The 1,121,189-nt window shown below is 48.2% G+C and overlaps 25 protein-coding genes and 3 long non-coding RNA genes across 86 annotated transcripts; 15 read left to right on the top strand and 13 right to left on the bottom strand.

The window, feature by feature from the left end:
* Positions 1-1,260: 1,260 nt before the first annotated feature.
* On the bottom strand, positions 1,261-2,166 carry LOC138068723 (gap junction alpha-3 protein-like). The gene has a single exon (XM_068956899.1). The coding sequence runs from the start codon at positions 2,034-2,036 to the stop codon at positions 1,302-1,304; it is 735 nt and encodes a 244-aa protein (XP_068813000.1). The 5' UTR covers positions 2,037-2,166; the 3' UTR covers positions 1,261-1,301.
* A 74-nt stretch (positions 2,167-2,240) lies between these two features.
* GJB1 (gap junction protein beta 1) lies at positions 2,241-5,451 on the bottom strand. Of its 3 annotated transcripts, none has more exons than XM_068956898.1 (3): positions 5,393-5,451; positions 3,893-4,007; positions 2,247-3,360 (listed from the first exon to the last, which is right to left on the bottom strand). In XM_068956898.1, exon 3 carries the CDS (start codon positions 3,346-3,348, stop codon positions 2,509-2,511), a length of 840 nt encoding a protein of 279 aa, XP_068812999.1. In that variant the 5' UTR covers positions 3,349-3,360; positions 3,893-4,007; positions 5,393-5,451; the 3' UTR covers positions 2,247-2,508. The 3 variants fall into 3 exon arrangements, with proteins under 3 accessions (XP_068812998.1, XP_068812999.1, XP_068812997.1); XM_068956896.1 differs by lacking the exon at positions 5,393-5,451 and adding an exon at positions 5,111-5,203; XM_068956897.1 differs by lacking the exons at positions 3,893-4,007; positions 5,393-5,451 and adding an exon at positions 5,111-5,274 and having other exon boundaries at positions 2,241-3,360.
* Positions 5,452-9,123: 3,672 nt separating this feature from the next.
* NLGN3 (neuroligin 3) lies at positions 9,124-56,307 on the bottom strand. 7 transcript variants are annotated; one of them, XM_068956957.1, is made up of 8 exons: positions 56,236-56,307; positions 34,043-34,795; positions 32,834-32,893; positions 23,524-23,583; positions 21,006-21,155; positions 18,872-19,057; positions 11,431-12,220; positions 9,124-11,030 (listed from the first exon to the last, which is right to left on the bottom strand). In XM_068956957.1, exons 2-8 carry the CDS (start codon positions 34,518-34,520, stop codon positions 10,193-10,195), a joined length of 2,562 nt encoding a protein of 853 aa, XP_068813058.1. In that variant the 5' UTR covers positions 34,521-34,795; positions 56,236-56,307; the 3' UTR covers positions 9,124-10,192. The 7 variants fall into 7 exon arrangements, with proteins under 7 accessions (XP_068813058.1, XP_068813061.1, XP_068813063.1 ...); XM_068956960.1 differs by lacking the exon at positions 56,236-56,307 and adding an exon at positions 54,370-54,733; XM_068956962.1 differs by lacking the exon at positions 56,236-56,307 and adding an exon at positions 36,672-36,832.
* A 4,698-nt stretch (positions 56,308-61,005) lies between these two features.
* Positions 61,006-99,377, bottom strand: MED12 (mediator complex subunit 12). 7 transcript variants are annotated; one of them, XM_068956846.1, is made up of 44 exons: positions 99,164-99,371; positions 97,487-97,591; positions 96,600-96,791; positions 94,677-94,836; positions 93,148-93,323; positions 92,762-92,872; positions 91,932-92,186; positions 89,496-89,642; positions 89,108-89,207; positions 88,510-88,646; positions 87,513-87,644; positions 86,916-87,042; positions 86,016-86,245; positions 85,484-85,564; positions 84,445-84,618; positions 83,965-84,109; positions 83,319-83,437; positions 83,024-83,167; positions 82,057-82,220; positions 81,668-81,799; positions 79,093-79,320; positions 78,750-78,894; positions 78,353-78,473; positions 77,562-77,663; positions 76,733-76,846; positions 76,269-76,432; positions 74,283-74,462; positions 74,025-74,096; positions 73,566-73,726; positions 73,314-73,475; positions 73,117-73,228; positions 72,780-72,869; positions 72,219-72,328; positions 71,457-71,592; positions 71,015-71,176; positions 70,081-70,458; positions 69,590-69,740; positions 69,193-69,398; positions 68,670-68,750; positions 68,202-68,419; positions 67,420-67,582; positions 64,313-64,498; positions 64,068-64,149; positions 61,006-61,521 (listed from the first exon to the last, which is right to left on the bottom strand). In XM_068956846.1, the coding sequence occupies exons 1-44, from the start codon at positions 99,260-99,262 to the stop codon at positions 61,478-61,480; spliced, it is 6,498 nt and encodes a 2,165-aa protein (XP_068812947.1). In that variant the 5' UTR covers positions 99,263-99,371; the 3' UTR covers positions 61,006-61,477. The 7 variants fall into 7 exon arrangements, with proteins under 7 accessions (XP_068812947.1, XP_068812951.1, XP_068812948.1 ...); XM_068956847.1 differs by having other exon boundaries at positions 61,083-61,521; positions 64,313-64,495; positions 99,164-99,377; XM_068956848.1 differs by having other exon boundaries at positions 61,083-61,521; positions 64,394-64,498.
* Positions 99,378-100,174: 797 nt separating this feature from the next.
* IL2RG (interleukin 2 receptor subunit gamma) lies at positions 100,175-105,124 on the top strand. 2 transcript variants are annotated; one of them, XM_068957154.1, is made up of 8 exons: positions 100,175-100,333; positions 102,753-102,843; positions 103,035-103,219; positions 103,325-103,467; positions 103,634-103,796; positions 104,265-104,373; positions 104,458-104,542; positions 104,661-105,124. In XM_068957154.1, the coding sequence occupies exons 1-8, from the start codon at positions 100,240-100,242 to the stop codon at positions 104,859-104,861; spliced, it is 1,071 nt and encodes a 356-aa protein (XP_068813255.1). In that variant the 5' UTR covers positions 100,175-100,239; the 3' UTR covers positions 104,862-105,124. The 2 variants fall into 2 exon arrangements, with proteins under 2 accessions (XP_068813255.1, XP_068813257.1); XM_068957156.1 differs by lacking the exon at positions 100,175-100,333 and adding an exon at positions 100,910-102,329.
* A 741-nt stretch (positions 105,125-105,865) lies between these two features.
* On the top strand, positions 105,866-113,692 carry LOC104150593 (sestrin-3-like). Of its 3 annotated transcripts, XM_068957151.1 has the most exons (11): positions 105,866-105,922; positions 106,017-106,141; positions 107,603-107,650; positions 109,407-109,610; positions 109,780-109,962; positions 110,115-110,351; positions 110,435-110,546; positions 110,858-110,976; positions 111,438-111,628; positions 112,003-112,147; positions 112,270-113,692. In XM_068957151.1, exons 2-11 carry the CDS (start codon positions 106,106-106,108, stop codon positions 112,357-112,359), a joined length of 1,365 nt encoding a protein of 454 aa, XP_068813252.1. In that variant the 5' UTR covers positions 105,866-105,922; positions 106,017-106,105; the 3' UTR covers positions 112,360-113,692. The 3 variants fall into 3 exon arrangements, with proteins under 3 accessions (XP_068813252.1, XP_068813253.1, XP_068813254.1); XM_068957152.1 differs by lacking the exons at positions 105,866-105,922; positions 106,017-106,141; positions 107,603-107,650 and adding an exon at positions 108,372-108,595; XM_068957153.1 differs by lacking the exons at positions 105,866-105,922; positions 106,017-106,141; positions 107,603-107,650 and adding an exon at positions 108,660-109,113.
* Positions 113,693-117,732: 4,040 nt separating this feature from the next.
* FOXO4 (forkhead box O4) lies at positions 117,733-140,701 on the bottom strand. Its single transcript, XM_068956965.1, has 3 exons — positions 140,294-140,701; positions 128,139-129,380; positions 117,733-123,112 (listed from the first exon to the last, which is right to left on the bottom strand). The coding sequence occupies exons 1-2, from the start codon at positions 140,699-140,701 to the stop codon at positions 128,157-128,159; spliced, it is 1,632 nt and encodes a 543-aa protein (XP_068813066.1). The 3' UTR covers positions 117,733-123,112; positions 128,139-128,156.
* A 1,194-nt stretch (positions 140,702-141,895) lies between these two features.
* SNX12 (sorting nexin 12) lies at positions 141,896-146,568 on the top strand. Its single transcript, XM_068956997.1, has 4 exons — positions 141,896-142,126; positions 143,692-143,787; positions 144,001-144,125; positions 144,732-146,568. The coding sequence occupies exons 1-4, from the start codon at positions 141,962-141,964 to the stop codon at positions 144,832-144,834; spliced, it is 489 nt and encodes a 162-aa protein (XP_068813098.1). The 5' UTR covers positions 141,896-141,961; the 3' UTR covers positions 144,835-146,568.
* A 5,146-nt stretch (positions 146,569-151,714) lies between these two features.
* On the top strand, positions 151,715-158,161 carry SLC7A3 (solute carrier family 7 member 3). 2 transcript variants are annotated; one of them, XM_068957158.1, is made up of 12 exons: positions 151,715-151,922; positions 153,604-154,012; positions 154,306-154,464; positions 154,542-154,722; positions 154,805-154,917; positions 155,214-155,436; positions 155,512-155,651; positions 155,743-155,845; positions 155,945-156,162; positions 156,506-156,672; positions 156,945-157,053; positions 157,356-158,161. In XM_068957158.1, exons 2-12 carry the CDS (start codon positions 153,643-153,645, stop codon positions 157,487-157,489), a joined length of 1,917 nt encoding a protein of 638 aa, XP_068813259.1. In that variant the 5' UTR covers positions 151,715-151,922; positions 153,604-153,642; the 3' UTR covers positions 157,490-158,161. The 2 variants fall into 2 exon arrangements, with proteins under 2 accessions (XP_068813259.1, XP_068813258.1); XM_068957157.1 differs by having other exon boundaries at positions 151,743-151,922; positions 152,786-154,012.
* A 2,244-nt stretch (positions 158,162-160,405) lies between these two features.
* On the top strand, positions 160,406-164,315 carry LOC104150633 (serine protease 23-like). The gene is made up of 3 exons (XM_068957584.1): positions 160,406-160,477; positions 160,592-160,708; positions 161,016-164,315. Exons 1-3 carry the CDS (start codon positions 160,464-160,466, stop codon positions 162,091-162,093), a joined length of 1,209 nt encoding a protein of 402 aa, XP_068813685.1. The 5' UTR covers positions 160,406-160,463; the 3' UTR covers positions 162,094-164,315.
* A 133-nt stretch (positions 164,316-164,448) lies between these two features.
* On the bottom strand, positions 164,449-167,680 carry LOC104150632 (nuclear cap-binding protein subunit 2). Its single transcript, XM_068957585.1, has 4 exons — positions 167,379-167,680; positions 166,874-167,055; positions 165,897-166,035; positions 164,449-165,207 (listed from the first exon to the last, which is right to left on the bottom strand). The coding sequence occupies exons 1-4, from the start codon at positions 167,463-167,465 to the stop codon at positions 165,109-165,111; spliced, it is 507 nt and encodes a 168-aa protein (XP_068813686.1). The 5' UTR covers positions 167,466-167,680; the 3' UTR covers positions 164,449-165,108.
* Positions 167,630-211,177, top strand: TEX11 (testis expressed 11). Of its 2 annotated transcripts, XM_068957579.1 has the most exons (30): positions 167,630-167,742; positions 167,820-167,932; positions 170,065-170,149; positions 171,371-171,450; positions 171,911-171,991; positions 172,074-172,193; positions 173,583-173,663; positions 174,489-174,548; positions 174,975-175,060; positions 176,940-176,997; positions 177,861-177,956; positions 180,314-180,395; positions 182,218-182,296; positions 183,140-183,291; positions 183,966-184,051; positions 185,531-185,668; positions 186,316-186,418; positions 189,077-189,201; positions 189,935-190,020; positions 190,605-190,655; positions 191,355-191,395; positions 192,602-192,688; positions 194,375-194,445; positions 194,990-195,106; positions 195,991-196,063; positions 197,615-197,785; positions 198,761-198,869; positions 199,916-200,036; positions 201,776-201,940; positions 209,863-211,177. In XM_068957579.1, exons 1-30 carry the CDS (start codon positions 167,712-167,714, stop codon positions 209,959-209,961), a joined length of 2,847 nt encoding a protein of 948 aa, XP_068813680.1. In that variant the 5' UTR covers positions 167,630-167,711; the 3' UTR covers positions 209,962-211,177. The 2 variants fall into 2 exon arrangements, with proteins under 2 accessions (XP_068813680.1, XP_068813681.1); XM_068957580.1 differs by lacking the exons at positions 174,489-174,548; positions 209,863-211,177 and adding an exon at positions 202,981-203,306 and having other exon boundaries at positions 167,678-167,932; positions 197,636-197,785.
* DLG3 (discs large MAGUK scaffold protein 3) lies at positions 209,589-270,710 on the bottom strand. Of its 6 annotated transcripts, XR_011143561.1 has the most exons (23): positions 270,307-270,710; positions 257,225-257,278; positions 249,293-249,343; positions 247,343-247,467; positions 247,073-247,242; positions 246,221-246,357; positions 245,874-246,018; positions 245,482-245,641; positions 239,270-239,426; positions 239,054-239,156; positions 229,879-229,993; positions 223,327-223,503; positions 222,155-222,230; positions 218,647-218,692; positions 217,856-217,897; positions 217,126-217,176; positions 216,197-216,298; positions 215,836-216,008; positions 215,132-215,241; positions 214,046-214,137; positions 210,815-212,261; positions 210,223-210,320; positions 209,589-210,133 (listed from the first exon to the last, which is right to left on the bottom strand). XR_011143561.1 is itself a non-coding variant. In XM_068957581.1 (21 exons), exons 1-21 carry the CDS (start codon positions 270,646-270,648, stop codon positions 212,155-212,157), a joined length of 2,535 nt encoding a protein of 844 aa, XP_068813682.1. In that variant the 5' UTR covers positions 270,649-270,710; the 3' UTR covers positions 209,589-212,154. The 6 variants fall into 6 exon arrangements, 3 of the variants coding, with proteins under 3 accessions (XP_068813682.1, XP_068813683.1, XP_068813684.1); XR_011143559.1 differs by having other exon boundaries at positions 210,223-212,261; XR_011143560.1 differs by having other exon boundaries at positions 209,589-210,320.
* Positions 270,711-273,978: 3,268 nt separating this feature from the next.
* LOC138068815 (disks large homolog 1-like) lies at positions 273,979-292,743 on the bottom strand. The gene is made up of 4 exons (XM_068957587.1): positions 292,638-292,743; positions 290,142-290,273; positions 283,181-283,320; positions 273,979-275,040 (listed from the first exon to the last, which is right to left on the bottom strand). Exons 1-4 carry the CDS (start codon positions 292,651-292,653, stop codon positions 275,029-275,031), a joined length of 300 nt encoding a protein of 99 aa, XP_068813688.1. The 5' UTR covers positions 292,654-292,743; the 3' UTR covers positions 273,979-275,028.
* A 309-nt stretch (positions 292,744-293,052) lies between these two features.
* GDPD2 (glycerophosphodiester phosphodiesterase domain containing 2) lies at positions 293,053-313,563 on the bottom strand. Of its 6 annotated transcripts, none has more exons than XM_068957103.1 (16): positions 313,219-313,563; positions 301,897-302,046; positions 300,835-300,938; positions 300,668-300,761; positions 300,347-300,406; positions 299,797-299,895; positions 299,321-299,414; positions 298,712-298,857; positions 298,116-298,198; positions 297,451-297,601; positions 296,659-296,874; positions 295,641-295,792; positions 295,120-295,267; positions 294,777-294,859; positions 294,304-294,332; positions 293,053-293,982 (listed from the first exon to the last, which is right to left on the bottom strand). In XM_068957103.1, exons 2-16 carry the CDS (start codon positions 302,008-302,010, stop codon positions 293,930-293,932), a joined length of 1,626 nt encoding a protein of 541 aa, XP_068813204.1. In that variant the 5' UTR covers positions 302,011-302,046; positions 313,219-313,563; the 3' UTR covers positions 293,053-293,929. The 6 variants fall into 6 exon arrangements, with proteins under 6 accessions (XP_068813204.1, XP_068813206.1, XP_068813203.1 ...); XM_068957105.1 differs by lacking the exon at positions 313,219-313,563 and adding an exon at positions 310,633-310,689; XM_068957102.1 differs by lacking the exon at positions 313,219-313,563 and adding an exon at positions 304,930-305,125.
* On the top strand, positions 307,803-665,889 carry HTR2C (5-hydroxytryptamine receptor 2C). 9 transcript variants are annotated; one of them, XM_068957108.1, is made up of 8 exons: positions 307,803-307,875; positions 340,303-341,176; positions 403,850-403,947; positions 419,508-419,845; positions 579,234-579,653; positions 620,243-620,885; positions 651,489-651,689; positions 662,177-665,889. In XM_068957108.1, exons 6-8 carry the CDS (start codon positions 620,501-620,503, stop codon positions 663,007-663,009), a joined length of 1,419 nt encoding a protein of 472 aa, XP_068813209.1. In that variant the 5' UTR covers positions 307,803-307,875; positions 340,303-341,176; positions 403,850-403,947; positions 419,508-419,845; positions 579,234-579,653; positions 620,243-620,500; the 3' UTR covers positions 663,010-665,889. The 9 variants fall into 9 exon arrangements, with proteins under 9 accessions (XP_068813209.1, XP_009683218.1, XP_009683219.1 ...); XM_009684923.2 differs by lacking the exons at positions 307,803-307,875; positions 340,303-341,176 and adding an exon at positions 401,934-402,062; XM_009684924.2 differs by lacking the exons at positions 307,803-307,875; positions 340,303-341,176; positions 403,850-403,947; positions 419,508-419,845 and adding exons at positions 431,929-432,537; positions 502,851-503,013.
* A 9,231-nt stretch (positions 665,890-675,120) lies between these two features.
* On the bottom strand, positions 675,121-689,879 carry IL13RA2 (interleukin 13 receptor subunit alpha 2). Its single transcript, XM_009684921.2, has 9 exons — positions 689,783-689,879; positions 686,489-686,640; positions 684,440-684,593; positions 683,810-683,930; positions 681,910-682,094; positions 680,597-680,754; positions 679,655-679,799; positions 678,985-679,087; positions 675,121-678,058 (listed from the first exon to the last, which is right to left on the bottom strand). The coding sequence occupies exons 1-9, from the start codon at positions 689,859-689,861 to the stop codon at positions 678,016-678,018; spliced, it is 1,140 nt and encodes a 379-aa protein (XP_009683216.2). The 5' UTR covers positions 689,862-689,879; the 3' UTR covers positions 675,121-678,015.
* Positions 680,763-708,246, top strand: LOC104150586 (uncharacterized). 5 transcript variants are annotated; one of them, XR_011143388.1, is made up of 6 exons: positions 680,763-681,252; positions 694,626-697,716; positions 699,166-699,488; positions 702,021-702,119; positions 702,561-702,893; positions 703,663-708,246. It is a non-coding gene; the product is annotated as an uncharacterized lncRNA (long non-coding RNA). The 5 variants fall into 5 exon arrangements; XR_011143389.1 differs by lacking the exon at positions 694,626-697,716 and having other exon boundaries at positions 699,166-699,438; XR_011143386.1 differs by lacking the exon at positions 694,626-697,716.
* Positions 706,971-759,035, bottom strand: LRCH2 (leucine rich repeats and calponin homology domain containing 2). 4 transcript variants are annotated; one of them, XR_011143385.1, is made up of 22 exons: positions 758,708-759,035; positions 742,026-742,170; positions 739,081-739,207; positions 736,070-736,175; positions 735,842-735,978; positions 735,491-735,624; positions 733,940-734,027; positions 732,801-732,912; positions 732,385-732,482; positions 732,235-732,302; positions 731,875-731,979; positions 726,219-726,287; positions 723,577-723,625; positions 722,375-722,491; positions 720,291-720,335; positions 719,785-719,835; positions 718,805-718,862; positions 717,442-717,554; positions 716,104-716,241; positions 715,717-715,794; positions 713,377-714,521; positions 706,971-711,690 (listed from the first exon to the last, which is right to left on the bottom strand). XR_011143385.1 is itself a non-coding variant. In XM_068956628.1 (21 exons), the coding sequence occupies exons 1-21, from the start codon at positions 758,982-758,984 to the stop codon at positions 714,402-714,404; spliced, it is 2,235 nt and encodes a 744-aa protein (XP_068812729.1). In that variant the 5' UTR covers positions 758,985-759,035; the 3' UTR covers positions 706,971-714,401. The 4 variants fall into 4 exon arrangements, 3 of the variants coding, with proteins under 3 accessions (XP_068812729.1, XP_009683214.1, XP_068812730.1); XM_068956628.1 differs by having other exon boundaries at positions 706,971-714,521; XM_009684919.2 differs by lacking the exon at positions 758,708-759,035 and adding an exon at positions 741,555-741,628 and having other exon boundaries at positions 706,971-714,521; positions 742,026-742,145.
* A 9,307-nt stretch (positions 759,036-768,342) lies between these two features.
* LUZP4 (leucine zipper protein 4) lies at positions 768,343-780,553 on the top strand. 2 transcript variants are annotated; one of them, XM_068956626.1, is made up of 9 exons: positions 768,343-768,452; positions 771,595-771,738; positions 775,067-775,209; positions 777,214-777,341; positions 778,387-778,471; positions 778,764-778,807; positions 778,893-778,967; positions 779,488-779,599; positions 780,361-780,553. In XM_068956626.1, the coding sequence occupies exons 1-9, from the start codon at positions 768,359-768,361 to the stop codon at positions 780,454-780,456; spliced, it is 921 nt and encodes a 306-aa protein (XP_068812727.1). In that variant the 5' UTR covers positions 768,343-768,358; the 3' UTR covers positions 780,457-780,553. The 2 variants fall into 2 exon arrangements, with proteins under 2 accessions (XP_068812727.1, XP_068812728.1); XM_068956627.1 differs by having other exon boundaries at positions 779,679-780,553.
* Positions 780,554-823,445: 42,892 nt separating this feature from the next.
* PLS3 (plastin 3) lies at positions 823,446-876,157 on the top strand. Of its 11 annotated transcripts, none has more exons than XM_068957475.1 (18): positions 823,463-823,561; positions 830,563-830,712; positions 854,491-854,577; positions 861,694-861,857; positions 864,418-864,547; positions 864,900-865,032; positions 866,204-866,285; positions 866,927-867,092; positions 868,620-868,762; positions 869,638-869,664; positions 869,793-869,888; positions 870,380-870,575; positions 871,207-871,285; positions 871,895-872,009; positions 872,154-872,287; positions 873,195-873,318; positions 873,897-874,021; positions 874,893-876,157. In XM_068957475.1, exons 3-18 carry the CDS (start codon positions 854,511-854,513, stop codon positions 875,023-875,025), a joined length of 1,914 nt encoding a protein of 637 aa, XP_068813576.1. In that variant the 5' UTR covers positions 823,463-823,561; positions 830,563-830,712; positions 854,491-854,510; the 3' UTR covers positions 875,026-876,157. The 11 variants fall into 11 exon arrangements, with proteins under 11 accessions (XP_068813581.1, XP_068813582.1, XP_068813585.1 ...); XM_068957477.1 differs by having other exon boundaries at positions 823,465-823,561; positions 830,566-830,712; XM_068957480.1 differs by lacking the exon at positions 869,638-869,664 and having other exon boundaries at positions 823,446-823,561.
* Positions 876,158-881,933: 5,776 nt separating this feature from the next.
* Positions 881,934-883,225, bottom strand: LOC104150628 (nyctalopin-like). The gene has a single exon (XM_068957550.1). The coding sequence runs from the start codon at positions 883,191-883,193 to the stop codon at positions 881,934-881,936; it is 1,260 nt and encodes a 419-aa protein (XP_068813651.1). The 5' UTR covers positions 883,194-883,225.
* Positions 883,226-891,704: 8,479 nt separating this feature from the next.
* AGTR2 (angiotensin II receptor type 2) lies at positions 891,705-895,876 on the top strand. Of its 3 annotated transcripts, none has more exons than XM_068957382.1 (2): positions 891,705-892,039; positions 893,660-895,876. In XM_068957382.1, exon 2 carries the CDS (start codon positions 893,687-893,689, stop codon positions 894,845-894,847), a length of 1,161 nt encoding a protein of 386 aa, XP_068813483.1. In that variant the 5' UTR covers positions 891,705-892,039; positions 893,660-893,686; the 3' UTR covers positions 894,848-895,876. The 3 variants fall into 3 exon arrangements, with proteins under 3 accessions (XP_068813483.1, XP_068813481.1, XP_068813482.1); XM_068957380.1 differs by having other exon boundaries at positions 891,705-892,048; positions 893,655-895,876; XM_068957381.1 differs by having other exon boundaries at positions 891,705-892,048; positions 893,608-895,876.
* Positions 895,877-937,229: 41,353 nt separating this feature from the next.
* On the top strand, positions 937,230-954,741 carry SLC6A14 (solute carrier family 6 member 14). Of its 2 annotated transcripts, none has more exons than XM_068956566.1 (14): positions 937,230-937,379; positions 938,165-938,333; positions 940,326-940,457; positions 942,508-942,669; positions 944,049-944,184; positions 944,923-945,055; positions 946,739-946,879; positions 947,990-948,218; positions 948,303-948,428; positions 948,527-948,645; positions 949,866-949,965; positions 950,216-950,325; positions 951,292-951,459; positions 951,980-954,741. In XM_068956566.1, exons 1-14 carry the CDS (start codon positions 937,332-937,334, stop codon positions 952,127-952,129), a joined length of 1,923 nt encoding a protein of 640 aa, XP_068812667.1. In that variant the 5' UTR covers positions 937,230-937,331; the 3' UTR covers positions 952,130-954,741. The 2 variants fall into 2 exon arrangements, with proteins under 2 accessions (XP_068812667.1, XP_068812668.1); XM_068956567.1 differs by having other exon boundaries at positions 937,297-937,379; positions 938,165-938,433; positions 951,980-953,779.
* Positions 954,742-970,795: 16,054 nt separating this feature from the next.
* LOC104150626 (protein FAM162B) lies at positions 970,796-976,307 on the top strand. Its single transcript, XM_068957191.1, has 4 exons — positions 970,796-971,337; positions 972,826-972,931; positions 974,320-974,428; positions 975,361-976,307. Exons 1-4 carry the CDS (start codon positions 971,175-971,177, stop codon positions 975,466-975,468), a joined length of 486 nt encoding a protein of 161 aa, XP_068813292.1. The 5' UTR covers positions 970,796-971,174; the 3' UTR covers positions 975,469-976,307.
* A 47,138-nt stretch (positions 976,308-1,023,445) lies between these two features.
* On the top strand, positions 1,023,446-1,036,857 carry LOC138068711 (uncharacterized). Its single transcript, XR_011143417.1, has 4 exons — positions 1,023,446-1,023,678; positions 1,026,697-1,026,821; positions 1,036,376-1,036,582; positions 1,036,805-1,036,857. It is a non-coding gene; the product is annotated as an uncharacterized lncRNA (long non-coding RNA).
* A 5,221-nt stretch (positions 1,036,858-1,042,078) lies between these two features.
* Positions 1,042,079-1,049,007, top strand: LOC138068712 (uncharacterized). Its single transcript, XR_011143418.1, has 3 exons — positions 1,042,079-1,043,594; positions 1,044,422-1,044,552; positions 1,048,892-1,049,007. It is a non-coding gene; the product is annotated as an uncharacterized lncRNA (long non-coding RNA).
* Positions 1,046,856-1,105,567, bottom strand: LOC138068710 (uncharacterized). Its single transcript, XM_068956775.1, has 9 exons — positions 1,105,529-1,105,567; positions 1,104,325-1,104,354; positions 1,104,158-1,104,236; positions 1,078,063-1,078,340; positions 1,076,122-1,076,209; positions 1,052,123-1,052,222; positions 1,049,093-1,049,476; positions 1,048,204-1,048,250; positions 1,046,856-1,046,924 (listed from the first exon to the last, which is right to left on the bottom strand). The coding sequence occupies exons 4-9, from the start codon at positions 1,078,069-1,078,071 to the stop codon at positions 1,046,914-1,046,916; spliced, it is 639 nt and encodes a 212-aa protein (XP_068812876.1). The 5' UTR covers positions 1,078,072-1,078,340; positions 1,104,158-1,104,236; positions 1,104,325-1,104,354; positions 1,105,529-1,105,567; the 3' UTR covers positions 1,046,856-1,046,913.
* Positions 1,105,568-1,121,189: the final 15,622 nt, after the last annotated feature.

Raw genomic sequence — 1,121,189 nt, 5'->3', positions numbered from 1 at the left:
TCCTGTTCCTGTGCACCCCGACCATGTGCACCCTGTCCCCATGCACCCCGACCATGTGTGTCCGTCCCCCGTGCACCCCGTCCCTCTGCACCCTGACCATGTGTGTCCGTTCCCCATGCACCCTGTCCCTGTGCACCCTGACCGCCTGTGTCCGTCCCCATGCACTGCATCCCTGTGCACCCATCCCCATGCACCCTGTCCCTGTGCACCCTGACCGTGTGTGTCTGTCCCCATGCACCCTGTCCCTGTGCACCCTGACCACGTGTGTCCGTCCCCATGCAATCCATCCCTATGCACCCATCCCCATGCACCCTGTCCCTGTGCACCCTGACCACGTGTGTCCGTCCCCATGCAATCCATCCCTATGCACCCTGTCCCTGTGCACCCTGACCACGTGTGTCCGTCCCCATGCAATCCATCCCTATGCACCCATCCCCATGCACCCTGTCCCTGTGCACCCTGACCTTGTGTGTCCTTCCCCATGCACCTTGTCCCTGTGCACCCATCCCCATGCACCCTGTCCCTGTGCACCCTGACCGTGTGTGTCTGTCCCTGTACACCCTGTCCCTGTGCACCCTGACCGTGTGTGTCTCTCCCCATGCAATCCATCCCTATGCACCCATCCCCATGCACCCTGTCCCTGTGCACCCTGACCTTGTGTGTCCTTCCCCATGCACCCTGTCCCTGTGCACCCTGACCGTGTGTGTCTCTCCCCATGCAATCCATCCCTGTGCACCCATCCCCATGCACCCTGACCGTGTGTGTCCGTCCTCATGCACTGTGTCCCTGTGCACCCATCCCCATGCACCTTGTCCCTCTGCACCCTGACTGTGTGTCCGTCCCCATGCAATCCATCCCTACGCACCCTGATTGTGTGTCCGTCCCCATGCAATCCATCCCTGTGCACCCATCCCCATGCACCCTGTCCCTGTGCACCCATCCCCACGTGCGCTTGCCTGCGCAGCCCAGACGGTGCTGCTCGCCCTGCCCGCCCGGCCCTCGTGCACGCTGGCACCGCTGCCTCCCCCTGCCCCGTGGCAGCCTGCCGCTTCCCAGTGCCCGTCCCCCCCCCCCAGGCACCGGTGGCCCCGTTTCCCCCCCCCCCCTCAGCCAGTGGCCACCCCAGCTGCCCAGGGTGGCAGCCAGGGTATTACAAGGCGTTTGAGGGGAGCCTTCGGGACGCTGCTGACCTGAGTAAGGTGGGCGCCGGGGGCCCCGCAGCCGGGGGAGGCGATGCCGCGGGCCGAGCCGGAGGCCAGCGAGGTGCCGCGGGCGTTTATTAGCTGCCAGGCCGGTCGCGCTCACACGGCCAGGTCCCCCGCTGGCGGCTCCCTGCCGGGGCTGCGCCCCCCGGGCGGGACGCGGGGCCGGGGGCCCGGCCGGCACTTGGTGGTGGCCAGGTGGTAGATCTCGACGAGGTTGAGCAGCAGGGACGCGCAAGCCACCGCCAGCATGAAGAGGATGAAGATGGTCTTCTCGGTGGGCCGGGAGACGTAGCAGTTGACCGCGTTGGGGCAGGGCCAGCGGCGGCACGTGTAGAGCGGCCTCAGCTCGAAGCCGTACAGGGCGCACTGGCCCGCCACGAAGCCCACCTCCAGCAGCGCCTTGGACACCACGCTGCAGACGTAGGTCCTCAGCAGGGCGCCCCGCAAGCGGGTCCGGCCGGGGGGCGGCCGCCGCGGGGCCCCGCCGCCGGCCCGCGCCGCCGCGCGCCGCTGGGCCTTCTCCTGCCGGCGCAGCAGGTGCAGGACGCGGCCCAGGTAGAGCAGGCTGGGGGTGGAGACGAAGATGATCTGCAGCACCCAGAAGCGGAGGTGGGAGATGGGGAAGGCGCTGTCGTAGCAGGCGCTCTGGCAGCCGGGCTGCTGCGTGTCGCAGGCGAAGCCGGCCAGCTCGTCGCCCCAGGCGCGCTCGGCGGCCGCCCCCAGCACCAGGATGCGGAAGACGAAGAGGACGGACAGCCAGACCTGCCCCACCGCCGTCGAGTGCTCCTGGGCGCCCTCCAGCAGCCGCCCCAGCAGGCTCCAGTCCCCCATGGCGCCGCGACGCCCCGAAGACGGCCGCGCCGCCAAGCCCCAGCCCTCCCCGGCCGGAGCGGCGGGCGCGCGGACGGCTCCGGCCGGCCGGCGAGGGGTTAGCGGGCAGCGAGCCGGCTGCGGGCCCCATTGGCTCACGTCCTGAGCGGCAGATGACACGGCCACTGGGAAAACCTTTTTTTTTTTTTTCCCTCCTCTATTTTTGGCCTGGGAGCTTTTTCCCCCCCCCCCGCCCCTCTAAATATACACGGGGGCTGCAGGGGACGGCGCTGGGGGCAGCGCGAGCCCTTGGCCGCCGCTCAATGCCACCCGCGCGCCGGCTGCCGGGGCTCGGCGCCGCCGCTGCCCCCCGCCGGGCCGGCCTCCGCGACCCCCCGCCGGGCCCGACGGCGAGGAGAAAGGAGGGAGGCAGCGTCGGGGATGGGAGCTTTAATGGCAGGGGCGGGCGGGCGGGCGGGCGGCCGCGGCGGCTCTAGCAGGCCGAGCAGCGGTCGCCCTTCTCCTGCAGCCCGGGGTTGCGGCGCAGCATGTCCTTGAGGGAGCCGTCCTGCTCCGTCAGCAGCTGGTTGATCTCGTTCTGCTTGTACTCGGAGGAGAGCTTGTGGCCGTAGAAGGAGCCCTTCCCCGACGGCGGGTTGGAGTCCGGCCGGCCGCGGCGAGCGCACGCCCGCACCACCAGGTAGACCACCTCTGCCATGTTGAGGATGATGCAGATGCCGGAGGTGACCAGCATGAAGACGGTGAAGATGGTCTTCTCGGTGGGCCGCGACACGAAGCAGTCGACCGTGTTGGGGCAAGGGTAGGCCTCGCACTTGACCAGCCGCACCATCTGGTAGCCCGGGTAGATCATGTAGAAGAGGTACATGAAGACGGCCTCGAAGAGCAGCCTGAACACCACGCTGCAGACGTACGTCCACCACAGCGAGCCCGCGATGCGCATCTTGTGCTTCTTCACCTCCTCCAGGTGCTTGGCGTCGCCGTGCCCCGTCAGCATCAGCAGCTTCTTCTCCTGGTGCTGCTGGTAGGCCACGTGCATGGCCACGAGCAGGGCCGGCGTGGTGACCAGGATGAGCTGCAGGGCCCACAGCCGGATGTGCGAGATGGGGAAGAAGTGGTCGTAGCAGACGCTGTTGCAGCCGGGCTGCTGCGTGTTGCAGGTGAAGGCCGACTTCTCATCCCCCCAGACGCTCTCGGCCGCCACCACCAGCACCATTATCCGGAAGATGAAGATGACGGAGAGCCAGATGCGGCCAATGGCGGTGGAGTGGCGGTTCACCCCGCTCAGGACCGTATAGAGGCCGGCCCAGTTCATCGTTCCTCACGTCTGCGGGAGCGAGAGGCAGCGTTAGCGATCCCGGGGATGGAGAGCCACCGTGCCCCGGTCCCGGCGGGAGCAGCGCCGAAGCGACCGGATGGAGGGCAGGACGGACGGCAGGACGGACGGCGTGGCTCCGGGCTCGGCGCCAGGCCACGAGCTGCTCGGCCTTTCCGCCTGCCACCGCGCGCGCCGGGGACGGGGGAGCTGACCACGAGCTGTCTCCAGCCCATGGCACGGCCACAGGCAGCAGGGACCCCAAGAGGCGCCTGGACCCTGCGGGGGGGAAGAGGGCGAAGCCCCCAGGCACCCGCCGGGGCCCCGACCCGCACCCGGCGCCGCGCTCCAGGGCGGCAGCCGGCGGGGAGCCCCGCGGGCCGCACCGGCACCTCGCTGCGCTCGTCCCCCTCGTCCCCGCGGCAGCCGCCTCCCCGCGCCCAGCGCCCACCCGCGTGGCCCTCCGGAGCCGGCTGCCGGCCCCGAGCCGCCCCCAGGCCGGGCGCGAGGCGACCCCGCTGCCAGGAGCCCCCCCGGCGCGTACCTGCCGGCGAGGCCGGGTGCCGGGAGCTGCCCGCAAAGGCCCCTCTAGGGTCTCATGTCGCCGGCAGCAGAGCTCTGCTCCGCCTGCCCTTGTCTCTGTCCGCCACTGCCCTGCACTGGAAGTCATATGCTGCTTTATAAACTATTTGCATACAAAGGGGCCTTTATGGGCCCCTGAACAACACGCTTTAGCATTCAGATCCAACGCCCTGACTTCCGCCCACCCCGGCCGAACAAAGTGCCTGTGTGCTGCCTTCCCGCGGCCCCGGCCCGGCGCCCGCTCCCACCTTGCCCCGCGCACGGCTCGCCCCGCCGGCCACCGCCACCCGGGCGCTCGCTGCCCTGCCCGGCGGGACCCGACCCGTCCCCGCGGGCTGGGGGAGCCGGGCGGCCCTGGCGGCATCGCCGGCGTTTGCGGGGTGCCGGGAGCGCAGAGCGCCCTCGGTGCAGGGCTGCCCCCGTCCGCACGGGGCCCTGCGCGAGGCTGAGCTGCTGCGGCCGGCGCTGGCACCCCGCCGCGGGTGCTGGGGTGGGCAGGGGGTCCTGGGCCTCGCCGTGCCCTCGAGGGCCTGCTGCAAGGGAGCTCGGCGCCCGGGGCTGAGCTCACTGCATCCCATCGGGGCGCCCGGGCCGGCGGACGCCGCGCGGCGGCAGCGAGACGTTGAGGAAGCGCAGCGCCTGGGTAAAGGGCACCGCGGCCCTGCCCGGGGTCCCGCGCCGCTGCCCAGCCCCTCCCCGCCGCGGGGACGCCCCGGTGCCACCTCCCTCGGGTTGTGCACCCCTAGCGCGCCTAGTGCCAGCCGTCCGCCAGGGACCCGCGGTGTGACGGGGGTCCCCATCGTCACCAGCCCCCCCCCCCAGGAGCCAGGAGGCCGGGCAGCAGCAGCACCCCGCCGCCCAGCCCAAAGGGCAGCCTGGCCCCACGCAGCGGGGGTCGAGCACAGCTTGGAGGCCAGGGCAGGGGGGTGGGGGGCAGAAAGGCAACGGGGCAGGACGGGGTGGGGGGGGCCGCAACGTGGCGTCCCCATGCTGGAAAATGCCGCCGTCCCCCGTAAGCGAGAGCACGAGGCTCAGGACCCCCGCGGAGGGTGGGCACCCACCTGGGAGCGAAGGGGGTGCAGCGTCCTGCACCTCACCCCCCCCCATGCCCCAGCCGGAGGAGGGGGGGGGTATCGCACCCCCCCCACCCCCAGCCCGGTGGGGGCCACCCAGCACTCACCTGCCTCGCGGGGCCGCAGCACCTGGGCCTCCAGCCCGGCAGCCTGGACTTTATACCGGGCCGCGCCGCCCGCCCGCCCCCTCCCAGGCGCCCGGCTGCCCGCGGGGCCGCTTCCCCGTCGAGCAAACAGCGCAGGTGTGTCCGGGGCCGGCAGCGCCCTGCCCGCCGCGCCCGGGGGTCCCGCCGCGCCCCCCCCCCCCCCCCCCGGGCTGCGGACCCGTCGGTGGGTCCCGCCGCGGCTGCTCGGCCGCTCAACCGGCCCCGTCAACCATTAACCCGCACCAAGGTCTGCGGCGCAGCGGGACGCGGCGACCCTTCGCCTGCTGCCGCCCCCCCCCCCCGCCCCTTCCTCGACCCCCCCCCCCACCACCACCCCGGCCCTGCGGCGGGGCGGCAGCGGGGGGCCGCCGCCGCCGGGGGGGGGGGCGCGGGCGCCGCAATCTCAGCCCACGATAAGGCCGGCGGCTGAGTCAGCGCAGCCCCGTCCGGCACCACCCTGCCCCGCCGCCCCCCCCCCCGGGCCTCGGGGCGCTGCGGGGGCACTGGAGGGGCCAGGCGGGGCGTGGGGGGGTGCAGTGGGGCGCTATGGGGCAGCCTGGGAGGGGTCTCGGGAGGGGGGGGCGGACCAGGCTGGTTGGGGGCCGATGAGGGACTCTGGGGGGCTTTGAGGGACTGGGATAGCTGCAGGGCTTTGGGGGCTCTGAGGGGCCGGGCTGGGAGGGCTCTAGGGAGGGCACTGGGGGGCTGGGGGGGGCCAGGCTAGTTGGGGGGCTCTGGAGGGCACTGGGGGGCTCTGGGGGACCAGACTTGTTGGGGGGCTCCGGGGAGTCTTCGGGGGCACAAGGCTGGGGGGGGCTCTGGGGGACTCCGGGGGACCAGGCTAGTTGGGGGGGCTCTGGAGGGCACTGGGGAGCTCCGGGGAACCAGGCTAGTTGGGGGGGCTTCGGGGGGGGGGGTCAGGCACTGGGAGACCAGGCTAGCTGGGGGGCTCTGGAGGGCACTGAGGGACTCCGGGGGACCAGACTTCTTGGGGGGCTCCGGGGGGGCCAGGCTGGGGGGAGGTTACTGGGCGGCTCCGGGGGGCCAGGCTAATTGGGGGGCTCCGGGGGACCAGGCTGGGGGGGGTTACTGGGAGGCTCCGGGGGGCCAGGCTAATTGGGGGGCTCCGGGGGACCAGGCTGGGGGGGGGGTTACTGGGAGGCTCCGGGGGGCCAGGCTAATTGGGGGGCTCCGGGGGACCAGGCTGGGGGGGGGTCACTGGGAGGCTCCGGGGGGCCAGGCTAGTTGGGGGGCTCTGAGCGGGGTCAGGCTGGGGGGGACTCCGGGGGGGGCCAGGCTGGGGGGGGTCTCTGGGAGGCTCCGGGGGGCCAGGCTAGTTGGGGGGCTCCGGGGGCCGGGGCGCAGCGGAGCGCGGCGGCGGCGGCGGCAGGTGGCGCTGCGGGGCAGCGCGGCGGGGCCGGGCCGGGCCGGGCCGGGGAGCGGCGGCGGCGGCGGCGGCCGGGAGCCCCGCGGGGACCCGCCGCCCGCGGCCGCCGTGCCGGAGCGCAGCCGGGGCAGGCGTGCGAAGAGGGACCTCGACTTTTGAGACTTTCAGCTTAAAAAAGAAAAGTAAAAACCAAAAGAAACCTAAAAAAACCCTTAAAAAAAAAAAACCCAAACCCTAAAAAACTAAAAATAAAAAATAAAAAATGAAATAAAAACCTAAAAAAAAAGCCAAGAGAGGCGGGGAGGAGCGTGGCCGCTCTCCTGTCGCCTCTGAGCCCTTGAGGCAGGCGTCGGTCCCCTTTCCTCGCCAAGACCAGCTGGCGGGAGGGCTGCTGGCTGCGGTCTGGCCCGAGGGCCGGGCGAGAGGGGCTGGGGCCGAGGCGGCCCGGGCAGCAGCGTCGGGGGCCCCGGGCGGCCAGCTCGGCCCGACCTTTGTGCCCTGATATTTGCGGTGGGCGCAACGGTTGTGCAAAGATCCGCGGCCCGGGACAAAGTGCACCTCAACGGCAAGGGAGCGGACGCACGTGCACAACACCGGTCCAGCACCGACTGTCAGGTCAGTCGGAACTGGGCACTGAACAGCCGCACCCGGCGGACGCCGTATTACTGTGTTAATGACGTTAGACACGCCGGGTAACGTGGGATGTGAAGTTGGGGTGAGGTGTTTGGAGAGCCCTAGTTGTGCTGAAGCCAGACGGGCCGGGGCGAGTCACCACCGGACGGCGCGACGGGGGTGACGCCGCGGTGCCTGGCGGGGCCGGGGTGACGCCGAAGTCGGCAGAGACCTCGCAGCGCTGCAAAATCAGGGCAGCGGCGAAAGGCTTGAGGAACTCGAGCTGTAGCCGTCACAGGAACATCATAGCTGCCCGGAGGAAGGGGCGCAGCGCAGCGGGCTTGGAGACCCCCCCCCCAGCCCACTTTCCCCGGCTGCGGACGCCGTCCCGGCCCCGGGCAGAGCCAGAGCCCTGTGCTCCTGCTGGCTCCAGGCCCGGAGCCGCTGGGGGGCCGCACACGGCACCGGGTGGGGGGGGGGGTCACTGTTTTACCCTCCGTCCCAGGTGGTGCAGGAGGCCTTTGCGGTTCAGTTCCCTTAGGTGGCTCTTTGCCGGCGGCTCTAAGCACGTCCCCCAAGCTGAGGACGTCCCCCATCATCACACAGATGTTAACTGCACATGCCCTCGGCACCTGCTTTCCCAGGGCTTTTCCGGGGCTCCAGAGAGACCCCGGTGACGGGCAAGGAGGCCCTGAGCAGCCTCGAGAGCTTCGCCGTGACGCCGGCGAGCCCAGCAGCGCGGCCCCGGGAGCCGGGAGAGGGGGCGCGGGAGCGGCGGGGTCTGCGGCCGCTGCAGAGCCCCCCCCCCCCGTTCCCATGGCAACCGCTCCCCGAGATGCAGCGATGGATGGATTTCGGCGGTGGCGGTTCAGCTCCTCGCCGGTCACCGAGAGAGCGGCATCGCCGCGGCCCCGCGCGGACGCCCGGCCCCGGGGAGCGGCCAGCGCCGTCGTCCCCCCACCTCGGCCCGAGCTGCATGCGGTCCGGCCCCGGGGTGACAGGGGTCCCAGGCCGGTGCCCCCAGCCCCCCCCCCCGGCTGCCCAGCCCGGGGCCGGGCTGCAGCTGCTCTGCAGGGCAGAGCTCCCCGCGCAGCACCCGCCAGCACCCGCCCTGCCCACGGGCCGCGGCCCCCTCCTCCGGCTGCAGGCCATCCCCCCCTCCAAATCCTCATTTCCATGGCAACCCCAGTCGAAATTACATTAAAAAGCCATGAAAGCAGCAGCTTTTCTGGCCGGCGAGCCGGGCCCGAAGGGGTGGCAGGCTGGGCAGGAGGGGGTCCGTGGGGCGGCGAGGCTCCGCAGCGGGGGGGGGGGGTCTGGGTGCTGGGGGCCGGGGCGGCAGGGACCCTCGCCCCGGGGGCACGGTCCTGCCAACGCAGCGGGGCACAGCACCCCGGCGCCCCCCCCCCCCCCGGACCTGCTGCCCCGGCCCTCGCCCGCGCCAAGAAGGGGGGGGGGGGGGGGGCGACACACCGCTATTAAAAATATCACTTCTGTTTTATTTGGAATTTGTTACTCCGCGCGGGTGACAGGGTATAAATACATTCTCCGATCAGCGCGCCGCGGCCCCGCGGTCTCCCGCTCGTCGCCCAACCGGGGTCCGGGGTGCCCGCCGCCGGGCCGGCGGGGTCCGGATGCCGGCGGGGTCCTGGGGCACGTGGTGGGCACGGCCGGGCAGTGCCCACGGCACCGGGGGCCACGGCACGGATGTGCAGGCAGGTGCGGGAACGCGCAGGATCCGGCCCCCCCCCCCCAGCCCTGCCCCGCTCGGTCCCGGCGTGCCAGGGCCCGCGGCGCGGCCGGGCATGGGTCCCGCTGCTCCGGCCGGCGAGGGCGCGCGCGGGCACGGTCTCCCCGGCGGCTCCTCGCTCGCGCCGGCGCTTGGCTGCGGCGGGGCACCGGGACGAGCAGGACGAGCCCCGCGGGACGCCGGCCGCGCCGACGGGGTGACGGGTGCGTGGCGGGGGGGGGGCGGGATGGGGTTGGGGGACGGGGGCGCCCGGCGGGACGAGGCGCCGAGCGGGGCCGTCGGGCTGAGCTACGCGGGCACGGGCGACGGAGGAGGGCGAATATCAAAAATACAAAAGAGCGGGGCCGGGCGGCGCGGGAGGCCGCGGCGGCGGGCGCGGGGGCACCGCGCACACACGCTGGCGTTCTAACTGGCTTTTTATTTTATATCAAGAACACTTGGTTTTAAAATCTTTACAAAGGACAAAACGCGGCGACTCCGTTAGTGTGTAAAGAACTAAAGATCTGCTTAAAAAACGTCTCTGCAAAGAGAAACGACTGACACAAAAGAGATTCTCTGCAGCGCAAAGAGGGCCAGAGGCGCCAAGTCCCCGGCTCAGGGCCTGCTGGCGGCGCTGGTGCCCCGGCAGCGCCAGGCCGGAGGCCCCGGGACCAGCCCCAAACCCTGCACCCAGCCCGAGGCTGGGCCCGGGGACCCTGCCCAGCCCCTTCTGCCTAGCACCGTGGCCCGCGGGCGCCGCTCGACACGGCGAAGGAGCCTTTCGCACGGCCCGCCGGATGCCCAACCTCCCGCCGGCCCCAGCGCCAGCTCGGAGGGATGCCCGGGACCGCTCCTCGTCAGCCCGGCGCGCTCCGCTCGGGTGCAGGCAGAGAGCCGGGGACGCCGTCCCCCTCCGCCGCGGGGAGGCACGGCCCCGGCGCAAGGAGCCCCCCGCAGCCGCTGCCCGCCCGTGCCGGGGCCGGGGCCGGGGCGGGCGCCGGGGCTACGCCGTGCCCTCCTGCTGCCCGGCGGGGCTCTGCCACCGGCATCCGCCCTGCCGCCCGGGGCGAGCCGCAGAGTCAAAGCACTTGTCGAAAGTTAGAAACGAATGAAAGAAAGAGCCGGGAGGGAGCGACGCAGGCGCCCTGCCCGGCGGCGCCGAGGCCCCGCGGGTCCGGGCTCGGTGCCGCATCGCTCCGTGCGCGCTGCCCGGTGCGTCCGGGGGCTCCCGCGGCCCCGCCAGTCCCTCTGCCAGTGTTTGCTGCGTGCGTGTGTGTGCGTGCGTGCGTGTGTGCGTGCGCGGGCCGCCGGGCAGCTATACCCTGGTGGTGGAGTGTGAGTGCGGGAGCCCCGTACTGTTGAAGCCGGCGGCGAAGGTGTTGTAGGGGTGCAGGGTCTGCAGCCCCACGAGGGAGTTGGGGATCATGGTGATGGTGTTGGGCGTCATGAGCGGGATGTCATCCGGGGAGCGGCGCAGGGTCAGCGTGTAGTCGGGCAGGGCGGCGAGGCGCAGGGCGTCGTGGGGCGGCACCGCCTCGCACTCGTGGTGCGCCTGGCTCACCTGCAAGGAGGGCATCTCCTCGTCGGGCGTGTGGGCGATGTCGTTGGTGGCGCTGCGCTGAGGGCTGGGCTGCCGGTGCGTGTCCTGCCGGCGCTTGTCCTTGCGGTAGTAGAGCGCGGCGAAGGCCAGCACGTTGAGGAAGAGCAAGGAGGCGCCCACGGCGATGGTGACGCTGAGCTCGGTGGAGTAGTCGCGCGGGTTCTCCAGCAGCGTGCCCGCCTCCTGCTCCGGGCTCCACTTCTCCTTGCCGTTCTCGCTGTTGTAAGCGGGTGAGATGGCGGGGCGCTTGGTGGTCCAGATCTTGCCGTTGGGTCGGCGCGTGATGTGGGAGTTCTGCGTGGTGTCGGGCGGCGGCACTTTGGTGGTGGTGGAGGTGTAGTGGAACATGTCGTGCAGGTTGTACAGGTGGGGCACCAGGTGCTTCCAGAAAGCCACCTTGGTGGCCCGGTAGTGGTCGCGCACTCGCGGCTTCAGCCCAATGTGCAGGTACAGCTGGTCACGGGGGTTGTACTTGGACCAGGCCACCTCCTCAAAGCGGTTGGCCTTGGTGTGGATGAACTTGGTGTCCTGGGGGACGGGCTTGTTGGGGTCCCTGCGAAACACAGGCAGAACAGAGCTATAGCACCAGGGAAAGCCGAGAGACAAGCAGCACCCCAGTCTGTATGAGACACGGGGGGGGGCCACCCAGCAGCCTGGCATAACGGCTGCTTGTGAGCAGCAGCGAGGCGCGAGACGGGAGCACGGGGAACCCTGTCCCGGGCTGGCCACGCTCTCAGCTCAGCAGCTTCTCACTACGTGGCTGAAGCCCTGGCTCCAGCGAGGGTGCAGCACACGGACCTCTGAGCAGGGAGATAGGGTTTCCCACACCGGGCCTGACACCCCTCTTACCCCCTTGGCACAGCACGTTCCCAAGGGGGATCCATGAGTGCAGCTCACCAGGTGCAGCACTAATACCCCACCCCGACCACAGGCATGGTCACAGCCCTGCTCACCCTGTCTTGGCAAAATTGGTCCAGTAGGTCATCACCACGGCACTGAGCATGACGTCGTTCTTGGAGAAGTTGCAGGGAAAGAGGTCTGTGGGGCCGATCATGGGGATCCCGAACACATAAGGCACCTCATCCCCGTGGGCCGCGTCGGACCACGCGGGCTTCATCAGGCTCTGGCAGTGGTGGTAGAAGGCGTAGAAGTAGGTGGGGGAGCCGTAGCGAGCGTGCAGGTCAGCCGTCACCACCGATGGCTCTACCCACTGGTGGTCGGTGAAAAGGGCCACCAGGGTCTTGCGACGTGTTTCGGGGTTGTCTCTGTCCGCCCAGTCTGTGTACATGAACTTGATGGTCTCCCGCAAGGTGTCCTTGCCCTCAGGGTAGCCATACAGGTTGTCTACAAAGTTGGACACCGAGTAGTCAAAGTCGCTGCCTGAGACACCGTCCTCAGGATCTACCACGCCCTCCACAAACTTCAGGCCCTCGCCCTGGTTGACGCCCAGCATAATATCGTAATTGAGGAACTCGCCCTGCTCCATCAGGATCTCTGGGTCATCTGGGATCACATCGCCATCAATGACGGGCCCAAAGGCCACGTGGTAGCGGGCTGGCTGGATGTCTTGCTCCACTAGCTCCTTGGCACTCTTCTGCCGCAGGCAGTCCACCATGTCCACCGTGTCCAGCACGTTGCAGCCCACCTTGTCAGCCAGCATGCTGGTGTACTTCACAGGCTGGTAGTTCACTGCCCAGCTGGACAGCGCAGAGCCGCTCTGGATGATGGCTCTCTGGAAGAGACCTGCAGAGACAGGCAAAGAGCGGAGGAAGCTCCCAGCTGGGTGAGCCCAAAGCCACCCCAACGTCCCACCACTGCAAGCTGGTTCCCTGGAGGAAGCACCGCTGCCTGCAGACTGCTGCTGAGACCCAGCAGGCAGGAGTCCAGGCCCTGCTGTGCCTTGCCACGCTCTAATGTTTCCCGGTCCCCAAGCCTCAGGACATGCGGAAAAGGTCTATCAGCAAGGGTGGACCTCTGCAGATGCTCCTGCTGGGGCTGCAGCCAGCTCGGGGCCCACGATGCTGGTGGCAGGGCGAAGGCTGGGCATGCAGGGCATGCTCCCGCCAGCGCCGCAAGCAGCGAGCGTGAGGAGGGTCCTTGCTCCCCTGCGCACCCCGTGGCAGGCGTCCGATGGGGATGGCACGGCCTCCTCTGTCCCGCCGCAGGGAGGGCAGGGGCTGGCGCGAGCGAGCGAGGGACCCTGCTGCCTTGCAGCCCGGGCTTGCTCAGCGCCACAGTCTGCTCTCGCCATGGCAAGGATGCGCTGCCACGCCGCAGGCCTCCGGCGGCAGCCCGCGGTGGGGACGGCCGCCGCGGCTCCCCGGAGAGCGGCCAGGCTCCAGCCTGGCAGCAGCGGGAGGGTTAAAGCCTCCTCCGGGGCCACTTAACCCTGCGTGTCCCACCCCGCCGCTTTGTCAGGGTCCCCCTCGCCCCCCTCCCCGCCGCTTCCTGCCCAGCTGGGGCTGCTCGGTGCCAATGCGGGCCCTGCAGGAGCGCGCTGCCAGATGCACAAAGAGGGCCTTTCTGCCACCGGGAACACAGAGGGAGTGGACTTTCGCCCTGGAAAGCGGGGCCACAAAGGCCCTGGCCCAGGCGGAGGAATGCGTGGCTGGGCTCCAGCCCCCGTCAATGGCGCTTGTGCTGGGAATACAAAGGGCTCCGAGGAAACGGAGCCTCCGGGGCGGTGAAAGGCGGGCCGGGCTCCGAGCGCACCCCGGGGTCTCTGCTCTCTGGCCTGCCCTGTCCTGCACCCCGAGCGCCTGCTGCTCTGGCTGCGCCCGAGGACTCGCTGCCCGCGAGAGCCTGTTTCAGGCGCCACTCGGGGACCTGCTGGCCAGGCTGCGGGGCTCTGCCTGACGCGCGGGCGGCGCAGCATCGCTGCCCCCGGGGCCACCCGCACGTGGTGACGGGCAGCCGCCCTGCGAAACGCAGCCCACCCAGGTGAGCCGCGCGGGCTCCCTGGGTGCCCAGGCTGCACAGCTACGCAGGGCAGCACGCGCGTTCCTGCGGCAAAAGCGCTCGGAGGCGCCTGGCCTCGAGCCACGATGCCCATAGCTGCGTCTGCACGCACAGGCCTCGCTCTGCCAAGTACCTGACGTACAGTCCCATGCACTGGGACAAAGAAGTCACAAGCTCCGTTTGTCACCTCCTGGTGCCCTAGAAAGCAGTGTCCGGCCGTGGGCTTGCTTGCTCAGCGCCAGCTTCCATGTGCCAAAGAGCCGGGACGCAGGGTTTCCCTGAGCCACGCTGGGATGGTGCTCCCAGACGGTTCAGTCCCACGACCGCAAGTCCCTTTACAGACCCTCGCGATAGCACCAGTTATTGCTGCCCCCCGACAGCAACGTGCCACCAGGCTGGGCTCTGCCTCTGCCCGCCCCTGCGCGGGGGGGAGCACGGGGAAGAGACAGAGACAGAGAGAGAGAGATCTCCTGGCTGGAGAGCCGGGAGCATCCCTGCTCGAGCCCTTCTCTAGCCCCTCCCCGGTGCCCCTGCACAGCCACATCCTGCTGCAGGAGCGCGGCCGGATGCATCCCGCGGCCCACGGCGAGCTGGCTGCCGCGGCGCGCCGAGCTGCGGTGCCATGGTTACGCCGGGGTGACCGCGCTGCAGGCTGCAGCCAGCTCCTGATTTCCCCTTCGCCTCGCACGTAGCTGAGGCTGGAAAGCAGCTCGCGATGGTGGGGGGGGGGGGATCTGGTGCAAGCCCCGCTCAAAGCACAGCACCAACGGCCCCGTCCAGCCGAGAGCGAGCATCTCCGGGGATGGAGATGCCCCCGCAGGCCCCCGCTCCTGCGTTCAAGCACCCGCAGGGTGCAACGTTTTTCTAGCAACCGACCCAAATTTCCCCGTGGCAGCTTGCAGCATCTCCCTGCGCTCCTTCCTCCCACAGCGCCCAGCCGAGGCCCCGCTCCGGGCACACGGACCCTTCCCCTGCTGGCACGGCGGGGCCAGCTGCCACCCCGGCTGGGTTTGCTCCCCGCTTTGCCCTACGCCCAAGGGGGTTTCCATGCTGGGCTGAAGGCGCTCAGCACATGGAGTCCTCTCCCGGCCCGGATCTGCGCTCCAAAGGTAAGGAGGAAGGGCACGGGCCCTTCCCTTCTCCTCCGGGCTGTCACTAGCTGCCCGAAGCGAGGAGGGGAAGCAGCCAGCGACCGCCGGCAGGCGGCGAAGGGCAGCCGCCCCCACGGAGCAAAAGCATCGGAGAGATTCATCCAGCAGCAAACGCCGCTGCCCTGACGCTGCCTGCCGGGAACAGGAGCGGCGCGGTGTCCTTGGCGAGGAACCCACGCTGACTGCAAACGATGAGGCTGGCAGGGGAGCCGCGGGGCTCCCCGGCAGCCAGACATCGCCCGTGCCGCACCAGCCTCCAGCGTCTGCCTCTCGCAGCGCCTGGCAGCGCCGCCACAAATTAGCGGTTTCATTAATAGCTCTGGATCGCTACGAGTTTTATTTTTGAGCCGCTAAGAACATACCTGCCTGGTCTACAGGCTGCGCCTCGCCGTCGCTTCCCTGCCGCGCTCCGGAGCCGGCTGCCTCCCCGGCCCCTGCGGAGAGCGGTGCTCCGGAGCACGGTCTGGCTTAGGTTGTTTTACGTCCGGTTGTTCCGGTGCCAACGCTGTAGCACAGAGCGCTTCACCCGTCTGACTGTACTTGCAGCCAGCACCCCTGTCACACCAGCCAGGCACCCGGGGCGCTCAGGACCTTTGCGACACAGGATGGGGCCCCCCGAGAGCAGCCTCCGGATGCCCAGATGGGGCAGCGGAGGACACGGCATGCAGGCGCAGGGCTGGGTGGCAGAAAGCCTGGCGTCACCGACCCGGGGCCACATCAGCGTGAGCTGGCCCTCCCGCCGCAGCTGCAGCCAGGGTGCAGACCCCAGGTGCCGGCGGGTCAGAGGCAGCGCCCGTGCCCTGCTGCTGCGGCACAGCGCCAGGGTCCCCTTCCAGCAGCAGCGGGCAGCCTGGCACAAGCCTCCACAGCACATTAACCATAGGGGCCGCTGCCATCATGCTCCAGGTAAACAGCAGTGTTCCTCCGCCGCGTGCGGCTGCGCTGCTGCAGCCAGCGGGGCCCATTGGGCATGAGCAGGCTCCAGGAGGCACGGGGGGCGGAGGGGAGCCGGCTGGGACCATCTGGGCAGGCAGAGCATACAGTCGGGCTTCCAAAGAGGCATCACCATCTGCCTAGGAAAAACAGTCTGCAGCCCTGGATCTGTCCTGCCAGAACCATCAGAGAGACCCCCAAACTGAGACCACCTCCCTGAGGCACCCGCCTGCCTTCAAGACACCCCTGTGATGGACAGAAGCACCCTAAGAGGCACCGGGGGCGCATCACACACACTTTCCCCTCCTCAGCCTCTCACACTCGCTACGGGCACGAAAAAGCCTTTCCTCTTCATAGGAGCTTTCAGTCTGCGCAAGACTCCCCAGGCTTGCACCCGCGCTGCCAAGTGTCTCCTGGGCAGGAGGGCAGGCAGCGCACCGGGCACCCGCGCTGCCCCACGCGCGCCCCCGGCCGGCACGTCCGCTCCCAAGGCCCTGCCGTCGCGCAGAGCGTCCCCTTCCCCGCGCGCAGGTGGAGCTTCCCTTCCGCTGCTCGGAACCGAGGTTTGCAGCTGCCAAAGATCTACCCTGGGGATCCCGAAGATTTACCCTCCGGGGAGCAGAGCAATCCTACCCTGGCAATGCCAGAGCTGACGAAGGCGATGGGGCAGCCCTGTTCCCGCCGTGCTCCTGGCCCTGCCGCCGGCCTTGTAAAGCCAACAGAGGCTCTGCTGCAGGACTGTGCAGTAATGCATACATGCAACTCAAGCTTTCCACATTCTTGAGCTTATGACAGTCAAACGCCTGCTAACGCTTGCACAAGTCACCCAAAGAGGATGGGGCCACATCCCCAGGAGCCTCCAGCTAGGAAGACGCAAAGCAGGAAGCAGGAACGTGAAGGGCTCTAAAGGGCAGAGATGCTGGCTTCAAGCACGCAGCACTGGGCAGCAGGAACACGGACTGAACACAAGTGTCCTGATATCTTTGGCTTTACCTTCCTTTTTTCCAGACTTTGCACCTCTACATCTGGGCCTTATTAACATCACCTTCACCCTGCTTTACTCACTCACCTGTTTGGGGCAGGGCACTGATGATGGTGACAGCAGAAGAAGCAGGCTTATGGGCAGCCGGGCAGGTCCCGTGCCCCTCTGACCCAGGAGGCCTGGGACTGCTTACAGGGGAGCACCTTTGGGAAGCTGCTCCCCACTTCAGAGACATCCTCACCAGAGCCTGCTTGGGGCATCCCAGTAGAGAGGAGGCACTGGAGTGCCTCTGCTTAGTCTGATGAATGGGTCCTAGCAGAGGTGACACTGTCACATGAGCAACACAACCAGGAGCCCTGCAAAGACCAGCGTGCTGCAGCCACCCCGGTGTGCCTTGCCCTGCGTACCCCCTGCCCTGCCTTGGACCAGAGCTGCCTCTCTGCCCAGTGGGCCAAGCCCAGCATGTTTTGGCCTTTCCAGCCTCTCGGCCTGGCCAAGGAGAGGCTGGCAGCCAGTTGCGCCAGAGGTGCACCCCAGTGACCTGCAAGGATGAGTGCACAGGCACAAACAGCGCGTTAGGTGCACTCTGTCCCTGGGGGAAGGCTGTCACCTGGAAACGGAGACCAGCACAGCCAGTGCTGCTGCACGGAGCAGGGCATGAAGTGCAACGTTTCCTACCCCTCAGCAGAAGCAGCGTGGCAGTGCAGAGCTCCAGCCGAGCTGCTCAGAATGGGCCACGCGTGCCCTAGCCACGCAGCATCTCGGCATTTTAGGGGCTTGACCGCAGGGGAGTGGTGCATGGCAAGGCGTCGGCAAAGGCAGCTGGACAAATCTGGGAGAAGGCAAAGTTAAGGCAGCTGTTTTGGGATTGCTTTTGAATTTACTGCGAGCTATGAGTCTGCTAGCATCATTATGCCTGGTTTGGGATTAGTGGAGCGGCGTGGTTTGCTCTCCGCTATTACCACGTGCTCAGAAGCTCTACTGCTTCTGAGCTTCTGTTAGAGCAGCTAACACCAGCCTCGTGGTGGACGTGGCGTGCAGAAGCCGTATTCTCCGAAACAAACACCGCAAATCAGACCATGCTCCTGGGGCTGATGCAGGTACCTTTGCAGCAGCCTGGGCTGAGATCACTGCTGCTTTAAATACCAGGGCAATCAGTCCATCTGCCCAGCTCTCAGGATTGGAGGAAAGGCCAACCGGCTTCGGCAGGCGGCCCGGCCTGCCTGCGTCAGCCTCCTCCGATACACCCTCCGCCATGTGATCGGCCGTGCTCCCTTTCTGAAGCTCTCCTTTATTCCTGCATTGTTCCGAAGCCGTCTAGCAGGGCTGGAGCGCTTCCCAACGCTTTCGAGCGTCATTTTGCTGGCGCTCGCCTGCGTTTCTGAGGCACAGATTCACCTTTGTGCCCACCGCTCCTACGAGCCCTTTGCCCTTCCTCTCCCTGCACTGCACGGCGTTAGACGAGACGATTGCAGGCAAACTCATCACACCCCCGGTGACCAAGTCTGTAGTGTTTCTTGGCAACCTGCTCCCCTGTGGACCATGCTCAGCGCACAGTTCAGGCTTTGCCCCTGCTATTTCCTTTAGGAAATTTATCCAGAACTGAGAGGGTTAACAATCTTTTTTTTCCAATTTTCAATGTAAATTTATTCACAGGTGGTTTATATGCATTTGCTCTTATGCCAACACAATCTCTTAGCATAAATAATGCCTTTCTCTATCTAGAGTAAACACTCTGCTGTATTTACAGGTATCAGTCATATCTCCCTCCCTGCACTTTGCTAGCCTAGACAATTCCAGCTCTCCCAGTCCTCCCTCCTAAGACGGGGTCCTCATTCCCTCCCCGCGTGCACGTCCACCTTTGCCTCTCTTTCCATCTCAATCCCCTTCGCCTTGCACGCGAGCAACGCGGTCCAGGTGAGCTGGGCCGTGCCCCGCGCCCCGTCCAGGCGCGCACCCGCGGGGCACCGCAGCAGGTGCCCCCTCCTCGAGGTCCACCCGCTCCCTGCCCCGGGGCTGCACCCCGACACGACGCGGCTCCCAAAGGCCGGCGCCCGGGGCGCTGGGAGACGCGGAGGTGCGGCCCTCGCCTCCGTGCGTAAGCAGGCTCCGTGCTCCCTGCCGCTGCCCCGCGGCGGCCAGGCTTGCAAAAAGCCCCTGCCTGCACCCACTGACAAGTCTTCGCTGCCCAAACTTGGCTGCGCGGGAGCGCAAGCCACGCCGCGGTCAGGAACGCGGCAAAACACCACGCTGGCCCTGTCCTGCCGGGCAGCCCCGGCTTGGCTGGTGAGGCTGGCGGTACCCTGACACGCCGCCCGTCCCGGCGGAGCATCGCAGGGCGCTCGCTCGCCTCGGCAGGGCAGCACCTACCTTCCGAGTGGTGGGAGAGGGTGAGCAGGCTGACGCAGGAGGCACCGATGCCGGAGCCGAAGACGGTGATCCGCAAGGGGTCTCCCCCAAAGAAGGCGATGTTCTCGCTGACCCAGCGCAGCGCCTGTATCTGGTCGAGCAGCCCGTAGTTGCCCTTGGCAGCCTGGTCCCCCGTGCTCAGGAACCCTGCGGGTCGAGCGGAGGCCCGTTAGGGATGCAGGAAGCAGCAGGTCGCTCGATCTCCCGCCCTCCTCCCTAAGCCTGGGTGAGCAGCTATGGGACAGTGTCCTACCACACCATGAGACCCCCCCCCCCCCAACTAAAAGAGTCCTGTGAGCTCTGTGGCTTAGCAGGGATACCTAATTCCTCACTCTGGGGCCCCCTTCACTGCACACCTGGGGACGAAAGCCTGGGGCTCCAGCTGCAAGCCCCCAGGAGCCCCTCCAACTGACAGCAAGTGGTGACAGCGTGATGGGCTGTTTGCACAAAGCACTGTCCTACCAGGACCACCACCTGTGCTAACAACAGGTCAGGATGCTCCAAGGGAAGCAGAGCAAGCGCCAGTGATTGCGGGCAGGCAGCATGTGCGCAGGCAGTGGGTTTTGCCCAACAGCGTGGCCTGGAGGAGGCTCTATAAATGCAAGGGGGTGGGCAGGGCAGAGAGGAGCTGACTGCAGCTTAAGAGCAAATGCTTTGAGTGTGGAAGTTTTTATGGAGAAATGCCTTTGAGCAGCCAAGGTAACACCCAAGATAAGTTATCAGTGTTTCATTTGCATTGACTCAAAGCAGGAAGCCAAAGCCGTGTTATAGAGGGAAAATACAGAGTGGCAATGCTGGCAGGTGGGGAGTGGTGTGACCTGCTGCTCTGGCACCAGAGGTGCAATGCAGCGCCTAAGTGGCAATGATGATAGCACCATTTAAGTCTTATTTTGTGTTGTAATATATGACCCTGAACTTGCACCTATCAGTCTTAAAGGCCTAACCTCAAGGCTTCTTAAATAAAACTTTGTTTGTTTTGACTGTAAAGCCTATTTCATATCAGCAACCCATGTCAATCCGGACAAAACTGCAGACCTCAGGCTGTCTTCCCCAACACAATACGGGGTACGCAGGCTTCCAGAGGGATGTGCTGCCCCAAATACAGGACAGGAAGCCCAGCTGTCTACGGAGAGCTCTGTGCAGGTCTAGATCTCTAGAAAGAGAGCCTGCACTGCCAGCGTCTCGGTTCGGAAGGAGATCTTCCCGAGGCAAAGCTAAACGCACCCCTTTTCGCTGGCTGCTAAGGGGGGCAGCAGCAAAGCGCACCCAAGGCTCCAGGCAAACCCTGCGTGCTCGCAGCCCACCGGGGATTTTTGGCTGCAGCAGGCAGGAAGACGCGTGATGTGGAGGGCTGAGCACCTCTCCCGTGTGCGCTGCGGCTGGAGCCAGCTGGGCATCTCACGGGGTAACACAGGTATGAGCAAAACTGTCCTTATGCCCCCCGTTCCCTTCCCTGAAAGATGCATCTGGACACATGCATGTCCCGTAACGGGCAAAGGGTGCTCCCAGAGCCTGTCCTGACGCCAGGCAAGGCCTGGCTAGATGCACGCGTGCTGTCTAGCCTTCTTTGACAGCATCTAGGGAGCAGCAGGGACCGCCGCTAGGCCAGCTCGCAGCCACGGCTGCTATCGCTCGAGAGACAGGGTCTCCTGGGCACAGCGGGGAAGCGACGAGGCCCCCGGGGAGAGCCCACTGCCCGGCCTGGGAGGCGGCACGCGCCCGGGAAGGGACAGCGGATGGGTCCCCCCGGGGCAGCGAGGCAGTACCCGCTGGCAGCTCGCCGCTCCGAGCCCTCTCAGGAGGAGCTGCTGGGTAAATACATTTATTTTTTTATTTAACCACAGACCAATATTTGCTTTCAGCGGAGCCAGGTTGTGTAAACGAGCCAGCGCGGCCCATGCCAGGAGCCGGGCCGCGCGACGAGGGCCTGCTGCGGGCGCTGCCACGCGGCAGCCCCTGCTCTGCCGCCGGCGCCCGGGCAGGGGGCAGCGCCCGGCCCGCTCCCCCCCTTTGCCGGCAGGGTCCGGCCCGGCCTGAGCAGAGCCGGCCCCGGGGGCTCCTCGCGCCGGCCCGGCCGCGACCGCCCGGCCCGTACCCAGCACTCCGACGCGGTAGTTGAGGGTGATGACGATGACGTTCCCGTAGCTGGCCAGCACGCTGCCGTCTATCATGTTCCCCGTGCCCTCCATGTACGAGCCGCCGTGGATATACACCATCACGGGCTTGGCCCCGCTGTCCCGGATGTCTGAAAGGAGAGGAGGTTAAACACAGGACCCCCGCCGACGGCCGCGGCACCCTGCCCGAGAGGCAGACCAAAGACGAGGGCAATGCCAGCTGCCAGGACCGGGGAGGGGACGGCCAGCGCCCTGCTTCAGCGGCCAGACCCGGTGCCCTCCCGGCGCCACCAAAGCAGCCCAGCCAGCTCCCCGTCCGGGTGGCAGCGGCGGCCGCCGGCCCCGTCCCAGCACCGCTGCCCCGTCGGAGGGAGCTGCGCCGGGTCTCGGCGGCTGCTCGTCCCTGGAGCCGGCCCCAGCGGCACCTCCGCCGCCGAAGGGGGCTGGCGAGCTCCGGCGTCCTGGAAGCTGGCATTGCGGAGGGGCAGGGCCGGGAGGGGTGTGCAGGACCTGGAAGGCGGAGGGACGCTGATGGATGCTCGGCCCTCTCGTCCCCGTCCTCCCCCCCTCCCCCAACGTCCCCCCCCGCCCCGAACCCCTTGCGCTTCCTTGGGAAGGCAGAAAGCTGCCGGCCGCCTGGCTGCAAACCCATGGCACCCCCGTGCCCACACACAGACATGGCGATGAGAGGCAGACAGTGCGGGAGGGGACGCGGGGTCACGGGGAATGGAGTGACGATGGCGGAAGGGGACCCCGCGGGCCGGGGCGGGCAGGCGGGCCGCGGCGAAGGACCGCTGCAGCCTGGGGTGAGGGAGAAGCACGGCGCTTCCTCTCCTGACCAGGTCCGGGGCGGTGGCGGCGGCGGCGGCGGGGGGGAACGTCCTGCCCCTTTCGGCCAGGCTGGGATCCCCCGACGGAGGCCAGCGTGGGGAGAGGCCGCAGCAGCACGGCGGCCCTGCCCCGGCGGGGAGGCACCAAGCAGGCGCTCGCTGGGCATCCGCCGCTCCTTCCCCGAGCGGCCGCCGCGCTTTCCCTCCGCGAGACCGAGGGAACGAAGGGATCTAGGCCGGGACGTTTATCGACGTACGCTCGGGGTGCGGCCGGCCGCGCTCGCAGACCCCGAGAGCTAAGGGCGCTCCCGGCCCCGCCGGTTAAAGACGCAGCCCCAGCCGGCGCAGCAGGTCCCCGGCACCACAGCTCTTCCCCGGGGCCAGCTGCCCCAGCGCGCGGGCACCGGGGCCTGCGCCTGCCTCCCGCCCTCGCTTGCAGCGCGTCTTGCCGCGGCGGGGACTGGCCGTGCCCAAACCGCTCAGGACGCATCCCGGTTTATGCCCTGGTAAAGGGATCCTGGGGCGCGGGGAACTGGGAGAAAAGACCGGGTTTTGACGCTGCCGATGGAAAAGGTGTCGCCTGTTCCCCGGGACCGAACCGCCAGCTGTCAGGACGGGCCTGAGCTGCCCCAGGGCTCCCGCAAACCGCGACGCTTTGCTGTCCCCAACGCGTCGCGGCGGCGGCCTGGCAGACCCTTCACCTCCCGCCCCTGCGACAAAGCAGACGGAGGCCGGGCCCCGCGGACCGACAACCCTCCTTCGCCGAGCGCCAGCCTGCGGCGCAGCGCCCCGGGGCCTGCCAGAGGCCTGCGGTGGCACCCGCTCGACTCGCGCTCGCCCCACCTTGCCGCGGACGGGCGCTCTGGCCGCGAGCGAGACCTCACTGGCGTTCGGCAAACAGGGTAAAGCAACACGAGGCGCGTTCGAAGCAACCGGTTACGCCGCAGGGGCGACGGCTGCCGCCCGCGCCGACGCCGGTCCGCCGTTCGGCCCGGCTCGCGAGCTCTCCGGCCGGCTGCCAACCCTCCCTCCGCTCGGGCCGGGCTCCCCGCCGCGTCCGGCTCCGCTGCCCGAGCTCCGCGGCCCTCCCGGCCCGGCCGAGACCCGGCACGCCGCGGCGGCCAGCCCGGCTCGGGCTCTCCGGGGCGCCGGCACCCGCCGCAAGGAGCGGTCCCCGTCCTGGGCCCTGCGCGCGCGAGGCGGGGACGGCCGGCCGAGGGTGGAAGGGAAGGTCGCCGGCTCCAAACCCGGCGCGTCGCCCAGTCCGGGAGAGATGAGGCTGGAGGTGGAACGTGACGGGGGCTCGGGGTGAAATGGGCTCAGGCGTCCAAGGGCTCTCCTGCTCCCAAGCCGCCATGCTTCCTCCCAGCCCTCGCTCGAGCCGAGCGGGGCGGCCAGCAAACTTCGCCTAAAGCGAGTGTCCCCCACCTCCCTCCACCAACCTCCCACCCGCCCTGCCCAAGCTTCCCCCCGCCGCCGCCCCGGGTCGGGAAGGGCCTGCGCGGCCCTGCACAGCCGGCCCCCCTGCCCCCCGCCCCGCGCGGCTGCCCGGCGCAGGGCGCACGCACACACGCACACGCACGCAGGGCTCCCTGGCAATGGCAGCGGATGGCGGGCAAACGGAGTTGCTTTGCGTGTCATGCAGTGGCAGCCTCGAGCACACAAATACCTTCGTCTTCATCCCCGTCATTATCCGCTAAGTCCTCGCCCTGTTTCTTAGCGCTGGCTCCTAGGGACCAAACACGAGGAGACAGAACACAAAAAAAAAAAAAAAAAAAAAAAGAAAGAAAGAAGAAAGAAAAAGAAAACAAAACAAAAAAAGAGAATTCAAAAATAGCATGACAGCAGAGACGGTGGGGCCAGGCCGGCGCCCCACAGCGCTGCTGGCTACTCACACTGCACCTCTCCCGGGGCCGCGGCCGGCGCTGCCGCCGGGCAGCTCGGCGCGCCGCTGCGCCCGCTCCCCTTCCCAGCGGCTCCCGGGGCCGCGCGGGCCGGCCGGCGGCGGCGCGGCCGAGGAGAGCGCATCCGAAGCCTCCCGCAGCACGTGCCGGCCCTCCTGCGTCGGGGCCCGGCTCTGCCCGCCGCTCCGCGCGCCCCCCTGCCTCCCCGGCCGCCGAGCCCGCGCCGGGGGGGGGGGGGGGGGGCGCCGCCCCCTCCTGCTCTCCTGGCCCGCCTGCCCCGCGGCGGGTCGCGCCGGCGTTGTCCCCGCCGGGGGACGACGTCCTCCTCCGTCGGCCTCGAGTCCCGCCTGCTGCTCCCCACCCCAACCCCTTCCGCCGCCAGCTCCGCGGCCCCTCGCTGCGCCCGGCGCGGGCGCGTGGCAAAGGCCGCCGGGCGAGCCCGCCGCTGCGGCCAGCGCCGCCGGGAAGCCGGGGCCAGCTGCGGAGACCTCTCGCCATGGGGGGGGGGGTCTTCCCTGCCCCGTTTGTCTCCCCTCCTGCACCGACTCTCTCCTTAAAAGAGCAATTATATAGTTCACCTAGGAGCGGAAAGACAACGACCAGCTTGCCCTGACCGAGCGAGCGCTCTGAGAAAGCCCCTTCCTGTAACGCCCCGACCGCCTTCCAGGCTCTCCCACGGCGCTTCGCGAAGCTGCAGTCCCCCAGCACGGGCAAAGCCGGGCAGCCCCCAGCCCCGGGGCGGCACCCACGCAAGGGGGCTGTGCCACGGGCTGCGTGCGCCAGGCGAGGCCGTTTGCGAGCCGCATGCACCCGCTGCCCGTGCGTGCAGTCCCAGCCCCACGGCACGGGCAGCGGGCACGCCGGCAGCAAGGGGGCCTGCGGGGTAGGGGGCAGCCAACGCGTCGCAGACCTGCCCTAAGCGGCTGTGCTGTCCTCAGCCCCTCAGACTGAGGTGCGGGCCAAAGCCCAAGGTGGGCTCACCCCTATGGCGCGCACCGAGCGACCCGGGCCTCCAGGGAGCGCAGCCGGCCTGGCAGCGCCACGTTTCTGTGGCGCCAAAGTACGATCGCCCAGGGGATACGGCAGAGCCAGCGAGTCGGCTGCTTTCTAGCGCCTGCACCAAAGAAAGCTCCCCGGGCACGAATAGCCTCTGGGGTGACAGCACGGCTTCCCCGTGGGCAGAGAGGCTCCTCCGCGGAGGTGGGGGATGTCCACGGAGACACGGCCGCGGCCTTCTCCAGAGAGGCTCTGCTCTGCAAAACTGGCTGGGAAGCCAAACTCGGAGAGCTGCTCTCACTGCCGCGCTGGAGGGACACGCGGAGCAGCGTCCCGCAGGCCACGGGGGCAGCGCCTGCCCCACGGGCACAGAGACGGGAGCAGGAGTGGGCAAACGGTCCAAAATGACCGTAGGGCAGCTCCATCAGGGCAAGCGCAAAAGCCCGTGGCAGGCAGGAGCAAGCCGCTGTGCTGGTAGACCATGGGCAGGCCTGGCTGGCAGCAGCACCGCCGAGCAGCCCGCGCCACGCGCCAGCTGGCTCGGGGCAGCAACCCCGTCCTGCTGGGAAGCACCAAAGGAGGATATAAGACGGGAGCACGATGAGGCACGCACAGCCCTCCCAGCTCAAGCACGGTCTCCAGCGAGTTACCCAGGAGCGGTACAGGCTGGCCCAACACATTAAGCAAGGTGGCCTCTGGAGAAAATCCAGAGGACCAACAACCACAAGTCTAGAGAATCTGGCAGGCAAGAAAAGTTTGAAGGAGATGGGGCTCATTCCAATCCTGAAAGCAGAAGACTGACGGGATTCACAATAACAGTCTTGCGATGCGTAAAAGGCCACTGCGAAGCAGTGAAGTGGAAGAGAACCTCCTTCTCCACGGTGCAGAAGACAAGCAGCTACAGAGCCGCACAAGGCAGATTTAAGCTAGACAGAATGAAAACCTTTCTGGCAGAAAGGGCAGAAAAGCACTGGAAGAGATGGCCTGGGGAGTTGTTTAAGAACAGGCTGGACAAACCGGTCAGAAAAGAGGTTAGGTCGAGCTGCTCCTGTCCTGGGGCAGGGATAAACTGGACGTCTCAAGAGCCATCCTGATATTCTGCCATTCTCCGAGGTCGCTTCCTGACCTACCCCGCTCTGTGCCCCAGCCTTGCCTCCTCACCTTCCTCCTCATGGCCTAGGCCCCCCCTAAATACCCGACGCCGGTCCCCATTACCTCATTCTCCCTTTCTCCACCTAAATCATTTCATGCTCTCACCCTGACACCTCAGTCCTGCAGCATCCCCTCCTTCCCTGCCGCATCCCTGCAGAGCCCTCCCTTCGCCGGCTTGGGCCGGGCTCAGCCGCTCCGAGCGCGGCTCCTCAGCCCACCCGCGTCTCCACGTCAGCGCGAGAGCCTCCACGCTCAAAGGCACCCGCCCAGCCTTTCCGCAGGCAGGCGCCACAGCCGAGGCTGTAAGCCCGACCTCCCGCGTCTTCGTCAGGAACACCTGCAACCCCTGAAAGCACTTAAATGACTTAAGTACCCACGCACTATTTGCTAACCGGTGCTATGCTCCGACTTCCTCAGTACTGCTCGGGGAGAGGGATTTTCTCTAATGAACGCTGCGGGCCGCAGTCCTTCATCCGTGCCCTGCCTCAGCGCCGAGCAGAGGACCACAGGCAGCCAGAGTTGCCTTTCCACATCAGAGAGCCCTTGTGCTGTCAAACCCCTGGGACCAGCCGGGCTGCAGCCCTTGAGCCCAGCCCCTTTCAGAGGACAAATGCATCCACGCACAGACTGGAAACTCGTAACAGCTAACGAACCGGCGTTGGGGAGCTATAAGGCTATAAAGAGATGGCTGTGGACCACAACCCTCCGATCCCAGCAACAGGTCAGTGGTCCAAGTGATGCTGAGCAGGGAAGAAAGCGGCCGGAGAGGCTGGAGACAGCCACCCCAGGAGCTCAGGGCGCGCTGCAGAGACCGGAGACGGCAGCCTGCAATTCTGTTGCAGGGACAAGCGTGGAACAACCTGAGCTCCGCACACCGCAGCAGCGGGGAGAATTTCAGAGATGGTAGAAAGCAGCAACAGGAAGCTAAGCAGGGGTGCACTAATCTGGGCCAAGGGGATGGGAGAAGAAACGGCAATTCTGCATGGCAGATGCAAAGCACCAGCCTCTCTCACGCCCAGGAAGGTCCGGGGCAGCACCCTGCCCCACGCTCCCCACTGAAGCGAGGTCAGCTCCTCCAGTCACAGCAGCAGTGATCAAACACTGCTTGTACTGAAAGATGAGGAGAAGAGCCACTAGACAGCAAAGGGTGCAGAGGGACGTGGGCCGCTGACCCAGGCTGGACCACAAGCAGGAACTGATGCAAAGATGACTGAGGGCAATGGGACTTGGGCAGGGTCTTCGGGCACAGCTTCAAGCAACCATCTGCAGGTGAACAGGAAGAACTGGAGCAAGACTCATGAAATAACCCACAAGAGGTGTCTGACCATGTAAGGGCTTCTCAGGGTTTGGGTTGCCAGAAGGCAGCATAGCACACAGGTGGCTCACAGCAGCTCTTCCCTGTTCCTGCATATTCCCCTCCGGAGGCATCCAAAGTCACAACTCCTGGGTAAGACAGGGGAGAGTCCCGGGTTATGGTGTCCAGGTCCTGCTAGCAAAGGCTGCTTCACACGCTGATGAAGCTCCACTCTGAAACCAGTCCAGGCTTTTTGCCTCGCAGTGCTTGGTGAGAGGCTGCCCTAGAAACCTCCTAACTCCTAGCTCATGCTTATCAGTGGATAGTTCATGTTCATTCACCCCTAAGCCAGAGTCATCCCTCACCTTCGACAAGTCTCCAGGCAAGAGAGCAGCACTGAAGGATGCTTACCTGCCGGCGGTTACAGAGAGCAGCCAGACAGGGCTGCCTGGCTGAACAAGCCAAGCTCTCGCAGCTTCATGAGCAGGTTTCTCAGCTCCTCCAGTCCCCTCATCGTCCTCTGCCTTTGTTCAGCCTGAATTCGCTCTCACATACTGGTTGGCTTGCACTGTATTTCAGATGAGGTTTCACCCCTGCTTTGTGCAGCAGTGTAAGTGTTTCTTGAGTTTTGATGTAAATACCTCCCACAAAACTCCCTGCAGCTGCAGCTGCCTCCTCTGCAGCCACACGGCACCAGCAGCTAATAACGCTGCTGTAATTACAACAACGCCAGTGCTCACCTCCACAACAACTGCCCATTGCTGGCCCCCAGCTCACAAGAGAAATTACAGATGAGACCCTCTAACATAGTCCTTGTGCTTTGTTCTGCTATCTCCCTGCACCTATTGTTCCAGTCTCCAAGGCCATCTGTGTCAGAGATCTTCCTCCACACTGGTGAAGGTGGATACACAGAGCCCGACAGCACTGACCCTCATGGCCAGTCTGGGGAGCACAAGCTGGTCTGGTCTAAGTTTGTTGATTCGCAGCCAGAAAAAACAAAGGACTTATGTATGGCTTTGATTCTCCTCACCTGTCAAGAACTTATTCCGCTAACCTGGCATGAGTGCCTATTAACTGTTTAATTTAAAGCTGACTGTGAAGTGACATAGTTCAGGCTGACATGAAGGATGCACACACTCTTGTCTCACATCTCTGAGAAGTAGGTTTAAGCTCCAGTTCAGTAAAAAACAAAATCACTTTCCTCTTGAAACAGGAGCATCCACACCGGATTTACGCTATCTTAAGTAAACCACTCCAACAGTGCTGACGCCAGTGCAAACAGAGATAAAGAAGGGCGAGGATCCTATTCCCTAGGAACCCTTTGGGCTTAGCACCATGTGGATGAAAGAGTGGACTCCGAGCTGCGATTTTTTGAGCTCCAAATCTGCTCTGTGAGGCAGAGCCTTGCCTGGAGGTCTTGCCTTGCCCGTGTCCTTGCCCGGAGGTCCCGCCTGACCCGTGCTGTGGGCTCGCGGCTGACTCAGACGGGGACAGCCTGCCCCAATACCCCAGGGGCACAGCCGAGGCCACGGCAGGCGGACTTTCCTCTTCACTATCGCATGCGGCATTGCCGGCCCAGTCAAGCCAAGGCTTCGGAGGAACTGGGCTGCAGCCCAGGGCAGGGCTGCACCTGTGGAGACCCAGTAGAGTATTTCCAGATCTGCTGCAATCTCAAGGGCTATTACTCAGCCAGAGAAACCACAGCAAGCCATAGGCATGGGAGGACAAGCAGGAGGGCAGGAAGATGCTGCAGTTCCCTTGCTTTTTGCTAGCTAAGAGAGGAACAGACATAGTGGTCCATCAGGAGCTCTTAAAAGACCACCTCCAGCAGCCCCAGCATCCTCTCCTCAATGTAGCATGGGCACAACAGGTCTAGACGGGCTGTAAACTTTTCTTGAAGGATCGCTCCCATGCAGGCAGCCCTAGGACTCCAGCCGCAATGCCTCAGAGAGGAGGACCCCCCCAATGGCACTGTCACTGTATTAATGGCTACATGCAGCTAGAACTGCACCCATGCCAGCGGCCACACTGCTCAGCTGCTTCAGCTCTTGCCTCTGGGGAGGATCAGAAGCAGCACCAGGACTGACCACAGCTGTGGAGCCTGCCACTGAACAACTCTGCATCCAGAGGCAGCTCCCACGGGACCTGTGCGCGTGGCTAGTCCAGCCATCAGCCTCGGCTGCGGGGCTGCTCTGCATCCGGGTGCTGCCTTGCCCAGCCCCTGTCCCCGGGCGAGGCACAGGAGCTGCCCCCCTCCCTGAGTGGGCTCCTTGAAAGTGCCAGGTCCCCTCATGCCCTGCTGACCCTGCCAGCATGGACACCTACCCTCACCTTTGCAAATTGTTCCCCAGAGCAGAAGCAGAGTCCAGGGGCTCCCACCTCCCGATGGAGCTCTGCAGAGAAGCAGAGACTAAAGAAGTATGAGGAAGAGACACAGAGTAGGAGCCGCTGTGAATCCAAGGCTACGAGGTGCACTGCCCGGAGAGCTGAGGTCAGAGTTTATTGCAAGCACCTGGCCAGCAGTGAAAGATCCTGGGACACGGAGGCTGTATGAAGGGTGGTAAGAAGACTTCCAGCAAGGAAGAACTATAGAAGTCTTGCAGTCACCGGCATGCAACTGGTACTCAGAGAAGTGACCTTCTTGGGGTTCATTCGCACAGAAGCTGCAATGCTTCTCCTGCAGAGCAGACAACGCTGCACCTCCTGAGCACAGAAGCTGTTTCGCGCGCTAGCCATCCTTGCACAGAAGAGCAAGAAGCAAGGCTGCTGCGCTTGTCTCAGCAGCACTGTGTGCTCTGCATAGCCATAACCATGCTGCAGGATGCCAGGCAGACTGCGCCAGAAAGCATCACCAGTAAAAACTGGGGAGGTCCGATATGTGCAGAGTATCCACACTCTTCCCCTCCAAGAAATAACACCCAACAAGGCCTGCCTCAGATCGAGGCAGCAGCACTGGTGGCCGAGGGAGGGGGGAAAGCCTCCTAGGATCTGTCAGAGCAAAGCACATGCTGGAAGTGTTTGCAACGCAAAGCAAAGGGCAAAGCCGAATTTTGCACACAGATACTAGAGTGTGTACAAGCACATGCTTTCCGGCTGAGCAGCTTTATTTTCACTAAAACTTGAGCATCAGCTGAGTCTAATCACTGTCAGATCCCCCTGCACAGTGCGTGGTTAATTATTCCCAAAGCACAATTGCCTTGACTTATTCCAAGACAAGGGAGCTGTCTGCATCCATGCAGGAAACTAGGCATCCGCCTGATAAATTCTCAGGCCTTTGGCTGCTATGAAATAAGCTGAGTCTATGGGGGACTAACCATGAAAACTACAGTAAGGTGGGAGCTGAGGCATTTCAAACCATCAAAAACACCGCACTGTTGCCTCATCTATGAGAGCTTCTATATGTTCATGTACGAAATGGTCTTAGAAATAATAATCAAGCATATTCCAAAACAAGGCAACAGACAAACGCTGAACAGACACACACTGTGGGTATGTTATCTGCACCCTAAGAATTACTAACCCCAGACATTCAGAGCTGGTTTGAGGGGCAGGGAAGCTTCAGCATCTCTTCACAAGTTACTCAGCTAACTCAAGTCAACAGGCACAGAAGAGCGGCGTGGGCTGAAGGGCAGAGCCAGCGGCTGGGTGCTCTCACCCTCTGCACGTCACCCCTGGGCGCTCAAAGCGCTCGCGCTTCGGATCCGGCCGCTGGGCTCCCCGAGTCAGCGGTGCCCAGCGCGGGGCAGAGGGCAGGTCCCTCCGCCGGCTCCATGGCGGAGCGCCGGGGCCCGCGGACGAGCCCCTCGCGGGGGGCAACCACGGACGGACAGCAAAGCAGCTGTTCCCGCAGGCAGAGCGAGCTGGGGGGGGGGGGGGCAGGGGGCAACACCAGGCGACAAACGCGCCTAAGGCCTTTCCTCACGTCCACCGTCAGCCCCCTTCGGCAGCCCTTAACCCCGGTCCCTCACGGCCGTGCCCGGCCGGGCAGCGAGCGGCTCGGGCTCGGCTGCCGCGCGGGGTCGGCGGAGCCCGGCGCCCAGGGGAGGGCCGGCAGAGGAAGCGCTTTGAAGTGGCTCCATCTCGCTGGCACAGCCTGCTCCGGAGGCAGCGTGCAGAGACTCCCTGATGCGCCAGCCCTTTCAGGGGCAGCCTTGGCACTCGGAGAGATGCCGTGTGAATAGCCAGGACAGCGACAGGAAAAGCAAAGCAAAGAAACTAAACAACAGAACGCAGGGAAATCGCTGGAAGGAAAGAACTCCCCAAACGTCCAAGCCCAGCTGCGACAGGCCCCACAAACCTGCGGGGCGCGCAGGGCAGCAACATCGACCGCGGCAGCCTAGCAGCAGCCCCGCGCAGGGCTGCGCAGCCCCGGCGGGCTGCGACGGCCAGCAGCCGGGCCCCCGCGGGCACCCGGCGAGAACGGCAGGCTCCCAGGCCCGCGTGGGACACCCGCTTCCTGCACTGAGCCTTTCACAAGAGCTTGCCTGCCCGACCGCGTGGGTCTCGGGTGGCAGCGGCGATCGCTTGGAGAAGCGAAAAGCAGCCAGGCCTGGCCTCTCCTGCGCAGGGGGACAGGCGAAGGGCCAAGGCAGACACGAGAGGTCCGATTCCCACATCGCCGCTGCCAGGCCTGCGCCGCTGATGCTGGATCTGGAGCACAGCGTTATTCTGGGGGAGCCGAGCAGGAGGCAGAGCTGCAGTGCAGCAGCATGAGCCCCGCGTGGCCCTGGAGACGGAGATAAGACAAAGTAGAGTCGTGTTTGAGCTGCCGATACTCTGCTGCCTCCAAGGAGGCTGCAGCTCAGGAAGGATGTTATTCGTGGGGGTGGAGAGCGGACCCTGACCAGGCGAGCGCCGCTGGGAGAGGCAGATGTGTGCAAGCACGGGGGCAGCAGTCCTGGCGCGCGCAGCCAAGGGAAGAACACCGGCAGCGTCGGCACAGCCAGGCAAGACTCGCGTCGTTAACAGGACTGGATGCTAAGTCACCAGGGATGCAGCAATGGGGAAGAGATCCCAAGGCAGTGGCCCAAGGGAGATGTCAGCCCAGGACGGGCTGCGGACCTCACACCCACACACACACACACGCATCCCTGGGTGGGTTGGTAGGCCCTTGCGGGGGTGCGAGGGAGGCTCCGTCCTGCTCTGGACAGGAGCGGTGAGATGCCCAGCCCCACCAGCCCTAAGGGAAGGGGTGCATTTAAGTGTGACACACCACCAAAGGCTTTCTCTCATGACTAGGAGCTGGCAGCCTGCTGGTGACATTAGGATGAAGGCAGGAGCGCAGGCTCTCACGCCTGGAAGCAGCTGTTCTGAAAGGCCCGGAGCAACACAAGCATCCTGCTCCGATCTGAGCCCAGACCTTCAGTGAGAACCAGCACCCTCGCAGCGCTGGCGCCCGCTCCCTCGGGCGGGGAGCAGACGTGGCCGCAGCGTCCGAAGGGTTCCTCTGAGCAGAAAGCGGGCAGGCAGCGGGGCAGGCTGCTCGGAGGGCCCGCGGTCTTAGTCGCGGCACGAGAGAGGCGCTGGAGAAGCACGCCGCAGGCCTGGAGAGAACGGACAGGCACCCTCTCACTCTCTCTCACTCTCTCTCTCTTTCCTCTCTGTGCCTCTCTGCCGGTCGGCTTGCTACATACCTCCTTTCCTACATATTTTCTTGTTGGGCTTTCGGGTGCATTCCTTGGAAATCCGTTTTACTGTAAAATGAATAAAAGACTACAAAATAACAGGAGGCTCCACCGGCTGGAGTGGGCATGCAATCACAACCACGCTGCCGCGTCCCCCCACCACCACCCCCGGGACCGCGGGACGTGGGGAGGGAGCACTGCTGTGGGAGGAAAACTCTGGGCCAGCTGTGCTGGGATGGAAGGAAGGTGCGGCGCGTCCTGGGGCCAAGAGCCCCAAGGACAGAGGAGCAGAGCTAGCAGGCCTCCGAAAAAGCAGCTGCCCGCAAGGCTGCTCTGCGCGCAGCAGACCCTGCTCCAGCTCTCTTCCATCGCTGGCTCTTGCAGCCCGCTTAACCCCCAGGGCTCCCGGTGCGGTGAGGCTGCTGCAGGCCCGCGGCAGGCGCTGCCTCCTCTGCCCCTTTACTTACAGTTCAGGTGGAGTCCCCTGCAAAGGAAAAGGTTAGACAGGAGGCACCCAGCACTGCCCAGCCTCACCACAACGGGACTGTGCCCACGGGTCCCCAGCACCCCACGCTCATCGCTGCCGCCGCCCGCCCGCCGCAGACAAACGGGCGAGCTGCAAAGTGATGCACGGGCCGGTGTCCCCAACCTCCCGCGTGCGCCAGGGCCCGCAAAAGGAGGCGGCCCAGCTCCGCGGCCCGTTCCTTGCAAGAGCAGCCGGCCACGCCAGCCCGAGGGGAGAGGCAGAGAGTGTTCCTCCCAGCCGCAGCCGCAGCCCGCACCCACAACTAGCGCATGGACCTGAGGGGGGGAAGGGGCAGGAAGGACAAACCCGAACCAACTCAAGACAGAACCTGGCACTCGGCGCCTGGGGAGCACAAACCAGCTCGTCGCTCTGTGGATCTGCGGTCAGAGAGTCTGATTCAGATTTAGCAACACAAGAGAGGAACCCGTGACAATGCCATGGAGGTGGAGGGGTGGGAGCCGAGAGGTGTGGAGGGGCAGGAGCACGCGACACACAGATGGCAGCTGAGGGCAGAGGGCGAGCTGAGTGGCCAGAGAAAGCTTTCCACAAACAGACAGCATGCTGCAGGGCTCACAACCACATGCTTCAAACACAACACCCAGGTGAGACCATCCACTGCTGGGGAGGAGCAGAGCGGCCTCCCCTGCCCTCCCAGAGTGCACGTTCCTGCGGGCACCCCAGTGGGGACTCACCATCCTCCGTGGGGATGTAGATGTTGAGGTACAGACAGTCCTCGTTGGGGTCCTGGATGTACGTGGCCACTATATCCAAATTGGAGGTAAACCAGATGGGCAGCATGATCTCAGGAACGGCGTTGTGAATGTTCTGGGGGCAGACTGGCGAGAAGTGGGTAGCGTTCCTGATGCCTGACCAGGACGGTGGTGGCTCAGGGGGCATAAACCTCTTCTCCCCAATGGGGGGTGCAGCGTAAGGCACCCCCAGGTACTGGTCCACAGGCCCCAGAATCTCACTGGGCAGCGGCACACGCACCCCCCGTAACTTCCCATAGTGAGTGTTGACAGTCGGAGAGTAGACCTGGCCCTCCATGCGCACAACAGCCGAGGCAAAGCTCAGGACCCAGAGGGCAAGACGCAGGTCCCAGCCGCCCACCAGCTCAGGCACTTGCAGAACAGGGGGCAAGAGAGGCCTTCTCCAGAGTATCAGCCACATCGTCCGGGAGGAGCAGCACCAACATCCAGGCCTGAAGCTCCTGGGGCGAGGGCTCAGGGCATCCCCATTACAGCAAGCCTCTGATCTGTCCACCAGGAAGAGCCAGATCCGTGGAGTAAGACAGCCAGGAATCGGCAACACACAGCCCAGTTGCGCCTTCAGCGGGGTGACCTAGAAGCGCTGATCCACAGAGAAGTGCAGCTGCTCTTCAGAGCCTGCGAGCTGCCCACTGCTGTCCACCTTCGCAGGGCGCAGTGCTGCTGGGATTGCGGACACTGTGGAGAGATGGAGGTAATCAGCAGCAGACTCACTCTGGAAAGAGTCAAAGGACCTGCAGCACACACAGAACCAGCGTCCCTGAGCAAGACTGGTCGGACATGCTGCCAGACCCTCCTGCCCCCCCATCACCCTTTGCCTCCGCCTGTTCCACTACGCAGGTGGGTGGCTCTGGGAACAACAGCAGCTCCACAGACTGAAGGAACAGCTCAGAGGACAGGCGGAGCAAGCAGGGCATTAACGTCAGGGCGGTGGTCCCACACGGCAGGTCCTACCTTGCACGCAGGCAGCTGGGCAAGGCCAAGGGAGCAGAAGACGCGCGCCTGCTAGTGGGGCAAGAGCCTCTGCTCAGCCGCAGACGGGAGCGTGCCAGGGAGCGGAGGAAGAGGACACCTCATCCCGCAAACGCCGGGGGAAGCACAGCTCGCTGGCCAGAACGCTCCTGGAGCAAAAGCCCGGCAGGCTGCAAGGACCCCTGCGCCAGACGCTGGACCCCGGCTGCGCTCGTCATGCCTGCGTGACCTTGAGAAGGACCTCGCGTTCGCCTACCCAAGGTGAGAGCCCAGACGGCGATGCCTGGAGAACACCCCGAGACGCTACGCGAGACAACGCAGGCTAAGCGTTGTCGGCACACGTCGAACACGTGCAGGCGCGCCCGGCGCCGGGCAGAGCCCACCCTCGGGGCTCAGACGCCCGCCCGCCCGCCCGCGCCGCGGCTCCGCCAGGCAGGCTGCAGGGGCTGCCAGAGCCGTGCGGCCGCTGCGCGCGGCGACGCAGCCCCCCTCGCCCTGCGCTGCGGGAAGACGCGGGCAGCGACGTACAGCGCGCCGAGACGCTGCATCAGCGGGACAGCGCCGCTTCCCCGCGCGCGGTCGGGCCCCGCGGGGCAGCCCGTCGGCCCCCCTCCGCTGCCCTGCTCCGAGGGCCCGCGCGCGCCCGCCTTCCCTCGGCTCCGCGCCCAGCATCGCTCCCCTGTCCCGGTGCCGCCCGTCACCCGCCGCCTCCCGCTGCCCTGCAGACGATCCAGCCGCTCTCGCCACCTGGCGCATCGGCACAACCAGACCCACGCGGCCAGCCCCAGACAGCCGTCTCGCCGGCCCACGCGCCGTCCGGCCGCCTTCCCGCCTCGACGCGCCGCTGGCCAAAGCGAGGAGGAGAACCGCGGCGCGACGCGGGTGCTCGGGCGGCAGGAGAGGAGCGGCCCCCCCCCCCCCAGGAATACCCCCCCCCCGGGAGCCCCGCTCCCCGCCGGACCCCCGGGCCAGCCCGCACGAAGCTGAGCTCCGCTCCCACTGCCCGCGCCGGGGTTTCGGCGGCGGCGGGGGGGGGGGGCAGCGGGTGCTGCAGGCCCCCCCGCCGGCCCGGCGCGCAGCCCCCGCCTGCAGGGCCGGGCTGGGGGGAAGGCGCAGCGAGGCAGGGCAGGCAGCGGCTGCGGATGGGGACCTGCGGCTGCGCGGCAGCGAGCGGAGCTCCTGCGCCGGGGAGCCCTCGCCGGAGGCTGCGTGGATTTTCAACGCTCTGCCCTTCCCCTCCCCGCGCCGCCTGCCGCATTCAGGTCTTATGTAACGGGCCCCCTTCCCTCCCCCTCGCCGGCGCGGCCGCCTCCCCGGGGGACGTGGGCACGGGCAGGCGGCGGAGGCGGCCGCGCTCGCCCTGGCCGCGGCCGAGAAGGCAAAGGCGAGAGCGGCGGCGGCCAGAAGGCAGCTCCTCACCCCGGCGGGCACCTTTACAGCCCCGTCCCCGCTCAGCGGGCACCGCTTCACGGCAGCTCAGAGGCTGCTAGTGCTGCGCCAGCCGCGCGTCCTCGCCCTGGGAAGGGGTGACGGCCACGGCAGGGCACCTCCGTCCTGCCTCCGAGCATCCTTACGTGCCCACCTGGTAAATCTCGCCAACGCTCGGAGGGGAGCGGAGTTGCCTTGGAATTATTGGAGCACAAAACAGGGGCTGTGTGCGGAGGGCAGGAAGTGGCTCTATTCAAGGCTCGGCTGGGCAGGGACTCCACCGAATGGAGAACACCTCATCCAACGAGGAAAATCCGCAGAGGAAAAAAAAAAAAAAGGAAAAAATACATGGAGGGCGTCTCAAATCTGCACTGCACATGTGCAGGCAATTCGCTGCCGGTCATTAAGGAAATGGGCCCGTGCTGCGCCTGCCCTCCTGATATGCCCGGGGAACACAGCAGGCTCAGAAATCAGTGTATGACAGGCATAATAAGAGACACTCAGCCCAGAAAATCATGTTACTGCATCCAGCCCACCCAGGCAGCCCGGTCTTGCAAGGCGGGGATTGCAGACATATTTCCAGAGCCTGCAGAGAGACGGCAGGTAATTGAGGATGAAGAGACTCCTAGAAAGGATGGGGAGAAGCGAAACGCTTGCACTCACTGCCCCATCCAAGGCCGGGACGCAGCACGAGGACCCCCACTTGGGAACGACCCGCAGGGGTGAGCTATCGCCACCAAGACCGATCAGCGCTTCCATCCTCCAGGCACGGAGACACAACACACAGGCGCTCCTGCCTCTACCCGACGTCCACAACCTCTGCACGCCCTCCATCTCCCCTCTGCCTTCTCCTGCCTCGCCACGGGAAAGAGGAGAGCAGCACGCACCAAACGGGGCTGCAGAGAGAAGCAGCAACGCCACCACACGCAATGGGAGAACGACACCGGTACGTCTCTCCCCAAAAGGTGCCAAAACCTGGAAAACAAATGCGAGAGCAAATGAAGCGTATCAAGGGACAGAAACACAGCCAAGGCACCCCAATACCCCAAGCGCTGCTATCACAAAGCTGCACAACACCCCTGCCCGCTGCCTCCTCCGGCCAGTGCCCTGGCTACACCGCTGTCCTTCCCCTCCAGAGGCAAACAAACATTCATCTAATCCTCCCTGTAGCAATTCTCCTCCTTCAGCAAAAGCCTGAACTTTGCCTACAGCAACATGCCGGGGTGCAACAAACAGATGGGGACACCTCGATGTGTGTCACAGTCTCTGTACTCTCCAGTGGGATCTCAAGCGTGCTTCAGACCTGGTCGCCCTGCGCGGCGTTGCTGGTGGGCAACCTTGCGCGCTCTTTGCTCTCCCAACTGCCCGATTCAGATCTGCTGCACAGCCTCCCTTTGGAAACCACAGGTTAGGATAAAGTCAAATTACTAACGACTCTCACATCTGATTTGTATGGCTGGAAGCTATGGACAGGTTTGATAGTGCCTCCCAGCAGAGCCATTCGAACGGACCAGTCGTGGTTCTTCCTCCACGGAAACGTGCGCACCACAGTCCTGCCGCCTGTGGCTTACCAGTTGATTTCCTGATCCAAGGTCTTTCGCAGGGCTGCGGCCGCACCTTGCCTTGGGCACTACGGCTCCAAGAACTCCTCCGGCCGAGGGATTTTGCAGCGCTACACGCCGAGACGGCAGCTTAGCGAGCCCGCAGCCCGCCAGCTGGGCTGCGCACACAAGGCGCTGCAAAATTAGGGCTGAATTCACCACCCACTTCGCCGCCTCGGAGCAGCTGCAAAGCCAGCGTAACCACCGTGTCCCAGCACAAGAATGAGTCTTCCTTGTAAAATAGAGCCCAAATAGGATTCTTGCTACAGAATTATACTATCACGATATTCCCTCGGGGTTTTGTTTAATCCTCACCCGTAGACTTTTCACAGTTTTTTAAAAACAGGGAAATTCAAAGACAAAAACCATACGTTAAGGTAGAATTCAAGTTCCAAGTACGCATCTGTAACCCAAGGGAAAATATGTTACAAGACACGCGATTGCCTCAAATTACAAGCTTTACAATGCAGAGGACGTAGAGGGGTGAGCGACATTTGTGACAGCCAAATATGTCCAGATATGGAGATGCACAGTCAAGGTACCCAATAACCCTAATGTTACCTCAGAGAGCCACACTATGTTAACAGCAAAATTCAAATCACAGTATTTTCACATTTGTAATACCAGATTTGATTCCGTTGTTTTTCAAATACTTTTTTCCTCCATCTGCTGATGTCCCTGCAGCACAGAATAAAGGCACCCAAACAACCTCAGCGACACGCTTCCAAGCCTTCCTGTGTTTGGATTGTTTTTCAATTACAAAAACGAAAATGATGCAAACCCTAAATCTGGAATTCCCTGGGTTTCAAATGCCTCATTTGGGATGTTTACAATATCCCCGTAACACATCTTACCCTCATATTGCTGTTCTGTGCTCTGTGCTTTCTGCTGTAACTTCATGTTAACATAACATTTAGTGGGGGAATTTAGCCTTAATTTAATATTGACAGACTGCCACGAAAAGCAGAACTCGGTCCTCTTCACGGAGGGTTCGCCAGTCAGCGGCACTCCCGGGGGCTGTTGCACGTGCCCTGCATCGCTGTCTGCTGCCTCCAACGCGCGCCTCAAAGGGTTTTAATGCAAGGTTCCCCTGCTCTTTCCAAGTGTTTGAAAAAAAAAGAAACGGAAGATCTGAGAGAGGACATTTAATCCAGGGAAGTGATTCCCTCACATCCCACGGGTGGTAGGAGCAAAACTTCCCCAGGTTAAGCCGCCTACGGTTCCCTGGTTTTTGCCTGCAGAAGCGAAGCCAAGCTCGTCCCCCAGTGAAGATGGCTGCTGCTTCCCTGCAGCCTTTGCGAATGGCAAGGAGGCTGCCAGGAGGAAATAAAGCCTGCCAACTGGAAGTGAAACCAGGCTAGTCTGAGCAGATATGGCCAAAGTGGGGACTCTGAGATGAGTGCGCTGTGAGGAGCCAGAAGAATAAAGGCACTGCAGGCATCCCGGGTCATTCTGCCAGACCGCTGAAAACTGGTGGTGCAAGCAGAGGAAGTGAGGCTGTTAACTGTTAATGATTTTATTCATGCATCTTAGAAAACAAATGCTCTATCGGTATTTCCACGGCTGTACTGTCTGCCAGACTGCTCCCTCCCAAACAACAAGACGCTCTCCATGGAAACCTGAGCAGGCGGGATCCTGTGGAAGTCTAAATTGCAGATGCACAGTAAGACGTCTCAACACCAGCCAGAAGAATCGGATCCACACCTTTTCTGGCAGAGGACTGATGAGCTATGAGTGAGTAGTGCCAAGCCAGACTGAGGCAGCCAGCCCTCATAGGAGAAGAAGTACTGGTCTCGAAACAGCCGCTAACCCAACAGAAACAGAATCTGGGCCAACCTCTTCATCCCAGCCCAGTGCACTGGTGTCTAGCCTCCCACTCCCGCCAGCCATGACCAACCTTGAGCTTGGCAGGTTGATGCGGTGGTCCTAGGCCTGGTGTGGGCCAGGCTAGATGTCAAATCACCCTCTGGGCACTGATGGACAATCTCATCCTGACGGCAGGGGGAAGAGACGTCCCATTGTGCCCCGCAGCCGCTTTGCAGTGCGTGACTCTGCTGACCATCAGACCCTGTTGTGTCACCATGAGCGGTAGCGGGGGCCTGGCCCCCGCATCCCGACACAGATAAGCACCCAGCAAGCAGTATGAGAAATCTCTGCCTCTGCCTTTCCCCAAGGCAAACTCTCTCCAAACCTTTTCCCTCGGCTGTGCTTCCAGATTGCAGGCTGCTGCTCAGCAGCTCTCACGAGCAGCGCTTGCCGCCCTGCCAGATGCTAGGCGCTGCTCTCCTCCTGCCGGGCAGTGACCCAAGCTCTTACAAACAGCCCTCCTACCTGGTCTGCAGAGCTGCAGAAACCCCGGGGCGAGCCTGTGGGCCCACAGAAACACTGGGGAGCACGGAAGCTGCAGCTCAAACAGGGTGCTGTGCTTGTGTCCAGGTGCCCTGGTGGCTCCTTGAAGAGCATCCCACTGCCAGCAGGTCTCGGCTGCCACCCTCCGATGCTCTTGGCCTGGGCTGGGGCTTGAGGCTAATACTAGAGCAAAGGTGGTGGTGAAGAGCTATGAACAGTGCCCAGTGAGTTCTTCCGACCCCAGGTTTCCCAGACCATGCAGGAGGCAGACCTTTCCCAGCATGAAACAGCATTGTGGAAGCAATTCCCAGGAACTCAGATCCATCAGCTCTTGCACAGTAATAGATGGTTACCAGGGGCTCACAGTTACACAGACAGGGTACAAGGAGGGTTTCAGAAAGGTCTGCCTTGCTGCTGCTACCACTCAACATTTTCATAAATGACCTAAATGACAGAACAGAATATGTTTTAAAATCTGCACTTGACACTCAGCACTTTGGAGGCGAGGATCCAAACTTGACATGCTCCTGACAGACTGAAGAAAGGGCTGAAAGATGTTGGCCAGGGTTGTAAGTCATTAGCAGGAAAAAATCAACTGCACAAACACCGATTAGAGAAGAATAAGGCAACGGCACTTCTGCCAAAAGGGTCATAAGAATGACAGAGCAGTACAAAATGAACATGAGTCAGCATGCCATTGTCACAAGAAAAGGCAAATATACTAGAACGTACAGGAGGACAGCTTATAAAGACACCCAAAGTAATTACTCTGTTCTCCTCACAGATTATAAAGACACATGAAGTAGTTATTCTGCTCTCCTCCACACGACCGCTTCATCCTCCAAAAGATTTGGACCAACTGAGAGGTCCCAGAGGAGACCAGCAAGAACAACAAAAAGCTTGGGAAGCAAAGCCTTGGACAAAATCCTGGAAGACTGGGACTAGTCAAGATGAGACAAGACAGAGGACAAGTCTTATAACATGTCAAGGCTACTGCAAAGAAGATCAGAGCGGTCTGATGTTGACACTTGTGCTAGGTAGGACACATGATCATATTAACAAAGGAGATTCAGGTAAACATCACAAAAAACTTAAAGCTACGCCAGCAAAACTCAGGAGCAAATTATCCAGGAAAGATCGATCTCTTTCACTGAGACCTTTCCGTACAGCCTGAATGCATACCTGCAATGGGTGCTGCAGGGCAGATGGATGGACTGAGAGACCCCTAGGAGTCCCCTCCAGCCCAGTTTCCTACATTTCTCATCACCCCTGGCTGGCAGCTCTGTCCCTACCCGCAGTGGTTCAGCCTTTGTCACTACTTGGCCAGACTGCAGCCATGCAACAGCTTTGCCACGAAGCCTTCAGCATTTAGGACGCTCCGACAAAGCAGAGCACTTAAGAGACTTCCAAGCACCATGGAGCCCATCACATCTTTTCTCCACTGTCTGCAGAGGTCTCCAACAGAGCCCGTTCACCCCAGCCTCCTCCTCCTCCTCCTCCCAACGGCACAGCTGCAATATCTTCAATATCCAGGCACTACCTTCACTCTGACAGCGCTGCAGGGGCCCAGCAAGGAGCGGAGAGCACAGGGGATGGACCATCCGCAGGCCAACTCCAGGGGAAGGAAACAAACTCCTTGAGCAGGAAAAACAGTCACAGACCTCACTGTCTTCTGTTTCACGTGCAAGACGCACCCCTGTGACTTGTCTTTCACAACTGCAACCCATAGCATCACTAACACTTAAACAAAGCCAACCTCCGGAAGTCTACGAGACTCTCTGCTGCACATCCATAGTCCCCGAGGAGAGGACAAGAGACCATATGAGAGGTATTAGTTAAGTTCCTCAATGCTGCAAGAACGTATGTGGGGCAGAAGTTCTTTGACATCTCCCAGACACATGCCAACATACCCCTGAGAGCTCACATTCAGATTAGAAAAGGTTACCCCAAATCCTCGGGGTAACAGACAATTTCAGTGCCATTTCTACTGGGGTGCTGATGACCTCTGCTGCAATATGACCTGTCCCCATTTCCTCCAAGCCCTTTTACAAATCTTTCATGAATGAACAGAATCTGCCTGTCTTGAAAAGGATGCCAGGCATGGAAACAAAGAGCTTTGTCTTTCTGTGCAAGAAAGACAAAGACCTTTCCCCTGCCCACACTTCAGTCCTTTGAGACATTTTTGGTGTTGCATGCCAGCACAACGGTTTGATGCTCCCTGCTCCTGCCTGCTCTAGAAGGCACACAACCCAACAGGGCACTATCTGGCTCATTTCCAACTCCCATTTAGCATTAAAAGCTCCAAAAATGCATGAATTTTCTCAGCATCACTGTGCTGAGACTAGCGGTGCTGATGAAGAACTGAGTGAGTGAGTACTGCAGCAGAGATGCCACTGGGGTCAGCAGCCAAGACTGCCGATGCAAGCAGAGGCCTGCTCCATATAGTTCCCATGCATGACTGTGCTTAAAGGCCCAGGCTGTTTCAGAGTGGGCCACATGCTCACCTTGAGCTGGTCTAGATTTAGAGTGACCTTCCTACTCACTGCTTCCAAGGAGCATGGCAGAAAGCTGAGGCTGGGCCACGTGGCGCAGCAAGCAGCTGCTATGTGAGCAGGAGGCTCGGCCGGGACAGATCCCTGGCTGTGAACAGGGCGGCAGCAGCCTCTTGGTGGGCTGCCGGGATTCCAGGCAGCTGACAGACAGCTGCTGGGAAGTAGGCCATTTAGTGCCACGTTCTGGATAGAAATAATCTGGATTATCTCACGTCGTGGCTTCCCTGACCTCAGAATGAAGAAACAGTGGCAGCATCGACCTCCCTCACCTTGCTGCTTGCATAGATTCAATTCACAAATATTTCCCTGCAGAGGCTAATGAGAATCACTGTCTAAACAGCAAATGCAGTGCCCTGGTCTTGGCACAGATACACGCACACTTGCTCCCCAGCCAGAACAACTGGCAGCAAAGGAAGAAAGCATGCCAGACCAAAGAACCCCTGAGGAGACTGTAGGAGCCCCCTGTGACAGGGTAGCCACAAACGCTGCCTCCTCAGACCTTGGCAATAGCTGGGATGTGGCATTGCTGCTTCGCTTCTTGAGCGTGCTTCGTCCAGACTGGCCAGACAGCTCACCATGGCATGATGCTTTGTGTTGCTTCTTGAAGACCCTAGGAGGTGCAGGCTGCTCAGCGCCCTGCAACCCCATCAGCACATCCGTCCTTCCCTGCTTTTACCACCCACTCGGCACAGGGGTTTAGCCTGTTCCTGCCTCCACCCCTCTCTGCAGCACTCCCCACTGACCTGGGGTGCGCGCTGGCCCCTAGAAGCGCTGAGCGCACCTCAGGGCCTTGATAGAGTCCACCCAGAAGAGACGAACTGAGAGCCCAGCTTGCTGGGGAACAGCAGTCCTCTCGAGGCAGCCCCTGGAGGGAGCCGACCAGGTGCCTCCAGCAGCCGATAAGATTTCTCCCAGCCAAGCGGGAAGGAGGGCCGGAAAGCCGGCGCCCGGGCGGAGCGGGGAAAGGCGTCTCCTCCTTGGCCCCGGCCGAGGAGCCCAAGGCGGGCGGGGCGGCGGGGCCGGGCCGGCGGGGCCGGGGCGGAGCTGTCCCTTCAGCACCGCGCCGGCTCCGGCTCCGGCTCCGGCACCGGCGGAGCCTCCCTCGGCGGCGAGGAGACCCGGCGCTGGCCACGGCTGCCTTCTGCCCGAGCGCACAGCGGCGGGACGTTGCACATCGGACACGTCCGACACCAGATACGTCTGGCTGGGACCTAGCGAGGCTCCGGAAGGATCAAGTCGGACTCTCGTGTTTGAGGAGAAGGGATGATGCCTTCTCTGAGCAGACCCAAGTCGCAGGCCTGCAGCTAAGACTGTTTAAAAGACCTAAAGTACTTCTAAGAGAAGTACTTGATCTCTCAATCTCTAGTGGACCATTTATCTGACAACTGTATGTGGGCTCTTGAAGGAAACACAGGGAGTGTATTTTCTCCTTCATAACCCGCAATACAAGGATATCCACTAAGCAAACTCTACATCTGGAGCACAGAAAACAGCGCTTGGTAAAGGGCAGAATTGTTCCAGCGCTTGTTTTCTGAAGGCAGGTAACTGACAGTGCAAAATGCATCTACAGAACCCCAGAATTTCCAGACAGAGTCAGGAAGAAACCAGCAGACAATCTACCTCCAGCAAGCTCTTGGCACAGAGTTCACGCCAAGACAACTCACCCGCTCTCCAACACATCACAAACAAGCATCAGGCACCTAGTTTAAAGCAATATCAGCTCACTCACAAATCTGAGGTCAACACTGCACAGCTAGTGACAGGAGTGAAAATCTCACCCAGGAAAGATAGGACTGTCTGCACAAGCAGCATTCCCTTCGTTTCCTTCTCTAGCTCAGCTGAGCTGCAGGTTGACATTAACACCGCCGCTCATTACCATCCCCCTCACATCTGCCAGGGTAAGGGGTTGTATGACCTCTCCCAAACCACTGCCTCTGAAACAATGCTGGCTAGTAAGGGCCCCAGTTTTTAAGTTAACACGGACCATTACAACTGGACCATGTTATGAAGCAATTACACAGTCACCAGGCAGTTTTCAGAGCAACAGGCTTTTGAAACTCTAAGTCTGAACATGTTCACATTTCTTAAGTTGGCAAAAGCAGCTTTTGAATTTCATAAAGAAAGGAGACCTCAGTGTCACAAAGACGCCAGCTCCATGCAATGACACCCCTATTTCCGAAATGCTCGCAATTAAGCAGCAAGCATGAAAACCAGCTGCTGATGGAGCGTCCATCACCACAGCTCTCTTGTACCCTAGCCATTCAATGTGTTTGCTGGGCACTCTGCCACACGGAGGACAGAAACCCCTCCAACCGACAGGGTGATGGGCTGTTTGCACAAAGCACTGTCCTACCAGGACCACCACCTGTGCTAATAATGCGTCAAGATGTCTCACGCATGCGCTGAGGAAAGCTGAAAAAGTACCAGTGATTGCAGGCAGGCAGAGTGCACGCACAGCCAGTGCTTTTCATGGAATAGCGTGGCCTGGAGGAGGCTCTAAAAATGTAAGGAGGTGGGCTGGGCAGAGAGGAACCGACTGCAGCTTAAAATACAAAGACTTCCTGCAAATGTGACTAGAGAGGGTGGACAACAAAATCCAGGAATGCAATGAACAGTAACAGCTACTCCCAAAATAAGCTGTCAATGTTTCATTCTTACTGACTCAAAGCAGGAAGCCAAAACGACATAATCACAGGTTGGAATCCAGAATGTGCTAGTGTGAACCTCTGGTTTCGGCACCAGAGCTGATGTAAGGATTGTTTCCTTTACCAACACCTCTCCTAACCACCTATTTTTGCCTGACGTGACTGCCCACCACTAATCCTCAGCTTAGTGAAGTTTTGTGGGAGAGTATTGTAAACCAGACCATGGAAATGAGCCAGATTAAAGGTAAACAAGAACAGGGCAAAGAACAAAGATTAGAAAAACGTTTGGCGAGAAGCAGGAGCTTCTTAAACCAGCTTTTCCATGGAAGTCAAAGCACTTCCCTGTGCAGAGATAAGGTTGCAAGTTATCCGGCAACGTAAGAGCATCACCTCCCTGCATCACCATTTACCACCCTGTCTTGTACCGTGGGACACCAAGTCAGCCAGCCTGATGGCACTGCAAGTGACCCACCACTTCATAACGCTGCGCCTGGCACGTGGCCCCAGGCTGGCAGCCACCACAGAGCATCAGAGCACTACTCTGACTGGGTCCCAGTTCTGCTGCTACTTGCCTGGATGACCGTGCTCCCCTCCCCACAGCACCAGGCTCATCATCGGCAACAGGACCGCACTGCTGCCCTCTCTCCAAAGCACAATGAAATGGGAAGTCCAGAGAGTTATGGACCAAGGCTGGGGGCAGGAGAAAGGAAACCATAACCACTAGTAGCAGCCCACGTGAAGAACAGAATACAGGCCAGAGCAGCCAGCCTTTATTAACTTTATAATGCCCATTCCTACTCTTCCCCGCAGCAAGCAAAGCTCACTTAAAACACCAGGAAGGTAAGATCAGAACGTGGAGGTGGGAAAATGCCATCCTCTGCTGGGAAGCACCACATTTCTGTTCAAAATCCCTGTCCTTCCAAGCTACCAAGCTTGCAAACTGCTGCCTGGCAGACAGCATCAGGCCCTTCTCACTTCCAGATGCGGCCCACCTTGCCCCTTGCCTCTGCACAAGCTGGGAGCACCGGAGGGACAAGGAGACTAGCCCTGGGGCAGCATCTCTCTGACAGGGCTCCTGCTGGAGGAAGAGGCTGCACGCCCAGACAGAACATGACACAGCTTCAAGCAGCCGCGTCCTGCAGCAGCCACTGCTTCTCCAAGGTGACGTCAGCCTCGCCGAGAGCTGGCAGGCAGGACACGCTGTGCATACAGGCCATGCTGCTCTCAGACACTGCCTGGCTCCAGCAGATGCCGTGGCCTGTGTTCCTCACTAGCTACAGCTTATCTACAAATTGAATTTCACACTTGTGCGCTCCTGAATAAGGCACAGAAGCTGGAGGCTTCAGCACATAAGGCTGGAGAAGCGTCCCTCCCCCGACACCTCTGTCCTTCCCCTCGCCCCACCTCTGCCACGAAGGACCGGCCCAGAGGATAACGGCTGCTTGGCCGTGGTCTCTGCAGGAGGAGCTCCCGGGCAGAGATGTGGTCCCACGCAGATGGCACCAGCTCACAGTGGAGCTGCCACTGCGCTCACAACGCCCTCCACGCTTCCATGCCCAGGGCACGGAGGGGGAGCACCAGAGACAGCGGAGCCCTGGGGCCAACCACAGCCCTTGGCACAACAGCCATCCCACTGGCACAGCAAGGCATCTGAAAATCCATATCTGCAGCTGAATAAAATAAAAGCCTATCCTAGAGTTATTGCTTTTCCCAGAAACCATAAAGGCTTTCCCAGGAACTCTAAAAATGCTCAGATTTGCTCCATGCTCCAATGAGCAACCTACAGAATTCATATAGTTTCTACAGAGAGCTGGTATCGTGCCAAGAGATCACAGTCGTCACAGATGGTATAGCTGACATTCTGGACAGATGTGGTGCATCAGTGACCTTAGAAGGACCTCAAGACAGTTGGACGGTCCAGCCCAAGCGTACAGCGGCCTCTACTCAATTAAGTATCAATACAGGAAGACGAGCAGCTCCACAAGCAGTGAGACCTGCCCTCAGCAAGAGGTACCAGCTGCACATGTTCCCAAAACAAAACCAAAGCCAGCACAGCTGAGCAGAAGGCCACAGAAAAGACCAGGTCTAGAGGGTCAGCCTGCAGCCAGGGCAACTCTGCAACGATGCAAATCCTGACTCTTGCTCATGCAATTAAGGCATGCTAAGGACTTGAGACCCGGGCAAGCCAGAAGCTAGGAAGGAAGCCTGTTTAAATATAGTCCAAAATGTATTTTATATTTTCTCTTGTAGCTTTTTCCTTCCATGTTTTCTATCTACAAACACAAAAAGCAGAAAGTCTAAAAACTCCGGAAAAAATCCTTTAATGTGTGTTACTGTAAAGGCTGCCTAGTGTTAAGAAACAAGCTGAACCAGAGCAACTCAGGCCGTCTGTGGATGCCCCATCTCTCCAGATGCAGTAGGCTAATACAAAGCAGGACATACAGGCAGGCTGCAGGGACAAGCAATGCTGCAGAGACAAGCGATGCCAGTAAAGGCATCCCACAGTGCCAATAACGCTCCCATGCTCCCTGCTGGGTCTCAGAGATACCTGAGCACACGTCTGCCTTGGCAGATGCCCACTTTGAAGCAGTACTCCCTGCGGGCACAGAAGGAGATCTTCGTTACAAAGAGCAGGTAACTACTTGGCTCCCCTTAAGGTTGTGAGCATCAAAGCACAGCAGCTTTCTGCCCAAGTCTGCGGGCTCAGATCCTCAATAACAGAGCCCAACAGCAACAGAGACCAAAGTGGCACACAGATACAAAGAGTCCCATCCACATCTATGCTACTAACACAACCAGTAGGCATGGACAACCTCCTGCTCCAATGGCAGGTCTAAGCAACGATGCTTCAAACTGTGCTCAGCCCTTCCTGTCCACGTGATTAGGGAGGAAGACTCTCTAGAGTCTAAGTCAGGAGCACAGCTATTGCCAGGCCAGGCTGGCTACCCAGATATGGTTCAAGCAGGCTACAGAGGACTGCACAAGGCAGCTGGCCACAGCAGCGGGGACATCGCTCTGTGACCCAGGAGCCAATCCTGCCCCTCTGCTCTCACCCTGCAGGGGTCAGGACCAACTGCCAAAGAGGAAGGTGTTAGCGCTCTCTAATCCAGGGACAGTCATACTGCTGCTGCCATGCAGGTCAAACGCTGGGGACACATCCTGCCCACGGTGGTGGGCTGTGCTGGTGTACTGTACTGGTGCAGGGCAGCTGAGTGTCCAAACTCTCAGCCTTGAGGGAATGACCCAGACGGGTCACTCTAACAATTACACATGGGCCACTCTAGAACCCAGCAGCACACCCACTCTGCCCTGGAACCAGTGTTATCTGCTTGTGAGTCACCTTTGGCAACTCAGCCCTGTGCCCTGCCCTTCCTGAGACACAAGGTTTGCCCTATTGTGCCTCTTAGAGGAGGAAAGATGTACTTTTGAAGTTCATAGGACTAGCGATGTTGGGCCCCTTTGTGCTGGCTGAATACTTCCCCCAGTCAGCCCTTGCTGGCTGGCTCCTCCTAGAAGTGATTCGCACAGGTCAGTCATCCCCTTCTTGAGTTTCAACCTCAGCCTGCTGTCCCTGTCCCCGCCCAAACCCCACTGAAGACTCAGAGACCCCAAGCTCATCCTTGCACCTTCCTCTCCTCCCCGAGACTAACACAGGCTCTGCTTCTCCCAGAAGCAAGCCTCTCCCAAGCTGAACCTCACATCTCCCTGCTGTCCTTGAGGGTGTTGCTAAACGGACCGAGAAGCCTGGAGGACAGCATTCTTGCACCCCACATACCTTGAGGTCAGGTTGAACTGGACCCTCACTGATGGCAGAACATGAGCCTTTTCTCACCTGAACGTAAAACCAGGAACAAACCCGAGACTGATATTTCCCGGCAGTGCATGTGAAAGAACAGACAGAGCCAGGGGACTGGAGGAAGGGGGACAGATGAAGCTGAGACCCTGAATGATCCCACAGTGCCCACTATCTCCAGGAACTCCCAGGAAATCAGGGCACTGCCAGGACAAGAATCTAGCTCTGCTGCCAGAGCACCTTGCACAGGGAACCAGAGGAAGCAGAACTGCAAGGTAAACACCAACAAGCTGACACTGGAGGGAAAGGACATTTCTAGGCATGGTCAAAACAACTGAATTAGCAGCTGTTCAGGGGACAGGCTTCGAACGAAGCCTGACTTGGAGTCAAAGTCCCTAGCAAAGGGTTCTGTGATCTGGGCAAGGTGAGAAGGCGGCAACTGCGGGCTAGAGGCCAAAGCAGAGGACGGGTGCTGAGCATAGGCTTCTACCCTTCCCAGGGGCTGCACCACCAGGGAGAGCAGCCTGTGTTCTTGGGCAAGCAAGTGGGGCTGCAAAAGAGCTGAGGGGCTGAGCAGGCATCTGCCACCCTGCGTCAAGAGAAGCAACACAGGGCCAGATCAGGATAAATCCTCTTCCAAAGCCAAGTGCTCCTTGCTGCCTCCACCCTCTCCGATAGGCACAGCTTTATGGGAACAACGCCTCTGGCTCAGATCTAGAGTGCACCTAGCCCAGGATACTTTATTGGCAGCGGCCTGAAGTGGTGCCCAGAAAGACTCTAAAAGCATGGCAAGCGTGTAGTGACGCTCCCCGAGTACTCTCCCTGCCTCCAGTTATTTGCAGCTCAGTGGCTGTCCAAGTCAGAGGTGTATCTCTCCGCATTTACTGGTCCTCAGGGAACCTCTTGTCCTTCTTGAACTTGTCCCTTTTCTCCCGGAACCAATGTAAAGTTTCAACATTCACAATGCCTTGTGCTAAAGACTTCCACGGTTTAACAGCATGTCTGTGAGAGGCAATACCCCTCCTTTTGTTTTGCACCTGCATCCTGTTAGCTTCACTTGATGTGACCTTGTACTGCATCAGAAGAAACAGTGAACAGTGAACCTCTATCCATTCTCTGCTGGCCTCCTGTGATTTTTGTAACCTATCACATTCATCTTCTGTTGTTTCTTTTCCAGCCTGAAGAACCTTGCCTTATCTAGCCATTTTTCTGCACAGAGGCCGTTCCGGATCTCTAACCACTCTTGCTGCAACTTCCAAGCATTTGACTCCACAACGATCTCAACATCCAAGCGTTGTCACTAGCTCCTTCCAGGCAGGCATCTTTAATGATAGAGACGTAGAGCAACCCCAGCCCCCCTCTCTTGTATCCCTATCCCACGGGTTCTCATGTTGCTCAGCAGCTGTGTCTGGACGTCATTTGGAGGTACGGGAAAGGGTGAGGACAGACACACAGAATCACCTCCATAACCAGTGCTCCTTTAGGAAGCTCTGGGTCTCATCACCAGAAGACGGACACAGCCACCTCCACAGAGAATGACATACAGACACTTTGGCTATGCTTCTCCCACCGCAGCAGCCCTCTGCAGAGGGTTACATTAGGCAAAGTCTCTGCAGCACCCTGCACAGAAATGAGCATAATGCCAAAGGACATTTTCTCAGGTCCCCTTCCCATGCCCATCTTCCAAGCCTCCCTGACTAGCCCCTCCCAAGCATCCTCACCTCCAGGGAGCCCTGGCAACCAAGGCCCAGACCCAAATAAGGGCCACACACAATATGAGCCCTGTAGCACGCTCTCTCTGCAACCTTTCCCAAACTTTGCCACCTGCTCTGCCAGCATGGCCAGAGCATCTGTCCACAGGCAAAGCTTTGGCTCTGTTTGCCAGGCACCTTGCAGGATATGCTCACATTGGGATGCAGTTTGAAAATAACAGATGTTACTACACTGTTCTGCATTTTGCAGTGTCAGGAACAAGGCTTCTCTTCCAGCAATCCACAGCGCTCCTCGCCAAAGCAGTCCCAGCCCAAACAGCACGCCCTGGCACAAAGTCCCCTAGCACAAAGTCTTGCTCACAGACAAGTCTCCTCACACCACGCGCTTGCTCCCCTGCAGGATGGGCATCACAGCAAAAGGAGTCTATTGCAAGGGCAGAGTTTCCCCAGATGACTGCAAGAATGAGCAGGAGCGCAGGTTTCATCATGCGCTGCAATAGCACATCTCTACTGAATCCAGGTAAGCGTTCAAACAAATGGCACATACCCTTTTAACCAGGGAAAACTGCGCAAGGGCCACGCACGTCAGCCAGGACCCGGCAGCTGCAGCCAGAAGCCCCTGCCTCTTTCCACAGCTCTTGCTTCATCCCAGGTCCACCTCAGCCAGGTTTTCTCTAGCGTCTAAATGATTTGGGTCCAAATTGCCAGCTCTGGCAATTGCAGGACCTTTTATTCATTCCCCTCGCACACACTGCAGAATCCTGCTGAGGAGAGCAGCAAAGAGTAACGCTGGTCAGAGCCTGCTCCCTGCCCCCAGTTTTAGGGGGCATCAAGTTAAGATACCACCAGAGCGTTTAGTCCGCTATGCGGCACCAAACAGTTCTGCCACAATCCTCAAACACAGCTCTCCTGCATCCTCGTACCAGGACGCAGCCTGCCTACTTCTGCTGGTATGTCCTTGCCAGCCAGCTTTCACCAGAGCCCCTCTGTGTCACGTCAAAGAACTGGGCACACCCCTTGCTTTGGCCGAGAATGAAGGCACAAATGCCAGACCCTGAATAAGAAGTGCCTTCCAAAATGCTCTGTCAGCAGCAGCAGCAGATAACCACGGAACATCAAGAAAGGAATCTCTGTCCAGAATCCAACAGGGAGCAAGTAACTGCCCCATCCCAAAGTCCTACGGACAGAGCCAAGTGGTCCCCGTCCCATGCTCTCAGATCCCTATGTCCGCACTTGTTTCAGTGCGCAGGATGGCAGATCCTCTCACACTCTGCTGCAAAATTTCACAAGTTCACCTGCGGCTCCTTGAGAGCCCAGACAGCAGCGAGCCATGCTCCATGCTCCCTGTCCACACGGATTCCCACTCTTCTTTCACACTTCCACCCTCCTCCTATTCCTGGATTCCTCACCACCATTGCTGCCTCAGGACACAGTAGGGACACACTGCACAAGTCTGCCTGAGGCCACTGTTGCTCTTGGACAGCTTGAAGGGTTTCCCTTCTTGCCCACCTGCTGCAGAGAAGAAGCTCCTGGCAGAAAGAATAAGGACAGACTGCAGCAAACTGCTTGGCTGCAGAACTGCTGTCATTGAGGAGGTTTAGGAACTGGCTGAGCAGATGTCAGTTAGGAATGGCTTAGATGGAGCTGATGGACTTGATGATCTCAAGGTCCCTTTCAAACATGTGTCCTAAAATTCTTCCTCCCTTGGGACAATGACAAGGCCAATCTGCTCAAGACAGGGTGTCAGTCCCAGGACAGGGACCTGTCAGAGGATTTCAGCAGTCACTATCTCCTTGCTCTCTCTCAGACCCTCTTTCATGAACAGACTCAGTGTGATACTGGTGTCAAAAGGAACCTGGACTGGATCCCTGTCTGTATTGGCTCCGAGCACACGGAGGGGACCCTGGAGAGAGCCAAGAGAGATGCAGTCGCCACAGCTGGAGCCTCAGCAAAGCGCCCTGCCAATTCTCACACTGCCTTCTGGAGCTTTGGCAGGCTTCGCCCCGCTGGGCAAGGCGCTGCCAGCCCGCACAGCAACTCAGCCTCACGAGCCTCAGGCATTGCTCACCCTCACTGCCCTGCTCTGGAGTACCCTCACGCTGGCCCTTTGAGAGCAGAGGGTTTACACGAGGTCCTGGAAGAGAAACAAACCCAGATCTAAGGCCCAGAGCAACACCCTCGGGATGGGCTCAACCCTCCTCTCCAAAACCACTGCCCTAGATGCACATCGCACAACTGATATGTGCGTTTGGAGGCTGGGCAGGGCTAAGACGGGCACTGCAGCTCCATTTTCTAAGTGCACTGTCATGCAAGGCCTAAGTGCCCAGGTTTGAAGGCTGTCCTGCATCTCAACGGGCATTCGCTCACACTCATGCCCTGATGCTCTAGAGGTTCAGAGCTGCATGTTTGCAGGTGTCCAACCAAACTCAACATCCCGACTGTACATGTAACCATGGTAACTGCACATGCAAGTGGCAAACCGTAGATCTGGGCTAACTGCAAATGCAAATTAAGCAAACACATGCACAATGCTAAAAGTGTGACCTCTAAATGTCAGCGTTTAACCATTTCGCAGACACCAGCTCTGCTGGTTGCTGCATGCAGGAGGAGCAGGAGGAGGGCCAGCCTGACAGGGACGAGGGCTGCGAGACCTCAGAGCGGCCAGCCCCTGCCTCGAGAGGGCTGGCAGTGCTGCTCTGGTCCAGAACAGGGAGAGAAGACGACACGTGTTCCCCAGGGCCAAGAGTAACCTCTGCTTCGGCAGCCCTGCAGCTCCCTGCTGGGGACCTATCTGCTCCTGCTGGCAAAAGCCGCTGTCCTCACAGAGCCTCCTACATCCCAGCTACCAGAGGAAGGAAAAGCGCAACATGCTGACATAACGCAGGGGCCAGCACTGAGAGCTCCTGGAAAGCTGGGTCCGATCTGCACTCATGCAGCAACAGGCCTGCGCATGGCAGCTGGGGTGCCTTGGGGCCTTTCTGCCCTAGCCCTGGGCCAAGCCCTCGGGCATCATCTGCCGAGACTCCCTCAAAGGATGGAGGAACAAGTGCCACCACAGGGACTTCAGAGCAGAGCCACCTCCCTCAGGGAGGTGTGCAGCCAGGGGAAGGGCTGCGAGCGGAGATGCCAGGCGACGTTACAGTCTGGGACAGCGCAAGCCAGAAAGAGACTGGACAGTCAAGGGCCTCGCTATTTCTCACCACTTCTCCACCTTTTCGGGAAGATCCTCGCCTTGCAGGGCTCAGCCGCTGTCTTCTTTTGCTGCTGACAGCTCCTTCCAGCTCCAGATGCTGGCTGACCTCAGCACAGCCTTCAGTAAGACGAACCACGGCTGAGCATGCCAATCGTGCTTCACAGCTTCAAACCCGACAGAGTCACGCTCAGGCAACCGAGAGCGCACCTACTCCAGTCCCAGCGCGTGCGTTGGCAGAGCCGCTGACAGCTCCTGGAGCCATGTGCTCGACTGCCCGGCTCACAGCCCCACATGCGGGCAAGCAAGCCCCTGTCACCGCCCCAGCTCCACGTTCGGCCGAGAGACCGGCAATGCCCTTTCGCCCATGATTAACGTTATTGCCACAATATGCCAAATACAGCAAGCCGCAGGGTCCTGCTGTCTGCCCTTGACCTGGGGACATTCGCGTCAGCAGCCTTACGCCGGGCTGTTCAGCGCACCGTGCACGTCCCACGCTGCAAACAGCTGTCCCCCCCCCCCATCCTCGAAAGAGCTGCGTCCCTCCACCGCTCTTCTCTTGCACCCAACCCCAGGCGCGCGTCCTGCATTCGGGCAGGGCTCTCCCATGGCTGCAAGGGCAACAGTTGCCGCCTTGCTGGAAACGAGAAGAAGACATCACCTTGCAGGCAGCCCCACCACCCCAGGCAGCGCCTGGGGACTGCCAGCAACTGCTGGGGGCCAGCACAACCTCATCCTCCCGTAGCCCAACAAAGCTCCTTCTCAAGAAGCTTCTCAAGAAGCCAAGGCAGCTTGTCTGGCTCTCCATCCCTCCAGGGAAGACCCTGCCTCCCCTGGTCTCCCAGCTGGGACCGGTGGCAGTTCATTGCCCTCGGTGGCCCCGTCCCGTCGGCAGTCACCTTCCCCTGCCTGCACGCGAGCCGGCGGATCCTCTTCGGGCCGGTGCACCCGGCCGGACAAACTCGGCTCCGTCCGCCCACCTCCCCTCTCCCGGGGCCACGCCGGCGCCGCCCAACCGCCCCGTCAGGCGCGGAGGTGCCCGGGGCTCCCCGGCAGCCCCCAACTGCCCGCGCAACAGCCTTCGCCTGCGCCCCGCAGGTGACAGCCGGCTCCCCCGGGGCCTGGCGTGCCCTACGGCCGCCCCGGCGGGGCCCAACCAGGCCCAACCCAACCGGGCCTGGGGGGCGGCTTAGGCCGAGCCGAGCCGAGCCGGGCCGGGCTCAACAGAACCGAGCCGAGCCGAGCCGGGCCCAGCGGAACCAGGCCGAGCCGGGCCGGGCCGGGCTCAGCGGAACCGGGCTCAACGGAACCGAGCCGAGCCGGGCCGGGCTCAGCGGAACCGGGCCGAGCCGGGCTCAGCGGAACCGGGCCGGGCCGGGCCGGGCTCAGCGGAACCGGGCCGGGCCGAGCCGGGCTCAGCGGAACCGGGCCGGGCTCAGCGGAACCGGGCCGAGCCGGGCTCAGCGGAACCGGGCCGGGCCGGGCTCAGCGGAACCGGGCCGGGCCGAGCCGGGCTCAGCGGAACCGGGCCGGGCTCAGCGGAACCGGGCCGGGCCGGGCCGGGCCGGGCGGGGGCCGCGCAGCTGAGCCGGGCGCACAATCCCCCTTTCAGCGCGTCGCCATGGCAACCCGCGGCTCACAGAGCCCGCTCATCCGGCCCCGTTAACCCCCGCCGGGCCGCGGCCGTTACCCGCCGCCGCCCGGCCCGGCCCGGCCCAGCCCAGCCCGACCCGGCCCAGCCCGGCCCGCCCAGGTCCCCCCACCCCCGCCGCCGCCGCCGCCGCCGCCCCCTCCCCGCCGGCCGCGGAACCCCGTCGCCCGCCGCCGCCGCCGCTGCCGCCAGGGCCGGGCCGAGCCGGGCCGCGGGCGCACTCACCCTGGGCGGCGGCGGCGGGGCGGCTGGGCCATGCCGGGGGCGGCGGCGGCGGCGGCGAGGGCGGCGGCGGCTGCTGGGCGCCCCGCGCTCCGCTCGCTCCGGCCCGACCCCGCAGCGGGCGCGCGCGGCGCGTGCACGGCGGGGGCGGGCGGGGAGGGGCCGCGCCGACACCCCTTCGCTGCCGCCGGGCCCGCGCCGCCGCCGCCGCCGCCGGAGCCCCCACCGAGCCCCGGCACCGCCCCGGCCGGGACCGCCGAGCCCCGGGACCGCCGAGCGCCGGCACCGCCCTGACCGCCACCGCCCCGGCCGGGACCCCCGAGCCCCGGCACCGCCGAGCCCCGGCACCGCCCTGACCGCCACCGCCCCGGCCGGGACCCCCGAGCCCCGGCACCGCCGAGCCCCGGCACCGCCCCGACCGCCACCGCCCCGGCCGGGACCGCCGAGCCCCGGCACCGCCCTGCCCTGGTACCACCCCACCTGGTACCACCGTACCTGGTGCCACACAACCGCAGCATCGCACTGACCAGTACCACACAACCACTATACTGCACAGTCCGAGTACCACAGGTCCGCGGCACCACGTAGCCCTGGTACAACCCTCGCACCGCACACGGCTGGTACCACACAGCTGGTACCGCACAGCCCCAGCGCCGCACCTGCCGGCACCACCCAGGCTCGCCCCGCGTCCCCTCGGTACCGCACGGCCCCGGCAGCTCACGGGCCTGGTACCCCGGTACCGCCCGCCGGGTACCACGCCACCCGGTACCCCACCGAGCGAGTCCTGCAATGCACTGACAGCACAAGGCCCTGGCACCGCACCGTCGGTGCATCACACGGCTCCGGGACTGCACCGGCCGGGGCACTACACCGAGAGCACCGCACCCACCAGCTACCGCGCAGTCCCCTACTGCACCGACTGTACCCTGCGCCGGCTGTGCCCTGCATGGACCATACCCCGCACTGACCATACCCTGCATGGACTACACCCTACCCTGCCTGGGGTACCCTCCACTGACTGTAGCCTGCACCATCTGTACTGGCACTGACTCCACCCTGCGTGGACCATATCCTGTTTTGCCTGGGGGTACCTTGCACCGACTGACACCCTGCACTGACCACACCCTGCACCGACTGTATCCTGCACTGCCTGGTACCTGGCACCAGCTGCACCCTGCGCTACCCAAGGGTACCCTGCACTGACCATGCCTGGCACCGACTGTACCCTACACCGCCCAGTACCCCGCACAGGCCATACCCTCCAAGGCCAGGATGTACCCTGCGCTGCCCAGATACCTGCCCTGCCTGGGGGTAGCCTGCACCACCCTCACCGGGGACACCCTCAGCTGCCCAGGCACCTGGCACAGCCCCGGCATGCTGCCCCGTCCACGGAGACACCCCGCACTGCTGGGTGTCCCGCACTGCCTGTACCCTGCACCACCCTGGTTGTCCTTTGCTGGTGTGTGATGCTCTGCACTACCCTGGGCACCCCTGCACCACCCCAGCACCCTGCACCACCCCCGGCTCCCCTGCACCACCCCCGGCTCCCCTGCACCACCACCGGCTCCCCTGCACCACCCCCGGCTCCCCTGCACCACCGCCGGCTCCCCTGCACCACCCCAGCACCCTGCACCACCCCCGGCTCCCCTGCACCACCCCCGGCTCCCCTGCACCACCGCCGGCTCCCCTGCACCACCCCAGCACCCTGCACCACCCCGGCTCCCCTGCACCACCCCAGCACCCTGCACCACCCCCGGCTCCCCTGCACCACCCCTGGCTCCCCTGCACCACCCCAGCACCCTGCACCACCCCCAGCACCCTGCACCACCCCGGCTCCCCTGCACCACCCCAGCACTCTACACCACCCCTGGCTCCTCTGCACCACCCCAGCACCCTGCACCACCCCCGGCTCCCCTGCACCACCCCAGCACCCTGCACCACCCCAGCACCCTGCACCACCCCAGCACCCTGCACCACCCCGGCTCCCCTGCACCACCCCAGCACCCTGCACCACCCCCAGCACCCTGCACCACCCCGGCTCCCCTGCACCACCCCAGCACTCTACAACACCCCTGGCTCCCCTGCACCACCCCAGCACCCTGCACCACCCCCGGCTCCCCTGCACCACCCCAGCACCCTGTCCGAATGCACCCAGTACCCCCCGGCTGCTCTGCGCAGCCCCTCTCCACCCCCGGACCCACGTGCCAACGCCGGGCCGGGCTGAGCCGCGCACGGGGGCGTCAAGCTTGGCGGACGCGGCCCTGCCGCCCCCGCAGCCGCCAGCACCGCGCGCCAAGACCCGGCGCCCCGGCAGGTCCCACGTCGCCCTTTTCTCCCGACGCGCCCCGGCAGGGCGGCGGTGTCCTCCCCGGCGGCAGCCGCCTCTCCTGCGGCCGCCCGTGGTGCTGCTTCGGCAGAGCAACCGCCGCTGCGCCTTCGAGACCCGTTGGCGCTCTCGCCTGTCCCCGGCACGTGCAGCGAGTCGGTGAACGTGCGGCCGGGGTCGGGGGGGGGGGGGACCCCGGCGCGGTGCTTCCCTGCCGCCCAGCCTGCCCCCGCTCCCTCTCCAAGGCCGCGGCTGTTTGCGGGCCGTTGGCGGCTTGCGCGGTTTTATGCCTGGCCCCGTTGCGCGTAGGGACGGAGCGTCCGGCGTGGGACGGAGGCGTCAGCCCCGCGAGCGCCCCACGGCACCGCGCGCCCCACGCGGCAGCCCGCGCGCCGCGACCGGCCGACGCAGGCGGCAACGGGCAGCGCGTGAGAAAATCCCCCGGCGCCCTGCGGCGTGTATGCCACGGCTCCGGAGAAGGAGCAGAAGGGCTGGGAGCTGTCAGTCCTGCTTAAAACTGCCGCTGCTCGCGGCTAACGGGAGGCGCCGGGGGGGCCGCCGAGCTCCCCGAAGGGCGCCTCGCACGGGGCCCCTGCCTCGCTCCGGTCCCTGCACCCCACCAGCAACGCCCGGGCAGCCGGGGCCCTGGCACCGCTCAGGCCGTCCCCGGGGACCCAGCGCGGACCGGCGGGCTCTTCCACCGGATCCCTGGCAGGGCCCCAGCGGGTGACGCAGCTCCGCGCACTCCCGCCCCGGCGCGGCACCTGCTGCGCCCTGCCCAGAGCCGCCATCGCCTCCCGCCGCCGGCTGATGCAGCCAGCCGCCCTCCTCCCGCCTCCGGCGCGGCGGCGATGCAGAAGGCAGCATCCAAGATGCCGCCCGGCGCAGGCTCAGCTGCCTCCCCCTCCCGGGGGCTGGCAGAGGAGGGGGCTGCGGGCAGCCGCCGCGCCGGGGGAACCCGCGCTGCCCAGAGCCGCGGCTCCGCTGGCCCCGGGCACCCTCGACGCAGCGCAGCCGGGCAGACACCTCCCTCCCAGGGACGGGGACACGGCCCCCCAGGGCAGGGGGCCAGGCCGCATGGGCCCGTGCCGGGGCTCAGAGGGGACGGGGACCCAGACAGGCTGCTCCTAAGAGCCAACTGGAGCCTGCTCCCCGGCCTGATGCTGATTGAAGGGGACAAGCAGCGACGCAGGCAGGAAGCAGCCCTGCACGCGACCGTCTGTTCTCATTAACGAAGGAGTCTGTCTCCATCAGCCCTGACCAGTCACACAGGCCTGGCCAGCGCCACCTTCCAGCTCACGTGCAGCTCGACAACAGCCCTGCGCGGTGCAGGGGAGCTGCGGAGGAGCCGGGCACGTGCAGCACGGCCAGGCAAGGCAGAAGGAGCAGCTGCCAAATCCTAGCAGCATCCAGGGTGCCAGGCGGAGGGGAAACACAGGAGCAGCGGTGCAGACAGCAGCCAGAGGCGTTAGGGCCCCCGGGGCTGGGGGCTTGTTCTGCTCCCAGAGGGATGGAGCAGCAGCTGGGGTCAGTCACTGCTTTGGCCCAGTTATCACACTGCCCTGGGGCCCCTATTTTTGCTATATGGTAATAAGCTGTTTTGGTTTATTTACCCTCAGACTGAGGTCAACTGTGGCTCTCCCAGGAGCCCCTGCAAGCCTCACGCTATCGCCAAGGGGACAGAAGGAAGACAATGCTCCAGAAAAGCTACTCGAGGGAACCCAGGTGGAACAGGCTACACGCAAGTCGCTGAAGGGGAACTAAAGAAAGGTGCCAGTCACAAAAGCTTCCAGGTTCAACGGACAGCGGGAGCAGAGAGTGCTGCGCTTTGCTTAGGTGGAGCGCCGGTGGTGCCTGCTACACAGACACAGAGGCTGCATGCAGTGCCAGCAGGCTTCATGAGCCAGGTCAAGAGTTTAGAAACCAGACATTATCCATCCACAAAAAGCACTGTGGCAGTCAGGAAGGAGCTAACACAGAGCCTTGGGGCTCATCAGCAAAACCATGCTGTGCTGAGTGCATTTTGTCTGCAGCTCCTCCTAGACTGCAGAGGTACAAGTTGGGCACTGCAGTTACTGCTGCCTTGGGGAAGCTAGACTTGTTGATCTCCCAAATCACCCTATAATATGCCTCTCCCTTTGCTTCTAACCCTCTGCCCTTGTGGCATGTGCCACAGACCACTAATAAAGCTCTCAATCAATGTACAAACCCCACTAAGCTGGTACAAACCCCAGGCAGCATGTGAACACCGGCTTATGAAACAGAGGAGGAAGGAGGAAAGGCTTTCTTTCCCAAACCCAACTGCTTGGCCTGAGCAATACCCGTTCCAAAAAAAAAAAAAAAAAGAAAAAGAAAAAGAAAAAAAACTCCCACGAGAAAAACAAACAAAACCCCCAAACCCCAAACCCAGATCTCAGTTCTAGTGAGAAAGAAATGGAGATCATGTACAGAGGTACTGCTGGGCTGTACTAGGAAGCTGGGAGGAGCTCAGAGGAAAGGCAGGCTCTGAATACACACTCCTTTTGCAAAGTAAGCTCTCTGTATTCATCCGAGAATGTCTGCAGTACAGGATTCATCTGGTATAAATAAAGTACAAAATTTTACAATGTCTTAATCATTATTTTAACAAAAATACTAAAAACTGAGTAAAAACTGAACCAAAAGTGGGAAGGGAGACTATCAGCCACAAGGGATCTCCATAAACGTTTGTAGAAATTGGATAGTAAAAACACTTTCTCTGTACAATAAAACCATCTTCTTGGCATCTCCCTGTGAGATGGGCAGCGGCAGCACGCAGCACTTGGGGCACTAGCCCAGAAACAGAGGTTGGGAGCAGCCCCAGCTTATAGGTCAGGCTGGGGAGGCTGTATCCAGTCCACAGTGATGTCTCCCTCCTGGATCAGGCGTAAGTGCCATGGATCAGTAGCGTCCAAACGGGTTGTTGTTCTGCTGTGTCTGTGTATCTGTTGAGAGGAACACAGTTTAGACAGTCACAAAGGTTTTCTCCACCACGGAGATTCCTCCCCCCACGTCATCAGCACAGATTCCTGAGGGAGGTGGTACAGCATATGAGAAGACAACTACATCACCCACGGCACTCCCTGCTATGCTCATTTGCCTGAGGTTTTAGGCAGCAGCATGGATAAGATCCTATGTACTTTGGCAAAGAGACAGATATCCTAATCCCAAAGGCTCTCCAGGAGACCTGCTCCATCCCTTACGGTGGAACTGGTGCACCATAATGAAGATGTGAAAGATGGCAGCTAGTTGGAGGATGAGGCTAGGTGCAAGTTATTTCTGTATAATTTCTGTATAATTATTTCTAATAAAGAAAAGCCCCGTGTGTCTGCACAACACCTGCAGCCACACAAGCTGCTCATATAGCTAATGTCAAACACTTACCCTGAAGAACACCCAGAAACCAGAATTAGTAAAGGTTTCAGAGCTCCAGCGGTCATGCCAGTGCACCAAGAACTAGTCTGGCTCCCTGTCAGTATCTAGGTACAAATTAAGACTTATCTGGCTTGAGTGCTATTTGCCCGCAAGCTCAACATCCTTCCTGTATCTACATGCAATGTTCCACGTGATAGCTCCTTTCTACCAGGACTCTGTAGCTCAGCCCAACTGGAGGTCTACAGTTCATTGATTTCTTAAGCTTTGGACAGATCTGAGTTGATATTTTAGCGATGGGCAATCTCTACCCTTCTGCTGATGAATCCTCAGCAGCAACCTATCTCCATAAAGCAAGGGAGCAGCAGGGGTTTCCGCTGGATGTGGGACATCACTTAGAGCACTAGAGTCTGCATGAAGAACATGCCCAGAGGACCTCCAGATGGCACAAAAAAAGGGCTGGAAATATTGTAGAGCTACATTCAAGAACAAGCTGCAAAAACATACGTGGATTTTTTCCTGAAAGCCAATCAGCATGCTTGGCACTGCAGATTAAATAAAAGCAAATCAGTGCAGGCTGGCTAGTCCTCTCTCCTCCGCCCTGCAGGACAACCGTATATTCAGCCTATCCTGGGCCTAAGGTATTCTTGTCCCGCTCCTACAGGATGTTCTCGGTTTACGCCCCGCTTTCCACTCCACCCCAGACACCACGAATAAGAACTCCAGATGGTTCCTGGGGGAACTGATGCAAACCCAGCGAGGTAGCACGGAAGCTGCAGGCTGCCACATGGCTGCACTGGGCCCACGCACCCGTTCCCTACAAAACTCTGCATGTAGCAGAATAATTTTGTATCTTCTCTGTACAGCAAATGGAGCAGATTCTTACATGAGGTCTTCCTATACTTGCATGTCCTGGCTAGGATCCTTGCGCAGGCTTGTGGCCTGTTAACCAGACTAGTTGGAAACATTTAAGCAGCATTAAAATTCCTGGGTTTTGTCACAAGTGCTAAGAATTTGCTGTCACGGAATGAGCGTAAGCACTATTGTTTGGCCATTATTTGCTGTAGACATTTATCACGTGCGAGTGCTATACATATGACAAAGAAACACCTCCGCCCCCCGATTGTCTCCAGCATTTCCCAGGCACAAGCCCGCTCTGAGAAACATTCAGTTTAAAGAAACCAAACAAACAAGTAGATAGAACTGAACAAGAAGACAGAGCAATTCTGCCAGCTGTTATTTTTACTTGACACTGAATTACAAGCCTTCAGATCCTTGTCCGCCATAAAATGACGGCCCAGCAAAGAAAGGGTCAGTTCCCAACTACCAAGTTCCTAGCCCCCACCCCACACATTGTTAGGGCTGGCACAGTCTCACACTCGATGCACTGCAAAAAGCTATGCAGGCTATCTGTAGGCATTTTCATAGCATCTCTGCCATTTTCATGGCAGAAAAGCCACAAAGGTGACAGTAAAAACAGCAGGTGGTTCAGAGAGAACAGCACAGAGACTAGGTTCTGCTTCTAGCTCCCCCAGCCAGCAGTTCAATACAGATCATAATAGCTGTACAGTGCTAGCCCAAACATCATCTGTCCCGTTACCCCGTCTGTGGCAGCAGCCCTGGACACGTACAGAACACTGCAAATACGGCAGTCGTGCCACAACGCTTCCCAGAGTACCGTCCCCACCTCCAAGAAGCGCTGCCCTGACCACTTCCTGAACACAGCATGTCCGTGTAACCCTACCAGGTGAGCACTCCAGGATTAGGCTTCCCTGAGCCCTTCAGGGATTGTAAGCAGCAGAGGAAATGCCTCTGAAAGCAGTAAAGCTGCAGACTGGATACTTTTGGAAAAGCTGCACAACAGCCACTACAAAGGCTCCCCGCAGCCCTTTGTGTGCAGCAGGTCTGGGAGGCTGCTCACGTGCTGGCAGCACCGCTAGCCCTGCTGCGGTGTACCTCTGGGACAGGAGCTCTCAGTCCTGATGCCATCTCCCTGCTGGCATCACTTATGGCCTCAGTCTGGCTTGGCCTTGCTTCCCTACCTCTCTGCACTGGGGTACCGCAACGGAGAACGGCGGGGGAGGAGACTAGGGACAGGATCAAGAATGCTCAGGCTTACTGGAAAGCTGCTGTTGAAGCTGTCGGACCAGAGCAGCCGTCTGCTGCTGCTGTTGCGTCTGCTGAAGGCCCTGGCGCTGGAACTGCAAAGAGAGAAACGCAGTTATAGCCACACCACCTGGCTGGCGGTCTCAGCACTCACGCAGCCCTGGGAAGCGCAGGAGAGGGAGGAGGGGGGATGCAGGTGGAGCCCCGTTGGATTCGTGCTGGGCTGTCACGTCCCTCTGCCTCAGAGGGAACACTCACAATGGGCTGCTGGGGGGGAAGAGCCTGCATCCCCAGCCCTGGGGGCTGGCCCTGCGCCTGTGGCTGAGGCACTGTGGAGACCTGGGGTTGCTGCTGTGGCTGCGGTTGCGGTTGTTGCTGCTGCTGCTGTTGTTGTTGCTGTTGTTGCTGTTGCTGCTGCTGTTGCTGCTGCTGCTGTTGCTGCTGCTGTGAAGACAGAGGAGAGACCGTCAGGGACGCATGTGGACAAGGCACACAGCAACGCAGCACACAAAGGGCAGATGGGAGAAGGCTGTTCCTTCACACTGACTTGCCCTCTTACGCTGTTCTCCTTTACAGGCACCTAAGTTACCTGAATTTTACAAGGACCCTGCCTCAGCCTGAGAAATGGAATGAAATATAAGGCCAGTAACAGTTCTTCTATAAGATGAGGTCTCAATAGATGGTAGAAAAAGAGCTACAGGTCCCTGATCAGCCAGGGAAGGCTAGGAGCAAACAATACAAGAATAGCAAACAGGACTAGGAGCTACCTCAACAGGCTAGCTGGCCCATCTCTTGCCTCCAGGTAAGATCAGCAGTAGCTTTGTCACTGAGTATTTGTCTGACTTGTTCTCAAAAGTCTCCCAAAGATACCAACACAGCTTCCATAACCTCCCTAAGCAATTATTCCAGGTCACAGTTACTCCTACTGCTATGATTTAAGGTCATTTCTTGTCCTACAGCCAAGGAACATGAACAGATTTAAAAAAAACAAGAACAAAAAAACCCCACTAAAGACAGATGCGGTGACTTGTATTTCCTCCTGTCTCCTCTCCTCTAACCTGAAACCCAGCTATTTCAGCCTTTCCTCAGTCACATTCCCCAACTCTTCAACCTATCTTGCTGCTCTTTTCTGCCCCTTGTGCCAGCTGGCGCTGCACTTCAGTAAGGATGTGGATCAAACTCGACGCAGAGCTCTAACCTAGATGTTGCAGAACTGTTTATGGTGAAAAGACTATTCAGTATGCTGAACTTAAAGACAGAATATACCCGCAAATCCCAAGCATGTTCATTTCTCCAAGTCAAACTGACTTCTAATTTCCAGACATTTTTCCTTCCTGTAAAGGTTGTTTTTGAACTCACTAGATCAAGAGAAGAATTTCTAGCAGAAATAGAAAACTACTAATGTTATCATACAAAGCATGGTGATAGTAGGTACAGCTCTGATCACCAGCTCAAAAGGGTAAGGTTCAAACCTTGAACAGACTTAGAAAACAGACAAAGTTGATCAGGAGAAGGGACAATTTCTTATAAGAGGAGGTTAGAAAAACCTGACCTTCGGAGGATACAAGTGCTTCCTAGGAATACGTTCACTTCAGGGAGAAAGAGGAGCCAGTAAACAACAGGATACAGGCAACAGTAACAACCAGATAAAAGAACTGCTCACAAATACATGGATCAAGAAGGATTCTACCCAAAGGGTGCGATTTTTCTAGAACAGCCTAACTTCTACTTTAAACCAGTTTAGCCACTTAGGTTTCTGAAACGGATGCTATAACCTGGGTACACTAGAAAGCAGAAGACTGACTAAATAAGCCAGGAGACCCCTTCTGACCTTGGGTTCTACCTTCTTAATATTGACTATCAGTCAGGAAAGGCTGAAATAGCTGGGCTTCAGGTTAGAGAAAAGGAGAGAAGGGGAGATCCAAGTCTCTGTATTTGTCTTAAAAACAAACAAACAAAAAAACATACCACTGTTCACGCCCATTGGCTGTAGGACAAGAAACGGCCTTAAATCATTATGGGTTGGTAGTCAGCTCATTAGCAACCCATGCAAGACTAACCAAAAGGCCATTCTTCCTTTCCAGGAGCCACTACATCATGACAGTCAACTCAAGCACCAAGAGTGTTTCGCATCTGGGCCCCCCGATAGCACAGCAAGTCACTGTAATAGGGGAAACTTTGCGATCTCCCCCCCCCCCCACCTCTCTCTTTTTTGAGCAACCAAGCAATGTCAGCTAAAACCAGAAGGTACATGAAGTTATTGAGCTAGGACAAGTGCAAGCAACTTGCCTGAGGAATGTTCTTTTTCCTAAATATGAGTGATGGAGAATGCTAAAAGAGACCCAGTGAAGAGTCAGGAGGTGCTACTCATCAAGAGGACTAAGAACTGCTGACCATGCTACAGGCAGTCTCTTGTCCAAGTGCAAGGCAGCAATTCGCAAATTCTGCTGACTGTGGCTCTCTGCAGGAACCACTGCCTCGCACAGGTACCTCGCAGAACACCCAGCATTGTAACACGGGGTGTGCCGGCTCCGTGCCGTTTAAAATCTGCCCATGTTTTACAGATGTGCTAAGCCTTGTGATAAGGGATACAATTCGCCAAGTAACCCACAAAATCCCTGTCTAGTGTTTCTCTTTCCATTCAATCCACTTCTTTAATTATAAAAAAAGAATTCATATCTGTATTACTATATCATATGAGTATTTAATATTCATAAGACCAGTATGCAAATCCACGGGGTACTCATCTCTGTTGACACGTGTCTGTGAACTCCTCTGTACCTAGAGAGTTCAGTCTGACCACTCATGTTGGATCAGCTTGCCATCATCCACTGTAAGATGTGGAGTACATGTACCGATTCATACCAGATCTCATGCCACTGGGAATTGTAACCAATACTTATTTTGGTCTTGTAAAAATGTAGACATGCTCTTACAAATGATCTTGTAAGGAACAACTCTATCTGCCCTGGGGTTTGGGCAGGGGGATTTTCACATTGTTTCTAGCTACTGTAACACTGACTTCTGAGACAGCTAGCTTTCTGCACAATCTTATGGGCTCAGCTGAAGCTGGGGGAAGTGGGAGGCAAGCCACAGGGCACTAAACAGACCTTCACTGTTCCTAACTTTTCTTCAGTTCATGCTGGGTGACCGGCAAAAGGCAGCACAGCAGGTCTCCCCATCAGAAGTAGGTAGCTCTAAGGAAGGGACAACTGCCTAGCAAATTATTACAGACAGCCCCCAACAGAGCTGACATCCCTCCTGGCACAAAGAGGCAGAGCAGAGCATTGCTGACGCAGAGGTAAGCAGTGCTCAGCAAGCCTCCTCTGGCTCCAGTGGCCTTCTCCATGTCACCAGCCACTCACCCTCAGCATCTGCTGCTGCTGTTGCTGCTGCTGCCTCAGGTACTGCTGCTGCTGCTGATCAGGCAGTATCTGGCTGGGTCGAATTCCTGAGGGGACTCCTTGTGCACCCAAATGGTTCATCCCGCTCATCATAGGGGCCTGCTGTATCGACTGGTGAGGAAATCTGCAAGAGACAAGGACGTTAATAACCACGGAGAAAAAGATTTGTGGGCTGCTATCTTCTTTAATCCAAACCCAGCTTCTGCCATCAACACCACAGCCCCGATAGCCCCTTGTAGCCCATGCTACCTCTCTGCAGAAAAGGCAGGGACACCAGGACCCTTCAGGGCTTCATCCAACCTGGTTTAAGAAGCTCTGAATAGTGATACTCAAGCCCACTCTTCTGCAAAGTCCCCCTGCTGGATGTATGCCTTCTCAGGAGCAGCGGGAGTCCCAAATCTAGCTCCTAGCAAGTGATCAGCTGGCCAGATCCAAATTAAAAACAGACTTTCCCCGGTCATTTGCCTCATACTTCCCAATTTCATCTTTTCTGGCTGGTAACACTGTCTCCTGCCTGCAGCTGTCATCTCTCCGAATTTCCTCCTGTCTCTCTGTTTCTTCCCAGGACTGAAAGCTGGAAAAAGATGTTCCCTTGAGGATGCAAAGGACTCCGATGCTGAACCATACAGCATGGAGAACAACAGGCTTTTCACAGATTGTTATTAGGATTGTCTAAACTGAGAGCGGGGAAGGCCCTGATGAAATATAAACAGTTTCTTCGCAGCCGGTAGGGTGGGAGGTACCTCTGTGTGTTGCCCAAGGTGTGCCCGTAGCCTGGGGCCTGCTGGTGCACATAGCCACTTGGTCTCTGCTGCATTTGTCTAACAGGATCCACCAGGGCTGGGTTAGAGCTGGGATGGGAATTCTGATAGGGCTGGCCAGAATAGGTAGGCGGTACCATCGCGCCTGACTGGGATGGGTGCTGCTGAAGGCCTATGTGGGAGACGTAAGGTGTGTAACCCTGAAATGAAACAAACGAAGAAACAAAACCTTTGTCAGTCATGGGATACAGAAGAGAAACGGAAGCAAAGAACAGCGACCAGCTCTGTTACAGTGCCGTCGCGAGGCTCCTCACCTCTAGGATTGTTTGTGCTGGCTAGTAAGCGAGGAGTGAAAAGAGCTGAGCGATTTCATGACTTATGAGCAGGAATGAAGACACTGTCCTGTGCAGCAATCAGATCCCAGTCTTACCTGGGGTCACTACCACTTACCTGGGAGGGCTGCAGTGCTCCATAGGACGGGGTTGGCGCCATCTGGCGTACCGGCTGCTGCCCCATTATGCCCTGGCCCTGCTGGAAAGCAACAAGAAAAACACTTTTTTCAGCATGCATCGCCAGACGAGACAAGCGGGTTCACTGCAAACACATCAGGCGGCTGCAGAGCATGCAGCGTGCAAACGCTAACAGTACCTGCTTCCCCTGAACTGGGTGAAACAGGCCACTAACATCCCCACCATCCCTCAGCCAGGATGTGCCCCTCTCACTGCCCAAAAGCCACAGATGTCCTAGGGTACCTCAGTGACAGTCTCCACCAAGTCTGTTAGTGACATGCACCCACAAAGGAAACAGCACACAGAGCTGCCCCAGAGGGACAGACCTGAGAGAGACAACAGCTCTCCAGGGCAGAAACCGAGACAGGATTGGAGAGTTCTGGCCAGAAGGGACAGCCCTAGCGCATGGCTAGACCCTGCTGCCCACAGGATCTGGCAAGAGCAGCAGCACATCTTTGACTTACCAACTTTGCCTGAAGCTGCTGCCTCAGGATCTGCCCCTGGGACACCGGGGGCTGCTGTCTGTACACTGCTGGCTTGTAGGAGGGGTCAAGGCCCATCATGCTCCCCATCCCTGAAGGCAGCACTCCACCATAGGGAGGACGACTCTGAACGAGTTTCCCCAGTGGCATGCGTACAGGTCTGTAGGATGTATCCAGGCGAGGGCCACCTGCAAGAGGAAGAGATCGACTAGTTGCATGCTATTGCTGAGCCTCGCAGCTCTAGCACGGCAGTTCATCACCATATCTGGACGCACAACGGGTAGAAGAAGCAAGCGTGTGTAGGACCATCTTGCAGAAAGAGTTCTCACAGGAGATTCTCAAAGAGGAGCAACAGGCCCACTTTCTACTCCCCACCTACCTGCTGGAAGAGGCTGATTCTGGGCATAGAGACCCACTGATGATTGCCCATATGCCAGTCTAGATATAGTGTTTCCTGCCTGGTGATGCAAGAGATCTGTAGGCATGCCAACTCCATATGAAACTCCTCGGCTAGGACCCAACACAAAATCCTGCAAGGACAAAGAAAGGCGTAAGAAAGATCAGCGCGCACTGGGAATTCACAGCTGGATCAAGCGTATGAAAGGGTTGCAAAGTCCACAGGAAGCAGCCCAGGGTGCTATCCAAGCCGGGCAGTCTCTTTCCCTCCCATCAGGGTTTAAGGAAACATTTGCCCTACCCCACGGTAGAGGGAGAAAGACAGAGCTCCAGCACTCCCAGCTGACAGGAAAAATTCCGTCTTCATCACTACACTGCTCTCCGCTTGCAGGCTCCTCCAGAAGACCCAAGGGAGTTCCCTGTGACCAGCAAGCCTGGACAAGGCAGGCCCATAGCTGTTGGGCAGTTGATTACCTCACTTTTGCTGGCAGACTGGTTGCGTTTCTTGGCTTTGCTCTGTTTCTTCTTGCGTTCTTCAGTAGAGGTGGCAGGATTGGAGCTCGTTTTGTCAGCCTTGGCTGGTTCCACAGCCTTCTTCTCAGGCTCTAAAGCCACAGGCGTAGGAGGCTCTTCCTCTTCAGGGGGCAGTGGCAGTGGCTCTAGGTAGTAACTACGCGGCTTGGGTTTTAAGTGCGTGTGGTACAGAAGAAGCCTCTGCTGCTCCTCAAATCTGGACACCTTGCGATCCACCCGGACTGTCCCAAACCATCCCCAGGAGAGGGGGGCTGAGTGCTTCAAGCCCTCAAACAGATCCCAAGGGGAAATCTTCTGCTTTGTAGAGACTTGCAAACCCTTTAAACAAGAAGAAATAAGAACTCATAAGCCCCTGTTGTTTTTCCAGCTACGGTACAGAAAACTCTAGGCTTCCACCAGGCTCCACTCTGTGCGTCCCAAACAGCAGCTTGAGCACTTGCTGCTGGTCTTTGCTCTTCCACACAGCAAAGCAGTCATTTCTAAAGGCCTTCATCAACAACTGCTCCTCTCCCCAGCAACGAGACATTTTCTCTGCCTGTCTCCTGCCACAGACTGGCCTTGCCCAGTAAGCCATGCAACAGGGATGAGTTTCTCTTCATGCTCAATATAGGCGTAAGAAACTATTTAAATTTTGGTTTTGTACTCAGGCCATAGCAGCACATATCACTGAGCATTAACATGCATTAACGCCTAATTTTGCTCTTTTTGTACATGGTTAGGTGCCAACTCGGCTGTGTGTAGCCAGCCAGATCAAGCTCAGCACGCGACAAGGTGTGCGGCACACAGAGGCCTCCCAAACAGTGAGGACTCAAGGTTTCAGGTGGCAAGCAACATCTGCATACAGCAGTGATACAGAAAATGGAGCTTCACTTACTTCCTTCTTGAAGATCGAATCAAAACCGGCTATTTTATTGCCTTTGGTGTCAATGAGAGATCCCTGAGGTTCACACGTGATGACATCTCGGGTCTGCTTCGGAAGGGGAAGTAGCTGTCGCACCTTCTCCAGGCTGTCAGACTGCCGGTCCCCCAGCTCCTTCTGCACAAATGGAGCGGAGGAGACTTCGAGAATGGCTCGTAGGAAAGCGTCCAGAGCCCACCTGTGCCTTTATTGGCGTCAACTTCCACCCCTGCATTATCACTACCTATCACCTTTGCACCCTTCACCCCAAGGCCCACCAAGCCGTTGGGGCAACCATCATCGCCTCTCTAAACAGCAATAGGACAAGTACCATATTTGAGAGCCAGATCAATCTGCATAGTTGGGCAACTGTAACACAGCATTCCCTGCTCCGCACGCAGGACCCAGTGTCCCTCACCCTGAGTTTCTTGACCAGATTCATGTAGGCCCGTTTGTTCTCCTCCATGCTGCCCTGAGAAATGCTGGACATATCAGCAGCCAGGGTGCCATTAATGAGAACACTCAGCATGTCCAGCACCGTGGTGAAGAGCTCGCTGTTGGTCAGAGGAGAAAGGCAAAAGTCACAGGAGAAGCAAACACGGAGCCTCTGCCATCACAGTAACGCAAAACATTATTAGACTGCTGGCCATGCTGCCCACACCCAGAAGGACCAAGCCCATGAGCACAGGATGTTTCATGGCATGCTGTGCTGCTTTCAGCTACTTCTTCCTCCACATGGAAGGTGCACTCTTCAGTCTAACCTCCCACATTGAACCCTCCTTTCCTTATACAACCCAGGGTGCTCACGTTTCAGTCAAGCGCAAAAAAAATCACAAATTAAGACTGGCTTCCTGTCCACCCTTTCAGCTTTCCCAAAAACCTGTCCCTGCAGGTCCCAACTCAAGAGAGTTGAGCTCAAGCTCTTCCCATCTTGTCCGTTTGCATCTGGAAACCCAGGTTTGCTCCAGATATATCAGAGTGCACTTACACAACAAGAGCTAGGTTATAGCTCCTATTACTCCAAAGTCTCTTTCAACCACCACAATATTTCTGACAAGAGTGTCTAGCGAGACAACTAGCTCACACAAAAAAGGGGCTGCCTCCCAACAGCTAGCTCACACAAAAAAGGGGCTGCCTCCCTTGGGAAGCGTACTGATCACAAGCCAGCCAGAAAAGTTACTTGTTTGACTGCATGTCCACGGTGCCACTGCTGATGATGTCTAGGAGAAGAACAGCCCATTCAGTTGTCTGCTGTGTACTCCGCTGAACTGTGTCAAACATTCCTCCCACCTGGCAGGAAAGAATAGCTTAGAGTCACAGGTACAGCAAGAAAAAAACGCTAAGATTAGAAAGTGAGACAGGAGCCTAAATCAAAGCAACTCCTCTGCTACAGCAGCTCCTACAGAGGGCTGAAGGAAACTGCTGTCAGCAGAACAACCCTTAGACGCAAGCAGTAGTGCTGTGGACTCCAAAAGCATTGAAATGGGAAGGCAACGCTGTGACCAGTCTGCACAGCAGATCTCTGAAACAGGGACCAAGGCTGTGGAGCCCATCCTGACCCAATAGGGCAAGTAAAGTTCTGTTTTTGTTTTTTAAATTCCTCACAGGGCTCAAGACGTACGAAGCAGCAGGGATGTCTCTCCTCAGGACATACATAGCCCTCTTAGCGTGCGTTTGCTCAGAAAAAGGGCAGAGGACTCTTCACCCCACATACTTAACTTCTCTTTTTGTAAACGCTCACCAAATTCAGTCGGAGTTTCAGGGCCTCATGCATCAGCTGCTTGGCTTTGCAGTCATCTTGGTACTGATCTTCCCGCCAATTCGTAACAATCTAAGAGATTTAGGAGAGAAGACAAACCTCACAAACTGGGCCCTGAAGTTTAGAGGGGGCAGCTTGTGCTGTCCACTGTCTGGCGACTCAGAGGGGTCAGCTGAAGCTCCCGGCACTGACCAGGGCAAGACCTTCGCCTTATTGAGCCCACCCTAAGACAGAAAACATTCATGGAGGACATGCCCAAAAGCCAGCCTGCTGAGGAGCGAGCCCTTGAGGAAAGGGAGGTGAGAAGCACGACACCTACCTGCTGGACTTGACTGTACAGAGAGGTGAGGAGGCCTTCCCGCTGCTCATCCTGTCCTTTCAAGCATGTTAGCACCAGTGATAGAAACGGCTGCTGGCTCAGGAGGGACATGCTGAAGACAGAACAGTGAGAGAGCTGTGCTGCCAGGCTGGAGGATCAGCATAGCCAGCATTGCCTGCCCTTTCCCCAGGAGTCACCTTTTCTGTTTCTGGCGGTCCCGTTCTTTGCGGGATGATGACCCCAGATGCTGTCCTTTCTCCAGCTCCTCTCCAGCAGCTTTCAGAACATGGCCCTGCACTGATGTCGGAAGCTTGGCAATCAGAGGGGCCACCAGCCACACTCCTGACCTCTCCAGGGAGCTGGTGACAACACAGCAGGAGAAAGCAATCGGTAACCCAACTCACAATTCAGACTTGTCTATAAAGCAGCCTCACCTTGGGCTCACCTACCTGAGGATGGGTTTGGCTTTGTTGCTGGCAGGGGTAGCACTCGCTGAGCTGCTGAGACTGTTGACTCCGTTGCCAGCAGAGCTAGCAGAGCTGGTCTCTGCTGACTGCTGAAACACCTCAATGGTGGCCTTGGCTATGTTTTCTAATAATGAGTTCATTTCCTGGAGGTAGGGCAAGGGAAGACAGGAGAGCTAAGTCTTTCTCTGAGAGAGCTTGCATATCTAAGTGTGAGGCAGTGCAAACCCAGTCAGCAAATTCCCCCAGGGCTGCTGCTCTCGCAGTCTCAGGCTCCCCATATACTTCTCATTCTTGGCTATCACCAGTCTCACCCATACATCCTCTTTGCTTGCTTTCTCCATATTCTCACTTCTGCTAAGCCACCTCCCCACCACCTCACAAGCAGCCACTTCAGCACTGGCAATATTCATCCCCGTATGGTTCCACTGAGCAGCAACTCACGTTATTCGCCGTCTGCTTAATCATGAGCTGCAGCTCCAGTGAGGACTGCCTCATGGTCCACTGGTCCAGATTCTGCAACACATGCACACTTCAGATGAGTCCTTTCCTCAGTTCAAACCACGTCCTCAACCCACATCCTCAGCTCCCTTGGTAACTAGCGTCGGATCCCTCAGAGAGGTCTGTGTTTTGGACAACCGCATTCTAACGCTACGTTAAGCAATTACGAGGACACTCTTGGACTCTGTCAGGAGTCTGCACCTGTAGGATGCGTTTAATCCTCTGCCGCTGAGGATTTTCTCCCTCCTCGTTGTCCAGCAGTCGGTGCGGATAGCAGATCAGCTGCATCAACCTCTGAGCCTGTGTGCTGCTCAGGACAGGATCCTGCAAGTCATTGCTGTCTTCACAGAGGGACTTCAGACATCGCTCACCTACCCACTCCTGCAAAAGAAGCACAGGAAGGCAGTCGTCAGCATAGACTCATGTCTGATCCCAAACCAGCGCTTCTGCCTTCAGTCTCAGGGAGATTAAAGGAACGTATCAAACTCATAGGAACCTTACTAGCACAGGGTAAGGCCTGGCAGTCGTTTCTCTTCATGAACTGTAATGTCCTGATTCAGCACGCCTCAGGTTCCACTACACCATTCTCTTTCAAAACTTCTCTTGCTTGTGTATGTAATAGCCGTATCCTTGGGAAGGCTCTTTTTGCCCCTTGCCCAGCTTTCCACAGGAATTCAGTAAGACTTTGTCTCTGACCCACTTTACATTTAGATAACCTCAAAAGTATGAGGTCAACTACCTTCTTTGCCCTTGAAAGATTATCAGCCAGTCTCTCCATTTCTTTCTGAGCCTATAGTCATCTCCTCAGGCTCTGTATCACTGAAATAGAAACCTTCATCTGTCTCTTCTCAGGAGAGTACTACAAACACTTTTGCAAGCACTGTGGACAACTCCACTGCACCAATCATCAGATTGAGGTTAACAGCTTTGACTTAGGTCTCCCTCTTGGTTCTCACCCACAACTCTGACTTGTCACAGATCTATGAAATCAATCTTTTCACAGGACCAATCATGGTTATGTTTACAAATTTTGATAGACTAAAGGGCAAACCAATAATTAAGTCATAATCATTTGCATCTAAGACACCCTTAACTCAATTCTGTAATCCACTCCCTCGTCCCCCTCTCAGGAGGGAGTCTAACAGAAAATGAACACCTGAATGCAAGAGTCCTGACAATTTGGTGGCACTCGCTGGCATCTACTGGAATACTCATTCCTACACATCCAGTGCTGCCAACAGTTGGTACAAGTTGCGATATCTGATACGCCGCTATTTCCTCCTGCACACATACACCCACATCCTGCCTGCTGCGTGTCCTTCCTACACACATTGACAGAAGTACATCTTCCCTTGCTGGTCCCAACGCTACAGTCAGGTTTCAGCACCAAGTAGGTTGAATTTATACTCACAAATAATCAGCCGACCAAAGAACTGGAGCTGCCAACACTGCTGTATAATGAGCCAATTAATAAACAACATCATAAAGCACGAGGCTGACACAGCACTGAGTGGATTGCAGGTTTCAAATTGTGACACTGCATCTTCCCTGCTGACAGAATAAATTTGTAACCAAGGCCGAGGACACCTTTCACCACTCACTCAATTGCATACAGTAATGGCAACAGCCACTCCAGTTTGCAACTAAGTACATTATTAGCCAGGTTTCAGTTCCTCAAATGTCAATTTTCCACAAAGGAACAGAGTTACCAGTGCTGTCAGATTAGGCTGAGCAAAAGATTCTTGTCGTTGTTCCTTTAATTAACTAAACAGGGCACTGCAAAGCCTAGGGATACATTAACAGCCTAGCTGCAAGCAACACTTAAGCTACACTCTGAGAGGCACCATTTATCACTTCAACGAGCTGTCTTCCTCATGCTTATCTTCTCTGCCTCCAGCACATCTCAGCAAGCCACTCCCAGCCCTCCCCTCCTTGGGCACGAGCCCTGTGCTGCTGCCAGGGCAAAGGGGATGTGCAGTCCCTGCATACCTTAACATCCAGTTCTCGACAGCTGTTTGACCTTTTCTGCTAGTGATGAGCAATCCTTAGCACCATCACACAGCAGGGCTACAGCTGGTTCTTTACCGATATTTCAACTAAATACCTGCCGAGCCCAGTCTGAAGAAAATCGTATGGGATATACCTGCAAAAGGGACAAGGACAAGCCCAGAGATGGGACAGACTTACCTGTTGACAGATACTCCTTAGTACGTACTTGGCATAAATATCCAAGCTAGCTGTTTCTACAGTTACTACCCGACCACCAGCCTTCCTGGTACCCAGCTCATCGTCCATGAGATCATCGACGCCTCCAGGGTGGGAAAAGCCAGAGCCTTTCAGTTCTGCATCTCCTACAAGGAAGGAGCAAGCGTCACTTAATCATCAATGCCAAATCCAAAGCCTGACCCACAACACATCTCGAGCTTTTGTAAATTCTCCCTGTGATCAGCAATCTCTCTGCAGGTGAGAGAGGGAAGCACATTTATACCTCAGCCAGAGGGCTCCAGACAGACCAGCCACACAGCCACCAAAACAGATCTTCTCTGCCCTTCCATAGAGCCAACACATGTCTGTCTATATGCAAAACGGTCCATCTCCCATCCTCCTAAAAACAGTCTTTCGTACAGGTCCAGGCTAACATAAGTACATACCCAAAACAAAGACAGCCTTCAGCACTGCAAAGACTGCTCCATCCACAATGCGATTCTGGGAAGCAGCCAGTAAGTGACGGTCACAGGAGGAACGGATTCCTACCGTGGGTTTGTCTGCAAAGAGGACAACAGGGAAGGGCAATACCTAGCAAGTGAAAGACCCAGGCTCCAGAGCTACCCGAATTATACGCCAGCCAGTTTAGTAGAATCAAGCTCAGAGAATCCTGAGGCTAGTCCTTTTCCCATCTGTAACAGGCGGTCAATTTAATTAAGTATAGCACAGCATAGTGCCAATCATGCTGTGACAACTGAACCATGAAATCCAAATGGGGAACAGTGCCTGTGTCATGAACTCCAAGCTCCAACAGTACCCTGACCTAGTATACAGGCTGGGTTTGGAGATCTGAGCAATCAGGATACTGATGAGGAGCCAAGAACAGAGCTTCCTGGACTGGTTCCATCATCAGACAAAAAGGGAGTGCTGTGAAACAGCAGCTTCTGGCACCAAGCAAAGAGGCTGTACAAAGCTATAGACAAAAAAAAAAATGCGATTGTTACTCCGATGGCTTAGCAATAGCAAGGCCACCTCTACTCACAAGTTCCTGGCCTCCCGAACCTCCTCTCCAAGAGGCCTGACTACCATGGAGTGAAATAAATGGAAAGATATTGTTCTTTGTCCTCCGCAGAAAGTAGCGTATCAGACTAGGTCTGCTCTACTCACAGAAGGCAGGGCATGATCTCTAATCACAGGGTCCAGCACCTCTTTTCCTAGGGTGCAGGAACCTCAGTGCTCTCACAATAAAGAAAGGCTCTACTTTCATTCACTTACTGCCATCTTGCTGGCATGGGTTCAGCTGTGGAGTCTTAAACAGATGGAGTAAAATCCGGCAGGTCAGACGTGCTCCTGGTTCTGAGTCCTGTTCACTGCAGGCTATGTAAAGAAGACAGTCAACTGAGTTTTCTCCAGTACTGGGACAGCTGACTCTCAATCCTAAAGCAACTCACACTGCATTGCCCTGCAGCAGCCAGTGAAAAAGCTGCAGCAGGCTTATCGTATTTACAAATATGGAGCACGTGTAGCAGCTAACGTGCCAGTGAGCAAATAAATCAGTATTATCCCCAATGACGGGCATTGCTCACTCCATCTTCCCAACTTCACCCTGTCAAAGTCTGGATGCTGCAATCCCCAGAGCAAAACTAGGAAGGCAGGTGGCAGAATAATGGCAGAGCGACCAAGGCACCGTAAGATCAATTGGTCAGCTGGCTGCTGCGGCCAAAATGCTAACCCGAACCATGTCAGCAGTAGGAAACGCGCTGCTGGAGTTCAGAGCTGAGTACACTGGTGAGACAGTGTGATTGGTCACACCCCTCCGTCCTTATTTCAGTTTGTGCACAAACTCCAGAGAGCATGACGTCAAAAATCTAAGCGTAACCAGTTTCTGATGGAAACCAAAAGGCCAGAAGCGCTCTAAAGCGAAAGGTTCAATTCTGAAGTACAATACTGTAAAAGAAATATCGGAAGCATGTTTCACAACTACGCGGTTCACAAAGTATTCATGCAGCTCAGGCCTTTGGGGCAGCACTGGGAATAAGACTAGTTCTCTGCAAGGACGCACTTACCAGCATTGAGGAGCGAGGGGATAGCAGCACAGCGAATCAGGTCCTCCAGCAGCAAGCATTGCCGGGCAATGAGAATAGCAACAAAGGTAGCCAAGGAATCATGGAAAGATAAGTCACTGACCTGGAAGAGAGGAGATCCAGTGATCACAACAGCCTTTGCCTCATTCCCGCTGTCGGCAACTCCTCAACTTGACTAGGAGCCAGGGGGGGCCATAATCCCAGGTCAACATCCACAATCAGCCCAGGCAGCCACAATACTCAAAGGCAGACCCAATACTCAAAGCCTTTCCTCTGCCCTTAGAAGACAAATCTATCACTTGTTCATCTCTGCCTACTCCCAAGGGATCCCTCCACTCCTGATTCAACTCCTTCTCCCCTGTTGAGTGTTTGCACTTGCATCAACGTTGCAGAGGAGATCATTGAAGCCACAGGTCCCGTTATTAGAGGAGCAGCACAAAGCTTTGAGCACACCCAGCCACTCGGCGCTCAGAGACTTGCAGTAGCCAGTCAGCTCAGCACACAGGATAGCAATGTCATTCACCCTGTATTAATACACAAAAAAAAAAAGCAGGGGGTCAACTTTGCTAGTCATGCACACAGGTGGGTCAACAATTCTCTAAGAGATTAAGCGACATAGCTTTGACCCTTCTTTCAAGAAGGCCAAGCAGGGGCTACTGGCTTTCTTAGCTTCCCTAAGGATTTTACTCTCTCAGTAAAACTATGAGGGTTTTGCCTCTCACCTGTCTGGATCATGGTGTCCTACACACACATGCATAAGTGCATTGCAGACGAAGCTGTAGCGGTTGGCTGGGTTTTCATTGAGGCTCTTGCCCAGGTTGGTGTATGTAAAGTTATGTGCAGATGGATTCTCAATAGTATCAATCATGAACTCAGGCTCCCACAGCATGTTGGAGTCAGATGGCTCAACATTGCAGTAGATCGTGTTCTTCACCTTGGAGCAGAAGTCACTGAACAGGACAGGAAAGAGGGATTAGGACCACAATAGATATGCTTCCATTGAGTCTGTAAGCAAAGCAATCCTGTGCAAGATAAGCTCAGCCCCGGGCAAGAACGCATGAAGACTTAAGATCAGTTTGTATTACAAAGCCTCTCCCAGAAGAATGAGGCTGGTTCTTTGGTGTGGAAGCACTGGAAGTTGCCAGGGGGCTCAGTTAACATAGCACAAAAAAAAGCCATTCTGGGTCAGAGTCAAGAAACGCCTAGCTCAACCTTTGGTGTCAAAATAGTAGATGCCCAAAAAAAAGAGTATTAGAGCAAAGCAGGCATGTGACAATACTGCCTCAGCATCCTTCCCACCCTAGCAACTTGTGGCTCAGACACTTTCAGAACAAGAGGTAATGCTCTCCTCAATGGATTTTCCTCCCACAAATTCATCCACCTACTTATTGTATCCAGCAGACTGAGTTCACAATATGAAATGAGTTCCATAGCTTAACCATGAGCACTACAAAGAAGGATTTCCTTTTGTTCTGAGCCTAACTTTATTTTCTATTCATACCTCTTTGTGTTTGCATTGTAAGACATACTGAACGCTCAGTCCCTTTTCCATAGGGGGCCAGGATTTACAAACCTCTATAAAACTCCCTCAGTTCTCTTCTTCATGGAGAGGAGATCCACTCTACTTAGCTATGCCTCATAAATAAGCCACCCCAGACCTCTGTTTATCCATCCGTCCAACCACCCTCCTCTAGACCCTTCCTGCTCCACTATAAGTTTTTTGAGACAAGGAGCCTCAAACCACAAGATACAGCTGCACCCCGAATTATATGGCAGCACAATGAGGCCCTCTGTTCTGCTCTCCGTTCTTTTCCAAATAATACCTAATATTTATTTTGCTTTTTGACTGCTGCTGAACACTGTGAAGACATTTTCATTGATGTTATCTATTACAGCTACAAGATCCTTTATCTGAGTAGAAGCATATATCCATCGCTATGTAAAGCTGGGTGGGGAACAAGGGCAATCCTTTGTGTATCATTTTATATTTATCAGCACTGAATTTCATCTGCCACTTTACTACCCAGTCCCTGGGCCCTGCTACAGCTATTTGTAGTCACCTTCAATTATTATACTCTGAACAACAATTGTATGAAAGATTCTGATGTTACTACTCAGACAACCTTTGATATGTTGAACAGCACAAGCACCAGCAGAGTCCTGTGGGACTCCTTGGGGGGGGGGGGGTGGAGGGGAGTCACCTTTGAAATGAAGCTTCTTCCTACTCCTTGTCTCCAGCCTCCCTTGTTTGCCTGTGAGGGACTATTCCCTTTTATCTGTGGTTGTTTACTTTAAAGCCTTGCTGAATAGCTTCTGGGAATTCAGTTAAACTAATATCAGGTTTAGCATTTCCACGTGTGTGATGGCTCCTCCAATAAAACTCTACCACACCTGTGACCACATCACTTCCTCTTGTTCTCAGTTTCACCCAGGGAGAGTCTTCAAAGCACTCGGCAGCCAGGAGCTTAGCCAGCTGACAAGGTGCAAGCAACTGTCACAGTCCCTTAGGGACACTGATACGTCAGTGTTAGACATCCCTACTGCACACCAGCACTGGAAACACTAATAGGGAGCAGGGGCTGGGAGAGAAGACAGTAAAACACCACACTGGGAAATGGGCTTTAAGGAGAATCACCTTTTCACACGATCAGGTAAGCAAAAAGCTAGGGAGACTTAAAGACTCCACTACGGGCTGCTGAGGAAGGAGCTCTGCAGGCAGCTGGTGGGGCACAGCTCCCTGGAGAAAGCAGAGGGCAGAAGGCCACGGAGTAAAGCGAGGCCACAGGACAGAGCAAAGGGCAGGCCAACATCAGCAGAGCAGAACCTGAAGAGCCAGCAGGGGCCAAACTAGGCCAAGGAGGGCAGAGTGGCGTGAGAGCAAACCCAGAACCAAGCAGAGAAGATTTAGAAGTAGCCCAAGGATTTTTAGAGCTGAACAAGAGCAGAGAACAGCCTTTACAACAAGCTGCTCAGTCAGCCAAGGCCCTTGATTGAAATACAGCAGAGTTTGGCAGGACCAGACCTCTCTACTTCTATCCTCTAGGAGTGGGACAAAAACAAACCTGTGGAGGTGCAGAGGACTGCTGAAGGCAATTTACCAAAAACTACGTGAAGACCTAACAGCCCAGATGGTTCAACGCTAGGTCATTACTACCTACAAAACAGGAGCTACTCCCAAGATTTCAGTTCCCCATTGAGAGGATCTCAGGGACTATCTCAAACAAGATCACAAGCAAAGCTTAAGCCAAGGTGCCTCACTGGTCAGCACCCACTGCATCCAGCCTGCCTCAGACTCACCTAAAGAGCTCCCCAAATTTACTTTTGAGGTGACTGCAGGAGGTATACAGGTCGTAGAGATAGGCCAGGATACAGCGCTCTGCTGAGGAGCCATCTGAACGGTTCATGCCATGTTTCACCACCCCACACAGACTGTATAGAGACAAAAAATGCTGCAGCAGCATGAAAAGAAAATCTGAAGGAATATAACCTCATTATATAAATATCACCCACACTTCCTGAGCGTACAGCAACAGTGCCCACGGGGTAACATACCCTTTTCCCCTCAGATTCTGTGAAGTGAGCCCTCAGGCACAAAGTTGCTGCCTTTCAGAAAATATTCCTGCCCCTTACAAGTCCCAAATGGATACCAGGCTTCCTTCCACACGATGAGGGGAAGACTCCCTTACCCTTCGAAGACCTGAGCCATCTGGTCCTGGTTCAAGATAAGGCAGGAGTGGTAGTGCCGCAGCACAGCCACGATGCACAGGCACAGGCTGGTGGTGTAGCTGCCAACAAGGTCGGAGGATTTCAACAGCAGTTCTGCCTCCACCACGCTCAGTTCATTCAGCAACTGCACCCAATGACAGAAAAACCCTTCAACAGCCACAGGGGTAAGGTAAGGTCAGAAATGGAGCAGGGACACCACACCCTCAGCCTATAGGACCTGTCAGGACAGGGACTGGCAGGTGCTTTTTGCCTAGAGATGTACCCCCGGAACAAGCAACGCTCAATACTCAGGCACAACGTCTCATACAGGCAGCACAAGGGGCCTGCCAGCACTTGGCTATCAGAGGCAGATTATGATTTGGGCACAGATGGTAGCAGGCAGTTTGTTTGGTACTTCTGTCCTTCCGCACAAATCTCACTGGGCTCCCTTTGTAAGGCTAACATCCTCATTCCCATCAACACCCATAGCAAGGCTCCAATAGACACCTAGCACAACCAGCCAGAAATGGCAACCGAGTTTTAGCAGGATCTAGAATGCAGCCTGCACTGCCATCTGCCAAGGATCCTTCCAAGACAGCGAGGGGCAGGAGTCACCAGAGACAGACAACTCCCTTCTCACTCAAAGCAAGGTCTTGCTGCAGCCAAGGACAAAGATGTAAAGGAATGTTGTCCTTTAAAGGCGACCTTGAGCCTCTGGAAAAATAATCCTCAGAACAGGACACGTAGGAACACCTGCCACAAACGACCTATTCCTAACAGCTGCAGCTCAGGAGCATGGCAGTGACCACCTAATCTAACTACTTTCATGACACAGGCCAGAGGGCCACCAGTGATCCCAGAAGCCAGCCCTATTACGGAAGCACAGTACTCCTGCCTTTCAGGCTGCTGAACCCATCCCCAGGAAACGCTTGGGCACTCCATGCTTACCTGGATAGCAAAGTCAATGAGACCGCTGATATTGAGTGAATACTCCATCAAGTCAAAGATGAACTGCACGTGCTGTACCAGAGGCAGGTGGTAGGACATTCCCAAGGCAAAGCTGGTGATTTGTTCCAAGACATTGCGAGATACCTACAAGTGCAAAAAGGCACATGGTAATAACTCCCCTTGCAGAAGTCCCTGATCAGGCCCACCTCCCTTTCCCTTCCGGAAGCGGTCCTCAGTACTGCAAAGGGGCAGGGGCATAGTCCCAAGGAGGAGGGCATTCCTGAGAGCCTCATACCTGAGATGTGACTTGGTGCTGGTCAAAGTGAGAAAGGTGCTGGAACTTAGCAAAGATATCTTCAGCTGTTGGGAATGCTTCTGGCTTGCTCTTTTTCCTCTTCTGGCCTTCCTCTCCACCTGCCAAAGTCAGCAAGACCAAAAGACAGTATTAGACTACCTTTCTCATCATGACATGACTAGAAATTACCCATCAGCACCTGCCAGTCCCTCAGCAAGATCATCTCCTGACAAGCATCACAGCCAGAGAGCCTGAGTCCGGTCCTTAAGCTAATAAGCACCATCCTGAACTCACAGCAATCAACTGCCCAGGAAGGAATTCCACAAGTTTCAAATTCAAAAAACTTGTGCTTTGAACACCACAAGTGTTAGCCAGGGTCTCACTCTGAACCTGGCACATCTTAGTCCCCTTCTGAAGGGGACAAGTTCAACTAACCAGACAGTGTTATAGCAGGAAGCCAAATTTTCTTACTTGCTGCTCAGTATGGTTGGGAACAGAGCGTCATTTCAGACTGTCAGTGACTATTAGAGCTTACCAGGCATTGTAGATTACATAAAATCCTTTCACGGTAAGACTCGAGACAAAGGAGTCAGCCAACTGGAAAGGTGCTCTTTCCTCAGATAGGAGAGGCTCAAGCTCTACTAACCTGTCTCTGCAGTGCTCTTTCTGTTTAACACTTTTAGAATATCTTTGGTTATTTTCTTGATCGTATGCCGAGCATCGTCCCGTTGTTTTCCAACCCCAAACAGAACTACCAGCCGTTGGTTACATTCGTGACTGCATGATTCCTCCTGAAGAACCAGAAGGGACAACTGCATTAGTAACTATCAGGCTGGATGCCTTAATTTCATTTCACATCTGCATCTTTCAAAAGCAAAAAGAAAGCTTCATCGCAGAGGTTACTCTGGGAATGATCAAAGAGACATCTTGAGCAGATCACTTTCCTGCAGCAGGGCAGGAAAGCACCACTGTGCTCCTTACCCACCGGTACTGGAACAGGAAGGGCACCAGGTTCAACATTGTTCAGTGAGGCTCACGCTTACAGCGGTAGAGGAGAGAACTGTTCCAACCTCGTGACGGGAGCACGAGGCGGCAGCAGCATGGGGGTTATAAGCAGGTCTCCTACCTGAGGAATAGGAAAGTGCGTTGCATACTGGATGTGCCGAGGCTGGTCGTACAGGGATGCTAGCATTCCTTCTGCACACTTTTCCTTCAGCAAAGGCTTTGCTTCCTTTTCAGGATCTGGTTTCTCAGGGGATGGGCTGGCTTTAGACTCACAATGCATTGGAGGAGAAAACATCTAGGGAGACGCAAGAACAAGACAAGGCATTTATAGAACATGGTCACGCAGCACTGAAGACACCTGAAGAAGCTACATCTGCTCAGGCTCACAAAGGAGCAGGAAGAGGGAAGGTCGGAGAAACATCCAGCTCTTAAGGCACTGGGCAAGGCAACGTACTAAGACATTTCCATTTCTGCTTCTGGTCCACCTTCTATAATGAGTTAAAAACAACGGGAAATAAATAACCTCAGGATTTGGGGAACCTCCACAAAATGAGCCCGGATCCTGTGAAATCAGCATAGCTCTGAACATCACAACAGCCTAACGGGAACCTTGAAAGCATAGAAGTGGTTGGAGGAAATTAAGCGTTCAGGGATTTTCCAACCACCACATGTCATTTCTATTACTAGAACGTGCTTGAAAGCATTTTGCAACCATGAACTACGCCCACGAGTATTCTCAAGTACTAAAGGCTACACAGTACGATGGTAGGAGATGTGCGCCTTTTCCCACGTCATCAAGAATCTCACTGCCAGCAGTATTTGGCCATCGTCTCTCTCCCGGCTTTATCATGGTCATCCATTCCCTCCCCACTCCCAAGCAGCTGTACCACCCATGTACTGGGCTGGTAGTGGCCACAAGGCACGAGATCTCAGGAATGACTAAGACATACTCTACTCTGATGGACCCTAACCTGCATAAACAGGTTACATGGACCTTTTAGTTGAGTCAGCTCCCTTACAATGTAGCCACTTCCAGCACACTGGCTCTGGATCAGAGAGCAAGGACTCGCACAAAAGTGAGGCGTGTGCAGTCCTTGGTCCCAGTACAACATAGTGACCTACTTATTGAATACTGGGTAGGAGAAAGAGCAGGGACATACCGAAAAATCGGTCTTCTCCATGTCATCAAAGAGCACGCTGGAGTTGTGGTCGATGTCCATGGATTCAGAAAGACCTGTGTCCTGGGGACAAAGAGAGCGGCTTTATGTCTCAACAGCACAAGAGAACAAGACAGAACTCCTTTACTGTAGTGCTTTGTTTCTACGCTGGACAGCGACGGCGCGTTCCTTTATGCCAACATCCATTGCACCTGGCAGGGGAAACCCCATCAGAGCCAAACACTCTGCAAAGCCCTGACATCAGGGACAGGCCTCACAGCACCTCGTGCGATGTTGCTCACCTCTGAGCAGCGCAGGACTTTCCCATCAACCCCTTTACACTCTCCAGGCCATTTCCCGCTACTTAGATACTTAAATGCTAGGGAAATAGCCTAGGTGAAGAAAGAGCATGAGTCACTGGTACATCCTCTGGCAGGTAACAGCCAGAAGGCTGCAAAGCTGGTAAGGATAGGGAAGCACAGCACAGCACAGCACAGGGAGGTGCAGAGGGACGCTGCGGTGCTTATACTCTCACCTCTAGCTTGATGCCACTGTTTCCCTCTGTCTCCTTCCTGTCATGCTCCTCAGCAGGGTCATCAAAGGGTGAGGGTGGGCGAGGCCCATGAGAGTCCATGGCAAGATCACCCCGGGAGATGAGTGTGCACATGTAGATGTTGTGAGAGAAGACATCGTGTCGGATTAATTCACAGAAGAGCAGCACCAGGTTAAAGAACTCCACCTTCTCATTTTCCTTCCCAGGGTCAGCTGGAAGGACAGCAGAGACAGTCAGTGTTATCAGAGTTCTTCTGTAACACTGAGCCTCACCAGACACCTTACCTAGGACCAGAGAAGGTGTTTCTAGAGATCTCAACATGGTAAAAAAAAAGGCTAATATGCAGTCCTGAGACTACAGCAGGGGCAGAGACCAGAAAGTCCAGCTTGAACAGGCAGTAAGTAAATAAGTAAACAGCTCACTAGATAGTCTCAGGGACCAGAGGAACAAGACTTTAGACTGGAAAGGCCATTCCTGCGTGTACAGACACAGTCCCTCAGCACTATTCATAACCGTATCCTCTCCCCCTCAGTTCATTTGTTTGCAGCACGTCTACTGAAAGGCTATTCCAGAGCTTTATCACTGGCTGGTTAGAAACTACCTTCTGGTTTTCAGCCTGAATTAATTCCTAAGTTATACTCGTTCATTCTTTGTCAACACTCTCCATTAACAGGGAGGCTTCTGCTTTCCCTTCCTGTCATCTGGCCCTTCAGGCTGCTTTCTCTCCCTCTCCAAGGTTTGCTCTGGATTGCAAGGAAGCCAGAGAGAGAATTTGGGTACAAACAAGACCTACACTACAAAAGAACAGCATGCAAGACCAACATTTTGCAGGAGAGGGAAAGCCAGAGGGAAACTGGGAGGCCGCGTGTTCTTGCTACATACTTAGCATAGGAGCTTGAGTGTCAAGGAACTGCATAAGGACATCCTGAAAGACAGGAGCACTGGCTGCTGAGAGGGAGCCTGAGGAGATGGAGCCCTTCTCATCCACGACTTCAGAGTCCCCACATCTCTGTGGAAATAGACAAAAAGTACAGGCTGCTGCCCCCGAGGAGCAACTCACTACCCACAAACACTCACCCCCCCAACCCTGCCCCCAGAAAAGAGATCCTCTCAAGACTATTTCCCTATCTTGCACTTATGGGAAAGCCACCATTATACAGAGATTTCTGTGAACTATTTCACAGGGTCCATGAACACTAGTACTTCTGCACTGCAATCACCTGGTTCCAGAAGTATCCAAGAGATATACACATATGGATAGACACAAAACAGCATCATGCCACAGGCTCATTTATGACCTCTTCTGGGTTAGATGAAGCAAATGCCGTGGTTAACAGCACCTGTGCTAAGAAGCATTGCACAGATCAGCCTTTGCCTGTCGGTGTAGCAACAAACTGGCAGTCAAGTAACCTCTGCTCTCCTTTACTGCTATTAGGTTTCCACTAGGAATAAGGACTTCCATCAGAAATAAGGACTTACCTCAGCCTCTATCTCTGCTTGACGCTTTTCCAGCAGTTTGGCCACGACCATAGCCCTGTGGCGTCCAGAACGCTTATAGCTGACAGCCCATTCACACAGCAAGGCCACCACTGCATCATCATCTGGGGAGATCTGTTGAGATAAGCACAATGGTGAGACTCAGAGCCAAACACAAGAGGTGAACAGCCCCAAGGCCTCAGGCTGGATACAACAGTGAGCCTACTGAAGTTTGCTACACGCCCCTCTTCCTAATACAGGGAGGGGATGCCAAGGTAGAACCCTCCTGTTTTGAGTCTGCTTTCCAAAGACTCCCCTTTGGAACATGAGGTGAACCACAGCCCTTAACAAATCTCCAAGCTAGCATTTCTTCAGGAAGTTCATCTCTCTTTCAGCAGCACATCTATGGGCTGCTAATCTTAGCACAAGCTGGAACACAGTTTCTTGACAGCATTATACCAAGTATGCAAACTGCCAGCCTTGCAGCTCATTTCCAGGAACCAATGCAGCATCTGTTGCACAGAGGTCTTGCATACCATAAATGTGTTACCTCCTAGGCTAAGAGGAACTTGAACTGCAAGCTCCCAGACTCCCAGGAAGCAGCTGCCAGCCCAGAACCTGGCAAGGCCAGCATTTACTGTTCTCAGACACCCAACACGTCTTTACCGTCAGTCTGCTATCTGGACTTATGCTTTCCCTAAGGAGACTCCTAAGCCAGCTGTGTGGATTGCCTCAAGCCTTCACACATTTGTTAGCATACGCTTAGACTGGCGCACAGACCTCCGTTCTCACTTCAGTGAGAACGTCTCCCTAATGCATCTCTTAAGTTAGTCCTCCTAACTTCAGGCTGCATAAAGCCTTTTTCACTGGGGAGCACATCTTTTGGCCATGGGCCACTAGTAAGGCAGCCCTCTGCAGTTACAGGACAGTAACTGTGGAACATAAACAAGAACGTAGCCACCATCCAAGACCAGGACCCAGTAGCAATGTCCCAAGGCACCTCATGACTGTCTTTGGTTGGACCCAGCCCAAATATCCTGTTATACAAGGAATCCAAAGAGTTGCTGAAGTCAGATCTTTCAAAGCTGTGACTGTCCAGAACTTCTAAAGTGTGCAAGACACGGCCAATAGTGAAACCTAAAACAGAACAAAGAAGAGAAAGGTATACTTGGCAACTGGCACAACAGACTCTGGAACTAGGAGGAAAAAAAAAGCCGTTTCTGCGAGTTCATTGCTCAGGAGACAGCCTAGGGAAAGCTGTACCGGTCAGGCAAGGGCCCATCTAGCTTGGTATCCTGACTCGCACAGTGGCCAATAGCAGACGTTAGGGGAAAGTATCGGATTGTGGCAAGTACACAGGAGTATAGTTCTCTGGCACACATTTCCAGCTTCCAATAATAGATACTCCTACTATGCCCCAGGGGAGTTGAACCACGCAAGATTTTGCACTGGGGGGAAAAAAAGAGCCATTTGGTTCTCTTCACTGCTGATAATAAACTGACACCAGCAAATAGGAAAAACACAGAGAATGGCCAGATGGGAAGTTTTTCAAGGTAACAGAGAACAGAGGAGAGAAATTTTAGCCTACAGCAAGTTACCTGCTGTGGTTTCCTGACACTTGTCAAATGACCAGCGAACTTCCACAGCCTGGCCACGTTCCTTTATCTGCTGCTCAATTTCACGGAGCTTTGCCCGAACCTAAAAGCAAGAGACTTGCATAAACATACAAGAGGATGCCATAGAAGTGCAGGCCAAGAAACAGAAAGCAAAGAGCATGACAATAGCCCTACTGAACGTTAGATTTTACCCATCTTCCAAGGACATCACTGTCTTGTTTACAGCAGAATGGGAGCAGTTAACTCCTCAGGAGTGAGAGCGCACCTCTGGTTATGCTCATCACACAGCACGAAAAGAAAAATCCTGAACGAACAAAGACATAGCTAATATCCCGGGCCACTCCAGCTCCCTTTTCTGAAGGCTGCTCACCTGCTGTGTAAAGGCTGAATTTCCCCCTGGCATGGGCAAGTTGGATGGGGCTATCGGCAGGTGGTCCAACGGAGAGCCAGTCTTTATCCTGCTGTCAGTCAATGAGTAATGCCACACCAGGGCACTCGGGCAACACAGAATTATACTCTGCAGCAGATAGAAAAATCAGTATCGTTGAACAAATCCCGGTCAAAACACTCAAAGTTAGGTTACTTCTTACAGAAATAACCACTCTTCTATCCTCCTGCCCAGAGATCTATCAACCTGTACAAATATTTACTTTCCAGGGAGGTTGTTTGTCTCAAGCTCTGAAAGAGTCTTCAGGCTAAAGACTACACAAGGATACAAAGAAATAAACTAGTATTTTTGCTGCATTGACTTGCTTGGCCTAGATATGCTCAAGAAGCGAAGGCCAGAGTTCCAGGTTATCCAAAAGCAGCAGCACATCCCTGCAGAGTTCTCTGCTGCTTCTCAAGAGAATTTAATTTCTGTGACTCGCAATGTCAGTGCACTATCCAATCCTCCTGGCCCAGAAGCAGCATTTACATTAGTGATTTATAGCACTCACCAAGAGTAGAGTGTAAGAGAAATATGAGTCAACAGCCCCAAACTCATTACATGTTATCATCATCATTATAATCACTATAATTACTAAATAATACTATTATATATGTGCTTTCATTATTTTATGATCCTGTACAGACACCTACACAAACACAGACAAATAACTTTGCTGAACGATTCCTAAGAAGCACCCCTACAAGCTTCTGGCTCACTAGGAGACAGACTTGAAGACAAGACAACCAAGGTTGCTATAAGCACTCCAAATCAAAGAGCCCATGACATCTCTAAGACGCTTGAGTAAAAGTTTATTACACACAGTTAGAAATGCATTTCTACTTCCAGCATGACTTTACCCAGCTCCAACTTCCAACCATTAGATCTTACTCTGTCTTAGTCTTATCTACTATCTGCAGGTCAGAAGATCTGCAGATCTAGCAGAAGTGTTGTTCTGATACATACTAAAGAGATCAGACCATCATTAACCAAACTTTTTAATCAGGTTGCATTCAGACCCCGAGTCAGTCAAATCTTTGAGGTGTATTCACCTGCATCTTTTCCCTGAAGAAAGCTCCCCAGACAAAGAACTTTTATATTCAAAAAGCCATGTTTCATCACACAGAAACTAAAAAACCCAACAAAAACTAAAAAACCCACAAAGACACAAAATCACCAGCCTTTTCAAACTGAAAGTGGCTGAGGGAGACTTAAAAGAAACATAAAGGGGTTATTTACAACCCCCCCACACCCCCTGCTCTCTAGACTCTTGCAGATAGATCCTTACTTCCAGCCAAGTGTTCCCTGGGAAGGTTCTTTCTACCCTGTTTGAGAGCTGGCTGGCTGTTCCTCAATCCTGTCAGTGCTCCTTGGTCCCAGTTTCAGTCCCTCTGTTGAGCTGCAGGCTCCCAGCTCTGCGCTCTCTTCTCTCCATCTCCTGCTCCATCCTGCACTCTCTGAAAGCTTCTCTGTTTTAACAAGCTCCTTTGCTCCCCAGGAAGAGGCAATCTCCACTCCCCGCACAGGGATCCATCTGACCCAGTCACTCTCCTCTTGAAGGAGGAAGAGGCACAACCACGAACACACACATTAAAACAGAACTCATCTCTCTCCCTTTGACCAAAACACACTGGATGGACCGAGTCCCACAGTGACACAAGTGTTTGCCTTTAAACATCTCTTTTCAATAGGGCACCTGTAACCTTGCCCTTCTACTGCAAGGTATGACTTATCAGTTGAAAAAACTGCACCTTAAGAGTTTGGAGTCATTCCCTTTCATAGTCTGCCACCACTCCAGAGGAGAACGGTCTGCCTAAACAGTAGAAAAAAGGTCTTCCATACAAAGAGCGTTACTTTTCAAAAACAAACCAACAAAACAAAACCAACGAACCAAAAAATCCTCACAGAATTACAAAGCACTCTTTTTCACTTCTGGCATAATTCCTTTCCCTAGATGACAACCTTTTATTGGCATATAAAACAGTATATGAAACGTCCCTTTCTCATTTCCTCTCCTGCAAAGCTTCCCTAGGCATCTAAAGCCTCTGTTAACAGAGCAAAAGGCTTGCCAGCCTCCCTCATATGGGATCATTAACCATGGCCCTTTTATAACTCATTGATAGTCTCTTCCCAGGACAACATACAGTACGCCGAACCCAATTTTCTCATGCAAGTCAGTCTAAGGGCACTACTGCAGCACTGAAGTTTGGTACCAAAGCCCTGTAGCAACTCACGAAGGACTTACCCTTTGACAGGCACAGTTTGAGATTTATCCTTTCAGGAAGTTCGTGACTCAGCATGCAATGATTTTTCTGTGACGGCATACAATAGAAACTATCTCTGCTGACCCTGCTGTCACCAATAACAATTCAAGCCTACCTGGAGGATGCAGCTGAGTCCATATACAACTGGCCGGTGCTGAGGGCACAGAAGTAAGTCACTGAAGGGGCTGGGGGGAGGGTTCCCTGCAGCTGGCTGAGGGGTGGGAGTTGAAGGAAGAGCATTCCCTGGCTGCGTGGACAGGATGTGGGGTGGGTGCCCGCCAGCACCATCCAGCTGCATAGCAAGCCTGCGGGTGCAGAAGTAGGCCAGACGTCTAGACAAGTACGCAGACTGCACAAACTCTCCAGAGTACTGTAGAGAAAAAGAGGAAAAACATAAAAAACATGCTGGTTATGAGAAACATGGGAGAAACATCTAACCATCCCAAAGGCATATGTTGCGTGGCACTGCCTCACAGAGGCACAGAGAGCTCCTTGGCAAAACCGTCATTCATTGGCTACCAGAGAAACTCTCCAAATGCTCTGCTATGGCAATGATGTCCTGTACCTCAATCTACCCACACCCAGCCTTCCCTGGGCTTGGAAGGCCTAGCTAGAATATGTTGTGACAGAAGGAAAGAAAAGCCGTTTCCCTGCAGTAGTGGGCAACGAATCCCAAGAATCTGACTATCACAGTTATGACATGGGCAGGGATTACCAGGTCTAGAGCAGGGAAACATGGTAAGGAAAGAAAGAAAGAAAAAAAAAAACCACACAAGTCAGGACAAAAGATTTCCTTGCATCAGCTGCCAAATGACACTCAAATAGAAGGTCACTCCCTAGTGTTCTCAGAGCAAAATAGCTCATCATCCCGCAGGCAACAGGGAGGGGACTGACAACAGAGGAAGCTAGTGCTGTCCTGAAGTCAGATGGGTAAATTGTTCTTACCCGCAGCAGCAGGGGTAGGAGCATTTTCAGAAATTCATCTTCTCCTGATCGTATCTTCTCAAAGCACTCAAGGACCCAAGTCAGGAATTCATGCCGGTCCAGCATGCCATCCTGCACATAGACAATGGCACAGCAAATGGACAAAAGCAAAAGCAACACCCAGCGAGGTCGGGCAGAGCAACAGCAGCTGCTTGCTTTCTGAAAGCGGAAATACTCTAGAAGTTTACACAATTCTGTGCCCTCTTCCACTGCGCTCAAAACTACATCCAGCCCTGGAAGCCTACTCATAGAAACAGCGTATTCTGCAAAAATGAATCCCTTTGCACACCCTTTCCCTAGTCCCCCTGTGCCACACACCCACCCAGAAACTGCCTCCAGTCCCTCACCTGGAACATGAACATGGCGAGTTTCTCATTGTAATCCCACTGCTTCAAAGCTTGTTCCACCTCTTGGGGCATTGGCCCAGACGGCGAACCACAGCCTTGACCTGGGAGCTGCCTATAGAACTCGGCAATTTTTTGCAGCTGTTCTGACAGGTACTTGGTGATGATCTGCGTCCATTCTGGAGAAAAGAAAACAGGGTAGCAATGAGTATAGCAGCAAAGAGAAGGAAGGCAAAAACAGGCAGGTGCCTGGTAGAAATCCAGACATTTCCTATTGTTTGAGGAGGACAGAAACATAAAGAAAGGAAAGTAAGTGTCAGAATATTAGCTTCACTATGAACTGGAGGCAGCACGGAGGAAAAAGCGTGCACTGCAATAGGGAACATAGGGAAAAGCTTCTGTGCCGGGCGGGGGGAAAGCCGCTTTGTCTTCATACAAGAAAAGTTAGGACGAAAGATTCCTTCACAGCTGTTGCTGAGAATCAGCAAGTGGAGAGGAAAGGATTTCCAGCAGGGAGCAGTGTTAGGCCAGTCTGATTTAGCATCCTCGGTAATCTGACAGACATCAGAAACACTGGAAACACTTCAAGTCTGAATTTGTTCCTTAACCCGTTTCAGACACCAGGGTAAAGCCATGATCAGCTAATCTTCTAAATAACTATTTTTACCAAACTATAACGGTGTCACAGACAAACTTGATGCACAAAATAACACTATTACTCTCCTCTGGGACAATAAAGATGACAAAACCCAGGATAAAACATGCAACATCCTGAAACAAACAGTACTCAAAGGGTCAGCAGTAGGACAAACTTCCACAGACAGAGGAGATTAAATGGAATAAATATATCCAATAAACTGATCAACCTCTCAGAATAGAATTAAGAAGCCTGTGTAATTTTTATACCAAAGATAAACAAGTAGAAAAAAAAATCCACGGACCTTAGCTGCTAATACTGCTTTTTAAAGGAGCGTGTGTGTGGTCAGATACTGCAGTGAAAGCCATACAAACCAGAAAACAGACAGAAGAGGTCCTAGACTGCAATAATCTGGAGCAGGCCAGAACACAAAGGACATTCGATAGAGGATCCAGTGAGGCCTAAAAAGACCAGAAATCTGAACAGGCAATAATATATTGGAATTCTCTGGGAAACGTACTTGCTCACTCAAGAAGAAACTAACCTAGCTTAGTGATACTTCATAAAAACTGGAAATCTGTAAGTGTTAAGAGAAAACCAGCTTACGGGCTGCAGGGGCACAGCAGAACTTAACGGGGAGTTATCAGAAGGGAGGGGGAGAAAGAAGAGGCAGGCTATAAGGAAGTATTTATGGCTACCGAGACTTACTTTTCAAGAGAGTGCCCTTACAGGTCGGCCCTGTTGCTTTAGACAGTTACGCACATCGTAACTCTAGCATTTATCCAGCAGGAAACAAGCGTACATTGATTTTCAAGCAACCTCTTACCATTCAAGAGCAGCCTGAGACGGGAACACCAAGGACAAACAAAACTAGTGCTCCACAGAAGGTGCTTACCAATGAAGGGATCGATGACATGCCGCTTTTTCACCTTGGTTTCTGTGATGGCAGCATAATAGGCACAAGTCATTTTGATGAGCCAGGCTGCTCTCATCACCGGAACAGTGTATTTTGCCAAATAACCGAAGACCTCTTCCTTCTTGCTAAAGATGGGCACCTGTAACAACAGGGAGGGGGAAACAACAACCAAGGACTTAGAAAGGAACTATTCCAAAACAGCCACACATACTATAGGCTCTGCAAACTGTGCAGGGAAGAAAAATAAGAAAAAAAAAAAAGTACTGTGTTGCTATGTGTTGCAAGAAACCTACTGCAAGAATTCACCTCTGGCCAGAAAGCAACAATACTAGAGCTACATGTCAATATAATCAGAAGCATTAAGAAATAAATGGAAAGAAGACAGAAAACATAATTACATCACTGTAAATCCATACTCTGAATCCTGCAAACAGCTCTGGTTATCCAGAGAGGATGCGGACAACGAAGAAAGGTACAGACTACGGACTGAATCAGAAGCACAGAGTACCTTCTGTATGAGCGCAACCGAAGAGATAGGACGCTTAAGTTTCGTAATCGCTCTGTTTCGTTTACAACGTCTTATAAAATCATGAGCGGCCAACAGAAGAGGGGCAGAAAAAGGAAATTTAGTATTTATAGTAGGAAAGAATTCATTAATCCAAGTTTCAAATTTCAACATACGATACAGTGAAATTATCAGACAGTAGATTTATAAAACAGAGAATAACACATCACATTGAGGAAGTAAAGTTATAGAGCTTGTTTCCACAGGATACTATGGAGAACAAAAGGAGGGATGGATTCACAAAGGGATTAGATAAATTCACAGAAAACAAGTGTGTTCGGTAGGTATCAAAAAGTCCCTAAACTAACGACTGTTGATTCACTCACTTGCTATGTTTCTAACATTCCTTCCCAATTATTCTCTGATGTCTCAAAGACACAAAGACAGATAGCTTGGCTATCTGAACCTGTGGCCTCTGACTGCAGCAGTGCTCACATCTAAGCTGATGAAGGCTGATGGAGCATACTGCAGGAAGCTGGGGAAGGCCCTGAAAGGCTCGGGTTTTCACAAAGACTTCAAGAGAGACAAATAGCCAACGTACAAGGATGCAAGGACTAGATGGTTACAAAAAGAGATCCTGGGGAAGCCTGACTATTTTCCCAAAATTGACTCAAAATTCCAAGGGTCAGGCAAACTCCAGCTGCTAAACTACGTGCTCTGCTACTAATCCACAACAGGGAACTATGTTTCTGTGCTCTGGCATCTAGGGCTAGATGTTGCCATGGTAGCATTTTTGAATTCTTCCGGGTGTGGAAGAAGAAAGAAAGGTCCTACTCTATCAGAGTGGGCCTATGAACAGGGAACTTGGGAAACTAGTATGTGTTGTGTAGAAACATTTTATAGTTTGGTCTCAGCCAGGCTAATGCACAAACAACTTCTCAGTTTAAAAACTGAAACACATGCCACCGCAATAGAAGTCTGGGAAGTCATTTGGCTGCTTGTTTCCCGTAATTCTCACTACGACTTTTGAGAACTTGGAAACCCCCTCACAATAGGGATGGCCCTAATCAAAACAACAGGCCAACCGAGGGCAACAGCAGCAGCTCCTCTGAAAAGCATCAGAACCCCAAAATAAGTCAGTCATATTATATAAGCCAAAAGACAAAGCTGAGCCTGACCTCTGAACCAGTTCTTTGGGTGGGGAGACTGCAACTACTGCAATACAAGTCCTGAATCTGCTCTTCAAGCTGAAAGCTTCAAGCGACGCGCACAGAAGAAACTTCTCCAAATAGTACAGCCAAACGAACCAAATGCCAATAGTGAAACCAAATGAACATTTCAGAAATAAGCACAGATAACACGCTTTGCCCTGCCAGGCAGCCTACCCTGTAACGTACCTTTTTGGCGAGATGAGTGAGGGGCTTAGTTCCAGCCAGATCTGTGAACCAGTTGTTTATGGCACTCTGAGAACGTGCTGTTACCAGCCAAAAGTTATCCTTCTGATTCACCTGGGGTTTCCGCCTTCCCGTGTCAGGCAGTGTATTACAGCGCAGCTTTTCTGCAATAATACTACTAAAGTTTGAACTGATCTGAAGGAAGAAGGAAAAAAGATAAATTACATTTTATAGCTCAAAGACCTGTTCTACACGCTTAAAATCCTATCTGTCCTTTCTATCTGTCCTTCCTACCAGAAGTCTCATTAGCGTGAGCTTTTGAGACATATAACAATGAGAATTATTGGCAGGTTTTGTATTTGTAAAGAGGAGCACTTCAGGAAGACTCTATACAGGAGGACTAAACATTTTCAATAAACGAGCAGAGACTCAAGTTCAGATGGACACAACTCTTTATACAAACTTAAGTCAAACCAGATAGAAGGCCTCTGGCATGGATGTCAGCCAAGAGAAACAGAAATACTGTGCTTACTGATTTCTTTCCATCCCAGTTCATTACTGCTCCTCTCGTGAGGGAGACCAGGAAGTTACCATCTTGATTTCAGAGATGGGAAAGATGAAGTTAAGGTCTGTTATGTAACTCCCACATTTAAACTGCCAGATGTTTCAAGAAATCCTCTCTTCAACCAGGGCAATAACGTAACCCAATCAATTTGGGAGAAGATTCCTGCTACTGATGCTCTAGTCTTCCGTTGTCATAAAACATCCATTCTAAAGGGAAGAGCTCCTAGCTATGAACACGTAGAAGGTACGAGATCCAGAACCGTGGAGGACCGACCCGACGGTCCCTGCGGCCGCTGGGCACCCGCGCTGCTCCAGAGGGCTCTCACCTTGGCAGGATTGAAATTGACGTTTTTGGCGCTGCCGTGTTCATCCCCGGAGACAGCCGGCTGGTTATTGAAACCTTGCTTGACATTTAGAGCAGTCAGCTCATCCTGCAGGAGAAAGATGATCAGCACCACCCAGCGAGGCACCTCTACGCGAGCTCGGCAGCTCCTATCCCTGCCACGACTGCCTGCCCAGCGCAGAGACAGCAGGAGGCCTGGATAAGCTCCACTCACCGGCCACAAGGCCTTCGCTACCAGGCTGTGCCCAGAACAAGGCTTGGGGAGGGGAAGCTGCGCTGACAGGCATGAGGGCCCCAAACCTGCCCCAGGGGGGCTCAACCAGGGTTGGGTCACTGGGTCCCAAATTCAACCAGAGGGGCACAGAGGTCCCCTCCCCCCCAGGGAGCCCCTTCAGCAGGCCCCAAACCCAGCCAGAGGGGCACAGGCGTCCCCATACACACACCCCCAGGGGAGCCCCTTCAGCAGGCCCCAAACCCAGCCAGAGGGGCACAGGCATCCCCATACACACACCCCCAGGGGAGCCCCTTCAGCAGGCCCCAAGCCCAGCCAGAGGGGCACAGGTGTCCCCATACACACACACCCCCAGGGGAGCCCCTTCAGCAGGCCCCAAACCCAGCCAGAGGGGCACAGGCGTCCCCAAACACACACCCCCAGGGGAGCCCCTTCAGCAGGCCCCAAACCCAGCCAGAAGGGCACAGGCATCCCCATACACACACCCCCAGGGGAGCCCCTTCAGCAGGCCCCAAACCCAGCCAGAGGGGCACAGGCGCCCCCATACACACACCCCCAGGGGAGCCCCTTCAGCAGGCCCCAAACCCAGCCAGAAGGGCACAGGCGTCCCCATACACACACCCCCAGGGGAGCCCCTTCAGCAGGCCCCAAACCCAGCCAGAGGGGCACAGGCGCCCCCATACACACACCCCCCCAGGGGAGCCCCTTCAGCAGGCCCCAAACCCAGCCAGAGGGGCACAGGCGTCCCCATACACACACCCCCAGGGAGCCCCTTCAGCAGGCCCCAAACCCAGCCAGAGGGGCACAGGCATCCCCATACACACACACACCCAGGGGAGCCCCTTCAGCAGGCCCCAAACCCAGCCAGAAGGGCACAGGCGTCCCCATACACACACACCCCCAGGGAGCCCCTTCAGCAGGCCCCAAACCCAGCCAGAGGGGCACAGGCATCCCCATACACACACACACCCAGGGGAGCCCCTTCAGCAGGCCCCAAACCCAGCCAGAGGGGCACAGGCGTCCCCAAACACACACACCCCCAGGGGAGCCCCTTCAGCAGGCCCCAAACCCAGCCAGAGGGGCACAGGCGTCCCCATACACACACCCCCAGGGGAGCCCCTTCAGCAGGTCCCAAACCCAGCCAGAGGGGCACAGGCGTCCCCATACACACACCCCCAGGGGAGCCCCTTCAGCAGGCCCCAAACCCAGCCAGAGGGGCACAGGCGTCCCCTCTCCCCCGGGACGCTCAGCCGGAGCCTCCCCCAGGCTGGGGACACAGGTCTCCCCTCCGCCGGGGCCCCCCCACCCGCCAGGGCGGCCCCGCCGCAGGGTCCCTACACCAGGCCCCGGCTGCACGGCGGCCAGCGCCGCGCCCCCGGCGTCCCCCACCCCCGCGGCCGGGCCGGGCCGAGCCGAACCGGGCCGCACCTCCTTCTGCTTGGGGTCCTGCGGGTAAACGTCGGGCGGGCCGAGGCGCGGGCGCTTGAGCGGGCGGTGCTCGTAGCTGAGGACGCCGAAAGCCGCCATCCCGGCCGGCGGTCAGAAGCGGCCGGGCCACAACAAGGACCGCCGGGGCCGCCCGCGCCTGCGCCCTGCGCCGCCGGGGCCGCCCGAGCGGCGCGCCGCTGTCACGGAGGAGGCCGAGGGGAGCCGGAAATTCCCGAGCCGGAGCCGAAAGGAGACGAAGATACCCGAGCACCGCCGAGAATTCCCGAGCCCTCCTGGGCGCAGGCGGAAAGTGTCGAAGATAGCCGGAGCGGCCCGAGGGGCGCATGGCGGCGATTGGCCCCCCCCGGCGGAGCCAGTGCGCGTGCGCCGCGCCGGGAAAGTGGGGGGGGGGCGGGGAGGTGGAAGGAGGTCACGTGACCCTGCCCCCCTTCGCCATGGCTGCCCCCATAAGTGCCCCACATTGCTGTCCCTGTAACTCCCTCCCCCCTGCGGCCACCCCGCATAGCTGCCCCGCATAGCTGCCCCCCATAACTACCCCAATAATCCCCCCATGAGCACCGCCATGACCATCCCCCTATGACTGCTGCCCCCCATGACCACCCCACACAACTACCCTCCCCATGACGGCCCCCCCCCCCCCATCCCACTGCCTGCCCCAGTGGCTCCCAGTACCACCCATCCCTCGAGGAGGCCCAGCCCGGGGTGCCAACGGTGGGCTTTGGGCAGGGGGCCCCCATGCCTGCCCGTGGGGCAGCCCCAGTGGGACGAGCCGTGGGGCAGCCCGCAGGGCCGCGTGGGGTCCCAGTGGGCCGGACGGCGGTGGGGGGCTGCGGTGGCGCAGGCCATGAGCCCCCCCCACCCCCGGGGGGGGGGGGGGCGAGGCGCGAGCCCCTCGGGCCGGGCGGCGGGGGCGACCCGCGAGGTGGGCCCGGCGGGGCAGCCGTGGGGCTGGCGCCGGGGCGGCGCCGTGGGGCAGGAAGCGGCGGCGGGTGCGGAAGCCGGCGGCATTGTGCAGCGGACCACGCGCTGGGGCAGGTCGCGCCGCGCACCCCGCCATGCCGCGGCCCACCGCCTTCCTCGCGCCCGTCCTCCCCCTCCTCCTCCTCGGCGGGCCGGGCCGCTGCCTCGCCACCACCCATCGCCCCCCAGGTAAGGGGGCACGGCTGCCCTGGGGGGGGGGGGGGGCCGGGTGGGCCACACCGCTTCTCTTCCGGGGGGTCGGCCACGGAGGCCCTGAGCGACGGCGGGGCGAGGGCAGGACGTAGGCCGCGGCGGCCGAGCGGGCTCCCCACGCCGCGCTGCCCCGGCCCCACGGCTCCCAGCCCCACGGCGGGGGATGCTCCGGCCCGGCCCCGGCCTCGGTCGGTAGCAGGATGCCGGGCGCAGATCGGTATCTGCGACGCCTGGGACGGGCAGCGCCGCCATCAGCAGACGCGTGTCTGCGCTCATCTCCGTCCTCGTCCTCTTTTATCGTCCCAGCCGCGCCACGCGGGCTGGCGCGTCCGGCCGGGGCGGCGGGTAGCGGGACGCCTCCCCCGGCCCGGCCTCGGGGCGCGTTCGCTCCGTGCTGCCGCGCGCGGACGTGCCCCCAAGCCGGGACGGCGGACGGGCTCGGGCCCGGACCCCAAAACCATGCTTCCTGCCTGCCCCTTGCGGGGTCGGACCTGCCGCCGGCCCTCCGGGAACGAACGCCATCGTTTTAAGATCGAAAAGCTTGATTCCAGATTGAAATAACCGAGTTTAACCTCGTTTTGCATTTCTGGCTTTAGTTATTTTCCAATGGAAAGTTAACTTCTTCTTGGCTGGCAGCCAGTAAAATACTTGATTTCAAAACAAATTCAGCCCTTCTGTTATTTGTGGCCCGCTTCGGCTGCTAGGAAGATGCACTCTGTTTCCAAATCCTTATCAAAACGATTGTGATTCAATGTACATTTCTCTGGTTTCTTCGTCTTTGTTATGTTAGAAAATGGTAAACATGCATTTCCTCTGGAAAATCTTGTTTATGGAAAGTAGACTTCAACATCACTGATGCAAACATCACTTCAGCACGGTTTCCTGTTAGCAAAACACAGGTAATCGAAATGTGCAGGAGAAGCGCACGGTTTCTTAATGCAGGCTTTGTACTTTAGGCTGCACTGGCTTTTACAGCAAGGAAGCGTGGTATTTAGAAGGAGCGAAGTAAGCAGATTGTCTGAGACCTCGGAAAGGTGACGGGAACGAGGAGACCTCTGACTCCCACGTCGGAGCTGAATCACTCGCTGCGGGAGGAGGACCAGCTTTCCTCCCTTTCATGCCCCCCTCCTTTTTTTTTTTTTTTTTTTCCCTAAACTCTGAATGGAATCGGGATCCAATTGCATGATTTTTGGTGGAAAAATTATTTTCTGTGAGCCTGCAGCAAAGGTCACCGCCGCCAACAGCTGGTTCAGCAGCCTGCTTTCAAGGGCTTCGCTAGCAGCTTCCATCGGAGCTGCGGTCTGAGGCCGGATGCGGCCCCCGGCAGTGCAAGCCGTGCCGGGGCCGCCGGACCGTGCCGCGTGGGCAGGATCCGAGCCGGCACGCCGCGGCCGGCGCCGCAGGAAGGAGGGGGCAGAGCTGGCGCGCGGGCCCTCCTGGAGGGGCTTGGTGGGCGCCCCAGGGCTCAGCAGTCTGCTTCCTGCAGAAATGAAACCGCCAGGGCTCAGCAACCCCCCGCCCTGCCGGTTACCGCCGAAAACAGCCGCAAGAAAGGACGGCGCTGGAAAAAAGCAAGCACAGCATCTGTCTTTCAAAAGGAGGAAGTGCGGTGCAAGGATAGGCCAGCATCACCTCCGTTCCCCGACCGTACAGGGACACGCAGAGCACTTGCAAGTAACCGATGAGTTTAGCCAACAGGGAGACACCGGGCTCCAATGCTGGCGGCCCCCTGAGTCCCCTGTAGGACAGGGAAAGTAAAGAAAAGGGGTTGGTGTCCTGCAGCTTGGCAGCAGCGAGAGGTTTCCGTGCTGTCCTGCAAGACAGCCCGTCAGGGGCTGGCGCCAGACCAGCAGGGACGGCTGGTGCGGGGCTCCAACAGCGGCCTCGGGGCGAATAACGGACGTGAGCTGAGGAACTGGGATGAAACCAGGTGCAACAGTTAAGCAAGAAGAACCGGTTGCGCGGATATAAGGTGAAGATCTGCTTCCGTCGCAGCTCTTTGGAGGAAGTTTTGGGGCTCACGTTGGTGGCCGGTGGCGCGTGAGTCATCGACACCGAGCGCTGCGCCAGCAAACGCCGGTCGGTGCTGCCTGAACAAGGGTAGTTCGGACACGGCCTTGCAGGAAAGCCGCCCCACAGCGCGTGACGTGAAAGCTCAACCCTGCAGAGCTGCGGTTATTTTGCTTACGCAGAGAAAGGCCAATGGGAGTGTGAAAAGTCTCCAGATGCAATTGGGGAGGAGGCGTGATGCTAAGGGGGTGGAAAGGAGCTGCCCCTCCGTGTCACTCTTGGGCAGAGCCCGCAGTGATGGCCACAGGCTGCAGCGGAAGAGGTCCAGGGTAGACATGGGGGAAGCACGCCCACGCGGGTGCCTCGAGCTCTGTGTCCCTTGCAGGGGTGGAGTGCATCCTCTTCAACGAGGAGTACATGACCTGCACGTGGGGGACCAGAGAGACGCTCACAACCAACTACTCCCTCTACTACTGGTAGGTGTCCCCTCCCCATGGGGCTCCCCCGCCCGAGGGGCTCGCGGGCACCGTCTGGGCTGGGGCTCGGCACCGCGCGGCAGCGGCCGCCGGCACCCCAGGGCCCGGCCCATGCTGGCGGGAGGCTCTGTGTGCAGGGCACGCGGGGAGCGCCGGGGGCCGAGGACCCCCCATAACCCGCCGTGACGCAGGTACGGGAACCAGTTGCCCGCGGTGGAGTGCAAGCACTACCTGCAGGACCAGGGCGTCAGCGTCGGCTGCCGCTTCAACCAGAGCGAGATCATCCAGTTCAAGCCTTTCCACGTCCGCGTCAACGCCAGCCTCGATGGCAAGACCCTCGAGATCCCCAGCGAGCGCATGGAGCTGCAGGACCTCGGTATGATGGGGCTGGCTGTGGGGCTAGGGGTCCCCGGGGCCCAGCTGGGCAGGGCTGCCCGCTTGCGGGGACGGTGCTCACCCGGGCACCGCCTGTGCCTTGCAGTGAAACCGGAGGCACCCGTCAACCTGACCATCCACAACCTGAGCAGCAACCAGCTGCAGCTGACCTGGAGCTCCCCGTACCCCAAGACCAAGTGCCTGGAGCACGCCGTCAAGTACAAGAGCAACAAGGACACCACCTGGACGGTGAGAGCCCCCAAAGCCGGGCAGCTTGGCGGGTGCCCCTGTGCGTTTGCCCGGCCTCCACGGCGCCGGCGGTCGCGTGCTTGCGCCCGGGGACGAGCTGCACACCAGCCGCCGCCGCGGCAGTGCTGGACGCCGGCCCTCATCGCCTGGCCCTCATCTTCTGCAGGAGCACAAGGTGCAAGGAGACATCTTCTCCTTCCCCAGCGTGGATTACGAGAAGTACTACACCTTCTACGTGCGGAGCAAGATCAACAGCTACTGCGGCAGCACCCAGCTCTGGAGCGAGTGGAGCGTGCCCGTGGTCTGGGGCAGCAACACCACCAGCAAGGGTAGGTGCAGGCCCATGCAAGAAAACAAGAAAACTCGCCCGAGGCAGGAGGTGTCAGGGCAAGACCAGGGGAAGCCCCAGCAGGGCGCCGGGCGCCCGGTGCCCGGGCAGCAGCATCGCCGGCGCTCACAAAGATAAGCACCCACAGCCAGTGGGACGAGATGCCTTTTACCATCAGCAAACTGGCTGAAACATGGTAGGGGATGCAGCTCTGCCCGGTAGGGCTGCTCCGGCGCGGCCAGCCCAGCACGGGGTCGCCAGCAAGTCGTGGTGACAACGTGGCTTCAGGGAAGGGGCTCCTTGCGCAGCCCTCCGCTCCCAGCTGGGCTCCGCCGTGGGCCATCGCAGCCTCCCGGCCCCACCGGCCGAGGGCCAGGGCCCGCGCGCGGCGGGGGTGCCACCGGGCCAGCGCGGCCTCCGCCAGGGCGGTGTGCCAGCGAGGGGTCCGTGCCACCCTAGCTCTTTGCAGGCACCGCAGAGGAGCAGCTGCGCTGGTTCTGGGTCCACACGGTCCTCGTCCCCATCGCCTCCTGTCTGCTTTTCCTGGTCCTCGTCATCTTACTGGTCCGTATGGAAAGGTGAGTGCCGGGCCGGGGCCGGGGGCCGGAGCGGGGCAGCGCTGCTGGGCGGCCCTTCCCCTGCAACCCGTCCCTCCCGCGCAGGGTGTGGGTCATCCTCATGCCCAGGATCCCCAATCCCAGCAAGAACTTTGATGAGCTCTTCATCAAGCACAAAGGCAACTTCCAGGTAAGGCGGCCGCCGGGCGGTTTTGGGGCGCTGCGCGGCTGCAGGCGGAGGCTGGCGGTTCGCACCCCGGCCCCGCTGGCCCTGCCGGCCCCTCTCAGCCCGCTCTCGTTTCCTGGAGGAATGGACCGGTGTCCCCAAAGACGTCGTGGAGAGCTTCAAGCCCAACTACAGCGAAAGCCTCTGCTACGTGAGCGAGCTGCCCCCCAAGGAGCGCTGCGAGCCCCTCTGGGAGGGCAGCAACCAGCCGCCAGCCGTGCCCGGGGCCCCCGCCGGCACCCGGGAGCGCAGCCCCTGCGAGAACAGCTACGTGGGAGCGTGACCCCCGGCGCTCGCCCCGCCGCCCTCTGCCCCCCGCCTCCAGCCAGCCTCCACCAAGCAGCCCCCCGCTCTCCCTGCTCCCGCGCGGGACCCCTCGGCGCGGCCGGCAGTGGCGGTGACGGGGGGGGGACGGGAGGCGCCGTGGCGGTGCAGCGGGCCGCCCGGGGGGGCACCGGCGGGGCAGGTGCCAGGGGCTGCCCAGCGTTTCCAGCTCTGTAACGAGCAGCTCGGCCTCGCGGCTGCAATAAAGCTCTGCTGCGCTTGGCCTCGGCCCGTCTCGCGTCCGAGGGCCCCGGGGCGGGGGGGGGGACACAGCTCCGGGGGTGGGGGGGTTGTCCTGGCAGAGCCCCTCGCCCACGGCGGCCCCGCTCTGACCTCACAACCGCCGTGGGGCCGCCGGGCCCCGCAGCCCACGGCGCCGGTGGCATGTTCATCTGCGTCAGGCACGGCGGTGAGCGCCCCGCCGGGGGGGTCCCAGCGCCCCCGGGGGCGCTCGGGATGGTGGCAGCGGGGGGGGGGGGTCCCAAGCACGGTCGCGGCCACCCTGTCCTCGCAGATAACCAGCGCTTCCTGGCCAACACCGACTGCCCGGTGCTGCTGCTGCTGGCCTACGTGCGGAGCAAGGCGGGGGTCCCGGCGGGAGGTGAGCGCCGGGCGGGGGGGCCGTTGGGCAGCGGGGCGGGGGGCCGGGGCCCGTCCGGCGCCCCGCACGCCCACCCCTGCCTTTTGCAGCCGTCATCGACCTGTGCGACCAGCTGGGCACCCCCAAGCTGCTCTTCCAGGCCAAGCTGCCGAGCGAACGGGCCAGCAAGTCCCTCCCGGCCCCCGGCCCCTACTACGTGTGCCGCGTGGAGTTCGGTGCGCCCGGTGGGTGCAGGCAGAGCCGTCCCCCCTGTCCCCCCCCCCCCACCGCCCGCCGGGGCTGCGGCGAAGGCGCCGGGTCTCTGCGGGACGGCGGTGACCCAGGGCGGGTTTTGGGGGTCCGTGCCGCAGGGACGCAGCAGGAGCACACCTACCAAGCCTTCGTGCCCCTCCTCAAGGAGCCCAACGCGGCACTGGCAGGTGGGCGAGGGGCCGGGGCCGGGCGGCAGCGCGGGGGGCGGGTGGCGGGGAGCAGCCCGTCCGAACGTGCCCGCCGCCCCGGCTCCGGCCGCAGAGGCCCTGCGGCTGCACTGCGAGCGCCAGCACCGCCTCCGCCTCCGGACCCCGAGGGTGCCCGAGGGCAGGAGGACGGCGAACGTGGAGATGGCGCCCGCTGCCACCGCGCAAGCCCCCGGGGCGGTAAGGGGTCGGGGTGGTGCTGGGGGGAACGGCTATAGGAAGCGGTCCCGGCTCCCGGGGCAGCCAGCACGGCCCCGGTCGCCTTCCCCGAGGCCACGTGTGATGGGCACGGACGTGCCGTCAGCCCTGTGCCAGGGCCCTTCCCACCCCTGCAGCCCCCGCACCCGGCAGGCGCTCGCCTGGCGGCAGGGGTCCCCGCGCCCCCTTGTCCCCGACCCCGCCACCTCCCTGCCCTGCTTCCCTGTGTCCCGCTTGCCCGGCCCCTCCTGCCCTCATGTCCCCAACCCTGCGCTCCCTGTCCCCGTGCCCCACATCCCCATGCCCTGTCACCCCTGTGCCCCGTCACCCCTGCGCCCCAGGTCCCCTGCCCCGCATCCCCATGCCCTGCCACCCCTGTGATCGCTGTCCCCGTGCCCCATGACCCACCCCATGCCCTGCCACCACCATGCCCCGTCACCCCTGTGCCCCATTCCTCACTCTCCATGTCCCCATGCCCTGCCACCCCTGTGCTCGCTGTCCCCATGCCCCACATCCCCATGCCCTGTCACCCCCGTGCCCCATGTCCCCATGCCCTGCCACCACCATGCCCCGTCACCCCTGTGCCCCATTCCTCACTCTCCATGTCCCCATGCCCTGCCACCCTGCTGTCCCATCACCTTGTGCCCCATGCCCTGCCACCCCTGTGCTCACTGTCCCCGTGCCTGCCATCCCCATGCCCTGCCACCCCCGTGCCCCATGTCCCCCTGTCCCCGGGTGCCGCGGCCGGGCAGGACCCCCGTGAGCCGCTGCCCCTCGGAGCAGGGGAAGGCGGCAGGGCGAGCAGCGGCGGCAGCCGCCGAGGACGACGGGGCCCAGCGCAAGGCGGCTTCGTCCGCCAGGGCGAAGCAGGAGCCCGGCCGGAGGGACAGGAACCGCTGAGGCTGAATAAAAACCGAGGCCGGGGGGGGGCGGCCCCCGCCGCGCACCAGGGCCCACGGCTGCACGGCTCTCGCGTGGGGGCAACCGCCGGGGCGGGACGGTGGGGGGGGGGGCAGCAGCGCCGCGGCGCCCCCCAGCGGCGGGGGCGGGGCCGGGGCAGGCGCTCTAGCCCCGCCCCCTGCCGCGGTGGGCGGGGCGGCCGGCACTTGACCGACGGGTAACTTTCCAGCCTTGCCCACGTGGTGCGGCCGGCGGCCGCCCCCGCTCCCCCCCCTCCCCTCCCTAAACCTTGGCTCCGCCGCCGCCCCGCCCCTCGCTGCGGGTTGGTCGGTGGGGCGCCGGCTCTTGGCCCCGCCCCCCACGGCGGCGGTGATTGGCGCAGGAGCGGCGGTGGGCACGCCCCTCTCCCGGTGCTCGGGCTGCCGCGGTGCCCGGCTCGGCGGTGCCGGCGGCCGGGACGGGACGGGACGGGACGGGGCGGGCGGCACCGGGGCACGGCACGGCACGGCACGGCGCGGCCTCACCATGATCCTGTGTCCCCAGAGCATGGAGCACCCCCGAGGAAGCCGGTGCCAGCGGCTGCAGGGGCAGGTAGGAGCCGCCCCGCCGCCACCGGGGCCCCCACCGGGGCACCGGGCCCGGCCGTGCCCCGGCTCTGCCCGCCCGCCCGCCCGCCGGTACCGGCCTGGCTCTTCCTGCGGCACCGCCGAGCCGGGCTCTTCCCGCCGCGCTGCGCGGGGTCGGCGCGGCCGCGCTGCCCCGCCGCGGTGCCGGTGCCCGGTGCCCGGTGCGGCGGCTCCGTCCCCTTTGTGCGGGATGCGGGAGGCGCCGTGCCTCCATCACTGCCAATCAAACTTGTTTTTCTCTCTCCGCCTGCACTGCCCTCGTCGCGCACCGGGGGCGCTGCCGCTGCCGCCGCCCGCACAATGGGGCTCCGGTTACCGGTTACCGGCACCGCGGACGGGGGGGGTGGGGGGAGCCGGCCGCCGCCGCCGCCTCCCCGGCAGCATCACCTGCTGCGGGCGAGGATGCCCCGGGCCCGTCGCTTCGGTCGCCTCCGCCGGGGCCGCGGCCCCACGCGTGTTTCCCGCAGCGCTCGCCGTGGCGGGTGCCTCCTGCTTCGCGCCGTGCCCTGCGCGCAGCCCAGCCGGCGCTTCTGCTCCCTTCGCCGCTCACCGTGGCCTCGGGCTCTCCCCGGGCAGAGCCGAGGAGGAGGCTCCGGGCGGCCCGTCGGCGAGCGCCTCGACGCCTGGGCGAGCGCGCCGGCGCCGTCCTCGGAAGCGGCAGCGCGGCACAAAACGGTCGGCGCCGCTCGGCTCCGAGGGTGCGACGGCACCGGCTGCCTGCGCCCTTCGGCCTCGCTCGCCCGGGCTTCTCTGGGTCGCCCCGGGGCCGTTTGCCCGGCTGCTGCGGAAGAGGAGGCTCCGTAGGGCTCCGCGGTGGGCGAGACGGCCGCTGGCGATGGGTAAGGCGAGGGGGACGCGGCGGCCGCCAAACCCTCCGGGTCTCCAGCGCCTCGGTCCGCGGGCCGTGAGGGTGCGTCCTGGTGTCCTGGCCGGCCTCTCCTGCAGCAGGGGCTGGTGGGCGCCGCTGTCACCCCCCTACCCCGGTCCTTGAGCGGCTACCGCGTCCCCTTGCCGAGGAGCAGCTCGGGAGCGGGCTGGAGATGCCAGGCGGCGCGTGCCCAGCGTGAGGCTCGAGCGCTGGGAGGGGAGAGGCGCTCGCTGTTTTCGAGGGGCTCCCGCGTCCCACCTAGAGATGCTCAGCACGAGCTGGGGACGTGACTGTCCGTGTGGCAAAGGCCAGCTCGGTGCCGGGGCCGGCCGTGCCCGCGCCGTGGATGCCGGGTGCAGCACCTTCCCAGGCCAGGGTGTTGTGCACCTCCCCGTGGTCCGTTCCCAGCACCCTCTGGAGAAGGACCGGGGTGACCCAGCTTTGGGCTCTGCTCGCCGGGGAGGTTGGCTGGTGCTGCCGCAGCCGTAGGAGGCGGGTTCGAGCACGGCGCCGCGGCAGGACCCCCCTCACCTTAGGGCGCTCTTCTGCGCTTTCACGGGGTGCGTGCCGGCCTGGGGAAGCTCTTGCGGGTTAAGAGGGCTGAACGGGAGGCGGTGCAGGATTCGGTCTTCCAGGTCGACTCTTGCGTTTGAACCCATGGGGCTGGTGCGCGGTCTCCTTGGTCAGAGCGGGGGGAGACCCGTGAGCCCCTCCGTGTGCCGCTGGCCAGGTTGCGGTGGCCGGGATGTCGCTCGCTCCTGGTCTCGTCCAAGCAGGAGCGAGGGCCGAGGGCCGACCCGGGCCCCATGCGGAGCTGGGGTCGGGCTGCTGAGACACGGCCTCTTCCCCGCAGGTAGTGAAGATGTCCAGCAGCGAGCCCGAGCGCCCCCAGTTCCTGTTCGTGAAGGCGCTGGCGAGCCGGGGCCGGCTGGAGGCGGTGACCCAGCAGATGGGCTACCACCCGCAGTACCTCGACAGCTTCCTCAAGACCCAGCACTACCTGCTGCACATGGACGGCCCGCTGCCCTTCGACTGCCGCCACTACATCGCCATCATGGTGAGCGCACGGCGCTGCCCCGGGAGCCCCCGAGCCCTACGCTCTTCGTGCTGCAGGCTTTTCTGCAGAGCCCGAAATCGTTGTCGCGCTCTCGCCCCATGCCGGCGGCCGGGCGGCTCTTCCCCGGCGAGCCGAGCGCTGGGTGCTCACGCCCGGCGTGCTCTTGCAGGCGGCCGCCCGGCACCGCTGCAGGTACCTGGTGAACCTGCACGTGCTGCAGTTCCTGCGCGTGGGAGGCGATCCCCAGTGGCTGCGCGGCCTCGACTTCATCCCGCTCAAGCTCCGCAACCTCAGCGAGATCAACAAGATCCTGGCCCACCGGCCCTGGCTCGTCACCAAGGAGCACATCGAGGTAGCGGGGCCGGGAGGTTGGGCAGCGGGTGCGCGCTGGCGGCGGGGACCTCAGCCACCTCCGCCGGCCGGGGACAGTCCCCAGCGGGGCTGGCGGTGGAGGGGAGGCGGGTGCTCCTCTCGCTGCATCGCCGGCCTCTCTCCGTCCCGCAGAAGCTGCTGAAAATCAGCGAGTGGAGCTGGTCGCTGGCGGAGCTGGTGCACGCGGTGGTGCTGCTGGCGCACTGCCACGCGCTCGCCAGCTTCGTGTTCGGCTGCGGCTGCGAGCAGGAAGAGGGGCCGGGCGGCCGGGGCACGCTGAAGCCCCTCTCGCCCGGGAACCAGTGCTTCTGCGAGGCGGCCAGCGGGAACGGCTGCAACCAGGAGCTGCTGCGCATCAGTCGCAAGCGGGTGAGCCCCGGCGGTCGATCCGCGGGCAGGAGGGGGCCGGCGCCGCTGCCCTAACCACCGCTATAACATATATTTCCGAGCAGTCTCTGGATTCCTGCATGGAGCTGGATTCCCTCCGGGAACGTATCCAGCGGATCCACCTCGAGACTGAGGGCAGAGAGGAGACGAGGCCGCTGCAACAGGATCGAGAGGAAGGTGAGAGGAAAAGAGCGGAGGTGGGTGGGCAGGACAGCAGCTCCCTGCCAGGGTTGGGGGGGGGGCCAAAAACACCAGCCTGTCCGCCGGACGTGGCCATCGCAGCTCCCACCTGCAAGGCCCCAACCTGCTCAGAGGAGACCCTGTGGGCGCAGCTGGGACATCTTCAGAGAGGCGCCGCTGGGAGCGGGAAAGGAAGGAGCCGTGCTCCGGGGACGGGCCCGGTGGCCGCCCCGGCCGTGGGGCACAGGGCAGCGCAGGAGCTGAGCTGCGTTTAGCGCTGCTCCGACTCGTCCTCTCCTCCCTCCCAGATCTCGATGGGGAAGTCACCGGTGCCACCAACCTTGCGTGCTACATGCAGGACCCCGACTTCGGATACCAGGACTTTGCCCGGCGCGACGAGGATCAGACGCAGGTATTCAGAGTCCAGGTGAGGTTCCTGCTCTCCTGGGGACATAAACCCGCAGGCCTGCGGCAGCCTGGGCTGTCGCCTCGCCTCTTCCCCTGGTGGGGGGCGGCCGATCGCGCGGGGGGCCAGCGCAGCCGGAGGGCAGCTGCTTTTGCAGTCCGTGCCGGAGAGGGCTGTCCCTGCGCCCCTGCGCTGGAGAGGCGCTGCTCAGAAAGGGGACCGTCTGACGAGCGTCGGGGAGGGGGAGGCGAGCATCAACCTGACGTCGAGGACTTGTGTTTTCATCACATCAGCCCTCTGGGCCAGGCATGGGTCAGTGCAGCGCCAGGGGTCAAAATTATCCAAAAGCCACCTGATCAGGGACGCTGTGACTTGTGGCAGAGCTGCCCGCAGACACCCGAGGTCTCCAGCAGCAGCTCTTCCTAGGAACGTGCCCCGGGCTCCTTTATGCAGTGGTGAAAGCCTCTTGCTGTGCTCAACAGGATTACTCCTGGGAAGACCACGGCTTCTCACTGGTGAACCGGCTCTACTCCGACATCGGGCATCTCCTGGATGAGAAGTTTCGCATGGTGGATGGTCTGCAAAGCAGCGCCATGGCCAAGCGGCAGGGCTGCGAACCCTCGGTCTTCAAGCGGGGCATCTGGAACTACATCCACTGCATGTTCGGCATCAGGTAGCTAAACCTCCCCGTCTCCCGGCCTCGCGGGGAAAACCACGCTGAGCTAGGCGCAGGAGCGCGGCCTGCTTCGGCTGCGTCCCCAGGCGCTCTGGGATGTCCTGCAGACTGGCTTGGAAAAGAGATGGGGCCAGGAGATGGAGAAAATCCTCAGCTTCTCCGGCTGGGAGAGGGCACTTTGCTGCCGCGATGACAGTGGTGTGCACCGCAGCCGTCCCGTGCCACCCTGGGGGGCCGTGCCAAGGCTTTCTGGGGCAGGACTTGGTGCCTGGTGGCCGCTGTCCCCCACGGTGGCAGCGTGCACCGGAGCAGACCCCGAGCGAGGGAGTCGGTAGGGGCTGGGTTGTGACCGTCGCTCGTGCTCCCCGCAGGTACGACGACTACGACTACGCGGAAGTGAATCATCTCCTGGAGCGAATGCTCAAAGTTTACATTAAAACTGTCACCTGCTACCCAGAGAAGACAAACCCGGAGATGTTTGACAGGTTCTGGAAGCAGTTCAAGCACAGTGAAAAGGTAGGGCGACCACCCCCGGGCCGGGCCGGGCACGGTGCTGAGCCGGGCTGCCGCTAGCCCGGCCGGCCGGCCGCTCGCTTGCGCCGCAGCGGCTGCCCGAACCTCCCTTGCTTCTCCCGCAGGTCCACGTGAATCTCCTCATCCTGGAGGCCAGGATGCAGGCGGAGCTGCTGTACGCCCTGCAGGCCATCACCCAGTACATGGTCTCGTAGGCGGCGGGGAGCTGTGCTGCGGCAGGGCCGGGCAGCATCCTCCCCCCCCGGACTCGCGCGCGGCCCGCCGTGCTGGGGCGGACGGCGAGGGATTGCTCCGTTTAGTTTACTTGACTGTCTTGTTCCCTTTTATTTTATTTTATTTTTTTCCTTTTTTCCCCCCCACCTCTCCTTGTGGGCCGCACCGAGCGGCCCTGTTAACGTGCAATTACCAAACTGTGAGGCAAGTCCGTGTGATGCTGGAGACTTGAACGCGGCCGAGGAGGACCGCCAAAGACGCGGGGCGGGCGGGCGGGCCGAGGGAGGCGCCAGCGGACCGGGCTCTCCTTTCCCGCAGGGCTGCTGCCGGCGGCCAGGGCAGCTCCTGCGGGGCCGAAGGCGAGAGCCGGCTCCCTGCCCGGCGCTGCAGCCGCCCGCCTGGGAGCAGCCCTTCGGCGCCCGGCTCCGAGGGGCCGACGCGGGCAGCCCGGAGGCGCGGGGCTGCGCGGGCAGGGAGGGAGGTGCACCCGGCCCTTCGCCGCGCCGCTCCTGCGAGGGGGACGCGCTCGCTGCGGTAAGTGTCCTGCCGTTTATGTGCCAAACCCTGGCGGGCTGGGCACGCGTGCTGCCCCCACGCCAACGCCAAACTGTGAAGCTCTTGCAGGCGGGGGTGGCGGGAGCAGGACCCTGGCAGCGGCCGGGCACTGGGCGCTGCTGCAGGGGCCGTCTTGCCTTCCTGTGCGGGCTCGGGCGCTGCAGCACCCAAAGCCCCTCCGGTGTCGGTAGAAACGCGGGCGGTTTCCCGAGCCAACGCGGTGCATGCACAGGGCTTGTATCTTCCTGCTGCAGCGCTGGCAGCACGGGCCGGGGGGGGGGGGGTCCTGCGCCCAGTCACTCACTGCTTAAAATAGTGATGTGGGAACCTAGGGGTCAGCACGGATGAGCTGAGGGAAACCTGCCGCCTCGGCCGCGGCTCCCAGGGCTGTCCCCGGTCATGCAGACGCAGCCCAGCCAGTACCCTGCCCTCCGCCAAGCAAGCAGGCGCGCGTGCCCTTATCCCCCGGCTGCTCCATCCCTGCGCGGCAGCCCTGGCTGGGGGCACCCACGGATGCCTGAGCCAGGAGCCGGCCCACCCCCGGGGGGGGGGAGCCCCCACGCAGGAGAACAGCTGAAGAGGAGGAAGGGCTGGGGCTACCCATAGCTCCTGGGAGGCTGAAGCGAGGACAGCCGGAAAAGCCTGGTGCACGCTGCTTCAGTCAACCTGTTTACTGCGTAAATGTACGGGGAAAGAAAACCTTGTGTATGGAAGCTACAGAAAAAGCCTATTTTTGCTATAAATATATTATGTTTGACATGGATGCGTGTTTTCTTTCTCCCAGCTGTTGGGAAGGGGATGCAGGCTCCCCCAGCTGCTCTGCTCCTCTCCCCGCGCAGGGGGAGCACAGCGCTCAGGCAGCTCCAGCACCAGCCAAGCCGGCTGCTCCCAGCCGCGGTGGCAGCTCTCGTACGTCCAGCTCTGGTCTGATGCCAGCAGTTGGCATCTGGTCACAGGGCCCCGATGTCCCTGAGCTTGGCCCTTCCTGTTGAGCCCAGCTACAGCTTTTTCCCATGCTCAGCTGAGCAGCACCGCACATGGATAGGAAAAGCAGGGAGGTTTTCAAGGGACTGCAGGACTCCAGGGAGGAGGAGGAGGATGCTGGAGGATGCTGGCTCCTCTCCTGCTAGGTACCCGAGAAAGGAGTGCTTTCTGCACACAGGATGCAGCCCAGCCGGCCCAGGGCCCTGGAGGGAGGCCGAGACACACTGCAAGCAGCGCCGCAGCAGGGACCGGCACTGCTGTAACATCACCTAGCCCCAGGGCCGAGCTTGCCCGCAGGCTGCCGTGTCCTGCGCTCCATCGTGGCCTCGCGCCCTCGTTACCCCCAGCAGCCGGGCTGCAGGCCAGCAGTTTTGCCCGCCTTTCCGTTACCCCTTGCAGATCTGCGTCGTGCAGGGCTGGGACGGGCAGCAGCAGCCAGCTCGCCGTGCAGCTCCCCGCTCCTGCGCAGAGCGGCATCTCCAAAGCCGGCGAGCCTTGGGCTGGCTCCCCCGGCAGGCTGCACGCCCCAGCATCCTCGCCCTGCGGAGGGAGCAGCAGCTAGAAGCGAGCAACAGGACGCCGTTGCCTGGGGGAGAAGGGGTTGAATGCTGAAGATGCTGAAGCAGATTCTCCCTTTGACCCCCAGCTCTTTCGGGCTGTGCGTGGAGGGGTGGCCTGGCAGGAGCTCACAAAACAAACATCAGTGGCAGCAGGAAGACTAAGGGCTTCACGGGCTGCCAACTCCAACCAGGCCTCAGCACAAAGGACCCAAAACTAGCCGAGGTGCGGTCAAGGCCAGCAGACCACCAGCCCGAGCTTCCTGACAAGAGTAACATCCTTGCATGATCTTAGAGCTAGAGAGCAGCAGATGAAGCAATCGTCCGCTCCCACCTGAGCAGCATCCGCAAAGCCACAACAGCAGCCCAGGAAGGTTTGTTAGCAGTAACTCTAGTACAGGGGGTTATATCACTGGAAGCCTGGGAAGTCATTTGCCCAATTCCTCAGAGCAAAGCTGCACACTCACCTGATAACGAGACTTCGCTTGTGAAACGTAGGAGCTGGTCCCTTCAGACCATCGGGAGGCCCCTGCCCAGGCAGCCCATGGAGCTACTCGCACGCACAGGGGACGCGGCATCGGGACGTGCTGGGGAGAGCTCAGCAGCAGCGCAGCCGCCATACCGCTCGAGGAAGGCGGATGGCCGCGTGCTGTGCCACGAGTCCAGCAACCTGGACACCCAGGCCCCTGCCCTCCACACCCGTCATCTGTCCGGCCTCGGGAATACCTCCCTGCTGCTTTCGTGGCTGGGAGGAGGAGAGCTGCCAGAGTCTACTGCAGAGCCAAACGAGCGTGCACTAATCTCCCAGGATTTCCAGCACCCTCTCCTGTGCAGGTAGTGTCAGGGTGGCCTGGCTCCCAGTCATCTGCAGGGAGGAGATCAGCCCATGCCCAGAGCCGTCGCGGCGTTCCCTGCAACAGCCCGTGGCAGAGGGCCGCGCTGGCAGGCGGAGCGAGGACAGCTTTCGTAAGAGCTGAGCTGTTCCCGAGTCATACGGTGGGAGGAATGGCATGTTCCCGGCTGCCAGAGCAGCGAGCTGAGCTGCACCGTTTACTGCGCGCAGAGCCTACAGCGACCCATGAAGAGCCAGGCCTACAGCTGCCGGTTATACTGCAGCAGCAGAGGGGGAAAAGAAGAACATGGGAGCTCGGGGCAGGCTCTCCTGCCAGGACACCTCTCAAGCAGCTCCTGGAGCAGGCAGTGTCCACCCCACCGTCTCCCTGTTCACAGGCCTGCACTGCACCCCTGCTCACCAGCTACTCCGTTATGCCGCCTTTGCGGCGGAGGGCAACAGACAACCCTGCGCTGTGATTTCACACATGCTCCCATTACTGGTGGCACAGGAGAAACGTTAATCAACGCTGAATATCTTGGGGAAAGCACCTCTCTGGCCAAGAGCTAAGCAGAAAAGGTGGTGAGCAGTTTTTGCACTGGCTTCAGATACTGCTGCTCTGCAGGCAGCTGTTCCCCAGGCCAAAATGATTATGGTGACAACTCAGGAGAGCTAAGAGGTCTCCCAGGCTGAAAGAAAGGCTGACCTACTGCCATGACAGTGCACTAAACTGATCTGGTTGTTAGGACAGGACACAGTGAGACACTAAGTGACCAGTGCAGATGGTGTCACACAAGTCAAAAGCAGCCCGGGCCCAGGCTGCGGGTCCCTGCCTGGAGTCTCTCCTGTGCTCCGCTCACTTTGACAAGGCTCAAGTCTCACAGGCCAAAACTCAAATTAACATCAAAAGCATAACAGCTACTGTGGGGAAAGAATGTTCCCCTGTTAAACTATGCCAAGTTTTGAATGCATCCGCTTTGATCCCTTCAACAACTGCAACATTCACTCAATCTATTTTCTTTCTCTAGCAAGAGCTACCGTTCGGCACACCGGGAAGTCCTAAGTAGCCTCACAAGAACAGACGTGGGATAGTCAGGTCCCCTGAGGTTCTCCTCCTAATCCTTGATATTTGGAGATTGGCTTAAATCTTGAAGCAGGGGGCTTAAGATCCCTTCCAGAGTTATCTGCATCAAGTGTTTTAACAGTATTATTTTTCAGTAGTATTCTTTATCAGATACTATTGAACACTAAATATCCAGGCTTTTGAATGCAAGTTCCTGGCTGCAAACTGTGGCAATTTAATAAATGAGAATTTCTCATATTTTTTAAAATATCCCCATTTTTGATTCCGCTGACTGGATTAGATGCAAGGAGAACATGCTCTACACCTGCTCTGCTTCGCACTGTTTTTAACTATGTTCTCCTTACCTGTCTCCATTCAAAGTAACATGACCAAAGCTCTGAATCATTCTTGTGTTCTGCAGCAGACCTCTCTTGAGACGACCTGTGGCGCACAGTATGTGGAGCACTTGGGCAGAAAGGGTCAGCATAGCGCTGCAGCGCGAGCCCAGCTGAGAGAAGGCAGACTTGCTAGAATGACATGCCACTTTGAGTCAAGGGCTCCATCACATTCCCTGCAAGCTGCTTCACTGGCGCAAACTCTATTTTCATTCCTGCTTGCCTTATGTCAAAAAAGGCCTTCCTGACATAACTCTCTGAAAGCCTTCTTTCTAGAGAAGCCTCTTACCTACTTATACATCTTGGAAGAGGTCTGCAGTTCCTAGGAACAACCACCTACTGGCTTCTGTTGGGACATTCACGTCCCCTTTGATGGGCAGCTCCAAGCCTTTATCTCCTAATATCAGAAAACACTCCCTAGCTTTTTCAGATGGAGGATTTGGAGTAAGCACGCAAAGATAAAGCCCGCTACCATACCCAGCCATCCTAATTAAGTGTCAGCATTTGCTCGTGGATGAGGTGGCTGAAAGACCGAAGCAACTAGGAGCTCCATATACCTAGTGTTAACCAGTAGAACTGCTGACACTCAAAGATGTTTGGATGTAGCTATGTACAACGAATAGTCTAGACGTGAGTGCAGGAGATGAAGATCAAGGAACAAACAGTTTAGGATGACTCTGGACTAATCCTTCAACAGCAACAACTTCCCAGTGTCAGTTTTACAGCTTAGCAACCCCATGGGCCCCTACACCCTGCCTGCAAGTTGTAACAAGGGGCTCTACACTTCAGAGTACCCAGGAACCTCTTGTAGGCTGTCATACTGTGCCCCTTTCACCTCTGGCCAGCAAAAGGGCATTTCAGTGAGGGGCTCCCCTACCAGCTGAGGAAGGCAAAAGAAAGCAGCAGAGGGCAAAGAAAAAGCCGGACCTCACCAGTGGAACAGAACAAATTGCATGAGACACAGAGCAGAGGATTACAGGTTTTTATTTGTCAAACATTCCCCCCTAGTCTAGCACATTCTACAGTCTTGCTAGCACAGATGGTAACAAAGAGCCTGTAATGGTTCAGAAGTTACACTGCTACTGAGAGCAAACAAAAGCAGAGATTTATTATGTTTAAAAAAAAAAAACTTTCTTGTGAGAAATGGATGAAAGAGTGCAGTGTGGATAGGGGTGGAAACTACATCAGCTAGTGGTGCCTGCCCTGTATGCAGCAGACGTCTGTGCTAGCAACGCATAAAACCTCCCTGTGACCACACCAAGTGAAGACTCCACTGTCCTCGAAACGTTTTTCCCCACAGAACCATCTCCACTGCCTTATGAAGAAGGCTCCTTCCACAAGAAGGGACCCATCTAAGCATCCAAACCCTTCAAGACACCTTGGGAGCACCACAGGTTAGCACCACAACACCAGCTGCGAACATCCCCTTCCACTACACACCATAGAACTGCCTTAGCCAGAGAACCATACATGCAAAACTATCAGCTCTTTCATCTTCCACTTCTGATGCCTCTTCTCCCTATTTTACACCATGATACTAGATGTGATTTTGCTTCCATTGGAGATCGTCTTCCATTGCCCACAGATGTACCCTGCTTCAGGGAGAGATGTAAAGGCTATTTAAGAGAGGGGATCCCTTTCTCAAAGGGTCAGCAACTGCAGTGATGGGTTACCACCATGCTACCAAGCTTTCACATGGATAGATCTTTCAGGCTACAGGAGTCACCTCTTGCTTTTTCCTCCACTTTCCCCCACCATTACTTCAATGGGAACCAGTTTTTCATGAGACACACAGCTGAGGCAAACCCTAAGCCATCTCTGTTCACGCTCATGTCCTATAGCTTTTTTCTGGATAATGGGTCCAAACTTGCATGCTACTTTGGTGACAGTCCAGGACACCACTCCCAAGGCACTCCTACCCGTGGCACCAGACACACGTTTCCTGGAGCAACGCTAGCCCTGGAGTATTTGAGTGTGGCTATAAATAAGCAACTAAGTAAGAAAATGAACAAATCATGATCTATATAAAAGCTTTCTAGGCATTTCCTTTGGAAAAGCTGATTAGTGCTACTTGCTTCTAGTATGAGCCTCATTTATGAATACACTCGGGCTCTGGAACGCTCCCACTGCTTTCATTCCTCTCACTTACCAGAGTGATTTGACTGCTGTTTTTAAAGCAGCACAGGGTAGGGGGATGTCATGTTTTTAGACATACCAGCTAGAAAAATTAAGGGCTCCAAGAAACTTTCAATATTCCAAGCTCCCACAGGAAGTCGGGAATATAGTAAAATATACTGAAGTTACAAGGAAGGCTCAAGCAATCAGCTAAACCCAGGTGTAAACAAGAGCAACACGCCTGTCCCCCGCTAGGCTCCATGGGTAGCTGTTACCAGAGTCCTTCACGGCGCAGAGCTGCTCAGAGGCTCTGCGCAGTGAAAGACAGCGTTTCATCCCCTGGAGATGAAGAAACTGGTCACCCGAGCTCAACGAGGACAAGCAAAACACACACAGCACAATATAAGGCTTCATGCCAACAGCCCTGAAAGCCCCCAGCCGTTCCCCTCAGGCACTTATCCAGGAGTATCACTCCCAATTTCACTGGCCCCTTCCCCTCCCCACCACACTCACAGCTGCTCTCTAAATCCCAGCCCAACCTCTCATTAAGAGTAAAGGTAGCTCGTAAGTGCAGGATCCGCTCTAACTCAGAGCGGAGATCCATGCAGACATTATCCTGAATCCAGCAGCAGCCAGTAGCAAACCCTTAGGGAAAGAAAATAAGGAACTGGACAAGCATTGAATAACCCCTCCTAGGTACATCCTTTCAGCAAGCAGCAGTTTAGGAACTTTAAAGTCTCTCGTGTCCTCTGAGGAAGTACTCCAGGCTAGAAAAGCTCAAGGTTTATGAGTTTTTGAGAAGGGGCTGGAGAACTTCAGAGTTCTTTGCTTCCCTGCCCTCTGTGACCATGATTCAAGCCATCTTGTTACACATACAAACGAGGAGCTGAGTTGCCTGTATCTGCAACATTACATTCATTGTTTATTGTGCATTCTGAGAGCACCATTCGTCTCCCAACCACCACCCTCAGCATTAGTGCAAGCAGGCTTCTTCAGCCACTGCCGGATCCTGTTGAGGCAAGACGACAGAAAGCACCTGCACAGATTGCAGCAAGAGACATATGCTTGGTCTACACACTTGTAGAGCACAACTCCTGCCAGAGGTGCTCTTGTCACCTCTGATGTCCCCAGGACAGCCGATTCCCCAGAAGTCTGGCACTGGGAGTAGGGAGCAGCACAGGTACACACTATTTCTTAATAAAAGGACAGGGTCTCTTATCAAGCCACACTGTAGGGCACCCGCTGTGACGAACCTTGCTGTACCTGGGCTGCAGCTCCTCGAGCTGGAAGAGGTGAAAAATATGCACGGGGGAGGAGTCACTAATCTCCCCAGGGGACTCCCCACGAGCACTCAGGGCCAGGCCCCTGGGGCTTTCACATCTGGGGACACAGCTCAGGAGGCCCTGAAGCAGACACCTCTTTCGCACAGACCAGTCAGAAATGGCTCACCACGGATATGCAGGTCTGAAGCACTGGTAACCAATATTGTCCTTTCCATTGCTTTGGGCTCTGTTTTCGTGATAAAAGAGGCACAGAGCATCACGTGTAGCATGATCACACATATTGGTATCCTGTCCTTTGATGCCTGGCTGTGAAACACCACCGGCAATTGGGCTTGCACTTGTGATTCTCAGTGCTGTGCCTAAGAAGCACAAGCAGCCAGTCAACTTGCTCTGGTGATCATGGGACTCATTTCTCCTTAGGGTGCAAGCTGACAAGTGGCACGTTATATGCCACAACCACAAATCCTGCCAGATCTATTAGGCACAGCCCAGAACAGCTGATTCTTATGTACAATATATGCCATAGGTGGGACTGGGTTTGGGTGCTTGTGGAAAGCGTATCTATCAATTTTTCTAACAAGCTAACTGCAGTGAGAATGTGCATTTATGGCTCACATCCACAAGACCTGGGATCCCAGCATAGGACCTGCCTTTCTTTTTCATTACGATGAGGTGTGGCCAGACATGCAGATTGTGGGTGAATTTTGAGACCGTGAGGCCTACAATGGAGAAGCCTTCAAGCCAAAGTAATCAAACTAATAATCTGTTCTAATGGCAGAACATGCTAAAGATAAGACTGTTGGGAGTTCTGGCTTCAGGCAACCAGATGAACCACTTCCGTCCCAATTTCCACCAAAATGAAAGTGAAGAGAAACCCATGAAAACACTCGGAGCGGACAAGGTAGTACCACTCACTGCACTGCATGATACGAACCTGCTGAAGGAAAGCCACAGTCCAGAGACTTTCTGCCAGACCAAGTTTACTGGAACACCGTAAGAGCACCACAGAGATCCGACCATTGCAAACACCAAAAAAAAAAAAATGACAGGAACGTGCCAGCTAATGCTCCCAACCAGCTCTTGACTCCTAGCTTCTATTACGCAAGAACAAAGAGATGGAGCAGAATGCCAGGCACATCCTAAAGGGTGCACCTACAAGCCTCAAGTTCACGAGCAGTAACAGAAACTTCAGCAAGAAAGCAAAAAGCTGCAGAAACCAAAAAGCCAACTACCAAATACAACTGACAGCACCCTCCCTAAGGGCTACCCAGAGGGCCAGCAGATCTAGGCACGATCCAGTCCCGCCACCTTCTCAGCAGACGAGGGAATCTATGTCTGCTGTATCAGCTGTAGTCCAGCTACTTAAAGGATTAGCTGAGAATGAGAGCGCTGTTAATGATTAGCATTCCCTAACCTCGTGCTCTTGGCTCAGTGGGAGTGCCCAGCGAGGAAAGGGACTGAGGAGCTATGGCAGAATGCCATGCCACACAGGCACTTTCCACCTATTTTGGGGAGAGCAGCTATTCCCCAGTTACACTGCGGTGCCCTTCCCACTTTTCCAATGACACCTTCAGCTCCTTGGCCCAAAATGCCCTAGGTCTGTCCCCTCCCATACTGTAGTGTTATCTGGTATCAAGGGGACAGATGCAGCAAATGTGTTTTTAATCCAATAATCTCATTTTCAATTAAAATATATAATATATATTTAAAAAGGTTTAGAAAAGCTTCTATGTAATTTGCAGCTACTTTTACATATAGATTACAATAATGTACAACCCTTCCCCAAGGTGGTTTTAAACTGCAGGGACCTGCCAATTATTTCCCCTCAATCTTACACATTACCAAACATCAAATGTATTTGTTCCTAATACAGCTCTGAAAAAGTCGTCTGTCACTTGTACCTTTCTCAGAGGGAGAGATGCCTAATATGCCTAATGGGGACACACTTAACATTGGCTTCATATTCACTGTAGAAAGTTCCCAGATTAGTAAAAAAATATGTCATCTATAGAAAATGCCCTTCTGAAAAGCAACCAGGGCTCTGTTAAGGCCACACCCAGGCTTTCCACTTCTCCGCTGCAGCAAGACAGCTCAGAAACAAACCTATGATGTTTTGATGTCCCAGAAACAGCTATTAGCACCTGTGCCTCTTTTACAGCAGCCTGGTGTATCTAGAAAGTGCTGACAACAGCACAGGGACTTCTCTGAACATGCTTCTGATTCAATGGGGCTCAGTTGGCACAGTGAAAAACCAAACATCCTCCTGTTCTGCTCGAATGAACAAAAGGAAGCCTTCTATACCATGACCACTACCCTCCTCCGCAGAATGACAAAGGGTGCTACAGAGAAGGGCACACCAAAACCACCGAAACCAACCCCCTGAAATAGCACACCCGCTTTCCACAATGTTTCCACCAATAAGCTTCTTCCAACTCCTCTGCAAGTCTGTGGGATACCAAGTGCACATCTGGTGGCTTTATGAAAACGTCCAACTACTTCATCCCAGAGGGCAAGCCAAGTGAGAACAGAGCAGGCCCCCTGCCAGTCCGAGGCACTGGGAGACTTTCTGCCATAGCAGAGATAGGATAGCCATTGAGATATTCCTCCAGCAAACTCAACTCTTCACATGGGAAAATGCTATTGCCTGGCACAGAAACCTCCGGCCGAGGTTTTTACCAGGCCTCCTCTTTGGACTTGTACAGCCCAGGGCCTCCCCAGAACGTCCAAGGCAGGGTCAGGTTTGTAGAGAGAGACGTGGCACAAAACAGGATTATTATTTTCAAAGTCTTTCCTGTTGCAGCCAGGTGCAGGTTGCCCCCTTCTTCCCAGGTAGGCAGCCCCTTCTGCCCAAGGTGTGGTGTGCAGGGAAACTGTATCCAACATGCTCCATTCTTTTCTCTGCTGGGGTGGGAAGCGAAGTCAGAACCCGATGTTCAAAACCTGAAGGACACTAGGAAGAAGAAACAGAGTGAATGGTTAGTTCTCAGCTTCAGCGGGAATCCTGGGACACCCAGACGAGGAATTAATTACTACCAATCAGCCCTGTGCTCCTCAAAGGATGTCCACTTCCAGTAGGGAATAAACACAGATCACCACAGACCTTGTTCAATGGAAGTCAAGTGGAGGATGCAACTGCTCAGCTCCAAACTTCAGAGAACGATTTAAAACAGGAAGACAAAACAAAAGCAGAAAGGTCAAAAGTAAGTACTCCTCCTATAAGCTGATGGCACTAGGAAAGCTCTGCAAGATAAGCAGGTTTAAAGGAGGACTTGGCTAACACTAGTAGCACTGCAGGAAAGCAGCAGGGAAGAGGAAAGTTGCTCTTCCCCTTGAGCAGCCACAAACGCAAACTGGTAGGAAAAAGACTACGGGCTTTTTAAAGACCACACACACTAAAAGAATGGTTTACATGCTCAACCACTTAAAGAAATCCTGTATCTACCTACACATAAAGTAAATATTTCCAGAAATTCTCCTCCCCCAAGTCTTAGAAGAAATCCCTTCTCAGGCTTTCTGCCTCACCCTGGTTACAGTCAGCTGATAGCAGCAAAGCAGCAGCCGCAACTTCTTCAAATGAGCCTTGGAATAAGTCTAAGCAGATTTAAGACACTGACATGAAACCTCCACTGGGTGCCTGTGATCTGCTTTGGAAGGCAGAGTAGTGAAATAAACGTAGGGCACCAACTTGGTTGCATCCAGCATTAGGACAAGTGAACGTGAAATAAACTTGTGGAAGGGAACGATGCTACACAGTGGGGAGTCAGCCCTTAGCAAGAAAACGCAACAACCTAAAACAGAAGCCAAAGCAGCAGGCTACTTTGGGAAACTGCAAATGGCAGGGGCACGTTACTTATTTGTTTGTTTTCTGGTAGATCAAAACACAGTGTTGGGACCAAAGCAAATTAGAGCACAGCAAGAAGGCACAGGGTCCAGACCAGGTTAGACAAGGGATAAAGGGCTCTGCAGGCAACGAAGCCTTATTGAGTCTAACTGAACAACTCAAGAGCATTAACTGAACTCCACCAGAAGAACAAACAGATGGACTTCATGCTGATCAAAGAGGTACAAACTGTATCACGGTACGAAAGAGGCAATTCTGTTCCCAGGTATTCCTCTTACTGGCTTGCAGTGCAGCCTGCAGAAATACATAACGTGCAGATGAGACGATCAAGCCAGAGGCCCCTGAGCTGCTCAGAGGAAGCCAGATGGCCACGCCACACTTCCCCCCGACTAGAAAAGGGCACACTTACGGTACACGCAGAAGGAAAGACTGATTGTCCACGTTCGCGCATCATGCGCCCCACAGCCAAATTCCAGCTGTGGCTCTGCTGGCTTTCTCTATGACCTTGTTCACTAGGGCTCCCGTAAGTCACACTCTACTGCTTGAACACCCAGCGCTTTAACCAGGGACTGACAGCTTACAACTAGAGTGAGACACTGCTACCAGAGCAACAGCAGCAGCAGCTGTAGAATTATTTTTTCCTAGGTAAGGAAAGCATTCATACGCTGACTTTCTTCCTCTGAGATTAATAGCTAGGTTTGTGGGCGTTGCATCACCGCCGGGCAGACGCAAGGTTTCAATGTTTGGGCTCTGATCTCCAAGTAAAGAGACAAGGGGCTCAGACTGACTGCTGGTGAAGTTGCAGACAAGCTCTTCACCGTTTAGTTGCAAAACGGGGATCAAGTCACATCATCTTTGCGCATCATGGGTAGCGCCAACTAATCAGCTTTCTCAAGCGCTGCACAGAGACGGAGTACTTATTTTGAAAGATCGTCTCCAGCCTACTAAGGGAAACACTTCCCCAGCTCCAAATTCATTCCAGCTATTCAAATCAGAGCATGATCACTGGCATTTATTAACAGTTTTAGTGCTACACCCAAAACCAGCTCAGAAGGCTACAGACTAAGCCAGTAGAGGACCACTCGGAAAGATGGCTTTAGGTTAATGATCCTTTACAGGTGCTTTCATCAATGCGAGTTTAGCGTGAATAAAAACATCCACAGGAAGGATATGAAAGGAAAAAGCCTGGCCTCCTGGAGCAGTACTTAAAGGCAGCCATGCTCTTCCTGAATGGTGATTTCCAAACATGGGCCTTAATAACTGCTCGCAGTTACAGTTTCAGAGAAAGGGGAGATGACACAATCTTGACCTCTTCACAGATGCTTTTGTCCGTAGCTCATTTTTCATAACTTCTAAACTTGAGAGAACGTTCTGCCTTCTCTCCCCAGTTTTCCTGAAACTCTTCAGAAAAGTCTTCTCTTTCTCCCTACTTACAACCTGTTCCCCCTTTCTCAGAATCCCAGTCCACCTCTCAGTCTTAGCAGCATGCTACACGAGACCTGCTCTCCTTTGGGAGGAGCACTCCCTCCCACCCCACCTCATGGATTCCAGCACGCAGGCAAAATTCAAAAGCTTCATAAAGCACAAAAAAAGCAAAGAATCTAGGGACAGGAAAACAAGACCTAAATCCACACTGAACAGGGGCACTGTCACTTCTCTGAGTGCAATCCTGCTCAAAACTGTTCAAAGAACTGTGTAGGTGTTAAACTTTCTGCTGAAATACGATCATGTTTCAGAACTTGTTCCAGATCTCACCCCTTTATTAGTAAGCATGTCTCTAGCATATTTCCTGTAAAGTATCACTTCAGTCTCACGCATGGAACGCGGCAAATCCAGGGGTTTTAGCATCAAGTAACTTCTCTGATTAACTAATTCACACACCAAGTATCAAGATGGGACATTAAAGTACCCATGCTGCTAAGAACCTCATCATCTCTCAAACATCTGAATTACAGTCACATTTTTACCAGCTAGATCCCCTCTGATAAGCATGCCCTCAGCTTTTCCATTTTACAGCCTTAAAAATATACATATATATACATACACACAGACACAATTCTGGAATTCTATAGCCAGAGGTTTTGTCTGTCCAGTCCAGGGAATTAATGCACCCAGAACCGCAGGACATTCTACATCATCCATACGTTTTGAAAACAAGTCTGAAAAATACTTTACCTCTGCAGCGTGAATGCATTCCCTAAGCATGATGGCCTGAGCCAGCGTGGTGTGCAAAAATCACAAGCTCAGAACAATATCCAGCGGGAACGGTGCTGAAAAAGTCACAGCCTCTGCCGCTAACTTCAACAATCCTTACGCAGATGAAGAACACTGCCACTGTCTTGTCAACAGAATGTGTCTTTGAAATCAAAACTGAATTTCCATATCCTACCTGAGGTTAAGATAGTCAATTTAAGACAGCCATTCAGTAATCCAGCAAGAGCACAGGTAAGAAATGCACAAGAACGTAAGACGACCCATAACAAAACAGGGGAAAGAATCTGATTGATCCTCCCTTTTTCTACAAAGGCAACATCTTTTTAGTACAGAGAGAAGAATTTTACTAACAAATGAAATTCTATGCATTGTCTTCAGATTTGGATGGAATAAGATGGAGACAAATTGTGTTTTAAAAAAAATCAATGTATGACAGCGCATCAACGCGCTCACAGGGTTTAAGCGTCACAAGCTCAAAGGACAGCATTTCACTTTGTCTAGACCCTGGACACCTGCCTAGCATGGCTGCACTGGGGCAGAGCAGAAATACATTTAAATATATTTAACCTAATATTCTGTATCCAGCATGTCCGATAGCAATAGATTACACAAGAAAATTCCAGTTGGAAGGGACCTCCAGAGGCCACCTAATCCAAGCTCCTGCTCCAAACAGGACTATCTTCAAGCTGCTCAGGTGCCTTGCGAAGAGTATTAAGGTTAAGTACATGAAAATGTATCAGTATTCCCCCAGCCTCCATCATTTTGAAGGTCAAGAGCCTCCTGCACCTGAAGCGGTATCTGCAGTTTGCCCTCACTTCTGCTTGGCTGGCCGGTATCATTGGTTGAATTTGAAACATTAACAAATAACACAAACGTCTCCTAAACAGGAAATACTCTTGGTAAGGCTTCCACTTTCCAATCAATACCCAATCTGTGCTGTAGTCCATAGAAGAAATTGTTCATTTTCTGTTAACTGAGCTTCAAGTGTAAAACACGCCAACAATTCCATTTCTCTAATTCTTTGACTGTCTCAGTGCTTAAGGAGCTACAAATTGCTGTTTATTTACCTGTTTATTAGCGTGTCAAACCCTCAAAGACAAGACATTTTTAACTCTGGCTCTCATATACATCATTTCCTATGCCAGTTCGAGAAAGCTTCGTGCAAATATGAAAGCTTAGTGAAGAGAGAGCTTCGCTGTTAGTGAAAGCATATGCACGCGACAGTACTAACACGTCCTTCCTCCTTCCATCTCCATTCGCACCTTGTACTCCCATTTCCTCTTCCTTTGCCATCCTAATGGCTGTATAAGCAATTCAGTAGTTAACACTGACAAACAGGCTTACCAGACTTTACAGGTACTGTCCTGGATATTAAGGGAAGGGCAGAAGGTCCAATAACAGGTCGCTCGATCCTGTCCTGCTGCATGCAGCGCAAAGTAGGCAGTCACGGAACAGGCATAATTTGCAACCACATACACTACAAAATTTTACAGGCATAACTGTAGCCTGGATAGAAACACAGCATGCCTTGCTCAGTTTGACTCTTCTGCAAATATAAGATTTTCTTTATTTATGGAATCAGCAGGCGCTCTCATGTCAAATCCAGAGCTATAGGCATCACAGGACAGATACTGTTGTCCTACAGAGCAGGCATCTTTAGTAATGAAAGATGAAAGGAGTTTCATTCAGATCGGTGCTCTATTCCATTAAGGAATTCACTACCCAGTAAGTCAAATCCACCCGCCTTTGCATAGCTTTTTCTCCTTCTAAGACGTTACAGCGCTCTCAGAAGTGTTTTACTCAAGAAGTACCTGCACTTCCAAAGAGGTACCTTTATTCCACTAACATGGCTGGACCCAGGAAACTTCCCAGACAGGGCTGTTCTTTCCTACAGAGTAGTATTTTCCATAAGCACACCTACCTTTTTGTGCTCCTGAAGTTAACTTGGTACCCAGGTATGGTTGGAGGCCTGTGAGGTGCTGGGATAGCTGGGAGTAGATAGAATGGGTTCAAAATTAAAGTCCAGTCCTTCTCCATCCATGAGGTCACTGTTGATTATGTAATCCATATCACATTCAAGGTTCTCCATGTACATGTCAATGTCCAGGTCAGTGGGCAGCCTGTCCTGGTTCAATCCCAAGGGAGCAGGGCTAGCAGAAGAAAGAAGTGGTGGAGTGCCCAGTTGGACTGACTGAGCAGCTGTTGCAGAAACTGGAGCCTTCAAACTGGCCACGCTGGCAGTGTTTTGAGGAGATGCTACTATGGGAAGTGTTGACGGCAAAACACTGGCACCAACTGGCTCTGCCTGCTGCTCTGTAGGCTTTCCTCGTGGATTACCAGGACTCATCTTACTCTGGGCAGCTTGTCCACCTAGAAGCAGAAGAGTTCGGCTGCTCATCCTGCTACCAGTCTGCGGGAGAACGGGGTCCACCTGAGTCATCATAACATCCCTTGGAGGCGGAGAGCTGGGTGTCAGAAGAGCTTCCAAGGTCTGAGGGCCAGAGAAATGGCTGACAGAACTCTGCAGCGAGATATCAACAGGATTAAACAGGGAATTGCCAAAAGTAGTGGTCTGACCAGCTGTGTTTGGGCTCCGCAAGGAAAAGCTGGAATCTCTCTGGATTGGACCACTCGAGGCAGATTGCTGGGTGGATAGCACAGTTGAGCTGGGAGACATTAGACTTAACCCATCAATGAGCTCAAGCTCCTCAGTCACAGTTGGTGGAACATTGCTGGATGCACTGGAGTACACTAGAGAAGGGAGAAGCTCTTCATCATGGAGGTCATCCTGCTCAGTCAGGATAGGAGAAAGCCTGGCACTAATGGTGCTTGCATTGGAACTGGTTCGAGGCCGGAAAGTGTTCCACACATCAGAGTCCTCATTACTTCTTGAGGATGGGCTCCCAGGCCACTTAGGGAACTGGGAGCCAGGACTGTCAGCAGTGGCTTCTGAAGTGGCCTGTAGAGAAGCCTTCTTTTTGGATGCTTTACCTCTGACTTTTGCGAGTTTGCTGCTGTTGTCCATGGAGGCAGCTCTTCTTCTTGGTGCTTTTCCACTTTTACCCCCTTCAGGATTGAGCATCCACCAAGAACTCTTTCCTGTGGCTTCATTATGAACTTTAATGAACTTGCTGTGCAGGGACAAGTTATGTCTAATAGAGTTCTGGAAGGGGGAAAAAAAAAAAGCAAACCCAAAATATGAGGATCTGACTGTTGACACCACACTTCCCACCTAGGTGGGAATGCATTAAGATAGTACCCAGAGAAGAAAGTTATAACAAAGAAAACCTGCTAGTTTTGCTTGGACACGTTCGACAGCAAATAGCAAGGGGTGCAACGTCTCACTGCAGCACCAAGGGCAAGACTATCAATACAACTATAGCAGCTTCCCATTACCAGGACAGTGACATTAAAGAACTTCTCAAAATCATATTCTATTGCTACGAAATCTATAACAACATATACAAGGGAGAGTAGGCAAATTCCCAAATAAGGCTTGCAAACTCACCATGAGCCTAAATCAACGTGAGTCAACGCTGCTGTGAGAAAGGGGCACTCTTGTCTTCCCTCCTACTCCTACCCTTCTGCCCACCCCAGCAGTCATATGGAATAAATCTGGCTGAAATTCTGAATTTTGGTACAGCTCAGAGGATCACTGACTTTGCACGGCTTTCGGCCGGATCAGAGCATTAGGCATAGCAGTGAACCGGATTAAATAGACCGGGTGAAGAGACGTGTCAAACGACTTCAGATTCAGTATTTCCCATTACCATCTTTACTCCCAAAACAGATATACAAGAGTGAAACTTTGTGGAGCAGGAGTCATGGTAAGCCTGGAGGCTGCCAGCCTCACTCTGCAAGGAGGCAGTATGCTTTCCTCCATGCGTGTTTCTAGGGGGGTAAGATGTTCAAGCAGATACTGTACTCCCACACTGTACACGCCAGTCTTAGCCTCTCCCATCTTTTCATTTGGCAAGCCACACATTCCTTGCCCCTCCTCCCCACCCCCCCTTTTGTTTAGTTTTTCTACAAACTGCTAGCTAACATCTCTGTATACCATTATCAAACTGAATTTTTGTCCTGCAACCTTGCTGGTAAAACCCCCAGTATTTTAGAATCAGCAAGCAATAATCTCATTGTTGGAGCAGATCGCCCTCGAGAACCTAAGGTCCCCTCGAGAACCGCAGGGGGCATTGTTTAATATCTGCACCCGATTTGTCCAGATGGTCAAACTGCACATAGTTAAAGGTGCTGCACTGGTGGCATAGTGATCTAAGAGTACCTGTTATTCACATAAGCAAAACAGCCTACAGCAGCCTTCAGCTTTCATGTGCTTTTATCATCCTTTTCCACCTCCTCTCAGAGTTCTTTCCTGCCTAGTGCTTTCCTTCTCCCCACCCTTTTCCTCTTTGACAAGTCCTTACTAGGCTAATTTTGTCCACCCCACCAAAAGTACTGTCCTAAAACAAAGGAGATGTAGATAAACAGAGGGAAAGTGGAGAGTTGTCATGGAAAAGGAAGGACATGTGAGAGCAGTCCTGCGTTAGCTCTCATTTTAATCTTTGGCTGCCCAGGATTCAGAGAAGACTGTTTGGCTGCTTGTGATCAGTATCAAAGGATAATAGGCTCTTATTCAGAGTGCGCCCCAAGGGTTTCTGAGGAGCTTGGACTTGCTGGAACATGCGTCAGTCAATGTCCTTATGCAGTTACGCGACCTGAGTTTTTCATAGCAATAACTATACAACAGGCCTGTCTGGCCTTTTTTTTTTTTTTCCTCTCCTTAAATAAAAATTTATTTTCCTTCAAATTTCAGGAAAAATAATTCAGACTGGTACCCTGTCTCCTGAAAAGGCTGCTGCTTTGATTTCCAAAGAATTCTCTCTCCTCCACGTGGGTGTTCCTGACATCAAATACATATTGTTGCAGTAGTAAAAAAAAAAAAAAACACACAAAAAACAAAAGAAAACCCACACACATGCGCACACTGAACACCACACTAGGTTGTCATATTCTTCATTTATTCTTCTGAAAGGAATCTGTGAACTCTTGTCACCAAGTCCCATCAGGAATGACTCAGTAGCTTGTACATGCATGTTTGGAGCTGTATAACTGCTGGGTTCTTAGCACTATTTACTGAAACTAAACTTTAAACCAACAGGTCCAGGATTTCACAGAATTTCACAAATAACTATTTTCCATTTTCTGCTAGATATCATTTACGGCTAAAGTCACGTTTTAATTCCCATGCAACAAAAGCACACTACAGAAGCGCAGGCCTTTCAGTAGCACCGAAACCTGAAGAAAATGGACCATCACTTCTGGCACCACAGATGGAAATTTTAATATCTAGTTTTCAATAGTCTTTTGGCTGAAAAAGAAGCTTGAAATAAGACTTCTTGAAATAAAGCTAGCATTCACATCAACATAGACACGGGAAGCCTGGAACCTTTTATGCCAGAATCTCAAAGTGCTTTTACATGTTACTATTAAACTGACATAATGGCTAATAGCTGTAGAAACGGCTAATTGCTGTGCCACTCCTTCCTTCCTCATCTCCTAGCCCTCTGCCTCCCACGAACACAAGTGTTTGTCTGACTATACACTGGTTCAGAGAGCTAACCCAACCCAAAAAGTAGCCCTATCCCCCCTTGAAAATTACTTTTCCTGCCCATTTTGGCTCCTTGAACTTGCTCCCTGGGCAGTCAACCACCAACGGGTAAGTAAGGAAGAGAGCAATGTATGGTTGGAGGCAAGAGAAAAAAGCAGGACACTATTACGGCTAATTGCTGTCAAAATTGCAACTCCTAAGTTATCAGACATGTTCACACCTCTCATACAAGCTTTGTGAAGCAGCTCACCACTACAGCTACACCCAGAGTCGTAATGCATCCGCATGCCTGAGCCCTGCGGTGTACTCACAGAATGGTTGAGGCTGGAAGAGACCTCTGGAGGTCATCTAGTCCAACCCCTCTCATGCTAAATATATGTAAAAGTACTAAAAGTACAACAAGACTCAAGTCCAGATGTTCCCCAAATAGAAGTGAACTGACTCACCTACCAACCTTGGTGCTCTGCGAGAGTATAAGCAACTCTGTAGTGAACGACTCTTGACAACGGGAGGAGACCCCCTGGAGGCGTATCAGGAAAGTTAGGACTCCAGCAGACAAGAGGAGCTGCTATTTCAGGCAGGTGCTAATCTCTATGACAGGTAGCAGGAGGAAGACTCCTTTACTCTTCCCTTTCTCACGTTAGTGCACTGCACGCTCTCCAGCACCAGAGTGCAGCTACTAGAATGATTTAGCGTGCCTACAATACAGAGGGCACTCTCAAATCTCACTAATGAAAAATTAATTATGCTAAAATAATGGTAGAACCCCAAGTCAAACCTGACAGGAGAGGAAATGACAGAATTCAATTGCCTAGGCAACCCTGACGCGCTTCCTTTTCCACTGTTAGGCAACTCGAGCCAAAAATATAGGTGAAGTTAGCTTTTCAGATGTCCAGCTTCACACCAGTTGGGATTTTCCTACACTGCTGAGCACCTGCAATCCACAGAAGCTTTTAGCTATGCAACACCTGTGAGCATAAGGAAGTGCTATTTGAAGGAACAAGCATAATCAGAAAACCTTCATTCCAAATCCTCAGGAACCCCTTCAATAAGTGGCGGGAGGGGAACAGCACTACTAACTCTTTAAACATCTTAGAGATTCTGGGGGCTAAATCATTTTTCTGAGCATATGCTATGCTGCGTGTTAAGTACTGTGATGGAAAAATGCCAGTCTGGGTCTCTGATCTGCCACAGATCAAAGACGATTCCTGTAAACCATATTCAGACAAAACCATTACGAAATTCATGACAGATATTACGTAAAATTAAAGTTTGGCTAGAAACATTTACTGTACGCTGAACAATCAACCATTCCCTCGGCCCCAACCTCCTCATGTACAAGACAGGATATACGGAAAAGCCAGAGTGGTACAACTAACAGCATATACAAATGATTTCCTAATTCCCAAGTAGTTACCACAGCTCTAAAACTTCTTCTTTGATAAAAATCTCCCAGTCCTATTTACTGAAAAGGAGCGCTCCTTCCTTCTGCAATAGGCTGTCCCCCCGCTCGGTGTCAGGGAGTAGGTGCTGGACCCTGTGCAACGCAACAGCGCATAGGTCTGAAGACGAGGAATCGGCCACAGGAACTGGCAGCACAACTAAGCGATTAGCTCGCCCGGCCAATCCTTCCAGGCAAGTGCCACAGATACTGAAATACCATGTAGCAAGCTCAAGTGCTTCATATGCAAGATAGCATACCAGCGACTGCCTCTCCAAGGGACCACATGGCTATGTGGGTAAGCTTCAGGTTACTGACCATAAAATTCAAGTTTTTCTCTCAGCAGATCACAGCGTTGGAGCCAAGTACTTTGTTCAGATATAAAGGTCTTTCACATCAGCCAAGAGTAACAAGCTCTACCTTACTCTCCTGCAACATACCTTTCTGGAAGTACTCATCTGATCCGAGCAAGAGAGGAGAAGGCTCTTCTGTGCCTGGCCTGGAGCAGCATGCATATGCCGCAACTGCGTGAACCGTGCTAGCAGAGTGCTCCAGGCCAAGCCAAGTACAAGTTGTACCGAGAAAGACTCAAAAAACAGCTATCCCTGAAAACTGCAGGCTTGCCCACGTCCGCCTGCGTTTTCATGGACTGACAATCACCACTCCTCCAGCACCAGGACTATCCTTCCTGGAAAATTTCAAGTTCCTACTGCAAATGATGGAAGCACCAGAATTCTTGGCAAAATACCTCTCTCGAGACTTAATGACAGAAAACACTAGAAAATTCCAAAGTACAGTCACTGCTGCTCCCTCTAATACATTCTCGCTGCCTTGGAGGCATACAAAGAACATGGTTACAACCCGGCATAGGGCCACGTTCCAACGCTAGGCCTGTAATTGTGCTAAATTATAATTTGCCATGGTATTCTTCGGAGGCTGCAAGAGGAGGATGCTCCGCCTTGCACATTTGTCAGCGCCTGTCTCAGCATTCACTCCGGCACTTGGCTCCAAAGGCTTTAGGAAAAAGTCTTCATTGCAGAGATTTTGCAAAGTTGCACTCCACTGAGTAAACAACTGCTCCGGAGCCAGAGCACCGAAACATTTCTCCCCTTCCAGAACGCCCACGTGAGCAGACACCAAGCTCAGGAGACAGAAAGCTGTACCTTTGAATCCAAGAAGAGTTCAGAAGAAAAGAAAAATCTTAGTTCTCCCAATAGAAAGACTGAGGCAATTTACCAGTTTACTAAAACATGCAAGCATATACAACAAAAGCAACGTTGGATTAGGCAGAGTAGAAAAAACCTGCTGGAACAAGTAATAGCAGCATCCAAGGAATAACCTTCACTGAGAACTCCCTGAAAAATTGAACTGTTCAGCAAAGCACCTTCCCAAAACAAACTGTCAGGGTAGCAGCGAAATCCTCGGGTAACTCGTCTTGCATTGCACAAGGCAGGTAGGCTTTTGCCAAAAGGGAGAGCCCTCTCCCTCCCCTTTTGAGGGGAACACCTACCTCCAATGAGCCTTCAAAATAAATAAATAAAAATGTTGCTCTCTCCCATGCTTATTCAGTGCAATATTCCTGGGTAGAGTAGGGAGGTTAATGTCCCTTTATATAAAGGGGGCTAAGGACATGTGGCTATCATGAGATGTTGCAACTCCACAGTCTTAGCATAAGAAAGTTTAAAGTAGAATAGTACCAATTCTGGCAGATGAACTTCTCAGTAAGCACTATGGCTTTCTCAGCACACCCCACAGAAAGCATCCTTTTCCTTCCCTAAGCAGCACTGTCCACGACCCCTGTACAGCAGGCAGGGAATCAGACCCTGAGCTAAGCCTCCTCTACATACAAACGTGCATTAGAGTGAAGGTCAGGCAGAACTAATCTTTGCTTAGTGTTAAGATGCTGAGTTTAAGTTCTACATCTCCCTTTGCTTCATGCCTTTTTGGCCTAAAGTCAGCTACGTCTCAGGGAGCAAAGAGAGGGAAAGAGTTTCCTTTTCAAGGTGGCGGCTGGAGATTATGATTACCAGAAGTCAAAAGCAAACCTGTGTAAAGCCTTCCCACCACAAGATGTTCCTTTCCATAGAGGGTTTCTTTGTGAAATACAAGAAGGAGCTCCTGCTACTGGTTTGGGCCTTCACCTGCCCACGCCAAGAAGCTATGATACTGACAAGTCTGAGCCAAAAGATCTCCAGAGATCCTGCAGAATCCAGGTGGAGATGAGCAAAGAGCTAATGTGACTGTTCGAGGAACTGACCATTGCTTTTTGTAGATCTGCCTACAAAACAAGCAGAAGCTGACTGGACAGTAGCCAACAAGCAAATGAACGATAAGCTCATCTTTACCAAAGCAAGTATTTGCTTAATTTTAGATCCTTTGAGCTGGAACTCGTTTGCAATAAGGCATAAGGATGACCTAGCTGAACCTACCAGCCCCAGCACAGCAAGAATGGTCCAGAACATGGATCAGGCTTGCTTTTGTCTTCTGGCTTATTCTTCTTCCACAGAGGAACCTCATACGGCCAAAGGAGGAGCAGCTAGTTCAACACGATGAAGCTCTGTGTACACTCTACCGACACCCTCAATTCCAGGAGGTGCCTGGTGACCTTCAGAGCCAGCGCCACAGCGGCGGAAACCTGGGAAGTCACTCTATAATCTTCAACAGAATTGCAGGCTGCACGCGAGGAATCACCACAGAGCCCTCGCCCAGGCCTCCTGATCCATCTGGTCAACAGCTAACATCAGCTACAGGCAACATGCATGTGTCTCAAGAATGAGAAGAGGGCTGAATGGAACATTTGTAGGCAAAATGCTGCCCCTGTATAACAAGGGGTAAGAGCTTCTGTTTCAGTAACAGCTTCTGTTTCAGACAAGTAGAGCACCTGGTGATTCCTAATTAGCAGTACACAACCATTTGAGCTGTTGCACAGTGAATACACATACATTTGAGTCAAAGTGAATGCAAAGTATCAGAACGTGGAGATGTCAGCTAAACCTCCTATAACTAATGGTGCACTTGAAAATCGGTTGCTTTTCCTACATGTGCAACAGAGAAAAGAGGCCTGACTTTCACTAAGGTGAAACATCTCTGGTAGGTAAAAAGGATGATTTTAGAGTTCATTATATTCCCACAAAGACAGAGAAAACACTTTTGGGAGAATATATGGACTGTTCCACTGAGAAAGACTAGTCCCGAACACCGCTCGTGACTTTATCAAGCTTGCTCATGCTCTTGGAAGCAAGGCTTTCTGCAACCAGGACACACAAACCGCTTCAGAAAGGTTTATGCGCTTCTCCTGAACAGAGCATAGCTTTACTCCAAAACCGTAACACCTTCCTCGCCCAAACAATCACAAAGTCAGGAAGAATTATCCTCTTATCCACAGAGCAGCTTGCAGAGTACTGAGGAGAGGATCACAAAGAAGTCCAGGGACACCCCCCCGCTGGGACACTTCTGCCTTTCCGCCCAGTTAATTCCTAACTTCTGCGGGAATACAGCAGAGAAAAGGTAGACTGCACATCCAGCAAAACTGTCACTTCACAAAGTATTTAAAACAGTTCAAGAACAGCAAACACCACCTTCCTCGAAAACACAGATTTTTCCGGAATTCACACAGGTTACACCCTCGCAGTCTGTAACAGTTGTATTTCCCTCAATTGTATAGTGGAGTGAAACAGCTGTAAAGCAATTCTGAAGTAACAATGAGTTTATGGATTTTATATTAACTAAAGCAGATAAAAATAAGTGTTTTCAAGATGCGCTTCTTTCAGCTTCCCATTTAAAACTCTCTACTAGAACTACACCGCACGTGAATAGATCGTACTACCGGCACGGTTCTGCCAAAGCAATACAGAAACACCAGAACTGCAAGAGCTGTAGCAGTATCTCAACTGGAATCAAAATGCTACATCAGCATTTGGCAACAGCTCCATACTAGTTTCCCTTGTCCAACCCATTCAGTTCAAAACTGAGATATCGATACAGCCAAGACAACCCAAGCAGTTTTTCTTTTCTGTCTACAAATTAAGACGGTGCAAGCAGAGCGTCACAGTTCTAAAATATAAAGAACAGTTACAAAAATGCAGCTCCATTTTTCAACTGAAAATACATCTTTCATCTGTTCAGTTCGTCTTGAATAAAAATGGGCACCTATTAAATTTATTCAGTCCACAAAATGAACCAATTTGACTTACTCAGCACCTTTTAAACTGTAAATTTCTAACTCATCTTAATCTAATGCACCTTAATACAAATAGAGTAAAATTCTTTGTCACAAAAATAATTCTCACTGCAAGCAAAAAAAAGAAAAAACCTGCAAATCTTCATAACCATGTGTTAACATAAAGCAGGGCTAGAAGTCAGAGCTGTGCAGTCACCACCACCCCCCCCGCCTCACATGCTCCATCACACAAGCCAGGGCACGCATCCTGCCAAGCTATGCCAACGGGATTTGAGGGAGAGCGCACACAGCTCCCTTTGCTTTTCCTGGATACGTAACTGCTTAATTTGCAGTATACCGTCCATATACAAAATCAGACTTGGACAATATTTGCTAACAATTAAAACAAGTTTTTAGGGGAATTTCCCCCAGCATTTAAACAGCTTCAATTGTATTTCCACCATAGTTTTCTGCTTGCTGGTTGAAGTCCACAGTTTTAAGCTGCTCTAACCATAAGGTGGGCTGATCACAAGCACAGCTGCTGTCACTCTGCCTTCTCTCATCTTCCCTCACAAGAAGTTTCTGTTCTCCCCGCTTTGCTAAAGCTAGCCTGAGTTAGCCCATTCACAGGCTGCAAGACTACAAGTGAACTTCATCAGCAAAAAGTCAAACTACATCAAACAACTCCAGCAACAGTGCCAGAGCAGGGCCCTCAACTCTCACACACTTACGCACAAAGTGTTCTCATCTCTGCCTCTCCACAAGCTAAATCCAACCACGCTTTTTCCAAAATTGACAACACATGATGAAATCTTAAGAGTAAAGCCAAAGGTCCTGTTTCACACTAAGGACTACAGCAAAAGAACAGTCACACTGGATCAAGCCAGAAGTCCATCTATACCAGCATCTAGCCTGATAGGATACCTCACTACGCTCCTTCAACTTCCCCAAGATATCCTGGGCCATATCTAAGATGCCACACCGAACTTTGGTCTCAAGCTCTGTTATCTATCCCCAGACCTAGGTCCTGAAACACATCTCACAATAAAGCATCTCAGTGCCTGCTTAACTCCATGTGCCAGCTTCCTCAGCCTTAAGGACCGAGACGCAGTAGGATTCATTTACAATACAACCGCTTCACGTTCATAACTACTAGAAGGTCAGGAAAAGAGTTTGTACCGCAGAGAACCCAAAGGGAGCGTTCCAGCTGCAAACTCATTACTGCCAAACAGACAGAGACATTCCCAAAGAGAAAATGCACCAATGTAATGTCCTGTTTGCCAAAATAATACGATTCCACGCAGCAGCAGGCGGCCCAGGACAGCCTGCCTAGCCCAAGCAAGCAAAAACTGTCTATCAGTGAGACCTCAGTTCTACTGAGGAGAAAGCAAACGTATCTAAGCACGCTGTCTCAAGTCAGCACTTGTTAATAGGGATTCAACCTGCATGACGGAAGAAAAGAAAAAATGAATAGTCAATTTTAGTCAAACTCCTTGCACTCCCCAGGAACCTTCAGTGAGCTGGACAAATGGGAAAGGTGACATGTTTTGCATTAACCTATGCCAGCTTAAGCTGGGACAGCTGCGCCCCTCTCACCACGTTCCTACCCTCTCTTGAGCAAACACCAGCATTCATGCAACCGCACGGTGTGCCACTTCAGAGAGCTGAGCCAGCTGAAAGCTAACCTACCAGAAAAAACCATCAGTTTTCTGCAAATTCAACTCTCTGAGCTGACTTGCTGCTTGATCACACAGGCACCAGCTCACAGGCAAAGGAATGCCCGGCTGGAGTCGTGGAAGCCCCAAACCATATGGGCTCAAGCTGCCACAGAACCGCGCCACGGCAGCGCTGCTAACCACAAACAGAGAGATACTCTGCAAACAAGGGGAGCGTAGCGTAAGTGTAATTCCAGTGTGCAGCAACAGATCACACGCTTTAGATTCCAGTCACTCTGGCAGCCTCTGTGATATACGAGGACAGCACAAGGGACTATTTCACAAGCCAGTTCTCACATCTCCCTTTCTTTTTGCTCGAGTCCGTCTGACTAAACGGAACGGGAACACCAAGCTGCCACCTGCAGAGGACGGAAATGGAAGTTAGCTCTTATACTAGAACTTAGCACGTGCCTATTGCCAGAGCAACAGGAGAAGATAATATAGAGATTTTTGAAGAGCATGTTCCTCGGTCTACTTTCCCTTTTCCTAACTCCAGCAGAGGTCCTCAGTCACTACGCAGCAGAATCGGCATTGCTCTGGGACACAGCACCCTTTCTGAAGGGAGGTTCTTGAAAGCCAAGAATGTCTGCTATGAAACAGTTATTTATACTGAGCTTTCGCACAGGGGCTAAAGAACTGCGGCCTTGTATTTAAAGGCCCTTTAACCGATGCTTCATCTTACACAGCCGCTTAGCTAGAGTCTCTCCACTGACCCCTGACTCCCTCCCTGGAAAACTTTCAGGACGCAAAGCGAACAAGGAGCAGCCTTTCATGGCAAGGCAGTGACCGAGCGAAGCCCTGGGCTGGCGCCCAGCGAAGCCCGTGCCTCCGCTCAGGCTGTGCGAAGCCCGGAGCGGGCCCCGGAGGAGCCCAGGGGACAGGCCCGCAACACCGCGGCTGCCAGCGGGCCCCGACCGAGCCAGCTAACGCACTCGAGGCCTGCGGCGGGACACGGAGCAACAGGTGAACAGCAGGCTGTGCGCAGAGGGCACCGGCAGGGCCGAGGTGACAGGCAGCGGCCTACCGGGCCCTCCCTCACCACGGGGCCAGCTCTGCCCGGTGCAGCTCCCCCCCCCACCCCCAACCTCTCCCCAGCCCTCACACCCCGGGGCGGCCCGGGCACCCCCCACCCGCCGGGGCCCGCGGCGCGCACCTTCCAGCCGGCGGAGCTGTTGCTGTCGCCCTTGTCCTTGAAGTAGGGCACGGAGCGGACCATCCACTCGTAGATCTGCGCCAGCGTGAGCCGCTTCTCCGGGGCGCTCTCGATGGCCTGGCTGATGAGCTCGGCGTAGGACTGGTTGCCCCAGGCGTTACGCCGGGAGCCGCCCTTCCGCGCCGCCGCGCCGCCCGCCCGCGCCCCCTCGGCCCGCCCGGGCCCCGCCGCCGCGCCGCCCGCGCCCTCCTCCGCGCCGCCCGCCGCAGAGCCGCCCGCCTCCGCCGGCGCCGCCGGCAGCTCAGGCCGCGGCAGCGGCCAGGTGCAGGAGCGCGGCCGGCTCTGCGGCTCGAAGTCGGGGTCGATGTCCAGCCCCGCGGCGGCGGCAGCGCCGCCCGCCTCCGCCATGGGCGCCCGCCTCAGCGCCGCCGCCGGGCCTGGGCCGCGCCGCCGCCGCCGCCGCGCATGGACCCGGCCCGGCCCGCTGCCCCTTTGTGAGACCCGGGCCCCGCCGCTGCTGCCGCGCCGCTCTGTTTACCAGGGAGCAGCGCCGCGCTCTGCGCCTGCGCGCGCGGGGCGCCCCGGGAGTCGTAGTCCCGGCTCGGCTGCCCGCGTGCGCCCCGGCCCCGCCGCTGTACTACAACTCCCGGCGCCGCCCGCGCCCGACGGGGCGGGGCGCCGCCCCGAAAGGCGAGCGTGGCAGGCAGCGCGCCGAGAGAACTACACCTCCCAGCGGGCACCGCGCCGGCCGCGCTTACATAACGGTGGCCCCGCCCCTGCCGAGCCGCCTGTCGGGCCCCCTCCCTCCGCGCTGTTCCCGGCACCGCCCCGGCGGCCAGTGCCCGGCCGAGGACCGGCCCCGGGGCCGCAGCCACCGCCCAGCCCCGTTGCCGCTGCAATGGCTGGGCTCTAGGCTTGTGGCTCCTTCAGCCTTGTTGCCCGCTCGGGCCCTGCGGCCAGCCCTGCCGGGAGCCTGTCTGCTCCTTTCCCCTTCCCTGCCCGGGCGGTGAACCAGGGTTGGCAACCAGGTTCCGGGGCTGCGGCCTCGCCGCGCTACACAGCGCCCGGGGTTGGCCCAGCCCAGGACGCTGTATAGCAGAGCCCTCGCCCTTCCTCCGGGCCGCGCCGCGGCTCCGAGCCCCGCTCCCAGCGCGGCTGCCTCAGCCTCGGGCTCTGCGCGGTCCCAGTGCGGGGAAGCGGCCGGGGCGGCGCAGGCGGCGCGGGGCCGCGGCGTGAGCGAGTCCTGGCCTCAGGTTCCGGGGTGGCGCCGCCGCTCGCCCCGCGCTCTGCATAAACGCCGTGGTTTTGCAGGCGGCGGGCGGGCGGCGGCGCAGCGTGCGCGGGCGGGGCGGCGGCGGGGACCCCGGACCCTGGATAGGCGGAGCGGTTTTGCAGGCGGCGGGCGGCGCGAAGCCGCGGCGTGCGCGGGCGGGGCGGCGGCGGGGACCCCGGACCCTGGATAGACGGCGCGGTTTTGCAGGCGGCGGGCGGCGCGAAGCCGCGGCGTGCGCGGGCGGGGCGGCGGCGGGGACCCCGGACCCTGGATAGGCGGCGCGGTTTTGCAGGCGGCGGGCGGCGCGAAGCCGCGGCGTGCGCGGGCGGGGCGGCAGCGGGGCTGCGGCAGCGGCCGGGCGGGGCGGCGGCGGCGGCGGCGGCGGCAGCACCACCATGTCGGAGGCGGCGGTGGCTGACACCCGGCGCCTGAACGCCAAGCCGCAGGACCTGACGGACGCGTACGGGCCGCCTAGCAACTTCCTGGAGATCGACATCTTCAACCCGCAGACCGTGGGCATGGGCCGCGCCAGATACACCAGCTACGAGCTCCGCATGCGGGTGCGGCCCGCGGCGCGGCCTCTGCGGGCCGGCGGCGCAGGCCCCGGTGGGGGACGACCGGGGAGGGGGCCCGCGGCGAGCTCGGGGGGAGCCGTGGGGGCAGGGGATGGGCCTGGGCGGGCGGGGGGGGGGACGTACTCGTGAGGGGCGAGGCCGGGCCCTGCGAAGCCCGGGCTGGGGCTGGCTGCGGGCCTGGCCGCTCCCCAGTGGGCGAGGGCTCAAGGTCGGGGCGCTCGCCGCTGCAGGAGGGCCTTCTCCGTCCAGGCAGGCCTGGGCACCAAGGAGGGTGCCCCCCGGCAGGCCCCCAGGCCTGGCGCTCAGCCGCGGGAAGCGGCTGCCCGCAGCTGCCTCCTCCAAGAGGGAAGGCAAGCCAGTTGTCAGTGCCTCGGGAGCCCATCACGCTGCGGTGGAGCTGCCGTCTGCGAATAAGCTCGGTCGCTTCACAAAGAGCCTGCGGTCCTGAAGAGCGCGTAGCAGGCTGAGCGCTTCTTGCAGGGTTCTGGGCCTTAATTGGGCTGAGGTGGTGACTTCGAGGCTCGCTATAGGATAGCGCAAGTAAAACTGAGCTTCTCCTGAAACAAGGTGCTGCTAGTGTACGTTACGGTGCTGGCGTTGGCTTCTGTTCCACGGCATGATTTAACTGCTGCGTCTCCGCTGCCTTTCGGAGGAGGATTGGGTGTTTGCTCTTTTTCTGTCCTGATGCTTGGTTTCGTTCAACCTGCCAAACAGTGTCTGGCAGATGGCAGTGAGAACCGCTTAGTGTCACTGAGACTAGCTCTTGCAGAGATGTTTCAAAAGCGGCTGGTTTTGTTTTGCGGACCTGATGAGAATACAGTTATGTGTGTGGCAGCACCACCTGTGTACATCTGGTGCTGACTTGTCAGAAGGTTCTGCTGCCTTAGTTCCTTGATTGTTTCAGGATGTATTTATTATTGGCAGCGTGAGGGTGAAGTTGCTGTAGCTTTCAGGCTTCCGACTCCGATGTGGGGGGAAGAAGGGAGGGGAACTGCTGCAAAGTTCCTGTCGTGGCACAGGCCAGATATGGAAAAGGTGCTTTTCCATTTGGGTAGTCAGTCTGTTCTGTAGAGAAGATTGTAGCACGAGATCTGGCCTTGGGCAGTTGCTGGGACAAGATTTCCTCCCTTAATTCTTCCATGGAAACGGCAGTGCCAGATGGGAGGTTCTTTAGCTCTGGAAGCTACTACGAAGCTTTCTTGAACACCAGTTCAAAATGGAGTGAACTCGGAGGGGGTGAGGGGGGGGGCGGGAAGCCTTCTCTGTACTGTAAGCCCTGGTTCCAGTGTGTGCCCCTGGGAGGGGGTGTTTTCCTGAAATAGTAACTTGAGGGGGAGGGAACGGCTGGCTTCAAGTAGCCTGGCAAGTGCTTGCTTGATTTTTGAAGGGCTTCAGTGCTTATGTCCTGAATAATGGAGCTGGGTGTTCTCGTGATGCGTTCTTCTCAGGGGGCTTGGCTTTCTAAATGCAGCTTTAGGTTTCGATTACATCTTGAAATGCTATCTGGCTTCTGAACCAACCTGCAAATTAACTACTTCTCTTCGTTACAGACAAACCTCCCCATCTTCAAATTGAAGGAGTCGTGTGTGAGGAGAAGATACAGTGACTTTGAATGGCTGAAGAATGAGCTGGAGCGAGACAGTAAGGTGAGGCCTAGCTCGGACCTTTGCTGCAATGGGGTCACACGGTAACAATTGTAGCAATGATCATGTCTTACCCAGAGGAGAGGCTGTGGTGGGCTGCTGCTGCTGAGGCTTGATCTCTGGCCAAGTAATGGTGCTAGAGCTGAGCATCAAACAGCGAAGGAAGCCCTCTTGCAGGAGGCAGTTCTGCTAATGGCGATGATTCTGCGCTTTCAGATTGTAGTGCCACCGCTGCCTGGAAAAGCTTTGAAACGACAGCTTCCATTCCGAGGAGACGAAGGCATCTTTGAGGAGTCCTTCATTGAGGAGCGGAGACAGGGACTAGAACAGTTTATTAACAAGTAAGCTTGGTGTCCTGGGCTTGCTGTGTGCTTGCCCTCCTGGCTGCTGCCAGCAGAAAAGGGTTGTGGGTTGACTAGGAAGGAATCCTGATCCACTGTGTGCGAGTGCCACGCTAAAGGATGGTGCCTGCAGCTGGGTAGTGAAGTCACATCTCTGAAGCAAGTCCTGCCTTGACTGTGGACTGTATTCAGTGCTCTGTTCTGAGACTGAAGTGAATGTTAGCAGATAAGTTGTGCTGCAGAGACTCACTGACTGCATAGTGTTGTTTCAGGATGCTCGTGACCCTGCTGCAGAGCGTGCTAGTGGAGGGATTACTCTGTGCTCAAGCATCTCTTGCTGGCCCTGATACATGCCGATCCAGTGACCTTGGCCTCGCCCCAGAGTGGCTGTTTCAAGGCTTCAATTTGATCGGGAAAAGCCCAAGTCCCTGGGTTTGCTCCCCTTGGGCAGGTCAGGCCTCCCAAGGCTGTGGAGTGATCATGACATTTTTGTGCTTGAGGCTGGTCCCCGTTAGTGAAGTTTACCTTATTCACTCACTACGCAAAGTGGATTTGTGGGGACCCCTGTGGTGGCTGTGCTAACCTCCACTTGTGCTTTTCTTCCAGAATTGCTGGACACCCACTGGCACAGAATGAGCGCTGCTTACATATGTTCCTGCAAGAGGAGACTATTGATAGGAATTACGTCCCAGGAAAAGTGCGCCAGTAGGAGCACCTGGCACCGTCTTCCTCCATTCCACCCTCCCTCCTGCAAAAATGACATTTATTTTTACACTAAATCTGTCTTCTCTGAACCAGCTTTTCCTCTCTTGAAGCTCCCAATTTGTTCAGTATTTTCCTCTTTTGTAACTGGCAGCAGTCTGTTCTACTGGGCTGTGGTCTTGGCCTAAAGGTATGAAGATTTATGCAAGTGAATGTGTTGTCCTGCACCTAGCAGCAGGTGTGAATAGGTGTGGAGCAGGAACCTGCCTATGGCATTACGGTGTGTGAGCTGCCTCTCTCCCTGTACAGAAAGGTGTGAGATGACCTTCACTCCCCTGTCCATGCAGCCCCAAGCATCTCTGCAGGAGACTCTGAAGAATAGCAATTGTCATGTTGGTCAGTGATTGCAACAAGTATTAGAGTTTTAGTAAGGCTTATGCAAAACAGCGAATAGGTGCCTGGGTGTGTTGGTCCCTCACCCACCCCATTCACCCTGCATGAAACCCCCGTTCTTCACTGTCTGGAAGTGCTGAGATCCAAGACTTACTCTAGCCCTGCTCTCAGCCTCCTGCATTACAGGCCTGTTTGGTGTATCAGTGTTGATCCCCCTCCTTTCTAATGTGCTGCTGGCAGCTTGGGGGGGTTCCACAACGTGCGCTCTCCTGATGCTCTGCCCGAGCAGTTTGGTGTATGGATGCTGGGATGGCCTGGGTATAGCAGCGTGTGCTGTGTTGCCTGGCCCGGGATTTAAAAATGCCACAGCTCGCTCTGCTGCAGGCAGGTGTGGTGGCATTTCCAGCAGCACCCTGTTCAGCTGAGCTATGGTGACCGTATCCTGCGCCCCAGCTGCAGAGGGGGAGGAGACTGGTCTGGCTGAGGGAGGGCAGAAGAAGGCTGGTGGGGCACTGGGCTAGTGTGCAGCAGGGATGACAGCAGCTGGCTGAGGAGCCCAGCACTCAGACCTAGGGTGTGACCACCTCTCCAGAAAGGGACAGCAGAAAGTGCTAGGTCAGTGCTGGATTAGATGCTTGCTTGTGAAGCAGGATAAGGACTGATCATCCTTTCTTTTCCCCTGTCCTGTGATGAGCTGGGCTGTTACTTATGTCAAAGGGAAGATGCAAGACTAGTGAGGGAACTGTTCAGAGCTTGAGAGGGACCACCAGGCTGTGACCTGCTGCACCACAACTGCCCTTTGGAGGCGCCTCCAGCTTTCGCAACTGCAAAAAGTGAGTTTCAGCCTCTGCTCTGGGGTTCATCAGGTCAATGCTAGCTGCTGACTGGTTTGTAAGCGCTTGATCATTTTGTGGCAGCAGAGTTGAGCCTGTCCTGGAGCGTAGGTGTACAGGGACTGACCTCCTGTTCCTGCCAAGCGTGTCCCCTAAGGCCTTGGCAACGTCTCGTGGGTTTTCTGGCAAGGAACTGGCACTCGTGGGTGAGAAGTGGGCCTGAGAGAGAAGGATGATCTGCTGAAACCGGGAGGGAACTGCTGTGAGGGCTGGCTCGGCCTGGGGATGGCCGCCGGGGTGGCGCGGGAGGCCAGGCTGCCGGAGGCGGCTGTGGCGCTTGCGGGGCGGGGGCTCGTCCTCCCCGACCCGCGCCGCCGCTCGGCCGGGCGAGCTCCGGCCGCGCCGCGGGCCCCTCGTCCTGTGTATCCCGCTGCGGGGCTGTAATCCACCAAGCTGTCTACACCCTGTCCAGTGTAACGTCCCAGTTCCGTTCGCATTAAACCACTGTGAAGCCAGTCTCTGCCTCGTCCTGCGGGCACCGGGGGGCACCGGCAGGGGGCGGGCAGCGGGAAGGGGGGCGGCTCGGCCCGGCGGCGGCGGCAGGGGGCGCCGCGGTGCGCGGCGGCGGCGGGGGGGCTGCGGCTCGGCCCGGCGGCGGCAGGGGGCGCCGCGGTGCGCGGCGGCGGGGGGGGGCCGCGGCTCGACCTGGCGGCGGCGGCAGGGGGCGCCGCGGTGCGCGGCGGCGGGGGGGGGCCGCGGCTCGACCTGGCGGCGGCGGCAGGGGGCGCCGCGGTGCGCGGCGGCGGGGGGGGGCTGCGGCTCGGCCCGGCGGCGGCGGGGGGGGGCTGCGGCTCGGCCCGGCGGCGGCGGCAGGGGGCGCCGCGGTGCGCGGCGGCGGCGGGGGGGAGCTGCGGCTCGGCCCGGCGGCGGCAGGGGGCGCCGCGGTGCGCGGCGGCGGGGGGGGGCTGCGGCTCGGCCCGGCGGCGGCGGGGGGGGGCTGCGGCTCGGCCCGGCGGCGGCAGGGGGCGCCGCGGTGCGCGGCGGCGGCGGGGGGGAGCTGCGGCTCGGCCCGGCGGCGGCAGGGGGCGCCGCGGTGCGCGGCGGCGCGGGCCCTGCCCCGGGGCGGGCGGCGGCGGGATGCGGCGGGCGGCGGCCGGTCCCGGCTCGCCGGGCTGCCCGGACCTGCTGCGGCATGTGGGCGGCCCGCGCTCGCCGCTCTCGCCGCTCTTCCTCAGCTTCTTCGAGGAGGAGTGCCGCGCCATCGCCAGCCGCCTGCGCCTCGGGGCTGCCGCCGCCGCCGCGCCGCAGCCTTCCCCGGGACCGGGACCTGGACCGGGCGGCGGCAGCCCGGTGGGCTCAGGCGGGGACAGCGCGCTGTGGCCGGACACGGCCGGGCCCGTCACCTCCACGCCGCTGCCGGGGGGCCGCGCAGCCCGTGCTGGTGCCGCCCCGGACCCGCCTCCGGCTCCCCGCGGCCCGCGGCCGGCCCGCCCGCCGAGCCCGGTCCGTAGGGGCTCCCGGTGCGGCGGCGGCCCGGCTGCCGCCCGCCTCCCCCGCGGGCCCCCCGCCAGGGCACCGGCACCCCGGGGCCCGGAGCTCCCCAAGGCCGGCGCCCCGGGGACGAGGCTGCCCGTGCCCCCAGGTGAGCTGCCTTCCCGGCCTCGAGCGGGGCGCCCCGGGCGCGGGCACCGCTTGCCGCTGGGCTGCGGCACCCTCTCTCCCCGCCAGGCGCCCGCCTGAAGCTGCCGCAGGCTGCCAAGCCCAGGCTCCAGCCGCCCGGCGGGACCTCGCAGCCGGCCCGGCCTGCAGCCGCTCCCGCCGCCCCTCCGGACAACGGGACGGAAAGTAATTCTGCACGTTGCGCTGGCCCGGTGCAAAGCGGGGGAGCCGGGCGGTGGCGGCGTTGGCGGGGGGGGGGGGACAGGACGGATGCTGCGGCTAGACGTGCCGAGGGGGCAGGCCCGCGACGCGGCGTGGGAAAGGGACGGAGCGGAGGCAGCGGGGAGTCCCCGCGGGCCGGCGGCCTGGCCGAGCCCTGGGCCGCCCTCGCGGGCCGGCGGGCGGCAGCCCCCCGCCGAGCTGCAGCCTCTGCCTCTCTCGCGTTCTTCCGCCGCAGCTGCTGCGGTCAAGGCCGGGGGTCCCAGGCAGCCCGCTCGGAGGCTTTCTACAGCGATTCCCGCGGCGGCTTCTCGCTCCCGGCTGCGACCGCTGGGAAAAGTGGCTTCCCCCAAGCGCTTCTGCCTCAGTAAGGGTGAGTCGGGGAGGAAGCCCCAGGAGAGCGGCTGCGCCGAAGGAGGCGACGCGGGTCTCCTGGGTTGCAGGCTCCGAGGATGATCTTGAGGAAAGGACAGGAGGGGGCAGCGCGTGCTCAGGCTCGGAGGAAGAGCAGTGAAACGGCGAGCAGCAAGGCTGCGCGAAACCCCTTCCCCTAGAGAGGCACCCAGCCCGGCGCCTGCCTGGGTGCCGTGCTCCAGCTCCTCGGCAGAGCAGCCAACGGCCCCAGCTTTAGCGCGCGCGTTGCTGCCAGGGCGCTTCGCGAGCAGGGGCTGACGCTCTTGGCTTTCGTTTCCCGCACCCTGCTTCAGGATCCAGCGCTCGGCCAGCGGCCTGCACCGGGAGCCGAGGGCCGAGGGCGCGCGGTGAGAGCGCCCAACAGCCGGCCGCGACGCGGACTGTCCTGGGAGCAGGTGAGCAGCGGGGAGGCTCGGTGCAGGAGCACCTCAACGGGCCGGGCCAACGGCGGCTCCTGGCCTCCGAGGGCCTTGAATAGCTCTGGGGCAGGTTGAAGAGGGGTCAGCGGGGCCGGAAAGGGCAGTTACGTTTCTAACGGGGACGTTTCTCTTTTCCCAGGTAAGGCTGACCAGACGTGGGTGTGTGCGGAGTCCCCTTCTCCCCATGAGCTGCTCCCCGGCCCTATTTCACGGTGCGGGGACGCAGCTCCTGCTGAGCAGGTAAGAGGCAGCGGCGTCCGGGCGCCGCGGCACGTGGCCCACCCTGCGCTTTGCGCCAGGCGCGCTCGGCACGGGAGGTGACCAGACGAGTTGAGAGCCTGGGGCTGCCGATTTCGGTGCTGGCGTTTGAGCCGGTTCAAGTACCTGGTGCTTACGGAGGGCTTTGGGCGTTTGCTGCACGGCTCTACAGCCTCTCCCGCGCATAGGGAGCTCTGCAGGCTTCTGTCCGGTTAGGTTTTTTGTAAGGGACCCTGTTGACAGATGCACACCTCCTGCGCCTTGTGCTGCTGCCGCTTTTATACGTCCTGCCATATCCGAAAAGGTCCCGAGCGCGCGGTCAGCAGAGCCTGCAGCAAGGTGAGGCCGTGCGAGGTCTCCTACCTGCAAAATACATACGTGCCTTTGCCAGCAGTCTTAGGGCCAGGCCGTTCTGGGGACTGGGAAGCGGTCGCTGACGGGCGTACGGTGGCTCCCCTGGCCAGGCAACGCCGCTGCGATTAGCACCTCCTGGCAGCGGCCGCAGGGATCCCGCGCTCGTGCTGGCGGCCGGGCTGCGCCGCAAGGGCGCTGGGCTCCCCAGGCGGGGGGCTTGTCCCTGCAAGAAAAGCTGCTCGTCGGCGGCCCTGCCTGCGGGCACGGCGCTGGGGCTGCTCCGCGGCGAGGGGAGGCGGGGGGGGGGCCGGGCTGCCGCCCCGCGCTACCGCCCTGCTCCCGCCAGCCTGCAGGTGATGAGCTGCGCCAGGAGCTGGAGCGCGCCAAGAGCGAGTTGGAGCGCGTGAAGAGCGCGCTGGGTACGTGGGGCTGGGGGGACGCGCGCCCCCCTCCCTCCCCCCAAGCACACCGCCCGCGGGCCGGGCGGTTGCAGCGAGCGCTCGGCCGCCCCGGCGGGGTCCGAGGACGAGGTGCTCGGCCTGGCTGACTTGCCTCCTGGCCCCAGCGGACAGCGCTGCCCAGTGCGAAGCCTATCGGCAGACCGTCCGCTCCCTGCGGGCTCAGCTGCGGGCGGCGGGTATGGCCCCTGGCTGGGGCGAGCCCCCAGCCCCGCGCTGCCGCAGGGGAGGGGGTAGCGGCTTAAGGCTGGGGAGCAGCGGCGCCTCGATGCTGCGCTTGCTCCCCAGGGGTCTGGCTGGAAGATGCAGCGGGGGACGAGGTCAGCGTCTCGGGGAGGGACTGACGGCCGCCACGTGGGGACAGACTCCCTGCGGCGACTCGTCCAGGCGCCCGAGTGAGCTGCAGCGGGCCAGCGACGTTTGCGGAGCCCCTGAACGAATGAAACGTTTAAACCCCTTATGTTTAAAATAAAGGTCTCTGTTTTTTTCCCCAGTGTGGCTTGCCGTCTGCGGGGACTGGGCCAGCGCGCCGCGCTGCCCGCCGCTGCCCAAGGGCAGGGCTGCGTCCGGCCGCGGCACCGGGGAGGTGGCGCAGGAGCGGGGCACGGCCCGCGCCTGGCCTGGGAGGCCTTTGCGGGGAAGCGGCGCTCGCGTCCCCGTTCCTCCCGGCTCCTGCCTGCCAGCGCCGGATGCGCCGGCCGCGGGGCCCCGCTGCCTCGGCGGCAGGTTGGCGCAGGCGGCTCGTCCCGCTGCCTCGCGTCTGGGCGAGGCGCCGGCGCATCCTGCTGCGCCGTGCAGCGCCCCGGGGCTGGGCCGGGAAGAGCAGCGTGTTCCCGTGCAGCGGCCCGCGCTGCTGGATCGAGGCCCTGAATTGGGGGGGGGGGGGGGCATCAGCCCGGGAGGTGGGGACGGCCCTGGCCTGCCACTGCCGGAAAGCTGCAGGCAATTCGGGGGGGAGAAGCAGGAAACGGCTTGGTGCAAAGGGCGAGGTGCCAGGAGGGGATTTCTCTATCTTCATCTCGAGCTCGCTTCCTTCCTGGCAGAGGGTGCGAGGCCGGGCGGGGAAGGGGCTTTGCACCGCGTTCATGGGCGCCGGGCTGGAGGGCGAGAGCAGCGTCCGCGTCGTGGCCTGGCAGCGCCTCGCGCGGGATGCCGCCGAGCCCCTTCCGTCGCCGTGAGCTCGCAGGCCGCCGGTGCGGCCGCGCAGCGCTGCTCCCGCGCGCGCGGGAAGCCTCTTGCCGCCAAAGCGCTGGCGCGGAGGCTTGGCCGTGCCGGCAGGCAGCAGCCGGCTCTGGCTCGCCGCCCGCCCGAGAGGCGCCGGCGGGAGGAGTGGGGAGGCCGGATTGCATCAGGAGCAGGTTTTCAGGAGGCCGGTCTGAGCCCGCGTGCTGGAGAGGAGGGTGCCAACTCGCGGCTCGCTCCTGCAAGGGGAAGGTGTCTGAGCGCCGGGCGCGTTCCCGCCGCTGGCGTTTTCCCGCCGCGCAGAGAGCTGCCTGAGTTTCGCTTTGGCCTCGGATGCTCCAGGGCCGCAGCGGGAGCGCTCCGCGGGGCGCCAAGGCGGGCCGGGGCCGACGCGGCGGCAGGGACCCTCATGAAGAGATACAATCTATGACTTAAAAAAAATATATATATATGTATAAATGTATATATGATTTAAAAAAGAGTGGTGGGTCCTGCTAGCAGGACTGGCCCGTGCCGCCGGGAACCGAGCATCCCACTACCGACCCCCGGAGCCGGCCGGGGTCGGGGCTGGCCCTGCTCGCCGCTGCGGCTGCGCCGGGGGCGTCGGCTCCCCCCGCGGGGGGCGGAGGGCGCCGCGGAGCCGCCGCTGCCGGGGGGGTCCCGAGGAGGGGCGGGACGGGGCGGGGGCGAGCGGCAGCGCTGGTTTTCGGGGCGGTGCCATCCGGCATCCGGCGGGTGGAGCCCTCCCGACCTCCTGCTCGCTCGGCGGCGGCGCTCCCGGGGCCAGCGGAGCGTGAGCGGAGCCACGCGCGGAGCGAGCCACGCGCGGAGCGGACCGAGCGCAGCGCAGCGGAGCCGAGGGGAGCCGAGCGGAGCGCAGCGCAGCGCAGCGGAGCGGAGCCGCCGGTGAGTGGCGGCGGGCGCCGCTGCCGGGTGGCGCAACCGGTGCCGCGCTTGCATCAGCCGCATGTGGCTGCGCGGGGCTGCGCGGGCCGCTCCGGTCCCGGGGGGCTGCGCGCCCCGCTCCGCTCCCGGGGAGATGTGCGCCCCACTTCGGCACCAGGGGCTGCGCGGCCCGCTGCGCTCTCGGGGGGCTGCGCAGCCCGCTGCAGTCTGGGGGGCTGCGTGCCCCGCTCCGGTCCCGGGGGGCTGTGCACCCCACTCTGGCACCAGGGGCTGTGTGGCCCACTCTGGTGCTGGGGGGCTGCGCACCCCACTCCGCTCGGCAGCAGGGCCGGGGGCAGCAGCCGACGGTGGCTGCCCCGCTCCCGGGCGCCGCTTGGTCCTGCTGCGGGACCTCGCTCGGACAGCGCCTGCCAGGCCCGGTCCGGTGGTGTTTTGGGTGCTGGGAGGGGCTGGCGCGGAGCGCACCCCGTTTCACAGCCCGCTCTTGCAGGGGACGCACCTTGCTTCGGATGCCAGAGAGCCTCGGAGCAGAGGGGCGGCGGGCGCTGTCCTGGTGCGGGGAGGGTGCCGGGTAGGGACACTTGTTGTTTTCTTGAAGCCTAGCAAAAAAATCAGACCTGAGCTGGGAGGGTTCGTCACCCTTCTGCTCTGGGCTGGGGCCAAAGCAGAACAGGCCGGATCACAGGGAAGTTCTCCTAGAAACGCGGTGGTTTGCTGGCTATGGGGAAGCAGCTGATCTGGTGGCTACCAAAGCAACCCTGGTATCCCAGGTCCTCCTGGCACGTTTTTGTGCTGAAACGTTCAACGCAATAGGCTGTCGGCGCTGCTGCGGGCGCCCGGCTGAAACATGTCACCTTTCCCAGATGCCAGGCAGAAGAGGGAAATAGGCAGTGGGAAGAGCAGGCCGATGCCAGGAGGGAGCGGTGCCCGGCTGATGCCGAGCTGCTCCACGCCATCGCTAGCCGGGATTGCGAACGGCGCTCCCGGGAGCCCGCCGGCCGCAGCCGTGGGAACGTCGGCGACGCGAGCCGCGCTGCTGCCGCTGCGTGTCTGGCCGCGCGTCCCCACGACGGGCGCAGCGCTGATGCTGGGAGCGAAGGAGGACTTGCCATGCCCCAGTGACTGAGCCCGCTGCCGAATCCTCGCCGGCAGCTGCAGGAAAGCTTTGTTCGCCCGCCATCGCCTCTGCCCGCACCCACGCGCCGGGCCGCGGCGATGCGCCAGCAGTCAAGTTTGGGCTCAGGGACTGCCAGGCTGCCAAAGGAGCGGGGAGTTGTTCAGAGACAGCGGGCAAGCGCTGGGACGTGCCCGAGGGTGTGGACCACACGAGGGTGTGGACCACACAGCGTTTGTGCAGGCAGCCTGTTTCCCACGATGGCGTTGCTGTGTTGGTCCCCTGCTCACTCTGCTGGTGCCAGGGACTGATGCAGCGGCTGTGGCGAGACCTGGGCGGGATGGGGGGGGGACCATGTAGCCCCCCAGGTGGGACGCAACGAGCCGAGCAGCTCTGGGCGGGGGTGGCCCCAGGTCGGTGCCAACGAGGCAGCTGTGAGCAGCTCCTGCTCCTCCAGGCTGGCAGTGGTGTCACCGCTCACATCCTGGTCTCCAGGTCCTGCTGCATGCAGCCCACGGTCCGTGCAGGACACAGAGTTTCACACTCCTACGGTCGCTTCTCTTCTAGGGGTTTTGAGCAGCTGGGCACCACCTGCAAGAGGACAAGATGTTCAGGGGAAAAATGACCAGTGTTGGGAAGAAGCTGATCCGCCGGCGGGTGGTGGATCTGAGCTCTGAGGAGACACGTTTTGCCCGCTGCCTCTCCACGCTGGACCTCATTGCTCTGGGGGTGGGCAGCACGCTGGGGGCCGGTGTCTACGTGCTGGCAGGGGAGGTGGCCAAGGAGATGGCTGGCCCCTCCATCGTCCTCTGCTTCCTGGTGGCTGCTCTCTCCTCGATGCTGGCCGGGCTCTGCTACGCTGAGTTTGGGGCCCGTGTCCCCAAGACGGGCTCTGCCTACCTCTACAGCTATGTCACCGTGGGCGAGATCTGGGCTTTCACCACCGGCTGGAACCTCATCCTCTCCTACGTGATAGGTACGGGCCCTGCTGGAGCTGGAGGGGGCTGGTGGGGTGGCCCAGGAGCAGACAGGTACAGCTGGGCAGGGTGGCAGTGGCACATGCCCCGTGGCGTCCTGGCGAGTGGCACAGTGGTGGCAAGGGACATGCACGGAGCCTCGCCGGGGGACAGCGCTTGGTGCTGCGAGGGCTCAGCGTGGGGTGGGTGCCTTTGGGACCGGCCGGCAGGCTGGTGATGGGGCGGGGGGCGAACGCACGGGACGGCATCTCGCCAGGGCTCCGGGCTGACGTGCAACTTTGCCGTCCGCCAGGCACGGCCAGCGTGGCCCGCGCGTGGAGCGCAGCCTTCGACAACATCATCGGCAACCACATCTCCACCTTCTTCATGAACAAGACCACGGTGCACCTGCCGGGCGTGCTGGCCGAGCGCCCCGACTTCTTCGCCCTGATCCTCATCGGGCTGCTCACAGGTGAGCACGTGGGAACGGGGGAGGCCGCGGGGAGGCCGCGCGGCCCGCGCTGCCCCGCTCACGCCCTCCGCCCCCAGCCCTGCTGGCTTTCGGCGTCAGCGAGTCCGCCCTGGTGAACAAAATCTTCACGGCGGTCAACCTGCTGGTGCTGGGCTTCGTCATCATCGCCGGCTTCGTGAAGGGGGACATCAAGAACTGGCAGCTCACGGAGGAGGACTACCTCAACCGCTCGCAGCTGGGCGCGCCAGAGGGGACCGGGTGAGGAGAGCCGGCGGGCCGGGCCGGTCCCACCTCCCGGAGGGGCCCCGCAGCGGCGCTGACCGCTCTCTCTCCCTTCCAGAAAAGAGGCCTTCGGCTCGGGCGGGTTTGTCCCCTTTGGGCTGGAAGGGATCCTGACGGGCGCTGCCACGTGCTTTTACGCCTTCGTGGGGTTCGACTGCATCGCCACCACGGGTGAGGCTTGGGGAGCGGGTGGCGGCGCAGGGGGGGTCCAGGGTGGAGGGGCCACCCGGCTGCAGCGCCCAGGCCGCGGCGGCGCTGGCGACCCGCTGCGACCTGCCGGTTGTTTCCCAACCTCCGGCGATGTTTCTCTAAAGAGGGGGGCCAGGGGGCCGCCGCAGCTCTGCGCTGAGGCGGAGTAGCTGAGCTGGAGCGGCATCCGCGGGGCCGTCGAGGGTCCCGCGGGGCCGGGCGCCTGCAGGTCCCCCCGCCCCGGGCCGCGACCCGCAGCGCCGCTTGTCTGCCTGCAGGGGAGGAGGCCAGGAACCCGCAGCGCTCCATCCCCCTCGGCATCATCGTGTCCCTCCTCATCTGCTTCGTGGCCTATTTCGGCGTCTCGGCGGCGCTGACCCTCATGGTGCCCTACTTCCGCCTCAACAAGGAGAGCCCGCTGCCCGAGGCCTTCAAGGCGGTGGGCTGGGAGCCGGCGCGCTACGCCGTCGCCGTCGGCTCGCTCTGCGCCCTCTCCACCAGGTAGGGCTGGTCCCGGGCCGCGGCGCCGGCCGGGCCGGGCCGGGCGCGCGCTGAGCCCTCTCCTCCCCGCCGCAGCTTGCTGGGCTCCATGTTCCCCATGCCCCGCGTCATCTACGCCATGGCGGAGGACGGGCTGCTCTTCAAGTTCCTCGCCAGCATCAACAGCCGCACGAAGACGCCCCTGTCGGCCACCATCACCTCGGGGTTCCTTGCCGGTAAGGCTCCCCACCCCGGCCGCCGGGCTGCCGGCCCCGCGAGCCGTCCGGTGGGGACCGCGCTCACGCCGCGCGCGCGTGCTCGTTGCAGCGGTGCTGGCCTTCCTGCTCGACCTGAAGGACCTGGTGCACCTCATGTCCATCGGCACGCTGCTGGCCTACTCGCTGGTGGCGGTGTGCGTGCTCATTCTCCGGTGAGTGCTCCCCTGCGACGGTGCCCGGGGCCAACGCGCGGCCACCCGGGGCTGCCTGGCTCCCTGCGAGCTGAGCGCCTCCGGCCTGGGTCTGCGCAGGTACCAGACCGGGCAGCTCAACTCGCCGAAGGCCGTGGAGATGCTGGAGCTGAACGGGAACGAGGAGGAGATGGTGGTCATGAACCCGTCCGTCGCCGCCGCCGCCGCGGGACACAAGCGGCAGGAGAAGCTGTCCCTGGCGACGCTGTTCAACCCGCCGTCGGACAGCCCCACGGCGCTCTCGGGGCGCATCGTCTACGCCTGCGTCTCGGCCGCCGGTGAGTCCGCGGCGGCGGTGCCTCTCGGCTGCCGCGGGCTCGGCGCCGGCTCGTTCCCGGCGGCGTTTCGGCGTGTCTCTGCGGAGCCGAGGAGGGCCGGTGGGCCCGCTGGGGCGCGGGCCGAGCGCCAGGAGCAAGGGCCGCCTCAGTCCCCGGCCAGGGCCTCCCGCAGCTTGCCGGGCGGGTGAATTCCCCGTGGCAAAGCCGTTTCCTGAGGTTTCGGGGGTGGCCGTCGGCGAGAGCGCGTTCTGGACCTGACCGAGCGGCGCGGCGGGGTCCTGGGCCGGCGGGGAAGCGTGGCAGCGGCCGTAGCGCTGCGCCGTGACCTCCTCCTCTCTTGCAGCCCTGCTGATCACCGGCATCTGCGTGGTCCTGATGCTCAAGGCGGACGCGCTGAAGGCCACCAGCGCGGGCTGGCTCGCGGCCCTCGCCCTGCTCCTCGTCGCTCTGCTCCTTCCCACCGTCGTCATTTGGAGGCAGCCGCAGAGCAACGCCCGCTTGAACTTCAAAGTGAGTGCAGCCGCCAGGCGCTTGGTGGCCTCGCTGCCTGCGGCCCCCCGGCCGGGCGCAGCCTCTGAGCTCTTGCTGGGTCTGCGGAGGCTTTCGTCTGGGAACGTCCAGCACGCTGGAGACGCTGCTCTCCGAGGTGCAACGCCGGGGTGGTGGTGCCCGGGTGCTCTCCGTGCTCGCTGGGCTGCGGCCTGGCTGGGATCCCTCAGCGGCCAGGAGCACCCTGAGGTGCCTTCGGGCACAGCTGATGTGGCGCCTCTTGTCCCTTGCAGGTACCTTTCCTCCCGCTCCTGCCGCTCTTCAGCATCTTCGTTAACATCCTGCTCATGGTGCAGCTGAGCGCTGGCACCTGGGTGCGGTTTGCCATCTGGATGGCCGTGGGTAGGTGTCCCGGGGCGGAGAGCGCGCGGTGCGGGGCAGGGGGGACGCGGTGGTGGGGGGGGGGTCCGCGTTACGCGCCCGGGCTCGCGAGCGGCGGGTTCGGCTCTGCCGGGCGGCCGAGAGGAGCCTGCAGGCGGAGGCGGCGCGCGCGCGCGCGGGGCCGCGGCACGGCTCCGTCGGGCTCCGCGGGCCACGGGAGATGCTGCGCCTCCGGCTTGCGTCCATCAGCAGCGCCCCGGCGCGGAGGCGCCGTCTTTAGACGGGCTGCCGCGGCCCGTCGCATTGCAGAAACCGTCTTGCAGGTTTCATGATCTACTTCGGCTATGGGATCCAGAACAGCGTGGAAGGGAAAAGCGCCAGGGACCCCAGCGCCGCGGCAGGAAAACCTCCGCACCGTCCTGGATTGGACCCCAGCCCCGGCGCTGCTGCCATCTGAGCTGCTCGCGCTGGGCACCTGGACCCTGTGGACCTCTGCCAGTATTTCTGCTCCGGGACGCGACCGCGAACGGCGCGGGGAGCGAGTGCCGGAGTCAGGAGTCCTGATTGCGGAGCCTGCTCGGGCGCTGCCCTCTCCCCCGGCCGAGCAGAGGCTGCGGAGACGAGTCCCCGGGACGGGTGGTCCCCGCTGAGGACGAGCGCCCGGGGCGGCACGGGGCTGGTCTCTGCCATCCCCCGCCGCGGGGCAGCGACCCCCGGCCCGGCCCCACCGCCGCACAGCCCTGCTGTCCGCAACGCTGCTGCTTCGCCTGCCCGCCGGCGGCCCCGCGCGCTAGCCCAGCTCTTATTTATTCTGCCCGTCCGCGCGTCTGTCGTCGCCTCCGTGTGTTTTTGCAGCGCCGTGCCCGCGTCCGGGGTCTTCCCGCGAGGCTCCGACCGACTCGCCCTGGTCCCGCCGGCAGCCCGGCGCTCTGCGGCGGCGCGGGGCTCGGCGCAGCCAAAGCCGCTGCCTGGTTTTGCCCCCCGCGGCGCTAGGTGTGAGCGTCTAGCTGCGACGCCCGCGAAAAACGGCGGCGGCGTAGACGTATCGGTGTCCAAACTCGTACGCCCGTGTATAATTGGTGTTTTCATGTCGACTTTTATACTCATTAAACTAAATGTGTTTTTTAAACGCTTGGCTCCGCTGCTCCTGCTGCAGCTTGTTTCGATGCCGGCGCTCTGGCAGCCCGCGGCACGGGGCGGGAGCGGGAGCCCGCCGCGGCGAGAGGCGCAGCCGGGCCAGGGCGCTCCAGGCGCTGCTGCTGCCCCGGCGGCGCCGCTACCGGGGCGCCCCGGCCGCGTCCGCGGGTCCCGCGCTGCGGGGCGGCGTGCCACCGGGTCCCCAGGCAACCGCGGCAGCAAGGACCTTGGCGATAGCTCCTGGGGCGCCTGCGGAGGCCTGCAGAGGAAGCGTGGCCAGGAGCTGCGCCACGTCCATGCAAGGAGAAGCTGATTTCCCAGGTTCTGCTCTGGTCTAAATCAGCCCTGACATATTATTTTGCAAAATAAACTAATTTAGGGCAGATGGATCTTGCCTGGATTTGGCATCTCTCCTTGTTTGCTGGCAGAGGAGTAGGGTCACGGTACGGTCAGCAGCGCGGTCCCCCCGTCATGCCATCAGCTCTGCTCGGTGCTGCTGCCAGCCCGGCCCCAGCAGGGCGACGGGGGGCTGCGGGGCGGCCCCCGCCACCCAGGGCTGCGTGCCATGTGTGCGTGCTGCATGCCTGCACACGTGTGTGCACAGTGGCACGCGTGTGCCCACGTCCTTGTGTGCGTGCCACATGCCTGCACACGTGTGTGCCCACGTCCTTGTGTGTGCGTGCCGCATGCCTGCACACGTGTGTGCCTGGCTGCACACATGTGCCCACGTCCTTGTGCACAGCCGTGTGCATGGCCATGCCCAGCCCCGGGGGACGCCCCCGAGCACCGGCTGCAGGGTGGGCAGCACGCCGGGCATGAGACCCCCCCCCAGGCAGGGAAGGAGCCACCTGGCTCACGCTGCCCTGACGGTGCGAGCCGAGCCGGGCCGACCCCGGTGAGCGCAGCGCAGCGGTACCGCTTCCGGCACGGTGCAGGTCGGTGCCTCCCCGTCGCGGCACTGCTGGGGGGGGGGGGCTGGCGGTGGGATGCCCCACAGGGAGCACCGTGCCCCACGCCCCGGACCCCTTGCAGCCCGCTGCTGGGGCTGGCTGCGGGCACGCGGCAGCGGCGGCTCCCGGCGAGCTCCGCCGGCAGCAGCGCCGGGTGCCCCCCGGGAGGGCGAAGCCGGCCCCGCGCGGGCGGCCCACCCGCTGCCGCCGATGGCACCCGTGCCTTCCGCGCCCGCCCCGGGGCAGCGGCTCTGCCTCTCATGGGCCCCCTATTAACTTTTGTGTACAAGTCAGTGCATCAGAGGAGGCGATGATGAATAACGAGGCGCCGGAGCCTGAGCACGTCAGTCCGTCCGTCTGCGGGCGCGTGGGCGAAGCCTCCGCCGCTCCCGCTGCTTTAACCGCTGCCGCGCCAGACTGCGCGTGGCCCGGCCAGCTGCCTCTGCCGGGGACGGGGGCTCCGTCACGCGGGGAGGGTGCCGGTCCCTGGGTGAAGCCACCTCGGCTCTCAGGCGTGAGGGTCTCTGGCGGGCGGCTTCCCCCTCCCGCGCGACCCTGGAAGGGATGGTTTTTTTTCCTGACTCGGGGGGGAAAAAAAAACGCAGCTAGAAGCAGCCCCACGGAGCCTGGATCTGTCGCCGCGCCGCTCTCACCCCGGCCCTGCCCGTGATCCTCTGCCCCGTCAGCCCCCGGGGCACTTCGGCTCCGAGCGGCAGCCTGCCCGCGCTGCTCGCCCCGGCACGTTCCCTCCCGCCCGCCGGAGCTCTCGGCCTCGTCGCCTTTGGGCCGCTGCGTTTCAAAGGGAGCTGCAGGGTTGCTGGGCTCCAGCTCCGTTTGGGCCGAGCCGGGCGGTGGCAGCCCCGCTGGGACGTCGAGGCGGTGGGGGGGGGGGTGGGAGCTGGGACTCGGGGCGAAGGCCTGGCCGGGGGGGCCGCAGCGCCGGCGGGTCGGGCACGCGGGTTGTGCGGAGCGCTCCGTGGCTCCGGGCCTCCCTCTTCGCCTGGCTCCACCTCCCCGGCTCCGCGTTCCCCTGCGGCTTTCATAGCGAACGCCCTGCCACGTGTCCTGCGCAGACCCTGGCCGCCCTCGGGGACCGCGGGGCTCTCCCCGCGTGCCAAGGACGACCCCGCCGAGGGCCCCGGCTCGGTAGGCGTGCTCGGGGTAGCTGAGCTGCCTGCGTTGCACAACCTGCCCCTTGCAAAAAACAAAAGGGGGTGGCCTGACCCACGGCGAAGCAGCGGCGGATTGAGTCTTAAACTGGGTTTTGGAGAGCGGGGGACTGAACTGGAGCCCTCGGTCCAAGTTAAAACGGGCTGTCTTCTCCTCGCTGCTCTGTGCCATCAAATGCTTTCCTACAGGTCTGGACTCGGAGTTAATACACCCTCTTCTTCCCTGTAGGAACAACCAGACAGAGCTGTCACCTCATTCCGTGGTCGGCAGGTACCATCAAATCCTTCTCCTCCTCCCAACAGGTGCCTGGGCGGCGGAGCGGCGTCGAGGCGGCGGATGGGTGGGAGGCGTCCCGCGGCGGGGCGGCGAGCAGGCGCCCGGCTCTGGCATCCCAGGAATCCACCTCGGGGCAGACGGAGGTACTGGCGCGACAGAGGAAACTCATCGGCTCGTGATATTCCAGCGGCAGCGCTCGGTTGTGCTGCAGGGCCTCGCCGGCCAAAAGATCAAAGCCCGCGCCGCGTTAGATTGCTATCTCTCCATAGTCGCTCAGCTCCAGGCAGGTCCTGACCCTCCTGTTTTCTGCGGCAGCGGCTGAAGCATGAACTCCTTGGTAGCTGGCGTAAGGCCAGATGCATCCAATAATCCTCCCAGCCTCAAGCTGCAGCAGGTGGCCAGCTCGCTAATCCGGCAAGTTTAATCGTCTCCTTTGCTTTGCTTTTGCAGGTCTGGCAGGATGACTTGTTGCCAGGTGGTTGCTGCGCTCTTGCTTGCCTTTCTTCACAGCGCTGCAGCTGGTGACCCGATTCCTGCTCTCGTTCCCCAGTCCACGCGGCAGCTAGCCAAACCGCGGTTCTCGGCACAGCCCGTCCTGGAGCTGACGACACGCTGTGACGAAGCTTGTGCCCAGCGGGAGGCTGCCTTGACGCCCCAGGATTTCCAGGAGTATCTCTCTTACGAGACGGTGTACGCCAACGGCACCCGCACCCTCACCACAGTGGAACTGAGCCCGCGGGAGAGCGGCCTGGAGAGGAGGTGGCGGAGGCGGCGTGTGCGGCACAAGCGGCAGATTTATGGCATAGATGGGCGGTTCTCCATCAGCGGGAACCACTTCCTGATGGACTACCCCTTCTCGGCTACCGTCAAGATCTCCACAGGGTGCACAGGGGTGCTCGTGTCTGAGCGGCACGTCCTTACTGCTGCCCATTGCATTCACGATGGCAAAGACTACGTGAGGGGGGCCAAGAAGATCAAGGTGGGTTTCCTAACGCTGGTGCAGAGCGCTGGCAACAGGACGGAGAGGCTGGCGATGCGCTGGGCACGTGTGCAGCGCACACGGGTGCCTAAGGGCTGGATTAGGGGCTCCAACTCGGTCAGCATGGACTACGACTATGCCCTTTTGGAGCTGCGCAGGCCACACCAGCGCCCGCACATGAAGCTGACGGTGGCTCCAGCAGTGGAGGAGATGGCTGGGAAGAGGATTCATTTCTCGGGGTTTGACAGTGACCGGCCAGGCGAGCTGGTATACCGCTTCTGCGGGGTGGAAGATGAGACGGCCCACCTCATCTATCAGCACTGTGATGCCAGGCCTGGTGCATCTGGCTCTGGGGTATACGGCAAAGTGTGGGACCCCGTTCAACACAAATGGGAGAGGAAGGTGATTGGGGTCTTCTCAGGGCACCAGTGGCTGGAAGTAGGTGGGGAGCAGCATGACTATAATGTTGCTGTTCGCCTGAGCGCTTTGAAGTTTGCTCAGATTTGTTACTGGATCAAAGGAGACTATAAAAGCTGTCAGAATGAATGAGAACTAGAGCCTTCCTCTTCCCCTCCCCAGTGCAGAAAAGCTTTGAGAGGGCAGTATTCCCAAACAAGTGAGGCTGAGGGGTGTGGGGGGGAGCAGGGCCCTGCTGTTGAGTGAGGAGGAGGGAGAGGATGCCTGCACCATTTCTCGGCAAACTTCTACACTGCTAAACTGTGTTCTGTCCTCTAGCACGGAGGAACAAGCTCTGCAGATCAGAAGGGATCCAGAGGAGAAAGACTCACTACAAAGTCCTGATCCCCTGGAAAGCCCCAAGTGTTTAAGCCCCTTTGGTTGGTGCTAGCGTGAGTTGAGCATCAGCTTTTTTTGCAAAAAGAGCTTGGTTGTCAGCTAGGAAGAACGGCCTCTGCTTGCAGCACATTGCTGCTAATGACTTGAGGAGGCAGCCACATGCTTGCTGCTAAGCCGTACTGAATTCTTCTTAGGTCTCATCGGGTCTCTAGGTTTGTTGGCTGCGCTGCCCGGCTTGGCACTGCCTCCGCTCTGTGAGGACAAAGGGTTTTCTCTTCTAACAGGACCTTTGTGTGCTGATGAAAGGTGCCTGAAAGGCAGCCCTGGAGCCCGAGTCCTGCAGGCCCAGAGCGTGCCACAGCAAGGAGCCTGGCCAGGGTGGGAGGGGTTGCTCCAAGATGCTGTCAGTTGCTGCTGCCTGATCACACTCGGGGCAAGGACACCCCTTCTGACCGATAGAGGGTGGTGTGATGTGGGTACCCCTATGCTGTAGCACGGGCCCAGACCGTGCTTGTAAACTTGTAAGCTTGTAAACTTTCTCATTGATTTTTTGGCTCTTTGGGATTGTATCCTAGAGGAAAGGGACTTTGGCATTTACTGCAGCTGTAGTATTTCAGATGAATCGTTTTAGGTGAATACATGCATCTGAATAAAAGGTAACACAAATCTCTCTTTGCAAAGGCCATGTATGAAAGGGGAATGGTGCATAGCTTGCCAGCCTTGGTTTGGGACTTGCTGAAGGAGATATTCTTTCACTAGACTGAAATGAGTGGGACAGGGAGACCTCTGTGTAAAGCTGAAATCTTAGTATTTTACAGCAACAGACTGATGCCTTCTCCAGTAATAAACTAGTCCAAGCACCCGTTCAGATCAAACAGACTTCCACATGTTCCGTCATGTACATAGGACTGAGACCCCCAACAGGAGGAGCAAGTTGAAGGCTTGCCTTATATATCCCTACTCAAGGGACTTTTGCCAATCCAGCAGCGTAATGGCAGATCTCTCTCCCCGTCTTCCTCACATTTTCTCTTTTCCTTGCTACGTTTGCCTAAGAAATATTCTCTCCGTAATTCATATCCTTCACAAAGCACCTCTCACTGATGCTGCTTTGCCAGGCTGGACAGGGGACTGCATATATTTTTCCCTCTTAAGTCAACTTCCTGCTCCTTCTCGCTGCATCTCAGGGGCATCTCGCTGTATCACAGGTTTGTCAACTTGTGTTGTTTCTTAGATTTGCTGAAGGCTTAACATGCAGGTCCTTCAAAACCTGTGACAGTTGTACAGATGCAGCAACCTGACTTGCATAAACAAGCAGGTAGGAGACATTTCAAAAAATTAAATGCAATCCCCCCACCTCAGCTGTCAATGTCAAGACTCCAGGCTAACTCGAGCATTCAAGTAAGTTAAATTGTATGCCTAGTCTGTACATGAGTAGGCAACAGAACAGACAGCATTATCTTGAATAAGATAACGTGAGAGAAATTGTGACTACAGGTTATTGGCCTGGGAGCAGCTGTTATTATTTGCATAATACAAAACCAATTTACAGTCAGAGTTTAACTTGTGCAATGGAATTGGCTGAACCGAGAAGTGCTCGGGGGCGGATCGGAAAGGGTTTTTGGTTCCTCCATAGTCCCTTGTTCAGACCCTAGGCAGAAGTTAAGAGTGTCAGCTCTGGTCTTTATACCTCTCACATAAGGGGAAGAAAGCTTGCTGAAAACACAGGGAAAGGAGTTCCTGGTTCCTTCACCTCTGAAGTGCACACTGGGCCTTTGTATTGCTTTTCAGATTCTGGAACTAACTGCGGTAACAGGAGAGAGAAAGATTTCCTAGAATCTCCTGGTGTGAAACATAAGAACTTGCCTTATTGAGAGCAGCTGTACACTTTTTATAAGCAACTTCCTTCTGATTTCAGCCAGCAGCTATTGCAAAGCACAACAGGAAAGCTAGGAGGAAAAGCTAGTACCAAGAGAGAGGCCAAGAGAAAGACAGCAAGACTCATTTGTGCTCCCTTTTAGTCTTTCTGTTCATGACTTTAAAATGCTAATGGGGCACGCTCCCCAGCTCCTGTCATACCGCTAATGGTTTTGATGCACAAACTGCAGCAGGTACAGGACTCACTGTTTATTTAAAAAATTAAAAGAAATTTAACAAAATCACGCCGAACAGTGAGGATCTGAAAAGCCAGGCAGCACTGGGGTCATCACAAAAAGAAAGGCTCTGCAGGCCTGACCAAGCCAAGGGTTAGATGTGCAGACAAGCACCTCCAAGTGGACAGTAAGACCTTGTTTCACTTCTCTCATCTAAACAGCAATACTGTTTTTTAAGCAGACTGAGATTGTAAATTAGAGATCTGAAACTCTGGTGCATCTCTACAAGGTGCCCAGATACCTGGAGGGCTTTGATGTGGGTAAACTTCCCAGAAGTTCCATTTGAGAGCGACCATGGCTGCAGCCAGCCTGGAGGAAGCCAACCGCTCAGCTGCAACGTGAAGAGTATGTCCTGGCACAAGGTCAGCGTGACACGCTGCACTTCTTCTTACCCAGAATCCTGCAGAGCTGTCCGTTTTTTCCCTTGTTGTCCTGTATCAGCACAGAACATCCTCTCTAGCCCAGAAGGAAGGGGGGATGAACACATGTATATCCACAGTCTAAGGAGAGTCCCCTTTTGCTGGAACTTGGATTTCACTCCCTACCCCAATCCAAAATGCAAGTACAGGGCTAGCTCTGGAAGGACAGAGCCCTCTATGAGCTAGAGCCCATGAGGCGTTTAATAGATTGCAGGCTGATGGTTTGCCTTCTGCATCTGAATGATCTTGCCAAAGCCGCCTCTTCCCACATCGTAGTCTGTCCGGTACTCATCTCGCACCTGGGGCACAGCAGTAACACGCGTTAGTACCCTGTACTGCCTATCTCCCAGTAGACTTCAGAATCATCATCCCTTCCTTGCTGCACTGGTGGGGAACTGAAATTTGGGTTACAAGTTCTTTGACTTGTTCAAAATCTCTTTAAAGAATCCACCAAAAAATTACTGGTGGTAGTGAAAACAACAAACAAGGATACAACAGATTGCTAAAGGTCTTTTTAAACAAAAAACAAAGAAGATCCAAAAATATTCTAATTCAACTTTGCAGTTAGCTTTCTGAATCAACAGAAACATTTACCCCTCCTCCCCGCCACCCTCCAGGAAATCTGCAAAGGAATCTCACCTTCTCACTGGGGCATGCTGCTGGATTATGAGATTGGCCTAGCAACTACACTGCCCCCCCCCCCCCCCAAATTTCAAATTCTGCATCATTTTAGGAGTACTAGCTCAGGAATAAGGCAAATTCTGTTTGCAGAGCCAGAAAGATTGGAGTCCCAGCCAGAAACTGCCTTAAGCTCTACTTAGAGCTGTAAACGCCAGGGTAGCTCAGTTATCAAAACCACCAGGGAGTGTCTAAAATTCACTATTGGGTCTTCATTATCTGCACTTTATCTTGAATAAGACAAAACTGGCAAAGCAGCACCCAACTTTAAGGAAAACAGGTTCAGGGTCTGAACTAGTGTTCTCTTTACCTGTCCTCCAGTCTTTCCTCTCCCATACTGTCGCCCTTCCTTAAATCCTGCATCCCAGTCAGTTCGAATGATGCGGTCATCTAGTCTGGTGCCATTGATAAATCGCATTGCGTGTTCAGCATCTGCTCTTGTGTAGTATCTGAAACATACTGTAAGGAAAACTAAACGTGCTATTTTGTTGGCTGCAGGGGGGGGGAAGAGAGAACTATTGTATTTGAGAAACAGAGGAATCCTGCCTTCCAGCCTAAAACACTGCTCTTTTTTATGGCATCAAAAGCTACCTTCATATAAATGCAAGCTGAAAACAGCCCCAATTCCTTCCTAAGATGCTACACTTTAATGTGAGTACCTGTACAGACAAGAAGTAGTTTTGGATCACTTATTTCAGAAGTAGATGAAACAAATGTGTTAAAGCTTTGCTACAGGCAAGAACGCTGTAATATGCCTTTTTATAGCATATGAAACTTGACTGAATTTGAATAAGATGAGCAGGCCTCCCAGGAGAGCTTTGCAAAGGCAGCTCACAGTACAACTTGTACAAGCGTGTACCCTGTGCTCGGGAGTAGTGCCATGGATTATTCTACTAGTTCATTCAGGTGTGAAGTTAGGGTGAGAAAATGAACATGTGCTCTTAATTTTCACCACACAACAGGTCTGACTGGTGATTTCTTTTTGGGCCCTAAAATCTGCTAAATGAATGAATGAAAGGTGCTCTCTGCTGCCTCCCAAAAATACAGAAGTGACAGTACTTTTCACTTACGGTCCTGCAGTAAGACCTGCCTCTGAACGAGGGCAGAGGGGAAAAAAAAGCAGAGAGGACACAAGAAATGTGCTTGACAGCCAGAAGGATGGAAGGATCGACAGGGAGAACCTGAGTTTTGCTCCCTCTTTCAAGTTTTGCGCGCTTGCTTCCCAGAGAGGGACTAGGGGTGGCACCCACAAGCCAGCTGGCAGTAGCAGGGAAGCAGGGAGGATACTCTACGAAGCAGAAGCCGCAGGGAGTTTTCTTGATCTTGTCCAGCCCCATGACAATCCTCTTGACGTCCCCGCACTTGGAGAAAAGCTCCTGGATCTGCTCCTCGGTGGTGTAGAAGGACAGGTTGCCCACGTACAGCGTGGAGGAAATTTTGAGGGATTTCTCCTGCAGCTGCCTGCTACCCTGAGGGCAGAGACGAGCACACAGCGGGGTGAGCTATACCACCACAGTCCCGGGGCTCCGGGGGGCACCTCCGCCGGGCCCGGGGACACGGTGCCCGCCCGCCCGCCCGCCCGCCCGCACACCGGCCTGCCCCGGTACCCGGTGCCTCCCTCCACGGCCCCGTCGCCCCTCAGGCCCCAACCCCATCCCGGTGCCTCCCCCGGCCTCAGGCCCCGCTGCCTCCGTCGACGCTCCCCGCTGCCGCCTCAGGCCCCGCCGCCCCTCCCCCCTCTTCAGCGCCTCAGGCCCCGCCGCCGCCGCGCGCGCGCGCTCCGGTGCCGCACCCGGAAGTGCTGGTCGCGGTACTGGCTGATCTCGCAGTAGGAGTCGCTGTTGAGCCCGCTCAGCGTGGTGTGGAGCAGCCCCGACATCTCGCCCGCGCCCGGCCGGGCCCTGCTGCCGGGATCCTTCCAGAACCGGCGCGGAGCCCACCGGACAGCAAGCGGGCGGGCCGCCCACCGCGCTCCGCCTCATTGGCGCCGGCGCTTGCCACTCGGGGTCGGGAGGCGGGGCGGCCGCGCCGGGCAGCCAATCGGTGGGGCGCTGAGCTCCTGGCGGCGGCGGCGGCGGCGGCGCGGTAGTGGTGGTGGGAATGCGCATGCGCGGCGGCGGCGGCGATGGCGATGGCGGCGGCGTGCGGTGTGGCAGGTACCGCCCGCCGCGGGAGGGACCCGGCTCCGCTGCCGGCCGCTGCCCTACACCCGCCTCTCGGCCTTGTCTTGCAGGGCTGGTCCGCGAGCTGCTGAGCGAGGAGGCGCCGTCGCGCATCGCCGCCGCCACCGAGGAGCTCTTCCAGGCGGCGGGCAGCGTCGCGGCCGAGGAGGGCGGCGCGGCCGAGGTAGCGCCGCGCCGTCGCCCTGAGGGAGCGGCCGGGCCGCGCTGAGGCGACGCCGCGCGCCTCGTCCCGCCCGTGGGCGGCGGGGCGGGAAGTTCCCCCCCCCCCCCGAAGTCAGTTGCGCCACCGCCGAGGAGGCCGGGGCCAAGGGTTCAGTCCCGCGTGGGGAGGCGTGTTCGTGATGTCCACGCCGGTGTTTCGGTCTTCCAGTTCATGCCTCGTTATAAACTTGAGTGCAAACCCGCCTTAGGCATCCGTGGGTGCTTAAGGACGTCGCGCTGGCTCAAAACAGAGGTCTGTCCCACCCTGCTTGTGGCTTCCAGTACTGTTAGCAGCTGCCTGGGGAAGGGAGAAAACAAGCATGTAGCTTTACTTGCCTGGTAAACCCAATACATAAGCTCTGAGGTTATTCTATTTTCGTGTATTTGAACAGTGATCCAATTCGCTTGCATAATGCTTTTGGTTTTAGATTTTTTTTCCTCCTCTAGTCAGGCCTTGTGCTGGACTGCTTATGAATAAAGTAGTAAAATTCTACTTGAAGAGAAAGTTCTGCTTTGACAGAAACTGTGTGCAAAAGAATTCTGATGAGAAGTGTATGAATCTGGAACAAAAACAAGAATAGCTGAGATTTTGTCCAACTTGTTCCTCCAAAATTATATGCTGAGGGGAAATTTCATAGTGACTATCCCATAAGGCAGACAATAGTTCTGAAAGTCCTAAATCTGTGACGAGGAGCAAGGTGGGCTGGCAAGCGTCACAACCGGGAATATTTTCCGTGCTCTCTGTAAAGAAATACGTTTGCATAAAACCAGTAGCCTTCAGTTCTTCCTGTTGGGCTAAATGATTTTTAAAGAAAGGAGAAATCGTTATCTTGTAGTTTGTTCTCTTCAGTAAAAGGAGCCATAAAATTTTGCTATTTGATTCTTGTATGAAGCCCAAAGTTCTTAGTTAAGCAAGAGCATATTTTCAGAAAGACATTTGATTCGGATTTTATGATCCGAAGTGGTTGAAAATACTGGCTTAGGGTTGTTCAAGCAGCTTACTGCCTTCGTGTACGACTCTGTCATCTTTTTAACATCAATGCCTAGCCAGTAGCCTTTGTTCTTTGCTAGTATCAGAATTTTCCCTGTATAGGTATTTACAATAACTAAAGTACTTAATTTCCTTTTTAGGAGGCAAAAGAAGTACTATAAATGTTTGCAAACCTGATACAATTCTTAGAGCTCCTTTCTGAACCCTTCTAATTTTTCAATATCTGTTTAAAGTGTACATACTGTATTCTGAAAGCTGCCAGTGAATCAGCTGTGTCTTGGACAGTGATGTGCTATTGCACAATTTTTGCATGTATTTTTGTGAGAAAACGTCATTCCAGATGGATAGGCTAAGGTAGGTCATATTTTGATAAGTTTGGAAAAGGATTTGACAGAAACATATATTAGGACCCTGGAACAACATGACAGATGAATGGAATTTGTTTAGGAACATATTTTAATGAAACCAAACAAAGGACTGGGAATGTGTCTGAAGTCCACCACTTCACTTACAGAATTCGTTGTGCGCAATTTCAAATTAGAGCTGAAGTCACTGATGGATGACGTGACATGCGTGTGGGTACTGCTATCTGCCTTATGATTAATTAGTTCTTTTTAGTTTCAGGTCATGTCTGCCTTTGGTTTACAGTCATTTTCTTTCTTACCTTGCTTCATCTTAGAAATACTCTCAAATGTTTAGAAGCTGTGAAATAGTCTTTTCTAAGACTAAAGTCTAAAGACTAAGTGTATCTTATGAAAGACGCTTATGAAAAGAATACGTGAGTCCTGCCAAATGCTTGTAAGTTTTCTGAAATGGCTGATCCATTGAAAAGAAGCTACTTTTAGCTCAAGAAAGCCCATGTGACCTATTCAGCATGCCTGTTTTCAGGTTACTGTCCCAGATCTCTCTGTGGAGACAGTCAGATCAGGTAATAGTTTCACAGTAATCTCACATGTGTGAGCCTACTGTAAAAGGAAGTTACACAGACGTGCGCACAGGTCATTAACATGACATACATGAAAGATGATTCTTTTTCCAGTAGTACATTTCAGCGTGATCCAAATTGAGGCAAAGATTAAATCTAATGGAATTCTCCCTCTCAGGTCGAAGAGAGTGCAATAAACCTGTGGAATTGGGCTGTGACCAAACACACGGGTTCTGTCATCAATGATGAGCAAAGAGCTAAATGTATGTATGTGTTCTGTATCTCCCTAAACGTTTTTGTGTGCTGTAACGTGGAAGGGAAAAACTCTGCTGACAGATACATATATAACGCTGTGGATTTGTTTGGATCTTTGTAGATAAGATGTAGACAGAGAAAATTGTACAGATGGGCTATAGAAACGGTTCAGGAAGGATCATCCTGGTGTAATAATGATCTTGTGGCACAGAATCAGTGTAGGAATTCTTATCACTCCCCGTTCCTGTGCCAGAGCATCCGTAAAAGCGTGATGTGACCAAAGGAAGCTGTAATTTGCCTTCTAATGCTGTTTTTAATCTGAAATTTTATGGAAATGATATTGGTGTAAATTTTAGACTGTAAGTCACTAAATTGATGTCAAGTAAGAAAGGTACTTTAAATAAACGCTCTCATCAATGACTACATGCAGAAAAGCTTTAAATTATTCTTTTTGCTAGCTTGCTTTAGCCCAGCACACAGCTAATGGCTTTGCCTCGAACCAGGAGCAAGCTTGGGGGAAAGTGGAAGGGAGCTTTTGATCTTTTTCCTCATCCTATTCTTTATGTAGATCTGTAGGACTGTAATATCTGGCCTACATTTTTGTCTTGGGGGATTATAGTCAAAATTGTGTATAATCTGCAGGGGAAAAAAATGGTGTCAGGTAAAGGGAAAAGGGTAAGTTTACACAAAATAAGTAATAATTGTTGTAGAGTGTAATGTTCTCAGATCTTATATCACAGCTGAAGGGCCAGGGAGAGGCTATTTTACGTGCGTTAAATGGTGTATTTTCTATTGCTGCTGTGTAATGAAGGCCTGAAAATATTTTTGCTTTTTACCTTGAAAATGTAAAGATTATTCATCTTGATTTCCCTATTTTGCTGAAGGCTATTTTGAGGCTCTCAGGACGTGTTACTGTGAGCACCTGCAGTGTAATTAAGTCTTTGAGGACTGTATCTTCAACTTAAGCTCTTTCTCAAGTGTTTATTAGGTATTTTGTAGAGAATCTTTTTTTTTTTTTTTTTTTTTTTGTTCAAGCAGCTTGGCTAAAATTCACTGACTGCTTTGACTCCTGAAGCTTTCAAATTTTTTATCTATTGCGATTTAAAATGGCACTCATTTCTAAGCAGCAAACACATAAGCCCCTCCCTTTCAGATAAGATAGGGCTTGACTTCCTTAAGAAAGAAAGAAAGAAAACGAAAAGAGCACTGTATGCACTGTTCTCTTGCAGTGAGATATGTTGCATGTAGGCTGGTGTGCCTATGTGAAGGCAGCGATCCTCCAGAGGGAACTATTCGAAGGCAAATTTTGGTAAGAGTAGCTAATGACAGGTGTGCAAGGGAGGTACGGTGGATTAGCAAGGGAAACTTTCAAAGCCTATCACAATTGTTTAGGAAAATGAGTGAAATATGCCTATAGTTCACAGGGATATCCATGCTGAAGGTGGGCCCACACTATCACAGGGATTCCTTGCTGAGCCACGGCAGTTAGCAGCACATCTTTGTAATACGGAGCAATAAAATATTACAAGAGCAGCATATTCATTTGTTTCAGTATCATATAGTATAATCTATCCTGTAGGGCATTGTAAGTCTTATGCTGCAACTGAATGCATAGGCATTCATTCAAATGTGAGGGGCACATGTCACACTGGAGAGCTGAAACACCCCTCTTCTGCATTAGACACGTGTATCAACAAGATGAGGTCTAGCACTGCCCTGTTTTGAAAGCTACTAAATTTTCACAAAGCATACGCCATTTTCTCCCTCAGATGTCTATGAAAACTGGGAAAGGATGGATAGATATAGGAAAAGCTGAACTTGCAGATGAATTTCTAGAGATTGCCATGAGCGTAAGTTCTTTTCTAGTTTTAGTTTCTTATAAACACACCTATTTATAAGTTCCATGAGTGATGCTTAGTCTTTGTTTTCCAGAGCATAGAAAAACTGTATGCGAAGTTGCTTAAGAGGAGTGATGGTGAGGCCAATGCTCATGTGCACAAAGCTGATGTGGAGAAGGACCTCTTCAAAGTACTCTCTTATCAGGCTGAATCTGTGTGTGTTCTCAGCTTTCTTTATAAGTCGCCAGAGTGTAGAGAGGGGAACTCTGACCCAATTATTAGACGTATGAATGCTTGGCATTGAAGACTTGCTGAAGGATATATTTCCTTAGCTTAGATGTAAGATCTCAGATCTGATGTTTGCATTCTGTGTTGCGATAATTTAATAATTTTTAATTTGTCTAATTTATCATAGTCACTTCTGCTGCGTTGTTTATGTCTTCTAATCTAGTTCAGATTTGTTGCTCTATGATTTGGCTAGCATGGGTGTTTATAAAACAAACAGCAGCCTTTCTGAATCATAGATGTGTCAGTTCCAAAGGTAGCCTGTGCTTGACTGAAGAAGGAAGGATGGATAAGACTGGTTTAGAACCCGGGTCCCCATAGCTGCAATACGGTAACATATACGCAGCAAGAGTGGTCACTGCAGAACGCTTATCATACTGTGCTAGTATTGACAAATAGACTGGCTGATAAGTACATAAATGCGCCATTCCTCATGACTAGATAACTGAGGTTAGTATCTTAACAAGTGAGTACTATAGGCCACGCATGCAAAGTCTTCCATAACTAAAAACAACTTTCTTGACGCTGCAAACTCATGAACGGTGACACCAAATTGTTGCATGCCATGAGATGGACATCTTCCTAAACATGAATACCCTCTCCTCCATGAGCTCATACACGCTGGTCTTCACATATAAAAGCTTTAAATAGTGGGAGAATTGGTTTAAAAAAAAAAAAAAAAGTCATAAGATCTTGAAACAGTGAGTTCCGTAACTGAGCCTAGCTCAATAAGAGAAAAGTTTGAAAGCCTGATAAAGGAATTACAGAGGATCAATAATACAAATTAAAATAATTCATTTAGAAAATTCTGTGTTTTTGCCAGGTATGATCATGATTTCTGGTGCCTGACTAGTAATTTATGAGTAGAAATAGCTCTGATCTCAGTATACAGAAAAGGAATATTATCCGGAAATTCGTAAGGGCTTCCCAAAACAAACTGTAGCAGTGACCACAATTTTTAACTTAGCGTGTAGTTGATCGTGGAGACCACAGAGGATCCTAAATTATTGGAGAGGTGTTATAAGGTTTGTTTAACTGTTGTATCAGGTTAACGTTTTAATGAAGTATGTCTTGCCTTTTCGTACGCTCTACCTAAGGACTGCAGTGTTTTTCTGGATATCTTTATCACCTGGCAGTACATAGACATATACAAAATTATTGTAGGACTGTGAGAACAGATTTCTAATCCTAAACCTGGCTTTACTAAGTGTAGAAAAAAGCATACGGCCTAAGACCTTTTTGTAGAGAATCAGTCTATTAATGAATTTTTAAGACAGATCGTTCACTTACAGTTTATTGGCATGTTCTGCTTTCTTAGGCAGTTGCTCAAGGAGATTTTCAAAAAGCAGTGATGTGTGTGCAGCGCTGCAAAGATATGTTGGTGAGGTTGTCGAAAGAGGTTAGTGAAAGCATCCTTTCTGTATCATTCCAAAGTTTGAAAATCTGCTTTCCTCTTTATATGTTAAAAAGCCACATGTATTACGGACAGTTTTGAAAAATACTTTTGAGAATTCTCTGTATCTCTCTTCTATGTTTTTTTGCTAGTTTGCTATTTTCTTGCTAAAAATATAGCATGAGAACAGTATTTTTTTTCTTCAAAATCCAGTTTTTCCTGTTGCTCCTAGTTTATCACTCAAAATAGAAGAAATCTCAGCGTTTTATTTGGCCTGTTATTTTCACTGGGCATGAATGAGCTATGCCTACGGTGTTATGTTAGACACTTTACACGCAGCCCTCTCAATGCAGTAAGCTCTCTTCTAGGAAGAAGACATTCACAACTGAACTTACGACAAATAAGGATTTCGCATCTGAAAATGATAATTTTATTGTTCATGCATAGTGAATCTGTCCTTTTTTCTCTGGGTTGCTATGAGATCAGAAATAAATTTATTTGGGGCAAAATATTGTGCTGCCTGTCTCATTTTTGCCTGGGTTTGAAATTCTAACCTTAGTCCCTTGCGAGAAGCAGCTTTATGGATGTAAATGGGTGTAAAATATTAGCAGTTAATTAGCATTTGAAATAACTTTTCAGTCTCCTCTTTGGACAGATTATGACAGTTGCAAATCATTTCAATGGAAAGGCAAGTTGTTACGAACAGACGCTGTAGCGGGACTGACTGATAAAGCAGAAGGCAGCAGTGCTCTGAATACCTAAGCGTTCAAAACCCCTTTTCTCCTGAAGTTTGTAGTGTGAACAATCCTTTTTTTTTTTATTTTAATGCAGTGGAATCATGCTGGGAAAAAGCCTGCTGTGGAAGAAGTGGAGTCCTCTTCATTTAACTGTGTAAAAATAAAACTAGTTTTACAGCATTTATGCGAGAGTCAGAGCTTTAGGCGGTTTTTGTTTTAAAAATTAATTTTTAGTCTCCCAGTTTTTTCTCTCATTTTAAAAATTTTCATTGTTTGCTTTTTACAATTCTAGTGCTCTCAGTCTGATTTTTTTGAGGAATTAGTCTACATCATGTATTTGAAGTCGTCCACCGCTGTGTGTATCCTGGAGAGACTGGTTAATGTTGCTTCACTTTCCCACGGAACAGTATGATTCCGTTTTGGTTATGTTCACTTCCCCCTTATAGAAGGTCGGATGTGATAGATAGTGGTGGATATGTCTTTAAAGTTAAAAGCGTTTTAAAGACCTGAGACTGGAGTGCCGTAGATCTAAAGACGTTTCTACAAGATCATTATAGAAGCAAGACTCTCTTTATTGCAGACCTGTTACTTATCAATCCTCTGTTATAACTTTGGAGTGGAAACCTATGAATGGAAGAAGTATGAACAGAGCTCCTTTTGGCTCAGGTAATGTGAAAAGATAAACAACGTAAAATCTGGCTTTTGAGATGTGAAAATGTGTGAAGGATGGGGGGCAAGGGAATATTGAAGTTTATTTAAAAACATAAATATGAGAATACAAGATTTTAACTGACCTAAGTTGGATAAGCAAGTACTTTCCTTGGTGACATTTCTGTCGTCTACAGACGCATTCTTTTGGATCCGCCTTACTCTGTTGCTTGACATTTAGGTCTGTTCTTCATACAGGTTTTCATGTCATTAGAATGAAAGCTTTCTTTTCATGCGGAAATCATATCCATGGTTCCTCCTTACCGCTCCTCCTTTTTACCTTATCACTTCTTCTTCCAAAGAGATTTCTTCTATGAAGGGGCTGTTCCCACCTCTTTTGCCATACATAATAGAACAGCGAAGGGGTTTTAAAGTTTTAGAAAAGAGTAGAGGAATTCTTCTGGCCAGTTTTAAATAGATTTATTGTAAACAGTATTTGAATTTCTCGAAAAGGAGGTGCTTCACTGAGAGCGAGTCCTTGACTGACTAGAGACAGCTTTGTTGTGTAGGAGTTCTCTCTGCTCCAGTGCTGTTATCCATGCTTCTGGGTTGCGGCAGTTGTTCTAGCAGCTGCGCAACCCGACGAATGTCTTTATTGTCTTCCCAGAGTTATAAGTGACCTTGACGGATATATATATTTTTTTTTAACTTTTTGATGTTGACTGACTGATTAAAGACAATTCAGAAAATTACAGCAAAATTAATTAGTGTGCTGAAGGGATTTGCTTATGAGAAAAGGTGAAATGAGTAAAATCTGTTTTGGCAAAGTGACAGTGTACTAATTATTTACAGATACGTGTGGACATATCAATTAAACCTCAAGGTGAAAGAGAAATAATCATGGACCAGTTGGGTAGGATCCAAAGGACTGACATGGTATTATTAAGAAATACTAAATTTAGGCTATCAGGAAGAATATCCTCATGCCAAGGCCATAACTCAGCTCAGAAAGTTTGTTTTCATTTCTTCTTGTTCTTTTTGTTTTAAATGCATGGATTAGCTGAGAAATCAAATGACTTCACGTCTAATTCAGAGTATTCATGGTCACGCATGCTATCAAAGAGGATTTGTAGAAATGCTTAGAATTAATTGTAATTGGTGCTTTGGAGATTATTCTTTTTATTTTGTTCTTACGGAGAATTAAATACTGAGGCCTGACATACTCATGACAAAATTTGAGGAGGAAATTAACCTTTGCAAAGTGCAAATCTTTTTTCTGGAGAAAGAGATTTAGCTCCATCTAGTGGGTTAAGGTTTCCCTGTAGTCAGAATGTATTAGATTAGGAAATAAATGCCCAGTCATTGTGTTTTTCTTTTTAATAGTTCTTTATCTGCAAAATTTGAAATCCAAGCTGATTTTGTTGAATTGTCAATGTGTTTTCTCTTAGGTGCTCTTCTGTACTGTCATTTAACTTTTAGAAAAAGAATGGGGAATCATGGCTCCTGGGTTCTGTGTATGGCTCTGCTACTGACTTGCTGTGATATAGGGAGCAGGTCATATATAACTTTGGTGTATGAGTATGTTATATGGCGGTGAGAAAACCTAGTTAGTTAAAACTGATACAACCCACTGAAGTGGTTGAATAGAAAATGTTACAGCAGGTGATGCAACAGGTTGAAGAAAGTGATTGAGTATAGTTTTTGATATGAGGATTTAGAAAGAAAGCACAGTCTTGTGTTCCCTAATAAAAGTGAGCACAGAGATTAGTTTGTGTGATTTACGTGGTGTCTAACGGCCTGTGAAATGGGAAAGGACAGGAATGTTGCACATCTCAGAAGACTGACTGAATTTATTCTGTCATCCCGATTAATTGTAACTTCCCTTTATCGTTGGTAGCCAGAGTTATGAAATTGGGAAGATGGATGTGAAATATTCTACTGGGAAAGAAATGCAGGTAAGAAGTATAGAAATTGTTGCTTACTAGTAGGAGGTTTTCGTTGACATGACTTCACTGCATCATCTGCCTCTGCTGTGCCAAACCTGACAAGTGATTCTCTGACCCTTTCTTTAGCACTGTCTACTCTGAAGTCTGGCAGAGTTGCAAGTCCTCTTGCTATGAGTGTCAGTCTTAGAGTTGAATTACTGATGGGTGCCCTTAACCGCTTTCGAATCTAGTACTTCTTCACAGAGATTATACTATAGAAAATAAGGCTGAAACAGACCCTAAGAGGTCATTTATTCTTCCCTTCCCCTTCTTCTTTCAAGGCATCGTCTGTTATAGCTGTGCCATTTCTGACAGATGTTTGTCCATCTTGTTCGTAGGCCCGTTAGTGCTAGTACTCCCCACAGTGGATATGGAGAAGATTTTATTCTCTTCCCCTTCATATAAACCAGTTACATGTTAGAAGACCATTTTCATCCATGTTTGCATTCTTCTCCCTCAATGAAGGAGCTAGCTCCAGTTCCTTCAATTTCTTCTTTCATTTTGTTTCCCCAGATTTTTTATTACTCTTCCGCTCTCCTCTAACACTAGTTGATTCATGTCCTGTTTGACTTAACAGTGCCAAGACTGGACCAAGGACTCCTGCTCAGGCTTCAGAGTAGAGCAGTCACTTTATATGTCTGACGCCAGGCGTAAATAAGGCTTTTGCAGGCCTTGAAAATGCCGTAAATAAATAAGTTGTTGGAGGCATTTCTTGACTCAGAGATATTTTGTTCTTCATGTCCTTAATTTTAAGTCTTTTTTGTAATCTTAATGAATGTCTTTTTCCTCCTGTTCAGATGGGTTTTAAACTTTTAGTTTGTTTTTCTTTCCAGGCTAAAGTGCTGCGATTATTAGCGACTGCCTATTTGGAGTGGGATTGCAATCTATATCTTGACAAGGCACTGAAAGCTATAAACTTGGCAAATGAGGTAGTAGTGTGTTACAGTATTTAAGGAGTGCGATAATTGAAAGTCAGACATTTCCTAACGTAATCATATGGAACACATTGATCACTGATGTGTTATCCTTGAAATCGGATAAGGTAGGGGCCGAGATGTGTTTGCCTTGCTTTGCTTTGGTTTTCAAACTCATAAGTATGTTTTGGTGTCGGCGGCTTTATAGAGAGGTATTGCTGAGCGTGCAGACGTAGAGCTGTCTTGCTTCTCTGCACTTCTATTTGATAGTGGGGTCCTTTGATAATGATGAATAAAATTTCTCTGGCACATATTCATGAAAATTGTACAAACAGAATAAACTTCAGTCGGGTTTGGTTCATCTGAGGTTTGAAGCGCTTGGCTTTTTATGTGCCAAACCTCTTTTGCTTCTGGGCTACAATGAATCCGTCTGTACTACATTTTGAGTCCCCATCTCATCATCTGTATAGATGTTTGAGCAAATGCCATATAGGTTGAATTTTGGAAACTGTATAGCCACGCCACGTCAGACTTATTTAAAATAGATAATTTAGCTATAGCACTTCACTAACATGACTCTGTTTCTTATGGGACCTGAGAAACGTGCTATATAAACGTACCAACTAGCCTGAAGATATATACGCACCCATACACATACACACACATATATATATATATAACCAATCACTACAGCAAAGTCTTCAATAAAATAAAATGTTCAGTAAAATATTACACCTGTACAAATTCCATTTCCCTCATGAAGACGTGGATAGGTTTTATGCTTCTTTCTCTTTAGGTTGGTTAGAGTAACTTAAATTTCAAAAGCATTTGTCTTTTGTTGACCATTTTTAAATTTCCATTGGCTGTTATGAAACAAAACAAATGATAAGTTTAAAATACTATTTTAAATGGAAGTTCAAATTTACTTTTATACATGCCATTAAAACTTTCAGGCAGGTGCTGATGAGATCAGGATAAATGGCGGTGTATTTTAACTGTTCATATAATATGCTGCTACAGTATCTAAGCCCTTTGCAATTTTTATTGTATTTATATTCACAAAAGTCTTTGAGTTGGAGAATGTTATCTTCATTTTTGGTAACGTATGTTTTGATAATATATGAAGGTATGGAAAACTAGAAGAAAATTTTTATTCTGGGGTCTGAAATGTGCAGTGTTGCAGTGAGAGCTGAGGTATATGGTCTTTGTGGTTTTAATTTGCTAGAAGGGTGCCATAACACTTGCTGCTTTATGAATAAAATCACCTAGATACAGCAATCAGTCATGATCATAAACTGTCCTAGACATTATTGTATTGCACCTTCTTTGCAGAATTTTCATGTTTCATGAATATAGATCTGTCCTAAGCACGAATAATAATATAAAATTTTATAATTCATATTTATTTTTATAAAAATAAAATTTTTCCTTATGGTCATATGTATTTTTTAATTTATATTCCATATTCTTACCTGACCTATCGATGATCTTAGAACTAGAATTAATAACTTGGTGGAGGAAATGTGATCGAGTGAATTTGACGCAAAACTGGCAGCTAAGGAAACTTGAGTTCAATTCCAAATTTGTGCTAATGACAATTTCGAAAATGAGAGGAATAATAAGAAAGATTTAAGAATGAAAAGGGCTATAACAGTGGCTGCTGTTTGTGTCGTTGGTTAGTTTAACTGAGGCATATTTTCTGTGAAATAGATCAAGGCAAAGCAATCTTATTATCAGTGGTCAAACCAGTCACTTTTTCTGTCCTGGGCTTGTTTGGATTCAACGTTAAACAATTTGGATTTGTGTTGAAGTTTAACAAAAAAAAATTAAGAACAGCAGTTCAATTCTAGTATGGGAAAAAAGAATGATTTGAACTGTTTTAAAAATCTGATTTCTCTCCTTACTTATTTCTCTAGAGTTTTATTTTGGTCTCGTTGTTGATCTCACCTAGGCACTAAATTTCATATTGTTACAAGCTACTTTGAATTCTACTCGTATGAATTCTAGAGTAATCCAGGCAGTTTGCCCATAGAAAATTAGAAGCTGTTTCTGTCATTCAGTATTATTCGGCTTCTATTTAAAAGTATGGGAAGTGGACCACAGCAAAATGAGAATCATGTGTCTCTTGCTTACATTGTCCTCAGAGTCTTTTGGCTTCATAAAAATAAGTAATAAGTATGTACATTTTATCTAAGAAGAAAACGTTACTAGTTTCTTATCTATTAAGCTTCAGTCATTAAAATGGAACTGAAACATGCAAGGGAGTGCATATAATTTCCTGATTTTTGTAATGTTATGAATATGCTGGACTCTCGCAAGATCTGGATTCTACAAACAGCTGTCTAAGTAATGTATTGTTTTTCACTGTGCAGGAGAGTTTGCATCCAGCAGGGTGTTTTTTGAAAGTTAAAATTCTTCTTAAAAGTGGAGCGTCAGATGAAGACGTCAACGCAGGTATCACACAGTTCTATATAGGTTTCGTAGTAAGGTCATACTGTTCCCTATCCAAGGAGACAGCCTGAGTTATGGATTAAAAAAAAAAAGAAAAAAAAAGTCCTTTCTTCTGTATTTTAGAGGAATCTTCATTAGCTAAATGTCACACTCCTGGTTTTGGAGTGTGGGCCATAGTAGTCAATGTTAAGTCAAGAGTTATGCAGGGGCTGATGTAAATTTGAATTAAACACACATTTATTTTGTTGCTGTTCATGAGGATTGAAATGTGCTTTCTGGAAATAGGGAGCGAGGAAGACCCTGAACCCTGTTAGAATGAAGACAGTGAAAATACAGCACATGAAAAATATGGCTGACTTTAGACATAGGCCTAGGATTACGTAAAGAGTTTGGAGGTGGATTGTCTCTTATCCACTCAGCATATAGAAGGGCTTGTGAAAAACTGCTGTTCTGTGTGTGTGATGGTGCAGATTCTGGGCAAGAGAGGTCAAGTGTTGATTAACGTTTTAGGATTATCCTGTGTTTTATTTGGTTTGTATTCCTTATTTCTTATACTTGTCATTTGAAGTGAACTGATTTTTCTGCTGGCATGACAGAAGAAGAAAGTTTTTGGGAGGGATTTTAGAATAGAAAGAGTAGCGTCTCAGACAAATTTTGTTTCCATATACGGCGAAATCTTAAGGAGAGGGGCTTTCTGGTCTTTTTGGTTGGAAAGCGTAAGGTATATGATGATTGCTCTGAGACATTAATGTATGATGAGGTAAGGAACTTCTTATACAGAGCTGGATGATTTGAATGCTGCCAGACTGGCAGGAATGGAAACTCCACTTCAGATGGCTGCTGCGGAATCTCAGCCAGCTTTTCAAGTGGACAGTTATTCAAAACTTATCATTGTGATAGTTGGCTTCTTTTTTGCAGTCTGAATTGTTCTGTCATAGTGTTGCCCATCAAAACACTCTCTGATTATATTTTGTAAAAATAAGAGACCAGTCCGTTTTTCAAGTTAACAAGTAGTTGTACAAGCACCAAACAGTTTTTTTTGGACCAGTTACAGTTACCTAAGCTGGATGTCTGTCTTCTCTTAGATGGCTGGCAGAAAAGAGACTGTGGTGTCCGTGCACCTCAACTTCTCTTTCTTTTGCATGAAGGTTCCTGCTAAGTTTTGGGCATTTGACTAAAACCTTCCATTACACATTTAGAACTTCTTAGAAGTGCACAGATGCCATAGAAATTCTCCCTTTGACAACTGTTACAGTCGTGTCTCTGTGTGTTCCTTCCCTCATCTCTTCCAAGCTACAAATGGTTGCGTCTTGCCATTAAACCATGCAGCAATTTAACAATTTTCAAACTTTAGCTGAGTGATCCAAAGCTGATATCTTCCAGGCAATTTAACAAGCATTTTGCAGTTTATCTGAGACTACTGATGCTAAAGACACTGGGTTTAAATAATTCCAATTGCAGTGTGATGCAAACCACACAGCCTAAGCACTCTTCTCAGTCATTTGAATGGTTCCTAGATAAGGATGAGATCTATTGTTAGAGAGAAGCTTGAGGCAAAAGTTTGTGCTATTAATGCCTATTCTATTCCTGTTTTAAAGAGACAGAGGACTGTGATTCCAGGGCTATGAGCTGTCAGCTTTCTATAGGACTAAATTCATTGTGAAGGGAAGAAAGGAAAGTCCAAACGCAATGAACGTGTTTTACTCTTCTTTGGTGTTAGAATTATTATATTCTTTTTCCTTCCAAAGAAGCTGTAAGGCCGAAAAGTAAGCAGTTAAGCTCTTAAGGAGACTGAATAATTCTGACTGCTTTGTGTTCTGTCTAGCTGTTGCAGAATTCCTGCACCACGAGGTGTCTTTAGACTTTTGCTTGAGTACTGCCAAACTGCTGCTGGGAAATGGAAGGTATGAAAGCATTGCTAAGTGGAGTGAACACAGTATTTGAGCTTTCCATCATGTGCGTGTGTACGTTTTAAATAAAAGCAAGATAATACTCAAGTGACCTAAGTGAAAGAAACAGTATTACCGAGGGTCTCCAAACTAAGGTGACTACTACCACCCAATTTGACATAAAAAAAAAAAAAAGGAGCAGAACTACTAAATACTACAAATCATGAGGAACAATCTGTAACGTGCAAAGAATTTAATAGTCTTGTCAGGGAGCAGCAAGCGCAAGGCTGCTCCATGAGGGAATCTGAGCCAGGAGCCTAGTGTGATTGCAACACCTCACCAAAAGGGACACAGTCCCACAGCATCTGAACACAGCAGGCAGAGCAGGGTTCCAGTAACAGGGTTCATCCACAGTCCTAGACATGGCAGAGTGATGAACCAGGTCATCACTCTGATTCTTTCATTCTGAGGATTAGTAATTTGGAGTCCTAGAATCATTCTGGTGAAAAACACTAGCGGGAAGAACAAGCTACTACAAAGTAAGGCATGAAATTTCACCCAGTTGGGTACTCCATCGTGATTGCCAACGTATACCCTTTTACCTTGCTGTAAATTCTTTTTCTTTCATGTTGAGGAGTAAGCTCTCTTGTGAATACTGTGGAACCAGCATGTGCTCACAAGAAGTTACTACTCAATAGATGACCTGCTGTAAACTCATACCTTGAATTTGTTTTAACAGGATTGTGTGCCAGTAGCACTAATGAGAAACATGCTGTATGGTGTGAATTCATTAGTCTTTAGAATTGAAAATTGGCAGCTCTTTCTGTGCAGCCTCTTAAAAATGTATCTATTGAACAGGGAATCAGTTGGTTTTGATTTTCTAAAATCTGTTGCTGAACGATTTGAATCTTCACCTGACCTTGGAAAAATCACCCTGCTCCACATTGAGTTCCTGTTGCAGAAGAAGAGGGAGCTGCTTGCCAAGCAGAAGATTGAAGAAATTATTATAGGTCTGTACCCATCTTTTGCTGAAAGCTGCATTTAGTTGGCTTAAGTCTTTAATTACGTTTTTCTTTCTTTCTGTAGTCTCATTCTTTTTATTTGCGTCTCTTTTTCCTTCTGTTTCTGTTGCGTGGTGACTCTGATCTTCTGTAATGAGCGGCAATCATGATAAAGCTCAGGGCTGAATTCTCTCGCTAGCCCAGTTCCTCCTCCTTAGTGTAGCCTGTGTGTGAGACCGATGTGTGTGTGGGATTAAAATATTTACTGGAAGTTCTGTGTAATGTTAATACTTTGTCCATCCAGGCCAGTGTGTTTTAATTTGTCAGTATTAAAACAGACTGCATATCCTTGTTTGAGCAGCTGAATTACAGGTCCTTTTTTAATGTCTTTTGCACTGTAGTATTTTCTAACTGCAGAACTGCTGTAAATCAGACTGTTTTACTTAGCATCTGACTGTAGGTTGAAGAGGCTTCCTGTCACCGTTCAAGTAGGAAAATATTTGTCCTTTTGCTCGCTACTTTTCCTTTTCAGAAGCAGGATATGAAACACTAGATCCTAACTGAAGCTATTGCTGTGTCAGTATTTCTTGGCCATGGACCAGTCTTTCTCAGACAGTTCTAAGGTGCTTCCCGCTGTGCTGCTTAAAATTCTTGTAAAGTGCTGATTTGCAGTATCTTTTCAGGTCATTATACTGGGAAACAGCTGTTGCCTGAAACCTTGAACCAGCTGCACATCGTTTTATGGGACAGAGCTGCCAAAAATTATGAGGTTTGAGACCAAGTGGTGTTGTTTTTGTCTGTATTAGTGAAAATGAAGAACTACTTTTCCTGAGTGTTTTGATATGTCTGTTTTTGGTTAGAGGGTAAGTTACGACTAGGATTCCTGTTCCAGTTGGAACTAAGTTCTCTTTCCATTAACAGCAGCAAGCTTCATGTGATTTCGTCTCAGGTTTGTACGTGGATGTGCTGTTACGGCCAGAATGGATCAGCCAAGGGGCCCGCGTAGTCCGTCGTTCTGGTTCTGTCCTGGGAAGGATGCGCAAAAATTAAAATATACCTTACATTGAACTGTTTATTTTAGTCTTTAGAGGCACGCTTCCTACCCTCTGTTGGCTAGCTGTTGCTTTATGGAGCGTGAAGGGTTATCTTGTATATATTACTTTTTTGTTTAGCCTGTATAAAGTAGCTTTGGATGCTTACGTTATGTTTCAGTTCACATATCTTTCATACAGTGGGTTCTCTTCCTATTACCCAAAACCAGACACCTTTTTATTCTTGAAGTATTTGGAGAAAATGAGCTCATGCATCAGTCTTGTACTTCTCTCATTTGCTCCATTCTCGAATAAACACGTTATGCCATTTTATTACCTCTCTTCTGCGTAGTCAAGGCGGAGTGCATTATAGTCAGAACTTTGCTAATGACACAGCTTCTTTCCTGCTCCTTTTCAACTGAATTCTTCCTCTTTCTTTATTACTGTGATCCATGTGAGTTCACTTTTCAGCTGTGAGTCCCACACCAAAGGCTTCCTCTAATATGTTCTGCTTTGTGATGTATGGGAGGACCATGGCAGTAAGTCAGAAAAGAAGATCTACAAAAGATTCACACTTTCTCTTTCATGCCTTGCGCTGAATCTCGCAGACTCCCATATGATGATACCCTGCTATCATCCACATAGTGTCTTGGCAGTGAATTTGTCACTTAGAGTGGCATACAACTGATAATGTCTCCATTTGTGCATCAAGGGACCAGGGGATATTGTTTGAGCCACCTTCGTATTTTGTGTCTGTAATGCAGACTCGTATCAGTGATACTGATTTTTGGTGCTGATCTGGGCACCAAATGATGCCACGTTCTTGAAGGCTGGTAGACTCCAGCTTCTGGTGCCCTTTTTTTATGGTGCAAGGGCTCATAGGAACCCGTGGAGAGAATCTTTTTTTAAATAATATTTCTGTTTTGTATTTAGTCATAAGAGTATCCTTTTGGGTCACACGAAAGATGCAGGTAGCCCGGTGTCCTCTTTTTGATACTGGCTGTAAAAATAAGGGAAGAGTAGGAACAGGGAAAGCATCAGTTCTCCAAATGAATATACCTGCATTGTAGCATCAGTGATTGCTGTTTTGGGGCACAGGTTACACCAGAATATACTTGACTGTCTAAATATGTAATTTCCTATGATTGTTTTGTTTAATTTAAGAGAACATGGGCAGTTTGGTCTCCCAAATAAAAGTGTTTTTTTTTTTTCCTTAGGCAAAAAGCTATTCTGAAGCTCTTCAGTGGTACAACTACTCCGTCAGCTTCTACACACCTGGGCAGATAGATCAGAACTTGGCGAAACTGCAGAGGAACATGGCTTCTTGTTATCTTCATCTGAAACAGCTTGACAAAGTATATATATATATATATATTTTTTTTTTTGCATTGCTGTTGTTTTTATGGCTATGTCATTGGGATGTGGTTTACCATGAGATCTCTTGTATAATCTATTATTCTAGTGGGGGGAACCATCCACAAGTCTTATTACCATGCCTGTATATCAGATTTCTTCTCAGGTTAGGAGCCCTCTTCTTTGCTAAGAAAGATGAGCCCTAGCAGGAAAAGAGTTTGACCACTAGGATTTCCCACAGCAGCTTATTAGCCCTTACCTCTGCTGTGAAGAAGCGCGTCTGCTTTCCCTATCTAGGCCCTCTGGTTTGAGGGTGTTCTATTTCACACTTAAAAATAATAGAAGGGGAGTTGAATTTCTCAACACCTTCAGGGCTTCTCTTGTGTTCTGATTCTGTAGCTCCGCTTTTGAGGAATCAGCTGTGTCACCGTCAGCCTTTGGTGCCATCTCCTGCTCTGGTCACTTTTATTTTCATTCCAGGGAGGATGTTGCCAAACCAAGCTTCTTGAGGAATTATATAAGTATCAATAACGTAGTCATTAAAATTTTGTATATCTGTATAGCTCTCTTCTCCTGCAGCATTTATTACTGATTTCTAGATGGCAAAATGTTCATTGGACTAAATTGTTTTAATCTTTTCTGATAATAGGCTAAAGAGGCAGTGAAAGAAGCAGAGAGGTGTGATCCAAACAGCATTTTTACTCAATTCAGTGTCTATAAGATTGCAGTGCTGGAGAATAATACTGACAAAGGTAGAAGCAATGATAAGCATAATCTGTCTCAATATGATTAATTTGTTATTTCTTTTGGCTTTTAGAAATAGTAGCTCTTATTTTAGCCTGCTTCTCATGTTATCTTCCAATTTCATGCTTGCTTTCTTTTCTGAGTTTTTTTAAAGTTAGCGTCTATTTTCATCCCCTTGACTTCTATCTTCTGACTCTGTCCCAGGCCTTTTTCAAATTAGGTCTCTTTCTCCCTTATTCTGTGAAATTACTCTTAGTGTTCCGACCGTTTCTTTTTGATAAAACGTGTAGTCTGAGCTATATTTCTGTTTACCTTATATCTTTCTTACTTCTGACTCTGTTGGTTATCTTTTTCTCCTTAGAATCTTATCGATCCTGAGCTCCCGTTATCTTCTTATTTCGGTGCTCGTTCTTCCAAAATTTTGTAAATGCCCCCCTCTTTTACTTGTCAAATGAGATTTAATATCGGGCTCTCCCTGTGTTCCCTTTTTTCGCCCGTCTTGTATTCTAAATAGTGTAATCAACTCTCGATACTGTTATCTTTGTTCCGTAAAGCACAAATCTTCCTCTATATCTTTGCTTCTGTTTCCAGTTTAACATCTTGCTTTGGGGCATCTCCTTCTCCATCATTTTCTATCAGCTTAAATTTAAGACCGCTAAACTGAGCTCAGTTTCCCCCTAACATCCCAACTTCTCTTCTTTCCTCTGCAGCAGTTAGAATCGGGCCAGTGTATTTTTTCAACTGATACAGGCACTATTAGCCTTGCATATGTGTTTGTGTTCTCATTAAAACGAAACAAAACCAGCCATCTTCTCTACAAGTTGTATATAACGTCTGCATGGATCTTGGATTCATGGGGAAGTGGAAAAGGGGCAAACATAGCGCGTCTTTAAGAAGAGAGAAAAGTAGGACGTTTGGAATTAAAGACCAGCCAGCTTTACTTGCTTTCTTAGGAAAATTCTGGAATAATCAACATTTGTAAGCACTCATAAGATAGCAAGGGGATGAATAAGAGGCATGGATTTATCAGGGCCCAGCCCTGTCAAACCACGCTAATTTCGATGGCGTGGGCCAGACCATGCGGTTAGAAAATAGTCCCGAAGAAAGAAATCTCGTACTTACTGTAACTAATTATCTGAAAACGTCAGCTCGCTTCTCAAAAGCAGCTAGGAGCATAAGAGTGAGAGCAGATGAACTAGGTCAAACCAAAAGACCGTCTAGCCCAGTATCCTTGTTTTGGCAGTAGCTGTGAGTGGATCTAGGGAAGACTGTAAAAATAGGGCAAGCATATGATATCCTCCTGAGCACTTTCCCAGGCTTCAATTATCTGTGATCCTAAATAGCAAGGAGAATATTAGAATTAATAGGAAATAAATGGAAAGCAGAAGAGGAACGTTTCTAGGCCATTATGTAATTCACAGTTCAGCTGCATGCATTTTTGCATGTCCTGTTTCTGCAAAGATTAGTCTTGAACGCGGAGCGTAACTGCAAAGCAGATTTGCACTGTTCATCTTGGCAGAGACATAATGGGGAGAAGATAGAGGAAGGGTCTGTAAGATCATGACTGTTGTGGAGAAGGTGACTAGAGAGTGTTTAGCTACTGTTTTTCATAACACAGAGAAACATAGTATTCAAAGGACAATTATGAAAACTGTCAGACTCTAGGTTTAAAACAGTCAAAGGAGGATTCTTTTTGCATACAGCATATAAATTGTGGAGTTCATTGCCCCAGCTGGATATTTTCTGGATGGAGCCTCTGGCTAGGAAGTCTCTAATCTTCTAGTTGGAAGAAGCTAGAGTAGCATTCCAGGGTGAGAATGATTTTATACTTTATTGTTTCTGATATTCTTTTGAAAGCATATGTTGTTGAAACAGAGTACTGAGCTAGGATGGGCCTTAACTGAACCGTTATTGCTGCTCTTAATTTTTCTGGTCAAGCAGAGCCTGAAGTTACCAGAAAATACATGAATTTGTGAGACAGGTTACCAGAAAATAAATGAATTACTGAGGCAAATTACAGAATGACAAGTCTCTGTAGACGCTTTCTAATGAGTTCTGCCTTTTCATATTTTAATGAGACTCTTTGCTCAAATAACGAAAATTGGAGAAAATAGTCTGTACTTATTTAGAATACAGAGTAACATGCTGGGCTTATAAATAGAACATTTTCCAATGAATTCTGTGCCGGTTAATTATTGTCTATACATCTTTTTAATGACAGTGTAATTTGTTCACATAATCTAGAGCAGGAACCACAGCACAGTGTGAACGCAAAAGCAGCAGCCCCCTAGCATGAGCCAAGATGCGGCAGCTTGGAATTATGTCCAGACCATGTATTAGAGAAAGTCCTCGGTCTTCTGTGACAAGCAGATATTTAGCAGAACAAAGTTAAGGATGTGAGATAAAGTTTCATTTGTTTGACATCCTCGTTTCCGTAGATGAGTGGCTTGGAAAGCCTTTTTGGCACCTCTCTAGTAAAGAAATTCTTAATTGTGGAGAAGTGCTGGCATGGTCCGGATTTTTTAATATGAAAAAAGAAGACAAAACAAAGAAAGGATTGTAGCCTTTCATAAGACATTTCTAAAGCCTTGTTAAGACAGTATAACTTTCCCTCTTCAATTACTTCTATGAAAATTTTCACTAATTTTTCCCTATGTCTGTTTCAGCTGTGGAAGCAGTTATTGCAATGGGGAAGCTAGCAGAAAAGCCATCTCAACGTGAAGACAAGGTCTTAGTGGATGGAAATACAGGCACTAACCTCCTGAGTTTAGCTGCCCAAATTGCTTTAGAGGTAACATTGTCTTTGTTTTGCTTTATTAATATAAGTAGGACAGCTGTCCTACTTTTAGTATTTCTAGGTATTTCATGTATTTCTAAGTATTTCAAGCTTCAGGGACCAAAGTCTTACTATACATAGCCGAACTGATGTGTAAAACAAAGTAGAAAGTGGTTTCACATGAAAAGAAATTTTGTCTTTTTAAGATTTGTTCAGGAAAATAAAGGTTTCTAAGTTGTAAATATGGGTAGCTGGAAATGGTATGGCATATTTCCATAAGGTTCTCCCCAGCAAAATGTTACATTTCTTTTCAGCTTCTGAGGTTTGATTTTTTGAGGTGCTAAGGGAACCTGTCTACAGAATGTACAATAACGAAAGACTGCAAAGTCAGTTGTCCCGCCTGTTTGCCTGCGGGTGGTGACTGAGTGATGCTTGAACTGGCTAATTACATTGGCATAAGTAGAAGAGGCTTTTGTTTGCCTTTTAGGGCTTTTTCACAGCATTGTAAAGCACGAAACCCTCTCCAAGCTGCAGTGGTCCCGTTCTTCCCATAGGCTCTTTGTTTGTGGAATCATATGACTTCTCAGTATTTTTTTTTTCTTTTTATTGGCTCTGAGACCATTTTCTGTGCAGAGTCCTTTGGTCTTTCCTGCTGATAGACTGTGCAGACCTTCACAAAGTGCTTTATTTCTTTGGTGAAGGTGGAAACTGAGGTAGCATGGTTTAATTTGTTTTAATTTGTTTTCAGAATGAACAACAAGTTGTGGCTATCAAAGCTCTGGAGTACTTATCTGAGCGTTCACAAGATTGCCAGCAAGTATTTGCAGCTTTAAAGTAAGATACTTAAAAGGAAAGAGAACTTTTTCTGACTTTTTTTAAAAAGAATTTATGGTGTTGAAGTAGGTGAAGAACAGAGTAGATGAAAGATTAGTTAATAGTCTTTTTGGTGCTGCTTGTGTGCCTCAGTCCTGAACTCTAGCATCTGCATGTTTTAGTTTTCTCCCAAGAAGGTAGTATGTGTAGCTCTGAATTTTATGATTATATTGTGATGTGAACGGATGACCAACGATGACCCTAATGAGACTGCGACAGTGTATCTGGTAGAAATACCAGTTCATTTGTATCCTCTGATCAAGCAGTATCTATTAGGAAAACAAATATTATGAAACAAATATATTCCTTCTGATATTTCCTTAAAGTTTTTCTCAAAGTACATTTATTTACTTACTATTTACTTGAGAGACAGAATGAGATGGACTGAATAAGGCAAAAGGGTGGGAAATAGAATAATCTTATTCTCAGTGTGACACTTCTGAATCCTGTGAGCTATATAGACTGATAGCATAAGAAGGAAAAGTGGGCTTTTTCCTGGAAAATTCTTTTCTAGTCTCATCATTGTTTATTTCTCTCATATTTAGGTGTTTGGTTCGTCTGACGTTGTCAAAAGTCATGGCAGAAAGCGAAGAGAGGTGAGTCCATTTGCAAAAGTATTTTCTTAATGACGGATAGGTTGCACGCATAGTATGATATATATACAGGGCTTACTTTCTTACAGAGTAATCATGAGATTAGCTTTTGTGCTAGTTAAAGATCCACCCAGATCACTTTCTGGCTTGACCTAATGGCATCGCATCGGACCATCTCTTCCCCTTGCATAAGCTTTTCTTTACATCCTTGCTCTTTTTCTTCCTCTTTCATTAATGCCTGAGACTGTCAGGTATTTTTGATGGGGAACGTGAGTGAAAGAACTTGAATGTTAACAGTAGGATGAGATATCTTTCAGAGGTTCTGAGTGAGATCTTCCTTGCTGAAGACTAGCCACTTAATAGGATGCTGGCCTGGGAGGAGAACTGTACTGTTGGATTTTGACTGACAAGAAAACAGGGTAATGTCAGTGAACTTCGAAGTTTAATCTGCAGCTCCGACGACTGGGAAAATCTCCTTCTGCACTTCTACCGTGATTTCACTACTGTAGATCAGTAAAACTTATCGCAAGTCTTCACTACTCCTTCTACAACTTCAAATGCTGGAAGTTTCTAATGACTAAAAGTTTGTGAATGATTGTATCCATAGTTACACAGCTGCTTTGTTCCATCATAAATAATGTATTTTGTCATAAGAAAATAAGTGAAACATTTTCTAAAACTTTTACTTTCCCTCTATTTCAGAGATAAAGATATCGACTCAATGCTGACTTACTTGACCTTGGGTATGGTTTTTTTTTGTTTACATTTTCTGTAGTTTTTTCATTTGTGAACGTTTTGTGATGTGATTAGGTCCGTTCCAACTAAGTGTTTAGGGTCCTTATTTCAGTCTAGGTTCTCAACTTTTCACTGAAGTCAGCAGAAGTTAAGAGCCAAGTTAGGCTTGGAGAGCAGGCAGTGTTGTGAAGCTGGACCTCAGTGCTACAGGTTTTTGCTGCAGACTTGTGTTGGAGAAACATTTCTAGTAGAGCCTGTACTTAGCAGCTTCCATCAGACAAAAGGCTCTTCTAGACAGTTTCCCTTTAGGAGAGAAAAGTCAGTCCTTTCATAAGGCGACATATGCAAACAACAGGTATTTACGTACAAGCCGCAGTCTGGGTGGCCTCAAGTGACAGTCGCATGCTCTGACTGCATTGCAAGGACAACGTTAGTATCTTTAGAAGCAGAGCTACTACAAAAGGAAGAAGTTTGGTTTTGTACTCTGAATTAGCAGAGTGAATTTATATTGGCATTAGTTAAATGCCAAGTACTGTGGTCTTTGCTGCTCTAGCTGGTTAAAAGGGAGGATTTCTTAAATTAAATGAATGTCATTTTTTTTTGTCCTGGACTTCTTAGAAAATTGCAAGGAAAAATTGCAAATTGCTGAAAGACAGGAGAGGCTTGTCAGAATTGGTTGCCACTTTTAGTTATACTGTCCTTTGAAAAAGAATCTTGCTTGCACTGGAAAAGCTGCAGGAGTTTTCCAGAGGACTTTCCTCCATCTGAGGAAGTATTCATTCTCACTAAATCTTTTCCCTTCTGTCCTCCTTTATTGGACAACAAAGTTAATGACATTTTAGGACTTTTTGCTACTCTAGCCGTTCTGGCTGTGACTGGGAGAAAACAATGGAGAACCGAACTAAACGAAATAAAGGTTCTTTGAAGAAAGGCCTTAAAACAGTTATTGTATTTTTTAAAATGACTTTTGTGCTAATAAAGTAAAACTTGTCTACATTAGGCTTCAGTGTCAATAAACTTTTTTTTGAAGGAGCAATACTTGTTGTCAGCCTTACATCTCTTACAATAAATGCTATTTGTAAGAAGAACTCTTCATCAGGAATTATATGGGAGTTTTGGGAAACTATGTTTTGTAGTGTAGTTGTTAGACTTGGAAATGCTTTTATTCTGCTCAGAAAAGGCTATTTATGTATTGAACAACACATCTTCTGCAGCTCACAAGAGACTTGCTGAGCCTCTCACAGAAGAGAATCTGACGGGGGACAGAAGGATTCTTGAAGCTCACTGGTTTAGAAAAGTTGGTAGGTTTCATTCTCAAAATCTAAACTAAATCACCTCCACCTCCACTCAGCCAGATGTTAATAAGGAAGAAAAAAAGCATGTTAAAGGTAAAGTAGGTTTATAAAACTTGACACCTTTGGCAGCCCCTGCCTTAACTCATCCTAAAATTCTCCTGCTGTATTTTCTGTCTTCTGAAACTATCGTGTGTGCCTGATGCCTTAAGTCAGTTACCAAGACAAATAGTCTCACAAGGTCCATACGACTGATGGGTTAGCTAGTACCTTATTCACTTCACCACAGGAATTGTTATGTGTGCCCATGATAGAACTTTGAACAGTTCCTCGTTTTCTCTTACTCTCTTAGCTCTTTTCTCTTAGCTCTTTGCAAACAAGACTCTCTGATACAGGATCAACAATTAAGATCAGGCAAATAGAAGGGATATTGGTTTTCTTCAGTCTCTGAAGAAGTTACTGCTAAGAGTAATACTCAGTGCCCCATACTGAGTATGCATGTTCTCATGTGGACGAAATGAAAACTATAAATTCACATGAATGTGCCAGTAAGATTGGTGCATGGTACGATCGTGGTGCAGGATGAGCTTAACTCTGCCACCCACATAGACCGTCTGATCACTCCATTAAATCAGCAGTCCTGGAGTTTACCTTGGTCTGTGCATATGAAATCTAAACCAAAAACGTTACCACAGATAATGTTTTTCAGCAGGATATGTAGCTCCTGTGGAGTTTTCAGACACGTGATGCATAATGTGTCTCTGGATCCTCATTTAGCGGTCTTTGTTACACCATTTTGGTAAGGGCATCAGTGCATTTGTTGTCTACGAATAAGAATACAAGCATAGGGTAATGGATTTAAATCATTTTTCAGATTTGTGTTTTACCTAGAACACAGAGGAGAGAAAATAGTTGAAATCAATAACATAAGACACCTGTCACGATAAGCTTATGCATACGTCCTCACAATGTGGCAACGCTCCAAAAAAGAGTAGCAAACGAGGGAGAGAAGCAGCAGAGGTCAACAATAGTAAACACGAGTGTGAATGGAACTGATCTGTGGTGACTGGACTCATTCCAAAGCAACGTTCTGGCTCACAGAATAAGCAATTTAGAAAGACCACAAAAACGTGTCCCTGGGAAGAAATTACTACGCAAGTTAGAATCTGCAAAGTCACTGTAGAATCTAAACATTTAGTTAAGGTCAGATTCTCATCCATAAAAATCATATAATTGTCTTTAGATGGCTACATCTGATTCATACACTAATAAGCACTATATTTCTATTTCTCCTCCCTATGACCCTGCGGGGGTAAAATGGAGAATGTTTCAATTTTGTTTGCTTTGCTTTGGATTGGGAATATTATTCAACGTTTTTATCCAGATTCTGATCTTTTTTAACAGCATAATAAAGTGTTACTTTCCATGCTTGCTCTTGTGGGGAGGGTATGTGGTAGAATGGATACTTGATTTTGATGAAAGTATTAAAACAGAGGATTTGAAAGCATGAATAATCTGTGTTTAATCTAACGAATCACTGATAATGGTATTTCTTGCTGTTGTTAAATGAGCTGGTGATGATGCTTCATTTAAGAAATTGAATCGTAGAACGTGAACCGCCTGTTACTAGATTGTTATGGGCATAGCCCATAACGTATTGAAGATTCTAGGCTCCTGTTTTAATGTTTTTGTCAGCTTGGAACTTGGCTGTACAATTCCAGAATTGTCCTGAAAAGATGAGAGATTTCTTTGTACTGTCTTTCAAGGTATGTGCTCTCACTAATAGTATCTTTGATCGAGGAATACTGTCATCCATGTAGTTTTGTTAGAAGTTGCGTCCACGTGTCAGATATCTCGAGACGTGCTTGCATGGTCTGAAACATGGAACGCTTGTCGGAAGGAAATTGGCTCGTAATACAAAATTTAGGCATTATTGTCGTACTTTGTTGCTTAAAGACGCCCTTTAAACGGGAACTTTCAAAAATAAACTGGTTCTGAAGTTTGGGAACTGTATCATTAGTATGAACACGTTACGCAGAGACGTACTTGCGTCCTAATCTCCATACAGAACCTACCTGCCCTGTGCTCTTTGTATGTGTTTGTAGAGAATGGACTCCAGCACTCCATACCCTTTATATTTAAGCAGTCGTTTTGTTTAATTATACAAGCAGTGTTGTGCAATATGAACACGTACTCTTTATGACTGATTATTAAAAATGTCATGTATGAGACTCAGCCACCATCCATTTAGGAGCAATATTGTTTTGTATAGATAGAGTTCTCATTACGTGTTTCTATTTTTGGTTTCAGTTGTCCCAGTTTTGTCCTTCTGACAAAGCTGTTCTGATTGCTCAGAAGACATGCCTGTTAATGGCAGCTGCAATTGATCTGGAAATGGGGAGACAGCAAGTAACAGCTTCTGAACAGGTAAGGCTTTGTTCTTTTAACTGATTCTCTACATAAGCATGAAATGCACATTCAGTGTAGCATTTTCTTCTTTTGATTTTAAAATCTTGATTGTTTTACTCAGAACAAACTATTGAAAAGATGAGAACCCTTCATAATTAATGAGAATCAATGCACCTAATGCTTTTTAGACAACTGAAAATGATGGGTTTCTGTAAACAGGTTCTGAACAGATCTGTATCAGCAAGGGGTCAGGGCAGTAACCCTTTCTTAAAGGAGTTTTAGCCTACCTCTTACTATGTAAGGAGTCTGTTGCTAACCACAGATTGAACAGGCAGATAGTTATTGCATCTGTAGGATGTATGCAGTTGCTGAAAATAGTTGTTGATACAGTTAGGATAAAGTTCACAATTTTTTTTTAATGCATACACACTTTTTTTTCTGGTGTATGTACTGTGGTAAGGAGGTTATGGAAAGTGTACCGCGGTTATGGAGGAAGAACAAAAGTCTGCTGTGCAGTGATCATTGCAGAACCTTACATGGCTTTTGTAGAGAACAACACACAGCAATTTGTTCTGTGAGAATTAGTTGTCTGTCAGTCTCAGTGATGCTATTTTATGTTTGAGAGCTAAAATAAGTGATGTCTCTTAGGCACCTAAACGATGCTTTTCTGGAACAGCAGAACTTGCAGCGTGAAGAGGGTTTGTCTGAGATGTGGAGGTCTTTGAAAAAGAGAGAGAAAACACAAAGCAGTAACTGGTGTTAACGATGTACTAATTAGGCTGGTTCTTCATTTATTATATGGCTAAGTATAGAGATCTCTCTACTGCTGTCATTTGAAATGTATGTTTCATTCGCTTTTAAAACTGTGACCTAAAAATAGCTTCTTCAATTTTCTGAAATAGATGGAACTTTTGACTCAGGCCCTTCAACATCTCCAGGCATGCAAGGAGATCTGGAAAGTTCTGAAATTAACAGGTAAGCTAGAAAACGTGTCTATTCAGAGCATTTAACTCTCTGGCTTAGTCACTGTAATCATGGAAAATACAAGGCATATGGAATTGCTGTCCCTGTTGAAGAGCGTTGAAGCAGATGTGTGGCAATATGATTTAAGAACTGGCAAAGCCACTTGTACTTTTTTTTTTGGCATGTTATTGTAGGTTTCTTATTGTCTAGATAGAGTGAGGTGTGGAACAATTTTTTAAGAATGAAGTTTGGTTGACTTTTTTTAATGTCATGTGTTAAATTCCAAGCTTTTTGCTCTAGAGTAGATTGGAACCAGGTTTCCGGTTGGATCACCCAGGTTAAAGATGTTGTAAATGTTTTCCTCAACACTGCTCTTGCCCTGAAGTAAGACAAGATACGGTTTTAATAATTTTACTAACCTCTTTGTGGATAAGGCATTTCAAAATACAGGAAGTCCTAGTAATGTGTTTTGAAGTGCAAAAACCCATCCTCTGTTTCTTCACTATTGCATGCCAATTTAGATCGGACTTACCCCTGGAGACTGGAGTGCGTTCAGCTACCAGCTAAGAGGCTGAGTGACTCTTAGGGCGAGAGAGTACTTGCTTCCCCTTTCAGTAGTGTATTGGTAGAAAAACTCATTAGGCATTTTTGTCTGGCCTGTGGTTTGATTTCTTTTCAGCAATAGGTTTGGGACCCTATGGAGTTTCCATTCTAAGTTGCATAAGTGTTTAAGTTTATTGAAGACTTTTACTTCATGTTCTTTTTTTCCACTTTAACATTATTGTTTCAGAACTTTAGGTTTTTTACATAGCCTGGATTTGAGATTCTCTTTGTCCTTCTGCACTGAAGGACAAGATCACTCAGAAAGACTTCTTCCCTTTTTGTTTCTATCCTGAAAATCCTAAGGGGTTGATTATCTCAGTATAGGGACTTTGTTGCTAGATGGGAATCTCTACTGCAGAGATTTGTGGAAAGGCAGCCAGTTCCTTCCTTCATTCCTTCACTACACCTTGGCTAGCGTGTGGACAAGCCTGTTGCCCTGGAAGAAGCTGAGAATGTTTTTTAGCACTGAACAGAGGTCTTTAGGACAGTTCAGTAAAGGTTTGGTAGTTATATCGAGTTTACATCCTCCTAGAGATTCTGCTGTTCTCCCACGCTTTTTCAGTGTGTTTAAGTATTTCCTGAAGGCTTTTCTACTAGAAAGGGGCCAAGTCTTATAGCAGAATTTGAAGCTAATGGTAAGTTCTTTGACAGATTGACGCTTTGAGCCTGTGGCCTTCTGTTTTCTCTTTTACTTGTTCTTGGAAATGGCTTTTTTAAGTACCTGTACTTTGTCTAGGAGGGTTGCATGAATTTAGCCAATTACAAACAATCCAGATTTGGGAGTAGAGAGGTTGATTAGGTTGTGCTTTGGACATTTGAGGTTGCTGCCCAAGACAGTTTGAGTTCCACTTGCTGTACTATGAAATCTGAGTGCCTTAACAGTTGTCCTGATTGTTGGAAGCAAAATTTGTGCCTTCCTGCATACCATGTAGCTTTAAGTAAGTGAGTAATTATATACAGGCAATTCTGTCTCTCCTGTAGGAGATTTTGCTAAAGACCCAACAGACACATTATTGCTTCTTTATGAATTTGAAGCAAGAGCCAAACTGAACGATCCAACACTCAACAACTTTATGGAGTCAGTATGGGAACAGTCACAAATAGAGATCAAGACACTGGAAATCATTGCATGTAAGGACTGCATTTGTACTTTCATGGTTCTTCAAGCCGTGCAAAATAGCTTGTGTTACTCTTTCCTGTTCATCCAGGATTACTGTGTATTGTGCAGCATGCATAAAATCAGTCTAATCATATATATCTTGTTCTGAAGCAAAGATGCTTAGGATCTCAGCAATATTCAGAGAGCTGTACTTTGAAATATCATCTTTATTACATGGATGATGAACTTAGGACATCCTTCCATTTCTAGAACCTGAGACATCTGTGTAAGTTATGAGTCCAGAAAGGATTGTTCACATAAAATGTTACGAACACCAAACTAGCAGAGGCCAGAGAATGATCCTAGTTGATTCATGTACCCACACAGAGTTTCTGGGTGTGGCCTCTGGATAGATATGCTGTTTCAATTTAATGTAGACATTTGTAAATAGCACTTCTCTATACTGTGTCATGCTTTCGTTACAAAGTTCTAGTCACGCTTTCTCGAGAATACAGTCTAGAATCCAAGGGAGATGTGTAAAATTTAGAGCTGCCACGCGAATCCTTGGGAGGGATTCTGTAGGACTGGAAAAACGCTTATATCCCTTGTCTTGAGGGAATACACACCTGTGCTTGGAAGAACTATACTCAAATCCCACTCCTGCCTAATTTTTCAACCCAGATTTTCATGTTTCAGGAGACCGAAAAAAAAAAAAGAGGTAATATTCATTACTGCTGACCTTATTATTCTTGGGTTACTGCAACAGAAGAAGACAGCAGAGGGAGTACTTGTTAATTATGAAATCTATTGCGTGTCTGTCTTGTCCTCATTGATGATGCTTGCAATAAGAAAGCAGTAAAGAAGCACTAGCTTGTGACTAGCCCGGGCATTGAACAAATCTCTTTTTAGTTGTTTGTCACACGGGACCGGGCAACTTTTTGCAGTTGTTTTAGTGATCAATGGAAGTCTGGCTCCAGTCATTTCTTCTTTATTCTTTTGTTTTTAAGCGTTAGCGATGGAATCTCCAGCTCGGTATCCTGTACTGTGCAAGAAGGCTCTCGAGAGTGCACTGAACCTTCACAGGAAGCAGGCTGCTGTTGATGCTGTGAGATTTAGGTTAGCATTATCACATAGCTTTGCAATGAGCCTATGATTGGGAATGTTGACAGGTAACAAAGCCTGCAGTCTGAAAAAAATGGCTTTTAGTTTATGTGCAACATTCCACTTTTGCTGGCCAACCAATATACCGCTACGGTATGACTGACTAGTAGGTGTTTAAGAGTGTAGTAACTGAAATCTCTTCACTAAGCGTATTTTCCCAAGCAGTTGTATTTCCGATAAATAAATCTATAGAAGAAGAAAATTGGATCCAGAAAGGGCCTCTCGCTGTTTTTTTTGATGAAGGTGTTCATTCCAGGCGTTACTCTGCAGTAGTGAACTAGGTGTTTAAAAGAAAATGAGGTGAAGAGAAATTTAAGGCTGAAAAGAAAGCTATGAGTTGCAAGTTAGCGTTATGATGCCATAGTACATAACGTGATTTATTTTGCTGGTTAACAAACTCTGTAACTGCTATTGCTCATGGAATCTGAAAAACAGCCTGGCATGTCCTTCTCTCTCGGTTGTATCCCATAATGGATTTTTTTTTTCTCCTTTCTGAGTTCCATGCAGTAATTGCTGAGCAGAGGTTACCAGTAATACTGCCTTTCTTCCTCTACACTGAGAAAGAGAAAACTGTTTTCAGAATCCATTGTATTTGCTACCGATTTTCTGAGGACAGCCGAACAGGCAGGATGCTAACTACTTACTTGTCCCTTGGTGAAATTAGAATAGGTATCTTTCTTTTTACTTGCTGTCGTGTATAGCACCCCTACAATATACTGTAAGTCAATCCTTTTGGGTTATTATAAAGCTCAGCAATGAAAATAGTGAATCAATTGTTGCTTTTGGCTTTCTTTTTGCATCGTTTGTATGAATGAGATCTGATACTAGGAAAATGTATGTTTCTGCAAAAAGAATGTGAGCATAGAAATCATCGAGATGGACAGACCAGGATGGAATCATGGTGGCACAAGCTGGTGTGCTAATGATACTAAAATGTAGCTGTTTGCTCTGTGCATATGCTATTACATCCGTTTCCTCTTTTGCTCTGTTTTGATTCCCAGCAAATGCTTACACAGTTTGGTTAATCTCTCTCTGCCATCTGGAATAACAGACCTGGATGCCTGTGTCCTGCAAGAGGTGTGGGGCTACTTTGAAGATGCTCTGAGCATAGTCTGCAGCACAGTAAGTTGAACAGAAGAAAAAAAACAATTGGGAAATGATCCTCAGTACATTTAAAAACGTTCTCCTGAGAATTACAATTATTAGCAGACTGACATTATATGCTGTTATATGTGCTGCAGCTAAGACAAGTTCTTTACTAAACGGTGCAGTGGAATTACCTCAAAATAAATGGCTCTTGGATATTTCCAAGAACTGTGTATTTCTCTAGATTTTGTAACGTTTTTTTGGAGACATTGAAGGCCAAATTTTCAGTGCCTGTTTTAGAAACATCTTGAGCTGGAACATCTATCTTTCCTCTTCTTGCTTTCTACATTGCTACACTGAATATGGTTTTGTAAATGCAGATTACTTTTCCAGATCAGTTTAAAGCAGGATAAAATTTAGGTAACATTGTTTTTTGCTCAGCTCTGTTTGGTTAAGTTTATTTAGGGGGACTTATTACATTCTTATATTCTCCAAATCACCTAGAATTAGATTCCTGTGCTGTGAGTATTTGTTGCAGTGCGTTTGTTCTTGAACTTGTTTCTGTGAGGACAGGTATATGGAGAATGAAATCTTTCTTTTGGTAAGTTCTTGCATTTCTGCTGCTCCTTTCAGGCCTGAAGAATACGCTATACAGGGAAAGTAGTTGTACTGAGGAAGTCGGACGTTTCTACATAGAATTTCAAAGATAACAATAATTTAAGGAATATTCCTGTTATTCAGGGTTAATGAAACCACTGTTAGATTTCATAGCTTCATCGCAGCGCACGACTATTTCTTCAGTCATGTTTGAATATCTCTTCCTTTATGTAAATGACATAAAGATATGCTGTTCCTGGTTTCCCAAAAAAGAACGTGTCCATGTTTGCGTCTGGCTTTCACTGAAATTCTCCTAGTGTTCTTGTTGAGGGATATGAATGAAATGTTAATGTGGACTGATATTCATAAAAGCCTAATTTCATCAGCGCTAGAAACCCTTTTTTGCAGTCTTGCTCATGGCAGTAGATGATAATTGGCACCACACTAAGAAAAGGAAATCAGAGCAGCACATCAGAACATTATCGGTTAGAAAGCTGGTACACCACTTCTGATTTGTCCCTCCTATTCAGGAACGGATGCTGCACTCTGGGCCCTCTTACTTGGAATGAACTTGCTTAGAGTATCTATCAAATAGGAAAAACAAGCCCTTCCAAGCACCCCTTAAGGCTTCACGTGACAAATTCCTTGCTTGTCCTTCGCTTCCCCAGCTGAATCAGTTCCCCACCAGTTTGTTGGTTACTCCAGCTTCCATTCTAGAGTTATCAGTAAGGGCAGCTTTCACTCTGGCAAACCTTTGCTGCAGCGACAGAGAAATTCTGAAAACACTGAGAACTGCTTCTGATCTGCAGTGAGCAAGCAGGTATTGGGATATTCAGTAATGTCTGGATAAACTGCAAAGTACTGCAGCAGCAAGTCCAGCCTGTCTGTACATAGACTGTAGGAAAGCATGCTGCCAGTGTAGTATCATTCTCAGCCCCAGAAAATTGTATTTCCTGTCCTACCAGTAGGTAAGTGCAACGTTATTTATCCGTGTTGGACACAAACTGCTTGGTAGTGGTGGATATGAACCGGCTCAGAAGGAATTCTGTCTTCTGCTTAGCAGAAAAAAAATCCGTGTTTTCCTGCTGTAATATTAAACTCTAATACACTCTTGATTAGTCAGGTTTAAAGTGAAAACTCTATTTTCTGATTAGCTGTAGCTTTGTTTGCTACTCTAGGATGCTTACCCAGAGATGGAGATCCTTTGGTTGATGACAAGAGCCTGGAATACAGGAATATTGCAGTATAGCATTGGTAAATACAAGGAAGCTGAGCAGTGGTGTGGACTAGGAATGCGCTTCCTCAGTCACTTAGGATCTTTGAAGAAAAGCTACGAAGGCCATGTAAGTGTAAGCAGATGGATATGAGGAGGTGAGAATGGATTTGTTAGGAATAGTTGGTAGTGGAGGGGAGGAAGTGTGTGTGGTGTTTTTTTTTTTTTTTTTTGAGGATATGGATCTGGGTGAAGAAACCACTACATATGATCCTTAGAGAATTTCAGGGGAAGCATGGTGCCTACATAATTTGGGGGAGCTTTATGGTGAAAGATTTTTTGAAAGTGAAGACAGAATAGATTTGATACACAGCAGAAAGAGTAATGTGGTGTCCTTTTACTGGAAGGCTTACGCAAATAACTGACTGGAAATAAACTTCTAACTATTTGTGGCTGGGAGGGTATCCTTGTGCCTAGCCGTCATTCACTAAAGGCATGATGCTGTGCCGGTTTAGTTAAATTACCTTTTATGTGGATACTTTTAAGCTTGATTTCTAGTCTAATTTAATCTACTATTAATTGGGTTTAAACTGATGTGATTAAAATTATTAAAGCACATCTTTCCAGGTGTTGCTTAGCCAATTCCCGTGAGGGAGGAATTTGGGGTACAGTACCTCTGTAGAAAGCAACAAGATGTGTTCTTACTCCGTCATAAGTAAGCTTCTGTCTCTACAGTTTTTATATCGGTCTCAACAAAGTACAGCCTGGATGATGTATGCAGTCATCATTCATTCTCGTAAGCACAAGCCAGTCAGTCAAGACTTGCAACTGATTGCAACTCCTATACCATTTTAAGTACATCAATTAAGACAGTAAGAATAGCTTTATACGTTGATGTAAGCATTGGCTATAAGCTATGCTTTATAGCAGCACAAATAAATCCATCTTTGATAGGTTGCACTGGTTTTACTATTTTTTTCCCTAAGCCACTGTGTTCAAATCTGTGCAAAAATCTTTACATCAACCTGAATTTTTAGGTTTAGAAGCAGGTTGTAGTTTCCGACCTATTCCCTCACTTCTCTTCCCTGTCACTTCCTGTTATCTAGTTGAGTGATACGGCTTTACCCATCCTTGTTCACTCAGACAACTGTTGGTGCTTATATTCTCCAGATGATCGGTCTTTATAGTGAGGTGCTGGATAAATTGGACAGAGCAAAAGGGCTTCTTCCACGTCAAGAATAGTGACAGCTGCAACTGCAAAAAAGGAGGACCCCGGTCCCTCTTGGAAACAGTCTGCTGAATGAAAGAGGCTGTTAGTTCTGCGGGGGCATGGCGTCACAGGAGCGTTGGAAGAGAAACCAGGATCTCCCTCTTGCTGTCAGTTTAAAAGTTTTGTACTTTTCAGGAAATATTTATGGAAGAAATGTAATTGTTTTCCTCTAGGGAACCGTTTTCGTTCTGTAATAGTTGGAAATAAATACATAGCTTTCTCATGAGATGGGCCTGCTGTTGTATAAATGGTTAGTTTAAATGTCTGATTTTAGTAGTAGAGGCAGTGCGAGCAATAAAAGTATTCCAGGACCATGCATCTCCTCTGGATGCCATGGCTGCCTTGCTACATAAATATTTATCAAATGATTGTTTAGTTTTCGGTCCATTTCAATATGTGCAAGAATTCACAGCTGTTTGCCAGGCTCACGATTCAATTAGAATCAAAAAAGAGCAGGTGCTCTCCAGCTCACAGAAAAAAGCTAAAGCTTTGACTAGGCACTGCTGCTTCTAGACCGCTAAATGTAACACACCAGCCGTAATTCAGCATGAAATCCCCCCAAATCCGTGTGCACACACAGGCTGGTAAATGGATGGATCCAGATACAGCTGGATTAGCCAGAAAGGTATCTCCAAACTGAAACGCAGCGTGGATAATGGAATGGGGTTAAGAAACTTAATGAGTTCTATGCAACTGTTGCTGTTGCACAGGCAGGCTCAGAAGTTGGAGAAAGCATGGCCTTAGTGTTGTCTTCTGTATTGTAGGACAGATGTGCTCCACGACACATCTTGGTGTCCTAACTCCTAGGCACAAATTTTGGTTGCATTCTACCTGCCTGTGAGTAGAAGGTCTCGAGTGCGAGTATCTTCTGATGCCCCCCCAGCCTTTCTTTGGAAGGAAATAAAGGTGGAGTGGGAGGAACCAACGGTGCACTCCCGTAAGTCCTTTGAATGCCTGGAGACCAGTATTGTGGCTTCCAGCAGAGGCTAGATATAGATGGTATGGGAGTTTGGAGAGAAAAAATAAAGGCAAAACAAAACAAATCAAGAAAAAAGCAGATATGATGCTTGAGTTAAAAATCACTTCACAAATAATTCTGTTTCTCTTTAATTAAGCAATTTTTATTTTTTAAGATCATGACATTTGAGCCCAGCTCAAAGTTTTGCAGAGCCCGGTTTAATTTGTTTAGAATGGTTAATGATCATAACTAACACTATAAAGAAGGCAGGGCTGATGGGCAGCGCTGTCTTTCAGATATAAGATCACCTGGTGTGAGATCAAATCTTACTTAATTTTGATTTTTTTTTTAAATGTCAAAATACATGTTATTAGCACCAGTTTATTAAAGTCTATTTAGATAGGGAGCTGGGCAGCTTATGGCAGGATGATGGCCAGAGAAAAGACGAAATTGCATTAGTTTTACTTCCTTCTGAAAGACTGATGTACTCTGGAAGAATAGCTTCTCCTTGTGGTGTGCTTAGTGGAGTGAACTGGGCCCTTCCCAGCAAGAAACAATTAAAAAATTCAGCTGCACTGTATTATTCTGTCAAAGCTACAGGGCTGTCTCCTTTGACAGTTAAGTAAACCACATATTAGCGAGTTCTACTTTTGTGTGCACCAGGCACCGCTCTATGAGTCGCGTTGCTGAAACTGGAAACCAGCCCTTGTCATACCTACACGTCCTCGTGTCTGTTATGCAGCTGGATACTAGCTCATTTCCTGAAGGCAGATACATGCAGATGCATAAGTCACTGTGGCATTTACAGCAATGCAAGTAGGAACATACTGTGTGAGGCATTTTTTAGTGCTGCACAAGTCAGCACCAGCTTCTGAATAATAGTGCAAGAATGAGACTCCCTCCAGGAGTGAATTTCATTGAAGATGGCAACCAGGGAAGTTATCAGGAAGTTTATAGGATGTGGTGCCTTGTGCTCGTGAGATACTGGGCACTGTGGCCGAGGCTAGTGCTGCCTGAGCTGTGCCTGTGCTAGACATTTTTTTGTGCAGTGTCTTGTCGCTGTAGAGGCTCTGCTAGATAGAACTAGACACTGATAGGAATAGGGATGTATCTTTGTGGAAATAGTCATGTAGAATGCAAAAATAATTATCCTCAAATGGAGATTATTTATCTGTTCTTATTCCTGAGGTCTGCCACAGGGCCTTTATTTGTCGGACTGAGGTGAGATAAGCAGTGGAAGCCACTTCCACTGGCCTTGAGTGGCATCGCCTTTATGGTGCCCAGACAAATCAGCAGGGCTAGCTGATGGCAGATGACTCTTGTGAGACAGAAATAGGAGGATGGGTCTATTTAGGGTAAGTTTTCCATATAGTGCTCAGTTCACTGGGTCTGATGTAGCTCTCAGTGAGCAGCTGGCTTGCAGGTCTCGAATGAAAAATGCGCTCTCTGTTTATCTAAGAAACACCTTTGAACCCATAAAAAGTCCGGCATCAACTGTCACATAAACTTTTGGAGTCACGGTTTTGGAGACGATATGCTCTGTCACAGTGATACAATAACCATAAATGATGCCATAGAGTCAAAGATATCCACTGCTGCCTGTAGTACCTCCTTGGTGCCTGCCAGGCCACCTTTGATTATGGTTCTCAGTTCTGACTTGCCTAACAGTTAAACAGTTAAAGGTATCAGACTGTACCAGATGGGATCGTATTTGCCCAGTAAGTATGGCAGGTAATTACGTACAGCTGTAGGAAGGCTGCATTATTTGTGTTTTTGCCTATAGCCAGAATTGTTTGAATTCTTTTTTTTTTTTTTTCCCTTGGAGATGCTCACTTTGGTTTCTTTTATAATACAGACTTGACTAATGAGTCCAGAGCAGATCAGTTATGGACTGTGCTGATGGTACTTCTTACCTCTTCTCTGCTCATTTTTCACATTGCCTATTATGTTCCAGGCTTAGTATTTACCATAGGTTTTAAGTAGGGCAAGAATTTCTCTCCTTATAGTTGAATCAGACATTAGTTAGCTGTCAGGTACTTGGAGGAGCCCTTTGATATTGGTTTTGTTGCACTCACTAGTTTTAGACCTACGACAAGCTCTTGAAATCTGTTTGCAAAATCATTTTGCATTGACTTCAAAGCTACTGCCTCCCTGGGAGGTGAGGTGAGCGAAAACTGCAGAACGCTCCCTGGTATGTTTGTAGCGCTGGCCACCTAGCACTCCCAAATAATTCCTGGGCCAAAGCTGGCATTTCCAGTGACTCTTCCCAATAGGGTAGCTTGCACTCAAGCGCTCTGCTTTGCAGGCCGAGTTGCTGATGTAGGCTGGTCCATGCCAGTTGGGCTCAGTGTTTATTTTACTGGGCTAAATGTTGCTTTGTAGTCCAGTAACGCAGCTAGGATGTCTGTACAATATAAGCCGTCTTAAGCCAGTAACGGCAGAGCTCTGCTAGGGAAACTAATGGACCTCACCATACAGTTAGCTGTTGAACTCTTTACCTGAGACAAAATAGATATTCCCACGTAGTAAGAAGAACAAGCTTGTTTATATGCCAGGGGTGGGGTGGGGTGAGCAGGGGAACCCTGCCCAGCTCTTTCAGTTCAAAACCTGGAAAAAAAAAATCCGTCCTGTTTACTCCCCTTCAAGTCTTCTCTCGTCACTGAGCAGCCTGGTTTCAGCTTGCAGGATCCCGGTACTCATCCTGAGCTGTTAACAGATTGCTCCAGAGGGTGGCATTGCAGCAGCATTTTCTGATCTGTACATTACTGTGGAAACTTCAGGGTGTGCTGAACGTTTGCTCTGTAACTGCAGTGTTCCTCCTGGCTTCTGAGAGCACAAATGTGTCGTCTAGGGTGGTGGTTTACATATTCTGCCCCCCCCGGCCTGTATTTCATGCCTTTTCTTTTTCCTAATCTGCCAGTTTTTTTTAACTGTCTTGGAAGCAGCAACAGTCTAGAGGAGCAAAGGAAACGCAGTGTGATTCGGAGAATGAGGCTGGGTAGAGGGTGTTTTACCCCAGAGCCTTAGGAGTGTGGCTGCAGGGAATGTGGTTGGGGGGTGAGGGGGGGGGTCTCCTTACTGAGAAGGGTCTGGCAGGGGGACAGGACAGAGACAGGAGAGCCACGCTGAGCCCTAGAGCCCCTTTTGCCACTGCTCATCCAGAAGCACCTGCAGTAGGAGCACGGACCCTCCAGCAACTTGAGATCTCCATCCCACTTGGGATGCCCTTAGGGCTCTCTCCCACCATTAACGCAGTGGCTACATGGAGCATTTTGGAGAGGAAGGAAGAAAGAGGGGCTGATCTGGCCAGTAGCACTAAGGTCAAGGCCAGAAGAGTCGAAGTGATCACAGTAATCAGAAATCAAGGTAATTGGAAGCAGTCTGAAGCTCATTAGAGGATTGGGCAGAAGCTTTGGTCAAGTAGTGCCCTGGAACTAAGAATAGGGAGGAAATGCCACCGGCAGCCCTGCAGCGAGGCAGACGTGGCCCCAACGAGATTTTGCTAGTGACAGTCGCCTCTTGTACGCTTGCACCATTAGCAGCTGCTACACGAGCTGACCCAACCAATTTAATGCTTTTTAATGAGGGGTAAAACAACTAAAACAACATGGGCCCTCCTTTTGGAGGCAAGAGAAATAAACACTGAAGGACAGGGTACATAAGGTTCCTTCAGTGAAAGACACTGTTTTCACATGATGAGAACATATTTTTCACCACAGAGCCTTTAGTGCCCGGCAGCCTGCTGTGGAGGTTTGAGGCACGCGGAGACGAGCAGTCCTTGAAGGTTACGGGGCCTCCGCTGCCTCTGCATCAGGGGCAAGAAAGGCCACGTGTAAGACAGCCGGGCAGGTGCTGCATCTCAGGCACTGAAGGGGAGAAACTTTTGGAGAAAGCTGTTATTAAATTGCTTTAAAACCCTTGTCCAGCAGCCTCGCAGATACCGTGCTTCCCTTCGGTTAACAAGAACGAGATAGTTAATTAACCAGAACAGCAGAGACAGAAGCAGAGACCTGTTTCTCTATAGCACAAGCCGCTTATGGTCTAATTTCCTACGAGTGGTTTAGGGCAGATTAGTTTCTTGCCTGTTGCAATCACATCTGTAGCAGAGCATCTTGGAGAGGGGAAAACAACACCAACAACCCCACATTTCACACCCAGGACGCTGCCCTGCTCTTTCATGCTCCAGAAGGACTTTGCAAAGGTCCTGGTAGGCAGAGCCGTCCGTCCTTAGCCAGAAGTACAGCTCATGAAAAGGCTTCAAAGGAGCAAGTTCTTCATTCCTTTCCTATCATCCTCAAGCTGTCGGCATGTGGCTGACAGACCCCGCCAGCAGTCACCCAAATCTTAGTTGCTCTGGTAGGAAACTGTTTGATTTTTGGGAGCAGTATTTGCTCAGATTTGCTTAGCAACCACCACCACAAGGTAGCTACCGTTAGGGCGTTCAGGGCGTTCTGCCCATGTGTGCGTTCACCACCCACCTTCTACCCTTTCTTCTTCTTTGCTCTTGGTTGATGAGGTGAGAGATGCTGAGGCCATAAGCCAAGCTCTGTCCTGTAAAGGCAGATACCAGCGACAGGGGGGGGCGGTGGGTGCCCCAGGAGCAGTGCCTGGGTGCTCGTAGCCCATAGCTGCCTGAAGAGGGAACGTGCATACAGAAAACAGCTCCGAAAACTTGTCTTCCCAGTATCTTTCAGCAAAAGTTTGTCATAGGAAGTTACCCACTGGCTGTATTTTCCAGTGAGCTCCATAAGCTGTGGCCTGTCTCCAGACTGTGCACAAGCTCAGCAGGACCTTGAACTCTCGCTTTACTCCTCATGCGACTTGGAAAGGTTTAAGAGACAAACCACCCCTCTCACCTTTCAGTCACCTCAGCTAAATGACAAAGCAGGTTCAGACAGGAATGTGCCATACACCAGTAAAACCAGTTGCCTTCCAGTGAACACGTCTACTGACTGTACTTAAAGGCAGTAGAAAAAGGAAGCTGTACAGTATGGTGTTGCTAGAGCCTGGTTCAGCTGCAGCCCCTGGCTATTTCCTGAGAACAAACTTTCTCTTTACAACTTCTTTCTCTCTGATGCATAAATAGCATGGTAAACTGTTAAAAAAAAGATACTCCATATTAGCGGGGCCTATATGCACTTTGCTGCCTTTATACCCAATGGTGGGCAATTATGCAGCAACACGTAACTCCTATCATTTGATACAGTCGCAGAACAAACTCCCCACGAGCCAAGCTGCAGCCCAAAATGCACTTGCTGGGTCAAGCCGTCAGCCCAAAGCCAGCGCCCGACCAGAGCGCTTTACAGTGGCCTCGTTATGGCTGCAAATAAAGCCACTTCCTTTTAGTTTTTTTTATTTTTGCTTTCTTTTAGGCCAGTTCTTAGTGACTGCCTTAGCCCAGAAAACAAGTTTTTTTTGTTTGCTTCAGCCTGGTTCTTTTCACACTTACGTTTACTGGGGAGCGACCTTACGATAGGTGCTAAGAGCGGTGCCAAAACCCAGGGGCTGGCGCGCAACGACGGCCTCCGCAAGAAGGTCTCAAAGCCGGAGTTCTTTGCAACTCTCTGTTTATTAAAAATATATGTCTCCTTGGAAGAAACACTGGCAACCAACTAGTGTTGTCATGATCGATTCGATACTGTCAGCTATGCCATGGAGTACAGCAGTTTTTTTTTGTTTTTTTTTTTTTCCTCCATGTGACTTGATGAGAGGGAGACAGGCTGTTAGGAGGGGGGAAAAAAAGAAAAGGGCAAGGCAGCCCCGGGACAGGCGCCGCGTGACCAGCGGCTTACGCACTTCTGCCTCACCTACGCCACTTCTCCAGGGACTGACGTTTACAGCAGCTGGAGCCGGACCAGCGGAGCAGGTTTCCAGATGCGGACCAGGACGCCGGTGCCAGCGTTCGCTCCTGTCGGACACTTGACAGCAGCGTGATTCCCGTCACCGCCGCTCTTCCTAGTCTGCAGCCCTGTCGGCTGGCCCAGAGGCTGCTCCTTCCCCCTCGGGGTTCGCCTTGCGATGCAGGACAGTTCAGGACAGCTTCACGGCAGGTCTCGCTCACGCCTGAGCGCCGGCCACGGCCCCGGAGCGGCGACCTGCGGGAAGGCCAGCAGCGCCCCGGCCCCATCTGGCAGCGTTCCTTCGCCCCTAGTTAACAGCAGGGGGGGGACAGGCCAAGACTTACCTGCGTCTGCGCACAGGGCGACCGGCGCACTGGCTGAGCAACGCCGTGTACAGGGTTTCTGTAAGGAGGGCGAGCGCGTCTACCGCGACTAAGAGTGCCTGAAAACACAGCTCATCAGTGCACGAGTTCCCCCCTGCGCGACGCTGCCCACCGAGCTCTGTCCCTGCGGCAGGGCCCCCTTGGCAGGTGGCAGCCAGCGCGGCCCCGGGACAGCCAGCTCGCCCTTGCCGCACTAACGGGCGCCGCGACATGCGCGGCACGACCCATGCACGCCTCTCCGCGTCATCCTGTCCCCGCAGCGCCGCAAGCAAAAGCGCCCAGGACGGTTGGCTCAGGCCAACGTGGGCGAAGGCGTGAAGCCCGATTTCAGCAACAGGATTTACGCGGAGCTGTCCAAAGACACAGGAGCGAGGACGCGCCTTCACCCGCCACGGCCCAACCTGCAGAGCAGCGAGCGAGGCCGCGGCCGTGCTGCAAGGACGCCTGCTGCCCGGCGGCCCCTGCCGCTTCCAGGGGAAGCGGAGCCGGGAAATCTGGCGCAGAGCGAGGGAGGGAGGGAGCGTTTCAGCTGCTGCCCGGTTCTGTTACTGACTTGGAAAAGGGTGAGCGTCCAGCCGAGGCGCAGCCGGGTCCTTTCCTTTCGGTGGCTCATGCAGACGGGGATGCCAGCAGGCCGCCGCAGGCAGGACCGGAGCGTTTCACCCGTGACCGCAGGGCCAGCCCAGCGTCCCCAGGTTTTCCACAGCGACAAGGACAGCCGGTACGTTTGTTCCAGGCGGCTGGTAGAGTTATTTCCTAACTAAACACCGCGGACCTAGATTCTATTTACAATAGAGCCAGCTTAAAAAATAAGTTAAAAAAACTGGATTTTATACCCGTTCAGTTCGTTATTAACAAGAGAGAGGGGGAAAAAAAAAAAAAAGGAGTAATGGAAAAAAAAAAAGAGAAAACAAAAGCCAACACAGCAACACAATATGGTTTTGGTTTAACATCAGCTTAAAAAAAAAAAAAAAGAACCAAAAGGAAACCTCTCATGCAGACACAGAGGGTGGTGTGTAAAACAATGTGCAATTTAATATGTAGTATCATCCATTCTCTCGCTCTGCAGCCTCCTGCTCGGTCTATGTCTCCCCGTCTCACTCAGCTCAGCGGCTGCTGCTCGTTCCTGGGTCCCTGGGGACCACCGGCCCCTGCTGTCCACGCAGCAGCCCGGTCTCTGCCGCGTAGCCCCGGGCGGTGGCTGGCAGGAAGCCGAGCGGCTCGGAGACGCTCCCAAAGCCTGCGGTACCGTTTCGATCTCGTCCTGCCCAAGTGGACTCCCTGTGCCCCGCCATGGGGACAAAGAAACTGAAAGAGCCTTGCAATAATACAGTACCATATAAGAGGTCCCTCAGGTTTCCTAGTCCACATATATATATATATAATATATATATAATATCTCTCTATTATATATAAATTACATATACAGATAAATAAAATGCTTTCTGCTGCCTTTCTGTTGCGCTGTTCAGAGCTGCTAGACAGTCACGCTTGGAAAAATGCCCCTGGAGCTCTGCTGCTGGCTCGTGTTCTCAGAGTCCGCTGTGTCACTTGTTTCTTACATTAGTCCTTAGCTGCTGCCTCCCATCTTGATTCTTGGTTTAGTTAATAATAATAATAATAATAATAATAATAAAAAACGACTCTTGAATGGGTTCTCATCTGTCTCTAATGGAGCAATGGGAAGGTCCATGCAGGAATGGTGGGAACAGTCACGTGATGAATGAGCTCAGTTCATCCCAACAAAAGAAACAGGACTAGAAAACTCAATTTTGCGACGATCTAAAAAAGGGGCAGGAATAGTTTTCACATCCCCCCCCTTGGGGCAGAGGGCTTGGGTGGGGTGGGACTTCAGAGATCTTCTGCTCATAGGGAAGCAGATGAGGGACATCTTCAGAGTTTCTCAGGGGACGGGACCCAGATGTAGTGCCCGGACTGGTCCTCAATGATCTGTTTGATTTTGCTGTAGATCTCTTCGAGAGAGTCTCCTTGTACGATGGCTGAAAGAGGAGAGAACAAGTAACACCTTCAGCCTCCTGTCCGCAGCAAAGGGGCTGGGATAGCGCACCCAGTTACGAGAGAACGAAACAACCCACGTCAAAGGAGCTACAACAGGCACGCGGTGACACAGAGGGTTAAACCAGCGTGTCCAAGAGGATTAGAGCGAGCTCATGCTGATCCCACACTGGCAGAGCTGCTCACGTGTACGAGGTGCCAGCCGGGCTGCTAATCAGCTTTGCAAGCCGTGTCACACCACGGCGCTGAGGCTGCGGGCAGGTGGACACTGCGCGGCGGTGCAGCACGGGGTGCGAACTCCGGCGTGTCGGCCCAGCGATTGCCCCTGCGCACTCGCCCTCCCTGCCACGCGGCTGCGATGAACGGCAGGGCCTTCCTCCGCACGCGCGCGCCAGACGCGTACCTAGAGGTGCCGCATTTGTCCATCTGGTCTGGCCCGTTGCTGAGGACTCCTCGCATTTGCTACTTCATCCACCGTGGGGTGGGAACCGCAGCACTGTCATGTACCCTGGGTCAGGCCAGCTCACTGCTGTCACTGCCAAGATTAATGCTTTCCCAAAGACCAGCAACAACCTCGCTGCTTATTCGGGATGCGACACTAAGAACGTCACTGTGCCTCCTACATCAGCAGAGCAAGACACACATGGGACTTTCTGGTAACTCAGCCCCTCGCTGCAGCCAAGCCAGGACTGTCCTCCAGTACCTCCATTCCCCAATTATAAGTTCCTGGCACAGCATTCCCTGCAACGTCCATCTCTGCACATCCCTGACTACTTCCAACAGTGCATTTTACCCACGAGCTTTTCCTTCCCAGGTCAGCTCCAAACTTGCTCACCAGGTGAGACTGCACGATGGTATGCCATGGCTTTGGCAAAAACCACAAGGCACATTTCCTTTGCGGTTCTTGAAAAAGCACCCTACAGCTCTGGAAACGGCTCCCTGTGACAGAAGTTCTGGGGAAGGCTTCTACCCTGTTTGTACAGATACATTTTCTCAGCGAAGATCCACTTTTGGTAAATGTTTTGCCTGGAATTTGTCATAGTAGCTGTTAGGTGGGTAATGCAGTTTTTGGCAGGATTATCGCTCCTCACTTCAGAGGAAACAGTTATCACATATTGGAGCGAAGATCAGGTTCTCTGCCCCTTTGCCTGCCCATGATTTTCCAGGATTAATCACAGGTTACAAACATTAGTTCCTTAATACACAAGGATGCCTGTGTCATGAGCTGCTCGTTTGTGCAGGCACGGATTGCTAGGCAGCCTGGGACTGACTCTTCAGCAAAGACTGCTTAGGAAGTCAGCCAACTTTCCAGTCTTTTTTGAGAGATGTTTCGTAATAACCCAGGACAGTCTTCATCATTTAGGTGACTTCTCATCTTGCTTCTTTAAAATGACTCTTTTCTCTTTTTTGAATATGCTCCCTTTCCCCCGTGCAGGGAGTCTTATTTCCTGCAGCCGTGTAGCACCACGCATATTTGCTGTGCTTCCCCTGCCTTTTTTTTTTTTAATTAAAGTTGGTGATAGGCTTTCACCAACTGAGAAAATCCTGCCTAACAACTTGTCTCCTTCTCTAGAGCGGGTTTACTCTTATCCTCTGATCTCCGAACAGTCCCTTTGCAGAGCCACGTTGGCAGAGTGCCATTTCTTTTCGCTTTGGTGAAGCTGGACATTTTCCCATGACCCAACAGTACGACAGTGCTGGGAAAGAGGTCACAGCTGCCAGCTTAAAAACAAAAGAAAACAGACACAAGCCTACTTGGGACACTCACCTGTAAAATACTCTCCAAACTCTTGCTCGAGTTTCATGGCTTTGTCGAAGACCTTGTTGGCCTGTTCGTATGTCTGTCTCCGGTTCATCTCCCTGCCATGCACAAAAAGTACAAGTTTACCTTTTCTTCTTAGCAGCGAAAAAAAGCAAAAATAGCCCCCCCACAGACCAAGGGTGCCTGGGAACCCTCTGCACAGTGGCAGCTGTGCAAGACCTAGCTCAGAAAGGCAGGACCCATGCTCACATGCTCTTTTGCTGCCTCGGCTGTTCACGTAAAGTTCCTTCTATTGTCACCGTCCTTTCATTTCACCATAACACAGACATGGACTGAAATCCAGACAATCCTCCGAATTTTCAGGACCGCTGAAGAAATCTCTCTGCTTTTCCAGAGCGTATTGCCACCCTCCTTGCCTAGGTACCCTCAGGTTTATACAATACCAAAAATAAGCAATTCCACTTCTGGCTTGACAAGGGGTTTTCCCAGTCCCTTTAGTGCCAGCAGAATCTAGTCTGATCTTCAGAGTCCATCTCTAGCCACAAAATTTCCTCACAGATAATATTCTCTGTTGCTGCTCCAGAGAGTTGCAAGCTCAGCGCTCATGTCCTTTCCGCCCTGTGCTTCCTGGGGTCGCGAGCGGCAGGACAAGCAGAAGGTCTCCCTCAGGCACGCAGGAGATGTCTCTCTTCTGCGGTCCCTTAGGGCTGTCCCTGGCTCTGCCACCACCCAGCTGTGATCCAGCACTATGGACCATGGGCAGCTCTCCTGGCCACATTCAAGCACCCAGGTGAGGCGGTTACATCGGCCACGTTTGTAAACGTTTTTACATTGCCTATCCTCTCGGGTGCAAATGAAGGGCTTTAAGCCAGAGCAGTCCACGGAGACAGGATGCACCATGGCATTAGACCTGCCGTGGGATGTGGAGGGTCACCACAGACGGCAACAGTCCCAGCTGCTCTTAACAGGGAAACTTTCAGCACGAGCAGCAGCCTCTGCTGCTTTCTAAGAACCAGAGGCAGCAGAAACACGAAGCCCCGACTTTCCTGGGCTAGTTGCCCCAAAGAGGCCAAGGACACACATTGCACTTACATGAGCGCTTCAATGGATTTTGGTTTGATGAAAATGGCAATGGGATAAAGTTGTGCTTGTTGCAACCTCTTGATAGCATTGCCAGATACATCCAGGATGCAGTGCTTCCCCTGGAAAGGAGATGATGAGGGTCAGACCTACCCACACAGCCTGCTCTGTGCAAAAAGCAGCTTCCTCCTACAGACATGCTTACAAAAGAGAGGAGACAGGGAGATGAAACACCAGCCCTGAGACACGAGCCAACTCCCAATGGCCTTAACATTCCTGCCTGCTCAGGGCAGGGCAGCAGCAGCAACACTAAGGGACTGACTCTCTGAACGTTTGAAGCATTATTTAGAAGCCGCCGGTACAGTCCGGTACACCTGCACAGACAGTATTTCTGCTCCCCCAACCACCGCTGGGCACCTTTGCCCCGTGAACTCCCAAACACGAGGCTGGTGCTGCCGGTGCCAGGCTTCTGGGTGGAGTTTGGAAAAAGGAGACAAGACACCGAGGTGGAGTGACACGATGGAGAAAAGCAGCCATGTGGCTTGGCAGGGCTCTGCAGGGAGGAGAGGCTCATTCCTCACTTGCTTAACATGGTTACAGCCCTTCACTAACAGCAAGGGGAGAGGAAGAGCAACGCGAACGTGTCCAGGTTTGGGCCAGACGCTGCCTGGCACAGCGACAGTCGCGGGCACGCAGCCGTGCTGCTTGACACTCACCCTCTCTGCCACTGCCCGCACTGACTGAATGCTGGTCCCGTAAAGATTGTCATTGAACTGCCCGGCCTCTATGAACTTATTGTCCTGAATATCCTTCTCCATCTGTTCCCGGGATACGACGAAGTGGTAGTCTTGTCCGTCCACCTCGTTCTCACGCCGAGGCCTGGTAGTGTCTGAAGGAGAGCAGGCTTCGTGAGCGAACCGCCAGTTTCCAGGCAAGGTCGTCAGCCTGCGTGCCCGTGGCCCTCCTTCCCCACGCCGCTGGCCGCCAGGCTCAAACCCCATGGGTGGGAGAACCACCCTCCCTTTCCCCCTGCAGCGCTCCCGGTGGCGAGGGCACCGGACACCCGCTGGGACTTACGCGGCACGCAGGAACCAAACTTATGTGGAAACTCAGAGATGAGGTCATCGTTAATCCGGTCCTTCGTTGGCCCCAGGATGATCACTGGTCTCGCATAGTGAACTGCAAACAAAAGCCACAACCTGAGACCAAATTTGCACTCAGGGAAGCTGACCCTGCCGTTGCTTCTGGCCACAAGCCAGCCCCTGCCGTGACGGTCCCACAGCTCCTGCTGGAGCACCCAGGGGTGCATCCGCCACGCGGGCACGAGGAGCTGCCCTGCTCCGGCGGCTGGGCCAGCCCAGGGAGGTCCCAGCGTCACGGCTGGCCAGGAGCCCGCCAAGCCCAGGTCTGCACCTGGGGCTCAGCCACACAGGGCCGCGGCAGCCCAGCGCCGCACAGCGCCAGTCCCTTCTCCTCCTCTCCACTTTCAAACTCAGGGTAACAGGATCATGCAAATTGCTACAGCCTCTGCCAAGGCCAGACTGCTGAGGCCAGGCCCGTTGAGCCTGGAAAAGGGACGATGGGAAATGAGCGTTTAACAAGGGTTCAACACAAATCAGTGTTAGGAGAGAGCAAAGACATGCTCCAACGTGCTTGGCGTCAGCTGTCGAAACGACCACACAAGAGGTCCGAAAACAAGCTGGGGGACTTTCCCCCACCTAACACACAGGTGAGCTGTGGGACTCGCTGCTACGGGGCCGCGCGAAGGCCAGAAGCATCAATCACGAGCGCTTGTACCTGGGCCTGGTGGAGACAGGCTGCCTGGACGCAGCTCTGAGCCCGCAGGCAGGGAGAGCGCGCCCCATGTCTCGCCGTGACGGCAGACGGGGACAGGGGATCGCCCCGGGCCACCCGCGCTCAGCGGCTGCAGGCTGCGACCGGGGACGCTGGACGCAACGCCGCAGCACGCCAGAGAGGACGAAGGGCAGCTCAGCGCCCAGACTTACTTTCTTGCCGCGTCACCGGTTCATACGACAGAATAGCGTCCTCTTGTCCTTCTGAAACAGAGCCACGGAGAGGCAGGTGAGTGTTTGCACCGGTCCTGGCAGCTTGCAACCCGAGACGGGCTCTCCATGCTTGCAAAGAGCCTGCTCGTGCCCCAGCCGGCCTCCCCGCCGCCCAGGCTGTCCCCGTCCCGGCGCAACCCCGCCGGCAGCTCCCGGGGAGCGCGGCCGGCACGCAGCCACCAGCCTTTATCCACAGTTATGCATTGGGACGGTGCCGCTCGGCGCCTGCCTGCTACGCTCGAGAGCCGAGGCACTTTGGGGGTTTGTCCTGCACCTTTGGCCCACGCTCCCCCTTCTCCCCGCCGTGCACAGATCCAGCCCGGAGCAGCGCTGGAGAGAGGCCTTTCCGCCCTCCCGGCTGTGCTCCTGCACTAAGTCCTTCTCTTGATCTGCCTGACAGCACCAACAGCATCAAGGCAGGTTTGCAGAGCTCTAGAGGACCCACGGGGGGACAGAGCGCCCGTTTCCGGCTGGCGCCGCTTTGCCACCGGCGGAGCGGGAAGCCGGCGGCGAAGGGAGCGTTCCCGCTGCAGCCGGAGCCGCGCGCCCTCCGCCGGCCTGGGGCTCCGGCAGCTGCCCGCTGCACCTGACCGGGGAGCAGCAGCCGCCGAACCCGAACGCCAGCGGGACGGAAGCGGGGAGCGAGGCAGCGGCCGAGGCGCACACTTACTGGAGCTGCTCTCGCTGTCGCTGGTGTTGGACGTCACCCCCTCTGCAAGGCAACGAGAGAGAGAGAGCGCCGGTCAGAGCCAGCACCGCCGCCGCCGCAGGCCCGGGCCGCCAGCGCGCCCCAGCAGCAGCAGCCACCCGCCCGAGGCAGCGAGGGCCGGGGCGAGCTGGCCTTCGCAGGGGACGGTGCCGGGACGCACAGAGACGAGACAGCGACAGGACGGGGACAGAGCTCGGGGCTTTGCTCGCGCGGGCTGACGCCAGCGCTGGGAGCTCCCGGCCGCTGCCCGGCCCGGGCCCCCCGCCGCTGCCTGCCTCCGGGACCCGGCCCCCCCCGGGCGGCAGGGCCGAGGGGCTCCAGGCAGGCGGTGGCAGCTCCGGGTGCGCGGCCTGGCTGCCCCGCAGGAAGCTGGAAGCACTCTGGAGCGCTTTCACCTGCCCCCGAGGAAGGAGGCCGCCGGGAAGCTGGCTCTCGGTCATCGCCGCCGCCGCCGCCACCTGCCCGCGCCGGCGGCGCCGACCGGCCCAAAACAGGGCGGCCCACTCGAAACGGGGCCCGGCTCCGAGCAAGAGCAGGTAGGGCTTGCTCGGGATGCGGCAGGCAGCCGCGGGCGCGCTTAGGGGACGGCAGGGATTCACCGCGTCCCCCCACCCCGCTCCGGGCCCGCCGGGGCCCCTCGTCCCCTGCAGCCAGGGCAGCGCCAGCAGCCAGCCCGAGGCCGGCCTCCCCCCAGACCTCACCAGGCATGCCAGCCACGAAAAGCGAACGGTGCGCACGTAGGTTCGACTTACTCAGGTTCTTTGCTCCATAATAATCGTCACTTAACCCAGGGAAGTCCTGATTTCACAGAGAGCAAGAAGTAGGAGAGGGGGAGAAAAGAGAGCGCAGGAGAGGGGGAGTCAGAGAGAGGGGAGGAAGAAGACAGAGCCAGGTGAGCATTAGTGACGAGAGTGCGCAACGGCCCAGAGCTGCAACCGCAAGTGAGGGTAAGAGCTTTTTTTTTGTTGTTTTTTCCCCAGCGGCGACGTAGCCAGCTGACCGCCACGTCCCGCCGCGCGCTGCTGAGCCCCCCTCGCAGGCAGCCCGCTGCGCCCCGGGGGGCCGGCGAGCCGCTCCGGGGAGGGGGGGAGCGGCGGCGGCCTGGGAAAAAAGAGTCGCTCGGCCAGCGCTTCCGCGCCGCCGGCAAGCAGGGCCGGGGCATCGCTCCACGCCGCCTCGCTTGGCTTTGGTGCGGGCTGCAGCAGCTCTGGTCTCCCCTCGGTTAGCCCTGCCCTTCTGCAGGGGGCAAGAGCGCTGCTATTCCTCTAACAGCAGGGCAGGAAAAGGCTCCCCCCCCCCAACCCCAGCTTCGTGCTTCAGCTGCCCCAACCCAGCGCTCGCACGGGCCACGAAAACACGGGGGAAGGACCACCGGCTGCCTGCAACGCACCGGGAACAGAGCCAGCGCGCCAGAGCAGGGCCAGGGAGCCGCCTGCGGGTTGCTCTGACGTGGACGAGCAAAGCAGGACGTAGCCTGCCCCGTCCCCGCGGGGCTGGCCAAGGAAGCGCCTCGACAAGCCTTCGGCTCTGGGCACGGAGCTGACCGGGGCCGTGAAGGCCGTTGCGCGAGAGCCACTACCTGTCCCCGCACCCTTTCCCTCCTAGGCTTTTCTGTCCTCCGCTGCAAAGCCACCTCCTTCTCCAGAGCGCGCAGGACAGGCCCCATCCTCGGCGCTTCCCACAGCGCGGGGAGCGCTGTCAGCCGCCAGCTGCGGCCGCACGGCTGCTGCGCGCGTGGCCACACGCTCTGCAGGCATTACGGCGCGTCCCTGCACGCGCAGTTCGGCCATCAGCGCAGGCCGGAGGCTCACACTGGCTGCTAAGCTCGCCGAAACCTGGCTGTGAGCGCCTCAGCCACCCGGCGAGGGACCTGGGCAGCTCTGCAGCAGCCCGGCTCCAGCAATGGCCCTGCACCCGGCCCGGGAGAGCTGGCCTGGCACCCGGCGGAGGGAGAGCGTTGCTGCGAGGACCGCGGCTCTCGCCACGGACGCTTGCTGAAGGAGCGGATGCAACGGAGCATCTGGAAAAAGGAGGGCTGGCTTAGGTGAGCAGCTGTGCCCGGCCGGGGCTGGCTGTTCTCTCCTTGCGGTGGGATACCGGGGGGAAAGGAGCCCTTCCCCAAAGCACGCCGTCTCCACGATGACCTCTCTACAGCTCCTTCTCGACTGATTTCTACCTACTGGCTTTCCCCAGTGTAACGTGCCTGCTCTGGCCGATGTAAGGATTTGGGGTGACAAGCCGCACGTCCCAGAGAATGAAAGGGCAATTCTCAAGCCTAGAGCTGTCCCCAGGGCCCTGCTCACCCTCCCCTTCTCCCATCCTCGTTTAGCACCCAGGATGTGCCCGGGCACCCCCTTGGCCGGCTTGCCGGCAGGAGGGGAGGGAGAAGGCAGCTTCCTGCGCAGACACCAGGGAGCTGCGGTGAATCTGCCTTTGCTGGGAGCCCGAGGGAGCTGCCGGATGAGAGAGCTGGGTATTCCCCGGAGTCTGGAGCCAACTACCAAAGCCGTGCCTCTGTCACTGCACGTCAGCAGCTCCTCCGCATGGCAGGGCACAGCTCCCTCGTGCCCACAGCGAAGGGCCGAGCCGCTCGGGAAGACGTAGCTCGAGTCGCTTCCTTCCCTGGGAGGTAGCGGGCACAGCCAGGACATCCTCAGCCCTTACAAATACAGGAGACAACCTTTGAGCAACTCAGCCCGCCCCTTGCTCTGGGAGGCGAGCAGCCCTTGGCAGGCATAGGGGGAACGGAGGGAGCAGAGCCCACAGCACATGGGAGAGAGCAGGAGGAGGCAGAGCGGAGGTTTAGGCAGGTGTAAACTTGTGAAAGGATGAAGACATCAAACATGAGAGACAGAAAGAGAGGGAGAACCTGTGCACACGCCAGAGGCTGGACAAAGAGGGCCAGAGGCAGCTGGACATGCAGCAGCTGGGAGAGCCTGCCTGCCGTCAGGTCTCTCGGCTGGGAGTTTGGTGGGTGCAAAGGGACGAGAACAAGTGATGAGGTCCCTCTCATCTTGGCGGCATCTGCCCCAAGCACTACAGGAGTCACTGCCTTTATTTTTAGCCCCATTTTCTCCCTAGCTGAAGCCGGGACTGAAGAGTACAGAACCCGATCCAAGCACTGCACAGCGGCTGAGGGGAAGGCAAGGGGAGCTGCCAATACTTCTCCCACCAGCATTCAGCAAGGGAGGGAAGATCCCTTCTCCCCACATCTCCTGAGGGAGGGAAGCTGCTCCTAGGGTCAAATCCATGACTGATTATGCCTAGGAAACCACTGGCTGGGAGTAAAGCCTGGGGAGCTCCGAGGAGCCTGCTGGTACTGCACACCACACACCTGGCCTCTGCCTGCCTGGGGAAAAGCCTCGCAGAAGTCGTCCAATTTGGCCCAAAGCAGGCAGGTGCCGGGCTCGCTGGCAAAGAAAACGTGTCGAGCCTCTCCTGCCCGAGGCAGGAGGTGGGGGTCTGGGTGGGGATTGCACGCTTGCCCTCCCTGGCCAGCTGCTACTTACGTTCCTGTCCGCTGCTCTCCTGGGCCAGGTTCTCTTTGCTCTTGTAAAATGGAAACTTTCGAGAGAGGCGGAAACTCTTTTTACGTTTCGTTTTGATCGACTGTGAAGAACATGGAGATGGAAGGGAGGACAGAAAAAACAATGGCGTTTAACGCATGCAGGAAAAATTAAAATGAAGAGACAATGAGGAGCTGTGTCAGGGCAGTTACCCTTAAATGAAATCATGAAGATTACATGAAAACTATAATGCAGGAGAAAAATTAAGTGTAGAGAAAAATGTGCTTTCAGGGATGTTGGGAAGCTGACTAGCCCATCAGCAGTTTTGCAGGAGCAAGGCCATTTCTCCCTTCCTCATCTCTTTGCTCAAGCACTCCGTAGGAGGGAGGCTACACTCGGCTGCATGAATTGCCTGCAGTCAGCTCCAAGCCACCAGTGTTGTGCATGGGCCGTGGTGGCACGTGCTCTGCTCCCTGTGCCACTGCAAGGACGTTCTGCTACAGACCCGGGTGTCCTTCACCAGCGCTTTCACATCTCCTGCTCAAACCCCTGCAGAGTCAAGGTGGATTCGTGCTGGGCCAGGCCAGGTGGGTGGATGCCTGAGGAAAGTCCAGTTGCTCTGCTCTTTGCTCTGTTTTGGTAACGCTCCAGCTGCCACCTGAGCGGGGAATGCTGCACTGTCTGCTCGGATCCATCCTGCCCCCGCTAGCTACAGGCTCAGGACGACCTGCTGCGTCCCACCTCCAGCACTTACCCTGTTGGACTCTATCATGCCAGTCCTGGCGTGGAACTTCACTGTTTTCAACCGCGCTCTCTCCTTCTTTTCCACCCTGATTGGAAGTTAAAAGGGAGAAAGATCTGCTAGTCCTGTGTACGTGATCCTCCCCCTGCCAGGCCCGATGTGGTGCTCAGCTGCCCAGGCAGTTCGGAGCATCTTTGGATGGTGGTCCCCTCCGTGAAGGAGGGCTCCTTTCCTGAGATGGCCTGAGGTGGCAGCCTGTCCCGGGCCTGACCAAGACCAGGACCCCAGAAGACTGAAAACCACACTCCAAGTCTGCAGGAGTAGGAGAGGGAACAAACCAGCCTTCCTAGGAGGGGGAGGGATGGAGGACAGATGAAGATGGGGCACACATGCGAGCGAGGAACTCCTCCTCAGCTCTGGGAGGAGTCCCAGAGGGGATGAAGGCCAGCTCACCTTCTGGGCAGCAAGGATGAGCGTATACTTTGGAGAAGCAGCGTGGAGGGAGCAGGGCTCTGCTCAAACCCTGCTCCCGTTTCACTCAGCTCGGCTCTGCCAAAGGGCTTGTTAGCACCGACTTCTACAGCAGGAGGTGACTGCTGTGCTCACAGAAGCTGTGCAAACAGCCAGCAAGCTGCAGGCAGCAGCAGGGGACAGACTCCTGCCTCTGTCTTACCCACCAGGATCAGTCTGGACCTGGGGCCCACAGAGGCTGCAGACCTGCAGGCCCGATGGTAGTTAGCCAGCTCCTCTGCTCTCTGGGCTCTACAACTGCCCATTTAATGGGACTTGGCTCACAGAGCTGGACAAACTGTCAGTGGCTGCAAAGAACAGCCTGATACTTGTGTTGCTGCTGTGATTTTCTTTGCTCTTGCTTAGAGCCCAGCATTGGCTAACGCCAGTTCTCCATCTCCACGGGCACCACGTGCTGGATGCTACATGGCTGAGGGCTCCTGTCCTGACCTGCAGTCAGTCCAGCTCTGGAAAACACCACTTCAAGGAGACCTGCGTGCAGCCCCAGCTTGCCACCCTGGCGCCCTTCACGCTGCTCCACCACAGCAGGGCAGATGGGCTCCTAGTGCTGAGACCATGGGGAGAGTCCCGCCACGTGGCACCGCTTTGAGAAGCTCCGGGCGTAGGGTCTCGAGGGCTGCCACGTGTGACAGCTCCTGCCGACGGGCACTCACCTTTTCTTGCTGGGGATGACTCCAATCTGCTCGCTCTCGCCATGGGGCGTCACAAGCCTGGCTTGCCACCACTCATCATCAGAGGCGTTGATGACATGGAGAATGTCCCCGTAGGAGAAGCTGAGCCCCTGGCTGGGCAAGCAACTGTCCCGGGTCCTGTCATAGTCAAACAGGGCTCTGCAAAGGAGCAGAGAGAGGAGTGAAGCCTTCCTCGACTGAGCTGAGCAGCCGGCAAGGCAGGTGAGGGCAACACACAAGCAGCAGCACTGCAAATCTCCTAGGGCACTGCAGCCCTAGGATCTTCAAGTATTTTAAGTTATCCTTTTGGAAAACCTCCTGCTGTGGTTAGCTGTGCTGTACAGCTAATAGCATACCCTTTCTTGCACAGACTGAAGTGCTAGATACAAACCCGAAAGCGTGGATACAGAAACAACAGTTCTGGACCACCAAACTAGCTCTTGACCTTAGTCGCAAGATACACACGAACCACATGTACGTGGAAAAACGCTGTGGTTAGAAAGCAGGTTGACACTCAAGAGTTCCCGCAGTCTCGAGAACACACAACAGCATGTGCACAATATCCCAGGGTGCACTTTCAAAAAGCCATCCCAGCTCCACGTCCACCCACCTTCCCTCCGTAGGAGCCCAGCAAGGACCCCTCCTGTGCTCTTACCGGGTCCAGCACGAGCAATCTCTGTCCCCCAGCTCCTCTGCGTGCTGCCCACCAGCTCATTCCCCCACAGACACCTTCTGCCCTCCCGGTCACGGCTGCAGGGGCCGGGCTGTGGCCCAGTCTGGGTGCATGCTGCAAAAGCATTTCCCTCCTCGCTGGCCATCAAGACGACCAAAATACAACTGTCTTTTCTTCCCTGCTCTGCACGCGAGCTGGGCCTCATCCCTTCCTGGTGCAGCAGTCAGTCCTGGAGAAGCGAAGGTGCGGAGCGGGCAGCTCACCCCTCGTGCGCAGGCTCCGAACCCCTGCCTATGGAGCCGGGAGCAGAGGAACGGCGCAGAGCGACCGAATGTCCTGCCAGCCCTCCTCGGGGACTAGGAGGGCTTTTTAAGAGAGAGATAGGATATCGTCTTGCCCTGCTGCTGGTGGGCAGCCACACAGGAATAGCCTGCCAGGCATTTTTAGAATTGGCTTTTATTTACGTGTGTGGGGATTTTATTCCAGAGACTGTGAATTATGAATCCACCTGAATGTTTATCTGCCTGCCTCAATTGTTCCTTTCCAGACTTGTAAACGCTTCCCCTAAGTACAGTTTATTTAGTTTACAACACAGGAGCTTCATCTGCAATATTAAACTATCCAGCTACAGAAAGATTAACCTCTGGGTCGTTTTTTTTTTTTTAAACTAAAGAAGGGGAACAGTAATATTCTTCCTGTGCAAGTGACCAAAGGCTTTAGCACACACCAGCTCTGCAGCCCTCATCCACAAGCTGCTCTCAGTGCCTTTCCACATAACTAATTTTAGCCACGTCAGATCTCAGAACCAAGCACACTTGTCTTCCTCAGACCTGAGCACTGACAAACCTTCCTTGAAGCAGGGTAAGAAAGCGCTGGCTTGTGTGCAAGCAACCCAGGGCAGCACCAGCTGCACCTTCCAGCCACGGCAGGAAGCTGCTTCTCTTGCTACCGGGAGACTTTTCAAAATCCTCCCTTCTCCTTTGTCTTCCTCCTCCGCACCAGGCTGAAATGAGTCTCCAGCATGACCTTTGCAAGGGACAATAGCAACCTCCAGCTCAGCGTTTCAGGTCCATCCAGAGATCAAACGTTTACAACCTTATTCCCCTTCTTCTCTGCCGCATTGCTGAGACTCCCCACGGAGAACAGGAGAAACCAAGCATGCGTGCAGAGGAAGGGATAACCCAGACGAGACATAGGGGGGCTGCCTTTGAAGACGGGGGAAAACACAATAAGCAACACCCCCAGCCCTCCTCATCACCCCCTTCCAGTACGAGGAGCCCCCAAGGAGCCTGAAACAACACAAGTGGCACTGATTTTTAGGCTGGGTCCCTTTTAACTATGGCTTCTGTAAAGAGTAAAGGCAACAGGCATGCAGTGCACCCGCCTCCTGCGGAGCTAGCTGCCTAGATAACTCAAAAATTGTTTCCCTGCTACATTTAACAAGAAAGGTCCCCTCGCCCTGCACTGCTGACAGAGGTGGCTTGAGGGGAGAGAGTGCAGGTTGCCCCATGGCGGGTCATGCAGCTCTGAACGAGCTAGGGCTCCTCTTTCTGGGGGACCGGAGGAAAACAGCAACTCCTGCCAGGCCAGGAAAGCCACCTCTGCTTCCAGCCCTTGCTTCTGCCCGCTGTACTGACTGGCTAAATTGTACGCACGTCGTGGAGCAGACGCAGCTGCAGGAAAAGCACCAGGTTGGTTCGGCTTAGACTAGGCAGCCAAGATCTACCTGCAGGTCCTTAGGCGTGGTGATGGTGTCAGTGCGCAAGCTGGAGGAGCTGGGAATTATCCAGGCCAGAAAAAACCTTCTACAAAAAACTGTCCGTTCTGAGCGTACCTCAACTCGGCATCCATAACGTGCCTTCCGCTTCCCAAGCGTAAGGCACAAGTGGACAATAGCACCCGCCTGCACGAGAGACAGTGAGTCTACATGCCAGATCTGGTTTGCAACGCTGAAAAGAAAGACACAGCTGCCTTTGGGCAGAGCGGCCCTGGAGCCGGCTCCAGCAAGAGACTGGTGCCACCTCCATCCAGGGCAGGGACTGTGAGGCAGACCACCAAAAAGCAGCAACGAGCTGCCATCTCCAGCCACCCTCCTTCAACCCTCCTTCCCTGCCAAGGGAGCACAGGGCAAGAAAACCTTCCAGGCCCTTAGGACTGGGCAAGTAAGTTGGTCAAAATAGCTTGAACAGGGAGGAGGAGAACAGGAGACCCCTTCAGCTCCGGCTAGGGGAGGTCTCCTTGCGAAGCAACCTGAACATCGCCAGCGCTCACCGCCTTGATGCAGTCCTGTGCCTCCGGGTTCACCAGCCCCCACGTCTGTCTCCCATTTCCAGCTTGCTCAAGGCCACGGCTCATCCGCTATTGCTGAACCAGCTATTGCTCCTGCGGGAGCCTCTGCAGAACAGAAACCTGGCACAACCCCTCTTCCTCCGCGCTCGGCACGCAGGAGCCAACTGCAGAACGCGGCAGGGCCCTTGGGCGAGAGGCGAGTAACCCTCGGAGCCGTGCCAAAAGATAAGGCTGCGGCGTGCGTGGCCGGCACACCCCTGCGAGAGCAGGGCCAGCAGGAACAAAGAGCGAGCGAGAGCCCCGGGGAACTGGTCAGGCAGGTTCCAAAAAAAGAAACAACACACAGGGCGCGCAGCCGTCCCCGGCGAGCGCCGGGCACGACCTCGAGCCCCACACCCCTGCGCCGGGTCCCGGGGCGACGCGGGGGCAGCGGAGCCGACGGCTGCGAGCACGGCCCCGCTCCTCTGCGCACCCGGAAAGGGATCCTTAAACGTGCGTTTGCTTCACCTGCACGCCGCTCCAGGATCAGGGCACAAAACGCTCCGGCACCGGCCACGGCAGGATTTGGGCAGAGGCAGGCGGTATCTTTTCCAAAGGGCCCACTGACTGTTTCCTCAAGGCGGTATGTGCTCGGGGCAGGTCACCCCTAACGGTCCCAGGGAAAGAGCGCAGCCGAGACGCCTCGCGGGCTGCCCCGAGCCCCCGGCTGCGGGCGCAGGGCCACAGCCGGGGCGCGCGAGACGGGCGGCAGCGCGCCCGCCCTCCGCTCTGCCCCCAGGCCGCCTCGTGGCCTGCCCTCGCTGCCGTGAACGGGCACGGGAGCGGATGGTTTGGCTGGAAGGCGCTGCCGCGGGGACGCGGCCTGCCCGCCGGCGGCCCCGCTCGCGCCAGGCTGCGAGAGCCTGGCAGGGCTGACTCAAGCGGTTTGGTAGCCAGCGCCGTAACGGATGCCCCGGCCGCAGCGCAGCCGGTTTCAGGCAAACCGCGCTCGAAACTACCCCGCCCAGCAGGGCTGGGGCAGCCCTGGCGGGCCCGTCCGTCCGTCCGTCCGCCCGCCGCCAGCCGGCTCGCCGGAGCCGAGAGCCGCGTCCGCCCCGGGCGCAGCAGCCGCTGGGGAAGGGCCGGCCTCCGACGAGCTGGGGGAAGACGAGCCGGGGCAGAAGCCTCTGCTGGGCTCAGCCCCTCGCCGAGACGCTGCCCGGCTCCCGCCTGAGGCACGCGCCGGGTCCCAGCGGCCGCGGGAGCCGCTCAGCGGGACGCAGGCCTGCTGCAGCCCGGCGCGAGGGGCCCCTTCTCCCGGGAGGCGGCGGGCGGCTCTCGAAGACGCCCGACACCGAAAGCAGCCCGAGAGCGCAGGAGCTCTCTGCCGTGCGCGTCAGGGCGCGCCTGCAAAGCGGCTATCCAGGCGGGGAGCAGGGCGCTTACGGGCTCACTTCAGCCTGGACCCAGCTGAAACCACGCTACGTTCAGGAGGACGTCAACGCGACAGCGCTGGAGCGAGGGCAAGAGCTGCAAGAACGTGTTTGCTCGACCCGGCGCACGGCTTGCCAGAGGCGGTTACAGAGAGGGGCCTGCACGTCCCCCAGGGCCCTGAAAGATCCCAAGTCCAGCGAGACCCCCGGAGACCCTCGCGTGAGACGGGGAATGGCAGGAACCCATCGCTGCAACTCTTTCCTTGTTCCAGGCAGCAGCCATCCCGGGAGGACCGGGCTCACGGCCAGGCGCTGGGTCCAGCGACGGCGCCAGCCCCTCTCCGCAGACCGGCTTCTCCCGCCGCGCAGCGGGGCGGCAGGCCGAGGCTGAAGAAACCTCAGCTCTCGTCATCCTCGGCACGGGGAAGGAGAGGCTCTCGGTGCACAGCGGCCCTTGCTCCCGCCGACCCCCTCCCGCAGCGAGCCTGCTTGCTCCCTCCCGCAGCAGGCCGCGCACGGTGAGGATTTATGGGATTACTGTTAATTAACAAGTTAAAATTAGTTGCCAGCCATCACCCCACTGATTCTCATCCAGAGCGAAGGTGCCGCAGCAAGCCAGGAGAGCGGTGCCAGAACGCGGGATCCCGCGTAGCGAGCGGAGGCACGGGGCTGCGACGGCGCACGAGCCACAGCAGTTCCCGGGCTAGCGCTGTACTGCTGCTTAACCCCTGTCTGCTCCGAGCCTGGCCCTGAGCCAAAAGCACATCTAGGGATCAAAGCAATAATCCTCCTAAGAGCTCATCTCCCCTCCAGCCACATCCTGCCACAGGAACAGCAGGGGAGGAGACGGGCAGAAGCCAGTTAGTGGAGAGCGGTTAGCAGAGAGCGCCCTGCGTGCTGCCCCGAGCCGCCGGTGCAGACCCCCAGCCGGAAGAAGCCCCTGCCCAGCCACGCTCCGGGGCCTCCCTCCCTGCCGAACAGGACGCACAGGGCAGAAACAGCACTGCACGGGGCTGCGACAGCAAGGGGAGATCCTAGGACAGCTACTGAGCTCAGCTCAGGGAGAGCAACCCACTGGCCCGCCCTGTCCCACTGCGGGTTGCAGTAATGGGTGCGTGGCCCTGCCCAGTGGGCACCAGCACTGCTGGCATCAGGACTCCAGCTAATTGCTCGTGCCTGGCATCCTCCCTGAGATCTGCTCGTTTCCTGCGTCTCTGATAGTTCACCCTGGGAAGCAGCTGCACGGCTGCACCAGGCCCAGCTCGGCGCAGAGGAACCAGCACTTTCCCAAGCACAGCAGCTTTCCGAAAAGGCAATCGAATGCAAAGCACTTGGCCCTGAACAAGCAGTACAAAAATCACTGCTCCCCCCCAACACCCTCTTGACCTTGTGCCCTACTTATAACGCTTTCTTCTCTTGCCCCACAGTGGCAGAGAAACGTGCCCTCTCAAAGGGGAAAAACACCCCATCCACCCCAAGGTAGAAGGATGCGATCAAGGCTGGTGTAGGAGCCCAAACCCAGGGACGAGCTGCTCATCTCTAAGGCTGCACTGACGCGTCCTCCTTCCTCCTTCCCCGCTGCCAGGCACACCCACAGGAACCACAGGCATCTCCTGGGAAGCGCACTGGTGTCAGCACCTGCCTGCTGCAGCCAAGGCCGACACAGCCCTGGCGCGCGCACAGAGACGGGCTTCCTTGCCAGTTCCTGTGCAGAGCTGTACCACGTCAGGAGGCTGGTAGACCAAGACATGCAGCCAGGAGTTCCTCCCTTGGGAGGAAGGGCCACATCCTCCTCCTCGTCGGTGCAAAACCAAGAATGAGATCACCAGAGGCACTAACTGGCCGCAAAGCCAGGAGGTGTGGGCAAGCGTTGAGCTCTGCTACCTCTCGCGCATGCAGAAAGGAGACCCTTCCCCACCCCATGTACGCATCCCATGCAACAGGCAGAGCAAACCAACACGCAGCCCAGACGCAGCAGTGAGGGCCTGCAGACCCATCTCGCAGACAGAACTGTCCCACCCTGCTTTTTGCACCCACGGGATGCGGTGGGGCGATACCCTGTCCCACCCGCCACGCATCTACCCCAGGCTGCCTCAAGTGAGCACCTGGGGGAGACAGGCAGCAAGTTCCTGCCGCAGCGATGCAGGAGGTGAACCTTACCGGACGTAGAGAGATCTCTTCTCGCTTGTCCGGAGCGAGCCAGAGCCGGAGCTCATGCTGCTGTTCATCATCTGCTCTCTCAAGTCGTGGATCTTTGACTCGAAGCGGCTGTACTCTGCGGGGAGACACAACGTCAGTTCAGGCAGGAGCTGCCCGTAAGCCACCACCATCCCACAGAGCAGGCCTGAACCAGCCCGCTGCAATTAGGTCCAGCGAGCACCAAGAGAGGCAACGACAGCCCGTCCGCGAGGAACCTCATCCACGTCCCCGTGCCCCTCCGCGCACAACAAGCAAGGCTGAAACTAAAGGAGCCGCGGTGCCCTACGCGACGTGGGGCAGAGCATCCAGAGCAGGAGGCCCCCGGGCGCTGCCGAACGCACCGCAGAGGAATTCACCTTTCATTCACCTACATCCCGGGCACCGCAAGCGTCGCGCGGCAGAAACCTGCAGAAGCAGCCGTGAGACCCTCCCGGCGGCAGCGACAGCCGCCCGCGGGGCTGCCCGAAGGGAGGCTGCCACCACCACCGGCGGCCGCTCCTCCCGCCTGCCGGGGCCCTGCCGGCGCGACCTTCAGCTGGGTGTAAAGGTCGGGCCGGAAAGCAGAGGGTGGAGGCACCGCTCCCGCTTATCCAGAGCGGATTGGGAAAGGTTTGCTCCTGTGCAGCGGGAGGCTGGAGCGGCAGCCGTCGCGGGCACCCGGCCCTCGCTGACGCCAGCCGTCGAGCGGCGCTTTTCAGGCCAGCGCTGCTCGCCGCCAGGGACGAGGCCGGGCAGCACTGCTCCGGCGACAAACGAGCAAACAGAGCCGCGTTTTGTTGGGCAGAGAGAGAGAGAGAGACGCAGCTGCAGCCGCGCACACTCGGGCAGGCTCGGCTCCGGCCGAGCAGGCGCTCCGCGGTCTGCCGAGGCTCCCAGCGGTCCCCGAACAGCCCCGCTCGGGCGCTGCCTTCCCCGACCTTGCCGTAGCGGGAGCGGAGGGTGCTCCGCCGCAGGATCGCGGCGCGGGAGCGCTCCGGAAAAAAACGGCAGCGCGCCGCGCTTGGAAGGCGGCCCCCCACCGTACGGCGAGAGTGACCGTTTTTATCAGCGCCGATGCACGCCGGGCTGGGGTTGGGGTTATGCAAACCGTAGCTCGCCGTTTCCTGAGCATCCGGCACTCAGCTGCGTGGCCAGACCAGTCTCAGGATCGCCTTTTCCGAACTTCAGAGCCGGAGTGGCATTTTTACTTACATATATATATACACACTTTCATATATACATATATGAATGTATATATTGCAAAAGAATAAAAATAAAATAAGAGATGCAAAAAGCCCCCAAGCCACCCCCGATAATCCCACAGCTGCACGGAGGAGCGGAGCAGCGCTTCGCCGCCTTGGCCTCCCCGGCTCGCTCTGCTGCTTCGCGCGAAACCCCGGCATCTGCAGCGCGGGACAGCGCGACGGGCCACCTGCGAGCGGCCAGCCGGCGTGGAGAAGGGCTCCGAAAGCGGCTTTCCTCCTCCGCCACCGCCTCTCGAGTGGCGGCTAAATCCGCCACCCGCCTGCAGGAAGCTCGGCCGTGCCGAACCCAGCCCGGCCTGCGTCCCCCTCCCGTGAAAGCCGCCCGCGACTCAAGAGGGCAGGAGAAATCCCCTTCCCTGCGCCAGAAGGCAGGGCTGGCTCGGCCGCAGAGGGGCTGCGAGGGAACGCAGAGCTCGTCACGCACGGGCACGGTTTATTTTATTAGGAAACAGAAAAATCACCCCAAAGGAGCATACGTACTCGCTGCACCCGGACGGGGACTTTAAGCGGTGCATCTCCCGCCAGGAGACCGAGAGACCTATACGCTGTGCTGCACCTCCGCACGCGGCGCGGGGCGGACTGCTGCATCCGTGCCCGCGCGGGCAAGGCACGCTGCCGGCCGGGCCAGCGTCTCCCGACTTCCTTAAGCTTTGCAGGAAGCATGTAGCAGAGCTGGGCTCACGGCTTCCCGGCCTGCTGCCGGGAACACAGGACGCAGGAAGCCCAGCATCTGCATTTAGTACAAAGCCAGTGTTTTACTGGTCTAGCTCATTCGACTCAAAGTTCCCAGGAGGCCCAAGAGCCTCACGCATGAGAGGGACACCCGTCAGAAGCGGGTACAGCTGCTCCACAGACCCCAGAGAGCGAGGTCCGTCTCCCCTAGGGAGCTGCGCAGCCAGGCGCTATCCGTGCGCCCCCGGCCGAAGGGGCATGCGTCTTCTCCAGGGCCTCGGCGGGCTGGAGCGCAGCTGGGCTGCCGGCCTGCACTGTGGCCGCGGTGCTGCCAGAGCCGGGACCGTCCTAGCGGGCACAACCCCGTCGGCTGCTCGCTCCCGCCAGGGCGCCGGGCTGCAGGGATGACCCAGCTCGCCGCTCCAGGCACCCGGCACGCGAGTCGCAGCCTCCCCGGTGAAGCTGGCATCTCTGTCCTCACCCACGGTTTGGGGCTCTGCTGCGCCTTAGGCAAGTGGCTTGGACCCTCCGCGGGCACAGAGGAAGCGGCAGCCCCCTGGGCTCCAGGGACACAGCCGCTCGCGGACCGGGACGTCACCCACAGCTCGGATCCCCTGGCCTGTCGGATCTGGGAGGTTCCCCAACCAAAGCGTACCGAAGCGTGCCCGAGGTCGCAGCCCTGCCTGCGTGCCCGGCGCCGAGACGAGCCCCCGCTCCCCTCCGGGGACACCCTTCTCCACCTGTGACCGCGCAACCCCCTCGCACGGCTCTGGAGGAAGCAACACCTGGGAACAGGCAGGCAGCGGAGGGCAAAAGCAGGATTAGCTGCTGCCGGCACCAGGGCAGAGCAACCCTTGGGTGCTCCAACATGCCACCACCCTGCCCAAGGAGCCCAGCTGCTGCCTGCCCAGGAAGGGGCTTTCTCTGCTGCCCGAATTTTGTTGGGACAGCCTCACAGCTTGGAGGGGTCGGGAAAAGTCACCTGGAACAAAAACTTCAGCAGTGCAATCGAAGCGCAAGCCATGATGTTGGGAATGGAAGGACAGCAGCTTCCTCTGGCTTTATCCCCCAGGGAGCCGGTCAGCAGCATCCAGCCTGCTCCGCGCCAGGCCGTCTCGTCCTACATAAAGGCTTTCCCAAAGAGCCGCTGCCCGGCTGCACGCTCGGACCGTGGGATCCCCGCTGCAGACCAGGAGGGAGAGGGCACAGGCGCCCTCGGCGCAGCGTAGGGAGGCTCTTGCCGCCCGGGCTCCCAGCGCGGCGCAGCCAGGCAAGCGCTGCGCGGACCGAGCCCGGACGCCTCCTCCGGCTCGCGGCGCCAGGAGCCCTCCTCCCACGGCCCGGCCTCGCCGGAGGCTGCCGACACGGCGCAAAACAACCAGGTTGCAAAGAGCATGCTGGAAGCGGCGCAGGGGCAGAAGGAAACCCGAGCAGCAGAGCATGGGGACAGAGGCGCCAGGCGAGGAGAGAGCCGGGGGGAGGAAGAGCCGGCAGCGGAGCTAAGCCGGAGCCTCCCTCCCTGCGCCGGGGAGCCGAGGGTCCCCGGCAGGGCTGCGGGAGCGAGCACGGGGTGCGCTCAGCTGCCACCGGGCCCCTCGTCCCCGGGGGGCTGGAAGAGCCGCCGCGGCAGCTCGCAGCAGACAACCGCTAGCGAGCAACGCTTCTGTCCTTGTTCGCTGGCTCGTGTCCGCCCTCCCTCCGCACCCAGGAAGGGACCCCCTGGGGCACAGCAGCAGCTTCTGCCCGGGAAGCCTGCCCGCTGCTCCTCTCTCCCTGCCAAAACCAAGTGCCAGCTATGTTCGAGACACGTTTATCAAGACGAAAAATATGGAAACAGGTACATTTGCCTCTTATTTCAAAGGCGGCTGCTGCGTGAAACGCCTTGCTGCGGGAGCGGCAACGGGAAACGCCGCGCGGGGAGCAGCAGGCGGGTTTATCACCCGCCGCTGTGCGACGCGCGACCAGGCTGACGCCCTCCTGCCACCGCTCCTCTCCCAGGGCCGGCGCTCCCGCGCGCGGAGCCGAGCCTGCAAAGCACAAAGCGCCTCCTCGAGGGTCCGGGAGATCCCCCCGCCCCGCTCCTGCCTCAGAGCCCACGTCCTGAAGGGATTTGGGCTGCCCAGGGTTCAACGCTCTGGGATTAGATAGCCAGAGGGCCGCGGCCCGCTCCTCTCTCTGCCTCCTCGGCCTCCTGGCCCTGGAACAACGCGGCCCGTTTGGCTTCAATTCCTCTCGGGCCAGCCGCGCTCCCCGCGGCCCCGGCGCTCGCTGCCCCGCAGAGCCGTTGCTTCCGCGGGGACCGAGCCCAGCCAACGGGGCCGGTACGCAGCAAGGCAGGCGGATGGCGATCGAGCGCCCGACGCGGCTCCGCCGGGCTCGGGGATTGCCTACCTCCGCTCCGGGCTGAGAAGGGCCCCGTCTCGACGCGCGCCGCTGCGGTTCAGCTGCGGGAATCGCGGTAAGCGGCGCAGCCCAGCGTGGAGAGGGTCTTCGGCCCCCACCGAAGGGCACAGTCGCGCTCCACGAGCCGCCGCTCCAACCCCCAGCGCACGATACGGGGCTCCGAGCTGGCTCCCCTCCCTCACACACATCTGGTTACTAACTCAGCTTTCTCCACGGAGGCCCAAGGGCTATCCATCGAGCACGCCTGTGACCAAACAGCTGCTATTTATTCCTCCTAGGCCCATTTGCAGGCGTTAATGCCAGCAAGAATGAAGTCTACAATTGCTTTCTGGACACCCGGAAACAGCATAAGGGAATAAAGGGCTGTCGGAGAGGGGAGGTGCATCGGGAGCTGGAAAGCAATCCCGGAGCACGCACAAAGCTTCACGCACATGCCCTGTTTTCTCAGGCACACAAATCTGCCTGCTCAGGGCCAGGCAGGCTCCACAAAGTAATCAGCAGGTCCCAGGGACCATCCAGATGCAGGCTCATTGCAAGCAGACAGTTTCATTCTTTTCCCACTTCCAGCCCAATGCCTGTCACATGCAAAAACCTCCCGGCAATTCCATCTCTCCTCTCAAACAAAGCATTTTATTGCCCCGACTCCACGTGACTTTGAACAGCAGGGTTAAAGTACAAATACCTCCCAACCACAAGTAGTACCAACTCAGGGCACACGGTGCTGTGTGCTTAGATGAGTGGAGATGAAGCACAAAGCCGAAGAAAGCTTTGCAACTTCTAAAAATTGTTGCACAGCCTCAGCACGTTCCTTTTAGAAGCCAGTGCACAAAAAAGCCACCGCTCAAATTTTTGCGTTTTAGAGTAGAGAATATCAAGGCTTTGCTCCACAGGGATTTGTTGGGGGGGAATTACCCTAACCCAAGCATTTGTGATAAGAGCAGGCAAAGTTCATAGGAAGAAGTATTTAAAGGAAAGGGACCGTACAAACACGCAGCTCAGAGGCAGCATCACACAGAAGTGGCTTCCTTGCAAGAAAGCTTGTAGTAACTGCTGGAGGATCGGCACCAGGCATGGGAACTCGGAGAAGAGGAAGAACTGTGACTTCGTTCGGCTCTTCCCTGGTTTTGTCTTTGTTTCTTCCCATTCCTCATGGGGAGGAGCTCACGCACCTCACAGGACCCCCGGGAAGGGTACCTAATCTGCTGAGACTTACGCAAGCAGCTAGTGTCATGACTCTGTCAAAGCTTCAGAGTTTAGACTCTTAAACAGAGGGCAACTAGCAAGCACATGCGTATTCATCCCGTATCCTGCACACAAGCCACCCTCACGCTCGCATGTGGGAGACGGGTGAATTGCAGTCCTCCATGTCTGCCAACATGGATTAACCTCTTGGAGCCCCATCTGACGGGTACCTGTTAACATGCTTCACTTAGCAACAGTTAGTATCCCGTTTTCAGGATTCAGGCCAGATTTGCTGCAGCCAGATCCATATTTTATTTGCCATTCCCTCTACAGGGGTCTGCAGATTCCTTCTGCGCAAGCAGGTCTCGCTCGCAGGAAGACAGCGCAGGCAGCATTTCCACTGGCGTCACTACAACTAGGGTCTCCTTCTCCGGGCATCCCCAGATCCAGCGTTTCAGCTCTTTCAATAGCAATCACCCACACTTTGCGCTGCAGATCCCAGCAAGGCTCCGCATGCCCAGCACTGCTCACCTTGCCCGCCTGCATGAGTTTAGAAACAGTCAACAGCTCGGTAGTCATCTTCAAGCCTCAGCAACTTCAAGCTCTGCTCACTTCGTTAATGCCCAGCAAGGTATTTGTCCCACAAGAGCAAAGCTGCCTCCCTGAAGGGCCACAGCCCATGTGTCGCGTGTTAACGCACACACGTGCTACGAGCCGTGACAGCAGGACATGCTGCGTGACACACGGTACGAGAAAGCCATGAGCTACAAGCTACCGACATTTGAGCCAAAGTCAAAAGGGGTTTAAAAACAATCTGCCCTCTCCAACATCTGAGAGCCTCTCGGACCACTCTTTGCTCGCTTCTTTGCCAAATCTCAAGTGGCAAACAGAGCCAGAAATACAGGAACATTAAGTGCTTCCTGGAAAAAAAGCAAAAACCACACCCACAGCACACCCCTGAGTGGCACTAACGGCTCTTCTCCCAAAAGGGCCTCTGCTTCCCTTCCTGCATGGGATGGAGGAGGAGAAACAGCAAAGACAAGCAACTGCAGGGTGCTTCCCGCAAAACACCCCGCTCGGGAGCGGCGGAAGGAACAGAAAAGGTCCAAGCAAGAGCAGAAAGACATGCGGTGGCCACACGCTGTGCTTCGCAAAGACGACTAGAGTCGTTACAGGCACCGACAACGGAAAAACACTTTGAAGAAAGGAGATGTTGGAGCTGCTGTCCTCTCTCGGGATGCTAGGCGAAAGGGTCATTAAAAGAGAAAGGTACGGAAATAAGCAAAGGGAGGCGAATTCTAGAGTCACAGCACTTAGCACAAACACTTTACTGTTCAGAGTTGTATCACCGTTACCAACTAAGCGGCCACAGCAGACCTCCGCGTGGCCAGCGGAGATCCTGACCCTCGGACATCCTGGCTCCTCTGCCTGCCGGCGGGCTGCACGAGGCCCACAGATGTGACACTGCAGCAGCTTTCATCCCTTCCACCGGGTCCATACTTAGGCCTCGTGACTCTAAGGAGGTTTTCATTAGATAACTAAGGCCTCCCTTCGCCCAGCGGCAGGCAAAGCCCCCAGCCCTCAGAGGCCAGGGAGCAGGACACATAGCGTTAGGCGCCTTGGCGAAAAGCTATGCTGTAGCCTGACACAGGCAGCGCCAATTGGCGGCCAACACCTTTAGGAAGTGAATGAAAGACAAATGCTAATTAAACGTTGTTGTTATGCTAATGTGTTTGACAAAGATACTGCACAGGGCCTTGCCTCAAAGCACACGCCTAGAGGTCCTGGGTCTTGAACTAGCAACTTTCCAAGGGAAAACTGCTGTGCACATCACAAAGTACCACCTCTGCTCCACACCAGTGACCCTCCTTCCCGAGGGTCCCACTGAGGAGAAGGGAAACCAGGACAGCAGGGGCGACATCTGCCCAAGCTCCTGGCCGGGACCATCTCCGCCTGTGCTCTTCCGTGCCAAACGCATTGCCCCTGCTTTCCTGCATAGAAACAGGACCAGGAGGCGGTAGGAAGCTGAATCCCCAAACTCCATCTCTAGCGAGGAGCGGAAGCACGATGGACCTGGATGCTTGAGCTCCCAAGCAGCACGTGGGCTCCAGACTGCAGCCCCTGCCCGATGGTGGTGGGGACAGTCCCAGTGCCAGCGGGACCAGCGCTCCCCGCACCGCTCTGTGGCGGACCCAAGACCTGCTGTAGCATCACAGGGGCCGTGGGCCCACTCTCCCTGCTGCAGCCCAGGTGCACCCGCAGCCCCCCAGGCCTGCGCAGGGGCCCAGCAAGCAGCACGGCAGCCGAGACAGGACCAGCCTCTCCCCCAGACCCAGAGACCCCTGTGGGGACGAGGGGCGGCCGCCGCACCCACCAGCACCGCCGGGCGGGAATCGGGACCCCTCCCCCCCCGGGGGCCCTCGGGGAAGGCCCACAGCAAGGTCCCCCGCGACCTCATGGCCGAGGACCCCACAGCGAGGCCTGCTGGAGACCTCACAGTCGGGGCCCCAGCACCCCACAGCAAGGCCTCCTCAAACTCCAAAGCCAGGGCCCACGGCACCTTCGTGAAGCCTGTGGGGCCCTGTGACCAGGGGCCCTCAGGCCCCCCCGGCCAAGTGCCCCCAGGACCCCCACAGCCCGGGCCCTCAGGCCCCCCCGGCCAAGTGGCCCCAGGACCCCCACAGCCCGGGCCCTCAGGCCCCCCCGGCCAAGTGCCCCCAGGACCCCCACAGCCCGGGCCCTCAGGCCCCCCCGGCCAAGTGCCCCCAGGACCCCCACAGCCCGGGCCCTCAGGCCCCCCCGGCCAAGTGGCCCCAGGACCCCCACAGCCCGGGCCCTCAGGCCCCCCCGGCCAAGTGCCCCCAGGACCCCCACAGCCCGGGCCCTCAGGCCCCCCCGGCCAAGTGCCCCCAGGACCCCCACAGCCCGGGCCCTCAGGCCCCCCCGGCCAAGTGCCCCCAGGACTCCCATGGCCCGGGCCCCCAGGACCTCCACGGCCCAGCACCCCCGGCCCCCCCGGCCCGGGCCCCCCGGACCCCCCCGGCCTGGGGCCCCCAGGACCCCCGCGGCCAGTGCCTCCTCGGACCCCCGCGGCCAGGCCTCTCCCCCGGTCAGGGCCCCCGGCCAGGCCGCCCCCCCCGCGGCCCAGCTCCCGGCCCGGCCCGACGGACCGGCGCTCCGCGGCCCGGCAGCGGCGGGGCCGGCGCGCTAGGGGCAGGCGAGGCGAGGCCCGGCCCGGCCCGGGGGTCACCCGCAAACGCCCCAGCCCCAAGGCGACAGGGCCGGCGGCGGCGCTCACCTGCAGGCCGCTCGGAGGCGGCGCGGCGCCGGCAACAGCCCCGCAACCAACCGGCCCCGCACACAAAGCCGCGCAGGCACGGCCGGCGGGAGGCCGCCGCCCCGCCCCCGCCGCCCGCCGCCGCCCAATCGGCGCCGGCGCCTCCCGCTCCGGCCCCTCCCCTCATCTGCATACGGAGCCCCACCCCTCGATTTGCAGGCGGAGCCCCTCCCGCCCCCTACTCGATTTGCATGCGTAGCCCCGCCCCTACTCGATTTGCATGCGGAGAACCCGCCCCCCTACTCGATTTGCATGCGGAGCCCCGCCCCTCGCCGCCGCCGCCGCCGCCATGGCCTACCTTCGGGCCGGTACTGCGCCACGATGGTCACCGTCTGGCCCGCCCGCTTCAGCGCCGCCGCCGCCTGCTCGTGCGTGGCGTTGCGCAGGTTCACGCCGTTCACCTGCCGGCACACGGCGGCTCGTCGCTGGCACCGCGCCCCGGGAGCCGCGCCGGGGGCGGCCGCCGCCGTCGTCGCCGCCGCCGCCGCCCCCGGGGCCTCGCGCCCTCACTCACCGAGAGGATGCGGTCGCCGCGCCGCAGCTCGCCGCTCAGGTCGGCCGGGCCGCCGGCCAGGATGAAGGACACGAAGATGCCCTCTCCGTCCTCGCCGCCCACGATGTTGAAGCCCAGCCCGGTGGAGCCCTTGTGCAGCATGATCTTCCGCGGTTCCCTGCGGAAGGGGGCGGAGGGCGGGCGCTGAGGCGGCGGCCACCGCTCGGTCCGGCCTGCGGCGACCAGGAGGCCGACGCGCCGCCCGGGGCCGTGCCGGAGACGGGGAGACCGCGGGAGAGCCGGGCCCCAGCTCGGACCGATGGGGAAAGAGTAGGTAAAAGCATGCACCCTAAACGTGAGATTTTAAGCAAGTTTCGGATAGCCCCCGGCAGGATCGGGACGTTGGGGACGGTGCGGCCGTGCCAATGAATTACGTCCCCGTCCCACCGGCGCAGCGCACCAACGCCTCGGCCGCAGACCCGGCAGGAAAGCGGGCGGGCTCCTCTGCCGTCCCCTCCGGCCCTGTCACGGACCGCATCGGAAATAAATCACGTGGCTGGACACAGCGCAGGCCCTGCCTGGCTTAATAGCAACGCACGACAAGTTCTGAATTTTTTGATGATGACTTAATTCTCTTCCAGCTCAAACAATAGGCAGGCAAAGGCAGAAAGACTGCCCGGCATCACAAAAATCCAGGGTCGATTCTCAGCTACACCAAGTCTAATAGGAACTACACCAGCTCCCCAGCTCAAGCACCGTATTCCAATAAGCAGGAATAACAAGGATGCCGGTCAGGTAGCATGCCCTGGCAAAAACGCACGGGCCAGCGACGACCCTCAGAAGACGCGACGTCACGCGCTGTCAGTGCGTCAGCTGCAGTGACCGGCTGAGAGAGGGCTGAGCACCGCCAGTCCAGCAGGTACCGCAAGGAATGACTATTTGCCAGGGCACTCAGCAACCTCATCAATCTAAAGTTAGCCAGGGAGAAGATGGAGCTATTGGGGACGTGCTAGGAATGAAGCCAGAGCCTCAGGCTCAGCACTGGTCGAGGGCACCCTTGGCGGATCCTAAAATATCAGCAGCACTGCACAAAGAGGAGCCTGGGCGAGCGGGGGGTGACTGGTCCCCGCTCACGGCCTCGGCTGTGTGTGACAGCACGCGAAGGAGCTGGGCAGCCCTCCTGGTGCCCATGGGAAGGCACCCAGGGGAATAAAGTTGTTTTCCTCAACAGACAACAAGGAAGCCTGTAGCTGGGTAACTATTGCCTGTGCTTCCAGGCAGCTATTGCAAGAAAACAAAATTTTGAGCCCCACAGGACAGACTTGAGCATCACTGCCTTCACCTGGGTGGACTGGGGGAGACTTTAATGCTTTCGCTGATGCGGACAGCAGAATTTACATCCGGGGACACATGCCAGGACCTTGGGAAAAGTCTCCTGCCTGCTCTCTCCTGCCTGCTCTCCCCTTGAGGGAGTCCTGATGGGCTGAATGTCATTTAGACAGTTACAGACAGTGACCTTATAAGGAGCAAGAGTAGCAGGAGATGGACTGAATGAAGTGCAAGATGCCTTGCAGGAAGGTCTTCCTTGCTGGGCTTGTGCCCTTTTTGCCCAGGCCCAGGGGCAGCGTGGCCGAGGGGAGCTGGAAGAAGCGCTGGGAGGGTAAATTGCCAGGCCTAATCTGCCAGCTGGGCTCAATGATACTGAAGGAAGGGCTGCAGCCTGCCCATCTCCCCCTGCACGCTCACAGCAGGGCTGAATCCTTCGCGGGCAGGCAGCTCTGGGGGCCTGGCCCAGCCAGGCTCGTTGCCTACAACGTGGGGACAGCCCTGCTGAGGACACCGTCCCTGTATACGTCCCAGCCTCGCTCCCAGCCCCCAGGCTGGGCAGCTCTCGCAGCGCAAGAGGCAGCCTGTCCGGCAGTGGCCGTGGCTCTGAACCCAGCTTGTGGCGCTGGGAGCTGGGGAGTCCCTCTGTCCTGCCATCCCTGAAGTGGCACAGTCGGACACACACCCTTGGGGCTGCTCTGGGAAAGGCTGTGTCAGGGGAATAAGCTTCACCGCTGCCTTCTTCCCACCCATGCTCCAACAACCTCTCCCCAAATTCTTCTACTCCCCTGCGTGGGTGCCTCCTCACCCCAGTCCCGTGCTGGCAGGACCCAGCAGCAGCGATGGGGAACCAGCGTACCTGTCTGCCCACGAGCACAGGGCACCTCTGCCCTTGAGCTACCCAGAAATGCAGGGAGCTTAGGAAGGGATCTAAAAATCTGGAGAGCCAGAGCTTTCCAGACAGCCCCAGCACTGCCCCAGCACAGCCCCTCTCAGCCTGCCTCTGCCGGGGATCCTCCCGGCTCTCCGAGCTGCTCCTCTCCCTGTCCTGCAGCTGCCTCGGATCAGGCAGAGCAGCATCCCAGCACCATACCTCTGGCCACATTTGCTCCTGCAGCCTCGCTGCTGTCTGCAGGGGGACGCGACCAGCTGTCCCCTGTAGGACATGGACGACGAGACGTTAACGGTGAACATCGCTGCGCGGCACGCTCTGCCCGCGGCGCCCCTGCCTGTGTCCCGCTCGCGGCCGCGAGGCACACAAAGGGCAGGAATGTTCTGAATGCTCCCAGCTCTGCGCCGCGGCCTTGCCGCGCTGTTTATCTCTGCCTGCTCGCTCCTGGGGCTGCTGCAGGACACGCGGCTTCCCAAACTCATGCTTGAGTTTTTTTATGGAAGCACTGAGAGGACACAGACTTCAGCACTCACTTCACTCTGCTAGACCTTACGGACTTAACTCCTTCCTGCCTTTGCAGGCACAGCCAGTGCAGTCCCAACCAGAGGGAGTGCAAAAGCCAGGGAAAAATCCACAGTGCCCACTTGCAATATTCTCAGACGCTGCCAGAGCCCAGCTCTCCATGCCTCCAGCTCCACAGACACACTACGCGTTGCTGTAGCACCTTTCCTTAAAAGCAGAGCTGCAGCAGAGTCATAACTTTGACCTAAGCCAGCTACGCATTCCTGATGTGTTTAGGGGCTGAATCTGCCTTAATATACCCTAGAAAATACAGATAGAGAGAAACGTGCTGCTCAGCTTAGTCTTTCACTGGCCAAAAGGCTTGGGGGCAGGGTGTGCTGGACAAGCAGAAGGGACCTGGAGTGAGGGCTGAAGTCCAGCCCACGTCTCCTGGGCTTAGCAGGGCAGCTGAGGTCTTTGGTGGTCTTTCTAGCAGCGAGTGGCACGTTTCCTAATGCTAGACCCCAAAAGCACCTACACTGGGGTCATTTGGTCCAAATGAGGTTCAATCCCGAGTCCTAGAGAGACCTGCTGGCACTTAAGTGAGCTGCTAAGTCGCCATGCCCTAGGCCTACAGCTACCACCGAATTACCTATACAGGGCTGGAAACTGAGGCACAGAGCCACGTCTCAGCGGGTTTGTTGGAGGCTGCGGGCAGATACTGCCTTGTGCTAACAGTCTTGTCTTGTTCCCTGTTCACCAGCTTTGGAGGGAAAAGCTGTTTTTGCCATTACCTGGGAATGGCATCTCCCAGTCCAAGCGCTCTCTTGTTAGTAGGACACACCTGGTCTGCAGAACCGTGATCTACCCTGAACCCAGCACCGTGAGCCTGTCAGCAGTGAAAAGCTCTTGGCCTCGCAGAGCCAAATGCTGGTACTCAGTTGACAAGAGCAGTGCTGGGGGAGGCTGCGGGGCCATGCGGGTGAGGGAGAATATCTGGGGCAGGTGTGAGGGTGCAGGGAAGACTGCAGCCGTTGGTCCCTCTGCAGTAAATCCAAGCCTGGGGCTAGAGCTCCTACAGGGGAAGAAGTAGGTCAGATTTCTGGGTCTGCCAACCTTGCTCTTAACCAGGCACAGATGATGAACTTGCTACACCCCTTGGTTTTTGCTGCCTCCCAAGCAAAGCACAGGAACTGCTGCTCCACCTTAGCCCAGCAGCCCAGGCAGTCTAGGAACCAGTTGCTGGCATGGAGGAGGACCAAGTGGCTTGGTGGAAGGTAGAGAGACACCACAAGAACCAAGAGGGAGAGGAGCCCCAACTAGGGAAGTCTCATTGCAGGTCTCAGTCGTGATACAGAGTCCACTCATCAGTTTTCATCCTGGGAGGCAGGATGTGATCCCTGCTCAGACCCAAGCTGGATGTTGCGGCATTAACACCTCAACCTTAGCATGAAGCGAAAGCAGTGCGGTCCTTCACAGCTGTGGTGTGGCCCACGGGAAAACAGACACTCTGGTCCAGGCCTGGGTACTGCAGGCCAGCAGGACCACGGGAGCCATGTCCGCGTCCACAGTGGGGAACAGACTTGATACTGGATCTGGGCCATGGCTGCTGACAGGAGTCTCCTGGGATTCAGCTGCTTTATGGGGGAGGCACTGCCTTTGCCCACAACAGTAAAATGCATTTGGAGCACACTGGTCCCAGTGTGTGGTCTGGCTGATGCACAAGCCGGCAGACCCCTGACGGTGAAGCTGTCCCAGGGATGGGTGATGCCTGCAAGGGCTCAGCACTGCTCTCCCCTTGCTCCTGGGATGTGTGAGGGAGGCGCTGAGCCCGCAGCACCGCTGAAAAACTGCAAATCCCGCTGGGAGACCGTGGGCTGTGCCTGGGGACAGCAGGCGGCCCCAGGCCACACAGGGTCTGAGCGGTGCCGGCCTGTCTGCAGCAGGCGCTCTGCAAGGCAGCACCATCCTCTAGCGGCCACCGGCACGTGCTGCATGGGGGCCACCGCCGAGCCACCGCTGCCGGATGACATCCTGGCCAGCCCGGACTTAGAGACTGCTCTTGCTGCTGCCTGGCCCACAACTAACGTCAGCACGTGTATGAAGGGGCAACGCAGGGGCTCGGTGGGATTGGGGTCTCTGGCAGAGGGACAGATGGGGCGTTTTCAGAGCAGTGGGAATCGATGAAAAAAGCATAAATCCTGTAGTATGGCATGCTCCCCCCAGTGCCCTGACAACACGACAATTGCTGCACACGGAGAGGAATGAACGCGGGGAACAGGCTGCAGAGCCTGCATCTTGGACACTGCCACCCCGGTGGGAGAGAGAGGACCCAGATGGAGGCAAGCGCTGCAAAGGTCACGGTGCGCAGCAGGGCCCTGGCCTCAGCTGAGCGCCGAAAAGCTAGAAATCAATACGGTGAATATGATCGCTGATGTTCTCCGAGGAGGACAGTTTGCCTGCCGCTGTCACTGCAACGCCACCCACGCGTGCAAACAAAGCCCACCCCAGGGAGCTGGAGGCTCCGCGCAAGCAGGAGCCGTCACACAACAAGTAACGCCGGCTCTCGCACCCTGGTGCCTCCCGGCCGGCTGCTGCGGCTGCTTCTGGGGATCAGCCCTGTGCAGCAAGGCAGCACTGATGCCTGAGGACAGGTCCGCTTCTCCTCCTCTGACTTCTGAGAGAACTGGACAAGCCCAGCCAAAAATGGGACTCTGACATCTTTCACTGCAAACGCAACTCTAAAACCAGCCTGCAACCTCAGCCGTAACTGCAGAGCCAATCCTAATCCTACCTTGAATATCAGTCCTAAGAACACAGCCTGAGCCCTAAATCCAGCCCTGGCCTTGAGGATACCAAACCCAAGAACGGGCTCAACGCCCGCCCCACAGCTGCTACAGGGTGAAAGCATGGGAAAAGCTGTAAAGGAAAGGCAAGGTCTCGCTCTCGTATCCTCAGTAGGAGACATCACAAAGTTCTACAAGCACTTAAACTCACTGAGAGTACTGTCTCCTTTTTGCTTCTCTTAAAGAAAAGCAATGTCTGCCTTTTGTTTCCTACGTTTAAAACTGAGCTTGGCGCAGGAGCCCGCGGTGCTGCTTGCGCTGGATTTCACCGTAAGAGCAGAGAGCAACTTGCGTTCATGGTATCGTAAATGAATGAAACAAGGGAAAGGACAAAGCTCAAGCTCTGGCAGGCCTACCAGAGGCTCAGGAACGCTCAAGGAGGAGCAGGAAAGGGAATGGAGAGAATGGGGCGCCGCAGAGAGCTGGGGGGCAGCAGACCATGGGGGCAGTTGCTGCCTGATTGATCTCAGGAGGAACAAGCCTGCTAGAGGGGACCTTGGGCTTCGCAGGGCTGCAAATGAGCAGGACAGGCACTGAGCACTCACAGGGACGCCTTTGGCCACGGCTGAGGTGGCTCTACACCCAGAACCGACGGGGTGAGGTCAATAAACCAGAGACAGATGGTGAGGAAGGAGCTGGGTGTAGGGATGCCCGTGGCCGGTACTCACCTGGTGAAGTCCTCGTCCCCGAGCATGTGTCGAGGGATGGGCGAGTACCTGGATGGAGTCACCTGGGGAGGGACGGGGTAGGCGGGCTTGCTCTCCACGCTGCCCAGGTAGCCCAGGCTGGAGTTATGGCTTATGTGGTTGTCAGCCAAGGCTGAGAAGGCTGCGGGAAGGAGAAGGGCATCAGGACCAGAAATCATGGCATAGAGGCTTCAGTGTAGCAGAGAGCAGCCCAGCAACGCTCGCCGCCCAGCTTGCGCTCGTCCGTCAGCCCCCAGCGCGCTCTCTCCTCCCCTCTGCCAGGCTCCCATGCCACCGTCCACCTCCACGGCTCGGTCCCCACCACCGCCGTCCCCTCCTGGCCCAGGCACTGCCCCGGCCGGCGGCATACGTACTGCTGGCATAGTCGGGGGGCGCGTACATGTCGTTGAGGTGGATGTTGCCAGGCTTGGCCACTTTCAAGTACACCATGTCGGAGGTGTTCTTCAGGGCGGCCACCGCTTCCTCGTGCCGCACGTCCTGCAGGTTCGTGTTGTTCACCTGCGGGAGAGGAGGGGCAGGGTGAGCGCCGCGGCAGCGCCCGGGAGGCCGCTCGGCCGCAGGCAGGGTCCCTCGGTACCCGCCGCCCCGCGCGCAGCCCCGGCGAGGGGCATCGGCCCCTGCGCGGCAGCCTGGGGGCGGCTGCTGGGAAAGGGGCCGGGGCTCGGCGGAGCCCTTGCGGGAGGCAGGATGCGGCGCTTACCGCCAGCAGCCGGTCGCCGATCTGCAGGCGCCCGTCCTTCTGGGCAGCGCCGCCCTCGATGATCTTGGTGATGTAGATGCTGTTGTCCCCGGGGATGTGCTGGTTCCCAATGCCCCCTGCGATGCTGAAGCCCAGGCCTGCGAGCAAGGGGAGGGCAGCAGAGGGGCGAGAAATGGCTGGCCAGAGCGCTGGGCTGGTGCCCGGGGACGGCACGGCCATCCTGGGCCGCGGGGCTGTCCTGCACCCTATGGCATGCCATGCCGCAGGGCCATCCCGCACCCTCACCCCGCAGCATCCCGCACCATGGGGAAGTCGTGCCCCCTGCGCCCCATGGCATCCCGCACCCTGTGCCCCCTGGTATCCTGCACCCTGCGCCCCAAGGCATCCCGTGCCATGGGGCTGTCCTGCACCCTGTACCCCCCGGTATCCCACTCCCTGCACCCCCCGGTATCCTGCACCCTGCACCCCCCAGCATCTCACTCCCTGTACCCCCTGGCATCCCACTCCCTGCACCCCCCGGCATCCCGCACCCTGCGCCCCCCGGCATCTCACTCCCTGTACCCCCTGGCATCCCACTCCCTGCACCCCCCGGCATCCCGCACCCTGCGCCCCCCGGCATCCCACTCCCTGCGCCCCCCAGCATCCTGCACCCTGCGCCCCCCGGCATCCCGCACCCTGCACCCCCGGCATCCTGCGCCCCACGGCGTCCCGCAGCCTGCACCCCCCAGCATGCCATGCCCCCTCTCACCCTGCAGCATCCCAAATCACGATGCCGCCTCGTGCCCCACGGCATCCCCCCCCCCCGAGGGGCCGCCCCACGCCCCAGCGCTGCGAGCCGGCTGCGGCATTCACCTTTGGGCCCCTTCATCAGGTTGACCTCCATGACGGTCTCCGGCGGGGGCTGCCGCCGGCGCACCACCAGCCGCACCACGGGGCCCGCTTCCTTCAGGGCCTCCACGGCCTTGCTGTGCACCACCTCGGAGACGTCCACGTCGTTCACCCGCAGCACGCAGTCGTTCACCCTGCGGGCACGGCGCGGCCCCTGAGCACCCCGCCGCCAGCCTCCGGCCGCGGCGAGGACCCGTGCAGCCCCCGCGGCCCTCGCCCCGGCCGCCCGCTCACCCTAGACGGCCGTCCATAGCTGCCGCTCCCCCGGGGATGATTTTGGTGATGAAGATCCCCGGGTCATCCGGCACGTGGGGGTTGTCGATCCCTCCCGCGATGCTGAAGCCGAGGCCGGAGTTACCCTGCGGGAAGCGGAAAGCGCGGTGCGGCAGCCGCGCAGCAGCTCCGGCGCGCCGCCGGCAGACGGAGGCAGGCGGCGGGCGAGGGGGTGGTCCTTGGCGCGGGAAACCTCCCCTGGCTGGCGGCTCCCCAGGAGGAGACACGGACGCCGCAGCCCGCGCAGAGGAGCGGGGCTGGTGCCAGGCGTGAGCGCCCGATCCGGCGGCACGGCCAGCGCCGCTGCCGCCTCCCCGGGCAGAGCCGGCAGCTCCGGCAATGCCAGTGCTGGACTCTGTCCAGCCCGTCGCTGCGGGCAGCAGGTCAACCCTGCACCGCTGTAAGGGAGAAAAACGCACCAAAACCTCCCAGCAGGAGCCGGCGGCTGCAGAAACATACTGGGGGACTCGAGGCGCCGAGCGGCGTATTCAGCTCCTCCTCCTCCTCCTCCTCGTGGGCACACGTTGCGCTTACCCCCCCACCGCCTCCCCGGGCGGACGGCACGCGGCCCCCGGGCGGACGGCACGCGGCCCCCGCGTCCCCAAGTGGCCCCCGGCACGCCGCTTCCAGCTCCGCGCTCGATGCCAGCGGGCAACTGCTGCTTTTCCCGCTCTGCCTCGAAGACGGGCCGGCTCGCCTCCTTGCTCGCCCCCGCGGCCCGGCGCGCGCCTGGTCGCGGCCGCTCGGCCAGCCAAGGCGCTTGCAATCTGCCAAAGAGCCTGAAGACGCTTGTTTTTATTCCGAGCGGCGAGAGGACATCGAGCGCGAGGAGGGCTTCAGCTTTTGCCCCGGGGATGCTGCGGACGCGGCGGGCAGCTGCAGCTCCGACCGCACCGGTTCATCTCTCCGAATACACCCAAGGGTGCCGCGTTGCTCCGCGGATGGCGTTTCCTCGGTTATCGCCCTCCCGCCGCATTTGCCCTCCTCTTTCCAGCGAGGACGACGGCTGAGAGCGGTCATCGGCAGCAATCCCGGGCACCGCGGGCTCGCCTCTGGGAGCCAAACGCTGCGCCCCAGGGTCCCCACCCTGACGACGGGGCCGGGCGCTGCTCCTGCGAGAGACGGGGCTCTCCGCTCCCCAGCGGCGGCCTTTGTCGCCCGATTTCCCCGGCGCTTTGCGGCCGCGGGAGGGGGACCGCCTGCCGGGGACGCCGCCGGCTCCCGCCTCGCTCCTGCCGCGGGCCCACGAGGGACGGCGCCCTCGAGCATCCCTCGGGGCAAGGATTTTTTCCCCCCCCGCCCACAAAGGCGGCTCAGCCCACAAAGGCGGCGGTGGCGGCGGAGGCTGCGGCCCCCGGGTAACCTGCCGGCCGCCCACCTCGGTGATGCAGAGCGGCGGAGAGTGGGGGCGATGACTAAAGGCAGCGAGGAGCAGAATACGGCGCGAGGCACCGCGAGGCAGCCCGGGCTGGAGCAGGACCCGTCGGCCCCGTTTCCCTGCTGTCGGCACCGAGGGCTGAGCCCCACAGCCCTCGTCCTCGGCCCTGCAGGGCCCTCTTGCAGCGGGGCCGGCGGTGACGTTGAGCCAGCTCAGAGCGCTGCACGCACCTCCCCGGGCTCTGCAAAGCCTGGCCCGCGAGCATCCTCCGGCTCTTCCCGGCCCCGCGCCATCCTTCCTTTCCTCCAGGCACGGATGCAGCTGCCGTCTGCTACGCGCTGCTCCCCGGGAGGCCTGGGAAAGCCCCGTCCCATCCGCGCGGCGCGCCCGGGGACGAGCGAGCCGGGGTCCCGCAGGGAGGGAAGGGGCCGGGGGGGGTCCGTCCCCCCTCCCCACGCGCGGGGGCTGCGCCGGTGGGCGGGCGGGAGCTCGCCGTGGGACGGCGCCGGGAGCTGCGCCGCCCGAGCACTTACCCTTTCCAGCACGATCTCCTCGTATTTGAACACGCCATCGCTGCCGTTCACCTGCGGAGAGGGAGACAGCGCGTTACGGCCCCGAGCCAAAGCCCCCCCGGCTGTAACGCGCTTTCGCTCGAACCCTTTATTGTCTCAGCTCGTTTCGTGAGGCGACGAGGAGCACGCCTGGACGCACAACAAGAAACGACGCCTTCGTTACACGACGTGTAATTAACCTCTGGGATTCACTGCTGCAGGGAGGAAAGAAAGTAGCTTGGTCAATTCTTAAAAAAGCGCCGGTCCCTACGTAATACACACCTTTAGTAGCTGGCATCTTCTAAACCTCTTGGTAACAAGGTTTTGTTGAGATGAAAGCGCAACGAAGAATAATTGATTCTACTAAATCAGTGGGTCGCAAAGGAAACAAGGTGTTAGGAGCCTAAGGAGCGGGGCAGGATAACAGGGGAAAACATGCTGATGCCTTTATATAAAAGAAAAGGCGTAGACTGTCTCGATGCTGCACGTCCTACTGATCTCCGCGTTGGAAAAAACCCCCAAGCCCTAGCGTGAGAGTGGGGCTCTGAGAAAGGGCCTGCGCGGCGGCTTGAACACCTCTCCCCGGCAGCGCCTGGAGGAACAGGGACCGCTGTGTCAGAAAGGAAACTAAAAGAGCAGGGACGTGATTACCGGCTCTAGAATAAGGGATGCTAAATGTACAGGTCCAAAACTGCTGTTTCCCCACAGGCAAAAACGCATGGAAAACTACGGCGGCGGTTCCAAAACGGCTACAAACACTTTTTTCACGCACCCCAGGACCTGAACTGCTAAACTTCAGCAAGATCTGCAAGGCAACGGGGCATTTGTTTGGCTAACGAGAGCGGCCGCAGTTGTTCTGCTCAACCACAACAGCAATTTGGCAGGCGAATAAAATCACACCTCACAATTTAGGTCCCTCTTTGCGCGACAAGGGGCCTGAAGGCAGCCCGGCCCCCGGGACAAGCGGGCGCCGGGTCTCCCTCCACCGCGAGCCGCCCTCCGGCTTCGCTCGCGGCTCGGAGCAAATTTCCGGGGTTTGCAGCGCGGCTTTTCCATCGCTGGCTAACCGATGGCTGGTGACTTGCCCAAAGCAGCTTGCTGTAAGCGCGCCGTATCCCAAAGCCGCGACGCCTCGGCTCTGCTCGGACACAGGTCCCCTTGTGCGGCGCCCGCGCCGGCCGGGGCGTGCATGAATGGCTCCTCTGAGGGCGAGGAGCCGCATCCTGCACCGGCGCTCTCGCAGCCCCGCCAGCGCCGCGCCGTTCCTGTCACCGAACAGGCTCCCGCCGAGATTGATAGAAAGGAAGCACAAAAGGGCCTGCGAGCGTGGCCAAGGCCAGCCCCGAGGACTGTCTTGTGCCGTCTGCCCAAGCGCCGGCGAGCCTGCCGAAACCCGGAGGGCCGAATCGCCGCCCTGAGGGGCCGGCAAACGTTGTTGACGCTGAGGACAGCGTTTACCCTAAAGACGTCGTCCGAAACGACGGAACGAGACTCGCCGAAGCAGCTGCGGGGCCCTTTTTATGGGTGGGAATAATCGGGTGCCCGGCTGGAAGAGCAGAAGGGGATCCGACCCCGGGATACGCCACCCCGAGGTGGGCGCGCTCCTTGCGCTGGAAGGCCTTCCTCGGCCAAGGAAATCCTGCACTTGGCCGTGGGTACCGCGTTTTGAGAAGGACGAGTCCAGAGAGACAAGATCAGAGCTCTAGAGAGCATCAGCTAAGACGGGAGGCTGAAGAGACCTGGGTGGTTTATGTCCAAAAAGACAAGATGGAAGGAAAACACAAACACAAACGCTAACTAGGGAAGGGAGGGCAATAACCTGTCAGAGAGGCTGCAGAATAAGTTAGGCTGGGAGGGACCTCTGGAGACCTCTGGCCAAGCCCTCTCAAAGTAGGGCCACCTTCAAAGTTGTTCAGGTCTTTTATGGCCGCTATGGCCAAGACAAGGAGTCAGGGGCTTGGACTGCAGCAGGGTAGATTCACATTAGGAAAGCTTTGAGGAAAAAAGGCTGTGCAGCACCGAATCGGACAGCCTGCAGGGACTGCGGCATCCTCCTTACCAGAGGCGCGAGGAAACGCAAGGAAGACAGGCAGGAGGGGAGCAGGGCTGGACTCAGTGACTTTACAGACTTCTTCCCAGCTCTGCTCTCCTCCGTCAGTGATTCCCACCTTCCTCGGGCCTCTCTCCAGCTATTTGCCTTGTTTGCCACGTTTTCAATGCTGGCGTTTCATGGGAGTGCCTTGGTGGGAAGCCCTAGCAGCCCGCCCCGCGGTGCCTGACACAGCTTCAAGCTCTCCCAGCCCGCGTACGGGAGAGGGACAACTTGCACCTCTCCTCCGTCTCCCCCTCTATGCGTGAATATATGGGGGCACAGACATCACATGGCTGGATTGCTGCTGGGAACGGTGGGATTAACCCCAGTTCAAGGCGAACTTCAGCACGGGGAACGGCATCCTCTCCGGCCACACTAAGTCCTTGCAGCGTCAGCGGGACGCAGGCCGGACGCTGCCCGCGGCAGCACGCAGCGGCCCCGGGCAGCTGTTGCCCAGCTGTTGCCTGCTGCCGCAGCACGACCAGGGCCGCGCTCTGCCTGCGCGTCGGGGTACCGCTGCCCTCGTTGCAGGCTCCGGGCTCGTCTCGTCGTTGCAGCCGGGAGCCTCGCGCTCACTTCACGGCTTTGCTTCTCCGCAGCTTTCCAGCAACTCGGATTTCTGGCACCCTCTGTTACTACACACGTCGTCCTCTGTGCTTTGGCATTAAACGCTATTGCCACACAGACAGCCGTATGCACACCCACGGGCCCAGGGGAACAGCACATACATACCTACAGGATGGGGATGTGCTGAAAACTTTGACAATCTGTGAGCCGCGGAGAGAGCCAGCAGCGCGCGAGCCCCAGCGACAGAGCGGCAGCCCCCGGCGCGGGGCGGGCGCAGAGGCAGCCTCGGCCCGCGACCCCGCCGAGGACCCCGCGGAGACCTCCGACAGGAGCCAGGCGGGCAAGCGCGGGGACGTCCCCGCTATCAGCGCCGCGGAGCCCTTCGCGTGGCTCCCTGCAAGCGCGTCGCGGCCGCCCTTCGCCGGCCCGTCGCGTGCGGGCAGCAGCCCGGCGCGCCGAGGTCAGCCAGCACCCAACGAGGAGCTTGAGCTTTGATTACGTCCCCCAAATTCATGCAACAGACGACAGCTAATTGCATAAAGACGCCAAATGGAGAACTTAATATATACCACGTAACCAAGGTAACGAGCCAACACAGCAAACGCTGAACGCTGTATACCAGTCGCTCCCTGATGGCAAAGGCGATCCGCGCGGCACCCACCAGGACAGCCGCGGCCTTGGTTGCCATCCCTGCTAATGAGCCGGTCCCAGGTCCGCTGGGCAGCCGTGAGCATCCCTCCTCCTTTTATCTCCCCCGAGTAACATTTGCATGCTTCACCAAGGTGTTGGAGGCTAATTAGCTGTTCCCAATCCTCATCAACAGCTGGTCTGAAGGGGAAAAGAGTAACGGTGGTTTTTTTCCAAGCCCTACCCACGCAGCAAGCCCACCTGAGGCCGCAGGAAGAGGCGCTCCTCTCCGGCCTACTCTTCTCCTTCGTGTTTGGAGCAGCAGGGAAATAGTTAGCAACGATGACATTTAAATCATCAACAGAAGGCTGCAGAGTTAACACTCATGCGATAAACAGAAGAGCGCACACCTTCCAGAGCTACTGCAAGCTGTCTGCCGGCTCAGCCGGCCAACACCGCGCCGTCGCACGTGGAACGCGCTCTGCAATTTGCTAGAGAGTTCATTATTTAAAAAAAAGAAAAAAAAAAGAGGAGTAAAATTTAGAAGCCTGAGATGGGATCCTTAAAAACCAACCCAAAGAGCTCAGTGGGCTGCAGAGAGGTGGGACGCGGGGAGAACAACCCACTCGCTCCTGCCCTCAGCATGCTTTGCCTCCAGTTTTTGGCCTTGTGCACGGAGTAAATAAATGCCGTATTTAAGGCCTCCTTTTGCAGAGCAGCTTGCCAAAGGGCAACGGTTACGAGCCTGCTAAGCTGAGGCAGGAGGAAGGGGGCTGAATCACAGCCTGACAGCCTTCTCCATCAGCCTGCGCCCAGCCCACGCGCCGAGCTGCCGGCCGCTCGCTGGAGGGCCGCTGCGACGGCGCCGGCACCGCGAATCGCTAGCCGGGCTACAGCGTTACGGCAGCTGCGCTAACCTACAGCGCGACGGGCAAGAGAGAGCTTGTGCGAAGCCTGAAGGTGGCCATTTAGGTTTAATTTTCCCGGCTTTCCAGGCTTTGAAGCAGGTTCTGCCCTGCCAGCCCCGGCTCTGCCCCACGGCCTCTGCCGGGAGCCGGCGAGCGGGGTAGCAGGGTCGGCGCTGCGCAAGGAGGTTGTCTCTGCGCTCGGCCAGGCACAGACCCTGCTCGCAGCTCCTTCGGCAGGGATTAGGCTTTCTGGGGAAGCATTTCACCTGCTCGGACCTTGTTTTCAGAGGAGCTTTGAAGCTGGGAGCAAGGAGACAGCAGGGCACCGGCTGGGAGCTCCAGGGAACCAGGCTTCGAAGCCCTGGACATTTCGAGAAGATCACAGGGCTTTGGAGTGACCTTCCCCGCTCACTCTTGGGCTGCTTGGCAGCAGCCTCCGTGTACCCTTGGCAGCAATAAACCATCTCAGCTCCAGAAAGGCAGCTCCGAAACACAGAGACCACCATCTGCAATGGGAACCATGCTTCCTCGGCTCCCTCTACCCTTTATGGACAGGTTGTGTGAAATAAATAACATCCTTGAGCTGGCACAGGTGATCCCCCCACCAAGCCCGTCCGCAGCTCGGGAGGACGCTTCTGCTCGGAGACAGAGCTCTAACAGGGGATGTGCATCACACCTGGGTTAGCAAAAAGTCACGTGGGGACACGGGGAGGACACTGAAGCCCTGGCAGGGGCTGCCTGGACAGCGTGCATCCCAAAAGGCACTCTGTGAGGGGATCACGGACAGACTAGGAAGGGAGCAGCAGAGCCCTGTGTAAGGGCATTGGGGAGCCAGGGACAGACAGAAGGTGTACTCTCACTTACAGGTGGGTTCATGCAAACCTGGCTCTAACACAAGGATTATTCTTCAAGGGATCCTTTTAATGCAGCAGGAGTTTCATGAGGTGCATGCAGTTTTGTCTGGTCATTACGTGCTGGGCACGGGGCTCGGTCGCGGGTGAGCAGAACGGAGCGCCGGCCCCCGGCGGCGAGCGGGGCCCAGCCCCGCAGCACTTACCTTGCGGCGCTGCTAGCGCCACATGCTCTTGGGGACGGAGGTGGGTGGACAGAGAGACTGAAATGTGAAGCAGACTTCTTGATAAACAGCCGGGGCCAAATTCAGCCCAGCAGCTAGTCCAACAAAATCAATGGAGCTAGAACAGGAAGGAACTAGACTTCATCCATCTGTTTATCATTAAGTAAAACACTGAATAGTTAAGTAATTAAGGACTGGAAGAAGTGACATTAACCCTTCCAAATACATACTGTACCAACAGGCTTCAGCTTTTATTTTTGTAAAAAGAGTGCTTCCAGGCTTGCCGTTGTAGTGTTCTCTTCTGGGTAAAGCCCCTATTGTCATTCCTTTGCTGACCTGCAGAACCGTGCTGAATTTGAGTTTGTGAACACTATTTTTCCCGGGGCCCGAGGGAGCCTGGTTCCCTGGAGGAGAGGGCAGGGCTGAGCAGGGCTCTCCCCAGCTCAGAGCGGGGGGTACAGCCTTGTCAGACACATGTTCTCCGCAAGCCGCTTGGCACCGCGTTTGCAGCGGGGGAGGCTCGTATCTGTGCTGTCATGACATGACAAAGAAGGAAAGGAGGGTTTCCAAGCCGGAGTTCTGATAGGAGATAAACTGAGGCTGGGGAGGTTGCTTTGCCCTGGGAGCACGCTCCACCGCGGACCCCCATGAGGAGCGCCCTCCGGCACGCCACTGGCACAGGGTGCGTTTCCCAGTTCAGTCCAGAGGACAAGAGCCAGCGCAGCAGCCTCAGCCGGCCCCTTTCTTTAACGTTATCCCTAAAAAAGGGGGTTTGGATGAGGGACTGAGGCAGAGCGTGGCAGGGCGCCTTTCCCCACCCATCTCCTGTCCCATCCCTGGCTCCCACAGGGCACCGCCGCTCTCCCCTTCGCTCCGCGCCAGCCCTGCCCCACACACGCCGGCCAGCACCCGCCGGGCACTCAGGGTTTTACTGCACGGCAAGGAGGGGCTGCCGGCCAAGGTGCAAGGAAAGGCGTGATGCGGCTACGGGGTTAACGAGACGGAGGGGAGGGAGACAGGAGCCAGCAAGCGCAGGAGTGCAGAAGAGCGAGGGCAGAGATCGGGGCCAGACTGCGGCGCAGGACCGCAGCCTGGTGGGGAGGATGCAGCTGCCGTCCCCGCAGGTGGGCTCGCTGCTGCCAGTTTCCGCAGGGCTCGAGGGCCTGGTTGGGGTGGCAGAGTCTGTCGTTGGCCCTGACGCTTGTCTCCCTCTGCCCTTGGGATCGCAGCCATGGAAGAGGCACAGCCTGCGCTCCCCTCCGCGCACCGCCGAGCCGGGGGAAGGAGGACGCGGCGTGGAGAGGAAGACCTGAGCAGGGAGAGGGGGCCAACGACAGCTCCCCAGTGACCTCCACCCGGGAAGGGAGGGTACAAAAAAAGACAGCAATCAGACTTTCAATCCGTAAATACCTCCCTGCCCTGCCCACAGTAAAATCCTCACTCGCCCTGCTCCAGCCGCGTGGTGTGTTCCTCCCCTCTAGGGGACACTGCCCTTTCGCAAGTTCCCTGTAAAACGGTGCCCGCTACAATGCTGGTGAGCACAGAAAACAGGCTGCAAGGCAACACTTTCCTGCGGCCCTGGGAGCTGCCCAGCATCCTGGGAGAAGTGCCCACCCCCAAAAACACCGTGCCAAGCCATAGGTTTGGAGAGGGAAGCCTTTGGGAAGGATCGTTCTCTTCTGCCGTGTTTGCCTCAGGCTGCTGGACCCATGACCACCGCGCTGAGAGAGGAACCATCTAAGCTCCTGCTGAATGCCAGGTGGTTTCGCTTCAGCATTCAAGGCACAATTAAGCAGTACGGCCAGGCTTGCAGAGGTCCCAGCTGGGTTTCCCTTCCTTTAGCTAGCCGTGACCCATTAGCCCAGCATGGATCCAATGTGCACTGAGCTTATTGCAGCTTACCAGGCTGAAATCTGCCATTCTTTGCAGGGAAGGTGCAACCAATAGAATTGACCTACAGTCCTCCACTTTGAGTCCCAAAGACTAATCAACATCACTACTGAGTCCTGGTGCCCCTTCATCAATGTGGAAGGTGGATATGATTTGCTGCATCATAAGAAGAAGAGGGGTGTAAAGCACACAACATTGGCAAGCTGTCAGTTAAGATCCCTTCCGGGGGGAAAAAAAAAACGGAGCACGCCACAAGCATGGAGCCAGCGCTGCAGAAATCCTTGCAGCCGTTCAGCAGCTTCCTGCCCTGCTCCCTCCTCCTCCCCTCAAGAACTGATTTGCAAATGTTCTGGTAAGGGATGCAGCAGCTCACAAACCCTCTCTGCAACAAACCTAGGAGGATTATCTTTACGCTAAGCCAAAAGCGCAAAACACACTCTGGCTGTTAACACTCAGAGCACTACTGAGATGGCCTCATTACCCACAGCACCAGGGTCTCATGCTTTGTACCCTTCCTGCTCTGGTGCCCTGACAGGGCTTGCCCCCTGGCCCAGGCTCTACCCAGCACGACGTGGCCACAGAACGGCCCCAGTGAGGTTTGCAGGCAGGGGGTGCTGCAGGGATGCAGAGCAGGTACCAGGCTCCCTTGCCACCCTGCCAGGGCCTCCCTGGGCTGGAGGAGCCATTCTTGCATCACCGAGTAGGGGAAACACACTGTTAGTTCAAAAGAAGCGAAACAAAACCAGAAGACTTACAGAGAGCCCTTGTTCCAGCGAGTCTGTGTTCACGATAATGGGAGCAGGGTTGGCCTGTGAGGAGACAAAAGTGGGATGTCACAGAGCTGAGCTACGAATCCAGCCCTTCACAGCGCAGCCTTGCCCCTCGCCTTGCACCGGGACCCAGCAGGTCAGGCAGAGGAAAGCAATTCAAGAAGTGCTCCACAGTTGTCCCTCCATCAGGGATATATACTGCCACAGCACGGCTCCTCAGCCTAGTGTGGCCCCAAACACACCCTGTGGCCTCAGCTGCTGGGAGACTGGGAAGACTGGAAGCTCCCCCAGCCTCAGGCCAGAATCATGCCAGCACCATAACTTCCTTTAAATCCACATTACTGAGGGCTTAGCAAATAGGAGGGCTAGGGAAGGAAGTCCTGAGGGAGGGATATATTGTCAGCAGACCAACCCTGAGGGCAAGTGCCAGCAGTCTGCCAATTTAAGCATCTGCTGCTGCCCCTCCTAAGCATGAGACCATCATGCTCTGGGAGACCAGCGTTCGCTCTGCCTTCCTCATCACCCTTGGGGCAAGGCCTCTGCTTGGCACCCTTGCGTTGTCTTCTGCACCTCCTGCCGTGCAGCCATCACCTCTCTCTCGCAGGGCTCCTCACACGTCTCTCTCCAAGCCTTTCTCTCAATCCCCCCACGCAGGCTTCCCTCTGCCCATTAGCTTGGTGCACACTTTACCGCCTCCCTTCAATTTGGCTCCCTTTGGGAGCTGCTCCCCCTTAGACCAGCAGCTTCTCCAGTCTGCCTGCAGCTCCGCTCTGCTTCCAGCTCCGTGTCCAACCAAGTCAATACTAATGCTACGTGATGAGAGTGGAGGCAGAGCTGGCTCCGACGCCGCTGAGACCATCGGAGCAAGACGGTGGCGAAGAGACAGCCTCCGGCTTCGGGGCGACTGATTGCGCTCGGGGAGAAACCACGCGAGGCTGCAACGCAGGCAAACAGGGGCTGGCGCAAGGAGACGCACAGGGAAAAACGCACGGCAGGCACGAGGCCCTAAAGAGAGGGGGAGGCTCTCTGGGGGAAGAAGAGCCATAAGGGCTTTTAGCCATAAAGCTCAGAGGAGGAGACCCCGCCGCAGGCCGGGCCGAGCCGAGCCGAGCCGAGCCGAGCCGGGCCGGGCCGCGCCGGAGCTGTCCAGCGCCGCAACCTCCTGAAGGCGCCGCCGCGGCCCCGCGCCGCCCCGCGGGCGCCCCTTCCCCGTCCCAAGCCCGGAGCGGCCGGCGGAGGGAGGGAAGGAGGGAGGGAGGCAGGCCGGGGAACTCGTTTCTTTATCGCTTTGCTTCTGCACAGGAGCGTGAAGGAGCAGGTGCAAAAGATGAGACGCTCAAGCCTCATACAAGGCAGGTTATTTCTCGCTGGCGCACGAGGGCATGTGGCGAGGCGAAAGCTGGGAGGTCAGGGGGTTTGCGGGATTCATGACGTTATGCCAAGGCTCACACAGAGAACGGTAGCCCGAGCTGGAATAGGAAATGCTAAGAGGCATGAGCTGCAAGGGGAGGTGAACCCTCTGCCTTGAGGCAGCAAAAACATCAGATCCAAGGGAGCAAAGAGGAGCAAAGAAGTCAAGGCGCGGTCAAGTGTAGCAATTAATGGGAACCACTGTCCGTCCAGCAACGTGAGTGGTTGGACTGCATGGCTGGATGGCCTCTGTGAGTCTACTATGCTTTTCTCAGGGGCAGACTGCCACCTCACTGCCCTCCTCTGGGTTTATATGCCTTCTCTTAACCTCCCAGCAGAGACTAACCTCCTCATATAATGCAGAACAGCAGCCTCCACCTCCTCCTGTTTTAGCTGAGTGTATTCCCAGACTTTTCACTCTCCTAGTATCATAACTGGGAGAGCTAGCAGTCAACAGGGCTGTGGTTTTGATCTTACCCTGAAAGGTTCTCCTCTCATAAGGATGGAGATAGAGGTAGTTAATTTGATTTATTCGGATGCTTTCTGATCTTTCCTGCAGCTGTAACTATTGGTTACAAAGCCATAGTTTTTATGGCAATTAATTCGGTAGCTCAGGCAAATATGACCACTTCCAAGAACTCCTGCCAAACTCCTCCCATGCACGTAAGAGAATCACAGTTTTTAGGTCCAGTGTCTTGGGATCTCCATGGCCCAGAAGCAGTGTTAAACTGGGAATATCCCCTCTCTGGCAGTACACAGCCCTTGTATTTAATCCAGATAATTTGTGAGATAGCATATATTAAACCTGGCACTGGCTTTTATTAGTCCCCCATGCAATTCTAGGAAGGGATTCCACATTTCAAGGCAAAAAAGAAGCACTTCTACTGCCAGCAATTAACAAATGGTGGATGTTTGAACCGTGGTGTGCCAGAGGCCAGCTTTGATTAGATGAGTTTCCAGGAAGATGCAGAAGAGGCAGTCTAAGTGAATGCAGTCTGTCGTGTGCCCCATGATTTATGACATGAATTCAACCCCACAAATGATGCTTTGGATCCCTCCCAGGGAGAAGTGCTACATACGATTATGTTATAGAGGCTCTTGCAGATCCAGCCTGCGTCCTCCAGTGAGCCCCATTGCAGTCTCCTTCTTGAATTACTAATAGCCCACAAATCACACATTGCATTGCCTCACTCGCACAGCGGTGAGCCCTAAGGACATATTTCATCTAGCCTGCTCACTGTGCACTGAGCATCCTTTGCAGTCATTCCACACTAGTGATTTTTACATCTCAAAATACTGCTAGGAGCACAATTTCCCACTCAGGCTCCAGATGGGACCCGGGAGACGCTGAACACGAGTGGCTGCTTAAAACAAAGTCACACATGGTCAGAAGGAATTCAGACCAGGAAATCCCTGTTCGCTTCCTGTGGCCAGCTATTCCAGTTACTATACGAAAGGTGTTTGGATGTTATCTCTGACTTCCGCTTGCAAAGATCCCAATGTTTGCACCTTGCCTGTACTTCCACTGAGCCAGACAAGACCAAACTAGGACTCAGAGATGGACTGAGGGCCTGAAAATGAAAAGTCACTGCCTTCCTCCATCAGGCACCACATGTACTGAGCCGTCTGCTAGCCAGAGGAGGAGAGAGAACATTATTATTTTTTGTTGGGCAGGAATGTGCTGGTGAATTAACCATGCCCTCAACTCTATAGGGAACGGTAATTCCTGCCCTAAGGAGCATGGGGTTGTTGCATGCAAGGAGGAGAGGGAACAGAGCGGTGCATTCACGTCACATTCAGGGGGGGCTTCCATCTCAAATGCTTCATCACGCTGTTATTCTTTACCAAGTCCTGTCTGTGCTGGGAGCTGTACAAATGGAAGGAGAAGAGGTCCCTGCCCTGCAGCACTCACCCACATGGCAGAAAGCCCACTCAAGCCCAGCGGAGCTGGAGGTGCCCAGGACACCCTAAATCAGGCAGAGGTGCAAGGGGCTGCACAAATCCTTGGGCTCACTGTCTGAAGGCTGGAGGGAAGGCATGACTCAAGGAGGGCTTTGGGCAAGGGGAGAGTCCCTCCACATACACAAAGAGACTGATATAGGCTCGAGGGAAGAGGGTGCAAAGCCAGAGCAGCAGAGGACAGCTGTTGGGAAGACCTGGGCAGCAAGGGAAGCTGAAGAGAGCAGGGGGCTAAAGGCGGTGAGGTTCGAAGGGCAGGACTCAAGGGGCTGGCTCCCTGCAGAGCTCCAGAAAGAGCACAGAGCCAGTTCAAAGGTAGCTGACACCGAGGCTAAAGCCAGGAGGAGGCTGCAGGTCTGTGTGCAGGGCAGGAAAGACATCTCCTCTCCTCACCAGCCCACAGCAACGCCGGGCTGCAGTGATTCTGCGGCTTCTGTGCAGCCTGTGCAAGGAGCAGCCAGCTCAGACACACCTAAGGGGCAGGATGTGCCCTTTCAGAAACGCCTTCAGATGCAGCTAGCTATCACCTTTGAGCAGTCATCTGAGAGAGACAGCTACCATTTGGGCTGTGTTTTGAATGGGTGACTGGTCTCATCAGCTCAGGGTCACTAACGTAAGTCACCTGCAGGCAGCCACGCTCCACCTATTTGCAGCGTATCATCCTCTCGCTTCCATTTCTATTGCTATCGTCTGATAGGACAAAGGTAGGATTGTAAAACGTGAAGATTTGTCAGAATTTCCAATCAAAAGAAAAGCTGCAATTAAGGGAAAATGGAGGAGGTGTCTTAGCTTGTTTCAGAGGGAGCGAGCCCTGTCCTGCAGCATTTCCAGGAGGACTGCTGCCGTGACGGACACACCGAGAGCCAAGCGGGGAAATTCTGAACTGAAAGTTCAAGATATTCTCCCCGCAGCCAAAATCCCAAAGCTTTGTAACAGATCCACATCCTCCACAGATCCAGCACAGGGGCCAATCCACAGAGGTTAGGGGTCTCATGTACCTCCACCAGACAAAATAAATGTGCTGCAAACATCTGAGGCCTACAGCAACCGGCTTGTGCCCACATACAAAACAGCTACTGTCTTCACCAGCAACAGGGCTGAAGCAGGAGCCTCCAGGGCTGACAAATCCCAACCTTTAGGCACGGAGCAGGTCTCTGCAGGAGGCCTGCATGCCCTGCATGTTATGCGCAAGGAGATGTGCAGCACAGAACGACTATTTGTCACTCTGGGCTAGTGGATAAGAACCAAAATACTGACCTGTGCTTTCTTTTTGCAGGTCTCCCAGATTGGATCAGAGTGAGAGTCCAATCTGTCTTTTAATATCCTTTGCTTTATATCATCTCAGGTGTAACTAGCAACACTCAAAAGGAAATGGCTCTGGAGATAAGTGCAATTCAGTCTTTGCATGCTTTTAAAAGCTCTCAGGGGCAGGGGCCAAGCAGGGAGATGCTCAGCAGAAGGCATCTGAACTGGGTGGACATGCTGGGCTGCTTGCAGCCCTGGCTCCACCTGCTTAGTTGTTCTAAAAGGGTGTAAAATCATAGAGAAAACTCTGCATTTACAGCTTTTAAAACAGCTGCTCAGTGGCAGGACCCTGCAACGCCGGGTGCTAGGTGCGAGCGCGCAGGTACTGCGCGGCGGCTCCAGCCCGGGGCCGCCGAGGAGCGGAGCGTGGCTCCCGCGGCAGCGCGGTGCAGCAGGGTCGGTGCTCGCGCGGGGAGCCCACTGCTGGGAAGCGCCACGTCCTGCCGCTGAGGGGAGCCGGTTGGCACCGAGCTAACGAATTAACATCCCACGAGTGAGCCCAGGTCCTCGCGCAGCAACACGCCCAGCTGCCTTGCGCTCTCCACGGCTCACCCCGACGCGCTGATCTGTTCTGCACCAGACTTTCCTGCCCTTCTCACGGATACTGTTTTTGCCGACGCTCGGGCTGCCTGCTGCACCAGCAGAGAGCCCGAAATGTAGCTGCCAAAAACATTCACTCCCAAAACACCTGAGATGACACAGTTCCTTCACGGTGACCCGAGCGAGACCAGGTGCCACTTCTCAGTTTGAGGCAGGGCAGAAATCCCTCCGGCTCTTTCCCACGTCCCTCCAACCCTTGAGGGATGTGGATGCAGCGCGCCGGGCTGCGGAGGATGAGCTGTGCCAGGTCCTGCTCCGTGGACCAGCCTGGCTGGCTGAGGGCCCTGCTCCAGCAGCCGGCCTTGAGGAGCCACCTTGCTTAGACCCAGCAGCTGCTTCTCCCAGGCGCTGGAGTGCCTTCGGCCGGGGGCGACGCACAGCCCTGGGGCGAGAGCCCGCGACGCGGCCCCGGAGGATGCCGCGAGGGGAATCTCTCCGTGCTGTGACGTGCGGTCCCAGGGCGCTGCCTGCGGTGGCACCTCCGCATCTCCAAACAGCGAAGGGGCGCCAACTCGTCTCCGTGCTGCAGCGCTCCCAGACCCAGCCGCAGGACCGGGGAGCGTCGCTCTCAGAGATGCTCCCCACGCGCCCTGCGGACCACGCAGGGCTCGGAGCCTCCCCCGGGGGCTGCACGCCCACAGGCCTCCCCCGAGCCTTCATCTGGCGGCGGCCTAGGAACGCCGCTTGGCCGGCCTCGTATTAAGAAACGATGCATGACACATCTCTTCCTGGAACGCAGCCTGGCTCCCCAGCTGGCCCTGTGGCAACGCACGGGCTTTTCCAGCATCTCGGTATTCAATCCGCCCTTTGGCCTTCCTGCCTCTTCACTTCTCGGGGGAGAAGTAATACACTGCTGCCCGTGCGTGGTGCCACGTCCCCCCGGCAGCGTCCCCGCAGCGCGCAGGGCGCCCCATCCGTCCGCGTTCCCGCGCCGGCCACGCGCGCAGGGGCGGCAGCAGCAGGCCTCCTCCCCACGCTTCGCTCGGGAGATTGTAACGCCTGGTAATTAAAGGTCTGTGGTCACAAGGATCGTTGGCAAAGCTACTGAAGTGCCTAAAGTTTAATGTGAACACAAGCAGCTACTGAGGGTTTGGTCTTTGTTTTGGTGCCTTTTTTTTTTTTTTTTTCTTAAGAGTAAGCTTAAATAGGGACTGGAAAAAGCCTTCACTCAGCAGGGAAGGAAGAAAGCTTCCCCAGACAGAAGCCCTGTGGACTCCGAGTTTCCATTTCGAAGCCATTAAGGCCAATGTGTTCATACTTAAAAGTTAGACATCCTGTTCCAGGCTCAGGCCGCTAAAATAAGTGACCCAATTTGCAGAGGTGCTGGGCTCCAATAGCTTCCTTTTGACTCGACGTTGCCAAATAAAATTGACTCAATTCCTTTTTTTCCACGAGGAGTTATTATCATCTGAAAGACTCGCATGCTTTTTTCCCCCCCTCAGACAAATACATACATACAGAGAAAGAAAGAGTGAATAGGGACAGTATTAAAATAAAGATTTCTCTGGTCTTTGGGATTCAAATACCCTGTTTTCTTCTCTTCTCCGATTTCCAGTGCACATCTAGCTACAAAATGTTAAGAAACATTTTTTCTGTGGTGTAAAAGCAAACCAAGATCCATCAGCAGGGCCTCAAACTAAATTAGAGTTACTATGAGGGTGACAAGGACAGCGAGGCCTGGTCCAGGGTGCTCCCAAGAGCCCCGTTCCAGCAGAAACCACTACAACCCCCAAACCGCCCTTCAGCCGGCCACTTCCAAGTGCACTTCTGCAGACTAAATGCCAAACTACATCTCAAGCTCAGGTATTTTGAGCTTGTTAAATGCTGCCTTAAGGGTTTCTCTCCACAAGTTACTGATCCACGTTCATCCTATATTGCCCACTTTACACCAAGTGCCCTCGAGGGATCCCTGTGTCTTCACGCTTGTGCGTGTGTGTAAATGCCAACCACCGGCGCTCGCACAAAGCGTTTCACCTCTACCCCTCACACCACCTTACAGGCAGAGCGAGGGTTAAGCATCTTTCCCAAACTACAGCCGAGATGCTGGCCACGAGGAGCGATGGGATGATCAGTACCACTGGGAAGCGCGTGCTGCATCCCAGCCCAGGCCACTCGACACCCCGCGGCCCCCGAACCGCCCTACGCACCCGCCGGGACTCGACCCCGAAGCAGCTCAATGCCGGCTCCGCTTTCGCCCCGGAACCGCTCATCAGCCTCCTGCACAGGGCCGAGCACTCGGGGTGCCCGGCACTGAGCAACGGCTGCAGCTCATTAAGGCCTGATTAGTCTTAATCACTTCCTCTGTCTAAACGAGCATCTGCAGTGAAGGGAGGAGGGCAGCTCCTCTGCTACGACCACGTCGTCGTGCCAAGCGCTGAGGGCTGGAGCTGAGCGACGGACCCGCGGGGTCCCTCCTCCCTCGAGCCCGCCCCGAGAACAGCCCCTGGCAGAGCCTGGCCAAAACCCAGGTGTTTGTCACCGATGGGCCTGGCAGGTCCTGACTATGTGACCGGCCCTCGAAAAAGAGGGGGACCGACTGGGTCGAAAGCCCAGTGCGTGGGAGCATGGGGAGCATCCCGGGCAGGGGAAGGCACCGAGGCCGAAGATCTTCCTGTCACCACCAAGCTCTTCATCAGGAGCGCCCTGCTCAGCTTTTGCCAGATCCCTGCTGAAACCTGCCCGTGCCTGATCCTGGCTGCTCGCCTCCTCCTCCTCGTGGGCAAGACGGCAGGGCCGCGTCCTCCCATTTCCTCCTCAGGTAGCGCTGAGGGTCTCCCCTACCCACGTGGCTCAGCCACTGCCTTTCCAGCAGCCATTCTCAGCGGTTACGGCTCTGCCCCAACTGGCTTGCAAACCGGCTCTGTTCCCGGGGTCCCTGCATCACCTCTACGGCCCCCGAGAGCAGCAGTGGGGAGCAGCACCGCGCGCTGCAGCTTGACCATCTGGGCTCACCTGCAGGCAGCAGCCGATAACTCGGCCCGAGAGCAGCTCAGCTGAGTCCTTCAGCTCCCCTCTCTAATGCCACCTTCATCCCTTATGATGCCACTTATTAATATTATCGCTTTGGAAGGGTCAGCAAACAAACACGCAAACAAACCAAAGAATTTACATGGGAGCTGTGGGCATGGGAGCATGAGGGCGCACGGGGGCAGCAGGGACCGCTGGTATGAGTTGTCCCAGGAGGCATACAGGGAGGAAGGCCACCCTCGGAATGACTTTAGAAAGCACTAGCAGGACCTCAGTGCCAGCTGGGCGGCAGGAAAGGAAAGACGAGAGCGATGGCCTCGCAGGTCTGCAGGGCACAGAGACGCGGCTGTCCATGAGAAAGCTGGGGTGGGGAAGAAGGAGAAAAGCTCAGCTTCTGGTGATACTGATCAAAGGTGATGGCAGGATCACCAGAAGGAGATGCCCAAGAAGCAAGCTGAGAGGTGAAATCAGATGGAAGGAGATATATTGGGAAGAGACACACAGATTTACGCCTTGTGAGCGAGGCGGTGAAAAACAGGTCTGTAGGAAGAGAATAAAACTCTCGCGACAAGGGAGCAGAGTGAGAAGAGGAGTGATGGAGAGGGAAGACCCTCCCGGGACTCCGGCTGACGGGAGGACACACTGGAAAAGACACCAGAGATGGAGGGGAGCCAGCGGGAAAGCCAGCAATTCCCGTGCCGGGGCAGGGAAGGCAGACGCGGCTAGGAACAGAAATGCACCGTGTTCAGCGAAGGCGGCAGAAGCGACGGGCAAGTTTTGCTACAGTTGCACCCACATTTAGGTTGCCAAAAATATCTTTCACAAATGGGATGTCTTTAATTAAAGAAAAGTCTTTCTGTGCTCCTGGCAGAGCCCCCCCCACCACGCAGGGCTCTGCACAGACCCGGGGCAGCCTGCGGGGGCTCTCTCGCGGGGTGGCTCGTGGCTGTGGCGGCCACCAGCCTCCCCTCGCCTCTGTCTTGCTCCCTCCCTGCGTCGGGCAGGTCGGGCAATGCTTTCATGATTTGCACCTCCACGTCACAGGTGCGGAGCAGAGGAGGAAAACTGAACCCCCTTCCTGTTTTGGCTTCCCTCCTTCCCTCCAAACACCAAGACCGCCTTCCTCCTTTCTCCTCCTCCACCTTCGAGTGCAAAGATTTAGCTAATTTCTTCTATGAATAGCACACGAGTAGCCATAGCAACATCACCCTGCCAACCTCACCACCTCCACTGCCTCCGTGTCCCCGGCACCCCGTTCGCTCTCACCCACCCTCGCACCTCCCCTGGGAACATCTGGGGCTGCAGCCCCTTTCCCGCAAAGCAACCTCCGTTCAGCTCCCAGCCGGCCCCCTTGGCGCTCACCTCCTTCCTTCCCGCCATGCCCCGGCTCAGAAACGCAGTGCGGACGGGGGTCCCCACGTCCTCCCAAAGGCTCCCGGGCCGATGGCCAGCCCCAAGGCTCTTCCCATCTTGGTCTCCCATGCCCCAAGCGTCAGGAGCCCCAAATCCTGACCTTGCTGCACCCAGTGGGAGGCTCTGGCAAACGCAGGCGCTTCCGCCAAGGCATGCCGCCCCATGCCCACCTACTCCAGGTCATTCCCCCAGGCACGGGAGGAACTAAACCAAGCAACATTTGTGCATGGAAAACACCACTGCCCTGCCGTTGGTGAAAGGGTTGCGAGCCAAGATGGGCAGCAAGGACACCTTTCCCCATGCTCCACCCAGGAGGTCTGGGCAGGGGCTGGGGGGGCAGCATGCTCCAGGGCACTTGCAGCCCCAAAACTGTCAGCGGTCAGCTCCGAGGCTGCTCTAACCCAGCCCACGTCCTGCTGCGAGCGCCCGTCCCCGCAGGGAGGAAGGGGCCGCGGGACAGCCGGACGCTGCAGTCCGTGCTCGGCGAGGGCGTTTCAGGCCAAGCAGGGCTGGCAAACCCGAGGCAGCAGCGAGAGGCCGAGGGCATTTCCTAACCGCGTGCCGGGGACCGGCCAAGCCCCGGCCCAGTCGACGCTTGGCCGTGCCCGTCCTCAGCCCGGTGCCTGGGGATGCGATACACCGCGGGGCCCCGCGGGAGGGCAAAGCGCCGGCTGCTGCCGATGCCCCCGGCCCCTCCGCCGCAGCAGGAGGAATAGCCCCGGAGCGGGGGCTCCCACCCCGCCGGTCGGAGCGGCCCTGGATGGAGCAGCCGGGCGTCTCGGCGCTCCTCTCCCGGGAAGCCGTGGGCGTCACTGTGCAGGCGAGAGGAGGGGTTTCCAGCACTTCGCTCCTCTCGCCGCTGCGGCTCAGGGATGCTTCCCTGTAAGGCACTGCCATTCCTCCCTCAAAGCAGGGAGTCCTCTGCTCACCCCAGCCTGGCACGGGAGGACTCGCGTCTCCGCCAGCACAGCGAGGGGCACCTGGGAGAGCGCAGGGCACGGAGCCGGACAGAGCCGGTGAAGGAAACAACGGAGAGCAGCAAGGAAAGCAAGTGCATGGAAAATGAACTAATAAATAGGGGACAGATGAGAGAGCAAGGGAGGAGAAACAGAAGATCTAGAAAGGGAGAAAGAGCAAGGGAGAAGAAAAGCAAAGCAAAGAGAAACAAGAAACCCCAAGCTCAGAAATTTCCTGTCTCCCTATGGCCAGGATCAGGGGTTCTCAATTACTGGCATTGCCTGAGCAAGCTAATTTGTGTCCTACAGAAGGGGAGCGGGATGAGGAGAGAAAAGATGGGTCGCAGGAGATGGGAGGAGGCACGCATTAATGCTGGGACTGGGCCGTGCTGGGCAGCACGCGTGGGCATGCCTTGCATGCGGTGTGTGAGCACGTGTGATGTCGGGGAACATACACCGCCATATGCAGCCGCGAGCACGTTTCACATGGCAGAGCGTCTGCACACACGGACGCCCCGGCACATGCACTGGGCATATTCTCCTCTGCTTGCATGCAAAGTGGAGCAGAAAAAGGCTCTGACGGGAGATGGAGGAGCTCCCAGAGAGGTGAACAGCTCCGCTCTTTGTACAGGGAAACCTCTTGGCCCGCTCTTCCTCCTCCTCGCTTTGCCTGCGCATTCGTTTCCACCTCTATTGTTGGAAGTGCTTCCAGGGACATGTATATCATTTAAAGGGGCAGTCCTGCATAATGGCAGACTCGCTGTTATCCTAACGCTGTCGAGGACCGAGGCGCTTCCTCTTCATTTCCTGCACAAAATATCAGCTTTGCACCTGCAGCATCCAGCCAATTCTACCCTGAGCATGACATCTCCCAGGCTGCCAGTGCCAAACCAATCTGCCTCCATGCAAGCTGTGCACAGCTGTTTTCATTTCACCACCTTTTGTCCCTCTGCCCACAACCGGACGGTGAAGAACATGGATTCCTAAAGGCTCCGACACCTTGCACCTTCGGAGCAGAAGGGGAGCTTTGCCGACGTATTCGCTGCAAAGCTTTACCCATTGCACATATTTGCTACACAGCAGGGAGCAATCCTGTCTTCTCCGATACGGGCAGTGCACATACCACACACACGTCATACTATACATGCAGAGCCCACCACGCTCACGTAGCCTCACACACAGGCATCGGCCTCGCTGCAGCTGGGGATGCCGGGCGAAGGTTTTGATTTTTTTCAACCTCCAGAAAGGCTACGACCGAGCAGAGATTCACAACTAGACTTTCCAACCAACGCAACCCCTAGGGCTCCGAGGCAGCACCACAAAGAGACAATGGTTTCTCTTCCACCATTGCAAAGCATGAAAGGCTCCGCTGCCCAGCCTGCCACGGCAGTAATGCAGCTGGCATTTCTCCCCTTCCATCCTGCTTGCAATCATCTTACCAGGAGCCCTGGGCTGGTCCTTTCATGCAAGCAGGAGGGGAAATGAGGGAACAGACCTGCTTCGATTTCTCTGCTCCCATCCAGCTCCCAGGGCTCAATGCACTGGATGGAGCAAAGGAAAGAGATAGCAAAGGAAAGATGAAAAACGCTTGCAGTCAGCAGGCAAGAGAGAGACGAGACCGATTTTGATGCAAAGGGCGGCAGATAAACAGACAGGAACCAGGAACAGGCTGATAGGAAGGTGGCTGGGGTTTTGGGTGCTTTCTGTAAACATCATCTGAGCATTTCAGCTTCGATTCAGATTAATTCAACCAGAGCTACAGATTTAGACAGTAATGAAGAAAAACACAGGGAAGGGAAGAAGAGGGTTATGTTTTGTGAGGGGAAAGGAGGGGAGAGTTCCAGTTGATGCCTGTGTATCTGCCTGCATACGGCATCTTGAAATAATAATTAGAAGGATCAATAAGAAAACATGTGAGGTTTGAAGATAATGAATGAAAGAGTCAGAAGCAGCAAATTGAAATGCCTTTCCCTAAAGCTTGGTAAATTGTTTTTCAGGCAGGGTCTAGCCTCCATTTTAATGCTTTGCAAACAGCTCCAACCATTTTCTAAGCTGGCTTGTGGGTTCAAAACAAGAATGGCCCCTCCATTTAGAGGGGGGAGAGAGCCCCAGCCTGCGGATGGGTCCTGAAGGAAGACACGGACGAAACGGACGCGCGTGGGAAGGGATGGAGGCAGCGCAACGGGGCAGAAAGCACACCGCCCGCCAGCGAGCGGGGAAGGGGTTACGTAACCACCGAGGGGAGCAGGGACCCGGCGGGCAAAGCAGCCGCCCAAGGCGGAGCGGGCGGCGCTCAGCGGGCAGCGGCTCGGCGCCCGGCGAGGGCAGCGCGACGGCCGCCTCGACGGGGCTCCCGCCGCCCCGCGCCCATCCCGGCCGCGCCGCGGCGGCTCGCTCCCGGGGAGCGGGGGCCCGGTGGCGGCGCAATCCCCCCCCCCCCCCGGCGCTGGCCCGTACCTGCTCGTACCAGTCGCGGCTCGAACACGTGCACTCGGGCCACCAGCCCGGGCCGCTGCCGTTCACCTTGGGCGCGCTCTTCCCCGGCGGCGGCGGCGGCGGCGGCTTGAGCGCAGCAGCGGCGGCGGCGGCGTCGCGGGCGGGGGGCCCCAGCTTGGCCTTGCCGCGGGCGGCGGGCGCGGCCCCCCCCGGCGCCGGCAGCGTCTGCGAGCCGTAGCCGCCGTAGCCGTATTGCTCGTGCTGCCACTCGCCGTACGAGGGGGGCTCCATGCGCCGCAGGGCCGCCATCCGCGTCACCTCGTAGCACTCGGGGCACTTGCAGCAGTGGTGGTGCTTGTGCATCGCTGCCCTCACACCATCGAGCCGGCAGCGAGGCGGGAGGCGGGCGCGGAGGGAGGGGAGGGATGCGCGGGGTGGGGGGGGGGGGGAAGGCGGGCGCGGCCCCCGCCCCGCGCACGCGGCGCGCCCGGCCGCGCGGTTACCTCCGCGGGGCCGCGCTCCGCATGGCCGCGCGGTCCCGGCGCCGCTGCCTGCGCGGGGCCGCCGCCGCTCCGCTCCGCTCCGCGGCACCTGCGGCGGAGCCGAGCATCCTCCTCCCTCCTTCCCCCTCCACCCCGACCTCCCCGCCGCGGCCAATCCGCTCCCGCGGAGCCTCCGCGCACCGCCCCGCTGCGCGCCGCCCGCCGGGCCGCCGTGGCTCGCCGCCACCCTTAACGGCGACCCCAAAGGCTGCGAGCCCCGGGACGGCTCGGCCCCGGCCCCGGCCCCGGCCGCGCCTCAGCGCAGCCCTTGCGGGAGCCCAGCAAGGAGAGAAATCCTGGGCCGCCCCGACGCTTCTGGGCTTCGCCTGCAGCCGCCCCCTTATGCCCGTGCCCGGGTTGGGGTGCGCGGGCTCCCCAGCGCCCCAGGCACGCTCTTGGGCTGTCCCTGTGACTCTGGAGCCAGCGCAGCGGCGGGCAGTCCCGCCAGCTCTGCGACGCGCGCTAGCAGGAGCTCGGTTCCCATCAGCTGTGATCCGCAGCAGGATATGAAATGAGTTTCCCAGGGCTCAAAGCCAGTGCAGCAGCAGCAGCAGCTCTGTTGCCATCCCAACAGCAGCTCTGGCTCCGCTTTGCTAGGGCTGTGCACGTGGCTCATGCAGCACCCTGGCATCACTGCCATTGCCCTGCGAGCCAGGGTCTAGGAAGCTCAAGGACCTCACCTGGGCCATCCACCAACTGCCGTCAGGGGATGGCAAAAGCAGGGCGCGCGCTGGGGGCGCTGCAGAAACCTCTGCGGGGGGGAGCAGGGCGCGGGTGCTGCTCCCACTGCAGCGCTTGCAACAGAAGTGCCAGAATGGAAGAAGTTCAGAAGAAAGTCACCCAAACAAATCAAAGGGTGGAAAGAAAGGCCGGTGCAAGAAAATATATTTGACAAGTCAGGAGAACCTGAACTTGGACTTCTAGTTCTTGAAGGTTGTAATGAACGCTGGGGCAGGTGAAGAATTACTTAGGGAAAAGGTACATAACTACGTAGAACAACAGTGGGATGAAGGTAGAGTATTTAAAGTTAGGCTAGATACAGGCCTAGCTGCTGCTGAGAAGAATGATCTTGCTTGAGGCATGGGCTAGGTTGGCCCAGTCTCATTCTGCGTCACGGAAGAGGCACTGGGCAAGGCCGAGGGTTGTCGACGCAATCTATGACGGTGATTTGAGAGAAGCACGAGAAAGCCCGCTGGTCGCTATGCTTCCCTTTGGCAGACAGGTATCCAATAAAGATGAATCATTATTAGCACTTTTTGCCTCTTTTGGATGACAGTAAATCAGTAGTAGGTGCTGGCATTACAACCAGCGCAGCTGAGGTGTTGTGGAGCCATTGCAGTGGCTCCACTTTTACCTGGTTCAACAGTCCCATCCTTCTCTCCTCCGAACCCCCCTATCCTGCCCCTCTGCTGCCTGTACTGTGGGCACCCGCTCCGCAGGCCGTGGTGGCCAACCATCCTGATTTAGGCTGCTTGCTGGCCTCCGAACAGCTGGCACAACACGGCCCTGCTCAGAGGCCAGGCTTTGGGAGGAGGAAGCGGGTGACAGAAAAACAAATGCCCTTGCATGCCTCTTGTTTCCTTAGCTCTTGAAACTGCAATACAAAAGTACTTTTGTACTTTACTGCTGTGGACAAATGGGCTCTGGCAGTGTTCATTCCCAAGTGGTCGAGGGCAGCAGTTGCTCCCGGGTGTAGGGGAGGGGGCAGAAGACCCCTGTCCTTGAGACCCGCATTGTCCCAGGAGCCCCAAGCACTGAGGTCCCCATCACGCTGTCCTGAGTCCTTCGTCTCCTGCATTGGCTGGTGTTCATTGCCTTGGGGCTGCGTGGGTGACCTCCAACACAGAATGGACATTTCAACCATTTGCTGCTCCATGCCTGATGCCATGGGGCTGTGCTGCAGCTCAGATACGTTCACACAGAAAATAGTCTGGCTCCCAAGCTCAGGACGCTCATCAAGTTCACAGATAGGCAAGTTCAGAGAACCCTGTCCCTCCATGCCAGTGTTGAGAGCACTGCATGCTGTCTGAGCCCTGGCAGACCAGTTTTCTGCTGGTGAGTCTCTCTCAGCAACGCTGCTAGCCCTGCTGCTCCAAGGAGTTCTCGGTGGTGCACGCTCAGGCCGGGAGGCCTGCACTGGGTGACAGGCACCCTGCACCCCGAACACGCTGCAGCACCGACCCAAAGAGCCAGGAGACACAGCAAGATGAAGCCAACGGCTGCAAGTAGGAAAAGGCTTTTACACTGCAGAACTTGCTGCTATAGGACACTGCAAACACCAAGAACTTACTAAGTCAAAAAGGGATTGGACATATACATGGATAACAAGCCCCTTCAAAGTTATTTTAATCAAAGAAAAAGTGTGTGTGTGTGTGTGTGTGTGTGTGTGTGTGTGTGGAGGGAAAGCTTGCAGCATTGGAACTAATGGAGAAATTTATACTTCAGGCTTTAAGCAATTAGGATCATGTCTACATCTTCTACCACTCCTTGAGCCACCTCCCAAAGCACTTGGTGCTGACCCTGCAGAAAGGATGCGGGGCTGGGTCTGATGATCCCTGTGCTTCGGGGGGATGCTGGGGGACGTTATCTGTGGAGAGTGGGCATCTTGCTGCCGTGAGGGCAGAAGCGGGAATGAGGGGACGGACTGGGACGCTAACGAAGCTGCCTGAGGCTGTCGCCGCACCAAAGCAGAGCCATGAGCTGGAAGCCTTGCAGAAACAGGCAGGAGGCCAGTGCCTCCTGCACAAGAGTCAAGAGACACAAAGCCCATCTTGGCTACCCTCCACCTCCCACCCTGTGACACCTGCGAGACCTGAGTGACTTCATCATCAAAAATAGAGGTGCCCAGAATCTATAACATACTGATAATTAACTACTGCTCTGACCTAGCAGCAAGACTGCTTCCAATAGCAGTTCCCACCCTAGAAAATGGCACTTTTCAACCACAGGGACTGTGTGGTGCAGAACCTCACTGGCCACAGTGGGTCCAGGGCCTTCTCCACTGCTATGAATGACCACCAAAGCCAGCTCTGGGCCACAGTCAACAGAAGACCCATGCCTGGAAGAGACTGATTTGGTCTTGGTGGGGAAGGGCACATGCCACCTTTGTAACCCTAGCTATGCAAAACAAAGGATGAGACCTGTTGGGGAAAGATGCTTTAATAGGGAGCTGAATGAACAGTCAAGAGAAGCATTTTGATCTCTTTTCTCCGCGGCAGACTGGAATGTGTCCTCCAGCAGGAAGGCGCTCTGGGAGTCCTGCAGACAGCCTTCGAGCGCAGCATCATTGCCTTCGCCCCCCCCTTCCCTTGCCAGCACACCATCTTGGGAGGGCTCCATGATCTAAATCTTCTGTTTCTTCTCCCAACTCTCTTATTGTCAGTGTCTAACCACCACCTGCAAACAGAGGGCTCCTGTCCTCGTGCCTCACGTGCTGCAGCTCTCATGGATTTCATCCGAGCTTCCTTCGTATCAGCTTGCAGTTCCCTTCCTGAAAGCCTGCATCTTCCATTTTTGCTCCACTGCGCTGTCCCTGCTGCAAGAGTCGTTTAATTCCTACTTGTTTACGGCAAGCTGCACATGTCATCTGCTGGCCCAATTAAGAAAAAACCATCCCCGGTTGCTGCTGCCTGTTTGCGATGCTCCCTAACACTGTGAGTGGCTTGAGACACGTTATCACGTAGAGAAGACTGGCTGTGCTCGACCGGAGGCCAGTGCCAGCTGGCTACATGCATCTGCATCTTGCATCGCTGGAGGTGTCTCCCGCGGACATCGGCATCTCCAGCTGTGGGGAGCAATGCTGCCAGAGCCCGAGGGGTGCAAGCGGCTCCGCTGCTACATCCCAGTCTGGGTCTAGAGGGGCAGACACAGGGTCTGGCCACCTCCAGGCAGATGTGGGCTTATTGCCCCAGTTAGCTGGTCATCGAGCACCACTCAAGGTCCTCATTTCCAGACAGATGCCTTCACCGAGGGGAGCTTTTTAAGGCAACCAAGCATTCGCTGATCCCATCCTCTTCCTACCAGCAGCCTGCCCGTCTTATTTAAATTCAGCTTTGGCAGCTGCTCTTTTTACAGGTGCTAATTTCAGCAATGCATCAAGAAATCCCAGGAGACGGTGCTATTTACACGGCCCGAGGGCGGTGCAGAGCTAGGTTTTATCTGGCCTTGCGGCATCTCAGCCCCTGTTGTCGCTTCCTCGCTCTCACACGGAGTCCTGCGGGAAGAGGAAGGCAAGCGTGAGGGAGAGGCTCAGAGGTGCAGCCTTCGTCCTTAGCAGCCTTTCAAGGTCACTCAGAAGGACGGGATTTGAGCCATTTCAGGGAGTCTCTGTGGCATCTGCAGCTTTTCTAGGAATGGGGCAGAAGTGTTTGAGGATGAACAGCTTCAAACACTGCTTGAGACTGACCGGTCTGAAGGCAGCCTGCTCCTCGGAGGCAGAGGACGGTGACACAAGCGCCGTCACACTGGTCCTTTCTGCACTTGCCTTTAGCCCAGGCGGGAGCTGGAGTCTTGCAGGAGGAACCTGGTCGCTGTCAGAGCCTCTGCGACCGGGCGGCCTTTACGAAATAGCGCCCCGAAGCCATGCGTTAGCTCTGAGCCTGAGCGGAGATGGTGAAGGTGTCATCTTTGTAATATCTGGGGGCAAAGCTGTGGACAGTTTTGCATGGGGGGGGGGGAATATCACCCTCAACCGCAACCGTCTGCAGAAAGCTACCCAGCATCCAAACGGCAGGGGAGACAGCGGGGTCTGCAGGCACCGAAGCGGGAGCGGGGAGCACCGAGGAGAGGAACGCGCGGCCGGGGGCAGGCCGCGGGGAGGCAAGCAGCAAAGCGGGGAACGCACCGAGCCCTGTTCAGTCCCGTCACCTGGTTCCCTGCGACTCGTACAGGCTTCTGCCGGCCCTGGAGGTTTGCACCATCGTGGGTGAGTGGGAAGGGGCAGGATAAGAAACGGCCCACGCTGAGGCCGCTTCCCCACCCCCCGGGGAGCAATTCACGCTGGGAAAAGTGCAGTTGGGATAATAATAACTGGGCACACCGAGGGACCGATAGCACTCTCGGGGCGGTTGCCAAACAAATTATCCTCCTCCAGGGCAAAAAAAACCACTTTCACTCTATTAATGATCCCTGATACGCCGCCCAGCACCACTGCGCAGTGCCTTTGGCCTCCCTAGCGGGAGCAACCGCATGAGGATCTTCAGCAAACACCACCAGCTCGCTTCTACGATGGAAATTACAGCAAACGAAACGTCTCGCGCAGCTGCGGTCACAGGGCAGAGGAGTAACGCGGCCCGGCTCCACGATGGCGCCCTGCCCGCCTTGCCCTTCTCCCGGGGATGCAGCACGCACCCGAGGCAGCACAGGCGAGAGGGTTGGGTTTTTTGCTGGGGGGAGGAGGTCTGCAGCACATGCCCACTGGGGCAATGCTAGGTCACGCCTTTCTGAGCAAAATTGCAGCTTTAAGCACCAAAGGCACAGCTGGCAGCTCGTAAAACACAGAGGAAAGGTCCTTAGCGCAGATTAAACATTAACATGACTCAGTTGCTGCATGGCAGCACGGCCACGTCTCACGGTTTGTGGGTGCCCAACCCTTGTGCACGCCTCATTGCCTTTAGAAGAAAGCACGTTTCTAGCCTGATGGATCAGAGCAAAAGTTTGGAAATGCGACCAGGGTGCCACTTCACGACTCCGAGGCAGAGTCAAAGAAGAGAGATGTTTCCAAATCCCTTCTTTTTAAGAGAATCTGTTGATATCTTTTTTTGGTCCCGTTGCTTGGTCTCCAGACGGTTGTGCTCAGAACGACTGCACCAGACGCCCTGTTTCCCCGCATCTTTCGCTAGTCCCGAGCCGGCCCCAGGTGCAACCATGCACAAACCGCTTGCACTGCTCGAGGCAGCGCCGTGCCGGAGCCCTCCCTGCCGGCCTCGTGTGAGCCGCTGCGTCCTGGGGGCCACGGAGCCCCCCCGCCGGGAGCTGCTCCTGTGGGAACCAGTCGGCGCACGGCGCCAGAAGCGCTGCACGGACCCAGCACCGCTCTGCTCAGACCCGGAGCCCGAGGCCTGAGCTGCCCTGGGCAACACAGGCTCAGCCTACGGGGCGTTTCCAGACATCCGGGGCCACGGGGAGCCGGGCTCCCCTGGCTCATTCGCACTCTGCGTGGGGGGAGCAGAGGGGGAGCTCTCTGGACCCCGAAATGACTCGGGGCGGGGGGCCGCGCTACCCTTCGATGCTACACGCAGGTCTCTCCCGTGGGACTCGCAGCGCACAAGGCTGCCGGTGGGGCAGGGACGCTCCCCGTTGGGGGCCGACAGCGGAGCACACGCAGCCTCGGAGGAGGGCTTCCCCTGCTGGGGTCTCATCCACCTCCGAGTGCCGCAGGATAACGCGTCGGCTCTGGATGCGTCCGGCTCCCATTCATCCGCGGCTGCCGGACCAGCGGGGGTCAAGGTGGCCAAGCCCCTCTGAGTGACAGTGCGCGATGGGCCACATCCCAGGGTGCGATGCACAGGAGAGATGTCCCTGGGGACACAGCGGGGCCCAGAGTCGCCCCCGAAGCGAGGGAGGCCCGCGCCCGCCCGGCCCCAGCGGTCCTTCCCACCACTGCGCCGGCTCCTTTAAGGGAGAAAGTGATGCTCGGAAATTTGTGAATGGCGGCCCCCGCCCCCGGCTCGCCTGCGCGGCGCGCAGCCAATCGCGGCGTCCCGAGCCTGCCGCAGCCGGCTCGCTCGCCGCCCTTAAAGGCGCCGCGTCGCCGTCAGCCCTTGCTCTCCCCCCTGCGCGCCGGGAGCATCGCTGCAGCCCTGAGGGGATCTTCAAACCTGCGCCCACCCGCGGGGCAGCGCCGAGGCGCACCTCAGCCAGGTCCAGTGCGGCCTGGCTGGGTTTTCAGGCTTGATGCCAGCGGGTCCTGGCAGAGACCGGGAGCCAGCTCCTTCCGGACGAGCCGCGTTCCTGAGCCTGCTTCGCGCCAGCGCGCTGAGAAGAAGCAGGCAGAGCTCGCCAGTTCCCAGCAACGCGCGGGCCTCAGTCCCCGGCTCGCATGAGCCCTCCCTGAGGGGTTCACCCGCCACCTGCAGCGCTGACACGTGCAGCCCCCGGCCCCTGTTGCGGGACCCAGCAGGGAGATGTGCCGTTTCGCCCCACCTGGGCTCCAGGGCTGCGTTTGGACCACGATGGTCCGGCCCCAGGGAGCGGGCGCCCGCGGCGACCGGAGCTCCGGGCCGGGTGTAGTTCCACTCCAAAGGGAACCGCGCTGTCACGAGGCACAGCGGTTTCACAGCCGCTCCTGGTCTGGCGTAGGCGCCCTCTCGGAGGAGCAGAGTGCCGAAGCTCACGCAACTCCCCTTGCAAAAATCATTTTGCAAAAATCCCCTCGCAAAAATCAATTGCAGCTTGGAAAACTCACCACCACACACACGGCAAATAGCCGGGCGCAACGTGCAAAGAGCAAGAGGAACTGTCTGCAGTAGGACGGCAACGCGGCCCCCCCCCCCCCCCCCGAAGCAGCCACCAGAGTTTGCCCTCGGCTTCGGCAGCGAAACGAGCCCCCGGAGCAGCCCTCGCGCTGCAGCCCGGTGCCCCCTTGCTCGGTCTGGCGCAACCCCTCGCCCAGGCCCGCCGTAAACCAGACAATGAACTGCGCTGGGCTGAAAATAACCCTCGGAAAGGGAGAACGGTCCGGCAGGATGCTAGCGTGTCCCCTGACGGAGCCAGGCCCTGCTCCGGCGGCACGCGCCGGCTGGGGAAGCGCTGCCAGCAAGGTGCCGTGCCACCCAGGTCCGGCTTCGGCTGCAGGCACCGGCGCTCCTCCATGCACCAGCCCAACGCGCCACCTTGGCCACCGGCCGCACGAGTCTGTCCCTTTAGTCTCACTGTTTGGTATATAGGAACAATGGCGCGCAGCTCTTGCAAGGTGCTCTGGACGGCTCCAGATGCCCTCCAAACAGCAACCCGGAGCGATGTTTTAAACCATGCCCACATGATCCGGCAACAAAACCAAGTCTGCGCTCAGAAGTCACTCGGACAGGCTTGCAAATGCCGTCGTGCGTGAGAGTCTGGCAATCCCCCAAATCGGGACGGTACCAGCAGGAATTGGCGATGGGACATAACGGAGAGGCACGGGAGCATTCCCACGGATGGAGGCGACTGGGGAAATTCGGCCTTGGCTGTGCTGGTGGGGGCAGGCGACGAGAGGCAGCGCCGGGGCCCCTCGCCTGGACCCGGGCACGGCCGGCGGCGCGGGACCCCTGCCCGCCACTCCCCTCGTGCAAGCGGCTGCTGCCCCGGCGCGAACCCTCGCTCTTCTGCGGCCCTGGGCCGGCCTCGCGCGCTCCAGCTGCCCCGGGCCTGCTGGAGCTGAGCAAGAGGAGCAGCGAGTGCTTTAAAAAGAGGTCACGCTCGCGTTCACAAGAGGGGCAACTCCCAAACCCGCATCCGTCCCCCCCGCCGCCGTTGCGTTCCCCTTCGAGCAGATTCCCCTAACCCGCCTCCAAGTGCCAAGGGCGATGCACCTCTCGGCATGGCTCAATAGCGATCCTTCACATCCGAAAGACTAAAAACCTTCACAAGCCGTTATCGCGGCTGCTCTATTTATACCAGCGCCGGTCCTGCCTCTGCCATGGGAATCCTGGTCTCCGTCCAGCCCAGCGCCATTAAGATGCAGCGACATCCCCCCAGCTCCCGCCTGCCAGATAGAAAGCAGCTGCCCTGCCAGGCTCCGCATTCAGCCTTGGTTTGTTCCTTTAAAAAAAAAAAAAAAACGGAGAGGAAAGTCCGTTTGCTTTGCAGAAACACACCCGCGAGATTCGTCGTCTGCCTCCGGTGACGTTGGGGTGGCTGCGAAGGGGAGCGGGGCGCAGCCGGGCGGCCGTCGGGGCAGCACCTCCCGTGCCCGGGGCAGGATGCTCTGCTCCGACGCAGGTCAGGCACTCGCCGCGCTCGCTCCGGAGGGGAACGCTGCTCCACAGGGCAAAACCCCCTCTGATGCAACCCAAGCAGCTCTCAGCTCTGCACAAAAGCCAATGCCGCAAGGTGCATGGTGCGCCGGCGGGCTGGGGGGACCGGGCGAAAGAGAGCTCGGGGACAGGGAGAACGAAGCGCAGCGGGGCAAGGACGCGGCGTGGCGCAGCCAAGACGCCGTCGGAGCCCCGGACGGGGGGCCGGGGCCGGGGACAGCCATCAGAGGGCCGGCTGAGAGGTACCGGCCAGTCGGTGCTGTCGGAGAGGGGCTGCTCTTCGTTCGGGCCTCGTCCCCCGCGCACGCCAGCGAACGGTCCGCTGCACGGGACGGCGCGCTTGCACCAGCGCACAGCGAAGCTACCCTAAAGCGAACGGTAACGACAGCTCTCTCGTCTCGGTACGACCCGCAGTGGCGCCGTTCGGCCGAGCGAGGACGGAGCCGCGGCATCAGCCCGGCAGCTCGGCCCGGCGCGGGAGGGATGCACAGAGCGGGCGCCGGCCGGAGGCAGGGACTGCGCTGGCCGGACGCAAGAAGGCCACCGCGCAGGCACAGCTCGGGGAACGGGCCAAACGGAGGGGTCGGCCGAAAGAAACCCGCGGCCGGGCAGCACGCGCCGCACGGCGCCTCGGCGGGGCACTTCGGCTGCTGGCGGGGCCGCTGGGCACTGGACGCCCACGTTGGGGGGGCTTTCAGCCCGCTGAGCCCCCTGGCAGGCAGCACGCCTGGACACGGCGTTTGCAGCTCCCACTTCCGCAGCGGCAGCCACGGCTGCGCGGCCGGGCGGTCGGCTGGCCCGCGCGGCCTCGCCGGCAGTTTCCGGCTCCCGGCAGCGAGTTGTTTTTCTCGCCGTTTGGTTCGCACGCGTCTGCCTGGCGCAAGCAGGTTACAGTGGCCTGAGCTCTGCCGTCGCCGCCGGGGCGAGCTGCAAGCAGGGCAGAGGACGGAGCCGGGACAGCCGGAAACTGATGCAACCTGATGGATGCGATAAGAGAGCTGCACTTAACTTCAGCCGCCACAAGCCACTTAAGTCTTCCTTCCTCTTAGCAGCGGCCGGGTGTCACCGCAGAGCCCCGTCCCGTGCACGCGGGTCCCCACGGGCTGGCGCCGCTCCGGTGGGCGACCCCCACCGCGAGCAGGGAGCTGCTGTCCCCCCCGGCGCCAGCACCCAGCACCCAGGCCCGTCTCCCGACCCGCGCGGGTACCGGTGATGAAAGGAGGAGGCTGAAAATGAAAAAGCTTCGGGAAAGACTGACAGGGATTATTTGAGGGCTGGAGAAACCTGCTGCACACTGAGAAAGCGAAGAAGCCAATCTGTTTAGTTTATCTAAGGGAGAGTTAAGAGGGAAGCCAGACGCATCTATAAATACCTACATGTTGGGAACATTTCTGATTGCTGCGGCCCTTTATCCTAGCAAACAAAGGCAGCGAAACCTCCTGGGGCTGGGAGCTAAAGCAAGAGAAATCCAGGCTAGCAGCAGAGCGCAGGTTTTTAGCGGTGGGGATAACTAACCATCAGGACACCCAGTCACGGGACACAGCAGATTCCCCATCACACTCAAGTCTTAAAGTCAAGACGAGCTATCCGCTGCTAACGGACCTGTTGCAACGCACCCAGATGTTCGGGGCCAGATGCAAGAGCCGATGCTCTCCAGGGCCTGGGACATCTAGGAGGAAAAATCCTTAAACTCTGCCAGCCTGACTGGTCATGACGAAAGAGGCTCTCACCCCCTTACGGGTTTTGGCAGCCCTCCCCGTGGCCACCCTCCCCTGCTCAGAGCACGGCAAACTCACTACCAGACACCAGCAATTTGCTCTTATTTTTTAATTTAAAAAATTGGCTTTTTTTTTTCCTAAAGCAACCTTCTTTTCAAAATCTTCTGACCTGTAATAATGTGTTTTGTCAAAACCAGCGTGTTGACTGCTCGCTGTCTCTCGCAGGAGGCACGTCCAGCGCTCCTGCAAGGGAAGCGTCCCGGCTCTGTCTTCTCCCCGCTCCCTCCCGCGGCCGAGCCCGGCCGCACCTCTCACCTCTTCCCTAAAACCCCAGGCTGCCCTTCCTGAACGCGTCAAGCCTTGGAGCATGTACGGAAAGACAGAGGGAAAAGGAGAAATTAAACAGTAGGGAGGAAAAAAAAAGAAAATGGGGCATTACCCATTTTATTGCAGTGCAGAACAAGGAGGAGAACGTTTAAAAAAGGAGAGGAAAGCAGCAGTGAAGTTCTCATCTTTCGGGAGAAGAACGAGCGAGCAAACGCTGCTTCAAGCTACGCCAAGGCGGACGGGAGTTTTTTCCAGGCCGTCGGAAATCGGCGCCGAGCCCCGGCCGCCCGCGCTCGCACCGGCCCTCGCTCGCCCCGCCGCTGCCGCCGAGCCCGCGGCCCGGCCCGCCAGCCGGCCGCCTTCCGCGGCCAGCGCCCGGGCGAGCTGAGCAAGGCACCTGCCGTTTCAGAGCTCGGCCCAGAAGCCGGGGGGCCGCCGCGAGGCGGCAGCGCGCCGGGGCGGCCGGGCGCCGTTTGCAGCTCCTGGCCTCACTCCGCGCCGCCGCCGCTGCGCGCTCCGGGCTCCGCCGCCCGCCGCCCGCCGACCCCAGGCCACGGCTAACGTTCACGACAAAAAAAAAAAAAAAAAAAATAAATTTGGTTTCGGTGTCATCCAGCCCAGGCAACCGCTGGGGCATCCTCGCCCGAGCGTCGCCGGGGGACGGCCGCGCACGCCGAGCCTCACCTGGGGCAGGGGGCCGCCGGCGGCCACCAGCAGGCTGCGGACGCTGGCCGGCGCCTCCGTCCTCCGCGCCGTCACCCTCACCAGCCGCGGCCTCCGCTCGGCGGCCTGCAACGAGACGGGCGGGCGGCTGGCTAGCGGGGGCCGGCGGCTCCCGCCCTGCGCCCGGGCCGCCGCCGCGCGTTTGGGCATCGCTTCCGAAACGCTTTCGCCGAGCGCGGTATCTGCGCGGGGGGCGCCGCTCAGCCCGCGGGGCGCCAGCGCGGTGTCCAGCTGCGCCGCGTTATTTAGCCGGAAGGAGGAGCCCCGCGGCTTTTTAGGTTTTTCTGCGCAAAACGCTTCCCGCGCCCCCCAAATCGGGGTGCGTGCCCCCGGCAGCGCCTCGCCAAGGCGGCGGAGGGCCGAGGGAAGGAGCGAAGCGGCGCCTGGAAAGACACGGGGCCGTTTAACTTGCATTCGCGCCGTCGGCGTGAGTGAGACGCCGGGGCTGCGCTGCTGCTCCCCCGTCCGGTACCCAGCTTTTAAAAAGCTGTTGGAAATTAAAGAGAAGGCAATCAAGAGGCGCTGAAGTTACTCGAGGACTGGGAGGAGGGGAAAAAATCCTGAAAAGGGAAATCTAAAGCACTCAACCTACTTAAGGTAGCAAAAGGGAGGTGACGAGCCGGGGACTTACCTCGGGGGCAGCGGGGGGCTCGGCCGGGCGGCCGGGCTCGCCTGCCCCGCGCTGCTGCCCGGCGGTGCCGGGAGCCGGGGCCGGGCTGGCGGGCCGCGCCGGTGCGCAGCGCAGCGTGAAATCGTAGAACTCGTGGATATCTGCAAAACAGCGCCAGAGAGGTGCCCAGGACCGGGCAGAGCCGGCGGGATGCCCGCCTTGTCCCGTCCTGCCCCCTCCTGTCCCGTCCCGTCCCATCCCGTCCTGCCCCATCCTGCTCCGTCCCGTCCTGCCCCATCCCGCCCCGTCCCGTCCCACCGCCCTCCCGGCTGTGCCACCTCCGGGAATCTCCCGCGGGTGGCAGCAGCCCCGCGGGGCTGTCCCGCCACTCGCGGGCGTCCCCCTCCGCAGGGGACCTCGGGGACTGCCCAGCCCTCTCTCCTCGCCGTGCAGGGCTTCCCGCATGCCAGCTGCGCTGCTGGCAGCTGCTGCCGTGTTTATCTCCCGCTCCGCTCCGTCCCTCCTAAATTCCCTCTTCCCGCCTGTGGTGATGCTCCCGGAGCGCCCTGAGCAGACACCCGGGTAACTTCTCTCCTGGATCCCAGGGATCTGAGGCTGAGGCTATTTAATTTATAGCGGCTATATAATTTAGAGGGTTTCCAGGGAGGGGCACAAGAGCCAGTGTGTGCCAGGCCTCGCGGGTCCATAGGAGCGAAGAGCTGGGAGAGGGAAGGATGGTGACGGGCACGAAAAGCCAGCGGCGAGTGTGAAGGCGCTGGGAGGGGAGCTGCAAGGCCCCAGCGCCTTTCCCAGGAGCTGATGCCGAGGACGGCCTCGCCTCGCCTCGCCTCGCCTTGCCGGGGTGGCCGGCGTGAATTCGAAGGGCAGGGGCCGGCCTCTGGCTGCTGCAAGGCAAGGGGCTCTGCAAACCAGGGGCGCGGGAGGGGGAAACGCCAGCAGTGTTTTGCCCTGCCCGGTCACGCGGGTAGGATTGCAAGAAGCAAACACGCAGCCCGGGCAGCGGGAGAGCCAATTTCCCCATCTGTGGGTGCAGAAGCGTGTTATTAAGAAATGTGCAACCACAGGTTTTCCCGAGGCTGCTCCCGGCTGTCGTTGCAGCCCAGCGCGGTCCAGAGCCAGGCCAGACCGGGACCGCGAGGCTCAGCATCCCCCTAGGAGCACTGAGAGCTAATCTGCCCATTGCAGAAGGGTTTAATATCAGAAAGGGGAACGACATAAAAAGCGAGGAGCCTTTTATGAAGAAGCCGAGAGGGGTAACAAAGAGGGTAAACCGCTTGCAGGAGGCTCAGAGACTATTTAAAGATGCCACGTTGGAACATCAGAGTGAACGTGCGGTGCCTACCCAAAGGATTTTACAAGCACAGAAAGGAGGAAAGCAGAGCTGGACAGCAGGGCAAAGGAGGCTATTAAAAGCAAGAAGACGTTCTTCTAAACAGCTGAAGTTGTGTCCAAATGAGAAAAACAGAAAGAACGGTCAATGCTGCTGGGTTAAATGCAGAGCTCCGAGAAGGTCGGCCAAAAAAGTTTGGGAAAAGCGTCGCGAAAGGCACAAAAAAAGTAATAAATCCCTGCAAGCACCTGGGAAACAGGAAGCTGGTCAGCGAGTTTGTAGGGCCAAAAAGTGACGGCACCATAAATAAGCACTCAGAGAGGGTAAAGCCCTCTGAGAAACTAACAGAGAAAACAGCAGAGAAACTAAACTCATTTTCTGTATCTGCACCCGCTGCGGAGGAGCCCAGAGAGCCCCTTGAAGGGGGGTGAGGGGGTTACGGACAGACGGACGGCACCAAACCCTGGCGGCCCAGGGCGCTCGCCCAAGCGCTCTGGGGCCGAAACACTGACCTGCCTGCTCCAGGGTGCAATTTCTCATCTTAAACTCCCCCCCCCAGCAGGGAACTGCAAGGTATTAAATGCCCATTTTTAAAAGATTTCCAATGGAAACCTGGCGAGGTGCTGGGAAAGGGCCCTCACTGCGGCTGCAGGGAACCAGGCTGCCTTGGCAGCCGGTCCGGCTGGCTCAGTACGCCGGGATGGGCGCTGAACCGGCTGTGCCGCGGGGCAGGAGGTCTTGGAGTTACGGTCGGTAATTCTAGGAAAGTGAAAATAGTGATCAAAAACCAAGCAGAGGATGCAAACATAAAGTGGAGAGGAGTCCGCAGGCTCGAGGGGACCGAAGGAGATGAGGGGGCAGCGGGCTGGAAACCAGCCTCTCCTCCTCGCCGGGGACACAGCCAGTCTGGGGACCCGCCTGGCTCCTGGTCTTGGAGTTGCCAAGAATTTGCAGGGGTTCAAAAACCGATTAGGCAAAATTAACTCAAGAAAAATCTAAATTCACCTCCCAGGAAATACCGGAGCTACAGAAGACTTGAGGCTGGAAGAACCTTTGGGGGAAAAAGCCTGGGTGGGCTCCCTGCTCTGGCCATGGTCCGGGGGATGCTCCGGCCTGGGGACCGACGAGCGGCAACAACCCGGGGGCTGCGTTCCCCGGGCTGCACCCAGCCGTGCACGGGCTCGAAAACGTAAAACTCAAACGTGGCCGGTGCCAAACCAACCGCTCCTCCGTGCGCGCTGGGGGAGCAAGCAGCGGGCTGGGCTGTCGGTGCCGCCGCAGCGAGCTCAGAAGAGCCACCCAGTGCCCAGAGCTGGGTAAGACCCCTGCGAAGCCCCGGCGCGACAAGTGGGGACTGCGCCCCTGCGCTCGAGTCCCTGTCCTCTCCCCGCTGTCGGAGCTGCCGCTTCCCTGCTGAAATCGGTCCCGCGTGGCCGGGCCCGCAGCCGGCCGAAAATGGAGCCGACAGCACGGTGACCCGTCGTCACGCAGCCGGACAAACGGGACTTTGTTTCAGTGCAAAAACATCTCTCCCTCCGGTTACAAAAATAGCCGTTGTGTAACAGGCTACCAACCCGCGCGGCTCCGCTTGCAGCGCACCAAACTCCGGGAAAACAGGATTGCAGGAGCGCGCCTTCCCCCTGCCCGCCCCGTCCGCGGCGCGGGCCGCCATCCGGCCCCGGCAGCCCCGCTCGGCCTCGGGCGGAGGGCTCGGGCTGCGAAAGCCATCGCTACCTCCGTAAGAGGAACGTTGCGGCAGTGAAAGCTGGTGCCGCACGTCCCGCCGCCCAGCCCGGTTTCCGTGTCATGACAGCGTAAATCCGCTCTGGCTCTGCTAAGGGAGAGTGGTCCCAGATTTACGCAGCTCAACCGAGATCAGAATTAGCCGAACAATTTCCTCCTGGGGTCAATACACCAAACGAAGGGCATTAAAGCTCTCTCTAGCGCTGGGAGCAGAGGGATAACGCAGCATCCCGGTGCCAACCAGCGCGGGCGCGCTGGCAGAAAATGACCTTTCTGGCCCGGCGGCGTAGGTGCGGATTTGCTCCAAGAGGAAACGCCGCTGGCGCGCCGGCCTCCCCGTCGCGCAGGGGTGGCCCCGGCGCCGCGGCGAGCAGCCGGCCAGAGGCGGCCAGTGCAGGGGCTCGCCCCGGGAAAGGAGCCAGCCCCGGAGGGCTTTCGGCGGGAGCGCTGCCTTTTTGGCCGCCGCCAGCCTGGGCGGGTGAGCGCGCCCAAACCGAGCTTGTCCGCCCGGCTTCGCGGGGCACAACCGCCCCGTTCGGCTTGCTCCGGGAGGGAAAGGTCAGGAGAGCCGCTCCTGCGTGTGAGCCCGGCTCTCGCCGGCGCCCGGCCCCCGAGCAGAGCCCGGCCCCGGTCACCGGGCAGCGCGGGACGTCGCGGAGCATCCGGGCTCCGGGTGCGGGAACGGTTCGCGGGGAGGGAGCCTGCAGCGCCCAGCGGAGGGAGTCGCAGCCGGCTTCGCTCGGCGATGCTGTCTAAAGGCACGACAAGCAGCACGAAAAGCAGGCCGGGGTGTCTTGGTGGGACCCAGCGCCCTTCTCCTGGGCTGTTCGCCTACAAATCACAAGCTCGGCTCAGTGACCTCAGACAAAATTAAGCGAGAGGCTGGGAGGAGAGAGCCAGCAAATCCTGTTCTCCGATTTCTTTTGTGCCGGAGCCGCGGTCGGCACGTTCCCGAGCAGAGCAGCTCCCCGCGCTGCCTCCAGCCCGGGGCCCCCCAGGGGCACGGGCAGGCCGGCGGCAAGGGACAGCGCTTTAGCTGCGCATCCCGGCAGATGCAGGGCTTCTGGGGCCCGCAAAAGAGCTGAATTGTGCAAAAACGCACACAAAGCCGTATATCTCATGTTTTTCGCATGGAACGTGGGAAACTTGTCATGTTTGGCATTTCTGCTAACTATTGCACCAATGCATTTTGGGGTGCAAACTCAGCATGGCCGTTGCATGCCTCAGGACAGCGTTACCCATAAGAGCGCAAGGTCTGCGTACAAGCATGCACCAGCCTCAGGCATTGAGGGTCTGCAAAGGCAGGAACCACGTCCCCAAAAGCCTGCGGGAGGACGGTGCTCCGCTGGCTGAGACCTCTCCGGAGCCGGACGCGTGTGCAGCCACACGGGGCAGCGAAACGGGAGCAGTGATGGGAGACGGCCTACCTGCGGCTCAGCCCTCGCAACACCTCCCTCGGAAAAAATCCCCTCGCAAAAATTGGGTCTGATCCAACTTCAGCCAGAAGGGGAAAAGGGCAAGTGGAAAGCAAATAAAGGCTGGAAATGCTCCACCCTCCCGGAGCGAGCCAGGGCCGCCGCCGCTGCTGCCGCTGCCACCACGCTCCGATGGGTCCGGACCGCGGGAGCCGAGACCCACCGGTGCGCGGCAGCGCCCGACGTCCTGCGCTGGCATGGAGGAATTTGCGCACACACACACACACTTCTCAGCGAGGGGGGGGGGCGGGGGAGGAAGTAATTAATGCAAATTCCTCGTTAGATAAACACCGCAGGGGGAACTAATATCCTGTTAGACCAGTTAAAAAAGGTCACCAGTAATCAAGCAGCACTCCCTTGCGCCAGCAGCACTGGCAGGACGCGAAGACAGGCGGCTGAAAGCGGAGCGCTGGCGAGGTCTCGCGCCAGCTCGCGCGCACGCACACGCGCTCTTCCCGGATATGTTCTCTCCGCAACACTTGTGCGCAAAAATAAACAGCGTTGTGCTTCATGCCGCCTTCAGATGCTCCCAGGGAGGAGCTGCAAAAGCAGCCGCCGGTGCTGGGCTAACGCCCCGTGTGCCGCAGGGGTCACAGCAATTCCTGGGGAGCCCGGCTCTAAACCGGCAGCAGCACCCCCGTGCAGTTTAATGCAGACTGTGGACAGTTTTGAGAGCAGTTGTATAAACCAAGGGGCAGGAAAGGAGATGCAGGCCGGCCCCACGTGCGTTCCCGGAGCTGCTCCTTGTTGGTGTCTCTGCTGCCGACAGCGCGAGCCCAAGCCCACCATGCGACGACAAGCTTGGGCTGAAAGCCTCTGCAGGTGAGGCACAAACATCAAGAACAGGGAAAGGTGAGAATAAAACAGCTCAGGACCCGACCCGGCGGGGGCACATGTCAGAGGAACCAAGCTCTGGCACCGCGACTCTCGGCCCATCACCGGCTTTTGCTTTTTGCTGGGGAAACCGAGCCACAGGGGCGATGCTCGCAGCCTGGTGCCCGGGTCCGTGCTGAGACACCGCGGCCTGCCAGCACGCGTGGCATGGAAATCGCAGCCGGTGCTCCCGCAGCAGTCCCGCTCTCTGCCCCCGACCCCCTGCTCTGGGCCGGCTCGCACGGCAGCTCCTGCCGACCCCTGCGCGGCTGGACACCGACGCCGGCCTCGCCTGGCGCGTGCCCCTGAGCCCTCTGCCCGGGCCAGAGGGACGCTCCTCCTCGAACAGGTACGGGCAGGGGAGAAGAAGCAGCGGGGAAAGGTGCTAACACGGCCAAGGGGGAGAGAGAGGTGGAAGATGCTAATTCGGACTTTTGCAGGCAGAGGAAAGGGTGCAGGGGTGTGAAGAAAAGGTGTGAGCTGCCACGACAGGAGAGCGCTGGGCTCCGGAGGAGCACCGGGCCAAGAGTGGGACAAAACGTGCTGAGGACGATGCAGAGCCCACCCTGGACCTTGGGCCACCCAGGGCCGTGGGTCCTCCCGGGGCCTGCCAGTGAAGGTGGCTGGTGGCACTGGCCTGAGCATGTGGGAAGGAAAGGAAAACGTGGTTTCCCCCACAAGACCTGGAAATGGCAACCTCAAGGACCGCATGTGTTTCCCCGGGGGCCTCCAGGAAGCAGCACTTAAGGAGCGGAGCAGCGAGGGAGCTCCTGCCTCTGGTGGCACATTGGATCTTCTGTAAATCGTTCACTAGGACTATTTTCAAAACTCGTGCCCTAAGAGAACTGCACAACCAGAATCTGGCCTGTTCCAGCAGGGAACGGAGCCAAGCGACTTCAGAGTCCAAAACATCAGATTTTTTTTTTTTTTTTAAAATCCTTTACAAAGAAAGTGCATTTTCAAATGACATCATATAGTGAGGTATCCACGCATCTCGTGCAGAGCTGTGGAGTCCAGTGAGACTCAAGCTGTGTTTGTCTAATTCTGCACAGACAGTGCTACACTGTGCTCGAAGCGGCATTTGCTGGTCCCCAGCCCAAAGACAAGCCCGGCTGTCAAGCCCATTGCTTGTGTGAAATGCAGTTGCTTGCACAGCACTCGCGGGTCAAAGCATGAGCAAGGCTGGGCTGCTCTGAACGGAGCTGCGCGAGTGTGAATTCTCCCAAGCAAAGGTAGAGCATCTAGTTTTCCTTTGGGCTGGCAGCAAGCGAGGAAAGCAGCAGGTTGAAGTGAGTGCAGAAAGGACAGGGACCTTTTGGGGACTGCCATCTGCATGGCAGCATGGCTGAAGCACGGTGCCGTGCAGCTCAGCAGTGGCTGTGGATAGGGGCCCGGGTGTTTGCATGGGATGCCCCCAGCCCAGGCAGGGCATGGACCTCGGGGCAGGATCGGGGCAGCCTCAGTCACCACCCTGGCATTTCCAGCAGTCAGCAAAGCCCACTGACCACAAGGCTTCAGGGACCGAAAGGAAGGGGCTTACCCAGCAGAGCCTGGAAGAGCTCGCTTTGGAAGATGTGTGAGACCTTTCCGATGGAGGCTTTCAACTCCTGCTCCTCTGGAGACCTCAAGGTGCTTTGGTATCTGGTCAGAATTTCCACTGCCCATTCGGTGTCTGCAGAGATGACACAGGAGTGACATGGTGTTAATGCCAAAAGCTAGACACACGCCACAAGGGAAGGCTTAAGGGCACTGCCTTGGGGCAGTGCAAAGGGGTGGCCTAGGTAAGACTGCAAGCTGCCTTCCACCTCTGGATTTTTAAGTTAGCCAGTGACAAAAGCAGCCTCCTTGCATGCACTTGGAAGAGCTTAGCACTCTTCTTCCTTTCTGGTGAACTTCCGGGCACACCAGTGTAATTGGTGAGCCCAGCTAACCTTGGTGTGAGCTACAGACCAACCATGGTGGAAAGCTAGATGTGAGCTTTAAAGAAGGTGATTCTGCTCACTGGCTCTCTTTGACCCTCAGGGGCTAAACCCACACTGACTTCCCTCTAAACCTTCGCAGTGCTGGGCAATCTGAGCCATCTCCCAGGCAGAGAAACCTTTTAGGAACTGGACCCATACCTGCGGCACAGGGCTATTAGCACTACCGTGAAGAACTCCGCACAGTCTGCCACGTGGGGCCAGATGTCTGCAGCCAAGATGAGAGCAGCTACAGCCTGCTGCAGTCGTCTAGTGCAAGATATTGCAAACAGCTCAGCTACATGAGTGGCAAAAAACACATTTCTACAGGTTGAAGCGTGAGAATTGCTCCATGCAGTGAGCTGGCCTTGGGTCAGCAGGAGATGGGAGCTGCTTGGTGAGTTCCTCAGGCTACGGAAAATGTGGGTGGGGGACACAATGCCTTAGGGAGAGATGCCGGCCAGGCAGGGGAGCCTGGAGCTGGGATAAAGCAGTGCTTTGGTTAAAGACTGGGCTCACCCATGGAGCTGTAGCTGTGTGACCACGTGTGGTCTGAAATAGGGCTGTGATGTCCGCGCCAGGAGAGCTCCACGCTTCTCTGGGCAAATGTCCGGAGCTGCCAGCCGAGCTCCACAGATGGCAAAAGCCAGTTCCAGCCCCAGATATGACCCATTTCTCAAAGAGGAGGAAAACTTCCATGGACTCTGAACAGCACCAGAAGTGACCCATCTCTCCGCCGGGAGGAGAGCTCCCATGGACCTTGGGCCCATCCCAGCCCTATCAGTGAATATTTCCCTTTGTTACTGAGGCGGCCAGCAGACAAAGGGCGTCTGTGCGAGGAGGCGGGGGAGGCGTCCCGGGAGCGTCGGGGACTCATCTTTTAACCCAGGAACTCATGCAAAAAGGATGGCCTTACTCGTCCCAGGGCTCGCGGCGGGGAATTCAGGTCACCGAACAAGGGGGCCTGTGTCTGCTGGGGCCGGGGCGCGTGCCACCTGCTGTCCCAGCCCTCGGCCCCCGGGCAGCACTCACCCTGCCGGCTCCCTGCTCCTCCTCGGCCGAAAGGGGAAGGGGTCCCGCCGGCATCACCGGCCCACGCTTGACTCATCGCGGGAGCAGAACAGGGAAAGGCGCGTGGGGAAGTGTGACCAGCCCCTCGTGCACAGAGATGCTCTGAGCCAGGCTCTGCTCAGAACTGGGCTCCACGCTGGCTCGGGAAAAGCAGGGACTTCCCAGAGCACCAGCTCCATTGGGCTTTACAGGCATCCCAGCCTCGTATTAGCGCCGAGGGTTTCCTTTTCTACAAGGACAGACAGCGGCTTCAGACACTGCCCAGCATCCTGCAAGCTGGGTTGAGTCATCTTCGCCTGGTCATTCCTGACCTTATCAGCAGAGGCTAAAGAAGCGGGTGGGGAACTGGAGCCACCATGCCAGCGCGCACGGAGATTGCCAACGTCCCACCCCAGTCCAGGCCGTACAGAAAGGGTGGTGCTCACTGTGCGCTGACCCCTGCGCTGCCGGGCACCGGCGCCGGGTGACACACCAGGCTGGGGCAGGGGAGCTGGCTGTGCACCGCCGAACCCGGGGAGCCGCCACACCTGCAGTGCGGGGGGAGATGGGAACTCCCTTCTTGCAACACCCACCACCACGTCCCTCAGGAAGGAGCGTGGGACAGCCGGCGCCCGTCTCACCATGCCCCAAGGAGCGCAGGGAGGGCTGTGTCCCAGTTACAGGAGAACCCCACAGCACCCGTAAGCTCGCGACCACCCTCCCCACGACACCCAAGGGTGCTGCAAACGCAGCGTCCCACGGCCACGCTCCGGAGCGGGCTGGCATGAGGATGGGGCAGGGCGCAAAGCTGGTGCTTTCCCCGGTCCTCGGGGCGGGCAGCGGGGTCTCCCTCCCGGGGGGGGTCCCAGCCCCGCGGACCGCGGCAGGGGAAGGAGGCAGGGATGGAGGGAGGGAGCTGCCCCGGCGGGAGCGCAGGGCGGCGGGGCCGGTGCCGCTGGGGCAGACACTTGTTGAGCGCGGCGGGGCCGGGGTGCCCGGCGCTGCAGGCAGGGCAGGGCGCTCCTTACCTTCCCTGCGGATCATCGCTCCGCCGTGGCCGGCGGCTGCTCCGCTCGCTGCCAACCCGCGAGCGGCCGAGCCCGCCGCCTGCTCCGCCCAGCGGGGACCGGCCGAGGAGCCGCCTCCCGCCGCCGCCCGCCTCCCGCCGCCGCCCCCCCGCCGGGGCGCACCGACCCCGGCCCCGCACCCCGCCCGGCCCGCGGCGGCTCCCCGCTGCGCAGGGCTCCCGGCCCCCGCCGCTTCCCCGCGCCGGCACTAGATGGCACGGACACGCCGCGCATCCCCGCCGCTGGAGCGGTTCCGGTACCGACAGCGCTGGGCCAGGCCCCCGCCTGCCCCTCCGGTCCGGCTCGGCGGCTGCGTGCGCCGCAGGGAAGGGGGTGCCCGGGAGCTGGAAGCGGAGGAGGGAACTGTTATCCCAAACTCAGCCCTTTGGGGGGTCTGTCTACGTCTCGGTTGATTTATTGACATAAATAGCAAGGAACGAGTAAAACGGACTGCCCTCTCCGAGTGCGAGGCCCTGCCGCAAAGTGCCAGAGCGCAACACTGCTCCCTTCCCTTGTGCCCCAGCAGCGGCAGGAGCGTGACCGTGGCCCAGCCAGGGATGTGCCCCAAGACATGCTTTCTGCCCCAGGACAGACTCTCTCCAAACACAGCCCCAGCTCCCTCTTCCACCAGCTGGGTTGGGTGCTGGCACCCTGACCTACAAGCATGAAGCCAGCAGTAAGAGCAGGACTCCTGTGCCCAGCACTACGTTTGGAGGGGCTCTGCTCCCTCTCCATCCCTATTTGTCTTCTAAAAAGCCCCTTCCCTTGCAGCTCCCTTCCTATTCCCCATGCCACAGAGCAGTCCAAGCCCCTGGGCAGCAGCACATTAAATGTTTCCTGGTGAAGAGGTCATCACCTCCCCAGGAACTGGCTGCACAGCTGCTGGTGACAGGCAGAGACTGCCATACCCCTGCACAACACAGGGACTAAAATCCCCACTAGCCTTCAAAGCAGCACCCCAGGGCTGAGGTTCTGGCCCCAGCACTGCTGAACAAATGCTCAAACCCCCGGGCACAAGCCAGCACCAGGAAATCCCTGCATGGGCACTGTCCCAACTCTGCTAGAGGGAACAAGGAGCCCAGCTCCAGGCCACTTCTGCACTGCGCTAGGAACCAGGAGGGCTATGAGGAACTGGAAGCTCAGAAGGAGTCTGCAAAGGAAAGGAGCCTTGAAGCTGGCCAGAAGAGCACTCCCCACTCGAGCTGGGCATGTCTCCAGCTGCCCATCCCCACGGCTGATGCAGGCCCGAGGGGTCACTCTTGCATCAGGCTGTTAATCTTCGTGAGCAGCACGTCTGTCTCAGACTCTGGGGAGAGCAGAGAGAGAGAATACAGTCATTGCAGGCAGCCGCTCTCCCGCTGCGGCAGGCGGAGCAGCCTGAAAAGCAGGTCTGAGGAGGCCGGGGGAGCGTGGGATTCCCCAGCGCTGTCCCACAGGGATGTTTGCTAAGGGCTCGACAGGAGCTCCCTGGGCTGGGATTCCCTTCCCTCTCCCAGCCATCCCAAACAGCTCTGTCCTGTTCCGCAGGAGAAAGCTGCCTGCCAGTGGGGCGGGGAGAGCACTGCAGGCACAGCCTAGCAGAGCTGGCTCTGCAGGCAGGGGGCAGCTCACGTCCATGTGTTGTTACCTGCTGGCTGTCTTCTCTTGGAGCATTTCCTAGGAGATGGAATAGGATCAATGTTAGCAGGTCAGTCCGCTCCCCGCCAGCCCTGGGCCCCTACAGGACACCTAGCCCCCCCGAGAAGCTGCTCTCAGTACCTAGTGGCACTGGTGAGGGAGCAATGGGTCACAGCCCAGCATCCTCCAACCCCAACGCATCGAGTCGTGGGGTGCAGAGCAAGCTAGTGAGTGCAGCCTAAGGCATCCAGCAGCTTGAGGAGGGCTCAGACCAGATTTTTAGCTGCAGCCTTGTGATAAAAGCTCCCTTCATATACTCCTACCTCACTTAACAGTTGGACAGGAGAGGACTCGTAGGATCTGAGTCCAGAGATGGGCAGCAGCAGCTGGTACCACTAGGTCTGGGTGCACACCAAACACCAGGGCACACTGCAGCCTCCCCTAACAGATCTGCCCCAGGAGAGGTGAAGACATCAAACTTACTTCACCAGGAGGAAGGCCCAGAGGATCATAAGGAAGGAGACACAGTCTGCAACAATCCAGATCATGAGGTATGTGCTGCTGGGCTGCAGGGCAACAAGACAGGCGATGAACACTAGCCAGGGTCTAGTGTGCCGGTGGCACAACCCAGCCTGCTCTGCCAGCTGCCCTGTGCAGGGCCACACATTCCCATGCCAACGCCTCCCCGCTCAGTGCTGAGCAAAACCCACCCTCCGGAGAGCTACCAAGGGCCACTGCAGAAGGAGACCCACAACTGCCTGGGTACAGGACTGTGACAAGCCAGAGTAACATTGCAAGGCCTGTGAAGGATTGAGGTTTCACTTACGAGCAGCCAGATGGGGTGCTTCATCTCCTTCAGCACCTGGCAAGCGTTGGTCGTGACAGAGCTCACCCCAGCACACCACAGCACAGAAAAGAGCCAGGGCTGGTTTACCACGTACAAGTTGACGGAAACGTTGTCCCGACGGTACTGCCTGCAGAGGGACAGTTGCGGTCAGAGCAGCAGACAGCAGGGTGCCAGCACACTTAGCTTGCAGCAGCAGAGGCCTGTATGTCTGGGATGCGATCCAGCTCTTGCAGCTACGTGGAGCAGCTGCTGGAGAGCCAGACCCAGGGCAGATTTGCTGGCAACGCTAAGGACTGCGGCCAGCTCCATCCCTTGCACCAGCCCTGCCCGACGAGGCATGCTTGTCCACTAGGCTGTAGCCTATCCCTTGCTCTTCCCCACACTCTATCAGTGCTCATGCCTTGGCTGCTCACCTCTGCTGGACACTAGGACAGAGCGGGGACAGTGCCCAGGCCTCACTGTCCACTGCTCCCAGGCTCCTAGACACAGTGCTCTCTCACCTGATCTCCTCAGAGCTCATGTCTTGGTAGGGCAGATTAACATGCAGCAGTGGCTCCTTCTCATTCCGGAGTCTCTTCCGGCCATAAACTTGCTGAACGCCTGGGACTTGCTGCTTGACCTGTTCCCTGAACCCATCTGGCAGCCAGAGGATCTACGCAAGAGCCAGAGAACAGACTATCCATCAGAGGTTTGTTCTGGCCCAGATGTTTCCTTGCAGGTCCAGGTACATGCCTGCTCAGATAGCTGCTTGCTACCCCCTCTCCATGTGTCTGCTCAGCTCTTCCATGAGGATCTCAGACAGGACAGTCTAAGGACTTGTCCCAGCCAGGACATAAACACAACAGACCTCTCTTAGGGGCAAAAGCAGTTCCAGCCTAAGAAAGTTGCAGTAGGACAGTTACGTCCTTTCAGGATCCTTACGCGGATCTATCAGAGCATCTATCTGCCTCCAGTTCTGCAGCTAGAACACACCTTGGATCAGCAGTAGGGCACACACCTTTGCAATATCCCCTCCTGCCTGCGATTCCCAAAGATCCAAGAGGGAAAGTACTTTGGGTGCTAACTCATTCCCTCAGGGCACCACGTGTCTCATGCTGCAGAGGTTGGATGAAGTGCAAAGGAAATGCAGGAAGCTGTAGCAAGAGTCAAGTGTGGCACAATGCGGGAGGTGGAAACCTCAGCATTGTTTTCCTGCTCTCAGTAGCACTGTTCTCACCCTCCCTATTCTGAGTCACTGTTTACACATCAGGGTGTTAAGCCTAGGGAACCAGAGTATTTGGAGGAGTCTGAAGCTTTAGGCATTAACCCTGAACTACAGGCAACTTCTGGCTACAGACCCCCATGATCCAGGAGATGCTGCAAAGCCGCAGAGTCCAAGACTGGCTAATAGCTGTTCCAGGATCTCTTGTGTGACAGAGTGCCCCACAGGGAGCATGTATGAGAGGGGTATTTAGGGTAACAGGGATGCTCAGAAGGTGGCAGCAGGGCCCAGCAGTGGCAGGCCAGTGGCCAGCTTACCTGCTGTAACGGGATGCCTGACTGCAAGATTGTGTCCAGTGTGGCATTGACAAAGCTCTGGTAATCGGTGTGATTCTCAGGCCGGAGGTCAAACATGATGGAGATATTGCTCTGCTTGGCTGCTTCCAGCACCTGTTCCAGGGATGGGATCTTCTGCTTACTCGCCTGGTTGCGGTCACCAACAGAAAGACTCTGCACAGTGGGAAAGGGCCTCCGCTGCAAGAGTGAGGGAGAGTCAGCCATCACAGGCAGAGTTTGCAAGCTCCCAGTTTCCAAACTGGAGCCTGACCCCGGCTCTCCAGTCTCCCACACTGGACTCTCCACACATTTTCCAGTGCAGAGAGGCACGGAGATCCTTCCCCTGCACATCTACAGGGCACATCTCCCCTTCTCCCCACTAACAGCGCTGTTCAAGCAGCCCCAGCACCTGTGGGCATTCAGAGCAGCTCAGCAGTTCATTAGTCACCTTTTGTGAACAGAGTTGCCACAGCCTCCTTCCAAGCCCAGGCAGGCTGTGCTCAGAGCAAACTCTGGCTGAATGCATGAGACATCTCCCCTCAAACCTGCCTCCTCCGTGACTCAGCCGAGGAGTCAGAACAAACCCCAGCTGCAGCAGCCAGCTTTGGGGTGTAACCATACCCAAGGGATTCGTGCAGGCGTGGAAGCGTTTCTGCACCTTGCCCAGGTGTCTGCCAAGACCAGCGCTGCAGAGGGAACATTCCCCAGGGCAGGGCTTCCACTTCACCCACAAACGCATCCATCCCTGACCAGCCACCTCAGGGGCTCCCTGACCTCCAGGAACCAGCTGCCAGCATCCAGCTGCTGCAGGTCTGTCCAGTTGAAGGCAGTGCTGTTGAGCGAGGCCCTCTCGGGGAACACAGCCTGCACGTTGGTGGTCCTGGTGAGTTTCTCGTCATGCATGAGGAACGGGACCCCATCAGCACTGCCAAAGAAGCAGAGACCCAGCATCTCTGTTGCAGGTTGCTTGTTTCCTAACCCTGCCATAGCCACTCTAGGCCCTAGTATCTTGAGGAGGGTGCTCCCCCCATGCCTACTTCTGGACCTTTGCACAAAGGCTTGAGTGTCTAGAAAGCACAGAGCACTTAGAGACTAAGCCATAAAGCAAGCGGTTATTTGCTCACTGCAATACTTGCGGGATTGCAAGAGATGAGTTACTGCCCAGAGTCTGCTCTGGCAGTAGCGTCCTTCCCTTTCCAGTGCCTCCCTCCTAATGCACTGGAGGGTAACATGGATGGAGAGGGGAGAAACCCAACACCTCTCCCAGGTCACTACGGCACCGGATTCTAGTCAGACCCATACAGGAAAGGTGGGAATGGAAGAGCCCTGCGAGCAGGGCTGTCTCCAAATGCAGGCTCTCTTTCCAACTTGTCCCCATGAGTAAGTGATGTCCCCGGATACATGCACCCTTTCCCTCCGAGTCCCTGCTGCCCCTTTACCTCACCATGACGTCTGTCTCAAAGACTTGCACATCACAGCCCACCGCCTTGTGCAGCGACATGAGGGTGTTCTCGGGCGCCAGCTGGAAAGGTAGTGGTGTCAGTGCAGAGGGCACAGGCTGGAAGGGGCAGGAGGCAGGCACTAATCCCACCTAGCTGCAGACAGCACCCAACATCTTGGCTGGGCCCTAGGGCACCCACAATGAGACTAGGGTGACCCTGGTACGGTGCGGGATTGAGGAAGGCTGGCAGGGCTGGGTGCAGACAGCCACAGCACGTCTAGCCCCTGCTTCCCAGCCCTCTCTGTGCAACCAGGCTTCCTGCAGGAACCACGTGCTCTTGAGTTCGGCAGAGCTCAGCCCTGAGGGCTGCTGTGCCCAACCTCCTAATCCTCACGTCCTCCAGCCCACTGCTGGCCAGGCTGGTGTGGGGACCCCTCTCTGCTGGGCTGGCCAGGGGTTTGGCCAAGCGTGCACCAGGAAGGATCTGGTGCCAGTGCCCCACAGCCAGGGACAGCCTGGCCTGTGCTGGCTGAGCAGCTGGCCTTCCTCCACCCCGACCGCTCTGCCAGGATGCTGCAGGTGCCGGTCACTCACCATGGGGGCCCCTCGGTGGCCCACCAGGGCTGGCTTGGGGGGCAGCTGGTTCTCCTCCATGAGGCAGGGGGAGGTAATCGCCAGGGGAGCCAGATACAGAGCAATCATCACTGCACAGTAGACGAGCAGCAGAAACACCTTGAGACCTGCGGGCAGACATGGAGAAGCAAGAGGGGGTGAGGCACAGGGGAAGCATTCTGCAGATCATTAGGAATAAGCCAGGGCTGCTTCCCCTGGCATTAACCTGTGGGCAGCCCTATATCAGGCATTGCATCCCCTGCCTCAAGAGCACTGCAGATCCTTTCTTGGCCCACTGCATGTCCTTGCACCCCACCCCAGGGCTTCAGCAGGACTCAGTGTGCCATCTGCACACCTCTTTCAGCTGCAAAGCAGTCAGGGCTGAAACCTAGCAGCAAGAGCTAGGTATGAGGAACGACAAGTAAGAGCAGGTGCAATGTCATTACTGCCGGGCTGTGAGCCCTGAGACCTGTTCCCACTGCACCCAGCCTCTCTGCACACCACCGCCCCGGTACTGCCAGCGCCTCTAGGCTGGGTGGCAGGAACCTGGGTACCCAGTGTGGGGGTGGGGGTGGAGACCTTGTGGGGTACCTGTGCTGCAGCTGCGGTAGATGAAGCTGGCCAGCGGCCAGGCAAGGAGCGTCATTCCCCCCACGATGCCAATGTGCAGGAAGGGACCCGTTGCCTGGGGAGGCAAAGGCAGCATCAGCCAGCGCCAGCCCGACCCCATCCCCACTATCCACATCCTCCGTGACCAGGGAGGCATCACTGCGGCAAGCATCAGTGGAAGAGCCACAGTGTCAGGGAGGGAAGGACGGGATCCCAGGAGGGGCTGAACAGGCTCCCCGCTCCAGTCCAGCCACTGCTTCTCACCCCAACTGCAGCAGCCCCAGGCAGGACTGCAAGGGCCAGAGGGGCACCTTGCCTGGCCAGGCAGCAGAAGCCAGACAGTCCGAGCTGGGGTAAGGAGTTAGCCATGACAGGGTCCCAGTCACCACCCCGCGTCTTGTCCCCACAGGCCAGGTGATAGGTACAGCGGGAGAGTCTCTGGTATCGAGGTGACTCACCTGCAGGGAGATGCGTGCACTTCTCCACTCTTCCGCCCACTTTATTCCCAGCCCTGTGAAGGCTGCAGCCACCACGAGGGTGGTTAAGATCAGCAGGCTCTGTGGGGCAGGGCACAAGGCAGTTAGGGGTACGTAAGGGCAACCTGCAGGCCAGCTGGGCACTGACTGCAGCCAGCTCTCCTTACAGGGCAGGCAGACTCCTGGCCCCCTGAGCCCCCCCTCCTGAGCTCCCTGCAGTCCCAAGACCCAATTTCCCCCACTGTGTTTTGCAGTCAAACTCTACCACACGCATTGAGCAAGAAGATGCCCATCACAGAGCCACGTGGCCAGGGGACCAGCAGCTGCAGCGCAGCTCAGCAGGGACACATTGAACCCATGCACAGTCCCAGCAGGCTGGCCTCAGCTTCCCAACGCACGAGGAGCAGGATCCCTGGAGGCTGCCAAGGAACAGGGTGCAGCAGGAGAGACGGAAGCACTGGAGCTACAAGCGCATGCCCGCTGCACTCACAGCCAGGGCAGGCAGCACCTCCCTGCACCCCCAGCCTCTCACCTTGTGCACCCAGTGCAGCTTCAAGGGCTGTCCGCAGAGCTGCAAGCACAAAGCAAGGACCTGCAGGAAGAACAAGGAGAGGTCAGAGCTGGGCTGCACCCCACACCTCAGCCCTCCGAGGGCACAGGACCCAGTCCTCCCATGGGAGCTGTAGCCCTCTTGTCACAGGCGGGATCCAAGGCCACGCTCAGGCCTGGCTGGCGCAGCTCCAGCAGGTTGGACGCTGCTGGCTCTGCTGTCTCTGCACAGGGCACGGAGGCCAGCTCGTGCTCAGTGCTGCTCCACACCCCTGCCAGCCCAGGCGGGATCAGCAGGGCTCACCAGCAGCACAGCCGAGTAGGTGATCAGCACTGCTGTTGCTATGAGCAGGACCAGGGACCAGTCGAGCCACAGCTTCTTGTGTTTGTAGATGAACCTGCAAGCAAAGGGGATGATCAGAGGGGTAAGGGAGACATGGGGAGCAGGGCTGGATACGGGGTGCTACTCACTCATTGAAGTTGTGGAAATCATTGAGGATGACCATGGCGAAGTACAGCCACACCAGTGTGAAGAGGAAGACGCAGAAGAGGAAGAGGAACCAGCTGCAGTCGCACTGAAAGCCAGAGAGGTGTCAGCTATGCACACACCTGCTGGGCACCCAGCTGTGACCCGGGTGACCGAGACCCCCGGCGAACACCCAGCCTGCAGCAAGACCCACGCTGCAGCAGACGCCGGCCTTGCAGGTCCAAGCAGCTGAGCTGCCCTGTACAGCAGGAACTGCTGAGCTCTGCCGATGCTCCAGGAGAGCTCTCTTGGTTGGACCCACCACGCAGGAAGACGGACCAACATCTCCTGCAAAAAGGTGCCAGTGGCAGGCTGGGGAGCAGCCCGAGCAGCAGCTGCGCAGGACAGACCCTGTGGCTGGAACTGCCTCCTTGCCCATGCCGTACCCCGGGAGCAGGCTGTGGGCAGGAAGCCAGTTGCTGTTTCCAGTTATCTGGGTGTTCTGTGGGCTAAGGGTGGACCAGTCTGACTGGAGGGTCTGGGCAGAGAGGTGTGCAGTGACTCAGAGCTGGTATGATGGAGGTGAGCCTGCAGACAGCTCCTGCCTGCCTAGCCTGAGCCAGGCCTGGCTTCGGGGTCTTCCAGCCCCCAGCCCTGCATGCGTGGGGTGGCAAAGGGTGTTGCAGGTGCTGAGCAGGGCACCCGGCAGCCAGCACCAGCTCTCGCATTCCAGGCAAGACGGGACAAGCAGCGGCACAGCCGCTCCCATGGGAGTCGGAGACCTCAGAGAATCCCAGGGCCTCACCCCTCCGAGGTTACAAACTACCGGGGACACCCCTGCCAGCACCTGCTTTGGCAGAGGCCGCATCCAGGCCAGGAACCGTGCCTCCCACGTGCCTCGCCAGGGACGCTGCGCCCTGGGACCTGCCTGCGGGGAGCTGCAGCGCTGCGCTCCAGGCACGCGTAAGCCCTGCTGCGGACGCGTGGGCAGGGGACGGCCGGGACGCACCCTCGCGCTGGAGCCCTTCCCCATCCTGGCTGGTGCTCAGCACCCTCTCTGGCATCACCTTGGTGGTTCTCAGGCCCTTCCTCTTCTCTTTCTTGGCGCTGATCCATCGGCAGCTGTAGAGGCAGAGCAGGCAGGTGGTGCAGGGACGGCAGCAGCTGGGCAGTTCTGCCATGGCGCAGCGCTGTCCCCGGCCGGGGTGATAAGCGCCCTGCAGGGGAGGCACAAAGTACATCAGTATAGAAGCCCCCAAATGCACGCTAAGCCCCCCAGCCCTATGGGGACGGGGCGCTGCAGGGTGCTGGGGCCCTCAGCTAGGCACCGCGGCAAGCGGTGGCCCCGGAGCCCCGAGCCACAGCGGGGCTGTCGGCCCCAGGCGCGGTGCAGAGCCCGGCAACGGGGAGCCCGTGCTGCAGCCGGACCTGTTCGGCGGGCTGCCCCGGGACCCTTTGCGCAGCGAGCCAGAGCAAGCCCGGAGCTGGCAGGGAGCAGGGCCTGCTCCCGTGCCGGGGCGCTCGGTACGCTGCCACGCTCGCCGCGCGCCCCTGCAAGAGCCGCGCGGCCCCCAGCGCAGCCTGCGGCTCCAACCACGCAGCCGGGGTGCATTCCCAACCCTGCAAACTCCCCGGCCTCCTTCCTGAGCCCGGGTCCCTGGTGACGCGGGGCCGTCCTGGCAGCCCGCCAGCGAGCTTTCCCGGCCAGGGGTCCCCGAGGGGGCCTGCAGGAGCTGTGGCCGAGGGGCTCAGCACGGGTTGCTGGTCCCTGCAGCAGCTCTAGCCCGGGGAAATGCCTGCTTCGACCCTGTCCAGAGGCTGGGACCGGCTCCGGTCGGCGGACAGGTCGGGACGGTTGCTACCGCGACAGCCGGCGCTGCGGGAGCCCAGGCTGGGCCCCCACGCGCTGCGCTGCAGAGGAGAGCAGAGCGAGGAGGCTTTGCTCAGGTGCTGAGGCTCCTGTGCTCAGCTGGAGGGAGCAAGGAACCCCAGACAGCATCTCCCTCTATCCTCCCCCAGAAACCCCACATCCATCCCCACCTGCCCCACTGCAGAACGGCTCCCCTCATCACCCCAACCTCTCCACAGCCCCAGGCACCCCACAGCCCTCTCCTCCAACCCCAAGCAACAGCGTCACTGCTCCTGCACCTTGACCCAGGCTCACGTTTCTCTGCAACCATCCCACTCCAGAGCTGGATGTGAGACCCAGAAGACCACATCCTCCCAGCGCTGGCCACCAGAGCCACATCCTGCCTAAGGTAGTGGCACAAGCATGTCTAGCAGGTTCCCATCCCATCCCAACGTGGTGATGCAAGCACCTGTCCCCCTGCGTGATACCAGACATGCTGGTGGCTGGTGGGTCGGAAAGGCTCTGCTGTGCCCTGGCTACAGGCAAGCTCAGCCAAGCCTCCCCCTGTGACCAGCACCACTGCAGCACTCCAGAATGAGACCTCGCTCCCAAATACCACCAGCATGTTGGCCTCTGGAGCGTGGGTGCAGGTGGCCAAGGTGGCTTTTCCAGGAGCTACAGAAAGGGATCTTCCCAAGCAACCACAGGCAAGCCTCAGCCCAGTGAGCACCCAGGCAAAGGGGAACGACAGCCCCGGCCTCGGCCGCTGGCTTGGCAGTTCTCCAGCGTGCCCTGGCCAAGGCTGAGGGCTCCAGGATGCCACTGGCAGGCACAGCCAGGGGATGCTGGGCACGGTGCCCACATCCGCTGCCCTCGCCACCGTCCAGGGAGCAGGCGAGAGCTGTGCTCTGCTCACCAACCGCACCGACGAGCTGGCCTTAACGCAAGGGCAGGAAGCCGCAGGACCAGGCAGATTCCCTTACGGCTGCCCAGTCCTGGGGGCTCCAGGTGCAGGTTCGCACCCGCGCTGTCGTCGGGAGAAGACGCACCACTTCCCCCGGGCAGCAGCGGGCTCGGCCGGCATCCCCTGGGACTTGCCCCCCGTCCCCATCTAGCTGCTGGTGCAGGGCAAGCGCCGGTGCCAGCAGCCGCTCAGAGAAATCCTGCCACTAGGCCGGCTGGCTCCCACGCAGGGTACAAAGTACGGTGGGAGGGACTGCGGGCACCAACCAGGCTTCAGCATCGCTTTCACTGCTCCGCAGCTGAGCCCGGCCTGCGCCGCGAGCCCCGTGCTGGCAGGCGGCCAGGCTCCAGCGGCTGCTGTTGCCACGTACCGGAGCCTGCCAGAGGCGCAGCAGGGGCCCGTCACACATGTCCCCCCCACCCTGGGTGCTCTCCAGAGGGTGCTGTGCCACCTCAGGGGGTGCAAAGGGAAAACACCACCTTGCTCCCCTGGCTCAGAGCTCGAATGCAGCAGCGATACCAGCAGCTGCCATGCAAACCCCCTGCGGCGGGCACAGGTCCCAAGCAGAGCTGGGCTGCGTAGGCTGCAGACCCTGCTCAGCTTCCTCTATGGCTTGGAGGGGAAAAAACACACAGCAAGGTGCTGGGGGGGGGGGGTGTCTGTCGGGAGCTCTCCTGAAGGAGCTCCTACTGAACAACCCCCACAGCACACCCCAAGCCCCGGCACGGGGAGCTTGCAGGGGTCCCATACCTGCTGCTGCAGCAGCGTGCGTGCTCACAGCCTGGCAGGGACCTCGGTGCCCCAGCAGCGCTGGCGCAGGATGACCAAGTGGCCACGGGCCCACGCTGGTCGCAGGGCTAGGTGAAACCCGCTCACCTGCTGAACGGGGCTGAGCCGGGATGTCCGCAGATCAGGGCAGCGGGAGCTGGCACCCAGCACTGCCCCTTCACCCCGCGGAGGGGAGGGCAGAGCTCCCAGGTCAGCGCGGGCGCAGGGTGACCCCGCAGAGATAAGACCAGCACGTCCCAGCATAGATGTCCCTCTCCCAGCCTCCTGCCCCCGCGCAGCCAGCCCTGGGCTCGCTGTCCCCTCTCTCCTGGGGCAGGGTGGGAGCAGCACAGCCGGCCCCTCTCCCCCCCAGCTGCATGCAGAGCAAGGCGGGGGGATAATTCAGCCCCTTTTGCCGCTCTCCTGCGGCGCTCTCAGCCCTTCCCATGGCAGTGCAGGGCAGCGTTCCCCAGGCCCGGGCTGCCACAGCAAGGGCGGCCAGCCAAACGGAGGAAATACCTGCTCGCTGCAGACGTCTGGGTCCCGCAGCTGGGACGCCGGCACGCCAGGTGAGCGCCGGGGCCGAGCTCTCAGCCGGGCGTCCTTGAGCGGCAGAGCCCCGCTCGGCTCCTCCGCCGCCTGCTCACACCCTGCTGGGTGTGTTTGTGGCCCGGCAGGGCTGCTGATGCCGCCTGCAGGTCTGCACAGGCCGGCAGAGGCGGGCTGCCCGCAGCGGGCAGGGCTGGGGGGTCAGGGTGCGCCCCGGGACGCCCGCCGCCCCGGGTCCACCCCGGCGCTCGGGGCGGGGGGGGGGGGGGGGACGGGCGGGTAGGCGGACGCAGCCTCCTCTTTGCAGCAGCTCCGAAAGCAGGGAAGGGGCCCAGGGGGGTCGTCACGAGCCAGGGCACAGAGGAGCCTGCAGGCAGCCCACGCTCCAAATTAAGGCTCCGGGAGCGGGAAAGGCGGATGGAGGCAGGATTCTCGCACCGCCAGGCCCTAAAGCAAGAGGCTGCGTGGAGCCCTTCTGCCAAAGAGCTTTTTCTTCCTCGCGGGCAGAGCCCAGGACACGTCCCAGGCCACCGCAGCCGCTCAGGCTGTCGCTCACCCACCAGGGCACGTTTGAAGGGAAAAGCAAAGAGGCACCGCGGTAAAAGCAAGACGTTGTCTGGGAGACTGCTTTAGACAAGGGAAACGCGTCGGAGCGTCCAAACTTTGCTGAGATGAAAGGAGGCTCCGAGCCAGTGGTCTGATGCCCTCCGCAGATGGCCAGGGCAACTCCCTCCTCCTCCCCAGCTCGCTGGCGGTGCGGCGCAGCCTGCGGCGAGCCAGGACGCAGGGGGCACTCGGACCTTTCCGTTCTCACCACCTGGGGCCGGAGCATCACCGCAAGGGAAAAACCACCGTGAGGACCGGTGTCAGGGGGCAGAGGCAGCCCCAAACGTAGTCAGCTCTGAGCAGCTAGCGGCAGGACGCGCCTCACGGTCCACGTATCCGGCTGGTTTTCGCGAGGGCTCCCAGCCCTGGCTGCCGCAGCGAGCCGGTGGGCAAACGTCGCCTGAAGCGGGCCACGCGGCCCGTTCGCCGGGCTGAACTCCTTCCCGGCCCGCGAGGGAGAGAGGAGCCCGTTTTACAGGCGGGAGACTGAAGATATTTAAATACCGGGGACGGGGCGGCAGTCTCTGAACAGATGAAGGAGGGAGGTGAGGGGGAAGGGGTGAAGGCTCATTTAAGCCAAAAAGCAAGCCTGGGCAGCTCGGGGGGAACATAAATAAATAAAACTGAGCATGAGCAAAACGACTTGAGGTTTTGGTTCGGAAGAGGGCTGGGATTTGAGGGCGGGGGGGGGGGGGGGAGGTTTAGGAAGGAGCCTAGGGGAAAGGTGCCCACTCGGCCACCGACGCAGCCGGCCTGCAGTACAACGCGGCTGCGGCGCCGGACCTTCCCCGGGCGAGGCGCCAGGGCCCCGCTGCGCCCCGGGGCTCCCCCCGCCGGGGCAATGGCCGCCTCTGCCCACGGGAGGGCCCCGGGCAGGTCCCGCCAGCGCCACGGCCCCGCCCTCCGCACAAAAGGCCGCTCTCGCCGGCGTCCAACTCTATGGTCGCTCAGCCCGTCACTCCCGGGCAGCGCTCCCGTTCTGAAGCGGCCGAGGGGCGGGATGGCTCGGTACGGCCTAGCCCAACCCGGCCCGGCCCAGCCGCGGTCCCACCCTGCGGGGCTCGGCGGGGAAAGGGCTGCGGGAGCGGACCTGCCGCCGCTCCCTTTCCCTACACTCGAGGCAGTTTCCTCATGGGCGCCGGGCGTCAGCCATCTTTGCTATGGGCGCGCGGCTTCAGCGCTGTGCGAAAACGGGGGAGGCGGCGGCCATTTTTTATTGGGGCAACCCTCCTCCTTCCCCCCTCACTTAAGTGGAGACGGCCGCCATCTTGAGTGAGGGAGTAGCCGCCTGTGAGGGGCGAGAGCCCATTTTGAGTCCTGGCGCGGGCCGCCGCCAGCAGCGGGCGCGCTCGGCCCGCGCTGCCGCCGGTTCCGGGGCCGGGGGGGGGGGGGGGGTGGTCCCGTGCGCAGCTCGCCCCGGGACGGCGGTCGCCGGGCCCCGACGCTCTGCCCGAGACCGCGGCCCTCGCCAGGCACTGCCTCACACTCTTCGGATGGTGTAAAAAGCCAACGGTTCGGTTGGCTTTGTCCCCATTTGGTTTATCCAACGTTTGGTTTTTATCCCTGTTTTAGGCCTTTGCGTAGCTGAGGGGCAAAGCGGCTCTGGGAGGGTAGGAGCTGCCTTGGGCAGTCCCGCCGCGACTGCCCACGGCGACCTCCGTGTCAGGCCGGGGCGGAGGGGGATGATGCAGGCCAGATTCTGGCCCTTGCTTCTGGGGGAAATCCCTGGCAGCTGCCCCTCAGTGATACTTCACCGTGGCTGAGCCTGTCGGGGTGTCGCAGCCCCTCCGCCAGCTGCGGGGCTCGTCCCATCTCCCCGAGCCCGTTCGGAGTCCAGCAGACCACACTAACAAGCAAAACGCACGGTTAAGCTAGCTTAGCTCTACGACCGGCTCGCCGCAAGATCCAGAGTGCCACAATTAGCTGGGAGGAAGGGGAAGGCAGAAAATTAGTAATGTCCCTGTTAGCGCTAGATGAGGCGGCTCATGCACAACGTGAGGTGCAGCGCTGCCACGAGCGGGGTTTGTGCCCTGCTTTTGCTTGTGAACAGAGTCACATCTATTTATACCCGAGTGTTCTTCTAATTCTAGTAATGTTTTAAACACATGCACAGGGGAATGGTGTAAGTGAGCAGGATCTTTTATGTTGGTGTGTTACAATTCAGCTGAAGTTTATACTTATCTTTCTAGGTTTGCTAACATGGAGACCAAAGCAGGTTTTTTGCATATTGAAGTGACTTTATGGATTTATGTTACGCACCGTTCTAACTTGTCAACTGGACCAGGTCATAAACCAATGTTCACAAAAACCGTAAGCCACTATTTCCATTATACACTTCCGTTTTTCACTATACTGCTTCTAATCTACAAGAAATACAGCTTTTAAGTTTGAACATTTTAGGCATTATCTCTTCGTTTAACCTCCCAAGGGACTGGAGAGCTGAGATGAAAAGGGAAAGGAACACAGGTGTCTAACCATTATCTCACACCCCCTCAACTTGAAGTGGACCACAAAAGTCCAATGCCTCACTCTTGTGCTGCTGACAGCACTTTAAACTGAGAGCCAGTGGCAAAGTGTGCTTCCACCCCATCCAGTAACAGACTTGCATAAGGTAATAGGCCAAGGGGAAGACATCTCCAACATGAATCTAAAAACCCCTGCCTGCTGATAATCTGTATAGGCATCAGTAATACAGAACTTGGCTACTTTTTGTGCATAGACACATTTAAAAAAAAATAAGTAAAATGCCTACTTAGGGGATATATGCATCATGGTGCTAGTCTCAGTGATAAGACTACTTTTCCTAAAGGCCACAAGCCTATTATGAACTAAAAAGTTTGTGGTGAACAAACTCAGACACCTGTGTTTTGTTGCAGAAGCTATGTAATAAATGGCTTCTGGAATGCAGATTGTGATGATGTTATGGTTAAGGATGAGAAAAACCTCTCTGGAGAACTGTATTTGTTCCAGCTCCTGGCACTGAGTTTGTGTGACATCAGGCAAGTCACTTAACCCAAACTTTTCACAGGTGGTCCCTATAGTTGCACTTTCAAAGCACTTGAGAGCAGTATGGGGCTGATTTTCAGAAGGGCTAATCATTCATTGTTGTAATTGAGATGAATGATATGAGCTTTGAGGATCAAATGCTAAATAGCGTTAGGAGCGCATGCTGTGTAGTAACAGGAAATCTCAGTTTGGGCACTATGTTAGTGCATTTATCCCCACTGTTTTTGTGGGAATCTTGCTTCAAGGGCTTATGGAGATATATTTATTAATGTCTGTAGAACAGACTGTTAAAAGAGTACAGTAGAAAAGCAGAAGGGAATCCATTCAGTAAGCATGCAGTATGCATGCATTGAACAAAGTGTCTTTTAGGGAACAGTATCATGATGTATCTAAAAGCTATACTAATTAAGACACATAAGACATCTCTGTGGCTGCCTGCAAAAAGGGATTCCAATGGGCAAGTCTTGCATAGTTTACAAAACAGTAGTTATAAGATTCTGATATTTCTGTTACGGACATCTATTCAATAAGATTTATTTGCTGTAGTTCACTAATGCATTACAGGGCTGAAATAATTGTTTTCCTTCAGATGAAGCTTTTTCGTTTTTTGAACTTAAACTAGTTCAGAATTTGAAGATGTTTATCATTTGCCATTTCTTAATTGCCTTATAGTTGCACACTTAACTGAAGCCAAAATACTAAGTATTATATTTAAAATATGATAGAAGGTATACTCTTTTGTAATTAGTGATCTAAAAATATATAGTTTAAGGTTATGTACAAAGGACTCCGATTGGTTTAATTATAGTGGAACTGTTGTTCTAGTCTCTTTCCTTCATATACATAATTAACCTTATTAGAGGTTTACACTGTAGGCATAACTTTCTGAATAAGGCAATACTGATACTCTACACAGCTTCAGTTGCTCTACTTTAAAGCATATATTCAGAGCAGTATGGTGGTCTGTGCTACCTCTTGGCTGGTGTTGGTGTCTTCCAAGGAGAATATAGTACTTTCCTTCTCCATAAGCATGGAGATCTATCTGCCACTTATCTTAGTTTTGCTACATTAACTTTTGTATTTAGCCTTTTTTAGTTGATTTCTAACTTTTAAAACTTATTATTTTGGCACAGGAGAAAATTCCTTGCAGTGAAGTGCTTATTCATGGCACATCTCTTATTTCTGCTCAGAGTTACAGTTACTGTAGAATCACACTTCTTCCTTTCTAGGGTATAAAACTGACTGTAAGGTCACTATTTTAAGACACACTATAGAACACAAAATCTATTTGTTGTTAAAGCTACCTTTCTTTTCTCATTACTGTTTCAGAAGCCTTACATGAATTAGTTACAGCTCACTGATTTTACTGTTAAACCACAAACTTCATTATAACATCACTGAGGAGCTAACAGCATTCTAGATAGAATAAAATTCAGGATCAGTGTTCATGTCAAAAGCCTGGCTTAAAAGGCACTTGACAAAATAAAACTTAAGTGTCAAGCTGTAGCAAGCGCTCTTTAGGATACATTCCCAGCATCTGAGCACCTAACTTACAGTGCTAAAAGTTCTGTATTTAGTAAATATCAGCACAGATAATGCTTCAAGTCAGTTCTTATTCTAGGAATACTACTTCTGGTCCCCTGCTATCACTGATGGGATACAATCCTCTCTACTTCATAATTCTAAGAAAAGACTACAAAGACTTATACTTCTAATTTGCTATCATTTCCTTATTCTCAGATAGGTTTCTTGAGGACGGGTGATACTTCTGAGAGCCATGATGTACTGTTGTCAGTAACACTCCCAGCAAACTTGTGGAGGTACTGCATTTTTTCTCCTAGCACTTTAAAAGTTTTCATTATTAGAAAGCTTTATGAAACTATTGAAGTACTTCTTTTCCTCTTCAGAGAGGCTATTCAATTGTATTAAACAATTCTATAAGAGCAACTTTCTTACCAATACAGCTTTTTTTACATCCTATGTTTAATAGCTAGCATAATCTGCTAGCTTAATTATTAGAAACCAAGACCACCCCCCCACCCCAAACTGTAACACACTTACCAGACAGAAGCAGCTTCTTGTTTCAAAATCCCTACTGTATATAAGCAGCAGCTGCTTGCCATTGCCAAATTTATACAACCAGCCTCCAGATTGCTCTGCTGAGGGTAGGTTTATATAAAAGGCCCTTGCTAGGGAGGGGTGACTAATGTGGTAGGGTAGGTGGTGTTTGTGTTTCCTTAGGTGGCTAGGGGTATAGCTGTCCTGTAGAGAGACTACTGGGCAGGTATGTCAGCAGTTAGAATTTAATAGTTTTTTTGAAGATTTTTTTTTTTTTGAAAGGTATGTGATAGTTTTGTTAGGTTTCCTTTCTTCCCTGTAAGAATTTTTTCCTGGCCCTGTTCCCTTATGGCTTACTCCATTTCTTATACTTATTTAAGGCTTTATCAATAGTAAATATCTTTAGTTCAATAAAAGTTCCACTTGATTCTTTAGTATGACTGAAAAAGATTTCAGTAGTAGTGAGATGCTTTAGTTCTGTCTGTGTTTCCCTGCTTAGCCATTACAGATACCTACTGTGAGTTCCTATAATGCTCTGTTTTGATAACTTCTATGCATAATTGCTTCTGAGCCTTTAGCTAGAGCAAAGGGTTGTGGGGGATTTCTAGCTAGTGGTCTGTATTTGTTTTTTTTCCCTTTGCATTGTCTTAGGTCTACTTTGCAATCAGTATCTCTGGGGCTTGTTGTCTAGCCTTGTGTGGTTTTTCTTATTCTGTGTTTAAGACCAAGCTATTTGTACTTTGTTGGGGGGGGGGGGGGAAATATCTCTTAGACTGCAGAAGGTATTTATGCAGTAGTAAGGTGAATGTTTTTTAGACTTCGGATACTTGTGAGGGAAGACTTTTAGTTTGTCCCTGAAGACAGGAAGGTGCAAATATGGCCTTTTTTGTAAGCTTCACCTACTGAGGTCTTCTTCTCTAGCACCCCAGCTGCAAGAGATGCTGCTTCCTGGTTGTTTAGATGGAGTGGCTGACAACGTGGTGAGGCTTGGCTCTGTGGATGAGCTAATCTAGTAAAGAGGTGCTGCTGGAAGGTGTAGTTTGGGGCTCTTCCTCTTTCCTGGCTTCTGCTGTGCTGGCTTTAATGCTTATCTGATGCTACAGTCATCTGTTTCGGAGTTAAACCAGCAGAAAACTGCTCATATTCTTGTTATTAGCTACCTGAAAACAGAAAACTTGAGCTCACTATGGTGCTAGAAAAAGTTAGAGCATGTGATGAGCAGACAAAGGAGAAAGGTACAACCATTTTGGTGACTATTAGCTGTTAAAGAGAAGCTCAACTCTAAGGTGGAACGTCAAAATGTGGAAGAAGTGTAGGCTGCCAAAATCCATTCCACGATAGAGCTTTGGCCTTACCTGAGGGACCTGCTGCAAATGACTGGCTCTAGCAAATTAGGGCTACATCCTGAAGCTTGCACAGGTAAATACTAGCCAAAATCAGAGCTTCTTTGCAGTCTGCTTGAAGTGCCTGAGTGGGTTTGAACCCTTAAAATAGGTAATGCTCACTTCAGTGAGCAACGAGAACATACTGTGGAAATGTATTAACATATTAAATGGCTTGCACTATAGTATCTGAAAGCTGTGTACATATGGGCTATCTCTTGGAGGTGCATTCTTAGCTGCTTGGGAAAAGATTTTCAAGTAGGCGTGGATATGATCCTTTCTTCTAAACTTATCAACTCTCAGCTTATCTGCAAGCTTGTTCTAGCTGAGCCTCTATAGCTTTAATTGTTAATAGGAAATAATGCTAAAATAAAAAGTTTGTGCTTCTATGTTGCTCTACTTTTGAGGTACTAAAGGAACATAACAAATTTAGATGTTTCTCAGACTAGAAAATAGTAACTCTGGAGGCAATGGTGCTCACAACATCATGTGCATATATCTGAGATTAATGCAATGGATTCAGACAGGTAAGGTATATAGATAAGAATATAAGGCTTAACTCCTACCTAGATTGAGTTTTATTATCAAAGGCTGTTTTGCTGAACTACTTCAAAAGATTGGAGGTTTATAAGCAATTTATTTTCATCTTCCTTCAAGGGGTTCTTTCACCTTTCTGAAATTTCACTAGCCTCTAGGTTATTGGCTTGCTGTCTGTTAGGTATTCATTTGTCTAACTGTTTTTTGCTGGTATTAATTGATGGCTTACCATGGATCCACGTGGATCTGATGAGCTTCTCAGTGATTTCCAAACAGCTAAAGCCATTGTTCTACTCTTGCATCCCCTGAATGGTGGTTGCCACACTCTAATCCTTTTTCCGCCAGCTTTCTTATTTCAGTCAAATGCAAAGCTCATGCAGTTGAAAAGTGCTGCTTGCTTTCCCCCACAACATACGTATGATAAGATCTTAATTCATTTTTATACATTTGTTACAAGTTATTCTTAAGTTTTGCTCTTAAACCAAGTGTTTGTGATTTGGTGGCCAGAACATGACAACATAATATGCATGAAGTAAAAACAGACTTCTAATTCTTCTGTCTGCTATGTTGCAGCAGGCATGCACTGATATTTGTTAAGAACTTCTAAGCATCCCTTAGTGCTCACTAGATAAATGTTTTTAGAGATCTGAAATCTATTTGTGGGACTTACCTTTATAAGAAGGTGTCTGAGCGCTCAGAAGGAATTCTCTTCTTGTCTGGCTGAACTGAGCTAGTCCATGGTTTACTGGAAGTAGATGTGTACAGCAGGTTTAGTATTTACCATGTTCTTGAAGTCGGTCTGCTGCCTTCTTGACAACTTCAGGGTGGTGCTGATATGTGAGGATTTGCTGCCTGCAGTCCTTATCTCCAGCACAGAAGGAAGAAAGGCAGCACACCAGGAAAAGATCTTAGGAGTGTATTCTAAGAGTACCCTTCAATGGATGAAATGGATACTGGAATGAAAAAATACCACTCTTCCTGATAAGTTCATGGCTTGGGTATTTATATTGTCATTATGCTTGGAGCTACCCTCACAGAACTGTGCCTTGTTGCATTAGCTATCGTACAACTATAGGGTAAAGGTGATCCTTGCCTCAGGTACTTGTACTTGCTTATCTTGTCAGATACAGTTACAGGCAGATGGTTACAAGGAACTGAGAGTGCCAAGACAAATGCCCTTCACGCTGAGATATGCATGTCTAACTGTTTAATCACTGTCAGGCTTTGTTTATAGGTTCTGAGGAATTACAGAAGCCTAGTGAATGAGTACTGCATGTATTTGAGACACTCCTCATGTGTGAAGGCTAGCATGGGAGAAAACAAAACATGCTTGTCTGAAAAACAAAGAAGTGATGAGGGCAGAGGAGAGGGTAGGAGAATGCATTTGGGAGTAATATGAACGGAATAAGTTCAAAGAAGGATGCAGCAGTGACTGAAACCTCATCTGAGAGTTCTAGTTGTGCACCAGGATGTTAGGAATAAAGCTGCAAAAGGTAACTGGGCTGTTGCCAGGGCCTTGTATCCGGAATGAGTTGTCTCTAGCACTGGCATTCTGCTCCTGAATGCCAGTGGTAATGGATGATCTGAAAACAAACAAACAAAAACCTGGAAAGCTTGCAGGGAACTCCTGGGTACTTTAGAGTTCTCCTTGAGACTTTTGGGAAGCTACAATTAGATGCAGCCATGATCTAGCCTTTGGGTAGAGGAGGTGGCTGTGTGATCCCCACCACAATATGGTCCAAACTGTCCCTACCATGCTCTGTGATGCTACAGGGATGTTTGCTAGGTTCTCCTTATTGTCTTTGTTCACTTTTGTTATCGTGAACTGCTATGTTTCAACAGGAACTAGACAGCAGAATAAACTCTTCTGGGAGAATGTTACACAGGTTTGGCTAAGAATCCCTTTTACAGCGCTAACTTCAAGCTCTGATTTCAAAATACTCCTGTTCTGCTCTGCTGTAGGGCAAATACTGGTGCTAACTTGTACCTTTTTGACAATCATTTCTTCTTCATTCTGTAACCTACTTCAGGTGTCTAAATACTACAAGTAGGCTGATTAGAAATGCTTTAATCTAATGAAGATGCTACTTGAAGAGTTGCTGCTACTGGAAGTGTATTTTCTTGATTTAAAGAAAACTAGTGTGAGGTCAAGAGCAGGACTGCTAAATGCTGTTAAAGAACGTTTTTTTTCTAACTGCAAGCATATTATTGCATCAGTCCTACTCTAAATATTGAAAAACACTGACTTTTCAAAACCAGTAACAGGTGAGAAGGGGAGACAAACCAATGCTGACTTCTGATAGACACATCACCAAAATGAAGAGCTTTATTTGAGAGGAACAGTTTTACTGTAAAAGCACAAGTCTAAGTATAGTATGGTGAGGAATGAGGGACAGAATAGGGTTTTCAGGAGTGCTGCCTGGCACAGAAATAGTCAATTCACTAGAACAAAAGGGTTAGAATAGTGAGTGGAAGTGGCCAGCATGTCATTATTCAGACTGCAAGAGTGATTCCTTTGAGGAAACATTACTGCTGTGTCTTAGCTGGTGGTGGGGAAAGCCGATTTGTGTATCAAATTATGCGGCCTCAGTGTATCATTATGGAGGATGTAAGTCGTAACTGATTTAACTAGCATAAGTGGCCATGCTGTCCAGAAAGAGAGCTTACAGAAGAACACCACATTTAAGAGGTAAATGATGTAGATGATAGTGTGTATGACAGTGTGACATAAGAACTACAGGGTTCTTAGGGAAAGCATTTGGGTTTATTGCTTAGATTGTGGCTAGCCATGCACCTCAATGCATTTAGCAGATTGAGCAAGCAATGTCAGCAGATCAGCAAGTAAGTAACTGGAGGCCTGTCTAGTAGTCCCCACATGCAGTGAGGATATGAGTAGCCTTATAAGTGAGAAGAGTAATGAATGCAATTGCAATGCCAACTTGTAAGTAGAAAAGGCAGTAACAAAAGCAATAAAGGCTATGATAAAGAAGTAGAAATTAAGAGCTTTGGACTTGGCTGAGCTGCTGTAAGAAGGGATCCCTGATGTCCACAATCGAATGGGTAATCCATTCTTGGGTGACAGCTGGCTCTTGATCAACGGGATAGTGATTTGAGCAACTGATCTTGGTTGTCCTTATCCCATGCTTGTTTAAGTCAGTTCTTTGCTTTGACAGAAAGGTCATCTGTCTCTATTCCTGCTGAAAGCATGGTACCTAAACTCCCAAATTAAGCATAGCAAGATTGTTGTTTACTCAGAAAATGACTTGAAGATTTTCTCAAGTTATTAGTTCAGCTTTGTGGTGCTTCAAATTGAAGCATTTCATATGCTCCAGAACAATGAGCAAGTTCTGCTTTAATGCCCATCTGTGCAGCTCCCCTCCCCTAATTTTGCTCTCACTGAAATTGCCAAAGGTATAAGTGCCTCAAGAACAGACAAAAGTTTTGTTGCTAAAATTGGAAATAAGTAACTGTAAATGTTCTAACAGCTGCAAGGCTGTACTAAGCTTTACTGCGCAAAAATTACTGTCCTAGTTGAACTTTTCCTGCTTTTTTTCTAATAAATTGAAAAGGTAATTTAAAGAAGGTGCCGTTAATGCCGGTTCTCAATTCCCCCAAAATATAAATGTTTTGAGAAAGAAGCAACTGTTTGAAACATAACTTCTTGTCTGCAGCAAATGTTTCATTTACCTGGGAGAGCGTGTTTGCCTTGAAGGGCTACCCAGCAAAATGAGCTAAGCAGCAGTGTGATGTTCTTTTTGCATGTCACGTTCTTTATTTTAACATTATTTAGCACTTTTGGTTGAATCAAGCAGAACCTGCTGTCCCATCCCATCTGGCATTATCCATTCATGTTCAGCATGGCCTTCTATGCTGAAGGCAATTCACTGGTTATATGCAGGTTTCATTTTACCTCTCTTGTTGCATTTTGAGGGAGCATGCTGAATATGAAATTAATGAGTTAGACTGAATAGTTCCCAGCTGAGAGGCTCTGTAGAGTGTTCAAAAGCTGTTGATGCTATAATCTTTTGGGCTAGTATTAACTAATGCAGGAGAGATGGTAATTAAAAGTGGATATGCGCAGACTTTAAATAAACCCTGAATGTTTGCTCACCCTCAGGAGGAGATTCCTTCAGGGTAGGAGCAAAATCTAGTGGTACAAAATAGAGAACTGCAAGCCAGGAGCCTAAGGCTCTGCTCCTTGCTCAGCTTTGCTTTCTGGTAGAGGACTTCCAGTTTAGTTTCTTAGTGGTCTCTATGGGAGGTTGATTTTTGTGCAGCTTAAGTAGTCAAACCTTCAGACATGGCCAAGTTACTTGTGAGTAGTCTTGACTGGTTGGTGGCAGAAGCTAAAAAATGTTCTATTTCATTCCATGGGCTCCATCAAACTAAAGATATGGCTTTCTTCTCAGCAGAAGTTTGGTATAGCCTTGTTATTGTGCCAGGCGATGCAAAGGGCTTTGCTAGACTGTAGCATGTTAGTATGGTGCAAATGTACCAGCCAAGTCTCAACAAACAGCACAGTGGAAAACGAAGGGGCTCTGTACTTGGAGAGATTCGTTTGAAGAATACTGCCCTCAGCCCTGTGCTTAAAGTACAGCTTGAGAAACTAGAGCTTTGACAGAAGGGCTATGTTGTGATGGATGTGTCTGGGAAGTAGGTGGTCTAAGGAGAGCAAACCTTTGCTGTATGGACACAATGACTCTGAAAGTGAATGTGGCTGGACTTGAGCTTCTCTTAGCAGAAGACTGTATGCCTTCCAGAAAGACTGCGTATCCTCCTGTGTTTTAGCAGTCCTCTTCCATATACTTTGCAGCTTCCTCAGCCAGTCTCTAAGTTCCTGGAGTGTGTAAATCTAGCTCTATACTTTCAAAATCCAAGCTGCAAAATGTTTTGTATTAAAATATTCTGCCGCTACAGTGGCGTTTTGCTAAATCTGCATTTCTGTATACCTTTGCGTGGAGGGAGGGATGTTGACAGGCTTCTGTCGTAAAGTTGTTCCTACTACATTTTAAATGCACTATATTTGTGAAGTAATTTATAATACTGCCTGAAATTTATTAATGCAGTTTTATATGTACAAAAAGTCAAAATGTGTCAGAATTCATGAAACTGATTAAGGTATTAGAACCAAACTATGTGGTATATTTTGTCGATGTGTTTACCTTTCTATGGCATGCAGGGAACCTGAAGCTTTATTCAGTAGAATATCCTCATGCTGCCTGATAATAAACATACCAAAGTCTGTCTTACAGCAAAAAATTCCAACATACTTTTCTTATGTAGGAAAGTCAGTGTCGTCTTAAAGCATGTTTCCTCTGGAGAACAAACTACTTATTGCCTTAATTTGAAAGTCTCTATATTTAGAGCAGGAAGGAGTCCAATATTTGAGTCCTCCCAGAATCTAATATCCACAAGGTGAAATCCCACTTCTTGTTTTAGTGTTGCAAGTTAGCTTGGTACTCAGGGGGCCTTACAGCGTGAAAGCTTTGTGTCTAGAAATGATGGATGGTTGTGCATTGGATAAACTGTGTTCCTTTTGAGCTAAATAAAATGCAGTGCTTGTTGTTCCAAACTTGTAATGCCCATATACTAAGTAGGATTCTGCCCCTTATAGCTCCTCTTTTGTGATAACCATTATTTAAAGATAGTGGGAGAACAAATGGTGCAAGCAATTAAGACATGCAGAGACGCAGCAAATTTTTAGGTTAACTTCATCTTTAGTGGACTTTCCTAAGTTACAATAGAGTAATAACAGATTGGCCAATTCTGAAGGACTTTTACAAGTCTGAATCCAGTAGTACAGAGAGCACATCTGGCACTGATAAATGTAGCAATATTAGCATAAGGAAGTAAGTTTATGTCCCGTGGCTGGGGAATGTAGTCATCCATTAACTCAAATAACCACAGCAGTAATATCAATGTAAGCATCCAGGCTCTCCATACCAAGTGATTTATTCTTCACTTCTCTTCCTTTCCTCCAGTTCCTAATTTGAAGATCAAACTCTTTGATGTTGACAAAACTGGTAAAGAAAAGACTAACATGAAATTAGGACTTTGGTGTTAAGGATAAGATATTGGACCCTCTGTAATGTAAAAAAGTATTTTATGCATCTTAACACCATGTAAAGACTTCCAAAGTAAAGTAGTGGACAGAGGAAAATGAAATCATATATGTGCAAATTAGATCATGTAAATTAAATAATTCTATTCTTTTATCAAATATAAGAAAACCCAAGCTAGAGTGCATTTGACCTTTTGTAAGTTTTGTCTTAGTGTTTCAAATTAGTGTTTCTCGAGTTGAGTTTTCTGCAGTAATCCATCAAACAAGAACAGTCACTGGGGAAAAGTTGCTTGGAGAACTTAATCCTAGCTATTAGCAGTGAGTGTCTGACTTAAGCCATGATGAATATGTGCAGGAGTAAGATGCTATTCCAAATAGCTGCATTCCAGCCAGCAGAGCTCTCTGCATAATTTGGAAGTGCTTGTTCCATCAAATGCTGGTTGGTAGAGAGGTGCCTCTTGTGACAAAGCTTTCAAGCTCACAAAACGCAGGCAGAGGCATTAGCTAAGGAGTGGACTACTTTCTTTATTAGCATAAAATTTTATTCATAAACTGAGTCTTGAACGCTGAGTGAGTAGTTATAGCTGCCTGAAGTAACTGGTTAACAAAGTTGTAGAAGAGATTGATAAAACCTTTCAGTTCTCAGTGGAAAAAATATGCAATAAGAGTTGTACAAGATCTGTTAGTGTTTCCTTCTAGCAAGATTAGTGATTCTGCTAGAATACTTGTATTTCAGGCAATCCTACTGAGGTGGGCGGCATCTCTGGTCCTTTCCACCATTACAGCATTCTTGCTAGCAGGAAGTAGGTGAGTAAGTGTCACTTGCAGGCCTAGCCAGGAGAAATCAGTTTTCCCCAAAGGCAAATTTGGATTTATTCCTTCCTATGTAGTATAGAATATTCCTGAGAATTAAGGATCAGCATTTTATGTCACCTGAGATTGTGTGGATTAATTCAAACGATTAATGAAGATTTTTGATTGGAGGAAAGGGAGGAACTTCAGAACTTGGTGAAATTCTTTTAATGCATTTCACTACTCTGTTTGCATGTCAAATGTGAATGTTTGGAAAACATCCTCAATTTTGTTATCTGATGCAATCTGGTAAACCCTCCTATTAAACTAACCCACCCTGAACCTGTACATTACTACTGTGCATGTTTAGGCTACATGGCTGTATCTCACCAGGAAATAGTTCTTGCTGTGGCTAGAAAATACAACTTGTGGATGTTAGGAGGCATGCATATACCCTATGGAATTACCTATCTTTGCGTTTGCGTTTCCAGCCAGGAGTAAAGATAACCCACAGTGTGAATCTACTGAGCAGATCAGTTATAAGACTTCATGAATATACAAATTACAATATTTCACAATTGCTGTAGTCTGAATTACCCTGATATGACATTGAAGGGAGGTGGATGCAACAGTCAAAGAGGCTATTTCTGCCTTGACTCCTGTAAGGGTAGGAGACACCATGTGTGATAAGAAAGTAAAGAAATTAGATACCTCCTGATCCCCAAACAGTGCAATTGGAGATTGCAGATTATATTTGGCCTTCAAGTCATGGACACTTGCTGAACCATGCAGGTCCTGTAGGTTTGCATGTTCAAAGAGTTAAAGATCAGTTATTTGGAAACTATAGTTTATGGGCAATGCTATTTTGTATATACACTTACCTTTTACAGTATGCTTTACCTTAAAAAAAACATTTTGAAAGTTCACTTGAGACTTATCAAAATTTGAAATAAAGGATTAGAATTCCAACTAGGGCAAATTAACATGGCTGAAAATTTAGCTTTGTACATCACCAGCAAGGTATCTCTGCTTGATGCTTAGAGGAGAAGATATGTTGGAACAGCCTTGAATACAGCTTCCCCCAAAGGCAGGTTTGGATTTATTCCTTCTTATGTAGTATAGAATATTCCTGAGAATTAAGGATCTGAAAGTAATTTTAAAAAATATTTATCCTTCCCTACAACTGTAACTTTTAGAGTTATTTTCTCCTAGAGCTTTGAACAGAAGAAGTGCTAGTTGCAACTATACAAGAGTTTGCGGAATCCAGCAGGAAGTTGTGTTTTGGGGTCAGGAGTGTTGTCTGCAAAGGAATCCTTCTCAAACCAAGATTGTTTGTTAAGGCACATTTTTAGCTGTTTGTTTTTTATGTAAATAATAATGTATGTTTAACTATTTTAATTTGTGTGCGTTTTGTAGGTCTCATGTTATGTTAGTTTCTGAACCACGCTCCCAGGATGTTTGGTCACTTTGTCAAGAGTCCCAGTTAAACTTAATATGACCTTTAGTTCTGTGGAATGTTTTAATGACTTGTTTATGAAAGGTTTTTTCCTTTGTGTGAGGCATAGATAATTAATTGTGTTGCACTTCCTGTTTCGTTTTTTAAGAGACTCCAGATGCATAATACTAATAAGAATACTGAAATATAAGATATACCCGTTCCTTTGAGATAAGCAGATGGGAATTGGGTAGTTAATCCTGTGGTACTGTGTTTTGTGAAGAAACAGGCTATAAACAGGGGTACTTCAAAATCCATGCTTCGCTTGCCACCGTTAATCTGTTGTAGCATCACTGCCAACTAAGGATTGATAATGTTGATTTATATTGCTCATTGGCTGTAATCTTCATACATCTAATCAGTCAGCTGAGGTCATTATAGCCCTTTATTCACATTAGAAACCATTTATAATTGAAAAAGTTTTAATGGCAGGAAGAGCGAGGCTTATGGAGTTTATTTTGACCATATATGTATGTTGGAAGGAAAATGGAAAAAAGCAAAACCTTGGATATTCTTATCATAGGGTTTTGCTGTAAATACAGTAGGTGACTTAAGTGGAGGTCGTAGGTGACAGCCTCATGCAAATACTATGTCAGGTGACTTTCAGCTTTCCAGAAAGAGTAGTTGCATTCAACAGAGGGATAGAACATTTGAAATGGCTTCCTAAATGGCTTGGGGACTAGAAACCCCAGTAGTTCTTTCTGGTCCTTTAATTTGCTGCCTCACTGTCTTCTGCTAATGATACACCAGAGTTATCCTTTCCTGTTCCCTTTGGACAAGAGCTCAGCTACCCATTCTGTAGACCTTGAAGGGAATCCTATGAGGAGAGTGCATGGGGTTGTTGCATTTTTGTACATGAGCATAGGCCATTCCTGATACAGTTGCAAGTCAAAGGAGTGTTTTTTGCCAACCTGTGCTGACAGTAAATGGGCTAACGTTCCCTTGTTACCGCTTCAAATGATGGTATGGATCTTGCTTGTGCCCCAGGTCCCTTAAGGGTTAGGCAGTTGGTTTTCACCTCGGTGTATAAAGGTACATGTGTGTGAATTTGAAGGCCTAGCACCTAAAAAGGTAATGACATCCATGTACTAAGCTTCAGTCTGTGAATGTATTGGAAGAGATTCACCTGAGATTAATTAGAACATGAAATAATGTTTAGCTGGGGAATGTATGGTGATTGGAATGAAGACAGTATCTGATAATAAAAACTAAAAGACCATGAGGTAACTTAAACAGATACTCAATGGTTCTTTGGTACACAATGTAGTATATGCAGATGAGATTGCCAGATGGTACAGACAAATTTGCGTAGATCCTAGCAAATTAAATGACACTTCTGACAGTGAAAGTCAACAAAAAGCAGAAATACTTATTATGCATTGTTTTACAGTAATAGAATAGTCACAAACAAATAACAGATTCCAGGCTAATCTCTTGCTGCTAGAGAAGGCAGTGCCAACACTTCAAGGCCTGACAAAACTTGTATCTGAGGGTATTTAATTTTTCAATTCATCATTAGAGAATAACTCAAACTCTCATTTGCAGGAAGTTGTAACTTCTGTCTCTTTGGAAAAAAAGCCCTCTAAACAGAGGCATGGATAGAAATTTGAGACATGAGAAAGGCTATACGTAACTGGAAAGAAGTACAAGTCATTTTGAAAAGCTGCCAGGACCTTAAATTACATAGATTAAAGAGTTGAGAGGCTGAGATCCTTATTCCCTAGGCATCTGCACAGCATCAAAAGGCAGATTATAGGAATTCTTCCTCCTCTGAGAAAACATTTGCTCTTAATGATGAAGCGAGAATTTTTTTATTCTAAAGTTCTATACTTTAATGAGCAGCATATATTATCACTTATGTTAGCACTTGATTGCAGGAAATTAACAAGATGAAACCATTTAAAATTATACATAGCAAGGAAGATTCTTGTACAGTTCAGTTATAATAATCTGTGAAGGAGCAAAGTATTTTATATTGAAAGAAATCAATATCAAATCATGCTTTTTCGCATAGATGGTGTATGTGATAAGCAATTGAAATCACAAGCCTAGCTTTTGAAATTGTTAAGAAATAATTGTGAGTAACTGCAAAGTAACTGTATTTGATAGTCTCCTCAAACATGTTAAGCCCTCCCCCATCACTAAACATGTGGAGATGTTGTGCTGTCAGAGTTGGCAGGGCAGATGTGGTGTAAGGTAGCGCTGCACAGAGAGGCTTGTGCCTGCCAGCCAGCGTAACTTGAAAAGCTGGGCAAGACTGAAACCCTTCTCCAGAAGGCAGGACCCTGAGCTCCTGGGGAAAAGTTTAAGAATGAGACAATACAGTGGCTGGCGCTCCAGGGCCATGGGGGCAGGAGTAGGAGCTGTGAGCCAGGCTGGGAGCACAGGAGAAGACTTGCAGGCTCAGGCAGACTGTTCTTCAGTCAGACTGTTCTCCAGCTGGCCTTGATAGTCCCATGTACTCTGAACAGTTCATGCTTCTTAAGCAACACTAACTCATGCAACCTCTTCTATCTCATGGTGTGTTATCCCATTGGGGAGCAACTCATATTTTTGAAAAATTTTCAGGGCAATAAACACTAAGACCCTCACGTGACAGTATCCAAAAACCTGGAAGTAGGTTTTGTGGTAGGGAGGTGCTGCACTGGAGACCTGATTAGGCAATTTTTTAAAATCCTGATCTGGTATCTTGCTAGTAATTAGTATGTGGTCTTTACTAAGAGCTAATAGATACTTTCTTTCCACAGGAAGGAACATAAATATGCCTGAAGGCTTTAGGTGAGATAAGCCAGGATGTATAGGAGCATGTGATGACACAGGCATATGCAGGCAGTCTAGAGGGTCCCAGACTGCAGAGATGTGCTTGGGAAGTACAAGCTACTGTTTGTAGTAGGTCAGTGTGAGCAAATGGCTTTTGCGAAGGATACCACTAGCAGGTGCAGCCGAGTGTCCTGCTGCAGTGGACAGATGGTGGTGATTCACTACACAGATGAAAGTAACCATCAGGGAATGCAGGCATTATCTGAGATGTGTGTGCCAGTAATTACTGTCTTAGGAGCAAATGACCAAGCAACTGATCTTTGAATCTTGTTTAGGTACCTAAAGGTCAAGTCTCTTTAATGGGATTAAAAAAAAGCACCAAAGAACAGTGAATATCTTACTCATTGAAACCAGAGAGATTGGGTGCTTTTTAATATCTTAGTCTAGTAACCAGCTTGTGAATTTTAGCAAGCTGCTATGGTCCTTTCCTGTGATTGTTGTAGCTCTTTGGAACAAAATGGTGCTACCTGACCCTGTTCTCCTTGTCAGGGTCTGTCATTCCTTTACTTCTGCCAAAGTGACATGAGCACAGAAACCGAGTGAGCCAGAATTGTGGCACCAGCTGGGTATTGTACTAGTGCCAGTCCAGCCAGCTGGGTCATATACAGCAATCTGAAAGTGCTAGAGCAGCTCGACAGCATGCATCCGGCTCTTCCGCGTGTGCTGTAATAGCCAAACCGTGGATAGCTTTTGGTTGGGCTTTTGCATCCGTTTTTCCACATGTATGAAGAGGTCTCTTGGGACCTGTTTTTCCCTGAATATCTCCATCCATGCTACCCAGGAGCTAGCCTGTCCTGTGGTAACTTGCTCCAAGTCAACACAAGATTGAAGCGGTTTCTCCCACGGTTTCTGGGAGATGTGGAGGTACAGGGCCAGAAATGGAAGCTGAAGGATATGCTGGCTGGGGGGCAGTTGAGTTCTCTGGTTTTGTTCTCTCTCCTCCTCAGCTGTCCTTCTTCCACTTTCCTGGTTCCTGTAGGTAGTATGGGCCTAGAAGCACATGCCTAGAAGTGGTGTCCTGTAGCTGTGGTTCCTTCCCTGTGGGTGAGCAGAAGTTCTAAAGGTCACCCATATCACCCACTAGAGTGAAGATAGCTGTGTGCTACATAGTTGTATTACAAAGGTGCTCTTCTAGGAAAAAGCTTGTATATTTTATGCAACATTGCTTTCTATAGGTGTGACAGTGTTCAGAGTAAGATTGCTTTTATCTCCTCAAGATCTGTGTATCAATGGTCCTGGGGTACACGTGGCAGGTGAACAGTGTCTGCATATGTTTTCCTGCCACTAGAGATGCAGCAAGAGCATATGGTCCACCCATCAACAGGTGAATGACGTAAGTGGATTATTAATGACATAAGGTACTTGGAAACTAGCTGAGTCTTGAAACCAGTGGAATACTTGCTGTATTACACTGAGGCTGGAACATGGTGGTGAGATGCACTGTGTATCAATGATAGTATAAAGGCTAAAAGTATCTGCAATGTACTGAAGCTCATAAAGAGACTGCAAAGGAAGGGTAATTAACAGTAAAAGGAGTGGGGCGTACTTGTTCTTCTCCTTGGATTTGCTGTCAGTGTTGTGATGAAGCACCGTGACTGGCAGTCATTGTTTTGCCAGAGACATGAGGCCATCTGAGATCCATGCAACTGTATTTTTCCCTTCTTTTGGCTTTTAATTGATTTACCTGTTAACCTTTAGGTGTTATACCTGCTATTAAGCACCATTGCTAAACTGCTGTTCAGTTTACCTTGTTTTCTGCAAAACGTTTTGAGTTATGTTGAAACTGCTCAGCAAAAGCCTTGTGTTTGAGCTTCTCAGCAGTGCAAGCTGCTGACTGGCTTGCAGTAGAGAGCCAGATTCAGGGCAGTATTGATGCAATTTTTTCTTGTCTGCAAGGCAGGGAAGATGCAGCCACAAGTTTTAACTTCTGTTCTATTAAGGCATTGGAAAATATTTTAAGTAGACAAACTTCAAACAATTCTGGTGAGAATGTCCCAGGAGTTTTGGAAATCAACTCTCTTGAATAAATTGTTGAGTAAACTGTACTGTTGAACTACTGAACACAAATGCATATCTGTATATTAGTTTGATATTTTTACTAGGATTAGCAAGAGATTTGGGAGCATTTACTCATTTGTCATTTGTTGTACTTTATTGTGTGTTTGTGCTGCAGCATACTGCACTAATTCAAAAATCCCAAAGCAAATAAAAAATAATGTACTGCTTTTGCTAGAAGTCATTTGTGTTAGATAGTGGACTGCTCCCACCTGGGATGGTGAATGGGTCTGAGTCACAAAATGATAATGAAAATTTGCTGAATGGCGCTGAATTTAAAGAACTAGCTACAAGGTGGTTGGAACACCATAATTTATAAGCCAGACTTTTTTCTCTTGAAACATGACAAGTGGAGAGGCTCCTGCTCTTTGAACAACCAATGATTAACTTTACAGAACTGCTTTTACCTTTCTCAGCTCTAGCCACTTTATCTCTGACTGGGTGGTCCCCTATGGTACTGAGCTGTTTGACAGCTTTGGGTATCAGGCCAACTGTTTTCATTTCAGACTGCATCTTTCCAAGGCAAGAGTTGCAAGTAAAATTAACAATTGCTTGTCAGGGTATTTTGGAAGGTTGTACTTTTTTAGCCCTGGATCAACGTGAGTGATCAAAGCTCTGCATCAAGGAGTCTCGGGCATACGTAGCCTGAAGGAGGGTGTTAGTATATGCCATTAGATTGGATAGGAGGGATTTCAAGTATGTGTTTTATTTGTATTTTTACGTTGCTCTGCCAGTTTGATGTTATAAGGGAGCATCTTCCAGAGATTCAAAATACTTCTCAGGATAAGAATTCCTGGTCTGTTAGTCTTTTTTCAGATAAATATCTGTTAATGGTAACTTCTTCCACTCCATTATCGTTTGCAAAAATTGAAGCTTCTGAAGTGAATGTCTTGAGCTGAGGGGCTGGTGACAGTGGAAAGGGCTGAGTGTATAATGTAGCCAGCTCTCCTGCCCTGTGTGGATGGATGCCTGAGGGAATGGCTGCATGAGTGAGCTGCTATTGAGGTATGGTAGAGAAATGGCACTGCTGCGAGAGTGCAGTGGAGACAGATGTTCTTACATGTCTTTGCTTTGTTCTTCCAGTTCTTTGCTAGTCCTTCTAGTAACTGCATTAGATTATCTTGGTACCCGTGTACCTTTTGTGTGTGAAAGATGAAGTGCCATGTCAGCAGGTATGTTTAAGCAGTCTGCTATTAGGAACCGTATGGGGAAAGTGAGAAAGTTAGGTCAGTATAGGTGCATCTTTTACAATCTATAGGGTGATACCAATTTTCTGCTGATTACTATCTATGTTCAAAGCAGCATGCAATTTCTAACCCATGTTAATTGGGCTCTGAAAAAAATGACTAAGGCCAGAGAGGAAAGCAGTTAGCTAATCTATTACTTCAGCGAGAAGTTAACAGAAAACTTAGTGTGGGCATTGTTCCAGGTAGATTCAGTGGAGATGTACAAATGTACTTTTTCTGTAGGTGGAGTGAATGTATGTTGCAACAGAAGAAATATCTCACAAAAGATAACATATCTGTATGGTATAATCAGCACTTCTGCCAATTATAGCTTGGAATGCTAGTGTCTTTGGCAGCCCAATTCTCTATATGAAACTTCTTGTACTACACATCACCTGAACGACTAATTCTTTTGCAATTAAATTTTCCTCCCTAAGGAGTCCTGTCTTCTGTACAAAGCTTAGATCACACAAGCAGGAGAGAGAAAAATGCAGGGTGCAACTAGGAAGTTCAAATAAAAGTACAAATGACCCAGGTCATTTAGGAAATGCTCAGCAGTGGGCAAGATGCTAGTAGATGTGTCAGCTCAGCCTGTGTATGTGTTGAGGTTGCAGCTTGAAGGCTCTGTTAAAGTGCCAGTAATCAGCATGGATCCCCATTTGTGAGAATGGTATGATAGAGCAGAGTTGGCACTGCACTGACAGCAAGTCTCTCAACCTCTCTGCAGTTTCTTCATTATTGTATTGCTTCTGTTTCCCTCTGGGCCCAGTTACTTAGTGCCTCTCCTCCCCCTTTTTAATCTCCCCTTGTTCTTCAGGCTTGTTCTAAACCTCTGGCTGTCTCTTCCTTTATTCCTCTCTGACTTTCTGTGCCACTTTGAGGTCAGTTGTTGAGGAAAAGTCAAACTTGCAGTTCTTCTTGAGAGCACTGGTTTTTGGGGGCTACTGTTTCTGGGAAATAAAAGCATAAGAGACAGCCCAAACAAGCATGTGAATATTTCTCCTGGGCAAGGGCATGGTCAGAATGTGTACAGATTGTCTTGTATCAGCTGAGCACAGTACCTTAGTGAGAACTGGGGCTGGATTCCAGGGTTTTGAACTAAAAGCAAGTGACTCGTGAGCAGTTGTTGCTGATGATCCCAGATCTAGGTTGGCTTGTGTTGACAAGCAAACACAACTTGGAAGGGTATACCAAGAGGCACTGTATGTGTGTTTATGGAGGATTAATGGGGTTAATCTGGGAGCAGACTGGGTTGTCAAGGTTTTAGCTGTCTGGCATTAAGGGCCCAAGTCTTCCAACTACCTCAGTTCTCCCCTTAGGATATCCTTAGGGTATCTCTTCCTGAGTATCAGGCAGCTCTTGGTTTTCTGTTCGAGTCTGACAAAAAGCCTTTTTCCCAGAGTGGGAAATTAGACGTAGATTTTAAACTTCATTCTACTGCTATGACCATTGTTTTCCATTAGACCTAAGGGTCTATTTTAAAATGAATATGTGTTATCTCTCAAACCTGCAATGATGCGTGGGTTAAGTGGAATGACTTTTATTGGTGCTCTGCTGCTCTAAACAACAAGAGGTGAAACGAAGAAGAATGGGACTGTGGGATCTGGGCCTGGAGGTTATCTCTACAGACTACTGTTGCTAGAAGTCAGAGCACAAGAATGTTAGTAGATAAGGAGGTTGTGTGGCAGCCCAGTGTATTTACAGAAAAGAACTACGGTAATAGCTCTGAGGTGTTATGGCTGCAAATATTAACAACATTCCAGGTGACAGTCTGTTGCAGAGCTGTTTCTGTGGGCTGCCAGTAGCCCATGGTAGGGTTTTTATTTTTCTGTGCCACTGGGAGGAATGCGTAGATGTACACAGTGTTATGAAGAGAGCAGGAGCCTGGCATGCAGTTGCTCTGCACTCCCTATGGAAAGGACGCTCACTTCACTCTCTGATCTTGAAACGTGCTGTGAACTTGAAGCTCTGCTTTGATTTGGTTATCTTCTATTTAGTAAAGCTTCATGACTAGCAGATTTCAAAACTGTATTTAAAAACTTGCATCTTTAAAAAGATATAATTAGCCTGTTAACCAGCTGACTATAAATTCTAAGTCAAACCACCCAAATCCCCTATCACTAACAAGAATCTGAACTCATCACTGAATACAAAATGCAAATCCTATTGATTTTGACAAAGTATATCTTTTACAGAATATAGAGAGGAGGTCTATATGGATATCCAAATTCCATACAGAGAAGAACAATGTGATTTTTATAATCCCTCTACTTAGCATAGTTCCAGGCAGTGGAACTTGTTGGCTGAAGTGCGCAGGGGATGTTTTCCTTTCAATTATACTTACTTGCATTACAGGGTGGTGTTTAATTCCTTAGGTAGCCTGAGTGTGACAGTTCCATCAAAGTGTCCATTCCATCAAAGTTGCTGTTTTCCTGTCATTTTGAAATGTAAGACAACTTTTTTCACTTTTCACAGTGAATTCTCAGTAGTGTATTTTTCTACAGTACACAATAGTAGAGTTTTTGTTGGGCAGCAATGTAGGCAAATGCATTAAGAGAATCTTGACCTTGCTGATGTCAGTGAAGAAACTCACTTACACCATAAATGCACCTTGGACTCTACCTGGTTACTTTTATAGCACTCTAAAAAACTTGTATTCGCTCTTCAGACTGTATGATGACATTAGCTTTTTGTGAGAGAAATACTCAGTAGTTGAATAGTTTTGTTGCAATGCAGAAGTCATGAGGTATATCTTTGTATGGATTCCCACCTGACTTCTGTTATATATGAATTTAGCATTTTGCAACTCACTGAAACAGCAAATATGGCAGAGCAAAGTTGCTGTTGGCAAACTCGCTAGTTAAACATTCAACCAAACGTAGGTTATAGCCAAGGACAGAGTTAGTGTCGCTTTTCATTTATAATTAAAACATAGTTGTGAACATGCTTACTCAGTGCTTAACAGTTATGAGCAGTGATCATGTTGGCTGTGACCCCACAGCAAGTGCTTTGTGAGCAGATCCTTTGCTTACTTGAAACTTCTTATAAAATTAGGAACCTAATGATTAAAGCCCTTATACTTTGGAGCACATGGGCATGTGCTTAGCGCTGGCCATGCGCATAATTCCATTTTTATTCAGTGTGATACGTGCCTGAGGGAGACTCTTCAAAGTCGGAGAGCACAGGCTGCTTAACTGCCTGCTATGCCTTTGGGACTTGCCCAAGTGATTTGCTGAACAGGATAGTGAGTTTTGGGAGCGTTTATCACTATCATTCTATGACTACGAAAATAAGCAGATGCAGTCCATCTGGTTTTTATTACACTGTGCTCAAAGATGATGAGCTCAAACTATAACAGGTGCAGAGAAGGATGACCAAGGGAATGAGCTGCCTGATTCATAGGAGATTGGAAAAGCTAGGCTTCTAAAACATATCAAAAAGAGTTGAGGAATATGGTTGCTCTTGGGTACATCAGGGAATAAAGTACCAGAGAGAAAAGCAGTCACATTAGAGGGCAGCATTTCCACCAGCCCAAATAGGTACAAATAAACAAGGCACGATTACTTTTAGGCTGATTATTAGGGGAGGAAAAAGATCTACGGATTAGCCCAAGGAAGTCTGCAAAAGACTTCTAATAAAGGCAGTATGGACACAAATCTAACTGCTTTTGGGATGTTTAAACAATTCATGAAAAGGAGGGAATGACGTGGGCCCTGCAATAACAGGGTCTGATTCCCAGGATGTGGGAAGTCTTGTGGCTCTTTACTGTGACAGGCAGCACACAAACACCAGGGTCTGTTGGGGATCCGTAGGCTAAAGTGCTCTCCTGATCTTCAGTTCAGAGCTGAGCTCCCCAGCTCTGGGGGGGCTGGGAGAAGAGCAAAGATTTAAGTGCCTTGCAAATGCTTCAGTTACTATTAAAAGAAGTGGTAAGAGATTGTCAGCAACATCTGGCCATGGCAATTGTGGGAGATTAATATCTTTTATTCCTAGTATTTTTTTGAAACACCAACACAAAACACTACTACTTTGAGCTGTGCTGTTCCTCCCTCATTAAACACAGCTGGAACCAGCTGAAGGGTCATTTTGGAGCCAGTAAGGCTTGCTGTGTGATGGCCCTTTCAGGAGTTTTGACAGAAGAGATTCAGGTCATGATACACTCCCCAGGCTCACAGGTGCTCTTTGAGCGTCCGACACTACGCAGGCTATAAAGATAAAAGGGGAATGTGGTGACTTGGCCAAGTATGCTGTGGCCTGGAGACAGCCATGCTGATAGGGTGCTGCCATCACTTGCTGAGAGGCTATGATGTTGAAGATGGCCTATGAGCAAGAGATTGCCCCCCACATTTCCGGTTGGATGTTGAAATATTAAAATGATCACGAGAAAGGCACTTGGCCCTAGTGGATGCAGCAAAGGAAGGTCAGGAAGTGGAAGGAAGAAGCACTTGCAGGCTTTCATGTATGCTGGGCAGAAGCTGATTTAACTTGCACAGGGACAAAGGGTATGGGCCAAGTGCCAGCAGCTCTGGATCAGATGTAGCTAATACTGCTTTCTCTGAGAAGTGTGCTATGGAGGGGGTGAAAGCTCCAGTAGTCTCTGACCACATAGCTGTGCTTTCAGTGACAAACTTTTCTGGCCGAAAATGGGAAAGCCGAAATGTTGAGAGATTTAGCTTTCTCGGACAGAGTGAGGGAGCCACACTTTCTTAAAGGTAGTGTTGGGTGCTGCTTCGCCACCTTGTGTTGTGGCTGTGTATAGCAGAGCTGGACAGTAACTGAAACATCACTGTTGTTCCTTGAAGTGATCCATAAACATAGGCCCATCATGAGAAAAGATGGCCTAGAGAATTGTCCCCATGATCCTGCACCCTCCCCAGAAACAGCTGGCAAGGCGAAATACTGATCTCTGTCCTTCTAGGCTCCTGTGGACAGAGGCTCAACCTGCTCGTCTGTCTTGGGGTGCTCTGAAAAATAGCAGTTCACACAGTTTTGACTATTTGCAGTTTTGTGGGTTTTGTTAATGATATTTTGGCTGTTGACTCATTGTCCTTCCTGATGCCTAACTTGCTGTCCTGTGATGCTTGCTTTTGCAAATGTGTGCGTTTACAGAATAGTACACTTATTACCATTTTAAAGTGCAAGTCCACCACTCACCTCCTACATGATTTCATGCACAGCTAGACAAATGACCACTGATGGGAGCACCTGTCATTGTGGCTTTCCAGGTCAGCTCCACAGCCATTACCTTTTGGCCAGCTCTGATGTTGTCCAATTAACTCGTTCTTCAGAATAGAAAGATTCTCACTGCCAGCCCAGAACTCTGAATTTCCTTATGAGATCAGAAGTCAAGCAGAGTCAGAGGTGACTGAAAACATTAAGCAGGAGATAATTTAAAAGTGAAAGGAAAGTATTGATCTGCAAGCTAGCAAACCTTATACGGGATCCTTTTTGCTAACAGCAAAAACGGTTTGGCCTGGGCCTGTGATCTTAAATGGAGAGGCAGCCTCATCCTAAAAATGACTTGTTCTGAGTTCAGTCTGAAGCCCATAGCTGGACTAACACCTGCAACGCTGAGGGGACAGCAGGACTATCGGAGGAGAGCGGTAGTGTGCAGCATGGGACTGTGATTATTCAGCAGAAACTGGCCGGGAGGTGCCAGTGCTTAATGTACTTCCCACTTACTCTGCGTCAAAAAGACAAATACAAAGGCTTTTGGTGGCGGAAGTTATGGACAGAAAATGATTTTTACAGCAAAAGAGTTTTAATCAATGTGGAAAGCTAAAAAAGCATTTCTGTGGTCCAAGCAGTGACTCTGTAAGAGCAGACACCCAGAACATGGCTAGGCTCAATGTGCTGCCAGGTGTCTTAGGGGAGAACTCCTTTCAGCTACTTTTGGCCCTTCTGATTTTAGAAGCTGAGTTGTTTGCTTGTCATTGAAGGATTTTGCCATGTCTTAAATCTGCTGAAAAGCTTATTCTTTTAATTCAATGACTTAATTCTTTACGCTTAGTGATGACATTAAGTTGTACATGGTGTTTGAGGGCGTATGTGACATGGAGTTTCTGGGTTCTATATACCTCAGTTTCATCTTAGCCATTAATTGCATTAAGACTACCTCTGAATACTTTAAGATCGCAGAGCCTACCTTTACTGGTGAGGCATTTTTGCCATCCACAAACATGAATATTCTCCTCTGATTACAATTATCAGAATATTGAATAGTGAGCTTTTTCTCCCAGTCTTCAAGACTAGAATCTGCTTTTTTTCCTTCAAGAGATATGCATATACATATATATACATGTATATACATATGCACACCCTACTCATTTCACAGCCAGACCGATATCATGTAATCTATACAAATGCAGAGAGAATGTGTGTGCATATGTGTGTGTATATATACATATATAAAAATATACAAATAACACTTGCTAACTTGTAATTTAGAGTTTATCCATGCAAACCACTTTCTTAATATGTAAGGGCTGTGCTTATCCTGTGCAACACTAGGAGCTGAGGTGCTTACTCTCCCTAAAGGATTGTTGCTTTTCTCACAGCAGGTTTCCCAAATGCTTCCAAGGGGCCCCAAACTCACATGCTCTGGGAGGCTGCCCAAGAATGAGGTCTTTTCTATTATGGTGAATAGAAAGACATATTTACTGTTTGTGGCTTTTGATAGTCGCCCTATGGTGCTGTCAACAGAGATAGTAGAACGACATGTCATAGGTGGGTGGTTTTGCTTCCGTAATTATTCGGGCTTATGTGCTCCCTTCTTGTGTCAAGTACACCATTTGCATTAAGAACACTTAAATGCTTTGCCAGGGTTTTTGTACAGTGCCAAGGACTGAGACACAAGCTTTTATTTTTTAAATTCAATTCTTACTTTTGAATGTGGCTAATGTTTTTCTAATAAAAGTGTGTTCATATTGAATTTTGTGCTAAAGAAAGGACTATTGGAAAGATACAGCGTATTTTTGCATTCTAACAACTCTAGCTTTGTCACTGAGAATAGCAGAAAATAATTAGTAATCAGCGGTGGGTGTTGAGTATTATAATTCTTCAGCTCTTGTGAAAAATAACTTTATACATATTTGGTAGAAACAATTAGTTAAAAAAATTACTCAACGCCACTGCAGGATTTGTGAAGATAACAGTAAGTAGGAATTGATAGATTCTTTTGGTTTACTACCACTCATGTAAATGAAAATCTGGAAAACCTGTCAACTGAAGAATTGTGATTATTAGCCTGAAACTTGTGACAAATTAATAGAGGAGCTGACTGCTCAAGTGTAAGTGAAGAGAACATTTTCATGGGGTTTGTGTGAGGTAGGCTGTTTTACAAGCTTTAAGCCCTTGTGCAAATGACAGCATTAGTTTGGTTGAATAGAAATACAAATACTTTGAACTACCGAGTGTTTACCTCTGTCTGAGGTATGGTGCTCTGTTGGGGGCAGCTCCTAATAACGATAACCCGTGTGGACAGGAGAAGGTTCTTTTTTCATTTCTTGTTGCATGTTTTGTGATTTGTAAACCAGCTTCAGGAGTGGTATAATGTGGTGCTTTTTTTGATGATCAATGTACTGGAGAGTTATTGCTTAAATAAGGATACTGTACTACAGAGCTCCTAAAAACAGTCCTCTCAACTTTAGGCGTGCATGCAGTGTGGACTTCTCTTCAGCCCTTTAGCTTCATTGAAACTGTTTCAACATAGCTGATGGTAGTTGAAAGCATTTTGTGTGTCAAAGGAAAGGGGATCAACAAATGAAATGAAAAATATGTCTTTTATAAACAAAACCATGAAAAAACTTGCCTTCTAGCTTGTCTAGATTGTACCATTTGGGACCATATGTCATTTGACCTTTGGCTAAATAAATTCAATTGTAAGGAAAACAAGTTCAGAAAATGGAAGAGATTGCAACATAGTTTTGGTTAGACAAATCAACAAACTTTCTGATTTTTCTGAACTGTTCTTGCAATTGTTGCATTAGTTTGTGCTCTCTGCAATTCTTTCTCTATGGCTACATCATCCTGCTTCAAATACATAGGTAATTTGAGATTATAGATGCATATTGGTGTACTCTGTTAAGTCAGTTTGAATAAATGTGAGCAAAATTGGTGAACAGCACCCCATGGTTAGAACTCACGTAGTTAATACGCAGATCATTGAAGATATTCCTGTTACAGGATTTTATGGTACAAACATAGTCCTAGAAACTAGGGAAAAGCTCATCTTCTATGTTACCGTCGCTTAAAACCTCTAGTCTGCGATGTGGCTTGTGAGATCTCGTTGTAAACCGTGCAAAATGCCTAGTATGCCCCTGGCAATTTTGCCTACTGATAATGGAGAATGCAGCATCTCGCATCCTGTGCCTGGACATGTGTTCTCTTCTTGATTCTGCATGGGTATTCATTCGATTGTGCTCCCAACACTACCTTAGCTAAGTACGTAACTTACTGCTGAAAGCAATGAACGTGAAATGTAATCGAGATGTGGCTCATCTCCTGAGTTTTAATAGTAGTAGAAAAAAGACAAACTTTCCTTGGTTTTGCTGTTGTAATTTTTTTTTAAATTTTAGTCAAACCTGATGCATGGTTTTTGTCTGCAGCTGTTTTTAGCCATGTTTCATTCCACTTTGCTATCAAAGCAATGCTTGTCATAAGAAAACCTGATGCTGTGTTAATACGATTTAAGTATCCCAAAGGCAACTGCATAATTTTGAGCTTCTAACTAGGAAGATAAGTCCTAATCAGTTCTAAATAGCAGGAGGAAAGAATCTTCCTTCAAAGAGAAATTTTGTGGTTATCAGTAACAGTGAAGGTACCCTGATGAAATTCAGCAGACATCCACAGAGACTTCATCACCTCTGGATGTGATCTTTCCTCTTAATTTGTACAAAGTTGTTAAGGGATTTCTGTCTCTCCCTCAGAGCATCATTGAGCGCAGAGGAATAGCACAGATTCTGGGGGGTCTGAATCCCTCTCTGGTACAGTGTGTATGAATGTCATTACCTGTCATCAGCATAGCATCAGCATGCACTGAACTGCTGTAGCTGAATAATTACGTTCAAGGAACAAACTGTCACCAGTCATAAATACCTGGTGCTTTTGTGGAATAGATAATACATGTTCTTATGCAGGGACAGTTCAAAGTTGACTGATGCATACGGGTTGCTTCTTAACTGCTGGGAAGCAACTGAAACGTCAGCAAAACTGTTGTTTGTAATACTGCTTTGAGTCAGCATTTGTGAGGCCAGTTTATGAGAAGGTGAAGCTCATTAGTCATCTGCCTTCCTGAAAACTTTGTGCCTTTGGAAAAGTAAACGAAGTACTTTGCAAGAGAGGCTGAACTGCTGGGCTTAAAGGTTTATGATGAGCAGCACAAAATCTGCAGGCCGGTCGCTGGTGGTGTACCCAGTGTCTATGCTGGGAACCAGTACTGTTTAACATCTTCATTGATGACCAGGATGATGGGGCATTCACCCTCAGCAAGTTTGCAGATGATACAAAATTGGGAGGAGTGGCTGATACCCCAAATGGTTGCTCTGCCGTTCAGAGGGGCCTCGACAGGCTGGAAAAGTGGGTCAGTGGGAATCTAATGAATTTCAACAAAGGGAAGTACGAAGTCCTGCCCCTGGGGAGGAATAATCCCATGCACCAGGACAGGCTGGGGGCTGACTGGCTGGAGAGTAGCTTTGCAGAAAAGGCTATGGGGGTCCTGCTGGGCAACAAGTTGACCGTGAGCCAGCGATGTGCCTTTGCAGCGAAGGTGGCCAACGGCATCCTGGGTTACATCAGGAAGAGCATTGCCAGCAGGTCCTTCCCCTCTCCTCAGCACTGGTGAGGCCACATCTGGAGTACTGTGTCCAGGTGTGGGCTTTGCAGTACAAGAAAAACTTGTGTATACTGGAGCGAGCCCACTGAAGGGCCACGAGGATGCCTAAGGGATTGGAGAATCTGTCATATGACGAGACGCTAGAAGAGCAGGGGTTGCTCAACGTCAAGAAGAGAAGGCTTGGGGGGATCTTATCAACGTGTACGAATACCTGATTGGGGGGGGTGCAGGGAGTGAAGTAAAGATGATGAAGCCAGGTGCTTCTCAGTGTGCCCAGTGAAAGGACAAGAGGCAATGGGCACAAACAGAAATACAGGAAATTCCATTTAAATGTATGTGTTTAACTGTAAGGGTAATTGAACACTGGAGCAGGTTGCTCAGAGAAGCTGTCCTTGGAGATATTGAAAACCCTACTGGACACGGTCCTGGGCAACCTGCTGTAGGTGACCCAGCTTGGACCAGGGAGGCGGGGGTTTGGATGAGATGATTTCCAGAGATCCTTTCCAACCTCAAATATTCTATGCTTCTGGATGCAGCCATGTGACTTAAACCCTCCTGTGAAAGGTAGCAATCAAGTAGATGCAGTAACAGTTCTAATCATCCTGTGTTACAGTGAGTAATCATCTCCACTTAGATTTGTAGCCTTTTATGTTCCTGAATGACATTAGGCTATTATCCTATTGCTAATCATTTCCACTTGCTAGGAAGCTATGAAACTTATTTAGTTGGTTACTGATTAATGAGCATTGCAATTAGAACCCTTTTAGCAGAAAGGAGGCATAGCTTCACTGTATACAATACACAATTGCAATGAGCATGAGAAATGAGAATTTCTGAGAGGTTAGGCATAGAGGGAACTGTAGCTGAAACCTAACCCTTTTGAATTGCTGCATTAATGAATCCTGGAATCACATTTATTCTTTTCAGAATAAAGTAATAAGATATTCCACTGCTGGTGAATACAAAACTAGACTTTCTCCCTTTTTATTAGTAATCACACATTTTTCAGTGCCAGTGAGGAGTTTTTTCCAAGGGCTTTAGGGATGGTGAGGAAGGAACTAGCACGTATTCCTGGTCCTCTTGTACTTGTAGTTGCCTCAGGAGGAGAGTGAGCTCTGGATGTGCTGAATCTGCAGCACTTCCCACTAGGTGGCTGCAGTCCATTGTGAAGTCCAAAGAGTAGCAAGCATCTAAAAGGCTATTTCTTACTAAATTAGGCTCAAATGTTATAGGAACATTAGATAAGATCTCTTGGGTTACTGAGTTCAGTCTTTGGAATCACAGAATCTTCTCTGGTAGCTAGCAACCACACATCTTTGTAGAACGGGCCTGTTGCTGCTGTGAAGGTGTTTGATCCTCCACCACCCTCAGTGCAGACGCCTAGGAAACTTTTATAACTTTTAGGCTAAGCGTGGTTAATTTGTGTTGTTGCAGTCTTCTCTTCTGCTGTTCATTAGTAGAACGCTACTTAAACACTGCTTTTCCTTTCTTTGTGCTTATCTCCTGGTAAAGTTAGAGGGGAATTGCAACCCCTGGAAATAGGAGTCTTGCTGAGATGAACAAATTGATGTACGCTGTTCCAGAAGAGGTCTCATGGGGGACCTGTACAAAGGTTGCCTTTAATCCCTCTTCTGTTCTCTTAATTTCATCTCCCCACTGAAATTTAGCACATTAGTGAGGATGTACTAATGAGCCTGTAGTTGCCCATATTGCGCTCCCCCCCTCCACCTGCCAGTCATCACCATAACTGTAAGTGGACCCACTGGATAGATCCATTAGCAAGGGGTTTTAACAGTTTGTGCTTTCCTCTTCAGTCTCCTCTGGAACTGCAGTGCAGAGATGATCTGGATGCAGTGCTGAGCCCAGTGGGCTTTGGCACTCTTCTTACACAATGGATGCGGTTGTTCTCCCTTTGGTGTTAGTCTCCTTTATCATGTGGCCTTTTCACCCATATATGTATATTGTCCTCTCCTGAGAATAGGATAGGACACAGCCTAAGGTAAGCACGTGCGCTTGTGTGTGCGTGCATATCAAGCTATGACGGTGATCCCACTGCAGTCCTGGGTTCCTATTGGTGATAATGGTTCTGGTGCCTCTTGCAGTTCTGGGATTTAGCTGGCAGGCTCGCTCTTCAGTTAAGAGAGAAAATAAACCTTTTCTCTTAAAGACTGTGTACGTTCCCACTGCATGTTTTCAGTTTCCTTAATTGCAAAGCTACAGTAGTTTTTTATTTTTTGTTTATAAGAATGATTTTCAAATTGTGCATTAGAAGTGCAAAGTGATTATTAATCTTGGTATTACTACTCTATTTTTCCTGTATTTTTGCATTAACATTATACACTTTGGCTCAAGAGCTGCATTATTTGGAAGATTTAATCTTCTGTCTGTTTTCACCACTGGATTTGTAGAAGAACTGATAGTTGCATCTAGTGGATTTACTTAACAGTGTGAAGTAACTTAAAATTGTGTTCAGTGTTCATTTGTTGAATGACTTCTGATATTTGCACTTTGACTCATTTAAAATAAAGCCTTGAAATCTTATTCCTAAAGGCCAGGTTTGAATACAGTCATTCAGAATTAGTATTTAAATGTGTAAGGCAGACTTTGTAATATATTGTCCTCTAAATTATCTAGGAATGACATAAAGTAAACCATCTGGTCATTGTATGACTACTCAGGCATTCGTGGTCATCTCTGAGTTGTTCACTTGCTCTGGAGATTGCCTTCTCAGTAGAGTTTTTAAATAATGCTAATGAAACTTTTAGCTGTTAGCTACAAATCATTACAGAATTGAGGCTTGGCTCTGAACTTTTGAGTTTTTTCCCCCATTAAAAAGGTAATTTTTATGTATTTCAAATGAATTCAATTGCCACCATCCAAATTACTTAGGCTTTTAAAAAGTATTTTAAAATATATTTTGGCTGGCTGAAAAGAATGTTTTACTACATATAGTAAACAGTCAGGAAGTACAGCATATGTACATTTTACACTTACAGATATACATGCTCACTTTTTTGGAGGCATTTTTTAAAATTTTAACCCAACTTGATACATCTTTTCTATTGTTCTTAGCAAAGGCTCAAATAATTGAAAAGTCGATGAACCTTCATTAGTGAAAAAATATGCTACATGCCTCAAAGAGGAGAGAGTTGCTATCCAAGTTAGAAAGTTCCAGTCAATGGTGACAGAGAAAAATTATTTTAAGTGTTTCAATATTGAAGTTTATCTAATTAATAACTTCCAAAAATGTTTTGAATTTGTGTTCAAGATCTTTCCCCCAAAAGAGGCATTTATTTAACTGTTTTTGCCTAGTGACATATCTTCTAAATATAACTGGATTCCTTAGGCAGAATTGGGTGTGTAGCTGAATGGTGCATCATCTACTGTGCTTTCTCACCCTGGAGAGAAAGTAGGAAATAGCTTGGTGAAGAGGCATATGTCTTGTCATCTCCATGCTCCTTTCTTTTTCGCAGGTGCTGGATCCTGGGTGCATTCCGCTATGGTTCATCTGAGTCATCTGAACAGTCACGCAGATGTCAAAGCAACCACAAGCACCTTCACTGGGAGAGGATTTGGGGATGAATTAACACAAGATAGTTTTTGTCGTCTCTCATCCCTCCTCTTTGTGGTGGATAATTAGCTGCAGTAGGGCTAGCTAGTGCCAGATGTGAAGGTGTTTCTTTTAACTACAGATGTAACGTGGTGCCACCTGATGACACTATGCAGCAGGACCGTCCGTCTTTTAGAGGAGATGTTGTTGGAAGGTCTTACAGCTGTTGAAGTTCTAGTGTCGGTAGTTGTTACCAAGATGGGAAGAGAAAGTATGACTGGGAAGGGCCTCCTCATTGCTCAGTCTTTCTCCCATCACAGGAAACCGTTGTCTTCTAATCCCTGCTGAAGGGATAAGAAGTTTATTAAAAAATGGATAGATTTCTTGCCTCCCTCAGAACTGTAGACAAGATTTTAAGACCCGGATTCCAAAGTTCCGACATCTGCCCTGCAGTCCCCTGGGTATTTTTGGTCACTCCTGCAATTGGAATAAAGATCACTTATCACATGCTGTAAGACTTGGCTATTGGCTCAAGGCTGCACATGATCTTTGCCTCCAAATTAGGCTTCACCGTATTTCTTCCATCAGCCACTGAAGCATGGGGAGATAAGATGAAGAAAGTAGCAGAGGGTTGCCCGTCTCTGAGAACCAAAACGGGACAGGAAAAGTGGAAGAAGGTGCCTCCAGCAAGCAGGGAATGGAGCATCTGACCCAACTGAGGTGTGCTGGGACCTGAGGCTCTCCATATGCATTTCTACAGCTGGGTGGCAGCATTTCTGCAGTGATTCATGTGCATGGTAAGTTAAACTTAAAGATTTTTTTTGGGGAACAGATGTTATGTGCTTATTTCTCTCAGTTGTGATCATTCCTTTTAAAGTAATGCCTGACTCACCGAATTTCTTGGGTACGTGTCTGTGCTGTAGTGACGAGCCCTAAAAACGCTACTGCAAATATCAGTAGATTCAAGATTTCACAAAACAAGCGTGAGTTCACAAAACTGTAATGCAGCAACTTGTCTACTGTCCATCCTGTCTCCTGTCACTTCATATCTTTCCTTATATTTGTGGTCTTGCTATGCAGGACTCCCCAGCTGTAGACTCTAACACCAGTTTGTTCAGTTTATACAAGTTCTGGAAGATGAAGTAAAACAAATTGGCAAACTGACTGCCTCAAAGACCTGAAGTGCTGTAGGTTCCTCTACTGTGTTTCTGTACTTTTTGTGATATTGTTCACCTTCCACATTAGCAAATTAAATCATGCTTCAAGGCTGAATTTTTCAAGCTTAAAATTTAAGACATTGGATCTTGTTGTTATTTTAATCAGATTGAAAAGTTCCTCAGTCATATTTATTTCATTGTGAAATTATCATCATAGAGTAATCAAATGTCCTCTTTCTGAGTGTTTTTGTCCTTCACTATGAAACTTGCTTCGCTGGATGATTTTTAATCTTTCCTCTGAACTTGTTTCTGTGTTTATCCTTTGAGTAACTCGAATTTTGGAATGGATGCAGTTTTCCAGGAATACCTTCACCAGTACTGTATCTGTAATCACGTTCATTACCCAGCTTCTGGTTTTCCATTTTATGAATGGCACTTTGGTGCTCCCAGAGATTAGGCTGAGCCAGTTACTGTGGTTATGCTCTTTGTTCCTTGAAGCACTACCTGATGCTTGGCTGTGTTAAAACAGATTTGCCTGGATTGTGACTATTTTAGTAGGGAATTCAGACAATTCTATATCAGTAGCCTGTCTTCATTTACTACCCCACCAATATTTGTGTTAATTGAAAACGTTGATACAAAATCTTCGCTGATACTGTCTGCATCAACATGTAACAATATTGAACAGCATTTGGTCAAGCACTAATCTCTGGGACAACCAGTAGTGAAATCCTTGTTAACTGAAGGTTTTCCATTAGCAGCTCGATTAGAAACCTGTTAGAGTCGATTGTTCTAAAAGAATACATCAGCTGAATTAACTACTTGATGCCGTAATTAAAAAACTTGAATTTTAGGGAATTAAGTCTAATCCCTTGAAATTCTAATATAATACACCAAAACAGCTGCTTTGAACACCAGATCAGTAATCTTGCAAGCTGTGGCGGGTTTGTTTGAGAAGACTTTTCTTTCAATAAAACCATGTTAATTGTCACTGATAGCATTTTACCTTCTAACTCTTTTTTGGTAACAGACTCACGGTAGTTGTTCTGTGGGGCAAGTATCATGTTATCTAGACTGTAACTCCCTGGGTATCTGTCTGCTATTTTTATATCCTGAAACTACATGGGCAGTCCTCCAAGACTTGTGGAATTCCCCAATTTTTAGGATTTGTTAAAAAGTTGTTTGGAAGGCTTCTCTGTTCATCTGATGGTATTGTTCAGATTCATAGATGAAAATTTTTTGGGTATGCTGATTTGAATATGCATAGTTTAAGTGGGTTCTTCATTCTGTTGCAGACAAAATTCATATTCCATGTATGATCATTATGCAGGATACACATGTCTTTCTGCTTTGTTTAAAAAAGCAGATCAAATATCTGCTGCACTTTTCCTTATTTTGTATCCCTATTCATGATTTTATCAACCGCACATAGCGATGACCTGTCTCTGACTTAAGATTCCTTTTGCTCTTGCAGTATTTTAAAATGTTTTATTTCCCTTAACACCAATTTTGTTTTCTTTAACTGCATTGGCTATTGATATCTAACTGTTTTGCTTTAACTTCCTTTATTGGTTACGTATGTTTGAACTTGCAACTTATATTTATCACCATTAGCTTTCCCTTTCCCCTACACTTACTGTGCTTCCATGTTTTTTTCTGTTTTAACATCCCCTGTCAACAGAAAGATTCAGTTACCAGTTTAACTCTTTTTACATTGGTGTGTTTTACATTGGCTTTTTGACTCATCTTCTAATTTTGCAACATCCTTTTAAGACAAATGACTCTTAATAGACTGCAGAAATGTACTGAATATGCATAGCAAAACTGCTGTTATCCTCATTAAAAACTGTCACACAGATATGATGTATCTTCATTTTTTGCTCACCCAGTAGGCTAGCATTATGCTTTCAGTTAAAATGGCTTAGTTGAAATAATTAGGATTTGTTGCAATCGGTGAGGATAAACTTGATAAAGGAGGAGCCTAAATCATTTCGTAGGGTTTTGTATGGCTTATGTTTTTGGTTAGCAAATCCTGCTAGAGAGCTTGGAGCTGTTATTGCTGGAAAGCCAGTTAGTGGCCTCATCAAGCCGCAGGTAAGCGTTGGGGCCGTGAGTACAATATGTAATATGCCAGTAAAACACTGTTCCTGTTTTCCAGCTTCTCTGTAATATGCTGATCATTGGGGCTCAATACAGCAGATTTCAAATAAGTAACAGACCATATGCCTTTTAGACTGACTCTTTCCTTGTATCTGCAGGCTGTGGCTGTGACACCTCCAGTCTTGGTGGGCTTAGATTCATGTTCTTTTCCTTTCTTCACCCTGGCTGCTCAGGAACACCCTCAGCTCCAGGCCCGTGCTCTCCAGCAAACTCCACACCAGAGCAGCTTTTGCCCCATGAAGTGGTTACCCCGTTTGGCCCTTCTAGGTTCTCACCCTTACCTGCAGGACAGTGCTTGCACTCACTGTTTGCAGGGTCTATGTCCTCCATAAATGAGTGCTGTGGTTCAGTGAGCACTGTGGGCCTCTGCCACAGCTGTCCAGGGACTTCCTGGAGGGGTTGCGTGATTGAAATAGCAGCTTGGCAGGCTGGTGGGAGAATGCCTGGCCTTTGACTTGGAAAGGTCTGTGTGAGCTGTGGCGTTCATTCCCAGGGACTCCTGAGTACGTTCCTGGTCAGCAAGGTAAGGAACAGCAGCAGCTTGGCAAAGAAAGTGTCTCTTGGGAGCATGGGGCATAGTGGCTATTTTTGAATTTGCGGACCAGTGGGCATGGACATGTTGAGTGAAACAACAGCTGCTGAGGTCCTGACATCCATGTTACACCCATCTCAAGTTTTTTGTTTTTATACTTTGGACTAGCTCCAGTTAAAATCTGAAAGGGCAACAGCTCTCTTGCTCTGAATCTCCAGCAGGCATCAATGCATGGTAAGCGGTGAAGTTTGGGAGGTTCAATTCAGAAGTTCATTCCTGAGCCCAACCGAAGGGCGAAGGTAGGCAGAGTAAAGTTGCTTGTCTTGACTACTGCACACATAATTACTAGGACTAATTTCTCAGGCTATAATAGATGTTTCTAGTACTCCTTCAAGGGAATTACAGTTCAACACTGAGACTACTCTGAAAGCTTTTCTGCTAGGGCCAAGGTAAACTGGAGGTTGCATTTGTTACTGTGTGAGTTAAAGCCAACTTGCAGGAATATACGTATTTGGGCATGAGGTGAAAATTCCTTCAGTTTATAATAATAATATATGTTATTATAATTCCTCTTCAACAATTAATCTACTAAGAAAATGTTCCATAGATGTGCTAATATATATTGCTAAATGATTCTCAGTCCTACCTCTGTAGAGCATCACATCTAACTTTTTCCTTTTATAGCATACCTTAGTGCACAGACAGTCATGTTAAGTAATGCATTATTCACAGGTACCAGCACTGTATAACAGTATATAACTGAGGCTGCAATGGATCCTTCTCCCAAGTGTTATTTCTTATTTCCTTTTCTGTAGTAATTGAGTCCTTGCCTTCAAAAACTTTGGCTGCATCTTGCAATTCCCATGCTAATTGTGCAAGAAATTGGTAAATCAACACAGGCCTTTATTTGAGCCTGGTTCAGCCCCATGCTTCATCTTTGAAACTGCCATCCTGCTATAAACATACCATGTGATCTGGGTTATGATGAGAAATATACTGTGGTTGTCAGACAGACCCCTTGGGGAAAAGAGTATCTTGCTCTAATGTTGATGCAGGGCTTTACCATTCTAATCACGTACATGCTCAGGGTGCACTAAACTCAATGTATGTGCTTTTTGTTTTTTTAAATAGCGCTTGAAAAACCTCCAATAACATTTCCACATGGACCTGCCTATATTTACATAAAAATAGTCCGCAAATGAGGCCAAGTTTCTCTCCCCTGACTCCGCACAAGGCTTGGTCTGTGAATGCCTGAAATCCGATGGATGGTTGAGAAGAATACTGATTTGTATTTGATTTATTTTTAATAGGCTGTGGATTAGAGCTGTGCTTCTTTGTGTTGTTATGATAACAACACACTCACTTATGCTCACTCACTTATGCTCATAAGCAGAGCAGCTTTTGTCCAGGCTCTTTTTGAACTTGAGTGCAAGAATTCCTGGGCATTAACATGCTAAAGAAGGGAGTATTTTATTTAGTAAGTGCAGCCTCTCTTTAAGATAGCGCTTGGCATGGCACTAAGTGTCTCTTTTTCTGCCCCCCCCCCCCCCCCCCCCCAGTAGAGTGCCAAATTTTTGGAAATGATGTGCTTTTGACTTTTTTCAAAAAGAATTTACCTGTTTTCCTGGCTTTCAGTTTCAGCTGGATATGACATGTGCTTCACTTTCTCCTAAAGTTATTGTGCAGTATTGTTGAGGTGTTCAATACCCATTTTGCCCTAGAAGTGGCTGGATTTCAGTATTAGGATCTTTGTAATAGTCAGGATATGTTTGCTTCTCAGATCTTGCTCTTTTAATGGCACTTACAAACCCAAATTATTGTGTTAAATAGAAACATAGGCAATTTATTATAGAATTAGCTTTTCTGATTATTTAAAAAAAAAATCTCTATTCAGATGGGAGATCAGATCTCCTAGCCTCTTCCCTCTTTAATTTCTCTAAAATCTAGAATGGCCCTGGCTGGTTAGGGAACAGGTTAACAAGGAAAAATTTATGGAATGTGGGTGCTGATAAAAGTTAACACACTTGGCTAACTTTAAAGAAACAGTTTAGTTTCTGTAGGAATGTCAGCTGTGTGAAAATGTTACACCAGGAATTCATTGGTCTTTTTTTGAATGAGAGTTACTAAAAATGAAATGAGCCAAACTTCTGGTTTTATGCAATTCGTTTCAGAGGTTGGATAGTGTCATGAGCAGCTTTAAACTTATATGAGATTTTATAGAGAGAATAGGATACATTCTTTGCCATAGAAGGATAAATCAGATATTTCTGCCAGCATCCTAACTTATTCTCAGATATTGTGATATATCTTCAATATTTAAAAAAAAAAATCAATGTGTTGCTAACATCAGAAAAACTTAAATTTTTTTTTAGTTCTTATAAAAATAAGTGGTGTGGCCTGGCCAACATAATTATGTTGCAAATTTATAAGGCAAAAAGAAAATATGTTAGAATTGCAAAGGAAACAATTGAAATCTTTTGAGGTCAGTGACAACAAAAATAGGACGAGGGGAAATTAAGTCTACTAAGTTATGGCCTGGGTTTCAATAATAAACCCTCCTAAGATCAGTTGATACCTGAAATTTTATTCAGAGAGGTATATGGTGCAAAGCTTTGGTTATATCGGATAGGATGTTCTGCAAAGTGTACTCATACCAAATCCAAAATGGGAATGAAAACAGAAGCAGTAAACAATGGGGTCTCCTACTGTAAGGCTTTAGCAAACTTTTCGCTTTATTCAGCAGGTATTTCTGCTTGTTCATATTAATGAAATAGAATATTTCATTGAAGAATTGGAGGCTGAACCTATTAACATTTTGAATATTTGCAAATGTTGTGAATTAACTGTATCTCATAATCCTACCCCAGAATGAAAACTTCAATCCCTTATCCAATATAAATAACAGGGCAGATTTTTCTTTTCTGATACTATCCAATAGCTTGACTGTTTGCTTTGAAATCAGATTTTTCATTATCATATTGGTTCTTACTACTACCTCTTACCCAAGAGAAGCTTCAAGGAAAGCCTTTTGAATCACTGATGCTGTCCTTCCTTGCATAGTTGTTCAGTCATGTATTTTTGAAAGCTTTTTATTATAGATGAATGTTTTTCTTCAGCTGAGATATCTCTGTCCTACTTTTAATAAGGCAGCTTTCACTGGTGTCACGTGCTCTCTGTCCACTGTCTGCCCTCAGATATCTCGCAATGAGGATTTCTCCCTTAGAGCTGGCGCTGGACCATAGCAGTTCTCAAACTGACCCTCCTAGCTTAATAACAGGCACCTTTTAACTCCTGGGCTTTGCAGACTTCTCAAGTTTGGCATCCAAGATATACTTGCAGCACCGTTTGGGTTGGATGCATTCTGAAGAAGTAAAACTATGAGAATTCCTTTGCTGATATTAAATATCAGCACATAAATTTTATTCTGTGGTTGCAAAACTAGAATATAGTTACAGAAGAGTGGCATCAAATAAAACCCCCAGTTCTGCAGAGACAATGCCTGGTGTATTAAGCTGTTACATCGCATCGTGTTTCTCTGCAGCTTCTCTTGACTGTGGAAGCTCAGGCCTCTGCCCTGCGGCTCCAGCTTTCAAAACGGACTCTGTTCTGATCCCCCTCTCTGACCACGCTTGTCAGGATGCTGTTCACACCTTATTAGGATGCTGTTGGAGTGCTAATGAGTCCTCAGAGCTCTGTGTAGGGACTTCAGCTTCCCTTTTGTTCATACTAATGAAGTTAGGGAAATTTTTATTGTGCCTTAATTAAGGGGAATTAGTAAGAATGCAAATGAAACATTGTTTAAATTTTTCTGGGGCTGAGTTATCTTTTGATATGCAAACATATTGTGCTGGTTTCCGGTACCACAATTGCCTTCTTTGGGAAGGCAATTGAATTACAACTCTGTCTGACTCCTCCCTTCCCAGATGATATGAATTCCACTGTTAAGTTTTTTCATGGTTTCATAATTATATACAAATTCCATATTGTAGCAATTATCTGAATGACGTTTCTGTTACTCTAACAATGTCAAAATCTTATTTTCTATAGAGCTCTCTGTTATGTGTTAATAAAACATGATCAGCATCAGCATGGATGCTTATTGAGCACAGGGTACGTTTATGTAACTAAGAAGTTATGCAGCTAATTGCTGAACAATATTACATGGTCTTTGTTTATAGTAATGTTTATTCTCGGACACGTTTGGGAGTAAGGTAAATAAAAGGTCTGTTGTGTGCTAAAATGTACTGAAATACTAATGACTTTGTTAGCAAGGTAGAAAGGTGAGAGAGACTTCAGTATGGAAGAAGGTTTATCAGGTTTATACCCGTAAGGGACGTCTGCCCTGGAACACAAGTGTGCTTTTTGCTTAGATATTTGGACAGTGATTTCTGCAGCTGGAAGGGGGCATATGCCAGACCACAGCAGGAAGTTCGGAGTACTTTTGTCTGCTTGGCCCACGGGTTTGTATGTAGCCCATGCTTTTATTTACGGATTTTTTGCATCTTGAGCAGAACTTTTATTCTGACCTCAGCAAACAGTACTTGAAGGCATTGTGTATAATTATAGGTCTCATCTGCCTTGCTTTTAACTGCGGTCTTGCCAAATCAGTGTGGCAGGATTTCCTCCTAGTTGCTGTTAACTTTTCATTCATTAAAAAACTGGTGTGCCATTTTTGGCCCAGTAGCTATCTTGCTGCTATCAGGTGAATATGTGCCTCCCTTGTTTTCTGCCACCTCTGGCATTTCTTGTGCCTTGAACCGTTGGCATGCTGTTCTGGTGAAAGCACAGCTGAGAGGGACGCAGCTTCTCACACCTCCTTTAGGGTGCTCTCACCTCTTATGAGTCTCCCATCCAGCACTCGTTTAAGGCAAAGGCAGTTTAACTTAAACTTGTGTGGTTTGCACTGGGGCCAGAGAGATAATCTGCTGACTAAGGCCCGTGCCAGCCTTGCAGGGAAGTGCCTGGCAGTGAAGAGGTTGAGTCTGTGCAGGTTCGCAAGGCTGCATGTCTGGGAATTGGAGCCCTGAGCAACTCCTCCTGCAGCTGCAGCAGTGGGGTCTGTCCCTGGGCTTGGGCGCTAGCAGGCTTTCTGCAGACACCTGCTTGGGTAAAAATGCAGAACTTGATCACGCTGCTTGCAATAAGGTTAAGGACATGTCTCTAACAGCAGCGTATGGATGTGCCTTTACAACTTGCTATAGCAAACCGGTAACAAGCAAACCAGTAATCCCTGTTTAGAAAACCTTTTTTATTTGCTGCAGAACCATCTGCTAATGTCAAACCTGAATATTTTCTTCCAGGTATTTGCCTTCCCTTTCCTCCTCCACAGTTACCATAGTTCCATGATTTATAGAGGTTATTTGCATTCTGCAGGCCTTCATCTTGACTGGTTTGGCTCAGTTATACCTCTCAACTCTTCCTCCTAGGAGAGTCAGAGTAAAATATTCTCTCCACCTATATTTAGTGAATAACAGTTTTATAAATGTCATATTTTTCATATATTTGGTTATTTTTCATGAGCAAGCAGCTGTTGGGGGCTCCTAAAGGATCCGTTTAACGTTTGTCTAAACAGACAAGACAGGGTTTGTATATGAAGAATATTCACTTGTTTGGTGTCTTTATAGCTGACTTGCCTTTGCATGTTGCTTCTCAGTGGAAACACATATGGAGGGCTGTTCCTGATGCTATTTTAGTTCTTGGTTTGTCTTTTAGGATATGGTGAGTGTTCTATTATAGGGTACAGAGCTAGATAATGTGTTCAGTGTTGTGGATATAATAAAGAAGGATCTTGTAAAGCTTTTGCTATCTAATTATAGTCTGTCTTAGCCCACAATGCGTCCATACATCTCTTCCTTATTCTGAGAGGCACCCTAAACAGTAGAAAGTGCCAAGACAAATTGAAAGCACCCTATCTTAAGTAAACAACCACATGGCAGAGTCCATATGTTCTAAAATAGGTTCATCTTTGTTTATAACAATACATTACTTCTGCATCTAGAAGGGGAAGTCAAACTGCTTCTCTTGGGTTGAAAGAATCCCACTGCATCTTTAATGACTATCAGTGTATGAATCATTTCCTGCAATGTTTTTTCAATGTAGTCTTTTGAAGTCAAGGAAGGAAGATTTGCTCTACAATAATAGTATCATAAACTTTAAATACATACTACTTTCAGTCATGCTGATGTCTCTTAAGTTAATGGGCTGCTCCAAAATGAACTTTGCGTTTTGCATGAGAAACTGAGATCCAAGTCTTGCGTGCTTCATGGATGAGATCTGCTGTGGAGTACGCTCTGTGCCAGGAGCAAGTCCCCATACATCCCTGCCCGCTGCCTGTCAGTGCTGCTGTGTTACATCACTGCTCTTCCCAGACACGATTTCAGGTGTTTAAAGGGGGCAAAACTGATGACCAAGGGACCTGAGGCAGAGGATGATTCTCCTTGTGCCTCGGGGAGTTTACCATAAGGCGCACAATGTGATGTTACCTGACAGTACTGAGGAATATACTGCTGTGTAGAGTTTAGTTGCAACTGAGACACGGCTGTTCCCTAGGAGGCAGAGGATGAATCTGTGCCTGACTCTACTGATTTGCTTCTGAAGTCGTTCTCTGTGTTTGAGAACCCAAATGCCTGTGGTAGTGGTATCCTGATATTAGCAGAATAGGCAAAGTTGATATTATCTGGGTGGGACTGGTTGTGCTTTTGGTTTGGACTCTAGAAGAAGACCGAAAGTGAAGAGTGCTGAGAATTTTACTCTTCCTCCTTGGAAGTAAGTACAGAGAGGATTGATTTGAGCACATCTGGGCTGCTGGCAGCTGGATTAGCAGGCCGTGGTGGAATACTTGAGGCAATGACGGGAAGTATGAATGTGGCTAACTATTTTGACCGCTTTGAGGTTTAGGAGGGTTGTTATATTTGGATTTAACTTACTTATTTTCTTTTCTGTAGGAAAGCTATTTTATGGCTGTAGGTGAAATAGCTTAATCCATTAAAGAGCAGCACAAGTTTGGTCAGAAGAGCCCATGCCAATGAATGAGTTGAGCATTCTGAGATTTGTAGCGATCCACTCAATATGCTGAGAAAAAGCAAAACACGTACCTATACATGTGCCTATAAGTCTTAGCAAAATATACTGAAAAATCTTTTGCAACTATAATTTTTTGACCAATTCTATTACTTTGATTTCAATGAAAAGCTGATACCTTTCATAAGTAGTTTTTTTTTGGTGCCCTGGTGTCCCTTGTCTTGTCTTGCATTATATTCAACTTTTGGGAAGCAACAGTCTCAAAGGCTTCAGTTTCTCAAAACGTATGTGGTGTTTCACTTGAAGGGTATATATATATCTGCTTGACTGTCTTGGTGAGAAGTGTTCTCACTCTGAACTGTGACTCTGTAATGTTTCTGACCAAGGTCAGAGAGCAATAACTATTGGGCCAAGCTTTTCCTTGAGGTAGCTTTTAGGTTCGGCGGCAAGTCTGATGTTCCGAGCAGGAGCAGCTGCTGGGCAGAAACCTAAGTAGCAGTGCAGAGTGCTTTATGCTGGGGAAATGGGATTCAGAGAAGTTAAAATTCTCTACCTGGAAATGAGAAAGAAGTATTGCAGTTTAACTGTCTTTTGATAACACTCATAAAGCCAAACTGAAGTGATATGGTGCTTGTCCTGAGCTGCTTGAGTATTTGCTTCAAATCTGTTTTTGCTGAGAGATGTTTTCATTGTGGCTAAGAAAGTATTACCTTCTAGGACTCTTGCTCTTTTCTGTGCAAAGCAGTAGCCCCAGCATGTTTGTTACACTAGAAAGCTGTTAAAGCCTTTAATATCCTTATGGTCAGTTTTATTTCAGAGTGGAGAATTTGGATGTGGAAATAGTTACAAGCAGTGAAAGATAAATAAAGCTTGCAGGTCCTAGATGATGACTTTTTGATGAATTATGGGTTTTTTTTTTTTTCCAGTCTCTTGGGTAGACATTTAAAGCTTTTCCATAAAGAGTAAGAGTTAAGAGTGATGTTTCCCTCTGCTGCATACTCTGACCCATATATTAATCCAAGGCAAGGGAGGAATAGCCCACAGGTGGGTTTTTCTGAGAGTAACTTCTGCCTTCCCAAGTCTTTGGAAAGGAATTGGGAGCCCTGGGGCCAGCAGGAGGCAAATGATGCTGCCGAGCATGGAGCTTGGCAAATGATGTCTGCTTCCCTTGAATAGGTTATGCTGTTGAGGAAGAATATTCTTACAGGGAGATGTCTTGGTCACTGCCATTTGCCTCAATTCCCTCTTCAGCTTTTACAAAAGGTTCCTTCACGAGTGTCTAAATTTCTAAGACGATGAATCAGAGTGCTACAGGTTTGAACATCTAAAATGAATTGTTTCTGCAAACACATCCCTTTTAAAATGCAGTTGAGACGTGATGTACAAACTGATAGGCAGTCACTGAAGCAACAGTGCAGATGTACCACATGCACTTAGTCACTTAGGCCTGACTGATGTAAAACACAAAGGAGTTGCCTGCAGTGAGGTGGAGCTGTTATTCAAAAAGCAGTTCATACTGCAACCAAATACTACTTAAAATGTCCTGTTGCACAGCCGTAACGTGAAACAAAGCAAGGAGTGCTCATCGGAAAGCTAACCTTTCGATGTTGGCTTGTTTTGAGCGTGCATTTTGGTTTCTGCTTGAATACATCTGAAAATGAGAGCCTGTTTACAGCTGTTGAACATGCAATTCCTTTCATTTTACATTTGCTTCACATAGTACAGTGCTGTAAGCGCAGTGACTGATTCAGTGAAGCTATACCTGTGAAAAGCTTTTTAGCATATTTAAATTAAGCTACCTAAGAGACAGGGATTATGTGATAGACTGCTATATGGTGATATAAATTACAAGAAGGGGGAAAGTACATGCAGTGAACTCAGAAAATAAACCGAGATGGTTTATTTGAATATTTATGTGATCAGAGCAAGATGATTCTTTCCTATGTTGCTGAAAGCAGCCAGCAGTACTTTTGACTTGATTAATTATGATGACTTTCCAGGTGTCCAACATGCAGTGATGATCAAAGATGAAATCTAGCTATTTTTTCACCTTTCTTGTCAGTCATTTAGTGGGAACATTTGGACTCTCCAAAACTGAGTTTACTAGCTTGAGCAGTAGGTCCTTTTGTAGTGAGTGAAGTATGTAGAGATGTGTCTGGCTCCACCACTGTTCTGGCAGGGGATAGTTACTCTGAGCACTCTTCTTCCTGGTTTCTTGTGCTGCACCAATGAGCAACTAGTTCTTAAGTAAGTAAAATCCCCAGAGGACTGGAGTCTTACTTTTTGTCCCTCTTATCTATAAAATGTGCCAGGCAATCAGTTTAATCCAAGATTTTTCTTGTCTTCATCCACTCATTCCTTAATTGATCTAGCCTGCCAACTGGATCTTCAGCTGCACTGGCAGCTTGAGCAACATGCACGATTATCCACCAAGAACTAGGTAGAAACTGCCAAATCACTGCCTAGAGAGCACTGATTAGCCACCTGCTTAACGTGGCTTTCCTCACTATTGAAATTAGTGTGGTGATGGTGGTAACATGAAAAACTTCTGTAGAACTGCTGAGCCACTGAACTGAAAAATACTTGCCCTCTGAATAGCACCTGTATGGTTGTCTTTTTGCCTCATCATGTTTGTCAGTTTATCTTCGATTGAAAGACGTCAGCAAAATTGCAAGTGGAGAGAGAAGTGCTTAGGCCCAGCCCTTGCTGTCTGTGTAAGGCTGAGTTCTAAGGCAGGGTAGGTGCTTCTGGGTTTGAAGGAGTAATCCCTCTCGCCTGGCAAGAATTCATGTAGTTACTGAAGGAAAAGCAGATGGATACTCAAACATAGCGCTGTAGTGTGCAACCCAGCCTCATTTTCCTCTAGTTGATCTGCATCCCAAGACAATCCTTGAGGATGATGATCCAGAAGTGTTGGGTACACAGTATATTTACAAAATCATAAAATTGTTTCTGTTTCTTTACTCAGTGCAGGCATAACAATCTCCTCTCTATTACAAGAAAGTTCAGTGAAATACTCAGTTGTAGGATTCAATATACTGAATGATGCCGTTATTTCAGACTGCTATAGTGATTTGAAAAACAAATCAGTGATACCACTTGCACAAGGATGTCGTGGAACACACAGGAGATGAAGGTTTACTGGACCTGAAGGCTCTAAAGGACCCAGGGAGTATCGCACCTGATGGCACCATGTCAGGCACATATTGGGTAAAGTGCAGCATGGAAGTGTTTGTTCATCCCTTCTCTAATGGAAGCCCACTGATGGGATACACTGGTATTTGGTCTGTTTTTGCTTTTCTTTTGTTTGTTGTGTTGGCTTTTAATATTCACTTCTGAAGCTCTTCCATGAACCTTTTTGTAGGCTTGACAGAGCATTAAGTGGCTTCAGGAGTTGATATGCTATTTCTCTGAGCCTTAGTGAGTGTGATGATTGTTTCTAATGCATTCCATCTGTGTTCAGGATCCAAGCCTGTTATCTCCGAAATCAAAGCAAAAAATTGCATTTACTTTCAGGAAAACAGAATAGAGACCTACTCTGCTTTTTAGGGAAATGCAGTGTATAAGCTAAATGCATATGAAGCATCTTCACATAGTCAAATAAGACTTAAATATAGATCTTACCACAAATAGTACAGCTTTGATGATGAGATCAGAAACAGGTAATCTCTTATAGCTTCCTCTGAAAATGATTGTTCCTCACTTGAAAGACATCAGCTGAAGTGCAACCAGAACAAAAGAATTGTTATTCCTGTCTGAAATAGAATTATTTTCAGGCTTTTATGATCATCACAGAAATCTACTTTATAAAGTGGTACAGCTGTCTAGATGATATGCTTAGATCTGCTTTTAAAAAAAAGGTGATAATTTCCTTTTTTATCAATTTTTTTCTGACAAAAAGTATGTTTATTTTCTTTTTAGTTTTTGACTAATGCAGACATTCATGGTCTAATTCTGACCTTGCTTAACCTGATTTTACGCAAACTTCAGCAGAGCTGCTCTCAGTTTACACCTGAGAACAGAAACTTTGCTTCTCTGGGTAAGGATGAGTGTTTTGAGATCTGTGATTAAGCCTGTTGAGAAATCTAAATACTGAACCAGCCATAAAAGCCAGCTTTCATGAAATAAAAGAAAATTCACTTGATTTTCAGAAAATTAATATATCTCAACCTGACAGCCTGATAGAGGCTTCTGCATTCACTGAGCTTGTCTGAATTGTATCAGAAGGTGAGAAGTCTTTTTGACTGAGCACTGTGGCATATGTCTCTCCACAGATGGAAGTGCTGCTTATAAACCAGTTTCCACAATTGGATGAACCAATTCACAACTGCATTTTATTTCCTGATGAAAACTTATTTGCAGCATATTAAGTGAGTATCTTGTTGCTGGGTATTTGGCTTAAGATACACAGTAAACTCTAATTGAGCTCCTTGGGGGAAATCGGATATTCTGCATATGGATGATAAATATTTTCAGAGCGTGTTTATGCCAGTACTGAAACTGTACTGGTTTACACAATCCTGGGAACAGGAGGAGACTGCTGGCTAACACGTGCAATCATGTTCTCTGTTGTGACATTTCACTGAAGAGCAGTAGCTTCTGTTATCTGCCGTACAGAAAGTAGTTTAAATGCAGAAGAAGGTAGGACAGCCATGTCCACAAAACCTCCTTTTAACTTGATGCAGTTTCAGGAGCATTGCCACCTGTTCACACTGTCTTTTGCTTTAAAAGAAAATATTCTGTTACTCTCCGTAAGAGCCTGAAATATTTTTGAAAACCTGCCCATCTTCCCTGTGCAGCACAAGGATTCATTGCTCCCTGAATCTCTTCTTGATATGGCTAAAAGGCAGTTCTCATCAAGGTCTTGGTGAGATGTCTTCTGACTCTCAATTTGCTCTTTTGCGTCCCAGTGTCACAGGCAGACCTACACCTCTCTCGCCTTTTTCCTCTTTCTAAAAGCGTACTTAGCTCTTGTGCCTCTTTCTTGAAGGACGAAATTTCACAATTTATGTACTTGTGGTGTGAGCCAAGAGCTTTGATACCCTGTTTTGCAGACAGGAATTCAACCACATCTCAACTCCCCTGCCTATCTTTCCAAATGATTTTGACTAGTGGAGAATATCTGATCCTCTTAAAAGTTATAAAATCAAGGCATTGTGGATTTTTCATTACTACTGAAGAATTATGAGCAACAATATAATCTTCTTGTATCGGAAACCTTGCCTAATGATCACTTGCAAGTCCAGATTCTTAGACACTCATGCTACATTCCTCTGTTATATCTTCTCTCAAATCACTGCCAATGTTTACTTGACAAGACACAATCCTTTAAAACCTGGCAACAACTCTTCTGTGTTCTCAAACTTTAATTCAGCTCAGAAAGGTGAGCTAATGTTTTTTTGGAAATTGTGGTTCTGGCATTGATCCTTAAAAATTCACTAGTGCTTGCTAAGGCATGACTTATCTAATCTTTTCTTCCATGTTTTTTTTCCCTGTGGTCCTCTGATATAAACTGATATTATAACAAACATCCCATTATTGAGGTTAACAGAGTATGCAAGAACTATTACAGAATGTACCAAAACTTTTCTTTTTCCTCAGTCATGATATATTGCAGTTTTATGTAGAATGAAATTCTTTGTCTGGCACCTTAATTATTGAGTTACTATTTTTCTTAAATGCAGCTGAGTTTGTGAGTGAGGTTCTCTAGTTTAATTCCAAGACACGTGTCAGCATAATGCTATGGAATCTGGGCGATGCAACATCATTTTTATGATCATGCCTTGAAGAAATGAAGGCAGCATGTTAAATTTGGAGCTGTATGTCTTTCCATTGACTATGTGGCAGGTGCATAGAAATCTGACTCTTTAGGAACATTGCCAGATATATTTTAATGTAATCATTCTGGTTTTATTTCTGAGATAGTAAGCTGAACTCTGAATTTTTCAAAACTGATTTAACAGAGATGTACAGTAGGTCCCCCTGCCCTGGGAAGTCATGAGTGAAGTCATGAATCATGCTATAAAAACAAAGATGGAGTTCACATCCTGTATTAAATATAATAAAAGGAAATATATTGTAGTTGTAAACTGTTGGTACATGGGTTTGTTATAGGATAGAAAATAAAAACTGAAGTGGGGCTATTGAGCTTGGTTCGCTAGCAAGGGTCTGCTGGGTGTGAACTGCAGGACGGGTGCCCAAGACCAAAGGACAGTAAGGTTATTTCTTAGAATGAAATGCTACTTCCTCATAACACTCCTGTATGTGTTGCTCTTTATGCCTTTTGAAATGTTACAAAGCACAGTTCCAACTCCTTACCAGTATTGCACCATGCTCTAGGCTGGCTGTTAGAGGCTTTAAGGGCACAGGAGTGCCGACGCTGCAAGAAGGTGGGCTGCCCTATTTAGCCTTATTACAAGAGGCTCCTCGCTGTCCTGGAATGTGGTCCGCAGCAGGGTCCATCAGGCTGGAGAGGTCTGTGCATGCGCGATGCTGCCTAGACCTCAGCGAGCCTGTGTTGCTCAGGCTTGGGTGGATACTTTCATCTGGTTCACCTTCTGCTGGATTTGTACCTTTTTCAGTTGTAAATTTCATTTTCTCCTGTACCAGTGTAACTCTTCTGTTGAAGATGGCAGCATTTAACTGAGCTGGAAAAGCAAATGAAAATGCACCTTTTTACTGTGTTACCAGCTCATATTACCCTGATGTCACTTGAAATGTTTGTGTCTCTGAAATTTTGGTGGATATCTTTGGATTTCCAATTTAACAACTTTGTATTAGCTTATTAATCCTAAGTTTTGACAGTACTGTGAATATATTTTACAGTTTTCATCTGTGCCGAGTTCTGCATGGTCCTGTGTAATGTGCACAGAAATCAATAAAAAGACTTCCATTAGTGCTTTCTGTTGGATTTGGGCACCTACATTTGAGCCTAAATAGATCTTAATGCCTCATGATTGTTAGTTTAGGATTTCGTAATAAAAGAGTTGTCACGTGAGATGAAAACGAGGTCTCCCTGTCTCTGCGCACTCTCAAGCGCTACTCAGGGCCAGCGTTTCAAAGGAAGAACGTGAGAAACCTCAGGGGAAAGAGGCAAGCGAAGCTTGCCCCAGTAGATTTTGCTTCCTCCTTACATCGGTTAGAAACTGAATGAAGACACAAAGCAGGAGAACTTACATTCCTCAAAGTTTTAAAAGTTCTCGTCACTAAAAATAGTTTTATCTCTTTTAGCTGGGGATATTTTTCCTCCAACCTTCCCCTGCTGCTAATTGAATCCTCTTCATCTGTCTGTAACAGAATGTGAGTTTTTCTTAGTCTCCTACATAAACAGATTAAATTCTATTTATTTTATACAATGTCCTGAATTGTGCTGCATCATTTGCATTTAGATCTATCTTGTTTTTTTAATGTGTACTTTCCTTAATTACTCTTTAAGCTGTGTATTTTTTCATAAGTGTATTTTTCATATCTCTTAGCTTGTATTTACACAGCTTTGCAAATCACAGCATGTTTCACGCAATCTGTCTCTGCTTCTGCTCAAGCATAGTTACCGATTTGATAAGAGGCCAGCACTTTTAAAGTAGGTGATAAAGTCAGGCTCTTAAATCTATATTTAAACACCTGAATATAGGTTGGGTAGTTTCTAAGATATTTGTGCTCCTGTTCATTTAATGGCAGCTCTGAATGAACGGAGGTGGAAGGACTTCTGGTCTTGCTGTCAGCAAGAGAGCTTAATTTAAAGGCCAGGGTTAAAATGCCTGCCCTCGGTTCATGCATGGCTGTGCTTGAGCAGAGGACGTTGTGCTCTCTTACAAGCAGGGTGTGAGAGAAGACTTGTAACTCAGTCTGCGTGCCGGAGCCGCAGTGCTTGTTCATGAACATCAATTGATGAATTAGTGTCCTGCACTGAAAAAAGAAGTTTAATTATATGCTACTGTGTATCTCAAATAGCTCCTCTTTGAGAGTGATCTGAATTCCCCCACGTGTTTAATGGCTCAATTTATTGATAAACCTAATGAATCCTGACTAATGTATAATTCACTGTAGATGTCTTTATGCAGTAGATGACACTGATGGGAACCCAGTGATGACCCTGAGAAGAAGCATCCAATGCATAAAACAACTAACCACGAGCCACTACTGTGGCTGCTGCAGTGCGTTTCCATAGGAGTCTCCCTTGGTTTCCACTCCTGCGGGGCACCCCTGCTCCGTACACAGGTGACCTCAGAGCAGATGCTTTAACAGTGGGAACGTGCTGCTCCTGCCTTGCCCTCCCTTCTTTCTGGCTGTAGGTTCCCCTCGCCGTTGCACAACCAGCTGTGCTGCAGTCCAACCAGCAGTAACCGGAGATGAACTGGTTTTGCCTGTATGGCAGGCTGTTGCATGTTGGATATACCCGCGGTAGCTCTGCTGTGCCTCATAAGCCTCTCTCTGATGTAAATTAAATAATGCATGTGGAATATGTTTCCTTAGCCACATAAGAATGACCACACCAGATTGGCCCAGTGGGTGGCCTAGCCCAATATCCTCTTCTTTGGTGGAGTCCCAGAAAGGATGCTTGGGGGAGAGTGCAGGACCAGGGCCATCGTGCGGCGAGACTCCCCTGGGATACCCGCCCGGTCCCAGGGACTTGTGGCAGCATAAATGAGGTGGCTAAAGGATGGGTGCCCTCTTGTCTTTAATTTGTTGCTGGTTGTTGCTCACAACTTCTGTCTACAGAGGGCAGAGGAGCCTCGTTTAGTGGGGGATCTCAGCATGAGGATTGATTGCGTATACATCCCTAGTAGCACTGTTGGTATTTCTCATGGATTCTCAGAGGAAGATCCTGCCTGATGAAACAAGGTGTGGTTGCTTGCTTGTTTTAAAACGAATTGATTTCTGCTTCAGAGAAACCTTGGGTTATATATCTTTCAGCTTGTTCAGAACAAATACATCGCTTCTCTTTAATCTTCCTGTCATGGGCCACACAATTCAAAATGTCCCTTTTTTCCCTAAAGGAGGAAAAAGTTGATCGGAATTGCCTGAAAGCACCGTTAAAAGACGGAACAACGCTCCAATCGTGTTTCGTATCTTTACGTATTTGGATGTTGAACTTGCCAGCCACCAGACTTTCTTCTTAATTGGAACTATGTATATTTTTGTTTAATTAAAATAATATCTTGGAGCGACATCGCTTCAAAAAAAGCCATGTTGCAGAGTTGTCTATACTCCTGCCTTGGATTGATCCTTTTCTTACCAATTCTGTGGAAATACGTTCCTTTAAGAAAAGACAGATGTTTTACAGTCTCCTGTCTCCAATAGTGTGCCCCAGGGGGGGCAAGACGACGGGCTGCTCGAGCACCCAGTGGGGAGCCTGAGTGGTTTCTAACTCCTAACAGCTTCTCCCCAAGATTTGCGTGATATATTCGTTTTTGTTTGGTTTTCTGTTAGGGAAATGTTTCGAGTCAGTCCTGATAATTTCTGTCACAAAGGTTTCTTCAGTATGAGCCTCTCTCTTGGAGGACAAGAAGGTGATCAGGAGTAGTCAGCATGGATTCACCAAAGGGAAATCATGCTTGACCAATCTGATAGCCTTCTATGACGGAATGACTGGCTGGGTAGATGAGGGCAGAGCAGTGGATGTTGTCTACCTGGACTTCAGCAAGGCTTTTGACACTGTCTCCCATCACATCCTCCTAGGTAAGCTCAGGAAGTGTGGGCTAGATGAGTGGACGGTGAGGTGGATTGAGAACTGGCTGGATGGCCGAGCTCAGAGGGTTGTGGTGAATGGCGCAGAGTCAAGTTGGAGGCCTGTGGCTAGTGGTGTCCCTCAGGGGTCAGTCCTGGGCCCAGTCTTGTTCAATATATTCATCAATGACCTGGAGGAAGGGACAGAGTGCACCCTCAGCAAGTTTGCTGATGATACTAAACTGGGGGGAGAGGCTAACACACCAGAAGACTGTGCTGCCATTCAGAGGGACCTGGACAGGCTGGAGAGGTGGGCGGAGAGGAACCTCCTGAAGTTCAACAAAGGCAAGTGCAAGGTCCTGCACCTAGGCAGGAACAATCCCATGCACCAGTACAGGCTGGGGACTGACCTGTTGGAAAGTAGCTCTGCCGAGAAGGACCTGGGAGTGCTGGTGGACAACAAGTTAAACATGAGCCAGCAGTGTGCCCTGGTGGCCAAGAAGGCCAATGGGATCCTGGGGTGCATTAGGCAGAGTGTTGCCAGCAGGTGGAGGGAGGTGATCCTGCCCCTCTCCTCAGCCCTGGGGAGGCCTCACCTGGAGTACTGTGTCCAGTTCTGGGCTCCCCAGTACAAGAGAGACATGGCACTCCTGGAGAGAGTCCAGCGGAGGGCTACCAAGATGATGAGAGGGCTGGAGCATCTCTCCTATGAAGAAAGACTGCAAGAGCTGGGCCTGTTCAGCCTGGAGAAGAGAAGATTGAGAGGGGATCTCATCAACGTGTACAAGTATCTGAAGGGGGAGTGTCAAGAGGATGAGGCCAGCCTCTTCTCCGTGGTGCCCAGCAACAGGACAAGAGGCAATGGGCAGAAACTGAACCACAGGAAGTTCCATCTGAACCTGAGAAAGAACTTCTTCACTGTGAGGGTGACAGAGCACTGGGACAGGTTGCCCAGAGAGGTAGTGGAGTCTCCTTCGCTGGAGATATTCAAAACCCGTCTGGATGTGATCCTGGGCGATATGCTCTAGGTGACCCTGCCTGAACAGGGAGGTTGGACTAGATGATCTCCAGAGGTCCCTTCCAACCTAAACGATTCTGTGATTCTGTGATTCTCTCCTGGAGCTCACTTGTGGTTTTAGGCCATACAGCACGAATACCTGTATTTTCTCAGATTTTGTTACCTAAATGCTGTCCGATAACTGTCAGCCACAGTCTCCAATTCTGCTTTTCTTTTGCTGGTTTCCAGTCCATCAGCATTGCAGGGAAGTCTGAAGGTGCTTGTGGGTTGTTCTGGGCTTGGGGATTTTCTTTCATCCTTCTCAATTTACCCTTTATGCTGCCCATTATTAAGCTGTAGCTCAATCCTGTTTCCCCCTGCTAAGGGGCTGGCTGCTGCTTTGAAACCACGGGTGGGTCGCTCAGCCCCTGCAGCCCGAGGCGTATCGCCTGGCTTCGCCGGCCAGGTGTGAATTTCTTCCGCTGTTTGCACTGGGCTGTTGAGGGATGAGTTTTCCACCCCAAGTTTCGGGAACAGCCATCCCACGCCGCGTGCCGGGCTGTGCCCAGATTTCCCGCAGGGGGAAGTTGCTTGCTGCAGGGTGACACGTCTCGCTGCTGGGATGCGATCACGGCGGGTTCGGGTGTTAATCTCCTCTTAGTGTTGCTGTGGCATGCTGTCCTCGGTGGAAGGCAGGGGCTGGCCAGCCTCCGGGCCATTCAGCCTCTGCAGCCTGTTGTTAGTGAACCTGCATCCGAGCCAGCAGGTCATCTGCAGCACCTGTCAGGGTAAAACTGGGGCTCCTGGAAAGGCACTGTGCTTACCTGGTGACGTTCGAATCGTTAAGCGGACGAGGTACAGTTTTTCTTCCTGACATCGTTCACTTTCTCCCCTTGCAGAAGGAGACTGCAAGGAACAGGCTTTTTTTGGTATCAGAGCTAGTTGTTCAGCAGCTGTCCGTGGCATTTTAATTTGGAGCTCAACCCCATTGAATCCTAGCTATAAAAGCCTGTTTAGGAAACACTTATCCTTTATTTGTTTTGAGTACATCAAAATTATGATTTTCGCTATTGCGTGTGAATCCATGGAAATTGTTAGAGTTAAGAGGGTGAATGAGGGTCACAAGACTGGGCCTGTTGCCTTGTCACAAACAGTTTTTTTGTTGTTATTTTTGACCTCCCTGGAGTTTTCCACAGGAATGTGAAGTATGGCTTTTGCTTCCAAACCCTATTTGTTATCTGTCCAAGTTTTTCTTTATTTCACTTTATTTCCCTATCTTATAAAAATTTATGTGCAAGTAATTTATTCAATTATCAAATTTAACTCTCCTAGGGAATTAATGAGCACAGTCCTCAGCAGAGCTGTGAATCTGTTTATTTTTGCAAGATAATGGGAGTAGCAGTCAGTATCTCTCCATGCTTGAACCGTTTTGATTAGCAGCCTTCAGATGTGGATTATCCGCACTTGACAATAATGGTTTCTGTTTTTGCCAAGTTCATGGCCAGGTTCGTTGGACACTATTTCTCCAGTCCAATGCAAATGGAAATTTTCAAAAGCAAAATAATATGACAGAGATCAAATCCCGGAGGGGGAAAAAATGTAGCTTTAGCAAGGAGGAAATATCTGTTGCAATAAAAATTCCAGGTAAAACAGCATGTTGTAGATAAAATTGTGTCAATATTTAGTATGCGCTATATTTTATACTATTTCCCTTGCCTCATGGCAATGAGAGCATACTTGACTAGACGACACATGTTGTTTATCACATTTATTTACCGTTTCTGGCAGCCGGAGATATCAGTGATGTTAAACTGGCATGGGTAAATCAACAAGAAATATGTCACCTTCCAAGCAAATTTACACTGTATCTAGCATGAAATAGAATTCTCTGAAGTTTGGAGTTGTTAATTCACTTTACTTGTGCCAATGCAATTCCTGGTAAACTTATAATTGAAAGATTATGGGCTACTCTAGAATTATGGGTTTATTTGACTTTATGGCTTGTTGTGCAGATACCTTAGGACTGTACTTCTGGTTCTGCAGTCATTCTGGAGACTGCATGTTATATAGCTTTTGAGCGGAAAATGTTTGCACAGAGTTCCAAACAGCTGAAAATATTACTGTATATTACTTTATTATCATTAAATTCACTCCCCCTGTTAATTACAGTCAAGAAAAAAGATTTCAAAAAATAGAACAGCTCATATCAATAAAAATATAGTCACCAAGGAAAGAGCCAAAAAGCTAAAATGGTTAGAAGAAATATTGATGAAGAACTTAGGTTTTTGTTTTCCAAATTCTTATTGCAACTTCTCTATATTTGACTATTTAAGAAAGAAGAGTTCAGTGGCTATGACTGAATTTTCTGTTAAAATTATGATCTATGAATATAGCAGCCTCACAACACTGTATACTGTAAAGGTGACACCAGCTTGATGTACTCCAGTTGGACATTGCCCATGATAAATTTACTAAGATGTGTTTTGGTAGCTTTCTCAGAAGCTGTGATTAAAATACTTGAGGTTTTTTTTTTTTTAATTAGTACATACAAGTAGTTCATCCATCCAAGGTTGCCTCTTGGAAAAAATGGGTTGCCTGTGAAGGCCTGAATCGTTACAGGCTACAGTCTCCTAACTGGTTAAACAGAGGATCTAGACTAGACTTGCTGGCAGAGCTCGGCAGCTTGGTTTGTATATTTGTGTATTAGTTTGTGTCTCCCTGACAATTATCTCCTGTCCAGTCCTTGCAGGGGCAATGCAGTGCCCTCACGCAAATACCTAGCATGGGCCTGGGCTTGAAACAGTAGTCTCTTTCAGCAAAAACAATTATAAAATAGGAATAGATTCACTTTTTTCCCTCAGGTCGATTAGTGAGTGCGTGAGGAGTGGAGACATCAGAAGAGTCTGACGAGGGGTGAGCCGGACTAGATCCGAGGATGAGCATCCGACTAGGGACGGTAACCCTGTGGGGCTCCGGGGGATGATCACCCAAAATGCCTGCGCAGAGCTCCACTCGTGTTTGCTGTCTGCAACACGCTCTGGTGTCAGCCTCTAATCTGCAGCCTGCACGCTGTGAGCTCTGCAGCCCTGTGAAAGGGGCCATTTTTGTTTTGGTGCCACGTCTCTGAAACCTGCATTCGATTAGCTTCTCACCTGCTGGCTGGCCGCCTCCGAGAGCTGGGAGTGCTGTTGGCCGCATGAAGCGTGCGCTGCGGGGAGTGTGTCACAGAATCACAGAATCGTTTAGGTTGGAAGGGACCTCTGGAGATCATCTAGTCCAACCTCCCTGCTCAAGCAGGGTCACCTAGAGCATATTGCCCAGGATCACGTCCAGACGGCTTTTGAATATCTCCAGCGAAGGAGACTCCACCACCTCTCTGGGCAACCTGTTCCAATGCTCTGTCACCCTCACAGTGAAGAAGTTTTTTCTCAGATTCAGATGGAACTTCCTGTGGTTCAGTTTCTGCCCGTTGCCTCTTGTCCTGTTGCTGGGCACCACGGAGAAGACACTGGCCTCATCCTCTTGACACTCCCCCTTCAGATACTTGTACACGTTGATGAGATCGCTTCTCAGTCTTCTCTTCTCCAGGCTGAACAGGCCCAGCTCTTGCAGCCTTTCTTCAGAGGAGAGGTGCTCCAGCCCTCTAATCCTCTTGGTAGCCCTCCGCTGGACTCTCTCCAGGAGTGCCATGTCTCTCTTGTACTGGGGAGCCCAGAACTGGACACAGTACTCCAGGTGAGGCCTCCCCAGGGCTGAATAGAGGGGCAGGATCACCTCCCTCCACCTGCTGGCAACACTCTGCCTAATGCACCCCAGGATCCCATTGGCCTTCTTGGCCACCAGGGCACACTGCTGGCTCATGTTTAACTTGTTGTCCACCAGCACTCCCAGGTCCTTCTCGGCAGAGCTACTTTCCAACAGGTCAGTCCCCAGCCTGTACTGGTGCATGGGATTGTTCCTGCCTAGGTGCAGGACCTTGCACTTGCCTTTGTTGAACTTCAGGAGGTTCCTCTCCGCCCACCTCTCCAGCCTGTCCAGGTCCCTCTGAATGGCAGCACAGTCTTCTGGTGTGTTAGCCTCTCCCCCCAGTTTAGTATCATCAGCAAACTTGCTGAGGGTGCACTCTGTCCCTTCCTCCAGGTCATTGATGAATATATTGAACAAGACTGGACCCAGGACTGACCCCTGGGGGACACCACTAGCCACAGGCCTCCAACTTGACTCTGCGCCATTCACCACAACCCTCTGAGCTCGGCCATCCAGCCAGTTCTCAATCCACCTCACCGTCCACTCATCTAGCCCACACTTCCTGAGCTTACCTAGGAGGATGTGATGGGAGACAGTGTCAAAAGCCTTGCTGAAGTCCAGGTAGACAACATCCACTGCTCTGCCCTCATCTACCCAGCCAGTCATTCCGTCATAGAAGGCTATCAGATTGGTCAAGCATGATTTCCCTTTGGTGAATCCATGCTGACTACTCCTGATCACCTTCTTGTCCTCCAGATGCTTAGTGATGACCTTCAAGAGGAGCTGTTCCATCACCTTTCCAGGGATGGAGGTGAGGCTGACAGGCCTGTAGTTTCCTGGCTCCTCCTTCTTGCCCTTTTTGAAGACTGGCGTGACATTGGCTTTCTTCCAGTCCTCAGGCACCTCTCCTGATCTCCAGGACCTTTCCAAGATGATGGAGAGTGGCCTAGCGATAACATCTGCCAGCTCCCTCAGCACTCGTGGATGCATCCCATCGGGGCCCATGGATTTGTGGATGTCAAGTTTGGACAAAAGATCTCTAACCTGATCCTCCTCCACCAAGGGAGAGTCTTCCTTTCTCCAGCCTTCCTCTCTTTTCTCCAAGGTCTGGAATTCCTCAGGACTGGCCTTAGCAGTGAAGACGGAAGCAAAGAAGGCATTCAATAACTCTGCCTTCTCTGTATCCTTTGTCACCAGGGCACCCGCCCCATTCAGCAGCGGGCCCACGTTTTCCCTAGTCTTCCTTTTGCTATTGATGTATTTGAAGAACCCCTTCTTGTTGTCCTTGACATCCCTTGCCAGATTTAATTCCAACTGGGCCTTAGCCTTCCTTGTCGCATCCCTGCACACTCTGACAACATCCCTGTATTCCTCCCAAGTGGCCTGTCCCCTTTTCCACATTCTGTACACTTCCTTCTTCTGCTGGAGTTTTGCCAGCAGTTCCTTGCTCATCCATGCAGGTCTCCTGCCCGCTTTGCTGGACTTCTTCCTCAGAGGGATGTGTCCGTGTGGCCGGGAGCGAGGCTGGGCGAGATGGGCAGCAGGACCCCTCCAAGGGTCTGTCGGGGCTTAGCCACGATGCACGTTGGCGAGGGGAAGCAAGAGGAGCTCCCGCCTTGGAGCTGTTGCCCGTAATGCTACAGAACATGAATATGATCTTTTAAATGTTTTGATTTCATTGAATTGTCATTTTCTTATGGAAACTAGAGTATTTCTGACTCACTCTAGTCACTACTGCAAACTCGGTTTGCTAACATTGTGCCAAACAAGTAGGAAATGTGATATCTGCTGCAAATGACTTATCCTCAAATTTAATATAGTGTACAGAGACATTAGTTCATCTTTTAACATGCTCTGCAGAGCTAAAAAATACTCCATGCCTGAATACAGCTCTAGAGCAAGTTCTACTGACAAAAACACATTGCTATTCTCTTATTTAATCTATACTTCCTCTGTGACAGAAAGATGCATTTCCAAGCTGTGAATCCTCCTGAGATAAAGATAGCAAAAATCATATTTTTATTGGAATAAGGTCTCAAAAAAGGTCAATAAATCAATTAGGAATAGTAATTGGATTTTTTGTTCTAATACACTTGATCAATGAAGTGGAAAAATTCACTAAGTTTCTGTTTGGAATAAATCAGCCTCTCAAAAGTCTGACCTTTGTGATGAAATGATATTTTAGTGCATCAGAACTTTCTGAGTAGGTGCAGTCCAAGTGTTCTCAATCAATTTCAGCAGTTTTCTAATTTAATAGACCATCACTGGGTCAACAGCACATTTATAATCATTGTCTGAAGATGTTTCTTCCCCCTGTCATCAAAGGAAGAAGTTAACTACTTAATATATACATGATTTAACCTTCTAGTTTTTGATGGAGTAACCCTGGACGTTTTACTCGGGCAAAGTTTGGGGGCTTTATTGTGACCCATGAATAAGGAACTCTGGACTATTGTTGACAAAGTGTTTGGAGACTTGTGCCAGATAATGCAATCTGTGCTTTGAGGTTTTTATTTTTGTGATTTGTTCTAGCAGTCTCTTAGTTTTTAATAAATTGGGTATGACTTTCTAGAGTATGACTGGCACAGTAACTCCATCTGCAATGTGTCTTGAATTACCTTTGCCCAGGGTGCCTACTGTATCCTGACCAACTCCGTAAAAGTTCTTTGCCAAGCACCCAATGATGCAGTTTTGCCAACTTTTCTTTTTTTGTTCTCCTGATCATAGGTTTGTGGCATAGTAATCATAGCCTGTCATTGAAACTCTAGTATCTTTGAATAGCAGCAGGAAAATTTCTAGCACTGCCTGGTTCAGATCCCTGGTGGCTTCTTAATGCCAATATTGTATGGTTTTATAGTTGTATTACATTTGTCTTTGGAAAGAAAAACTCAATACTTATCTTTAATGAATGCTTGCATTACATTTTCAAATCTCCCTTTTAAAAAGCAGAATGTGTTTAACAGTCCTTCTTAGTGTATTGCAAAAATTATGGTTTATCTTAGATGTCTGGAACGCTTAGTTGTCTTAGCTGTTTTTGCTGGTACCGTCTAACAAAGCATACTGCCATGTTCCCTATGGATATAACTTATACCACAAAGCTGCATGAACACGATGTTATGCCCCAGCGGAAATACTGCAGCTCTCACCACACGCACTAGCTTGGGTTTGTGCAAGGTAACTGCAGTAAAACATCTTCCAGCTGGGAGCAGGCTCCCATCCTGCTGGCTCGGAGCATGGATGTGCCCACAATCAACTTCAATCTATGTTTGCTATCTACAAATCTGATGATTGGTATTTTTGTGGTAACAAAAGAGGAGTAAACAGTAAAACAGGAAAAGATGTGCAACATACAGGGAGGTGTTCTCAGAGGCAGAGAAGAGCCATATTTTGGAACATTTCGGGGCCTGGAAAGAGATCATGGCCATTCACTGCCAGAAAAGCAGGCACTATTTGAAAGCTAAATCAGTTCTTCCCTTCCTTACCTGAGCCAGGCGAATGCCACACTTGGACCAAGGTGCCTCAGTGATCAGATGGACAAATAAAACCAAATGAAGAATAAAAAGAATTCATGAAGCTGGAATATGTGGAAATTTGTATAGTTATTGAAATCCTAGAAGGAGAAGGAACAATGTGACATAAGTGGGGTGCGATCAATCCTTGCAGACAGAAGCCAGCCAAGACAGAGAGGAGTCACTTGCTGCTAGGCTGAGAGACTGCTACCTCAGTAATTGTGTTCCTAAAAATCTTCCATCCGATGTGAGGTGCCAGATTGTTTTAAACTTTTTCTTGGGGAATTAAGAGTTCTAGTTAATTGTATCTTCTGTGCTCTGTTTCTAAGCACTGTAGGGTCAAACTACATAATTTTGACAGGAAGAGAGGAAAAAAAGCAGTAAGAGTAATATTTGGCACCCATATTCACAGTATTTAATAGCAGGAGATAGATACTGTATACATGTGTGAGAGCTGATGTCAAGGATGCATGAATTTAAACTTGAAGGCTTCAAGCACGTGCATTTGGCTCAGTTTCTTCTTCTGTAATAGAAGTAGTTGGCAGAAGATGACAAAGAGAGCTGGCAAGTCTCTCCTCTCTCAAATTAGCAAGAAATGAGTGAGAGCAGCTTCCTGCACCCATCTCAAGTTTGCACTCGGAATTTAAATAGTACTGAAGTGTTGCTGGGAAAGCACTTAAAGGAAAATGCTATCTGTAGTTGTGAAAACCGGCCTTCAGGAACAGCTTTCCATTGTAGAAGGTGCTAAGGGTCACTGTTGGGTGGATACTTGCTGGGGCTGGGATTACACTAATGGTCATCAGGGAAATTTACCCTAAATAAAGGTGCAGCTGGATAAGTGAGACTGCTGGTGCTTGGAAGTTTCCTGAAAGCTGCTCTTGCTGCTGAATTTATGATGGTTCCAAGGGCTGCAGGTTTGGCACGATGTGTGTCAGCCTCTGCGGAGCTGGAGATACGCAGCTCAGGTTTGAAATTGTGTGGAGAGTGAGCAGACACTGCAGAAGACATTTTGGGGCCTTTTTTTTTTTTTTTGGCTGTGTTGCTGCTGAGTTTCTCATGGATGGAGGTGTGTTTAGTGAAATGAGTTGGGTTGGTTGAGCTGTGTATTTTGCTTGTCTGCAGGCAGTTCTAGGTTGCAGTAAGGAACAAATGCTCAACAGCTTGGTCCATAAAAAAGTTAAATGTGCCTGATATGGTGATATTAATTGAAAAGACCTGGAATTAACAGAATATATGTGATAGGTAGTTGTACTTCAGACTTAGCTGTTTCGAATGAGTTATCCAAGTCATTTGACGGAGCTAGAAGGGGTAAGACAGCTTCTGCTACCTATATTTATGGTGCCTCTTTCTGCAAGATGAAGTGTAATGATAAGTAATGTAAAGTTGAATATTCTACTTGCTGGAAGGCTGTGTTTTGGGAAGGGCTGTTATGTAGAGGGTTTACTGCACCACATGTGGTGTTGAATAAGTCAGTGAAGCATTTGTTACTCTGCAGCTCCATAAAGAAACATAATTTTTACAATGGACTCAGATTTTATAGTTGTAACCCTGGCTTCTTTCTTTTAAGGCGTGAGCAGGAAGTGATGAATTATGGAATACCTTTTTCCTGTGCTGTCATACACATAGTGCTTTGTCCTGTCCACCTCTTCCTCCAAGTGTGATGTGCCTGTAGTCTCAATTTCCTGGGTGCGAGCAGACATCCAGCACAGAGGAAGTGACTCTGTGTTTGTGGAGCATAGATGCTCCTTGTCCTCCTGTGGTTGCAGATCCATGGTCTGGATGATCAGCCCAATGGCTTAAATCTCCCTGGGTTGGGAGATTTAAAAAAGAAAAAGAGAATTGCCAGGGTCTCTCACTAGGAACTGAAGCAATTGAGGAGTTTGCTAGTTTAAGCTCTTTTTAGAGGAAGAAATGTGTTTCTGGACTTCACCTCAGACTCCTTTTAGAAAACACCTTTCCTGCAGAGGTAGCTTGTGAGACGACAAACCCTGCCTTATTCGCTAGGCTGGCTTTGTCAGCCTGTAAAGCTGCAATATGCATTTCTATGGGCAATTTGCATTTTTCTTGTTAAAAATAGTGGGTTAAAGACTGCAACTTTGCCCTTGGAAGTGGTGGATGCCTCCTGCTGTTTGCCATAATCAGAGCAGCCTGCTCTGGGATGCACTGCTGCTTTTAATGCAGCCTTTGCCCTGCTTGCTCATTGCTTGAGAAGTTGGTATCTGACTCTGTGAATGAAATGTTTCTATAAATGGCGGCTTAGGATCAGCAAGAGCATGGACTGGTCTACTGGTGTATTGCTTTACCTCCAGAACTGGGCTCTGCAAGCTATTTGAAAGCTAAACATTGCACTTGCCCATTATGCTTTTATTTTCAAGCAACTGAATATGTGAAACTAGGTATGGCATATGCTGATTCTTTGGCTTGTTTTAAAGCGATTAAGTGTCCATTAAAAAGGTCATTGCCTTTCAGTCATGAGCTTTATGACTTGTCCTATGGCTCTTTTGCGTTTGCTAACTTCTGGCCTTTAAAAAAAAAAAAAAACCTGAATGAAAACTTTAAGAGAAAAATAGGGATATTCTGAAAATGATGATTCTGCTTTTTTTTTTAAAAGTGGGCAAGTATCCTAGATGTTTAACATTGGCTGACTGTTACGTAAGAGCTCAGTGTAAATCTGCCTGTAGGGTACCTACCTCATGGGACCCTTCTCTTACTTAAGTAAATCCTAGAGCTGTGTTGTTACATAGTAACGCATAGAAAAAAGACAATGCGAGCTATGAGTCCTCTAATTGAATTTTAGAGGCTAACTTTATTCCTAACTTCCTAGACTACTTTACGAACCCTGTGCCATGGCATAAGAAAGATGGAGATGGAAGATTTTTGGAGTTTCCAGAAAAAGCGGAGAATTTGTTGTTACCTACTTCAGCTCTGCTCAGTTCTATGCTAAAAAAGTATGATGGGGTTTCATGACTGAAGACAGCAGTCTTAACAGTAAGAAAGCAGAAAGCTTGGAAACAGCACCTTTATGTAAAAAAAAACAACAACAAAAAAAACAAAACAAAAAAAACAACCCTTCAACTGTAAGGCAGGAACTGTTCACTGTCCTCTAAACATATTCCCACTTGCTATAGATCATAAACTCCAGTGGGTTTAGCTCTTGCCAAGTCTTTAACCTTGCCAGGTTGTTACAACAACTGCAGCTTGTTAGTACATTGTAATTGCAGCTCTTAAACAAACAAACAAACAAACAAAAACTTAATAGCTGTTTTTGCTACAACAAACAAGCAGTAGAATAAATTTGTATTTGAATGAACTCAGAATTTCAGATACCTAGTAAACTGGGGTTAAATCCACTGAAATTCTTTTGAATTCTGCTATTGACTTCAACAGAAGACTATTCCATCCACAGTGACAGCAGGGACATAACTCAGCTGTCCATATTATACTTTCTGCTTTGGGTGTCATTGATTCCAGAATGCTTTTAGGATTTTAGGGACTTACCTTACAGCCCCAGAGGCACCCTAAACGGACTGGGGCAAGCTCAGAGCTATGGGACCTGCAGGGTGGCTGGGCTCTGCTGTTTGGCATCAGAACCAGAAAACGGAACCTGTTTCTCTTTTCCTTAGCAGTGCAGATGTTGCCTGTACAGACTGCTAATGCTGAAGAATGTAATCTTGGAGCTGTAATGAATAATTGCATAAAAATGGCAGCAGCAGCCAAAAAAGCAAATTGAATGTTAAGAATTATGAGGAAAGGAGCAGAAAGTAAAATGGAGAGCATCATTATGGCATTGGTGTACGTGCAGCTTGAATACTGTGTGTAGTGCTGGCCCCATCATTGCAAACAGGGTATAATAAAACATCCTTCATTAGAAGGTTTCCTCTAAAGAGGGAATTAGGCAAACATCTGTCAGGAATATTATAGGCTTGGGAAATGATAATAGAAGAGACATCTTTATATTTATATAAACACACACACACACACACAGATCTATGGTATGTCACCACTGTGTGAATTTCTATTAGTCCATTTAATATATTTTTTCTTCCTTATTTAGAGCATGCGTGTATGCCCCAGAATATTGCCATTCTGTGTCTTCTAGACTGCCTTTCCACTAAAATTTGCTCTGGTTTTGTTCTACAGCCTCAAAATCTCCTTTCCTCTTTTGCGTTTGTAACCTGTTTCAGTTCTGCTCTGCTGTCTCAGCAAATCTTGTCCAGGACATTACCTAAGAGGAGTTGGCAGGATACACCGTTGTTAAATTCAATGGCCCATTATGTAATTAGTTAAGACTTCTTTTAACTCTGATTTATTGTATTTTACCTGATGTTGAATGTTTTATGTGGAGTAAGCGCCGCACTAGAAGAAACATGGCTTATCAGACGTTGCATTTGCTACTTCATATCAAATTTTGAACTTACTGTAATATGGAGCTAATGCATAGAGAAGTGCTTTTGTTACGAGCTCCTCGCTTTAGACTGCCTTCCTGTGTGTAAAACTGATCTGGGCATATTTTCATACCAAATGTGTTATCAATAGTTCTATCAGCTGTATTATCGTTAGATGATGTGGAGTATAAAATAAATACAACCCCGAATGTGAGTTTAAGAGCTTCTCTTGCTATAAAACAGGGAAATGAGGATATGCAAATATATGCAAGATATGCAAATATGGAGGAATTGAATACTGGAAGAGCTGTGATAGCTATAGGGGAGGCTACAGCATAGTGTACAGCTGTCACTGCTTGAGAGCCCGTCTTGGCTGCTGAGAGCTTGTTGGCAGGCACCTTATGGTCTGTGGAACTGATCCTGTGCAATAGCCTGAACCTGTGCAAAAACTCTGCTGGCAGTAATTGTTCTGAAGAGAAACCTGAAACTCCTTCACCAATCTGGCAGCTACTTTTTGAGCTACAGACTGGACTTCAAAGAACTAGCCATCAGGACAAAGTCAACTGGAGAATTATTGGCCCTAAAAGTGTCTCATTCTGGAGTTTGCAAAGAATATTAAGCTCTGTTCTGCTTCATGTACGCTGCAGTAAAGAAAAGATCACCATGGCTTCCGTGAAAGTAAAGGCATGATATGGATGAAATGGGGAAATCTATCACCAGCCACTGCAGTATGCAGCTTCCCACCTCTGCAGAGAGTGCAGAGCTCTCTGCTTTCATGCTGGTTGCAGGGATGCTTGCATCCCACCTCTCTAGGTGCTGTTTTTATTTCTGCCTTTGAATCTTTGCCCTCTTATTTTTGCCTTTGATGCAGTCCTTTTGGACCTAGATTGTCACATATTTCAGGTAGATCTAACTGCAAAGATTCCCTGGTAATAGGGCATTGAGGAAAGCCCATTTTCAGTGTTGTAGCCATGTATCTTTCAGCAAAGACTGTGACGCATTGAGCTGCAATCTGTAGCTCTTTGGCAGCAATAATAAGAAAGGAAGAAGTAGCAATAAGTGGATGAAGTGGTAATAATCTTGGTTACCTCCAAAATGAGAAAGGACCTAATTTTTTTTCTAGTCTTGCTGTCATTGTGGCTGGCAGTAAATGGTTACTTCTAATAATGATGCCTCCTACTGAAATGTATCCGTTACAGGAAACCTGGACCTGAAAGTAGAGTTATTGTCTAGAGCGCTGGAGCAAGCTGACTGTAGGCTGTGATTGCACTCTTGGTTCTTCCTTCTGCAGTCAGAATTACTGATTTGTGTGATGTCCTGAGTTATTGCAAAGGCATTAAAACCTCTTTCCTCTGTTCGAAAACCTTCCTCCTTTAGCGTGATGTAGATACTTGCAATGCCTAGGAAAAGTTTAGAAGTGGTTACTGGGTGGAATTTATCTCCTCTAACAGCCATTTAGAAGGAAAGTGCATTTTCTCTGAATCTCTTCAGAGAAATATTTTGGATGACTAATCTTATCAATTTTATACATCTATTGGAGGACGGGATAAATCAACCTCTGGAGATTTGGTGTTCCCTTTCAGCAATGTATTTTTGGGAGAGATTATATTGATGTATGATGGAGATGTACAACATTTTCAGGGATTTTTCCATTGTGTAAGCTGATGATAAACAATAAACAAACTGCTCCCATTTTGAAGGACCTCTCTGTGTAACACACAGGATGCAAATAAGAATGTGGTCAAGTTTTGCCCTGACTCATAGGTAATATCTTATGCATCCATAAGCACGTGAAAAAGTGAGTATTGTTAAAAGAGAATCGCTGGTGAGCGATGAAGGAGGCTCTCTCCCTATATCAATCATTCTGATGCTCCTGCTGTTTATATAACATTTAATATAGCCCGTTAGATTGTATTAGCATTACTTATTTTAACGTTATATGTTGTCTGAAGTTTGCATAGAAGGCCCCATAAAAGGGGACTGAAAGCGTTTTATGAGTTGAGTCAGGCAGAAACTTCAAATACTGTCTGCCAACCGCTGTGGGTAGTGGAAGGCCTTGTTATGGGTGTGCAGTGCAGAGCCTAGATGGCTACAACAGATACTAGTTTTGACACGGCTCTGGTACATTCATATTGGAGCTTACTGAAGATGACCTTCAATTACTGTAACTACTTGTGAAATTCTTCCTTTTGGCTGTGGGCTCTTTTTGGGTGAAGAGGAAAAGCATGCTTTTATTAAAGAGTTATTTTATATTCTTTTTCTGCTCTGTAGTTATTGACAAACTAGATTCCTCCACAGGAGGAAGTGAAAGTGTTTGATAGGGAATGAAATTCTGGCAATAAATTCCCTAAATATTTTGTTTGGATGGTGAAGCTTTGTCCCAGCAAGATGCTGCTTTCCAACTTCTGTTGTAGATTGTGTCTTTGACATCTAAAGCATGTAGTCTTCTCTGGTTCAAATATGTGAAATATCTCTTCTAAGTGATGCTGATGGGCAACCTGAAGGGCAAAGAGAGCCAGTTTTTCCTCTAGGAGTGTTTGCAGTTTAAAACTTTGCTTGTACGCAAAAAAGGTTCAGTTTGTAGACTCCTTGGCCTTTTGTGAAGTTCAAAATCAGGTTGCAGTTTGGGGTCTGAGTTCTGTATTCTTGGTTGTGATGCTGCACACATTTCCTTTTGACAGAGGCAAACATTTCTGCTGGGTTCCCGCTGAATGCGCTGGCTACCACAAATTTGCTGTCGTTTCTGTGCATGGGAACGCAGTGTGATCTGCTTTTGGGACAGTGGAGAGCCCAGCCTCTGTGGGAGAGCTCGTGGCTGAAGCTGCTGCTTGGCTTCACCAGTTGAGTCCTTTTAATTTTTTCCAAGCTAGACAGGGCAATTACTGTATTTTATGAAAGGAAGCTGGAGATGACTCTTGAATTCATTGAGACTTACCGGGGAAGAACGGAAAGGATTGCGGAAATGAGCTATAGCACGACACAAAATCCCTAGAAGAGCCTTGTGTTGACAAAAGAGGTCTGCCAGACAAATATTTGTCTTGACCAATGCAAACAAACCTCTCCTGTCTGAGAGGGATTGTTTGTTGGTTCCTTCAGTGGACAGTGAAGGAAAGCTGGGATGTGAAGTGTTGCAAGAGTTTTTAAATATATGATGGTAGTGCCTGATAATGTTTTATCCTGGGGACAGGTTGAGGAATCCTTCCTACCTGCTCATAAGGACCTGATGGTATAAGAATGTTTCCTTTGTAAGGACAGAGCGTGCCTGAGCTGCAAGAGGAACAACCTTACTGATAAAGATTTAAGGAGTGTAATTTTGATGTAGCAAGTGAAAGTGGGAAGAAATCTCCAAGTTTTCTCCTGTTACTCTTGCAAGAGCAACTCCAAAGGGCAGCTCCTGCACGAAGGGGCAGCGCGGTCGGTAAAGCTGCCGTTCGGCTCCTGTAAGCACACAGCACTGCTGGTAACTCTTCTGGGAATACTTTTCCTGCACTTTTTTTTTTTTTTTGGTAAGAGTTGCTAAAAGTTATCGTGCCAAAGCTGTAGCCGTGGGGCACTTTCTAACTAGGAGATTTTTTTCCCTGTGGCCTCTCACTTACCTTTTCTTTCAGAGCTATGAATCCTCAGCCCTTTCAGAGGGATCATTGTTCAAAATTGCTGTCAGCCCGAAACTATAGTAGTGAATTCTTCAGAAGATAAAACCTTTGCTTATTAAATAATAGCCCTCAGCTTTCAGGTTAGTTTAATTTAATTAAACACTGTGTTCTCAGCCTAATTCTGCTAAAAGCCATTTCCTAGCTGCTATTTAACTGCAAATTGAATGGCTGTTCTTCCTTCTGGTTTTCACAAGGAAGAAAATTCCACCCTCATCTCCTCAAAACGCTTGAGGAAAGTTCCTGACCTGTGTCACCTGGTTTTGAATTTCGGAGCTCAGCCTTTGCAGTAAGGGGCAATCCCTTTCTGAGTGTCCCCTATGAGGTGTGTACTTCCATGATGAGTTTTGAATATTAAGTCAAAGTATGTTGTGGTTTCTTTCGGCAACCCCAATTTCCACTTGTGTTGCAAGACAAGATTGTACTCAACTTGATCAACTGATTGAGGCCTGTGGTCGTAGTTTAATGTCCGTTGAGATGAAAGATTCTTTCTAGCTATGTTGCTCAAATAAACACGTTATGGCATTTTCTACTGCTATTTACCGCTCTTCGGTTGCTAGTTGGGATGGAGCAGGTAGAGATCGGAAAATATTTCCAGCTCTCGAGTGATGTTTCTTACCTGTGGACGCAGACTGGAAAAGCGTATGACTAGAATGACATTCTGTTGATTTAATTCTCTAAAGCAGAAAAGAGGCAGTTGCACTGAGCAGCGTACCATGATTGTGTTAGAGAGGGGTTTGCTAATCTTTCCAAATGGGAAATAAGAAATTATCTGGAGAAACCGTGGAATTTTTTGATCAAAAAGGTAGCACTGGTGTTCCTCACCAGGACCCTTGCAAATGCATTTCAGCTATCTGTATTTGCTAGAAAAGGGAGCTTCGCTCAGCTGGTGACCTCTTTGGGACCATTTTCAGTTTTGTAGGTATTTGGAAAATCCTTTGAACTCTCAACTCCTTTTGAAATAAGTGGAAATCCTGATGCTCAGCAGGCTAGAAAAATGTAGATCTGGAATTTCCCAATCATATACTTTTTTAGATTTTTATTTTTTATGTATATACTTTTTAGTATTTGCGGAAATGTTTTTTGTTAGTTTTTGATGAACTTACCCTGAAACACTGGCAGATGTCCTTCAGCTTTGTCTAGTAGCCTGTTGGCCCCTGCTGATGGCCCCAGTAGTGCAGGCCCCGACCCAGCCAAACCTGGGCTTATCAGAACAGAAATGGAGGACGCTGTTGTTTCTGCAGGCAGCAAATGGCTCCGTTTTGTTTGGAAAAGCATCTAATGCATCCAAAATTTCCTAAAACGGTAATATTCTTATTTTTTCCTTCTGCAGGAAATAAGTCATCTTTAAGGCTTCATTTTGATTCAAAAATCTTTCAAAACATTGAAATTGTCCTTGGAACAGAAGTTACCAGCTTTGTCTAAAATCCAGTGATGTTTGTCTGTATGCTTTATCTCTCTGTAGTTGATATAGCTTTCAGCTACATATATATATATTTTAAATCTTACTGTTATAAGAATATTGCCTTTAAAAAAAAAGATAGCTTTTCAGTACTCTTTTTAGTCAATACTTTGCTTATGCTGGCTTCAATGCTTGCAGCACCATCAGCCTTGTAAAAATAAAGCATCATTTTCATACTGTTGGGCTTTGCAGAGGTAGGCTAGTTATACAGTTTGTTGTGGAGAACCGATGGAATAAAACTAGGAGAGCAACAGTTCCCTTTACTTATATTAATCTTGGGAAAGGTTATTGCAGGGGGAGGAGGGCACAAGAGGGCCTCTGTCCTGAAAATCTTCTCAGATTTCCTTTTTAAGCAGGAAAGCTCTAATGCAAGCCGAGAAGATGCAGCTTCTTCAATTAATGCACGTTTCATTCCTTGGTAACTGTTTCCAGGCTGCTTTGTTAACTACAAAAACCAAATCAAAGCTCATTGTAGCGTTTGAAATTACTAGGCAGCTTTTTTCCTTCTGTTTTAAAGCTCATGCAAGTGGGTTGAATCAGTCCTACTAATGCTCTTTCTGTAGTAACTCCAGTGGCCAGAAGGGAGTTCTCAAGCAGGATCAGACCTATCACAGGCACCAGGGTCCAAAGGGCAGTGAACTATGCCCATTAATGAACTCGAGCACCAGCATCTCGCATCTCTCTCCTGTCCTGTGCCAGCAGCTGTAGCATATCTACAGGAAGGGGGACAGCACCTGCATGCATTCCCCTGTGGTTCCCAATGTCACGCCTGAAATGAGTTCCCAGGAGCTTCCTTGCCTAGCCTGCTTCAGCTCCAGTTCTGGTTTGTGGCAGAAATCTGCAGCTTGTATGGATGTTTGCAGAGGATTCCTCTGCCGGATGCTGTCAAGCACTGGCAAGTGAAAATTACCCTAGAGATGGAGGAAATGGTCCCATTTCTCTGGAATGGTTTATTTTCTTGAGTTTATGTTACTGAGTGCAGGAGAAGGACAACCCCTACCGGTGTTTCTACTTCAATTGAATTGAAGAGGTCTCTCATAAATCCAAAGTCACCAGGACCAACAGAATTGAGTACATCTTTTTTCTTTTTTTTCTGTTTCCCAAGTGTGTAGAGGGTTTTAAAATAGTGCCAAAACTTATCTTTCTGTTACACATAGACATGCACAGTGTGAGGTCTTTGATATTCTGAAGGGTGCGGCAAGAGTGTGTTGAACAAAGGCAAACTGTGGATGAGTGAATTTACATCAAAATTGTCATGTCTCTGTTTTCAAAGCAAACCTTTATTTATTCATTTTTTTAAAAAAGCTGCCTAGATTTTTAAAAGGTCCTTTACTACCTTCTGTAGCATCTAGTGATCCATGTTTGCAGTCAGCTCATAATATAGGGAGCTATAAAACAGACTGAAGGGCCTTTTCAAAAGGGAGGTGGCAATATGATGCTTCTGTGCCTATTCAGGTGAAACTTGAAATTATTCTTATGTAATAGCACAGATGTTATATGTAATAACTTTATAATAGTGGAGTTCTCTGATGGTACCAGGGCCCCAAGATACGGTTCTCTTGCTCTGAAGATCACTGATGACTTTAATTATTGGCCAAGGATTGCTAATAGACAGAACATCCCTGGGTGAATCACTGCACTGTAATTCTCATGCCTTGGAAAATCTCGTCTGCGTCTCCTTTCTTGGAGGAATTCAATTTAAGAAACATGTAAAATGGTGCTGTAAATAAAAACTTCAAGCAGCAGCATCTGACTGAAGGCAAACAAGGCAGCCCGGCTCAGCCCCAGCCTGCCCAGGGACCCTCGGGAGCTGGGTTACGCGTGGTTATTGCAAGCAGAGGGCGAGCTGCCGGTTCCTGGGCTGGTCCTGAACCTTGAAGGGACACGGGAGCAGGGCTTGAGCGGGGCAATGCCCGCTGTGGGGGCAGCTGATGGCCCTCTGCGAAAACCTCCTGTTGCTAACCTGAAATGCGGTTCCCAGGCACCCGTGATTCAAAATGCACATAGGTAAAACCCTGCTGCATAGGACTGTATCCAGTCTGCAGCCCAAATATCACGCTGTGGTGTCAGAGTGCTATTGGGAAGTGAAAAATTTAATGTGATGTTCTTGTATCCCTTATCGAATCAAACATGGAGTTTTGTATTTACTGACTATCTAACTTCCCCAGGCAGAAACACTTAGCAGAGAAATTGGGTTTAAGTATTTTGTTTGTAATTCTGTTTCTCTTCTGTGTCATCATGAAGTTTAACTGAGGATCTTCTGTCCCATCAGGAATGGTTTAGCCACTTCACCCCCTGCCTTGGGGCAGTGGGGATGGCTGACGGGCCCTCAGTCCGGTGGCTGATTTCCACCTGTGAAAAACTGGTCTTTGAAGTTGTAGCTAATAAACTCTTCTGGGATGTCAGCGGTGATTTCAGGACACAGGGAGATAGGAATTTTTAAACAGCCTGAAGTTTGGCTGAAATCTCCCCAGTGCTCCAAACTCAGTTATAAACGGGTATTGACTCTTCATCATAGTGTGTCATTTTTTTTCCTTTGGTATGAAAGCGATATAAAACTGAGGAGATGAAACAGGGAGGAATAAGGATAATGTGAAATGTATTAATACCAAGTATAGAAGCAGCTTTCCTTCTTCAGGCTTATTTTTGTTAAGAAACAAATGTGAAGCACATGTGAAATGAGTCATTCAGTTTACCTATGCTAAATTAGTTGGTTAAACTTAGGAAAATGTATTTTAGGCTTACTAATGCAATTGTAGCTATAAAGGCTGTTGCTAATGAATTCTCTATGCCATTGTTGGCAGCTAATTTGGAAAACATTTCCATATGCGACTTCCATATGCATCTCTGCTGGGGAGGGGAGATGAAAGCATGATTGTGTAGGACCTAGTTGTTTTGTCACGTTTTTTGAATGGATTGAAGTATATGCTCAACTTTGAATAAAAATAACCCAGCTCTGCTGACTAATCCTAATGTGCTTGCATTGTGCTGCCAAAGTGTTACTCATTGTGATTATAGTGAGGTGCCTCACTGACTCCCGCTTCCTTGGTAAAAGTAGACACTTCTGCACGGAAATGAAACATAATTATTTTACATAATTCTTTTCTAACCCAAAATCAGTGTTAAAGAGGTTCAGCAGATAAACGCATGCCGTTTGTTGTCCAGTTCTGCAGAAGGACAAGATTTACTCTTTGTGTTTTGGTGCTGAAGAACTTCACAGAGAAGAAAAGATCAAAGAGGGCAACAGTGCTGCTATAGTTTTCTCCCTTCCCTGCTCTGGAAGAAAGGGCGTCCAAAATGCTTTCCTTCTGGCTTTGGAGTCGCAGGGGGAAGACAAGCTGAGCTGATAATTGATCTTTCTAGAGCACAGAAGGCCAGATGATGACTCATGGGCTAAATCCTGTTTGCTGACCCAAGGGGATGTACAAATGACTGGTCGCTGTGCCACTTACCAGCGTCTCAGGACAGAGATGGCAGTGTTGCTGCTAGGACTCCTACCAGCGAAATAAGTAGGGTCCCAGGGCAGCATTTTGGAGATGGCTGGCAGCACCCTTGTGTGGAAATAGGCTGTGCTGGGCTCACTACAATTTTTAGTGCGGATCTTAACTGCTGGAAGGAACTTTCCAAATGCTCACCTTTTACTCTTTCGTCTTGCGTGCGGTCAAGATCAAATTCAAACAAAAAACTAATCAAACTGTTGGCATTCAAAAGTGATTACTCATTTAAAAAAAAAAAATCTCTGATGTATGGAAACGGAAGAAGCAAAGCCTCTTTAACATGTAAGGACATGATGATAACTACAACTATCAGCTGAGCAGGAAGGTCAAAAATAAAACAAGCTACAAGAACTGTTGCAGCACCCAGTGCCAAAAGAGCCTGATGCTGATGGGCAGCCTGCTACAGCAGATCCGCATATAAATCAGTTTGAGGAATAAGTTGTCTAGATGTGTCTGGGTTTATGAGCTTAAAGTAACAGTACTAAAATAAGCTCCATTATGGTTTTACTAAGTGACTCATGGAACACGTGGCAGTTGCAAACGCAGGTGATTTTATACCGCCTTTCTCCTTGATTAGAATAAGGTCACTTTGATGCTGTGTGATACCAGTTTGGATTAATTACAAAATCTCCATACAGTCCTTCAGCCTTGAGGCACACAGTGCAGTAAGACTTTTGAGGCAGAATGATTGATACCAAAGAATAATAAAGTTAGCAGCTCTTTCACTTATGTCAATGAAATCACATCATTCCTTGTTCTTCTGCAGGGCTGCAGCATGCAGATGACCTGGAGTTTGGGGGAGTAATTTTAGCAGTGATGAATGCCTCAAGTAATCCTTCTAAGTGAGGGTGTCGTTAACTGCACCTTGCTGTGGTTGTCTGAGCAGCTCCTCTGTTCTTCAGGCCATGGCAAGGTTCTTTGCTCTCCATCTCCCTACCACAACACTGTTCCAGGAGTAAAACTTGTGTTTCTGTTTAATTTTTTTGGCTAATAAGGGCAAAGAAGTAGGCCCACACCTTTGTTTGTAACAAGAAAGTAAAATTAGCGTTTTTGAGAGATTAGCGTTTTTGAGAGATTAAATATTTAAAGAATTGCAAAAATAAAACAATGTACTGTCATAAAGGAGTTCTTTGGAATGCTTTTGTCAAACATTGCATAATCACAAACTTTCATTTTATTATTTCATTTCCAGAATAACTAATTCCAAAATAATTACTTTTTGAAGTCTAGACAGCTGTTTGTTAAATGAAAAATACTTAATATCTATGCACCGAAAGCCTGATGTAAGCCATCCAAGCTATTCCAATTGCTAGAAAGGAAAATGATTACTAACTGGATTTTTTTTTTCAACCTACAGAAAATTCTATTTTTAAACATATTCAACATAATTGCTCATTATTGTAAGTATGTTAAAAAGTACAACACCCTTACCATATCGTCTTTCATTGAATGTCATGCTGTGAATTACAAGTCTGTTAATGTAGATGTAGAACTTGCACATTCCAAATGCAAAGATCTATTTTTTGTTCCAAGTCTTTTATGAGACCATCTGTGATTGCCAGTTTGCAAGAAGTGGATAGGAGCAATACGCACTTCCATGCGGGTTGTACATAAACTCTGTACTCTTTCTACCTACTGTAACATGAAGTTTGTCAGCTTAGGAACGCCAACCACTTTGTCTTAAGATATGATAATTTATGCAGTATTTATGTACTGAAGCTTTTCCATAACTGCTTTCTGACTAAGAAACCATTAGGAGTCCAAATTATAAAAATCATAATTAACTAGGTATGTGGTATAGCTGTCTAGCAGTGATCTCTTTATGCAAGAGATGTTGTCTGCCTTATAAATGAGGATTTAATCATTGGTTCTATACTAGATTAGTGCAGGAGAGAACCTATCACTACAGGTTAGTTGGGCATAATTGGGGCTTTTTGATAATGGAACTGTGTCATCGCAACCTGTAGCGCTCCACTGCTGTGTTGATTAAGCCAACAGAAAGCAAGGTGTGAAGCAGGGGAGTCCCAGGGTGACAAAAGTCTCTGTGATTCAGTCACTTCTCAGGGACTGGCAGGGCTTAGCTGGCTAGCCTGGGCTGCTGCCTTGCCCAGTCTACTTGCCCTGCAAATTCTCGTCAAGCAAGTGTTAAGCTCAAACTGTTCAGAAACATGAACCAACGGAGAGAGGGTTTTGTCTTTGTGGAGGACAGAGATTTTAATTCCTTAGGAGCAAGGCTGGCACTACTCAGTGTAGGATGGCCAGTTTGTCCAGGGTGGGACTTGAGCTGGAGAAAGCTCTGAGGGGCTCTGATTTGGGCACAGCTTTCTCTCTCTCTCGGTCCATTCAGAGGTATGAATGTGTTGCTTTCACCACTGGATATTTGCTTTTTGTCTTTAAAAAACAAAATTGCAGTAACACTGCAAACTGTCTTGGGTTTATGAAAGTGAGGGTATGTGGAGTGTTTTGAAGCAAAGGTTGGCTTAGACTGTATTGCTGTTATCTGTCATCTGGCATATCTGTGTCTAGGAGGAGACCACTGCACCTAGCAGGACCTAAAACTACCTAAAATTATGTTGTTTTGTTGGTCTGAGGTTTCTCTCTCTTTGCAGGGCAGAATTGTCTGCATCAAACAAGGATGTGCAACAGCGTTCACATCGTAAGACCTGAGCTGAGTTGTTGAGGCATGTTGGTCTGGGACTTAAACTGCTGCGTTACCTGGTAGGAAACCGGAAAAGCTACCGGTCCCACGATTGCTTAAATTGGTGAACATTGGAGCTGCCTCTTGAATGGGTAAATAAGTGTTTGAATTTGATTTGCACATATAGCCAGGAGATGGTTCTTCTGATGGGGGCAGGCATTGGACACACAGACCCTGCTGGTCTGTGAGGCAGTTAAGGAAAGCCTGCAAAGCCCAGCTTTGCATGAGGTTGCCGAGAAAGGATAGTAAAAAATCACGTCAAGGAACTTTATGGGACGATCATTGTTTTGGGCACGAGCTGAGTACCAGGGAGCAGGGGAAGCGAGTCCTTCCTCTGCTGTAGACTTCTCCTGGGGCTTTGTGGCAGTCTGTCTCCCTGTGCTTCAGCTCCTCACCTGCCTGGCGAGCCTGGGCCCTGCTGCATGAGTAGAGCTGCGCGGGTGCTTTAATGTGCCTGTGCGGGTGCTTTGATGTGCCAGCTCCATCAAACAAGCAGCCACGCTCCTTGGTATGAACGAGTCTTCATCAGACCCCTGCTCGAGTCACTGACTGTTTCGGCCACGTCTCTGTATGTACTTTCAGCTAAAAGTGTCATTGCAACTCTTTGCAAAACTGAAAATATAATTCTACTTAAACAAAAAAAATCTCTCTTTAAAAAATATATGAAGAAATGAAGCTTCTCTGAAATATTTCATGGCTGAAAAATATCTCAATCGTAAGCTTAGATTTTCTGGGTGTTTCACTGAAATCATGTGCATTTCTGTTTTTAATCCTAACTTTTTTTTTCCCTCTCTCATCTGTTCACTCTGTTTTTTTCTGGCAGCTTGAGTTTGAAGCAAAAATCTTTCTGGGGGAGCTTTCTGCTGCCCAGCCTTTCAGAGAGGGTGCAATGCCCAAACGGCAGCCCCTCATTCTGCCTTATCAAAGCTGTCCTTAGCATGATACTTCTCATGACGGAGCACAGAAAACACTGAATAAAATTCAGTGAAATAGATAAAAATCTCAAGATTTATGTCTTCAGTGCTACTACATGTAAACATTAGAAATACGAGTGCACTTCTGCAAAAAGATAAAAACGGATGGTTTTATCAGATGGTTTACAGAACAGTTGCAGACCTGCCAGTTGGCAAAAGAACTGTGTGGGGTTTTGGGAGGCCTTTTTTGTTTGGCTAGTTTTTTTCCCACCGTCTAAATGCAGGAGGTCTTCTATTGCCTATCGTGATTCTTTTTACTGAGGAAAAACTGAAAATCTGTGTCAACGATACCATAGTCTAAACCATTATGAACTGCGTTTTTCTGAGCATTTCTTGATCAGTATGGGTTGCCACAGATAATACTAGCATCTTGCCACTTTTCCTCTGTGCTGTATGAGACTGCTGTCAATTTTAAAGCCTGTCTAGTGCTTGTCAGGGGTTAGCAAAGAAAATTAAATCAACACAAACTAACTGAGGTGAAGATGAGCTTAGGAAGCATTTTACTTGAATGTTTTGCCAAACTTCAGTTAAACCTTTCTGAGGATCACAAAACCTGACCTGCCACCCCTACCTCTTCCACACCGCGTAGTGTCTGCCCATCCAAAGGGAGCTCTCCTCTGCTGTAGGAGTGTAGGATTTGCTCTGCCTTCGTCCCATAAAATCTAAAATTATTCCACACGTGGAAGGTTTTCTGTTCTTTTTGACTCCCCCCTGTTGTTCTCCCTCCCAAATAAAATCAGCTCCTGAGCTCTGTGTTACAGCTTGGCAGTGGGCTTGTCTTCAAAAATGATTATAACTATGCATCTGTGTTAATCTCATTTCCAAAGGCAGTTGAAGCTTATTCAGGCACACTGTCAATTTGTCCCTCCACGTTCACCCAGTAGCTGTTTAACCCATTGTCAGCTTTCAGTAAAGTCTGACAGAGAGCTTAGTGATATCGGATTTATGGAATTCCCCCAGATTTTATGAAAACAGACAGCTGATTAAAGGAGAGGAATTCCCTTAGTGCCCTGAAGGGAAAGGCTTCATCACTTGCTTAGCTCTCGAGTTCTTCAGAGAATTTACATGAAAGAGATACAGATATCCTCCCTCCCCCCCCCCCCCAAAAAAAAAAAAAACCCACAACTCGTAGCAGCACTAGCAGCACTGGTTCACATTGAAAAAACCAAGCACAAGGCACAAATCTACTGGCTTTGTTAGTCCTACAGCTCATAGTCTCTTATTCCCATAAAATATTTCAATGAAGACAAGCAAAATTAGTTAGGAAGTTGATGCAAGATCTGTATTTCCACATCATTTGTTTCTTTTATGCTCTATTTTTTGTCTTAATGTAGTAAGAAGTGAGGCAATTGATGCTTAAACTGCCTTGTTCAGCCTTGCATGGACTCCCTTGGTGCGGTTGTGTGTGAAAGTGGACAGAGAACGGGTGTCCTGGGCTTGGAACTGTTCTTGAGCTGTCTTCACTGGTCTGAACTCAGTTTGGAGCCTGCTGTTAGCAGGAGGTTGGGCTAGGTGATCTCATCAAGTCCCTTCCAAACTGAGTTATTCTGTCTGTTATAGCTATATGTGGGTGTAGTCTTAAGCATGCATATGGATTATAATTCTTACTTTGTCATTACATGTTTTGTTTTTCTCAAAATAAAAAAAATCAGCATGTGTTTTTATTCTCCCCAAAAATCCCAAAACAAATCCTCTCGCACACCAGCGTTTTCCAGCATCTGCTCCATCCCGGAATGCTTCCATGAAGCTTATGCAGCACAGCTACTGCGGGTTAACGGGCTTTAAAGATTCAGTTAAGGTACAAGATACTGGTTCTGATAGAGTCACAAGGACACTTTATGTCAGGGTGACAGCAAGCTAGCAGGAAAGTGAGGAATGCTTTTCACCTTGTTTTATAGTGTGCAGCTTCAGTGCTGATGCTTGAACCACTCCTCAGTATATCGCTGTGACTGTTCTTGTACCAGTCAAGGTACTTTCATCCCGGCCATCATTCAGATAGGGAGATGGCCAAGGTAAATTAGTTCCTGTAATTAAGTGCTGGAGCTGGTTGCCTGACCTGCGCTTGCAGAGCAGTAGCTAATGCATGAGGAGAGTAAAAGTATGTAACAGTCTAAGAAAGAAGTGTCTTGATAAAACTGCAAATTGTTAGCAGGAGAGGGAGAGGAGCGCGGTTCAGAGAGGTTTATTGAGTTGTAGGTCTAGAGGTGTCGCGCTGCGGAGTCGGCTGCTGTGTTGTTTTGACAAATGAACTACTTGGAAAAGTGTAAGCTTTGAAGATGTTTGTGGAGCTGGGATAACAATTTTGCCTATCCTATTTATGTTTGTTTGATAGTAGCTATAAAATTACATCAGGAGCCATAACTTTACTTCAGCTTCAGAATCTATAATTGCAGTAACACCAAGATGATGCTCTGTATCGCCATAGAAACAAAATGAAGTTTCTCACAGAATTAATTCAGTGGTGAAATCTCTTTCAGAGAGACTAGATGCTTTTTATATTGATGAGGAAAATGTTATAGTATTTCAGAGAAGGCAAACTGGGTGTAAGCAGTGGGAGAACACAGACCCCCAAAGGAAGATTTGCAAATATTGCCTCCCTTATTTAATAATAATTTTCGAGTACTCCTTACATATGAACTGTATTTTTTTTCATGATAAATTTTACAGTGTGGGATACATTTTAATCTTTCTTTCCAGTGCTTTCAGGAGCAGTTCTGCATGCTTGATTGCAAAAGTGTAGTTAAGTTCATTTTAGAACGATGTGGAATTAGGGGCATAAAACCAAACTGCCAAAACCCTACAAGTTTCGAAACACATTTCATTATTTTGAAGGCCTCTTTCATCAGATCCCATGAGTGGGCTTCTGTGCCTTGCTTTGCTAATGAAAAAGCCTTTACTTGGTATTCTCCTGCAATAATATTTCCAAATTTGACTCCTGGTCCCTCAGAATCATAAAAATAATGAAAAATGAACATTAAAGATCTGAAAAGTTGTAATCAATGTTGCCAGGCTATCCTTTTTTTCTTTTTTTTTTTTTTTAAATAAACAGACGTCTAGCCAAACAAAGCACTAAACAGTCCTAGTTCTTTTGTCTGCTGTATGTAAACCCAGTGAAGAATGAGAAACAGTTTCTTACAGAAGACAATAATTTAAACAAATGTCATCCTGGGGAAGAAAAAATACTTTTGCCATTCTCTTGCTCCCTTTTCTGAAGACACATAAATGCATTAAGAAGCATCTCAAAATCAGAGTGAATAGATTAGGGGCCTCTGAGAGCATATTTGTTTTTAACAGAACTGTTGCTTTTAGATATTTGTGTTTTCAATGTACAGTACTTAATCTGTATGTTGTAAGTGTTACACCTTTGGTTCTGCAGGCCTCAAACCAGTATCTGCGACAATGCAATTTGCTTATTGATGAGATCTACCCAAACGTTATCGCCCTGAATGTTGTTCAGCGTTTGTTCCAATTCAGGAAAGTTGGGTAGATACCTCTGCACTCCTCACGGCCTCGATCTCAAATAGATAATGTTTTGAAAGAGGAGGAAAGGAACAGTGGCACGGTTTTGAAGGTGTTTTTCTGTTTTCGATAAGAAGGCAATAAGGTTGGGAAGTGAATTCAGAAGAGGAACAGCAGCATTATCTGTAAGCACACATATTTTTCAGGGCAGACTAACAGTGACAAAGGCCTTCTGGAAAAATGTAATTGCCTTGCTTTTCTTCTTAGCTCCTCATACTCTTCTTGGGAGAACTAGTTCACTTCTGCCTCTCGTAGCCCACTGAAATAGGTCTTGCCAAAGTCTCCAAAGAGCTCGTGTTAATCACACTTTGGAAACAGCCTTCTGCTCTTTTCCTTTACCTGCCTGCTTCCTTTGACATAGTCAGGCACAGTTATCGCCTCCCAATCTTGTCTTGGCTAACCAGTGCTATTTCCCAGTGTTTTCTACTTTTTCTTGTTCTCCGATTGTCTCCACGCGTGCTGGATTTTGGGCTTTCCTGAATATGAACATTGTTTTGCTCTGTCTATATGTTGTGCGTGATTACAGGGTTCCTGTGTATTATTATAATACAAATAAATAGAACATTAATACTTATATTGGAAGGAGCTAAAGAGAAGTTATGAATAGGGCTGCTTATTATCTTTCAGTTCAGTGATTTCAATTCTTTTCTCAACCTGCAGAACTACCTCTGCCGTTAAAGCAGCCGCTATATTCAAGAGGTGTTTGAATGGAAAATATTTTGGCATATCGTAGGAAAATTGACACAAGTACTATGAAAGGTTTGATGGTGCTATTCTGCAATGCATTCATGCCTCTAAGGACCATCATTTTCTCTGATAAATGTTAGAACAACGAATCTGTCACAAGAGAGCATGTGAAGTGCTAGCGAAAATAATATTCATACTAGGGTTGATGTCTTCAGAAAGCGTTAGCGTGTCTTGTTTGCCATAGTTTAGTGTTTGTGATACGAGTATGCAGAGAACATGTCTAAGATTAAAGGAGGCTGTTCAAAATGAAGTTCTGAAGTTTTATTTAGATGTTATTATTGGGAAAGTTGTCTCCAGAGGACTCTACTCCACTTCCAACCCTTGCTTCTCCAAGGAAGATTCCTTTGTGAAATATTCCTGTTAAGAAACCTGAAATAATTAGTCACTTTAAAATATTTGGTCAGTAACCAAAGGGTATCTGAAAGATCAGCCTGGAAGGGTGACAAGAAAGTAGAAGTTGGAGGAGTTCCTGGAGAAAAGCTGACGTAGTTCCTGGTGAATGAGAATTCTCTGGTTTGCGAGGATTTGCCTTTGTCTCGCCTTTTCTTTTCTTTCTTTCTTAACTCCTGTGGACTACTGCTCTTTCCCCTTCACTTTGCATGTTCTACATTTGCTTGCATTGGAAAGGAATGAGCAAGTATACAAATAGCTGGATATGCTGGATAGGGCTTAGCTTTGATTGCATGTCTCGTATTTTAGGGAACTCATTTTAATAACCATGTTGCACCTCCATAACACTCAATCTAAAAAAAAATGCACATATCCTTTAGTTACTGCGAAGGCCATTTTTTCTCACCTGATGACTGATGGCATGTTTCGTAGCAGGCCATCTATCAGCGTGCTGCTGGCGTACTGCTTGAGAGAGGCTCGGAGATGCAGCCGTGCTCCTGTGATCTGCCCTCAAGTGAGCCCACGTCCATCCATGCTTAGAGCATTTGGGACAGGCCAGGAAAAATAACGCAAGAGGGCTTGCAGGCCCCTAGCTAGAAACGCCTCCTTTCTTGCAGGAGCAAATGTCAGCAAGAAGTGGAGGGCAGCCTGTGAGGACACGTTACTCCCTGCAACTAGTGCTAGCAGCCCCAGCGGGGCCTTGTGAGGACAGCTGGTATCTGCAGTCAGTGACCACGAGAGCTCATCCCACAGACTGCATCCTAAGCTCACAAGAGCAGCATCTAGGGGAGGAGAAGCGGATGAAAATGAAAGCGTGGCTGGGCATTGAGAGGAAGGAGGATAAGTAAACCCAAGGGAAGGTTGCCATCTCCAAAATCAGGCTCCCATTTCAAGCAGTTCTCGGAAACGCTCATGTGTAGGTTGTGAGTTTAATACTGTGGTATGTGGGAGCAAAGGAGGTCGTGCCTTTTTAATGCTGTAGAGGGCTGACTTCTGGTATTGCACTTCTCTTCAAGCAGGCAGCATGCCAGAGGATAGCATATGGGTATTAAAAGACCAAATCAGACTGAGACTCACCTAATACAGCATCTTTTTTTCAGGAAAACTGGTACCAAACACTCTAGATAAGAAGTAAGGGAAAGCTGACTTGCCTTGAAGCTTGGAAGTTACATTTTTTCAAAATTTGTCAGCATTTACTGTTGTAATTCTTGCTGTTTTGGTGATCCTTGCAGTGTCCCATCTCTATCTGGCTCTGTTGAGGTTTTTAATCTCAGTGACATCTTGGGCTAATGAGGTTCACGGTTTAATTGCAGTGTGCAAAGAAGTATTTGTGTTTATCGACTTAGAATTTTAATTTGAGTGAATGTCACATTTCTCTCGTGTTCTGAGACCTGAAGAACAGAAGATGCTGATCCAAAAATATTTTAAATTGGCTACAGTAATCTGAGAGCCAGAAGAGCAAGCCCCTACAGGTACACAAACGAGTCATCTTCTGAAGCGTTATTTAGGAAAATTTACCTTTATTTGTTGTTCAGCAGATAAAGCTTTAGCCTGCATCTAATTTTTCTAATTATTTTGACTAATGCCGGCATAACTGTGGCTGTAGGCTTGGATAATGAAAGCATCTTCCAGCATCCAACACCTGCCTGTCCCTTGCTTCAAAAGCATGAATTGGCCCCAGCTCCTCAGACACCACTAGAATGGCAGCCCTTCTGTGAAACCAGAGAGCAGAAAGTTGAGTTTGTCACTGTTTTGTTATTTTATTTTTCTTTGACTTACCTGATGCTTGAAGGAACTAGGACAAATTGCCAGCCCCTAGTCAAACACCACGAAGCAAAAAGCAAGTGCAGACTGTGCTCTGTCGTTGCATCATCCCTTGATTTGGACTGCACACTTTGAAGAGAAGAAAGCTTTACAATCAGTAAGGTTACTGATTTTAGTAGAAAGTAGGTTACTTTAAGTAAGGAATCAGATTAGCCACAGGTCCCCTGATTTTTGTTTCTAGCTTTCTCCTTTTCATCTATGTAATGATAGTGAAAAATCACAAAAATAAACAGAAAATGATGAACTTATTACTCTTTTGTTCCAATTACCCTGCCGTAAGCATATGGAAAATATGTGGTAATTCATTGATTTTTTTTTTTTTTGATATCAGAAGCTATTAGGTTTGATTCTTCTGTAGTTTTTACTGTGCGTTTCTGTGAGTGTATTTTTTTTCCTTCTCTGACATGTGTTAGTGCAGAAGGATGGGTTAGACTTGATCCTAGTTATTTTCTCAGTTTGAAGCGAACACACACTCGCAGAGTGACAGCAAAACTGTTGTGATGGTGAGATTTCTCCTGCCAGGGCAGCTATTTTAAAATACAAACCCTAATGGATGTGCAGGCTTCAAGCAGGTTGGGAATGGGAATTTCCCATGAAGGTAGCGTTGTCCCTGTTTTGCTTCTAACCTGAGTGTGTGAAAAACTTCCTGGTGGGATTTTCTGTGAGATCTGTAAGCTGAGCGTTATCAGCTCTGAAATTCCCACCTCTAGCAAGGTTTGACTGGCAATATCTTCACTTCTATTTAGCAATTTTGTTACTTCAAACAACTTATTTTGTGATTAAGATTTATACAAGTGAACACTATACAGGAGCCAGAAACCAGCCACTGCCTGGGGACAAGATTTCATATTATTTTAGAAACACAGTCGCCGGGGGCCACAGTCTGTAGTCATTGTGGACATCCTAGAGCCAATACTCCTGCCAAAACACCCCCAGCCTCCTGTAGGGTTAGGCACTATGTAGAACAATTAGGAAAATGAATTTTCATTATGGATGAGAATTGATTGGTCTAAATGTTAATCTCCACAACAAGAGATGGACTTTGTATTATGTTTTAATAGGAAAAAAAGACATACAACCAGTACTGTTGTTGTTTTTAATGTGCATTTTTGTCCATAGAACTTTTTATTTAAAAAGCTACCATTGAAAACCAATTAAAAAACCCCCAAATCAGAATAGATCGATAACATCAAAATAACTTAGATCCAAATTTAATTTAAAAACATTGTGTATAATTTCTCAGGAAATTCTTAAAAAAAATATTATCAGCAGATATTCTTTTCCACAGAACTTCACTTCTACCGTAGGAAAAACAAACTGTAATTCTTGACTTGGAGAAGCCGGTCGGCTGTGACTGGTGGTGGCATTTAAGGCTCCGAACGGTGCTTCCTCGCTGGTGCTCCGCGCCACCCTTCTGTGCCCATCTCCTAGGCTCCTCTGGCACCTGTCTTTAGGACTTCTGTATTGCCACCTACCGCATCTTACGCAACTCCTTCCCTGACTAAGTTTTTGGTAGCTAATTGTAGACTGGGTTCAAAAACCCCTGCTCAGACCGTATATCTCACCAGGGTTTATTGTCATGGCTTCAGGTAGGGCTGCACCTGGAGGAAGATGTTACTCAGATATTCATATGTTCGTCTGACGTTCTGCTTTTTCCTTCTTGCCTGATTCTCGAGGGAAGAGCCAGTGGGCGAGAACCAGCATGTTTTGGCTTGAATGCTATGGCCAATTATGTTACCTCTGCCCGGAAGTGTATTTGTGATAACCCTCCACTCACATAGATGGCAGCAAATACCTGTTGGTCTTGAATGACCTGATGTGCAGCCTTCCTCTGCTGCAGCAATTTGTGTGTCATTTCACTCACCTTAAGCTCAAAAAGACAACATTAATGATATAAAAGTAATTTTTAGAGACTAGTGCCCTCAGTGTCAAGCCTTATATCATCATTGCACTGGTACAGCAAAAAATGGAAACCTGCCAAAGCGAATTCATCTTATGTAGTTTGTTGTTTATGTATTTTTTAAAAATCAAGTTCTTAATAATTTAATGCAGTCGTCTTCTGCCTGTGTAGAACCCATGTGTGCTGTTTATATACTGTGATATAACAGCTTTTTGGGGCTGTTGGCTTTTTAATTTTGTAGTTCAGCCTCAGGTGAGCAAGGAACACAAACTTCTCCAGGCTTTAAACCAAGACTAACATTAGAAAATGTTTGCAGCGACTCAGAAGAACGTCAGTGTTGTTTCGCAGTGCTGTTGTGCAGCCCCAGTGTGCAGTCGGTGTTGCAGGCATATACCCTGTGCACCGGCCCTTTGAGGGCTGTGTATGCTGACAAACAGATAGATGGATAACACTCTTGGGATGTCTGGTGCTCTACAGAGAAGGTGAACAATATTTTCTGGTTCAGGCACTGTGCTGAACTTTTTCAGCTCAGCTGCAGGCTCTGGTGTGACTTTGGGCAAGTGATTTGCGCTGTTCCTTGGTATCCTGTCAGGAATGACAGGGTGATAATTTTTCCTCTATTTATTTCTCATTGACTTAGTTGGTAAGCTCAGTGGAGAATCAGTAGCTTCTTGCTTTGCATGAATATTACAGCAGGGGTTTGGTCTCACTTGCGTCCCTAGCCTCTGTTATTAAATAGTAGAAGATGCAGCCTCTACCACTAGTGCTTTGCTTTATTTTTTGTAAACTTTTCCAAATTGTATCAAAGGGAAGCAGGAGAATATCAACTGGTAATAGCTATTACATATCAGGGGCTATGATGGATTCTCTGTTACTCTCAATTTTTAGAAGGATTTTTCTGAAATACCGTCTCAGTCTTGAGGGAACCTTTTCAGGACAGCCTGATGTCCTTCATCTTTTGCAGCAGCTGAGGCCAAGAGAAGGCGATGGTGCCTTTCGGATCCATGCTCTGCGAGTCGGCATGGGTGGAAGCATCAGGGACTGGATGGGGGCAGCTTGTGTAGCAGTGGCTACCCTCTTCTGTTGCCATAAAAATGGGCTGACTTCAAAGCCACAGCGAATTCTGCTGTGATAATCCTCGGAGCTGCCCTGAGCATCGGAGCTTTGGGAGATCTGGAGGTGACTTGTCGCCGTCCCTGTGCCACGCTCTCCCCAGAGCAGCAGTGCTCTGCACAGCATGTGTTGCACCCAAAGTGCTATGTTAAAGGAGCGTTATTAAGGTTCCTCAATCAAGCATTTAAAATTTAGGAAATGCTTCCCCCTTGTGCATGTGCATTATGATACAGCCTGTGTTGTGCGATCGCATACTGCGTTTCCCAGAGGAGGAGAGTCTCCTTCCTCGCTCAGGAGGCAACTTGATCTGGGATTGGACCAGGTTTTTGGAGGAGCCAGTTGCCTGCTGCTCCCATATTGCTGCTGTTGGAGGGCTTTGAGGGCATACAAGAATGAGGTGAGGAGTTGCAGGAGGAGAAGGGAGGATTTTAAACATGTCTGTCTTGTCTCTGAGCTGCAATGTTTTAGTTGCCCTGAGATTTCATGGAGTTTTTTTCAGGTGTTGGGAGCTGATTTTGAGCCTGAAAAATATTGGTAAACAGCAATCTCTTTAATTGCCATGAACTTTCATAGATAACGTGGTATGAAGACTGACCTAAATCTGCTAAATTCACCAGAGCCCTCCTGGATCAAAAGTGAATACCTCTGTATTCAGGGGCAGCTGAATACACACAGACGTTCTGGATGTTTAAAGAAATGCTTTTTCTGACAACGTGTTTTTTTCCCCGCAGAAAGTGTGTTTCAGTAACTCTTGTGACAGTCCTTCAAAAAAACACTTACGTCTAACAAGAGCTGAGACTTTCGCAACACCACTTTGAGAAATAAAGGCTATCTGGCAAAACCCAGCCGCTCCTCACCAGCCGTTCCTAACTGTGGCCTGTGTCCCAAACGCTCTGTTTTCATCCATTGCCCTTTTTTAGTTTTATTTTTATACTTGAATGATAACTCTGTGAACAGTTTTTCTCTTACGGAAGATGGGGAGGAAAGCTTGTTGATAAAGGCTCATCTTTTCTGTGCGCCTCATTGCATGGGGCTGTGATTACAGTAATAGTCACATACTTGTAAATTTAGGGGAGCTTCCGAGAGCTTGGAAATGCTTCAGAATGGGCGCTGGGTGTCTTCAGCTTGCTCCGGCTGTCATGGTGATACGGATTCGCAGTAACATGAGTGGTGAACGTGTGCCTGACTGTCTCTAGCAGTCTTGGAGGCTTTGAGTTCTGGATCCTGCTTACCTAATCCCCACTGCTAGGTGATGTTTGACCTAATTGCATGCATTTTTAATGTGCATGAGCAGGTGTCGTACTGAATTGCAATGTCTGATGTAAACCAGAAAAATATTGTCTAGTGTTTCTTCTATACAGTGATTGTAAAAGCTGTTCCTCGCAATAGTGGGTCTTGTCGGGGTTGTGTCTTGATTTATATTCCTTGACCTGCCCTGGCTGCACACCATTACTGACCGGTATAGCTCTGATGCTGAAATCTCTCCAGCAGTTCAAAAATCCTGTTGTAGATAAGAGACTAGCTGCACTCATGCCCAAAAGAGGTATTACCATGTAGAAGTAGGTATTATTATTCTAAATAGCATCAAATAAGTGCATGAAACCTTAATGAAAAGCCACTGTTTAGATGAAAATCCCTCCGCTTGCAGTAGGATGCCAAAATAATACAACACATCATTAGTTTTATGCAGTCCCTCCTGTTTCCTTTGCCTGATAGGATTGCTGAAGCTCGTGGCTCTGCCCTTTTTTCACCATTTCTACTAGTGAATTTTATATGTGCAAGAAAAAGAAAATACATGTTGTGTATTTGTGTAGAGAATGGGAGCAATATTTCTTTTTTTGCTGTCCAGCTAGAGAAATGCATTTTGTCATAACTATTTTCAAGAAGTGGTATGTTGAAGAGCGAGTCTTTTAGTTCCTATACTTTTATGTCACCTATTTGCACTTCCAAGTGCTTAAACATAAGTCAGAGAACTTTGATTCTCAGTGCTGAAATTTCTGCACATCTGTTGCATACGCAGTCTTAAACCGAGGCACGTTACTGGAAAATGTACGCTGAAATGCAGTTGTACTTTTTGCAGCAGTGCTTTAATTTACAGAGTATATACGTGAAGCACTAAAAATATTCCATTTAAAATATAACCTTGAAACACTTTTCTTGTATCTCAAAGTGTCACCACAATCAAAATGAATACAATTTAAATTCCGGAGTACTTAATGTCATTACATAAATAGAAACTTCTAAACATCATTGAGTTTATATTGATTCCATTTTTCTGAGGATTGCATTCGCTGCGTTAAAACTTTACAAAAGAAATCAATCATTTTTCCACTTACAAAGAGTATTTTTTTAATTAGTTTTATGTTTTCAATGTGACATTAAGAAGAAGCATAGTTTCTAAGCTGTTGTGTTTTCTCCTCATTGATCTTTTTACAAAGATCGTTTGGAAGGGCAAGAGTTAAACGTAGCTACTGGAATCCCAAAAATATAGGGCAGACTTAAGGACTGCTCAAGAGGATGTATTTATCCCTTTTGTGCTCCAAACTCATACTTTCCTAGGGTGAATAAAACCCAAGAGCCCATGTTAATGCGCCTGTAGCAGTACACATCCATGCTTTGCAATCGTTTCTAGCGGTATATCTCATAAAGTTAAAACTCATGTTTAAATTATGTCTGATCTGTTAAGGAAGAAAATTGCATTTCACGTAGTGGTTAACTTCTGCAGTGCGTGGTGACAGTGTGGAATTTTCTTGGCAAACTCATCACAACTATTTTGCAAGACTTCTTGTCTCTTCCCCTCCTTTTCCCTCCACTTCTTGCTTATGCAGGGCATTCAGTCAATTCAGATCTAAGGTATTATGTAGCTTAAGAAAAAAAGCATTGATGACGAACTACATCTTTTAGGTGCCAAATAAAATGTTATTGTCAGATCCCTTCACTAAACAGAAGGAGCATCAGCAGCAAAAATAAGGTTTTGGACTACCTTATCTCTGTGTTGAGAGGTATTTATTCAAGAGTTAAACTTGTGCTGCAGTGAACAGAGCTGATGTCCGTGTCCCCATATATTCCAAAGGGGACTTCTTTCTTGGGACATTCACATTCACAGGGAGGTCAAGCGAGAGTTGCCGCCAGTGATTCAGTCTCCATCAACCATTCTCCTGCCTTAGGTGTTGGGCTACTTATACCATTGGGAAGAGCCATAACTGCCACCTAATTCATTCTAGCTGGAGTTTAGTCTGGCTGGGGTAAGAAGCCTGATGACTTTGTCCTGACCTTTAGTAGTCTCAAATACGTATGCATATTTAGTAAAATTAAAAAGATGCCAATATAGGTGCTTGGCTGCTTAATATAAAATTCATATTTCGGTAGAACCCCAGAAGTGCTGAAATACTAAAAGGGCTCTGCTCTATTTTTCAGACAAATGGCATTGTCCTTTTTTTTTCTCTAGGCTTAAAGCTCATTAATAATAACCATCAGCACTGAGATTTCAAAACTCGCCTTGCCTGAGCATGAGAAACTCCATGGTTCTTTGAAGGTCGGTAAAAATGATGCAAATTTATCAGAAAAGTCTTTTTCTAAGCATTGCAAAATTGCATTGCTGTTCCCTTTGGATAAAATCTTTCAAATATATAATATAAAACATGATCTTAATGGTCCATATGTAATTAGGTACTATCGAAATATAATAGAAATGAGTGAGTATCATTCTTGCTGAGAATCAGTCGCTCTTGCAATTCACAGCTACCTTGAAAGACTTTACAACTTCTTTTTAATCATGGGCTACTAGCACCTTTAGCTTGGATGCTGCAAAGTATACCTTTTGCTTTCTATTTCTTGAATAGCTTGCTTAAAACGTTATGATAAATTTTACATGCTTAAAAATAGAAACAAATTTTCTCTAGTTCCAGTTTTTCTTTTTGGGTAGCTTTATTTACAATCCCATTCTCTTCTGTGATTTTAAAACGTTGCATGTTCTCTGTCACCCATTTTGCCATTTCCAATGTTCTGGTTCGAATATATATGATTTCCAGTGCTAAAATGATATGTTTGAGTTGATTGACATTCAACAGTAAGGAACTAAGTGATAAGTTGCCTGCTCCTAAGCTTTAATAATATCCATTAGATGCCAGAATGCTATTTGATAGGATGAAGCATTGTTCTTCTTTCCTGTATAACAACAGGACCTCATATGGCAATTTCTTTGTCATTTTATGAAATAACATGGATATGTTTTGTGAGATCTGATTCCCTGAAGACACACAAAGATCTATTTTACTGGGCAGCCAGACAGCTGGCTTTTATTTTTGTTCACGATCTCTGCTGTATATTCTAAGATAGAATAACATAGGTTTCTGATAGGTTTTTTTGCACAATGAGGAAAGCGTTTTACCAGTTGGATGCTTTCAGATATAAACAAAACCATCTGTTCTATTAAAAGCATAGCAGAATTTAGTTCTTCCTTGTGAATAAAAGCTTGTTGCTGCCATAGAAAAAGGTATTTTACAGAGGGATAAAATAATTCAATTGCAAGAAAATTCTCTGAATTTTTTGTTTGTCTTTTGATGTTTGCAGATACTGCTCTAATTTTACTTTCATCATGCACTACAGGACAATGAAGTGTTGCATCTCCCTACCAAAGAAAACATGCCAAAGATATGCTGTTTACCAAAGTCTTCTGAAGTTTGTGAGACTGAAATCACAAGGGATTCAGTAGCTGTGTTTTCAACTGTTTGAGAATTTTTGCAATTAACTTCTCAACGTATGGGTGGAGGACAGGAGGGAAGTAATCCTGTTGTCTTAGCTGCCAGCATGTACATCTTAACAAACTTTTTTGCCTTTCTGTGGAGTCCCTTCTGAGCAGCTTGCCTCTTTGGCTGGCAGCTGCGACAGTCGGGCTCCCCTGCAGGTGCGCTTGTTAAAGACACCGAAATCCCAAGGTGGCAGCTGCCGAAATGAGCGGCTGTTTCTGCTAACTCGTCCTTTCGCAGCTAGCCTTCCTCCCAGCCGCTGTGGGGCAGGAGTCAAGCGTTGGCGGTACATCCTGAAAAATACTGCATGCTGGTGAGCTCCGAAAGAGCAGAGGGTACGACCCTAGCTGTCTGCGTTGCATCGGCGGTGTTTGCAGGACGCCTGGTTTCCATTTAAACACCCTCGCAGTGGCTCGTGTGGCCCGTCGCCTTGCCCGTGGCAGCGGCCGTTAGCTGGGCCACCAGCCTGGAGGTTCTCAGAGCTCTGTGAATGGGTGAGCTTTGGCCACAGCTATTTGACTGAAATTTTGGGCAAGCTCCCTGTGTGAAAGACCGCATAGGAAGAGCCTTCTAGATGTGTGGTTGCTGTACATGAAGAGTATGTGTAAGGAAAATTTCACTTTACAATTCAAGTTATAACATCAAGCTTTAGAAATGCCCAGATCTTTTTGGCTTTCATTTGCACAGACATTTTAATATACTGCTTAATTCAAACCAAAGATTTCTTTTGCTCAGTTTATATATATTCTATTTCATTTTTAATCTTTTGTGGTAGAACGTTCTCCCAAAGTTGCTATAGAAGGGTATATCTCATCACAGAGAAGCTATTTCCAAGGTAAGAACTTGATTTATTTGGACTAAGATTATCTTGCAGTTCAGCATTTCCTTCGCTACTAACAGCAACAAGCAGTAAGATATCCTGTTAGCTCTGTAGCTTGGTGTTTGATGTGATTTTTTTCTCATGGTAAGGAAACAACAGCCTAGCTAAAATCTCTCCTGCTCCCTGTTTTAGTGGGCACTGGCATGACGTTTGCTGGAGACTGATTGAGACAGATCCATTGGAACCGAATGCGCGGTGTAGCTGTGAACATAGCCACTGCTTGCTTGTCACAAGTGAAGTTAGTAAAACTATTCAAATGACAAAAATATATTCAGTTAGATATGCTTCTCTGTTCTGGAAATTAGACTTCTTTTTTTCCACGGCTGTGTTGAGCCCTTGTGAGCTGGAGCCGTTATATTGCCTCCTTGAGAAGATCTTGCAGTCTTAGATAAGAGGCAATCAATGCACGTGAAAATAAATAAGTGTGTGGGGGGGAAAAAGAGGTGGGAAGAGAGAAGGCTGCCAGTTGTATGCATATAGTCAGGGGCACATCTTCATGCTTCCGGATGACAGAAGAGTTTTGCTTTAGCTGTAGCAGACTCAGCTGTGGCTGCCTGCCCCGGTGCCTGGTCTTCGCCCTGTGCGGCGGCGGCTGGACCGAGGTGCTCCCGGGTGCTCGCTGCCGGCTGCTCTGCCCCAAACACGCTGCCAAAAGGTGCAGCTGTATTTCTGCTCAATGTGCTGATTATATTGGTACAAAAAAAAAGAAATTTGTGCTAGGGCTCTGGACTGTGGGTATAAACATTTAGCTTGCCAGCGGCTTGTAAATTATGTAAAACTGGGATAATTGTACTAACATACTGCTCTAAAAAATGTACAGTCAGGCAAACTGTATCTATTGTTTTAATGCCATTTTTTTCTCACCTTCCTATTTCACGCTTGTATGTCTCCTTAAGTAGGGTGTCTGCACACTGTGTATTGAATGTCACTCAACATGCATTTAAAAGCAGATATCTGTTTCTGGCCATTTTAAGAAAAAAAACTCTCGCAGGACCTCTGGCACGGTACAGCGTGATGCGCTCTGCGTTGCTGCGCGTTGCTCAGGGCGTGCAGGGAGCTGCCGCGGCTGCAGCTGCTCACCTGAGAACGGAGAAGAAACTCTTATGCGGTGAGCAGAGATCTCTTATGCCGAACACGCATGGTAGCCTGGAGGTGGCTGGGGCGGAGGGGCGGGTATTCCTTCAGCCAGCCGCGGCCACTGCCCAGGTCCGCTGGGAGCCCCAGGCGGCCGGCGCAAGGCAGAGCATCCTCAGCCTGCACCGCACATCTTGGGTGGCCGTTGAGCGGGGAAGGAATAGCGCTGCCCCTCGCTGCTGCCCAGGCAGGATATCTTAGAGAGCGTCTGCCTCCCAAAACGTGTTAAGTTGCTCATGTGGTGAGCAGCAGTAATTTGTTTGAATCATTATATTAAGCCTTGATGCCACTAGTGGTTAAATAAGAAACCGTGTGCGTGTTATGGGGCATCGCAGCTTCCTGGCTGCTGCCGCCTGGCCTGGCCTGGCCGGGCCTTGCTGGCGGCAGGACTAGCCCGGGCGCGTTGCACACGTGGGGTAAGCAGTAGCAGAGATTCACTGTTTTGGAAATAGCACACGCTTTGGAGGATTCAGGGCAGCCATGTGTATCTTTAGTATCACATTGTGAATAATAATGTATTAATACTTGTCTAATAGTTGTCATCTGCCTAGGCTCTATAAACATTGCTGTTTGGCTTCCTTATGTGCAGTGATTTCATTTACTGCCACATATTCTAATATCGAAGGACTTATTTCATCTTAACGCGTGAGGATACTGCCACGTCAGCTCCCCAAGCCCTGACCTTGGGAGAAGCGCTGCCCGCTAACACTGACCAGTGTCTCGCTGAGTAGTGTCTGTGCGGCAGAAGGTGTAAAGGCTCTTCCAGCCGAGGGGGCTTGATGGGGCTTTGCTCTTTCGTTGTGTTTTCAGTGGCAGACACTAGAGCTCTTGGACTACCTGACCGCGAACGCCCTGAAATGACCTGGCCTGTTGTGGTGCGTCTTGGGGTCCTTCTCCGAGAGCTGACTTTTACTGAGTGTGGGAGCGGGCAGCCCTCTGGCCTCATATTATGCGGGGACTGCTGCTCTCGGAGGTTTCCCGATAATAAGCTTGTGCTGCTGAGCCAGGTTTTATTTCTTTGAGTGCTCCAGCATCTTCTGCAGTTGCAAAGAGACAGTTATCAATAACACACATTAATGATATTGTTAGCTGGGGGAAGTCTAGCCACCATGTTCATTAAACAGCTCTGAGGTTTTCTAGGGCTCGCTAAAATATCTTCCTGATTAACAGTGCAAGTTAGAGTTTAAGGGAGCTTCCCTAGAGAACACAATTGCTTTTCCTGTAGTACATGAAAGTCATTAAATTCATGAGGCCTGAGCCACAGTTTCACAGAACTCCTCAGCTCTCGCGTGTGCGAGTTCAGAGTGTTGTCTCCGATGATCAGCCAAAAATCAGTTTGTTTTTTAAGAACTCAGAGAGCATGAATATCGCAAAATATCACATCCTAAATTCAACTTATCTGTGAAACTTTGGCAGTTTAATCTTTTGTCCAATTCCTTTTGTGAATTTAAATGCATTTACTGTGCTGTGCCTACATTCTGCATTCTGTGCTTTTAGCACAGAAGTGACCGTTTTCGATGTGGCTGAGGCTCATTATACGCTCTCCTCTCTTTGCTTACCCATGCTAGTTGCGCTTGTCTATCAATGAAGAATCTGAACGAGGACGTTGAGAAGGTTATAGTGCTGCATACTATTTCTGCCTTTTTTCCTTGTAAAACTCCTTTACTTTTATCAACGTCAGTTATTTTGCCAGCTGAAGCTTTAAATTTCTGACAGTAGTGCAGCTGGATTATTTGCTTTTTGCCTACCTGTCATTTACAGGCCTTTGGGACATATTTGGGAATGCAATGAACAACAGACCTGGAGAACCAGCATCACAGAAACTGAGGTTAACAAGATCTTGGAGCTTCACGACCAAGGTAATAAATTTAAGAAAGTATTTGCTGCTCTCCTACTAAAAAAGATAAAGCAAGCACCTTGATTAAACAGATACTTTGCGCTGTACTGTTATAGCATGATTACCAATCCAGAAGGGCTGTTAATGAGAGCTGTGTGCTATAATCATTCCTGCAGCATGTTTATATGTCTAAACTCTGCCAGTTCTAAAGAATGATACTTCCTAGAGAAGTCAGTGAATACCATGTTCCTTTTTCCAGGATATTTGAGATGACTAGGATCAATTAATGAAATCAAACCAAAAAAGCTGATAAATCTGAGATGGAATCTAGACTATTTGCTATGAGATTTATGACCTGCAAATTTTGTAAATGTTTAGGGACAGGTATTGCATCTTTCATCTGAGTAGCGCCTCTGCTTTTAATGAAATTACTTCCATTTAAGTATGTGCGTAAGTATTTGCAGGATCTGAAGGTCTTGGGGAGTGCACGTACAGCATAATATTTGCATTACCATCTAGCATCTTGCATCCATATAAAATTTCTGCTGTAAAAACTGCCAAGCAAGACCTGTGATGTTTGCCTTGGGTGGGTTCCAGTTTCTGTTCTACCCTGAGTGCAGGTTTCCGGTTTCATACTAGAAAAGGAGGGGATGGCATAGCAAATTAGCGCTTGAAATGCAGTGATTTGTAGGTTACTTTACCACTGGGCAGTCCTAATACAACTTATAAACTGTTTGTACTGAGGGATCCAAGTGAGCACCTCCCTTGTGAGGTGCATCTAGTAAGTAGTACACCCACAAAGGTAAGAGTTCATCCTAGCTGACCTTTTCCATAAAACAAGTCTTACTCCTTGAAGGTTGCCACAGAGCACTTGGTTTTAATAAGAATCTAAGCCACAACGAACAGTAAATAAACATCATCTGCTTTCTCTGGTATTTTCTCATAGCGCAAAATGAGAAATGTTCATCACTTACTTATTTTTGGATGTGGAAAGAGATGTGATAATGTGTCTTGGAGAGGCTATGAAAAAATAGTTTATAGTCAAATTAACCTTTTATGAGATTTTTTCCATAGTTTTATATGCACACCTGCTGAGCTCTTCTAACTTAGAAACCAGAGCAAATGTTACGACAGGATCGAAGTCCTTGCACTTCCACGAAGGTTAACAAGCTACCAGTTCCACTTGGGACAGCAGTGAAGATCATTTTGAGTGGCATGGGAGCTTCTTGCTCTGCATACAAATAACCCTGCACTGCTTGGTGCAAAGTCCATGGGCAGCCCAGGCTGGCTTGGCTTCATAACGTGCCATAACAACTTATTGGTGTCATCGCTGTTTTCTTTGGAGCCCGTGTCCTCTGAGCCAAAGTTTGACCTCCTCTCCGATCCTGGCTTCTGGATATGGGGGGGGTCTCAAGTCAGGGACTGCTTTCACTCCAGATTTACGGAGTAGTGGATAGCCATCTCTGGCTCTGGGATGCTGTAAATTCAGATCAGCCACAGCCCAGGGGCATGCCCAGGCATCTCATGCCTGAGCTTAAGTCTAATTCATGGCTCTTTGATAACAGCAGAGAAAGACTTGGGTGGGGCAAACCTAGAGCAGATAACTGGGTGAACTGCCAAAGAATCGAAAGAGTCGTTACTCCTTGCCCATGGAGGAAGTGGAAGGGTGTGACTGAGGTTCCCCGCATCCTGGTTTCAATGGAGGGACATCCTAGTTATCCTTCAGAGAGGAATTTCCAAACTTCTCAGGATTTGTAGGTTATTTGAATATCTACATAAATATCCCGCACAGCTGTAGTTCTCCTCTGCCTGCATGTGAAACTAACTCATCATAAAGCCGGGACCGGCTGCTACTGCTATCGCTTGGGTGCCGGCGAAGGCACCCAAGCAAGCTAAATTTGGGAACCTCTTTGGTGGAGGTGTCTCCTCTAGTCTGTGTGATAGCAAGCCTTTGTCTTTGGAGACACTGGAAGCAAATCCTGACCTTATCTTCAAATAGTGCTGCTGCTGGGTGATTGAGATTGATAATACAAGCCTGACATCTTTCCATGGTTAATTAGCTTAAAATGAAAATAGCTCTTGTATTCACTGCTGACTATCAGAGACAATAATTACAAGACAATTTGGTATGAACAGTCCATATCCTGTCCGTTTGGCCTAGTGCTGCTGCCCAACTAAACGTTTCAGAAAAGTCTATGCACTTTTCAAGATGTAAAAATAGATTAATGAGAGAGTTCTCTCCAAAAGGTAAAAGGAGGACAGATTCCTCCGAGCAGCGCTTGTCAGATAAGTGCATGTGCTGAGCAGATGGTGGTGCACACAGAGAGGTGGGATGCTGCTCTTCTAGTTTATTTGAAGGCTTTCTTTCCAGAAGTGATATTGCAGTGCCAGGGCAATTCCTGGGCAAATCACGCATGTGTAATAGATAAAGCCCTTTTCCTCTTAATCGGGTAGACTGTTACACTAGGGCTGCCAAATTTCATTTGGTACAATGTGATACATAAAAATGAAAGAGAGAAAGAAAACGAGAGAAACCTAACTAAAAAAGTTAGGTTTTATTAGGAGGATTTAATCCCACTTCTAAATGGGAATGTAACCAAGGGAAGAACGAATGGGAATGCACTACCTAGGGGAGAAACAAACTTTATTAAGTGGGCAAAACAACAGATGTCAGATCCTTTACCTATACGGGGAAAGGATATAAAGTACAAAATGTAAAATGGAAGGATCCAGTTTTCTGTCCAGCCATGCCTGCTTCCTCTTACCTTATTACTGAGCCAAAGATATGAAAGCCTGCAAATGAAGTGAGCTTCAAATGATGCAATGGTATGCTTGTGAAGCAAAACATACCATGGGAAGTTGCAATTAGATTCTGCATAGCAGTGTATTTTGACCAGTTGTTGTCTAATAAATGTCCCAATGTTAATGCATAATTAATGTGGATAGCTAATGAGAATATATTTTCCATTCCCTGAATGGGAATTTTCATATCATTCCTTTGAGTGATGGATCTATTTGTCAGGCTGCTAAAGGGCTCTCTGAAATGAGGCGTTATAGAGGAGTGCATTTCGGTGCCCAGGCTTTCTACCAGTGGAAGAAACTTCTGCTAGAAATGCCATTTTCACTGAAACGGGCCTCTTACATTATGTAAACAGTGCCATAGAAGGTCAGCAGTTTTCGTTGTCTATAGAAAAAGCTGTCCCAAACTGTCAACGCTTTTTAGTATTGCCCAGCCTGTCAAAGGTGCAGGGTGATGAGCTGTGATCAGTCGGGAGAGAGACATATTGACTGTTTATCTGTGCAAGAGAAAGCCCATTGCCAGGGAGAACTGAGAACTTTACTTCATAGGTGGGTCTGTGTAGCTGCTACCATATTGTTCTTTCTGGGCTTGTCGTAGCATCAGGGGTGGGTGCAGCAAGGAGATACTTGTAGTTTCATGCATGGTGCTGGTGGGGAGTTTGGAGCGCCGTAGGTCTTCAGTGAGCGTTTCAGCCCAGAGCAATCTGCAGAAGTCCTGAGTTTGCTGCAGATCTTTCTCAAGAGGTGGAAAAAGTCATAATCGCTGAGTGAGTCTGTAGCCTGTTCTTGGTTTGCAGAGCAGGCGTGGGTGCTGCCTAGCTGAACCTCTAGCCTTCCTTGTGCAATTCTTTATTCGGTCACGGTCTTGCAACAGCAATTTCTCCTACAGCAAGTGGCAGGTTTTCTAATAGTTACCTTTTAGCATGGCATTACATAATAGTTGCCTTTTAGCATGGCATTACATTTTCCCACTTTTTCTGACAAAACCCAGAAGAAATGGATGCCTTTTCTTATTGTTGAGCCACCTTCAGCCCTCTTTCAATATTCACAGCAGAAATTCTCCTCAAACTGCATTGTATACTCAGAACTGCGCTTCCATTTAATCTAAGCTTGGGGAGTCTCCTGCTAAGAAGGACCTGTGAAATCTTTACATAAAATAAAATGAGTTAGCTGGGAAACATTGGCTTTGAGAAAGGAAGAAGGGGAAACATTTGCTCACAATTCTGTACTCTGAGAGATTGTGGGGTTTGGGTCTTCCACATAATGGGAGATCTGGGAAACAGCCAATGAATTGTAACTATCAGAGGTGTTTTTACCAGTATTTGTTTGTCTCTCTGATTTCACATAAGCCATCATCGTGAAAACCAGAAGGGCTTACAGAAAAAAATGAAATTACTCTCTTTTAAAAAAAAAAAAAAAAAAAAAAAGGGCACCAGGAAGCAGACTGCTTGCAGACTTCTTTTTCCCCCCTCCACATCTGCATTTGCTTTTCTTGGGGAGAAGATACTGATGAGAACATCTCAAATGGGGAGACTTACATTTTTAAGTATTTCTGAATTAAGCTTCCTTGTATGCATGTGTGTTGCTTTTTTTGTGGGAAGGAAATGGGCATAATCTCTATTGTTTATTCATAAGCTGCCACGCACTGATCATCAGCCTATTTGATATTCTGGATGGCTAAAAAACAAAGTTGTCATTTTGATTAGAGCCATTTTGAAAGGAATCCATGAGACATACATAGTATTGTTTTGCTGTCTGAATATTCCCAGTTGCAGACCAGGCGGGAGTATAGAAACTCTTCCAAATTCACCACCTCTGAAGGTGGATCGTCTTATGTTTCCAAAAAGGCAGAAGGCTTTCAGCATAGAATTTGGAGAAACATATCACTCTGAGTGATGCAATCAGGGTCTCCCATTCAGTGCTTTTATAAGGAGCTTTCCTGTCTTGGATCCAGGGAAAAGGCTCTTTTCCTGGCTAAATACTTACACCCTCAGAACAGCAGTGGGATATACATCCTTCAAGTAGTTCTGTTTATTTCAGTGACCCCATGGTTGGATTTGACCCATGTTTCAGGTTTAAAACAAATATTGTGAATTCATCTCAAACTGTCAACCAGGAGATGATGAATGAGCCTTTCAACTCTTTGTTAATAACTTTGGAGAAAAAAAGAAATCTTGACCTTTTATATAACATAGCCTTAAGAAAGTTCTCCATGGATTAGTATCAAGTGTTGTCAAACAGCAAATTTATCCGAGCTATTTTTCAGAAGAGGTCAAGAAGACTTGCATTCAGCTGTTGCGTATTAAAACATACTTCTTTGTACCATAGTGTCATTGATTAAGGGTAAAGGATTATATAATTCTTCCTTTTTCAGAATTGCATGTGCATTTTAAGAACAAATCTGGTTCGATGTCAAGCTCCTGCATTAGGAGGTAGGCATGGCTCAGAGCTGGAGCAAAATCCGGTAAAGTATGCTCTGAAAATGTCCTCTAATGTCCTTTTTCTGACTGCCAAACACAACTGTAGAGAGAAGAGAATCCTTTAAAAATATTTTATATCTCAGACTATGAAGCACCTTCTGAATATAATAAAAACTTCATTAAGAGCTGAACTGAACTCATAGGAGATTGCATCTCTGCTGATCAAGTTAAGATTTTTGAAGTATGACAGCAGTTCATTGTATAAAGTAGCAATTTTTGTTTTTATTTTCTGCAGTGAGGCATTTGGTATTATCCCTGAAGGCGACAAGTGAAAAGCATCGACCAGTGGAGTAGTTCTGCAGCTCCACAGTTTCCTGATACTCCTTTTTTTTGCAATGGGAATGGTCCCAGAATTCCTCTAACCTTTGAGTCTTGGTCGTTCATACTGAGATTTCAATTTCTACAGCTAAAGAAATTCTGTTTGTTTATTCCCCTTAGGTAGTGCTGCGTGCACACAGCAAATGAATCCAGCTAGGCATGATTTTACTAGTGATGGTGCTATCTTGGAGAGTAGCCTCAGTAGGCATAAATTGCCTTGATCAGAGTAAAAGTTTAACATAAATTGCTGCTCTGATTATTGAATCCAAACTAATTGTACAGCAAACGTTCTGGCCAGTAAAACCCCCTCTTTAACCACAACTGGACTTGTGTTTTGTTTTTGAACACCAATCTTTGGTGCTTTCCCGAGACCTGGATAATATCTGAGCTTCTGATTCTCCAGAATTTCCTGCTTGCTTTCGTAATGTGGAAATGAAAGATGACAGCAGAGAATGGGGTTTTAACAATGTTTACAGAGTCAAGGATGACAAGTCAACATCTTTACAGAGTCAAAGATGACACTGTAAAACTTATTGTGATATACAAATCGCACTATCCTCAGTAGAATGTATTTGTCACTCTTGACTATTATGCATCCACTCAGCTAATACACTTTATAATCTGCTGCTTAGATTTCCATGGTGATTTGCGTTCTGACTATCTATATGCACTGAGGTCAAATCTTTTTCTTAGCTTTATTTTTTGAGTGGAAGTATTGATGTAGCCTGACTGTAAGTAAGTAAACTGCTAAGTTTATCTCTGGAGGGCCAGATCAGAACTGAAGGACAGCTGTATGACAATACACGTTCTCCTTTGTAATCAGTATTGGAAGTGGCAGGTTTTCAAATGTATTTTTTATTTATTTACTTATTAGCATTTTAGAAGCCATTAAAATGGAATGGAAAAGCTTATTTCTAAGCTAGAGCCTGAAGAGTAAGAATTTGGGGATGGTGTGAGATAAGGCACTGAGGAGGGGGGAGGGAAACTTGTGATGCATACGACTCATAGTTTATGGTCACATGGAGAGAGTTAATTCACTGTGTGCCCGCTTTGGGCCATGCCAACAGCCGATGTCCATGTTAGAGTGAAACCCCTTAGTGAAGCAGAGGGAGCACAGTACACAGAGAGAATTGCCTTTGGGCTAAGCTGGACCCTTTATTTGTGCAAATCTGGTCTTGGAAGGTCTTAAGAAGTATCGGTATGTTTGGACTGGGGAACTTCTTTCATGACTTCCCATGTTGACAGTCTACTGAATGAATGCTACTGTCAGAAAAGACATGACTGTGTTTATCACAGGCAAATATGGAATGAGTCCATATGGTAACTGCTCAGCATGTTAATCTGCCCTGGAGACAGCTGATGGGTCTAACACCTGGCACCTGACAAGAGGCTCTGCATCCGAGCAGGCTGATGCTGACTTGCATGGAGTCAAAGGTACCGAAATTGGAACTGCAAAAGCTTCACCCATAGTTACTTACAGGCTCATGCTTGCAAGGAGGACTGAAAATGTGGTGTGACTTCCTGTGCATGTTAAGGTGGTATCCCTTTGTGGGAATAATTCACTTTTTGGGAACCTGAGGGTCTTTGGGAAATGATGAGATTTGGAACTAATTTAGAGTAAAAATACTAAGCTTCTGCAACTGCTTGGTTTTTCTAAAACTAATCAGCAAGTAATCACTGACAAAAAGCATCATCAGATGTACTGGAAGCCCTCTAGGTTACAGAAAGCTGAAAAACCTTCCCTCCGTTTCTTGCCTGCATGCAGGTGTAGGATTAAGTGATTCTGAGGCAGGTTTGCCACGTGTCTGGTTAAGAGTGTTGCAGTTCCCTAGTTATCGGCTGCTTTGACCTTCTTGCTGCCTGTCTTCAAAGGTTCACGCTCGCACCTCTGGGTGCCACTTCTCTTTAGGTAGAGTCTTTCTAGTGACTCTTTCCATCCTGTGCTTTACGTAGAGGTTTCTGGCATTCACTGCAGTCACCTCAGTGGGGATGGCTGTGCCACCCTGCTCTAAGAGCAATGACGCACTCAGGCAAGGACAAGCCTATCCTGATACAGCACAATGCTCTTTATTCCTGACAAACCTATTTAGGATGAAGATATCTCGGAAACAATAGGCAGTTCATAGGTATGTTTAGGTGCCAGACTGCCATCCATCTCTCCGCTGAGACTTGGCAAATGTAATACCTTTGTCATAGGTCTGCTTTGAACTTCAGCTTTTCATTTCTTGAATCAAATGTGAGAGAATCACCTTCTGATTCCTGTTATTATCTCAGCTCTCTTGAATCATTTCAACCTCCAAACTTCCCCCTGCTAAGTGAGGGAAGGGTATAAATTCCAGGAGACTTGCTCCCTGCTTTCAGTCAGTATATGGGATTAATGTTACTTCTCAGGGACATTAATTACCAGCGAGTTAGGAACACAGACAGCTGTGAACTGACCGTGATAGATAAGGTATTTCTGAAGTGAATACGGTAATTCTTGATTCTTCCATAACAGCAAATGTATTAGCCATGCTGGAAGTCCCTTGTTGGTTTTAGGCAGTAGCTATATTAATGAATGACAGCCATAAATACACTCATTGAAAATTCAGCTGGGTTTTTTTTTTTTTTTCCATTTAATAATTCTGCAAAGTCTAGCTGCCACTGCATCTCAAATATGTTTGTATTGGAGCCAAGTTTAACACAGATTTGTAGTTTCCAGATTGCTGTGTCCTACAGCTGTAAGGAGCATTATATACTGCCCTCTTCACAGTACTCAGACTTATGCTTGCATCCCTCGCCAAAGAGAATACCTCAGCAAGCTCTCATGGCAGTTGCTGTTCTGTATTCCCTTAGCGCTCCTCACAGGGACTAAGTCGGTATGTATCCCCTTGGCAAGAGAGGGACTTAAGTAATCAAATGGTAGAAAATGTGGCAGTGCTTCCTTGGCAGAGTCCTTGCCACTGGAGGGCACGTCCAAGCCAGAAGGGTTAGCTGCAAATGCCAGCGCTTCAGAACAGATCTACATAAAACACCTACTAAGTGACATTTTAAGTTATGCATTGAAAGTTTTATTGGCTTTTTTTTCTTCTAATAATTATTACGGTAGTTCTGGAGGAAGATGACCAAGACATCCTGTCACTGAGTCCTGGCAGGTATCCTGGTCTCCAGCTGCTGCTTGAAAAGGCTATAGGTCTCCTGAAAGTCCTGTTTCCTGCAAGCCCCGTGCAGATATCTTGGATAACAGTCGGAAGTCTCAAACAGTACTGGACTCCTGTGTGTCGACACTTGAATTTTGCCCATAGTTTGATCTAGGCAAGTGGAAAGCATTTCTGGAGCTGGTGGGCCTTCTGCCCTTCCCAGCATTGGAAGCTGAGAGCAGTTCGTGGCACAGGTTAGTTGATGTCAACAGAATCACTTGCAAAAGGACTCAGATAAAGATCCTTACTTGCTAATACACTTCTGGGGTTAAATCCTCTGACTAGATTAGACTGCCAGACTCTGAAATGTGCTCCCAAGCTACACGTGTTATGCCTCTATCAAAACAAATTTCCCTTCTGCTCATTTCTAGTTCTTATTTCATGGCACTGGCTCTCTTGCGATTTATTTCTGGTGCCTTTTTGGCAACACATTGCCCATTTTTGGATGTTTATAGCAGATGTTCGGCTACTGAGCCCCGCTTTCTCATATTTTGGAAGCTCTGTGTAGTCTTGCCCCTTCTTGAATTTCTTGAAAGCTGAGAAGTAGGGGGTATTGTGGGCTTCACTTCATGACCCTTGATAACACCTTCCTTTTGGGAAGGAAATCCCACTGGCATTAGGTGAGTCCCTGGTCTGGGAGGCCAAACTCTTTGAATACTATTTTCAGTTCCTCTTCCCTGAAGAGGCAGGGATTGCTCTGGAGCTGCCAACCATGTTGCATGACTAAGCCTACCTGCAGCATTATCAGAGATACTGTTTTGTCTTTAGAGTCAATCAGAAAATATTGGTAGGAGCTATCAATTTTTAGAAAAGCCAGAGAGAAACCTATCTTAGAGTAGTAAACCAAGGTGTCAAGTGCCAGACTGTTCTGAACAAGCGTGTGTGTCTTAAAAACAAAATAACTAGTCATTAAACAGGAATGATTTTCCAATATTAGCTAAGGCTTTCTTGTCCAAGAACCTTGAAGACCTCTTAGCTGCAAGGGAGAGATATCGGGGCGCCTCTGATACCATCTGCCTGGCAGCAAGCAGACAACCCTGACCGGGATCTCCATCTCCATCAGTGGTCCCTAGATGTGTTTACCTTCCATGCCATTGCTGGTGTCATCTCAGGCATTGACTCCCATGAAACCAGGAGAAAGACCTGTTAAAATTGAAGGAAAAAGAGAGAGGGTTAATTCATTCATTAGGTGTTGTCAGATCTTTTTCAGTAATAAAGTTCAGAAAGACCCCTAGGAAGCTTTAAAAAGATTATTTCACATTTCAGCCACTGTCTCAAGAGTGAGGAGGTTAAGGTTAGTATTTGAACAGTTTTTGCAGCTACTGTATTTGTGATGTGGGAAATCTGTCCATCTCATACATCTGCCCAGAATCCTGTTTATAGCAGTGACAACAATTTTCAAGCTGAAAACTTCTTGAATTCATGTATATCAGAAAGATTAGGTTTTAGCTCTGACTGCTCCCTGACATCATTCTGTCTCAGCTGAAAGTTAATATTCTCTAAATCAGATGCTGCTTCTCCTACTGCCTTCAAAATGTGAAGGATTATCAAACTGGATGTCCAGAGATTCTCTGCTGTACTAATGATGTTGCTGTGTAAAGCCTAACAGAACTTGTTTCTGATGATAAAAGTTACATGCCCTTATTACTTAACCCTTTAAACTAAACAGGTTCTGCTAGAACCTGTTTTGTTATACCAGGCAACAGGATGATCTGAGCTTAAATGAAATCAAAGTCAGCTAATGCATCAGCGTAAATATGCTTACTATGCATGATGCACCCAGTGCTCAGAAATATCAGCCCCGAGGAAGAATGAGGTGAAGTCATTATGCCAGGTTCATTCTGGATGCGATGTCATATTAGGTTGTTTTGGTTCCTAATGTAGCAGTGAATTTGGCCCTAACCAAAATCCCTGTACATCACAAGAAGCAGAAAAGACTGATGCTGCATCTTGAAAGGTACACTTTTCTGAAAACTGTAGCTCGCTCTCCTGCCTTTTCATCTGAAGGAAACAGATGGTTTCTCGCTCGCCCAGCTTTGGTGAAAGCACAATGGGTAAAAATAAAAGCAGCGGGCTGGATTGCATCGCTGGGTAATCTGCATGCCATCCCACTGACTCTGACGAGAATACGGGGAATGAAAATCAGTGTGAAGCATAACCCAGAGAGTTTACAATAGTATTTACCTGGCATTTACTATTAGAAGAGTGAGGGAATACGTACGTGCTCAAAAAAAGAAGTGAATTCATCCCCCTTTGAAAGTGCTCCTACTCTCCAGCATAACGCTGACCACTGCGAGCAATTCTGAGCAAGTTGTTCTTCTCTACGCGTTCTTCTTCCTCCTCCCCACAAGTAGTTGGGAAGCTCCCTCATGAGATTTTAACAGCAGGCTTAATTAACAACTTGTTTTTTCGGCTGAACGCCTAGATTCCAGTATCCGTGGACATCCACTTTGTGGCAATGCTAGGAAAAAGGTCTGCTCAGTCAAAGAGTCAGCCAGCATGGAAGCTCCATGTCCTTCGGTTTTCAAAAGTAATATGAGGTGAGTAATATGAAGTCTGTCAGCAGGTGGTGACCAGTAGTTCAGTGCCAAGCAGTTCTGTAGTGACCTACTTAATTTTTGCACAATTTGGAAAAAAGTGTGTGGAAGAGTTGTTTTCCTAAATGCATTTTATGAGGAAATACATTTTTCTTCCACTTTGACTTTTTTGCTTGCCTTTTAATATAAGGGGAAGTAAACTTGTTAATAATAACATCCTAATAATTAAAGTACACTGCTGCTCAGTACATTTTTGCTTTCCTATTCTTCCCCAAAGCTAATCTGATGAATTTGTTCTATCAAAGTGGGGTACATCATTCATGTCATCTTATGTCACATCAGGCGTAATGGGATGTGACAACTCAAGGTAACACATCAATTAGGGAAAGGCAGGAGTAGAGATTTGTTGATGAAAGACAGGATGTTTATCCAGCTTCAGGCATGGTGGTTTGGTAGTGTGGGGTGACAAGGAGGTTATTTTAAAACTTTAGACCCCAATTCAGTGATCATGTACTATAATTTACATTGATTTTCGGTCCTTCTGTTTGTAAATTATACTAATTTACATATCCCAAAGCTCAACCACTTGCTGATATATGACTCAAAACCTTTCAGTTATCCCATCTGTGCTGAGCTGCGCTTGACTGTACGCAGGCCAAGGGAGTGGGGTTGAGAGTGAATGAAGGGAGAGGATGAGAGGTATTTTCTGCAGTTCAGCGCTGGTGTGAAACGAGAGCTCACATGAGTCTGCACACATTTGTTAATCCAAAAGGGATCCCGTTGTTCTGAGCTGCTGGTGGCATTTTGTGGCACAGTGGCTTGCTTTCATTCTTTTATTAGCTGGTATTAGCAAATGAAATGTGAAATCAATGGGTTATTGCTTCCAGCAGGTCAAAGGTTTTTGTATGTTTTTTCTAAGTCATTAATGTAAGTGGCCTTGGATTAAAAGTCAGTGAAGCATGAGCTTCAGCAGGGAAACATAAGTTTGTGGGGATTAGAGATCAAGATGAAAAGCAAGAATCTGCAGGAACAGAGGGGTTTTCAGGTGTGTTCTGCCCAAGAACCGGAGGAACAGGAATGGAGCAGGGAGCGGGGAGCAAGTATTAAAGGATGTGGAAGCATGAGGGAACCTCGCCTGCATCTGCAAACACTGGTTGAGTGCTCCCTGGAAGCAGCATCCAGCCTCCTCGTCCTCTGGTTTTCTTGAGAACTGATGCTGCTTTCAGAGACGTTTTGGAGCCCTTTAGAGCATAAAGACAAAGACTGTCACTCCATCCACCATTCCCATAGGGTCCACTGATGCTTGGAGCGTTGGTTTGCTGATGAGACAGCTGTCGCTACTGGACACAGTGTGTTGTCACTCTGACACAGATCATCAAGATATTAAATGAATGCGTGAATGGAGCAAGACTCCTTGCTTTCATGTCCTTGTGAAATACATCTGAAAGGGCTCTCCACAGGTCATCCATCCGCCCCTGTACTCCAAGTAGTCAACTGTATCTAGATTCAACAGAAGTTTCTCTAGCCTTTTCCAAAGGACCTCTAAGGAGGAGTTTGCACAGGATCCTTATTGTCCTTAATTATAATTAGTCAGAACGATCATCTTAATATCTGACCTGGTCCTCTGTTCTTACAAATACAGAGAGTAATCTATTGGAAGGGACTATATGTATGCTGGGGAATAAAGTCAGAAACCAAAATTGTCATGGCAATTGGAAATATGGTCTGAATCAAGAGGATGTGGTTTAGCAGGGCACCAGACCTTAGGCTGGGGCAATAACGATCAGCTGCACAAAAGCAGGCCTGTGAGGTTGATGAGACAGCTGTCCCAGAGACTGGGGCTGGAGGAGCAGAGAGGGTGATGGCTGAGCTTGAGCTCCTGGTGTTTTGCTACTGTGAAACAGGTAAGTGCTGTGCTGGGCGGAAAACTGGAAAAGTAGCCTAGAAGATAGCAGTTCAGTCCAGTTAACAGTCCAGTTTTGGGTACTGTGCTTCCAGATGGTTGATAGCAAGCTGGAAAGGGTCTGGAAGTGAGCGACGTGAGCTGGCTGATGACTAGAAAATATGACCGTTAGGGAAGGCTGAACAAACTGGACTTGTTTAGCCTAAAGAACTGAAAAGGGAGGGGAGGTGTGACCGTACTGCCGCTCTGAAGCGGAGGAGATGCTCTCATTTCTGTGCTCCTTCTAGAGAGGTCTTCTGTTGTGACAAGGAAGATTTAAGTTTTGTGTTAGGAAAAACTTCCTAAGGGAGCAGTAGTAAAGCACCAGAATTTATTGCTAGGGACACTGTAGAGCTTTCATCAACAAAGGTTGAATTAGACAAACACCTCTGAAGAAACACCGATATATCAGGGCAGGGAGCAGCCCTCGGCCCTCTGAGCCATTCCCTCCTGCCTGAATATCACGTGGCACTTTTTAACAAGCAGGACAGTTGTAGTCCTCTCGGTCTTCTCTCTTCCCAGTGAAGCAACCCCTATTTTTCCAGTCTTTCCTGATACGTTCTGGTTCTTACGTTTGTGATTATTTCTGTTGCTTTCTTCCAAGCTCTTTCCCCTTGATCCCTCATTCTTGAGGTCTGGGTGGTCTCGTTGAGGCTTTTCTTGAACAGTATGAAAGGATTGCTTTCTACTGCTCACCTATGAACATCGTCTATGTACGTCTCAGCATGCTTTGTTGGTGCTCTTTTTTTCTTTTAAGCAACAGTATAATACCAATTTGTGATCATCACATGGTCTATACCTTCACAGTGTAAAGTGGAGTTTAAGAAATAGTAAACAAACAAAAAAATCTATTTTGGTGTTTAGTGTTTTTCTAATGCAACAGACAATTCCTTGCGGGAGTAATTCTAGATATCAAAGGGATGATGTTGTATATGTCATATTTCCTCCTGTGTATGTTTTTAGAGATGTTTCTGAAGCAGAATGTCTCCGGTCAGAATATTTGAAACAAAGCAAACACCTTCATTGTGAAACAAAGTAATCACCTTCACTGAGAAGTAAATAGTGGGATAGCTATATCACGATATGTTGTCAACAGTTCATATCACGCTTAGGGCTGTAATAGCTTTCATGGAATATCTTCTTGTTTGGCAGTAGTCAAGTAAATAAGAAATGAAATAAAACTGCAGTCTATGAAATATTCCAGTCCTGATGTAGAAGGTTTTATTAGATTCAGAGTGCATTTACAGATCGGTAGAAAACCTCAGGCATTTGCCAATTAAATGAACTTGTGAGGGGTACCACTGCCTTGCTCCCCTCCTCGCGGGATAGAGGCAAAGGCAGGTGAATTGCCAGCTCTTTGGGAGAGCTAAGTTTATGTTACTGGTCAGACCTTGGAGCATGAGGAGAGAATATCATAGAGTTCTTCGGGTCTCTCACTATAAAGCATATTCCTTGCCTTCCCAATGTTTTTAGTTACTTCTAAATTTCTTTTTTTCATGTTCCACTGTTCTTTTAAAAACGTGAACTTCCTGATACACGTGCAGCCTTCCAGTAGTTGCTTTGTTAACATAATAGAGGGGCTAAAACCAAACATGCTCCTGGGCTTCCTTTTCAAATTGTCTTTCTCATGGAAGAAAGTTAGAAAGTTTGTGCGGCTTGTGCAGTGTAAGCCTGTTGGTGCTTTGCACGCCTTCTTCTCGGGGCCCAGATACAGTCTCCAACTGTCTGTCTTTGGGAGAGTGAGTGTACAGTGCCAAACAGATCTGCCCGGTGGGTGGTGCTAATGATTTCAGTGCAGTTGCATATTTGCTCATGGTTTGGATTTGAAAGAGAAAAAGTAAGTGAGATGGGAAAAAGAAAACTTTTGATGCTGGCAACAGAAGTATTTCTGGAAGCTCTCCTCTAGCTGGAGTGTCCTTGAGATTCTGCCACAGCTCTAACAAGGTGCGTCTCTCTTAAATATTAAAAAAGAACATGTTTCAAAATGCTTTAAACTATTTTGATTGTTAATGCAAAAGAAAAGCACTTTTTTTTTTCAAATGTAGCTGTAATTTTCTACTGATTTCATATGGTATTGAGTAATAAAATTATTAAATACTGACTGATTCCCTGCTCTCCCACTGCTCTCAGTGTATCTATGAAGGGTTTCCCAGAGGAAGTTCTGACAGACTTTAAGCCCTCAGCCATGACAGTGTGGAGGAAAAAGCATTGTCTGGCTTGCTCAGCTCTTAGCTCTTGTGTTTTCACGATGGTTTTACTGAATTTATCGGTATGTCCTAGTTCCTGGTTCTCTTCATAACTGTTGTGCCCTTTTCTGATGTTAACAGGGCTTGGTACCTCATGGTCGCATGGTCCAACTGAAAAGCACTGGGACATCTTGCTCTCTGGACACCACCACTGCACAAAGCCCCTGCCAGGTTCCCAGGACCATCCGTACAGCTGCGGGGCTGGCTCTTCCTCCACCGTAATTCTGGGTTGCACCTGACCTGTAGGAGAAACCTTTCAGCTAAAAACTTGGATGTGGCCCTAGGCGTCAAGAAGCAAGCATGCTGCTCCAGAACTACGATACGGATAAAGCATGGACACGAGGGAGAGCCACGTGGCTGTCCAGTAGAGCTTCCAACAGTCGTGTCAAGTGATAATCACTGCAGCCTGACACAATGAGGTAGCTGTGGCTTGGAACAGGGGAGGGAACATGGAGTCTTGCCTTTTAGGGTTTGTTGCTTCCCTTTTGCTGTACAAGGTGTCGCAGAGAGCTCTGAAGCTGGATTCGCTGTTGCTGAACTCCTTATGAAGTCAATGGAGTTGCTATTCCACCTCTCCGCTTGCTTAAAGTGTGTGTTGTAGATCTCCCTTCACCCATTCATTCATTTCTTCCCTTTTAATGAGTAGGTTAAATTTCTTGTGTGGTACAGCAAGCATTTGAGATGTGAAGGTTCCTTTTCCTCATCTCCCTCTTATTGAAGGTGGCTTTGCTCCCAGTAACTCCTGTCATGACATAATTGGACCTTATTCTCACATAAATACCAGAGTTAGAGTTACTGTTGTTGGGTTTTTCCATTATTTTGGGTGGCTGATATTTTTCACATTCCTATTCTCTTCTTAACGCAAAGCTGACTACATTTACTAGGTTTGTTTGCCTTCCTCAGAAGGACTTGAATATTAGTCCTCAACTTGTCTGTGTATCTCTACTTTTCTTACTCTCCCCTTTCATTGATTTATGACACATGTGGAGGCCAAGAGGCAGTACAGGACATGAATCATATAAAAAGAATGCAGACATTTCATTTGCGTAAGTTAATTGTTTTATTTTTACCTGTCCCTTGTGTTTCTGCAATCCTATGGGTGGTGTCTTAGAAAAATACAGATAGTAGACTGGACCACTGCCAAGTGCTGCAAGTATCACATGCTTTGCAAAAGGTTGCAACATCTTAGTGGGAATGATTATCTTCACAGTAGAGATGGTAATAATTTTAAGTGCTGTTTTCTTGGAGTTTGTATTAAGTTTAGCAACAGCCCTGGTTTCTTCAGGTTCTTAGATTCTGCTGATCCATATGGATCTATCTTTCTTATAGGGATTAATTTTGAAAAAATCTGTCTCTTGAGATGTTCTACAAATTATGCAGTCAAACTGCCTGTGTTTGGGAAAATCACAAGGTCAGAGCAGCTAGAGTACTACTAGTATGTCCTCACCCTGGGAAAAACAACTTGTCTGGGCATGGTGTCTACCCTACCAGACTGAGACTTGTTTCCAAAAACAGTCCCTGACTGATGGAAATCTGTAATTCCAACATTGCTGGTATCCTACAGCTTTATTTTCAGGGTCTTAAATCTTGTTTGGCTGGACAGTTAAAACAAAACAAAACAAAACCCAGCAACACCCGACATCCTGCCTGACTTTAATTGATAAAAGCCAAAGGTGAGCAAAATGTACTTTTCTTTCTTTGTTAGTTATGGCAAAATGCAGGGGCTTTTGCTGTGGTTAACCTGTGGAGTCAAATGCATTGCAGAGTGATTTGCTAGCTTATTATTTGCTAGTAAGATGCGCTGTGGTCTTTACAATAGCAAGCCTTAGCTGAAGGAATGAACCTAGGGAAGAAAAGAGATCTAAAAAGTTGTGTCTGAGTGTGTTAGATGCATTGTTGTGTGAGTTTCAGAAAACCTACCAGTTTAAAGTAAGAACAATATGCTTTTCATGGGCAGCTGATCTTCATTCCATTCATGCATTTATTAAAGCGTTTTGCTTTGTGCTTCATTTGACAGTAGATTTCAGTACATTAGATTAACTGATTCACTGGGTGCAGTGCAAAGCACTGCAGTTCAAAGCAAGCACTCTATACGATCAAAAAAGTCTATTCTACCATTTCCTTTAGAAAGTGCTCTGATAAGATCATGATGCATAAGAGACTGTATGTAAAACTATGCAGCCAACTGTATGTGAGTACAGTTGGAGCTGGGGGACTTGCAAAAGCTGTTGGTAGGGCCAGCCTGAGGTGGCCATTCCTAAAAGCTCTTTTCTGTTGCTTTCTGAATTTTGCATGTTAAAAGTTTTTTCTATTTAGTCTCTCCCTGCGGGCTGGAATTATTTTACAGGACGGTTTCAGTGAAAGGACTAAAGCAGTTTAGAACATGAGAGGCAGCAGACAGGTTTTTCAGAGAACCGTTTGCTTTGTTTTTATGCGTCTGTGGCGTGAAACAAGCTGAGTCTTGAAACTCGGTCAGAAGACAACAATTAGCTAGGGCGTTTGTTTGATACAGTTTTGAAGAAAAAAAGTGCTTTTCTGAAATCTGGGGTTTCCTTTTTAATAAGGATCTAGAACATGTAATGAACACCACCATCCTGGCTTGCAGCAGCCTCTGAGTGGGCTTTTAAAATCAGCTCACGTATAAAATAATATAATGACTGGCATACTGTACAGTAAATGAAGGGTATATTAACATGAATGCAGCAGCAAACAAGGGAATGCGATGCACAGTGTGGGTGCCCTAACACAAATTTGTCTTCAGCCTCATTTTGTCAAGCGCAAACTGAGTCAAGGAAAAGTAGCTCTTTAGAAAGAAGTAAGGTGCTCGCTACTAACATACAGGTAGAGCAGACCTGCTGGCCACATGTTTTGTTTGGTGCTAGAGTCACAGCCCAGGTTTGTAAAATCTGATCATACCCGTGTGCTGCTTCTGGGGAAGAGCAGGCGTGCGTTATAGGGACAGTGGCAGTAAGCTCGGGTAGCAATTGGAGTCACGGGCAGTTTGCATGCAGCTTCCCAGCCAGGCTGTTCAGAAAGGCAGCGTTCTTTCTTTCTCCTTATTGTCTACACAGCCTGAATCCTGATTTTTTTCAGATGGCTTATTTCAGCCCCTAGCCTGGCTCATGTTAAGTAATCTCCATGTCTCTCTGCTAAACCCAGCTCCCTTTGAAACTTTGCAGGGTCTAATATTTTCTACTTGGCCTCTGCTGCGCATGAAAATCCTTTTAGTGCAATGAGGTCCATCACTCTGGGTCCTGCAGCTTCAGACTGGTGTTTCCTTGTCTTCGGTTCAGGTGCTGTTTGCTACAGATTCCCTTGTGTCCAGCCTTGCAACACACGTTTTTCTGTCTTCATAAAATTGCCCGCTGGCACATGGGAAGCAATTATCCCTTTCTCTCCCCTAAGTGCCTATAAGCCCCATGGTTCCCTGCCTCCCACGGCTGAGTGCTTTTAAAAGGAGAGTGCTGTACCCATCAACAGGTGTCAGCAGCATCTGCTGTCAACATGGCATCACCCTCGCAGCCGAGCAGCCTCCTGCCAAAGAGCTGGCGCTTGCACCCTTATGCATATTCCCCATCTGCATGCAGATTCACTTAGCACCTCTTGCCCTAGTGGAACTGGCACGTGTCTCCATGTGGGCCCAAAGCCACACAAGCATATGCGCTCAGGCTGCTCCAAGTGTGTACAGCGCAGCGGCAGCGCATTTGCAAAACACGAACAGTATTCCCACACAGGAAGGGGAGTGCAACTTTCAGGCCTGGGACTGTCATCTTAAATCTGTGTCGGTTGAGTATACTGTGATCCTGTGGCTTTTTTTGTGTTGTTTAGTGCTGGGACAAAGGTCCGAGTATGCTCTTTTCCTTATCTCTGCAGAAGGCTTAATCTTCAAAATTGTTTTTCATATTTGGTTAGTTTTTTCAAATTTGAACACAAAAAATCAGTAATTCAGATTGCTAGTAAGGTATGTAAAGAAGAGCATGTTTTCTGTGGGCAACGCGCTGTACTGTGGATTTGAGCCACTGATGTCTGATGCCCTTCCTTGCATTTCCTCCGTGTCTGTTGCTATGCCTTGCCTCTCTTGGCTAATGCAATTGCAAAAGGCTACAGAGTCATCTGCTTTAGCCTTTGTTTCCCCCAAATCCAAGCAACTTCTCCCCACTGTTTTCCCCTTGCCTGTGGGTTTCTGAACATGTCGCTATGTGTCCCCAGATCCACAATTTAGCCTTAAAAAGAGCTTGAACCTGGTAGTGAGCAGGGTTGCCGTGTGAGTTTGGCTACTCAGGTTGTCCTCTGGATGCCCCTGCCCTGTCCCTCTTTTGTTATAGGGGCTATTCCAGGCACATCTGAGACATCGCAACTGCAGTCATGTCTGTCACAGAAGAAGTGAAACGATGCTTCTGACGGGAGAGCCCGTGGGCTTTCCTTCTGCCCGGGGCTACTGCAGTGTAGCGTGCTGCTAGATGTTGGAGGCAACAGGATCCTGTGCTGCATACAGGAACGAGGCAGCATCTCCCTTGTCCCCGGAGCAGTGTGTTGGCATCCCCATTTACACCTGATCCTTATTCCTTTCCCCCAGAGAAAGAGTTGCACCAGAAAAGGGGATTTCTCTTAAGGCCTTCCTCCTACAGGTACTACTTGAACCATAAAGCCCCAGGCCCACAAAAGGGGACTGCAAGTTAAGGACGCCATCTTCATAGGGTGCCCTTAGCTTTTCCCGACCTTTACTAATTTATTCTTTCCCGGCTTCTCTCTGAGTATGTCCCAGACGTCATCGTCTGGCCCATAAGATCAGCCATTTGAATGATAGTGACGTTTTCTCTGAAAATGTTCGCCTTGTGACAGAGACATTGGAAAATATTCCCTGAATGATTTATCTTTTGCTTACTCACATTTGGATGCTCAGCAAGAATCCAGTTCCATCTGAGCGACTGAGCACAGCACACAGCACGTCTGTGGCACCGGGCCAGCCCTCAGCAACGCTTCCTTACTCGCCCAACTGTTACTTTAAAGGCAATTACCAGTAGCGTTACCCTCGTTAGCCCTGCTCGAAGGGAAGTTGTCCAGTTGGACGCCACAGTAACCCCTCCTGGATTTCTGTAGGTGAGTGAGTGGCACACCTCATTCTCATGTCTTCTCCAAACTCCTCCTTATTTTGTCTGTTGTCAAAAATAGTGCTTGTCGATTGGATCGCCACTTTTATCTAAGTTTAGAAAAAGAAATCAGCAATTGCAAGAAATTATGCAGCCTGTAGTAATGGTATTATGGCTGCCTTTCCTTCGGAATTAGAATGCCAGGAATCTGATTTCGGTGGCTGTGCTGCTTAGCTGCTGAGAAGAAACTTTTATGGGATAATATTGATCTAGTTGGGACCCGCAGAGCTTGCCAAGGTATGGGTCATTAGGCAGTGTTTGCAAGGAGTGGGCATAGTCTGAGCACTTCTGCTGTCCAGGCACTTTTGGATCAGTCAGCTGGATTTCTGCACTGACCTTTAAAATTGTGCTTGTATTAAATATCCATCTGGGTTCTGGTAGCATGATAAATCTGGAGGGCTCTAATGGACTTTTAAAATACACGTGATACCTAACAAAGTGTTGTCTTCCCCCTCGGTTATTTGTAAAATCTTTGCATGCTTAGTAAATGTACCCTTAGGAGAGATTAGTTGAAGGCCATGTTTTTTCCCGTGGGAGTTTGTGAAAGGAATTAAATGGAAGCATTAGTCTGAATTGCAAAAAATAACCAGTTGATCAAACTGAACAAAAATGACCGTACTTAATCCTGAATGATTCACCGGTGCTAGTATAAAGCATTCAATGTGCTAGGTGGAGCTAGCATGACATTTTTAAAGCGACTGTAGAGAAACCCAGTCCCTATGTAAAGGACAATGTGTGTATATATTTTAGGTCACTCACTGCTAAAATGAATGACAGGTTTCACCCCACCTTGCCAAAAGCTTCTTAGTCATTTTCTGTCTAGCCCCTGTTCAGATAAAGCTTTTTAGTGCTCTTACATTAACAGGTTCAGGCCGAGCAATTGCAATGCACCAGTGAGCGTCCTGCAAGGGCACGGGGAGGCGAGGGCTGCTCTCCCGGCCAGCTGGGACACGCTGGCTCGTCGCCGCAGCCCGCAGCTGGGGCAGCAGCTGCAGCATCCCTGCGGCCTCGTGCCTGGCGCCCGTGTGGGTGAACAGCAGCGAGGGTGACACGACGGGACACATAGGTGTGCTTGCTGGCAGTTGTGCTCGTCTTTGCAAAGTGCTCCCCTTCTTGCTGTGTCCGTTCCTCCTTCCCTTTTTGGATGAGGGAGGGATGCAGAGGAGGGTTGCAGCTTCTGGGAGTGACAGTCAGGGTACAGCAGAGGGACTGCCAGGCAAAGCAAAGCTGGGCGATTGCACCGTGAGTGCACGGCAGAGAGAGATGGCGTGTAAGGGGTGGAAGAGTAAGCTGGGGAGAGAATCTGATGGTTGGAGTGTGGGCTTGACAGGTCTGTTTCTGAGTTGCTGAGCGTAGCCCCTCAGAGGGAAATCAGATTTATTTGATCAAATTTTTGCAAATGTATGGCACTAGAATTCTTTTAGAATTGCTTCCAAAACCATAAATGCGTAAACTGTGCATAAATAAAAAAAATGAAGCTTGGATAGAACGTTTTATGAGATTTTTGGTGGAAGGAAGAATTTTATTAGAAATAATCCCAGAAGGTTAAGAAGTGTTTGGGGAACTCCTTGTTACAGGCATGGGGCCCAGGCGCAGACTGAAGGCAGGAGGAGTGGAGCTTGCTGCCTGGACGAGCTGTGGGCTCTGGCATGTGTGCCTGCGACAGCACTGGGTCCTTTCTTTGGAAACTGTGCCCATTGCACAGTTTTCCAGTGTAGTATTTTAAACTGTGTGTGTTGCAGTGTTTACAGTACCGCCTTTCTGGGGTAACACCCTCATTGGTTTTGTAGTTTTGTGGAAAATCTAAATTCCTTCCTGTTGAAAGGTATCTGGCGAATACCCTGGTTGCCCACACGCATCCTGCTCTCCTGGTATCAGACTGCTGCTGACGTATGGATGAACGCATGAGCTGCTTTGGAGAAGCCAGGTGGTAGGAAAAAGCCTCTGAAGACTGCCGGGAAACCAGGAGCGGAAGGGACACGAGGTGGGGAAGGATGCCAGAAGGCCTGCTCTGACTTTGGTGAGTCTCGCAGTGCTGCTAAACGCTGGCGTGCTTGCACGACTTTGGGGTCCTGAACTCGTGCAGCTTTGATTCCTGCGCTGATGGTGCATGAGCTCATGAGGGAGACCAACTGCAGTGTTTCTACGAGAGCTGTGTTCACAGCATCTCTGCAGCATTTATACCTCCCAGAGACAGAATCTGGTCTTTTCCATGTTCTTCTCGTCTCCAGCTTTTTGATAAAATTCGGGACCGCCAAGAAGACACCTGCTGTTCCTTTGCCACTTTAACATTCCCCAGCAGTCTTATATCAGGGTATTACATATACAGAGAATGGTTCCCTAACAGTGCTTTGTCCACAGACCTCGTTCATCAGGTTTGCCGAGACAGACCTCTGTGGCTTTTGGAGCCAAGGACATTGCTGCTGGCCGCAAGCGGGGTCTATTTGGTACCTTTATTTTCAATGCACCTCCCAAGTGGGGTGGAATTGTTAGCCCTATTTTAAAGGATGGGGTGTGAGGTGAAACAATTAGTCCAGAGCAATTCATTGTGCCAGCACTAGAGCTGGAGGCCAAATGCGTGCTTCCCGGCTCCCCACTGGCAGTAGGTAACACTTCCCTGCTTGCTCAGTGGGAGAGAGGCAGACCCTGGAGCAGGAAAGTCAAGAGATCTAAAAGTAGCGTGATCTTCCCACTGCTTCTCAGCCGTTCACAGCACATATGGTCAGAAAGGAAGTTTAAATAATGTAGTCTCACTCCTTTATAACGCAGCTCAATTCAACCTACTTATCCCAACAGTAAAGCTATGATCTGTGCTTAGCCACTCAAAATACTTCTAGCTGCAGTTGGCCTGCACCAAGAGATGGAGGATCTGCTGCTTGTCATTGGACTTTGTGCCAGTGTTCAATCGTTCTTGCTGTGCCTAATTTTTATGAGAATTTGTCTTTCAGTTCTCAGCTGTTGGGCCTTGCCACGCGTTACTGCATTACCAGAGCCCTTTTCTCATTTCTTATTTTTTTTTATTAGCAATTGTTTCCTTTGTTTTGTCGCTGAACCATTATGAACTCCTTGTCTTCTCCTGCTTGTGGAATGATGGCTTTTCTTCTTTAAGAACTCCATTTTGGGGTAAACTGATTTGTACTTGTAGACCCCATAGCCTATTGCGTTTATAGGATTCGGCCCAAAAGCCTGTGACAGTACAGTGGATTATTTTCCTGGTGACTTTTTTAATGTGGTTCTATTTTAATGTTGTATTTTTCAAACACATTTAAAAATTTCAGAGCAATCAAGAGTGATGTTAGCAAGCGCAAAGGGAGTCCCCATGAAGGTTAAACTGGCAAGCTTGTTTAAAAACAGCTGCGAGGAATTTCTAATCCCCAGGTTGTCCAAACATGCCCTTTTGACTCTGAGCCAACGTGTTCATTTAATTCTGCAGACCCTTCTCAGAGTGCAAATACTTCCATTTCTAAGTCCCAGATACAAGGAGAGCTGTGAATTTCTAATTTCCAAATACAAAAGAATATTTTCAAACACAACAGAAATGCCGATAAAACCCCCTGAGATTTTAAAGACACATGAACAGTTATACCAGCTTGTAAAAAAAGACATTCACAAGAATGTCTTCCAAATATGGTGTTAGAAAGGACATTTATAGTCTCCGATGTCCCTAGTTTTCCCTCGGGTACATTCCCATTCAGATGCACATGCGTTGCCTTGGGTGGACACTGCGAGCTGGTCCTCTCATGTTTCCCAATGAAGTGCTATAGCCTGGCGATGCAGCTTGGATGCTAATGCCTTTTTTGAAGCTCTGAAGTTTTCTCAACGTAAATAAGTGTCAGGGTTGCCAGCCCACCGTGCTCATATGTGTGCAAGCGTTGAGAACATTATATTCTCTAATTGCTATTTTTGTTGGCATTGCTGAGAGTTTGGGCTCCAGAAAGCTGCCCGTTAAAGCTCTGTGCCATTGTTCTCTGCCTGTGACCCTGCTGTTGTACCTGAAGCCGAGCTCTCTGCTTGTTCTCTCCGGGATCTCCTTGCTTTCAAGCCAGTGGTTTCCAACCTGGAGAAGGGTGACAGCAAGGGCTCACTGGCTGGTTATTGGTAGGGATCCACAAGAAGAGCTGAGGAGTGATCTGCGGCACAAGAAGTTTGGGAACTGCTCTATTAGGCAACCTGGAGGGGAGGAAGTGGCCAGGCTCCCTGGAGTGAAGGCCAAGGCTTTGAATATCCCAAAGTCTCCTTGATTTACTCATAGCTGTCAGCTTGTAGGGAGTGCGGAATTTGGCCTGGCTCTTTACAGTTTCCGTAAACATCTATAAAGTGTCTTTTTAAGAGAAGCTTAGCTGCCCTAAGCAGTCTCGTCCGTGCATGAAGTGCACAAGCACAGAATTTCAGCCACCCCTCGTCACCCAACCTGAAACAATTGTACTTCAATACAGAAGCCGTTTCCATCCATCTCTCGGGATTTTGCTATGCTTCATCTGAAGGACGTGCTGACAATAGCGGTATGATTTGATTATTTATAAGTGCAAACCTGTTCCACAACTATGATGGTCACGCATAGCTTGGGAACAGCAGGTCCCCTAAAAAATGGGCAAAATGTTTCTTGAAAGATGGATTAACCTTCATATGTACCCCCGTAGTGTGCGTAATTCACGGCTGCTAATTATAAAGGCAGGCCAAATGTTCGGTGTCACAAGTAGGGTAGGTTAAGTTTGGGCAATCTGTAACGTCAAGGACGTTAGGGCTAGTATTCCAGGAGCGAAAGGGGGCTGAAAAATTGTTTAGGCGCGCTGCCTGGCGGGCCGCTCTTGAACGCGCCTGCGGTTGCAGGCATGGCTTGCTGATTTTGCACGCTAGGAACGTCCCTCCAAACGGCCACTTCTGCCCTCGGCGTGGTTTGAGTTCCAAAAAGCTTTACAGTTCGCGTTATGGGCCCTCGGGTATCACTTAGCAATATCGTTAAGAGCGTGTTTCTAGAAGTTGTGAATAGCGCTGTTTAAGGTTCCCTTTTTAAAATCACTGTAACGGTGGCTGGGCTCCTTTAGGCCTGCATTTATTTCTTATGTCTTTAAAGCCATTGAGAAGGGTTGTTGTGCACTTTTTCCCTTCTGTGAAGAGCTGCGTGCTCTAATTGGAATATATATTTTTGGTGGAAAATAGAGTTTAGTGCAATTACAGTGTAAATTCCAGGTCTCGCCTTTGTTTGTCGACATCTTTAATGATTCAGCTTTCTACAGTATGACACTTCACGGCATGATATCTCCCTTATACTCAAATGAAAAAAAGAAAAGAAGTTTTTATTGCCCTGAACCAAAGGGATAATGTACTCTCTGCAGCTAACTACGGCCCATTTCTACCCTCACGCCGAGGCATAATTCTCAGTGGCAGGTCTCACAGCTGACAGTAAGATGCGACTGTAGCAGTCTGGGTTTTTTACACCAAATCGCTCTGTTCCACTTGATGGAATAGCTCAAATTAGCATATGAGCTTATGAATTTAATAGGCAGTCCTTTCCACTGAACTTGATTTTGATTGATCAATCATGTCTTGCACTTTTAAAAAAATAATAACGCCTCTTCATAGTAGAGTATTTCTATTCAACGGGCCACAGGGGACTGCTCCGTTTCAGGACAGATACTTGTACGGGTGTGATGGAAGTCACCGCGTGGGGTTTGCATACTAATCAGATTCGTTTGTGAAGCGTTATACTTGAGAAATCCTCAGCCATGCTCTGTAAAACAAATTTGATCTTTGATACCCACGGGAGGATCTTGAGCAGTATAAAGCCTTAAGCGTCTCTGCTGGCGTGCTCATTGCTGCTTATGCATGTTGGGTAGCTCTGGTGACAAAACGGCTTCCTCCTTTTTAAGTCACTCGGCACTTAATAAAGACAAATTGGAGCTAATTCCCTGTGGTATCCTTGTACAAGCCACTCTTTGGCCTAGAAGCAGAGATTTTTGTGTTGAGCTCTTCTCATCAAGCAGTCGCATTTTAATAGCCCCCCTGTACCGACATTGCAGGAGAGCGGGTAGTTGTGCTGGGACGCACGTTTGCATCGCAGGTAACCTTTTACTGAGCCCGTGTCAACGACATGAGCTCTGCAGCTTTTCTTGCCAGCTGTTTTTCCGAAAAGCATGGAGTTGGACTGTTTTTTAAGTTACAGCTTCTTCCCCAGAGCGATTCGTGTTGGCATCGCGTGCTAAGGCCAAAACGCCCGGGCTGGTGATGGCTCCCCTCCTGTAAAGGAGGAAGGTACCAGTTAAGTTAATTTGGGTGCCTCTGATGGGCCTAGAGAGTCAAAGGTGTCAATCAGACTCCGTGTGACAAAAGCAGTGTAACAAGGTCTAGGGCTTCGAACAACTTCATCCCGCTCAGAAAAGCGTATTGTACATGGCAACACCTGCCACTGGGGGAAGAAAAAGCAGAAATTTTTAGTAGGGTAAATTCCCCATTTCACAGACTTCTGGAAGATGTTTAAGTTCTCAGATATTCTTGGTGTGGAGGTGCTTGAGAGAGGCAGGAGTTACGGTTGTCCTTGTTCCATCTGAGCTATGATATACTGTGGACAAAACAGAGTAAAACAAGGCGTATAAAAGAGGGCAGCAAGAGAACGTGCAGCTTTTGTGCAGCACGCGGGCTGCAGCCTGGCTGCAGGAGGGAGGCAGCTGCCGCACCCGGCCTTGCAGCGGTCTGAGACCTGCCGAACTCATCACAGCATTGGCCTGCATAACGCCTTAGATTTAACTGCCTCCCAATCCCTGGGTCGGAGAGGTGTTACGGAGAGGATGGTTTATACAGAGCAAAGCCCCTTTCTCCTGCAGTCGCTGCCTGCTGAGTGCCGGAGAGGGTCGGCCCCGGGGCGAGCATGGGGGTCACCAGCCCCGGAGCGCCCCAGACCGCGGGGACCTGGTGCTGGCAGAGACGACGGAGGCCCCGTTCCCGGAGCCTCGTGCGGGGTGTCGCGCCGGCTGCCCCTTCCTGGCCTTGCTCCGGGCGCCGTGTCCTTGCCCCGGCCCGGACGGGGTCCGGCCCCGGCTCCTCCGCCGGCGGCAGCTGGGGAGCTGCCGGGCTGCAGCCGCGGGCGATGGTGGCTCCCGCAGCAGCGTGTGAGCAATGTGCCTTTAAGACTCGCAGGAGAGCGATAGTATCCCCCTCCCTCCCGTTAATTGTAGCGTGTTTTTTCAGCCATGCTTTCCAGTCACATTCGCAGGCTGCGAGCGGCAGCAGCGCCGAAGCTCGGCGCCGTCCGTGCCGGCCGCCCGGTGCGTGCTCGCCAGCCGCGTGGCACCCGCAGGTGACGGGCGGCCCGTGGGGCCGCGGAGGCTGGCGCCAGAGGCAGGAGTCCAGCCGGGTTGGAGGCTCGGTGCCGCCACCTGCGCCCGTCACCTCCTCGCCGCCGCGGCCTCCAGCCGTAGGGCCCGGCGAGCTGGGCCCCCACGTGAGCTATGTGCCGTCCCGGCGCCCGGGACCTGCCGCAGGTGATGCGCCGGGAGCCGCGCGGTGCCCGGCCGGGGATGCTGCAGGCAGCGCCTGCCTTCCCGCGTGAAAAGTGACTGCAACTAACTCGAGGCGTGGACGACTTCTCGGAGGATGCCCGGTGCTTCTCCGCTCGCTCGCCGCCGGCCTCGCCGCAGCGTGTCTGGAGCTGCTCGCTCCCCCCTGCCCGCCGGAGGCAGAGGCACAGGCCCGCGGAGGGTTAAGAGCATCTGTCTTTCTGCCGCGCGCTCGAGCAGGGAATAATCTGCAGAGATACATGTGCAGCAATCCGACTGCTGCCGCTTCTCGCAGGCGGCTGCTGCTGCAGGTCGGGGCGGTGAGAAGCGGCGCTGCTCGCAGAAGATGCTTTCCTGGCACGTCCGAAGTGCCCGGCACGGCAGCCGAGTCCCAGCCGTCCGAGCAGGGCTAAACGTCTGCATCCGAGAGGGATTATGTTGACCTGCCAGCTCTGTTGGCTCCCCAAGGTAGGTGCTGCTCCCCATGCAGCGTGCCAGGATCTTTGTCGGGAGATGCAGTCCTCCTCTCACTCTGGGCTATGCCATTAAAAAAAAAATAGTTTGGTGGGAAAGGAGTTTAATTTGCAACCTAAAGCCAGACAGAGAAACGTTTGTGCGTGGGTGGGTTTTGTGTGTGCAGCAGGGCAGGAGAGGGCGAGGGATACCCAAGTAATACCTCTCATCGCTGGCAATAAAGTTGTTTGCATGTAACGGGAACAAACTTGTTTTGGGCTCAGTGAGATGCACTGGGGAGCACTTGCTTCTTCCTGGAGTGACCTTTTAAAGGGGTTTGGATGCAACGTGCTGGGTTGCGCTTCGGTCCGGGAGCGGGGACACAGTGTGCTCTACAGGTCCCTCCGTTCTGCTCCTGCGACGTGGGGAGGACACAGGGCAGCAATAGGGAGACGCAAAGCGCTGCGGGCAGGGAGGTGGTGTTTTTCAAAGGCGTGAAATTACACTGAAAGGAGGAAAAGAGACGTTGCTCCCTGAGGAAGAGGGAATTTTAAGATCCTACGTGTTGATCTTGATATTTGGAAGCAGAGAGAGAAATCTGTGTTAGCAGCTGTCTGTGTACGGGTCTGGTTTTTGTGTTTTGCGTTCCCAGCTCTGCGGAGGGGAGTTTTGCTCATCTCTGCTACCTGCTTTCCCACCTGGAGCCGCTAGTTAAGGTTTCTTTGCACTGATACCCGGGAGAGAGAAAACTGCCACTTCCATCAAATGTCCTTAGGCTTGTTCAGGAAGGTGCCTTTTTGAGAAGTCTCTAACAAAATCACTAACAGCTGATGCTGTTCCTTCTTTTTCACCAGCCGGGCGTGCATTTTTGGGTTGTCATGAGACCTCACTCGCCACTTGGAGCTCCACTCCGTAAAGGTGAAGTTGAAAAGGGAAGTTTTCAGACAGTTCCCCCAGAAAAGCAGTCTTGGGCACTGATACCTATTTGCTGCCAGTTCTCACGGTTGACCTACGCGCACGTATGTTTGCATGTCGGCTTCTGAGCCCACGAGCCAGACCCTGCCAATGAAAATTAGCCGTGCGTTATTAGGTGCTGCCCAGATTACGTGCTCGGAGCACGCGAAGGGGATGGTGCACGTTTCTGCCATTGCAAATCTATGGAGATAGTGCAGCCAACGGTGCCATGGCTGGGTAACAGTTTCAGAAGTATTCATGTGGCACCGTAGCAGAACAAATACGTTATTCATAACAGCACTCTTCAGGAAAAAAGAGCAGATCTGTTGTCTTCCCTGCGAATTTTTTTGTCGTTGTTCTTTAGTCACAGCTTCACGATGGGAATGTGTTGCTCCTTGAACAATGTGGTGCGAGCGTTCATTACCACCTCCTGAACTTCCCCGGTGCTTCAGTCAGCACTGCTGCATCCCAGAAGGAAGGCTAGAGAAGAATCCCCTTTTTAATGATAAGAGCAAATTGGGCCCACAGGCAGGAAGAAAAGTACCTCTTCGTTGGAAGAGTGGCCCATTTGTGGAGCTTCCCTTGCGAGCCTGTGCGGAAGACCTTGCTCTGCAAGCTCTCCGTGCTGGAGGTGAAGGAGCAGGAGGAGGTCTGGTGGGTTTGCTGCTGCATAGGAGCCAACGAGCCCTTACTGAGAGCCCACCGTGGTGGTGTCTGCAGAGGGAGTGCTGCGCTCTGCCCTGCCAAAGAGGACCCCTTGCTTCTCGAGCACCAGTCGGGTTGCGCAGCAGCGTGCCCTAGCAACATATACTTCTCCCGTAAAGAGGAGAAAAATCTCGTGGGCTCACTCAGAGAGGTGCAAATATAGTTGTACGAACACACGGTAGAATCTTATCAGGGTAGTACTGGTGTAAGGCGAGCTGAATGACTTTTCTTGGAGAGATCACTTGTAAAACGTGATGAGCATTAAATAAGCAAATTACTGATGGAATGGAACGCAGGGAACACTAGAAAAATTATATGGTAGTCATCCCATTTACTGCTAATTGCATACAGCCAGAATGGTGATTAGAACTGGCTGAATTCAAGCAAAATGTTTCTCACAAACTGGCTTTCAAAATTCGAAATGAATTTGGTGCTAGTCTGCTGGCAGCTGTTTTGGTTATCTTTGCAATCCTACTCCAGCAAGTGCATTTTTTCAAAAAGTCCATTTGCTAAAAAAGCAAAATGTTGAAGTGTATTCACATGGAATGCAGTCTGAATGGGTGAGTGGGAATATGTGCTTTAGAGCTGCGCTCCTATCTGTTCAGGAAACAGAAACAGCATATGTGAACTGTCAGTTATTTTTAAACAACCTCTTTGATCAGTAATAAAGTTTTGTATTAAACTCAAATTATGTGGAAGCCAAGAGCTCTTTGCTAAAATTAATAATGGTAACTTTTAAAATAATCAATCATGATTTAGAAAAGTAGAGGTAGTGAACATTGCTTGACCCTGCAACTGTACCAACATCTTCCTCAGTCCAAAAGTCACAAAACTGCACGTGTTGGAGACAAAGGGTTGGGCATCCTTCATCGTGGTCTGTGGGTGGGAGCTGCTGATGTCCCTCCAGAGACCTGGTCGCTCGGTTGCAAGATGGGTCTGAGCTTGATGTTCACCTGGGTCCAGCGGTGACCTGGCCATGGCAATACTGGTATCCCTGCGAGTTTTACCTTTTTCCCCATATAATGGTCTGGCTTTATCCAGCAGTTCCCGTGCTGGCGCTTCAACGGCCTGCCGGTAGTGTGCTATGCAGGAGTCACGGGTGGCGCACTGAATGGACAAATGCAAAGGGAATAACCTGAATCTTCAGGAACTATTTGCTAGGGAGTGATTTCCCTGGATTCTGTGGCAAAATAAATGAAAGGCAATAATCAGGTGCCTGCAGTCTTTCAGTGACCATTGCATTTTTATGCTTTGCATGCTGCTTGTAAACCATCTACAGGTGGTGAAAGCCTGTGGTCCAGAAACTATTGCATCAGAGAGAAAAATACGCCTTTTTGGTTGTGACTGGAGTATCTTTAAGAGACTGCTACTGCAATTGAAATCTATCTGGCTTTGTACCACTTATAAAATGCATTCACAGTAGGTGGTGGCATTAGCCTCCTCTTAGTGAATGCAGATATTTATATTATGCAAAAGGTTTTCTCACTTTGCTGCATTCAGATGATGACTGGAGATACCATTCTTGTTAGACAAAAAATTGAGTCTGACTTTAGAGGTGAATTCAAAGAGCAATTTCTATTTTATATATATAGCAGCAAATAGGAACACAGCTACTTAAAGATTACTTTAATGATGAATCATTAGATGGCTCTCACCAGTCAGAAAAGCAATAAAAGTCAAAATGGAGTGCCAGGATTTAATCGCTTAGAAAATGCATGGAAAGGGACTACTGTTGTAGAGAGGGCTCACACCACCACATCAAAGGAAAAATATTTTGAGGTGTAAGAATATTAAGTTACTTTTCACCTCAAAGATGTGAAACAGCTGCTATCTGTTATTTATTGTTCTAGAAGCTTATTTTCTTTGGTTGTTAGTCATTCTTAGTATTAAAAAAATAATTGTTAAATTCTAACTGATCCTCCTCTGTTTCAGTGCAGATGCTGTCGTATTACTTTTCTTTTGGATGCTGTCGTTTTTATTACTAATCCTAATTAAATGCTGTAATTTTTGAAAATCAGATTAATTTGAACCATCAGCCCAATGCAAATCCTGCAGTAATTGCAGATCATAAAATGTTCAAGGGACGGTAATTTTACTACAGAGTTGTAATGGCATGTGTCCAAGTATCTTGCTACCTTTGTGTTCTGATGACATGGACTGTAATATGTACGCTTCTGCGTTGTGCAGCGTGAATAGAAATGATATGTTCCTCAGCTGTTGAATTGCACATTTTATCCTTAAGTCAACAAACATTAGACCAATGACATCATCTCTCCCACCACTGAAATACTTTCTCCTTGCTATAAATATTGTATCAATTGTACAGTTTCTGCACAATAGGTAAATGAGCAGATAGAGCTGGGAGGTTGTTGCACCCTAAGTTTACTTGTGATCTGTGTAGTAGTGGACACAGTGCAACCAGTCCCAGTGTCATCCAAAATGTTTCCACCTGAGGGCTATGATCTGTGCTTTCAGGTTGCACAGAAGCTGCTGCAGCTCCTTGTTTGATCTCAGGCTAGGAAGCAAATGTTTCTATCACTACTTACATCTCCTGGGGAACAGGATAGATACTGTGTGGCTCTGACAGCTGTGTTCCTTTAAGACCAGGTTTTGATCTTGTTTTGCCATAGATATTGGGTAGCTTAAGAATTAATTTTGGTTCCAGCTCAAGCAGTGGCAAAGTTGATGTCTCACCCTCTGCCCCAGCTGCTGGTTTCTTAGGCAGTGACATTAGGGAAGACCTCACTGGTCGTTACAGATGCAATTATCTGGCACTGAAAGACAGACAGGGATTAGACTGACGCTGCAGACATGTACACCTGAGCTAGTTGTTTAGGTTTTCATCACGGCTGAGGAAAAAGGCGCTCAGAGGAAGCAATTCACCCTTCTTATTTTAGAAGTCTGCAGTGAGATAAGATGAATCGCAGCCTAGGAATGTCCAGTCCTCTCTATCCACGTGGAGGGGGTCTGTGTAACTAGCTCAGGTGGAGGTGGCTGCAGTGCTGGGTGAGATGAGTCCCACCAAGCAAGGGCGGCTGGTTTAAGCCCTCATTCAGCAAAATGCTCAGCTCCAGCTGGGCTGCTCTGGACTCCTTTGTGGGTTTTGGTGGAAATGAGAGGCACTGCGGAGGATCTAACCCTTCAGGTTTAACTCAACCTTTCTGAACTTGAAGTGTTTTATCAATCTGGATTATAAAATGTAGCTGTGAAGTGTGTGCTGTTTGCCCCTTTGCTTGCCAATAGCAGAAACTCCTTGTGTTTCTGCAGCCAGGACCTGCTGTTGCTACTGGCTTGTAAATATAATCTCTTTGGTAGGTACTGCACGTATTTTTGTATACATTCCAGGCTTTATGGTGAAACTGAACTGGGAAAATCTGTGTCAGTTTGGAGACTGAAGCGGATGAGGAACGTCTGTGTCAGGGTACGTTTCCTGGCCTGCCCCTGCCCCTTCCTCAGCCACGTCCACCTCCTTGATCGTATGGAGGGAGTTATTATTGTAGAGGGAAAACCTGTAGTATGACATTGTCACATGTTATATATTTGGAATTTACCCAGCCGGGTTATTATTTCAGCCAAAAGGTGGAATTCAGGAGTGCTTTTTCCCATGCCAAGATTTGCAGCATTTGACCACGACTGCCTAGCTATCTTCCTTTTCAGTGTGTATAACATGCAGGAAGCTGTAGGCAGACATATATGATTTTATAATAGCTATTACTTGCAGGAAAAAAAATAGCAGAAGCATATTAATTTTCCAGTTTAATGTGTATAGGAGTTTGCAAAGAGTTATTGCGGACGTTGTTGTCTGAAGGACTGTAGTTTTAGTGGTTCTAACGGGGGCTATTGTAGGTCTTCCGAAACACTGAAACTCTACAGTTATGATTTAATTTTAATATGGGTCCTATTTGGAAAAGCCTATATTTTTAGGTTTTGTGGTCCCCAGTGTTATGTGCTTGGCTTATGACAGTAAAATCAGTTGAATGCTGGAATGCATGCGAATATATCTGTATCAAAGAAGGTTCCTGCCTTAGTAATTTACCCTTTTAAAAATTTTAATTGTCCCCTGTATTTTCTGAAGTTGCGTGCAAATGCAAAAGGTAACGTTAATTTGAACAGTGTGTCATGGCTATGCAAATACTGTCTAGCATTTCTAAGTTTTGATGATTGTTATTATCATGTAGTTTGACCACCTGATAGCACAGGCTGGAAAATTTCCTCCAGGAATTCCTCCCTTTCAGAACCAGCCTTGATTTGAAGAGTGCAGATAACTGGGACTCAGAAGTGTCCAAAGGCTAGTTCGTTTTGGTGCTTAAAAAAGGGGAAAGGGGAAAGACGGAGAAATTAAATCCATTCTGAGTTTATTTCCTTGCTCCATGTGTGGAATCTTCTTCTGCCATTGTCTACTGAATTAAGAAGCCCGCTACTAATAGAAATCTTTTCGCATGTGGTCAAATCATTGTTCAGGCTTCTTTTTGCTAAAGTGATCATATCCTTGAAACTCTTATCATTACATCTCTTTTCAGGCCCTTAAATCACATGTGTTTTTCTGCTAATTATTCAATATCCTCTGGAAACGCGGCCATCAGAGCTGGGTATTCTGGGAGCGCAGAACACAGTATTCCGCTAATATTCTCATTAACACTGTACGCGGAAAGAACACCAACTTTGTAACCTTGGATGAAATCGCCTCTGTTCAGATGGCCAAGGGCGTCCTTAGCTCTCATAGCTACAGCATAGCCCTTGGACTTCATGTTCTAGTTGCCTGCCATGACTCCTATATGTATTCTGATTTCTAGCATACAATTCACCCCTCTCTAAGTGGGGTAAGTCATTCACCACTGCATTCTTTCATCCCAGACAAGTAAACTTGTATTTTTCTGCGTTAAAATGCTTGATTTTTGGCAGGGCCTGGCTTATGAGAAGGACTGAATTGTTCAGCTGTAGTCATCTGAGCTTGCCAACGTTTATCACGTAAGCCAGAGCTGAGTTGCGTTGGGCTAAGAACCTTGTCTCTGTGGGCCCAGTTAAAAGCATTTCCATTCACTGATGGTTCCTCATTAAAATTACATCTTGTTGATTATCAGTGACTTTTTTAAAAGTGTTCTGTAGTGGTTTCACATAATGGTATTCTTACAGTCACAATGTGGTGTGTCACTGAGCCATATGCCAAAGACAAGTCCACAATGTTGACAGAGCTGCCTCTTTTCAACCTGCTTTATAATTGTATTACAGATCATTTCAGGATCATCCAAGAGGGCTGACTGGGGTTCCCATCATATGCAGATACAGGATTCCCTGAAGTTGCAACCATCTCTACTGCCTTCCATTTGCTGATGGACTTTGGATGATATTTTCCAGGAGGGACTTACAGGTTTCTTTTCCTGTGGAGGTATTCAGAAAGCCACTCGTGACAAAGATAAATTACGAATTTGGAGTGTGATCACTCTTCTGTTTCCCCATGCTTTTTATCCATTTGGGAGCTTCTGGTGGCATTCGTTACTTTCTTTTTATTCCTTATCACTTGAGTCCTCTAGCAACTATTCGGTGCTTTTGATCTGGGGCTGATGCCGAGGCTATAATTACCTGGATAACCGTCTTGGCCACTTAAAAATGCTGGTATAATATATACCTTTGTGGTCCATCCTAAACACTCCCACTTCACTCCTCACCTTTCATTCTGCCTGGCATCCAGGTCTTTCCTTGACTCAAGCGATCATCTTCTTCCACTGCTCCTTTCTGGAGCTACTTCCTTTCCAGCAGGAACATGGAGTAAAATCTTTCCTTCTCCAACTGTTGTCTGTGGTCTGTGCGTTGCTTTCTTCATTGCTCAGCCTGCTATTTCATATTCAGTTAGCAGCCTCTGTCCTTATCTCTGGGACTCTGTATGACTCCACCCTGATTACTTTTTCCTCTCTCTTTTTTGCCATCTTCGTTTTTTCACAGTTTTTTCTTGAGCAGTCCATTTGTTTCCTTGACATAACAGTTACTGACAGCCTGGTATCCTGTCTCCAACACTGGCAAATAGCAGATGCTTAGAGAAGAATATAAGAAACAGGGTGAGAATAAAATAACCCTAATACATGCTGCCAGCAGTGATCAGTATCATGTATGTCTGACTGAGTCGTGAATGTGTTAAAGCACAGCCCAGTGGGGGATATAATGCCTGAAACCATGCGGATGAGGAAAGGATAATTTTACAAGATGGCAAGTTTTCTTGCATAACGGTTTCTCTTCACAAGCGCTGCCCTCTCCTTGCGTCACTTTGCTTTGCGCAGCACGGAAAGCCAGGATGGCGCTGTGCTCGTTTCTGAGCAAGACCTGGGGTTCATCTGCTGGACTCAGCCCGATCTGAAGTGGGAGCTTGTGTTTCTCTTCCCTCGGAGGTTTCTCCAGAAGGTGATTCCAGCAACACAGAATGAAGGGAGAAGTCCTTGCATTTGGTTACGAGCCTTTATACAATCACAGTCTGTTTGGTTCCCCCAGCTTTCAAGCTCCGGCTGGTTGTAATGCAAACTGACGTAGCTGGAAGTGTGACGTCCCTAAGGGCCTTGTGAAAATCAGAGAGACCCAAAAGAGTATCCCCCGCCTAAAGAGAAGTTAAAGGTGTTTGTCCTGTTTGCCCTGTGGCAGGTCAGCCCGTGGACACCTTCCAGGCGGTCAGTACGCACCCAGCAGCTGGGCGACTGGCAGCACATGCCAGCCCCAAGCTATGCCGATGCTCTTTCCCGGCCAGTGATTTGGAGATGTAGGAAGAAGTTGTGGTATAGGAGAACGCGTGGAAGACACAGATGAGGGAATGCAGATGTGGGGGGACTGGTAGTATGGGACAAGGGTAGTTGTGGAGAGGAGAAGGTGGCTTATTGCAGTGGGAGGGCACCGGGATGGGAAACCTTGAGAGGAGGGTCATTAATTCTGCAGCTCATAGAGCAACCTGATTTCTTTTACTGACTGACCCTAACTATCAGTATCTTGTAGGGTTAGAGCCCATCTTCTGCATTCTTGGTGCACTTTGGTTGTCGGAGCTGGCTCGTCCTCTAGGATTTTCCTGGTTGCCAGTGAGCGAGCGCTCATGGCAGAGCTCTTCTGGAGCTTGCCCGAGGCTGGCACGAGAGCGCTCCGTGTGCGCTCCTCTGTGACACGTTCCCGTGACTGGGGAAATACTTTGACTCACTGGAAGCCTGAAAATAGGAAATAGCCAGTGAGCAAGCACTGCTGTAAGCCCTGGGACAGATGGGCTGTGCGTGCTCGTGGTATTGGGGAAAAGGATGTGTTGGTGGTGCCATCAGAAACCCGTCAGCTGCTGGCTGAATTACATGGGAGTAGGAAAAGGCACTGTAATGATAGGGATAATATTTCTTTTTTTAATGAGGTTTGCTAGGCCAAATGGGAAAGTGTTTTGTTCTTGTAGCGAGCCCACTTTACTAGGCCTAGTGCAGTATGATAGTCTCCGTAGTCTTATTAGTTGGCTATTGTAACATGGTAATGTTAATATTTTTATGTATTACTGCATAATAAACAGCAAAAGGATAAATAGAAGTAATAAAATCCAAAGGGTATTGTCTCATGCCCTTTTCTAGTTAAAAGGAGGCAGCATTTTTAGTCAGCCAAGCAGGAGAGGAATACGGGGAAAATATAAGCGCTCACTTATACGGAGATGGATTTCAAGCCTACTGTTGTGTGTCAGTGCCTTCTGTTCAACTGAAGGATTTCATGTTAGCCTACTGGGATACATTTTTAAAGGTATTTTAACACCAAAAAAGGCAGAGAGATACGTAAAACCGATCAAGAACCTTCTCAATGGAAATCAAGTTCCTAATCCGGCTGTGTTCTTTTGAAAATTTAGTAACATCTGTCTTCATCTCTGCCTGCCCACGTGCTTCAGAAGATCTTGCCCACCGTGCTCAACCTGGTTGGCAGCTTGATGGTGTAAAAGCCAAGCAAGTCCTTATCATGCCCAGATTAACGCGGGGTTGGCATTAGCCTGCAGTCGCTCGGTCAGTGTGACAGCTGCTTCCGCGCAGAGGGGAGCAGGGCTGTACGTGCCGGCGTGCGTAAGGACGCAGGTGTTAGCAGGACGAGGGCTTTGCTGTTGTGTACAGTCAGGGCGTATTGCAGCAGTCGGGGAGGCAGAACAGGCAAGGCTGTAGGCGGTTGCATTTCTTCGGGTTTTTTTTTTTTTTCCTTCGTCGTCATGGTTCTTTTGGGGTTCATTTTATATTTCCAGGTTATTTGTTTTCGGAAAAATTCTCTAATATTCCTTTAAATCTGAGACAAGGTCTGACCTGGGTGAAGCAAGTAGAGCCGATGTATTTGAACTTTTCGAAAAGTTAGTTTGAAAGTTGCATTTCACAAATGTCTCTGTCGGCAAGTGGAATACGTCATCCGGGGCACTGAGCAGCTCAAGCAGAGGAGCCGTGTTGCAGATATTAGGCTCTGATCGTCACTTCATTTGTGTGCTTTCTCTGTTACCACCACTACTCCAGTAGCCAACACGCTCACCGCTGTTTGATATATCCTCCACTGGCGGTCGGATTTACTGATACAATGAATTTTTTTGGTGTCGTATTTCCTTCAGGTGATATGTTTTATTTTTTGGTTGTTACTTTGTTAATTACTATCTGAAAAATTTTTGGAGAAGTCCTTGGAGTTTCCTCAGAATAATATACAAAAGGGCAGTGGGAAGACGGAAGCACTTTTATTAACGTGAGCGGCCTTCAGTACCTAGCTCTTTGCTTGTTCAAGCTTACCAGTAAGGCTGAGGAGCCCTTCTATTAATATGGGGGCATCGTTAAGTCGCTATAGCTATAGCCCAGCGGCTCCAACACATGCCGTGTGGTTGTGGAATGGGACTGGACAATTATTTTTGTGTCTGTGGTTTTTTTTTTCTTTTTTTTTTCCCCTCCCCAAAGCATAACAGTGCCCATAATGGGCTATTCCAAATGGTCCCGGTAGTGGCTTTCAGGGGATGTTTAGGAGAATAAAGTGAGGCACCCGGTGGACCTTTCCTGGCTGCAGCTTTCCACCTGCGTGCAAAGTTGTGTGTGCCAGACCTCAGGAGTATGCGCATATGGAAATGAGCTTGTTATGTGCCTTTCGGCCCTGAATTTGTAATTCCTTTGATGCCAAAGGGAACTGTACCTAGAGACTCAGGGTAGAAATATGCCTACCGATATATGTTTTAGGTCTGTATAAATCATCTGTAAGTATAACACACTCTATTCATTTAGCTAGTGACAGGGTTATTTAGGGGTGATACAAAGCAGTTGCAAAGTAATAAGGACTGCCTGAGAAGAAAATATGTGCTAAAGCTCTTAGGTGTAGTGCTAATTTAAATAAAATATGTGCCCTATTGGGGCTGTAGAATATTTCTGTTAGAAGCCTTAACGATGTTGAAAGGTGTTTAGAAGTTGGTTTTCTTCAAAATGAAGATGCCATGATTATTTAAGAACATTTAGACTCATTTTTAGGTTAGGTTGATTCATTCTGTTCTTAAAAGAAAGTGCTATGGGTGCCTTAGCAGTAGATACACCTGTGCTTATCTAACGTATGTAGATGCAGTCCAGTGAAGTGTGCCCCCCACCACAGCTGGAAAGCCCAGGGAGCTGACGTTACTCGTCGTGCTGCTTAGTCAGACCAGGTTTCAAGCTAGACTGTTGAGTACGGACATCAGCATTAAGTGGATATTACTTTAATGAGTTGTTAACGCCGATATGGTGGAGGAAAAGAACGTAACTTTCTCTAAGAGCTGAGTAAAAAAGTATGTTGCAAATAGAAATCTCCTAACTTCATATGCGACCAAGTCGTAAATATGCCAAAATGTAATCGAAAACCTTTCTACCAGGGTTAGGGTGGGGGGTTATTGCCTCAGCTGTTAATGACTTTAAAGGTTATTTACTGTCCATGCGGACATTGTCATGTAAAATCCCTTGCTAGAACGATAACCTTGTGCTACTTGCAAAGAAGCTTTGATTAGGTTGGAGTTATTGCTGCCATCTCTCAGTGCAGATGTTTTCTAGTCACGGTGCAAATATTAGAAAAAACAAGTCGTACGGGTTTTAAGTGCCCCTTTATACACCCCAAAAGATAAGTGCGTATTTTTAAAATGTTTTAAATGTCGGAGTATGGATTAGAGCCTAGGATAGTAATGAAAAATGATTATGTTATTTATTGACAGTATCAGCCCATGCGAATACTGGCTGAGGTCCCCTTTTCAGCCTGAGAAGTAGTATTTTTCTGAGACGAAATGAAATGTTTTAGTCTGTGGTGAGCCCTGAAAGTAAGAGATGCCATTAAGCGGAGATTTAAACTTCGTCCCTGGCTGCTGCTGGCTGCAGATTTTATGAGAGTTCTCTTTTTACTTCTTCAACTGGCGTGCTGTAGTTTACGTTGATTTGATCTGTCAAAGTGTGCTGGAGAAGCTTGTGTCGTCCTGGGCTTCCAGTTAATTTTCTAAAGTGTCGCAGGGTTTAAGGTATGATTTCACCTCGCCCCCTTGGCCTTCCAGCTGCGGCATGGCAAATACTGTCTTCCCGCAGCTGCCCCAGCGAGGCTTCCCGTGCACCGGGAAAGAGCGGAGGTGGGGACGCACTCGTGGTGCTCGTCCTGGAGGAGAGAGACGCAGGGGAGCAAGTTTCCTTCCTTCCTCCTGAAGCAGTAACGCCTGTGGGCTCGGCTCAGGGGTGAGGGGTTTCTCCCGTTGCTGTTTGGGCTGGTTGGGAGCACGCAACTTTTCTCGCTCTCCCCACCTCTTGGGAAGTGTAATTGCAAAGTTTACCTGTTTCTTATGTATGTCTTAGGGGAAGGGAGATTGTTTTATTGTCCTGCCATGCAAACTCTTCAGTACGCGTGCGGTGAGACGTGCGAGGCAGTGCCTCCGGCTGTCCCAGGCGATGAGAGGGCACGGAGGCCTGGATGAGCATGCTGAGGTGGCAGGCGCTCTTGTCGGTCTCATTTAATTAGAATGACTTTAAAAAAAAAAAAAAAAAAAAAAAAGACGATCCAAACTTTGGGGTGTAGTTTCTACGCTAGCATGCTGAGCATCTCCGCTCCCCCTGTGGATACAAGGAGTATAACTTCCTGAATTGTTAAATTTTGAAACACAGCTCCTTAATATTTGCAGGTGTTTTCCTCTTTTTGCTGTCGCTGTTCTTACAGTATGTCGGGAGGGTTCACGCTTCACTGATGAACGCAAAGCTCAGCTCGTTGACGTGCGGCTGTTGGGCAGTAGCACCTACAGCAGTGTCATATGACTGCAGTAATCTCGCAGGGTGCTTATTGCTTCCAGTATTGGCGTTGTTTGGTGGAAAAAGATACTGTTTTGTGCCATGCAGCTGAGCTAAGTGTGCTGTGGCAAGTCTCCGGGGGATTTCCTTGAGGCCTGCCCGCCTGTCCCCGGCAGCGCGTTCGCACCATGCGCGTGCGTGGGTTTTGCTGATCAGCAGAGCCAGCGGGGTGAATTACCAGCATCTCTCGACCGTTAGCATCGGCTTATGTAAAACGGCAGGATACAAAAGGGTGATGTGAGAACTAAGCTGGCTTCTATGTCAAAAACGTGCTTCATGTTCATGGATTTTGCTTCCCTGAGCCTCTGCTGAAGGAGCGAGGTAGGAGAAGGGACGTGACCAGCCACAACAGGAAGGCAAACAAACGCTTAAAGTTTTTGAGTGCTGCTTTCCAGCACAGCTCTGCGTCGCTGCCCAAAGCATCTCTTATTAAGGTTTTACAAGCTTAGCTAATCATAGAGTTTTAATGCTCTTGTTTGTCATCCAGTTATTAGCTGTGGCTGAAAGAAGAACTAAATCTAATACCCAAGTGGAAGACTATCAGTGTGTCTATAATGAGCAAATAAACAAAAAAAGCTCCAACCTTTTCTTATGGTCTGAATAATGTCTCTCTGCAGCTGCCTCCACATTTTCACGTATAGGCTGTGTCCGGGGCTGTAGATTCTGGGCCCAGAACGTAATTTTGAGCAGGAGATGACTATCTGCCACGGCCCTGGCAGAACCCTCTATAGATTTTGAAAGTGGATTTACAATGGTGTCTTACATTGAGGCTGAAGACTGCATTTCCCAGAAATGAGCCAGAAGCTCCCTGGAAACACTCTGTGAATAGCAATTATAGATCTGTATTCACCTCTGATTTTTGTTTTGAGATTTCTGGAAGAGAACTGTGCACGCCGGGATAGATCGAATTTTCTCTTTCACTATGTGTTACTTGAGGTTTTCTTTTTTTGCTTCTGGCTGATTGAGGAAAGAAGAGAAAGTACTTACATCAAACACTAAAATTCCTAATAGTTTGAAAAGCATCCTAAGGGGCTGGTCCTTTGTTGTAACAGCCGCAGTCTCTTTGAAGATGGGTAGCAGAGAGGTCAAGCTTGAAAATTTTGAAATAATTTTCTAAAATAGTTCAGTTTAGTCAGGATGACAGACTTTTGATTGGAGAGGAAGCAGAAGAAAAGGGTGAGGCCTCCTCTTTTTATTTTTTTTTAAGGTGCTAGGAAGGGGGCAGCCCTTTTTAGACAAGAGGCCGCGTATCCCCTTTTTATTTTGCATGAAGGTAGGTGCTGACTCCTGAAAGCATGAAAATCCATGGACAAATTACTGCCTGATGTTGTTCTGCACATCTTTTATAATGGCTATTGCTGTAGTGCTGTATGGAAACCCATTGCAATGGGTTGCAATGCAGCGGAGGGGTATGCGCGACTCTGAAATGTGTTAGGTTTCCAATGAGTTCTGTGGCTAAATTATCTATTTGTTACCAGTTCTCTGGTTGTCAGAAAAGCTTTTGAGTATGCTCAGTGTTTACAAATTCTGTAGTCTGCTTCCTGCATTTTGGGGCAGTTGCCATTCATAGCCGACTTTTGCAAAGGGTTGGGTTTTTGGATGATATGGTTCTTCATTTCTGTGCAATCTCTGAAGTTTGTCCTGGAATATAACACCTACAGATTAAACATTTTCCCAAGTTAGTGACTTTTATGAGGACGGTGGCTGGAGGCAAGGGAGGAAGGATATTAAAAAGGGAAGGTGTATGAAGAAAAACTACATAATATTTATGTTGCAGCTGCACCCTGTTAAATTCCTTTGAACATCATATGAGACAGCATCTCTCCAAATACCGATGAGCGTTTCACTGTAACTGAGGCGGTTGAGTTGGACTGTGAGTCTCAAGCTAGTGAAGGGTTCCTAAATCAAGATGTTGCATCTTTCCGAACAAATCTGTTGCTGGTGGAGTTTACATTGTATGATTATTAGCAGCACTGAATAAAGGTGTGAAGTTCTGGAAGCTGGGTGCAGTGTCTTACCCCAAAAGCCTCCCTGGTAGCGCGAAAACTGTCTACAGTCTGAAGGGGTTACGTCCTCCAGAACAAAAATCTCCTAAGTGTTTTGTAAAGAGGAGAAAGGAAGGAGAAAGACTGACCCTTAGTGCAGGAACTTCTCAAGTCTGTCGCTGAAGACCTGCCGTGGCTGAAAAGAGAAAAATCTCCTCTGCCTCCAACTTGATGAAAAAGTCCCTTGCGCCTGCTCTATCCTGCTCTGCCCTACATTCAAACTAAAGATGAGGGTTTGCTTTCTGTCTTCTGATTGCACACAGTGAAACCCAAAAATCCAGGCAGGCAGAGAAGCTGGATACCATGTTTTGATTGTGCAATATTCTTTTTTTTCAGGGAGGCTTTATTTTATGATTTAATTATTGCGTGACAAGGGTTTGTCTGTGCTTATAATAAGAAGGCAATTTAATTGAATTCTCAATGTTATAAGCAGGATCTAAACAAGGATTACTAGAAGGTGTTTCTCACAATGTTGCCAATTCTTTTATAACACTTATTTATAGGCGTTTCATGGCTGTGACACAGATGTATGTGCAGAAATAGTACATGTTTATAGTCTAAGTCTATAGTTTAAGTCAAATAAGCAGGCCTTGACTTTAGCAGGATATTTTCTTGCATAAGGGCTCTGATTTTAAATAGTGTGGATAATGGTGTCTTTGCTATCTGAGGAGCGTATGGGTATGACTCATTGTGTCATAAATACTGCTGCTATTACAGTGAGCATCCAAGTGAAATTACACAAAATTATATATTTGCCAGGGTTCTTTTCTCTAACGGCCAAACTTCAAAATAGAAAGCTTTATTATGCGTTTTGATGCATTTTGAACTGCTGAATGTTCTTACTGGCCCACTAGACAGTTTAATAGGGCTTCTGAACATCATCAATAATTCATGCATCTCTTGAACAAGTATGCAGTACTTTTTGTTCAACTATAATCTGACCATACAATATTGTGAGCTACTACAGGATGTTTGGGGGCATCTGCCCTCCAGCCTGCTGGAGCTAGCCCTTGGCCCTGTAGAGCTGTGAAGTTTTTGGATTCGTACCCTGAGTGAGCGGTGTTCCCACCAGGGGAACTGTCCTCTTCCCCTCTGTGAGCCCGCTGTGCCTATGTAGAAACAGCAACTTGTCCTGAACGAGAGAAGATTGGTACCCGAGGATACAGTGAGCTCCCAAATTACTTGAGCATGACTCACCTGCAGTAGGAACGCAGCAGCAGATCGCTACTGGGTGACCTTCAGCATTGGCTGGAACAAAGATGGGAAACTGATGGTCCAGACTAAAAAAGCCTGGAGTAACCAAAGCCTGGGGTAAGTCGGGGTAGAGCTATCATTAACAGAAGTGAAAGAGTGTTAAACCTGAACACACAGTTCCAATTCAAGACAGAACTGAAAATCCAGTGATGTCTGTAGGATATGATAACTGATGTTTGTGAAGGAATCTAATGGGATTTGCTTCTTTTTTTTCCTCCTTTGAAGTGCCTTTGACTTTATTGTTTTTATTCTTGTTTTACAGCACTGTGACATCCCTTGTTGTGCTAAATACTACATACTGATAGAAGGTTTAAAATCAAAGTGGATGAGAAGGGCAAAGGGTGAGTACAAGGAAGATATTCACCCAGTCCTCTTGACTTGCCTTAGGCAATTCTGCTGGCAACATTTACGTTCTTTGATCTCATTTTATCATTGGAGAACTAAGGCATGCAAAGATTAAATGATATGTCTAGGATGAACATCTTGGCGGAGCTGAGAAATAACAGGGAGTTTCCTGGATAGCAGTCCAGTCTTTTTCTGCAAGAATCTTCATCCTCTGGATTTGTCATATTCTAGCTATGTCCATACTTCTCTACGAATAGAGTAGGAAATTACAAAAAGCTCAGAAGTTAAGAATGTCATCTCTTGCACAGGTATTTCCGAAAAATATTAACAATGTGTTATTGTTGAATAAGAATCTGTTGAACAAAGAGCAGTAACTGGCCAGGTAAAGGAAAGAAAATAGTGCATATAACCATTCATGTGAGTGTTTCTGCAGTTGGAATCAATCCAAAGTCAAGACCTTCTTCTCTGTCCCTATTTGAAGTGTGGCTCTTCATCAGGTTTCTAGGAAAGACCCTGTGCTGACTTCCTGAGAGCTGTGTTTGCTGTCAGGATACTGGCAGATTGTACCCAGTCTTTATTCAGGATGCAGGAGTGTGTCAAGAGCCCCATGGCTGTGCTGCTTTCAGGGGTCAAGCCGCAATCCTCGGGCAACTCTGCTCTGTGATAGTTTGCAAATAGCTTTATTGCTGCTAACTTAAGGACTGGTAATGCGACGCTGTGTTACGCTGTGCCAGCTTGATCCCTGTGCTCATTGAGCTGGGGAGCAGCAGGAGTCTGTTCAGCTCTGTCCCATGCTGATGTCGGCCGGGTTTGGGGGAGACATGATTTCAAAGTAGTTGGTGCTGTGCTGGTCATGGCTTAGGCACGGCATCTCCAGCAAGAATGAGCTGGAACTGCCCTTCTTCCTTCTGGCCTGCAGTGAGGTTACGTCTGAACAATGTGCAGCCCCTTACATCTCATTTGGTAAGGTGGGGTTTGAGAATAAAGAAGATCTTCTTTTACTTGCTTTTGGCTGTGATGATAGCACTGGGATCTCAGCATTTCTGTCTAAAATGCTCCACTGCAGTTATCCTTTTCCTCTGGCTAGGTTGGGACTGGGATGGGAATTCTGAATCTGTGGTGAAAGAGCAAATGGTAAAGTGGCCTGCTGTGGTTACCAGCCGTCACACACTTGTGCCTCAGCATGGTAGGTAGCAAGGAGAGGCTGGTTGTTCCATCTGAAGGGTTACCGGGCTCGTCTGGGACACGCAGCCCGAGCAAACCGTGTTGTCATTAGCCGGTCAGCAGGGCATCTGAGATCATCACTAGTGTACTACAGCCCAATGTTCATCATGCAAAAGCTGGAAATCCTTGCATTTGAATTTAAAGATCAAAGCTCCTTTCCCACTCCGCTTCCAAAATGTTGCAGCCTGACATAAAAGGCCTGTGAGTCCTCACTGGCTGTGGCTGAGCCTTGAGAGCTGCTCCCTCCATTGCCTGTTGGGTATCTGGAGCTGCTGCTTTGCAGTGGTACAGGTTGTGATGCTGTTACCCAAACTGCTCCTCAGCAGTGAGGTTGCTCTGAAATGTGACAGGACGTTTCAATTTTGTAAGCATTTATTTTGTCCCTATTTTCTAACCTCATCGTGGTGACAAGCGCTGGAGTCCCTCCAGACTGTCAGTGGGCTACAGCCTGGGACCCTCTCTTCAAATCTGTTTTCCCTTTTATTTCTTAGTGTCATGTTTTGTTTCCATGGAAACCCCTCAACCTAACTTAAATTATAGGGCTGTCAGGTGCATAAACAATGCTATCATTAAAGAGCATTTGCAGGTTGAAATGGCTGCGTGCCGTGTGCCCTGTTCCCACCAGGCAGGGCGCATGGCGGCAGGATGGACAGTGTGTCCATGGGCTACGTGGCCACCAAAGCATATTGGGAACGTGCGAGGTTTTGGAATTGCTGCTGAAGCCAGATGCTGCACCCCTGGAGAGAAGTTTCCTTGGGCTGCTGTTCCTTAAGGCTGGGTATTTTCATGCCCATGATAATTGTGTCCATAAAAAAGGAGGATTATTTTCCCATGGACAGAAAAGATGTGTTAGGGTCACGTGTAAAAGCCTGTCTGCAAAGTTCATTTTGAAACAAACAAATTATAACAGTAGTAACGAACTCCATAGAAAATACGTTGCCTTAGGGAAAAATGGCTTAAGCAGCAAGTATGTCTTGGAATGAGGGATGGAAGAGCATGGAAGTGTGCCTACGAGATAGCCAGGCAGTTTTTGTGCTCATATTGCTGTGATGAACAGGAACGGTCTATTGGCATCAGTATTTGTCATCCTACTTGCACCGTGGCATACCATAAACTGCCTAGGGCAGTATTTTCCTCCTTTCAGTCCCGCCCCTATTGTTGCAATTGAAGAGAATATCAGTAGCAGAAAAAAGCCTGTTTTAATGATGCAGAGACAAAAGTATTGTGCCTGAAAGAACAGCGTTTCCCCTTCTGTCTTTATGAAACTTTATAGATATATTGATGCCCACTTTTTGTAAATGCCATATCAGCAGGACAAAAACTTTGTACACAAGAGAATTTGCATCCCTTTTTGGAGGAGCCATTGAGCTGTGAGATAAAATGTGGCTCTGCATCTCTCTAAAAATAAGATATTTGCATCTGTATAAGTGTTTTAATTTTGGTAGCCAGGAATAGCCTCGGCATCTTCATTATAATTATTAAGAATTACTAACTTGCACAATTACTACTTTGAGAGATGTGAATGTACATGGTATTTCAGAGAGAGGACGTGGAGAAGTGAAGAATTTATTGCTATTTAAAAAGCTGGAGGAGTTTACTTGTTTGCTGGCAAATAGTACAGGAATTCAAGAATCGCCTGGCTGGAGAAGGCTTGAGGTCTGTCTTGTTTAGTGTCTCTGCTGTCACAGAGGCCAAGGTCAGATGTTTTAGCGAAAGCGAGGAGCTTTGCCTTAGGAGATGTGTTCTTCAGCCAGCGGCAGTCAGTACGTGGAAGAGGAAGGATGGCAGAGATGCAGAAAGGGTATTACTTTTCTTCTCACTTTTTTGTGGCTGTCACTTTCCATTTGAAAAATTCTAAAAGGAAATCATCGGTTTGGAAAGTGGCCCGTGCCAGGTTATTTCACATAAATCAGCAGCTGCTCTGGTTTATGAACGGGAGATTCTGGCACTCAAGCTCCTTTCTATGCGCAGTGAAGGACAGTCTGCCTTCAGCGGTGGCAGTAGCACAGCCGTAGCCTGAGCACTGCCTTGGTGCCCTGAACTCAAGGGGAAGAGTCTCATTATCTGTTGGGTCTTGGATCATGTTCAGAGGGTCCCCAGGGACCCTCTTCAGCCTGGCTTCAGCCTGGCCGTTGCATGCGGTGGCAGCCGCCGCAGCTTGGAATGGTGTAGTCAGTTCATGGGCTTGCTGACCGTCTCTTTGTATCATGCAAGACTAGTAACCACTTTATGAAACTGTTGCGCAAAGCCCAGAGCTGTTTTCACTTACCTCTAGGATAGTGGTCTTCCAGCCAAGTAAAACTATTTTCCACACCTTTTTGGTAAAACTAGAGCTGTGTGTTGCCCTTTTATAATGTGATCAGTTCAGTTCAGCTCTGCATCCTGCAGATACTTCTGCGTCCTTTCCATAGCATTGATCAGGTTTTCGCGTTGCCTTTTGGTTATTCATTAACTTACTGTATTGATTAAAATAGATGAGTTAAGATATTTGCATGAACATTGCCAGCCTCCTAAGCCTAAAATAGGGCTTTGCTAACAGGTGCAGATATTCAGTGTCAACAAATGGGTGTTAGGTCGCTCTTGATTACTTCTTTCATTGGTTAGGTCAAACACTTTTACTGGGTCTCGGTATAGAGGACTGCTGCAGAGTGTTACTGGAGTAAGCTTTTAACACCTCCATCTTCTGGTCCTTGGAAAGAGCCATTTTTCACAGCATATTTTCTTTTGAAGTCTGATTCAAAGCCCATTGTCATCAGCTGTAGTCTCCCATGCATTTTAATGCAGCCGAATCAATGGTCATCATTTAGGAACAAAGAAGTAGGCTCACATCTGTGGGGTGGGAGGATTCACTCTCTGGCTGGGACGTTGAAAGGGACTCGGGAGTCCGGGAGTCGTGCTGAAAACCACCACGTGCAAAGCTTCGGCATTGTGCGAGTGAACGCCGACTTGCGGGGGGAAGCGGGCTGTGGGAGATGGCTGCTGAAACATTCAGTCCCACTCTGATCTTAACACTTTTTGGAAAGGCATTATAGCAATTTAAAGAGGATTAAGAAAAGTTCTGCAAAAATGACTTGATGTCTGGAAAGCCTGCATTTTTAATGAGGCTCAGTCTAGTTTAAAAAAAAAAAAAAGGTTAAGGGAATACTTAACAGAACTGCCTAAGTATACACGGCAGGAGATTTATGGTTGCAGGAGGCTTTTAAAACTAGTAGGCAAAAGTGGAACTGCATAAATCAGGGGATAGAAGCTAAAATTAGGCTGATAGAGATTGGCAAGAAGCATAATCCTAAAAAATCTTACCTAAGAACCTGGTGGATTTTTATCACTAGAAGTCATTAAGAATATACCAGTTTTGGAGGTCAGCTCATCACTGACTTCTAGGGTAGCTGCAGGAGTCTTTGATTAAGCATCTCTGGGCTATACTCTATGTAAGATCGCATTAGATGTTAAGACTCTCCACTCTTGGCCTTAAAGCCTAAGCAGTTGGCAGCAAATGACTTTAGTGAGCTTTGGGGCAAATTATTTCAAAACCACACCATTAGATGCGATAATCCGTAAGACTGTACCAGACTCCATTGCTTAGGATTGCTCTGTAACACAAGGATTTTTTAAGGGAATTTTTTTCTTTTTTTGTCAATGTCCGTTACTTTGAATTGTTATTTCTTAGAATCTTTTTGCTGGATCAGCTTTTAAATATAATGTTTTAACTATATGTAAAGTTATCTTGCTGATGCTCGTGAATGTTTTCTCCCAAGAGAAATCTCTAGTTAAATAATCTGAGGAAGTAATGAAACTGCCTTTGCAAAAACCCTTTTGAAATGCACATATTAAGTGAAGAAGGGACGGATGGGTGAAGAAGTTTGGTAGTTTTTCTCTCACAACTTCTGTCAGCTGTAATATCTTAAATGCTGCTTGTAACTTTAATGGGCATTAAATTATCAGAAAGAGTTTTTTTCAGATTTTTTTTTTCTTTTAAACAACTGTCATCAGATTTACAGGTCAATAAGGATTTTGCAAATAGAATTTTATAGTAAGATCATAGTTTTGAGGTTACAGCTACGTTGTTGTTGTTGTTGTTGTTATTATTTTACAGCATTTATTATGGTATGACAGACTGCATCTATAAATGTTACGTACATCAATGTCCTTTAAGTAGCAGGCTCCATTTTTCAGGTCTGCCAGTGCCGTGCCCAGCTGGAAGCACTGTCCGTGTAAGGGTCTGGGTGCAATTGCTCATAGGCAAATTGCCACCTGTGCTGTGTGACGTAAGTTTTATGTTTTTCCTGTGTCTTCATTTATTCTTTCCAAATGATCTGCTTTGGAAAGCAGAAAGCGATTTGGATTTGGGAGCAGAGTTCCCAGGGCAGCTTTACCTTGGGGAGAGGTAAGTTGCATTCTTGCCTCGGAGATTTTTGCATTCACAAAAGTTAAGCCTCGCTGGAAGCAAAGGGCATGGGTCAGTGTGGCACTGTCACAGAATCCAAACGGATGACATTTTAATGCGCAATGCAACTGTACCTTGAAAAATAATAGTCATAGTACTTTGCTCTGTCCACTTCAAAGCATTTCATTTGCATTAACGAAACTTTGGGATGTGCTTGTGTAGTTGATGCTATTAGTGTTACAGATCAATGCTCTTAAAGATAAGAAACATTTGTTAAATTGAAGTATAGAGTATGGGTAATACAGGAGTGTAAATAATACAGTTTTAATTAAACTGTGGCCTAATCTACTCCCCCTCGCCCCCTGAGAAAAAACAATAAGCAGAGAATGAGGCAGAATGAAGAAACGAGGCTTGTCAGATAACAAAAATACAACGTGCAATCAGCTACACTGTTCTTTGCAAAGAAACTGTCCCAGAGGTACTTCCCAAGAATGAAGTGGGTGCAAGCCCAAAAGGTGAGTGGGGATAAAGGAGTCTGTGCGTTTAAAAGCAAATGGCAAATGGCAAGCAGGATTAAATCTATGGGTTCCCCCCCTCCCCCCCCCCCCCCAAGTTGTACCCAGTGTAATATGAAGCTGAAATACAGCCACTGGGTAATCTGAAATGGGTCTGCAGCCTGAATAACAGAGCGGTGCCAGAGAGCATCCGTGCTGCCCTGGTGGCTGTTGAACTGGTGAGCAGGATCTGCTCCAGTTTTCCTGGTGGTGTTTAGCTGTTTCTTTTTCCAGCTTCCATCCCTATACTTTCCATTATGTTTGAAGAAAACCTGCCTTTCCTTGACAAACGTTTGTTCCTCCTGTTTTCCTTGACTTAATTCTTCAATAAGAGACATCACTTGGGTATTTTTCTCAAGTCTTCATTCCAGATGCACTTTGGGGGTTATGTAGTTTGGGAATTGTTTTGAGGCCGAAGAGCTGTATTTCTGATATTTACCTGCGTTTACTGTGCTAAAACCTGGGCAGCTCTTTTCCTGGGATTTCAGTAGGAAATAGTAGCTTTTGCAAAGATTAACAGCTGTTTATCTAATTGTGTTTAAACTCTGATTTTTCTAAGATGTTCATAATTTAGAATTTTAAGAGTCTAAGACGTAGAATTTTGTTTTTTTCCAAAATACTGCTTTTTATTTATTTATTTTTTTGCTGCTCTACAGTGCTGTGTTAGACTTCTGGGAAGAAAGGCTTGTGTGCCTTGAATTGATAATATGCCGCTCCTAGCCAATTTCAGTTCCACTTCAAGCACAGATCCTTTTAAATTTGGGGTCCTGATCTGGCACTGTATGGAGCTTTGCACCTAAGATTAACAGTTGCACAGGCAGCACGCAAACGTTTATTTAGTTTAGTGCCAGCACAATTATTTTGTCCTTTTGCTGGATTTTTTTTTTTGTGTTACATTTCATAACTAAAGCACCTGTCTGTGAACTCCTTGCTGCAGAAAAGAGTGAGATCATTTTCCCTGGTCCGGGTACTGCAACGTCTTTCCGTTGTACGCTCCGCTCTTACTCAGTCTGCAGCTTTCATTTGTCCTTTATGTTTTGTTTTTAGCAGAGTACATTAGGCATTTCTTAGCCTGCGGACTTCGTACAGCTGTCTATTGTTCTTCAAATGCTATTTTGTCAAAAGGCCTGTAACTACCACTGTCAAAAAATAAGAACATCTTCCCACCCTCCGTCACTAGTGTGGTTTGCTTCGTTCTTGAAAGCATGTACTTCAGAAATTGGAGTGGTTGCTCCAGGCTGAAATGTGGTGTACCAAGCATATTTCTATGTCGGGGGTGCATTTTGCAGTTGAAAAAGGAAAGGCTTTTTGATTAGGAAGGCGCGTAGGTGCAAAAGAGATATAGAATACCTCAATTTCTTTGTTTTGAAAGCCTTTATCTTAGGAAGAAAAGTTTTGCAGGTAAATATTCTGGTGTGTGTGACATTTTAGTATCATCACACTCTGCATGATACTGTTGGGCTTGTAGGTTTGTCCTTTTTTTTTGGAAGTATACGAGAGTCAATGTTCAAATGACCATTTCCTTTAAATATAAATAAATGAAATGCCGCTGAAGAAGGCACTGCCAGGCAGCACAGCCCAGGCCTTAATCTGAAATCTTATCAGTGTGAAGAAAAAAGTGATTTCCCAGGTCATTACTACTGTATGCTACTACTGTGTCTTCTCACTGAACTGTTCTTTAACTGAGACTCTCAAATAATTCCTAACATCGATGTGAAGAGTTGTATGCTGTTGCAGAGCAGCAATAATAATTGCTGATCAACAGGGTAATATGTACCAGTGCAATGTTATTTGAAAACCAAACGAAAAAAACAAATAACCTCATCTCTTCGAGACAGGCTGAATTTCTGGCTGCTCGCTGCTTGCACGGCGATGGCGGAGGGAGCGCGGGATGGCCGCTGGAGCCGGGCTCTGCCTCGGCCACCGCCTGCCGCCGTGGCGCAGCCGAGACGCTCGCTCGCGCCCGCTTGCCAAGGGCGCAGAATAACGGAAATAATTTCTGAGGTTTGCAGTCTATTTATAAATTTATTAAAAAAAAAAGTGCTTTTTTTAAAGACAAAAATTGCATGAAATGTCTCCTGTCAAAACCTCACTCATCAGTGTCAGATTCTCATGACATGGACAAAATAGCTATTTCTGCGCGGAAAATGTGACAAACCGGAGTTTTGAATTCACTGCTGGCTCTTGTGTCCGCTGCTTTCCTTGGAATTAGCTTCTTTCTCCTCTTCCCTCAAAATAATCTTGATGCTGAACTTTTACTAAATCTGTAGCTTACCCTTTATTTATGAAACATATATTCCAGGAGGCGGGAGGTGACTGAGTAGAGCAAATTCTGCAGCCAGGTCCCAAAGCAGTAAATGTTTTGCCTCTTCTCTGGGTTTGCCCAGGGGGCAGTGAAAAGAGCTTCAGCCCTGGCAGAAGGGAGATATACAATTGTTGCCAATACACTTTGAGTGAGGAGAAAGGCAGCGAGTCTGTGGTGACAGGGTTGCCCGATATGTGATATGCTCAAGCTTAAAAGTGTATCCCAAGCTCTCATGAAAATGTCTGTTTGCCTTGCCCAAGGGTAAGGGAGAATAAGTGTGAAGGGCAGTGGAAACCGAGGGCATATGAATGGTCTGTGGATATGGTCCAACTCTGCATTGGTATTGATAAAAAAGTGAAAATGTGGCTTGTAATCCTGGCAAACAGTAAATTACAGGCAGCTATTTGTTTCTGAGCTTAACTGCTTTTGCATTTAAATCTGTATCCTGAGGGAGCATTTCTGCAGCAGATCAAAAGTGTTCAGAAGTTAATGGCCCTCCGTCTGTAAGATCCGCTTGCCTTTAACCGCGTACCAGCGGCTGCCGCTGCGGGATGCAGCATCCGCGACATCCGTTGCCGAAGTGGCCGCGTGGCGAGGCCGGCCCGGCTCGTTTCAGATGGGAGCATCTCGGGACCTGCACAGCTTTCTGCTCCGATTGCTTCCCCGCTCCCTGGGAACCGGCTGCTCCTGGCTGCCGTAATTTTAAACGCTGTGGCTGCGGACACCTTGAGAGGGCACGGGGAGAGGCAAATGGCGAGGCTGGTAGCTGGGGCAGCTCGCGTTGCCCTTCGGCGTGGGAGCGGAGTAGGGTGGAGCGGGGAGGTGGCAGAGGAGCATTGGAAAGGAGGCTGCTGCCAGGGCGTTAGCTGCTCCCCGAAGCAGGCCCGGGGAAGTTAAGTCCTGGGGAATGGGCCGGAACAGCCTCTCGGGTTCTCCTGGGCTTCACTGGGAGATGGTGATATTTCAGTATAACACTGCGAGAGGTTCACGTAAAGATTTGCCCCTTACACAGCCTTGCTGTTACATGGATATCCGCGTTCAGTGGCTGTCGGTGGGAAGCAAACCAAGCGAGCAGATGTGGCTGCATTATACAGGAATTGGCGTGTAATCGTATTTCTCACTCATGGAAAAAGTAGGTGACATATCTGCAGAGATATATTTGAAGTCATCCTTAAATATTTTAGAAAAAATCATGACTTGTTGCTTTCAAAGCAATCAATTCCTCAGTCCGTTGTACCTGCACGTGGCAATACAGAAACCGAGACATTTGCAACATGAAAGATTACATACAGGTTTTGCAGCTCTGAAGATTTGTTGTAAATAGCCCAGAAAAACAACAGGCATCTTAGTATGTGCATTAAGATGCAATCCTTCTTTCTGCATGTTATCCTCTCCGTGTTGATTAATTTTTCTCATACGAGAAAATCCAATCTGCTGCCAAACACCGAATCCCAGTAGTGATAAGTCTGCTACAGATATGTATATCTAGCATCAGCCCTGGAGTGACCTATAGATTTTTCATGCTGTAACAAAAGCACAAAAGTAACTAAAAAAAGGAAAAGCCAAATCCTGTAATCTTTCCTCTTTCTTGACATGAAATGCCTCTGTGCGGCGCGTGTGGCAGCTGCTCCATCAGGCACGAAAGCCCCATGCAGGGGCCATCCCCGGTTGGTTTGAAATGTTTGGGAAGTGCGGATTTGTGTGTCTGGCTTGGATATCGCCCTGGCACAATATAAACTAACTACTTGTTTGAGGCGCCTTTGTTTTCCCGATCCAGCCGCTCAGCATGGCTTGAAGTCTCCCTCCCGGTCATGGTCCCTGGCACCACTGCGGGCGTTTCTCTTTGACCGACTCAACGACTGGTCAGGAAGACAGAGGTCCTGGATGGAGTATTTACAGTCAGCTCTGGCAAGATAAGTAGCTAACAGGTGCCTTTCGCGTCGTATGTGCTGCCTCCTGCCTTCATGCTTGCTTTTTCTCGCAAAACGGCAAGGCTAACGTCACCTTTTTGCTGACGTGGAAATCCTGGCTTAAATTACTCGCCCACGGTCGGGCAGATTATATGCAGGACTGTGCGGGAACTGAGCCGCCTTGCTTCCCGCGACGCCTGCAGCGGCAGCCAGCAACGGGGGCCGCGGGCCGTATGGCTCACGTGCTGCGCTGGTGCAGGCTTCGCACCGCCTTTGCCCTGCGGTTCCCGAGACCGGAGCATGGCGGGCTCGCCACTGCTGCTAGAGGCTGCTGGGTTACTGGACCGTAAGGATGTGCGAGCAAGGAGACTAGCCTTGTTCCTAAACCCTCCTGTTCTGCAGTGTGCTTTTAAGGATCTGAAAAGGGCATAACCACGTTAGGAACAATTTACCTGTTCAAACAGATAACGTGTGGGATGTCTCTAAAAGAGAGAAGTGAATGATAGCCCGGTTGCCACTCAGAAGTTCTACACATTTTCCAGCTTTTGAAATGTCCTTTTTTTTTCCTCCTAAATTAATTTAGTACAAGCAGGGCTCCAAAATAACTTCCCTGAATTCTGTGGACTTGAGCCTATAAAAGCTCATCTTTTATAACTGCTACAGGAATAAAAAAAGCACAGCTAAACACCCATAATAGAAATCATCTTCATGACAGAGTGGGTAAAACTTGCTAGGACTTCTCCCACTGATGACTATATTTAAATGGGTGGGTCAGTGTTAGATATGCATTTAAATGATGGTTGTCTAGATAGATAGGGTGTTAGTGTTGGGTACTGGGGAGCTGAGCTCTAAGTCTGAATTCTCATCCTTTCTAGTGTTCTGTTATCCGTTTAAAAATAATATTTTATTTGATCTTGAAAATTAAGGAAAAAGCAACATTTTAAGGAGAGAAATAATTCATTACAGTTCAATGCGGCTTATCTGCTGCAATTCCCATTTGAGCTCTAAAGATTGCAGTGCAAAGGTGCAGATATAATTTCTGAAGTTTATATGCTAGCTGCATATACTACATAGGCTGGGATTTACTTTAGATGTCTGAAAACATGCCCATGCTTCTGGCACCAGGCTCCTTCCTTTATTTGCTCATATTTACAAAAGGTAAACATTTATAGATCCTCCTGCACGATATCTCCATATTGGAAAATGCTATTGTAATGTCTGTATGAAAATATCTATTTGGAGTTTTTTGTGATGACAAGCTTAAAAATTAAATTACACAGCTATGTCCATATCTTTAGGAAAGGAGCCTTGATAAATTATTCAAGTCTTTTCAGAATTAGTGTTTAATAAATACTGATGTATTCTTGTGTGAAGTTGGTTTTCCTGTCTAAGGTTAAGCTATAAAAGGATATAAACCTTGAACCAGATTGTAACAGATGCATTCATAATACCCGCTCTAAATGCTAGCTCAGATATTTTGGAGCTATTGTCTGAAGTACTGTTCATCCTCAGTGAAAGTTGCTGTGGATTTGAGCAGCAGCATTGCAACAGCTTGCATAACTGTGATACTAGTAATAACTGGATAAAGTGATCATTTAATATATCATCCTCTAAGGCTAAAAGGGTCCACTGGCTCTTATCATGTTCCATCTCCAAGGGAGGAATCCCTTTATTGGAAAGTGTCAGAATTCAGAGAATTTGACAGTTCTTTGGGGAGCAGGTTTTAGCGGCTGGTTATCAGATTCGTGTGAAAGCAAATTCCACCAGGCTGGAGGTTTGTGTATAAAAACCTTGGTCTTACCAAGGTTTGGGTGCTGAACTAGACTCAGACCATGCAACAGCAATGAAACGGATTGGGAACCAAAAAATGGAAACGAGGAAAAAAAGGCAAATGGAAGTAGTGGGCAGGGAGAACTCTAGCATATGGTGAACACCAGATATCTGTCAAATCTGCTTTTCAAGTGCAGGAGTAGTCAACAAAACAGCAGAACCCGAAACACAAGCTTTGGGAAGGCCATGCGTGAGAAAGGTGGGAGAGGAAGCCTGACTGCAAGGTTACCTGCAAACACGAAGGGGTCAGAGCATGAGACACATGAGAGGGAGCCCTGCCGCTGGCTTTGTCCCACGGCAGCTCTGACAGCTGGCTTTGTCCCACAACCAGCAGATTTTTGACTGAACAACTGGGAGCAACAGACTCCAAACATGGTAAACCCCAGACTGAGGAATGAGACTTCTGATTCCAGTTCATTTATGGAACGCTGAAGATTTCAGTCTCAGCGTATCGTGTTGAATGTTTTGCCTTGTTCAGTGTTCCTAAATGTCTGTGGAACAACTTGTCAAGGAGCTGGCTGCATGCCGTTCTCAGCGTGCTCTTCTGCCATGACTTATCTTGGCCTCTGCCTTGTACTTCTGCTCAATAGTTAAAATTCTGCCTGAAAAATAAGAGGAAATACAGTGCAGTATGCTGGATATGTGTGAGAGAGTATCGGCAACAGTTAAGGGACCTGAATTTCATTAATACCCATTCTCCTACCATCCTTTTTCCTTTATTCAGATGCTACATAAATAGACTGCCAGCCTTTGGAAAATGCTTGTTTCCCATGCCTTCCTGATAAAGGGAAGTACCAGCATTGCTTTGAATTGCAGCGGGAGTCCTCGGTCCCTCTCCTATGATGGGGGGCATCCTGTCTCATCCCGCTGGAAATACCTGTGTTTCAATGATTGTGCCGTCCCTTTGGCTCTTCTCTTTCGTCTGAATGGTCTTGCAGGCATTCCTCACGTATGATCCAAGTGATGAAGATAAGGTTTTTGCTCCCTCTATGGCGACATCCCAACCAGTCAGAAATTACATTAACGATCTCTATATATTTTGCTTCATTATCCTTCACATCACTGTCGTCTTATTAAATTCCTTCCAGGGGAATCTTTTCTTCTTGATGTTAAAACAAATTAGCAAATTAATAAAGGTTAGGTCAAAAAACAGCTTGGGGTGGCTAATATCTGTTTTTAAATTGTGTTTCGTAGCTTCCCTACAGCGTTCTTTCTCTTCTAACACTGGGTAAAGAATCAGATAATGCAGAGAGAAAAATACAGTGAATATAAACAACTGTATCCAGCACCGCTCTGAATATATCTTGATCGTAGGAATGTCAGTTTTCTGAGTGAAAAATAAAATAATAAGCCACGTGCCTGTGTGAGGCATTAAGGTCTTGAAATGTTTTATATTTTGCTCTGTCTAAAATATTTTGCTTTCTCTTGTACGTTAAGGAGAGAACTCTAGCCATTTCTGTGCTATGTTTTGCAAAAGGAACTCAAGAAATGACGTTAATAACCGTTTGTCAAGCAGACTGATCTTTAGTTGCTTATCTCTTTCTTTCTGGGCTGATACGAAAGTGTTGGCTTTACTTGCAAGACATCTACAGTAGATTTCAGGGCAATTCTAACCAATTTAAGTGTTGATGAGGGCTATGACTATAAATGGCATATGACATTTTCTGAGAAGCTGGGAAAAACTTTAAGGGGATGAAATAAATATTGAGCCTTTTTTTTTGAGTTGCTTCTGAGATTGACATTTGCATGACCTATAATTTCCTGGCTTTTTATTTCATTATTGTGTGCCTCATTTACTGGACAAATAATTTTTTTTTCAAATCGTTTAACAATAATTACTACATTCTTAATTAAAGAGAATTTTTCTTGGTTTTGCCGCCTGCATTCAACTGGAAAATAGAACAGCTAAAGTGTACTAATCAGATTTGCTTTTAAAGGAGTTGCAAATGTCTTCTATGTTGGCTGAGTATTTTTTTTATAAAATCACCGAGGACTTCTTCAGAGGGATGTAATGAGTGTTCACATTCAAGCCATCCTCTTTGCTCTGTCACCTGCTTGTGAGGGGAAAATGCCAGCACAGAAGCGTTTATATATCCATTTATTTTCTTTGAAAGATATCTGTAGTGGTTTTGGAACACCACGTTTGGAATACCAATTATTCTGAGAAGCTTCTGTTCTTCCCATTTATGCATTTAGATGCAATACTTTGAGATTACAACTCTTTAGATAAAATTGATATCTGTTGTTCCTTCAGTTGCTGCTAAGTTTTCTGGTGTTTCTGATATGTACGGTTGGTGGCTATGAAGAATGAAGCTTCAGAGATTGGGGGAGAGAGCTCAAAGCCTCTGTCAATGGATGTGAGAGGTCTCCACTCCCTGAGGAGCGGTATGGGATGCAGTAATACTGTATCTGACAACGTGGCTTTCCCTGCTACGTCTTCATTGTTTGCTGGAATCGATGTTATGCCTAGATGCAATAGCAGCGTGTAACTTCAGCTGAGCATGGTGTAGCAACCCAACCTGCCTGTAGCATCCACGTTCAATGTGGTGTAGCACAGGATGGTGTAGCATCAACCTGATCCTGAGGTTCCCAATGTAACGAAGGGGCCGCTGCTGGAGTCATCATTCATTTGCCCTCTACGCGTGAACAATTGATAGGAATTCATGCTCCTCGTTCGCATGGGGGTGCAAGTAATCCAGCTCTGCTTCGTTGTCCGCAACCAGGAGAATTCCCGGTTTGGCTTTATTCTAAGGAAGATCTGTGAAAATGGTCCAGGTGCCCCTACAGATGCATTGTTACAGTGTCATCACAGAATCATTGTCTATTTATGAAACTTCCAGAAAAAAGTATTAAAGCAGTATAGACATTTCCAATACAACGTTAAACTTCTGCCTACCTGCAAAATATATGTAATTTTAATTTACTGCACCACTCGTTTTGGTTTTGTAGGGAAAGTACTGAATTAAGATAACGTGTTGTAAAGCAGATTTATTCCTATGCAGTATGAGTTTCCTTTCTTTCTCACTGAGCCTATTATGTATTTAGCAATTTACCAATTTTTTATAAAAATGAACACATTGTGTAATATGGATAATTTTAGTGCCATTGTATTAAGTTTTAACAATACTTTAAAATGAGCATTTTTATGACATACGTAATGTCAGTGTCCCATAAAAACTATTGGGAGACTAGAACAAATTAATGGTGCTTACCAGTAATGGATCTTGTCAAAATTCATTTTAAGAATAGCCATGATCGGAGTAATTCATTGCAATGAGTTTCTTGTGTCGAGTGCTCTCAGCACAATTTAGATTAGATAATAATGAAGACTGTTCATCAGAACCCAAGTCTTGTGGTCATGCCTGGACTTCAACTTTATTTACCAAAATAAAAGTGAAATTGAGTGCGCAGAACCATAGTAGATAAACCTCATAAAGACTAATAAGCACAATGTTTTTATAATCAAATACACATATTAACAAGAATATTAAAAAGGAAACAAATAAAAAGTACCCGAAGGAAGCAGAAGGAGGAGATGTACACTTTACTGATTATGGAGCTCAGCTGAGTTTTTTATATTGATTCCAGAACTCACTTTCTTTGCCAGAAGCATGAATTATGAATGCAGTCTGTTGAAACACAAAGTGTATCTCCTTTTAATATGATTGCTGCAGACACTCTGCTTGGCTATGAGAACAAGTTAGTGCAGGTAAATTAGGGTGTGGATTTGCAATGGTGACTGCTGCCTGTGATAACTGCTTGCGTTTCCTACTGCACAGGACCAGTTTGTTAAATGAGTAGCTGACATGCTGTAAATCTACAGCGTAGCTTACTTTGCACGAATTTGCACCAACAGCCGCAAAAAAATGCAGCCTGTGTTGACCCACATATGCCAAAGTAAAGTCAGTATCTTCCTCTCATTGCTTATGCCTTAAAAAGTATTGTATGCTGTTGGCCAGTTTGCTTCCCATTTTGATTCTTGGGATTTGTAAATGAGGGTTTTGGATAGCTTCTCAGTGTTCTACTTTTTTTTTTTTTTTGTCATCACCTATTTTAAAAAAGCTCAGACTCAAGCTTGCACTTCCCAAGCCATACAGTCCCCATGTTCTTTTTACCAAGGATACTTCACTTTTTAGGACAGGAAAGTGAATAATATTCAGCATACCGTGCAACCAGCTGGGCTCAGTAGCTGTCATTTGGTCATTCTGGCTGGCTCCAAGGGCTGCTCATGTTTTCTCTCTCCAGGTTTGGCACTGAAAGCTCATGAAGGGACCTGCTACAAAGGAAACTCAAGAGCCTACCTTTGCTTTTTGTGCTCCCTTTTGGGATGATAGCGCATTTAAATCTCGTACTTCACACGGCAGCTGGTGAACTGCAAGTGAACTTGCAGCATTTTGCATGCGACATGTCTTTTTTTGTAAGAAATGAGGATATGCTTTTACTGTAGGCCCTAAAAGAGGAAAGCTGCTTGAATTAACAAACACGGAGAAGTTTTGTGAGGCACAGCCGAGTTGGCCTCAGTGGACTTTCTCTGTGCAATATCTCTAGTGCTTGTACAGGCGACCTGGAGAACATGGAGAAGGTGTGTCATACGCTTTTCCTAATAAATAGTTCTCTGCATCTTAATTTTTATATCCTTAAGCAATGACGTCTTTTTTTTATTTCTTTTTCTGCAGAAACGTATTGTACTGTTGCCATTCAGTGTGTAGTGAATAGGCCCAGAGAACTGCCGCTCGTGGGTAACTGGGAGGCTTCCCAGCAAGGTAGTTGCTACGCGCAGAGGAGGATCTGGTGAAAAGCTGGAAGCAAGCACTGAATAAGCTGTGCCCCTGCTGATAAATTTGTTGCTGCCAATGAGTATGACTTGTATTTTGCTGCAGATGTAAAGTTCCAGTTTCAAATAACATGAAATTAAACCCTCAGTGCGTTTGGGACAGTAAAAACAAACTGTATAACTTCTCAGAAATCCTGATATTTGTCTACGTGCCAGGCTTTAAGAAGCTTTACACTGAATGTATTAAGTCCTCAGGACTTCTGGAGAACTAATCTAGCAGAACCATCCATTTTATAAAAGTGGTGTTTAAGTTTTAAATCTCTATTTTGGGGGGTTGTTTACTTGGCCTTAAAAATCCAAATGGATCTGAAACTTGTCGTGCAAAATTCAAGTCTTCAAGCAACTCTCTGCATTTAAGTCTGACAAAAAAGGAGACGGGAAGAAATTGCTATTTTTTTCTGGGAGATGTTTACTATGAAGAGAACAGCTTGTTGCTATAGAATCAAAAATAAGGTTTTCAGATCTGATTTTTGAATGGTTTAGCTTTTAAAACTGTGTAATGAATTATACTTGAAAAGGGAACGCGCTGTAGGAGCAATTAATCTAAGCTACCATTTTTTAGAATGAATAAGCGCTATATTAACAAGTGCGTTAGGTAAATCTCTTCTTGTCTGTCACAGTAATTGATGCCCGTTACCACTCCCTGCATGACACCAGCGTTTCAGGGCACGGAGCGACGGGCAGCAGGGTAGTGCGCTAGCCGTCCCGTGGAGACCTGGCATCATCCCGGCTTTCGGCTGAGTGAAAATCGAGGCATTGAGGAAGGGATGGAGGGCGCCGAGGCTCGCGGATCCGACGGCGGGAGCTGGTGCGGGTCCCTCTGTGCTGGCGTGTGCTGCGGGCTCGGCTGGGCAGCAAAGGCACGCCGTTTCTTCGGGAAGACGTCTAAAACGGAGACGCAGACAGCGTGGCGTTATTACAGCTTTTGTCACACACTATTCGCAGAGCATTTATTTAAACCCTGGTATTAATATGCTAATACTAGTACTTTTGCTAAATTCTAGTTTGCCTAATTATATTCGGCTTAACTGCCTTTCCATTGATACAGGTTTATTCTGTGTTTCTTATCCTAATGTGTTGTACAGCATGAGACCTTGTAGCAGACACTGCCTGTCTTGGGCAATGTTATCTGGCTGGCGTGTGAGTTGGATTGAAGTCCTTCTGCTGTAAGGAGGTACTGGATAGAAATGAAGGGTTTTGCTATGAGGAAAAACACCACAATTTGCAACGAAGGAACGTTTTACCCCCTCTGACGTTCTGAAAGTCCATTTCAACAGGTGGCCTCATGCTCAGTGATTTCTACTCTTAGCTTTGATGCTGTTTGCCTACATAATCTTTAATACTTAAAGAAAATAAAAATCCAGGTCTTTTGGGGCTGAGAAGAAAAGATGTAGAAGAATGAGCGGAGTATACTGGTAAATGAGTTGTTGGCATGCCTGCTGACCCTAAAAACATCATCACTTACATCTTCAAAATAGAAATAGCAGTAAAAAAAGAGCTGAGTACTTGAGGGAATACTAAAAAAGGAGCTGTCTTGGTGATCAGTGGATGCTGCCAGCTCTGGCAGAGCTCTTCACAAGCTTAATAGTTTAACGAAAACATTTTAAAGGAACTCCTTTATATCTCGTTCTTAATAAATTAGGAAATTATTCATGAAGCAACCATGACTGTCTGTAACAGTGGCAAATATCTGATTGTGCACGGTGGAGTTAATACCTACTACCTAGGGCAATATATGCTAGAAATCCTAAAAACCTGAGCCGTTGTAGTTAAGCTATTCTAGCTGAATTCTGCTCTGAGTTTAGGAGCTGTGGGCACTGATCCCGGCTCGGACCGGATGCTGGCCTTGGTCTTCAGCAAGTCGGGTATACAGCATATCTCTGGGGAAGGTGGCTGGGAAGGCGTAGGAGAGGTTGTTGAAGCGTGCGCTGTACCATCATGCATCCACCTCATGGGTGGCCTGTTAAAGCTATTTGTCGCATGTGGAGGGTTGTGTGTCTGCCCAGAACTCAGTCCCTAGCCCCATCTCCTCCCCTACAGCCTGGCTCCTTGCTCCCAGTAGCTCCTTTCCTCCTGCTTTTCCTGTACTTTGCTTCCAGTGGTCCCCATCTTGTGCAGGTTACCTGAAAACTTTATTTTTCTAGTCCTATCCTTTTCAAAATGGTGCAAGTTATTTGAGGTATGGGTCAGACGTGTGGAACAGTGTCATTATTCAGTGCCCTCCTGGGATGTGTGGAGGGCTTCTAGCTAGTTTTGTTGTGAGATGGTAGCACTTAGAACGTTTGTGTGGTCCTGCAGAGATAAAGTGATGAATTTGTTCCCCGTTCTCAACCTCAGCTCCTCATGGCAGTGTGGCCCGGCTGCAGTTGTTGGCTTTCTGCGAGAGGCGCAGCAGGCGCTGAGGGCACCTGTGGAGGCCAGTGGGTGACGGTCCTGCTTAGGTCCCTGCCAAGTCTAGCGCTGGTGAGAGGGTATCTGTGCCCCAGAGAAGGGGAAAAGCAAGGCTCAGCACCAGGCTGGGAAAATCTCACAGAATAGGGACCCATACTGTCTATGCTACAGCATGTTTGCATAAGTAAGTATTAGAGGAGAACTGAAATAAAATAGCATTCGCTGGGTAGATTTTGACTTCACAGGTTCTGCATCTGTTGACATTAAGTGTTTCCAAGTATAAGTGGTGCTTTCCCATTAGTGTAATTTTCTCATACTGGTAGAGCTGCAAACAAGTCAAATAAACCAGTACAACTAAGCACTGGCAAGACCTGAACTTGTGGCTCCAGTGTAATGTCCTCATTTAGATTAAAATCGTCAGGCTGACTGACTGAAATTCAGAAGGAGCTTAACATCGCCACGTAGGATGCTGGGGAGACAGCGATCCCTCTAAGGGCAGGAGCTGCAGAGGACTCTCAGCTGCCGCCTGGGCTGGGAAGCCCAGACACTCGTGAGTGGATGTCAGACTTAGAGATGCTTCATGCTGAGGGTTTCTGGTTTTATTTATTTATTTGTTTTAACAGCGGACAGGAGCTTGACTTGAGAAGGAGCAATCTGGATTTTGACAGCTGTGGGAAGACTTTGGTGGATGATGCACTTGGAGGGGGAGAAGGGCACTCCAGCGAGGGGATGTTTTGGACCCTTGTGGGAACCAGCAGCCACTGACTTCCCCGTGGGCCAGGTACCTCAGATTAGCTGGTCCTCAGTGTCTTTGCAGAGCCACCCAGAGCACAGTTTGTCTAAAGGAGTAGGTGTGCAGCGTGGGTCAAAACGATGGGGCACCCTACCATGTAGTGCCCCACACCAGAGGTGGGCAGTGAGGGCTCGTCTCGAAGTGAAATCCGTCCATGCAGACAGAAACCAGACTAAATGCCCTGCTAACTCCATAACTGGGAGAGGCGCTAAAGAAATCGCCAAGACGGGAAGTACTAGGATGACCCATTACTTCCATTTCTGATGCAAGGAAACCTAAGGCGAAGGGCCAACTGAGCATCGCTGCCTTACGGGAAGCATAGCGAGACTATGCGGTGTGGACGCTTTGGGATGGCCTCTTAAACGGGACGATGACTAGTAAACGTGGGCTATACAAGTTTCTATTTAATTTATTGAATTTCTTAAGGGATGATTCCTCCAGGCATGATTATACGTTACTGCGGCAAATTATCCAAATGTACAAGAGTTATTGAGGAATTAAATGTGTCTGAGTTATGGAGTGCCAAACATCCTGGGAACAGACAATTCTGATAATGTCCTCTGATTGTGTTAGAGCTGTTTTACGGGTAATACATCTGAATAAATCTGAAAATGTCAAACCTAAACATTAGCGAGAGATTTATCTTAATGCTCCACACTACCGAATAGTGCCCTGCACAAAAATTGCACTTGGCAGTGCAAAGGGCTGGGAATGAGGAGGAGAGCTCATTTGAGGGGACAGCATTGCTGTGCGTTTCTCGTATCCCTCTTTAAAAGTGCTCCAAACCACGTCTGTGTGTGCTTGACTGTTTTGACCCTGCTGTTAGAGACAGAGATTTCTGGGGAATGTTCTAAAAATGTTCCCGTTGTTAGTCTGAATGACTGGCAAAATGAGTAACGTGGTCGGTTGTAATTCATCTCAGCACTGCCTTTATATTCCAGCGCTTGCAACTACACCTCTCACGGTCTGGTTACCTTATCTCTGGTTACTGCAGCACCAGGATGCCATGGAAAATGGAGCTAAAACTTCTGTCTTCATGCTAATATGCTGAAAAGTGAATGCAACAGGTGATTGCTCTTCGTGTTTTATTGGAATAGAAGTAACCACTCCAAATGCAGGCACAACTGAAGCAAAAACCATCCAATAAATGAAAAAGAGTGATCAGTATAGATTTTTTTTTTTTTAATTTTTGCTTTAGGTTAATATTAATAGACTTCTACCTGAAGAAAAAGTTAATGAGAGGGATTTAAAACAAATCCTTGGACTAACACTGGGATGACTTTGCAAGGAGGGGAGCTGCTAGCCTAGTGCTGGGGAGGTCTGAGGAGCTCCCTGCTCCGTGGGAGGGCTCCACTGAAAAGATTAGCTTTCTGAAAGGACTGTTGCACGTGAATAAATCATGTCACCAGCGCTCGGGAGCAAACACGTCAGGTAATAATGCTGAAATTTTAAAAGTGTCCCTGCTATTCTGGGAACAGGTAGACAAGACAAAAGATGGATGAGCTGCTCCGAAGAGTGGGGAGCGTTGAATCCAGGAATGTGGGAGCTCAGTCCTTCAGGAGGTGTGCTGGATGCCCAGGACAGACCGTGGCCTGAAGGACCAGCTGCCAGAAGCAGAGGAGATACGGGCAGTGGCTTGTGAACGCACACCTGAAGGAGGGTGGTTCAGGAGACTGGGGCAAATGAGGCACGCTGATGCCCGTAGCCTGGCTGTGCTGGGAAGGTGAGCAGATTAAGGTCTCTCTAAAGGGCAGGGGCACGTCTGACAGAGCTGGTTCCTAGGTATAAGCGGGCTTTGGCAGCAGAGAGACTTTCTGCCATGCTGTTAAATTAATCAGGCTGTAGCAATTGTATAAATACCTCCCTATAAGTCTGTGCCCAAGTTGCACAACAGCTTCACTGGTTTCACTCACAATTAAGAGTTTGTGGAAATACCAGAAACGACAGAAAGGTTTGGCAAATACGTTTCTCAATAGTCCTCGGTCCCCTGCGGCATGAGACAAGCTATGTAGCTGCTACGTCATCTCTTCCATTGCAACGGAGACGTTGTTAGAAAGAGCAGTTGTGTTACGTCCCAGGCTGTTACGTGTATGGCACTAGAAATCTTGCCATATTATACTGTACTGCAATATCCAGGGTTTTTAATGAAAGTATTTGCTTTATGGACCACTGTTTCTTTCCTAATTGTTATTAAATAGCGTAAGCTAGCAAAAAAGCGCAAATACTTCCAGTGCAAAATAGTGCAGATAGATAGTAGCAAGGCAATGGGGGAACTACTTTTGCTTTAAAGGAATAGGAGGTCAAATCACCAAATTCAACTGGCTTGATGTGTTTTATCTAACAGTTTGCTTTTACTCTGTAATCTGGGTAATGTGGGCAAATGCTAAAATGTGCTGCGCTCAGTAGACAGTGCAAATAAGAAACAAATGCAGCATTTCTTAAATTATTTAGGGAATGGTCAGCAGTGGATGGCTTTATAAAACTATTTAGCGCTTGAGTAATTTAGCAGCTTCTGATAAAGTAACTTGATTCGGTGGTTAGGAGACGCTAAAAAGAGGCCAGTAACTCAAATGCAGGTTTCATTTGAGGCTGCAGAGCTTTACAAGTTCTCATGACAGAAAAAGGCGCCAACTGCACAACGTTGGGGTTTGAACCCCTGCTGTCAGAGCTGTTTAAATATTTTATTTCTTGCATTTGGAACTTGTTACCAGGTACATTTTTTGTCTAAATACTTGTATCAACAACAGGATCTTCTTTGAACCGTATCTCTTGTAGAAGTAAATGCAGGAAGCATTACAAATAGATCTGTGAGGGCAGACGGTGTTTGCATTGCATGCAGTCAGGATGACAGCTGTCATAGTAATCCTTTTACAGTGCTAATGGAGAGGTACTTAACCAAATTAGCTAAAAGCAACCTCTTGCACCAGCTTCAGGTCTCACCTTTTACCCAAGGAGACATGGATAGCGAATATCAGAGATGTAAATAACTGATGGCCCTGTAGAGTAGGGACGAGCGATCATAAAGGCCCGGGCTGAGGTGTCCTGCAGAGTGGGTAAAGCTCGTAGGAGGGGAAGGAACATCTGATGAGTGAGCTGTAAACAATTTTGGGGATGGAGAAAGTCATTTTGTCCTGTGTTTGCACAGTGCTTAGGATTGAAGTCCTGGTACACGTTGGTGGCTCTGAGGTTCTGTGATAGAGCAGATACTTATTGTTATGACTAATAAGAGGTTGTTGGGAATTCATGATAATAGCTAACTATGGCAACGTAACCGTGTTTCCCGTAACACTTTGTGACTGTTCTAGTATGAGTATTTAGCTATGTATTTTTGAGTCTCTATTGTGAAAGAAGTCCTTGAGTAAGTAGTACTTGAGCATAATTGAAAAAAAAAACAAACCACCAAACCCTTCACTCTAGTGAATATCTGCACATTTAATGATTTAACTGTGCAGCTAAATAATTGCCCTGTGCTTAAACAAAGAGTATTAAATGTGTCAGGAAACTTTGCCAATGTGAATCACAATACGGAGAGCTGTGACCCGTCACCTGCACAGCAGCTGTAGCAAACACTATCAGATTCATGCTTTCTTCGGCACGGAGAGAGTGTCTTTGCCTCTACTGAATTAATTTATTGTTGGCTTTTGAAGCAGTGGTTCTGTATTCCAGACAAACACAACGCAGGGGTTTTGGGGGGAGAAAACCAAGCTGGGCTTTAATTAGAAGCCTCTCTCTGACCCAGTGCCCCCCAGGATGGTCAGAGGACCCACTTTCACTAGTTTACAGAATGGCAGAATATGCTCAATCTTTCTTTCCTTCCTTCTTTTCCCTGTTCTAAGCCTTTTTTTCCTACTTGTTCATTTTTGTTTATCTATTTGTTTAAGTGCAGGTACTGTTTACTAGAAAATGCATAAACAGCCCAAGAAACTTAGAACTCAAAACTGTCCCTTTTCAGGTGAGTGCCCACGCTAACATATAGGTGTGAGTGCTTCACCTTTGGGCTTCCTATTGCCCCCAAATCACTAAAACTGAGAAAAGCAAGCAATAGCGTGGGGGTTTGAACCTGTAAAGGGTTGGGCTTGGTTTAACCTCCTTTGGCCACAGTCTCTGTGTTTTGATCCCGCTGCCGAGGAAGTCCAGCTTATGGTGGCCAAAGCTTTCAAGGAGATATTTAAATGTTCCAAATAATGACAGAATTCCTACTTTATGTCTTGTTTTCCTGATGGGAAAACATGAAATTTCTCAGAGAAGTTTCACCACTTTTTGATTTAGAAACTTTTCTCAGTAAGTTTCCTACATGAGAATAAACAAAAAACCGTGAGAGTACTTCAACTGCTGACAGTATGCAAACATATTTGCATGCTCTCTTTTTTTTTTTTACCTTGTTTTTAAGGCTACTCTTAAATTAAATGTCTCTTTTCCAACAGAAATGAAAGAAAAACTAAAAAAAAAAATTGTAAGAAAAGGTAGAAATGCATTTGCTTTTCTTTTTTACCAAGGCAAGAGTTCATTCCTCTGAAGGGAATGAATAGGCGATGGCGAGGACAGCTGTTAATCATTCATTGTTGAGACCTTCACCGGTCTGGGAGGGATGTACAGCCTGCAGGGCTCGGCTCCTGGCCGATCTCCTCCCTGCTCCACAGCAGCCTGCACCTTTGGGAGTGCGAAGAGGGAGAGGAAGTTCTCGAGGTAGAAGAGCAGCAAAAAGATGCATCTAGTTCAGCATATCTGTGTCAAACCTGTGTCACCAGCCTCTCTGAGAAGGGAGTGCATCTAGCAGATTTCTTGGCTGAAAAATGGTAAAAATAGGCCAAAGCATCTTTTTTTTTTAAAGTAATTATGAGTCGGCAGGAACCTGCAGTATCTGCCAGTTTGCAAATAGCACAGTGAGTTCAGCGTTCCCCCAGGCTTTCTTTCTGGCAGTTCTCTAAAGCTGGATGATTTGTATCTGAGTCTGCTCTCTCTGAGTGTCTGAAATGGCAAAAATGCATCCGACTGATGGATGACATTGGGATGGCCTTCTTGCGCTTATAACCATATGACGGGATTTCATCTCTCTAGCCTGGTGATTTGCCTGGTCTCCCTCTTGCTGGGAACTTGGTTGTTTTGACCATAGCGCAGTGTTTCAGTGTCCACAGGAAGCACCAGAATTTCACATTCTTCCCTTGAAAAAGCTGGCTTAAAAGCCTCCAAAGAAAGCACAAGTTTAATGGTAGGTTTTTAGCAAGGACAGAAAAAAGCAAAACTTCTCAGAGCCCAAATCAGAGCCTCTGGCCCATTGCTCCTTGCTGTTCCCCCCCCCCCCCCCACCTCCCCAGATGTCTGAATCGCCTGCTGCTCAGGAGTGAATCTGCTGGATATCTCCGTTTATATGTTCTAGCTTATCGCTGTGCCAAATGTCTTTATGCTCCTCTGCCTCGCTGCTGTGGTCTCCAAACTGCAGCCTGCCGCACAGCTGGAAATGTTTCCACATCCTTCTGCAGTCACCAGGCTGCTGAGGTCTGGAACATTTTGGAAGGCGCTGCGCCGTATCAGGATGTCCAGATGGAGCACCCCAGGCGCCGTGCAGTGTTGTTTCTAAAAGTGCAATGGGAAAATCTCTGCCTGGCCAGCCCCTGCTGCTAAGCCAGCAAGCAACTGGGCTTTCGTTAGCCAGATGGGTCCAGGTAGGACTCTGAACACCTCTGGAGCCCATAATTACGTTACAGAGCCTGGCCACCCTTGCTGGAACCCCCCCACCAGCAACATTAATCAGGCTGTTTGGAGAGGTTCATGGTGATAGTTGTTCATCTAGTATAGTGCTCATTGCTAGTAATTCACAGCCTGTCTCTTTAACAGCAGTAAGCTATGACTGTGTTTCTGGTAATCTTTCTGAGAAACTTGCAGAAAATATTTCCTGGTTGAGGGAAGAGGAACCATCCAGACTCACGGGACCTGCAGCTTATTTTGGGCAAACAGATTTAAATTCCTAAGAGGCTCATTCATCCTATATTAACAGAACTTTTCTCATGAAGTTAGACGAACTCATGTTTTCATGGCCCTAAAGTAGCAAAACATGGGCATGTTCTGAAAGGGCAGCGCCCTGAACGTATATGAAATTGATTTTTAAAAAAAATTTGAGAAATCCTTTCTGTGCTAAGTGTGAGCACTGCAGCATTGAAATGAAGCCCAGTGGGTGATATCCACTTTTAAGCTTTTAGCTTTTAAAAGCTTTAGCTTTTAAGTATAAATCTTCTCTATTTCATATGTTTTCAAAAAATTGGAGTCATGTTTCTGTATATACAGTGGCAGGCAGATTCTCGTCTCAGGTTAATGTCGTTCCTTTGACTAGTATGGAGTTACAGAAAATGTGCGTGTGCCTTAAGTGGCATGGAGCTGCCTTGTTTAATTGAAAGCCCTGCTGCTGTGAGCGGTGTCAGCCACCCCTTACTTCTGTAATACAGGATAAAGCAAAGTTGCAAAGGCCTGAAAAATATCAAGTCTAGTTTTGTAGCTGCACTGCTGGATGGCATAGCTGGTGAGTAAAAATATTAATGAGTGGAATAGCTGTAGATCTATGAACGGATTAGCAGTCTGTACAAGGCACCGGTGATATTGTATGGAGGAGGACGTGCAGACAGAGAGAGATGACTAAATATAATGCTGAAGGATACATAGCATGAACTAAATGCTTAGCGCTCCTAACAATTTGAGTTTGCATCCATACCATATGGGAGAAATAACTCATTAAAAAGTGCATGACAGATACTTGATAAAAGAAATAAAAAAGGAGCGCGCAATACCACATATAAAGACTGCTTATAAATGTGTGTAAAAGGGAGAATGGCTTCTTTGGACAACAGAGCGCTGTGTTTTTGCCATTTGATTAATGGCAGACCAGCTTGGTCCTGCCCTAGTGTGGAAACGTGAGTGGCACATCTACGACAAAGGCAGCGACATAGTGTGATTCTGGAATCTACATTTTATGAAATTTAAAGGAACAGCCATGGACTCAGATAAAACGAAATGCCACCAACCAGATTGTTTCCCATGACCTCTCGTGCTGGGGTTGGGCGCTCATTAAACGCATCACCCGCTGCTGAGCATCCTCCTCCTGAAGACCTGGGCGGGAGAGGGAGGCAGCAGTAATTTGCTGGGGCAGAAAATCCTGGGAGTGCTGGCTGGCAGGAGGAGTCAGGAGGACAGCACTGATGAAAAGCCTGCATTTTTGCTAGTGTATGTCATCACAATTAGTCAATTAGTACTTTTTTTTTTCTTTTAAAGGCCTGACCTAATGCACACTTAATTTAAGCACTTACTGTTGACTGGAGTATGCTCTGTAAAACGTGCATCTGAATTATGTTGGTATTCAGGTCTAGTTTCTTTTATCCTACGTAGATCCCTTCAGTACTTCCTCACTGGATATGATTGGTCTGTGTTTCTCTTGAGATGACGTTGGAGATCCAAAGCTGTGCTGTGTCTTACCTGTCGCCCAATGAGTTCTTGCCTGCAGTAGCCCAGAAGGCAAATTAGATGCTTTATCAGAGTAGCTAATTTGCTCTTCTTAATATCATTGTGCAGATGGCTTCAGGAGAAGGGGGGTTACTTCCATGTAATTCCTGCCTCTTGATTAATTCTTGATGAGCTCAAGCAGAAGCCGTTCCCCCTTAATGTTGGGGGCAAAAAAGAGCCACATGTTTAAGCTCCGCAGCCTATGCATAACTCAGGGTGAATGCATACGCTGTAGGCAGCAACGGGATGAAATCTTCCTTCCCCACGATGGGAGAATATTAGGGCGCTTGGAGGAAGGGTTTCAAATACCATGAGAAAGTGCTGTATGATGAGACCCTGCCCGAACGCCGTGGCAGCAGGGGAACTGATCCTGGCCCCATATGGTTGTCTCGAGCACCCCAAACTGGTTGAAGGCCAAGCATGCCTGTTTATTGGTGTGTATTTAAAGGGGAACTTCCTGGGGACAGAGACTATTGCTTTATCATTTGTAGAGTATATAGTACGGGAAGGCTCCCTCCACTGACAGTGGCTTGTAGAAGCTGCTGTAATTTAACCTTTTAATAACATTTGGCCTTTCATCAATGTCATGAGTTGAAAAGGAGAGGGGGAGAAAACTTGTCTAGTTCAGTATAAAACTTTTGGGTCATCTTGTAGCAAATGTAAGATCAGGTAAGTCTAAAACTGACTGTTAGTTTTGAAGAAGCAATATATAAAAGGATCCAAAATCTATTCAGAGTGAAGAAAAATTGCCGTGAAGAAGTTGCAGTATGGTCAAGTCAAATAAACCTGCAGTTATGGTTTGAAAGACGGTGTAAGGTATCTGCTAAAGAAAGGAATGAGGAGGTATTTGAATGCCAGAAGCAACCTTGAGTTACATTTGTGAAGTCTCTGCAAAATGATAAGAGAAATGTAAAGAGATGAGCTTAGAACAACGTCAACTGCATCTATCATAAAAGGTTGAAAGAGTGGAAACATTCAGAAGAAGACAAGAAAAAAATCAACAGCGCTAACCACTCTGATATTTCGTGATTGACAAGAACAGGACGTAAAATCCTATAAACATGTTTTATTCTGGATTGTGCTTCATGTGGTGTACTGTTGCCAACAAGAAGCAACTTGATAAAGTATTACGGTTCAACATACTTACCATCTAGCAAAATATTTTGCAGTGTATGAATAATAGCTTAGCAATATGCTTGTGAATGAGCAAATGAATCTCGAGGTGATGTGGGGGTAGTTTTCCAATGCGATTAATTGAAACGCTTCTGGAAAACTTAGTGAATTCAAAGAGGCATCTTTGTATGTTGTGATTTCTGAAGAAAGCTAGCTTGGTGGTCCTCTCACGCCGACATGAATGGCCAGCTGTTAAATCATTTGTCTAGCATCAAAATTGGAGATGAGAGAAGACCTCTTGGTCTTTCTGCCACTGCATAAATGCCATGTCTATTTGCCAGTGTTTTTTTCTGTTCTAATTAGGGACATTATTTCATTGTTTCCACTGGGCATCTTTCCTAGGGATGGGGAGAGGTAAATCTCTGTGGCTTGCCTGACATTCAGCCCTGCATTCTTCTTTGATTGATTTTATCCCCTTTTTTTCCAGTTGTTATGTATTCTCATCCCTTTCTGCAGCCCCCTCAAAGCATTTAGCTTCTGCTGCATGATTGCTCGGTCCACACATACATGCTCTGCTTTCTTTGCATAGTAATCTCCATAGTCCTGTAATTGCTGTGGCTGCTTAAACTAAACAGCTAATAGTATTCATCTGCAAACTGCTCTCATGGCTTGGTCCACTGAAACAGAGCATTAAGAGCAGGTGGTGAGCTGTGATTGCTCTTTCTGATTGGAGAAGAGTTATGCATGTCTTTATTTTTATTATCTCTTTCCTGTGTCTTCCCACCTGCTGTTGGGGCTGGGCTCTAATTCTGTAGCGAGGCCTGCCTTTTGTTCGCTCTCTGTACAAACAGCCAGAGATAACGCTGCCGAGGGGCCCCCCCTTCTCGGCAGCTGTGCTAATCACATGAGTGACATTGAGGTGCTAGGGCAAAATGCTGGCTGATTGAGACCAGAGAGAAGACATAATTGAGTGAATTGATGATGGAGGGAGGGATTAAAATTGCACTCCTAACTTCCAGCCATGTAAAATATTTTGATGGCAGTGTTTGAACAAGAAGAATGAGAAAGTTCCTAAACTGCTGAGAGGCTTAAAGAGTCCCCAAGTGCTGGAGAAGAGCCAGCGCTCCCTGTGTAATGGGGCTGGCCCCTCCTGAGCACCCAGAACAGGGCAGAGGTTTAATTTTCAGTAGGAGACAAACACCTGGAAACATTAAGGACTCTAATGACCCAGGGGTAAGGGTCTGTATTCAGCCACAGTCTGAAGGGCTGGTGGGGAGAATGACTGCATCTGCTTGGGCTCCTGCTAAGAAAAGGAGTGTTTTTTCTCCTAAGCAGAATCAAAGGGTGAAATTTGAAGGACTGGAAAGCAGTTACATCCTCTGCAAGAGGAGGTGAGATTGCTAGCTTGGGAATCACGGCCTGATAATGGGAATCTGAGCTGAGGACGCTTGGTGGTAGCTGAGCTCGAGCAGCTCAGACTTGATGCCTTGCAGTGCGGCTGTGCCCACAAGGTGATGTGTTTCTGCCTTTTTGATGCAGTCTTAAATCGTACCTATCAGGAGATGAGAACTGTTCTGAAAGTTTCTTTTTCCATGTTTGCAAGTAACTGGACACTTGGACTAAGTAACAGACAAGTGCTAAAAAGGTCTAATATCTGGATCTTTCTTCTATACCAATAACCTGGCCCAGGCGCTTTGGGCAGAACAGCCAGAAATTGCATGTTTGTTAAAATTCAGAGGTGAGATATGGGAACTGTTTAAATGGCATCTCTTAATAATTACTTTCAGTAGAAATAGAATTGTCTCTTAAATGTTTAAACAGGAGGATTTTTTTGTAAATAAATGTTAAAAGCTGTATTTTTGAATGAATGTTTGAAAACAATGAATAGACAAATGAGTCTTGAAAAGTTTGCATGTGAAAATTCCACAGGCTGCACTTGTTTGCCCAGATGGGATGTGTGCAGATTCTGAGAGAACAGATACACGTATGCTGCAGTATTAATTTTCAGGAGAAATGGAGTAGAAAAATACGTATGAACTCTCAAATGCTTGCTTATGGGATCTGTTTGCTTGCATGTCAGATACTTTGCCCACGTGAAGAAATACAAATTGTGCTTGTCAGAGTTGCTCAAGCAGAATCTATGAACCACAAGAGAAAAGAGAATATACGTATTAACGAAAATGGCTTTTATCTCACCTACAGGCACTCTGTGTGGCGGTTATTCCTACCAACATACAGAGTAATTCATTAACTCTATCATCCAACTTGGAGTTTATTGTTCTGAAGCCTCGTGTGTTTAGCAGGTTTCCCAGGCTATCCGATGTTGGATACTGCTGTGGGCTGCTACATTAACTCCCCTGGGGTCTGATACACCGTGCAACTGTGTGCTGTTGCTTGGTGAGTCTGTTTTAATCTGCAGGAGCCCCAAAGCCCCATTGCAGTAGAACAGATTGCAAAATTTCCCGTCTGTCATTTCTGAGCAGTTCTTGGTTAACATGTTTAAGATTTTTTTGTGAGTAAAGCAAACGGACCCTAGTTAAACTGCTGTTGCTTTATTAGCTCCCCAAGCAAAGGTCCTTAGAGCATGACAGCGTTGCAGAAAGAAAGGCTATTAGCATCCCAGAGTCGGAAGCATTTAACGGCAGGCGCGGAAGATTGTAGGGGGCCTCGTCTCCAGGAGTGGCAGGAGCAGCTTCTCCTCCACTTCCTGCTCACAGGGTTATTGTCAGCATCCGTGCATCTACCTGTGTCTTCAGGGTTGCTAGCATTGACATTAAAACAAAAAATTAAAGGCTGAAACCTCTTTAACTTTCCACATGGTTTCATGCAAGACCTGGGGTTACAATATTAGCTGGGTTTAGCTCTGCCAGGTTCAGGAGCACCTGGAGCACTCCATACAGCCTGCACCCTGTGTCCAAGGATGCTCCCAGCAGCTGCTTGGCTCTCTTCTCCTCAGATTTTTTCTTTGTGAGTGATCCTGCTCTGCCTCAGTTCACAGTGAACTTTCTGACCTCGAGGACCAATTGCTGGACTGCTTTTCAGTTTTCCTCTCTTGTCCTGCTCGGATGTATCTGACTGCTTCGCAACTCCTTTCCTACGTTTTGTTACCAAACAGGAGAAACTGCTGCCTCTAGACCTGGCCTGTGAAGTTTAATGACCCCGTTTCAGTGGCTGATGGGGTTGGCATTTCACTCTGTCTGCGTCCTGCTTTCTCCTGTTACAAGCGTCAGGAAAGAAAAGGTCCCCGAGGAAGGAAAGGGACGGCGAGCGGATTGGCACAACAGCCTGCGTCGCCTGCAGGCTGCTGCCTGGGAGCGTCTGAGGAGCCCTTTATGCTGAGAAGAGGTGTTAGGGCTGTGGTGGTCTGAGCTGACAGCTCGTGGACTATAATTTGGGCAGTCTTTTTTTTTGGCAGTAAGGTCAGGAGTATGGGTGGCTTGCCTTCATTTTCCCTGCAGTCCTCTTCTGAAGCGCGTTTTTGTCTTCAAAAAGAAACGCTCTCGTGCTTTAGCAGCACCGACAGAACGTATAATCAGATGTGTCCCGCCACCAAACGGATACTGTTTGAGAGCTATCGCAGGACGTTGTTTTGCGCAAATATGAAAATTGAGTAGTGAACATTTGGACAGACATGTTTTAAAAGTACACCACAGCCTCCCATTGCTGCTTTCAGCTGAGTATTTAAAGTGCTCAGTGAGGCCTGGGGAGACGAAAAGCTCTCCATTCGTACCTGCATGCAGCCACCTCTGAGCTTTTTGTGTGAACTCGGGTGGCTGATGCAAGTGCTTCGGTCCTTCAAAAGCTGAGCCAGAGTCCACTGCTCTCTGTTGCAGTCTCAGCTAAAATAATCTTTTTTTTTCCTTCTAACAAAGACAAATGCGTTTTGAGTTAACATATGCACTGTAAAAACTACCCTCCTTTTGATAAGCAAACAAGCAGGAAATTGAAAATGAAGGTAATAAAATGTAGTAACTCTTACACACCTTGCAAAGCTGATTACTTTTACTGGTTTCAGTCTTAAACCACAGTAAAAGAAGAGGTGCAGCGAGGCCACAGTGTGAATCAGGAGGGAAGGCCGGGGTGCATCTGAGCTGCAGAAGCTTTAAAGCTCTGGTTCCAGGGCTGCTTATGGCAAAACAGTGCCTGTGTGGATCCTGTATGCCTGTGGGTCACAGACGAGACTGGTTTCCGCTGCAAGAGCTGTTTGTGTACAGCAGCAGTGGTGCTTTGGCAGTGGTATGCGAGGGCTAGGAAGGAGGTTGTGCAGAGCAACGTCAGCTGGAAGCGCAAAGAGGAGCCCAGGAAGCCCATGAGCAATGGGAGAAAGAGGACCTGGACCCTGTACACCTGGGCAGGCTGACAGGCAGACTGGATGTAGTTCGGGGCTGTGAGAGGGAGAACAGCTTTTTTGGGTACCAGAGAAAATGATCAACCAAAAAAAACCCTGAGCGTGTGCAGCTCTCATCCCTGGTATTGGTTTGGGAAGGCAGCGCTCGCCCTGGCTGTGCAAGGAAGCACATGAGGACGTGGCTTCTCTCTCAGCATCTGGGACCAGTAGGAAAGGGATTTTCTGAGTCAGAAGGTTATATGTAATCTCGGTTTGGGGCACAGGGCTGTTGTGGGCTCTCTGGGATAGAAGCGTGCAGCTTTTGGAGCGCAAGAGCTGCTGCGCTAGATCAGACCTGCCCGGACTGCTGCTGCCTGCACGTGGTGTCGGGGACCTTCTGCTTCAAAGGAAGCAGCGAGACGCTGGTTGTGGGTAAGAATGAAACGGGTAGCTTGTAAGCAAGCTGTCCCCTGCAAGGAAAACATGGGCATGCAATCATTTCCTAGTCTTGTTCCACTGAAACCTTATAACCTGGTGCAAATGTCCCATCGTCTTTTGAAACCTGCTTCAATCTTGGCCTCTGGCTTCCAGCCCAAAGTTCCAGTGAATTAGCTGAGATTGTATTTTTGGTTTTAAATTACTGGCCCTTAGTCTCACTGATGGTTCTCTCATTTCTTAGCACAAGAACAAGGAGCATAGACATTTTTGGCCTAATGTCTGTAGGGTCTTCACTGCTTTATAGCATATTTTGTTTTTAATTGCTATCTTTTCAGAGCATCCTTAATCTCTTTGGTTCCTATTCATGTAGCAGTTTGTCCTGGCTTGTGTCATTATTGTTGCTTTTCTCTGACCTTCACCCTCCTCATCCCTCATTGTGAATATTTCTCTGTATAGAGTCATCTTAGGATCACTAAGCAGAGTTTCATAAGGTGTATGGTTGGATATTTATAGTGTGATATACTAATGAATGTGTGTTACTGATGTCCATAGAAACCATAGTCCTGAGCTAGGACCTTAGCTACTATATGACATGGAGTGGAAATGAGCTGTGCCTGGGAGAGCTAAGAAGTAGGAGCTGAGCTGGTTACAGGCAGGGGCTGCAGCAAGCAAGGGGATGTGATCACTCATGATAGCAGCTTTAGCTCAAGCTTTAGTTCAACTTTAGCTGTCTGGTTTTGTAATGGTCATGTAATGGGACGTGGGTGGTGAATGAGCAGGTATGTGATAAGAAAAGTTCTGACTTGAGAGGTGTTGCGAACGAGTAAGGGCAGGCGCGTTCCTTGCTCTGCTCTGCTATCTCCTCCCATAGAACAGAAAAAACGAAAACAATCTACATATGGTTGATTATGTAATGTTTTTTCCTCTATCGGACAAATGCAACCCCTTTCATAGTATTCATCAACTGTAGTAATATTCAGGTTCTAATTTATGAAGTTAAATGTCTTTGTATGTAGATGAAAGTTTGGGATCTACCTAATAACTTTACTTTCATTCTTTATTGCATTGAGTCAAGCTCAAGAAAAGTTTCTTATGCTGGTTTGTTTTGTCTGGATTTTGTTTTGCTTTTTCTGAGTCATTCGTTGCATCTGTCTGTATGAAGAAATGTTCTTTGGCTTAGAAGTCTGCATATCTCAGCCCTCTGGGCTAAGCTGGGCATTTTTGCTATATTGTAAGCAGGAAGTGGAATGAGAGTTTCTGTTCCAAGGTAAGTGTGAGTATGTGTGTCACTAATTCATTAACAGTTAGCATCGTCTCAGTTCTTATTACAGCGATCTAAAGGCCATGCTGGCTTAACTTCTGGGTTGGTTTTATATGTGGATAGCTGATTTTTGGAGTGTCCTCCAAGAGAAATCTGCAGATGTGACTAGTGTGAGATTTCAGTAAAATGCCTAGGAAAAAAAAATGAAACATGAAAAATTAAATGCAAAAACCTGTGTAAGGTAGGAATGAGCTGAGAATGAAACGAGGCTGAGGAGCAGAAGGGGACCCTGGCACCATCACTGACCAAGGGATGCCTGGCAGATCCTGGGGTTGGTGTGAGCGCAGTAAATCCTCTGATGCCTGGAAGTTTTTTGGTCTAGAATTGACATGAGTAGGGAATAGCAGAGTTCAAATACTTGTGGTAACGCATCAGTCTCCAAGTAGACTTTCAAGAAAAGAGCAGTGATGGTGGGTCTCCCATCAGCTTTTTGTTAGCTGACTTGGTAACACTGGAATAAACAGGGAATTTAATCAAGCTGGGCTTGTTTTGGACTTTGCCCTTGAATCAAATTTTTAGCTACTTAAATACAAATCAGAGGTACTTTGCTGAAGCTGGTGAGGCACTTTATTTGTCAAACGAGTGTGAAATTTCTGAAGTGTTCAGTTCCAAAAGAATAAGATCTTTTATTGCAAAATGTCCACTCCTTCTGAACAGTCAGCTAGTCAGCTGTGCCTGAGGAGGTAGTGAGCTGGCTGGGCTCGAGCATCCGTCAGCTATGCAGATGTGGCCGGTGTGTGCTTTCCATGAAATGCGAACGCAGCAAATGGTGAGTATAATTAAAAAAAACCAAAACAAGCAGTTGACGTTAAATCATCAGCTTAGTAAAATCCATTTTACAAACATTTTGAGATCTCCCTCTGGAAATTGGGTGTTAGCATTTGGCGATAACGTCTAAATGTGGGAAAATCATGAAACACTGCTGTGAACGCTGTGAAAGAAAAAAATAAGCAGTATCTGTAATGTCAGCTACAAACTGTAGGTTAGCACTGATGTGGAAATAAGAGGTCTCAGTAGCCTCAGGTTTTCACTCCTCTCCATGCTCCATCCTGTGTACTCACACAAGAGGTAAACTGAATGGAGAAGCTGCTCAAAACTAACTTTGTTTTTTCTCTGGTGACCTGGTTGGTGTTAGCATACTCCTAAATCTCAGAATGTACCTTATACAAACGGTGCCTAATGCTCTGAATTTTAAGGAATGTATGCTATGGAATGTATATCTTCCTATACAGGGGTACGTAGTTTTTCTTAGGTGTTTGGCAGATGCCTGGGACTTGCAAACAGTGATTGTTCCCAAGGCCTTATGCTCTGCTTCTAGCTCCAGGGGCTTTTCCGAAACTTTCTCTAAATATTGGATGCCTTTTACTTTGTTAGTGAAATGCAGCTTGCTTTGGAAAGAAAATTAAGCCGTGAAATAGTATTTTATAATAATCCCCAGTACTTAGCATTCTACAAGCTGTCAGTATTAAGGATTTGTCTGTGTTTAGAGGTGCAGTTTTATTGGCAGCTGAGGCCAGAGAGGAAGAGAGTTTGAGGACTGGATGAAATCAGCAGGCGGCTCTAGTAGGCTAATAAAGCTTCACAGTGCCCATTGCTGCACGCTCGGTCAATGGAGGAGCAGGTAAGGAATGAGACTTGCCCTGTTTCAAGGAGGCTGTAAAGATGTGTTGATGTGAATTGACTGCAGGAGGAGGGGAAGTGCAGGTTACAGGTTTGAGTTCACAAACTGTACCAATCACCCGTTTGGTATCAGTCATGATATTAACACTTCTTCTGTGCTTGCGTAGTTTTAACATGTGGAATAACACTTTCTCTGGACTACCGACTCATCCGAGATTTTTGCAGTCCAACAGTTTGGATTAGGGATGAAGAATAGCAGACATACCTCTTTCGGTTTGTATTTGCTTCCCTGCAACTGCTTTTTGAATCCAGTCAGTCTTGCATCTCAATGTTTAACCTGGCACAAGCAGCCCTCCTATTTGGGCTTGCACATGCAGGATTACAGGGGTTGGAGAGATGTATGTAGGAGTTGCACAGTCTGTGCAGCATCTGGGCTTCTCCTTCTGCGTCCACCGCTTCCTGCAGGCGGGGATTTAAAGCTCGTTGTACCAGCAGGAGGGCCTTCAGCCTCAGCAGGCTTTGGGCTGGGACACTGCAGCCAGGAGCGGAGCGCCAATATCAGTTGTGCTGCCTTCCTAGGCTTATTCTAATTTAGAAACATAAATCCGCTGAACAACCTGCTCTCCAGGAATTTAACCATTTAAATGGCAACTCCTCTGCCTCGCTGAGGAGATCCTTTTCCCCATCTTCTGTTGAGCCTTTCTGGCTATTTAAGGTCCATCATTGGTTACTGAAGTGTGTCTCTCGTTTCTATCAGTTATGTCGTATCGTCTTGTTTTGGTGCTTCTTTGACAGTTATCATAGCTAGCTGATGCCTCTGCCGTTATTAATTTGCGTGTGTATCTTTCAACCTTTCACTGCTTGCTGAAATGCTACTAATTTCACACAGCCCGTACTGCACTCCCCTCGCTGCATCTGTAACGTTGCTCTTTCTGCCTTTTATAAAATACACGCCAGTGGCCTTTTGCCAGAAGTGTGGTGCTAACGCCTGGTGAAACCAGAGAAAATAGTTAAACTTAAATGAAATAGTAATGCTTGTAATAGTATTTTATGTTTCTGAATGTAAAATACACTTATGAGCAAACATTAGCACAAGTATGTATCTGGTTATAGATCAGTTAGACAAACCTTGCCTACTTGTAACTGATGGCTATAGCAGTTACTCCTGTTTTTCGCGTGATGGGTAGAGAGTAATTGTCTGTTTGTGCAATGAAATAGTGGAGCCAACAGAAGGTGCTGGGCCGCAGGGCGAAACGCAAGCAGTAGTAAGCCATGCAGCATGAAAAGCCCCCTGAGGAGCTATCAACAGGAGCAGATGTGGGGATGGGCAGCAGTGGAGGGAGGGATGTGTAGAAGGGCAAAAGCTCTTCTGGGTAAGAGTCTTTAAGATGTCTAAAACATTTCTCATAGCAGAGATGTCATGTGCAGGGATGGCACCTGCACCGATCCTGGTCTGTCTTGTGGTGCCTCTCTGAGGTGTGGGCTTAGGAAAGGATATCGTGTAACGAAAAACTGTGCTGCCGCCAGAATGCAGTGTAAGTAGAAACCAGCGTGGAGGGTTAAGAAGGGTTAACGTGTGTGTGTTAGCGTGTGTGTGTGTGTGTTACACCTTGGGGAACAGTTGTCAGTTTTGAGATAACTTGTACTAAAGTATCTGTCAGAGGGAAAGCTGAAGCAAAACCAGGGAACAGTCTGACTTACCTGAAAACAGCCCTAAACGAAAAGCAAAGCAAGGATGCTATTGATAACAAGCCCTTTTGTGCCCAGGAGGGGAGAATCAATTAACAGCAGAACATCTATATGAAGACCACAGACAGACCTGATAGCCATGCCTCCTGTGGCTTGGAAAGGCTTCACGGAGGACAGCTGAGGCCTCCAAGAACTGTTTACAGAGATTTGGAGGTATGTAACAGGCTTGTCACAGTGGATTTCGGGGAAAAAATAAGGGGAGATAAAAATAGGACAAAGAATATCTGGTGAAGATTAATTAATTTTCATTGCCACAAATCCTGCTTTATCAAAGACATCTCTGAAGTCTTGTTAATTATAAAGATACATGTTATGAGACATGCCAATGCTGCATCAGGGATGCAATCTCTGCATTGACAGCTTTGACAGGTGAAGAGCGGCTGCCTACACTGATCTTCTGTCTGAACAGTTTGTGTTGAAATGGGTGAAGAAGCATCAAGTGAGCTAGGTTAATAAAAGGAAATGATCGAAGCTGAGCGGGCTCATGTTGACTGGAACAGTTTAAGGATTGTGCCTATGAGCAGCTCAAAAGGAAGCATGGAGAGGAAGATAGCCTCTGGTGGGACGTGTGGTGACAAGCTGTTGGAGGCAGTGCTGGGGCACAGCTTCAGGTGGAAGAGGACATGCCTGTACCCACAGAGAAAGTGGATTATCGGGTGCCGTTTCTCTATCTACCCTGGCAATAGGCAATCCTGCTTGTTGTGTTCCTGCTGCTGCTGCTGCTAAGATTCCTGTTTATTGTCATGATGATAGTGGATCCCGGAAGTGCTTCTGCAGCTTGTCAGGACAGGGGTTGGTGTCTCTTCTGTGGAGTTGTTCAGGTACAAGCTCTCTGTATGCCAAGTACCTTCTGACATGCATTCCCTTGCTTTTGTAAACGCTCCTTGAGAGCGGTCCCTTTAACATTACCTGATATGCTGTGGCCAGGATATACGTTTCAAATCAGTCTATATGGTTGCAGGAAAATTCGAGCTGCTATTACGTATATAGACTGTAGAACCTGTAGCGGAATATAGCTCCATAGGGACTCAGAGTAAATACTTGTTGAAGTCCATAGTTATGCCACTGCTCTGTTCTGAGGCTCTCTTCTCCTCAGGTTGAACAGTTATGCCATAAATTGCAAATCAGCATGGTTGCAGTCTCTTTGGATTCTCTTCTCCAGGCTATTGGACAGAAAGCAAGAAGACGCTAAGCATTAGTATTTATAGCTGTTAACTTGCTGCGCTCTTCTGGCAAGTTCAGCAGTGCTGTGAGATGAAGCTTTTTACATGGTGTTGGAATATCTGATATGCAGCACCTTAGCTTTTAGTTTTTCTAATGACCTGTTGTTTGCCTTTCTGCATTTACTACCTAAATTACTTTTTTGGTAGTGTAATTCTTGCTGTCTTCTCCTGTGGCCTTCTGACTGCTGTCCTCGCCTCTGAAAAATGTAAAGCTGAAATATGAATTCCTCATTTCTGCTATCTTAGAGTATGATAGGGTCTTTTTATGCTGAGATTCAGCCCTGAAAGTGGTAGTGGAAAGACGGTGCCTTTTTATTAGGTCTATATTGACCTTTTGAATTAATTCTACTAACAGGAACGAGTCAGCCTGTCAAAGATGGTGTGCCTTTCTTGTATAGGCTTCTGGAAGAGGGTAAGAGCCTGCTAATGCTGTCAGGTGATACAATTATTCTTTCTGTTCAGGAGAACTTGTGTCGTCTTACTTCTGAGTTGAATGAGAAGTTGACTGCTGAACGTGCACAGTTGAGGGTGAATGGGGTAGATACAATTCTAGTTAAACCTGCTGAATGTTGGAGCAGGAAATGAGGTCGGACCTATTTCAGTAGTGACAGTTTTTGTGTAGCTGACCTTGGAATGGAAGATTTGGTTTTCTTCTTGGATTTTGATTGGACTTTGCATGGCTGGCTGTAAGAGAATCGTTTTTGAACCAGATGGTCTTTGGCTGGTAAACTTTGTATTGCAGGTTTCTAGGACTGGCTTAAGTTTATGGAGTAAACATCTCAACAGTGTTTGAGAGGTAATACGTGGCACATCCCGCTCTCGAAAGCATCTCCAGGGTGAAATGTAACGCTAATCCATTTACTGCTGTTTTTCTCTCCTTGTTTAGGAATACCAAGACTTATTCTTTGGCTTATAATTCTGGCTTTGGCACCAGCCAGAAAGAGAAAGCAATTGAGCAGCTTGTAGGGAGCTACAGTAAGAAATCAGGGAATTCAATTGTCTGCATTTTGGATCTGTAGTAAGAACTAGTTTTTCTCCTTAAACAGAGAAGGGAAACAACAATTCAGCATTTCCAGCAAAGCATAAGAAGTCACTTTGCAGCCATGTTAAATTAGTCTATGATTTAGGGAGCCAGTGTGAGGGGCAGTTTATCAGTCTAGACCAGCTGAGGGAGTGCCATGAATGAAGTCATCTTGATCAGCACTGGGGTCTGCTGATAGGAAGATGTGAGCAGAGCCAAATAGCGCCTGCTTCTAGTCTCAGCTTTGATGTTGGCTGCAGTAAGATACAGTGGCCGAATACAGTAGTCTCCTTTGTATCAAAGCACTCAAAGGATGCAGGTCAACTTCAGATGGTGACCTCCTGAGCTGCTGGCAAAAGATGTTGTTCTTCTCTGCTAGAAAAGGCAGCAAGGTAGATTGCTGGGATAGAGCTCTCTACTTCAGCTCAAAAAGCAGAAACTGGCTGTTATGCATGTAAGAGAGAATCTTTCCAATTCATTAACAGAGAAAGGACCTCTTGGGCAGACTGTTGGATCACTCTAGCTGATATTCACTCTCTCAGCATTATAGATCGGGTACTCTGCCCTTTCATAACTCTTATACCAAATCTATACTCTTCCTTTCCTGCCTGAAACAATGGCTCCTAATCATTCTCACCCTTAAGGAGGTCCTAGAGGAATCCTTGCCACTGTTTCAGATACTTTTCTTGCTGTAGTTCACTTCTTAGTCTCTTCCTTGTACGCAGGACCTTAGTGCACTTCGGAGGATACTAGTGATGGCCCTTTTGCTTTTCCAATTTGAGACTCAAAGGTCTGTAGTTTTTGGAAAACTGTCAGTGACTTAACTGTGTGCTTGAATGATCTTTTGAAAGTGTCAGTTGTCCTCAGTCAGTAACTATGTACATGCTTTTTGTAATATACTTGTGAAACAACTTTGAGTAGCGTAGCTTCAACGATCTCGGGTTTCTGTATGATGATCCTAAGAGAGTTTGGTCAGTGGGTCTATAGTTTAAGCGTGCTTTTCAGCATCCTAGTGCTGTCCGCCTCAGTGTTTCCTCCTCCGCTTTTGCTCCTGGATAGCTTTATCCACATTCACAGCTCCTTTCAATGTTTCCATGCTATCCGACACCACAGAGCGTCCCCTGGAAGTGCACTGAATGCAGCACTCCCCCTTCCTTCCCGTGACCTCCTTTGTTACTGCCTGCTCTAATAATGCAGCCTCCAGCCTCGGACCTCCGGGGACAGTCTCTGAACCCATCTACTTCTTTGGACGTCACATAAAGCCATGACTTTCCATACAGCTGTTCATCTTTGGGCAGGATTGGCAGTCTTTGCAGCCTATTGACTCCCTAGCTATTGCCCCATTTTTCATCTCTTCTGCCTCTGCCTCGTGGATGCCCTTTTCTGCCTGTCTTCGTCTCTTGGACTAAGGCCCTTCATCTCTTAGGACTCCTCAAGGAAGTCAGCGGTGTTGGGCTCCTCAAACCCAAAGTCTTCCGTTTTTGCAGAGCGTTCAATCCTCATTCACTCCCACCTTCTGCATTTTCTTCCTGTTCCATGGTGGTGTTGGATGCATTGCTGTCACCCTAAGTGTAGGAAGAGGCACTGGTGGGTGTTACTTTCAGATTTGGTTAAACCTGTTCATTTTGTTCAGCGTTCACTGGAAGCTTTGCAGTCTCAGCCAGCTTTCCTGCCAGCGGATACAAACTCAGCACACTGCTGTATAGCACAGTGTGGTTGTGGGTTATGACTGTTGAGAACAGCTGTCAGAGCTGTTCTTAGAGTACTTTGTTCTTCTAAAATCACCCAGTCTTGCATCCTTTTCTAAAGAGATTTATTTAAAAAAATAAAGGGGGGTGGGATGTGGGGACAAGACATTTTGTAACAAAGACTTTGAGGCGTTGAACACACACTTTAAAAAAAAAAACAAAACTCTTTTCCTGTTCAGTTTTTGACCTCAGGGCAGTTTTCTGAAGAAAGTTGACTGTTTGCACAACAAACTTAGGGTGATGATAGTTTCTTACCAAAGAGGGAAAAAATCTAATATTTGTTGTCTGTGAGTGTTGCTCTGTGTGTGACTTGCAATAGGTTTTGGTGCAGTTTGGCTAGTTTTATGCTGATTCACTTTAGATGTGAGAGGGCTGAAGACTGTTCATGCCAACCTGGGTGGTGTGCAGGATGTGAGTCACTGCCTGATGGTCATTTCCTGGTCTGGCTAGGAAGAATATTTTCTATTAACTGAGCCTCTGCATCTTTGAAAATTACTCTTTTGCATATTCATGGAAGTTTACCTAAATTTATTGCAGCTTTGCACTGAATGTGGATTGCATCCTAGGAAGTGCCATATGGCCAGTGTTTTTATATTTAAACAGTTGCTGCATCAGAAATATAAAGCCCAAGAACCTGCTCTGAAACCTTTGGAAGAATAAATCTTTTAATTGCTACTGTGGAAACATAAAGCTGAGTGCAGCCTCCTCAGGCTTCTTTCTTGAAGTCTCTGTTCAGGAGCATACTGACATGTGGCCCAGTCCTGCTGTCTTTTCTGGCTCTTTAACCCATTTCTGATGAACCTCCTTGAACATTGCTGTGGGTGCAAGGGGCAGAGTGGGGCAGCTTGATTTTTGTGGTTGTGTGTTATTTAATGATGGGCCAATTCTGGGAATGACCCACTTGGTGACTTCAGGACTACTTTTTGCTGGCTGCTTCTTCCTTTGTGCCTTGGGAATGGTGTCTCAATTCGTTTGCTCTGCCTGCTCTGCATAGTCCCTCTGTACTGCAAGGGAAAGGTGAGTTTTAACATGTACAAGCTGTGGGCAAGGGGCTGCTTGGCTCTCGAGCCTCTTGCCCAGAGATGGCTGCTTTGAGGTAAGCTGCACGTGGAGCTTTTCGGCAGCACAGCTGTATTAGCTATCCAAGAACATCCTGCCTGGGGGAGGGAGTGAAGTCTCCCACTGATAGACATGCAACAATATTTTCCATCAGCAAGACTATAAACTTTGTCAACGCTTGGCTGCAAAGTCACAATGATAGATACTGCTGTATATTCAAATGTGCTTGAATTTAATTTGGGACCTTGCTGGGGAAATAAACATTATCATCCCTAAAGAGACACTAGGCTGTGAAACTAGTTTGTTACTGTTCCCTGAATGGATTTAAGGGAGCTAATTTCTTGTTGAACATCTGGCCTGTTAGGTGACTGGCAGCGGTTATCTATGATGCACTATATTTTAGTGAATCCTGTCTTCGTAGAAAGCAGAGCTGGGGCAAAAATGCAGAATCAGGCCCTAAAATAGCATTCTTATTCTCCAGTAAAGAAATGAACTTCTTATGATTACAGATTGGCATGAAATAGTGCTTTTTTGATTATTAATGAGAAAAGAAAATCATATACCTTAGTGTTGAGAGGATTAATTAGTTACTGGCTGCAAGCCACTAGTGTAAATGCCAAATATTGTTCTTCTGGAGAGTATATCAGCTAGAACGGGCCAAGAATTGGAGTGTATGTTTGTCCCTTCTCCCATGGACTGCTTCATTAGAGTAATTACTATTTGAAGTTTCCTATAGAGATATGTATGGGGAAGGGGGGAGGGCTTTGGCTAAAAATTAGCTTTATGGAAATCTTTCTCCAGCTGGCTCTGTTCTCAGTTCCTCCTTCCACTCAGTGTTGCCTCTTCCCTTTCATGACAGATACTGGTAAATTGTTCAGTGAAAGCCCTAATATTCTCTCTCTGCTGTTGCAGAACGTGAGAAAAACGATGTTTCTCTCTTTCCCTGCTTATCTCTGTTCTTGCAAGCTAAATAGCTGGTTTCCTTGCAGGAATGAAGGACAGAGCTGCTGGTGCCCTGGGTTGAAAGCCTGCGAGGGACAGTGCAGAAGGGTGTGGGATGCTGCCCCATGGGCAGTGGCCATTCCGGGGCTGGGACCCTGGTTCTGCACCACAGGAAAACCTGAGTGTTACCATGAGCCAGGATTCCTGCTCTGATGGGGGACCGTGTTAAATAAAACTCCTGAATCTCCCTAGGAAGTTGATCTTGTGCAGTGCTACAGAGGACACGGCTTCTCTCCCCTCACCACCCAAACCATCCAAATAGAGGAGCCCCTGAGGTCTTGTGCGTCCTTACCAAAAGGGTTGCATTTCCCTCCTGACTCCAAATCCCATCTATTATTGCATCTGCAACAAAATATCCAGTGTGAATCCTAAGCAAAACCTCTCATTAAGAGGTTCCTGTCCCAGCGCTCTGTCCTCTTCCATGATTTCCCTGTGCCTTTTGTCAGTCAACATCATCTCTTGTCATTTGTCTTTCTCTTCCTCCTCTACCTCAGGAGTTCCAGACTGGACTCTCTCTACTACCTTATGTGTCCTCTATTCCAGGTGGGTTAGCAGGTGAAGCCCTGTAGATGCAGAGAAACTGCTCAGGGCTGGCCAAGTGTGAGCTGCTGTGATTGATGGTCTTGGTATCTCACCTTCCTCTGTTTTCTCTGGAGAACAAGATCCTGTGGCAGAGGGTTTCACCCCTTTGCTGATGACACCGTGCATCATCCCTGCTCTGCCTGTTTGGCTTGGGAAGTTGCTGCACAGCAGCGAGCAGGTTTCAGCTTTCTCTAGTCCTGGCTTGGGATGACTTGTAGTCACCTCTAGCAGGACACTGCCAGCAGTCAGCCTTCTTGGAAGCTCTGTCTAGCCCCAGGGAGCAGTTTCCTTCCAGGAGTTTCCGTAACTGGCTCCCTTCCTCTCTCCTCCCTGTTCAGGAGCTGGAGGTGCCTCCCGAGCACCCTGCCACCAGCAAGGACAGAGTCGTTCATCCACTTCAAATCGTGCCTTGAAAGGTGGAGCAAACCTACTACATCCCTTAAAGGATGTAAGCAAAACGTATATAAGAGTAACTTTTAGCATCTTAAAAACTTGCTATCAAGCCATCGTTGGCAAGGCTGGATGAGACAGTTGTAGCTCTCCGGAGCTGACAGCTGAAGCTGTTGGAGCCGAGCTGTCACCCTGGTACGAGCACTGGGAGGCACGCCGACCCCTGCCATGGTGGTGGGCGAGCGGCTGCTGCAGCTGAATCCACAGTGGCTTCCAGGGGCGCTCTTGGTGTGCGCCAGGGCAGCGCATCTTCCATGTCCGACTTAAAACCATGGTGAGAGCCAACTTCCTCATTTTGACTTTTTTCTCTCTATATTTTCCTAAACAACTTTCTGCCTCTGAGATCCCAGAGCTCAGTTCAACTTTCCCACTCTTTTGTGATGAATGGGAGCTGTTTTTGGAAATGCTTCTTCCCCCCTCCCCTTTCCAGCATGCTCCAGGATGGCTGGAAACTCCTTCTGACAGCTGTACAAGCATGAAGGGATGAGGACTTTGTTCCCAAGCCCACAGCCTGTGGTGGTGCGAGGGAATCTATCCCCAGCAGTTGTCTCCCGTTTGCTGGTGATTGCAGGAGGATGGCCTGCTTGACCAGGAGGCTGTGGCTCCCCAGCCTTGGGCTTTATTCCTGCGGGGACACTTCTCCATCACGGCTCTCGTGGTGCCTCTGACAGATGGTGGCAGCAGCACTCTGTTCTCCTGTCTGATGACTTATTTTAAGTTTCATCATTTCTGACATTCCAAAGCAGAAATACTTGGTAACAGGCTGCGTCGTGAAAGGTCTGTGCCGCTTCTGCCAGTGTCACTGGCACAAGCTTGAAGTGCGGTCTCCTGAGGAGGCTGCTGAGACCCTACAATTCCTCTTGTGTTTGAAGATGCCTGCAGCGCCTCTTCCTGCTTTCTTTTTGATGCAGATAACCGTGCCATTCTTCAACGTGTGTCAATTCAGTGTTTTAGTCTTACAAACAGCAGTGATAGGCCACAGTAGGTTTTCCACCTGATCCAAGCTGGAGCAGGACCATGCTCTGGGTGAGTAATGTGGGGCTGCCTGCTGGCAGTGCTAGGGAAGCAAACCCTTCTGTAACAAGGGCTCTGCTCTTAAAAGCAGAGGTTGGAAAATGTAACTTTGCTTTGGTCAGTTAGATGACTATTCCTAGTGTTGCAAGAACTGTAGCTCAGTTTTAGAACTTGGTACTAAGGAACCTTGACCCTGAGAAAGGTGCAAGGAACAAAAGGCTTCATCTCCCACTTGTCTGTCTTCTTAACCATAAACACCTAGGCTCTCTCTGCACAAAGATTACTAAAAGCTTACTCTCTCACTTAAAAAATTACCTTCCTTTCCTGCTTTTCTCGGACTACATCTTTTCCCCTGTAGGGATCTGCAGCCTAAAATTACAAAGGCAGCTTGTAACTGGATCCTGGTTTTCTCATGTGTTAACAAATGCATAGTCTGCAGCAGGTTGGTTTTCATCAGGTTACAAATTGTGTTCAGGTGCCAACGCTTGGGTAGACACAAACACCTGGAGCAGTTTGGGCAGGTAACTTGCATTGGCTGTGACGTTGGGCTTGCCTGCATTAGCTGCAGCTGCGCTCCTGGGAGTAGAGGGGCAGAGGCTGCGCTGGAGAGCTCATGAGAACAGCTAAGTTCAAAAGGCTTTGGGCCTAAGGAATTGTTGTCAGCAGGTGCATGTAGGAAGAAAAGACTTGCAGTAGCGTACCCAGCATCTAGGATGATGGATCAGGAAGCAGGTAGCTCATGGGTTGGAGGATTTTTTTATCCTTAGAGAAAAAAAACCGTTGCACGTTCAGATGAATAGCAGTAGCAAAGTCAACTTCAGTAAAACATCTGTACCAGATTTACAGGATACACAGCTGCAAATAGTTCTGGTTTTTTTTGTATGTGCGTGTTTGTCTGGAATATCTTTTAGGTTTTAATGCCTATGGTTGGGGGAGGGAGAGTTTCTGGATATCAAACGTAAATCAGTAATGAGAACTGAGATCTTTCTTGCAGCTCTAGCAGCGCTCAGACACCCTATAAATAATTCTGGAATAGCTCCATGGTGCATGAGTCCACACCTGTGCTCGGATCCAGTGCAAATAGAGTATTCTGTTGTGAAACTGTCTTTGTTTGGTAGTTGCTTGTTGAGTCTGTATGCCATAGCAACTTTTAGCTAAATATATGTAGCAAAGTGAATTCAGAAAGTTTGCTGCTTATTGTGCTGGAATAGTGCTAAGATTAGAGTTGTCTTTTATTGGAGAGGCTTGACAGGGATGTTCAGTTAATGTCTGTACGTAATTTAAAATTTCAGGCACGTCTTAGATGGGGGATTTACATAACTATTAATGTGATGTTACAACAGTGGAGCCGCAAAGTACCCAAAAGTGAGCTGGTGGATTTGCAGCAAACCCCTAAGCAAAAAGCATTGGTGTTGCAAAGTCCTGATTCTGCTGGTGCCTCAGATGGCGGCTCCGGCAGGAATTGGCTGGCACAGGTCTGCTAGGGAACGGGGAGGTGGACAGGTCTGTGGGGATGATGGGTCTTACCTGCTGCAGCCTCCTCCCAAAAGGAGGAATCTACACTTGCAGGTCCTGCTGGGTCCTGCTGCTTTAATCATAGAGCTGCTTTGTACCCAAGGCAACTTGTCCTTGCTGCTCTACAGCAGCAGGGGGGTTACCCACCGAGTGAATAAGAGCAAAAAAAAAAAAAATTACTCTTTTAAATATTAAATGGGCTGTTCTGTTTCAAGAAACTGTTGCAAATAACTTTCCTTTGCAATACCTCTTGCTTCTGCCAAGCTGCAGGGGCTGCATTTCTCCTTCGTCATTCCTTTTGGTTACCTGTCTGGGTTGCATCCAGGCCTAGCGCAGGTGGCAGAGCTACTGGTACTCCGGTGCTTGTAATTCTACTGGCAGATGATGATTTCCACCGTTGACGGCATACTGTGCGCTTCCCATTCCTGCCCAGCAGCGGGAATGAATCTGATGCTCTGTACAGTCCTTCAAAGCGAGTGGTTGAATTAGCATGGGCTTGGAGCACTGCAAAAGTTCTTGCCGTGCTTCTGAACAGGTAAGACATTGTTATGGCAACATTTATCTGGAAAAATTTCATCTACTTGCTGTTGGCCTGTTGGATTTCCAAAGAGCATCTGACCTGTGGCTGATGGCTCCCAGACTTGAGGTCTCGTGTATGGAATCAGAAGGTGTAAAAGGAAATCAAAAGGTGATCGTGAGCTTACATATACTGGATCAATATTAAAAGGAAAAAAAATCTTTTTTTCCCTTGTAAAGAATTTTAAATTGCTCTTATGTGGCTTTTCTTCTTGTTGATTTTTTTTTTTTTAATTCTTTCATTTTTTTTAAACATACTTCATTTTAAAAGTAAATTTGAAAGGCTCTCCCTTGCACGTCTGCCTCCCGTGTGTTGCTCGCTCCCCTGCCCAGATGCGTTAGAGCAGCACTTCTGGGGTGGACTGAAGCGTTGCCATCGCTTCCTTCCCCTCCCGTGGGCCTGGGACTGCTGCCTTCCCCTAGCTGCAGTCATCCCTTCTCCGTCCTCTGGGGATGGCACAGGCGCCAGCCTGGCAAACCTCGCAGGACTAGTTATTTTGGATGCCGCTTTGTGGGTCTGATCCCCGGGAACTGTTCTTAGCGTCCTCTTTGGTCCAGATTCAGGAATTTCTGAATGGATTTTCCATTCAGCTGCCTGCACAGCCTGTTTCCATGGGTCTTGTCATCAGTGGCTTTTCTGTAGCTGAAATGTCTGATTTTTTTCACTGAGAAGTAAGAAGTGATGCATTCACCTTGCCATGCAAGTCTTGAATGTTTGAGATGTGGAATAGCTCTTTTTCCTGAACCCTAACGCAACACAAGTACTTCAGGCGTGTACAAATAAAGCAAAATGTGGTGAGCTTAGTATAGCCATCATCCGCTCTGATTTTTAAGTGATTGTGAAATGTGATGGTCTTCACTGCCAACTATCTAAACTGCCAACATAAATAAAACTTTCAAATGTAGCTTGATTTCTTTTGGGTGGGGTGTGTGTTTTTTAATTTTTAAAATTTTTTTTAGCAAGGGCAAAATGATGCTATGCTGATTGGTGGCCAATGTAAGTACTTTCTGGAAGAAACTGCGTTACTTTGCATCTCATAAGCTTGGAATAGGACACAAACTTAATATGTTCTGCAGTAGGAGACAAGAGGGAGTGGGGAGGCAATGATTATGACCTGGAATAATACAACACGAAAGCAAAGAGAGGGAGCTTCCCGTGAAACATGATGACAGAAACTGAGAGTTCCTGTTCAGTCTTATCTGTGGGGCTGTGAAGTGGAGGGGCAGATCTATGGTCCAGGACGTTTTCAAGGCTAATTTGGAAGCCAAGGAGACGTGCAGCCCTGGCTTCTCTGAGCAGGTTCTCAGCCTGTCCTGTCCTGCTAACGGCGCTCAAGTTGCTTGGCCGTTCGCGAGCCGGTGGGTGACGTGCCGCTTCACTGGAGCACCTCGTTGGGGATCGCTCAGTGAAGTAGCAGGTCCCTGGGTGGACGCTTTAATAGGAAAATATTTTCCCCTCTGTCCAGATGTTGAGTTTTTATAAACAATGCTTCTATTAGGATCTTTCTGGGGCTAATACCAAATGGTGAAGATCTGTTGCTTGTCAGCATTGCAGCAAATGAGAAGAGGCCACCACTGCCAGTGTGCTTCGTTACTCTCACAAATCGCTTTTTTCACTACCAATGTTGCTGTAAATGCTGAAGTGATAAGCGAACCACATGTGTTTATATGTTAAAAACTTTTTAAACCTCTTTTCCAGTGCTTTAATCAAACTGAATATATATGGGGAAGAACTGGAATAGATGACCATACGATCTGATTTTTCAGGTTAAATTTCCAGGATGTGGAGGTAAAGAGTTTCAGCACATCTTTGTGAGTGGTGGGGATATTGTACTACAGAAGTATTCCTACTTGTGAATCCCAGTTATAGCTTGCGTTTGGACACGCTGATATACAGGTACAGGTTAGATTAGAACAGATCTAGTATTTTTTTTGTCTTTAATGCAATGATTTGTATACTTTGAAGTAACTCATAGTGACTCCTACAGTAACTGAAGATTTCTGAATTTGTAAATGGAACAAAATCACAAGTTCTGACAGAAAAAGTTAACAATGTTTGATCACTAAATTTCAATATATGTCAGGTACTTTTTGTACTGCATAAACCCTTAGAATAACAGAACTGGAGAGTTACTTTGAACCAGGAACACCTCATTCCTGAAACTTTGCAACTGCCTTTAGTGGGCTTTCCCCCCTTGTGTTGGGGTTGGCTACACCAAGTACACCTCTACAAATGCAGTTGGAGGAATTGATATTTTTCTCTTGGAAAACATTGTTAGAAACTTTTCAAGAACGTCTTTTCAACACCGGGGTCTCTATGCTCAATTCCACTTGCCTCACCAGGTTTATGAAAAGGATAGGGCATGTCTACAGAGCCTGCAGTCGCTCAGCATCCCTCGCACTGAACCTTTGCGTCCAAGGATGGCCCATTAGGCTGGTATTGATCCTTCCTCGAAGGGATGGGATGCTCAAAGGTTTTGCTGTCAGCCTGGGACCTGTGAAATCCAGAGTCAACCTTCTCTTCTGCAAAAGCTTGCATGCGTGACCATGAACAAGCAGCTGCGTCCCCTGATATCTCATTCTCCATCTGGAAAATAGAGATGATGGAGGTTCTCCACGGCTCAGCTGAGACGAATTGCAGAGCAACATGAGCTGTTGCAGAAGGCAGAGGACAGTGCAGTCCATCAGTTTACACCTTGGTAATCAGCTGTATCTTTTGGTTCAGACCCTTCTGTTTCTAAAGCTCATTGTTTAGAAAACAAATTTTAAAAAATGATGTTTGCGGGAAGGAAGCAGAAAGACCCAGGGAGCAGCGAGGCGGGAGCAGGGGGTGCAGGTAGCCCTAGGGCTGGTGTGCTGGACCGGTCTGTTTAGAGGAGCGGGTTGGAGATGCACTGGTTGTTGTTCCCTAAGCTCTTAGGCATTCAGTGGGTAAGTGAAATCTCTCAAAGCAGTAATGTGTTCAGCTCCAAATCTGAAATGCTCAAAGCTTTGCTTTATGACTGCAAAAATGGCTTGAGCCAATGAAAAGTACCAGTGAAATTCCATCCTGAATGGTTTGTGTTTTGGTTTCTTCTTGTGCAGATGAGAGGTTATTTTATACCAATGGCTTTTCCCTTACGAAAAGGTGCAGCTATATTGTTGGAGGTAAATCAGGACTCAGTGAGATCAAATTAGGTTCGCAATACATATTCCATCAAATCCATGGAGGAAGTCCGTTTCTCTAAGATACTGGAAGTAGTTGTAGTTGCATTTCTTTTTTCTTTTTCCTTTTTTTGAATTTATAAAAAAGCTTGAGAAGTTTAAGATCATTCTTGTTCTACAAGTAGCTGAAAAAGCAAGCTTTAGAGGATGGTGTTAAAATAGTATCCTGTACCTCTCTCTGAGCGTATCAGACTCTTTTCTGCTATTCAAATGGGAAGCAGAACAAAAAACGTTGTGGGCAATATTGTATAATAGAACAATCAGCTTGAATAGATGGATTTTAGAACCCTTACTTCATAAATGTTGAAAAGGCTCTTCACAGATTCAAACTTCATTTTTTTTTAATTATTGCTTTCCTTATTATGCATCAACTTTTATTTTAAGTTCCGTAATACCACTGTGAAAGAAATAAAATGTCAGATGTGAAAGATGTTGTTATCAGTGTGCAGTGGCGCTTTTATGTAGTGCTTATAATGAAGCCTCTCCACATCACTTTGCTTCATTATTTTTATTTCTTTACCTAAAATGAAAAGCAATAAGTGTACATCTTACTCAACAAATATTTTTATAAATTCTGTGATGGATTTCTGAATGATGGGCTGCATGGGTTCTTCTGAACCTATCCATGATGCACAATGACCTGTAGAGAGCCATGTCTGTATTTACTTTTTTTTTTTGATTCTCATGAAGACACCTGTAAAGGAACTGGTCATGATGTGGTGAAAAGTTATCTGCTGCGATGTGTAGTTTTCGAGTGTTGCAATATTTCAGCTTTCCACGTTCACCTCTTGTAACAGTCCTTGGGTCTGTGTGGCTACATAACTCCACAGGCGTTTTAGGATGCGGTGGTCCTGGGTGATAACTTCTGGTGTTCGTTTTGATAATGTTGGACAATGCAACATATGGGTGTTTAAAAAACAAACAACAAAAAAACCCCCCTCAAGACCAGAAAGAAACAAACAAAAAATGCTGCTGTTGACTGTCTTCAAAATAGCAGGTAATAACCCATCACTGAATCTTGTGTGCAAGTCTGTCAAGAAGTAGTATAAAAATCGAGCTGAATAGTAAAAGAAGATTCTGATGTGGAAAGCTGCATTTCCAAGGCGCTTTGGGGAATGAATAGTCCCTTTTGGTGACGTACAGTAAATGAACATGTTTCCTTTGTCTGCCTACACTTTTAATGTGATTATTTAGACTCTTGTGTTAATTGAATTTTCTTAATAGTAATAAATAATACCTAGCCATATGTTGACTTTCCTGTTTTACAATAGGCATTAACTCAACATGTTAGAGCTTTCATACCCCTATGTCATAGAATGTGAATACAGAAGAGCAAAAGCAATACAATTATTAACAGTTTAGCTCCTCATGCAGCCATCTGTATTGTAGAAAGGTCTCTTTTTAAAAAAAAAAAAAAAAAAAAAAAAAAAAGGAGGATATTTCTGCAGTTCCAAAATACTTTCGGGTGTTGGATTTTGGATTATTGCTGAGGACCAAATTGAATATGTACATGCATATTTATGTATGTAATATAAAAATGAAGTCGAGTCTCATGCTTTTAACTAATCAGAATTGCTCCCTCTGTGACCATACAGCCAGTGTTGCCATTCTACATCTCCATATTGGATGGATCAGAAAGGCTGCAGAGTCATCTAGCTTTCAGATTAGGACATATCACACTTTCCTTTGGCAGGCCAAAAAGGATAACAAGGTTTGCTGGTTACAGTTCCTTTCTGAGACAGAGCTGTGTTTGCCATCAGAGCAGCCATGAGCAGTGGTGTGCACTGATTTGCCCCGTGTTTTTTTTATAATTTATTATACTACTTTAAAAAAAAAAAAAACAACAAACTCTTCTGGACCTCTCTCTGGCCTGTTCTGAGTGGAAAGGGCAGCCTGTCAGCAGGATGCTCAGAGCATCAAGCTCTGTGCTATAACATCAGATCCATGGGAAGCGAGGAGATGAGGGTACCGCCTTGGGGCAGCTTGTTTCATGGGTAGGCATGCTGCTATCTTACAGCTGCTAAATGCTGCTTGATTGGCACGGTAAAGGGTTGTATTTTTGGTACTGCAGGTATATACAAGGCTGCAGCTTAACATAATCACGTGCCGCTCATTTCCAAGCGAACAATCCTCACCTTGGCATTTTGGTACCTGCAGCGCAGCCTCATAGGACTGAAGGTGACTTTCCCGTGCTCTCCCTGCCTGCATCGTCCCTGGGATTTGTCGAAGTGAAGGTAGGTAGGCTCCAGGGGTGGTATGAACCTGCGATAAGACCTAAAAATTGCCTGCGTGCATGCTGCGAGCCAGAGAGGGTATCGCTGCTGCTGAGTGCAGCTTTAAGGGCGCAGGGTGCCCCGTGCGCCCAGGGACGCGGGGGGCAGGTTCAGCCTGGCTGCCAGCCTAAATGCTGCTTGCCCAGCTCCAGCTCTGTCTCACTATGTGTCTGTCTCGTGTTTGGTCTTTGGTTTACTAAGCTGATTTATCAGTCACCTCTCTGTAAAGTACAGGATTAACTTTATGCAGTATTTTGAGCGTTAGACGCTCTTAATATTCAGGTTACTTTGTAAGGTAAATAAAGTGTGCTCCGATGCCAGAGATGCATGAATAGCCCCTAGTGCTTTCACCTAACAGCTTTTACCTGTCATTTTTTTTCCCACTGCAGTTTCTAAACCCTTTTTATTTTATACTATTTTTAACATGGTAACTTTCAGGTTCACCTCCATGCAGTTCTGACTTTCATCTGTGGTCATTAAGCCATGGCTTGGACAGGTTTTCTATTTGCGATAGAAGTATATTTTTTTGCAATCTCAAGCTGACTAAAAGTATTTCATGTTTCCAGTGGTACGGATATGTAAAAGGCTTCAAATTGCTTGATAATTCCCCTTTGAATAAAATTAGAAAGAAAAAATTGCAAAATTAAAAGATCACTTAAATCACAGCCCTTTGTTGTACCTTGTTAGTTAACATTCCTAACAGCGATGTGCAAACTGCATAATTTGTTTTGCTAAAATGTACCCAGCGTGGAGCCAGCTGTGTAATCGTTGACATTATTTATATTCAAAAGTGATGTTACGATAGCTGGAAGAGCCTCGACTCCCAGCTCACCATTTCCAGCGTGGCTCTGAATTATTGATTTACATTCATTCTCTATTAACCTATTCTGAGTTCCTCTGCCACTCTCGGCCCCTCTTGTCACATTGACGTACTTCTAATTTGGCAAACTGAATAGTGATACAGTGTTGAGATGTTGGGATGGATTCAGCTCTGGTGAGTGTTTGAAAGCCTCTTCTGCCCCAGGTAGCCTCTTTCATTTGCAACTTGTGTTGGGAGCTCTCGTGCATAACAAGGCCAGCAGCAACGTCTTGACAATGCTGGAAATGTCCCTTCCTTTCTGTCCTTCCTCATCCCTTGAACGTATGCTTGGATATCCAGGCACTGTATTTTAGGAGACAAGATGCTTGGAAGGAGGAAGGACCTTCTGCTCCTCCCTCGGGTGCTCATGTGCAGTGTGGGGTGGTTCCCTCGTCCCTTTAGTGGGGACATCCTGTCTTCTGTGAAGTGTTTTGACTTTGGGTGCAGTATGTTATGTCATAGCAGTTGGTATGTCCTTCAGGCTTACGCTGCTCAAATGTTCTTGTTCTGTTCTAAAGCATGTTTCAGATGTTGTGTGACCACTAGGGAAAGCAAATAACTTTATGGGAATGAAGTTATTCCTAAACGCACGCTTTTCATTTAACTTGTGTGGTAAAATAAATTTAGGGGAATGGGAGGGTGTTTGAATTGGAAGCTGTGACCTAAAAGTAATTTTTTGAAGAAAATTATAAGATAATAGTTAATTAGAAGATGGTTACAGGAGTAGCATGAGGGAGATTAATTGCATGTTGTAGGATTCGCTGGTTTTGAAGAGATTTGGTTAGATCTATATAAACTACAATATATGTTTTAATCTCTTCACTGATCTGATAACACTGTTGCTCTGAGACTGTTCCAAGTTGTCCATTCATTAAAGATGGTTTTGCCAAAACAATTTGTGACTTACAGCATCTTGAAATGACACGTGCAATCGCTGCTTTAGGGGCCGCACTCGCCTGGCGAATGGGAGCTGAGGCCACGCTGTCCGTGGGCGCCGGGCCGTAGCAGCGCTGTGCCATCTCGCGTGCGCGCTGCGCCACTCTGGGCTCTTGGCCGCTGGTGGCGCCACTGGGGGTAAATGCTGCAATTTGGAGGGGTCCTGGTGGCATTAATGAAGGTGACCACCTCTCGGTGTGTGCGCAGAGGTGTCCGACAGGCCACTGTAAATGGTGTTTTGGGACAGTTGTGCGGTGGCATGCCGCAGTGCCACTCGACACAAAAAGCCTTATGGCCCCTTCCAGCTCTGAGTCTGGCTGGGGGCCCCTTTACCCTGCGGATGTCAGAAGACTGTAAATGGGATCCTACGGTGCAACTGTACCAGAACACAAAGTACTGTTCAAAATGAAATACGCTTAGCCTCTTCCTTCCTGAGACGTGTAAGTGGTCCTTCACCCTGAACTGCAGGAGTGCAGTAGCATGTCCAAATAGTCTTGTGGGTAGTCAAATCTTCGGGGAAAAAGGCTCTTTCCAAATACTGTCTTACCAGTAGCACCATAAAACCTATCTTGGAGTCGAGTACCGTAGATCAGGGGCAACATCTCAACTTGTTTTATTGAAGTGTAATTAATTACCATTTGAGCGATGCCACTGAGTGTGTGTATTCGCCTAGTGCGCTGCAAAACGGTAACAGAGCTGTCTATCTAACGGGTGATGTTACGTGTTGTGGCTGCCAGCCATTAATATGGAAACACTGACACGTTCATCCCGAATAATTTGCATGGTATATTTCCTGAGCTAATATAGGAGAAAGTAGGTCAACTTCCAAGTTTTCTGAAACGGGAATTAAATACCTTTTTAGCAGGCAAGTCTGTGATGGTTTTCCAGCAACGGCTGAAAGTTGCAAACCTTGCATATTTAAAATGGCTTGCCACTGAGTGATGACATGGAGATATCGCTAATTAACTGTGGTAGTACATCAGCCTAGGATTTCCTTGGCTTTCCCATTATCTCACTATGTTTTTTTTTTTCTTTTCCTCCCCTTTTTCTGACAATTTAATGGAATTAAAAAGCGTAAAAGATGTGGCTTACCATCTGTGGTGTCATCTGAAGAAAGGATGGGTTAAAAGGAGGTTTTTTACAAAATGTACTTTATGGAAGCTCATGCAAAGCATTTTTAAAAAATTTTTTTTTTATTTTCCAGTAAGTATTATTCAGTTCAGCATTGCGCATTCCAGACGCTTTATTATTGCTAGATCGTATCTAACAGAAGATCCCATTTAACATTGAAGTGCCAGATCTTACTCTGGCTGGCATTGTGGAAGCGGTAAATGTGTGAAGTAGCTAGTGAGTTAATGATTGTCTCTAGGGTGATTTGGGGGGGTTAATCAGTGTCTATCCTAATCATCAAAATGACTGAATTAAACTGTCCAGTGAAAACACATGATCTAATTCTCCTCTTCTGCAGGAATAGATTTTAAAAGATTGTGCCCTTGCCTAATGCTTTTGCTATCTTCCTGGACCGAATTTCTGAGCCATCAGCTCTCACCCAGCAGGTAGCTTGCAGTAGATGCTCAGATACTGAATTTTTTAATGCTGCATGCGTTTTTTAGTAGCCTGTTATCAGAACAAGCACGTGCTGAGGAGCGTTTTTTTGAAAGAGTGGCTAATGTGCATACGAAGCTTTACTGTATTTTTTTTGGCTGTAAGGAGGGTGTTTGGCTTTGTCTGCGGAGCTCTTCTGGAAGAGCAGAGGCCGCTCTTCACGTTTTCGTCCCTTTTTCCTGCTTCTGGTCCGTTAAATGCTTGTCTACTGGCTGAAAAGGGAGAATATGGCAAAATCTGAATCTTTTGTTTTGACTCGTGACCACCCGTGATCCATGAGCCGTGCTGAATCCATCAAATAGGACGGAGGGTGGCAACTCCCGACGAATGCCGTCACAAGGCAGACGTGGCTGGACGTGCTCTGGGCTGACTCGTGTGGGCATCTGTGAAGCTGTCCGAAACCTTGCTCTGGGCCATTCGCGCTCTCTCTGTACTCATTCACAGAGAGAGTTGATGATTTTTATTTTAGAAGAACAAATACAGTTGATCAAGGAAAGTGCAATCAGGGCTTGAAGAGCCTTCTGCGATTGGCAGGAGTGGCCAACTGCAAGTTTGTGAGATTTTGTAAGAGAAACAGAAATTTTGGGGACAGGATAGACCTGAGCAGAGGATGCTGAACGCTTGTCTGTTTTTAGCAGTGAAGTCAAACTGATGCGTTGTAGTATTATGAAATTATTTATGCAAAAGCTCCTTCAATTTTAGTTCTAATAAAAGCCCAGAAGGAAGACAAAAACCATTAGGGACCTGATGTCTGGAGTTTCTATCAAGGTTTTATAGCACAGAGGTTTAGGGGGGGGAAAAAAAATCTGAAATCCTGTTTACCCATAACAGTCTGTTCAAATTTCAGGGCAGAAATGAGAACTGTTTGAGGATTCCTGATGCTCAGGTTTTAAAATCTGCGCGTAGAGAGAAAATGAGATCCCAAAATTACCAGAAGATAATTGTCATATTGAGTAGAAAGAAAACTATGGAAAATGCTTTCACAATAGTAAAAGTTGAGCTACTTTGAGTAGGCCCATGTTCAGCTGTTAGCAGATATGATCTGTTGTGCAGAGTACCTCTGACGGGAATTATATTTTCCTTAGCATCTTGCAATCTGAACAATCAGCGGTAGGTAGCTTTACAAGTGGAGGTTTCTCAGTGACCCTGAGCACACATGAGTGGGTTGCATGGACTTACTGAGCGAGATTGCGTGTGAAATGTTGAGCCCTGGAAAGAGCATGAATGTGCAAAGAAAGAACGTGTTTGCCGACAGGCAGTGGGGCGTGAGAGAGGACTCGTTATCTGCTCTGTTAATGCTGCTAAATATGCTGCCTCTGTACTTTCCTGAGACTGCTAATGAGTTAAAACGTGAGAACAGACAGATGTGAGACTTGAGATGCTTTGAGGGGAAAAATGAGAAAAAACAGTGCAGAACTGGTGCATCAGAAATGTCTGGTCTTCCGCCGTCGCGTTGCTCGAACGTGCAGACTCCCTAGCGTTGTAGTAAATATAGCTAGAGGACTATAATCTTATCACCGTGCGCTTTCACGAGGGAAATCCTCGTTCCCTTCTCAGCGCTCTCCTAGAAGATGGTGCACCCAGTAAACGTGCAGGCAGGTGATGGAGACCTGCCTACGTACGTTGGAGAGAGAAGAGAGGGCAGCTGCCGGCCCTGTCCCCGTGCCTGGATTATGGAGCACTCTGCCGGGGGGCAAGGGCGAATTTAAACCTCTCTTTTGGGGAGATGGCTGGCTTGCATTCGGTCCTGAGCAGATGCTGTGGTGCAGCCCTCCACATAAGCCTTGCACCCTTTCAAAGAGAAAGCGCTCCCCTAAGGTTTGGTGACACCATACGTCTGTCGGGCTGGGTGACAGGCTGGGCTTGACCTACTCTCCAGCGCCCAGCTGGGGGATTGCTGCTGCCAGAACGCTTTGAAGTGGAGAGAGCGTTGCTGCTCATTAATTAGTAAAATTGGAGTGGGCTCAAGTGGTGCTTGGAAATTTTAACTGTTAGACTTTGGATTTATGCCCTGGAAGAAAGGTGGGTTTTATGTTGGTTTTCTAGTTTTCATTAACTGAAATAATTTGCCTTCTCTTAAAATAATTCTTCAGTTCAAGAACTGTGAGCAGCTTTAAGCAGGCGGACCAATCTGAAGCTCAGCACTGTAAAACACAAGTCTTTTAGGGCTCCCTTAACGGCGCAGTGGGACTGTGGGATTTAACAAAGCAACGTGGCAAGCTGGGAGAGGTGCGTGCTCCGAAATCCCACAGCAGGCTGAGAAGCCTCTGTCGCTGTCATCACAGCGCTAGTCCAAAAGGTCAAAATGACTGACTTCGGATGGTTTTTCTAAATGTGGCTGTTGGGTCTGTGCTGCAGCAGCTGTCTTGCAGTGCCTGGCACTGGCTTTTGGGGCTGGGAGGCTCTTGCCGGCAGTATCCTTCCTCGCCTGCCCCTGGCCACACTGTCATCTGCTTCCTGCACCTCCTCCTCCTCCTTCGCTATGAGCAGGAGACTTCAGACTTCTCCTGGCTTGCTGGACCCCTTTGCACATGCCCTCTCATCTACCTGGTTTTTAAGGGTGCTGCAGCCTCGATTTCCAGCTTGGAGTGGGAGCCTGTGATGCCCTGAGGAGCTGCCTCTGATCCAGGGGCCCCTCGGCAGTTCCCAGGAGAAGAATCGCTCCCACTGCTTAGAGCCTGAACACAGAAACCTGGCAACGTGGAGCATCTCCAGCTTTGGGCTTGTGACCCTCCCGTTTCCAGAGGCCAATTGCTGGGTGTACACTAGGTATATATGGGCACATGTTGATAGGCACCAGCCGGGCGGCCTTGCAGCGTGCTGGAAGCCTTTCAGGTTTTTTTCTTATTTGTTCTATTGAAAAAAATGGTCAGTATCACTGTAATAGTGATAAAGCTGTTTGGAGAAGGAAACTGTGCAAGTGGCTAATGCTGCTGTTACCACTCTAATGATGTGTGATGGATGAACAGCTTTGCGAGCAACCAAATGGTTAATCCGCCCTATAGATGGATATGTTTTTGGATATGATAATAAGACTTGTTCTTTTATAAAATTAGCAACTGAATGAGCATAGGCATTATATAAGTGAAACAGCTAATGCTGTATATGGCAATATGATGGATTAATACATACTGAAGTCCTTGCTTTGTTCTTATTTCTGTCCTTCTGGTAGTTTATGAAAGCATATGAAAATTCTTCAAATGACTTCTTAAATCAGCTCCTAACCTGTCTAGTTATCATCATTTTCGGTTCCATGAGCCTGAGGTGTTAAAGGATTCATAATTCAGTGTTTCAAAAATTTAGTGGCTTCACTTTTTGAAATTTCAAAGATTCTGAATATATTTCTGGCTTTCAGTGGCTGTATTTGTTCCTTCAAATGTAATGGATACTGAATAGGACCTATTATCATATTGATATAGAAAACATATTTGGGTAAGTACATGTGCCTGCATTTGGTATGAATGTCAATCTTTTTCTGCCAGGAGAGCTGATAAAAGCAAATGCCATCCTCTTGCCTTTTATGAAGATGCAGTTCAGAATTGTAGAGGTCATGAGCCAGACGCTCCTGGGTGAGAGAGAGCTGCTTCCCTGGGTGGCAGAGCTCAGAGCTCGGTTTCTAGCAGCTCTGTGCTTCCAGCAAACCCTTCTACCTTCCTCGAATCATCTGCTGTATTCTGCTGACTTGCAGAGATTGCAGCCTCTGTTTATGTAAGCATGTGATCCTTCCTCTGAAAGATACACCAAAAGGATATGGTAATGATATGGATAGTAATGGGTTATATTCCATCAGTTCTTTACAGATTTTTCAGTTAAAAATTACGAGGTTTAGATGCTTAACCCAATGCTCAACTACTTCATCTGATAGTACGATGGGTCAATAGGAGAGTTAGGGATTATGGCGGATGGATGTCTCCTGACCTAAAGGAGCTGAGCTGGTGGTCCTCTCACTGCATGGGCTAGGTAGCCACTCGTAAGGAGTATCGGGAGCTACCTTGGGGCTGCCAGCAGCTAGCTCAGGGGCTGCTGAAAGGAGGCTCAGTTCTCGCAGTTTTAGGGTTTCTTCCTCCTGCCCCTTGTGGCAAGAGGACGCCTTTCAACCAAGACCAGACGTGGTTCACTGAGCTAGTGAAAGGTGTCAGCAAAGGTAGCTGTTTGGCTGAGAACAGCGTATCTGAGGTCGGTTGAAACTCCAGTGCATGTTATTTTTGCAGTGGCCAGGTAGTTCCTTTAGGTCACTAACGGGAAGCTCCTGCACTTTCCACTCTGGTATGAATGGAAGGATTTTAATCTGGCTTGCTTTATCATTCTGGGAATTACTGCTTGGATAGAAGAACTGTGTTTTGCGATCTGACCGGATTCATAGAAACTGTTATACTATATCTTATGCTGCCATAGCAACATATGAGTGCTATGAGTTGGAAATCTCCTGGTTATTAGAATAACTGAATTAAAACAACTGTTGAACTAGATTGTATTTGCATAATAAAGCCAGGCTTACCCTCTGCTTCTGCAGTTCTGGCCTTGTTTCAGGTAAAGAGGTGTCCTTGACTCTTGAGAAACAGAGACTCGGTTGAGATAAGCCGTTTATATGAGAGTGAGGAGTATTAGAAGTGTCATGTTTTGTTACCGTATGGGGATGCACAATTGTGAAAATATTTTTAGACTTCTGAGCATGCTTGAAGGTGTCTTGAAAAGGTAACAAATGCTAAGAAAATTAAATTCTTGAGCTCAAGTTCCTTGTTGGGGGGGATGTTAGAGGGGATGCATATATGTTTTTAATTTGTGTAATGAGAGACAGTTTAAAAAATGCTATGAAAAGGGGGATTTCTGGAAGGTTCAAAGCAGGGGGGAAATAACAAGAACCTAATATTAACCATTGAAACACTTAATGAATTTTTGGTTTTGCTAGCCTGCTCTTAATGTTTCAGAAAAAGAGGACTGGAGCTGGCAACAGATGATGGTTTTGGGAATACTGAGGCTGAGAATACTGTACTGCTTCCCATATGATATACCTCCCATTTAGGACAGAAAAGGTAGAGACATCCTGGGGCATGTTAATGGGATGACACTTCTGGAAAATATTTCTTTTGAGGGTCCTTTTCTTTTGGGGAAAAAACCCTTCCACTGCCCTAATGCCAGAAAAGAGCAGTTTTGTTACCCCTGCAGGCATGCAGAAAATCTAATCTTTCTCGTGTTGTCCATGAGAAAGTGAGAGCTAGAAAGAGGAAATGTGTTGTGATATTGCTGTATTTTAATCCTATTCTTGTTGATTTTTTTTTTTATTTTAAACTGTTTTAATGTATCTATTGCATTTTAATATTTTTGTTAGAGATTCCTACTGTGTCCCCAGGGCATCTTCTCTGCTGTGATTCGGAAATCAGAATAGCTAGTTAGAGTAACTATAAAAACATCTGTAGGCTTTCACAAGGAAAGTTTTGTAGTAACTCTGGAGCACTAAGTTATGAAAATATCCTTTCAGTGCTGTTTTACAAAGTTGTGAAACACGTTGCAGTTGAAACGATGGGGAGAGTGTTGACAGTGCTCCTAGCGATCCCCAGCAGCCCCTTTCTAAGGACCCTTGTAGTAGAGCTTTTTTTTTTTTTTTTTTTAAAAAGGCAAGTGCAGCCATTTTTAAAACTTCTTAATGTGCTGATAAATCTGTTAGGCTTCCAGTAACACTGCAGAACCATTAGGCTGATATATTGATAATTGCAATTAAACTTCTGTTAGATTTCCTGTTCGCTTTCTTCTTAAAAGGCCTCTTGATGCGCTCCATTTGTTTGAACCTACAGGATTTCGAATGGTTACTTCCCTGTGTACAATTGACTCTCCAGGAGTGTTTTTTTTCTCCATAGACTCTTATTTCAGTAGAGGCCCCTTCCTAAAACTCCAACACTGCGTTGGCACCAAGACAGTGAGCTGGGACCTTGCTTGACTGTGGCTCTCTGTTGTCCTCATTGTACATGCTGTGTGTATTTGTGTCGCTTACACAGCGCGTGCAATGTGGACATCGTGGAGCTCACTGGACGCCTGAGAAGGACTTCTTTTGAGGACCGCTGGGGGTTTTGCGCACGCTCCCTGGGAGAACTTCTTGTGCGTGAGACTTGGTCCGCGGGTGGTGGCGTAGGCGCAGTTCAGCTGCGAGCAGAAGGCTGCGGCCAGGGTTTTCGCCAGAGCTCCCCGATGAAACGCATAAGCAGGGCTTAAATAGTACAGGGACCTAACTTCGGCCCCACTAGAGAGGTGATTCATTCCAGGTAAGTATTTTCTAATATTGGGTTTTTTGGTCACGTTCTGTACTTTGTTCTATTGCTTGTAGTTTGGGGGGAAAAACTGGCCTTTTTCATACAACTTGCAAGCGTTACTATATTCTTGTATTCAACATTTCTGACTTTTTCAAAATCAAATGAGCAAAACAAAATTGAATCTTTTCTTAATCTTTCATTTTTATTCTGGTATTTGAAGAAGTGATTTAATGGAAAGCACTTCAGCTGTCGTTTTCTGTTTTGGGCAGCTCTAGTCGCCCCTGCATGAGGCACCGTGAGGCTGCGGCCCGTGTTTTCTCTGCCGCGAATTGGCACTTCTAAACAACGTTTTTTTCCTCATACGATGTAGATGAACTGAATGCCTGTCTTGAACAGCAGCTATGCTCACAAGTGCAGAAGTACATGCAGTGAGATATTTAAAAGCAAAATTATCACAGGTGCAAATAGCGCACCTGGAGTGGCGTGTGCGGGTTGCAAAAAGTTCTCAAGTGGGTGTGCTCTGTAACGAGCCAGAAATTGCTTTCTGGACCCTTATTACAAAACAGGGGCTGCGTTAGAAAAATGGGATTATTTCACCTCGTTGAAATTAAATTTAGAAAAGGGTGGGAAATGTGGCTTACAGTGACAGAAATACTAACAAACTTGGCTATCTCAAGGGAACTACACTGTAGCACTAATAACACAACTGCTACTGAAAGCATTATTTAGCATCATTATTATTATTTTTTCAGGGGCTTTGCCTTTCCGAGGATTACTTATTTGTGTTCTCGTTTGTTTTACGCTGGGGAGAAGGCTGAATAAAATGGCCAAAACTGCGGGCTGCCAAACGCAGCCAAACGGGCTTCGCTCCCTCTTTTGCTCAGGCTTCGCTGAAGTCCACCTCTTCTAGGACCTCTTATGACCTCTTCTACAGCCTCTTCTGAGTGTCTGCACTGAAACAGAGTTAAAGACCTGATACGAGGTGATGAACCCCCCCCTCCCGACTTTCTTTTTTTAATCTTTTAAACATTAGGATGATGCAGAGAGCATCGTGAGAGCAGTGCTTGACTTCTTGGGTGTTTTTCCGTGGGGACTCAGGACATAGCTGACTCCAAGCTGGGTCCTACCAGCTGTTGATGGTGGTTGGCAAGGGGCTGGATAACCTCAGCTCTGGCCTCGTGCCTTTGGTCCCGCTGTATCGCCGGGCTCCCCGGGGGATTGTCGCTCTCTCCTGCAGGGGCAGTTGAGTTTACACTGGATTATATATATGTATTTTTTCCCTTTCCCTAAACCGCTATTTGCAGTAATCCAATTGCAAAGGAAAAGGATTATAGGCCCAGAGTAAAATTCAGTCATAATTAAAAATGCAAAAGCGGCTTATGGTTTTTAGGCCAAAGTTATTAAAGGAAGCAATATTAATGCCCCAGCCTTGGCAGGGAGGCTGCTCTCGTGAAGAGAGAGCCTGGTAATGGGCTGGGTTACAGGTCATGTTGTAGTAGATAACGTCTGCTTGCGTTGCGTCTCACATCTGTTACTTACCATCGGAAACTACACACCAGTCGTCATCTCACAAGCCTGTATTTATCATATTTCTGGAATAATGTTTCGTAGTAGCTAATCTAGCTATTTTGGAAAAAACAAGAAGACTTTGAGGGGACTTTTAAGGCACAAAGGCCTGTGGAAATTCCCCTAAGAGGACTGGGGCATATTCCAGCCTTCAACCATCTGCACCTCAAGACGGATTTCCACCGCAAGCGTTTGCTTAGGAAATATCCTCTCGGTGTTTGTAGCTTCCATTGACCCTCCGTAGGTATAAAGAAAAATGGCAAATTGGAGCAGCTCTCAGCCGTTTGCTTACTGATGCTGCGTGTCCTACTTCACGGCACACAACTGTCTGGTTATTCACTTTGCAAGCCTGCTCTGTAAGTGTTGCTGAGTGCTGAGCACTTTTTAATTACCTCGTTAGAATTAAATCAATGAAGGGGCCAGAGCTACTTTTTTTTTTCCTTTATCCAGAGATTGAAACTTTCTTTGACCTTTGCTTTCTGCAAATGTGAAGTATTTCATTTCATCTCTCTGTCATTTTGAATTAAATGAAAGTTTCCTCTAGAGGAAAAGATGGTGAAAGACTCTTATTCCCTGAGGAAGAGTTTAGATGGAAAATTACAGACCAGACTGACTCTCGAATTGCATTCTTCCAAATCTTTTTCACCTACGTTCTGCTTTACTTCCAAAACATCCTTCACCTGCTAGTGTAGTGTTTGGTCTTCTGATGACAATTTGGGTTGACAGCAGAAGTGAATGCAGTCTTTGAGAGCAGCAATGCTAAATTATCAAAGGTATAAGAAGAAATACCCTACTAAATGTCAGTGTATCAGCTGATGAGCTACAGAGTGCTGAGATACTGGCTCCGGTGTCTGATTCGACTCTTGGGCGAGCTCTTGCTCAGCACTGGGTTTCGGTGGCCGCGTTTAGCCTGGGCGGGCGATTTGTGTTCTGGGGTGTCCGGTGGCAGAGCTCCAGCTGCTAGACCAACTTGTTTTGAGAGGTTTGTTTACATAAAATAAATTTAGTCTCTAGGTTGCGCTGAGGAATTCTGCTGCTTTAGCCCGGACAAGCGAGAAGGATGCTGCGCCAGAAACTCGGAGGCTGCACGCTAGGCAGCATTACAGCACTATGTGTTTTTACTGCTGTATGCGGCTGAAGAATTCCAGATTTAGTATTATCAGCATGTTGTGGAAAATACCAACTTACAAGAGAAATGAAAAGAGATAGCAGAGCTTTCCTTTTATACAGCGAGAACTTAAGCGTTTACCTCTTGGCCCAAAGAGCCACGACTGAGCAGGATTGTGCATCTCCGTCCCTCGAGTGCCCCCTGGAAACTCCGGTGAGCTCCCTTTTGGCAGGCGCCTGCTCTGCCGAGCACCGCAGACTTTCATAATCTGCTCCCCTTGAAAATCACCCCCGCTATCGAGGAGCGAGTGCTGCTCCTCTGTGCCTTGGCTTGCAGGCAGTTCCCGTTTGTGGGAAAGGCTCGCTTGAAGCAGCAGCGTTTGGATTTCTGAGCCTGCTCCAACTGCGCTATTTCCATCAGCCAGCCTTCTGCAGAGGCAGGAGTATTTAAACCTGTCGTTACGGGCCGTGCGGGGTGTTTTGTGGGTATGCACGTGCCTGCCTGCCTGCCTGCTGAAAGTATTTCCTGCTATATCCTTTGCATCGCCGTCTCCCCGTGCGGATCTGGGGGATGTGTCGTGGTCTGGGGGATGAGGAGCGCTAGGCAGAGGACGGGGGCGTCAGCGGCTCTCGAGGACGTGACTGCAGCACCCTGGGGCAGGGGGACTGCAACCCCAGGCGGTGCAGGGTGCAGTGGCGTGAGAAATGCCGCCTGCATGAGTTGGGTGCTGGGCTGAGAGCAGGGACGGTCCGGGGACCGCTGGCACCCGTGGGCAGGCAGCCTTTGGGACTCATTTCTGAGGCTGCAACACGACATTTGCTGTCAAGCAAGTGCCAAAGTGCCAGTTGGTTGCAGCACCGCTGAGTCAGAGGGCTGCGGGCTGATGCATTCAGTTTCTGGGAAAGCTGAGCTTTGTGTCTAAAGTAAGTTTGATAGATTGTGCAGGCCTTGCTGGCCCCTCTCCTGCCCCTGTGCGCTGGGCACGGCCAGACCTGGGAGACTGTCCCGCAGGTGTGTGGCTGGCAGACCTGTGTATTTCCTTCCTCCTCTCCCAATAACCCTTTTCTGATACTCTCTCCTTATTTCATTTTGGATTTTTTCTTAACAGCCTCTTTCCTTTCCTCTGTCCGCCTCTTTCTTCATCGTTTCCCTCTTGCTGCAGATGACGGAGCTTTGTGTAAGAACCGTTGTGGTAGAGCTACTGGATATTTTTGTTGGGAGCTTTTTCCCTACTCAACAGCTATGAAAGGTTTAGGACCTTTTACTGACTATGATGGTGTTTGGAAAAAAGTTGCTTTTGCCATTTCTTTTTTTCATGCTTCCTTGCACACCTTTAAAATATTGATAATGCTGTAACTTTTGGACTGATTTATTTTGGTGCATTATTTTGATAATGTGTATTTGAAGTGGCATGGGCATATTCAAAAAGCTGTGCAGGGATGAATTCACAGCTACTGAAGGGCATGCGATAGTGATAAAAACAGTGACACTGAGAGTTGCATGTTGAGAAAGGCCCTAACACAAATAATTTAAATATTTTTCTCATGTTTGAATATATTTGTGGTGTCTGATTGAGTTGGTTAGCAAAATAAAGACAGATGGCAATGAATTCATTCCAGCACGTTTTCGTTGTGGTACAGCTAGTCTGACTTCTCACAGCACTTGCTCAGATGATCTTCCTGATAAAACTTCTCTTGCTTGCGCCCTGTTCAGGGAATTCAGAAGTAGTGTGGTTATACAGAGAATTGATTTTTAGATGCATAATACAAATGAAAATAACTGGAGAGAGGAACTGCCTGTAATCAACCTGTATGTTCAGAGTTGCAGTGAGTAAGAATTTAACTCCTTCTCCTTTAAAGATCAATACCAAAATTTACTAGGAGCAGAACAGGGTTTATAGGAGTTGAATTTTAGCAAGGGGCCTTTCAAAGCCGATGCAATGATTCACAGCATCCTTGTTAGGAAGAGGGGGAAGGTCGGCATCACTAAAACGGCGTGTGGCCGGGCCAGGGCTGTCTTCGCGGCGCTGACTCCCACTGCCTGGCTGCCCCGGACAGTTAACGTGTTCAGCATGGGTGTGCGTGGACCCTGCCAGGGTGGTGCTATGATCACTTCTGTGGACACAAATTGTCCATAAATTTATTTTGATAAAAAGGATATTATTCTAAATGGCTCATGGATGACTGCAGGAGAAGAAAGGGGGTGGAGGGGAGGCCTTAGAACGACCATAATGGCTTGTAATTGTATTTATCTGGGAAGGCACTTCAGGAACACGTGACTCATGAGGCTCATATACTGTCTAATAATTCTATCTATTACTTTAAAGGAATACATGATACTTGAAGAGTTATGCCAACCAATCAGTGTCTCATCTCATTCCTCTGCCATATTTCAAAGGTGCTCGTTATCTAGATATTTTCTGCAGGGAGGAAGAAAAGGTATAAAGAAAACACTCGTGGTGTAGGATTCTCTGCAACATACATCTTCTGGTTTTTGGCATGCCTGCACAGAAATTGCAGGACTGCTCAATTTGTTTAGTTCTTCTATGTAAAGTATTGCTGCTATTGTTTTTGTAGATTTGAGGCAATATATGCCTTGAATATAACAGATTAAACTTGTTTTCCCTTGCTGTGGAGCATCCTAACAGTGATTATAGTCTGTGTATGCTTTATGCCTCCTGGGCCACTCTCCATCCTCCCTTGATGTCTGTGATGGGCGCATGAGCAGGCAGAGCGTCTTGCTAGCCCCTTTCTGCTTTTTTCTACCTCCTCGAAGGTGGCGTGTTGTCTGCTGTAGGGACAAACTCCTGGAAATCTGCCTGTGTGTCTCCAGGAGACTGTGGTGTCTACAGGGCACGAGCCCTAGGTGATGGTAGTTGCTGATGGGAGAGTTTTACCGCTCTCCTGGTGGCCCTTGTACCGCCTTTGGCAGGGCTGCTGGTGCTGTCTGGGGTCCTGTGTTACCAGGGCTGTGGTGGCTTTTACAGCTCCCGCAGTCAACGGTTTGTGCCAAAGCAGTGCTTAAAATAGTCTTACGTGATGGTGGCAGTGGGATTGTGGTCAGAAAGTTCTCACTGAGGTGGCTGCAAAAATGTGGTACTTTCCTCTGCAATAAAGCACTAATTATTAATCCTAACGACCTCTCCTTTCAGCAGGGCTAATTAGCTGAGAGCAGTGGCAGGTTAAAGTAAACTGTATAGCTGTGTGCTCTCTGCATCGTACTGGCGCGCTTGCAGCAAACGTGGAGTAAGACAGCGTAGAAGTGCCCACGTGCCCTGTAAATGAGCGGCTTGACCACGCGTGAAGAGCGGCCGTCGTCAGAGTCAGGGTAACACTTCTGGTCCCAGCCTCTCTGCTGAGCCCAGGCCAATGTGGTGTGTGTGTGTGTTGTCTTTTTTTCCCCTTCCTGCTGCTTACCGCTCTGTTCCTATGGTTTCTCACTCTGCATCACGCTATGTGTGCACGCATGCAGTTTCATTTTCAAAAAGAAAGATACCTTCTTGATAATTTGGCATTCAGGATAATAAAATTTTTGAACTCTGAATTAACACCATATCTATTAGTGGAAATGTTTTTTCCCCGAGACGTAGCAGACAAAAAGAAAAAGAAAAAGAAAAACAAAAAAACCCCAGTGGCAGCAGCAACACACAAACGGTGAGGTTAAGGTGCTGCATGCTAAAAACGTAGCGCTGTTTTGTGCTGGCAGTGGTGAGAGGACGAGAGGTACTTGGATGGAAGGAAGGAGCTGGCAGCTAGAGAGAAGGGGAAAAAAAGTGAGTGTTCATGTGTACGCATCAATTTGCGGAGAGGGTAAGAGGGAATATATTGAAGTCTGGAGACAAAAGATGGATTGCAAAGACCCAAGAGGAGAAGCATGTGCAGACTCTAGGTGGTATTATGGGAGAGAGGAGCAAAGTAGTACAGTCTTCTCTCCAGTGATGAGCCGAGGAAAGCCTCTTCAGATCCCGCGGGGAAGGGACTGTCACCAGCACCGTTGCCCCTCCTGTCCTGGATGCCTGTTCCTCAAGCGAAGCCCGTGGGGAGGCAAGTAGGTAAAGATCTCTGCTCCACTTGGCACATCCAGGGGAGCATCAGCCCTTGGAGAGGTGGTCGGTTTGTCCCCTCTAAAAATATTTTGGAAGACGTGCTGTGTTCTGGGCAATAAAGGGGTCTTCTCCAAGGGTGTGTTGCTGACCTGAGTGGGATGGATGAGGGCCCTCTTGCGGGGTTGGTTTATTCGCTGACTCTGTGTAAGGTTTGTCCTGCTGCAGTTTGTTTGGCTGTGGGCCTGCAAAGCAGCTCTTGCTGTGCACAGCTCATCCTTCCTCGCCACCTATAGTTTTTTGCATTTACAGCATGCAATATATTCTCGTTCAGTCCTATCTCTTCTATATTTCTTAGAGTGAAATAAAATCGTTTCCTTTTCTTTCTTTCTCCCGCTCCTTCTCTTTTCCATGTTCATCCCTTGCTTTCTATTCCAGATAACATCTCTGGCGAACTTTTGAGAAAAGGCTTTCACAGGGGTTCGTGTCCTGCATTTTGGGTTGAATTTGTTCAGCTCTTGGCACAGCCTTACTACTTACGGGAAGAATTTGTCCTGCCCGGTCTTAGATTGACAGTACTAAGGAATGTTGTCAGGGTATCTTCCTTATAACAGAGGTAGGAGTATGCCTGTGGCAATGAAGAGGTATATTAAACTTGTTCGTGTCTTGAACAAAGTAGCAGAGTAATATTTTTGCCGTGTGAAGACAACCAGAACAGCGGTATTCAGTGCAGTAGCACAAAACCAGGAGATTAAGGAGCTGTCATTTTACTCGGGAGCCGTGATGTCCTTGTTACCCTGTAGTTATCCCATTGAAGTTTGGTTAGTTGTGCCAAAGCGTGCCATGATCACGCTTCTGGTGCCACAGGCAGTCCTAATTCCTGCGGGAATGTTGTGTGTTGTGCTAGCTGTCACTCTTGTAAATGGAGTGGAGACTTGCAGGTTGTTTAGGCACCACCTCTGACGCTTCATAGCTCATTAATCCTCTCTCCATCACTGATGTTCTTCCTGTCCTTGCATTGTTTTAACCCAATTAGTTGTAAAATCACAGATGATGATATTTCTACCTTCTGCTTTTTGGGTTAATGTGCTGAGTTCTCTGCTAATATCATCCTGTTTCTCATGGCTCTATTGTAATATTGTGAGTTAATTCAAGAAGTGTACTTATTATCAGTTCACGTCTAGGGAAAAAGTGGTGGTTGATGCGACTTGCTCAAGGCCAGAGAAGTTTGGTGGTGGGTTGGGGTGGCTGCACCAGCCTCCCTGAGACTGTGTTTGCGGGTCTGCACTCGAGTGGAGAGTTGGACTGGCTGTGTGACGAGTTCTCACCCACAGAGCGGAAATATCTTGATAATCCCTACTCTTATGTTCAGAGATCAGTCACATAAATAATCTTAGCTATGCTGCAGTTTCCCTCCCGAAGGTTGTGGTTGGGGTAAGTAGATGGTGTTTAAGGGCTTACTCTGAATGTGTGCAAGACTTCAGGAAAGTACAGCCTTGCTATGCGATAGGGTTTCTCAGTGGAAACGCTTTCAAGTTAAATAGAGAAGAAAGACAAGAAGCTTGTCTGAGGGCCAGCTGCGTGATTCATACCATTAGGGTTAAGTTAGGTGCTCCTTTTCATCCAGTATTTATGCCCGAGTGTGAGCCTCTGCTTCTCCCTTGGAGCCAAGAATTACTTTTTCCTGTACTACTTTTTCTTCACCTGCTCGCCGCAGGGTTGCGAGGCTTGCTGCGAAGGCGTGTGGAAGAGAAACCCAGGAATTGCCACGTCACCGTCAAGTAGCTGAGAATTTGTGCCTGAGGAGATTTCGGCTTTGGCTTCATTTCTCCCGCCCCCAATCTTTCTATTTTTGATTGTTCAAGGATGTCTACATGAGAAACGGCAATGATGGAGGGCAAACGATGTGTCTCTACGAAGCTGTGTTTGCAGAGGAGCTTCTTGTATAGGGGCAGAGACTGTGCAGGGATGTGATAGAGTGCCTTAGTTTTTTGTCATTTTTGGTGCAGTGAAGGCTTCTTGGTACCCTGAGGATATGGGGTGGTTATTCATTTTTATGAGTCGGTTATTGGGGCTGATTGAAGCTTTAAAAAAACTTGCCGTCTCAGGGATGTTTTCAATGAAACTTCAGATTTTAACGGATGGATGCGTCTCAGACACGTTACTCTTCCTCATATTGATACTACTCTGAACTGGATCAGACAAAAGAGAGTATTTTTGTGGAAAAGCTTACAAAAATACTGCTCTGTGTCTGGACCAGATCTACGTAACAGTTGCTAGGAGCCAAAAATGAGTGTGGCACTTGAGAATCTGCCTTGAGGTGTTGGGAACTAATTTTTATTTAGACAGAAACAAGATCATATGGGTGCACAGATAGTTTTGTTTTCTTTTCCCCCTAGTTCTCCTTGCCAGCTTGGGCTGAAATTAGAACAGTGAAAGTCACCAAATTGCTACAAGAAATCTGCCTTTTAATAGTTCTGACTTAACAACATAGAATTAAAGTTTGTGTGTGTCAGATGGCATTCAAGTTACTGAGGAGATATCTATATATATTTTTTTCCTTTAGCAAAGCTAAGCTTATTTTCGGGGCGGCTTGTTGCTTCCATTTGTGCAAGTGTTATTTTTGCTGCCTGTTACTTGCCCGGGTGTTGGACTCCACCGTGAGATGTTCTTTCCTGCTTTCCACCTGAAGGTAACTGGTTATCACGCGCTTGACCCTTAAAGCCTGATCCATAACCGCTCTGAATGCGAAGCCCCATGGTACAGAATGAGCAAACAGTTTATTCCTTACCCCTGGGTGCGGGAATAACCACTCTCACTTTCCTCATGTGTGCCAGAACATGTCACTTTTATTATGAATGATTTAATTACCCATGGTAATTGTTTTTTTTTTCTGAGCTGTAAGAGGGCTCATTATACTTCATATTCCTTTTGGAAAGGAGACGTTGCTTGCCTGGGAAATCATAGTCTTTGTGGGTATTTGTACTGAGATTCAGTGCATGGGGGAAGTCCCGATTTCCCCAATTTAGCATGTTTTTGCCTGCCTGCCATGATGTCCTGTGTTTTCATAGGGAGAATCGGCTGTCCTGTGCAACTGTGTCTAGGAGAATTGATCTCGAGAGGCAGAGCCCTCATTCAGAGGCAAAACTGCACAAAGATTAGGACAGTTTTGGAGATTGCTTGGAGGCGGGTAAGAGCTTGACCTTTAGGCGTAGTGTCTACATTAGAAAGTCAGTCATCTTAACTAACTGGCCAGCAGGGGACAAAGTCAGTGAAGATGCCCTTCCGGAGGGCAATGCAGGCAGGAACCTAATCTGAGTTTCTAAATTGCTTTCATACAACCCTCCCCTTCACTACCAAGGCTATCTGCTTGTGCCTGTCCCCTTCTCTCTTTTGGCTGCAAACATTTTGCACCCTGAAGGGAGAGAAGCGAGGAAGATGTGGTTGGATGAAGATGGGAAAGAAAGAGAGGACCTTCCTTCTCTTCTGGCCCATTTCTTCAAGAATAGGAGGGAATGCAATTTAAACCTTGCTGCCACCAGCAAAAAAGATTTATGGGAGGTCATTTTTCTAACCATATATGCTTGTTCCAGGCTCTTGGGATGGCATTCTGCCTGATGGTAAGTCAGCTGGAGCATGTCACAAGGGCAAGAGTACCAAGCAGCAATATGTTTAGCAAGCTGGTTGCATCACACTGGAGGTGCCATCTCCATGGTAATCCATCCATGGAGCAGGCAGGGAGGCATTTGCCTCTCTCTGTGCTTCATTGTGCCTCTGACTTGCCTGTGATGTTGCTGGAGTGCCGCTAAGATGCGGATAGGAATATGACTATCACACGGCCATGCCCTTGCCAAGAAAAAAATTCAGATGTTGCAGGCACATGGGGAAATTGTGAATACAAGTTGAGATTGGGAAATCATTTGGTTGCCCAGAAAACTAGGACATCAATGAAAAAAGATGGTGACTGCGACCAGCTGGAGTTTCACAGCAGTGCGGCATGGCTCCATCCGTCGCGCAGGATGGATGTGTGGCGCAGCTTCCCTGTTCCTCAAAAGTTTCAGCACGTTCATGCTTGTCTGATACAGCCCATTGGAATGCATGTGCAAATCTTAGTGGGTGGTGCAAAGCTAGTTAAAAGGTGTTAGTTTTAAAGGTTCAAAGTGTCATTTTTAGTTAATGCAGATTCTTGCAATGCCACCTCACTTAATTTCAGTGGAAAACTAAATAATTGCAGTTTAATAATTCTATAATTGCAGCTGTTACAAAGAGTAATAGTTTTCAAAGTATGTTCTTTTGATGTGGGGCATAACTCCTGTCGTTCTGGTTTCATATGCAGTTGGGGCAGAGCAGGGAATCTATTGGTCTTTCTGGTGCCCCGTCCGACTTCCTCAGTGGCTGCGAAAGCCCCGAAGGATCCTGATGCGGGGTGAACAGTTGGTGTGTGCATGTTCAAACAGCAGCACCAAACTGGTACGCACCACCTCATCCCATTTTGCAGAGCTGTTTAGGAAGCTTACTGTTTTTTAAGGGGTTAGAAATTGAGCTTGTCACAGACTTTGACATTATTTAAGAGATTAGATTCTTTTTTTTTTTTTTAGTCTATTAATGTAATTAGTGTATTTATTTAAGTGGTAAATAGAAGGCTAAAAATGAAGTATCATCAAAAAATTAAGCTTTTAAGTGTGCTAGAGACAATCAGTAGGATGCCTTGCAGCTGGGATCCCAGCGAGCAAACTCTGACCCAGGAGGACAATGGGCTGGGACTGTTCATCCAGATTCACAACCAGTGGCAGGAGTGAGTTCTGGGCCTGCGTGGTTTTTTTTTTTTTTTTTTTTTGGATAGTCTCAAGTTATAACTTTTTGGCTGTGGATCCAGCGTACCTGGCAGGGTTGCAAGTACGGTACGGTAAGCTCACATCCAAAGGCACATCAGTATTTGTTCTTTCTTTCGCACTAAAGAACCCCAGGGAATGCAACCTTCCATTACAGTAAGTAAGAAAAAGCACTGTTAATCGATTCAGACACTATAAGATTTTCAGTACCTGTTTCACTGAAGGCAAGAAAATTGTAAGCTGAGGCTTGTTTTTAAAAAGTAAAATATAATCCCCAAACCCTGTATAGATGTCAGAAGGACTTCTGTTTTTAACAAAGGTGGAAACTTCAAATTTGAAGTTTTGAGATGGATGCTGAGAAGCCTGGTGCACAAGTCAGGTGTTTGGGTACATGTGAGTAAGACCAGAAGCCTAGCCAGGGCACTGTGGTTAATTTAGTGATTCAGCACTATTTTAGCATTGTTGTTTTGTGTGTACAAGCTGGGTAGGTGGTTTTGCCCAAGGAGGATGTGGATAAACTCAAGTTCTTGTGCATTTTGCTTTGTTCCATCACTGAGCCCACCAGGAGCACGGGGAAGTGCCCCGCGTAAAGTCAGAGAACGTGCTGCAGCTGTAGCAAGAGCCTTTCATGTCTTTGGTCTACAGTGCTGGCTGTGTTGGACTGTCTGGTTGCGTTTCCTAGTGTGATGCCCCGATAGAAGTAAAATAACTTCATTCTGTGAATTTCAGACGTGCTCCAATATTGTGAGTTTGAATTAAAATCCTTTATAAGGCTTCCAGTTCCACAGAGAGTTACGCTGGTGGGAACTGCATAAGCTCACAGCTTTTGTAACTCTAATCTTGTTAGTTAAAAGGTGGCATGCTGATAGATTCATTTCACAGTTGAATTTTTTTAATTGTCTCTGCAGATGGATTTAGCTTCCCAATTTTGGCCATCAGGTAGCGTAACCTACAACACAGTATGCAGAAAGAAACTTCAATTTGAATGTGCTTCAGGTCTGAAGCTATAGTTATCTGCACAAGAAAATTCTGACTTGACCTACGGAAAAAAGAACAAATCAATAAATCCAGCGAGGGTTTGCAATGTAGCACTGATATCAAATATGATTTATTAAGTCTGTAATAGCAAAAATATATTACATACTCCTGCCTCTGGGGGAATGTAATGGCTGAATGGTTAAACACAACTTGGTTTAAATGTTTTATATTGTGGCTCGAACTATAGTTAAAGGATGTTACTGAACTTGATGTTGAATGGAAATATCAAGCTGCAACTTTTGTGTGTTTGAGTGTGTGTGTCTATGTATACACACATACTGTGTGTGTGTGTATGTATACATACATATGCAAATACACATAAGTTTATATATTTAAATGTGAGTTATTTTATCCCATATATATATATACACGTATGTGTCTATCTATACATATATACATATGCGTGTGTGTGTTTCTGTATGTATAAGTGCATGGTCCAGGGCTCCCTCTTTGCATATCACTAGATGATCCCTAAAAGGAAGACCTGGTCTTCTGAATAATCCCTTTCTGTGAAGTTCCCTGGCCTTCATTCAAACCCCCACGTCTGCAGGAGGGCCGTTTGCAGTGGCTTAAAGACCTACGATTTGCTTAATTACTTCTCACCTCTGAGGACTGAGCCGTGGTGCAACACTGGACCCTTCCAGCTCTCATTTGTATTTCCCCTTAAACAGGGACAAATTTGTGTGCCTTTTTCCCCACCAGAGTTGTATCCTGACTCCTTGGCCAGGTTGGTCATCCCGGGAAAATTTCTTCTTGACCCCGAAATGGCAGTATTGGAGAGCCCCGTAACGCGACCCGCTTCTAACAGGCTGCCCATTAGTAGCTGGATGGGGATAGTTATCTGCTTTTGCAGGTCTGGAGGCAAAGATGGCAAAAGGTGTCTGTAAGAAGGCCCCTCCTTATGAAACCTTCATCTGAGGAAGGAACAACCTTCAGGCAGAAATGTTGCCTCATTCCTCCCATCTGCCTTTTAAAAGCAATAGCTAGAGAGGATTTTGTGCTCTTGATTTCTCAACGTCTGGGTATCTGCAGAAGAGAGACAAAGAGTGGATAAGCTGAGGAACAGGGAAATGCTAGAGAAACACAACAAAAGGGTGCTCTCCCTTGTGTTTTCCCTTCTTGCATGACTGTCCTGTCTATCAGTGTGAAACATTAATGAATAGGAGAGAACCGAAAAGCACAGCAGCGCAGAAGATGCAGTTCTGAGATGGCCCTGGCTGTCAGCACACAGGATAGTGCACAGGAGCTGGTCCATGGGAGCTGATTACAGATGCTTGTCCCAGCTCAGGTTTGCTTTGCATGCCACTCTTTGAGATTGTGCAACGTTTCAGAAAAATAGAATGAAATGCTCAGAGTTGTTGAGAAATACCTGTTGCTGTGCTCAGGAAATATAATACGTGGAGTTTTCGCCAGGAATGATCTGTCTCCAGATATCTTGTATCTCACCCTGTCGGACATGATAAAAATGAGTATGGGTTTGGATGGACACTTGCATAGGAATTTACTGACATGTTTTTGTGTGTTTGAACCCAGTTTTCAAATGGCTCAGTAATGATATTTCCATGTCATATGTTAATTTAAAGCCTGCAGACTGTCCAGAGTGTGCTATGCATTCTGTTTAATGTCCGTGTATTGTATCCAACCTTTCAGGTTAAAGGCAGGGTCTGTGAGGTTGGAGTACATGAGCCATTGAGAGATTGGAAGAGTCTTCAGGAGGCCATCTTCCAGCTGCTTTGCTGGCTGGCCCTAAAATGCAGAATATGCAATCCTATAACTTTACCATACAAGCTTATCAGGTTTTGGACACCAAGATTAAAACTTTTGCAGCTTTCTAAGGTCCACCTTCAGTCTCACCAGTGCTGGGAGGATGTTTGACCGCGAAGCAGAGAAAGGCTCTGCATGGATGTTCCTGTGCACCTTTGCCCCATACCCTGTGCACAGCGCTGAGTTTCAGAAAGAGTAAATCTGAACCCCCAACCAAAGGATTCAACTTCTTAGCTACAACTAAGTGAAGAAAGTGTATCATTGGTTTTCCCTTCAGGATGGTAAGCAAGGCAGTCTAATTCTAGATGCTGAAAAAATATTGCGATCAGGCATGATAGAGGGAAAGGAAGAGGATATTAATTGGACATCGCGTTTCTCAAGCTCGCTTCCCAGCACAAGGCTTCACACTACTGTGCAGTTTGGAGGTTCAGTTCTTCCCCTTAAAATTGAAGGGTTGCAGGCAAAATTATTGCAACGAAGCCTGGTTAGCAAAGACAAACTCATCCAGGCACTATGTCCCTGCACGCTGCTCTTTTATGAGATTTTGAAAGATTTCTAGGAGGAACTGTTGCGGCGTAGCTGTATTCAGTTGATAAACTGACTGATCTCTGCTATCGTGAGATCTGCAATCCGTCAGACCCAAGATAGTCATCTGTTTAAACATTTTTTTTTGTTTTTGTTTCTAACAACAGGGGACTAGCAGCAACTGCTTTGCATAGTAACTTGGAACATCTGTTAAATCATTTTTGGAGGTGTGTAGTAAATATAAACTGTTTTATTTTGCCTCCCTCCCTGGATGATTGCCCCATAAGCATTCCTGCAGGCTGCCCTAACTACTGAGTAGGATAAAAGCGGCAGGAAAGAGCTCCGTGAGGGGTGGGATGCATCACGCCATGAAAGCTGGAGCAGGCTGCGATCTGTGGAAACGCCTTGCACCTACATTTTATTGCAGAAGCATCTAATCCTGCATTTTATGATTTTAAAGATAGGAATCAAATGGGTGAGGCTGAATACGTGCACGTGAGAGGAAGCTGTTGAACATAGCAATGGGAGCAGGGCCATGTTTGCAGACTGTTGTTGTTGTTGGGTTTTTTTTTAAATTTTTTGTTTTTGCCAAATTCTGGGGCACTGCTGAGTTTTAAGGATATCTTCAAAGAACAGCAGTGTGACTTTCCAGAGGTAAATGCTGCTTTTAGATTAGTTTGGAAGAAAAGCCAAGTAGAAAATCTGCAGTGAAATAACAACTTGTTTTCTTTGCCGTTCTCTTGTCTGCTCCCTTTGTCATGTATCTTCTTTTTCCCGCTCTTCAATTCTCGTTTACGCAATGTGCTGCGGGGATAGTTCCTGAGCAGTCAATGATTTGAGTAGAGAGAAGCCTGATTTTCAGGGTAGTTATCACTTTACACCCTACTGGTACTTGACAGCCTGGACTCTCCAAACTAATGAAAAGCATGGCAGTTGCATTTTCGTATCTATTTTAACTGAAATGCTTCTTTGTGTCTGTAACGTACTGCCAGTATAATATATGCTTAGGCCATGGGCTAAGAACTGTGTCTTCTTGATCTTATGTACTGCTGAGAGTAGTGCCATGGGTCAATAAATAACATTTTTCTCCCATTAGTTAAACGAGCTTTTGAGGAACTGTGATTCTGCTGCCACTGGTGGGAAAACAACGGGTTACATAAATAGCGCTGAGGAAAGGGTAATGATTTTAAGATGCTCAGTAATAAGAAATAAAGAAAACATCCGCATTATGTACTGATGCCCATTTGGGATTGTCTGAATAAAAGAAGAACTTTCTAAATGTAGAATTAGATTCAAAAACACTCTGAAAAATCTGGGGAAGCCTGACTTTTTGATGATCGTCCTTGTAGATGTTGAAAGGTGAACTGTGTACTCTGTCTTCCTGATACCTGGTTAGCTATTGCCTTGCGATGTTTTCCAAACAGTGTAGGTTGTCACCAAAACTGTGGTTTTTGTCTCTGTTCCTATTTTGAGGAGAAAACATAAAATTCTTTCAGGTTTAGTTTTCATAAGTCTAATGGATTCTGGACTAGTTTTGGGTGTCTGAACTTGCAGCATGATAATTTTTTTTGATACGGTTTCATAATATGTTAAGCGGTGTTCAGACCAAACAAATGATGATAGAACACTACAATGTGCGTCTTTTAAGTACTCTTGAGCTGCTGTGAATTGTCCTAGATTATTTTATGATTTTTTTTGTATGTGTCCTTCTGCCTGGAGGAGTTGTTATCTTGCCATCTTAAGCCTTGCGTTCTGTGAGTTTTCTTGGGAGGTTTTTTTGGCCTTGGTTTTAATTCATATTTTGTTTATAATTCCAAGATATTTTGAATCTTGGACTACTTCAAGGTATTTCTGCAAATAGTTGTTTTCTCCTATGTTGTAGAGTGTCATTTCAAAAGCGCACAGCTAATAACTACTGTGTATTCAATGCTGCGCCTTAGTGCGTGGCGCATGTTTTCCACTGCGGAAAGTTCCAGCTGGTTAATGGCAAATCCTAGGGATTTCTGGGTTATTTCTATGGACGTTTAAAGATCAGTAATAGGCACAGAATTACTGTACATTATTTCTACTGCTGACTCTATTTTTTTAAGTTGTAGCTCTTGTAGTACTTCAGTTTCCACAAAATTTCATTTTTCTCTCTATAATTTTTCATGATGAATTTTTGCTTCAATTACGTATTTCAGTATGGTGACTTAGAGTTTATATATACATTAATTTTTCAGGAATTGCAATTCTTCTGGGATGAATTGTGGCTCAAACTACTTTTGGGGTTTTCTCTCATAGTTCTGAAGGTACAAACTGCGAAAAGAAAGCATAAATAAGACTGAGGATTTTGCAGCAAACATGAGGAGCTAACACATTTATGGTTCTCTGTTCTGGGCACGTGGCGGTCTCTGGGCATGTCCAACAGCAGGAAGAAAGAAGCCCAGTCTTGACTTTACGTGGCCTAACGAGACCATCACAGGTGACGTGCGCCTCAGCAGCCTTGTGTGGATGGCTGTTCCCATCGCAGGTTAAGCTTCTGCTTCTCCCTTTCTCCCCTTACTTCTGAGGTTGTGAGGTCCCTACTTCCCACTTAGGAACTCGGTGGGGTCCGATCAAAGCATTGACATCTCAGTACATTTTTTTTGTAGAGGTAGATCCAGGAATGGTTTTAATGTCAGCCTTATTGGTGGTGTTCTTGCAGGTGATTTTGGGGCACTGCCTACATTTCTGTTTTCTCCTATTCCTCTTCTGGATCAGGGCAATTAACTGTAAAATCAAATGTCTGATTTCCGTGGAAGGATCTGATCATCTGCTGGGGAGTCTCTGAGCATCGCTGTGGCTAGTGCGAGCTGTCTCTCTGCTGGCCTCAATACCCGTGAAATGCTTTGGCACCTTCAGCCTCATGAAAAGGGATGTTTTGTTTACTTGTAGGATGATATGAAGGGAAATCCAGTAACTTGTGATCTCTCTCTTTTCTGATGCCGATATCTCCCTTGATGATCTAAAAGAGTGAACAAACAGTGCTGTATCAAAAGTGGCAGTGTATACAAAATTGGATGGCGCTCTCAGTGCCAAGGAGAAAATTCAGAGGTGTCTAGAGAACTTTCAAAGGCAGCCAAAAAACTGCTTTGATGTCCTTTCTGTGAAAGGACAAGCTAATGAAGTTAGGGCTTGTAAGCCAAGACAAATAAATGAGAAGTGAGAGAGAGGAAGGCTAGTAAAGCTCTGGGAGACGTAGGGGTAATAAAGTCCTAACAAACAGACATGACTGCGTAACGTGATGAGGCAGCAGAAACGACAACTCCATTCATATGTCAGTACTGTGCCCTGGAAGAAAGTAGCAGCCAACCTCTGCTCTTGGTGGTAGTGTGAGTGAACCTGGAAGAACGGCTTCAGCTTGGGGAGCAACATTAGAAAAGCATGGGGAAGAGATGGGAGTCAGAGGAAAGGAGCCCTGATGACTCCAAGATGTAGGTATTTAGGCTGTAATTTGGAAGAGGTATTGACTGGGTGGCCTCATAGGTCCCTTCAGTCCCTCAGCCAGGAGATCACGCTAAAGTCAAGGAAGGCACAAGTGTCAATACTGTGGCAATGCAACATAATTTGCTGTTACCATAGATACCTGCGACTGTACATAAGCCTTAAACTGCTGTGGCTTAGCTGTGTGTGAAAAGCTGCTGTGGCTTGATTTCCTCTTTATACAAACAGCTTGGAATATTTTGAAATAATTACGAGAACTTGTTAATTCGTGCAGTTTACCGCTATAACCACCTCATGAGATTAAGGGTTGTGGTGGGAAGCAGAATCCCAAGAGAGACAGGGCATCGGTGAACGAAAACTAAAAATCGGGTTTTCCAGGCACACGCAAGGAAAAAATTGCTAAGGTACACAGCCCTGTGGTGTTGAAATTGCCCATATTTTACCTCCTAGTGACAGACGAGTCTCTTCTTTCTCTGAGCCATCATCCTGTTGATATGGACCTTTTTCTGTAAATTGCTTTGAAATTAGCTAATGAAGGATGGTAGACAAGAGATGATGATTCCTGTCGCGAAATGTGTGTGTTAGCCTTCAGTAGGCGGGAGGTGTGAAGAGAAGGTTTGCAGCAGGGCCATGAGTATGTTCAGGATGTGTAGCCTGATCTTTTGTTACTGGAACTGGTAGACTAGGATTTGTTTTGATTGCAGTGATTTCTATGGTAGTTAGAAAAACACTGCTATTGGGTTAAGAAAAGGAAGCAAAAATTGTGTTTTAATATGATGAATGGAAGGTGGGGGAAAAGGTGGGAGGCAGGAATAGGTAAAATAAACAACAACTTCATAGCTTAGGAACACATTTGCCCAGAGTGGTAGACCTGCAAGTGCAGGGACCCCGGATGATTCTCCACTACCTGGCATAGTGTCTTGCTTTTGAAAGGGCCACGTGATCCAGTTCAGGTGATGACTTTAAGGTGATGGCTGTAAAGATCAAAAAAGCAGCATAGACCTGTGTGAATTTCATGAGCAACAGTCACAAAATGTTTGCGGTGATGTCCCTGCAAATCCAGCCCATGGTCTTCGTGGCTGCATCCCTCCCTGGAGGGACACCTGCAGAGCAGCTGCCTTCAGAATTTGGCCCCAGCCGTTCCTCCCCTCCCCTTTTTGTGGAAAGCAAAACAGAGTTGGAAACAGTGCTGGGTAGTCTTAGGACAGCACGTAGTCCGTAAGTCATGCTGGAGACAACAGCACTCTGTCTGTGTAATGTAGTAGTAATGACTGGTATCTGTGGTTTGTAGGTCTCTCTGCATGTGAAGATTTCAGTATCGTGCACACTGATGTTAACGTTCATGAAAACTCCTAACTTACTGCTACATTCCAAATGTATATGTCAATTAAAGAACAGAAAAACCACACAACCCTTCCATATGCAATCATTGTTCTTCCCTTTCATAAAAAGCAATCTGTTCAATAGTGCTTCCCTTCAGGCCAGAGAAGCCATCAGTCTTCAGGACACAAAAACGTGTTTTGTTATCGTTCAATTCAGTACTTTGAGCTCTGTAAATTTGTTGTCTCAGCGTGTAACACTGAGCTTGCTTTGTATTTTAATAACATAAACTATAATTTTGTTTAGTGATTGGAAGTCAAACTTCAGAACTGCTTTTAGGTGTGTTTTTTTTTTTTCTTGAATAATCTAAATTATTAATTTTCCAGTTTGGGCTTGTGGCTGGAACTCTAATACTTCTGGGTAGATAACATTTATTTTACTTGGTGGCAGGTTATTCTGTTATGTATATGTTTGCCATGGAACAGTATTTCTGTAAAGTGTTTTGGGATAAGATGACATAGTGTTACATTTCCTCCTACAGATGGCTTCAGGAAGAGGGAGAGATGTCATGAGAAAGGGCTTCAGGATTGCAGGCATGTTGTACCCCTTTGCAGACTTTGCTGGACTTCTGCATAAGCCGCAGCAGTGCGCTGCAGGACAGCCAGCAGGTCACAATGTGAAATGGGAGCCTGACCTATTCTGCAAGGAAGAGGTTTAGTACAGAGATCTTTGTCAAGACGTGAGCTTGGATTATTCCAAACCTTACATTACCCTACACTTCAAGAAGGGTTGCTGGTAACGTCCTGGCCTTAAGTTGATGACAAAACCTACCTGGTTTCAGAGGTCATACCTTTGCTAGGCATGCATATTCCACCATTCAGAACCATTTCAGGGTGGGGGCAGGAAGATTTCAGAAGCAAGAGAGGCCTGTAGACCTATCTACAGTTGGTCACTAAAACTTGAATTGAATGCCTTTTTGCTGAGTTTGTGGGAAGGATTCACTGAGAGACTTCTTTTCCTTAAGATGGCCCATGAAGCAGTTCAGGAGGCTGCTTTGTCTTGTGCAAACCACGGAGCAAGCGTGTCTCATGTAGAAGATCGAGTGAGGGGGTTCAGCAGTGTTTCCCATATTGCTGGCTGGCTCTGTGCTTGCCAACCAGGGCTAAAGCCTGGGGTGACGGAGATGTGTGCCTGTGCCTGTGTGTGGGTTGTGCTGGGGGGAGAGCCCTGCAACGGTGCAAACCATCATTTGGGCCACCCCTGCTCAACTGCTGCATAAGATTAAGCTGTCCCTTTGGTCAGTGTATTGGGAATGGGAGGAGTCGCCCATAAAAGTAGCATGAACACTTCAGCTCCTGTCCCCTAAAGGGCTGCTCCCGCTGTTGGTTCTTGCACAGTTTTTGTTCTGCTGTCAGTCCTGTGAAGCACACGGGGCTGTTTTATGAGCTGACAAGCATGCTCAGAGCCTCAGTATGGACTGGCTGAGCAAAGGGAAGGAAGGCACTGAATTTCTCCTGACCTCCATTTTGGTCACCTCATTCCTGGAGAACCTATCTAGAAGGTGTAAATTGATACTGTAAATTCACAGTCTTCACATGAAGACAAATGTTTTCAACAAGCTAGATTTATTAGAGTACAAGACTGCTTCTCAGAGCATCACTCCTATAATCTTGCTCTTTTCAGGTTACAAACAGTGCATATAAGCTGGTATTTTTACAGTATTTTCTATTTTCTTCTGAGTGTCTTTTTTATTATTATTATCCTGGACTCCCCTTCAGAAGTTCCAGCCATGTGCTGGACTTCTCTCATTGGTGATAACCTTATGTATGATAAAGTCAAGGTTTCCTCTTTCTGTTAGGGAAAGGCAAGCCTGCTTTGCTTTATTATCTAAGTGGCTTTTTGAGGTTTTGCTCAGCAGTGAATAAATCCTGGTGTCTCCAGCTCAGAACATATGGAGGAGCAAGGAGTCTGTGGCTTGGTGGCTCCAAGCCTGGGAATCTAGTGGAATAAGAAATCTAATTTATGTGTCTTTAAGATAAATACATACTGAAATATAATTTTAGGCATTAAAAAAAGTTTTTGTTAATATTTCTAATGTCTTGTAAAAGCAAATCTTAAGAGGAGAAAGAATGGGCACTTGCTATATTATGTTAATTTTTAAAAGCAAAATAAATTCAATACCTACACTAAATTAAGGACCACCAAAGAACAAAATAAAATCCATTAGCAATTAAATTATGAAGCACATTTTGTTGAAAACCATCACCATTTTGACAAACTGAGGGGAAACTCATTTAAAGGAAATGCCAACTTCATGGCTGAATTTTGATTAGCTTCTAGCCTGTGTGAAATGTTGAAAGTCACTTTCTCCTCCTCCTCCTGATTTGGTATTAGACCTTCTGTAGCAGAGACCTTGGGAGATGTGTGACTCTGTTCTTGATGACATTTTTGGATGACAGTTCTGTAATTAATTTTCCTAGGGTTACGTCAGTTCTTCAGCCATTTCATTCTTGCATCTCACTTAATACTGTTTGTTCCCACTTTTCTGTTTCTCAGCTCTGTAGGGAAATAGTTGACGTATCAAGGAAGCAGCAGGAATTAAGGTAAAATAGGTAAATTGAAACGCAAGTCAATGAAACAACAATCAGTCGGCTGCATTGTTGGGAGTTACGGATGAGAACTGCAGTCTGTCAGCCACCACAAACCATGAGCCACGCTGCATTGCATTGCTTTCTCTTGCATGTTGCTGAGGTCCAAGTAAGATAACTCCCCTGAAGGAATAATCAACCATTGGCTAAAACAGAATGAATGCTGATAGTCTGAAGCAGCCTTGATTTAGGGAGGCTATGTGGTGGCCTGTTCCTCACTGTTGCCCAAAGATGAAGCCCAGAGTGATCAGCCAGTTGTGTTGAATGCGTAACTTAGTTTACTGTGGTGTCTGCATGGTGACTCATAGCTGCTATGAAGGAAAGAGCATTTCCATTTACTTGTCTCCTAATGCTATAAATTACATGTTGAAGTTGAAGGAAAAATGTGTCCAGAGAGATACAGAACTGGTGTTAGATCGCTCTTCTTGCTGGACTTTGCATACTTTATTGGGTCATGACTTCAAAGAAAAATGAACTTCTAGTCCCTCTTGCAACTTTGTGAAGTGTAGAAAAGGACGAGAGTTGAGATTTAAGAACTATCTAGCCCTCAGAGCAGCTACCTTTCATTTACCTGGTTCTCCTGCAGGCTTCGCAACTGTCTGCTAAGCTTAAGAGTTTATAATTTATTTCAACTGGAAAAGTAATTAAAAAGTGGTGCATCAAGAAACATACCTTGTGTTGTTCTAAGATATGGAGTTGGCAGATTCAGGGCCTTTTTCTTTAATTTATGTTCATCACACGCCTCTCATCGGTTTCTTCATCGTTTTTTCTCTCTTGCCCCACATCTGCTGGAATTTCACTGCCATGGAATATGCTTTTCCTTAGGGCGGTAAAACCTGTCACATGTTTGAAATACAGACTTAAGGGGAAGAAGATGACTTGAAAAAGAAGTGCCACCTAATGATGGGTAGCCCGTTAAGTGGAGTATATTGCTTATCTTATTTTTCTGGCTGCTTTCTCCCTTTGCCTTATCCTTTGCTTCCGTTTAGTCTCTTGACGTATTTACGGGTATGATTTTGCTGTGGATGTAAGGGTGGTGGGGTCTGAGTATATTTTTAAACTGCCACATATAATCTTAGAAATGTTCGAGTGCATTACTCAATTCCAGAATGACTCTGTGTGAAAGCCAGGTGGTTGCGCATAATTTTCTTGTTTAAAAATATTATCTTTCCATAAATACATATAGCAGCTGCATAGGATCTCACTTGCTGAACTCCCCGAGATAAGAAGCAATCTTCCTGGGCGTGCAAACCCCTGCTATCAATTTGTGTAGCATGTCAAAAAAATTTTTTTTCCTGATGTTTGCTGCTCTTGTAGCTACATAATAACTTTAACTGGTTTTGAAATGATGCAGGAAAAAACAACTGCATCTTTCTCCATCCTAGGACTGTTCTCTCTTTCCTAGTGCTTTCCCTTGCTTTGGATATTGTGGCAGCTGTTTTAGTGGAAATTTCATGCGCAAAAGAGCAATTGGGGCCTTATATTCTCGGACTAGAAGATCTTACCAGGGCACAGTTGTTTCTTCTGGATCACAACACATTTGTTTGGTATAAATACTATTAAGACACATCCTCCTGGGAAGCAAATAAATTAGTTTGTCTTGCTCAGCTTCTGAAGTTGTATTCAAGAAGTTTACATTTTGGAATACCTTTCCTTTTTGCCTATACTTACATTACTCAGCTGAATAAAGTTGCATACGTCCCTCTTTGGGGATAGCTATGGCAAACAGGTGTCTGGGGTTAGTGTGGAGGTTGAAGAGGGAGAGAACGTTTAATATATAGAGCCCTGACATGTAAACAAAAGGTACTTGTTTTGTGATACTGGAGATGCTCTTCCAAATCAGCACCTTAAAATTTAGTGAGGGGAGAAAGTGCAGCAACATAAGGGGACTGAGTGCACACTAGGGGAGCGTCTACAGAGATCTCTATTAGAGTATGCAAGGTTTAGAGCATTGTGAAAGAATTCATGTGCATTTAAAACTGGCCGTAAATGCAGCAGGCATAGCCAGCAGGGAATTATGCCTCTGGCAGTCTTATTGACTACCCAGCATGGGGCCCTGTAAGCAGGGACTTGACTGAGTACAGTGATAAAACCATCAGTGTGTTAGGTCTGTCGACAGCAGTGCAGATATAGTGCAGATATGAAACCTGCTTCACGTCACCACTAGAAAAACCTGGGGTAGTGGCCCCAAGAATTTTGTTGCTATCCTAAGAGATGCTGTGTTAGGCTTCATGCTTTAGAAATCTGCAGACAAATGGAAGCCTCCAAAGAGTGGAGGGAAGAGAGATACAAAATATGCAACTGGTGAGGACAGGCTGAAGGAATGCGCTTTATTTAGACTAGAGAGGGCTCCTATGACTTTGTAATATATAAAATATTTTTATGAAGAGAATTTTGATGAATTATCATCTGCTTTGCTGCAGGAAGAAAGAAGCCAATAGTGAATTTTGACTTAGGAAATGTTTTCCAGGTTCAGAGGCTGCATTAGGGCCAGCTGTTTGGGGAAGCTGTGAAAATGTGAAGTCTGCTTCACTAGTTAATTGACTACAGGTTAAGAACCAGCTGGATGATTTCTCGTAAATGTAAGATTAGATATGCTTTTCATCAAGCCTCAGAACAGGGGGAAAGAGAAGAAAGCTGCTTGAAGTCACTGTCAGCTCTTTCGACTCTACTCGTCTCCATCTGTGTGTTACGATGAGGGATAGCTATCTAAAGAGTTGCTGTAGGTTTAGATAACACAACATAAGGTATCGTTTTCTTGCCTGTCTGTGTGAGGGCACCCAAAGATACTAGAACCATACCAAAAAAGTGAGCCAGTGTTAAAGCTAGCGGGGAAAAAAGGACCAAATTAATAAGATAGCTGTAGTCTTGTCAAAGATATCCTACAAAAGTAAAACGTGGGGTTTGCTTGTTGGATCAATGAATGTCCAAAATCAAAGAAAATCAGAGTTTCAGGAATATGAAGATCATATGTAAACATAATAACCAGTATTATCCCGGTGTCTGGGGACCATTGCACTGGTTCCCATTTGTAATTTAAATAGGCTGATCAAGTTGGGCGGGGAAGCAAGATCCCAGCTGAACATTTGCTGGCCCACAGGTGGATCCCAGGTGGCTTAAGGCTTAATGCGTTTCCTATTTGCTGAAGGAGCTAGATCCTAGAAAGAGTTAAACAATTTGCTTCCTTCAGTTGCCTGGAAATTTTGCACTCTCAGAAGAAGAGATTGTTTCATCTAGCCAAGACATTATTCTTGCTAAGCTGGGAAAGCATCTACGTTGTAGGTGCACTTTTGTCATATGTTTGAACTGCACCCCAGTAGCGAAATGCTTTCTGAACTGATTAAGAGGTCAGAAAAATGAAAGCTAAGATCTGAAGTGGTTTACCACGGTAAAACCTTCAAACAGAAAAAGCAATTAAAAACTGCTTGGTACTTTAAAGGGAATTATATACAAATTAAGTATTTCCTATACACTGTAAGAAAGACTTTACTTTGGGACTTCTTCTTAAAACAGACTTTCACACCACAAATGTAGGATTAGTTGTATATGCAATATCAGATAAACAGCTGCACTAAAAGATAACCAATTATTTGTACATTATCTAAGATTAATGCTGGAAATAAACCACTACTGGAAGAGTAAATAGCTCTGGTAAGCTGCATACATAAAGGAACTTATGGAAATGGTAATTCACAAGCTTAACTGAAACACTTAAACATCCAGTGTTGACGCGTTTCCCCCACTTTCATTTAAAAAAACAAACAAACAAACTTTCCTTTTCTGCTTTTCATGCTTTTACTCTTCCTGATGGCTTATTTGGAGTAGGAGCAAGGCTAAAATCAGAGATGGTGACGGTGCATTTCTTCCCTTCTCTTTTAATAATGTCCAGGTTAATTCTTCTTTGGCGTTTAGCTGTATATGTGTTGCCCCAGAATGTGGGTAACTTCAGCAGAGCTGCAACAAGCATGAATCTGGTCTACCATATGTTGTTCCTGGGAGATCTTTTTAAAGCCAGAGAGTAAATTAAATAATAGGCAAGCTCTATTTTAAGGAAAGGACATTTTAAGTTTTTATTTCATCTGGAATACCCCTTTCAAGCTCACTTTCTCCTGCTAGGCTTGTTTTATATTTGATTAGTTCTAGGAGATGGATTTTGACATTTAAAGTATGTGTAATAGAAAGAGAATAATGACATAGTTGGGATTACAGAAAAATATTTGCCCTTGAAAATGGTATTGCATTGCTAAATACAGGTTGCATCATATCTGGGTATAATAAAATAAAAATGGAAATGTGAATGATTGTGTTGGGAATGAATAGTCTTGGAGTGCGACAGAGGAAGACAGAAGAGGGGACCTTGGCAATCTTAGCAAAGTGCGGCAAGTCAATGCTGAAAATGGATTTGTAGTATAGGCATATCGTATTTCTGAACTTGATGATCTATATTTTGTTTAAACAAGCCCAACTTTCAAAAGAAGATACTAAATACCTGAATTAAATATAACCAATGCACCTGTCCGTTCAGTCCTTGCACAAACCCTTGGTGAAGCTTTAGGTGTTGGGCCATGGTGCCACAGCACGTCAGCTCCTTGGGTGTTCAGGGTTTGTAGGAAGAAGAAACGAGGGGTTATTTGCAGGATGACCCATGAGCAGCTGTGCGGGCACATCAGGGGTGAACTGAGAGCCGGAAGAAGAGGCCTGTGCGTGGGAGAAAGAGGAGAGAGGACTTGGACTTTATTTGCCATGAAAGCCAGCATGCTACTTGCAGTGGGTGCACTTTGAGGAACTCTGAGATGTACAGTGGGGCACTTTCTCCTCGACTCCTCTCTCTTCCACCTTAGAGGTGAGTAGATATATTTATTCTCAGTTTTCTAGTCAGGGATAAACTACTGAGATTGGAAAATTTCACAAGGAGCCCTCTAGGGCCATTAGCACTGGTTGTAGCTGTTTTGGTTTTTAGGTGGTTGGGCTTTTTGGTTTTGAAGTCAAGTCATCGGTGTCTCTGGGGAGTCTCTCAGAGGTATTAATTGCTTTCCAAATTGGGCCGAAGTGTCAGCTGCCAGTGCCAGCGCTTATGGATGCTGGTCAGCGTTTCGATGACTAACAAAACAGGACTAGAAAGGTTGGTTTTGCCTCTCTGTTAATGAGCTATGCACTGGGGTCCTTGTAGTTCCCGTGACCATTGCAAGTGGATTTGGTTGCTGTCTTTTGGCCCGAGCTTCCCATCTAGTAATGCTAGTTGCATTACTAGATGGGAAGCAGAATTAAGGCTGTAAGCGGGTGAAGACAGATACAAAGATAGGAAGCAGCATATTTGCTGATGACCTGCATACTTCTGCTGTGTTCACTGTCTTGTAAGAAAACTGTAGTCTCGTCATTCAAACGTGACATTTTATTTCTTTTCACATTCTTGCTGTTCTTCAGATGTCTTTAGCTCTTAGTGACAGGAACAAAATCAAGGTATGTTCTAGTAGCGTTTAAAGATTAGAAAACCAAGCGCTTAAAGCAAAGAGTTGCAAGCAATGAGGACCATTTCAGCTCTCAACTTCTGGCGCTTCCAGGTAGCCCACTGCAGCTCAGTCCCTCGTTTAGATAGGAGTGGAGCTCTGGATACTGTTGCCTAAAGTTAACTCCAGATATTGTTTTGGATGGAAGGAAAATGCAGGAGCCCTTTGCTAATAATTTTTGGTCAACCTGGAGGAAGCTGGCTGCTTTGTATCTAATGTATCCGCTTGATTTACTTGCTGTTGTCATGCTGGGATCTACGTGCTGATGGAATTTGCCCTGCCCCTCTATTCTGCTAGATCGTTGCTCCTAGCAAAGGCACATCCCCAGGGGTCATAATACAGCAGTAGAGCAGTTTATATTGTGCCTCTGGCCTGCTTAGGGCTGCAGTGAATGCAGTGCATGTAAAGAAACAGTGGCCCTTTTGCCACGCTTTAGACTTCTGCTCTTATTTTTTGAGATGTCTCTTTCTTGTTGCTGAGAGCTTTGTCCTCGCAGACTGAAGAAACAGCTGGCTGTTTGGTTATGCAGCTCAGCTACTGACCAGTTTGTGTGTGAAAAAACAGCATTTTCTCTATCTCTATCCTCCAGAACATTTGGGAAGCTCCATCTTCCCTTTTATTTGTGGTGGGATTAGGGATTACTCAAGATAAAAGATGATGTAGCCCCGTTGGGTCCTTTCCCTTCTTGGATGTAGCAAGTGGCTACATTTGGATCTGTGCTCCCTCCCTGTGCTCTTTCTGAATGTGGGAACTGTTTTTCCTCAAATTTCGGTGAAGACTAGACTTCCTTGACGCAGACCTTTTGCGCCCCTTCCAGGGAGGGGCTGCAGCAGCTCAGCCGCTGTGAATGCGAGGTCTTGATGTGTTCCTGGTGCTACCGCAGCTGCCTTTCCCCAGTGCCCCACCTGTGGGGGGCATTCCCGGTTCATGACGTCTCTGTTCAGGGACGCGCATCCTTCTGACTCAAAGGGTGGTTCTCCGCTCTAGGGAGCATACGTGAACAGGCGGCTGCATGCCTTGACGCTGGCTCATGGGCTCGCCTGCTCCGTGGGGCTCGCTGAGGTTTCCACAGGCGTCCGCCCCGACTTCCGTTTCTTTCCCGTAATGCTTGGCCTGTGTCATGGAGCTCCTGAGCGCTCTTCATTGGCTCTTCTTCGGCGTTCTTTAAATTCCTGTTCCCCCGTTTGGTGCTGAAAACTTTAAGTGAGAAGGGCTTTGCAGGCAAGCTGACTTTACCGATGAAGTGACTACTCGCTGTTCTGCTCCAGCAGAGCAGTAGTCTTGTTGACGAGGCAGAGTCCCTCGTTTCAAACAAAAATAATTGTTTGTTCCCCGAGTAATCCTCCAGGGTGCTGTTGAGAATTTTATTAAGCCTCTTCTGAGATCTATCTGTCTCTTTTTATACGTATGTATATATGTATATGTTAAAAAATGCAAAATATGAGTTATACGTCTCTACCCAGAAGGAAAGGCAGAGGCGGCAGGGAGCACTGCTGTGCAGGGGTGGGTACAGAGATGGCTGAGAGCCGAGGTTGCGAAGCAGGAGCTCACAAAGGCTCAAAAGTGGAGTCGGAGTCAGGATGCTTTGCTGGGAAGAGCCGAGGGACTCGCCTTTAGGGAGCGGGATGCTGGCTGGAGGGGCTTTGAGGCTGTCAGGAAAGAAAAAGAGCAGGGTGGAACGGGGAAGGATGGGAATTAAATTGCATAGGAACGGAGTGACTAGATGCCGAGGCCTGAGAATAAGCTAGATGCTCTAAGTAAGCATGTGTGCTGGGGGAAGGATCTCTGAATAGGAACACGGGAAAGCAAGAGTTAAAGGGCACGTTTAGCATCAGGAATGCCAGCAGGCAGAAGCGACGGGCTACCTGTTTGGTGATGTCAATTTGATTTGGGGTATGTCATTTAGCCCTTCAGAAATGGTGCTTTTAACTGCAAAGTGATAGCAATAGCTATATTGGCTCAATATGGGCAAATAATGTTATGCAGCAGTACATGATGGATTGTTAGACTAGTGAAAGATGAATACGTAGTGTAAAGCGATTCCAAGACTGGGTTGAATGTGTTAAATCTGGATAAGCAAATCGCCACCCTTGCTGGGGCTTTTTGGCTCCAGTTCTGTAAGTGTCCCAACTCCCCTGAATTGCTTATCCTTATGTAAGGACTTGCCCGGGATTGTTAATCAGCACATCCAGCCATTAATCTGTTTTACAGGATCCGCATCACAGTTGATGATGTCCAAAAATACATTTTTACAAGTGATAATGAGTCACAGTTGGGACTTTACTGTTACTGGTGGATACTTCTGCATAGGTTCAAGCAATTTCTTGCAAGAAATCAGAGATACTGCGGAAGATGCTGATGTTAGTGATACTGTTTGTTGCTGGTGTGGGCAAAGTGATAAAACTGCCAAACTGCAGGGAAAATGTGGACAAATTATCCACTTGTTTCTCCCCAGCATAAATTTCTGTTCTGTTTGGTAAATTTATGAAAATGTCAGTAATATAGAAAAGAAATTCAAAGTCTATCTTTTTTTTTTTTAATAAGAAGTTACTTTGCGTTCTCTGTGTTCTCATTTATGTTTGAAAATTCAGGGGAAATTCATAGCATGCAAAATGACTGTAATGTACTTGCTAGATCTGTGCTTTCTCAATGGGTCATGAAGGAGCTATTCTGCAGAAAATTCATTCCCAAGCTATGACTTTTTGGGAGGCCCTTCAAAAACAAATTCTATTTCAAAAAAAAAAAAAGTTGTTCACATTTTCGCAATTCTCCCACCCCTCCCCTCTACTCACTCAAGCCTTGATTAAAAGAGTTAAAAGTTTCTTTCAAACCTGCTTCGTGCTCCGCGTGGCACCGTTGCTCGGGGCCTTGCAGTCAGGCCTGGAGAGAGCCCTTGCCCTGGCCAGCTCTAGGTTTGCAAGTGTTGCTCTCTTGATCGCTTGGGTGGTGGCTTGTCCTGGTCCCTCTTAATACAAAATTCTTTGATATAGAAGTGAATCACTAATAAAATCTTCCACCATACCAGAGAAGCTGTGGGAGAGAGATTGAAACTAAGAGGAAGGACTTTGAAGTAAGCACTTAATTACAGTTCGGGGGTTTTGAATGCGTTGCTTTAAGTGGGAAAGAGAAAGCTCTTTCCGTCTTGGTTTTTCCATAACGAAGGAATAAAATGTCTCCAGCGTGCAGTGAACCCGCTCACGCAGCGACGTTGGAGGCATCGCTGGAGCCTTGCCTGAGTAAGAGCAGCAAGATGAGAGCCCCGCGGAGCAGCGCTGATGTGCAATTGGGGGCGATAATGGAAGAGGGGAACGTAGCAGCGTTTGAAGAACGCATCACAGAGCAGAGTCGGGAAGTGTTTTTACACACTGAGATAAATTATTGGTATACAGTCATCCCATCAGGCAAGAGGAAAAAAATAAATTTTACTTAGGAGAAATAGCAGTGCAGCCTTGGTAAGAGTGGTGCAATGCAGAGAGCGAAGTGGTCCTGACGGGCTCTCCCCAAACCAGGACGTAACTGCGCGCTTATAAAGGCAGCCAGAAAGATGCTTTTGATTTTCCGTGTCTGCTTTGCAGTCGTTTGCACAGTAAAGAGGAAAAGGTTCTGAAATTCACATTGGCCACGAGCAATTTAAACACACGTTTTCAAAAAAAAGACTTGATCCTTGTTGCCCTAGTTTTGGAACAACTTGTAAATAGGCACTTTGGATTGCGCCACAAATGTTACCGTAACCGTTTGCTATGATATGATTTCATCTCTGCCTCTGCTGAGCGTCACTGGGCTCGTGGGCCAGGCAGGGCTGGAAAGTGAGCTAAATGTTGGTAGTACTATATTGCAGGCCTTCCCCTCCCTGCTTTCGCTTGTTTTGCTGTATCGTTTCCCCGCTTTGGCAGCCGCTGTTCTTCCGGCTCCGCTCAGCTTTTTACTGGCAGCACCCTGTGGTTCTTCGGTCAGTGCGATGGAGAAGGATTTTTCCAAGACATGAGGCAACCTTTTTTTTCCTTCCTTTTAAAACAGGTCTTGCTCTATTTTATTTTATTTTATTATACTAACCAGTGGAAATCTCTGAGCCATTATAAAAATAGTGGCACTGAAGTGGCCTCTGATTCACCCCTGGTTCTCGGATTATGCTTTCTGAGATACTATCTCATTATCTGAAACTCAGCTATGTCATTAGTTACATTTCATTTTTGTAATTATGAGCTATGTATTTGTCGTATCTATGAGAGCAGGAAACATTAATGTTATAAATCTGTGGCTTATGCAACCTCAGCAGGAACTGCTAATGAACAAACCTTCCTTTCTGTCTCTTTTTAAATTTCTTTGCAAAAGCTCGTCATGGAAATGGAGGCTGTGAGCCTGAAAACTGAAAGGGTAAAGCACCCCCCTTGGGCCTTCTTCCTGCCTGGTTAGTGCATGTATTTGCATTTATAATAGTCCATGGTAGTAAACACAGTGAACTTGGTTTTCGCTTTCTTAATGTGTCCTTCTTAATCTTGGGTCCACAAACAAAAATGTAAATGCAAATTTGCAGAGAAAGGATTAATGCAAGTTAAAGGCCATAATCCTAGCAAGCATCTGTGGCCAGAGGAAAGCCTGGCCCTGGGGAGGAAAGCAAATCTTAGAGTCAGTCTCTACGCCTGTTCTCACAGTTTCTCAACAATTGCAGTTGGTGGGTGGCTAGCCAGGTGGTCCACGAGACTTAACATTTGTGGCTGAACGTTGGTGGCAATGTGTTTGGATGCTGCTTTTCCAGGTCAGTCTCTTGAGTTCGGATCAAAGGTCGGCAGCTGGTACTTGTCAGCTGTGTGCTGCTTTCTCCTCTCTGCTGTTCTTTGGTGGAAAAATGTGGGTTATATGGTAAAATCACTGTAGCGGTCTCCATGAAACCGTAGTCCAGCTCCGCTGGGCTGGTGGGGTCCTGTGGCATGGCCAACTGTCTGCCTTACCCCACGGAGGGTTGCTCCAGGCTTCTAGGGCCATCCTAAAACAGGTTTTCCCAGGCTTCCCCCTTATCCTCTGGGCTTAGTAGATTGCTTTTAATTCCATTTGCCTCTTGATCTTGATTTCTCTGCACCATTATTTTTAATGGAGTTCCCACCACTGCCTAGGTCTCCATGCCCCTCAGCTGCCCTCTGGGCTTTGGCTCGGGAGTGCACTTTCTTCTGAGCGAGCAGTAGGTTACGATTTTTAAGATCACTTTCTTCTTCTTGTCTCCGAATTGCACCTACTGAGCATTTTTTCCATTTATTTGCAAAATTACCTTATTCCTGTGATTACTAAGGAGCTCAGTCATTCATGGCTGAAATTGGGAACGGACTTTATCAGCAATAATGTAAAATTGTAAAAACCTATGTTTCAAACAGGTAAGTGGTAGGAGCAGAGAAGCTCTTAGAAGAGGTACACTTTCAGTTCAGAATGCAGTTATAAAGGGTTATGTGGCACTTCTTGCGCAATTGTGTAAAAACTTCAAGCAAGCATCAAGAATACTTTTAAGTTACAGATAAATATCTCCAAGTAGCACAGCAATTAAAATTCACACTCCTTTTCTTCAAATTAATTTCAGCCATAAAGAGTAACATTTAGATCACTACTTCTTATGCAAATACAGCGTGCACTTTAGAGAGTTTTAGTGGATTTTTTTTCCTGTAAGTGATGGCATAGTTTATTTTTTGCTTTGCAAGAATGTTGACTGCAATTTACTGGATTTGTTGCTTTTATGACTTGTAGATGCACAGTGTGTGTGCCAGCATACATCATTCCATTTTTATGCAATAGAGGAAGAAAAAAGATTTAGTACTTTGATGTCATGCACACCAGGAAGACTTGCAATGAACTGTAGGAAAACTTTTGTCCCCACCTTCTGGAAGCAAAGAGCTTCAATACAGCAGCAATCACGTCTGGCGTACCTGGTGTTCCTGCAGATCAGGTTGTCTTCCTTTTTTTCCTCTTTAGCATTTCCATAAATATACACATATATATTTGCGTCTGTTCACATGCACCATATGAACTTCAGTCAGAAATCCCGTCTACATCTGCAGTCAAGGACAGTGAAGCAGATGCGTGCTGCATCGGGGCAAAAATAAAGATGTGTATTTGAAAACTTTGCTCTATTGTCAGCCCGCAGAACTATATAGGGTTGGGGAAAATGCGTGTCTGCGTATATAGCACCTACTAAAGTCTATCTTTCTGCTGCTAGTTGTTGTCTACTAGTTTTCTAAAGCTTCATGAAAATACCTGGTAACCTTTCAGGTGTTTCCATTTTGAGTTCTGCCATAAATAGTTGATTACTTCCTTTCTGATAGATTGTTTCTTCTAGCTGACTGAATTATCACTTTAATGACAACAGAACGGGCTGGGCTGAAGTGATTAGCTTCATTTTTGAGGTAACCTTTTGTCCCGTTTCACAGCTTACCTTCCTGGCATGTTCTGAAACGGGTTTAGGGTACGGAGGTAAGGCCAGTGTGACTCCAGGGATGTTCAAATGAAACCACCAAATGCTTCAGCATTTCTATTTGTCTGAAGCAGCTGGCTTTTCTATATTTATTGAATTTATTGAATTTAATGTATTTTTTTCTAAAAACAAAACAAAGCCTTTTCAAATTAAAAAAAAAAATAGTTCCAGATGCAGCCTTGCTTTGGGGACAGCAGCTGTCTGCTCCGGAAACAGCAGTGGGAGGGTTTAATTGCAGCACATGCTGTGCAAATTGGGTCTAGACTTTATAGAAGATAACAAGATTTCTACAGCAATGGGGGGGGAAAAACAAATGAGAGGATATTCATATTGCTCCATAGGGCCTGAGAAAAGTAGATACTATGTCACCTTATTTGAACAGTTTCAGTGATGAAAGGGAAAACTACAGGAAACTATATATTTTGTAGTCTGCAGACCCATGATGGGTGATGGATCCTTTCTGAAAGGTCTGGAAAAGGTGACTAAGCTGAAGAAGCCTCTGTTCAGTGGGTTAAAATTTATTCAGCCGTTTGTGCTGCTTTTTAGAAAGTGCAAATGGGGGACCGAATTAAAAGCTTTTGTTTTATGCTGAGTGAGTTTAACGTGTGGATATTACTTCCTTGTAGTCATCTTTATACGTGAAGCAGGCAGCTGCCTTGCCTAGTCCGCTGCAAATGCTTATTAGCATTATTTGGCAACAAAATATATCGGTCCTGAAGTTGCTTATATCTTCTTTATGCCGTAGAAGTAAAAGCAGAGTCGGACAGAAAAGTAGGTCAGGTTTGGCATCGTGTCCCCTGCTGAGGCTGCCCGGGGGCGAGCAGCGGTCGGAGGTCCGGTGCCGCCTGGCGGCTCTCCCGTCTCTGCTCCTCCAGCCTCCTCCAAGAACAGGTTTACTGCGAGGCAGAAAAAGAGCAGAGCTCGATTTCCAGCTTGTTTGACGACTGATTTTCCCCCCACCCCCACCCCCACTTCATAGTCTGTGCCAATGCTGGCATCAACCCGTGCGCTAAAAACCTGTTTTACTCATGCCAGTGTAAATCAGAAGTTGTCTTTTTCCAAGCTGGTGGAGAAGGTGACCTTCAGGATGTAGCGAGGGCACGGCTTCGGAGCCGATTTGCACGATTTGGGACGTCCCGTTCAGGCTCTTCCCCGGAAGAAGCAGGCAGTGCCCCCTGCGGCAGGCAGCGCGGAGCGGAGGGACGAAGGCCTGGGAGGAAGACTCTGCCGGGGCTTGATACGCAGGTCTTCTCCCAGGCGAGACGTGCCAGAGGCTGGCAGTGGCCCTGGGAAATGGAGCACATAAAATGAATTTATTTGAAGTTTAATTTGCCATGTTCGTTCACTTTCATATCATCCATCTCTTGTCTCTTTAGAAATGAATCTGCTAAAATAACTCTGTTTTGATGACAGCTTTTTTTTCCCCGTACACATCTATAAGGACCAAGGTCTCCTTTATGAAAATCCTTTTGTATATTTTAATTCAAATGAAATTCATTTTTAAATGGTTCTCTTTTAGCTAAAATGTAAATTCAGATGCTAAAGTGAACCAATCTGTCTGCTGCATATGCTTTCTCGTCTAACTGTCTTGACATGCCTTGTTAACATTTACATAAACTCTACAGGCTAATAATAATGACGATGATGGAATTAGCTCATTACTATCTTATTTTTGTTACATAATTTTAATCTCTGTAGGAAGGAGAGCCCCTCTCTTTTCAATTACTCATTGACTCTGCTTTACTATTAATAGTTATTTGTATGTGTTTGTTTCTCCGTATAGCACAGAAAAGCACGCTGGCTTCTTTGCAGGCTCTCTGGAAAGCTGTCTATTGAATGATGTAATAACTTAGATGACAAGCACAAGAATGATATTTTAGCATGTTAAACTGACCTTTCTTTGAAGTGTGTCCGCTGCTGAATCTAGCTGATGGTAATTCTCAAAGTAATTGTGGACCACATGATAATGCATCTCAACTGCTGTGTATAAATTTTATTTTATTTATTTATTTTGTCATGTCGTGCACTTGTGGAGAAGAGTTAGCGTCTGGCTACTGAGCTGTCAATAGAGCAAGGTAGTGGGTTAAGGTGTTTGTGCTGGAGGTACAGGAACAGTCATCTTACAACCTGTGAAGTTCTGAGTTTTTTTTTCCTATCCCACCGGTCTCTTTGCTCTAAGATGTGTAAGCGTGGTGATTAACGTATTGCTGTATTTTTTTTCTGTATTGACGTATGCTTTTTTTTTTGTCCGCTTCTTATCAGTAACGCATAGAGGCAAATATGAGGCAGTCTAATCTTTTCATATTATTCTTTGAGTATGAACTGCTTAAAATCTCTAAGATGGTATTTATAAAAATTAAGAAAAAGAAAAGTATTGATTGTTATTAACTAATAAGCAAAAAAGAAAAATCATCAACTTTAAATGGTTATTTGAAATATATTCATACTTAAGAACATAGTTTTATCATATAGAATGACTTATTGAACTAATTTAACTTCCTATTTAGGATATTATTGAAATATATCTCCCATGGATTTTCACATGAGGAATAACAGCATATAATTTTGCAGAGGAAAAAAAAAACTCTCTAGAAGCTGATTTGACTTTAATTTCTCCTGCGAATTGATCCTGATTTTTAATAATGTGAGGGGCCAAGCAGTATGACTGGCTGAAGCTCGAAGCGTCTGTGTTACGGTTTTGGATGACAGGAAAAAGGAGAAATTACTTTTAAACCGAGATACTATTTTTTTGCTTGGGGAGCAAAACTCATTTGTGCTAAAATACAGAATTATAGGAATATATTATTGATAGTAATACATATTCTTTCACGGAGGGGCTTAAAACAGTAAAAATACAGATCAACTCTGGCCATTTTGAATGGTGCAAAAGAGATTTTTGCGCTGTAAATTCTTGCGTGTCGTACTGGCTGTTTTTAGTTTGTGCTTTCAAAGCTAAGACACAGTTTGTAGCCCCTTCCTCTTCGGGGACGGGACCCCTGAAAGAAAAATCAGAAGGAAGGTGCTTGGATGCCGAGCAAATGGGCTCGTTGAGAAAATAGTTGTAAAAATAGGCACTGCGATATGTGCCCAAGGCGCTCAGACTGTCGACTGCACAACTAAACCCAGTCCCCCCCTTTTCTGCCTACTTTCCTCCTCCAGCTTTTAATAACTGTAATTCACTGAAATAAATGACACGAGCTGAAAGGAAGTAGGAACTGGCTTAATTTGTGTCACTTGTCAAATAATCATTTATCCTGCTGTGAGTTGCATTAAAAAAGGGCACCTTTTGGAGCTTTGTAAGATCCTTTAATGGACAAAGGGGAAGCGTTGGTCAGCTGTGTGCGTGTTTAGGTATGTGTATATACATATAAACAAAAATCTACATGAAGGACAGTACTTCATGACTTATTATTAAAGATCATTCAAGCGCTCTTAAAAATGCGTTAAATAGCAAATGGGATGGAAGTTACAAACAGAATAGTTAACTGTGATGAATTAGTGTTGAAATGTGAGGTTGATTAGTCATTTTATATCGGCTGTAATTATGGAACACTACTGCAAATAAATCACGTACACTGGGATATACCAAAAGGTAATGTTATTGATTACAGCTGACATTTAGATAATATGCTCTTACTGAAGTCATACAAAAGGTAATTTTAAATCTTGCGTCGCTGTCAGGGTTATGATTCTCTGGTCAAAACATTAAATTAGTTTTATCCTACAACCTCAATGCATTTTAATTGTGCAACGTTAGAAAGACAGCCCTAGGTAGAAGGGGCCGAGTCCGAACGTGTTTCGGTGCGTGGTGGTGTGGGCAGCCTCCGAGCCACGTCCCCAGCTGCCCCAGGGCTTTCAAACGCCGATAGCTATCTGGTGCATGTTGCACTGGGTGCCCAAATGTCTTTGGAAATCTAGTCTTCAGCGCCTTCCGTCTTGTGCAAGTCAAGCAACCATAGGTCCCTGCTTCAGTTTGGGGATATGAGAACATGGATTGTGTGTATACAACTGACTTGGAGCCAAAGGATGGCTGAAACTTTGCAAAGCAGATGCCGTGTTCCCAGCCCGCTCTGGCTCCCCGTCGCAGTTTGTAAACAGAAAGTGGTTCTCGTGCGCCAGGAATTACCAGTGTGAATGTGGGTTGATCGTGAAAAGTTCATAGTGCTGGGAAGGGGGCAGGGAAATTGTTTTCCTGTTACAGAAGGTGGTTCGCTAGTGTAGGTAGCAGCATCCCACTGATGTGCCTCTTTGTCATCTGGTCCTGGGATGCCCAGGAGAAGCCTTTTACAGGCTGTTTGAAAAGAACGGTTTTATATTGCCTTGGCAGCTAGCAACGAATAGTTGAGGTGGTGGAGCAATGCCTGCCTGAATTTACATCTCTGCTTTGCTTGGTGAGGTATTTCACAGAAAGGCCAGCCGAGCAGTCTTGGTGAGAACAAGGGAGCTGGCAGATCTGAGCTTGGAGCAGCTTGCGAGATGCCTCCACCAAAGTAACAGCGTCAAGGCACCTTTTCAGGGACGTATGACACGTCTGCTTGGTGAAAAGACTGGAGTTTTGGGTAGGTGCGTTGCTGAGCTGCCCGCTCTCCTGTGCTGTGCGGCCCGCCGAAGCGCGGAGCTCGTGCTCGGATGCGTTAGTGCTGCGTTCTCGACCAATTAGAGAAGGCTGCTATTTACTAATTAGAAGTGCTAGAGTGAAAGCACTTTTGGAGGGATATTGCGGTGTAGGTTAATTGTGCTCAATGGGCCTGCGTGGGATTACATAAATCCCAAATTATTTAAAATTGTGGCTATGATTTAAAGCCCTGATGAAAAGTTGTGATATAATGAGCTTGACTGTTACCTTGGGGGAGGAAGGGAGACTTTCTGCCGTTTGTTTGGCATCAGTGAGTTTAATGCTAATCCTTTGTTGTTTTTTGTAGCTGTGATGTGTTTGCCTGCTCTTTATTTGCAAAATCACAGTCAGTGGGCCAGCACTTAAAATCTTTGAGATCCAGACAAACCGCTATTGACTTCATGAAATGTTAGCCTTGGAAAAAAAGGACGGCATGAAAACAAACACAGGAGTGAAGGGGTTGTTGTTTCCAGACTTGACTTTCTGACAGCTGGTCCAGAGGCCAGCGTAGCACCTAAAGATATCGGAGAAATCACTTCCCTTCCCAGCCTGAATCTGCCAGCAGCAGAGACGGCAGTTGGCATAACTCATATGGTTCTCCCCTTTCTTCCTTCTCCCTGTCGTAAACATTGTGGTCGTATTTGGAATTTTTCTTTTTAACTCTTCTAAATGCTGTCTCAGTCGGAAGCACAGGACTGAGTCATTCCTACATCTGGGTATTGACGTCATTGTGATGCACTTTTGATTTCTAGCGTGAATGTTCCAGGCTCTCCAGTAGGGAATTTCGAATGAATACATGATGCCATTTATTACTGAAGAGAAGTAAATGAACTAGAAAAATGACATTCATGGGCTTTCCAACTTATTCTCCATTGCATTGAACGTGTTGGACATCAGGGCCTGTCAACATAGTCATCTGAAAATGTCTCCTTCAATGTTTCACTCTTAAGAGCCTGAATTATTCATCAGATATTTTACTATGTTAACATATTCTTATGATCACATTGAATTTAACTCCAATGCATGAAAAAGCGAGTTCACTGTTGCTGTTTGCATGAAAGTAGATTTAATATATTAATGCTTTATCAGCCATCCTTATAAATCCATCGTAGCAAGTTGAAGCAAAGGAAGCACAAAGTTAGAGGAAAGTCAGATCACATAAAATTGAAATGTTTATATCACCTGAGATGACTGTGAAACTGTAGTGAAGAAGATTCTGGTTCTTGGATGAGCAGCATGAAATAAGATGCCTGTGTTTTAGAAAGCTGAAATGTTTCATTTTGCAGTAGGATGCCCTCTGTCTTCAGGTCCACATGTGTAATTGTGGCACATGAGAAAGCAGTGACGTTTCTCTAGGCTGATGTTCTGGGACTTCTTTATGAATAGCACTGTGACAAGGGATGTAGCAAAAAAAAAATGGATTTTTTTGGATGAAATTACCTTCTGCTGTGCCAGTGGGCAAAACTGCATCTAAGACTTTTTGTTGAAGCTATCACAGTTATAGTACTATTTTCAAGCTTGAAAATAAATTTTACAGGTAAACATTTACATATGTGCATAACATGATGCTTTCGTGGGTCTAGTTCGGTACGCTTAGTACAAGCTTAATCCAAAGCAGAGGTTAGCATGCCAGACCAAAGCTCCGAGAGAAGAGCCGCACTCCCAGAATCTATGGGATTGCTCTGGTGCGCGAGTTAGCTTGGAGAGGGAAGATTATTGTGTCTACGTACGCTTGCAAGGCTTGTATTTTCATATAGCCATAAAGCATCATGAAGAGCAAATTGAAGGTCATGCCTCCGAATTTTTTCATCAGCTAGGAAGTGAGATCCGGTTCATGTTCGGAAACTTGAAGTCCCACTGAGAAACTGGCCAACAGTGAACAGGAGCAGTATTTCTGACTGTTCACATGCTACTGTGGTTGTGGGAGAGGAACAATGTTATGGAAAATAGCTCAATATTCAGACATGAGGTGAGCATGGCCTAGGAAATGTGTTGAGTACCAAGCGTGCTGTGCACAACCGAGCGTTGCTGCATTTGCACGGAAGCTGTTCTCCTGAAATTAGTGGTACTGTTTAAGCACGGGTCAAGCATGAATTTGCCTTAGGTAATAAATTGGAAGATGCGCATGAAGTAGGCCAAAAAACAGGAGTGTGGCTTGGGGGATTGTTCCCCTCTCCACATGTTTTCTTTCTTTCTGACTGGGTTTTGGGTTACACCATGAATCTGAGGGTAACAAAATCATGAAGAGAGTGTATGTTTAAAAGTTTGAATGTTTTGTGTTTGCAAATCCAGTCCTACTAGGAAAACTGTTTTGCAAAGAAATGACTGGGTAATACTGAACTTGACACCCTTTTGCGCTACTCTTGCCTAGTTTGCAAGCATAACAAAAATTAATTTTGGTAACATAACTGCTAATTATTGCTCAAACCTCTGTGCCCTTAATTTCCTCTCTTTTAGTTTTGAATACATTCTTAAGAGAAACTAATTTTGTTTTAAGTTATTACTTTAACACTTTTTCGTTGAAGATCTGAAGAGCCTTGTGCAGACCATGAGCATGTGTGGTGGAGAAGAGGTGGAGGAAAAAGGTACAGTAGTTTTTATAAGCCCATTCCCATTGGGAAAGAAGCCCAGTAGTAGGCAGTACTGAAGCCTTTACGTCAAGCAGAAGCCCCTTATGGCATGAATTCTGACGAATACAAGCATTCTCCAAAAACCCAACCCACCAAAAAAACCAAAAACCCAACCCAAACCAACACTGCGCTCAGCACGCTACCACTACTAGAAAACTGCATCACCTCCCTGATGCGTGATGTCTTGGGAAGCTTCCATGAAACACATTCTTTTTGCTTCAATGGATGATTTTTTGCTTTTTTTTTTTTTTTTTTATTTTAATGTTTGGAAATCGTCATGCATTTTCAGTCCTCCCCTGTTCACACCTGACTGAGTTTGCTTGCTGTTTTTCACAGCCTGAACCACTCTGTTTCTCTCATCTTTAAAACAGTGATTTTAAAGTGTGGTTTAAAGGCTACTGTTCAGATTTGATCTTGTGTATGAAAAGTTACTTCTCTTCTAGCATTTCACATCATGCATTCTTGGAAAAGGACCAGAATTAGCAATATATGTTCTTTAATCCTCGCCAGCAGAAACAAAGTTAAGAAGTGAAGGCATCAACATAGGTCTCGCTCACAAGGGCCAGAGCACTGCTTCAGTATGAGAATTGCTCTGGGGAGAACTTATATATGAAGACACTTGTAAAAAGCAAACCAAATGCAAAATTAATGAATGGGCAAAGAGCCCCTTGTCTCTAGCTTTTTTTTAGGTATTTTGTCTTCTGCACTTTGCTTGTACAAGAAAGAGCGGGTCCTGCAATGTTTCTTTTCATGTATTGATTTTTATTTTCAAGTTTAATATACAACTAGTGGATACCATTTTCTAGGAATATAGCATTACCTAAAAAAAAATGATTGAGAACTTCAATTTGATTCATAATCACTATTTAAAGTAGCCATGTAACTTGTTCTAGCTGAGATTGTACTGAAATAGTTTGATAATTTCCATTATAATTCCTGTAGGCAGACCTCTGATCTTATATAACCAAATGACTGTTATTTTGGAAAAAAGTATTCTAAATGCTTTCTTCTTCGTGAATCACGGGGTGGGGAAAAGGGGAATACTTCCCTTGCGAATCAGAAGATGGTATTTTTTTCTCAAGTATTCTAAGACTTGCCTTTTTTGATGCTTAAAATAGAACTTTGGAAATTTTTCACCTCAACAAAATGTTGGGTTTCTAAAGACTGAAAGATTTGATCCTGTATATTCTGACAGTTTTTCTTGTAGTTTTTTTTTTTTTTGTTAAAGCTGTTATTTTCAGCCCATTCTATAAATGTGCGCCAGGCCTCTTCTGCAAACCCACAGCTCAGGTTTAGTGGTTTTGAGCAGAGTACATGTCTGTAGGCTCTGTATTGTTATGGTCCTTCACAAATCATCCTGATGCCTCAAAAGCCGAATTCCATCCCCAAAATGCCAAGCTGTTGTTTTTTTTTATATAGAGACTTTTAAAGCAGATTCAGAGTAGCTGTAAATCAAAACCACAATCTCTGAGTTTTCCCCTGAGAGAAGGCTTTGGAAAGCACCTGCCTGCAACTCTGGCCTTTCCGGCTAGAGAAGTTGCAGCAAATACTCACTGAGACTGGAAAATTATCATGAACATCTTGGCTCCACATTGTAGCAGCGAGCGAGTGAGGCACATGGTGGTGGTTCTGCCCTCGCGTGCATCTGCAGTAGCCTATGGACGTCTCTTGGCCGCCCCCCTTTTTTTTTTTTTTTTATGACTGTCTGCAGGGCTCTGAATGCCTGGAGAAGGGTGAGTAGAGCAGAAGCAGCAAGAGCTGCTGCAGATCTACTCTGCAAAGCAGATCCCTGCAGCCTGTAGGCAGTGAATAGGTACAGATCAGATCTTGAAGGGTGTATGGATTTTCTGCTGGGTTTCGAAGGACCACTAAAACTCCTTATTCTGCTTTTATATATATATATATGTACACATATATATATATATATATATTTGGTTTTCCTTAGCTTAGCACTTCTCATACAGCTAATAACTGGAGCCAGCAAACTGCTGAAATTTGCAGCATGATATTGGCAGATACTGGCAGATTTCCTTGATAAAGGGTAAAAAAGCTGGACCTCTACTCTGCACCTCTCTTTCCCTTGGCAGCAAGAGGTTAACCTCTTATCTGTAAATTTTGAGTGAGAAATTATTGGGAAAATTGCCTAGAGCACCAGAGCCTTACTGGGCAAAGTTAGGTGCAACACAAGTCATCTAGTTTGTATATCAGGAAGAAAATGCCTCAAGACTGTAGCCAAGGACAACTGCAATCCTGGCTCTGACTAATGGCAAAGTTTTCGTTATGTGATTTTTTTTTTTTTCCTTTTTTCCACTGAAAGACCTCATTGCTGATTTCTGTGAAATGTTTCACAGATTTCCATTGCGTGTATGTGACTCGTTGTGGGGGAGGGGGAAGGAACATTTTTAAAAGCCTTAGTTTTTTGTGAACGTACTCCCATTTTTCTGAAAAAACTGTTTTTCAAAAAGAAATTTTCAGCTACTTTGTTGAGGAGGGGGCAATCCTTGCACACTGCTTTGCAATAAGCTGGGAGAGAAGACAAGCTTGGTGAGAAGGTTTAATGTAGTTCAACTGTTGGATTCTCACAGCCGTGTTATGCCCAGGACCATGTACCATTGACCACAAAGGTTACAAGAATGGTTTTTGCACTGTACCCTTATGTCTCCAACTTAAACTAAACGCGTGTAGGTAGCGTTGGAATTTCCTAAGTGCTTTTTCCCTTTTTAGACCATTTCTTCTTGGTACTATGGGTGCATTTAGTCCTTCATTATCTTTTGAAACTCTCAGAGCAATATGTGACAACATATCTGTGGTAGTCAGTTCAGTAAGCTACGTGTACGTTCTGGCAGACTCCTCCAGTGCTGGTATCTTTACAGTCTGGAGGGAAATTCAAAAGCTGGGAAGGATATTCATAACAATCAGCAGAGTTCTGAAAATTACTGTGTTTTGTGTTTTTTGGTTTTTTCTTTTTTCCCAACAATAAGAAGGCATCTTTGGTAGGTTGCTAGGAAATCTATTCTGTAGTTCAGCAACAGTTTAAAAAAAGAAAGCAAACTGGAAAGGATGAGGTAGGGAGCTTGCAAGGTTATTTGATTGTACTATAAGCGTTATTATCTCCCTTTTCTTATTTCAGATGTCTGAAGTCATACTTTGTGTACTATTAGCTGAGCAAGCAAAGTGATCAATAATGGAAATAATGTGGCTGTAGCAGGAAACATAAGGCGTACAATGCAGAAGGAGTTTTCAGTGATTTCAATGGATTTTGGATCATTCCTGCCCGTTTAATAGCATAGTGGAAAGGGAAGGAGAATATAAGGCTTCAGATACGTGATTAGTTTTACAGTTTACCATGCATCACCTGAACTGCGATAACTGTATGTGAGCCCTTAGCCTCTTGTAAATGCTGCCTTTTTAAAACGTAACTTTAACTCTCTTTCATCTTTACTGTAGGCCAAAATTGTGCACTTGCACAGCTTCCATTACTCAGCCTTGGTGGGTTAAGTTGTGGTGGCCTCAACGCAGGTGGGGTGAGGTTCCTGGGAGGAGAGTCCCTGTAGCGAAGGAGGAGCGCTCTCGCGTGACATCTCCACTTGCCAGGCTCACCGTATCATTGCTGGGTTTCATGTAACGGTCACAGAAAAATATGAGCGATGAATCAAATAAGATGATTGTACACTTAATGTTTTGTAAACAATACATAAAATTTATCAGTTGTCGTTGGAAGGCTGTACCACAAACGAGCAATTTGAAGCTGAGAATTTGCGAATTAGCATACAAGATGTCAATACGTGTTCGTGAAAGAAGGCAGGTGGGCAGTTTGTCTGCGGTCCTGGGTTGTGTACCGCAGTACCGGGTTGTGTACTGGGTACCAGTCCCAGGGGAAAAGGAAGCTCTCCTGGGCAGGAATGCGATGTTCCGAGTTTGAGATGGAAGCGCTGGGACAAAGGCACCAGTCGTGTCACTTTGTGCTGTACCTGCCGTGTCAGGAATCACTCTTTTGTCAGCTTGATGAGATCTGAAAGGCACTCAGCAAGCAAAACTGCACGGAGGAGTCTCGCAATGAATGAGATATCTCTTAAGTTCGCAAGTAGAGGAAAACAGAAAACAGCTTGCAGTATGATCCTTTGTTGTAGATCTCATTATGTTAAGTACAATCAGTGTTGTTTGTTGAAGAAACAAAAATAAAGTTTAAAATAAACTTACTCTTGAGATGAACGGAAATCAATTCTGGAGAGGGGTAGGGTGTGCTCATATTTGCTTGCGTCTATGTGAAAAGGACTTTTGTGACATTTTCTTTCATTTCCACTGGAAACTCAGAGGAACCTTGAGTGGGCAGGATATAAAAACACCTGCACTGGTTCATACAAGGTATTCATCTAGCCTTGCATCCAGTCTGTGACCGTGGCCAAGAGTGGAGGCCTAGAGAATACTGTAACAATGGGGCAAGAATGTAGTCCTCCTGGCAGGAGAGTCTCCCAGTTTCCAGCACTTAGATGTTGCCTCTTGCTCTGAACCACTATCTTTAACATGATATTTTCATTAAAGTGCTGTTTTAGGAGACCTGCGATTACGTGCCAGTATGAGGTAACATTTTAAAAAAAAAGGGGGAGGAGGAAAAATCAACTGGACACCTAGTGCAATGGGAGAAATATCTGGGCATGGCTGGAAGAGGTTATACTCTGGGCACCCACAGCAGTGGGCTTAGTGGGAGGACACCAACAAGGCTAGCAAAATTATAGCCCACTGCAAAAGGGTTGTGTTTCCCCTTCCCAAACCTAACATGAACTTTTATTTTTCTTTTCCTTTTTTTTTTTTTTTTCCCCCCTGGATAGAAGTTTAACTCTTCATTCAAGACTTCACATCTTCAACTGTGAAGTCATTGTCAAAAAAACTGGACCAGTGTGAGAGAGCATATGGTGTGAGATAAAGTGTTCAGGCACTGAAAACAAGGCAATACAACACAAGCTAGAATAAGAAAAAATCCTGGGCCACCTTTTGCTTTCTTTTTCTGGTTATCTGATCACATGACTTTGTTAACATTTTTCTTTGATTTGTGTCAAGTGGTTTTTATAAGCACACGTACTCTTGACAAGCATTTGGGGATCTTTCCTAACAGAAAAGCACTTTAATTATTGCTATCATAAAGACGCACAATGATATGATTTGCAGGGCACTTAAGGGACTTTGAAAATCCCTTTGAAAATCAAAAGTTCTTTTGAAACCCCTGCTGGAATTTGTCCTAAGAGTTACAACTTTGTATAGCTGTGTATCCTGCCAGGTGTTCAGAATATCTGACGTTTTTGCTGCATGGTATTGTTTGCAGATCTGACCACATGAAGGTGATCTCTCTCCTGTAATACCCTGCAAGAGTTCATGGTGGTGTAGGCCTGATAATCAAGAGTGCCAAGTAAACTGGCACCCAACTTGAAGAGGGACGGTGAGCCTTGATCAGCTGGACTCTTGCAAGGCTTTTTTCCATTTGGTTGTTCAGTTTCACTTGTTAGGCTTGAAAATCTGGCTGTAGCCTTTTAGCTTGGAAGAAGTACTGGAAATACTTTTTGTTTTGAGGTCTGTTGCATCCTCATTACACGAAGATCTTGGGGTGATCTGTTCATTCTCTACTGCCCTCGTTTTTGGTGCGTTGTGTTGTATGTTGCCTCGGTGTGGAAAACACTGTGACCCCTTCAGAGCTTGTCCCCAACCACATGGGACTGGGTGAAGGCACAAGGCTGAGAGCTGTGATCTGGCTTATTGTTCTGCCTCAGACACAGGCACCCTGTGTGATGGTGAGCAAGATGTTTAATTTTTTCTGTGCTGTGGTTTGCTTCTCTGTAACTGCGAGATAAATCTTCACTGCTTGCAGAGGGTTTTGAGAACACAGATGTACAAACATTCGCTAATTTGGACCCTTCTGCAGGGAAAGCCCTTGGAAGGACTATACAGAAGTTGTAGGAGCTCGCAGCTAGCCTGATTCTGCATTGGGTCCAGAAGGTGTTTGGGCACAGACCTTGGCCCAAATGGGGAGGAAGGGCTGTACAGCCACAACGGGGTTATGAGCTGTGGAAGGCTGATTTGCTTCACTGGGTAGCGCTGATGAGCGGATAAAACACTTTTGCCCTTCCCTCAGATAAATCTGCAGCTGATGCCTTCCTTCTTGAGCACTGAATATTGTTATGGTGGGATGGGCAGTTGGCTGAAAAATCACTGCGCTTGTGTCTCAGATTTGCTATTATGCGATGGTGTTCAATAGTGCAGCAGCACTGACAGTTAAAAATAGTTGGATGTACTGAAGCCTGAAACTGTAAAAGGGACTCTTCTTTCAGCTGGCAGTTACGAAGCGCTAGCAGATGGCCTCCTGGGAGCTCAGCACCATTCATGTGCAGGTTCTTTATCTTAAAGCTGTTGCTGTAGTAGATGTGGCAAAAAATTGCGACACGCCCTGTGTTACACTAGTAGAAATTCAGAAGCTGACTGTGTATGTAGAAGAAATGGTTCTATAAAGCAGGGTGAATTCAGTGAATAACACAGTGAGGAAGAATACATGATGACTGATTTCTAAATACTGGGCCTGATAAAATACTCGTTTTAATTCACTAATAACGGAGACTTCCTGGCTGAAAGGCACCTGCATGGAGCACATCCCTTCCTTTCAAGGATTGCAAACAAGTAGTTAGCAGAAATAGAGTGCTATCATCTCTCAATACATAGAAGGAAGCCCTCAGGATTGATACGCCTACAAGGATGTTACTTTGGTCCCATAGAAACTAATGGCAAAACTTTTACTGACCTCAAAGAGAGGAGCTCTGAGTGTGAATGACCATTTTCTCCCCCTCTATTTCTCTTGTATCTCAAAGTTTTTAGCCTAGGAAATGTTGAGTTATGTATTTGACAGTGCTGGTGAAAGAACCTATGGTAGGAGGGGAAAAAATAGTAGTACGGAGGTTGGAATGGAACTAGATCTGTGATCTGGGGTGACATTCAAGTGCCAACCTGTAAAATTAATAGTAGAGACAAAAACTAATACAGAGCACTAAAAAGCAAGTTACTCTGGGTTACATATAGTACCATGCAAAGTATCTTCAGAAATGATTTAATTTTCCACTGTGCATGCACAGGGCCCTGAAAACAGCACAAACACTTCAGCAGATGTGCATGAAAAAACAAACATTTCCCCTTCTGTGAGAGTTTTTTTGGTTGTGTTTTAAAATAAATCATGTTTCCATGCATTTTGACTTCCTTGGGCCCTGGGAAATGAGAAACTGCTTCATATGCAGGATGCCACTTCAGCTGTGGGTGTATGGGGCCCTCACATAGATTTTGCAGCTATTTGCTTTATCACTTACTTCATCTTTGTGTGACCTGTCTCCATCAGTGGAACTTGACATGTTCTGCGAAGTTCCTGCAGGCTCCAGTTTGCCAAGAGGATCTATTTCTTGTCCTCATTAAACTGTAAATATGTGGGTGCTAGCACTGCGCTTTGCAGCAGTAGCTGATAATGCTATAAATGGGCTTTGGGACTCTGATCCCAAAGCGCTCTGTGACTCTGGCACATTTGATGATGGCTGTAGTTTGAACCAACTGCCCTAAAAAAGGAGGCCAGATGGGACTGTCTGAGGGATCAGTGAGCCTCAGTCGTGCAACCTGTAGGAGCAGCCATGAGGGGGTTGGAGCTGTTTTGGAGGCTTTGGGCTAGCTGAGGATTTCCCTACATGGGCAGATAGTGAGCTCAACCATTTTTAGGGTGGCTTTGTGGCGTTGTAAACCTTTGAAGAGTCCTCTGGTAAGGTGCCTGATCCATCCTGCTCGGTCTAGAAGAAGAGGCTGGGGAAAGGGTGAAACAGCCAGAGGAGCATAGCAGAAAGACCAAAGACAGGGATTAGAGAACTTTCTCCCAAAGAGACCAGGGCAAGTGGGCCTTTTGACAGCAAGGAGACAGGTTCTGCCAGCCCCAAGCCAAAGGTGGCAGTTGATTGCTACCAGGTACCACCAGGTACCTCCTGGCAGTGCTGTAGCAGTAGGGAGGAATGGGATGATTTGGAGTGTTTGACTGTACAGAAGTGCTGAGAACTTACAAAGCATGCTGACTCTGGTGTGTCCCCATGCGTAACCGCCTTCTAGCAAATATGCCCACTCATGCTCCAGCTTGCGGTCAGTTATAGAGCAATATTTGGAAGCCATATAAATGTCATAGAGAATATTTAAAACGTAAGTGCACCACTTTACATCTCATAACAGCAAAGCTAGCTCTGCAATAACGGGTAGCAGTTAGGGATAAATGCGTTGTAAGCACAGAACAACGCGGTAGCCCCTCTCGTGTGCTTTATGATCGGATCTGGCCCAGTTCAGCTCAGTAACGCTTTGCTCTGAGGTGCAGAAAGCTAACACGTGGGTTTCTTCAGTGCTGTACCTCCTCTGTATATTGCCGATTTGTGTCGGGGGGACCTAGGGCCAGTATAGCTCCAACGCCCTCAAATCAGTGCTGGGTTAGACATCTTCCTTTTCTGTGGTTGGTACAATCTGGCAAAGGCTTCCTCTGGGAAGCAGTCACAGCAATTACCTTCCCTTGGAGATCTGCCCCCCAAAATCAATATTCACAGTTATCTGTTGATATCCTGCCTATCTTAAATAAATAAGCAGGGGAATAGACAATTTCTGTCTTTTTTCAGCAAGTTTTAGTAACCTGTTGCTTCTGTTTGCCTGCAGTATTGCATACTTTGCAAACGATTTACTTATTGCTGTTTTGTACTTATTACTAAAAATTTTCTTCTGGGGATTTCTTACTAATGCTCTTGCAAAACTTCCCAGTTATGAAAGCAAGTGATAACTTTCTTAAACTGTATCATTTTCTTCTGAGCAGAAATTACTCAGGCTTTCACTTGGTGGATTTTATTTTATTAAGGTTTAGAAAAAATGCTGTATATATTTTATTCTCATTATTCTTCTCGTCCGTATCACTAAGCAGAATATTAGCGAGCCAGTTAAGGGCATAGGGTTAACACAGTGAACCTTGTATTGTTTGGGGAGAAAAACAATGATTGACATTTATCAGTGGTTAATAAATTCCATGGCTAGAGTCAATCTGCAGCCGCTGAAAAGACTGTGTTATAATGCTATTTCCTGAGTAAACGGCATTATAGAATTTCCTTAATTATACATCGTTCTGGTTTTGAAAATATCCAATTTATTCTGGAAGCTGGGTTGTAATGAGCTTGCAGGCAGCTTATCATGTAATTTCTAACTGGCAACGACACTGGTCTGTGATTGTATTTTTGCCTCCAATAGTGCTTCCGTTTGCTTTATGATTTACCAAGCATTAAGATTAAAAAAAAAAAAAAAAGTAAAAAAACCCTTGATGGTAATTGTGAGTGCTGCCAGGGCTCCGCTGGAGGGGAGCTGCATTTTGGGATCTATCCATGTCTCCTTTCCCCTTTGCTATCTGCCTGCCTTGGAAACGGGCCGGAGCCTCTCAGTGAAACCAGACTGGGGCAGGTGGCGGTGGCGAAGCATCGGTGCAGCTGCCACGTGTGATGGGTGATGAGTTCCCACCCATGGAGTCACGATCATCTTCCTCATGCACAAATATTCCTTTTTCTGCATTAAATGGAGGGTAACCTCCATCTCTGCGCTGAGGCTCTCTGGCTGCAGAGCTGGGTTGGGGCGATGCAAACTCTTCTCCTAGGACGCTGAGATGCTCCTTCCTGGGGCCGGCAAATCCAGCACGACAAGGAAACGGAGCAGTGGGGCCGCGACTCCCTCGCACCTGTGGGCATGCAGCCCGCTGCTCCTTCGTGGAAAGCAGCACACGGTCCCCATCCCAGGTCCTGATGGTGGCAGTTTTCCCGAGGGCCACGCACGGGCCGTTACAGGCAGACCTAAGTACAATAAGCATCTCTAGAAATTAGCGCTTTTGTATGCATCTCCAGTAGCGTTCCCAAATGGAGTGCGCTAAATGAAATGCATTTGTTGTTTGAGCTCTTAGTCTTAAGTGCAGGGTTTTCAAATAATCGTGCATCAGAAAACATCACATTTTAGACAGCCTTATGCCCAATCAAATTAGCAACTGAAACATTGCCTTTCCAACGCTCTCACAATGAGGACATTTAAAATTCAGGTTGTGGTGGGGGCTAACGCAGCAGTAAATACCCTGAGATAGGATTGCGACTTTTGGGAGTCCAAGGGATTAATCCTGGCACTCACAGCAGCTGTTGTTCTTTCCATGCAGGATTCGAACGTTGCTGCTCCAAAGGAATTGGTGTGCAGAGCACAAACTCAGTGTGTGCTGCACAAGATAAAAACGGAGATTAATTATAATTCATGCTGGGTGCAAAACAACATTGTTTTGAAAACTTAAGGGAACTATTGTGTACTGTACAAATAGCTTATCCACGTTTGTTCATGAGTTCGCAGAGGAGGTATAAGGATGACTAGGCAGCTCTTACAGACTCGGCTGTTGCAGCATTGGGTCGAGCTGCTAACTCTGCTCCTCCTGCTGAAAAATTCTTTACCATAAGCAATAAACAGATTTTTCTTGTTGCAGTTCTCTGTACGCGTGCTGGTGCCGTTGGCTGCATGGCAAGAGGTGCACTTCGTGTCACGAGCGCACGTTGTGTCACACTGCTTTCTGGTGTTGGTACAGCCTCGAGCGAGCAACGCGGGGAGACGTTGCCCCAGGAGGGTGCTTCATTGCTTTTTCAGCCTTAGGTCACAGATGAAGGAAAGTGATTTATTCACTGTGGATATTTAGAGACATTCATTTGCATGAAATTACTCATAGTAAGAGGAGTCTCCCCTCTTACTTACTCCCTTGCCTTGCGAGGGGTCTGATTGGCTTGTGAAGAGAGGAGACCCTGGGCAGCGTCATGAGGAACTGCCAGTGGCTTTGGAGGGGAACGTGTTTGGGGGGCAACCTGGTCTCCAAGGGACACCCACAAACACAAAGGCGCTGGAGCTGGCCGGGGATTGTGCCAGGGCTAGAGCAACTTTTTGCATGGTTACAGTGATGTATGCAGCATTATCGCCTTTAATTCCCTGTGTCATGTAGTTTTGAAATAACAGCAAAGAGATCTTTCAGGTCTAGAGGAAGGAGGAGGAAATTAGGAAGGAAAGAACAGGCCTTTATAGAAATCTGTACCTCTGCGTAATAAAATATCTACTTTTATGAAGTGAATTCAGCCTCATTTTTCAGTCCTCTTAGCACAGATCATGTGAAGGCAATTCTATTCTAACCATTTCTTCAGGCGCTGCACTTATTTCATTAGCCTTATTTCTTATCACTTTGGCTCTTTGACAGCTTTTCAAGTCTCAGGGTCTGCCTCTTTGAAATGCTTTGATGTTCTTATCTCTCTGACAAACTGGATGTTTAAGGTCCTGATCTTAATTTAACATTTGTAGATACCCACGGAGAATTTTGTTAATGAAGTCTTTAAAATACTAAATGAAATTCTAGTTTTCTTCATGAATAAAATTTTATCTTCACTATTATTTTTGCTTTGGAATGATGTTCTTTAACATCTAAGAAATTTTTACTCCTTCGAAGCAGTAAGAGGCTTTTAGGGCTGTAATTAAATGAAGATTTTATGTTTCTCTTGGGATTTTTAGGGGGGTTGTTTTGTTAAAAGAATAGGAGTATGACATAATTGAAAAAGTCTTCTCAGTGAACAAAGCATTTGATACTGCAGGGGCATGATGGCAAGTGGTTGCCCAACCTCAGATTAGGAGGGCTTCTGTAAAATTTATTTATAGTACAACGTTCTCTCGGTTGAAGCCATGCTTCTGCTATCTCAAATTTGGTACGAGTTAATTGGATAGAACTGAGTGTTGCTCGTAAAGTAAATTAATTTTTGGAGGTATTGGTTATCATAGCAGATCTGAGTTCTTGATTCTGGAATATGGGACTGATGGGAATAATTCATTGAAAGGTTGTAGTCTGATTTGGCATTTCAGGTACTTAATGCAAGGTGCAATAGCTCTGAAAGCCTCCTTGAGGCAAAAGAAAGAGGCGTATATAAGAGGAAAAGGTTGACGTTGAGAAGAAGAAAATATTTCTGAAAGGCTTGTGGAACTAAGAAGCCGCATTTATTTTTATTAAGAATTTTTAGGGCCATTCTGAGAAGCATGAGCTGCTTCAGGGACCCATTGCAGCCTGCAGGAGAGACCCCGCTGAGAAGCCCAGGCAAGAGATGAGCACCTCCATGCTGTCCTGTACACTGACATGTACAAGGTCTCAGGATAGTCTGAAACTGTTTTTTGGGGGGATTTTTTATTTTTTTTTTCTTCTTGAATTACACAAAATATTTCTCTGCAATAGTACAGTTTGTGGTTTAAAAAAAAAAAAAAAAACCCGAACCTGGAAACAGCTTTCGTGGCAGCATGAACAGCATAAGCATCCTGCCAGTTTTAAGGCATTTGTCATAACCTTGGTCACAGCAGACTAGTCAAAATGTGATCTCTTTTCAAAAAGCCAAAACAAGCCTCTTTTCAGAGGGAAACTTGAAGAAAATAAAATACTGCTGGAATTGCTTTTAATCCACCAACATTTGGCTGTGTGTTTTTTTAAAATTCCTAAGTGCTTTCCCTCTCAAAGGAAAATAATTAAATAAATTATTTGCATGATTTAAAATAATGCACAGCATTTCCATTAGGTTAATGTGTTGATTCTTCTTCATTTTGAGAAGTGGTTTTTTTTTTTTTTTTGGCCTCTGGTTGAAATTAAGACACAGCATGCGTAGCCCAGCCATCAAAAGGGAGACTTTTACATCTTAATGCAGGCTCATTCTTTTACACAGAGACTGACTGATCTTTAACAGTGAGAAAGCCTGCATCAAGGGGTGGGACAAGTTTCATTGCAGTCGAATTAGAAAATTCATTTCAACAGTAGGCATCCTATCCCTTCTTTCCCCAAAGCAAAAATTATAAAGCCTTCATCACATACAAGTAAATACATATTTTAAATATGTTTTTGGAAATGAATAAACTTCCCTTTTAATTCCTCTGTTGGTACAATTGATATCTATTAGGGACTCTGACGGGGCATTGGGTAGAACCAGCTTTGGCAGAATGCGGTGTGCTGTTGGGTATGTGATTCTGAATTGTGAACAGTGGGAATTTTGTCAAGTGATCTGAAATAAAAGTTATTTCCAGAACAGTTATGAAATGTTTATTAAGGAGTTCCTATCTCTGCTGAGCAGTGCAGTCTTGGCACGTGTTCAAAAATCATGAGTCAGCATCTTTACATTGAAGGTTTTTTTAATGGTTCTTTTAATTACTTCTGAAAGTCATATCCGTTTTAGGTTCGAATTATTTTCAGCTCTTGGTTCTCAACCGTGGGGGTTAACCCTCTGCTCCCGATATTGTGAAAACTGAACTTTCTACTTGGTTGTTTGGTTTCAGAATGAGAGGGCTGGGGCTGCAAGACTCACGAGCACATAGAAGTTTCCAACATTAGGAACTTCAGACCTAAAATTCAAGCCTGAGACAGCTGTGGCACCCTGTGATGACAGACACATCCCTAAGGGGTTGTCTGTCTGTCCTCTTTGGTGCCGTTGCTCTGCAGTGGCTGTGCTGCGCGTGCAGCTCTGCTGGCAGCGACCATCTCCGCTGACCTCCTCCCTCCTTCATTTGGGGAGATGTTCCAGTTCTGGGCACCCAGGGATCAAGGCGGTGTTCTGCCTTTCCTTGAGTGGAGGTTTTAATACGATAGGGTGAATGCAGAGCTGTAACTACCTCAGTAAAAGTGGTTTATGCCTGTGGGAACGATGACTCCCAAAGCATGGGGTTGGGGAGAACCAGGCCATGGATAACTGAAGCCAAAGGGCCAGTCTGGAGGAGTACCTAAAAATTGTCCATGTTTTCGCAACTCTCTATATTATATTGTCTTTTATTTCACCTGCCATTTTCTCTGCTTGTAAATCAACTTCCTTAGGCTGAACCTTCCAAAACGTAGAGCTTATGCCATGCTGGGCATCCTCGGGAGCCAGTAAGCACAGTTTCATCTAGTTCAGGCTAATTTCTTAGTGGGCAAAGAGATCTCTTCCCCACTGGCAACCTGTTAGTTGCTTTTATCTTTTAGGTAGGTTAGAAAATTTACCTAGCATCTTGGGGGTGGAAGGGGAAGAAGCATGGCTAACCGGTTGCAGGAAGGGAGAGTCATTTCTGTGTTTCTTTTTGAGTCCATGCCCAGCACAGCATAGACCCATCTGCCATCTTCAGAAACTGCCCTGAAGATGTAGGTGCTCTGGGAAGAGTTACATCGCATCGCTCTCCTTCTCACTGGAAAATCAGAAAGTGAATGGGTGGAAGTGCAGTTTGGTGTCAGAGGCTTATATTTGGATTATCTCAGCTTCTGGAACGGGAGAGGTTTGTACTTTGGCACATCCAGAGCATCCACGCGCTCACTGTGCCGCTTTGTGCTGGGTGTTTTCAGAGGCGTTTCAGAGGTTAGAGTATTTCTATACGGTGTGTAATGCTTTGTACTGAGTGCACACTTAACATATCTTTACATTGAGAATTTACATATCTGATAAAAATGAACATAAACTGCCCTAAACCCCTCTCTGGCCCTTAAGCAATCGTACAGTTTGTCTCTGCTGGCAGCTACCAGGCTTGGAATTTGTTGCCGTGTCCCTTCATTCCTGCTTGCTTGGTCTGAGCCGGTCGGGTCCTTCATCCCCAGAAACTGCTCTTCCCTTGACTCCGTTTCCTCTGAAATAGGGTTTTTCTGCATGATGTTGTACAGCGTAATGAAATTGTAAGAGACCCTTGTTTAGCCATGCTTTGCTCTGAAGGCCAGAGCGGGGACCAGTGTGGTGGGTAGTCAGTGTGTTGTGCTGTGGCTGTTCAGAACCTGCGCGTGAGTGGCCCGTGCTGCAGAGCGGGTGCAGTGTACCTGACATATTTGTTCATTAGAAAATGGATGAAAAAGGTAAACAACTTCTGTGGTGCTATTTCGTTGTGTTTTTCGCATTTACATGCAATTCACGTGAAATGCTTTCAGGAATTGTAAGACATAGAAAGCAATGTTTTATGTGAGCAAATCATATGCAAGGTAACGCTATAAAAGAGATGCACATAATGGTCTTACGTGGCTTGTAAGCCAGGGCAGTAATGAATCTAGGAAGAGTTTTTAATTTCCGGATTGGTGATGTTTGAAATTTGGTTGGACGCTGCAGTGGCTTGACTCTGTGGCAGGGGGGCATAAGGAACCCCTTGGCCTCTTGGCTGCCCTGCAAGAGCCAGTTGCATTTCCGTGATTTCTAAGTGTTATTCGTTGGCAATGACTTTGCAGGACCAATATTTCCCAGAGGAAGCTGAAGTTCTAAGGTGACGTTATTTTACTTATAAATTGCTTTGGAGCCCCTTATTAAAATGAAAAACCCCTTAAGATGTTTATATCATAACTGTAATTATAAAAATAATATTCTCATCTGGAAAAAAAAAACGGAAGAGCCACACACACAAAAAACCTTTTACGTTGAAAACCAAAGTAGCTCAACGTGACTCGAATATATTACTGCTTTGTGCTCTTACAGAATTTTTTTCTGAGACGATCTTGAAACGCTGTAATCACTAAATGAGTTAAGTTGCATTTTTGCTCTCTTGGGTAGGGTAGGAGCATTCCCATTTGGCAGGTAAAGAACGGAGGCGCAGAGAGTAAGTTATTTCTCCAGCCTGTTGGGAAGTTTTGACGTATAGTAGAACTGTGATAAGAGCCAGATTATATATATTTTTTTCTTCACTCTTGGTCTTAAAGCTAATGCTGCAAAAACCTAATAGTTTTTCTAGAAACCCAGGGACTCTTTTTGAACATTAAGGAGCTTTGTGAAGGCAGTGGCTGTTACCTGCGGCGCTAGTGTGTGTGTGCTCACGCGTTTGTGAGCACTCTGCCGGTTATTCCGGTGAGTGCTACCCAAAGGGGTGGAAATAAGCACACACGTTATAGTAGAAGCGGCTCAGTAATTTAGAGGTGTTTTAGCTAGTGACAAAATTAGACTTGGGACTATGAGCTCTTGGGGTAGGTACGCTCGATCAGTCCTAAACAGCTGGTTTTCTTTCCGCACCGCTTCACCCTCAGCAATCTTGAGTTGGACCAAAACGCGGTTCCCGCTGGTAGAAATGCCACCTCCTTCGGTTTGCGTGTGTTCGGAAGAGGTGCCCTATACCACGCCTGCAACTTGGGCAAGAGACTCGCAACTTGCGGAGAAGAGCAAGCTAACAGGAAACGTGGTTCTCCCCGCGATAACAGCGTGGAGGTTCAGAGCTCTCTCTGCCGCCGGGGCTGCTGCCACCCAGGCGTCTCAGGGCTGCGGTGGGAGCTCTCGGCGACTTGGCCGAGCACTGCACCGATGCCGCAGAGCAGAGCGCGGGCAACGACTTTTGGGAAGATAATGGAAAAAAAGAAGTATGGCTAATGGTCCTGTGCTCCCCTTGTTCCCTTCTGGCAGTCGTTCCTGCTAACGCAAAGCAAGCATAAAGCCTGGGGCCAAGACATAACCGTACTGATTTACCACTGCTTTAATAGATCCTTAAGCCAAATGAGGGATCTTTGGGCTTCCCTGAATTAATTCCTCTTTGAGCTAAAGCTGGAAGCTTCAGGCAGGCTCTGGTGGATTATAGCTGCGTGCGCCACGGCCGCAGCACCCTGGTGCGAGGTGCACAGCACCCGCACCCCTGGGCACGGGTACCCGGACACCTCGGGGTGCCCACGTGTGGCTCTGCGACACAGCCACTGCCCTGGGACGCCGGCAGAGCAGGCATTGCAAAATCACTGGGGCAGGTAGCGTGAGGGGAGCTCTCACGCTTCGGCAAACGGCCCAGTAGGCTGCAGTGAAAAGCTGAGATTGAAGGAAATAATCTCCTTCAGAATGAAAATAACACCTCGTGATTTCTACCTTAAAATTTAAGCCTACCATAATCTCTGAAATTTACATTAAAACTAACATTCAAGCAGTAGATGTTTCCTACTGACGCGTAAAGAAAGCTACAACTCGGGGAAGTCTCTGTGAAATTATATTTATTTGCAAACAGTTTTAGATAGCTCTGCCTTCCTCAGGGGGGCAAATATTGTTAATTCTCTCTTAGGCAGAGGTGTAGGTGAGCTAAGGTCTCTTCTAGTCCTCTGATATTATTAAGATCAGCAACAGTTGGCTCAGTTGGCTAATTACGGAGGTTACTTCATGTGATGACTGATTTAAATGCAAATCATGTTTTGTAGCCAGTGCACCTATTATAAAATCTTTTTTTCCCTGCGTTCTTAATCAAATTCCAACTCCTAGCCAAAAGCAGTCTGACACAAATCTTAGGTAAAATTAATCACCTAATAAATAAGAACTCTGACAATTAGGAAAAGGTATAGTTGCTGACCACCGTGTCCTTTTGGATGGTGTAAAAAAATCTTTAAATTCCTCTAATGACATCACAGAGTTTTAACTGTTACCAACCAATCGGAATCCGTGTCTCTCTCTTGGCAGAGGGGGAAGACTAAGAAGTAAAATTATTCAACAGGCGCAACATCGGTTACCTGAACAAAAATGCCTTTGGTTACAGTCAGTGCTTCCCAAATCAAGCTTCTATTTAGATTATAATTCTACTTTGCATATTGCTCTCGGCAATGATTTCTCCTCTTCTGGCGTTTATTTAGTGAATGTTTCTGTGGGATGAAGGGAGAACTGGTGCTGCTCTTTGTCCTTCCCACGCGGAGCGGTAGCTCCTGTGGCTCTGTGTCCACCTGGACCACGGGTCGGGACTGGGGCTGTGGCACGGGCTCTGTCCAGCTGAATAGCTGCTGCGGTGGGAGGAAGCAACCAGCCTCGGGAATGCACATTTCCAGCACATAGCAAAAGGCAAGTGTCTTTTAGCTTAGAGGAGATAGGAATTTTTCTGACTGACAAAGCAGTTGTAGCACGTGAAACAGAGTGCACCTTTCTCTCCATACCATCTAATGCAATATGGCAGCATACGTAGTGTTTGCTGTTGACCAGCCTCATCCGTCGTGTGCAACGGCACCCGTGCCCCATCACGTGCGAAGCAGCGCTGGCGCCCATCCCTGTCTCTGCAGCCTCCTCTGCTGACAAGCTGAGGATGCTTCAAGCACGAGCTCGACAGCATCACTCTCAGGCCTTGAGCATTATAATAATAAGCAAGTGCCTGGTTTGGAAAGCTCTCTGGGGTAGCAATTCCTGTGCTTGCTTTAGGACCAGCTGCTGAAGAGCACGCACGCCGTGTAAACCGCTGTGTCTGAAAGCTAGTTGTTTAGGAGCTGGATCTTTCTAAGTTTGTGTCTGTATTGTGGAGAACAATGAGATGTTTCAAGAGAAGAATGGCGTCTGCTGCTGTTTAAGAAATCCACTCCCTCTTTTATGCAAGGCATATAGTAACAGAAGCTATCATTAACCTTCTCATTTGAGAAGGAACCGCTTGACTGCTCTAAGATTATTGAGAGTGATATATTGGATAACAAATGGGAATGCTAACTGAAGGCAATGTCGGGGGAGAAGTGTCCCAGGGACAGAGCTAAAGGTGATGCCCACATCTATCTTATTCTCTCTGCAAAAGACTGTGGTAGAAATGGAAATGCCAGAGGGCACAGCTGAAAGGTGTGCAGAAATGCCGTGGATTTACTGTGTTCGCTGTGCTCAACATCGGGTGCGGAGAACGTGCTAGTCTGCGCCCAGTTTGACTTGGGCATGACGCTGAGTTCCGGGGGATGAAGGTTGAAGTGTGCTGGAGAACGTTATTGCCTGCTCTTGTCAGCTGAGAAGAAGCTTAATTTTTTGCTCTTTGTTCTGCTCTATCCCATTCTGTTTCCTGAGAGTATTCTGGAAAATCTGCATCTCCCAAATCGCCCATGCTGACTTTTTAATGAGGAGGCAGCTATGCGCTCAGACACGGGACTAGGGTTGGCACCAGCTGAGTCAGCATGACGGAGTGAAGCCGATGGAAGGCGCGTTGAAAGCGTTGTCTTATTCTCTGCTGCTTGGAGCTGCCTGGCGTCCACTGGAAGAAATGTCATTCGGTGTTAAAATTGTGCTCTTTCTCATGATAGCCATGTTAGACCAAAACAAGAATTAATCTTCTGCTCCCTAGTGAATGTGCGTGTGGGGTTGTTCTGTTTTTGGTTGTTTTGGTTTGGTTTTACATAGAATGAAACTATTTAGATCACCAAGTGGGGTGATGTTGATGACACACCGATTTTAAAATGGGCCTCTAGAGATACGCAGGTGGTGTCTATATCCCACTATCTCGTTACGTGCCATGGCCTTTAAGGAAAAACTGAAAGCCATTTTCTGTAAAATAATAATTTACCTTCCCTGGATTTAATTATATCCAGCAAATCAAAACTGACTTCAAATATTCTTTCATGTAGCCCTTTTTTTTTTTTGGTCCTATTCTATTTTGTCTACAATGCAGTCAAAAAGCGAGTGCGGTCCGCACAGGTATACTCAAGCTGCAGTGGAGGGGTAGGCAGGTCTTCCAGGCCCAGCTGAGCCCTGTGCTGCTTCGGTTGTGCTCTTCTGTACCTGAACTTCTTGGGTGTGTTAATGTCAAGGCTTGTTGCCAGCTTTTCTGCCTCCACCTGACATTTAGATCACCCCCAGGGAGATGCGGGGCCATCGGGTGCAAAGCTTTCACCTCTCGCTTTCCCTCCAGGCCCCCACAGGTGCCTGCAGCAAAGCTTCAGACAGCAAAGGCAAAAGCTGGGGTTTTTTTTTCTTTTTTCTTTTCTTTTCCTTTTCTTTCCCCCCAGTGCCAGAGAAGCTACACTAAGCTGTGAACAGCGTGGTGGTTTCTGCGTGTTTTGGTGCATCCCTGCAGCAGGTTTTGCCGATGCGTCTGCCAGTGTGAAGTGACCTGTGGCTGTCGCTCTTCTGCGGCTGATCGCTGAGCTTGCAGTTCGAAAATTCAGGTTTTCACTCCAAGCTTTAATTTTGCCCTGGTAAAGGCGAACACAGATGACAGGTTCAGAGATGCTGCAGCACAAACAGTGCCTGTCGAGGAGTCGCAGGCTGGCGCGGCGGCTCCAGCGCCGGACGGGAGCGGGGGCGGCGTGCAGAGGTGGCGGGGAAGGAGCCGTGCCTGGGGTCCTGCTTCGAAGACAACCAGCCTTCAATCTGCAATAAATAAATAGAAAAGTAACCAGAATTTTTTTTGTGGAAAGCTTTGTCTTTGACTATGAAAGAAGTCATACTTTCCAAGGTTAGACTAAATAGAAAGGGCATTTTTAATTGTTTGTAGAATAAGAGAATAAACAACTTGCTGTTGAATTGTAGATTTGCAACCTTTGCGGTTTATCTAGTTACTTCTTTCAAAGATTTCTAACTGTTATATATTCCCCATTTTCTATGCAACAGTTAATTATGTTAAGTGTAATTAAGTGCTGGCCCTGGTGCACTGGCCCATTGCTTCTCCCATGTCTGCACCTAGGCTGCGTCTGGTGTGAGGGCGAACTGATCTTTCCAGTTGTATTTTGGCCCATGCATTGGAGCATTTTCTGCTCTTTTTTTTTCTTTTTTTGGTGGTAGGCTGAAAGTTGCTTGCCGACGGGAGGCGAGTGGGGCTGAAGGCCCCTGTTTGATCTGCCAAGTTCAGGCCAGGCTTGTCAAGAAAGAGTAGAGACGATTCAGGAGAAGAGCCAGATACAGATGACTTCTGAGTTTCCAAGTTGTGCAGGAAATGCCGTGAGCTTTCAGCAGCCCTGATCGGAGCAGTGATAAGTTTGCAGGTGGAGGTCACACCTAGGAGCTTGCAGGCTGAAGCCCCCGGAGGCCTGGACCTGCCCTCCTGCATACGGAGGTGGTGTTCATGTCCCGTCCTGTTCTGGAAGTAAGATGCCTAAGAGTTAAATCCCTGAAAGTGAGAGCATCTACTGCTTTGTTAAAGGCAAACCTGCTGCTTAGGATGCTCCTGTGATGATAATTCTAAGGAGAATCTTTCCCAAAGTTGTGTTTTGAGCTTTTTAGGCACATAGTCTATGCTGCAGTCACCTGCGGTGTCAGCGGCTCGCGTGGAGGCACCGAGCGCGCCCCAAAGCAGCTGTTTGCAGGTGCCGGGGCAGCACCGTGCTCAGAGTGGGCAAGCTGTTGACTGGATTTAAACCAGCTCAGGTTCATCCGTCGTGAGACGTCGCTGCATCTGGCAAAACCGTAGTTCCTCGAGGAAGAGAGGAGGCGCTCAGCGACCCAGCGCTCACCAACTGACACCTGCAAGACTCCTTTGTGAGACCTGGAAGAAGTCCTAAGGGCTGAAAGTCATAGGCTCAGTTTTAACTGTGGAAGAAATATATGGAAAAATTGAGTTTAAAGTAGAAATAAGGGGAAAAAAAAGTTCTCTGTCTTAGTCACAGCAGTTTCAAATTGAGTTAATTTTTCAAATTCTTTTCTTTGTTGTTTTTGGCGTTTTTAAAGATGATTCTGAGCAGCTGGGTAGGCGGCTCAAGTACAGTGCAAAACTCTGCCTCCAATACACAGAAAAATATATCAATAATAATACAGAACCTTAAATGCCCTGACGTTATCCTGCCACTGCACACTGGCTTTGAACATTTACACATTTCGGGAGAAGAGCAACTTCTTAATTAAAAATCACTAAGCAGATGCAGATTATATTTAATTTAAATATTTATAGAATTAGCTTAAGCTTTCAAAATAGATTAGATGTTGAATGGGGAAAATGCTATCAGTGGAGGGATAATTTTACTTCTGAGCCCAATTAAGAAACTAGTCAGGAATACAATTTAAAAGTTGTTGCATTTGAGGAAATATTTTCTAAAGTTCTATGTACAAAGGGGTTAAAAAACAAGCGGCCTTAAGTGAAAGGGATAGTTTGGGAATATTCTGATAGTATTTTGAAAACTTGCACTGTCTCTTGACTTTCCAGGAATTACAGTTCTTCCCATTGTCCTGATTGCAACTAGGAAAAATATAGTGAACCAAAGAGAGATGGGAAAATACCAACATGCCAACTCATTTGATTTTTATAATGCTTAACATGTTAAATTTGAAGCAAATGATTCTTCCAGTTGATTTTAATTAGACTTAAATGCATGTAAAATTAAGAATGTATGTAAATGTTCTCAGAGCAGAACTATAATCCCACATCCACAAATAAGTCTGTCCTGATGCTGTTTTAAAGAATCAGAGAAAAATTTGGATTGGAAGAGATGTGGACCAACCTGCTTGCTCAGGTCCTTGTCCAGATAAGCTTTGAATATGTGCAGGGATGGGCATTGCTCCAGCCTACTGGGCACTTCCACTCTCATGGCTCAGCCAAGAGAAGTAGATGCCCAAGGCTTTATCGGGAGCAAGTTCAAACTTTTGGCTTGTTGCTCCTGTTTTCCCCAAAGGTGGTTTTGTTCCCTGCTGCACCTTTTCATTCTGGGAGACCCTTTCTTTATTGTGTCCATCTGTCATACAGTTAAAGGTGATGAGATCCTACAGGCTTTGGGACTATTTCATGTAACTGTAGATTTCATTTTTCAAAAAAATTAATGACCAGATATCCTGAGATCTGTAAAATTGTTCTGGATTTGGTTTGAGTTTTCTAGAAATCTGTTTTGTAGTAGTTCACATTTTTCAGTGTGGCTACAAGCACTCGCAAGATCGAACCTGTGCATTTCATACAGATGTTTCAACAGCATCTCGTAACTTGCCTTACTAGCTCCCACTGCATTTTGCTTGTATTATAAAGCCTGTAAGATCTTTTCTGCTTTTGCTTGATGTTGCTACTGAACATTATGTAAATTGTTTTAAATCATATTTCCTGTTTGTGCATTGCTATTTAGACTTGAATATAGCATGTGTTTAATTTTTTCTTGGCCTCATTACATTTCATTCCTTGCTTCACTGCATCATCTGTCTTGTTAGTCCATAAATCTGATCTATTCTATTCACTGTAAATTCTGTTTCCCCTAACTGCATGTCACCACTGAGACTAGTCATGCTGGAAATTCCATTTCTGGAAGGTCATTTCATAGGAGATGTAAGAGGAAGCACTGTGCAATACTGATCCTTAAGGCTGGTGCTTGTTAAGGCTGGTCTTAACCTCAAAGCAGCTGTTGCAATCTGTTTTCTGTTCATAGGCTGATTTTGGTAGATATCATGTGTTGAGATGGCCACCCATGTGAGTGCCTTCAGTCTCAAACTGGGAGCACAGCAAAGTCTTCAGTGATATTTGTGACCTGTATGCATGACAGGTTATGCTGTATTTTTAGGTTGCCCTGATAAAGGCAAATAGCCAGTTCAAAGTTGCTTTCATTGGAAAAAGGCCTTTCCACAGAAAGAGATTTTTTGGTACTTCTTAGGAACAGACAGTGATACAGAGCCAAAAACATGCAGCGGCTGCTCTACAGTGGGATCCCTTATGCAAGAGCATGTTGTCCGAGTCTTGTGTGCCTCATGCTTGGCTTTCTTGTTCTTTCCATTAGTGCTAGTGGCTTGGTACTTGATATGTCTGTATCAAAGTAGGTATGTGGTATCACTAATATCACTTAATTTCAGTAACTTGCCCAAGTTTTCCATTTTTACAGATGTTAGTGACACTACTACACTTTTGTTTCGGTGCTGATACCTGCTCTGGGGCTGGCCTGGTGGCACAGGTGCTGTGTGCTGCAACTTGCGCTAATCTGCTGACGGCATTCATGTTATTACTTCCCCTCCTGCACCTCCTTCCCCCTCATTTATTGCTTCTGCTTTATGTTAGATATCCAGTGTAAACTCATGGGTAGAGATTGTCACGTTTCATGGACGCCCGTGCAGCCTCCAGCAGAACGATCCATGGTGGATGCTTCCTCAAGGCTCTGGGGTCTGCATGAGCACGTGTAGGATGTTGAGTTTTGTCTGTGCGTTTTCTCAGGCTGCGCTGCAGTGATGTTTGTAGGAAGAACTATTCAGGACCCCAAGCCCTTCTGTAGCCTGGGCTCCCTTGCTGGATTGACTCCTCTTTCTAGCCATGATGGACTTCATCATGCATGGATGCGCTCATAGGAGAGACTTGGGAAACTGCAGTTCATGCAGCTCATGCTCGCAAATCAAAACTACTCACTGTCTTGGAAAAAATACTTTGAGATTAGTGAATGAGGAGAATGTGATGAAAGCTATATACTACTTTTTTTTATTGAATCCTTGCATCCTATTTTTCACTTTCTGATGTTTCAGACTGGTATCTGATCATGCTGTAAATACAACCAGATAGACTAAACAGAAATGGAAACATGCCGAGCTTCAATTGGATTACCGAAGGGCATTTTCCAAAGACATTTGATCCCATTACAGTAAAATTCAACTCTGCTGTTCATAGAGATTTTAATTAATTAATGCATTTGTTTAATTTCTTTGGGTTTAGTAGGTTTTTTTAATGACCTTTTACATTTGTTTCCATTCATGGGTGACTCAGATTCCTGGCCTGGGGGTGCTGCAACCTCATGTGTCAAATTGTACCAGCTTTGCTAGTCCACTGGTGCTTGCAGAACTCCTGCTCCCTGCTGCACAGAAATATGCTATTATTCCCGTCTGCTGATTTGCCACGTTTGCTATTTTAATTACTGAAGATAATGTTTACAGGCCTGATCTCTAAAAAGCTTTGGTGACAGGGTTAAAGTTTATTGCCTAGGGCTTACTGGTTAGTTGTGATTGCAGAGGAGCAGTTCTAATGGGCGCGAGCTTGTGCTGGTTTAACCGGGAGAAGAAATTTAGCTGTAAAACAGACTGAAGAAGCGAGTGGAGTGCAGAGTGGTGTGAGCTCTCTTGGGTGTTTCAATGCCTAAAGCTGTTCAAATCTGGAGCTGTTAATTGCTGGCAGTTTTTGATTGGAGTTGTGGGGTTAAAATTACCCATAATTATGTCTGATCACAAAATACTAAAGCCACGACAAAATCTGAGTAAACCGCAACTGACCAAGTTATCCACCCTAATAGGATTTTACCCAATGGACAAATTTCATGGGATTTTTGAAAGTTACCGTGCAGAAGGCACAGATTGGTTTAAATTTAGAGAATGAACAATGTTCTTCATTCCTCTCTCTCTTTTCTTCCGAAGGTCTCCCTGGCAGTATTTTAGTTCCCTGCTGGTGAGCAGCTCAGCTCTGTGCCGTGCGCAAGTGTGGAGCGCGTCGAAGCGAGCCCGCTGCAGGGATGCTAGCAAGACCCTGACTCACAGCCGGGATGGACTTCCTCTGCTTGTGACTGTACCCCGGCCCTGGATCCTCTTTGGAGCAGCTACCAGTAGGGCCAAATTTCACAGTTTTATGGCGTGCTGCCTTGGACCTTTTCAGAGCTAGCAAAGGCTGATGGAAAACAGCATCTAGCTCCAGTGTGAGTGTGAGATACTCGCCCTGCTCCCCGAATGTGTCCCTGCACCTCCATCCCTGGAAGCAGTGCCCTGTGACAAGCACCAGATGTGCAGCCCGCTGCGAAGAGCCTCCTTTCCTGAGCCCATGTGCCCTCTTCCAAGAAAAAAGTAAGTGTTGGTCAGTAAGCGACGGGCAAAGGTATCACTGTGTGTTTGGCTGAAAAATGTGGCTCCTTCCAGCATGGCTTCTGTGGGCCAGGAGGGGAGGTGGGAGGAGAGGGCAGCCCCAAAGGCCATGTGGTTGTGTTGACCTTTTTGAGAAAGGGCTTCAGCCTCCTGCTCTTAGTTTGCTTGTATGGGAGCAAGGCGGCTCTCCCAGATGAGGTGATCCTAAGACTCTGTTTAGGTAAGTTTATTTGGTTTAAATGCTTTATCAGCAGTGCTGCTTTTGGCTCTTTGTAACTTCTGACTAGCCCCAGACCTGCTATGTCTGTTGTTTTACACTGATAGGTGCTTTACCTGAAGCGTTCTCATCAGCCCAGATAATGCTGGGTTCATACACAGAATAGTTTACTCTTCATCCATCTCATTTGTGTCCAAGGTGAACCTGAGAGAATTAACACTCTCAGCCAAGTGGCTTCAGGCTGTTCACCTGGAACGCAGAGGCACTTGCAAACCTTTGTAAAGAGAATAATTTTGTAATCAGTGCAAGAGACCTGCCTCTAAACCAACCCATTTGGAAAAGCATCTTATCACAATCATGCTGAAAATGTCCCATTATTGACAGCATTTCTAATGCTACCTACAGGCCTGAGCTGTTCTTGCATCCTCTCCTGTCGTGCTGTGTTAGAAATGCTCTGTATTACGAGATTGACACTGGACGTGGTGCTGGACTTTAAGGAGACGTTTCCCCTTTGTCGTCAGAGTGTTTCCCTGCGAAATGATACAGCTAAAACCAGTTGGGAGCACTGTCAACGTGCAGAGTGTCTCTCCCGACCTGAGGCAGATGAGAAATGTGCTTCTGTTTCTCTGCATCCATGCTTCAGTCTCTGGTTTGCTAGCAATTACGCCTGTGTTCTGTTGTACAGATATATATGATGACAGAGTCTCTTAAAGTCAACGGTAACTTTTTTCTAATTTCAAACTTCAGGCACTTGCCATATAGTTTTTTCCTACTCTTTTTGCAAATGAGAAATTACGTATTTATGTGCTTGAACACTCATTTAACAGGCTACATTCACTTATATGATGGTGTCCATAGTTTCTGTTCCTTTCCAATAGGAGGGTTCCACAGTGGCAGATACTACACAGAGACACTATTTGCCTTGAAAAGTTCACCGGCCAACAGAAAATTTGGGGCAAAAATACTACAAAAATGCGAAGTGAAGGATACACTGGCCCATAGTTGCAATGTTAATGTGAAAGCTTCAGTTGTGATGTTTTTAGCTTTGGTTTTGTTTTGGTCATCAGTTTTTTAACATATTTTGAGAGCATAAATAGTGATGTGCCTTGAAGAGCCCCGCTGTTTCCTGTACGCATATAGGGCTTTTAGGTGCCTTTCACTGGAGGGATGACATTGCTGGCAATTTGTTATTTTCAGCATTGTATTTTGAGCAGTATTACTGAGGAGGGAGCAGAAATAAAATCATTTTAGGTTGATGAGCCTTAAAGGTTCATCTGGAAGATTTTTACTAGCTTCATAAAAGCTCCTGTAGGCTTAATCTAAAAAATTATGGCAAAAATTGCTTTTCTCCTTTTCATATGCTTCTCTTTAAGCCTCTTGATTTTTCATGTACTACCCCTATGCATTGAACTCCAGAAAAGTGAAGTTTTACAAACTGAAACCCATTAGGTCCTAATTTGGGAGGATGTTTCGAGCAGTGCCAGTAGCAGGGAGATACAGGACAGCACCCTGGGGGTCTTGCTGGCAATGGGAGACCTGTGAAGGCTGGAGTCCTGCTGGGAGTGCAGAGTTCCTCTGATTCAGGTAGAGATGGGATGTATTTCACCCAGCACGTGCGTGGATACTGGTTTTGCTGGCTTTGACAGCAGAGTAACTGGTGAACGTTTCAAAAGGCAGACTCCTATCATGTTCTTTGAGAGGTTCCTCCTATTTGAACTAGTCAACTGAAAGAGAAACTTAAAGATGTTTATTCCAGGAATGGCATTAGTGAGGACACGGAAGCTGTTATGCAAGTTCCGCTCATGGAAAACATTTGTTTTTCCTCTCCTGGCAGGGATGGGAGTTATTTGTGAGAATTTGTCTAAGAATTCATGAGAAAGTAACTTTCTGGGGCAGAAACAAAAAAAACTTTGACAGCATTGACCCATTATTGCTTGCAGATTTTGGTAGTGAAGGTTTGCGGTTTTGGAAAGGGTATTTCCAGGAGAAATCCAGCAATTTGGTTGTGGTTACAGAGTTGCTGTCTAGTAGTAAAAATGTCTTTGAGAATAAAGGTTGTGAAGAACCATGTAGGTTCTTTTTGAAGGAATATTTAGCACTTTGGGTGATTGCAGTAGAAATGTTTCATGCTTCTCTTAAGAGCGAAAAAGCCCTCCTAAACTACTGGCATGGTCTCCTTGTGTTGAGTGGGGAAACGTGGACATCTCTGGTTGTGCCTATCTTGCATACTAGGTTTCTCCCACACACTGATTGCCCCTGAAGATGTCATGGTGTCTTGTCATAAAAAATAGTGCCTTACCCTCGTTTTAAAACACCCTGTATTTAAGATGTAATGTGAGCAGCTTTGGTTTCCACCACTTCCTTCCCCCTGGCTCTGGACAAGCACCCAAGGAACCTCTTTTTTCCTTGCATCCCCTCCACCTTACTGTCCTGAATGTCACTTGCCTGCCCCAGTGAAGGTTGCTGAATGGTAGGGTCAGGTTGTCCTTGCTGGCATGTGGGTCCATCGCAGCAGATCGAGGAAGCTTCCCCTCTTCCAGGATTTGTTGGGTAGGGGGGATCCATTCGTGTGATTTATCAGCGGCCTTGCTAATTGTCTGCTGGGTGTAGGATGTCCTCACATCAGTGTTCAGAGACCAAGAGCAAAGGAGGCCACCTCCAGCTGGATTTCACTTAGAGCTATTTGTCTCTGAAAGTGCCAGCAGATTTAAATAACTGCTGCTGTTGTCAACAAGTTCCTCCTGCATGTTCTGTAATGATTAAGGTCCTTGGAGGTTTTGGATCACTTATGTTTCTCAGTGTAGCTACAGATTGCGAACATAAGGGTTGCATCAAGTGTATTAAATAATGAATCCAAAGGCAGAGGTTCCTTTCCTTCTGTGTGCTTCGAGTAGCAAAATTCCTGCTGACTCCACATTTCTTGCTACTGAAAAAGATAACTTGATCAGGTAGCTAAATGTGAACTTCAGGCTTGCCAGCTTTTTCACTTGACGTACAATTGCTCTTAGAAACAGCTGCTGCTTTGCTGCTACTAGTGCCAGAAAGCGTTTTGTTTGATGACTTAATCAACATGTTATTCTACCAAGAACTGTTTATAGATTCATATACAGATGTGGGTTGATAATTTTTGAAAAAAAAAGTTAATTTCCTTGAATTCAAAACATGCCTGTCAAAAAGAAACTCATGTCCTCTTCCTGATTTGGTCTGAAGCCTGCAGCAGAGTCTAAGCAGGTTTTGTATCTGGTCAGAATTGTGCAGGGCTGTGTTATTATTAGACTTGCAGCAAAATTTCCTTAAACCTTAAAAAGGTTGAGATCAGCTTTTTGTGACTGTTAAAACTCTATGCACAACTCTTTGCAGTTTACTGTGCATTGTATGGCTACCTTCTACACAGATTGAATTGTGCAGCAGCAGTTTGAGGCTCACCTTTCAAAAGCCAAGAGTGATGGTTAAAGCAAAGTGCCGCAACGTGACATGGCTAATAGGGACCTGGTTAATAGGGACAAACCATAGTTTCTTCTGCTCACTTCTAGGTAGTTACTGCTCCTTAGTTCTATCCTGGAAAAGAGAGAGAGAGAAAAAAAAAAAGAAACAACTACAAAAAATATATATATTTTTAAATATTTTTAAAAGGCTTGGACTTTTCTAAAGCAAGTGTAGTTGAAGGAATCTCAATATGGAAGTTGGCTGGGGCAACTTCTGGCAACATCACAAGTTTGGAAATGTGAAGAACAGGCTTTCCAACGTCCCGTGAAAAATGCATCTAGTGCTCCTGTGTCAGTGGAATCATGCTGTAAACTTCTGACCGGTTTGAGACTCACTAATTAAACCTGAAGGGAAATAATGGACACTTTTTGGGGGGGGATTTCCTTTTTCATTCAAGAGGATGGATGAATGCAGTGAAAAACCCAGCAAAACATAATAAGCATATTTATTGCTTATTTGTCCACACAACCCATTTCTGTGGCTTGTGGCGTTGATCTGAAGTTCCTTCTCTGTTCCCATCCTGTTCTCAGGCTGTGCATAATGTCGGTCCACCATTAGTTGCTGCATCATAGGAAGTTTGCTGCATTCTGCCAAGCAATGGTGGTAGGAAATTAGTGTTTTTAGGGAACCTAAGCAAGCTGGAAACGCTAATCCATTTTCTTTTCCTCCCTTTAACACCCACAGGTTTGCCAGTTTCTTTATTATCACTAGGTATCAACCATGTTATTAGAGGGGAGCAGAACAAAGTAGATACAGGTCCTGCCTTCAACCCTCAAAATATTTAGGTTTAGTCTTTAGGTTAGGGCAGCGCTCAGCTTTGCCAAAGGTCAGATGCTAAGGATGATGAGCATATTGCCAGAGAAATCACAGTGCTCCTGACTTGTCCCAAGAACCCAGCTCAATAAATGACACTAGAAACATGCTCTCAGACCTCGTTAGTCTCCCTTGATCTGTTACTGTGCTCAGCAGTATGGATCTGCAGTTTCTCTTTTGTCTTTTTTAAGAGTTTATGAAGAAAATAGTTGCAGGATAGCTGTTGCTTGACTGCTTTGAAAAATGGATGAGCTAAATGCTTTAAAGTGCTTTTTTGGCCCAAACAGTAGTGTGTGCAAGTGGGCTACTGAGGTTTAGCAGTTTCAGGTTTGGGTTGCGCCCTTGCTTTGTTTTGACTCTTTGCCTGTAGATGAGCCCTATCGAGTAGACTGTTGAGAAGACTGGGATTGCTAGTGTGCTGAGCGTTTACCATGCTTTATTTCTTGGAGAAGAGGGAGTCTTTCTGCTCCATCGCAAAGACTGTTGCTTTTTATGCTGAGTATAAAAACACTTGTTCTTTTTTCGCGGAAATAGTTTTCATTGAAACTCTTTACTGTTGCTTTGAAACTAAAAAGCTCCTGTTACCTATAGGTATTTCGATAACTGTTGCAAGAAATCAATATCTGGTGACTTGCAAAAAAGACAAGTTTCATCTGAATCCAGTTTCTGTAGTTCTTGAGTCTAGCTGATATTAGAGACTTTAATACATCCAGTATATTCAGTTGTATTTTGGGCAGTTATACGAATGTAGAAAGGTACAGTTAAACATTACTAGCCTTCAGTTTGGGACAGTGAGTGCATTAAATTACGTATTAAATTTTCTTTTGAAAGGCATTTTAAATGAAAATCATAAAATTAGATTTTCTTTGAACTCCCTTATCTTCAGTTCTCAAGACATCATTTAGCCATTTGCAAAAACTCAGATGTAACAAAGGGAAGGTCTCTCAGTTTTTCTCTTGCTGTAATTCCATTGTGCTTAGAGTAAGTGGGACCAAAATCAGAATTGTTACATTTGTCCTGAAGATCCAAGTGTGTTCTGCATGTCTCAGAAGAGTTAATTATTCCTCTCAAACTGAATCATGACCTGTGTGTACACTTTAAGTACTAATTTAGCTAGTGGACTGCCCTAAAGTTTCAGCATTAGTTCAGGAAATAATCAGTAGTCCTGGCTTTCATGAACTTTCATTAGTTTACAGAATTACACATTTCTCTTGCAGAAGAAAGCTCAGTAATTCAGTAAACTAATGAAAGTTTGTCAAATTGTCATTCAGGTCGCGTCTCCTCTTTCTTTCTTCTCTAGTATCTTCCTGATTCTAGAAGGGCCCTGCTACATCCTAATTGGATTTTTGGGGTTTTTTTTGGTGGTGGTGGTAGTCTTTTTTTCTTAATTGTCCAGCTCTCTTTCCAAATTGGTACTAATGTGGACCTCCTTTCTCTGCCAGATACGTTTGCATATTTTTGTAGCTGTTTTAAGACACGCTGCAAAAAACCCGAACCAAACCAAACCAAACCAAACCAAAACAAACCCCCAAACTTGTTGTATAAGCAGGATTTAAAATGCTGCTATTTCCTTTATAACTCCCTGTAATGAGCAGGGGGAGGCAAAGCTCTGGCATGGCTGTCCTGTTGCGGCTTCTGGGAGGCCACCTACCTATTTCCTTAAGCTTAGCAACTCTAACATGTTCTGTATGGACAGAGATGTAATTATTGTTATTAATGTCTACTTCCTTCTGCTTGTTTTAACAGCTCCTGGATAGGTGAATCAGTAATTGTAACTTCACGAGATGATTACAGTCTGCAGTCCTATATTATAGGTTGTATGAGGGTATTTTTAAGCTAAAGCTAGGGTGTGCATACAGTGTCTTGAGAGATGTTGCTGAGAGTAGCCACATTTTCAGCTTACTGAGCCTACTGTTCAGGAGGCTTTTCCTGGTTTATTCTTAGCGTCTCTTGACGCCCACAAGCATTTCGGACTGCAGGGAGATCGGTTATCCCTGTTGTGTAATGACTGTCAGCAAGCAAGGTGCTCTTCCTTTTTTGGGCCAATAATAGCAGACAACCAGTTGACCCTCACCCTCTTTTATTTTGAGCGATGACGTTGACTCATGGTGCTTGGTAACCTTGTGGGGGATTCTTTCATAAAAGCAGTGATGTAGCAGGAGTAGAGGTAGATGGCAGGAGAGAAAAATAGCTTCAGCTGCTCTGAGCTATTTGTGTCCATTTGGCAATCTGCTCTCATCCTCAAATAAACACCATATTGGCCTGGTGTTCCAGCACATGCATTACAACGCATAGCGGGTATATGAAATAATTACTACATTCAAGGAGATGTGTGACCCCGCAATGAGGCTGTTCAGGTGCTTGGGAAGATGACTGCTTTAACAGAATCACAGAATCGTTTAGGTTGGATGGGACCTCTGGAGATCATCTAGTCCAACCTCCCTCAAGTAGGGTCCTCTAGAGCAGATTGCCCAGGGTCACATCCAGATGGGTTTTGAATATCTCCAGCGAAGGAGACTCCACTACCTCTCTGGGCAACCTGTTCCAATGCTCCGTCACCCTCAGAGTGAAGAAGTTTTTTCTCAGGTTCAGATGGAACTTTCTGTGGTTCAGTTTCTGCCTGTTGCCTCTTGTCCTGTTGCTGGGCACCACGGAGAAGAGGCTGGCCTCATCCTCTTGACACTCCCCCTTCAGATACTTGTACATGTTTCTGAGATCGCCTCCCTTTTTGTAAGGGGGTCGAACCAGGTAGAGAACAGACTGCATGGCTTCCCATGGCACTGGCCACAACAAATTTCCAGCAGAGCCTGAGCTTCATCTTGTGGTCTCCAAGCATCATTTGTCACATTCAGGCTGAGGATTTGGGCTTACTCCTCTTATCAGGAGATGAAACTTCTTGACCTGGGTGTGGCAGGGTATAGCTGTACATGTTAAAACATGGATACAATGCATTGAAATACTCCTACTGAAGTTATTTTTATGATTGATGATTTTGGTTGGTTCTGGTTTCAAGAAGTGTGTGTAGTTTCTTTAAAACAGAACAAAACAAAACTGAAAAAAAACCCTCCTGTTATCTACTACATGCACTGATTTCTTTTGGTGAAATTTTTAGCACAATGATTTGATTGTAATAGTAAAAAGCTGCTATGGTGGCATTTAAATATCCAGAGTGTGCTTATGTTCAGCAGTGGTGAGCTCTGCCCTTAGGTAGCAGCAGACATGCCTTTTCCGTTGACTTCATTAGACAGGGTAGGCAAGAAACACATCTGGCTATTTGCATATTAAAGAAGCATAGTATTTGACTTAGGCATCTTTTGTGAGCTCTTCATATAAAAGTGTCTATATTGGGTCAGATCAAAGGTCCACCTAGCCTCGTACCCTGCCTCCAGCAGCAGCCAGTAAGAACTGCCTCGGCCGGAGCATGGGTCAAAGGCAAGCATGCAGTGCTCGCCCCTGTCATCTCCCATGCTCCTGTAATTTCTGCTTACAGACTTCCTGAGCCAGGTCTGGGATTACCCTGTTTAATAGCCCTGAATGGATTTTTCTGTCATTATTTTGTTTAATTGCTTGTTTAAACTCATCTAAAATTTAGGTATTCATGGCATTCTGTGGCAGTGAGTCCAATCTTTTTTAACAAGGTATTTTTTTGAAGAAGTACCTTCTTTTGCTTGCTTTGGAGGATTTTTCCAGTTTAGTACTATGTCACTGGGGCTGGCTACTCTCCTAGCTTTAGCATGGGAGAATATAAAACCTTTGGGATGGACAGTTATGTATTGAACTTCCTAAGGAGAGAAATTTATTCTAGCTTTGGGTAGTCAGTTGTGTACTGCTGTCCTGAGCTTAATGGTTCGCATACCATATAAATTGTGGCTGTTTTAACTATGGATGATGTCACTTTTACCTATGCAGATCCCTTTTGAATGTGCCTATTGCCTCTAATTTAGCAATATTCTACACGACTTGGCAGAAAAATTTATTCTGCTGCATAGAAAATGTGCTGTTTAATGAGTTTATAATGTATTGCGTTTTTGTTTAGGCCTTAATTCTTTCTTACTTTGATGTCACTTTAATTTAAGTAGAACAAGCAAGTTGGGTCCTGGAATACCAAATAATTATTCTAGAATAGATGTTTTGGTTGATTATATGATGTAGCCAAGCCCCACGTTGTACTACAAGATTTGTGTCAATTGACAAAGCTTTGAGCTGCCTGTACAGCAGAGTTCATATTCGTACCCGTTCTTGCTCTGTGCGTCTGGAGCCCTGCAGGCAATCGTAGCTCAGGGCGGAAGGGCTCGTGCTGTTCCCCGGGGCTGACGGGACGTGCGTGAGGACCACGTTGTAGCACGTGTGTTGTGCCTGTACACAGGCGAGGGAGAGATGAAGAACAGTAGTAACAGATTATAAGTAGCAGCATCAAACAGTACTTTCTCATGCTAGAGGAAAACCTAAACCTGATCTAATCAGACCTTTTGCATTACATAAGCTATGGAATTTATTCCCTTGTGATTCCAACCCAGGAACTTTTTGATTTTAGGCGGTGGCCAGGTCCCTTTTCTCTCCATGCTGTTACTGTCAGTGTAAAAAGCCAAGTTTTATTGCTTACCGTGGCGTTGCAAAGATTTTGTTTTTGTCTATCATGCTGTGAACACCCAAGCCAAGTTGCTGACGGTCTTCATGTGTTTCACAGCGAATAAATTTCCTGAGGTATGATGCGTTCCACCTTATCCTTTAGCTGATATATCAGTTCTGCCTCAGGCAGTGATGCTTAGCATCATGTCTCCTGGTTGTTGCTTTTAATTTGAATTCTGTTATGAGCACTGAAGAAATTCTATCAGACATTACAATTGCTTTAAGTTCACAGTGGAAATGGTCCTCGAGCCTTTAAACATGGTGCAAAGATGCATATAGTTCTTGAAGTTCTGAGGAGGAAAGAAATTTCAGCTAAATACAGTATTTATTAACAAAAATGGATGAAATGTCCTATGGTAATTTTTTCCCTAACAGCCCTTTCAAGGCTTGAGAGCAAGGAAGCATGAATTTAACACCATTAAAAATTGCCATACTGGCTGAGATTAGAGGTTCATCCTGTCCCTGCTGGTGGCTCAGGAACTTCATCAGCTGAATGTTGTCTCTCTGTCTTGGGAGCTGGTTGCATGTAGGAAATACGTAGCTCCTTCTCAGCAAATGTGCTGGCTGAGCCGCTGGGATGTTAGTGACTGCAGATGCCATTTAGTTTAGGGGATGTTTAAACATGGAATGGTTTTTTCTCGTTGGCTCTGAGTTCATATCCAGTTAAAAGCTTCATATTAGCAAGAAAGTTCTTTTCTTCTCTTGGTAAAATTGGTGCTAACAGTCTCAGCTTTGAGTCTCAGCTTCTCAAAATATGGAGTAATTGGGCTTAGTGGGTGATCCTAGCAGCACCAAAGACCTCCTGAAGAAGAGAGAATGCTTCGCTAACTGCTTTCTCATACATGTATTTTAAATATACTCAACAAATAAATCATGTTTTCCCACATGTATCTGATGTAACAGCACTGAAGCATAAGAGTTCTGTGAAATGCATTCCCAACTGTTATAGTTTTATCACCTCCCTCTGCTTTTTCCTTTTCTTTTACTACTATTAGCCTGGCAAGCAGTATGGTTACCAAAGAGTTCAAGTTTGTATAAAAAGGGTATGCTTTGCTCTCATGGCTGCAGCAAAAAGCTTGAAAACTTCAAGAGTGTGTAATTCATGCTTTCTGCAGCCAGAAACTGGGGATGAACCCAGCTGGGATATGCTGTTTGCTGTACTACTTCTCTCGGATTTTATTTCCAAGATAGTATGCTTTGATTTATCTACTTGTAAATTGAATGTAACTGTGTTTGCCAGTGTTATGCAGACAATGTATGACTGAAAGTCTGTTTGAGAGACCTCGGGTAATTGAGTTGCTGTGTAAGCACTTGTAATGAAGGAGTCTAGCTAAATTAGCTGTCACTATTTCTGTAGAATTTTTCCACAGCATGCAAAGATAGGCCAAGGTGTTAGTGTCGTAAGGATGCTTCGAAATAGCGTCAGGTGGACTAGTTCACCTAGAGAAAGAGCATGTCTAAGTTACAGTCTCTCATCTGTCTGTATCTGGCTGTTTTCTAAGGCTGCAAAACAGAAAAATCCAGGCTCTGTTGTTCTTGACTTTGCTTTTTCTTCCCCTTCCATTTTGGCAGCTTGCGTAGCTCCTGCCGGGGGTCAGGTATGTAAGTGGAGGATTGGTAATATTAGCCACGGGATGCTTTCAAGCCTGGCTTAAAGCAGGACCTGTTGAGGATCTTGTGGGAATGCTTCTTTGATTGGCTTCTCGACCTGGCTGTGCAGTTCACCAGCGGTGTCTCCTGTTGATGCCACAGGCTGGTAGAAAACCATCAGAGTTTCATTAAGACGTGGCGCGATGAGGCGATTAGTCGCGTTGATTTACAGCAGTGACTAACTGATCTGTGAACTTCTGGGCACAATCTGAATTGCGGCGAAGGTTGTTCGCTATGTGACAGTTCTCTGGTTTTGTGCGTGATTGAAGCCGGGTGACCTTTTATCTCGGAATTGTGCAGTAGGTGAAGCAACTGTACTATTTTGGCTGCCCTCTGACAGCTCCTCACAAGGATGTTAGGACTTGAGACAAGCATGAATCAATTGGTTTCACAGAAAAACTCTGCCTGGCGCTCTGCCACTCTGCCTGGAAATGGGACAGAAATAATGTCATTGCTCTGCTCTCTTCCACTTTGCTGAAATGCCCCCAAACCCTGAGGCTAGGAAAATGGTCCACAGCAACCAAGAAAAGAGCAGTGTGTTCCTGTTCTTAACGATGACAGGATTTAGGCTGACTGGAAGGCCCAGAGTACTCGGCTTTCCGCAGAGAACTGAAGCAGAGCAGTATGGATTGAACAGCCAAGTGCTAATCAGCAAAGAGCGAGCGGTGTGATCTTGCCTCCGGCAGAAATTATGATACCCAGCCTGGGGAAGCAAGGCGGAGGACTCCAGAGCTAACAGCACGAGCTGCTGCCTCTCGAGCTGAGGAGCTTCGCTCCCTAATTGCAGGCTGCACCAGCTCGTTCGCTGCAGAGCTGCTTCGGATTTAGGCAGGCTGTAAGTGCGAAGAGCTGTTGTTTCAAAGAAGTGGAATCAGAAGATGATATTGTGGCTGTCTAGTCTGCCCCCTCCCATGTAAGAAAGGCCAGAAAATGTAACCAGAGGATAAATGCAGCAAGAGGAATTGTTTGAGGAGATGCTCAGTTGCGCTGCTAAGGCTGGCAGCACCCCTGTGAAGAGTGAGTGACGCCTGTTACCTTTTGTCACAGGGGGATGTTATTTTCTTTCAGTAATGCAACCACTTTTTGAAAAACAGATTCTGAAGGCTCTCAGGTTCTTATCAGGGAGGTGCCTGCAATGAGCAATGGAGCTGGCTGCTTCCCCGAGCCAGTGTGACCATGCGGTGCAGCGTCAGCACCGTTCGGGTGAGCCAGGTTGGGCTGAGGAGCAACGCAGTCACAGCAGCGTGGTGCCGTGTCCCAACTAATGAGCTCTGACTCCATCGCTGTTCCTTGGGATCTGTAACATTTCGAGTTTTGGAGCTAGTCTGCAGTCCTTGAAGGTCTCTGCACCTTTTGGCACCTTAACATTTGTTTCAGTTGTGGACATGGTCAAGATGTTCATAATTCATATAATTCTGAAGATATAAAATTAGGCTGATTCCAGTGCTGTCTCTGAAATGTTAAAATGATTTAGTGTAATTTTCCGGGATCTGTTATATTCAGTAGCACAATTTGCTTTTGCTACACTTGCTTGATCAATTTTGAATTAAAAGGGCATGTCTAGAATTAGGCATTTTCTTGCCAATTTGAGATCACTTATTAATAATATATTCATGCATCGATCAGAGATTAGAATTTAGTCTATGAGTTAGTCTTAGCTAGGTTAACGTTTTTAATGAAGAGAAGAATCTGTTTTCCATAACTAAGCCTATAATTCTAAGCAAAACTGATTTAGCCGATCTCATAAAAGACTAGTGAAATTGGAACTTGAATAAATTCTAATTCATTAGCATATGGTATTAGAATATGATTGTGAAGCAACATGAATGAGAAGAGGATGCTGGAAACACATCTGTTAGTAAGATAACAATTAGAGATGATGAAAGTAACTTAGTCAAAATTTAAGATTGCCTTAACTGAGTACTCGGTTTTTTTCAGTGAAACATACAATAGTGCTAAAGATTTCTCTTTTGTTATAAATTTGAAGTGAAACTCAGGATCATCAAACTCCTGCGAGGACCATAAACAAATTGAATAAACTTAGACGCATCATTAACTTGTATCTAGTGAGAAATGGTAAATTTGCCTAGTTGCTTTTTCTCTGGAGTTTCATCTGGGTTTTATGGGATTGCTGGGTAGAACTGGGGGAAGAGACAAATGAACTTAAACAAAACACAAGCCAAAGAAAAACCTTATCCCACTGCAGAAAAGCAACCTCAAAACTGAGCATTAATCTGTCTTAGTTCGATATATCTAGTACCTCACATACTATAATTATGTAGCTGTTTGATATGAGCTGTTATTAGGTTGTGTTAACACTTCTTCCATGTGTAGGGTTTTCTTCGTCTTGTCCATGGACAGCTGGTGGTCTGTGAAGAACTGGCTGTTTATATGGCTTCTGTTCATCATTTCTGATCCTAAAAATACGTTAAATACTGTCTTCATCTTACTCCTCCATGTAGCAGAAATTGCCCTGAGACTAACTACGCATTTGTGAAGTGTAGGAACGATAGGATCCATGAGACAAGGTGTCTGGCAGGGCATGGTCTGTGCTATGGAAATGTCTGCGAATTTCATGTAAAGCAGCAGCAGGATTCCGGTTGCTCTGAAGATTATCAATATCTGTATCCACAAGAGGCTGCTCAGCCCTGGGGCAATGTTACTCCCTGCAAACCAGAAACTGTTCCAGTTTGGAGATGCATGTAGCTGGTGTGTCAGTGCCTCTTTCCCACATGTTGCTGTGCCTTAGCAGAGAAACAAGCTGCCCTCACCTGTCTGGGAACTTCTTTCTTGCTACTGGTGGTTGGGATGGGTACAACTGGAAGGACTATGCACATTTGCATGTCCTCTTCTGCTTAAATGTTCAACTCTTTCAAGGAAAGAGCCTGTGTTGTGGTAGCAAGGTGCATGTTCCAGCACAGTGCACATAACAGGCTGCAAGTCAGTTGGCTCTTGCGCTGTTGCTTGGCGGGATTTGGTGCCGTGGGCTCATGCAGAGAGACATCCAAGCAGAGGATTTGAGTCCACAATCCACATAAGAACGCTGATTAAAGCAGAAGTTACTGTATACTTGCATCAAATGTGTAAGCGGTCCTTTGAGCAAGGGCTAAACATGGATCCTGCCTGCCTTCTCTCTAGTCCAAACTTTATGTCCGTCTATGCTGAGTAGAATAGCTTCAGGAGGTGCGGTTGCTGAAACAACCCTAAGCCTGGTGTTGTGACAAGAAATATGAAACTGTAAAGAGCTTGCATGCTTAATTTGAGGAGGCCGAGACAGCCAGAGATAAGAAGGGCTGGCTGTAAAAATGTGACCCACCTAACTGTGGGAATGGGTGTGATGATCTTACATGTAAGGGGGTTATTCTGTTCTCCGACATGCTTTTTGGTGACCAAAGAGAGCTTGTCTGGTGACTGGTACTGCATCTGAAAGAGCTTTAGGTGCCAAGCAGAACTTGGGCATGTCGAGATGATTGCACGGGTTTACAGCAGTCTCTCAACCTGAGCCAGAGGTAACAGATTGCTGAGACCTCAATAGGGCATCCTGAAGGTCCTCCACAGAAAGGGTCTGAGATGCACTTGAATCAAGATCTGTGAGAAGTAGTTCTGAGCCCTTGCTCATGGTGTTTGCCTAAGTTACAGAGGGTTGATTTTTTTGGCCTCTGCTTTGTATCTAGTATGCAATGAGTAGTTTCCGCTTTATTCGTAGGCAGCCAGTGCACTGTCATTGCGATGATTCATTACCTCACTATCATTCTATATGCAATTTATCAATCTGAAAACAGCTTTTATGAAATGTCTGGTATGTTTACAATAACAGAAAAATGCTAGATAATGGAACGAGTTCTGTGAATAATTAGGGGTTAGGGTCGAGGCCATAGATAATACAGTGTTGAAATGGCCAGTTCTATAAATCTGTTGGTAATGCTCAGGAGTACTGGAAAGCAAATTAACATGAAATAAAGGCCCAGCTATTCAGCTGGCCCCACCATAGCCCCTAAATCTGTGTGAACAAATGTTTTTGAGCAGAATTAGCCCATTTGGCTATACAATCTGTGCATTGTGTACTTGCTTGCATTTGCAATAAATGTGAATGAAAAACTTCATATTACACTGTTATGTATGCAAATCCGAGCCCCAGCTCTGCAAAGCGTTTGCTGATGGGTAGCTTACATTGGTGCAGAGGCCAAGCTTCTTCAGACCAGTTCTTGAAAATACAACCCAAAAGGTCAACTACGTAACAGTGCTCAAGGCCCGCAGTTTGGGTTTCAAAAAGCAAAATCCCAGATGGACACTCAACTTCCCCCTCCCAGATACCTAGTTACTATTTTCAGCATCCTGATGCAGAACTGGAAGTGCTGGGAAAGACCTGGACTGAGCATACTTTCTTCTTTGAGGACTTTTTCTTTTATTGGTCCTTTTAAGAGTAACTGGCAAATGTAGTTATTAATGCCAGACAACACTTTTCAAGTATTCCTCTCTCTTTGCAGGTATGTAATATCTATCTGCAAGGATGGGAAGAACTGTTGCAAATAGCAGTTTCTCTCCATCCATGTTCCCAAACTGACTTCTTTCTTGTTTGTTCATCTTTCTGCAGTGTCAAGCCGACACATTCCTTGTGTGCCATAGAAAAACGCAGTCTGTTGGTATTGGCTGCCTATTGCTAAGCAGGGGAATTCTGCTTAAAAGGAGAGCCAGAGAAAAAACTTAGTAGGTACTTTTTAGCCCTGAAGGGTCAAGATTTTAGACTCTTTAGCCTTTCTTGCTGTTCTTGTAAGGCAGCTGGCTTTTATCATCTTTCCAACAGACTCTAGAAAAAACATTCACAAACTTTCAGAAATAGGTGTTGTGGTTTATAGTTGGCAGACTAGCCACCCAAAATAGGGTTCGTTCCCAATGCTCCTTTGATTTGAGAGGAACATTTCGTACCTCTCCAAGCTGGTCTTCCATGTTCGATTTTTATAGGTGTGCAAAAATGCATAGGATTCTTGGGATTTTTTGTTTCTTTAGTCTTCCTCAGCTGGAAATCTGAGAAGTGGGTTTTTGTTTTTCTGACCTGGCTGCTTCCATCCTATATGAAAATTAGGATAGAGATGAAAAAGGTACACTTTCAAATTTCAGAAGAGCGTGAGCTTGGATTTATGCCTAGTATAAGGGTAAAGGAGTTCAGCACTTTCCAACTAGGATTATCATTCTCTAGTATACAGTGTGACAGTGGACTCGTTTCACATAAAAAGAATGTAATTAAAATTTATTTTGCAGATACCAAAAATACCAAAGTGAAGTGACCCTACTAGCTCATGATTTTCTGCTAGTGATTCACACAAGTCACTACCCTGACTGAGGATTCTGGAGAATGACCTTCCTGTAAGACAGAAAATCTCAATTATTTCTTTAGGCACAAGCTAAACTAGCTGCTGTTTTGAGCAGCTTGGAAGGAATAAACTGTGCTGAACTGAGCTTAGATACAGGCCTGCAAATCCTAGGCAAGTCTCTGGCCTTAGATGCCTACAAACTTGCTATATTCTTATGCTCTAGGGACTCTTAAGTGAAGAAACATTTCACTATGTACAAAAACTGAGTCATTAATGCCAAAATGTCCGCAAGTATACATGGATCATTGCATATTTAGGCTTTACTATGTGCTATTTTCCAGGGAAAGCATTGATTCCAGGTAGAGCGACAGACAATACTCCTTGGCCAATAGTGTCTGCAGTCCCAGCAGTACTGCAAGATCAGACTCATAGATAAGCAAGCCAGAAATCAGTGCTATTTAAATAAACTGTTGAAAAGTTCTGAGGACTCTTACTTAGTTGAACCATAACTAGCAGCAATACATTAAAAAAATTATCAGGTAATTATTAGAGAACAAAAACATTGTTAGGCTGACTGGGCTATCCACCAAGGGGCTGTCAATCATGGTTGTTATGAAAAGCGCAGCATTTAGAGACTGTCAATCATACCTATTTGTAAGAGCCAAAGGACTTTAGGAATTGTTTTGCCTGAATTTACCAAATGCAAAAATAGCAAAAGCACCTGAGAGTTTCATGCAGGCTGGTATCACAGTTCATGTGGAAGTTCTTGCATGAGTTTATACCTTTATTCATCTGAAAATGTCTTACAACACTGGAAGCTTGGAAAGGCTTATTTTTCGGCTAGCTGCTTTTATATCACTGCTTTTAAAAGCTGCTTAAGCTTACCGAATCTGATAACAAAAAGTAACTTTTGTTAGATTTTTTTGCTATGAAGCAAAAATGCTAGAGTTAGCATGCAAATCCCAGAGTGCTGATGCTAGAGTAGTTCAGCTTTTTTAGAGAGTTTTGTGCATTTCTGCATATCCAAAACACCAGCAACTACCAGCTGGAGAATTTGAAAGGACTCAGCAAATCCTATGGATGCTGTAACACAGAGGTACTCACCCATGGATGCTATCAGAAATCGTCGCCATGAGACAGAAGAAAACACAGAGCTTTGTGTCTCTCTGTTTTTAAGAGAAACCTTGAACATACCAGCTTGCCTGTTAGTGCTTTAAACCAAAAGGGAACTGTTTGCCTTTTTTTAATATAACATTGAAGAGCTTTTGAGACAAAATGGTTTTCTGATGATGTTTTTCAGTAGCCTAATCTCCTCAAAAAAACCAGTTTGCATTCAAAAAAGGAAGTTTCCAGTACTCTGTAACCACTGTACCACTTCATAGGCTTCTTGGATTTATTTTGAGGAGGAAGGAAGGGAAGGATTCCTTTCTCTGTTTTCTGAATGTCATACTGACCTCCCATTTTAGTATATCAGTCAGACTTGGAATAACAATCTATGACCTGCCTCCTTCCTCTGGCTTGATTCACTGGAACAGCTGAGGTTGTCCCAGTCTCACAGAGGTCAGTGAAAGTTTGAGTTCAGGATTTACTTCATAATTGTTGATAATGTCAATACTGAGATCGACGCTGAGTGATGATCAGTGATTAGCCGATGTCAATACTCAGTACTGAGGTCATTTATTTGCATCTTTTATTTGACCACACTTTCTAAGCATCCTCAATCCTGGCTGTAACCACAGGAGGATTTATATATTCTGTTGCTGGAGATTTGGAGACCTGTAAATCATGCATTTTGCAGCTGAGGCCAAGCGGCAGCGTGCGTCTGTGCAAATATTTGCAACACTGTTTGAAAATGTATTTGTTTCTGAATAAATTATGGGTTTCTATTTCTTTGAAAGGCTTCCATTCAGGAATCAGTATCATTCAGTTTTATCCCGGAAGATTTCAGGGCTTTTGCTGCTCCCTACCCTGCAGGAGCTCTAGCATGAGGAACCCTGGCAGTAAGTACTACCAAGGCAGATGAGCTATTATATGATTTTTTCCTCATCTGTGGGAGCTCTGCTTTACCAGATATGATGCCGGAAGCATGTTTCCAGGGCATAGATGCTTGGGTCTGTTCTCAGGAAAAGTGCCAGAGCTGCAGTTCGGTGCATGGCAAGAGGCAGAGACCGCGATGTCTCCTGAGATGGGTCCCGAGGCATTGCTTGCTCCCAGGGCCAGCCTTGTGCATGGGAAGGACTTCTTTACTGTGGCCCCACTGGGCACTTCATTAAATACAGTGGGATGGAGGGAGGGGAGGGAGGGACCAGTCTCTGCTCCAAACAATTCCTGGCCTGACTATCCTAAATAAATATTGGAAGGAAAGGGAAAGCAGTCTCGAAGAGAAGTAACCTGTCTAAAGTCATCATGCAGGGAGTCAGTAGCAGACCAGAGACAGAAGCTACATCTCTCACCATCCAGATGAGTTTGTTGGACTGACCTGGATGGTGACCACCTCCCATGGCAGCATGGCCATGTACCGTGGCCATAAGCGTCATCTCAACAAAGGCATAGCTGCGCTCACACAATTGGTGGTTAATTCAGTGAATTTTAAACCAAATGTTAATAATTAAACTCAAGTGGTTAATGAGTTTCTAGAGAAAAGATCAAATTATACTCTTCAAACATGGAATTAGAATTTTGGCTAATTAGAAGAAATATATTCTTCCTGTGTGGGGCAGTTACTGAAGTGACAGTTTGGAGACTGTTGTGACAGCATTTGCAGAGATGGGTGCCAGCCAAAGAACAGAGCTTTTTTGGTATCTCTGGTTGTGTAGTAGTTTCTTTCACAGGCTTAATTATGTTGCATTCTTTGCACAGTTCATTAGGAATAGAAAAACAATGAACTTGTATTCCATGTGGCTGAAGTTCATGCATTTTTATCTTAACATGACAGAAAAAGTTGTTGGGTTCAGACAGTAACATGATGTCTCTTTCTTGTAATTCTAGTGTAATAGTAGAACTAGTGCTAGGTGGAAAACAGCTTTTTTAGCCTGCAACTGCTATTCAAGAGTCCAATTTTTTTCTGCCTGAGATTCCAGAAAATGTAAAAATGTCAGATAAAAATAAGTGAACTAAAAATCACAACAAGAAACAGGTTTGGATCACTTAAACCATTTTGATATCTTGAAATCTTTCATTTCTGTGTAATACTGATATAAAATTCTTTGTGCTGCTAGTATGTTAAATGTCAAAATGAAAAAGTAATTTCAAATTTCAGGAGAATTTTTTTTCAAAGTGTAAAAATGAACTTTTCTCTGTATTTGTCCCCAGTACTTGTCTGTTGAGAAATCCATCAAAACTGATTCCCCCCAAAGGCTTCTGTTTTACCTTAACACATTTCTTTTTTTTTTTTTTTTGAAAGAAGAAAAAGTTTTGTGGAACTCTTCCCAACCAACGCTAGTATTAAATATTCCCTTCGTTACATCTTACCATTTGCAAGCGCTACAAGTAAACACTACTGCTACACAGCCAGAATTTATCAGAGGTGTTGAGATAAAGCAGATTCATTTTTTTCAAGCATACGTAAGACAGTCTTTATGGCACAACAGCATATGAGGAAATAAACAATCTTCACTAGTCGTTACGCTGGCATAGCAGAACCGAGCCCTTTCACACTTGTAGAAGCTAGCAATTACTTTGTTTGTACCTCTGTTTTTGTCCCTTTGTACTAAGGAGAAAACCTAGTGAGATTCAACAAATTCCTTTAACCAAGACTAACTCGCATTTCAATATAGTGACGTGCTGACCTGCCCTAATGTAGTGGGAAATTAGCTCCATACCCAAAAGCGTCCAGGCCTCAGTGTGTAGACTCTTGAGCAGTGAGGCCTGGCATCTTCAGATGGAGAGAAGGATATTTTTAAAGTCAGAAAGGATAAAGGGCTACGGTCACTGTTTGTTGACTTGCTCTTGGCTGGCCTTAGTTTCTGTGTTTTGAAGAACCCCAAATGCTGCAGGTAAGAAGCTGATTAACAAAACCACAGCTTAGTATATTCACAGAAATTCCTTTGACCTGCAATTTCCCAACTGTTTCTGTATTTCTGGTGAAATAGTTATGGGTTGGGCATATAATTATGGCTATCCTTTAAAATGTAGGTCTCTTCTATTCAGCAGCATGAGGAATGGGTTGGACAGGACCGGGAGGATCTATGAAGCTTCTTTGCAGAACAAACTGCCTGGAGCAGTGACAGTCTCCCCACAACGTACAGCCCGTGCCATGGCCTGGAGGGAAGTTACGTGCAAGAGTAGTTGTTTTATTAACTCTTGTTTTATGAAAGCTTGTGCACCTGCAAGACAGAGGCAGAGAACCAGAGAAACTGGGGAGATGGCAGGAAGGCAAGTGGCAGGTAGTTGAGTCCCAGGGGAAAAAATGTGTTTTAACACAACAGTTCATTGATCAGAGGAATGGCCTCTTGTTGGAATCATCCCACATTTAGTAAAAGAGCTTGGATGCATTCTTTGGAGTAAATTTTTTGCTTTGCACTAATGGCTGTCACCAGTGTCTTCTAAAAGTAACCATGTGCAGCAATCCAAAGTGTGCCTGTCTGAGTGTGGAGGGTTGCAGTGTATCACTGACACTGAGCAAGAAACGTCCCCTTGGAAAGCAATAGTGAGAAGGGGTCTTCAGGAGTTCTAGCTGCTGATGTATATCATAGGGATTTTACGGGACAGCTTGGAAAACTTTCCTGCAGTCTTCCATGGACTTGTTCAGGTTAGTAGAATCCCGTTCCTCTGTGCAGGGCAAAGGGAAACTTCTTTCTAATGCAGAAGCTGGAGAACTGGCCAAAGACGGAGAAAATCCCCAAACCTTGTAGAGAAACACAACTTGTGGCTTGTCAGCTGACGATGCTCCTTCAGCCCTTGAGGCAATTTGCAGTAGCGCCCTTTCAGCCAAGGGCCCTCTTCTAGCATGCAGGAACGTATAGTGGAGATATCCTCTTCCTGTAAGTATTTTCTGTCTAATTCTGTGGACCGTGAAGATAAATCACAGCACCTATGCCATGTTTCTTTTGGAAGGAACGTTGTGCTTCCCCAGGATATAGCTGTCACTGGGAAAGGATGGGTAGAAAATTCTGTTTTCATTCATTTCATGATTGCAGTCCCTCCTTTTCTCCGATCAGCTGCACGGAGGGTCGCTGCTGGTGTGCGGAGTTGTACATTGAGGAACACGGGTGCATGTCAGCTCACATCCCACCCTGGGGATGGTCCCCCCTTGCAGAAAGGCTCAGCCCCAGAGTGTGGGGGTCCTAGGCCAGGTGGGGGGAGTGCTGAGGAGGACCAAGGAAGCCCCTCGTGTGCTACATACATTGTAGATATGCACACACATAGATACATACACACACATAGGGATAAATATGTATGTATCTATAAAAGTGTATATACATATAGATGTATATTAGTTATTACTTTTCAGCCTTAGCTGGATGATGGTAAATTGGGAAAAAATCTTGGTTTTCAATGGCAAACCATTCTGGTAGGGCCCAGGAGGGTCTGGCTTTGGCTGTCTTAAGCTCCCAAGCAGCACAGAGCTTTGCATTATGGGGAAGTTCTCACAAGCTTCACAGAGTCCCCTAAGGTAAGAGATGCTCCTGGCACAGAGGAATTCCCTGATGGTTTGTTGCTATCAGTGTATTAACTCTGCAAGTGAGCCTTATTTATGCATGGGGCAAGAGAGGAAGATGCTTAAGTGCGCAGCCACTACTACTCAAAAATTAGGCTGTAGCTCATAAAAATCAACACGCCAGGCACATCTGAGTATGCATGGCTTTGTTTTGTTAACTCTACATGAAGTACATCAGAGCAACCATGCTTCATGCTGCCTGTATTGATCAAGAGATCTTCTAAATAACATTTCTCCAAGCAAGAAAATAGGTAGAAATATGTTTTTAAAAGATCATCCATTTCCTTGTCTTGTCCAGAAGAATTGTTTAAGATTGTAGCTTCACCTGTAGTGAACATGTAGTACACATGTCTGGTATTTCATCGAGAGCCTCTGTCTTCCATCTTCACAGCAATATAGAAAAAGAATATGCAATCAGCTGCTCATTTTGGGGGAAAATGTGATCAGGCACAGTAGCCTGCTGGGTTAACAGTGCAGTCCCTGTCTGCTTATTTTGTTGGCCTCTCAGTCTTAATGCACTAAGCTTTTCTAAAACAATAGCAAGTTAGGATTTATGGATTATTTTGTGTTTATAACTTACTCTTGCCTTTCACTTAAATTTCTGTTGTGATGCTGGCAACAGGAATTAATGCACTGAAACGGGGCAGTGTCTCACGGGTAAGGAAATGTGCTCAGCTAACCACTGAAATGGCATCTGCAGGCGAAAGGATTGGGAACATCAAAAACACTTCTGTTCTAGGAGGTTTGTAGTACAAACTATGCGGGTACTGAGTGAGTTTGTACAGACTGTGGCTCTTTGGCTCACGTGAAGTTTCTGTGACGCTCAGCAGATTAAAAAGTGATTTTTCCCATGCAATAGCGGTTTTCTTGTGCCCGAATGTCCCCTGCTGCAGCAGACAGCTCAGAGCTGGCTGACGGAAGACCTTCACCATAATGCGCCTCGCTGCTCAAGGGGGGTACAATGTTAAAAACTTCCCTGTTACCTATCTGAGCAAACTCCTGTGATGTTAGAGGAGAAACTTACCCTGATCTGACTCATCCCAGACACTGACCTTCCCCGCTGCAAGTGCAGCCTTCCAGGACTGAGCAGCGCCTGGGATGCACCAAAGCCAGTAGCGGTGTTGTGGAGTCCTGCAAACAATGTTCTGCTGAAAGGCTGATAGGACACATAAGGCTTGATTACTGAAATGTTAACTGTTCCGGATATAGGGCTTTTTAAGAAACTCTTGTTGACGGTTTTGAGTGCTGAGTTACTGGCCTTGAGTGCCTTTTAAAATCCTGAGTCAAGTGCCTAAAATCAGAAAATTCAGAAGGTACTGTGCCCTGTTTGTATTTGTTTGCTTACTGATTTTTAAGCCTTTAGGAGATGTATTTTTCATCTTTAGCCTGCAGCTGTGAGGCTTGGTAACACACTGACTCAAAAGGCTGGGATTTAAAAACCCGAGATGCAAAATACTAGAAGATTTGAGAGGAAAAAATTTGACAGTTGGCAACACTAGGTTAGCCTCATATTTCCCCTACTAATATGAAAGCAGGAACCTGAGTAACTCACACTGCTGTTACCTCTCATAACTGGACTTTGCTTTTGTGATTAGAAGAAAATGAAGTAAAAAAAATTAATTTGACATTAAATAGTAGCAAGTGGGAGCAAAAAGTACTGTATTCTAAGAAGTCTGTCAGAATTCTTCACAATGTTGTATAAAAATAAGTACTGTAGCACTGCAGTTCCAGCTTTGTACTGTATTTTAGTCTGTCTTGTAAAAAAAGTTATTCCGTTTTTTTCCCCATGAGGTGTCAAGATTCAGACCTGTTAGGGACCATTTGATCTCTCTGTTTCTCTCCTGGGAGAAAGCCACATGTAGAGTGGAGTATTCTGCTTTGATGCAAGCTCTTGTTTTTCTTGTTATTGTGTTTTAAATATGCATAGTGTTGTAATGAGCAAATTACTAAAATATCTCTAGTCCTCAAGAGCTAAGCCCCAGTCTTCCAGCCTCTTCTACCCTCCCTTCCCAGGCATGCTCCTAGCCATGGTCACTGAAGCCTCGCAGCTCTTCTGGAGCTCAGGGAGAATTGACCCCTTCTGTACGCTGTCAAAAGAGGTGGTTTTATCTCATTTGCCACATATGTCACAGCGTTTCCTTTGTTCTCAGTGGGCTGCACTGGCACGTTGAGCGGGATCAAGGGGAGAAGCGTGGCACCCTTAGTTTTGCATGAATCAGCTGCTCTGATTGAGCACTAGGGCTCTCAGTGCTTCAGGGTTTCTGCTCTGCAGTACGTTGTTGATATTTTTGGCTGAATAAAGCCCTTTTGCATCTGAATGACTACAATGGTGCTTTTATGTAGAAAGTACAAAGTATTACGCCTTTCAGTCCTCTAAATGAATTTAATGCTAGAGAAGCATCAAGTATCAAAAATTCACTCTTATAATGCTCTTATGCCTTATGAATTCTCAATGAAGTTGCACTCTCTAGTTTTCTGGTTGTTGAGTTTTTTCTCCTTTCCTCTCCTTAGTTCTGTGCGTGAACAATGTCTGTCCTCCCACGCAGCTTTGCTGAGGAAGTGCCAGCAGGGCCACATTCAAATTTCCTTACTTTCAGAGCTCTTCCCTTCTGTCTCTGAGGCTGAACGGCCTCCTGGTTTTGTGGATCTAGTGCTGAGGACCCAGCACGTGGTCAAGTCAGTGTGCTTTAAGTTAGTGTATGCCATCGTGATCGTGCTTACATGATCCCTTGACCCTTGCCAAATGTGAAGTAATACAATTCAGCCTGTAATGAAAGAGTTTTAAGGAAACGTGCCTTACTTTGCACTTGCCATTGGCTCAAACTGGTCTCTCCTCAGGCTCGACGTTGCTTTTTGATTCGCATGGAGACAAACAGTTGCAAGAGTATTTTTTTGGGTTGCATCAACAATGTGGTTCGGCCACTTGCTCCAGTGTTTCAGAAGTGTTTGGTTTCTAACATTCTGGTTGTTCAACAGCTCTCACAGCTGGACATAAATACTGATACTGCAGCTAGGTTCAAAATCTTCAGTTTTACTCGGGAGCTGTAAACTGATATTTCTATCCATTAGGTTTAATGGCTGCTGGTTGCGTCTTCTATCCCTGAGGTTTCTACCAAGCATGGTGCTCCCTATCTTGGTGAATGATCTGCTTTCCCCCAGCCCTTCTGTCTGGTGCAGGGTTGCTGCTTGGTATCCCCAGGTGTCTGTTTTGGTAGATTTGATCTGGCACAGCACTTAGACTGTTTTTTTTTTTTTCCCCCCAGCTCTTCTTATATCCTTCTTTCTTTGGAGCTCTTGAAAAGTGTTGCTCAGTAGCCCAATGTTGCCAGCAGAGTTTTTGCTATCTACCATCTTTATTTGAGTTCCTGTTTTCCAACAGAGAGCGCAGTCCTGTTTCATATCAGAGTGTATGCTGAGCTCCTTGGCTGTCCGGTTGCTCAGCCTTACAGAACAAAGCACTCAGGTAAGATTTAATTCTTAACGGCACTAAGGGAGGTCTGTTAATTTTGGAGCGTAACATAAAACTCAGTTCTGCCTAGGGAAAACTCATACTTGGAGGCAAGGCTGGGGTCACAGTCCACACACACGAATTTCTCCTCATTAAGGTTCAGGTGTTCATATATGCCTGTGTGGTGGGCTTTTCTGTCTTGCCTTCCTCGTCTTTACGTAAGGGTTGCATGTCCACAGGAGGGAATGAATTTTTACTTTGGGGAGTTACTGAGATAGTTCATTAAGGGCCTTCAAGTTAACGTCACATGTTCAAATCCGTGAACGCTAAGGAGGTCACGCGCTCTCCTCTGGACAAACACCCCCGTTTACGCTCCTTGGTGCACGTGCGGATTTCATCATTGCAGCCTGGTTTCTGCCGGCATGGCGCTGCAGCTCGCAGCGGTGGCGGTTGGGTGTGATGCGCTTGGCTTGACCCGCGTGGGTGAAGCTGCTCTCAGCCTCGCTGAGTAGTTGGTGTTTCTAATTGCTGTTTGGGCTGTTTTAGTGTAATAAAGCTGGGAACTGAGAAATGTGTTTGCTACTTCTTTGGCCTTTATATGCAAATCTTCTTTGAGGGTCAGATGTGTATGAGAGAAAAATGATGCCAGTTTAATTAACAAATTAGACGATGAACTTTTTAGCTCATCTGCATATGGGACTCTATTATTGCCTGTTAATTATTGGAGCTAACTTAATTGTTTCATTTTTAAAACGCTGCCAATTTATCAAAGCATATGCTTGTGTGGTTACACTGTCTGGTGAAAAGTCGCTTAAAATGTTAGTTACGTGGCCTGAAGCTGCATGTGCAGAAATACCCCTGTGATTATGCATTTATGTTAGTTGTTGGCAGTTTTGGAAAAAAAAAAAGTATGATGCAATTCTTCTGTCACAGAGCTCGCAAGGTGGTTGCGTTGTCATTGTACAAATAAACTGAACACCCATTTCTGTAAGCGTTTCAAGTGCAGGCCTGCTAGTCCATGGGAGAAGACTTGCCTTGAACTGGGAAGGAAACGTCGGCAAATAATTAGGTATGAGACAAGTCAGGACTTTTGGCGGCTTCTTCTTGCCTTTCCTTTTTGCTAATAGGTCAATAGGCCGGCGTAATTAATTAAGCTAGCCTGCACAGAAGTTATATCTATTTGGCACAGTGCAAGCTTATACTGGGAAACCCAAACTCCCTTTGGTGAGCAGCATTGCCTTCGTGACATGGCATACGCTGTGCAAAGACCCAGCTCAGTCCCAACACAGCCGGGCTGTGATAGCGTAGCAGTCTTCCCCATATTATTCAGTAGAGTAATTAACGGACCCAGAGCCCAATGAGATGCCTGTCCCATTGGTTTTCCAGCCTTAGTTCATGTCTCTCTTGCGTCCGTTGTTCCTGATGGAGTATTTCCCTCCTGCGAAGTGCGTGCTGTTACCAGAGGAACCCGGTTCTGCTAGAGCTGTTCCTTTTTCAGCAGTGGTTTACCCAGGGGAAAAAAATGTTTTTCCCCACTTGACAATTGATGGTTTGTTACTTCCGTAACTTTGAGCTGTTCACATAGATATTACCTTGCTGACAAAATGAAAGCAATTCAGTAATCATTTTCAAGAGAAAATTGACTCCACTGAAGTTCACTTGCCATTGTTCCAGCCATTAAGATGCAGACGCTACCTGATTCATACATAAATTGTTTTGATAGTTTCATTATTTTTCTTTAGTCAAGTTTATTAAGAGTGCATTTGACCACCTCGCTCTGCTCCTCGGGCTAGCACGACCTATGCAAGGAGAAGTCGGTCTCCTTGCATCAATCTTTTACACAGTGATGGCCCTGTCTTTGATTTTCAGTATTATTCACGCTGTCCAAAATACAGCAGTCATTCACAACCTGGCTGGAAAACACTGCGGATGCCCCTGCCAATTTGTGTCTAAATTTTAAGTAAATATAGGAAGAAAAAAAAATCCTTTAATAAAGGAGATGGCTGCTTTGATTGCTATTTGAATAGTGTCACTTCTAAATACTAGTTTTTCTTCACAGATTGTCATTGAGGCCAGAGGTTGTCTTTATGGTACAGTTACAGCCTTCACATTTCTCAGTATCTGTGATCCCTTTTTCACTTTTTTTTCTGCTAACCATTCCTAACCCTTTTGTTAAATGCAGGCAAGCATTCGTTTGCTCCTTGCAGCACCAGACATTTTAGGACTGCTTTCATTGCTGCATTTTCAGCATATTTCACTGAGAACACCGGAAGGCAGCTTTGCTTGATTCCTGCCATTTTGCATTCGCACCATATTTGCACTAGAGTCCAAATTGTACAAAATCTTTATCTTGCGTGTATATTCATAAAGAGAACCAGGTTAACACAAATTATGTTAATTTCTTGATGCCTTCTTTGCCCTTAAGGTCATGCTCTGAGGTTGTAATTTTGAGAACTTAAGCATTTTCCATCTATTTCGTCTCCTTCCCTTCCATTTGCCTGACTCATTTACTGATGTCATAAGTGACAGGTTGTGTCACTGCAATTTGCTCCCATGGAAATGACTCCTGCACACTTGCGCATGGCATTCAACGCCTCACCGTTAACTTCTTACATAATACAGGAGCTGTCAGCGCGCTACCCCAGTGTGCCCATGTGTCTGTTCTCGCAAAGCTAATGAGCCTCCTTCTTCTCGCTTGAGGCATATTACACACCCTGACTCATTCATAGGTGACGTCTATTAAAATTGTCAAACGCTTAAAAGAAATTAAATGATTTCTCTAAATGCAGAGCCTGCTTCTAATCTCATTGAAGATGTTATAATACCATTGACCTATCTTCTAAGTACAAATCAAGAGCAGCCATACTGAAGTCTATCTGGCAAGAGAGGAGATTTTTTGGACCTTCTTGTTTAATTGAAGATATTTGTGTTGTATTGTTGTGCCAGAGCTCAAAATCTCTCCCCGGTTTCGTGGGTGAGGAGCAGTATCAGTGGCAGCTCAGGGCTGTCTACCGTGGGCCAGCATGCTGGGAGCTCGTCTGCGTGAACACTAACGAGAGGGTAGCGGCAGGCGGCACCACGGGTGACTCCTCCAGCAGCATAACCTGAGTTATTCACCCTGCAGCACTGCAGGCAGAGAGAGGAGGAGGACAGGAGCTAACACAGCGAGGGCAAGAGTAGGTGTGGGAGTGAGGAAGAGAGGGTGAAAGCAAATCGGTACACAGAGAACCAAGTAATCAATTAGATGCTAAAAGCTATTTAGATGATCGATGTAGCTGGAGAAGAAAATGTACTTCAGCGCAAGCACAGAACTTGGAGAAAGGCAGAGGATACTTGCAGTTCAGAAGTTGTCACAAGAGGCTTTACCTAGATATCACAAACCCAGTCATGCAAGTCAAGTCTGCTTTTCTCAAAGCAAGAGTCATGACTATGATCCCACCTTGGAGGAGCTGACAGCAAGAAATGCAATGGGGACATGGGGGTGGCGGTGGAGGCGACCAGTCCTACTTTGCTGGAGACACCATATATTTTTCTTTCGTGTACGCTCAGCTTTGCTAGGTTAAGCAAGCCGAGCCTTTTAGTCTTTTCGTGTAAGACAGCTCCTTTCTTCCTCTATGGTACCGTGCATCTCCATGCATGGGCACGCTCTCTTGGCCCATCCTCTGAGCTGGCTGAGTGCGTGCTGGTGCTGATCTGCATGGTTGTGTCTGGGATGCGCAGTAACCTCCAGTGTTTCTACAACTTCTTATTGCACTAATGCATCTCGGGTGCAACATGTGCAATACATCCATGGTCAGCTGCCTGGAGCAAGGCTTTGGACAGGAGGCTTTGGTCTATGAGTGCCTGCTGCGAAAAGCCCCTCTCTGACCTTGTTCCCCTTTGAATCAACTTTCTTGAAAATGCAGGACCAGGGAATAAAAAAACACATATGAAGGCTTAACAGTGTCTTGTGCCAGTAGCATTAGTTCCTCCTTCTCTTTACAAGAAATCTTTTACTTGATATGTATCTTAGATTGTATCTGTCTTTTTCATAGACTTATTACGGTGACTTATGGTTCAGGCACCTAAGTAATTCTCTTTATTGTTTCCTACTGATAAACTCCTAGTTTATAGCCAAATTCTGTTAGTTATTTATAGCTTGTAATCACATCATTAGTTATGCTATTAGTTCAGTCCTCAAAGCCATCTACCTTCTCCTGTGTGATATTCCAGTCTTTCCCAATGTGGGTGATGCATCCTGGGTTTGAATCATCAGTAACTTTAATTCCCAAAGTAAATGTTGTGTGCTGGGGTTAAGATAATCAGAATTATATGGCACTCGAGATCAAACCTTTCCAGTCTCAACGAGCAACTTATTTCCAGCCCAGGGTTTGATTTTTCATCCTAACTTACTTCATCTTTGCAGGAGCCAATTCCATGACAGCTTCGCAATTGCTCTGTTTTTCTCCATTCTTTGGGGTTTACCTAATAATTTCCCTGGTGACACCATATCAGATGGTTTAATGAAGTCCATGTAAATTAGATCTGCTGCTTTTTTTTTTTTTTTGGCCTGGAAAATGGAGTATGAAAGAAGAAACAAAATCCCAAGACACTAGGTCAGGCTCACAGTGGACATCTGGGAAACTCATGTTGCATTTTATAGCACTTTTCAAGTATCTCCCTGTCTTTCATTGTCTTCCTTTTCAATTTGTTCTGAAAATTTTCCCTAGTATTGAGGTCAAATGAAGAGGTTTATAACTGCGTGGTTCTGCTTCTGTCTTTGGATGCTGGCATCACATAGACCAGTTGTTTTAGCTGTTTCTGTCTGATGTTGTTGTTCTCATCTTTCTTTTTTATACCTCTCATTAAGAGTTTTCTTTTCTACCTACTCTTGTCTTTACGATTTCCCTTAGCGTTGATCTACCAAAACATCCAGCTGTGATATATTTAGATCAGAGAAGTGTTGGCTTTCTGGATTTTTAGGGTCAGTCATCCCCTTTCAGGTCCATATGGATCAGTTTCCCAGGACAAAATTGATTCACTAAAAAAGAGAAAAATATTGCATTTTTGCAGTGTTCTTTGTTGTTTTTGTTGTTTTTAATTTGTTGTTGTTTTAATAACTTACCTTTTATCATTCCTCTAACTTTCCTGGGATCCAATATATTCCTCACTTATTAAATATCCATGTAAACCAAAGAACAGCAGACGAACTCCAGCTACTGGACGCTTGGGGGCTGAAGTCTTCAGGGTTCTGAGAGTTGCATAAGGACAGATCAGAGCCAGCCCTTCCTTTTTGCTTTTTTTAACAGTAGCCTGAAGACATGTAGTAGACATCCATGGTGGCATAGCAAGCTCCTGGTACTAGACAATGGTAGAAGGATGCATGGATGTTTATGGGGCACAATTTTTGCAATCTTAAAAAAAAAATAGTGGCTTCAGGTGAGCAGTTTATCTCTAAATGTCTGAGCTTTCTGGTTAATCTGCTTAATCATCAGAGAGCAAGGCATGTGTCATGACATAGCCATACAGATGGTGTGTGCCAGCCACAGGGTACAATAGCGGACTTCAAAAGTGGTGGACACCATCATGAGAAAATGGGGAGGGTCATTCAGACGTGTTCTACAGTTGTGCCAAACTAACTGAGCCAATATAAATCCTTAAAGCAGACCCATATGGAGTCTGTAAAACTGGAAAACCTAATTTAGGAACTGGAAAAATACAGCTTCCAGGATGTGGTAGCCTTCCTTGCTCGGGAAAGCAGCAGACCGTCTCTATAAACTTTAAAGAAAAGGTGCAGTGGTGGGACCAGAGCTGGCTCTTCTTTTCCATGAGGTTCTCTATGTGTGAGAAATTATCGGTGTTTGAAATTAGCTTGTTACCTGGCCAAGGTGTGAGGCATGATCACATACAAAGCAGAGCTTGCATCTTCCATGAGGTGGGTCTCAGATGGAGCTTGCTATAGCACTCGTTTCGTGAGGCCCACATATGGCTGAGAGCTGCTTTTGAATCGCTCTTTTGTGTTATCCATAGAGGAGAAACCTTTGGCTATTTTTGCTATGAGTTCTGCATAAGCTTTCTTACATCAACTGTTGTTACATATGAAATGTAAATAAGTAACTTGCTAATGTTTCAATAGTCTTGCTTCTTCTGAGGCATTGATCTCTTCTCTGAGATTGTATAGATCTGTGAAAACACATATTTAATTACATTGTTAAAGTAAAAGCCGTGAGCAGTTTTCCATTACACCAGAGACACTGTGTTTTATGCTTTGCCTTTCCTTTTGTTTTGCTTTTGCCTGGCTTATTTGAGTCTGTGATTTCTTAAAGAAGCTGAAGCAGCGCTGACCACTAGAGGGGTACTCGGTGGTATACGTTAGTACTGCACCAGCGTATTGGGTAGAAAGCCTCTATTAAACATTTTATAGTTTAAAGTAAATACCTCTCCCCATTTTAAATTAGGGGGTTCTGCAGGTTTGTGTGCTTACCATGAAAATTAATTTTAAGGGTGAAGCAATTTCAGCTGTCTGAAGCCCTGTGGTGAACAGCAGTGTCCAGGTGACCTACCTGGGCTGTGTGTTGGCACGACGGTTCGAGCTGTCTGAGCCCTGTGGCCGCGTGCAGAATTGAATGGGAGACTCTTGGCTTGCGTGTGGTGGAGTGAGTGCCTTAGGTCATTGCATAATAAATCCCAGTTTCTTCATTAGAAAAACAGTGATATTTCATAATTGGCGTGATTTCAGAAGGTACAAAGAATTGGAGTGAAAGAAAGCTACAAATACAACATCAAACAGATTGCTTGCTTGATTAAGAAATTGGCCTTATTAAGTAATAGATGATTCACCGCCATTCTTCTAAAAATGGCCACATGTGTTTTATGTAATGGTGAATTTATGTACATAATATGACTCACGATCTGACCTTGTGAGTATTCAAGTCCTTTCCTTCCAGATTGACTGTTGCTCTCTATTACTATTGCAAAGTATGCACGACAGCTTCAGACTGTCCGATTCATTTTTATTGAATGAGAGATTTCCTCAAAACATCATTTGAAAATAAATCATACTTGACTTTCTTTTATTTGTATGCATGTACATATTTAGGTACGTCTTCACACAGGAATGTGCATACCGGTATAAATGCCATATGTATGGTAGTCCATAATTGTGCAGATATTTAACCACGAACAGGATGCACAGTGCTGCAAAAACTGCTGGAGTGTGTATGTGATGTGTGTGTATGGGTGTTTTAATGCATTTAGGCCTAGTTTTAAACCTAAGCTAAATATTAGCTATTCATATTGCCTGCAGAAGGCCAGACGAAGGTTTGTTTTGTTTTGTTTAATGTTTTGGGGACAAACATTGCAAGTTCTTATTTCCAGATGCTAATGCTGTATTTAAAGAACTGCTATGCAAAACTTTTTAAGAGAGGAGAGAAAAATTGGTTTTGTTATGGAAGTACAGTAGTCAATACAGTTTAACAGTATTTAGTACACCAACCCTGAAAAGCTGAGGGTAAAAAAAACTACCGCAGAAGATTTTCTAGCAATGTTATATTTGAAGTTGAAATAAAAAGGGACTGAGAGAGAGAGAGAGTCATTCCAGTGATGGGAGAAGTGGGGTCTTCGCAGCCATAAGAGCTACTTGGGGCTACTGCAGACTCTTCTGCCTTGGCATGCCATGGAGCGAATGCAATTTGGGCCCTTTTACCCATGATGCCTATGGCAAATGTTGACTTTTGAATGCTAATATTGTATGCTTTCAGTCATTTATCAATGAGGAGGGAGCAAAATGCAAATTTGAATTCAAGGTTAAATGCAATTGCGGAGGCATGTGACGATCCTGCGCAATAAAGCTAGCAAAATACACCAGCCAAGCAGATGAGGGATGCTCATCTCGTCTTTACAAAGGTGAATTTCAGCCCCTGGGGACATAATAATTAAAAAAAAGTCTATAATTAATAAACCCAACAAAATTGAACCAATGTGGAGTTGGGGATTATATCTGCACATAGAAAATGTGAACAACTACAGTGTCATCATCTCAAGCAGTTAGGACAGTGTGTGATGAGACTCTGTTTTATCCTGTTGTATTTCTGTGTGTTATCTCAGCTGAGATAGCTGATTTATCATCACAGGGAGTGGCTGAGTATCTGCAACTTCCTGGGAGGTTCCTAGGTGCTCTTCTACCATGGCAAAATAAAAATAAGGACACTAATCTTACTGCCAAAAGGTAGATTAAGATGTCTTTTGTGTGCTTGTATTTTCTTGAAGTGTCTTGAAAGGAATTTAATGCCTCCCTGACTCAGTATGAGGGAAGATACAGAGAGATAAATTAATACTGTTTGGTTTTGGACAGAAAGGTAGTAATTCATTATTATGACCCTAAGAAATATAATTACCTAAGCTAATGTCTAAGAATACCTGTTTTCCTCTTGCTGTGAAAAAAAATGAAGTATTCGTATTTAGTTTACATGTTATTAAATAGTTATTTTCTGAGCTGGAATTAAAAAACAGCGGTGAAAGGTTGTCTTTGAGGAGATATCCCTAAGGTTTTATTAAGTGGTTTTTGCACTAATTGGTCTCCAATTTCTACTGTGAAACTTTCAATAATCCCAATGCAAAAGTTAGGAGGGAATATCAGATACTTCCTAGGAAAGAAAGCGTCTCAACAAGGAACTAGTCATGTGGTCCTCAGCTGAAGAATGGCTCTGGGAAGTTTGTAAATATCTACCTAAGATTAGGTACAACTACTTCTCTGGACTGCATCTACAGTTAATTTTGAAGTGGCTATCTGCAGAATAATAATAATTACGTTTTGATTTTCTTTTGCATTGGAATGATTATGAAAATGTGCATCAGTATTTGTAGTCCAGAGTCTTCCTTTCAAAAGACAGGAAGATTCTGTAATGCTACAAAGAGATTAAAATGAAGAGTGGTAATGGGAGAAATCCCCTGTTCAAAATATATTTGAACAGTAGGTTCACTGTAGGGTATGCATCCAGGGCCAGGAGCTCAAAAGCACCCCCAGCTCTTGCAATGTGGAGACTGCTAATGTCTGTGTCTGCACTCGCAAGTAGTATGGCTCAGGGAATGAAGTTAGCAGAGCAAAGGATGCTGAAGAGGTGGTGTGCATGCCATGCACGTTTTGGGGATGCCTGTCTGGAGGAACTGTGCCCATAGATGGACCATGTGGGGAGGCCTCTTCTGATCTACTGGCACCTGGCAGGAGCTCGCTCGGACACCTCTTGTGAACCAAAGCAATTGACTGCTTTGTTTCAAAAGTATATTCTTGATCCAAAGTAAAATTATAGAATAACCAAGGCTGGAAGGGATCTCTTGGAGGTGTCTAGTCCAACCCGCTGCTCAAAGCAAGACAAGCATCAGAGTTAGATCAGGTGTGTGAGGGTAAACCTTGGCTGTGTTTTGAATACCTCTAAGAATGGAGGTCCAGCAACCTCTCTAGGACCCAGTTTCAATGTCTGACAACTCTCACTGTGATTTTCCCCTCCTTTTATCTAATTTTTCCCTTATATATATAATTTCCTGGTATCTGTCACTGTGGCAGTTCTCTCTTAGCCTTTTGCTGTGCAGCTCTTAGAGGAGTCTCACTCCATGGTCTCTGTAAGCACCAACCATGATTACGTTCCCCTTTGCCTCCTTTTCGCTGAACCAAACCCGGTACACTTGACCTTTCCTAGTGTTTCCTCAGCTTCAGCCTCCACCATCTTGGTGGTCCCTGTTGGACTAGCTGCGCTCTTGCACATTATTTAAAAAACATAATCAAAAAGATTATTAATTGCATAATGCCCTAAGTAGCCACTTGTAAGTAACGCATCTGTTAGGTCCTCTGTACTGAAAAGGCTTAAGTGGCTTTCACCAAGTAATAGATCTGCATGTTAGTACTGCTACAAAAAGGAGAAAGATTAGCTGCAAGTGCCTAACATACACAGAACTCTGTAAATATAAAACCGTGATTTTATTCAATCGCTACAACTAAACGGAGGCCCTGCAAAAGTGTCCTGAAAGAGATATTTTAAAGCAACCTTCTGTCCCAAAGAAAAATTAGAATGAACGTGGCGCTGCTTTAAAAAATAAATAAATAGAGACACGAATAGGAGGAAATAAAAAATTTTGGGTGAAGAATGAAGCCTTAAATCTATCTTCTTGAGCCTAAACTGTGTATCCTATTGTATCATTTTAAATTATTTGCCATTTTGTAAAGGGCTTCATGGAACTATAACAATCTGTCAGCAGAATATCTGGCTCAGATAGTTTTGAACTATCTGCGACAGTTTTCCTGTCAAAAATTGCAGTACGTGCAGCTCACTTTACTTGTCCTCAGTTTTATTTTTAACCTGGTGGTGGTCTACCATCAAAAGCTGAGGCTGAAGAAACACTTTTGGTTTAAAAATATGCTTGCTCCTTAACAATGTGTAGACTTTCATCTGCTTACCAATGAAACAGGAAGGAGGCTCAGAGAATTAAGAGCTGCTGATAGTTTAGGAAAAAATCTTTATTGCTCCCATATGGCCATGTGCCTTCGCCAAACTCTGGGACAGTACTTGTTTTCCTTGCAGGAGGCATTGCTGAAAGTCATTGCTTCTGAGCGTTAAGTACTTCTGATTTTTACAGCAAGACTTGCCATGAATTAACATATTATTCTCTCCTCTGAGTGTGTGCAAGATTGCTGCTGCTTTTTCTGGGCTAAATTGATAATCCTTGATTCTCTTGAATCTTCTCCATGAACTTACTAAGCATTGAAAGATGAAACAGTTAAAGAGAAATGCATCTTATTCGAAGGAAAAAAACACGAGGTTTGTTCTAAGAAAGTTTAAGGGGTTTTCATTGTTTTGGTTTTGTTTTTCCTTTTAGCAACAGAGTAATAGCAGTAGATGCTTCTGAAGGCATGGGAACCCTGTTGATGCCCTGCTGGTGCAGACTTCTGACAAGTCCTAGCTTTTCTTTCCTTTTGACTCAACCTTCTGTAAACGTCAGCACGCCAAACTCTCGCTTTCAATAATTCATGTGTTTTCAACAGAATGGAAATAAAAATGTTTTTCTAGCTTCCGTTTATTCTAAACCAGGCTTTAGAGCTGAAAGAAAAATCCCTGCCCAAAGAATTCATTATTCACCTCTATCAAGAGCAAGAGTGGTACAGACTAGAATTTGGCTTTGTGGACTGTTTAAATAATCATTTTAAGGACCATCAGGAGTAGATTGAACTGGAAATGATGACTGATCGCAAAATCCAGTGTATGTACTTGGAAGTTAGCTACTGGAAAAATCTGTGATAGGCACAGGTTTTAATTTAAAATTTTGGAGATATTTCTTAAATATATACATAATTCATGACGAAAATGTGAATTATTTTTCTGGGACAGTGACGTGCTTAGAAGACTGTAACTGAAGGAATTAGTCATAAACTTTTACCTCATGGAGACTGAGGGATACAGTGAAAAAAAGTTAATGGCTTCAACCTGGAATCCATGTAAAAATTTAATAAAATAAAAGCAGAGCAACAATAAGGTTAATTCTGAAGGTGGAACCCAATCTTCAGCGTTGCTATAATCAGATTCCCACGTATGATTATTCAAAGTGAATAGAGGTGAAACGTTTCCTGTGTTGATTTAAGGCTGCTGAGATAGATGCCATTACAGTGTTGGATGCAACCTGTCCTGCTTTTGAAAGCCCTCGTTACCCTGATGGAGGAATCCCTCTGAGGTTATTGCAGAACCTGCTGCTATTCTGGGATGAATAGTGACAACCCTGCAGCCAAGGAAAGCTAAAATTAAAGAAGGTAGAAAGAAGGGGTCAGTGAGATTCGAAAAGGATTCTAGCATGGGAGGATCAGGATTTTCCATGGAAACGTGGAGCTGGCAACATTGACTGAAACCAGGAAGCACCTTAACTGGCCAGGAGTCACCTATTTTCAAGAGTCACTTATGTTTTTCCTCCTTTATGCTAAGCTAAAGGTGCGGGCTGTCACTTTTTCTGCTGGATATGATGGTGGGTGAGCCTAAGGGGCGTCATACCAAGGGGTGACGCTGTTCTGGTCACAGGGAGCCTTTCCACCATTCAGAGGCTCGTTCTTCCCTTCTCTGTCTCCAGGGCGCAGGAGACCTGGTTGCACAGCAGGGATGAGGGCCAGTGTCCTTGTGGGTCTCCGTTCCCGCCCCATCGGGGGCACGGTGGTGGATGGAGCAGGGTAAAGGCAGAGGGATGTCGAGCCAGCCAGTGACATCCAGGGACCCCTTTTTTCTATCCATTTTTTCTATATGTACGCACAGTTATTTCAGGTATTAACTTTCAGATATTGTAAGTGCGCCTAGAAAAATGCTTTTTGATGCATCTTCGTGATTTCCTTCATTTTTGCCAGTTCTGTATTGGCACAAAAATAGTAGTGATTCTCTTTGTGAGTCACTTCTGATAATAGACAGGTGAATGGGCCAAGTTTTAAAAGAAATCATAATTCTTTCCCTTAATAGCGAAGATGGAATTTGGGAACTGAGGTTCATTTTTACCATTATAGTCCTAATACCAAGAATAGTTCAATTTCTGAATATTATAGCCTAATTTTTTTGTTGCTATAATTGCATGTACAGTTTTAACTCCTGACAGGAATGGCAAAAACGGAATATGGAGAAAACCATTAGATTTTCTAAAATATACTTTTATTCCTGAGAAGTTAATGTATACAGTTTTGCAAAATTTACTTTATGTAGAAAGGATTTCACTGAAGGTCTGTTTCTGTGTTTGTTTGCAAAACTGCTCGTTTACAGCAAGGAAATGGGTTTTGAAGTCTGCCTTTCTTTCTTAGATCTTGCTGATAAAAAGATTCTTCTGCTAAGACTAACTTAATTCAAAGCAAATTGTATGGTGACAGTTATAATTTTGGCACCCAGTGCTTTGCAGTGCATTAGTAGCCAAATAACCTGTACTTTATTTTTAAAACTGAAACTGAGGAATAAACAAGAAATAGTTTTGCCAAATGATATTTGACTCCATGCTACCCACATATCAAACTCCTGCTCTGATGTAGCATCACCCATGGAAGAAAATGTTACTGCAATTATGGCTGCAAAACCCATGATAGAGAACAACCTTGCAGGCCGTTTCAAACTTTGGTCCTAAACAGTTATAACATTTGTCATTTTTAAGTCAGAAAATTTATCTTGCATTTAGGTTGTGCAATCTAGAGTTCAGGCATCTCTTTGCCTGTGTTCCTTTGGCACCCCTGCGTAGTGCATGCCAGCAGCGTTGAGCTTGGTTACGCCGCCTTCCCCAAAATGTCCAAGTGGTCAGAGCATTTGCCCGGGAAGAACCAAGACCGAGGCTCCGGGTCCCACTTTCCTGACCACGTCCTCGCTGTGGGATGTGAACTTTCTGCTCATCCTGTCAGGGCATTATTGCTTCATGCTCAGGAGCCCAGGAGTCATGGGGTCAAAGGGAGAAAGTTGCCAAAGATCCTGAAATTCCCATGGACTTTCATGGGGGCGTGCTGCACACTGAAGCACAAGTGCCACAAAGCTAGCTAGGGCCTCTTCCACTGAGGAAGGGTGGTTTGAAAAAAGGTATTTTCATTTGCAACTTTGAAGCAGAAGTTGCATTTGGCAAAAATATTGTGGAAGTATTTTTAAACTTTCTAGTGAGACTTTTTGGGGAGTGGGGGCAGTCAAGCTGGAAAAGTAAAAGGTCCAGTGACTGTTTCCCAATTCATCTGCAGCTGCAAAATTATTTTCTGTGCACATAGTGTAAAAACTTCTTCCTAAATATGAGGTTTAGGGACCCTTTGGGAGTAATTAACTGTAATGCAGAAGCAAATCTGGGTTCATTGTACACACTGCTCATTTCAGGAATGTTTTTCTGCACAAGGCCCATTAGCAAGTTTCCAAAACCTCCATGAATGTTAGACATTTTACTGCAGGACTCTGATCGCTTCTTATTTTACATAAAATCTAATGTAATTCCATAAATTGCATTTAGCTTTTGATCCCTGGATAGCAAATTGCTGAATCACATGTCTACTTAACAATATATCTAAGGGCTAAAATCTTACCTTTAAAAAAAAAAATTTTTTTTTGACGGTGATACAACAATTCTATTCCTGCAGCCTATATGAAACTTGAGAGGGATATGCTCAAAACAAATTGCATACTATTTTATTCAACTCACTGATCTTGTTCCATACACCATATATTTTCTATGTTGTTATCTTAAGTGCTTTATTTTTGTACTTTTATTCCTACCCTGCACACTGCAAAGTTTTCTGTTTTATTAGGATGCTGATTCTGATCTGGTGGAAATGAATAGCTTCTGTTTTTATCCGTTGTACAGCAGTGGCAGTCAAAAAAAAAAAAAAAAAAAAAAGAGTTCCGGAGGATGTGATTTAGCCAAGACTGGGAATAAGTCCCCTCTGCTTCAGTGGGTGTATGCATGTGCCTGATGTTAAGAATGTGTTTAATTTGCTGAATAAGGTCAAGGCATGAGGTTGGTGGACTCCTTGAGAGGCAGCTGCATGATGTGGTCTGGCCTGTGTCACGTGGGCAGTCAGAGCACAGATACCCCTGTGCTCTCACTGTCAACTAATTTGAGAAGAAGCATAAATCATGTGAGATGCTTGGAGGAAATCTAGGCTACAGCCCAAGTCTGGGAGCAAGCGGCTGATACTGGCTTGCTGCTTGCTACTCCTGGAGTGTGGGATTGAGGTGGCATGGGAAGGACTGAAGAAGAGCATAAGCAACTATTCAGCTCTTAGGAATGTTTGTCTTTTCTCTTCTGCACGTGCCTGTGGCGTTTTTGGAGATGCTGACAGCAGAGTATTGTATGATACACCTTGCACATACTGAGTTTTATATTCCATGCATTTCCCAATGTAAAAACCAGCTATGGTCTCCTTCATTAAGACAGAGTTCAACATTAACATCTGAGTATTTTTTAGGGCACCTGTGCTTTATCTGAGACTATGCAAGACGTAGGCCAACATTTCCATTTAAGGTGGTAGTTTCCGCTGGGCTCTGGCTGTGCTAGCTGGATTGGCTGGAATTTTGTGCAATTACTGTTTTACACAGAGCCAGAGTGTCTGTGAAGTGGCTATCAATTGAAACATATTTAGCTCTTCAGACTTGCTTTTGCAGGTTTCACAAAACATTTAATTAGTGATAATCAGCTTTTAACCAGCCAGAGCACACTGATGTGATTCTCTCCCTCTCCCCCCCATAACTGTAAGCATAGTCTGTGCCCATAAGATAAGTTACTCGCAGTCTGGAGAATGCCCTAACCGGCAGGAAGGGAGAGACTAAGAAGGACATTTGCATGAGGGTAAAGAACATTTGGGGTAGACTGTGATTTCAGTGAAGAACACAGTTTTTCTTTCCTTTTCAGAATGTTGGACCTGGAAACCAGCTGGAGAGTGCAAAGTTTCCTTCCCCTCGAGGCTGCTGCTCAGTGGTCGTCTTCCACCATACGAGAGGAACCTAGAAGAGCTCTGCTCTGACTTCTGGAAGGTTTGTTCCACGATGGAAGATCAAAAGATTTTCTGGCTCTGGCTTTGTGAAATTCGGCATCTGCCTTGGACCTGCCATTTGGAAAAGGGATCGTCTCTGAGGCGCAGTTAAGAGACAGGAGAACCGGTCTCAGACGATGAGCACTTTAAGTAGCACTGGAATATTAGTCAGCTTAACGACGGTGTCTGTTACACTGGATTTTAGTTTGCATGGTGGTCTCATGGCTTGGTCCTTAAGCAGCAATTTGACTCTGAATCAGAGTTTGCCTACGTCTGATCCTCTTAATGCCTCTGAGAAGGAGGATGTCTCTCGGATGTCCGTAAGGGAGAAGAACTGGCCAGCCCTCCTGATCCTGGTCGTCATCCTGCTGACCATTGGGGGCAACATACTGGTAATTATGGCTGTGTCCTTGGAGAAGAAGTTGCAGAACGCCACAAACTTCTTCCTGATGTCTTTGGCGGTGGCAGACATGCTGGTGGGTATCCTGGTCATGCCCGTGTCCCTCATTGCAGTCCTGTACGGTAAGTGGCTTCCCTCCTTACTCAGCTGTGTGCTTTTGCGAGCAGGGCGCCCCCAGGCTGCAGGACCCCTCGTCACCTGCTATCTTGCGTGGTGGTGGCTGAAGGAGCGTCAGTGCAAGCTTTGCATGGGGCTCTGCTGGGTGTGGGCAACGCTCTGCTAGGAGCAGAGCTCCTTTCCGTGCTGCCATGAATGACCTGCAAATGTAGCCAGCATTGGGCTTCAGTAACGAGACTGCCCTGAGAAACCCCAGCTGTGAGTTAGCTTGGTTGAACAGCCCCAAAATTAGCTAGGACAGAAGAGCTTAGGGAAAAGCTGAGCAGTGTATTTGCAACAGGCCCACTTCTAAGGTTGGAATCAGCCCTTGAACTTCCATCCATATCAATGGGATTCAAGCAGTGGGTTAGTCAAGAGAGGAGGTTTGTGCTGGTTGGCTTGGTGCTCAAATAGAAGTCTTAGCTCGTGGCAGTTATTACCTGGGCTCACCCTTGAAGTCCTTTCACCTTTCTGTGCCTCCGTTTCCCTGTCTCTAAACTGAGAGTGATGCCCTTTGAGACTAACGTGAAGGGGGTGAGCATTTCTCACTGTGACCCTCTCCTGCTGACTCTCACCGATTTGCGCGCTATGTTCAGTATGTTGCTGTTGTAGTGAGGAATTTATACTGCACCGTGGTAAAGACCCTGGGTAGAACTGCTGTTAGCGCTCCAGAGGAGTAAAATATCAAACGCATCCTCCTTTCTTGTCTGTCTGAGACTCTGATTTCTCAGCGTGGTGCTAGGACCCAGCATCCATGATATTACAAAGGGGTACTGCACTCGCCCCTGGATCTTTGTACGTGTGCACGTGTCGATATAACGTGCGTGCATTTAATATGTAGCATTTAATCATTTCTGAAGTCTGTTTTCTGATTCTCTTTGAAAAGTATTTTAATATTGATATTTCTTGGGAACAAATAATGCTGTTTACTTACAGATTTGATTAGAAATTGGTTTACTGTCCTATAAAGTAAAAAGCAGGGATATTTATGTGACTTCTTCACTTGCCTAAATGATTAAGTCAGACAGAGATTCATTTCTTAAATTCACTGATCAAGCATACATAATTCCAAAGCTTATATAAGCTGTCTAAAGTGAGATAAATCAATATATGATTTAGATACAGACATAGCCATTGAGATATTATGCATAAAGTCTTTTATTTTCGGTTGTCAGAATAGTTCCATCTCTAAATATTCTGTATATTATAATACATGTATTTTATTTTTAGCATTTTACTCTGATTTTCTGGAGCTTGCAAGGGAGCATATAAATAGTGAATGATTTGATTGACCTGCACTTCCATAAATTCTGGGTTAAAAAGGTGAATTTATGTAAGTGATCTTCCTTCATACATACTTTCAGAGTCTTTTGAAACTGAGGGAAATGGATTTTCTGTTGTACCTAGAAAATGATTACTTAAGGTCATTTAAAGGTGTAAAGCATGCTGCATATTTAAAAGGCAAGTAAATATCATTCATCTGAAGAGGAATTGCAATTACGTCTTCCTCTACTAGAGCACCAGTGTTAGTGACGCAAATACTTCTCTGCAGGCAAACTACTTTTAAATAGATTTTTGGCAAAACTTTTGATTTTGGAACATGCATGGAAAAATTGTGGAAATACTGTGAGAAACGGGGATAGCTGCTAGTTCAGGGAGCGGTTATCTCGGCCGAGGGCCGAAACTGTGGGTGGCAGTCTCGGTGGTGGCCGTGCTCGCTGCCGCTGGCTCTGCAGCCCTCGCCGGCAGGAGTGGCCGTGTGGCACTCGGGCTTTGCCTGGGAACCAGAATAAACCCCCTCTGGAGAAAAGTGGAGCCTGGCAAGGGAGCCTCGGGGGAACTGGTGGACCGATATGTGTAGGACCCCCGTGCAGTCACTGTTTCTCTCTTCTTCTATACTATTTAAGCTGCTAATTGTGTAATGAAGCAGTCAGGTGGAGTCACCTCTCCAGCAGCGAGGTGAGGAGGCTGTCAGAAGGAGCAAAGAAAGTCTGTCTCCTCTCCCACGTCATTACTTGCTAGTTCCTCCTGGGTATCTTCACTTGCTTTGACATCCAGAAGCGAAAGGGCATAGTCCGAGAGAGGACCGAAGGAAATAGAATGAGGTTGTGTCAAGGGTGCAGCTCATCTTTAGTCTTCCAAAACATGCAGTTGGGCCCCTTTTCTGAGCAAAACCGTTTAATGCGTAGGACTAATGGGGCACTTCAGCCATGCCAGCATTTGATTGGTTGTGATCTGGAGGTAAAAGACACATGCATGCAAGAGCATTGAGAAGAAGCAGGATAAAGCTGCTGTTTCTTACCGTGTACAACTTGTAGCAAACACAGTCTTGGCTTCCTCAGGATCCCATGTGCTGCTGGGGCTGGCATCATCCAGCTTTTCAAAGTCTTACACAAATTTCTAGCTTTGGCAGGGGGAGGAGGCAGGAATCTTGTATATTATACTGAGCTTGATGGATTGGTTATTGCAGTGCACGATAGCAGCTGGGAAGTTCTTGACAGAACTGCAACATTAACAAATGCTCTTATTACGACCCCAAAACTCCAGAGCTACATCACTTAGTCTGTGTCTACTTTGTATAGTGCCGTTAAGTAGTAGCTTTCCACCATTACACACGCACAAGCTGTGAGGACAAAATCTGGTCTCCTGCATAACACAGGGTTTCTTGAGTTAGTTTCCTTTGAGCCATGCCTTTGAGCTATACTTTTTTGGAAACTGGCTCTTCTAATAGCGCTTTAGATACTATAGTGGCCAGTAGGAATTGGACTTTTTCATGTTTTCCAAGTGACAGAGATCAGGAAATCCAAGCACGTGCAATGCTTTAGTAGGTCTTGTATTCTACTTGACATGGGAGCACGCTAACCAGTCTTAGTGATTAAGGAAAAGTTTGATGAGTATTTACGCTTCAGCAGAATACTGCTGACAGTAACTGAGGTTCCTGGCCATGGACGGAGTCGGGGAGGGAGCTGCTGCTTGGAGATGTGATTGTGAATTTTCAGTCATTTCTATTCTATATTGTAAACTGTGAATTCTGGATATTCTATATAATGACAATGGGCAGTTTCAAAACCTGTCACGTCCTGCACAGTTGAAATGTATGCAACAGATCTCTGCTGGATTTGTAGAAACCATTTCTGATGTATGTAATCAGAAAGGAACCTATAAAATACATATGTAAAATAGTAAATAGACGAGTGATTAAGTTACTTCTCAATTTCCACATCAACGCTCTCAGACCGAATGATAAATTCTAATTTGTGGAGTAGATTCATTTCCTTAATTTTCATCTAATGATGTAGATGAAGTACATTTCACTGCAAGCATAACCAGAAAATTCAATAGACATCCTCCACAAAGATGACTTTTTTTTTTCCTTTTAAATTAAAAGAAGGAAAAATCAAGTTGTCAGTTAGTACCAGAACCTTATTATAAAGGAAGTGATGGCAGGATGCATCATGCTGGATTTTTCACCAATTAGTCAGTGCTCTGACATATTTATAAATGAGTCTTTCTTAAATGACTTGGACTAACAGATGAGTTGCATTTGACAGCTTAGAATGTTTTCCATGGCATGCAATGCCTAAAAATTTAAACAAATTACTTTGCTAATTAATAAACATGTATCTGGGAGAGTAAACGAGAAATGAACACTCTGTTTAATCTCGATGGAGAATCTTCTGGTGTAACCAAAGATCCTGGTGCGAGCTGTGAGGGCATCAGCTACTCTACACGTAATGGAGCTTCGGACAACCTGCGGGGAGTCTCCCATTCCCTTGGGGCATGGTAGGGAAAAGTAGCCGTGGTGGTTTGTATCCTACCGAGCGGTTGCAGGCAAGAAAAAGACAGTCTGGGCCTTTTCTTGCATTCTTTTGCTAATCGTGGTGGACAATCTCCTCAGCTGTTCCTAGCGGAAATTATGGACAGTATTAAACTGTCTTGACTCGAACCAATCCAGACAAATCGGTTCGCGCCTGCCAGCAGCGAGTTGCCGAGCGTGGCCAACAAGTGGTCAGCGCGCTCGTCTGTGACTCTAGGTGTCCAGATTTCCCCGGTCCCTGGGAGTCTGGAAAACCAGCTCAATGCCGGCGGCCCGACCCGGCTTCCGGGCCGGCTGGTATTAGCTGCAGCGTCCATTAGCACCAACTGCTGGAGCAGCTTCCCATCCAGATTATTGTTATTATTGCTAATTACCGTCATTATTAAGTGGTGACAGAGATGCGCCTAGCGCTCGCAGCAGGCTCGTCTGTTTATTCCCTCCGCGGAGAGAAGAGGGGAGGGGGGGAAAAAAAACCCAAAACACCCCGAAACAGCTGTCAGTCGAGCAGCCCCGCGCTGCCGCCTCGCTTCGCCCGACCCCGTTTCGCTTTCGTTTTGGATTAATTAAATGATCCGACATATCCAACCGGGGAGATCACCCACTATTTTCATGGAACGATATGGGCTTAAAATCTGCCCGTGCTGTCGAAAGCTGGGAAGACCCGACCTCGGGGCCGGGACACTGCGCCCTCGCCGGGTCACGTCGGGATGCTGCTCTGCCTCCGTCCTCCTCCGGGCACGCTGCTGCCGGCGCGTCCCGGTGGAGCGCCTGGCGCCGCCAGGCACGGGCCCGCCGCGTCTCGCCGATCTACAGGATTTATAAACCTCTCAGATATATGAATCTCTCATGTGTATACGCCCCGGGGGAAAAGAGGCTTTTCCTCTCCCGGCTTGTTTAAATGATGACGTTCCTAGCTGTAGATGTTCCCTGCTCAGTGCCGCCGGTGGTGGGGTCAGCTGAATTTGGGGGAACCGCGGTCTTTTAGACGTTCTGGGATTGCAGAGACGTGCCAGCCCGGCTGGCGTGGGGAGCGGTGCCTGGAGCCGGCCGGTGCCGGCCGCTCGGTAGAGCATCGCGGCAGCGGGGAGCAGAAACACCGTGTTGAGAAAAGACAAGAAAACAGCAGCAAGAGCGAGAACGAGCGAAATATCACGGAGGCTTCATCCCTGGAGAGCGCCTGCAGCATCTCCTGCTGCGGTGGGAGCTTCAGGCGTTCTCGTAGCATGAATATTTATCGGGTCTAGCTCCAGCGCTTTGTGAGGGCTGCACAGATACTTACTAATTGCTTCTCTCAACGCTGTAGTGAGATATTAAATATTTATATGCTTGATATTAAGTATTAACATGATTATTGTCGGGAGAAAGGTAAAATCTCACCTTGTTAGTACAATGCCCTTACAGTCTGTTCAAACGATGCCAGCGACGCAGTGCATTCACTCAAAATTAACAGCTACGGAGCAGGAGCAGCTTCGGTACATGTTGACTGCCTTTCATCAGCCAGGAGGTGCCGAGCTGGGATGGTGGGAAGGAGCAGAGGGAAAAGATGCCTTTTATGACTTATAACCAGGATTCTTGGAAAGCAACAGAAGGCAAAGAGGAAGCGAAGCCAGGGAGGAGGAGAGGAGCAGAGGTGAAAAGAAGTTAAACACCTGCAGCAAAAACTGGGGGCAAGAGTAAAAGTCATGCCAGTCCAAGCATGGTGTCAGCTGGGCCTCTGAGAGATTTAGAAATATATATATAATATATAATCTAAACATAGTATCTACCCCTGCCCTGGGAAAATTGTATTTCAGAAGCAGTTTGGGTGCGTGTATAAGGAAGTGATTTTTAGAGCTCCTGCTGGATCTCAGTCCGCTGATGACCTCCAGAGACAAACCCTGTTCTCGAAGCACCCGCCGGCACCCCAGCCGGGAGGTCCTCGGCGAGCAGGATTTGGCCAGTGGTGGGGAGAGGGGTTGCTGAGAGCAGAGCGCCAGGAGCTGCTGCCACCAGGAGGAGGCGGCTCTGGAGGAGGTGCCGATGATATGCTTCTCCCTTTAGAAGTGGCACCAAAAAAAAAAGGAGCGTGGGAATTATTTAAAATCATTGAATAAAACAAGCTACATAGTTACAGAGAGCTGAAGCCTTCTACTAGCTGCATTAAAAAAAAAAAAAAGAATGGAAATAGCATGACTATCATAAACTGAGGTCTTAATAAATGGGAGACCCAGGAGAATGAGTCTGGATTAGAGGAACTGCCAGACCAAAGGTCCATCTGTCTAATATCTTGCCTCTGACAGCGGCCAGAGCAAAGTGATGAATTTCCCTGTGCCAGGCTGTTACAGAAAAGCTTTCTCAAGGGGGATGTTTCCTTTTGCATTATATTGGCTGGTGTTTGACTCGTGCCCTGCATTATATGAGTTATATCCCTTGTTATCTGTCTGTCTCAAGGCTTCGTTTAGCACTTCTTGATATGATATCCAGAAATGGACAGTCATTTTTAAAATCCGTCTAAGTCATGGCCTTAGCTACATCTTAACTGTACCAAGTTCCAGATGGCAGTTGCAGTATTTTTTAAAATTATTTTTCATTTATATTAATTTTAAATATTTGGCCTGTTTTCACTGAGTGACCATTTATCCTTGAAGTAAAGAGGGAGTGAATGGAAACACTCGGGCTCCTTGCACTGTCTACTATGTTATACACTAAAAATGATTCCCTCTTCCTCATCTCCCTTTTAAGCAGCCTCATCCTAATTTTTTCAGCGTCTGTTTTGTAGAACTTGTCTCGGCTATCTGATCATTACAGGAAGGTTCATGTCCTCTTCCTGACATGAGCTGATCAGAACTGAATCAGGCCATTTGGTCATTGTAATTTTTGTAATATTTTCCGTATATGGATGTTCCCCTTCCATATGCATACTAATGTTTTGAGCTGGAGGGATGAGAGGGCGCATGCCTTGTAAACCTGCTGAACAAAGAAAAGTTTTTTGCTGTCCATAATGACACCTTGTACCTGGGATGTGTGCAATGAAAGATTGATCCAAAAACATGGGTGGGTTCAAGTTACCTTTTGCCATCAGTAAGGTCTGTTGGCTGCTGTGCTGTGTGCTCATCCGTTTATTCTCTCTTGAACTCCCTAAAGCTGTCTTGTAACCTCAGCTATCCTAAATACTTCCGTGAAATCCGAAAATGCGCTACCTGATTGCTCACCCCTTTTCCAGATAATTAAAAATACTTATTAAACTTTCTTTCAGACACTGAATATCCTGCTCTTGAATTTCCTCTGCATTAAAAATTGCCTGTTTACCTAGTGTGACAAATGGGGTTAAGCTAGGGCATATCTGTGCTGTTGTCAGGAAAGAGGGCTCAGTACGGGGTGCCCTGAATCAGTGTAAAAGCTTCTCTTTTGCTACCCCAAGTTCAAATCATGATTAGAGTTTAAAAAAAAAAAAGTGTGAAATAGCCTCCTGGGTACTCAGTGTATCCTGTTGAATACTGGACCTTGGCTGTAAAATATTTTGAGGCAGCCAAATACTACCTTGCTGGATTTCCAAGAGCCCCTGAAAATATTGCACCCCGTGATGACACCACACTCGACCATGTTTGTGAATCTCGTTAGCACCCTACATACCCTTAACTTTTGTTGATGGAAAAGTGACAGTTTCTGGTTAAGCAGGCGTTGAGGCTGAAGAGCTGAAATCAGCACAGAAGCTCAGGAGCGGAGAGGGTGCCAGCCCCCAGCAGGAGAAGGGGTGATGCTAGGTGCCCCTTCCCAGCCCTGATTAAATTCAGTCACTTATATTAGCATCAAACTTCTCCCAAAACATTTTCAGTAGGAGCCTTTAGCTGTTATTTGCTGTACTGAAAGCTGATTTTGCTCCATCTCTATCAGTTTTTTCTTAATTTCATTTCTGATCTCATCTGAGATTGTTTATACCATATTTTTGCTCTTTTTTAAAATTTCTGGTTATACTTTTAGTACAGGATTTAGCACAATAAAGGCTGGAATCATGGGTATTGCAGAAAGTGTCATCATTTGAGTAGTGAAAAGCGCTTTGAAATAAAGACCATAGTGCACCACAGTACTTCATCCTCCTGCTACTTTTATTAATGCAGAATTGTTTTTATAAATTGTCACAGGAATTTAACTTATTCCAGTCTTTTGTTATTCTTTCTTATTATTTTGACATGTCTCTTATTGATGTCTTGTCTGAAAATCTCCTTGAGGGTTTTGTATTCCTTTGTTATGAGAGATGAGAAATCAAATTCGATATTTGCAGAGTGGCACCTATGGGCTGTTTCCATTCAATTGGACATTTTTCATCTAACTGAAATTCCACGTGGTCATCTTAGAAGCAGCCCCATCCCCAGGACATTCACATCAAGCAGGTTGTGTAGGACTCTAGTGCAATGCTCCCCAGTGAGATAACTACTGTATATAACATTTCCATGGATGCTTTCTCCTTCTTTCCGTCTGTCTCTCTGTCTGTCTGTCATTTCTGATGTCACTGAAAAAAAAACTGCCAGATACTTTTCTGGAAGATATGTTGTAGCCTAATAGTGGACATGAAAAATAAAAAACTTCCACCTTGGTGACAGTGGGTTCGTGTATATTGTTGTTGTGTTCCTCTCCCGCAATCCATTCAGCAGTCCAAAGAGAAATGGGAATATTGGATGGACCATCAATAAAGAGGCAGCACAACTGATCTCAAACCATGGCTGCAGGTAAGTGAGAAAATATGTTTAAGTAGGCGTGGATACTGCTTGATAGAGGGACAAGGGGCTTAAACTTGTTTTTATTTTGGATGGAATAATATATTGCCAGTAATCGCTATACTGATTGTCCGTGCTGTCTGGGTACATACCCCTTCGCTGGACGGAAGTGGTTTCTTCATGTGCTACTTTCTAAATATAGTTGAAGTTTTAGTCCTAATCGAGCTGAATAAGAGACGGATCACAAATGAGCAGCTTGTAAAACTGGAGAATAGGGGTCTCGACGGAGCTCCACTCTGAACTGCTGCCGTGCTTTGGCAAAGAAGAGGTTGTAACAGTGAAGTTGAGATTTTGATCTAGGAAGGGAAGAAAATGCAAATTTTCCTAGTCAAACTTCTATCTTGGCTTGCTTTCCTCCAAGTTTCTCCTTTTGAGACAACGCATGGGCTTGGGGTTCACTGTTTGCGCACAAGGGAACACTGCAGTATAATTACAGAGAAGCAAGGCAGGGAAGGCTCTGCTGCCGGCAGAGCGACTGTTCTTCATTAAGAGAATTTTTTTTTTAATGAAGTTGAAGCATTGCTTTGAGTTAGACTGGGCTTCTGAAGAGTATCTCAACCCAAAGTTGGGCAGAGCAAGGAGCACTACAGAGCGAACTTAACTCCTCTGGGAAGCAGTTTTGCGTCACTCCTAAACAACATCCTCCAGGATCTTTCTTTCTTTTAGCAGATAAAATTATAGCCAAGTGTCCAGTGTTTGACCTGCCATCACTTCTTTGGGTGGATGGTAATGTTCTTCATCAGTAACTGAGCTGTTTTTTCTGTGTTCGCTGCAGCTTCAGGGACAGATTTAGAAAGCCTGTCACTTTTAATATAATAGGAACCAGCCCCATAAAAATTCAGATTTGACTAAAACCTTGGCTTGTATTGTAAATGCCTCCTAAATAATTTTGTGGGACCTACAGTAAATCTTCTGCATGAAAGCTCTCTTCTCTCCCTCAGGATAAATCCATCCTTGCCTTAGCAGGCGTTACAGTCAGCAGCCTGGTAAATTTGCAGTCGGAAGCAGCATTATGGTGGCAAGAAGGATACGAGAGCCAGGAATACGTTTCAGAGTAGTAGAGGAGTGAAGGTGGTGTGGCTTGCTAGCAGTGCACCCCAAATATCGGTGTGAGTTGTGTCCTCAGAGATCCTGCAAGGTGGAAGCACGGCCAATGTCCCCCCGTGCATTGAGGTAGCGATTTCCTTCATACCCGTAGTACTAAATCTGCCGTGCGGTGGATCGCGGTGTTTCACTGCTGGGACAATCTGGGTCTTGTCTCCGAGTTGTGTGAGCAGAGCAGGGGCAGCCCAAACCCCGCCGAGTGCAGCGTGGAGGGCCCAAAGTCATTGCGAGCATCGCGGGGCAGTGATGCATAGGCACAAACGACCAGAATTATTGCACAACCTCGGTGATATATTGATATCCACCTCACCTGACTTGCCATCTGTTACCCGAGGTAAGACAAGCGAAGTGGGTTTTAACAACTGGCCGTAATAAATGCACGTGTCCCTTCAGAGCTTTCAGCAAGGCTTCATTAACTTCAATTTAAGGTGCCAAGGTTACATTCGACACTGCACTTTGCCGTGCTTTCCCTTTGAAAATGAATGTTGTTATCCTTCACTAGGTGCTCTAGAAGTGAATGTTTTACTTGATTAAGCTACTTCTCTCCTACTGCAGTTTTGCCATAGCTCATCAGAGCCCCGGTCGGAGCTGGGACTCCGTCGCACTACGCACCCTTTACGCCTCGTGTTGTGCAAAAGCTGTTTGTGGTGAGCAGGCAGCGAGGGCCTCGCTGAGGCCACCTCTCTGGGCTGTCATGCCCAAGCATCTCGGGAGCCTGCTGACTTCTGCGCCTGGGAGTATCGTCTGCTCTGGAGACGTATAGCTTCCTGAGCGATAACACTGCTCAGAACGCTTTTGTCGAAATACATTTTTTTGATAAAAGATGGTAGGTAGCCAAAACTGAAAAACTGTGCAGAGGCATATTCATTTGTACAGCACTTCTCTTGGGAAGCTGGAAGAGGTTCTGGGTTCCTGTCATTGCTGGTGAAGCGTTCTCGCTGTATGTGGGAGTTTGAGTCCCTATTCTGCCTGCTTCACAATGCTGTGTTGTGCAAAAATTAAGAATTCAGATAGTAACCTAATCACTAGAGTTCACCAAACCATGCTTCAAGCTATAAAGTGGAACTCTTGTCTTGAAAATGATATATATATATTTATTTTTTTTTAACAGAACTCCATTCTTGCAAAAATGTTTGGAAGTTCTCGTGTTTATTCCAATGCTGAATGAAAAGGAATTTCCAACCCTGTAAAATTGCCGAGAAACTCAAATGTCATCCTTCAGCGTGCGCAAATAGCAAAAGCCACTTGAGTGCTGTAAAACTGTTAGAGCCAGTCTCTGGCTTGCAGACGTGTGCAACAGACTGGCCAAATCTCTGGAGCCTGCGAGAAGCAGAGTGTGGTTTTTGCAGGCAGCAAGCTCCAGCCCTCCAACGAGGCGATGAGTGAGTCTATCTTGGACAGCGATGAAGGGCAGCCCCCTTGGAGCTCCCAGAACAAGCTGACTCCTGCATCCTGCAGTGGGTCTCTGCTTTCTTATCCATCACTCGGCTGTTACTCAGGTTTCACCTGCGTGCAGTGAGTTTCTCCTCCGTGAGCAGAGGAGCTGTTGCCTGAGGTCTTGTTTCCCATGCTGCTGAGCTCTGGACCACAGCGATGTCTGGTAGCAACCAGGATTTGCCCCAGGGTCAAATAATGCCTGCTGTAGGAAAGGGTTTGAACGGCACCTTCCTTCCCTGAGGCGAGTGGGACGGCCTGTTACTTCAGTGACGCTCCTCTGAGCTCAGCCACGGTCCACATCGTGGAGCTTGAGTTTATGGGACTCTGAAGGCCAATTTCTGCTGTCAGATACAGATGCAGAACTGTTACTAGTTAATTTTTACCACCTGCTTCTTTCTTGTTATTTCTTCACTCGGCGCTGACTGTCTGTCATTCAGCACCGGCTTCAGCCTGTTCTGTCGTGTAGGCAGTGGTATTTTTTATTATCCTTCCCATGTTTGCTTCCATTGACAAGAGGAATCTTGTCCATGTGCCAGTTTTAGGAGAAAACACTGGAGAATAATAAATGTTTCACATTTGTAAACATGCCTTTTTTGCTCCTCCTAACCTCTTGCTGTTAGGCAACCAGCTACTGTGCCTGCTGGGGGTTAATGGAGCCTTTAGTCTGATGCGCTAGGAATCATGTTGTTGCACACGGAGTTCAGACCGTTGGGCCGACACGGCCAGCCAGGCTGCACGAACGCAGCACAAAAAACTTCTAGCAGCTTCTGTTTCGGGTGACTTTGATCGTGAGGCTGGCTCATGCTAGGAGGCTGCATGGCTGCTTTGTCCAGGCTGCTGGAGTATTTATTGATTGTGTGTCCTTTGGATAACCTCGGGTTAGATTTAATTAAACAGCAAGGCTTCCCGCACCCTTTCGGAAAGGTCGAGCAGATCGCCGAGTCCTTGTGCAAGCATTCGGGAACGGTGTGCAAATGAGCCACCAGGCCAGGAGCACCCTGGGGTTGTGCCAGTCCAGAGCGTTTCTGCTGAGCTGAGCGAGCTGCCGAGGGGACTGGCTGGGAGACCTCAGGCTGAGTGTCCCTGGCCCCAGCTTGGGGCTCCCCCAGCCCCGGGATGGCTCAGCCGCATGGGCAGCCTGGCAGTTTTGGGTGCTAGGTGCGAACGAGCCATATGTGTGCTGGGAGATTGTCTCGGTACATCACGGCGCTGCCTGGCTAAGGGATAATCCTGGCTTTCCTCTGGGAACGGTGATCGTGGCCCTGATGTTGCAGCTTGTGAGAGATGCTGCATGCTCGTCGTTTGCCCTGGGAGTTTGATGGGCTTTTCTTTTTTTGTGGATGGCACTCTTTGCAGAAGGGCCTGAACAAAATCGGTTGAGCTAATCTGGAAAACGCTGCGTGGAAGCATGAATCCATATTTCTGAGATTAAAGGTGACCTGTCAAGTAGAAAAGAGAGGAGTCTTTTTTTAGGTAGGGAAAAGAAAAAAGTGTGATCCTAGATTTCATTTTCTAAATGTGTTACTTTGCTGCCTCCTTTGTTTTGGCAAAAGGCTGCAGCTAGGTAACGCAGTGCGATTTCCTCCGTGCTCACAGGTGGAGTGGGGGAACAGCTTCCTCCAGAATGCCCCAGGTGAGATCCTGACCAGGCCGAAGTCAGCAGCAGCATTGGGAGCAACTGCAGCGAGGCTAGGATTTTTGCAGAGTACTCCTCTGCCTTCTCCAGCCCTCTTTACGCCCCTCCTGCCTGGCCCTGACTGTAGCTCTTGGCACAACTATGATGGCAACCTTCGTCTGGAAGGTCCCAGATGTTTTGCAGCTCTCCTCTGAGTGTAAGGAAGCCTCTTCCCCTGCCACTGCAGCACAACTCCCTTTGTGGCATAGCCGTTCATTATGATCCAGACAGCAAAATGAGATCACCAAGTCCCAAGAAAGCTTCCCGATCCCGTAGGAATAGGAGAATGAAAAGGACTTTATAACTCACTGTGTCCTACTGTTTCCTGCCATAGGTGTTAGTAAGACAGCAAGCTATTGCTGTCATATCCTGCATCTTCCAGAGCCAGTTTCCTTTCAAGTCTGCCTGCTTTTGGTCTGCCAGAGCCGGGATCAGAATGTGTTCGGTTTTTATATGTCAGTGCGTAGCAATAAAGAGGCATGACAAATCTCTGAGTGCCTTATTACAAAATTAAAATTCATATCTCAGTCAACATCAACTTTCTTGCAAGCAGCAGTTTTAAATAGAACATCCTAACACCGTAATGTGGCAGCCCTGCTTTTTTTTGAGCGCCTCAGTGCTTTGGAAGGATGAGTAAATGAGCCTTGCAGCGTTCCTTGGAAACTCAGTAAGCTGGGCTGCTGCCCCTTTGCGGTTTTTACTGGGGCAATCTGATATCAGTATTTCCTGTGATTGTTATGCCAGGGCACGAAAAGAAAATGCAAGGTCAATTAAGCCCATCATCTGTAAGCCATTTAAGGGCGGTAGTTGTAAATCAAATCAGAAGCTGACTGGTAATGAGAGCAGGTTGCAGAGCAGGTGTCTGTTAGGATGACCTAGGTGGGCACTTGCTAAGTGGAGGCAAGTTTAATGCATCACTTCCAGCTCCTAATCTGTGGTGTCATCCCAAAACACCTAGAGGTCCTGTGTAAGAACTAACCATATAAAAATGGGGTTCCACCATAGAAGGGTTCACCAGGACCACATGAGGATATTCCCTTGGCAGCCTTTACAAACGCTGCAGAAAAGACCAGGGGAGTCCAGCTTCGTCCTTCTCCCCAGTTCCTGACAGCTGGAGAGAAAAGAAAAATATTCTAGATTATTTCAGTGGAGTAACTTCTACTTACACTAACTGAACTTGTGACCTTATGGTTTTATAATTTACCTGCAGGATTGGTGCTGCACCTAATCAGGGAGCTGTTTTTCAAATTTTAGACACTGAACTGAGCAGGCATGTCTTGCCTGCCCAATATGATTGAGACTTGCCCATCCAAAAGAAATCTTCTATGCTCAAGTATGACTCGTTAGAATGGGTTTGAATGGTACACATTTAAGTGCTGTTATTTAATGCAAATAATGATTAGCTCCCATCATACTCTTAATTTCATCCTTTTGCCAAAAAGATTTGAAAGATGCAGAGGGTTTTAAAAGATGAACCTCAGCCTTGTTAAATCAGGTGCTGTGCATTTACACATCTGTGCAACAGTTGCACTTGCAAGCTGTGTTGTGGACTTTTCACGCGAATTTAAGGGGTTAAAGTCTAAGGTTAGTAAATCCCCACAAACCTGGAGTGTGCGTAGTTACTTTTCTGTTTTACATGAGTACTGATTGCGGTTTAAATACAGCAGCAATTTTAATGCTGTCAGTGCAGTATTCTCATGCCTAATTTGCTTCTAGATCAGTGAAACTAAATGTGCTTTAAAATGCATGAATCTTTGTTTACTTTTTATGACAGTAGCCTGTTAGCTCCACTAGTAGCTCTGTAAGTGCATTGCCTCCTTGTAATTAACTTTTATGAGCTTAGCTGAAAAGAAATATAAACTTACACGTACTGTAGCAAGCCAGAAATTATTGCAAGACAATAAGAAGAACAAAATTGTTATATATAAACTGAAAGACCTACGATGATGAACTGCTCCAGAGATAAATTTGCTGCTTTATAAGGGTGCCAGGCACATTGCTGAGATAGCAAGTAAAGGGAAGACAGCTAACGTCTTTGCCAGAGTCATGTTTAGCCTCCTTGTCCGAGAGGAAGAACAGCATTGCCTCCAGGCCCTGGGGCCATGTGGTGCAGGGGCACCCAGAGTCTTCCTTAGGTATGGTTACTCCCCTATGGTTACTCCCCTATGCAGCTCTGGCCTCCCTCATTTCCAGTATCTGTTGGTCATCTGGGGAGAGACCCGGTTAAAGCATGCAGCACCTCTCCAACCACACTGTGACGCCCAGCTCTGGAGGAGCATCTGCTCAGTGAGGGAGGAATCTGCTTGTGGACTGACTTTTGCTTCCATTTGTTTTTATAAACCATGTGATTAAAATGAAAAAAAAAAAAAAAGAATCAATTTCATGGAATACTGGAGAGAAAAGCGTAACAACTTGTCATAAACTTTACTGAAACATTAAGCTAACTTAGGGATGTGGGAAATACCATATTCTCCATTTGGAAGCATCAAACCTGTGACCTGGAGTTTAAAACACGGAGGTGACCGTACCAGCTTAGCCTGAACTTTGACAGGAGTGCGTTTCAGTGGCTTCATCCTTCTTGCCTGTCCCAAACACCCTGTGTCAGTTATTACTTTTACTTCTATTTTCTGATACCCATAAAAGCTCTTGCTTCTCCTCCTGGAGGCTGTCTGAAGCCAATTTTAGCAACACTCCACTAAATATCCAGGATGTATTATCTCATGCTGAGCACTTGCTAACTCTTCTCACTCACCCCAGCAGAATGAAACTGGGGTAAGGAACTGGTTAGTAGCATTTGTTTCTCAGCACTTGCCAACAAGAAGTTATAATTTCCAGGAACAGTTCTACATGCAGTCTGTTGTGAAGATTAGCATATGGCTCGTTTTCCTGTGCTGGCTACAGCTGTAGAGATTGGAGAAGTTAAGGGGAAATGGAGAAGGACTCCAAGGATGGTCAGCTGTTGTTCTGTACTCTGTCTTGATTTAACGTTGTGCAGTTGAAAAACTCTTTCATCCTTGTTCTGTATAAAAATTATGCCCTGTATTTTGAGGGGAGTTCTACTGTTGCATGCAGATGCCTCGTGACAGGAATTTACTCCTTAGTGTATTGGGGAGCATCTTGTTATATTCGTTGCTTTTACGACATTGCGTTATGGGTAGAATTTTGTGAAAATAGGCACAGTTTATTTCCATCATAAGGTATTCCTGAGGTTCTTTATGGAATTGATACAATAATATCATCATTGCTTGCCTAACGGCCACCCCTGCGTGACGGTGACGTGCTGAGACCCTGAGGAACAGATGACCGCAGCTTTAGGAGAGCAGCATGTAAGGGGCCAACCCAGCTTTTGAGCTCAAAAGTGAGGAAAAATCACTGCTGTTATGCAAGTCAGTACATACATAAACAGCTGCTTTACAAATGATGGAAACGAATAAAGAGAGAAGGTGAAATCTATGCAAGTACTTAGAAATATTATAAGACAAATATACACCAGTGCTATATATTACTTTGAATTATGAATGTTTCCAGGATTGCGTTGACTAACTCAGAATTAATTCAAATTTTTCTTCTACTTCCTTTCACATCTGTTGAATTGATATAATTAAATCCCACTTAGTGAATTATCATTTCAGTGTGTCTCTACAATTCCCTTGAAAATCCCATATCCCTTGAAATTCTGGTCCTGCAGTTGTCTAGTACAATCACTGAAACATGCCCAAGTATCCTTGTAAGGTAGTCCACTTCCCCGAGACCTAATGATAACGGTAGTATTAAGTTCCAGCTTTGTATTTTCTCAGCACACGGCTGGGAAGGAGGCTTTGATGTGATTCATTGTGCTTGCATGGTAATTAAATGGAAATTACATTGATGGAAGAGGGGCCGCATGCCAATTTCTCTGCCTTGCACTAATTTGCACGCCGCCTCATCAATGTAACACAATCCTGTTCTGAATGGACAACTCACTAGAGAAACCGAATGGATCATCAGTAGCTTTCTGCCAAAATTGTCATTAAAGATGCTAATGAGACGAGGGGAATTTGTGGATGAGCATGTCTCAGAGCCGAGGCTGTGATTACCAATATGTGCTATATCAACATTTTGCTGTCATGCATTAGCTTTCAAATATATATTCCACTTTTTCAGCCTCCTCTGTGTTTTCCAGTTTTAAGAAGGCATGTTGCTGGAAACCTTTACTATTCCTACAGGATTTTTGGTAAGTGCAAGAACTACATTGGGGTTATTGAAGAATCTCTCCTGCGAGACTCCAGCTCAGTTCCTAGATGAAAGAGGTTCAAGACTACAGCATTCAACCAGCAATCCACAAACATGAAATACCTAGTTTCTGCATCAGCTCTTAGGCACAAGATTTTACGGGTGAGGCAGAATGGTCGTTACGATTCTGTTGATTCTCTGCTACTTTTCAAGCAGCTTGATTTCCATCCCTCTTGACATGCTGGCAGCAAACTCTTTTTCTCCAGCTGTGCAGGAGATATCAGGACAGACCAGTTTTTATCCCTGACCAATCCATTTCTACCTTTTGATGTGTAATTTTTTTGGTGATGTGTTTATTTTAGGTTGGGGTGCTGTGTTTGATTTTATAAAGGTCTATTTTCATCCAAAATCAGGGGAATGGCAGCAGCTGTAGAAAAAGGTCATGGTTTTGTAGCGATATGGAAATTGTATGACAGACTTCTGGTGTACCTATTTGGCATCCACTGGGACGCAGAAGACTGTAAACGTGTGTCTGACACCTATGAATATTGGTAGCTATTTTTAAGTGGAGGCAGAGCTTTGTAATAGCAACATCCTTGTGTTGGTTCTAAATAATAGCTTCTCACTCTGCTGTTTAAATCTTGAATTTGTCAGGTTAAATTTTGAATTTACCAGCTGCTTCCCTTTCATTAGCTCGTCTGAAATGACCACAGAGATCGATTGCATTTTTACATAGCAGAAGCCAAAAGTCACGAGTTTACTTTATCATTAAAATCTAACTAGCTATCTCCATCCAAGACACACAACTGCAGAACAAGGTTTTTGATGTGCCATAACATGACAAGTTGGTGTTGACAAGCATGAACACGGTAAAAACAACTTCCAAAACCAAGCCCTTTAAATGCATCTTTTACATCCTCATTTATCAGCTTTACATAATGATTTTTCCAAGCATTTTCTAGACCATATTGGGATAAGTATCCATGGTGCCTTGGGAGTAACTAGTTCTACTAGGGTACCCATATTACTCATTTACATTTGTTAAATCTATAGCAACACCTCTTTTATTACATTTTGCTATGTTATTATGTTAACACATTATTTTATTATCATAGTTATCACTGGTTTTGATTTGTAATCAAGTGCAAGATTACATTGTAATAATAGTATAACTATGGTAATAAAATAATGTTGCAATTGATTACAAAGCAAAAACAAGTCTATCAAAAAACTCGATGATATAGCTTAACTAAATATCATTTCTTTAGATTCCTTTTCCACCTCATGAGACCACTGTAATTTTCTGGGTAATAGTATTGTTTCTAATATATCAGCACGCCCACGCTTCATTTATCCATATTGAATTAAACTTCTACTTCATGTTAATGGAACTTACCACAGGCCTACAATTTCTGCAAAACTCAAAAGTAAAGCATTACAGCTGTACCCGAACGGTGGTCAAATACTGAGTTTCACTTCACCTGTGATACTAGCCATCTGGAAGATATTCTGTCTGTTGAAGCATTGTTATGTGAAACAGGATCACCTCTTCTGGTGTTGGTACCTGTAATACAGGACTTCTCATGATTCAAAGCTGCGCACCTGCATCATTTCTCGGAGAAGGGCATCAGCTCCACCAGAATTGATGTTGCTGCTTGTTTGTTTCTTTTTGGCTGAGAAATGTCACCTGAATTGCTAGGTATTAGAGTGTGAGGATGAAGGTACACGTGCTGGCATAGTCTGAGGTGTTTCTAAATCTTTGGAGCCGTAAAGAAGCCTGTGTTGACTAGACTCTTATGTGTCCTCATGCAGCAGTTTGACAACAATCCAGCATCTTATTGGATGTAAATGCTGCAGTATGAAAGCACCATCATCTAAGCTTAAGTCTTATTCCAACTTTGTCTTTTAGTAGTGAGCAGTTTTAATTCATAGCAAGTTATGTACAAAATGCTCAGAATAATGCAAATCCTTAACATTGTATTGTATGATTTTACAGCTTCGACTGTCACACCAAACACAAATGGGCTTGCTTGGACTAAATGGCTGAATTAAAATCAGGCTGCACTAAATGAGTTGGGGGTGGATCGGCCCCGACAGTCGGGCTACGTGCATGGGACTGCAGAGCCCTTGTTTTTCACAGGAGGGACAGTGCAACTTTGGCTGCATGTAGACATGCCAGGCCTCTGCTTTCCCAGGGTCACCCTGGATGGCTGCATGGTGGTAACAAGGTGGTCTGCCATTTTAAAGGCAAGGGAGCTTGGGGTGAGCCAACTTTCTTTATGTGTCGGACCAGAGGGGAAGATGGTTCCTGTAAAGGCCACATGAATCAAGCCTTATGGCAGGGCCAGGGCTTCAGTTTCTTGGCCATAGCACTGGTGTGCTCCTGGGCTGAAAGGAGAATTAGCCTGCAGACTCCTGAAGATGAGAAAGGATGAAATACTGCCACATGCCGAGCCAAATTCTGCAGGCCTTCTTTCTGCACTTGGAAAAGTCAAATCTGTCTTTCCGACACGAAGGCTTAATGCAGAGAAGTCTGCAGAATGTAATTCTGTCCATAGCTCTCCCGCAGAGAGGTTAAATTAAACCATGAGCCTTTAAAGTCTGTGCTTCCTCATGGTGATAGAAGTGGAGCAGATCACACCAGGGGGTCTCCTGTATCCCGCACGCCTTCTGCAGCAGGTGTCTCGGCTGTCGAGGAAAGCTTCCTGCACGACCGACGGGGAAATGGGCTTCCTGGCAGGCACGGTGCCGTTTGGCTTCTCTGCCGAGAAAGCTTGCAGACTGGGTCCTGCTGTGGAAAATGCTTTTCCAGGTCTGTTAAAGGAGCCTCCAGGGTTCTTATGGCCTAGCAAAACGTGGGAAACCTCATGTTGCTGGTGGTGTCTCAGCGTTGTGGTGGCACAGCTGAGATTCTGATTGCCCTGTTTCTGTGGGCTACTTCAGCCAGCCTCACAATGAAGGTGCTTTAACTCAATCTTGCGGCCATCGAGCAGGAGCATCCTGCACAAGTGGCTAAAGACCAGCAGTGTCCAAGCTGAACTGCTCCTCTGCTCAGTCGCTGCAAATGTTCAGGGACTAGAGTAAGTGTAGAGTGGGAAAACAGTCTTTGGGGTAGCACAGCTCCAAGATTTCCTGGCTTGTGTGTGATTTTAAGCACTGAACAGAGGCTTTGTCTGCACTGGGATAAAAGGATATGAATTCAGGCCAGAAATCCTGCATTGTCTTTTTGCAGAACATGTGCTGCAGAAGCCTGCTGGTAGCCCGTTTTCAGCAGCTGGCGTCTACTGTGCGCAGTAATCCCGAGTCCAGCTTGTGCAGTGGGGCGCGGAAGGGTTTCCTGTTTGGTTCAAGGGCAAGAGACTCATCAGGAGATGAGAGGCCAGAGCCAAGGAAAAACATTTGTTCCTGCATTTCATTGAATTAATTAGATATATGAATTTTGCTTATGTATTGGATGACTTCTGCTTCACTGCTGTTTCAGTGAAGGACGGTGATGCATTGTTACGTTGCCTTTTATTGGGGCAGGTTGCAGGTATACAGATTATTCTGCTGAGTTGACGTGTGGTGGCCATTAAACTGCTAGAAAACAACAGTGCTTGGTGGCATGTTCACAAACGCTTTCCTTGGGATTATTGAAGATATAATACCGTGTTCAGTAAAAAATGCTTTCATTGAAAAAGCCAACAAAGGTGCCGATCTCCTGGTATCATCTATTCAGTCTCCCATTTTCCCACTGGAAAGTTTCCAATGTGATGAACTCCAAAGCAACGCTTCTCCTTCAACAAAAGACATATGTGTTCTTGTTCAGAAGCATCCTGGGCGTGGTGGCAGAAATGTTTTATCAACGGGAGATTTGCAAGTGAAGTATGCAGTGGCAGGAGGACAGTAGACAGCACTGAAGGATAGGAGCAGAATTTCTGAGCTTCTTAGAAGCCCCCAAATAATTGTGCTTTGCAGTGGCTGCTTTGGAGCACTCCCACACTGCTGTTTCTACCATGAAGATTTAGAGATGCTTTAGAGATGTTTATTTCCTTTGCCTAAAGTGATTTCTTGCCTTTATCAGTCTTACTGAGCACACTTCAGTAAAGACCGCTTGTACTGGCTTTTGACCTCATCAGGCAAGCAAAATGTGACTCACACTGACACGAAGTTAAGTCTCACAATTAACCCAATGTCCCTAACAGCTTGCCTGCTGTCGAGGAGGGTGCGCTGTGCAATAAGGAGGAAAGCTAGCTCACTGGGCTACTTTGATATCCCTAAATGCATCTAAGCCCTTACGTGTGGGTTTAACTTTCCGCTGGCTCTAGTGCTGTCAGCATAGCCCTGCGCTGAGCAAGGACCAAAGCAGTGGTTCACCATATGCTCCATTTCCTGAGATTCAGTGCTTTTCTTCTGCGTTAAAAAAGTCAATATGAAGGAAAGGAAAATTTAAAATAATACTGACACGCTAGCAGGGTATGCCAAACTAGTAAAACTCCCCCAAACATCCTCATCTGTAAGCTCAAAGTTAAACAAATGCTTATGCGATTTGCAGAAGTAGGGGCCTGAATAAGTTGCTTTAGAGTAATATGTCTGTTCTTATATAATTGACCTGCTTTCTGGAATATTTGGTAAAAACATTGGCTAGTTAAAGATGACAGCTCTCTGAATATGGAACAGTTTACATCAGATAAAGCAAATCCATATGATGTCTCATTCTGAAATGGGGCATTTTCTCATGATTCAGAAGACCAGTTTGTTTTGCTGGGTTGGCAGAAGGGAGAGCCAAGCTGAGGCTGAGGGTTAATCCCAGGTGGGCTCCCAGAACGCTGTCTAGGCGGCGCTGAAGTCTCAGTCACTGCTCAATTATGCGGAAATCAACCCAAAAACTTAAAAAAAAAAAAACCCCTTCATGCGGTTTTGTGTCCTCTCACTGGTCCCAGGAGCAATCCCAGCTTGCAGGGTAGAACCGTAATCTGAACTTTATTTGGGGATTAGAAACTCTGGTTTCAGGCAGATGGTTTCTTTGCTCCAACTACGGTAATAGCCGAGCGGCCAGCTATAGTCTATGCATAATACCAGATCATTTTCAGATCTAAATTTTCGTTTCCTCAAATGATGTGTATGTTTTGGCAGTTATGTCTTGTGATGATGGATCACTTTCAATTTCATCAAAAATAGGCAAAAACCACCTGTTATTTTCACACGTTTGTGCACTTTGTTATGTAACAGTTTTTAGGAAAATATTTATATTATTGCATTTAAATGATATTACTCTCTGTTTGTTTGTCGACTTCTTTTCCAGTGTAGTGTTGGTTGAATTATTGCTTTATTAATTGTTTAAATAATAGGTGAAGCTGACCCATAACCTGGGTGGAGGAAGTTAAAGCGGAGGCTGCTGTCCTGCCGTTGTCCTGCCGTATAGGACGTTGGTGACAAGAGAATTTTTACTGATATGAATATTTTCTCAGGCTGCGGTTTCATTTAGACAAAGTGTCAGGAATACCTTTTATCTCAGATTTGTATGAAGAGATCAGTTCCCGGTTTGCGAAACGCTTTATACAAGGTTGGTGATACGATTTGATTAATCATACCCTTGCTCTTATTGCCCTACATACAAATTCCAGATCCAGCTGCAGATACTGCAACTACAAACAAAGAACATTATTGAACCTACAGATTTTTCCTTTGATTTTTTCAAACATAATTCTTGTTTCTGCCAGTAGATAAAAAGATTAATGTAGCATATGGATTCGAGGAACGACAGACCATACTAGAAATTATTTGATATTTCCCTAAGAGAAGAGATGCTGCCTTTGGGAGGGTAAAGGTGTTCCATGTGTTTTCTTCTTAACAAACATCCCATTTTATTAGCAGGGACGTTTTAAGTATAGTATGTGATAAAGCTGGCTTCTTACCTTTTGGAAAATATTTAAATGATATGCAAGCAAGCTTTCTCTAGATCACATAATTACATCCATTCGGGGTTTAAATTTGCTCCTTTCTTACAAGTCCTGTCAGGACTGCAAGTCAGTGCCTTCCTGGCTGGAGAGCAAAATCCAACACAGTTATTTAAAATTCTCAAAACAGACTAATGGGGTGCAATTGTTTAATTTGTGATAAAATACGGTCGCATCAATTAGTCGCTGTAACTGGTGAGACAAAGACCGAGAGAGCTGCCGGAGCGGTTCTCGCAGGAGGCTGCGCTCTGGCAAAGGACTTTCCTCATTCCAGCGTTTCCAGCCAGCGTCGAGGGTAGCTCCGTTTGCAGCCGCTGGTTTTTCTGCCTCCTGCCAGCCCTGAGAGGTTTCTCTGAGCCAGATGCCTCGGTACTGTGCCCTTCCACCACCGTCCTGCAGCTGCAGAGGCTGAAGTCAAGGGCAGGATGCAGCGGTCTCCCCACCGGCACGGTGCACAGGCACAGCACCACCCTCCTCCTCCTCCTCCTCGGCCTTGCACCCTCAGCAGTGACGTTGCCCGGGTGCTCATCCTCTGCTGAACATCTGTGGGGACCCTTGAGTCTGTTTAGAGTGGTAGTGTTCAAAAGTACAGTCCCTGTCCTAAAGAGCGTCTCCACTCTGTGTGTGTAGGGCTGCCTCCTTGTGCTCCGCTCTCTTGGCAGTCCTGTTATTTAAGGGATCCACGTAGCTTTATCTTTATGTCCTTTTTTTTTCCCTCTAGAAAAATGCAAACTAGAAAATGCTATTTAAACATTACCTCAAGTTCTCTTGTAAGCATCTGGGAGTTCAATATTTAAGAAAACCATTAAATTTCACTGTACTGATGAAGAAATCACAAGTATTGGCAGTGCTGCCCTCAAGACTAGCCATTGCTGTAGCCAGGCAGCTCGGTGGCACCGGCGGGAGCTGCTCTGCAGAAGTGACGGGGGGTCAGTAATCGCAGGGTTTAAACGGGACGTTTTGTACCTCTCAAGCACGATGGAGATTTTTGCCACGCTTGGTTGGGTGACTCTCAAGATCACGGACGGATGTCTCTGTATCATCTGCTGGTCCCAGTACATTAGAAGGAAATAAATGAGCAAAAAAGAGATGCATTGCTTTACGCTTATCGATCTGGTGTTTGAGGCTAAGAAATACTTTGCTTCTGAGATAAGAAAGAGAAAAGAGAATCATTTAAATTCTTATGTTCCCTTGGGAATAATGCAATGCAGTAGTGTTAAAACTGTATGTAATTGCTTTCTATTTTTGTAAAGCCTGTGGCAGCTACGAAACTTTCAAGTGAATACTGGAAAGTCTGGTTAGTCTAAAACGCTTCAGTTGCAAGATACTGTTGGTGGAGCGGGGATAAAGCTACTTTTAGCAGGGGCAAAGGCAGGCTTTTCCTCACAGCCCACAGTGTCTTAACTTCCTGGAACGTGTGTGAAAGAATCTTCAAAAGTTGCAAAATCTTTCAGAAAGCGACAGCTTTCGGATAAGTCTTCTGGGTTGCCATTGCACGCCGCCTGCATGCCGCTCTGTTACCCCGAGAGGACCCGAGTGACTGCCATTACTCAATATGGTCGTGTTCTTCGCGTGCTGATGAGCATGAAGCCGTTGAACGAAAACTGTATCCTCATTTCTTGTGGGATTAGGTGAGGCGTCTCCTGGGTTTTTGTGATCAGCCCTGCTGAGAGTCACAGCGCTGCGTAGGCCATTAGAGCGGTTTATGGCCTGAATCCGATCTTTGGCATCTAGAGGGTGATGAAGGCGTGTTCAAAGCACGTGCCTTGTTGACTGCTGTGAAACTGTGCTTTATATTGGGATTAAGATTTGCTTGGACCTAACGACTTCCTTCCGTTTCTAGTTCAGCTACTTCAAGGCCTCCTAGCAGTTAATGTGAAACGTAAATGTGGTAAATATCAGAACCCAAAGTGGTATTTTTTTAAAAAAAAAAAAGGAGGATGAATATTAGGTGTATTTTAGGTTCTTGGCCAAGCCAACAATAAACGAGGCTATTCTAGAAGAACGTATCTGGTTCTTCTTGTTTTCCAGCTGTTAATTCTGTATTTTATATGTATATATGTGTTTGTATATATCTACATACAGCATGTATATATAGAGAGATAGATATTGTGTGTGTATACATGTGTGTGTGTGTGTATATATATATATATATATATTTATATAAATATCTCTATATAAAATCTGCCCTCATAAGCCTAAAAAACAAAATACAGCCTCATGCTACTTCTGTGATTTTGAAAGGTGGTTTTTACCCTTTTTTCCTGCCCTTTTTTTCCTTCCCAACTGATATAAAGCTCTGGCTAAACATGATAAACGTGTTCTGAAGCCTTTTCCAAATTCCTGTTTATGGCTGGAAAAGAAACGAATGCTGGGGCTTACTGTGTGTTTGCCATAAAAAATTTCTGAAGCTACAGGGCTGAAGCTGACATAACTCTTTGCTTTATGGTGGTGTAAGCAGGCATTTTGTCACTGCGTGTTATACCAGATTTGTCCCAAGTGTTACACCGACTATTCCCAGGAGGTATCCTGGGGCAGATTGCATTATAAAAGTAGTAAATATACGTGAGCAATAGTCTTTTTGGAAATGTAGAGACAGTAGGCCAGGCTAAGTCCTCTTGTAGCGTGGAGTGTGTATGTGGGCACACACAGCTCCTATCTCCTCCAGCTTAGCACAAAAGGTAGGGTAAAGCTCATGAGATTTGGTTGGTGACTTTGCGGGGAGAAGGAAGGGGTTTGGTATCAGCTTTGGTCTGTTTTGCAGTCCCACAGTTTCTTTCAGCTGCAGCTTCTAACACAATTGTGTTTTTTTGGTTTTTTTTTTTTCCAGTTCAGCCATTCTCCTACAATCTGGAGTAATTCTGTGTTACCATTCCACGTATTTAATTTTGCTCTCATTTACTGTGAGATTCCTCTCCTGCCGCAGTGGCTGGTAATTCTGTCTCTCAGGCAATGAACAGCACAATGGCCATAATCCCACTGTTATACAGCACTTTTTACCTGTATGCCATAAAACCTCTAACAAAAGTGATTAAATTTCATCGTTGCCATCTTGTCAATGGAAAGCACAAAAATTTAAGGGAACAGTCATCTGACAGCAAATTAGCTACAGAGAAAGATGATCTGGAGCTTTGTCAAAACGCTTTTGAGTTTCTGTATTTTGCTGCCATCGGTTTGTGCCTGCCTCAGCTCTTTGGCGGCACACAGGAACTGCGGCTTTCTATCTCACCAGAGTGAAGCACAGGAGATAAAAAACCCATCTATGGACCATGAACCCTGGTTAAATATGGGTATTTGACCTACATTTCCCACGAAGAACCATAGCAACTCAGGCAGATGCTATTCAACATCAGAGGCTAAAGTGCAATGTGTAGGCGTTCGGCAGAACTTTCCTTCCAGGGTTTCATACGTTGTGTTTTTATCCTCCTTAGAGCCAGATGCTAACACTGGAGGATCAGCATTTTGGATGGGACAGGCTTTTCAGATTCAGAAATGAGAACCAGGCTTAGGGTGGCAGCCGGTGGCATTTTGCTGGACGAGGTTGTGCCTGGGGATGGCCTCCAGCCAGGTGAAAGCTGGCAGAGCCTACACCAGGGAGAGCTGCGCAAAACCCAGTAGAAGATTTTCCTGCTCTTTAATCCACATGGTGCGATTCAGTTATCCACCACAGACTCGCTCCGGACAAAACTCCTTCCTTTCTGAGTTAGAATGTGCAAACGAAGGAGGGTCATGCTCGCGTTGCCTGTAAGTCAGCTGGGGACAGGAAGGGGACGAACTTAGTGTCCACCTTAGGTAGCGTGTCCGTAGGCGCGAGGGGGATCCAGGCACCGCGCTCCAGATTGGTGCCTCCTTGTGGCACTCTGCCCGTTTTCTTTTTAACTAGTTCTCGTGACAGCAGCGCCTGGGGATGGAGATAGATTGTTTTCTCTTCTGTGAGAAGCAACACAGACCAAAGATCTCCAGGAGTGGCCGAAGGGACATGGCTAGGGAAGGGTATTGCATCAGGGCAAGCGTGTAGCAGTACCGTGCTGGCATGCTGTCCTTTTCTTTAGTAGTTTTTGGCTCTGATCTAGAAGTACTATCGTTATGTACCGTAACCTTTTTAGCAATTTTCTCTATGAATTTGTCCGATGTAAACTTCTAGCATCCACAAAATGTCCCAAGGCAAAAAAACTGTGTAGCTCGATTAAACACTGGTTAAGGAAATATCTCCTTATGTTTGAGCAGCTAGATTCATTTAACTCACTTCAGCACTGTCCTGTAAGATTTACCAGTCAGTACACTAAAGATATGACTGATTTCAAGGGCAGAGATTATTAAAAGATACAAAATTCAGGATTTCCTACAAAGAACTCAGGTGTCACCCAGACGTTTAGCACTGTTTAGCTCTTTTCGGGGTGGAAGTGGGACTAGGATGCATGCTTGCAGCTGCAAATGTGTGCTCCAAACTTGGAAGTGCTGAGGTCCAAGAGGCTATTTCACTCAGTCACCTGCACTTCTAAAAACATGATAATTGCTATTGTTTGTGCATGTAGTGAGAGAAAATAGAAGAAATTAGAGAAACGTGACCTTCTGCAGATAGAATACTTCTGAGAAAAAGAGTGTTTTAAATGTATACCGTTGTTAGCAGAGGTTTTTTAAATCTTTGTTTACCTCTTGGCGCAGTCACGAGGCACACTTCCTATGCTTGTGCATTTTTATGAAACAGAATTAGAATCAACTTTTTTTTTCTTTTTGCACAGATTACTGGCTTCGCAGGCTGTGTAGGTGTTTTTCAAATGCATACACCATTCTTACTTAAAAGCAATTGCCTTTCGAGATAAGGTATATATATTATGTCTTTTATATCAAGCTATAGCCATGTGTTGCATGCTGCCATTCTGCAAATTTCAATAGTGACTTTTCTTTTTCATAGATCATTTAGGAAACTACTGGAGAAAGTAAAATGTCTCCTCATATAACTGCCTTTTCAGCTAGAAGCATAACACAGTGCCTTGGGACAGTAAAGACTAAAAGGATTAACCATCAGGAGGGCTTTCATATCGCCATATCACCTTTCAAATCGTAGCAGTTTACCTGGGCAATAATTCAGGGCAATGCTGCTTTGATCTGTTTGCAACTATTCTTTGTGTGTGTAAGAAAGTACTCAGCTCTGGGGCTGGCTGTGGTTCCTGCTCCGCCGAGGCTGGTAGCAGATGGTATCTGCTAGCCTCACACCACAAACATGAACATTTACTGTTGCCTTTGCTCTTGCTAATTCTTTGGTTATTATGCTGTTGCCTAGTCGGCATCAATAGCAGAAGTTGTTCCAAGGGGATTAGTTCTGGGAAGTGTTTGGATAGTTTAAAGGAAAAACTAACAGTGCCTGTCCATCATTCAACGGTGCTGGGAAGGCAGTTGCTGTAGAAACCTCTTCCAGGTCCAGCGAATGTCGAGAAGCAGATCATACCCGCTGTGACTCCGGATATTAGGTTGGAGATGCTCCCACACGCAGGGAGCCTGGCCTTTCTGGAGACGGCCTGGCCGGCTGCCAAACTGGGAGAGGGCCAGCCACGGTGGCGGTGGCATAACCCTGCCTGTCCAGCGTACCTTCGCTGACCCACTGCCCTCGCCGCAGCACGCTCCCCACCGCTGGCTCCTGTCCGCACGCTCCAAGCGTGCGTTGGAAAGCTGCCTCTACAAGGGGAAAGGTAGCAAGGGGTTAAGTGTGAGTGGCTGTGATTTAGCTTGGGCTGGCAGCAGATGCTGAGGGCTTTACTGTGAGTGCCTAGGACGCTTGAAGGAGAGGAGAGCTGCTCTTTCCTGGAGCGTTGGCCGAGGCACTGCTGGGGAGTGAGTCCTGGGAACCTCGTGGCACTGATAGCAGTGAGCACAAACAGGGCTCGTTCGAGACCTCGCAAATCAGGACTGTGCTTGGCTGAAGCTTTGAACTCGGTTTCAGGTTGGGGCAGTGTTGTCCTAAGCCATCACGAAGTGCAAACCGGAGCAGGAGGGCGAGTATTTGATCCCAGCTCCATCGCGGGGCTGAGTCATGCTTTAATCAAGTTGGATTGATCTGTGCAGCAGCGATGCCTTTTAAATTAAAGACGTGCCAGCCACAAAGCACTTTACTTCATTTCCTTTGGAAAGGATCTCTTAAATGCTTGCTGCTTTGGATTTCAGTCCAATTCACCCCCTCTGATAGGGGCGATGTGCACTTGCTGAAGTCACGGGTGTAGGTCCCCCGAGCTGAGGTCTGGCTGTGCGGGTTTCGTCGAGTTACTGCTTCTCTGGGAGCTTCCCGATGGAAAAATGAGCTAATGGGTCTGTCTTGTTCCTGTTGCAAATTGTTCCTGGGCTTCACTGGGACAATTTGAAATAATTTACTCTATTTCAGTTCATCTTGTGCTTTTGCATGTAAGGTAACATGAGTCTTCATTTGACTGGATCATTTGTTTCAAAATATGTTTTCTGAGACTAATGTTTCTCCCTTTCCATTAGAGATTGGTAAGATGGAGTTCTGTCATTCTTAATATAACGTTGATTCTGCAGAGTGATGTTTCTGATCCTCAGCGTAAACTCACAGATTGTTTTAGACATTCACATTCTGAATAAAGATACATGAATACCTCATGATTCAAGTATTACAAAATCTCTCATGTTCTCAGCTGCTATAGATACTGCTGATTTGTTTTGATAAGTGCGTGAGAAGCCCGGAGCTTGGCAGGACATGTTACTGATCTCATATAATCCATGCTGGGCATTAATGCATGGGAGCCTCATTCAAAAATCAATTTTCTCTGAGCTTTAATTTAAATGCAGGTGCCCCTCGAGCATCTCTCTGGGTCACTTTTATTCTCACGCTGTACTTCAGCACTGAGTAGAGTGGTTGGTAAGTGCAGACACCCAAATTAGCTGTGTGCCAGCTGCCGTCAAATGAACCTATCTGGTCTCTTGAGGTTGATGGCATACTTGTTTGTGTAAATAGTAATACTCAGCTCTGCAGCGCTTCAGAAGGATTTCCAAACTTGAGCCAATCAATCCCAGCTACTCTGTAAGGAGGCAAGCATTGCTGTTATTAAGGCACGCCAACCGGGGAGGATGTTTAAGGTGAAACTGAGAAATGCAAGTGCAGTTTAGCTAGGTGTTGGGCTGTCTGTTGAAAACCTGTCTGCCGCCTCTCTCCTTAGAAGACCAAAGCTAAGCAGCACATATCCTAAGTTCCCAGTGAGAGAGCTTTAGAGTGGATTTGAGTAAAGTTAATGCTATGCACTATCCAGTCCTTCAAAAGAATGTGATTATACAATTATAATTGAATGTAATACTTGACTCGGTGAATATTTGGGGGAAAGGTGAAAAGAGAGGAATGGAGCTTGAATGGTCACCCCGAGGCACTGCCAAATTAGTGCTCTTTTGCATTTAGCTGCTGGTAAAGCCAGTCACAGAAAACAGATGTGTGGGAACTGCATGGAGCACCTTGGCCAGGGGCCGCCACCCCGCGAGCGTGTCCCTTGGCCCCTCCTCAGGCACGTGCCCCTCGCCAGTACCGTAGAGTTAAAATACCCCACAGTTTTCTCAGAAATGATGGCCTCGCTTCCCAAATTATTTCCTTTTCTTTTATTCCTTTCATTTCTTTTCTCTCTATGTTTCAGATTATGCTTGGCCTTTGCCTAAACAGTTGTGCCCTATATGGATTTCCCTAGATGTGCTCTTTTCAACTGCATCTATAATGCATCTCTGTGCCATCTCTCTTGATCGGTATGTAGCAATACGCAATCCCATTGAGCACAGCCGCTTCAATTCCCGCACCAAGGCTATTATGAAAATTGCTGCAGTTTGGACCATATCCATAGGTAAGCAATGCGGCTCACGATGTAACTGTGTCTTAATGAATAATAGTGTTACTCCCATTTTCATTTAGGATTTTTAAGAGGATACTCTAATTAATTTACCTGGCCTGCATGACTGAATATAATAAATGAATGCTGGGAAGTAGAAACCTTTCACTGGGATTGGTCGGTGACCAAAATAGGGAGTGATTTTTCAGAACACCATTGCTTCCGATGCTGAAGCATTGCTGCTAGATGCATATCAATATGCCAATAAAGATGGTTACACAGACAAATGGAGCTATAAAACTGCTGTGTAAACAAAGCAGCAAACAGCGTTAGCAAAGAATCAGAAAGTAAAACTCGGGCAATACAAACGATACGTCTACACTGCAGTCACTGCAGTTAAACTTGCTCGCTCAAATTCTGGCAGCAGTTTAGGTAAAGCAGCACAGCGTTTGAGGCAGGCTAATAGCCAGGTATTTACTGCCTCTTGTGCAGACTTTATAGCCTCTACTGTACCCTGCTACCACTGGATTGCTGCTAGTGCCGAGATAGCTATTTTGAAGTTGTAGTAAATGAGGAGTAGACATAAAACTAGCTACCTTCCTATTACTTTGATAAAAATGATAAATTACAAAGCAGTAAAATAAGGAAGAAAGGGAAAAATGATAGCAAGATGACTGTGTAATATCAGGAATTATGTGACTAACATTTTTGGGAGGAAGTATTTCAACATGCTCTGTAAGAGGCATTTGGGACAGGGTCAGAAGAACAGTGTGACCTGTTCCCTCTGCTATATTGCTTTTTTTGCTTGAATAAGAAGCAGTCTTACAAAGATTTAACATTTACCTTTTCTCTCATAAAAGCAGTTGTGACTTTCAGCACTGTATTGGAAGGAAAACAATATTTTGGTTGTTTGAACTTCTCTTGCTCTTTGCCTGCGTTACAGATGGAATATGATACCTTATGTCTGGGTGCTACAGGGACCGCTTTAAAGACGCTTGCTAAGTTACAGGAAAAAGGACAAAAAATAACAGACATATACCTCTTCTCCTTCTGAGTGTAATAATCCATTAGAAACACATCTTGGTGTGCCACAGGCACACAGAGGCTTGACCCTGTAGGAGGAAGCTGTGCGCCATCACTTGCTGGGATGCAGCAGTGCCCGGGCTGCGGGGAGCACCCCAGCACCTCCTCCTTCCCTAGTCGTTACGGGCGGCAGGTCATGCTTTTTGGTGCAGGTATAGCCGGCCCAGAGAAGTCTTTCCTTGCATCCCTTTATTTGAAGGTAAAGGCAGAGTTGATACCCCCAAAAGGTTTGTTCGCGGTGTGGAGAAGCCCTGCCTCCAAAGCTCTGTTGGATCTCCACTGTCTCCAGTGCATTTGATAGGGCTTATCCATTTATTTGGGCTTTTTCCAGATGGCTGCATTAAGTGGGGAAGAAAAAGCACTCTTGGTATATCTCTAACTTACTTTAGCATAACTATTTTTGCATCACAAATGCAGAAATGTAACAGACAGAGGAATAAACTGAACATGAAACAAAAGAGAAGAACCGACCCAAAGTGTGTTGTTATCTTACAGCTCTTACCCATCTGTCACTTGGAAAATCCTACTGAAAAGCTACACAATTTTCAGGAGGATGGAACAGGTTAAGCAAATTCACCCTCCCTTCAGTACGAACTGTCGCAAAAGAGTCTGTGCATTTCTGCTCATGTTTCAGTATCAAATTCAAGGCAGCACTTGAGCAGATGCTGGTCTGGTGTGTTTCTTAAATCATGCTTCAGTTGGGCTGAAGTAACTTTTAAATGTGTCCTAAGTAGAGTCCTGAATTTTGATCCTGAATCAGAATTTAAAAAAGGATGTAAAAAGCATGTCATTTGTCTTAATGTAGTAGCTTTTGGGCTCTGCTTTCCTGAAATGTTAATGCTGACGGCAAAATATATAGGTTCTTTGATCATTGAACACTGAATTTGGCAGGTTGCACAAGCCTAAACTCCTGATAAGGTTCTTAAGCAGGGGAACATATCAGTGCCCTTCTGTCTATTGACAATTGTTTCACGGATGGATCTTTTCCAGCGTCCTCTTTGTTATAAAGTGCATTGCAGTCACTTGTCCTGCGTTTCAGCAAACGCAACCGGAGCACGACTTCTTGTGTCCAGTTACAGAAGAAACAGTGCTGCAAGGTGCTGGGTAGGGCACCTTGTACAAATGGGTTTGGTGTCAGATAGCACTATGCCAAGGTTGGAAATAGAAATAGAAGCCGCTGAAATATCCACACAGTCGAAAATGAAAATAAATTGTAGCTGTGAGCTTGTCTTAATTTTGTTTCAGACTTTGCACCATTGCAAGGGCAAAGGTTTTCTGTAGCAACATGTGGACTGAACCCATCTCACTAGACTCTCTGTGTCCTGCTCTAAAAAAGGTGGCTGGGGGCCACCCTGGCACGCTGCTTTTTCTCGTAGTTTAAAGAAAGAGAGGCGATCCCCCTTGCAGCTCTAAGCAGACGTGATAAGGAGGTTGTCCAACTGAACGCGTTGTGTTCCTCACTGCATGATATAGGAGAAAGTGTTTACTGAATAATGTTATTACAAAAGAAATATCACTTTAGAAAGTAAATGAAGGAACTTGAGGGGAGTTATCTGGTGGAAGGTGTAGGTGGAAGGGCCTACACACTTTACTTCTGATGTAAGAACAAGTAAAACATTTTAGTCCTGAAGCTCCTTTTGGCTTAACTGTGTGCCTGTTAGCTCAGCAGGGGTTTCTCTTTGCACCCTTTCCAAGGGGAGACAGAAACTGTAAGATCTGGCCGTTACTGGAGGTTGCCAAAATTACAGACTTCCTGGCTCACAGTTTTACTTTGTTAGGAACAGTGTAAACTCAGTTTACTTGGTAAGTGACTGAGATGAAACTATCCTTTCAATTCAATGCCAGACTCCGTTCTCATATTTATTTGTCCCGAATCAGCTGTTGTTTTAGGAAACATAGCCTGAGCTTAATTTTTGTACAACAGTGTTTACTATGAAGACAGCAGGACTATATGTGAGAGTCAGCATCGTTCACAGCAACAAACGGTCACAGGATTTCTGCCCCTGGACATTGCAGCCTACCTGCATGACAAATCCGTAGCTTCAAAAGAGATCAGCTCCAAATTCTGCTGTTGACACCTATGCCATAGCAGACCTCGCATGGTTGCTTTTCCTCCTGGAGACAATATGCAGCTTCTCAGCTGAATGTGAAATTTTTCATTCTCATGCTGCACTAAGCTGGCACTATAGTTGCATCGAAACTGAAAATCCCAGATTTATTCTGTTCTGCTTCCCTGTGCACACTGTTTTTATTTCATCCCTCTTAGTTTCACAGGTAAGATGATTATGAAACCTTCCTTGCGGTCTAATAAACTCCCTGGTCTCTTAATGCTCTCAAAACCGTCAAAGCAACTGAGGGCCCTTGCACCACTTGACCCCAATGCAACTGGCATCTCCTGAATGTCTTCTGGCTAGCAGACAGGAGCTGCAAGCTCTCTTTGGCCTTGATTTTGTCTCCATGAGCTATGGGATACTGCGTGCCTTGTTTATGTAATATTAATCTTGAATGTTTTTTCTTACCGTTTCAAGAATATATGTTGCCAAAGAAGTGGGGTTTTTTTGTTTGAAAACAGCATAAATAACAAAAAAGGAAACCTGCAGCTGAATTATGGTAACGCCATGGTAGGTGCAATGTTAGAACTATGCTTTTCTCTTCTCATTCCTTCTCTGACTTGCTAATGATATTATAATTTTGGTTTTGAGTAGATATCCTGGGTTTGTGTATGTAATAAACCATTCAACTTTAAAAAGGGATTTTACATTCCCATTTAACGTTCTCACCATTTCATTGTTTGTTTGTTTGTTTGTTTGAGGAAATTTATATACGTAAGTATGAAAGATATGTGTTGTAAGGATCAGTAAATGCTCATCTCAGATGAAGTGATTGTATTTCTCATAGCTTTTTGCTTCTGCCCTTAGTGTTCCTCTCTCACACATGCAGAGCAGCCCCAAGTGTGCAAGCTGTCCTCAGGAGGTCCCTAGTGGGCCTCCAGGTTGAGCCTTCATCTATCTCCCTGGCTGGGAGATGATATGAGTAGTCCTGGCTGGAGATGATATTCAGTTTGAGGAATGTGCTTAGAGCAGCACCATCAGCATTAAAAGGAATTGTCTGCAGTGATTCGCACAGCCGTGCTCAGTCCGTGTTTTAGAGCACGTTCTTCAAGCTCGATTTGTTTCGACTTGTGTTGCTACCTGCAAGTATGTCCATCTGGGCTGAGTGACTCTCTCAGCAAGGCATTTGGTTGCTTCCAGGGAGAGCTTGCTCATGAGACACTTGCTCCTGAGCACCCTCCACTCTCTACAGAGCAGTGATTACTCCTGAGAAAATGTTCTCCAGGGTAGGAGCACACACATGTGAATTTATTTACGAGCATCAAGCCCCGGTTAGCAAACGAAACTGTGGACACAGGTTTCATGGAAAAAATGACAAAAACACTGCTAATGGGGAAGGCAACAGATGGAGGGTCTAAACCTGTTACCAAGATTTTGCTCAAACCTTTCCAGGCAGGTGGACTGGTTGTGTTTGTGGCTCATCACTTGGCGATGAGGAGGTAGTTAGCAGATAAGCCAACTGTCACTAGCAAAGCAAAGGTTAGGTCTTTGTGTCCTGAAAAACTCTGACCGTTAGCACTCCCTTGAGAGGAGGATAGTGATACTGTTGCTGAGACAAGTGATTGCATGTCAGTAAGCCCTAAGAGAGGGCAACGTTATTTTCTCTCCAGATGTGGGAGAAAATGACATTAATGCATTTTTTGCCTTTATGTGTTTGACATTAAATGTTTGACAGTGTATGTTGGACTGAAATTCTTCCCTTGTGGGTATGAGGGTTGTAATCCACAGCTTTGTGAGCTGAGGGAACATCGTTAAAATCATTAGCATTTGATCATCTTACAGCAGCTGAAAAGGCAGCTGCCAAGGGACTGCAGACTTCAGGCAGTCTGTCCATGCAGATGTGCAGGAATCCTCAGGTTTGGGAAGGTTTTGGTGGTTTGTTGGTGCAGGTTGTCAGACCCTGTCTCTCAAGCCAGTGTCTGTTTGCACCACCTGAGGATCTGATACAGATACAGCACCAGGTCCCAGGGAAGAGAATTTCTCCCCAAAGGGAGCAATGCTTACTTCTGCAGGTTTGAAAACGAGACCAAAAAATGCAGTCCTCTCTTGGCTGCTTGTTGAATTTTCTCACAAATGGTTTCTTTAACAAGACACCTTCCCTGTGCCTTCCTGGATCCCTAGGAAGGCCTCCTGAAGACAGAGAGAGATATTCTCTTCCTCAGAAAATAATAGCCATCAAAATTGAAGTGAGTAGCAAATTCAGAATTAGGTGTGCCCGACGGGAGAAATAGAGTTGGTGATTTCTGTAGACTGAAATGATGCAGTGGTGGCAATGCTGGAGGGACTTGTCTCGAGGGAGCACAGAGGTGGCTTTAGCACTGCAAGCCATGCTGCTACTTGCTGATTGCAGTAGCAGATCAGGTTTTTGTGCTTGTAACACCGTTTGCAGGCCTATCTTCTGGTCCTGGGTCAGCCAGAGACCCTCACTTTAAGGCCTAGAGCATGACATTAAGGTTTTCTCTGCCTTGGTTTCCCATTTGTTTGAACTGACTGTGAAGCTATTTTCTCTAAAGACTTTCTTTTGCCCATGTGTAATTGTACTGTGATTCCCAAGAGGGGCATTGATCTCTCCAGCACATCAGCAACAGTTATATCAGGGTGATAAAGAGCAGGGAGCTGCCTTGGGATTTTGGTCACAGGTGCCCATGTTAGTTTGATTTTACCATCAAATGCCAGTGAAATGTTTTGCCTGGGACAGCAGCAGATGAAGACAGTCTGAACCGTTTTGCACAGAGGATGTACTGAGCATCCCACTGCAGCTGTCACCAGCGTCGGGGGAGACACCGGTCTCCGCTTCGAGGACTCCTTACTGCTGCTGACCATCGGTTTCAGTGTTCTTGCGTGGCTGTAGGGGGAAGCGCAGCGCAGGGAGCAAGTACCCTGAGCAGGGGTGAACCACACTGTCCCTTCCTTCGGATGTGCATCCCTGGGAGCAGGTGGCTGAGCAAAGCCAGAGAAGTGAGTTAGCAAAATAGAAGGACAAGTGGGAGAATCATTTATTTCTTCTGGCGTTTACTGGCATTTGCTAGTTTTTCTTCTGGACTTGGGTTGTTCAGCGCTCTCCCAAGGTTTAAGTAAAGGTCAGCGGCTTGCTCAGGCACACTTAGTAATTACATTCCTCTGGCCTTTCCCCACTGTTTGCAGTTCTGCTTGTCGTAGGCATAAGGTTGCTCCAAGTTCAGACCCCTTCTTTGGGTCCGGTGCTTATACCAGAAGACATGGCCCTTGGTATTCCTGGCCCATGTACCAGTAGCAAAACCCTCTTGTGTTCAACTCTGAGAATCCCACATGTGGAAAGACAAAGTAAACCCAGATGCAGGCTCCTGTTTTCTTTAATGAGATTGCTGTCCCCCAAGGAAATGAAATCTCATAAGAATGTTTTGGAGAAAGAATGCAAATTATTTCCTTTTTTTTAGTGGAAGTAACCATCAAAGACTCAGTCTTTCCAGTAATCTCTGTTAGCCTCATGGGCTTTCACAGACGAAAACAAGATATTAACCACAAAAACATTATTGTTTTTCGTTTAAGCCTAAATTTTGTAACTGTCAGTTGTACATTTGGACTTTTTACCCAGCTTTTTCTCTGGAGCAAGGTAGTAAATGTTTTACTAAGACATATTTGTAGTCATTTGGGTTTTGTTTTGTTAATTGGGAATCTGTGAAGAGCATCTGTTGCTCTGTGTCTACAGCATCATGTCAGCCCCACTTGCTGAACTGATCTACTTGAGAATAGCTTTAAAGATGACAAGAAGCAGAGTCAGGAGTTTATAATCCAGAGTGTGGCTCTGTCTTCCTTTCCACCTGCTCTGTCCAAGAGAAGCTAAGGGGACACAGAAGGGGAATATCACATGGATCTTCTGGTTTCCATTGCTCAGGTGCCACGGGCATGGTTACTGGTAAGGGCAGCATGTACTGATCTGAGTAACCCCACTAAAATCAGGATCTGACTACAAGATGTATCTGCGATCGGGGCTGTGGTGGCTGCAGTTTCGCAGTAACCCCCCTACGAAGGAAGCCCATCTGGAGTGTCTGAGAGTCTGGCTGTTCCTGGTCCACACAGGGGTTTGGTCTGGAAAACCTTCTACCTGGGGCCAGAAGAGTTAGTGTTCATTGCCAAAGTCATCTAACTGACTTAGTTCACTTGAGGGCTGGTTGTGGGGTGGGTCTGCGATAAATCTCATGTTACAGAACGAATTAACGTTATCAAGCTGTGGTTACAGCACAGATCTGCTGTAATGGAGCTAGTTGCAAAGGAAAAGGGTAAGGCGGAAGAAAGCATGTTAGGTGAGGCTAATCCTCAGCCCGTTCAGCATTTCAGTAGGCCAGCTGGCTGCTGAATGCAGGGGTGTTGGCAGACTCTTTCCAGGGCATCTTTTCTCCTCTTGTTGTTAAGGTGGGATTTCCTTGTAGGTAGGAGCATGGCAAAGGCCTGGGGCCTCAGTTTGAAATCCAGCTTTGGTACGAGAGGGGTGAGGGACACTTCTACCTCAGAGCAGCTAGCTCCTCGTTCCCTCTGGTCGATGCTGGGGTATCTCCTGGTCATGCAGAGTTTTGGATTGCCTTCAGGATTCCTGATGTGTATACTCTTCGTATCCCAGAATTAGGTTCCTCTTCCCAAATGTACTTCATGTGGGTGACTGTGCAGATATCCTGAAGCCTCATTTAATTTCCCTTGGCTAAAGTCAGTAACAGTTAATTCTATGGTGACTACTTGGTGAATGAACTTTTCTTTCTTTTTCTGTGTTTTATTTTAAAGGATATGTTTCTTTACAAGACTCTAAAGCATAAAACTACCCACACAAAGATTGCCGCAGTGTAACGCCCTAGGTCTAATTCAGATTTCTTCTTTGTGGAAAGGTGGTTTGATCCCCCTGCCACCAATTCCTGAGTGGCTGTGATTTCAGGCAGCCGAGGCATTGGAGAGATGTCTTAAGCAATAAAAAGTCAGTTGACTTGATTGGATGAAGATTATTGCAGTCACAGGGGCCTGACATGGGCAAGTCACCAAAGGTTAACGTAGCAGAGAGGAGACAGTTATCTTGCCAAGGGTTTGCTGATGAACATAACTTCATGTTATGTTCATCATAGGATAGGATAGGATAGGAGGAAAAGAAGACAGGACCCTGGAACTATCACTTGGGCCAGTGTAATGCATGTTATAATTGCAGGAGGCATTGGTAATCACTACTTTTCAGAAGAAATTCCTTTGCTAACTTACTGGCAAATGATAATTTTATGGTAATTACAGATTGCAGATGTATTCTTCAGAATCCTGGAAAACACTTAACTGGAACAGGAAGAATGCCACAGTTAATCTCTTTAGCATGTTACTGTCTATTCAGGAACTCGGATTCCCACAGAATCAGTTCTAGGACCTGTGCTGTTCACAGCGATCCAAAACACAATCCAGACGCAACCCTGGCCTCAGCATCAGCTGTTACTGCTCAGAAGATGGAGCTGGGGAACAGCATGGACGGCTGCACAGGCACATCTGCTGAATGCTCACGGACAGCCAAGGGGTTGGGAGGGGGCAGAGGGAAGGAAAGAGAGAACGAAAGGTGTTCTGCTGCTCTCCAAATGCCCCTGCTCCTGAATGTATGTGCAGTTCCTGTCCTTTCTTTAAAGGGATGGAGAGGAATTAGAAAAGAAACAGAGAAAGATAATGAAAGGCGTAAAATGACTTTAGCGTGAGGAGAGAGTAAACAGAGTACTAGTCTTCAGCTCCAGAAGAGATGTCAGATGGTAGAGATGATAAAGGTCGATAAAATCACTGAGGAGATGGAGAAGGTGACTAGAGAACGATTTTTCCCTGTTTCTCACAGCAGAAGAACTAGGGGGGATCAAAGGAAATTTATCAGGCAGCAAATTTAAAATAAGCAAGAAATACTTTGTTCACATGACAAATATAAGTTGTGGAACTTACAGGACATTGGTGTTGGAGGGTGTTAACTGCATGGGTGTGAATAAGAGCTACTGAAAATGCTTTCCTTCATTCATTCACTCTTGTGAGGGACAGGCGGGCCACGAGCCATGGGTGAGGGCTGCTATGTGCGGTCCTAGACAGCCATGCTTCGGGCTGGACATGCTATGAGCTCGGCCCATGTGCCAAATGACAAACAGCATAGGCACAGAGCTGTCTGCAGCGACCCTCTGGTTAGGGTCCCTAACCCCCTCCGGAAAGGCCTGATGTCCTGAAATCCTGCACAAGCAAACTGTGCTGGGTGATGCTGAAGAAGGAAAAGGGATCCAAAATGCTCTTAATCCCACTGCTTTTCTGTTAAGTCTGTGACCATAAAAAGTAGCTACAGGATGCCACCAGGACGCAAGAAAAATTGCCCTGGCGAGCACGATGATTCCTGAGGAGTGGCCGAAGGCTGTGTTCTAGTTACTATTATAATCGAGTCATGTAAAGTTTCCTTCCTTTCAGCCAGAAGATGGGGTTCTGATTTCAGACTGCCGTGTCAAGCTGACTACCATTTTTGTTACACCTTTTCTGCTCTTGTGGTGTCTGTTGCTCCAGTTCTTTCCCTTGTATTCAAGAAGCTGAGGAGAGTAATGAGGCAGGTCCTGTGTGCTGTAGCCGTTTCATTTGACCGTGCAGTTGCCTTCTCTAAGAATTTAAGCCAGACAGTTGAAGTATGTGCTAATTCTAAGTTTCATACTGCTTGTGAAGGAAATACTGGGACAGGTACAGTTTCCAGAGACCAGCTGCCTGCTCTCCCAGAGATAGATAAGGACCCAGAGTCCAGAACTGGGACCTTTTCTGCTGCGAGTCCGTGATACAGTGCGGAAAGTAGTCATTTTTCCTGCCAGGATTATTTCATGTTATTAACAAGCTTGCTACTGAATTTTAGTAGCTGTAACTCTTTTGCTTTTTGATATTTTCTTCTTCAAAGTTTGCTGTTATCTGTCTTCTGCCTCCAATTTCAAAAGCTCCCTTAACGGACGGCACAGAGGATCCAGCTTCAACACAGCACATTTTTGGTGTAATGACTGCCTTTTCTACAACCACAAATCACAAGTGATGCTAGGAAAAGAGCTTGGTAACTCAGTTGTGCTGGATTCACTGTGTTGGCTGTGGAGCGCAGCAGAGCTGCAGAAATTCCCAGCGGAGGCTGTTTGTGCTGTGGAGCTGTGTTCTCTGGGGTGCCGTTTCCAGAGGTTTTCCCTTCCACCTGGGACTCATAACTTCTCTTTTGAAGAGCTTTCAGCAGTGGACTGAATGCATGCAGGACCTGCACCATCTGTCCTGCATCTTTGGAGTCCTACCCACAGTGGTAACCCACTCTTTTTGCTCTTGCTCTTCCAGGGATCTCTATGCCCATTCCAGTCATTGGTTTGCAGGATGACTCCAGGGTGTTCGTAAACGGGAGCTGCGTTCTCAACGACGAGAACTTTGTCCTCATTGGGTCCTTTGTGGCATTCTTCATCCCCCTCATCATCATGGTGATCACGTATTGCCTCACCGTGCAGGTGCTGCAGAGACAGGCGACGGTGTTCATGTGCGGTGAGGTACCCAAGCAGCGGAGGAGCAGTGTAAACTGCCTAAAGAAAGAAAACAACACAGAGAACATTTCAATGCTTCACAATCATGAGGGGGCATCACATTTGAACTCTCCAGTAAATAAGGAAGCAGTGCTTTTTCGGAAAGGAACTATGCAGTCCATCAACAACGAGCGAAGAGCCTCCAAGGTCCTGGGCATTGTCTTCTTTCTGTTCCTCATCATGTGGTGCCCGTTTTTCATCACTAACATCATGTCTGTCCTTTGCAAGGAAGCCTGCGATAAAGTCCTCTTGAGTGAACTCCTGGACGTGTTTGTTTGGGTCGGGTATGTTTGCTCTGGGATAAATCCCCTCGTATACACACTCTTCAATAAGACCTATCGCAGGGCTTTTTCCAATTATATCCGCTGCCAATACAAGACCAGTAAAAAATCAGCACTGCGGCAGAATCAGTGCCTGAATGTTGCTTCAACAGCATTGTATGGGAAAGATCTGACTTTAACTAGTTACCGGAATGGCAATGAATTCAACAGCATGGAACTAGATGAAGTTGAGGAGGGTCTAGAAATGCAGCCAGGGACTTCAGAGCTCTCCATAAACAGCTGTAATGTTGTAAGCGAAAGAGTGAGCTGTGTGTAAAGGTGGCTCACACAGCCTTTTGCTACGGTATATCTGTAGCCAAAATATATTGTGTAAAAAATGTAAGTGTTGGTCAAAGAACAATGTAAATATTGCATTCTGAACAAAGCTTTTTTTTTTTTAACGAAAAAAGAGTTGTCCTTCCAGTCCAGTACTTAAAATCAGATATATTAATATATTGCAGTGAAGTTTAAGGTTCTATATTTACTGTTAATACTAGATCAGAAATATTAGTTACTTTGCATATGTCATGGACAAACTGTTTGAATTCTTCTTCCAGTGCATGAACAAAAATGCTGAATATTTATCTCAGGTGGCATTTGCTGGAGTCCAGAATGGCGTGGTAATAGTTATATATCAAATACATGCTATTAGACTTGGTCAGTATACCTTTCTTTTTCCAGTTGACAGTAAATATATACTTTAAATCCTCACCCACATTTGTGCCATGTAAAGACTGTACAGAATCCTGGCGGAGAGGCATCACAAAAGCGTAGCAGTTTTGCAGTCACTTGCCCAGACGTGTCCTATTACGGGTAATGGCTCGCTGGCATACTGGGGCAAGCTCGTGCCTCGAGGGACCTCTCTTAAGTTTTGTCTCCCTCTGCAACCCTGCTGGAGTCTTCTATTTCCTTTCCATTCGCCAGGAGGTTCCTGCTCCATCAGAAAGGAAGGGAAGGTAGTGCTGGTACAGGTTTGCCGTCCTGGCTGGATCCCTTGTTCACTTGGAGAAGCCTAAGAAACAGCGCAAACCCCCAGATATCCGATTGAACTGTTTATAAGAGAGCGCCTCAGAGTGTAAAAAGCCCACCCTCCATCCAAACGACAGCCATGGGCGCTGGGACGGGGGAAGCTGTGAGTGGGTGCCCCGCTTTGCGGCCACCGACAGCTCGGCGCAGACGGCTCGCAGCCATTGCTGTTGGTGTGCCAAATCATTTGAATCAAGTTTTTGTTTTACCCAGGGAAGAGCGTTTGGGCTTTGCAAGAGCTCTTGTCTTCTCGCTCCTCACATCTCTTTATTCCTTGACTTATTTTGCATTTGGTTTCCAACCCCCCTACACCACTCCCTGTCTTGGGTTTTGCAGTATTCAAATTCCAGTGATAAACCACTGTTTTAGGAGCAGAGTAGAAGCAAGGGTGCATGTGGTGCTGCCAGGGCAGGTGATGGGGTGCTGGCTACATCTGTCTCCCTGGTGGGGTGCTCAGTGGTAGAGGTGCAAATGAGGGGCCCTGCTCATTTGTCCTGTCTCTAGAGGAGGGGGGCAGAGCTGGGTAGAGGACAGGGCTGTAGTCGCTTGCTGGTGGCATGGTTCAAAAAAAAGCTATGGCCAGGGACAGGAAGGAAGCACATGAGGAACTGTGGCCTGGAGCTAGTCTATGCGGAAGAATAATCTGGATTAACTTTTAAATTTGATTTAGTCCATTTTGCTCCCCAAAGAAAATTATATTATATCAAATTAAAGCCACTTAAATCTTAATGAAAGCATCCACATAGGGGTTTAATGTAGTTTAACTAATCTGCTTTTAATTCACACCATGAGTAATTTAAATTAATTTTCCTCTGTGTTCCTGTGTAGACGAACCCTCAAAGACACCATGTCTTCCTGGCCCCGTGCCTCCGGGGTGATGCCTCCCATGCAATTTCCCTTGTGTAGACTATTGCCTAATGCCAGATCTAAGCCTTCATGTTTTTACATCTTCATTAACTAATCCTCAAATGTAGCCATGCCCATCTAACACGGATGCATTTGGCATCACTGACAGCAAATCCTCAGAATAGAAAAGCTTGACGTTAGGCCTGGATAAGTTGCGTTTTACTAACATGATCTGCTTGTACTCTAAGCTTGCTGTGTTCATCAAACCAAAATTAACTCCTAAGGGCGATAGATAGAAAATTCTGCTAGTGCTTTAGCGTACTGTTACACCATTGTCTTGCTGCACACAGCAAACCCACTACCAAAATGCAACATAGGGATTGCTTCTACTGCTGAATTCCTTCCAGCCTGATATGGTCCTCTTTTCTGTTTCCCTCCCACCTGCGCAAATCCACAGCCCTCCCATAAAGGCAGCACATGGCCCTGGAGGCAGATGAGGTGTCTCGAGGAAGAGTGTGGCTTGCTGCGTGCAGAAGGCAGCAAGCTGGTACCTGCCTCGGTGACTGCCCTTTGCTCTGCGTCACATCGGACTATCTATCTCAAGCAGCACATAAAAATCAAAAAGGTGGCATTGCTTTTGAACTTTTTTTTTTTTTGCCTTGGGTGACTTCATAGCACATCTTTTGCAAACATGTATATGTGTGTGTGTGTGTATATATATGTGTGCGTATGTACATATATATACATATATATATTTTTAAAAGCCAACCACAGACTTTGAAAGCGTTTAGCAATAAGCTGAATTACTGTAGCTTCTAGCACATGTGTGAATAGATCATGTGTGAATAGCTCATTTGCCACAGCGTCCTACAAGTTAGCAAAGTCCACACAAAGGCGTTGTCCTTGCGTAGGAGCCTTCATGTCTTACTCTTGCCAGTTCTGTTGTATGGGCAAAAAGGGAACCTACTATATTTGGATGTAAATAATGAGAACTGAACAGAGAATTTACAAATTTTTTATAAATGTTTTTAAAAATATATTCAGCACCAGAATTGTAAATATGTTGAGTGTTGCTACTCAGCTGGACCCATTCGGATGTACGTTACCTGTTTCGATGAAGAGCCAAGGGGACTGCCTTACAGCGCCTGCGTTCTTTCCCTGCCAGCAGATGATGACATTTTTGTGAATGGTTAAGTACTGTCACTTACCCAACTTCCTCTGGGTCATTCACATCAGGGTTTTGTGATGCTGCTATTAATTTATTAAAGAAAGTTTGTTGGTTTAATCACTCTTACTTAATTTTTTCATGGTCTATCAGAAAATAAAGAAACAAATGTGCCCTCTCTTTCCTTCATCTATTCCCAATTAAAATATGTCCTGACCAAAGAGCAAAGAAAACAGCAAAAAAATCGGTGTAAGCAGCTTTCATGTCTCTTCCTGTTCTTGAAGTGTAGCCCATAGTTGCTTAAATCCCTGAAATCGGTGCCAGCAGATATCCCTACGCTTCCCACCCCAAAGCTTGGTAAAGACAAAGAGAGTGATAAACTCTTCCTCCTTTTCTCCAAGAATATCCAACAAAAATGACATTTAAAAAAAAATTCCTCAATGTAAGAAACTTATTTAGTTCTGTGCACCTTAACCAAAGTCAATTTGTCCTCACAGCAGCTTTGCTTCTCCTCAGCTGGAGCAATAGTCCCAGTGGGGCCCCAGAAAGGCCTACGCCAGGCTGTCTTGTGGGAGATCCCTTGGGAAGTTTTGTTTCTGTTCTCAAAGCTCAGCTCAGGTACGTTTTTAACTTACAAATAGTGCGTGTGGTGTTTTCTTTTGAGTTTGGATTAAGCGAGTGAAGGTAACTCCTTGGAAAGGGTGAAGGAGGCTGAAGCATGTTTATTGCTTTGTTTCCCAGCCCAGACGGGAGAAGTGCAGGTGGGCTTTCCTGTGATATGGACCACATGCTGAGATGCTCTGACCTGGCTGGCACACCACTCCGCTGACTTGCGCTGAGGAGGCTATTTGTGGGGTTCATGTCATGCTGTTGTCAGGCCAGCGAGAGGGAGAAGATGGTGTTTCAGCTCACAAGCCTCCCATTTTGCAATGCCACCCATAAGCAGAGAGACCACGCAGTTCAACTGTGCAACCCTGTGAAAGAGAGCGTGGGACAGCAGCCCCGGCACCTCTGTGAGCTGTAAGAGCTTGCGGAGCTTGTGGGGCTGCAGTCTTCCCCATCGGAGGCCAGGAGCAAGGCTAGATCCGTCTGCTTGGGCAATGCTGAGGAAGGAGCTTTGGGGCCATGACAGGCTGACAAGGCTTCCCACCTCAGTACGGCTTTGGCTCCTCACTTTTATGACTTGTGAGTTAGCAGTAGTTTTTATTTAAGTGATAATTTAAAGATGCTAATGTTAGATGATGTGTGAGTAGTTGGTGTGAACAATGTGGTTATCTTGGTCTCTTTTTCCCTATAAAGACCCTCACCTTGGCCATCACTGCCTTCCTTGTGGGCAGCTCTACGTAGAGGTTTGTCGCTGGCTTGGTGTGTGGCTGGAGCTCTTCAGCTCCAAGTCCCCGTAGCATGTACCCTTGCAGCAGGCTAAATGCGGTCGTCTGATGCACTGGAGCCACAACGGCCCTGGGCATGGAAACACAAATTCTGAAGGAAAAGCTTATGTTTTAAGGAGAAAAGCAAACTGCAGGTAGCTCCTCTTCAGAAACCTTATTTAGCTTTGCTTTGAGCTAATGAGGGCTATTTGATAGTCTTGTAGACCAGTGATGCTACTCTGGCATTCCCAAAGCCATGGCCATCACGTGATAAAGATGCAGCCGTCTCACGGATGGGTTTCCTCCCTCGGTCACAGTGTCGTTTGGATAGCTGCTTACCAAGCTGACAACTGCACTTGACTTGTCTCCATTTTATACCAGGGTGGAAAAGGCATCAGAAGTATTTTGCTGGCAAAGAGCTTACAGAGATCGCCGAAGAGCAGAGGTGGACAGATGTGCACACACCCCCTGCGTACACATGCTCCCGCATACACACCCACCCACCCACCTGCAAACCCACAGGAGGCAAGAAGAGATACCATGCTTCAGTCTGCTCTTGAAAAAGTGGGAATAGCTGAACAGCTAGGGGTGAAAACTGTAATGGGAAGACCAAATCTGACTGTAGATGGCACTGCGAAAGGTAGGCTGTTATAATAATCTAATGCCGAGGGTGCACATAACACAGAATGCTTTTCTTTTTCTGACTGTGAAGTTGTTATTGACTGCTTCTCCCTCATTTTTCTTAAAATCTCAGGCCTTCTGCTTGTTTGTTTGCTTTTACCCACACTGAAACTCATGCTCTGAAGCTCCAGAAGTCAACAAATATCAACGTGAGGTGTCATTCCCTCTCAGCTGTGCAAGGGACAACGTGAAGATGGAGGATCTTCAGGTGGGTAAGTTTAGATACATATAAGAGATGGTCAGTCAATGCAGCAAGGTGGGCTTGCCAGTTAAACAACCATGTCAGACCTCTTATGATCAGCCAAATGCATGAGCTATGCAATGAAAACTTTTCCTTAAAAACTGTCCTAAATTATGGGCTCTGCTGATGGCAGGAGAGTGTGTCCGTATGGGGGGAGGGAGCCCACCAGCGTGGGATCCCCCACGCTGCACATGGCTCAGTGCAGCCCTGTTGCCCGCTCTGTCTGGGACAGGGCTAATTTTCTAACCCAACACAGCATGTGTCCTGACACAGCGCCCCAGCAGGACCTACCGCCCTTTGCCAAGCAATGAAGTTGCAGACGAACTTGCAAAAGGCCCAGGTCCCTGGGCCAGAGCAACAAAGATTTTGGGGCCCTAGCCAAGTCAGTAAATGTCTAGTGGTGACAAAAGCCCAACAGGTTTTATTGTTCCAGGATGGTGAAAGCAAGAGAATTGTACAGACTGCTCACAGCAGCTAATAGATGAAAAACTACTATGAAAAAATTGAGAAAAGGGATCATGAAGAAGAAAGTAATGCTTCTTAGGTGTTACATCTCTCATGAATACTGCCTTATCTTCTGCTTCCCCTAAAATGTTAGGATCTCTTAGAATCTGAATACATTTTCCCCAACAGTTTCCTGGGACGGCAGCTGCTGTTTTGCCACTCCAGTAATACTGTGTTTATGAGCTGTGAGCATGGAGATTATTAGGTGGACTGAGGAACAAATCACGCATGCAGCATCACAGAGGATGTGGTAAACCCACTGTTCTGAACTTTCCTATGCTTGAATCATAATTAGGTCAATAATAAGTGGGATAAATTAATGTTTAATTAAAATACAGCCTAATTATTCAATGTATATTTCTTATGGAATCTAATTGTGGCATTTTGAATTATTTAAGCTGTTGACACACTGAAAACAATCTGTCAGCTGGTGAGTGTTAGACCCCTGCCTGGTTGCATTTGTTAAAATTTAGAGCAGAACTTTCCATTTGCATGCCATATTGATGTTCGTGCCTCTTCTTGCAGAAGAACTGAGCTGCTGAACAGGCTGATGCTGGTGACAGATGCTAATCAAAGCTACTGAAGATTTTAGACAGGCTCCTTGTCACTGAAGGTTGGGCCGCTGTTCTGCGACTTTTTGGGGAGGAAAGTTTCCTTATAACTCCTGCAGAGCCTGCACTTTCCAAAAATTGTGGTATTGCTCAACAAAACAGGTGAGTGTGAACGCCAAGCTGAGATTCCCAACTGTGTCATGGGTCCATCTCCCCTAGCCGCTGATATGTCTCAAATGTGAATGTGTCTCAAAACATCTTCTGAGAGGATCCACAGGTCACCATGCTGCAGCTGTAATCCACGGCACTGCTTAGCCCACTCAGCTCAATACTGCCGTAACGATGCTCCTGCATATTGCTAATGAGAAAATTGCTTGCATCCCCCACCAGGATGCCACGCGATGACATTTAGCAAAGCTGTGAGTGTTGTGCAATGAAGCAGGTGATACAGTAACCCATGGTGAACAAACAAGGGGTATTTGTCTGGGACTTCTCCTTAGCCACATCTTTATTCCTTGGGGGTAGATGAACATGTTTGCCTGTTATGTTGACCCCTCTGCTTTAAAAAGTAGACTGGAAGACTGGACTGTGTGTTGGGCTTGAGCAGAGGCCCCTGTGAGAGGCACAGCCCCTGCCCAGCTTTGGAGAGCCCTTCTAAAAAGAAGGGAGTAGAGAGCTTGATTTGTTCCTCCTAGAAACCAAAGGCGGGGAAGAAAGCTCTCCATAAAGATATCAGGGAGTGGCTACAGAGACTAAGGAAGGAGAGAGGTTATTTAGGCTAGAGGAAAACATTGGCACAAAAAAGCCAGGCCAGAAATAAAGTAGGAATTAGAAGCAGATTTGTAACTGACTGTTGCAGGTCTGGAACAGCACTTTCTGCTGAGGCAGCAACAACAGCAACAAGCAAGCCTACTGGATGCTCTTGTATTCAGGAAGGCATTTATGCTATAGGGGTGCCACAGGAGGGCCCCGATGTCCTGCATCTCCAGGTTGGCAAAGCTTCAGGCTATGAGACAGCCATCTGCACAACACCACCCCTGAGCTCCTCGGTGACTGGTCCCAGAGCGCGGGAGGAGCAAACGACTGGCAGCAAGAACGGTATTTTTGTGCTACAGTCCTTCCCAGGCCTAGAGAAGCCATGAAAAAGGCTGCAGCCTGGGAGGAATTTGCAGGCGAGGCAGTGCCAAGTCAACGCCTCTCCTGCCAGGAGGGCAAGCGGAGTGCGAGGAGTCGAGGGATCACGGAGGCTGTGTGTTCTCAGCCCTGAGCCAAGCACAAAGTGCGTGAACCAATATTTCATTTGCATTCTCAGACTTAAGCGGGCTGGCTAGCCCGGGCCAGGCTGCACTCAGTCCCGTAAGTAAGTTTTATTTACCCACAACAGGACATCCATGGACATTGAGTATTACTGGTCTCAGCCTTGGTCTGCTCTGGAGAGCTGCAGTGTTGAGGTAATGTCCCGTTGGGCTGTCAATAGCTGGTGTAGTTCAGAAAATGCTGCTGAGTGGCTTCAAGTGCAAGTTTTACGCTTGCATCGTCGGACTTTTTTAAAGCTTTTCTTCTGTGACTGTTTCCAGTTGTGCAACCAGGAACTCCATGCTTTTGCTTTAGTAAAATAAATTGTGTTGCTGGCCTTTTCGGCTCTCTGTTGTTAAAAATGGACTTAGCTGAACCTGGCAGGCAGCAAGATTATTGTTTTCTCAGAGTTAGTTTTCTAAATAAATTGGCAGTATGGGCAGAAACTTCTGGGTAGCTATCAGCCAAGACTAGTTTGAGAGTCCCAACACTTTGGACATGTTTCCAGTTCAGCAGGTAAGAGCTGGAACATCATCAGATAAAAAGCAAGAGGTACCCTCTTATGGGCTTTATGCAGCGTCTCTGTGGGAACAGGCTTAAATGGCAGAGACAAGGCATGAAAGCATCCTTCACCAGGGCTCACGGTGTCCTGGCCAGTCTGTTGTTCCTGTGTAACAAGGAAAAAACAGATGCTTTAAAGCATGAATCACCAGAATCCCCAGAAGTACAAATGCACTCTCTGAGCAGGTTGATAGCTGTTTCTGACTCTGTGATAGCCCAACGTCTGTGTTAACTTAATGGGAACGTAGGTGCTATATTTATGTACATCTTTATCCCCCAAGCAAAAGACCTTGAGGTTCTTTGGATCAAACTGGAAGCAACTATAAGGCAAAAGATGCATCTCACAGACACCGCTCGGTGGCACAGCCGCTGTCTCCAGGCTCCCTGGCCAGCCTGGCTCTTCCGACTGCACTTGGACCTTGCACCTTGCATGGGTGCAAGGGATGTTTTGGGTGCCCAGATGCAGGATGAGGACCTGTATCCGTTGTCTTTGTTTCTCCTCCTGTGTAAATTGGATATAGCCATTTCATAGAGAAAGCTATGTACACTGAGTTAATAAGCTATTTGCACGCCTGTGCTGTTGCTGATGTAGTGCTCGTGTGTCATCGCCACGTGGGGAGAGAGGCTTGGGGAAGCGACGACAGCGTGGCTAAGGGCAGACAGGCGGCTGCGACGCTGGCGAAGAAGCATGTTTTGCACAAGCAGCATGCAGACTTGCAGCAAACGCTGCCTTGAAACTCCCTCAGCGGTGGCCGCGCAGGCGGACCGCCGGCAAACTGAAGGAGGAACGAAGCTGGGAAAGGTTGGGCGCTTGCAATGACTACGCTTTCGCACCCAGCGTCTTCAGTTTTTCTGGCATATGTTTGACTGCAGCCTTTCTTTCTAAACGTGGGCAGATAAATAGCTCCTTGGTGCTCCGAGTCTGACCCTGGGCTATTCCTGGGTGGCGAAGGACAGACGAGTTTGCAGATTTTAGACTTGAAATGCAGATCCTTCCCAAGAACATCATGTTTCGATTTGATTAATGTTTTCACTACCACTGTGTGAATTCCAGTGCTTTTAGGGCATAAAGATATCTAGATAAGGGAATTCTATTACAGGAAACTGTTCCATGCTTTGTGAAAAAACCTTGTATTTATTACTTGGGATATTTTCTTTTTCTAAATGAAAATGCATCCCGCGGGGCCTTGGTGAAGTGGAACACCCGAGCACACCGAAGGCATCACATGCCTCTACCACCCACATTCAAAGCTTCCTGGGCAAGAATATGTTCCTAGGAAGCAAGTATTTTGCAGACGACCACTTCTGAGCCAGAGCTTAGCTCATGGCTCCAACCCCTTCCTGCAACCCAGCTGCAGGAACTGGAGTGAGAAGTTTGGCATCTTCCAGCACAGACAGGATGCTACCACCCAGTTCAGCGTTTCGGGGAAGTGGAGGTGCTGGATGGCTGCTGGTGGGGACAGATGCGTGAAGGCAGTGACCACAGCCTGGTCACACGCTGCCTGGCTCTGCCACTGCCCTGAAGGATGGGCCACCCTCAGCTCTCCGTGGAGCAAGCCCCGTTTAAACACCAAAATGTTGTCCAGGCTACGTTTAGGATTTATTAATTCTTATTATTATTTTTGAAAAGTTTCTGGCATAACCCCTGCTCAAACGGCATTTCATTTCCCGGGCGGGGGAGTCCCGTGGCATGTCTGAGAGGGGTCCGTCGCGGGAGGAGCCCAGCCTGAGGAAGGCAAGGAGCCGAACAGCTGATTTCGATGCAAACCTGGTGGTGGCTGTCGTTCCTCAGCAGGTCATTGTATTTCTCTGCACCCGGGGAAGAGGATTTGGACACATGCACTTTGAAGAGCCGTTTCAGCTGTTCTGACACCTCAACCACAACATGTTGCCTCAAAATCGTTTTGTTAAGCAGAGTCGTCGCCGTGCTCTTTTGCCTCGCAGCTATGAGACCCGTGGACCCTCCTGAGGAAACCGCAGCTCTGCAGAGGCACACGGAGCCGCGCGGGGCGGCGAGTGGCAAACCTGCCGCGGCCCATGAAACTTTTTAGATTTTCTGATGCTATCGTTAGTTATTACACTCCAGAAGCCTCGACAGCTGAGGCTGAAGCCAGAAGGACTGTGTCGCTTCACACCATCTCAGGGTCTAGGTACCATCCCGAGAAGGACCCGTTGGTGCCCGTGCTGCTCTGGCGTGGCAGCATGAGGGAGCAGCAGTCGCTGGTGAGCTGGGCCAGAGAGCTGGCCAGGCTGGGCTCTGCGGTGACATCAGATCAGTGCCGGGCTCTGCAGGGACACCAGGATTGGTGATGGGCTCTGCAGTGACATTGGATCGGTGCTGGGCTCTGCAGTGGTGCCAGGTCAATGCTGGGCTCTGTGGTGACACCAGGATTGGTGCCAGGCTCTGCAGTGGCACCAGATGGGCACTGGGCTCGGTGGTGACGTCAGATTGATGCTGGGCTCTGTGGTGACAGCAGGATCAGTGCTGGGCTCTGCAGGGTCACCAGGATTGGTGCTGGGCTCTGCAGTGGTGCCAGATCGGTGCCGGGCTCTGTGGTGGCACCAGATGAGTGCCAGGCTCTGCAGTGGTGCCAGATCGGTACTGGGCTCTGCGGAGGCACCAAATCAGTGCCAAGCTCTGCAGTGGCACTGGGTCAGTGCCAGGCTCTGCGGTGGCACTGGGTCAGTGCTGGGCTCTGCGGTGGCACCAGATGAGTGCCGGGCTCTGCGGTGGCACTGGGTCAGTGCCGGGCTCTGTGGTGGCACCAGATGAGTGCTGGGCTCTGCGGTGGCACTGGGTCAGTGCCGGGCTCTGCGGAGGCACCAGATGAGTGCTGGGCTCTGCGGTGGCACTGGGTCAGTGCCGGGCTCTGCGGAGGCACCAGATGAGTGCTGGGCTCTGCGGTGGCACTGGGTCAGTGCCGGGCTCTGCGGAGGCACCAGATGAGTGCTGGGCTCTGCGGTGGCACTGGGTCAGTGCCGGGCTCTGCGGAGGCACCAGATGAGTGCCGGGCTCTGCGGTGGCACTGGGTCAGTGCCGGGCTCTGCGGAGGCACCAGATGAGTGCTGGGCTCTGCGGTGGCACTGGGTCAGTGCCGGGCTCTGCGGAGGCACCAGATGAGTGCCGGGCTCTGCGGTGGCACTGGGTCAGTGCCGGGCTCTGCGGAGGCACCAGATGAGTGTCAGGCTCTGTGGTGGCACTGGGTCAGTGCCAGGCTCTGTGGTGGCACCAGATGAGTGCTGGGCTCTGCGGTGGCACTGGGTCAGTGCCGGGCTCTGCGGAGGCACCAGATGAGTGCTGGGCTCTGCGGTGGCACTGGGTCAGTGCCAGGCTCTGTGGTGGCACCAGATGAGTGCTGGGCTCTGCGGTGGCACTGGGTCAGTGCCGGGCTCTGCGGAGGCACCAGATGAGTGTCAGGCTCTGCGGTGGCACTGGGTCAGTGCCAGGCTCTGTGGTGGCACCAGATGAGTGCTGGGCTCTGCGGTGGCACTGGGTCAGTGCCGGGCTCTGCGGAGGCACCAGATGAGTGCCGGGCTCTGCGGTGATGCTGGATGGGCGCGTGCTGCCAGGATCTGCGGTGACACCAGATCGGTGCACTGGGCTCTGCCGCGGCGCCGGACGGGCGCGTGCTGCAGGACCCGGTTAGCGCGGCTGCGCTGATCCACGAGGCCGAGAGTGGCCAGCGGCGACGTTACCCAACAGCCAAGCGGGCGCCGAACGATGGGACAAAGGCGCGACGCTTCCCCGCTTGGCAGGACGGAGCGCGCCAAGCTCATCTGCGGTGCAGTCTCAGAGCCGTTGTCTCCTCTCTCTGGCTTTCCGGCCATAACTAGGGAACGCTGTCGGGAGCTGCTCTGCCTCTGCCTGGTGCTGGAGCACAGATGCTGACACCCAGCGGCCGCGGGGCTGCCCGCACCCGCACCCCGGCTCGGGGGCCATGCAACCTTCACGGCTCCTCGTGCGCCGAAGGAGCAAAGAGCTGCAAAGAGGGCAGCGAGGCCGTGAGCTCGAGGGTGTGCAGAGGCGTTCTTGGTGCGAGTCGGGCAAAGACATGCCCCGCCAGAGCTGGCGGGGGTGAGTACAGTAAAAACACGGTGGAAGCAGGACAGAAGCTGGGAGCAATAAGAGCAGAGTATGCCAAAGGACTGCTTTTGAAAGAGCTTTACTGAAAATATTAATTATGGACTACAGGAAATGGAGTCAACTGCTATGCTGCAAAGACTGCGTAATTAGGAATACGGAATTAGTATAATTCTGCGGATTTGGCGGGGGGAGCGTAATGCTGAAATTCTAGCAAGGTTTAGGATGTTAGGAAGTAGAGAGGGCCACGTATGAGGACCGGATGTTGCTCGTGCTGCAGATGCAATGCTGCGAGGAGCAGGTGGAGGTGTCTCGGCTGTGCAGGGAGGACCCTGAGCGCGGGGACGAGCCTGGTGCTGGGAAGCCGCTCCAGGGCAAAGCCCGCCTTTCCTCACCTAGACACGCACATAGAGCCGCAGCATACCGATATAAGGAGATGTCCTTAATTTATCACTCCGTTACTAGGCAGGTTTCTAGGCATACTTCAGCCTGATTTTTATGTTTTGTGGTTACTGAAACAGCTCTGATCTTTTCTGGGGCGAGTTGTAGCTCTGGAGGTACAACATCTGTTCCTCTGCCACCTGTCCATTCTTCTTCCCTTCTTATCTCTTTTTGGACAGAATTAGGCTAGAAGCCTTAACCTGGCTTATAAAGCAGTGCCTAAAGAGAGCTCCAGCATGGTCTTAGCATCACTTCTCCCCTCTGGCACATTTCCTGGCATTTCCGTAGACTTACTTAGAGCAGGGTTTTTGCTCTGTGCTTGAGCTGCACTTGGCCTAGCAAGAGTTTAGGGCTGTAAGTGGGCTCTTTGCTCTGCTATTTGTTTACCTGGGGTCTTCTCACTGCCTGGTCGCTTGGGTTTGTGCGCTTGGCCCGTGCAGGTACAACAGTTTGCAGTCAGAGGACTCGCACCCGTGGGCAACGTGTTCCGAGGCTGCCACCTCTGCTGGCGTCCCCTCTGCATGGAGCACTCTGGAGGGGTCGCACCGCGTGAAGCCTTGGCTCCCCCCACCAAAGAGGCATGGAGATCTTGTCCTTGCGGGGCAGGTGGATGGGCAAGCAGTGCCGGTGCCTGCCAGGCTGTTGAGCACCCCAGATGCCTGTGCAATCTGTGTCGGGGGCTCCCTTGCAGTCAAGTGGGTGAAATTACATCTGATTTACCCGCTGCACCAGGGTGGTCTCTATTACTCTGCATTTCAAATGGGAGAGTTTCACAATGTGGCCATGTATTTTTAGTAGCCATTTAAATGGTTTGACAGGCTGGCAGAGTATCAAAGGCATACTGGGCATTATTTTCAGGAGCAGGGAAGCTCAACAGGCCTCATTCCAATGGTTTCCTTTAGCACTTTTGGATTTTAACCACTATTATTAATGCAATAACTACTGCCCATGATGGCAGTCCTGAAGACCCATAGCCCAAGTGCTCCCCAGTTTTGCATGCGCGCAAGTCCCGTGGATCCTAAAAGCACTGGAAAGACCCCAGCGTTAACCCAGCCGAGCAGCTCAGCTCTGAATTCATCCGTGCTCCGGGTCAGCTTTGTTTCAGCTTCCTTCGCTCGCTCATGGTTCCTTCCGCCCTCTGCGAGATCAGGCAGCGCCGTGCCCAGTCCAGCTCCTTTCTCTCGTAGCCAACGTGCTGCATTCATTGAGTTAAAACACAGCATTTGCAGCGCCCGTTGCATGCTTGCCAGTATTTTTAAAGTAAAGCCATCTAACGCTGACTAGGAGCCCCAGGAAGCAGCAGAGGGTATGGTCAGAGGTTGTATCTCCTCCAAATAACAGCAATCGGGTAATTTCATTTCTCCTCCAGTCCGATTTTTCTGGTGCTTTTTTTCTTTGATTGCTCCCCGAAGAGCATTAGGTTGTTGCCCTCTGAGCAGCTAATAGTGACTGAGTAATTTTGCAGTTGGATGCATAAGACATCGCTTGCTGTGTTGTTTTCTGACTGTATTAACAGGGTTCTTTCTTTGCATATCTGATTGCTGCAAACTTTATTTTCTTTCCAAGCTTCCCCCGTGCACTAGAAATTTCCATCTGGGAATAACTACTCCCACAAGAAAATATGTTCTCTGGCTTGGTCAGAGGAAGTGAAAGCACAGTAAACACATGGGTTTGGGTTAGTTCATTTTTTTTTAACGGACAAACCCAGAACTGTGCTTGGTGGATAGTGTCTCATTTGGGGGGTCACCCAGCTGTAGTGCTGATTTTTTTTTTTCAATCAGTAGAGGGAGTGATTCCTTAAAAGCCAGTCAGCTATTCCATTAGCTGAGTACATGGTATTGAGAGACATCTGGGATACTGCACTGAATTCTGGTACCTGTGCTCAGTTCCTAGAGAAGCTCCCATTCTTGCCTTTGCCAGAGTAACCCTTTGCTTTTCCTTTTAGCTGTCTGTCATTTGCCATAGCTGTGACTATGTCTTTTTACAGCAAAATTTTCTCTTGAGGCCTCCCTACTTCAGCTTTGCAAAAGATAAGGCGTATCAGGTGATGAAATAAATACAGTTAGCTCAAGGGCAGCATTTAAATACTATCAGCAGATAGAGTATTTGGGGACTAGGGAGGAAGAAATGGTGAGAAAGGAGTGGGATAAAGTGGCAATCTGCAGGCATTAGTAGGTAGCGTTGTGTGTGAGGTCTTGCCCTTCAATGTGCCTCCTGCTGACACTCTAAAAAAAAAAAACCCACACAGCAGAGTGGTGTCTTTATTCATTGCTGTTCCCACTGCCTCCTTTTTCTCCCTTGTCCCTTTATCAGAAACAGTTTGCTCCAGAATCAGTTTAGAAACTCTTCCGAGGTCTTCCTGGGCCTGCTGAGGACTTGAAATCCAACAACCAACCTTGTAAATGGCAGCAAGTAGCAGAGGCCCAAAGGGACTTTAGATAGCTCAGAGCTCCTTGTCTCTCCTTGGGATGATCTTCTAAGAGCAATCCATCAAACACAGGCAGTACAGTCATCGCGGAGTTAGCATCCCATGGACAAGGGCAACGGCTTTCCTGCTGGGGATCTGAAGTGGACACAGGCTGTTATTCCCAGCACCAAGAGAGAGCTGGTAAACCCCCCGTGGCATCCCTGTGAAACCCCGCGGCATCTCTGTGACAATACAGGAGCATTTGCTTTCCATGGGTCTCTTGCTAGCATCTGCTCTTTGTTCAAATTTCGTGAACAAAAATATTTGAAAGGTAGATACAAAACATAAAAAATTGTGTGTGTCTAAAAGCCCGTGCATTCGTCTATCCAAAATGCGTTAGTTCATCTCTTATAAGAGCATGAAAGTATTTCTATAGCCAGTTCTCCCTCATCAATGATGCCTTAAATGCATGTAACAAAGGCTACCCACATGCTCGCCCTATACAGTTGTAAGGAAAGGATAATAGTATCTGTACCAGGAGAGCAGTTCTCTCTAAGTGATCCTTCTGACCCGAGGAAAATGTCATCAGTGACAATAACTCGGATACAGGCAAATTCATCTACTGCATCAGCTTTCCCCCTGTGCAATGTGACATGGAAATGAATGCAAACGGTGATATAAGTGTGAAGAGAATGAGCCTCAGCCCGTAAAAATGGCATTTCTTTACCATAGCCAGAACAAACATTCTGCTGGCTGAGTGGTTTGGGGCAAGCTAATAGCATTGCTTATGCTGCTCTACACGTGGAGAGCATGCACAGAAAGCGCTGCACTTGACAGAAAGAGTCTAGGTTTGTCTCATCAAGAGATGGGGCTCTGCTATGAGTTTATAGCTCGTTGTGAGGCATTTTATATCAGAAACCACCATGCTTATTGCTGGATATAAGCTGCTATTTAATGTTCAGTCTTCGGGTATCTATTAACGTATTTGGCTCTTATTATTTGATATATCACTTCATGCATAACTGGAGTCTGAGACACCTGTATGAAAGCACGTTGTGTGTGCAGGCTGCTTTCGTGCTTACCTTTTCTTGCACTGGCCAATCAACATAAATATGATGAGGCTACAGGAAAAACTCAGAATGACTGGAATGAGGATAAATAGCTGCTTGTCCTCTTTTCTGGACACTGTGGAGAGAAATGACGGTGAATAAGGCAATGGCAGCTTGCAGAACGAGTCGCATTACCTCTTTTAAAGCAAACTCAATGTGTTCGGGTGACCTGCTACCCTTCGGCAGAGCATTTATCTGCAGCCACCACTATGCAACTGTCTTCTTGTGGTAGGGCTAAGGCACACTGGGACAGCCTCTATAGAGCCCAGGCTTTGTGACTTGCCGGTGTTACATACTGTTTCTTTGGGAGTTAAGGCAGGGCCTATCTTCTCAGCTTGCCCCTATCGCTCTTAAAATTAGCCCTCATTTGTAGCAGAGGCAGCTGAATCCTCCTGGAAGCTCTGGGTGGGTGGAGAAGGTGCCCTGAGGGCACTTTTTTTTTGCTCGTGAGGAAAGGTTAATATTTTGGGTCTCGTCTGCTAAGTGCTGTGGAGATGCAAAGCCATAAGAATGACTATGCTGGATCAGGGTCCCGTCTCCAGCACCGGATACCAGCAGATGCCCATTGCAGCCATCAGCACTTTGTCCCAAACTGGCTCTGTAAGGATGTAGAAGAAATGCCGGTTGCGTTTTGGTTCCATACCAGAGAAACACTCTTGCGTCCATTCGCTCCAAAAGCCCTGGTCAGCACAGAAGATATTTGTTCTGCCCCTGACACGGACACATGAAACACGGCTTTGATTTGCTCTGAGAATGGTAAAGACGGTCTCCATTTGCGTTGACACAGACTAAGAAACAAAACAGCACAGAGAACAAAAATCGAGGAATTGCATCCCACAGCTAGTAGCTCTCCGGCATGGTCTGATGTTTCCAAACATGCTACCCAGACTCTATGAGCCGTTGGATTATGTTTCGGCAGTTTTAAAGGATTGCACAATAGCTTTGGACCAACCAATGCCAGAAAGATGATTGTAGAGATTAACCTACTGAAAATATATACATTCTGAGGTCTCTGTCATGTATGTCGCCATTTATGCATGTTAATTTACGGAATCCTTCTTGGAATTGGCTAAGTAGATTCATATCTAGAATATGACAATTAAAGAAAGAAAATATCTGTCAGATGTCCCTATGACTAATTAATTTTTGCTATTTTTGCTATCAAGTTTTGCTATCAAAACTGCAGCTGAATAATGCAAAAGGAATAAGCAGTATGCAGAAATGATGCATTGTGTCATGAGCCGCTTCTTTGGCAAAATGAGAATTATAGTTTCCTTGGACCAGCTTGTGCTCCTGTATTCAGGAAAGCAAACCAAAACAACCTTTACATGCGGTAAGTGAAGTTTCTGACATAACAGGCTGGGGAAAATGCTCGTTCAGAGACTTGCACCGGGGGCTGTTGTTAAAGCAAGCACTGGGGCTGGGGGGTCACGGTGTTAAGCAGGAACACGTGCGGGAGGGCGGCGGGTCGGGGTTTTCCACCGCGTGCCTCCGCTTCCCGGCCACGAGGCAGGACCCTGGTTAGCCCCATCTCCTCCCCGAGCGACGGCGCGCTGCGCTGCCAGCAGCGGTGTGTTTTCCCTACCGCCCAGGCAGCCTTGGCGTCTCCTCGGTCTTCTGCCAGCTGCACCTCGTACTCCAGGCACTGGGACGGCGTCTCGCCCCGCGGCGGGCTCCACACCACCCGCAGCTCCTCGGGGCCGGACACGGACACCGACAGCCCCTCCGGGGGTGACGGCTTTGCTAGGGGAAAAGAGAAGGTCAAGCGGTGTAATGAAACGGAGCCTCGCGGGAGCGGATTTGGTTAATCACTGGCAACCTCTGATCTTCCCCGAAAAACGGTATTTTGACGCCCCCCCTCCCGTTGCTATCAGTCGCGATGCTGTAGGAGCGTCGGCTGCTCCAAGGCCGGAAGCTGGATCATTTGTTTTAACTTGGCGCACGGATTGCGCCAGCTCCGCGCGCTGAAGCGCGGCGCGGGGACTTTGACCGCCGGCGTTGGAGCATTGCGCCGCGGGGCGTCCCCGTCCCCTGCCGCGAGCGCCGGCCCGACACGCTGCATCGCAGCGGGGGCTCTGGCTGATGCCGCGTGCCCAAAGCACACAAGCAGCACATGGCAGCGCTAATCAAATCCAGAAATCCTGCTGCTTGGGTCAGTGGCTGCACTGGAGGACTAGCTATTTGTTCTGCGACCTTGATATTTGGTAAAGGCACCCGGAGAGTAAGTGCCCACAACAACGGGTGAGTACGAGCGTCAGGTGATATGTCATGCTGCACTCTGCTTGCTCTCCTCGTCTCTGACGACTCGGAAACCCACCTTTGCTTTTCAGCCGTGCAGCACTGGCAGACCCCATCACACCTTGCACCCAATTCTCTGTCGCCGGGGACTTGCTTTAAACAAGCCCTCCCCGGGGCTGGCGGGGCTGCAGCAGCGGTTTCGCTCCAGCAGCAGTGACTGCAGCCACCTCTGCCATGGTGCCACCAGGGCTAGGGCTCCGGTACAGTCTACTGGGGCGAGCGTGGGACAAGGGAGCTCACGGACCCACGTTCAGCCCTTCCACCCGCTCAGCCAGGGATGACCCCTAGGCTGCTCTCTGCCTCAACGCGGCCGTTGCTGCAGACCAGAAGCGGTCGGCTGCCTGAGCACGGATGGCACTTGCACGTCCCGGGCCAGGCACCGAGCAGTGTCGCTCAACTGCAAACGCTGCTCGAGACTAAAGTCCTGCATGGCACATGCCACAGCCCCTTCTCCAGTGACAAATTCATCCGGACACTGTACAGCTGCCCATGTGTGATGCCGACGTTAGTTTGCGTCCCCTCGGTGCAGCAGGGTTAGCCTTTGCCGCCCGGCGGCCGCCTGGTTCCCCGGAGCCCGGCTGAGCTCTCTGCGGTTCTTACCTAGGTTTTGGAGGCGAACGGTGACGTACAAAGGTCTCAGCAGTGTAGCCGCCGCGGAACCGTTGACGCAAATGGTCAGGTCCTTATATTCTGCCTGGCTCAGATTTTGCAACATGCAGCCAATGTTTATACCATGGTCCTGAATATAGTCATCACACTGCTCTGCATGGTCCAGGCCCTCGTACCTAGAGGTGTGCCAGGAAAATGGGAGAAAAAAGAAGAAGAAGGGGGGAAAAAAAAAGCGAGGGCAGTAAGTATTTGCAATATAGGTTTTTTTTTTTTTTGAGAATGGTTAGATGGGAGTAAAACTGGACCTAAGCCACGACTATCTCCTATGTCCTACCACCTTTTGATTTTGGAAGTGACCCCCCCCCCCCCCAAAGCACGTTGCGTTAGACATCTCATTGCCCGGAGGCCTGTTGTGGGAAAGATGTGGGGAGAGAGAGAAATCAGCACGCACGCCTGGCTTGTGAGCTGGTCTTCCAGGCTGGGCCAGGCCCGCTGCTGGCGTGCGAGAGGCCTGGGGCGATGCTGCAGCGCTAGTGGAGCCGGGGCCAGGACCCAGCCCCGGGCGCATGGAGCCACCCGCGCTGCTTGCGGCATCAGCAGCCACCGGCTCCGGCGTTAAGGGAAACCCCTTAACAAAGCCGAAACGGTTTATGGCGGGTGACTCGGGCGCTCGCAGGAACGAGCTGCCTTGCCGGTAGGTCCTGCTCCGATAATGCCAAAGCAGCGGGCGGGAGCGAGATGGGGGGTTTGCTGGTTACCAGCTGCTGCGCGGCAGCACGCCTCTCCCAAAGCCGTTAATTCGGGGGGGGGGGGGGGGGTTCTCCATTAATGGCAGGGGCTGATAATGCATCACGAGGAGGCAGGCTTTGGCATGCTCGTGGCAGCCTGTACACACTGCAGGGACCGCACCGGTGACCGGCAGCGTCGGCTCGGGAAGCGCCTTGCCCGGTTAACGCGCCGGGTGCCGGCAAGCTGCCGCTGGGGAGCTGCACAAATTAACTCGCAGAGGTGGAAAAGACACCGCAGCTGCGTTCCCCCCCCCCGGTGTACAGTGGGACCCAGCGCCGAGCGCCTGTTTTCATTACGGGCAGTTAAACGAGGGTGTATTTTTTCAGGACCGAACCATGATTTTCCATGGTTTTCTTCAAAGCGACCTTTGCGGTTATTAAAATGCTTTTAAAGCAGTGTTGCTGCTTTGAACAGTATTTCCAAGAACTGTATGGGAACAATTTTTAACTAGCAGCTAGGTTTCCGTCTGCAAGTTGCCCGCAGGCATGAAACCCAAGTCATCCCTACTACAGTATCGTTAGCAAATGAAACGTTTCCTTTGGCCAAAAAAACATAAAAAAAAAAAAAACAACCTCGCTTTGTTTGTCTTGAAGAAAGAATCACCAAGTTCAGTTAAGCAGCAGCATAACAGAAGCAGCGGGGAAACAGCCTTTGGTGCTGCGCTTCGGCAGCACGCGCCTGTGAGCTGCGCTGAGGCTGCGCAGGTGTATTTGAAGGGTTAAAACCGTGAGCGTGCAAGAAGCCCCGCTCGTCGTATGGGGTTCACTGAGCTTGGTAACCGCCTGCCGAGTCCTGCGCTTAGGCAAGGGGCAGCCAGAATGCTCTGGGCATATCCAACAAAGTCAAAAGCGCAAAGCAGGGCGGCATTTGGCGCTGCGGGAAGGTGTGATGCGGGGTCTGGGCTCTCCCGGCGGGAAGGCGCACGCTGCCTGGGGTGCTGCCTCGGTGAGCAAGGGGACTGTCCGCTCGGTCCCTGTGGATCACGTAACAGCATTGCCAGCCGTCAAAACGTTATTTGCCCCGGTGCTTTGCTACCCTGAGTGATTCAAGAGAGGCTCACTTGGTTGCCGCCTGGATGTTTTCCCGTTTCGCTAATACGCACCAATAATATAGCCCGTAATGCACCCCACGAGGAGCGAGGAGCCCTGGCTGCCAAGTACACTTGAGGTATTCCCAGTCGTGGTAGATGCAGTGAAAATCCTTAACCTCTGATTCCAGTTTGCCTGTCAAATGGGAAATAACCACTATTTAGTGAGGTACTACTCAGGCTGAGCAAAAAACTTCATTTGACGTCTTTGAACAATTGCACGTGGCAGTCAAAAGAGAAAAAAAAGAAGAAAAAAGGCCAGTTACAATAATGAGAGAGTAAGAAGCTAGATAAGAAGACTGTTATTCAGCAGTGGTGCTCTAGCTGGGCAACCCAGCAGTGTCTGGAGAGGGGCAGGGACACGAAGCAATGAGAAAGCAGCAGGAGACCCAGCTGCTGCTTCTGCTTCTCCCTCTTGTCAAAGCCTCTTAACTCCTGGCTGCAGGGAAGTCATTTCAGGACCCAGGGAAATGAGCCCCGAGGGTGCCGTAACCACCGCCACGGCGAACAGGAGCAGAGGTATCGTACGCTGCAAGCAGCCATGCAATGTCTTCTCCAGCCACCGAGCCCCAGCCCAGCAGCAGCCCATGCAACGGGCTCTGGCAACGCACGGAGCTGCCCGAGGCACCGAAGGCCGCTCCTAACCTTGCAGCGGGACCTCAAAGGTGGCGTGAATCCATTCACTTTGAACCTCCACGTCATTGGTACACCGGCCTTTGAGCAGCGTCTGTACCTTCGCTTCAGCAGGCCTGCTGAGGTCAAAGCCAACTCTGAATTTTAGTTTCCTAGTAAAAATAACCTGGTTGAAAGACAGACTTCATAAGCACCTCTTTTGCCTCTTAGTGGGCTGCACAATTTGCTATCAGTGCTCCTGCTCCAGCTCATCTCTGTGCTTTAAGGTAGAGTTTCTTTGCATTTCTATCCTGCTGCTCCTGCCCTGGGCTTTTCCAGCGCTCCTGTTCCTCGCTCGGCCGCTCGTCACGTGGCAGGTGAGCGTCCTGCAAGGCACTGAGACGGGGCTGGTAATTCATGTCATACCATCTGCAACCATCTGGGGCAGAGTGCGGAAACAGCGAGTTGTGGGTTGCCCTGTCGGCCAGTGGAAATTTTCTCCCAAACCTGTGCTACTGACCTCACTGGCATGGAGTCCCACCACCCGCCGGGACACGAGCAACCACAGGAAGGAGCAGGCTGTGGCTCAAGGGACATCCCTGCCAGCCGGGAGTGCCCAGGAGGAGGCTGTGGAGCATGCTAACATAAATAAAAACGTGATGCTCGTTAGCGCGGCGAGGTAATCGGAAGCAGAAGGAAGGATGTGGTGTCGTGCCAAACACCTGGGCTCGTAGGGATGGTTCACATGGGAAAGAGCAAGCGCACCCTGCCCGGCCCGACCCCTGTCCCAGGGAGCAGCAGGAGCCAGGCAGCGCCGCGCGCCTCGCACCAGCACGTATGGCCCTTTGGGGGATAACTTTTCGAGCCCTCTTTTTGAGATAATCCTTTTTTCCTTAGATTTGGAAGCCCCCCCCCCAACCTCTTTACAAAAGAGAAAACGAAGTCCATGAGCGTTACAGCAAACAAAGAGACGGCAGCAACGTATTGTAAAACGAAAACGGCTGCTGCAACCGGAGCTGCAGCGGTGTAGCCCGCAATGGTGCGGTTTGTCGCCCGTCCCAGCAGTTTGGAGCCCAACTGAGCCACGTGTTTCTGACAGGCAGCCTTGGCTCTTGCTTCCCCATGTGTTTTTTGTTTGGTTTGTTTGCTTTTTAAACCATCTCTTCTTTGTTACCTCATCTGAGGTCAAAGTTCTGGCAGACTAGGAGAGGGGATTTTGGTTCTATCTTCCAGGTCTGCCTGGCATGAGACACTTTTATTATTTGTGCTCCAGGGAATTCTGCCTTTTTTTAAAAAAAATTTTGCATTTTTTTGCTTGATGCTTTTGAAATGTTGTTTCAAATCAGCGTAGAAGAACGGGCACAGCCGCACGCTGCTGGCAGGGTGACTGGCGCCGAGCAAGCAGGCTTTGCAGGGTTTCTCCTCTCCCGGCTCCGTCTCCCTCCCAACCCCACAGCAGCTTCCAGCTTCAAAGTGCTCCCAGAAATATTGCAACAACTCTGCCTGCACGGCGCGTATCTGCTATTGCCCTGCTACTCAGCAATGGGATAAGATTGGCCATTTTATCACAGTGATGAGCTAAACGTAGCTAAAAGGCAAAAGTAAATGGGGATTAAAAACACTCTCTTGGATAAAGGGACTGTTAGAACATCAGGCTAATTAATGAAAAACAGTCTTATATTTATGTAACATTTTGCAGCCCAGAGGATCTGTTGGCATTGTATGAGTTCCCGTTCAAGCCCTATAAAGACTTTCTAAAAAGTATAGCGCTTTTACGATGAGGAATGCTACTGGATACTGTTGGATTACATCTGGCAGCAAGGAGCACACCCTCTGGCAGCAGTAGCCCCTTATTCCAGCTCTGGCTGCTGCTGCTGTTAAAGTGCAAATCACATTCCCATCTGGCAAAAGTTTCAAACCACTGGCCCTATAGACTAGAGCTTGTTTTTTTCACAGCAAGGTGGAGCAGCTATTTTACTGAGGCCATACGGCTCGTTTAGTTGCAAGCTTAAATCAATGCAAGAACTAAAGACAGAAGAACAGCAACATGACGAAGAGGGTTTAACTGCACTTTTGTCTTACCTTCCAGTCTCTGTCATCTGCGTTACGGTATTCAAGCTTATATTTTACTGTGCATTCGTTGAAGGTTTGCACGTTGAGTGGAGGCTTCCACTCTATGTCGAGGGAACCTAAAAGTCCAGGATCAGTAATCTGAAGATCTTGTGGGGGAGCAACTAAAGCAGAAACAAAGCAGGGAGTAAAATCAGATGTTGATGTAAAGAAAACAAACCAAAGCAAAAAAGTCATGAAATTTCATTATATGACAACTGCAGGCGCTGGGGTGGAGAGAAGCATAGCACATTCAGTCCAGCGCTGAACATTTAATAGCCTCTTCTCAGCAGATAGGCACAAGCTCGTCTCCCGCCTGCCTGTGCAAGCCCAGTTTTTGCTGGTGCTCAGAGAAAACACTCTGATGCAGTTAAAGAGGCACAGAGAATGCCATAACAGTTTTGATGCTCCCTTTCAAGTTGTGTTATGCAAAACTACTGTCCTGCGATGACCCTTCAGCTACTGAGTTTCCTCACTTTTATCTCCTCATATTTACCAACAACCATTATGACAAGTATCACGGCAAACTTTGCGTTCAGCACTTGCAGCAAGCCTGGATGACAGATCACATCATGCTGCTGGGGAATATATATTCCCTAACCGTAACAGACACCCATCTTGTTTCGAATATTCTTTTCAAGCACATTAGAGATTAATGAGAAAGACTAAAAAAAAAAAAAAAAAAAAAAAAAGCAGAAGCAGAGAAGCAAAAAGTTAGAATAAAATCATTCTTATTTTGGGTAACTTCTATCAACTATAAAAAAATGTGCCTTTCTAGACAATGTCTTTTATTAAAATATTGTGGATAAATAAACTGGAATATTTTCATACTAAGAAGATATACTCCCTAAAAACTCTGCTCTTTATTCAGAATTCCATTCACATGACACAAAGCTATTGCAGCTATTCAGTTTTATTAGCTCAAACTAAGCCAATTTTTATAATATTTAAGGTCATTGTTCTCCACATACACTATCTAAAGGCAAAGTTATCCCTCTAGGTTTCTACATATTCTTTACATGATACACTTTTCTCGTGGTGGTCGGGGGCCCTTCTCTTGGCAGTGTCCATCCAGCATTGTCACCCTTTCCCAGTGTGTCCTGGCCTGCAGGACACAGCCTTTCCTGACCCCCCTTTTTGTGTCTTAGTCAAGATTTACACCATTTTCCTCCCTTTCCTTTTTCTTTTATAAAGCTCTTATGAAAGACACTGAGAATACCTTTCAGTGGAAGACAACTATATAAATCAAACTTTAATGGGCTTCTTGGAGACTTTGCAGAAAACCACTGGAAGATTTATTTTTCCAAACTAAACCCTCCCAGATGAGACACATTCTAGGCAGCCGTCTAAAGAACCTGAGTTTCCAAGCATAGAAAGCTCCATGGATTGTTTTTTTGTTGTGTTAGATGGCAAAGTTGGGTATCATGGGAGTGTATTTAGGGCGGTGCTGGGGCTAGGAACAGTAGACTATAGTAGTTTGGAGGAAAAATGAGCTTTTCAGTATTTTCTGTATTATAAGCAGAACACTTTCCCTCCTACCAGATGTTAATCCTGTGACTGCAGCCTGGGTTTGGAGGGTGGTGATGGGCTTGGTGCAGCTCCAGGGATGAAGGTGATGGCCCTGCATGTGCAGTAGCTGGTGTTCAAGGACATCTTACACAGTCCCATGTTCTCACAGGAGGAAGGGGCAGGCTTCCCTATGCTGCGAGAGGTGCTGATCCATCATCATGGGCAGATGAGACGGAAGTGGGGGCAAGGGTAAAGCATGCTTAGTTCTGGGTCTTGGAGAGCCTCGAAGGTGAAGCAAGGACATCTCACCCACCTCCTGGCTCTTTTGCAAACATGTAAAGACTCCAGAAAATGGGGGAGCAGCATGAGTGGGACGTAGCTGGAGGAGCAACAGCTGCTAGAAAGCAAATGAGCTACTGTCCAGAACGGCTATTTCCATGAGCACCAACAAGGGAGGGGAAGGAAGGCCAAGGGGTGTTCCTTGCGCACCAGCGAGCCCCGTGCGGAGATCCCGCTGGCACGGGCGCGCAGGAGGACGGCCAAGGCACCGATGCATGAACTATGAGAACGGATACTGGTGCAGATTTGCTGGCACGGCAGTCAGCTAGACTGTCCAGGAGCTCGGAAACGTCCTCCTGGGCGGATAAACGTCGAGCCTCAGAGCCATACAAAGAAGCCAAAATGTACTACACTGCATTCATGAGTCTGAGTCTGGTATGAGGCTTTCAAGACTCAAGTAGATTGGTTCAGACTACATTTTTTGCTCTCACCCACAATGGTGACATTCTGAGTCCATCCTGAACTTGAACAATCAGCAATATTTTTCGAAACAATTGCAACTACAAACAATAATTCTTGCAAAATAAATTTTGACTGAAGTTCAGAGGTATCGGAAAAGCTTCCTTTTGGGATATCACTTGCATTCTGGAATTTGATTTTCTTTTAAATGTCAAGCATTGCCTCTTGCACATTTTCTCCTTTTTAAGCTATTTATTTCATGACATGGCAGTATCACTCTGATTGTTTGCACCGGCCCCAGTACTAGAAATACTCCACTGTATTATCCAGTCTTGAAGGAAAGCTGATCCTGAATATGTCCTGAAAAAAAAAAAAAAAAACCTTCCTCTCTACCTTATTTGCATTGCAGTGAGCCACATCAGGGTGTGCTCCACAGGCGGCCCTATCTCCGAAGGGTACCTGTCAGGTTGTGCTCATCTATCTAGGTGCACATGGTTACTGCATAGGCCAGTCTACAGGCTTTATTTAGCAGTTTTCATTAGGATGCTTTCAGCTTTGGCTACAGCATCCATGAGGGTCCCGGCAGAGATCTCTGTTCACCGAGTTCAGCCTCAGGTGAACAGGATGGACCTGCGGTGCCATTCCCAGGGACGACAGCTCACCAAGCAATGATTGTTGCAAGAAGAAAGTATTATTCTCAGCTCATGAATAAGCCTAGCACAGTCTGCACAGCTGGGACCAGACCCAGGAACGTTTATGTACCTAAGTGGTATTTAGAGACGACGACTCTGTAGCAAACAATACATTCGCTGCACAGAAGAGGCAGCTCCTGCTCTCTTTGACGCTGTTGCAAAATTTCCACTCAGCACACACTATATTTACACAGTTGATGATAACATGTTTATAAGTCAGCCACATGCTGCAGCACAAACCGTTTCAGTTTAAGGGCTACCTTCATCAAGAGCCAGAGCTAATCTGAAGCATGCAGTAGGCAACAAGACTCAACGAACGCGGTTTTACCTGACGTATGGTAGGAAGAAGATGCCGAGCAGCCCCACACCAGGATAACGGTGAAAACGTAGATCCGCTGGTGAGCCATTTGGAGGTAGGATTTCAAAGATTCACTATGGAAAGTGTTAGAAAAGCATTCATTCGACACGCGCACAAGGAGGCTACAAAAACAAACCAGAATTGAAAGGCTTTAGTACACAAATGGGGCCCTGGAGTTCCCTACGCAGGATGAGCAAAACAAGAACCTCATTTGATTTTGTTTTTTGTTTGCCAAAACTGATTAATCATTTCCCAGAGAACGGGGATTTTTTTGGAGCTTTTGGAGATAGCAACACATGAATGACTTTGGCTTTATTTGCGCTTGTTTCTGGCTAGCTAAGCACTTTCTCCAAAGGAAAGTCAGGCTGTACTTAAGTCACGGAGTAGCCTGCACTGAATCTTCTCCAGAAAGAGTGATGTGGCTGGATGACCCTCCGTCTGTCAGTGGAGCCCGTGATAGGAAGTGCCTGTGACCAATGACATTCTCACCCCAAAATACCGAAAGAGAACGCCTCGTCCTTTCCTTATCCACTAAGTACAAATATTTTATTCAGCCCTTATCAGCAGTTTTGGCTTTGGGTAACATCCCATTTGGGGCTTTGGCAACTGCAAAGAAAAAGATATAGAGGCGAGGGCGAGAGACTGTTTTTATTTCATCCTCCAGCAAAAAATGAAATATTAGGAATTGTATGTGGGATGCCTTGTTAGTTTTCATAATAATCTTTGAAGGGGAACATTTTCTCTTTGTGAGCATGTCAGCTGGAGGGAAGATGGGGCAGAGAGGAGCAGAGCTTCCAGGCACCCCAGGACTGCTCTTTCGTTCGGATTTCCTGCTGAAGGTGGCTAGGGATCGCTGCCACCAGCAATGTCAGGAACACCAGCCTCGGCTGCTTCCCGATGCCAGAAAACACTTGCGTCACGGGTGAAAAGAATATATGTAACTATAGATATAAATAAACAAAAAAGTAAATAATTAAATATATATGTATATCTCAGTCGCTCTATCTTAAAGCTTGAGGCCAATGCTTGAGTGCTGCTTGTGCAAGAATATGGCAACATCTACCTGAGACTGTGCAATACATCTCTGAGCTTATTGCAGATTGCAAACTCAGTATTAAATGGTCCACTACACACTCTTGGTCATTAAAATCAGACTCCTAGGCTGTACCTTAGCATGAACGCACTTGCTCCTTGCTCCTGCAGGAGTGCAACCTGCTCCTGGACAGTATCTGGACAAGGTTGCGGTGACAACACGCAACCTCAGCCACTGTATGACAGTACGAGACAGAGGGTCTGCTGAATGGCAGAGCCTCTTGGCAGAGGGACCAGGAGAAATCTGAGGACTGGGCCAACAAAAACCCCGTAAAGTTCCCCCAGGAGAAGTGGAGCTGAGGAGCTGGAGGAGATGGGTTGCGTCGGGGAGAAGGAGCGAGTCTGACGTTATCCAGCAATCTCACCAGCAGCAAATAGCAATTCAAAATACACAATAATCTGAACAGTTCTTTTTCAGTCTAAACAAACAGCAAGTTTCCCCGAGTGGTCTACGTAAGTATAAACAATATCAGGATTTTCCCGTTTCCTTGTGAAATGGAAAAGCGTGGAGAATTTCCGTTGGGAACCAATGACTGCGATTAGCTTGTAACCCATCGAAGACAGCACAAAACGTAACTCCTGGCTTGGCGTAGGCATACGTGCCTGACTCAGAAAGCCCGGGCAATTCAGCACAAGGCGGGAACAGAAACGAGCCCCGTGAGCAGGGCTGGGAGAGGCAGCAGGGATTACTCGCCTCCGATGAATGCGACCACCCAAGGACTAAACGGGAATTTTAGCCGAGGAAGTTTTTTCTAGTTCCAGCCACAGTTAATTTTAACAAATATAGGCGGTTTCAAAAGGCAAGTAAGACTAAACGAAGCGTTACGTGGAAATATTTAAAAGCCAGCAAAGTGCTCTTACCTAGATGACTGTCAAGTGTGTTAGAGCGTGCCTGTCTCGGGAGCGCTGCTCTCCTCGGCCGTCTCTGAGCTGCTCTGCTCAAAACTTTGCTTTTCTTAGAGCCGTGGAGGGTTTTAAAAGGAGGCCAAGTGGTTCAGCCCGCTCGCCCCAGGGATCGGGTGCCACCTTGCAACGTTACGGCACTCGTCAGGCAATCAACGGCTTTTTAAAACTAGCGACTTTTAGGCACCAGAAAGTACGCTGCTGGGATTTATGACGCGTTGGCATTAATTACTGCTGTAACTCTGCTCAGTGGGTCATAGGTATGTTTTAAATAGTTCAGTGATTCATTAAAATGAAAACCACATGGCATAACGAGGGCAGGCTGCGGGCCGGAGGCTGCAGGGCCCCTCGCTCGAGCCGGGGTGCGGACGGGCTCCCGCCGGCCGGCCTGGCCGCCTGCAAGTCCCAAACCTCTTGCAAGTGGGGCTGTCCCAGTTTGACCCATCACATCGCCTCTCCCTGAGCTTTCCGGCTCTGCTTATCTAGGAGCAAAGCCAGCCACTCCTTGCAGAGCTCTGCTCCGAGTCCTGCTCCAGAGATGGATAAAATTACCCTCTCTCTCTCCTGCCTGGTAGCCCTGCTTGGTGCGTCAGCGCAGCTGGTGACCGTGACCGTTACATGTCCTCTCATGTCCCCGTTTACGTCATCCCTTCCTCCCATCATCGCTCTGCAATCCCTCCCTCCCTCCCTCGCCCGTGGGCGCGCGGGCGTAGGGCCAGCCTGGAGCACCCTCTGCCAGAGGGCGCGCGGGAACCGCGCCTGGCTTCGGCCCAGGCTAGAGCTCTGCGACCAAACCTACCTTGCTGCCCTGTATGCACCAAAAAAAAAAAAAAAAAAGAGTTATTCATGTTGCTATGCTAAAGGAGCAGCCTAAAATGCCGGGAGGTTTTGTCTCCCTGCCGCCCTGCGTGAGGCAAGGGGCGCTGATTGCAGCAGCTCCCCGCCGGGTGCAGCAAGGAAGGATGCGCCGGCCCCGACAGGTAAGGGGCTGGGGGCTGAGCAGGCCCCTCGCATCGGCCCGTTGCCCCTTCCGTCGCGCCGGCAAGAGGCAGCGCTCCGGCCTTCGTTTCCGGGGCGCGAAGCCGGTCCTCCGCTGCCGCGGCTCTTCGGCGCCGGCCCTGCGCTTGCCTGCTCTCCAAGCCTGGTGCTTCCAGCTCCCCGCGAGCTTTCGGCAGCGGGGGGGGTTACGGGTGCGTTCGCCTTCGTTGCAATTGTGCCGCGCTGCCCGGGCGCTTCTTGCTTTCCCCCGAGCACCGAAAAGTGCTGGTAAACGCACGGCCGTGCTTTCGGCGCTCCGCAAGATGAGGATATAATTGTGGTGTGTTTTCCTTGTGTAACTCACTTAAGCAGAAAAGGTCACGCTGGATAGATCATCCGAAACAGCTGAGAAACATTAGCCAGTAGGAACTGGCCAGGAACTGGGGCAGTTCCTGAGAAAATTAGGATGAAAAAAAAAGAAAAGGGTTGATGTTGGCAGCACGAGGCCTCCACTGCGGCCGAGCACAGGCAGGGAGGTGCCCGACGCTCTGGCAAGCGCCGGCGCGTCCAGTCCCCACGCGCGCTCGGCTTAGCTCCCTTGGCAAATTTAAGACCTTCGTTTGATCCGGCACGATGGTTTCGAAATCGCCAGTGGGACGAAAAGAGATCGATGGCTTACAAAAGCCTCTTGATTGCCTCGCGTTTCAGGGAGGCAGGTCTCTTCTGCAGAGCGTGCCTGAAGCACGCTGGTGCTGGAGAGCCTCGGCAGCTCAACGCCGCGCTGCGGCCGCCAGCACGGCGTTAGGGCACAACGGGGACGCGCCGGCAAAGAGGCGCACGAAGACGTGGTGACAGGCGGGCTGTCGCAAGAAAAATCCCGTCTTTGCATTGTTAAATTAAACGCGTCTGGCTTCCCCGGGACTTTAGGAAGCGATGGAGGGAATCCAGGCTCTGTAGCAATGCCCGGCATCGATATTTATTCTTGCCGAGGCGCGCACGCGTCTGGCTTCTCGCAGCTGGTTCTGCGTCGGGTGCTCCGCTTCCTGTCCCCTCGCTCATCGTTTGCTCGCAATTGCTGATGAAATATTATCTGCGCTGAGATTTTCTTTCTTCTTCTTCTTCTTTTTTTCTCTTTTGCTGGCTCGGGAGCAGGCTGCGACGACGGCTTCTGCCAGCGCCTTTGCTCACGCCGTACCCCGCGCCCCCGCGGTGCTCCTCGGCCGATTTCCTGGGGCCGGCTTACCGCATCCTCCCTGGGGGCTGCACTGGCTTCGCGCAGATGTTTTCAGAGCAGAAGGGGCTTTTGGCTTTTCTTCCTTGACTTCTTCTCTCCGGTGATATGATTTCATCCAGCTACCCATCCGAGGGCCCGGATGCTCTGCTTTGGGCTGGGTTTTTTTCCCACTGGTGTTTGCCCCCCCACCCCAGCCCCAAAATCGATTTACTCTTTCTGAGTTGCTGCACCCCGTTGCATAGGGCAGCCGCAATTACTCCCAGTCGTCTGTTTGGGTTGCTCCCGAACTGAACAAACAAACAATAATAATAATATTAATAAGAAAGGGTTGCAGAGAGTTGTTAGGCAAGCACAAACACGTCAGGCGTGTTTGTGCCCTCGGCCCCGGGCTTCGGCGGCGAGGAGCCGGGGAAGCCCCGCCAGCCGGCACGCGCCCCGCCAGCCCTTTCCAGGGACACTGGGCGCGCTGGTGGTCCAGGCTGCAATGCAGGATAACGCGCTCTGCTCAGCAGGGATTTCCACTTGAAGCTTGTCCTTTTAACCTTCTCCACGAGTAAGGTTCTCTGAGCGTGTTTGCTTTTCTCTCCTTTTTCTCTTTTGGCACAGAGGACACCAGCTCCCGTGCAGACCTCCAGGATGCAGGGATCTCTGCTGCACAGCTCGGCACCGGCAGAACACGTTTCCTTTCCCTTTTCCTTTCAACTCCATCCAGCTCTTTGCATTGCAGAGTACAGCACTTTTGGCAGAGGTCCTTTTGGCATGCTCACCGAGCGGAGGGAATCACAAGGGAGTTTTTCTGCGCTGCATAACGCCTAACCCGGCGTGCCGGCAGCGCTGGCTCGCGCCGCCGCTGTCCGCAGGCGCATCCCGGCGGGCAGCTGCGGATGGCCGAGCAGCGCGGGAGAGAGGGCAAGATCCAGCTCGCTATCGCAGACAGACCCTCGACCCTTGGAGCTACACCCCCAGCGATGCATAAAAACGCCATTCGCCTCCAGCAGAGACGGCTTCCCTGGCACGCGGGTACGTGCCGGGGGACCGCAGCAGCCGGCCGGCTCTCCCGCGCCGCGGGCAAACGGCAGCGCAAACCACATCTCACGGAAAAATCCTGCTTGGCAAGCCAACGCCGATTTAGCCCAAGCCTACACTCTGTTAATACATCAAAAGCTAAATAAATCTACCTATAACAGGAAGAGTGTGAGGAGACACTTAAGGTGGGAATAAGCACAGGGAGGCGTTTGGAGCCGGCAGAACGTGGCTTGCAGGGGATGGGACACAGATCTCGGTTCGAGCAACACAAGTGTAAATACAAAACGTAATCATGCCCATCCGCAAACCTGCGATTCACTTATCACCTTCAGCTCGCTCAGCAGACGCAGCCGAAGTTATTTCAAGAGTACAAGCATGTTTACCGTTAGAAAAGCAAGAAATGCTAGAAAACTCATTCAAATTCATACAGCAATGCTGGGATCCGGCGACCGGTATTCTGTATCACACCTGAACAGCTGGGTTGAGTTTTAAAAACACACAACAAAATAAAACTGTAAAACGAAGCAGATGATGAACTCTCCCATTCTCCCCCGCTTGGCCAAACAGAGCAGAGAGTGAGCTGCTGAGATTGAACGCTGATAAGAGACTTACGGCTTACCATAATGCTTCAGGATTTTCCCTCAAGCCAGGTAATGCACGAGACGAAAATGTTTACTGACTGCAATAAAAGAAAACCGGAACAGCAAAGTGAAGGAAAAAGTCCTGCATACGCTCCTGCTTCTAGAGAACAAGGTTCACGCAGCTGCATCTGCACAGCCAGCCGGAAAGTGTTTTGTCCATAGGATGCACATGAAGAAATAGGGAAGGGAAGACACACGCCTGGCTCAACGTCCCCTACCGCCGAGCGAGGCGAGCGCAGCTCGCACACGTGGGACATAGTAAACAGCCCCGCGCCAGCGTTCGGGGAATTTTTCCACCACCAGAGGTGTTCTGCTCAGCAGACGCTGGTGTATGCAAAGTGTTTTGTGGGAACGCGCTGCTTCCAGCTAACTCGTGACAGATCCCTGCATGGCGGCCGGCCAGCTCGCAGGCGGGCTGCTCGCAACGCCGCGCTGCTGGCGCCGGGCCGGCCGCCGGCAGGCTGCTCGCCGCGGCGTCCGGAGCCGAGGCTCTGCCGCGAGCGGATGGGAAACCCTTGGAAACCCCAGCTGGCCTCGGGGGTTACGGATGTCCCGGCCCCCGTGACCCGCAGCCCGGCGACCGCTGCGGCTCTGCGTGTCCGGAGCGGAGGCTCAGCGCACAGGCAGGCAGGTCTGCACGGGCAGCTGAGCTGCCTCGTTTGCAGGGGGAATAGAAAAGGGCATGACAATAAAACACTTCAATTTTCCTGCAGTGGGAAATTTCGGACTTCGTTTCCTCTGGGACCTTTCAAATGTCATGAGGCTCCTTCTCACCAAAAAGTAGCTTCGCCTCATCATTATTTCCCATGAAATAGTTTTTGACGCAAGTCCCGATCACACAACTGCTGCCTTCAGACAGAAACACAGCCGGGGCGGCGGGACGGGGGCGGGGAGAAGCCCCAGGCCGTTACAGGCAGAAATGACACTGATGGGACGTTGTTAATTCAGCATCAGGGCAGTGAGGCTTCGTGTGCTGACAGCCGATGCCGCCAGGCCGATTCCACGCTGCAGCCCTGCGGCAGCAAGTGCTGGCGGGGGCTGCTCGGCGGTGAGCTGGCTGGTCCGTCTTCGTGCGCACTGGGAACTGTGGGGTTTTGCTCAGGGAAATCAGAAAGAGGTTTAATTTCCCTGATGTAATTTGACCTGTGGGTGCTCTACACGAAGTTTGCTCCAGGGAGAAGAATAGACTAGGCTTTTCCCATGGTGTTTAACTCCCTGTACGTGCCTGGGAGCAAGCACCGTGTTAGATAACAGTCTTTCAGCCAGAGAAATGCCTGTGTTTCCATTCAACGACGGCAGAGCACGTAGGGCTCATAACACCCAAAAGGCCTCCTCTTCCAAGGACTACTGCAGCTGGCAGTTAAGTGTGCCCAATGTCCACATTTACTTGAATATGAGCCCTATCCATGTAATGGTTGGATGCAAATTTGGGCTCACTAGCATGGAAGTATCAAGTATCAGCACCTGAACTCCCTGGTCTTCACCAGGGGATGCTGCAAGCCAGGACTTTGGAAAGCCCCACACCTCCAGCTCTCGGCAGGGCAACCGGAGCACAGCACCTCGCAGTTGGGAGGTGGTGGCATCCCGCGAGACTGCAGAGGGACCTCAAAGTTTACCTTCAATAAAGCAGATTATCACATTTCCCCTCATAAAGGTTATAGCCACATCCAAAGTGAAGAGCAACAGGAGAAAGTGTGGTTCTTATGCAACCAAATAACGGTTCTTCCGCTCCCCCTGCGTTTCTCATGCCCGTCAACTCCCAACACTCAGACCAGCTCCCTCTTCCCAGTTCTTTCCAGTTTTGGGCTGTCCCAGTCAGGTTTGGACTTCGGCCCAACACGGTGGTTTCAGAGAGGATTTCCTGAAGGCTCTAGCCAAGGCCGGAGCTGTCGAGTCCTGCTGCCCTTGCACAGGGTCTGTGCTGCCAGCCTGGCCCTGCCTGCGCAGAGCCGACCGAGGGGGCTGGCGAACGTCCCTTTCCCGAAACGTCTCCCCACGGAGTCTCAGCCTCTTTGTGGTTCCCCGGTGCCGTAAGTGCTCCAAGTCCTTTGGCCGCTGCAGACGGTCGTTCACGTCGGGCATTGCGCCTCGCTTGGCTTGCTTAACAGTAGATCAGTGACTGGTAGGAGACAACTGGCATTCACCTCGGTCTCCCGCAGGCAGGGCTTGACAGTTGTAAAGATGACTTGGGCATGTTGCACGTAAAAATGTTAGCTAACAATTTATCCCTGATTTTCTTCAGCCTAATGCTTGAGAAACGCAGAACTCCTGAGGGTATAGGTGTTTGTGGGTGCGTAGGCTTAGGCTCAAAGATCTTTGCACTATTTCCTGCTTGTTCAAGTTTCAGACTTTCACTGATGCTCTGCTCTACAGTTAGGGCTTGCCCTACTCTATTCAGGGCTGACAATGTAAGTTTGAGTAATCCTAAAATGATGCACAATACGAAAAATATTTCAACAGGCTCTAAGATATATATGTATAAAATGAATTGTGAATCAACATGTTAATTAAATGCCCCTAACAGGATGGATTTCGGCTGGCTTAGGGAGATTTCTCTGAACAGGGGAAAGAAAACCATTGTTTTCGATGACCGAATCTCAGCAGCTTGCCTGATCTTGTAAAAGACATTCCTTAAACCTATAGATGCAGCAGCCTGCATGCTTTTAAAAGGGATTCTCACACTCCTAAATTCCTCCTGCACTGACTAAGCAGCATCTTTCAAATATTCTTTTAGTCCAAGTATGAACATTGCTCTCAAAGAGCTACCGTCTTCTGAAACCTTTCCCAGTCTTGCACCATCACCTCTGTAGAAAGCCCCTGTGTACACGCCGAAGGAACATGAGCGCAGACAATGCATGCTCGGACATTTCCTTAATGAAGTCATAGTTCCCACTAACTCCCTCAAGATATGAAGTGCCTCAAGCCATGTGCTGGCACAGCCTGACTCGTCATGTGATACACTTCATTGTAAGTCCAGCTGAATTTAAACAAGTTTTGAAGACAATCCAAGTATTTTCAGGAACAGGATGTCTGACCTCTAGTCACACTTGCCCCATAGCAATACAGAAATTCTCCTCACTGACCGCCTCCTGCTGCAGGACTGTGCCCTCTGCAAGCCCCGAGTTCAGAAGGAAGCAGCACTACAGTGATAAAAAACACAGTTAACAGGAAAATTGGCTCTCCTACAGCTTGCTTCCAGGAACACTATCAGAGATTGCAAGGCAGGTCTAGAGCAAAGGCTACAAAAAAAAGATAACAAATATATTTTTCTTCTGGGCTACAAGAGCCTACCAACACCACTGAAGGCATTTCACCGTGGAAATTCCCACAGGTAATAATGAGGATATAATACAGAAGTAGGAAAAGGCTTTGGGAACATTTACCATTGAAACGTTCATGCCTGCAACAAAACACTGATTTTAATTTACACAAAAATGTTTCTAAAATACTGACAAATGCGTTCTTTGTTCTTTTTGAAGGTGTCAGAAATAGAAACACAAGCTAGAGAGAAGTCAGCAAGCAATACAAAAGTCTCCAAAGTGCCCAGGGCATCACATCCCGACTCCAGTGAAAGAAGAGAGCTCCACACCCACCGCCCACCGGGAAAACCCTCCCACTGAAAACCGCAGACCTGCGAAACGTAATGCTCGAACGCACGAAGATCACCTCTGCACGGCCTCGGTAGCAGTGAGGATCAGTTCCTCCTCAGCTAGGCGCTTGGACCCGAGTGCCACCGGGAGCTGGGATCGCAGGTAGCCACAGGCAGAGGTTATCGTCAGCTCCGCTGGGCTGAGAGCTGCTGGTGAGCGCTTGTGACACCGAACCCACCTCTGCCCCACCGCCTTGGGTCTGGGGCACTCAGGGGAACCAGAGGGAGCTGGGGACACTGGAGTTGTGACAGTGCTGCGGGAGAGGAGAAAGAGGGATGGAGGGAGATGAGAGAGAGCCGCCCATAGCAGAAGGGGTGTCACTGCAGAGGAAGAAAATGAGCCAGACTGTGAAACAGGAACGGCCTTGGCTCATCTTTCAGCCCTCTGTCCCTCACTGACACCCTATTTCGGAGTCCGAGAACTTCAAACATAAAGCAAGTTTTCCCCTACTTTTAGTGTCCTCCCAATGTCTGGCACAGAAAATATTCATCATCGCCGTATCAGACGTCAGAACTCCCTCCCCACTAGGAAGGACCGCTCAGCAGAATGGCGTTCAGCCACTATCTTCATCCTAGGGCAAAAACAGAAAGTAAATAAACAGCCCTCTCCCCTTTTAACATGTTTTAACAGTTCAATTTATTTTGGTTCAAAATTTCTCTCCTAGTCCTGTTTTAGAACATTTCTGGTCTCCAGTAAGACTTCTTGCGAGGACTTGTCACTGGGCCACATAGCATGAACTGTATGGTCAAAACCGTGAGGCTAACTAAACCATGCAGTGGGGCTCGGCAAAGATGTCTTTGGGCTCATTTATTCCATCAAATGCAAAGCAGAACACTTGACAAATCAACCAGCAATACAGAGGCCTTTTTCATTTTGGTACAGCTGGAAACATTAGAGAGCACTCGCTTGTCAAGAGCCATCACCGGCTCTGTTCTGCCAGCTGACAGGAGCGTATGCATGCGACCTGTCCAAGTCAGTGAAAATTCACTGGATTTGGTACAGATCGCCCTCCGCAGCTGTCTAAAGTCAGTTGGCCAGCCCAGTCTTCTTGAAGAAGCATCCTCGGGAACCCTCCAGCCAGCAGAGCAGGCCAGCAAAGCTTGCACCGCCACCGTGAACAGACACTTGCTAGCCAGCTCATAGCATAATTCAGGTGGGAAGGGATCTCACGAGGACATCTAGACCAGCCTGCTGCTCCAAGAAGGGTCAGACGTGCTAACAGGGAACAGTTTTTAAATGGAAGCAAGAAAGGTTTTAGTCCTAAATCACGTGGACTTTGTTGAGGCAAACGTTACAGAGAAGGCGGGTGCCAGGCTCATCTAATTGGAGGAGGGTGTGTGGGCTGCTGAAATTGTAGTGACACACACACTAGGCAGCACTAATGGAAGGTGATGGAGAACTGAAACCCCTTTAGGCTACCTTTACCCCTATCAAGATGCATATTTTTAAATGCATGTTTGTTCCCCTTTGTTTGTTTTTCTTAATGCAAGTTTCCAACAAGCAATAATTTTAGCAGCTTCACGTAAGGGCATTTTTGGATAAACAAGCAGAAAAATGACAAATGGCAGAATGTTCTGTACTCTTGGAGATCAGAGCACAGGAAGAGACTTGCATAACAATAACTGAGCAGGTTCACGCTTTGCAAGCAGCACCCGAGCTCAGAAGTGATTATAGGAGACTTCAAGTTGGGATGGGCCTCTGGGGCCTCATCTGATTCTCCTCCTGCGCAAAGTAGGGTCAGCTGCAAGATCAGATCAAGTTGCCCAGGGCTGTATCCTAGCTGATCTTCAAAATCTCCAAAGATGGAGATTGCATAACCTCTCTGGGCAGCCTGTTCCACTTCTTGACTGCCCTTGTGGTGAAAGCACTTCCCCTAGGAGGAGAGGCTGAGGGAGCAGAGCTGGTTCAGCCTGGAGAGGAGAACGTTTGGGAGGGACCTAATAGCAGCTTGCCCGTGCCTACGAGGAGGTTATCAAGATGACAGAGGTATCCTGTGCTCTTGTTCATACAGCCCAGGGTGCTGGTGGCTCTTGGCTGCCAGCACATGTGCGTGGCTGACGTCCGGCTGCTGCTCCCCAAGGACCACCCAGCGCCTTTTCAGCAACGCTGCTCTACAAGCAGCAGGCCCCAGTCTGTCTCATGGCCAAGCTTCATCCTTCCCTGGTGTTCACACACAGACTATGAATTGAATTTGAACTCACCGGAAAGGTTATTGAAGACTAACTTTTTTTTTTTGATTATCATGTTTCTATGGATTGCTTTGCAGTTGTTTCATGTGCAGCTAAGCTTTTGTGCACTGATGGGCCTGCATTCCTTATAAATGTTACCAAACAGATGTGGCCCATGAGAAAATTAAAAATATCTGTGTATTTTTAGCACTTTTCATGTTTAGCATAACAAGTCAATTTGACAGCAGTTTGTCGCTGCTTTTAAAAAAGACAATAAGTTTAGGTTAAAAAATTTCCAGTTCAGAAAAACTAAATTTAACATTCTGCGCATAAGGTTTTCCTGGTTTGTGTAAATGTCCAAGTGAGAAAAAACAGATAGGGAAAGGTTTCTTTCTCCATCTGTACGTGGGGGAGCAGCCAGAGGCTGTTGTGTTTCATAGATACTTTCAAAACACGCTGTGGCAGTCTGAGATTGCTTTTAATTACAAGTGAGTTTCATTTTCTTTGCTTTGTCAGTATCTACAAGGCCCGATGATCTAGTTAAGTGAAACGAAATCCTACTTTTGAGACACGAGTCCTGAAAGAATGAAGTACCTTTCTCCTAAATACAACAAGGTTTGTCATTTCATTTTCTATATTAAACAGTACCAGCACTACTAGAGTCACAACGACAGAACTTTGTGCAAAACGTTAAAGGTTAGCAGAAGGAGCACAGGTCAAACTCAGCCTGTATGCTACGGCTTTTTCTAAGAAGCCAGCGAAAACTAAAACTGGCAAAGAGTTTTGAAGCCCCCAAACACACAAAAAAAGCCTGATAACGCCACGAAGAGGCGGTATTATGGTGATCAGCAAACAGGCAAGCGTGGGACTGCACGCACAAGGGCAAGAGTATTGAGTAACAAATGAGGCCTAATCAGGGGTGATGTGGGGACATCCAAGAAAAGCAATTCTGTCCACCACCTCTTTTGCAAACCATAGTTTGCCAAGACAGGAGGAAGAAAGTTTGCCAGCGTTGCTATTAACCTCTCTTTTGCCTGTTCTCTGTTCTGATAACAGTTATGTCTCCATCATCCTGATCCTGAAAGAACCTGAAAAATTTAACTAGACTAAACCAAGAAGGACCCACGTGGTTGGAGAGCTCTAACTCCCCCATCTGAACTGAATATTCTTCTCATCACCTGCAACAGATTGGCAGCCCCCATGACCCCAACATATTCTTTCCCATTGTTACTTCTTCCTGCTTCGCATCTCCGTTTATGCTTTTAACTACAACGGCACTGCCAGCCAAGCTGCAACTTTCACAGTGCCGTGGGAAGCCTATGTTTTGAAAGGAAGGTCCAAAATGACCCAAGCAGCCTGATGGAGAGACAGCTCTGGCAGGTCCTGCAGGTGAGCCTGAGTGCAGAGCCTGTTGCCTTCTAACAATGAGGCTGCAGGTACAAATCAACACTGGGAACAGGATCTGTTTTTCCTCTGGGTTTTTAAAGCTAGAAAACTAATGCTGAAGGACTAAATATCTGCTATTAGACAAAGGAGGATACATGTGGACAGGCCATTGGTCAAAGGGTCTCAATTCTTATTTCTGTCTAATCAGAACTGCAGAGAGAATACTGGCCTGCAAAACATTAACAACACTAGATAGCTTATTGGCATATTACAGTATACAAAAGCACCATACCGTTTCACCAGAAATAACATAATCAACTTCTAGTTGATATTCCTAGGAAAGAAAAGTTTATGTTGCTTGAGCCAAAATCACAAAGTTATCACAGAAGCATCTCAATTTCACCATTGTGTAAATGTCTTACTGGGGAAAGTACAGAATGACCTTATCATTTCAGTACATAATGGAACAATGCAAGCTAGACACATCACCTGCTGATTAGCAGTGGAGGCAAGCTTCAGAGTAAATTGTATTTGTTACTAAATTCAGTATCACTTACCCATATCTAAATGTTATTGCTGTAAATTTCAGACAATCCCTCTCCCTTTTGCTTGAATTTCTTAGGAGCTGGAGAACGCATGGAACGAAGGATGCCTTATCTCATCTGATATTTTTGAGAAGTTCATGCATTTGGAAGCTTATACCAGAAAGTATATTGTTTGCTGTTGCTTTACTTTTTTTTCTTTTTTGTTTTCCTTTCCCTTTCGATTACAGGAGAAGAAAAAGAGCTTCTGGAGACCAAATCACGCATCACAAGAGCAAGTGATTGAAATGAACAATGTGTCATCAGCTTATAAATTCATACCTGCTTATACAGAATGCCAAATTCTTCTTAAGTGTAAATGTTAATTTGTTAAGGGATCAGTATTTCTGACTCATGTAAACTGTGAAATAAATAAAACACTACATCATTGGAGCGCAAAAATATCAGTAGACACATTACAAAAAACTAAACTCTGAGACGTTGGAAAGTTGGGAAATTTAACATGGCTCTATGCAAGTAGGAGGGAAAGGCAGATGCAAAAAGCGGTGGACTGCTGCAGTCACAGATGGGCCTCTGCCAGTGGGAGCTTTCATAGCTGCGTGCTGGAGCGGTGGCGACAACATGCTGTGCTACGGGTGCGTTCCTCGTTAAGGACTCAGGTATTCCTTTTCCAAGGGCGCTAGGAGTAGAGGTGATTCTTTATCATGGGAAACGCAACCGAACTGGATAGTGCAAGTAAAGGCCCTACAGGATCAGCTAACGGAATATAGGCACAACACATGGTTTTACTGGATCTGGGTAAATCATGTATCACTTCTCCAACTTGAGAATATTGATCTAAAGATCACACTATCTGTGTGCGTGTGCGCACATACAATACATATATGTACACTTTTATCAAGTCTTTCTGACACTGAAATAATTATAATAAAGCCACATTTTAATACTCTAAAGATAGATGTTTATTGAGTTGCTGAAAAATACAAATATTCAAATGTGTCACATTTAAATATTAGCTAAAAAACTACAGAAGTTCCACATACAGTCTAGTTGTTCCACTTCCGCACTATAATGAAAACTATGTTAAGATGATACAAAGTTAAAGATTTAACAATCACCTGTGAATTCCAAAAAAGTTAACATGTTCTAATTCTTCTTATACTGCCCTGACTATTAGCTATAAGCTATTGTGCAGAGTTACACGTTATGCAGTCCTGAAGGCAGTGCTACGACTGCTAGAACTAGATATTAATATTATAATCTACTCTTTGGCTATATAATTAGGACATTATTAGTATGAGATTTCCATAACTAGCATGAGGCATAACTAATTAAATAGAAATAATTATGTACACATTTTGTAAATAGGTTTACTGTGCTCAAGTCATGGCAATATTAAGCATCTTATAAGCTTTTGAAAATATTCCTTGAGGGGTTCTAACAGCCATTTGGGTGATACTTTTAGCCAGTTTATTCAGCCAGAGTATTTGATTAATATAAGTTTAAATATAGTATCACAAATATGAGGATTATGTGAAACGATGGGGAAAGAGTTGAAAAATACTTTGATATTTCAACCTTCATACAATTTTAACAAACTAAAGAGTATCAGAACAGCATAGCTACTCTGGGCCACTATAGCCATATCCATCACTGGTGTAGATATATCTTAATTGTCAAGGATAATTAAAAGGCTAAAGGCATGGCAATGCATCTTAACTAATGCAAAAGAGCAGGTGGAAATACTGAGACATACACTTGTTCTGCAAGCTGGACAGCGAAGAATGTAAAAGCAGACACAGCATGGGAATGAGAATGTGCATCGTAGGTACCTGACGGACTACAGTAGGAAACACAGGAGATTTCAACCTTGAACAGAAAGCAAGAGTTCTGTATTGCAGCAGTTCACCATCTTTGACGAAGGAAATGCAAGTGGAACACGCTCCGTGTGACGCGAAAAAATGGAATCGCACTCAGCAAGTCCTGTAAAAACTAAAGACTACTCCTGCAGTGTCACTGGGTGGAGGAAGTATTGTAATAAAGATCTATAAAATGTATTCACTGTTAGCCATCCTCAAATCTTGCTGGAACCTATGCAGTCTCCCCGCCGCAGATGCCTTTACCAAGGCAGAAGTTTTGTAAGCTATCTACTCTTTGTTAACAGATGAAGTTTGCCATGTTACAAAACTTTTAACAGGTGAGGATACAGCTCAGACAAGGACCTTGCTTAACCAAATTATCAGCAGTTGATAGTACAAACACAAAGGAACATACTCATTTGTGCTACCCTGATCAAATCTGCCAGCCTTAACACAAAAAAAAAAAAAAAAACACTGCAAAACTTAAAAGGATTCTCAATTTCTCTCCAAATGTCTCTACAAAGGAAGTTACAGACCTTTTGCTTATAACATTTCCATTATCCAACAGTGACCTTCCCAGGAAGGTGACCAAGGACCAATGGGGATCTCATGGGTCATGGAGTACAGTCCCCACAAGAAGCATGACATGGTACCATTCCATTTGTAGACCCCCAAAAACCTTTTCATAAGAGGAAAGCTTTCTTTAGACTAGGAACTGAACAACAGATTCACAGAATATCTAAACCACAAAACTTCCAGCTCTAACTACAAAAATGTTCCAACTATTTAGAGGCCTTCTTCAAGGGACGTTACTCACTTTCTTTGCAATGCTGTTCTTCAATTTCTGTTTTGTAAAGTCTCAAATTGTGCTTCATTAGAAAAAAAAGGACTGCTAGGTAGGTGCAGGTGCAGCCTCACAGGGAAAAAGCAACTGTGCAAAAGAGAATCTTTTATTTTCAGTATTCAGGTCTTTATAGTTCTGCAGAAGATGCTGAAGTAAACAATGACATTTAGATTAAAAGAAGTCAATACATCCTGTATTTTAACCTACGTTTGTGTAATCTGCTCAAACTGCAGCTTGTGCCAAAAAAATGGCAGCTTTGTTTCCCTAAGACCCGATTTAGCATTTAATGACACTAAACAATGCAAAATGTGATCATTACTATCACTAGATCCAACCCAGGGAATGAAAGGGAAGCAGATCAGCTCTATCAGTAGAAGTTTTCATACTGGATTAAGCTTATAATGAAACTACACTCCTAAGAGAGCATTAGCAAGATTCAGAAAAAGGTATTGTTCCAAACACATTGGCTGAAAGACATCGGGTGGTTCTCCTGTAGGTAAGACAGGAAAGCGTGCAAATGAATAAAGACCCTGCTACAAGTGAAGGCACCTTTGTCCTCACGTATTCTCAACACTGACTTGTCTGTTGGTCAAACAGAAGACTTAATACACTCCACACAGAAAAGTGTCCTATATTTTCCCGGAATAACAGTTAACATTTCTTTTTTTTTGTCACAGTAAGAGAACATAATTCCTGATATGTAATTAGGCAGGTCACTTATCCCTCAAAACGCCAGCAAAGACATTTGAAAGAACATACAACAAGTTCTCATTAACTTGTTTTACCACAACTATGGAGAAACTGAAAAAAGATCAAATTGAATAACTTGACTACGTTAAAGGTATGAAACGGTTTGTATTTTATACAGAGAGTATGTACACTGGTTTTGGAAATGTGGGTTTTATCCATGCAAATTCAATACAAAAAACTATTTACAAAAAATAATAGTAGGAACATTTTTTCAAAAGAAACATATACATGTTGGAAGCTCCAGCAATAATGGAAGTCCTGAAAAAAGACTTAAGATAACAGTATTGTACAGGTAGACAATCCTCAGAAGTATGGAAAATACACTTTACAAGAACATGAAATGCAAAATGAACTAAAATGCACTATCAAATAGATGTCATAAGTATATATACAATTTAATAATCTTATTAAATGATCACTCTCCAGCTGTGCCTCAGAACCATTTCTGTCATGTCTTGCACACATATACACATTGATCATTTGGATACATTGCGTTTTCTGAGTTTTATAATCACGAGTTACAAAATAAAATAACTGAATACCAACTGAGTGAGAATTGTAAAGCAATTACGTTTTCCTTGTTCTACACATTATACAACAGTAAAAAGTATTCACATTATTCCCTTCATAATACACCTCATAACCTTTTTGCAGTGCCTACACATGCCCTTCATGGACACTGCAAACAGCTGCATCAACTATTGGTGGAACTGACATTAACAGTTGCAACCCAGGAATTCCCACAGTTGCAGTAACGTTTCCCGTAACACACAGATTCAGTAAACAGAACTCTGTTAACAGAACTCTGTTAACATTTGCATATGCAAAGCCCAATCTTGCACATGCTCCAGAAAGATTAACAACACTGAACAATGGAAGTTTCCATGCCAGCAACAGCGCAACCAAATCCTAAACAAATTCTGGAACGATTTCCCTAGTTCACTCCAATTTAAAAACAAAGCAAAACTAAAAAGTGTTTTCAGACTTATTTCCAAAGAGTAGCTATTTCACAATCTGCTTCAATAAAATTAGAATAGTTTTGCCGGGGGGGGGGGGGAGGGGGGGAGAGGGGGAAATGTCAAGTTTGCCTTATTTCACACAATTTTGAAATAACTGCAGAAATCCTTGTTAGTGCCAAGAATTCATTATAAGTGACTTATTTTTATTTCATGCTGTAGCTCAGTTAAAAAAATTATGGGAAATTCTGGTTTCACTGAAGTCAATGGAAAGTTTCTAAAAAGGATTTATTTTATTGTTAGTTCACACTATTCTTCTCCAATATCTTCTCCAATATCCAATTCTTCTCCAAATTGCTAACAGACTAAAGGAGTCATGAAAGGCTTTTTTTTTTTTTTTTTTTATTTAAAAAGATCAGGATTCTGAAGCATATATAGAAGACATTTAAAATGTACTCCTTTAAAAATGTAGTTGTCTATAAAATATTTGAACTGAAAATGCCTGATATCATCATTTTTACAACTTTTTTTCCTTCCATAGAAATTGATTAGGTAGACTTATAGCAATCCCCTTTGCCTCCCACATTTTCCAGAAAAAGTAGGTCTAAAACAACCATGGAACAAATACAACATATAATCACAATTTTAAGTAATATACTGTCGGAATTGTACTATGTGAAATATTTAAGACAAACAAAACAAAGCTGAATGAGTCAGAACTACCCCAGTACAGGGGCAAGTTTAAATTGATATTAAGTTGATCAGAAATCCTCTCTATTTTAACAGTCAAAATCAACAGGATTTTTTTTTCTTTCCAGGAGAAGAATAGATTTTACTTTCATATTTATGTTTCCATAAGATCGTGCCATAAAATTCCTGATTAAAAAAAATGGCAGTTTGCATTTTCCTCCATTTGTACATGCCACAGTATGTTGTCCAGGTGGAAAACCCTATTACTGTTTTTGTTCTCTTTTTTGACAGGACAACATACGCTAATCTGTTAGAGGCATGGTGCAGATTTTCAGTCAGTGACGTTCTCTAGCTCCTAGAGTAAGCTTTCTCTCCAGCCCACTACACCAGGATTTGCTGGTGGAAGTTAAACATTGGCAAATGCCTACTTATCTATTACTCTTAAAAAATATTATTGCTTTTCTTAGTGTGTTTGTTTAGATTCCAAAGATTTTTTTTTTTTAAAAGAATTCTGCAGCCTACTAGGCGGAAGGACGTTCCCTTGAGACGTCGCACAGGGACCACGCAGGCGAGCCCTGACACACGCTCCGGGGCTCCTTGCCTCACGAGGACTCTCATGACCGTAACTTGTGCAGACAGCTCTGAGTACTAAGGATCCTCCAGCAACTGGCCTGCTTTCCTTAAGGTACAGTAGTTTGAAATCACGTATTCCTTTCTCTACTAATTCTTTCCTAAAGTCCCTTCATTGTAAAGTTATTCACTATGAAATCAGAGAGTGCCTTCTCCTCGGACAAGGAGCGCCCTCTCCTCCTCCTTTCCAATTGCAGATCATGGTTTGTTTGTTTGTTTGTTTTTTAATTCAAAAGGGTCATCTGTAAACATGAAGTATTTCACCAATGATTTCTGTTTGGTTGGTTTGTTTTTTGAAGAATGTAAAGGTCACTGTTTAGCATGATGTACTTCTCAACGGAAACACATCTACTGCCCTGACTTAGTGAGGAAAACAATAAATTTGGTTTACCAATACAAAATCATCTCCTATCTAGAGGAAGTGCTAAAAATGCTGCAAAAACTACTGCTTTAAGTGCTTTAAGATGAAATCCACAATTCAGAGAGTGAAAAATACACTGGTTTAAGTTAAGGTTGACTGATTTTTTTGCCCATCAGTGGACTAAGCTTTGGTACATTATTAATGTGCTTATCTCTGCATTGGTACACAGATTTATTCTCAGTCAGGAAGACAGCAGCCCTATTGTATACAAGAGCTACCTTTTGCACAAGTATTTAAGAAACTAGAAAAAGGAAGTAATGCCGAAGCTTTGCTCTCTTCTTCGTTATTGAGAAGAAACGTGCAAATTTGGTTAGTGGAAAACAACCCAGGTCTTTTCAATTTTGGTTTAAATTTGGCCACAGCTTTATGTCAATAATCTGAAAATACTGCTGCTAAATCACAATATATTTGAAATAAGAACGTTTTCAGAGCAACAAAAAAACCTGATAGTAGTCCTCACACCTGCACTTTCACTGAGGCTACATAGCTTTCCAGAGTATGAACACTGTGCTTCGGAGTAATTTTTCCTACCATCTTAATATTTTTTATAGCACATGAGAATATTTTTAAATAAACAGATCAATGTAATGTTTTATAGCTGCCTTTGATTTACCAGAGATCACTGATTTTAGTCATTTCTTTTAGAGTTATGTTAGCTTACAACAGTCCCTGCAAAACACTACTGCCAAGAATTTCTAAACTAAAGCTTTGCTCAAGTCAAACAAGCTTAAGCAAACCACATTGGCCATGGTCTGCAGCTTCGGTTTTCTATAAATTAGGAGAGCGAAATCTTTACTGAAGTCAACAGCAAAACTTACACTGATTTCAGTGGAGCTAGGATTTTACCCAGAATTTATGATTATTCATGTCACAGTTAAGTTTATTTACTGCTTCAGATGTATTCCTCTACGTTTTATGATACTTTCATTCTCAGTTGTATTTTTGAAGATCTTCAGCTATAGGGGTATAATTGGGTTTCCTGGATCCTCTGCAATACCCCAACTAGCACACAGAATTAGCTATATAATATAATGGCTGAGAAGCATTTCTGAGATACTGCATGTGAAGTCACCAAACTCTAAAACAAACATTTTAATGCCACTACTTTAAGATCTCACAATATCTGGGACGTTATTGCTTAAAGGAAAGATCATTCACGTGTGACATAGTGCAGCCATTCAAACATCCAGCGACATAAGAAATAGGAAAAAAAAACCACATAAGGCCAGAAGCCCTCTGTCAATAAGCTGATTCACTCCGTAATTTACAGTTTCCTATTGCATTATTGCATTAACTTTGTATAGCATTCACAATAACAAAAGCACCCTAGTAACTCTTATATTTATTAGGAAAGTTTAATGAATTTTCCTAAAGCTTTTAAAGTTGTCCTTTCTTCAAGTCAAAAGTAAAAACCTCAAATGACCCCAATAGAAATTTGGCAGACCTCTGATAAACGCTTTAAAAACCCCCATCAGCTGTGCCAAATATTAAGTAATCACTTTATATGCTAAACAAAATAGAAAAAGGTTATCTCAAATGTACCAAATGTTGGGAGCAGGGATTTTGGGATCACAGTAGTTCACTATTGCCACTGGAGCAATATTCTCTTACAAAAAGTAAAGAGGGAGTGGGCAGAGGAGTATACAGTAACAAACAAAGTGAAATTACAGGATCTGTGAACAAAGAGAAAACGAAAGAAAGAGATGCTGGGATCAAATGGAAAGGGAGAGGGGACAGTAGGCGAATTCTCATATAGGGAAGACAGCAAGTATTTCCACTGGCCATTTTAAAAGTGAGTGCTGCACCAGCTTTTTTAGTATCTCTTTTGCAGTTGTTTGCTAATTGTAGCATGGCTTTAGAGCTTTTGTGAAAGCAGCTAAGGAAAGATGAGTAAAGAATCATCCAGACATGCTGGACCGCTCCTCAAACTGCTCCTGTGAATACTGGAAGGCCTTTATCTTTGCAATGCTAGAAAGGAAATCCTGTATGAATCATGATTATCCTTTTCCCATGATGTCTGCTGGAAAGCATGAAGAGTGCCATAATTTCCAAAAAATGGCAAAGCATGACTGCTTCTAGCAAGTTTGCCTGGAAGAACACCAGAACGCCTTAAAAAAAAAAAAAAAAGTTGTTTTAGTCATTTTCAATTTAAAAGATATAATTCAAAATGAGTACTTCATTGGTAATTTTCAAGTTATTTAGGAAATAATGGGATAAGTTTAAAAAAAGAAAAATCAGTAAGCAGCTGGCATACAAGAGAATTCTTAGCGTTTACATCGTGATGATAACTATAATGCCCCTGACATATAATTATTTTTTTTTTCCAAGAAATGAAAAATAATCAATAAATGAAAAAAAAATCACTGTAGTCAGCAAGCTATCAAGAATGAATTTGGCTCTAATTGGAAAAAATAAAGCGTTACTTCAAGACCAGAACACATTAAAAATATGACAATGAAATAGTAGTGTAAATCTGTTCTAGTCTTTATAATCTAGGTAAAAATTTAATTTCTTTACAGTTCGCAAGTCTGTGGCTACCACACTAAAATAGAGCACTTTTTGTTGTTTTTGTAGTCAAGTATCGTAGCAAGGAACCGAAAGACAACAAACCATTCTAAAAATGGTTACGTTCTACAAGTGCGGCAGAGACACCAAGAAGAATCTAGCTTAGTGAATTACTTTAAGCTTACTCATTTTAGTCTTAGCAAGACTTCTGATACTGCCTTTAGTGAAAGATACTCATTTTTAAAACTTATAGCTCTATTTTATGTGAATGATTTGAAAAAACAATTAGCAATAAACAAACGAGCATGTTTCAAAGTCAAGGCAATCCAGTTTCCTTAAGCAAATATTTATGTAACCAACAATTTATAATGATGACTTTGCAGATTAAGTTTTAACTAACTTTTCAGTGAGTCGCACTTTGAGAATACACTATATGAACAATAGTGTATTTTAATTACTACACACGAATCAGTCTGTTTTACTGCATTTTTTTAAAGTTACACTATTTTAAAAATCTTTTAACTGGAAGTTTAATATCAGAAGTTGAGAGAAAAAACTAAAGACTATTATAACTGAAATAAGGAGTAAGTGATACCCCTCCCTCATTCTTTTATGAATTTTATCAAATGGTTTCTGGATCAATTGGCAAGAACAGAATTAAATTTTGTTACACACTTGGCAAACATATCCCTTAATCTAAATTAACAGCTTAAACCAGAAAAATCAGTGACACAGTCGGAACCTAAGATCTTCCCCCACCCCTCCCCTCTTCTTCTTTTTTTTTTTTGAGCTACCTATTTATGAAGAACAACTAATGCAAACAGACTTATTACTAAAATTACTAAATGACTTGCAACTTTTTTGGAGAGGAACTCAATTGCATATGGTTACAGAACGTTCTCAAAACACTGAGAAGTTGTGCAGAAGCAAACGAGTATATATACCCGGAAGTTTCAAACAACTACCACTGTGGGAATTTCTTTTTTCCACATTTGTCCAGAAAAGTCTAATGTCTCAGCACAGTGACATTTGTACAAATCGATTTGTGTGCTATGCCACTCACTTTTGTAAGTTCTACAGTAAACCCTGTAAACGCTAAAAATAAACACCTAACACTGATATTTTTCAACTAAATTATGGATATACCTGTTGTAAAAATGTAATGTGAGATCAGGAACAATATTACATAAAATTCTGAAAGTCATAGCATAAACCTGAGATTTTGGCAGTTTTATCAAAAATGTCCTAAATTACTTTGTCTGCATCGCTAATCCTTACGTCTTACTCACCATGTACGTCACTGTTTGTCCCAAACAAAGGAAAGCAGACAACCTTTTTTGTCCAACAATACATTAAAACAAAAGTGATTACGTATCAAATTAAATATCATAAATAAAATGTATTTACAGTATTTTCTAATCATTAGACAATAAAATAACCAATTAAATTGTGCAAACTTAAAACATCCAACATCAAAAGAGTGAAGTATTATTTAAATCTTCACAAACTGACTTTACAAAAAACTATTAAAATATTTAAAAATTCCCATTGTATCTATTTTAAACAAAGAAATTGCAAAAATGTTTAAGACTGTTAAGAGTTATCAATTACACAGGCACTTCACATGTAAACAATCTACAGTACAACTGAAAAAAATATTTGGCACCAACCTAGAAGACTGGAAAAACTCAAAACGTGTTCTTTTTCCCATTCAATACTGTTTTGTATAATTACCATAAACTCAGACTACATACTGGCAATGTTAGAAGTGTGTAAGTTACCATCAGGAGTGCAAGAAATAAAGAACTCAAAGGTTAAGCTTTCTGAAAGAGTATTAGAAGTGGATTACATGGGATCAGTCAACTCAGATTTTTACTATCATACCAATGCTACATTTTTGTTTTACCTTTAAATCAAATGATTGACTTTAATCTTTCAAGCAAGGGGTTTGGGTTTTGTACTTCTAAAGAAATTCAAACAACATTTTCAATGTAGAAAAAGAAATTCAGCTTTTAACTGTAACATCAGGAGATGTTACAGCAGCTTTTACGGCAGCTTTTGACTCATGTTAACTGGAAAGAGAACTTCAACCTCTTTGTGCATCCAGTTACAAACAAAAAAAAAATCAGTATGTTCTGTTAACTGTCAGCTGACTCCCAGGTTTTATGTATAACTCCAAAGTAAGGCTCTCTATAGCATCTGGACACATTAGTTTTTGATGGCTTGGATGTTCCAATTTAGGAAGCTAAATTGCCCCAGAGCAATCCATATCAACAGACTGAATGGTAAGTTGCTTAGCTTCCAAGAAGTCATGTTACATGGAGGAAAGCTGAGAGAGTTTCAACGTAGGTAACTCAAGCAGAGCTTGAACTGTGAGGCCAACTTTCACCAGACCCCTTTCCTCCAGTATGTGATGAGGCAAGCAAAGTCTTTCCTGTAAAACAAAGTGGTACATGTATTATGCGTGATGCATTTTTTCCAAGCTGGGTAACAAAAGTATTTTCTCTGACGTAATATATACTTTGCTGTTAAACATTTGCATAGAAACTGTATTTGACTTTAGATTTTGCATGTGGCTCTCTAGCGTAACAGAATGCTCAGAAATTAATTGCATCTAAGATCTTACAGTTTGAGGATGAAAAATTCACTCAAAACTATGAATGCATAACCAGTAAAAAGAACATTTAAAATGTTAACCTACAACAACAGCAGAAGATACATAAAAGTCCGTGCTAATTTCATAAAGCCAAAGACTCCATTTCTTTTCACAATCAGAGCGAGGCTGATGGGCAGTGCTGGCTCAGTGGCCTACTTCCCCCTCCTGTTCTTTTGTAAAAGAGACTACTAAAAAGCGCTGATAGACTGGGTCCTCACTAATGAATCATTCCCCAGTGAAGTCATCTTTCAATTCAAAAAGGCTCTGACAGCACAACCCAGACTCCTCCCCGCCCCGCCATGCTGTTACAGGTAACTCAGTACTTGAATCTTTGAATCCTCAACTTCTGAAAGACCTGGGGCTTCATGCAAGACGGAAGCTGAGGCAGGGCAGAAACCCATGACTCTAAATTCATGAACTGATATTCTTGTTCCAGTGAAGTGGGTTGAGAGAGATTTGTGTCTCTCCTAAAATGCAGGAGATGGTTTAACGTTCTCCCCCATGCTGAAGGAAGTAAGAGGATGAACTTGAGCAACAGGAACATGAATAAAGAGCTGCAACTACAGCTGTGCTAGAACAGTTAGCTATCAGTAGCACATTTCTGTAGCATGATCTGCAAGATGTTTCCTAGGCAGACACCGAAATCCATGCCAAAGTTGAGTTGCTAAACTAAGACTTTCAAATATTGCAGCAACAATTATCTTGCATCAGTATTTTGTTATTTGTTTTACAAGGAGGTCAGTATCGTTTTTACTGCAAGGCATTAACTAGAAACCCATAGAGATGGGTGGCTTGCTCAAGTTCATGCCACTGGCCAGAAACGGGAGACTTGACTTCTTTTCTTATCATTAAAGTTCCCTGGTCAATGTTACAATCACTAGGCTCCCTGAATTTGTCCAGAAAAATGAACTGCAGTAATGCTGACATCTGCTCTGTGATTATTGCAAATAAGTCAATAAAGCAGTTAGTATACCTGTGGAACGCCCAATTTTTTACAAGCATCAAGAAAGTTTTCAACATTTCTTCGGCACTTTGCCATACTGAGTTTAGGCTGTAAAGACAGGATGTTAGATCTTTGTCATACACTTGTAAAGGATTGTATATTTCTGATGCAAATTCAACAACAGTTGCTAAAACACAAACTAGAACTAGAATACAGAACAAATTCTGTGAAGATTCAGTATATGACAACAGCTTTTAAACTAAACTTCTGAGCCTTGTTTAATGCTTCTCGAAGGAACACCGAGGTGGGGAATGCAGTCAATTAATGAGATAAACATGATTCAAGATTTTTTTTAGTATTGAGCTTTAACAGCTTGTTTTCATGTAAGATGCAATAAAAGTGAGATAAATGACTTACCACTGCTGGCGATGGTACGTGAATGCTGGCAACGGAACGTGGCCTTATGTGATTGGCTAAATGGCAAAGAACGACTCCATCCATCAATGCTGATCCAATATCATCTGGCAAAATTACTTTTAACCTTGATTCAAGATTCTGTTAAACAAAGAAAATTCCATAGGTAAATCACTTTCAACTTTGGGTTAATTTGTAATTTTAAATCCAGAATTTTTTAAAGCATTAAGTTTAAAAAGGACACGTTAATACTAAAATGAAGTAAATGGAGTCAGCTCACGCTGTACTGAGTACAAATATGCTTTCTTTATATCATTAACCTTACATTCTTTCTGCTCAGTTTTTTAATGGCACAATTAGACACACTGAGAAAGAGAGTCTGCCAGCTACTACCATGGCTCACAGCTCTCAAAACCATACGATGAACTAACTACATGTAATAGGAAAGCACAGAATTTAACAGCAGAAATCACACACAGATTTACCAGGAAAAATAAGAGGGAAGAGAGGAACACAATCACTTTAGGCATGGTTGATGTTTCATTCCTGTGCCAAGTGATAGTTAAACGGGGCAGGAAATGGTGGCCGGGAAGGTCTCACACTTGTGTTGCAAGACAGAGGGGAAGCAGGGAATGTTTTCTGTCCTGTTCCAGCAACAAGCCTTCACTGCTCAGGAAGCAGACCAGACAGAACAGAAACAATCTTCACAGAAATTACAACCCAAACTAGCACTACCCTGGAAAGCAAAGCTGCAACCACACCATATATCATTCACAATGAATTTACAGGAATTACAGTGAATTAACTAAAATTATTAAATATCTTGAAAACAGGCCTATGCAGAAAACAATTTATTAGAAGTTTGAAATTTAGATCCCATTTGATATTAGACAATTCATAGCACATTTCTACAAAAAAAAGAAAAAACCCACACTGTTCTTCAAACCTCAAGTAAAACACACAAACAGTAGCACACACTAAATTAGACTTACGGTCTTCCTAGGAATGTCAGAAACCTAAAAACATTTTCCCTGCATTCAGCTAAAACAACTTTTGGTTCCTGTGGACCAAAAATACTACCAATGTGGTCTGGGGTATAAAGGAAGCCCAGTGATAGACTTCTGTTGTTTAATTTAACTGGGTAACTGCCTGTTGTTAGACAGGTAGAAAGAGAACTCTGTTGCACAAAATTCTTTGGAAAGAAACATTACTGCAGAGATGCCCTAGTACAACCAGAATGATTCCCAGGCCTTTATTATAAAGGTGTAATTTGTAGTACACAGCAAACTAAATACACTGCACCCAACAGCTTGAACCAATATACTAAATAAGGGTACATACATTCCGAAGCTGTCTTATTTGTTCCCTTTCTTCCCTTAAATGCTCCATTTTCCTCCTCATTGTAAATCCAGGATCCACTGCTCCATAGTCCTGGCGAGATGTACGGCTAAAAGCTGTTGAACATTAGTGAACTTAGTTTTCAGAATTCAGATTTAAAAAATAAAATGACGAAAAATCCACCAACAAGGACAAAACGGGGGAAAAAAGTTGCCTAACTTTTCGGAACTGATACTTTTCAGAATCCTAAAGAAAAGGCTACTTGCTATGAAACAACTTTCCAAGTACATGGATCATCTTATTTAAGTGCAAACCTGTAACTAGAAAGTATGGAGGCAGAATACACAATACACAAATATGTTTGATGTATATAACTACCTGTGTACATTTGTAAGCTTATCCTGAAACCTACTCTTGGAATTATTTTCATTATATTTTATTTTTAATGAAGTATAAAGTCATTATGGAGACGAAAAAGGGACAGAATTCCCTGATATGACTTCTAACAACAATTTTTTAAATAAACATATATATATATATACATACATACACACACACACACGCATGTGGGTATGTGCACATGGTGACTGCTTACTAAACAGCCAACTGAAAAAACATGAAATTTCTTATCATCCAGAAGTTCAGAGTGCTTCTCTAAAATGTCTGTTAAATACTCTTACCTACTTATTCATTACTAATTTTCACTGCCAGAAAGCTTTTAATATGATCAATCGTATTATTAAAGATTGCACAGTGGCCTTGCCAAACTACATTTTCCGATCCAATATTCATATTGGCAGTTCCAAACAGAAGAATACTGCACCAGCTTAAAAAAAAAATCCCCAAAATCTGTATTATTTCTTCCTAGAGTTCAGAGGAATGAAAATCTGCTTTAGACAATCCCATCTGACACAACTGTCCTACAGGGGGAATGGCAGACTCTGGAAGACCTGGGCATCATGAGGCACGAAGTCATTAGACTGGCAAAGCACTGCTCCACAAATCCTTTCATAGGACAAATTACAAAAACCTACTTCTCTTGAAACCCTCCTGCCTCAGCCATCAGTTCTCAAAAAAAAAATTGCATACTGTCCCCTGTTCTTTGTGGGTGACTAAATACATAGAAAATAAACTAATGAAATAACAAATCACTGTGCAACTTGGGCAACTTTCAATTATTAGTTTGCCAAAGCAGCTGTCCATCCCTTTCCCAGTACTATGCTTGTGGTAAGTACACCGAGTAGATTGCTGTACTGTGGCATCTTTGTATTCGTTCCAGTTCATGCATCTGCTATCCTTATTGTCTGTTCCAGCCTGGGGAATAAACATCTGTTCTATCATGCTATGTTAGAGAAGAGCAGCTTACCTGACCTTGGTTTGAGACCAAATGGACCATGAGTGTTACTGTCTGTCCTTTCATAATCCTGTTAAAAGAAATAAAGTCAAATTTCTTCCACTCATTTAAAGAATTAACTTTTGTTCCCATCAAGATAAAGTTTAAATGATTCCTGTCTAAAGCAAGTCCTTCTACTTAACAACACTTAGCATCAATTTTTTTTTTTAAAGAAATATTTACTTTGAATGATGAAGACCAGTTTTTCTCATGCCACCATCTAATACAAGAAATGCACTCAGTAATCTGATATGTACAGAAAGCTTCCTTATTTCAACTCCTCTCACTTTATGTGGCAGATGTTTTCCTCATTCTGCTCCCTCAGGTTCCCTTTTGACACTAGGTAGAAACAATTATCATCTTTGGTATATTTTATTCATAGCTTAGTAGCGCAGTCACAGCGAGACTTGCATGGATTTTCCTTAAAAAGGAAAACAACTGATGAATCAAGCTGTGAAGCTGTATCACAGAGGTGAAGATAGAATGGTGAAGGATGAAATCCCTTAAAAAGTCTCAGCATCTCTGCGTTCCCTATGATGGACAAAATACTAAACCTAAAGTATTTAAAATCTTCTGAACTGCTAGTTCAGTGTGGACACCTATAAAATGTCAAATTTGATTTCTCTTATTAGTCATTTTCATTACAAAAGATAAGGGAGACCAAACAAACGCATCCTTCTAACAAATCAATCAAAAAAAAAAAAAAAACACACCCCTAGGGGAGGTCAGATAGTTGCAAAGGTAAAACAAGTTGAAAAAATTAACATTGTGTTAATATCTGTCTCTGATTCCTATTTATAGCTGACTTTTTATTATGAAACGCATGTGAAATATTTCTAATTCCAGCTTCAAAGGAAACTAACAGCTTAATATTTGCATGGGAAACCTAGTGACAACAGTAACGTGCATAAAGAAATGTTTGTTGAATGAAAAACAAAACCACAAACTTGTACCTCAGACGACACAGGAGACTGTGGGGACACATTAGTATTATCACTGTCTTGCTAAAAAGAAATCAGAGATGAAATTATAAAATGAAAATTATGATTTAACAAGAAAAGCATGGAATTATGAAATACATACACAATACATAAAACATGCAATATCTGTCAAGCATGGCACACTGGTAGCAACTGCTCTGAAAAACATATAGAGTCAAGTAAATACTGTTCACTGTTTAGGTAGGACATTACTCTTACGTTACCTCTGCCTGATAGCTGAATAGCCTTTCCTATTACCAAAGCATGTAAATACCCTCCTTCTCTTCAATATACCACCTTACTGACTTTTTTTTCAAATAGAGGAGTGTAATAGCTATTTCGCTATATTCATCCTATGGTTTTGGAATGCAAAGCTGGTTTGCCAACATTCTCCTGTTCCATAACTGTGGCTAAGTGTTCATAAAATACAAATAAATAAAACACTTTCTTAAATATTTTATATGATTACCATGTCTCACCTCATCATTTTCATTCCCACTTGAACTCTTTCTGGAAGACTTATACTGCAAAACACACACAATAATACTTTAAAATGCAAGTATGATTTTCATTTGAACCAAATGGCTTGGTATCAGCCAGATGTTACTTATTACTGATAAAGCAGCTGACAAAAAACAAAACAAAAACAAAACACAAAATACCCCCCAAAAACAGAATTGTCAAAGGAGGGGAAAAAAAAAAAAAAAGGAACATGTAGTTCCTAGGTTAGTCAGGAACTTCTTTATGCTGATTAAAGGACAATTGTATTTCAAAAATACATACTGTTACAATGCGAACTCTGACGGCATATGCATTTGATCCAAGTGAAGAGATCTGAGCAACTGTTACTCCGAAGCACTAATTATTAGTAAAAATTGTATAATCCACAGAAGTAACAAAAAGAAACATGCTACAAAGACAAAGAAACGCGGTATGTGTAAAGGACCAGCCTACCTCTTTTTATGATACAATATATAATATAGGCTGGATTAAAAGACTAACTCTGGAACTAGAAAGACAGCTCTCTGCCAGAGATCTGACTTTCAAGCGATGCAAGCAGGTTGTAGCTAGATTAATTTTAAGGGAAGAAAAGGGAAGGAAAAACTCTGACCAGCAACTGTGTTCTTTAAAATATATTAATAAATACATAAACTTATATAATTCTGATATATAAAGTTATATTCATTAGTTATGCATAGAAGATGCTCTTCCTCCTCAAAGTTATAGCTCTGAGCACTGTTGGAGGGTTTACAGCTCCACATTCAACAGCTCCGGTGAAGCCAGGATCCAAAGCTTAACTATAAGCTATTCCGGCAAAAACACTTTTGGTTGATAAAATTGTCTTCAGTAGGAAGGTTCTTTTCAAATGGCTAGCACAACAAAGCTTTTCAGGTGCCAGCCAAAATTCTGTGCCATGCCACCAAAAAAAAAAAAAAAAAAAAGGCATTCTGACTCTCACAGGCACAGGCATTTCTCCACCCTTCTGCTGTGTAATAGAGCTGTCCAATAACAACGTACAAATTGTACAATAAAGACACTCTGCATGTATTTCTGCATGCTGACACAAGTAAATTTTTCCTATTGAACGATGCCCATTGCAATAATTTGGTATGCATTCTTGATTCTCATTCACATCTGAAGTCAGCAGAAGTCACGTTAGAATATAACTCCCTGAATTCCTGAGGAAAAATAATTAATAGCTGCTATACCCCAAAAATATCTCAGGTATGTAAGCATGTTCTATTTTTCCTAGAATTTAATTTCTTAGAAATTCCCTAGCATTTCATGAAGGCTATGGTTTAGATGTTTGATGGTAGAGACCCAAGACACTCATTTCATAAACCAAATAAATTTAATTTCAGCTCAATCTAGCACTGGTCAGAAATATCCCATTTCTCTACGATATGTGAAAACAAATGCTATCTGACAATGTAGTAAATCTGAACCTGCTTCGCAACAGGCAGACACTGACATCTGGTGACCGATGATACATACCACAAACAGCAAAATAACCAGTACAGAGTGCGTTTCCCCTCTAAAACGCAAACTGATGCGGAAGATCCAAAATGCACAAATAATTCTTATAATCATGCTGCACAAAAAGGTGATGTACATTTTCCTTAAACTAAAAGCAAAATCCCTCAAGTTCGACCCAAACTGGGGAAAAACCAAAGACTGAAGATCAGTTTCTGGCTTTACCAGAAGACAACTGCAGATTGCCTTCTTTAATTAAAAGAATAAACATAAGAAGAAAGCTTTTAGTGGATTTTTTCCCCCAACCAGTTTTCCCGAATTCTGACCTTACCCTGAATACCTATATATTATCAAACTCAAAAGAATAAATGAAAAACTAGTCACATGCAAAATTAAAGGCACAACCTTTTACTTTGCTATATAGTTTCTTTCAATCTCTTCCAAAAAGTAAAAGAGACAAAAAAAGAGAAAGAAAAACCCACCAAAACTTTTGCATTGCTTAAAGGAAAGAAAAAAAAAAAAAAAAAGAGCCTGAAGAATCAAGACTAAGGAAAAAAGAAAGCAAACTAAATACCCCCCTCATATATACCTTGAAATACTCTTTTCTAATTTGTTTACTTCTCCTTCTTTCTTCATTCTGCCAAATCACTGGCTGTGTTTCTGGCCACTGCTGCTCATCCATTGGATCCTTCTGGTTTTCCAATGGCTGCAAGTTTCAGAAACATTTTTACATGACAGGTACATACGCAAGTGTGCATTAACACAAATTATTATGAACTACAATTATAAACAGTTTGCTACAATTATAAACTGCTTGCCTCTCTCATAATCTAGCTTTACGACACAAAAACATTACTAGTTTCAATGATGGTCCAGGTGGAAATCACTTCCTCCCTTTCAAATTCTAGAACATATTTCATAGAGGAAAAACCATCTATAAAATAATTAAAAAACGAAAAAAACCACACCCTTTTCTTCATCTACTGCACTAAGCCTGATTTTCACAGGTTTGTTAAGAAATCACCTAAGGCTACCATAAATAACTGCTTGTAAAGCCAGTTAGAAGTGTGGTTACCTACTAATGCATCTAATTTCTGCATATTCACTGCACTGGAAAAGGATGGCTATTACAAAACAATTTTAGATAAGAACAGCAAACAGGTACTTTAAAAAAAAGGTAATATACAGCAAGTGGCAGTATAAAAACTCTTTAGAACATGTTGGCTAATACAGTACTTTGAAGGGGACAGTTAAAGGAGATTTGTTAATAAAATAACAATGAATATGTATACATATGTATACTCTATGAAAAACAAAAGCAGACAGTCCGAAGGAAACATGCCATAATAAGGACAAGACATAAAAATCACATTTCCAAAGACTTCTTTGTTTTAGATTATCAGGCCATATAAAGCAACCATAAATAACTAACGAATTAAAATGCAAAACAACAATTAAAAAAACTCTTTAAATTTTTTCAATGAGGTGTGGAAAGTGAAAGACCTATGATTCAAATTAAAAAAAAAAAAGAATGAACAATGTGGTGAGGCAATAAACTTACATGTAAAGAAATTCAAAAAACAAGTAAACAATATGTGTCTCATTAGTTTCAAGATTTTAAGTATTTAAGCCTTTAGCATTAAATTCTCAAAAAAAACCTGTCCCCCGTATTACGAACATAGCACAAGTGAAATTGTCTTGAAACAGTAAGGGAACGTTTTTGATAGGAAATAGTGAAACTTTCACTGCGCTTTCTTACTGCTTGACATGGTTTTATATTTAGACATTTACCTGCCAACTGTATGGAGACAACGGAGAATTCCCTTCATCTGTTGAGACACTAGAAGTTAAGAGGATAGACATTATTAAATTTCCATACTACATTTCTATATACTATAACATCAAGTAACTTTAAAATTCAAAAAAAAGGAAAACTATTAAAATGCAGCTTCTCTGCAATACTATAATACTCTGGCTTGCTGAGCAGTGATATTACAAAGTGTGGCTAAAAGGATGACAATTTGATTAAAATCTCAAATAGTATTTCACTCTCCTCTATTGTATGCTGACAATACCTCTTACACCATACTATACTTCATTAAGCAAAGGCTGTATCTGAATAGTTGTTGACTGATCTTAAAAAAAAAAAAAAAAAGATCACTAACGTACCTTAATTGTTTTGCCCCTCAAAGAGGCAAATACGCATCTCTTTCAGAGAAAAAAAAGTATATTTGTTTGGAAGAACCACATACTTTATTTCATTGTTATGTAAAAGCCTCTACTGTGTAGTGATAACAATAAAAGGGACAAATATTTCAGGATAGAACAATGAAACGGCAAAACCTCAGAAACATACTGAGGCGCCAAGGAGAGTGCCTGAATTTAAACTTTTTTTTCAAACAGAAAACTTCGAAGTTGGCGTCACCTTAAATTCTCTGTCAGAATTTTTTGTGAAGCTCACTTCTGCTCTCCTTAGCAGCAACCACGTCGCTCACATCCTGACAACTGAGGCAGAAAACAGGCTTGGAAGCTGTGAGGTACACCAAAGGGCTAAAAGGCAGGGACTGAATGCAAGAAGATCCTAACACCCTGATCAATCGTAATAAATTCTTAACGGAGAGCAAAAAGGCACATAAAGTAAGACTGACTTTCTTAACTCCTGTTACCTTCCATTCCTTCTCCTTCCTTTTCCTTTCTGTTTACCTTAAATCAATAATCCTACATTTTAAAGCTGTCAGCTCTCTGGCATAGGGAATTTGGCTGAACGATGTCCGTTACCGCGATAAGTGATCTAGTTGAGAATTCCAGGAACTGCTGCAACAGATAATTCATTTCTGCTGTTGATACGTGCTGGTATCTATTCACTATGACATGTTTTCACGAGTGGACATTCTTCAGGGGTGTGACAGCCTTTCTCTTCTATTTGTATGTACCTTTCCCAGTGACTAGGGCTCCTACACATCAGTGCAATGAAGTAACGAGTAGTCTGTGACATTTACCTTCTACACACACCTCACACAAAATGTGTTTTTTTTTAAAAAGGAAAAACAAACAAAAAATCCTAAAAAAACCTCAGAGCTATTTGTTTCAGGTAAAAAACAGCGTAAGGCAAATGTAACCTTCCCTGGATTCCCCTGTAACGTGAAGCTTGACATAGCTGTGCTCTACAGCAGGTGACAACATCCCAAAGAACAGAAACTGTAGGGTAAGTAACCGAGGACAGGAACGCTTCACGTGCAGATGTGTAACAGTTGCAGCATTGTTCATGTAACCACAGGAGAGGCGATTTTTCAAAGTCTCAGATACCAATGAGAGAGAATATAGCCAAAATAGGATGCATCACATGGAAACTGTCTTGATATTTCACTTTTCTGTTTGGATGAGTGTTTTCCTGATCTACACCTGGACTGCACAGCACTGTAGAGAGCAGTCACCACCCACGGCGCTCTCTAGCAACACCAGCAATAACTATGGGCTCTCATCTCCCAGATTCAAAGTCGAACTGGGGTTTGAACACAGGTAGACAGAGAGTCTTTCGAAGGTGCGGATTTTAAAAGACACTGAGGCTGGCAAAAGTCACAGAAGCCCTCCCTCGCTGCATGGATGGAGTTCTCTCCAGGCAGCAGTCAATCACCTCTCCCCCCTCCGGCTGAAGAGTCAGAAGATTATTTCTTGACCAAACTGATTCCAAGAACTGGCCTAGGATTCCTTAAGGAAGAGGAAGCCAAAAACTTGCAAGGTTCTCTCTCACTCGTATGGGCAGCAAAAGGAAGCTGTTATTTCCTGATTTCCTAGAGACAAAGCTCTGCCCCGTCTCCTGTTTCACATTCACAAAAGCAGCACAGGATACGCGCACAGCTCCTGCGGACAATGGTATTAAGAGGCTTGTTTCTGTTACACAGACTATCAAAAGGGGATTCCTCACTGACACGTTGCCCACCAAAACTAAAAGGTTTTACAGGCTGCACTCCCATCAACACTTTTCAGACAGCTCATGAGAACACAGAAGAACTGCCAAGGTAGAAAATTCAGATGCCTAAGCACAGATACAATGCCATTTCGTACAACTCAAAGTATCCAACACATCTGCATGGGACTATTTATTATCCAGGGGAGATGTGTCCTTCTGGACTGGAACTGGAAGCAAGACAGGATACTTTAGGATATCTAAAATGCCACTGAATGCCTATGTTTAGGTGTCTGGACCGCTCCCTGAATCAGACCCACCCATGAGTTTATGGCATCAACTTTCATGGCTCAAAAGAACACCTTTGACTTTTCCCCTGAAAGAAAGAAGCTAAAAGAGCAGATTATCTGTGTAAGTCCATCTTCAGCTAAAACAATAGGACAGAAGATGGCAGTACTGATATGAAATAAATATCACAATTAATATAAAGTATTGAAAGCTGTGATACAGCAAAGTATATCAATACCATTTCTCAGATTCCATTGGCTGCTTCGGTCTGTTCCTCGTGCTTACTGAAGCTGAATGATTAAGAAGCCTGGAATGGAAAAAAATGCAGATTTATCCAACAGCTTTGTAGTTAAGGCTCTTTTCAGAGTATACGGCACTTTCAGCGTGCAACTTTTCCTATAAAGAAGAGTTTTGAACATTAAAGTAGCATTTTTCATAACATTAGAATATGCATGTGTACTATGCACATATGAAACCCAAGCCCAATCCTGCTTCCACTAAAATCAACAATGCAGTTTCCAGCTCTCGTAGTATTTCAAGTTTTGAATTTTAAGCAAGTAAAACCTGATCATAATCCAAACAAAATGAAGGCTCCTCTTACTTTTCCTTGACAAATATACACCATCTTAATTGTTCTCACACCTTTGTGAGGTTATGCTGCCCTCAAAACAAAAGGCCACACAGTTCACTAAGAGTAGAAGAGACAGGTAGATGGTGGAACTAAAGTGAATAGGAAGTGATACAGAGACTGAGCACAAGAAGTTAGTCAGACTGCAGGAGCAGGTAAGAGGACAGCTCAGTAAGAAGAGTGCAAGTGCAAAAGAAAATGCAGGAAAAAAAGGGAGGAAATGGAGACACATGGCATGGGATTTTAGGCGCAGAACAGTAAGAGAGAAGACTAAGGCAGAAATAAAGAAACGAGGCAGGAATGAGCCAACAAAAATTCTATTTTTCTAAGATTTAATCAATCAAAAAAAGCCTAAACTTTATATTTAAATTCAGAAATGTTTTCTCATCTGAAACAAACAAGTACCCTGCATGTACGCACACAGGCAGAAGATATAAGCTCTCTACTTATAAGAATGTTTAAAGCATAACCCCACCCCACGTGCCCCCCAAAGATCAGAGAGCAAATCAATCAGAAACACTTAAAATTAACCATTTGCAAGTGAGTGCCATGTTGACTAGTAACCAAAATCCTTAACTTTGAATTCTAATGTTTAATTATAGAGAGAACTAAAATTTGTTAAGAATTAGAAAGAACTGGAAGACCATCAACAATTTAATGGAAGAAAGTAAAACAGAGCAGACACCGTCATTATATATTTCCTTATCATCCTTATCCTACACAGGGCAGTACAATAATTAATTTTAAAGAATCAATGATTTTCAGTCCGGCATCTATGAGTATTACGATAACTTTGAGCGGAGTAATCTCATTTCTAGCTTAGATCTCTGATGGTATGAACCTCAATTTAATGGGATTATGACAAGTTAAACCCGTAAAATAAGATAATTTAGTCTGCAGTATCTGCTCCTTAGGATTTATTTTCAGCAAGTTAATTCTGTGGGAGCTTTCAGGAATTAAACTATATTACACCCAGGAAAAAAAAAAATATTACCAAAACAAATTAATATAGAGGGCATAAAATAAACAAGGTGGTTTTCAGTCATTGCTTTTCAGGGAGAATTCCCATTTAAATTAAGCTTGTCTCTTCAAATGAAGCCAAAGAGAAATTCAGAGAGGCTCTGTGGCAAGATATAACCATTAGAATAGAATGGGTTTAATAAATAAATAAATAAGACTCACCTAAGCACTATCACCACAACTGACTAGCAGTGTACATTTGATGACTCTATGTAATAAAGGTCATTACATTTTTTTTTTTAAAACAAACTCATTATATGAGGCCTTGGGAAAAGTTATTCCAAATAATGCCAAACATACATATGCTTTTTAGCTAAACTGGTTCCTGAAACATGTATATAATTGACGTTTGAATTTATTAAGTTTTCCAGTTATGTTCAAATATATTTTAATACTTTGTAAAAAAAAAAAAAAAAGAACAATCTTTTTAAAAATTTCCACTTTCAAAACTGAAGATAGAGAAGGATAAGTAAGTCCATTATGTCAGGTTAGTAGTTACGAGTCCAGTCAGAACTACGAATTTCCTATGGAGCTAGGAATTTAAATTATCAGTTCAAGAAAACTGTAAATGTGTAAATTAATATGACTTTACAAACTTCCATAGACTAAGGAATTCAATGCAAAATAATTCATTTAGCTGGAAAAGAAAAAAAAAGCTACAGTTGTATTAAAAATATGATCTGTTTTAGAGAAAATAAAATAAAATACAAAATGGAGCGTGCAAAATGAAAGCGTGTGCGGCTCCAGTTCTGAAGTTATGCTCTTTTGAGTGTGGTGCTAATGGCGCAAAGAGTCCAGCAACCATTTCTGTCCATATTACAGCTCATTAAATCCAGAATTTTCTATTTTGTTAGATCAATCATCAACCAAACGACTCTTATTTATGCTCATACCTAATCCTTAAAAAGAAATTTGTACATATAGTCATAACACATTAGTGTAAGTATTGCAGTTAATTGAGTACTTATGGTTCACACCAGTCACACAAAGTCTGCTGTTACACAGTTATTGTATAAGCTTTCCAAAAAAATAGATTATGAAATTCATAAAAACTTTGAAACATAAATTACTCAACCACATACACACTGCTACATATTTGCATACACTAAACAAAAAACAACACTAACTCACTTTTCCAATTCTAATCATCATGTAAGCATAACATCCACTCCAAATTGCTGACTAGATGGGAGAGAAAGGTAACGGCAAGGCAAACTATGTTGCTAGGAAATATTTTCCAAGGTTGGAGAATTTAAAAAGTGGAATCTCTTCTAAACAATCTTTTGTTTGCATTTCCTGAGTAAACATAACGCCATGCTTAAGAGACGCAAACAAAGCGAATAACGTCAATTATTTTAAGGATAGCTGCTTCCAAGTTTAAATTAGTAAGGACTATCTGGGATTTATAAAGTGTATAAAGACACAATAGCTTTTATAGTGAGTCAGAAAAATAACTCTTGAGAGATCTTGAACTCAGGAGTCAAGATCCCATTCCTTTGGGAACAGTCTCCTGTCTTCACACCTGGCTTGCTACTTTGTGAGAGTAAGATGCACTCTTGCAGATTCAGAGAGCTTTAGAAAGTCACTGCTGTCTGCTGAGCATCTGTATTTCACATTCACGCAAAGTGAAACCTCCCTAAGGAAGGTTATTTAAGCTGAGGTATTGCACTTGCTGTTGAAGCAGACCAGGAGTATCCAGAATAAGTAGAGTTTCATCTCACAAGGTGACAAACTTTGAAATCCCTTGATTCATCACATACATGTCTGACCACAACCTATACGGTCCCATTCTGGATTTCTTGTCCCCTCCGAGGTTTTTCTATTTGCTGTTTCCTCCCTCAGGAGGAAACATTGTTTCCTGTTAAATACAAAAGAAGTTGTCACCAGTTATGCTAATTTGAAAGTGATCACTTTAAAATCAAAAGCTCTAAAAAACCTTTTGCCTGAGGTGCTGCACTTTCATATTCAAAGACAACTGCTGGAGATAAAACATGCCAAAGGTAAAGGAAATTGAGTTCACGCGAGAAGCTGAATCTGTTTTGGACAGTTGTCTAATTCCATGAAATATTTTCCTTGCATTTCATCCGAAATAACATTAAAAGCATTGCCAACTATTTTCTATTATAAAATATCTTAGGCTAACTTAGTCAGTTCCTTTATTCTGGCTTTGCTCAAGACAAGGCCCAAATTGGTTCTTTTGTCCATATTTTGTCTTTGGAAATCTGAAGATCTACAAGCACTATATACCTTGATGCACGTCCTGCCGCCCTTGTCCTCTGGAAGAGTTTTTCACTGAATGCAGTTCTATAGCTTAATGGCCTTCGTCTGTATTCATATTTCATGCACATCAAAGCCAAAGACGAAAGAAGGAAGCAGGAGAGGTTGATGGGAGAGGACAAGGAAGTCAATAGCATAGCAAGCAAAAAGAAAAGAGAAAGACTGCATAATATTAAAAGAAAATACACTGAATGAATAGAAGTATGATTAGTCAGAAATTATTTCATGATGCACACTTTTCTGAGAATTCTATTTGCTCAGGTTGAGCTATGCATATTTTCTACAAATAAATTCAGAAAAGTCTTGACTTAACTTCTAAATATTATTCTCATTGCTGTCCACAGAAAAGTTATAAATTCACAAAACTATGGATTCACTGAATTACACTTTAAGTAATTACGATTTTGTTCCTATGTGTTTAAGGATGAATAAGTAAGCTTTAAAATATAAATGCTAAACTAAGACGTAAAACTTCACAAATAAGATTATGTATGCACGACCAGCGTAAGAGCAAAGTAGCATCATTAAACATTTAAACTTATGCAGCTATCATGTTAACAACAGGAAGATTTAAGCTACAATACTTGAGAAGAGGAGTGGCTTGGTATTTCAAATGATTAGATAATCAGGAAATATTAAAAACAAACAAATCCCACATGCAATATAAACAACCATCATATAAAAATATAGTATAAGAAAACATTAAGATTCTCCCTCTATTCATATATTAAGCAATATAGGAAAGAATTAAATTTTTTTTCCCTTTTTTTGCAATACTTTTGTTGATAGAAAATATTAGCATTAAGATTGCATTTTTATTTTTTCCTTCCCAATGGGAATGGCCAAATACTTCAATACAGGGGACAGAGTTAAGTGAAGTGTATTTTAGTTTTTCTTCACATACTACTGCTGTTATAGTCAACTCATCTGGAATACGGGTGAATTCTTAAACATCTGCAATTCATAGTCACAAGATATCACCTTCTCTAAGGGCTTCACGTGTATTGCAACTGTCTTTAAAGAAAAATGGCAGCACAGAATCTCATTGCTATACAGAAAAACAAGAGAAACAAAAATAGTATTTAATCTGTTCTGAGGCTGAATCCATTACTTCAGGGTTAACAAACTGCTACTTAACTACAACTGCTATTTTTCAGGAAGACAGCTTACTGTCTCCAAAGTACCTCATTGCTTATTTTCCTGCTTGGTTAAGAAACCAGAGAACACAGTTCCTACCCTAACCTATCCACATCTTATGCCACTTTAGGTATTCCTTCCTGCTTTTCCTTTGATCCGGTTGCTAATTTGTTCTACTGCATCCCTTCATCCTGCCTCTTGTTCTACTTTTCCTTTTCAAGAAACTTTCAGTTGTGATGCCAACATGAAGTGGAGGAAGTCAGACAGTTCACCATGATGAACTCCTGCTATTCAAATCCTATATATATAGGCTCTGTCATTTGAGACACGAGTATTTGAACAAATTTCCCCTTCAGTCCGTAGGAAACGTGCATCTCACATCAAACTGGATGGAGGAACCACCACCTAAATTACCTTTATTTCAATAAAACAACCAGCCCCACACAAACTGCATGCAGGTTCTGTAAACACAGACAAAATAAGGCAAAATAATTTGAATAGCTCACTAATAATCTCCTCATACCAGCAACACCCATACCTACATAAGTGTCTTGCTTTTTTGGGGCGGGGGGAAGGGGAAATCAAGAGACTTTCACATTCCTCTCTTCCTTTCCCCATGATGCATAGAGCTGCTTCTCTAGACAGCAATTTTATGTAAAGAAACGCAGGATAAATATCTTGGCAGAGTCTGTCGATTAAGCTGTTAAATAGCTGGATAAAACTATTCTCAAAATGAAGCGTCAAGAAGTTTTGGTTAAAGAATTTAATTAATTCTTTAACCTTTAACTAATTTATTATAACATACAAGTTATCTGACCTAATATTGTAATACCTGTGTTTTTGTTCTTGCTGCAGTAACTGAGCTGCTATTTTCCTCAGGTCAGTCACTTCTTTGATTTCATCATCTTCTTCAGGCAGGAGCTGTTCTTTCTGAAGTCTTAAAAAATAAACATTACCTCAGTTTTAAAGTTTATAGTTTTCTTTAGATTATGGAAATTAAAGTAGATTCTTTAGTCAGGCAAGATAGAAACAGGTACATCATTGGACAATAATTAAACAGGCCTCCCTAAAAGCTTACTTTCTGTCCAAGTAGGAATACTTTGCATGTCTGATAGACTTGTTTCCTCCACATGCAAGTTTAAAAACACTCCCCCTACTCCCACAAAGCCTTCCCAAAAAGACATAGATTTACCTTTTTTCATCTCCCCACTCTTCATTCCGTTGCGTCTTCTGGGTTTTCTCAGGATGCTTCCCCCGGTCCTTATGTATGGTGAAAAAAATAAGCTTAGAATTCAATAAAAAAGAATCACTGAATAGTTTTTCTTATATCAAGTTACAGTACCTTCATATAAGACAGCAATGGTCCAATCTGTGCATCTCCTTGCTCAGGAACAGCTCCCTCTTCTGCATTCGGATCAATATAATCATACACCTCCTGGTCTAGTGAGGATTGATGAAGAGTGGAAAAGATAATATTAAGCAGTTCTCTGAACCAAGTGTTATTCCTGAGAGAGAGAAGTACTTATGAAAAATGCCAAATACGGATAATACAGTGAAATCCTGTCTCCTCTATCTAGAAAGGATCTTTGTCTTTCTTTCTGGTCCTGTGTATTTACGGTTTTATTATGTTGTTTTCCAAGATGATAAAAATACAGTTCCAACATGCCATTGTATCATTTTGTGCAAATTTGTTATATTATATTATCTAAGCAAGAGTATTTCTGTTGCCGAAAATGACAGATACACAACAGATATTACCTTTCTGTGGATCGAGTTTACTTCCCACCACATGATTGTCGTTCCTTAATGTCTGTTCCCTTGTTGATTCTGATACCTGGGAGTGAAGGCTGATTGTATCATCATCAGATGGCTGCAAAGACAGTCACACTTAATACAGTACTATTAAGCACATGCTATATGATTTGCTAATAAACAATAAATAGTATAAGAGACCCTGTCATGAGGAATGGCCCCCAGGGCAAAGAAAATAACATCAAGTCAGTATCTGTTAGGGAATGATAGTTCACTGTATGAAAGAACTCTTCAGTTTCCTTTGAAATGTAGTATTTTCTTCAAAGGGCCCTCACCCAATTCTGGTCGATGGGCTGAGGAAATTAACATGGGTACCTTTTCATCTAAAACCTCCAACCACTTTGATCCTTCTTAGACTAATGATTAAAAAAAAAAAAAAAAACAAAAAAACCCACAGCTTTACTTCCAATCAGTTTGACTTTTCTTATGAAAAGTTGCAATACTCCTTGTTCTACAGTATTCCACTAAATATCACTCTGCATCTGCAGTTATTCTCTTTTTAAATTTGGACATAGTACTATCAAAGTCTGTTGTTTTATAGCACTCAGCTTTGACGATGCCATTAGTAACTACAACTGGCTAAACTTAGATCTCTACAGATACATGGATATGCTGTGGGGACTTCTGCTCATCACTTTAAACCCAGAGAGTCATTCAGACGTTCATATTATAATTTAAACAAAAAAAAGGATTACTAACATATATAAGCACTCAAGTTTAGTGAAAACACATTTTCATTTTCCTCCATTTTATTAATAGCAAAAGCAAACTTCACGTATGTTTTGCCCTCTGTGTAACACATGACTACATATTTTATATCTGAAAAGATCCAAACAACTCCTTAGATCAGAATTCAATTTTAAAGTGTATGAGAGTTTGGACTAGAATCAATCTAAACCGAAAAACTCAAAGCAACAAAGGTTTTATATGTCTAATACTACTAAGGTTTAAACTCAACTGTATAAATATTTAAAGGATGTAACTGTAACTTAATTAAGCATTTCTCAAACGATGCAAACAAACAGAGGAACAAAACTGTTCCATAAAACAGAAGTTACACAAATTTAACAGTGAAAAACACTCACTTCTGTTGCGGACAACCTTTTATCCCCATTATCACTTCCAATGCCAGAGTCTGGTCCATGGTTTTTATTGGGATAAAAGTCCTCCATGCTATTCAAAAAAAAAAAATTGAAGAAATTGTTAGTTTTTCTTTCCTGAAAGAATATAAACATCCTCTTTAGTACATGTTCCCTGTACTCATCTACTCATGCAGAATTCCCATGCACACAGCTGAAAAAATTCTTCAGCTCCTGAGTAGTTAAAAAACAAACAAGCAAACCCGCCCCCGCCACATACACACTATCAAAAAAAAGTTAAAGTTGAAAAGATCAATGAAGGCACGCTGTCCATATGTCTGTAACTTCAGAACTGTTCTATGTTTCATTCAAAAATACTGTCTTTGGAGAATTTAAATATTCCTTAAATTTCAGTTCCTTAAATTTCATTGGCAGATATGATTTTCTATTAGTAGCAAACAGATTCCCCAATGCACTGCCACATCATAACAGTTTAAATCTGCTTAAATATATACTTTTTTCCCTCTAAATGTATGCCTTCCGAAGATTACTAATGCAGTAGACAGAGGATCGACAGCATCAGTAGGGTGTGCTTTTCCAATTGTGCATTGCGGAGCTTGGTTTATATGGTTTATATTTATTATCTGAAATTGTATCAAACAAAATCTCACTATTACTGAGATGTTGTACAGTAGTAATATCCATGACTTCATTCCTTTTGCAACACATTTTATAGTTGTGGAACTCAAGTTTGGCATAGACTTGTGGGGAGTATGTGTGGACCACAGCTTCTAGGAGCACCGAGAGGCATTCTAAGGACAGTAGGGCCCAATCACCTGTTGACCAAGATCATGGACTGAATTTCATGTCTCGGGTGGTTCTCTGTAAGCTTTATTCATATCTTTTATCTTTCTGTCCGCACAGAACGAAAGAGTGACACAGGTTGCACGTGATATTTTAAGCAAACAGACAAAAATAGAGCGTTATTACACACGGCTTCCAATGGTAAGACAGCTGAAGATAAGAAATACAAAACCACTCTCATTTAATCACTCCAGAGAGGTATTCAGTTAAGAAGCCAAGCAAAACATGCTGCACTTTTTGACTTCAGGAGTAATCCAATCAAAAAATCTAAGATATTTCACTGCCATTTAAATTAGTTTCCATTAACCCATACTTGGGAGGCAGACTTTTCATCTAACAGACTAACTTATGGGACTATATCAATGTTTTTGACAAGTTTGGGTGAGAAATGGAAAACCAAATTTTTCAATAAACAAACTGAAACTACATCTGTGTTCTTATTTACAAATCTTTAGTGAGCATAATGAAACATTTTCATAGTAACCCAGACGGTCTTTAAGCTTCTACTAACACAAATTTAGATAGTATGACTTCTAAATAAACAACCTTTAAACTATTGAAATTACAGCTATTAAACTGCAATGAACTTCGTGTGGTACATTCTTTCCTGTTCCCCAAGGAACAGGATTTGCTTTATAGTAAATACTAAAGTAGAAAAAAAAAACCCAAAACAAAACACACCACACCACTCACCTGTCTGTGAGTGGCTGGGAGGGGATTCGTTTACCCAGTGATGGAAGATCCAAAGAATCTGGTTTTTTATCTATTCTGAGGCACGCCTGAATGCTGAGGAATTTAAATATATGTACTTTACCCTTTAAACATATCTGTTTGGAAACAAAAAAAAAATATTTATTACATAGCACGTCTTTTGATAACGCACCCCAACCAATACCTTCTACACTGATGATTTAATGCCCACGGTTTCCCACTAGGAAAAACACAGCTAAAAAATAATGAAAACCTGACTGGTAATAACTTAGAACAGCTCCCTTTCTTAAGGTCCTAATGCACATTACTGAAATAAAATGTTTTTATACTTACCTGTGCTGGTGGTATCTGCATTGGATTGTTATCCAAAACTATTACTTGTAAATGACGTAGCTTCCTGTAACAAATTGGAATTTCTGTAATTTTATTACAAGAAAAATCCAGCTTTACCAAGGGAAGGTCTCCTAATTCTATAATGGAGGAAAAGAAAAAGAAATCAGGTATCTACTTAACACTTCACATAATTTACCTGCATGAAAGAAAGGATAACAAGCAGCTTACCATCTGGCAACATATGGAGATTATTTCTTCTTATGTTTAATTCTCTAAGTGACTGTAGTTTTCCTATTTGCTGGGGAAGGACCTGAAGTTCATTGCAGCTAACATCCTAAGTAAAATACAATGAGTGAATGAACTGAACACCGTAAGTGAAATCAAATGAAGGAAAACTGCAATCAAAACTATTATAAAGCATATGATAGAAAAGACATCTCATCTTTCTTGCTTCTTCCCACAAGTGGAAGAGGTACCGTAACACAGACCTTACTGTTCTTTCACAACTTCAGCAGTTTATGTTTCAGGAACTCAGTTGAAAAGGTTAAAACAATAAATAAATAAGAACTGGTTTTGAGATTTAAACAGTAGCCCAGAAATCAAGAGAGCCTCGTATAGTTCTCACGTCAACTAAAAATTTCATGTGTTATTGCAGGCAAATGATTTGGATTCTGTTCCTTTCATAAAAAATAGTCTCCTTATAAAATTTGAACCAGAGCAACTAAAAATTTACAAAAGCAATAGTGTGCTCACCAATTTTTTGGGTTCAGTCACTAGAGGGTGACAAAACAGCACCAAATGAACACAGATTACAGCTACTTCTGCCACTAACTTATTAAATATTTGTGTGGGTAGCCCACACTGAGTCAACAAACATACCAATCTAAGAAAGACAGCTAACCAACCTATTTTATTACTAATTCAGTAAAACTGATTGCAGTGTTTAGTTTCTTAGACGTAAGCAAACTTAGCTATCCACCTACCCAAAGGAAAAACAGAAGCTAATTTTTTTACAGAGTAGCTGAGAAATAACCAGAAGCGAGGCCTTAATGAGAAAAATCCATTTTCCTCCTCCCTCTACACACTTCCAGGGCTTCAGCATAGGCACTGCTCATGTGCTCTTGGCAGCAGAAACGTCTGCACAGAGCTGGCTCTCTCTGAAACTACAGGTTGCCTGGAATGAGCTGCTGCACAGCTAGTCTGAGTTCTTTTCTGTCCCCAGTGCCAAAGTTAAAATAGGATTCCTTTCCTGAAGGTACCTTTTAGCATCCATATCACTTTGTCGTCAACTTTTTTTAAAAATATAAATTACTTATATTCTAAATAGGTACAACATAGATATTGGAACGCAACTTTTTGGTTAAGTCCTTAATCTATGCCATCAAGCATATGCTCCAGGCTTAACATTTATGGAAAAAAAGCCAAAAGCACCACGGCTGCAATTCTAAAAGACACTCGTGTTCTGTAAACAACAGCAGTGATTCAATCTTGAAATCCCAGAACACTGAAGCGAACATTAAAGGATTTCTCATTTCTAATTCACCAAAAACAGATGAGAAGACATTAGAAAAGCCTCACAAACATTCAGAATATCTCACATTACTTGCAAATTACAAAGATAACGTTGATTTGTAGTTCAAAAGTTAGGTCATGTTAAAAGAAAACTCCAGGGCACGCTTGAGGCAGGACATACCCTGAAGATAGGATAAGAACTACTGGCAGTGTCCAAAGAAATTGCAAATACTGAAAGGTCAGATCTAGTCCAAGTGCCATATCTCTATCAAACTTTTTATAATAGCTGAAGTCATTTCATTCTGAGAGAAGCAATGGCAGCGAGTGAGAAAAAAATTCCTAGCAAGGCTAAAGAACAAATCTTGACTGCACGTAACATTGCCTTCCTCCTTCAGCGAGTTCTTGCTCGGTTTTACAGCTTAGCTTTCGTATAACCGCTTTAAAATTCTTCACAGCAAAAACAGCCACTTCTTTTGCAAGCAAGGCCTACATATGCATGCTCCTACGCTGAGTCAAGAAACAAAATGGATGCTTCAACTACTTGTCTGAAATTTAGCCTTTTTCTCTTTAAAATGTTTCTTTAGTCTCTAGAGAACAGATTGACCTAAGGGAGATGCTAAGAAAACGATAAAGGAGGAGCTTTAGCTTAATCAGTCTTTTCACTCTTGAGAAGCTTTGGAGACGGTCATACTTTCTTAGTGCCAAGAGATGCAATGTTCCAGGCTACACCCTCCTTGCACTTGTGCCACCAAAGATACCTACTTCAAAGCAGTACGCAAAAATAAACTAATTACAACTAATCACTTTTTCTCCACTGAGAGGTGAGAGGAAAAAAAGTGAAATTGTATTCCTGACTGATTAGAAACTTTGTTCTGGCCTCATGTGAAAGGAGTAAAACTTTTTAGTAAGAACTTATTTCTTTTCCAAATTGTTGGAATTATTTTCTTCAGTGGTTTCACAGTATCACTGATTGCAGAATAATATTTAACACACAACGTATGAAGATTTTAAGGGTATCAAAAAAATAAAAAGTCTAAATTATTTATTACCACCCAGAAATAAGATCTGTTGATAATTACCCATCGTTTTCTAAAATGTCCTTAATACTCAGTAACCATCAGAACAAAATAAATTGGTTATTAATAAATAAGGAAAGTAACAGAAGACAAAACACAAAAAATTCAGTGTGCCATTCAATAAAATTATGTTGCACAGACAGCTTAACTGTGAATACCCTAGCCCACATAAAGTAATAGCAGAATTGGATACAAATACAAAACAGGACAACAAAGATGGTACAGTATTACTTGTATGGACAGACTAAACAGACTTCAACTGTTCAGGTAGGAATAAGATTCCTGACAGCATAAAAGAAAAATATATAAACTTATGATTACTGTAAAGGATGTAAACACAGGGGGAAAAAAATCACCATTTTTAACCATATACAAACTAAGAGCTCACATGCAATAATCTAAAGAGCAGTTTTATTTATGAAACTACTAATCTTCAGTTAATTCAACATATTGATTTTTGTGTTTATCCCAAATTTTGAAGTTCTACAATAACTATTATTCTGTAATTTGAGATCAAACACTGAGAAAATGGCAAAACTGAATTTACATTCTGCATTCCTATATGCAAAAGTGATAATGAACTAATATTTTTCTTACATTGCAAATAGGCTGCTTATAGTGTACTTAAGAGTGGTTTACAATTATACTTACCAATTCCATTAGATCTCTCAACTTCCCAATTTCTTCCGGAATGGAGACCAGCTTATTATTACTGACTACCAAAACTTTAAGTGGAAGATCAAACAGGTATTTTGGCAATGTTGATAAAAGATTTCGACTTGAAAGAAAAAAACAACAAACAAGAAAGGACAGATTATCATATTCCGCTCGACAGGGAGTCTGAGATGCACATTATGCAGCATCTCTCCTGCTCTATAAGATATCCTCCACCAACCGCAACTTCATCTAGATTTAAGCTACGATCTCCACCATGAATTCCTTACCAGATAAAGCGTCTCTCAGCTGAATAAGTTCTAGGTCTCCATCTCATTTAGTAAATGCAGGTGTACTATAACTGATCTTCTAACAATAAAAAGTACACACAGAGAAATTGGTCCAAAGAAACAAAAAGCCCACTGAGCTATAAATGTAGCTGTAAACAGCAACAAAAGCACAGGGTATTCTAAGTTGCATTCCTGAAGCTCTGTGGAATGACATCCAGCTGCATTTCCTCTTCTCGATGGAGAGTTGCAGCTAATCTAGCACCTTGTCATGAATACTGTCACTCTAATTATTAATACTGCATCTGTGCAATTAGAAATCTTTCACCAAAATTAAGTCAACATGAATCAAACACTCACAAATACTGACCACGTTTCTGCTGCATTAACTATGGCATACAATATTGTTCATGCTTGATATTTACTTTTACACTGTTTCTGATGCCTTCAGAAGGACCCACTGATCTGACAGAGTCTACCAATATAAACTTCATGTCCTCAAAGTGGCAAGATCATTGCTTCTCACAGCACATGGTTACAGCACTCCTGATCCATTACCAAAAGCCCTAAACATCTATTTATTACTTTGCTGAGCAATGGTCTGGAAGGTATGTTTTAATTAATGTTGATTTCTGCTGTGTGCACCAACTGCATGCACATACGCCTGCTATATTAACAAGAAAGCTATTATCGCTTGCAATTTAATTTAAATTGATTTCAGAAAAGCTACCAACTGCAGGCTGCCTCCTGCCAGAAATTCATATTGTTTTTTTCTGGTAAACTACTTGTACATTTTAAAAAAAGCCATTGGAAAACCAGCTTGTTAAGATGTGATGTGAAAGCAATTGCTTTCACACATGAAAGTGAAGTTGTTCAGCACTTTCAAGAAGTGTCCAGAACCCAAAAGTTCTATTTTGCAAGACCCTATTGAAGAGCTGACATTTGTTTTCACACTATATGAAGAAAAAAAATAAAAGTTTTAAACTGTTCTGATACAATTCCATTACACAAAAACATTGCTTTCATGTTGAAAACCTGAACTTTTTCAATTACACCTTTACATGACTATAGTTTGTATGTCTGCAAGAACAACAAAATCACTACGCCCCTGCAACATTTCAGCTTCAAAGTAGTGCAATTTTGACAAAGCAAGCTGACAGTAAACTGGTATCACTATCTTTATGAAGAGCAATACATCCTTGATGTTAATACTAAGTGGAAAAAAAAAAGTTAGTTTTGGGTGTAGGCTTGCAATAAGCTTATTTTTATTTTGAATTTCAGGCAGATATGACTGGCTTTTTCTGATTGGTGGTCTGTTGAGTGTGTGGAAAGCAAAAATATCACGTGTAAGTAAATGAAAATGTTTTATTTACTTGAAAAAAAAAAAAACTTTGCAGTGAAACTGCAATTCTCTGCATGACTTAAAATCAATTACCTCTGAAGTTCTTTTGAAAAAAAGGAGCTGCCTACTTTACAATGAATTGCATAATACTGTTCTTTGCTCTTCTGCATCCAAAATTAGAATTTGGGATCATGTGGTTTTCTTCTGTAATCAAAATACTGAACTAGTAAGTTAATATTTTAGCCTATGCTTAACTACTGCTGTCCACATGTTCATGCATCCTGAAAATAGAGTCCTCGGACATTAGCACAAAAACAAAAGACAAAGCAAGGTAAGGAAAAAGGCCATTGGATGAGCCAACTACTGAAACAACATGCAATGCTCACTTAGAATCAGTTGTTCCTTTATTTCTGTATCAAAAATTACATTCGGCAGCTCAGTTACCATCAACACAGAAATGTGCTTTTGTTGCTCTATGAAAGAAATTAGGTCAAATTTCTTTCAGAAAACACTGCAGTTTTATCATGTAATTAATACCCTTTAAAGCCACCAAAGAGCAGGCAATTCTTGGAAATTGTAAATACTGATATTTGAAGATTAAGACATAGTTAATGTTTTTTTTTCTTTTCCTTCCAAGTATCAATTCAAAAAGTAATTTCAAGTTTGTGCAAAAAATTATTTCTGAAACCAATTTCATATGTTAAATAGCTCTTGGTTGAAAAGACTGTTCTGGACTTTAGACAGTCAGTTTAAGAAACCGGGCATATTGTGGAAAACAAGGTCTCAACTCTTTATGGAAGGGTTCCTCTAGATCCCTCTGCTCCTGTACATTCATATAGTACCTTAGACGATTTCCAGTAGAGCTAATACTCATTTTCTGTTCTTCTGAGAAGATCCAACTATATGTTTTCCAAGTCTAAAAATAGAAATGGATGCGACTAATGTACAAAATGAGCAGAGCCTTCTGGCCAGAGTAATTTACCCTCTTGAGAAAAACAATGAATTTCTATATTCGTAGTTTTTAATCACGGTCCCCCTGCAAAACATTAACAACAAATAAAACTTCCCAAACTTTCTTTATAGACAGCTATTGCAATGAATTGCCTACAGTTTCATGACGCTGTCAACTCCTTCCCACAAAGGAAGCAACAAGAACTGCTCATCCTAAAGCACTAAGGATATGGCAAACAACTAAGAGCATCATTTTATCTGTCTGGGGGGAAGTAAGGGCACAAGGGCACTCGAAGTCCTGAGGAAGTAAGATGCCACCTCTCTGAGGAAGCACAGAAGAAAGAATGACAAGGGTTACTCACCTAATATTAAGGTAAGTAAGCATTTGCAGATTTTTAATAGATTCTGGAATGGATTTGATGCAATTATGATACAAATTTAAAGTTTCAAGAGGTGCAAACAGCCAAACATCAGGAGGAATTTCCGTAAATCTGTTCTTTGAAAGATCTGGGAATAAAGAAAAAGAAGTAATTTAGTCCAACATTTGCCCACAACAGGAGGACGTGCAAATACCCACAGTTACTCTTGCCACGCTCCTAAAAATTAATTTGTTGCAAAAAGTCTAAATAGTTTGGTTTTACCAGAGGCTATTGGATGCCACTAGATGTAATAAACACAACAAACACACAAAAAAAGACTATATCCACTATATAATTAAGAACACTTAAATGCAACTGAATATCAATTATAATTGTCCCCTCCATCAGTCTTTGCTCTGTACAACTGTTTTAATTTTTTTCATTCGAGACAGAACAGTAAGTCACAAACTACAAGTAAACAGATAACTTTTTCTGTTCTTGACAGTTACATTAGAATCTAATTTCACTGTGCATAATACCTGCAATGACAAAGCCCAACTGGCACAAAATGCTTACATATTTACTCAGTTAGACAACCACAATTCTTATCTACCTATTTATTCTTTATCCTAAGCAAAGTTACTGGTCTGTTCTCCGGTTTCACACTTATAACTTAGCTCAAAAGAGAATAAAACTACACAAACTAATGTCAAAATTGTTTAGCTATGAAAATAAGGATGCAATTTAGCCTAGACTAAGAGCAAAAGTGGTTTTCCTTTGACAAAGGAAACATAACATTTGGGCTAGAACTAGTCTGATAATGCATGACCGTATCATGCAAATCTGCATGCTAAAGATATATTTTGACAGTGTACTTTTTTGTCATAATACTGACTTAAATCGGTTTTGACAGAATCTATACCATCTCTGACAAGTATATACAATATGCAATCAAAAAAAAAAAGTGGAATGCGACCCTTGAAGCCTGGAAATTATCAATCACCAAAACCTATACCATACAGAAGTTATCATCTTGGAAGAGAAAGATATTTACTTGAGACAAAATGTCTTGTGTTTTCAAAGGTAACTCTTGTTCCCAACCTAAGATCTTTCCAAGGATGTGGTCTCTCAGAAACCAGACATGCTCTTTTAACAAGAGGCAATGCCAATACTTCAAGTTTTAGTTATTAGTCTTTAAAACTTGCACAGAAATGACTGTGCTTCTGCTTAGCCACTGTTGCACTATTAGTGGAACAAACATACCATTTTGTTTGTTCCACCAGATTGGAGACGCAGACTAGAAAGCGGCTGAAGAACTGACTTGATTGCCAGGGTCAAAGAGAGCTCAGAAGTTTGAACTGTAACTGGCAGATCAGCTATGAGTGACATTTCTCTGGGGTAAATAGGGGACAATACTGTTATAATATCTATGTCAACAATCTGGAAAACGGGAGGGAATGCACTCTTAGGAAATTTATGGATGGTGCCAAGTTGGAGAGAGCGTGATCTTGACTGACAGACAACTCATCCAGTCAAATAAAGGCAAAGACTTGGACCCGGGGCAGAATAACCCCATGCAACACTATAGGCTGGGGGCCAGCAGGGCAGAACACTTTCTTTGCAGGAAAGAACCTGGTACACTACAGATTGAACGTAAGTCATCAGTGTCCCTTGTAGTGGTGAAGGCCAGCCAGAGCGTGCAGCAAATACCCATCCAATAAAACGGACTGGTACAAAAAACCATCACCTTCCAGTAGCTTTAGTCTTGCAAGTAGCATTAACTTTGCTTCCTAAAGCCTAGAACACGTGAGATTTGTGAGCTAACTGGCTGCCACTCCACCGTTGCATCATTTCTAAGAAATGCTCTCAAGCATAAGTATCGCAAAGCCGTCCTTGTCATCAGATTGCCCAAGTAAGGAACACTGCTGACACCAAATTCTGCAAACTCTAGCTTCAAGAGGCAGGAAGAGAGAGATTTAGGTTGCAGGACTGGGATTCTTAATGCTCTGAATGAAAAGAGACGGTAGGACACAGAATTAGCTACAACTAAACATCCAACTAAAATTGAAAAGTCTACCAAAACAATTTCAGCATACTTTGAGAAAGTCTTCAAAGTAACAGAGTTTGTTTTCTGTTTCCCAGCATTTCAAAATATCATAGGAATACACTAGCTTACATATAAACAGATTTTCCACAAAATCCTTTTCAAGCTGAACAAAGATTCTCTTATACCGATATCCAGTAGGGTAGGATAAACGCATGCAAAATAGGCCAACACAGTCTTACTGCTGGCAAAGTTCTAGAACCACCATCACTTCAAGAGACTTGCTTAGGTAATTTTCTTCTGAAGAAATCAATTTTAAGACTCTTCCTGATTTTGTTTCAGCAGCAGCTGGAAAGATAGTTGAAGACAAGTACAACGGTCTAGCCTACAAAATACAAATTGCAGAATCTACCTTATAGCCACTACTCCAAAGAGCAGTACTGCTGGTAACACCTAGATTCAAGGGTACCATGATGATTCTGCTGCTGTGTGTCCATCCAGCCACATCCCAACTACACATCTAGGAAAAACACAGGGGAAAAAGCTGCTTTGCCATTTTTTCTGTAGAAATAAAACCCAGGAGCGGGCCAGATTAATAGCTAGAGCGTACTCCAACCCCCAATGAGGGCAATGACTGAACGACAGGCGATACAGAAGCAGCGGTGGTTACTAACCTGACCCGAAGAAAAATCATATTCGTACCGTCTGGTTTAAGTCGCTTTGTTTAGCCTTGCACGTGAAAATTTCACATTAAAAGAAAATATACAAGTATTGGGAAAGTGGTATATATTAAAGTTAAAACATTTCACTAAAGACAATGCTTTTAAACTCAGAGGAAAGATTTCACTTTTCTATAATGAAATGAAAACCAAAAGTCAGGTTTTAAATTTAGAAATAACACCCCTTAACCATCGATTGTAAAATAAAGTTAATAAAAAGTTGGAAGATAGCATTGTTTCTCTTCCAAGCAATTTCTGCAAACTTTTATTTCAAAAAAAAATTAGAATAGCTCCATGAGCTCAGATCTCTCTAAAGCGAAAGATTCGAGTCTATATATTTTTCCATAGCATTCATAAATCACATCTACTTATGGCTTTTTTACAGATAGATGATGCTATTCTTTATCCAAAATGAAAAATGGTTTCTACTCCAAAAGTGCTTTTACAATGAACAATAGATTTATTTAGCATAACAGATGCTAACCCACCTTATGAAACGTGGACGTGAATTTATGCAACTTAGGCAACTTGAAAACTAAAGATGCAATAAACAATTGAGAAACTATCATAAGGAAAGGGGGTCATATCCATTAGGAGCTGGAGAAATTTTGGAAGTAAGAGTGCTCTTTTATAAGCAGGGTAGATTTCATCTAAATCAAAGTGGAAGCAGGTTGCTGGCACTTAAAACGAGAATGGTTTTTCAAGAGTTAATAGATTGAAGAAGCAAGGAAAGCTGGCAAGTGCAGAAGTGCACGTGATTTATGATGACAACTCATCTAGAAGTGAAATTACACAAATTCTTTGCTTAACACAGTTTAGACTGGACAACTCTAAATTGTGGGTGTTATGAAAAGACTAAATACAGGACACCACTAATGATCACTCATGAACCATGGCATATTTCAATTCAATATCTCTGCAGAAGCAACAAAAGCCAAAAGCATACCATTACTGAGGCTAATTTAAAAAGAGGAACTAAAAAACCCTGAGGAAGTTTGTTAAAAAGAAACTAAGCCTTCACTGACTGCAAGGGGATAATTTAAAGGCACAGTATTGGAGGTTCAGAACAGAAGAGTTTGGGGGAAAAAAGAAGAGAAAGTCAGATTTTGGAAGGGGAGCTAGTGGAAGTAAGAAGGCATTTTCCATAAGCTTAAGTCATGTTCTAAAAGCAAAAACAGAAGCCTCAAATTTTCTCAGGTTTAATTTAAAGTACAGTAAGGCAGTCAAAAAGTATTAACATCATGTTTAACATCTGCTCTCCCTCTACATTTGTTACTTATTAACAAAGATGTTGCCAGAGTAGATTGGCCTTTGCTTTGATCCAGCGCAACCATTTTTATGTTCCATTTCCCTCTCTGTTAGATCACGCTTTGCTTGAGCTAAAGGTTGAATTTGAAATGCAAGGACTAGTTGAGAAACCTATACTTAAACGCCATGTTGAGACATGCATTTTCATAAAAACATGCTGACCTATGATAGAGTTTTTTCTTTTTGGTGTGCCCAAACTGTTCCAAAATTTTATTTGGAAACTAAATTACAAGGAAAAGCACCGGGTCCGTTCCCCTAATTAGGAACATGCAAAGACTATCCAGTTTTTCTGGAAACACTTTAGTAGCATCTAAGCCTAAAAACATCTAAGCACAACAGCAACTTAATCAGGTAACCTATCCTATAGAAGTCAATGAAGGTATCAAATTAAATTGAAAGCATAAGATATACTTTTACCCAATCTAAACATGGATCTGAGATCACCACATGGGAAGTAGTCTGTTAGATGCAAGAAAGTCAGACTAAAAGAACCAATTATGCTTCTGGCTCTGAGGAAAATAAGAAAAAAAAACCCAGAACTCCTAAAATATGCAATCTCAAATACTTCAGAAACATCTGCATATTATGATTCCAGGAGACATAAGTTTTCCACGTCCACACAATGCATGGACATCTTGCAATGCAAATACTGTGATGGCTAGCATTTATATGGCACAATAACAGCATGAGAAAAACAAACAAACAAACAAACAAACTCCTCCTCAGTTTAATTACATTTCACACAGTGATTATTAAATCATTTGACAGGCCAATGGTAATGAAGAAATACAGGCAAGCAAACGTGTTTACTAAATGTTACATCCCCAAACTACCTTATGATTTACACGTTCTGCCAACTATTCTTCCGTGACACAAATATCCAATCTTTCTCACTCTCTCATCTCCGGCAGAAAGCCAAGTCTCCCTCCTGGAAGAGCATTCCACCAGGAGAAAACTACCAGGTTTGTGTCCTATTCCACGGAGTCAGTTTTGCTAAGCAAAGTTGCTGTAACTGTTCTAAGTGCTTTGCTGCTATGTTATTATCTATTGCAGGACAGAAAAAAAGATGAAGCCAGGAAGTGAAAGCTGGTTTTGGAGAGAGGAGGAAAAGGATTGAGAGAGATTACCTGAGACAGTTTTTCTCATGGGGGCAGACTGCAAGTGCTTTGCGTAAGGTACCTAACGCTTTCCATTCAAACTGAAATAACATCCAAAATAAGGTTTCAGAAACTACTGGTTCATCCTAATATTTTCAGGAACCTCAGAAGAAAGGAGCTCTTAAGCTTCCCAAGCTTTATGTGAAAATGTATGCTCATGAGGATTCCCCTCAAACTCTATGCACTGCACTTGGGGGCTCAGAGTTCAAATCTTAAGGCTAATGCATGACTAGGGTGTTAAACTTATTCTAAAGCTTTTATTTGAAAAGGAAAATAGAAGCCCGATTAATTTAACATCTAATATCAGAACTCTTTGTATTTACTTAGTTTCCAAAATTAAGCACTGGACTATTAAAAGATGTCAGAATTTAGAGTGATTGTGCCTACAGATGTAGACAGCCACCACTTCAGCTGGAAAATAAACAAAACCAATAATATTTAAATTAGCTTTTATCTAATGTGTATTCTCTGAAAAAAAAATAGAAGCAAAGTCTGTTTTCACTTACTATCTTTGTGGCTGCTTCATATTTTAATTGACATAATAAAATGATATGGAATAGACAGAAGTTCAATATAAGTCCCTATTTATTATGCAACCATAAATAGCAGGATTCACACTCTGTAGCACTGTCGACAAAATGGGAAGTAGAGGCATAACAGAATTTTTTTTTTTTTTTTAAAAACAGTACACACAGGCACTACTCACGTTATGAAGTTAAGCCTGAGTATTTAGCACTGACCTTTGTTGTTCTACAGTCAAAAAAAAGTTAGGGCATTAGTACAAAATAGGATGTTATATATACGCGCATTTAACGACTTCTTGAAGGAGATCATCCTCCAAATGATTCCAGATGTTTTTTTAAATGTAAGTGGAACGGCCATAATTAAAATTTAACTACAAATCATCTGGAATATTAATTGTAAAAACTGTAACTAGAAAACCTCCCTCAAAGCAGTGTAACTTTTAGAAGACTATAAGCCTTTCTAACTTGAATATGGAGTCAATCTGTAGAAAAAGTAAACCACTTAATGTTTCTATATAAGCACAAGGCCATTTTAAGAAATAAGTTTTTTAATGCTTCTGTTCAGAAAGACCTACTTTAGAAACTATATTAATCCACTGGTTAGACTTTTCATATGTACTTAAGTAAACTTAAATTATGTTGCAGGAACTTCATCTTCACTTCACAATTAATATTGCAGTTGCTTATGATTTAAAAAAAAGAATTAAAATGTTTAAAACTTTGCATTTCCAGCAGTTGCATGCATAGCAAGTCCTACTTCTGTGTTTCCAGTCTTGCTTCCTACTCTTCTTAAGACACAGTTCTGTGAGAATTTCACTTTCACACACGTCTCTGTCTTTAACAGATTGAATTTAATTACTAACTCAGAAGTAGATATGCTGAAGTTTTGAAGCTGGGATTGATGCAACTTTATTACTCAATTCTTCCTTATTTGAAAATAGCAACTCAAGTCACAGGCCCAAAACAATGCTAGGCACACAGAACAGAAAATGATTTCATTGCATACCCACATCTTAAATACTGCATGAAGTTCCAGTCACATCATCTCAAAAAAGATACTGTGCAGCATACACAGAGCATAAGTGCACAAATGGAAATTTTTCAGTGTAAGAAGAGATTACACAGAATAGATCTCAATATTGATTATTTTCAGCAAAAATATAGGGCCTCAAAGTTATCAGGTAAGAGGAAAAGATTATCAGCTTTTAAAAGAGAATACAGGGCTAGATAGACCTTTGGTCTTAACACAGTTATGTTCAATTTATAAGTTAGAAAAATATTTTTTCATTCGTATAAAATGATCAGAGACTGCATGCACATCGGGATTGGCACTTGTTTCCAAACGCCTATTAGGCCAGGGAAGGAAGTACAGTTTTCCACAGCTGGGACACACAGATTTTGTAATAATGTAGAAGAAGAGGGCAGCAAAGGGAAAAAGAAACTTTCACAATTCAAAGGACAATAATTAGACTGTAAGGGAAATAATAGGCAGACGTTTTTGAAACTGAAAGCAGAAAGAGCACTGGTACAGTTTCAACTTTTAGTCATCAAATAGCAAGACGCACAGCTGAGACACTCGGTACCTCCGAGAATGTATAAAAGGCATGTGTTTCCCTGCCATTGATACGACCAGTGTTTAATAGCTAGGGAGAAATGAAAAATCTTACAGGAAAATGAATTACTTTGGTCAGCTTTTGGTGCACAGTCAGTCATTTAATCAGTCCTCCAACACATGCCCCATCTCTCAATATGCTATTAAGTGAAACACTGGGTATCGGATCACAGTTATGTGAGCAACTGTTCTCCTAGCAATACAATATCAAAGAATTTTAGTATAGGGCTTTTTCACATTAGATACTAGCAATTTTTTCACATTGCTTCTCAGTTTCATACTCTTCTGCTTGCGTTTCTTCTCTGAGCTGTTTAAAAGAATGAAAAGGAAAGAAAAAAAAAAACACTCCCAAGACTGTAGGTGGCTACAACCTGCTTTTTCTTTCTTTTTTTTTTTTTTTTTTTAAAAAACCGAGTGTTTGACAGAACACAAAACAGATTCTACTTATGTGAAAGATAATTACAAAAAGACCTAAAGTGGTGTTGGGTTCCCAATCCATGAATTCAAGAGCTCGGAAATACCTGCTTTACGGTCATCCTTGTCATGAATTTTAGTTACATGGTCTGAGCACTGAACGTGACAAAGGAAAAACTGTACGTGACCATGCAATTTAAGATTCTCATAAAGTACAGTCCAGTTGCACAGGCAACCAGAAACCATACTTCACACCTTCCAAGTTGTTGACTCTGCAAACTAAACAGCACTACTAAACAAAAGAGATCCTCTTTAAAATTATCCTCTCATCACATTAGGGACTTGAACAAGCAATCCCTCAGTTTGAAGCATGGCTCTTCCACATAAAGTATTTCTGCAACTGTAACAGATCAATAGTTGTCTCTAACAGATTTCTGGGAAGGAGGGACTGCGATCTAGCTCATTGGCTTTGAGGCCAAGATAGCTTTGAGGAACCAAGCCATTATTCTGGCCCACTCCTACTGAACCAAGCAGTCTCCTAGCAGACACTGGACATGTCTACATTAGCCATTTGGTTCAAGCAATTCTAGTTTTTAATTTAAGGCATCTCCACTTGGTTCAAGTGTACGTGGTTTTTTCCGAAATTGTCACTCAAAAACTAAACTAGAAGCTCTGATCCAAATGCTGAAGCAACTGGGGGGCCTGCAGGTGCTGACTTGCTGCACACCAAAGCAGTGATGAAACCAACAAATGAATTCAGCAAATTCCTCACCATGTTATCCCATTGGAAGGATCCAGGCTTTCCCAGAGTATGATAGCATACTGCTCCAACTCTTGAATATGTATGTTCAGTTATTTTAGCACGGCACAACAAAAACAAAAGCACAAAGAACACACAAAGAACAGAGAATCATTTAAAATAACGTATACACCAATCAACTATATAGTCGAAGGGACATTACTCCATGCCAAGGATTAGCTTCCTCTCCACTTCTAAAGGCTTCTTGCAATTTTTTATAATAACCTTTCAATAAAGCCCCAGGAATCTTTTGTAATTTGAAATGCTAGGCAACAACTCCCACACGGAGCTTATCCGCTTCCCTAAACTAAATGGCATTTTAGTATTTTGTCTAGCCTAGAATTTTTAAAGCAGCTTAACATTAGAAAGAGTGAAATGTGTTTTCATGACAGTTCAGCAAGAATTTGTATTAAGCTCGCGTATTATAACTCAGGGCATCTCCCACTTAAGTTGATGAGATGACTTACTGGTTGCTCACAAGCATTCAAACACTTAAGTCTTTTTTTTTTTTAATTTTGAAATTTCTAATTTCCACTTCAAATTATTTTAACTTTTTCAGAGAAAAGTAATAGGGGAAAGTAATCATCAACCCACTCCTAAAAGATGCAAAGACTGGGTTCATTAAGCCTTACTAGGAGGCATGTAAAACCCCAGAAAAAGCTTATGTTAGTCTCTATATGCTTGGATATACACATTCACAGTCTTTGCCCCTAAAACTTCACAATCTAAAGAGACACGAGGCAGAGGAAAAAGGCTACAACAGTGCAACTGTGACCAACATTTACTATATAACTTACACTTTTTGTGAGGATAAAGTTGCTTTTAATTGGATAAACTAAGTAGAAATATTTAAAAAGGAAATGAGAATGCTGGAAGACAAGGACACTGGAAAACAAGGTGAGTGCAGAATAAAGTAGGAGGAGAAAAAAAAAAAAAAAAGCTCTGCAGAAAATAGGTAAACTAACAGTTCATAAGTGCAGACCTAAAGGGGGATAATCATAACTACAACGTTCTCTTGAGATACGAAGGCCGCTGCTGTAGCAGCTCAGCATCTGTTCCTATTTGCTGGTGCCTCCTGCTGACACTGCCCTACGATTCCAACTCATGCCAGACCTCAGGGCAACATTTAAGAATGGTCGTGGCTACTTTTGTTACTTTAAAAGTAAAGATATAATATCTCCCATTGAACACATGTAATGAGTTGAATACTTCCATAAACATTTTAGCTCTAGCTAAGCCTTTAAGTCAAGTTCTTATCCACCACAAGTTAGCTCTACCAATTAACACAATAAAGCGATAAAGTGACAAATTGAAGTAGATGTTTGTTTTAACACACAGATGGTCAAGGAACCACGTATTCTGCAGATACATCTGCTGGTCAGCAGGCTATGAATAAGCCTGAGATGCAGGGTTCCTTGGGCTACAAAAATCTTTGTTGAGAAATTATACCTCACCAGTCACATTGCACCTTTCAAGCACTTCAGAACATATTAGTGGTAATCATGTCTGCCCAAGCAAAAAACTGTTTTAGTTCTGTAATAAAGAATAAGGCTTTTTCTTCAAAGTGCTACAATCTTTTCTAGATCTGTCAGGAATCACTATTTTTCTGGTTAACAGTAGTACGGGTAGCTACTGTAAACCAGAACTTAAAGCTATGCATCTAGTAACCTGGGCCCTCATCTTCACAGCAGGCAACAAACTCTCATAATCCCAGGTCAGCTGAAAAAAGGGTGAGAACAGACTGTAGGACAGCCACAGAAAAGCAGGGAATTTAGAAGTCTCTCCACACTGCCATTTAGAATACTTAACACAAATATAAATTATTCAGTATTTTTCCATCTTCTGGGGAATTCTAGCCTTCAGGCAGTCTGGTTCAGTTACCTTTTGGCTAAGCACATGTTTTAGCTGTAGAGTGCCAATCCTGCCAATAAAATGGACTTATACTTTTGAACCAGCTCTGAAAAAAATTGTTTCATGTGACAAGGTGTTTGTCACAAATGAAAAATCAAAAAAAGCAAAGGTTAGTCCACTTTTGTTACTGCACAAGATTTTGCAATATATTTCGTAGCCTAAATACATTTCTCCTCCTCAAATAATAAGCAACAAAGCAGAAGGGAGAGAGGGAGGGGGGAGAGAGAGAGAAAGAGAGAGGACAGGAACTTCTCTTCTCTCTGGGAAGCACAACTGTACGGACACCTAACTGCTGTGTAGTCAAGAGTTGAGAGTTGCCATTATCACCAACGAAAGCGCACGACAAACAAGGTTTGGGAACTATATGTATACAACCTAATTCTGAATGAAAATTCCATGTTCTTCACTTTAATGTTCTACCAAACATATTTGTTTATATACACGTATAGTTATTATAATTTGAAGACATTCTGATTTGGATTAATATGCAAGGAACAGCACAATAGGATATTTGTTTCAGATTTCCAAGAGGTATGTTTAAAACACTGAGAACAGAGAGAGATTTTTCTTAAATAAAAACAAGACTTCAGAAGTTTAGTACAATTCTGGAGTATCATTCTAAACGGACACTTTATTTGGAAAATAAAAGTTTGAAGAGGGACAAAAAGACAATGATGAGAGACGCTTTAGTTCAAATCATTAGTATAAATGTAGGTTAGAAATTTAGCACAGTACAGAAAGCTAACTGAAGGCTTATATTCAGTCCCTAAGGGATAAAGCAAATACACTACTCCACATACTACAAATATACTTTGCTGTGACAAATCACACACAGAATTAAAGCAGGTTACATTACTGGCCCTCAACAAGAAAGCCTCAGACAACGTATCTGATAGCTCATTTTCCCTTACCAAAACACTCCACAGGCTAACAAACCACTGAGGAATTTCCCCAGCTGCTTGCTTATACATCGTGTCATTTCCAGATTTTGCATCTGATGCATTTCTGAACATAAGCACACTCCAAAAACTCTGCATAATCCGAGTTTCTCTTTTTGTTCAAATCTGAAGTTGCTACTGAAAAAATGTACATGTTTTTTCAACAGGTTATTTCTAGAATGTAAACTAGACTTATGTCAAACATCACACATGTATGTTATTTCTATGCTGAAAATTTAGTTTAGTGTTGCTATTCAGTCAATTATTTGTCATCTCATCAATCAAAATCGCTATCATCAACAAAAATGACTAACCATACAAGAAAATACAATTGGTTTAGAAGCGTATGTTCTATATCCAGCACAACAGCAGTACAAATCAACATTCTCATGCAATTCATGCTCAGTACTAAGCTGTAGGTTTGGGAGGGTCTTTTAACCTGTAATCACATGAATGACTAGATACCTAAGAAGGGCTAGAAACATAATGTAAAAATCAATGAAGTCATGTAAGTAATGCTAGACAACACTATCTTAAACCACAATCACGTCTCTCCCCCAGCAGACACAGCCAGGAATCTGAACGTGGGAATTCTGCGCCTGTGGGGCTAAAATTGTTATTAGCCCTGACAGGACGGCTCATTCCGAAGTCTTATAGGGAATAACATTGGTATTACTCCTCAGCTATAAAGAAAGGTAGCAGGTGGTGAGAAAGGAGAAATTCTAAAGTTAATACATCTATAGGCAATTCTTCACCTACTTGCAATTGCTTGTAAGTTCCCCCAGAATTAAAAATTGGAGATTAAGTCTGTTGTGACAAATCGTAAGCAAGCAAGCCTGATGACACCACTGTACGTATCCTGAGTAAAGCAATGGTTTGAGCTGTCAGTCTAATATTGTTCATATCTACTAAATTCACATTTCAAAGAGTGCTCACAAAAGAGAAGGGAAATTGCTAAAAGCGTAAGTTGTCTTGGGTCAACAAGGCAGTAAAGCCCACGTACCTACCTAATAAAACTGGAAAACACAACTCTTAGCTAAATACTGAGTGATTATATTGATGTGCTATGCTCATTTACTTAATTGCCACGGGGTTTAACGTTGCCCGCAGGGTGAGCAGCAAAATTACACACATCAATAAAATGAATGGAATACTCATATACTTCTTGATACAACTCAATACATCTTTTACTATTTCGTGACCTATGAATTTTTTTCCAGAAGTCACTTAGCAGCAGAAGACTTGTCTGAATAGCCAGATGACAAATTTAGGGAAGAAGAAGATCAAGTTTTGTTTTGTTTTTTTTTTAAACTCTCAAGAAACTGAAACGAAAATTCAAATTTGACAAGAGATGTGACAAACATAGGTCAGACTTAAACAGAAAGATACTATCATTACTCTCTTAGCTCAGCAAATAAGTTTTGTTATATAAACTTAAGATGGACAAAATGTGTTTCACCATTGACAAATTAAGAACTGGCAAGCCATTGCGTAAGTCAGATATAAAATATGGCCAGACCTCACAAAAAATGATCTAAGAGGGTATTTTTGATGGTAAACCAGCAGTAGTTGCCAAAGGAAAAAAAAAAAAAAAAACCCACACACAAAAAAGGAACTACCCAGATCTGCAGTAATTCTACTTCAGCAACAGAAAGTCATTTTTAGGATGCGTTTTACTGATATTAAGGCAGAATACTCTGGTTTTACAGTGACACTATATATCCTAATTCATAAAGGTCTGTGATACAGAAAAGAAATTTTTTACGTCCTGATACGTTTGGGTTTTTTTTTTTTTAAATGCTTGTTTCAGGTACCACAGATCCAAATTTCAGAGAATCACTAACTGAAGAACAGTGCATCTAAAAACGAAACAGCAAACACTTTTGACGGAAGCTCCTCCTCCCCCCTCCACCATGCCTCGGCCTACATCTCTGACAGAGACTCTGATTTTGCCTTATTCACGGGTACATTGCAATGTCAAACAGCAGTAACTGATACAACAAGCATATTAAAAAATTGATGATTGCCTCTGAAGCAGTAGTGGATTCTAGATCAAGCTCCATACCATACTGATAGTTAGCAAAGGAAATCATTGATTCTTCAGCAGAATACCATTTACCCACTCATCAAAAAATTCTACAGGTGAAGTCCAAATAAAGATTACAAAGCTATTGTTTACAAGGAAGTTTTAGAAAGACATCTAACATTCATATTTCATAGGGTTAATTCTTAAACCAGTGCTACATTAAATCAGCATTCTTATGTGAATAATCTACTTGCGTTCACTTATCTATTCAAGTAAGTGCTTTCAGAGTAAGAAGCAATATGGCTATTTTTGTCAGAGATTGTCTTTAAATATTTTCACACAACATCTTTCATGCTTGATCCTGATGGTGGTGACTGCGCTCTACTACATTATAAAAGATAAAGACAAGATCACTGTAGACACCTCTTACTCAAATACGTTAAAATTCAAAACAAATAAAAAAATCAAATTGAACCTAAAATGCAAAATACAAACACAAAATATGGATTCTTGATGAATTTGCTTCAGGATGGCAGAAAAGGTCTTTTTAATAATAGATTCCCTATATAAAACGCTTCATTTTTAACGCCTTAGTTATTGAATGTTTATATGTAGAAATTGCCTACTATGTTGTTGAATACATTTTTGTGCTCTTACAAGGAAATAGAGCTATTATTTAATGAATGCTCTTTTAAATTTAAGCTGGTGCTTCCATTATAATTAACACATTTTTACCTGTCTTTGCTCATCATCACATACAGATGCATTGTGTGTCAGGAAGAAGAGGCTAATAACCTACAAATCATTAGCAGACTTGGTACTGGATATAGAAATTGGATTTTAAAATCAGTCTTTCACAAATTCTACACCCTGCACAGCCTATTACGTCACAGAAGAATCAGTATATCATTATTCAATCCTCTGCACAAAATGCAGCCCACAAAGAGCAACAGAATGAATATTTGATAGACACCAGGAGTACAGGATTGTCAGAGATGGAAAAGGTACCAAAATAGGCAGTCTCACAGTGAATACAATAAGCCAGCTATCTGCAACCCATTTGAAAAAGAAAGTCCAAAACACAAACATCCTCCAGAGTTAATTCACTCAAAAACATTCTGGAAAATCACTACTACTTTGCAACAAAAGATGTTAGATGTTAGATCAATATTTTGTTCTAGCATATTACTCAATATGACCCATTTTCAGCAAGTACCGCAGCAGCAAATAAATCCAGAAGTACACCACAGATCAGCCAAAATATAAGAAAACCCCTACGAAAAACATAGTTTTGTTTTCCTACTGACGATATAGAAAAACGCTTCCAAATTTACTTCGCCTAAAAGCCTGGGTAAATCCAGGCTTCCATGGATGATAGCTGTAGTATTTACGAAGATACCGAATACATTAAGCTCTGACATGCACACTGCTACATGTGTGCATACTCCTCTCCCCGCACTTGTAATCATCATCTTGATGGGCTAGGAAGAAGGGCCGACTGGATTATCCCAGGTAACAAAGCCACACACACAGCAAGGGTTTAGACGCCCTCGATGGTACGGACGAACTGCAGCCTGGAGCTCATATTTCTCAGACAGAGAGCTAAATCGCTCCCCTCATCTTGCACATGCTCCTCCTGGCAACGCATGCATCCACAAGAAGCACAAGTCCTCATCCTCAAAGCATGCAGAGAGGGACGCACAGAATACAAGCCCACGAACATCCCCCCCCCCTTGCGCACACAACACAGCAAGCGCAGCCTCTATCACCGCACCTGCCCCCTCACGCATGCACACACAGACAGGAACCGCTGTCCTCACTGCACACACAGGCAGCACAACCGCCACAGCACAGGCGCGCTCACACCCAGCACAAGCGCCCCTCCCCACTGCATACACACGCATGCAGAGAGCACAATAACCCTCCCACCGTACACCCCTTTCTCTGCACACATGCATTCAGCACAACACCTCCGCTGCGTGCGCGTGCACATGCACAGGCGAATAATATCGAGCAGGAGTCCCTCTCCCCGCAGAGCCCCTGCCTTTGCATCCGCACACAGCGGCAGCGCTCCTCCATCACGCAGGTGCACGCAGCGGGGTACCCTCTCCCCTTGCACCCCCACCTCTTCCTGCACGCAGCGGGATCCCCTCACTGCCATCACACACCCACGGAGCAGGAATGCCCTCTTCCCCACTCCCCCCACATCTCAGACACAACCCCCCCCTGCCCCTGCACGCAGGCGTGCACCCCACCACTGCACAGCCCACATCCCCCAGCCCCCCCCCACCATGCAGGCAGCAGAAGCCCCCTCACCGTGCAGCCCACGCTAATCACAAGCCTGGAGCCGACCCACTACCCTCCACTGCCCTCACACAGCAGCAACTCCTACACCTCCCCACTGCATCCCGCTACTCCCACCCCAGCGACCCCCCCCCACTGCACCCCCCACCTCCTCCACTGCATTCCCCCATAGCCACCCCAACCACATCCCCCACTGCACCCCCCCACTGCCACCCCAACGACCTCCCCCACTGCATCCCCCACCTCCTCCACTGCATTCCCCCATAGCCACACAACCACCTCCCCATTGCACCCCCCACTGCCACCCCAGCGACCTCCCACCACTGCACCCCCCCAATGCCACCCCAGCAGCCTCCCCCACTGCATTCCCGCCAATGCCACCCCAGCAGCCCCCCACTGCACCCCCCCCACTGCCACCCCAGCGACCTCCCCCATTGCACCCCCCACTGCCACCCCAGCGACCTCCCCCATTGCACCCCCCACTGCCACCCCAGCGACCTCCCCCATTGCACCCCCCCACTGCCACCCCAGCGACCCCCCACTCCATCCCCCCATTGCCACCCCAGTGACCCCCCCACTGCACCTCCCACTGCCACCCCAGCGACCCCCCACTCCATCCCCCCATTGCCACCCCAGCGACCCCCCCACTGCACCTCCCACTGCCACCCCAGCGACCCCCCACTCCATCCCCCCATTGCCACCCCAGCGACCTCCCCCATTGCACCCCCCATTGCCACCCCAGCGACCCCCCCACTGCACCTCCCACTGTCACCCCAGCGACCCCCCCCACTGCCACCACAGGGACGCCCCTCGCAGCCCCCACAGCAGCCCCCGCACTGCCCGGCCCTAACCGCCACCACAGCGGGGATCCCTCTCCCCCTCACCCCCGCCAGCCCCCCGCCCTCGGCCGGACCCCCCGCCGCCCCCACCTGCTTGCGTGGTGTCGCTGAGGTCGTAGCCGCTGCCGGGGAAGTCGCGGAGCTTCCTGCCGCTGAGGCAGAGGATGCCCGAGCTGCCCGCCTCCTCCAGGGCCCGGTCCAAGCTGCGCACCGTGTGCGGCTGAGGCAGGGTGGCCGCGCCCCAGTGCGGCCCGGCCGAGAAGGAGAGGGTGAGGTGAGCGGGGATCCCCAGCCCCCCCGGCCCGCCGTTGCCGTTGCCGCCGTTGCCGTTGCCGCCGCCTCCGCCGCCCCCCTGCCCGGCCGCCATCTTCGCGCGGCGCAGACCAGCCCCACAATAACAACAGCCCGGCGGCCGCCCCGCCGCCACCCCGCCACTGCGCAGGCGCCGCCGGGCCGGCGGGGGGCTGGGGAGCGGGGCGGGGGGGTCTGGAGGAGCGAGACGCGGAGGGCGGGGAGGGTGGCGGGGGGGAGGGGGCGGGCCCTCGCCGCGCCCCTCACCAATCCGCGGCGGCGGGGAGCGAGGGGGCGGGGCCTCCTTCGCCAGTGAGGGGCGCGCGCGCTCCTGGGGGGCGGGGCGGCCGGCGGCGCGCGCGCGGGCCCGGGGAGGCGCGCGCTCGCGGGGCGGCCCCGCTGCGGGGAGCCGTGCGCCGTGCTTTACAGCGGGGGCTGCTGCGGAGGGGACGGCAGCAACGTGCGTGGGGCACGGAAAACGTTTGTTCAGTCATCGTTCAGCGAAACAGCATTGCTTTCGGGTCACGGAGCGTTCTTGCCTATCAGCAGCGTAGGAATTAAGGTGTTTTCACTCATAATGAGCCCTTTGGCACAGTTGAGGTTTACCCCCGTGTCTGTAGCAACACACATGATGGATAGTTTTGTCCAGTTAAAAAATTATGTGAACCAACACGTCTGAGCGTTGCCTCCGTGCTCCATTCTGGTCGTGAGTAGCACGTAGCTGCAAAGCTGGCTTAGTGGCATGAAAAAAAAACAACCCGGGGAGAAATCTCACCTGGCAGAACAAAAGCAAAAAGAAGTAAGGTTATCGCCCTAAAATGAGTTAAGGAAAAAACAAAATGAGTTAAGGCAAAAACACAAAGCCTCAAAGATACTAATGCTCCTGACTCACAGTGTGAGCGCAGAACGGAGAAACAAATCCAAAGCTGGTTGCAATATCCTGGGCCTCGCTACATTAATGAAATGCTACGCAATGGCTGGAATACTGTATGGATGAATAATTATCGCTATTACCATGTAATCTGCACTTGTTAGGTGCTGCATATTTATCTGTCAGAAATTACTCTGAAGCCATAATTAGGAAATGCCAAAGAAAAGCCCACAGACCCACATTTTCAAAGCAATTGCTGCAGGTTCGATAAGCAGAATCTGCTTTTGTGCTTTGATCCTCCTAAAGTTCCTTAAATGGCTTTTTTTTTTTTTTTGGCATACATCATGACTAATGTGGGGATCTAAGGGAAATTCCTTCTACAAGCAGTATGAGAAAGACTAGCCCTCAGTCAGCACTGTGTCAGCGTGAGACAGCTGAGCCATTATTAGTCAAAAGAGGAACAGCCCCATAATATTCTGTGGGCGATATCTGGCCGAAATTCAACAGTACAGAATTAGCCAGGATCTGCAAGAGGTACTGAAGAGTGAAGGCTTTAATGCTCTGGTGCTTTAGCAGGACTGTGTGGGCTGTGGGGTCACTGTGTCTTTGCAGATCGTCTTTCCTGCCAAAGAGGCCAAGGCGCAAAATGTGTGTGCGGCAGGGAAAGGGCTTCCATTGTCACCAGCAACTGTTGTGGCTCTCTGCTTCATTTTAACATTAATTGTGCATACTTTTGTGGACCGTGGGATTAAAGCTTACGGGTGAATATCTACCAATAAATCCGCCGGGGCCAACACCTCTCCTCTGGCTCTAGCAGGAAGGAGCAGTCCATTACCCTGAACAAGTGAATTGTTCCCTAGATTTACGGCAGGAGCCTCGGAAAAACCTGTGCAAACCGCTGCTGAGCACTGCCCTGGGTCTGGTTTGCAGCTAGAGAAGGTGGAAGTTGGATAAACTTAGCCTGACGTGGGCCAAATGCGTATGATTAAGTGGCCTGCAGCCATGGTTTCGTCTCAGGCACTGCAGGCACACGCTCACTGGCTTGCACCTTCAAATGCATTCCAGTGTCTGATAAAATAGGCTAGAAGGAATGACTGAGACTTCTTCTAACAGCTAACCAACAATCCCCAACTTGCAATCTCTATCTTGAGCAAATTCCTGCCTGCTTGGAGCTTGAGAGCTCCAAGCACGAGCTTGGAAATTGATTGCACGCTCTCATGGCATGGCAACATGCAGATTTATCTGTGGGGTTGTTTAGAGCTACCAAATCAGAGCAGATATCTGGAATGCTAAAGTCTAATTCATTTCCCTTATTCTGGCTTTCACGGTCTTTTAACGGTTCTTTCCCATCCTTCCCTTTCTTTTTCACTAAGAGCCAGTAACAAGCAAAACCAGAGTCACCAGCTTAGAGGTGAAGGGCTCCCAGAGACAAACTTCTTGTCACAACAAGTACTAAGTCATAGCTGTGCCATCCCTTAGTTTTCTCTGTAAAGCAGAGAAAAGAGCATTTTCTTAAGGCAGCTGAGATGGATACAGAAATGGATGGAAACACTCAGGTGCTATACTTGAAGCTGCACAAGACAAACATTTTCCTGCTGCTGTGCCAGTGACAGTGTCTATGTTTCAGGATACTGAAAACCACCAAAAAGCCCCCACTCCCATAAATAGCTTCCCCTCTGAAAGACTTGTGGTTACCCACATCCGCTCTAGATGAGATAAAAACTCATATAAGATATGACATCAACAAACTGTACCCCAAGACCATAAGAGGCAAGGTATTAATGCCCTAGAGGGATGACATCTAGATAAAGCTTTGATCTATCTAGCTTTCAACATGGGTTGCAAGATGTGGTTATTCACAAACTTTTCTCTGACAATGTTGTCAGTGTAGTTAGGCTGAGCCACGCTTGCAGCTAGCACATTCACCACTCATAAGCCTTGAGTCAGTTCAGTGGCCTGGGCAAGTATCTGTGATAAAAGCATGAAAGCGTGGGAAGAAAGCAGAGACACAGCCCGGGGGATGTGTGTGTGTATGTGTATGTGTGTGTGTGTGTGTGTGTGTGTGTGTGTGTGTGTGTGTGCGCCTGCGTAATGAGGTGTAATGTCCCGTTGACACCTACAGCAGGCTTGTAGACCTCTGCCTGGCAGTGCAAGATACGGGCACCTAAGGCTAAGTGGTGATTTCAAAGATTGCCATACGTGGAGATACCCCTGACACTCGCAGCATTCCTGAATTAAATGATGGAGTTGAACACGGAGCAGAGCTTTGTCAGCCTGGGTTGCCTTTTGCTATGAGAAACGGAAGCCCCCTGAGATGTCAGCGTTGACCTTTCTTCATATTGTTTAGAGACCTTCTTGCTTTAAGCAATCAAACACCAGCGCTTTCGTAATGATCTTACTGTGCTTCATCATGAGTAGCTCACTCCTCCGATAAGCGTGAGGTACTAAGATAACACATGCGCTCTTATTTCACCACTCACATGACCCCCGTGCCATCTCCTTGATGACTCTTCAATTTATTCCCCCCTGACTTTTTTGTATCGCTGCATGGTCTATTCCTGCCTGATGTTGTGTTTCTTCTTCAAGAGCTGCAAATGTCCACAGCTTCGCACAGGGAGTTGAAACAATCTCCAGATAACCAGATTTCAAGATTCATACCAAAGTGGCACCATCTGGCCCGTTTTGAAGGCAAAGCAAGTAAAACATATATTCCTAGTTAGGTCAAAAGGCAGACACCGCTCTGTCAGTGCTAAAGGAAGGGGTTTATCTGAAGCATCACTCTGAAGGAGCTAGAGACAGCTCAAAATACTCCAGCATCTGATGTTGGAATAGAAAAGAAGCAAGCAGGATCCCCTCTGGCTACTTTAGTGAGCAATAGCTGTTCTTAAAAGTCTTTTTGTACAGTCTACAGTAAGTCAGCAGATCCATTAATGAGAAGATTTGCAGTATCTTTTCCATTAGGAGCATCTGTCTGACCGTACAGCTACGAACGCTTCGCTGAGCACCAGAAAATACATTGCTGAAGGCGGGGGGCAGGGCAGCTCCTACCCTCCGAGACGTAAATGCAAATACCTCTTATTCCAATTACAAGCACCAGAAATACCTGCTCACGGTGCTGCAGGGGCCTTTCCCCTTAGCTGATCTTTCTCGTGTGATTTCTTACAGGATTTTTCCTTTTTCCCTCTTGAATAATTTGCTTTCATGCAGTACTTTCCTTCCTTGGTTTTGGTAATATGAGAAGTGTGGCCCTTTCAGTGAAGCTTTACTTTGATGTCAGAAGACCCTGAGAAGCACCATGAACTGAGACTACTACACGGCAATGAGAAGTGCAGCTGCCTGTTGTAGCAGCGCATCGCAGTGCACGGGGATGGAATTTGGTTGGGTACAGATGGCACTGAAGTTACCAAGTCCCCTGTCATCCCGTATATGTGCGTGTTGAGTCCAAGCCCCTGTTGTTGCTAATGTTTGTAATCATGCATGCTATGCATTTCACAAGTCACCCGAAAGATAGTCTAAGATTGGAAATAACTGTTGTGACCTTGTCCTCGATAACTGCACTCAAGATGATCAGTTGTCTTCTGTTTTAATATAATTATCTATATAAATATACTACATCATCCTGCAGACCTCCAGATCTAGACATGCATTTTTTGTGGGATGATTTTTAGGATGTTCTGCATAGTCTAGATGCGGAGCTCATGGGTGTAGCAGGAGCAGCTTTGCGTGTACCCATCTGCGGTCTCATTTTTTAATATACCACACACACAGTGAAAAAAAAAAATCCCTTCCCTAAACACCTTATGGTCTTACAGCACACAGGCTGCATCTGCTAAATGTGTAAGAAGCAAATCATGTAAATCTTCATTAAGTGTTAATAGGAAGTGTCTGACCTGTCAGAAACAGTTGTTTTCACCGAGCAGGACTCAATGACACACGCGCCTCAGCCACCTCATTGCAGTCGGTCGTGAGTGCTGCATAAAAACTGAAGTAGTACCATCACTGAAGGTCAAAATCTGTGCATGGGCAAGATAGGGGGAAAAAATCTGCGTGATCTGAAATTTGCTTTTCTCAAAAAGCCTCAAGAACAGTTTTGTTTCCTTCCCTCTCCTCAAGAAGATGATTTGCAAGTAGCAGCATACGGTTAAAAGCCATGCTCAACATCTAATGATAAAACAGCCTCTCTTCGGTGGTGGTGCACCAACTTCGGAGTGAGCTAATGAAACTTTATTGCTACCAGCGTAGATCGTTAGGAACTGAAATTACACTCTCTGTAGTTCTTACCAATTAAAAGGCCTAAACACACCCCCTCGTGGGCAAAATACGAAATACCACAAAAATACCTACTCGGATTTTTGGCCCACGGGGCTTACACGGCTGTTTGCGCTTTGAGCGGCTCTGACACGTGGTGGAGTCCTTCCACCCCAACAGACACAAGCCTTCGCATGGGGACCCCTAAACGTCTCCCTGCCCTGTATTCCCACCACCGTGCAGACTTACTTCCCGAGGAAAGCTCTTGATTTAGTTGCTCTTGCATCCTCTAGTTCTAAGGCTGCTTTACTGAAAGCGAACAGTGGTATCTGCGGGAATTTTGTACTAAATAACTGTGAGATGAGGTGCTCCTAAGAACCGCAGACAAAATGGCCAGTGTTAATTTTAACGTGCCTATTTTTGCATCGCAGCTGAAGATGTAACCCAAGTTATTTAACAGGCAGAAGATTCACGACATCTACTAAAAGGCTGAGAAACCAATTCTGATAATGCAACGGGAAGCTAGCATGTGTTCCCTTCTCCCACTAACTTCTATTTTTGTTTGTCCTTAGCTACAGGCCCGCTAGGATTGCTCAGTGCTTGATTATGCGACAAGAGGAGAAACTGGTGAGCTGGAAGACGGTGCACCGAAGTAACACTCGCCTCGTGCAAAAAGAGCATCGTGCCCCTTCGGCAGCGATCTCTGCTGCGGTTTGGTTCAGGGCTTAGCTCACCGGCCAGTTGCCCCGGCGTGATTTAGCCCATGTGAATGAGTCCTAGAGGGAAACATGACAAACTCCAGGTTTTTTATAGCCCCACGTCGACCTTTAGAAAGTCACATTGCTGAAATTCCTTTGTTCAGAGGGAGAGGCAAGTCTGTCTGCAGATCCCCGCACCCCGTCCGGTGCACGGGGGTTGTACTTACGAGGAGGGTCGGGCGCTTAGGGCCTTTTCACCAAGTCCGGTGTGTGACGCTTACACTGTTAACGTGAGAAATCACACAGAAGTGAGTTAATGGCAGTGCTTAGGCATACTAAGTCAATGGGACGCTTGCCAAGTCATTAAGAGGTCACCGACTGGCAGCTGAGAGATAACTCAGACTGCGGAGAGATAACCCGGACGCAGAAATACGCCTTGTACGGGTTTATGACTGCCTTCAGTCCTGGGTGGCTTAGGGGAAAGCAGCTAATTACGCCGCTCATCTAGTGAAATGGAATCTGCTGTGTTGTGGCTGGATACAAAAGTTGTCATTTGAAAATACCTGCTCTTTTACAAGCCGGTCGAAATTCTGCCTTCAACACCACCGTAAAAGCAACCCTCCCTCCCCGCTGCTAGAGGTTTGGTTTAGTTATGTACTTCCACCCCTGTTCCCAGCAGCCCTGCCTAAATTGCTGGGAAATTACTAATTTCCCTTGGAATGGAAAGTGCTTGGGCGAGGATTGCATTCGAGGCAGGCGTCCCCAAACAGTGACAGTTCCCCCGGGACACCTCGCACATTATTAAATTGTTACATCATAGAAAATTGCGGACTGGGTATCATGACCTTAGCCTCCAAACACTTCACATTAAAATGCTTTAAAGATCATTCTGCAGCGTCACTGCAAAAGATAGCTCAGGTTAATTGTTGGTCTGCCAACGCTGTTCTGTTCTTTCGATACTAACAAAGTGCAGTTCCCTAAACCATCCCCTTTGGAAGCCCTTGATCCTGCCAAGAACTGAACACGTACGAACGGGCAATCTTTGCCCTGACTCGTCTGCATATGGAAACGTCTGTGCCTACTTGAAGCGCAAGCTGTCCATAAGGGAAAAGGAAACTATCTTGAAAACAGAACGTACAAACTTTGTCATGAGACTTACAGGGCCTTTCTTAGGTATGCTATGTGGAAGAGGAGTTCAGAGCGCTTGCTATATAGAAACTTTGGGAAAAGATGTGCTCTTCATCTAATGTCCCGTTAGCCCTTCAAGAAGAGCAATTGCTCTTCCAGGTCTTGTATTTTGTTTGGTTTTGTTTTTTCATCCGGCTTTGACCGTAGAAGCTGAAATTTTGTACTTGAGGAGCAGAATAGCATCAGTGCCACAGCAGGTCTCAGCTGGAGGCCAAAAGATCCCCCGCAGCATCTGGCTTGTCCGAGTGAGCAGGGGGCCGTTGGGACGTGCTCACTGGGGTCAGGGCCTCCGAGCCCAGTGTAGCTACGCTGGCAAAGTGCACTAGCCCTCAGCCTGGCTTTTGAAGGTGAATTACACCGTTCTGCAGCAAATCCTTTCTTGTTCTGGAGGAGGGAGTCCTGAAGGGACCGTTATTTAGTTATAAGTCAGGCACCGCGGTTATTTCAGGGGAAACGTTCGAGGAGTTGAAGCTTCACTGCTCTGAGTGTTGAGCGCAGCGTAGTACTGCCATGCCTTCTAGTATTACAGTGCTCAGGGACTAACCCCGAACGGGTCCCTGCTATGCAAGAAGCTCACAGATACAAAGAGCAGATTTCATGTCTGAATATAAGCTGGGAGCGCATCATTTTACAAAGTCATCTTGTTTTTCTAGTCTGCAAAATGAGGAAAAGTCGTTCCTCCGTCATTCAGAAATGGCTGGTGGGTTTCCAAGACGTACCTGCAGGGTGCCTGGGGTGGGTGCTGGGGCAGGGCGTCTGGGATGGGTGCCTGGGAGGGTGCTGGGAACAGGTGTCTGGGTGGGTGCCGTGGGTAGGTGCCAGCACCCGCCTGGGGGCTAGGGTGGCTACTGGGGGTGTGTGCTGCGGCCGGGGGCAGAGGGTGGGTGCCCAGCTGGGTGTCGGGGCTGGGTAACAGGGCTGTGTGCCCTGCTGGGTGCTGGTGCTGGGGCTGGGGTGAGGGGTGGGGGCTGGGGTTGGGGCCTGGGGATGGGCTGGGTGCCAGGGGTGGGTGCTGGGTGCCCGGGTGGGTGCTGGGGGTGGGTGCTGGGGCTAGGTGGGGTGGTGAGTGCCCGGGTGGGTGCTGGTGGTGGGTGCTGGGGCTAGGTGGGGTGGTGGGTGCCCAGGTGGGTGCTGGGGGTGGGAGGTGGGTGCCCAGATGGGTGCTGGGGCAGATGCTAGCGCTGTGTGCCCTGCCACGTGCTGGGGCGGGTGCTGGTGCCAGGCAGGTGCTGGTGCTGGGTGTGGGTGCCTGGCCGGGTGCCTGGCTGGGTATCGGTGCCGGGGGTGGGTGCCAGGACCGGGTGCCGGTGCCAGGGCTGGGTGGTGGGCAGGGGTGCTGGAGCCAGGACCAAGTGCGGGGGTGAGTGTCAGTGCTGGAGGTAGGTGCTGGTGTTGGGGATGGGTGCTGGTGCCGGGTGGCGGGGGTGGGTGCCAGAGGGGGGTGCTGGGTGCCGGGGCGGGTGCCGATGCCGGGAGCGGGTAGCAGGTGCCGGGCGGGGGGTGGGGGGTGACGGTGCCTGGGGGCGAAGGGGTGCCAAGGCCGGGGGGGTGGCAGGGGTAGGTGTCGGTGCCGGGGGGGGGGGTGCGGGTGCCGGGGGTTGGGGGGGGCGGGGCCGGGAATGGGAGAGGGTGCGGGTGCCGGGGCCGGAGCCGGGGGCAGGGGCGGGTGACGGTGCCTGGGGGCGAAGGGGTGCCAGGGCCGGGGGGGTGGCGGGGGTAGGTGCCGGGGGTGGGGGGGGGGGTGCGGCGGGCACGGGGGCCGGGGCCGGAGCCGGGGGCGGGTGCCGGGTGCGGGGGGGGGGGGTGTGGCGGCGGGTGCGGGTGCCGGGGGCTGGTGCCGGGGCCGGAGCCGGGTGCGGGGGGGAGTGGGTGCGGCGGGCACGGGTGACGGTGCCGGATGCCGGGGGCGGGGAGGGGGGGGCGGCAGCAGGCGGGTGCCGGGGGCGGGGGCGGCGGGGGCCGGGGCCGGAGCCGGCGGCGGGGGCCGGGGGCCGGGGGGGGAGTGTGGCGGCGGGTGCGAGTGCCGGGGGCCGGGGGGGGGGTGGCGGCGGGTGCGGGTGCCGGGTGCCGGGGGGGGTGTGGCGGCGGGTGCGGGTGCCGGGGGCGGGGGGGGGGGTGGCGGCGGGTGCGGGTGCCGGGTGCCGGGTGCCGGGGGGGGTGTGGCGGCGGGTGCGAGTGCCGGGGGCGGGGGGGGTGGCGGCGGGTGCGAGTGCCGGGGGCGGGGGGGGGGGGGTGGCGGCGGGTGCGGGTGCCGGGTGCCGGGTGCCGGGTGCCGGGGGGGGTGTGGCGGCGGGTGCGAGTGCCGGGGGCGGGTGCCGGGGCGGGGTGGGGGGGGGGTGGCGGCAGCAGGCGGGTGCCGGGGGGGCGGCGGCGCATTCCGGGCAGGCGCACTGGGCGGCGCGGGGCGGCACTGCGCGCTCGGAGCGGCCGCCGCAGCCCGGGGCCATGGAGGCGGCGGCGGCGGCGGCGGCGGAGCAGCCGGGCCCGGGCCCCGCGGCCGGGCCGCAGCCGGGGGCCGAGGAGATTGACATGTCCCTGGGTAGGTGCGCCGCGCCGCGGGGAGCGGGGCCGTGGGCGGGCAGCGCCGCGCCAGCCTCGGGGCGCCCCGCGCAGCGTGGGAACGGTCGCGCCGGGCAAGGGGCAAACTGGGCAAAAGCTGCGAAACACCCTTAAAAGACTGCATCTGAAGGGAACCGGAGAGTGACAAGCGCAAGGGACAGCCGAGAGGGAGGAAACCGCGGCCGCAGAGCCGTCTCGGCGCGCCGTGACTTCCGAGGGGAGGTTTCGGCGCAGGAGCGCTCCGTGGGGTGCGGACGGGACCGTGTCCTCGGGCCGCGCTATTTATAGCGGCGCTCGGGATGCTGGCCATGCCTCTGGCCGGGGCCCTGCGGACGGCGCATAAACAACTGCTCTTCTAGTAACTCCCAAGGCTTGGGCGATAGATCTTGGTGGGTTGTTGCGCTGGCGTCGCCGCAGTGGAAGGAACGTCGACGTCCGCCAGCACCTTTTCTGATGGGGTTAGCTCCCGAGCAGAAAGTTTGAGTCATCGCTTCCTAGAGGCGAGACGTTTGTCAGGGCTGCTAGGACGTTTTTCACGGCGAACTCAAACTGAGCCTGGAGTGGAATCAGCAAACTGATTTTTGTGGCGCGATGAGAGTTTGCTCCAGTAACGGGTCTGGCCCGTAATTTTTCATTTACTTTTTTCCCACGGTGCTGCTTGCACGGCCCTTTTCAGTCTTCTGGCGCGTGGTGCCCCCCCTTGTTTTTGCTGTCACCGAGTGCTTCCCTCTGTCAGGCCTTCTGCAGCCCACCTCTGCGTTCAACTCAGACTACCCCTAGCTCAAGGCAGAAGAGAGAAGTGGAGAACAAGAGCCCTGGTTATAAGTGACGTTTTTACCATCAGGTGTTTGTTTCCTTGCTTGAGTGAGCAATCAAAGGTAACTGCAGGAGTTAGCCTAAGGCCCTCCCTACAGAATTAGTTCTGTCTTGAGGGCACAGGGGTGCCTTAAATGACCTCTGAGAATTCCTTCCAGCCTTATGTAGCGCTCCCTTATATACTACACTGACCCCATCAGTTAATGGAGTAATGTGTCTGTGCCGGTGAGGAGTACGAGACCCACTCACTGAATGGCATCATACTACAAAAAAGACGATTCCTCCCGCGGGTCGCCTCAGTTTCTGCACTAACCGGCTGCTGGGAAAGGCCTGTCGCATGGCCCTGACGGGCAGCGTTCACGTTACAAGAATTCCCTTACTCAGGCTCAGCTTAACGTTATTGCCCACCGTTCCTTTTCCATTTTACGGTACGCTTATGGGAGCAAAAGAAAGACTGCTATCTGAGCAAGCAAACAAGACCACTGAAAGGCAGTAGGGCGGGCAGCTGAGTATTCGTCTCCTCTCCATACCCAGCTCTTTCTCGTCCTGCGGAGAGCCCACCCTCGACGCCTGCGTCTACCTCCGCCAGGAGCAGGTTGGGACGCCGCTGGTACGCTTCGAAGCCGCCTGTGCTCTAAATAGCACATGTCCCAAAGGCACGCGTAGCTGAGAGCATGAGCGCGCGCTCGTACCGACGGCGTTGCTCAGGCTCTCCCCATACGCTGTCTTCCTGGCGGACCTGATAGAGAAATCACAGCAGCAGTCACGCAGGCTAGTCTGATACCTGCTCTTGTTCCCTGTCCCTGGCCTTGTGTTAATTTGGACACAGGAGTTTCTTGATAGCAAATGACAAGTGACAACTGCTGGCGGTATGATTTGCTGTTCGTGATAATCACCCTTTGAAAGCTAATAGCGCTTCTCTACTTGCACTCCAGTGATTCATTAGGGAGCAGGAGTCGCCCCTGCCTGGAAGAAAGCCTAATTTGGACAGTTCTTTCCTCGCTAATTTGGCAAAAGCTAAAACCTTCTGCTTGGAGCTTGGTAGGTGTGATTTTATGACTGGCTAAGTATTTTCTGGAAGTTTTGAGGTTTAAAGAAGAAATTGTTGGAAAATTTGAATTAATGAGATGTCCCTTTCCCTTCGCCTTTCCTCTTCAGGCTTCAGAATAGCTTGAATTAAAAAGACCCCCTTGATCTCAAGCCACCTTGTTGAGAACTGAGGGGCTTTAAGCCACTGTGGGATGGTTTCTTGGTGGAGCTGTGTGTATAGAGCTGGTCTGTGCATGGTCCAGATACTTCAGCTTCCAGAGCTGCCTTTTAAAGAAAGGTAGAAGCTTGAAACTGAAAGTGGCTAAATCACGATGGGAAAAATAAAAATTATAGGCAGATCTGAAGATTTGTTATTTCGTTCAGACTCTGCCTCTTGGGAGCTGCACTGGGATGCTTACTTGCTCGCAAAGAAAGCGAGTAATATCTCTTAGGTCATGGAAAAGCCAAATAGACCATATTTTCCAGAAACGTGTCACGAGCGAAATGCCATAGACCTACGCAGGGCGAACATCAGCTCTTCTAGCAGGTGTTCAGGGTGGGGGAGCCCTGGGACATGAGCAGGACATGCTGGGTCCGTTTTGTTGCATTCCGGGCCATTTTGTCCCCCCACCAGAGATGGTGACACAGAGGTGAGAGGTGGCAGCATCTACCCCAGCTAGCCAGAAAGTCCTGAGTCAAGTCCTGAAGACTGCGGGGCTTAAAATACAAAGTCCTACTGATATTCCCTGCGCATGTTGCGTTTATTTGCTTACTGGTTTCGAGCCACAGAGATTTATGGCTTCAAGCTTCATCTCGTACCACGGAGGGCTGGAAACTTGCCTGGGGTTTTAAAGCAGTGAGGAGAGTCAATGGGGGTGGCTGTGTTGACTCCAGGAGCTGGGAACGGAAAGGAGACCATCCCACAAGCTCCTGGTAAGCGGCGAGCGCGTGCAGGGCCGCGGTGGGTGCTCCCCTTCCATGACAGCAGCTCCGTGGCGGTGGGTCTGCCATCCCTCTCCTGCACGTGGCAGATACGGGCTGGACGGTGACACATTTTCACATAATTCACTGCACTCTTAAACTCCAGCCGGCAGGAGCCAAGTAAATTGATCCTATACTTTCTGAGCTAGGCTTAATCTTTTATTGTCCGGCCAGCGTGACTCACAGGACCGCAAGCTCCGTTTTTGTAGAGGCTGATCACAAGCACCAAAAGTGGAAATTGCTGTCGGTAGAAATTACAGTTTTTATGGGTTTCCACTTTGCCGTTTCTGATCTAGATGACATCATAAAGCGCCACAAGAAAGAGCAAACCAATGCCCAAGCGGCCGGGAACAGGCGGAGGCAGCAGATCAAGAACAGGAGTTCGGCGTACTGGTATGGGCGGCCCCGCTTCCGCACCTGGATGCAGAGGAATTTGCAAGGTACGTGAGCGCGCAGGGGTGGCGAAGGGCTGGGCACGGCGGAGGCCTGGGAAGCTGCATCACTTCCCTGGAAAACACACTTGCATAGCAAGGTACAGGTCCTAAATGCTTTTCGTATCTCCCTCCCGTGTGCATATAATAGTACGCCCTTGCTCAGAATAGCTTTTCTCTCTGCAACAATAGAATATCAGGGCCCTTTCAGAGCGTAAATTCATCCATTTCTCTCCCTTCCAGCCTCTCCTGAATTACTAATTCAAAGTGACTTAGTATCTATTCTCTATTCCCTTTTGGCTTTGCGTGTTTTAATTATGCCTCTTCCTAATCCTCTTTTTCCCAGAACACACTTAAATTAGCCCTTCAGTAACTGTCTTTGATAGCTCCGTTATTGGAGCTAATTTGTCATTTTTGCCAACCATACTGTTTTTATGGTGTATTTTTGTTATAATGCAGTGTGATCACACACTAATCTAGGTTTGGTTCCACTAGCTTTTCTCCACCAAACTAAAGCGATCTGCTGTATGAAATGCCGCCTTTATTTCTCAAAATTTGACTTTTTTTTTTTCCAGTTACTGTTAAAACACTTTCTATTGGCGATTTCTTTGGCTTTTTGCAGCAACGTCTCGGCATTCCTCCCTCTGAGCGCACAGAGCACGTTCGGACAATGGGGCTGCCGGGAGCAGGTCCCGTGCGTCTCCGAGCGGCTTCCCACACGTGCATTCCCCTTCTCAACCACATATTGCCTGACCAAGAATAGTTCCGGTGCAAAACAGCGTGCTCGTAATTTCCCTTGGCAAATTGAATTTTCTGCCAAAAAAGAAACATAGGATTTGATATTCTTCCGTGCTGAAGGGACTACAGAATTCAGATAGAGCCAATGGAATATTTTATTGTAGCTCTTCCTTAGAAAGGAGGACTTCTAAACTCGTTTATATAAATAACTTTTGCTGGTCTTAGAATTTCATAGGTTGAGCTGCGTTTGAATCCGGCCCTGCCAAGTACAGGGAGCCGCGATGCTGTCTGGCATTGAGGCCGGTAGCAACGCAGGAAGGCTCAGCACAGCCAGGAATTCAGCCTGTAATTCTTTGGGGGCTCCCTTGGCCGAAACGCGGCCCCTCCAGGGCCCAGGCGTGATAACCCTTACCGAAGCGAGCATCAGCGCAGCCCAGCGCCGCAACGGCAGAGCGTGGAGAAGCGTATTACGCTGATTAAAACAGCAGGAGAATTCACGCGAGCCAGGTGCTGTTATCCCTCCTGGAATTCGGCTCAAACCACCCCCCCAAGGCGGGGGGACGATGCCCCCGCTGCTTTTTCACGACGAGGAATTCCAACGTTAAATCTCCTCCAAAGGCGAGTCCGTCAGGCACGGGGGCGTCTCCCCGGCCGAACTCGCAGAGGCTGCTCCGCACCCGAACGGCGCGGGGTTTGGGGTTTTCCTCAGCTGCCGACGCCGTGGGCTTCGTCCAAACGTTCTTTTATTACTAAATATCCTGCAGCCTTTTTGCAGCGGGGGGGCCTGCCGCGCGTCACGCTGCAGGACGCGCGTGACGGAGCGAGGCCTCGGTCCCCAGCTGGCGTGCGCGGGGGTGCCCCTCGGAGGCCGACCGCCCCGCAGTTAGTCGGTCACGTTGGCCGAGGTCTGCCTGAGCGCACCGCTGAGCAGAGGCTCGCTAATGCGACCGGACTGGCGGGGGCATGCTTTTCTAGCCAGGGTTGCTTTTTGCATCCGTCCCCTCCCGTTGCACCAGGGAAACAGCCGGGAAGGGCAGCTGAGCTCAGCCTCTCTTGCGGCACCGAAAATGCCCTCCCCGCTTTCCAGGCCAGCCCCAGGGTGGCTGCGAACGAGAAGAAGAAGGGGGAAAGCAACCTGCGGGGACGGAGCCAGGCAGGAACAAAGGGCCGTTAAGCGCGGCGAGGTGACATCCGGCTGCCGAAGATGCAGATTGCTGAAATGTGGGTGTTTTTCAGGGAGAGCGTCGTTTACACACCGGCGCTTTTCCTGCGGTCCAAGCGCATCATTTGCAAGGATGTGACTTTACCCCCAGGACTTCTGAGCAGCCTTGTGTTCTCCCGAGTGTCACCTACTGGCACCCTGTGCCTTAATGAGCAGAGCCCTTTGTAAGGAGCGTCCTGTGGGCATGCCCTGGTGCTTCTTGTTTTTTAGAGCCAGAATGGGTCACGTCACCTTTGCCTCCTTGCCTTGTATTCCAGCGTAGGTGTCCTGTGCCGGCGTTACGCCCTGAGGCTAGAGCCTTCCTTAATCGCTGCGGTGATGCCCCGTGACGGCAATGTCACTGCTTCCCCCGAACGCTTCATTTCTAATTGCTCCAAGTCATTCTAAATTGCTGCCATGTAGGAATCGATGGTGTAGGATCAATATATACATCAAACCGCTCTGTGGTTTGGATTACTGAGGTTCTGTTGTAGGGCGTGCAGGGTTTTAACCGCGCTGTATTACTGCCCCCTGCAATTCACTGCTTTATGCCTTTTCTTTGACGGCGCCCGCACTGATGATTTACACAGCCCTGCGAGTGTGTGTGCACGTTTCCCTGAGACGGCTACGCGGGAAACGTCGCCTTAATTATGACTGCAGAAGTTTATCATATGGAGTAATTAGGCAATAATCAGCATGCTTCCATGGGAAGGACTGAGCGCTTTCCTTTCCCTCGGCGCTTCGCAACGCTTCAAAATCGTAAACAGCCTTAGGGGAAAAAGTGAAATGTAAGGATGGGCTATTTGTACGCGCATATTGAACAGTCGCTGAAAACAGCAGCAAAAGGTGCCCCGTTCCATGTATGCACTAAGTAAGGGTGTTTCAAGTTAAAAAAAAGAATAAATAAAACAGTTACAGGCCAGTTTTCACTTATCAAGTAGTATAGCGTGAGCGCTTCCAGACTGCTGTGGGTCTGCTGGTCTGCTGCATGCTTGAATCACTTGCGTATCTGTATCAAAAGCCTTATCCGTTTCACAGTTAATTCAGAGCCGCGTGAGCTCTGGCAGCAGATTGACAGGTTTCCTGATGCGAGGGTTACTGCCTTTATTAGGAATCAAAATTGTGGAAGGCTTTTCTCTTCTGTTTTCTTTCAAATGAAATACTCTGTTTACAGTCAGCTCTACCTATCAGAGTTATGTTAGAGCGAGACTTTGGAAAGAGAGATCATTTTTTGTTCTGTGAGCTTAATTTACTTTCCTGGAATAAATTACTGTGCTTCCTGCGTCGCTGTTTATATAGATCCTTCTGGATCCTATGAATTACCCTTGTTAAGGCTTAAAAAACTGCATTCCTAAATCAAGTTGTGAAGGTTGCTAAAGCAAGCGTTTCTTTTCTTAGGACCTAACCGCTTTAGAAGAGGCTTTGGACAACAACAGTACAATAGGAGGCAATTCAGGAATGCTGCGCCCGGTCCCAGGAGAAGAGCAGCTGCTGCATTAAATGGAGTGAGCCCCTTAAATCGCCAGGCATCTGCTCAAGAGGTGGGGGGAATAACGAAGGTACAGCTGTTCCCAAACGTCATGTACACATCAGCTAGGTTTTATGATCCTGGATCACCTCAAAGAACAATCCACATAATAAATGTACAGGCACAGTCTTTTACGTGCTCGCACGCAGCATTTGTATGCATAGGTGAGTACGGACACGTGTGCATACAAAACAGCAATTTTCCGGTTGGCTTTGTAAACTTAAGACTTGGTATATTTTTTTTACTGAATCTGTTCCAATGGGTTTTCCAAAACAAGGTCTTAAAAGATGTGTTCTTAGGAGATTTTAAAATACTTCCATGGAAACAGATTGCATGTCGTCTCATCTTGCTATTAGCAGTTACAAGAAGTCCGTTAAGGTTCGCCATTATTTTTCCTGCACACAGGGCGTTTTCCAAGGCCCGCTGAAGTCAAAAGGCAGCCTGTTGTCGACTTGCTGGGGCTTTGGTTCAGAGCCGTACTTTTCACTAGGAAGTGGGTAGCCTGCCCCAGGGACGCTGATTCCCGGCTATGGGTCAGATTGCCCAGGTGCTTCAGTGTAAAGTGCATTTTTGTTGTCATTTGTGGCTTTCACTTTTTCAAGTTTAAATTCTCAGGTCTTGTCTCTGCTCAAAAACACTTTGAAAATGACTGAAACATTTTCATTTGATTTTTCGGTTATTTTTAAGACCCAAGAGATGGGGAAGAAGATGTGTGTGCACCATTAAAGTAAATCTTACAGCTTTCTTCTGAGTATCTCTAAAATTAAATTGGCTTGGAGTAGAAGGTGGAAATCCAGCAGGTAGATAGTCCTCTGTGAGAAGAGGTGTTTTTTTCCTGCCCTGGTAGAAATCTGCTCAATTAGGAGATCACGTATGCTCAGTAGGCTTTCAAAAAAACCCACTAAAGTGGTGAACCTGCTGGCACATTTGATGACCATCCCTTGAGAGTATAAATAAGAGAGCCCTAAACTGAGCATTCATGAGCATGAAGTGTGGTTATTCCTGAAAATACAGACTGCAATGACTCAGGTTATATACTGAGCGTGGCTGGATATTAACAGAAGGTAATTAGTAGTTGCTAGGGGTATAATTCTATGGCAGCTTCCATTTTGCAGAAATAAACCAAGTGGGAAGGACGTGGAAACGCATCTTTCTTAGTGGGTAGTAACAGAGCGATGGTGGTTGTCCCATGGAAATATGCTGGATAAAGTACGGAGCAGCTGTAGAAGTAACAGCAGGAGGACCTACACCCCTGAGTAGGTGTCTTCTGATGTGCTGCATGCTCCAGAGCTCAGACGTGGCAATGTGCATGCCCAAACGAGAAAGAGTCTTTGACCAAAAGAAACCTGAGCAAAGCTATAGAGCTTGGCTTGTGCAACATTTGCACTCCACAGACTTTTATTTTTTGGTATGTCTGCGCCATTAGAACGAAATGTTCTTCCTGTTACTTGTATTTTTGTACATGGTAATTGATGCACATATCCTGCTTGTTGACAGCAGTATGTAACAAATCCAAGTGTTGAAAAGAAACACTGCCCAGTAGAAATATTCCTGCTGTAAATGCAAAAGACCACGGAAGAGAAGTGATTTTAATAAATTTTAGTTCGGAATCAGTTTCCCATTAAGAAAACATCAAAGGCAAAAACCAAAAACACCATTTGCAGAGCAGGGTTGTTCTGTTGTAAGACTGCAAAAGTTGCAAAGGAGAAACAGCTAACGCAGAGCGTGCAGTTCGGGGCTAAAACCCCTCGGAAACCATCCCGAGCGGTGCTGAGCGCGTCAGTGAGCCGTGAAGGTACCGCTGCGCCGCCAGCTCTCAACACGTGTGCTTTGGAGCAGCGGAGTTTCCCTCTAGACAGGGCAGCAGAGGATGCCAAATAAATGCGCTCAGGCTTTCGAGCAACGGCAGTCGGTGACGGAGAGGGGTCGCCTGCTGCCGCTCGCGGTCGCTCCCTCCTCGCTTCGCCCGGCCAGAGATCGGGCGCCACTGACCGCCGCGCTCTCGCTGCTCTTCCAGGGTAGCAAGAGCGACGACGTTTTTGCCAAAAGCGGTAGCAGCGGGCAGCCGGAGGCGCGGAGACGGCCACCGCCGGGCCTCAAGAGATTCAGAGCAGCAGCTGCCAACACCCACGCCGCAGTGGGAAGGTAAAGCCCTTGGTGACTCTGGCCTTTTTGGGTCTCAGCAATTTCCTGGGCGCCTTCTGGGGCTGCTCTCCCGTTGTGAACTGCCGGCACGGCGAGGTCGCGTGGTGCGAGAGGAACACCCCGGCGCGTAGCAGCAGAGCGCTTGCAAATAGAAAAGAGAGTTGCTTGTGGTACCGGAGCCGTCCTTTTATTTTAGCAAGGAGCAAAAACTGTGACGTTTCTACTTTTATTAAACTTTTCATCTGTCACTACGGGGAAAGCTTGTGAAAGGTGAAATTTTCATAAAGACGTGAAATGTAAATTCCAGCCTGCTCCAGCCTTAAGGGATAGGTAGAGAGAGACTCCTTCCCGCGGCACCCCAGGCTATCCGCATCCCGGCTCCCAGGCTCGGTAGACGAAAGACCTCTAAACTAAGGCTGCTGCTGTTCCTCCTGGCTTCTTAGACACGTAGATTTTGAGGCCAGTTGAGATTCTTGCGTGTCCTGGACCACGGAGTTTCAGTGCCTGTCTCGTCCCGGTCCTTGCGTGCTCCGAGTTGGGTTTGGCAGCGCGGGTCGGCGCGTCCCTGCCCGAGCAGGGAGCCGGGAAGGTGGGAGTCTGCGGCTGGAAGCGGTGCGAGAGCGGGTCAGAAGCTTCCTGCTGACGTTTCTATTCAGATAAAATTGCCTGACCGTCAAAACACTCGGGCCAAGGAAGCTCAGTGTCAGCGTCTGGCTTTATTTGCTTGGAGCAGAGGAGGGACTGAATGACCTCCAGAGGTCCCTTCTGGCCAGATCTTTTCTGTAATTCTGTTCTATGACATTTTTAATGGAAATAGTTGAGAACCAACAAAAGTCGTTGTATCGTTTGAGCAGGGAAACTAGTTCTGCTGAAATTCCTCGGCGGCAGAAAAACCTGTTGGGCTGAACTTGGTAACATGTATCCTAACTTGCTTTTCACATGCTTTTTAGCACCAAACTCGGTTAGATATTTCAGCGTTAAACTTCAGGAGAGACCTGGCATCTCGCTCACTGAGGTCCTTTTCTCTCCCCGCCACCGTTTGCAGCAGGCCTTTCGTGCTGAACAGGGGACCAGGCTTCCAGCAGAAGCGGATGCAGCAGCGCTACTCCAAAGCCAACTTCCAGAGAGGGGTCAGTATGGAGACATCTTCTGTGTGACTTGCTGAAGGTGACAACCCTTCAGTTTTGCCAGCCCGTGCCCAGCTGGATCTTTGCTTCCAGAAACGGCTGGCAGAGATGGCCATCTCTAGCAGAATGTATTCCTAGGGAATTGTTGGCAGGGCAGGGCCAGTAGCTCTTTTTATGCAGCTTAATATTCTGGCATCTGGAAAATAAAGCCTGGACGGGTGAATAGAAGTAGGTCTTGTAGCTTGTATTTACGTTACAGGTAATTCTTTACTTGTTTTTTTTTATTTTTTCACAGCAAATGGATGCAGTTGGAGAAGGGAAACAACCAAGGATGAGAAGGTAACTGATGGAAAAGGCACGCTGCAGACATGATTTGCTTGTTAGCACTTGAATCAAAGCTGGATACGTTTCTCCGTCTTGGCAGGTGGCAAGTGAAACCCAGCCCCGGAGCAGTCCTGACGGTTTCTGTGGCTAATCCCCAGGCGAGCCAGACCAGCGCGTAAGTAAATGCAGTGATGTGTTAGGATGGGAGCCCTGCAAAAGCCATTGCAAATCCCTTTAGCGCTGCTGCAGCTTTGCTCCTTTTACGGCGAGAGCAGGCTCAGACCCCAAACGGTTAGCGAGCGGTGTCTCTCTGCTCTTGGCTTATCTGAAAGGAGGCTGTAATTACCTCGTTGTTTGTTCGTTATCCAGACTAATGGGGAAATGGGGATGCTGGCGGGCCGGGCGCGGGAGCTGGCTGCTGTGGGACCGCAGCGGCTGCTGAGCCGGTGGCATCCAGAGAGGGGTGGAAGGAAGGGCAGAGGGGAGCGAGGGTGGGTGAGGGCACTTTGGCAGCTCCCGGCCCAAAGAGCATCCCGCGCTGGCTTTGACGCAGCTAAATCCCCCGCGCTGGAGCTCAGCCTGCGCCGGCATTTCGCGCGGCACGGAGCAGGCGCAGCCGGCTTGCAGACGATAGCGAGCGAGCTGCCTTAGCCGCCGGAACGGATCCGGATGGAGGTGCCCTGTGCTTCCCGCAGGCCCGGAGGCAAGCGGCCCTTCCTGAGGAGCCCCAGGCCCCCGCCGCAGGTGGCCAAGCCCCAGCCCAAGGGAGTGCTGCTGAGGTTCAACTTCCGCGCGATGGCGAACCAGGTAGAGGATAGCCGACGGGACGCGCGGCACCTTGCGCCCGGCAGCAGCCACGTCGCTAATCTGTTAACGTCACGCTCAGGTTTTCGGGGCTGCCAGTTAGCTTTATCTCCTGTAAGGCGGGAGGAAAATCCTGTAGCCTGGCTGGACAGCTTGTTCGCAAAACTGAAGGCGCCTGAGAAGACTGTTCAGCGACTACAGACTCGGCCTAATTTTTCCCGTGCCGCTGCCCCCCTTGGTCTGTCCTAGCGCTTGCTCGGAGAGGGAGGATGATGCTCTGGCTCCTTGTGAGCGGTCCTGGCCGGGGGAGGACGTTTCGCTGGTGCTCCGGGCGCTCCCTGCTCCTCAGGGACACGCAACGCTCCCTCCGGGCTGGGTTCCCTCTGTGCTTGGGTGACCTTCGCGGTGGCGCGTTTGCCGCTGCAGTATGGGGCAGGTCCGCAGTCCTGCGCCGCCGTCCTTCGTTGGCGACGCTTCTTGTCCGGCTGCTCGGGTTTTACTGGATGTCTCGTGCTCAGATGCCGCCTGCTTGCTCCCGTCCTTGCCGAGGACGCCGTGTGTGTCGGGGCCGGGGCGCTGCTGGGAGGTTCTCCAGCTGCACGCAGTCTGTCGAGCTCCTTGTCTCCGTGTGACGAGTCGTTTAATTGACTAACCGGCTGTGACGCGCCCTCCTGACTGACGGGCTCTAATCAATACCCCGCTACGAGTCTGGCCGCGCTTTGCCGTGAGACTCGGGACTGAATCGCTCTCCCTTTCCCCTGCAGACCAGCCTGACGCTGGATGAGAGATTCTCTGGTCTGAGGAATAAGCGGCGCTTTGCAGCGGCCAGGAGCGCTGGCCGGATGGTCACCATGCCATAGCGCCGCCCGCTCGGCGCGGGGACTGCCGGCAGCGGCCCGGCCCCGTCACGGGCAGCTCAATAAAACTCGATCCATAGATTTCCTCCGAGATAGCTAATTTGGCAACGTGCCGTCTCCTTCCTTACGCCCGGAACGAGTGAGCGAGCGAGGGCCGGGCGGCGGCAGCGGGCAGGCGGTGCAGGGAGGGGGGGTGAGCGGAGCCGAATTTGCTCGACCCGCTCGGTCAGCCCTCGCCCCCCCCCTCCGGGCACCCCGTGCTCCGCAGGGCTACCGGGATGGCTGCTGCGAGGGGGACACGGCGGGGAGCGGCGTCGCCTCCTGCCCGCGGGGAGCCCTTTCCTGGGCGCCGCCGTTGCCTGCTGTCCGGCCGGTCCCCCCCCCCCCAGCTTGCACCCGAACACTGCCTCCGCGGCGCGTGCCGGGCTGCCTGCCCTCTCAACGCTTGCTGCGTACGACCCCGAGGCTGGAGCCGCCTCTCGCCGCCGGCTCGCTCGGGCCTTGGGCTGCTCTCGCTGCCCGCTGCGCTGCCGGCGGGCACGGGGTGCGGAGCGCGCGCTCTTGGCGTGCCTTTCCCGGCCCTGCAGCCGGGCCAAAACCCGGTTTTTCCAATGCCGCGCTACGTCTGCATTCGGGATTTCATAGGTGCAGCTCTCCGCGCTGCCGCGGGCACCGGCGTAACCGGAGCGGCGTTTGCAGGAAGGAGGCCAGGCTGCAGAGCAGTCAGAGCAGAACTGGCTGAGACGCTCATGAGCTGGAGCTAGACACTTGTTAACTAAGCGCTGCACCAGCCCTGCGTCGCTAATCCGTCTTCCCCCCGCCGCTGCCACCCCACGCGCCGCGAGCGCGCCGGACCCAGCCCGGGGCTGCGCCCTAAGCTGCACTCGCGAAGGTAGATATTTGACAGGGCGCTTTACGTTTCACACCGAGCGTCTTTAACAAGAGGCTGGACTTGGAGTTGGTTTTATAAGGATTCGGGAGTTTACTAAGCGGTGATGTACGAGTCCAACGCACTGAATAAATGATAATAAAAAGGAAAAAAAAAAACCCAACAACTTGTCAAACAGAAGCCTGGTGACGTTAGCAGCGCCCGACCAAGGGAGGGATGGAGCCGGTCGCCCCGAGGCAGGAGATGAGGGTGCAGCTGCTGTCGGGCTGGTGGGAGCGTGCCCTGGTGCTCTCCAAGCAGCTGGTTTTCAGCGGTTTTCCACCTTGTGCTACCTTTAAGGGCTGCTTACAGCAAAACCGAGGACTTAGCGGTCAAAGCTGCACCTTTTAGTTAAAGCCGAATAACTACGGCTCGCATCATCCTCGTCGACGGGCAGGAGGTTGGGCGCAGCGCAGGGCCTGGCTGCGCGCCGGCAGGAGAAGGCGCTGGCGTGGCTTAGCAAAGCCAGCTCAAAGCAGCCAGGCTTAATTCTTTTAGCCGTCGCCTGCAAGTTTTGTTTTTGCAGCCGGGCTGTTTTCGCTGCTGCGGGGTTTTGGAGCGGCGGGGTCGGGGGGGGAAGGCAGGGATGCTCGGGCCGGCCGGCGGTCCCCTACCCGGAAGGTGGCAGCAGCCGGCTGCCGGCCGAGCCCCCCGCCGGGGCGCCCGCGGCGGGGACGGGGAGGGGGGGAAGAACGAGCGCTTGCGTGTTATTTCAGCTCAGCCGAACCAGTCTGCTGCGGCTTCGCAAAATAACACCGCTGCTGGCGGCTCAGAGGTTTGGAAAGGCAGCAGCGCCCGCCCGGGGCCGGTGCCTAGGGAGCGGGGGGCCGCCGCGCTCTGCCCCGAGCCCACCGTGCCGGGGCCCCGTGTGCGGCGGCGTTCGACGGGGCGTTCTTCCGCTGTTGCTTTTCGCCGTTTGCTTTCGTCCGTTTGCCCGTGCCCCCCGACGCTGAGCCCCTCCTTAGCCAGCGTCTTTTATGCCCTTGGCGATTTTTAGACCGGTGCTGTAGTCTCTCCCTTGATTACCTGTTTTTTGCCCAGCGTTCGCTGTCCGGAAGCTGTTTTGTGCCTCCGACTGTTTCCTTCGTGCCCCTTCTAGCTCCGCTATATCCGCGATGGCAGGGCCGCGGGATAGGCGTGATACTTGAGATGGATTTATTCCCCGGGCTCGGCTTTGTTTTCTGTTCCTCTCCTAATCATTCCTGACATTCCAGTTGCTTTTTGACCCAGAATAGCAACCCGCGGTAGGAAATGGTAAGGCGCTTTTCTACTGGTTTAACAAAACAAGTCTCCAGCCGCCGACCTGAACATCCCGGCGAACGTTTTCGGCAGCGGCTGTTCTCCCAGGCCACGTATCGCCGGCACAGAGATCACCTGCGAGCTCGTCCTGAGAGGTTGCTCCCACGAGATCACAGGATCAGAGAACGGCCGAGGTTGGCAGGGACCTCTGGAGATCATCTAGTCCAACCGCCCTGCTCCAGCAGGGTCCACCTAGAGCACATTGCCCAGGATCGCGTCCAGGTGGGTTTTGAACATCTCCAAGGAAGGAGACTCCACAGCCTCTCTGGACAACCTGGTCCAGTGCTCAGCTTTTCACAGGAAAGAAGTTTTTTCTCAGGTTCAGATGGACCTTCCTGTGGTTCGGTTTCTGCCCGTTGCCCCTTGTCCTGTCGCTGGGCACCACGGAGAAGAGGCTGGCCCCATCCTTCGACACCCCCCCTTCAGATACTTGTACACGTTGATCAGGTCACCTCTCAGTCTTCTCTTCTCCAGGCCCAACAGGCCCAGCTCCCTCAGCTTTTCTTCGGAGGAGAGATGCTCCAGTCAATCATCATCTTCGTAGCCCTCCGCTGGACTCTCTCCAGTCGTGCCATGTCCCTCTTGTACGGGGGAGCCCAGAACTGGACACAGGGAGCTGGCGAGCGGTGCCCCGGGAGCCCCCAGCGCCTCTGCAGCGCCGGCCCGGCTGCACGGGAGGGTTGCAGCCTCTGCTACCTGCAACAACGCCAGCGCCAACGAGTCCTGCCGTTGCCCGCTCGCTCGCTCTCCTCCCGAGGCGGCTCGCGGCCGCGTTTGCGGCGCGGGCCGAGCTCCTTGCAGGCGGTTTCGTGCACTCTTGCTTTATCGTTAGGAAAAAAAAAAAACCTTCGGGAAAGGGTTTGGCATGGAAAGGCGACAGCTCACGTCAGCCCATACCGAGGCTGCAGCCTGGCCCAGCTACTGCCGGCAGAGAGGGCTGCAGAAACCCAGCCGGAGCTCTGCACGTGGGCGTCTGATTTCTTGGTGAAGGGGCCTCCAGACTACAAACGGGTGCTTTCGGGCAGAGCGCGGGTCGGATCGGCCCTGGCAGCGAAGCTGCAGCTGAAGCAGCGAAGACCAGGCGTGGAGCCCTGCGGCCGCAGGGCGAAGGGGGGCTGCTCTTCCCAAACGGCAAGTCTCGCGCGGCCCCGCTTGGCTGCGCAGGGCTTGGGCACCGCTCGCGGCAGCGTGTCCCGCGTCGCCTGGGGCTCCCCGCGCCGTCATCTTTCCGGTCGGCTGCAAAACAGAGTCAAGCAGCGCCAGGAACTCAGTGGCCCGGCCTGAAGGCGCGGAGAGGGGGACGTGTTGGTGGAGGCGGAGGCCCGCGCCAGCAGCAGGAGCTGTTAGTTGTCAGGGGACCCTGGAGGGATTCAGACAGCCAGAAACCGTAAGCAAAATATTTCGACAGAAACCCGAGATGCAGCCGGCGTCGCAGGCGCTGCGGTTCCCGGAGGGGCTGGGATAAACCGAGCGAGCGGCGGCGCATCCGCCAGCCGTGCGGGAAGGAGGATCGCCGCGAGCTGGGAAGCTTAGACCCCCTCGGCTTGGCGCAGACGTTGCCCGGCTTGCCGAGCCAAGGCGTTTGCAGGGCGGCAGCGCGTTCCCGGAGCGCGGGTTAAATGCCGCCCCCGGGGTACAGCGAGGGCGATGTTTGACCCCCCCCCAAAACCCTCCGGGGACGCCGGACTGCGAGAAGGGAGCGTCCGCCCCCCCCAGCCCGCGGCGGATGCCGGCGCGCAGGGGGCAGCAGCTGGGGAAGGTCCGGAAGAAGCTCCTGTCGCTCGCGGGCGAACGAGCGCCGGGGCTGCGCCGAGCTGGCCGTCACCCGAGAGCAACGGCGCCCTGCAAGAGCTGTCCCAGCAACGTTGCCGCCTTCCAGGAGCTCGTCCCAGCCGAGCACCTCGGTCCCTGGAAAACCAGGAGGCTCTTAACGCAAGTGAAGAGTTGAGCAGCAAGGCGCGAGGGGAAGAACGGGCGTTTGGTTCGCGAGTCGACGGCGGTGGAAAGGGAAAGGAGCGTCCAGACGGGGCCCCCGCTAGGACGGCGGCATCGAACAGCCGCGAAGGGCTGGGGGAGACGGAGAAACCGGACGAGAGAACGGAAAGGAGACAAAGCCCTATGGAGGCTGTGGCGCTCTCTCTTGCTCGAGGGGGGACCCTGCGACGGCGGGCACAACGCTCGCCTCTGTCGCCTGTCTGCGACGGCCCAGCACCTCCTCGAAGGCTGGGAAATCCTGGGGGTGGGGAGGAAGCTGATGAGACAGCGTCACGTTGCAGCCCACCGCAGGCACGCATGTTCAAAGCACCGTCAGGAAACGCTCCAGGAGACGTCTGAGTGTTAGCAGTCGCCGAGGACCCCCTTGTTCCCAAGCTCTCCTCGGGCAGGGAGGGTCCTGCCCTACAGCACTGGCCAGGCTTTGGATAACCAGGGCCCAGCTCGCTGCAGCATGCAGAGCAATGCCAGAGCCGTGGTGCAATGCCAGAGCCGTGGTGCAATGCCAGAGCCACGGTGCAATCCCACAGCCAGAGCTGTTGTGCAATGCCAGAGCCACAGTGCAATGCCAGAGCTGTGGTTCAATGCCAGAGCCACGGTGCGATGCCAGAGCCATGATGCAATGCCAGAGCTGCGGTGCAATGCCAGAGCCGCGGTGCAATCCCACAGCTACGGTGCAATGCCAGAGCCGTGGTGCAATGCCAGAGCCACGGTGCAATCCCACAGCCAGAGCTGTTGTGCAATGCCAGAGCCACAGTGCAATGCCAGAGCTGTGGTTCAATGCCAGAGCCACGGTGCAATGCCAGAGCCATGATGCAATGCCAGAGCTGCGGTGCAATGACAGAGCCGCGGTGCAATCGCACAGCCATGGTGCGAAGCTAGAGCCACGATGCAATGCCAGAGCTGCGGTGCAATCCCACAGCCACGGTGCAATTCCACAGCCATGGTGCAATGCCAGAGCTGCAGTGCAATCCCACAGCCGTGGTGCGATGCTAGAGCCATGATGCAATGCCAGAGTTGCCGTGCAATGCCACAGCCACGGTGCAATTCCACAGCCATGGTGCAATGCCAGAGCTGCGGTGCGATGCTAGAGCCACAATGCAATGACAGAGCTGTGGTGCAATCGCACAGCCATGGTGTGAAGCTAGAGCCACGATGCAATGCCAGAGCTGCAGTGCAATGCCAGAGCTGTGGTGCAATCCCACAGCCGTGGTGCAATGCCAGAGCTGCAGTGCAATGCCAGAGCTGCAGTGCAATGCCAGAGATTAAGTGCAATGCCCAAGCTGCATTGCCAGCAAGTAATGCCAGAGCTGTGGGGACTGTGCAGAGGCAAGCACGGGGCTTTTCCTGCAGGTCTGGGAGCTGCAACGGCTGCCTTTCCCTCCATACGCAGAGGCCAGCAGAAACCCCACCGCTGCTGGCTCAGGCAGCAAGGGCACAGGAAACCTCTGCAAGTCTCTGTCTGCAGACTGCTAAGCAACCCAAGTGGGGAAAAAAAAGGAGGATTTTATGTTCCTCTAAAAGTGGACAGTAACACTGCTTGGGTTGTTACGTTTTCACAGCAAGCCAGAAACGCAGCAGCAGCCACGCGTGTGGTCTGAGCGCAGGGTTGCGCTGGAGGTACCGAGGGCCGTGTGGGGCCTTGTCTGGTGCAAGGGATCTAACATCACATTTTAGAAGCGCTTTGACTCACACTGTTCAATGTGTCTAGTCACGAATCTAGGATGCAAATGAATAAGACAGCACTTCTGGAGGGAAAGGGGACTTCTGTGCGTTGCCTGCAAGATGTTCTGGTGATGTATTTATATCGGCTCCAGCAGTGCTCATTAAAAATAGATGGTAATTACAGCATTTTTAAAGCAAGGCGATAACAGAATGTAGCCATAAACAGAATGTGAAAATGTAGCAATTTCCACCCAGCACCTAGCTTTAATGGCAGGTTTTATCTTCTAATTAAAGCCCCCTGGTCACATCTTTCTCCATGTGGTTGTCTTGGCTTGAAAATAGACTCGGTGGTACAGCTCACAGGTATTTTGAGAAGAGCATTTTGATAATCTGTTTCAAATTACAAGCTGGTTCTCTGCAGAGCTGCTGTCTTGTTGGCCTGCTAGAGCCAGCCAGGAAAAAATATTCAAAACATCATGAATTGAGGATGATTGACCTGCTGGTGGGGTAGGCAGGCCACGCAGAGCCTGGGCAGGGCCAGGGTGACAGCCTCTCCTGACCGTCCTGCCGCCGGCTGAGTCAGGAGTGAGCTCTGCACAGACCGTGGTGCACGCACAGACTGTGCAAAGTGTATGCGTGCAAAGGCCGTGGCGCCTGCGTGCACGGACTACAAAGCACGCATGCACGGACCACGGTGCACACGGACCACGGTGCACACATGCACAGCTCACAGTATACGCACAGACTGCAGTGTGTGCACACACAGACCACGGTGCACGCATGCACAGCCCATAGTGCATGCACAGACTGCGGTGCATGCACACACGGAGCACGGTGCACAGCCCATAGTGCATGCACAGACTGCAGTGTGTGCACAAACGGACCATGGTGCACGGATGCACAGCCCATAGTGCCCGCACAGACTGCGGTGCATGCGTGCACAGCCCATAGTGCATGCATAGGCTACAGTGCGTGCACACACAGACCACGGGGCACACATGCACAGCCCATGGTGCACGCACCGACTGTGGTGCGTGCACACACAGCCCATGGTGCACACATGCACAGCCCATGGTGCATGCACAGACGGCAGTGCATGCACACACAGACCGTGGTGCACGCATGCACAGCCCATAGCGCACGCACAGACCGTGGTGCGTGCACGCACAGACCACGGTGCACGCATGCACACTCACCACATCAGCCGGCCATCCTGGGCTGCTCTGCATGCAGATCTGGCTGACTTTTGCTTGCCTCAGCCCTTGCTGCTGCCTCTCTGCCAAGCTGGCAGTTGATAGCACGGCTATTTTTCTCCTTTAACTAGCTCTCCACCATCTCTTTTGCTTCTGATCCACGCCTGTGAGGGCCTTGACCTCTTCTGCTCGTAGAGAGCAGCGCCTTGGTCTCGGGTAGAGAGCGGTCCCCATTCTGGCACAGCGGTTGCTGCGTCCTGGTGCAACAAAGGCGAACTCGAGCTTGTGAAAGACTGCCCGCGGCTGCTGCAAGCCCTGGAGTTGTCCGGCCTGTGCTCTGCCAGCCCGACCTCTGCAAGGAGGGTTTTACTGAGAAGGAGTTAAACAGCCCGGCAGTCAGAGCACAGCCCAGGCAGACCCGTGCTCCCACCCTGCAAGTCCCCTCTGCTACGCGTTGCCTGTTTGGCACGTGGAGGATCGTGGTACGCCCAGCAGAGGCTGGAGAAATCACGTGCTCTAAAATGTCCTTTGTTTTGCACTTACTTTGATGGAACGGACAAAAAAAAAAAAAATCCCTTTTGCAGCCCACGAAGCCTCTCAGCCCAGACAATCGGCCAGGTGGCTGCTCTGCGAGGGTCCGGCCGGGACAACCGCGAGAGCTGTCTGCGGCCGCGGGATCCTAGCAGCAGCGTCACGAAACACAAACCCGTGGAGGGAACGGCACCTTCGAGGGAGAGCCATCCCTTCCTCCCGCGGCTGCAGCCTCCTGCTCCCGCTGGGGGATCCGGCTTTTTGGGGCTCCACCCTGGATCCACGCGCAGAAGAACTCAGAGGAGACCCAGAAGTTCAGCACACCTTCCAGCTGACCAGAAAGCTTTGGAGTATTTGGCTAGTTACTCATTTATAGCTGGGTGATTTCCTGTTCCTAGGGGCTGCTGAGGATGGCAGATACCTCGGGGCCGGGGGCAGATCCTCTGTTATCTCAGCTGCTGCCTTCCTGCTGTCGCGTGCATGAAGAGCGGTCCAAGCGCCACGAAACGCGGGAGGGAGGTCGAGCTCAGGAAGAGCGTGCAGCTACTAAAAACCAGCCCACGGTTGTTCATGATTCCTGAGGATGTTCCCGTTAGAGAAAGTGGGCTGGATGAGATTTTTGCCTCCCAGCCCTTGATAATGAACTGCCTGCAGAGTGGTATTTTTCCTTGAAAGCCCTCACGTGGCTCTCTAGGAGCAGCTAGAGAGCTCCCCTGCCTGGCATCACCTCCATGTAAAACTCTTCTTTCCTTAGAGCCCGGAAAGGGAATTTGGTGTTTCATTAAAAAACCAGAACTAATCGTTTTGGTGGCCAAGAGGAACAAAATAAGTTTCAGCTGCTCCGCGAACCTCCCCCAGCTCTTGAGCACAACCCGAAATATCCTCGTGGAAATGCTGTGCTCCACCACGGAGCTCGTGCTGCTGGGAGCAAGGAAGTAAACATTTTTATAGGGGCTATTAATTATATAGCAGTGTCCTGACAAGATAGGGGATAGTCAGTCCTTTTCCAGGTTCTTTTGTCTACATTAAACCTAGTCCTAGACCTGTTCAACAATTTATGGGTGCCGTTCCACCCCGTATCGGTGTCTGCAGGTGCCGTTTGAATGGGTGCTGTCCTCTCCTTCCCTGACCGCCGCTGGGAACTGGAAGCTGCACTTGCCCCTTGCAACTCTGGATGGGAGGGAGAAGAAACTTTAAGAGGTTTTTTTAGCAAATATTCCGCAAATGGTAGGAGGCACTGTGACCTTTATGTCGGTCAGGAGGGCTGCGAGAGCACCCACCGCTGGCCCAGCTCCGGGTACCGCCGCGCTTTGCAGCAGCGAGGAATTGACTCCTGCCCAAGCCTGGACGAACGTCTTGGGTGGTGCAAAAATGACCTTTGCGCCTGCCTGCTGCAACATCAGCCTTGCAGCTCCCGTGGTTCAGACCACAGCACGTGCCCCGAGCGCTGCTCCACTCTACGCAAAAGCAGGTAAAGCGGGGCGTGAAGAACAGATTTTGGGTTCATGCAATCCTTTAAAGTGCTTCTTGCTCTGCATTCCTTTAAGTCATGCAAAAGCCCTGCTGACCCTCTTCTTTTCCGCTAGCACTTGTATTTTTCAAACCATTTAAAAGACAGTCCGAGTGTAAGCCCAGCTCTGCAGGCAGTAAGAACTTTACATGTGTCAGGGTTTTAGGACTAGATCCCATTTTTGTGGCATTTTAATCCATATTTAGACAAAAATGTTACCAAATATCAACTGGCCACTGAATTCTCTTTGGTTCAGTCTTGCTGACGTGGATTAATCATGTTTACTGAACTACAGAAATGCTTGATAAGTTTTTTTCTTTTTCCCCTCACTTTTTTTTTTTTAAACTCAGCATTCCCAGAAATTGCTGGTTACGTTTTAAAACAACTGACAAAGTAAAATTCACACAATGCAAGAGAACTAAAAGACAGCGCCGCATGATATTTTGCTCAAGTTGCTGAATCATATTAGCGCTATCAATAAATTTCCACTCCCTACCCTAGAAGTTACAGCAGTTCAGCTCTTTGTGTTATGTGATTATGTTTTTATAAGAGAAAGACCGTCCAGAAGCAGATTATGCACAACGCTACCCTTAAGCGGACTTTGTGCCGCCTTTGCACTGAGTGGCTTAGCAAGTGCGTGTTAAATGTTATCATAAGGGCTGAATTGTAAAGTGGTGAAATCATATGAGAGCGCAACAGCCTCAAGAGGCGCAGCGCAGTTCGTTGCCATTAGAGCAAGCTCAATCCCAAATATTCTGTTGATGACATTTGCCAAGAAAATCTGTTATTCTCCAGCAAACACACAGAAGTGAAAAGTCAAAGGCAAGGGGCGTTTTTCATCGTTAGATCCTATCCCTCCACTTTCTCTCTCTTCTGCCCAATGAATACAGAGCTTGGATGCTACGGAAGAATTAACTACAAATGGGATGTGAAGATTTTCCAGGCTTTTAAGAAAAATAGATGCATTAAGGCTCAAGCCTAGATGTTCTGGTACCATATTGGGTTTGCTTTGCACGTGTCGATTGTACAACTGCACTTGATCCACTGGTTGTTAAATTGCAATATTTTCCCACTTGCTGCCAGTGCTTTGGGGATGTTCCCACTGTGTTGACCGTTTGCTGAGCGTCCGTTTTCCCTCCCGTCGTGGCAAAGTTTGCCTGGGCCCAATTCCTTTTTGGCGCTAGCCCTCTTCTCCCAAGCTCTTCTCGTTCCAGTCTTTTAGCTACTCTGCATACAGCTGACTTTATTATCCTTAAAAAACCCATTTCCCCCATTGCTCTTCTCTCAGGGCCACAGTGAGCAAACTGGCTTGGTTGCTACGTCATATCCTTCTCCGAAGTGGTGGAGGAAGAGTGACGAGCTGCCCGTTGTCTGCTGGCGCAGAGTTTGTCCTAGCTTTTCAGATCATTTTCTAGCTTCTACTGCCACTGCGTGCTGTACTGGCAAACGCGGTGGATTCGTTCGCGTTATCCCGATAAACATGTCAGCAGATCTGAGACAGCAAAATCTTTTGTGCTCTACCGAAGCCAGCCAATGCACGGCTGTTTTCCTTTCCGAGAACCGTGGCTTGCTAGAATTTAGCAACAGCTATTGAAAAGGATTTGTGTCCCCATTCAGACCTTGTCTATTTTTAGATCTAGAATTTAATGGCAACGCTCAATTAGCTTTAAGTGTCTGGCTGGGTTTGGCTAAGGAATTTCTTATATTATCTATTAGTAGAAGGCCATTTATTTCTCACAGCTACCCCCCAAACGAGTGCAAGTGTTTCGCAGTACCTCTTCTATTGTAAAGCTTAGTGTGTTTCAACAGCTTTAAAACCTACTGTTTGTGTATCTAGCAGTCTGCACGTAGCTGCTTTTATATCTGTATCTATCTTCTATAGCTAACTCAGAGTAAAAACTGCGGCTCTCTACGTTAGATTAATACTTAAGAGATTGTCCTAAGCGATCGTGCTCTGTGGGCTCCCAAACGCACCGGTGGCAGCTGGTTTGGACACAGTGTGCACAAAGGATACGTGACTGGCAGTACCGATGTGCCTCCTCCTGATTAGAGCACGCATCACTGAATAATCGCGCTCCCAAACTCAGCCCCCACAATTCAGCCCAGAGCAAGCTTGCTACACTGCGGTTACAAAGCGGTGCCGCGGCTCGGCTGCAGGTCGGAGCAGCGTCCGTGCCGCGGGGCTCCCGAGCAGCCGGCTCTCGCGGCTCGTCACCGCACCGGCCCCAATTAGCAGGTTTCTGGAGAGCGAGAGCTGGGCTCTCCCCAGATGTGCTGGTAATGATGGATGTAGCAGTCTTCCTGCCGCCTTGCCCCAGTGCAAATTGGGTCAGAAGTGCACATTCTCGGCATAATGCTCAGACAGGGACAACTTCTGCTTTGTTCTGTAATAAGATGGACCCAAGGGGCTAATTAGGCATACTTTGGACACTAATTGCTTAGCAACCCTGTTTGCCTTCAGATACCTTGTTGCAGCGGTTGTACAAGTTTCATGTCGTCAGTGGCAAGAAATTGGGTGGCAGCCAGGTCTGCCTGGAGTTCAGAGCCTGCAGCTCGCGCGGGAGGGCGCGATGCATGAGCTGATCCCGCTGCCCCTCCTGCCGAAGGCCACGGCCACACCACTGCAGGTTTTCGCCAGTGAGCCCCGTGCAGAGCTCATCTGCAAGGGGACCCGCACACTCAGGACAGCACTGGCCTCGGTGCAAACAGCTGGCATTGGTCTCTCCGGGCATTCTTCTTCCTTCAGCACAGTCAAAGTGTATTATTTGCCACAGTTTTTCCCAGCTCTAGTCCTTGGTGTAGAGAAAGGCATTCCCCAAGAGGGAATGATAAGTCCTATTGTAATTCAAAAAGGTTGCTCTCTGAGCTTTACCACCTGCACCTGATTACACAGGAGAATCAGCACAGTGCCAGGGTCATCTGAAGACACTCAGCCTTCATAGCTCTTGGTATGAGCCAGCTCATGGCTCCAAGATTCACTGTGCAAACAGCCTGCAAGGTTTCTGATTACATGATACAGAGGGAGCAGTGCTGCTTTTCTGAGAGCCTTCAAGGTTACCAGTAACCTTGAAGTAAGGCAGTGCTTTTGATGCATCATTAGCGTCTTTACTAGTTCTCCAGTTGCCCTGGACAGGCAGAGCACAGCAGTATTACGGAAAACACCAGCAAGCCCTTTGCCCCTTGAGAAATATCCTTCCTCAGCATTGCAGTCCCTCCAGGTTTGGCTTGGAGAAATCCCTTTGGATCATGCCCAGCCCTGTGCTAGCTCAGATTAGTGGGAAGGCCTTTCAGAAGTGCTGGGCCCCCATCAACAGCAGCCAGTGAGCCCTGCTCTTACTGACATGTCCTCAGCTGCAGCATGGCTGCTGATCAGCGCTGGAGGGAAACGATAGGCTACCACTGCCACGGGGACCTCTTGTGTCAGTGTCACGGTTTCTTTTCTTCAAAGCTGTCTAGGGCTCTTACTGGAATGGTTTCTGTGCACCCTTCCCTACTCTACCTGTTACCAAGGATGGATTTTCCATCATTCTTGATCTCTTGCAAGAGGCATCTTTGGACTTCATCCTAAAAGATCCATGCAGCTAACATGCTCAGCAGAACTCCATCCTTTGCCACACAGCAGGTGACATCACCTGCTTGATTTGGTGATGCTCAAGAGTAGCCTTGGAGTCCCTCTGTCTGCAGTTACATGAACTGTTAGGCTTGAAAGAAGGTAACAGTGTGAGTAAGGAAACTGCCCAAACAGAGATGGACAGCATTAAATACTTTACTAGCGTGGAAACTTTGTATAAAGCCGGTAAGTCTTTCCCTAAACAAAAAAACTGGATAGGTTCCAATGTCAAATTCCTGTGGGAGAGAAACTAACTTTCCTAGCTCTGACCCTTATCTCTGCGGCCACAAAGCACAAACTGCAGCGCAGCTCCTACCAACAGGCGAAGCTCCGATTTCCCAGCACACGTGAATCATCGTGTTTAAGGTTCACGAGACAGAGCCATTTGAGCACGTGTCCCCGCATTGCGGCCAACGCCAAATACAGTGGGCTCAGTGTACCTCTCCAGACAGCATGTTCTTTTTGAAGTCCCCGTCCTGAACGAACCCATTAGCAAGCACTCCACAACAAAACAATGCAGCTCCATAAATCGCTCTCGTTCAGACAATGCGCTCCCTTCCCCCACACCAAGAACCTCTGGGCAAAACCAGACAAACACGATCGCTTTAATTCCAGACCAACAGTTTCTCTGGGGAAGCGGCTCCATTTATGTATAGCCTCTTGAAGATTTTGGCCACGTCACGTGCATCTCTATTAAATGCATGGGTTAAATACTGTGTTAGCTGTGCATATCATTTTCACGCTGCTACAAGAAACCATGGGATAATTGTTAGCCCATATATGCTACAGAGGCTGAGCAGGAGAGTTGCTCTTCTGCAACAAGTACTCTTAACCAGAAAAGTCCACTTACATCTTCATGAATTCTCCAGTTTAGTAGCTTGAAAGAGTTCAATGATCAGAACTGAGTTGCCCAGAACGTTTTCCTCCAGGAAATCAGTGCTGTCAGAAAGCAATGTCTACCACCACTAAAATGCCACGAAGTCACTAAACTTCTGCTCCTCTAGCACCTGCATCTGCCATCCAACACTCACCATTACTGCTAGAAACCTGGCAGACAAAGGTACACCAGGCCAAGCCTTGGAAGAAAAGAGTTGGAATTGAATGGTTTTGAGTAATTCGGGAGACTAAATGAAAGCTCAGAGATACACTAAATCTTATGCTGAATTGGGGCCAGTTCAATCTATTTTATAACAAGCAGCACCAATTTCTAAATAAATAACAATTCTTAGTGGATTTGTCCTATTTTTTGGCTAAACAATGAATACTTGATTCTAGTTCCAATATTGATCCAAAAAATAACTTGCTTGCTGTGAGTAAACACAACCATGTTTTGCTGGGAGGCCATGACCGAATTATCCTGTCACTTTTCTTAAAAACCCTTTTCCCAGGTCTTGGCTGACATTTACTCTTAAAAAGGAAGCAAAAGTAATTATTCTAAACAATAGACTTGCTAAACATCATCTAAGCTTAGGAGCTGGAGATTCAGATTTTGTTGCTGAACTTCCTTGCAAAACCAGGCTTACGATTCTTTGACAGAACTGCCGCGTCTCAGTTTGAGTTTTGCTTTTTTCCAGTTACAGTTACCAAACCCTGTTATTTATTTGCATGGGAAAATGCAAGGTTTCCGTCAATTGGTAAAAATCTCTCTTCCGTGGATTATGGTTACATTTAATTCTGCAAGCCCACCAGGAAAGTTCCTCAGTAGCTGTAAAGTCCTGAAACATGAAGGCCCTGACTCATGGGAGAAAGGTTGCATAGAGGAAGGCACGTGAAGCAGAGGTCGGGCTTCCTCTTGCCGGTGGGACGCTGGAGGCAGGAGCAGGGTAAGGGCAGAGTCACAAAGTTAAAAGTCTTTGCGGTAGGATGGTGCCTGGGCCCTCAAGAGCAGCACAGCCAGCTAGGATTATACAACTACGGCTTTGCTCAAGAGCTAGTTTTAGGTATTGCCAAGGCCAGGTCTCCAAGCAGTATTCCTCATTCTTCATTTGTTTTTAGAGATATGTCATTTCTTAGAGAACAGATCGGTCTCATGAAAGAGGGTTGTTCATGAAAGCTTTCAGTCATAACATCCCCCAAACTGCAGGAAACACTGGAATGGTAAACAATAAATATTTTAATAAAAGCAGGTTCTATCTTGCGCTCTGCCTCTGTCGTCGTCTGCAGCTGGCAGACCTCATCTGCAAGGTCTCTTAAACATTACGCTTCAGCGATGCTTCCCGGGTTGACGAGTCCAGCCAAGGACCTGTAAATAGAGACAGAAGGGCAGGAGCGTGCGCACAGGTTATCGCAGCCCCGACAGCACGTCCTCGCAGGGGCCGGGTGTCTGGCATTGCTGCGACAACACCAGCTTCTACAGGAGCAAAGCAATAACATCAAAGGAGGCAACAACGTGATAGCAGAGTTATCTGCAAAAAGCGGGAGCACTCACCTCTTTTTCCTGGGACCACCATCAGCCAGGCAGGCTGCAAAGAGCTGTCCCACAACATTTCTCCTAAAGCTTTTCAATAATATTAGGAGTTCTCTGGCCCAGATCCAAAGCAGCTCCCAAACCGTCTGTATGGCCATAGACCTGGGGAGATAACAGCAGCTCTGCTCGGGGACACGCTGCTGCTCTGCCCCAAGGGAACTACAGTGGGAGAAGTGCTCCAGCCCCACTTACCGGGGAAGGGCCAGCAGATTAGGGGGGCTAGGCAGGGAGGACAGTGTGGTGGCCTGCCATGCTGGGAATGCAAAAGAGGAGCAGTATTTACAAGCTGAGAGGCAGAGGTGCAGCTCTCCACATCAGCTCCTGCTCTCGTTTCACGTGCTTGCAACCAGTTACTGAGCAGGAAGGTGAGCTGAGGACCGCTTTTAAGCTCTGGAACTTTTCTCCCATCTGCACCCTGAGCTAAAGGGGAGCCTGCGGGCGTGAGAAATTCCCGGCATGGGGCTCAGTTCTGGTTTAGCAGATCTGATGGAAGGACTTGGTCCTGCACTTCCCATGCAGACCATCACGGGGAGATCAAAAGTGCTCCTGCAGGGCTATGCGTTGCCTTGAGTCCGATGCGTAGCACCTCCGTTGGCTCACACATGGCATCTGGGAGAGGTTTAGCTCTATATAGAGGATAAACAGCTGTTCTTAGAGGGCAAATGTACAGGCTGCAGCTGCATTAGGCTGTGGGTATAATTTGCCTTTGGATTATTTGTGTCCCATGCTCATTACAGTGAGTATAGCCCAAGAGTATTTAAACTTGGAGCCAGGGCAGCTAAACAGTAGCTTTAGTGTGGCAGGGTCCCGTGCCTGCTGAGAGCAGGTGGGCAGGGAGCTGTTGGGAGGGGGATTGTGGCTTGGGCTTCCTTTGAATAACTCGTGCTATTTCAGGATGATCACAGCAAACAAAAATACACCGAGAAGCTGCACTCCTGCTTTTGCGCGCTTTGGTTATTTTTAATGCAGCCGTGTCTGCAGGACATGTCATGCCTCCAAGGCGGCTCCTAACGTCTCTGCCTCATTCAAGCTGATGCAACCCAGTGTCGCTCCGAGCACTGCCGATCCCATCCGAAGTTGTCACCCTGCAGGCGGGTGGGATAGAGCTCCGATTTGCAGGGGCACAAAATGCCAGGCCTGGCCCTGGGGCAGATAAACTTCCTCCTCCAGGGCAGCAGCTGGGTGTCCCGGCGAGCGCCTCTGCAGACAAGGAAGGCGGAGAGGTAGCTCATCTGCTCTGGAGCCTGTCCTTAGGGCAGCGCTAAGCAGCAACACACAGACAACCCATTCAAGTTCAACCCATGCCAAGGAGCGTGGACTCCCTTTTGGGGAGCTGCAAGTGCTCACGACATGCATGTCCTTCAATCATCTGTTGCAAATGCAAATACCTGCACATTTACTGCAGCTTCTCAGGTTACTGCAGATGAGCTGAGTTATGGTAACTAACTGGTGTGTGCTCTTAGCCCTCAGCAAACGCAAGTAACGCTCATTACAGTGCTTTGACTGGGTTGCTGATCCTTAAACCTATGTAGCTCGCTGCTGAATCATTTTGTGGTTACATTGCCACGCTCAGCACTGTAGTTTGCTTGCTTTGGAGCAATTCAGGCATTAGTGAGAACCACGGCACACTCGCCACCTCCCAGGGTAAACTCTTCATCCGCTGCTTTAAATAAAGTGACATTTTGATCCAGAAGCTCATTTCTTTTTGTGGGGAAGCAGATTGCACAGTAAGGCAGTGAGAACAGACTCAGACTTCTCCATTTTTATGAAGACATGGAAAACTATAGATTACTGTTCCTGTTGTTGCATTGCTCGAAATGTCAGACTTTGGTTGAGGGTTTTTTTTTTTTCTTAACAGATTTTGGAGTTTGACTCCTGAGTCCATATTTAGCCACTTGCCCAAGTTATAAGAGTACTGAATACCCAGAATCTCCCACCACGGTCAGACAGGATGTTTTTGAGGTCAAGAGAGCAACAAGATGATATAGATATATATAGATATAGATATAGATATAGATATATAGATATATATATATATAGAGAGAGATATGTTTATGTGTGTGTGTATTTCTCTCTCTCTATGTTTATTTATAAACAGACTGTAATTATAGAAGAGATTCTAACTTTTGGCTTTTTAATTATTTTAGCCCTAGTCTAAAAGCAGCTTTCTCTTCTGAGTTGTCCTTAGAAAGCCGTTAGGAGTGTTTTCAGCTCTGCAGCTCAGGAAATGTTATGTGCATCCTAGACTGCTTTTTCACTGTTAAAAAGGGGGTGGAGAGAAGACAAAACAAATTGTGTGCTAAAGAGTTTATTTCAGATTGTAAAACCAAATTTTAAGTTTTATGTATCTGCACCTTCTTTTTCTTAGGGTAAACACTTTAGCACAGTGTCCTGGTGGTTCTCTGTGTTTAACACTGTTATAATTTGGTTAGTGTAAGTCTGTATAATGCATAAAAGTAATACCGTCTTTATGGCTCTTTTGCCATCGCAGCTGTCACACGCACTAAGCCCATAAATGCTAAAACACTTCTGCATTTTCCCAGGATTATTCCGTCAGTGCTCTAGGAAGGTCTGTCAGGGATAAATCCTAAGTGGAAACAGCCTGGCTGCCGGGAGCCCAGCGCCATGCCCAGCGCTTGGAGCCTGAACCGCCACATCACCATCACTTGCACTAGCAGTTCCTGGAGGAAATGCTAATGCCGTCGGGGGCGAGCAGCAGCAGGAGGGTCTTGCAGAGCCCGAGGCTCAGGGACGCTCACGGCTGCTGCGCGTAGAGCCCAGGGGCTGAGTAGCCCCCTGTTCTGCGGGCGCTGGGGTGAGACCCGCGTACCCCAGAAGCCCGTCCTGGTCCTGCGAACGGCACGGCGAGGCCCGAGCTGGCTCCTTGCCTACCGCTGCGGGGAAGAAGCCAAGGACGACGCTGCCCGCCTTGCACGACTCGCTCCTCGGAGCGTTTTGCAGCTGGGTGGCACGTTGCTGTCTTGTTTTTTTCTGTGTTGCTGTCATCCCATGTACTTCTGCAGAAGGCCTCATAGCTACTGTATTAAGTCAATGTAAAACCCAATTTTAAAGAGCTGAATTCAGCCAAGAAGAATCGTATTACCAAGATCTAAGATAGGCATCAAATATTCATCTCAACCAATTAATTGCTGGCCTGCACTGCATCTCCTAAGAAACAGAGCGGATCCAGTAAAGAGCGTCACTGTAAACCAGCATGTTTGAGAGAGACGTTTTCCAGAAGATACGTTGCTGGGAAAGAAATTCAGAACTGTATAGCAAAAGCACAGCTGAACGTTAATAGGGATGCCGCATCATTTTGCAATAGGATGCGAATGATTTTTCTGTCCCTTGTATCATTTCATCCCAGCTTTGCCCTTATCGTGCACTCCTTTGTGCTCCAGGTCCTAGGAATCATGGAATTCCAGTAAAATGCTGCTGACACAACCACTTTGGAAAGGTTGTTGAAATAAACACTCACTCCAGCATTGCATGATTTGCTCCAACCTTGTAAATCAGACTAGGCCTGCTGGAAATGGGTTCTGGAGTCACTCCAAGAGTTCTGGGACCTTCTGATGAACACAGTGAATTTTGCCCACTTTTGTATTTGGCACATTTTACCTAGATGTAGCTATTACCTGCGTGGACTCGTGCCATAAACCTGCCTGTGGCTGCCTGGCTCCTGAGAAGTCTTTGTGCACAATATTCAAAGAAAACCTGTCATCAGTGCCAGAGACTCCAGATCAGCCCAGGAGCTCTCCCTCGCTCTTTGAGGCATATGAGGAAAAGTGCCATTAATATTAATAATAATAAATTATGCAAGTCCAATTGCTACTAAGAGGAAGATGCTGAAAGGCCTAGAGTTTCCTCTCTGAGCCAAATAGACAGCATCGCTCAGGGCTGGGAACACTGCACATGGATATATTCCAAGGGAAAGGAAAGGATGCGAGATGACATCTCTTGGAAGACATTAATGCAGGCTGTACAGCCTCACGGAGCAACTCCTGCAGCCAGCCTGTCACCTCCGATCATGCTGCAGAATTATTTTGTAAAAGGCCAATGGGCATGCTTTCAGCTGCAACTTAAAGTGAGGGAAAATCTACCTTCTTTCTGAATTGTTTCAATGATTAATTTCATTACGAGCTATTTGCATCTTAATTTGAGTTTTTCCATCTTATGCCAATTTAAGAAGGGCTTGTGATTGCATCCCCATGTAGATGGGCTGTGATCGAGTCGCGCTCGTTACTTCTCTTGGATAAACAGCTCAGCTCGATGCTCTCACTCTAAAGGTATGTTTTGAGATTGCAAGCAACTTTTGTGGCTCTTTCTTGAATCTCTTCCAAGCATTCAGCATCCTGGAATATATTTGCATCAGAATGGGAGGTGCCAGATTCGGTTTGCCTGCGTCTCCCCTTCCTATCCCTCAGCTTTGTAGAGCAAACTTCTGCCTCACACGCACAAGTGACATTTCTGCCTGGATCTTAAATTCCAGTTCCCTTGAACTAATTCATGTAAGGAAATAGCAGTCTGAGCATGATTGGAGCCACGTATATGGCTAGCAGGGAGTCACTGGTTTTTCTAAGGAGTTTCCACTGAAAGAGGGAAAAACATTTTAAAGTAAGACCTGAGGCATGGTGCTGAAGTTTTAAACTGCACTAAGACCAGGTGTAGACTTGTGGCAGTCTAGACAGCAGCCAGGGCGCCTTGTAAGGGCGCCTGGAAAGCATTGTGCCCGCAAACCAGAGCAAGTCAACAGTGGGGTTGTGACTTCTTTTCTTTTTTTTTTTTTTGTTTTGGTCCTATTACCCAAGGAAATATTCTGGAACAATGAAACTTACCCAGGTCTAACAAATCACATGCCTTTAGCACCATTTGTCAGCTCTTCTGTCATTTGCCTGCTTTACTAATAGCCCGTTCTCAATTATGCATGTGATGGAGCTGCTGAGGCCGCCAGCACCAGCATCAGCCTACCAGGCCATGAAATAAATGTCCGGGCAACTGAGCAGCTCAACAGCTTGAATCTCAGTCTGTTGGACAGATGGAAATAGGCAGCGAGGGACTACCCAAAGCTGAATGGGGCTGATGACTCAGTGTCCTCTATTTTCTTTCCGGATTTCAGGAGTCAGAAATGCTGACTGAATATTACATTAGTTTCCTTGTAGTGCTTTTTGCATTGCTGCCTAGGACAGGCAGACGTAGAGGGTGAGCTGGAGAGGAGATGCTTGTGGTTGTTTCCAGCTGCCTGTGCTCTTGAGGGAAACTGAAGCGAGTCAAGAGGCTGATAAAATTCAGGAAAAGTGCTCAGCTGAGACTGAGAAAAATTTCAGCTACTCGATAGCATATTTTGAAGTGTTTTGGTTCATCAATGAGAAGCAGAATATATTGGCATCCGCAGAATTAGCTAGTACTGATCTTTCACTTCTAAATCTCATTTTCATTCTACTTTTCAGCAAAACTCCTTAGAAAATGCCCCTGACGGGAGCATGCAGTTTTTCCTGCAGTAATTCTCCAGTTTTGGAGGATGCTTCAGCGTGCTTTCAGAAGGAGATCTAAAATGAGAACTTTTCTTCCTTTGCTCTCTCTAGGCCAAGGAGCCTGAGCTTAGGGCATTCGGTAGCCCAAATTCAGCCCTCAGCCAGGTCCATTCACAGCGTACGTGAGAAGAGGAGTTTTTTCTCGCCCCAAAGGCTGCGTTGCGGCAGGCGGCGGGGAGCGTGCAGGCGCGGGCAGAGCTGAGAGCTCCGTGGATTCGGAGGAGCTCCCGCTTGTCTCGCCGCAGAATGGCGTCGCACAGCAGAGGTTCTCCTCTCTTGCGGATGTCAAGGTGGGATATGCCCGTGAAAGCTTAACGCTCAAGCCTGGACCTGAATTTGTGAATAAAAATGTTACGTCCAGCAGGATTTACAGCGGCATGCCAGAACTGGGGAGGGAGCAAGGCTGCCGGTACTGCCGGATGCACGCCGGCAGCAGCGAGCACTCCCTTGCAATCGCAGGGCGAGAGTGAGGCATCTCTGACAGCCTGATCGCAGCCTAATTAGGACAAGCTCAGACCTTGGAGAGCCCTTCTAGCAACTGCCCCAGCGGGGTGAGCCTCCTTGACAAGCCAGCATCTGAGAATAACCTTTTGCCATGCAGGAGAAGGGCTGGTGCTCCCGAGGGATGCAGACCAGGCACAAGGCAGAGAGAGAGCAGTAGCTCCTCCTCTCCCCGCCGGCGCTTAAACACTTTCATACCGAAAGAAGAAAGCGTGCCAATGTACTTAAAAGTCCTCCTGCAAGGGAACAAACTATGTGGCTACAAAAATGCAGTAGGAATAGGAAAAACTGGAACGTTTCCATTGTGCTGAACTGAATCAAGGCGGACTGGATCGTGTGGTGCCCCCTGAGCTTGTACGGCCAAGAGCACTTCTCACAATGCAGCTTTTTTTTCCCCCCCCTCCGCCAAGAGCATAACACAGTCTGTTTTCAGGCTAGCAGTCACAGAAGTGTCCTTGACGGTTTCTAATCGGCTCCAGCAGTAGAGGTGGATCGAGCAGCCCCTGTGGGATATGTTATCTATCTTCTTCTCCCGCAACACAGCTCCCTCCTTGATGAGAAATGCCCTTCCCAGCACGCTGCGCTCCAGCACGCCAGGCTTACGGCACCACTGCAAAAGAAATAGCTGGGCCATGTTGTGGTATGTACTGGAAGCATTTCCCTGGTGTAAACCGGTGCCGCTTTGTTGCCCCGAGCTAAGTTTTACTCAGCAGATGAGTACTTGGCCTTTCTTGCACTTTTATATTACAGAGCGCCTGCAGGCCTGATGACATGGATAAATTTTGCACAACTAGCGCTGAATCTCATCTTAAAAATAACGAAATAAAAAATGTGTCACAGGAGACGGGTGAGCTGCTAGAAAGGCGTGATGCCTGCAGGAAATCCGGTTGATTCAGTAACGAATTAGGACTGTCTCAAACTCGTAGTAGGTCTTAGGTCTGACTATACGGCGCTAGGAACGGGAGTAAGAACAAGACGCAGCCGTCCGCGTGTCCACGCAGGTGTCCACCGGCAGCGAGTTGAGCCGCGTGATGGTCGCTGGCCGTGCAGGCTGCCCGCAACACGGGCGCAGACCTCCTGAGCGCTGGCCACCAGCCCTGCGCCTTCGCCACGCCGAGCGCCGAGCCGGAGAAATAATCTCCTAGTGTCTCCTTACGAAACATCTCTGGCCAGGCTCTGAGCCCTGACAGCCACAAATATGCAGGCGTGCGCTTCGGAGGAGTCCAGGAATGTGAGGGTTTTCACGCGACTCCGATCGCTCCTGCAGCATAGCAGGCAGCGGGTGAGCAATCGGGCTGCCCTAGCGCTGCAAGACGTCCGCGTGACGGCCGTCACGTTCGGCTAGGCACGTCAGCCTGATTTGTGCAAGCGGTCATGCAAGCAGGGGTTAGACTGCTCCACGTGCGGGCGGTGGCATCCTACTTGTATCGCTCCGGTCTGCGGTGCGCGGCGCCACCCAAATCCCTTCCTCCAGCGCTGCCGCCTCTCCTTGCCCGGCGGCTCCCCACCTTCTGCCCAGCGTGAGCCGCCGGCGAAGCCCGTGGCCGCCCTCGGCCTCGCTCGGCTCCGCGGCCGGCCCTGGCTCCGCTCTCCGCCTGGGGAAGGACCGGGCCGGGCGGACCAACACGCGCTGGCCTTCCGCCGAACGGTTACCGACAGCAAACGCATCCATGAGCAAACCACGTTCTTCCGTGGATCACGGGCAGAAGCTGGCCTCACGCGGCCCGCCGAAATGGCGGAAATGAATAATTCAGCCGGCCCAAGCGCGTCCGCTAGCAGCAGCGAAGGGGGAAGGAGATGTGCTAGCGGCAGCAAGGGGTTGTCAAGCCAACTCGAGAGTGAAAGCAAGAAGCGGGGCGCTTGGCTGCCTCTCTCTCCCCCCCCCCCCCGGCATTAATATCCAGGGAAGTTTAAGCGCTTTGAAAGTGTTAAGAGCTCTGAGCTGAGGCAGAAAAGCTCCAGAAGGGAGGCGGCAGGCGGCGGGCCGCGCCGGCCTTCCTTGCCGCTCTGGTGCCTGCAGAAACGCGTCTGGTCTTCACTGCCTGCTCGTACTGAGGTCGTGCCGCAGGGCTCGGCCGGGGCTGGGGGCCGAGCCGGGGCGGCCGGGGCAGCCCCCCTCCCCGAAGCCGCCCGGGGTTGGTGGTGGTGGTGGTGGTGGTGGGGGGGTCCTAGCGACCAGCTCCCCAAACACAACGGCGGGCAGAGAGCCGCGCTCGCGCTCTCTCTCTCTCAGTCCAGCCGCCGCCTTTCGGACCCGCAGCAGGATTCTGCGGACGCTCGGCCGGCTTCAGCCCCGCGCAGGAGCAGCCGGTGAGCGAGAAGATGAAATCGCCACGGCGGGTTTCTCGCCGCCCTGCGTGATGGCGGCGGCGGCAGCAGCAAGGGGCAGCGCGCTGGAGCGGGCCGAGGCCGCCGCCGCCGCCGGGGTTGCTGCGAATATGAGGAGTCGCTAATTAAAGGGACGCCGCTGTTTTCACTGCTCTTTGAACCACTGCACTTTGAGAAGGGGCCTCAGTTTTCTTATCTGTTCTATGGGCACAAGGGGGATTAATCTCACTGGTCAAGCGTTTCCAATCCCCTTGCTAAGATGGAGGGGTTGTTATTAAAGCGTTTAAAATTCCTCCACGATTGTTTTCGGAACGCAGTTTGGGAACGTAGTTGGAAAAAAAAGGTTTGCCAGCACCTCTTTTCTTTTTCTCTGGCTGCTCTGTCGTTGCTCGGGGGCTCGCTTTCGCACTCCCCACCTCGCGCTCCAGCCTCTGTCCGTCCGCAGCCCTGCGGCGGCAGGTCTCCCTTCGCTGCCGGCTCCCGCGGGCGCCCGGCCTGGCCCGCCGCTCTCTCCGTTTTCCCTGGGTGGTCCTTGCCCCAGGGACTTGCCAGGACAGAAGGGCCCTTGGGAAAGACGTCACGTCCGCCACCTCGCGTCCCTCGGAGCAGCGCCCTGGGCCTTCGCCGGGGCAGCAGCGCCTCCGCTTCGTTCCTTCGTGCCGGCTCCCGGAGGGACCCGGCCCCTCAGAGCCGACGGCGGGGTCCAGCGCACCAGATCTCGGCTGGGCCCAGCCCAGCGCTGACCCTTTCGGGCAGAGGCCGCCCTGTAGGTCTGTCCAAGGAGAAAGGCAGCGCGCGCCCCGCAGGCCGCGCCGTCGTCCCTCGCTTTCCACAGATTGGCAGCGTTTGCTGACTTCCTGCCCTGCGGAGATGAGCGCGTAAGCACCCTGCCTCCCCTCCGGAGCCGGCCCCCGACCGTTGCCGCCGTTTGTTCTTCACAGGCCGGAGACCAAGATTAACAGCGGTTATTATACAAGTCGTTCGGGGGAAGTAAACAGACATGGCATTAAACAGAGTGCAGCCGAACAGCTCAGCAAAGGGCAGCTTTTCTCGCGTGCCTCTTAAACGTCTCCGCGCGCTGACGGCGTTCCTGAAATGCTTCTGAGTTTACCATACGTGGAGCACGCAAAAGGCAAAAGTGTGTTTTCTTTTCCTACCGGAGCCCGTCATTTCTATCGCTGGGGCGCAGGAACTGAAAGCACTCAAGAGCAACGAAAGGAGGCCGGCTCGCGCCGGCACCTAACGCAGGCTGCCGCTGCAAGAGCCAGAGGGCACGGTCCCGCTTCGAAGGCGCCTCGCGGGCGGAGGCGAGCAGGGGGACGCGCTGCAGGAGGCCGCGGATGGGTCCGCCGCGGGGAGACGGCAGCGGGTCCTGGCGCCCCGCCGCCGAGCGGCTGAAGTCCTGGCGCAGCGGCCCGGCGGGCGCGGGAGCCAGCTGCTCCCTCCACCCGCAGCCTCCCCGTTCCCCCCGCTGCCTTTCCGCCCCCGCTGGTGCCCCGTGCAGACGGATGGGGGTCAAGGCGACCTGACGGAGCGAGCTTTCAAGCTGTGGTTACGGTGCGCTTGTTCTCCGCCAGGATTTACGTACCTGACGTGCTCATTGCTTGCCCTCTGCTTTCTCCGTCACCGTTAAAATTAAGGGACCTGCGAGGGTGACACCAAAGAAAAGAGCATTCAGCATCTCTTGCACTGGCCAAGGAAGACAGCTGTGGCCTTTCGGGCTGGCAAAGATCTCCCCGGCTATTTGCCGTTGCAACGGGCCACCGAAGCACGCTCTTCCCAGAGCATCAGCCCTTTTTGCCCTGGAGTCGCCGTGGAGGAGAAGTTGCCGGCCGGAGACAGGCGCCGGGGCTGCCCGCACGGGCACGCCGGCCTGTCTCTGCGTCTCGCGCGCAGCCCGTCCTTTCCTGCACGCTGCCATCGGGGCAGCTGAGCCGGCGAGGGCGGCCGCAGCGGGCGCGAGCGCTGCTGCCCTGCCGGCCGCGTCCCGGCGGCTGGAAACGCAGCGACCCGCGGCCTCGCCACGGGCTTCCTATCGCAGCCGACGACGGCCCGGCAAACTCTGTCTGCCTTGGAAAGTCCCCGCCGGTGGGGCGGCAATGCCCCGGGGAGGATCGTCGCTCTGGTCCAGGCTGCTGCTTTCCGCCCAGGGCTGTGCCCGGGCATCGCCACATCTCCTCACGCCGCGCGGAAACACCTGGCCCTACCTGTGCACAAATTCCCCCTCTCGTTCCTCCTCCTTTTGGGAGTTTCAGGAATGCAGCAGGCAGCGTCGGCCCAAGGAGGCAGAGCCTGCTCGTGGGTAACAGCTCTTATGAGCTCCGGTATTCACAGCCTTGCTTTCACACATGCCCGCGTCCCTCTGCTCCTCCATCAGCATACCGGCACGTCACGCCGAGCAGAGGACCTGGGGCGAGAGCAGCCGGTTCGGCTCGGCCCTCGCTGCCCACCCTGGTTATGGGAGATGGAAGTGAGTTTTCAGGCAACGAGAGAAAACAAAAGCTGCAAAGTGCTGGTTGAGCCCGGGCTTGAAAGCACCACGGAGAACGTGGAGCTGATCAGGAAGGGAGAGAAGAGGAGCACAACTCCTTTTCGAGGCACAAAAGCCTTCAAGCCTCAAAACGCCGTTACGGAGAGGGCTATGAGCTGCTAATGCAAATGCCTTGAAAATTATGTCAGCGGGGGCATTTGCAAAGAACAGAAAATTAATTGCTTTTTAAATAGACAAAAGTCACCAGATTCGCAGGATTAAGGAAATTCCAAATTTTCATCAAAACCTTTTGACTTTGCCTGGCCAAACAAACCTGATCATGTTAGAGCGAATCCAAAGACCTAGAGAAAATAGGCTGACATTTTTAACTTTCTTTACAATTCAATTTCCAATTTGTGAAAAATACTGGCCACTCAAGAAACAAAGGATATTTATGAAAAAATACAGTTCCTGACTCAGAGCGGAAGGTGAGCTTTCTCGTTTCAAGAGCTTTGGAAGCGAGAAGTGCTCTTCACAATAGCAGGCACAGCTCGGGGCCGGGCAGCTGCAGGCCGAGCAGGATTTGTCCCTGGGGGGCGGTGGAGCCCCATGGCCCGGGACAGCCCCTGCGAGGGGACGGGGTGCCTGGCAGCAGCTGGGAGCAAGGAGTTGCGTGCCTCAAGAGCAGATCCAGAACTACCTAATAAAGAATGATTTCTGCATTAGTCTGTGATGACTATTGTAATATTTACATCCTCCATTTCTGCTCTGAGGTCTCCAAACCACACTCGTTTTACACATACTTGTAATTCGGGGTAAGGAACTCATTTATTCCCCCTCCGTGAAAGTTTAGGAAGCTGCAGAGAGGTGGTTGGACCCTGGTATGTTTTTGCCTGTGTTGGGACCAAAGGGGCCAAGTTCTCTGGTTCACAGGGGAGTGATGTACAGCTGTGCTGCCGGCAGCGAAGTCACTCTGGTATAAATTAGAGAGTGGCGAGCTGCACGTTTCCATGCAAACTTGTCTTCTGTCAGAGCAAAGACTGCGTTGCCCAGCATTTCTACCTCTTTATCTGCTGCTGCCCCTTCCCCAGCTTCTCTCCCGGTCGTTATTTCCTCCCGTTATCTCACTGTGCCACTCGTCAGCCGGGAGCGACGCTTGGTTTCCCAGCCCGTGCGCGCTTGGATGCGTGCCCCCGCTCACCCCGCTGCCGCGAACGCCTCGTCTTCTCGGCTCAGCCCTTGGGGCATGTGTCTCCAATAAGGAAATCGGGAGCCAGCGTCTCGAGCAGCACACTCCCCGTTCCTCAGCAGTACCCTAGGCCTGGCCTTCTCCTGGAGGAAAAGATGCTCAGCGAGCCATCTCCCTTCCTAAATACTCCTCCTTCAAATCCTTCCCAAAATATCCAGGAAAAGCTCCCGGAATCCGAATTAGAGGGGCTTTGCTGCACAGTCAAGACTTCAACCGTTGTTATTTAGCAGCCTTCTGAAATACAGTATTTCAGCGTCTTCTGCTCTTTGCACAATAGCAGTAATATGAAGAAATCTCACAAGCACAGCTGGTCTAAATAACTATGTGTATGAAATACAAACAGACTTCTTGGGCCTGGGACGTATATCCTGCTGCTCTGGCTGATTTCTAAACACAGAACGCAGCGAGCATCAATTGACATCTCATAAACTATTGACAAGGGATGCTCGGCTATTTCTGCAACCTAAAAATACAGACTATCTGCAGAAAAAGTGAAGGAAGAGTTTTAATTTTGAGCTTAGCATTAGTGAAAGGATTTAGGCAGCTGGGTGCATTTAAAAATACCTTGGCCACTTGTTTCTTGTCTTTTCCTGGAATATCTATTAAAGAGCAACTTAGCAATGTTTTATTGCAAACATGCAAACAGCCCAAGCCCAGAAAACCAGCTTCAGATTTGGGAGGTAGTCTCCTCTCGGCTCTCTTTCGCCCCGCAGTGTGACGAGCCTGTCCCTACTGCAGGGACACCGGCCTTGGACTTCAGCGTGACCCATATATAAAACGCGAAAAATGAGAGCATTTCACCCAGGGGAGCAGCCATGAGCCGCTTCTGACGGGAGTTACTATATAGCACGAGAGCAGCTGAGGGACAGGGGATAACAGGCTTATTTGTCAGCCAGTCCAAAGCGGTAGTTTTATGGATATACTTCAGCATTTCAAGCGTTTTGCAAGCCACCACCTCACGCGACTGTACTAAATTTCCCCAAACTCCACCGTGATGACTTCCCCTGGGGTAAGTAGGCCACGTTACGCTTCGTCACGGTCGCGCTGTAAGCCTGGCGCTGCTGCACGCGCTGACGTCCCGGAGACAGGCTGGGTGCCTTGTCTTGATGATAACGTTGACTGAGGCTAAAAACTGTATGTAGCCAGCTATAGAAACGGGCTAAAAGAAGGGTGTGTGCCATTTTTTTCTTTTCTTGGAGAGAGGGAGCTATACATGTTATAACTACATTTGCTAGTGCAAAGTTTTTGCAATTTACTTCTGCCTCCTCCAAAAAAGCATATGTCACGGTTCTTTGACAATTCAGATAATTATTATTTGATTCTCAGAAGCAAGGTAGCAGGCACAGGCATATTCAAATGCAATAAAAATGATATTGCCCTTGATTTGTATACCGTGCTCAGAAATTCTAGGGATTTCTTAATGCAACACAAGTAAAAACAACACTAAATAGCCATGGATCTACTGAATTCTCTGATCTATTGGATGATACAGTTGGGGTAATTAGTTGTCTTCTTACGAATGTACAATCTACCAAGAAGGAAAAGAGGCTGTGGAAATCACTGATGAGTGAGAAATCTTTGCAGTGATAAAGTCCTAGTAACATCGTCGTCTTCTGAATTTCAGGATCAGCAAAAATAAGGAGAATTTTGGAACTGCATTTAATGATGCTTCTCTGAGTAAGGTTTCATAAAGAAAAAATATGCATTTATGGATCTACTTCAGCATTTCAAGCATGAAATGAGCCAATGAGTGCCAAATGAGCGGTGTGAATATTTGTGGTGTGACTGGGCTGTGGGTGCCGAGGCTGGACACTGTTGCGCACAACCCCGTTACGTGCAAATGCTCCTCGGGGTCCTTCCCCGAGAGAGGGAGGGATTTCTCTAACTTGGGCTTATTTCTGTTCCCAACTTGGATCCAAACATCTTTTTACCTCAAAGTTTCTGTTATGGAGCATTTTCCTTCCGGTCGCCCCTGGAAAGCTGCTGCGGGGAGGCGGAGCGTGTGCAGCGTGCTCTTTCACGCATCTGCAAGCTGCGGTGGCTCGCTGTGCCGGGGGGACCAGCCTTGCTTGGCTTTCCCTAACTAGGCCAGGGCATCTCTGAAGATCGGATGGTCAGGAGGGATTTTCACCACTCAAAGTGAGAGTTCAATGACTTCTTGCGACTTTTTGCCTCTCGCCAGGATGTTCCTGCCAGCAAACTTGTTTATTAGGATATTTGTGGAAGGTGAATCATAACGAAGGAATCACAGACGCAGCTGAAACAGTCTGCCGCCTGGTCCTCCTTCTGGCAGCTTGCTGCAGGAAAACGCCACTGATTTACTGCGATTGACAGCAAAAGTCCTGCAGAGGAATCCGGCCGTCACTTCTCAGTCACATGGGTTTGGTTTTCCTGGCTATGCTGGGTAACAGGGCACTTTTTATTTAGAAGGAAACAGCAAGTACAGTGTAAAAAAAAAAAAAAAGGAATGAAAAAAGGAGAAAGAGTATCATGACTGGTGTGATACCTTCAGTCTCAGTGGCCTGGAAGTCACACGATGTTTCTGCAGAGTATGGGGTCGAGCAGTGCTATCTGACCACCCACTTCCCTGTGCTGCTGGGGAAGAGGTTTCACAGAAGGATTGAGGTTGGAAGTGACCTCTGGAGATCATCTCGTCCCATCCCCCTGCTCAAGCATGGTCACCTAGAGCATGTTGCCCAGGCTGATGTCCAGATGGCTTTTGAACATCTCCGAGGATGGAGACTCCACCACCTCTCTGGCTGCCCAGGTCAAGAGGAGAGGGCAGCACTCACTGGCTCTCCTTCCCCTTCAGCCAGGACAGACCCGACTTCTGCTGCAGGGCCGGTGCAAACCTGGCTCCTCTGTGCCTTGGGCACAACCTTCAGCTATTCCCCGGCCACATCAGGAGTGTAACAAGTTAAAGACCATGAGGAGCCCATCTACTTTGGCTCTGGGTGCTAGGCAGGGCATTGCTCACCTATACGTCCGGCCCAAAAGGCAACCTACGATGCCAAGAAGATCCACCTGGCATAGTGCAGAGTGCATCCTTATTTAACAGACATATTTTGAAAGGAGATGTGGCTGAAAAACATGATTGTTTCAACATCTACTATTTTCCCCTTTGTTTCACCTTATGACTTCTGTAACAATTTTGACTTTACAATGGAAAGTTTTAAATGCAATTTTCCATCTGAAATGACCTTAAATGTATGGAGAGTTAACTATAGGGTGAGGAAACCCAGCAATTACATTTCAGGTTGAACCGAGTGCTTTTGGTTGCTCAAGATTAAATATTTTTTCCCTCCCCATCTTGCCAACCCAGACCAGTCCTTTTTTTTTTTTTTTTCATTTTAACCACTGAGCCGAAAAACTCTCCCGTTCCTGTGCCTGCTCTTGGGCAGCTGTGACACTAGTGTACTAGGTGCCCCCTCGGTACCTTCTGGGTTTCTCCTCCTTGCACTCTCGTTCTCCTTGAGCAAATCCTTGAGGGACGGGGATTTAAAGCCGTCTCTGCTTTCCGTTCACCCACTGTGTTAGCTCACCCTCTGCCCTCAGCCTGACTAGGTGGGCGCAAAAAAGCAGCTTCCCAGGGCACCAGCCCCTTCATTGTCCCCGGTCCTATGCCGGTGTTGGCAGGCGAAGCTGGCGTGGGACTGCACCCGCTTGCAGCACCCGAGCTGGAGGTTTCAGGGAATTTTGAACTTGGCAAGTCATTTCGGAGATGCGTCACAGCATAATGAGACACATAGGTTCGCGGTTCCTTTGCTTTCTGCACTTCATTTCACACAGGTTCCCAACACTTCTCGCTTTGGGATGAGTATTTGTCACACACTTAGAGCCTCATGCCAACTCGTCAAGGCTGGCTGGTTTATCCAGACTGCGAGAGCTGGGCCTGTTCAGTCTGGAGAAGAGAAGACTGAGAGGGGATCTGATCAACGTGTACAAGTATCTGAAGTCAAGAGGATGAGGCCAGCCTCTTCTCCGTGGTGCCCAGCAACAGGACAAGAGGCAACGGGCAGAAACCGAACCACAGGAAGTTCCACCTAAACCTGAGAAAAAACTTCTTGACTGTGAGGGTGACAGAGCACTGGACCAGGTTGCCCAGTGGACTCCAGGCTGTGGAGTCTCCTTCCTTGGAGATATTCAAAACCCACCTGGACGCGATCCTGGGCAATGTGCTCTAGGTGGACCCTGCTGGAGCAGGGCGGTTGGACTAGATGATCTCCAGAGGTCCCTTCCAACCTCAACCATTCTGTGATCCTGTGTGATTCTGTGAAGTTTGGCACATGGAAGCTTTTGGTGCTGCCTTGTCTTGTTCTCCGTCCTGATCCCCCCAGCGCGGCACATTCCCATCCCTGTTCCTCCTGCCAACGCCCACGTTGGAAAGGTCGCAGGAGAGAGTCCTCAGTGACAAACCATAAACATAGGCAGCTTTACAGCGGAGCTGGCGTATTGTGTGTGCTGCAGATAACTGCACTGCTAGGGGAGAGATAGCACAGACAATAAAATTCGAACAAGTAGTGTTTGCCCAGCGCTTGGAGCATGCAAACTCGGAGGCCAGCTGGCTGCAGGAGGAAGCAGAGCGAGCTCTGCGGGCCCTATCAGCAGCTCCATGGTCAGGGCCGGAGAAGCAGGAAAGGCAAAATGCAGCGACCTGCTGCCAACAGCCCCCTCTGCATTCGACAGATCTGCATTTTGGCCTTGCTTGCTCCCGGTCAGGTAGAGAGAGCAGCAGCGGAGTTGTCCCCTAGAGACCACTGCAGCCCTGCCGGTCCCAGGCCATGGACCGATCGTGCTGACTTACCTCTCCGCTCGCTGCCTCCCATGCTGAGCATCTTACAGGTAAAAGGGAAAAGAAGGCAGACATGGGCGCAAGGGGGAGCTTGGAGACCCCCACCGCGGATCATGCTGTTCCCGCGGATCATGCTGTTCATACGGGAGGTGAGGAAGGAATAGGGTTTTGCGTGTGTGCCACTGAATAGGTTGCACTTTTCATAACAGTCATGGGCTTGCAAATCAGCTCGGCACGCGTGCATGGAGGCAGAAGGACACGGGCTGTCGCCAGCACAGCAGAGACCCCGGGCTGGGCCGGCGCGGGAGGCTGGTGCAGCACTTGTGCCTTCCTCATCCCTGCCCGGCACGGCATGCGGTAGCGCTCGCCGGCGCGCCTGCTGCAGCTGTGCCGGGCTGGAGCAGCTGGGAGCATGGGCACGGGGGCCTCCGGGAAGCATTTGTTGTCACGCTGCTAAAGATCAAAGTTTTTCCCTCCTCGGCTTGCCGGCATCTCGCAGCTGGGGGAGGAGGGCTCGCTCGGGAACCGAGGCGTCTGTCGCGGGGTGGAGGCAGCTGCAATGCCCGTGCGGCGGGGTGGCACGTGCGAGCCGCGAAGGGCAGCCTGGGGACCGCGAACCCCAGGCCAAGCCCTGTCCCAGCCAGAAGGTAAAGCTGTTGCCAAAGGTCGTGAGGATCCCAGCGCATGCGGCACCCGCGGGTCTCCCTATGGAAAACGCGTGTTCGCATCGCCCTGGCCTTTGCCAGCCCATCTCCCGCCTGTAGCCCCTGGTAATATTGCTATTGCCTCTGTAATCACGGCACTGAGAAATCCCACATAAGACCACCGTGCTAGACAGTGTACGGACACTGGTCATGGTCTTCTTTGTCCTGAAACTTCTAAATGCTCTAAACAGAGAGTGAAAGGCAGCTGATAGACACATGGAGGGCAAATTGCACGTATTTACAGAATCGAGACCAAGCTGGGCTGTGAGGACCTGGATAAAACTGTGTCAAACAGCCTGTGTCAAACGTCCAACTTACGGGCCTCGCCGACGCAAAAGCTAGCTAGCGTTCGCTAGGGTGGGACTCCGCAGCGGAAGCCTTAAGAATCCTGTTTTGCTCAATTTGAGATTGTTATCACGATAGGAAGGAGTTGCCAGAGTCTCAAGCTGGGATTTAAACCCCGGGAGCCGCCTATAACCCCAGAAAGATAGACGAGCGCAGAAAAACCTTCCTCCCCGCTGGGGAAGTGACATTAAGGGACATATCTGCATCTCAGCACGAAGGGTTTATATGGTATGCGTTAGGGACAGCACGTCTCCCAGCTCCCCGCTCTGCGAGGCCGGTCGCCGCCGGGCAGGTGAGAATCCCTTTCCCAGGTACAGAATTGGAAAATATGGGTTTTCCAGTTTGGCTGGTGAGACAGGACAGAGAAAGGATCAGTTACAGCTGAAGCTGAAATAAATGTTTTATTTTGGGTTGACTTGAAGTATTGAACGAAACAAGTTAGCTGTTTTCATCAAGTTTCTAATTAGCGACACCTTCAAGCTCCTTTAGACGTTTAATCTCACATTTCATGTGAAGGGTCAAGTGATATTACTCAAAGAAAGTTGCACTTTATTGTGTTGTTAGGATTTGTTTTCCCCAGGATTTGGGGGCTATTGGCTGAGTTTGACCTGAATCACTTTCTGTCACTCCCCAGAGCTGCCCTGTTCGGGGATGTTTACTGTCCGCTGTGAACAAACGCCTCAATAGCTTTCACACTGTATGATTTCCAAATATTTGTTGAACAATTCTTTCAATATTATGTTCAAATAATCGCGTTAATAAATAAAGGAAGCCCTCAGTGACACAGGCCTGGAAGATCATCCATAAATAAGGCCGGATTCTCCAACCTCACTTCAGGGTTAGCTGGCCTGGCAAATCCATCAGCCAATATTGGAGTCATCACCATTGCAGAAAGTGTGTTTCAAAAGATAAAGCTAGTATTAACTACTTAGCAGATACATGGCACAGAAAGGTACCTCGGTTTTTCTTCCAGTACCAATTTGATGCATCATAGGCATATAATAATAATAATAATAATAGGAAAAGGCTCTTTTTGCAGATCAGGCCAGGATACTTAGTGGCTGAAAAATGTTTTTATATGTTAATGCCTTTGGCAGAGTTTTGTTCTCAGATTTCTTATGAGGACATGTATGAACACAAAGCTAAGTCAATGTTTGGGGCAAAATCCAACCTAAGTCCAAATGTTGCTTGTGCTGCTTCTGGACGAAGGTCCTCTGCTTCATGGCTTTCACACTGTTGGAGGCGAATATCCAGATAGGAGCCCTTTCTAACTGGGTTGGAGGGACTGGGTTATCTCGGATACGCACCACGCACGGGGGCTGCAAACCTCTTACCTACATGGTCTGGCACCCGTAAAAGACCTTTAGGGCCTGTTGCAGAAGCGGGAGGACGTGAGGTGCCCTTGTCTGAGGACAACACAGCCTGCTCGCTAATTCTGCCTATGCCCTGCCCACCAGAGAACCTTTTTTTTCTCTCCCCCCCCCCCCCCCCCCCGCAGGAGCATTGTTTTCTTCTGTTTTTAAGCCACGTTGCAGCTATCGGCTGCACGCATGCCCCTATCGGCTCTCACAAGGGGCTCCATGGGCTTCTGGGAGGAATTCCTTTCTGTAGCTGCTGCTGAGAAATGCTTTTTATGAGCTGTTTACTGTCCTTTTCCCATAAATGATATATTTTTAATAGAGCATGTTGGTCAAGACCTACAGACTGTCGTCAGACTGGAATGCGAGAGGCCAGGACAGGGTCCAGCCAATGGGTGCTGTGACAGGAGTTATGTGAGTGCAGAAGATGAGGTGTCTGCTCACCCAACTTAATTGGCACAAATGCTCTTTGATGCCAAAAATATCCACGAAAGACACACTTTTACCATGAATTTGTAAAGAATTGCCTGCCAAAATGAACCTTTATCCTTATGCAGCATCTTCATTACTCCCTGGGGACAAGGCATAGTCCTGCTCTGGCCGGAAAGTTTCTTCTGGGACACGGGACCCCTGCGTGGACTTCTCGCATAGGCTGTCCTGCGGCTGCACGCTGCTTGCAGCGTGCCTTGAAGTACCGTCTGCAAGACTGGGCTTGCTCTCAGACCTGCTTTTATGGAAAGGTTTTACATTTTCTGAGATGGCTGTCATCACAGTATAGCTGCTGGTTCGTCCTCATCTCCTCCTGCCTAAGAAACATTAAGTGAAGCTTCCCATTAGCTACAGACTGCTGGCTTAAGAGGCACCATATGGAAAAAGACTTTATGCACTGTTGGAAATAAGTACGGTAACGATTCCAGAGTGTAAACCAGAGGGGAAATGAACTGAGCTCTTGCCACATGAAGCCCAATCATTTCACAATGCAGAAATGCAGTTTGCTTGTTCTTTATGAAGAAAATATTCCTTATTTTTAAAAGGAAGCTTGCAGGAATTTTGCTACTGGTTAGTCTCATCATTCCTAATGCGATATTTAGAGGGTTACCAACCCACAGTCCAATGCAAATTATTGCAGCAGCTGACAGTCACGTACTGCAATGACCTCGCTACCTAATAACCTTGCCGAGAGTCAGGCACCAAGAGAAAAATTCCATTTTAGCATGTCTAGATCAGCAGAAAGCAGAAACAGCGAGCCCAGGGAGCTAGGGGAGCCCAGGGGCCAAGCCCAGGGAGAGGGGTGAGGACGGAGAAAGCTTTGCTGCTGCTTGGACCTGGCGCTCTGCATGAAGCTGCACTGAGAATGGACCCATGCTGCCGTGCAGAGGGGACCCAGCTGAGCACCACTTATGGGGCCAAGGGATGAGGCTCGACCCCCGTTGCACCTATATCCTGCTCCCTGCCCACTGCTTGGGGTCCTGCACAGACAAGAAAGGGAGATAAAGCCTTATGTACTAAGGTGTGCTTTTCTGCAACAAACAGGAGCAAGGATCACAGAAGATAAGGCTGGAAGGGCCTTGGCGAGGATTGCTAGTCTCTCCCATGCCTTGCAGTAGGATCGCCTCAACCTAAACCACCTGACACTGAATTTTGTTGGACCTGTCTCCAGAAGTTCTTCATGTTTTTCCCGTCTGACACAGGCAGTTCCTCTGCTCTCTGCTCTCTCCCACACATCAGTTGCCCCAAAAGTCGAATTATTTTCAGCCAGTTCTCTCTTTATCTGCCATGAGCATGGCAATAATATTTTGCGATTACAAAGCATTGGTATGTAAATGCTGGCAGCTGTGCCAACACCAGGAGCGCGTCGCCCCTAGGCTGCCCCGCTGCAGCTGGGGCAGCTCCTCCAAGCCAAAGGGCTGCGAAAGTGCAAGGCAACTGCTTTGCTTGGCCAAGTGCCCCACCGCTGGTCTTCTACCTGTGGTCCTGCTGCCTTTTATACATGGCATAGCGCCTGCGCAAACACGCACGCGGGTGGATGTAGAGATATGCTTTTAAGGATAACTTTTCTTTTTCCTTTGGTAAATATCCTTATCCAAAAATCAGCTTATGGGAATTCTGTGAGGCTTATCTTGTTCTGCAATTTTCCTGCTTTCCACGGTCACTAATAGTTCCCTGTTTATTTAATACTGGCAGGTATCCATGCTGTCTCCCGAGCCCTGGGCTCGCGGGAACGTGGACAGCCCCGCTCTGCCTCTGCTCTGCTCCGCGTGGAGTTTGGAGCCTGCGGGGTGGCCGCGTGGTGCTGTGCTGGCCCAGCTCTGCGGGGGCAAGGGGAGCTGGCTGCCAGCAGGAGTAATGCAGGAGGAGGTAGGAGGCAAAATGTAGCGGGGCACATTTTGACAAATATTATGCATTAGCTGCCATATTGTCTTTTTGTACTGCATTTGAAGTAAAGCTGAGCCAAGGCAAGGCAGAGCGGAGAGAAAGAAGAAAGCTAGGCCATCACCGGAAGGCCTGCCCAACATTAAGGCCAGCACCGTGCAGAGAGGATGACCCAGAGATCACTAGGATTTTGGGACAAAGAAGCCACTGGATATTTGACCGCAGCTCTACTGCATCACAGACAGGTTTTTAGCGGGGTCTTCAGCTTTTCTGTCCTTGGAGGCCCTGCATGCTTTTCTGCCCATCCTGCCTCAAGCCTCTCTATGCCATGCAGAGATCCCAGGCTTTTGCTTTCCTGCCGCCAGTATTGTCCCTGTGCAGAACCAACTGCATGAAACAGCAGCCTGGGCACAGCCTGCCAAACCACCAGGCCTTTCCCTCTTCAAACCCTTCCTGAAAACTCAGTCCAGCGTGACGTTGTCCAGCTCCAAGCACCCTGCCAGGATTTAATAATAAGACGCTGCTTGTGGAACACGAAGCCGCAGTAATAACCAGGTTACTGCATGCAGAATTGTCAGCCCAGATAAATGACCAAAATGCCTGAATGTGAGCTGCATGGGCCGTGGCTGTATTTCCCGCAGTTTGCAGCTAGCTGTGCTTGGTTCTTCGGTCAGAGACTATATGTATCTGTCCTTTCAGCACCCAGCGCTCTCTGGATACGGGATTTCGGAAGCGTATGCTTTGGAGATGGTCGTTTTTACGTTAGTGAGGTGAAAGTGAGTGTGGATTCAGTAGCTGCAGACAATCCGGTCTTGATGGGTTGATAAATTAAGTAAAGAAAGAGAAGAGACTAAAGCAGCTTCTCATTGCCATGCCACTTTTTTTTTTTTTGGGGGGGGGGAGACACAACTATAAGGAAGGGAAGTTCATCCAGTTGATAGGAACTGCAAATAAAGGCTCAAGTCACCCACTCTCCTGCATGCTTCAAAGGTCAATGAGTCCTCGGGAAGCTCGGCCCATAAAACCAGCAGTTAAGGGCTGTACAGAGACATAACATGAATAACTCTGGCTTGCCACTGCTGGGTTGGAGCTACAGAGCGCTCCTCAGGCTGAATGGGTAATCACTGGAAAACTCCTCTTGCCAGGAGAGGCACAATTTCAGACAAGTAAAGCCATGCAGAATAGAGACAGCATGAAGCTCTGGGCGACCCCTTTGCCAAAGCCTGCGCTTACCTTGCAGCAGAATACGCAGGAGGCACCGGCCGTTGCACAACGCGGTCCAGAGTCCTGCAACGGGCCCTGTTATCTGGCAGCCAGGCCAGCGGGCAGAAAGGCAGCCGAGAGGCAGCCCGCGTGCACGCTGACAGCCGGCTGACGGCTGCGTTCACATGAGAAGTCCCATGGGCTTCATCAGACGTTGTACAAGAAGCCCTTGCATAGGCCAGGCTTGCTGGTTCCAACTTACTGATACTTATTTCCTCAGAGCTGTTTTTAAGGAAGGAAGTGCCCCGAACTATTCAAGTCGATGTCTGTAGCAGGAGGTAAATTCAGTTTGCTGTAGCTCCAAACTATTAGGCAGATTTCCATCTGCTATCTTGCACTGGGGAAAAAAAAGTTCAAGCTTTTTAATCTGTTTAGAGCGCCACTCAGTTGTTCTCCTTCACTGATGATGAGCGGGTTTGATACGAATATCAATTAATGTTGTGGATAAGTAATTGCAGAAAACAAAACAAAGATCTAGTTGAGATCAGATTCCCCAGTTCCAGTGAGAGAGCTTACCACCACCTCCTGGAAAGCCCATTTCTTCCACTTCTGCACCCTTACGCCCACAACTGCCCCAGGGTGTTTTGCAGTTCCCCTGACTCTTTCACATACTCCCGATCAGAGGCCCAAGTTTTTAATTACCCTGGCAGGCCTCCTCCCCTTCTTCCTGATTGTCACCACCCGGCAGTTGCCACCTATGATGATCTTGACCTCGAAGCAGCTAGCTTACACAGCTGACATCAGGCAAAGACTACCTTGCCAAGAGGCGCACCGTAGGGTGTTTGGCATCGTCTCTGAGGACCATACTGCTTCTTGTGTGCCGTTTCCAAAAGGCCCTGTCTGCTCCTTAACCGACTGAATGCGCTTTTTCTTGTTAATGGTGTTGGCAGGAGGTGTCAACCTGACATGGGTTAGATTTGCCGCTGAAGAAACAAGGCCTATTTATCCTAACAGGCCCTCTCTAACTTTATTTCGTCTGAGTATTGACACAGTAAGGCAATATGTCACACGCAAATGACCATAATTATATGCTAAAAGCGCATATTATTCAATAAACCAGGCAAGAGCAAAGAGGAGATACCTTTTATGCACAGGAAGAGCAGCACAGGAGACGTGTCGCCAAGCTGCCAGCTAAGGGGCTTGTGTTTAAACAGACGTAGCGAGAATTCATCGAACTGATTTCTGTAGGCACAGAGCGACGCTAACGTTAATCTGGCAGCGGCGAAGCCTGTTAAAGGGCTGGTCCGGCTTCCACTGAAGTCAATGGCAAAGCTGCACAGGAGGCAGGGTCAGCCCTTAGTCTGGCCGGTGATGAACGTTCCCATAAACTGCATTTATGCAAATTCATAGACTTACAGTCAAAAAATGCTCAATTAAAAAAAAAAAAACCAGGAGACAATCCTTCTATGGCTGCTCTGTAGTGAGGGTGTTTTCGGATACAAGTTAAATGCACAGTATCTGCTGAAGGAGGAAATTAATATGGCATTATTTAAGCTCATCTTCAAAAATTATGCCCTATTTCCTGCCTCCTAAGTTCCTATACGCTGGGGGTTTATAAAGTCAATGATTTATAACGGCATATTTTCCTCAAAAGTATTTCCTCATTCAAACTTGATTTGACTTAATTTAGAAGTCATATTCAATAAAGCTACCCCGTGGCGTAAGTCAGGTTTGAAAGGCCTGCTGTCCGCCTGGCCCTAAACCCTCCGTTCATGCATGCTGTTACGTGGAAAGTCCCATGTGTAAATAACGTCCCGCGTCATTTTCTAAACAGCAGTCTTTCTGAAAGGGCCTTTAAAAACGTCCCCAAACATCATTTCCTATGGCGGCCAACACTGATACTCCGGATCCACCCCGTGCTTCACTCGCTACCTAATGATCCCACGGGACTTTTTTTAAGGGTCTTGGTTTTCCCCTGTGATCTTTGCCAAAAATTCACCTTTCCTCAGCCTGCTACTTCATCTGTGTACGTACCAAAATAAGAACCGGACTGCATGTTGCCAGGTGCTCTTGGAAAGGCTCGTTCATTGTTTCGCAAAGTGGTAACTGCTGAGACTCGTGTTTATTTTTTGCGAGGAAGGGAAGCTAGTATTTGTGTTAATGAGTGCTTTTAACCATAAATAATCACCTAAGAATGCTTCTTTTTCTATTTTTGGAAAGAAGGCGTTCACTAGTTATGTATAAATGCATCTGCTCTGGACCCATTTTGGCATCACACTCAGAATATAGTAATTACACTGAGTGCGCAATAAAAATCTTACACGGAGCGTAGTGATTATATTGGGATACTAAGCAGCGGTTGTAGCTGAATTAATGGATTTGCCTACTATAGCTTAACTTTCTTTGTGCATGAGGACATAGGGGAAAATGCTAATAAATAGGCAACTGGTAAGTGTTCAGTATGTTTAATACTTTGCTCCCTCATTTGGAGAACAAAGAGTTGTCTGTTTGATACAACTGGTTTGGACAAAAGCAGGGCATGGAAACGTGCAATCTGCTTTTTCTGAACAGTCAAGATCTACAAAGATGATTTCATATCTCTAGCTCTTTTATGTTGCCATGCTAGCAAAATCTGACCAAAAATAATCTAAAATATATTTTTTGGCTAAAATTCATAACAAGGACCAACAATCTTTTTTTTTTTGTGTGTGTTAATAATGCAGTGTGAAGCATTTGCCTAACAGGAACACAGAAATACCATTATAGAGTGTAAAATTGACCTAATCCTTTAAATCAGCATAAAATTATTACTTCTATCTTCGCAGAGCTAGTTTAATAAACTGATGAATATGAAAGAGTTTCTGACACCCAATGAGAAAATCAGCTGTATAATAGAAATAAAAGGACGGGGGAAAGAGGGTCTAATCCTCGTCAGGAAACCTGCTCCTGCTAACGAGACGAGGAAACTCCCACTGTGAACTGCGTCACCCCCATCGTGTGGGACCGCTCTGGGAGATCTTTTCATTTTGCAGCTTTGGAAAATTAACTGCAAAATGATTTTTCCTGACATGTTGACCACGAAGTGTGTTTTGCTTTATTCTGTAGCGATCAGACTGACAGCCTTTTCTGTAGGCAGCGCGTTCAAAGACTCATAACGTGTGACTAAGCATTTTAGATTCAGAAGTGTATACCTGCAATATTCGTAACCAGCAGAGAGAAATAATCACTGCAATGGATTTTACTGGGCAGTTCTAGTTAAATATGTCCTTCATTTATTTAATTTTTAAAGAGAAGAGAGAAGGATCTAATGCTGGTGTGCGCCGTATCTATTTATAGTTTGTTAGGTAACTGTCGCCTTTTCGTTTTAATTTTTTAACAGGAGTGGAAAACAGTTAAGCAGCAAAAAAATGGGACATGTGCTATTACTCTATGAAAGACCTAGCACCCTGCATTAATGTTCCTGTTTTAAATCTGAACTTATCAGTTTGTGCTGTTCTCACCTCCGGGCGTGAGAATGGCTCCGCTTTGTGACCTGAAAAAGGGCTGGTGTGCCTGAAAGCATATCTGCTTTTCTCCTAAAACTAGGAGATGATATTAATGCCTTGATTCATCCCATAAAAGGTATGAAATCTCCTCAGAGGCTGTAACTTCTGTGGCCATTGCATGTACAAGAATTGTGGCTTGTCACCCCCTCTCCTGAGATCTGCAGGAAGAAAGCAGGTGCCGGCACGTTTTCTCGCGCCGGCGGCTCATGGTGGTGGCAAGCGTAAGGTTGGGGCCTTGCAGTGGGAAACTCTGTCCCAGTTTTGCCCCCCGGCTCTGCCTTGCAGCTTGGGGCCCCAGCTCCGTCTCAGAGCTGGTTTTTGCTTTTTCTCTCCGAGTTCAAGGCCTCCCTTTTGGATTAATTTCTGATCTCCACCACTCCTGCGCAAAAGCATCCCTAAGGCCCTTGGCTTCCCGAGCCCTTCTCGCAGCATTCAGTGTGCATGTCTGCATGGCAAACGTAGAAATTGGGACAGTTATGAGGCCACCTATCCCAAATTGGACAGCTGGGGGCAGGAGGAGAAGGGCTATGGAAATGTCGCCCGCTGCAGAGCGCAGACTAGCACCCTGCACGCTCCGCGAGGGGGCCAGCCCTAGGCGCGGGGAGCCCTCGGCCCGTGCGCCTGCCTGCACCCCTCCTCGGCCCCCAGCGAGGGGGGCGCCTGGGCAGAGGAGCTGAGGTAGCAGGGGGAGCCCACAGCTACTGTTTTAGGGGCCCCAGGGTGGAGGGAGCCCGAGCTGCCCATGCACAGGAGGAAGGATGCATTCTTACATGGGAAAAGGGATGCGCGCATGGGAGGAGGGAGGGATGCTTGTAGCAGTGGAGGGGTGCCTGGTTGTACAGCAGGAGGGATGCATGCTGGGGAAGAATGAGGAACGCTTGCACGATAGGAGGGGGGCAAGCACGAGGGAGGGATGTGTGCTTGCCGGGGAGGTGGCATGCATGCAGGGGACGAAGGCTTTATGCACGGGAGGAGGGATGCCCGCACGCAGGGCAGCAGGGGTGCATGCATGAGAGGAGGGGGGGGGTGCATGCACAGGAGGGATGCATGCATGGGGGGAGGGAGGGATGCTTGCAGGGGCAGAGGAGGGGTGCACGCAGGAGAGGAGGGATACACGCGGGACAGGAGGGAAGGGTGCATGCAGGACCGGAGAGAAAGATGCATGCAAGAGATGAGGAGGGTGCATGAAGGAGAGAGGGGACGCAGGCAGGACAGGGGGAGAGACGCGGGCCGGGCGGAGCCGGGCCGGGCAGCCCGGCGGCGGCGGCGGCGGCAGGGCTGGGGCCGGGGGCGCGCCCTGGCTGGGGCCGCGGCTCCTCCCCGCCCTGAGTGACTCCCCCTGCGCCTAATCGCCGCGCCGACCAGCCGTGATGTGCAGCAGCGCGGCCCAATCCGGCCGGGGCGGCGGGGCCGGGGCGCGCCGAGCGCGGGCAGCGGGGCCGAGGCGCGGCTCGCACGGGGCAGCGCGGCTCGGCACGGCTCGGCGCGGCGCGGAGCGGAGCAGCGCACGGGCGGTGAGTGCCGGAGCTTCCCCCCCCCCCCCCCCTCCCCGCTGGGGCGGCTCCAACTCGGGGAAAGTTGTTGGCGCGCCGACCCGGGCGGAGCATCCCGGCGGCTCCGCGCAGCCCTGGCTGCCGCCGGCGCTGCCTCCCCGCGGAGCGGCGCGGGCGCCCCGGGGCCGCGTGTCGGCGGGCTGCGCCCCTGCTCCTGCCGGGCGGCTTGTTTGAGTCCTGGCCGCGGAGAGGTGCCCTCCCCCGCGGCGGAGGGAGCCGCCGCTTCCCGCTCCGCCTTCCAGCGGAGAAGTGCCGAAAGGGAGTTTGAGTCGGCGTTCAACTTTTTAAATTTGTTTTTATTTTTGTTTTTGATTCCCCCCCCCCTCTCGTGCAGCATAGCGTTCCAAAAAGCAGAAAAAAGTGAGGCAGCTGGAGCTGCCTTCTCATCGCCTTGAAGCGGGGTGAGATAAAGAGGAGCGGGGGGGGGGGCGATGCAGGGTGGGGGTAAGTTCGTGCCCCTCCCGTTGGAGCGGGGAGGAAGTGTCACCGCGCTGCCCCCGAACAATGGCTGCTTGTTGGCAGCTGGCGAAGGGAAGGGGAGCAGCGGCGAGGTTTGCAGGAGGTAATGCCTCATGCTTTCCGCTGCTGGGAAAGGCTGCAACGCCCGCTGGCATTGGCCGCGAGTGCCTTAACTAGTAGTGTCAAACCTCGATGCTCGTTACGGTAACAAGCTCCGCAGTCGGGACTGTGCCCTAGGGCAAGATTTAATATTTTTTTTTTTTTAAACCAAGTGGAAAAAATAGCGGTGAGGCATGCAGAAGGGAATCCGCCCTGCGGTTAATATGACTGCCTCCGCGAGAGAGGGATGCGTTTGCTCGCTCTGTAATAACTTCCAGGCGGAAGGCGGGTGCCCTTAGAGCAGGGCATCCCTCGGCCTCTGCTTGCAGGAGAGGCCGCTGCCGCGGCGGCGGCTCCGCGGCTGCCGCGGCCGCTTACACAATCCCGCTGGAATGCGTGTGCGCAGCGCGGAGCGGGCTTCCCGGTTGCGGCCAGCCTGGGGAAGAGCCTGTGTGAAAGATAATGGAGATCTCGGATAAATTGCTTTTGCATGAGAGCTTGGCCCCATTGTTCAGCTAGTAACACTTGTGGCTTCTCAAGTGAGCGCGGTAACCCGAGAAGAAAAAACTCCTTCGTGCCAGCAGGCTGGCTCGGAGTAACTTTAAAGAGAACAGCTGGAACCTGGGTATAAAGAGGGAATAGTTGCGGGGATCAGCATGTGTTAGTGCTGCGCATAATGATGTGTGGAAACTCGATCTGTTTTGCAAAGAAGCCTTGTTCAAAGGGGCGCTCTCGGTAGCCTGTGGGTCTGGGGCAGCGCGTCTCGGGGGCTGGCGGACCCGAGCAGGCGCCCCCGGGTAGCGCTCTGCAGCTGGCTGCCGCGCCGGGGCCGCGTGCTGTGAGCCCGCACAGACCCGCCGCTTCACATCTGCTGGCACACCTCTGAATGACTTAAAAACAACTCCCCCCCCCACACACACAAAAAAAAAAAACCTCTCGGAGAATAACCTGCTAAGAGAAATCTTTTCGAAAAACTGCCCATATCGCTGCCCGTTAATCTCGCCAAGCGTTTAACAGTTGGAGGATGTTGCCTGGTTGTAACTGAGCTCCTTTGAAGGAATTCGCTCCTCGTGAGAGATGAATTGCTCGTTCTTTGTCTGGGTGAAAAGATCATAACATGATTATTACGTTCAGTAACTCAGTGCTAGATATCGGGACCCATACTTAACCAGGGTCTTTGTTCTCTTATCAAAGCGAGTCTGACAAAAGTTTCCCCTCCCTATAAAATAGGGAAATATCTACCCAGATTAAAGAATGCCCAGAAATGCCGAAACCTATTTACTAGTTTCGGCTAGATTAGCTTCACAGTGGGGAGGGCTCAGGGGGATTGAAGTCTTCATTAGGTATTCGGCTGATGGATGCTCGGGCGGAGGCTAAATGCCGAGGAACCGCTTCCCCTGGGGCGCCCCGGCTGCCCCTGCTGCTCTGGGTTTCAATTGTTGGGAGATTAAGATGCTCTGCGGAGGAATTGCAGCCCGGTAAATGGGTTTGCTGCTGGATCTGCTCACGCAGGAACTTCTGGTAACTCTTTCCTGTGTTTGCTTGGCGCTGGAGCGCAGCAACTTGCCTTGCTGCACAGGCGAGCTTCGCGTTGGAGCTGCTGTGTTGTTTTCTTGTGTTTAGTAAATCTGTCTGCAAGCACTGCTTTTCATAGAGGACCAGTGCATTAATTGCGTTTCCCTTCTGTTGAAGTATTAGCTATACACGTTAGCGAAAAATACTTTTCTCTTTACATGATTGGCAGTGATTTATAGGGGAGGGAGTGCCTAATTTTACTATTTTATCCACTTCTTTATCAACGTGGATGGTAGTTATCTAATTAGCAGTAATGCACTTGGTTGTTCACTTAAGGCAGCTTCACTTTGCACTTGAGGATGTCTTGGCGGTTGCATTTTAGATGGTAATGGTTTATTTGGTGAAGCTACCCACATACTCCCTGTCTGTGATCTTGGCAACTTATTTTACATAGCATTAGCTGACTAGGGGAGACGAATGCAGAGAAGGCTGTGTAAAATCAAAGTGCCTTATTAGTTCTGTGTTTTACTGTTACTTTAAAATCTGAAAAATTTGTTACGTTGTGTATCTCTGCTTCCTTTTTAAAGTGCTGAGTGCTGTGAACCAGAGCTCTCCCAGGAGGTTTGTCTCTCTTTAGATATAGGACCCTTCCCTTAGGGGTCTTGCAAGCAGACTGCCTGGGGCAAAGGAAGTGACGGGAGAGCAGCGCTTGGCCTATTTGTGTTATTCCAGCGTGGGCTGGATTTCATATAGCTCCAGCAGCGCCCTGTGAAACACAGTCCCCGTTCCCGCAGTGCCCCGGAGCCCGGGTGGGTTTGGGCGTCATGTTTAAGAGCCTCTGGCTCATGAGCTGCAACGTTGGCAAGCAGGTTAATCTGGTGCCAGGACATGGTGATGTTTCTGATCAAGACTGGAGTTGGGAAGCAAGCGTGGAAAACGAAGGACAGTCCAATTTCACACGCTATGGGGTTGCTTTGCAGTTTGCAGGGAGGTAGAGACGTGTTGCGAACTTTGTTTGGTTTGGCTGCAACTTGGTTTTATCTCAGCGTAGCGCAGAGTAGCAATAAACATTAGAAGAAACATGCTTAAATTAGTTTTATAATCTGGCTTTGAATATTGCCGTTTTGTTTCAGCAGGTTATGTCCGAGTGTGCTAGGACACTAATTCAGCATGAAAAGGCAGCTTGTCATTTTGGTGTTCGGTGCCAGCTGGCTGAGCACGTGACTGACAAGTTATCAACCAGGATGGTGCAATAACAGATATTAATTTTTAACTTAAGGCAAGGAAATTCTCAATTCCAACCAATATTGGAAACAACCTTGGTATGAGATGTTAATATCTGTGAACAAATTTCTAGCCTTTGTGTACTAAGCACGTCGTTTGTACAGCACTGTTGTGTATGAAGTAGCGTTCTGTGTGTTTTTATGGGCACTGAGCTCATGGAGCAGTTAAAGCAAGCTGCTGATGACATGGAAAAAGCCAAACACTTATCCAGAAATTTCTACTGCTGTATCTGTGTGCAAGGTAGAGTTAAATGCAGAACTGGAAATCAGTTCATCAAATAATATGTACACAGAGCCGAACATCCTGAATATCTGCTCATTTTGAGTAGACTGCATAATTAAGACCAACTTTTTTAATTAGGATGATGCAAGGATGTATTAAATCAGTTTTTGCTGAGTTACGCAAATGAATGGCACAATATCACCTTACTCTCTCTCCCTTTCCTGGCTCCCCAAGTACTCAGATAGGCATCTGTTGTTGACGTCTTTGCACATATGTTCCTGTTGACACTTTGGGAATTAGATTATTGCAGAAGCAGCAGTGACTGTGTTTGCATTTGTTGTGACTAGCTCATGGATGAACTCCATGTGCAAATGTTGCTGGTGGTGCATGGAGGGACTGCTTACCCCGTGACAATCCTAGTGATTTGCTCCAATACAACGTGAGCTTTACCTGCTTTTGCACCACTAAAGCACCTTACAGCCCCGAGGTACTTGATATTCTTGATGCTGCTCTGTGAGTAGGTGGGAAGAGTGAGAGGTGTGATCTCATGACTGAAAACAGCTGTGTGGTTGTCTAACACCTGAGTGACAGGCTCTGACACCCTGCTGCGGTGTGGCTGGGAAGTGGGCAGTCTTAACTGGCCATCCCGGAGGTGGTTTGAGCAGTAGCAGCTCAGCTGACGGTTACTAATGGAGCTGTAGTCATCATTTGCTGCCATGTGACTGTTCCCCCATGAATGTGCTACTGTTATATCCTCTGCTCCACGGTCTTGGATTGCGGTATTCATTGGCGTGTGCCGTCATTGTTGACTATATTGGATGGCAGGGGATTAGCTGAAGGTATCTCTGGTGTGAGAAGAGATGCATGTGCCTTTCAAGGGATCCCATATCCTGCTGCAAGGTGGTGCATTGAGGATGCCCCTGTCGTTGGGGCTGGTTGCCGTAGCTCAGTCTTGCTTAATGGGCTCTTCAAACCCCAGGAGGTGCTGTGATGCAGACAGTGCTGTGGGAGAGACCTTTAATGGTGCTGAGGTGGTCTGTGCAAAGAAGAGTTGAACTCCCGTGTGCATCTCACTTGTTGGTGGCTCCTGTTCATGGGCCTGGATTAGGATTTGCCTCGACAAAGAATGCATTTGTGTTGTGGTTGTGTGTGCTCTGTTCCTGCCAGGTCCACACCAGGAGGGCTAATCTGCATGGTATGCTTGGGGCGGGAGTGATGGATAGATCGTGCTTTGTAAAGAAACACGCCAGCATTTCATACAGCTGCAGTCTTTGTGGTGTCTCATTTCTTGGCCTGTAAGAGTAAAGCACAACTGTGTTTTGCCCCAGAAAGGTGAGAGTTGTTCCTCTGTGATTCGAATTCTCCTTGAGTTCATGCCTAACGTAGGTAACGGTCAGGCTTGTTCTGTCAGTGCTTGCAGTGCTTATCCTGGATGTTGTTCCTGCCTTTACGTTAGGTTTTGTGTGTGGTGGAGACTTGGATAACTCCTCTCCGTGATGCTCCGTGCTGTAAAGTTCACTCTGAGTGCTATCGTGTGGCCTGTAAAAAGTATCTGGCACTTGTGCAGCTTCCTTTCCCGAGTGCAGAGAGCTGGGCTGTACGCCTCTGTTGATCCCCAGCCTTTTCTCGGTGTAATTTGATGGTACAGCTAGGCTGATTCCAGTGGCTAGCTGCTGCTGAGGAGGTGGTCCTGCTTACCTCAGCCCTCCTCCGTGCCAGTGCAAGTGCTCCTGTTATCCCGTGTGAGCTCACTCAGGAAACTCATTTCTGGCAGATATAATTTTCCTCTGCTTTAACAGCAATTGGTGTAAGTCTGGCTTTGTGGTACTGCCACATTGCACCATTTGTTAGGGTAGAGGGAATGCCAGCTGCCAGAAAAGCCCCTCTCTGTAGTCCTCCTGCCTGCCGGCTGCCGGCTCAGCTGCCCTAACGGCAAATGGTGCTCTATTCTTAGCCTTCTCTTGCATATCACAGCAACGAGCTCTTTGGGGTTGAGTGCCTGCTCCTCGTGGAGGCGTGATTGATGTCTGCCCTTTGAATGGATGCTCTGAGAGATGGTTTGCCTGCAGCTGAAGAATGGGGCTCCTGAGTGCTGGCTGGCTGGAGAGCCCAGATGTGGCATGCCGCGTAGTCGGGAACTCTCCTGGTGTTGAGTAAATCTCCCTGTAAGGAGATGTTGATGTCCTCTGTGTGATCTTTCAGCTGTGTAAAGAGCAAACTGTCTTCTCGTACTGGCTGAACAAAAAAAAACCAGTGAACCAATGGAGCAGGAAAACGGAAGTCTCCACTTCAAAGGCTGAGAGAGTGGGACAGGAGGAGAGGACATGCTGATCTGTGCTCTGTTAATACCACACTGCTTGAGCCAGAGCAATTCCTGGTTGTGGGGTTGATATCTTTGAGCTCTTTCCTGAGGTGGGCATGGCTGACGTCAGTGCTGCTAATAGTGGATGTTATGAATGCAAGGTTACCTGCTCTGCTCCCATCTGCCCTTCTCCTGATGGGTTTATTCCCATTAGAGGGGTGTGGACCTCTTTGGTCCCTTCCTGGCCAGGATGCTGGGTGGTGGTACCCAGAACTGCATGTGGCTCACTTGCTTGGTCTCTGTGGGATCAGACACTATCCTGAGACTCTGTAATCGGGTGGCATTTTGGTAATAGATTTTAAATGGCAAGTGTGACAAGACAGTCCTGTCTGGCCCGCTTGGATGTCATAGCAGAAATAAATTGTGTGTGCTCGTTTAACAACTAGTGCTTCAAGCCTGTGTTTTGTTGGTTAACTCTTGGCCTACTCAAAATTAGTTTTGTAGTTGGGTTTGTGACTGATGTGATGATGAAGAGTTAGCCTCTGCATCACTGGGATAGATACCTCTCCACTGATAGCGACTATCTAGAGCTCTTCTTTCCGTTTTGCCAATTGACTTCTGTTAGAGATCTGATTACGCTAAGATAAGCTGCCCTTCAGCAGCAGTTAGTCATGAGGGTGACTGCTGCCCCTGGAAATGCAGCCTTGGGTGTGTCTGGCGGGTGGGCTGTCCTGGGTTTCCTTCGTTGGGTCCCTCTGGGTAGCTGATCTGGGGTGTTGTGGGATGCTGTGCGTGTTCCTTGGGGAGGAAGTTCAATCCCACTGCAAATTCCTTTCTGTCCCAGTGTGGTACAGTGGTGTCTCTGTTACAGGCAATTGAGAATTGATATGGAAGAAATAATTACCAGTTTAGCACGTGTATGAGGATGTGGGAAGCACGGCAACTCTCTGAAATGGGAAGTTTTGGTTACGCCTGCTAATGATTGCTCACGTCAGTCCATATGGACCATATGCTTCTAACCAGTCTCCTTGTCTCATTTCCTTCTTTGAAAAGCTTATAGCTGTTTTTCCTGCCTCTTCAGTAGGTTTTTGTTCCTGTAAAGAGACTGACAGCTCACAGATGCTCCTGGGAGTCCCTGCTGCATTGCCGTGAAGACAGACTCTTACTGTGATCTTCAAGAGAAGATAAGGTGTAGTGTCTCTGCAGGAGGCCTAATTGCTGATGTTTTGAAGTAAGCCTTTTTTTGTTTATTCTTTTTAAAGCTGAAAATAGTTTGCCATCTCACTCATTCATGTGAGATGGGAAGTGAGAGAGCATATAGTAAGCAGGAAGCTATCACACAGGGATGGAGTTGGGGGGAAGGAGAGATGCAAGCTATAAACATACTACCTAGGGTAAAAGCATCATTCAGCATCCATCCAGTTTTGCTGTTACTCTAGTGAAAAGTCTGGGTTGAACTTTGCTGTGTTGCTTAGTTATAAGCTTTTTTCCTACCCCAAGTGGCCCTTGACTGAAAGGATAGTGGTGTTTGCGGTACATTGTTGCTGGCCCTCAGCTTTGTTCCTCTTCTTATAAATCTAACTGCTCATAAATAATCCCTATTCTACTGAACGTTCAGTTTTCTAGGGGAGCTGAATCACAAGTGCAGCTAAACAAGCCAACTGAACAAACATAACGTGGGGAAAAATTAACGGAAGTGCACTTAGCCCAGTGTACTGTCTCTTCCAGTCTGCTCTTTTTGCGTTTTGCCAGTGGAAGAAGTAGTTGCAGCCTTCTGTAGTGGGGCTGATAATCCAGCCGGGGTCAGGCAGAGAAGGAGCACTAGCGATGCTGATCCCTCTTGAATGAAGAGGGGTATGCGTGTGTTTTTCAGTTCATGAGTGGGTGTTAAAGGAGCATTTGAAGATGCTGAGAGAAGCTGTAGCCTCTTTTTAGACAGTCCTCCTGTGCGCTGTTAGGAAAGCGAGGATAACGGGGTGAAGTAAAGCTGCATTGCGTTGGGTTGAATGCCTTTAGGCAAACGAGTTGTTGGATAGTGCCTGTACCAAATAAAACCTGAAGGTCCGTTTATGTGGGAAGTCTGTGTGGTCTTGGGCTTGTTTAGATACTGAGAGCGTACCAAACATCTCTGCTCTTAGAGGCTACCCTGTACACCATGAATCCTCAATAAGCCATATTTCCCTTATCTTGCAGTCCTCTGGTCACTTTGGGCTTGCTTTGAATACTGCCTAGCTCATCTTTGCCTTTTTTTGCAGCCATGCAAATGGGGGAGGTGTCCCGGTGGCGGCTGTATTGGTGTCAGACAGAGAAAGGAAACCTTGCCGTTGGGGATCTTGGTTGTACGTCCGTGGCTGGCAGCCGTTTCCCTGCCTTGTCCTTGGGTGTCCTGTGCTTGCCCTGCTGGACGGGGAAGCAGTCCCCTGCTGCATGAACGTACTGGGGCTGTGCTCTTCCCTTCTGAGCCCAGGTCGTAAATGATACCTTATAAACCACTCTAGGAAATAGAAAATAAAGTATTCTGATCTTCATTCTTTTAGAGCCCTTTTTGTTTAGAACAAAACCCACAGGATAAGTCTGGCCCTTCCCTCTATTCACTTTTCATAGCCTCCTTTGTTTTTTAATTTGTATTTTTTTCCCTCTAAACTCCTCCCATCCCCTAAATAGAACAGACATCAGCCTGCAAGCAAAGGGTGCCAGACACTGGTCTCGTGGATTATAGTGGCTTTGTAGCCTGGTCGGAGACTGAGCCCCACCCTATGTAGGCTTGGATTAAAAATAGCCTTTCTTTTCAGCAAGCTGAAAACGGTGCACAAAATGTTCATGGCTTGGATGGTTTCTGGGGCACTGGCAGCCATGGGAAGCCCTTCAGCTATAAAATGCCTCAAAAAATGTTTATTGCTAATTCAGCAGAAAGTCCTAAGCTGACCCGTGTCAGGAAGGTATCTAGCCAAGCGTCTAGCTTCCAGCCATGTACTTCTCAAAGGTATTTGATTACAATTGTAGCCATGCTTCTTGCAGGGCCTGGAGGAGTTTTAAAAAACTGTAGGCTGGTGGCCACAGGCTCTGTAGTCCAGAGGCCTGGAAAGAGCCCTTGGTCCCTCCTCTGTTAGCTGGGCTGGATGGGATGGAGAGGTGAACAGACACCGTATTGCTGAGCCTCTGGGGCAGGAAGCAGTCGAGCCCTTTTTCCTTAAATGCTTACTTCAGCTGAGGCTGTTGTTAAGAAAACATTAGCAAAAGCTATTACGCTTCATTAACTTTCCACCTCTTAAGCAGAGATTTTATGTTGCTGCCTGTTACAGTAACATCTCAGGGTAATAGCAAGGTCTTGCGTGGCTTTCAGGAGGACCCTGAGGCTCTGCTCTCCCGAGGGCAGGGGCTGCCCTCCAAGGGGCAGAGCAGGGAGTCTGGGATGGGAAGGGGCTCTTGGACGGGGAGCTGCTTGGCTGGGAAGGGGCCTTCCTGGAGGAAGGTCTGACAGACTCGCAAGTCAGTAGCTATGGCAAGGAAGGCCGGCCGAAAATGAAGGCAAATGCTTCCAGCAACTGGTGCTACCTGGTGGTATGAGCTTGGCAGGAGTCAGGTGAGTAAGGGCATTTGAGCTGGAGATCATGCATTCCGAACGTAGCACTGCCCATCCAAAAGGCAGCCTATCAGTCTTCTGTCTTTCCACGTTCATTTTGACCAGCGTTTTGATGCTCAGCAAGAATAGCGATGTCTTTGGGCTGCTTCCGGCATTCAGCTGCCAGGTGAAGTATGTCCCGGGTCAAGAGACAAGGGTTGGGAGGCTGCTTCTTCCCCAGAGCCCTCCTGCTCGGTCTGCTCTCGCCAGAAGTGAGGTGCATACTTCTCCCCCTGCTTAAAAAGGGAAAAACCAATTAGAGGAAGAGGTTGACCAGCATCTGATGTGGTAATCTCATCTTCCTACTGCCTATTAGAAAAGCCAAACCTCAAAGCCAAGGCTCCTTGGGTGAGTCTGAGTGGTTGGCCATGGCATAAGATAGGGAAGAGTTGAGTTTCTCCTTGCTTTGGGCATCTATTCTCTGCCTTGCCAATCCCAGTTTTTGAACTTTTCTTGTTTTATTTCGTTTTCCCTCATCCTTGGCCATGCTTGTGTGAGGCAACAAGTTGTTTTACGGAGTAGTAGCAAAGGCAGGCTACTCGCTGACTCGTGCCGGCTCCGCAGCGGGAAGGCAATGGCGTGCAATGCATCCGGGATGGGGAAATGTGCCCTGCCGTCAGGGAATCGAAGCCACGAACTTCACTGTAAGCCGCTAAGGCTGTTTAGGGCTGGGGGTCGAGTCTAAATAAAAGAGCAGGAGAGGGTGAGAGAAGAGCACACAGGAGGAGGGCAGGCAGGCTCGGCCTGTTTCATGCCTATTTCTGACTTGGGTGCTTCATGTGCCTGGAATGGTTCACTTGACCTTGTTGACCAAATGTCTTTCTGAAATGCCTTTTTCTCTTCAAGCTTTGTGGACCCCGCCTTGGCCTGTTCTGGTTCTTCTAGACTAGACTGCAAAAAGTTTCAAAATAGGAGATATTGTCTCTCTTGTAACAACCTGGGTAAACAATCATCAACCTGACTTTGGAAAGAAGCTAGAAGGACTTTTTTTTTCTTTTCTCCCAGAGCCTTCAGCCTTTGTCTAACTCAGCTGCTTGCTTTTACTTTAGCTGAGAGTCAAGGAGCTATTTGTTTATACTGTTTTTAAAGGTAGGAAAACTGACTCTTGGAGTTATGTGTTTACTACAGATGTTTTATAGCTAAAGAAAACTGACTCTGAAGAGCGTTAGCTAGGCAGCTTTCTAAAATCAAAAATACAGGAACTTAAATGAGGCAAAGTGACTGCAAGGTCAGGTCAAGGCAAGGAAAACCCATACAATGCTTTTGAGAGGCTTGCTATTCCACTATAACCAAATCAGGAAAAAGTACAAGGAACAAAATCTGTTTTACTGGGAGATGAGTCAAACTGAGTAACATCGGAAGTGCTGCTGTTCTGTGTCAGTCTTCTGGTACTGGGTGCTGATGGAGCCTGTTGTTTGGGGCAGTGCGGCATTTTGCTGGAGGAGTTGGTGGGTGCTGGCGCAGTAGTGGAGGTTGCTTGGCTCTGGGATGCAGTAGGTAACGCTGCCCATGACCTGGTTCCCATTAGTGCGGCTCATGCCTAAGTTTTTTTTTTTTTTTTTTTTTTTTTTTTTTTGATTAAAACTGCTTCTGTTGCCTGGCTCCAGATGATGGGGGAGACTGTCTTGCTTTGAGAAGAAAATAATTAATTACACAGTTCTAGGGAGATTCCTACTGAAATTACAGTCTCTTTGTGGGGTGGGGTGGAGGAATTGAAGGTTAAGAAAAATTTCCTTTCTCCTCCCTCTTCCCCCCCTTTCTCCCCCCCCCCCCAAAGACAAACATATGAAAAATATTTTCTTACTAGAAGGAAAATAGGAAAGCAGATGATTCTGTAGTCAACTTACATATGGGGGACTGTTTCTTTGCTGATATGTTGGGTATTAAGTAAGGACTCTCCAGAGCTGAGTGCCCTAGTGTTTAAAATACAGGATGGAGACAGAGGATAACAGAAACTTGCATCCTTTCTGGATTAGGTGGAAGGTGATGTGTGGCGGGTTGTTAGCAAAACAAGACTGTGCTGTAGATGCGCCCCGTTTACATGTTCTTCCCTGCCTGTTGCGTTGGAAAATTGCAGGGAGAGCCCTGTTTTTCTTCTATGCCCGTTTTCTTACAGTATCTTTCCGGCTTGACATCACAAGAGCTGAAAGGGTGAGTGAGGCGTTATCTCAGTTTTGCATGCTGAAAGTGCCATGGAACAATGTGAATTGTTAGCAGCAGAAATAATGGCTCCAAGCAATGCAGGTTGTGTTGAAACAGAATGGGGAAATGAGTGTTCCTGCTTTGCAACAGCATCCTACTTCTGGTGTACTGATTAGCTGCTAACGGGAAGGGAAGGCTTGAGCACTTTGAGTTCCCATATTTGTTGCAATGTGTCTTGCTTTTCATAAATTTGGTCAGATTGTTGTTTTTTTTCCTTCTGATGTGTTTGCACTGGTCTTTGCCCCAGTGGTGGCCCTAGCATTAAGTGGATTTTCCTGGTGCAAATGCTTTGCAGCTGAACTGTTGCTTCCGTAGAATTTATGGCTGGGTCTCAGTGTCAACTGCTGAAAACGCTATGACAACATGAGGGTATAATTTGCTAGAAGAAAAGCAGGCTCCTTCTGCTGAAAGCTTCTTGCATGGGGGCTACGAGAAAAGCCAACTGAGCAGCCAGTCACATGGACTTGGTGGCTGAGTGGCAGTACAATGCATTGGTGTTAAGGAATCCATCTGCACCTAGTTTTCTCCTTGATGCACGCTCTCTGGTAGTCTCTTCTGGCAGAAGCCCATGATGCCAGGGCTTCTACTTGACGGGTCCCACCCAAAAAAGTAGGGGAGGGCATCGCTAATCTGCTTTCCCCATCTCCAGTACTACAAGGCAAAAAAGTGCCTTGTAGTTCCACGAAGTGTAGGACTGAATTTACTGCCTTTTACTTCATCCCCCTGGGAAAGAAAGGGATGGGGGACTAGTTCTCACTTCTTTTTGTAGCTGGTCTCCCCCTTTTCCTGCTAGAGTTCAGGGTAACCCCTCCAGGCAGGCAAAACTGCTGGGTGAGCACCAAAGTTTCCAGTGCATCCAGAAGAGCACTGACCAAGTGGAAACTTGAATTAAGGCTACTCATCCCTGTAATTGGTATTCATATTCCTTGAAGCTGTGTTTCAGCTTGATAGTTTGCTAAAGAACATCTGAAAGAATATAAATCCTGGGTCCTTGTTTACGCTGCCATCATAATCTCGTGCTAGTTCCTGCTAATCTGCTGAGAAGAGTCCGCGGATATTGTTTGGGTTTGGAGCAGGGCTGTGGTTTTGAGATTCCAGGATGCTGAGTGTCGTTCCAGGGACAGGCTTGGATGCTCTCCGTGCTGGAGGCTCTGCCGCAGGACGCTAATGAGCAGGCTAATATTCAAATGTGTTGCTCTTTTCCTTGGTTAAAATGGTGTTTGTCTTCTGTAACTGCTTGGCAGCTGGTGTGCTGCAGTAGAGTGTGTGTGTATATATATATATATAAGTATGTGTGTATATATATGCACACACACTCACATATGTTCTACCGTAAATCCTGTAGTTAAGTGTTTCCTTGACCCAGCCTAGAATAATATGATGTTTGTTTCCAGCTGGTCCCAAAAGCAAAGGAAGTGAGTTCAAAAGCAATATTGCAATTGAGCGTTTTCTTCCTGAATCCTGCACAAAACATTTTGCCTCCAAAAATAGATTGCAAGGAGTTTGTATTAGGGCATGCACAAGGTGTTGTAGGTGTGTGTAAAGTTATCTTGTTAGGATTGGTACTGTACAAACAGGCAGGGAGAAGGGGTTGATCCCTGTTTTTTAAGAACTTCCTTCAAAGGGTTGCTATCGGAAAGTAAGGGGATAGACAAGAAATGGAAGTACAGCTACAAATGCATTCATGTTTCCCTGTGTTTCTGAAAGTAATAAGCAAATTTGAGTCTCGACTTTAGTTGAATTCAGTTTCCTGTACAGGGGAGAGGGGAAACTGGGCTTTCTGAAAACTGAAAATATTTTGAGTAAATGGCCCAAATGTCTGACCTAAACTTTAGCCTGTTCCTTTCTGCGCTGTTTGGCCAAGTTTGGGACTGAGCTTTCCTTGGGGACGTGGATGGGAGTTTCCAGTGCAATCCTGCCTCTGCCCTGCTCTTGCCCACCCCTTTAACGTTCTTGTTGATCTGATTTCAAGCTGGGCTCTTGCCACTGGTTAATATAAACCAAATGCTGTAGCAAACGCAGCGTATTCAGACTTCTTGTTGAAAAACTTGCATTGCTTCTGCCTGGCTATGAAGTACTGGAAAGTACTGCATCCCTCCTGGAGGGATGGTTATTGCAGTGCCCAGCCTATGGCAGTGATGGGAAGGTCTCATGGCTCTCCCTTCCCACTGTTGTCTTCTCACAGAGGTGTATATAACCTCTTACTGGGTTGTATAGGGTTGCTTGGGTCTGTCCCGTTGCTCCCCTTCTTCTGAATGTCTATATATAAAGATTTTGGAAACCCATGAAATGGTGTAAGGCTCAGCCCTGGAGTCAGGTATGAGTGGCCTTGAAACCAGGTGTTGTGCAAGAGTCATTATGGCTGGCATCAGTCGATAATTCACTTCAGTGATCAGGGCTTTGCTCATTGGATTGAAAATGACTTGGCAAAGAGCAGGGTATTGCACTTCCTTAGTGCATTGCCCTTTCACATGCACTGCTCACAGCTGAGGATCAGCACTTGGATCTCGTTGGTCTAGTCAGCATTGCACCTTGTGCCGTCATTCCTCGCAGCTAGATCTTCCTCTCCTATCTGAGCAGCAGAGTTGTTTTGTGCCTTCTATCACATAGTGTGTCCTTGGCTTTATGGAGGATCTTGGAGCCTTTTTGTTTGGAGAAGTAAGTTGTTGGGTTTTTTTTTTTCCCACATAAATTCATAAAGCATTAAAACTTTACAGCAGCAGACTTACCACTTACACATACAAGGCAAATAATCTCATCTTTCTAAGCATCTGCAAAGAACGCTGTGGCCGTAGGAGCAGTGTGGAGTTAGCCTCTCCAGCAGACCCAGCCTGCAGAAGTTTTCCTGCTGGGGTCTGAGATAAAAGGAGTGGTTCTGGGGGAAGCTAACAAATCCAGCTCCGAGCTGAATACTAGGAAAAGCTTCAAGGTCTCTTGAGATGAGATTTGTGGCTGGTCCAACACAGCTGAACTAACAGGCCCACTTGCTCAACACTATAAGCCATGTGTCAAAATCTTAATGTCCTGTGGCTGTTGGCTACCGCCGGCACCTGGCAGAACTCCTGGGTGTGGTACCAGGCAGGGACTCCTAAATAGTCAGTCATCTGGCTGGGCTGTACCTTGGGGTGTTCCCCAAGTCGATCCTGGGACTCCGCCTTGGTGGCTTACCTTGATTTCCCCAACAGCAAAGCCTTCCTGGTAGTGGGAGGTTGCGCGTGGATGAGTTGCGTGGGACTGAAGAGCCACCCAGTGGCTGTCTCCCACAGCCTCGCGACCAGCCCGTCTTGTTCTGCAGGATGCCGGTCTGGGTAGTGGTCGACAGCTGGCTAAATGTCTATTTACTGGTCCGAGTAGCCTGTAACTGTGGTGGTAACATCTCTTCTTGCATATAGGTGGAAGATATTATTACGCAGTCCCTGACCTCGGGTTCAGCATAATTGCCAGTCCTGCTGCAGTTGAGATTTATTTTGAGAGCTACATCCTTTTTGCTGTTGTAATCGTATTTTGAAGATTACAGCAATTTACTTTCTGCTTAGTAATCTAATAGGCTGCTCCTGTAGTCAAGTCACTGATGGTGTTTGGCATTAGAGATGACTCTTGTTTGCTGTTGACTTTCTAAATTAACACTAGGTACAGTGCTTGGCTTTGGTAACTCTGTCTGTGTTTTAGTATTTGAAAGCTGAATCTTCTCAGTGGAAAAGACTGGCTGAAAACCTTGCAGACTGTTGCTGCTGCTCAAACTGCAGAATATTTCTTGATGGGAGGGTGAAAAAGCTTGAAGTGTAGACTTGTATGAAAGCCTCCCATGAGCAGGTCTGTACTCCTCTAATTCGTATTGTGGTCCAATATACAGTAAGACTGTTTCTCAGTATCCTTTGAAACTTTTTCTTTAATTTTACTGGCTGTCAGAAGACCTTAAGTATTACAGGAGTAGACTTGTATTAATTTTTGAACCTTTTGCAAATTAATCTGAATTAATCTGAAGTTTATTCCGTGAGGATGCAGATGCCGGTGTCTGTATCCTCTGGGAACAACTGTGCTCCTCTGCCTGTTTTGGGCCTCACTAGCCTTCATCTTGCTCTGTTGTAGTTGCCCAAAGAAAAGCCTTTTCCCTTGGAGCTGATTTGTGATGGGCACAAGGTGTGCTTTGTGCAAAGTCAAGTGCAGCTGTAAAACTGCCTCAAAATATTCCCTGCCCGGAGTTCCCTCCAGTTGACTCTGGTTTGGCTCAGAGAAGGTGCCGCAGAAAGGGTGGGAGAGCATCTGGGGTCCTGGTCAGGCCTGTGACCTGCTGCGGGACTGACCTGAGCGAACACCACTGGTGCTACACACCCCTGGAGCGTCATACGTGTTGGCTTCGGTCCTGAGCAATGTCATATATCTGACAACTGCCTTTTCCGGTGAAAGTGCAGGAGTACTGTGAGCAAAAAGGAGTTCCCAGGTCATCTTAGTTTCTCTAGCCAAAAAAAAGCCCTGGACGCTCTATCTGCAATCTCAAGGGAAAAACTTGTTCTCCTCCCTCAAAGTATCCCCTCTCCACCTTTGTGCCTTCAGTATTTAATAAAGCGGGTGACTCAGTACTAAATATAAAGCCTGCTTCCGGCATCATCTGCCTGTGGCTCATTTCCTGCAGCTGACATCAGTGGAGCCTCTGATTTCCTTATGAAGCGGCAAGGCTCGAGATGCCCCTCGCGCAGCGGGCTCAGCGTGCTGGCTGGTGCTTCGGCGACGACTTGGTTTCCTGCTCGAAGCTATGACTAACTGGTCAGTTAATTCCTATGCTGAGCTCTGTTAGAGCACAGGATAAATTGGGCGAGTCCTCAGATCTGTCTGGCACTGCAGTTGTGCTCTAGTTTGCAAGCTGCCTTTTTTTTTTCATGAAGACTAAATTTCAACCTCTAATACCTATGCAAGCTTTTTTGCTTTCTTTTTTTTAATTAAATAAGCATGAACTTGACTAATGTCTTGCTTTTCTCCTGATGACAGGCCCTCTGAAAGAGCGGCTCGGAAAGCTTTTAAGGTGGAAATCCAGCAAGGACAGATCTCTCTCTCTTTAAGAAGACTGATAAATTGAGGAGTTAAGGTCAAAACTGCTTGCTCCTTGGTTGTCAAATCCTTCTCTAGCTGTTTACATTGATGGAATGTACTTAGCAGTTGGTCAGCAACACAAGAAGGCGGCAAGAGGTGCATACAACCTCAGTTCGCCTAAAAAGCGCAAGGGAGCGTGTGTCTATCAATCGGTGCACAATTCCTGTTTAAAAACCTTATCTTCACGAGAGAATGTGGACAGGACTGGAGGAGGGGAGAGCCTGGCAGATGGTAAATGGCCATAGCTGAGGATCTCAAGGCCCTGTATTGATCCTGGTCAAAAATGAGATCGTGATTGACCCCTCACCATTGCTCTCTAAAGCCCTGGCTGATAAAAGCAGGGTATTTTCTTTTGGACGGACTAGACTATTTAGGTTACTTACTTTTTGCTCCATCTTGTTGTGGGTTTTTTTCTTTTTGGAGGGCTTGGTTGCACTGAACTGCCATTAAATGGTTAAAAAAAAATGCGAGAGGCTTGTGTACAGTGCTGCAGGGCAGATGATCTAAGCTAAGAAGTTTGCCTTAAAAATGCTGGCATTTCTACTTCTAGCTTCTTTGTTCCTCATCTTCCTCTTCTCCAGACAGCACCAGTGACCTGCAGCGACTGCACGAGCCAGGTCTGAACTGGGGCAGGAGGTTGGGCCGGCTTTGCTGCCGGAGCCGCGTGGTGAGAGCGACTGGGCTGGGACGCGGGTGCCGCCGGTGTTTCGTGCCAGCTCTGGGGCCGCCGTCCTCCATCGACGGAGCGGTGCGGCAGGGGCTGGGTTGGCTCCCAGATCCCCCGGGCTGGATGTAGCCCAGCCCTCAGCAGGCGAATTTCTCTTGGATGGGGATGTTGGAACCGGACTGGTGAGCCTTATGCCTCCTCGGCCCGATGCCATGGTGTGGCTGTCCATATCCCAGTAAACACCTTCTTGAGGCAGGAGGTGGAGATGCCTGCAGGCAAAACACTTTCTTCCCCCAAAGTGCCAGGCCTGGTACAACATGCCAGGGGCTTGTTTATCACCATAGATTTCATCACTTATCTTGCACCCTGGCCAATATTAGCATGGCATCTCTTGGCACTGCTAACTAGGAGTAGGAAAGACTTCTTCTGGAGCGGGCAGGTAAGCTGGGGTAGAGCCTGGAGTCCAGGAGGTGGCAGTTGTCTAAGCTGGCGGAGCTGTGGAGTCTCACCCAGCGGTAGCTGAAGGCCAGGGCTTTTCAGCCCTTTCAGAGGGCTTTTGGTGATCTCTTCTTCCTCGTGCTGTCGCACAGGTATCTGTTCTCCAGGGGTGGTGGCGAGAGGAGAAGGACAAGATGCCTCCTGGATTACCCTCTCTGCCCACCCCGAGGTAGCTGTTACAGCTACCATGGTTCTCGTTGAGTAACTTCTGGAGGGCAGATGAGTATCTCTGGCATCCCAGCGAAACTTGGCAGCTGGAGCCCGGGAGGAGGCACCTCCTTGTGCAACGACGTGCGTGAGGGATCCTGTCCCGGTGCGTCAGTGTCTCCCCTCGCCCAAATCTTGTTTGGTGAGCCGCTGGGCGGTGTAACGCCACGGCGGGGGCTCGGGGCCGCTTTCTTCTGCAGTTGTGAGCCTTCATCACAAAGTGCGATTGTGTCTGTAGCTCTCCGGCTCCTGTTAGGACAGCCACTCTCCCGAGATACGCGTGGGGCACTGCCAGCCCAGTGGCCTTTGAGACAGGGTAGGAAGGTCTTCATCCTAAATGTATGTTCGTGTTGCGGTGACTTAATTGTGAAAGTGAGTGGAAATGTGCAGTTTCCCCACTGGAGATTTTGCTGTTTCAGAGTGTGGTTGACTCTGGTGCGTCGCACTCGGGACCCTCTGACCTGGTTAATGCGTGCTGGTCTTGTTGGCAGGGCCTAGGGAACGGCTGGCTCCTTATCTCTTAAATATATTTCCCTTGTATCTCTCTATATGCTCCTTGCCTGCTTTTGCAGGTGCACGGGCACCTTTTGCTTTATGCAGGAGACTAGATGATTTGGCAGCACGGTGTATGCGGAGCTGTCGCCTGATCAGAGGAAATTCCTAGCACTAGAGTCGTCTTGTGCTTCCCTAAAAGGCTTTCTTCGAGAGGGAGGAAGAGGAACATAAACTGGTATATTGAGCTGACTCCAAAACTCCTATTTTGGAAGCACGCAGGGAGCCACGTTTGCCCAGACGTGCTCGAGGAAGTGGGATGGGAGTGCCCGGGGAGCCGCGCATCCGCTGGCTGCCGTCGCCGCAGCCCGGCTCGGCCAGTCGCGGAGCGCGACGCGCCGATGAGCGGTGCTGGCACGGAGGAAATGCTATTTTCGGTGTGCGTGTAATTGCAGGTTGCACCAGCAGTGCTGGATTTGGAGATATTTGGAGAGCTAAGTGCTTCTAAAGCTGCAGAAAGACTGGCTGTCGCTAAGCCTCTCTCCCACACGGGGAGAAGGGGTGTGTTTCAGTACCGCACGCGCACAACTTCAGCTTGCTCCCCGTGCCCTGGCGCTGCTGCGGGTCCGCGCTGCCTGCGGACAGCGGCTGGAGATGCCCTTTGCCTTTCCGGCAGAGGGAACGGTAGCAGCTATTAGCTGTCTGTGTTGCAGTGCGTTTACCTGGAAGAAGAAGAGTGAATGAAAAGAGGTTCTGCAGACCCACGGGCTGGTGGCTTTTGGTTGTCCAGCCTCTCGGTGCTGCTTTTCTTTCCCAGCAACCAGAGGAGGAAGAGTTTTCTTTACCCTCCGCAAAGCAGCTGCTATCCCTGTAACAACTCTCACCTTGGTATTTCAGTCGTGGTAGAAGTCATTAGTTTGCGAGTTGGGCTTTTGCACGCTCTCCCCAAACCCGCTAACCCCCCGAAGCCTTAGTACTTCCTAAAATGCTTCGGCCGGCTTATGGCACGAGAGCTTATACTGTGTGATGTGCTTGCCAGTAAAAGCAGGACAGCGGAGGGACTCAGGACTTTCTTAAACAGGTTTCTTTAATCTCCTTGCCTTTGCCGCGAGGTTCTGGCCTGGACTCGATGCCCGTTTGGGATCGGAGCAGCAGGACGGGGACGTGTCCCCCCCCCACCGACGCGATGCTGAAGCTGGTTGCTGCTGGGGGTCGGAGCTGTGCCCGGGCTGCTCCCCCGGACCCTGCCTGGGCGCAGGCAGCCCGCTTTCTCTGCAGCGTGAGGGTGCTTTTTAAGCCCACTTTGCTTCTTTTAAGCTGCAGTTCTGGGCCTAAAAACTGCTCTTTTGGTTTTTGTTATATTTACCATCCTGAGGAAGCTGATAGGTTGTGGGTTTTCATGTGTCTTTTTTTTTTTTTTTTTAAATACCTCTTAAAACTTAGCAGCTGGAAGCTAAATTTCCAGATGATGCCCAAGAAATGGGACCAGGTGATGACTCACTTTCCTGGCTGAGGTAATTTAAAAAAAGGGGGAAGGGGAGACAATGAGTCAGTTGTTCAAGTATTTTTAATTTTTTAGGACGGTCATGGGTTCTCCACATTCTTCACTAATTCTCATGTGTTTACTAGCAGTGATCTCCCTTTTAAGTTACAGGAGGGCTCAAATGTTGTGTACTTAACGAAGATAAAAACTAATGAAATATGTAATTATGGCCTGGAAATCGTGCTTCACCTTGTTTGATTCTGTTGCTGTGCCTTGGAATAGAGCATGTCAGGAAGAACAAATGCTACCTGCTATTTCTTACGTGTGTCTCTGGTTGGTAGCAGAGGACAGTCCAGGTCCCCTCCGTTCCAGAGGGGGTTAATTAGCGAGGTGATAAAATGTATTGCTTTGTGGACTAGCTCTGAAATGTAATATTTACCATTCCTTCAGATCGCATGCCTGCTTTTTGTTTTTTGAGATATATATATATATATATATATATATAAAATAAAATATGTATTTTTAAGGAACTGTTGGACAAAACAGTAGGCATCATCCTACCTACTGCAGGCTGAGCCTGATGTAGGACTGAGGAGGTCCCCCTTCTCAGTGGGCGCCTCGGGTGTCCTTAAAGGCATCCGTGAAATAATTGCACCAAAGGAAACGGAAGTTGCCCGGTGCTGCTCGCCTGGACAAATTGGGAGCCCTCGATGCAATATATGTTTAACGATGCAATATATGTTTAACGTATGGCACTAAAGGTAAAACAGTGGTGGTGGCGGGGGGGAGATGGTTTGCTTACCCCGAAAGCTTGATGTCCTGCTGCCCGCCGTTCCCGAGCAGTGCAGGAACCACGGCCCCTCGCGGAGGGCTGCCCCCCCCCCCAGTCGCCTCTCCCCGAGCCTTGGCCGTGCCGTGGCCTGGGCGCGCTCCCGCGGGAGGGAGGGACGGCGCGGGGGAGACGCTGCCGCGCTCGCTCGGGGCTCGGGGCCCGCTGGCGCCCGCGCGAGGCGGCGGTGCGCCCTCCCCGCGGCAGGAGGACGGTGAGGAGGGATGCCCGGCGCTGCGGGCTCCCGCTGGAGCTGCGCTCGCGCTGCGCCTGTTGCTCTGGTTCCCGGCAAACTCCCGTGCAAACGCGAGTGCGCGCTGGAGAGCCTCCCCGTAACTACTCGCCTTCGCTTCCCCCCCCTCTTTCTTTTTTCTTTCCTTTTTTTTTTTTTTTCTCCTCCTCTCTGCAAAATGCAGTGCTGCACTTCATAGAGAAAACAGCTCTAGCCGAAACGATCGGCTTCGGCTTGCATTTAAATCGCCCTTCAGCCGCGCAGCTGATTGAAGGAGCCGCGCTTGTAAAACGGCGCGACCGGAGCGTTTCGTTTTCCGAAGCCGCCCCTGGGTGTGTGCCTTCCCCGAAGCCGCGCTCTGGGCCGCCCCTTTCCCGACCTCGGCGCGCAGCAGGCTTTTTTTTTTTTTTCAATAGCCAAACTGCTTGAGCTTGCACATCAAAAAAACATGAAATATTGAAATGCTTGTCGTGCAGAAAGCCCGAGGAGCTCCGAGCGCTTTTTTGGGAAATCGCTGCCAGGGTTTGTGGCTATCTCGCTTTTCGGGGAGGGGGATGTGCTGTGCGGGTGGGAAGCGGCGTGTTGCAGCCCGGCGTGGGTCTGCTTCCCATCTGACCGGTTTATCTGGCCTGCTGCGTTTTATGGCGAAAAGCTGGCTACGCTTGATGCTGGCAGCCGGACCAGGCTGTCTCCGAAGGCGTTAGCAGCCGCTGTCGGCTAAAACGCGTCTACGCGCCGAGCGCTAGAGCGACGTGCCGAGCGGCTCAGACCGGCGGCTTGGCAGTTCTTCGCCTGGAAAACGAACCTCGCGCAGCGCCTTCGTGCGCCGCTTAACGCCGAACGCGTTGCTCTGGGCCGCTGCGCGGTTGCGTTTTCTTCCGCGTGTATCCTGCGAAAGGTCTGGCTTGGCGGGGGGGGGGTGTTTCCCCCAGCCGGAGGACTACTCGCAGCCCACCGAAATTCGGAGCGGAGATGAGGCTGCGCGCCGTCCACCACCGCGTCCCTCCCGAGGGCATCGGGCGCTGGCGAAACCGAGGGAGGGGGAGGCAAAGCGGGTCGTGGGCACCCAGCGAGCGGTGCTGGGCGCATCTCGCCGACCCCGCCTGGCCTCGAAGTCGGCTATTTAGGGTGCGCTTTGCAGTGATTTATGCTTGTCTCGAATCCGAGAGTCGCGGGGCAGAGCTCGCCTGACGCTGTTGCGGCTGCGACTGTTTGGTGAGCTTGTTGCCTTTGCTTCCTCTCCCTCCTCCCCGCAGTAAGTTAAGCGGTAGGGGAAAGGTGAAGATTAACGTTTCAGCTTTTTGTTTGGGGTGGAAAGGGTCTTCGCCGTCTTCTCTGGAGAAAACAAGCGTTGAATTTACAGGCTTTTCTTCCGCTTCCAAAAGCCACTGGAACAACTCTGCAGCCGCACTGATTTATTGCCGTCTGGTGTTACTTTCTTGCTCTGAATCGAATTATTTTGATTTCTTTCCGTTGTTTTTAAATACCTTCTAAGCAAGAATTCTAGCAGCGAAGAACGGGTGGGAAAATATTTCTCTCTGTGTATCAGCAGTTCTTCCTAGCAAGAGATTTGTTAGAGGAGTTCCTATTTTTTAAGAGACTTTTTAAACATAATTCCAGTGTTTAAAGTACGGTTTATAGTTTTTTTTTAAGTGGTTTGTTTCTTATTTAAGAAAGCATTCATTGACATGCTTCTCTCCCAACGTTTATGATCTGCAGAAAGGGCAGCAGTCTCCGGGCTGCTGGAATTTCAGTCCTGGCTGTGCAGTTTCGGGACAGCTCTGTTTACTCTCAAGCCGATAAAACGGTCTGCAAAATCGTTTGACCACGGCCGTCTCTTGTGAAAAGGCTGCACAAAACCAGCCTACCCAAACGAGTCGCTGAAACTCGCTGTGTTCCAGCGCTTCATGGATCAGCAATGTCATGCTGGTTGTCTGGCTTGTGGGAGCTTGTTTGCTGGAACTGAATAAGCAGTGACTGTAACGTGATTTAATTTAGGAATTGGGTTGACTTCCCTGCCCGGGCAGGTGGGGAGCTCAACAGAATGAGTAATGTTTCTTGCTTTATCATGGCACGCTGACTGTACCTGCCAAGCGAAGGTGCTCCCTGAGAACAGAGACCGTAGCCACTGTTATTGTGCAAGCGCATGGGAGAAACTCCCAGAGCTTTCGGGGCCCGGGGGTCCTGGCTCGGGGCTGGGGCTGGGAAGGGGAACGACAAAAGCGACTGCAGAGATGCACCCGGCTGCACAAGCGGCTGCTGTGGTTTTTCAAGAGTGAACAAAGTCCTCAGGCCCGGGAGCAGTGTCCCGCGTGGCACTTGGTGGGATGCATCCTGCGTGGGGCTGGGGGCGAAGACAGGTTTGAACCGCGTGGCCTGGCCTTGGCTCCTGGGAGCCCCTAGGAGGATTTCTTCCAGCTGCGGCAGGCCAGAGTAGAGGCTGAGGCGTGCATCTCTCTCTCCTGAAGGACCAGGCTTTTTGGGGGCTGAAAGTTGGGAAATTGAGGGACACGTGCCTAAAGTGTGTCTATGGGAGTCTGGAGGTATCAGCAAGCAGAGCCCAGTCCCTTCTGGGGGAAGGATGTTTGCACTGATTCAGCCTCCTAAGCCTCATACCTCCTTGCTCACGCGGGCTGGGAACCGGTTGGCCTTTCCGCAGTTGCTCCAGGGGTCCCATCAGAAAATGGGGGATGCCTTGTGCTGGGTTTTGGGCATGGGCAGTGAGTGGTGGGTCCTTTCAAGTCGCTCCTTGTTTAGGAATGGAGCAGGCAGAAGGTTAATCCTCTGCTTTATTTGGGGGGGACCTGCATGAGAATCAGAATTACTATGAGAATAAGAATTTCCTGAGAGGCTAGCTTGATTATTTATTTATTTATTTTTCTCTTGTTCCTGAGCCAGGAATTTAAGTCAAGCTTTATTTGGTGGACTACACAAGAATAAGAATTACTATGAGAATAAGAATTTCCTGAGAAGCTAGCGTGATTTTTCTTTTTTCTTCTATTTTTTTTCTCTTCTCTCTGTGCCAGAGCCAGGAATTTAAATCAAGCCTTCTATGTCTTGGTCTACTCGCTTACATGAGACCACTCTTTCTTTTCCTTTCTTGGAAAGGGTTTCTTGGGTTTGAATTATTTCTCTTAGGAATTTTATTAGCTTATGCAAGTTCCAGGCAGGATGAGTTTTCAGCCCTTCCTCTCCAAAGAGGTCTTCAAAGAATCACCTGTTTCATGTTGTAGTAGTTCATGGCGAATATTGCCATTCTGCAGCCACTGATGGAAGCATACTATTAACATTCAGGAGCAAGTTAAACCGATCTAGCAGGTTGTGATCTTAAACGTGCACGAATCCTGGCTGCTCTGCTAAAAAACAGAGATTTGCCAAAATGCAATGTTTAGGAGAAGGTTTTGGCAAACACACTTTTTGGGACGGATTTATTGGTGTCTTGCGTAGTCTTTTATCTGGTTCATACTGTGCCCTGCCAACCCCCAGTGCTTTGTGGATAACGGTGGCAGGGTTTGTGGAGTGATGCAGCGGCCGCGCTGTAGTGGGAGGTTTGCAGCAGGATGTGAGCGTCCAAGTGCAGGCTGGGAACGCTATGGGTGGCTGCTCTCCTTGAAAATGAGCGCTGCCGTTGCTTTGCCCATCTGACTCACTTGGGCCCTGGTTCTCAGTGCCAGGAGTCCTTGGGGAAGAGCGCAGGTGTGTAGGAAACATGCTGTGCTTTGTAGGAAACATGCTGTGCTTCTCCCTTCATCTGAGTCCCAAGCCCTTTTTCGGGTTTCCATCGGTTCAACCTCTCTGCAGTAAATGCAGCTTTGCCGGGCCCCTGGTGTCGTGAGAGTAGCCAGCATCCCTCTGCTTTTCCCCAAGGTTGTAGATTCCCTTGTGATGTGCATCCAGGCATCCTCTGATGCTCCATATCCTTCTTTTTCTCGTATCTACCTTGCATACAAATCTGTATACTTGAAGCCCAGCAGATTTCTCTACCTTTTGCCCAGCTTTGGCAGGGCTTGGCTCTCCTGCTGGCTGGGCTTCTAGTGAAGGGCCGGTTCCTATTCGATGCTGTGAGTTGGGGTTTGTTGACCCATTTCAAGCTTTCCGTGGGTGCAGGTTGCAGCTTGGCTCTGGGTGAGGGCACTGAACGTGGCGACCGTATGCTGGGTCTGGCTGTGTGGGGGAGTTTGAACTGGCTGCTGGGCCAGCAGTTGTCACAAAAAGGATTTAAAAGATAATCTGAGCTAGGGAATCTGGCGCGCTCTTGCAGGGAGAGAAAATACTTTGAGCAGCTTGCAAAAAGTGAAAGATCAGGTTGTGTGGGGCTGACCCTGGACCTTGAGGCAGCAGTGAAAGGAATAGCTAGGAATAGGGGTTCGCATCAGCTGTTTCCCCGCAATTGGAGCGCCCCTGCCTCGGTGGAGGGTCTACAGGTCCACGCTAGGCATCTACCAAACACTGCTCAGAAAAGCCTCTGGTGTCACATTTAGCTGGAGCTGGGTAGGAGAATTGTGGGTTTTGATCTGAACCTACTGCAGGAAGGTGGATATCCCATGGAGACACGTCTCCAAATCCGGAGAGAGCTGCTGGCCAGCCAAGTGCAATGACTAACTCCAGGATGCATCCCTGCCCTTAATGAATTTGACAGATTTTTTCCCCAGTGATGGCAGTGAGTTGTGTAACAACAGGAGCAAAAGCTCTTGGGCTGCTCCCAAGTGAGAATGCCAAGCAGGGAGCACGTCCCTCCCAGGACGACTGCTTTGGGGATCTGCATGAATACAAAGAAAAACCTGGTGATGATAGTTTCGCTAATTTGGAGGGGATGCTTCAAAAATAACAGCTGGAGGTAATCTGTGTTGGGTTGGGAAGAGTTGAGCCTTAACGTGCCCCTGCACTGGGAATCGCCATTGGTAGTCCTGTTTGGTGGTGGTTTTCAGGGTGTGAGGAGGTTTTTTGGGGTGTGTGTGTGTGTACTTGTTCTTTTGTGTGCAGTGCGGAGAGTACGAGTTAGACTCTGCAGTGGTATAGGCCTTGCGGGTGGGATAATATCACCCACCCGTTATGGAGATGACACCTATGGCAGTGTGGGAAGATGAAAGCGTGGTGACGGTCTGGTCACAGGGTGCACGTCTGACCGGCAAGTCTGCCTCGAAGGCAATGGCCAAATAAAAGTTTCTGTGCTTCTGGCAGCCTGGTGCTGGCTAATAATCCTACGACAACAAGCGGGTGCTGTTTTGGGGAGCGGTTTGATAAACCGAAACAGGTTGGTTTCCAGGACACAGGCTGTGGTTATGAGGTGAGGGTGGTGGCTCCATAGGTTTGTGTTTGGCGGCTGTCAGCCCCTGAACTTCCCTATCTCCCCGCAAAGTGGCTTCAAGTATTTATCCTGAGGGAGTTGCTCTCGGACCAAGTCCGCGTGCTGCAAGTCTTGCTGTCGAGCCTGAAGCTGCGGTGTGTAAATCCCCGAAGGCTTTGCTTGGGCTGGACCAGAAAGAGGAGCCAGCTGCGCGTGCATCCGTCAGTCTGTCCTCTCCTATCTGCAAATATTTCCAAGCCCGGTACTCAGCCCTCCTCTCTGAATTGGGAGGAGGAGGATGGGGTGAGCCCTCGGACGCTTGGGGGTGGCTCCTATTCAAGGCGAGTTGCAGGGATTTCCCCCAAATTAGGCGTCGCTGCGGCATGTGCCGTAGGCGAGGGGGGTCCCTGCGGGCACGTGCAGCGGGTTTGCAAGCACAGGGGCAACCCGGCTCCTTGCTCGCCGGCTGACTGATCCGAAAGGGAGGCTGCTATTTGCTGGATTCGCAAAGATATGCAGACTTTTAAGTACTTTTAATTTCGTAACGTTGACTGACTTGCCCTCTCGTGTCTGGAGCCCTTGTCGTGAAAAGACAGTAAAACCACAAGCTCCCCTGAAAAATGACTCACTCGGTGTTGTGTTTCTCGGTTTCTAGACTAGTGCTATCTTTTTTTCTGTTTTTTAAATATATATATATATATATTTAAGATGGAAAAAGGTATATTAATAACATCTCGTTGACATTTTAACATGTCTCTGTTTGCCTGTTTGAGTAAACAAGCTGCGGCTGTTAATCAGTCAGTCGTTGCGATATTAAACTGGGACGGGTCCGAGAGTGATGGAGCAGCTCGGAGCTCGCTCGGCGAGCGGCTTCTCCTGTTGGATCGGGAGCAAATTCCAGCCCTGTTTCTGTTGGAAGCGCTTGACTCCCTGCCAGGAAATATTTGGTTGCCGTGTGTTTTTAAAATTGAATTAGACCGCCAGCTTTCAGGGTGATCTGCAGATGCCTGAATGCTGGCCTTTCCTCCCTGGGGTCTGGCTGAAATGAGCACTGGGAAATGGGCTGGTTTTGATGAATAGCTTTAGTTTACTTATTGCTAGATGCTTATAAAGCCCCTGAAAACCAGGTGCCGAGGGGGGTTTGCGTGTGCTCGCTGCTTCAGCTTGTCCCCAGCTGGTTTACGGTGGTTAAAATACCCACCCGGGACCAGCTTTATGTGACCCGCCGGTACTGCGCTTCTGTCCGGAGAGCAAATCTACCCCGATCTGGCGCTTGCGGTGTCTTTGGAGGCCATAAAACCCGTTGACACAGACACGTGATCCAGCCCCGATCTGGGAAGGGAGCTGGTAGCGGAAAACCCGAGATGCGCTTAAAGCAGCTCTTAGCTGCAGCGAAAGGCAAAGTCTTTGCAGCGTGGGCGGCGAGATGCTGCCCGCCAGCCGCTGTCCTGCGAAGCTGCGTTGGTGCCTCCGCGAGATGCTCCTCGTCTTCGGGGCGAGGGGAGGAGCGAGCCTGGGACCCGGAGCAGGAGCCGCTTCCTTGACCTCTCCATGGCCAGGCGGTAACGTGGGTGCGGGACCACCGATTCGCATCGCTCGCCTGCCTTGTCCTCGCTTTCCCTTCCTGAAACGGCTCCCGAAGCCGGAGTTTGTCCTGGGCTGTTGTTGCACAGCCGGCCAGAGCTTTTGCTCCAAGTAGGAATAAGGGTGATGCTGGAGGTACGGCGCGTGCCTGGGAACGGGGGCTTCCCGACGCCGCGGGGAAACACGGAGCTGGGTTGTGCTTTGGAGTCGCTGAGGTCACCGCGAGGATGATGCGCGATGGCTATTCCAGTATGATGAAGGGTGTTTTTTTTTGTTTTTTTTTTTTATGTCTGAGAAGACAGAACCTCTTGTTTAAAAATTTTTGTCTGAATGAAAAACACAATTTTGAATGCCCGGGAGTCAGCTATTTAAAACAAACAAACAAAAAACCACAACCCAGAAGGTTCATCCCCCACCCCAAATGTGCCAGATGCAGGTGTAGCATCTCTCCATGGCAAACGCACCCCAAAATCCTCCTGGGAGCTCAGCAGTCCCTGCCCGCTTGTGACCTTCTGTGGCCCAATAACCTTTTCGTGGACTGTCGTCTTATAACACACGCTTTCCCCTTGCCAGCAGCTATAACAACTCCAGGTGTCTGCTCTCTCTCTCTCTTTCTCTTTTTATTTCATTTTATTTATTTTGTTCAAATTCTCTTTGCCTTTCTTAAATAGCGAAACGGAGAAGGAAGAAAACTATATGGAAAGTAAATCTATTTTAAAGACTTACCGACTGAGCCGAAAAGCATAGGGGCTGGAATTCGGTTGTTAAGTGCAGACCCGCACAAACGGCTGTGGGGCATGTCCAGAGCGTCCTGTTGCCCTGATGAAGTCGAACGGCAGCTTTCTTAAAAGCTCTTGGCTTATAGTGGTATTGGCTGCTTGTTACGGTGTTAAAGATGTTGGAGATAGATACCAAAAAATTAAATCTCAGTGAAGCAGTTAGATAATTACGTTCTTGGAAATCCCTTTTTAAGGGAAGTCCTCATGGTTTGAAAGTGAGATGGTAGGAATGGGGGTTAGGAAAAAAGAAGAATTTGTGAAGAAAGGTTGACTGAATTTTCTTGCCTAGTAGTAGCTTATAGAAGAATCATTTTCTGCTCGTTGGAGCCAGATGATGTGTCCTGGTGACAGGCGTCCCGCTTGTGCTGTGTGGGATCTTCTGAGCATCCCTGCTTTGATCCTTGCTGAAGGTGTCTCTGCTCTCCTGCCTGGCAGGTCACGCAGCTTTTCTGATGGCGCACTGGCAATCGCCAACCAAAATTGCCTCTGCTCTTGATACCCAAGTGTTTCTGGCAGTCGTGAAAACAGCCTCCCATAGCATGCACCGGGTTTGCTTACAGCTGACTTTCTAGCTGAGCAAACCCTCTGTTTCCTGAAAAAAGCACCTAGGTTTTGGTGGCACGGAGGGAGTGGGCAGCCATGGGAGTGCTGAGGGGGAAGCAGCTGATCCAGCAGCAGAAGCGGTCCCGGTCAGGCAGAACGGACATCCCGCGAGACGGGCAGCATTGCACGCAGCATTCGTGTGTTTTGCAGGGGTGCTGCGCAGTAGTGCTTCCTTGCATTCACCAGCCAAACTTGTAATTTGTGGCGTAGTATAGAAATTCACTCTAGCATCTTTCTACTCTGTCAATCCATCGCAGCTTTGCTGAGATTCCTCCCCCTGCCCTATTCTTGCAATGTAAGCCCGATGATGAGGTTGGTTGGTCTTGCTGTCGGTGGCTCTTATTGAAAGCTCAGCATCTCATCCTGTCTGCGGGCAGCGTTGCAGAGGCTCAGGAGGTGGGATCTGCTCTGCTCTCCTCCAACTCTCTGCAGGGATGCAACTTCTTGTTGACTTCCTCTGCTGCTAGCTCCTGTCTGTGCCGTGCCTGTCCATCCGTGCCATCTCAAACAGCTGATTTCTATAGTTCATGCAGGCCAAAGTGCTGGCAGGCTGCTGATGCTCTTGTGAGCCTCCTGGGGAGGAGGACGTAGGCAGGTCCCTGGGCCTTTGCCCATCCTTGTGGTGGTGGTGCCTCAGGGTGGCACCCATCCAGGGAAGTGAACCAGCATGAAGCGCGCACCTCCTGAAGCGAGCGCCTCATCCTCTGTCTCTTAAATGCCCCTGAAGCTATGCTGATAGGATCAAAGTGGGGTTTCTGCCCGCTCTTGGTTTAAGCGGGTACTCCACGCTTGCGGTGCTCCTGCCATGTCCGGCTTCGGAGGGTGGACAGTGTAAACAGCCTGTTTGCACGTCTTCCTGAGAGACCAATTCTGGGAAATAGGTTGTTTATTCGAGTAGTTTTCTGGTAGAAAAACAAACTGCTTTTCCTTTTCTGCAAACAATATCATGTAGACCACTTCACGCGGAGAGGCCTCCTCTGGTGACCGTTCAGAATCCTTACCTGTTGTTTGGGGCAGCTGCGCCCTCTCGGGGGACGGGCAAGCAGGCAGAGCTGTCACTCTCTACTGCATTAATACTTTAGATTTCTGGGTTTTTTCAAAGCTGGGGAAAATCTCCAGAGATGTGAGTGTTTTGTTTTTTTGTTTTTTTTGACTTACAGAACAGGTAACTTAATGCATGCAGAACAACGTGGCCTGTAAAATAAACATGCAGAGCTAAATATTAACAAGGCTAATGGGATTTCTGACTTGGGAAGCGCACTCCTTAACCATGTTCTGAGTTTCACATCTCTTTCCCTAGTGGAAAGATAAATGTGACTTCAAGAACTACAGTGACCTTGGTGCTGGCTGTTGCTATATTGCTGTGTTAAAAAAAAAAAAAAAAAAGCGTATCCGAATGCAGCTGGGTTTCACACAATGTCCTTTTCCCTCTTTAGGTACTCCCTAAATTCATGAGATGGCCAACACCACCCAAATCTCCAAGGATGAGCTGGAGGAGCTCAAGGAGGCCTTTGCCAAAGTTGGTAAGTTGCTCGTTGCCTCCAGTCCTGGCTCGTTGCCTGTAGTCCTGGCCAGCAGCGGGGAGGAAACCTTGCTCTGGCGTTGCTATGTTTGAGGTGGGTTTGTCCTACCCCTGTGGGCAGCGGTGCCAGCAGGGTATGGGCAGTCTCCTGCCGACCTTGTCGTCTTCTCCCTGCCCGGGAGCCCCTCAGCAGCCTCAGTGCTTCTGGCTCGTCCCTTTTAGCCAAAAGAAAAGAAGGACGTGGGCAGTGGGGCTGCCAGCGAGCCCTGGCTGGTGGCCGTGCCTTGCCGCTCGGCAGCGGGCTTTGCTTGTCCCTCGTGGGGAGGGCGGAAGAAATGTCCACGCGGGTGGTGGTTTGCTGTAGCCCAGGGAGTGCTGCAGGGCTCACATGGTTCTCGGGTCCGATGATGGCTTCAAAACGGAAAGGCTCATTGCTCTCCCGCCTGGCAGCAGCCCAAGGGCGCTGGCGGCCTGGCGACGAGCCCTCTCCCGTGTGAGCCTGTGGCTTTTTCACCACCTGTCAGAGGCTCTGCCATCTCAGCAGGGCCTGGGACAGGATGGCTCCTGCAGGATAAATATTCCTGCTTGGAAGCTTTCCCTGAGCGTGCATCCGCTTCATCTCTGCTGGTTTTGGCAGTTTGGCTTACATAGGCAGATGGCGAACGTAGGTGCTACGTTTCTGGTTTGTGCAGGTGCGTTCGAGGTGCCGAGTTTGACAAGCTTGCAGGCAAAGCCCAATTAGCGGGTGCGTACCTGGCTGTTAAGGAGCGCTTGTGGTGGTAACAGAAATGCTTTGCAGCTGCTTGCGTGTGCATTGCCCTCTGGTTGGTTCTCACCTCCGTAACAGCCAGCCTGGCTCCGAGGGCTACACACCCTCAGCAGCCCGGGCTGTGCCCCGTTGCCTCCGACTGTGCCTTCCTGCTTGCTCCCTGGGCTGGCGTGTGCAGCCGCCCCGTGGCAGGCTGATTCAGGAAGCTTAAACGGGTAGAAAACTGGCATCAGGGAGAAAATAGTTTTCTGCTGATTTACTTTCCTGATATGGCTTGTCGGAGGAGCATAAAAATGCGAGAGAGGGGGTGGGACGGGAGGGTGTGATTGCAGCAGTGCTGGTTGAGGTCAGCGCAGCAGCGGGGGAACCGCACCCAGTGACTGGCACTAACCACATATAAGTTGCATGAGTGATGCAGTCGGCGCGGGTTAGTTTCCCTTATTGCTAGCACTTAAGAACTGGCGTTTGGCCACTGCAGAAGGCTGACCCCAGTTTCCTGCTGGTGGGGATGCTCTTTGCACAGACTCCAGTAGTATTTCCAAGTGGGACATAAATCGTGAGACCTGAGCTAATATCTGCAGTCCCCGCTTCATGGACGCGGTTTGGTTTCTGCTTAAGCATGCTGCAAATGTGAGTTGGTAGTTGTGCTACGTCTTTATTAACTGAACTGTCCTCTAGGGTAGGGTGTCTCTTAAACTCTAGCTTGCTGTGAATTCATGATCTGCAGGGAGAAAAATGAATTTCAAAGGTAACCGATTCTCGTGAAGCGGTGTTGCACATCAGTACTTGAAGCAAATTGCTATGCAGGCAGTTCCCTGTTCTGCCTCGCTCTGCCCGTGGCTTTCCCAGCAGGTGGAAGTCAGATGAAGCAGAGGGGGAGACAAGGGAAATCTTAGTTCCCGCTTCTTGGTGCGGTTCTGAATACAAGCGCTGATAAGGCCAGGATGTAGGCAGCCCGTTCTGCCTTTGGATAACTTTAACATGATTAACCTGCCTGGAACGTAGTGGCTTTTTGTCATTAGTGCCTGGGGAAAATATTACAATTAGGTTGGCTAGCTGCCTTTGCACTGGCAACAGACTGAGCAATCCAAGTCAAATAGTGACCGTCCTGGGAGACCAGCTCGCGCTCTTCAGGAGGCAGTCCCTGTTCAGATAATGAAGATATAAAAGAAATGTCAAAACTTTGGTTGTCTTGAGACACGTGATGAGCCTTCTGCATACCCCACAGTGTGGTGGGATCTGCTAGTCCTTCTTACCGTCCTTCTTGCCTGCCTTCAACTGTTTTGTGTGCTTTAGGCATGGTGCAGCCCACAAGGACTGCTGTGGGAGGACCCATGCTTGTCAAGAGTGCCTTTAATGCTCTCTCGTTCATTTTACTCTTGCCTAAAGGAGAGCTGTCTGCCCTGGGATATATAACTGATTGCTAATTGGGTGTCTAGCCTTCCCTGGGAACTGCTGGTGGTGCATCTAGCAAGTTGTCGCTCTGGATAGGAGTGCCCTTGGTCCAACAGCTGGGGTGAGCATTGCACGGATGGGGCTTCGTGAATGCATGTTTGACCAGCTCTTCCGTATGCTGCTGGACAGGTGGACCTAGATGGAGGCATCCCTCCTGCGCTCGAGGGCTGTTAGGTATGTTATCTTGTACTTTGTCACCTTGTGCTGTCCGTGCCTCTTGCAGGTCCCCTGCAACTGGTGTGTGACATTTCTGACAGCCTGCAAAAGGCAAGAGAGTCTCATAGATAACCTGTTGCTTATTAGAAGCTGTTCACGGGTGGGAAAACCATGGTTTAAAGTTAGTACTAACGTCAGCTCTAGCTCAGGCAATCAACTCCCAGTAGCTTTCAAACTGGTATTGTTCTTGTAAGTGATCCATGTGGTAAACGGCAGTAGGAAAAAAGTATGCTAACATCTGAAAAAAGTTATTATTAAGTGGGGAATAATAACTGTCCAGACTTTCAATGACCCACATGTTAGCTGGGGAAGATTAGGTTGCTCCAAATCTCAGCTGATCTCCAAATTTGCTCTGCAGAGCTGGTGTGTGTGCGCTGTATATCTGTGTGTACTTGGACAAATAGTGGCACTTTATAGAGGAAGTAGGGCAGAACAAAATCTGCAAATTCGCTCTGCTTATTTGTTTTCCTTCTCTCTGATTGTAATAGCAGAGATAAACATCTCTGAAAACACTAAGTACCTAAAATCATAGCCTAGTTGAACACTTTGTTCGCTGCTGCAAGGTGGCAAAACAATGCTCTAAAACGTTAGCTTACGGCAAATAGGGATCTGTGATCCTGCTAGAGTGTGTCCTGCTGAGAGCATATATCCTTAAAAGGAAATGTGTGGGTTACTTTCCCTTCTTACATCCTGTTATTTAAGCTATTTTAAGTACTAGTCTGGAGGAAGCTGAGCCAGAGCTGAAGCAGCTTTCGGGTTTTGTTTATTGTGGCTTTGCTGCGCCACCTGCATATGGGCAGAAGATGGTGCCATATATCACTGCAGTGACCTTTTTGCAGGTTTAGTGTGCTGGCATGCATGCATTTTTCAGGAGAAATAGGAAACTTCAGATGTGCTGTAGTTTCCTTTCCATTGGGCAAATTATAATAAGTCCAGGCTGTAGCTTGTCTGTCTGTTAAAACAATTTTGCTTTCTTCCATTAGTAATTCTGGGTTTTATGCCTAAGGCTTTCTTTTGGGATAGCCTCTGTTTGACAGGCTCTTCAGCTGTTGCGTACCACCTCAGGATTAGTTATTGAGAGGGATTTTTGGACTGTCTTCCGGCTAGAAGTCTGGCCTTGATGCAGGACATCCATCAAGGTTACCGTATGGTGGACCCACAGTGATGCTGAAATCAATTACGAAACTTGCAGATGTTGCAAAGGTGACAACTTTTGTTTCCTCCCCGTGCTGCTACCTTGGATATTTGGCTGCGATGCTGGTGGAAACGGAGACAGCCACCAGGAAAACAGCTGCCCTATGGGGTAGGGGTTAGGCCTAGGCCTATCTCACTCTCACAGGGCTATCGCATGCAGGCTTTTGGACCACCACACAATCGGTCACTGGTTAAGGTTACTAGACTGTGTCTGCTACTGAGCCAAAAACATGGGGCAACCTGTCCATCAGGCTCGAAGGCTTAAATCTGCCTCTCTGTTCCCGTGCAGTTAAAACTTAAAATGAGGGCATCTGTCTTTACTGCAAAACCGGGAACGTGGTGTGGGGTCTTGCAGCCAAGCCAGCAGACCTGCCTGGCTCGTAAATCCCGCTCCCAAAGTGGCCGTCGCGTGGCTATCCTTTAAGCTGTGAAATAAATCTGTGGTAGTGTTTTCTCAGGATGCTGCAGAAGAGTGAGCCTTACAGCTGGGAGTTTGGGCTGCAGTTAAGATTTGGCAGCCATATACAAGTAGAGCTAGGATAAGATGTTTAAATAATTTGCTCTGGCAGCCCTTTCGCTGCTTATCACACACCGCTTCGTAGCACTGCTTCCTATCTTGCTATTGGCATAAAGCTTTGCTGAAAGTTAGTTAGACTTAGGTCCCAAGATCCAAAGGTTTGGGGTGAGTTTAGTTGCAAATCTCAGCAGTGTGTGTCCTTCAAACTTGATTATGGGCTGACTGTCTGAGCCCAAGAAAGGTGCTGTGGGCAGCCAGGGTCAAGGCAAGGCTCTTGATGCTGCAGAGCTGCTGGGTTTTTTTTTTTTTTTTTTTCCCCCCTCCCCTCCCGTGAGCAGTGGGAAAGCTTTTCCCTGCCCTGAGGACTGGGAAGATGCTACGTTGTGGGGTGGGATGAGCCCTCAGAATGGGTGGATATCTGCCCAGGCTGCAGCGAAATCCTGATCTCTGACCCACAAGCCCGGTTTGCCTTTAGGCAGAGATTAGCATTGCTCAGGGGTTGGATACAATACGTGTTTTGAAGTCTTAGCATGTCCTTCTGCCTCCTTTGCAGGAATGCCTACTAACATTTGGGTCGATGTTGAACTTAATTTTTTTTTTTTTGGAGTGGTGGATTGAGTGGATCAAGTGGTGAGCAGGCATTTCTGGATTTACCTGCTATATTTGGCAGCATGGCAAGAGATTGTGGTTGGGTCAGCCAAGCAGAGCCTAAAGTGATGGGTGTTGGTTCTGGGCATACTGAAGGGAAAACTAAAGTTGTATTTCAAGTCCGTAGGCCTTGTAGATGAGCAAATCCCTTCTCTTTGGCATTTTTTTTTTTTCCTTTTTCCTATTCCCCCCCCTCTGGCTGTGAGGCAGGGAAAAGATGCATATTATGGAGTTAGATTTTTGTGCTAAGCAAACTGTAACGGAAGAAGCCGTGATTTATCTACAGGGGAAATAGTTTACTGATGACATCTCAGACTGGGCTGTTTAATAAAGCTTGCTTTGTAAGCTTATATTTTTTTGGAATAAAATTCTAAACCTGAAGGCCAGACAGCAGCCTGTTGCTATCATTAATTGTTGGCCCAAACCACTTTTTCACCAGCATTACTGTAAACACTGACGTTTCCTAAAGAAATGTAATGTATTTAATAATCCCCTGGACTTGATGCTCTTCTCTAGTATGAGACCTGAGACAAGGGTGCAGGAGGGAGTGCAGGTTTGTTCTGCGTTGCCTTGGATGCTGGCCACTAACCATTTTCATTTCACTTTCTCGCTAACTTATGAAAACAATTTTAAAGTCCCATGCGGATCTGGAAAATAAAGCGGGTTGGAGTGGTAGCGAGAACAAGCTGTTTGCCAGAACATTGTTGTGAAATAAAGCTTAAGAACCCCTGCCTGACACCTCATTAAAAAGAAGTTGACTTCCCGCACTTGTGGATGAACCCAGCTTCTGAGCTATGCTGATTGTTCTCTTTTATTCCTCAAAGTGTCTCCTTATGCTCAAAGGACTGACCCAGGCGGCTGCCGTGCAGGTTCCCCTCTAAACCAGACCAGACCTGGCCGTCTGCTGGGCTGGTGGCCTTCCTCCCTGGCTGCAGCCTGCCACAGTCTGTGATGGCGTTTGGGGAATGATGCCTGAGCAGAACTTGGTTTTATAACCTTAGGGAGAAGCTGCTGCGCTGTATATACGTGTATATATATATGTTTATATAAAAATAGGGGAAACAAGTCTTCGTCCTGTAGGGCACGGGCAGGACGATCGCTGGGTGCAGCTGAGCAGAGCCATTTGCGTTGCAGCTGGGCTGTGCGGGCTGGTTTTGCCACTGAGCTGTGCTGGTGGACCGGGCTGGTTCTGCAGCTGCTGCCCGGGTGAGATCTCGGGGACAGGGTGAAGGTAGCACGGCCGCTTAAATGTGGAGACTGCTTTCCTTTAGGAGCCTTAAAGGACTTGGCTGATGTCTTCAGTGCAGACGCTGCATCGATCTTGCCCAGCCTGTGGTCAAATGACTGTTGTAGACAGAGGAGGTGGAGACTTGGCGTCTCCCATCGAGCTGAATTCCCATCAGCAGCTGTAATCCTGGCTGGGCATCTCTCCTCATCCAGGGCAGGCAGGGGATGGCTGCTTGGGCACCTAATTAAATCCCCTGGGCTGTCTGTGCCGCTAGAGCAGAAGGTGCCTGTAGGCGATAATGTCTCGCTAAGCGCGCAGTGCTGCTGGGTCTCGGTGGCTGACTCTCAAGGCAAACGTCCTTGCGGAGCATTTTGAGGCAGTATTAAAATTATCTGGCAGCAGTTGTGTCAGTAGTAAATGGATAACATCATGATCAACATGATTTAAAAAATGTAAATGCAGTGCTGACTAAGTGTGCTCAGTTCAGAATGCAAAAAGCACTCTTTCGTTACCTCCTATTTTTAACGTGCAAACCCAGCTGTGGTGCAGTTAGATGTATAAAATAAATCATGTATAAAGATGTAGAAATGCATAAAGAGTTATCAAGTAGTGACGATAACTTACGAAATTGCAGATGCTGTTCCTTGCAAAGTTTTTTGCACCAGGCTTGATGGCATGCACTGAGAGCCATCCTACTCGGCTCTGCTTCAAAGCTGCAGTTGCAGCAAGCCAGGGAAATCTCATGGCTTTTGCTGCTTCCTCTCCAAGGAAGCATATTTAGTTCATGCCCTTGGCATTTGATCCTTAGTTTATTCTGCGTGATGTCTATTGCGCAGTGTGCTTTGGTGGAGTTGTCTCCAATGTGAGTGTCCTGCTGTAGGTCCTCGAACGCATGCCTGTTCTGCCCAGATCTCGCTTGCAGTGAGGAGCAATGGTCTGTCTGATGTGGCTCCAAGATGGGCAGTGCATGTTACTTCGTAAAGCCCATTGGAGCCCGGGGTCTGAGTTTCTGCCTCTCTGTCGAGGGTTCGTTCTGCTGGTTGATGGGCACGTGGCTAAAGGCCCTTCTTCTCTTCCTTTTCCTCCTTAGACCTCAACAGCAATGGGTTCATCTGCGACTACGAGTTGCACGAGCTCTTCAAGGAAGCCAACCTGCCTCTCCCTGGGTACAAAGTGAGAGAGATCATCCAGAAGCTCATGATCGACAGCGACAAGAATAAAGATGGGAAGATTAGCTTTGAAGAGTTTGTCTATGTAAGTGGTGTTTCTGAATTGCCAGAGATCTGGTGGTGCTGTACCTCCTGGCTGGCAGGTAGACAGCCCAGGGGTCCATTTTAGGCACAGCTAAGAAGAGGGACTGAACCTGGCTCCTCGGCCCCTTACCCTCATCCTAACTATCTTTTATACAACTGATTGCCTTTGAGGATTTGCCATGTAAAAATCAGCTCTTTGTCAAACTTCTGCATATGACCAACCTTTTGCCTTGTCATTGCTGGCCCTTAGATCTGGGCAGAGGTGGTGGTGGTGGTGGGTGTTTTTTGTTTTTTGTTGTTGGTTTTTTTTTTTTTTTTTTTTTTTTTTTAACCAAAAGACTCCAAATTTCCTTCCACGTGCTTTTCCTATGTGAAAAGTTTGTTGGAGGCTGAAAGTCCGTTTCCATGTTGGGGGAGCACTGGAAAAAAGACTTTCAGTTCTCCAGACTTACGCTATTGACTGCAAGCTACTTGATTTTTCCAGGCACTTGAATGAATGCTTATTCTCCCAGTGAGAGCAGTATGATGATAACTTCCTTTCTCAATTTCATGGGGCTACAAGTATTTATTAAAGATTTGAGAGGTCTTTTCAAGGTACACTTGGGAGATTATTCCTAGATGCTTATTCAGGAAAATTCAAATCTGTTTGTTGCCTATAAAAGGAAGAACAGTAGTGAGGAGGTGGAAGAAGCTGGAAGATGGATCTAACCTTTGACGTTTTCCTTTAGAAATAAGTCAGGTTTGGTTTTGTTTTGTTTTTTAATAAAAGCTTACCATTTCCAAAGGAGTCCCTTCATCCTTTTTATACTATGAATGTTGGAAGAATAATAGCATAAAACTGTGCAGTGCATTTATAGAACTGTTTTCATGTCAACTACTTCTCTTGATATTTCTTAATTTAGCTTTTTCTGTTCCTTAATTGTTTTCAGACCCTCTGAACTTTTGAGTTCGGAGTCAACTAGTAAGTCTGAGTTTGTTTGCAGTTTGTGAACACTTGCATGCTGGGTGCATGTTTCAGCTGTTGGTTTGAACTGGTCATACCTCTAACTTGCACTAGGGAGGAAGCAGAAATCCCGCCCGTCAGATTTTACGGTAGTGATGGTCAAGTAAGCCTGAAATGTCCTACAGGCAACTAAATTATACAGTAGAAGCCATGGTTAGTTGTAGGATTTTACAAACAGAAACTCTGAATATTTTTGCTGGGTTTTACAGCATGAAGGATGACATGGGCTGAGTTGAGGTTGGTCAACTGAGTTAGCGTTGCCTCAGCTTTAAAGCGCATATTTTCAAAGACGTTACGCGGTACCAGTATGGCAGTCCAGCAAAAGTTAAAATAAATGCATCTACTTCCAAATCAAAAAAAAAAAAAAAAAAAAGAGAGTGAGTGAGACCAACAGAAAACCTGGCCCTGCCAGGGTTCCTGTGTTTAATGGGCTGGGAAAGATGAAGTGTGCTAGCCAGTGTGTTGGCCCTGATGGGTAAAGCTTCTTGCAGCCAGATGGAGAAGTCTCCTCGCTTTAGCAGAAGCACTTCACCGTGCTGTCTTGCAGTGCTATTTGATTATGTCTTTCTAGATAGCATTTAGAGAGCGCACCTGCACATGTTCCTTGGGCTGCGGCTGGTGTACGGCAGCTGAGGAGCTTGCGGGAGTGCAGCAGGGTTGGGTGGGGGGGCTGAGGTTGGAGGAGGGTGCTGCAGTACCAGGTGGAAGAGCCAAGCACTGCAGGAACCTAGTAGAAACAGGTGGAAAAAAATGAAGTGTTTTTCGTTTTTGTTTGTTTTTTTGGTGTCCCTAGGGTGGTTGAAACTAGTTGGGCTGGTTGAAGGAGTTAGTGGTCTTTCAAACTTCATTTAATATGTTTTTTCCTAACAGTCACTCAGTTCTGTAGAGCACTGAGGCCATGAGCAGTAACATAGCACCTGCGCAGACAGCACGGCATGATCTTTCTGTGCTAAAGCATCTCTTCCGCCCTAAAACATGAGGGCACTTAGTCAGGCCCAGCGTGCTCTTGTGGAAGCAGCTTTACCTGAACCATTTGCTGCTACAGATTAGGAGATGAGGTCGTTACATGCCTAAAGAGAATCAGGTTTTGTCTCCAGTGGTCGTGGACAAAGTCGTCTGTATGAACTAAAGTCACGTTCGCGTGAGCGTCTGGCTTTCACAGAAACGTTAAAGTTGCACAACAGCTTTATGAACCTTGTTCCTCTGGAAGCTGCTGCATGCGTACCTGCTGTCAGTACCTGCTGTCATACTGCAAAGTCTTCACGGTTTTCTAGTGGTACTTGAAAAGATAAATGTGTGCAAGTGATTTTGTGCCTAACGCTTTTGTTTCAGGAGGCGCTTGCAATATTTGACTTGCTAGAGAGAGAGTGGGACAGCTCTCTGCCCCCCACCCCTGTTACATTTAAAACCACTACAACTTTGCTAGGCTACTCACTTTCGCTGATCATACTGCAGAGTTTGCTTGGAAGCTAAGAAGAAATAGAAAGCTTCATTTTGTGTTCCTTCTGTTCTTACCAAGGTAACTTTTTGGGTCTAACACAAGCACTTTGAATTCTAGATTTTCCAAGAGGTGAAAAGCAGTGATATCGCTAAAACTTTCAGAAAAGCAATTAACCGAAAGGAAGGAATCTGTGCAATTGGTGGCACGTCGGAGCTCTCCAGCGAAGGAACGCAGCACTCGTATTCAGGTATTGCTCTGACGCTCAGCTGTTTTCTTGGGGGAGCAGAGGCCATACGCCAAAAATAGCAAGTTTCTGCTACCTGCCGTGTGCTGGGCTTTGGGTCTCCCACACCCAAATGGTCACAGATCGAGGTGAGAGCAGATTTAAATATAGGGTAATGCAAGGTGGTAAATGTATGCTTACTTGTTGTGTTAACTTTGCTGATGACCTTTGTATGAATAATAAAAGAAGTGTGGTAGTGTGATTTTTGTTTTTTTTTTTTTTCCTCTGGGCTTATTGTATAGTGATTTGGGGGGGGGCAGACGTCTTTGCTATGTTATGAGGGAGCATGTAGTAAATTTACAATTGGTTATCCTAGAGGAAGAAAAATATGCCTTTGTAAACTGGATAAACAAAGCCCTGGAGAACGATCCCGACTGTAGGCACGTTATTCCAATGAACCCCAATACAGATGACCTGTTCAAAGCTGTGGGAGATGGGATTGTGCTGTGGTAAGTCCTGAATTTAATTAAAAAAAAAAAATCTTATTTAGGGGTATTTTTTTCTATTCTAGGCTGCTTTTATGTCCCAGTCTTTGTGCACAGAGTGTTTTTGCATGTATAAAGGGGAGCTTAATAGCCCGGGCTTTTGATGTCGTTGCATGGTGCTTCTGCTTTGATGCCAACATCACAAGCTAGTATTTTTGTCTAAGGCTTTTGCTTCAGTTTGAGACAGAGTTTGCTGTGGGGGAGAAGGAAGCTGTCTTAAATCTTCCATTTGCTTGAATCGCAAAGGCTTATGACAGCAACCTCTGGAGGGGTTGGTAACTTTATGAATTAACCCAGAAATGGGATCTCTGGGGATCCTCTCGTTGTATTTAATGGTAGCTGTGCTAGGCTAGTGACGTTGCACGCTGAAAAATGGGAGGAATCCAGGGCTGCTTAACAACTAGCTTTCTGCTTAAGGATGTTTTGTTTTCTTTTAATGTAACTGAATGGATATAGGGAAAACTGGATTGGCTTGGAATTTCAGTAATGCCATATCAGTAGGCAAGGGATTGCTAGTGGGCTAAATATTATTATTTTTTTTAAAACTTGTGGATTTTTTTCTTAATTTCCACGACTTCAAGTAATTCAGTTCCTCAGATGAAGACTAAACTGAATAGGAAGTGGAGCATAAAGGGAAAAACTTGCAGTGTTTTCTGTTGACTGAAAATTTATGTTCTAGTGCTCACATGTTTCCCCACTTAGCCATTAGTGTTTGCATTTACATTTTTTTCCTTTAGTAGTGCATTTTTTCCCCTACTGGCACTAGCACACCTTTACAATAGGAGGAAGCGCGTTGTCTCATCAGAATCTGCAAGCGGACGTTAACGGAGCAGCGAGTCTTTGCTAGCTCGGTGACGGCACAGTGAATAATTCACACGCTCTTCTTGCTCTGGCCGCGGAGATCGCTGGTAGCCAGTGACATGTTTAAGGTTTCAGGTTTAGCTATTAATTACAAATACATTCTTGATAACATAAATATTAACTTCTGATTTACACAACCTTGATTTAAAACCGCCCACAGAAAACAAACCGGTAAAAGAAAATATACTGTCATGAGTACTGTGGCAGTGGAACAACTTTTGTTGATATGAGATACTAAATGCTGTTTAAATATTGTTATTTTTTCTCTTGCCAGCAAAATGATCAATCTTTCTGTTCCGGACACGATTGACGAAAGAGCCATTAACAAGAAGAAACTCACGCCGTTCATAATTCAGGTACAATGCATTTTTGTATCTTTACTGAAATTCACATTAAGACAGAATAATAGAAAGATTGGCATGGTGGCTTAAGGAATTATTGCAGGACACTAGAAAGACGCGAGTTTTATAGCTTATGTTCAGTTTGTACTGTGCGTAGTTGGCAGTCCTAGTGCTACGGGTACGAAGGACAGGAACGGCGATTTGGCGTTGACGAAATGCGTAAAATGGCTGAAATGCTGCTCACGTCCAATATTGCTGCGCCGATCGTATACGGCGTTGTCTTTTCGTAAAAAGCAACGCGGTCGTTGGCACGCGCTACCTATGAATGGTTTCCTAGTACTAGAGGCTGCCTTTGCCCAGGCGCCCGCGCGTGCCCGTGCCTATAACTTAACGCTTCTCTAGTCTTGTCGATGCCACTAGATGTGACTCAGAGGCTGAAACTAAATACCGGAGGCTGAAATTAAACCCCGGTGCCTCGTCCAGCTCTTATCGATTCAGCCCGCTGCACCGCCAGCGCCATTAAAACCCCAGCGGGGAACGAGCCGGGGCCGTCCCCGCGGCGCTGCCGCCCCTCGAGCGAGGACGAGGGGGGAAAGCCCCGCGCCGGCGCTGGATGAAAGGCCGAGCTGCCCCTCACTCGGCCGTCTTGCCCGCAGGAGAACCTGAACCTGGCGCTGAATTCTGCCTCTGCCATCGGCTGCCATGTCGTCAACATCGGAGCCGAGGACTTGCGGGAAGGGAAACCCCACCTGGTGCTAGGGCTGCTCTGGCAGATCATTAAGATCGGCTTGTTTGCTGACATCGAGCTCAGCAGAAATGAAGGTAAATGAAGATTTTTATCCTAGTCGAGCACGCGTGTGACCTTGCTCCCGCCCCGCCGAGGGTGTCGATGTGGTACTGCGTCCGTGCCGCGTGGCCAGGCTGGATCGCTTGTGCTCTGCTCGCCCTGGCCGCCCGCCCGCCTCTCCGCTCCCCTCTGCCCGGAAGGGCGATACCTGACTGTCTGGCTCGTGGAGGGCGTGCGCCAGGCTGAGCTCAGTGGTCTTCAGCCCGTGTGTAACCGTGAAGCTGGTTTGGATGGGTGGGCTGTGTCATCCAGGTAGCGAGTATCTGCGCTGAAGAACTAGCCGAAAACAAATCGATAAGTTGAGGCGCATCTCAGATGGAGCTTTGCGGCACAAATGAGCACGTCTTCTTGTAATGCCTCTGGCTGGGAAGAGGTGCTCCTAAGTGTCCTTCAGCTCTAGATGTGTAACGATGTTGGGAGTAGTTGTATTTAGCCAATGAAGTTGCAGTAGTGCACGTTTTTTAGACCTGGTCAAAGTGTATGTTATAGCTTTTTCAAGTTTACTCTCATCAGAATTTCTTTGGCTTAACGTGGCTTGACAAGGGTGCCTTGCCTTGATTTCATCAGCCCCTTTCTTCTCCCCCTCCCTGAGCCTGCACAGGCCATGTTCTGTCTAGTCCTGGGGTAGGGACCATCATTTGGTTGCCTCAAGGGCTTGGGCTCAGTTCAGCTGGTAATGTTGAGTCGTAGGTGAGATTTCAAAAGGTGCTTGCACCAGTTTGGGATCACGGGGAAGCGTACGTCACTCTCGGAGGAGGAGGAGGGCTTCATCTCTTTGGGAATGGAGTTGCACTGATTTGATCCTCCTAAAATCCTCCTTGCAACTGTTGCTGGAGCGGCTGAGCTCTCCTTTCCCTCTTCTGCCGTACTCGCTTGACCCTGGACAACAACTTCCAAATGTGAAGTTTTTCAAACCATTCAAAGAGCTCTGGTATTCCTTAGTGGGCTAACAAGAGTGGGCAGCTGGATGAAGGATCTTCAGAGTCTTTTATTTTAACTTCCCTGTACTGACCAGTTAACACTGGCTTAGACCTTGAAAATCTATGGCAAGGGTAGCGCCCGATAGCTGAGAGGATGCTTATCTTGGCTTCTAGCTTTGGCTTTTTCAACAGTACGTATGAAATCTCTTGGAAGCTCTTCTTACGTTTAGCTTTTTATCATTGACTTAAAGGGCAGTATGTAGAGTTCACTGAGAATGCTCTTGTATGAGATCAAGGAAAATATCTTTTTATTTTTCCTTTTTTCCTAAGCAGAGTTTCTTTGTTTGGTGGGTATTGTGTATGTGTGTGCCATTCATGCTCTGCTGTGTGTGTGTGTATAACAACCCACCCAGAAGACTCCAGAAAACCTCAAATTATTTTGGCTTAATCAAACTGGAGGAGAATATGGTTGGTCCTGTCCCCCTTTGCTCACTCAGATGTTATTGCCGCTCTAGTCCCAACGTGGAGGTTTGTGTCTTTTGAAAACTCCTTCCTTGTGCTCACGAGTGGTTTTTCTTCTAGCGCTGGCTGCCTTACTTCGTGATGGTGAAAATCTGGAGGACCTTATGAAACTGTCCCCAGAAGAGCTGCTCCTAAGATGGGCAAACTTCCACTTGGAAAACGCAGGCTGGCACAAAATCAATAACTTAAGTTCGGATATCAAGGTAGTGCATGCTCTCCCGGCCTGTGTGTGCGTGGGAAAAGGTTGGGAGCAGGCTGGGACTGCGTTTGCTGCTGTAAATGAGCCTTTAAACCATAGGTGGGACCTTTCTTAACCTTGTTATGACGATCTCAGCAGGTTTAACAGGGGTCTTAGTATGGTATGTTTAGGGTCCTACGCTACTCTTCTCTCTGTCTTGGCATGAGACTGAGTCTAGCGCTGAGCTTTTCCGAAAGGTTTCTCCAGTCTCAGTGGGGTCCCGCTGCGAAGCTTGCACACGCTATAATTTTGTATCAGTAATAGTAGTTTGCTACCTTTTGGTATATGTTCTTAAGACATCTTTCTGCTGGAAGTGCTTTTGCCCCCCCTTCCCCCCCAAGGGCCTGTAAAAAGCAGTGTGCTGCAGCTCACCTAGAAAGAGCAGCGGTGACCTTATGAGCAGAGATGAGTGGGTTATTCACAGTGTGCTCACATGGCCAGCGATCTGGAGCGCAAGAAACGAGACTGAAGCGGGTTGTAGGCTTCGTTCAGGGTAAAGGACCGTTGGAGAAGAAATTTGATATTTGAGATGCATGGGAAGCCCAGAGTTGCCTGCCGTGTGCACAGACGCACAACTTGCTTCCAACTTCACAAACTACTTGCAGTGCAGCTGATAGCTGCTGGCTTGCCCCGCGCAGCCCGTAGGCTGTCAGGATGCTCTGGGGTCCTTTGCAGTGCTGGGAAGCGAAAGGGTTTATAGCTGACCGGAAAAAACAAACAAACAAAAAAAAACCCCTACAATTATTCGACTTAAATTTTTCTAACCTCTTCCCTTTCTGTTTCCTTTTCTGCTGCCTGGATTTCTGCCATCGTGCTCTTTTCTTTTCATTGTCTGTCAAGCTTACCGATTTTGGTAATTCAGTAAAGGTACATAAGCCAATTATATGCAGTGACTTGCTTAAGATGAGATTGAAATATGTTGCTACCAGGTATTCGATGCTGTGTGCCAGACCTGAGGTGTGGTGTGTTTTGCTTTTTTTTCCCCTCCCCTCTAGGACTCTAGAGCTTATTTCCACCTTCTCAATCAAATTGCACCAAAAGGGCAGAAAGAAGGAGAGCCTCAGATTGACATTAATATGTCGGGTTTCAACGTGAGTATTCGGGCTGTCTTATCGCCCTGCTGCATGACTGCAAGCTGTGTGTGACCCCATGACATCTAGATAACCTGGCATCTTGATTTCAGGAAGCCCGTGCTAGAGTGTCCGGTGGGCATGTGCCCACCTTGGCTATGTGCTGAACGAGTGTTTGTGGCAGGCCTGGTCATTACTAGCTGATTAACAGCATGCACGACTGGGAAATCTTTTGTGTTTTGCTCCATTTGGGAGCATGTAGGGCTCTGCCCGTGAACCACCATCTTGTAAAGTTTGAAAGCACCGTGCTGGGAAAAACGCGGGAAAGAAAGGAGTGTCAAAACAGGAGAAGCATGTCCACAGTAGCGTGGATTAACGCGTGTGGTTCCTCCATTCCTTTGATTAGCAGCGGGTGCCTAACGAAGGCTGGTGGAGCGGCGGCGTTGCTCCAGGCCAGGAGCTTCCTTGCTGCTCTCTGCCCTGACGGCTCCTGTCCCTTGTGTCCCCCGCAGGAGAAGGACGACTTGCGGAGAGCGGAGTACATGCTTCAGCAGGCCGACCGGCTGGGCTGCCGGCAGTTCGTCACGCCCGCCGACGTGGTCAGCGGCAATCCCAAACTGAACCTGGCCTTCGTCGCGAACCTGTTCAACAAGTACCCGGCACTTACCAAGCCTGAAAACCAGGATATTGACTGGACTCTACTGGAAGGTGATGGCCGTGTCAGTCACAAGATTAGCAAACGCGTGTATTGCAAGAGGCTGCTCCCGGCAGAGCGTCACGGGAGTGACTCCTGTTACTCGCGGCTTTGGGGCTGAAGCGGTTATTTACTTGTTCTGCGCAGACGAGTAGCGTACCCGAGGGCCTGTTCAGCTGCCCTGACCCTGTCGTGGGCTCTGAACTTGCAGGAGGATTTCCAGTGGCTCGTTAGGGTCCGTGCCAGGGCTGGGCAGTTGGTTTTGCAGTTCCTTGCCTTGCAGGTAGGAGCCCCTCAGCCGTGCAGCGAGATGCGCTTGGGAGCGCTTCTGCAAGCTGTCGGCAGCCCTGAGGTTAGGGCTTGGACAGCAGTTAACTCGCTCCTGGGTGAAACGCCTTACTGCTACCTTTTCTTGCAGAAAGTGCAAAAGTCAAGCCCTTTTGAGACCTAGGGAAACTAATGTAACATCCGAAACAAGATGTCAGGGCAACCTGGTTCCTCTGGTGGAGTATCGTAGCAGTAATAGTCTCTTTTCCCTTTGAAATCATAAACACTAAGTGGTGCCACTCGGACCTCCCTGTCTTGCAAGGCAGAAAGCCCTCTGAGCTCTTGGGAAGTTTCACGTACCTATTTTCCTCTCCCTAGGAGAGACGCGGGAAGAACGAACCTTCCGCAACTGGATGAACTCCCTTGGTGTGAACCCTCACGTAAATCACCTCTATGGGTAAGTGCCTCTCTCTGGAGAGACCCAACAGCATTCAGCTGAAGATGTTTCCGTGCCAGTGTCCCCATCTCCTGCAGCAGCCAAGGGAAGAGCTTGAGAAAGGGTGTTTGCAGGGAGAGGGCCAGGCTTACTGCACCTTCCTTGCAGCCCTTAGCTTAGAGGTTTCTGAGCCAGGACAGGCAGACCAGGCTTAAAGGAATTATCTGAGCTGAAGGATATGCTGGAGTGACTGTGTTAGAGCAACTGGACCTAGACTGCATGTTGCCTAATTTTAGGCCTCAACTTGAGGCCTCCTATTTAGGAGGCAAAGTACTCTGGGCCCCTGTAGTCAATGGAGAGAGTTGGGCACCTTTGGATTTTAGGTGGCAGCATTGTTCTCTGGATCTGTTGCTGACTGCTGTGCTAAAATCGGCTGTAACTTAGCAGCCAGCTATGTTAAACATGGAGCGCTTCTGCTCCAGAATTTATAAAACGCTTTGAAAAATGTTTTTTTTTAAGGTTGTTCAAGTTGCAACAGACTATAAAGAGTAGTGATTTTTCATAATGTGACAAAGTCAAAGTGGGCTTATGTTTTGCAACATCAGGATTAACTGATGTTTTCCTTTTCAGTGATCTGCAAGATGCACTTGTAATACTACAATTATATGAAAAGATCAAAGTTCCTGTTGACTGGAATAAGGTTAACAAGCCTCCATATCCTAAGCTTGGTGCAAATATGAAAAAGGTAAGCATTTCAAAAGATTTTAGAAGAAGCCATGGACGCTAGGAATCCGAGTAAATGCATGGTATCTGGAAATTTCAATTTGAAGCTTCTGGTTGAGGGTATCTGAGTGATTTTTTTGTTTGTTTGAACTCCTTTCCTGTGCAGCTAGAAAACTGCAACTATGCTGTAGATCTGGGAAAACATCCAGCTAAATTCTCCCTGGTTGGCATTGGAGGACAGGATCTGAATGACGGAAACCCAACATTGACACTAGCCTTAGTCTGGCAGTTGATGAGAAGGTAAGGCCTGTCTCAGACACACAACGCTTGTGAAGAGAGTACAAGATTTAGGAAGATTATTTTTGCCAGGAGGCCCCTGCTGCACTGGAGCAGGGCACCCAGAGGTGGTAAAACTTCCATCTGTGGAGATTTTCAAGACTTGGCCAGACAAAATCGCAGTGGAGCTGGTCCTGTTGCATGTGGGAGGTGGACCAGTGACCGATAGAGAGCCCTTTCGTGGCACTGTGAACATCCTGCCTCTCCAGCCTGCCAGAGGCCGATCCAGGTGCTGATACCCGAAACAGAAAAATTACCGAACTTCTGTATGTTAATTTTTAATAGGAAATTGTGAAGAGAAGCATTTCAGGGCAGCTTTATAGTACCTGTCTCATTGGAATGGGGGAGCAGAGGAGAAACTTAATGACAGATCGTAAAATTGATACCCCTTATTCTTATCTTGTTCTGAAAAGCTCTCTTAAGATGCATATGCACACACATACATGTGTACATGTATATGTATTTTATATACCCACATGTATGTATATGCATGCATACATACATACATATGGTAGTTTGGTATTAGAAGTCAGAATTCTAACTCTTGAATTCATCCGTACCTTCTAGGTATGTGTAACCTCTCTGAAGCAAAATGTGTCAGCAGTCCAACACTTTAGCAAGTGACCTGAGCCCAGGCAACTTTTTAGCTCAGATTAAAAGACCTGAAAGGCTAGTAAGACTAAATACTTTAACAAAAAGTTTACTTCAGGGAAGATAGCTAAGTCTTCCTCTTTGCTAAAGCAGTAAAAATATGCAGAGCAGAGGCTGAAGGCTTTCTATGCTGCCGTGAGCCCATCTCACACCCTGGCTGCGTGCTAGCTGGGACTTTTTTAAGCCCTGCCTAGTCCTGTTTCTCTCTTCTGGTTCTCAGGTACACGCTGAATGTCCTTGAGGACCTCGGTGATGGTCAGAAAGCGAACGATGACATTATAGTCAGCTGGGTAAACAGGACCCTGAAAGAAGCTGGCAAGTCCACTTCCATCCAGAACTTCAAGGTGCAGGTTCCCCTCTTGCATCCGAAAGAAAAGGGACGCATGTGCTGTATGTATGTCCTCTGCAGCTGGAGGATGGCAGCGGCACATGAGAAGCGGGTATAAGCAGGACAGGATTCAGCCTATGCTGGCAACGAAGTGTCTTCAAGCTACCAGAGAACAGACTTTTCGGACTGCCCGTGCAGTGGAGTAGCGGTGGGGTGGCCCAGCTGATGGGGGGAAGCAGAGGGTGGGTGATCATCCTGTGGAATCTGCAGGTGCAGGGGCTGGAGCTGGTGAGCCTTGGTGGGTTTGAAGTCCCTTGAGGTCTGGTTGGCAGGACAGACCTGCCAATCAGTCATTGCTTTGCGTTTTCACACTCCCAACAGCAAGCTGGAGTAACGATCTTGTAGCGTTGCTGAAGGAGAAGCAGCAGTTCAGTTTGCCTGTGGTCCAGCTGGGAATAATCCCTGATAGCACTGCTGCAAAACAGCTTGCTTAAAGTCTTCGTTGCACATTCCAGAGCAGTTGAATTAAGGTGAAAAGTGTGCTAAGGATTAGACATGTATTTTTACTTGTCTCCTCTTCTTTTTTTTTTCTAGGATAAGACTATCAGCACAAGCTTGGCAGTTGTGGATTTGATTGATGCTATACAGCCTGGTTGTATCAACTATGACCTTGTAAAGACTGGTCATCTATCAGAAGATGACAAACAGAATAATGCTAAGTAAGTTTGCTAGCTTGAAAGCTGCATTGCATCAGAAGAGTGTAACTTCTATGCCCTGACCTTAAGCTGCAGGTGTTTTTACTATATTACTGTGGCTTTCAATCTCTGTTAAACCAGTGCCTTTCAGACAGGCAGCACTTCTTGAAATCTAATTCCTGTCCTTGTCAGTAACCCTGGCGGAGTTGCTTGCTGGGCTCTTCAGTCTGCTGAGAGAAATGCAGAAGAGCCCAAGCAGTTCTTAGTAATGGTATTCTGCATCTCATCTTTTTGTTCAGGCATATGAAGTGCTCAGCCAGTAGCTTGGGGTTTTGGAATTGAACCCTGGAATGAGTTTGTACGTCTCTTGTCTTGTTGAATCATCACAGGTTTTCAGGTTTCAAGTATGACTATTAAAACAGGCCTTTGAGATGTGTTTTCTGTGGCTGCTCTGCAGTAGCAGAATAACAGCAGTATTTTCTTGCAGATGGTAGTCCTGCTTGATTATTCCTTAAAAAAGCAAACACAGGAGGAAAATGTAAATATTAGCTGATTAATCCTTGGTTATACGTGCTAACTATTTGCCCCAGCAAACATTAATTACAGTTTTTAACTGTTAATAAAATGGAGTTGACATTCAAAGGTGAATTTGTGCACGTATCAAAGACATTTCCCTGTACGTGGGGGGAAAAGAACATGGCAAAGGATTAAAATACATTTTATAAAACAAATAGATTTGGTGTGTGATTGGACTAGTGCACATCTTGGAGACTAAGCTGAATCTTAATGAAGTGTAGTGGGAGGTGAAATTCTGTGGAACAGAGGAGGAGCTGACTTGTCTTTTAAAGGCAGCAGTCCATAAGTGCTAATACACTTATCTTTTCATGGCGAACAGGTATGCTGTGTCCATGGCAAGAAGAATTGGTGCCAGAGTTTATGCCCTTCCAGAAGACCTCGTGGAGGTGAAACCGAAGATGGTCATGACCGTGTTTGCCTGCTTGATGGGCAGAGGAATGAAGCGAGTATAAAAGGGTTGATACACGTAAAAAACCAAAACACAACAAAAACCCAACCTGCCACCCTGGGTGCATGAGTAGCAGATCAGCTGTGTCCATGTTGAAATGCTGTTGGCCTAGGAACTGCTGAGTTCAAAGGACTTTGTTTTGCTTTGCAAGACAAACTCTTATCAAATTCTCAGGGAGAGGAGTTTTAACCAACAGACTTGCTCTTTTCCCGAAGGAAAGTCTAACTTATCAAGAGCTTACAGAAATGCATTCATAGCAGACCAGCATCTTGCAAAACTGCTCTGGAGCTGTTTTCACCTCATTATTTCTCAGATGCTTGGTGCGTGTTTTTTTTTTTTTCCCCTGGTGGTTAGTGTGAGTTGTAATGGAAATAAACCTTATTTCTGCCTGCAGTCCAGTTTAATTTGTATTATACGGTCCAAGCATAGTCTAGGTTCATTAACTTTGCAAACAAAGCTACAGTGCAAGTTGGGACCTGCAGGCCAGCTCACAATGTTAAATGAGAAATGTTTATAATTTTGAAGATGGGTCTTCCTGTGGTATTCTCTGTACATGGTGCTTTTTTATAAACCTGACTGTTTTGATTACTTTGCGAATAAAGCATGGCAGTCTTTTTTTCTTAACTGCTTATATAAATTTTTAAGTTAGACTACATACGAGAATGCCACCATCCTTGGGCCTCTTCTAGTAACTCAGATACCATGTTGCTGATGGCACAGTTGCATCTGAGAATGGAGATGAATGCATTTTTGTATGCATCTTGTTTCAGTTGTGTGCACCTAGAAAATAATTTTTACAAAAATCTGCATGAAAACTATAACTTTTTTATTTAAAATGCTGTTGGATATAAAACCATAATCCGTTGTGGGGAGGTTTTGTGCAGGGAAGAGGCAAATGTTATAAACAGCAGGGTTCAATAAACTGAACGGTAAATGTGCTGGAACATAAAACTATTTTTGCAGATAAAAGGAGTGTTGTCGCCAAAGAAGGAAGAAGCTGTATCCATAGGAGTTAATATTATCTTGCTTTGGCAAGCTATTTGCTATATTTTGAGATCATATTGCTATTCTGAGCTATTCAAAGTGATGTAATATGGTGGCAAAGCATTAGTTGAAATAAAAACATTTAAATACAAGTTTCCCTCCTTATTTGCCTTGACCCAGCGATTGCTCTTAGGTCGAAGCTCATTTGCTTTTAGCCCAACTTTGGTTGATCTTGATGTTTTTTGCACAAGGTCCACTGAGCTGTGCGACTGCCTTGAGTCAGGGTGTGTTCGAGCAATTGCACAGGCAGTCTGCTGAAGTGACTTTTAAAAAGGGTGCTGGTGGTACAGTTATACTTGGCTTGCATTTTTGCCAGGCTTGCCTTTATATCTGCTTCCCAAAGTCGTTGCTGCTTGTGTTGGTGTCTCTCTGAGCGCCCCATGATGCCGCCTGCGGTGAGGAGCCCCTGCTGCGGCAAAGCCTGGGAGCAGAGGAGGGAAAGCTGCTTTGTGCACCGCAGACCTGCAGTCCAGCCTCAGGCCCAGAAACCACAGGACTGTCAGAACAACTTGTGTGGGTTTGGTGTTGTGCAAACAGACTTCCGTGACCTTAACTATTTGGTTGTCCCCTTCCTCCTGACCTGTCTGCAGCTACAGCGATGGGGTTTTTTTGGCAGTGAAAAGGAGGTGCGCGTTGTGCAAGAGGCAGGCTGCAGCTTGCCTGCTGCTGTGGCTGGAATGAGCTTGTCCATCAGCACAGACGGCACGTTGCTGCCCAGCCTTCGCTGTGGGCGGCGGCGTGGGCAAACGAGGAGGCGCAGCTCTAGGTTCCATCATTTTAAGCCTCCTCATTTTAAGTCAAACGCTTGGTGGAGACTGTTGGAACCGCGTTAGCAAATATGTCATTCTCCATCCCATGCTGCACATCATCCTACCGCATTGCTGGTGTGAAGGAGCTCTGTTCTGGTAGTGATGCTGTCAGTGTTCCTGAACCATGTGGCATGGTTGTGCCCTTCCTTTTTTTCTGGTGATTTTAGAAAAGAAGGTGGGGAGGGGAGGAGGATAGGAGGGGGACATCTCTTTCCATGATTTTGTCCTCCAGGAGAAACTGCAGCTGCAGCAGGAGTTCCTGCTGAAAGCAATTTCTGTTGCAGCAGGTGTTGTCTAGATTGGCTGGAGCCCTTGGTAAGAGTCGCACATCTTCCCTTCGTTTCCCCTTGTTGGATATTTCACCTAATTGAATGTGATCATCTTGGCCCAGTTGCTGGGAACCTTTGCGGTGCGGCAGGGAGATCAGTAGGCGCCTCGTGACAGCTAGCAGTTAGGTGTAGCGCAGGCATCGCCCTCGGCGCTCGCCGAGCGTGGCGTACTGCTAACCCGAGCGCGCTCTTGGGCAGTTTGTGAAGCAGAAGCTCCAGCTGCGCGAGAGCTGTGTCTTGGCTGTTGGATGAGAGAAGAGCCCCTTGTACAGTGGCTGGGGATGAACGTGCCTCTGCTCCCATACACAAGCCGTGGTCCATGCAAAATGGCTCCAGAGCCCCTCGGTGAAACCGCAGGTGGCCCGCCTGGCCTGGGGGAATAAGAAATGGTGGTGTTGCTTGCAATTTTTCCCGAATACGGTGCGTACGGGTGCTCTCTAGCCCATGGGGAACTGCAGAGCGCCTGTTCCCCTGGTTAGCTGGGATTTTGGTGCCATCCAGGGGCAGATGCTGGGTACTACAGTGAGCATCGCCCGGGGTGTGAGCAGTCGCTCGTGGGCCGCGTTGTCCATGGTGCGAGCGCTCTCTTGGGGACCCCAGTACTGCGATGAGCCGAGTGACCTGCTCAAGGTCTGGGAGCTGGAAGTCAGCAGCAATTTGTGTCCCGACGGCCTGGGAGCAACAAGTGCCTGGAGGGCCTTAATGCTTTGGGAACAACTTTTGTTGTTTTTGTTGTCCAACTTTTTAGAAAAACATTTCTAAATGGCCCCCCCCCCCTTTTTTTTTCTCTTCCCTTGCACAGTTTGAAAGCGAAGGAGAGAAGGCAGCTGAAGAGCAATGAAGGAGACGGGTGGACAGCTTTGCCTTGAGCTGAAGCGAGGTGCCACCTTCTCAGACCCGTTGCCTGGCCAGAGCCTTTCCCAACCCCTCCTGGGGCCCGCGATGTCCCAGCGTCGCCGGTGCCCCTCCTCTGGCCGTATTACGCCACCTTAAGATGAAATTTGTTAGGGAGATTGGGATGGCGAGAGCAAATCGGCCATCAGGCGCTGGTCCCTCAAAGCGAGCTGAGAGCTCGGCGAGCCTGCGAGCACAGCAGGGAACGAGCAATCCAAAGCAAAGGAGGAACCAGCCTATTTTCAGTGCTCGCCCTTTCTGTAAGGCTCAAGAAAAAAAAAAAAAACTGGACTTGTAGCTGCTACCACCGGAGCTTCTCGCTTACCGCTCGGCACGACTCCGGCAGCGGTGTCCGCGGGTGACGTGTGCTCGGGCGAGGACACGTCCGCCGTCCAGGAGGGCGCTGGCGAGCGGCTCGCGCCCGGGCTGGGGCCGCGGGGTGCTGCGGCGCTGGGAGCCGGCGCGTCCCGCGCACGTGTCCTGCGTGCGGCTGGGCTGCCGGCTTTCCAAGGGCGCAATTGTTCATAGGGAAGCGTGCAAGCAAAGCTTCCCCCGGGGAAGCGCGTACGCTTTCGCTGAAGGTGGAGGGCCGTGCAAGACGCAGAGGCCCATCCACCCCCTCCCCATGAAAAAGTGCTTTAAAAGTGATTTGTAGCGCTGGCTGGAGGCCTGGTATCATTAAGGTCAAAATTCTTCGAATTCGGAGGTGACCACGTGCGTCTGCCTGCTCTTTCGCCTTCCGGTGCCAGGTTAAAGCGGGGGGGAAGTTGATACTCTTGACAATTATGGAACAGGAAAACTGCTCCAATCCTTATGCTGAACATATTTAAGAAACCGGCTAACTCAGAAGTGATGAGTCACGGCAGAGACCTCACAGTGAAGCTCCAGCGTTGTCCAGCGCAGGTCGTACAGGATCGTCCCAATGCGTCCTGAGACCCCGCCTCAGCAGAAAGTCCCTGGCAAAAAAGCTGTCAAAATAGTTCCTGTTTTGTCAAACCTGCTCCCCAACGTTTCTTACAAGAGCTGGAGATGTAACACAGAGTCGGTGCATACCTCTGCACGTCTTTTTGTTCTTTTAGATTCAATTATTGTTAAATTTGCTTTTGTTGCCAAGACTTTTTGCAGTGTCAGTTTTGGTCACATTGAAATATCTTCTTTTATACCAAGGTCAACAGTTAATGCACTGGAAAGTTGTTTAAAAGATCTGTGGGACGCTTTTGAAAAACTTGTCCTTAAATAAAATGACACAGCGTAAATGTGCTGGTGGGTCTTGGCAGGCCGGGCTGGGCTGGTGCGCGTGGGCACGGAGTGATTTGGGATAAAACGGTTCATGCCAAACGCGGGAAACAGCAGGAAAAGAGCAGTCAGCAGCTCCCCGCGCTGCACGTGCTGGGGCCCTGTGTGGGGACGCGAGCTTGGTTAAATGCTTTTTTTTTTTTTTTAATAGAAAACTTTTTTGTGGAAGAAGTGATGATTTACTGCATGAGAACCTGCTGTGTTATTAAACAAAAAATAAATATTAATGGCTGGTTAAAGCAAGGTTGACAAGACTTCAAATGGTAATCTCTGTAACTAAACCGATGGGAAGGGGTGGATGACGGTTCATTAACATCTTCCGACGCTCTGACCTTTTCGCCCTATTCTAAGAGGAGAAAAAAATGAAAATCTCACATGCTAAGGGGAAAAGAAACATTTCTCCTCCTCTTTGGTTGAAAAGAGGACGTGCCTGCCTGCCTGCCAGCTTTCCTATAAAAATCATTTTTCTTTGGCCTTTTTTGTAAGTTTTGTGCAACAAATCAGTGTGTAGTTTTTTTGTGCAGCAGAAATCTGGCTCTCGACGAGAAATGCCAGAAGCCGGAGTTGTGCCCCCAGCTTCTTCCCCCTCCCCCCCACCCTTTTTTTTTCCAGTTTTGGTCCCTAGCTGTAAGCTCTGTGCTTAGAAATAGCCATTTTTGTTAAGTATTTGGAAGGATTCCTTAGTTTTTCTGCATCTTGCAGAGATTCCATCCTTGTACGGGTCTGCATCGTGTTAAAGGCTCCAGGCTTCCTTATGAGTTTTTTCTCCTTAATCTCCGAGATCTCCTCCAAACGTCTTTCCAAGCCCAGCCTGCGTCTTCAGAGCTTGTGTATTTTCACGGATGTTCTTCTCGTGTTCCTTACAAGCTTGATTTTTTTTTAGTGGATAAAAAATGCCGCCATGTGTTCTTCCGGAGGGTGTTGCGTACAGCTCGCCAAGTATTTTGATCGCTTCCCCGTCGTAGCTCAAAGGAGCGATTTAGAGTTGTGCTCCAGTTCGGTGTTTAATGAGGTGGCTGTTTTAAAACAGCAGGAATATTTTCTGCAAGCCTCCAGTAGAGACCAGTCTCTCCTTCGTACAAGACGTTCACCAATTTGTGTTGTTTCAGTGGAAAAATCTAATTTTGCAGGGACTTTAACAAATTGCTGATATGGGTTTTGTTTGTTTTTATTGCTGCCTTTTTCTATTGCAGATAGATAGAAGAGAGGAATGGAAAGCAAGAACTGTACTGGAGATCTTTTTCACTGTTTCAAGCAGAGGAAAGCGAGGTTGGTAGTGAATGCAATGGCGCGGAGGCCCGGGACTGAAACAGCACAAACAAAACGTAAAGAAAGTAATAGTATATACAGAAAGCATTGCCTGTTTAATACTTTACCCAAATCTAATCACAAATCTGGCAACGGTGAAGACACAACGCTTGTGGTTGTGTGGTGCAGCCCCAGTTTCTCCTCACTGGCACTGCCGCAACAGCAAAGGTTGGTCTCCCTCTCCCCTCGCCAGCAGGCTGTCATTGCCCAACTGCGCTTTTTCCTTGGTTTTCAGCAATAAGTTCTTCTTTCGCTCTTATCAGCTTGGGAGCATTCTCGTAAAGAAAGGGACACACCTGATTTGTGCGCCGTGTGTTTTCCTGCTCGTTTTTATGAGCGCTCGGTAAACGCTGGGCATGTCTTGCCGTAGGTGTTCACAAACAGCGATAACTGCTGCAAACGCTCGTTGCGACACGGCCTAGCTATTACTGCGTTTTGCTGGGCGAAAAAGCCACCGTGCTGAAACGCGTAGTTTATCTTAGCCTCTGCCAAGCCACCGCCTGGACCGGACAAGGGCTGAGGATGGCGTTGGTGCGTTTTAATCTCTGCAGGAGATCAAGACTTGCCGAGGGTAAATAGCCGTTGCCGCGTGAGAGAGAGGCTGTGATTTGGCATGGCTGTTCCCGCGCGAGCCCGGCTCGGTCGGCGTGGGGCGCTGGAGCCGGCGGCAGGGCGGAAGCGCGTGCCCTCTCCAAGGTTTCTGCGCTGCCGCAGGGGAAGCGCCAGGGTTTTGGGGGGCGCTCCAGACGGGCTGGAGAACGTACCGTTTCCTGGCGTTTCAGCTAACATCTACGATACGCAGCTAGTATCTATTATATGCATTGTATCCAGGATGCTTGCGATAGCCCAGCACCGTTTGCCCCATGGGAAGCTGTTCCCTCCCCTTGGATTTGCCGACCCGGAGCAGGGCGTGCGGCGGCGACGGCGAGGCATTCGCAGCCTCCCGAAACGGCCCTCGGCCAAGGAGGGCACGGCCTCGCGCCACGGCCGGGCGACCGGTCCAACGGCCCCGAGCTTGTTAACGTGAGATTTTGCCCGGGGCACAAGCACTGTAGTTGAACCCTGACATTAGTATTTTTCGATTTAAGGATTGTGCACCAATGCAAGCGTTTATTTCTCTAGATAAAGTTCCTAAGTTCCCATATATATGTAAAAAAAAAAAACATTTGTAGTGAAACCCGTTGCTCGCAAATAGCAAGAGAAGCCACCTCTGTTTTATAACTCAAGCGCTGTCAAGAGGTGGCCAGCGAGGCGTCGCTCGCCCCCGCCAAACCCCAAGCGAGCGCGACGAGGAGCAGCCGGTGGGGACGTGCCCGCAGCCCGGGGGTCCCACCGGTGCCGGCCGCCCCGCACACGTCCTCGTGGGCGAGCTCCGGCGGCGCCGGGCAGCCGTTGAAGCCCCCGGGTTGGAGGTGGCCGGACGCCGGGAAGGCGCAGTGGAGCCCCTCCATCGCGCCGCCGTACCTCCCCGTCCACCTCAAAAACCAGAACATCTTGCAGTCGCACTGCCAGGGGTTGTGGGACAAAAACACGTATTTCAGCCTCGGCAGCTCGGCCAACAGGCGGACGGGAAGGGAGCTGAGGTTGTTCTTGTTCAGGTGGAGGAAGCGCAGCTTGGTTAAACGGGAGAAAGCGGAGTCGGGAATGGAGGAGATCTGGTTGTTGTTCAGGTACAGGTTTCTCAAGTTAAGCAGCTGTCGAAAGGCGCAGCCGATCGCGGTGATCCTGTTGGCTTCGAGGTGCAGGGTCTTGAGCTGGATCAACCCGTCGAAAAGCCGATTAGGCAAATCGGCAATGTGGTTATGGCCTAAATTCAACACGCCCAACCTGAGGAGCTTTGCGAAAGCGCCGCTTTGAATGATCCATATCCGATTCTTCCTGAGGTTCAGATCGTACAAGGTTCCCAGGTCCCTCAGGGAATCCCTGCCGATGGCTTCTATGTGGTTTCCCTCCAGAGACAGCCTGGCGAGCCTGGAGAGGTTCCCGAAGGCTTGCGGGACATAGCGCATGTTATTGGCGGCTAAGTCGAGCCTTTCTAGAGAGGGCAGGTGCGCAAATAGCAGCGGGTGGATTTCAAAGATATTGCAGTGGGATAAATCCAGGCTGGTGAGGTTTGGCAGCCCCCTGAAGGTGTTAGCGTGCAGGGAGGCCAGGCGCGAGTTCCTGCTGAGATGCAGCTCGCGCAGCTGCCCGAGAGCGAGGAAGGTCCCCGGCGCCAGGAAAGTCAGGTTGTTGCCGTCTAACCAGAGGCTGTGGAGGGAAGTCAGGTTTCTGAACGCGTTGGGGGTCAGGATCCGCAAATAGTTATTGGAGAGGTTTAGAGAGACAGTGGTCGCAGCTATTTCTGCAGGGAGGGCGTTCAGTCCGGCTCTGTTGCAGTGGATGATCGCTGCAGGTGCACATTTGCACATGCTTGGGCATGAATCAGAGAGATTCAGACTCAGCCCAGCGCTTGCTGCACAAGTAAATACCGATATAACAAGAAAGAGCATGGCCAGCCACAAGTCAGACACCACATCTAATACCTGAGAGGTGCTAGAGAAGGAGGCAAGAAAAAAAAACAAAACCCATGTACCTTTTGGGTAGGTGAACGGTGAGCGTTGCAAGGACAGCTGGGCTGTTTTTAACACAGTGAAATTAAATTATCTGGTTGCATCTGCTGCAGACCAATGGGGATAAAGCCTTTAGGCAGATAAAAGCTGATTAAGTGGTGCTGTGCTGTGAAGAGCTTTGCTGGGAGATGGGAGGGTTTCCTCGGCTGTGTGTGGCACTCCAGCCCAGAGGTGGATTTTCCCCCCTCCCACCCTCTGCAAACAGCAGCAGGTAACCGGCGTGGTGGCGTGGGCTTGAGGTGTGCGCTGTCCCTGGTCATGGCTCCTCTGCAGCCAAACTGGAGGCTGGCACTGGTTGTGCAAGGCTTGTGCTTGCTGGGAGACCTCCAGCCTCTGGCAGGCTTGAAGTGGCACCTGGAGCAAATAAAAGCCACGGGCGTAAGGCAGAGACTTTCTGCATAAACCTTCCTCCGAGCCTGCAAGCTTTAAGTGCAACCTCTGTCCAGGGGCAGCTTCCCCAGGCCAGGCCCGCAGCGTGCCCAGGAGCCTTGGGCTCAGTCTCTGTAAAGCAAGAGTTTCCATTTGGATGTCTTGCTTGAGGGGGAACGCGAAGGTGACTGGGAAAGGCTAGCTCTTTGCCCTCACCCCTGTGGTCTTTCCACAGGCATCCAGCCACTCCGGCTTGCTGGAAGGAAACATAGCTAGACGCCAGACCTGGGCAGCTGAATATCCTGATAGAGCATCTTCTGATGCATCTCTGAGATAAGGCTTGAGCAACCTCCATTTCATCCAAGAAAGGCTGGCCACCTTCCACAAGCATCAGTGCCCCCACGCGGCATGCAGCCACCCTGCTCCAAGTCCTGTGGCTCCTAGTCAGCTGCTCCTGACGGTCCCAGCAGGGCTCTAGGCATTTGGAAGCATGTCCCAGCACCTGGGTGCCCAGCGAGGTTGGCACCTTGGGCTTCAGGCAACGCAGGTGCTCCATTCCCTGGGGTGTAACAGAGCACTCACGAGACCGCCGGGACCGTGCGGCCGGTCTCCAGCAGGTCTGAAAGTGCCATCAAAGAGCCAGAGCTAGTCTTGGGGCCCTAAAGACTCATGTCCTTGGGTCCCTGCCTGGTTTCATCCCATATCGAGAGCATAAAGAAAAGCATCTCTTTTCATTTACAAGATTGGATACATATTCACTCTTCCTGTGCGGATATTCCTTTCTGGAAAGCAGCAAGTGACTGGACCCATGTGAGGACATTGAATTCTCCTCAGATTCCCATGCTTGCCTTGCTCCTTCACTGCCTGCATCTTGGAGGAGGTATGATGAACCTCTGGGCTCATTAATGTACCTGGCAACCAGGGACTGGTGATCAGCAATCGGATTATTTTGCTTACGACATCAGGAGAACTAGACCTGGGCCTTGCAGCTCGTGTATTAGTAGGGTAGCTGTTGATACAGTTACTGCTCTTGCTTTTTTTTCTCCCCTCAATAACTTATTATCTCCCCTCTCTTTTCTATGTCAGAGTTCTCTAGTTTTTGATATGTTTGATGCACCTTCTCCCAGACCTCACCCCGTGCCTTCAGATGCATTTCCTTGCTCTTAATTTTTGACCTCCCTCAGCTTTTTCTTTTGATGTTTTCCAAATTTGGACTTCCTCTCTTCCTAGTGCATCTTAACATGATTCTGCACTAATCCACCAGCTCTGCACAGACAGTGGCTGAAAAAACAAAGTGTCCTGTGCCCAAAGGTAAGTATGAATTGGGCAAGCTTACTTGCAAATCCATTGTTTTCTCTGCAAAAGTAGCTTAGGCTTTCTCATGCCATTAGATCGCTGTACTGGCTTCAACTAGTTTTGTTTTCCTCTTCATTTTTTCAAGCAATGTCCCCCCAAAGAACAACTTCTCCCTGGAAGCTTGGCTGGGACTGTGGCGTTGTGTAATGGGGGTCAGCTTCCAGCTGTAAACATCATTTATTTAGCTAGATAGGCTTTGCAGTGAGGAAACTCGGGGACAAACTCTGCTCTTCACCCTGAAAGTGGTGGTACCGTGGCCTCGGCAGGAAGCATCTCCAGTGAGCTGGGTACTGGTGGCTTTTGCCCTGGAGGAGGGTGGTAACGTGCACTGCTGGGTCACTGGCCAGCTGCTGGTGTTCGGGGCCATGCCAGAGGTTTGGGTGGGTGATCCCCATGGTCTCTGCTCCCGCCTCGGATGGGAAGGTTGCCCTGAGGATGTGGTGTTTCTCACGGCTGGTATCTCCTCAGCTTCCAGCTGTGGCAGAATTGTGGACACCCAGCACTCTCCAGCGTTGCCCACGTTTCCCGGCAGAGCAGCCAGGTCTCTGCTGGTCCCCACATGGACGAGCAAGCCGTTCTGTGTCCCCAGCCAGGAACAGTCTGTCTCTTCTAGCTAAACTTGGTAGCTTAGGCTGAAGAAAACAGATTGCTTGCTCTGCTGCCATTTTTATTTGACATGTGCTTTATTTATGGTCATAATTCCAGCAGCGTTGCCATGTTTCAGCCCTTTTTTAAGCCCAGCCTGTCACTGATTCTGCTTGTTTGCATTTGATTTCACATTGGAGATTTTCAGAGACCAAAAGTATGCAGTTCTCAGAACTTGTTGTTGCCAGATATTGCTCAACTGGACTAAAACATAGTAGCGTAACATGAATGCGCAGCTGCACAATGTCTCCTTGGTTCAGTGTGTCCTGTAGGCCCAAGAGCCTGGAAGTATCAAAATGACCAGATTGTTATGGCGTGTTATGGGCTTGGCAAGTCCAGCTGTTCCCTGTCATGATCCTATGATACGCAAGGGGTGACAGTAGCCTTGCCAGGATTTTTGGCTGTACCGGTTCCCCAGGGCACGCTCACTGAAGGCAGGTCTGGTTGCAGTTGCCATTGGATCGAAGCAACACAGCCATGGGGGTCTGTGCTCCAGGCAGCGTGGACAGGTCGGGACTGCCTTCATCCTCCTCCTCCTCAGCTGAGCCCAGGATGTCACTGTGCTCCCTCCCAATCTGCACAAGCACAATGGTGTTGGGGCACCAAAAGAGCCTGCAAGAGCCCCTCGCTGCTTTCTGCTCTCCTTGCCCGATTTGCAGTGCAGACAGTTTGCAAGATGCCACCTCTCCATCCTTTCCTCCTGCCAGCCCTGGATGGGTACACTGCGCGCCTCTGCTCAGCATGGCATGGCTGTGCTGTCGCGTGCCCTTATGAAACGCTGCGGAGAAACAAGACCTGTGCTGGGGCTGAATGCTGGTCCAAGATAATCATGCAAATCCCATGCATGTTGCAGGGTGCCTGGTGCTCCTTTGCAAGTGGTCTGGCACTGCCTTTCCAGCCACTTCTCCCCAGTTTGCAGCTGTGTGAACGGCAGTGCTGCGGGCAGCTGCAGCCGGTGTTGCCAATGCACCACGCGCTGCAGCGACCAGGTATAAAGATCAGGTCCTTCAGATGAAGATCCATGTGGTTCTTCTCTCTAGACACTTTTTTAATAAGTACTTTCCCACTATGGTCCACTCTGTTTCTGGCCGTTCAGCCCCAGGGCTGTATTCTCCACGCTCAGCTCTTTGCACTCCACGTGCAAGGATTTTGTTTGTTGTACTCCATCTGCTAGTAGCTTTTTTCCAGAGTACATTAGAGTATGTTTTTCAGAGTACACTGTGTTTTGGCTCTGGTGGCTCACCCTTCTGGCTTGAATGGAAAGGCTGAAGCCCTACATTTCTCTGTTAAAATACACGCACTCATTGCATGACCATGGTTGCATTTTGCCTTTTCCTCAGGCAGTGATTTGCCTGCTGTCTGGGATTTATAGCCCAGCACACCCACTTCAGAGATTGTTTGGAGCTGATGCCAAGGGCCCTGCTTAGTACTGTAGATTGTAAGGAGCTGTATTTTCTTTCCAGGGTTGAGGTTTGATGCAAGCAGCCCATGCATCTGCTTTGGGAGGCTTGTCTTGCTGTCCCCATGCTGAGACCCTGATGCTAGCTGCTCCCTGGAGCTAGGTTTTTGAGGGCTCTTCACCCATAGCACACTCTTCATTCCCAGACAGACAGATGTCTTTGAGATACCTGTCCTGAGGTTTCCTTTGGTGGTGTTTGGTAGGACAGAGCTATGGGCAGCCTGTCCTCCTTTTCTGTGCTGTGCCTAGCTTCTCCTTTCTGAGACTATGCAGGGGAGAACGTGGACTTTGCTCCTCCACCACTGCATTGGGCGTTTTCTTTCCCCTATGCCAAATTGTTCCCTGTATCTCTTGTAGGATTATAGCAAGCTACTGCTCATGTTATTCCCATTATAACGATATTCGTACAAATACTCGCAATAATGCTGTGATATCATTGCTGTTTGTAACACTGTTGTCTTGCTAGTCTAATGCCTTAAAGCAACAAGGTTTGTTTTCTCTAAGCTCTCTGGGTGAACGTAGGGTGAACAGGACTGCTTAATAGCACTTTGAACTGCAAGGAGGATGAAATAAGCTGGAATAGTCAAGTATCAGGAATATTCTGGCTTTTCCCAAAGCTTATCTAGCTGATGAGCTACCCTTTCCATGTGTATGTCAGCGTGTCTGGTACATAAGCGAAACTCCTGACAAAAGCACTTAAAAAGTGGGAAATGATGCTTACAATGCGAATAGTTCAAAACAGTAAAGGAGGGAAGACTCTCTATTTAGAGGATCTCTGGAAAGGTATTGCTGTGCTCTAGCCTGCACTGTGCGGCTCTGAAACTGTCCTTGGAGTCCTGGCTCCTGAAAAAGCACTTTGCAACCCTAACAAGAAAAGCAGTGGGAAGCATGATCCCACATCCTTCAGACACCGTGCTATTTACATGTGCATTAATACCAGTAAAGCGGAAATTAGACAGGCGGGAGCTCTCGACCACGGGCTGCGGGCATCTGTCTCGCCTTCTGCTGCTTGTCGCAGCAAGAGGTCAGGGAGGAGAAAACTAACTGTGATAAGAAAGTGTTCTTTATGAAAGCTGAACGTGGTTCCCACTCGGCCCTTGGGTGTCAAAACTAGGTTTCGAACGCCGAAAACGCTGTGCTTCGGCCCCCAGCAGCTTCAGTGGAGGTCAGCAACGTGCCCGGCCTGGGAAAAGCCCTGGGAAAAGACCCAGCCCTGCATGCGGCTGGTGTCGGAGGTGCCGGGCGCGCTGGAGCGCTCTCCCGGGGCCGGGCCAGCGGGGCCGGAGCGGTCGCACAGCCCAGCCTGTAATAGCAGCGGGCGCGCAGCACTTCCAAAGTCACTTATGCACTTGTTTTCTTTACTACTTTTAGTAAGTTGTAAAGGCCAATTATTTGAACAAACAATATTGTGGTGGATAACCACGGTCTTGGCACTGTTATCAGCTGGACAAAAACAACTCGTAAAATAAATGCCTTGGAAACCTCTCCTCGGTGCTGCATGCAAGGGGGGGCGTCCCTCTTCCCCCGGTCTGCCTCCGCCACGCTCTGCACCCTGGCGTGCTGCTATTGCTGGGAAACCAATGGTTCCTCCAGACCTGCTTCCAGCTGAAATCATGGCTCCAGGAAAGAAGACAAAGTACTGACCAATGTCTCTTTTTTCTTTTCTTTTTTTGATGCTAATACTTCTGTGTCCTGGCTGAAACACTCAGTTGGCCGAGAGAGACCCATCGGCAAACCTGACCATGCTGCAGAGGTCTGCGAGACGGTGTGAAGACCCCAGTACGCCGAGGCAAGGACTGCAGACGGCGGGTGCAAGCGGGACTCACCGCCTTGGGCATCGGTTCTTCAGTGGGACCCGCTCTCCTCGCTGTGGCCACCGCAGGGATGCGAGAGAGCACTCTTCCTTCCTTCCGCAGGGGTGCTCTGGGGCTCTGCCAGGGGGAGGTGAATAATCTGACCTTACTTGTACAGCTGGATATTTAATCCCTTAAAAAACAAAAACAAAAAAAAAAAACAAAAGCCAAAACCTTAAACAAACAGAAACGGGAAGGAGGAATCCGTATACAAGCTGATGGAGTGCTGGGGAAGCCCCACTGCAGGCGGGCTCCTTTCGGGGTGTTTGCAAAAAGTCTGTTGTTCGGTGCAGCGCAAACGCGCCGTGCGGTGCAATGCAAATACGCCGTTCGCCCCCCGAGACAGCGTGCGGGGCCGAATCTCCGTCACCTGCTGCCCGGCTGCCGAGCGGGTTTTCCTTCCGAGTCAGAGTATCCCGCTGTCAATCCGTGCCGAAGGGCTGGGAGCCGAACTGCCCTGCATCGGGGCGTACGTCCTGGGGAGCACGGTTATATGAGATTTTTCCCTCTTGCTTTCTCAAAAGGAAACGAATCAAGCCCATGAAAGCTCTCCGCAGCTGGACCCCACACTGCATTGGGAATTTGGCAGGCTGGTGAGGTTTAGCCTCCAGAGCCCGGTCTGACAAAGCGCGAGAGCGGTTTGAACCGCTGCCTCTTTGGAATATTCCATCCCGGGCAGCAGCGTTTCCCTGTGAAAAGCAAGACCTAGGAACTTACATGTATCCAGCTGTTTTAAAAAGATTATGCACGTGACTGGAAGTTGCTATCTGAATGTTGCATGTGTGTTTTTTTCTTTTTTTAAAATACTTCTAAGGAACTCTTCAGATATGTGGGCGGGAGGGTAGAAGGTCAAGTCTGAGTGCTGCAAGTGAGCGTGCAGCAAGAAATACTTTTGAACGGTGATTTTTTTTTTTTTTTAGTATAAAAAGACATGCATAAAGTCCTTCCCTAAATACATGCCCCACGAAGCAGCAGCTCCTCACTATTTAACACCAACTGGGTCTTTTTGCAGTGAAAACTCCCCGCTTTGGTAATTTTCCAAGCAGAGGAACAGTAAAACGCCTGAGGTCTCTGCCTCTGTGTGTATCTGCTCTGTGCTGAGTGCTGATGCAGCAAATCCACGGTGGATTTTGGAGCCCAGCCCTGGAAGTGGGACGAACGTGTCCCGTGCGCGCCGGGGCATCAGCGCAGCGGCAGGGCGGCGTGGCACGAGGAGGGCTCGTGCGCACACGGCTTGGGCGTCCGTGCTGGGCAGTGCAGACTTGTCTTCTGTTTCCCAGCCGTTTCCTGTTCATCCTGCAACATGCAGATGAAAATAGGAGGGGGAAAATATTTGCATGTGGCTAACCAGAGCTTTGCAGTGAGAACGTGGGATGAGACAGGGAGTCGGACGTGCTGGGCCCTGCCGGGAGCAGGCTGAGGTGAGATGCTGTTGTCCCCGCTGCACCGGGCCCGTCTCTCTCCTCCCAGGAGACACGGAGCCAGCCGGAGGTTTTGAGCAGTTCTTGAGGCACTGCTAGAACAGAGTAGATACAGCAAGTATCTGTGAAGATCTAAAGTACAACTGGAAGGGAAAACTTGAAATCTAAACAACAACTTGAGCTTGTTATTATTGCAAAATAAACATTCTCATGTTATTGACTTTCCCCTGCTTACAGAGTGCACCGGACGTTTGATGAAGGATGGAGCAGTATCCTTCACCAGCCGTTTGCGTGCGAAACCAGCAGCAAGACCTCCTAACTGAGGGTGGCTCACTGCACCCGTTAACAAAAAATTGAAGGATGTGGGTCAGGGCGAGAGCTGCCACCTCGGGTCGCTCACTCAGCTGCGCGGAGAGCCCGCAGCCCTCCGGACCGGAGGGCACGCTGTGGGTCCAGGGGGTGCTGGCCGGCAAAAGATGCATTTCTTCCCCTTTGCAGGAGGATGTGCGACTTCTGCACTTACTCACTGTTCAGTGCTCCTGCCGACCTGTTTGGTGCACGTTTGGGCTGGACGACGGACGGAGCATTTGTAGCACGTCTGTAGCGTGCACGTGGTTTCTCGCTGGGCCAAAAGCTGGACCGTTCTCCACGGCCTGCTCAAGCCTGGAAGATGCAGGAGAAAGGCTATTTTCCCTGTATCAGCTCCCTCTTGGGTTACCCTGGTGTAAGCAGAGCTTGCTGGTTACAGAGCACCGAAGCAAGGGCAGGCACCGGGGCTTCTCGCAGCGGCAGTGGTGGCACAGCCCTGCCGTGGGGCTGTGCTGGCTGTCGAAGAAGGAGATGAGCTTCGGCCCGGCCGCGGCTGGCGAGGGACATCGAGCCCGCAGCACCTGCCCCGTGGGGCACGGAGGAGCCGTGCCCGTGGGCACACTCGTGGCTGCTTTCTGCTTGGCGAGGGCGGCCGGCGCTGCACAGACATCCCCGGCAGATGGGCTGGTGCTGCGGGGAGACCAGGCTCGGGATATCAAGGCAAAACTTTTAGGGCTGACGGATGTTTATTTTGCACCAGCGGTTGCTCTGCAGCAGCCCCTGGGGCCAGGAGGCAGCTCCGTCTGCGAGCGCTGCGAAGCTCCTGCGCTCTCCTCCTCTGCGTGCTCGCGTTGCAGTCGGTCTCTCTATAATAACCTTTTCCGCTCTCAAGCGGGCTAGCAAACACCAGGACTCCCTAAAGCGCATGGAAATCCCCCTACCCGCCGAGTTTCCCTGCATCGTGCGTGCCTATGCGTTTGTGCAGAGAAACCCGCACTGATGTTTGTGTGAATTTCCTTTTTCTTCCTTTCTTTCTTTTCTTTTTTTTTCTTTTTTGGCTGGCTTGTTCCTCTCTCCTGATTTACTGCCTGTGCTCACGTGGCCTGGGAAAGGGGGGCTCTCAAACTGCTTTGCTTCCAAAAGGAAAAGACGCTGGCAGGCATTCATATTTCAGCCCTCAAGTTATGTAGGTTAAAGTCTCCCAGTGGGAAAGTGGAGCGTTTAAGAGAGCAGAGAGCTGGGGGTGATGCTCGCTAGGAGGAAAGCAGAAGAAAGGAGTGCATAGTTCCAGAGCTCCAGCCAGAGGAAGGTGAGGTTTTAAAGGTACGTTTTCTATCTGCTGTTAGAGCGTAATTTGATTTGCTTTGTGATAAAATGACTCCTTGTGTCTTAGAGCGGGAATGAGACTTGGAGTCATTCCTTAGAAGCAGACCTGAAGCTACCGAGTTGTTTCTGCGCAGAGGGGCGAGCATGTTCTCCAGAATATAGCAAAAATTAAATATGGCATGGTCCCTCTACTGCAAGTCAGTCAAATACATAAGGCTTTGCAACTACTCCTGAAACTTCAGCTTCTGTGGTTAAAGTGAGGGGTTCAAGACATAAGCGTTAAGGGAGAAAGGGGGCTCCTGACCCTCCCTTGAACGCCTTTCCCTCTCCCCAGCTAACACCCTTGCTCAGGCTTGAGATCCGTCTGGTTATAGCCCAGGGGGTTGTGATCCAGTGCATGGGACTTGAAACACAGGCAGAAATATGCACTACTGTTCTCCTCTTGAATTTCCAGCACGTTGAGACAACATAATTAAAATTCAATTTTGTCAGACTGTTCAAAGCTGCGTGATGCATATTTTGCACTGAGAAAATGATAAGTGATTGTACACTAAGCTATTAATTACTTAACTTTGTTGTCTTTACTTGGTCAAAATTCCTGTTACTGCAGAGCCCCCTGAGAATCCTTAAATGCCTGACTGTTTCCGTAAGGACTTTATTAAAAAGGAATTGTCTTTCTATTATGTGCAATAAACTATTTGGATATGCCGTCTTTTTTTATTGGCTATAAAGTCTTGAAGTTTGAAAAAAGCGCTGCTCAGAGTGCAGATTCAAGAGACTGGGAACAAAGGCTGTCCAAGGACCTTCTTACTGGTGCCGTTTTGTAGCTACATTTTCCCATATCAAAGCGCAGTCCTGATCTTTCTAAATGGATGACAAATACTACTGTTAAATCCAGCGCCTGCAAGGACTAGGTACTCGAGTGCTTATTGCTTGTATCTACATTGAAAAAAATTATTTTACTCTTCTGACTAAAAGCCATTAAGGGGGCAGGCGATGCAGGATTGCTTGGAGAAGGACTCTGTCAGGGTGTGATATTTTGCAAAGGCCCTTCAGAGTCACTGTATCCAGCCTCATGAATTAGAAAAGTCAAAGCTTGCCTTCCTAATAGCCATATTAAAAGGCTGTGTTGATGCCTGTGAAGTGCCGGGAGCTCTGTGGGTGTGAGGTACTTGATCCCTGCTGGCAAGCGCTGCCATTCTGCTTTATTTTAACGGCATCGAGTGCTGGAAATAGGATGAGAAAGCTGAGAAAAAAGATCGCAAGGAGCCTAAGTGTTTTCTGTGGTCTCAAAAGTCCCTTGAAGAATCTGCGCTTCCTGAATCAATAATCTTTCTGCTCTGCTGCCGCAGAAATTACTGTCTAATCCTAGATAAAACCCAGCCGCTCGCTTCTCTGCCAGGCTAATTAAAACATGCCTTGACCTCCCTAATGCTAATCATGTCCTGTCAGTAGGATGGAGGAAAGAAGTCCTGCATGGTTGCCTGATGTCTCAGTTCTCAGCTTACTGGCATCATTTTAAATGATTTTATTGTATTGTGCTTGTGTGATTCCAGACCGAAGATGTCTGCAGAGTGTGTCTAATGTGGTTTATGATCTGCAGGTGAGCGACGTGATGGAAAGGTGCTGCTACACATGAATTTCCAAGAGAACATTTTTTTTTCCACCAGTGCCAACATGCAGAGCAACTACTCCCTGGTCATCACCACCCGAGACACTCTGCAGCTCCTCTACGCAGCGCTGACCAACACATCGGCTGCCCTGCGCGCACCACCTCCCTGCCCGCTTGTCTCTTCTGGCTACCAATTTTCATTAATTCCGGTGCTCTTCTCCGTGGTTTTTGTTCTAGGGCTGGTTGGCAACAGTGTGGTGGTGGTGGTGCTCTGTTGTCAGCGTGGTCCCCGAACAGTTGCTAATATCTACATTTTCAACCTGGCCGTGGCAGATTTGCTGTGCCTCCTTACCCTCCCCTTCTGGGCTACCTATTATGCACATGAATACAACTGGCTTTTTGGGTCTCTCATGTGCAAAATCTCCAGCTCGATCCTGTGCCTGAACATGTTTGCAAGTACGTTTTTCATTACGTGCATGAGTTTGGACCGGTACCATGCTATTGTCCACCCTATTCGCTCTCAAAGGAGAACTCTGCAGCAGGCATATGTGGTAGCAACGGTTGTGTGGAGCCTGGCCTGTTTTTCCTCCCTCCCGACTTTCTATTTCCGTGACACACACTATGTTAAAAGCTTGGGGGTAAACGCTTGCATTATGGCCTTTCCTCATGACAATTACGCAAAATGGTCTGTGGGAACAGCCTTCCTGAAAAATATGCTTGGTTTCTTCATCCCCTTCACCGTGATCACCATGTGCTACATCTGGATCAGGAGGCACTTGCTAAAAACACAGGAGTTTGGGAAAAACAAGCAGAAAAGGGACAAAGTCCTAAAGCTGGTGGCTGCCGTTGTTGTGGCCTTCTTGATTTGCTGGCTCCCGTTCCACATTTTAACGTTTTTGGATGCCCTGGCTTACATGAACATCATTGACGACTGTGCCGCGATAGGCGTCATCGACACAGGACTGCCCTTTGGCATCTGCCTGGCATTTGCCAACAGCTGCATCAACCCTTTACTGTACTGCTTTATCGGGAACCAGTTCCAGGAGAAGCTCCATCGCTTGTTCAAACGCCGGGTTTATCAGTTCAACAGCCATCAAGAGAGCTCCTCTCTGCGAAAAGGGAGCTGCTTCAGAGATGCCGAGACCCTGGGGGGCAGCGAAGGGGGACCTGAGCCCACGCAGTAGGCGCTGGGCACGGCGGGGCTGCGCCGGTGCAGCGGGCTGCCCTGCGATGACGACGCTCTTCTGTCCTCTTCTTTCCATTTTGCGTCCGCTCATCCACCAGCCGTTTGGAGGAGAACCTATTTTCATCATACATGGGGATTTACTCTTCCTTTCCACAATGAGCACCAAAGTTTTACATAAAGGGAAGTTGCTGGCAAATAAATATATCAGTGGCATTTTAAATATCAGCTTGTGCGTGGCTGAGGTTGTGCGAGTGTTTAATGTAGCACAGAAAGACAAAGCATACCGAGAGAGCATCGCACCATAGCTACCAGTACCTAAGCTCTCAGTATTACACCCTAACTAAGCTGATTTTCCCAAAAGAGAGTCACACTATAGAATATGTAACTAAAGCAGTGCAGATGCTTCTGTACCTATCTGTAAGTAAATATTTTGACCTATATTTTATATATGTATTTTATATATATAAATATATATATTTATATACACACACACACACACGCGCACACACACACATTTTTGAAATTATAGAGCTAGAGAAATCATGCATTAAATACCTACAGACATAATAGCAAATCAGACATACATCCCGCTTGCTTTGGCCTGGGAAGATGGAGACATAGGCACACAAACTGTTGGAGGCAGGAGAGTACTGTTGGGGGAAAGTACTACTATGTGCTTTCTGTGATTTGATAGCTTTCCCTTAGCAGGAAGCAGGTTCCTGGGCTAGGTGGTCCTTTGCTCTGAGCCAGCGTGGTCCCTTTTGACAGTAACGCTCTGGGAATGAAGCACGTGCAGATGTCCAACAGCCTTAAGGGAAAGGACTTGGTGATTGTCGAGACCTTTTGCATTTTGGATGTCCGTTACTGCTGCAATATTGTGGTCCTGTTACAGAAAGCTCAAGTGACTGTGCTGACACCTAGAAGCGAAACCATAGGCCAGTTCCTAAGACACATCCGGATCTTAATATTTAAGTTTACTTGTTTGTAAATAAAAGAAAAAAGTATAGTTATTTGGCAAATAAGCATTCTATTTTGAGGTTATTTTGATGTTTTGAATTTTTATTTTGCTAGAGCTGGTCCTAAATAGCATTTTGGACCCTTCAGAAAGGATCTGTGTGAAGCTTTTCAGGTTTGATAGGCTGAAAGAGGGACCTGTTAACACCTTGCTTGGCTCCAAGCAGGCTGTCTCCAGGCTGGGGCACGCAGGGCAACCAAAAGATCGTTGCCTTCAGGGGAGTCTCCCCAGCGTGATACTCTTGAACCTTTCCTGAAGGCTCCTGGGTCCGCAGGTCAGAAATTACACACTGCCTGGCGGGTATCCAGGTGCCTGACCTCCCGAGACACCCCGACGCTGGCCAGCGCCTGGGAGCCCCAGGAACCTGGTGCCTCTGTTCACTGCAAGGTGGTGGCAAAGTCCTTTGCTTACTTCCACGAAAATGGGATTTGGCAAGGCATGCTCTGCTTTTGCTGATATTTGCCAGTGTTGGAGTGATGCAGGATGAAAAATTTGCGCAGAACGGGGCAGAACGGGAACTTGACCACGAGTAACCCGCAGCCCCGGGGCAGTCTGGAAAGCGGGTGCGTCGCTGGAGAGACGCTTGTCCCAGAAAGCAGAAGAGGCGCCAACACATCCCCCGTGGAATGTTTTTGTTGAAAATGCTCCGGCGGGCGCTAATAGTGTCTGCGGCGTCAGATATTTCTGGAAATGCAAACTGTTAATTGCTTAGCAATGAGCATAACAACGCAGTCAGGCTGCAGCAAAACAAATAATCTTATTAAGAAAATTACCAGGTATTCAAAGTGGCAGGGTGAGAGAACTAATAAGAGGTTGCTGAGCCTTTGTACCTTTGCTGCAATACTGATTAGGGCAGTAATGAGCACAATTGTGCCATTAACTGCATTAATTGATATCTTTGTAGGCTGAAAACAGTAGCTGCATTACGTGCACGGCATTACCTGACCCCTGTGCTGCCTGTGCTTCAGCTGTATCCACTCTGCGCATAAGCACAGATGGCATGTTTTCTCTAGGTCAGGCCAGACTTGCTCACAAAGAACATTTTTTTTTAAACAAGTATCATGCCTTCTCCCTGATGTGCAAACCTGTGCAGATAGGGAGATATCGCTGGAATGTGATACGCAGCTCCAATTGCATTTGCATCTCTAAGAGGCCAAAGAAAATTGGTGACTTTTTGGATGAGAGAGTAGCAATGTGGGATCTTCCTGTGCGCCTGCGGGAGGGCAGAGATTACCCACCACCTCCCAGGGGCTGAGGCAGCTGCGCCCACTGCTGTCCTCTTAGAAACAAGGAAACAAAAAACATATTAAATGGGAGGTAAAACCGAGAGGGGGGGAAATTCCTTCCTCAAAAATGCAATTTCAGAAGAAGTCCATCCTGAAGGTCACGTTCTGCAAGAGTGGCAAACCAAGTGACCCTGCGAGCTCAGCAGTGTGACATTTCTTTTTGCTAAATCTGGCTAGTGCCTCTGACAGGTTGTGAATTTGAGTAGCTTGGTTAATCAAACATCCCAAATGTCTGTCCGGAGAGGAACCTGAGGTGAAAGTGGGGGACACGCTATGTCAGCATGTTGCTTCACTTTTAGAGCAAATTGGATAACGTTGAGCTCTTTGAATGTCTTTCCTCAAGCGTCTCATGGGATTGTTCAGGTTTTTTTTTTAATTGGAAAATGTGATTTTTCACATTTCCAAAGTATTACTTTTTTTTTCTGGATTTTCTGCAAAAGAGCCCCTATAAACGGCAGACAAAAATGTAAATAATGTTCTCTTGCAAATCTAGAAGCTTTTTTCCTCTGGAGAACACTTTGCCAGCTTTTGCAAGCCATGCCATTCTAATAACTGTACAGCACTACAACCTCGTTTTGTTAGACCCCAGTTCCTCCTCCCATCCTGGGCTTCCTTAGACGTTCCCAGAAAATGTAGATAGCACCTCAGTGGCAGGAGCCTTTGACAGAGGGTGCGCGAGCCCAGGAGCCCCTTTCTGGCCTGTCTCGCAACCCAGCAGCCCCTGTGACCTGCTCTGGGATTTTGCTCTGGAGCGATTCGCTCAGCTTCGGCAGGGCCGTTCTGCAGCACACGCAGTTGCTCAGCAGCTTGTTTGCTCTGCAAATTCAGTGAGGTGAATTTATAAGCAACAGCTGGATTTTGCTCTGGGCTGCATCCATTGCGCTCTTGCTGGCCTGCCGTGGTGAGGCCGATGACAAGAGCCCAAGAAACCCTGTTGCAGAGATGGTGCATTGTACTCTTGCATGAGCAGATGAAAATGCTGGTAGCTCTGCAGCAGATGTGATGCGTTTGCTCCCTCGCCAACCTATGCAGATACCGTAGGGGCAGAGCAGAAGCAAAGTGTCCCTGGCTGATGGCAACGGGCCAGATCCCCTGGGAAATACGGCTTCTGTTGGGTGACACGTCACTTTTCCTCTTTTTACCACTATATTCAGACGTTGTTCTCCAGCATCAGCAGGGTTTTTGGAGCAGGAAATGTTCCAGACCGTTTCTGGGCCTGTCAGCTGGTCTCTCCCCAAGAGGGACTGAAGACCTGAGCTGCCAGAGCAGGGTTTCCCACAAGGGTGCGGTCTGTCCCTGCCGCACTTGCGCAGCAAATCCTGTTTGCAGCTGTCTGTCTGAGCTGTCTTTGATTCCTATCAGCTTTAATGAACTGCAGAAACAGTCTCGATCTGAAATGAGCATCCTGTCTGTGTCCCTGAGCTGGCTTTAGTATGTGATCTCAATATATGGAGCAGAGAAAGCTGCTGGTATTTATTAGTACGAGCAAGTGCTGGGTGGTGAGCTCAATGCCTTGTTTATGTAAGATATACAGTAAGAAGTGTTTGGTACAGCATGTTCTCCCTGAGAAGTCAACATAGCCTGAGCCTGTCCTGGCACCAGCTCAGCACACTTGTCCCGTTGCTCAGGATAGGTTTTGGGCAGCAATATCCCCTTGCCACCCCACAGCCGATGGTCACAGCATGGCTGCCCACTGTGGCGTGTCCCCTTGACCCAGGTGCAGGGCAAGGAGGTGCCATGAGGTGGTCTATCTGCTCTCGTTTCCCCGTGAAAGCAGTGACATTTGGATATCATACAGGAGTCCTCCTGGAGGGAATGCAGCAAACCCAAAGCATAGGGATGAAGTGTCCTGGCAGCCTTTCCTCAGTGCTGGCAGACTTGATGCTTTGGTCTCAAATCTCCTTCCCTCAGAGGAAAATGACTGATGTTTTTGGGAAGAGCTGCTCCATTCAGCAAGGTCTTGAGATTTACTTTCCCTGCATCTGTCTGCTGCTTGACCTAGGTGGGCGGAACAGAGAGGGGCTTGTTGCTCTGGCCAATGGGCTCTGCCAGCGGTTCTGGGCAGGATTCTTGGGCATGGAAGCGGCTCATTGGTTTGAGAAGCCTCCTGGGAAGGGTCTATGAGTCTTCTATTGCTTTGTCTGATCAGATAGCCATCTACGGAAGGTACCAAGGGCTGCTGTGCTCCATGTCATGTGTTCTCTGGTCCTGGCGCAGTGGTCGGCTGGTTGTCTTGCTCTTTGGGGAAAAGTCTGGTGAGATACCTGGCTGAGAGCCAGCGCTTCCACGGTTTGTTAGGATGGGCTAGAATACAAAAAAGAAAGAAAAAAAAAGAGTCAAAACTGAGATTTACTTATGGGGAAACTGGGCTTTCTGAGGGGTTTCTAAGGTGAAGTACTGCCTAACGCTACTGGATGCTTGGCTCGCAGCAGGAAGCTGCGTGTGCATTCACGTCGCCTAATGAGGTGTCTGCAACTGTTCTCCTGCACTGGCGTTTCCGTGTCCGTAATCACCACTCTGTGGTGCCCACCGCTTTTCACAGCTAAAAACTGGTGTGCAGAGTACTGGCCCTGTCAGTACATCCATGCCAGCGGCCTCAGCCACTGAGGATGGAAACCATGAGGGCTTGAGCCTCTTCTCCACAGGTGGCACGAGGGCACCTCCCCACAGCACTCCCGTCCTCAGTGAGCCATCAGACACCCATCCGTCCCTGCGTCCGAGCTCTGAATGTCAGTTGCTACGTCTGTCAAAGCACGCAGACGCTGACGTAACCCCTTCAGCTTCGAGAAAGCTCCTTCCCGGCTTCGCCGCCTGTCTGCTGCTGGGAGGTGAGCAGGGGAGAGGAGGCCAGCAGGCAACTTGCACCGGTGGCCCCGGAGAACGCCTCTCCTGAAAGCTAGTCACAGACCAGGCTAAAATATTCCTGGTCCTGGAACGGAGCGGCCTGGGATGGAGAAGGAGCCAGCCCCTCGGAGCAGGCGGTTTCCAGTGTTTACTTTGCATTTCCTCTTCAGCCAAGAGTGACCCTGCATTTGACACTATAAGCTCCAGGTAGGACTCTGTTGATCCCCAAAACATTTCACAGGGACAAACCAGACTAGCAAAGAAGTGGATTAGGGTCATGACTAATTTCCCTACTGTGGGATACATCTGAATTTATAAGGCTCATTCTCCCCCACTGACAACCAGTAGCTCTTCAGTTTAAGCAAACAAAGGTTTGCAGAGCTCCACTCCATGCCTCTAAGGCAAGCAGCCACAGGAAGCCAAGATCCAGTGCGAGTTTTGGTTTTAAGAACTGTAAGTTCAAATATTTTATTATTTTTACAGCAAATAAGAAAATCAACAACAAAAACCAACCCAGTGAGTTGTAACGCTACAAATGTGACTTATCCAGCACAGATGCCAAGTCAACATGACAGAGAGCTAAAATGAAACACAGGATGCGGCTGTCTGTGGAAGTCAGCTCGCTCGCCAAATGTTATGAAGCTCTCTAGCAGGAAGGAGAAATGGGATAATCACTAAATGCATTTAGATGCAGATTTATTGGGGATGTAAGATGCAATTACTGCTGAATAATGTGTGGGAGAGCTTGCATAGACTTAATGCAATGAAATGGAAAGCTGTCAAATTCATATAATATACCCACGAGGAAGCAAAAGCAGTGTATTATTACTGGTATTTAAACTATGGCTTAACAGTTTTTTCTGCATTCCCCAGAGATGCCGCTGAGGCTCTGCTCTGAAGCTATCTGTCCATGCAAAATGAGCTTTGTTCGTCATGTAGGAAAGGTGTGCGTGCAGATGTCTGGCGTAATCGCTGGAGACATGGCTGCTGAACTCTGCAATTGCTTTCCTGTGCCCTAAACCTGCCCCATGGTTCTTTGTTGCCAGACGGCTAGCAGGCAGCTGGCGTGGGAGCCCTGGGGCTGGCAGCGGGGAGCCGGCAGCCAGGACTGTCCCCGCTGCGGTGCTCCAGCGTGCCCCGCCAGCTGCTGAGGCACCCGGGTGCAGCGCCGTGCACAGTGCACAGCCTCCTTCAAAGTCAGAGGGAAACATCTGTGCTGAGCGATAGGACACGCACAGCATCAGCTCTTTTGCAGTGGCAGGACAGTGAAAACTATGAATGCAGCATGTGCGAGGCATGCAGCTGTGTCATGACAGAGCAGAAAAAATATATCAGCTACTGTGGTCTCTTGATAAATGAAGCACTTCACCTGTAGTCTAAAAGCAGCTGTAAATCTGTTGCTTCCCAAAATCTTTTATGGAGATGATAATGATGTGGCAAGCAACTGTTAACGGTCTTCTTTTCCACCTGCAGGGGAACAGGTAAGTTTTCTTTGCAGATGCTGAGTAGCTCTGTTCTGCGCTGTTTGACCTGCTCTGATAAGTGATGTAAGGGATTTTATATATAATGAAACAGATCTTGTGATCCTCATGCTGCTAGTATCTTACTCTGCAAATAGCTGCACTGATTGCAATGAGATTTCTTCCAAAGCAAGGACAGCACAGTTTGGCTTTCTGCAGTCACAGCCAAATTCCTACTGTTAAGGATTTTAGTGTCATAGATTCCTTTTACCCTAAAGTTTTGCATGTCCTTGTCTTACTGCATTAATAGTCTCCTTTAAGATGAGTGAGGTGTGCAGGAATTTGTTCTTCAAAGTGTGTGCTGCTTTGGAAGAGGATTCTGCCACGAGCAATTCAGTATGCAGTATATATGCTTGACAAAGGTCTATTTAAGCATGTATTTTCAGAACCAGATAGAGTTCATAATGTAGTCAACACACTTATCTTTAATAGTAAAAAGATTCATTTTTCTTTTAAATCTGTAGTAATAGACTGCTGCAATTTTGAATACTATGAGCTTTTATTAAGCAAGTAAATGATACAACCCAAGGGAGTCGTCTCAAGGACAAGTCTAGGAAAAAAGTCTAGGGTGTGAAATTAAATGTACTGCATTAACTCGGGAGAGCTCCAAGGACTTCACTGGCTCTCAGCCTGGGGTTTAGCAGTCTTTCATGTGATTTTATTTTGAGCCTTATGCCCTGCAGGAATGCAAAGAGATCTTTCTTTCAGCCACTGGAACACCTAAGAAAAATTTCCCCAAAGTGTCAGGAATTTTTTTTTTCCCTTCAGCTCTGAGTCCAGCATGTTCTGAACTCCAAGGCTACCTGTTTGTCAGAAGTGCTGAACTTCTGCTGCTGAGATGTGATGTGTTGCGGGTAATTCTCTCTAGGATTATTGATGATCAACAAACAGTTGATGATAGCAAATGAAAGAGTCCCCAGTGCTGAGCTTGCTACAGCAAGGACCCTATAGCTAATTCAGCTGCAGGAGTATTCAGGGCAGGCTTCATGCTAAAGGCAGGAGCAGATTTTATCCGTATCCAAGTTGGGTGGGAAATTAGGTTGTTATTGACTGCTAAAGACAGTGCTTGGGTAAGCAAGATTCTTTTAAGGCATACCATTGGAAAAAAAATTTCTATCAAGTGAAAAAATGTCCGAGGTTCATGTGGAACAAACAGGGTGGATTCAGCATGAGGGCCTTTTGAAAGCCTCTAAATAATTACTTAGGAATGTTCAAGGGTTTTCCTTGGGTCGCAGAGCAGGTGACAACGCTGAGAACTTGTTCTAGTACATTGGGACACTGGTAACATGTGGCCCAATGAACCCAGCTAGATGCGCTTGGAGACACATGAAGAATGAGAGGTTGTTCACGGAGCTCCCTCCCACGGTGGTCCTTGTCATAAATCTTTGCTATTTTCATGTTGACACCTGCGTTTGTTCTAGAATCCTGCCCGTAACATTACTGCATGTATGCATGCAAGACCAGTTTAAAGTATACCAGTGAAACAAATTCAGCAATATTTAACATCTTGTCTGAACAGCTCATAGTGAAGTAGTGTAGCAGTTACTATCTACAGCTGCGGTACAGAGCATTTCCTTTGTCCCCTTTGTGTCTGCAGGTTCTTTGTAGACCCAATAATTAAAGAAAGCACATAGAGAGAATCTGTTTTTAACCTCACTGGGGTCTTCAGCCCTCCCTGTCACTGTTTCAAGAAGACAAATACTCAAACAATGCAGTGGAGCTGAGCAAAAGGTATTGCAGCATGGCAGGGTGAAGGGAGAGCCACACATTCCCCTTCCTGCTGTGACTAAGGGAAGCTAGCGACCACTTTTCCCTTCATGTGGGTATCCATATAGCTCCCCAGAGAAGTAGCCTTTCGCTGCTCACCTCGTGTTGGCTCTTCACTAAGTGTTTTTACAGGCTCCAGTCTTTGCTCCCTGCTCCGCCACCCTGGCACAGAGTACGTGCCTGCTCTGTAAAGCAAAACATGTTTTATTTCCTCATATGATCTCATGTAACAGCACATACTGCTCTAAAGGCTGAGCGTGCTTGCAAACATTTATTTAGCACAAAGCTTATCCTGCAAAAGCACAGTGATTTTGCAAGAAAGTAATTGTGCTCTCTCTGGTTGGGAAATACTGAGAGGCAAATTAAGAACCTCTGGCCTCAAGTCATTTTGCCAGATTGCACCCTTGCTGTTGGCAATGCCTCAGTTCCTCGTTAGCCTCCTCGGGGAAACCTGAGTGCTTCTATTAAACTATTATGTGCTGGTCTCCATGGTAGAAACCTTAATCCCACCAGATTTCTACTGTCCATGAAAGTATCCTAAGTGCTTCCTGACTCATCACTGGTCTCTGCTTTTGCAACTCACTTGGTCAGCGAGAGGACATGCTACTGCAGGGTATGAGTCTGGTTCAAAGGGAGAGGTGAGGCTCTGACTGCTTTTTTTGATATCAACTGGGAATACCTCAGCAGGAGAGAAGAGGGTAGCCTTTCCTGATCCTCTTCCTTTCTGTATGCCCTTATATCTATGAGTTGGATGAAGAGATTTAGTTTTGTTTTTCATATGATGTGTACCTCCTTGGAGGTTGCTGTATGGACAAAACATCATTCAAGTCTCAGGCTGCCAGCCAAGACACGGATATTTTGCCCTGCACTGTGATTTACAGTGAATGTGTCCTAGTTAGGACACAGTGGGCTGCTTTGCAGTGTTGATGTTAAAACCCTGCTGAACCTAGCTCTGTAGGTTTGCTAGCAATCAATCACATTTTTTGTTAAGTCCTTAGGTAACATGACGATATACCAGAACTTCTCCTTTGGTATGTGGCAGTCAAAGAGGAAAGAGGCCCCTAGTGCCTAATTACAGCCTGCTGCAGTAGAAAAACACTTCCTTGGAAGGTATAAAAACTTAACTTGAATGCAAAATAATGCTTTTTATAAAAAAGTGAGTGAGAGTTGGACATCAAAAGTTGGATTGTAAGTGGCTGTGTTAGGTGAGATAAATAAATAAAAAAGGTGAAATTGGGCAGCTTTTAAGCTCCTGAAAGTTTACTGGGAAAGAGGCCAGTCTACCCCGTTTGGTAATTTCACAATTTCGACGAATTTGTGAAAACTCCGCTATCCCATGAAAAAATATTGAACCTGAGTGAGAAGTCAAGGATGCTTGGACAAATGTTCATTAACGGTAATTGTTGGTGCCAGACCACCAGCAAGGGAGGTGCAGAAAATTCCTGTGGATTGCTTCATCTGTGAACAGAGCTACCACCAGCGCTGCAGGGTCAGCGTTCTTCTCATGTAGCACAGGCACTGACCTGAGATTTCCATATTTTGAGTCCCATTGCCTTTGCCCCCCCCCTTGTACTCAGTGGTGAGAAAGGTGCCTAGCCAGGGGTTGTATTGAGTCTTAAATGACTGAATTGCCCTCTAGTATTTCTCTTCTCTACTTTGAATGTTGAGGGAGCCTAGAGCTACTGATATGGTTGGAAGAGGGCCTAAGTTTACGAGTTTTGATCTAACATCTCTCTGTTGTCCTCTGGACTCCTCTTTGGGCTCCTAGCTGGCTGCTCTTATTCTCACTTAGATGACTAAAGCAGATCATGTGAATAGCACCCCAAGGCGTATATCTCAGGCATCTCTGTTAAATACTGGTCTTGAATGCTTTATGCGTTCAGCCAGGCTTCCAGTGACACTCTTGCTTTCAAAGGGAACCTGTTGTCTAGCAAGTTCAGTGCGATCTGGATGTACGCAACCTCCGTAGGGAAATGTCTGTATTTGTATCGAATGAGCCTGTCTAATTTATATGAAACAATCTTACTAGGAAAAGGAGGAACACTTTTCCATGTCCCCTTCTGAATCACAGCAAGATGACTATGTAAAGATGTCCAAAAAGGTGGCTGAAACAATTAAAGTTCTTAAATTTTAGATTCTTCAGTATTTTGGTACATAGTTTCCCTTGCAGTAGGCATCTAACGTATCAGTTAGTCTCTGGATCCTGCTTAAAATTCAGTACTTTCCAAAATCACACCCCAAGAATCTCATATGGAACATGCAGAAATTGAGATGCCCGAAATCAATGGCCCCTTTTGTGCATTTGTGCTCATATTGTGGTATTCAAGCAGCATCATTAAAACATATATCCACTATGCACATCAACACTTTGTTGTAGGAGTGTCTGCTAGCACAGGAAAACACGAGTCACAGGATGATGCCCATATAATGGCACTGCCTTCTTCTCTGATAGCAGGGAATTCCAGAGTGCTCACTTTTATTTTTTTACTTAGTTACAATACTAGTACAGCTCTCATTTACATGACTTCTAAACAATATTTCACATAGCAGTGTCACGTAAAAGACAAGACAAAGTAAGATTCCATCTAAGACTGCACACTGATGAAATAGCTTTGTTTTGTGTTTGGGGCGTTTTGCTGCTGGCATATATTTTGTTTCCCAGATGAGATGGGAATGGCAAAAATAATAAAAAGCAGTTGCATAATTTCAGAGAAAAACTACATTTAGAGGACTGAACGTAATAAACTCCACAAATCTGAAAATTACTTTAGACCTAACGAAATATTTAATATGTTTGAGAAATGCTTGTGGCATTTTCATGAGGCAATTCCAGCCTCCTTACATATTTTAGTCCAAGTTCTAACTCTATCTGGCACCTTGTGTGGCTACTAAGTTAATTTCAGAGGACAACGGTGTGGTTTTGTTTGTTGGAGTCTAAGTTAGCTGTAACTTAACAGCAACAAAAGTCTTCAGTGCCTGGCTCAGATGCCGCCCAGTTACTTGGCTCATATTGCCTAGATATGCCCCCTGTTTATAGATAGGACAGTTCACATGAGCTAGTGATAGCTAAGTATTTTTTTCCACTATACCTGTCTAATATCTGAAATTCCAGGATTTTAAGGCCAGAAGGGATCTCTGCTCTGATCTCCTGTGTTGGAGTCTCATGAATTAATTCTTGCTTCAGCTAGTGCCTGTGGTTGAGCTAAAGTGGTGGGCTTCTACCTTTTTAGATGCATGAATCCTTTAACAAAAAAAAAAAAAAAGTCTTGTGAAAGCGCAAACCCAAAAGAACAGTTGCATCTTACTTGTCTCATCTAACTGATCTGAACTTGCAGCCATGTGCTTCCATCTGATGCACTATAGAGCTGCTTCTTATTGAGCTTCTGTATCCTAAGAGGTTTATATTCAGAGCTGTAGGCTTTTAGTCAGTATATAGGTTCAAAGATGGATTGTCAGATCCTTAACTTTGCCTTTAAGATAAACAGTTAACCTACTTCATTTCTCCCTATAAGTTTCTATAAGTTTCTTCCCTGTGCTTTCATCTTTCTTGTGGTTCCCCTCAGTACCACCTTTCTCACTGACCTTGTGTTGTTGCCATCAGAAGAACCTTGCCAGCGAACAATATGGCATAAATGAACTTATTTTGTAGGAAGTCCTTATATTTGTACTTGCAAGATAAATGCGCACGCACAAAATAAGCAGACATCAATCAGCATGTGGAGCCATCAAACCATGATTTGCGCAGCATTTCGTGTGTTTTTCCTTAAATATCTCACACAAACACAAACCCCTCCACTGATGACAAAATCACATGGCGATTCTAGCACTGCATTTTGGAGAGGAAGTACCCAATATTTCAATAAGCACGAAGCAGAGAACATGGGGTACGCAGCGGGCCTGAGGGAGCTTATTTGCAGTCATTTGTCCCAAACAAAAGATGCTCCCATATTTAACAGTTCATTAACACTATTGATTCTTCCCTGACAAACTTGAGTGCTGTATGTTTAAAATATATATATATATTTAGTAGTTTTAATACTTGACATTCTACTTCATAGGTTAGTAGGTTAGTGCTTTACTCAGATATTTTAGTTTGATGGGATACTTCTGTTGAGTAGCTCCTGCTCCCATGGGTCACTATTATTAGTATTATTTACAAATCAATTAGCCTGGTCATGGAATAGGACAACATTCACGGCAAGGAGGCCACCAGACGCTCTGAAAATACTTCAGTTACATACCATGGTCTGCGATCTTTGCTGGTGATGATCTGGTAGGAACATTTTTTGTTTTTGTTTTTTATCAACTTTGTTTGAAGGCAACAGCAGACTGTATTTTCGTGGTCCCTTCCAGAATACGTTCCAGGAATAGCGCACTATAATTAGAGGCTAAAAACAATGTGTTTGCCAGGGTGTTCATCGTAATGAGCAAGATCTCCTCTGGGGAACTTCTGGGCTGCCAGGCAGAACTAAATAGTGGAGTGCTTTTTTTTGATAAGTATAGTCACAAGCGGCAAGTGTGCTGTGTCTTTCTGTTATACTCTGAAGCAAAATGATTCTTTCAGTAAATGAGTACTACTTGATAGCTTTATCAGCAACTTCCTTCCCTTTCATAGAGTGCTAATTCCTGCCCGCAGAGTCCTCCGGCATTTTCTGTCTTGTGCAATTGAGGAAATGTTCAAAAATCCTTAAACTGAAGGAATGCTCCAGAGCTTTTCTGATAAGCCTCAAAATTCCCTGAGAGTACCAATGTTATAACTTTCCAAACCTGAAGAAATAATAGAGATAAAAACTGCGCACAAAAGGAATACACATAGGAAAAAAATGCCGTGTTTCAGCCAAGAAGGAACATGCTTTTGTAAGGTTTTTCTTAATAATGTAGAATTTTTTTTGCCATTTCCAGCAGAAACAAGGGCTAAGATTGAGATATCTGTAGCTGAACAATGTCAGCATTGTTCACTGCAATAACTCGTGTTGAAAGACAAAAGCATCCAAAACACCCAAACCTTTCCTTCACTTTCTCCTTTTCCTCTCTTGCTTCTCCAAGATCCTACTGACCCCTCCTTTTAGAAGCTCTCAGACCAATGTCCCTCTGTCCTGTGTTCCTGGTTGGTTCCTGGATTCCTGGGTTGGAATCAGTTATTCTTGTTAATGAAATGATCAGCGCCTATTTCTCTTTTTAAATTTACCTTTTTATTTTGCAAATCTATGGCCACCTCCACTCCAGCTTCTTCCTATCCAGCGTACAGCTCTTTCACAACTTCACTGCTGCATTCCTCAGAGCTGAAATTAGACTTTGTGCCTGTTTTTATTTATCTCTTCTCTCCTGTGTCATGGTTATTTCCTCTGTCTTGACCTTCAGTAGAAGAGATTAAGTTTTGTTTTGTTTTTCTTCTGATAGCAACTGAAAATGTTTTGCTGGCAGGTTTTGACCTTATAGTACACCAAGTCACACGTAGCAGGACCCAAGAGATGGTTGTTTACATTCAGTTTCTTCCCAATTTGTTCCCCTTGTCCTCTTCCTTGCTGGGGTGCTACCTGGGCCGTTTCCAGTGGCGTTGTGTTCTGCTGTATGAATCGCTGCAGAAATCCTGCTCTGTCGGTTGCTTGTCATATTCTCCACTAAACAAGCAAACCCACCTTAGCTCATTCATCTTTTGGGGGTTGCTGCTTTCTTCATGAAGTGGGAAGCTACGGCTGCTTTCTTTCCTGAAGCTGAAATGAAAGGATGAGCTAAAGGAACTGATGTCTCTCACTGTTGCCAATGCTTGGTAATACTAGTAAAGATAGTAAGTCTCCTTTTAGAAGAAAAGGTGTGAATGGGCTGTCAAGGTCACCTTCAACCTCCAGCATCAAACCCTCTTTACCCTCTTTCTGACCCTTCCCACCTGAACAAAAAGGCCTTATAACAGAACTTCCTCAGGGAAGAGGATCTGCTCCAAAAGACTTGAAATGGGAATTCTCTTCTCTTATAGCAAATATGTTTCTTTAAACTATTGCACTGTAGGCAGGAGAGAAATCCAAGGAAAACCTGAAATCAACCAGCCAGTAATTATGCCTGCATTTAATTTTATGTCTCAGTCTCTATACTACAGGAGAAGACATTTTCCCATAGGACCGTTCTATAGTTCCTCCCTATTGTCTTTCCATGTTATTTTTTATCACTGTCTAATACAGGAAAACTAGTAGTTTGTCTAAGATTTTTTTGAGCTAATAGCTTCCAAAGGCTTAGCTCCTTTTTGATGGCCTTTTGAACTTCCTGTGTGAATAATAGCAATTATTTGTGTAGCAGTGACTTCGTAAGTGTTCTCCTGGGTTCCCATATAGACAGCACAGAAAAATTGCCTACCAAAATATGAAAAATCCGTGATGCACTTCCTGAAAAACTGCTCAAGTCTTGCCGCAGCGTAATTCTCTGATCTTTTTGCTGCAAGGCTTAATCCTCTAAACAGGTACTTCTTTAATTTTCAGTAAGCCACTTCGGGACACCATCCAGCACAATTGAAAACAGTACTTTCTTTTCTTTCTCCCATCAGGAGGCAGATTGGAGATTTTCCTGTCATTTGTTTTTATTGATAGCAAGGAAACCATTGCTGGGAGCACCTGGAAAAAAAAAAAAGGTTATTGTTGTATTTATCTTTGGATGAAGGGAGGGAGAAGGACTGGTCACTGTTTACTTTTGGTCTGGCAGCAAACAGGTTCCTGGTTTTGTTCCGATTCCTTGGGAACCTTTCTCATGCAGTCACGAGTCTCTACCTGTTGAGCAATAGTTTTGCTGTTCCTCAGGAGCGCAACCGTCTTGCAAAGGCTCGACTGAAGCAGAATAACAGGGCAAAGCTCTGCATATCTGGCATTTGCCTTGGGCTGCTCAGTGGTGAGATCTACTCAGAGCAGTTTGGAGGGGATGGCAGGCAGCGGTCCATGCCTGGCTGCTGCGCTGTGGGTCAGCTGGCAGGGCTCCCATGCTGATAACAAGAACTGTGCTCACTGGGTCTGGTGCTGTGAAAGCAGTCTGTTCTGATCAGACTGGGGCTTTCCCCTGGATGTGATACCCTGGCCAGCCCCAGATGAGTGGGAATGTTTCTTCCCAGCTACAGCTGCGTGGGAGTCAAAGAAGATCCCAAAGATGCTCATTAGTTGAGCAATCTAAGTACAGAAGCCTTTAAGGGCAGGACATTCATATGTAGGAGGAAAGCGCTCCACTTTTTTCTCACTGTTGCCTTACCGTGGGTAGGATACTCTGCCCTGGCAGCTCTCGGCGCACTGTGCCAAACCGTACAGCGGTTACTAGACATGTGAAATGCAGCCCACTCGGGCCCCACTCCAGCAGAGGCAGGCTGTGGGGTTTTCCCTTTCCAAAAGCGAAGGGCCAGAGAGGACTCCCGGAGTCCTGAGAGGGGGATGGATGTGGTAGGAGAGGCGGCTGGGGAGAAGGAGGAAATCTTAGCCTGCCACCAACTTACTTCCGCCTCAGCCTTTATCTTGAGATGAAGTCCTCCTCCTCTTCCTCCACCCTTGCCAAGAGGTCAGCACAGCCAAGGAATGTGTGTATGAGTTTTGGGAGAGAGAAAACCACCCCCCCTCCCACACCCACAGATATAGCTCTTGCAGCCTCCACTGTCCAAAGACTTAATACCGTGTTACCAGCTGGTATCATGATAATTTAATGAAAGACTAAATAGTATCATCCATTACTTGTAGCACTCCCCAGTATCATCTGGGTCCACCATCAGCTCCTGAAAGGCTGCCTTTCTGAAAGGCTGAGAGTCTGGGGCTGAAATTATGAATTTCAGGGCAGGTTTACTGGTGGGAGAAGGAGGTTAAGAAGCCATAGCTTTTGGTCGTCCAATGGAGACCTATCTGTCTTTTTTCTCTGTTGCACTCAGATTCTGGAGTGGATGTGGCAAGGGCTCTGGGCTCTGCCTGTGTTTAGGTACATCAGCTACCACGACTGAGGAACACACATACCTATACAAACAGCTTTTGGGAGTAACCATGCGTAATCTTCTGTACTAGCCATACCAATAAATCAAACAGATGCCAGGTCCTGCGGGGCTCCTGCACTGCGAAGCGCCGCGCAGGGATAATCTCAGGTTAGTACATACCTAAGCATTGTCCCCCCCATTTTATATAGGAGGAAACGGATACAGAAAGTCGAAGTTGCCCTTTCGAGCCGTACGGCTGCCTTCCAGGCACATCCCAGCCTCCTACGGGCCCGCTGACAGCTCTGGGCACAGAGATTGGCCAGCAGTGAGTCCCCGGCAGAGTCAAACCGGGTGCTCTCAGTTTCGAGTTCCCTGCTCTGCCTAGCAAGCTCTATGGCCTGTGCTTAAAAATGTGTAAAAATGCACTATAAGCCCTGAGAAAAGTGGAACTGTGCCGACAATTCCATCTATCTCACCTTCTTTTACAATCTAACAAAAAAGGAAAGTTTGTCTATCCAGAAATTCTCATGTTCTGACAATTCTTTCCTTTGGAATCATTGTGAAAACCTGAATGTTCTTAGTTTACTGCAAAACACATTTTCTGATAGGCTTTACTTTTGAAATATCAAAAAACTTCAGTAAAATAATCTTTTTTTTGATTAAATCAAGATATTTGATGGCTTTATCATTACAGCCATGTTATAATTGAGATCTTTAATGAGCTGTATTGAACTGAATGGAACATTAAAATTGAATTCAGCTAGGTTTAAACAAAATACTTCTGTGAAGAACAGAAACAAAACTGATGCTGCCAAACATGTTGTGCGATTCTGTGAAGTTCCTGTTCTTTCAGAGAACTGTTCTGTTGGCAGATTTCAAGCCTGTGCTAATAGCAATTGGAATGAGACTGATGATTCATCATTCCTAACTTTTTAAGGCAAATAATTTTTATAGGAACATAGGATTAGGGGCCAATTTTAATGAGAAGGCCGCAGCATTTCATAGTGAATAAAAGATAATAAAATTGTAAAGCAAGAAGAACATGTAGTTCGAAGGGTTTAGTTTGGCAACTGCCAATTATTTTTAGAGCAGTTTCCTAACTCATCCTTGAAACTACTGTGGGCATGGCATTGCTGAGAGGTGTCCGTACCCCCTGTGGTAAAGGCAGATGACTGCCTCCTCGCAGTTAGTTTTCCACGGCACATATCCTCTGCAATTGCCCTTGATTCAGTCATGCATCTGTAGAGCAGGAGCTGCTCTTTCGATATTCCCCATGGGAACACTCAGCCTCTTCCTGGAGATGATGAAATCCCGATGCGTTGCCAGTTCTGTTTGTGACGTTCTGGTTTATGCTGCTTGTTTGCCATTCCCTGGAATTTGAATCAATTCCACTGAATCAGATTAAGTTGTTACTACACTGGGGAATTCCAGCGCTTAAAGAACGAATGGTTCTGACCTGACGATGATCTCCTGCACCTTCCTCTTCTCCCCATTTCTTCCTGGAAGCCCTCATCTCTCTCTCTCTCCCCCTGGCTTTGATGTTTATTCTCTAATCACACGTGACCTTCAGAAGTATTTCCTTGCCAAAAGCCAAACCAAGTTCTCCTTACCTGTTTACCAAAAAACTTGTTCTGTCAATACAGCGCTTAAAATCGTAAGGAATGCTAATCAGTCGCAGTGTTTTAAGCTGCTTTCTGCCCACGCCTGTGTACACTGCTTCATGAAATACTCTTGACGAAATGCAATTCCCCACCTGATTCCTCTTCTAAATGATATATTGTTCTCTGAAAGGGCATCTGCAGAAGCCTGGGGCCACATCTGTTCTGGGCTTCCACTTCTGGATTTGACCTTGGATTTGACCTTGTTTCCTGCTTGTTGTACAGACAAACTGACTTTCCCTTAACGTTTCAGCCCTTCAGAGAATAATGGAGCTTGTAGTGCTTCCTCTATGTGCAATCAAACAAACTGCTTTCAAATCCAAAGCTCAATTTCCATTATAGTCCTCGGACCTGCTCTGATAGCCATCCTAATGACCCTGGGCACTTACTAGAGTGCTTTAGAGCTGGAAAGGGAGCCCTGGGCGTACACAGTTATAAATTCTGTGCAGCAAGTGCCATTCAGTAATCTTTAGAACACTGATGGGTTTTTGAACCTTATTATTTAACCTGGGAAACAGCATGCACCATTTTTTAAGATGATGTTCGAAGCACAGAAATATGGCTGTATTGATAATGGGTACAAAGCATCTTCACAATGCAGTCACAAATCATCGCACTGCATTCAATGAAGAGCAAGTATTCAGTGGTAAAGTATACTCAGGTGTGAGAGCTGAAATATGGGCAGACATCGCTGTAATCATCACTGGAAAGGTCTGTACGCACATAGGACCTAGGTAGCAGCGTGGGCACTGCATTGTAGGAAAGAAGGTTTTTTGTCTGGATTTTGTGCAATGTATAGGAGTTGCAGAGTTTTCGCAGGTTGTAAATCATTGCTTCACTGTGCAGTGTGAAGGCCTCATCCCAGTTCCCAGTTTAGCACCCTGAGCCTTTACCAAAAATGAAATACGATTTTAAAGTTTAACTAAGTCTTTAAGTCTTAAGAACTTTCACTTGTCTTTCAAATAATGTCACTCTAGGAGGATCTTTTGCTGTACCTTTGCATTACAATGAGGTACATTAATTGACTGAAGTTACTGCTGGCAGTTGGAGCCTTCACCCATGAGGTTGATAATGCTGGAATTTTCCCAGTGAGTTTTCCAGAACCCTTATCATGGTACGTCAGTCTCTGCAGTGCATTTCTGGCTGTCTCTCCTGTGTCATCTCTGAAGTTCTGCATTGTCTGAGATCTCGTTTCAAGGGGGAGTTCTGACTGTCGATTTCGAGGTAAAGCTCCTCAGCGGCAGCAGCCATGTGTTTTGTTTCACCTGAAGCTCCTGTCCCCTGGTGGGCCCACAAGTGGAAGCATGGTTTCTCTTGCAGTCTGCCCTCTTCTGCAGGTGTGCTGAAGGCATGCATTTCTTTCTGAGATGACTTCCACTGAAGAAGGATCTAGGCTAGGATTCGTGGCCGTGCTGGGTGAGTAGACAGAACAGTATACACACTGGAAATATGATACATAGACTGACTTTTCCTGGATTGCACCACTAGAGTGAAAACACTGAAATTACAGATTTCCTCTAGAATCAGAGTAAATAAGAACGATGTGGTGGTGTACGTGGGAGAAGATTAGCTTTCATTGTTATTCTGAGATATTATTTTATCTTGAAAGGGATATAGAATATGCTGACCTACAGTTAGCAGGTTAAGCATAACCTCTACAGCACAGAAAGTGAGATGGAAAATTAGCTGTACCAATTAGCTCCCACTGCCAGATGTCTGCAGGAGGATTTCAAGGGGCCACTCTGGAAAAGGCATTGCACGTAGGCCTCCGTTCAACGCTCTGATTACAAGAATAGCATCCGGGCTCCCAGCGCTTTCCCAGTGCCCATCCAGAACCTGTCAAATGTTCCCAATATCTCTGAAAGAATAGAGACAGTTCTGCCCTGGGAAGTAATGACAACAAAATCTAACCACAAAATCCAGTCTAAAGATTTGCGAGTCATTTATTTGCTCTAAGAGAGCTGTTATGAAAGAAAAGCCCAGTAATAATATGGGTTTATTTTCTTTATTGTCAAAAATAATATTAAAAATTGCTACAAATAGCTAAAAGTTAGGACCACAAAAGCCCAGCTGGAAGAACTTTGCGATGCAACAAGGCTGTTCAGGCCTACAGAAGATCAGCTGCTTGAGCTGAAAGAGGAAAGAAGTCAAGATGCATCGAGAAGGCAGATCTGATGCCTTTTTAGATCTCAGGTCTATACTGAGTTGTATATGGCTAATGGGGCTGACATCCATATACCTCCTTGTATGGTCAAGGTCTTCTGCCTCGGAGGTTTATTTCTGATGATGTTGCTGTCAGAAGTTGTCCCAGTTTGAAAGCCTATACCCTGAGAATCCTACAGAATAAAACGTGGGAGGGTTATAATTACGAATGAGCATAATGACTAACTAAACTTGACAGCAATGAAAGCTTCCTGATTGAGAACGCTGTGGCTAGCAGGTTATATAAAACACTTTGTCTGTTTGTTTACGCGTTCTGCTCCCAATGGCGTGTGTCTGATCTTGTATGATTTTTGCACTACCTTAAACAATCTACCTTCCATTGTATTGCATTGACATTGCCACTCAAGTTCATTTAATGTTTTCACTCCTCTGTGTCTATAGTACAAACAAAAAGCAGTGCAAGAAGCAGAGCTGGAACCAGAAGAGTAAACAAACTCTTGTAACTCATGTTGCTACATTTAGTAAGGCAAGACTGAGACTCATACCAAGCCTGACCTGGATGCTGTAATGATGGTAATGAACGTGCAGAATGGGCACCACTCCTGTGTGAAGTGGCACTAAACAGTGCCAGATGGTCCTTCAGACTCTTTATCTCTCTCTGGTGAATCTGCTCTTGCTGTCCATATTTCTGTAGTATCGTAAGCATGAAGAAATTTTGTCCTTTACAGAAATTCCTTTTGTTTCATCAACTGCAGTGTCACTGCAGAGGCATCAGAAAAGGGAGAATTGTTGTGCATTATATATGCATCAGTATTTAAAAGAATTAGGCAATAAGCAGTCCAAAACATATGTGCTCCTTCAAAGTCCTTGCATCCGTAGATGGTAATTGGGCTGCAGTTCTTGTGAGAATAAGCTTTCTTCTGAGAAGTCCAGAATGTCCTTTTTTGGAGTGGAAGGCATCTTTTATTGGTAGTTCAAGAAGCCAGCAGAGCTGGAAGTAAGGCACTTCAGCAGTTATACCATTCTTTCATTTTCAAAGTTCTTTACAACATTAAACAACTCCTTCCCCTGGATTTTATTCCCCTGACTCCTACTTGAACCACTACTCTGGCTGAAAGTCTGCTTTGCCTCAAATCATTTTTCCTGTGTGGCTCTGTTTCCTAGCATCTGTGTGCCTTTAATCGTTATACCCAGTAAGCTCTTGGGGACCAGGACCATCTCGGTACGTTTGGCACACTACACAAGTTAGTGGGAGTTAGTCCTGGGCTGAGTCCCTTTGAACCCTTTTTTTTTTTCCCCAAACAGTTGGCCCACATAGATGGATACACTGTATGAATATTGAACTCTCAGTTTAAGAGACTGTGTAAGAAAGAGGCTTGTTTTCTGTGAAATGCCAGGAGACCTTAGTGCATTTTTCAGAGTCCCACTTGTCAAGGCCATGAGAAGTGGTATGCTTCTCCTAGTGATGGTGGATGGGATGAGCACATATAGCTAGCTCTGGCTCCTGGGCATCTCTGCCAAATCTCTTCGCTATCAGCCTATCTGCTGTGCACATTTCTTGTTTCCTGCATATGTGAGTGTAGTGAATGAGCCTTGCGTTTGTCTAGCAAAGGAAGTGTGGCCTGGACCTCTTATGTCAGCATGTAAATCTGGTACGTAACATGTTATTCCTATTCAGACACTTTGGAGCATGATGACTCAGCCTCTGAAGGTCCTTGCTCCTCAGCTGGGCATGACCAAGCAAAGGAAGCGTGGCCTGGACCTCTTATGTCAGCGTGTAAATCTGGTACGTAACATGTTATTCCTATTCAGACACTTTGGAGCATGATGATTCAGTCTCTGAAGGTCCTTGCTCCTCAGCTGGGCATGACCATACAGGCCTCTTACTCCCAGGGATCTTAGCTGTGGCTGTGTGCTGTCTGATGTGAACAGCATATCACTACATGCTTGTATGCTCTGGTTGTGACATGTTGTTGGGTTTTTTTAGGCCACTGCTGTAAGCACTTTCCATGCATGTGTTTGGAAAAGTTTCTGCAGTTGCTATCTATGCATACAGGCTACAAAGGGTTCTGCAGGGCTAGGGGCACCATGGCCAAGACAAAGGAGTGTTTTGTGCCAGATGTAAAACGTCACCTATTAGGTGCCAACCTCTCAGCACGCTCTGGAAGAGATGGTTCAATCCGCTTCCTGTGCACTCCCTGCCAAGGTGTCTAAGCAGCAAACTCCAGGCAGACTGTAAATGAGAAACGGTACCTTCAGCAATGTTTGTATTCCAAAGTGTTTGTTTTCCAGGGTCTGTTGTGTTCACTGTTATTTTGGACACATCCTGATAAGCAGTCTTCCTCTAGTAGTGGTAGTTAAGCTAATAGTGTAGGCAAGTTACTTCCAAAAAGAAACAGATTTTAATTATAGCATATCCTTGGACCAGTCCAGGCCACAGCAATGGCAGGAAGAGAAGGGGCCAAAACGAAGGCGAAAATGATTGAACCCTGCTGCTTCCACTTACGAAAGAAACTGCAGGTCTTTTGGGGCAATGCTGGGCTGGAAGAGGAGGCTGCTGGAGGAAAAGAGTTTTCTTTGCAGTCCTAGGACAGAATTACTTGCGTTAATGAACACATGAGCTTCCTCGTTTCTGAAGAGAAAGAAGCTGCAAGAAATACAGACAGCAACAGGAGGTCAAGTCCTACCATACTCAAGTCAACAGGATATCATGTTCTGTGTGTGTGGTTTGCATATATGCACAGAACTTTCTAAGCCAGTGGAAAGTTAGTGAGTTTGATGAATTAAATCTTGAATCTTCATAAAATACCAGTCCAATACTGTCTGGAAGAAAAAAATCCAAAAACTTTCTCCCACATCTTTCAGCATGTTCTTGCTGACTCTGGAGGCATTTTTCTTGAGGCGGTTGGGAGTTATAGTAAGAATGTATTGCAGTGTAGGGTTTGAAAGAGAGAGCTGCAGAGAGATAATCAAGTTGTTAAAGATGTCCATAATGTTGTCAAAACTTTATTTATGTTGTTGGATTGTCTGCCCAAATTCTCCTGAGTGGAATCCAAACTGAAAAAGGACTGTGTCTGAGTCATGCTCTCACACTCAGAGCACTGGTATGTGCTTCCAATTATACAAACAAAGCTGAACACAATTCTCAGCACTGTAATCTCTATTTGATCCAATTTTAGATGTGATTTGTTTTGCCTGTTTTTGAAGAAAAATGCAGTAAATAGGGACTACAGCTAGGCTATGGAGAATGAGAAGCAAGCCTGTGTTGAAGGGATAAATACCTGCAGACTGAGCTTACCTACGGCTAAGCTCACCCAGGGCTAAACTCACCTTGCCCTGCTGAGCTATGTCTCTAAATGGGACGAAATAAGTCTTTTGCAGTCATCATTGCTGTGACAACACTGTTCTTGACATGTAGAGTACCGTTATTGCAGAAAGATGCCCTGTTAAAACAGAAGATTGCCTTTGGACAAGGGGCTACAGGGTTTTATGATTTTGAAAGTGGTATTAATATTTATTAATATTAATATTCAGCTCAGTACTGAAACTGAATATTAAAAAAATTCTGTTGGGCATCAAAAAAAAAAGCCGTAAGAAAAGGCAGCTAAAAAAAAAAAAATCAGATCAAGTGATAAACAGACTAACTGCACTAGCTCCATACTCCTAGACTGGTAGAAGTATTAATTAATAGGACAGATGGAGCTCATACAGTACTAATTTAAGACATCCTACAAATTAGAAACAGATGCCTGTATCAGCTTGCCATGGGAGATCATCAAATAAAAACAGCCTCCAAGTTTGCTGTTGTGGCTTTTTAAAATCCATCATTATTATAATAAAGCATAACATTATTCAATGGGAGAAGTGACCAATGACCAAGAAGAGTTAATACTGGCTCACTTGGACAGTGATCCAAGAGAGCCAAAATCTTTTGGCCCAAAGACATTTTCCAGTGTGAAATGTCCTCTAGAAATTCAGCAGAGAATATCATTTTTCCCCCCGCTGTGTTATTGTAATGGGGCTTCTTAGTTAAAAACAAAGAATCTAAGCTGCGGGGCAGGCGTGTCTCCAGCCAGGAGCCCGGCTGGACCGGGACCTGTGATGTTAGAGGAGGTGCCCAGGAGCCGGCCAGCCGTGGTTCGGCTCATTCGTGTTTCAATCAGCCACCGCCGCTGTTGCAGTTCCTCCTTGGCGTAAAGGCACGACCGAGCATGGCGGTAGGTGCCAACTCTGGGTTACCTCGTGGTTTTGAACCCAGCAGCATGTGGCCGACAGAAAAGCCACCATAAAAATATTCCTGTGAACGTGAAAGAGTCCACCTAGGCATTTCGGGAAAGGGTGATTTTGCAACAAGAAAACTCCAGCGGGCAAACTCAAAACACGTCAACCTCAGCGCCTCTGTTAGCACTGGGGTAGGAAGCCAGTGTCTCCGGTGCTTTTTTTGCCCTAGGAAAGGGGCTTTTTGTGCCCAGCGCCGGGACAGAACTGGCTCTCCCGCACCCCACTTTGTGCTTTAACTGGTATGCTGGCTTGCTGTCAAGGAACAGAGACATGCAGCAAAAATTTGCAGGTAGCAAAACAGCATGTTTCTCCTGACAGGGTTTGGGAGTTTTCTCTCTTCGCAGGGGGGGGATTCAACCCCACTTTTAGCTTTCTGCTGCAAAGGCCATGCCAGCGCCCCTGCGGTGCACGGGTGTTTTGCAGGGCTCTGTTTGCCTGATATCCCGGCTGCCCAGGGTAGGATGATGTTACCTACTTTCTTGAACTTTTTGCTGGTTGGCCTTTACTCTGTGACTTCTACAGGTGGAACTACAGGCTAATCCTTTTCTGGAGACTTCCTGCTCTCAAATATGTGGGAGGAGATGGCTTGATAAAGGCTTTTGGTAAACTCCTTTTGGGTAAAACAGAGAAGGAAAGGTTATCAGGGGTTATCTTCCTGTCTAAACTCAAGCTGCTTTTATGTAAATAAATTACTTTCCTCAATCCCAGGCCAAGCCACTTTCAGGAAAGCTTAAAAAAATATATCTCACACCTTTGAAACAAATCAGCCAGCAAACAAAAACATGGTCAAACAATTGATAGTATCTGGGAGTTGCCTGCTCACACAGCTCCATGACAGGTATTAGAGTCTCCTAAGTTTCCAGCTGCCATGGACTAAGAGCGTGACATGTGGCTTTCCGAATCTGTGAGCGAGGGAACATCGGAGGTGGCATGGCAGCAGACAGTGTTTTGCACGCGTTGAACACCTCCTCCGGGGCATCGCTCTTGTCACTCAGGCTGGTCAGCAAGAATGAATAGTTCTGGTTGGCACAGCAAAGTTGTCATTTCTCACTAGGCTTGCAGGGTGGAAGCTCTGAAATTTTCCGTTGTTCAGGACTTGCCAGTGTGGTCAGGAATACCAGGATTTGAAAAACTAGGAAGAGATGTTATTAGGCTTCCAGTTGGCATCCTAAAAGGTTGGGCTGAGCTTGACAGAAAGTTTTAATCATTTTAAAACAATTAGCAAAACCTCATCTGGTCTATTTGGCAGGTTCTCTGGAAATACATATAATTAAATGTAACCTAAACCAGGCTCTGGCAACTGCCTAGAGGATTTGACTGCATCCCCTTTGGGAAACAAAAGGATTTTAAGGAGCCTTTGGAACCTGATTCCTCCCATGGCCTACTGCTCTCTTTGCTCATACATAAATCTTTTGATCTGAATGTATCTCCGAATAGAAAAGGAGATTGACTGTAATGTCTGTTAGGCATTGCTCCTGACAGATGATGGTGTGCTTTAACAAAGAATCAGAACAAGTCTGATGCTTCCTTCCTGAACTATAGCACTAAGGCATAGAAAGCATACCAGACACAGAAATAGTAACTTATTTGAGCTGGTTTTTTTTTTTTTTTTAGCAGAATCCAGGGAATAGGTCTTACAAAAGAGCAATTAATTACACAGAAAAAAAAAATATTAAAATAAGGAAGCTTTGGATATTTTCTGATTTTAAACAAATAGATGGGTTAAATAGTCATCTTCTCTTACAAAGCCTTGTAATGGCAGGTATTCTTGTATCCTTCATAGATATATGCCCTTTGACTACTAGCTAGGCCAACTCTAAGTCCATTGCTACACGAGTCCTATCTTTTCCCTAAAAAGAGAAAGGAAAAAAGCTTATTCAAAGAAAAAGCGACTTTCTTTGTTGAATGAGAGTCTTCCCCCAATTGTATCCTAGTGTTTTACCAAAAGAGCTGAAAAGGGACAGGAAGAATAACAAAATACAGAAAGAGGCATTCTATTATGGATTGCTCCAGATAATTTTTAGGTTGTAGTAGCTTTTCATCCAGAGATTGACTTGCATTCATAGACGCAACAGAAATGTACGCGTGGGACTTTGTTCCGATTACCAGAATGTTGCTATGTAATAAACAGCCCTATTCCCAAGTAACTGTGAAATAGCTGGTCTCTAGAGTAAAGAGCCATCGTTTCCAGCCCTGACCAGTGGCCCCTGTGCAGCTGCCTGCTTGGCAGAGGGCACACTTAGCATGTTCTCTTGCAAAAAGGTGTTTCGAGTCAGACGTCCAAAAAAGATGGCCCCAAATCACCATTGCGGTTTGCAGACTTGGTCAGTGAGGCAGACGGGTCCCACCATCAGAACAATTAGCCTGATAGGTTTCACTGCTGTTAACGAGGATTTGTTTCTTCACCAACAGTAAACACAGGAACAAACTTTCTATAGAAAATAATTGTCATAGGCTGCCAGCGACTGGAGATCTGTGAGTCGTGTTGCCAGCTCCTAGCAACCACTGGTGAAGACATTGTGCTTGCCCAGAAGTGAGCACCCAACCGCTCCTGCTGTCTGGAGGTGATTGCTGAGGTACGTGTGCACCCTCGCAAAGCTAGCGCCGGCTGTGGCCAGGAAAGACCTTGCCAGAAGAAGTGAGCATCGCTATGTAAGACCTGAACTACCTTGGGTGTAAGCTGGCAGAAGGAAATGATCTGTGGCGGTCGAGGAGGGAATCCGCTATCTCTGGAGAACTGTGCCTGCACCATGCCCAAAAGGAAAGAAATAAGTTTCATGTTAACATGCTAGGAGATGTAGTGTCTCCTTGAAAAATTGAAACATTTGGGCAAAAAGCAGGTGCAAAATCATAATCACTGTCCTTAAGTTTACAAATAAGGGTCAAAAGGTAAGATGGAGGAACGTGTGAAGGGTGCTGTGTCAAGAAGTGAGGCTGCTCCTGTGGCCTGTGCACAAAGGTGGTATTGATGTGGGTTACAATGAGTAATTTGCATGAAGTACCTCTCCCTCCTGTCAGTGTAGGGATCACATGTGCACGCTACACAACAAGAAGAAATGGGCATACTCAGTTTTTATATAAAATGGAATCTGTGTTGTAAAGGATGGGGAGAAGTCCAAAGCTGGTGGCGCGCAAGAAGGCGAGAAGAAAAGTGTCCGGAGAAGAAAGAAGTAGGTACTTATTCATATAGCTTGGAGGTCATCTGGGTGTCTGATATAACTGACATAGGCTCCAAAGCTCATGCTCACCTCAGCATTGCATGTATACCAGCTAAGCCTGGCATCTTATTAGAGGGGTGGGGAGTGGGGATAGTGTTAGGCAAACAAACAAGTTACACTTGTTATCCTTCTTCCACAATTAAGGTTGAACTTTGGCTCTTTCTCACCATCCTGCAATGAAATTGGAATTTCTGTCATGATTGTATATGGCTTAGGTATTGTCTATGTTGTTTAAATGGTGTCTGGGTTACGTATCAGTAAGTCCAAACTGGAAGAAACAGGAGCAGATACACAAGGAATGGGCTGAAGAGGGAAAAGGAAACAGCCAACAAGCAAACACACCTTATCTACTACATCTGAAAATTTTTTTCATTCAGGACGCAAAACAGATGTGGTCAAGAACGTCAGACAGAGGGTGGCAGATTTCAATAAAAATGAGAAATTTTGTGTTGTAATCTCACAAAAGAGCTTTCAAATGTATTTAAATCCAACAAAAAAAAGGCCAAGAGAAAACAGCAGGTTGGCTCATGGGCACATAGTTGCAGAGGGACAGCTGCCAGGTTCGGATGACGTCATCAGGTCTTATTGTTTCATTTGTGCGGGTTTTCGTAGCATCGTCACAACACTGTTGTGTGTGTGGTATGTCTGCTGCATTGCCCAGGCATGCGATACGGACAGAAGTGACTCTGAGGCCAATAGTTGCTGCTATTTCTTCTTTTAATGGCTCTGTCAAATCCCCAGTTTCCAATGCCATCTCAGCAGAAGAAAAGAGGGGAGGAGAAGCCCTTTTTTCTGAGAAGAAAAATAACTTCTATTTTCCTGATGTTACTCTGGCAAGAATTTGTGTTTCACAGGCACAAGGAGATGACCTATATACAACTTTCCACCTGCTGAGCTTGTGAGGTGCCACGATATATCCAAACTACATCTCCGGGCTTCAGGAACATTGGTATCTTTTATCTGCCTTCTCAAGCGTGATTGCTTCTCTATGGATGTCAAAGCCTTACTTTAATTTTTTTTTTCCATAACTTAAATGGTTTTATGATTTTAGAAGCTTTTAATGCTTCTGTCTCACTTGTTCTTTTCTCTCATTTCCAACAGGCTTCTGACTTGGTGCGGATTTTTTTAAGCACTGAACACTTTTCTGAATCTCCCTCTTTCAGGGATCTCGCTTGTAGTACTACTGATATTCATCAAAGTAGATATCCATTAGGGCTTTCAGTAGAAAGGCTTGTTAAAACAAAATTAGAGCAGGACACTTCTGGCTGCCTCAGCTGAGTCTGAGACTAGCATAAGCTGTTTCTCTTGACTAGCTCTTAAAGAAAAAAAATCGGTTTCAGCAAAAGGGGTAGGTAAGGCAAGATCTGGGTCCTTATTTCAGCCTAAATCTCCATCCTCTCTCGTCACCTGATGGTACTGCAGCTGTAGAGGTTCATTTCCTTCACTGAGAAAAGTAACTTTCATCCTTTTGCTTTCCCTCTGGTTCAGTCCAGACAATCCTACAAATAGAAATCTTGGAATAGCATCAATTCTGACAAAACCCAGAAAAAAAATGTGGCTCTATTCCTGAATGACAGAAGTCCACACAAGCTTTGGAAGGCATGAGAAAAAGGACTGAGCCTCGAAGATATATGGTGGGCATTGTGGATGGATTTGCAATGGTCCTATTTCTTTGCCATGCGAGGAAAGGCATTTGCTATTCTTAGAGGCCAGGTCTGGCCAATATCGTCTAAAACAGCAGTAAATGAGTGAGTGATCTGGCAGCACAGAGTAAATATTTTATGTTACCATTGGACTAGAGGTCCCTTCCAACCTAATTTTTTCCTATAATTCTAAATAATATATTTGTAAGTTCTGTGGCTGAATTAATACAAATATTTAGGTTAAATTGAAAGAGACAAGTCAAACATTTTTACTTTCAAAATATAAAAAAAAAATTAAATATTTTAACATTTTCCATTTTTTGAAATATTTAAGCTCTTTGCTGAATTTAAGAATGTTTTAGACCCTTCAAAATTCATCTCTAATGCATTTGTTATTTAACGAAAACATGTCTCCCATCTCCAGCGACTTCTTCACAGACACTTTAGTCATTATAAAACAGACTAGAATGACTTAATCTTGTGCAAATATGGTTTAGCTTGTTTTGTCTCAGCTGGGAAACTACCTTTAAACATTAACTGAAGATTCATCTTAAAACATAAATGTATTAAGGTGATAAAAACTTTAGACTTACTGACTCTGTTTTATCACCCTGCGAGGATCAATGGCTTTTTCAAATGGCTGCAGAATGCACCCCTTCTGTTTGGGCTTTTGTGTAAGCATGTTGCACAGATTATCTTGGAAGGTTGCATCCTCTTCCTCTTCTCTCTTTGTCTCTGCCTGTGGTTACCCATGTTCAAAGAAGCTTAATTTTGATGGGGAGAGGTGCGGAGAAGGGATGCCAGAATGATCAGAGAAATAGATGCGACTAGAAGAGTTTGGTGTCTTTACCTTAGGAAAACCAAGGACTGAGAGGAAAACCAAGATGAAAGGTCCCTGTAGACTAAGAGCAAGAGGGAAGAAGGGAGGAAAGGCGTGGTGGTGTATCAAAGACAGAAAAGAGCTAATTAAGCCTAAGAGCAGTTGTTATAGAGTACGGTTGATCTTCAGAGGTGTTAGGTTGTGGAACAGTGCTCTTAAAGAAAAGAGTACTAATTGCATGATGCCAACCTGCCCTTCCTAAAACTCCTGCCTTGGGTTTTTGTGAACAGTAGAGCAACCCTTCCAACTAAAGAAGCTGATTTGGATCAACCCTTCCAGATCATCCATTCTAATAAGTCTTTATAGAAATGTTCACATTTTTTTCTTGAGCCAGTTATAAGAATGCTTGATACCTTCTTTCGGTAAAGAACACAATCCAAATGCCAAGTTTGTTAATACCCATAATATTCTGGAACAAAGATACAAAGTCTTGCAGTCTATTTTATTGTTTGTGACCTTAGTGTGCCCGTGAAATACTTGACTTTGTTCAGGGTGCCACGTGGTAATTGTATTCTTGTGTTTACAACGTTTATCTTTCCAAGTGAAAGGACTAAAACAGGTGTCTGTGTTGTAAATATTGTGCTTGAAATACTCAAGCTATTGGATATGTCATCTGGCTTGACTGGGGCAGATAAAGAAGGACCTGACCTAGCAGCTTAGCAATAGAGCTGTATGCAGCTGTATGGGCTTCAGTTTCCTTACAGTAATCCTCATCCACTTTACCTTGGCCAGTGCATGCCCATAGAGAAAGCACATTAATTGTTAGTGAGCCACTGAACCCTGAAAGGTCTAATTTATTAAAAAACAATCAAGAAAAATGCACCAAGGTTGTGGATTAAACTGATATCTTAAATATTCTTTTAGTCTTTGATGGGAAAATGTTTGTTCTGCAGCACCACCAACATCCTCACAATCTTCTTGAGGTTAACAGATGCAAAAATCTATTTGACTAATGTCTCAGCCAGTTCCCTGATGCACAGCCAGAGTAAGCCCTGTGTGCATGTCATTTGAATGCAAATGAGAAAACATAGAACTACCTTCTCATTAGTTAAGTATGTGTGTAAATGAAACCCACGCTGTCTGACATGCATGTCTGACAACTCTGTTTCCTACCAAAAGGTGTTCTTTTTTTTCCCCTCACTCTTCAACATTTGTTTAGCTAGAAAAGATACTAGTTAGACAGGTCTGGACACAAAAATTTGTAATTTAGCCTCGAAAGCAACATTATTTATGAGCAAAAGCCAAGAAACAAGAAGCATATGAAAGAGAAAGACAGCTAGGATTAACCCCTTGTTGAAAGGATTTGTGTTCGTGTGTTGCCCCTTCTTCTAATACCAGTGTTTAGTTTGATATCACTGTCATCTTAACACTGGGCTCTCTCCAGTATCCCAGTAAAGAAGGCAACCGTGATTTATACCCAGGAAAGATTCAGGTAGTGACTTGTTCTATTTCCAGACACATATATCAGAATAGAGGTGATCAAACTATGTGCTGAGTAATTCCTTCTTTCTGGAGTTATACTCCAATATGAAAGCGCATTCCCCAGTTAACCAATTGAAAATGACTACGGCAAAAAAATCCTTCACTCCGAAAAACAAAGCAAATTTTTATGTAGCTGACAAGGCTCTGCCTTAAAGGAGCATCTCCTCTACACAGAATCTTGTACAAGCAAGACTGGCGTGTCTTCCCAAAAGTGAATGCTTGCTGACACCGTAACAAGCATAGCTGGAAAGTATCCTTACAACATTATCATTTGTTTGATATCTGCCACTAGAATGGCTTAAATGAAAAGTTAGCTTGAAACATCCATAGAGCAAAGTGACATGGGATTAGTTAACCTTATTCTGCAGAGCTAGAATGCATACACATACAATTTTATATTTTGGACATGAATCATCAAGTTTTTAAGGAAAATTAACACTCTGACATTATTGTTTCTAATGAATTTCTCCATGCTGCAACAGCCATTTGTGAAAGGTTTCTACCTAGCTAACTTTCTAAGTAGGCACGTGTCATCCAGTATTCATCCTCCAACCTACGACATCATGATTCAAGGCATCGTGTTTCAGGACACTGGAAATCCCGTGCATTATTGCAACGTGCTACATTAATGGGCACAAAGTGTGCTAAGCACACACTGTTTCCCAGGACATTTCTCAGGACTCCTGGCACTGCAGTATGCTAGTGGAAAATGATCATATTACATGATTATCAAAGGGAGAGTACCTGCCTTGATTAAAGAATCTAATCATATTATATGATTACATATTATTTATTACAGTATTGCATGATTAGATTCTTTAATCAAGGCAGGTCCTTTCCTTCTGATAGCTTGAAAATATACTTTAATTACCTACCTTAGGCTGCTGGAGTACGACAAATATGGCTACTTACGCCAGCGTGGGAGGCATGTCTGCAAAGCATCTATTTGAATATGCGAACCAATACAGTCTCTGTACCCATTTCTTGGTTTGAAGTAGCCATTCTGTAAACTTTTGGGGCTTGTTACTAATATTAACTTCTTACTGGCTACCATGACTCCGCAACAAATCTGTACAACCTTTTTATGTGGTGCTAAAAGCAATTTCATTTGCTCTATGCTGCACGGGGCAGTTCTGGAGACTTTCCCACCACAGAGCGCAAATCTAATTCTGTAATTCAGCTTTTACAATGGCTTTGTTTAAAAAAAAAAAATCCAGAGATGAGACATGCCCTCAGCAGCAAGTAAGCGAACATCTTACAAGCATCACGACTAGATTTTCACCACAAATCAGAGTGGCTCTCCCAGACAGTCTTCTGTTGATTAATATTTTCTGTTGATTAATATTTCCTATCAATCACAAAGTATATGTTAACTTTCCTGGGGCTACTCAATCCCCTTTTTCAATAGTTGCTGTTGCTGTGTTCTCAGCAGTGCGTATGGACGGGTTTGTGTGTGTTGCTCCACCATACAGAGAGGATGTCAGTTCAGTTTCTTAGTTTGCATTCCTGCACCATGTGCAAACTTTTTTGGCTGGCATGCAAGCCAGGCAAAGAGAGATTTGTAATGAGGAATGTGGGAGATTACAGGATTGCCAGACTGAGATTATGCGAACAAACTCATAGCTAAAGAAGAGTTGCTGGAACTTCATGATCAATAAGTTGCTGGATTGCAGTCGTCAGAAGCTGCGGATAGTTGCCCCAGCTGGAATGAAAAAATAACATATGACAATGACTTCATAACACTTTTTTCACTTGGACATTAAAACCAGGTACAGAAAGCATCCAAAATTCAGGTTCTTAGAGAAGAATTCACAACGCCAAGCTTAACACGTTATGAACAAAATTAAATCTCTTTGACTTTGAGGTGAGCAAACTGGAGTGTGTATTTTTATCCTTTGCAGTAAAACATGTGTAGAAGTAATGGAGCAGATCAACGTGTAATCCTAGGCATACTTTACAATACAGAGCAGCTGTAAGTTGGTGGGAACAGGCTGTTGGCATTGGATGTACACTGCTACTTTAAGCAACTCAGCAGAGCAGACAATCACAGCATGCTGGTAATTTTTTCCCAAAATTTAGGAATGGCAGAGGTATATTTTTTTTGCTAATTGTAGCAGTACTGTGTACCTTAGTCTTTTCTTATATCTGAAGTAAAAAAGACAAAAATGCTTTATCTCTTCAGTATACAACGATACTTGTCAGCCCTTCTGTGGAAGGAGAAGAGGCTCCATTTGTCCGGTTTGAAGCTTTGATCTCACATAAATTATGGAAACTAAAATGCTGAAATGAGGTGCAGCTGAGTGGAGCTGCCAGTACAGATGAATTTTTGTGCTGCATAATTAACAGCAAAGTGCCTTCTGAGAAATCCCTCTCAGATATACATCCACATGGAGGCATCACATCAGGACTGTATTCAATCCCTTACTTTTCTGTGCTGAGATTCCTTAATGACTGATAGAAACTTTGGCCCAAAATAAATTACCAGCACAGAGTAGCAATGAGATGGAACTGAAATCCAAAACTGTGGTCCTCAAAACCTCGTGCTCAGGTGCTGTGTAAGCCTAATGCATTTGAACACTGGAGGCCCTCAGTTTAGGTGTAGGAAGTCAAGTGCCTTGGGAGACCCTGAGGTTCCTCAGTGCTAACATGTTCAAGGGGCTTGATTGAAGTCAGTGTTTCATCAGAAAGCAGCCTGCCTTCAGGCGGTCTGGCCTGAGGGGCTGGTGGGGCAGGTGCTCTGGGAGCGTACTCAGAGGGTGCAACTCTATGCAGGTGTTGGCACTGCCGTTTTGTTAACATCTCGGCCATGGGAAGAGAGGAAGTTGCTTGCAACTTCCCAGATACCCGGAGGCATCTCTTCTGCTGGGATTTTGGAAGGGGCGAATGTGGCTGTTCCTCCTCCTGCCTGAGAAGAGGAGCTGCTGGTCTGTGATGATGGGCTGGAGGGACAGCTGCTGGGAAGAGCCTGAGCCCCAGGGCCTGAGCTTTTGCTGGTGAAGATGGCTGTGGCAGGAAGGAAAGGCAGGGAGGGGAGTGGCAAGGTTTGTGGGAACTGGGGTGTGTGCTGTGGGTATTAAAATAACTTGCGGTGTGCTGGTTAAAGCACTTTCCATTCAATCATGGATTGTCTGCGGGGGGTGAAGTTTCTTTCCTCCTTGAGGGGATCCAAGTACACTCCCTGGCCTCATAGGAGAGAGGTGCCTTGGTGAAGACAGAGGAAATTATGGGTTCTGGGGTCCGTGGGTCTGGTCCTTGTGCCCACAGTTGTTCATATGTGTTCCAGTAAACAGGTGTTGGATAAAATACTTGAACAACCTATCTCTGCTTTCCTCTTTTTACAAAGAGTATAAAAAGACCAATTTCTGTTATAAAGCATTGCTAAATCTAGTGAAGAAAAGAGCTGTAGAGCAACTAACAAGGCATTATTATTATTATTACTGTTATTCACATTCTTTTGAATGGCTTTTTTTTTTTTTTTAATTCTAAAGCCATTGAACTAAGTGACTGTTGCGCTAATGTCCCTGTCACGTTGTTTGCTTGGGGGAGTGAAGTGCTAAACGTTGTAAACTGCAGTGGATGTTAATGTATGAATCCTGGTTTTCCTCTTTAGACTTAGAAATGCATTATTCTTAAGGGATGATTTCATGGTGCTATTACTTGATAGGGGGTAGCATTTGCTTCCATGAGAAGCCCCACTGACTTGGATAGGCAGTTTCTGAGAGTAATTGCTTACCTGCAGGAATAGGTATCACACAAAGGAAAGCGTTGACAGGTATTTCCCTTCCTGCCATGTGGGGCATGGCTTACAGCCTAGCTTTTATCCTGTCGTGAAGGAGAACAATCACCAGGGTCATTCTCTTGGAGATCGCATAGCAGAACTGTATCTTAATATGCAAAATTACCTGAGTGAAAGGTGGACTGAGTTGAATGCCCTTCTCTTTGCTTTATCGTAGTCAATGCTTGTATTTCAAAGCCTTGCTGTTAATCAAAAGCCTCCCAAGAATATGCACTTATTTCACCTTCTGTGAGAAGCTGTTTGTGTAACTTGTAAGAAAGCAGATAATTCAAAAAAAGTGTAGCATCTCCTGGCTTTGCTGAACTCCACAGATATCAGCCCCTGATACTGGGGAATAATTTGAAAAGTAAACTGATAATGAGATTGATGGACTTAGTGTAGCATATTTGAAAATGGGTATCGTATTTGTTCATAGGCTTTACTGTACTCAATTAAAAATAACTCCTTAGTTTCTACTGTCCACGCCTCTGTATTTCCCAACAAGCTAGTCATTATATTCTGATACTCATGCATTCCCTTGCTCATCAGTTTTGGTAACTGCACACTCCCAGATTCTAGTTTTCTTGTATTTTACCCCTTCCCTATTACTAGTTGTGTCTGTTGTTGTGTCTTTAATGATACTCACTTTGAGTTTTGCATTTGCATAGTGTTTCAGTTGCTCAAAGACAAGCTGAACACGTTTGGAGCACTTCTGCAGAACAGTCAGGGAGGGGTTGGGTGGAGTGAGGCCTGCTTATGTGTCTCCCGCAAACCCAGATGTTTGTTTGGCACTGGGCCGCTTAGTGCTGGGAAAGCTGAGGTGCCTTTGGCCCCGCTCAGAAGCAGAACCGTGGGGATGGAGGAATCCGAGGCTGCAAATGCAGTTGTTGGCGACGCTTTGACTCTAGAGCTGGTCAGTGTTTCAGCAGAGGTTTTCAGAGATTGGCGTAGTTGGTGTAAACACTGAAACTCTATTTAATCTCACTTTGAACACCTTAGTCCTCTTTTGATTGGTTTGCTCCTTATTCTAGATACAGCTCTGGGAAATATCATGTATTCCTGTATGACATTTTTAATAATACATGACAAATGAACAAATCATCAGGGACTAGGGCTTCCAATGTTTAGATCAACTACCCTGGATAGAAAGCTGACAATGTTATGAATAATCCTTGAACTGCTTTGATTAATTCTGTGGATGGAGTCTTGTAGCTCTGTTCTGAGTAGCTGGGACAGCAGAATCTTCTTCCAGACTCTGAGTATGGTAAAAGACCAGTAGTGTAGAGATTTTCAATTTTACTGCTATACTTCAGAGGTTTTTTTTTTTTCCATACACCTGATTTCTTTCCCACGTGCGTATGTAAAACAGCACCGCCACTAACTTGATTAGTGTGTATTATGTTAATTGCAGGTTGCAGCCTGCTAAAAACGCCCGAAGGCAAGCTTGCTTTTCACGTAGTTTCAAGTCTCCACCCTCCAATATTAAAAAAGGAATTTTCCTGGAAGTGTGACTTAGATGGATGCATTTTGTATTTACAGTGGACTTTTGCAGCCCCACTGTTGTGAAGAGATAAATGAGTTAGCTTTCAGTTGTCTAATTTGGGTGCAGTAGGAGACCATCCATAAGTGCCAAGTAGCTCAGTGGGAGTGACCTTGCTGCCCTTCTCATGTGAGATGGCCACATAGATGAGTTCAAAAGTGCTAACAAAAGTCTCATTGAGCACCAGTCTTTGAAATTTGGTCAAGACAGGTTGATTACATAATGCATAACAGGGAACAAGAATGTTAAAAAATATTACAGAGGTTTTCCTTCAGACAATCCCGCTCCCACAAAATTAAAATATTTTATGTGAATCTATCAATTTTAGTAAAACTATTGATAGAAGATTTCTGAAATAATTCAAAACTAAAACAGATTATTTAATTTTGATTTTTCATGGTTTGTTTCCACTTTCTATTTATTCCTTCTGACTTGTATCATGTATCCTATTTTGTACTGATATTTAGTATTTTATAATTATATTATCGACTCAAACTCTTTAAATAATAATGAGCAATTTCCATACCCTCTTTCTATTTTTCTGAATGAAAATTTCTTAGAATTTCCATTCTAAGAAAAATTGTTAATGAGAATGAACTCTTGGCTGTGAGTTTCAAATGGAGCAGGTGCCCTACTTTGGATGGCCTCAGCAACAATAAATACCCCAGCCATGTAGAAAAGGCACAGAACTGATAAAGCAGGAAAATAGATTCGAGAAGAAGGATGCATAAAAGATCATCTCCTTCTGCTGCAAGCAAAATCTCGCCTGCAAGCAAAATCTCACCCCAGCCCTGAAGGGAACAGCAGGTGCGAGAGCAGAATCTACCTCCTGTCTCAGTTGTCTGACTTGCATGAACTGCTGGATAGGAGCCATTGGAATTAGGCAAGCAAGTATTAGCCCAAGGACTCCTAAATAATTAATTTCCACTCTCTTTGTGTTTTGTTATAACCCCTGACAGCCTGCTTCCCTAAGTGCCTGCCTTTCTTCAGTCACGGACCCTGTACTTTGGAAACAATGGCCTTTGTCCAATTTGCATAGCCCTTGCCATTACCGATGCTATCGTGACCTCTCCATCGTGTCTTCTGAGGAGGAGGGCCAACTTTTGCTGTACCTTCCTTCCAGGTATACTTCCTCCTTGCTTGCAGTTGGCACGTGATGCAATAGAACATTTCTCACTGGATGGAGAATGCTATGTTGCTTTCTTGGGTTACTTGTCCAATGACTGATTTTAGGTTAGTGAGAAAGTCTTTGGCTTCATTCCAGATTCCCAGTGTTGGCTCCACCACCAAGGAAACTGACTAACTCATCGTTGCCTGGGGTCCTAGATCAAGGCTAATGCTTTCTTAAACAATAAGCATTAATTTAAATATGATTTGTAGGGCTCAATTTTGTTCAACTGTAATGCAGAGTATAACTCCGGCTGCTCTGGGAGCCAATGGCTTAAATTTTCTGCTTTGCTTCAACTGTGAGTTCATAGCCGTCCGTTCTGGCTTTCAGATCATCTGAAGACATCATCTGAAAAATAGCACATGGCTGTGGAATCCTGGATGACGGTAATTACATGCCAATGGGAGATGGTTAGATGGTTTATGTCATCTTCCTCAGATCCTGAGGACCAACTTTTTTTTTTCCTGGTTGCATGTGTTACTGCCATCTGGTTAGCTGATGTTTGTCTGCAGTAAGGAGAAGCTGGTACAGAAGCTGCTGTGCTGATGCAGGAATAAAGGAAGTACGAGGAAGCCGTTTCTGTTAGCTGGCAGATACAGACACGTAGCCCTTCACTCCAGCAGCTCTGGCTTTGTGGGAAAGTACTGACATCCTCGTCGTGACCATCTAATCCATGTTGACGCGTGCCTTGTCGTTGCTTGGTGCAGAGTAGGTGGATAATGCCACACTGGGGCAAGTGTCATGTAGCTGCACTTAAAGACATACTGCAGTGGCAGCACGCTGAATGTAGGTTGGTTCCTGTGACTGGGATCCACACAGATGAAATGTATTAGGGGCTGCAGGGCCTGGCGCTGCCAGCTCTTCATGCAGCATTTCTGTGCGCTGTTAGTGGTTTTGACTGTTAGCCCTGCAGATCACTGCTAATTATTCCTGTCCTTGGCCTCTTGCTTGTTTTGCCCTCTCAGTTAGGGCAGAAGTTGTTATGAACTACATGGTTCATATCTGAAGTGGGCACTTTCACGTGCAGCTGCCTTTGCTGCTTGGTCTTCTGTGGATGGGAGAAAACTTGTGTTTTGAGGTTCCTGACTTTTTCCAGGATTCCAGCATTTTAGAGATGGCAAAGCTGCGGACATCTGTGATTGTATGTACCTGAGCGCAATGGCTGGTCACTGACGTTTGTCCTCACTTTACAACAACTGCCTTCCTTGGGGACTGCATGCTCCCAGATGTGATTGCCAGCGCTGCAGCAGGTGTATATGACAGAGTCCCATTTTTTGGGCTGTGTGTGTTGGCACAGAGACAACTTTTCCTGCCCAGCATTCACTCTTCCCTGATGTTCAAATGCTTGCTGTTCTTCTGGATCATTTTATTCTGGGAAGGACTGTCTTCCTCCTAGGCGCATTAGGAATTACCTTTTTACTGCCTTAATGCAAGGACTGCTACTACTCTAAAGCTATTGCTCCTATTCACAGAGCATGTTTTCTGGTCTTTAGCCCCTGCCCATTGGCAAGGGGAGAGGTAAATGGGCACTGGCTTTGTCTGATGAATCAGTTTTGAGCATGTGTGCCAGGTGCCAATCTCAGTAAGCATCACTGTCACAGAAGGTATGGATTAAGAAACAGAGGTTACTCATCTTATTCTTAAATAAGCACACTGAACACATCTACTTCATTGCCATAGCTGTATTCATATTAGCTAAGGGCCATACTCAACATGCAATAACATCACTGGTATAACTGAATGGAAACTGTGGGTAGCTTCTATTCCTAGGAAACGTTTGCTGTGTTGGTCAGGGCATTAAGCGTTTTATTAATGGTCTTTTTTTATTATTATTTTTTTATTCATTGGATGAGTAGAATGCTTGATAAGTGGAGATCATAGTCATTTAGGGGAGATTTTTTCCAAAGCAAAAATGTGACTTAGATACCTCAGTTACATTGCGGGGCAGGAGATGGGATATCTCATCTTTGCTGGAGCTAAGCTGCCTTGGGTCGGTTGGTTGTTATCTCTGTGTTTCCAGCTGAGACATTCCAATGGTAACGGGTTTACAGGGTGCTCACTGGATGGGTCCCGTGCTAACTGTGAGGAGAGCCAGCCTCCAGGGCTTGAAGCTGATGGACTCAGCCTCTAGTAAATGCAAAGCTAACTGATGTACTGCTTGGCTGCATATCTAACACGCAGGTAAAACAAAGCCCTGCTTGAGGTGCAGTTCTCTCCTTTTAACTATTCTATCTCTCCACTGATCACCCCCGGAATTTTGACTGTGCAGTCTATTTGTTTTTTTCTCTTCCCTCCACTCCATTGAACGTGGAAAGTGTATTAGAAATGAACATTTGCATGGTCAGAAACAGAGTGCATCCCAGGAGCCTCCAGTATAGTTTTACTTTTAGTCATCTTGAGTTACGCATAAAGAAAATGCCACAGTAAGTGACGCTGCAACATTACAACATACGCTTAATCCTAATAAGGAGGGAGAGGCTGTGGCTAACCGGTTGTTTTTCATCTCATTTTATTTCTAAATAAGCTGATAAACAGCTCTGAATCATGAGTTTGGAAGAAAACTTTGTGCTATTGTCAGGCCTAGCACTGTTTACAGCAACGTTTTCATTTCCTTCTGAGAGGTCTGGTGACCCACAGATACTAAAGTTATCCAGAAATCAGAGGAAAATCGTGCTATCTCATTTGCTAAATAATTTCAAATTCATATCTCTGACTCGCATGGTCAAAAAGGTTTGTTTAGTTCATGCACAATTCAAACAAGCTTTGAAAGAATCTTGACTGATTTATCAGTTTGTCCTCAGTGTAGGTGAGTTTTGTATTGTTTCCTATAGAATTAGCCTGAACCTTGGCATGTCTTTTGGCAACTCAAACTTGTTTGAATACAGAATTCACAGGTGGCTTGTGAAGGAGCACTTTCTTGGTTGCACAGCCTGTATCATGCCAAGAAACTACAGTTCTGCCTACTTGTCATTCAAAAGATACAATATAATGGCATTCTTCCAGTTTCTAAGATAGAAGTGTCCTAGAAAACCTGCTGCACAGGGTGATAAAATGTAATCTGATTTTACGTCCCGCCTTTCAAACGCGGTATCACACACTTCTCATTCCTCATATACCTCTTATTTATAGAGAGATGGAGCTATACTGAATAGCACTTTTTGTTGAGTAACGTCCCACTAACTGAGGACAGAAGGTGTGTATTCTTCACAGTGTAAATCAAAAGGAAGATAAGCCCTAGAAGAGAACAATTAAAATGGAAGACAGCTATTAATCAACAAGTCAACATTTGTCCCCTTGCCCCTGTACATGCAGCGTGCTTTGCCCAATGTACCCTTTGTGCCCTTAGGGCATGCCTGGGGAATGTCACTTTGGTGCGTTAAACGGGAGGTCCTTAGGAAAAAGTCGTCTTTAATTCCTTGCTTGTTAAATTCCTCCTCTAAGGGTGGCTTCCTTTGAAGACCTACCCTTTCTGTGCCTGTCGTGTGCATGGAAGGTGTGTTTAGAAGCTGAAATTTCCACATTCTTTAACCCCCGGTGCCCTTTGCTTTCCTATTAGAGGCCACCTTCTCCTGAGCCTAGACCACAGCATGAAGAAGAGAGAAGGAAGGAGAGGCAGGAATAGGTGGCCACGAAGGTTGGCTAGGGGCAGGTGAGCAGGGGTCTGCTCCTATGAGCCTGGACAGAGGTAGCTGGGCAGTGGTTATGTGGGGAAGCGTAGGGAGCTAGTGGGGACGTGTAGAGAGGCAGAGCACGAGCGCGGGGTCAGTTGTTGAGGAAGGTGCGTGGCATGCAGGAGAAGGTCGGTGCATTTGGCAGACGGCTCTGTAGGTGGGCGGCAGGGGATGGGTAGGTCTGGCAGAGGCGCGGGGGCAACGTCGGAAGGGGAACGTGAAGAAGAGGTGGGAAGCCAAGCGTGCGAGATGGGCAGGAGAGCGTGGGCTCGGGATGGCTGGTGGGAAGAGAGCCCCGGCGGGCGGGCGGGCGGGCTGCGAGGTAAGGCCGGGAGGGTGCGCGGAGGGCCGCTTCGGCGACAGGGCCGGGTGTTTCCCAAGGAAGTGGGTCGGGGTTGGCGGGCGGGCGGGCGGGCTGGCTGCGCAGAGGGGCACTTAGCGAGGGGATGTGGGCACGGGGCTGGGCGGAGCGGCCGGGGGCGCCCGGCGGCGGGAGGCGCCGCAGCCCGACGGCTCCGCCCGGGCCGTGGGGCAGCCCCGAGGCCGCGGGGGCGGGCGGCGGCGGCGGCGGGAGGCGGCTCCGATAAAGGGCCGGGCGCCGGCCGGCGCGGCAGAGCGGAGCGGCTCCGGCTCCTGCTCCGGCGGCGATGGGGATGCTCAGCCTGCCGGGCTTCCTCTCCTGCGGGAAGAAGAAGGTGGGTCGGGTGGGCTGTCGGGGCTCCCGGGCGTGTGAGATTGCTGGGGGGCTCCTGGGCGGGTGTGCAAGGCGTCTGGGCAGGTATGGGGGGGCCCCCCCGCCTAGGAGACGAAGGGGGCTGAGCTGAGCACCTGGGTGCGTGTGCAGGGTGTCTGGGCAGCTGGAGCCGGGACGGGCGTGCAGGGGGCTGAACTGGAGCAGGCGCTTGGACCGGTCTGGGGGTGACTGAATCAGGTGGCTGAGCCCCTAGGCATGTGCATGGGGCACCCAGACAGCTGGGGGGGGGACGGGACAGGACAGGCACCCGGGCAGGTGTGGGGCGCTGAGGCAGGTAGGTGCAGGGGGCTGAGCTGGGGTGGGCACCCGTGCAGGGATGGGAAGACCCGGAAAGGTGGTTTTAAAGTGGACACAGGTATGTGCTGGGGTGAGCCCCTGTGCAGGTATAGGGGAGCCTTGGCATATGCAAGGGCAGGATGAGGGGGGTTCCCTGGATGTGCTGCATCCAGGATTTTGCAGCCCAGGGGACTCGGGTGGGAGCAGGGCAGTGGGGCAAGCCTGGACCTGAGGGATGCTTTGGGTTCTCCGAGGGGACCCTCTCTCTGGCTGGTCCGTGCTGCTCTGCCAGGGACCAGCTGGACTGGCAGTCTGCTCGGCCATGCCCACCCCCCAGCTTGCTGCCCTTCCTGGCAATCCTCAGGCTCTGCCCTGGCTGGGAAGGGGTGGCTGTGGCAGCCTATTTGCCTGTGGAGCTCTCCTGAGCCTTCCCTCTTCTTCTCTTCCAAGGACTTCAGTTTGTCAACGGAAAAAGATGCCCATGCCAGTGGCAGTGATGAAAACCAGGAGCGTGGCAACTGGGCAAACAAAAGTGACTACCTGCTCTCCATGGTGGGCTATGCTGTGGGCCTGGGCAACGTCTGGCGATTTCCCTACCTCACCTACCAGAACGGCGGAGGTACCTGTATTGAATGGCAGTGTCGGGTGGGCGCACCTTGCTGTCCCTCAGAGATGAGGGCCGTCCTCTGAGGCTGGGCATGTTTTGTCATGAACTGGATGTGAGTGTCACCTTGGGACTTGGCATAGTACCCACTGGTAGGAATGGGCAGAGGAGGAGGAAGCATCTCTAGTCTCTGGGTACCAAGTGAGGAGGGAAAGAAGAGTTGTTTTTTCACTACAAACTTCCATCTGAGAATTCCAGAATGCTTCTGAGAGCAGGAAAATGGGGCTGGACTCGGAGCTGCTGAGGCTCCAAAGATCACAGCTACCATTCGAGCTGTAAACCAAAGCAGTCTTGGTTCTTGTCCCCAGGAAATAGTTATTCCGAAACCTTGGATGGATAGCAACATCTCAGTTTCCAGATTAAATTTAATCATGACTGACTTGCACCTTTTTTGTCAATTTGCCAAAAACTTCTGTTAACCTAAATAGCTGTTCTTCCTCCCCAGTGTTTACCTCCTTAGTACGTTTATAGCGAGCACTTGAATCCCCACTCAACCTTTGTTTTGCCAGGCAAACAAGCTAAGCCGGAATAATTATCCGAGCTCAATAATTATCCCCATCAGATACTGGGGAAGCGTGAGGGAGAGAGGGCCTCTACCTGCTTACACAATGAACTGGTGACAAAGCCAAAAGGAGGCTCTGGATTCCTCAGCTGCTAATCCAGAGCTTTGCCTACCCGGCAGGCAACCATTGGTAATTAAAGAGAGCGTAAATGCCAAGTAACTGCAGAGGACTTATTTCTTTGCGCTTATTTGCTCTGCCTAACAGTCATTCTAAGTCAAATTCTGGACTGTACATGCACCACAGTCAGTACCTATGGGGGCATGTGGAACACAGCATGGCATTTGTGGTACAGGAGTTTTATTGGAGTGAATTTGGCTTGGTTGTGTCACTCATGGTTGGTGAAGAAAATTGTGACACCAAGATGAATGCTAATAAATCATGGTGTTACCCCATCTACTAGGTATTTTTTTCTTTGTATCTGCTACAGCAGAATGCTTAGTGTTTGAAAGGTTCGTTTGCCCTGTTTCTTGTATCCTTCTCTATGTCCCTTGTCCATTACCGAGCAAGACAAGTGTTAGTCTCATGTCAAAACACAGGAGTAATTCAGTGGGACTGTTTACTGTCTTAAAATACAGCAAGTTTTTGCAGTTCCTTGCAGATGTGGGTCCTTGATTATTTTCAAGTCTGCTGCTAGCAACGAGCATAGCTTTCTGTTTAGTTACATGTGTGGATATCGGGTCGCGCACGGGAAGCCTGTGCTCTCACCTTCCCTATCTTTCACATACACAAAACCAAAAGAAACGCGGCTCCTTTTCCCAGAACAAGTTAGACTCTGGCTTGGTAAGGTGAGGTGCCTGTTGTAATAGAACAAGGTTCTCATTGATACCAAGTTAATGGGCGCTTTGAAATAGACTCACACAAGAGCCAGGCTGAAACTGTGCTTGTCCCGGGAGTCAGCCAGCCATACAAAATAATTTTCACACTTTGATGTACAGTTGCTACTCTGCTAGTGCAGTTGCAAATCACAGCTGAGTGTAAGAAGGAACGGTTCTGTTCCTCTGTAATTAAAAGCCATAAGATGAGGCAGACATCATGAATGCAGTAGACGAATGCAGACAAAGCCAATAGTACCTACAGCTGAGTAGTGTTCCTGGTTCTGTGAGAACAGGCTGTGTTGGATACCTTGTATGATTTCTTTTTAATTCTCTGAGAGAAACTGTCCCGAGTAAAGCACCAGTTCTCCTGGCAATCTGTTTCTTCATGCTGGTACTATCAGGTATTGCAGAAAACAGGACTTGTGAATAGATCTATGTATTCTGTACAGAATAAAAAAGCACAGTAGGATACTGGCAAAAAAACCCCAAGAGATATAAAATGCATTACAGTTGTGGTGAATACTGAAAGGCTCATTGCTGTTTTGTTTTGTTTTTCTTTTCCTCCTCAGGTGCCTTTTTAATCCCGTATACAGTAATGCTAGCATTAGCTGGCTTGCCTTTATTTTTCATGGAATGCTCCCTTGGGCAGTTTGCCAGTCTAGGGCCAATTTCTGTGTGGAGGATATTACCGTTATTTCAAGGTTGGTATCACTGTGTTTCCGTATAGTTTTTTTATTATTATTATCATCTTAATAAACAGATATGGGTTAATGATTTCACAACAAAGTTGTTAATTCTGGGAGGCCGTTTTCGGTGTGAAGAATATCGCCAGTGTTTCAAGGTCAATGTTATTAGGTTCCCAGATAGATCTTGGGTGTAGATTAATGATTTCCCTACAAAGCTCTTAATTCAGAGAAGCCTTATCAGTGATTCTCTGGGTGCCATGCAGCATGTCACACTAACCGCAGATGTGCGGACTAGAGGAAATCACACTGTTTGCTTTGTGGGGAGAAGCCCAGTGAAATACCTGGCACTGTTAATGACAAGTTGCAAATAACAACTTTATTGCTGTTTCTGTATGCTTTATGTCCCACGTACCTTGCAAGGCAGTTCCATGTTGGAGGTGCGAATTCTGCGTTTGGCTGCCGCGGTCGGCCCTGGCACGCGGAACTGATTGCTTTATGCGCTGCTGTGCATGTATTCATCCAGGTCATTGTGCTGAGGTCTGTCCGCCGGTGTGATAAAATAAGTTAGACTCTGGCTTGGTAAGGTGAGGTGCCTGTTGTAATAGAAGTAATTACACTCTGTAGTGGTAGTTTGCCCGCCTGTGTGAGGGTTTGGATTTAATGGGGAGATTTATGTGTTTGGAAATCAGTAACCACATGCTTTACTTGCTTGTAGCCATCCAGGCCCTCTACAGAAGGGTGTAAAGGACTCTGTGATTGGTTCTGTTTGTCGTCTTTATCTATCAGAGGAATTAATGTAGGAACAAGGAAGTTATGCTACTGATACAATAAGAATTTTACTTGCCAACTTCTATGGGAACAGAAGGGATTACGGTCTGACTGGCTGAACATCTATACTTCCTCCCCCCCCCCCCCCCCCCATCTTCAGTTTGCAGCACAAACAACCTTTTGAAACAAGAACAGTGAATTTAACTTAAAAGCAAAAGTCTATAGACACTACAAATGCTTTATGTGTCTGTGCAGATGTGACCTTAAATGTACTCTTTGAAACAGTAGGACGTTTTCCCCAAGCTCACAGCACAAAGTTCATTTTAACAAAGGAAGATAAAAGTATTATTGGCACAGAAATTCTGCTCTGTTGCTTCTTGCTGACTGCCACAATTAGCCATTACACTGAGTTCTTTAGAATGGCTGGGTTAGCCTTAGTTTTGTACTTTTTTTAAGTGATCAAAACTTCCTGCTGAACCATGGGAGAACACAACGTTGAACCTACCCTGTAGACATGGACTTCAGAACTACCTAAAATTTTCTATGAGTCTGATTCAAACCCAGTGTCAAAATGCACTTTTGAGATAGTCAGTTTGGATCATATCTCTCATTTTATGGCTTTAGCCTTCCCCTGTTTTGGTTGCTGCCCACGATTTAAGCAAAACCAAAAACAAACCAAAAAACTGCAACCAAATAAACAGAAAAAACTTTTCCCCAAAGTAGCCTTTTAAAAGGCAATATTGTGAACAAAAAGAATTTCCTCCCTGTATTTCTCTCTTGCACTCTCTGACTCCAGTGGGGCAGGATGCAACAGAACAATGCAGCTGTCGAATGATATCCAGATATTAGGAATTTCTTTCATGCCTTGACCTAAGCCCATGTGGCAGCCTCCAGAAGGGGGACTTGCAAGTTAGCTTTACTTGCATCGTCTGTGTAAAAACTTGTTCCTGGCTTTGTTCTACCTTGTCTCCACGCATTGGTTTTACCTAGTCCCTGTCTTCTGTCATCAGCCTTCATTGCTCATATGTGGAAATGATTTGGAATCTGGAAGTCAATGAGCCAATATACTGCAGCAGACTCTGCTTTTTGCATGCTGTAGGAAAGAGTTATTGTGTGATGTCTCTACCCAGGGAAATGTCTCTCTGTACTTGTAAGAACTTCTCAGTCTGCAAGGTAATGAAATAATTTTAGGGGATTCTGCTGGCACTTGAAGGACATGTTGACTTCACTGAAGGCCATTCATTTTTTCCAGCCTGTGTCTGGTGTAGTTAAGACATTGCTTTTCTCTCTTTCCTAGGAGTGGGCATCACAATGGTCATCATCTCAACATTCGTGTCAATCTATTACAACGTTATCATTGCTTATGCACTCTACTACTTATTTGCCTCATTTCAAAAAGTGCTGCCGTGGTCAGACTGCTTCTCCTGGGCAGATGAGTTGTGCAGCAAAACAAAAATAGGTACTGTACTTAACAAATACGGTTCTAATATTCCTGTTTTGAATAATTACTCTTTGTGCCATTTTCTGGGAAAAATTACAGGAGCAAGATGGCTACCCGTGGCACAAAAAATCCTTCCTGCAATTTTGTCTCTGAACACATTGGAGTGGGACTCACCTGCTTCCTTTCACCAATTCCAAGTCCTTGTGAAAACTAGAGAGAGCTGGGGTGAAGCCTCCTTGTTGGTTACCATTTTTCTCCTTTAAAATGTAAAGTTTCTTCTAATGCATACGGTCCCCAGAAATACTGCATTCCTATTTCATCAGGCTTCAAGGCAATGCAAGTACCTTCCTTATATGAAATAAGAGATTTCTTATAGCTGTTATCTGGGGTTCTTCCATTACCTTTTTGCCTGCCCACTGGCTGTGGTAATCCTGAGCACCAGTAGGGCATTGCTATTGTGTTTATGTAAACTCTTATAACATATCTCTGTGCTATTGTTCTTGATGTTTGGCAGTACATGTGCTGCCAAACACTTGTCATCTTGCCAGTGTCCATATCAGACCAATTTAAGGAAAAAGATGAAGCTGGTTAGATAATGAGCAGTAAGTAGCCCAGCTGGAAGCGTGTTGCTGTGCAACCTCTGTTGAGATTGCTGAAATAACAGGGACAAGGTAATCATGGATTGCAGTATTTGAAGTGTTAATGTAACTGTTACTCTCTGAAAAGACATTTTCATGTCTATAGTTAAGATTCATAAATTTCATAAAATGAAATCCAAGAAGCTTTATTTAACAAAAAGTTGGCACTCTTTTATGGGCTGAACAAAAATATTCCAGCCCAAAATTCATAGGTTTTGGAAGAATACAAAACTGAACTGAAGCAGGAACTAGAGTTTCTCAGTAAATGCTGATAGTGCTCTTTAATGTAGAGAACAGATCATATTTATTGTACATTCTAGCAGAAAAGAAAAAAATAAGGGAAAATTTTCAAGAGATGCAGGAAGCCCTCCACCACAATACTATGAAGTTGCTAGAGAATGACCTATATGTAACATTGGTTTGGGACAAAGGTTTTCATAGAATAACCAAGGCTAGAATCTTAACCAGAGTTGCGTCTGCTTTTTTCAAGTCGTCTTTATCTTTGCAGCAAGTAAAAGGTGGTGCTGAGCACACCAGATTCCTGATGTTTGGATTTCCTCTAAGTAGCACAGTCACAGGTGCAAGTAGTAGTTCAGGTTTGTTTCTAAATATTGTTACTCTAGTAGCAAAACTAAAACTACAGCTGTTTAGAAAACTATCTACTATAGTAGGATTTCTTTTTCCTTTTTTTTTCTTTTTTTTACTTTTTTGTCACTGCATGTTAACAGTCCATTGACTCTTTTTCTCTCTTTCTTTCAGTAAGTGACTGTAATACAACCTTCAATGGTGAAATCATTCGTGCAAACTACTCTTACATCACAAGCAACAATCTCACGTGCATCAACGACACCATTAACTATAAACCAGTGCAATTTCCCAGTGAGCAATACTGGAAGTAAGTGCACATATATACTTACGAAATTGCTAAAGTGTATTTGTTATGCATTTTGGTTTTTGAATGAATCCTCCATTTTTGTCTTATCTTACCTTCTAGAAACAGTCTAGGTCAGGGGCATGGGCATGCAAATCTGCAGAAGGAACTTAAATTTTAAATGATGAGTCTGAGCCCTTAAAAAATAAAACATGAATCATAGGGGAGCAAATGAGTCAACCTGTAGCAAACTAAAAAGTAATCCAGCTAAAGAAGCCCTCTTCTCCAGAGTCCCACTAGGGACTACTTAGCACCTCTATGAATGGTACATATTGTTTCATGAATTACTATGTAAAATACATTCAACCTATTTGGACTCCTGGCCTTTTGTGAAGTTGCAATCTCTTCAGCTGCCTGACTTATTTGCCTCATGTTCCTTGGATTCCTGGGAGCTGATTCTTCTCCTTACTGGCTCTTCTCCTGCCTCGAGAATTTCGTGGTTAGCTTGAAAGAACCTAGGTAGTCCTGATGGGAGAAGCATGGAGAACAGAGAGCCGATGGACTTTAAAAGGAGAAAAACATGGGGTGCAACATTTTCTTTTTCAACTCCAGTGACTCAGTTCTAACTGTGCACTCACAAAAATTACTTCAGGGCCTCAAAATATCTGCAGAAACCTGTTCTCTCTCCTTCCAGAAATGGCTACAGAGAAGGAGTGTATGTTGCTCTTGCTCTCTTCTCACTGCACTGTTCTGTGCTTTCAGTAAAGTGGCTCTTCAGCGTTCAAGTGGGCTGGATGAGACTGGTCACATTGTGTGGTACCTGGCTCTCTGCCTCCTCCTCTCCTGGATAATTGTTGGAGCTGCGCTATTTAAAGGAATAAAATCTTCCGGAAAGGTAAGTCGGGAAGAGCTCATGGCCTGGCCTGATCCTGCCCAGCAGCACTTCTAATGTCAGCTGTAGTTAAGGGAGGTTAGCACAGGGCAGCGTGCAGCCCTAACCCACTACCCCTCTGCTGGATATACCATTAGACTTTGCTGCTACTCTTTACTCGTGTGCTATGTAACAGTTAAGAAGGAAGTGCGCTGATTACGTAGCAAATATTTAGTGCACTGGTCTCTTCATTCTACCAGGGCTGCCATGCATTTGGGGATTTTGCTGTCACGCAAGAGATTTAGGCTCAGTTCTGACAGTCACTCGGCCTGTTATTAAGGACATGTGACTGGACACACACCCTGGGAACACCTGCTAATTATTTGCACCTACGGACTGGTTGAGGTGTTTGGAAAATACAGGTCAAGTCCTGCACACCGAAGTGCATGTGCACGCTCCTGCTGGATTGTGAAATCCTGTTTATACCTAAGACTTCAGGCTTCTCAAAGGGACCAGGTCTATGGGTACTTGTTTTCAGACTCTGGCTCTGCTGAGCTCTTATTTCCAGCTGCTTGAGCGTGGCTGCCTGGAATTCCCCCCGGATTAGGTGGGCTCCTCTCCAGCCATCAGGCAGGCAAAATTTCATTCTCTCCTGACTGATGTTCTTTTCCTGGTTTAGTTGCTCTCTTGCCTCTCTGTTGTATTTCCACATCTTACTTCTTCAATCTCTATTGCCTTTCCTCATCCTTTCTGCCCTTTCCTTCTCATTCGGCCTGCTTTTTTTCCTATCCTTTCTCTCATTGTGCCTTTTCATGGTTCCTCTCTGCCTTTCTTCCTTTTTTCGGTCTAATGTTTCTTCTCATTTCTCTTTGGAGCTCTCTACCCTCCATCTCAGCACTTCAGGGTGGAGTATCTGTGCTTTCCCAGCCACAGTTGTTCTGCCGCATGGTTCCTCTTACCCTCACGTTCTTTGGGTTCCTGGGAAATGGCTTTTCCTGTTGTCACTCCTCTTCTGGTGTGAAGGCAGAATTCTTCCAGAAATAAGGTAAGACTCGGGTAAGGTTTGATGTAACCAGCAGCAATACTGGCTCAATTATCTCTCTGCATAACACTGAAACTAAGAATCCAGAAGGAATATTACTGAAAGCATCCTGCATGATAATACTGCTGTGGAGCCCTGCTTCTGGTCTGGATCCTACTATACTAGAAGCTGTATAGACAGACGATAGCAAAATGATCTGTGTCTGAGAGAGTTTAGAAGTCCTTGTTCCCAGCAAAGAAAGCTTCCAGCATGGCTTTATTCTGTTGTATCAGGATATAATTCTGTCCTGATCACCTGATTTTGACTGTCTCTAAGTCCTCATTTGCTAGAAGCATTGTCTGGCAGGAGACCTCAGAGGTAGTTGAGTCCGGTCCTTGCTGTGGCAGTAAATCACGTCAGAAAGCACATTTCTGGAAACTGAGCACTATCTCAAAAGTGGTTAGGTGGCTTGGGCCTTCTGCTTCTGATGGAATGCAGTTCCAGAGCCGGCTAATCCACCTGGTTAATGCATGACATGCATGTTCACCTCCTGCCTCACTTCCTTGATCAGCCATACTTTTCACTTGAATCCAGCAGCTTTCGGTCTAAATCCTGGTCATTCCTCATGCCTGGGAGGGTGTGCATTCCCTTGGTTCTCATATGTGTCCCTGCCCTTCTTTTTACAGGTTGTCTACTTCACAGCGATCTTCCCATATGTCATCCTGCTCATTCTGCTGGTGCGAGGTGCCACCCTGGAAGGTGCTCGGGATGGCATCGAATATTACATTGGGAAACAGTCCAACATCACCAAGTTGATGGAGGCAGAGGTGAGGTGATGTCGGCTCCGGAAGCGTGCCACAATTCTGTGGTTATATTGACTTGTTATTTACAAAAGCCACCATATAGCTCCCTGTGTTAAAGAATAGCAGCTGCTGCTTTACACAGTCAGATGCCTCTGCATTTTCTGCCGTGGGATCTGCATCCACAGCTGGGTTCTGGTTGTCCAGCAGTTCCTAGCTCTAAGAAGTCCAAGCCTTCAGCTAGCTACTCTTTATCTAGAAAATCTTATCACCAGGTAGTGGCAACTTCCATGGTGCTGCCTCTAGAGCAGCTCTCTGGAGGCTTGCTAGAGTTTCATCCAGTGATAAACACATCACCAGGCCTACTGAGAAAGTTCTCACTGTGGGATCAAACACTGCTCTCGTATCAGGTCCACTTGGTTTGGTTGCTAATAGCTTCAAGGGACTTTCTCAGAAGATTGAAGGGACCTCTGAGTTTGAAATTCAGGCCATGCCTTGCCTGTTAAATTAGCTCAGGAAAGAAGGCAGATAGGGGAAGGGCCCTTTGTGCAAGGGAAGAAGGAGCCTAGCCTGCGTTTTTGTTTAGATATATGCCAACATCAGTTATGTTTGACAAAAAACAAAGGCTTAGTACACTCGCTCTGTGGTGTTTTATGTGAGCGTTTGCCATTAACTGAGGGGCCGTAACAGAGGCAGAGTTAATCTGAGCCTCACAGAAGTGAGCTCTTCAGGGTCATGGTGTGGGGAACACGAGCGGGAGAGCACACAGAAGTTCTCATTTCTGCAACTCTGTGCTGGTTTTCCTTATGCATTGGCACTGTGACAAGATTCATATCTTGACAACCCACATATGTGAATGAGTTGAATCCCTCTTTCAAGGTTATCCCAATAAGGCTTAAATATTTGGCAACAGACACAGGATGTTTCTGTGACCTTCCATAGATCACAAGGTATTCTGTGTTAGATACAGTAGGGTCACCAGCATGCTATTTCCCACTAACTCTAAAACTTGCGTGAAATAAAAGTTGATATAAAGGCTAAATCTGGAAAACCCTTGGAGATTCCATAGAGGGACTTGAATATTTATGATTTTTACTGTAATTAATACAATATCTTCCTTGTTCTTATTTCTGGTAGGTTTGGAAAGATGCAGCCACCCAGATATTCTACTCCTTGTCAGTGGCATGGGGTGGACTTGTTGCTTTGTCCTCGTACAATAAGTTCCACAACAACTGCTACTCAGATGCTATTATAGTTTGTGTAACAAACTGTCTTACCAGTGTGTTTGCTGGGTTTGCAATATTCTCTATCTTGGGACATATGGCGTTTGTGTTGGAGAGACCCGTCTCGGAGGTTGTAGACTCAGGTAGGCTGATAGTTGCGCTGTCAGTATCTGAACTTCCTTTGACTAAAGCCTGACAATAACCTCTTTTATTCCACTTTGTTGCAGGGTTTGATCTAGCATTTGTTGCCTACCCAGAGGCGCTCTCCAAGTTACCAGTTGCCCCTCTCTGGTCCTTCTTATTTTTCTTTATGCTTCTGCTCCTGGGCCTTGACTCTCAGTTTGCCACCATAGGTGAGTGGAGGTTTTAAGTAACCCGTTGCTTTTCAAATGAAAGTTAAATTTCTTAGTTGTTCTGCCTCTGTTCAAAACCAACACTTGTTCTCTTGCAGAAACACTTACCACTACCATACAAGATATATACCCTAAAGTGATGAAAAAGTTGAGAATCCCTGTAACCCTGGGTGTGTGCATATTGCTCTTCTTCCTTGGTCTTGTCTGCGTCACTCAGGTAAGACGTTAAACCGCTTTTGGCAGCGGGTTTAGTTATGCCTCAAATGATGAGTGAGTTTGCTCAGGTTAAAATAACCTTTCCTGGTGTGACAAAAACTTCCCTGCATGTTCCTCTTTGCATGCAATTGAGAGACTCTTGAATTCTGCCAATACACCTGGACATGCAAATAAGAAATTACCATGGGAAAGGCTTGAAGAATCTAAAGGTTTCTGTGATTAGGTTTTAACATATTTAATATAGTATTGAGCTGAGATGCCTTTTTAAGTGGAAGGCCTATAAATAGTCTGTCAACCATCACCCTGACTTTGCTGCTCAGTTCAGGAGGCTATTTGTGTAACATCAAGCATACGTATACGGAGTGTCCGCAACGCTGTGGGAACTGTTACTAGAAGCTGATGGAATCCTGTGTCCAGAACTGTTTACCAAAGAGCACAGCTTTCAAGAAATAGCCTATTCAAGTCCTAAAAGCCCATTAGATCAAAAACATCTGTGGATAGTTTGGCTATTCCTTCTGAAATGTATTTATTAGAAGTTTTCAGTACAGCATGTACGCTTTGTAGAGGCAATTGCTTTTAAGGGTGTAAAGATTCATCGTAATGGCTGTATCTAGGAATGTAGATTTATATAGATAATTACACTCAGCATGTAAAGAAGATAGCCATGGTGAACAAATGGTTGTATAGTCAAGCAAAGCACATACGATGCGAAACACAACGACAAGGAAATTTGCAAAGGACTTAATTTATAAGAGAGTGAAATGGTATAAAGCTTGTTCTGTGTTTCTGCTATTGCATACTGGTGTTTAAAGTTGTGTTTAACCCACGTGGGAAACTTGTATGTGAGAGAGTGTACAAGCCTACTAGAACAGGTAACTGGTACAGCTGTACCTGTAGATCCTTATTAAAGCATCAGCTTTAGTGTTGTCAGTTACAAATTTGAATCCTGCTATTAGCTGTTTAAATATATTTTGCATATATGTATGTCTAAGTTGTTAATCTACAGATCTGCAGTATTTCTTCAGGTGCATTTTTCAACTTTACATAGAGAACTTGAATGAAATAATGTTCACAAATCAGTACTTAACCCAGACAATCAGGAATTTTAAAAACTTATACTGATGGTTAGTTAAATTAACTTGAACAACACGACTTATTCTATCTGCATAAAAAGTTACTAGGACTGGGTATATCTTTACCTGTTTATTCTTTATTCTACAGGCGGGAATTTACTGGGTTAACTTAATAGATCATTTCTGTGCTGGATGGGGAATCCTTATTGCAGCTGTCCTGGAAATAATAGGAGTCATCTACATTTATGGTAAATTCTGTACACTGAAAAACCCTGAACTGACAATACAAACAGTTGCAGGCACGTTGTATATTAAACGTTAATTCCTGCAATAAAATGCTTATAACATCTTAACTGTTAAAGCCTTTCACCCAATTATCATAGAACTGGGGAAGCTGACCTTGACCATTCTGTCTCCCTCCCTATATAATTTCTGAGTAACTGCACTGGCATGATAGAAGCCTACTTTACGGTATATTATATTACTGTCTTTCAACAGGAGGAAACAGATTTATTGAAGACATTGAAATGATGATTGGAAAGAAGAAGTGTTTCTTCTGGTTGTGGTGGAGGTTGTGCTGGTTTTTCATTACTCCTGTGCTCTTAACGGTGAGTGCAAATGGCTGAATTACGTTAGTGTCACGCAACTTAATCATTTGGTATTAAACAGGCTTCCATGTAAAGAATCAGGGCTGAATTCCCAGGCCTTACGTATAGAGATGGGATATGGCTGAAGCAACCTACAGGCTATCCCTTTCCAATACATACCGTTCCACCTTGGGTCATCTTCAGGGTAGGTCAGGCCTTCAGAGCAGTTGCTAATAAGCTGGGTCTACAGTCTCAGGAATAACTTGCAGCAATCGGACTAGCAGTTGGCGTTTCTTCATTTCAGACTGAAAAAACATGTTGAAAACCTAGAATTTCCCATTGGAGAGAAATCCTGTTTTCTGGACAGATCCCTGGTGCGAGTTTGCTCTTTGAATGTCCAGCTGTTCTTCTGTCTCACTAAGCTCCTTCTCTACCCTGTCATGTTGTTCTTGGCCTTAATAGGTGCAGCATCTGGGTAAAAAAACACAAGCAAAATGCCACAAGCCCAGGAGCAGTGGCAAGTTGTTCTGGCCACAACCTTATCTTTAGTCTCTCCAGAGCGTAAGAAACGCTTCTTATAAATATCTTACATCTGCAAGAATATTTGCCAACATTTCTTCTGTAAATATAGGACTAAAACAAAAGGAGAAAGGTGCTGAGCTCTTTCAACACAGCGTATACCCTTCAGTGTAAGAACCGAGTAGAACCCAGACGTCTATTTCTCTTTAAACATGAAGATGTAGTTAACATGTTGGACTGCATAGCAGTGTCGTCTTCCAGTTCTGGCCTTCAATCTTACTGCTAGGCCATGTTTGAATACCAAATCCTGCACAACAAATCTCACGTTCGGAAAGCAAGAGGGAGCTGTGCAGAATTGCAGCCGGTCCTATAGTAACTAACTGGGAAACACAGTATTCAGTGCAAGTTTGAATCACTTTGAAATCAACTTTTCTCCCTCCAATTTTTTTTTTTTTTTATTTTAAATAGGCAATTTTGGTCTGGTCCCTGGTCACGTTTTCTACTCCCACATATGGCTCAGTCCTGTATCCAACGTGGGGAACTGCTGTTGGCTGGTGTATGATTATCTTCTGTGTCATCTGGATTCCCATTGTTGCTATTCTAAAGATAGTTAGAGCTGAAGGAAACCTCTGTCAGGTAAGGGCAAAAGAAACCCAGCTGTCATAGACTCAGATCTTGCTCTCCTTGGCATTATCAGGAAAGCTTGTGCTGTCTTCTCGAGCATGTTCAATACCTGGAGATTTTCATTAACGGGATTTTTAGATCAAAACACATCTTTGGAAGTTGTACCAGAGGCAAATTTGCCCTGCTGTGTTCTGATATGAAGACAGTCTGATTTCTTGGGAGTACACCCACACGTTCAGTAGTGATTTTCCTGGTTTCTGTTATAATTTCTGTTATAATTCCTGTTATAATTCTTGCCAGGCTTTACCAAAGAGTCCTGTTGGTCATAGCTCTCCTTGCTTGTTTGATTTCAGTGACTAGAGTCCTCTGAAACCAAGGACATTTGGAACCTTTAAAAACAACTAAACAAAGCAGTAGTTTGTTTGCCGTATGTTGAGTTGCAGGACACATTTAATGTTACACTTTTACATAACGGAAGAGTGCCTGGAACTAAGATAAGACATTAAATGCCTCTTTTGTTCTCGCTTTCCAGCGCATTGCAAGCTGCTGCAGGCCAGCTGCAACCTGGGGGCCCTATTTGGAATGCCATCGAGGAGAAAGATACAGCCATATTGTAGATCCCAAAAAGGAAAAAGAACATGAGATCCCCACTGTGTCTGGCTTCGTATACAAACAAGAATGAGATGCCGGTTTGGATGACAAATTTTTAACATAAATGCAATTTAAAAAAAAAAAAAACTATTAGAAGGTGACAATGAAAAATCGAAAAACAAAACATAACCCAAATCGATCCCCTGCCCTCGAAAACCCAACCTGCAGATGAAAGCAAGCCATATTATTTATTTTTAGTACAGTATGTTTGGGGAGCAACAGATTCTAAATTAGACACTGATCTCCCCACATATTTAGGTTAAGAGGGCAGGAAAATGGATTCCAGCCTGCCCAGGCTGATGGGCTGGGCGTGCTTGACCCAGTCCAACCAGTATCCAGCTGGACTGCAGATGCTGGTGTGGAAGAAAATAAAGACACATACTGGTGCTCTCCAGCTATGTGAAGTTTGAGCCAAATGGTGCTGTGCTTGCATGCGCCTAAATACTACAGCCTGTGCGCAGTTACCATCTTCTGCTGTGCTTTGTGCTCCCCAGGGATGCACAGCCAGCAGAGGGGTGAGTGGGTATGCTGCTGCCTGGCCCTGTAGCCCAGGGAATATGAATAACTTCTTTTTTTTTTTTTTTTTTCCTGTCTAAGACTTGCTCAATGCTGTGAGGCTGCTCAGGATTTAATGTGGACTAAAGTGTGTGTATTTTGTCCGTATATATAAATATTAAGGGGCAAAAAAATTGCCTTGCCACAAAATAAGGCTGAAACGTGGTGAAAAGCAAGCTTCCTTATATTTATCACTGTTCTGCCAGCAGTCCCCAAAGGGTCATCTTTTATGTCATGTTCCATGTTCACTATTCGTGTATCTGTAATTCAAAAACCACATGTCCCCATAGCTCAGAACCTGCAGAATGAAATAGTAACCTTTGATTTCTGCTGCATCTGCTCCCCCTGTATTCATCAAGGCTTTAGCGATCAGTTTGTTCTCTGCATCTTCTTTCACTCTGGCTGGGATTCTTCCTTGCAAAGGGCCCAGACCGAAGTGATTTTGAAGATTCAAATAGTGCATCCGTCTTGTGGAACAGCCAAAAGAAGCAGAGGTTCACCCTAAGTGAAGGTTAAAACTGCCTTGTAATACAACAATGCCTTGTCCAAATACTCCAAAATCATGCGGTTTGGGGCATTCAAAATAATGAGATAATTTGGAAACTCTGGAAGTGTTCAGATCTTCTGTTTGATTCTGCTTTGATGTCTCTAAGACTGGACATTTCTCAGCTTCTCTTGAGGAATGAGAGCAGAGCTTTGCATTATAAGGTAACTCCAGGAGTTGGGGCATTAAGAAAAATGCAGTTTGTAATGCATTTGGGAACACAGACTTGTACTTCTGCGTAGGAAGTAGTGGGTTAGGTTAAGAGAACCTGACTTCACTCATAATACAAAAGCATCCCTGATTAAACCAACAAACAAAAAAGATCTGTTGACTGAATCCGTACATTTTGTGTGCTGAGGAAAGTCTCTCTCGCTGTGATAACTGTTCTTTGGGAACACTATGGCAGAGTTTCTGTCCGTCACTTCTTCTCAGGGCTTTGTCACCGTTTCTGGACACAAAGGAATGTGGATAGTGGCTTGTTGCCCGAGCTCCATACCTCAGTATACATTTTATACTGGCATTTTTTTTGTGACAAATCAACACTTTATAGCAAATAAAATGTACTTTTCTGTTTGTAATGTTTTTGGAGAATTTGTGTGGCATTGTGGTGGGATTTGGTGGGGTGGGGAGGTACCAGTGTGCCTTTCATGATCCGAAGGCTGCGGGAGACTGAACTGGACAGGTTCCGCATCCAGGAAGCATTTTCTCGTAGAAGTTAGGGCCTAATGCAATAGCCCTGATTTTGGGCATGGAAAAGCTGCCTGGGAGTTGATGAGGACTATGGGACTGGAACTTGTGACAGGAGCTGGTTAAGAGGATGCCTCTCCTGCTCTCGGCTGCTCTAGGGTCAGGGTCTCTCACCCCTTCCCAGTGCACCGAGTCTTTCTGCTGGCCCTTTGGGTGGGCTGACTCTCGCTTATGTTGCTGAGCACTGGCGTTTGCTGAGGAGCCTTTCGGTGTCTTTACAAGTCAGCGCTGCCCGTGGAGGAAGGCTGGACTGTGCAGAGCTGGACATCTGCCTTACCCTGCACGCTCCTGCTTGTTGGGACTACTGAAAAATCAGCAAGGCCTCCCTGTGCGTTCCCTGTAAGGGAGGATGCTCATTGCTGGACAGGTGGCCTGAACGCTTTTCTCTTTCCTCAAAGAAAAATAAATACATAAAAGAAAAAAAAAAAGATTAAAAGCAGCGGGTTCTGCTTCAGTCACACCAAATCTGAGTGAAAGGAAAACTCTTGGAAAGAGAAAAGTAGAACATGAAAAAACAAGTACGTTCAGCTTGGATTGGCTCAAAATGCAAGTATGTTTTCAGTCAGCAAAGGGAACACAGACATGGACAGTTCCAGAGAGTCTGAAAGCCACATCCATAACGCGGAAATGTTTAAAAAGAGGTATTTGAACTGGCATTTGTATATGCATGTGGAGGATTAGTTAGGGGCTGGGTTTACAGAAGCAATTTTAAAAGCAAAACCTTATTTCCACTGTGAACGCTCTTCCTATGCTTGCGATCAAATAATAAAAAAAAAAAGTAATTTCACTTCTCCCACAGTACCTATTTGCACGAGCATGTTTTCAAGCCAGGGCTGCGTGGAGGTGTGCTAGCCAGCAGAGAGCAGCGCGGGCTCGTGGCTCTCCCGGCTCCGCTCCTGGCGCAGGGGGCGAAGGCCCGGGGTGGGTCCAGGTCCGGCGCTCGCCCTGCTCCCGATGCGCTGCCGCTCTGGGGGTTGTATTATGAAGCAGTAGCCTTAAAGCTCAGTCGTTCGGCACTTGCTCCTGCCTGCCTGGTGGCTGCCGAACGGCGTCTGAGCTCCAGATCAGACCTGCCGTATCGAAAGGTCTTTTTTCGTGTTCCAGGTGTATGAAAAGGATACCCGGTGCTCCCCGCGCAGCTCCGAGCCGAGCGCTGCAGTAGCGATGCAGCCCCTCCCTTAAAACTCCTCTGGCCTCTGCAAGCTGGAGCTGGGAAAGCGTATCTTGCCTGACTGGCTGTCACCAAGAAAGGGATCTTTCCACCTCCACAACTCAGTTTGGTGACAGTTTTTGCCTCCCAATCCCAGAAGCTCAGCTGAGCCTCACCCCTGTTCTTGCTCTCCACGCTTGTAGCCGCTGTGTCCTTGCAACAGCGTGAGCAGAGCTGGTTTTCGGGAGCTGCCGGGGCGCTGGGGAGAGCTCTGCGCGCGCATGGGAACGTGCGTCCTGTGGGTCCCCTTCCCAGCGTGCTGGGAACGTCCCCCAAAAGCCGTTCCACCAGCAAATCCCAAGAGGTTGAAACCAGAACTGGTCGTGGAGCAAACTAGTACCTGCCGGCCCCAAAGAAATTACAGGGGGGAAGAAGGTTTTACTTTGTCGGGAGAAACTTAATTTCAACGTTTTTCAAAGTGATTTTGCTTTTTAGGGTGAATGCTCTTTTCTTTTAAGAAATTAGTCAATATAGGCTACAAAGGACTGAAAAAGAAAAATTTTGAAGGTTAGCAAAAACCTCTTGTGAAATTAAAATGTGCTTTGCTCAATCCAAGCTGCTTTGGAAAACAGGTGAGAAGGGAGTTGACATTTTGACTTTTCTGCTTTTTTTGGAATGAGGAAATCATTATTGCTTTAAAACTATTTGAAGGACGAAAAAATCTTTTCCGATTTAGCTCTAACTGTGATGCAAATAGGGACAATACTGACGCAACCCTTTAAAGAGAAAAAAACATTTCACCCTAATTGCATCGGTTAGTTGTTTTTCAAAAGTTAACATTCAGCCTTGAAGGGATGCCTAATCTTGGCTTCCTGGGAGCCCTGGGGCAGCTGCAGATCTTCTGTGCAGATCTGCCTTTTGGGCAGACAATGCAGGGAAGGGTAAAAATGAGCTGAAATCCGTGCATTGTAGACAAAGGGCATTCAATGAAGGGAATGAGGAAAGAAAAAGATATTATACTGAACGGACGGTTCCCACGTGAATATTTCCCTTGATTTTATAGGTCAATTCCTGTCTAAATAACACAGCCCACCTGGGTGTCTGAGTGAAACACGGGATGCAAACCTCTGCTCTGGTCCAGACTGTGGATGGGACGAGGGGCCGGCCGCCGGCTCCGGCGCTCCTCATCCTCTCTCCTGCCCCAGCGGGAAGCCACTTCGTTCAGTGACATGGGAGCAACCAAAATACGTATGATTCGAGGTACGTGCTGGGAGAGACCGTCCGCCGCAGGGCACTGGCCTTGGCTCGTCAGCTCAGACCGATGTTGGCTGTGCATTGGGAGCCTTTTGGCACCAGATGCAATTTCAGAGGTGCTTCTTCCCGCTGCTCCTCCAGCTCTGGTCCCAGCGCCTGCTTCGCAAAACTGCTCAGCTTACTGCTTAGCACTGAGCAACGGCCCTTCTCCAAATCACCTCTGTGAAATGACTTGTCACAAACAACAACAACAATGACAAAACAGCGCTGGTCGTTTTTGTTATGGTATCACTCCGTAAATCCAATATAAGGTAGAGCTGTAGAAATTGGATGAACCAGAGGCAGAAACCTCTGAGGGAGGAGGTGGCGCGGGACGGCGATGCTGCGGTGAACGGGAGATGGAGCATCCTGCTAAACCGGATCTGCCACCGAGGGAATCACAGTGCAGAGCTGTGGCCTTAGCCGCGCTCACTCCACTCCACCGGCACCAGGCTGACGGACAGCATGGCCAGGGCTATTTAAGGAAGATTTTCTTCCCCGTAAAACCAGCTCAGGGAGAGCTTCAGATACCTTTCTTGAGCTGATTTATACATGCCCGACACCTCGGCTGATTCTGAAAGGGTAAAATAGTGCCGCTGCGAAGCATGGGGTTAGTAGGGAGGTGAGTTGTGTGTCCTGAAGACGGTGCACAGCTCAGCCAGCCCCGGAGCAGGGCTGGAGATGCATGGAGAGAGGCCGGAGGGTGGCTGGCATGCCAGAAGGGGTTCAACTCCACCACTAGGACTTCCCATTGCAGAAATCGGGGTTGGAAAGCAGGCACAAGGGACAGCTATGAAATCATAAGAGGAATGGAAAAGAGGGCTAGGGAATGCTTGTTCAGTGTGTCTTAATTTTTAAAGTGAAAAAGGTACATTTTGTGCAATGCTCAGTCTGGCTGTGGAACTTGTTGCCACGAGGTGTGGGGTGCCGAGTGGTTACGTGGCTTCAAATTCATTCAGAAAAGCCCATGAAGAGGAAAACCCTGACAAGGTCAATTGAAGGCCAAGATCCTACCTGTGGTTCAGGAGGTCCCTGAGCCCCCTGGGAGCTGGGGGAGCCCCAGGAAAGTGGGGCCACAATGCTGCTTGCACTCTGCCCTGGACACCCATGCCTGGCTGGGGCTGGAGATGAGACACCGGCCTGGGTCTTTGGTCTGATCTCATGCAGCCGTTCTTGAGAGCAGAACTTAAACTCTGTAAATTGTATTTGCAAACTTTAAGTTAGTTTCAAGAACATGCAGATTGGTGCCAGGAGCGCCTAATGAGTTTTGCATCCCTTGTGCATGCTTTGCCAGGCACAAATGATGCATGTTCAACAGAGTCCAAACACGGTTTCCTCTGGACATCTCCCTGCAGTGCATAACTTCTTCAGCTCCAGGTTTTCATTATTTCTCTGTGAGCAACCAGGAAAGCAGAACTTCTGGAGCAGAATTTCTTACTGGAACCAAAAAACAGAGAAAGTCTGACTAGCTTTGCTACAGGCAGCCTGAGCTTAATCTTTATCTCGGTACTTGCTGCCTGTTTCACATTGACATCCGCTCCCCTTCCCCGGAAAAGTAATCAGTCTCCACTAGTGTTGATAAAGATTAGATAGAGAAAGATAATTCGTTTTAAAAGATGAATCATGTGGCTTGCAAGGAAGCAGAGAGCTAATGTTCAGCATCACTTAGACTGGATGCAGAGAAGAAATTCAGGGCTGCCCGTACTTGGCTTCGGCCTCTGCAGACACGAGCATGCTCAGCCGGCGAGCCAGGCCCTGGCTGAGGGCTGCCGCCAGAAAGAAGGTCAGCAAAGGGAGTGCCAGACTGATCGTATCCTGTTGGAGCCTGCAAATATTTGGGGTTGTGTTGGCATTGTACACTGGGCTCACCGAGAGCCGCTGTCCTTCCTTGTGTCTCAGAATAAGGATTCAAGAGAGGCCTCCTCCCGGGACTGGGTTTTGCACAAGGTCTAGCGCGACGAAGCCTGGTTCCTGAAGCGTCCATCTAACCACTGCTGTCACCTACAGAATGAGGCGAAGCCCTGGCACAGCAACGGAGCACACAAAGAGCTGCTTACTCGCCTCCCGCAGTCCCGAGAGACCTTTGAGTCTGGGTTATACAAGCCCTTCTGGATAGTGGCCACGTTTAGCGCTTGGAAGTGAATCTAATGTGAGTGAGGGGATCAATCCAGTTACAATGTAACCCAGAGAGGTTTATCACATATTTTTCTGGGTTATGCAGATATTTCTGCATATTTATGGTGTTATATGCTACTTTGGAAGAAGGACAATGACTAGACAACCCAGAAAATCTGGGTGGAAGTAGGCTTTTGGGTTTGACTCAATCACTCTTCCAAAAGCTGGGGTCATAGGACTGAGTTACAGGTGGCTGCTGTTACTGTCCCAGGCAGTGTGCTCATCTGTTCCAGTTTGGGAGCAGGGACACAAGAGAGCTCAGCACAGCAATCTGTGAGGCACACAGGCTCTCTCATAATGACAAATGGCCATTTTCTATGCTTTATGCCATGTTTAATACCTGCTGTTATTGTAGTTCTCTATCAAACTCTTTCCTGTCATGTCTCTGCTGCTGCCCGATAAATTGTTCTCAATGTTTATAAAAAATAACCCCCTTGTACAATTATTACAGCCTGGCACTAAGTAGCTAGGGCTAAAACACATTTTTTTAGCAAAACTACTTTAATGTGGGCATTTTTCAGCTTTTGAGGGTTGCGTTTCCTTGGGTTCTGTTGCACAGAACCGGTGAAAATCTAGAATTTGCTTTTCCCGGTGAATGCTACGTGTGGAGCGATGGACAAATCTGCTTTGTGCTATAAAAGCACAATTTTCAAAATTTGCTGTGCAAGTGCCAGGAGGGCAGAGCAGGCTTAAGAGGAGGGGATTTCTGCTTTGTAAAAACGTCTACTAAAGTTTGCTGGCTAATAAAAGGTGCCAGGATGATGAGAGAGACTTTCTGTGCGGATGGCTGTGGGTGGGGAAGGTGATCAGACCAGGTGGAGAGAAGGGAGCTGGTAATCCCTTCCCTCCCTGGCAGGAGCTACGCTTCACGCCTTTCCCCTTCTCTCCTGAGATCCACGTCTGCATGTACAACCAGGCGGCCCAGGGTGGATGAGGAAACAGGCGCGCAAGCAAGCAGGGGAACTGCAATCAGTCATTTTTTATTGCTGCCCGTTTAGACAACAGCAGTCAAAACGCAGCTGGGTACTTGCACACAAGCACGGAGCTGCTCTGCTGTTTAGGGGTACCTGGAGCGGGGCGAAAGCATGGGCCACCTCCTTGCCTCTATGCCCTGGGGTGCTTGTGCTGCCTCCCTTCTGCCACTGTGCTGGGACCCCGGGCACCTGTCCTGCTCACTGCCCCTGCTGCCAGCCCTGGGAGCACCTGCGAGTGTGGGCAGTCTCTCAGGCACACTCTCCCGTGAGCTGGATGCTCAGCTTTGGTGCATCTCTACATGCACCGAGCAGAAGGGGCTGGAGGCTCAGCTTCGGTGCATCTCTACATGCACTGAGCAGAGGGGGCTGCAAAAAGGTAGGTCCCTCCTTACATCCACAAAGAAAAGCCTGCGAGGCATCTCGTAACCATGCATGTTTGTTGATAAAATACTACCAGCATGAAGAAAGGCAGAATCTGCCCAGCTGTATTATGACCAGAATGGTTAAGCTCAAGTGAACGATCACTAGGAATTTTAGTCCTTAGAGTTTTACTTTACTGAATTTTGTTCAAAGGCTTTGAAAGCAAAGGAGGAGACAAACCATCAACAAGTAGGAGCCAAAAAGGCCAAACTCTGGTCACAAGCATAGGACTCATCAGAAAGAGAAATGCTTGGAGGAAAATCTAGAAATGTGTAGCACACTGCGACTTAATAGTGGTCATTTCACAGAGACTAAAATAATGAGAGGAATCTGCCGTATTCTACCTCTTCAAACAGAACTGCTGGGCTGTGAAATGATGGAACAGGTTAAAGCACTGGGCAGAGAGGCTGCAACGAGAGCTGCTGACTGCCGAGGCAGCAGATGGACCGCAGCACCCATGACCGGGGAGAAACTGGCCAGCGGGCAAGATGCTGGGGAGATCACGAGCTGGCTGGTGGGTCTTGGGCTGGGCATCCCTGACAGGTATGTTGGAAAAGATCATTTGGGATAAACATTTCCCTGAAAATCAGTTTGGGAGGAATGTTTTGATGTTTTGCAGCTAGGGACCTGGATAGCAATTAAACAGCCATACAGATATAAAAGTCAATGCCTTGTGCCCGACTCTGGGCTGCGGCCATGGGTGAGCCAGCCACGCGGCTATGGGGCACCCAAAATCATGCAGCTGCAGCTCAAGTCCCAGGCCGGTCATAACTCCCCACCCCGTGCGTCCATTAGTCGGTCCGGTGCCATCAAATACGACCTGGCTGCTGCTGCCGGGATGACGCTCTGAGCATCAGATATTGGGGAATTGCACGTTCAATTTTGGGGAGGCAGACTTTGATCAAATCCAGGATTTGCAAAATAAAGTCGAGGGGGAAAGGCAGGAGCAAGGAGAGATGTCAGTAAACCATGAATCAGCAGAATCGGGCTTTCCACCCCTTCTCTCTAGCGTTCAGCAGGGCTAACCTCATTAAAAGATCTAACAGACATGTCTCCTGATAGAGCAGCGTCTGCATCTGCTCTGGGCACCCTGCTACCTCTGGGGCTTTACGAATTTTAACAGATATGAAATGTGATCTGCACTTTCACCAAGTAGAGGGCTTTCTGTGAACCTTGGCTGGCTTTCATTGTTGTCTTAAGGAGGTTTAACAGAAGCACCTTCTGCACCCAAACACACACTTCATCTACGAAATGTAATTTTCTAACTTAAAAAATTACATTTTTATGAAATATGAATGCATGTTCAATTTCTCCTTCATTTCACCTTCCTGTGGGCCACTAATGACTCTTGAAATGTGCCTCTGCTGTGTCTGTGCAGGAGTTTTTACCAACCTGGAGCCTCATGAAAGGGGAAGCCCAGCCTCACTCTGTCGGGGTTTCTGGGTCTGAACTCGTGGGGGTTGAGATTCCCAAATCACTACCCAGCACAGCAAGGTGTAGATCACTGCAGGAGCAGGCCTTGCTGGGACAGGGAGCTTGTTCTGCTCTCGCTGAACCCCACTGTGGCCTCTCAGTACTCCCATTCATCTGGAATCAGGGCTCATTTGGTTCTTTTGGCGAGTTTTAGTTTTATAAATGAAAGCACAAGCTGGGCCCGGTAGGATTAAGCCTTTTGCCTTCTTTTGGGACAAGATGCCTTCTACTTATTTAATACAGAGAATCAAGACATTTCTACCTTTCAGCTCCATTGCACCAACACAGTTGACCGACTCCACCTGCCAACAGCAGCAGAGCTGAAGGGACCGAGGCTGCAGGTCTGGACACAGACGTCTGCATTGGGCAGAACAAGAGATTCACCAATTCACGCTAGAAATGATGAACGATTCCTGCATGGCAGACAGGACAATAAAGTCTGTCACTAGAAGACAGACGAGGGCAGCGTTTCCCTGTAAAGTCAGGGCAAGTGTGCTCCTCTCTGAATACATTTTCATCTTGCCTTGGCTGTTAGGGTCTGAGCCCCTTTCAGGGGAGTCTTGCCAAGGGCTCTCCTGTTGCTGCACATGAAACGTGGGGAGCATTTTGCTTGGGAACTATGCAGAAGAACAGTGCAGAAAAACAGATGTGGTCTTTGCAGTTCTGGGAATTCATTTATGTTAAAGAGCTTTGCTTTCCGTTTCTACTGGTTTCTTCAGCATTGCTTGATTTTTAATAAATGTGTACAGCGAACAGTGCGTCTGTGGTTTCCCTGTTTTTTTGATAGGATGAATATCCATAGCAGCCAGTGGGGAACTGTGCTTATGAACCAAAGTGCTGCTAAAGTGATTTACCTGCTCATACAGACTGCTGCTGCGTTTTCCCAGGTTGGTGCTGTAGCCTCTTTCCTTTGCTGATTTTTTTCTTGCTCCATAACCAGGCCCAGGACGCCCTGCAATGTGGCCTGAGGACACCGCAATTTAGCTGTGAGGACAGACTGAGAGGTCTCCAGCTGCTATTGGTCATCCTGGAAGGTTTTCCCTAAATAGCCATCTCCAACCCTCGCACCTACCTTCAGTGCCTTACAGTACCGTGTAGCAAATCACCTATTATTTTGGAGAGATATAAAGCTTAACTGATTTCTCTGGTCTTCTGGTAAAGCCTCAGCTTTGAGATAGATGTGTCACTCGATGCCCCTGGAGAAGAGGCGCTGGAAGCAGACCGTGTGCATGCTGGAAGGGAGCCGTGGCGTTCCTGCAGCCGGTGCCACTCTGTACGGCCAAGCCATCGGTGGGCAAACCCCATCTCTTCTCTCACTGCAGTGCTGCAATGGGATGTGTTAGTATTTTACTTTTTGCACTTTGGGCTGAAAGTGAGATCCTCTGGTTCCTGCTTAGCATGCAGTAGCACAGAGTCAGCCCTCCTCCTGTTGGTCCTGAGGTCCAAGATTCATTAGTCTGCATTTATCAGCTCTTGCCAGAGAAACGGTGAGTAATGAGGCCTGGTTCAGGTAATGAAATGATCTCCCTCTCGCATCTGATTACATTGCTGCTTATTGTTTCCTCTGTGTGTAATTTTGCTTCCCGGGAAACTTGTTTTGTAAACACTAATGACTGTGCAGTTATGGTCCAAGTTAAACTTCCCAGCAGCACTGCAGGAGCCTGGTGAGCCATGCAGGCCTGGCTGTTAGTGTTACAATGTGCTTCATTAGCTGACAGGGGCATGGAGAAAGCCCCTGTCACTTTACTGCAAATACGTGGGACAGCACCATGAAGGATGCGGCCTGTGGAATCCTTCATGAGCAGCCTACACCTAGTTGTTTAGGTATTAATACTGAGATTTAGCCTATGTAACTGTCCTTCTTCCCTGGTGTTGACCTTCCCAAGGGATATCCAGCATGAATCCTCTCCATTTTCATTTTATTCGCCAAAAAAAGACTTGTTTTTTTCATCATTCCCTTTCTTTGCTCCCTTCTTTCTTGAGCACAGGCAACTCGGGCAAACTATTCCAGATATTTTGCATAAGGATACGGAAACTGTTTTCTCTCTGCTTGCATGACTTTGCTTGTACATCTTAAAATTTCACCTGTGTTTTCCATGGCAGCATCCACCTGGCAGCCTGGAGTCATCCTTTGTTAAACTAACACATCTGGAAATCCTCTTCCTTAGCCCCAGAGGGATGACCTTGCACCGTGTGCTCTTTGTCCTATTTCTACAACACGAAACCTTGAGGTCATGAAGTTTTCCTATGTTATCTTCTCGTCATCTTCTGCATTTCCTTGATGACCACAGGCCAGCACGCTGCTGCCTCTAGTGCCAAGATCGAATAAAAGAAGCCTTGCTCCAGGACTGACCCCTCAATAAGTTCATCTGTGACCCCCCCGCAGTTCTCCGTTCAGCATGGGTCCCTGCCATCCCCACTCTACCCACTTCCTTCTTCAGTTTAACATTTTTATAGGAATCTCTGCCTTTCTGAGTACTGGATTGGTGCCCTTGGGAGATGTTTTACTGAAGTCTAAGCAGAGGAGAGCTACCAACCTAATGTGGGCAGCACGCTGGAAACATGCCATAAATCTGTGACAAGCTCTAGTCTTGAACAAGTTCCTCTTTCAGTAAGTCAGGGGTGTTACGTATGCATTCCCATGACGTATGCAGCCCAGAAAATGCAGGACAGCTTTGTGTTATTGTCAGAGGAGGAAAGCCTTGCTTACGTAGGATCCCTGGAATAATTTCTTCTTCTGCAGCCCCTGGCTTGCCCATATTCATTGTGTACCTGTTCAAGATCAGTCTCTCATTTCCCTCCCACTCATCTCTTTACCATGCTACGTAGGAGCTTCCATAATACCCAGGACTCCCTTATGCAAGGCACTATGCAAACATGCAGTAGAGGGAGTCACCAGTCCAGGTTCAAGCCCTGCAATGGCATACACAAGCCATTCCCTAACAGCGCAGGTGGTTGTAGACAGGGGTTTCACCGCAGCAGCAAGACAACGTGGTTGCACCAAAGCCCGCGCACCAGGGTACAAAGCTGTGTGTGACAAACAGTCATCACTCTCCTGCCCTCCCAGCACTTGTGCTTGAGTGGACTATGGGCCTTTTAGGAAATGCATTCCCCTGACGGTCCCTTTGGTCATGTAAATGCTTCTGGGACACTAAATCTCAACCTCCAGGTAGGTTGTGTCTCACCCAGGAGCGTTCGGAAGAGTTTTATGGTCTCTTTGGAGGGGTGGTCAAGACACGGTAAATTTGAGGAGGCACCGTGCCATTTTATCACCTACCGTGGTATGCACTGCTGGGACAAATGTGTTCCTGAGGTAGTGCCTACTCCCGTGTTATCCAGGATACATTTGCTCCTGCATTGATTGTGTACGTATTCAGATCCCATAGTGCAGGGGCTCATACCTGCACAGTCTGCACCTGCTCAGTCTAGGCCAGTTTTTGGCCTGATCAATAGTACATGACTTCTCTGCAGGAGCAGAAAAACTGTAAGTCCTCCTTGTGTTAGAGCAAGTGTGAGGAGAAGATATTTTTGGGCAGAATTCTTCGATCTTTTTAAATTAGGTTACTTTTTTTCTCCAAACTATTGGCTACCAAACTGAAGAATTCCTAAACCCATGTGCTTTTCAAGACAATGCCATTTTTCTCAGGGAAGCAAATCATTAAGGGACAAGTGAGCAAGGAGTCTGTCCTTGTCAATGTGCTTCTCAGGCTCAGCTGGGAAAACAGGTGTGGGAAAGGTTTCATTTAAACAGTTCCCCAAATTCTGAGTCAACATGTAAATTATTTGGACTCTGATGGCTACAGGTTTTTTTTTTCCTTTTAGGCTTTTGCACCCTTCTGCTATAGAGTCCAATTTTGTATTATTCCAGAAAGCAGTTGCCTGGTGCAAAGCTTATCAACATACTAATTTCCTGTACGGGCTATAAAACCTGTAGTGTCCTCACAGCACTCTGAACACTGCGCTGCATTTCCTGGGTCCTAGGATTGCTGCTGCTTGCTCCTGGCACTTCACCAGCCTCCCCATAATGAAGCTGGCCTCCAGCAGTCACTACAGGTTTCAGCCCATCGGTATGCAGCCGCCATGCATGCCAAGTCACCTTGCTCCGGAGGTCATGTGCCATTTCATTGCCTCTATATGATCATCCAAAACCCGGGGGAAAGGGCATAGCCCCAGCTTTGCTGGAGTGATGACTAACCAGCTGTGTTTTGCTGCCACGAGCTTTGTCCTTTTGACATCAGCAGTTATAAATCCTGTACTTTGGATATTCAGCCCCTCCCAGCTCTCCTTTTTATGCTTTTTTTATAGAGGTTAGCACCTCCAGGCCCAGCTCACAAGTTTTGCTCAACTGAACTTGGCTCCTGTTATGCCAGTTCATAACCACGTTCCTTTGACCCACAGATGCTATACTGCACCTCGACAACTGCATTCCGGTGACCCATAAATGTTACATTTCATCTTAGCTGAAAACCTAGAGCCGACAGAGTGTAATAAAGCAATTGTGGTTTATGGATCTTCTCCACTTGAGCAATCTCCCTTCTTTGTGGGCATTTCCGTTGCGCTTGGGGGCTCCGTGAAGTTGCAGCGGGACTGGGCTTTGATGCTGCTCCAGAAGTGCGCACATCTTAAATGGCAAAACATTAACCCCATTAATTGGGGTTTAAGTCCCCTGAGAATAAACGTGCTTAATGGTAGTGAAGATGCAACCGCTTAGAAAAGGATCATTTGCACCCAAAGGTGCGTTGGGCACCTCTGCTCAGACCAGGTGCGCTCAGGGCTAAGGGAAGAAAATGTTTAAACGCAGGCGCTCAGAGAGAAGGCTAAATCCTGCTCTTTCTTGTGTTAGTAGCAGACCTAGAGAGCGGTTCAAATCTTCTTCACCTGGGGGTAATGACTGCTCCTGTTGTAGAAAACACCGAGTGGATCACATTAACTTCCTTCCTATATTGAGAGAGTGATAGGCAAAAAGGCTCGCGTGGCAAAAATTAGCAAGTTAGGCTGGAGTCAGTAGAGCACCTGAGCAGTGCAGCTTGGTGGTTTATTTATGGGAGCTGGGTGGAATTTTTCATATTGTAACGATGCTATCAAATTTGATGGAATAAGAACAATATAGGCAGAAAAAATGGAACTTCCACTCACTGTGCAACTAGATAGGTGAATTTTTATTTCTTTTTGTGAAAGAAAGCTGAAAAGCTGAAAATTGAAAGAGGGTGGTGGTGTTTTTTTTACTATCACTGCTCTTTTTTTTGCTAGATGCTTTGTTTTATGGATAACGTCTGAGATTATCAGATGTGAACCGTGCTGTCCTGAAGTGATTAATGCTTCATGCTGGTGCTTGTTTTCAGAGCTCTTCATAGACCATCTCAGTGTCGTTCTGCTGTAGGATGCTATAGCTGTTTCCTTGATTTGACTTGGCTGGGGTGAGACATAGTTTGAGAGCTCTTAATCTCTGTCGATTTACATTAGAGGCTCCTCAGGGTAGATTGCTTCCTAATCGCAGGAGGACCCAGAGAAAATCCAAGTGCATGGAGCGTTGTGCCCTGGGGGCCTGGAGACGGTGGGAAGGGTGTTCAGGCTGAGAGTCTGCAGGTAAGTGAGATGTTTCAAAGCAATTCATGGCTCTCGCTGCGTTAAATTGTGCTGCCAGAGAATATGCGGTTGTGAGGTGAAATATTTCCTGACTCACTTAGAATTTCATGAGCCGCGAGCCCGTCCAGGATTGCTTATTTATCTCAGCTGGGAACTGAGGCCGAGCTCTGCTGCACATTTAATTAGATTGGAGGAAAGCAGAGAATTTTAAGGTAATCTTATCTTCTACTGCTTGTCACAACTCTAGTATTTAAAAACTTTTCATGTGATGTGAAACAAAGCCTGATATAAAGCTATCTGATTTTGACGACACTGCACATAAGAACAGCTTTATAAGCAGTTACTCTTCAGTTAAATATTCCTATGCCTCCTTTTGTGTATATGACTTAAAGATTGCTGCATAACCTTACAAAAACCAACCAGGAGATGCAAAGAGGAGCACAGATGGTCTCATCTGGACTTTTAGGGGGAAAAAATATACTCTTCCAAAGTGTCTCTTCCTGCAATTGTTGGAAGCAGAAAAAGAAGAACAGATGAGGAGAATCTGAGTCATTTACCCATTGCTGCAAGAGACCGGCAGGAACCAGGATTCAGGTGCTCAGAAAGACAGCATAAAATCCATCAGAAATCAAAGTGCAATGGATTTTTATACTGCAGCCCTGCAGAGCCAGGTCCACGAAGGTGTTTTGGGTATAGTGAAGGAGGGGAGGAGACCAGCAAAGCTGGCCACTGTGCTGGCCTAAAGTGGGTGCTGTCCCTCTGCTGCTGTCCCTTCTTGCTTCGTAAAGGGAGAAGGGGTAAATCAGCTGCCAGTCCATCGCAGGCTCAGCTTGATAGATTAAATTAAGCTATTTGTGAAGAAGTCACACTCTTCTCCTTAATAAAATTCCAGTGAAAGCAATGATGTTTGCAGACGACTGTGTTTTGCAAGTTATTTCAGGGAGACGTGGATTTTCTTGTTTTGTTTTGTTTTTCCTCCAGTGGACTTTCATGCTCCTGTGCTGAACTGAAGGGATGCAGCTTGCCCTCAAAATTTGAAAAGCATCAGATATAAGTATATATGTCTCTAAATATATATTTTTATATATATGTGTATATAAGCAAATCATCATAAAAGGGGCACAGCTGCTTGTAGTGAGGCAGTCACAGATGTTGCAAATGTGCTTGGTTTAGTGGGTATCTGGGCTATGTTTTGGGCCCTGTCACAGGGAAGGACCAATTTCTGCAGGATTTCTTGGGCCCTTCACTGGGCGAACTCGCCGCGGAGGAGAGGTGCTGAGGTCAATGGGACTGAGGGAGGGAAGCATCACAGCGTGTCCCCAAGAGTATCAGGGTGTGCAGAGAGAGTGACTTGGGGGTGCAGGGAGGTTTTTTGGTTGTTTCCTTGGTTTGGGGTTTTCTTTTTTTCCCTTCCCAGGCACGGAGCCATCTAGCACCTGGGCCACGGTCTCCCTGCAGGACATGACCCCAGATGTGCATTGCTGCAAAGGAGACTCCGCAGGGAGTAGATAGGCACTAGCTGAAGCCAAATCAGTGCTTGCTCGCCCCTGGGATTTAAGGGGATTGGCACAGCAAGCAGATAAAATGCAGGGTATTGGGAATACTGGCGCCTGGTCCGGCGCAGTGGCATGTACAGCTTTTTATTCACTTTCTTACGCTGCAGTCAAACTCGCCTGAGCACGCTGAGTGTCCCCAGGGCAAGCAATGCCAGTAAAATTTGGGGACAAATAACTGCCTTTGTGGTTTCATGGGGACTTGTCTGTCTCTTTGCGCTTCCTAAATGCTGGCATAATAAATCCTGGAGCACTTTCTCACTCGCAGCAGACGTGATTAATATAGCTGTTACCTAGTGCCTCTTTTAGAGGAAACAATTGACAACCCCAGGGTGGATAAGCACCAGAGGCCTGAAAACCCAACTATTTTCTCTACTCTGAGAAGTGAGGAGATGCAATAAAAACGGTAATTCCTTCTCTTTAAATCCAGACTTGGACATGAGGTAAAAACATTGACTTTTGCTGTAAGTGTTTCAGAGGATACCTTTTACAGCAAAAATGGTTTCAAAGCCCAAATTAAAGTAGCTATTTGTTGAGGTGGGCCACTAATTTTTTTTTTAAGTGTCTGGAAGACATCAGAGTGGGGTGACCTTGATGCCAGTAAACAATCTTGGCAGCGAGTCAGCCAGGGTATCCTTGATGTTTGGGAGCTTTTCCGAACGTGGCCTTGGCCAGCTCCGCTGTGCTCTCGGGGGGCACTGAGCCCTGTGAATGTGCCATTCGCCTTCTGCACGGGGCATCTCCCTGCAGTGAAATCGTGAGCAGGACATGAACATCCTCAGTGACTTTACCAGGTTTCTGCTCTGCTTCTTTCAGCATAATCGGCTCCACTGATTTCTACTTGTTTGTGGCAAAGTTTGCAGCTGGATGCTCATACTGCCATTTATTTTCTGTATGGGTTCCTAATCTGGAAATGGATCTAATTTGCCTCACTGAATTACAAGAAAATTAAGCTAAACGCTTTGTGTTATGCCCGGATGCATTGTGGAGCTCTCATGAAAAGAGCAAAAAAGCCACAGTTGTCATTACCGCAAGTTTCTGCTTTCTTCAGTATCAATAACTTCACGTACTGAAAAATATAAAACATTTCTATAAACAGCAGAGCTTTTCCTCGGGGCCAGGCGCTGGGTAGCTAGAGCTGCATCTCTCTCACGTCTTTCATCGCCTGAGCCCTTAACATCCGCGCAAACGTGATGAGCAATGTTCCCTTGCACTTCGTCCCCTCGCACTTGGGCACGCTTTCATTATCCGCAGTATTGCATTTGATGGTACTATTAAATAGTTTGTAACGTCTTCCTGTTGGCAACAGCTTCTTCTCTTTTGAATGGAAATGTTCTTCCTGCATGTAAATCACCTTTAGAGCCTGCTGTGTCTGAGCAGAGTAAGGACTCCGCTGCTCCGAACGAGACACGTGGTTTTTGCATTTTCATTTCCTGACCCATCGGGAAATCCTGAAGGAGGAACGTCAAGTTGATAAAACGGCATTGTCTCTGGGTCGTTCTCTGCTGAGCGCAGCTGACGTGATGGACAACATCCAGCATGCTTCAGACCTTGTGGAGGCTGAATTCAAGGAGGGCAAATGCTTTGTATGCTCTGCTATGTTTAAATGACCACATCTGCTCACTGGCAAAAACTGTCACCTGATGTTTTTATGTGGTTTTTCTTAGTTTACCGATTCCAAGCTAATCTGAAACATTTTTTCAGGTCTTGAAGTTTGCTATCTGAAAATGGGACCGTCAGGATCACAGGACGAGCTTCCACTCTGCGTTTACGGTCACAAACATCGGCTTTAGTGGTCCTGGAAAGCTCGCAAACGTGATGGTTTCAGCCAAGCATCTGTGAAGGGCGGAGACTTAGGCCACAAGCCGCAAAGCAAATAACTCCAGAGATAAGCACCCGAAGGACTGAAGCCCCCGGCTGCGTTGCTCTTGCCTGACTTCTGGCACACCTCTTTCGGTATTCCCAACTCCTCCGTTTTTGCACGTACAAGATCTTGGAGAAGAAATGAATGAGCAAAGCAATTTTTATTCTAGTTCAGAATTACTGATTTTTTTTTTCTTTCTCCCCTTTGCCAACCTATCCTGAGACAGCAGAGAAGCCTTTCCTCTTCAAAAGTCTGTTCAACGCAATTGACCTGTAAGATTGTTTTATAGCTGCAATCAATTAAGGGCTCCAACAGCTTGGCCGGCTGTGACGATTAGCAGCTACTAAGCCTGTCTTTGGGGAAAACATAGCACGCTGTCCTACGTTAGCCCTAACACAGGAAAGAGTAAGGGGTTGGGGGGGGGAATGTAAATGCCTATTACTATCCCACGGGACTCTCAGGGACTCGGAGCCCGCGCTGCCCCGCTCGGGGAGGCGAGCGGCGCCGGAGCGGGGCAATCCCTGGCCACGTAACTCGGAAGGTGTGTCTCTTCGGCAAAAGCTGGCGATAAACTTGGTTAGTCACTCTGACGCAGGGAAACTGCTCGGCGCTGGCGGCGGAAACACGTGACGCTCCCCGCTCGCAGGAAGCGCTGCTTTTCCATCAGTAGCCCCCGGCCGCAGCCTTTGAGGCTGCTGCTGGCCCCTTCGGGTGGCTGCGCGTCTCCAGGCTGGTCGGGGCGATGCTGGGGAGGCTCCTGGCTGGTGGCACCGCGCGGTGGTGGCCGGCGGCTCGGCTGCGTGCCCGGGCCCCCAGCGCGGCTCTCCCGTTCCCGCGCCCCAGGAGAGGGCTTGGCGACGCGGCCAGGGGCACGCGGGACGCTGCTTCTCGGACGGCGAATCCAGGTGGGTAGCAATGCTTTGGTGGCGGCTTCGCTGCAGTGCCGAAGGGAGGTTATTTGCAGCGAGCCGCGAGAAGAGGACGCTGGTTCTTCTCTGTGGCTGTGTCGGTTCAGTGCTGCGTCCCCCGGGGTTATAATCGCTCCTCAGATGCCAAGTGAGTCCAGGGATCGGACTAACACGGCGTAAAACTTCTCCTTTTACGTAGTGCTTCTTCTGCAGTGGCTAATGCAAAACTGATGCTTCGTGTCACGAAATCTGCTAAGGACAAAGAATAATGTTCCTCTAGGTGTCTGTGGAGGGATGAGAACCACACGGGGACGCGATGCCCTATCCTTCGTCGGAGATGAGAGGAGGACTGGGAGCTCGGACAGGGAGCTGAGCTGGCTTGGCATCAGCAGCTTGCGAGATGGGTTCCTTGCACCTTTGCTGTGAAAGACAGGGTTGTGTCCGTGCCTGGGCAGCCTGCTACCTCCTCTTTTTAATCCACCACGGCTCTGGCTTTGTGGGCTTCTTGCCTGCCCTCCCCGGTGTGTCCAGGGAGAAGGGCAAAGATGCCTTTTCCTGGTGCTCCTGTGGGATCGCTGCTGGCCTCCGGCACAGGCTTTGCCCTCCGAAGTGAAGTTGCCCTCTTAGTGATCTGTCCTGCCGCTTGCTACAGACAGGACTTGGGCTCTTCACGGCGTTTCAGAGGCAGCTCTGCTGCTCTCCAAGGCACGCTGTGGCAGCAGCGACAGAAACAGGGGAAGCGGGAGATTAAATATAAACCTTGGTCCCCGTACTACCAGGTATAACTGCAATTATTTTTTTTAAGTTTTCCTCTCATGAGCACCAGTGGTCGAACGACACCCAGGGAGCGAGGGGCAGCGGCAGCTGGAGCCCAGGCGCCTGGGTGCCCAGGGCATGTGGAAAGGGGAGGAAGCCATCAGGCATGTCAAAGCACCCATCCCATGTTTGCAAGCACAGGCATCGTCATCCAGGACCTGCCTGGATGCACAAGTCCCAGATGCCTTGCAGTGCTCTTCCTTTACAGAGGGGCAACGCAGAAACAAGGCATTGCATCGCTGCGGGATTTGGGCTGGCCGTTGCTTACTCTGTTTTACCAGTGGTCTCACTGCCACCAGCCTGGCACTGGGTTTATTCCCATTAAGAGGTGTGGGAGTCCCTTTCTCACGCTGCTCACGGTAGCAGCATGGTAATGGCATCACCTGGGCACGAGCTGTATTGTGACAGCCCTTGCCTTGGTTGGTGCTCTCGGGATGGGAATGTGGGCAAGTAGTTACTAGCGCCGTGGACAGCTTGTTCAACCTGACAGTTGGGCCAACAGTTGGGTTGTTGAATCCTGTTGACATTAAAAAGTATATTTGGCTCTTAAAGAATAATAAAAAAAAATTCGTTATTTTCGACCCTTTTCCCCTTTCACTGTAGCTTTTTTTTTTCCTTCTTTGCCAATTTAAACTTAGTTCACAGCTTTCTTTCACATATCTCTTGCAGCTTCTCAGCCATTCAAAAACGACAGAAAGCCTACGAATTTTGATAAAAAGGTGTTAGTATGGGCAGGACGCTTTAAAAGGGAGGAGGAGATTCCAGCCCTCATATCGTAAGTAGACCTGTGCTCTCTGACGGGAAACCCTTCTCACGTGAACCACGCTTTCAGATGCAAACGCGCAGACTGAAACTCCAGCTTGGGCATTGGCCAGGAGCGTGCTCACGTGGCGAGAGTGGCTGCGCGGTACGGGCTTCACGTGGGTGAGCTGCTACCACCACCGGATTCCCAAAATAATCCGAAATTTCAGAAGCATGAAGTTTTGTTCACCCCCCTGTGAAGCAAACTGGATTCAATCGCGTTAGATATCAGAAACTTCAGACTAAGACAGAGAGTTTTGTAAAATGAGTGACTTAAGTTCAGGAGTCACCATGGTAAAATATCATCCATTTTGAGTTTTACATGCTTTGCTAGTTTTTAATGATTAGCAATTAATAATGATATATGAGTTTTAAGAGAGTTGGGGCTATCTATAGCGCTGGTGGCAGACACCTGCAGCATGTTCCTTGCATCTAGCCTATGGTTTCTTGTCCATATTGGGGTATTTTCTTAAAGGATTGCCACTCATTGCTGGAGACCTAATGCTGCCTGACTTGTGACATTCCAGGGGGCTCTTCCAGCTGGTCCTCCCCTTGCAGATGTGATTAAGCCACAGCTGGATGCCGTTTCATGAATGACTTTAAGTTGTCACACTAAAGTCTCTTGCAAGCGTCACCTCTCGGAGAGATGTCAGGAGTCGCTTGTGGGAGGTGGCAGAGATTTCTCGGTGATGGCTGTGACTGTTCAGCAGTTCAATGACACACCTCCAGGTGGATCATGGAGCCACCAGCCTCCAGGCTCAGCCTCTGCTGGCAGTAACGTCTCTGGGCTGCCTGGTCCTGCGGGCAGCTGGGATGGAAATAAGGCCTCGGACTGTGGCAGCACTCACTGTGCTGCGTTCTGCAAGAAAACTGTTGCTTTTAGCCCAAATGTCATGCGTGTGCTCTTGCTGCAGTGAGGGTGGTGGAGCCTGCTGCTGGCCACCTGCCCGCCACGGGCTGGTGCTCCTGCAGCCACCATGGGTGTCTCCCAGTGCTGCGCAGAGCCCTGGGTGCTGCCATGCGATGTCCAGGGATGTGCCCCTGCTAAAGTCATTGCTGCAATGAAAAGGCTTTTCTGCCCTTGCGGTTTATCAGCTGTTCTCCCTCCCACGCATTAAATGAAGGCACAAGGGCAGGAGTTGTCACTGTTGACAGCAGCAAGACCTCACCTGTGTGGGGTTTGGCTAAACTTTGCATATGTTTTTTGAGTCCTCCCATGAGCACCTGAAGAAAGAGAAAGCAGAAGAGCATTGTACGTAAATAGCTAGTCGCTGGAAGGATTCGGGATTCCTTACCCAGCTCTCCAGTGTCTTGCTTTGCCCTTGCTGCCGCGGGATGGAAATTCTGTTCTCTTTTTTGCAGGTCCGAGGTCCTCGATGCTGCGAGGAACAGAGTGAGGATAAAAGTTTGTTACGTCATGATTGCGCTGACCTTGCTGGGCTGTTTGGCCATGGTAGTCTCAGGCAAAGAAGTGAGTACTTTTTCGGAGTGAGGGGAAAACTGTCCCACTTCACATAGGGTCTATGTATGCCAGGTGAGGCAAAGACTTTTAAAGTAAAGTGCATATCAGTAATACTTGCAGGGGACTTGCAGCACCACATTCTCTGAGGGACAGATGGGCTTTGGCAAGTGTTGCTGGCTGGTTAACGTTTTCCTCTTGACCTGCTTTACCCTAACTTGATGTACTGCAATGCCCTATATATTGGAGTCTTGGGGAAAGGCTGTGCCAAAGGTTACAGAATAACTGAGATAACATCAGCAAGCTTTGGAACAGGCTACAAACACAGCAGTCCTGATGCACTGCCCTGCTTTGACCTCATCATCAGGCCTGTCCTGCCCAGCCGCCACAGGCAATGGGCTCCCAGTGGCCTTGCCGAGGACGCTGCCTTTGGCCACCATGTCTCCCAAAAGCTGTTACTCAGATTTGCTTCTCCCGTTCTGTTGATGGGGAAGGAGAGTCTCCAGCTCCTGGCGTGGGCTAGCACGTCCCAGCCATGCGTGCCGGGCCGCAAGCAGGAGCCCCTGGATGGAGCAGCTGAGTCCAGAGCGGATGGGAATGGTGGCCTGATGCTCCTGACCAGAATCAGCTGAGCAAACAGTGACAACGGAACCCCATGCCCCCCAAAATCCAAGAATCTCTCCACATCCAATTTTTCATCACTGGAAGCTGTACCATTTTTCCTACCTGCTTATGCCCCTCTATATGCAATATGCAGTACGATTTTTCTGCTAATCAGAAGCTACAAATGCTGACAATCTGGTAAAGAAAGGAAATACATTAACTTCTTGCATTGCAAAATATTAAAAAAGAACAGTGGGTTATCAAAGCAAGTGGTGCAAGGAGGGGAAATTTATTAGTGGGAAATGTTCTCATGCAATGATTTTCACCGTTTATTTTCTAAGGCTGCTAAAAGGGATCACACGCTGCTGAGAATGAATATAGAAAAGAAGGCCAAATGGAGGGCTGAAGCAGAGAAAGATCAGGAGGCAGCTGTTGAGACGCCACAATGATCAAGAACAGATTTATTTTAACAGCAGGAGATAAGTGTGTTGCACATGCGGCATATGTACCTGTCTTCATTTAACTCTTTGGATCTTTCTCCCACAACTTTCTCAGGGCAAAGACTTCATTGCTTAAAAATTGCCCCATATGAACTGTGAAATTCCTACGGAAATTCCAGCAAATGCTTTCTGTGGCCTCTGGTCTTTGCCACTGCATTCAGCTGAAATACAGAAATCTTGTCTCCTAACTGGAAATTGGGATGGGTGCAGGACCCCCCAGATCAGGATCGGCTCTGTATGGTGCCACTGACGCTCCGTGTGGCCACCAATGTGTCCTCTCCAAGCCAGGAAAGGTGTGGCCCTGCATCAGGGAGCACCCGAGTCCACGAAATTCCTCTAACGACAACAGACTTGGCCAAAGTGACTGTGATTTTAAAACATAATTCAGAACTCTTTTTTTTTTTTTTTTTTTTTTTTTCCCCCCCCCCTGCCCCGGAGAGGTCAATTATGTGTCTACCTCCGAGCCTGCTGCACTTCTCTGGTTTTGCTTTTTGATCTTCTAGTTCTGGACATTGTCATAAAAGTTCCGCGGCACTTGTTTGGTTGTGGTTTTAGTCAGGATTAATTGTTAATACATGGTTTGCTACAATTGGATTATTTTTAATCATCATAGTTCATTAATTCATAATAAAACAGCTATCCAATTACATCTAAAATAAAAGCATCTCTTCGTAGCTTCATTTAAAGTGTCACCAAACTCTCTAGGATGATGTTTAACAGATGGGAAAGATCCTAATGAAATATTGAAAGTTACATTTCCATAAAGCAATTAAATTTTAATGCATCATTCATAGTGCCTCGGGCCTTGGGTGACGACTGCGCTGAACCAGGCACCAAAGGATGTGGAGAGACAAAATGCATCCATCTTTCCGTGGATGGTGACTAACACCGTAACCGTGCTCAGCCCTCACATAGGATCTTGAGCAGCACACCAAGGCCTTGCTTCACTTCTGCTGTGTCCGTCACTCCTGCCATTCACATTGGCCACAGTCAGAGGAGCACAAACGCATTCAGTAGCTTTTTTTTGGCCTCCAGAGGATTTTGAGGAGCTGGTGCACTTTTCTCCACTTCGCATACCCGCTTGGGATGAGAAACTCATGTAAGGGGGTTGTTATAACTGTCTCGGTGCTTGCAGTCCACGTTTCCAGCTCACAGATCCGTGCAGGATTATGCACAAAGGGGATGGCTGTTCCCTGTAGTACACCTCATGAAAGGCGTCTCAGGAAAGTGAAAATAATGGCCTAGGACAAGAACAGAGTGAACAAGCCTCTGCTGCAAAGGCACTTCTCCCTGTGCTGGTAGCATGGGCTCTTTTGTTTTACATGCCCCTGTTTTCTTGATTAGTGCCATAAACCCTCAATGCGTTCCTCAGCAATTCCTGAAAGTTAATGCTCATTGGGAGCATCTTCCCTGGCTTAAGCAGGAAAGGAGGTGACCACAACCATACTTAAAGAACAAGGAAATTAACTGTGACTTGTTCCACTCTTTTCTGCATTTCCCTCTTCCTGGGGGGGAAAAAAACCAAGAAAACCTGCTTCAGGTGTGAACCGTTTCCAAGCCTATTGAATAGCCTCCATCTCAGCTGACTAGTGCATAAAGCTGCTGCATTACACATCCTCATTAAGAAAAGGGAAAAATCAATTCCCCCTCTCTGAGCTAGCGATGATGGGCCACTTCTGAGCTACTGGATGATCCAGTTGCTTTTGAGCCCTCACAAAGAGTTATGGATATTATGCAGGGGATAATAATTTACTAGCCCTGGCTATGCAATTATTCATTTTAATGGCATAATAGTCCCCAAAATCAATCAGCCTAACGACTGGCTTGTGCTCTGTCAGTGGCAGGCTCTGGCACAGCGAGCTTCTGCTGGAGCTGTCTACTGTAGTAATTGGAGATGCCACCAGAGGACATTGCACTGCTGGCTTGACTCTGACTCTCTGGGACCCGTCACTGCTTGTTAAAATAGGTTTCCATCTGTGTTTGCAAAGTCCTTTGAAATCTCCTCATGAAAAGCCTTTAATTAACACAGCTTCCTGAATGTTTAATTGGCCAATCCTCATCACCTTGGGTGTTTTTTTTTTCCTTTTTCTCCCATCTATGCTGCTTAAATGTCACACCTGATCCCACAGTCATTTACAAAAGAGATAGGAGTTGTTATTAGGTAGGAGCCTAATTTTTCTCTTTTTACTAACATGCCCTATACTTCTGCAGCCTGGCCCAGGGGGTAACGGGAGGCTCCTTCCTGGGGCAGATGGCCAGGCTGGGAGCAGCCCGGTTTGGTGCAGATGTTCGATGAGACCAAGGTGAGTCCTTCAAACTCTTGCCTTGTTGTTCATCTCTTTATACCAGGAGAAAAGAACGTTTCCTCCCTTTCAGGATTTTTGCCGTTTTAATGAACTCATGTGGAAATGGTTAACAACTTGCCATTGGGAAATCTTGCTTCCTTGCTTGTTTTGCCTCTCTTTTGAGAGTCTATTTGCTATCTGCAGCTCCTGTCCTGCGAAGCAGCAGGGCCTATATGGTCCTGCACTTGCAGAGGGTTAGAACGTTTTCCCTAGATGAAATCCCACTGTTCAGAAATTTCTTATTTTAGAGATTTATCCGCTCTCTCAGCTTTTAATCTTCCACCAAGGTGGGAAATTGCTGCTTATTTTAAGGCTGAATTCACCCAGCTTTAGCTTCCAGGCATTGGATATGGTATTTGATAAGTAGCATAAAACCTCCCACCATCTCAGGTCTTTCCATGTGTAGCTAGTCACCTCCCAGCTGACTCTCAGAACTGGATTCGTGTTATGTTCAGAACACCTCTAATTTCTAAGAGTTGCTTGGTGAATATCACTAGATTACTGGTCAACGAACTGATTGCGACTACGGTGAATTTACACCCATATTAAGTGATTAGGTGCCTCCTTAGATTAGGAGCCTCTTCATAAACAATCCAGATAGATTTTATTAGCATAGAATCAATAATCTAGGACTTTCGCGTAAAGAAAGGACGTGGAAGCCAGTAGAAACGCTCTGCAGACTTTTGCTGATTATCCTAGGGAGTTAAAGAGCACAGTGGTGCTTCTTCTCCTTTGCCTGTGCCTGAGGAACTAACTCCCATGGGGGCAGCATGGCTGGTGAGCAGCTGGACATCTGGGGATTCTTCATCTCTGAGCGAGGTGTGATAAAGGTTTGGCTCTGTAAAGGGATCCTTCCCTTTGCATGGAGGAGTTCTCCAGCTCGGGATAAACTCATGCTTCTTCCTCTGCTCAGCATCATTGCAGCAAAGGAGCTGAGGCTGCCGCAGGTGTTTGGGATCCTCGTGCCCATCACGATTTCACAGACAGTTTAAACATTGCTGTCCTGTTTGGATCTGGTCCTAAGTCACTTTAGCCTAGCAAGACCAATTCTCAATAATTTGAATTAATTAATTAATGGATGATTCATTAATGCATTGAGGTAGTGTTAAAGTAATTTGCCTTGGTTAAATAGCTCGATGGCCATTAGTGCTGTGTGATTTATTGCAATACCTCCGTGACTGTCATGTGATGTGTAGTTGGCTCCTGAAGAGCTCGGTGCTCTAAAAGCATCTGAACATTTCATTTTTTTGCTCCGAGCAGGACTCGGGCACACAAACCTCAATGCTACCTTGGTCGAGCTGGCTCCGCACTTTGTCTGTGTGCATGGAGAAAGCTTTCCGTGCAGAAATCACGGAGCTGGAGTGTGAAGCTTCCTCGTGGGTATAGCATTTTCCCAGTGAAGGGGCAGGGAGTTCGCTTGGCGTGTGGAGGCTTGCCAGAGCGAGGACATCGGGCTGTGAGCAGGATTTTGTGGGAATCAATGGGCTCGCTCATGGCTTACGTACTTCTTAGCGTGAGCATGGTTATGAGAAAGTGCTGGTGAGACTAGACCGTAAAATCAGGGGATTTGCATGCTGGTGTGTAATACACCTCTCACTGATGAGGTATGGGCCTGAGAGTTTTTATAAATGACATGAAAACCAAAAGAGCCTGATGAATTAGTAATATGCTAATTACAATCATTCCTAATGGTTGATGTTTCTGTTTTGCAAAATGCGTGAATGCAAACACAATTCACGTGGGACACTGGGAATTACACTGTCATTACACACAACTCCAAGCTCCCCATTAGCTATTTTATCACTGTCTAAGCACTGTCCTGCAAAAAAATTTTTGACAGCAGGACTATAACCCTTAGGAGAACATCCATTAATGCTGTAACAATATCATGAATGCAGTGCTGCTCCAGGGCAAATGGAAGGAGGCTCCAAAATGCAGTTTCAAATTGTGCTAAGGGGTTAGAAGAAACCTTCAAAGGTCAGAAATGTCCTGGCATTTCAGTCCTTCCTCTGCTTGCCCAGCCAGCAAGGTAGTCGCAGCGGCTCCTTGCCCTTTGCACCACTTCGGATTTGTAGCAAACTGTTGGGTGGGATGCTGGCCTTTTCTCAGAAAGCTCTTCATAATTGTTGGCCATAGTATGGCTGCTCAGCCTTTCCCTTGGGAAGAACTAGGACAGACTATTCACCAGGGCAGGCTCGGCCACCACATTTTATTTGGTTTCAGTTAGCTAGAAAGAAATAAATTTAAAAAAAAAAAAAATTCCTGGCAAAAGTGAGCCTGCAGGTGAGCCTGAGTCACCTATCTCCAGAGTCACTTTCTGTGCACAAAGCCATGCACCAGCCTGGAATATGATTTGCAGTATCTCTCCGTTTTTAATTTTACACATATATTTGCATAAAAGAAAGTAAAATCTCTGCAGCCTACCTTTATCTCGAAAGCAGGTTTCCCCTGAGACGCAGGGAAATAGTGCTGCTGTCTCATCTGAAGGATGAATAACAAAATTTCACTTTCAGCCCCACGGAAAGAAGCGGAAAGTTTTGCTCTGGGAAGAGGCAGCTGAGACTGTGCTTCCCTGCTGCAAACCAGGGGCCAGCAGCACCGGCGGCTGCGCTGTGCACAGGAGCGCCGGTGAGGATGGACCCCGACTTCCTCTCCAGGCACATCGCGAAGGACGGCAGCACTGTTTCATCCACTGTAGAGGACAAGAGCTACAGCTCCTATAAACAGTCATAAAACTATGCGCTTAACCAAGACAAGGGGCATGGGGCTATGACATTCAGGCAGCGGAGCCAAGATAACAGCTCTCTTGGAAACAAACCCTTCAAGCAGGCTGCACTGTGATGATTTCTGACCGTGCAGCCGTTACTCTCCATCACCCCCCGCTGCCCGGCTCCGCTTGCTGAAGCACGCGCTGTGTCACACACCAAATGTGCAGCTTTTAGCACACAATTAGTTCCCTGCTCGCCCTGGACTGATCCCCCGGCAGCTGCGTCGCTGGAGCTGGGCTCCCTCAGCTCTCCCGTGCAAGCCCAGGCTGCAGCGCTTTGCTTATACAAAACCTCTACCCGAAACGGCCCACCCGCCGGACGCCGCCAGGTGCACGATGGTCACATACACCTGGGGCCCTCGGGTGCTGGGCTTTGGCTCTGTGACACTTTATTTGCCCAGGTTTTGCTGAGCACTAGGTGAGCTGTTTTTGGCGGCTGGGCTTCCTTAGCAAAGCCGGCTCCTGCATGGAAGGGGATAGGATTGCAGGTGAGCACGGGTGAGCCGGAAAGCACGGTCTGGCAGCTAGTGAATGGTCTACAAGCTCTTCATGATGCATATCTCGGGTCTTGACTAACAGCATACTTATGCGTTTTACTGACCTGCTCATGTTGCAGCTGATAAAGCACATTGCTGAAGGGGAAACCTGTCTGCCTGCTATAAAGTGGCATGTTTAAATCAACGGTGTGCTGTTTATCTGGCTCCACAAAGCAAGGAGCAGCTTTACTGCATGGGTCCTCCAGAAATAGATGCCTCACCCCAGAGAGGTGGAGTAGCAGGTCACGGCTTGCGGTCCAAGAGGAAGGAGCAAGAAACACGAGCTCACTTGCAAACCATCTGGCTGTAAAATGCAAACTTCTGTAGGCTTTGGCCTGTGAGTTGTTTAAGTGCTTAATTTTGGAGATGGAACCCAACTCCCTTAGGAAAAGGAGGATTGCGTGGCACGTGTCTTGACGTTGCAGGCTCTATCTGTAGTGCAGCCCAGGAGCTAAGCATAGGTGCTGCAGGGTTGTCCAGCGGCACCTCCCAGAGCTCTCCTGAGGCCAAGACTGTGGAAAAGCACAGTGAGCTGCTGGACTGAGGGTAAGCAAAGGTTTTGTGGATGACGGGGCCCTTTTTCCACTCAGCTACGAGCTGCACTGGGATCCCTGGTTTTGGGCACTGCCTGGAGCTGGTGCCCAAGTCACATCCATGCAGAGGGCCTTTGATGCAGGTGGCTTTCCCTGGGCCCGGGGAAAAGCACTTTTAGTGATTTATTTGTTTGTTTTGTCTCTCTCTCCTACGAGACAGAAACGGGGACCTTATCTGCATTTTAAAATGCACAACTACAGCCTGATATCTATGGAAAGCTAACCTTGGTGCAAGCGTAACTTAAGTGACTCCGATTTTAATTGACTGGAGAGCAGCTTTTAACCCCGGCTGAAAGGGGAGGTGGATTTGCATAACAATCGATCTAAAAGCTCCAGTATCTCCCACAGCCAGAACAAGCAAGCATGTCTCTGCTCGGTTTTAAGTGCTTCTAACAATGGAGCAATTCAATGTTTAAGCACAATGTGCAGGTTCTGCAACAACAGCCTGCTGCAGAGAAAACTCCCTCCTGACATTTCATTAGTTAAACGTCTCTGTCTAAAATTCTGCTCTGAGACCTGGGCGTACTTTGGCTCAAAATTTCCCTCTTCCTTTGGCTTACGATAATGTTACTTTTTTAAGATTTAAGCAGTTCCAGAACATTGTTTTAATTTTTTTTCCCTTTCTTGTAGCAGAAAAAGCCATTAAACTCAGATTCCACTTCATGAACACGAGCAAAATAGCCTTTATTAACGCCTTAGCGACAACGAGTGAGAACTCTAACCTGTCAGCTCTTAACTGCAGGAAGGCTCCTGGCTCTGCGCTCAGGCTGCATGATAAAAAGGATGGGAAATTGCATGTCAACATGCCAGTGGAAAGCCCGTGAAAGGGAGAGCACACAATATGTTGTTTATTAACGTTATGGTTCAGTCAAAACGTGAAAGCTGTCAAGTGGGGAGATGAAAGCGTGACCTGAGTTACTACCCAGCACGGCCTTCCAGTTGCTGTTAGATTTTGTTGTTGTTGTTTTCCCCTTTTCCTCTCTCCTAGAGGGTCATGGCAACTAGGAAGCTTAGGGTCAAGGCAAAGGCCGGTTTATCTACCTCCTTATATCCAAATAACAGCCCCCTCCTTGCTTAAATTACTTCCGTCCTGAGCAAATCTCATGCAGCTTCTCTGGGATTTGCTGGCACCGTCTTCCATTAGGCCACAAACTCTGGTTCTGGGTCTGGAAAGGGACTGCAGACATGTTCAAAGACCCCCTTTGGGGGAGCAAAGCAGGACGGAGGGTTGCGTGCCTGCAGAAACGCAGGTCTCTCTTTCCACTCAGAAGCTTCACTTTGGCAGAAGGAGCCGGGGGCTGCTCTCGTCCCGGGTTTCGGGGTGCTGGGCAGGAGCGCTGGCCGAGGGGTGGGAGCACTGGGAAACATCACGAACGGGCCATGCACATCCCTTTCGCTGGTGCTGGGGTGCTGGCACTGCTCACGGCGCTCAGCTCCCACTGGGGTGGCCAGGATGTGACCTGTTCTCAAAGTGGGGCTGAGGGACGGGAACTGTCAGGAGCGGGGTCTGTTCAGTGCAAACGTGTGCAGACGTTTCCTCTCCTACTTAACCTTGCGGTGTTGTTAATAATAAACTTCCATTATATAATCGGGCAGCGACTGGATTTGGCCCAGATTTGATCAGGGATGCAGGCAGACAGCGTGCTGACACCTTGCAGGAGCTGCTGTCTCCTTCACCAGAAACAGGGCTTTTGCTTTTTTTTTTTTTCCTTTTTATTTTTAAGTAAATCTCTGGTTGCCGTGGTTTCAGCGAAGCACAGGGCATTGTCGAGGCTGAGGGATGCTGCGAGCCTTGAGCGACCTCACGCGAGGTGTGAGGTCCCCTGGCCTTGGCACGGGGCCGCTTCGTGGGCTGGTTTCTGTGCCCCCGTCGTTGCCGTCCAGCCGTGGGGAGCAGCATTGCCTGGCCTCCACCTCCAAGGACTTCCTTGGCCGTAGGGATTTTGCAGAAATCGCATCTTCCCCACACTATTGCAATGCCCAGGTTAACAGCCAGATAGCTTATGCTTTAGGAGAAATATGGCAATTTGGTTTGCAGAAGCGCTCCAGGGCCCACGGCTTTCAGCAGGGAGTGTGAAATCCTTTCTCGGAGCCTGCAGATTGTCTCGCTGCTGCATATTTAACATTATAATCTTTTCTTCAGCTTGTTTAGCATCTGCTCTGCCAATCAATATAATACATCTTGTCTCAAATGAAAGATTTTGACCTTCATTTATTTTACACCTGTGGGTGAAATCTTGTAGCCATTAGAGGTAGTTAATCTGTTACACACCTAGAGAACAGGCTGATATTATTAAAAATGTTAATTTTCACCTTGGAGTACCCATGAAGAATGCAAGTAAAAAACACATCATCCAGGTAGATTTCAGAGGGAGTTTAATGGCCTCGAAAATGCCCTTGGAAGAGCTTTTCTCTGTGGTGCCAGCCAGCATTGTGCTGATTAAACATTCTTAAAGTTCAGGGAATCCATAATCTTTTGGGGAAACGATGAGAAAGCAGAACCTGCTCGGTGAAAGACTTGGCAGAAGGCAGCGAGTGGGCTCTGAGAATCGGACTTGCTCCCAATTTAAATAGGTCTTTGTCAGTGCAAAGCTGAGTTCTTGTAGGATCCATATGTCTCTCCATTCTAACTTTTCTTTGCCTTTTCTTTCCTTTGGTTGAAGATGAGTTGTTTTCTTGCTGCTCCTGTCTTTCAGTGAGCGTTGTAGGTATCAGTGGCATTTTTTCCCTGCCTCGTTCAGGTAGGGACACGCAGGGGGTGAAGGCAGGAGGAAGCGCGTGGAGGGTGGGATGCTGGACCAGGAGCTTGGCTAGCGAAGCAGGAGAATTTGCCCCTTTGCGCTTTCCTCTGGGAGTAAATGACAACCTTTCAAACCCAGCATCACTAAACTGTTCAGGAAAACCGGCAGCAGGAAACCGTGGCCAAACAGAGGCCAATTCCCGCTCCCCAGGGACCAGAGCCACCACAATGACCCTCCTCTCGGCAGTAGCTCCTCCAACACCACCAGAGTGAACTCCAAGAAGGCAAAAGAGTCAGAGAGGCTGGAAGAAAAGATCACCTTTAGTTTCTTCTTAGCAAATTAAAGGACCTACGCAGGGGAGTTTCCAGTGCTTGTAAATGGTTGACTGAAGGTCCGATTTATTGCCTGCCAGAGCCTGACGTGCTGCAAAGCGATGAGACCGCCCCGGCGGCCACCGAGTGGCCTCTCCTTGCTCAGAGCTGGTGCCCCTCGCGTGCGGTCCTGCAGCTGGTCAGGCTGGGGGTGCAGGGGGAACAACCGCTGCGCGCGCAGCCTGCTCGGGGCTCGCCACGGCTTCCAGCGGAGGAAACACTGCCAGCGCGGGGGAACTTCTGTCAAACTTGCAGTGTTGTAAGGAGAAAGGCTGTGAGACTCGAGGGTCTGCAAGAGGCAGAGGCTGGATGCTGGTGGTGGATGCTGCCCTGTCGCTGTGCGCGGGTGCACCGGGCTCGGAGGACAGCGAGGGAAGGGATGGGGCTTTCGTGATGCTCCTTGCCGTCGGCAGCATAGCTCCGGCCGGAGGGAAGGCAGCCCGCAGGCAGCTGCATCGCTGATACAAGCCATTTCTAAAGCACTTGATGGTTGTCCTCGCTTTCAGTTAACGCGAGCAGATGCTCAGCCAGGAACACCAGCCCGAGACGTGAGGTCTGCTGCATCCCGGGGGAAAGCAATCTGGGGGGGGGGGTCACGCTCCAGCGAGCGCTGGGACAGGGACCGTGCGCTGCAGGACCCGCCTGTCCGCCGGCTCTGCCAAGTGCCCTGGGACTTTGCTTGTGGTGGGGCACACGTCGGGGCAGCAGCAGCTCACCCGAGAGAGGAGGTACCTGGCTCGCACCGTGTCCCAGCCACACAGACCCGCTGCCACCCTTGGCTGGCTCCGAGGGGCCAGGAGATGCCGGCACCAGCAGCCCCAAGGCAGTCAGCTGCGGGGGCAGTAGCTGATTACTAATGCCTCTTCTTCTCCACCTACCCTGCAGATGTCTGTGCGTGTTTACAACGCTCAGACCTTGGTGTGAGTGAATAACCCCAGTGGGAAATAGATAAAAAATCAGTAACTCTCTGGCTGGCAAACCCTGGCACGGAGGCAGCCTGTGCCCTCCCTGCCTCCCCGCCACCGGTGCTCCAGGCTGGACCGTGCGCTCGGACACCTTCCCACGCTCGCTGCAGCGCTTTCCCGCGAAACACCCGGGTGGAGGGGCTGGGGAGCGGGACAGGGAAGCTGCCGGGGCTTCTGCACGGGTCTTTATGAAGATGAGTGAGCCGTGCTTGCAGATGCAAAGAGAAACCAGCTACATGATAATAATTGTCATAGCTGTGGAAGAGCTCTCTCGGAGCTACGATAGACTCTCTTAAATTGTCACTACCTCATTAGCAGTCTGCCCTGAAGAGAGAAATCCATTATGTATGTGGGTTGGGAAGAGGAAGCGAGCATTGGTGTGTTGAATCTCTTAGCCCCTGCCCAGGCGCTACCACGTGAAACTTGCCTGGAACAAAGCACGGGTGGTGGCACAGGGCTGGAAGGGGCTTCCCCGACTGCAGCCCCCACGAAAACACCCTCCTTGAGCCTTGGGGAGCCTCGCACATCTCACAGCCTGCGGGCCGAGAGCAGCGCGTCCCAGCGGACGGCAAGGTGGCCCGTGCAGGTGCTCTGCGGAGCACCCAGGTGCCGGCCCCAGGTGGGTAAATGTGTGGTGGAGCATCAGCTTGGTACTTGGGCGGTGCTCAAAAGCACGTGATGAAGGAGCCACCTAAAACCCCCTTGGTCCTTAGCGGGTCTGAACCACGTGGCTCCATGGCTACGTTCAGAGCTGTGCATTGGGAAGGGCAGCAGCCAGTGGTGCTGGACACGTGGCTGTGAGACGGTCTCAGCTGGGCAAAAGCGTCAGTGCGAGGAAAGCTGGTAAACAGAAGCAGGGAGGAGGCTGAGAGGTTATGAGCAAAGCGGAAATCGTGCCCCAAACCTCCCATGCCCAGCCTGGCTAAAGCTCGTACCGAGACCCTGCTCCCACAGCGAAGAGCTCTCTTCACCCGCCACCCCGGCACCCACAGCCGGAGCGGGAGAATGTGTGTCTGTGCGTTTCCGTCAGCTTCTCAAATGTGGCTGAGCCCTGAAAATCTGACATTTGGCCAATAAAACGCTCTCCAAAGAGTTGTGGAGAAACTGCAGCCGCATACCGTTAAAACCTCATCATTCCCCCGCACCGTACAGGGCCGCGGTGCTGACAGCTGAATAGCACATTATGGCATACATAAAATTAGTGACATTGTGTTTTTGTTTCTTCCTTTGATTAGGAAAGCGTGTTGCAAGTGGTGTGTTTAAACAGATATTATGCAGGATAGCGATAACCAGTTTTAAGTCATTATACAAGCAGTTTAATTTGATGTTGCTCTATAAATAATCTAAGTCTATTTGCATGCATATTTTGTTGACAGGAAGATAAAAACCATAATTCCTACAAACAACATAATGATGTTATGTCAGTAGCAAAAAAAAGGAAAAATCTGCCATGCAAGACTTAATGGCTCAGTCATTAAAAAATAGAGCTTCATCACAGCCAGTAAAATTAAAAAGAGAGTATCCCTCCAGCCATAACCTACTCTCCGTGGAAGCAGAGAAAAGACAATATCAATTATAAAAGTTCAAGAAGGAATATTTTGCCTCATGGTTTAAGATTCTCGCTGAATTCAGTGTTCTCTGAATCGGATCATTACATCTTTGTAGTACGTCTTGGTGTATGTCTTGCGTATGCAAACAAAGTAAATTTAATGTTTCTTTGACTAACTTGCTCTAAGAACCCTGCATGCTTATAAAAGAAGAAAAGAAGCAGTTTCACAGTTCAGTCGAGACAATTTTCCTTTCAGAACTGGTTTCTCCTTTCTATGGGTCCAAATGCAAATCTCAGCCACCACGGGTGTGACTTGCACAGCCGCGGGGCGGTGTTGCCCCCAGCGTGGCTGCCAGCATTGGTGAAGGACCGTGGCCAAAGCCAGCCTGGAGCAAGGCAGAGCATGCCCCCTTACTGCAGGAGGCACCCAAAGCTCGCAGGGAGTGGGAATAACAGCCTAGTTCTTACAGATAACAAGGCAAAATCTTCAACTTGGTAGTTTCTTGACACCTGGCTTAAAACTTCTACATTGTGCACGCTTTAAAAATTTCGTTCTTCTTGCTGCTGTTTGGTAAGCAAAGCTCTGCAGAGGCAAACTTGCACCAAACAGAGTAAAATCAAGCTGTCCTGGAGTCTCTTAAATGTAAAGAGCAGACAAATGTGCAGATCTTGGATACTGCTGTCCTGTGCAAGAGGCTTCTTGTCCTGACCCAAAGCAAGCCAGGCTTCCTAGGACATATAGAGGAACGAGCACATCTGTTTATTTCCACGCCAAACAAGCAAAATGACTTTTCCTGAATTTTTTCCCCACATTCTGTGGAGCAAGCTGCTCTGAAGTCCACCCGCCTAGTGCCTGCAGGGCGAGCCAGCCACCTCCTCAGATCTCCCTCTCTGCACAGAAAATGAACGTTGGAAGTTAGCGTGACGCATTTGCCTCGCAGCTAAGTTTTTTAGTTGAGGTTCCCTGTTTAAAGCCGCTCACAGATTGAATGCAGGAGCCACAGGACATGTGCATCCCTGCTTGCTCGATGGCCTCATAAACAATGTTTTGTGTGAAGGTGTTTCTCAGCCTGGAAGGAAACCTGCGGAGAGGCTTAGCTCTACCCAGCTGCGCTTACCTCAGAGCCACCTAACCCGGGTGGCCCAAGCTGCAGTGATGGATCTTGCAGAAAACTGCAAATTTATCCTGCAGATCTGTCTGCCAGATCCAAAGGCTTACCAAAAGAAAAGGGACAGCAAACAAGGCTCATCCTCATGAACTGTGGGACAAAGAATCTGGCAACAATCCTCTAAGTAGTTTCTGACTTTTGCTTATTAAGAATTAAGCATTACTAGAAAAGAAGGATGAGCTCAGCCTTCTGCCATGCCTTTGCTCACTCAGTTTCTTCTGAAGGAACTGTTTAAAGCTTTCAGCTGGGGCTGACAGTTTGGGAGAGGGACTCGGCTTTTGTTGTTGATCCATTAGATCTGCTGTTTCTTTGCTATTTATTACTCTATAAGACTTTGCTTTATTTTAACAAACAATTTCATCTGTCTGCAAAAATAAATAAAGTACATCATTTCTTCTCCAAACCAGGCAAAGCCACGTTTGCCAAGTCAGGGATGTATTGCCATTTTCCTGAGGCACAGCGTCGGTAAAAAAAAGCCTTTGTATTCCTTGGAGAACACACTTCATTCATTTCACAGTGCATGGTTCTTGATTATCTGAGCTGAGTTTCTCAATAAAAGATGGCTGTTGTTGGAAATAATAAGCCAGAGAATATTTCTAAGCTGTAATTTAGCAAGCATTCTTAGCACAGCAGTTAATAACCCAACCATTTCATAGGCAGCACTTTCCGGATTTTACATCTCAGGATTGAGGCTATGAGAAAGCGGAGGGTCTCCCATCAGGTCCTGAAAGACAAACGACATTTTCTTGATTTGGAGAAAACCTCTATTTGTTACCAACTCAAACAGTCAAAGTTTTTCCTTTTCCGCATAACTTCCCCCCCCTTTTTGTTGTCGTTTATAAAAAAGTGACATCAGTGTAGAATAAGTTCCCATAAAGCCAAAGGAATTGAGAATGGACAGTGCAGACGCTCAGGCCAACTTCAAATGGGGCGTTGCCCACGTGGGAAAATCACTAAAACACCTGGAGGTGAATTTTAAACCTATCTATAACTTTTTCAAGACAATATCTTAGAAAAGTGAAATTAGTGAGAATTCACCCAGCTGAGAGTTTATGTCCCAGCCAATTTATCATTAGTCCTGAAACAAGCAGAGTTCTCGTGATGTGACATGTCTTCCATAGGGAAAAATCCATATATCCATTCTATTGGTATCCAGAGTCTCTGTTTGTATAACGATCCGTGCGATGCAGCAGGTGGGACTGGCACACACCACTACAGCTCATGCAGGAGACTCTGTGTTGTGTTCATTAAACTAGATTTTCAAAAGAGCAGCACATAGATAATTGTCAGCAGATCTAAGTAGGCTTTATGTCTTCCTGGATCAAGGACACTCGCCCAAACTGGTAAACAATGACACTTTTCCTGTGCTTCACTGAACACATCTGGATATAGAATTATTAAGCAAATGCCCTTTGATTTACAGCTGGAAATTGTAAGTAGCTCTCGATGGGTTTACCAAACGGCATACTATGTAAGAAGGCTAATGATTTGTCAACATAAGATATGCATTTACCGCCCTTTGGGACTTAAACTATCTTGGTTCTGGTTTTGAAATAAAGTATGAAGAGCAAGCAGATGAGAATAAAACCAGTCCTGGTATGAGCCCTCTGATCCCGTGGGCACAAAGACAGGAGATGAGAAGAACTAGCCACCGCTGCTCTCATCCATTCGGGAACATTTCAGTGACCAGGGCAGCCCAGGAGGTGTCTAATTGACTCTGTTTTTTTTGCAAATGGATAACTGATGGGTTGTTTGTGAATGACATTCTCATGGTTGGTTGGATACTCAGAGAAACTGGTCTGACGTGATGGTTGGAGGCACTGATGAGCTTTGGTCCATTCGCAGAGGGGCAGAGCCAGACAGAGCAGAAGAGCATGTGACCTCCTTGGCAATGCCCGGGTAGACATGTTGGGAGGCCTGGATTTTTGGGCCAGCTTCACTGTTCTGGCAAGTATACGCTTTTTCACAGCCAGAACAGCAACCTGCTGAGCTCTAAGCACGGGCTAGCCAGCTCCTGCGTCCTGACCTCCCTGCACTGCAGCATCCCCCAGCTGTCAAGCGTTCACTCCGCTGCACTCTCTCACTTCCATCATCAGCACTTTTCACTTCCTTTCCTGATTTTCAAGCTGCTTATCATTTGTCCTTTTTCAGGGCATTGCTCTGTTAGGGCCCTTCCTTTCACTGACACACAAAATTCCCTCTTCCTCTTTGCCATTTATCTTCCTACCCACAGCAGAACGGTGCTTACAAGGGCTGCAGTTGTCATAAACTGAAACAATGGGAAAGCCAACAGACCCAGGCCTTTTGGAGGTTTCTTGGGGCAACTGTCCGATTTACAGCATTGCCCAAGCTATTGCAGTTCAGTAACTACCTGCTCACACCTGCAAAGAGAACAGGGCTCTCTGGGTAGATGGTGCTGGGTTTACGGGTTTGCTGTCCTTGCAAGAGATTCCTCGGGGTACAGGAGCAGAGCAGAGGATAGTGTCACTGGCTGCCTCCAGTACCTGTTGGGCATATCCTCTGCTCTCTCCCTTCGGGTTTCTTGCTTGGCTGCTGAACTGAATAGTCCCTTCCTGGTCCTCTCTGCTCAGCCAACGGTGCTGCCTTCCATCAGGTGCTCATTGTAAATGTGAATAGACTTGGCTGGGGAATGGATGCTGAGGAGACTTTCCAAAGGAAATAGAAATGCATGTGCGGAGCCATATTTTCCTATCCAGGCCTCCAGCAAGCAGGGCTGTGTGTCAGGCAGTGAGCGTGCAGCGTTGCCCACGCCGGAGGCTCTGAAAGGTTTCCTTTCTCCAAAATGTATAGATGACTTTGCCATGTAGGACTTGAGAAGATTGCTATCTCATGTCTATAACTCATCAGTTTAAGTCATTTATTTGAATAACTTGATTTAACTATAAAAACATGCTTGTCTTCCTACTTCTAGTGATATTTTTCTATCTAGCAGGAAGAAAGCTTCTCCACTGCTGCTTTCAAGAGCCAAAAAACGAAATGGTGAAATAGTCTTTAAAAGATATAGATGGGATCTGAGGGATACCATCCCTGAGGGATATAAACACGTCCTTCTGAGGGAGTAAATACGTCCTTCAGATAGCTCCTGGCCTTCCTCCTTGGGGCAAGGTTCATACTCTCCATGTCTAGCACGAGCAAGCAGACGTTGCAGGTCCACACAGGAGTATCTCTCCACTTCAGAGGTATTCGTGCTCCTGTGTGCAAGCTGGGTTACAGGGAGATCAGCGGTTTGCCAGCCTAGTGGTGTGAGCCTGTGGCTCCAAAGGATTTGAAACCGGTGTGATTTCAGGATCAGCCTGCAGTTTGGACTGCAGATGAGATAGCAGAAAATGGGGGTGGAAAGAAATTGGAACGAAGCACAGTGCAAGAAGGACCCCTGTCCTGCCAATTGCTGTGACTTGGCCTTGCCTTCCTCCATCGCCCCAGCTGAGGACACAATGCCCTTCTAGACATGTCCACACTGCCTTGACATGTCTCCAGTGTGCCCAGGCTCCAGCTCTGGCACAGCAGAGCGTTAGAGACTCGGCAAAACCCAGCCTTAGTTTTCATGTTGGGGGACTTGCATAGGATAAAGGAGGCGTGGAAGTCCTTAGAGGATGAGTGTTGAAAGTTGGGAAGAGAGCTGGAAGCTGCCAACAGACGTAAAGGCAAAGCAACAGGATTTGAATGGAAGAATATAGAGAAGGAGATATGGAATATGTCTGCACAAGCACCACACAGGAAAAATTTATCCCAGCCTTGAGAGTGCGCACAGTGAAAGTGCAGGGACGTTGCCTCTATACAGCGTTCTTATTAGAGTGCCTGAAACTACAGTCCAAAGAGTAAATGAAGGGCTTTTTTTTTTTTTCACCCTTTGCCAGGATCTTCTGACGCTTCTAGTAGCTGGGCCACATAGTAGCTCTCTCAAACCCACAGATTATCAGGGAAAATTGAGTTAGCTCAAGTTCTTAATGTCAGATGCAGATTTTTTTGATCAAAAGTTAGATTTCACATCAGAGGAAAACTGCAGCTTCAAATGTGGCACACACAGAGGCAAATGACTCCTTTGCAGGAGGACTAGGTCCTGTGAAATAATATTCATCTGTTGTAATTGTTGCGCAGCTGGGTTAAGCCTTGCCTCATTATGATATCATTAGGTGCATTAATATTTTTTGACAAAAGTACATTAAAATTGTTGATTGATCTCTGGGTGCTTTGGAGATCATGCTGGCTTTCTAGAGTGCCTGGAAATGTTTTGTGCTTTCTTGTGAGTGAAGATGAAAGGAATGAGAGTCTATCAGACAGATGTCCTGTGTGGCACTGTGCCATTTGGTATAGCATGTCTGCAGAGAGGGATTTGACATGGAGCGTGATATGATAGAAGGAATCCATAAACCAGAATAAATCAGGATACAATAACAACATACCTAAGAAGACAGAAGATATACAAGATGAAAAGTTGCAGGTTGAGGTGAACTGAGGATTGAACTCCTAATGGAAGATCCTTGATTTGCAAAAAGTCCAAAGTCTAGAAGTGAAGCGTCTGTGTATCTGTAGTTTCAGCAGTTGCCAGCCCTCCTGCATCCTTACATCTAACTTTGAGACTAAAATTCTGTCTCTCCACAAAATCTATGTGTACCAGAAATTGTCCCCGTGTTGTGATTATTTAATTTGGGATGCTCTTACTGGCTGGATTTTAGCAAACAGATCAGTCAGGTTTTTCTAGGGCAGAGCAGTTCGGCTGTCTTGGGAACCTGGGGAAGCTCTGCCTGCAGCAGGCTCAGCTATGCTCGGTGCTGGTGGCTCTGATTGTGCTGCAAGGCTGGTGATACTTGGTGTCCCAATCCGTCTGCTCCTGGTGCCGTGTGAATAGCAGGCTCAGCTTTGGGAAAAATGGACCTGCCTCAATAGTTATGGAAATATCTCAAAGAGCTGAAGTCACATGTAAGAAAGAAGAAAGCCATACATATTATTTTAAAATGTGTTGATTTGAAGGGGAAGGGCAGAGACATGATTTGTGCATTTTTTTGCATACCTTCGGTTTAGAGAGGGATGAGCTTGGGAGCAAGGCTGAGTGCAACCACGGGGGAGCTGGGACAGGCCACTTGATTTTTTGACGCTGAGATGTTTTGTTCCCATCTCTGCTAGTAGAGTGCTGTATGAACAGCAGTGACTGAACTTCGAGAGTACTTGTGAGGGGTTTTTAGTTCTCTTGACTTAGCCAAGGAAAGCCAGCAAGGACTCAACCAGCATTTTAATTACCACAGCATGAAAAATGTGCAGCAGTGATCAGATGGTTTTGCAGGAGATGAGACTGATGTTTGACGGGACGCTGCGGGGAGCCCAGAGCAGCGTGCCCAGAGCAGCTCTCCCTGCTGAGGACACCAGTCTTAACCCTCGCTTAGTCTCCTGCTTCACTCGTCATCTGGAAGCACTTTGTTAGCCATTGCTTAGGAATGTAACTGAATATGGATCTAGCCTCTCATCTCCATGGGGTGACTCCGGCAGCATCCTTTAAAGTCTGATTTCACGTTGCAGAAGCTCCTTGGCTGGGTAGAGCTCTCCCTTTGCTCTGCACCAGCTCAGAGCGCCGTTCTGATTTCTTTCTGTCGCGTATCCCGGTTCAGGTGCCTTTAGCGTATTATTTACAACATGGTGGAGCACTTTCTTCAATCTTGCAAGAAATTACTCCCTCCCATAACATGATCTGTGTACAGTTCTGTCTCCCTAAAATTTACCTGACTGTCGGGGATTAAGGCTAGAATATTTTTAACATCTCTTTTTCCTATCAAGCAAAATCAAAGCTCCTAAACTTTGCGGGGCTGATTGAAGTGCAATCACTCCTAATCATTGCAGCCTGTGGGTGACTGTCTTCGGGTAATTCTGGGAGCAAATGCCCAAAGGTGGCCATAGGGCCTAGTGGAAGGGCCCTACAGAGAAGGGGACTAGGTGGGTTTGACTCTCAGGAAGATCAGCCGTGAAATACAAGCAGCAGCTGATGGCCTAAGGGAATGTTAGGAAGGAAGTAATTAATATGGGCCTCAGGAAGTGAGGGAGATGATGCTAGACAGGCAGGAGCTTGAGTGAGCAGGAGGAGACTGAGGTGCAAAGGTAAGTGAGGAGATGAGGGTGCAAGGAAAGGGGTGAAACAGGAGCATCCTCCCTGAAGAGGTGATGGGACCCAGCTCTCCTGCAGTGTATTTGCTGTGTGTGAACGAGCAGCTGCCTGCAGCACTGCTGCATTTGCTCTGTGTTGCTTGTCTTGGGGTGAGCCTGAAGCCCCTGTCTATGCTTTGGGGGTGAGACCCTTTCTCTGATGCAGCAGTGGAGACAAAAAGTTTCTCAGCCCCAAAAATGAGGCCTTTCCCTTTGGTACCATCTGGTACCAACCCTGGAGGGGAGCAAGCCAGGGTGGTTTTGGGCACCCTTTTCTCCACTTTTAACAGAAATGTAACTGTGCCCTGCTGGGGTTTGCTGTGCTTGAGCCCTGGGGTTTCTGTGGTGCATACTGGCTAGGAGCAGGGCCAGGATGGCTCCAGAGATGTGAAAGCCCTCCTCAGAAAGGAGGTCTTGCAGCAGCTAACTGCTTGCATAGTGCAATGGGGCAGGTGCAGTGGTGGGAGGAACGATGCTCCAGGCCAGTGCTGCAGGGGAAGCTTCTTCAGAGGAGAATTAGCTTCTATTAGAGTTAAGTTTCAACCTAATTATTTTAGCTACACTGGGAAAATTTCAATTACGCTTTGCATCTGATGCTATCTCTCCTATTTTGCTTAGACAGGCCTTTGCCCTGATTTTTGCTCTTGTCCAGGAATTGGATGTGATTAAAAGTCTTGCCTGCTTTCTAGTTGCGTTGCATTTGTCAAATCTATCAAATTGCTCAGGATATTGAAACAACTTATTGGAAGCAGTTTCTCTTTGATTAAACCTCATCTGTGGTGTGGAGGTGGGCTCATTCATCTGTCTCTCTTATCGCACCAGGATCAGCTCTCAGATGATTGCAAACATTTTTATAAAGGTTTTTTTTTTTCCTCTCTGGTAGTTGCTTGGCAACCACATCCCTGTCATGTCATGGCTGCAGCAGAGCTAAGGTGCATGTAATCTCCCTTCATTTGTGGGGGGAGAAGTGTCCTATGGAAAGGAAGAAGATTGAATAAAGAAAATGAGCTCAGTGAGCTTAGGGGGAAGTGACTTGTTTCCCTGGAGCGAGACATGCTAAAAACAGCACCCATAAGTCTTTGCTGGGACTTGGGGACAACCTGTGCAGGTGATGGGAGAAACAGCCTCCTCCTGGATGCGTCCCAGTCCTGGAGAGGACCCTCAGACCTGGCCTGGGAAACTGGGCTGCTGGCACCCCTTGACCTGGACAGCATCCTGCTGTGGGTACTGAGGTTAAAAGAAAAATATACGTACTGTGGTTATCTTCCCCCCTTCTGATGCCATCTACTGCTCTGGGTTGTATGCTTCTCTGTTTTATCTTTTTGGGACTTTTCTTTTTCCTATTTCTAGGCTGTTGCATATGCAGGGGGAGCAAAATAAAAACATCAGGCATTATCCATCAGTTACATTCTCTAAGCCCCTCTGCCTGCCTGTCCAGCTTGGAGTGGTCAGTTACGCAGACGGTTGCGGCTTTGCTCTACGACAAGCTGCTGTTTGGCACCATCTGCTCTGATCCCCCATCACAGGCGGAAGCTCTCTTTGCGTTGAGCTGGAGACCTCTGCTTGTTGTAGCTATTCTTCTGTTGTTTTTAGGCCAGCTGAGCTCCCAGGGGACTGGAAATGTCAGAGATGAGATGCTCTGTGATCTGAAGGATGTCCCTGTTCAATATCAAAGTAAACTTGTGGCTGTCTTGTAATAATTGAAACCAGCTCAGCAGATCAATATGTCTAAGTTTAGCTAATTCCTGCTCAGGTTCAGACTTTCTCTTTAAACAAACTTGCTTGAGTGACCTTTTCCTTTGCTTGCATCAGTAATGCCATCCGTTTGCATATATCAATGCAATAGGAGATATGTGCTCAAGCCAGCTGCATAGAAAATTCTGATTAAACGATTTCATGAGGAAATTCTGATTTGCCAGGAAGGTTTGCAATGCATTCTCAAGAGGTTTCTGGGAGAAATCAGTCCAACTCCTTTCGTGGAGGACCCTCCTGCTCTGAAGTGTCCCTTCTCTTCCGAGACTGCCCAAACTTGTAGACTGGGAATTTACCTTTTGTGAGTTCTTTACCTTGTTTGATACTGAATCAATTGGAAAATGCCTTGCTAGGAAAGTAATAGGTGCACATGTTAACTGCTTCCATGGTAAGAAGTGGAGCAGTAGAGATAGCATTTCACGTGCCTCTAGATTTGCAGTCTGTGTGGGTGCATGCCATACTGAGATCTCTTGACATTGCACTGAAATGTCCTTTTGGCTGTTTTGCTTCCTCTCCCCGGTAAATGTAGGCTAATGTTTCTTGGATGCACAGTTGTAGCATTTCTAATAGAAATACATCTGCTTCATGGAAACTAGCACAAGAATCTCAGTCCCACGCTGTGATCCACTAGTATGGGCATGAGAGTTTGGAGAGTCTTGTTAAAGCTATCAGAGCTTTGCATGGGGCTCAGCATCAGCTGGCCCAGGGCTGCATTGGTGCCTTGAGCTGGTAGGCAGGTTCATTACTCTCTGATTCATCCCAAAATGGGGAATCTAGCTGAACTCTTAGATGACAGAAGGGTGGGTGGCTTTGAAATTTCATGGAATTGCTGTTGCACAGAGTGTGAGAAGCAAAATGAATGTACTTGCTTTGTGCTTCCCCTGCCAATCTGCTCCCCAGTTCCTTGGTATTAAAGGTCACAGAGTACTCCATGATGTCTTTCTTTCAATTGACTCCTCTGTTATTGCAAAGTCTGCATGAGGGAAACTGCCTAGGAGTTGGTTATAATTTCTCTGTACTGTGGGAAAGCAGGAGCAAAGCAGCACAGATAGCTCTGTGCTGGCACGGGAAGCATGGCTCTGCTTCGTGTGTATGCCTGGAGGCTCAAAAGCCACAGTCGTCCCATGCTGGAGCAAAATGAGAAATACTCTGAAGTTTTTTGAGAGCAGGGGGAGAAGCTGATGGATTCCAGAACTGCCAAAAAGCTGGCAAGTGGGATTTGCACCTGAAATGAGCACTTCCCTATCCATTCCTCTGGAGCAGGGTGTTTCTACTTGGGGTGAAGTGGGATATGGTGTTTCTTTCTTCCTCCTTCTCCCCTGCCTTTCCCCCAACTTCAGTCACAGCAGTCTTCTAAGGTCAACTGCAAAGACCTTGTTCCCAAAACTTAATTGAAGAGGCAGTTTTGCAAAACGTTGGTTTCCATGACCTGCGTTTTCTGATGAGGTGGAGGTGGGATACAGGACTTTGTCTGCAGAGCATTATCCTGTCCTGCCTGCTCTGACCTGCCATTAAAGACTTTCAAGTCCCTCTATTTCTAGATGCTGCTGAATGCTCCATTATATTTTTTTTAATTGACTGTCAGAACTGGAGTAGCTGTATGTACTGACTGTCAGAGCAGAGTTCATGCTGTGCCATGAAATGACTGGCTTTAACACCTACAAAGTAATGGAAACTGTGTATTAGGCTACTGGTAGGGGATGTTTTATTTTGTGGGTTTTTTTTTTTTCCTGAGTGTGCTTGCTATGCTTAGTTCAACACCTAGGTCAGAAACAAGGGTCTTCTGTGCTGCTCCCCCTGGCATCTGCCAGCTGCAGCCAGATGCATGCTGGAACTTCAGGGGGAAAAAATGAGCCCCCTATCCTGTCACATTGGCTACTTGCAGATCTCTGCTGACCCGATGTGTGCATTTTTCTAAGCCTTCATAATGTGCCTTCCCCCTTCAGTGAGATCCAGCCAGGTCAAGTGTTTTCCCCAGTGAAGGGCAATGTGATTGTTAGGCTTGTTAGACTGCTCCTAATCTTAACAACATACTGAATCTGTCCCTGTGTGATTTTTGTTGTCTGTCACAGCTTTTTCCCCTGCCCTGTTTCTCATTCCTCTAGGTCTTGAGAGCTGCAGTCATGTCATTTTACTAGACGTTTCTCCAAGTTTGACCATAGGTTTTGAGGTCTCATCCAAGGTAAAGCTGTGCACTGTTAGGAAATGGTGGGATGGGGGATAGCCCTCCACACAGGCTTGGATCTGGAGGGAACTGTGTAGGAAGAAAACTCCAAATTGTACTTTATACCTAAGCACTGCAAATCTCAGACAAAACAGCCGGTTTCAGAGTGCTCGCGCTTCAGGATGTTATACTGAATGACTCCTGTTTGGCCAGGAGCTGAGTGAAAAAGGGAAAAGAAAAAAAGAAAACATCAAAATATGTAAGCTTCATAGTCCAAACATATCTTCCCATTTCCCTGAATTTTGCTGTAAAATAGGTGCATAGTGTTGGATTATTTTGTCTGTTTCATTAAAGGTCCTCCTAGCAGCATCTGCAATCAGCTAAATGCAGCCCAGCACACTGGGGTAACATTCAGGAGCAACATGTGGGTCTGCGGTTGTTCCCTCCCTGCAAACTCACAGGCTGTGAATGCTCCCTTTGTGGGCAGCAGCACTTCATCCAGGGCATCGGCAGCAGAGCTGAGATCCAGCTGAGGTTGTGCTTTGATTGCAAGGTCACCCTCTATTTCTGCAGGAGGCATCTTGCATGCTTTTGACCCCTGGGCAGATGAAATTAAGGGCTGCTCAGTTCTACTTTCAGCACTTTGGAAAGAAGCCTGGAGGGTGGCAGCTGCATGGAGCAAGGGCAAACACAGTATTTCCATGGAACATGGAGGCGAAGCTCCAAGGGGCTGAGAGCATCTCCTGTATCTCTTGTAGCTAAGGGCATACTGAATTGCACTGAAAATTACAGTGTGGGGACACATGAAAACTGCATGGAGAGAGCTTATTTGAGAATTAAAACAAAGTGAGAGGTTGGGTATGGACGCAGGCAAAAGGAAGGCTCAGGCTCTTTCATTAAGGCCCTCTGTGATGGCAGGAGAGCAGGCAAAAGTATTACACAAAGCAGACTTGCTGCAACATCTCCTATGCTGGCTGAACATCTGCTTACTGAGATGTAGACACAGTGTACAAAGTACACTTACACAGCTGGAACAAAAGCTCTTCCCCTGCCAACGGGAGTGGGCTTGGGATTGCACCCATTTGGCTGTGTGTAGGAGGAGATGAAATGCCACGCTTGCATGACAGCAGGTGGAAAGACAGGCAACAGCCCCCAGGGAATGAACAGAGTATTGACTGTTGAAAAGAAATAATTGCTGGGCTTCCCGTTTGCATGAAACGTCCTCTTTCCTATGACTGCCAAGTGGGGGCTGGCGAAGCCAATGATTATATTTAGCAAAATTGTACATTTCTTACCTGGTTCTCTTTTCTTTCTCTCTCTTTCCCCTCTTTGACACTAAAATTGAAGCAGAGTGGGATCTTTTTTGTTGTTGGATAGGAAGGCTGTAATTAACTAGTCCATGATGATTGCCTTTTATACCTGAGATCATTATAGGTAAGGTGAAGCCCTATCTGTTCCTATGATATGCTGCCATGTGACTGGATGTATAGATGCCTTTTGAACAATTTCCTAAAAGAGCGCTAATTGAACTGAGAGTTTTTGTAGCTATGGGACTTCTTCTCTAAGCAGAGAGCTTCTATGTGCTGCATATATATTACTCTAATTAAGCAGCTAGTCACCCGTAGCTTGACACTTGCTCGTAGGGGTAGGGATGGTGGGATTGCTTTGGTTTTTGGGTTCTGACTTCTCCCTTTCCATTCTGGATTACCACAAGAGATTAATCTGGTGCAATGTGATCTCTCCTAGTTATAGTTTTAAAAATCTTTCTCTGCGTAAATACCCTCTAGTAAGAGAAGATGGGAGATTCTTGGTATTTTTGCTCAGTAGAGGCTGTTTGGATTGGAGCTGGAGCCAAATAACAAGAGAAACCAAAAAATTCATGCCAAAAAGGCCCCCTACTCCAAGAGCTGGGAGCATTCATTGATTTTTGTGGTTAACCTCAGATCACAGGAGTCTGGAATCTTATCACGAACCCTGGAGCTCTTGTGTATGTATCTTTCAGCTTCTACCTTAAAAAACAAATCAAAAAATGCCCCTCTTTAAACTCCCAATAGAGCCAGAGTTTCTCTTCTGGGCCCAAAGCTGTGTTTCACTGGGCATCGTACCCTGGTGTAACCCATCATGCCCAATTCCTCTCCTCTCCTCTTTGCTTGCCAGGATGGGGGACAGGAGGAAACTTCTAAAGAAAAATGCATGAACAAATGAGAGTTTTCCGTAAGCATTTGTTAGAAATTACCTATTTGTCAAAAACAAGGTTTTCCTCATAGAAAAGAGCTGGTTTTGCTCAAGTTCCCACTGCAGATCTCTTCTCCCGGCAATGCCAAAGGCCTGGGGGCTCTGACGGAGCAGGGCAGACCAGCACCACCCCAGACCTGCGAGCTCTGCTTTATGGCAGGGTGGTGGGAGACCCCAGTGCCTGCTGGTCGCAGGAGAGGTGCAATTCCTGTTTACCCCCACCATTTCCAGTTGGCTTGATCCCCAAGTGTCCTGAAACATGGCACAAGAAGTAAGAGCTGAAACATTCAGGTCTTTCCAACCCCAACAGTTCAGCCTGGTCTGTGCTGCCTCCTGAGCATTGTTGCCGATAGCCAATACCTAAATCTGCAAGCTAATGTGTCGAGCCTTCAAAAGATGACCGTGAATCACAACCATTACGGATTTTTCTCTTCCCAGAAGGCCCATCTCCTTGGAGGTGGGCAGCAGAGCTAATTTAAAATCTCAGCTGGGGATGCCCTCAGGCTTGGCCACTGTCCTAGGCAAGGAGTGGTGTCTGGAGGGGCTGAGCTGGAGCAGCTCAGGCGGCTTTTGGTAGCATGCAAGGCACGGTTGCTTTCTTGTCTGGGCTACATCTGCCCTGGATGTAAGAAATAGCCCCAGTTTGGTGGCTGCTCTCTCCAGCCTGGGTGGACGTTGAAGTGATCTCTGTCGGCTGGTGCTCGAGAGAGTTTGGCTAAACGTGCTTGATGTGCTCACTGACACCAGGATTTGGCGTGAGATGAGGCCTGCTCAAGTTTCCCAGCACGCTGCCAAGCCGTGACGCAATGCAGTGCAAGGGTCGTGCTGCTCCTTCCTGACCCTCTGCACGGGTCCTGGTTTCACTCCCTGAACAAAATGTGCCTGCTGCAGGAGGGCTGCTGCTCAGGGACAACCACAGGTGGCATCTGCAGCTCATCCATGTCCTGGAGCTGCTGCTCTTCATCATAGCTCCCAGGCACCAAATGTGCCTCTTGTAAGACAGTGCCACAGCCTTTCCGGGGGATGGGAATTTGTCATCTGCTGCCTCTAAGTAACTGGGAGCTGTGGAGATGCCAGCCTGCTTCAAGGGGAAGCCTGGGAGAGGTGCCGCGTTCTTGCTGGGAGCAGGGTGTTTGTGCTGGCTCTTCTGTGCCCTGAGCAGTGCTGTTTGCTAACGCTGCAATGCTCAGGCCACCTCTGGGCCTGGCGGGGGGCTGTTATTTAATAACAATCCAGGAAAACTGCATTTACTTTAAGGCTGTGTGCATGTCGGGAATGTGCTGGAAACAAGATTGGAAAAAGAGTTTGCCTACTAAAAAAGACAAAACTCATGCTTCCCAGAAGCTGTAGTTAATGTTCATACCTTCACAGCCTAGTGGTGCAGAGGGCTGGATAAATGGCTCTGACACCTGTTGACAGGTACTTTGCAGATGCTGGAGGACATTAAGCTGTGGTGTGAACAGCTGCGTGTACCAGAGGAGCAGCAGAGCTGGGCCACGTGTGGTATATCTGAGAGCTGCTGAACTCTGGACTGTCCTTTCCAAAGATCCCCTGGTGTCATTAATTTGCCAACTCAAGAATTTTCATGCACGGGAAGCTCGAAAGCAGCAAGACCTTCCTTTGTCTTTCCTCCTGCTGCAAAGCTGGACTTCTGAGCACACTTCTGAAATTTGGCCCCTAAACAGCAGCAGTTGCAAGGCTGAGTGGCCTTGGTTACTGGGAGCCCAGCAAGTACTCAGCTGTGTGCAGAGACAGACTCGTACTGATGTGGATGGCTAGTTCGCTAATGTTGGCTATCAAATGTTAACTAGGTCATAAAAATGTTAGTGGGTTGGGTGTAACGAGTCTCCTAATGAGCTGCTATTTTGGTTCCTTCTCTGGTGACTGTGTTTCTGAGAAGGAAGGCCTTGCAAAGGCTGCATTTAGGGAAATGATTTAGCATCAGTAATTGTTTTTGAGTGATGGGCAAGGGCTGCAGGCTGAGAGCTATTACCAAACAAACAAAAAACCTAAAAACAAAACAAAAAAAATTTTGCTCACACATTTTCCCCTCTGTTGGTATCTAGAGATGGTGTGCAAGGTGACTTAGGTTCTTGTTAGAGATGGAAAATGGTAAGATAATATCCAGATATATTTTTACAACTTCCCCCCCCCACCCCCCATCAAGATTTATAAATCATAGCATTTCCTTTTGAGCGTTCCCAGTGCAAACCTTTGGCAGAGGCAAGCATCAGCTTCTCCCAGCACTGCAGAAAGCTGTCCTGAGACGCTAAACTGACTTAAAACTCTAAGCAACCCAAAAAGGCCCAGTGAAAATGGGAGAGATGATCTGTCCTTATCAGGCAAAAAGGAGTATGGGCATGTGTTAAAGCAGCCAAAGGCGAGGGGCTCCTTGTTCCAGGAGCTATTGCATGCAAATAAATGCTTGTTAAATGGGCCCTTGCCTTGGGTAACCCCTGCTGCCTCTCTGCAAGGAGTATCTGTATGGTGGTGGACAGGGCCATGGAGAGCATCAGCAAGAGCCCGTTTTACAGGGCTTGCTGGAAGCTGTGGCCTGTTGCTCCTCTGCAATGTGGGTTTTGCTGTAATGCCACTGAACTGACTGTAGTATCAGCCCTTATTTCCATTTTCCCCTTCTGAGCAAGCATATTTTGTGCCAGAAGGGAAGTGAATGCAAGACACGCATGTACTTGGAAACGTCTCCTGTGTGTTGGTGGGGATCGGATTTCTCCCCAGACGCAAGCGGCTCAACCCTGAAACGGGGCAGCCTGCATCTGAGCACCTGAGCCCAACTTAGGGATTTGGGAAGGAACCCAAGAGATGGAATTAAAACTCCCAAATTATCTGCTGTGAGGCTTTCTAATGCAGCAGCTGAGAACAAAGATGCTTCCTCATTGTAACAGGGGAAAAAGGGATTTTGCGAATTTTTTTGTTTTGCAAAGGCTTGCAGGCATAGTCTGCCTCTTCTGCTCCTGGACTTGGTGCAACATCACTCTTGGGAGTAAAATGCCAAAAGTTGAGCCATTGGAAACCTGGCCCTAAAAACGAGCCTTCCGCAAGCACCGTGCTCCCTGGGGCTTCCGTGTGTGGCTCAGGCAGGTGTGCCTGACACCTGCCTGCTTTGGGGCTGCTCCAGGGGCTACAGGGAACTGTTTCTCCCCTTCTTGCCCTTGCAAACTAGGTGGGACTCGCTCCAGGTGGTGCATAAAGTACCACCTATCCTGCAGGAGTTAATAGAGGGATGGAAAAAAACTTTATTTTTGGCTCACTGAATTCAGTAGCTTTTTGTTCTTGCATTTGTCCAGACTGGAAGCATGTGTAGCTTCCTGAGGGATGCCAAATTAAACTCCGGAAAAAAACTCTTCTTCAGGACGGCTCATAAAAATGTCTTTTGACAGGAGTGCAATCTCTACTATTATTTAATTCTGCCTTTCTGTGCCCTGGAGCTAAATTATTAGCCAGACTACGCACTGTGCTTCGTTACTTGAGAACATCGCAGTAGTGAGCTGGAATAAGGAATGTAAAGCTTCATTCAGATGGTAGTTGAGATTCACAGAGCTTTGAAGGGTCAGACTTCTACAAAAATGTTTCAGTTTCTCATTGATAAGTTTTTTTTAGGGTAGTTCTAAAAATTACAGCAGAATCGACTGAGAAGATGGCATAAAATGAGATGCAAAGACCAAAGATGGAACGTGTGATTCCCACTAATACCATTTGAGCTGTTTCAGTCTTGGCTGCCCTTCCTGGCAGTCAGCGTCTTGTGGTCCTCGTTTCCAACTCCTTATATAAACGGCTGGATTTGGGTTTATGTGTGAGATGGATCTCTTTCCACTAGCAGGAGAAATGTAAATAACTGCCATACTGAAAGCAAAATGTAAAGCACATCTGAAAGAATGTAATCAACTTTGCAAGCTTTAAAATCCTTCCTGGAGGGGAAAAATGGTAGTATCAATCAAACTCTTCTCATCTCTTAGCTCCTTAACATTAGGTTTCATGCACCATGTAATCCGTAAGAATAAGAACAATATCCATTTCAAAAGTGCAAGGCTGCCAGGCTGCTTTTGTTCACGTGAATTATTGTGGAAGAAAAGATTCAGTTTTCCCTTATCCCCTGCATCTTCTCTGGCCTAGAATATTGGCACCACTCTGTTAAAAATGTTTTAACCTTTGCAGAAATAAGTTTTTGTAGATTCTCTTTCGTAATGGACTTAGAGTATCATGAGTTAACTGGCTTTGTTCCCCTTCCTCAAAGTAACATTAAGAAACCTTATACTGTGTCCTGAGATATCTTACGACATTTGTGTTCTCTCATTGAGTATTTTTGACATAATTCATCCCTTTCCGGATTAGTTCTACTTTACCAAAGCACTGAAAGGTTGTTCGCTTGTACCTTGTGTCTGGTATCTTAATTTCCAGCTCTGTAGCCCCTACGAAATTCCTGAACGCATCACAGTCGTTCAAGTTGATGCTGTCCTGAGTCTGGTTAAGCATCCTCAGAGCAATTTAGCAAGCCTCACTGCCTTTACAGTATTAATGCTCTCTTAATGCGACCTTCTGATGATAAATGTTATTTTAAATAAATAAGCCCAGAACTGTGAGCATACATTCTGATCAGACTAACACTGATCTCCTGTGTATTAATATGAATGAGCAGGATTAGCATGGGAAAACAGGCAATTTCTGTAAGTGCAGGAAAGCTGAGCCATAACTGCAGCGTTAAAACTTTGCCTTGGCTTGTTCAGCCTCAAAGTGGCTTTTTTTCCCCAAGCTGTAACCGAGCACACAAACCTAGCCACAGGCTGAGAATAAAAAAAAATATTTAAGAAGTAGAAGCTTTAATGGTGTAAGTTTGGCATGTCCAAGTTAGCAGGCATTTCTATTCTGGCTTCCCTCTGAATTTCTTTTATTGAAATGTGTATTTACCACTTCTGGGCTACTAAATTATTCTATGATGTTTTCTGCTTAGACTATCCAAACTGGGAGTCCACTTTCCCTTGTTTGAGGTCTCCTTTTCTAAAATCCTGAGCAGCTGCGATTTCCTTGCCCAGGAATATTAACTTTAAGCTCTCTGAGTCAATCTTTTCTCAGGTCATGAGAAGGAAGAAAACTTTGGAGCTTCACCTGTCACGGATGAGTGCAATGGTAGCGACAACTCAGAAGTGGAAGGGACTTTGCTAGTGCAGCCACAAGCGTTGAAACTTTCCCCTGGCCTGATGCACATTTATTGGAGGTGGTGTTGGGCCTTGGCCCCCTGAATGCGTGTGAGCTTGAGTTTTAAAAATGATGCTGTGGACGGAATTTGAATCCTGGAATTTTACTTCCTCTGATTACTGCCTTCTTCCTCTGTGCATACTTCCGTTATCAAATAAACATCAAAGTATTGTATGTTGTTACCACCCACAATTTTTCCTTGTCACTGTTACACTATCAAGACTTGACTGCCAGACAAAGTAAGTCAGAGCAGGAAGAAAATGAACAGGAGAAACCTCTCCTTTGTTGTGTCAGGTGTGTCCTTGGTGTGTCAGGGAGGCGGGATGTTTAGGATGTGGAGTTTTTTGCCCTGATGTCTTGGACTTTGCTGCTGGCCAGTGTGTCTCTGGTCTCTGGAGCTGGACTGGAAATGCCATGGCCCTTTCGGATCTGCCCTTGGTGACTGTGGCTTTTATTTGCTGTACTTAAGTTGTGCTCCTTGCTGCTTTGCCGGAGTCTGACCTAGCAAACGGAACTGGAGCTGGCTGCAAGTCCCACGTTGATGCTTGCAGAGCAGTCATGGGGCTGCTCCATGGCACAGCATGCTGCGTTTCACTCTGGCAATGAAACTGAGCCTGGACTAGAGGCAGATGAGATTGAGGCCTTCGCTTCTCCTGTATTTGCAGGGCTGGTGCTGACCACCCCTGCCCTGAGTCTCACTGTGGGCAGAGCTGAGGACATGCCTTGGTGGCCCCTTTACTGTGAGGGAGCAGAGCTCTGTGGCAGCAGCAGCATCCTGCAGCCTCAGCAAGTGGCTATGGTCACCTTAAACCAATATATTATATGACTTCAGCATAATTGTGTTAGTTGGACTTTTCTGCAAAACTATTTTTGTGTATATGAATACATATATGAATAGGTTCATCTCCTCAGGCTGTTGCTGGAAGCTTAAGCCACAAGAAAATTCTATTTTCAGACAGATGTAACATGAGAACAAGAAAACTCCTGTGCTGTGGGATCTGTTTAGGAGCTCCCAAGGACTGAAAGAGCTGTTTCCTCCAGAAACTGTCCCAGCTTCTTTCCAGGAGGCTCTGTGCTGCCCTACTTGTGCAGATGCTTTTTGGCTGTATCTGCACATCTGCCTTTCTCTGGTGCAGAAGGTGCTGTGGGTTTGCTTTCTTTGCTTTTGGGAAGTATTAGCTGCCAGGGGTGGCTGCTTCCTCCAACCTCTGTTGCTGAGGCAGCTGGGAGAAAGCTGAAAGAGGGCAGTGTGAAGGAGAAGTGTGCAGGACAGATTGGCTTTTCCATTTCTTTCTGCCTCTCTGTGCCAGTGGTTTGAGTATGCAGCAGCAACGGCAAGTTGCATACTTTTATAGCGAAACTGCTCCAAGCACCATGTAGCTCTTTCCGTGGAGATGCAAAATACCTGTGGGTCCCATTAAGGTGCTGGAGGCAGTGGGTATTTGTGATGCTGACCTTCTCCCACGGCCTTTTATTCTATTGCAGTGTGCAGCCACTTACCTGGTTCCCTGTGATCTGGCCCCTCTCCAGCAAGGCAGGTGCCTGGTGCTGCCTGGAGAGCAGCTTGCTTGGTTCAAAGGTTCCCTGGCAACCAAGGTGATAGATTTGCTCCCCTCTTTACTTAAATGTTAATATATTATTGTAATGAAAATGAAAATGTTGGAAAGTAGAAAATGTAAAACACTGGTGGGTTTGTTTGTAGGATTTATTTGCTTGCTGGAGAGATGGGCTCAGTCTGGAAACGCAGGGAGGTTTCACCAAGTGCTGTTTCATACTGAGTCCAGGTTAAGTCTGAAGTTTCTCTGACTCCCTCCACTTCAGGAGGGCCTGAAACCATGGAGGAAAGCTTTGGAGGAAGCCTAGCTTCATGCTGGCCTGGTGTTCCCAAGGGATAAGGGGGGAGGAAGGGAGCTGAGTCTTGTTCCCTTCTTCCCAGGACACTATAATGTTGTTGGCTTATGAGGACTGTGTGTGCATACACAGGCATCCAGAAAAAAGCAATTTGGGGAAACTAAGTACAATTCACACTGCACAGTGTGATTTCAGGAAACTGGCCCATGGGGTGCGAATGCAAAACGTGGCCCTTGCTGCGCCCGAAGCAATGGGGAATACCGTCCGAGGAAAGGGGGAGAGCAGGTAATGAGCCTGTGATTTCCTGGCTCTGAATTTCTGCTGAAGAAGCAGAGCTGAGAACAAGCGAAGTGAGCGTAGCTGGGGGTGGGGGGGGGGACCTCCAGCTCTTCTTGGCATTTCTGAACAACAGAAAAAGCCTTAAAGCAAGAAAAGTGGACTTGCTTGATCCAAGGTTAAACATGCTCCAGTCCTTCACCCAGAGTGTCATGCTGGGCAGTAGTGGGCTCCAAGTTGAAAAGCCCAAATCATACTCTGTGATTTAACTTAAATCTGTCTTCAGATCTCCACTGGGAACCTCTGATACCTGATGTGGACTGTGAAAGATCGGGAGAAGGACGTGGCTTGAACGCTTTTATATTTGTCAATTATGCTGGCAAATTCCCCCAAGGCTTTTGAATGGGCTCATAAAAGCAGCTACCTACCCAACAGCGGGGTCTGAAGCTCGCTTGCTGGAGAGACTGGCAAAAACATTAACGGTCTGAGCAGGCTTGGCATCGGACAGGCAGCTGGGCTGTCGCTCTGGGGAGCGTGTGGCTTGAATGCTTGTGACTGATAGCTCGCGTTGAACGATTTTGCTGTCAGGGCTACGTAGATGAGGAGTATGAAACCGATTTCCACCGCGCCAGCAAGAATTCTAGTTGAAATACGGTCACCAAAAAGCGATTTTGCTAGCAACTGGCTTGTTTCATTCCAGAGGTTTTCAGAGGTATGTTTTAGAGGTATGATTTTACCGGTCGTTGCCTGTATAAATGGCATCCCCATTAGGCAGGTTTGCTGAGGAAGCAATCCTGGGAAAGCATCTCGAAGGGAGACAGAAGGAGCTGAGGTAATAAGTGGATGAGGTAAAGCCCAGGGAGCAGTAAAGATGTGATTTTTTTTCTCCTCCCCCCCGCCACCAATAAATTAATACAACTGATGCCCTGTGAGGCCTTTGCATGATCCCAGCGCATGAGCTCACGTGGCATTAATCACGGAGCATTTCTGTGTGTCACCGATGAGCATCTCGGGAAGAGTAATAGCCCCGTTAATCAGCTACTGTTCTGCAAGAGCCCAACGGCCGGGCACTTAAGAGGGTGTATTTTCTTCAGAGCTGCAATTAAACTATTTGAAGATCCATAGGAGATGATCCTCCTGCTGAGGAGGAGTTATTTATGCTCCGAGATGCTACCTGAGAATATTCTAAGCAACTAATAAAAATAACTTACCCAGTTATTCTGACTGCATCTCATGAAGGCTTCAATAATCTTTCATGACAGGCTCTAAACGTAACGTGATTATAAAGACAGGAATAACGTTCTATTTCAAATAATGCCCATTTTACTCATGAATACAAACTCTAAAGCTACCAAAAGATAAGGAGCATGGGGTGGTTATGTAGTGAATCAGTTTGCTACTGGAAAGATTTTTCTTGTTGGGTTTGCAGACAGGAAATGTTTGTTTAGCTCCTTTGATCTGCAAAAGCTGAGTTGTCTTGGAGTGGGAATAGCTGCTTCTGGTTACTTAGAATTTCAAAAAGTATTTGATCCGGAAAGGTATTAGGGATAAATTTGCTGAGTTTCAAAGGCTTTAGATAACGCATCACATGCAGTAGGAGACACCAGCGTTGTTCTCTGAAAGATTAGACAGGGCTATCTTAACGTCATCGGGGAATTTGAAAACGGGCATTGCAAAGTATTTGTTCTGTCGCTTACGAGGAATATTTGATGATGCTTGTTTGATGTGATTGTTTCACAACTGTGTGAGCTCATTTATCTGATTATGGTATTGACCACGTGCTTATTGCATTGAATTTTAATAGTTCTGAAATTAGATGTGCATGAAGAGCAGCTAGGAGAGACGTGAATCTTCTGGCTCTTTTCTGTACAGTTTTGCAAAGAAAGATGAGAGATCTGAATGCGATCAAAATGCAGTCATGCTCTCAATTAGCATAACGAGGTAAAACCTGAAGGTTTTACTGTGAATATCTGTACTTTACATGTCTGGGTTTGAGCTTGCTAGAGAAAAAGACAGTGGGTTTTGCTTTATTATTTATAAGTATGATAGGCTGTTTTAATAATAAAAACTTTTTCCAATAGTAAAACAAGTAAATAATGAGCAGTGAAACCAGTACAGTGTGCTGATTTCATTGCTCTTGTGCTAACCCGGAGAGGGAGGATTTGGTCTCATCCTGCAGCTATTTTCCAGCTGGCCTTGCCCTAGCTCTCTGGAGGAGGATGTTGATTACCTTTTAACTTTGGAGAACTCATACATTTTAAAGGACTAAAATGTGTATCTTGCCTGCTTTATAAAAAGATTGATTTTTCTGTCTCTTTCCTAGCTCTGAACTGCTAAAAAATATGTCCCAGATTAGAGCCAGTAGAAAACAAAATGAGACTTTTTATGAAGATTTTACCAGAATGTCCTCCTGCCTTCTTGCAGTCTCATTGAAAACTTAATTGAAAGAAAATTGCCTAATACTAAAAGTATAGTAAATATTTTGTGAATAATCTGTTTATTTGCTAATGATAATGCACAAGCTAGACAATTGGCTGCAAGTGATGTCTTATTTACATCTTATATAATGATGCCCTTTTACTTTCAGCTATAAACAGAATAAACCTCAAAGAAAGCGCCCCTTGAAGTTATGGAATGGTACAAACATGACAGTAATGAATCTATATGCTCTTACAGAGAAGAATAGATTTTCTTATTATTTACAGAGATGCTTCAAGGATTTAAGTGTCTAAGCTTCCAAATTTGCCCTGCATAAGATCTCTCTCTCCATATATCTGTGTTTGCAGTCCTTTCCATACAGTCTTTTCACCTGTCAGTTTTTGCTAATCAAATTCCACTTAGCAGCACTGCTGAGAAGCTTTAAAAAAAATGGCCGGCTGGGAAGCTAGTAAATTTATTTTGTTGTGCAAGTGAACCTATTCATTTCTGAGTCTGGAAGAAACCTAGCTTGGCTTTAATTATTTTTCTGAAAGTTCTGATTTTAGTTTCTTTGGTGAAAAGTAGATTGATTTTTTTTTTTTTTTGATTCAATACATTTGCAGTGCCCATAAATCCCCATAGTACACAAAGTACTACTTTGGGGAAGGAATTAATGCTATAGATTTCCTACTTTCAACATTCTTGGAGGTTATAAATATGCAAGAGTAAATTCCAGTAAGGGAATGATGATACTTTCATTAATGAATGCCTTTCCTGAGAGATGTTTCTGGATAAAGCGCTCTCTTCACCAGTTCACCTCCTAGGTTTGCAAACCAGCAAAGGAAGTAGTCCAGAAGTGGAGGCTGCGTTGCAGCAGAAAGCAGCTGCGAGGGACCCCGGCTGTTGCCGCAGAGCCGGAGCAAGCGTGCGCTGTGGCTTGCACAAGGCCCTGACATGGGCTGGGGCAGCTCCTGCCCTGAGATGTCTCGGGGGCTGAGTCCTTGCCACTCGGGAGGCTTGGAGGTGGTAAATCCTGGGGCTGCTTCTACCTCTACAGAAACAGAGCTGCTCATTGACCCGCTTCTCTCTTCAGCCTGAGACCCTGTTCCTGGCCAGCGTGTCCTCGAAGCAGTGAGGAAGAGGATGGACGGGGTGGCGGTGCCTGCTGGGAGAGGTGCTCATATTCTGACACAGGTGTGTGACTGAGGTTCCTGGTCCTCCCAGGAGGAGGGGACCTGGACAGGACCTCGGTGTTGGAGCGGGACTCGGGTCGGGGAAAGCAGTGCCAGCCTGACTCTGTTCTGGGGCTGCTGGTACTCCTGCTCCCTTTCAGGCTTTGCCTCCCTCTACCCAAGAGTGTTGAACCGCAGTGTGGAGGGCTTTTTCCGCTTATGCTGAGCATCTGAGAGCTAGAAATTAATTGTGCTTGCAGCTACTTCTTGGTGGGCTCACGAAAATTCCTTTTAACTCTGTGCGGCCCTTTGGTGCTCTAACTCGCCAGCGTACCGTCTGCTCAGGGCATGGGGATGTCCATGCATTACCGCTCTGTAACAAGGATAGCTGAGTGCTGCGCCTCTTTGGAACGCATAGCTAGCCAAAACGCTTCAAAGCCGGCTACTGGTGAGAATGCAAAAATTATTCTAGCACAAAATGAATGCCTGCTATGAAATAAAATGCAGTAGCATGATTGTAACTGTTTACCCTCTGTTAAGCTTGTTGCTACCAGATTAATTCTTGAAACATGATTGTTTCGTTCTCTTTAAACGGTAGTTCATGCACAGGATGTGTTCTTGAAGCTTTGGATCATCTGAAAACAGTTTCAATTTATTGCGTGCATTCAAGAAATCTTAATTTGTTATTTTTCTGCTGTGCAATCAAACAGTATTACTAAAGAGGATATCACTCAAGAAATTCCTCCTCTTGTAATGTGCATATCTGAAAATCAGTTTGCTGCCAGATATGCTTGTGGAACTCATTGGGGCCAAATCTATTGCTGGCCTGATCCTCTTTTCCTTTCTGTAAACCTTGAGAAACTCCTTTGAATATTCACTGCAGATGATCTGATCAGCTGTTACCCAGTCTCCTCTTAGCAAAACCAGAATGTGAGGACTGCTGGGCAGATGTGCGGGTTCTTAATGATATAGTCTCTTCCTGGATCCCTTTGCTGCTAAAAGGAGTCCTGCAACACGGGAACAGAGCTGAGATGAGGATGCCCTGACCATAGACTACCTTGTAAGGCCACTGCTATGCTTTCCTTTCATCAGGCAGGGAGAACAGATCATTTGAGTTTTATAATCTGTTGCTGTTGATAGCTGACCTAATTTTTTGAGTGCAGAAATGACTTAGTAGTGTCCCTTTGATAAAGGCAGTGAGTAGAAGTGGTGTGTTTTAAATGGCCTCTACCAAGAAGGTCGGCAAGTTCTTGAGGGAAAATGTTTGATAGATGCTATTAAATGTACAAGGCTTCTGCCTATTGCTTATCGACGGCTTGTAAAATAAAATGATTTTCTTTCAAGCTTGAAGGTCATTTCTGATACATGTCTTAGCACTAAACATGGGATCACTTCAAATTAAATGCCAAGAGCTGAAATGAAAAATTAAGAATGTTCATATGCTGCAATTACAAAAAACAAACAAATCAATAAAGGAAGCGCATTTAATGAGACTCATAAATGTCAGAACATAACTTCAGGACACATCTGTAGCCATGGCTGAGTAAGACTTCACTCTGTGCGTGCCCACATTGCACAGCTGATAGATGAAGAGCAAAACTGAACCCCACTGACACCCTTTATCTCTTTAAAGTAATTGCTTCCAATACTTTGCAGACTACAGCGAAGTGGATGCATAATTAGACATCTCTCTTGGTGAAAAGTCAGTCTACAGACTTGGATGTCTCTTTATCTTTAACAGTCGCAATGCCGTCTAGAGGGTATTTTAACCCCCAAAAGTAAGACGGCTCTAGAGCAGCTTCAACAGGGCTAGGCCCTGAGGTTCAATTATTATGCCTGGTGTAATGTCATAACTCATTACTTTTTAGAAATATAACTTTGTAATGTAATACAGCAGACATAAATGTTTTTGGCATTTCATGTCAGGGATTAGAGCACAGTCGGAGCAGAGCTGTATTTGGAGTGGCCTTTTTGGAAACATCAATGTGATGCCTGCTCATTAAGAAAGCAGCCAACTGCCGGATGTGGTTGATTGCATTGCTTTGTGTCTCGGGGAGGTATTTTTCTCTGACTCTACAAGCTGTAAAAATAGCCCCCATGAGCCTAGGTTCAGACTTTGTGCAGCATCTGCACATTCCATTAGTGAGATAGGAAATTTGCTATTGCGGTAGGGGAAAGTAGAACAGGATACTCCTTTTTGCTTTATTACATTTACATACATGCATATAGCATGCCCTGCAAAACTTTAATTGGTTTTTCTCTCGCTGTTTATACTACTTGCCCCTAAAAATCGGCTATCCTGCTATCTATTACAAGAAATGTAAAGTAATGAGTGAAACCTAACTCTGCTATCACCACAGTGGGACTTGGAGAATCTAGGGACCTTTGGAGTTCCCTTGGATCTTGACTTTGTCCCTAGTATTCCTGGGCAGCTGTGGCCTGTCAATTTCTGGAGGGCCCTGCAGATGCTTGCTATGCGCAGAAGTAGTAAGCACAGGTCTGGCACACTGCAGCATGCAAGCCACTGTGTGTATAGAGCCCTCCAGCCCCTCATGCTGCTCTGGGTTTTCATCCAAAGAAGTGTTTGGAGCTGCAGTGTGTGGTATTTGTGGGTCAGCTCACCTTCCTTTCAAATGAGACCAGCCACTTGGAAAGCCCTTATCGAGAGCGCTAATGTGCTCTGCAAGATGGATGGAGAAATCCTTCCCATGCATAATGCATGCTCACCCCAAGGACAAAGCTGAAAGCGGTTTCATTGGATGCTAATGGGATGGGGATGAGATGGAAATTCCCACCTTGAATGCTGGCCCATGGTGCCAGTCAGTAGTTGGTAAAGCTGGGGGAGCCTAAAGGCAGGAGTTTCCTGGGGGCCTCAGCAGGCTGGCATGGTGTACTTGCCAGGACAGGGTCTGGGGAACTGTGCCAGAACGGTGTTTTAAAGGTAGAAGCTGCAGAAGGGCCTGCCCAAGCAAAGAATCTCAGTTATAACACTGTGTCCAAACACATTCGAGTACTTGCATCCATTTACAGCAGATGTCAATTTGTCCCTGCCAGTTGATATACAGGAAATAAGAGATCCCAGGTATCTGCATTTTCTCTGCTATAACTAAGCTAGATAGTTCTTTTAGCTGTCCTGAAAAAGCTCTATCTTTTTCTGAATAACACTTATTGAGCTGCCACTAGAGACAAAAGACGGCATTTCCTGCTCTTAGATGTGCGATGTCCTTAATCTCTTGGTGTGTGTGAGTATTTGAACAGGAGCAGATGTGTATATACGCTACTGAACTGCAGAAAAACCTTTGGCTGCAGCCCTTCAGGATAGGTGAGATTTGCACAAAACAGATTAACTGTGGGATTGTGGAGCAGATTAGCAGATGGCCGGCAGCTCCTGGCACTGCTCTAGGCTGGCAGCCCTGCCTGGTGTGGATGCTCGTGTGGGTGATGAAATGGAGAAATAGCACACGGGCATTTGGTGCGTGAACATGCAGTGATGGTACTGTATGACGCCTGCCAATGGTGCTAGTAAAATAGTGTTTTTTAGACTATATTAGCATAAATGACCATGTGAGAGGCCCCCTCGTTTTCCTGCCCTGCTCCTGGCTGAGCTGCAGCCCTGGCAGTGGGGGCTTGGCAGGGGATGCTGGTGAAGGGCCTTTCTGTTCCCCGGGCATCTGCAGCCCCCAGGACCCCTCCTGGGCATACATATAAAACACAGGGCACAGAAGGCTTCTGGCCCTGTCTGGGAGGGGAAGGCAACAGCTTGCAGGTCAGATGCGAAAAGCTGGGTTTGCGCTGCACCCGGGGAGGGCAGCACAGACACCTGTGAAAGCTTTCGGGTGGGCAACAGCGCTTGTAGTCTGCGCGGGTGGGTAAGCACAGGCTAAACGAATATTCTACTGGCTGAGGTAGAGCTCATCCGGCCTGAGGCAAAAGTGCAAGATGGCCTTGCAAGGCCCCCTCCAGCCCTGTTTTCTGTGACTCTGAATCTGTCCTTTCTGCTTTCCCAGTGTTGCCCAGTGCGTGCCCATGGCTCTGCGCGCCCTCGCTGGGCTCACGACATCTTCTGGTGAATTCACTGGTTTGAGGTGAGCATGCTAAGACGGATGATAGGCTGTTGCTAACAGCCAGATTCAATTTTACCTCCTATGAAATACAGAATGCATAAAACGCTCTGTGACTTAGCTGAGCAGTTTCAGTTTTTAAATTCAATTTTGAAAAAATGTTTTACCTTCTTCAGCCGGTCAATTTTCTTGCCTTTTTAACCTTTAAATTCAATCAGTTGTGTCCAAATTAGTTGGCGCAAAACAAAAATGCAGTACTGGAAACACAGCTGCCTTGCAGAAGCAACGGGTAAAATTTTGTACAAACCTGGCGCAAGCTTGCTTTCCTTAGTAGCATTATTCCAGCTCACACTACCTGAAAGGAAAGCAAAAGGGGGCTGTTTGTGTTGCCAAATTATATATATAATAAAACATAACCTTGCAGAATATTTCCTTGAAGAATGTCACCCTTTATATGCAGAAATCTTTACATGGTAAATTGAATATATAGCAGAGATACTGCGATGCTAAACTCTTAGGCATTTGCAACATGCTGTTATTCTGAAAGCTGAAGCACCTTCAGGTCTTTGCATCGTGCTGGTTTTGAATAGCACATTTGGCATATTTCTAGGTAGTTATAAAAGACACCATAATGAATCAATAAGATCATTTTAGATATATGATCACTGTGTAACATAAAGATGTATTCAGAGAGTAAATCATCAGAAAATGCATTTCAATTCTACTTACTTTAAAGATATTAAGAGGAAAAATTCCGGTATCTACAAATTAAGAGCTGCAGATACCGATGGGGAGGGGGGAATGAATTTTAGTGTCCATCTAGTTACTTGGCTGAAGATTGAGATTTAAAATCCAATTTCCCACCCCAGAAGGGATGTTCCTGGCCCAAATCCAAGCTGAAGAGCATGATTCTACATACCAAGATGCCCCTGCTGCTACAGCTGAATATCCTTCTCAATTGCTTGTCCCAAAAATATTGTGCAGCATTGGTTTGGCAATACTCTGCTCCACGGGCAGGGGATGTGACGCAGTACATGAACAACGCGGGGATGCTTTGCCAGCCCTTCAGAGCCTCTGCCACCGACCCTGGGGGTTGTGAGCTGGGGGACCGAGGGTCTTACCCTGCCAGCTCATTACCCGCTTTCTATGATCAGTGTGAGCTGAAGCAAACCCTGGGGCATAAAGGTGGGACGCAACTAGCAGCTGGCTCTGCCCTCCTCTGTAGTCCTAGAACCCAGCAAGCACGGCGAAAAGCTCTTCAGACTGGTGGATAACGGACTTCACAGTGCAGGCCTTTCAATATCAAGAATGGAAAAGCTGAGAGAAAAACTCTATTCTATTTTAAATTATGTTTATTTAGTTTTCTATGCGATTCTGAGTTCAAAGACAATTTTAATTTGCGAAATGGCAATGTCTCATGCACAAGGGTCATATCATTGCCACGTGGATTTGGTCACTTAACTGCTGGGGACTTGGAAGCCCAGCCATGAGGAGTCCGCACTGCTCTGCTGATTTATAGCGAAGCAAAGTAGTGAACTAGGCAAGACAAGGAGTGAGACAATAAATATTTCAGATTTTCCCTCCAATGAGTAGCAGCTTATTGAACACTTAAAGCTCCTAATTAAGTATATAAAACAATCTCTCTCTCTCTCTCTTTTAATAAGGCTTTTAGAGTAAAGCAAAGGTGTGAATTCCATCAGGCTCTCCTTGGAGGATTAGGGCAAATTGTGTGAGTTGCATTTAATTCAATTAATCTTCCCAGATAGTTCCTAAATCAGGTCATCAATCTATCTGATTCCACAGGCATAATCCTTAACATGCAGCTGCCTGGCACAATAAGCCAGGGAGCCTCTTGGTTTCATTCAAGGGAAATAAATTTAATTATAAACACATCATGGAGTCAAACATTTCCTGAATTTGGAATTCAGTGTCTTGTCAGCCTTCCAGCCAAGAACACCATCAAACTTTTATGGGAAAGCAGACTCTGCTCTGAATTTATGTGTACTGGTGAGCACGTTAACCAAAGGAAAGCAGAAAAATTGTTTTCTTTTTTTAATGTTTTTGAACTTAAAGCTTCTTTCATCTTCCAGGAGAACTGTCCATGGTGTTAAATAAAGCCAGGAGTGTGTGATGTTAGAACCTGTTGGAAAAGGGAGAAATACATATATATAAAAATCTACTCGGTCTAGACAGTCACAGCATCATACTCAAAATAATTAAGGCTGTAGCATTAGTGGAGGTATATGGAGGTGCAAAAAGCCATTGCCAACCCTAGTGTGCTGCCCAGAAACTTGATTTCTTGCTGGATTTCATAGCTGGGGGGAGGCCTTTTCGGTGCCGGTTGTTCCTCAGTGATTCTACTGAGGCCAACATTGGTAGCCAAGGGAGTCCTCTGTGGTCATTCTTTTTTTCTTTTTTCTCTTTATGAGAAGGCAGGTGAACCAGTGTCTGCCCGCAGCAGCAGGGTCCTCATGGGGCACCACGTGCCGGTTCATGTGCTGCAGCGTGCTCTCCCGCATTCATCGAAATCACCCTGTCCTCTTCCAATGTTTTCTTGCAGAAAACATTCCAGTTAAGGAGTCAAAATTACTTTTTAGTTTGAAATGAGTTTTGAGTTTTAGTTCAAAAAAATTGATGAAATAAAGTGTTTTCTTGATCCTCCAGGTTTAAACTGAGAGTCCCCGCACGGAGCAGCTGAGGTGCAAGCTGCCAAGCACCAGCCGAATGGTGCACGCAAGGAGCCTGGCGGCGGCTTGCCGTGTCCCCAGAAGAAGGTATCTGTATTAGTGTCTATCGATCATAAATGTATAACAGGGAAAAGGTGCTCTGCTAATAGCTCCATTTAGTTCAGGATGAATTTTTAATCTTTGTGTTTTTGCAGGCTTAATTACGAAAGCCAGTTTCACACTTGTCAGGGTGTTTCATGCTAGCTTTGGTCCTTCTTGGGAAGACAAGACGTTTACGTGGCAGTTTTCCAGCAAGCTGCCAGCTCCCACCTGCCAATCTGGCTTTCCCCATCTTCTGGGGTTTGCATTGAGCTAGGTATTTCTAACGTTGCAATAAAAGAACTCATTTACAATGAAAGTAAAATTGCATTAGCCTTGAAAGCTTGCTTGTTCCTTCTACTTTGCTCATTCCTTCCAGGAGAACTGAGGAAAACTATGAAACTATAAAAACTATAAAAGCAAGCAAACAACAGGCTCTAGAGAGGAGAGTAAATCTCAGGGGAAAAGGTCACTTTCTGCCGTATGTAATCCTTGATACGTTGCTTTCCCATGCAGCCTACCAAATTTTCCTTTCCTATTACATTTTAATTTAGGTTGTGACTGCTTTTAGCAAGTGCCCTTTTAAATATGCTGATAATGCAGAGGAAGAGTCGGAAATTGAAGGAGGTAATTATCTGTTCATCCCTACATTGCAGCCTCATGCATGAACTAGAAAATCTCAGTTTAACTCAGAGGAAAGTAGAGAGGAGAGACCGAGCATTGCTTATTGGCTTTTCTCAATACATGGCATTTATCAGGTACACAGTTATTTGAAGTTAATATTTTATTAATGATTTCCTTGTGCTTGCCTCGGGGCAATTGCTGGCATGGACAGTGAGGTGAGGGCAGCCGCCACAGGGAAGGGATCTGCACGCGCAGGCCTGTGTCAGGCTCCCGCATTTTTGGCTCCGGATGCTTGGTAGTTTTCCAGGATGAGTTAAATTTTCATAGATGAAATGTTCATGATACTCTTTGCTAAGGTTTTTACTGACATTGCTTTTACTACAATTCTAGAATGTTTTATTTACCAGAAACTTGATATTATTAATGAAAACTAGGCTCTGAATACTTCAGTGATGATTTCAGAAGTATTTTCATAAGCATCTCAGTAAAATGATCGTTAAAACTGTAGAAATATTTTCTATCGCACGTTTTTGTATCCCAATTAATACAAAGTCTTATTCTAAACTCTAACTGATAAGACATCTTTGTTTCTATAACCGCATAGCGTTAAAAGTAGTGTATATTAAGGTAAATATGTTACTAATGCTGGTAATTTAACCCCTAGACTATAATCCGTTAATCTTAAAAACAGAAAGGAGGAGCAGTCAGTGTTTCTGCAGGGAGATGTCTGGGAGGAATGCCCCATGCTAGATATATTCCATTGTCACTGCTTTCTGCTGTGTGTTTTCTCTGAAGATAATTAGTTAAGTGAAGTCCTTGTGGGCTCTGCTCACCCGAAGGCTATTCAGAAGGTCAACCCATTAGGGGGATGGAGCTTTTTCTAAGAAGAGAGGAACAAATAGTTGGTGAAAGCAGGTGAACTGCTGAGCTTCCCCAAGCCACAGTGCAAGATGGAAGTGCAAAACCGGGGGCTTCCCGCAGCTGGCGCGTGGGGTTTTTGTGTTTCGGTGCTGTGCCGTGATGTTACGGAGAGCTGCAGCTGAATGTGGAGGTGCTGCTGGAGATGCTCTTCATGCAGCACCTTTGCAGAGGTCGCTCCTGACTCTTGGGCAAAGGCAGCAGAAGGCTGGAAATATAAACTCGGGCTCACTGGGGGCTTGTGGCCACCGAAGCCCCTGACCTGTGAGCACTTAGCAGCTCAGGCGGAGGCGCAGCCTGTCCTCTGGGAGCAGCTGCCTGCACTAGCCCTGTGTGCGTTAATAAAAGCATCTCCATAACACACTGGCGAGAGCGAAAGCAGGATGCAAGTGCTGAGAAAGAAAGGTTTCTTCTTTAGCTCAAACTTAAAAAAAATCAAGTAGCTTAGAGCACAATTATTTTGCATTAAGAGATGGGAAGAAAAATAAGCCTTTAATTGTCTATGTGTAAATGCTGGGAAAGTACCGAACAAGCAGTGCCCATTTGCTGCTGCAGAATGGCTCTAGCTGGTAGCACAGAAGCTTGGTGGGAAGGCTTAGAAGTTACAAATGTCAAAAGGATCCGTTGGGGTGAATTCAGGAAGGCAAAAGAGAGCCAGGTTTCATCTGAAGGTAGTGCTGAAGCCAGGGAGCCATCAGCTGATGCAGACCCCGGCATCCCGCAGCGGGACGAGGGGCTCAGAGGTTCCCTATTGCCATCTCTATGGAGGGAGGGTGGGTTATCGTGGAGGACTTCAACCTGACTCACAGACGGAGGTCTCAGGCTGTTAATGCTGAAACATTCTTGAAATATTTCATAATTACAGATGGCAATCTCCTAGCTGCAAAGGTGTTACTTTCAGCACAGGAGAATTCTGTATTTGACCTTTTCCTAGCAGGAAGAGAGGAGAGACACATTTCTACAGACTGGGAATTAGTGGTTTGCCTGGATACAAATAATGCTGGCCTGGCTATAGTGCTGTGTGCAAACAAGCCAGGTCCCAGACAGGAGCATAAGGATTGCTTTTAAAATGCCAATTCTGCTGCCTGGAAACGATTATAAGTGAAAAAGCCGTGGAGGGGCTGAGTGGTGATGGGGATGTTAAAAAGAATGAGGATTTGTACTTAACCCCCCAGGCAGCATTGGCAATCCAGTTGTTGGGAAGGAAGGCAAAACTAGTTAAAAATCCAGTGTGGGCTTTTTTGGCAGCTGTGCTGCACCCGGTGGTGGGGGGATTTGGAGGAGGGATGTGCCCTTATAGCACCTATAGGCTGCCAAAGCTCGCCCCCCACCTCACACAGCCTTTACTGCCTTCCCGACAGAGGGGAGTTCGGTAACAGCAGATGCTGCGATCTGGTTGACCAAGCATAATGAGATCCGGTGGAAAGTAAAGCTAGCTCAAACTGGAAATAAAGCAGCGTTTATTCTGGAGTGAGGAAAACTAACACTGGGAACAATTTATAGAGAGTTGTGGTCAAGTCATTGTTACAGGAGATTTTTCCCACTGAGTCTAGATTTTTTTTCTCTGAAATCTATGCCCTGGTTCACACGGCTGTTGGACTCGCGGCAGGAGTTAATGCAGGAGGCTCCCTGGCCAGCCGGGGCAGGGTGTCACACAGGGTAATCACAGCGGTCCCCTCTGGCTTTGTAATTTCTGAGTCTCTGAAGACATCTACTGAAGTTGGAGTTTCATTCTCTTCTGCATCTCCCTGTTTACGTTCAAAATAAGTAATGTATTTAGGAGCAATAACATTGCATGACAAAAGCTTCTTTAGATGGAAACAAAGTTAGGTCAAAAGGTGATCCATAATAGAAGGATGTTTTCCTGGTGCTTCTATCATACACTTGGATAATACACCAAAGGAAGACTCTTAGATATCTTGTTAAGCTGTTTGGGCTTTAATTATTGCTAACAACTCTGCCCTTTATGTCACCTAAGATTACCTTTCTCCTCAAGTTTATCTCTGTTCTCTTGCAGATAGCAACATGCTAATTAGCACCTCTACTGGCAACCACCACTTCAAAAAGGGCAAGAAGTCTGTCTTTCAGGGGGCTTCAAAGTGCAGGGAGAGAACTAATCTCTTCAGCGCATATTTAACAGGAAACTGCACCGCAGAGAAAATAGGAGGGGAGAAAGCTGTGGAGCTGGGGAATGGGCTCCAGTGGAAGTAGAAAAGAAAGATGGAAAAAAGTTGAGAGGTGTCAGGCATGCTACGGGCATGCAGCTGGATGAAAGCAACCCTGACTGCTCGTTCAGGATGGACAACACTTCCAAAGTATCCATGTAGCTCTGTGCAGAGTGCAGCTGCTAAAGGCTTCGATACTGAGCATCTTTGCTGCAGCTGGGCTCGCGCATGGAGGCAGTCGCACGCCTGCAAACTGAGTCATCTGCAAGGAAACCGTGTGGTCTGCCGGATGGGGAGGAGAAGCTCGAATGCACCTCCCGGGCTTCCCTCCGTGCAAATGCTGAATAGCAAACGCTTGTTTTTAGCTGAAGTGAAGTGCGATCCCTTCATATTCTGCTGCATTAAATTAACATGACAGGTTAGCTTGCAGCACTGGATCATTGCAGGGGGGACTGGCTGGAAGAACTCACTTGAAGCGAAGATCTCTGAAAGGCCTGTAAAAAGCTGTCCTCTGCCCTGTTTTGAGTGGGCTCCTTTTTGCCTGTGATGTTCTAGCTAGTTAAATCCTCCTCCTCTGTGCTCCATCCCACTAGTCTTGTGGCAAGAGAAGCAGCATAAATCAACTCCTACTCCTTTCCTGTGTTTCAGATGATCCTCCTCTGCTCGATAAGACCCTGCGTAGTCTCTGAAGAGGTGTGCGTAAGGGAAACAGTACTTCCGAGGCTTGGCAGAGCAGGGCTGGCTTTAGGAGAGGGCTTTGCCCCGAGTTGTTTATCAGCAGTGTGGCAGGGATGGCAAAATAGCCACGAGGCCGTCGATTTGCCAGCAGATGGAGGCTATAATTAAGCGTAGCACCGGCAAGGCTGCAAAAAAGGTTTCTCTACCAGCAAGGTGGGAGCTGTTGCTCCTGCTCCCTGTGGGGCTGAGCATGCTGAGGACCGCACAGGGCCCTGGCTGGGCAGAGGCCCTTGGGAAGCCTGGGCTCCCTCGCTGCCGACTTGGCCGAGCACTGACCACCGCGTTCGCCTGTCGTTTCTGCAGTGCCAAGGCAACCCCTGCCCTAAGCGCTAGGTTCTCCTTCCTCCTTTCCTGATGCTTCGTGCTGCAAATACGTGCCTGTGCTTGAGCCTTTCTCCCACTCACGGAGCGGGACCGGAGTGCCAGTGTGTGGTGCTGGCAGCAACTGGCACGTGCAACGCTGGCAGGCAAATGGGGCTATTGCTCTCATCTCCAAACACTTTCCATCAATCCTCCAGCAGCATAGGGACAACACCTCTGGAGAAGGATCTTTATTAGCGTTATCATCAGGCATAATGAATGCATTTCCATTCCCGTCACCGAAACAGCTTTGGTGCCTGGTAAGTCCCATTACTTTCACTTATGCTCAGAGCTAATTGATTCCCTGTGTTAATTTTCCCAGGAGCAGGAAAGTGTTGCTCAAGGCTGAGGACAAGCTTCCTCCACCCTCAGCCCCACTCATCCTTCTACTCATTGGGGCCTTTCCTCCCTCTCCCCCCAGCTCCGTGGGGCTGGCTGGAGGAGATGCGGGGAGGCCACGGCTGCCCCAGCAGCCTGTGCTGACATGGGCTCCTGCAGAATTCTGCCAGTTATTTGGAGAAGAAAAAAGTGCTGTTCTGCTCCTCTTCCATAGAGGAATGATCAGGCCTCGGTTTCCCCCTTCCAGCTGAAAGACAAGGTGATGGGGCTGGAAAGACAGGAGCAAGGCTGGAGCTGGTACAGCCTCTTGGGGAACAGGCCATAATCATACTTGAGGCTTTAATATTTGTCATATGACGATTTCCTATTTTCGTGTGAAGGAAGGGGACCAAAATAAAAGGAGGTGCAAATTTCTTCTAAAACCTGTGGGACAATATGTTGACTTCTGCATTTCTATAGCAACGCACACATTAATAACGTGCACAAGGAGCTGAAAAGCAGTTATAGCAATCTAATATTAGAGTTAAAAAGTAAGGCAAAGCAGGAGGAATCAAGCATGTAATTTGTTCATTGTTCATTTAGCAGACTCAACATGAATATTATTGTATCTGAGACTTGGACTCAGGGGAGTTATGTCATGCAGTCATGGAGCCTTTCTTTGAAAGAAGCTTTTTGCATTAAAAAACAACAATAACAACAGGAGCATTCTTCTAACAGATCACAGCTGAAGCAGAGCATTTTTATTTCCAGCAAAGGAAACTGGTTAAGAGAATTAGTGGCTGTCAGAGCCATCAAGCTGCGTCTGAAAATGAGATGGGTTATAAATAATGTCATTAATTCACGTGTCCTTTTAACACACGCCACTCCAGTTAACGTACAAATCCCTTGATGCAGGATACACTGACCTCCTCATTAAAGCATCTAATAGCAGACATGGGCATACCAGGCTTTATGCTATCCGGAGCGCAGCTCAGGCATAATTATAGGGCAGCATTTCTGCTCCCGAGCTAAAAGGTCAAAGTATATCTACCACCAAAAAATAAGTTTGTCTTCAACTTTAGCATTATCTTTTCCTGGTGTTGGAGTGTGTAACCAGGGTGGCACTGGCTTCAGCGTGGTTTGTTCTTGGCCCGGTGTCCCCAGCTTGAGCAGGAGGATGACTTTGCTGCAGCGTGGGGATTTGTGGCGTCTTCCCATTGAGCTCGCAGGCGGTGAGCCATGTGTGCAAGCTTCTTTGAATGCTGCCAGGAACATAATTCCTCTGTCACTTGATGGAAAAGAAATGCTCTTTCTGGAGAGAAGTGAAGAGGTGCTATGTTCTTCCTGCGATTATATGATAAGGGCCCTACATTTCAGCATGCAACATTGCTAGTGAACACTGCAGCACTGGAAGGAAAGGTGGAAGCAATTTTTTTTTTGAATTGTTTTTCCAATAGGCCTCTGGAGAAATAAACTTTCCTCTGGAAAGTGCCTGGAGAGAATAGTTGCCTTCAATGAGCTCTGGCATTTCCAGCAAATGCATCCTGCCTCTCCACTTCCAGGGCACTTCAGGATGCCAGTGCTGGAGACCTTTATCCAGCTGGCACAAAAACCAAAGGAAACAACCTTTGCAACCCATGATTTAGTCTTTTGTTTTCCGTCAGCATCACATGCAGCTTCAACAATATTTTTTCTGTTTCTGTCTTAAGAGAGAGAAAGCATTGGGTATTTTAAAAGGCAGACACACTAGCTCTCTAAAATATTATGGCTTTTGCTGGTGACAGTTTCCATGGTATTCATGTCCTCTCTTTCATTCTTAGAGTCAGTACAATTTCATTATCTCCAAAGGTAGTGTTTAAATTGCCCTTCTTGTCAACAAATTAAAATCTGGTAATGTATGTTTTCCTAAATAATCTAATAAGGATGCTTCAGCTTTGATGGGGAGAGTTTAACTGTAAAATAACATTTATAATGTGGATACAGAAAGTGTGATGAGCAGGAGTGCGTTGTCGGGAGAGTAAAGGTCCTCTCCGCCTTGTACTGCCAGAGCTCAGCCTCTCCTTGACGGTCTCGGGAAAGGTGCTGCTGGCTTAAATGCAGAAACCCTTGGAGCCAATGGTAATTTCACCAGGGATTCGGACATTGCTGACTTTGATGTTGCTAAACTGGATCTCCTGGATGGTAGTAGAGCACAGAGCTGCGACGGAGAAGCTGTGCTGCTCGACCCTCGCAAATGTGAAATAGTCACAAGAACGAGAGCTTAAGATGGAGCAGGAGATTTTTGTTGCGCCCCTCTCGTGTACTGGCTGCCCCGCCATAATTTGGCTGCAGCTGGCAGAATTAACCACCTTGGAAAACCACCTTCTGAAATGAACTCCAGCCTGGCTTCTGTTTGAAAATAGCTATATAAAACGCATGCAGATGAGTCAGAGCAACACAATGATGATCAGTAAATGGGATGAGCGCTGCCTCCAGCTGATCAATGTTCTGGGGGATTTCGTTTGTCAAGACATCCTCCCATTAAGCCGTGGAGCCGGAGGAACCTGAAGGACTAGCTGGAATTAAGGCTTCTGCATCCTTTGTAATTAATTTGCTGGCAGTGAACTCTGTGTGCTCCTGACGGAGGCTGCAGGCTGCTCCTGTCTCCCCAGCACAGCCAGGCTTAAACCTTGCTGCACTGAGGGATCATTGCTGTAGAGGATAGTTACCACTAAGCCTAATCCTGCGGTTGTCTGGGACTAGGTCACTGAAATCACACCAGCGTTTGCTTGTGCAGAGACAGAAAGGTCAAATGCCTCTTGGATAACCTCCTCCCGCCCCAACCTCTGCCAGGGGCTTATGGGAGGCCGTTCTGATCCGAAACTGCTTTCCAAGCCCAAATATTCTGAAATCATGATATTGACTTAAATTATGAGTTTTAACCCTAGGTGAATTACTTCTTATTTTTTCTTGTCTTCTAGTATGTAAGTCTTCAGAGAGCACGCTTTGGGGCTGTCTTCTGAGCCTGTCAGGGGAGTGAAGAAGCTGCTGAGATTCCCCTGCAATCACCTGTCCCCAGGAGCTGCAGCTCCATGGCTGCTATCGGGTAGGAAAAGGCTGGGGGAAATCGCAGGGGTTCGTAGTTAGTTTACCCTGCTGTGGCAGGTAAAGTGTTCCTGGCAGTGACAGGGAAGTGCTGCTGGTGTCGTGCAAGAGATGTTGGAATACTCTCTGCAATTCCCAGTGCCTACATTTCAAAAAAAGACGGGTACAGAAATGCCTGGCAGAAATGTGGACAACGGGAGTCGAAGAGCCCTGTTTGGGCACCTCCAAGACTAGGGAAGAGGGGTGGTGAGGCAAGTGGATTGGCGTTTTGGGCTATGGAGCTGAAAGTCAGCCTAAGTGGCTTCTCTGAAACTACCCGAGGTCGCAAACAGCTGAAGCAAATATCTATGAAATATCTACGGGTGCCTCATCATGTAAAGTTATTCCCTTCTAAATCTATGCTTTTTGTAAAAAGGCCGTGCTGGCTGGACAGTACTAGCTTGCAACATTGGTGCTGCTGTTCCTCATCATGCTGGCACCAGGATAACTTTGTGCATCAGGCTGAGGACTGAGGGGAGAAGAAATGGTTTAATTCCTGGTCCTGTCTCAGCAGTTTCTCAGTTTCTCTGAGACGTTTATTTTTTCTGTGTTCACAGCATGGTCTTGAGGACAATGGAGCTTGCCTTCATGTCAGCTGCAGGCCTGCCTTGGCCCTCTGCTATTGCTCCTAGACGGTGTGCACCACCCTGGGAGTGGCATAAAACATGTATAGCTTCTTCTGGGAAAAGTTAAAAATGGCTCTTTTATATTGGTAGATGTCAACCACCAGCTGTCTTATAAATATAACTTTAATGCCTAAAAAAAGGCAATAATCACCTTTATGCTTGCTTAATAGCATCATTTTAAAATAACTTACTGGCATCATATATTACTTTCTTCCCCTACAGTAAATGGTCTCTCCCTGCTGTATTTTATTACTTATCGTAAATTCATTCAAGCAGTGTATTTTGCTTTCAGCAAGGTGTTCTTGGTTACTTTTTTTGTCCAGGATAAATTGAGATAAATTTAGCCTGTGCCTGGCTTTTGCTTATGGCATCCATCTTTGCTCCTGAAAAGTTACAGCCTGAGTTGGACGGGACTTGAGAAATGACAATATCATAGTGCCGAGAGTTACAGATCAGCGGTCTGCAACCAAGCCGTGTACAGAGGGCTCACTGAAGCAGCCAGGAGCTTAATAGGAAGGGAAAAATATAAAGAAATGTGGTGGATTCTCCAATGTTTATCCTGAGGAAGTTGTAAGTACGTTACAAGGAGGTGACCCCATTTTACCATGTCATAAGATTATCCAGTGCAGTATCGCCCCAGATTGTCATCAGTTACCTTTTTTGCCGTCAGAGATCTGTGGATTTATTGCCAGAGCTGTAGAAAAGTGAAGGGTTTTTTGTTTTTTTTTTTTCCTGGTGAAACTTCAAATAAAGGTGATCTCCACGCCTTTGCTGGCAATTTGGCGCTCCCGTGGCTCAGCAAGCTTCAGAGCTGCGGCTACCGTGTTGTCGAATCGAACTCAAGCCGTGAGGCTGTCACCAGCGGTGTTCCCATAGGAGCTGCGGTGGCCCCGTGAAAACTGCTCACTTTTGGGGTTTACAGCCACCGGGGGGTCATAGCCGGCCTCGGCCCCGCGGGCTGCAGCATCTCCCCAGGGGCAGTAGCGCAGAGCTGGGGAAAAGCCGGGGCTGTTCCTGTCTGGGTCCTCGCACGTAAGCCTGGGTGCACCAGTGGCCGTTAACTTGCCGATGGTCACTCGTGTTTTATTTAGAAGCATTTGTAGAGGCAACCGAAAGCTCATTTGGGATTGTATTGTGAGAGTCGTAAAATGGACACGGGCGTGACTTCCACGTTACAAGGTGAAAATGTCCTATTTTAGCCCAAAGTGAGTTTTCCATGCCGGGTTACAAAATACAGGTAATGAAATATGCAGACTTCTAACTACGGCAGCAGAAGCGTGGCGGAGTTGCATGATCAAAGAGGCGATCCCCTCTTGGGTACAAACCCCTGTTGCAGCCATTTCTGTGGTCTCAGGCAAACGGGGGACCCTGCCGGGAGCTTCTGCTCCTCTCGTGCCAGGCGACTCAAAATATGCGTTGGGGTAAGTCGGGGCATCGCTGGAAACCCGTTCAGACCTGACGGTTTGAGAAGCCAAAGGGGGTGTTAGAGCCTGCTGTGTTTCCAGCTCCCTCTGCCAGTGCTGGTAATTCAGCCCATGAATTCCACTTATTTTGTCGAAGTACCGTTGAAAAGCCAGGTCTGCACGCTAGAGGAGACCAGGGCAATTGTGGAAGGAGATCTCTGTGCTTTTACGGCCTGTCGCTGCTGGCTAACCCCTGTAAAACCTCCAAAGTTTATTCCATCCACATAAGTGGCTGTGAAAAGAGAACCATTTCCTCCGGAGGTTTCACCATCCTGTAAGTACACTCAAATTGAATTTTAGATCATGTGGCTGAGAGCTGAAAGCCAATTGGGATGAATTTTGTTTAACTTCCTTATTTAAATAGTTTGTGCTGTTTGAATACTTATACTCGCCTTTTTATTAGCTCTCCTGCATTAGCTGTTTGTACATCTATATCTCCCAGCGCTGAAAAACATGAAGAAGCTGGCAATCAGGGTCGCAAATAGGCACTAGGCAGCATCACCCCTCGCCACCGCAGCTTGGCTTCTTGCCCTTCCCAAGGGATTTGCTCCGAGCGCCACGCTCGGGAGCGAGCCGGCGTGCGGAGAGCCGGCGTTACGGGTGAAGAGCAGGGCACTGAGGGAGCACCGATCCTGCTGGCTCTGAGGGACTGTGAAGCACCGAGGAAGTGTGGCCCAGTCTACACCAGCCCACAGAGAAATGTAGGCAACGTGGGGAGGGAGGTTTCAGCTTATCCCAGGGCAAAGCTAAGGAGGAATGGGGCTAGGCAGGAAAAGCTTTGACTGTGGGGTGCCGTTGGGACATTTTTGCCTTTTTTGCAGACCTTTCTCCTGATTTCACCAGCAGTTAGCGTCTTCTGTGCTGCCAAGAGCACCAGGAATCCACTCTGCATTCATGTTACCTTGCAATAACCCTGCGCACCAGTAAAACAGCTAAGCTGCCAAGGGCAAGGTCACCCCAGATGCTTGCAAAGCCAATTAGGACTTACAGAGCTCTAAACTCAGATTTCTTCAAGCCATTTCATTTTATTGATCAGACACATTTTTATTTCCAGATTACTCCCTCTTGGGACCCATCCAGGTTTCACAGTGCGAAGGACTATGTAAAATGTAATGATTCAGCACTCCCAGGGTGGCCGTCTGCAGATTTTGTTAACCCTGCAAGCTGCGTTTAAGACGCAAGACTGGGCTTGAAGAGCCCCATCATATGCCTGATGTTCTTCTGAAAAGGTTTCCCCTCTTTGCATTTCCCACTCATGCTATTCAAAATAAAAATGCAGCCTTTCCCTCTTTTGTGGTTAAATCCTAGGATTTTCCTGTAGGGGAGTTTCCCAACACTGTATAACAGAGTTCAGCCACTCAGACAGTGTGTGCAATGATGCTTAACTAACTCTTCTCTCAAAAATCTCCATACACCTTGGCAATTTTTTCCCTGTGGCCAATGGATCTAAAAACAGGCATTTCTGGCATGAAGCGGGGTTCACCCTCACCCAGCGAGTGAGCTACATGCTCTCGCCAGTCTTTACCGTTGCCTTGCATGCGCTGGCTCCAGGCACACGCATGCATTTCTTGAAGGCTGCAGCTTGAGCAAAACAACTTTGCAGACAATTTAACGCCTTTCTGCAGAGGGAAGATATATTCTTTTCACCTCAACTGAATGAGAGGTTTAAAGTCCCAAGAAAGCAAATACAGTGATTCTGGATCAAAGGAGAAAAATATACAGTAAATGCCTTAGTATGTTGTGCAATAAAAAGAGCCCTCACGCCTTATAAATACAGATGCTTAGCTTATCATGTGCGTGCAGTTGATCCTCCAGTGTCCATGAGGCGCTTGAAAGGCACACAGCTGAGCAGGTCTGAAACCCCTAAAGCTGTCTTTGTATGCGTTTCTCCCACTTACTGAGATTTCTTGGACTGGAAATGACTCTGAGAAGAGCCGTTGTCAGCACCTTAGACCTGGGAGCACTGGGGAATGCGCGGCAGAGAAACCTAAGCTGGTGAAATTTGGATGATGGCAATCCATGCAGTCACACTTGGCTAGAGGATGGCTGGGAATGGGTACCGGGATAAAAAGCTAGACTAATCACAAACACCTCATTTCTTTTGGAAATCAGACTAAAAATCTTCCCAGCACGTACAGACTGAGTGCTAGCATCTCCAGATATCTGTGAGAGAAGAATGGCAGCCTGCAAAGTCGAGCACTGAGGGGGATGCTGAGAGCTGCTGGGAACTGGAGCCTTTCCTCAGCTGCTGCCCAGCCTGAATTTCCCAGATTTCCATGGTTTTTCTTTTCAGTCTTCTGCCATCACCTCCTCAGCTTCTGGAGATGCTAGAGGGTATCAAGGGCTCTTTGCGAGGCCTGGGGACCCCTCTGCTCTGGAAGAAGTGCAAGCAGTGCCTTGTACTTTGATGTGACATACTGTATTTCTGTACCTCATAGAAACACAGAAATTGGATTTTTATTTGACTGGCAAGTGCAAGTTGTGAATTGCTGCACTTTTCAAGTATTTATTCCCCTGGCCTTGTCTGAGAGCCAAAAAGGAATTGATTCAAGCAGGATTCTCCCTTTGCTTACCTGAGGCTCCTATTCTTCCTTGCAAATACCTTTTCAAGTTAAATTTCTTCTGAAAAGCAATACCTCCGAGTAAGGGAACAGAGAATATATAACGAAATATTAAAAGATTTCTGTGGAATCCAACATATTGTCATGTTCCAGTTGCTCTCCTTGCCTCAGATTCCCTTTGTTCCCTCTCCTTTCTCCCTCCAACCTTGCTGCTTGTTCTTTTTCTTTTTGACTGCCCGCTTTCACATTCATCTCGGTTTTCCTCCAGTCTCTTAATGCTGTGTCTATTCCTTGAATTTACTGTAGTTTGACATTCTGTTTCATGAGTCACTGCTGGGGCTAGAGCTTGAGGTAGATCAAATTGCACAAACTAGTTCTTACAGCTCTCTAAAACTAATGTGAGTTCATGCTTTTTCCCTGATGCACCTATTGTGGATTCTTTCCTCCGTACGCTTCCTGCAAAAGATAATGAAATAAATATTGGTCGCACATGGTGATGACTATATGCTGGAGATAGGGGGACCCGCAACATCTTTCTTTTTCCCTCTGCATGGGTCCTAGGCTTACACACCGTGAAAAGTCTGGAACGTGCGTCTTCGGAAGGTTTCTCTAATCCCTTTTTTCCTCAATTAATTTTGAGTCAAACTTTATGACCCACAGTGAGGAAATTAAATATTAGCAAACAGAGTATGCATCCCCACTTACATCACTATTAGTGAAATGTTGCATGGCAGCAACAGTGAATTCCCAGCACTTCTCTGGCCAGAGGTTACTTTTCCCTACGCTTTCTGCTATCATGCTTTGTTGAACTTGTTTTCTCTAGCATAGTATGAATAATGCTGGTGCTTAGAGGAATGCATGCTCGCCAGACAACAGCTAAATTCTCCATACAGCTCCACTTCGCTCTGATGTTTAATCACCTTCAGAAATTGTTGGTAGCTTTTACATGCTGCCGAGAACATTAGCCTTTAAATAACTTTGTGTCATGGTGCTGTGAGATGATTAGATTGGCAAGGATTTTTTTGTTGTGATGTCATCATAATTTTCATTAGCATAGTGAATTATGACAGCTTGTTCTCTGCTCAGATTGATCTGATTACTCCTCAGAAAGCCTGGCACGTTTCACTAGCACCTGACATCTGGAAGAGAAAGGTGGGAGGCAAAGCAAGCTCTCAAAGCTGCTGCATGATACAGGCCCAGGGGCCCCCCGTTCACTCCTGCAGCCACCGTGGCCAAGAGGAACAGCCTTAGCTGGTCAGCAGCGTTAGTGCAATTCTTGCAATGATCACACAGATAGCTTTTATGATTAGTGATGAAAAATACTGTAGAAGTGTGTTGTGCTGAACAGGCATTGACTGAAATTAGCAGCACTTCCTATTTTAACTAAGGCTACATGTCAGAGGTGGGCAGAGGAGTTGGACAATTATTTCAAAAAGAACAAAAAACAGCTGTGTACGTCCAGTTGGAGACCTGTATCAGACGAGCAATGGTTGTTGTTCCAGCTGGCTAAAGGGAAGATTGTTCTATCAAAAAAAACTGCCAAAGGATGAGCTTCTAGCTCGTCTAACGCCCCTTCTAACAGAGGTTGGGCACTAGTCTAGTAAGGAAGAGGACGGGCGCTGCCATCCTGTGACTCTGATCCAGCTTGGCTGGAGAATGAGGCCCAAACACAAGCAGCTGCCACCTCATCCTTGCTCTCCCTTTCAGCAAAGCTGGAGATGCCAAATTGTTTTTTGCACCAGTGGCAGAAGGAGCCATGGAGCACAAGGCAGTTCGCTGGGGAAGTGACTTTTCCTTGCGCTACCGGAGGAACTCCTATTCGGCAGCATTAAGCCGCTCAGCTGCAGCTCCAAATGCAGCTTGCTGGCAATGTTTTCCCACGCAGACAGATATATTCCAGCAGTCATCACTGGTAATGAATCTTTTCGCAGTGATCTCGTTCCCTGCGGAGCCAGCAAGCACCACACGCTTCCAGTGCTATGAGTGTCCGACAGGAAAATCTGATTTGCACTTCCACCATTAAGTTCCTCTTTCCAGCGCTGAAAATCATGCTGGGTGACATCACGCAGCCAGGCTCTGTAAAGCAATGTAGACAGGACTGTCAGATCACTGCCTCGGCAGGATAATCTGCTCTGACGCTGTGAAAGCCGCTGCAAAAACAAAACCCAGTGTCCTTTCCATGGCCCTGACCCCGCCAGGGACACGCGCGTGCCGGCAGCCTCCCCGCGTCCTACAACGTGTCGCACGTGGGACGTCAGTGCAGCGGAGGGGGTCTCGTCTGCCCGCGCGCATTTCCAAGCAGAGCCAAAGCGCTTCCGAAGCCACCATTGCTTTGGGGATTTTGGGCTGTTTGCAGCAACTGCACCTGTGCCAGGATACAAGGCAGGCACGGGGGCCTCCTGGGAGACCCCTGTTCCTGCCGGGGGCTGCAATCCCTTGGCAGAGCATCCAGCAAAGCTCATGTGCAATTCAGAAAGTGCCCAACTTTCACAACTTGACATCCAACTTTTCTTGCAACAGTTAGGCCTTGTGTGCCATTATCAGAGATACTTTCCGTACAGCTATATATTAAACTGTTAAGTAAGTAACCTAAACCCATTAATCACTAGCATATTTCTTGCTACTGTACTAGCTGAGGATTACCTCCATGCTTATTTTAATGGATTGCTCAGCTATGAACGATTTTAAGGTGAAAGGTCTTGCAAGGCTCTTTTTATAAGCTTTCTGAAATCTAATCCATTATTAATTTCCATATGTCTTGCACAGCACTAGGCTAATGCAATGCATCCCCAGATAAATCCTCCTCTGATAAAATTATCCCAGGCATTACAAAATTCAAAGCGTTGTTGTTAAATACGTGTGCCTTTTTCAGATGTCTCCCTAGCTGAGACATAAATCCAGTATCTTCAAGATGATTTGGTTTTGCTTAGTTACCTGGATTAGGGAATTTATGATACCTGGTATCTCCTATGTCAGCAAACATCACAGATAGAAGTGGCTTTTTAAGTGAGAGCTTTTAATAGAGAATGACAGGCTTCCTACCCTTGTGTACCCAGACTGAATTTTTGGCCCCAGTTCCAGCATCCTTCATCCCACAAGCCACCCAGCTCCCTCCAACTTTAAGTAAGACACTCACATGGCTCCTCTGCTCTTTCATCACTATTTCTCCAAATAATTTTGGTATTCTTTGCTATCCAGGCTAAGCATCCTGGATAGCAAAGACAACCCCCAGGCTAAGCATCAATAATGTTTCACTTTTGGCATACTGCAGAGAGATTTGCACAGGGTGCCTGGAGCACAGCAGCAATACCATAGCGTTGCTGGTTACCGAGTCACAATTTCCCCCAAAAGACAGAATGAGTTACCAGGCTAATTCTAGTACGTACCACAGCTGTATCCTGAGCTAAGCCTAGACATCTTTTTCCCTTCTTTATCCTTGAGCTGCTTACAGATTTCCTGTAAATGGTGGGAGAAAGACGACATAAGAAGGCAGGCCAGCTCTACCACTGTGTATGTTGAGTCAGAGGAAATTTTGTGTCCTGATACAGAGCCTAAGAAATGCAGGCACAAATACGCTTTTTCAAGTACTGCAAGAAAAGTTCGAAAATACAAGGAAGGGATGCTGTCAGCCCATCAAAAGTACACTACAATGCATGGGAAAGCATAGAAGAGGGGAGCGACTGGAAAGGAAGACCTGTTAGTACAGTGGTGAAAAATATGGTAATGGAAAAAGTCTTGTGTATGAAGTCATACGCAATACCTGTGGCAAGAGAAATCATTATATCAAAGTCTGTGGACAAGAAAAGGCAAGAAAAGATATAAGGTACATTAATCGAGCACATTCAGATAGTGAGACTGTGCAGGTATCCGACATTATCCAGCGCAAACCAGCAAAACCAAATTGTGTATATTAAGTGAGCTTCAGATGCAAAAATCAAGCAGGGCAGCAGCAAGCAAAGAGGAAATAACACCAGTAGAGCCACTGACAGGGCTGCTTTTAGCCAGAAAAGAAGGAACCTGGGAACCAGGTACACAAGGCAAAGGAGCTGCAAGGCATGGTGTTTTTGAGAAAATAAAGCGTATGCGTATAGGGACAAAGGCCAACAAAACAGCACCGCCAAAAGATGAGCGAAGAGGGTAGGAGCGAACCTTTCCGATGCGGCTGCACAATCACTGTGTTATGGCAGGTTTCCCCGTGCCGGGGACGAGCAGGAGGTGGTTTAGTGAGTGAGACGCAGCAGTTTGCACGATTTGAGTTAGGTTACCTGCAGTGCGTCTGACTGACTTACCTGAGAGTTAGTAAGTTAAATAGCTGCTAATGCAGCTCTATCACATTTGCATTATACCAAAGCCAACTGTAAAGCAAAGCTGAGCCAGCGGTTCAGGCTTAAGGAAGGCCACAGAAAGCAAAGGCAGACGTGAATTTGTATGGAAACCAAAGGCCTCAGAAACCTTCTTTCAAGTGATTTTTTTTTTTTTTAACCTAACATGCCTGTCACCTTAAAGTCCTTGAGCACCGTCACCAGTTCAGCTGCACGGTGCATGAAAGGAATGCAGAATTCACCCTTGGCTGTACATGTATCACCTTCTCAAGCCTTATCTGTGTTCCTGGGTGCTAAAACATGTCGGGTGTTTCTGAAATTATGAAGTGCTAAAGTACCCAAAGACAGGTCAAGGCAAAGGCTTTTGAGGTCACATGAGGGTACAAGGCGTCTTTCTCTTTTGAGGTATGCGGGCTTAAATTCTGTGGTCCACCAAGCACAGCTCCCCTTGGTATCCAAGCTTCGTTTCGTTATGCTAATTTTTTTTTAAGTCAATAAAACTACATAGAATTGAGATATGCTTTGTTTCGTTTCTTCCCTCCAGCCAGTGGAGCAGAACTATCATTAGCTCCCAGATGACGTGAGCTGATTAACTGGCCGTACCTGCCCCTCTTTGCTGCTGTGAGCTCAGCTCAGACCCTTCGTGCTGGGACCAAAGGAGAGCAGGAACCGAGCTGGGACGCTGCGAGGCTGATTTCAGTATCCTTGCTGAGACTTCAGCAGCTTCAGCTGTGCATCCGAATGCCGCAGGGTAAATTTTCCTCCAGCATTTCTCAACCGTAACGACCGCAAAGTTGCAGCAAAGTGGAACAGCGGCCAGGGCTGCCCTGCCTGGCCGTGCTGGGGGAAAAGAGCTGCTCTCCCCACCAGGCTATTTGATGTAAATCCCATGATAATTTTTGAAATGGCAAGCTGTCAAACAGGTTTCCTAAGCCACTGTGTTTTCAAGCAGAAGAGCTTGTTTTCTTTCCAGGTTACCATTAAGAACAAGATTCAAATCACATAATTAAACTAATATTACCCAGGACGATGCGACCAGAATAGCTATTCATGCCTCGTGGCCTTAAATGATTTATGCAGAGCCCACCTCCATCCATCCTCCTGCATTTCTTCATTGGTGCTGACATTTCTTCGTGAATATTTAAGGTAATGTCTGCTTTAATGTCTTGTGCAAAATCAAACCCAAGCACACAAAACAGCACCACGGGCATTGTGTATTGCTTACAGTTTTTACATTCAAGGGACAAGACCCTCCCACAATACCTACCATTATATCTTTTAGGAGAAAAGCAATGCTGTAAGTGCTCTTAAGATTATTAATGATACACAAATTTCAATTGCACGAAGCCATGAATATTCACTCACATGAAGCTGGGCTTTAGTTACATTCAGCAGCTTTGTAAGGCACTGGACAAAGCAGGGAGCTTGTGCCAAAGCAAATGCACTATAACGCAGGCGGCCAGCAGCTTGTTCTCATTGCTGTGAATGTGTTGTTTGAGAGCTACCCCAATTTCTCTTCACCTGAACATTGGCAACAAAGTGGTAGGGAATCTAGGGGAGCATCACATGGGGAATCATGACAGGCTAAATGTTGTTTGCATTACAGCAGCATCAGACTGATTAGAAGAGGTGGCCCCAGCGCCACGGGAATTTTCTGTCCCCTCTCAGTGCTCCATTACTGGAGACATTCATCCAAAAACCGGCTCGCACCCTCCTCCCCTGCTTCCCAAAATGTCACTTGCAGCTTCTATTCTCCTTCCCTGGCATGGTCCGTGAGCCGTCAGCTTGCCAGCACGGTTCAGATGGTTTTAAAATATCATCGGATAGTGGTCGTGGGTAACTAAAAGTCGTGGATGTGTTTTCTGTGCACAGGTCTCCCAGCCCAAGGGCTGCCTTCCTCGCCACACACCACCTAAGTGCAGAAATCTTCATCTGTAAGATGCTCCCGTAGTACTGTTAGGACAGGGCAGCTTTTGCTATTCTGTGTGTTCACACCCTAAAATGGACAGAGGGTCTCTCATTTTCAGAAAGAAGAGGAAAGAAATCCTCTAAGCCTGAAGGACAGAAAGAGAAGGAGTGGGCAAGGGTAGAAGATGCACAGGGAAGTAATGAGCCAAACTTAAAAAGCAAGACCCTTAAAGGAAACACAAAATTGAGCCTGGATAATTTTCCAACTCATTAACTGGTGAAATGGAGACTGGAGCAAATTCCACCTCTGGCCCTGGGTTTACTGAAGTGCGGACATGAGTCACGTTGACATCTCCCTGCCCAAGGCTGTCCTTCACCTTCGCATGCCCTGAAAGCCTGGAAGGATGAGCAAGCATCTCCTGCTTGCGTTGAGGCAGGAGAGGTCTGCGAGGTGGCGGCTGCTGCTCCGTCCAGCTGATCGTGCCAAAGTGGTGGGGAAGGGCTGCAAGGTAGTGGTGCTGTGCGACCAGGAACGGACCCAGAGCAACATGAGGCACTGGGACCGGCGTCTCTTAAATTATGCATTGCACAATCTTGGCCATATTTTCTGACAACTCAAAAAGTTTGTGGCTAAGAGGGCCAAAATTAAAAAATAGTTACACGCGTTTAGTCACCCTCAGTCCGAATTTAGGCACCTACATGCATTGCCCACTTTCCAGCTGGGCTAGACAGGGTTTTGAGTTGTGAGGAGCTGAGCTCAGGCTTAGCAGGTTGCCCACACATTTCAGCATCCCACACAGTTAATATCCACGACTGCGGCAACATAGCAACTAGTCTGTAATTAGTACAGACGTTGCCAGAGCTGCCTTTGTATTACTTATGAGTCATGCCACTAAAATATTCTTTATTCATTATCCAAGTCCTTTTCATTCCAGTGCGAACCATTATCATGTTGCAAGCAACACAGGACTCTGTCAGGCTTGTCAAAGCCAAGTGCTTTCTGATAGGGATCTTCATATTTAATCTGATGAAGATTTACTTTACAAAAGAGCGAGATCAAAAAGGTTCGTTGCTGCACAAAAGAAGAAAGAGAAACTTAAATGCATTGCCAAGTAAGGGATTTTCTCCTTGTTGCTTCTCCAGGCACCCAGCCACTGTTAGAGGAACCGCTTTCAAACTTGGCTTAAATTGCTCTGTCAGTTAATTAAATTTTTGTATTTTAATGTCTGTCTAGTTAACTAGCGAGGAAAAAAGGCTTATGATAAACTCAAGATGAATACAAAACTTTTTTTTCATCTTTCATATAATACACAGAACAAAAAGGAGGAAATGTGGCCAAAATGTATTATGACAAGCAAACAAAAATAATATTAGAAAACTCCTTTGGGCAGATTCTGTTCTAGGCCACTAGTATTTACTAGGATTTATTTTTTTACTTACTGTGTTATTAAATCACTGAATTGGAAAGTCCTTGGGTCATTTCAAACCACTGTCTCATTGATTATTTATTCCAAAAGCATCCTTAATATTGGATTGTCATTAGAGCTGACGACAATGATCCCAAGATTTCCCTTGGCAGTGGGCTAATCGTCTAAATGTTCTCGCCGTTCGCGAGGAACACTGACAGATTAATTTAGGCCCCCACGTTCAGGTTTGTAAATAAATGGGTAGGTTAGAAAAAAACAAAAAAAATCTGACATTATCAGAAAAGTTCCGATGGGAAGCCCTGCTGGAAGTCAGTGCCTGGGCTCACCATCCCCCGGCTCACGTGCCGCCAGGTGCCCTCAGGTGCAAAGGTCCTAGGTGTTAAATTACTATGATTTTAAAGACTGAGCATCCTGGTGCTTTAGATTACATCGCGTATTTCTCACTGCTGGGATGTTAGTTGCAGATAGACTCAGGGGAGACACCTCTAATATTTTATGAGAATGGTGTTTTCTTGTTCAGCTAATTTCATAATCTCATCGTGGGCTGCATTTCTAAACTCTTTTAAACTTTTTCTTGAATGTCTGGTATTTTCAGGTTTATCTGTATACTTGAAAGACTCAGTTTTACCACATAGTGAGGATTCGTTCCCTTATATTTTGGAAAGCAAACCCTCAAATGCATCTGTTTCTAAGGTCAAAAGAGCAGCTTCAATTTATTTCAGTAATCTCTTGGATCCCTTGCTAATGACCATACAGCCCTTGTGCAGGAAACAGTAATCTCTATACTTTCCTGTTTAGCATGTATAATTGGTCAGTCTTCTAGCTTTGTTCTTCTACTTCTGTTTTCTACTCCTCTTTACTCCTCACTAATATACTCAGGATTTCTCTTCAGCCTTTCGAGACCTGCTATATTTGTGCTTCGGTGAGCAGCCACTCTCCCTCCCAGATCTGAGCCACGGCCTCAGCTTTTTTTCTGAGCCACGCAAGCATCAGTGAAGGAAAGCACCACCCTTGTACCTGTTGGTGCAAACCGGACTGATACAACAGTATTACTCATGCTACTGATTCCTGAGACAGGCCTGTAACCTATTATCTGCATCGGAGGAAATCAAACCACCAGCCAAGGAAAATCTTTAAAATATTCAATTTAGCAACCTAATTATTTCCCAATTAGAAAGGACATGGCAGAAATGTTATCAAGAAGAAAGGAAGAAAAATTCCAAAGCATCAATCTAGAAATGAAATTAAATTTCTATTTTTAAGTCAAATCACAATTTTTTTTTTCACCATGTCATCCATCTTCTGCCTTTCAATAAAATCCCTGGTTGCATCCATTTCTGATAGCACAGAAGCTTGACACTAAAATGTATCTGCTGCCTTTCAGGATAAATCAAACCAAGTGCAGTGCTATCATTTCCTGTAAACACTCCAATGTTGAAGAAATATATCTATGTCTTTCTGGGGAACGACAGGAGCTACTTCTCCCGGATCAAAACCCAGCAGCAGCGGGTAGCCAAGAAATCAAGAATAGGTTCCCCTGTGCTATGGGGCTGGCATATGACAAAACGGGACCAAACAGGTCCTGCTGGAAGCTTTAAGGCCAGTTAGCTTGGCAAAGGGCTGTTGAAAGGTGTTGACGTGAGCACAGCCAAGCCTGTGAATGGAGGGGCCAGGCACTTTGCTAGGAGCACCCTGCCCACAGAGTGGGTCTCTCCTCCACTGGGAAGGTGCCACCTTTGCTCTGCTGGGTCGGTACAACAAGGGCAAAAGGGCAGAAACAAAGCAACTGGCAGGAAGCACCTGATGCACCAGCCAAAAACATGCTTGTTTTACCCACCCTTTCCGTTCTCCCCTTTGCATGTGTTTTTAGCCAGCAATAAAACTATATGCACACAGGTTAAAGATCCAGCGGTCAGTTTAGCCTGTAGAAATCAAGGTGCTGTCCTTGATTAATAGAGGATAATCTGTGCCAAGCAAAGAGAGGCAGATAACTGAAAGGTACAGCTGCGGGAACAATTGTGGCTTCTGGTTTTGAATCACGGCTGAAGGAGTTTAAAATCATGAAGAAGAATCAAAAAACTACTTTTGGAGCTAGAATAAGCGTCTCTATAGCAATAAAAGACACTCATTTGTTGGTTTATTCATTAACTCATCTTGCTACAGAAGAAATGAGGTTTCAGGGGGGACTTGGAAATCATTTCTTCCACATGAAGAATTTGTGCACTTAATTCATTGCAGTAAACCACCATTTCAAATACTGAGGACATCTCTGTTAGCTAGGTTATGAACCAGCATATGCCTTAACTACTTTTTCTCCATTTAACTGGTAAAATATTTCCATTTCTGTGAGAAGAAGAAAAGCACAATGGAGAATATCCCAGAACAAAATAAATTCCCAGTTTTCTCACCAGAGGTCGTGAGTGAAATAGCCAATATTGCCAGATTCAGCACAAAGGTGGGCATTTCTTGCACAAAACTCGTTACAGTGAACAAATAAAACAAGAGTGTTTCAGAGTAGCAGATAACATACAGGCAGGATTTTAAAACAATGTAAGGGACTTAGACACATCTCTTCCATTACCTAAAATGTTCTACTTTTTTTTCAGCTCTGAAAACAAGCAATAACAATGGGGGAAATCACAGACTCAAGAGTCTGAAATCTGAGTCTGGTTTCCCTAGATTTCCAGGTATTCAGAATAAGAAGATAATGTGAAACTACAGTTTCATAACTGTGCCTAACATTGGATCTGCTTGTTGGTAGCGTGGGACCCATGGAAACTCCCTTCAATAGCACATTTGCAAGATGCAACCCATAGGGAAAGGGGGACAGTGAGGCCCCTTTGAACTCCTTCACTACACTTCTGGTGCAACACTAGAAGTATTAAGAACCCTGGTCTTTTTTTAACCAGCGTCCCAGGTACCAAGCTTCAATCTATCTCATTTCAGTGGCATAGAGAATATGCCTCTTTTGGCAAATTGCAACTAAAATATTAATATAGATTTTTTTTTCCAGCTGTTCCTTCCTTTTCCCATACATACTTTTCACAGATTATGCCCAATACCTTACTGCATAAAAAAATATGTTATTGAATTTGAGGTGAAATGGGATGAGTTTAATTGCTCTGAGTCCTGGAAGGCCCCTGCCTAATCTGCAGTCGGAATGTATTCAGAGGGTTGGCTGCATCTCACTGCTCAGGAGATGCATCCCACTTTCAAATCTAAGGAAGGGCCTTGGAATAGCCAAGTTACTGATCCCACAAACCCTTACAGTCAATGACATCTGGCAGTGGGCTCTCCCCGTAGATGTCCCAGGCCTTTTTCCCGCATTAAGAGCACTGCTGAATGCATAATTGCCCTGCTGGTATTGTACTGCATGCAAGAGAGCTGCAGACTGAAGTTCTCAGGAATAACTCAATTAATGTGCTGAGGCTTTGGAAGCTCAAAAAATGGATGATTACAGGGTACTTTATTTTCTTGCAACATTTGGGCAGAGTTTTGAGCACCATTCCCAACAACGATCAGAAGGGGCAAGTGCTATCCACTGTTCATCTTGGTGTTTAACACAATACTTTGGGCTTAGTCACAGAGTGGCAACCTCTCTTGGCATTGCAGGTGTTGTTTAGGTTTCCCCACTAGTGCCTGCAACACACAGAACGGGAGAAGCAGCATTTCCAAATGTTCACGTATTAAAGATGTTATAAATAGAAACAACTAACATTAAAGCGAGTGAGCCCTGATTGAATCCTCTGCTCCATTTGGGGAGTTTCCAAAGCCTTTCTCTGCCTTGCAATAGCTTAACTTGCTGGAAATCAGTGCCCGTGTGAGGTGCTTTGTACCGCTCGCTGGAGGAGTAAACTTTGTCCTCACGGGACGCTAGCCATGGAGATTTGGCAAATGAGGCATGCAGATTTGTAGCTACATTTTCTGCTCTGCCAGCTACTAATATCACAAGGAAAAAGCATGGATCAAGGTGCCTGCATGTCTGCAGAAAGCCGAGAAAGCAGAAAGCCACATCTTTTTGCTGTAATAAGCAAAACGTTGCTTAAAACGAGCTACTGAGCATTTAAGGTTACTGTTCCTTTCTCCTTCGCATACCTATCTGATCACTATTTATAATTTCAAAGCCTGGCTATACCCCGCACGCTCTGCCTAGGAGCCCCGCCAAAGCGCTGAGGATTTTCTCAGTAATGAGAAATCAGAACATGCCAATTCATTTACCAGCGTACTATGAGCCTTGCCATGATCAAATTACATCCACGCATCAGCACCGCTTCAGTTACAGAAAGCACAAGACAGTGCCGGGGAAGAAAATACGCCGCGAGGAAAAAGTTACAGAGATGGTCTTGTTGGAAGTTGCTGAGCAGCACGGATAATGAGAGCCCTGCTGAAATGTCAGCGGCTTGAGCAGGAACTCTCGGACCAATACTGGTACAGTTCAGTCACCTCTTGCCGTTTAAATGTTATCACAACAACTCATGCAAGTTTCTAAATTGAAAAAATAATGAGCAGTACATAGAAATTAATTACTGCCTTGTCCTGGGAAAGCAGCTCGCCAAAATACAAAGGACCTTTACAGTGTCACGGAGATATTTTCATCATAATAAAGACTACTGGGAAGGGTTTATATTTGTCTCTCTTCTACTGCCAGCCTAATCAGATCAGCACGACTAATAGAGTATGTTTTCCACTAGCTGGCTTCAAGCTTGCAAACATACATGTAGCTCGAGTCAGGGGAGGGAGAAGAAAGCAGCGGCCCCAGCTCTGCTATTCCAGGTTTCAGCAGGTGAGATGGGAGCGGGCGGGCTCGTAGGGATGGCGCCGCCCCGACTTGTAGGAAACCCAGGTTCAAATCTGGACTAAGAGCCACAGAGAAACGAATGAGTTGGGCAAGTCTCGGCGCCTCGGTGTCCCTCTGCTGAGCGATGCTTTGCCCACCTTTGCTGTGCTCTGTCTCTGCAGAGCGCCAGCGCTGCAGGGATCACCCGGCTGTGCTGCTGCGGAGGAGCCCCAGCCTCAGCCCCTCGGAGGAGGGATGCGTGGGACCGACCCCACGCTCCTCACCGTCTCTGGGCCAGACCAGTCCTCCTCGGGTGCCCTCCAGGCATGCACGCTAGCTTAAATTGCCTGTGCAGGAAATTCCCAGTGAAGCTGGCTTTTTTTAATTTATCATTTTCTAGTTTACTAAACCAGTGCTAAGACCGGTTTTATCAAGTACCTTTTGTTAGTCTAATAAAATACTATTATCCTTTATGAAGGCAAGCCAGATGCTCCACAGATGAAGCTGTCCAGGAGAGCACCAGAGACAGCCCTGCAGATGCGCTTAGATGCAATCAACTTACAGTGACAGCGCCGAGGAAAGGAGCAGATGTGCTGATCTCCAGCTCAGGTCTGGCTACTGCAGCTTACGACAAATTTAATCCTTCTCTCTGCCATGTTTAGTAGTGAATTTAGCCAGCTGGCAGGCTGACTTTTATCCAGCGGGATACGGCAGCTACACCTTCAACGTGTCTCACTGCGCACCGAGGGGACCAGCAAAAGATGGTTTGGTGTGCGTGCAGCCAGGGTCCCGCGGTGCTTTGCTCAGCAAACAGCTTCATCTTTTCCTTATCAGCAGCCCTGAGCCAGTTTACCAGTGTCTCCATATGGGGCTGGATGTCAGTGTATATGACTGCAAGAACCAGCCTACTACAGAAGGACTTACTACCATCAGGACAATTTTCTTTAAGTATTCTAAAGTGGCCTTTCATACAAAATATAAATTACCTAGCCTGCTGATTCCTTGACGAACACTTTTCCTAGTTTTGTCATCGCACAGCTGTAAATACATCATTTGCTATTTTACATTGAAAGCCTACATAGAGATCTTTTCAGTATTGTTATTTCATCTTGCACAAAGTGGAATACTGCCAAAAAGTGATCTTTGAGGCAACATATGCTGACTAGCCCGTCTCTTAAAGGAGGAGCTGTCCCATAGAAATTGAGGAGTTTCAGAACAGCCACGCTCCTTTGGCTCACTTTTCACAAACACCTGGCTGCCCACCCTTTAATTATACCTGAAGCTCACGGCAGGATGGACAGCACCAAGGCTTTTCTGTATGTTGCTTTATAGTAGTGGCGAAAGCGAAAACGATACATTAAATACTGCACTTGTGATATATGGTATCTATGGCAGGAAGAAAAGAAAATTAATGTGAGTCATCTTAGGAAGACATCAGAGGCCGGGTGACACCTCTGAACTTTTTCCTGGCGAGTTTCCATCAGCAGGAGACCTTCAGTCCGCTGGGTCCCGGGCAAGGCCACGCTCAGGGGCTGGGGGACCAGCTGATTCTGCTCCCTATTTTTTTCTCCCAAACACCTGGAGGAGGGTTTGCCTGCAGCACAACTTGGCCATGGCACCCCCAAATCCCGCTGTGCTCACAGCAGCCCCAGGGTGCTTGGGGCTCGCTGGGGACTGGCATGCTAGAAGGACTTTCTGGCTCTATCTCCCCACAGGTTTTTGCTACAGTTCTGTCACACAGGGTTTCCTGGATATAGGGCAGCAACGTGGTCCTGCTGCACGCTTTCTCCCTTTCCATGCTTGCTAGCTTGAAAGAGCCCTGCCATGCTCACATGAACAGCCCGGTTTGACACACTTTAGTATACACTCATGGAATTAAAACACCAGGCACCAACATTTTGGTAGGAATTGTAATCGACTCCTGGAAGCAGGGAATCGCCAATGCAAATAAAGGGATTTGATATGCTTCCATCGGCTTTTCTGAAGAAGAAGCTGAGCTGCCTACTTAGACCAGCAGCATTACGGGGTCACATCCCTGTGGTCCATGGTGTGTAACCCTAGAGTCACTGCCCTGTGATAATGTGACAATGTCACATTCATAAAGCCAAAGATTATTTTGCTTTTTGTGATCTCTTACACTACTCCTAGCATGGGAAGAAAACAAATGTCTGTTTTGCACATCACTAGCTATTAGGCTATGTCTGGTTACATCACATCACTTGACATAACATAAACCAATGTAAGCAGATAAAATATGACACAAATGTCATGTTGCATTAGATTTTTAAGTAGCTGGCAGCTTTTACCCCATGGATGATGAATTCTTAGAGATGTTTGGTCGTCATACCTGTAAACTTTCAGGATAAAGCAATATTATCCTCCAATTACAATTCACATTTTCATACTCCAATGGTACATTTCTAGTTTATGGAATGATCGCTTTTACTCTCTGCTATGTCCCCATTCCTCCCCAAAAGACATGTAAACATGATGATGGTTAGCCTTTACAAAGCACCCGTCACCAGGGAATTCATCTACTGAAAAATGGATAAACCATGGAGCCTGTCTCAAACACCACTGAAATCAATAGCAGTCTTTCTATTCATTCAAATGGGAAATAGGTCGAGGTCTTCATGCCTCTGTAAACATTTTTACTGCACAACTAATTTCCCATTAGAAAGAAAAGTATTTTGTTTTCTTTTTAGGTCAGAAATAAAGAGTAAATTTTATGTAAAAGAGCAAACAGATTATAAAGGAGAAATAGTGCTTACATAATGCAGCAAGTGCTAATACCACACTTAGTTTTCCAGTGTTTTCTTCATTACCCACTCACAGAGAAATTTTACATAGATGAAAGAGCAATGCTGATTTTTGCACCAGCAGTAGCACTGCAGTTCATGTAAGATGCCCCTTCTAACTCTGTTTGGGGTACTCAGGGCATCACAGGGCCCACCAGCTCCGGCCACCTCTTCATCCACCTTCTGGAGCAGAAAACGGTGTTAGGACCTTTGCAGCTACCGTGAAAGGTACCTCTAAGCTAGCCATTTCGGAGCCAGAGCATGTATGAGGTACAGCCACAGCCTGGCCCTCCTCTGAGGGAATTCCCCTTAGCCATGGCTGTAGCTTGTATCAATCCCTTTAAGCAGCCTAAGGGAGTTTATCATGCTATGGTTTGGTCAGATCCTGCCTTTACAGCAGATCATTGTCATGAGGCTGCAAACTTTTGGGCCGTGCTAATAAGGTAACGCGCTGGTAGCACATTAGTTAATAACTTTCATTACAAACTGAAGCCAAGCTGAAACTACAGAATTTCAGCCTGACAAAGGAAAGAAAACACGGAATGGCCAGCATCAGCATCATCTGCCTGACTTCTGTATTACCTGCACCCCAGCATGTTACCCTGCATCCTGCAGCAGGGAGCTGCAGCAGGCGAGGGGGCATGAGCCCGCTGCGCCATCCAGAGAGATTCTGCTCCCCAAAACACTTCTCCTGGAGATTGTCTTACACACTGGTTATCCCCCTCTGAAAGGAAAGCAGAGGAGGGTGCAGTCACCACCTCGCTGTAGCTGCTGGGAAGGCAAGGAGGCTGGGAGAAGAACCACACATTTGGTGCTACAGGTGGCTTCTCCCTCCGGGCTGGCTCAGTGATCATTGCATGCTCCTTAACTTTCATGCACGAGCGTGGAGCCAGAGTCAGATCTTTCCCCAAGAAAGAGGGAAAAAACTGGAACTGGCACGGTGCTCTCAGTAGTGCCTAACCAGCTTGCTCCCAGAGCAGCCACACCAGCTGAGGCTGGTTTGCATGACAAAGCAGGTAAGAAAAATGACGGGTACCTCTGCAGGGTTAGCAAAGTGGGAGTGATTCTCAGAGGCGATAGAGAGTCAAAGGACACTGCCCAGCTCATGTGGCTCTCTAGAAGCTTTTAAAACCTCCTCTCTGGTACTGGATCCATCACACAATACCAGCTGCGCCAGAGGAGCTGTGTTTAACATACTCTGCATACCGGATCTGGCTCTGCCATGCCACTTATTTCACTGTGAATCTTCTCTTCCTATTTGGCAAGAGCAAAGACTCTTTTCTGGCTTTTTTCTTTCCTTCTTTCCTTCTTTTTTTTTTTTCTAAAGGCTCTAATAGCTCCATTTTTCAGTTCATTTTTGGAATAAAAGAGCGCATGCAAGGAGGTGTTGGGGGTAAGGGTGCCATTTGATGATTGTCAACGTAGCGTTCAACTAAGATTTTTGGTATATTAAAAAAGTTACCTCTGGTCTTCTCCAGGTTCCCCACATTAGCTGGTGTCAAGGGCAGACTGCATGGAAAAGAAAGCGCATAACTATGTCCAGTACTTCTCCATGAGATTTTGCCTTTTGTAAGGAAAATCCAATAAACGGCTGTCTAACAAATCATACACTTTCTCTGAAGGGAAAGCATTTCCTGCTCATCCTCTTTATCGGCCAGGTTGCTATTCACCATGTCCACTAGAGCAGCGCCTGCAGATGGACCCTAGCAAATGTATTAATTCAATAATGGTTCAGGCAGCTTACCAGCGGTCTAAGATTCAAACTGTAGAACAATACATCTTAGAACCTGTTTATAAGTGAAAAACAGATTATCTTGAGGCTAGTAACCTTTTAGAAATAGCACAGTGACAGATTCTGCCTGACAGATTTGATATGAATTTCACCTGCTGTGTAAATATTGATGGTTTTAATGCTTAGCATTGCAGGCTTAATCTTCTTAGCAGGTATATTTCGAGATCTGGAGTTGCACCGAGTGCAAGGGGCCCACTGCCCTCTGCAAGGTAACGATGCAATGCAGCGCTCAAAATGTTAGTAGAGTCATTAGTCCCTGAAAGGAAAAAAGTTAATTGACAAGTGTGCACAAATGTTATATACTTGAATGTCTCCGAGGAATTGCCCAATTAATGTACTTTCAAACAAATAAATTCAGGATAATTAAGAAGCTCTGACACATGTTAAAGAAGAAGGCACTAAGAGGGTGAACCAGGAATCAGGTGACAGAATCATCCTGGTTATGGTGGGGAAGAGGAGTCACGCAGGCACCTCTGCTATGCTTTCATATTCCCGTGAAAATTCCCTGGAGATCTGTACAAGCTTGAAGATAAGAGGCTAGAGGGCAAAATGACATTACCTACTCGAACCTCTGGTGGTTCCAGTGGATCTGAGAAGCAACCAGTGACTGCGAGTTTCGGATCTGAACCCTGAATCCAATTTGTAGATATGAGTCAATCCACAAGTCCCACTGAGTTCAGCTGGACGTGCACAGCACTGACAAAAATCAAGATTAAATATCTCAGTGTCTGTCACTAAAATCTTGGCATTGGACACCGCGTTGGAAGCCCAGCGTCTCCAGCTGTGGACGCCACACAACATGTGCCTGTGCAGCCCAGTGTCTCCAGGTCTGGATGCTGTCTGTGAGCTGCCTTCGTGCCCTCCAGTTCCCAGAGCAAAGCCAACACAGCTGAGCTGTACTGAGTCAGATATCTGTACGAACGGACCAACATTTGAGGCAGACCTGCACCAGATCAGGAAGAGAAAGAAGGAAAGCACAGCAGGATTTCAACTTACTTTGAGTGTTTATTTTTAGACTCTGATCTTCTGACCAGCTCTTCCATGAAGCTCTCTGTCCATGGAGACTCAGAGCCCATCTCCACCAGAAGCATAATTTATATCTTCTTTTCTTCAATGTCAAAGCTAACTGCACAAAGGACATGCAATATTACTGACACTACGAAGGATTAAGGAAGCAAGGCGGAAAGGCAAAAAAAAAAAATCAAAAAAAATTTGTACATCAGTCTGCTTTCTGTTTTCTGGCTTCTGAACAGTTCTTGCTTATTTATTCCATCCATGCATCTCAGTTTACTGGTGAAAGTTTATTTTAAAAGTTTCCCACTTTTTAAATAAAGGATGTTTAAAAGTAATTGTATTACGCTAATAAACCACCTTGTAAAATCACTATTTTGAATCAGAGCTCTTTGAGTGGGTCTTGCCAAACCAAATTCTTTGACCCAATTTCTACGAATAAATTCCCTCCTGAAAGCTGAATACGTCCACATCAATCCATATCGTCCAGACTGCTGAAACTAGGTTTTCATACTGAAAGCATGCAGAGCCCTCAGCGATGATGATGCAAATTAAGCTACTGTTTGTTTTGAGGGGATTTTTTTTTTTGCCAAGGCTACTCCGAAATTCTGAGGTCAGTATTTATATGGCTTGGTAACAAGGGAATTAACTGCACAGAGATCCAGTGATATTAAAATGAAAAAAGCTCACCGGGAAAAAATAGGGGCATTCAATAATGTATGAGGCATAGAAATGTCATTGTTTAAAGTAAAAGAGCTGGAATGCTATTTTTTACCTCTACAGTGACAAACAGACACAACAAAAAAAGAAGGATGTTGCGCTGTCTATTAGTGAAATAACATTCATTGAAACAAATTATGATTGGACCTCTACAGTCAAACTTTTAAAAGATCTATTATATATAATAAGCTAACTAGATATAATAACCGCCAGATACCTGCAACCATGCAAATCAGTTCCCCTTGTCCCTCTTTTCATTCAGGCTGCAAACCCATGTGCCACAGAGTGTATCTTGCTGTGACCTCTTGCCTGCACCATAAATCAATCGGAATTTTGCTGCTGAGCCGCTGTGCTTAAATCAAGCCCTATGTGTATAAATAATATAAAATGACATAGCGCAGCAGCGCTGCAATCCTAATGCAAGTCTGAGGAAGCTGTCATAGAAAAAATAGTACCTTGGCAGCAATTGCCCCCTAGCATCCAGGATTAGCACTTGTGCCCAAAACAGTTTAGAGAAAGACTCTGATTTGCTTCAACTAATGTAGATTAGGCCTCATAAATCCCTCCTGGTGGTATTTTTACATGTTGTTTTTCAAGGGAGGTCTTAAGAAAGAGAGAACGTGATTGGCCCTTCTGCAACGGCTTGATCTCGCAAACTGCTCCTTCGGTGAGACCTTGGGGTGCCCACACCGGCGCAGAGTGAGACCGGGCTGCACTGAAGCAGGGAGAAAAGGAGCATCTCAGGGAAGAGTTGTTTACTGCAATGTCTCTAAATCTCCGTGAGCGGAGGGGGAGGCTGCCGCAGTGCAGGCCAGGCTGCCAAACGAGCAGAAATAACCGCTCTCACAGCTCAGCGCTTGCTTTAGAAGCAATAACAAATATGATGCCCAAGTGGGGAAGAATGCTGGAGTGACAAATGTTTACTGGCAGAACCGGACTCCTGGGAGGGGACTGGCAACAAAAGCTTAAACAGTTGCTGCAGAGATCAGGTTGCTGGTAGAAGCAGCATCTTTCTCAAGACACAGATACAAAAGCGTTGCCAATATGACCATCCCATGAAATAACGAGGAAACCCTTCTGTGGAGACGTTCCCATGCGTGCACGCTGGCACGTGCCTCAGGCTCTGCTCCAGTTGCACCAAACTTACCCCCTGCCAAGGAGCCCAGCACAGTCACCCAAGAACACAAGCTAAAATAATTTCTGATTCACCTGCTCTCTGCCTTGACTCTTAAGGAGTGTTTTTTTCTGCTGAAAATACGCAGATATGTTTAATAAAATAGATAGATCTTAAGATGAGAAATTTTGCAACTGCATCATTGTTGTTAACCCCAGAGAGAGGATGTATTTCTGAATCAGTGCAAAACAAGGAGGGGCTTTTCTTCAATTTCATTCAAAAATTGGCATTTCTATATTTCAAAGAGAAATATCTAACTGTACTCAGATGGGCTAAAAGAGCCGCTGGACGTTCTTGTCTAGATTTATCATTAAAAAAAAATAGCTAAAAAGTGCTGCCTAATAAAAATCAAGAAAGTAAAATAGCTTTACAGGAAAAGCAAGCTAAAATGTAGTTCCCTACAGGTAGCAAACACACATTCACAATTTGTAAAAAAGAAAAAAACCAACAACTTATTTGCACTCTTTCCTTTAAGGAACAAAAAGGGTTTTGTCTCCAGCTGTAGAGCGAAGAACTGTTTCCAGTCCATCAAAAAGAGAAACTCAGCCCAAACCTGGTCAGCCATGCAATCAATTGCCATTATTTTTTTCTGAAAGCAACGAGCTGCTGTGAAGTTGCATTTGTTCCTTTTTTCTTGGGTGAATGATTTTGCATTAATAACCAGCTTATCAGTTATGCACCTACCTATTTCTCAGAGCTTCCCATGCGCGGTTGTGGGGTTTCTTTCCGTTCAAAGATGAGAGGTTGGTAGTGAAAACAGTGATGAGTATGTGATGGCCACCTGCTGAGGAAAGAGAGAATTTTTAGAGGATCCTGCCCTGGCTCCATGATCCAGTGGATAATCCTACCGATCTTGGTCAGTTTGGATTACAGTAGCTGCCATTATTGCTTTAAATGGCAAGAGCTGGGATACTGGGAAGATTTGCTTCCATACCCTGTCCGTGATCCTGGCCAAATGTAGCCGCTAAATAGTCCCAGAGCCTGATGGAAGACCTCAGCAGTGGTAGTGAGGACTTGGGTTTCCTCCCAGCTGGTACAGCAGAAGGTACCATCACGTCGGTGTTGTACTTTGACCTGGAGCTGAAGGGTATGTTCTGACCACTGCCATCGCCACCACCGCTTTTCTAGGCTCTTTAGCAAGCAGCAGTGCTGGTGTGCCACCTGCGCCGTCGCCCCATAGGAACCAGCAAGGTGTTGCTGCAAAACGAGGCCCATTAACCAAACCCCTGCTGCAGGACATCAGCTCAAGCAAGTCATTGAATTCTTTGTGCCCTCCCTCAAAGCCTTCAGGAGGCCTCAGGGAACTTAAATAATGTGAGAGGAGCAAGCACTGAACCTACTCCCCTTCCTTTCCTAGGGCGACCACGTTGCTGTGAGCCTCATTGCGCAGTGGTGCAAAGAAAAGGGACGCAGTGTTTGCACGGCTCGCCACGCAGCAGGGGAACAGCGAGGGGCCCTGCGATGTGTAGGGAAAGGCAGGGGAAAACGAGGGCTGGAGGCATCAGTGAGTCCAAATAAGAATAATTTGTTGGTACAGGGACCAGAGAGATGCGAGAGCACCGGAAGGGTAAACCACAAGCAAGAGTGGGGAGAGGTGAGTATATCGTGCACTAGGGTGGTCTGTGCTGTGGTTTCGCTTCTCCACCATCGCTGGAGTGAAGATGCTGTAATTGCATGTATCAGTGGAGAAGAAAACCATGGCAACAGAAACTTAGTTCGTACTATAATTTATTGCCATCGAGATATTTGCCAAGTGCCAACTCCCTGGGAAAAATGCATTTTTCATCAGTACTACACAGAAATTAGCATCAGAAGAATTAATGCACTTAATAACTGTCAAGAAACATGAAGAAATGTGCCTGAGATGTGAAGACAACTGTATCTGTGAGTCCCTTCAACCTCTAGCAAGCATCAGCTAACTGGATAAATGTCACTGCAAGTTTGAATCATGACTCTGTGTCATTTTGAATTTAAGTGAAGCAAAGATTTTCTTTATTTAGCTAACGCTGGAAATGATATAATGAATAAAGGGCACAAGCTCCTGTTTGTGTTGCAGATCCCTCAGCCTTAAACCTAAAAGAAGGTGAAGGCATTTCCCAAACGGGTCAAGCCATAAACAAATGTGACAGTTTTGCATGCAGCAGAGAATGGGTGTGTAAGATAAAGAACAGACATCTGACTGGGTGGACCCTTTACCCAAACAGCCTCAGGACTCAGCCCATCTCCTCCTCTTCGATATTCTCTCTTCCTCTAAATAAAAAGTCACCGGTGTCTGCTGGTGCTGCTGTGCAAGGGCCTCAGGACCTGGAATGTATATACAGAATAGCCAAGAGCTAGCAATACCTGCCTTTGGACATGTACTGCAAACTGAGTTCTAGGTTTGCCTTCAGAGCCTACAGAAACTTTAGGAAGTTTGGGATGTGATGGGCTTGCTCTCCCATTTCAAGCAACAGCTTGGGCATACACTTCTCGGAGATGCTGTTTTCTGCTGTCTCCTGATCTAGAGCCAGACTTCCTTCTCTAAATTACTAAACACCATTTGCTTACGCTGAAGACTGTTCTGCCGAAATTCACACTGTTAATTCGTCTGCAAGCCTGTAACTAACTGGCCGCTTTATTCAGCCTCATGGTTTTAGCAGGAAATGTACTTTAGTACTGCATATAAAATGGCCTCTTTATGATGAGAAAAATAGCGACTGATTCACTGTTCAACTGATGGAAGGAATTACCTCCATCACCGTGTGATTCATCCTGATTCATCCTGGACTCACGAAGGAATAATTTAAAGTTACCTGCACATATGACTGAGCTCTAAATTATCTGCAGCCACTGGGCATTGCCATGGGCATCTCAGTTAAGCCTCTGCTCTGTACACATTGCTGATCACTGAAAGCAAAATATGAGGATATATCAGCTGCAATACTGAAAATGTGGTAGCACAGTTACAGAAATAGATGATGGTCATTTACCCTGAGTACGGAGTTTGCTGCTGAAAGCGAGGTCTAGAGGGAGAGGGTAGAGGAGAGGAATCAAAATTTTATTGCCAGTAAAGTAAGATCTGTGCAAGGAAAGAGTGAAAAAATTTGATCTGTTAGCTGTGACAAATAGAGTAGGGCATGGCAGATCATCCTAAAATAATGAAAAGCCTGGTGCATGGCTGCTTGCTCATAAGACAAGCAGGGGACAAGTAAAGAAATGAAAAGGTTGCGTGCCAAAAATATGGAGAAAGAGGGTTAGAAAAGCAGTACAGTAGATACTCCAGGACCCAGTAGCACTGACAATTGTAAAAGAGGGATAATGAGAACAACAGCCAGGAAAATGACTCAAAGACCAGAAGGATTCAGGACCCCTGACAGGAAAGGAACTACCCTATAGACAAATCACTGCATATTTATCTGCCGCAGAGTACCTTTTCTTTCAGGACGCTGCCTTGGCCTGGAGCAGACAGTCAGATGCTGTGTGTTGCTCCTCCTGGCACAGCTTTAGCATGTCCAGGAACAGCAGGTTTTCTAACACTGTTTAACGCAGGATAGGAAGCATGCGCTGGTGTCCAGAGGAAAACATGCAGGACAGCCCTGTGGAGCAGACGGGGTTTTAGATTCACTAAGTGAATATACTGGGAGACTGCAATTGCTTCTTGGGATGCATTATTGCAATGTGAGGGTTTTAATGGAGAATTAAGAGTAGTGCTGACCTTTAAATACCCTATGCTTTCTAAGGCTGCAGTAGCTGATTTTACACCAATTATTTATTAGCATTATAAGTAAATGAGCTATTATCATTCATGAATTCTGTAATAGTCAATTTGTTTCTCTGCCCAGAGCCTTGAAGTGCCTATTTCACAATTTCTTAGCGATGTAACCATAGGAACTAAGTGGTTGCCAACATAAACCTTCATAATTAAAGATGATAAGCGTTCACCCTATTGAGTGGTACTGAAATGTATACAGAGTCAATGAAATGCACCTCAAGGGCCATGGCCCCTGAAGGCAGCAGTACATCGACTTACTGTATGTTACACTTACATACTGCCTGAGTGACTGCGTTGGCTCAGCTGTGCATTTTTGAAACTCTCCCACCGAGAAGTGTGCTGTGAAATGGAAGGCCAAGAAAGCAGATTTTCTGCCCTGGAAAGCAAATATCCCTCTGAGCTGCAAGAGCAAAGACAGTGCCTCTGACCCTTTCCCTAAGGATCATGGAGGAATGGGGGATGGCAGGGGAGAGGGGTTTGCTGAGGGTCCCCAGAAATATTCAGCAGGCTCAGGCCCTAAGGGGAGGAGATAAACAGGGCCAGGCCAGGTTCCTGTAGGCCACACGCTGTGGTTCATAACCTGTCGTCCTCCAGAGCAGCGTGGCCACCTCCAGTCTGCCTTTCAGGACGTGGCTCTGGTCTGCACTGGCTCCTGAGCCTGTCCTGTGAACTGCATGGGAGCTGCCATGGGCCAAAACCACCTCAGGGCAGTGCTAGCAGGGTAAAAGCATGGATGACTGCAGGGCAGGGCTAGGCCCAGTCCTCTAATTTGCAAGGATACATGCTGCACTGAAGAATCATGTTCTGCCACACAGTTTGAAGCATCCTCCAGGGCCAGGGCAGAGCTGAAGCCAGATACCTTCCCATAATCCTGCAGGGCCAAGTACCAATGGCATTCAAATAGCCTCTTGCACTCATGGGTATCCTTTCTCTCCCTTTCACCCTGGGATGGATATTTCTGCTGTGCTCCCTTAATAAGACCTTTTTTTTTCTAAGCATCTAATGCTAGAGGATAGACAGTTCCGCTGCAGATGATCATCCTCAAAAGGGTATCTGGTTTCCAAGTGAAATATTGAATTTTTTGAGAAACTGTGTGGGGACACAGATGCTTCAGCCCAGAGGAGATAATTTTATATACACATTACACACACACAAACACACACACACACACACACACATACACACATATATATGTACATATATATGTATATATATATATACACCAGATCATGAAAGGACACTTTTCCTCTCAGTTGCCCATGGTCAGCAAGATACAAAACTTTCTTATAGGGAAAATGCTCCAGTAACTCTGTGAATTAGGCTTGCAAACTGCTTTCTTGGAGAGAACATACTCATGAGCAGTGAGGCTATGTGAAGTCAGAGGGCTCTTGCAAGATGAGCCAGGCACCATGGGTCGAGAAACCTCAGCTCTGGATGGCCAGATAGCCTGGCCAGCTGTGAGTGCTGCCTGTTTTAACACATGCATTTGAAAATGCAGCCCAGCCAAGACTGACCATCCACCTGCAAACTGACACTGGGGTTGCTAGCACTGTATTGCAATTCTCCTTGGGGAAACCTGTAGTGGAGTGATGGAGAGAGACACCCACAACACTCCAGCACGCTTTGCACTTGAACTGCAGGAGCTCCCATCATGCGCAGCCCAAGACAATCATCTGGTGCAAACTGCATGGATCAGCCAAGCTGACAAGCGACAGCACTGACCTGACAAGGAGCATATGTGCTCTGGGGCCAGGCTCAGGCCCCTGCTCCCACGTCACCCAGGCTGCGAGTCCTGGTGTCTCTCTCTAGCTGAAGTCAAGAGGCACTGGAGCTTTTTGATAGTTGAGATAAAAGGCTCAGAGCACATCTTGCAAGCCACCTTCATTCATTGCTTCAAAAGAAGTAGCTACGAGGATCAGATGTCCCTTAAAAATGAGAAAGGGGATCCAGATGACTTCATCCACAGCATGTCTGCATGGAAATCAGAAGTATCCTTGCAAATGGTCTGGGGATAGAGATGGCTCTATCATAAGAAGACACAAGATATCCTTCTCAGGTTAAAGATTTGCCATAGAAGGATGCTGCAGCAGAAGATCATGAGTTCACTCCCGTTTCACAGACGAGAAACTGTTCATTTCTTTGCCCCAAAGGGAGTGCAGAACGTAAGAACAGTCACTTGAGGCCTGACCAAAAGTCATCGCAGCCCCTACATCATCCTCGAAGCAGACGCTTAGGGGAGGAGTCCAGGGCAGTGCAAGCAGAAGGTGAGGGGCTGTTGTACATCTCCCACCTTGCAACAGCACAAGGGACTTCCTGAGCCAGCAGGATCAGCCCCAGCAGAGGAACAGAACAGAGAGTTTGAGGTTTAAATGTTTCCTGAAGGGAAAATGGACACAGCAATTGCTTCCTGTCATCTCTGGGGAGTACTTCTATGGAAACATCAAGTGCTTCAGGAGAGGGACAACGTATATGTGTACATTTGTGAGCATAGACATATACACACATATCAATATCTATTTAATCTCTCTATACACATCTTCTTGCATTAAGAAACCTCAGTTTTTCTTGTGTGGTACAATAATCCTAATAATAAAAAAGAGTATTTGAATATTTGACTTCATTAGGTAAACTACACTGATCCTTTAAGCAGCTTTTTGGTTATCTTCATCATCAGAAACACTCAGATTCCTCCAAGTTTAAATGTATCCATCTTCATTTTGGTATAGAGATACAGTTATTGGCAGACAACATTGTCACACAACCTGATAGGCTCCTGCTGCTATATAAACACTTAAAGAAAGATGCACATTTGAACTTTTTTTCTATTGTATTTAATGAGATGCCATCAGTTCAAGTCTAGCCCCATATTTAGATGCTATCAAGGAAAGCTTTCTACAGTCATAACAACAATAAAAGCGTTCCAAAGAATTTTTAGAATAATTAATTTCTCCTGAAAATAGGCTTTGCTCACAAACACAGATATCTTTGCAGAGCTTGTACAGCACTGAGCTGGCTGACAGGCACCACATGCGGAGAGGACTGGACAGAGATCTTATGGAGTGACCCAGAATTTGGTCACCTTGTGAGCCAGGTGCCCCTCAAAGCAGGGCTGCAACTCGTGCACACATGCTAGCAATGTCCGAAGCCCCATGCCAATGCATGACATAAGGGCACACGTATATGTGCTATGCCCAGAGTTGTCGTAGGCTGTTTGCTTCTTGCCAACCAGCATCCAAAGAGCTACACAACATCATCTAGCAAGAGATGAATCATGATGTACCAAGAGCTTCCTCCCAGCCCTGGGCTGCAGACATAGAGAGCAGCCTTTGCTCTTCATTGCAGCACCTTCATCATTCCACAACAGCAGCTGCTCCGTGCAGCGATGAAATGCTAAAATTTTACTGTTTCTCCACTCTTTCCCTGCTTTATGTGCTGCTGAATTCAAGAGTGTCCAGTTCCATATCCCTTTCTTTCTGACTCCTGGGGATTTTACATTCTCCAAAACTCATTTTCTCCTTGGTATTCTGGCTAGGATAATTTGGAGAAATAATAATTTGACTATATGTATGTATGCATGCATGTATGTGTGTGTGTGTGTATATATATATGTGTGCATACATACATACATACATATATATATATATATATATATATATATATATATATATATATCCTATCACATCATACCCTAAACAACTGCTTCTGTGTGCATAAAACCACATTAAAACATAAGCAAACTAAGTTAACAAATGTTAGCTAGAGGTCCCAAATACAAACTGTGCTTCTCAGCCCCCAGGCTAGAAATCTAAATAGAGATGTTCTTTGCACTGTGCCCCAAAGGTTAAACTTTGCTTTTGTTAGACAAACAAAAGACACTGTTATTCTTTTCTATGTATGTAGAAGAGTTGTATATATAAATGAGGCTCAGACCGTTTGACATATTTTAGGTTAAGGATTCAGCAGAGGAAGGGAAAATATAATATCTCCAGGAGAGGAAAAGCAAATGGACTGTGCACAATAAACCAGTGTATCAGGAGGTCAGATGCTTCCATTGAGTCACCATCTCCCTGTTTCCATACCAACTCTGGAATGCAGCTCAGGGTCCACATGACTTGGAGGGATGATCTCAAAGTCCCTCCAGAGCCATGGTGTCCTCCTTGACACCTTGACATGCTCCTGGCACATCTCCAGATTCACTCAGAGCAAGACGCAGGTTTTTACTCTTTCACATGTCAAGGAGTTACGGCTTGGGACCTGGGGGTGAATAACTGCACTGCTGATAACCCCTTAAGAAGTACTCATATTCAAGAAGCATTTTAAAAGCCTGTCTCTCCTCATCTTTGTGCTGTACTCAGCTCAAATTCTGAGTTTATCCCACTGACTAAATTCTATCTCTAAAGTCTAGTAGTTTTAGACAATCCCTATCCAGATAGATACCCAATCTACTTTATGCATTTATCTCCAAAGTCAATGCATGATAGCAGGATCCCACCTAACACGGATAACATATTAGACTGAAGGTAAGAGTGACATAACATTTCCAGGGATCATTTGCTTTATATGCTCAGTATGGTGTTTACCTGGAAAGGTACATCTGGCCAGGGCTATGTTAGTTTAATGCAGCCTCCAAATCTCTCCTGAGCCATTATCAGCACAGCTTGGCTTGGGTCACGAGAACGGGATGTGCAGAAATTTGTCACATCACAGCCATGCACCATAGTCCGAGATGGTGCTTCTGCAAGCTCGGAAACCTTCACACCTTTGAGAAAGGCAAAAACACCTTAACTGCAAATTCGGTTCCATCTGGCAAGCACAGATTTATACAGAAACATGATCATATGCAACTGCTCCTCACATTTACATAGCTTGCCTAGAAGTTACCGTCTCTGATCTCCTCGCTGTGCAGCTCCACACGCAGGGGAACTGTTAAGGTAACAGAAAGGGAAGAAAGAAGACATGCTCTAAGAGCCTGCGGGTGTCTCTGGCTGATGAAGGAAGTATTTACAGTCTGATACTTGCAAAGAGCCTTAAAGAAAAGTTCCAGAGCAAGCTATGGAGAAAATTATGCACCACTTTCTCATGAACATAAAACATGAAGAGAAGGTTACAGAGAATCTTATCCATCCACTGTGTTTGTTTTCCCTGGAGATAGGATAACTAAGTATACTGAAAGACCATTTGCATGCTTACGGATGGGTCAGCAGGGTTTCCATCTTCTCCTGGGCCCTTTGAGGGCTTTGCAATATGAATTCATAATACATGTTCCTCTTGCTTTGTTTTTCAGATATCTGTGTTGTTTCATATTTCTCTGGGCTGAGCTGCCCACCTCATTTCCTGCCTGTGCATCTCTAACTTATCCTGAACGCTTTTATCTGTGGGGTTTTTTTTTGTCATTTGCAGACTTATAACTAATGTGCATAAGCAGCTTTGCAGCTCAGCAATAAATAACGTAACTATGAGCAAACCATGTTCCAGCCATAAAGCGCTGCATGCGGTAGTGGCTGCCTCCCACATTTGATTGCTTTAATTTAGCCATATTATTTCTCTTCACATCATTAAGTGAATTCTTTGTCTCTCCCCTAGGCCATGCTTGCTGACCTTGGAAATTATTTTATCATGTGGTTCTTTACAAAATGCTTCAAGTTCTGCTAAATGGGTTCCAAATCTTTCTAAGGTCTACCAAAAAACATTCTTTCGCTCTATATTATGCAAAGTGAAATGAGCTGCTTCAGTCTTTGTGTCTGAACGCTCTGAAGAAGAGGTACAAGAATCCCCCAGAAAACAGAAGGATAGCCAGATGGGGTGGTCGAGGTTCTCCAGAGCATTGCTTGATGCATGTTCAAGGACAACCGGCCTGATTTGCAAGGAAAAGCAGAAGAATGTCCTTGTCCCTTCCCTCAGAGGTATCCCTCCCATTGCTTCCAACACTAAGGAGGCCAGGACAGGGGAGGAGGCAGCGCTCCTCTCCTCTTAGTTTCCGTAGAGAACCAGATGAAAATATTTATCCCACTGGTGCTTGCCGTGTGGAACCCCGTGGCCAGAGGTTGGCCAAAGCTACGGGAACGAGGATGGCAGAGCCCTGAGAGCCCACAGCACGGTGAAGTTCATAGCTGCTTTGCTAAGCTGAGTTGCACATCGCTTATTAATTCAGGATGACTTTCAAGGACCAATGTTATTCAAGAGAGGCCAGTCGATAGGATTTTTTTAATGTTATGCCACGTTGTCTCAAGAATAATGGATTCAGGTGCAGACACAATGCATTGTAAACTGTCTGCAGTAAGATACTTTATATTAGCAAAGTACAGAACTATGGCTGTTGATCACCTAATTAAATTTCAGGCTAAATTTGCTGTAATTTGATTTACTGATGTGTTCCAAATGAATCACAAACATTTTGAAACAAAAGGCCAGTATGACAACTGTGCGCAATAATACAAAAAACAGAGGCCTTTTCCATGCCAAATGGAAATAAATCCATGGTTATTTAAGTAAAAACACAAATTATTTATTGAACTTCTGTAGCACAAAGATGCTGATGCAGGGACTATCATAATAGAGGATACAAAAGCAGAAAATAAATATGTGACTTAACTGTTGATAATTCCATAACATGTGTAAAAAGCAGTACCTTGTCTACTACAGCAAGTTATTTCCTCCTTCCCCTCCCGCTGCACTTGACGTTTTCTATATTACATTCCTACAATCAACTAGTCCACATTAATGTCCTCATATTAAATATTTTCATCCTTATTTGAATCATTACTTATGTTATTACGTTCAGAATGTGAGTTTCTGTTGAAAATGTCTAGCCAGTGCTGCCAGTTCCTGGCATAAGTTTTAAAACTGCTTTAATCCTTTCCACTGGGAAGTTAATATTTTGAAAGACTAGGAAAAAAAAAAGGTTGAAAACAATTCAAAGCTACCACTTTCACAGCCATTTTTCCATGAGAACAAAGTCTTCTGGTGAGGGTAATTATTCCTCTTTAAGTATAGCTTCCACCGTTCTGCTAGGAGTTATGCTCCAATGAGGTCTGCACTCATCATCCCTTCAGTCAAATAACTGTAAATAGTCTTAATACGGGGCATTAGATCTGGATCAGAAATCTCTGCAAAAATATTCATCGATATTTTGTGCAAATTAGAGCCAGCTCCATTTTGTGCATGACAGCCTCAAAACTCCCTGCTCCTCGCAAATCATGTGGAACGGTAGATATTTCTGCTAAACGGTGGCATTTTGGCTGCCTTGGGTTCAAGTTTCAGAAGCACAGCTCATGCAAGATGAAGTTAAATATTGGTTAAAACCAATAAGTAGGCCCTGGTACATTCAAAACAGTTGTCTGCAGAGAAGGGTGCAATCCACACTCCCTTGCCCTGGAGTTGCACTACTAGGATTGTATCATTTCACTTGCATGCTGCCCTGTAGCTATTAATAGAAGAAATAAAATGATAACCTAGAGGTGTTGCCCTTGCTGCATCTGTAGCGTGAAATGAGAGTCTCATCCCATCCATACCAGGGAATAACTTAAATAAAGTACTTTTAAATCACAACTGGGCTCTCTACCTTTAAGAGAGGGAATCAGTCAGTGCCCTGTGCTCACACAGAAGCAAAGCTAAACCTAATTTCCAGAGGAGTTCTTAATTGACTACACCTGGGGGAGAAGCATCAAAATGTCCCAAAATGAGCATGTCATTGCTTTTTTAATTTGCTGACACAGTCTGCCCCCAGGTAAACCCGTAGCACACTAATAGTTTTTCTTGGCCAGTATAACCAATATAGATTTAGTATCTTTCTTTGCTAAACAAGGGGAATATTTACCATAGCTGCTGGCTAGAAAATTAACCAAGTGAACTCTTCAATTTGTCTGTCCCTGTCTGTCTCCCTCATTAATTTTTTATGGAAATCAAAGACCGTAATTCCATCTCTCTGCTTGTAATCACATTCAGAACATGCTCATGACTCAGTAATCTGCTTATGAACACTGCCGTTCTCTGCAGTAACTCTGCAGACACCCACATTTGGGACGATCTGAATGCTCACACAGCTTGCAGTTGCCAAGATGATTTTTTTTTTTTTTGCTTGCTGTTTTTGTCATCTTAGACTCTCCTGCCATTATGAAAACTAATGGGATGAACAGGAAACCCATCAAGCCAAAGTTAGAAGTCATAAGAAGCTATTCAACACACTGTGAAACCCTGGTAAGCAATTTCTGACGGCTTTATTCAAAGAGCGAAATTCCTGCTGGTGCCTTATCAAAACTAAACCCAGGCTGCAAGGCCAGATGTGAAATCCCACACTCATTATCTCCACGCAGGGGAACTCTGATGCAAATTTGATATTTTGGCTTGAGTAAGTGTAAATAGCACAAGCTTCTCTGCATACAGAACATACTGCGGATGAGGCTTTATTTTAAAATTAAACTAGTTGCCAAGGTGTTAACTTTCCCAGCTGTGTTCAGCATTGTAATTACCTGCTTCAAGGAGTAACGGGATGCCTTCGCGCGACAAGGCCATCTCATTGTGCTGGAGCTCTGCTGCTAGCTACTCTTTCTCATGCTGCCCTGATCAAAGAGCCTCTCGACTGTGATCTGTGTTCACTTCTCCTCCTCTTCCCTCTAGCTACTCGAATAAAAAATGACCAGGGGGAATTCACATTTCATGGCAATCCCATAATTCGTGTGCTCCTCAATGAGAAGAGACAAAAGGCAATGAAGACAAAGGACAAGAAACCGCTCCACGGGAGCACGAGGTGTGCAGCTGGGCTCATAGTTGTTATCCTTTCTAGCTGGGTTTTCATGGCTTAGCAACCCAACTAATTTTACCTGAGCGACAAATGGTGAAGCAAAGTGATAATACTTACCTATTAAGCAAATGCACTTTTATTTAGAGACGGATTTTGGAACATAAAACCTATAGCGAAATAAAAGAGAGGAGCAGAGAGCTGCTTTTCTGTATTTGTGGATAACCAGTATAAATTCTTTTCCACATAAAACTTGCAGTAAAATCAACTGTCTTGCAGCATGAAATAATTCTTTGTGGACTCATGGACCTCATGAAGCCACCGTTAGGAGAGTTTGGACCAAAGGCCTTTTGAAACAATTTAGGCCATTTCTACTTAAAACCTTACTCTATACACAACAGACATACGTGGATGTGTTGCACAGAGTGCTGGTAATGTAGTCCAATGTTCTCTCATGCTTCCTGAGATCACAAGTCCTGGAGCATAATATTTGGGAAGAAGCTAATTTATTATATCCTCTAAAGACAATAAGTACATTCATCCCAGCTCTGCTCACACAACAACACATAAAAACAGAAAGTTTTTTTTTTATTCCTGGAGAATGATCCACGAGCTGCCTAAAAATAAGTTTTGAGAAGCATGTAAAAATAAACGCCACAAATATGAATGAGAGAGAATTCTAACTGATACATTTATTAGATCCAGGAAAGCAAAGGAATAATGCAACCTGTGCCCTCTCTCCAAAACTAATTCTCTTTAACTGGACATGTTCATTTTCGTGTGTTTACAGTGAGGCAATGATTTGCTGAAAAGTTGTGGTCATGGGGACATGCAAGTGGGTCAGAATAACACATTTCTGCAAGTTGAAGCAAATCTTTTTTTTAACAAATGCCTCCTGGAGAAAGTGTAAGGACAAAAACACTCTTAACTCCAGCTAAATAAAACCGCTTCTGTGAAAGTTTCTGTGCAGAATGTCCTGTACTTCCATTTATTTACTCTGTTTCTTTGTTTTATTTTGCCAGCTACAGTATTTCCATGTTAATTTAGAGCATGCTCATTTCAGGTTTTAAAACTGGGTCAGCACACCCAGAAAATTCACACCGAACTGCAGCTCCTGAGCACAGATAGGCAGAGTTGTCAAAATATTCTCATCACCGAGTAAATTTGTGCTTAGAGCAAAACCAACAGCCTGGAAAACACAAGTGCCCTGCAAGCTATCAATTAGCCCTTACATCAGAATAAACTTGTGTCAGAAGGAAATTACTTCCATGTTAGGTGAAGAAATGCAGCTCTGCCCTGACTTACAGAAAAGGACAGCTTGGGAAAGGCTCCCCTTACCTAAAGAAAGGGAATATTCTTGGAGGGCACCCAGCACTTGCCTCAGTTCCCAAATACTCAGGGTTGAAGTTCCTGAGAGCCCGCTGACGTTGCCCATAGGCCACCTCGGGTCTCCGGCACATGTACAACCAGCACTGGGATGCTCTGGGCTTTTCTCACACTCTGGCCCACCTCCGACACCTTTCGAAAGACTGCACCACTGCAACAGAGTCACAGTAATCTTTGGGAGGGGGTTTGAGGAATAAATAAACCGTATATAATCCACTGTCACTAATGCGACAACTCACCTTTATGCCTTTTCAGCTGTTTGATACAATCCTATAGGGCAGCTCCTATATCCTCAGTGGGATATGATTTTTCTAGTCTGCAAGACTCCTGAGATGTCAAAGATTTTCCATTCCTCATTGGGACGAAACAAAAATGCTTTGAAGATATGTTGTCACAAAAACAGCCAAGTCTCCCAGAGCGGCCCAAAGTCTCATGACCGGGGCAACAATTTGGATGTGGGCGTTTCTGCTCAAATCCCTAGGCTAAGCCAGATGTAGTGGGGTGAATAAGCTGTTCTCCCGGATTCTGTGGGATTGTCTGCCTGAGGCTATTCGCTACTTTGGGGGAAAATGCTGTCTTTCAGAGAATGGGCATTTTCCAAAAAAAATATGCTTTTGCAAATTCCCAGACACCATATTGCGTAAGGCACTTGCGGCGTCTTTAGGTAAAATGGGCATCACACCTCATGCTGGCACCCGAATGGGCACAAGGTCAGAGAGCCTCCATTTCCCCTAAATAATTTTTTTAACTTTCTTTCATTTGCAATGGCTCAGATCAGAACTTATGCCTTTTTTAAGCTTCTCTTACTGCTTCTAGCAAAAGAGCTCATTTTGTTTAGTTAACACACTTGGTAGCATCTTCCATAAAACTGTACCTGAATCACATTTTTTCATTAACTTTAACAAAATTGACATCTGTTGGGTTGTTTTTCTCATAGAAACCAGTTTAGAAAATTTGGAACAGATCTAAGGTAAGAAAATAATTCTAAGTACTTTTATCACAGGTTATGCTTACCAATCATGCTTCTCAACTCCATATCAAACATAGTACCAGATGGCATAAGCAGGTGAGCTTTTCTCCTCCCATAGATACTCAAGCATTCGTACGCAGGCAGTAACGAATTCTACTTAGAGCACATGAATCCAATATTCAGGGTGGTGGTTTGGATGCGAGGATCAAGCCTTTGAACTGAACGATAAGGAGAAAAGCATTACAGACATTTTGATACCTCCAGTTATCAGAGCTGTATACTAACTTCTGAGAGCTATGCTCAGGTGGAGAAAAGTGCCTTGCATATGATTCAGAACGTGACACCCCAAGTGACAAGAGTGAATTGCCAGGCAGAGATGTTGGCTCCAAAGAAGTCAACAGAAAAACTCTCTTAGACTTGGACTTGCTCCCAGGACACTGGTCACCTCTCCTCCTCCTGCACTGACACTTCCCTGCTCCCATCTCACTTCTTCCTGCCCTTTGGTGTGACATCCTCCTCACTTCTTAGTCCTTCTCTCATTTGCGATGTCTCTTTTCAAGCACCATCTTGCCCCCAGTATGTCTTTACCCGCTTCTCCTCTTTTTCTCTTGCCCCTTTACTTTTTGCATCTTTACTTCTGAGGCCCCTGAGAAAAAATAACCTTTACTATGCAGTGTTTTCCCAGCCCAATCAGGCAGAAGAAATCAAAACCCACCTCCTTCTTCCCAGCCAAGGACCTTTCAAGAGTTTCAGTCCTCTGAGGAGACGTGAATCACAGATTTGAAATTTGCTTGGCTGTATTTTCCCAGACTAGTCCTAATTTAGTGTTATTCACTGTGCATGGCTCCTGCCTGTCCAGGCTCCAGAGAGCATCGTAACACATTTCTGCTTAAATGTCACAAGGGCACTCCATCCGAGACGCCAATGGGGTTTAATGAATGGGAAAATATCGCTTTTGAAACACATGATGGCTTTCAGGCTACTGAACTGGGTAAATGTAAATTGAATGTTCAAGACCAGTTGATTAAAAAAAAATGTAATGGATAAATTAATTATTAACAAGACATACTTTCTAAGACATCTATTCCCACTCCAGTTTCAACACTCCCAATGCAGTGCTACGTCTATTACCATGGCACACAGGACAGATGGGTCGGAAAAACTCAGTCTTAAATTTGTAGGAAAATTGATGCTGTATATATTTTCCAGCTCTTGTTTGTGCTAAACTCTTCATCCTGAGATATGCAACATTTACCAGCTTGTATGTTTGACATTTCCTGCAGTCCTTGCTTTGACTGAATGCCCATTCTCCTTCTGCTTTGGACTATTTCAGAGCCTGTTAACAAGGGAAAATAGAACTGGCCAAGAAAATAAATTGCTTTTTGAAAAAGAGCACAGTAGTGCAGACATGTTTCTGAGTAACCAGACTGAGAAAGGGGGCAGCAATTGCAAACCGCTTGCTTAAAAGTGACTAGACGAAATGACGTTGCATCAAGAATTAGGCTTTATGTTTGTTCAAGGGCGTCAATTTGTCTTGCATTAATAGTTAATTCAAGCCACCCATTTAATATTTAAGGAACCAATGTAAAGAGAACTTGCTTTCAAAAATAGAGCATCGATGAGCTATTGCAGCAATGTCACGGGAAAGAATTTGCACCAAGGCTAGAAAACAGCTCACCAAAAATTCATTAAGGTCCCAAAACCTTTCCAACCCAGAGAGTTAAAAACGTGTCCTGACTTATGTTTGCAGCTAAGGCTTACGCTGCTGAGGTCGCATCAGCCTGCCACAGCAGCTATTTGCCAGCAGAACGGTTTTTTGGACAAATGATGGACAGGTGATGGAAACCCTGACACATGCATTATACTATTATGCTGTGTCTTTGTTAGAGCTTTCTAATGGCCAGAGACAGGATACACCTACAAAATTCCCCGTTAACAAGAGGCTGAAGCGACACTGGGGGCTGCAGACCTCTACTGAAGTGTTTGTTTCTGCGCTGCCCCTGAGTGAGGGGCTTTGCTTTTTTTTTTTCCTTTCTTTTTTTTTTTTTTTTTGCAATTTTAAAAAGTTAAAAATAAATCCCTGGCTTTAAACAATTACCCAACAAAAGAAGAATGCAGCCCTCCCTCCCGCAAGGGATGACGCTAAGCTGATTTTAAGGCAACATTCTGCCTTCATCTCCTCTTGTCGTTAGCGAAGGAAACAAGAGGGGCCGCGCACGGCCGGTCCAGCTGTTAGTGCTAAGCCTGACGGTCTAATACGGGCTGAGCCTGCTTGCCCCACGAGCCCGCGCTCCTGCAAACCCTCCTGACATGTCCTGGCACAGAGCAGAGAGAGGGCTCAGGGGGTGGGTTTCCCTTCCCTGCCTCTTCTGCAAATTCCCGCTGGATAAAAACCACCTTCCTCGCTGCCCTCCTGGCCCAGATCGCTCAAATCACCCTCCCCTCTCTCCATAGCAAAAAAACAAGAGTGAGAGAAACTGCCTCTCGCCAAAGAAAAATTTGCAAGGAGGAAGAGATTAATGTGGAACAGCTGCGCAATAGATTTGATGAATAATTTGCTGAAAATAAACTTTAGTGGCAAATTAAGAAGAGATTAGCTCTGCAGTTGGGGGGCTCTCGGTGGGTAACTCGCTGGCGCACAAGCGCGCTGCAAAGCCTGCCTCTGTCACGAGCTCCACCAGCAGCCGCATCCGGGGAGAAAGGTGACGACAGCCCGTCGGGACCACAGCGGGACAGAGGTGCGGGAAGCAGCCGCTGCAAGCTGGACACTGGGAATTAAACCCATCAGCAGGATCATGGGCTTCTCCCGTAATGCCTCAGCACTGATGGCGAGAGGGAGGGAGACACCAACCCGCTGTTCCTTCTCTGAAAGGAGAAAGGTCGATTAAAAAAATAGACGTTGGCAGTCTGGCATGAATTACGATGCAGGCTACCATGCTGAAACAGCCCATATTTGCCACCATGCCTGACTACTTCATGGACATTGAATAACATGACCCCAAACGCACCGGGAGCCACTAGTGTTTGCAGAAATGATGGCAATTCATTCTGCAGTTCGTTCAGCCAGCTCTGAACACCGCTTTTGCTTCAGTTGAGAAAATACATTAATCTGCCCAATTTTTCTGTCTGCAGTTCAGATCAGACTATCTCCATTTACTAAATGTGATTGATAAATGAATTAATTGCACAGCATTCATTCCTGACACCGGTTCAGAACATGTAACCTGAAAATAAGTCACCAAGAACCGCTATATCTGGAATATAAATTATGGATGATACAGGAAATTTTCAAGCTTAGTTACCAGGGGAGGATTGAAAGGCTATTTAACCTTGTCCAGCTCCTTTCTTCCTCATCTTACACCCTAAGGAGTTGTAAGAGATTGCTAGAGTTGCACAGCCAAACATGAACGTCTGTCTGGATGGACATACTGCATCTGTCAGAAAATTATTCCCTGTTGTTGCTTCATGTTTTCCTGAACTGTGCTCTCATTTCATTTTTTTTTCCTTTTTAAAACAATAGCAAGTAGCCAGAGAACAACAATCAAAAAAGTTTTCCTTTTACTACTTAGCAAGGTAGCTTTTTCCCAGTGCATTGCTTGCTAAAAGAGAAAATTTGAAGAATTACAGAGTATATAATAGAAAAGATTGTCACCGGTGCAACGTTGCAGATGTTCCCAGCACAGCTTGTAGTAAACCCAGGCTCACAAGGAAGCCACCCGTGCTCCTTTACTAACTTGCACAGACACATGGGCCAGGGTGCAGCTGAGATATGCTCTGATTAACAGAAAATTGCTCTTCAAAGTCGATGAATCACTCGTCAGGAAACACACCACACATGCGGTTCCTGCAGAACAGGCGGACATTTACTAGCTGCTCAATAAGCTTTATTACAGTATCTTCTCCAAGTTTAATGCGTGCAATCAAAGCATCTATATAAAGTTCTGCAAATTTTAAGCACCTTCATAAAGCAATGTGATGACCTTCACCAAAAAGTTAATAAAGGCCAATAATAATGAAGTTTTACGTCAGTAAGGAGCAAATATTAACCATATGCAAACTACGCTCGTAAATCTGAACGGAGCAGGCAGTATCCAGAGCTTTGCATAGTCACTGGAGCAACTGGAACAAGAGACAGTGTCAAGAAAGACTCTAATTGCTCATCCTGCAAGACTAGCCATGGGGCAGACAGCGTCCGAGAGTAGGGAAAATAAGAGCGAACACATTCATAGACCCATCTTCAAAAATAAAGGGAAGTAGGTGCTGATTCAAATTCCACTTTATTGTTATGACTCCGACAGCTAAGTAAATGCCCTTTCCCAGGATTGGTTAAAACTCCTCTAACGGCACACAATTAGGAAGGGCATTTAACAAATCCGTGCTGCTCCCCACCCACCTCCAGCGGACTGACAGCTCCTTGCAGGTCCTCGCAAGCCATCCTGCTATGGGATGGCACCGTGACGGGTCAGGGGACACAGGCAGGTCTGTCACTTTACAGCTCTGCCTCTGTCCTCTCGCATGCTCCTGCAGAATAATTATTTTCCTCCCGAGCCTAGGAGATCGATCAATGGTCGATTGCTGGTTCACTGGTTTCTGAGCCTGGCAAAGTGCTCCCTTTTTTCTCCAGAACGATCATATGAAAATGTACAGCTAATCCCACAAGTCCCCTGCCAAAAAATGGTTTGACACATCACCATATTCACTGGCTGTCTACTACTACTTAGCAGAGCACCTCTACTCTAATTCTTCATACGTTTAATACACTTGCATCTAAAGGCAACATTTTGGCTCTGCCGCTCTTTGCTCCACACTGTTATTTCAGCAACGGAGCAACAAGACCTACCTCTCCTCTTCTGTAAATATTGATGAAAAAGAATGAAAAAATCCTACTGTGGTCATATAATTATTCCCTTCTTCTTCCTCCCCTCCTTCTTCCATGCTCCAAGGACACAGAAACTGGCCAGAGATGTTTGAGGCGGAGGCTGTTCACATTCAGCAAACTGCTGTGACCAGGGCTATGAAGCCCCCGGATTGCAGACCAGACCACGGGAGGGATACCTCTCAACAGCAGAAGCATTATCACAATCACCCCTTGAACTTCTCCGGAGACCTTGGATCACGTTTAACCTGCTTTATACCTGCACATTCCCAGTTACATCATGTAGGAAGAACGCAGCCAACCTCGCAGACTCACCGAGAATCATGCCAATGCCAAGCTGCTCTGTCCACATCAGAAGAGGACATTTCATGTGCATTTCTGTCCCTCCTGTGTGCTGTCACCTGCAGTCTGGTAAAGCCCAGTAGGCCAGGCGCTCCCAGGCAGCAGCCTAAAATGTTTGGGCAAGTAAGGCATTGCTGGTTGTCTAGGCAGGGGACTTCTTTCCTTCCTTGCACCAGAGCAAACATGGGCCCTGGAGGGACCCCAACCCCTCTCCTGAGTGCCTGTGCAGATCGGGGAAGAAACTGGAGCACCATTACAGGCGTCCTGCAGGCCAGAGCCCTCGCTTGTGGTTGCTGGTGTAAAGGGGAAGCACCTGTCTCTGGGCCAGGGCTAAGGGGGCGCATCCTTGCATTAGCTGCAAGATGGGGAGATGGCCATCCCTCCCCTTTTCTCCAGCCCTCCAGAAATCCTTGCATGTCTGTCCTTTCTCTGCAGAGAACCCGTCCCATTCTATCCCAGCCCATCCCATCCCGTAGCGCAGATTCCTGAAACAGTTTTCATTTCCATGCCCTTGATTGCAGCACTGCAGTTCAATCCTGGCAGCTTGCGCTCGTCTCAGGGGGTGAGGTGGCAAACCAGCAACCGGTCAAGCCCGGGTTTTAGACAACAGTTTTCCCAGCCTGCCTCTAAATCCAGCCCTTGCCCCATTTAAAGCCGAGCAAGAGGTGACGCTTCAGTCCCAGACCAGGGAGCAGTTCTTCCTGGGGCTACCCAGCCTGCAATCTCAGCATAACTCTGATTTTCCTTAGAGGTCTTCTGTGCTATTCTGGTCCTGTAATTACATCCCAGAATGAAGTTGCCTGTCAAGATGAAGTCTACTTTTCCGATGATGCTGATTTTGTCTTCTTTTCATATTGCAAAAATCATACTACAAATAGAATGAGAGAGATTCGGCCTTTTTTTTTTTTAGAACTTTTTTTTCCATCTAGGCTGGATAATTTTAACCTCCAAACTAGGTCAGCTCAGAGAGGGAGCATTTAATTTAATCTGTTACAGTGATTAACAAAGCTGTTATATTGTTAAAGATTAAATGCTGAGGGTTTACAGAAATATCAACCCCCTGGTGTAAATGATTCCTAGATGGTGCTAGCAAAAAGCTGCCAGGATGCAGAAGAATAAAAAAAAAGAGCCTGACAGATGCCTGTCAATCAGGAAGCTCCAACATTTCAGACATTTTCTCTCTCCTTGGGATCTGAAATGATGTTATCCCATTCACTACAAAATTCAGCACTCATAATCCTAATGCACAAGAACAGTGATAGGTCAAGGGTGAGGAAAGCCTTGCAGACTATACTATTAAATACAGCAGGTTGCATACCTTCCCTTGTTAAATTGCATCTTTTTAATTAATCAGAAAACATAGCCTCCAGTCCTTTAAGGTAAATAAAGGTGAGACCCAAACCCTCTTCTCCCCACTTCTCCTCGTATATTTTGTGCTACAGTCACACCTGCAGATACAACCTACAGGGTAAGTGGTTTGGGGATGTTTGCAAACAAATTACTGCACCTTTCTTTTGGTTATAGAGGAGTGAGCCTCAAATATGAGACCATCAGCTGGAGATGTTTAAGCAGGCTTGTGTGATACCACCTAGGATGTGCCACCAAAACCTCAGCTGGGTCGTCTGGCCACACGGAGAAGAAAAGCGGGGCTGGCTTGCCAGTGCCACCATGCAGCATGGGCCCGTTGGAAGAGCCCTGCTCAGCACTAAAGCCTGCTATAATTTTGTTTCAGCATCACTTCTTTTTGGTTGCACAGACCTTGCTCTTTGGTCTTTTTTCCTTTTTTTCTACTTAAAAAGAACTCCCATTTGCATCACCCAGAGTTCAAGGGACACAGCACCAAACACGGCAGCAGGTCCCGACAAGGCTGCGTGAACTCTGCAGCAGGCCCAGGTGCTGCAAGTCTGCAAGCCAGCGGAGAAGAGGATCTACACGAGCTGTGTTGCAATAATTTGCCACTTTCCTGTATTGTTGAACAACTCAGCAGAAGAAAGCAAAAGAGACTCCTCTCCCACCGTGCTGCAAACTCCCCGTTGCTCTGTGAGGGGCTGTGCTCGTCTCATGCCCTTAGCTTTGCCCTCGGTAGCACTGTCTAAATCTAAGTTATTTCATGGTCACTGTGCTTACTCTGAGCAACAAGCCTGGACCACTGACTTCCCAAATTGCGTTAGCTCAGGGGTGTGGTTGGCCCGAGCTGTCCTTTCAGCAATTTGTTTATTGTCTTTTTCAAGAGCCTATAAATACGCTTGAGATAGTGGAAGTACACATTCCCAGTGCATACACCTATTGTGAACCTCCTGCATTGAGTTATGGTAACAGAGAAGCATTTTATTACCCTTTTATTATCCTCGTTAAGAGTCTCAATAGAGGAAGTGAGCATTTCTATGAAAAACTTCACTGTTGCGCTTAAGTCAGAAAAACGCTCATTGCAGTAGGCTCCCATAGGTGCACGTCTGTGCCGCAGCCTCCACTGCGGTGAGTTATTTGCTGCCATGTCTTGCTTGATCTGTTGGCCCTCCACATTGCCTCGGCTTTTCGAAAATGCAGGAATAAGTGTGCTGAGAACAGCTGGGAGCTCAGTTCAGCCTCCTGCGAAATGCATGAGGCTCCCTCGACTTCAGCAGGAGACAGAGCTGACCTTTAAATCTCATGTTGCATCAGGCTTGGAACAAGGCCGAGCTCTTTCTGTACAATGATTTTCAGGTGTATTAATCATATATAACAACTTGCAGGGCCTTTGTGTTAGTTCATTGCCTTCTTATTTCCCCAAATGCCTGACAAATCACCTCCTCCACACCTGGCAGGGCCTGGAGTCCGGATGCATTTCAGGTGCCCACCCCACCTTCTCCAAGGGGCTGGCAGATGTTTATCACCTTGCATTTGAGGATTTCCCTGTCTTCATAGATATGTTCTGCAGAATCCTTGGCTCCTTTTAGAGCTGAAGCTAAGCCTCCTTCGTCTTGCATTTAATTAACTTTTATTTGCTTGACATTTCATTTTTATTATTTTTAAGTAGTCTGAGGTTCTTGGCATCAAAAGCACGTGTAACAACTGATAGACTATCTAGCTTCAGAAAGATTTTTTTTTTTTAATCACACTACTAGGAATATTTCTCTGACAAAAGAAAGAACCTGCAAAAATTCACCTTGATTACCGCAGTAAAATTGACAACATGCAAGGCAATAACAGGAGGAGGAAAAAGTACCTGCTGAGAACATGCAGGATAATAAATCAGACATGTTATGCTTCTGTTTTAGCTCCTCCAGGTGCTGGTAAGGGAGTGGAGTGACTGCAGAATATTTCTCCTAATGGAAATAAAACATTTATTTCCTGAATGTTTTAAAACCAGATTTTAGCCTGGTTCCCAAAGGGATCGAAGAGGAAGCAGCATCTGAACACCTCTGCCTGCTTATTTCCATGCTTCTCCGCCCGGTCCGCGGTTCCCAGTTTCGCCCTTGCCAAGGTCCTCGCCCAGCACCGGGAGCCGGGAGCGAGAGTGGCCGGGCACGCGGCCGAGCTCTCCAGGGAGGACGTGTCTCACCTGGAGCTCCCTCGGGAGGGAGATCCCCATCCCACGCACCCATCAAGCATGCATAATCTGACAGAAAAAAGGCCCCAAAAAACTTGAGTCACTTCACATGCTGGGCACTGTTGAGACACCAGCTTGATTAAATGCCCTCATGAGAGTCCAAAAAAAAAAAAAAAAAAAAAAAAGTGACAGCTCTTTTGCGCTTACGGGTAATCTCAACCCATAGTGTTCGCCTTCTCCGTTCTGAAGAACTCATAATTCAGCAAAGAGAGGAAACTTGGCACTTATTGAATATGAATTATTTTCGTAATGGCACAGTTGCTGTATTGATTACACTACTTCTTTTTAAATATTTTAACACAGTCCTTGGCTAATGGAGTATTTAATTAAAGAGAAATAAACATTAGTTTTCAATTTATGGGTAAGGAATGCCCTTACCAGTACGGGTGGCTGGATCAGATCCTCACCGTCTTTGCAGATTTATCGCTTGTAGCAGACACGAAGGATATAAATAACACTAGCTTTAGACTGGTGGCACCCACTCACTGTCTTCAGCACTACATAATATTCTGCTGAAAAATCAGTGCTCTCCAAAGCTAGTCCTGAATGCCAGGCAACTTTTCTCAATAGAAATTGAAAGTCACTGGGAGATGAGCAACCTTGGTACAGTTGTCAATATTTTTTTTCTCATTTTTTTTAGCCATCAGGCTACATAGATTGCTTGGACGGTACTAAAAATCAGCATTCTGCTTCCTGATAATAGAAAATAATGTTTAATAAACATTAGGTTTGCAAATCTCCATTTTTTAAAATTCATTTTTGCTTCCATTTCCTATAGACTGATGTGATCCAGGGTGACAAACTCAATTTGCAAATTCCAGCCCCCTCACAGAAAATTGATATTCCAGTCTCCACGGGGGTGAAAAAGGAATACAGCCAAATGCATTTCTGTAGACACATTTGCCAAATGGGCTCATGCTCTGAACACCCCCAATGAAAACAAATCAATAGGGTGCAATCAAGCCTTTCTGCAGCCAGAAAATACCTTTAGACCTCACCAAACCCAGAGTTTGGCAGTAAGACTGTACTTACAGCTGGTATTCGCAGTGTGACAAGGCTGACACCGGGAAGGGAACTGCCAAAGGAACGTCCAAGGTGGTTCTGATACCCCTGCATGGACCTAGGAAGGAAGCAACATTGAGAGCAGAGAGCTGGATAAGGGTCAAAGCAGAAACCTGTGCCTGCAATTCATATTAGGAGGGGGGGTGCAAAACTACAGCAGACACCGGCACAGATTTTGCTAAGAGTTATTGTGCCCCTTGAGTGTGCATCTGGAAATAGATGCCCCTCCACTGCCCAACCTCTTGTTATGCTCCGTGGTGCAAAAAGCACCTGCCACACACTTGGGAGTGGGTTTTCCTAGAGGACTTTTGCGTTCGTGTCCCCATACGGGACGTGGAGGGTCACTGCTGGCTCGTGGGAAGGGAGGGAAGGGGAAAGGGTCTCCACTAAGGCACTTTGCTTGTCTCCTTCAAGGAGCAGGGAAGGAAGTATAAGTTTGTTCCCCCCTGGGCTCCAAAACCAGCAGATTGCACAGCTCAGTCGCCCCGTGGATGGTCCCTGAAGGATGGGAGCAGGAACCTCTGCTACCCGGGCACTTTGGGAATGCCAGTTTCATGGTGTCATGGGAACGCTTTCAGGGCTGTCGCCTATCCCAGGACTCACATCGTGACATTTCTGCTTCCACCCGTAGGCCGTGGCTCTCGCCCAGCTGCCGGCAGCGTGGCCCAGGTGCCCGCAGGTAATTTGGAGGGCTGCGTCCGCCGTTCAAACGGTTCCTCCGCCTGCGCGGCGCCTTGCGATTGTCAACATTGATTTTCAGAGATTGCACCGCAGCATTAACGGGGATCTGATCTTTCTAAGGGATTTCTGCTGGCTGTTTTTCTTCTCCTTCTCTTTATTTCATTCTCCCCTCGAGCAGAGCAGTGGGAGAGAGCGCCTCAGCGCAGAAACGCTTTGTTTGGGTGCCAAATCCTCATCGCAGCAGGGTGCAGCCAGGAGGCGTGCATCCCTCTGCCAGAAAAGCTCTTTGCTTTTCAGTAGCTCTCAACCTCCAGCTACTTCACCTCCCTCTGCCAGCCAAAGGCAGAGAAGAATGACCTTATTCCCACCTCTGAGCACTTATTTCCCCTCCTGCATCTACGGGCTTTGCCTCCGCGGGATGTTTTCCAGCTCTCGGACACAAGGAAGCATTATTGCAGCCCAGGTCTCTCCTCACTGTCTGCACACAAGTGGCCTCCCATTTGCCACCCCAGCTCCAAGCAGAGCATTTAAAAGCAATAAGAAAGACGGTGCATGGAGGGAGAACAAGCCTGGTAAATACATGGTCGTTCTGCATCGGAGCGGCATGGGACTGGGCGAGGGGACAGGGCGTCCCCGGCTCTGCCCAGCCGGCACGCCACCCACCCTCCCCAGCTGATTAGGGATCCAGAAACAGAAGAGTTTTTTTTTTTTTTTTGCTACTTCTCTCAAGAGCCCTTGAGCTGCTCTCTGAGCAGCACTCGTACAAGAGCTGGCCACAGCAGCCATTCGATTTTTTTTTTTTTAACGCAATCAGCGGTTGAGGCAATTTTAGAAAAGGAATATAATTCTCATAAGAGCGATTTCTGCCTGGGTAAATGCTACTGCAAGGAGTGGCAGAAAGAAAACCGGGAAAAGCACCTTTGTCCTCCCAGGAGGGGCGAGAGCGTGAAACGTCGCACCCGTAGGCTGCACCCCAGGGCTCGTGACTGCTCCGGGATGGGAGCCGCGTGCACGGGGCGAGATAGCGACCCCGAGACATGCGAGATCCGTCTCATTTGCCAAACACCCCAAATGCTCCGTGTGTCCTTTAGCTCTCAATAGGAAAGCATGCTATTTGCCTTTCTTTCATGCCTGCCTTTATCGCTGTTTCTTTCCTGCTTTTCTTTCCCCAGCAAGGAAACGAAACCATCACATCGGCGTACCGGGGCAGAACGGGTCAGAGTGCTTTACCTCGTGCATGATGGACCATTTTCAGTGGTGCGGATTGCACCGATATCCTGGGGAGCGGCCGGGCTGCAGAGCGCATCAGGCTCCATCCCAAAGCGCTCCTCTCGGAAACGAGACTTGCACAGGGCAACGCGGCCCCATTTCTGCTCTCTAGTGACGCTTTCGTTCCTGCTTCGAGACAAAAGTGCTGCTCACTGTTTCACACCCCTCTGGGCGGTTTGCAGCATGCTGCCAGCTGAGGGTTGTGCAGAGCCGCTTCCCAATGGAAAGGGTCCTGGATGCTACAAATAAACAGGATTTTAGATGGTCAAATGCTTGAGGGGTGGGGGAGAATACATATGTGTGCATATATATATATTTATATAGAGAGAAAGAGAGAGTTATCTAGCTTTCTCATTCTCTCATATTATCTTTAATATGGCTCTACACACGCTGAGAGGCATGGAAAACCAGAGGAAAAAAAAGGGAACTGCAGGAAGAGCTGGGTGTGACAAGGCCAAGGCAAGAAGGGACCGCGCCACGCAGCGCACAAGAGAGAAGCAATAACAGGACCAGCGCGAAGCCCAGCCAGCACCTGCACGGGCTCCCCCCGACCCCGCGCGAACAGCCGTCGCCTGCGGAGCTGGAGACAGCACTGCGGCTTCCCGAAAGAGTTTAATCAAGCCGCTGCGGTTATTCCCCTGCAACAGCAAAGCAAGGAGAGCTTTAATCAACGCGTCCGCCAGGGAAGGAACAGGACAGGAAAGAAAAAGCGCCCTCGCTGAAGAGACGTTAATGCAAAACCTGAGCTGAACCCTGGCAGAGCAGTCGCGCTGCTGAGCCGTCCCGGCCGGTGTTTGCCCAGCCCAGGGCAAGGCTTAGCGCAGCCTCGGGGGCACTAGCCCGGCTCACCCAGGTCTGGCCGCTCTGCCGGGGCGTTGGGTGCCGGCCGGATCCTTCTTGCTCTTGCCAGTGACTCATGGAGCCCATAACTTAGTGCCTTTTTCCTTTGCTTTTCTAATGTGCCGGCTTTGCAAGAGAAAGACAAAAAGCAAGGGGAGAACGGGGGGGAATTTGGCCTCGGAGGAAGGCTGCTGTGCAATAGTCCCGTCCTGTTCCTTTTGCGAGTCCGTTCCTGTTGGTTCATGATTTGACAGCTTCTGGCTATTAGTAATCTCAAAAGGTATAAAAGGACAGAGCCCCTCCCCACCCCAAAATAGTGACTTGTAAAAAATCTGCATGAGGAGCCGAGATAATAAACCGCAGCATTTCAGGTATAGCTGCAATCTGCACTGTGCTGGAAGAGAGCTCTGCCAACAACAGTGATTCTCCTAATAAAGTTTTAGGATGATGCATTTGCAACGAAAATTTATTAAGCCACAGAAAAGCACTGAAATTGCTTAAATCACTGGGTCCTCAAACATCTGCATTTTCAAAGCTAATAGCTCTGTGAAACGGAGCACACTGCACCACACAGAAAACATCAGGTTCATAAAGTCCCAACAATGAAAACCAGTCTGGAATTCCCCTTTCCAAAAGGATTTGGAGATCACATCCAGCAGAAAAGCCGGAAATAATTAATTCTGAGGAGGTGTCTTTCCCCTTGAAATGCATGGGTTCCTTATCCCTGCATTTCCTCTGCTCCCACCCTTGCCTTGCACAGCCCCCTTTGGTAGGACATGATGTCAGAAACGCCCAGCAGACCATGGCTCTGGGGACCTGAGGGCACCCAGGTCTGGCTCATGCTTTGGCGTACTGGTCCTAGCTCCTTCCCCAGGCCAGCCGTGGAGATCTGACCTCCCAGACCCCGTGCTTACCAGATACACTCCCAACGCCAAGTCCAGGAAAGATCTGTTTTTCACTTCAGTCCTTTCCTTACCACTCCAGGGGCCAAGGGAGCTGGCTTCTTATGCCAGGTTTGCACTGGGGTCTGCCAAGCTATACTGGTGGTGGAATTTTTTAAAATTATATTTATTTATGTACGCCACATTTCTCTGCTGGCAAAATACATAGTAGACATGACGCTTGCCAGCATAAATTGCATTTGCCAATTAAGCTTATTTTGCTCACTAAACCAGCTTTGAAGCTGTGTTTGTGTTTTGCTACCCTGCCAAATTGGCCAGCACAGCCCATGCCTGGATTCCCAGGTGCCTGCTCCGCTCCGGCGTGGAAGGGGCATGAGCCTCTGGGGCAGCCCAGGAGCCTGCGGAGGTCCTGCCTCTGACACGGCTCCCAGCCTGCCCTGCGCACGGCGAGGAGGGGCAACTCACCCCAAACGGGGCCTTTTGAGAGAGAGCATTTCACAGTGCGCGTTTCATCTTGGGGTTTTCAGCAGCTAAGAGCTGCCCTTTCCTTCTTGCCGTTTTGAGAACTGAAGTGTTACCCAGCAAAAACAAACATGACTCTGTGTTAATACAGTCTAAAATGCATTATCTTTTTAAGGCTAGCTTCAAAGTGAAGACGTATTTAAGTTATACCAGCAAGGAGAGTTTTAATCAATGCTGAATGGTTCTGTTTCTCTGCTGAACCCTTGATTAATGAGCCTGAAATACCATTTACTTTCTAACTACAGCCAAACACCTAAATATGTTAAACAGCCTTTTGATTCCCTCCAGCTTTCTGAGGGCACGTGAAACTTCAATTGAATGCAATTTGTACCGTCAGCAACTAGAGTGATTCTGCAGTTGTGACTGGGAGCATGACATTTCTCTTAACCATAATGAGGTGATGCTGAATTATAGAACTCTTTATACCATTTTAATATCGTGCTCCTTCAGGTGTTATGAATGAAGCTGGAGGAACAATAAGGCAGTTAAGCTATATATCTGCCCAGGTTAAAAGGCAGTAGTGTTTCCAAGAAATTTGTACCTGGATAAGCTTAATAACAATTAAAGCCACAGACGACTCTCCTTGGCCCTGGGTGGCACCCCACCACCAGCAGTGAAGAGGGTGCCTTCGGAGAGACTTGCTAAAAATTCTCCAATTGATCTCAGCTATCAGTGAGAGCAAAACGAGCACATGGGAGACAACTGGCGGCACTCAGGTCTAGCAATGCCATGTTCGCATAGACAGCAGCCATGGTACTTTGCTGACAAATTTTGGATCCAATGTTTTCCTGAAGCAGTAGGATGAATCCTTACTAAACCCCCCCAGACAGGCCTTCCCACCTGGGTCCCCACGGTATGCCCAGAGGAAGGAGCGGTGTGAACCTCGCTAGAGGACCCTCCTGACCAGCACAGGACAGCCAGCTGTCTCCCAACACCTCCGTATTTTCAGCAGAGAGCTCCCAGATGCTCCTCCAGGTTTGTAATCACACCAGGCTAGTCTGGCACAAGGTGGAGTTTTGCTTGGTGAGACCTGACAGCTTTGACTTCAGTGAGCAATTTTTGGCTGTTTGGGCTCTGGAGACGCGCAGCCTGGAGAAGCTCAGCAGGAAAGCCAGGAGACACCCCAGGCCCAAGTGCAAGAGCTCCTGGCAACCTCCTATCCCATCTGTCAGCCACGCAACTCCCGCTTCCCTGACCCCAGAATAGCAGTAGGATGCAGCGTTCCAAGTCCACACATGCCAAAAATCAAAAGAATTGTATTTTGACAGGAGACAGAGACACATTCCAGGATTGAACTACACCTAACCAGTGGCCAGGCCTGTTGCTGTTTCCCAGGCCACGGGGACAATTTCATGCTCAATGTACTAGGAAAGAAGACATGGACTGGGCAGCCTAGCATAAATCTGGACTACAGCAAGCTATTCATTTTTTTCCACCTGTGGAGCTCTCCTTCAGGTTGCACTAATCCAACACATTCTTGATAAAACAAGAAAACACTCAGAGCTGCCACGATGGCTGGCTGCAGCTGCTGGCAGGGCTTTGCCCTCCAGCATCCACATCGACCTCTCGTCCATGAGCACGGCACATGCTGCACATTGAACACACACACACACACGCACACGCACATGCACACACATGTAAACACCCGATGGGGCCATTTTCAAACTTGGTGTCAAGATGGATATTTGTGCTGTCTTCTTACCTAGAGGAGCTTGCAAGTATTCGTGATAAAGTATGAATGAAAAACCACTAAATATTTCAATCAATCAACTCAGTCACCATATGAAATAGAAGTAATTTTCCCCTTTCAGGGCCACATGGATGGGTGCACACTTGCTGCTTGATGTAGCAGCGATCATCCATTTAGGCTGCTTTTGCTTAATAGCTGAAATCCAACTCTGCAACTTCCTGTGTTTAGAGAAGAAATTGATATGCATTTTTTAAACCTTGAAATTGAAAGAAGCTGGCAATATTCACAAAGTGAGGAAGAAAGGAGCAGAGCATTAAGTGCAACACACAGCCCAGGGGAATTCAAAGTGAATTTAAGGGGGATTTCCATTTTCCTTGCTCTTTCCGTATCCCCCTAGGGCACTCGATACCCCACCCTAGTTTGGGGAGAAGTCACCTCTGTTTTCTCCTGCAGCTTTACAGTGAGCGGGGTTCTCCCCTGAGCTGCAGAGCACAGGGAGAAGATGCTGGCAGTTTGGACCACCGTGAGGCAGGTAACAGCTTGCATTCGCTACTCCATGTGTGCTCCTTTATACCTATGGATGCTTATATCACCACATGTTGCCCTTTTCTTTGGCCCACTTAAAAATCCCTCTTTGAAGGTCTCAAAGGCCCTTCCTAAATCTTTGTGTTGTCTACGTGGCCGCTATCTTACCCCCTATCCAGATAGTTGAAACTGGTGTTGAACAGCATGGTACCGAGAGCAGAACCTCGAAGTCCTGGCTCCAAATCTTTGAACCAATGAACAAAACCAACCAATGAACAAAACCAGATATTTAATCCAGTCTTTGTTTTCCATTTCCTCCTGAATTTTTGATACGTGTCTTTCACCCCGTGGGCTCTTCGTTTCTCCGGCACTCCCTTGCGAGGAAGACGAACCGGGAAAGGCAGCTCTGGATGGCTGTGCAGTGGGAAGGTGCTCCATGAGCATTGCTCCGCACCACCCCGGATATTTTCTTCAATAAGGATAGAGGAGCTGCTTCCTTAGCTTTTTTGCTTCTCTTATCTGCCTTGTTTTAATCTGCGCATGTGTTTTCTAATATTTACCACGTGCACAAAACAAACAGTGTCAGCAGTCCTTTGAGAGCTTCGATCTTTCAGTTAATCTAACTTGATTTTTTTTTTCTCATCTGCCTTCCTACTCCCTTCCCTTGCTATATAAAAGAGCAAGCGAGCAAGAACCCACTGCCCATTAAGTGATCTTGCTGGGAAAGAACCTGAAAATAGACCACTCATCTAAGTGCAAACTACAGGAGACTTCATTTTTTCCATCAACTTTCAGGCAAATGAAGTTCCATTCTTAATAGTAAACATTAACTATTAAACCCATAGCTAAGCAATAAACGAGACATGGAAAGCAGAGATAAGAGGAAAAATGTGGTTTAAGATGGGAGACAAAAAACATAAAATATCTACTAACTTTGGGCTGATTTCAGAGCTGCTGTGTAAAGTGAAGCCCTCTCGGCCTGATTCCCTTCGTAGCTCTGCTGACACCCCGTATCAGTCATGTAATGGTGCAGAAATAGCTGATGTCCCTTTTCCCCCATGCGAGTCAGTGACTTGCACATTTAACTGAGTATTCCCTGCTGGAAAGGTCAATGGGGAAAATGAATAGCTTGTCTAGGGAGAGTGCTTCACTTTCATCTCAGAAACATGCATCAGACTTTGTTTTATTTGCCAGGATGGTAAAAAAATTCCATTGCAGAATCACAGCTGCTGACAGCTGGAAACGAGCTTACACAGCCATAGGCAATTAGTAATCTTATATTCATTACCAGGTTCATGATCTGTCACATGCTCCTTTTCCTTAAAATTCTCTATCTTTATTAGTTGATTTGAGTGCAGATGAAAAATGCAATGAAAGTAAAACACCATTTCAAGGAAGAAAATTTGTCTGCATTTAGAACGACCAAAAACTGGATTTTAGACTCCATTTAGAAGAGCGTTGCGCACAGAAATTTATCTACACAAAATGTGCACAAGCTTTTATTATCTTCCTTTGCTGAGAAGAGGAAGAATGAGGATGTCATGGGATATATTAGGATGTCATGGAATATATTATGATTGTGTTCACCTAGAGCTCATGTATGTCGTATCATCATTATTTTGGATGTACAGTATTATAATTTAGAATATAATAATAATTTAGATTGAAAAATACTTCTGGAGTTCCCTAGTCCAACGTCCGCTAAAAGCAGGGTCAAATTTGATGTGAGGCCATTTTGCTCAGGGTCGCGTGCTTAGAATGTTTCCATTGCAAACCAGGTCTTGGACTGTATTCAGACAACCATTTACAATTTTCAGATCTGACAAATGTGCTACCGAGTCCAAGGAGATTTTCCACTTCATTACTATGTTCTTAGCAAGCTTTCATATAGATTGAATAATAAAGCAGGAAGAAATACACAACCATCACTGACTGAGACGTTTTTTGCAGAGGTGAGAAAAAAAACATGGCTTAGTTTTCAAGGGAGATGAGAACTCTCTGAAACTTGTCTCGTCGCAGAGCTTTTGGAAAGCAAGCCAAAAGAGACTGCCCATTTCTTTATGTGCTTCTTTATCCACGTCTCCAAAAGTCAGTTTTCCCTCTTAGGTTTTGCTACAGTCCCGTCTCCCTCCGACGGCAGCCAGACTTGCAGTCCACAAGGAACGAGGGACTAAGCAAACATTTTAGATCTTTTCACTGAGTAAATCTCACCACTAGTGGTGCGCACAGACTTCCTTGTGCAAGAGAAGCTGCAGAGAAACGGCTGTGAACATTAACTCCTCCAGCTGCCCACGAGCTGCTGGGCATTTCCACCACGGCACAGGACGAGGCTCACTGCTATATGCTGAATAACACTTAGAGGGACATGCAGCCCCCTTGCAATAGCCCATGTCCGAAGGAAGGGCCAGCGCGATGACCACTGTGCTTGTAATGGTCTTAACCAAAACACACGGCAATGCAATAAAATGAAGACACCAGAGTAGCAAAGCACAGCTTAAATTCAGCTTCATTGAAAAAAATCACCTGCAATTTTACTTAAAAGACTTCGAAACCACCAAGCACCTTGACTGTTAGAGAAATACGGACCCCAGATCTTAAAAGTTCACAGATGGAAAACTCAGGCATGTCCTTGCTAGGTAATTTGCCCCGAATTCTACTGCCCAGCCAAAACTGCAGCCACATTTCCAGACGAAGAGCAACTGCATAGAGGTCTAGACCTTTGGCAGTGAGCCCTGGCTTCCCAGGTGTGCCGTCACAGGCAGCAGCAGTATACCTGTATTTGGAGTCATTGTTTGTAAGGAAAAAGGCATGCCATGCAACCATATTAATTAGAGAACATAAAAACTGACATACTGATGCACAGGAAATGAACCAAAAGGAATCCCAAACTCATCTCCTCTGCTACTTGTTGCTGAAGACGTTTTAGCATATTGTTCTTCAATACAATCCAAATTATCTGCTGGTAGAACAATTATCTAACTAAAAGATTTAACCGTGATTAAAGACTAAACAATCTGCTGAACAAACACCTACTGAACCTCATTTGAACTGAATTTCAATTCCCTGCACGTCTGCTCCCTTACCTACTGATTTCTCTAGTAATCAGGTGAGCAGGGGGTTGGGCAGCACCTCTTGCCCTCTCACGCACAATTTACAATTCATCCCAAAACTACTAGCAGGATAGCAGCATCTACTGCACAGATTTCTTTGGCGTGCCCCTGTTCCTACAAATAGCTCATACCGCGTTTTGGGTTCTCATCTGGACGCAGTTGCTTAGCCTAGCTTGCTTCAAGCTCATTCCAGCTCTTCCTTTACCGGCCACGTTCACAACTAGCATGCAAGTGCTCTGTCTTGGTGGGAAAGCAAAAGAGAGCAAGGACGAAACACACATTTTCTGTACTTCGTATTCAGAAAGTGGCCAAACTGTTCGATATACTGCTTAGTGGATCAAAAACTATTAGAAGATACTCACTCCTTATTAGTACAAACACAATAGGCTATCATTACCCTTATGTTAATACACTTATTCAAACAGGTCACATTTGCAATAGCTGCAGGTATGTATCGTATACGCAAAACTCACACTTAATTTCTTCTTATTATTTGATTACCAATAAACAGATTGTAAGGTAAAACTCATGTAAGAAATAGGTCACTATTATACACCAGTGAAAGATACACCTGAACTGTGTGCGTGCTGTACTAACTGCCTAGACGTAATGATGAGTATTACTACAGAAGTAGCAATTTTTCTAGCCCCACTTAATTCCTTGAGTACAACAACACTTATACTAGCTCCATTAGCTCTGTACGAAGGACATGTGCCAGAAGGTATTTTGCACTTTACAATGGAGAAAATTTATTCAAATAAATTATGGAGTGTCGATGAGCTGACAACAGGAACTACTAGCTCAGATTTTTTTAGCCAGGTGGTCTCAAAGACCTTTTTGCGTTCCTACTAAGGTGTGAAGAAGCAATCGGTTTAACTCCACCTTTGGTAAAGTCATGCAGCAACTTTTTGCTAGTTTATTTAAAATTTACTTTACTGTATTTGTAAATTATTTGATGAAAAAATCCTAAAGTGTGTTGTTAACTAAGAAAGAGAAACTTCTAAAAATATATGAATGCATTTATATAAAGTTATATATAATTTTGCAGAAATGAAATGAGGAAACTTCAAGCTCTCAATTTTTTCCTTTTGTTCATGACGGTGTGTAGAAGTCATAAGGGCCAAAATACTCCCCACCAAGGCAGATGATGGTGATGAAAATCTCCCAGGCTTCTTACTACTGAGGTAGCTCAGTTACGGTTGCTCTGCACTTAAAACTTGGACCAGCTAGAAAAACACAGAAAGCTTCTTCCAAAGTTCAAGACCTTGTGCTAAGGGACTGTCGGCATGGGGATGTATTTTCCCACGGTCCAAGAAAAATCTGAAAACCTTCTTAGAGCTGCCATCATAAAACACAGCCCTCTGAGTTAGCTCCAGATATTCCCTGTTAGGCGCCTAAGCACCAACTGCTCCCACAGAGCCCATGCATCAAGGCTTACAATTGCAATTATCTACCCTGTGTGAGGTAGCTAATGTCAAAAACATTTGCTCCTATCTCCACTTAAAAACCTTTCAAATGATAAAGCTGAGCAGGCAGGGCAAGTGCAGACACACTCAGACACCTATTCAAGCAGGTTGTAGCTGGGAACTAACATTATACTCAAACAGATACAGTATGGGAGTCCCAGTCGCTTTTCAAAAGCTGATTGCTGCCAGCAGCCATGCGGCATGTCTTCCGTAACAGGTCGTTTCACAGAGCCGTCATGAGAAATTTAAATGGAAACTAATTCAGAGCGCGACAGAACTGGAATTGTTCCCACTGAAAGATCGGTAAATCAGAGGGAGCTGGTGTTTGCAAGAGCAGAGATCCCTAGCTATTTCCTCTGCTGTTTGGAACAGGAGATTTAAGGAGAGATGCTGAGCGTTGCCCTAAGAGCCGCGTGGCCCAGGCAAAGCAGTGATGCCCCGAGACCCTCAGAAAGAGGCCCACACTGCACCAAGCCCCCGTTAAAGCTAAAACAATGAAAGAAAGTCATGCAAAGCTGCTGTGGGGCTGCTTTTCCCATCGAAGGCTGAAGCCTCGTACCCGTCCCAGTTAGGAGACTTCCTGGCAGCCAGCACCTTCAATACCCAAGTTCAGGAGGTGCTGCAGAGCTCTGCAGAGCCCTTTGGAAAGGCCCAGCACTTCTCAGTAGGCAATTTCTGCATGACCCACCAGCCTGCCCTGCCAAAGTCTGAGGCAGAAGACAGTTTTATAACCCTGAGTAAGAAACAGGGTCCCAATGAGTGACAGCACAAGGAGATGGGACCTCGTGCTCTTCCTCACCGTGCACCGGCCTTGCCCAGGTAGGCAGGCATGGCTGACCTTCCAGTGGACAACAGGCAAGTGAACCTATCAACTTGTCCACAACAAATGCTTTAAAGCATTAAATTAAGATTTTTACGGCAGTAAAACGTCAATATGCTAACAGGTACTGACAGCTTTCCACATGACTAAACAACATGTTCACATTCCCCAAAATGTCAATGTCTCGTGGCAACACCTGCCAGACTTGCAAAACACATTTGGTTTATCCACTTGGGACTCACAGAGACACCCGTCACCGTGCTCTCCATTACCTGCCACCATGTACGGTCCAGTTTGGGAAGACCCCAGGAATGAGCAGGGTGGATAATCCACAGCTGAGCACAGCATGAAATAGAAACGCAGCCTGGACTTACAGCAGCTACTGAGCCAACTCTGAAGCATTTTAGAAAATGATCAAGTGCACACACCAACAGAAGGTCATTCCATGGGTACATCAGCTGAAGACAGGGAAGATTAAACTGACAGTCTATATTCTGATTTATTACATAAAAATGGCAGGCTCTTTATTCATCCAGCTTGATAAACAACTAATCTACTTGACTTTTTAATTAAATTGTGAAGACTATTTATTATATGACCATAAAGTGTTTGTACAACTAGTTGTGCTATGGAGAGATTTGAGAGCAAAGGCCAAATAAAATAAAAATTGATAAAAATGTATGTTTTTCTCCACAAAATCAATAGTAATGCAGGCATGCTAGCATCACAATTCTGTTTTGGAAAGATTAATCATCTCACAAGAATAATTTTTAAAAATTGGGCTGATTCCTCCCATTTTCCTATAGCCACCTTCCTTTGGAGAACCAATAGCACAGTGTTGGAGAACCAATAGCACCAAGAGCACGGCTTTGAAAAACACCCAGTTTTGTGCATATCAGGCAAGTGATTGGGAATATATACTTAAACGAAATCACCTATGAACTTGTTAACAAAGGTGAAGCATACTGTGACTACCTCCTACATATTCACATTCAGCAATAAAAGTAACCTGCAATATCTATTTCACCACATACAAATTCAATGCCAAGTAACAAAAATCAATACAAAGTAATAAAAATCTGTACGTAACGGAAGGGGCTCTATAGGCACAATTATGGATTAGATTTTGTATCGCTGGTATAATTAGGAGAGTTTTATGCCAGCTGCACCTGCAAAGGAAAACTGCAGGTTAACACTAAGCCTTGAACTGAGAATAGCTTCCAGAGTTTACTCTTCCGTATGATGGATGTACAGATTTGTTTAGGTAGATATCCCAGAACAGTGAAGAGAAATGTAGGCATTAAAATATTTAAGTTCCATAAAGAAAAGAAGAAAGAGAGCAACACAGCGCTGTCTGGAAATGCCTTGCTTTCCTTCAGCACATCCTCACACCTATGCTGCAGGGGTCTTCCCCCCAAGGTCCGCACCTTGACAAATACGACAGGTTAAATATGATATCTTATTCATGTGCACAAGCAAACAGAAAGAGCCAGGGACAACCAGAGCAGCAGCGCTTTGCACCAAGGGCTCACCTTCCCCCTTGCACTCGCAGCGAGCCATGCTGTCCACCAAACACAGCCAGCAGATTGCAGCGTGTATTCTGCAAATAGAGGGAAAGCCATGTGTGATTATGGCCTTGATGTGCTGCACCGATTTTATGGATTCCCACCCGATCTAGGCTGCTGCAGAGGAGACCCAGCCAGGCCCAAGCCCCCTGCCCCAGGAGTGCCTCTGCGAGGAGCGTTGGAGGTGTGAAGGGTGGGTAGTGGGACGCAGCACCCTACGTACAGGCGAGGGAAGAAGTACATTTGCCAGCCAAACCGGCCTCGGAGACAGGCGGAGGATGTTGCCGGCAGCTCCGAGACGGCTGCACAGTAAGGCAGATACACAGATAGAAGCAGTCAGAGGAATGTTAATTTGCCAGCAGGCAGAGGCAAAGCCTGCTGCAGGGGAGACAGTGATTTTCTCCGCATGAAAAAGAGGGTCTGAAGCGTATAAGTGTCTAGAACGCACCTTAGCTCTGAGTGCACAGCATCTCAGATGTGCAACCCGTGTCAAATCATTGCCGAGAGCCTCTGGGCTCATTATAGCACAGGCCTGGGTGCTGGGCACACGTCTGTCCCCCTGGGCCCAGGAGCTGTGCGCAGACAGAGACAACTCAAACCACACTGGATTAAGCCAGTGGTGCTTGGCACCAACGATCTCCAGGGAGGTGCTCTGAGCTTCACCCGGGAGGTATAAGCTCAGGCATTAATCTCGTCTGTGCAGCACAGACCAGTGCAGCCTGCTCCTGCAGGAAGGTACTTTCTTTCCTCCACGGCTCTGGCTGCTCTCACGGAGGAGCACAAGGGGCTGGATGACACCTGCCACAAGACTCAGAAAACCCAGACCTACTGTCTCTCCAAGTTCTCATTGCAATGCAGAAATTTACATTTGCAAACTGCAATGTATTACAACATGAGAATGCACTGACTTTTGCAAAGAAGAAAAAGCACCGACCTAAAAAGTGATGCTGTAACTTCCCCAGCTTCACTAATGTTTGCGATTCCTCTGGCGCAACCTGGTGAGACGGAGAAGATTTTGCATTATGCAGGCCATATGCTTTCACTGATACCTGAAATTGATGTTCCCCTAAATATTTTGAAGATGCTTCTACATCTACGATTGCATGATTTTGTATCCTCCTCCTCCTTACAAACGTAACTGTGCCAACTAAGTTTAAAAGCTGGACTGGTGAGGCTTAAAAATATTTTGATTGAAAAAACTCAGGAAAATGCCTTGCTTTAAATATATTTTCCTGGTCCACGCAAATAGAGCCAAAGGTGACTCCATTGCGGTGTATTTCAGCCGAGCTCCGGACAAGTGGGCTGCCGATACAATTGGAGCTCCTTGAGATGATGCCGTTCCCGATATAACATGGCTTTTTTTCCTCCTAGCCCCTGTTCTGCACTCCTTACATGTGCCCAGTCACGTCTGCAGACACACAAAGTCTCACGGAGGGATTTTTCAGTGTGTGGCTTGCAGAATCTGCCCTGTACTACCTGCAAGTGATGTTTACAAGGACATGTGCAAGCCAGGACTCTGCAGGGAAAGGGGGTGCAGAAAGCCGAGACTCCCAGCAGGCCAATTGGCAAAACTACTAGGAGCGGTCATGCATCTCGACAAAAGGTCTGTAAAACATTTCACTTTCAATGAATTAGCACTTTCAAAGGACAAAGTGCTTCGTCAGAATATTCCCCTTTAGCTCTAACCTGAAGATGCATAATGAGTTTGATTTGCAGTAAAAGCCTCAGCAAGAAGTGCTGAGCTAGCCACACTGCGTGCCTAGAAGGTTATATGAAAGATTTGTACAAACACCATCAAAGATGAAATGAAGTGTTAACTTCTGGATTATAACTAATGCCTCTGGAAATAATCGCTTTTTCAATCAGCAAAACAAGATCAGTTACATCAACCTTGAAAGAAACACTAACAGCTCTTCTCCAGTCTTTGCATACAGAGACAGTGAGGTTTAGCACCAACAGACTTCAGCATCTGCTTTCTCACTCCATTTTCACCATAAAACAGGAAAAAATTCCTCAGATCCTTTTACTCTTTTTCTACATGGAATGAAAGAATTTGGGCACTAATTGGCTTCTCCTGCAGATTTGTCTATCTCAGGCTTTGCTTCCTGGATTTCAGCAAAGTTGCGCTGTTCATGAAAGCGGGAAAGCACGCGGGCCCGTGGTTTCTTCCTAGAGGGCTGCCGATTCTTACAGAACAGAATCCACAGCGTCTGCTGAAGCTGAGCCCTGGTTTGAGACACACTTTAAATTTTTCCGGTTTTCACCAACTCACGCACCACGAGGTATCTCCAGTCAGACAACCAGCACAGGTTTTGAACCCTCTGTGCCCCAAGAAACCTCGCAGGTGAGGGACTCTGAGTGCTTTCAGTGTGTGCTGCAGAGCAGGGTTTTTTCCCCCATCATTACTTTGTGAGCAATTCTATGCCTTTCCCTGCTGCACAAGATGCCTATGCAAGGAGATGCTTCACTGTGATGCCAGGCTCAGCGTGGCCATTCCTGGTCTCTCTGGACACCTCCGCTCACAGAGCAAGCGCTCGAGACAGGAGTAGCTCTTCTTTAAGGAAAAAAAAAAACGGCATTGGAGGGGCCACGTATGGCTGTGGTGGAGCAGCCTCATGGACACCAAATGGCTGACCACCGGTTGCTGGATGTAGCTCCATCTGGATGTGAGCACAAAAACAGCACAGTGAGCAGGAAAGGCAGGGATGTTCAACCACCTCCTGTCTCCAAGTCAGGAGAGGATTGGGGATTTTTCCAAAGGGAAATTCAAAACAAATGAAATAAATAGAAAAGGTGGTTCAGATTCCCCCTGTCAGGAAAGAGCTGCAGGAACATCAGAGCTTCTGGCAAAGCCGAGTCCCTGCCCTCCCAGAGCCCCACAAGTACAGCTCTCGCTGGAGCCAAAGGGAAAGTTTGTTCCACAGGGTCAAGACTAGAGAAGAGCAATGCGCTAAGGAATGAACTTTACTGATGTTTATAAGTGTATACTTAATATTTCTGAAAGACTCATTCTGGGAGCTCTCGGAGGGTAGCAACATCAGACAGAAGCAAACTTGAAAAGAGAAAAGAAAGGCTGCGTCAATAAAAGCCTATCTTTATCATACATATATTTAATGACTGCACCTTTCTGCGCAGCTTTAAAAAGAAATCACCCTCTTTGCTAGCTGCACCTTTACCCTGCAGTCCTCTGGGAAAATAATTAAAGTTAATAGAATCCACCCACATTCTAAAGCCAAAATGGAAAGTACTTATATTTGATAGAAACTACAGCTTCTAAATGATTATGGTATTTAATTTGCGTTCTCTTTGCTATTTTAACTGCAGCGTTATTAGAATACCATTGCTGGCTCCAGTGTTCATCTTCTACCTTCATTATCATGATAAGAAAAACATGGAAAGCAGATGAAAAACAGAGAAAATCTAAAAAGACAGAGCCCTAGCAGAGCAGGCTGAATATTTGTGTTTGGGGGAAAAAAGAAATCTCAGCTGTCTCCAAAGCTCAAATCCCTGTTCATCCTGCTTGTGTACTACCAGGAAGAGGAAAAAAGATCTAGGATGTTGCCGGCTAATTTTCTTACCAATTAAGCACCGGTTTGGTTGGCAGAGAGGGGCAGACAGTCAGCGGGTGGGAAAGTAGCGTTGCAGCGAGCTGTGCCCTGGCGTGCCGGGGAGGAGCCTGCTCACAGCCTGCCTTAGTCGTTCTGAGGTGGTGGGAACCCCAAGTCCTCTCTTCTCTCCCTGCAGCCCTTGTCCTTCACCATAGTATAGGAGTATGGTTAAAAAGGGAAGGAGACAAAAAGAAGTACTCTGCAGTTACTCAGCTCCTCGGTTGTGAAGGAGGAGCAGTATTGGACCGAAGTTCTGCAGCTTTGGCCGTAGGTGGGGATTTGCTCGGATCCCTTTAGAGCCGTCTTTGGCACGTGCTGCACGGAGCAAGCAGCGCCAGCCGACCTCTTCTAGCTGTCACTGGCTTTACGGCCCCATGAAATTGTACTAAGTATGCAAGGCAGATGAGGCGAGTATAACATCTCCGTTTGCTAAGAAAGCAGATTCACACTAAAAACTAATAAAACCATTCTGATTTCTTACTGGTTCTCTTTTCGATAGAAAAAATAAAGAAGTGACTACAGTGATACGTGCTGCTGATGAATGACAGACTTTGGGGGAGAATGTGTCTGGCAATCAGATTTTATTGATTTTAAGAAAAGGGACATGCTTTTTTTTGCTGACATTTGTGAGACTATCAACCTTTTGCTCACTGCAGTCAAGAGTTTAAACAAATCACCGCTGGAAAGTAGTCTTTGATCCAGCAGAGCACTCACCAAGCCTCGAGCGGAGCCAAGGATGCCTGCAATTACAGGACAGCAGTATGCCTTTACCTGGAGTGCCTGTACATACAAAACAGTTCAGATAACATAAGGCAAGTTCTTTTAAGTAACCCTTGTCAAGCAGCACAGAACAGAGCACAGTAATACCAATATGCCAAGGCTGATGCAGATTTTTTTTTTTAAGATTTGCTTACATGCACTGAAGTAGGTTGTCCTGGAAAGAAAATCAAAGAGAAAAGAGTGACAGGAACTTGCATGCAATGACACATGAGCTTGCAACTACTACATGCAACCCTAGCGAAGAGCTTGCTAGAAGGGATGCTGAAGGATCAAACCGGAATCAGCATATATTGCCAACAGAACAGTTCTTGAATGGTTTTTCTGTGCCTAAGCTAGAAAGACTGAGCATTACCCTTTTCAGCCCTCCTCAAAACGTGCTCCATGGTGTCTAGGAGAAACATCAGAAAGGGAAAAAATTCTGCAGCCTTTGTTACTCTTCCCTGTGAAAGGGCTGTTGCCGCTTTCGCCTCCCCTCCTAGATCTTCTGCACAAAGCAGGCCTGCTATGGGGTTTTGCACAGTAACATTTCTTAAGACAATGATGTCAAAACACGGAGCACAATGGGCACCAAGGCCTTCGCTTGGTAGCAAGAGATAAAAACGGTGCTTTCAGCTTTTGAAATCTTCTTTTAAGCAAGTCAGTTCACCTCATTAGAGGCAGGCTGGCAAGCTGGAAGTCAATTTTGTAAAAAATTATAATGGCAGAGAAGTAAAATTTAAATATCCCATTTCCATTTAATTCTTACAGGGCATAACCTCTATATTAACGCAGTCCTAATAAATAGCCTCGGTCAAAAGAAACCTCCTCCCTCCTCTGTTTTTGCAATTACCCAGCCTGATTTATCAGCAGTTCTGCCAGATGGGACCTGGTGAACATTGGCATGCCAGAGATGGACACACGTGTGGCTTCAGGAGTGTTCACCTCAGCCCAGGTAAGCAGGGCTTTTGCACCTGGGATTAAATTGGGACCCAAGCCATTTAGAATAGAAAATTTGGGGAAATTCAAAGGAGTTCAAGTCCTGATTTTGGCTCCTTTCTAGCATGCAAAGGGAGGAAAAAACAGCCCCTCCGCAGTGCTCGGATCATGGCCGCATCTCCCAGGCTCCGGCTTTACTTTATTCTTTTCTAGCAGCAGCTCAACAGTTTGTGTTCACTTCAAGGTGAGCTCTTCCTTCAATTTAATTTGAGCGTGTCGACATGTTTTTGTGCTCACATTCAAGTAAAGCTAATTTTACATGGCAAGATGCCAGTTCAGGAAACCAATGTGCAAATTCATAATTATTCATGCATAATTCAAGAATTATTTGCATACAGTAAACAGACCATCATCCTGATGAAGTGTCAAATGATATAAAGTGCTAATGAAAGAAAGGAGAATAGACAAGGAGCGATCGTGAGACTGAGAGGCAGGGAAAGCGGGGCTGGAAATATATCTTCTATTGAACTTCAGAAAGTCTCTCCGGGCTCCTGTGTGTGACCAGAGACACCCAAAACACCTTTAAGTCCAGCCTCAAAGCCATCCTCTCTCCCACATTTGTGTCCAGGATGGCACAGGTATGCCCACGGAGCCAAGAAACATTTTCAGGCTAGTCCAGGGTTTGTTTGGGTGTAAAACAGATCTTTCCAATGAACTCGGGAATTAGTCTTCTAAGACCCAGCAATCCAAAAGACCCTTTGCTGTCGCAGGTGAAGTGTTTCATTATTAAAGGCTTCTTTGGCTGTCTCAGGAGGGTACCTGCACTCTCCCAGGCTCTTATTATGTATTATGTATGGGGAGATGATTTTAATCATTTCGCTGCAAGAGCAAATGTTTTCCAGCCTCATTCACGCCTCTGACTCACTGTTGTGCCAGGGTTTTTGAGTGAGAAAGGCTCCCCACCTCTAGCAACTGGGAAAATACTTTTAATATTAAGAGCGCTTGTTATCAGCAAATGATTCGCTGAGGAAGAAAGGGAGAACGGAAACACTCTCCAGCGCTCCGGTGTGGGATTCATTCACCTTATTTACAGTGAGCATTACAGTCACTGGAGAGACTCTGCTCTTAATGAAAGCATGCTATTCACAAGGAAAAACAATTAAAGTTTTCAGCTGAAACTAAATTCTTCATTTTAAAATATGCAGACATCACTGTTATTGCCTTGAGCTTTAAAAATTAAAATAAATATTTCAGAAAAAGACTGGAAAGTTACTTTCAGCTTGCAGGCTCCACAATAGACGTGTTCTTTTTAACCCATTTTGAAGATGCAGATTAGTATTTCTACCAAGCTGCAGACCTGACTAAATAATTTCAATAGTCATCTTAATAAAAACTTCACAGGAAAAAGTCCAAAAATGGCGAAAAGTACACTTTTCAAAGTAATTTTTCAATGTTGTGTTTTAAAAACTTGATCTTTTACCGCAATTGCTAATCAACAAATTGACAGAGCAGGGCAGCGCAAAACCAAATGAGAAAGCATGGTTCCTGCACTGCTTTACGATGCAAGACCCTGCTGCTTTATGCCCATTATCATCTGCATAAAATTAAATGGAAATGACAACGCATTATACCTGGTGGTAATTCCTGGCATCCTGAATAAAGTCCAGCCAGCCTGTTTAAGGAATGTGAGGCCCACAGGAGGCTACTCGAGTTTCCATCACTTTTTATATGTATGTGCTATTCGGTGGTTTATCATTGATTAGGTGTCATAACAGACCTGACTTTGCTATCTGCCTCTACTGAAGTGGAAATCAGTGCTATCTGCTCTGCCTTGCTATATAGATTTATTATACTTCTACCAAACTGAAAACAGACCTATTATTAACAGAGGGCCAGTCGACATTGTCACTAAATACACGTACCAAAACATTCATTATCTCTGAGCGCTTTGATTATATTACAGTTTGCTCATTTATACTCTCAGATCAAGAGAAGCGAGCCTGAATTCAGAGGACAAAAGGAAAGATGGGGTTTCTTTGTGCGGATTTTTTGTTTGCTTGCTTGCTTTTTGAGGAGATGGATTTTGCCGAGAGAGGCAATATTATTCACAATCACTTCTTCAGTCTTGCTCTCCCCCCCCGCCCCATGAACGTATTGCCTGGGGAGGCAGAGATTGGGAGATAAATATACTGGCTGCCGCAACTCTTGAGAAGAGGCCACAATTTATGCATATCTCCATTTCACACTGTTGTACGCCTGATAAAAAGGCCCTTTTATGGTGAAGATGGGTTAGAAGAAAAAACATTTTCAGCATGGCACGCAGGAGAAAGAGGAAGCCTGGAAAGGACAGCAGGAGCGTTTTGCGCCGTAGGAAAAACAGTCAAATTCACCAGAATGAAAGACGAACGTTTTCAAAGCACCTGATTTCCAGGGAGTTGCATGGGACGGGGGTGGCTTCAAGGCTACGCCAGAGTTGGGAACGGACAGCATTAAGGTAGCTAGAGAGGGAGGAGGAGGACAGAGGGTTTTTTCTGCGGGAGCTGGCTCCCGAGGCCCTTCGCTGGCATTTGCCCACGCCGGCAGCATCCACTGGCGCCGCGGGAAAGCGAGAGGAGCGAACACAGCCAGGTCTGCACCTCCTGCTCTTCGGGAGCACAGCAAAAGGTAGACCAGAAAGGAGGGGGTAAAAATACTTTAAAACTCTTGTTTCCTTGCTCTGACACAGATTTCAAGGCCGGAGTCTAATTTTATCCTGTGATATAACCATCTGTACAATTAAGCTGCTGAGGCACGTCTGAACGTCTGCTGCACAAAGCGATTAGCACCTCCACTTCCTTGTTTCGCCGAAGCTGCGGACAGCGCGAGAACGGGGCGATTTGGGATGGTTCTGTGACTTTTCGCACCTTGTCCCTGTGAAGTGCTCTGGTGACACGGTTGTCGGCGCAAATAGCACTCGGAGCGGCAGCCAACAGTCGCTGGTGGGTTTCAAAATGTGTCGGAAGGTGGCGAAGGGGAAGAAATGAAAGCAGAAATTCCTGAGGCAGACGCTAGCTAAGGAAGATGCGGTTTTTTTCAGTCATCCCAAAGAAGGCTCAGCGTGAAACTTCCCCACTTTGGTGCATGAGCCAGAGGTGTGAGGGAGAGACTATTAGCAGTGATTTTTGTGCCCATGAGTTCAAGAGGGTCAACCCTGATCAGACTCACATGAGTTCAGAGTCACCCTGGAAGATACACTGGGTTGAAATTTGATTTCAAGCCAACTTCTAAAAACACATAAAAAGCAAAGAATGTATACATTGCATGCCAGCAAGGCAGACCTTGAGAAAGCTGACAAGGACAAACGCTTTCCGCTGTCTCTGCCTGACAGGAGGAGAGTTGGGAGAGGACCGCAGGGCTGGAGGCTGCAGCTGTGACCTCTAGAAATTGCTCCTTTGGGCTTCCTGGGGTAGGCTCCATCATGATCCCAAGGGCACGGCCAGGACCTTTTCGGGCCCCGGAGGGGACTTTGCCGTGCGTGCACTGGCAACACCAGCAGCACAAGCCCTGGCAGGAGAGCGCCCACGTCAGCGCCAGGCTCTGCGTGGCACCGCAGTCAGGGGCGCTGATTTCAGCTGCCTGGTCCCACCTGCCCACCAGGCACCTGCCTGGGGATCGCCGTCTCCGGACGGGAGAGGGAGCCCGGTGCCCCAGTGGAAGTCTGGACCCCTTCTCTGGGAGGGAGCACCCCTTCTTCTGCGTCTTCTTCTGGATGTGATCCTGGGCAACATGCTCTAGGTGACCCTGCTTGAGCAGGGAGGTTGGACTAGATGATCTCCAGAGGTCCCATCCAACCTAAACGATTCTGTGATTCTGTGATTCTGTCAGCACAGCACAGACGGACGGATGAGCCCAGATCAGAGGCTGCTTCTGAAGCCGCCCGTGCAGAGAACGCGGACGCAGGGGGGCAATTCAGCGAAGTGCCTTTCTGCCCAGCTAGCTGCAGGACAAGACCTGGAACGATTGCTTGGTGAGCACTTCCCATGCAGCACCGAGATGACCCAGTTGAGCCCCGACCTGCGGCAGCGTCCACGCACAGGGCGGACAGAGCGAGGAGACTCGCCAGGGAGCACGGAGGGAGTCAGCGGCGCAGCTACGACCAGGAACGCCGGCTGGGGGCGGGGGAGATGTAAGGGCCGCCTTTGAATACGCGGACCAGAAACATCACAGGGCATCTCAGAGCAGGACGGTCCCCGGTGCTGTCTACAGAGGTGGGCTCCTGCCTTGGAGCACATGTTGGACAGAACGACTTTCTGCATTCCCTGCCACTCAATCATTCCTCATATCCATGAATTCCCTTTAATTTCTCTGCAAGCATCTGCAATGCATCACAAAGGGACACAAGGAGCTCTGTGAAGGAAACCCTGGTCATATTTTTTGGTGCTCAGAAGGCTTTGCATAACTCTCTGGAGGATCTCGTGAGATAAATCGTGTCAACGTTAGCATGGTTTCCAATAATGCATTTGGTAAATATTGTCACAGTTCCTCATTTGATGGTGGGCAGTGGGAGGTACTGATCCTGAGAGTCCTCAAAGTTTAAAAAAAAAAAAAAAATCTTGATTCTGGGAGACTTGCAGGGCATCAGTAAAGGGACTGGCACGGGGCTCCTGTTCACTCTCACTATCGACAGACCCGGCTGAAAAGAAACACGCACCTGAAAACGGCTGCTGCCAGCACGCGAGCTAGGAGGGCTGCGGGGAGCAACCAGAAAAAGGGAAGAAAATAACTTCTCCCTTTGTTACTTTCCTCCACAAATAACAGAAAGGGGAACATGCCAAAACACTCATAAATATTTTTTACACAGAAAGAAACCTAGAGATCCCAGGAAGCCAGAGCCCGCTGCTGGCTGCTCCCCCGGGGCCAGCACCCCCTGGGGCTGCGCAGGAGCTGCTGCAAAGCTGAATATATCCCTGCGGCCCTGGACGGCGGCTCTGCAGACCATCGCACAGGAAACTTCAGGTTTTGCTGTCACTGCCATATTCCGGGAATGGCTCAAAACAAGGTTAAACGGAGGTAAGCTCTGGATGGTGGCGAAACGTGGCGCATCGCGCTCCATAAACACCCTCTGCGGCACTCTGCTGCGATCGCCGGCAGCTGCCTGCTCAGCCCTGGGTTCGCAGACTCCAGAAAAACACTTTTCTTTGCCATGCCAGCTCTTTCTCTCTTTTTTACTCATTTACTTGTTGCAATATTAAAGTGTCCTCCTAATGACAAGCGCAGAGATGGATTTTTGCTGGCCTACCCAGCCGCACTACTAATTCCACCTGCCAAAAGCATTGACCACAGCTTGGGCGGGATCATGGCAAGAGCAGGGAGACGACAGGGAGCTGCAAGCTGCGAAAGACGAATTAAGCCTCTGTTGACTGTTCCGAGCACTAAATGCAAAGAGAGGTTTTCCTCGGGAGCTTAAGGCTTTGCAAGACTTTGCTACACTGGAAAGAAAAACAACGCACAGTGGGCACCGTGACATCTGGGCAAGCAAGGAAACCAAGGATGATGCTGTAGCATCTGCATCAGCCGACGGAGGAGCAGGGTCCTGCCATAACCGGGCGATAGCGCAGAGGGTCGCACGGCTGCCGCTCGCTCCTGAAGCACGGACCGTCTTTACAGCTCCGCATATGTTTATTTTGCCTTGTAACTTCCCTTATATTTGGATGGATTGAAATCTGCTTATTCTACACCAAGCAATCCGGTGCTGACTATAACTTATGCTGCTGACGTTTATAAATGCTTCATGTGATTGTTATTTGCAATGTAGGCAATATTTGCGAGTTCTGATATTCTCTCCTATAATCCTTTTACCTTGATCAACCAAGCTTGTGAATTTAATTATTAAAAAAAAAAATCAGAAAACTAGTATCAAATTTGGCTGGGAAGGTTATCCTGACCTTTAACATTTTACAAGTTGTGAAGTAGGATTTAAAACAAAGGTGCCGTTAAGGTACCGTCCCATCTAGCAGATCGCAGAAGTTGAAATGCAAGAGCTATAACTGAAAAATCAATAGCAATGGCATAATTCAGTACCTGCCAGATCAGTATTGACAAGAAAAGGAGGGGTGTCTGCTGGTGTTTGGGGGGACCAATTTTCCGGTTTGCTAACGCTGACAAACTCCAGGCCCTGCCCGAAAGGCTTCCGAGGAGCATGAACCCCACAGCATTTCTTTTGGAAATTTCCAAAGTTCTCCATCGTTTCCAGGCCCAAAGCCAGGGGAAGATATGTCAGTTTGCCTGTTTTAATAAGGCAAATTACTACTCTGCCAAATTCCCGAGGGTCAGGCCTGGGCTAGGGGCTTGGTGCACGGGGAATTTCTAGCATTTCTTCAGCTAATGCCTAAGCAACCGCATGCAGAAAAACCGCACTCCAAGGAGTTCTCCATGAGCACATGCATTAGCACTATATTAATTACATGTTTTCATACTGTTTTTCTCCCCTGGGTGGCTGGTTTCATGCAGGAGCAGGAGGACCTGCTGCAGGGCTGGCTTATGGTCCCTCTATTGAGAAGGCGCTGTATTCACAAACCTGAAGAACTAGGTCAGACCTGCATCTTCAGGGCCTGCGTCCTGAAGTATCACATCCTTAGCCACAACATGGGGAGCTAAGGAAATGAGTAACATCTTGCCAAGTTTTTCAGCAAGGATTGCAACCAGCTGCCTTGGTTTGGAAAAGATGCAGAAGTACCCGGAGCACCGGCTGCGCATCACCTGCAACACTGCCCCCAGCCACAGGCTGAGATCTCTCTACTTTTTGCAGCAAAACCCTACCCTTGGCAAGCCTCTCCGTCCAGGAGATGGGCTTGTGCATCGCAAAACAGGCTACTGGGTGGGAAACCAGCCCCAGAAAAGGAGTGCTGGCAAGCAGAGGGAGCATCAGGTGCAAGGTAACAGGGGCAAGCGGTGCAGGAGAGCAGGCAGTGCTGGCTCAGGAGCAACTCTGGAAACATCCCACAGATAAGAGAGATGCCAGAGAAGTGTATTTTCCTTTACGGGCCCCTTCATTTCTCTTTTATGGCATCTGAAGTCTGCAATAAAGGGAAAAACCACTTGAAGAGATAAACCGCCATAAAGCAGTCCGGCATCTCCTGAAATACTGTGCTGGGCAGGAACGGTGCATTTGCAGGAAGGAACGGAGTGCTAGTACAAAGGAGCAGCATGGATCTGCCGATGCTGGAAGGAGCCCTCCTCCTCCCCCAAGGCATCCGCCCAAACGGGAATGTGCTCCAGCTGCTCCTCGCCACTCCTCCTGCCCCAGGACGCTTTCCCGCAGCAGAGCATCCCTAACCGAACTGCACCTTACTAGCAAAAACCTGGCTGGGACACCTGCTCCTGCTGCCGAACCAGAGCTGCAGATCCTACAGCATGACACCAGTGAGGCTCAGTGGAACCAGGAAGCTCCACAAGCAAAAAGTTTTAGCTGAGAGTCTCAGTTTCATAAAGAGCTCCGTGCTGGGCTCAGTAACTACCCGCAAGAACCTCATCTGTAGGAAAGACACGATGAGCAATTTCTCTGCTTATACATGTGTGAAACTGCAACATGTAAGGCATAGATGTTCTTTCAAGCTTAAGCAGATACACCTTCTGCACAGATCAGAGATGCTGCAGACCTATAAAGGGCTTTTGATTTGGGAAAATTAGAGCCTAGCTCGGCTGTGCTAATAAGCAATCGTTATTTGAAGATGCCAGTGCCAAAGCAGAGTGGGAGAGATCGTGCGGTAGGGTGAAAACCCAAAGGTGCTGCAGCAGCTTGGCCATCTCCCTTGCAGTATATGGAGGAGCCACACCAAAGATGCTCATGGAAAGGGCAAGTTATTCACTCGTGCTATCTGGAAAGCCCATCTAGCCAGGTTATTCAATCCTACTTATTTTTTCCTGTTAAAAGAACCGCATAAACCCAAGAAGGGAGCAAACAACATAATCAGCAAGCAAATTGCACACCGCAATCTGATGAAGAGTGAATAGGGGAAAGGCAACTAGTTGAGATGAACTACTTGCAAATAAGTCTCCTGCTGGAACAGGCTGCATAGACAATTTCTCAGAAACGTATTACCTCTGCATGAATCAGAATTGGCTTGAAAACAGGAATAAAAGGTAAAAGTTCACCAAACCTTAATTAGCAACAAGCATTTGATCAGCCTCAGAGTTAGCATCATAACTACGGCAATATAAACAAGGCTAGCTTTCCTGTGGATCGTGCAGAAAGATGTTAAATAACATCTACTGCTGTTTCTAATTTAGCCAGATGCTGTAAAATAATGCCAAAGTAAAAAAAAAAAAAAAAAAAGACTGATTTCCAGTAACCAAGTGTCAGTAACCAAGCACATGAAGATATTAATAATAATATGTTATGTAGGCGTGCATAGCACTATTGGTTGTCCAGCCAGCAACACCTAATTGAACTAAAATTATTCCCTCTGCATCTCCAGGGAGAGGGTACCAATCTCAAGGCCATGATATGATCAGTCACTCAGTGTCAGGCTTTTATAGGAGACCCAGCTGATGACACTTACTCGTGTACGGCACTGAGGAAATGGCAGTGCTGGAATCACCGCATTAATTTCCAGCAGACATTCCTGCTTATGAGAGCCTTGATCTTTTTGTCATCAATCTGCAGATCCTACTGCTGTGCACAGATACCGCACACTCAATCTATCAGCAAACATTACCCACTCTAGCTCCTGGCAACACCAACTATGTGATGTCAACCAGCCAAAACAGGGCTCTAGATGAGGAGAACAACTTGGATCGTATGTTTTACTAATTACACACGAGAAGAAAAGATGTAGACAAGCTCCATAAAGATTATTATGCGTGAGTTAATGTTTTTGCACAATTCACAAATTACCTATAACTCTCCTTCTCAGATAAATAATGTTGGAGCTATCAAGCTGACATTTCCTACCAAAGCCTATGACTTCATTGTGGCTCTCAGGGAAATTACCCTTAGATTTATGGTCTTATTAACCCATGACCCTGAAAAATGTCTGATGAGACTTGTTTATCATTCCAGTCTGGTGGCTGAGAACAGCCTTTTTCTTGATCTAGATGACTCAGGGCAGAAGCAATATGGCTCTGAACTGAATCTCTAACAAGGCGATCAGAAAAAAACAGTCCCAGCTTCACGTGAACGTGAATGCCTGGTTTGCCAAGCAGAAAAGCTGTCTTGGGAGGGAGAACAAGCAGGATATCTTCTCATTTTTTTTCTGACTAAGATCAATCTCATACAAAATGGGAGTGCTCCCAAAGACAAAACATTTAGAGAGCATTCGGAAAAATTATCTACCTTGATGTGGGCTCCTGCAGTATTCAAACTTCTCAAGGTCATGACTTCACCGCCTGCCTGCTCAGAAAACACCAATTACCTGCAAAGGAAAACGGAGACCTTTTTCTCCCCCAGAGGAGAGCACATCAAATAAACAGTCATCTACTCACCCTAAGAGGACTCCTCACCTGGGTGGACTTCCCATTCTCCAGCAGCAGCTGTGCAGAGGGATGGCAGGACATTATATTATGTTATTAACATTATTATTTTGACACTGTTTTCTTCCAGCTTGCTAAGATAGTAGGAACACTTTGCCAAACCTATGTGAACTCTGCAAATTGCTTTAATTTGTATCTACAAAACATTCACCCGCTATCAGACATGAGGAAGGACAGATTTGATATGAAAAGAGTACCTGTTTTTCTACAGTATCTCCCAACAGAGCTAGAAGATCAAAGTTAGCTCCCTGAGATAAGAGTAATAGCATGGGACAAGCACGTTTGAGCCAGCCCTGCAAATTAAGCTATGCTTGCTTCCTTTGAGGAGGGCAGTGGTCATTGATGCAGGCTTTTTCCCCTGACTGGGCTTATACATATGGAGCAAGCCTGAACTAACATCTGTTAGATTTTTACATCCCTAAATGACCTTCATGTGTCTCTTTAAGGAAGTCTCGAAGCGCTGTCAGCTTCAACAGCCTAGCGTCATTTTTAACAAATTGGCACCGAGAGCCTTTGCTGAACTTGGCAGTGGGGCCAGGGCACCTTGTCCTTGCTGCCCTCTTCCCACGTTGGTACTTTTGAGGGATCTCAGCGGCAGCAGCAATCCTGGTGATCACGGTTCACGTTTCGTCGGTGATCACATACCACGAGGCGACTCACTCGACACACACAGAAAGAAGTTCAACCTACCGAGGGTTTGCTAGATGCTCCCAGGAACATTTCCGCAACTAAACCCCTTCGGCCTCTGCGACCGAGTCGGCACAGGCACCTACCTTGCTACAGATGAGTTCAGGCGTTAAACTTCCAAATTCAGCTTCTTCGGTGGCTCCTGCTCTACATAAAACTGTGCCTGGACCCCTAACATCACATTTCCTAGTGGTACCTGCGTTCTCCTTGACGGTGGCATTCATAACCTTTAACTCGAGGTATTTTAGAATTACGCTAATGTCTCTTACATTAAGTAAGGCAGATTAGCGTTCTGTTCCATTTAATCTAGCTCATCCATCATTTATTTAACTTTGCACATTGTCATTCAAGGCAAGGCTCCATTAAAAATCAAGGCTCCATTAAACCTATTCAATTATCTGTTGTTCTAGGTAACTGCTATTATCGGCTGCAATAGCTTTTAATAACTGAAATAGAACATTATGAAAATAAAAATACAATTGCTCACCTTGGAGTAGTGCCAGGCCCTCATTTTGAAGCAGCTCAGGCATGAATCCTACAGCTTATAAATAAATGAATATTTTAAAAAGGCTAGGAAAAGTTGTAGAAACAGACAGCTAAGCAACATCTTCTGTCATTGATTTTGCTTTTTTAAGCAGGAAGGTCTTTTTCTCCCATGCTGCACACAGAAAGGCTTTGATGTTTTATGTAATGCTGTCACTCATTGCAAGGCAACTTGGAGTTCGTCTTGAAATTCAGACTGCACCACAAGTCTAACCTCGCAGCTTCTGCACTCCTATTTATGAAATATTTTATATTTAAGAATATCAATACCGCTTGAAAACTATGTTCAGAAGAGACACAACTGGTGACTCAGTCTTAATCACTTTGTAATTAGACGTGGTTTTAGTAACTTCAAAGCAAGGGGAAATATTGGTCTATTCCCTTATTATTCTTACTCTAAGTCATGCTTGCAAAAACTTCAAAGTGTTAAAAAAAATCAGTCTGATTTCATACATATTTAGTTATGGATCTGACACTTCCAAACAAAAGCCTAAAACAATAATAACCCACTTTCCAATAGCTGGCAAGCCATGAAATACGACAGAGATGTTGGCAAGAATTAGCTGACACCAGCATCCACCTCCTTAGGTCTCCCAAGCGACGATACTGGGGATCAGACGAACGCGCAGGCGGCACTTCTATACGCTTCTCGTTTGTGCCTGGCACCGAGTGAGGAAATCTTACGGGCTGAAACACGGGCAACGCTCACGAGGTGGGTAGCACCTAGAATCGTGGTTGAAGCACGGAGGTGCACAGCCGCGACATGCTCTGAGGTCTCTGGAGGCCGCAGGGATCTGGCACAGCATTCACCAAAGTAGCTAGTAACAAGCCAGCTTCATCCAGGGAGAAGCAGCGTTAACTCAGGCCTCTTCGTCAGCTTGCTTTTTTTTAATACTGGTCCATGCCACGTCACCCAGCTATGCCGAACTGCTCTTTCGTGGATGCTAACAGTTGAATAATACAGCCTGCCATCAGCTCAACCATCCGCTGCTGCGAGAATCAATGCAAACTGCCATTAAAGCATATTATTTCTGTTGTTCCCCATCACAGTGTGGAGAACCAAAAAACACCCTTGAAAAGATGCCGGCGTGAGCTTAGATGAATCCCAGGCAGCATGAGCAAAAGACATATGCAGGTATTGACTAACCTTCTTGTTCCAAGTAATTACTGCCCGCCACTACAAGGAAGCTGCCTGCCCCTGACTACCTTCGATCATATCTCCTTGGCTCCTGGCCAGATCAGCCTCCAAGAATCTTTTCAATCACACAATCCTATAAAAAACAATTTGGTCGCATGATGGTGATGAATGTGTCCTCTAACTAACGTTAGTATTTGCTTGCTCGCTGTGAGAAAGCCCAGATTGGACAGCTTCTGATTTATCCATACATTTTCAGTGTTTGCTAATCACTCTGTTGCTTTATCTATGTTATTGCATCAATTATCTTCCTCCAAAGAATATTTTCTAATTGCCAGTTCTCAAGGCTGGGCATTTGTGATAAATCTAATTAGAGAGGGACAGCAATTTTGTGTTGCTCTAGCAAAATATAATAATCAACTGTACGACAACAGGATAAAAGTGAGTGGAAAACAGAATAAAATGCTGTAGGTTTTTAGCCCCAGGAAATCACACCCAACTAATACTATGTCACTCCTTATAAGATACTAGTCTTGTTGGACCAGGGAAATACGTGTGTCCTCACCCACGCAGAGCTGGCCGCAGTCAGTGCAAAGCACCTCGTGGGAATTATTGCTCTGAGATGGAAAGGATGGGAATTAACAGCAGGAACTGGCTCTGTGGGAATTACAGGCAAGCCATGCTGAAAGGGATCAGAGGAGGGATGTCACCAGGGGTGACAATCCTGTTCATGGTGGCCATTGAGGATGCTGGTCCAAGAAGCAGGTGCAATGTTCAAGAAACATGCTGGGCTCGTGATCGCGGAAAGAGCTGTCTTCCATAGCAACGTGTAACACCAAACCTGTGTAAAACTGCACTCTACAGCTGGGCTTGGGGTTTTTTTTTTTTCCTCTTTTTACCTTGACACAGTCACTCCAAGAGCCAGAGCCAAGGTGGCAATATTAGAGGTACTAATCTGACTAAAGAGTGGAGCATACTGCAAAGAGACACATCGTGCCTCTGTCCCGCGTCGTTCCTGTAATTACTGCCCCTGAGGAGGGAAGGAATAAGAAATGTGTTTCATCTCCTAAGGAATGGAGACCTGAAAAAAAATGTAATCAAAGATGCAATTTGGTTCTAATTCAGAAACTTTCGAGGCCTGCTGCTGTGAAATAGTTTATAATGAAGCAATTTCTAGCACCACGCTGAAGAGGAGAGACGTGTGGGCCAGGAACGAATCGAAAGCCACTCCACTAATATCATCGCTCTTGTAGAGCCATTAGTATCACTGCTGATGATCTCCCACGCACGTGACCGAGCATTTATTGTCTGTGCTCAGCCCTGCTATCCAGCCCAGCTCAGATGGCCATATCGCTGGACAACCTCCACAATTTGTGCCAGGAAGAGCCCGGAGGCCCCAAACGCCATCCGAGCTCCTCCTCACAAGGAGGTGTGCAAGACGCGGAGGCTGAGATGCTGCCATTTGCCTCCCAGAGAAACTCCACGTCGAAATAATCAAGCAGTGAAGAGGAAGGGATTTTATAAGAGCAGCTCCTGATGCCTGTCGGCAGAAGCTCTGCCCAATGGAGGTGAGGGGACAGTTCCCGCAGTCTCCGGGGTGAAAGAAGCTCCCTGCAAAGACTTAGCCAAACCCTCAGAGGTCACCAAACCCTCAGAGGTCACCAAACCCTCAGAGGTCTCTGGGACGTCCTAAGCACAGCCAGGACAGTGCCAGGAAAGGTGGCACCACCGGGTGCCGGGACCCTGGCGCCGAGGGCTGCGGGTGCTGCCCGGTGAAGGGCTCTCCCAGGCCGGCAGCGCTTCTGCGCCACGGCGCCAAGGCAAAGCGAGCCGAACGCTCACCTTAATTAGCTACTGATTACACCAACAAACTGCTTTAATTTTAATGCTCTCCCGTTTATGCTGGAGTCGTTATGCTTTTTCACTCCATTTGCCTTCCAAAGTCATCTCAAATGGAAGCTGATGAAGAGCAGCAGCAGCTCCACGCCGCTGCCTTTCCCCTGGGACTGAATCAGCCCCTTCCCCACGTGGATGAGAGGATGCCTACTCATCAGAAACTGCAGTTTTCACAGGAAAAAACAGGTGTTTTTTTTTTTTTTAAACAACTTTTTCCATTGAATTTTTCTACTGAAAATACCATGATTTTCAAAGGCGGCCCAGAAAATATCTTACCAATGAGTGCACAAACATAAGTTAATAGAAGTATTTCCACAGGAATTTTGAACACAAAAACCAGTTTTATAAATATCTATGGGAAAATTGCTGTTATTTCGGAGCAGCTGTAGAGTCAGCAGCAAGCAACGGATTCTGCTGAGCATCCGCTCCTCCAGAAACACTTCGCGGGAGAGAAAACAAAACTCCCAGGCTTCAGGGCACGTGGACACCAACATATTGAATTCACTAAATTTTGTCCAAGCAAATCTACCCACCAACTGCATCTCTTCCCGTTTCGGATGAAGCAGAGCGAGAGCACCGCAAAGCCTTTGGTGGCCGAGCAGAAACGCTTCGCTTCCCCCCCGCCCCGCTGCAGTCCTGTTGCCCGAGGTTCGCGGTGGCTGGGGCCAAACAGTGTCGCTTTGGCAAAGCTCGCACCAAGCGCCGTTTCCGTCACCCCCGGCAGCCCCGTGGTGCTCCACCGGCGCATAGAAACTGTATTCTGAAGGTAATAGCTTTTTCCCCCCCCCTCCGTTTTTTAACAAAAGAGTTGTCATCTTCTGTATTCTATTGCCAGTTCACCCTATCAAGAATATCATCTTTGCTCCTACCAAACTTTTACTGTCTTAGCTTTAATATTGAACTAATCAGCAGTATCCCAATATCCAAATCTAATTATCAGCAGAGAAGGCGTATGTTCTCCATTTCCCCTTGTTGGTTACAGGCTAACGTACTGTACAGACTGTGTAAAAGACTGCCGAGTACCTGTAAAGAGGACAGCCAATGAATCACGTCAGGAGGTAGTGGAGTCTCCTTCCCTGGAGATATTCAAAACCCGTCTGGACGCGATCTTGGGAAACATGCTCTGGAGGACCCTGCTGGAGCAGGGCGGTTGGACTAGATGATCTCCAGAGGTCCCTGCCAACCTCGGCCATCCTGTGATCCTAACCGTTGCGGCGACTCGCGGACGGCGACGAGGGGCTGGGACCGGGGCAGAGCCTGGAGGCAGCGCTGCGCCGACGGCGGCGGCGCGGGAAGCACCCAGCCTGCCCCAGGCTCCCCACCGGCGCGCTCAGCTCCTCCGAAAAGCCAGCAGCGGCGGCGAGTAGGTCTGCTGAGAGAGGGCGAAAACAAACTGCACAGCCAAGGCTGGGGACTACCTACCAGTGACTTATCTAGCAAACGAGCGCTAGGAGGGAATGCTTACTGCCGACCATCCCCTCCCGCAGAGCCGAAGTCGGCAGGGTCTCCCCCGGGAGACGGCGGCGCACCGCTTCGCGGGAACCGGCCTTTCTTCCTAGCAATCACTAGCAGAAACGGCACCCTCGCCCCTGCAAACAGAGTCACAACAGCAACATCTTTGAATAGTGGAGCTAACGCGATCTGATCGCATGTTCGGCTGGCTTTTGTCCCCTGGTTAAAGCCCCTATATTATCATATATTTATTCACAGAAGCCCTTATTGTAATCAGGATTAACGGCCTGCTTGGCGCCCCGGCGAGCAGACGGCGGGAGAAACCTCTGCGCCAGCGTTTGGGAGCAGAAACCAGGGGAAGGGATATCGACCTCGGCGCCGGGCCGGTCCTGCGCCGCTGGGACGCGTCCTCCGCTGCGTCACCCGAACGCAGGTGTGAGCGCCGGGGGGTGCTGTGGATACCGAAAAAACACTTCAGATTTCGGGGGTAAAAACGTATTTTGATGACAGAGCAAATGAGCATGCAGAGAAAAATCTCCCAATCCACGGGATCGCTCTGCTGACTTTGTGGTTTGGTTTCGCTTTTTTTGGTTTTGCTTTTGAAGAGAGCTGTGGGCTTCTCTCGGGACAGTCACCTGCACGTTCGGTCTTAGTGCGATTCCAGCTAAATCAAGGGAAATACCCAGAAAATAATTCAGTCCCAAGAGTTAGTTTGCCTTCAGCCAGTGAAGACAAACGGTAGCATCGTTCCCCACTTGCTGGGCTTTTTTTCCTTCTTTTTTCAAACAAATCTGTTGTTTGAAGTGTCTGGACATTTTGCTTGACATGGGCTTAAATAACAAGTCCCTATTTGGATTCTTACTAGATTATTGAAGCGATTTGAGTCTAACCCTGGATCTGCTGGAGGCAGAGGGCACGGAGCCGGGAACCGCTGAGCAATCGCCCTCCTGAGCGAATCGCCCTACATGATAATAATAATAGAAAAGGTTGATTAAAGATTATATCAACAAAAATCCTTTACCTTTTCAGAGGCTGGGGTTTATTTTACATACAGGTGTACAGTGCCGTTCCACCAAGCCAAAAAATTAGGCTGAGCTTTCAAAGAAACGCCGGCTCCTGCCCGATCGGCAAGGGGAAGAGGCTGAGAAATCAGAGGGGAAGACGTCTGCGGTTTTCGGTGCGCCAAATTTAACTCAGCAAACTGTCGCTGCTGCAGCGGAGCTCTGCGAGGCACGGTGTTTGTAATCGGAGACTCTAAAAAGGGGGAGAGTGAGCAAAAAGAACAGCAGCTATGGATTTTAAAGCCCATTCACCAGCTAAAGAACACAAGGAAAACCGAAAATAATTAAGAATAAAGTTAGCAGGCCTTCGATACTGTATACATCATGCAACCTAAGTGTAGTAGCTAAATGCATCAGACGAAAATGCTCTCTTGAGCCCGTTTTAGTTCTGACACCTCATCTGCTATTTAGCATGAAATCACTCAGCACCTTCCTTTTTTTTTTTTTTTAAGTAAAGACAAATGGCATAGTTTTATCTGTTTAAAGAAGCCCAAATCACAGTGAGCTAAATGTAGAAAAGGATAGCAATACCAGAGAGTGATGTAAAACCTAATTAAAAAGACCTTTGGCTGCCACAGAACTGAAAAGCAATTAATAACTTCTTTTTTTTTGCCTAGAAAAGTCCCAGAAGAAATTCCTAAATCCTAATTCACCTCTGCCCTGATCCCCATTGCGACAGGTCCAGGAAGCCGTCTCCACCAGGCTGGGAAGAGGCGCAGCGGCGCACCACGTTTCTGGACGGGCATCGCTTGTGTTTCCCCTGCGACGGGCTTGAGCCACGCTGGTGCGACCCACTGCAGGGCAGTCAGGGAGGCAAACTGAAATTTGCAAGATTATTCAAAAAAAAAAAAACCTCACACATTATAAAATCAGTGTACTCCTGTCCTGCTGCTTGGGGGTACTTTGCCAGACCCCCAAAGCATATTGCCATATGCCATTTTGCCTTGGTAGCATTTTGCTTTATTACTGCAGAGAATTATCAAGGAGAAAAGCTGGGAGCACTCAGAAAACCTTTTTACAGGTTTATATTTAATTTAAGCATCTAATCTAATTCCTCTGTAGCCCTTTCTTTTTGTTAAATTAGCACTTAATTCCTTCCTTGCTATTTGAATGAATTCCTATCTGTGGCCTTGCAGAGAAGATGAAATTGGAAATCACAATTCTGGGGGTGTCAGGCTGCATATGAGTAATGAGCAACGTTTTTTTACATGGACTTTGACATTTATTAATTTTCTTTAATGCCACTTTTTGTTCTGTGTGACAGTCTCATTACGAAGTGGGCCTTTTGTGAGGGTCACGGCAGTCGCAGAGAGGTAGGAAAGGACTCGGCTCTGCTCCCGGAGAACATTGAGGTTATTTAAAACTCACGCTCCCAGGTACTTTGCTCCCTTTGCCTGTCCGTGCGACGGGTGCAGCCGGAGCGCTGCCTCGACAGCGCTGGGCGCCGTTTTCTTGTTGCCAGCCCTGGGCAGACACGGGGCTCTTGCTCCCTGTGGACCCTTCACCCCTTCACCGTTTAGGTTTGCAGTTCCCAAAAAGTCCTATGTGCTTGCGTGCTCAGTGCAAACCCCCATTATCCTGGTGAAAATATAACCTTTCAGGGCAGGTTTTCTGCTCAGAGCTGACGATGGGGGAGATGCACATGGTCAGTTGGCCACCAAGAACTCCTTGGCTCAGCCAGAGGTGTTGGGCACCCAGACAAGTGATAAGAGCTGGAAAACCCACCCACCCAGGGACCGTTCCTACTTGCAGAGCCCCAGGGAACAAAGCTTTTCCCCACGGGGACCAGCAGCGGCCCCACTTCCCTGCCCCGGCGTGCTGCTTCAGGAGCCACATGGTCCTTTTGCTTGAGACAGGCACCCTTGCCCTCACGCCACGCTGGAAACAGGCCCTCCAGAAGCGTTTTCATGAGCCCGGGCAATGAGTCATCCGCTCCGTTTGCTTGCCACGCAAGTGAGTTTTGCTGCTGCACGCGCTACATGAAAAACGCAGCTTTAATTTGGGGAAGAAGGCCTTAACCCTGGAGGAGGAGCGAAGCCATCAGGAGTTCCTTTAGCAGAGTTCAGAGGGAGCTCTGCGTGTCGGCTCTCCCGCCCTCGGAGACGTCTAGCGAGAGGGAACTCCAGCTGGGAATTAACCCATTTTGCAGTAACTGCTCAACCTCTGGGTTTACTTATTTTAAATAAGGTATTTTCATTCCCTTCCCCCCTTCTTCCCAGAGATGTCCCAGCCTTGAAGCAGCTTGTTCCCTACAGCAGCGACTTCAGGACCTGCCTTTTCCAAGGCAGGTCGGACCCAGAGCTCAAGGGGCTCCATGGTGTCGGACCCATCTGGATACACTGAGAAAGTCAGCCTCAGTGGTTGCTTTTACACATAAAAATAGGTTTTTTTCCTCCCCCCTCCACTGGTGCAGCTAAAGTTAATTTTCCTTTATGCCTAACCTTTATTCCTGAACAACAGATTGCCCAGAGAGAAGGATGGAGAGACATTGTGTAGAGGATTCTGTATTGTAATGTCACAGCAGGCTTTCAATGACGTAAGTCACTAATAGCATGGCTAGACACGCTAAATGACATAACAGTCTAGAAAATTAAATATAATTTCAAAGTGATACCTATCCTACTTGGAAAGAGTACTGGCTTACAAATGTCTGTGCAAAATGTAGGTATATTAAATAACTTCATTTAATGCAAATACATGTCCTCTTGGTCTTCTTGCTGGTCTATCCTCTTGCTAAAAATAAGCTTGGTTTGTCTCTGGGACTACAGTAATTCTCATTAGCAAATCATGGTTAATCTTATCTAATGCAACAGCACAGGCTAATATATGCGGAAAAACACATCAGAGAAACTAAAAGACAGCTTTATGCCTTTCTGAGTAGCAAAAATAGTAAAAGTGATCAGTTATTTTCTTTGAGAATAAAACAGAAAAAAAACCCTCAAAGCACTGCCTATAAAAGCTGGCAATAATCTCGTGCAGGTACGAATTACAGCGTACACCTCGTTGCGCTCAAACCGCGTCTCAGACCCACAACTACACCCTTTCATCCCCTCTGGGGAGCCTTACCGACCTGGTGGGACACCACAGCACCTCGAAGCAGCCCGGCTCCCGAGAGAGCCCCGATCCCACATCCCACCTCTGGCTCCTTCCGGTTTCTCAAGTTGTAGCTTTCCGACACCTCTTCCTTACACGAATGTGGCCTCTGAATTACAGGCAGTTGCTGGTTGAGGTTCTCCAGAGCAGGTGTTTCCTCCTGCAGAAATCCTGCAGGAAGCAGAGCCCTGTGCAGCCCTTTCACACAGAGGCCTAATTTGCAAAAAAATAAATTTGACCAAACTGTTAAAAGAAGGGATTACAAATTCTTAAGACTGCACAGAAGTCAGGAGACTTTGCCCTCGGATACTGCTGGGGGCTTTTGCCTCTTGCATAAATCTGCGTTCACCTTTCCCCCCCCGTCTCTCAAGGTCAGCTCCCTCATATTTCCTGGCAACTGAACTGTTTGTTTAGATGACTTATGGACAAGAAAGAAAACAGCCAGGCACTTTGCAAAATAGCATCGGGAAGACAGAAACAATCACAGCCAGGGCTTTATTTTTATTGCTGTAACAAAGACAGCGTGCAGCGAACAGATGTAAAGATGCTTTATGGAGTGCATTGCAACGCTTTGGGAGAAAGAAAAAAAAAATCACTTAAAAAAAAAAAACAGACTTATGAATTTTGGCTGACACTGGGCCTCTCAGGGGATCTGGTTAGACAGCCAACTCCACTTTGCATGCAAGAGCTCGCTTGCCTTCTCTGCTTCATTTAGCTTTTATATTGAGAAAATGAAGTGACCAAAGTAGTTCTTATATCCCCAGCAGGCATTCGGTTTGGAGATCACCCATTTAAACAGCTCGGCTGGATGAGGAGCAGGCAGTGCCAGCCAAGGTGAGCCGAAACCGCAGGGCAGATTAATGCTGAAGCCGATTCCTTCTAGGAGACGGAGGCGGCGGGAGCTGCCGTTTCGGGAGGAGAGCTGGGCTCCTGCGGGAGCTGCACAGGCGCTGCAGCAAAAGGCTGTGCCGCAGCCCAAGCGCTTTCCTCGCCTTTACGCCTTCTTTAAGGAGCAAAACCCTACGGATCTAGCAAATGGGCCAAAAGGTAGACAGTACCTCTGGTAAAGTGCTGTAAAACTACGGTAGCTTTCTCCAAGTTCATTTCACCCATAGTTTCATTGTGCTGTTTTGGTGAACCATCCTCTGTGGCCACCCAGACGGCCGCGAGCAGGGCTTGCAGCACCCTGTGCCCGCAGGAGCACCAGCAGTGCGCTCCACTGCTGTTTCTGGGCATTGCAGAGTATTACTTGAAACAGCTTTTGAGGACGTGGAAGTTCTCCTCTGTGGACCCCCCACACACACACCTCAGCTTGGTCCACTAGAGCTGCAAGGAAAAGGGACCTTATATGAACATACAGCACTGCATCCAAACATTGCAGCTTCTTCAAATAAACTGAGGGAAATCAGTTCCCCTGCTAAACCTTCTTTGCTTATCACTTCATTCAGCTGGGAACACAAGATTATTGTGATAGATCTTCTAGCAAGTTACCAGTTACTTTGCTCATACTAGACGAGTAAACCGTAAGGCTTCCCTGCCTGCCTACGGAACGCATTTTGCTCTTACGTTGCCTGTGGAGCAGAGCGCTCCTGTTGTGCACACCTGGTAGATGATAGACAAAATATTGGGGATTTCAAAGGTTTGAATAGGATGAACTGTGCTGGTGAAACGGCCCACGTGGATGCACGTTTTCTAAGAACAAGTCGTCACTGCAAACTACTGTGTCTCGTTGTAGCATCTTAATGATGGAAAACAACGATGGAAGCCTGTCTAGAAGCAGTAAAGCGTTTCCTACAGGCAGTGAGAAGGACCAGGGCTGAAATCATCATACATTTGCCACTGCAGTGCACATTTTTACAACTAAACATTGATGTATAAACCATTATCCATTACCTATGATGGAACAAGCGCTAAAAATGGAAGGAAAAGGGGCATCACTGGTATTTAGCCACTGCAGTTTTCTTTAGAGCCATTCAAGGCAGTCTAGTTTTTTGCCCCCTTTTTTAAGGGGTTCATCCCACTGCACCTCGACAGCTTGCTTACGGTTTGCTCCTGCCCACAGATAGCTGATAGACACGATGTGATGAGCAAGACAAGACAGCCCAAACAGCAGCGCAGGCAGCAAAGACGACCCGCGACAGGGCTGCAAGCTGCTGCGCGCTCTTCGCAACGCTTAGGAGTCTCTTGAAGCTTTTATCTCAACGCAGTGAACCGGGATTAACCCTTGCAACCCCAAGCACGGTGAGGTTTCAAAACCAACTGCGTTTAGGATCAGACCCCGCTTCTGCTGAATCCCAGAGGAGAAGTAGCCAGCTCTCTGGAGCGCAGCTCTTTCAGTCGGGAGCATTTTCAGCTCCACTCCGCTACAGCCATCGAGAACCGGTTTAGACTATTACTACTTGTGTTGACTATTCATGATGAAGACTCTCCAATCACAGGGACCCAGACCCCAGTTAGCAAGCAGGCACCGGCTGCTGAGCGAGGGGCGCACCACCTTCTGCAGAAATAGCACGGGTAGGTTGACGGATGGTTCACATCACACAGCGGCGACACGTGCAGCATTTTTGGCCGCGGTATTAACAGGCACGAGCCGCTCTTGGCTCAGAACTGAGCTCGCTGAGAAGGTCCCCCCGCCCCCCCATTTTTTTAGGGGATCAGGCAGCTGGAAGGTGGGCAAGTCCTGCCCCCCGGCATGGCACCGCGCGCACAGACAGCCCGAGAGGCTGCGGCCCCCGGCTCCGCGGGGACCGGCTGGGCGCGGGCAGGGGCTGCCCGTCCTGCGCCGGACCCAGCGAGCACGGGCATCCCGCACGGCGCCAGACCGTCACGCTGCCGGCCTGAGTTCCTTGGTTCTGCAGTCACGAGCCCAGTTATGGGCAGCGTTTCAAGAACTGCTTTCATAAAATAGTCAGTGCTTCCCACTCAAGGGCTCATACCCCCTCCGTGAAGGGTCTTTACAGCTACTTGACTATGTTGTTTTTTGCTGTTGCTCTCACGAGAGCTGAAGCTTGACCCACAGGCTGCCTGCGGACAGGTCACGAGATGGTAGGGCTGTGAAAAAAAATCCAATAAATAGCCAAAGAATACAAATCCTTAAACTCTAGATCGTAACAAGCATCAAGTAAGAGCACAGTTTAAGTGATTAGCTGCTATCTCACGCATAAGGGAACCAACCAGCGAGTTTCCAAGTGGTGAGAAAAGAGCAGGAAGGAGAAAAGTTTTTGTCTAGCAAACAGGGACACTGGGGAAGTAGAGCTGTATCACACACGCCAACCAAGACACAGTCCCTGAACGCAGCTGGTGCACAGCCAGGGCTGAGGTCCTCTCCAAGACATGGTCCCTGCTCTCCCCAGACCTCCGGCCCACGCTCGGGCTTTGGCTCTCCGTCTCGCAGAGCCGTGAACAAACTACGGGGCTCTGAAGAGCTGCTTGCTGGGGGTAACGGCCCGCTAGAGGTTCACGAGGCTCCTGCTTTCAGTGCCCTGGCTTTGCCCACCAGCTGCAACACTTGCGGCTTTTCCCTGCAAACTCCTCTCCCCGCTCTCAGCCGAGAGCCTATGCCAGTGAGATCAAGTAATATAGAGATTTATCTTGCCCGTTAATTTTAATATTTGCACTTTATACATGTATCAAGCGTTCTTTTCCTTCATTTTAACCCATTTCCAGTGGCTGTGGAGTTAAGATGAACGTGTGGTTTAATGGCTTGGTATTGCAAAGGCAGCTCAGTGCAGGGCATGGGGTGGGCGGGAAGAGCCAGAGCAGGGGCTTCTGGTAAAATGAAACTCCTGTGACTTCTGACTTGTTTGCTGATGGATAGACGGATTTTATACCTCTCAAAATAGTAACTGCTACTTCATCTCCCTTCAGCCTGGTGGACCGTTAATGAAGCTGGAAGTTGTCCCAGCAACCATATGGCACACGTCATCTTCATCAAGTTAACTAAATTCCAAAAAATCCATATTTATACATACATATATAAATATGGAATAGGCAAAGGAAATGTGATTCCTGAAGAACCGCATTTCTGGAGTAACCCTAAGCTGCAAGATGCAGCTGTTTATTGAATGGCGTGATTTCTCACACCACATGGTGTTGAAGGAAGACTAAAAAAATTCATCTTAATTTGGAAAAGACACAAAAATGAGGGAGAGAGAGAATGTGAAACATCTCTTAAAATACCCAGATCTCAGGCATGATGTAATGAAAATGTATGCTTGCAAAGAGGAGGGATTTTCTTTGGGGAGGAGGTTAGGAGGGGGAGAGCAAGCAGAGCTGCGGCTTTTTCCCTGACCAGCATCATAAGCGCAGGACACATGCTTGGTGACACCAGGGGGTCACAGTCACCTTCCCAACTGCTGAGCCTCTGCATGCCCCAGGGCACTGGGAATAAGATAGATACGCAAAATGAGCATGAAGAATTTAAATACCGGGCAGAAACTGAAAATCAAACCAAAAAAACACCACCACCGCCACAAACTGACCCCACTCCTGCTGCAAACCAGTGGCTGAAAAGTGCTACAGTTAAGGAAGTTTCTTTATCAAGAAATACTCTCGCAACGGCCTCCACAAGCAGTGATCGCAGCTCAAGTTTGACCTACGTTTCGGAGAGCCAAGATTCAAATTGTTCCTATGAACAACCAAGGATAAAAACAAAATCAAAACAAAATCCCATCCTTCTTCCGCCTCGCCTGACGAAGAGGTTTGCAGGGCTCTGCTCCGGGCCCAGGAGCTGCCTTGCTCGCCCCGTTCCCGAAGGCGCTGCAGGAAGAGGGATGGAGGAGCAGGCCCAGCCGGCACCGCGCTAGCGCTCCCTCCGCCGCCCGCCGGCGCTGCCGGATGAAGCCGCAGCTGGGGAGCAGGCGGTCGCACGAGCGTCGCCGGGGCTGGGGAGCGCGCCTGTCCCCGGGGCGAGTGCAGAAGTGGGATTCGCGTCTTCCCACCTCGGTGCAGACCAGCGCGCGCTGCTGTTCGGCAACACGCCGCAGCTCTGGGAATACCGCAAAGACCCGTGGTTTTGTTTTTCCCAGCACCGTGGCACTGCAGGCCACATGGAAACCTCGTGGGTTATTAAGCAAGATAAATTTGACAGGACTGTAAATCACAGCATCGTCCCAAATTGCAGGGCTGCTGACGGCACGTCCGACAACGCAGCTGGCATTCGATGCTTCCTCACCCGCTGTCCTTGTTTCTTCTGGCCGCAGAAGAACAGCCCCTCCTGCAAACTCTACAGGGAAAGAAAAGCAGCGATGCCAGCAGGCCTGACCGGTGAACCAAGCCCTGGCACTTCAGCTCCACGCAGTAATTCTAGAGTAGTTAGATGCAGAAACAACACTTATAGAAGAACCAAAAGAGACGCTAGGACTTACTGGCACTAGAGCATCATTCATGTGATGGGAACAGACAAACGAGGCATCTGCTACATACAAGCACTTGAGACATCTCACATAGCGATACACATATACACGCACATATCCACACGCATGTATAGTCAAATGTTAGTAGTGCTGCATATTGACAGCAGCAAGCTGTCTCTGTTTTGGGGACAGACTCAGATTTACTTAACTGTCGTTATTCACAGCGCAATCATTTCACTGCTAATACCCCGAACCCAAGACAAAACGTGCCCAGGGGAGAGCATCTCGCCCGCCCCTTCCTATAGGCGCAACTGGGACGCTCATTTTCCTTTCTTAACTGCAATTATAAAGCTACTTTGATTTTCCACCCCAGTTCAGCTTTCCTGTCCTTAGTGCAGTTCTTCAGCTGCGCGAGGTTGTTCCTTTGAAGCGGGGAGAGGCAGCATTGCTCTCAATGGGTCTTCACGGGCAAAAAGGGAGCTTTACAGGCAAATATTGAGTAAACATCACAAGCCAGTGCTGTATCTACCCATTAGCAAGAAATATACACTATTTATAAAAAAGCTACAGAAGTATTCTTTGCAGAAACATCTGAAAGAATAAAACATTCAAAACCGAAGAAAGTTAGAAAGCACAGGCCATAATTATCTGCATTTAGAGCTCTGATCCAGATCTGTTCTCCAGAGCAATGAATTATTTTTTCTAATGTATTTTATTAAAGAAAGGAGGGCCCCCCTTTACCATATGGTGCAGCCTGGGAGACGGAGCCCACCGGCAGAAGTTAGGCAGCTTCATAATGGTCAAATATTGAGTGAGAAGTTTAACAGTTACGTGATAAATTTGGGGAGATGCACCGGAAAGCGCTGCATAAAACACATGGGGAGGGAAGCCAGGTGGTCAGCGGCGTTGTTTATTTTGGTGCACAAAACACGCAAGGAAAATTATTTCCATACTTTGAAGAAAAAGCTACAAGCAATGAAAAACAAAAGGAAAAGAAACGAAGCAATTTTTTACAATGACGTTGAACAAGGGAGGTAAAGGTAAGTCGTTAGTGCAACAGAGGCCGACTATGTTGGAACAATAACTGGATACAGGGGAACAGAAGTGAAAACCGATCAATTTTTTTTTTTTCTTTAATGCATACTATTCTGTGAGTTAGCGTTTAAAACTGAGTTCCTACAGCTGGTTTTTCCAGCAAGGCTGTGCTGCCAGATGACAGCACAGAAACTTGTTTTCCACTGAGGCTAGAAAGACTGGCGAAACGCTGACCCTCTCTCCCGCGATTCCCACGTGGGCACCGAAGCGAAAGGGCGGAAGCGATGGCCAAGCAAGACGTTTTGCATAGCAAAGAGAGTTACTCTATTTACTCCTGTCCACACAGGATTCAGCAGCTCCAGGGCACAATCTTCCTTGAAAAGAGGATGAGGAGATTCTGGTGGCAAACAACATAGGGTAAGAAACGTTTTAGGTCAGCCTTAAGAGATTTGCTTCCCGTACACAAGTGTTAGCCAGGTCAGGGAACGTTTCCCTGCAGGGCCGGGGGAAGCAGAATCAGCTGCCAAAGGCCACAGTCCTCGTCCCACGGCTCCAGAGCCGTCACAGACTTCAGGGATA

The sequence above is a fragment of the Struthio camelus genome, chromosome 11 (genome assembly GCF_040807025.1).
Source record: "Struthio camelus isolate bStrCam1 chromosome 11, bStrCam1.hap1, whole genome shotgun sequence".
In the NCBI taxonomy this organism is placed as follows: domain Eukaryota; kingdom Metazoa; phylum Chordata; class Aves; order Struthioniformes; family Struthionidae; genus Struthio; species Struthio camelus.
This window is presented reverse-complemented; position numbering and strand designations above follow the sequence as displayed.

Bases quoted from the DNA above. Each gene is read 5' to 3' on its own strand.
- LOC138068723 (XM_068956899.1), bottom strand. From the start codon at position 2,036: ATGGGGGACTGGAGCCTGCTGGGGCGGCTGCTGGAGGGCGCCCAGGAG.
- GJB1 (XM_068956898.1), bottom strand. From the start codon at position 3,348: ATGAACTGGGCCGGCCTCTATACGGTCCTGAGCGGGGTGAACCGCCAC.
- NLGN3 (XM_068956957.1), bottom strand. From the start codon at position 34,520: ATGTGGCTGATACTCTGGAGAAGGCCTCTCTTGCCCCCTGTTCTGCAA. The intron at 19,058-21,005 runs GTACGGGCCGGG...CTCGACCCGCAG, and splicing joins CTACCGCGTCGGAGTGCTGG to GGTTCCTGAGCACGGGGGAC. The intron at 12,221-18,871 runs GTAGGTGCTGCC...CTGTCTCTGCAG, and splicing joins CCTCTCCCACCACTCGGAAG to GTCTCTTCCAGAGAGCCATC.
- MED12 (XM_068956846.1), bottom strand. From the start codon at position 99,262: ATGGCGGCTTTCGGCGTCCTCAGCTACGAGCACCGCCCGCTCAAGCGC. The intron at 85,565-86,015 runs GTGAGAGTATAA...CTTTGTCCCCAG, and splicing joins ACAGTGGCATCAAGCTAGAG to GACACAGGTCTTTCTGAATC. The intron at 77,664-78,352 runs GTAAGTGCGTCC...TTCTTTACATAG, and splicing joins CCCCTCGCTCCTCAATGCTG to CCTGCAGTGAACAGGACTCA.
- IL2RG (XM_068957154.1), top strand. From the start codon at position 100,240: ATGCCGCGGCCCACCGCCTTCCTCGCGCCCGTCCTCCCCCTCCTCCTC. The intron at 103,220-103,324 runs GTATGATGGGGC...TGTGCCTTGCAG, and splicing joins CATGGAGCTGCAGGACCTCG to TGAAACCGGAGGCACCCGTC. The intron at 104,543-104,660 runs GTAAGGCGGCCG...CGTTTCCTGGAG, and splicing joins AGCACAAAGGCAACTTCCAG to GAATGGACCGGTGTCCCCAA.
- LOC104150593 (XM_068957151.1), top strand. From the start codon at position 106,106: ATGGCGCCCGCTGCCACCGCGCAAGCCCCCGGGGCG. The intron at 106,142-107,602 runs GTAAGGGGTCGG...CTGTGTCCCCAG, and splicing joins CCGCGCAAGCCCCCGGGGCG to AGCATGGAGCACCCCCGAGG. The intron at 107,651-109,406 runs GTAGGAGCCGCC...TCTTCCCCGCAG, and splicing joins GCCAGCGGCTGCAGGGGCAG to GTAGTGAAGATGTCCAGCAG.
- FOXO4 (XM_068956965.1), bottom strand. From the start codon at position 140,701: ATGGCGGAGGCGGGCGGCGCTGCCGCCGCCGCGGGGCTGGACATCGAC. The intron at 129,381-140,293 runs GTGCGCGCCGCG...TCCCCCTTCCAG, and splicing joins ACAGCTCCGCCGGCTGGAAG to AACTCTATTAGACATAACTT.
- SNX12 (XM_068956997.1), top strand. From the start codon at position 141,962: ATGTCGGAGGCGGCGGTGGCTGACACCCGGCGCCTGAACGCCAAGCCG. The intron at 143,788-144,000 runs GTGAGGCCTAGC...CTGCGCTTTCAG, and splicing joins AGCTGGAGCGAGACAGTAAG to ATTGTAGTGCCACCGCTGCC. The intron at 144,126-144,731 runs GTAAGCTTGGTG...CTTTTCTTCCAG, and splicing joins CTAGAACAGTTTATTAACAA to AATTGCTGGACACCCACTGG.
- SLC7A3 (XM_068957158.1), top strand. From the start codon at position 153,643: ATGTTCAGGGGAAAAATGACCAGTGTTGGGAAGAAGCTGATCCGCCGG. The intron at 155,437-155,511 runs GTAGGGCTGGTC...TCCCCGCCGCAG, and splicing joins CTCTGCGCCCTCTCCACCAG to CTTGCTGGGCTCCATGTTCC. The intron at 156,163-156,505 runs GTGAGTCCGCGG...CCTCTCTTGCAG, and splicing joins CGCCTGCGTCTCGGCCGCCG to CCCTGCTGATCACCGGCATC.
- LOC104150633 (XM_068957584.1), top strand. The intron at 160,709-161,015 runs GTACTGGCGCGA...TTGCTTTTGCAG, and splicing joins CCACCTCGGGGCAGACGGAG to GTCTGGCAGGATGACTTGTT.
- LOC104150632 (XM_068957585.1), bottom strand. From the start codon at position 167,465: ATGTCGGGGCTGCTCCACACCACGCTGAGCGGGCTCAACAGCGACTCC. The intron at 167,056-167,378 runs GTGCGGCACCGG...CTCTGCCCTCAG, and splicing joins ACCGCGACCAGCACTTCCGG to GGTAGCAGGCAGCTGCAGGA. The intron at 166,036-166,873 runs GTATCCTCCCTG...AGTATGTTTCAG, and splicing joins TGCGGCTTCTGCTTCGTAGA to ATACTACACAAGAGCAGATG.
- TEX11 (XM_068957579.1), top strand. From the start codon at position 167,712: ATGGCGATGGCGGCGGCGTGCGGTGTGGCAG. The intron at 195,107-195,990 runs GTAAGGCTTTGT...TTTCTGAAATAG, and splicing joins AAGTAACAGCTTCTGAACAG to ATGGAACTTTTGACTCAGGC. The intron at 200,037-201,775 runs GTAAGTTGAACA...TTGCTACTCTAG, and splicing joins TGAGCATAGTCTGCAGCACA to GATGCTTACCCAGAGATGGA.
- DLG3 (XM_068957581.1), bottom strand. From the start codon at position 270,648: ATGCACAAGCACCACCACTGCTGCAAGTGCCCCGAGTGCTACGAGGTG. The intron at 218,693-222,154 runs GTAAGTGCTGGA...CTGTGAAATCAG, and splicing joins GCATGATAGAGTCCAACAGG to GACTTCCCTGGGTTAAGTGA. The intron at 214,138-215,131 runs GTAAGTGCAATG...TGTGCATGGCAG, and splicing joins AAATCCATTGAAGCGCTCAT to GGAGATGAACCGGAGACAGA.
- LOC138068815 (XM_068957587.1), bottom strand. The intron at 283,321-290,141 runs GTAAGCCCCTTC...GCTGTTTTGCAG, and splicing joins GCTCTTCCAGGCTCTGCTGG to ATATCCACGAGTTCTACGAT.
- GDPD2 (XM_068957103.1), bottom strand. From the start codon at position 302,010: ATGGCAGAACTGCCCAGCTGCTGCCGTCCCTGCACCACCTGCCTGCTC. The intron at 300,939-301,896 runs GTGATGCCAGAG...TCTGGCTTTCAG, and splicing joins AGGGCCTGAGAACCACCAAG to TGCGACTGCAGCTGGTTCCT. The intron at 298,199-298,711 runs GTGAGTGACCGG...CTACCTTTCCAG, and splicing joins GCCACCGAGGGGCCCCCATG to CTGGCGCCCGAGAACACCCT.
- HTR2C (XM_068957108.1), top strand. From the start codon at position 620,501: ATGAGCACTTTAAGTAGCACTGGAATATTAGTCAGCTTAACGACGGTG. The intron at 620,886-651,488 runs GTAAGTGGCTTC...TCTATGTTTCAG, and splicing joins CCTCATTGCAGTCCTGTACG to ATTATGCTTGGCCTTTGCCT. The intron at 651,690-662,176 runs GTAAGCAATGCG...TTGCTCTTCCAG, and splicing joins AGTTTGGACCATATCCATAG to GGATCTCTATGCCCATTCCA.
- IL13RA2 (XM_009684921.2), bottom strand. From the start codon at position 689,861: ATGGCTCACCAGCGGATCTACGTTTTCACCGTTATCCTGGTGTGGGGC. The intron at 680,755-681,909 runs GTAAGAACCGCA...CTTTTCCCCTAG, and splicing joins CGTTCGCCTCCAAAACCTAG to CAAAGCCGTCACCCCCGGAG. The intron at 678,059-678,984 runs GTAAGCACGAAA...TGTCCACTTCAG, and splicing joins ATTGGCCAGTGCAAGAAAAG to ATCCCCAGCAGGAAAGCCGT.
- LRCH2 (XM_068956628.1), bottom strand. From the start codon at position 758,984: ATGGCGGCCGGGCAGGGGGGCGGCGGAGGCGGCGGCAACGGCAACGGC. The intron at 735,625-735,841 runs GTAAGTATAAAA...GTTTCCAAACAG, and splicing joins TGCAGATACCACCAGCACAG to ATATGTTTAAAGGGTAAAGT. The intron at 723,626-726,218 runs GTATTGATATAC...CTTAACTTCTAG, and splicing joins CCAATGGAATCTGAGAAATG to TGTCTCAACAGATGAAGGGA.
- LUZP4 (XM_068956626.1), top strand. From the start codon at position 768,359: ATGGAGGCGGCGGCGGCGGCGGCGGCGGAGCAGCCGGGCCCGGGCCCC. The intron at 768,453-771,594 runs GTAGGTGCGCCG...TTTCTGATCTAG, and splicing joins GGAGATTGACATGTCCCTGG to ATGACATCATAAAGCGCCAC. The intron at 778,968-779,487 runs GTAAGTAAATGC...TGCTTCCCGCAG, and splicing joins CAGGCGAGCCAGACCAGCGC to GCCCGGAGGCAAGCGGCCCT.
- PLS3 (XM_068957475.1), top strand. From the start codon at position 854,511: ATGGCCAACACCACCCAAATCTCCAAGGATGAGCTGGAGGAGCTCAAG. The intron at 854,578-861,693 runs GTAAGTTGCTCG...TTTCCTCCTTAG, and splicing joins GGAGGCCTTTGCCAAAGTTG to ACCTCAACAGCAATGGGTTC. The intron at 865,033-866,203 runs GTAAGTCCTGAA...TTCTCTTGCCAG, and splicing joins GGAGATGGGATTGTGCTGTG to CAAAATGATCAATCTTTCTG.
- LOC104150628 (XM_068957550.1), bottom strand. From the start codon at position 883,193: ATGCTCTTTCTTGTTATATCGGTATTTACTTGTGCAGCAAGCGCTGGG.
- AGTR2 (XM_068957382.1), top strand. From the start codon at position 893,687: ATGAATTTCCAAGAGAACATTTTTTTTTCCACCAGTGCCAACATGCAG.
- SLC6A14 (XM_068956566.1), top strand. From the start codon at position 937,332: ATGGGGATGCTCAGCCTGCCGGGCTTCCTCTCCTGCGGGAAGAAGAAG. The intron at 937,380-938,164 runs GTGGGTCGGGTG...TTCTCTTCCAAG, and splicing joins TCTCCTGCGGGAAGAAGAAG to GACTTCAGTTTGTCAACGGA. The intron at 949,966-950,215 runs GTAAATTCTGTA...GTCTTTCAACAG, and splicing joins AGGAGTCATCTACATTTATG to GAGGAAACAGATTTATTGAA.
- LOC104150626 (XM_068957191.1), top strand. From the start codon at position 971,175: ATGCTGGGGAGGCTCCTGGCTGGTGGCACCGCGCGGTGGTGGCCGGCG. The intron at 971,338-972,825 runs GTGGGTAGCAAT...TATCTCTTGCAG, and splicing joins TTCTCGGACGGCGAATCCAG to CTTCTCAGCCATTCAAAAAC. The intron at 972,932-974,319 runs GTAAGTAGACCT...TCTTTTTTGCAG, and splicing joins GAGATTCCAGCCCTCATATC to GTCCGAGGTCCTCGATGCTG.
- LOC138068710 (XM_068956775.1), bottom strand. The intron at 1,052,223-1,076,121 runs GTAAGTACAGTC...CTCTTTCCTCAG, and splicing joins TCACACTGCGAATACCAGCT to CAGGTGGCCATCACATACTC. The intron at 1,049,477-1,052,122 runs GTAGGTGCATAA...GATCTGGTGCAG, and splicing joins TGGGAAGCTCTGAGAAATAG to GTCTGCCTCAAATGTTGGTC.